Below are 856679 nucleotides of genomic sequence, written 5' to 3'. Positions count from 1 at the left end.
CAAAACAGCGGCGGCGGATTCGGCTCTTTCTCTCTCTCGCTGCGCTGTCAACAGACACATATAGAGAGGCTGTAGCAATATAATGCGCCCTCCAATCTGCTGCGCCCACTCCTTTTCAGCCTTTTGCGCTCTGTAATTACACGTCGCAGGCGCGCGTGCTCTCTGTCTTTCTGCCCTTGTTGTCGACGTTCGCGCCCACCATGAAGAGGCCCATGATTGCATTAATGACGCACGCATTGAGAGCAAAGCGTTTTACCAAAAATAAAGCACAGCAGCAGTGCCAGTTGTCCAATTAATTAAGCGTCCACTCGTATAAATGTGCGCGTCCTACCATATTGAGAATTCACAATATTGAATTAAATTAAAAAAATTAATTACATTTTAATGGAAATTTATTTAAAAGCTTCTGTTATTATGAATAATAATATTTATGGAACAAATTATTTTTACCGCTCAGCTTTCACCCTTCGCACCTCTTGATTTTCAAACTTTCATTGAAAATATTATTAAGCTAAATTATTAATTACTTTAGTGAATTTTGTCAGTGCAGTTATCGTAACGCATCAAATTTCAAACACAGAACACTTTAAACTAGCAAACCTGCTGTTTGTTTGAAGTGACAAAATTGTAAAATTATAAAATTGTACACAACCTTTTGGGCATTATTTGAAATTTGAAACTATATGAAAACTTTGCCTTTCAAATCGATGACTTTTACAAATTGATTTTCAAATTACGAAAAATTGAAAAAGGAGGAAAAGAAATTTAAACCAAGTTAAAAGTGGCCTTGTGGAACGTGGAGCAATAAGGCAATACTAGCGCTCAAAGAGCATGATTAATAATTTTCGCAGGTATTTAATAGCAAATCATTGTTTCAATACATAACAACATAATAATTTAACGAAAGGAAAAAATACGCATCGAATTTAGTCCTAAGCTTTACGTACCGGTACCGCACAGTTAAATTGTTGTCATTTCATATATTAAATTAAATTTGTCCGATCTGATACTGCCCATAAAATAAAATGTTAAAAACTCAAAATTCAGCACAGTTGTTTTTGTTAGAAAAAAATTCACATTATATTAATAATAAAAAATTTATTTTAAAAATTATTGTGCAAACTGCGATTCTTGCATTAATGAAATTTATAACAAAAGCGATGCTCATAATTTTATATCAAAAACAGGCAAATTCAAGGTTGTTTATAAGAACCTGTGTTATAAGAAAATAGCCATGTGCGGTTTAAAAAAAAATGCAGCTCCAATTTGCGCTCAAATATAATATTTCCCATCCGTTGTGCTCCGTCATCTCTGCGAGCCCATTTTGGAGCAGAACACGCGTCTCTGTGTCTCTTTGTTGTCAAACTCGGGCGGGCACTCGGACTGCTTTTTGCCCGCATGTGATGAGCTCTTTGTGAAGATGTAAAACACATTAGATTCCTGGCTGGCTTTGGAAAAATTCGATTTGCCGACGAGCAAATTGAATCAAGAGCGGCTGCGATAGATGGAACGGCGCGCCGCCGCTCTCTCGCTCGATCCCATCCCCATCATCATCATCCAACATACACCATGTGATTTAGCCTTTTATCCACCTAAAGCTTTCAAAGTAGAGCTTTCCTCTCTCCGCCGGCAAAATGTCAATAGCATCTCTGCTACTCATAAAAATTTAGAGCACACAAACGAAGTTGCCGATGCTACCGGCGCGCTGCTGCTTTTTGCTCTCTCACGCGCGCGAACATCATTCTCGGTTACACAAATCAGCGTGCGTTCGATCAGCACTCGGGCTTGATTTTGATGCAATATTGCGAACCGAATCCAAAGGAGAGATGAAAGCAAAGTGTCACTGGATGAAAATAAAAAGAGCAAAACTGCATGGAATCGTATTTTTTAATTAACAATAAAAATGGCTCTTTCAATTTCAATTCGTTATAGTCATTAATTTGCAATAGCAATTAACACTTTTTAAATAATTCAAGATTATTCAAACGGTAAAATTCTTTTAACTGTTCTTTTTTATTAGAATTGATTTGAATTAACTTATTTTAATTTGGTCTATTAAATTTGGTATTTCATTATTATTCACTTTCATATTCCAAAAGACATATCATTCTGACTTATAGACGTTGTCATGAAGTAATTACTGGAGGAAAGTCAAACTGAGGAAATTATTATTGTTGTTTATTTGTCCAAATTGTCATATCACATTGTTTACATTCAATTTTCGAAAACAATTTTTATATAAAAAAAAATGAATTGTTGAATAAACCTGGCAACAATTTTCTTAAAACTTCCGGTATCAAATTATTGACCTTATTTTTATTTTCATTTTTAATTAAAAAAAACTTGTAATGCATTGCATCAGGGGGCCCCTCATATCAATTGAAAGTGAGATTTCCAGCAAATAAAAACAGAAAAAAAACGGGCGCTGCACTTCTTCTACATTCTACTAAAGCACCACAGGTACTGTATAGTAATTATTTTTATTTATTGACTTAATTTAATATGATAATATCTCCCAACGCAATCCACTCTTTTGCAATTATATAGAACTCGCTTATACAGAGGGGAAGTGCGAGGGCGTGTGACGCGAAATAGAGTAAAATATGCTATAGCGGTGCGATATTTTCAAATACAATGATGAATTATTTCATTTTGACTCGCCGACCGCCCGGCCCCTTCATTAAATAGCATTATGCAGATTTGAAGCATATGTGTCCGCAATTAAAGCATATTATTCTGAAAAAAAAACTCATGGCGTTTTTTATGTTTGGTGTCTCGATTGACACGTCGCTCTATATTATGCAATGCTTGATTATTCACAATGGCCATTTAATAGCAGCACAATGGGCACGTGTTTATTTTGAAAACCGCGGCTGGTGCATAAGCGTGAGGGGGCAATCAGAAAAAAAAGATTTATTCGTGCTTTCTCTCTCTCGTCACACTTCTCTCTCCCTCCTCTGCGGATACAATCTGCGAGGCCAATTTGCCGCCTCTTATTGAGTTGCTATGCCGCTAAATTGACTGCTCCGGCTCTCCCTCTCTCTCTCTCATTACGCCAGTTCAAGATACATTAAGCCTCTCTAAACTCGATTAGCCGCTGACAAAACACTCGTACGAAAGATGCCTCGCCGGCCGCACCGGACAGAGAGAACGCGGGAGAGAGAGACTCGTCGGGAATTGCTTTCGCTCGCGATGAATTAACCATCACCCTGCGCTGGTTTCGCTTTGCAATTACCTTCCAATTAAGCGTAGACCACACCGCCGCGTCATTGCTAATAATGTTATTGGGCTCTCCCTCGGTATATAAAAGGTGCCCAGCAAATAAGTGTCTAAAAAATAAAATAAAATTTATTTTTATTTCTTTATATCATTTGTAAAATATTGTAATATTATTTGTAATAAATAAATTTAAGAAATAAATAATTAAAGTTCTACTTAAAAAAGTATTGTACGCTATTCATTTTGTGTTGGAGTTAATTAATAAAAAAAGGCATTATATCAATTTCTTCATTGATTTGAGTGAAATCGCAGTGGAGCAAACCTCTCTTTTTGTCTACTATCTACTGGTTTTCTATAAATGATATTGTTACTTTTGCGTCACAGCTAATTTATTCACTGCATGCGCGCACCTCTGGCAAAAAAATTCGCTAAAACGTGGAGCCTAAAAAAAAGCACCACGCCGAGATGGGCCACAAGATGCTATTCTACAATTTTAATAATTTGTCGTGAAGTTATCTTTGCCCAACGTTTACTGTCTCGTTCTTTTCTTATTGTTTATTGTTGCTCGAATACGTATTGAAATTAAACTGTTACAAAAAAATAAGTAAAAATAGTTGTTGAGATAAAAATAGTTAAATAAATAAATAAATAAATAAGAAAAGCATTGAATTGTTGAAAAAAAGGGCCACCACTTTGCAAATACTTTGCTAATTATATAAATCCAAGCTCAAAAAGACCCTCTCCGCATCAGTGATCTTTGTTTTATTTTTTAATTATATAATAATTTTGTCCAAATTTTTTAATATCCATTTTTTCGGCGTCCATAAATTAATAAAATAAAAATTAATTAATTTCAAACAATATCTCTGCTGGAAGTAGCTCATTTTTTTCAGGTCCTCTATTTCCTAGAAAATGATTGACTTGAAAAATTGTAATTTCTAAAAAAAGCGGAAAATAATTAAGCTGCAAAACACGATTTGGCTGGAATTATGGAAAATATAAAATTACAAAACGAAAAAACAATTGAGCTAAAAATAATGATAATAAATTTCCGCAAAGGTAGCCCGGACTGCCACGTTTTCCAGCCTAATTAAGCCATCTTTGACAGTTTAGGAGGACGTGACAGTACAATGACACGTCATTTTTGTCGTGGGTAATCTTTCCATCTGCGGCGCTTATTACCCGCGCCGCCATCATTACCAGATGATTATCAAACCATCAAAAACTCGACGCTTTTAACCAAAGGCGCGCCTGCCAAAAACAAACAACGCGCTAATTAACTCGTGGCTGCAAATCCACTGCAAACTGCGAGATCGATTTTCCAGCGACGCGAGAAGGAAAGGCTGTTCGGAAAAACACCTTGCTTGCTAATTGGCCTCGCGAGAAGAGCTGTCGTCGAGCGTTTTGATTGAGAATCTCTCCGAGGCGGCGACATTTGCGACTCATTACCGCGGTGGGGTTGATTGCGCTAGTGGCTGATACGGCACGTTCGCGCCGTGTTTACGTTTACATCGAGGGTGCTTATGGCCGTCAGAAAACCATTAGCGCAGGCCCAAGACGTGTTTTGCTGGTAATTGCTGCTGCTCTTAGCACTGTATTGCATAACTACAAAAAAATCCTTGCAACCCTTGCGTCCCGACGGAAAGCGAGTTTTTCAAAAATGAAAACTATAAACTTCATACACAGACGCTCAGGACCTCAATCTTAGGCCCCAATTCTCTCTGAATATATTCGATTTTGCTTGTTTATAAAATTATTTTTAAATTAAAATTTTATTTATTTATCCTCCATTATTATTATTATCATCGTTTTTTCCAATTGTTACATTAAATTCAATTTTTTAAAACAATTTTTTCGAGAAAAAGTATTGTTGGATGAAACGGCACCATCATTACCGACTGACCGCTAGCAAGAATTTTGAAATTGATATTTATTTATTGATGTTTTAATTTTTTTTTAAATTTGTATTATTATTGTGTCTACGTATTTTTTTTAATGGATTTCATTAAAAAAATGCAATTTTGCCCCAAGATAAAATGATTGTTTCATTCTAATATGTCATTATGTATTGAAAATGTATTATTTATAAATAAAATAAATTTATTTAATTTTTTGGTAAAAAGTGTGGTTTAGTTTGTTTCTTATTAAATAAAGTATATTAGTATTAGTAGGAATTTGTAGATCTCTGATAAATCTGACACTAACAGAACAAATTTTTAATATCTTTAATTTAAGACAATTTTTTTCCCGTCAGGACAATATCATCAGGTGCATTTGAATTTTATATTTCTAAATTAACGATTAAAATGAAATTCAATTAAAATTTTATAAATAATTGCAGGATGATTGCGAATGTCAGTTTAACTTTGCACGCCGTTCAAATCACAGTAATGAAGGGCAAGCTAATATTTATCAGTGTGCGTGCGAGGGGGATGATGTGAAGGAGATCAAAAGCAATATGTCGGCTCGGGTTTCACGCGCGGCCTCAAGTGCGCCCCACGCTCTTGACAAAAACAATCCTCCGTCACGTGGGAGACTTCTCGCCGTCAATTTGCATTGGATATTTTTTGTCTGCAGCTCCCAGCACAATCCCCGACTAATTAGGCAGATTGTTATATTTAATGACCCGGCTAAATGCAAGAGCTTAAACCGTCGAGGTTTGACATTTGGCGTCGTCTCAAGTTTCGCCGTGTCTTTTGCGTTCTCTCTTGTCTGAATGTCACGCCACAATCCTGAGGCCTTTTAGTGGCATATTCACTGCTGACCTACTCGTCCTCCTGATGGCCGCATTAGATCCACGATGTTATTGCTCTGCCCATCCCCTAAGTGCATATTGACTTTCAAAATCGCTCCCATCAAACCTTTCTGTTCTTCAATTTTTTTAAAATAGCAATCAATATTTTGCTGGAGTGGTGATATTATTGGTTTCCTTAAAATATAATATTGAAGATTGAAAAAATAATTGATAAAATTATTTTTTATCCAATTAAAAATAGCTTTTAATAGAACAAATTTGCGTGTTTATTTAAAAATATCAGGTTTTTCGCAGTCTTTTACTCGTACCCAATTTGATCTTCAAAAATAATGAGGGCTACAAATGAGGGAATCGAAATAGTGCAAGTAGATTTGGATCACCGTAAATATTTTGGACAATTATATTGTCATAGAAGTTGTGTTCACTTACCTTGTGTGCAAAGTGTGTTTAAATTTTTACTCGCTAATTTGCGTTATATTTTGTTTTTGCTTTAGAAAAATCTTCTACGTTGAATTGGGATTGCCAGATTCCAATATTTTTTTTGTGTGGTTTCGATAATTTTTTTTAATGTTTTACTGTGGGATTTTCAAGAATGTAATCCGTACCAAAATTTTGACTTATCAGATGAAATAAATTTTTTGTAGTCTCATACAAAATTAAAAACGTAATTAAAACCCAGCAACCAGAGCAACATAATTGGTCTTGAACGCGAATATTAGTAGAATTGGGAATGCAGTTTTAATTAATTTATGAGATTAAAGGGATAAAGAGTGAGTGATCCTGCAGCGTGCAACGGCACAAAGGCTAAAAGGCGAGCGCCTCTGCGCGCATTTCTCTTTTAAATCATATTAAACGCTGTATTATATTGCGTCGTCGTCGTCGTCTGCTGTGAGGCAATAAAGCGCTGCTCATCCGACAGCTTCCGTCCCCGCTATATGAAGGTAATAAATTGAAATTAAATTTAATTAAGTTGTCTTGTGTTGTGTACCTGCCGCTCTTATCTGGCTCATCACGCCGACTAATATAGATCTCGTTCATCCTCCCACTCGCTTGCAATCTTTTCATCTCATGCTGTGATGACGATGATGCTTGTAAAGGGCATAACAATAGGTGCTTTTATTAGCTAACAACCAGCCTAGCATATCAAGCCGTACTTGCTGTGAAAGGCGGGCGGCCGGGCCATTGTTCGCGGCCCCCGTGAGTTATTGTTCCAAGGGGGGAATTTGAACGCTGCAAATATATTATATATACCGGCTTTACAGTTCGCTCAGCTCTTGGTAAAGCAGGGAATTTTTGGGATTAAAGTGCAAAAAAATTCATAAGATTTTGAACTTTTAATATGGTATTGATTAAAACTATAAAAAGTATTTTGAGCTCTTCCAGCTATCTAAATATTTTTACAAAATAAAATTGTTGAAGTAAAAAAATATATAAATTAAAAATAAAAATATTGTTTTATTTTGTCAGCAAATAAATTTGTTGCAAAAATTTGGACAAATAAACAACAATAATTAATAATTAAAAAAAAACAAGCATGGTACCTGCTAAAAGTTTGCAAAAAAAAAATAAAATAAAAATAAGATACACCGCATATGATTTTTTAAAAATTACATTCACTTTCTCTTGGTACCAGATCATTTTTTTTTAAACGCGAAGAAAAATTTAAAAGCAATTTAAAAAAAATGAAACCTCCAAAAAAATTTAATGGTCAAATTGAATTGTGATATTTCTGATATTTTGCCTATCCTAATCAGGGAGAGATCTGCAGGTAGAACTTCTTATCACAATCTTATAATCTTCTGCTGACGAAGAATCATTGCGCACTTGACCTGCAGAGTATTGTAAAATTAATAAAATATTTTGAATATTTTTCTACTAATTGTAAGACGAAAAACATCGCGCATGACGATATATTTTTAATTTTCTGGACCTTTATTACGAGAGAATAAAACAAATTGATTTAATTGAAATATTAGCAAAATTCTCCTGCCAAACAATTACAATATTTATGTGTTTTAGATGGTTTGGCTTATTTTGCAAACTGTTCTAATAGTGAGACGTCAAAATCCATGCTTAATCCATACTTCTGGGCCGCACCCTCTATTTATCTTTTTTTTTTTGTTTTAAATAAAAAAAAAAACAATAAACAATAAAGCTGCAATAATAATGATAATAATAATTTAAAAAATTTATTCTGCTCTGAGCATCTCAAATATTGGAAAATTTATATATAGCTTATTTTTTTTCTTCTGAAAATGATTTTCATAATCAAGAAATATAAAGGAGATTATAATTGAATCTTCTGAAGCCAATTGACGGCTAATGAAAAGCTGATTATATGAGTCGAACGCGAGAGCATGTATTGCATGATGAATAATATAGCAAACCGCTAATTCCACTTGCGCGCAGAATGCCGAGTTTGATTACAGATAAGTGTAGGAATTAGCTTCTATTTTCTCATCGAGTCGGTGGCGGGCGGATAACTCGTATCGGCAATAATGTAATATGTAACTTAGCAACCACTAAGTGCGCGGGGCGGAGCCACCCCCGGGCGAGCACTCGAGCTCTTGGGGGCGGCGAAGCAAGGGTGCGATTCGCGTGGCAAGGGTTGCTAATGCGCGCGACATGATCCGCAAAGCGTTGTCGCTGATTGGCGCGCGTCGCCGATGCCGAATCGATAGGCAAGGCCAATAAGGGTGTCCGGGTGCAGTCATCGTTTGGCCCTCCGCATGGACCGAAGGGCAGCCGCCGCCGTGCCACCCCTCGAGGGCAACAAACTCATCTCGGACATGAGGAGCCGCACGTCCTTCCTCATCGAAGACATTCTTTTCAGGCCAAAATCTCAGCAGGTGTGTACCAAATTTTGCTTTAATTCAAATTATAAATTTCGTAAAATAATTTCAATCGGAATTTTGGAGAAACTGACAATTTTGCATAAATCCATGGTTGTGTAAAAAATCAGGAAATATTGATAAGTTTTGGGTAAACGGTTATCATCAAAGTTACATGTGCGACAAAATTTTCTTCAAATTTTTATAAAGTCATTTTCAAACATAAACTTTTAGCAATAACATGTGAAATTTTTCCCAATTTAAACAGGGGCGAGAATGTCCTCTGATGTCGCGAGGTTTGCCTGACGTCGGGGCCGGTTTTCCCCTGTTCCACTCATCGGCCGTGGCCGCCGTGGCCGCTTACCTGCAGCCAGCGCCGCACCCAGCCTTTCTGCAACACGCGAAACCGAGCGACCATCACTTCTTCCTTCCGACAGCAGGTAAGAAAGAAAAACCTTTGAAAGCCAAATCTGGGGGAGCCTGGCAAACTTTGAGTTTCCGGTCTCGACACTTTTCGCTGTCCTTAATTGCCTGATGCATGCAAAGTTTATTAAAGGATGGAACATGTTATTGGCTCGTTACTTGATAACTTGGTTACACGTAACGACGCATCCCGGTCTGTGTATCATGGCCCCTTTGGCGGCTGCAAATAATTATATGCTTGCGTCCATATACTTTATAAAAAGAAAAGTTCTGAGAAGCTTTGAAAATTTAAAAATATCGGAGGAACGAGAAAATAATAAAATTTAGTATTTATTTGCAATACCGCGAGGCAATCTCTGCTCACAAATCGGATCGAGATAATCCTAAAAATGTGCTAATGTCTAAAAATATTTCTGGCTATAAAAATTGCCCGAGAGAAACTTTAAACATTTAGTAGTTATTGAGTAATAACAATGCACGTAATTGCCGTGTTCAACATAACTTTTTTGCTTTCTTATACAACAGTTATCTTGAAGTGGGCTTTTTATCATATTATGTTGGGACTTGGGAGGAAAGCTTTGACTTTTGCCTCTTTGCGTTTAAATGTTCGTAAATCTAATTTAAAGAGAGGATTATTAAAAAGTAATCTAATTCCTTCTAATGTATTTTTTCTCGTCAAGTTGATGATTTGATTCACCTTAACATTTTAATTTTGTTAACTCCAGACGTAAAAAATAAGCTTATAAATTATTTATATTTATTACTTGACTTGACGGTCCATTTCATTGATAATAATTATAATAATATATTTCAATGATTCTTTGTTCTGACTTGTTTGTAGAAAAATAAAATCAAATGAATTTTTCCAATTCATTTTTATTGGTATAATATATTAATTGATTAATTTCTTATTATTATGGCTACTACGTATTCAAATTTATGTATATTTAAAAATAAATACACACATAATTTGTTTGTTACTCTTAAAAATTCAGAATAGGGCTGCAAAAAGCAGATGTTTAATAGTAATTATATATAATTTTAGTATTTGTTTCGTGGGTTTGCAACGGCGGCCGCGTCTCTTTTGAGGTGTCGGGCCTTAGCAGACATCTTTTTTCTCTTTTATAAACTTTTAATTGTGTTTGTTTGTTTTTTCCGACTGAGAAGTATAAAAGTTATAATAAAATTTTTATTTTGCTCAGAAGATTTTGCAATTATTTCAGGAATACCTTTTGGCTCTCTGTTTACTGGGGAACCAGGCTCAAAGCATTGCCGACGCCGCAAAGCAAGGACCGTTTTTTCCGACCAACAACTAACCGGCTTAGAAAAGCGATTTGAAGCTCAGCGATATTTGTCGACACCGGAAAGAGTGGAACTCGCGGCTGCACTAAGCTTGTCAGAGACCCAGGTGAGCGATCTTCTCATATCATGTATAAAAATTAAGAAAAGCTTCACATAAAAATATTTAATAATTTTTTAATCCTCTTGCTACAAAAAAATCATAAATTCCTTAAGCTGATAAAGGATTTTCAATTGTTCTCTTAAGGTGAAAACGTGGTTCCAAAACCGTCGAATGAAACACAAGAAACAGCTAAGAAAATTCAACGACGACAAAAGCGCAACCTCGTCACATTCCGGAAGCACCCCTGCGACTGAAATGGGCTTAAAAAGTGGCGTTTTGCAACAGGAGACGCTCAGATTCCAACAGCGAACAGGTGAATTGACTGAATTGGTTGATTGGAAACCGCGTATGTTGCAAAAGTGGGAAACGTAAAAGCTTTTTCAAAGTAATTTAATAACCGAGTTCGCTGTGACGATTGCAAGTGGAAAATTAGCACAAATGTACGTTCGAAGCAAACGGATGCAAATGCCGAGCACAGTCTCATTTAATTACGCGGTTTTCAATATAATGCGTGTCCAAATGGCGCACGGCAGGAAATTCGAATTTCTGCAAACTCATTGACGTGTACACGCTTGAGTGCCGAATTTCTTATTGCAGACGAGGGGCCTGTGGACTTTTCGTCGCGGGGACACGCGACCTACTCAAGCTGCAGCAGCAGGTCCAGCTCGCCGGTGTCCATGACCGCCACCAGACACCTGTCGAGCGACTCGGAGGACATAGACATAGTCGGCGATCCACTCCCTTGTAACCGATAACCCTTTATGTTTAAGGACAATTTGCTCGGATGTAGCACACAGGGTCAACGTTTATAATTACAACATTAATTTTGTTGTGTAAATTTTTCTCGAAGCAAAGATGTAGGCGATGCTGTTAGAGCAAAAGCAGTTGTGCAGAGAATATTGAGTGTGATAATAAATGTACAGATACAACCAGTGAATAAAAAACCATCACTTATTGATTTGTCTAGAATAAATAATAATCAAGTCTTAGTTAATAATATTGTTTTGAGTAAAAAATAACTTGATCCAATTATATTTGAAATTTTTATCTCTCAGATTTGGAATTATGAACGAGTTAAATTTCATGGTCATGCTATTTTTTTTATGTATAATCAAGAAAAATACAAAAACTTCTTATTTTTAATTATTCACGGGACCTGCTTATAATGAAAAATATGAATTTATTACTATTTTAATATTTAAAACTAAACTAATGACACTTCTGGTTTCAATCTTGAATATTGTCTGGATTTATAATTAATGAAAAAAATATTAAATCGCAGCAGGCATCTGTGCAGAGGTGTTAATAAATTTGGTGCCAATGCCGGTTTTGTATAATAATCGTCAGCGTCAATGGCGGACTTTCATTGTTCATATATCTTTATTGCAAATTCCCGGCAGCGGCACGAGATGTTTTTGATTAAATCACCTACCCCGCTCGCTCGCTCGACGGCCAACGATAATAATTTGAGCGGCGCCCGTGCAACCGTTGCGGAGCGGAGGGCGCCCGCGTCGCTCGACAAGCTAATTAGCGATCAACTAATCAAATTAACTACAACAAAATTTCACATCCATTAATGACAAGGAACAAGAGACGCACGCGTTGCAAGCGCAGAGTCGCCGTAATTTTGTAATTGTTCGCCTGCTGATGGAAAAATGCGCCAAATTACGAAGATTGGGGAGGAGGTAAGAAATTAACTGTCTAAATTCTGTTGAGGCGATGGAAGACGCAAGACTAATTGGAGAAGAGGACGGTTTTGCAAACAAGACAGAGGGTCGATAAGTTTCCTTACAAGCAATTAACATTTTATGTGACCAAAGACCAAAACCTTTAAAGAACAAAATAATTACCTAATCGTATTTTTTATTCTTTACTGATTAGCTGACAGGTAATGCAATTGTGCACCTAGATTTATTAAAGCTAAACAGAAATAATTTTTTTTTTTAATTATAATATACCCTTTTTGCGTCATTTTTTTACTTTTAAAATAGTTTCCAGTTTGTTTAAAATCAATAAAATCCAACTGACTTTGTGACTTGATTTTAGTTTTATTTATGCAATAAATTTGATTTAATAATACAATTCAGTGCGGAGGCAAATTACAAACAACAATTTGCAAATGATGCGCAGCAAGCGAGTACCATTATTTGCAGGAGCGGCGACATTACTAGCGACGGCGGCGGTCTTGTCTGCTGGCAATATCGCCTGTCACGGCTGACATCTCAAGCGCTGTGATAATTTCCCATGGGCTCTACAAACACGCAAATCGCCTTAATGTCTCCAAGTTAAAACCCCCATCCAGCGGTTCAGGCAGTCATAGCATATCGTTGTTTATATTACATCATTAGTACCCGCTCCGAGCCACTTTTCTTGTCACAGCCGCCTCCTGCTCATTATCCAGGCTCAGCGATTTTTGATGCAAGCATTTTGCCGTCACACTCTCCTCTGCCACCGCCTAAATCTAAATTCCAACTGATCTTACTATACCATCTAAAAGTTTTTGTTTTAATTCTCTAATTTTTTAATATAAATTACATAAATTAAATGTAAAATTTTCAGTTTTCATAAAATTTTGCATCTAATTATAATAAAAGAAATCGCATTTATTTATAAATAAACTGAAAAATTGGAACAATTGAAATTTAAGAACATGATGATTGTTGATAAATAAATAATTGATTAACCCTGTAAAATTGAATCAAAGATAAAATAGGGGAATGCCTTCTGCACCACCATAATAAACAGTAAAAGGGCCAAGACCATTAAAAATAGCGCCTGCTCAAGATGATGGATATGCAACACGCATCACATCCTTGATCAGCGCGTTGCCTATCTTGAACTTTCCCTGTCAATTTTCAATCATTTAATTAATTACTCTGATTACTCTATACCAGTCATCGTCATCATTATTGCATCTGGTATAATATATAACAAAAACGAAAGGGTCCTTTTACTTTTTCGTTTTGTTTTTTAAATTTACTTAATTTCAGTTTTAAAATCATGATTAATTCTATGTATATTTTTCAGCTAAAACACGCATAATGGCCTTTTGTCGCCTTCATAGATTACTGTAAGTCAATAAAGAATATGTAATAAAAATATTAAATCAATGAAAATATTGAATGTGATATGTACACCCCGCATCGTAATAATAAAAGTTCACACTATATATTCTTCCGCTGAGAAGGTTTAATAAATATAATGGCTGATACAACACACTTCTTGGACTGATGCTGACATTATTGAACACCACGAACGGATTTACAATACACTAATTATTCGCTAATTATTGTACATAATATAAATATAGTTTCCGAAGTTATGTTATGCCTCAAATAATAAAAATTATGTCTTATCTCAGCAATTAAAAACATTGTTGAAGCATTGTTGCCATCAGTCAAAATTTCCGCAGACAGAGCGATATAATGAGACTTAAACCTATAAAATAATAAAAAAATACAATAGGAGAGTAAATGCCCGCGGAGAATAGTCGGAAACCGAGAAGGTGAACGACGACGCCACCTAGGAGTGTTTTCTGAAAACTAAAAACTTAATACTAGTTTTTGTCGCCAACTGCAGCTGATCCGGCTGCCGGCTGCTTCAAAACCAAAACATTAATTTGTTGTTTTGTTATTCCGATAGAGTTTTGATTTTTAATAAGTTAATGAATCTAATAACCACAGATTTTCTTTCTGAAATTCGATTAAATGACGCGGTATGCGAGCGCAGAAACTTATCCATGAGATTTCCAATCTCATTAGCATCACAACACATTTATTTCAAAGTATGTAGAGTTATTTTGTTTTGGATGAGAACAAGTTCAATTTTTAACTAGGATTAATTGAATTTTTTGTTTCAATTTTATAGCCTGGCGAGGAAAACTTCAAAAGGTGCATGGATTACACACTGTCAATGTTCTTCAACCACACATACCCAGACACATACAAAACGCAAGTTCAGAACGACATAGAAGCTCTGATTGAAAAATATACAATCAACGTCAACTTTGGGAAGGCCAGGAAATTGAAATCTGCATTTGATAAGTTTCTAGAGCTCTTGGGAGGAATGGAATCCAAAAACAAACAAGTTAATCAATCTTAACTGATATTTAACAAAATTATTAAAGGGTACAAATATTTTCAGGACATAATCGGTGTTGTTCGATACTTGGTTTTGATGGCCAATCACTCCTCGGACAAAGACAAGGGCATTGCTAGTATTGGCGAGGAATTTATCCCCAGGGAAATTGATGAATTTGACTGGCATGCTTATCTGAACCAGGGAATCGAAATCGCCAACGTAGAGGAGTCCGACGAGGTTGTTTTATTTTATTTTAACCAATTGGTGATCTAACTGATTATTATCTATTTTATTTACAGAGTGACTGGAGTGAAGAATCTAAATGTGAGGAGATCAGCAATAAGAGTGAGCAATTTTTGTCTCAAATAATAACAGAAGACGATTCCGAAAAACGGTAATTAATTATATATTTTTTTTACTTTAATTTCAAATGGCATTTATTCCCCTTACAATTAGATGTTCTCACTAGTGTTGAAATATGTGATGCCCAACAAACTCCAACTAAAGAAGTGTAAAGAAGGAAACAACACGGAAGATTTAAATGAAGCATGGAAAGCAGGACAAGCAGGCTACAAGTTCAGTAAAATCAAAGCAAACAGAAATTTTCCTGCTCGTTTGCTTGCTGAACTCTGGTGGGGATACGAATAATAAATTATTATTCTTTATTTTTAATCAATGGTCAATTATTAGTTATGGAGATGATTCTTTAAGAATTATTAGTGAATACTCAGTGATTCGAGATATCTGCCTGCGGGCTGATTTTCAAGAAAGAAGCTTTTTGGAAATATTCCGTTTGTGGCGACGTCACAGTTTGCAGTTTATCACCTGTAAGTTTTGCTTTTCAGAAGTTATGAATTTTTTTCTGAACCAATCTTTTAAAGGAAATGTTTCGGAGCGTTTTGGGCTCTGTTACCCCAGCCTTGTGCATGCTTGGCAAAATGCACAATTTTGTGGACAAGATGCTGCCAAGTGCTCTTTACAGTGAGTTCCAATACCCTCCAAAAACGGGTCTGCAGCTGGTGTTTGACAGGCAGAATAATTTTTTGCTTGATCTCGAGAACGAGGTTAAAAAGCAAGGTTTAGACTTTTTGTGTATTAATTTGTAATGATAAATAATATTATTCCTTTAGATGATATTTTCACAATCAACACTTGCCTGGACTGGTTGCAGCCCTTTTTCAGATTTCTCTACGAAGTGTACAAAGTTCACGAGCAGGCAGTTTTTGAAAAATATGACGTCCAGCAGTATTGGGTCTGTTCTACCAAGTGAGTTCTTCTGTCCTTAATTTAGTCTGTAAACCTGTAAAACTTAATCAAACTTAGGCTCTTGTCCGTTCTCTGGTCGGAAGCATAGCAAGCGTCGTCACTAGAAATCTCGTCTGTTTTGATCTCACTCCTCCTCATCACACTGAAACCTTTGGATCTATTGATTACCCTTCTGAGGAATACTTTATTTCAGGGTAATTAAAATAAATAGCGAAATGAAAATTGCATCTCAGCACATCCTCGACTCTCGAGTTCATGATCTTGGCAGACTTGCACAAGATCTGTTAAGGAACAAGTGCAAAATCAGTGACCACTTGTCCGCAATGCAGAAAGTGGCCTTCTTCGAGGTTTTTTCCATGCAAGAGTTCATTCATTGGTTCAATTTCGAAGATCAACAAAGCAGCGCGAGAATTCAAAATTGGGAGACAACATCTCGCCGGCTGTGGAGGGAGGGAACTGGAGAAACTCTCCACTCCACCATAAAAATGGAAGCGCTGAGCGGGGGTAGCTTTAAATCTGCCTGACGACCACAATTTTGCCTTTTGCCTTGTCTCTACTCGTCTCGATCACGTCTCTGGCTCCGCACTGTGAGTGAGACTGCCTCTAATTTGTCCAGCAAAAGCCGTTAAGGAGCAATCGAGGAAAAACTACACAAAAACGATTCGGTAAGATAAAAATATACATAGTTGCGACTATTTGATAAATATATAATATGCCTAAAATATCGAATTTACAAAATAATAAGCAACAAATATTTATTGATTTATTATTTTTTGTATCCGTTTTATTGAAAATTATTTCAGATGTAAGAAATTTAAAAATTATTTAAACATTTAAAACTTATTTAATTACATATAATGTGGGCTATAATTTGCTATAAATTTTCTTTCCGAGTGCGTTTTTGTTGTCAGAATTTATTTTACCGCCGGAGAATCCGAAATCAGATAATTTTTGTTTGTTTTGATAAATTAAAATTTCAAATTTTGAAATTGAAAAAACAGGAATCTAATTTTACCTTTAAACTTCTAAAAATTTATATCATGTAGCAGAAAAATTTCTGCGTAATTTTACTTATTTAAAAGCCTCCGCGCACAGACTATATGAAGTGTCTGTGAAATGTTAGCAATGCGGGGAGCGCGTTAGCATCGAAAGTCTAAATATATGAAATATGTTTCAAGAATAAAGCCGATTCACTCTGCCTAAGTCTGCTTGTCTTGCACCAGAATCTTGGATTGCTCGCATACCAGCTTGGAATGCGAGCAATTCAAGATTCTGGAGCAAGACGATCGAGCAAACTAGGCAGAGTAAATCGGCTTTTTATTCTTCCAATAACCCTGCAAGAAATGAAACCATAGTTGACCGAGTTTGTAACAAGTTTTTTATCTTTGCAAAAATTGAAGCCATCAAATTTTTTATGGTAAATTTGTATTTCAAATTGATTTTTGACAGTTTTGATTATGAATGAATATTCTTTATATTATTGTACCGAAAACACTTTTTTATCATGAGAAAAACTGGCATTTTTGAGATGAGCTTTGGAAAAGAGATACCAGTTTTAAACAAGTTATAAACAGGTAAATTTTTACAAGTTAAAAAAAAGATACATCAGAAAAATATTTTTTTTAATGTTGAAAATAATTATTATTGAAGATAAACAAATTTGAATTTAAAATGCTAAATTGTGAAATACTTTTATTAATTAAGTTTTTTTATTCACTTTTCAAAAAAAAAAAATAATAATAATTATTGCGATAAAGATCGACAAAAAATTAATATCAATGAAAAAAAAAATGATTTAAAATGAATCTACAAATATAAAAATATAAAATTTCCGCGCGATACGGAGCGAAGTTTTTTGGTGAGGGCAAGATGTGGCAGCTCTATATTGATTTAAAAAATAGTTCAACATTACTAGTTAGTCAGCTGTGACTAAGAAATTTATTTTATATGTATAATTATTTTTTATGCAATTTATTTAATAAATGAAAATTGCTTAAAAAAACGGTAAGTGATTTGAATTTATGGCTTGCGTTTCCTTTATGGGTTTTGTGAGTTGTTTTTATTGCTTAAGTAAAATACAATGTCCTGCTTTTCATGTTTTCGCTGCGGGCCTGCAGCCATTTATATTCATGAGAGGTGAAATTATTTTGACAAAAATGAGTATAAAACTTATTAATCTCAAAAATTCTATTGAAGTTAATTTTTTTAGCTAAATATTTTTTTATTTTATAAAAAGTAGACGATTGTTATTTAAAATATTTCTACAAAAAATTAGCCAAAAATTAATTTTATAAGAAGAGATTAAAAAATTATACTTACCGCTATGGAAATTACTTATATTTTTAAAACACTCAATATTATTGAACCATGGCATAGCTCCGAATACAATGCATTATTGATAATTCTTTTCTCCTAACGCTTAAACGTTCTATCGTATTAGCATCTTGAGTGGTTCTGTGACAAAAAAAATCAGATGCAACAAATCTTCAGCCTGTAAGTTAATATCTCATGGTCGAATGGTAAAAGCTTCCACCAGGCAGGCTTTTCACTTGAGTTTATAAGTCGCCCTCACCTCCAATGTGCAAATCTAACCAACAATATTACAAATTCCGTGAAAAGATTAAAATAATTTTTCTCTTTGCATAATTTTCATTGTTTTTTGGCTTCTTTTTTTCCCTTAAATAATTTAAGCTTGTTATAAATTGGGATTGTCGTGTCACTCCGACAGGGGCTAATTAGTATTAATCATAGAACATAGAACACTTAAAACTAACTAATGAAGAGCGGAGCTGGAGCCGAGCGGCGCCTTTAATTTGCAGACTGGAGTTGAACTTTAATTGGCTTCTCTCGATGTCCCTCTGGCCCCCATGTGCATTTCATCCCCCATGTGACTTCAAACTTATCTCTTAATATCTTTTTAATCCCAAATAGCCCAAGCACTCCTTAAATATGGCTTGGACTAAAGTTACTTTAATTTATTATGACTTTAGTTTTGACTAGGTTATTGAGTTATTAATTAAAAGTAATTAATTAAAGTTAAAGATAGAAGTTAAAGTTTTATTATTAAATATATAGAAACAAAATACAAAAGATGGCCAAAATAGAATTCGGAAAAGCTAGTCTGAACTTATGAAGCTGAGGAAACGGAGGACGAAAAGCGATAATTGCCGGTCAATTAGGAATTTAGTAAAACGTGGTCGCCATTAACCGAATGGGCTGAAGATAGGACAGGGTGTTGTCTGCTTTTCAGGCGTCGCTCGTCTGAGGCTTCAGGCATGGAGAGCCGGCTTCGAGGCTCGACCGTGGGTCTGATTGGGCCCCGAGAGTGCGCGCGCCTATCGGTCTTGTCAGGTTGGCTTGAAGGGTCCACGCCATCAGGGAAAGGTCGGCGGGAGATTTGGAAAAGCGCGCGCGTTGCTTGCTCGGAGGGAAGTTAAGTTTCCTCTAAAAAGCTATGGCCATATATCTATAAACCTTACTCGCAGAGACATTTCATATACAACACATTTATTATATTCTTCGATGCGACATAATTCGCGGGTGTGTGTCACCACAGGGATATTTCTGGTAACTTGTAAACACTTGTAAAAAAATACCAGTTTTTTACCAGTCATGGAACCTGTGCTAAACTGGGTGGTAAATAAAACTAGTTATCTGGTTTTTAAAAAGTTGAAGTCGTGTTTTTCACGACTAAGTGTTTGCAGGGAACAAGGCGCTTTTGTCTTTTTCCTCGTGTTACTGCATCAAGCAGGCACATAACGATCATGCACCCGTGTGATGCGTAAAATAAATTTTTGCCTCTATCATCGTCACATAATTTCAAAACTAAATTTATTTTCAGATTAACAAAATGGACTGCCAAACTTCAGCTGGCAAAATTGCCTCTCATTTGGTCAGTAAAGTTAGTATGAAATAAGTCTGTGTGTTTCTCTTCATTTTTAAGTGAATTTTTTAACATGCAGTTAGCCACTGAACCCCTCAGCTCAGAGACATCAGCAAGAGCTGATGAAATAATCGCTGCTGTGCAGGTTTCGCTGCAAGAGGGCCAAAAGATTGCAGAAAATAATATGCTTTCGCTCTTTGTGTATTTATTCGAGCTCATGGAAATCCACTCTCTTGAGGAACAGCAGATGTTCCTGGTCCATATGGCCATCACCACAAAGGCCATCAAATATCTAGGTGGTATACTTAAATTAAAAAAAAAAATAATAATAATGTTTATAAATTTCTTATTCCTCGTAGCATTCCAATCTGATGATGAGCGATGCTGCTCAATTACAACTGCTCGAGATATCCGTACTTTGCTTCACAGTGCTCGCATGTGGCTTTTTGCATCCATTGCGTCAACAGGCCAGAGGGACTACAGTGCAACGAAGCAGGGTGCCTTTGGCAAGGTGCCGATGGTGTCAACCTCCTCGAAAGGTAAATTTCACTGATATGTTTTCTGGTAGCCGTGCATTAATTGTACAAGTGCATGGCGCACAACATTATTTTGACACACTCTCATGGTGGGAGAGATATATTTCATAGCTATTTTCTTTTAAAGGATTCATGTTGAAATTCATGTTAAAAAAAGCGACAGGTGGCTGAATTATGTGTCAAAATATGTTGCGCCGTATACTGTGCTTTAAGTTTTGGTGATGGAACTAGATTTCAATTTCATAACAGAAAATATGATATTTCGAGAGAAATTTGGCCGAATTTATTCTCTGCATGTACCTGCAGTGTGAATTAAGAAAATGAAAATCCCTTTTATTAAGAGCTGTTGTAAAATTTCGCAAGTAAAACCGATGACCCCATGTTAACCTATTTATTGCTGGCTCAAATGGCATGCAGTGCCGAAAATTTCTCATTGACGATTATTTTTCTAAAGATGTTTTTGAAAATGAGATTTTTCAATGTTATTAATTGACGATTTTCAGGAATGGTGAAAAGTTTTTCTGCTCCTGCTGGAGATCCCAATGCGACCATTGATCCCGCCACATCCCTAGCTTCGTGTCTCGAGTCAATTAAAGTATAAATGTCCTTGCTATCTCATTTTTATAATTATTCAAAATGACTTTCATTTACTAGCTGAAGCCCAAGCCTCTCTCTCAGGAACAAATCCGCCAGGCCAACATGGTGATTAGCTCACTTTTTTCAGTAAAGATAGATCCAGGCAAGGATAACGCTTACTGTTTCGCGAAGCAAATCTTCGACAAATACCAAGAGAAAAAACTGACCTCTATCCAAGACAAACAATTAATTGTGGTCCACCTCACTGAAGCAAGCGTTGCTTTAAACACCCTATGTACGTACAAAAAGCTTTTAAGCGAATGATAAATATAAATAATGAAACCCTTTTTTCTTATTGCAGTGTTTCCTCAGGGAGTAAAATGCTGCCTCTGCGATGAGTATGCTGACTTGAAATCTGATTGCCCGCATGGGGTGCTCTTCTGCTGCTGTTGTTGAAAAAAAGATTCCTGTGGTCACTGCCAGTGGAATGGTCGCTCGTTCGTCCCGCTGATAATGTAATCGAAAATTAATAACATAATGCGTTGATGTTCTGTCAGTTTGGATGTTGCTGATTGCGCGGCTCGAGTTTGGCCTCGACTGCCTGAAATAACATATGTATAATATAGTAGAATTGTCTTTAAAATACCATACAAGAATTTATTAATGTATTCATATAAAGCTTAACAAAAATAAAATATATCATTAATTAATTAATATTGATATAATTAATTAATTAAGATATTAGTTTATATCCTAGCCTATAAGTATATAATTAGTCCTTTACATGTACATGTAGTCAAAACAAACTTTGAGTAGACCTTATTTGACTTTAAGTTAATCCATGGCAATTAGCAAGTCCCTTTTAATATTATAATGGACCAATTAAGATCCTTTCACTGAACTCCTTTTTGTCTTTGATATCCAAGTCTTAACTTGAAGTGATATTATATGGTACTCCTCTTTAATTATTTTAATGACAGAAGGATTTGATTTTTTTTTCTCTGCAATTGAAAATGACAATTTGATCAATTTTTTCAACGTAAAACATACATAAACAATTTAATTTTATTTGCATAATGAGAATGTCCACAGTAATAACGAAGAACTTGCTGTTGAAAAGAAGCCTGCACCTGAATCACCACGGCACAATTTTCCAGAAAATTAAATAAAATATCATGACCCCAAAACCTGATGTTTCCTCAGTTTGTTGGTCAGGACAGGAATACTTTCCGTCCTCATCTACTTCTGGTAAGGAACCATGTTGTGGAACTACTGTCCACAACCTTGAATAAAAGTTTAAATTTAAAATGTGCCATTGCCGCCTTTTGGGTTTCCCTCACAAAGCAATTACTTTTCGCGCCCTGAAGGTGGCACCCTGAACGACAGCAGCAGCAGCAACCCGCCCGCAAGAGAAAGAGGAGACGCTCGTGAGCCACCGGCCGCAAAACACACCCCCGTGTGTGCGCCGCGCGCTTCATAATTGGGGGGGGGGGTCCCTTATTTGTATCCCAGTTAACTTAAATTGCACCTCGCAATTTAATCCGATCGCCAAGTTGTAACTTGTAACTTGCCAGTTTAAATTACAATAGACTATAGACTTAATCCTACATTTAAAAGTAACCATAACCACACTAGAGGCGGATTTTCAAGGGGGGATGGGGGGAAATTCCCCCGGGCCATCCTCATGACCTACCAGTGAAAAATAAAGCGCGCGGAGTCAGTTGGCGTTGGCCGGCGTCGCATTTTAGCGGCGTTGAAATTGCCAACATTCTGCACCAGCCGCAAATTCTTCGCTCGCGTTGAAATTGCCAACATTCTGCACCAGCCTCAAATTCTTCGCTCGCGTTGAAATTGCCAACATTCTGCACCAGCCTCAAATTCTTCGCTTTCGTTGAAATTGCCAACATTCTGCACCAGCCGCAAATTCTTCGCTCGCGTTGAAATTGCCAACATTCTGCACCAGCCGCAAATTCTTCGCTCGTTCCTATGTGCTCATTTTTGAACAAATTTGAGCGCCGATATAATATAATTCTGTTTTCGTTACGTTACTCGAAGAAAAAAGGGCCTGGCCCACCCTTGCGACTTGCGACCCATCTCGACAGTATAAAAAACTTTTTTTAGCAACCATCTAAAAATCTTGTACAACAGACTATTTTAATCTTTTCTGGCGAACGTTTTTTATGAAAATTTTTCTACCCCTCACCCCTAGAACCCTGGCCCACCCTCTAAATCGATCCCGACAGAAAAAAAATGTTTTTTAACGACCATCTAAAAATCTCGTACAGACCATTTGAATCATTTCTAGCAAACTTTTTTGACACATTTTTTTTCTACCCCACACCCCTGGAACCCTGGCCCACCCTTGACCTCGTCGCTACAGAAAAAATTTTTTTTTAGCAACCATCTAAAAATCTCGGACAGACCATCTGAATCATTTCTAGCTAACTTTTTTAACACATTTTTTTTTCTACCCCACACCCCTGGAACCCTGGCCCACCCTTGGCCTCGTCGCTACAGAAAAAAATGTTTTTTTGCAACCATCTAAAAATCTCGGACAGACCATTTCAATCATTTCTAGCTAACTTTTTTGACATATTCTTTTTTTTACCCCACACCCCTAGAACCCTGGCCCACCCTCGACTTTGTAGCGACTGAAAAAAAATTTTTTTAACGACCATCTAAAAATCTCGTACAGACCATTTGAATCATTTCTAGCTAACTTTTTTGACACATTTTTTTTCTACACCACACCCCTGGAACCCTGGCCCACCCTTGACCTTGGGACAAAAAATTTTTTTAGTGACCATCTAAAAATCTCGGACAGACCATTTTGATCATTTGTAGCTAACTTTTTTGACACATTTTTTTTACCCCACACCCCCAGAACCTTGGCCCAACCTTGACTTTATCGTGACAAAAAAAAATTTTGTAGCGGCGGTCTAAAAATGTCGGACAGACAATTTGGATCATTTCTAGCTAGCTTTTTTGAATCAATTTTTCTGAACCCTCACCTCTGGAACCCCCAGTTTTATTTTCACCTTATTTCCTTACTTAACCCTTTTTCATATTTCAAAAAGAAAGACTTAAAATAAATGTTCTTCGGGCGGAGTAAAAAGAGGGCAATTTTTTACTTCTTTTCGCCACTTACAATTTGAAAAGGATTTTTTTTACTCTTGAGCAATTTTTTTTTGCAAAATTACGCCTCTTAAAGTAGGCAACCAATTTTTTTTTTTTGGAGGGGGCCCTTCTGGAAAAATCTCCCCGGGCCCAAAAACGGATAATCCGCCACTGATTAACCACCCGTGCTTTTATTCATTACCGCGACCCCGAGTCTAAAAGGGAATACGGCAGAGAGTGTAGAAGGTGTACAAATAAAAGAATAAAATCAGGAGCATTCAATTAAAAAAGGAAAAAGCACAAGTTAAAATTTCTAAGCATGAGGACTGTATGACTTATGAGGATTCCGCTCATTATCAACAAAATTAAATTATAAAAACTATAAAGACTAATTTTGTGTCCAATTTTTTAAGTTTCCCTTTTCGTTTATCATTTTTTGAAAATGTCTTACATTACATACCCTACCCCCCATACCCTATAAAATCATGAAATACAATAGAAGAGTAAACTCCCGCGGAGATTGGTCGGAAACCGAGAAGATGAACATCAACGCCACCTAGGAGTGTCATCTGAAAGCTGAAAACGTAATAGTTGTTGCCGCCAACTGCAGCTGATCCGGCTGGTCCGCATTCGCATAACAAAAACCAAAACATTTTTTGTTATTCCGATTGAGTTTTGATTTTTGATACGTTAATGAATCTAATAACCACAGATTTTCTTTCTGAAATTCGATGAAATGGCGCGGTATGCGAGCGCAGAACTTATTCAAGAGATTTCCAATCTCATTAGCATCACAACAAATTTCAAAGTATGTAGGGTTATTTTGTTTTGGATGATAAAAATTTTTAACTAGCATTAATTTTTTTTTAATTACCCTTTTTACAGCCTGGCGAGGAAAACTTCAAAAGATGCATGGATTACACATTGTCCATGTTCTTCAACCACACATATCCAGACACATACAAAACGCAAGTTCAGAACGACATGGAAGCTCTGATTGAAAAATATACAATCAACGTCAACTTTGAGAAGGCCAGGAAATTGAAATCTGCTTTTGATAAGTTTCTGGAGCTCTTGGGAGGAATGGAATCCAAAAACAAACAAGTTAGTCAAGCGCAACTGATATTTAACAAAATTATTAAAGGGTACAAATATTTTCAGGACATAATCGGTGTTGTTCGATACTTGGTTTTGATGGCCAATCACTCCTCGGACAAAGACAAGGGCATTGCTAGTATTGACGAGGAATTGATCCCCAGGGAAAATGTTGAGTTTGACTGGCATGCTTATCTGAACCAGGGAATCGAAATCGCCAACGTAGAGGAGTCCGACGAGGTTGGTTTTTTTTATTTTAACCATATTGGTGATCTAACTGATTATTATTTATTTTATTTACAGAGTGACTGGAGTGAAGAATCTAAATGTGAGGAGATCAGCGATAAGAGTGAGTCTCAAATATTTACAGAGGATGATTCCAAAAACGGTAATTAATTATATATATTTTGTTAAGTTTAATTTCAAATGGCATTTTTTCCCTTTTAGATGTTCTCACTAGTGTTGAAATATGTGATGCCCAACAAACTCCAACAAAAGAAGGAAACAACACGGAAGATTTAAATGAAGCATGGAAAGCAGGACAAGCAGGCTACAAGTTCAGTAAAATCAAAGCAAACAGAAATTTCCCTGCTCCTTTTCTTGCTGAACTCTGGTGGGGAACGATGAAATAATTATTCTTTATTTTAACTCAATGGTCAATTTTTAGTTCTGGAGATGCTTCTTTAAGAATTATTAGTGAATACTCAGTGATTAGAGAGATCATTATGGCGTTGAGAGACACTTCTGCCTGCGGGTTGATTTTTAAGAAAGAAGCTTTATGGAAATATTCCGTTTGCGGGGACGTCACAGTTTGCAGTTTATCACCAGTAAGTTTAGTTTTTCAAAAGTTATGAATTTTTTCTGAACCGATCTTTTTAAAGGAAATGTTTCGGAGCGTTTTGGGCTCTGTTACCCCAGCCTTGTGCATGCTTGGCAAAATGCACAATTTTGTGGACAAGATGCTGCCAAGTGCTCTTCACAGTGAGTTCCAATACCCTCCAAAAACCTACCAATCGTACGCAGCGGGTCTGCAGCTGGTGTTTGACAGGCAGAATAATTTTTTGCTTGATCTCGAGAACGAGGTTAAAAAGCAAGGTTTGGACTTTTTTGTGTATTAATTTGTATTGATAAATAATATTCTTCCATTAGATGATATTTTTACAATCAACACTTGCCTGGACAGGTTGCAGCCCTTTTTCAGATTTCTTTACGAAGTGTACAAAGTTCACGAGCTGGCAGTTTTTGAAAAATATGACGTCCAGCAGTATTGGATCTGTTCTACCAAGTGAGTTATCTTTTGTCCTTTAGTCTGTAAACCTGTAAAACTTAATCACACCTAGGCTCTTGTCCGTTCTCTGGTCGGAAGCAGAGCAAGCGTTGTCACTAGAAATCTCGTCTGTTTTGATCTCACTCCTCCTCATCACACTGAAACCTTACTTGGACATAACAGAAAACTGGTTCATGTTTGGATCTATTGATGACCCTTATGAGGAATACTTTATTTCGGGGTAATGAAAATAAATAGTGAAATTAAAATTGCATGTCAGTGATATTTTAAACAGGGAAGCTGCTGAAGCAGAAAATACTCTGGATGGAGACTACGTCCTGCACCCATTTGAACAATCGCTTTTAGATTTGGGCGTCACTCCGATGCCACTTCTGAAAATTATCGCAAAGACAGGTCTCACAGTTGGGCGAAGCATTTGCCTGTTGAGAGGTCTGGACCACATGGATCAGATACCAAAGTCCTCAGAGAGATGTAAATTAACATTATATAAAATTCCATAATTATATGCTCATTCAATTTGTTGCAGCGTCGATTTACAAGGAGCTTGTTGAAATTCTCAAAGCGGAGCTGATTCCGTCAAAGACCAATGACAAAACGTTAATTCCTGACACAAAGTTTGGCTCTGAAAATCAAGCAAGTGAAAAAATCCTTCCTGATTCACTAGAGCAATACACGCTGGATTACATTTTATCCACAAGTGATGCCAATGTTTTAGAAGCTTTTGGGGACGTATTGAATCTAGGCTTGGAGTCGAACTATCAACAAGAGGAGTTTGATTATTACGAAAGATTAGAATTCCCCATCGGGTAATAAATGAAATAAATTTTTTTTATGCAATTCAATGATTATTATTTTTCAGCTCTGAAGATCTTTGTTCTATCCAGTCCTTGAATCATATCCTTTGTGATGCAGTTCAGCACATCCTCGACTCTCGAGTTCATGATCTTGGCAGACTTGCACAAGATCTGTTAAGGAACAAGTGCAAAATCAGTGACCACTTATCCGCAATGCAGAAAGTTGCCTTCTTCGAGGTTTTTTCCATGCAAGAGTTCTGCACTTTCCTTGTAGAAGAGGTTTTTCACTTCGATAAATGATTCTGCCTGCCTAACGTAATATTCAAATTTCCGCAGACTGCCAAAGATGACAACTGGCTCAGTTGGGCCAATTGGGTTCTTCTTACTAACAAACTCCAAGTATGCTTGAGTGATCTCCACTTAGATTGGTCGCATCTTTTTTCCATTCAAGTCGCAACTGATTACACGGCAAATGCCATTTCTGAGATAACAGAGGGCTTTCCATTGATGCAGTTAATCAATCGACTTTCGCTTAATTACTTGGTAGGAAAACATTCATAACAGTAACTATGTCGACTGATACTTTTTATTAACAGATGAAATGGCCTACAAACCTTGTACTGACTGAAGCCAACATGCAGCTATATAATAATGTTTTTCGATTTTTCCTGAAAATTAAGTGTGCTTTATCAAGCTTGCAAAGAATCTGTCTCGATGGTAAATTTCAAATTCGCTTATTTCAACTATAGAATCTTACTAAAACCTAAATTTTTCCAGAAACGTCCCCAGTCATGTCTGGTAATGTTGACTTGAGTCACCGTTTGTGGATACTTCGCTCTTGGCTCCTGTTTTTACTTCGGACAATTCACGACCATATTCTGAGCCACATTTTACTCGACTTGAAGCAAAATTTAGATCAGCGCCTTTGCAGTGCCAATAGCTTTCACTCGGCTCTTGAGGCACACGAAAGATTTGTGAAGCACTCGCATTACTCCTGCCTTCTTTCGAAGACGCATTCATCAGCCCAGGAGCACATAATGGAGGTCTGTCCTTGCATTTCTGTACTTAAATTTGTTTTAATCGAATCTTGTAGGTGGTTGCTCAAGCCATGGTGATTTGTGATGCCTTTCAAAATGGATCTATTGAGCAACAATGTGTGGAGAACATGGAGCTGAAACTGAATCTAGCCTTCAACTTTTTGACCATTTTCTACGACTCTGTGGCCACTTCGTCAAGCTCTGTGCACCGTAAGTTTCCTTTTTCTTTTGTATTATAGCCAGTAGCCAGTATTAGTGTTCTTCAGAGCAGGACTAGAGTTAAAAAGATGATTAATCAAAAAAATATCCTGCTGTTATGGTATATAATTGAATAACTAAATTAAGTCAACATTCAAAAATATTAATTCTGTCGGGCTTAGGAGCCAGGCTTTTTGACTTGGTTTCAGAGCAAGCTCTGGAGCTGAAAAAAAGTTGACAGATGGCTCCGGAGCTGCAGCTCAAGAGCCAATATTTCTATATCCTATTTTATATCAAATCATTTGTCATAAAAAAATTAGATATTTTAAATTTATTAAACAAATATTACGACACAAATTTGTTCCATTTTGGAAGCATAAATTGATAAAAAAAATTTAAAATACTCGAAATTCAATTATTCTTATTGAATATGCTACAAGGTGTAATTTTGTGTTATTTTTCAGTTATGGGACTTTCTGTGGCCCTCAATGAAAAGGCTCCTAACTTCTAAGGGAAAAAATCTACCATCCAATTGTTGTTATTTATTTGTCTAAAATTCTATTTCAAGGTAGCAATTAAAATCGCAAAATGCAATTTAAACAGATTTTGAATTTTTTTGCAATCGCTTTTCCAGTCTATCATTAATCTGAAATAACTACAGAATTCTCTTTTCCTGAAATTCCTTTATTAATAGATTTTCATTAATTAGAAAACATGAATTTTAAAAGTAATTTAAAAAATTAAATCATTTTTGCAGAAGCAAAATTTGTATTCATTCTCTCTCAGGTCATATGATTTGATAAATGAAATTCCAATTAAAATTTTCTTACCAAACCAAGAAACAATTTGATAAATAAGCGTAACTCTATGCAATAAATCCACTTGGTGTAAAAAGAAATTCCAAAAAAGCTAATAAAATAAAAATTTCTTTGGTTGTATTACGCACATATTTGCAATATTCATGAACCGTATATTTCTTGAAACCCTTTCTTATAATAATAATAATATTACAGCTTTTTAATTAATGTACAGTATTTATTGACAGTATTGGTTGAGAAGAAAAACATTAATTTGAATTTACATTCAAAATCAGAATTCACAAAAAAATCAACTAGCTGAATTGGAGAAATTTAAGTAGATCATGGCAATCATCCATCATTTGTTTTTATTTTTTTTATCAAGTATGAAGTTTTGTTTTGGCTGTTTTGTAATTTTATCTTAACAATGGCTAAGTTAGGCCGAGTTTTCAGAACAACAAGATTTTCACACCTGGCTAGTATGGGATTATCAATGAAAGGAAACAACATGGCAAATGGGCCAAGGAAGAAAGGAACACTGTCTGTTATATATCAATTGGACGCTATAGTTTTGTTTAAAAAAAAAAAAATTCAATTAAATGTTTCAATTTATGTGTCTAAAATATTAAATTTTATACAGCATCCAACTTTGTTTGCAACTTTTTAAACTTAACTAAAATATTTTTCACGAAAAAGTAATTACATATATCGCTCATCACATAAATAATCCCGGAAATATGAAAAAAAAAAACATTTTTTTAAACAAATGAATATGTTAATAGATAATTTTCTTATGCTACATCTCACTGGTGTGATAATACTTCAACGGCAAAGGTGTGTGTTGACTTTTTAATATCAACATTTTTATTTTTAGTGTTCTAAAAAGAAAATTTTTAAACTATTCATAGCATTTTCCGTTGTGAAATGTACTTACAGAAAATACTATTCCTGCACATGTAATCATAATTTATTAGTTCTAGTGCAAAAAAGAAATACATAATAATTCAGCCAAGCGATACAAAATAATAATTAGCTGGATTCCCTTAAAGGAAATACCGATTTTTAAAATAACTCTCACTCTTGTTTGTGTTATCTGCGTTGGTGCCAAAACTAAAGAAACTGCGTTTCAAGTGGAGCGTGATGAAAATTGATTTGCGTGAGATAAGAAAAGCAAAACGAGGCCGCGTGGGCAACACGAATGCCCATTAATAGACACGCAACCGACAACATACGCAAGCTACAGAGGGGCTCGCTCCAGAATTAATTAACACTTATATACACATACATGGTACATACATAATATATTTATGCAAACATATATGTGCTGCGAATGCTAGCGGAGCTGTTGCTACAAAGATAGTGCGCCTGAATTTTCACCGCGACTGGCTGGAATTATCGATTGGAATAGCTAAAGGGGATGCATGTGAAGAGAATGGCGAGTAGCAAACGTTTGTTATCAACGAGGTCAAAAAGCTGGGTGCTTATGAATTTAATTATTGTATTATATGCGCTTTTTCTTTCCTTTTTTCATAATTAATTTTATTATTTATTTTTTTTTGTGTGATAAAAGCCGCAAATAGTATTTTTTTTTAACGTTTAATTGGATTAAATCACAGCAAAAAGATCAGGTATAGACAAGATATAAATTGCTGCTCAAATTTTTTTAAACTTCGTGTCAATTTGCCTTGCCACGTGTTGGTCACCAGGCTGTTTTTTTTTCTGTTGGCTGTATAAAATTAAGGGATGGAAAACTATTTCTTTGTTCACATTGCTACTTGAGAGTAAAAATTTTGTTTTATTAATAATTTGTGCAAAAAACTTTGCGCGATTTTGGCTGACTTTTTTTACATCAAATATCCAATAATGTAAAATGTGCCATAGAATCCCAGGTAAATAGTTTTCTGATTCGCCCTAATTATGCAGTTGCTTATTTTTGTTTTTTATTTATTTTTCAGGAAGTAATAATAATAATAGTTTTGATATTTGTGCTGCGGTGCCTACTTGGCAGAGGTTGTGCTTGAGGCTTCCACGTTCTTCGCCTGTTCGTGGGGTTGGGGGTGGCTGCCATGGTGGTGGTGGTGGTGATGGCTATGGTGCTGCTGCGTCTGCTGTTTCATATCTGGCTGCTGCTGATGGTGGTGGTGGTGATGATGGTGCCCGCTGTGGTGACCATCTTAAAAAATTCATAAATTTGAAGTTTTCATATCGTCTTTTAACTTATTGTTTTTTGGAGCCATATCTTGATAAAAAAAATTCGCGCCATTAATTAGTAGAAATACTGGAAATTTTTTAATTTTACACGACGAACTATAAGGAATTTTAATAATAATTAATTTGGATAAAACGATAAAACGTTATTTTATTGAGGAAAATTTAAAAAAAAAAATCTTTTAGAGCTCAATTTTATTCTTTATTTGCAAATGAATATTCTTAGTTTTTCGAGCAGTAAAAAAATCATTACTTTTTAATATAACTTTTGGGGGTTTTCTTATGATGTGAGCATTTTAGCCATTTCCGGGCAAAAACCATATGTATTGTATTGTAGATGCGTCTTGCTCATTTTTAAACGCTTTTTGCCGATTTGGACGATTTTAAGTGGGTGTCAATAGTATTATTTCTTCATGATTCATTCCGATTTTTTTAGTTTCTGATCAAAATAATGCATATAAAAAAATCGATCGTCTAATTTCTTCTTCAAAATTCAAGTAAAAAATTAGTGTGACAAAATACAAAACGAGAAGAAACGGCAACGGATCAATTTTCGCGAAGTAAAAAGGACAGAAGGAGGATTTTTTTGGAGACAATTATAATCAATTTTATGTTCTCTGCTAAGATCCCAAAATTTTCGCTTCGGCTTCGTGTTAACAAATATTTTGAATTGAATCAGAAATATTATATACCAGTTGAATGTCCAGACATTGTTTTTGTCATTGGAGGATTTTTACCACTCTTGTGCTTAGCGTTGGGATCCTTCTCTTTTTCAGGACTCTCTTTGCCACCATCTGTAGATTTGCCTGAAACAAGCAGTGTAGAAACATTTTGATTAAACGATCAAACATGTAAACAAATACACATTACATGATAATATTTTAGTCTCTTTTAGCCTCCATTCAATATAATTATCTCGCCCCAAAATTCTAATTAGAAAAAGGTATGCAGACCCGCCAGTTATGAGTGTCCTGCAGATTGCATAACCACCATTCTGAGCAGGCGCCCTCGGCCAAGAATCTCGAATTGAAATCTTTGCATTACAAGCAAGAAACATACAATCGAGCAGCGGGCAGCTCCGGCACTTGTATTAAAACAATAATGCATGCAACAAGCATTTCTTGACTTTAGTGAGCGGAAAAACGGAAAAAACCTCTCTGCGATTATTTTAGTTTGCAATTGACAAGCTGCTTTCTACAAGCAACTTCATTGAATGAAATATTTTTCTATTTTGGAAGTGGCACTATGAGCCTTTTTTTAATTTCCTGCACAAGCTTAATATGAAATTTTCTAAAATAACAAAATTTACTTTAAATTATTTACTTACTAGGTAAAGTAAAAAGTAATTTTCTTAAGTAAAACATATTGCACAAGGATTTGAGTGCAACTCATGAACAATAGAATCACAATATTCAAAATACAATTTATTTTCACTTTCAAAATTAAAGGCTTCATTTTAAAATCATTCAACTACCCACCCTTTTGCATGGATTCGCATTTCTGATTCTTATTATATTTCACGTTTTTTTGCCATTTTATTTTCTACAAAATTTTACATTCGTTATTTTGTTTATGCGACCCATTTTGAAGGCTGAAGAATTTGGAATAATGCGGAATTGGAGCCGAGCCAAATGTCGCTGCGCCAATTGCTTGCAAAAGCCCTTTGCTTTTTTTATAAACACCCCCTCTCGCCCACACTGCGTGAGCAAACTTTCTTTCTTTCATTTTCTGCTGGCGCATGAGACAAAATTGCACATTTTCCAGTTGCCTCTGGCAAACGCCTTTTTTGTTTTGCCCTTTCATTCCAATTACTGCGCGCGTGTTAAAAGTTTAACAGTTGACGACAATATTTACCTAATTTTTGTTCTCATTCATTGAAAAATATGAGGGTAATTTTACCTAAATAATAAAGGGAAAAATTTAATATTTAAGCAAGAACTTTTGCCAAATAAATAACACAAAAACCTATTTTACCACCCTTTGAAAGATTCGCCTGGGTTATAATTTTTTATGATTTACATTCAAGAGTATAACAGAAATTTGGACCCTTCAATATTTTTAGAGTAATTTTTGGTACTCTTATGATTATTTCGATCCCTTTATATTGAAATGGATTTTGTGAGTCATTATTTTGCTTAAAAAATAGTTAAATAAATTATACTAGCAAAACACGCATTGATCAACTGCCGTTGTTCAATTCCAAACACCTCCAGACAAATTGTATTTTTTTCTTTTTAATTAATGAAATTAACGAGATCAAAGGACGCACCTCTGACTAGTTGTTTCCGGTGCTCTGCCGCCGTCTCTCGAGTGTTCTCGTGGTTGTGCATATTCATGGTTGGGAAGACGGCTGCTCTCGATCGGATTGACACGCCAACCAAACCACCAACCAATCAACCACCGAAACGCACATAAAACAAACAAACAAAAGAACCATCAGCGTTTGAAAATTTTGATCTATATGCTAATTTTTTTTTGTGCGCTGCATAATTGTGTGCCCGTGTTCATCTGTGTGTGTACGAAAATATTTTAGTGTTACGTTGATGAATTTAAAGGCAATTGGAGATGTACAATATTATGTCTCATGCAATAAATTTTAATCTAATCTAATCATTAATATAAAGTGATAAATAAATGTGCTTGTTCCTTTTAATTATTTTTAGTTAAACAAGGGCAATGCCTGTTTTTTAGAATTCCATGCGAATGTCCCTTTTTTCCTCGTCTTTTAGCTCTCAGAAATTTATTTACTTTTCTTCTAACGTGCACCCATTTTTCAGGAATACCCAAAATTTGTGCTTTATTTGCTATATAAACGTCAATTTTTATACCTACAAAGTAATCACTACAAATTTTCAAATTATCGTGCAGGATATTATTAATCTATGTTGGCTTATGAGACGTCAGCACGATGTAGCGGAGAGCCTCGGTCGCATCTTGCATTTCATGTCAATTTATCACTTGTTCTATAAAGCAGGTCACAGACGGAAATTAAAAGGAGAGCGGCGCCCGAAATCGGCCTCAACGCGAGCGGCTGCGAATGTAGTCATGGCAACAGCTCGAGTGAGTTGGAACCACTTCAAGGTATGAAATCCCTGTATCAGCTTAATTTATAAAGCGACACACGCCAATTGCGAAAATTGTTGCCCTTATTGGACCATCTTGCTCTTTATCTAAAATTTTCGGGAGGAAAAACACTTGCCTGATTTTCTGTTGCGCCAACTCTAACACAATTTCTCAACCTAGTATGTTTTTTTATTATATTTTAGTATTTCCTTTAAATATTCAGCTACTCTTAATTTAAAAAAAAAATAATAATTAAAAAAAAAGCTATGAATAAATTTTAGCCATATATTAATAATTTAAAAATCAAATGCTATTTACGAGCCATGCACATAAATAATATTAAAATATATCTCCTCAGCAACACTTGACACATTTTCAAGCAAAAAGCAGTTTTTTTGCGAATTATAGCAGCTAATTAGCTTGATTGATATTTGCGTATGCTAATTTGATTGTGCAAAGATTTATATTCTCATTCAGTGCAATTATAATTAAATGCTCCACAAAAAAATTTAATATAATTCTGGCTGAAGCGACTGTGCCAACACCACACCATTTCGCACGCGTCGTATCCCTGTGAGTTGTAAAATGGCGAGTGTGGCAGACTAGTGTGTGTTTTATTTGTTAAGCTGAATGTGCCCAGGAAAAGAATGAATTCGGAGGGTGCGAACAAAAGGAGAACTCACCCTTTTTGGCACCTCCTGGCATGACATAGGAGGGCCGCGCCGTCGGCGCGGAGGTGCTCAGCCAGCAGTAAATCTTGGAAGCCGGGGTGCTCGATCAAGAGGAATAGGCGCGCTCGTACCAGAACACAGCCTCGGAAATACTGAGTGAACCGAGCTGGAGCTGCGCTGGAGCAGCCGAGATCCAGTCCCAACCCCTAGACTTGCTTCTGCGCCCAAAGCGCTCCACCATTAGGGTGGAGGGTACGTGACTCATCCAAAAGTGCGTCGCGTTTTTCCAGACGTCAATTCTTTGGGTTTAAAGTAACCCAACCTATTTTCTAGAGCCGCGATTACAAAATTTTAATTAAAATTATACCACCTGAGAGTACAAGAGAGATTGGATTTTTTATAAAACGTAATTAAAATTTTACCAGCAGAGGTTTGCCACAGGAACACATTTATTCACTATTGTTCTTGCAAACGATTTTAATAACAAGGTCTCCGCAGGAAGAAAATAATTTAATTTATACCAGAGAGATGAAAAACCAGACAACCGCAAAAAAAACAGACATACCTTAAAAATAAATTTAAAATAATCACAATATTCCTTTCATATGAGTGTAAATTTTTTCAGATTTTCGTGTTTTTTTTCCTGTTAATTGTATTTTTCTAATGTTTGTCTCTCTCTCTCTCTCTCTCTCTCTGTTGATCCAATTATAAAAAAATATTAAATTTTTATAGAATTAATGGATTATAATAATTTTGGCAAGGAAACATTAATAAACTTTTTTTGCAACTTAAATTTAAGATTTATGTTTGTGAAACGTGTAGACAGGGTGTAGTAGATTAGTAATGAAACAATAAATACTTTTAGAGTAATAAATGTGATTAGACAATATTTATTTTAGCGATTGCAACTAATTTAAATACAAAAAATAAGTTCATTTTCAATCAATCCTAATAGCGTCGCCTAAGCAGAGCTGGACTGGGAAATTGCGTGCGACGGGCAAAAGTCTGGTGTGCAGGGGTGCAAATATAACGTGGCGCTCTTACTTGTTATTTTTGGTAGGCCTTTTGAGTCCCAGTCCAATCCCAAGATAGTGCGAATATTAAAAATAATACTCACAAGGTATGTGTTAAAAATTGGGGCACCCTAGTTTTGAACAAAGTTATAGAGGACAATTTCTACTTCCTTAATTAAGTACTTCAGAACGCCGGCCAATAAGTTTTGACCAATTTTATATATCTTAATTTTTGCAATATAAAACAAATTTGATTTATATTGTATAGCGTTGAAAGTGCTCAAGACCGTTTGTTGCTTACATTTGATTTGATTTTTTTTATTTATGGAAACGAGCATTGCAGGTAAAATTGGGCAAAAAGTAATATAACCGTTCCAAGAGAAAAATGCAAGTTGCATACTAACTTGTATCAAATCAGGGTGCCCCACCTCAAAATCCTCCTTAAATTATATGTGCTTGAAATCATAAAATTAGCGAAAAAAAAACATTCAGATCTAAAAATGAATATATATGCTTGGAGATGCTTTTAGAATCATAAAATATCCAATTCCAATACGTACATTCTAGATTAGTAAAAAAATAATACAATTTGGCTCAATTTGCAACTCATAGGAATTTTCACCGCAAGCAGCGTGTTGTGTTTTGTAGAGGCTTCTTCTTTAGACTAAAGAATAAATAAAAAATTATTATTCAATTGTTATCCTTTATTTTCCAACTTACATTTCAGAAATCCCTTGGCCTTTCCAAGCAGGGAGGTCTGGACAGATGAACTGGTTTCATTTGCTTTCTTGCCGACGTCTGACACCGCCGCGACAACATCCTCACGCTTCGCATCGAGGAACTTGTCAGCCTCATCCAATTTTTTGTCCATTTCAGAATTGGCTTCCTTGATTTTCTCGTCAACGGTTTTTTCAACCTCGGCAATTCCAGCGTTGACAGTTGACTCGACCAGACCAGTTGCCTATATGAGGGTGGAAAAGTTTTTTTCAATAATTTAGGTCTGAATAAATATAACAAAAAATTAAAAATTATATAAATAATTAGTAAATATGTGCCCTCTGCACCACCAATTAAGGGCGCAGGCCGGCGCAAGACTTTTGTCTTACCCTGACCCTAAACAAGCAAATATTTAATAAAATTAACTTTTCCTTATCATATACTTTTTTCTTAAAAAAAATTAACAAATCTTCTGTGGGAAATCCTTAATTAATTTACCTCAGTGGTTGTGTCAGAAGCAACCTTTTCAGCCTCCTGCTTAGTTTGTGTCAAAGCCTCAGTAGTCTTTGTAACCTGGTCTTCTAGCAATTCCGTGGCTGCCTTCTTCTTTTCTCCTGCAAGAGCGCTCACTTCACCCTTTTTCTTCTCCAGCAGCTCGCCGGCTTTGTCTGTTACATTTTTCAATGCTAAAAACAAATAATGCAATTTTTAGATTTTAATATTTATATTATTTATAAAATAAATTAGGCAAAAGAGTAAGTTTTTTATGAACCCAAATCAATTTTTTAATCAAAATGAAACGTCAAAACTATCAAAAGCAAAAAAAAAGTAAATAAATTTAGCGGCTTCTGCCCTTTCAAAATTCATCGATTTACTCTGGGATGATATATTAATTCCTTATTTTTAAGAAACCATATATGCAGCTCGGAACGTAAGATTGAAAACGCCTAAGTTTTCAGATTTGTTTAGCGTCGATATTTTTGTTAAAATATATGTATCATATATTATATTATACATATACATATAATAAAATAAAGCCAGCCCCCAATGTATATAATACTATTTAATTTTTTCTTCCTCTGAGAGAATGCATTTATATTGAATACATTTGCGCTGGGGAAACTGAGGAAAATTGCGAAAATTGCATCAAATAAATGGAAAAATGTGTTTTTGATTTCTCTGAAAAACATTTCACAGAGTTTTGGTTCAAATTTCAAATAAAAATGTATTTATTTATCAACTTTTACACTTGAATTTTCTCGTTTTATTCATGCACGAATAAAATATTTCTTTTGATCGAATTCTGTTTCGTGCGTGGCTGGTAAAATTTTTTATGTTTATTTATTCTTATTCTGCGCACGTTTAAATCGTTTAAATTAGAAAGCAGTTTATCTGCCTCTCCAAAGTTTAATCATTGAATTAATGTTTTATTGTTATTTAGCGTCACTATACTATATCACTGGCCGGGTCATATATTTTCTTTTTTGAGAACCGATTAAATAATAATAATATATAGTGTTAAGAAAATAATGATTGCAAATCGGCTGCTACATACAAACTATGATCCAAAAAAATTTATTCATGCCAGAACTTTGCTTCCAAATTGGGCCTATGGTTTTTGGAAAATTGTTTACTAGAGTTGGCTGCCAATCCTTTCCCAATGCGACTTTTCCATTTCTTGTACGACTTGTTGCGAGAGAATAAATGAATTAAATTTAATTGTCATGGCTTGACAAGCCGTCGGCCGCGCCACAAAATATTGGGCGGCCGTCGTTTTTTTTTAGCCGAAGCATTCAAAGTCTCAGCTGAGCCACCGAAGGTCAAGATCCAGTCAGGAACTTGTTTGTCTTGGGGGAAATGAAAAAGGCGTATAGAAAATGTTTTTCTGTAATACTCTTTACATTAATTTTAATCACAATATAATTATGAAGCTATTAGCAGCTTTATTAAAAGCTTAAAAGCTGAATCTAATTATAATTTTATTATATACTATAATTAGCTAATATTGTCCCTTCCCAGGGGAACGGTACTGTACAACTGTCCCGTTATATTGGCACATTATTTATTACTAGACGTGAAATTCCAATTGAAAAATTTAGGTATAGATTATAATATCTAAATATGCCGATTGAAATTATATATTCCGTTGTGTGCCTGGAAAATTTATTGATTTTGCTGCATCTGATTTTGGTTTATGAATTTGCACATTATCGTTTCTCTCTCAATTTCTCGTTAATAAAAGTTGTTCCAAACAAACAAAACAATGGCAATTCAGTAAAAAGCTCCAGCAACACGAATACCGGCAAAATAGGTCACTCGCATGCATGCACGTCTCTTTTGCTGTAGTGCGCGCTCAATTATTAAAATCGAATTCCCTCAAAACCGGTCATCAAGAGGGTCGATACGCTTCAATTCGTTAAAAATATTAGTACAAAGATTGTTTTTCAAAAAATATAAATCTTTTAATCATAAATTTCCTACGTTCAATTTTTCAAGGTTATAGCCATTAAAATTCCTTTGCCTCTTTTAGCATTAAAAAGCTCTGACGTGAAACAATGGCTGGCGATACTCGTCAAGCCACTTTATTTTTATTTTTTTTTTTTGCTATATAAATTAATTTATAAGAGAATAAATAGTTGAAAAAATTGAAACGGAGGCTTTTTCACGAAATCCACCTTCTTCTTGAGACCCATTTATCAATTTTTTTTACCAGGAAATTTTCATTATTTCCCCTATATGCTACAGTGCAATGAGAAATGAAAACCCGTGCGCCGTGAGAAACCTCGCCCCTCGCGTCTTTGCCGCTCAGAATGAGCAGGAAAATAACTATTTAGCCGATATAATATTATCTCTGCGCCACCAAAAAACGCTTTGATCGAGCCATTTTCAATATTTATACGGAATAATGTGATAAAATAATTTGTACCTCCTCCAAGTCCAAACATGGTGTCCTTGTTGCCGAGTTTTTTAAGTCGCAATAAAAGAGAAGAGCCGCACCACAGTATAGGTCCGCAATGCAGATGATGGTCTGTGTCTGAAAGCGCCTCTCACGCTGTGCAGTCAACTCGGCGCCCTGAATTCCCCTCTTTTCGTTTTCAATGCATTTCCCCACCTCGCGAGCACCAGGCCGTGACCCCAGGAACGTGAACCGTGTGGCTCGGGTCGGGGGTCTTTCTCCGGGAAATATATACGCATGCGCTTCTTTACGGCGTAGTAAGAGGAAGGGTGTTGTTTGCCTCACACACCCTATCGATTTTGCAAGGGTATTTTAGGGACTAGGATAATATGTTTAAGTTCGCAAAGAAATCCGTTCTCCATAAATTACTGCAATGGAAATTGGGAATCAAATACTTTTTCTTTTGAAAATTTATAATATGAACGTATTTGTATTAATATAGCATTAATAATATATTCAATATTTTATTAAAAATAGCTTGGTAAAAATTTCTCTTTTGGTTTTAAATATTCTGAATTATTACGCTTGTAGATAAGTAAAAACAAAAAATATAGAAACCATTAAATCCATGTTTTTCTTTTCAAATAATTATTTTGATAATAATCATTTTCAGCTCTGGATTGGGTCCTGATACTCCTGATCGGATCCAGGCTAAATATAAAAATATTAAGGTTATGGTTGAAAGAGTGTGAGCTTTTTTTATTAGTGTCAAAGGTGTGAATTCCATATAATGTAAAGAGCTGCAGCTTTTTATTATAGAATTATGCTGACGATATGTTTCGTCTGACAATGAGGCGCTGTCCGCTTCAACTTGCTTCAATTGCACTTTTGTGAATACTGAGTGTCACTATTTCAGCTAAAATATTTAGCCATCGAGCGCTGCTGCAGAAAATTAACTCGTAGTTTCAATGTTATTTTAATTTGAAAGTCAAAAATAGATATTATTTTATATTCCTACATACAATATATTAATTTTTTTACGGCGCATATATTTATTTATTTATTCTCCATTCAGATACAATAGAAAAACACAACATCTTATTACATCAAGTCAATACACAATATAAGACATAAAACAAAACACTGAAAATACATGTAAAGAATGTTGGTTAGAGGGGTGAATGGAGAAATGGCTCTTCGCTAGCAAACAACTTGCTAAAGCACGGCGCACTCTCCTTCGAAGAAGAGCGCACAGGCCGCTAGAGCCATTGGGCAGGGGGGCTACGGATAAAAAAACTTCATAAATAAGTTTTCAAATATTTATTACAAACAAATATATTTTCAATCTTCAATCGTAATGACATTAAAGAATTAATAATAATATTTAATATTTCGAGTTTAGCTTGATGCAATCGCTTTTATAATATTGAATAAAAACGCTAATTGTAAGAAGTACAAAATAAGATATTTATGGTGCGTGATTGTATTGCATAATTAATAATAATTTAAGTCTTTTTAATGGCTTTGTTAATATTGGTTTGTACATTTTTTATTGGCAGTCAAATATTGCTCTTCTAAAAATCAATAGGACTGAAAATCGAGATTTCATTATTCATTAATCAAACCGCGGAGGAATGACCTGCAACCCGCAGTGAAGGGCGGTACCGCGGCACAGTTTCCACCACTGTGCAAGGCGTATGTGTAGCAAAATCAAATAATTTAGTGTTTAGTGTGCTACTCCTCATTTTTCTGAAGGTTTTAGCGGTGAAATCTCTCTTTTGAAGAAGACTGTGCCGAGCTGAGTAGCAAAGTTTTTTTGCTACAGTGAAAAGATTTCCCCCCAATCAAAATTATTTTTGGTATATAAATTTAAAATTCAGCTTTCCTCGATATATGCATAGTTTTTTTATTTGCTTATATTGTTTTGCCGAAAAATATCCTGCTCAAGATGCTTCTTATGAACGACCATAAACGATTTCGAGGAAAAGTTAAAGTCCAACATGAGAAAAAATAATGATTCCGTGTTATTAGTCTATATACAGCGTAAGGCATTCAAAAGGGTCACCTAAAGAGTGAGGATTTGAAATTTGAATGAAGAGGAGGAATGGCGTGTTATTATAAATTTAAACATACACAATTTTTAATTGTCCACTATTCAACTATTGTGTATGCAATATGTTGGAAAAAAATATATATAAGAAAAGAAAGAAATTTTAAGGGTAAAAAAAAGTTATGCAGATTTTAACGATCTTATCAATTAAATATTTTTTATAAATGAAACGGCCCTGATTTTTCCTGTCTCCAATATTTACAAAGGGCCAAAAAACCATATTTTTCTAATTTCTTTTCAAAATAAACACATCTTAAAAGAACAGTTAATTGGACAATTGGAGATTGGAGCGCCTTTCATTATGGCCCGAATCCGATCATCTATGATAGGGGGCGTCACCTCTTTGCCCCTTCCCCTCCCCTCTCGCTGTTTAAATTTGTAAACAAACAACGCATCGCGCAAACTATTTTTTATACAAAAAAGTTTAATTAAAAACAAGTTCGGTAAGTAAAATAACACTATTTTGGTGGGTAAAATGTAAAATATATCATTTTTATATTTGAAATCGAGCAAACGATATAATCAACGTTGTTAATTTGTTTGAGAGAGAAATTTAGCTAAACAAATCTGAGAAAACACACTTTTAATCACATGAATTTATCTTTTTATCATTTCCACATGGTGCGGTAAGATTACATATTGCAAAACAAAGTACATAATCAGAGTATGTATGTAAAAAGGAAATCATGAAAGAGTATAAAATTTAAATAGTACGTATCAAAATTATAAAAAAAAATAAAGAAGTTTAATGTTTAAAAAATAAGTTTCCTAATATTTTGATGGTTCTAATTTGCAGCTATGAGTTCTTCTACTTCAATGCGTTTTCTAGAGGAGAGGCATGTTGCCATTGTGGTTGACCTGCTTGTTTGGTCACATCGAATGGACCTGTTAGCATTATCAAACGTAAGAGGTATGTATTAATTAAGATTGTCCTTTATTTATTTATTCATTAAATTTTGTATGGAATAAAACCTAGAATTTTAAATTTTAACTCTCAATTATATTCTAAATGGTGTAATAAATTTTGTAAAATACTTAGGTGAAGTCTCTCTGCAGCGGTTGACATGGCAAAAGGTTTGGACCCTTGCACCACCAAACCAAGGGCTGATGGTGACTGCCATGGCCTGGCGACCAGACAGCAAAATCCTAGCAGTCGCTTATTCCAACGGAGAGTTGCTGCTGGTCGATGTTGAGAATGGTGACGTTGTCCATAGTCTGAAAAATGTTGGAGAAGTGTCGTGCCTTTCTTGGCCTGAGTTGAAGGAAGAAGAGAAAATCTCGCCTTGTAATTTTATGGTTGTTTAATCTAATTTCTTTCCCATGCATAAATAAAATTTTCTTTAATTTAGGAAGAAAATTCCAAACTCCTTCCTCCTCTACCACTGCTCTCGAGAAGTTTCGGCCCTATCAGCAAAGAAGAAAATGCTGAGGACTCAAAGCAGATCAGCAGCCAGAAGAAATTGAACCTCCTTGTTTCTGGAACTGTTAACGGTGTGGTTTCTCTGCACGCCCTGGGTCTCCTCGCATGTGGATCAATCGACATGACAAACGTTTTCGAAGGCAAAAAGTGCAGAGTCTTGTCTGTTGCCATGGACTCTGCCTTCAAGAGTTTGATTGCCACAATTTCAGTAGAGTCTGATGGTAATATTTTCGGAGCCGTTGCTAATCAAACTAGAAAATGATGCAATTTTTTTCAGATGGCTGGTTGCTAAATGTCGTTCATCTTGATACTTCGAAGGTTGCGAGCCATTCGGAACAACTCCTTATTTTGGTCAAGCAACATGGTTTGATTCTTAGTCAAGTTGCGTACCTTGGCCAGACCATGAGCTCAATAACAGAAGCGTGGGAAAACATTTTGATGGAAATGGACTCCAATCTGTCCAAGTATGCCTCTCAGGTTGGGCCTGGCGCTGTCTCGGCAGACTTTTTGGACCTGCTGATGCTTGGCTCTGCAAGCACTGAACTTCAGGTAATTAAAAAGTTTTTTCCAGCGACAAAAGTAATAAATAAGTTTTCTGCTAGACATTCCTTTTAAACGACTTGACCGAGAAGGGTCTGAAAAAGTTAGGCCATTCAATCGAATTGTCTTACACAAATATCCAGAAGCTGGTTCTGAAACACTTGCAAGCTGTTGGTGCCGCAATTTACTTTCACACCTCCGGACTCACCGGAATGGCAAATGAGAAGTTGTTCCAAGAAATAGGACTTTGCTCTGAACTCATATTGCGAGCTTCGATTTCAGCCGCAGCATTTATTACCAAAGCAACCGAGGTAAATTTTCATGTAAAACTCAAGCAAATTACACCAATTTTTTTTAGGTCCAACAAGTTATTGATTCTTCCATGAAAAACTACAAAGCATTCTTCCGTTGGCTTTACGCAGCGATCCTGCGTTTGTCAGATGAGCGGATTCCACCTGAAATTGTGAAAATGCGCCAACAGGAACTGTCATTCATTGCCGAGTTTTTGGAAAAGTTTGATGAGCTTCCAGGTGACGCTGATGGTAATAAGCCAAAATTTAATCTCGAGCGGCTCGGCCAGTACCTTGTTGACAAAGATCTGACCACCCCGGGAGACGCTTCCAGTAATACTTGGTACAAGTTTCTGAGTCAAGACCCTGAACTGAGAGACAACCCTGCCATCATTCCAAGGTACTAATAAATTCTTTATTAATAAATTTAATTATTATGCATTTTCATTAAGGTTCGAGAAAATGTCCCTGGTACAGCAACACAAGCACTTATTGGCTGCGACAGACGAGCTGTTTGCTCACCCATCCTCCAGCTTCCCGATGCCTCTTTTGCAGAAGAAAATAATCCACTTTGTGAAAGAAATCTCTCAGCTGCGCATCAGCACCTTTTGCCACCAAGAAAAATTCATGGTGACGTTTGTTGATAGGCATGGTGCTCACGGCACCCTTCAATATGCAGATATTTGCCTTAAAACAGTTGAAGATCCCGCTAGGAAAATAGCTTTTAAGTAAACTAAATTAAATGTTATTTGTCTCTTCATGCTGTAATGAAACTTTGCCTCACAGATTTACTGAAACCGTTAGCCACAAAGTGCTGGACGTCCAGTTCTTTTCCGAAGAGACTGTCTCTGTTCTGCTGGAGCAAGAGCAAGAAAATAAAATGGCAGTTTTCTTACAGTTCCCTAGCAGAATTGCAATGGATCATGCAAGTGCATTCCCAGGAGAGGTATATTATTAAATATAAATATTTTATTGTAGAGAATCTTAAATTCAATTGCTCTTTGCAGCCAAAAGAGGCCACAAATTACTTAGAGCCTAATTCCCTCCGAAGTTTGGAGAACATGGTTGGTGCTCAATTAGCTGTTAGCGGCGAACGCAAGGTAGCTGTTGTGCTAAGCGAAAGTAGAAGGAGAGTTCGTCTTTTTGAAATGGAGGCAGAAGAGGACGAAGATGAAGAAGAGACGTTAAATTCAACTCGTGAAAGTGACCAAGGTTGTTGATATCCTTGGCAAATTTTTTTAACGAAAATGAATTAAAAAACGAGACTTACAACAAAAAATTTATTTTCCATTCATAATCCTTTACTTACATAATTAGAACATCATTCAAACTTTCACATTCTCGTCTTGGCGTATTCATTGGGAAACTGGAAAGAATGTTGCCCGATAGCAAAGATGTTTGGTAAAAGCCCCGCATTTGGAATCACATTCCAAGACAAGGTCAGAGTAACATTCTTGTGGCCCCTAAGACAAAAAATTTGATTTATTATTAGTTCATGCAAAATGTTTAGTATCCAATTACTTCAATCCTTCTCCATCATCCCAGAAGTAGTACTTCGTGTTTACGTTCTTGAAGTCCAGCACGGCGTTCTCACCTCTCTGAATGATTTTATCCCAGAGCACAACCTTAAAGTTGAAAAAAAAAATGAAATTTGCTATGCTTGAAATGAATTAAAAATTTTCACCTGATTCAAGGCATTGTTGGGCGTCTGGTATTCTGCGGTGAGGTAGAGGAATAGTTGTTTCACATTCCAGTTGAACAGGTGTGTAAGGTCTGGAAAATGAGAATCATTCCTTTGTCAATCAATGCATATTTTTACTTTTTTTTTAAATAAAATTATAGCTACATAAAATTTATTTCTTTGAGAACAAAGCAATAAATAATAGAAACTTCATAAAGAGTTATATATTGTATAAAAATAATAATTCAATTCATCGAAATTATTTTTTTAAGCACAAACCAGTTTGCAGATCAAAAGTGAGGAACCCTAGGTCGTTTTCGTCCCTTGAAGCACTGTAGTCGGGTACGTTTTTGCTGCAAATAAATTTATTTTTTTATAAGCTGGCCAAGATTGAAAAAGTGCGAAAAACACGCTTTTGCTTACACAACTACTTTGACGGTGTTCATGTGAGCCTCTGTTCTGTAATCGACGAACAAAGTCGAGAGGAAGCAACAAAACGTCAGTCCTGCGAGCACACTGAGTGTGTACGCCAGGATGGCGTTTCCTCTCGTCAAAACCGTATGCATTGCTCGTCCGAATTTCTTAACAGATTACTAAGAGGCTACGAGAGTGAGGCTCTTTTTAATTTCATAAAAATCCTAGTAATCGTACCGGCTGGAGTGTTTACGTTTCTAAAACTTTATCTGCTGACAGGCGTACACGCAATACCAGTGCTGCCAATAATTTAGCAATAGGTATTATGCTTGCAAAATAATAAGAAAAGGAAACATTTTATTCTTAAGTTACACATATAAATTTAAGATACTTTTTTAATCAGCAGAATTGAGTTATTGGTAAACTTTGGTATCATAATTATTGATAATTATTAAGAAATCTTAGAGTGTGGTAAATTCAAATTATTTGTTCTTGTGGCAACACTGGAAGATATGACGTGTACTTGTGAAGTAGCCGGCAGCCGTCCCCCTCCCCCGGTCGTCCTTGCTCCTTGCGCAATGCAAACTAGACTAAATAACGCTACCTGACGGCGTGATCGGGAATTTACGAGTGGGGAAATGGTTCCAACCCTCCCGCGCTCTTCTCTTTTTCCCCTCTACTCTTGTAATACCAACTAATAAATTACTGGATCATCTAGAAATCATGAAATCAAAAGATATTATAATTACTTTTATGAACTTTTAGATTCTAATTAATATTAAATTAATTATTGAACGTATTTTTATAACCTTTGAAGCAAAACACTCAAACGTTTGAGCCGAATGATAAAATTTTTATGTTGGCAGCAGGACTTCAGTGTCGTTGGAGAGGGTATCAAACTTTTCACGTTGTTGGTGATCCGCCGAAAACATCAGTAGAGAGGTGGGCTTGGGATGTGAGTCTAGAGAGAACACAAAATGGCGATGCTGTGTTCGGACTCGAAGGCGCCTTTGCGGCCCGTCAAAAGGGTCCAATTTGGTATTCTCAGCCCAGATGAAATCGTAAGTCGGCCTCATTACGAGAATCTAATTAGCTCTACAAACTGAGGGGAAAAAGTTGCAATTCCTTCCGGCTTATTCCACGACACGTCTATTTTGAAAATCAACACGCATGACAAGCTTCTAGAGCGTCTTAAGCCGTATATTAATCATAGGAACAGAAACAAATGAAACCTCCTAAAATTATGTTTAATCCTCCAATTGCCTCTATGGCAATGTTGATCTGATCCATAAATTCAAATGTACATAATAATATTTTACATATTTTTTGCTTTGCTCATTGCTCACCTTGAGAAATTCACAGACAGACCTAAAAAATTCCCGTTTCATTTTTATGCACAACATCACAACAAATTATTTTTGATAGATTTTTTTACGATACATAGATCAATTTTAGATAATTTAATCCACTATCTCACAGCGAAGGCTATGTACATAATGTTTTTGTAATTGCAATTTACAAGAAAAACTAATATTATATAAAATTCAGCGGCGGATGTCGGTCACAGAAGGGGGCATCCGCTACCCTGAGACTTATGAAGGCGGAAGGCCAAAGATTGGGGGTCTCATGGACCCACGCCAGGGTGTCATGGACAGAAACTCTCGCTGCCAAACTTGCGCTGGTACGTATTGGAGTTATTATTATTAATTATATTCTTCTCAAGTCAGGAAAAAAAACCGAATTCTAAAATAATTACAAATTAATAAATTAAAACAATTATAGGTAACATGACGGAGTGTCCTGGACACTTTGGACATCTGGAACTAGCAAAGCCAGTTTTTCACGTCGGCTTTCTGAAACAGACCATCAAAGTGATTCGCTGTGTTTGTTTCTACTGTTCAAAAATGCTTGTCGGACCTGTAAGTTTCAAAAGCTACAATGCAATTAAAAGCATTTTTTAATAAATTCATTTCACAGAATAATCCCAAAATCAAAGAGGTCGTGATGAAAACCAAAGGTCAGCCAAGGAAGCGTTTGGCTTTTGTGTATGACCTCTGCAAAGGCAAAAACATTTGCGAGGGTGGTGATGAAATGGACCTGGCCAAAGACCCAGACCGAAACCCTGAAGATCCTGGTGGTGCGGCTGTAAGTCTTCAGTAGTTGAATAATTTAATGTGAGATTAAATTTTAAATTGTTTAGAAAAAGCAAGGGCATGGCGGCTGTGGTCGTTACCAGCCAAACATTCGTCGTGCTGGGCTTGACCTGACTGCGGAGTGGAAACATGTCAATGAAGACACACAAGAAAAGAAAATCAACCTCTCTGCTGAGAGAGTCTACGAGATTTTCAAACACATTTCAGGTAATTGAAAAATGCCATCTTCTACCTTAGATATTTTTTCATCGTTGTTAAAAAAAAAATTCTGAATATTTTATTTAATTCCTTTTAGATGAGGAGTGCTTCATCATGGGCATGGACCCGAAATATGCTCGTCCTGACTGGATGATTACCACAGTATTGCCAGTGCCCCCATTGGCCGTTCGGCCTGCCGTCGTGATGTATGGCTCGGCCCGGAACCAGGACGATTTGACTCACAAACTGGCTGACATCATCAAGTCAAACAACGAACTGGCCAGAAACGAGCAGGCCGGCGCTGCAGCTCACGTGCTCTACGAAAACACTAAGATGCTCCAGTTCCACGTGGCAACGCTAATTGACAATGACATGCCTGGCATGCCGAGGGCGATGCAAAAGTCTGGCAAGCCGCTGAAGGCTATCAAAGCCCGCTTGAAGGGCAAGGAAGGGCGAATCAGAGGAAACTTGATGGGAAAGCGTGTTGACTTCTCTGCTCGTACTGTCATCACGCCTGATCCCAATCTGCACATCGATCAGGTTGGAGTGCCTCGATCCATTGCTCAGAACTTGACGTTCCCAGAGATTGTAACACCATTCAACCTTGAACAGTAAGTCTGATTTTTCTACGTTAAAATTAAGATGAAAAAAAAATTATTTGATGATTTATGAATTTGGACTGATATATTTTACTAATTGATAATTGTTTCTGTTTTAGCATGCAAGAGTTGGTGCGCCGAGGCAACTCTCAGTACCCTGGTGCCAAGTACATTGTTCGGGATAATGGGGAACGTATCGATTTGCGTTACCACCCAAAACCTTCAGACCTTCACCTCCAGTGTGGATACAGAGTGGAGAGGCACATCCGGGATGGCGACTTGGTCATCTTCAACCGTCAGCCCACACTTCACAAGATGAGTATGATGGGGCACAGAGTGAAGGTACTGCCTTGGTCGACGTTCCGCATGAACCTCAGTGTAACTTCTCCCTACAACGCTGATTTTGACGGCGATGAAATGAACTTGCACGTGCCTCAGTCGATGGAGACCAGGGCTGAGGTTGAGAACATCCACGTCACACCCAGACAGATCATCACCCCACAGGCCAACAAACCTGTCATGGGTATTGTGCAAGACACCCTGACTGCAGTCAGGAAAATGACCAGACGAGATGTCTTCATTGAGAAAGAGCAGATGATGAATATTCTGCTGTTTTTGCCCATCTGGGACGGGAAAATGCCACAACCAGCCATCTTGAAGCCAAAGCCTCTGTGGACAGGCAAGCAAATCTTCTCGCTCATCATTCCTGGCAATGTCAACATGATTCGGACCCACTCGACTCATCCCGACGATGAGAATTCAGGTCCCTATAATTGGATTTCACCTGGAGACACAAAGGTTATGGTCGAGCATGGTGAACTGATCATGGGGATCCTCTGTAAGAAGACCCTGGGTACCTCCGCAGGGTCTCTTCTGCATATTTGTATGTTGGAGTTGGGCCATGAAGAGTGTGGCCGGTTTTACGGAAACATCCAGACAGTGGTGAACAATTGGCTGCTCCTTGAAGGTCACTCCATCGGCATAGGAGACACCATTGCTGATCCTCAGACCTACATTGAAATCCAGAGGGCCATTAAGAAGGCCAAAGAAGACGTGATTGAGGTCATTCAAAAGGCCCACAACATGGAGTTGGAGCCAACACCAGGAAACACCCTGAGGCAGACCTTCGAAAATCAGGTCAATCGTATTTTGAACGATGCTCGTGACAAGACTGGTGGCTCTGCAAAGAAGTCCCTCACCGAGTACAACAACCTGAAGGCCATGGTGGTTGCCGGTTCCAAAGGTTCCAACATCAACATTTCCCAGGTCATTGCCTGTGTGGGTCAGCAGAACGTTGAGGGCAAGCGTATTCCATTCGGCTTCAGAAAGAGAACCCTTCCTCACTTCATCAAGGATGACTACGGTCCCGAGTCAAGAGGATTTGTCGAGAACTCGTACTTGGCTGGCTTGACGCCGTCAGAGTTTTACTTCCACGCCATGGGTGGTAGAGAGGGTCTCATTGATACTGCTGTCAAGACTGCAGAAACTGGTTACATCCAGCGTCGTCTCATCAAAGCCATGGAGTCTGTCATGGTGCATTATGACGGAACAGTGAGTTTTTATTTCAACTTTTAAATCTACTTTTAACTTTCCTTGCAAGGGTTTTTACATAGGACCATGCTTGAAATTTTTCTTATTAGCTATTCCAAGCTGTCTGTTGAGCAAAATGCAGACTTAATTTTTTCTTCATATCAATCAATGATTTCCATATAATTTTATTTTTGTCTAAAAGAAAAGAAAAATTGTTGTTTGTTAGTGTTAAATTATGTTTTTATAATGGCTTCTAAATTCCCTCTCCCCATTTGATATCTGTTTAATTTGACCAGTGTTCATGAAATTAATGTATCTTTCTAGGTGCGAAACTCTGTTGGCCAGTTGATTCAGCTTCGTTATGGTGAGGATGGTCTTTGCGGAGAGACGGTCGAGTTCCAAACTCTGCCAACAATCAAGCTTTCCAATGATGAGTTTGAGCGTGGATACAGATTTGACCCTGGCAATGAAAGATACCTCAGGAGAGTTTTCAGTGAGGATGTCGTGAAGGAGTTGATGGGGTCTGGAGAGGTGAATTATTAAAATATCGGCATTTGTTTCCATTTTAACGGCTGTGGTGCTGCAGGTTATTTCCGAGCTTGAGAAAGAGTGGGATTTGCTGAAAAAGGACCGGGAGAGCATGAGGGAGACCTTCCCAAGTGGAGAAGACAAAGTTGTGCTGCCGTGCAACTTGGAGCGCATGATTTGGAATGCGCAAAAGATTTTCCACATCAACAAACGTCTGCCCACGGACCTTTCACCACTGACCGTGATCGAGGGTGTTAGAAATTTACTGACAAAATGCATTATTGTGGCTGGCGAAGACAGACTCAGCAAACAGGCCAACGAGAATGCCACCTTATTGTTCCAGTGCTTGGTGCGCTCCATTCTCTGTACCAAAAATGTAGCAGACAAGTACAGACTGAGTGCAGAGGCATTTGAATGGCTGGTGGGAGAAATCGAGACTAGATTCCAGCAGGTTTGTGTTTTATTTAAAAATCTTATAGAATATAAGCATTTTTCAACTTAAAAAATCTTTTTATAGTTGTATAATGGCAATGTTTGAGCACATGAATTAACAAAATTTTGAAGCGTTACAACATTTCGTAAATATCAATTGCGCTTTTTCCAGGCCCAATGTCAACCTGGAGAAATGGTTGGTGCCTTGGCTGCTCAGTCTCTTGGTGAACCTGCCACTCAGATGACACTTAACACTTTCCATTTTGCTGGTGTATCATCGAAAAACGTGACACTTGGTGTGCCGAGGCTGAAGGAAATCATCAATATTAGCAAGAAACCAAAAGCCCCTTCTCTGACCGTTTTCTTGACTGGTGCCGCTGCCAGGGACGCTGAGAAAGCCAAGAATGTGCTGTGTCGCTTGGAACACACCACCCTAAGAAAGGTTGGTGATTATTTTGCATTTTGCCTTTCTGAATTATTTCTAATTTTATACTTCTCAACTTCTCAGGTCACAGCTAATACTGCCATCTACTACGATCCCGATCCGCAAAACACAGTCATCTCTGAGGATCAGGAGTTTGTTAACATTTACTACGAAATGCCTGACTTTGACCCAACCAGAATATCTCCCTGGTTACTCCGTATTGAGCTTGACCGCAAACGTATGACAGACAAAAAATTGACCATGGAGCAGATTGCGGAGAAAATCAACCTGGGCTTTGGTGACGACTTGAACTGTATCTTCAACGATGACAACGCTGAGAAGCTCGTTCTGCGAATTCGCATCATGAACAGCGGCGGTGATGATGGCAAATTTGACGACGACGAGCAGCAGGCTGACAAGATGGAGGACGATATGTTCCTGAGGTGCATCGAGGCAAACATGCTGTCAGACATGACCTTGCAGGGCATTGAGGCCATCACCAAGGTCTACATGCATCTGCCACAGACTGACTCGAAGAAGAAAATTGTCATCACAGACAACGGCCGCTTCAAGGCCATTGCCGAGTGGCTGCTTGAGACGGACGGAACCAGTTTGATGAAAGTCCTCAGCGAGAGGGACGTAGACCCTGTGAGAACTTCCTCCAATGATATCTGTGAAATTTTCTCGGTACTCGGCATTGAGGCAGTCCGAAAGTCTGTCGAGAAGGAAATGAATGCTGTGCTGCAGTTCTACGGCTTGTATGTCAACTACCGGCATCTGGCCTTGCTTTGTGACGTCATGACCGCCAAGGGTCACTTGATGGCCATCACTCGTCACGGCATCAACAGACAGGTACTAAAATTGTGGATTTTTTTTTTCATTACAAAATTTGCAAGAAATTCTGGGTTTTCAGCAGTTACTTGATTGATTCATTTATTATATTGATAGCTTTTTTCTTGACCAGCAGAGGGGAGATTTTTATTTAATTGCAATTATGTTTTTAGGACACTGGTGCTCTTATGAGGTGCAGTTTTGAAGAGACAGTTGATGTGCTCATGGACGCCGCCTCGCATGCTGAGCAGGATCCAATGAGAGGTGTTTCAGAAAACATTATTCTTGGCCAACTTCCTCGCATGGGCACTGGAGCCTTTGATCTTTTACTTGACGCAGACAAGTGCAAGCACGGCATTGAAATCCCGATGCACTTGGGTGCTGGAATGATGGTCGGCGCTCCTGCCGGCGGAATCTTTGTAGGGGCTGCTACCCCAAGCAGCATGAGTCCACATGTAAGTACCTTAATTTATTGCATAAGAAAATGTATATTATATTATGTTGTCAAATTCATGCTTATTGTTAGGGCAATCAAATAAATTAAAAAAGAATTTGCTGTGATTCATAAATATTGAATTGTCTTTTCAGATGACCCCATGGAACCAAGGAACTCCTTCATATGCTCACGCCTGGTCGCCAGGCCTTGGAAGTGGCATGACTCCTGGTGGGCCAGGATTCTCGCCTTCTGGCTCAAGCGACGCCTCCGGCCTCAGTCCAGGATACAGTCCAGCTTGGTCGCCGCAGCCTGGCTCTCCGTCAGCAAGCCCAAGCATGAGTCCATACATTCCATCACCTGTTGGTGCCTCTCCAAACTATAGTCCATCGAGTCCTGCCTACGCTCCGGCGTCACCATCGATGACTCCGTCATCACCCAACTACTCGCCAACAAGTCCGAGCTATCTGACCAGCCCTTCGTACTCGCCCACATCTCCAAACTACCCTGCGTCACCCAACTACAGTCCGTCGAGTCCTGGCTTCTCTGTATCATCGCCAAGATACTCACCGACAAGCCCTTCGTACTCGCCAACATCTCCTTCATATTCCATGTCTCCAAGTAAGTAAAAATGTTTTCATTTCAATGAATATTTTATTGTTATGTTCTCTTTAATTTCAATTCTCATAATAATTTGTGTGTGTGTTTTTTTTTTAGGCTACTCTCCTCAGTCTCCAAACTACTCTCCGCAGTCGCCGAGCTATTCGCCTCAGTCGCCGAGCTATTCTCCACAAAGCTACTCGGCAACCACGCCATCATATTCACCAAACAGCCCTTCATACTCACCAACATCACCGTCGTACTCTCCAACCTCTCCATCCTACTCGCCCACCAGCCCTTCCTACAGCCCTTCATCTCCGTCGTACAGCCCTTCGTCGCCAGCATTCAACCCCAGCAGCCCTTGTTACACACCCGCGTCCCCTTCGTACTCAGGCTCGCCCTCGTACTCGCCTTCTAGTCCCAACTATTCGCCATCGAGTCCCAACACCTTCAGCCAGACGTCGCCCAAGTACTCGCCGTCTTCACCGTCCTACTCGGTGTCCTCGTACGCCCGCTCTTCTCCACAGTACAGCCCCAGCAGCCCGCAGTACTCGTCCTCTTCACCACAACACACAGCCACGTCGACCAGGTTTGGTGGTGCCAGTCCCAAGTACGCCATGACCTCCAGCTCGTACTCGCCCCAGCAGCCGCAGTACTCGCCATCGAGCACAAAGTACTCGCCCACCAGCCCAACTTTCTCCGCCTCACCCAAGGACGGCAGCGCCAGTGGCCAGGCCAGCTACTCGCCCACGTCCCCGAGCTACAGCCCCACTTCGCCTGCTTACGAACCTGAGGACGACATGTAGACGGACACTTATTTGTTAGTTGCACAAACCATATGTTTTGGTTGCAAACTTTCATTTTTTCATCATTTCATTTGGCCTCAATCGTTGCATTTGTACCAAAATCTTTGTTTCCATTCTAACACTATTGCGGTTTAAGAATAAAGTTCACAATATATTTAAGATATGTGTTTCTTTTTATGCTCCTGGTAAAGCAAATGTTATGAATATCCTTAGAAGGAAGAGTAGATAATATTCTTTTACAAATTCAAGGGTGTAGAGAGCTTCCAAAAAGGCGAGTGGCTGCATGGACAGGGGGGTCAGAGCAGTAAATTCTGTGTAAATCTCTCAATACTGTCCAAATGTTTTTAAGTAAATATAGAAAATTATCTATGAAGCTATGCTCAAAATGTATACTTAAAAAAGTAGCCTAGAGTTTCACTCGACTCCAAATATGTTCTATTTTAAGAAAAAAAGTCTGTTGAAATGTTAACTGAAAAAGAATGAGAAAAACGAAGCCTTTTCACAAAATTAATGTAAGGAGTTAGAATAGAACCATTTATGCACTCGAATAACTTGGCGCCTGAAGCCAGGTGATCTCGACGGTACTTCTTGTGGTTGCTTAGGGTATTTTTTATAATATAGACTACATAAGTTTCATTTGCAAAGATTTATAAACAGACTTAAACTTATGAGGAATATAAACAAAAATTAATATATACTATCCAATTTTTTATGATTTTATTATTTCTTTTGCATAAAAACTTTTGATATAATCAATCAAGTTGAGCCTTCTCAAAAAAGTGAGAAAATCATTTCTTCCAAACATCAAAATTTCTTGCCATACAAAAGAGCAGATTCAATTGGCTTAACATCTGAATTATCCCAATAAGAGTGTCAAACAGAACAAATTACAGAGTCCCACCTTAATTTACGTAGACTGTATATCAATTGGCGAGTCAGATCTAGACTATTTGTGGTGCGACTCCGTGTATTAGTTATATTGCTCAATAAATAAGGCACACGGGAAAGAAAGTCGCATAACAATTAATATTAACGTGATTAAATGAGCAAGAGGATTTGACGATCCCACCAAACACAAGAAATTGCACATAAGATCAGAAATAATTTTTACAACTATCCATCTCAAATAAACGAGTAAAAGTCGTGAGGAATATGAATATTTGCCACAGTACAAGAACAATCAACTTGTTCCGTCTTGGAAGACAAACATCGGGGAAGGAAAATCGTGTTGCTAACAGTCCCTAGGCCACTGCATGAGGCCCCAACAATTAATTATATAACAGCGCCAGCCAACAGAGCCAGTCTTCGGGAGTGTGTAAAATGTGTTTTCTTTCTCTGCTTACTCGAAGTATTTTTATTGCAGTTTAATTTATATTAAATTATCATCAGATGTTTTGGTTAAATATATATCATTAGTTTAAAAAATATCAACAATAAACTATCACGTGTGATAATCAACAAACTTTTGTCAGTGAAGTACGTCGCTAGTCAGGACGAGGAGGGTTTGCTCTTGCTCTTGCGCACGAAGGCTGGGAAGTGCAGTTTGCGTCGCTTGCGCTTCATTTCTTCCTCGGTGGCGGTCGCACTTGCCGAGCTGTCCGTCGAGTACGTCTCCTCCTCCAGAGATCCACACGCTCGGGTATTTCCTCGCGCCTCCAAGCTTGCTTCGCTCATGGAGCTCTTGGGCAGAAGACCCTGTACAAATGTTCTCATCACTTAATCTGCATTTTATAGGGTTAAATTTTCTAATCAAATTAAATAATGAAATACACCAAATCTGTAATTTGCATCAGCCCAGAAAGATTATTTTTACACTGCTCACCTCTCCGAGGTCGAATCTCTGCTGCACTTCTTGACTGACCGAGCGAGACATAACAGACGCTCTTTTCTCCATGCTGACGATCGGATTCAGCTGCGGCCTATCACAGTTATCATCCAACCCGGGACTCCTTTACATATTAAAGATGCCGAAGCAATTCTTTTTGCCATAATGCAGAAAATAACTTACGACTCCCCGCCCAGGGTGAACGTGACTGGCATTTCCATGGACGGCGAGGTGGAAGGGTCGAGATCGCGCTCCGAGCCAGATGAGTCGGCGTCCCTCCACGGGTCAGTGAAGCCTGCAAAAGGGTTGTAGGCGTTCTGAAGATGCCAACTCCGAATGCGAAAAGCAGCAGAGCCAGAATTTCAAGAGAACACTTGGCTCCAAAATCAACAGCAGGCATCTCGTTGGATCAAAGGATAGGGTGGAAATCAAAAGTAACACAACCTTAGCTTGGAAGGATTGCTTTTTTGTATGTTTATATATATTGTTAAAAGGCACTTTTACATTGGGATTTTTTTTAAATTCATGTGCAGATGGTAATAAATAATTTAACAGACATTCCCATGCTTGACGCTTCTCGCAAATAGTTTGTTGGTCCAGCCCGATTAAAATTAAAAGCGGTTGTCACAGCCACTTATCATTCGATGGTTTGTGTTTCCAGGTTTTAGTCAGTTTTGGTGTTATTAAAATCAACTCCAGACTGTGCGCGTAAAATTAAATAAATAAAATGAATTATAAACTCACAAGAGTGCAGACCCAAACTATTTGTTACATTTGATTGTCGAGTTCTCGCAAAACCCGTCTTTAGAATAAGGGAAAGTGCTTGTTGGATTGAGGCAAAAAAGTAAATCTAAAATCGGCAGGTAGAAATAAGAAAAGCGATAATTCCGTTGCATAAAATTATTGCTGGTAAAGAGCGACAAAACTCTTCAAGCACTTAACAAACTTAAGAACAAAAACAGATCAAGTTTAGGTGGTAAACCAGTACTCTAAGAAATCCATCTAAATGTTTAAAAACCATGCATAATAAAGTCAAGCTTCTCCTGTGCGTGCGGTGGTCAGAAGAGCAGAGAAAGCTCCGAATGTATGAAAAGCAACAGGGAAGGAAGGATAGATTTTGGTCAAGAGGATCCACAGGAGAACGACGACGCCGAGCTGCTTTTGACTTTATTGCTCCTCGTGCTCCGACTCGGACAGCTTACCTCCTGGACTTGCTTGCGACACTGAGTCGTCATCAAGGTCGTCCTGACTGCTCATTCGTCCTGGAAAGAAAACAACAATTTTTTTTTTTTATCAATTTGTCTGAATAACAAAAACAATTATATTTTCCTCGAGAACATCTGGATGAAACTAAACAGATTCAAAGTTAACTTTTTGACTCCAGTTTAGAAATTAATGATTCACCTCTGGTTAGTCTCCCGTTGCTGGGCCTGTAGAGCACAGTCTCCAAGTACGACAGGCCGTTGTTGCTGATAATGTTGAAACCACACAACATCTCAATTTGCTTCCAGCGGTGCACCCGTTCCTGCAGCTCTTGGGTCACTTCGTTCAGTGAGGTTCTGCCGACATGAAAACACGAGTGAGAAAATTTCTATGTACTTGGGACTCGGAAGAGGAGGCGGCCTTGTTAAAATAAGTTGGTCAAAAAACACAAGTGGCATTTAAAAACAGAAACAAACTCGACATACTAAGCACATACATGTACAGTGAAGTTTTGGACAAATTTAGGTTTAAAAAATCTTAGCTCTCACATACACACTGGAAAAATTGTGGAAATTAGGAATGACAAGTTTACTTCATGACTGCAAAGCAAATGATTTCATCTGGCAGAATGAAAGTTACAAATTCAAAATTTGACGCGGTTATTTTTAGAAGACATAACTCAATTTGATTCAATTACTAAAATTTAGCCGAGAAGAATAAATAAATTAAATTTTATAATAAAACATTTTGAGTTAATTGTAAATAAAATCAATCAATTAATTAAAATTTATGATCAAGGTACAAGAGAAAAAATTATTGATCTTATTAGTTGCTATTTATTTACACAGGAAGTTAATTAAATTTAATGAGACTCGAAAAACAATGATTAGAAAGTGCAACTTTTCCTTGCCATAATTATCTCGAATTATCAAAGTGGGCGGCTGCAATATTAGTACAAGATAACGCACAAGGCTTGTCACAGAATGCAAATTTTTTCCGCAGTGCATAAATTAAGGGAGGGATTAGTCACACTTCTAAGCCTGAAAACTATTTACTTCAGCTCTGAAAGGGAGCCGCCCTCCTCTTCACTGTTTGTTTGCACCCATCATGACAACGCCAAGCAGTGAGTGTGAGAGAGTGAGAAATGACAAAGATTTTTCTGACTAGTGACAAAATTAACTATTCCAACATACCTGGCTTCGACAATGCTACGGTCGACGTCGTCAATTGACTTGCCATGCGTCGAGACGAACGCCCCGACCAGACTGGATCGTTTCTTTTTTAACTTCTCACACTGAAAAATTAAATATTTCACTTACATTTGAATCAATGAAATGGAAAATCAAATCAAATTGGGATGTGTTTTGTACAGTTAAATATTTGTAAAATAAAATTAAATTCATTTCAAAATCTGAAAATTTTCATACCAAACGGGGATTTTCATCGGTGGATTGACGAGCGAAACTTTAAATATTAATTCTCAGACTTTATAAAAAAAAACTCACAGCCTCTCTAGCCTGTTGCAACTGCCGCTCAGCTGATGACTTTTTCTTTGTGTAAGCTTTGTTTTCAATCTCGTGGGTCAGCTGAAGCCACTGCTGCAGTCCAATGGGCGGTGACCAGCACCGGTCTTCCAGCTCGCCCTCCGCCCTCTTCAGCTCGAGCCGCAGCGCCTGCACACACAAAAGACAATTAACTGGCAATTCAAAACAATCAGTCACCGACTTCAATCTCCTGCCGCATGATTTGCAGCTCCGGCTCGGTGCCTCGCGCCACTTGCGTTGCTGGCGCCGATTTGTGCTCTTTTAATTTGCGCTCGAGGTTCTCCTTCTCCGACACTACCGACTCCTGCTGCTGCTTTGCCTGCTCCAATTCTTTCTGAAAATTAAAAATCCATAATTAAAAAATTCCAGCAATAAAGATATTTGCGTTTTGTCTAAGACTCAATTTAAAAAAGGAAATTGCATCAAATTAAATTCATCTTCAATTCAATTTGTCAGATGAACAATAATGATTTGCACCAAATTTTTAAATTGAGAGGGGAATTATTGACTGTCGGCAAAAAAGCACCCACTTGTGTCTCAATCAGCATCTGCTCGGCCATGTGGAGACTTTCCATGTCCTTCATCATGCGCTGCAGGTCCTCCTGGGACAGCATTTTCTGCCTGTAGGCGTACCAGCAGGCGCCGCACGCACCAACCAGAAGGGTCAGCAGGACGATGTCCTTGACATGACCTCCATCTGCTGCAACAAAGACATTGAGAACTCCCTGCAAACGCAACACTCAACTCTACCTTTTGGTGGGCCGAAGAGCACTGCGTCCATGGCCTTGAGCGAAATCTTCTTGATGTGGATCGGGTCCTTGATTTTAAGCACGGTCCCGATGAACTGGTTGTTTGTGGCCAGTCTGAAGGATTAATTTGTCAAATGTTTGTCTGATCGAATTTTGTTGTTTTCATTTTCGAGATATTTATTTTAAAGAAAATTTTCAAGGTCCGTCCTTATTATAGGAGTTTGAAAGTTTCAATTTCATAATAAAATCGAATTGGAATTTGGCTATTCCAAAAATAATTAATGCATTTGTAATGCACACAACATGCAAATATCATATGTGTTTTGCTCTGTTTACCAAGAAAGGTGACGTCGCGGAGATAAAAAAAAATGTGGCGCAAATAGCGCAATGGCAGTAAAAGTAAAATCAGCAACTGGCAAACTCACCTGGGTAGATCCGAGCCTTTGATGGAATTTCGCGTGAACAACTCGACATATTGCGGCAGTTCAACGCACGCCACCAACCACTCGGTTGTCTGCTCGGTGGTCCAGTTGTGAACCTAGAAGAAATTTTAATATTTCAGATTATTAAAAAAACCGACAAAGTGAGACTTGCAAGAAAATAATATTTTAAGTCCAGGTCTGCCCAATTTGAATTTCGATTTTCACGGTTTTAAATAATTTTTGTTTCATCAGCAATAAAAACAAAAAATGTTTTCTTTTCAATTTCTATATTATTATAAATTATAACAGAAGAATTTATTATTTTATAATTGTTTTTCAAAAACTGACCGACCCCATGAGGAAAACGCAGGAGGAAATTACGCAAGCAAACCTCAATTATTTAAATCAAGTTAGCCAAGAACAGCAGAAACCGCAACCGAACGCAATTAAGTGTGCAAATTGAATTAACAGGTGCCTAAGCAGCCTGTTTGCGCCCCTTTAAATTGGTGAGGCCACAGACAACCTGATTTAAACCACATTTGGATTCATTTTAATTTTATCATCAATAATTTTAAGTGATTTTAATAACTCGATTCAATTCATTGATCCATTTAAAATAATAAGTAAAAAACATTAAAGAAAGAGCAAAGTTGTTCACTTCTTATCATCCCCTTTCTGCTAAGTTTTCCATCTTTTATTCCTTTTTTTTCAATTTTTAATTACGATTTTAGTATGTAGGATAAAAAAAAATAATAATAAGCACCTCAGAGCGAGTCCACGCTTCCCACAGCTCCTTGACAGAGATGTGATTGTCATCATTCCTGTGGAACGCTCGTTGTCTTCTCTCGTGTCCGTCCTCGTACTTGAGCTCCTCCCTGAGAAACTGAAGAAATCATATTAATGCATACTTTTCCATGATAAAATTGCAAAATTTGATGAGCACCTCATCAGATTCGGACAGGTCGACGTTTCCGTTGGCATCATCGTCCAGCTGTCGGTGCAGAGCCTCGATGGCCTCCATTCCCGACTTGTCTCCGATGGCTGCGGATCAGGGAAAGTTCGAGAGTCAATTCGCTTTTGCGAGCTTTTTCAATTCTTACGGATCTCGATGACGGGCGGCTCGGTGGTGCTGCTGAAGTGCGGCGGGTGTTGCAGGTTGCCGAGGGCGCCGCCGCTGGACGCGTACATGTTCTTGAAGTTGGCCCTCTGCTCGTCTAGTTCGCGGAAGCCGTTCGTGTCGGCCGCCTGCACCCAGGCGGCCAGCGTGGCCGCCAGGGTCACGAGGCCGGTGAGGCGCATATCGGGGTCAAAGCTAGTGTAGGTCGCTGCTGCCTGCGCGCGCGGTCCAGGGCCTCCTAGTCGTTATCTGTGTCCGCCCCGAGGGTAACAAACAGAGAGACAGATTCAGCAGGTTAAAGTGGTTTTGGCCTTGCGGTGCGTCACGCCACTCACGCATGGGCTCCGGCGGCCACCTCGGCTGCACTCATCGGGTCAATTGGCCGCTCCGCGCGAGATCAGCTCGATTGCTCTGCTGCCGAGTCCGCCGACCGACACTAATCAATTGTGTAAATTAACAGATGTCCGTCCGATCGTGCAGTGCAACAACTGACGGACGGAACGTTTTTTTTTTTTTCACTTTTCCGATCAGTGGTGCCACACGTACATGGCACTTCAACCAGCGCCACCTCACTCACGACACTCACCTCAAAGCTCGATCGGCGCTAAATTATGTGCAAAATCCTCTCACCAGCCTAGGGACGAGACGGCCAAATTAATTAGGTTTTTTTAACCTCCAGACTAAAAATCTTCTATTTATTTTCCGAAAATCGCCGAGACGCAGTATTATTTTAATAGGTTTTGCAGTATTAATTCAATTTTGCAACAAAAATGTTTTAAATTTATTTATATATTTTTTAAATTAAAATTTTATTTTTAGTTTTTACAACAAAGGCAATATTCTCTTCCCAAAGCGAGATGCATTCATCATTAAAATAAAATAATAAAACTGCTCAAAATAAAAATTGACGGGAAAAAATTACATGGAAATGAAGAAGTTGGGCTTTTCCTCGTTGTAGACGTTGTGAAAATTGAATTAATTAAAAAAAAACTCACACTGTTTCGGTCACGGTTGCGACCCTATTTCATGAGCAAGAAAAATAGAAAATATCAGCAAAATTGAAAAATATACCACATTTTAACATAAATAAATTAAAATCTTAAAACTAAAGTCAGCGATCAGCGCGGTTGCTCATGAAATAGTTTGGTACTTGAATTTATTGCTAGTTTTAAGATTTTAATTTTTTTTATGTTAAAATGTGGTGTTTCTTAATTTTGCTATTTTTTTTTGTATTTTTCTTGCTCAAGAAATAGGGCAGGCCGTGACCGAAACTAGTAGATCTGTTTTGTTTTTGAATAAAAACAATTTTTTACGAGGAAAAGCCAGACTTCTTCATTTCCATTATCATCTCCTCAAGTGACAAATTCTTCAAAAAAAAAGTACACATTTAAGCTTTTCGAAAGAAATCAAAAGGTTAAATTTACATTATTTTTTTTTTTTTAATTAAAAATTTATATTAATTATTATTTTATATTTCTTTTCACTGCTTAACTCAAAAAGATCTTTGATTTTCAACATTTTCCTATTTTTCTTTTGAATAATAATATTTTTTATGACCTTATTTTTATTTTTATAATGAAAAGTCTGTTTTTTTTTTCGATATATCAATATATACACATGTACGTGTGTAACTGTGCATGCACACAAATTTACACACTTACATATATATTATCCAATATTTATTTACATACAATCAGAAATGTTTGAGAATGTCTGTTTGTAACGTACAGAGCAAACAGCTCGGGCCAAGCACAAAAGGTTGCTTGATTGGAAGATACATGATAAATATGATTCCTCATATATTTCATTTCCTACATTTTTTCCTTGTAAAAAGTATGAAGATTTCCTAGCAAAGACAAATTTTATTTCTTTCCAGCCAAAATAAGTTCTTCTTCATAACATTATGGGCACTTTGTCTAAAAATTTTTTATCATGCAATTCGCCTAGTTTGCAGTTTAATATCTAATTCAAAAGACACTTTGTATCTCAAGAAGGTAAGGCACGTCCACCCTCTTGAGTTTCCTTCTTTTTTTATACAATTTGACGCCACCTGACGCCACATCTCCAATAGAAACAACTTTTCAGTAACATTTTTGGCTTATTCACATCTTGCGTTTTCCAAAACTGCTTTTAAACCCTTTCACACTCGACTTTGTGTCAATAGAATAGGAAATAGTGGAGAAAACAACATCACCAATTAGGAACAGCTCCCCTAGCTCGATTCAACCAAAGCACCGTCATTCAGTGTGTGGGACGACAACACATCGAAACCAACAAAGTTTGTTTACGTACGACAGACAAAATCCATCATAGAGGTTCTCAACATTATAATTCATCAGTGGCCTACGTGGGTTGTCCAAACACCTTCTCATTAGGCCATGGATAAGGAGAGAAACAGAAAGCAGCAGCAGTAGCACTACGAACCAGTCTTGTGTCACTAGTCACTATCATTTGATTATTTCTTTTTTATATCCATAAGGCATCAATAAAAGCACAGTAAATAAATGCATCACGACATTCCACCTCTTTTGCGAACTGGGGGAGAGCAAGCTAAGTTCAGGACACTGGAATGAGAACTTGTTTGTCTGACCGCCTGAACTAGATGTTGGCTGGACCCTCTGCTTGGACTAGATCTTCCTTGTCACCGCCATTTTGGTTGGTGCTCTCACAATCCTGCTGAAATGCAATTTACTTTGATGTAATTACAATAAAAATCACAAAACTACCTCAGCGCCTGCTTCTGCCAATTCATTAATGTCTTCCTCTTTGTCTGATTGGTCACCGGTCTCTTCCAAATTCAAATCTGCTGAAAATTTGTATGCAATTTTAATCGGGAGATAAATTTAATATTATAATTTTTATCTAGTGATTTTTAGATATTAAAATGAGATTCAATTTTATTTTTGGATTATTATGCTTACTTTCCCGTGAAAAACCAGTGGAGGTAGCACGTCTCTTGGGCCTGGCAGTTCCACTTCTCCGCTGCTCCAGCATGGCGTGGACCTGCTCCCTCAGCCTCATGTTTTCCTTGCGGATCATTTCCCGTTCCTCCTCGCGCTCCTTTGTCATTTTCTACAACTCACGTAAGTTAAGAATCCCAAACTCTACAAGCGTGCTCACAGTTTTTACCATGAGTTGCGTGACGTGTGTTGTGAGGGCGGTGGTGATTTCCTGAACTAGGTTCACACTAATTGATGGCGGATTGCGATTCAGGGTACTTGACGTTGCGGCAACAGAGTCCTCTTCAGTCACCCTCAAGTTCTCGTTCAGGATTGTCGTCAGGCGGGTGACTAAAAATATTTTCATTGAAAATTAATAATTTATAAATGATATATAATATTTCCAATTATCATTATTAATTAAAATACCTTGATGAAAGCACGCCAAGGCCAGCTCGACTTGCTCTTTGTCACTGCTTCCCGCCTCCGAGGCCAACTCGGCAATGGTCTCGTACTGATCCTGAGGAATGTGCAGCAGATCGGCAACAATTTTTTGCTTCCTCCTGATGGCCGCCCGGATCGCTTCGTCCTCTCGCCTCAGAAGCTCTGTAACCAAAATTAAAAATATAATTCCCTTGTTTCGCTCATTTCGAGGCAACAATTTACCTATCGGGGTGTAAACGGGCTCGGCGACGTGCACTTCGCTCTGGCACACGCGAACCTCGCTAGGCTGGATCAGGGAACATTCCTGCACCATCCGAGGCACGCTGTCGCGGTTTGTGGCACTGCTGGCGGCGCTGCTGCTCCTTCGCACCACCCCCGACTGTTCCTTCTCTTCTGGCAACGAGTTTGTCAAAAAACTTTCAGGCTCTTGAGGAGCCGAAGAGGCTCCTTCGGAAGAAATGTTTTCGGTGTTGTTTGCATCTGCAGCTTCTTCGGCATCCCTAAATGAAAAATCAATCAGTTCAATATTTCTTCCAAGTAATCTTGTCAATTTTTTTTCAGCAAAAATATTTTTAAATTGCATTTAAAACTACAAAAACCATAGACATAACTTTGTCGGCCTTTTCAAAAAAAGTTTATGCATTACTTTAAGATGTTTTGAAATTTTAAACGAACTAATGTTTATTTAATGAAAATCAAATTGCCAATAACTTATTTTACTCGTTAGCAGGTTCAATTACATTAATTAAGCTCGTTTTATCAACTTGTTATCCAGGTATTATTCTTCGAAAATTAAAAAACAAAATATCCAAGCAAAGAATATTAAGCAATAATCATTTTAAGTACCCAGCATGAAATTATAAATAATAATATTTTATTGAGTTTACAATACAACTTATGATATTGCAGACGATACAATTAGCACACGACACAATTCAATTGTTCAAAAGAAAAAGAAAATATTGACAAATTCCCAAAGAGAATCATGACAGTCATATTGTTTTCTGTAAATGGAAAGTTAAAAAACAATCAATGCAATCAATGTATACAATCATTATCATTGGAGGAGTAAAATAAATGTTGTTATTAAAAAATAAAAATTTGGATTGCTAGCAACGGTTGATAATTTCGTGAACTTGTAAAATAGTCTTTTTTAGACGTTTTTAAATTCATGAGATCGCTTTCAGAAAATGTATGTTATAACATGTTAAAATTGTTGGCATATTCTTAATTATACTTTTTTTCTATAAAAAAGTCAATTTCAACCTAATAAAATAGATTAAATGAAAAAGCTCCCTAAGTGAGAAACTCGTAGCCGAGTATGAAGAAGCGATAAATACCAAACAAACAGGAAATGAATCTTTTGACGAAATTTTGACAAATAAAAATCATTTCTTACTTGTTGCTGTCCTCTGGAATCGGATTGTCATGTGGGAAGACCGCAGGTGGAGCATCTGGCCGAGGTCTCTGGTTCTCGCGCTTCATGCGCGCCGCATCAGCAGTGTCTGTGATATGTTTGGACCACCTACGGACAGACGTCGTATACAAAGTTTTATTTTTGTTCATTGGCCAAATTTATTCAATTGACTGACAATACAAATCGTAGAAAAACATTGTTGGAAAAAAATTCCACCAGCACTGGGAAGAATTTGTTGATATTAGAAGAAATATGGATTGGTCGGGACGCAAAATTATATGTAAAATTTATTAGAAGAAGTTGAAGGAGATGATCATGGAAATGAATAAATCAAGCTTTTCCTCGTTGTAAATATTGTTTTTATTAAAAAACAAAATGGCTCTATCAGTTTCGGTCACGGTCTGCGACCTTATTTCATGAGCAACCATGCTGCTCGCTGAGAAACTTTTCCATTTGTTTTTGAATAAAAACAATTTTTACAAAAATGTATTATTTTTTGAGAAATATTCCACCGCAGACTTGAATTTTTCTTCTCAATCAAATTTTTCACTGGCGAAGCATTGCGTAGGGAAGGGAACAGTTCAAAGGTCGAATCAAATCTTTAGGGGTAGGTCATGATGACCAGCGACTCTTGAACGGGGCACCCTTGGGAGTTTTCAAAGCAAATAATCTGGTAAGGCATCAGGAAATATCTCAATCCTCAAGAGTTAAGACTAAAAATACAATTGGAAAGCATCTTCGCGCTTGGTTTATTTTAAAAGTGGGTTGCCGTGTCCAACGGGCGCCGCAAGGAGTGCAGCCTGCGCTGGACATTCCACCGCGACCGGAGTCGATCGATTTTGATTTGCCGTGCCTAATTCCGTCGGCCGACCGACCGACACGCAGATTACGCTTTGCCATTGATTTATACGCGCCACGGCAATAAAAGTTTATTATGTAAACAAAAGTCGTCACATCCTGTCGTTTGAAGTCTCCCTTGATCAATGATCTTGTATTTAAAACACATTTTTTTTAATTCTGTCTTTATTTTAAATTAGCTGTTTTTATAGTAAATGTTTTGGTTTATAATTGATTTTTTTACGGAAAATTTTTTTATTGGATCAGATATTGAAAGACTAGAATTTTAATTATGCTAACTGACTTATTCAAACAATCTTATTTTTTTTATACAAAACAAGTCAATTAAAATCAAATATAAAAAAAAATTTTTAAATTTGTATTCGACTTCTGCTTTCATTCGCATAATTTTTAACGCCACTGGACACAAATTCCGTAGTCAGAGAAATGAAAACTCATGAGTTTTAAGTCAAAACAATTAATATAATAATATTTATAAGTAACTTGTGACTAATCGCCCTGACGTGGAATTACTTTCCGAGACGCGAGGTATTTGAGACAAAACCGGAGTAAAAAGTTAGAAAATTCCAGACATGATAATAAAAAATATTAATCTCGCGTCTCGGAACGTAACTCCACAAGTTACTAATTAAATAATTTCCCGTTTCGAGTGATTTCTTTGGGTTTTAAATTATTATATAATAATATTGTTGAGTGGAATCGAAGAATTTTTAACTGGTATTGCAAAGTCTATAAATCAGTTAACCCTCCCAAAGTCAATTTTCAAAAACTGCACGTCGGCTTAAAACGTGAATAATGCAAACGCTGACAAGAGGAATGTTCTCCTCAAAAAATCTACTTTACGCTTCTTATCGCAATGGTTCATTGGGTGTTACTTGTTAGTACAAATAAGAGGACTTTGCTCGGTACACCAGTCCAGCTAACTCTTAAGAAAATTAACTAAAAATGCACGACAGTCAGACATTTTGAGCTTAAATGTTTTTGCAGAACGCTATTGTATTTTCAGAATAGCAATATAAATGTGGTGTCTTCTGAGAGATCAAAGACTGGGGCGGCGGTGTCGCTCATTATCTAGAGTCAATCAGGCTGAGTTGGTGTGTGACGAGAGACAAATTTAGCGTCCGGTTCATTTATCACGCTTTAGCAACAGATAAAAATGTCAAAAAGAGATTTATAAAAAGTTAGCTGAAGGAAATAAGTTCTTTCTTCAGGGCTCGGAAAGCAGCCATTCAATTCCATAACAATGCTGCAATATTTTCACTAGCAAAAATAATTAATTTATTTAATAATTTCAAAAGTTCAATAAAAAAACCATGGTACAGAAAATAACCAATTGAAGCTGTTAAAAAACTAAATGTTTGAAGAGAAGAACAAATTTAAAGAAAACAATTGAAAATGAAGCTAGTTTAAAAAAAATCCTGTTACCTAGAGGCCTGCGTCTGCAGGAATGTTTTGAACACACTGCTTGGGCCAGACATAACTAACAAACTGAGCGAGCGCGCAGCTTAAGCAAAAATTTACATCTGGAGTCCCCACCGCGGCGCCGTTCACGGGGCGTCACTTGCTTGTATGTATACTTGCAGGGGTGCCGCTGACGCACCCTGCCTGCACAGCAAGGAAGGGTCTTTCTTTCTTTCTTTCTAATTCAGTGTGTGGACCAAGGGGGAATCCTTTGCAACTCCTCCTCCCTCCGTCCGTCCGTTCGCAAGACGCGCGCGAGTACTCTCTGGCCCAGATGCCAGCAGCTATTAATAGCGACCGCTATGTTTAGCGCAGGTAGAGAGAGAGGAAGACGCACGCATTCGACTGTCTGCCGATAGACAGGGCAGATGATCGCGAGCAATTGGGCAATTTGAAATGGAGAACTTGAAACAACTCACGTTTTGCGCTCGGCGTTTGACAAGGCGACCAGCTCAAAAATCTGCGCGCAGGCTTGTGACATATTGACCAGAAAGAAGGCACGTTTGTCTGCAACACGGGAAATAAATTTTGAGCGAATTTTTGGCTTTGCCGAGGCTGACGTTGACCCACCTGTGGCCACGGGCCGCGTGAGAACCGTTGAAGTCTTGATTATGGGGCTGTAAGGCAGCGACTTGTCCGCACTGGCTGGTGTGCTTACCGAAAAAAACTTGAGCACAAACTTGTCGTCCTGCCGAATGAGCAGCACAATGATCTCCTCGAGGAGCACAACATGCAGGTCTACTGGCTTCTGAGTCTTGCTTTGGCGCCAACTCAGCAAGCCTTCGTGAACCAGTCGATGTCTTGTGAGGTCAAGATTCTGGAGTAGAAAATTAATAAAAATTGATATTAATTCAAATTTTTTCCTTTATCTACATATTAATAGTTAATTAGTGTTGGCAGATAACTATTTTGTTTTACATCAATTCTTTACCTTGAACTCGGCAGCTAAGGAATGGTCTGCTTTCTCAAAAGACCCTTTGTCCAGTCGGCGCTGAATTTCGTGAAGTCTATGTTGGTCAGCAGCATCTTTCACAGACGCATTTACATGATTGACAATCTCTTTGCTGCGTTCCAGAGCCCGTTGCACGCCAGCACGCTCCGAGCCCTCACACAGCTTCATAAGATTTTCAAACAATAAAGGATACTTTGTCAGCCTTTGAAATCCAAAAGGTATTATATCCTGGAACAAAAAAATTTATTATAGTTCATAGATAAAAAATGTGATCAAAATTCACTTTAAGTTGCAGCCGCCTGCAGACAGATTTTCCCTCTGCATCGGTAAGAAAATTGTTCAGTTTCTGGTCCTTCCGTCTCCTCTCCTTGAGCATCTCTAGCGCAAGTTGGTGGTTAGCACAAAAAGTTGCTGCTTCTCTTTGGAATCGCTCTCCTGCAGGACCGTCAAACTAAATTCATTGAAAATTAGTTATTAATTATTATCAATATTATTTTTTAAACTTACAATGTTGAGCAGGAGCTCTGATATGTCACCCACAATGGGAGATTCTTTCCTTTTCAACTTCATTGCTGTGTTGAGAGAGCCGTGGATGTCAAGCATTTCCCCCAAATTGGGAAATAAAAGCACCAAACACTCATGAGGTAAAACGGGATTGTCAAGCAAAGGTCGGTAGAATATCCGATCAAGCACTTTCAGAGCTCTTACATGGGATCTCTCGGTGTAGAATAGCTCTGTGAAAATAATATTCATATTTAAAAAAGAAAATTATTTTAGTTATTTCATTAAAAAAATGATAGAACAAAGAAAAATTCTTTGAAGGAAAATAACCATGTCTGTGATCAAAATTCAAGAAAATTTGAGACTATAATAATAAAATTATAATATTCATTTTCCAATGATCACAAATTTCAAAGGAAAGTTTTCGAACATTGTGCACGTGTGAAAAAAGCGTGCTCTGCCAAAAAAGATTTCCATATCAAAGTCTTTGCCTAAACTCTCTTGTATTAATTAAAAGCATCAAACAAATTATGATTCTTTCATTTCTTTGAATTCGCAAATCAATAATAATTTTTGATTAAACGTCTGGTTTGATCTTATTTAATGACTTTTATTATTACCATTGATGACTTCTTGTCTCTTTTTCTCTCTGGAGGTCAGTTTCCGCAATTCCTCCTCTTCAACGCTACGCGTCCAGTCAGGCGGATCAGCCTCTACTTCTATATCACTATCCCAGCCCTCTAGTGTGTCATTACCAGGTGCACAGGACCCTGTCACCATCTCCATCGAGGTGGACGGACTGTCCAGGCTCCTATAATTGTGCAACGTCAGCTCTCATTTTCACATATTTATTACAAAAATTTTACCTGAGAGAGTGTGTTGAATTGGAAGAACTGCCAGAATTATTATTGAACTGTAAGGCATCCACGTCCGCAGTGTCACTGGAAAAGAAATTTTCAATGTGTAAGCTCAATGAAATTATTTTTACGAAAAACTCTTATTTCTTAAATTAAATTAAAGGGTGGGCTGTGCTCAATGCCGGACTTGGGCGAAAATTTTGCTTGGGCTCGCCTAGGTGGGGATTTCAGAGGCCCTTGCCCATAAGCCCAATGGTTAAAAGGGATTGCCTGATCACCCTATCCGGCCCTGGATGAGCTGATATGATTAAAATTATTAGAATTGCAAGGACAATTATTTTTATTCTTCACCAATCAAGTCAAAAAGAGAAAAAAAATCTCAAAATGTGAAATGTGAAGAAGCGGCAACACCTCTGGCAAAAGAGGTCCGCGGTAAGATGGGCTGCAGTCATTATTATTATTTTAAAAGCAATGTTCAATATCATATAATTTGCCTAACCCTACTTGAATGACATATTCTGGCAACACAATTATAATTTAAATAAAACTTGAGCATTTGGGATTTAAAAGAATTTTTTAACGTTTACTTGTTTATCTTGGTAAATATTTTTCTTTGTAACTGAACTGCAAAGAGAAAAATACTGCCTTAACAGCTCATCAATTTGAATCTTTGCGGAAGTGAGAGGAGGCAAAGGAAGCCGAAATTCTCAACCAGCGATTACTTTTTTTTAATTAGCTTTTTGAACTTCAGGCTACAAATTCATCAGGGTCAAATATGGCATGCAAGTCTCTCACACACGCTAAGTCAGCCCACGCAAATTTTGAAGCGTCACAATTAGAATCGTGTCTTTTAATGCAACGGCAGTGCCAAAATGCGGAATGGAAAATGAATATATTAATGTGAATATGGCGCGAAACGAGAGGCTGTGTGTGCGAGAACTGCCACAAAAGTTTTAAGTTTGCGCTGACGTAAAGAGGCTGTTCTGTCAAAAGACTGGCAAAGTTCAGAAGCTCGTCTCTTTCAATTTGTTGGCGGCCAAGAAAAGAAGAGTAAAAGGTGCGGGAGTTGCGCGCCACGCAAAATCACACACAAAAGGTGACTCAACCCTTGCCGTCGATTCTATTTTTTAACTTCAACAGCGATAATTGAAATTGCACCGTTAATTAGGACTCCTTATTTTAAATTAAGATTGATCATAAAAGCAATTAAGTAAATAAATACTAAAATATTAAAGAACGAACAGATTTTTTTAATATTGCTTTGCTTTTGGTAATAATTTCTTGAAATTTTAAATTGAATTTACAGCATAAATAGAAAATCCTATAAGAAATTTTGTGGAGGTGAATTGCTATCGCTATTATATTTGATTTTTTTCTTCTTTTGAGGAAAGGTCAATAAATATTAAATTGAAGAATGTATTCATTTCAAATTTTTGACCTGAAATTTTTTTTTGTACAACATTTCAAAATCTTTAAAAAAAAATGCTATTAAAATTGAGAGGAACCAGTGTTTTTACATAACCCAAATGTATAGTCATATGTTGAATAAAATATATATATATATTTCCATAGGAATGGTAAATTTTTTGGAAAGGCATTCAGAAAAATGATGCTTCTTTCATCAAACTTTTTACTGTAGTTTGTTTGTTGGCAAATTTTTTAAAATTATTTGCCTCCAATTGGGCAGATATTGCCTGGTAGTTCATCAATAATCTTCAAAATTTTATTTTGCATCTTTGTTAGATATTTCTGATAAAAATATTTATTATGAAATATCTCAATTTTAAATTAATTCTTGCAAAATATGGTAAATTAATTGACAGCAAAATTAATAATAGATACTTGTTGAACGAAGCACTTTTGATGAATTTGAAATGTAGTAACAACATAAATAAAAATTATTTGGATTCAATTTTTGTGACTTAATATTTTTCATTTAAAAAAAGTTTCCTGTTCTCTCCAGCTTTTGAGGTTTTGACATTTCCTGTCGGAAGATAAACGCAATATTTGTGCTCAAAACAGGCAAGACGAGAAACAAAAAGCTCAAAATCAACAATCTAATTAATTAATTAAGTACTATACTCACTTATTCGCGCTCTTCGAACCAAGGTTGGGATCACTGGTTTTGCGCCGCTCCCGCAACTGCCGCTGAAAACGAAGATTGAGAAAGTTTGGTTGCTGGTTGGCTATAGTGGGCTGGCCGAGTCAATTATTGGCGCCAGTGGCGAGTTATTGTTCCGTGTCCCTTTATCTCCCACATGCCCCGTACTAAAGGTGATGAGAACTGCAAAGGGCGCGGTGCCTAATATGCAAGAGTCGATCAATAGCACCCCCCTCTTTGACACCTGCCGGCGGCGGCGGTTGAGCAAAAATCCTCGCTCGGACCACAGCCAGCGGCGCCAGTAATTACTCGATCGCAGGCGAGGCGAAGAAAATACCAAAGTAAATAAAAAAAAAACGAATATTATATAAATCAATCACGTTTGGCAAACACAATTATTTCAGGCGCATCAATTTGCTCGGATCGATTGCGGGGCCAATAAGGAAGCTCGGCACACTCTCGTGTACGGAGGAAAAAAAACTCACCTTCTGAACTCGTTCCTTGTAACTCTCGGAGCGGTTGATGGAGGTGGCTGACGGCTTCCGAGCCCCCAGAGGGCCACCGCTCGACTGCGGAGTGCTGCCGCCTCCGCTGCAAAAACACGCCAACAATTACCTCAGGGTGGCAATAAAAGGGAAAGGTGTGCGCCGCGTCCGAGCCGAGTCAGCCGCAGATTCGACGTACGCACGCTTTTTATCACGTTTGTTTGGCGGTGACGCCAGAACAGGAAGGAAACCGTGATTACTAATGCTTATTTTCGTATTTTGACGTCTTGGACAAAGCAAAGATTCTTAACAAGCAAACTCTGGTGCTTCTCGATAACTTTTATACTAGGAAATTTCCAAACAAAAAGTCTTTCGCTACCAAGAAATTTATATCTGCCTTTTTGAAAGAAAGAAACACGTCATATACAAAAATGTTTGAAAACAGATGTTTTTTTCTGATAAAATTGCAAAAATGTATCGATTGCAAAAAAAAATTATAAATTTTTTAGTGGCAAGGAGTGAGCAGAGTCTTTTATTCTGCTCTCAAGAAAGATAAGGAGCGCCAAGTTTGGATTTTATTTCCGGCTCCTCGCCGGCGCAAAACGTCAGAATCAGCACTTTGTGTCGCCGGGAGCAGCACTTGGAAAAAGGTCAAGTGCCAACTATGCCCTTTTCCCAAAACTGTGCTCGACGCCCGACTCGAGGGGCCTCCTTGCCAATGACAAAAGAAAGACTGGCTCTTTTCACCAGTTAATTAGACCGCGCAATAAGAGAGCATCGGTCACGCGTCCACTGTGGTGAAACATAATTTTATTTTTTCGCGAATCGACAGACAATTTTGCTGTACTTTGTCAAACTAGGTCAGCACGTTCGCTAGGGTGGTTGGTGCGTAAAACACGCATGACGGGTCAGTCAATAGATGCGGTCGCATCTCTCGTCGCTCATTACCAGCGCGGAGGGATAAGGGTCACTTTGGCCGCACCTGTCTCAGAATGGATTGCTCCTTTTTGAGAAAATCAATATGGGCCAATGGAGCGGTGGTTTGCTCGACTTGCCCGCGCCAAACAAACCTTTGACCCTTTGATCACCGACCCGTACCACCCGGTCGGATTATTTTCGTTCGAAACTGAAACGGCGTCCGAATATTCGGTCATTAGTCAGGGACACTTACCTGGCGGTGTCCGTGGCTGCTGCGCTGTGCTCGGCCATATCCGAGGAGCCACTGAGGTCTGCGCGCCTCGCCCCTCCTGCAACATGCCAAAAAGAACAAGCGCTGTCAGAGAGCGATAGATAGAGAGGGGGTAGAAAAAGAAGAGACAAACTAAGTGTGAGTGTATTAAACAAGCGCCCTCTCTCCATATTGATCACTTGTTTCCAGCATCGCTTGTCAGCTCGATGACACCAGATCATCCCTGCCTGCGATGTCAACCCCCACACGCGATCGCAATCGCCGCGTTTCTCTCCGTTGATCGCGTTTTCTTTCACTTACGAGCCCAATTTCTAATTAGCTCATTTGTAAAGAAAGTTGCAAGTTTTAATTTATAAGAAGTTTACTTTTGCTTCCATCACAATTTATTATGCAATTGAAAATAATTTATTGCAAGGAAATTGCAGTTGTTTGTCTCGTTTGTCCTCAATTGAATAACACCCATGAGTGAACAACAAGACAAAAAAATATCAAAATTTCAGAACATTTCATCATCTTTCGTGCATCCCAATACAAGATTCGTAAGTTTTCATACATAAAATATCTGAACTCCCACATTAAAAAAATAATAATAATTAATAAAAAAAAAAATGCTATTTTTGGTAACCGCAATTCCTCTTTTTAAATAAATTGTTTCAACAATTGAATGTAAGTAATGTGATGTGCCTCAAATAATTTCCCAAAATTGTGCAAAGAGCATGTTAGAATATTTGATTTTTTCCCGTAGTTTAGGCTGCAGTTTGGCGAGTAGTTGGGTTTTTATCGCCTCCTGGTAAATACTCGGTTCTGAGTTTCAGTGACTTGCTCACTAGCACCGTGTGCCTATTTTTCTCGCAACCAATTTTTTTTTACAATTGATTGTCTGACTTCAAATGAATTGAAATTTAATAATTTGGACAAATAAACAGCAAAATTAATTTGCTAAAAACAAGATACATCATTCTAATAATAGATCTATGAAGAATCGCATGTGACAAATTTACGTTTTTTTTTTAGATATCAAGCGTTTACATGGAACGGCCTGGCCTAGCCTAGTAAAAAGTGGGGCTTTTCACGAATTTCCTGGAAAAAAATGGAGTGAAATGGAGCACCATTTCCGTGCAACGACAGCAAACGGGTCCGAATTCATGTCATTGGATTGCAATATCCAAAATTAGAAAAATACACATTATGCTTGGGCAACGCGAATGTTTTCGGTCAATTGGAAGAAAAGGGGGCGGAGCACGGTGGCAAAGGGTTGTCGCGGACCTTGGCGAACGGTACCTTGGGCGGCTGCGACTTTGAGGTAGCTCTGCAAAGGGCCGAGCTGAAACATGTTGGCCAACGGAGCGACGCGCACCTCGACGTGGAGGAAAGATTTGCAATAACTTCCGCTAGAGATGGGATGGTGGAGCGAGAAATGATTTTATTTTACAAGGCCGGTCCATGTATTTTTAGAGCTAACGGCGGCAGTGCGGTCAGAGGAGGCGATCGCGAGAGTGCCACCAGCAGCACCATTCATGCTGTGGATGGCCCTTTGCCCAGAGGGCAGCACGGAGCGAGCAGCAGCCAAGGACGGAGGCGCAGGTTGCCGCCGCCGCTCGCAAAATAAATAAATATACACGGCGAATAAATAAATTGTCCGAGTCTCGCACAATGCCAGGTTTTTAGTTCAATTTACATCCACGGATTGAAAAAAAAGTCTGCAGAAAAATTGATTGTGCAGAAAATAAAGAAATGATGCAAAAACAACACGACCTGGCCGCCGCGACCTTTGTTGTGTTTTGATTTTCCAGCTTGTTTGATACTCGTGATTTAATATTTAACAAGTTCCTTTTTGAAACTTTGCACCGCATATGCTTATTTATAAACATACTCAAAAAGCAAAAACAACTGCGCACAAAATCTCGATCTCCGTTTGTGCGCTGCTGCTTTGCACGGTCGTTTTAAATAACGCGTCGTCTCGTTACTCTCGTCTGCGTTATCGGCTAAAAGTGTTAAAGATTATGAAGTTTCACAATCTGGCCGAGGCTGTGGTTATACAGTGGAGCGTTATTGGTTAAAACGCACAGTTTTTCCCGGTCTCAGGCACCTTGAGTAAAGCACATTGACAAGTTTTTTGGTTTTGTTATAATTAAGATAGCTCATCTCTGCGCGGATTTGAGGCGCCTTATTTTAGGGTCACATAAAAATATAATTAAAATTTTATATAGTTCAAGTAGTTTAATAAAAAAATTATTATTTTAAAATATAACTTTAAAATATCAATTAATAGGTTGGTACTAGGATTTGTTTCTTTTAAGATTTTAAATTTTTATGTTAAAATGTGGTGTTTTTCAATTTTACTGATTTTTTTTGTATTTTTCTTGCTCATGAAATAGGGCCGCAGACCGTGGCCAAAACTGGCACGGCCATTTGTTTTTTAATAAAAACAAATTTTACAACAAGGAAATGCCCGACTTCTTCATTTCCAATATTAATTTAGTTTAAAATTATTATAATTTCAATATTTTAAATAATAATTTTATTGAGTTCTTTGAATATTTTTGCCGTTTCTCCAAATCTTGCAATTTTTGTTTCTCTGCACGTGATTTGATTTGCAATGAATAAACATTGATAATTATCATATGCATTGATTGTGTTTGAAAGAATTACGTCATTAACTAATTATAAGGAAAATAAACTACATCAGTCCAAGGACAGAGAAAAATTAGAATAAATTTCGCACAAATTCATTTTACCCAATAAGATTTGAGTCTCGACGAGCCCTCTCTTCCAACGACGACAAAGTTTTGAGAAAAAAAGAGGAGGGCAAACGGATAATCAGCTTTCTGCAGAGAAGAGAGGCGAATTTACTTGCGAGGACTCAGCGGGCGGGCAGGCAGCTTCAATCGCGCCACATGATGTGTGCCCAGATTGTGCTACTTAATAAGCTATATTTGTAGCTGAATTGAGCATACAAACACACGCACGTATGATAAATCAATAACACCCCGCTCGCCGTAGAATGTGCCGCACGAATTCAATACGATTTGGTTTCGAGGGACGAGGGTGCTGCAGCCAGCCGGCCGAGCCAGTTGCACCAATTAGCAGATTTATCTCCGGAGTTTGACGGGATTTTCAATTTCCGACCTTCCAATTTTGCAAACGGCGGTTCTGGGCGGGGAGGCAAATGCACGCTTTCATGAGCCCAGATAAGAATCAAATCACAAGTTTACTTAACGTGAGAGTGCCGGCGAAATGTCAGCTCAGAAATGTCAAATTTATTATTATTGTCTGCGAGCAACCTTTTATTTTCCGTCGATTTTTTTTTCTTATTTGATTCCCTTTTTCTTTTAGTTGCCACCGGTGCAGAGAAAAAAGGCAAAAGGTGGCGTCGCCAATCACAGCAAAATTTTTTTTAAAGATAAATAAAAACACGTCCTGGCGTTTGCCACAAATAATTGTAGGCACCCCAGGGAATGCAGAGAAGTGGGAAAATATTTTAAACAACAAGTCACGAGGAGATATCGACCGACAGCGGCACTCGATGCAAAAAGAAGCCCCACGCACCAACGGCAGCGCCGCGAATCCCGGCCGGCCAGGTACATTTGCACTGGCCGTGCATTAAAATTTGCGATTTTTATCGATTTAAATGATGCTGGCAGAGCGCGAAAATAAAACGAGACCAACTTATTTCGGAAAGTGGGTGTTGCTTTGGAAACGACGTGTTTTAAAAATACACAAATACGAAAATAAAAAGGGGGCTAAAAGCATTACGTGCCACAATTAACAGCAGCTGTGTTTTGGCAGTACCTGCATTAAATTTGGGTAACTTAAGCAGTTTCTTGAAGCTACTGCTGCGCCGTACTGGCTCTCCATCATCGCTCATCGCAGCATCCTTTCCACACCTCTACTGATCACCAATACAAACTCAAGAGCCACCACTGCAAACCCAGTTCACCACTGGCCCACCAGAGCCCGCCCTCTTTTCTAGCTCAGACGTCTTAAACCGTGCGCAACTTTCGTTCTTTCGTATCCCATTATTCTAGATATTTTCAACTGCTACTGGATTTTAAGTTTAAAACAAGCCGGAACTTTTTGGCCAATGATTTTGCTTACAATCCTGATTTGTAAGGCAAAAGTACTTTTATAATATAAAACGAATCATAAATTAAGAATAGCAATCAAGAAGAATAAAAAAATATTAATACTGAAAACCGACTAACGATGGTATGGAAATGTTTGGGCAAGTGTTTTATATACAATCTTCACTTTAAACTATGACCAGTGTGAAAAAAAGAGAGCATAAATGAAATTCAACTTACCGGCAAAGTCAGCGTCACTCAGGAGGTTGCCCAGCTCATCCCGTTCTTCAGAAGACTTTTTTATTTTTTCCACTGAATCAAAAATAAAAAAATATTTAATTACATGTCGATTAGAATCTTTTCATTACAACACTCACAATTAAGGCTACTTGGTTTTCGTCTTGCTTCGCGTTCAGGACGGATTCGTTCCATTAATTTGCTAATTCTATTATCGTTATGCTTATCCTTTTTCAATGGCCCTGGACACTCCTCTTCCAGCGGGCGTACACACCATCGGTGAATATTTAAAAGACACGCTGCAAATTTTTAGGTCAGCCGGGATTACATTTAAGAAAAAATTTGCATACATGAGCACTGGTAGCCTTGAGGCCCAACACCACCAATGATGCGTCCGCAATGGTTGCAATGAGTAACTATGAAATAATGGTGTGCGTGTAAAGTGTGGCCCAATTGGTTGACCTTTGGAAAATTGGTTAAAATCATACATTTTGAATTTGTGATAATAAATACTTTTCGGTGGTTTCTTGCCAGAAGTTTGAGTTTACTAGTTTTGTCTTTGCAAACAAAACTTGGCACTCTTTCTAACAAAGGATTCGAGCCCCGAAGACCAAATAACTTTGACGCCAATGTACAAAGGGAAGAACAAATTGAGGACGCTCTCTGGAAAGCCCTCACATCCTCTTCACATCTACCGTCCACCTCATTTTCCAATTTAGGTCTGCAAATAAATTAATTATAGTTTTACAAGCTTATGATAATCCTTTGTAAATTTACAACAGAATCTCGATGTGCGGTAACAGCCCTTTTTCGATTATTGCCAATTCCTTTGATTTGTCGTGCTCGCTCTCTTCCAGTTCTACATCTGTAGCTCCGAAAAAGGCGCCCAAACCAGCAATTCTCTTTTGACGAAAGTCGCTCAGCTGTTCAGATAAGGTTTCCTTTGATTTTGACCTCGGTTTCCAAAATACCTTGAAGACAACAACATTTTTGTAAACTTGCAAGATGCAAACATTTTAGGCAACCTTTCTTAAAATTTCTTCCTTGTCGCTGTCAATCAATAACACTTCATCCACTTCCCTTGCGTTGTTTTCATCAACGTGTGCCAATCTCAAAGGCTAGAAATTATATTTACTTAGTAATAATTTTAATATTTCATGCAATCGGCCTCCAATAAAAATAATAAATGCACATTTTAATGCTCAACACTAATTACAATTTTGTAGGATCAAATAATCTTACCGCATCAGGCACTAGGAAGGTGGAGTGTATTTCGTAAGCCCATTTTTTCATTTCTTTTGCGTTGCCTTCCTTATACAAATCAGTAATTAAGTAAAATAACTGCAAATTAAATAAGAAAATTCGTCAGACGGTCAAATAAAATAAAGAGTGAATGTCTTACAAGACTGGAAGGGTCGCTGTTGGATAAAACATAGTTCATGAACACAGACAGGTGTGCTGGGTGTTGGAGCAATTTATTTGCACTTTTGAACGGGCCATGGTCTTCGAGATGGCCCTGAAAGTGCTGCTTGAAATAAATTAAAAACGCATTTTATCAAATCTTACCATCTCTTGATCCGACATATCATCATCCTCCATACTTATGATTGGCCCAGTGAAAGAAGCGTCCATCATTGACACCTGTTGCGCATTCCACATGTCAGTCCATTGATACGAGAGGCGCGAAAAGAAACTCACGTCACCAGGGCCGTTCAGGTCAGTGACTTGCGGGGACATTTCGCCACCTGCACCCCCGTAAGGGGGTGGTGGAGTACCTGGTGGGGTTATTCTTGGGCTGTCCATTTCCCAGCCTCCGGACAAAGCCTTCTCTCTCCTGCTCAAATCCTGCACCGACTCCGACGACGTCAATGTGCTCAACCGACTTGCTCCTTTTTTTATTAAAAATAAAATTGATTATTGAAAATTTCGTGCTAAACCTCGACTATCTCACCATCCAGAGAGGAATGACCTAAGGGGTCAGGGCTGGATTTTGTGCGCTGGTGGGTTGGTGTACTTGAGTGCTAAAATAATTAGGTGAGTGGTCAGCTGGGGTACAAAATAAATTCAAATACGGATCAACGAAAAAATGAAGCAGGCATGGGGAACAACCAGGAACACACAACATAGTCCAAAAGTAACTTACCCAGCCAGCCATGTCGGCTGCAAGGCATAAACAATAGAAAAATCATGTAAATTTGAAAACATTTCCCCATAAAATTTAAAAAAAATCACAGTTCAAAAATCAAATTTGTTTGAAAGGGGGTTATTGAACTGCTGCAATTCCAAAACATAATTAGAGTAGCAGTCAGGCCAGTTATATATTAATATTGGCTGGTAAATATTTTTTAATTGAATTTTTAGAAACACTTCGAGCTAGAGAGCTTATTTTATTTATAGCGAGTAAAAAAGCATTTTGTTTTTGTTAGTCTTATTAAAAAAATTATTAAATTGCATTTAATTAACATAAATGATGCTATCAATTAATTCAAACGTCTCTCCTTGAAAAATAAACATTTTAATTACTTTAAACCTGGGCATGGGGACACAAATGAAACTTCTTAACAGATACTCACGTTATTAGTCAAAACTCCATTGCTTTCGCACGACGCTGCCTGTTGGACTGGAGGATTTCGCGGAGGCAACGCAGGAGGAGTGGAGCAGGGACTAGAAGGAAATGAAGGGCGCGGACGCGCGGGAGGAAGGGGGGGCGGCGACAGACCAGTGGCAGAGTTGTTATGGTACAGCTGAAAGGGTGTTAATCACTCGGTTAGCAAGGCGTTTGTTAGTCAATCGACTAAAACACAGTTACGGACACAACGAAAGCCCCAGCGAACTTACATCGACAGGTCCGATCAGGGCGAATAACTGGTTCTGGATGGTCCGCAGCCGGTTCTCAGCCTTGGTCAGTTCCTCCATGGTCTTGGGCTCGTTGGCCACAGCCAGCTTTGACCTCAGAGCCTCGATGTTGCGCTGCTCGTTCTCCAGCATGAGTTGGAAGGTTTTTCTCCGAGATGACTCGTACTTCCTCCTCTCCTCCAGCTGAAAGGAAATAATGAGCAAAGAATTAAAGGACTGATAAATTCACTTGAAATTGTTTAAATGATCTGAAAAACTTTGACTTATTTAAAATTCCGTCTTATTTAAATTTTTCTAGCGGTTTCAGAAAATCTTACATCAACTGGTTGCGGCCCCGTAATGTTCTCTCGGCTGCTGGTGCCCTTTCTTTTTGTGACTGCGCCCATGCCAGGTGGCGAGGACGGAAGAATCGGTGGGCGTGGATGCGGATACTGCTGCACGGTGAGGATGACCTGGGCGTCCGCCTTGATCAGTTCCACCACTTCGAGGTGCGTCGACTGGGTCACGTTGACGCCATTCACCTTAAGTATTTTGTCTCCCGGTTTCAAGCCAGCCTTCTCGGCAGAGCCGCCTGCGGATAAAAGGTCACAATTAAAAAATGAAAAATTAAGAAAGGGGTGACTCACAAGGTCGCACGCTCTGCACGTAGACGGGCTTGTCGCCGGACACTTTCATGCCGTAACCAGTGCTTTGGTCCATGACCACCGTGATGACAACGACGGTGCCTCCCAAAGGCGACGGCGGCAAATCGCCAGAGCCCGTCGAGCTGGTCGAACCCGCGGACACTGGCCGAGCCCCTCTCGATCGCATCTTTCGACGACTGCAAATTTGAAATTGTTAGAGCAAAATTTGGTCTGCGCCGCTCTAAACTCATGTTAATGACTAATGATTGACATCACGCCTCAAAATAGGCTTGCATAGGTGGAGAAAGAAAGGTGATGAACGCCCTCGGCGCATTCATAAACAGAGGCTACAGGTGCGTTCACGGATCCCACCCCTTTTCTGCTGAGAGCACAAAAACCAGTTTGCTCGGGGGATTAAAAGCTGCAGGCGAAATCGCTCACCTGTCCTGCGACTTGGAGGGTGGCGACGAGTCCATGCTCCTCCGCTACACGCGATTAATTAACATTTTATGCACCTCCAAGCACTCGCCCGAATGTATGTCACATATGTATGTATGATCAGCAGGCGACGTCGAAATTTTGATGTGACTCGGAAAATTCGTAAAGCTAATTAAGCACTTGAGTTCGAGGCCGCGGCTGTGACGATCGCACAACTCGCTCGCGCCGATACTTGAGTGTCCAATGTCGCGAGCGAAAAAATTCTATGCGCCATTCACAAATAAATATATCGAATAAATAATTCACACAATGACCAATTCTCAACTGCGCTCGCCATCTTTGGATTTGGCCACACACGATAAAAAAAAAACTCTCCTCCTCGTGAAGTCCAACTCGACGAGGCGTCAACCGTGAGCGCGAAAGTTACCCCGGTGGTGGGGCGGATTCCGGAGTATGGTGTGGTTTCAGAAAGGATGTTGGATAGGAAACATAAAATAATTGCAAGGACAATGAATTGATTTAATGTAATTAAAGAGTTTTTACGAGGTTTTACTGAAACTTTGCGGGAAAAATTCGGCTTTAAAAATGGAAAACATACCAACACACATACAAAAATTTTTACTTTTAATTAAGAAATTAAATATAATTACTCTCATTTATTGTAACACAAAAAAAGATTAATTTTTGCGTAATTGAAAATTAATTTCTTAATTAAAAGTAAAAATTTTGGTATGTATTCCATTCTTTAAAGGCCAAGTTTTTCTCGCACAGTTTCAATATAAAACCACGTAAAAACCTTGAAAAAACAAAATTTAATTTCATTTGTTATAATATATAATATAATAAATAAGAATATAAGGATATGATAATAGCGATTCGCTAACAAATGTAAATTATATTATTATTTATCATTATACGTTTTTTACGTTGATATCAAAATATTGAAAAAAATCATAAAATTAATTTATAATTAATTAATTTACATCTCACAACAACATAATATAGCTCACGATCAGGAATCAGGACTAAAGCGCAAATAAAAAATTTTAATATTAATATGTTGGATATTATTCTATATTATAAAGACTAAGTGTTTTTATTTAAATTTTATTTAGTATCTTTTGACGAAATCCGAAAAATGATTTACCAAATTACCACCGTGCAAAATGTATTTGACTCCTTACTGAAGTACCCACTTACCTCCCTCCACCGATGGATGAAATTATGTGTGATCCCACTTTTCTGAGCGTAAGCATCCCGTCCCCAGTATGATAATGTGAAGTAGTTTTCGAGCTTTCTGCTCACCATGATATTTGAATAATTTTCTATATTTTCTTCTCAAATCATGAAATTGACTCATTTACAAATTTTCCTATTTTTTATTTAAAATGATTTTATTTTCTTAAATTCATTGATTCATCCAGATAATATGCGTTTTATTAACGGCGGAGGGATACAGAGGATATGTGCTGGAAAATGTCAACAAATGTAATAAAAAAGTTCCTTGTTTAACATCCAGAGGGCACTCGATGCTCTTTCATCTCGTCTTGCCAACTCCGAAATTGGCACGCCAACCATCAGCGGCACCAGCGCGCCAACTCATGCGCCAAAGTGCTCTCTATGAAAAATATTATGCTTTATTTATTCTCGTTAAAAAAAATGAACATTTCAAGAGAGAACGGCTACCTACTAAAATATGGCTGCTCAGGTGTCATCCTGATTCCTGATCTTCTTTCTAAACCCAGACATAAAAATAGGATCGAAAAATAAAAGTATTAATTATATAAATTTAAATTCTACTAATATAAAATAATACCAATAATAATGTTCCTTTCGTTGGTTTTTAATGTTTACATATTCTTCCAAATATGCTTGCTTAATATTAATATATTTTTGGTTTCAGTGAGTTCTTCACTGTGTGCCTATTTTTTTTTCTCTCAACCAATTTTTTACAATTTATTGTTTTGACTTTTAACTTGTTTTGAGTAAAATAAATTAATTTAATTTAATGGAAGAAAACAATTGTGATATATAAAAAATTATTATATTTATAATTTGCATAATTTATATAAATTAATTGTATTTTCTGAAAGATACGACGACACTGCTTAATACATTTTTAATCAACCTGATAAAAACAATAATAATAATAATGAAAATTTGATTGATTTTATTTTTCCATCTTAATTAGGGGGATATGAAAGTGATTTTCTGAAATTTTTATCAACTTTGATGGGGCCAATTTTGAGGGAAAAAATCCCTATAAGAGCGAAGGTTAAATTTAAAATATCCAGTTCTCGCAATAAATTAAATTTTTCTTGGAACTGGCATCTAAAACCCAATGCTAATGTATAGAGAAAAATTACCATTAAAAGTTCGGGACGTTTTTTCGTTTTTTTCCCCAAGGCCTCTACTTATAATGCGCGCTAATTAAATTTTCCACATCACCCCCCTGGCTGCAGGTTTAGCGCGTCAAATTTCACAAATCATTCGAAACTCGCCAAATTAAACACTTTGCAGAAATAGAAAGCGCGGAGAGACGCGCAAATCATGTTTGGAAAACGTGAACAAAAGTGATAGCGATCAAAACGAGAACGAAGGAGCAACTAATCTTCATGTCCCGCGGGGGCATTCGCGGAGAGAGATCAACGTTCGCGAAATATTCAGCGCAGTGATCATCTCTACAACGCCGCAGACCGCGCCGCAGATTTAAGTGTACATATTAGAAAAAAATTGCTGACTCGGGTTGGCGAGAACCGGTTCGGTCATCACGACCGTGATTCTGGCCTGACGACCGTCCGCAGGTCGCGAGTATAAAAAGGTAGCCGTCGAGAGCGTTGGCACCGCATTTCCTCCGCGATCGAAGCTCCGACATGAAGACCGCTCTTTTCGCCTGCGCCGCTCTGCTTTTGATAGCAGCAGCCTCCGCCTTCCCTTACGCCGTCGTCCGTAAGTTGTTTTTACAGTAATATAATTATTATCAAATTAGAATTGACTCTCCATTATTTTCTGAATTTTTCTTGGATGAAAATTTAAAACTAATTAATTGTTACTTTTTCCGTTTTTCAGAGTATGAAATTCCTGACGCACCTTTGGTGAGAGTGGCCAGGTCACCCCAGTACGGTCGCCCAGGATATGGAGGTCATGGCGGCGGCTACAGGCCGGGAGGTTACAATCAAGGATACAGACCAGGTGGCGGCGGATTCTACCCAGGCGGTGGATTCGGAGGAAGCGCCAGCCAAGCGAGCGCCGCGAGCCAAAGTTTCAACGCCGGAGGAGGCTTCGGGGGTGGTTTCAGTGGAAGCAGCGCCAACGCCGCCAGCCAGAGCTTTGGGTGAGTTTTGCAAATCCTCCGAAAATATTTATGACTTATTAATTTTTTTTTTTCTTATTTTCTGTTGCAGTTTTGGTGGCTAAGTTTCCTCTGCGCGCAGCAACTTACAGGAATATTTGCTAAAAAAAAGTACAAAAATGTAAAAAATATATTAATTTATGCTAAGCTACAGTTTAAGTGATCAAAAAATAAAATTGTTTTCAACAATGAAAGTAATTGAAAGTTTTAATTATCAACTACAACACATGGCAACAATAACATATAAAATAGAAAATAATGGATCGTGAAAAAAGTGTCTTTAAACAATGTCTTACTCACAATTAAGGAGAAAAATTATCACAAATTAATAAATGTATTTTGAGCACGCTCGCTTGTGTGTGCTTGGCGTCTGGATTCTGGAATAATTATACACATTGCTAAAACGCCTCAAGAGAAGAAATTATTCTTCTCTCACAAACAACGAATCGATCAGAGATGGTGCGTTTCACAACAAACTTTTTGTTTGCATCAACAAACACGTGAAAAGAGAGGCAGATTTTTCAATTAGATTACAATAATTCGTAGGTTAAATTATGTTATAAATTTTAAATGGGTGTAATTGCTTGAATTTATCGCAACGAATGTAAGATTTTCTTATTCACAATTAATCACAAACCGCCTTTTTAATATAGCCTGGACCAGCAAAATTTTTTGCTTAGAGCAAAAAGTGTTATTTTCATAACCAGTAAAAATTAGAAAAACAAGCAATAAACTGGAAAAATAAAACACCTTGAATTGGTAAAAAAATAAATCAGAATCATAAAAAAAAATAACAGCGCGCGAATAAAAAGTATATAATTATGGTCACTAAAAAATCTCACTGCTGCGTTGGCACCAAGTAATCAAAAAGTGATTGCATTTCATCGTAGAGCACCAGGACCAATGCACTGCACATGCCTCTGAGGATGTTGGTGAAGGCGCCCTTGTAGAAGGCGCAGAAACCCTCGTTTCGAGCAATGTAGACGGTGCAGTGCAAGCTTGTGGAGTACAATTTGTCACTCTTTTTGCAACCGGATTGCATCATCATGCGCCGGCGGACGGTGTCGGCCGGGTACGAGAACAGGCCAGCCAAGGTCGTTGTCAACTACAACACAAGAGATCCAGACAGTGCGTATAAATTTCAACGTTTTTTTTAAATCATCATCAAGAAATCCAGATCGGCGTAATTTAAAAGCAATAAAATAAAACAAAAATCATTTATATATTTTTTTAAATAAAAATGTTAGTGTTTGTCTTAAAATTATGATTATTAGAAAATAAGCTTATTTAGCTTTTTGATCTCAACTAAAATTAATTTTTATTTCAACATTTTTTTTCTACCTGTGCAAGAATCCACTTGGTGAAAACGTTTAAATTCTCCTCGCCGATCAACTCCTTCGACGCATCCCAGAGTCCGAAGTAGGCGCCCCTGTAGAGGATGATGCCGAAGAGTGACACAAAGAAACCGCGGTACAGACCAACGATGCCGTCTGACTTGAAAATTTTCTTCACGCAATCCCACAGCCCGGTAAACTCGCGCTCCTCCTCCGTCTTGCCGATGTCCGCGCCCAGACGTGTCCGCGCGAAGTCCAATGGGTACACCACGCAAAGGGACGTTGCTCCTGCAGCGCTGCCAGCCGCGACGCTGCCTGCAAAGTAGCCCCAAAAGTTCTCCTTTTTGTCCAAACCTTGCAAAAAGAGCTGTGAAAAATTAGGGTTTTCCATTACAAACATTTAATTAGATTCTAAAGTCATAGGTACGTTTGCAATAAATAATGAAAATAAAATTATAGTCTTAATGCGAAATATACAGACAACGATAAACGGTTTATTGTGAGAGGTTTTTTGACAAAAATATTTTAACAAGAAATTTGTGAGCCTTTGTTTATGTTAATTAAAAAAATTGCACTTTTTTGTTAATTGAATGTATTTATTTATTAATATTATAATGTACAATTCCATAGCCAATTTCTGAAGCAATTTACTGCTAGTGATCGCATTTGACTTATTACTAATTGTAAGCTCTTGGTTGATCCTGCAAATTTAAATTGAGCAGTGCACAAAATTTGATTTCAAACAATTATTTCACACAAACATTGCGCTCGTGAAAGAGAGCGTATGATTTTTGAAATTGTGAGCGCGAGTGCATTGGTCGCTGCGCGCTGCCCACTATTAAAAATTTGCAAATTTGGTGAAAAATTTTAACGAAAAACAGTATTTTTACACCCAAGACTTCACAACTGTTTCCAATTCTGGTAATTTAAGTTCAACTTTGTAATTTCCAATTGCAGATGGTTTATTCAAAAAATATGTTTTATAAGTTAGCTGCACTTTTTTAAGTGAAAAAAATAATAATAAAAGTTACTTAAGATCGCAAAGACTTGAGCGCAAGACTTATACAAAATTTAAGCGCGAGCACAAAATCGTTGAGCGTATCCATAAATGTACAATTTTAACGTCATAAATATTTCCACACTTAACATTAAATGAAATTTGAGACGGCCAAATTCTTTAAAGTCTCATGATACAAAAAAACCCACAAATTCAAGACTTGTATATCAGTTATAGCCGGCACATAATTTTTGGAAGCTGATTTAATCAGAAAATTTTATCTCCCCGAAATAAGAGTAATTTATTTCTAAATTTATCCAAAATCATCATAACAAAATTTCAGAAATTAACTCAGAATTTTTCTTGACACTCCCGCAATCCATACTGGAAACACAACTTAATAGATACAATTTTTTGTTTCACTTCCTTTTTCATAAAAATCAAAATTATCGTAGAGTTGTAAATAGTGAAAATTAATTTTTTTTTGTAAAAATTTCAAAAGCCAACTGTATCAATGCAAGCTTAAAAATAAAATCAGCCTGTCAGAAAAGACAATAACATGTATTTTACTTTTCCATTTTTGGTTTCATTATTGGTTTCAAGTGTGTATGTGTATATTAATATGAATGAATGAATGATAAAAGTGGCCCACTTTCTCAAATTACCCCCTCTGGCGGGCCATGGAATAAAATGCATCGATTGCAGCTGCACGCATGCTTGGGAAATGCATTTTTGAGATGGGCGCAGTGCGTTCATAAGACGAAATGTTATGAATCAAGAAATTTCAAGTCCACAAAATAAAATCTGCTTAAACTGAACCACCTTGAAAATTGCAACACTTAAAGTCTCCTTTACTTTGCAATGATTTTAATGCGAAATTCGAAAAAAAAATAATACTAAAAAAAATAGACGGAGGATCTCTTTCGGCGCGCAAGGTGTCCGTGATCGACATGCAGTAGTAAAATGAAAAATCGAAGGGTCTCACCTTCTTATACCGGTCCTTGAAGGCGAGGTTGATGGCCTGAGTCGGGAAGTACCTGATCACGTTGGCCCAGTTGCCCCTCCAAAAGCTCCAGAGGCCCTGCTCCTTGTAAACGCTGCGGGTGCAGTCGATGATGCCGTCGTAGCGCTTGTTTGCCTGCTGCATCTGCACGGAGCCGTCCTGCAGCTGCAGCAGCAGTTTCACCCTCTCGATGGGCGCGACGACCGTCTTGGACACGGTGCCGGCCACCCCGCCGAGCACAAAGTCCTTGAGGAACAGCAGCACCTCCATGAAGACCATAATTATATCTCTTATCTTGCTCTGCGCGCTCTGAGGCCCGCGCGCCGTGTTTTCGTCAGTCGCCCGCCCTCCCCTTTCTACTATTGTTTGTGTAGCGGGAATGCAGTTTGCCCATTGAATGCAGTCCGCGGTGCTACGAATATACGTGTAAATTAAAGCTGGTTATTTAATTTATTAAAAAAAAAATGGTAAAATCAATTTAATAAAAAAAATTAGGATAAAATTAGAAGAGCGTCTCCTATACAAAATAATACCCACACAAAATAATTTCATTGCATACTACAGAGAATATTTGAATTTACTTAATAAATAACACTGTAATATAAACTGTAAAATGAAATTTTCAGAAATATGATTAAAAAAAAAAAAAAAACGCCGGACCCTTATTTTATCTCCGTTTTGGTGATATTAAAATTATTTTAATTAAGTTTTTAATTAATTTTTGATTGGGAAGGTCAGAATTCACTTTTCTGTATATAATTTTTTTTTTTAAATTTACAACTCACTTTATTTATAATTTATTATTTTGCAAATCTCGCACAGGAATAGTAAAAAGTGTGACGTTCCCTTTTTTTAAAAGGCGCGCGTACTGTCTCTCTCGCATATACTTGGCAGCTATTTGCAAATTGACTTTTTTAGGCAAACAACAAAGGATTTTTTAATGGAGAGCAACACGGGCAGCCTCTTTCCTGCTGTCTGTTAAATAACTACGCTTTTTTTTACCCATCGCCGAGTTTGTTTTGTGTTATCAAATTCCGAGGCTCATTTAGCCGTCCCACTTGTACGCAGCTTTGCATCATCATGCACGACTTATGATTCTGAGAAAATTATAAGTACGCAGATGTTATTAAAAGTTTTCTTTTCTTTGTAATTAAGCAATAGCAAATAGTCAAAACGTTAAATATAGACCATACTAGTATTTTAAAATGATTTAATTAAATTTTTTTAATTTTAGAGGGAATTGATTTTGATTTACAATAGGCAAATGTTCCTGCAAACGATTTTGGTGCAACTGAATAACATATTTTTTATTATAATTTTTCTTCTTGTAGCTTTGTGGAGCGTAAACATAATTATCCGAGTTATGACAAGAAGCAGAGAGGCATCAGTTCAGTTGCAGTGCCAAATCAAATATTAAATTTTGATCATTTTAAGGAAAAAAGTTTCTAAAAAAAATTTACATTTCATTTAAAATTTTTATTAGAATAACATTACCCAGCATGAATATAGAACATGTAAAAGCTTCTGAATTTAGAATACACATGGCATTATATGCTTCATAAACGTTAGGATTCTAATTTCATGGCTTTTTGGCCAGCTACAGATATAATTTATATTTTTGTTGTTTTGCAAATACTTTTGTAAGGTATGATGGACGCGTGTAATGGTTATTATACTTACATTAGTTGTCATATCATAAACATCGCACAACAAAATATATCTGGCAAATAGCCCAAAAGCAGTAGTTTGTGCTATATTTTTGTATAACTAAGTTGCACATGAGAAAGGCGCAACAAGTTTTGCATTGACGGCCAATAATAATTATCATGAAGTACAAAACTTAAAAACGACGCAAAATATTTATGCCCAACTTACTAAGTTCTAAACATCTTGGTGTGCCCTAATTGTAAATAAGCTGTTACAATGATGTTTAGATGCTCAGAGGATAAAATTGAATACATTACAAGTTGCAATCAACCAGGACAAGTATTTACTTTACATTTCAAATAATTATCATTTAACTAATCTGGAAATTTGACACCAGATTATGGTAATGAAGTGCTGTAATTTATTCCTTTTTTTTTAACAAAAATCAACTAGATGACGAATGATATTCAGTGTTAATGCTCCTGGTTCTTGATTTTAGTGTATCTCAGAGGAAATAGAATCATACTTTCGGTGAAGATCATATGCGTAAAATTTGGTATACAAATGCAGGATTTGAATTTAGAACATTCCAAGACCATCTCGTTCCTTGTTTCCTTTCTTTTCGAAGAACATGGCATCCTGTTTGAAAAAATAGAGGCGAATAAATACTCAGAAGCAAGCATGATTTTGAGAGGCTTACAATCAGAAAGCAGGCACCAAGCATAACCGCCTTCATTTTCACATCAAGGTCCATGGGGAAGGAAATTCCGAAGAGGTCAGCATCCGTAAAGGCTTCCCTGGCGATTCCCGACCACTGCTTTGAAATCATTCCAACCTCCCTTGATCCGTCTGCGGAGAAAACCTAATTTGGGAAGTTTTTCTAAGTTGCAGGTCTTTATAAAAAGAAAATTAATTAAACCTTGAATTCCACATCGCCACAAAAACTGAAGGTACAGAAAGGTCCTCGGATCAAAAGCACGGTGTTTCCAGCTGCATCCTTGACTTTGAAATGTGGCTTGAAGACGCTCCACTCCTGCTCAACTGTTCCCACCAAAGTTCCAGGTGGAGCGGTCACTTCCATGGACTGATGGCAAAAAAGAAATCAGATTAATTTCAGCAAGTGAAGTTAATAATATAATATTTTTATAGATACCTGAAGGCAGCACGGGAACCAGCAGCTCTGGCATGCAAACGGACGGTGCAAGTGCATGACCATGTTCTTGTGGTTGTCATAAATCTTCATGTCAAAAGGCCTAATAGGTCCACAGCAGTTTCTTGTCAGGCAGCCGCTGCTCTCTTTGGCGTCAAATATTTTTTGACCCAAGCTGTTCTTCACGGAGAACTTGTTGGCCGTTTCAAATCCAGTTATGGCTACAAAAATATAATAAAATAGTTTTATCTCTTACTTAATTCAAATAATGAAAATTACCTTCAAGTACTTCAACCTTCTGGTGCACAAGCAGTTGGTCGATCATGGTGAGATATTCCAAGCCAGGAGGGCAGTTTGACTGTGCATTCGGAGCTTGCATCCAGTTTTCGCCGCCTAGAACAGCAGCCCAGAAAATTTATAGAAAAAAATTTTTATCGTCTCCCGACTTAACTCACACATGAGTATATGAAAAAGAACACAATAATGATCAGTTTTCTATGTACAGAGTATTTACAGAGGAACTTTGACTTTGGCGGGTTTAACATTTTTCGTCAGAAGACAGCAAGTCCGCCTGACTCGATGGCCTTAATGGCCATGTCGTGGACATTGTCCAGGTCGGTGAAATAAGGGCTGCTGCACTGAGAGAGCATTTTGGCCCAAAGCAAGTCTTCTTTTGTGTCGATGGTCACAAAATCCTTAGGACGGTGCACGCGTCGGCGGTATTGCTGGTTTATTCTGGAAAGAGGCAAAATGTCAGTAGATTAGTTATCAGGGTACGAGTGGGAAATTTAGTTTATAAAAAATAAAATCTAATAAATATTTTTCTCCATTAATTATAAATTACAATTACTAAAAGAGTTTCATCTTTATTAATATAAATATATATATATATATATATATATATATATATGAGACCCGGGATCAATTTTTTTTACTCCAAGGAAAAAAATTCCCACGATAGAATTTAGATTTGTGACATTTATGACATGATTATTGACGTTCTTCTGGTTTCTACGAATACAAAAAATTTAAAAACTAATTAATAATTAGCCTACCTGGTGTAGCCGCCGCGCAGATGGACGACCATCCTGTTCCACATTCGTCTGAGCAGCACGCGTCGCGCCCTGGTGCGAATGAATTGGTAGGTGGGTTGAGCGCCGTGGCCGCCGAGCAAGGGCTGCCGTTCGCCCTGGCGAGTGTCCATGTCAAAGAAGAGCGTCCGTTGCTATGAAGCGGTGGACAAACGGGCGTTCCGAGAACAGCCTTTGCAGTCGCTCCAAGTCAATATTTGCTCATTGGAAAGATAATAGCAGCCAAGGTCCAAAAAAGAAGCGCGAGACACAAATCATGTTATCAGAAAACTAAATAACATATATGCATCTTGCTAGGTGAGCGGGCGATCGACAAGTGGAGAGAGACGTCAAGTGAGAGAGTGACGATCGAGGTGCTTGTGTTTTTTTATGGCGAAAGAGCAACATATTGTATTATTGTAAACGCACGTGACGCGTCTTACTTAGAGGTGTTCTTATATATGCTGCCAATGATGATGGTGATGCAAGAAAAGTGGTGTTGGCAAATCTCGCGTTCAAACTAGTTATTTGCATGAATAACTTGTTTGGTTCCGGTGAATCAAATAAATTAATAAAAGTGAGCTTTTAGATTAATTTCGAATTTGACGAATTGTTAAAGGACGAAGATAAAGTGGAGCAATTTCGACGCCCAAGTTAAAAGCGCGCTCGCCACAAACAGTATCATTTGCATAAAGTTGCAGCAGGAGGAAAAATACTCTGGCAAACGGAGATCCAGTGTTGAGCCGCAGCTTGGCCATGAACCGTTAATAAGCCCATCACCGCCAGTTTATGCACCGAAAGAAATGCTAATTAATTGGACTCCGCTCCAAGGGAATATTTATTTCTCCAAGGGAAAATAAAACTCGATCGTATTCTGTTTGTTTCTTAAAAGATAATCTACCCACACAGCACGTTCAAGCAAATCAAATATCAAGCAAAACAAGCTTCGGATCGAGATAAAATATGTGCCGTGTTCATTCAATCAAGGTGAAATATTATGTATACTATCTCTATGCATATAATGAAGAGTCACGCATATAAAAATAAAATCTATACCCCCCTCCCGACAAAATGAAATATTCTTACTTGAATTTTTTATCTCTTGTACATGTGATGGAAAATTGGAAGAAAAAAAAACATTAAGATTATTTATTTGATGAAAAAAGGGTTTAAATAATTACTAAAGAATTAGGCGAAAAAAAAAGATGAAAATACATTAAATGGAATTTTTTTAAGTTTATTAAATCGCGTTACACCATTTTTATATTACAAAAAAAGTTTTATGGTAGGAATTTACGATCGAGGGTTAATTCCATAAATGTTGTTGGTTTTTCAAAGTTTTAGTGAAATTAAATTACTGCGAATTACTTGTTTAAAATGTTTTGCAATTTTACTTTAAAGTTGGGACTTAATTTCACCGACCACTTTTTTTACAGTCACTTCACCTTTTTCATTACATTGTGCAACGTATTTTGATGCATTGATGAAATTATTAGAAGATAAAAGTGAAAAATTTTGAGAAAGAAACAGACAAGAAAAATTAATGGAACCCACAGGAAGTTGATTTATTTTTATCAAATGCACCAACCGGCGCCAATATATTTATCAAAAATTTCTTTGTGCTTCGTGGAAAGATAGAAATATCAGTTGTGGTGCAGAAAGGATCAGAAAAGTTAAGATAATGCAAGGCGAGGTAAATAAATAATCCAGCAATGAGAGATAAGCAAGAACCCTTTTTCAGAGAGACGAGTTTTGCTCAACGTTTTACAAAGAGCGCACAAATTATTGTCACCTTGCCAAAGTCAAAGTTCAATCGTGGTAAAAGTTCCTGTAAAGGTAGCGCGAGACCATGACATAAATCAACACGAGGCCCACAAAGCCGAGACCGTATTTGCAAACAAATCTAGGAATTCTACTACCTCCGGCCGGCGCCGGCTGCTGCGTGATGGGCTGGCCCATCGGCGGCGCCGCGTATCCTGCGGGCGGCGCGTAGCCGCCAGGGTAGCCCTGCTGCTGCTGGGGCGGAGGGTAGCCGCCTCCGGGGGCGGCCGGGGGTGGATATCCGGCCGGCGGAGGGTAGCCAGGTGACGTGGCAGGCGGATAGGGGGCGCCGTAGCCTCCGGGCTGCGGGTACGCCGGGTTCTCGCCAGGCTGGGACATGTTGAAGCCGATACTGGGTTGTGGCATCGACGCTGGAAAGAGGAAAAGTTTCCCAGCGATCGGGTTATCTCCAGTGATAAAAAGCTGGTGACGACGTTTGTCGTTAACTGACACACCAAAGCTAAAAAAAGCAGGCATGACTAAATTGGGCATCGATGAGCCCTGTGAGGAGCTCAATAACATTTGCGGAGGCTCAACATGTACGCACAGTAGGTATTTCTTATTTGAATTATTTGCATCATATTTTCACAACAAAAGAACCTGTTCTGGAGGAATTTCGCCTTAACTTTTTAAATTTAAAGGTTCTGAAAGTCTGCATTTAATTATGTATGCTTAAAAAAGCAATGACACCCAACAAAGAAATAAGTAAAAATTTATTGATAGCATAAAAAATCAATTGTTTAATTATCTCAAAAACTCTTATCTAGTGAAAGATATAAAATTTTGCGCGTCGGACACAAATAACGATTTGATCTTTTGAATATTAAAGTTTACTCCCAAAAAGACAAATAGTTAACAATGAAGGCCACAGAGACCGGAAAGATTTTTTTCTGGCATGACCACCATAGATAAAAAAAAAACCAAAAATGCTCAGGAAACGATAAAATTTTTTTAGAGAATAGAAAACATCTCAACTCAATTAAATTGAAGTGTCATTTTTAGTGTGTTGTTGACTTTAACGAGCGAGGGTTGATTTGATTCATGGTAAACAGAAAAAAACAATATTTCTTTTAACAAATAAACAAACAAAACCCATCAAGCATCAAGGAAAAGCCGATTTTAAATTCAAATCACCGTAAAATTTTTTTTGTCTATCTTACATTTTCGTCTTATGTAATTTATCTAAATATTGCGATAAAAATGTTATAAAAATATCAATAATTTACCAATATTCATTGACAAAAGTTGTCACAGTTGAAATTAAAGTTTCAATAAAATATAATTATGAAAAAAATTCTCTTCACGAACATGTCCTGCTTTTTGTGCAACTGGTGTGATTAATTTCAGATTTTTACAACAAAAAGATAATTGTAAAATATTAACCTCTGCGTCTACGTCGGAAACTTTGCTTACCTCCCGGGGGATACTGCGATTGATTTGGTAAAGGCGGGTATGCCATTTTTTTCAATGTTTTTTGTCAGCAATGTTTGCGAAGAGAGTCTAAACTGCAACTGACTCACTCTCACTGCAGGCAGGTGTTGTACCTTGAAAAAGAAAGACCCCATTATCAGGTTGTGTACAGCACATTGACTACATTGAAACACTTTCTATTTCGGGCAACTTTTGTTAGCGGTGGACACGGGAAAAAAAACACCGCCGCCGCCACTCTTGGTTTGGTCGCGCCGAGCAATAAAATGTTTCGTAATTCACTGAATAGTTTAGATCTTTTGCAGATTTTTATTTTTACTGACAATTCGTCCAGTTTTTCGCCTAGACTTGTGGAAATATTATAGTATGTTTCACTGCACGTATGATTAAATTTACACAGCTATGGCGATTTTCAAGGTCGTTGTTTTCGGCAAAATTGTACCCGGTGTAGAAATTCATACTACTTATTTCCTTAAAACTGCGGAGTAAACTTTAAAATAATATACCTGATTGCGAATTTTAGAGCTAGACCTGCAAATTAATGAGAAGCCACGCCTACGTCTCTAATTTTAAAATCAAGAGGGTCCTCATAGACTAAGGCGTTGTCGTGCAAAAATACACGCAAATATTTTGATAGACACACAAACTTGTTAGACTGCGAGCGTCACGCAATCCTCGCACAATATGGAGCAGCCAACTGTTGCAGAAGAATTTCACTAAACACAAAATTTTTTTTTGTCTCTTTAATCTTTATGTTATTACTTTCTTAATAATTTTGTCCTCATATTTTTACTTGATTATTGTGTAAAATTGACAATATTAGCATCGATTTTTGACCAACATAAAAAAATTATCAATTTTTTCAATAAAATTCTAAATTAATTTTTATATATCAACATTTAAACGCATTAGTACGCGCGAAATATTAAAAACTTGCAATACACAATCATATTTTTTTAAATTAAAAAAGAAATTTTTAAAAATTAAAATTTATTTTATTTAATAACTCAATCAATATACAACAACATAAAAATTTAATTAATCTAGACTTAAATTTAATTTCAAATTAAATTATAAAAATTCAATTATCTTAAAATTGCGTGATATTTTTTTATAATGAAAATAATTTAAATAATTAAAGTGACTAATTTTTTTTCTTAAACTTAAAAATTAACTAATTTATTTTCCTTAAAAAATTATAAATTAATAATTTACGTAAGGTTACTATGCATTGCAAGTTATGGATTATGGAAGCCAGCAAAATACTCTCATATATGCAGCTACACAAGTGTTGACAATGTATATTCTTCATTTTTAAACGCAGAGTGGCTATTTAATTTTTAGGAAGCCAGATAACGGCTTGCCACTTTTTTAAATTTTCTCGCTCTTCAATTAGCTTTTTTTTAAATTTTTTTTTTTTGTTTTACTACGCTAAAAATAAATTATTTTCGCCTATTTTTCCAAATATGTTTCTCTATTAAGAATTTCTTTAAAAACCCTTTGATGGCTAATCTGAGGAGATGAATTAGGAAATTTGAGGAAATTTTGCAATAAAATCTGATGAATTATTTAATGATAATCAATCAATTAATGAAATTATTTTATAACAATTTCACGGTGGCTTTTGGTTGGTTGGCAAACCTGCATTGCCGAGTGACGACGTTTCGGTGGCGCTCAACAGAGGGTGCGCGCGGTTGTTATTGGAAGCAGCGTTCGTGCCCGTTCGGAAGGCTCGGCGGAAGCCGTCGTTCGGTGGTGCTCGGTCGTCATCATCAGTCTGTTGCAAGATGGCTGTCTGAGTGCGGACACTGAGATGGGCCGCTTGTTTTGGTTGGAAACGCAGTAGGACAGCCTGGATGGAGCCGCGTCTGGTGTGATCGGCGCCCGCGAAACGTGGTGCGAGCGGCGCAGCGTCGAGTGAGTGCCTTTGGCGGTGCCGGCGGCGCCCCGCGGCGCCTCGTCGCGAGCAGTTTGACACACGTCGCGAAATATGCGCGAGTTCAAGGTGGTGGTGCTGGGCTCGGGCGGGGTTGGCAAGAGCGCCCTGACCGTGCAGTTCGTGTCCGGCTGCTTCATGGAGAAGTACGACCCGACCATCGAGGACTTTTACCGCAAGGAGATCGAGGTGGACAGCTCGCCGTGCGTGCTCGAGATCCTGGACACGGCGGGCACCGAGCAGTTCGCCAGCATGCGCGACCTGTACATCAAGAACGGCCAGGGCTTCGTGGTCGTGTACAGCCTGACCAACCACCAGACGTTCCAGGACATCAAGCCCATGAAGGAGCTCATCACCAGGGTCAAGAACTCGGAGCGCGTGCCCATCCTGCTGGTGGCCAACAAGCTCGACCTCGAGCACCAGCGCGAGGTGTCCACCATCGAGGGCATGGCCCTGGCGCAGACCTGGACCTGCCCCTTCCTCGAAGCCAGTGCCAAAAGCAGGACCAACGTGAACGAGGTGTTCGCCGAGGTCGTCCGCGAGATGAACTACAACCCTGAGAAGGAGAAGAAGTCCTACTGCTGCTGTACAGTGCTGTAGTCTCAAGTGTTCAGTGGCGAGATTTTCTTTTTTAATTTGGAAAATGAAAAACAAACAATGTACGACGCACTCCATGTGATATTTCCGACTAATCAGTGCAGGCCGAGGACCGTAATAGTTTCTTCTAATTTTTATCATTATTATTATTATTGAAAAATTCTCCTTTCTTCACCGATTCAATGTTCCTCTCTCGCTCTGTTTGTCTCTGACCCGTGGATTTTCACTTTCTAAAGGCGACCTTCCTTACCTTGGCGGCTGACGTCACGCGAAATGAGCCGCCCCAGGCCGTTTGTGAAATGAATCACCGCCGGATGTTGCAAGAAACGAATTTGGAATCACTTCCTGCTGTGAGTTTTCGTTTTAGATCAATTTTAGCAAATTTTTTAGATCACTTTATCGGGACCACCGATCCGATTTTTTATTATTATTATTTGCTTCTTTCGAGCAACGAAAACCCCCATTTTTGTTCTCTTTTCTCAAAACTTGTCGCCCTAGAGCCAGTCACGTTCTGTGGTCGCTGCGCAAAACAACTTTATCTTATCGGTCAGACCGCAGCCGAGCTGATAGTGTAAATTATTCTCCCCAGCTGAGAACGATTTCCCTATGCCGCTTTTAAAAATATTAAATGAACCGTATCATAATTATTATTGTCTGATTGAAAGAGAGAGAAAAAATAATTCACGCATTAACAAGAAAGTATTTGTATTTTTGGAATTTGCGAAAAATAAATCTTGTTCCCAGAGAAAAAGAGAATTGTGTATACCCGTTTTTGAACTTTCCCACGATGCTTGCTTCGTAGTAGTCGAAATTGAAAAATGTAAGCAAATTTTATATATCAACATGCAACACAATAACTAGAAGTGCTGAAACGTACTTTGCCATGTTGTAATGGTTAATTAATCTGTGTATAGAAGACCGGAAGATTTTATTTATTACAATGATTAAGTGCTTTTCATTATATTTCCGCGCACTTTTTATTCACTAGTTGTCATTTCGTGCTGTCTGCCGATAGAAAAATTTTGAAATGCATATCAAATTCTGTAATTTCGATTTGCAAAAATTCTTGTAAACTCTCCTCCGCCATTCTCTGCACGTGGAACATTTTATCATTTTTTGTATAAAGAGCAGTGCAAGTATGTTTTCATGTATAGTTTTTAATGTACAGATGATGAAAAACGATGAATATGTTTTAATACATGGTTTATAAAAAATATCTCCTGCTGTCCAACGGCGTGCAAAATATCGAAAATTTGAAAATCATTGTTTCAATATTTTCCACGCTTCAAGTTTAATTTCCTATAAAATACCTACTAATTTTAATTTGGAAAATAATTCAAAAACTTTCACATTAGAATTAAATGTCTCTAAGGAATCAACTTTTTGATTTTGCTCTTTTTGCAATTTTTCATTGGAATAGTAAATACTTTTTGAGAGACAAGTTTAATTAACTTAAAATGCTTGTGAACGCCAATAATTAATAATTTACACTAGAGGAAAAGATTTTCAGTCACCGAATCCAATTAGCGAGTTGTGCATAATTGAGTGATAATGATGAGGAAAGAAACTGTTCAAATTGCTCTTCAAGGCTTGTCTGCATCTGTGGCGCACATTTTCTGCATTCTTCAGGGACCGTCTGGTAGAAAGGTGGAGCGGAAGTGCAGGAATTTAAAGTTCAAGGAAGAATGGACAGGAAGGAAGTAAACTTATTCACCGTTGGTTTTCAGGCATTTAAAATATGTTTTGTGTGTTTTAATTATTTTATGTTCATTCATTTAAAAGCTTGAATTATTTAATCCAAGTCTAATCAAAATTTTCCTAGCTCTGTGAACTTCACAATTATATTTTTTAATTAGAAATTTATGAATTAAATTTACTACATTTTAAAATGTGAAGTTGGAGCATGTGTCATTTAAATTTTTTATAATTAAATGAGAATATTTTGGTTTTTTGTTCTTTCATTCATTATAAATAAATTAATTCACAAAAAAAGGAAGTTTGTTTGCGATTTTTTGGCGAGAAATCGCATTTATTTGACAATAATTCATTCGGAATAAATTTATCCACTCGATTGAAACAAAACAATTCAATTTTCTCTGCAGTTGGAAAGAAACTACGCGGAAATGTTGATAATCGCTAGTTGTGCCGGAGACGTGCGTCAGCCAAGCAATCACTCTGTTAATTCCCCAGCTCAAACGGCCGATCGCTGTGTCATCGGATGAGTAACCCACACCGCGGCGATTTCCATGAGGGAGGAGCGCCTCGTCGCTGCTGCTTGCATTTAGCGATTGTGTGGTTTGTATCTGGCGACTGCTGATGAGTGAGTCTCGACCGGAAAGATGACATCTGGCCACACTTGCGAGGCTGTGCTCGCTCCATGTGTGTGTCTAGCTTTGGCCATTTTTACAATCGCACGCACTTCTCAAGAGAACGCTCGTCGAGAGAATTTTCAGCAATTTATTAATTTAGACTTAACTCGAAGTGAAATCTTTATTGAACTGCTGTTAAAAGTAAAAGGGAGAGAAAACAAAATAAAAAGGCTGACCTTTCTCTCGCTAATAATTATTTTTAAACCAAAGATCTGCTTAGACAATATAATTATTATTGTTGTTTATTTTTTTGCGCATTTTTTCAATTATACTATTTCAATTAAATAAAATTCAAAAATTATTAAATAAAAAGACAAATTATGAAACCATAATAATATTTCTTTTCAAAAGTCTGCCTGCCTGACTTGAAGATTAAATGTGAAAATAAGTATGAAATTTTTGCAGTGGTAAATTATTTCAATGTACTTTTCCGCATTGGGATTCAAGAGACTGAATGCGCCTGGTTCTACGTCTGGCGTGACTTTTGTCTCGGCAGGAGCTGCTGCATTTTTTTGTTTGCTTATATGTTTGATACGTTGCAGGTGCAATGAGGGTGCCAAGCGTTGTTGGGGCTTTCTTTTTTTTCTTTTGAAAAAGGCAAGCTACATCAGCAAAAGTAATAAATTGTGAAAGAGACGCCAAAATACTTTAAGACGAGGCTAAAATCAGACATTATGGATTATAGAGTCCTTTGGAAGTTATAGTAAAAAAATTCTGCGTCTTTAAACGTTATTTGTCATAGATTTTGAAAAAAAAAATTAGACGACACTAAAAATCAGACTTTATTATAGTCCTGAGGAAGAAAGTGTTTGTTAATTTAATACTTTTCTGCGTTGTTAGACTTGTTAGTCTTCATAATTTTTGGATTTTTAAAATATATAATATACATTTTTTTTTTAAATGAGGCTAAAATCAGACCTCAAGGGTTATTTAAGAGTGATTTAATTTTGTATGTTCCGGCCCAGACTTTGTTGATTTCCAAACACAACCCTTTGACATGCTCGTCTGCTTTCCGACTCATCAATGTACACCTCGCTGTGTTCAGTAAATATGCATAATTTATAAGTTACAATTTCTAACCGAGGATCAGCTATTAGAGTGCTTTTGATATAGAAAATTTTTAACAAAATTCTTGCTAGTAGTGATGCCGTTTCATCCAACATATTATAATTATTTTTTTTATCAAATAAATTATTTTCAACAATTTAATTAAAGAAATTAAACAATTTGATGCAAAAATTGGACAAATTAACAAGAATTTATTTTTTTATTTCATTAATTCTCATTGCATAAAATTAATAATCAGTACAACAACAAAAGGTGGACATTTCATTATTTATCTTTTTTATAATTATTAAAATTAAATTTTAAGCCCTGACCTAAATTGCCCTACAAAAGATTTAAAGTGTTTTTTCTTCATAAAATTAAATTTATCGACCTGAAATGTTATAAAATACCATAATGAATAGTCAACAACATTGCACAATAATAATTTATGACGAAATTGAAATTTGAGATATTTGTTAGGTAAGGCCATAGCAGCGTTGCATAATATTTGAGTGGGAGCGACCGGGCGAGCTGCAATAAGCTGTCTTGAACTTGCAGTATCGCACACACTGAGAGGACCGCATCATTAAAAAGAACTTTTCTCGCTGAGCATATACACAAGAAAACGCGGCATGAACATCCTTTGAGAGAGAGCAAAGGGAGGCAGCTGTCAATAAAGCTCTGCGCTATGAGGCAAACAGGAGCAGACTGCGTGCAAACCCAAGCTTAGAATGATTCAAAGTTAGCAAATAAATTGCAATTTTGTAGTATACAAAAGTAATTATTATTAATTAATTATTATTTAAGTTTCTTTCTAGAGAAATATTTATGGTTGCAAATTCAGTCTCAACATTAGTGATTCATTTTAAATTTTGAAGGTATTTTTTTTTCAACTTTTTGATAAAAACAAAATTAAACTGAAAACGTTTTTAGGAAATATATATTACAATTGTTGAGCCAATATAACACCACTTTTGACTCAAAACACTCACAGCCAACATCGTCAAAATATTAAAAACTGTCAAGTTTCAGAAGGAAAGGCAAAATTCTTACTTAATTTATTTACATGTTTAGCGCCGGAAAAATGCTTGCCACTGCAGACAGTCCGCGAAATGCAAGTAAAAAAACCCGAGTCTCTTTCCCTTTTGTCGTCTGCAAACGGAAACCCCGTGGGTATTTGAGAGAGGGGAATGAAGGGTGGCTGGATGGGGAAATGGATTTGGTTTGATGATGATCAGTGCGGCGGTGGTGACGTGATACATGCCAGAGAGCGTGGGTGCGCCCGTCACTAAGTTCACATTTTGAAATTAAAAAAAATTATATTGCAAGAAACAACACAAAAAAGCAGGAAAACGATTAAAAATAGCCCTTCAAGCGAGGTTTTTATCAGATGCATTTTTTTTACGTAATAATTCTTAAATAATTTGTCACTGAAATTTTTAATTAAAATGAAATATATATTTTTTTAAACATTGACTTTTGAGCTAATTCTTGTCAAAATTATTTCACCTCTCACAAATTATGGCCGTAGCCCTAAGCCAAAATATGTAGAGCAGGATAATATTCTTTTTTTCTTAAACAATAAACAACCCATCCAATTTTCAATTCAAATCACCAATAATTTTGAATTCATAACTCTTGATTAAATAAATAAATTAGCACAGATTCCTGAGGAAATTAAACCTCCAAAAGCCTGATTTTTTAACAAATATATTTTTTACTTATGAATTTGAGTTTTTTTTTTTTTTTTTAATTTTAAATATATGATAGTAATTGTTTTTAAGAAGCTGTCGTTCGTTCTCACGTGGCTCTCCATCATGGATCTTGATGAATGTAATGAAGTGTGCGCGTGCCGTGTCGGAGAGAGAAGCCCGCATCTGTTGAAGCTCTCGATTCAATGCTAGGGAAAGGTCCTATCTCAATATATATGTGTATGTATTTGAAATTTTCGGTGCGAAATTCTCCCGCGGGAAAAGTAATGAGGTCACCGCTCGCGCCGACTGCAGAAGCCCCGCGCTTGCTTCCTTATAAAATGAAACTATCGCGCGCGATAAGTCTAGAAGCTTTTATAAAAGAGTCAACTTTTAAAAGAAGAAATCCGATTCCATTCTGCTTGAGTTTTTGGAAATTTTTTAAATATTTGGATGATGCATCTCGTTATAGGCAAAAATTGCCTTGTGGTACACAAATAAACTTAATTTGCAACTGTACGGAGAAAATAAATTATTGTTGTTTATTTGTCCAAAATATAATTAGCTGAAAATAAACAACGTGTATAGATATTGTCGTACCTTGCACTCATCAAGAATATCAGAGATTACTAGTTTAGACTAGTTTAAACTAGTCATTATTTGAAGGTTTTAAACAGAACCTCCAAAATTGCTAGGGTTTTTTCACTCATCGACACCTGCAATTTTTTTCCGTTTATCAATTTTTAGTTTCTAATGTTGTGTTTAAAAAACTGAGTCGAAAATTTGATCTGTAGAACATAAAAATATTTTGAAATTAATAGAATTTAATTTTGACTTCAACATTAAATTTAAATTAAATTCACTGCTGCACATTCACTTTGATTTTTTTTTTTAAATTTATTAACATTTATCATTATTTATTAAGTCTGAAACTATAACATTTAAAATTTTATCTGTGGAGTCAACTATTTTACTACGTCGGTTTGTACAACAAAACCCAGCTCAAAACTGATAAAACTGCCAAGGAACAGCAGTGAAGGGGAAACAAAGTTATTTGCTCGGAAGGATTGGTTATCAGATAAAAGTGACCAAAAATGTCGTAAGAATCATGGCCGCGGGCCGAAACGTTTTAGAGGAACTGTTGTTTGTAAATGAATCAAGTCATTTTTAATTTTGAGTAAATAGTTAAAAAAAAGTCATCTGAGCGCACAATTTATGGTCTGAAGCCAAATGTCGATCCGACTGTGAGCTTTGGTGGGACCGAGCAGCGCAATCGATTTTGTCTGAAGTGGCGAAGTGAGTGCGAGCGGGAGAGGGTACGTGTTATTCATATACAGCAGAGCGGCTGTCAAAATAGGCTGCTGGCGAAAAAGTCGTAAGGTTTCGCGCATTTACCTGTCATTACAATAATAACCCCTGCCTGCTGCTTCAAAATACATTTGCGCGAGTTCCATGTTTTTATATACAAAGTTAAGTATAGAGTGTATGAATATTTTAACAACGTTTAAATTAAAAATAAGCAAAAACAATTAAACAATATTACAATTCCCTCTTGTGACCTACACCTAAATAACCCATTCAAAATTATTTCAATCAAAACTAAGCAGCAAGAAAAGTGTTTAAGTGGTTCGGAAGATTATTTATTAAAAATCAAATATAAAACGCATAATAAAGAAAAATAATTTATTATATATAAATCCACTATCTGCTACTAAGAATAATATATATAAAAAATGATATTGAAAATTCCCCATGTTAAATAAGAAAAAAAAGTATACAAATTTCTTACAAGGAAATTTAATATTTTCTGAAGCTGTCCCATATAAAGCAAAATTCAGAGGCTCAATTTACTATTCTACGACTCACGCGCTGCTAAGCCTTTGTTAAACTATTATAAAGGCGCGCTTGTCAGAGGATATTTAAATAAAATCAAGGCGATTTAATATATAACTTGGGCCAGGTCAGGCTTTCGGATCGATCGCCCCACCCTATACATATGTCAATTTTACAAAATGTAAAACGCAATTTGACAAATAAACTTAAGCCGAATGATAAACAATTCCGACAATTTTACGCTGTGTTAATCGCCGAGTTAATTAAGAGAATTACGAGAATGGTAACTTATCTTTCCTCAGAACTATTTTAATATATATTATATTAAATGTAGTTTAAAGATTGGTTTAATGAAAGTTTATTTAGTTTGAAAACTAATACAATTACATACATTTTATAGAAAATTCAAATCACGTGTAAGAATAACTATAAAAACATACATTATTATTCATCACTAATATTGCACATTTTTTTTCTATCTTATGTCAATTATTTTTAGCAAGATGTATTTTGCATTTTTTCTTAAAGGAACAAGTTTCATGAATATTTTTTAGCTCATCGCAGGTAAATCATTGTACAGTTGAAAACCGCTCCGCATGATGGATTTTTCGCTGATTTTGCTCTTAACTGCAGGGATGTATAGATTTACATTTTTTCTGGTATTATGTTCATGGATACCTTTTACATACCGAATTTCATTAGACAAATAATCGGGCACCTCACTATTGATCATTTTCTTAATAATCACCAAAATGTTTAACTCTAATTTTTGTTTGATGTTCAGCCAATCAAGTCTTTTCAAGAGTTCACTTCTTGGAGTAGATTTTCTGGCGTTCAAGATAACTCGCATGGCTTGATTTTGCAAGACTTGTAGTTTTGCAAGTTGTTGTTCACTCGCGCTCCACATAACACTCGCACAAGATTCAAAAAACAAAACGGTTCTACCAGTTTCGGTCACGGGCTGCGACCCTATTTCATGCGCAAGATTACACAAAAGCAGCAAATTGTAAAACGACATTTTTTCCCGAGTTCTTCACTTCTTTAATATTTCCGAGTGCAAAGCTACAAGTTTCGGAATTTGTTGCCGCCGAACTTGTGTGATTGAATGAAAATATAATATATTTTTTTTTAAGGCAACGCTGAAAAGGCAATTTATTGAGAAATATTAATGTTCTCTTTCACTCTTATTAAAAATTTTTATTTCGCCATTAATTTGGATGAGTATGGGGCAAAGTTTCCCTCGGTCTGAACCCAATAAAGAAACTTCTGCAACTAATATGCATGTTTATTTTATTTAAAGCAATTTTTGTGTCAGCGCGCGCACTTTATTTCAACATGGTGAGCACCCGGAGGGAATCGAGTTGAAATTTCTTCAATCTTTATTTACTCTTTTAGTTCTCAATAAACTAGTCGCTGGTGTGTGTTAAACGCCGCGAGAAAACTCTCCGACTGCTGCTGTTTTGCTCAATGCACTCTCGCTCGTACGCCTCCGCACTCGGCCAGCTGCTCCATAAAAGGACCGCGCTGCAAGCGTGTCATATTTATTCGTTTTGAATTGCCAACAGACGATCGCAACTCTCTTTCTCCCACCTTTCACGCTTCTGATCAGATCTCTGAACACTATCATTAGTCGGTGGAAATACAATAAATTTGATAGGGCACAAAAAAAAGAAGATCCTAATATTTATGGATGCGGAAACGGCCGGAAAAGGTTTTCATTTTATTCCATCCGGCAATAAATGAGTAAATGAATTTGCTGGAGCGCGAAAGAATCAAACTTATTTCTATCTGCGACAGAGAAAGAAAAGTCTATAAAAAATCTCTGGACTTTCAAAACTTCTTTACCCAAACAAATAATATAAATCAAATTTTCCACAAATCTATTTATTTTAAATAAATAATCGAATTAAATATTTTTAATAAATTTAAAAACAAGAACGTTTGTGTTTTTTCTTCTAATAAATATTTTCTTCCCATATCGACCTCTTAAATTAATTAAGAGGTATTTTGCCATTGGTGCTATTATTCCATCAGAGCGTGGCGCGCGAGTCGGTTTGCCAATGCTCTTCATTGGCTTCTTCCTTTCTTGGTAGAGGTGATAAATTATCCACGAGCGAGCAAGAAGTACACATGCATCGAGGGCTTTGTTAAAATGCTCCATTTCTCCATTAAACACGTGGTTGCAGATAAGGTTGATTGATTATCCCTCGAGCGTGTCGCGTGTCTCTCTCCAAAAAAGAGGCTCTCAAAATAATAATAAAAAAAGGTTAGCGCGTGTTCGCAACCTGCGCAAATTTCACCCATCACATTGATGCACAGAAAGTATGTTTTAATAATCGTCTGCCTAGACAAGAAAGACAAAATTTAACACAACAACTTCCATCGTGTTGTCTGAAACTTAATATTGCGATGTATTATCATAGAACAACCCAATCTTTTTTTATTTCAAGGTTTAAAGATACACAAATCATGGTCATAAAATAAAATTTCATAATAAAATGAAAATAAGGATTTTCAGGGTGAAGTATAAACAGTTCAGAAGTTTTTTTCTAACCAAACAAGATAATAGTTAATTGGAAATTATTTTTGTCCTAAACAATAGAATCTTGATAAATTATTGAGAACTGATGAAGCTTCACCGCCATTAAGTTTTGAATATTATAAAATAATCATTGAATTATTTCATATTTCCTAGCAAAATGGGTAAAAATTTGCTTAATTTTATGGCAGGTAATAATTATTTGTTCACCGCAGTAAATGAATTTGATATTTTCTCATTTTATTAATTTATTCATCTTATTCTAGTCATTGAAATAAAAAAATGGAATTAGGAAAGAAGTAGAAAAAAGGGTATCACATTTCCGACTAGATGTCTGCTGAAACGCAGTCGTTAAGCGCCCGCCGACACAACATTCTCAAAAGGCTGCTGTGAACCCACACTAGCTTTTCTCACACGAATCCAGTTCAATTGTATTCATACGTCAACAAACCAGTACCTAAAAGTATGCAAAGAAATCAACCGACTGGCGCGAGGCGCGAGCGACAAACAATTAATAAAGAGACTATATAGAGATTAAATAAAAGCAGCCCATCAAAATATGTTTGTGCGTTTATTGAATTTATAAATTTTGACAGATTTTTAACGTCTTTCAATTTTCAACAATATGAAAATGTTGATTTTAAAAAAAAAACGCTTCACTCAAAATACTTGAAACCTGATGATTTATTAGTTTAAAATCATAGTAAAGGAGCCTCTGCGACGGATTTGATTAGTGTAATTTTAGACTAGATTAAGTGGTGGCAAAATTAATAAAACAATTAATTTTATTGATTTGTGAGACGACGCCGCGATTAATGGGCGTTCAATTAAGGCCTAATTTGACGAGAAGCGAAACGCAGGAATTATCGTCATAGCGGCGCCTCAAAATTGACGAGAACGGCGCGCCTCTCAGCGATAAATTACACTTTCTCGTCGAATGTGCCTCGAGGGTCGGGTGCGCGAGTTGGCGGCAAAGGCATTAATAATTTCGCACTTTTGCTCATTCCCATCATCCGCTCTCAATTTGCACGGCGCGTCCTCACGTCGTTCAAACAGGCGCCTTTCAAAAACACACACAAGAGCGCTCTGGATGGGCTCATAATTTATTCGCGCACCTTTTTCATACTTGCATAAGTGTGCATACATTTTTACTGGACGACGAGCCCTTCCAGATTGTGGAGCGCGCGGGTCACCGGGTTAATTAATGTGCCGCCAAGGGAAACGGCAGTTTGCTTGCGTTGGTCGTACAATGATCGATATTTCATCCTGCTGGCCGCCGCACGATCACTTGCGAGTCTCGAGAAATTCTGGCTACTCGTCGTGCAGTGCCTGTGTCGTGACAAAATTTTGATTTGTCTTCAATTGCGGGAGTGAGGCGTGGATGTCCCACTTTTTCGTGTGAAAATCTTCTTTTTTTATAATAAAAAATAAACGTGACATATTCATTTAATTCATCTTCATTGATCTTCATTTATTTTAACTGCAAGTTAACTACAAGTTGAAGAGGAAACAATTTTTTTTAACAATGAACAATGATATAATTTGTAAAACAATTTCTTTAATTAATTTAATAATATAGCATGTTAAAAACCATTGACGTTAAGGATTCCCCATCTTAATTTTTAGTTCCCTTATATAATTTTTTTGAACTGCTTTCAGATTTAACTGCTTGATTATAAGCAATGCAAAAAAATTATTGTTCTTCTGAACATCTTTTGTTGTTCATTTGTACAAATTTCTAAAAACTCCTGATACTTCTGCTATCTTCTGCAAAATTTTTGAACTTATCATTTATTTCACTGAATCCAATATGACCTGTGTTTTAATTTTTGCCAAACGAAAAAAAAAACACCAGCAGACTAAATTTATAGAAGTGCGCGCGCGCTTTGGCTGCTGCGTAGCACTTGAGAGAGCAAATAGGCTGCTTGATATTATATATAAATATTAAGTTACAAAAAGAAAGTGAATGTTTGTATCCCGAGCCCGTCGATAGGTAAGAATGAGATGCGCCAGAATCTCCAGAGGCTGGTGCACTGTGCACGCAAAACACGCGTCGGAGAACGCTTGAATAATTCCAATTAATTTAATGTGTGAGAATTCGGCTGGCGTGGGGCAAGAGAGCTGGAAAGAAATCTCAATAGATTCTAAGAGCAGCACAACAATAGTCGTCCCAAAAAAAAGTTAAAAATGGAATTTTTAAAGAATAAAAGTTTGTTTATAAAAAGTATTAAATATTAAATTAAAATCAGCTTTTTTATTAAAAAAAAATTGCATTTATTTGATTTCAAAACCATTCCAGTTTAGAAAGTTTTAAAGTTAATTGTAAAACTGAAGTTTTTTTTTAATTATAAAGACTAATCTGTAATTTATTTCTTTTTATTTCAACAAACTTCTAAAGAAATTGATTGCAAATGGAGTTATAAGTTATTTTTATAGCGATATTATTCTTTAATTAAGACAATAACTTAAAACTCAAAACAGGTCTGACAATCAATTGTGAATTTATTGTAAAATTGTTAAAACTTAATTATATATTTTTTTTAACAAAATGCATTATACATCAGCCGCGATTGGGGTCACGGATTAAAAGGTCTCTTGGTTGAGCGGTACTATTGTGGATGACCGCACAATTTGTTTGAAGTTTTTCCTCCTGGGTGTAGCAGAGCATTTGAGTTTTGATGTTTGGAATTTGCGCCGGGAGAGATTCTTATATTCTTTGCAGGAAGTTAAACCGCATCTTGAGTAGCGTTTTGAAGAGAGGGAGGAAGCGTGCGGGAGAAATTTTTTCGGACGCTTTTCTCTCATGCGTATTAAGTTTCTCAGCAATGCCATAATTTCTTCTTTTATAATGTGCAATTACAGCGCGCGCAGCACTCGTCAGCGAAGCGAAATGTGACGCAGTTTCACCTTGTTATTTAGTTTTTATCTCGCCCGCCTTGCAAAGGAAACAAATATCGCGGCTCCTTGCGGTATCACAGCGTTGATAAATCAGTTTGTGCGATATAGTTATAGAAACTTAATTCAGGAAAAATATTAAAATTTAGGAAAAATCATAGCAAACAAAGCTTTAAAGAAATTATTTCTAACAGTAATGAATTTAATTATCCTTTGAGGCTTTTGATAAATTACTTTCTATTTATGAGACGAAAAAAATTAAAATAAAAATGAATGATATTGTTCAATAAAATTAGTGGGCTTGGTGTGATGAGTTAATTAAATATTCTGGCAATTTCTTGAGTTCACATAAAACAAACAGGCTCGCACATTAACCGCGGCCTCATTGTCAATGAGATGTCAATTAGAGTAAGTAAGTAAATTATGCATTTCACCAAAATTAAAGTGGCAGTTTGGTCGCACAACTTATTCTAGGCGCTTCTTGAGTGTGTGAAAACTGTTGAAAAACGGCCCGTTATTAAAAACACCAATGGTGCACGGCGCGCAAGATTTCTCTCTCGGATCGTTTCTCATTCTGCGCAGGCGAGTTATAAAAAAAGCGTTTTTTAATTGAATACACCCCCTCCACCATACGAAAAAAAATAACAATTTTATATGACTGAAATTGTGCTATTATTTCAATTCCTTTCTTTTCATCTTGTATTAGAATTGTACAAAAAGAAAAACCCTCTATTTAAATGTCCCATATTGAAAATTGAAAAACACCGATTATTTTATTTTAGTGCCTTATAAAAAAATTATTTTGTTCATTAGTTGATCTATTCAATTTTATTCAAATTTAATTAAAATATATTTTATTGAAGCAAACACAAGTAAATATATTAAATATAGAATAAGTATTTTTTGAATTTGAATTTTGTGAACAAAATGAGGTCGATTTTCGCTTGGAAAAAATTAATTGACGGTGGCTCAGAAGAGCGCAGAACATTATTTGGATTTGTCTGCTGGTTGTGTTCTCCGCAGCACCTACATGCAAATAAAAAGAGCAGACGACATCAAGGTCGGGCTCACCTTTCCTCTCCGCACGGCGCGCCGAACCTAATCCGAGCACAAGTGAGAAATATTTTCTACTCTAATATTTATAAACACACTGCGACATACAGAATGAAATTCTCGCTGTGATGGAAAGGCAATCGACGGGAAAATTATGCACGAATTGTTTTAGGACCCTTATTGACACAGTCAAGTCTTTTCAACAATAATAGAAGCCATTTTTAGCAATTATTGGAAATTTAAACAAACAACAAACCATTGATTTGACTATGTTGTGTGCAGTTTTTTTTGTACAGAAACTGTCTCGCAATTCCAACAAATACCAAACTCACAACTCACTCAATATAGGACAAAGAAATAAAAAAGAATATTTGTCCTGATGACTGAGGAGTGGTGCAAAGGAGGAACAGTTCAGTATATTAAATATTTTTTGTTTTTAAATTAGCCGCATTTTCAATCTCATTGGTGGTGGTACCGTTTTGTCTAAGAATAATTCCTTTTTTTTTTTTAAATAAATCCTTTTAAATTAATGTGAACAATGTATTTAAATAACAATGTGGACAAAACAACCATAATAATATAAAGTTGTAATATCAAGGAATAAAAAATCTATTGTATAATTTTTGTCGTCTTCAATCTCTACGTCGTACCACTCGTTTCCGGAAGGAAAAGCTCCTTTCCTAGGGCGCGGTGCCCTCAGAGCGTGGACATGTAAAATTGAAACGCTGGTGACCGCCGACGTTTATTTTTTGGAGCGCGAGCGGTTTGGCGCGCACAATGCGCGTGCATTGCATATATCACAAGTAGCGAGAGGAAGTGGGTTAATTAAAATTCATGGCGATATTCAAACAGGCGCGACTGCCTTTTTTCTTACATCAAATTGAATATAACAGCCTTTACAGTCAAAACTATCAATAGGCAGATCGATACGAAAATTTTAAGTATTGATTATTTTAAAACCGGGCGATCCTCATCGCAAAGAAAAAAAATGAAAAAACAAAGGACAACTTTGTTTATTAAAATTCAATTCTCCCTATTTAATTTTTAATTTTTTGTGAACTCCTCCCACTTAGTTTTAGGTCGGACACGACAAAACCCCAGGTTTTTAAAGTACCAGCAGACCGCAGGTCACCTATATGGGGGTCAGTTGTGCTTTATATTTTTTATTTATTTTTTTATTTTGCAACGAGGTTCGCCTGGTTTCAATTTTCATGAAATCCACCGTGAGTGTTCAATTTATAAATTATTAAAAATTTCATTATTCAGATATGTAATTATATATTCTTTTATTTGAAACTCATTTAAGTACAAATTCAACTAAACTTGAGAGAATTATTTTACAAAGCAATTTTAAATGTGGTGCGTGACAAAATAAAATCAAAGTTTTTCACTTCATTTTCGAATAGTCGAATATTCTTATTTAAAATAGTTTTATTAATCGTTTAGCGTGAAAGGATTGGCGTTTATTTTGGTGCGGGTAAAGAATATACATTTAAATTCCTACTAGGCGCCGGGCTAGATCGAGCCAGAGATTTAGAGCGATTCGAGAAAGCGTATTTTTTGGCAGCCAGACTGCAAATAAATAATTTTTGCACGGAACAATAAACCCGGCAGTGTCTATTGACCTTTCGACCTTGGCGCACATCCCGCGGATGCAAAAAATCCACGCGTGTTTCCGAAATGAGAGGCCGCAGCTGAAAGAGATGCTCTGTGCAGGGGCAGCTCCAGACGCACACACAAGGGTCAAGCTATTCATCGACTCTCGCTACTTAAAGGGTCTGCCATATTTATGGCCCTTACTTCATCGCACGCGAAATTCAATGCGACCCGCGGCAAAAAAAGCAGGCAAATTTAATTTTTTCTCAAGGGCAACAGCCTTTTTAATTGTGCTAAGCGCCGAGCAATTGAACTCTTGTTTATTCAGCCAGGCTTTTTATCTACATTTGCGTCAGAAAGGGGAAGGGAATGGATAGGAATATTAAAATTTGGATTGAATGTAATTATTTTCAACTGCGCAGAACGAAGAAGTTACATTATTAATTATTCTGAGAGGAATTTTATAGGTTTTTAATAAAGTATTAATATGATTTTAATTGATTTAAATATTACTATGGGAATACATATTATTCCTGTTAAAAATTAAGCCTCGATCAATAAGATTCAATATTATGTATAAAATTATAGTATTTTTATTGAACACAACTAGGTATAAAATGGGTGTCTAAAGCTATTAGTTTGTCTTCTTAAAATTATAGTTTTAATTATTGCAAAACTAGTTAATTTTGCTTTTTGAGGCCTCTCTTATGCTATATTTTATAAATATGCATAATAGGTGATTTATAAATTTTTTTTTCTCACATGATGTGAGCAAAGCGCGTCCTAATTCATGCAATATAAGAGCAGAATGATTGCATTATGCCGTTGATCTCATTGCGTCTTGCTCATGGATAAATTAAAAATTTCTTTGCTGCATTTGGCTGGCTTTTCTCACAGTGGCGCTTGTGACCCATTTACGGTATGAACAGTGCAAAAATGATGCTGTAGAATTGCATCCCCTGCATTGCTGTCGTTTCTGTACCTTGCCCCACTTTCAAGAAACAGACACGTGCGATAATGTTATTTAATTTATTAAGAAAAATCTACAAAAAAAAACTTTAAACATGGATTAGGTTTTTTAATAGGCCCTTCATGTTTTTTTTATTTCATAATGTAAAAAAGCGCCACAAAATTTATTTTTCTACATTTAATTTATAATTTTTCCCTCCAGCTGCTTCATTTGATTATTATTAAAATAATATTATTACGGCAAGAATGATTAAATTATAAAAATATGAATCATCAACATTGTTGTTTCTCACGGAAATACGCACGATTTTTTCTTATCAACAAAATAGCGCCTGCGTCCCAGCCAAGTCCTCTGTTCTTTTGTTTATTTCCCTACTTTAGAATTTCGCGCCAAGAATCATACCCACGTGACGTCACAGAATCACGTAAAATAGGGGGCGGAGAGGTGAAAGCAAAACATTGGAAAACAATTTTCAATTCCTTAATTTTTTGATCGCTGTAAGTACTAAAATCATGCTTCGAGAAGGATCTAAAGCAGAATATTTCAGCCTTAAAATTCGCCAAAACTTTGTCATTGTTTAATCGAAACGCAAATAATAATTTCAGATTTCTTCCACCACTCATAGACACGCAGCAAGCCCATCGAGGTCAAACTTCATTCAAAGATGACTCGTTGAAAACGCGAGCGAGATAAAATTAGAAGAAGCGCGTCTCGTCCCCTTGAAGATGCCCGCCTTGGTCGACTGATAACGAGGAGCGGCGCATCATGTGAATAGCGTTTTAAGGATGACCATGATGTCTGCCGTCATCCCTCCTGGCTCTCTTTCGTCCAACTCTGCGCTGGAGCAGCAGCAGGAGGATGAGCGCCAAAAGCTACTCGCATCCTTGCTCAAGTCAGTCAAGGCTTGTCAGACGCGATTCGGCGGCCGATCGCAGTTGGCCACCGAGAGTGAGCCGTGTGTGGCCGTGCTGTGCACAGCCCTCGAAGCTGTCCTGCTGCACGGCCTCAAGATGAGACCAGGAAATGGTCAGGCGTCCACTTTAAGGTTTTTAAAGTAGCTTTTCCTCTATGATACAAAAAAGGAATTAAATTATTATTGTTCGTTACTATACTTTAATTTTTTAAATAAATAATTAATAAGATTTTTAATTTTATTTCAGGCATATGACTGAATTAGTCTCCTCAAGTTTGAGCCTAAGTCGAGTTCTACCTCAGGATAATCCAGGTGGGATATTTGATTGCTTAATAATGGATATTTGTGATTCAATTATCATTTGATTGCAGCCCCTTGGAGGTTCATCCGAGAGACATTGACTCGTCATGAATCTGAGCGGTTCCTCCTGCTCAAAAGAGTCTGCACGGACTGGGGCCGGGGCAGGGCATGGTTAAGAGCTTCCCTGAATGAACGCTCTCTAGAACGAGGTCTGAATTTCCTCAGGGCCGCTCCCAATTTGTCCTACCATTACCATACCTGGGCTTTTCTGCGTGACGAAGAAAGGGCCTCAACCTTGACTACGATGGCAGCTGGTAAATTTTGGAAAGATGAACTTAAAACAGTTTTTAATCATATAATTGACAGGCTTGGGGTCCGTATTGTTTGCCATTAATGTCGACAATAACATGCTGAATGATGGGGATCCAGAGAGAATAAGCAGAAGTGCCTTATTCGGTCAGTTGGAACCAGAAATCAAGTTATCCGCCAGTGGTAAATCTAAATATTTGAATGCTTTTTAAATTTTAAAACTTTTTTCACAAACGCAGAGGATGAGCAGCGGCCGCAGCATTTGAGGAGAAGGAAAGCTCCTCCCACCATTGTGTCTTTTGACGATGACATTTGCACCCCCGTCTCTTCGACTTCTGAAATTTCAGAATATCCCTTCTCCAGCGCGCCACCTACTTGCCTCAACTCGCCCATCAGCCCGCAACCTCCAACATCATCACAGTAAATTATTCCTTAAATTCCAAATACGTAATTATAATTTATTGTTCATATTTGCTTTAGGCTACCTGCCGAGAGCAGCGGCAAAAATCAGGGCGCCACTCTCACTCCAGTCACAAATGCAGGCGTCGGGGAATTAATTCCAGTTTTCCCGAATGGCAACATTGCAGCAGCTGCTACTGACGAGGAAGACTCTATATCAGTGCCAAGTTACTCAGAGGTAGAGTTGAAAAAAAAGTGCAATTAAGAAAACTTAAATAACATTTTGTTAATTAAGGACCTCGATAGTGCTGCGGCTGCTCTGTTGGCGACTCAAAAGCTGCTGGAGAAGCAGAGTGCCCAGCTTGTTATTCCTCCTTCCCCTGACAAGAGCGAGAAAAACGAAGAATCTTTGATAGTGCCTCGTAAGCTAAATTTTTACTAAGATGAACCACTTTTAATAAATCAGCTCACGGTGAAGCAATTAGATTTTGTAATTTCTCAAGGTTTAAAATTTAAAGATTTTGCTCATGAACTTAATTCTGAAAAAGAATTTAACAGCTCGATTGTCGCAGTTATTTGTAAACAATTTTATATTCTGGCAGTTAATGTTCTACACCTTTAGTCCTCAATAATAAATGTATTTGCAATCTGTTAATTTTTTATTTATTTTGATTATTTATTTTATTTTATTACAGCTGAAGATCCAGTCACTGCCCTCCACTCCTTGCTCTCTCAGTGTTCAGCGCTCGAAAGTGAAAACAGAGCCTTGCGCTCGTCCCTTAGACAAGAGCAGTCCTTTGGTTGCCAAATTTCCGAAGAACTGGTCGAACTGAAGCGCACAAGCAAGGACAAAGTCGCCCAGTTGCAAGTTCGTCTCCAGGCACTCACCAGGTTCGAATTGAATAAATTTTTAAAGAGCCATATGATGTTGATCTTTTTTTTTAAAGGGAAAATGAGATGCTTAAGCATCAGCTCAAAAAGTATGTGGCTGCCGTGCAAATGCTGAACAAGGATGGCACCAGTGCACATCAAATCATAGCTGATTTAACTCCAGCCTTGAACCAGTACGTCCAGGATGAAGAAACACGACAGCAGCAAAATGAAGAGAGCCAATACGAGCAGAAACTTGTCCAGGTATGCTTTCTTCTTTAATTATCTCGGATATCTTATTTGATTTGTTTTTAGCTCTCAAATGTATTTAAATAAAATTTAATTTCCAGGTTGCAGAAATGCATGGGGAGTTGATGGAATTCAACGAACGACTGCAGCGGGCCCTGCACAACAGCGAGTCGACTGCTGCTCTTCTGCGGGCAGAGCTGGAGCTGCTGAGGGGGCCTCTGCCCATCTCCTCGCAGGCGTCAGACTCGTTACTAGACCCTGACAGTCCATCCAGTTTGCAAGCCACGGGTGCTTTAGTCCACATTTGGGTGCCTTCAGCCTTCCTCACGGGCGGAACCTCAGACGTCCACCATGTGTACCAGGTGTACGTACGCATCAAGAACGAGGAGTGGAACGTCTACCGGCGCTACGCCCAGTTTCATTCCTTACACCGCGATCTCAAGAGAAGGCACCCTGCGGTCAAGAACTTTGACTTCCCTCCCAAGAAAACGCTTGGAAACAAGGTTAATAACTAACCATATGTCCTTCAGCGTTTAATCACCCTACATTTTTTGATTTTTTTTTGCAAAGATTTATCGAGTATTTAACTTTTTATTTATATTCAGATAATATAGATGGGCAATAAAAAATGAAGCCATTTTAATTTTTTTTTTAAATATTTGAAAAAAAAGGAGCTAAATTCTAAGGTTTATTATTTTCCTTTTTATTTTAGGACGCGAGGTTTGTAGAGGAGCGCAGACTTCGACTTCAGAAATATTTGAGACACGTCGTCAATCATGTGGTACAGGAAAGCATGCAGGATGACGAATCTCCTTCCAAGGAACTGCTCATTCAGATTTTACCCTTCTTCGGGTAAGAAAGAATATTATTTTTAGTTAAAGATATATTTCAATCAATTTTAGGGAAGGGCCTCACGTACGTGAAAGAAACAACAGGGCAAGAAGTAGTTCTGCTAGCAGGAGTCCCCGAACAAACATTCCTTTGTACACAGGCTTGTAATTGATTTTTTTTTTAATTACGAAACAGGATTATGACGAGCGCAGTAGGTGGATACCGAGGTTTAATGTTTAATCGAGTAGTACAAAATAGTGGTACTCTACAGATTTTGCTGTTGCTTACATCAAGCATAGATTTGAAACTATAGGAATCATTCCGTTACTGTGAGATTGTTTTTTTTAATTCAAATGGAAATTTTTTCATCTACCCTTCTGTTGTGTTAAAAATTCTACGCAAGCAAACAAATATTATTTTCGTTGTAATTTAGGCAGGGTAAGCATGCCATTATTTCTGTGAGTAAAATAATAAAATGTATTATTACTATCTTGTGATATCAATATATTTATATTGTATTAAAACTTTTATCTGGGCAAGTACGTAGGCAACAAATAATACTGTCGATATTATATATTATTGTATAATTGTGTCTATGTACCTAAATATTTAATTTTCTTTGTGTTTCAATATTGAATTGAATAAAATATTCGAGTCACTCAAAATTGTAATAAATAATTTTTTATATATTTACAGAAACTAAAAAGATAAACGATCGACCTTACTCTCTCATCTTTATTGATGAAGCATTTATTATCAAATAATAATTATTACTCCAGAAAATCTAGTGCCTAGTCATTAAGGCTGCACTATTGAACCGAGAAAGAAACCTAAAGCTCTGCAAATCGTCCTTATTTCTTGTTTGACATGACTACCGTGGCCATCGCCGCCATCGGAGCTCAGATCTCGGCACGATTTGGAACATTTCACTTGTTCACATCCAAACAGATATCAAATGAAAAATTTCAGAGGTGAAAGATTAAGCGCGGGCTTTTGGTTCTTGACGATTTTGGTTGTATTTCCGAAACAAAAAATCTACTCAATTAGCAGCCTTAATTCATGTGAAAAATTCCATAAAAAAATGTTTGACTCAATCAATTCTATGTACAGTGAGAGGGCTGCACTCATTCTTGTGCAACAATGTTGAGCTCATGATTTAGCAAGCTTTTTTCTAAATTTGATGAAGAAAGTGGAGCTTAACGGGCAATTTAAATTTCGGCAAATTATAATATTTTATCACCTATCTAATTAAACGTTTGTGGTTAGAAAATAATATGTATTATTTTCAGGGTGGCCATTATGAGCAAATGAATTTTATATGTAAATACAGGCTGTACAGTCGACTAGAGATGCGGAGGAAGAAGTCTTAAATCATATCAAGTCCTTTCAGTATATGTTTCCACTAGCCTGTGGTCCAAACAAATGGCTCTAACCGATCATCAATGGGTAGAGAGTTGTTCAACGTTTCCATACTTTCAATCAAGTGGTTCAAGAGAGAATGACATCTGTTTAGCTGCCCCGACACCTCATGAACCTTTCCAATTTTCTCCGCCAACTTGGCAAATCGTTTCTGCCGCTCAGTCAAATTTCCCATCAACCGGTTTAAACCAGTATCCACCTAAAAAATTTGCACTTTTTAAAAGATGTTTAATAACAAAGATTTAAGCACACTTCTTTGATTCGTGCAGCAAGTTGGTTCTGCTCAGTTGCAACCATGTCCGAGCACCGAGCTAAATGTTGCTGATACCGTGACCCGAGGCCCACAAGGCCGCCAGGGTCAAGTCTCTCCAGCACTTCAGGATCGCGAGCAGCGGGCAAGTTCAAAGTTCCTCTCATTATTGGTAGAAACATTGGTGTGTGCTGGAAAAATATTCACTATAGCAGAAAATTCAAAAATTTATCATCACTGTCGCGGAAAACTGTCTGATTTTCCCCTTCCACTTTCCACAAAAAAAAACAATGCAATAGACTGGAGAACAGACAATTTTCCGTAATAATTATGCATTCAAAAAAATAAGTCAAATAATTCCAGTGTCTTAAAAAGTTTTTAAGACACTGGAATTATTTGACTTAGTTTTTAATAAAAACTGTTAAAATGTTGTAAAATTTGAAGAGTTTGAGAATTCGAATAGGAAGTGCATAAAATGTTCAAATACCCTCAGCCTTTGTTGGTCCTCATCAGTCTCCAAATCATTGGTTTCAACCGCCGGTTTAACCACCACAATTGTGTGCGCCTTGGTTGTTTTATTTGGAAAACTGGCTGGTCGAATTCGGCTCTGCACAGACTTGGCCGTCATCAGTGGGTTTCGAGTTCGGACTGGCGACGAGGTGGCAGACTTGTTGCCCCTCTGCAGGTGTTTCTGCTGCAGCTTTGGAGAATCTAATTCTTAGAAATAGAAAAATAAGCCTTTCAGGTTTATATACAAAATTTACCGCCGATGGGTCTGTTGACCGTGTAAGATATGTACGGCAGCTCCGAGTCGGAACAAACGCTCGGACCTGGCGAGGCAGACCTGATGTCATCTTGCAGGTCGCTTTCAGGGCCAACAGGGCCTTTGCTTCCCGCCCTAGTAAGCGATTTGGACCTGGCAGGCTGGCCCGGCTGCTGATTGCTGTGCTCGTTTCCCATTTTATTGTCTGCGAAAATTGGGGGTGAATTTAAAGATGCAGAGAAAAATTTGATTTTCACCTTTCGGTCGAGTTGTTGGTAAAATTCAGCTCATGGTATTCGATACCTGCAGAGGAGTTATTCAACCAAAACCTCTAAGTTTCGAATCTAAAATTAATCAAAATCAATACACGACTCGGTGGAATCTGTGTGAGGAGTAAAACAAAAACAAAACATGATCGCTTATAATGGGGGCGTGGCCATCGGAGGCGGCAACCGAGGAACCCACGACGGACGCGCAGGTTTCTTTGTGGGAAATTCCGGAAATTCAGGGTACGCGCAAACAAATAATTTTTTTTTTTATTTTTTTTTTAGGGTCAGGCCAAGACAAAGTCTTGTCGGCCTGTGCCCTTTATTGGTGGTACAGAAGGCACCACTCAATTAATTTTTTATTTTTTTATTTTTGGGTTCAACTTTAATTATTTTTCAAAAGAAATTTTAACGTGGATTCAGAAACTGAACGAGAAAACCAATGCTCAGAAACAGAATTAAAATGTCCAAATTACAACTTTTAATTGGAAATTTGGACATTTTAATTCGTTTTCCAAGCATTGGTTTTCTCACTCAGTTTCCGAATCCAATTTTAAAATTTCTTAATTGAAAAATTAAAACGTATCGAAACTGTAATACACTTAACAACGCAAACACGACACAACTACACTAAAATTACAAAAAAAAAAGAAACACACACACACACTCACACTTCACACTAACTAATTAACCAAATTAACAACAAATTGGTATTTTTTCAATAATCCATAATTTCTTATTATTGATTAAACTCAATAAAAGGTCCTAGAGTATCAGGTTTCAATTAAGGAATAAGAAAATTTTTAATTAATTCTTCTGCCGAACCAAAACGTCAAACACAGCGAAATGGAACAAAAAATTAATTCAAAATCATTCAGATTGCCAGAGAGACTTAAGTTGAAAAAAGGATTATGTATTACAAGTATTAATATTAATGCACCCCCTTCTCAAAACAAAATCCTGAGGCCGACTAAGAAATAAAATCCTATCTGCACTCTACTAAAAAACAGTCTCAATATGACTACGATATTTTGGGTATTATTAATGCTTAAAAACTAAGAGAAAATAATTTCCTTCCTTCGCCAAACGCAAAGTTAACGTATAAAGAAAAAAAATTATTAAAACGTGTGTTTTTATAAATTTGGCTCGTAATTAACATTAAATTTGTTTTCAAAAAAATATAAAATACATTTATTTATTTCTATTTCCGTGGTGTGCCCATCTGCAGAGCAAAGCAGCAAAAAATAATGAGCAAGCACGTGCATTGAGGTGGATGTGTGAATTTGTGTGTGCCATTGTTCGTTGTTATGTCTATTCGCAGGTGTCTAAAAATACAATGTGTGTGTGGGCGAGGGAGTAGCGGCGAGAAAAGAAGTTTAAAAAAAGAGAGGCTGCTGCTGTTTAACCCGTCGCTCTCCCCGCCAAACAAAAGAAAGAGAGCAAAATTGGCAATTCCAGGTTGAAATGGGCGAGAGAAGAAACCACAAAAAGAATAAAAAATACGACCTACTTTCTTCTGTTGTTGAAATAGTCTAATTTAGACAAAAAGCATATTCTCAGAACTTTTACTCTGCTTTTGGTCACAAAAATAAAAAAGACGACATATTTGTGCAAATATAATTACGTTTCTTTTTCTTCAAATAATTCTCCTGTTGCTAATTTGAATTTTTTTTGTGATTTTTGCAGAATAAAAAAAACTATTGTCAAAAATACCTTTTTGTCAATATATATTGAGTAAATAAATTTGGAAGAGAAGAAAGGCCTGGGTTTTAAATTCTCAAAAATATTAATTTAATTATATTGTTAGCAATATTTGTAGAACGACGGTTTATTTCATCTTATTGATCTTGAACATGCTTGCAAAACAAACAGGCTAGTTTTGTGTGCAGCTAATAATCTTGGCTTGCTTCCTCGTAATTATAGCAAAAAGCAAACAAAAATTTCACGTCGCCGAAACGTGAAAATTAATTATTAAAAGATCAAGCAAAGTTCCCTCTCCGTCTTTTACTTTTGATCTTGCTCTGATAAATATTTGAAGTTTAAACAAGTTAAAAATTCCATAAATAACAAGAAGCTAACAAAAGCCGCGCGCGACGAGTTTTTCTTTCTGGACGAGCAGAAAAAGCAGACTCGGGAGGAGGATAAATCAAACACGGCGGCGAAAGGGCAAACTGTACAAATTGAAACCGAGAGCCGATTTTGATCCGGGCCAGGACAGATAAATCTCGAGCGGCGAAATCTGCAGGGCAAACGCACACATATCATATTGCGCTCATAAATTACGCAGAGCAGTGCAAATCGATGCGTTATGGAGGAATATTATCAATAACGCGCGCGCAGCATCAATATCGTCGTCGTGAGAGGATCACTTTGCGAAATGGACTCGCGGCAACACATGGGCTGTGACAAACAGCAAAGAAAGAGGGAAGCAAAAATCTGCCGGTTTCTTTTTGCTCGCTGCACCACCTTGGACGGCGACGTGACCCAAATTATTCATGTCCTGCGCGCATCACGATATCTACCTGAATTTTTAACGCGACCCTCGAGTTCCACTTATGCCGCCCGGCGCGTGCCTCTTGCAAATTTGACTTTTTCGCCGCTACGCCGCGATTCCAAATGACGCTAGTAAGATAGAGAGAAATAATATATATTGAATCGATGAGCAACAAAAACTTATAAAATAAAAACCATTTAAGTAAAATAATTTTTCATTTTTCTTGATTCTTCAGAATTAAAATTTGTTGACAAATTTTGAATTATAAACTAAATAAATAATGTTGATTTGAATTTAAAGTCAGCTTTTCCTCGAAAGGTTTTTGTGGTTTGTTAATTGCTTACGAAAAACAAGGATTCAAGGTTTGAAGGATATTGTTTTCTTAAACAATAAACAACTCACAAAAATCCATCTTTAAATTCTAATCACTGTGAATCAACCCTAGATCGTGAATTTCTTCTATTAAATAAACATAATATTTCTTTTGCAATATGCAAAATTGTGTTTATTGTTCTATCACAAGGTCAATTGCTGGCCCATACCGGGGTAAATCATTATACATTCAAAATTATGCAAATTTAATATTATTAGAAAATTTGAGAATAAAAGATAGTTTTACAATTAAAAATACAAACAAAAGAAAATAACAATAATCAAGTTATTTGGCTTTTTTCGGGGTGCAAGCTCTAATATAGATGACTGCCTGATACTTCCGACTGCCGCTTTCTTTGGTTTCTTTTTTTGCTCTTTGCAGCTCAAATCATGCTTAGTAAAATAGACTTTTGTGTTTAATTTTGGCCTCGCAATTCAGCTTTTTTTCCCGAACAATCCTTTTAAATTCAGTTTTTAATAAGTGATTTCATTAATTCAGCTTATACTGGTTCAAATATTGCTGCAATAATGTATTTTTTATATAAAATAAAAATTAAGTGACTATTTTGTTTGAAATTAAAATTATCATAATCTCCATATTTAGCATTGCTGTGCTCTGTGCTCCCTAGTGGCACAATTAAATCTGCAGCAGCAGCACCTGTCCTCTTTTTCATGCATGCATAATTCTCTTCTTTTGTATTTCCCATCTCGAAACCACTTTCACTGCAGCAGAATTGTGTCGGCGACCGCGACCGTTGTATGCGATATCAAGATAATAAAGATAATCCTCATGCGGAGGGAGTGCAGAAAATGAGTAACGCGCGCGCAGAAAGAATAAAAGCTCGCCGTGCAAATCCCTTATTAAATTCTCGAATCTCTCCTGTCGCCTCGTCGCGCTGCCGCATTAAATAAACTTAATTCGCGGTACGGTGCGAGGGAAATGTGTCGCTGAGATGATGAATTCCTCTGAGAGGAACGCCGTGTGCGGACGAAATTTCGCCTCGGATTGCCAACAAACGACTTGATGAGTTTGGAATCTCGTGGGGATGCGAGAAGCAGACAAAGAGAGATGAGGCGCGCAAAAAGCTCAGCCTCAAATCTGAACTTTTTTCCTGAATAAATGATTTTTTTTTCGTTTTTCAGTTTTTTTATTAGTTATTTGATCTGTGAAGAATTAACAATGATAAAAACTGTCTCCATACGCAAATAAATATAATTTAACAAAATTAAAAAATTATAATGCTAAAAATGCCAGTGATAATTAATGAAACTAATATAAATTTAATTAAATACTTCAGCTCACATTCACAATTTTCTTAACATTTAAAAATAAGATTTTTCTTTGGTAAAAAGTTCATGATCAAGAAAAATACACAAAATCAGCAAAATTAAAAAAAACACACATTTTAACAAAAACAAATTACCATTTTTTTTTTTCAATTTTGATGTTTTTTTTGTATTTTTCTTGCTCATGAAAAAGGGTTGTAGACCGTGAGCGAAACTGTTTTTTTTTCTTTCTTTTTAATAGAAACAATTTTTCAAGAAAAGCCCGATTTCTCCATTTCAAAGGCGTAATTTAATTAAAAAATTATTAATATAAACCCCCCTCCCATATAATTTTGTATACATTTTAATAGCTTTCGTTTTTGAAAATCGCTTTAAAAATTACATGTCTTAATTAATATTTAGCGAGTGAAACGAGCGCGAAATTATTATTATTTTCCACCAAATAATGGTGACGCCGTGAATAATGCTCATTTCCATCATTATTTTCTCCTCGAGTTTCAAATTCTTCAAACCGATTTTAAAGCACTCATGGTTTTAATCATTTTATATCAGTCATTTTTACAAAATTTGAGGTTGCCTTCGGCAAGATCGAAGGTCACAGGCCAACAAGACACATGGTTTTGGCCTGACAAAAACTAAAAAATCACTTCATTTTGCAGAAAAAATCATCATGTGAAAGAAGATACTGAATTGCAAATGGTTTTGAATCAAAATTTTGAAGTTCGTTGAGCGCTTTTTATTTAATCTGGATACCTTGAGGCTGCGTTATTGTGTGCATTCGCACGCCAGCGAGATCATATGTGCGTGTGACGCAAATTCCTAGCCCATCACCCCTTTGTGCGATCGCATGGCGCGACAAAGATATATTCTCCAGGCCTCATCTTCCATCACATCACTTGCAGCAGGCGAGAGAGTTTGTGTCAAAATATCTGCGAGCACACGAAAGGCGGTTAGAAGCGCGATCGAGCGGCTCGACGAGTGCAAAAATGCGCTTCCTTGTACGGATTCAGTTTCACCGATTTCGCCAAGAAGTGACGCCGACTGCAACAGTTTCGCCCCAAGTGCAGTTGTCCCGTCGGTCTGGACTCGAGCACCGACCAATTGTTTTCCCTCGCAGCACAAATTTCTACTACTGAGACCGTCTGTTTTCATATAAAATGCGAATGATTCAAAGCCGATTTTATCCAACGTTTACAACGAGCTTGAAGGTAAGAAACACCAAATTGTACCAAATCCTAATAACATAGTAATTATATAGATATGCACGGTTCAAACTAAATTTTTGTGATAATCTACTAATCAAAAATAAAACCACTTAAAATATTCAAAATGCTACAAATAGTTTGCAACATACAATACTCATCTCAAATTTTGCAGGACCAATTTCATGGAAATGAAAAGATCGGGCGCGCTTTTCCTTGTTGAAAAATTGTTTTATTAAAAAACAAACGGCCCTACCAATTTTGGTCACGTTCTGCTTCATTAGTTTTAAGATTTAAATTTTTTTGTTAAAATGCGGTGTTTTATTTTTTTTATTTTTCTTGCTCACGAAAGAGGGTCGCAGACCGTGACCGAAACTGGTAGAGCCATTTTTTTTTATACTAAAAACAATTTTTGCAAAAAGGAAAAGCCCGATCTTTTCATTTCCATGATCATCTCCTTGAGTGTCATTTCTTCAAACAAGATCAATTTCATAATTGAATAAAAAGAAACTTTAACTCGGCGGTAACAATTTTACTGTGAAATGTGGCGCACACTTTTTTCAAACCTTCTGCAGGCAGATTTCTCACTCAGCTGTACACACAAACCAATTAACAGAGAACCGACGCTGCTTTTTGTATATTTTTGCAGGCGTGATGTGTGCGACACACGACCGCCAACTTTGGACTTAATCTGCTGCAAGCTTCTCTTCCCGTCGAAGCGTCAAGTCAATGATGTAATCCAGTTAGGACTCACGCTGCAGGGTAAAAGTCACCACACACACTTTTTACACAGTTTAAAAAAAGGCAAATCCGCGGGCTAAGAGGGGTCATTGTAGTGTCGAGCTTTGGCCAAGCATGCTGAGGGATGCCAAAGTTACGGGTAGCTCGCCAGCTCGCTATGTCTCGCCATTTGATAGTGCAGGTGCGGCTGATTTGGAGAAAAATTCCGAATACTCTTTCGAGGTAAGAGCTTATTATTTAGAGTAATAAAAGTCGGCTATGATTATAGAAGTAAGATGGATTTGTAAATTTAAGGCTTGTGAATATGTGAATGAATGTTAGAGAAAACCGCAAAGGATATAAACACACGAAACTCGAAAGTTTAAAATAAAATAAAAGCTGTTTAGTATATAATTTTCTAGAGTTGGCAGCTGTTGAGACCGATTACCCCAAGTGTCTCGTTCAACGACTCGAAAAAACGAAATGTGCCCGAAAACCAGTCGTAACTTGACAATCACTGGCCGCCAAAAATAGCTCCCCGCGTACTTTAAGGTGCGTCGAACAACTTTTCACGCGGTTATAGCGGGTGAGGGAAGAAGGATTGACGGCGTTATAATATTATTACGGCTGTAAATTATCGGCGCGAGGCGTGAAACTCTCGCTTGCCCGTGCGTGTGCTTGTCAATGACGGGCAATCGGCCAGAAAGCTTAGTTTAGGCTTCGATACACTTCTTGGCCGCATCAGCCTCCACTTCATCTGATATATTGTCACTTGTACGTCTCCCCATTAGTCTCACCCAACGGGCAAAAAATTTTCCAAATAAAAAAAAATTTCACACACTCATCAAGCAAATGACAATAAAATTATCTCTAATCAGTTTCTGAATTAAATTAAGACGCTTTTTAAGTTCAAAATCACATCGTAAATTTAATATATTAGTTGTTTGTAATTTTATTTTAAGTTTTTATGTCACATTCATTCATTTTTCGATTGATTTATCCCTTAATTTATTTTTGACTTTTTAGAATTTTGTTTAAATTATAAATTATTTTTGTATTTAAAATATAAGTTATAAAATTTTAAATAAATATTAATTTACTAATTATTTGTATAAAAGTATATAAAAAAAAATAACTACAATTATTATTATCACTCAACAACCCGCTACAAGAAAAACGTTTTTAATAATTAAACAAATTAAAACTTATTATTCTTGCTTTTTACAGATCTGTGTTCCCTGAATGGGGCAAAGTGAACATAATATACAACAAAACTAATACAAAATTTGCCTCTTTACAATTTAAGTCAAGAAAGTTGAACTCAATTTAATAAAAAAAGTAATAATAGTGGTTTCTGAATATTATACATTTTTTGTTTTGAATCTGCTACATTATTTTCTCTGCAGAATCTAACAATAAGAAGTTTTAAATTCTTCAGTTGAAAAAGCAGTTCTAAAGACGCGTTGCGACGACTGGTACGTTCTCGTCTGAATCCCCAGCGCGGCGCGGCGCAATAAAAAAGCAAATAACTCTGAGAAGCGCGCGTGGCTTTTGTAGAGGGAAACTACCTTTGTTCTTTGGGAAATTCGGTCAATTATATGTGGAGCGTCGAGAGTGCAGATATTCCGGGGGCAAACAACCCATGCGGCGGTGCATCGTTCTTTTGCTCGCGGCCGGAATTTAAATCGGGCATTGGAAAGGGAAAGAAAGAAAGGATTGGGGTCAAGGCTCGCAGAATTATGGCCGAGTAATCCCTTGTCTCGTATAGCAAGAGAGGTGCCAAAAACACAAAAAGAATGACAGTCGGTGAGTCATTGCACTGCCCACATGTGCTACGTGAGATGAGAACGGATTTGAACGAGAAATTTGTTTTGTCATCGTTGAAATTTTTCTTATTCATCACGACTTGATAAGAATAAATAAATAAAATATATCAAAAACGGCCCTACCATATTTTTTTGCCACGGTTTTTAATCTTATTTCATGAGTCATGATCAAGCAACAATATTTAAAAATTTAAATAAAAAATTATTTATAAAAAAAAAATTAAAATTTGTTGCCATCTTTTGGGGTGTATTTATTTTTAGCATTTTCTCTTTGCTCAAACTCTGATGCACGGGGGCGATTTAAGGAAAAACTTTTAAAAGATTTCTCTTGTTATGCATATGGCCGACACGTGTGCGTATCGGGAAAGAAGAAAAGTTGGAAAAGTAGTTCGTGTTCGAGCGCGTGACACGACTCGCGATTCAGTGCTTTCCAAGTTGGGCTGGACATCGTCAATGCAGAGTTCTCTCCGCACAAATTAGCAGACAGGGAGCAGTTGGATTTAATTATGGAGGGTCGATCACTTTCACTGGTCGGAACGAGCGTTTTATTGACCTTCAATGATTTATTGCCGCTGCACGCCGACGTGTCGAGCGCAGTTAATCTGATTTAGATTCGCTCTCTCTCGCTTGCGTCAGAATTCTAATGCGCCGCGCTCATTTTCAATGAGAAAAGCACAAAGGGCTGGTTTATTGCCACAAAATCCGCTCCCAGGCACTAAAAATGGCCGAATGTGTTTTATTTATTTGCTCGCTCTCGTTTTTTACAGCGCCAGAGAAGTTGATCGGACAGAAATTATCGTGACAGCTAATCTACCGCGCGCTCTCGAAATAAAAGGCAGATCGCATGATCCGTCCGCTCGTTAACTGTCTTTGACCCACTTTAATCGAAAATTTGCACCTGAGCTTCTCGTTTTTCCCTCTTGCACGATTTTTTTTCATTCCTGTTATCGAAGCTCCCTTGGCAACGCTGATTTCTTCACCCCCTTTCCTTCTTTCACTCAACTATCGAATGCCCAGAGGGGCTGCCTTGCATTTTCAGGTCAATCGGTCGCTCATATGCATCAGCGCGAGTGCATCCTTCCTGCGCACCAAGCAATTTGTCATCAGTTTGCCATCTTATTCATTTCCTCTGCATTCTCCAGTTTTATTCTATGAATTACATTAAAAAAAAACAGTGCTTTTCTCTGTTGCTTAATCAATAATTTTTTTAATCACGTCAAAATTTCTGAAGTTTGACCAGGTTTTATTGTCAACTAATCTACTTTTCAATAAATAAATAAAAATAAATTATATATTGTATTAAAGTGAATTAAATTGAATTCCATTTCTAGTTTTGCCCACAAACAATCATACTAACTGCAATTCTAGGTGACTCGGACAAAAATGTTTAAAAAAATTAATGAACTTACTGCAGGCCAGTTTCTAATGTGCCTGCAGATTTTAAAATGCAGCCGTGAGACGCATTTCTGACTTGCGGGTTGCCTGCTTACCAAAGTTGCAGGCGTACATAAACAAGTTAGCGGAGATTCTTTTCTAGCGGCTTTCCTAATAAAATAATTGACTAACAAGGGCTTACAATTTTAATCTATATGTTTGAAAAATTGCGTAAATGTCAAAAAATGAAATTTAAGACTCTGTTAGGAGATAAACTTAGCAGTTTAATGTTGAAGGTCACTTATTTTTACCCAAAATATAAAAAAATGCACCAATGTGAAACTTTTGAAGAAGAAAAACCGTAAATTGCTTTTTTATGTAAATATGTAGCAATTTCTTGGGTCAAAGTTGAAAAATAAAATAAAATATAAGGAATAAAATTTGTAGATTTCTTTATTAAAATTTGATATTGGACCAAAACAGCTCAAATATGTTTGCTTATGTATGATAATTAAAATATTAATACTTGCATCTTGGTGAATCAGATTTCTGCCAACATATTTCTGAAAAAATTATAATAATTCAAAAAAACTTTATTACATTTCATTTTCTGAAAACACAATTCCTGATATTTTAATTTTTCATTTTTCTGAAACTGCATTTCCTGACGAAACGGTGACTATTTTCAACTCAGTCATTTATCCATTTTACGAGCGCTTCGTTTCAATTCAACAAACACGGTTCCGCAGTGAGCAGATTTCCCACGGACGCTGAAATTTACAACAAAAGCGAAATTACAAAATTGCCCCGCGTATGTATATAAAATAATAGGTCCGCGGCGCAAAACATTGCGGGGAAGAATGCGGCACGCGTGTTTTCGCGAAGTCGGAAGGTCGTGCGTGGGCATTTAATTCCGAGAGCGCCGCGCACGTACGTATCTTTCAGCATGAAGCGAAATATATTTGTTGATGCGGCGCGGTGAGGCGAGTTTGCAGATTAAATGGTGTTGCTAAATACTTTACTTCCTCTCTCTGTCGGCGCCAACGAAAACACAGGGCAGTTTCGCTCGAGACGCGAAAGTGTTCCGAGGCGGTGCTGCTGCTGCTGCGGCGCGCGCTCAGTGCCACTGCAATTTGCCGCATATTTCGCCTAATTGCCCCAGAACGGTAGCGAAATGTAAACAAGCTTTATTTCTAGGACGAGGAAATAAACTATGATGGGTGGAAGGGGGCAGGGGCGAATAATTTAGTAACGTGTGTGCTGCACTTTCCTCGCGGATGCAGCACCGTGGGGAGTACCAAGGTCGTCACGAGCAAGAGATGGCAAAAGTGATTCATTCCCTTGAATATTATGAGTCGTGCGGGTTCACTGCGGCGGTCGGTTTCCCTGGCGATGCACAAGGATGCAGAAAATAAAATGATTGGCCGCATCCACTAGAATGTTTTTGCATTCAATTCATGACTTTTGAAATCAATACTGCAGGTTTTGATTCCTGTTCTTATTTTAAATTATACATTTTATTTAAGTCAGGTCAAGACAAAGTCTTGTCGTCCTGTGCCCTTTATTGCAGGTGCAGAAGGCAACCCAATTTTAATTATTTTAATTTTTTTGCAACAAAATTTAGTATTGTCAACCCTTTTTATTATTTTTACAGGTCAGTTGCTTAAAGCAATTTTTTCTGGGTACAATCATAATGACAAAAAATATAATATTTCAAAAATTTTGCAGTCATTATAATAAGAGCCTAAAAATAGTTCAAAAATCTAAAGTATAGATTTTATGTAAAAGACTCAAGTCGAATGAAGTACGAAAGTCTCAAATATTTTGAATCAGAATAAGTTTTGATGCATTTATTTTGAAAATTCAATTTTTTTTATCGCACATGACACATGAAGTTGCATAATTTTCAGGCATTAGGACATTTTCTTTAGGATATTTTCTGATCGGACATTGCGAGGAACTCAATTTTTTTTATATATCGCTGCGATGTTATAAAGAATAAAAAAATTCAGCACATATTTCAAAATGATAATAATTTAGTTGTGAAAATTAAATTTAAACGAAAGGATTACAAAGGAGATTGAATGTTTCCCGAATTGCAAAAATTAAACTCTGTATTCAAATTCTTGTAACATTAGGAATTGATTAGAATCAACTCTGAAAGGGAATGAATCAAGTTTGACAGGGGAAATTAATCTTGAACCGAGAGGCCGATCTTGAAAATCGAGGTCACTCGGCGTCCCTCTGCATAAATTTCCATCGAAGACGAGCCATTTAACAAAAACGGCGTGCGGAAGAGCGTGTCGGAAGGGAGGCTGCATTCGGCTTCATCTCTCTCTTGACTCTCCCTAATGTGTTTTTCGCTGGCTGCTCTTCTCTGCGTGTTGCGATTTTCCGAAAATATAGGCCACGATTTATTGGCAAATAAGAGCGAATGCCTCGCCAAGTGAGGCGGAATTTGGCTGCCGGGCTGCGTCACTTTACAAATTTGGCCTCTGCGACTTTCGGTGCCGGCGGCGCGGGCCGGCCATAAAGGGGTGAAAATGGGTCAGCGCGCGGCGCGGGGGCTCTGGAGAGGCGCATGGAGGGGGTCGCAATAAAAGACTCGGGGGTGAATTAGCGCGGATTTGCGGCCGCGGGGCAAAAAGCAAACAAAGGAGCACCGCCGGAATAAATATAAATAGCACGCTCGACCGGTTTCGCATTGTACTGGTCGCTCGCTCGTTAGCTCGTTCCGGCGACACAAAGCTGCCGCAAAATTTGCATCGCGCTGGTTAATCTGTCGGCCGGGCGAAAGTGAAGTGCGGCGCTGCGCCACTGCAGCGCAGTGTTTGAGCTCCTTGTTTTAGCTCTCGAGCACACTCTTAGATGTTATATCATAATTCATGATGTACGGTGAAAACAATAGCATCATACTATTCTATTTTTGAAGCAACAATAAAATGTAATTTAATATAAAAAAATAAATCAAACTGCTTAAAAAAAGGCTTGGTTGTTTGTTCCGTGAAATTTTCAATCACTTTTTTATGATTGATGGCTTAAAATTGCCTTGGAAGAAAAACCAAATTATTTTCTCTTTGTGGTAGAATTTCACATTCGAGGGTTGATTCATGGAGATTTGAATTTGAATTCGTCTTTTCCTCGACGGGTTTTGAAATTTTTGTTTTTAAGAAAATACAATATTCTAAACAATTAAAAAGCAGAATTTAAATCAAATCACCATAAATCAACCCTCGATCGTGAAATTCTACCACAATAAAAAAAATTATAATAATAATTTGGCATTATTTATTTTTTCATATCTTTTTAAGCCATCAATCATAAAAAAGTAGTACAAACAACCATAATTAATAGAAATACACAGAAATAATAACTCGTGTGATGAGATTTGTTTATTATTTAAGGAAAAACAATGTTCTTAAACAGTAAACAAGCCGAATGAAAATTCAATTCACCATAAATTATTATTTCTTTGATATTTTTTGGTTTCCTTTTTTTCAATTAATCTTAAAGCTTTAAAAAAACCTAATTAGAGTACTTTCCAAGAAGAATCCGAGATGAGATGTAATTTTTTTTAATGGTTTATTTGTAATTATGAGAGTTTTTGGTAAGTTAATTTTAAAATTTCAATCATAATTAAAGCAATTTTCAGGCACCTGATTACGAAACTGTAGTTAAAGTAACATTATTTCTAATAAAAATCATTAATAGTTTAACCAACTCCAAATTACAACTCCATATTGCCGAAATAGAACAGAAAATTTCGACAAACTTGACGAGGTATCTCAATTTGAAGATCTCCACAGCTCTCACGATTATGGCCATTTATACATAAATAGAGTCGGCCGGTCGTTGCCGGTGATAAAAGACGAAATAAATCTCTTTTAATACCAAATGACTGGCTTACGAGGGATGACGCGCGCGCGCCGGCCGCTAATAAATTCTTTTCTACATGGCACACAAACACTCACCAGAGAGAACCAAATGCATAAAAAGCTTGAGGAGTAAATATCGGCACGACACTTGATATTCTCGTTCGCTTCTTCTTTAAGGTTTATGGGGCATTTTTGTAATTTGTGGCCTCGGTGGGATGTCGGCCGCCCTCGCAATAATACTTGATTCCAATGAGATGTATAAGAAGATTTTACTGCCGACCGTGAATATTTTCATGCTGAAAGGGTTGTAAAAACAATTTCCTGCATATGGAATAATCGCCAGAGACGTCTGATATTGCGGCCTTGTGCAAAAACGAAACATTGAAGACAAAATCAGTGGATTTTTTATTGTTATAAACTGATTTTTTTTTAAATTTAAGCATAAAAGTATATAAATCAATTTTCTTAATTATTTGGGATTTTAATGTTTATGCGATCAATCACATCACACATCACAATCAAAGAAAATATGACACAAAAAATATTTAATTAATTTTTTTTTTAATGTTTAAAATTCTGTTGACAATAACAAGATTTTAATATAAAATTACAATTTATAACTCCAAATCAATTCAATTTTTTTTTTTTAAATTTGTGTCTGTTGACAAGAATTTAAACTTATTAATTTATTTAATCTCTTGCAAAAAGTCATATCACAACACAAATTTGAAAAACAATTTCTTTTTATTATTATTTTTTTTTTTTAATTAAGACACTCTTTTGGGATCAGCCCGCCTTCCAGAGAGTCCCAGAACTCCCTGATTAATTCTCTCAGCTTGAGATAAGGCGAAGTACTTTATTTTACTGAGCAATAATTTGGCAAGGAATGAAATAATTTCATTTCCCCTCGCAGCTTCTGCCCCGTTTATAGTTCATTTTTTATCTGCAGCTCGCGTTTCGAATTTTCCCCCGAGCTCAAATAGAAAAACATAAATTCGGGAGCTTGCAAGAAAATGGCTGCCGTGTCGCAGATAAATTTTTTTGGCCCGTTCGACCCCAGTTTTTGGCGAGCAAGAAAAAAAGCGCGTTATTCATTGTGGCGAGAAAAGCAAGCTAGCGAGGCGCAGCCACCGCAAATGAGAGTTATTTCTGTCTTTCGCTTCACAGCCGCGATCCAAGAACAACAATAACAACAACAGCAAAAAGAAAAAAAGCTGCAGCACGCATGACAAGCCGCCCTGTGGTCGAGCGAACCGTTTAAGAAAACGCACACCATGTAAATCTCGACGGAGAGAGAAAGAAGCCGTAAAATCGAGCTAAAGAAAGAAAGGGGCGAGAAAAAGAATCCGCTTAATATTTCCCATCAAGAGAGGGCACGACGATCCCATTAAAGAATCATGAGCTTTTCGGGGCGCCGATTCGAGAGCGCAATGAAAAGATTTGGAATTCTCCTTTTATATTCATCCGCAATGGGGTTAATTTGTTGGTTACGGAGAAGAAATGCCGTTTTTATCAGCTTGCGTGGAGATTGCCGCGCGCAATGAATAAAACATCTGGACTCGTTGGAAAAGCCTCCGGAGTGGGAAAAAGATGTCTTTGGGGGAAAGTTTCTGCCCGACAACGACTTAATTGTACGTTTCTTGAGGATGGAAAGTTGTGAAAATTTAATCTCAATTTGAAAGTCGATTCGATGCAAGTTAGTTTAGATTTTTTTCAAATGTGAATTTTGATTTGTCTAATTTTTAATCTCTAAAATTAAATTAATGGCATTCATTAATTATTTTGTTGAAATCATTGCATCAATTTTATCACATAAAAGTCATAGAGCGATAATAAATTAATACTAAGAATAATTATAAATAAATATTTTGCGATATCCTATATTCGTCTCTTTTCACTTTTCCAAAACTTTTAATTCAATATTAATAATAAAGATAAAATCACAGAAGAAATAAAATTATGAAAGCGGGATTACATTTTCCTTTGAAAAAACACAGGCTACATTTTACTTGCTGGATTTTTGCAGCACGTCCCCAGCCATGATTAGTTAAAGCCGTTTTTTGTGGCCGCGCAATTATTTAAAGAAACGTCGGCCACAATTTTTACTCTGTCTCTCCAGTTCGTGCTCGGCTTGTTAAGGGACACGTGAGTTTCCTTATTTCTTTGTTTCGTTCTCCCTCCTGACTGCCTGTCTTTCATTTTGATAATGAAAAAAGGAAAAGAAATCACCGAGCTGCGGAAACGTACGTCTGGCGAGTTGCTTTTTTTTCTCATTATTATTAACTGACTGACGGATCGATTAAAACGAGCAAGCACGGTTCTGTTACGGCTGCGACGACGGTGTTTTCTGCAAGAAATAAAAGATGATGTGAAAACAAAGGGTATCAAGAGTGGGAGCTTTTGTGGGCCTCCGGTGTTCAGGGGTCAAATTTTGTTCCAAACTAAAAAAAAAAATAAAAAATTTAAAAAAAAAAATACTTCTCTGGAATTTAACCATTTGTACACAGCTTAATGTTAAATTAACTCCTGCTCATATGCAATATATTTCAATAACAATTTTGGTAAATACAAAAATTTTTATTTTTAAATCAATTCCAAATAGGATTGTAAATTTTATCAAGTCAAATAAATTCTGTTTTCTTAACGCATGTAAAAAAGAGAAAACTATCAAAAAATGAAAATTTCAATAGCGAGAGAGTAGGATTCCCACACGGACCCCAGATTCCGATAAAATATGACAATGTGAGGCTCCTGAGGACGTATATTTATTTCTCTGTGCTGAGCGTTCTTATAAAAGCAGGGAAAGAACGACCGGAAGCCAGGCCAGTGGGAGCAAAGAGGGGTCGCTATGCTGCATCATTGCGTGCACTGCTTCAATTAGAATCGCGACTTGGTGCGCAGCTTTTATGGCCAGTAACATAAAAAATTGAAAGACAAAAAAATGCCTCCAATAATAATAAAAAATATAAAATAAAATCTGGAATGATATAGGAATATTCTTAATACTGCATTTGAACACGATATTATAAGATCAGTGCAAATCTGATGTATTTAGAATCACTGAGAAATAACAAAAATTTCAATTTACCATTATTTGTCTTCAACATTTTAAAAATAAAAGAGATCCGTGATATTTAAAAAAAAATTGTCTTTATATTATTATTATAACCATTCAAAAAGACACAATTGAATTAAATTTAACACTAAAGTCTTACATTGATTAAAACAATTTTATTGAAATATTAAAGAATGAGAATCAGCCCAATTTGTCCTTCACATGAAACGTTTTGGCAATATATTTATTTATTTATTTATTCTCCATTCGATACAGTCATGAGTCATGTTTACAGCAAAAATAACTATACAGAAAAAGTACAGAAAAAGCTGAAAATTTTAATATTATTATTTTTTTTTTTATTTATATTATTATGGACTATTTATTATTATTATTATTATTATTATTATTATTATTGTTGTTGTTGTTATTATTAATAAATTTATTATTATTGCTGTATATTTTTGCACATTTTCCGAATTCATAATAGATTAAATTATTTTTTTCCGATTTGTATTGGAGAGCAAAAAGGGTTCAAATTTTGTTGGACAATTCAGTAAAAATTAATTCAAGCGCAGTTTTATTTTTAACTCTACATTTAATTATTTAGAAAACAATAAATTCACATATTATAATAAGATTTTCAAATTTCATCTGAAATTTCTCTCTCCGCTGCTAGAAGCAACAAGCCTGATTTGCTCGTGTGTCGGTTGAGCGATTAATTAAATTGACTGACACGCACCATTTTTCCACGCAACCCTCGAGAAAGGATGATCCCCGAGGAAAAAAATGCAGCCTTATCCCGGCCGGCGTGCCAGGCCATTATAAAATATGCAGCACGAAGAGTGGTGTTGGCGAATATTTGGTTGAGAGCAGGGGCCAGGTGGTGCTATTCTTCAAACTTTCTCACCATCCAACGCTCGCACTCACACATGGCCCCTCTCCTGCTCTTTTTGCTGTCCATTTATTAATAACGGCGGCATTGCCGAATAAAACGCCTGAATCACCCACCCACCGCCAACAGCCCTTGTTTACAATCCAATCTAAATAAGTTATGGAAATTATGTATACGCGTGTGCCATTTTGAGGCGCCAAAAGTGCACTTGGCCCCTAATTCCGACCCACCCGCGCGCTTCTAACGGCGAGGGTTGCATCCCTTTTCTTATTATGGTGTAAGGAATGTGGGATTTACGAAATTTGATGCGCGATAAACATAAATTTAACGGCCACATTACGCGCCCGAATTTTATTTTTACGCGCTGAAAATGAATCCGCTTTGATGGTTTTCCATAGACCGTCCAGATTTGTTAAAAGGCTCTTCTTAGAAACCGAGCATGAAATTGTTAATTTTCTACTATAAGCTCTGGCCGTAAAATTAAAGGTCAAACAGAGATAAACCTGGATAAAGGTTGGTTTTCTTTTTAATTTTTATCTTCTGGTAAAACGGTTTGTTGATAATTTGAGCATATTTGTACCAACATCACACTTCAAGTTTTGATAAAAAATTCAAAAATTGTTAAAAATTATTTTTTTCCATTTTTTTATAGGGTGGTCAATGTCTTTCAAGGACCCCCAATTTGTAAATATTTGTATTTTAATTTTATGTTTTTTATTTAAAATACAGTGATGGGATTTTTAGATAGCTAGACAGCTGCTCCTTTTAAATTAAATTGTAAAGTATTTCAAACTAATTTTAAATATACATAAATTTATTTGATTCCATTTAATTTAACAGATATTTGGAAGTGGAGAATTATATTTGACTTTTGTCTCCTCTACTTCTATAATTAGCATCATTTCATTGATTGCCGAAATTGTGTAAATTTCCGATAGCCTTTCAAATTCAAAAAAGAAAATTATAATAATTAAGTGGATGGAAATTTAAAATTTACATATAATTTTAAACTGCTTCCTGAAATTATTTTCCATATATATGTGAACAATCCAAGTTTTTTTTTTTAATTATCAAAAACAAAATTTATTAGTAGTTGGAAATTTTATAAATAATTTTTCAATTAATCAAAAAACCCTTTTATAACCTTTTTGGTAAAAGCGAGAGTTTTAATTTTAATATAATTGTGATTCTAAATTTATATACAAGCAAATTTGTCATTCTGTCAGAAATAAAATGGGTCAGAATTAATTGCAGCATCAAACACATTATTTCAGACAGTGCGTGAAATCAGAACCGACGCTGGCAAAATCCATCTTTGCTCCTCCTCCGTCGATTCAATTGTTTTGCACCGACTTTTTAGTGGTAGGCAGAGCTCAAGAGGTGAATAATGGGCCGTAAAGTCGGACGCGCTCTCGCCACTTTTGGATCCAGTTGCCACTCATCTCGGCTGACATTTCCATTATCGCAATATTCCGCCGCGGGAGAGACTTATTATCGCAATTTCGCCCAAAGTTCATCCAATCTGGCGCGTGCCATTTGCTCGTCGACGCGGCAGACCTTTTGCCAATAATTAGAAGAGAAAGACGAAGCGACGACGTGCCTGGCGCACTTTTTGCCAGCGGCGAACAGTCCTGGAGACGATGGCACAGCAATTGGAAAGAGAAATTCGGCTCGTTTGGGTTCCAATCTAAATCAATAAGACCGCGAGCAATCACTTGCAGCTGCCAGAAACGATAAAATAATCAACTGAATCATAAATTCAAGAATGAGTGGAAAAAAAGGTTGATAATTTTAGGATGTGGGAAAATAGTTTTAAAACACTCATAAATATGAAAAAGAAGTTCTAATTGTTTATAAATATAATTTTCAAACGTTAATCAATGACTTTTTGTCTTTTGTTTGTGCTTTAATTTAAATTTTCTTGGCTGTTGCAAAAATTTTGTAATTATTTTGAAAGATAAGCTATTTTTAATTTGAATTTATTACTAAAATATGTTGATGATTATTTATTGAATTTACACTTTTTTGATAAATTTTTGCATCAATTTCTTTTTAAATGTCTTGATGAAGCGGAAAATGAGCCTAGTCTAGTTGATTCTCATAATAGGATTAATTTATAATAAAAAATAAAAAAACGCAAATTTTTTATAATTTTATAATCTGTAATTAATCAAGAGAGAAAAAATTTAAACATTATAATAAAAATATATAGTTGAAAATTTTTAATTTAAATTTTGAATGCAGGAAGAATAAATAATAATTTAAAAATGAAACTTATAAAAAAATATTTTTAGTTGAAATTGAGCCAAAATGATAATAACATTTAAAATTGCAGTTGGGAGCTGCCAGCGTAAACGTTTTCATTCAAATTTAATACAAAAATTGATTCAACGAGTCACAAGGGTGGCGTGAATGCGGCCGCAGAGTGCGACCAAAATTGCAAATGTCCCCCCGATCGCCGCAATAAAAATTTGTCAATCGGCGTGCAAATTAATTAATCGGTCGAATCACGGCAGGTGCGGCCGCGGCCGGTTTGTGACTGCGAGTTTTGTTGTTATTTTGATGGCCGCAACATGATGCTGCTAATGCCCGTCATCATCACCACCACCCTCTCTCTAGTTTGGTGCTCTCACCTCGAGTACCACGTGTGGCCCTTCCCCTCATCGGGCGTGCAGCTAGTCTCCCTGGTGGCGGCCTGCGATATAGGACGCGTGTTTCTTTTGTCTCGAGCTCGCTCGCTCCAAAATTCACTCGCTGCCTGTTTATTAATTTGCTCCTCTCATGACGTCATAGCAAGGTATGTATCCTGATAAAACATTGTTTCCGTGTGACACCAGCCCTGCTGATAACAGAAAATAACGCCACTAACTCTCTCATCCGTTTGATTTTAACCCCGATCGAGTTTGAATTTGAGTTGAAAATCAATTTTCAGTTTCGTCTTGTGTTTCTCTTTGGAATTTTTCATTTATAGGGTCAAGTGTGGTTATATAGTTACATTCCCGTGGGCCATTCGCTTTTAGTTCCACGTTATTCATTTTATTTTTACGATGAGAGCGGCAGACACTCGGAAAACAGACTCACACGCACAAAACAGACGGACAGACAGACACGAGAAATCAAACAGGCAAAACGGCCCGTTAAATTGGGCCCGATGATAACACACACACACACGGAACATTTACACACGACGAGCGAACGAACCCTCGGCTGGTATATTATGAAGTGTATAAGACACGCCCCCTTTGTATAGGGGTTTTGACGTCACATCAATTCTGCCCAGCACCACAAGGCTTACACTTTATCTGCAACGAAGCGCGCCGCGTTTCTTTTTGGCCATCCCGCTTCGATTCCTCCAGCTTTCGGCCGCTGCATGAGTGTAAACATCGCCTGAGCAGTGCAGCAACAATCGACGCGAGCCAACAATGGGCAAGGAAGAGGACAAGGAGAAGAAGAAGAAGCGCATCCCGAGGGGGCGCAGGAACAGGGAGCCCAGAGATCGCCTGGTTAAGGAGAAAGAGTTGAACGATGAAGAAGACCAGGTAACCGACAACAACCTTTTCGAATTCGATTATTCGGCACCCGCGCCGCCAATCGATACGGGCCGGGCTCGCTCTCGGCGGCGGGGCGAGCCACTTTCAGCCCCGAAAATCGCAGCTTTCAGCCCCAAAAACGCGCAGCACGCCCCCTTTTTATTCGCCACAATAAAAATAATCGATGCCAAGACGTTCGCTGTGTACACGCCAGTGTGGTGGCGGCGGCCGTTCGCGGCCGCCTCCGCCGGCCACCGCGGTCTGTTCCGCGAGGGCCGCGATATCGATTCGGCCCTATCGCGTGCACTTTTCATTACTCGGGGCCTGATTACGGCCAAAACAAACGTGCGTGCTACGGCGCATGTTTGCCAGCGTCATGTGGCCGCCCAGCGCTCGCTCGTGGGCCGCCCAAGGCCCTGCCGAGCCGCCAGCTGGGCCCTGCTTTTCTTTTCGCACTCGGCGGGCCCGAGCGTAAATAGGCAGAATGTGCGTCGTGCGTGTTGCGCAGGTTGCCTACTCCGCATTCGGGCAGGGGCTCGCTCGCTCGCCGCTGCCGACGATGCGGCCTAATTGATCGGCCGCTCCAATCGCAATGATTTAAATTTAATTTCACTTCTGCATTGTTTGCCTGACACGCGAGCGAGCACGGTTGTTTTGCGCCAATCGGTTGACCCACTTTGGCCGCCGCCGGGCGCGAAAATTGATTCCTCCCGTACTCAAAAGTTGTTTCCACGTGAGCGAACCGCCGTCGGTGCTGACACTTGAGACGACGCTGCCTCCAGGACTCTTTCTTTTTATCTTCCCGTTTCCAGCCTCATTGTCTATCTCTAGACAGCCGCGAGAAATGAATGGCACGGTGAAAAAATATTTAATAAATATGATGAGATGACTTGTCATGTAATTTTTGCTTGTTTAAGTACGAGATGCTGGTTAAGTTTAAAGGAGGACGCGATTTGTTTTAAGTTTAGATTAATTATTTCAAATAATTTGAATAGAATGCATTAGATTTTATATTTCTATTGAATCAAACGTTAAATTTTAATTTTTTTTCGTCTGCTGCGGAACATAAATTAAATCAGTTTTATTTACTAAAAAATATATTAATAAAGATATGATAAATAATCGCCTTTTGATTAAATAAAATTCGAATGTAAATAATTCTACCCATTCAAAATAAATTGATATTCACCGTAATTCGCGTGATTTCACTTCATTTGAATTGAATATGAACAAAATCATCGTCTTGGCATTGATTTATTTTTCTTCAAAATTCTGGATTTCTATGAAAATTGACCCAGTGTGGTCCATCCTTGAAGTTCTCTGTTGATTCACGAGGCGCCACGTGAGCGCCCACACAAGGCACCGTTTGACCTGTGACCCATGACGTCGTGTGGTCGGTTTGGTGAGGCACCATATGTAGCTCCGGGTCAAGGCCCTTTTTAAATTCCCACTGCACATTTGCACATGTTCGGCTTCCGTCAATGAGCCGCAGTGAGAGTGAGTTTTAAAAAAAATGAGATTTAAACAAACAATTATATAATTTATTTTTGAATTGTATACATGAATAATTTTTTATTTTTTCATTTAGCTTCTTTTAAAACCATATTTTCTTTAGAAATCTGATCAAAATAGTGTTTAAAACAAGAATTTAAAGAAATTTTGTGTTTATTTTAGTAAAAGTAATGTCAGTAAATTAAATTAAATTTAAAAAAAAAAATCAAATTTTACACGACACAGGATCTATATGAACAATATTTTTTTAATCTCCTCATTCAATTATTATTTTTTCACAGACAATTAAAAATATGAAAATATAGAAATGAGTTTTGTAGCGTAAGCGGCGTTTGCCGCGAGTTGAGTAATTTTGGCGGCACTGCAGAGCTGCGTGTAAATTAAAGTAATCACCGCCCAGTGCAGCACGACTCTGTGCGTAGATTCTCGTTATCAACTCGCTCCATATTTAATTACTTTGAAAGTATGTGCTCGGCACACACAAATGCCGCGCGATTTATTTCGAGAACGAAAGTTTCTTGGTCCCGGAGCTCGCAAGTGTCCCTCTGATCCAATAAAGCAATTACTTTAACGGCCGCCGTGTGCTCTCATTAACCACTTAATGGCCGCGCGAAGACCCGCAACGGCTAATTCCGGCCGCCTTTTGACGGATCAGCGCAAACGAGCGTGCGATCTAATCGCGTCCCCAAACATTTATCCCGGTGAATTGCACGCGGTGACCGTTCGCTGCTGGGTCAGAAATGAGTGCACAGATATCACCACGCTGCTCTTATCGTCCTAAGTGGGCAACTATTGAGAGCGGCTTGAGCCTAAAAGGACCGCGACAATATCTTCGCCACTCTCTTGCAACAATAGAAACAGTATCTGATTTGCCACTCACGGCTGGGAGACCAAACTCGTTTCATTAAATTAATTTATTATTGTCTCAACAAAATCTTTCTAATTCAAAGTTCGTTATTGATCAGAAATTTTGATTTGATTTGTTTTTAAAATTAACTTTAATCATATTTGTATTTTTATATTTATTTTTATTGAAACGTAAACACACAATTTTTGTGCAAATCATAGAAATTTGATCTAGATTTTGATAAACGGCATTTTCAGCCCCAAAAATAAAGTAAATTCTTCGATTGAAGAAATGAAAAGGAAAATAAAAGCTTAACAATTTAATTAACACTAATGATGAATTATTTGATAAAACGCCAAAGGTGTGCAAAGACATTAAATCTCACTTCACAGAACAGAAAATATGAAGGAATTTACAAATAAAATTAAGCACGTTCGTCCTGGTGAAATTTGTGCATAATTTTCTTTGCAACTTCTTTTGTATTGTCTGTTCTAAGTTTTAAGGTCTTTGCACGCCTTTGGCGTTTTATCAAATAAATCATCTCTAATTCAAACTTTTTTTGGCAACTTCAATTCAAACTGAAATCCATATTTATTGAATTTTGTTTATTCTGAAGCTAAGTACAATTCCATTAATTATTTCCGCGAAAGTTTGAAGAGTAATTGTTATTTTAAACAATTCAAAGAGGATATAATATTTTAACTGGCGAAATTCCGTAATTTTAAGCAATTCAAATTTTACAATAATAATAAATTGATATTTTTTTCAGAGAGTAAAAAATAAAAAATTATCCTGATAAATACAAAAATTTAGAAAATTATATTATAGTTTTAATTTTTGCCACGCTGACGAATGAACAGATGAATTTCAAGGAAAGCCACAGGTGCTGCACATCGTGACGTTCACTTCACGCGCAAAACGCGCAATCTCATTAACGCTGCGAAATATTTGGGCTGAAAGATTGGCGCGCCGCGTCCGAGCACCGGCGTTTCGCACTCTCTCTCGATTATTTATTTTTAGTGTTGACCACACACAATTGAACTGAGATCTATGTTTTTATCTGAATTTTTCAAGGCCTCTTTTTATATATCATGCAATATATATATTTTTTTTAATTCCTCACAAACACACACTCTCGAACACTCATTGTGTCTCAGTTTTTGTGTACATAAGACGAGAAGCAAAATGAATAATTGTGACTTCCTTGGCCACTTTCAGCTCGCACCACCGGCACTATTCGCACCTACACACCGCAAGATGTTCGTTACTAATTTGCTTGCTGAATTTCTCAATGTCCCATGTCCCGCGACTCGAAAACTGAAAAAAAACCATAATAATCAGGCTGGCAAAACGCAGTCGAAAAAGACTCATGAGAATGGATTTTTAATATTGAGATGATGATGCTGATGATGATGATGAGCGCTTTTGTATCACACAAAGTCCGATGGAAAGCGAGACCGCTTTTTTTGCTCAAGAGCCGTTTTTGCAAACAGCACCGAGCTATCGAATGTTTTTGCACAAAATTGACAAAAGGAGCTTACACACCAAAACACCATCAGGAAAGATGATGATGATGAATCACTTGATGTGAGATCTCTTGATTATTTCCACGCAATCTCTATCTATCTATCTATCTCTTATCTGACTAGTCACTAAAACAGCCATATTACTTTCTTGATTCTCGTCTGATTGATTGATTGCTGCGCTGATGCTGCTGCTGATAATCAAACTCTTGTGCACGGCTCTGTTTGCATCGAAACTATATATCTGCGAGTGTGTTTTTAGCGAACGACGAGAGACAAAAAACTTTGCATGCTGCATGTTTGTGTGTATTTAAAATGTGTGCATCAATAAAACTGAAAACTTTTATATTTATACTCTTTTTCTTTCTGTACATTACAAGCACCCCTTGTTAGCTGCATGGAAGAATTTATTATTACGAGAGAGCACCTAATTAAAAAGTGGATCTAATTAATGAAATGCAACAAAAAACAAAAGTACTCACAAGAACAGAGACCCCTGAGATTCCAGTCAAACACACTTCAGCTTAAACACTCACTCCTCTAAAGCATGCCGTGCATGTCGTGGCCCTTCTTGTTATGTCCATTATTTGTCTTCCTTCCGCCAATTCTCTTTTATTTCATCTCGCGCGAGTTACATTTTTTTTATTTTAATTTGACGCGAGCGACACTTAACTTTTACAACGTCTCTGCATCTCTCCATTTAACTCTCCTCATTATCTTCAAGGGAACACTTTTAATTTTTTTATATACATACCATACTTCTTGTAGTTAGAGATTTTCATGCATCTGCATTATTCTCTTTTTCGCTCTCTAAGCACTCATCAAATTTTAAATTTTTGTATCATATACGGACCTCGAAAATCAAGCATAGATTTTTTTATAGCCTGAACAGCAAAAAAACTTTTATTCAAAAAAATTTATCCCATTTTTAACGGTTTTGCCCTTTTTATAATTTCATGATGATTTTATTTTTATTTGTTCATTTAAATATAAAATTCCATCTTTACTTTTCAAGAGAAACTTCAAACACGTCTCATTCTGTCATGCTGATTTTCCTTGGCCGCGTCATAATGTGGTTGTTGATTGCACACAACTTTGCACACTCTCTTTTGCCACTTTGTGTCTGATGAATAGACGGGCTCGTCTCGTACATGTTCCCTTTTTCTTTTGGAGACTCGAATCCTTTCACTCCCTTCTCGCGTTCGTAAAAGCCGCCGGATGAAGCAGGGCGGACGAGGCTCGCCGGTGCGGCGGCAGAGGGGGTGCTCGCCGTTTATTAACTGCGGGTAAAAATACACGTTATAGGCGTGCAGATTGTCCCTTTCGCACAAAAGCAGCATCCCTTTCAGTTCTTTTCAAGCCATAGAATGTTGCAAACCCGCATTCACTCGCTGCTCTTTTTTAATAACTCCCTGGTGCTTTTTATGAGACTTTTTTATATCAATTTTATTCAACATGCCAATATTTGAATTCGCAAAAACTTATAAATTATATTCCGAATTTCGCGTGTGTAAATGAAATTAAAATATTTTTATGCCCGGAAATTGCCAATTTCACCCACTAAATATTGAATTAAATTTTTTGAAAAATTATATCGGACAAATTTTAATTTATTTTTATTTTCCAGCCGAAATCGATATGTGTGGTGGTCGAACAGAAACACACACACGCGCAGAGCACACTATTATTTTTTGCCAGTGATCTGGTCGGCGCTAATGTTTCTCTTAATCACTCTGCTCTGGTCTCGTCCCCGCCTGATCTTCTTTTTTTATGCATTTTTAATACCGTCCGGGCGCCTCATGCCGATAGATCTATCTGGGCGCGCGTTTCTCCATTTGGTCCAAGTCCAAGTGAAACAAACACCGCGCCGGACAATCAAACTGTTGGTAATTTCACGCTAATGGCGCTTTGAGCGCGCACCGAGCGAGCACTATTAACTTTTTGCCCGGATTTATGGCCCACTTTTTGCCTTTTGGGAGAGCAGCCGGCCGTTTTCTCAGTCCCAGATTTATGTTAATCTTCGCAGCACTTCGCTCTGCCAAAATATTTTGGCAATTTACAGCGAGAGCCGCCAGCCATGAGCTCTCAAAACGGAATAAACAAATAATATCGTTCCACTTGAAAACAAAATTAAGACCATTGATAAAATATTATGTTAAAATTAATGAATATAAGGAAAAAATTTTAAAAAATTCTCTATTTTTTTAATAAATTAAAATTATTTTATTAATAGCATTCGTATTTTTGAACAAATCATGATTATCACTAAAATTAACAAATATAAGAATCAAAAATTTATTTAATATTCCACAAAGAAACACACAAAAAGAGCTGGTTTGTGTTCATGGAAAAAAAATCACATTATATCTTTTTAATATGAAGTAAAAATTTAAATTATTTTATTATTTTTCAAATATTTAGCTATTTTATGCCTAATTTTTAATTGCAAAATTTATTTCTGAATAATTTTTGTTCCTTTGTGTTCATATCATTTTCTTTTTTGTGTTGTGCGGCCACTGCTCTTTCTTTCTTTCGAACGCGCCCTAAACAAATTTTCGCAACAGAGTGTTCGGAGGGCGAACTTTCTTTTTCTTTCCTCTCCCTCGGCGACTGCATTGAAAGGCCTCCCTCATTTATTATTCCGGGCACTCTCTCGGACCTGGCGAAATAGTGCCGAATATTATATTCCGCTTCCCTGACTTGTATGTTTGTCAGGGGCTTCTATGTTTAGGTCGCGTGATTTATTTAGGCCTCATTACCGTCGCGGTGACAAAGGAATTTAAATTGGCCGCCCGCGCCGGATTCCGAGCTTGCCGCGTTTTCCGCCTCAAGAATTTGTGAGAGGAAGAAGAGGCGCTCCATCATTCCGAGATTAATCGATCGCGATTCATTTCGCTCAAGTGACCATTAGCCGACTAAATAAATGATGGTGTGCTCGACGTGTAAGGGAAAAACCACCGAACCCACCCGCCTAGCTGACCGACCGACCAGTGGGTCTTCTTGTAGCTCTCTCGTCACGATTGAGAAAAATGGTCCATTGACACACTGAGCTGGCTCGTTTTTATCGCTAACGACACTCCAAAGCATTGACTTTTTGTTATTTTCTATAGAGAACAAAAAGGTTCCAAAAAAAGTTGATATTTCTAAGCTGCCTGCTGTGGAGTAAATTTTAAAATTGCGGAGAATTTGATAATTTGTTCTGCACGAAACTCGGTATTAGTTTTTTTGATAAAAAAAAATTAATAGATTTGATAAACAAATAATTAAAAAAATAAAATTAAAAAATATTTATTAAAAAAATTAATTAAATATAGAAAATAAACAATAGATTTGTTTGAAGAAGTTGACACTCAACATGATCATGGAAATAAAGAAGTCGGGCTTTTCCATAAATAATAAATTTTAGTTTTAATAATTTAAAATCATTTTTATTAGGATTTTATAATCAATATGCTCAATAGTTAATAATTAAATTGAGCCAAATCTTCAAAAGACAAAGCGATATTATTAAGGCTCAAATTCAACGAAAATGTTTTCATTGCAAAGAATGAGCAGCAGTTTTTATAAGTAGCTGTTACAAAAAGTAAAAAAAAAACATTCGTCCAAAAATCTTTTGTCTCTCTGCCTCCTTTTACATTTACATTTCTATCTCTGGACGCTTTTCTCTCCCAACTTTTCAAACGGTCCTTTATTTTTACGAGACGAGACCCCGAGAAATATCACTTCACTCGGCCGAATCGCACATTTCGCACGTTTTAAATTACGTCTCGGGTGGCGCTCGAAAAATTCATTAAGCCGCCGAAACAACAAACAATGGCTATTTTTCTCTTTCGCGCTTGGCGACGACCCAACTCGAGAAAGGAAACACCAACATAATAATATATAGAACTTGCATGCGTGTGAATGCGTTTCATTATCTTTCTCTTTCTCATTGTAAAAAAAGAACACAAAAAACAAAATCGCACGTTGATTCTTCCATCTTTCTCTCTATTTCGCTCAAACCTGTTGATTTTAATTTTCCTTTCGTTTGATTATCTCACGTTTGACTGATGCAAACTATAAGTGACTCGATTTATAAAAGAATTGGCATGTTGTTGCGCTCCTTGGTCCTGTCTTAATTATGTATACATTCCGTCCCGGTCGGTAGAGTGCATCATTTTTTTTTTTTTTTTTGAACGAGCTGGTAACGGGAGGCGCGCGTCGCTGCTCACGCGGCGCCCGCGGGCTATAAATACAACAATATACATAATAAAGAAAGCCTTATAAATGGGGAACTCGCACTCCTTGTCTTTCTCCGCTGCCAGCCGAACGAACGAAAGAAAGCCGGTAGTTGGTTTCGGCAGGCCTGCCACGCACCTCGCCCGTTTGTTTATTCCCAGCCGGCTTTATTTTCGCAGCTCAGTTGTCGGTTTCACGTTTTCTTTCATTTCTGCTCGCATTCCTCCTTTCATCCCCCGCAGTAGTGTTTGTTGATTTGATTTTTTTTAGTCGAGACTTGTCATATTTTCGCGTCGAATTTTTTTTTATTATTCATTCCAAGATGACTCGACCGATCATCCGACCAGCGTAAATTGTTTACTCAGCCCAAGTCATCTCGATCCCATCACCCTTTACTTTATATAAATATTTCTCGCGTGCATCCCTTTCCTTCCCAGCTCGCACTAATGTTAGCGCAATTTGACGATGATTGTGGAACATTATCATCACACGGCCTCCACTGCCGCCGCCGCCTCCTCCATCACAGCCGGCAAATACACCCAGCCGAGGGTAATTTTCCAATATTTTGACTCGCCCATATGTCCCTGCATCGGCGACGATTTTGTTTAATCGGAGGTAATTTTAATTTGTTCTAACTCTCAGTTTTGTTTTGTTGCTCATTGTTGATTTGACGCTTTCAAGAAAACAAATTACGCTAGGTTAAAAAAATATTCGAGGTTTTTCAATTGTGTGGTTATTTTAATTTTTTTGCGTGTTTTTTATTTTTACGAAATAAAACTAATTTCTTGAACGATTCATCATTTTCCTTATTTGAAGAGATTTTCAACTACATTTTGGTTAAATTGGAAAATTAAGATGAAAAAATAAATTGTATTATTGAAAAAACTTGCTGACAAAGTGAATTACACCTTCTTAAAATACTGTTTTTTTTTTTTTTTTTTAAGATTTTTCACAATATCCTTGACATAACTGGTTTTCTAATAATTAACAAAATCTATTTTTTGTGGTAGAATTTCACGATCGAGGGATGATTGATGGTGATTTGAATTTAAAATCGGCTTTTCCTCGATGGGTTTTGATAACCCAAACGAAAAATAATTTAGTCTTCTCTTGACCTCCACCGAGAAAGGTATGTTTAAAATAATCGTTTCAATACTGTGACCAAAATTATAATAAAAATTAATTTGATTAAATAATTTTTGAATTAAAATATCAAATCCATGTTGAAAATTGTGAAGTAAAATGTAACTTTTATAAATAATATTTTACAAGCAAATTTAAAAAAATGGTTGATTTGAAAAAAAATATTTCTTAAAACATTGATTTTTGCACCAATTCTTGTCAAAATGTTTTCACAGCACAGCTCATGAATTATGGCCGCATCCAAAATATGTAGAGCAGGATATTGTTTTTAAACTATAAACAACTGAAAAAACTCATCGTGGAAAAGTCGATTTTAAATTCAAATCACCACATATTTTTATTTATTACAGTGATTGCGAATTAATAATTTTATTATTATTTTTATTTTGCTTCTTTATTTTTCTAAAATCTTGTTTTAAAAAAATTACCAAATTACTTCTCTTTAATAATCCTTTTGGCTGGTCTGCAGAATATTTCACTTTTCTTAAATGACTTTTTTGATGAAATTTTCTCGCGAAACTTAACAGAACATTCTGCATTCAAAACTTGGTTCTTTTCGCTTCCATAACAAAATTTAACAGTTTCCGGACGCGAAACTTACGCAACTTGACACCCCAGTTTCCACCTGGAAAATTTACCTCGCCGCTGCAGCGAGAACGAAAGCGAGCGGAAAAATCTCGGCTTTCTCTCGTCTGGTGTAATTTTCCGCAGATTTGCAAACAGCTTGTGGTGCCACCTGTAATACGTAGCGTAGAACACCAGCCCTGGTGATCTCAACTCGTGAACGAGTCGAGTGTTTTGGCTGAGAAACTTCTTACTTTGTCCACCGAGCACGGTCCTTTCTGCTGCGTTATATTGATCGCACTTGTTCCTCACACACCGTGCGGAAAAGCATTGAAATTTATAGCACAATCCTTTAGAGATCTCTCTTAATTAATTGCAAACATGGCAGACTAGGCGTAAAATTTGAGATGCTTCTAGCGTAGTTTTGACACACCTCTGACGGGCATATTATTGATTTTGTCTCGCATTAATTTGTTCTGACTGCTCCTAAAACACGGCTGAGAAAACCGGTTTAAAATTAACATGTGAAAAGCTCATCTAAAAAGTGTAAATTAAATTTTAAACATTAAGAAAAAAAATATTGATTATTCCTCGTTTATTGTAAAAAATTAGGCCAGCGCAGAGTGATTGGAAAAGCATCAATCAGTTTTCTCAGCCAAACCTCCTTCTTGGTTCTCATCACATTACAGCCTTATTACATTAAGTGTTTGGCGATCGATTTATCTCTCTCTCTCTATTGTTTCGTCCACAATCCCGATCGCGAGAGGAGCGGAGATGATTTTGATTCTCTCGCTCTTTCTCTCTCCCGGCCCAAATCTCACGACCGATTGATTTTCACACACAAACACACCTCCCGCGCCTTCCCAATTTCCTGATGGGGTACTCAGCAGCGGTAAAATAATTAACTGCTAGCATGGTTACTATATTATCTGACAGAGTGTTGGCTTATTTGATCGATATATATATACTTATTATTGACAGAGTCCAGGACAAACTGTACCAGTGTTGGACTTCCATAATTTATTATTGAATCAGAAAGCATTGTATTATGATTACCATTGACTTCTTATTATTACTTATATATTACTGCAACTTTGCACTTGTGTGTTTGCAATCGTGTTGCTGAATTTACATATCTAATCAAGTCAGAATCTAACTGCATGAACGACACCGGCGCAACGAGACGCAAGCCTGGGCACGTCGGCTTTAATTCTTTATTTACACACTCGAGCAGGCACAATGGCCCGAGAGTGGCTCTCAATTTCTCGATCTGGCCGCCACAATGCACTTTTGAACTTGTGTCTCGTTCCGTCGGTCTAATTAGCACTCATCGGCATGACTGTGCACAGTGCAATAACAACAGAACTGACCTTGCATTGTGGGCACCGGCGTCTAATCAAGCAGACCATCCGTTTTAGACGTCGGTTCCCACCTCTTCTAGCCCAAAAGCACCTCCAAGACACGCGTGGACAAATTTTATTTCGGACTAAATATACAAATTTCAAGAAAAAAAAAATACAACGGCTGAAAACCAGCGGCGGAACCTGAAAGTACATTAGATGCATTTTGCTCCCTTAGCTAGTTGAAATAAATTTGGATAGTTCGCTATATTTTGAGAATTTCCCTTTAATTATTTGAAGTAAATGAGAAAAAAAGCTCTATTGATCATAATAATTCCATTAGATAAGGCCGAGTTGAATGCTTTGAGGCCGAAAATTTTTATTTTTGTAGTAATTCATTTTTTTCCTCACTATAGATGAAATTTATAGACAACATCAAATAAAAATAATGTGTGAGCAAACCAAAGCATGGTTAAGCTTCTAAATCGCCCTGATTGAAGATTTAAAAAATAATAGCTGATAATTATACTTGGGGCTCTAGATTTTGATTTTATTTTTATTTAAAATGAGAAAAAAAAACATCGGCTTAGCTCTTAAAGAATCTATAATTTCCAAATTCCTTTTCCAAACAAAGCAAATTCAAAACGTTAAAATAGATCAATTAAATTCCTAAAACTCTCCATCTCTGTTTAGGCAATTTACTCGCTGATTCCTGATTATCATAGTTCTCATTTTGATTTTTTTTTTCATTTGAGCAGTTTATTTGCTAAAATATTAAAAAATTTAATTATTAATCCAAGAAAGGATATTCTTAGTTCAAAAAGAAAATAATTAAAAAAGAAGTTTTGCAGTTCAATCCCTGAGAGTGCGAAGAATTCTTTTTTAATTATTATCTTTTCAAATTTAATTTTATTTCTTTAAATATAGGAACAGTTTTGAAACAATTAAATGTTAAAAAAAATTAGCATAAATTTGTCGCAAAATATTCCTCTGGTTGAATTTTCCATAATTTAATAATAAAGCAAAACGTTTTTGCGCAAATTAAATAAATAAAAGTCAAAAGCTAGGCTGCGGAAGACATTTGCTGGAAGGTTTCCAGCTGCATTTCCATACTTCCCCTTCTTTCTGTTGGCCCCGTTTTAGAAGAAAAAAAAAATATCATTTTCCCCAGTTCCACACACATTCCTTTAGCAGCAGGTTTCCGTCGCTGGTGGCCACGCAGCAGCGACTATGCGTGTGTCCGCGGAGGAAGCTTTGGGCGTGCGGGGGCTTGGCCGCTGACTCGTGTCCTGTGTTGCAGATATGTTTGCAGAACATGCTCGAGCTTTTCCGCACCATCCACGGGCTCACCAAGGCCAGCAGAGCCCACACGTGTAACTGGGTGTTCAGTCTGCATTGCCGGGCGACGCCTGCCTTCCTGCTGGCCGCGTGTCTCGCGGTGACCACGAGGCAGTACGTCGGCAACCCCATTGAGTGCCTGCACACAAAGGACATCCCACCAGATGTGTTCAACACCTATTGCTGGATCCACTCCACCTACAGCATTCCATCCGCCCTCAAAAAGGTGAGATTTTACATAAAAATCAAAAAATCAATTTCGTACAAAAATGCTCCAGCGAAACGAGAGCTTAGGAAGTTTTTAGTTCTCAGTGGCTCAAAAAAAAATAATGCACACATCACACAAAATAGCCGCAGAGAAACGCAACTTTTCGGGTCAGAGCGCCGACTCGAGATAAATAAAGCGGCTTTGATCTCGACGCTCTCGCCGCAGCTGACGGAAATTTTTAAAAGCCCTTGTTATCGCTGTTAATTTTAACGATTACTTACGCGAGATTTGGGCAGCCGAACGAACGATTTCTCTCCTCCACGGTTATTTTTAAAACGGCCCGCGTTGATTTACCGGTTCCTCAATGCAAAGTGAGCTGTCAGTGTTTTGAATTAGACGTTTTTGAGTCGCTGCCAAAACGCACCAGCCACCCAAAGACACGCGTGTCTTGCTAACCACCGGCGTGTGGAGAATTTTTCTTCCTGAAGATTAATTGTGCACACTCGATTGGGCCCCCCAGACAGGTGAGTCAGCGCGGATCAAACCAAGTCTTTTTTCCACTAATTGATGGGGATCGCTTGTTTGGAGAATTCCAGGCAATTTTAGATAATTGTTTATAATAATTATGAAATAGTTAAAGTGTAAAAAGCTTTAAATGAATTTACATAAGATTTTTAGGAATTTTGATTCAATCAAAAAATCAATTTAAAGACAAAACTGATAAAGTAGAAAAATGACTAAAAACCTTTCAATGAAACCGCTTTTTTTAATTGATATTTTAATTAAAATGTGTTAATCAAATAAAAAAAACCTCCTTTGAAACAAGAAAGAACGTTTATATTCAATTTTTAATCATTGAAAATGAAAATATTCCAAGCTTGTGAAAAAGAAAGTTATTAGCTTTTTGAAACTATTAAGAATCAATTTTAATACAAACAAAATCAATGATTTTGTTTTAATTTCTAACGCCCAATTTTTTAACGTTGTTTCAACTGATTTTAGAGGAATGCAAATAAATACATTTTAAGCAACAAAAATTTCTGATTACCGCCTATTTCAAAAGAAAAAGCAACAGCAATATTTTCGCAAAACTCCACAGTTAAAATCTCCGATGCAAATTCGCGCATTTGAAAATTTGTTGCCTTTCAACCGAAATTTCCTCCTATTCTGAATGCGATTCAGAAGCTGGACAATTGTATACCTTGAGCCTTGCATGTGAGGCTCATAAATAAAGTGTGACGGGGGGAGGGGAGGGGGTGGATCCGCCTTATTCCGGCGATCGGAAGTTGCACGTGTGTTTTGCGCACACGAAAAAGGACGGCTTAATTCACCTGAGCCACGCTTACGTCATAAATTTAATATGCTTGGCAGGTAATAAATCAATGCAAATGTCTTTTTTCCCACCAGACACACAATTTCCGAGAAAAGCAGATTTGCGGTCACTTCCGACGAAATTCCCTTTGTTTTCATTTTGCTCAATTCCCTGGGGTCATTTGGACGACTTAATAAAAAAAAACCCCAGCTTTGTATTTACCTGCGTGCGATTTCATCACCCCCGGAAGGCTGCGATTTCTTGGATAAATAAAGAGATAATTGAATTTTCTCCCCTCCCCAGCCAAGTTCTCTCCTTGGCTTTTGTAATGGGCAAACTTTCGCGGCTAGAAAAGAATGATCGCGGCGTGGTACGAAGTTTGCACGATAATATTCCTACCAGGATCACACCTGGATTTTATTAATAGCCATCTTAATGTATTGGGCGATAATCGGACAAGTTTGTTTCTTTTGCGGACGCAATTTTAAGTGAACGTGACTCGGCTTTTAAGAGGGTGTTAATTTTTTCTCTGCGTTTCTCAATCACACAGATCAAAGCTATAAAGAGAGAATCAGGAACATATTTGTTGCAAACTGTAAAATGAAAGTTTCTATTATACCAAAATTAAATGATAATTAAATTTAATATTAATTGAAAATATTTGAAACAGAAGGTATAATTAAATTTATCAATATAAAAGAAATATTGGTTGAATTTTTCCTAATTTTTCTTTAACGCAATGAAATTTCTATCCAAAATTTTAAAATTATATAAAGTTGGAAAACTCCCACTAATTTTTTCCGCACTAAATAAAATTCGTCGTTGGCACATCCGATCATTAAAACAAATTGCGCAAAGCTGCTTTGGAGCGATGAGGGTTACAATAATTCATTCTCGGCTGTGGCGTGCGCGGCAATTTCTCGTCGGGGCTCAACTTGCTCTTTTCGCCGATGAAGGTTTCGAGGGGTTAAAATTAAGGAGCTTGCTTGGTGGCTGTTAATCTCAAGGGCGCACTTGCAGAGCCGAGCTCGTCGAGAAAATAAATGAGTCAACCGTGAACTATGCAGGATTAAAATATTAAAAATTTCAAGCCGGATTTTGGCTCGGCGCGGAGCCTCGAGCTAGAGAGACGCATTGACGAGATTAAAATGCGGGTGCTCTCGAATTATTTTGCTCTGTGATTAAAATTTTACGACGCCGAGCTAAATATAATGGACCAGACACGCTAACGGCTGCTCTCGGCTGCAATCAGCGCTTTTCGCAACGTTCTCAGTCTCAAAATTTTTTATTTTTGATATTTTATTTTAAGAACTTTAAGATACTAAAAATTATTTAATACAAATAAGTAAAAAGATTTTTCAACATAAATATTTAAAACGGACTTATCTCGAGCAAAATTGAATTTTTTTAGATTTGTAAAGATTAATTTGAACATTTTGAATTTTATTTTCGGTGTAAATGGTTCATTATTATTTTAAACTTAATATTCATATTCATTTAATGATTCTATCATTGCTAAAGTTAGCAGCGTTTTCCCCTCCCAATAGAACTGTAATAATTTCCTCCTAGTGTAAACATATAGTTTTGCCGCAATTGAATTCGTAATTGAAAAGTTTCTATTTATGCAGCGGCTGTGATGGTTGCCTTGAATAATCGCCATTCACACCAGCAAAACTTTGCTCAAAAGTTGTTGTCATTGTGCGCGCGCGAGATACAAAAGACGTCCGCAGAGTTTTGTTTCTTCTTTTTGCATTGTGTGTTGCAACCGACGACGAGGTTGCAGCTGCAGTTGCGAGAGGAGCACGTTGTGCATAGGTGACCTAATTACAAGCTCTAAATGATGGCTTTGGAGTGCTGAGCGATCATTCTCCGTGCAAAATGAATGATAATTCGCAGACTGGCGGGCTCTGGTAGCTCTCGTAGGCAAAAGCCGAGTGACTTTAATGCTGTCATTTTGCCTTTTGCGCTCCTAAGCTCCAGTCGCGCTTTCTAATTAAACCCTCTCTTTTTATCTGATGTAAATGTTGAAAATGTGGACTCCATATTAAAAAAATATTTCAGTTTAATTAAAAAATTTCTTAAATTTTTGGAAATAAGGAGAAAGGTTTCTATGCGCGATTTTACAGTAGGTAAATTGTTACAGCAAATTAAAAATGAAAAAAAAAAAAATAAATGCATTTACCTTTTGCTGATGTTCAGTTGTCTGAAAAAGAAAGATTTCATAAAATATCATTAATTTGAAAAAAAAAAATAGAATATTAATAATTGAATTTCATAATATTAATGGCTAATTAAAACGACAATATTGAATGAAAAATTGAAACCGGGCAATGCAAAGGAATATAAAATGACAAATTAAAGGACAACTGAGCCAAAATGGCCACCTACTGGTACTTTAGAAACCTAGGATTTTTTTCATGTCCAGACTAAAACTAAGTGCTAGAAATTGATAAAAAATTAAAAATAAAATGAGGAGAATTTAATTTAAATAAACAAAAATTGCAGAAATTTATTATGCAATGGAGTCAGTCAACAGCTTCAGTCTGTGAAATTGCTTGTTTTATTTTTTATATTTTTATTTTTTCTTTGCAACGAGGTTTGCCCAGTTATAATTTTTCAAGAAATTCACCAGATAAGATAAAAATTAAAAGAAAAATCCCCTTAAAATTGTTCAATTAGTGAAAATCTAGGTTATGATTTTTTTATGGAAAAAATCATTTCCATGATCATCTCCTCGAGTGTCAACTTCTTCAAACAAAAATGATTTCTTTTATTTTCATTCTATAATATTGAACAATTGCAGTTGGGGATCAAGATCACGATAACACGCCTTAATTTTAGGAATCTAATTCTCAAAATTAATTAAACAAAATTAAAGCAAATTTACAAATAAATTCTACTTTAATTTTTCTTCGTGATTATTTTTACGCAACGAATCATCTAAAAACCCCAAAACGTGTATAAAAAAATCAAAGTGACTTTAATTAAAAAAAAAGGTGATCGTGAAGGAGATTGATAATTTATTTTACGGCTGTCGCGAGCATTTATTTCAACATCGACTTTACTGTTGGCGGCAGCGGAGAGAAAGAATTGCCGGCGGCGCAGTCTCACACAAAAAGAATGACTTCTGAATGGGTGCTCAAGTGTGATTCACTTTACCATAATCAAGGTGGCACTTGCAGCATACACAAGAGGAATTCCGCTCGCTGCTAATGAGCACCGTTGTGTCTTGCATACATAAATCTGATTTTTTTCCAACCTCCTTCGTCTCTTCATGAATTTTTGCATCCCCCAATCATTCTTTGTTCCGTGCAATCGAATCACTGGACTGATTTGCTACGAGATGGGGGCGCATAAAAAGCGGCGGCGTTTCTCGGGCCGCGCGTGCTCTTGTATCAACAAAATCAAGCAGCATAACAAACAAAGTGCGGACCGGCAGCCAAGCCACCCGGAAAAAACAACAACAGCCCACGAATTTCAATGAAGAGATATAAATTTTTCGGCGGGCGTGCATAAATTTTGTCGCGATACCGTTGCAGCTGAAATGAATAAAGAAAGAAATAGCAGAGAAAGTGGAGTAAAAAAAACTGAGAAGGAAAGAAAGTTGCGAGCACGTCCCAACTTTGTTTGCCGGTCATTATCCAAATTGCGTGGGCCATTTTCTGTCATTTTACAAGACAAACACACAATCAGCATAGTTCAACTTTTTTTCCAAGAGACTCGACCAGCTGCTCCAAAGAAAAGGTTTTTCTTTCTCCTCTTGGGCTATAAAACGGACGTTCAAATTTGCCGTAGCGAAGATGAAAATTTGAAATATTCAGGACTAGGTTTCCAACTCGCTTTCAATGCAACTTGCACCCGAGAAAGTGGGTCAAGTGCATTTTTATGATATTCAGACAAGAGTGGAATTTAATAGTTTTTTTTTAATAACGTGGCATTAAAAAAATCGTGAATCAAGTTAAATTACAAGTCGTTTAAAATATCATGAATTAAACCTGCGGTATCCAATTGCAAAACATTAGTGATTTATTTACTTATTTTATTTCAAACCTGCACATCTTCCGGAATTTCCACAATGCAATGATTAACTTTTTATATTGGAATGAGAACAAATATAATATTAGAAATGAAGAGATCGAGCTTTTTATCGTTGTAGAAATTGTTTTTATTCAAAAAGAAACGGCTCTACCAGTTTCGGTCACGTTTATGACCCTATTTCGTGAGCAAGAAATATACAAAAAATCAGCAAAATTAAAAAACACCACATTTCAACATAAAAATAGATAAAAATAATATCTTAAAACTAACGAATTGAAGTAAGATATTAATTTTAATTGATTTTTATGTTAAAATGTGGTGTTTTTAAATTTGGTAGAGCCATTTCTTTTTGAATAAAAACAATTTTCGCAATGAGGAAAAGCCTTCATTTCTTCATTTCCCTGATCATCTCCTCGAGTGCCAATTTCTTCGAACAAATATTATAATCATTCGGCTCAAAATTGATCGTTCAAAGATATTCCTTAAATATACTCAAGTAATTAATATTGATGACTAAAATCAAAACTGTAGAATAATATCAGCTCTTCAAAATCGGGCTGGGTATAAATAAATCCACATTTTTATTTTCCAATGCTCAAAATAAGAGTGCTTTAGCGGCTTATCAAAGTAATTCACTCTGCAGGCTGCAGCAGCACGTAAATAAATTTCGTTTAATGGTCGCGCTTTTTGAATACATAAACCCGCCGAACCGGTGCAAAACAGCGATTTCATCAGCTAATCCCAATTGATCGCGCGCTGACGCTTTGGTGGGTGGAAAACAACGCGCCACGTAAGCTAATTCGGCTGATGAAGCGCGCGCGATGCGCCCTTTCGATCGCGAGAGAGAGAATTGATGGAATTTATTGAAAAACGCGCGCGCATTGTTGTGGAGGTCGTCGGCGTGTGATTAATGCCAGATTACATTGCCGCGCCGGTTATAAAACAATCAATCACCCGCCCACTCTGGCGATATTAAAATATCAGGCCGAGAGAGCGAGAGGAAAAAAGGTGTATAATCGGGGCCGGCTGATTAAATGGGATCGGAGGGAAAATAATTCGGTGGGCGGGGTGAGAGGAGCCTTTTCTCTCGGCTGCTTAAACGATTCATTTCAAGCCCCTCTCAAGATGCGACTCGAGCGCAGAGGCAAAGAGCACACCCAAGGTATAAAAGGCATAATAAATTTTGTTGACCACACTTTTATGGAAAGCACTTTGTTCGGTTAAAAAGGCAACACAAAAAGCTGCCGAGAGCGACGCGGGAGAAAATGACGGAGCGAAATAAAAAATAAGAGCAGCGCGTCGTCGTCGTCGTTGTCACCGCGCCACGACGAGTGCTTCTTTCTTTCTTCTCTGCCATTAATGCGTGCATCATTTAGAGTAAATAGCGGGGGCAAAAACAATGCGAGCGACTCTTCTCCTCCCCTTCCGGTGGGGCCAGATTTACTCGCCGGCTTTGCAAAATTCGACCGAAAGTCACTCTCTGCTCTGCCAAGGTGCAATCTCTAGCGAGAGATGGATAAAAAATTAAAATCGGCGTAAAAAATGAGCAGCAGTAAAAAGGGCCACGGAGCGCTCTAGTGCCACATTTTTCTACCAAACTGTCAGAGAGAGGTGGCGCCCTCGAGCCTCTAAAATCTCTCCACTCATAACTGCAAAGTGGCTCTCGCAGCACCGAATTTCCGACGCACGAATTAAATTATCTCGATGGAACATTTAGCTTTACAGCGCGATCCAGCTTTCTTGTCGTAAAACTTGCTTTCAAAAATTTACTTCAATTTAAATTGTTCCGATAAATTTTCATTTCACGCAAATTGACTGGTCGTATATTTTTTCATTATTTTTATTTGGCACGCCGTCAAGTTTAAAGGACAAAGTTGGAAGTTTTTCCGTTTCTGACGATAAAGATTACGGCGCTAGTGAAGATTAATTTTTGATATTATCAGGAGTTCCTTTTAACAGACTAAAGATTTATCATCTTCTAGAAAAAGAAGAAAAAATCAAAGTGTATATAAAAAGCCAAAGATATAATTTTATTCTATTTTTAATCTTCTTTATTTTATCATCTCTTCTACAAATAATTTCTAATGCAGTAAAAACTTTATTTAATTTTTAATTTTAAGCACATTTATATTATATAGTTTTCGAAAAGAACTCCAATAAGTGCTTTTTGCCTTTGTCAATAAAATTTTTTTTTCCATATTTGTCCCCTGAGCGTCGCTGAGGTCAGAATTGGCGGCGATCCAAATTCGAAACTGCATCGCTTTGACGCCAGTCAAAATATCGGCGGCTTGGTAATGGTCGCTAATTTTGATGGCGCGCGCCCCCGCGCACGTATTGTTGCCGCACACACCGCGAACATACACACGCCGCTCGGCATGATTAACGACGGATTATCATTGTGCAGCGTAACGTGAATGAAATGTGTGCACAAATTGCCGCGGCGCTGGAAATCCGCTCGGCGCACTGGCAACTCAATTTGCGGCCCAAAGTGGGGCGAGGGCTTTTTTTGCTTTGCAGGATTCCTCGAGTTCCCCTCGTCCCGAATTTTGCTTGACCTAGTAACGCGCGCGATTAGCGAATCAATCTCGCACGTCAACCTTTGAAACGCGCCGCTCTCACGAGAAGAGCTTCCTGTTTTTGTATTTTTTCTATTGTTGACTTGCGGCATTGAGTGCAAATTGATCCAACTCTTTTTGCTGGAGATGCTCAAAGATGATTTATTATTAAATATTGTTGAAATCTAAACTCAAATTACAATTTTTTGAAGAAATTGACACTTGAGATGAGCAGGAAAGAGAAGACCTCGGACTTTTTCCTCATTCAAAAACTTCCAGTTTCGGTCACAGTCTTCGACCCTATTTCAAGAAAAGTACAAAAAAAATTAGCAAATTGAAAATCTTAAAACTAACAAATTCAAAATAGGTTAGTTCTTGAATTTGTTCGTTTTATGATTTTGAATTTTTTTGTTTATTATAATTGTGTGTGTGTTTTTTTTTCAATTTTTATTGCTGAATTTTTGTATTTCTATTTTCTTGCTCATGAAATAGAGTCACAGAGCAATTTGTATTTTGAATAAAAACAATTTTCTACAACTAGTTCTTCACTTGAAATTTAAATCATACTAATATTTTCGCTTCATTTGTCGGTGAGTCTAGCAGAATATTTTTTTTTTAAAATATGAGTATATTTTTGTTTTATCAGAGATTAACGAAATTTGTGTCACTTTTGGCATAACGTCCGCGTCATAAACAACACAGATGCATTATCGTTAAAATTCGGATCTGCACTCGCTGCGGCATCTGCTCGATCTCGTCGTCCCACCCGAGAGATGACACCCATTTCTCGATGCAGCACTCAATAATTCAGGTCCATCGGCGCGCAATCACGTCGGCCGATTTGATGCCCTCGATCTCAGAGCAGGATGATCTTTTGAATAACTTATCGGCGGAAAGGGGGGCAGCGGCGAAAATGTTGCGTCATTAACTTTTATTGTGATGGTGCGCGGGACGCTGCAGCAGCCGCAGCGCCCGCCAACCCACACCAGGCCCCTGAGTTCGCGCCGCGTATGCAACGTGTCGGGCAGACGTGTCCGCAGAGACGCCTACAAATCCAGGGGCCGTATCAAAAGTTCAATCTTAATTCACATTAATTAAGAGAAATATCTCTTTTACAGTTAGAATCATGAAAAATATAAAAAGATTGAAAATGCTAAAAAAAAGCAAGATGAACTGTTTTTTTTTTTAATAAGTAAAAATAATTAGAGATTTACATCACCAAAAATAATTTTGGAGAACTTTTTTTAACAAGTCATTTTATTTAAAGTAGAACAATTAAATATTTTAATTTAATTTTAATATCTCATTGTTTTTGGAGCAGAAATTTAATTAAAGCAGCAGAAGGTTTGGCATTTCAATTGGCGGCTGCCAACAGAAGCACTAATTTTCCGCGCTCTTTATTCGGCTGCACAAAACACGACGATAATTCATGTTGCACGCCAGAGTCACAAAAGGCCGTTGGCGTCGGTTCAAAAAAATATTTTGCAGTTTTGCACGATACATAATAAAAAAAAAAAATGGAAAGGGCAATAAAAAAAGGCGTTTCGGGAAATGCGGGCGCGATGATTTTCAATGGTTGAAGTCTCTCGCTCCCACACAGCAATAATGCAGCTTCCTGTTTTGCGTTTGTGTTGCAGAAAGTCGGCGTGGAGGTGCCGTACCCAGGCATCGACAACACGCAGTTCACGGGGCCGTACCCGCCGCCCAAGTCGCTGATCCGGCAGCACAAGTACTACCAGTGGGTCAGCTTCTTCTTGTTCTTTCAGGTACGTATCAATCTGTCCCTTTTGCATAGGTTGGCGTGGTGCCGCCGCGAGGGTGGCCACCCTGCCCCGCTAGCACCACACGCTTGGCGGCGCCCTCTTCAGTCAGTTATATCATTGATCTCTATGCGGCAACACGCAATACACTGCTGGTGAAGTGACGTCACCATGACCGTGACGTAACTACATCAAAACCCCCTCTCTATTTTTAGATACACAACACACACGCACACACACACCAACCCCCGCCCGCCCCCGACCGCGAGGTTGCGAATATACACTCGCTCGGAAGGGTGAATTTCGCCGGCCGGCCGGTCCGCTCATCTGCAGTTTTGCGCCGCCGGCCCTTTTTATGGATGGAAAATAATCAATGCCGGGAAATGGGCCGGCCGCGCTGCTTCGCTCTCTGGAGAAAAAGGACTCGCTCCTTTTATTCGGAATTTGCATCGCCAATTTACGACTTTCACTACGAAAAATGAAATTGGTCCCAAACGACAATGTGGGATTTCATTTCACAGGATTTTTTTTTAAACTTCTGAAGTATATATATTTGCAGGATAACATAAACGCAACTTTCACTAAACTTAATATGGATATTTTGTTTTTATTTATTGCTGTTTATTTGTCTATTGTTTACATGCAATTGTTGAAAACAATAATTGATTCAAGAGAAAAAAGGAATTGTTGGACAAAACGGCACCACCACTAGCAAGAAATTTTTCTAAAACTTGTGGAAATTATCATTTTCCTTATAAAGAAAAGATAATCAGATATTAACAGAATTGAATTTTATGCAATAAAAATTCTACACTTCCCAAATATTTAAAATTAAGAAGAAATTGAATAAAACTTGCAAATTTTTTTTAATTTTATGCAATACAAATTCTACACTTTAGAATTAAGGTGAATTTTTAAATAAAACTTGCACATTTTTAATTAAGTTTTATTTAGTAGATGCGGAAGTAGTGGAATGATCTGTAGGTCTCGTGATTTGCGAGCAAGGCCAAGTGGTTTTCCGTTCGTTTCGCCGCTCATCTCGGTGAATAATTAAAACGCACGCGAAGTAGGTCGCAGGTCAGACCACGAGAGCGTCACCTTATCGGCTCGGTTTTATTATTGCGAGGAGGCGGCGGGGGTGGGGATTAATGGTCTTTTGATTACGGCCACATTAGAGAGAGAGAGAGGCTGCTCTGCCACAACCAGCGCTCTCGGTGCCGATGAAAGCGCACGGATCTTTTTTGGTCTTTTCCCATTCTTATCCATCAATCTTGGCCAATTTATGACCGCGAGAGCGAACGCGCGCCTTCACATCCGGGGGCGGGCAGTGTTGTCTAGCAGGCTGCGGTTGGAATTTTTTATTATTAATTTTCCGTTCTGTCTGAAATACATCAAGAGCGATATTAACACGCGCCGCCTATTTCTATCCTTTTATTCTCTCGCCGCATCGATTGGTATGAAAACATTATCAATTCTAATGCTGCAAATCGATAAATCAACACGCTCTCTCTTCTTCTGGCCCAATGAATATGGCTCCTTCGCTTTGAAAATGCGCTTTTTCGGACCGGGCCGAATTTATGGCCGACATTTGCACAAGCAGCAGATAAAAACGGCGTGACACATTTTTTTTTCATCCGCCCTTCGTTGTGTTTTGATACGCGAAATAATATCAAGCGGCAGCAGTCGCGCTGCCAGTTAATCTCAATTCCCCTCCGCGATTCCAAAAAGCTCTACAGTTTTAACAAAAAGTATATAAAGAAGATATTAAATATTGTGGATCTGGGCGCATCCAATAGATTTTAGCAAGATGTTTTAGTTGCAAATTGTGTTATTTGATATATCACAAAGGCAATTGCTGCCCATAACGGGATACATCATTCATACATTCAAAATTATACAAATTCAATAAAATTGAGAGCAAAGATGAGAGTTTTACAAACAAAGTTTTACATGCGAAATTTCACAAACAAAATTTTCCAATTACAAAATATAAACAAAAGAAAAATAACAATAGTCAAGTTCTTTGGACATTTTTTTTCTTTTTCTGGATGCTGAAAGCTTGCATTTAAATGACTGCCTGTTTTACTTTTGGAATTGGAATAAAAGTTTAAGTTAATTTTTTTTAATAAATAATGAATATTTTTGTTTGAAGAACTTGGGCTTTTTCCTTGTTTTAAAAAAATTGTTTTTATTAAAAAGAATGGCCAAACCAGTTTCAGAAAAAAAATTTAAAAATTAGAAAAAAATCAGCAAATTTGAATTTAACCAAATTTTTAACGAAAAAATTCAAAATCTCAAAACCAAGTTAGTGAGCAGCGCGTTTGCTCATGAAGTAGGTTGGTTCTTTAGTTTGTTAGTTTTAAAATTTTAATGTCACAATTGTTTTTTTTCTTCCAATTTGGCTGATTTTTTTTGTATTTTTCTTGATCATGAAATAGGATCCCAGACCGTGACCGAAACTGGTAAAACCGCCTTATTTTTTAATATTAAAAACAATTTTTTTACAACGAGGAAAAGTCCTAGTTCTTCACTTTCATTAAATTTTTATAAAATAAAATTAATCGTCTATTTTTTCAAAAATTATTTTAATATTTTCAAACGTGAAGAGCAAAGTAGGTTTCCTTATAAACCCTCTCCGTGCTCCGTCTGCTGCAAATAATTTAATCCGCTTTCCCTCTCTCTTGAAACGCGAAAACACTGAAATGCATTCAGCACGCAACGCTCGCGATAAAAGTAACAAACAGACAAAACCGGAGCGAGAGCGGCCCTCAGGGTTAATTACGCAATTATGTAAATCTTATCGCCGCTTATCGTGCGTACGCGGGTCACAGCGAGAGAGAAGAAGCAGTAGGAATTCATTTGAAGTGGAACTTTATGCATTCCTCCGCCTCCGCTCGCCCGCGCCCCACCCTCGAGGAAACAAGCGTGCGTTGAGGTAGGTTGGATTCGTGGGAGTGAATCTCGCCCTAGGTGGGCTAGGTGGGTAAGGTGGGTGCTCGCGACAGCACAAATCCGGGCCAATTCGGCGGCACACGTATGAATTAGTGTTCGATGGGCCGATTTGGCACGCGGCAGCTCGCCACTTATTACCGCCGGCAACGTTGTTTGGCGCGCCTCGCTCCTTTTACCCGCCGTATTATTATATAAATGCAAATTCGGTGCGGCGGCGTCGTTGTTGTTGAACACAAAAGGTCAGCCGTGTTCCTACATGCTTGCTTTTCCAGCCGAAAAAAAAATTACTCGCTAAAAACAACGGCAACTTTTATCGTCACAAAATTTTCATCTCCACGAAAACCCGAGAATTACAACAAACAACTTTTTCATCCCTACTGATTTTTCTAATCTCTGTTTCTTCCCAAGCTGATTAAATTGTAAAATGATTTCTCTGAAAAAAAAAAAAAAAATTATTTTGGGCAAAAAACAGATTTTAAGCCATTTTTGTGTAAACCTTTTCCATCAATTCCTTTTTTATTCCAGCTTTGGTCAAATTGTTACTTGATTGAATTTTTCCTCTCCTCGCCGATCGATCTTTGGTGCATTAAGACTGCAAATTGTTTCCCGCGGCGCTGCAATATTGCATCACAAATCGATCTCGTCGATGAAATCAAGGGACAAGGAAACACGCTATTTGTACACTATAAACGCCGGCTGAATTGCACTGCGGGAGATCCGTCGTCCTTTTATTACATTTTTAACCCGCGGAACAGGCAAAAAGCTATTTATCCGATTGAAATTAGACCTCTCTCGAGTGTGTACACGTGTCGTTGACGAACCAATTTTGTTTACTGCACGTTCCGCCGGCTATAGGGCGTGTTTTTGCCGCAAATTGATTCCGACGAGTGCTGAAGGGTCTTTATAGGCGCTTAAATGCTTAATGCTGCACTAAAACGTCAACCTCGATGGCCGCTTTCTTTGACACTAGGCGAGATGGAAAGCGAGAACATGTGAGTTTGTTATGAAAGAGAGAGAAAAAAAATTCTGCTCATTTACAAGGGAATGACGGATTTAGTGCTCCACTGGAGGTCTATTTATTTCAAATAGAGAATAAGAAAAAAAATGTCACAACCAAACTTTCTGTAAAACTTTTAAATTTGTGAGCAATTTTTCCCATTTTGAAAGCCCTCAGAAATTTCTCTCCAAATGTTGACCAATTTGCAAACAGATTGGAAGGAACGGTTAATTGGTCCAAAGCGACTCGACGGAAACATTTTACTTGGACGACGTCAATTACAGCGCTTCAGGGATCCGAGCATCTCTCGCCGGCCCGTGTACAAGACAATTGGGCCTGTAGCCGAAGATAAATGACGTGGAGGCAGTTCGGCCATTCCCTCTTTCTCTGCCGCAATCAATACCGACTCGGGCTAAATTATGTGTGAATATCGGAGGGACAAAGAAATGCTGAAATGCAAATGGGATGGCGGCTCTGCTCGAACCCAAGTTGGAAAGAACGAGCGGCCGCATTTGAATAATCCAGCGCGCGTCCCACGCCATTCATCACTTAATTATCGGGCACTCGGCGCCGAAACACACTCTTGAACGGAAACTTTTTAATCGCTTGCGATGATCCATCAGAATTTCCATATCCTCAACACACAATATACTGAATCCGAGAGCAAAAACGACCCCCCTTCTCTGGTGTTTTTAGGGTTTTGAAAATTCTGACGTTTTACATAATATTATTTGATGCAAACGACATGAAAACATTAATTAAAAAAATTCTTATTTGTTGTTTTTTATCGTACATTCAACCAGGAATCCAAATCCCTTCACTAGCCCCGTTGATTCCATCCATAGCTCGTGACCTATTTTTATTTTAAACCTTGAAAAGATCTATTATAACAATAAAACCCTTTACAATAGAAAAGTAGGAAAATTTATGGTGATTTGAATTTAAAATCGGATTTTCTTATGGGTTTTGTAAGTTGTTTGTTGTTTAAGAAAAAGCAATATCCTGCTCTACACGTTTCGGCTGCAGCAATAATTCTTGAGCTGTGAAATAATTTTTACAAGATTTAGTACAAAAAATCAATCATTTAAAAATATTTTTCTTTCGGATTAACAATTTTTTTGTGAAAAATTTCGTTTCCCCTCTGCGAAAGCCTGGTCGGAACGAAATCCGTCCCGAGTCGCGGAAAATTAACCGAATTAATTAGCAAATGGGACGGCCGGTTGTGCCTGCAGCCCCGAAATTAATGAGACAAGGACCCGAAATTGCTGGCCTCGGCAGCCGCTCGGTCGTTTGCCGCGCCGAGACTGCAAAAACACGCCCGACGTTTCGGCTGCAGCAATAATTCTTGAGCTGTGAAATAATTTTTACAAGATTTAGTACAAAAAATCAATCATTTAAAAATATTTTTCTTTCGGATTAACAATTTTTTTGTGAAAAATTATTTTAAGTTAAAATTTCATTTGTACACTAAAAATTTAAAAAAATTTGACAGTTGAATTTGATTGAATTAAAATTTTTTAAACAAATTAACTGACCAAAATTATTACAAAAATTAGTTTTGTTAAAAAATTTAGAATTCAATTGTCAAGTTATGTGTAAAAATGTAACTTTAAATAATTTTTCACGAAAAATTGTTACTTTGAATCACTTGGAATGAAAAATGTTTTGAAAAAGATTGATTTTTGTACTAATTCTTGTCAAAATTATTTCACAAATCATTCATTATGGCTGCAGCCCGCAGCCAAAACATGAGTTTGTTTTTCTTAAATACAAATTACAAAACCATCAAAGTAAAGCCAAATTTAAATTTAAATTACCACGATCGTAAAATTCTACTGCAGTAGCAAAAGTTAATTAAGCTTTTAAATTTCTGAAGCCAAATTAATAAAAATAAAATAAGTATTGAAGGTATTAAAAGTGGAGTAAATATGATGGCACGTGGCAACCCTACACAGCAGTTTGCTCTTTTGCCGCATTTTGAATCCCTCGGCGATCTTCATTTACACTGGTAATACAATCAATCCAGGGCCGGCTGCTGCAGCGGCAGCCGGGCTGATTGTGTGATTTGCCCGACAACAACGGCGGCGGCTCCATTAGGTGCAGCTTGAGTGAAGAGTGCGCGGGGCGAATTATATGTTTTTATCGTTTCGTGACTTGGTTTGCGCTGTGTATCGTTATTATGAGAGTTGAGCAATAAAAAAGAGGGCGGATGCTGCTCGCCGTAGTAATGCTCTCTTGGTGCTCGCAATGAATTTATTGAAAGGGTTGCTGCCTGGCAGTTTATGCGGCGTGGCTCGTAAACATGCGTGATTCTCATCTCGGGATTTAATACAGCGGCTATCTGTGCGCAAAGTGGCAGAAAATTGCCCTTCTGCCGCCTCCGCATCTACCGCCGCCGACGCGGCTGGATATTAAATTTTTTAATAACCGTCGCTCGCGCCAGAGGTATAAATTTCGCTCACCGTACATAATTAGTTGCAAAAATAAAAAAAAAAACTTCAAAAATCGCTTGCCGCGCGATTCCTCTCGATTTTGTTTATTCCCGTGGAAAGAAAGTTTTTGACTAATGGCCCAACTTTAAACTCGCCTTCCTCGGTCCAGGTCATCATTAATCAGAGGCAATGAGAAAACCCGTTTTCACGAATAAATTGATTAATTCGGTTTCAGTCGGAGCTTGCGGGCCGTTAAATAACTGGAAAGTTGTCCTAACAGAGTGGCCGCCATTAAATGTCTTAGCAGGCGAAAGAAGTTTACCAGCAGATTTAAAAAGTTGCGGGCCAAAGTTTGGCCATTTTGGCAATATTGCCGCGAAAAAGGACCCTTCGCTGCCGAGCAAGTGCGAGAGAGATTTGTATCATATTTAAACCGATCAATGAGCGCCGAATATTCGCTCTCTGCGCGCGGCCTTTTCACTCCTCCACCCCGTCCGTATTAGGAGCCAGATTATTTTTGGCCTTGATCCAGCCTCCCTCGCTTGTTTTGCCCATATTACACGAACGAAGCGGCAGCCAAAGCAGCGCGAGGGAGAGAGAAAGACAAACTCGCCGAAATCATAACAGCAGCAGCAGCTATAAAAGCGAACAAAGCAAGTGGCGCCGCCGCCGCCTCTGTGCTCTGCAAAATACAAAAATAATAATTGGCCGCCTAATGATTTAATGTTGTGCCGGGTGATTTATGAACGAACGTTCTTTGTTGTAATGATTTCCACCGAGCACGGCATCACTATATCGTTATTTATCGGATCGCATGATAAATAAAAGCGCTGCACCCCAATTTTCCTTTGCTCTGCTCGGAAAATGATCTGAAAAATCGCAAAATTAATAAAGACTGTGCAGCCGTGTTTGGTAATTAAACGGGCGTGCGGCATCGGCGTGAGAATTATTCAGAGCCCCAGGGAGGCGCTGTTTTTTTTTTTATTCCGAGTGCCAGATGAGCAGATTTGCCGCATACCATAAAAATACATACGTGTACTGTAAACACACCGCGCGCACACGCCACGCCGGACGCCCCGGCCGCCGCGCGCTCAGCCTTTATGATCGCGTAATTTAACAACTTGGCCTGTTATTGCTTAATTATTTACGCGCACCGCCGTCGACTCTCGCTTTTTTCCGACCGGCAGTTAAACGGGGCCGACGCCCTGCTGTCGAAAAATGCAAAATTTTGAACATCATTATTGAATAATAAAGAACTATTTTATGAGAATTAAAAACCCAAAGAAACCACTCGGAACGGGAAATAATTTAAATTAGTACTTTTGACTAAACACCTTTTACGTGGAATTACGTTCCGAGACGCGAGATACTGAGACAAAACCAGTGTAAAAAAGTTAGAAAATTCCTGTTGTGATAATTTTTGTCTTGTCTCAGTATCTCGCGTCTCGGAACGTAATTCCACGTAAAAGGCAGGTAAAAGGTGTTTAGTCAAAAGTACTAATTTAAACTATTTTATGCTTTGAAATCTGAGAAAAATAATTACTGTTCCCGTTTATTGTTAGAACAGAAATTCATGGCAACCCATAATTTATAAAAAAAAGATATGAGAAATTATTATTATAATTTAGCTATTTAAAAAAATTTTATTACAAAATGTTTTCTTTTTCTAAATTTTTTATTTAATATTATTTTCTAGTATTGTTAAAACTATTTTAAACATAGAAATTAATAAACTTAATTTAAAAAAGATTTTAGCAGACTCTTAATTTATTAATTTTTTTTAATACAATTTCATTTTACTTATTGGTATTAATAAAATTTGAAAATTTTTAAAAGAGGGGTAATGCAATTTAATAATATGTGTATTTTTAAAATTACTAATAAACAATAGTGCATAAATGTTTTTAATGATAATAATTATCTAAATAATTGATGTTTTTTATAATTGAATCAAATTTTAGTTTTAAATATTTATAAATTTATAATATCATTTTAAAATTATTATTTTATTATTTTTCAAATCTATCTGTTTAGTAATTCATAAATTATATAAAAATTTTTGTTTGGTTATTAAAATTTGCTTGTAAAACTTTACAATTTTGTGTTTCCCTGACCTTTGCAATAAGAAATGGAAAATTCTAAATTTGCTTTTCTTCTATTTGAACTTATGAAAAATGAAAAACACGATTTCTAAGCAATATGAATTTCTGATCAAGAATATTTCTCACAAATATCGGCGACTCAAATTCATATTTAAAAAAATCCATTTTTCGTCTTATTTAAATTGCTTATTTATACAAAATTGATATTAGAATTTCTCTTAATTATTGGCTTTTTGTCGGTCAAGATGAGATTGATTTCCATGCGCTCGTTTGCAGGGCGAGTTAGCAGACGGCAGCGTGTTTTGCGCGCGGCGCAAAGCGGAGCAGATAGCGCCCGCTCGAAAAATCTGTCATGAATGTGATTAATGAATTTTATGCATTAGCGGAATGTGCGAGCGAGCGAGCGAGAGCGAGAGAGCGCCGACGGTCAAAGAAAAATACACTGTTTTCCTAACCGATGGCCGAGTGCCGCATCAGACAAACCTGCGATTTTTTCCCTTTCGCAGCCGTCGCTTCTAGTCGGAAGTCAAACGGATAAAAGTGGGGCGCTCCGCTGTACTACATTTCTCTGTCTTTTTGCCTGCGAAATGCGACGCGAGCAATTTTCTGACGTGTTATTATCACGGCGGAAAATGGGCGTCGGCAGCGGCTCTGAAACAATAAATTAGCAATGCAGGCCGTGTCGCGCCGCCGCCGAGATTTTAAGCTAATTTGCGCGCAGCTTCATCAAAAACAAGCGCTTTTTTATTACAAGAGAACAGCCAGGGGTGGAGTTTTTATTGATGAAAAAATAAAAATGTACTGCGGGGGTTGATTTAGATGCACGAAAGGTGTGCGAAAGGAAATTAAAAAAGGTGTGGGCCAAGGGTGAGAATTTATGGAAGTAAAACGTTTAGAAAAAAAGCCATATTTTAGTAATGACATAAGTTTTCTCCGTGGAGGTATTTTTGTGAAATTTCAATATTTATTTAATTGTCCAAATTGTTTACATTAACTTGTTGAAAATAATTTATTTGAAAAGAATTTTTGGAGAAAACGGTACCACCAGTAGCAAGAATTTTGCCAAAACTTCCGAAATCAATAAGAACCCATCCGCCGCAGTAAACCTAGGCTGACTGAGTTTTGGTCTTACATTTAATTTTCTGACATTTGCGCAATTAAAATAAAATTGTTAGCCCCTGTTGTTAGCAAACTATTTTATTATAAAATTGAAAGCAGCTAGAAAAGATTCTCCGGATAACCTGTTCACGGACGCCTGCAACTTTGGTAAGCAGGCAACCCGCAAGTCATAAATGCGTCTCACGTCCTGCATTTTAAAATCTGCAGGCGCATTAGAAAAACGGAACTTGCTTGCAGTGTTTATTTTTTTTATAAAGAATCCTTCACTCCGAGTCACCTCAAATTGCAGTTAGGATGAAATATTTGTGGGTAAAACGGGTAATGGAATTAGATTTAAATAAACTTAAAACCTTCTAAATAATAATTTCAAAATCTAAATTTAAAATCATTACTGGAAAGGCTGTAAAATTTAAAACTATTATTGCTTTAGGGGAATTTTTTTAAATGGTGCAGATGCTCTTGGGCTCAATCTTTTCCTGGGAGTAGGTCTCATTCTCGCACAAGCGATTTTGCCGTTTTTCTGGAATTTTTAAATGATATTTATTTCAAAATTTAAGTGAAATTTAAAATTCTCTCTGGAAGGGCCGTTTAAAATTATTTATGCTATAGAGAATTATCTTAATGTTATAATTATTAAATTTATAAATGTTTTGAAGGGAACTTTTTAGAAATGGTGCAGATGCTGGAAGTAGGTGAATTACTCTCTTTTCTCGCACGGGCGATTCTGCCGTTGTTCTTGAATTAGCCGACTGCTCGAACGCCGCGTGTTATTTGGGTGATCGGGACGGCCGGACGGACGGTCAGAGGGGGTGCGCGAATGTATTTTGGACGCCTTGAGTCGAACGAACATGTATAGTTGAGAAGGGGGCTGCCGAGAGTAGTGGGGCCGCTACAGGACAGCGCGCGCGAGAGCGGGCGAACGAGACCTCGGAGGAGCGGGAGAAGGAGAGAGGAGCGGCCGACACTAGACTGGGGGTATCTGCCGCTCCACCGCCGCCACCGAGAGCGCTGTGTGTGTGTGTGCGAGAGCGAGCGAGCGAGCGAACGAGTGTGCCCGCCAGCCGAATGGTAGTAGCGGTGCTCAGGCGGCGAGTTATTTTTTCGGCACTGCAGCAGTAGCGCGAGCGAGGAGTCGAGTCGAGGAATCTTGCTTGCGCCCCCGATGGTCCGGTGAGAGAGAGAAAGAGAGCGAGAGAGAGAAAACAGTGTGTCCCGGTGGAGCGGTCGCGCGCGCGGTGGTGCACATTGTTCTCGCCGACCGATGATGATCATTAAGTAAAAGGACGAGGAGGCTGCAGCAGCCAGCAGACTCGGCGGACCCGCGGGCGGAACATGTGATGTTGCAGCTGCGAGCGGCCCGTCGACGAGTTCAAGCTTGGCTCGGCCCGGACAGAAAGCACCCCAATGTTTAGTCCCGACTCGAGATGGTATTGGCAGAGTAGTGCGGCAAACCTGTCGACGACGACGGAAGTGCATCTTGCAAAGCAGCAACCCCTTTCGTCTGAGCACTGTGAAGCGACCCGCAGGGTTCCACAATGCTGGATATTTTTCGCGGACTCAAGAACCTTATCAAGGTCAGTCATATCCACATCGATTCGTCCATATTCCGCCTGCACTACAGCATCACCGTGATGATATTGCTGGCCTTCAGCTTGATTGTGACCACTAGACAGTACGTGGGCAATCCCATCGATTGCATCCACACCAAGGATATTCCCGAGGACGTCCTCAACACCTTCTGCTGGATCCACTCGACCTACACGATTCCGTCGGCCTTCCTCAAGATCGTCGGCGAGGAAGTGCCCTACCCGGGGGTGGACAACTCGAGGACCACCTCGCCGTCCGACCGAAAGTACACCAAGTACTACCAGTGGGTCTGCTTCTGTCTGTTCTTCCAGGTGAGTTTCCATGTAATTATAATGAGTGAGTGCGGTCAACGGTCAGTCCGTCGTGTTAATTTATTTAATGGTAACTCGGCCGCGTGTGCCGCCGCCGCATTCGCTCGGCGGCATCGAGCGACGGACGCGCGGCGGGGCGCGGGGATATTCGTGATGGATTTGCACGCACTGCAGATATTCACCGAGCCCCCGATAAATAACGAATCGCAATTTGTATTAACGCCACGGTTCCTTTTTTTTGTCTGCGTTATTATTATATATTCTAGTGTGTTGTTTCTTTCTTGGCAAACGCACACACACACAATTCCGGCCGAGAGGGAAAAAACTGCTCTCTGGCGCTCTCCCTAACCCAACAGCAAATAAAGCCTATTTCTGATTAGTCAGCAAATAAAACCAGCCGCCCTCTTACACGAGACGGTAGTGTCTCTTGTCTGTACTGCGGCGGATTTTCAAGTGAGAAAGAGAGAGGGTTGTTCAATCTAATCAACAATCAGCAGCCCGGAATGCACCCCCGCTATTTTTTTTTTTTTACTCCGACACACCACCCAAAGACCTACTTTCGAAAGGAAAATGTGTACGGTTTCCGAGCGAAATAATTTCACAAACTTGATTCGTGTCATTTTTTTTTTTTATTCCTCTTCGCCGCGGAATTCAGATTAAAGTCTCTCCGTGATTGCCGAAGCCCCACGGCGCTCCATCTTGTGCACACGCGGCGTGTCCGCAAATAGCTGCAAAATCGCTTTTTGCCGCGCTGCGAATTACGTACGGAATCGATTCGCGAAACGGAAATTCCGCTCATTCAAGTTTGTTTGTTGTTGCTTTACGAGATTATTAGCAGCCAAGAAGTGATCAGTGAAGCACTTCACTCAACTTTTATTTGCCAATCTCGCCGCCCAGCAGCAGCGAAATTGGTTTCTCTGGCGTGTGCACATGGCGGCGTATTTTTCCAATTTCCTAAAAACAATTGCTCCGCCTGCACGATATGATATTTTTTCTTTCTTTCGTTTCCCCTCTGCGAAGGCCTGGTTCGCAACGAAATCCGTCCCGAGTCGCGGAAAATTAACCGAATTAATTAGCAAATGGGACGGCCGGTTGTGCCTGCAGCCCCGAAATTAATGAGACAAGGACCCGAAATTGCTGGCCTCCGCAGCCGCTCGGTCGTTTGCCGCGCCGAGACTGCAAAAACACGCCCGACTGCTCTCGTGAAACAGACACTGAATTTACAATGCAGTGAGCTGTGTATTAAAAATGGCAGACGTGTGTTTTCAAAAGGGTTGAAATTTCACTGTGCAATTGTTGCGAGTTTATTTGCCGTTTTATTAAGCAGATGCTGTAGTGAGCGCGTAAAGTACGAGCATTCCAATGCGGAAGGCCTTATTTCAAACATGCGCCTTAGGTCTGCCGTGTTACGAGAGTGAAAAGAGGCGACGAGAGCGTGTGTGCGTGTTGCGGAAAGAGCCAGCGAAAGCTTCTCCCCTGCCCTCTTTAAATTGAATAATCCACAGACCGATTTCATTTCCACTCTTATAATTCCTTTTATTCTATCAGGCACGATTTATAACAGTTATAAAATTTGATGAACACTTCTTTTCTGCAAAAATTGGAAAAAATGAATAAAAAAAATTCATTTAAGTTTAGTTGTTATTTTCTTTTAAAAATGATCTTTTTATAAATGTTAGTTATTAAAAATTGAAAAATGATAGAATAAGAAATAAAATGACTTCTTTTCATCCAAAAATGAAAATTAAATTCATAAAAATGTGAAGTTTTCATCAAGTTTTTAAAGTCATTGAAGGCATTTTCATATACTTTGGAATAGAATAAAAAATCATATGACGACCTATAATCTGCAAAAATAGAAAAAAAAATCATAAAGTTTTCGTTTTACTTTTATTTTAAAGTCGATAAAAGCATTTTTTTTTATAATGTATAGAATAAAAATTGAAAAATGATAGAATATAAAATAAACTAAAGACTTCTGTTCTGGAAAAATAGAAAAAAAAAATCAAAATAAAACAATTCATAAATGTTTAGTTTTTATTTTGTTTTTGAAGTAGAAAGCATTTTTTTTTTGTCAATATTTGGATAAAAATTGAAAAATGATAGAATAAAATATAAAACTAATTTTAAATTAACAATTAAGTACTGAAATTTAATATCTTTAAAATAGCCACGCCAATATCATCGTGTTTTTTTGATTAATTTTCATGGAATATTATAGCCCTCGTCTTTCAAAGACGGCCCTTTATTTCCTCATTCTATTTATTCCCTTTGGGTCGTCGTAATGAGCCTTTCGCGTTATTGTTTGGAGCAAAATCAGCATATTCTGTGGCGCGACGCGTCAATACAACGCGCCCCGATAATAACAACAATAATAAAGCATCCATCTTTTGCTCGGCGGCGAACACACCTTTTATCTGCGCCACCTTTATTGTCGCCGCGCCCGCTGCCGATAGGAATTTATTTTAATAAACGAGCTCTTTCTCGCGCTCTCAAGTCAAAGGAGGTGAAAAATAGCCGCACGAGTAGTGTATCGATTTGTTATGTGTTTTTGCTCGCGGCTGATGAATCAATACTCCAATTTTCTGCGAGTGCCTCTCACTGGAGAACGCGAGCGAGCGAGCGCGCGCGTCGCCGACGCAAATGATGTTGATGAGCAAATGAATTATTAAGAAAGGTCAAACAAAAGCGAGCGACGAGAGCTGCTTTACGATGGCTCTCAAAGGGCTGCTCTTTTTTTGCAATTCTGTACAAAATCTGCTAGAATTGGTTTTGATTTACCTTGTTGTTGAATTCAATTTATTTCTTAATTGACTTGATTTGTGAAGAATAAACAACAATTAGAATTGAAAAATTGAAATCCACCTCGACTGTTACCATTCAATAAGAATTGAATTAATAATTTAAGTTGATGAATTTAAAAAAAAATCAAATATAAATTCAAATTTAAACAAAATTATATATTATTAAATTTGTTCATGTAAAAAAACCAAATATTTGGAAAAAAACGGCACCACTACTAGTAAGAATTTTACTAAAACTTTCAATATCAAAAAAACCCCACCACCGCAGTGAGCCTCGGTTGACCAAGTTTTTGATCTTATCACTTATTTCTTATTTTTAGTTTTTCTGAGTTAGAAAATTCTTCTTTTTATGTTTCGCTCAAAAGTTATTATGCTATTTTGCTATAATTTTCCTTCCTCTTTCAATAATTAATCAAAAACATTACTTATCATCATGATAAATTGTCAATTGAAAATTTTCTGACTCGCTCTCCAGCAAAAACAATTGCGCAGAATGGCAGAACTTATGAAAATCCAATGTGTGTGCCAAGCGAGCACCACTTACTTCTTTTCTTGCTCTTTCTCCTCGAGTTTGAAAATCGTAAATTAATCTCGCCGCAGCGCGCCATTGTGGCGGTCGTCGTCGGTCCGTGTACGTATATCGAGGAGTTGAAGCACGCCGGCCTGCTTTTGACCCAATTACACTCAAGGGTGTGATGGAAAAATTAACCGGCGCTGCGCGCGAGACAAAAGACAAGCATCTCTTCCCACCAGCTTTTTTTTTACTTGATGCTTAATTTCGATCGGGGCGGACGGACAGACTCACTCGCGGACACACGTGATTCTTCTTTATATACGCGATCGAAAGCAGTTGAGAAAGAAAATCAGGCTGCGATCCAAATCAGCACCCCTCGTTTCTTGCTCCCTCGCTTCGCCTCCCGCCCGCCGCAGCCGCCGTCGGCCGCGCGCCCGCTCATTGATTTTCCAAAACGCAGTTGTATAAATCTTGGCCCCTTAAATCGATTTATGGCCGGCAATATTTTACCAGCCATAATCTGAGTAAAGAACGCCTCTTAAGGAATGCTCGGGCGTATATAAAAAATTTAAAGAGTTATACCGACTGCTTGGCTCGCTGCTTCTTTCTTTCCCTATTTCGCTGCTGCTCTGCGGGAGAGAATCTCGTACAAAAGCAGGGCCAGCCAGGTTTTTGCGCGCCCATCATTCCACTCACATGAATGCACCGTGCGATTCCAGATATATATTTATATAAATTGTCGTTTTCACTCGATTCATTAATTACGCCGCCCTGCTCTTTGCTCGGAAAGTGAGGCCGAATCGAAGGCGGATTTTTCTGTTTCGCTCTATTTACGCTCGGAAATGTCACTCTCGCTCAGCGTTGTCATGTCGACGCACGGTGGCGCGCATCTTTCCATTATTGTGTGACACTCGAACGGCTTTTAATTTTTTGTCCCTCGCACGCCCAAACGTCTTGTCAACTCGAGCCTTTTTGCTGCGGCGAAAAATACAGAAGGAAAAGAATAAGACGAATTTTTCTCCGATGGGCAAATGTAAGAATTTAATCTGTAGATTTTTTTGCTTAAAAAGGCTCACGGTTCCAAAAACTTCATGAGAAATGGAATTTTATATCGAGGAGATGAGTGACAAGAGATCGGCTTTTTCCTTGTTGTAAAAATTGTTTTTATTAAAAAATTGCTTTACCAGTTTCGGTCACGGTCTGCGACCATGTTTCATCAGCAAATAAAATATAAAAAAAAATCAGCAAAATTCTAAATATAACAAAATTTAACAAAAATTGAAAATCTTTAAGCTATCGAATTAAAGTAACAACCTATTTAAGCTCGACGACTTTTACAAGAATGAGCTAAAATTTTGTGTTTTTGTTTTTCAATTTTGCTGATTTATTTTTATTTTTCTTGCTCAGGAAATAGAGTCGAAGACCGTGACCGAAATTGGCGAAATTGGTAGAGCCGTTTAACATTTTTATAACGAGGAAAAAGCCCGACCTCTTCACTTCCATGAATTTCACATTAATTGTAATTTATTGATTCAATTAAGTATTCTTAAATTTAACTAACAACAAGAAGAATGAATTATATACAATATTTATTTATGATATATTTAAATGATGATTTTAAATAAAGTTGAACCCAAAAAAAAAAAAAAAATGGGTGGTGCCTTCTGCACCACTAATAAAGGGCACAGGCCGACAAGACTTTGTCTTGGCCTGACCCTGAAAAAAAGTAAATTATATTCGGTTATTTAAATGAACTTTTAAATATTAACGTACGTTTATTTCTAATGAAGATGAAAAATATCTTATAAAATGTGTATGAAATTAAATAGTTACAGTACATTTTTTATTAATTAATAAATTGTATTTTTGCGGTACTTTTTAATTTTAACTCTTGATATTTTTCTTTTTGAAAAACCACAAAACATTATTTGTTCTAGTTGTGAGGATTGTACAGCAGTACCGCTTTATTAAATCGGACACGAATTATGCAAATAATATTAATTAAAAATCTAAAACATCCATAGCAATATGAAATATTACAATATCGCTCGAAATGCATAGAAACTCTTTTATTTTCCAGGCCGTTTCTCTATTTAATCAGCGAGCGGCGCGATTATTAAATCATTCGTTAAAATTGTTTTCCGCAATTTAAAATGAAAATTAAAATTGTAGCTTACAAAAGCGGCGCGCCGGTGCAAATTAAAGTGACGCGCCCCGAGCGAGCGCGTTTCCAACACAATGAACACACGTACAGTATTATTACATGTGGGCGAGTGGGAAAAAATGGAGGCGAAATTGCATCACTCCACTATCGTCGGTGTAAAAAATTCAGCTTTTTTGCAGCCGGCACAAAGCCGCCGCCGCCGCGCGCTCTGAATTTGTATAATTTATACGCGGCGGCGGCAGATAATTTAGCGAACAATAACGAACGAGCGTGTGCTCTTGTGTGCACCTATAATGGAGAGCATATGTAATAACGCTGGCGGTGGCGCGCGTTCGTTCGTTCGTTCGCCAAATAGTGTTTGTAACAAATAATTGGGCGCGTCGAGCGACACGGCTAATCTAGGCCGCCTGTGCGCGCGGAAAAAAAATGAAAGCCGGTGTGTCGATGTGCAGAACGAATGACCTTTCGGGGTGGAAAATCGGCAGTCCTGGCAGAGGGTGCGGATGATGCCAGAACCAATTTGGTACACGCAGCGTAGACCGATCATTTATTCAGAGTGGTGCCGGCGAAAGAGAAAAAAAAAACGGAGACGCGTTATTATTGTATTGCAGATTCGAAATAAGACGAAGGCATCTGTGCGCTTTTCTTTAGTGTCTTTTTATGGCGGCGCGATATATTCATGCATGGTGCGCTCTCCGATCTCCGAGGAGGAATTAAAGTGGGTGAAAATAAAAGGGTTGCTCGGCGCGCGCGACATCGATTCTTTTCTTATTTCTTCTCTCCGCCTAGCTTAGGTAGTGAGCGAGCGAGCGACGGACGGACGATTTCTCATTTTTGGCATACGCCGTGCATATTATTCTCCCTTGTCATGCAACCATAAAGCCGCCCGCTGAGGAGTTTACCAAAAAAAATTCCTTTCTTTCTCGCGGCGGCGATTTAGTTTTGAAAGCGAGCACAAAAATATCACGTGCATCCGCAGCTTATCAAAAGTGGGTAATAAAAAGTTTATTTTTCGCCTCGCTAACACAATGACCTTGGTTTGATTGCTAACCCAGAGATGAATCGACTAAATTTTACACATTAACAGATGCATGAATAAAATTAAATTCGGATTTTTTCAAATATTTATTTTTCTTGGTGGTAGTTTTTTGGAGTATTAACAAATTTATTCAGAAAATAAAACAAAAAAAGACAAAAATTAATTATTTGTGCAAATTAATATCAACTTGAGATAAAAATATCACTTACCAGAAATAAACTTTGCATCTGAATTAAATAGAATTGAAATCAATGGAGGAAAATCTTGAATGAATTTCCTGTTTTTTATTTTTTTCGTTCACACCAGCGAGCTAATCATTTTAACCCTTTTCTCCTCTACGCTCCCCTCCATCCCCTGCCGCTGAATAAAAATTCGCATCAAACTAACTTTCCTCTCCTTTCTTTTCTCCCTTTCTCCGCGCGCCCATTCTTCTGCATTCGCTCTCTTTCTTCCGCCCGTTCTCTTTAGAATTGCCAAGCATCTCGCTCCTTCTTTATCTGCTGCTTTTATTTGCCTAAAAATATATAAAACCCCATTTTTTATATTGCACGTGCCAAATATAAAGAAGAAGGGGAAAAAAACGAAAAGCACAAAGCTTTCTCCGCGGGTGTACACAGATTGGTTCGGCGCTTATAAAGATCAGGCGCTATTTGCGAAAAAGTAAAATGAGAGAGAGAAAGGAGAAAAGCCGGATAAAGACTCGGAAGACAAAAACAAAGGGAGCGAAAACGCCTCGTCTCTCTCGCGGCGGCGGCGACCACAATAAATGATGATAATAGTGGAGAGGATAAAGAAAGAAAGGAAGGCGGCTGCTGCACGCTTGGCTTATTTAAAATGCGTCAGGTGATTCCGTTTTAAGCGCGCCTAATTTTCTCCCCGATGCGTCCGCCAGAAAGGCTTTTTATTTTTCTAATGAAAAGCACAACGGCGGCCGCCAAATATATATAAAAGGCCGGGAGATAATGAAAATGCAGCAGGTCGTATGTAGGTCACGACGGAAATTCAAAATGAGACTCTGCGTTCTTTTGCCACTCGCTCAGGGGATCACGGAGATGGGACGCGAGAGATTGCGCGCCTAAACTTTTGCACCTGCAATTTGCATCGAATTACCAGGGCGAGAGCAAGCGACGTCCTAAAACACCGATAAATCGCGCGGCTGCCAGTGAAATAAAACGACTCGGATTTGTCACCCCTCATTTATACCTGCTGGAAGTGACGAGCTTTAAAAGTGGCTCGCGAACCAGCGGCAAACATCAAATGCAAAGCCGATGAAAAGCGATTCTCAACAAGGGCGTTGAGCTGTTGACCGCGATGACTATTAAGAATGTAAAAACAGACACTTAATAATATATGGCAGCATTAATATAAATTTTTCATATTGAAATTAACAGAATATCAAATTTTAAGAAGGGAAAATCATTATTAATCCTTGAAGTAGCGGGAACTAAACCTCTTTTGAGATCAGATTAATTCTCAATTTCAAAAGTAGTTTTTTATATTTTTATAATGATTAAAGTTTATGAATGTGAAAATAAAATATTCTTTAAATTTAATGTCAATAGATTTGTAATTAAATTTTATTAATCATATTAATATTTAAAGAAATAATTAAAAAGAAAAAATATAATATTAAGTAGGTAAATATATATTAAATAGTTAAAATAAAGTCAAAATTTTATTATAAAAATAGTTTAATTATTAATTATAACAATTCAATGCAAACTGTTATCTACCATAACATTCATTTTCATAATAACCACTTCAAAGTTCAATTAACAAAGCAGACTCTGAAAAAATTTATAAAAAACATGAATCCTTTTAACTCTTGGAAAACAAGGCAACTCGGCTCATTTCGTCTATTTTAAGCTCAACCTATTCTTGGAACGTTTTTTATTGGATTGAGAAAAATAACAGCCCTTTGTCTTTTCAACGATTTTCAGCCCAATTTTCAAACTGTTTACAGCTGCGCGACGTCCGAAAGTCGGCACTTCGTAAATCTCTAATCGTTAGGAAAACAGACACGGTATTCCAAGTATTTTCAGGTGCCATTTCAAATCTAGCCAAATCCATCAGTGCCTTACAGTTTACGCAAGGCGACAAACAAATTCAGGGATTTTATATCTCGTTCTAAAAGAAAATCAGTGAAAGAATTTAAAAAAAAAAAAAAATAATTTCTATAAAAAATTCCTAATAAACTGATGAATATTTTTTATCCTAATTAAAAAATTTAGTATAAAGAGAAAATTCTCTGTTCCTTGATAAATCTAGTCCCTCCTGATAAATCTTGCAAATGCCTAATTCATTCAGGCTATTTTCTGGGGACACCATAATTCTCGCTCTTTCACTCTAAATTCGGGGGCAAATAAAAATCGACCGTCACACAAATTGCGTTAGCCACGCTGGCAGCAGCAGCAGCTTTCTTCTTCTTCTCGGGCTAATCTGTTGTGTTCCTGCGCCGCGCCGTTATTATCCCAAGTGGTTTTATTATTAGTTTTCCTTCGTTCGTTCTTTCTTTCTCTGGTCGCCTCTCTAAATCCGGCCGGCGCGCGGCCAAGAAGCAGCGCAATAAATAAATTAATCGCGGACACACCACGAGATTTCGATCCGGTTAAGCGCGCCGGCCTGAGCATTAATGCTCAATTTAAGGCTCGGCTGCCGCCTTTGGAAACTTATTTGGCCTCTCGGAGAGACATCAATAGCGAGTCCCGCGCGCAAACCGAGTCAGCCAATTTGCCGCTAGCTTGCGTGACCCTCTTTGTGTACCTTCTTATGTCGGAGCAGTTCGTTAGTTGGCTCGGTGCATCGGCCGCAAATCCACCCACTCGTTTTCAGCAAGCGTAAAAACTGCGATTGCATCTCTAGAGGGGTAAATTGCACGGCAGCTTATCAGAAGATTGCCACGGGTTTCGTCGACTCGCTGATAATCAATTTCAAGAGTGACATCACTCGAGAAACTTTCCTTCGCTCCACACAAAAGATTGATTAATTAAGCTAGGAATCCGCGTCGTATTGGCGCAATTTTCCGGGAAAAAATCGGTGACCTATTTGTTAATCTTATTCTCGTCGGCGAAATCAATCTTCCAGCCGGTTATAAATCATCGGAATCGAAGCGTGTCGTTCCGCGGAGAGGTACAAAAAAAAAGACTGATATATAATTCTTCTCCAGGTTTCTAAAATGATGCTGTCAAACACGTTGCCGATTAATAAAATTCCGACCTGCCGCGAGTAAAAATTACAAAAGAACGATCGTGTCGAAAGCGCTCGGAAAAGTAAAAAGTCAATCCACAAATTAAATGGACGTAAAAGGAAAGAGGGTGGAAAACAAAAGAGAAAGCAGCGCCATAAAATGTCGGGAGCAAATCCCAATAAATGCGGTGGCGGCTTTTCCCACGCACCGATGGAACAAATTACATTTTCCAACCGATTCATTGCTGCTCTTTTCCGGCGTTGCGATTTTTGCACAATGGCCCGTGAGCTCCATCCGCACAAAAGAATAACTAATACAGTGAAAAAGAAGATTGTGTTGTTTGGCAAGGTTGTTGTTTTGCTAATGAATTAACTTGCTCGCTTCTTGATTGACAAAAAAGCGACGCGAGCAGAGATAGACCGAGTCGGATAAACTACAGCCGGCGCACGACCCATGAATATTCAAACACGTGCCGAGCGAACGCTGCTGTTGCGGCTCGTTTTCTTTAATTGTCCGACTATGCAAAGTCTCACTCGCAATAACAGTACATTTAGTTGCTGGCGGTGGTTAAATTTTACGCGCTTGTCGTTGAACAGATCGACGCATTCGCTCTCGCTACCTATGTGTGAAATTACCACCTGCCGTTTCCAAATTCATTCCACAATGCTAATGTTCGAGCACTGACTAGGGAACATCACCTATCTCTGCTTAGCGAGTTTCTAAAAAAATTTAAATATTAATAATTTTTATCATGATATGGTTAACAAGAAATTAAAATTTGAATTAATGTTCGCAATATGGAATTCATGAAATTTGTATTAACAAACAGCAATTGTTTTTTTATTTGTTATTGCATCAAATTATATTAAATTAATTTTGTTTTTTATATTTATTCCATTAAACCGGCATTGAGCAAGAAATAAATAAAATGAGTTTTAATGTTAAAATATTTGATTATAATTATTAAATTATTATAAATATTATGAATATTATTTATTAAATATACCTTTTATTAAAAAAGTTTTATTTATGAATTAAATTTTGTAATTATAATTGCTTTAACAATGTAAAATTTAAAATTTGAAAAAATAATCCATTTAAAAACGTCCTGGAAAAAATCAATTTTGAGCAAATATTTGCAAATAGGTCAACAACTCCCTGCCGCCGATTTGAGCACATTGGCGAGGTTCCCTCTTCTGAGTTATTATTATGCAGCGGGCGCAAAATTTGATTTATCACCAAGATAGAGTGCGGCTGCGGATTAATTGAATGAAAGCCGGTGTCAATTATAAACAGCAAGCTGCATGCGATTTCCGAATTAATGGTCGTTTCGGCTAGATTTAATTGGGTTACAGCGCCAATGAACTGCGGCAGAACAACCCGAGTAATAACACGAGAGCCGCGTTGATTTCATTAGGGCGAACGAGCGAGAGAAATCCAGCGGTGGGTGTTGTGCGTCGCTCGGCGGCCCCAAAAATGGCAAATCGATGGATGCGTTTCGGGCGAAATCCAGAGTGACACCAACCGGTGTGTCGTGTTTGTTTGCTACCCGCGCAGATGGAGATATGCAACCGGCCGGACGTATCTGAGCGGCGGGAAGTCTAACTCGGCCGTTGGGCAGTTTAAAGCGAATTCCATTGATGTATAAAGCAGAATTTGCAAAACTGATTCAAAATTTATAAAATTCAATATTAAAACAGGAATTAAATAAATTCCACTCTAATATTTACTTTCCTTTTATCTCTAATTTGCATGGCAGTCAAATCAGATATTTATCGTCCCGTCGACGTTTTTATTTTTACTATCTGCTGCGTCAGTGTAACGCGTTTGATATTTTTAAACACAGCGTAATCTGGTATGCAGGTTATTCATGAGAGAAATTCATTATTCATCATTATGCTTATCTTTGCACTGCGCGTTATTCGGCGATTCAGACATAAATATCCGAGTTTTTGCGACGAAAAGCAGCGGCGGATTATTCTGGAAATTCTTTACGAGCCGGAAATCCTATCATAAAATCGAGTCGCTCCCAAATCCAGCAGCTCTAGCCGCGAGGTGTTTTCCCAGAAACGAAAGCGCTCTGCAAACAATATATACGAGAGAGAGAGAACACGCGCTGACAACTTTTGTTTACCCGTACATTCGGCCAGACGGAAGGTTCTCAATATTTCATCCTGCACTGGCTGGCATTTCAATCGGCCAACAAAAGAGAGGAAAAATACTGATTTCGCCTCATTTTTATGCGTGCCATTGCGTAATGACTAAATTTATCCGCCTTTCTGGCTGGAAATGACATAAAATAAATTAACTCAATTTTATCATAATTTTCCATGGTTCAACCGTGTCAGACACAAAATTTATGTTATTATTAAATTTTTATTGTAGTGCATGGTGACAAATTCAGTAACTCCTTTTTCCAACGCCGTTTTGAATCTAATATCACGTTTTTACAAGGAACTCGTGATAAAATAATAAACTTCTGAATCTTTTCCTTTAAGATCTATATTTATTATTATTATTGTTATTATTTATATTTATAATTATTTATTTTGATGTCAACTGACTTATTTATTTTATTTTTCCATCTTAATTTGAATGATACGAACCGATACGAACGTGATTTGGTGAAATTGTTTTCAAGTTGGTCAGGCAACTTTTTAGAGAAATGTTGTTTTAGAAAATTCCCATAAGAAAACATGTTAGTCATAAATCCTGTTCACCCAATATATTAAATTTTTCTTACCTGTAGCAAAAAAAATTATTAAATCCAAAACATTTTTTTTTTTAAAAGCCTCTTAATCTTAACACAATAAAATAGATGCTTCTGAAATTAGAAATTAAACATTTCCAAAGACTGAATAGTAAAAAAATTGGGGCCAAAATTGAGTTTACAAAAGAATAAATTATGTATCTGGTTTCCCTCCGGAATTTTATAAATTTCCGAGCCATAAACGTTGTTTTGCATCGGGAATCACGTGGCGGGCCATAAATTATTGCACTTTGTCATGCATGTTTCCCATTCAAGACGCTTGAGTAAATTTGTTGTTGATTGAGTGGGTATCGAACGCGCACAAAAGGGTCAATAATACTCGCCCACACGCTCACTCCATAAAACCAGCCACGTGGTCTCGTTTTACGCCCTCCGACGTATGCTGGAGACAAAGAAATTTATATAAATTTTCGACCCTCAAAGGGGCCCGTCGAATTTCGCGCCCCCGTCCTCCGGCCGACCCGTTTTAACTTTTAATCCTGTCGTGCTCGCCGCTCGTTCCCATTTGCTAAATTGCCTTTGGAAAGTGCAGCGCAAACGGTTTTTTGGTCAAGTGCAGCAGCAGCGACGCCGATGCACCGGCAGCAGTCTGGCGGTCGCCGCCGCGGGGCCTTCGCTCGCAATTGGCTCGCCGGGTTTATTGTATGACCTGGAAAGTGGGGTGGATGCGTCCGATAAATATAAATATATTATCAGTCACCACCGACGTTTCATTACCAGCGCAGGAAATTGGACTGAATTTATAGGCGCAGTTTGACTTTATAATTAAAATTAATGGATTTGACGATTTTACAATTGAAAATTCTTAATTCTCTCATGAACTCGATTAATTAATTTTATTTAATTCAATTAATTAAAAATTTAAACTGAGTTTATTTTGATTCAAGTTTACAGAATAAATAAAATGAAAAAAATTTACCAATCAACTAATTTTTGTAAGAAAATTTAAAAATTATTGAATGTGTTAAGCTCATAAAATTTTACAATTTACAATTTTACAATTGAGATATGTGTATATTTTTTTAATTCATATCGTTCAATATTTAAACTAACTGATTAAATTTTTTTTAAATTTATTTAATATTTAAACATTTTAAACTATAAATTCCCTGAGTTTATTTTGATTGAAGTTCCCAACGAGGTATTTAAAATGAAAAAAAAAAAAATACACTAATCATAAATTTTGCGCTAAAAATTTAAAAATTATTGAATTTGTCAAACCCGTAAAAATTGTAGCACAATATAAATATCTGCAAGATAAAAAATTGCATCTTCAAATTGCTTAAATAATTTACTGCCAATGCCCATATTATAATTTATCTTCTAATTTTTCGCGTGGGTCATAAACTTTATCAAATTGTGCATTTGTAGTTAAAATGGGATTGTGATTTATTCCCACGGACGTGAAACGCCAAACACTTTGATCGTTGTCCAATTTGTTTCCCAACCGCAAATCCATCCATCGTTCGTGACAAAAACGCAGCGGGCCTGCCTTTGCCTCCCCAGAGGGCCCCGTCCGGCCCAAAAGCGATCGATTGCAATCCGCATTACACCCCTGAGCGGATAATGTGCACTCGCTGGCGCAATAAAAGTGGCACGTCGGATTTTAGGGCCAATAAATCCGAGCCACGTGCGCCACTAGAATAATTTTGGTTTGTCCGGCCAGGTGTCCGTCCGAATGTCGCAAGCGTGTCTCTTTCTGAGGTCAAGTGGGGCCGTTTTGCGGCAAGTTTGCCAATATCTTGACTTGACACCGCAGCCCCCACATTCATAGGCCGGCTCTCGACGTCCGAAATTTCGCCGAGCTTGCAGTCGAGAAGCTTTTGTGTCACATTTCAAATGCCATCTTGCCGGCTTCGCGTGGATATATCGTTCCTTTTGAGTAAAAAGCCACAGAGAGATGAAAAGACGGCCATTTTTATGTTTCTCCTTTCATTTCGAATCTGCACGGCTGCCTTTTTACGGCCTTTTTCTCTTTCATTCTTTAACTCGGCGGAATTTCAACCATCTATAAATTTACTCCTGCCAAAAGTGACCGCCAAATTTATCCAATTTAAACGGTTTTTTTTTATATTTTAATTTGAAGCAAACGAAAATGCCTTTTAGGCTTTGAAAGGCACTCGTAAATTTCCATTTTCCCTTGCAATAAAAAATTAGCCGAGCGGAAAAAAACGGTTGATGGCAGCAAAAACAGTCCATTTCATCATTATTCGAATCTCATTTTTCTGCGCCGAGCAAACATCGAGGAAAAAAATGAAAGAAAGGCAAACACGGCGGCGCGCAGTGAGAGGGAGAGATCGTGATGTCAAAGTCTGTGTTTGAATTTGCGTTGCCTTTGATACTCTCGTCGGGCTCTTTCGAGCGAGATCAATCAAATTTCCGTCGTCTCGCAAGAAGTCTCGCCGCCGACGTGCCGCATTCAGTGGCTGCCCTAAGCGCTTTCCTTTAATGTCTAACATGCATAATTGCACCCCGTGCATAAACACACAAAGAAAGAAAGAGAAAAAGATAACAATGTTTGTTCGCCTCCCAACAAAACGCAACCGCTGATGCCTTTTTAATAGACACTTTGCAAATGGACCTCTTCTTAATCCCCGCTTGATCCAAAGTCCACTTTTTCTTGTATTTTCCAACGCGGGCTGAAAACTAACAAAAACGCGACGAGAGAGAGAAAAACTCATTAACCGCGGATGTTTGTTTCCCTCCCTCTCGTTTTTTTAGAGCAATTTGGCCTGATGAAATTCCGCCGCTCTATTCTCGGCCCTTTACCGTCACAAAAGGCAAATCCGAGCCTTCATGCTCTGCACATCACGATTAATTGGACTTCAAAGTGGAAAGGTTTATTGAGCAGAAACACGTCGGTTAAAACTGGTCGCGGCGGAAATTGTCTTTGTACCGAGACAAAGACTTTTCTGTCTTCTTTGTCCTGCACTCTCGGTGCAATTAAGTGTTGTTGTGAAAGCCGCCGCGGCTGAGCGAGATAAAAATGCATCTCGCCCACATGAAAAAGATGCCGCGCACCCGATTATATTAAAAATGGATTCGCTCTCTCTGCCTTTATGAATCGCGAATGTGTGCGCCTGCAGATGACGAGCGAAGGCCCTATTTAAAAGGTCGTAAATCATAAAATTGTTCCGGCCCCTCCGCTTTCTCCGAGCTCGCCCTTTGCACTCTCGGTTTATTTTTTATTCGCAAATAGGTTTACGTCTGACGCTCTCAGGCGTGTTTATCATAATTCAGCAGCGGCCGGCTGGTCACTGGCTGCGCCGCATCGTCTTTGTTGCGAAAATTACCGTAGAGTCGGAACGACAACCACGAACTGATCATGAATTAAAATTAAAGAAGAAATTCGGCTATTTAATTAATCTTTACTTATTTAACAGACATTGCTGAAAATTTCTTTAAAAGTCAAATTATTAAAAAACTACATAATTGTTTTTAATTTCTGTGGTAAGAATTTCATGATCGAGGGTTGATTCGTGGTGAATTGAATTATTAAAGTCGGCTTTTCATCAATGAGTTTTGTGAGTTTTTTAATGATTCAGAAAAAAATGACCTGCTCTAAATATTTTGGCTGCGGGCTGCAACCATAATTCATGAGCTGTGAAATTATTTTGACGAAAATTAGTTACATAAATTACATTTATAAAAGCATTTTCATCAAATAATTCATTTTTTTTTCAAAAATTCTTTTAAATTCATTTCAATAATTTATTTAAAAATTTGAAAATATTGTTGGAATTTTTTTATAGAAATTTAATTTTTATATAATAATTTTGGATTTTTGTCAGAATAGAGAAACGTGTGTTTTGAGCGTGCCTTTCTCAATTGTCAAATTTTTCAAAAATAATTTGGTGAAAAAAATGTAACGCTGCAAAGAATTTTTCCAAAAAAATTGATTACTTTTATAAAATTATTGTTTCGGAAGTTTGCTTGAGAACCGCAAAATCTGCCTCCCAGTCTCTTCTTGCAAACTCATTCTGCCGCACGCGAAGCGAAAACTTTCAAGCCGGCGAATTTGGAAATGGTTTTAACGAAAATTAGAATTAACAGGGGGCGGGTGTAATTCGTTTATTACGCGCGGCAAACTTTGTGTTGTTTCTTTGGCTCGGAGAACACACAACACACAACTCTGCTCTCCGCAAACTTCTCGTTCCGTTTATTTTGGCGAAAGAAAAGGAAAGAAAGCGTTGCACGCTTTAATGTACTTTTCAGGCCCTTGTTGAAAACGCGCACTCGAAATCGAGTGTTGGTTTAAGCAGGCGGCAGGAAAAAAAAACCTCCATTGAGTGGGAAAGAAGAAGAACTTGATTTTATTTTCATGGGAAAATTCTACCCTTGGCAACGGTGTGTGTTGTTGCGGCGATAAATTTACAATAGTGGGAAGTGGTGTTTACTCCTGCTGGAAATAAAGCAGATCATGCACAGGAAGCGGCGGCGGCGCAAGGAAAATAATAGTGCGAGTTGGCGCGCGTGTGACGCCATATGCGGGGCTGGTGCCGCAGAGGATGATAATACACGACGCGCCGCTCTCTCTCGCCCTCGGACCTAAACACCTACAGCGGCGGCAACTATCCGCACTGCAGCTATCTATGCTAAATGATCAAGTAATGGCCTCGGTGTGGCGAAACGCGCGAGACACTCGTCACCGCCGCTCAAATCCCAACAGTCCGACTCTTTTCGCCAGTGTTGTTATTTTTGTTCTCGTCTCACCGGGTCAAAAGTGGTGCACCGAGGCTTCCTGGATTCTTTAAAAAATCTTTATGGAAAAATGAATTAATTATTTAGTTTCTAATTTAAACCAATTGAGCTTTGAAAAAATTTGAATTTAAAATTCCCAGCTTTAGTATAAATTAACCAATTAAAGTGAAGAAATTTAAAACCCAAAGAAACCACTCGGAACGGGAAATAATTTAAATTAGTACTTTTTTTTACTGGTTTTGTCTCAGTATCTCGCATCTCGGAACGTAATTCCACGTAAAAGGCATTCATAAGTACTAATTTAAAGTGAAGAACTTTGGCTTTTTCCTGGTTATGGAAACAATTGTTTTTACTCAGAAAACAAAACGGCTCTGCAAGTTTCGGTCACGGTCTGCAACCCTTTTTCATGAGCAAGAAAAATGCAAAAAATCAGCAAAATTAAAAAAAAAACATGTTTTTATTTTGATTTTATTTATTTATTTTTTCCCCAAATGTGGTTTTTCATTTGTGCCCTGATTTTAATTTTATTTCTCTACTCATGAAAAAGGGTTGCAGACCGTGACCGAAACTGGTTTTTTGAATAAAACAATTTTTTACAACGAGGAAAAGTCCGAGTCCATGATCATCTCCTTGATCGTCAATTTCTTCAAAAAATAACAACTTAAAATTATGATTTAAGATACAAAAAAAACTTTCGCAATAAGCGTTCCAAGTTTCCGCAACTTTTACTTTTCGCAACTTTAAAACAATTCAATTAATTTTAATTTTGATTATTTTAGTTTTAAACAGAAAATTTTATGCAATTGTTTTTCTGAATTAATGTTTTTGCAATGAAGTCGACTCTTTCCCTTTCATATAAACAGGAAGGTCCTCGACCTAGATTCAGTTCTGAATTTCCGGCCAGTCATGCACAGCAAGAGAAACGCATTATTTTTCCATTTTTGAATGCTGATCATGCGTTTCGGCTGAGCGCAAACTGGGTCAAACGGCCATTTGCGCGCTGTTTTTCATACATTCGAAGAAGGAGCGCGGCAGAAAAAGACAAATTTTTCATAACTGTCAGACGACGCCGAGCGCAAAGAGCCTTTCTTTAAACAAAGCGACATTTTTCCGCCCGCCGCCCCTTGAGACTTGATGTAAACGTCCAGCCCGACAGACCTGCCCTCGCGCGTCCATCGCAAATTCGCCGACCGTTTTTTCCGTCCTTTTTTCGACAATTTGCATAATCCCGCAGTAAAAACGGCGGCCGGCCGAGTTATCAATCTGCAGCAGCAGCGCCGCTGCATTCGGTCGAACGCGGGGGAAAAGAAAAGCGGTTGCAAAATTCATAGCGAGGCGTGATACGAGCCGCGGCTAAATAATTGAGCAAATTATTTGCTATAAAATTCATGGCGTGTATAAGCAAGAGGCGGATTTATCGAGTGGCGCGCAGCTTATCCGGCCACACGCTGTATACACGCGCAAACTGTGGGCGGAATTAATCATTTTGCTACTGGGTGACGTAATTTGAATTTGTAAGCAGAGGCTTCGTTCGGCGGCGGCGGGCGTGCGAGAGGCGAGCCGAGAGGTCGCACGGATCAATCCCAATTGTGCTGCTGGAAAAACACAGCCAGCGCGGAGGAGGCCCGAGAAAGGGAGATGCCCATTAAATATACATGACCTGAGGTTGTTCTCTGCGGCCGACTATTTTGGATGCCACGAGAAATTTGGCAAACAACTTTTTTAAGGCGGGCAAAACGCTTCTTAAATTGTGCGCGCGCCAGCCTATTTTGAATTTCTAAAAAGTTCTCCCCGAGACAATATTTGGATCTACACCAATCGGTGCGCGGGTCTCTGGAGAACGCTTTGACTATTCAACCCCATCCGCCAAAATAGTCTTGTAGTCGACAAAAAAAAATGAATAGGATGTGGGACAAAGACTAAAAGGAGAGACAAATTTTAGGCGATTTCAATTTGAAATCAGCTTTTCCTGGTTTTGTTTAAGAAAATATAGAATCCTGCTCTACATGTTTCGGCTGCAGTTATGATTCATGAGCTGTAAAATCATTGTGACAAGAATTAGCACAAAAATCAATATATTTAAAAATAAATTTTCATTCACATTGACAATTTTTATCGTTTAAAACAATTTCAAGCTACTTTATTTTACACAAAACAATTTTTAACACAGAATTTGACAGTTGAATTCAAATTTTAATTTTTTTTAAATTATTTTGGTCAGAAATGAATCGTGTGTTTTGAGCGTACCTTTCTCGGCGTTGGTCGAAAGAAGACTAAATTATATTATTTATATTTCGTTTCGTTTTTCAGGTTAAAAGATTTTTGAGTGAAAAATGAATTTGTCATGCATATTTCTTTATTTTGTGCGCGGCTGAATCAAGGAACTGCGAAGAACAGACGATTTTAAGTTCCCTAGATCGTGAAATTCTACCTCAAAACAAAATTTTAGATCCCGTTGTAAATTTTGAATCAAATATAGTTGAAATCAAGTTCCAAGAACTAGTCAAAATATCAATCTAGAGACTTATCAAAGATTTTATTGTAAATTTTTTTTATCACAATTTTATTTGGCAGTTTTTTTCAATGTTTTGTAATTTTCAACATCACATTCATAGTCTGTTTATTTACTAAATTACCGAACACATATTGAAGTCCAGAATATTCTATCAAAATATTTAAGGTACTCACGAACCAGATTGTCTCAAACTATTATTACTGTTTGAAAAGCGCTGCCAAAGTGGCGGCGAAAGAGATTCGCCGTTACCATTGTTTGGCCTTTGGTGAAAATTTTTGAGGAAATTGCGATCAGAACACAAACACGAGAGGTGATCGAGGCGTTCGCCAGAGAAAGATGGAAGGACGTGCGAGTTATTTTTTCTAGTTGGGGCGGGCGATCGACCTGTGCTGTTTCTTCATCTCCCGCTCTGAAAATATATGTTTGTATAAACAATTCAATTTAACACAGCAAACACGCCAGGCGGTCAGCGAAAGCAAGCGTGTCCGACATTTTCTAAATAAACTTTGAAACAGCCGCATTTTGCCGCGCACGGATTGATTAATTAGGTCGGAGAAGAGGTGCGAGGACGCGTCGCATTTTTCTCGCCGAAATTAATCGAGTTTTGAGCCACGCGCTGAAAAAAAAACACAAACAAATAGCCTGAACGTGCAGGCGAGAGCAGAGTGGATCATTTTAAAAAATTGACCTTTTCAATTAGCTGCTCGCACAGTCGCCGCGGCCGTGATTAAAAACGGGTTGGCGCGGCAGATTGATTTGCAGCAAACACTGCTTTCCACTCCTGTTAAAAAAAAACTAAAAATCGAATTCCTAGGCAGCTGAGAGATAAAAGTTTGTCATGGATTATGAATAAAAAATACTAAGTACGCACAAGTATGATTAATAGCACTTCCTGCTTCTCCACCTTTTGTTTTTGTGGCACTTTTGAAAGAAAATAGAATAAAAGTTTAGTACTTGTTCTGTTTTTACTTTGAGGCGAGATTGTGCTAAGAAAAGGACACACTCCTTTATCTTTTGTTATAATTTAAAAAAAATAAACATAAATTATTATATAATTTTAGACTAAAAATATAAATAAAAAACAAATACCGAAATCTCTAATCAATTTAACTGATAAAATTCAATGAAATTGTTAAATAAATAAAATAACCAGAGGAAAATTTCTTAATTAAATAAGGAATCATTTTGAACTTTTCTTACTTTACCACTTTGGAGAAGCACCAGTTTCCAATTTGCCAGAAGGGTTGCGCGTGAAATTGGCGAAAGGCGCAATAAGATCGATAGTAATTCCCGTCATTAGTCAATACACGGCGGATTTGCAGCGCCCCAGGAGAGAAAGGCAAGACGGAAAGGAGAAGACGCACAGGGATAATCCAGTTATTAGCTGAAATTCGACACTCGAGTCCGCAAGAGTTGCCCGCCCACATTCTAGTTTTACGCATGCGAGAGCTTTCTGGCCAGCATGTGTAAAAGTAATTCCGTCCGCGCCTCGTCCTCCCACCGAGTTTATCTCTAAAAAATTATATAAAGCCAAATTTAATTTTCTCCCCAGCACACGTCAGTTGCATGCGGTAAATTTTTAACTTTTTCGCAGGGACAAAATTATAAAAAAAGAAGTTCATTTTATCGGGTGAGAATTTCAATTAGTGTGTGATAAACGCAATTTTTTTTCGCGTGTGCGTGATGAATATACATTAGGAATGGGTCATGTTGCGCCACGCCAACCTGCCTATAATCAAATTTCAATCAGCGGCGCGGCCCCTCCTGCTGAGCCACTCGACGCACAAGAAAGAATAAAAGCAGCTGATTAAGGTGTACTTCTTGCAGCAGCTCCTCAATTGTTTGGTTAATCAATTACCTGCTCGGCGCGTTTTCTTTGTTATAGTCGGTGTCATTGACGCAGACACAGAGGTCAAACTCGTTAATGAGTCGCAGCCAGACAAAGAAAGAGGCGCGAGTGAAAGAAAATGCACGATAAAACGGCCGAGTGGCCACTCAGACGGAATCGCTTCAATGGATTCTTCATTGATGTTTCCTCTTCTTTCCGTTTGCAATCGCTTTTTGCCAAAGCACTTATTTACGTTTAAAATGAGAGCTGAATTCACTTTGAAAAAATAAAACAATGAGGTTTTTTATTATAATTTTTATTGTCACTAGCTCTGGAGAAAAAAATGTTTTCAAATTATTTGGTATTTTGAGATGTTCGGGCTCAATTTCAACTTGAATAATTGCAAATAATTAAAATCACGTTCATCATTTTGAGGGAGGACACAATTAATAATTAATCTATCAATTTTTAAATTAGTTATTAAACTATATTTTTTAAAAATTCTAATAATATTTACTTTTATTTATAATCTGATATTTTATACTTGTATTAAATTTTATTATTTTTAAATATATAATATTATTTAATTTTTTTAATTTATCAAGACTGGCAAAATTTTAAAGAAGAGTTAAACTTACTTTCAAAAACCATAGCAATCTTTTTTTTATTAATTCGTATTTTCACTAGATTTGGGAAAATGAAAAAAGAATTGTCAAATTATATGATACTTAAGTTAACCGATGAAAATATATTGGTCTTTTATGATTCATTATGAAGAAATAATATAATTTTTAATTTTTTTTAAAAACCAATGATGTAATTTTCCGAGCGCAACGTGGGCAACAAGGCATCTCAATCGTTCGCAATCCGCATTCAGAACGCATGCACGTCCCTCTTGTCTTTCTTTTCCTCTGCGTTTCCCGCTCTAATTTGACTGCAGGTCTTTTTCGGCGGCGCGCGCCCGGCGCGGAGACAAAGTTTCGCATCAAAGTGCTGAATAATTCATGCAATGACTTTCGCCCCTGACTCTCGGCATTTACACTACTGGTTCGTGCAATAAATTTGGCCGGTGCCGCAGCAGCCAAATTGTGAGCCAGCGCGCAGAGGCCGCATAAAAATCCCGCAAAGTAATTCCTTAGCCCACCGCGCGCGCGAATTTCCGGCTATGAGGATAAATTGCACAGATACACAGATGAAAAAGCACCGCAGATGGATGCACTTTCTCGAGACAAACACACAACGACAAACGACAAGGGTCGGCCGAGGGAAATCTCTCCGCTGACGGATGAACTGCAAATATGTGTGTTTGGTTTTGCCGCGGACTTTTGGCGCGGAGAAATATTGCGTCATTTTTTATCCGGCGGCGGACGGAAGAATATTATTCGCCGCTGTGGTGCGCGGCGAAATCGGCTCAGATAGCAAAGGAAGGGTCCTGAAATATTGTTACTCTCGGGTTTGGCTAAGACAATGAATAGCGGACGAGAGCAAAAAATATCGATTTTCTCGCTCGAAATACACAACTAGGATGAGGAGGGGTTGCTTGAAGACCGCGGAGGGTGCGCTGCTCTCCGCGCCGCGCGCCCAACACACGATAATGCCGCCGACTCTTGTGCGCTGGCAAACATTTTGATATTCTATGAATTAATTCGGTGCCGCCCGGCAGCAGGCAGGAAGGCCTATTTCCATCTCTGCTTCCCTCGGCGTTGATAAATGTGTGCCAAGCCTTTTTGCACGAGACGCTCTGTACTTTCTTTTCTTTTTTCCCGAATCTCGTTCCAAACGTATAATAATTTTAATTTCTATAAGAAAGCATTTGATCTCGTTTCATTTTGCAAAATGTATTTGAGCGAAAATATTTCAACTGTACAGTGTTTTGGCAGGGGTCATACGATCGTGACCATATTTGAGACCCATAAAGACCATGTCAAGAGGTTTTCAAAAATATATAGTTTTACCCCATTATCTCAAAATTTATGGGTTTTACGGGACGTTCAAATTTGGATTTTGGAAAATTTCAAAAGGCTGTATCTCGGCTTCCCGTTGACGTAGAACAAAAATCCGGGTATGGTTGAATTTGTCTCATTGCCCTCTACAACTTTGCTGTTGAAAGCAAAATCGTATGTCAAAGTTCAAGGTCACTTCTGGTGACCTCGTGACCTTTGACCTCACAATTGAAGGTTATCCCCCAATTTTATTTCAATTCTGAGATAGCCATTTTGTAGAACGTGAAATTTTACGCTATATAAGAAAATAAACCAGATGGCGTTTTTTGTTAAAAAATTAATAAATAAATTAAAAGAGCAAAAAACGTGGTTTTCCGAGCATTTTTGCTGGGTAAATATGTTTGAACCACCGTAACTTTTTTTCTGGGCAAGATAGCCCCACATACCTAATGACAAAAAGTAATTGTCTTGACACGGTCCATCTAATGATGTATCACACGTGGTGTTCAGGTCACAAAAGGTCATTGACCCCGGTGACCTTTGACCTTCCCATGGTTTTTTCGTCACGTGTGGCACATGATTCAAAAGAGAACATTAAGAGGGTCATTTTGGTGCCCAGAAATCTGTTGTAGCTCGAGCAGAAGTAAAATTATTACTGTTTTTGTAATAAAAAGTGATCGAAATCGAATCGTAAAAAAACGTAATTCTAGGATAACTCTGCTCCTCTGAAAGCTACAACAGATTTCTGGGCACCAAAATGACCCTCTTAATGTTCTCTTTTGAATCATGTGCCACACGTGACGAAAAAACCATGGGAAGGTCAAAGGTCACCGGGGTCAATGACCTTTTGTGACCTGAACACCACGTGTGATACATCATTAGATGGACCGTGTCAAGACAATTACTTTTTGTCATTAGGTATGTGGGGCTATCTTGCCCAGAAAAAAAGTTACGGTGGTTCAAACATATTTACCCAGCAAAAATGCTCGGAAAACCACGTTTTTTGCTCTTTTAATTTATTTATTAATTTTTTAACAAAAAACGCCATCTGGTTTATTTTCTTATATAGCGTAAAATTTCACGTTCTACAAAATGGCTATCTCAGAATTGAAATAAAATTGGGAGATAACCTTCAATTGTGAGGTCAAAGGTCACGAGGTCACCAGAAGTGACCTTGAACTTTGACATACGATTTTGCTTTCAACAGCAAAGTTGTAGAGGGCAATGAGACAAATTCAACCATACCCGGATTTTTGTTCTACGTCAACGGGAAGCCGAGATACAGCCTTTTGAAATTTTCCAAAATCCAAATTTGAACGTCCCGTAAAACCCATAAATTTTGAGATAATGGGGTAAAACTATATATTTTTGAAAACCTCTTGACATGGTCTTTATGGGTCTCAAATATGGTCACGATCGTATGACCCCTGCCAAAACACTGTACAGTTGAAATATTTTCGCCGATTTATTTTGGTTTGAACATAAAAAATTAATTTTTCAAAATGAAATGATTTAGAAAAACTGAGCGAGAAAAGTAATGCTCGGAAAAAGAGTAAAAATATCAAAATTTCAACTGTAAATTGGAAATTTTAATTCTGTTCAAAACAGATTCCGATTTCAAGTTCCAAAATAATTAATTTTTCCACTTGAAAGTTGCCGATTGTCTTAATTTTTGAGTTTTAAGTAGAAAAATTCATTATTTTGGACAGAAATTTAATCTGTTTTGAAAAGAATTAAAGTTTTCAATTAAAAGTTGAAATTTGGACATTTTAATTCGTTTTCCGAGCATTGGTTTTCTCGCTCAGTTTCTTTTGAAAAATGAAAACGGAAACTGGAATACACTGGTCAACACAAACACGACACAACTCTACACATCAAATAAAAAAAAGCACTAACAAATTATGACAACATTTAAAATTAATTTTAATCCAAGAAAGGAACAATCTCCTGACATTTTTATTTCAAAAATAAAATGAAACGAATCAAAAATAAATTGTTTTAAGTTCAGTCAGCAGTGCTGAAAAGCAAGTTGGAAGAAAAAGTCACGCCTTTTGCAACATTTCACGGAGCACACGGATTAAAATTGGACGCTATTGTGTGGCTTCGCCCGCTTCTTGGAAACCCACTGCTTTACTTTTCTCTCCTCGGCTCTTATATTTTCTCTCCATTCCCTTCTCTGCACTGCGCTGATACTCATATACGCGAAAATCTCCCAAATCCGAGCGGCTAAAAAAGCGGCTTCTTCCTCTCCTATTTTCCGATCGGGACAGCATTTTCGTGCCTTTTTTTCCACACACATAAATCGCGGCTGCGCCTCGCAATATTTTATTTGATACATTTGCACGGCTTCTTCTCCTTTGACTCTTCAGGTAATTCAAAGAAAGAAAGAAAGGGGCGCGAAATAAAAGAAGCAAAATCCCCGCGCGGCCGGCCGAATAATATATCATTAATAGATACAGAGAGGGGCAGGTGAGATATATGGGCAGGTTGTATTGCGGCGCCGCGCACATATCTGCATTGTAATGTATTCTGGCTCGGCAGCGGCGCGGCCGCGCGGCCGGTGGAGCGACCGCGCCGTTTCTCGGTCGTGCGGTTTCGTTCGACGCAGCTGACTGAGGAAAGTAATGGCCAAATCTGTGCACGTGACGGAATTTCTAAACTGGTTTATTGACAAAAGCGCGCCCGCGCACCTCTGCTCTTTCGCTGAAAGAAAGAAAAAGAAAACGAGGCGTCGTCAAAATTCGTTCGAAACGGATAAAAAAATTATTTTGGATAGGGTCTTTTTGATCTCGGAAGTTTTAGCAAAATTCCTGCTAAAGAGGTGGTGCCGTTTTTTTGTCCAACGATTCCTCTCTTTTCCAATAATTTTTTCAACAATTTAACGTAAACAATGTGATTTTACTCTTTGGATAAATACACCTTATTATAAAAAGCTTAAAGATCCTCTCCGGTCATTTGTATTACTCTCTATTATGAATGCTAAAATTCAATTATATCTTGCGTCAACACCATGTGAAAATTCCAAACCGTTGCGTCGCAATCAAAAGAAAACCTAAATACGAGTGATTCGCGCGAAAAACATGCGAGAATTGACTAATACCCCACGGCGCTGTGCAGAAAACTTGGCAAAATCAGCGATCGCAGCGCCATTGTGACAAAATCCTGCAGTTTTTGAACAAAACTTATGGATCTGATTGGCAACTCAATTCTCACATGTTTTTCGCGCGATTCACTCGTATTTAGGTTTTCTTTTGATTGCGACGTAACGGTTTGGAATTTTCAAATAGTGTTTTCACAAGATATACTCGAAATTTAGCAATCTTTTAGAATAGAGAGCAATGCAAATGATTGGAGAGGATCTTTAAATTAAATTTAAATCGATCTTCAATTGTTTTTTTTTTTAATGTAAAAATTTCTGGTTGCCTTCGTATTCCTGCCCCAAGACTTAAAACCGTTTGTCTTTTGTTTCGTGGCCAATGAGTGAGGCGAATTTCGTCGCGCAACTAACTTTTGATGACTTATTATATAACATTTTACGATATCTAGTAAAAATTCATGGCCTTTGAATAATATTATCGTTTTGGCGGCACCGCCATCAAAGTTAGATTTCAGCTGGAAATCAGGCCGCGAGCGAAGATTCAGTCCCGCGCAAACGGAGCCGCTCAATTTGGGTCACGTTTTTGCACTCGGGAGTGAAATAAATGCAACACGGGCGGGTGCGGTAATCGCGGTAACTTCAACGCCGGTGACCTCGCGCTGCTCTTTCTCTCTTAAAAGTGAGCGAGCATCGCGCTTTTCTTCCTTTCATTTCCATGTCAAAACCCTGCTGCTGTTCTTTTCTCTCCCGGCCCTTGCAGTTATTTGCATGATTCATGAAGTTCTCGTGCAAAATTGAAACTAAGAGAAAAATTACACGTCCGTCTCGCATTTGCATTTCTTTATGAAAATGTAATCGAGAACCGCGCTTGTACTTCTTCTAGGACAACCGTTTCGCAATTTACATTCATATATGATGCAGGTTTCAATTACGTCTCTACAAAGTTCCGTAAAGTTTATAAGCCGAATAATTTTAACGCCTAAAAATGATCATCATTACTTGTTAATGGGAAGACGGTCGGGAATTTCTTCTTGGTGATTTTTCCAAGCGAGACCGAAAACAGGCAAGATTAAACTTTAAAAAATCTCTAATGAAGACTTGGAAACTAAATTAAAATTTATTAAACTTTTATGATGCTCACGCTCAACTTCAACTTCAATGATTGCCAATTAAAATCACGTTCTTCATTGAGGGAGGATACTATTAATTATTTATCTGTTAATTTTTAAATTAGTTAATAAACTATACTTTATAAAAGTTTTATTATTAATTTTGATATTTTTAATACAATGGATCATTATTTTTGTATTAAATTCTAATTTTAATTATATATAAATATTAAATAATATTTTATAATTATATTTTTTTTTCATTTTAAATTTTTATTGTTTCATTATTTATGAATTTTTAATATGTTACATAATTTTGCTAGCGTTAAATAATTTAAATTTTAAATATTTGCAATGCAGCAACATACATTTTCTTGTTACTTTTGTTGGCTATTTTCCACATTATTAAAATAATTGATCACATTAAATTGTCAAAAACAATTTAAATAAAGGAATTGTTGCAAAAAAAATGCACCATCACTAGCAAGAATTTTGCTAAATCTTCTGACATAAAAATGATCCGCTGTAGTGAGCCTCGTTTGACTTGGTTTTTGTTCTCAACGTGTATTTTATTTTCATAACTTAAAATTACTAAATTAAGAGGGAATTTTAATGTTTTCTTTAGTAACTTAAAAACCATTTAAATAATCACATAATTTTGAGTTAATGAGATACGCGCGTACGCAGTCAATTTAACAAAAAAAGGGGGTTGGAATCGCTTTGGCGTTGCGGTTGACCCAGATTTGAAACGTTCGACCCGAATTCATTTATTTTTCCGCTGCAAATCAGCACGTTTGCCACTTAACGCCCGGCGGATCTTCCTCGGCTACGTCGTCTGTCTATTTTCCCGTGGAAAAAGAAAGCGGCCGGGAGTTGAGTTGCTCAGGCGTCGGATAAGCAGGCGAGCGTGATGTATTTATATTTTATACATAGCAGATCGACACGTCCGTCGGCAGAAAGAGCGAGCGGGAGAAAGGATGAGAAGTCAATACTGCGGTGATTCTCATTTTGAATTCACGAGATGTTGTCTCCGTTGGCAGCATCGACAGAGAGAAAGAAAGAAAGAACGGCGAATATGTTGACTTTTTTGCCCGCTGCCTGCGCCCCGATCCGAGGCTCTTCCTTATATGGCATTTTAACGCTATGAAATAAGTTGGCAATTTTATTGTGTAGCAAATTTTGCGCAGTCGACGAAGAAACGAGGTGAATTTTTCAACGACTGCGGGCACCTGCATTTTTCTTGCTCCGGCAAAAGATATGGAAAAAAAGTGGGCGCTCGCTCGCAACACCCGCTGCATTTTGACCTATTTATGGAAAATCCTCGGGCCGACAATAAGCAGGCGTTTTTGAGTGTGTGCCAAAATGCATCCTTTCATGGCGCTGGCCTTTTATTGTTGGATAAATTTAGCGGGACGACTGGCCCATTTCGCTCCAGCAGTGGCAATGCAGTTTTCCTTGCGGCGCCCTACTTTGACCTGACTCGCGGCCCGGCCAGCAGAAAATCACACCCGTTGTTATTATATATTCGGGAAATTTCACTTTTTTTCGCTCCATCGCGTCTGTTGCCCGGCATAATTTTTTATTGCGTGTTCAAAATGTAAATTCAAACGGATTTCATTATGAACGAGTAACCCCGAAGCCTAACTGACACACTTTTTTTTGGTGATTTGAATTTAAAGTCAGCTTTTCCTCGAAGGGTTTTGTGAGTTGTTTATTGTTTAAGAAAAACACTATCCAGCTCTGCATGTTTCGGCTGCAGCCATAATTCATGAGCTGTGAAATCATTTTGACAAGAATTAGTACAAAAATCAAGCTTTTAATAATATTTTTCTTTCAAATCAACACTTTTTTTTGTGAAAAATCACTCAACGTTACACTTTAATACTAAATTTGAAGATTAAATTAAAAAATGAATTTGAACAAATTAATTTTTATAATAATTTCGGTCAGAATATTGAAACGTGTGTTTTGACCAAAATTATTATTAAAATTAATTTTTTATGAATCATTTTTCAATTCAATTGTCAAATTTTGTGTTTGAAATTGTTTAGTGTAAATGTGTATCATTAAGGGCTCCTTATTGATATACAAGGAGGCTCTAGCAATTTTTCCATAAGAGTAATGTTAGGATATGATTAATTTTTATGTCCATGAACACCCAAATTTTATCTTGTAGTTTTGTTCAGCAGTATTTAAAATGTAAATTGTAAAATTTTGAGCAAAAAAATTCGGGCCGATTTTTTTTAAATTGGGAAAACGTAAAAATTCCCATAAGACGCAATGTTAAATTTAAAAAAATCAAATCTTCAGATTAATCCCATGGACCCCTTATAGTTTCTATCATGGAATCATCTTCTATTGTGGCCATGCATCCATAAAAAAATTGTGGTTGAAAAATTTCGGGCCGAAATTTATCAATAAGGAGTCGTTAAATATTTTTTCACGAAATTTTTTAATTTAAAAAAAAAATGGATTTTGTACTAATTCTTGTCAAAATTATTTCACATGAATCAATCCTCGATTGTAAAATTTTACTTCAAAACTTTTTTTCTTCAAATTTCCCCGGTTTCCTACTTATAAATTATGAAAAAACTGAATTCAGTTAAATCGAAGCAATCATTTTAAATTTAAAATGATTGCTTCGATTTATTTATCAAACAAAAAACCTTTTTTTTTTTGGAGATAATTAAATATAAAATCAATTGTCCATGCATTTATTTCCCAACGTCATACGTGTTAAATTAAATTTTGCGAATTGAACCGGGAATTTGATGAAAGTTAATTAAATTCCTGCAGAGTGCATGGACCAATTAGTGCCGAAGCTCTGGATGTGTCTCGTGCATAATTCATTCGGCACGTGCGCTCGTCGCTCTAATAAAGTGCACGGTGGCGGGCGTTATTGCACCTATTATTGATTAAATAAGCGGGAAGATGGGGCGTGCGAGGGCTCCGACCGACCACCGTGACCCCCATTCATAATAATGCATTCGATTGGCCGCGTCGGTGCAACGCCACTGCAGCAGCCCGGCTTCGACCGCGCTTCCTTCCATTCTCACTTTTAGCGCCGGTGAAACGTACAATGCATCTCCACACTTCCCTCTTTGTCATATAGCGTCGCGGCTTTTATCTCGCAAACCCTCTTAATACTGCTGGCAATATTTTACCAACAAAAGAAAAAGAAGAAACGCATTAAAAAAGAGGAGGCGGAGGCGAAATGGCCACCCTTTTGCCTTCGCCTTCTCTTGTGATGCTGCTTATTGTGGTCTCTCGTGGAGCTCTCACCCTTTAATTAGACGCGCGCGACGACAAATGCACTCTCTCTTGCTCCGGACGGACTTTGCGGTTGCTTTTGCACAGCCCTTTGTGCATTGAATTTCGCCGCGCTAACGCAAAGATTTTAATTGGATTCAAAAGCTGCTTTTCCCTAATTAAATGTGGAAAAGTATCACAAAATCCCAATGGTTTCAATAACGAATATTTAAAGCAGCTTTTAACAGAAAATACACCTAAATTATATTTTTGACAAGTTTGAGGTAATTATATAGAATTAAAGTGAAGAAAGTCAACTGATATTGAGGTTGATCCAAAAGTACAGGCGAAATTAACCAGCCCAATAATTAAGTTTCAATTAAAGGTAAAATAAATGCAGTAAAATTAATAAAATTTTAATGTAAAGTAGTAAAAATAAATAAATTAAATTGAATTAAATATATAATAAATAAATAAAATTGTATTAAATTGAAAATAAATGAATAAATACAATTTAATTCAATTTAAAACAAATAAATTTACAAAATTAAATCCAAATAAATCAAATTTAAAATAAATAAATAAATCAGAGACGTTTAAATTTAAAATAATTAAAAAAATCTAATTTAAATAAATTTAAAATTAATAAATATTTAAGATTCCATTAAATTTATTGTAAATATTTTTCTAAGTCTCCAAATTAAATAAAAACTTGAATCCCTTTCAAACCATATTTTTGTTCATGAGTGATTTACAGCGAAGATGCTGAACTTTTGTGACATCTCACAAAGTGATAATAATAATAATTAAGTTATTAGTTGCCAAGTGAATGAATTTTCTGGTGTTTCCCAAACCGACACACACTTGCCTCTTTCTTCGTGGCACGCGAATATCGCGACTATTATTTTAGGCGCAAATTCACTTACAGTCGAGTTGCTGCGGCGGGGGAGCGCTCGAGAATTAAATCATGTGAGGCTGGCGGGGGACAAGACGATAAATCTCGCAGATCTTATCGCCCGCGCAAGGCTATACGTGAGAATTTTACTGACGATTTGGTGCGTCACGAGTGCAGCGTGTATATGTGTTTGATAAAATTTATACTGCGCCGCAACAAGAGGGAAAGAGCAGCGCAGCTCAGCCCCAATCGGACAAAAAGAGACGGCCCATGAAGTCGTAAAGCCCTGGAAAACCTCAAATTAACAAGAACAACCCGGGGCTAATTTCGCGTCCCTCCCGGGATCCAATTTGCCTGCCGCATGCGTCACTCGCACTCACGTAAACAGCGCTATTGTTTTGCCGAAATTAAACTATCTGCGCGATATAAAAGTCGCGGCGGCGTCAAGATACGATCGGCGAATAAACCAGAGAGCTCGAAAGCCAGGCTTTAGGGCTTTTTCGCTGCTGCCGTCTTTTTTGGCACGGAAACCGACTGCACGAAATAATGTGCTGGATGCTGCTGGGCTGGCACTCGAGCGCCGGCAGTTTAGTTTTGAATTCTCCTCGAGGCTCCCTTCGTAATATAAAATATCGCTGGGCTACATTGTGTGAAAGTGCTCGGCGCTGGATAATATATTTGATGCCACCGCCGGCGCGTTAATGTTTTATGTATTCGCGAGAGATGCACACGCGCCTCAAATAAACAGAGAGGCCGTTCGAGTAAAATTTCATTTCGCATCGAGATGCGCGCAGAGTCGGAGCCAAACGTCATTTTTCTTCCATAAACGCAGGGAGAGCAAAATGAGGTCGCGTAAATCCACAACTTAATCACAAGAATTTGAGTAAATTTCATTATATTTATTATTTTTGTGGTAGAATTTCAAAACCGAGGTGATTTGAATTTAAAATCGGCTTTTCTGATGGGTTTTGTGAGTTGATTTTATTATTTAAGAAAAATCAAAATCCTGCTCCACATGTTTTGGCTGCGGGCTGCAGCCATAATTCATGAGCTGTAAAATTATTTTCACAAAAATTAGTACATAAATTAATTTTATATTAAATATTTTGCATGAAATAATCAATTTTTAAGGAAAATTCTTTTCAGCTACAACATTTATAGATAGCAATTGATTTTTTTCTAAAACGTGACAAATTGTTACAAACCTAATTTTATAATAATAATTTGAATAATTTTAGCTGACCAAAATTAAAATTTGTAAAAAATATGACGAATAATAGTGTAAAATTTTAGAAAAAATAATTCATAAAAATGTAGCTTAAAAGAATTTTTTCAACAAATTGATTGTTTGATGAAAATACTTGATTTATAAAATTAAATTATGTACTAATCTTTGTCAAAATAATTTCATAGCTCATGAATTATAGCTGCAGCCAAAACATGTAGAGCAGGATATTGTTTTACTTAAACAATAAACAATTCTCAAAACCCATCGAGGAAAATCTGATTTTAAATTCAAATTATCTATATTATTGCTTTTTATTGTTATTAAAATAAAAAAAACTATTGTTTTTTTTAACAATTATTAGTTGAAAATGCCTAAAATACATCAGAAATTGACCAGAAATTAATTGAAATTTAATTCTTTATTATGAATACTGAAAAATTATTAAAGATTATAAACTTGAAATTAATTTTTATACAATTTCAAATGGAATTGTGGGAGAATTTTCAACTTCAAATCACGCTTGAAAGGTTCCGAAACACTCTTTGTATGCGTTCAAGATTGGTCCTCATCTGTCATGGAATCTCGTTTTCAACTCCTTGTTGGCCGGCCTAATTGGGCTGAACACAAATTAAGCAGCGTCAAGAGCGGCGTTGAGACGCGATTGTTTAAGCCTGCGTAAAGAGGATTAGGCAATCGGAGCTGCGGGATTAATGCTGCGCGCGCGTTGCAGCGGCCGCACGTTTCCCTGGGTCCGTCACTCGGTGAAAACTGCGTGCCAAATTATGCGTGGCCACTGACAAAACGGCTCGGCTCGTAAAATTAGCAGTAAAAATGGAAATGCGCTGCGTGACTCGAAATAATGCTGGACAAGATTCATCTGCGCGGCGCAAAAAGCGGTCAATTAGATCGCGCGGGCCAAAAATTAACGCCGTTTGTCACCGGCACCGCCTCTGTTCCTGGCGGCGCGAGAATAATCCGCAAAACAAAGTCCGGCGCCGCACACAAAAAAGGTGCGAAAGTTGTGAGCCATTGTCTTCTTCTTTTTTGTCGCGGCCCAATTTTCCACTCACCTTAATCTGAATGGGAAAACAATCTCACGGTAATTAGAGCCGCAGTCCGAAGCTTTCCGCTCGGCTCGCTTCAAAGCTACTAATTACAACTATAAAACAGGAGTTAATCTGTCGCGAGAGTGAGTGGCGCGGCTGCCTGGGGCCGAGATTATGATTTAACGAGTGCCGTGAACCCTCTCTGCTCTGGAATGCATAATAAAAGAGTCAAAAGGAGCCGTTTTTCTCATCGCAGAAGGAGTTTGTTAGCGTCTCGCTTGTTCCGCGCCAGGCATTTTTAATTGCCCAGGGTGTTTGTGCCAGTCTCTCTGCGATCGCCCCTTGGCCCGAAAAAGGCTTCATTAAATGCGTCGCCGGGGCGAAAACCAACGTAAAGCGGCTCGCGTTTGATTGTTGCGGTGCTTAAATAATTCATTGGTGTCGTTTCGGAGCCGCTCGAGTGGCGAATGAATTCGATAGCGTTGATTAATGCCGCCCTCCACAGTCCACAAACAACAAAAGAAGAAGAATAAGAGGCTTTCCGACGTTTTATTGTTTCGAACAAGAGAGGGCCAATGTCAAAAGTTATTCTCATTTAAAATGGTTTGGGGCATACAATTTTTTTCCTTTACTCAATCCACAAAAATTCATCTTTAAAGTGAAGATCTCGTTTCCCTTGTTGTACAAAATTGTTTTTATTAAGACAAAGTTTCGGTCACGGTCTGCAACCCCTATTTCATGAGCAAGAAAAATAAAAAAAAAAATCAGCAAAATTGAAAAACCACGTTTAAATTTTTTTTAATTCTTTTTTCCAAAATGTGGTTTTTCTCATTTTTTTTGTATTTTTTTTTTCTTTTTCCTTTGCATACCGAGACCGAAACTGGTAGAGCCATTTAATTTTTAATAAAATCAATTTTTACAACGGGAAAAAGCCCGAGTTCTTTACTTTCATAAGTAACTCCTCGAGTGTGAATTTTTTCAAACAAATTTATCTTTAAGTTTCTAATTTGGTCCAGAAATATATATTTTTTTTATTTTTTATTGTCAATTTTGATAAAAGACAGCGTAAATTTATCTTTACAAAATTGAAGCCCAATTGATCTTGTACGCTGGAGAGTTTCGGAGCGCGAAATTTATTCCACGGGATTACGACTGCATTATACACTCAGTTTAAATTGCGAATTATGAAATCCCTCTAACTCCCCCTCGTTCACTGGCTGGCCTGGATAAAAACTTGCTTTATGCGCAAAAATGCCAGCATCTTATTCTTGGAAAGGCCACAAAAAGTTTATGGTCCGATACTAAACTTAATTTTCGCAACATGGGCAAGAAAATTTGGACCGCCCCGCCCTCGAGGGGGGTGCACGGGCGAGCGAGACCCGCCGCAATTAATGTACACGTTTTGGGACTGCAACGTGCCTTGCAGGTTGCATAAAACCGCGTACGAAACGAGCCGCGCCAGCAGATAGTCAATAATGTTAAGTGTAGCGGAAAATTATCGCGCCCGCGTAGGGACGATTTGGAGTAAAAAAAAATTGCCGCCTCCATTCTTGAATATCGGCGGAGCGTCTGCTCGTGATAGCGACGCATTGATTTTTGGCAGGGCAGGAACGCAGGGGCACATTAGCGGCATGTAAATTGGGCCAGAATATGCCAAGTCAATTAAAAATCGATAGCCGCATCTTGCGAGCAAACTCGTACGCATTCTGTCGCTCCTGGCGTGATATTCGCCCTCTCAGCGCGCCATGTTATTCGTAAACAGCAATTTCCTCTCGCCGGTGTCGAACAACTTTCTGATATTTTCATTCGACTGCATAATTTATTCGTGACTAGGGCGTCAGTCGAGTTATTTATAGAGTAGAATCAAATATACTTTCAAACTATGAGAAAATTTTGTTCGTAATCAATAATAAAATTATTAAAAAGAAAGAATTTACCTCAACACCATAAATATCAAGGAATAAACAAGAGAATAAAATAAAAATTAATTAATCAAACTAATCAAAAACATATTTGGCGTAATTGTGGCAAAATTTAAAGTATATTGATCAATACAAAAATTTAAAGGAAAATTAGTATTTTTTATGTAAATTATCATTATGATCTTGGAAGATTTAGCATATTTTTTGCTACTGGTGGTGCCGTTTTGTCCTTAATTCTTATTTCATGTAAACAATGGGATGTGTAACAAGTAACAATTTTGACGAATAAACAACAATAATATTAATAAATTAATTTTTGTACTGCTTTAAAAACTATTCATTTTTGTTTTAACTGATATTTTCTTGGGGAAAAATCATTTTGAAAATTTCAAATAAATTTGAAACGGGCCGTGTGATCATCGTTTTCCAAATTTGCCCCTGTTTCGTGATGACGCGGGTCGATTATTTTGTTTCTCGGAAAGTGGCGCGTGTGCTGCTCATTTCGGAGAATTCGCTGCTTTGTCGCTTCACTTCCTGCTCGTCGGCTTTGTAGCAAGAATGCCGTAGCAAGCGCAGGTCTGGAAACATTGTTACAAAATTGCCAGGCTCTTTGAGCATTTTATATGAAGATATGCACGGCGCGTTTGAATAGTGCTGTGTCTATCTTGCCTGTTTCTATCAAAGAAGCCGCCGCTTTCAAAAGCGGCTCTCTCGGATTTTTGAGCCGCTCCGCCTGCCTCGCTGGCTTCATTTGCCATCTCTTCCTGCGCCGATACGAGAGAAACGCGTCGCTAAATTGCCTCTGGAGCTTCTTTTTCGCCTCCGGCAATACGTTTTCCAAAAGTCGTGTAAAATTTTTATTGCCTAGCGTATAAAATTATTTTTATTGCTGCACGCGCCACATTTCAATACACACAACATTATTCTTGAATATGCGTCGCAAGGAAATAAAATAAATTTTATTCCCCGTTGTGTCGTGTGATGCAAATTAGGCGGGCTGCGTTCGTTTTGCGCCCCAAATTAACCGCCGCTGGCTCGAATGTTGTTTTATTATTTTTGGGCCGGCGTGTCTGTCTATAATGATTGGCGTCGTGCCATCGCCGACACGTGACCGTATACGTGTCAAAGCTCTGATGATATAATCACGCACACTCACGCACCGCGCGCGTACACAAACGAGCTGTTAAAAAGCGAGCCAGCAGCGCAAGAACCGCCGCCAGCGTTACTTTCTTTCTTTCTTTCTTTCCCGATCGCTATTTTTAGCCGCGGGCTAATTTCGAGTGCGATGCTCACGAGCCTGCTTCTGCTTCTGGTGTTAATAAAATCAAGGAAAGGAGCGATGATGAAATAGTTCAGCAGCGCGGGCGGCTAAATAAAATAATAAATTCCTGCTTTTGTCCGAGGCCAGGATGACGTCGTCGGCCGATCTATTCCCGAAAACTGTTTATTTCATCTTGTCTCGCGCTGGGAACATTAAAAGAAACCAACCCGGAAAACGATTTTTGACATCGAACGAGCAGCAGCAGCAGCACCGCCAACAGCGCTCTTTGATATCGGTGTAGATATTTTTGGTGGCGCATCGTAAATAGAGGGTCTTCAACGAAATACACCATTCAGCATTCCCCGTTTTCACTTTCAAACGCGACGTAAACTTGTGAAATGTTCTCTGGTTTTAGTTAATCCATTAACGCGCAGCTTCGTGAAATAAAACGATTTTAATACTTTCAACTTTCAACACAGACTGAAAATACTATAAATTTGCTGTGACATTAATATGGCTTCCATCATATTATTTTAATTAAAATTTATTCATATAATAACAAAATTCAAAGCTATAAAATAAATTAATAATATTGGGAACAATTTCAATTTACTTTATTTAATATTTTAACTATAAATTCCCAGAGTTTATTTTAGTATAAGTTCTCAAATTAATGAAATGAAAAAAAAACTCACTAATCATTTATTTTGTGCAATAAAATCTATAAATTATTGATCGTGTCGAACCTATAAAAATTGTAGGGTACAATATAAATATGTAACTATTGCAAGATAAAAAACTGCATCTTCAAATTGCTTGAATAATTTACTGCCCATGCTCATATTATATTTTATCTTCTAATTTTTGCGTGGGTCATAAACTTTATGTATTTTCTTCCCTTTCGAATTGCATACCTCGCAGTTCCACGCATCCGAGGCCATAAAACGAACGAAACAACCAGGCAATATATATGAGCGCGTCTTCGCGGAAATTCGACGCTTCAAAGGAAAGGCTGCGCTCGAATTTCGGCCGAAACTCAATTACGACTACGAGCGCTTCCCTCGACCGCTTTTTAATTTCAGGACCACATTAGCAAACCGCCCATTCATTGAGGGCGAAAAACACAGCGTTTCTCGCCAATTTAATTTACTCTCAAGGCTGCGCGCGAACAAACTATTTTCTACCGCGCGCCACTAATTTCGCCCCCATAAAATTTACAACCACCGTGCACAAAAAAAATTGAACTTATTTTTTGCGCCATAAAGCCAGTCTCTGCAAAAAAAGACACAAAAAACACGAGATGACGTCGTGGCGCGGGTGGCTGTAAAATTTGGAAAGAATTTGCCCCGGGCAAATGTAGATGAGAGAATAAGAGAGGCGCGGGCAATAAAAAGTAATGAAAAGTGATATTATTAGGTGATGCCGTGCTAATAATGAAGATGTTAAAATTTTATTAGGCTGCTGCAGCGCATTATTAAAAGCCGCCGGCTCGCGAGAAATAATAAAACGAGACACATCGCGCTGCTCTCCAGCTCTCGCCGCTCCCATTCTTCTTAATACAGCTAATGAACTCCACACTGCGGACACAATGCACCAACCTTTGCATTTTGTTCTCCTGCACAATCAACTGCGGATGCACCCGTGTGATGAATCCACTTAAAACTCAAATGATGAAAATTGAAAATTAATAATAAAATTAAAAAAAAAAAAATTCAAAACATGATGAATTCTTTTGCGTCCTTGGTAAATTCTATTTATAAATGAAATTAATTCACCCGGAATGCAGATTTTGAGCGAATTAATTTGAAAATTTAGCGACGCCTAATCTGGAAAGTCTTTTTGAAACATTCGCTGCAAACTGCGAAACTTTTGCCTGTTAATTTCTTGTGCTTTCCCTTTTGCACTTCATAAACTTTGCCGACGCGCAAAAGAATTGCGCGCCCGAAAGAGGGAAGAAAGAAAAGGATTCTAATTAGATTAACCAAATATTTGGCTCTGACGTTGGAATTGTCTAAGGGAGATCCCCAGCGAAAGTTGGCAGAATATTTCTTTTCTTTGCTCGCACGTGCAGTTGGGAGCAATTCTTCGTTCCGCACTGGGCCGCGCCACTTAATTTACCTAAAAACTTCCCCCTGGAAAGAAAGTGGCTGACTGCAGATCCAATGCAGCAAAAGGCGGGATAAGAAGCAACAACTGCATCGTCTATTTTTATACACTTGTGGGGGAAAATGAAAGCGGCTTCGGACACGAGTGAAAAAACGCGGTGTCGCCGTCGTGTAATCCAAGAAGACGAGTGGAAAAAAGCACGGGATGATCCCCTGTATTAATTTACATATTTCGCATTGTTTAGCATTCATGGCCGGTGCGCGAGAGCAAAAAACAGCACACTCGGTCGCTCTCTCATTTATAATTTAGAAACAGGCAGTCATGGTCGGCGAATTGTCGCCTTTGATTTACACGCCCCGAGAAATAAACAGCAGTGCGATGAATTTTTAATCGGCTGCATCATTTGCACGGGACTCGCTGCTTTTCAAAGGGCCATTATTCATCGTTTAATTCATTTGCCGGCCGGGTTGTTTGCTTGTTTGTCCTCGTCTATGTTTGCACTCCACTAGCTACTAGTTTTCATTAATTTCATTTGAACGCCAGAGGAGCTCTTTAGAAATTTTAATTTATTTTAACTGTGGCTTGAACCTGGCAACGCTAATTCATGGAGTGCAAACGGTTTTAATATGATAATTGAGGTCATTTAATGTCGGATTAAATTATTTTATCCCATAAAACCAACATAAAAATTGAAGTTTTTTTATATTATTATTATTAATGTTTCACTTTGAATGGGTAAAATGAAAATTTTGTGCTTAAATATGTGCATAAAATTCACATGATTTGCAATTCATTAAAACTTGTCTAAATTTGTACAAGATGTTCATCTGAAGTTTAACTCCAAATTTAAGCAAAACAAGAAGATGCAAATGTTGAGACTTTTTCAATGGTTAAGGAATAATGTGAATTGTTATAAAGTTTGTTTAAAGAAATTGACACTCGAGCAGATGATCATGGAAATAACCGAAATAACGAGATCGGGTTAATTGTATTTATTTAAAAAAAATCAATTTTATAAAAAATTATTTTATACAAAAATTAGTTTTACTAAATCAAATTTATTTAATTTGAAATTTTTAAGTAAAAACACTGTTTTTATTAATGAAAAATTGTTATATTTTATGAAATAACATATAATAAAAATTATAATTATTTTTTGAGAATTTAAAACCCAAAGAAACCACTCGAAACGGGAAATAATTAAATTAGTACTTGTGACTAATCGCCCTGACGTGGAATTACGTTCCGAGACAACGAGATATTTGAGACTAAGCCGGTGTAAAAAAGTTAGAAAAATTCCTGTTGTGATAATAAACAATTTTAATTGGGGGCGAAAATTTCCCAAAATTAAAATTTTCTTTAAACCCACCCCAATCTGTCCGCTGTTTTGTGCTGGACAGCTGTTTCGGCTATGATTGGGGTGGTTTTAAAGAATTTTAATTTTGGGAAATTTTCGCCCTCAATTAAAATTGTTTATTATCACAACAGGAATTTTTCTTACTTTTTTACACCGGCTTTGTCTCAAATATCTCGTTGTCTCGGAACGTAATTCCACGTCAGGGCGATTAGTCACAAGTACTAATTTAATATAATTATTTATTACAAATATTTTTGTTAATAAAAAAAGTTTGCAAGGAGGAAAAGTTTGATATCTTCATTTCCATATTATATTGTTGATATTTTTCATTTTTAAGCTTGTATTTTTGTGAAATATGGCGTTAGCGAAGAATTTACGATATTTTTTCTATTTGCATATGTTAGTCGGTCCCTTTAACCGTCTCGTTGAGCTATGAAACTGCCATTTCACACTTCAAAAGCACTTTTGCGAGCGAGTGTATTGTCATATTTCAGCGCGCGGGAACACAAGAAAGGGGTGCGTGCGTCGGGGAAAAAAAACACCTGAAACTTTGCTTGCCGCGCACATCGAGTGCCAAAGAAATTTTCGTTCGCATCTCGCAGCCGCACAACCCTTTTGCAGAGAGTGAACAAAATGTCAATACTTTCACTGCTCTTTGTGCCCCCGACACGTATATCTCTCATTTCTCTGCTCGCTCTGTGGGAGCAAAAGAAAAGGAGAAGAAAAAAAGCCCACTTGTCTCATCTGATGCAAAAATGCTCGAGTGGCTCTTGCTTGGCCTTTCACACTGACCAAACACAACCGACGGATGGATTCTCCGGCTAGATGGACCGCGTGATGCGGAGGAGCAGCTATTGATTTTCTGCCATCGATACATTTGCCGCCGCGCTCCGATCTATCTATCAAACGCACTCGCGGCATTTTTTCTCGATAAATTCAAAGCACCGACGTGCTCTCGGCAAAAGCAGCGGCAGCCGAATTCACTCGCGCTGACAACGGCGGTTCCAACAAAATCGCTTCATTTCTCTCTCACACCGCGATGCATCCCTTAAATAAAGTGGGGCACAAGTGTTAGTTTAGGGTACGATTTTTTTATATAAAAAGTTGCTTTTGTAATATACAACAGCGCTGTTTTATAACAATCTTTTCTCAAATTTAAAATTATTTTAAATTTTAAATTATTTAAAAAATAAATTAAAAAAAATAAATAATGATAATTAAAATAAACTTATTGATGTGTTAAAAAAATAACTTTTTAAAATTCAGCAAATTAGATTTTTTAAATATTTATTATTTTTTAATATATTTTATTTATCTATTGTCCATTCAGACAAATATTAAAACAGAAAAGAACTTAAAATAACTTTCAGTCTGAATTAACTTAACAGTGGTTTCTCGGTCAGATTTTAATTTTATGTTAAAACGTGTTTTTTTTTCTTTTTTGTTGATTATTTTGTATTTTCTTGCGCTGACCGTGACCGAAACTGGTAGAGCCGTTTTTTTACAACGAGGAAAAGCCCGATTTCTTCTTTTCCGTTTCTTGGTCAACTTGGCAGTCGTGTTTAATTGTTCAGAATTTTTGGTCTACTGACCTATTTAAGGCGATCAATTTATACGCATATGTTGACTTGCAAATGATTTGGAAAAGAATAAATCCGAGAAAATATATTATTAAGGCTGGGAATTTTCCAGAGGGTGTGGAATAAAACTTTTGCCAAATTCCCGATTATTGTTATTCCACGCTCGATAAATAAAAGCAAGCTGGCTGCTTTTGCCGCTGATTTATATTCCCGGCTGCATAACGGCGTTGATTTCGCTCGCTGTGCGAGCGCCGCACATTTGCATATTTCCACAATAAAACGCGTCAGCAGCATCAATCCCGGCGGAAATAAAAATATTTAGCTCGCTTGCCAGCCAATTTCCAGCCTTGGAGAAATAAACAGAGCTGAATCTATACTTTTGTCTGAACAACTCTCGCGATTCCGTGTTTGCGTTTTCGGGATGCGGCGAAAAAATCCATACCCGCGCGTGGGAGCCGCGGTTTCCTTCATTATATTCTACTTATGAAAAGACGATGACTTGCTCTATTTATTTAAATGGCTCGCGAGAGGCCGTGCGAACGCAAAACACACCGCCCAGCGCGGAAAGACGCCGCCTAATGAAATATCCAAACAAAATTGGGCCTCGCGTGCCGTCAATCAGGGCCGAATAATAACGCTCTGTGAGAATAAAAGAGTTGCGCTTGACTCTCGCATAAAACGTAAATGGCGGGGCTCGCACTGAGCTGCGGGCGACGGCTTTAGTCAAAGCTTAAGAAGTTGCAAACCCCCACTTTGGCAGGCAAGACACAGAGAAAGAGAAACTTGGCGTAACCTTTCAACTCGAGGCAATGCAGCAGTTCACTCTCTGTCTAATCAAAAACTTGGCCAAACTTGAATGTTCAAAATTCTTAACATTTTGAAGAACGTGATAAAATATTCCTAAGGAATTGAATAGTAATTATCAAAAAAAGTAAAGCATTAAAAAAAAAAACAGATTTGGTGTTAAATTTTTTCAAATTTAATAATTTTTAAAAATAATAATAAATTTTATTAAAAAATTAACAAACGTTTTTTACTAAATTTAAAAAAAAAATGAAATTTTTAGTAAACATTTGTTCAATTATTACTGTTTAAATAAAGGGATTGGGCTTTTCCTCTTGCTAAAATTGATTTTATTAACAAAAAAATGGCTCTCTACCAGTTTTGGTCACGATCTTTAACCCTATTTTCATGAGCAAGAGAAAAAGATCAGCAAAATTGCCAAAAAAAAAACTCATTTTGTGGTGCCTTTTGTTTTTTAAATAAAAACAATCTTCACAACGATCTTTTCATTTCCATGATCATCTCCATGAGAGTCAATTTTATCAAACAAATTATTATTGTTGTTTTTATTTGTCCACATTGAGTTACAAATGAAAACAACTTATTTCAACAATAAAATTGGAAATGTTTGCTTTAAAAATGTAAGCACTCTACTTTATTTCATTTAGAGACAATTGAAATTGAAGAGAGGCTTTTGCACAACCCTTTGCTCGAGAGAACCTCTCAAAACAAACGAAACGCCTCTGCCTTCAGCAAACAGGCCGCAAACAAACGCAACGGGAATGCGAAATTCCTTTCTCGACGTTCGAACGAGAGCTGATTGCGTTGTTCGTCCTTAGGATCAAAGGGTGCGTGCGACGAGCCAGCCTGCGAATCAAATTCGCCGAGTCTCGGCAAAGCATACAAATTGCTGTTAATTAGTTGTGCTGCCGCCGTTAAATCGCTTTAGAATTCTCCACAAGCCCTTCTTTCCGTCGCTGATGAAGTGACGAGATACGACGACTGAGACTGAAAAGCAAAAAGCAAAAAGCAGCGCGACGAGGGCGTCGAGCTGAATGACTTATTGCACAATGAGCCGCTTTGTGAACGCCCGCGGGTCACTTGGCACTTGGAAATCATTAATTTCGGCCTGGGAAATTAAAGCACGCAGCAGAGAGGCGCGTTTCATAAATGAAAAGAAGCGAGTGCTTTTGACTCGGAGAGACTCGCGATAAATTGTTGCTTTTCAAAGGAATCAAAGGATATTTAAAGTCATGCAACTTATTTACCTTTCAGGCTAAAGAAATGTGTTTTTCACCTAATTATATTTGAATTTAATTTTGATATTGTGAATATGAAAAACATTTGTGTAGCGTGAAAGGGGTCAGGGAAGCGTGAAACATTTACATCATTAGTAAAGCGCGTCTTGGCAGGCTTTCTCGGCAGGTGCTTGCGTGTGTTTGCAGTGGTACTTAGAACCTCTCTTCTCTTGTGCTTTCAGGCGATCCTTTTCTATGCGCCCAGATGGTTGTGGAAAAGCTGGGAAGGCGGGAAGATCCACGCGTTAATGATGGACCTAGACGTGGGGATATGCTCAGAAGTGGAGAAGAAACAGAAGAAGAAGTTGTTACTCGACTACCTGTGGGATAATCTCAAGAATCACAACTGGTGGGCATATAGGTACTACCTATGCGAACTACTAGCCTTGCTCAACGTTGTAGGTGAGTCGGTCGCACCCTTTCAAAATCGGCCCCGCTCTCCAAGGGTGACGCGAGCTTCATTCGTTAAATTGCCGCTCTCCGCTTTGCTTGTTTACGCGGACGGGCGTGGAAAAAGCTCCGGGAGCCGCCAGATTTATTGCCGAGGGACTTTGTTGCTGCACTTTTCGCTTTCTCGTCTGAATGGTCCGCGCCGCGCGGCCACTTGAAAGAGCACCGACCGTGTAATTATGACTATTTTTATTGCGCGCCGCTCACGCTAATTGGCCGAGTCGAGTGGAAAATATTGCATTCATAACTCTCACCGCTTTTCCCGCGAAAACTCTTCTCTTTTTTATAAATGTGTTAAATGGTGTTAAAAGTGGATGAAACAAAAAAATATGTTTTCCAATGCTGGTTAAAAATAAATTTTGTTAACGCTTGAAATTTAAAATAAATTGGGGCAAAATTGAATTAACTTAATTTTTTATATATGAAAAAAAATGACAGGAACGAAAATTTTGAAGTAGAATTTCACAATGGAGGGTTGATTCATGGTGATTTGAATTTAAAGTCAGCTTTTCCGTGGTGGGTTCTGTGAGTTATTTATTGTTTAAGAAGAAAACTGCGCTCCATCATTTGGCTGCAGCCATAATTAACGAGCTGTGAAATTATTTTTATAAAAATTTGTAAATAATTTTTATTTTTAGAAGAATTTTCATGAACTTTTAATGGAAAATTTCTTTTCAGTTACAATTTTTTTCACATAAATGACAATAATTTTTGCACATATTTTTACAAACTGAATTTTATAGTAATTTTGGGCAGAATAGAAAAACGTGTGTTTTAAGCATGGAGGTCGAGAGAAGACTAAATTTTTTTAGGCAAAGCCGACTTTCAATTCAAATCACCAGGAATGAAAATATTAAAAAAATGGGAAGTTTTATTTATTTATTTATTTTTTTTAAATTAATATTTACATTTTTTTTATCGTAGTATTTCACGTTCAATGTCAGAATTTTATTATTGTTTCAACACCTTCTGCAAATGATGCCTACCTACTCAAAGCACAATTAATTTTTCAAAATCACTATGTGGCAAACAATTAGCAGCGGAGCGCGGTCAAAACAAAAATATCAGACGGGCGCGTCAGCAGGGTAATTAATAGTTTTTCTCGCGCGCTGCAAGTGAGTTGATTAATTGCGCCGAACAATACGATCGGCGCGAATAATTCATAATAACGGAAGGTTTGATGTGCGATGGAGTCGTTGGGGTCGATGTACGTGAAATAAATGCCAGCCTAATTGCACTAAAATATGGCGTGCGGCGGCTTGAAAAATGACGCTGTCACTTTCACGCGAAACTGCACCCTTATCGAGAGAGAGAGAGCGGCGGCCTGTCGACGGCACCCCCGGCCTTGCGGCCGATTGAATTTTTATCTGACGGCGAGCGATGTGTTTCAGGTCAAATGTTCCTAATGAACAAATTCTTCGACGGTGCTTTCCTGACGTTCGGTTTTGATGTGATCGCCTTCTTGGACCGTGACCAAGAGGACAGAATCGACCCCATGATATTCATCTTCCCGCGAATGACCAAGTGTACATTTCACAAGTTCGGAACGTCGGGCGAGGTGGAGCGCCACGATGCGGTCTGCATCCTGCCACTCAACGTGGTCAACGAAAAGATCTACGTCTTCCTTTGGTTCTGGTTCCTCATCCTCGGGGGCCTGACAGCGTTAGTCGTCATGTACCGCTGCGTCGTGATCGTGAGCCCGCGAATGCGCGTGTACCTCCTGCGCCTCAGGTTTCGCCTCATCAGGGGCGACGTGCTGGACATTTTGGTGCGAAAATCCAAGTTGGGGGACTGGTTTCTGATCTCAATGCTTGGCGAGAACGTAGACTCGCTCATCTTCCGAGATGTAATGCACGACTTGGCCGCTAAGCTGAGTGCGGCCAACTCCGGTGTTGGCCTAGGAGGCAGTCTCAGGGGCGATCCTGGACAGTCTGGACATCTGATGCATCACCATGGATCAACCATAGGGAGAGATCCGCTTGATGTATGACTTGGTAAGTACAACAATTTTTTCTATACTATTTTCCTTTCATTTATGTACTTCCCAGAGGCGATGCTTATCAATTAATCGGAAAAATGACGAGATTTTAATTTTTGTTTATAATTGCGTAAACTGCAGATGTAAAATTTTTCAAGTCGTTAAACCAACGCACATCCTTGATTGTTATTATTAAAATTATCTTTGTAGTAGAATTTCACGATCGAGGGTTGATTCATGGTGATTTGAATTTAAAATCGACTTTTCCTCGATGGGTTTCGTGAGTTGTTTATTGTTTAAGAAAAAAAATTTTGGCTGCGTGCTGCAGCCATAATTCATGACCTGTGAAATCATTTTGACAAGAATTAGTAAAAAATCAGTCTTTTTTTTTGTACATATTTTTCTTTCAAAGTAACATTTTCCGTGAAACACACTTTTCAATATTCTGATCAAAATTATTTTAAAAATTAATTTGTTTAAATTTTTTTCAATATCAAATTTTGTGTTGAAACTTCTTTTGTGACAAAATGTAACTTAAAATCATTTTTCAGGGAAAATTGTTACTTTGAAAGACAAATATTAAAAAAAGATTGATTTTTTGTACTAACTCTTGTCAAAATGCTTTCAATGCAGCCAAAACATGTAGAACATGATATTGTTTTTTCTTAAACAATAAACAACTCACAAAACCCATCGATGAATAGCCGACTTTAATTCAAATCACCATTAAAAATAACATTTATGCAAATGAAGTTAATCCCAACGTTTTTCTTCAGGGACCCTTTCCTATATTTTCTAAAACTTGTTCCTCCAGAAACACGAGCGTGCGGTTTATAATGTGCAGATGAGCAAGCGGCGCGCTTTTTGCCTAGCAAGACTTCAGGCGGGACAAAACCCAATAAATTTAAGTGTCACCGAGCAAAACGTATTTGGCACTCGACCACCGCTCGACGCACCCACTGCCCCTTTTTAAAATTTATCTTTAGCCACTCTAGGATTTACGACTTTTGAAATTAAACTGCACCGAAATTCACTGCTCGGAAATGGGTCGGGGGCGAAAAACACAACGGGGAAATCATATTTAAGAATTAAATCCACCCGCGAAATATTCGCAACTCGAAAGGGAAAACATAATGATGCGGATGTTTGTAGTTTTACACACGGCGGCGTGTGCCTGCCTAATTTGCATACGCCTGCAGCGCGGCGATACAGCCCGAGGAGCCACGTTTGCCCTAGAGAGAGAGAGAGAAAGGGAGCGAGTTTCTCTCTCGCTTGTCGACGATGAAGAAGAGGAAGAAAGTAATTGTGCAGCGAAAGATGAAATATGTATCGAGAGGGCAAAGTGGCAACCGCCCCGGCAGCGGCAATAAGCCCGCGTTTGGGTTTGCACCTCATTCCTGTAATAACAAGCAGGCAACCGCCGCATAATACGCACGGAGAGCAGCGGTGTTATCACGTACAACCCCATCTCCCCCTCCCTCTCCGGGCTCGATATTTGCCGTTTTCATTAATGCGATGCAGCATTCCGCGAGAGGCTAATGCCAAGTTTGCATATGTAAATAGATATGGATCGCTCGCTATCAAAACGGCGAATTGTGACGTCCATGAATTAGTCAACAACACCCTCTGCTGACAATCTGCCATCTAGTCACGAAATTGAAATCATCCCTCCACCCCCGTCTTGCTCACTCGGCCGCAAATTTGTCCTCGTTTGTCACCTCGCCGTCAAGTTGCTTGGATAAGATGCTTTGCTCAGATAGCAGCGTAGACGTGTATATTAATATGCTAATCCTGCGTCGGCGAAATATTGACCTGCTCCGGATTGTTTCACGTTCGCAGGCAAACTTTGGAAAGCGCTTTGTGCAGATCTGCCTGTCTTCCAGATTTGAGAGTATTTCGTTGTCTCAGAAATTCGAGTCTAGCTCAGTTTGCAATAAGCATTATGGAGCCGGCCAGATATGGTTTTAGTTTTTTCCGCTCTATATATAAACTACCAATGAAATTGTTATTATATTACTTGTAACTTAACAATTTAATTAAAAACATTTTTATTTAGTAAAATTTTTTAATTAAATAAATAGAAGAGAGCAAAAGCAAAACGGATGAAAACTGAGGGGGACGGATATATTAATACTTCATTATTAGTAACAATTTTATTTTTTATCATTTATTACAAAACTTTTTTTAATTTTACCAAATTTGTTTATTATTAATTTAAAATAATAAATATGGTAGACGGCAATAAGAATTGTATTTAAAAAAGGCTGAAACTAAAGGTCTTTTATATTTTACTTGTTTCTTACAATTTAAAACAAAAATTTAATTATTATTTTGTAATAATTATGAACAAATATTTTTTTAATTTAAATTAATCAATCTAGGAAAAGGCCGAAAAGAATAATTGCATTTCAAAAAAAAAAAAAAAAAAATCCGGTGAAAAATGAGGGTCTTTTAAGTTAAAAGCTGACTTTTTAGAGCGACACTAATCAGTCACAGCGTTTGAAAGTGCTATCTAGTCGAAATTAGTGTCGGGCTCCATCTTTCATCTGCGCTCGTCCAGAGAGTGCGAATCGCGCGCCAAGAAAAAAAGAAAGGGCGGCCAAAAGAGCCGGTGTTCATCGACCTTTTCTGTGTTGTTTTGACGTCACCCTCGGAACCACTCAGCGCGTTGGCCACTTTTCAAATAAAGCGGCAATTAACCGGCAAGAACTTAATGGTGACGCTTTAATTTGCATCCACTGAATCGAGCTGCGAGCCGGATCGTGCCATTCGGGATTTGGAAGGAAAAGCTTCACTGTGACGCGCGCGAAACTGATCGAGCGTAATGAAATAAAAGCTGCAGTGAATTTATATAATCTTAATTATCCAAAATGTTGAACTGACAGAGGCATTTATCAGCAAACGGGCCAGAAGATTAATTAATTCCCGCGGCTAATTACATTGAATTTATTTATTATCATAATTTCTGCTCGGCGGCGTTTTGCCTGCAAACCGCATTAAACATATTTAATGCCTCTCGCGCGTGCAAATTCAATTCTCCGGGTGGGCGAATGAGCGAGCGCCAAATTGGGGCGAAAAGTCGCCCGAGCGAAAGTGGCACACTTGCCATGCACGTTCTCAGCCTAATTCAACCATGTGCGGCGCTCATTTCGGCTCCTTGATTTTATAAATATTTGCCAAAGATTGCTATCTGTTTACTATGCCGATGAATTTAAATAATAAATTGATAAAATTTCTAACAATTAATAAATACAGGCAATAAAAATTTGAAAATTGTATACAAATAGTATTGAAAATCCGTCCTTTCGGTAATTTCCATTATTCCGCAGAATTTATAAATCAAAAAATTTCTTTTTCAAAAAAGGATGTCACGTACGTGTACTAAAATAAATTTTGTTTTTACGATTGCTCCAGGTTTGGCCTCGTAAACAAGTTGACGGGAAAATTATTTGTTTAATTTCAAGTCTGGTGGGGCCGGTGGCGCGCGATATTAAAGAATTTCTGAGCGTAAATTGTGCGAGGGTTCCGGTCGTGCTGATGGTGTTTTTCCTATTGTATCGTCCAATTTCTCAGGCGAGTGTGCGGTTTAATATATATAAATATTTGAGCCCCCGCGTTTGCTCTGTGGCCGCCGAGCGAGCGAGCGAGAGAGCGAGCGTGTGTGGATGTGACGCCTTGAGTACTGCAGTGCGCCAAGCAAGCTCGCTGTTACCAAGTCGCGCGCGCCCTCGCGCTCTCCGCTCCTCCGTCCTGCTGTGTGCCGGCCGAGTTATTATTATTATTACCCTCGCTCGCTCTGCCTCCGCCACAAGATTATTATTATTATTATTATAAAAGTAAGAGACGCGTTATCAGATTGCAGAGCGAGAAACGGTCGTCGTTTCGCTCTCTGATGACAAGATAAATTAAGCACCTCGATAAGGTGCTACTTTTACTGCCGCCGAAACTCTCTTTGACTGAGCTTTTTTCTTCGCGCGCAGCCACAACATTCCGCTTCTTCTGTTCAAGTCGGCCGGCGGCTCTTTTTGTCCCGCTCTCGTCACACACGTGCCATTTATCATTCGCCGCACAATAATGGACCCAAAACAAAAGAGCCACCAATTGGTGCTGCCGCTGATGCCACCCGAGAAAAAAGGACGGGTGCCAGAAGTGGGTCGGTCGTTCCGGACAGGCCTGCCGCCGCTGCTGGTGCAGCAAAGTGCGCAACACGGATAGGAAAAATCCTGTCGCACGAGTGGGGAGCGAGAAATGAAAAGGAAATACATATTCTGCAAGCAAGGACAAAAAAATGCTGCGAGGGGACCGGCCGAGATTTACAACTGACGAATCTACTGCGCTTATTTATTTCGCTAGGCCTGAATTCAAATGCAATCGAGGCGAATCGTGCCAGATCTTGAAAAATTCTTTCCGTCCTCTCAAGCCTACCCAATTTTGGAAAATGAATTCAACACATTTTTACAAAATTATTATTAGTCAAAACTCAAAAGTGAAAAATTACAAAATATATAAAGACCAGATTTGATCAAAATTATTTGATCAATGTGTTAAACAAATTCTTCAAATCAAAGCAGGAGCCAATTCAGATTTTCTGATTCGGAATAGATTTGAAAAAGGTTCCTTTCAAGCTCCGTCGTTGTCTGGTCGTATCCGTTTGAGCGGAGATTTTCCAGCTTATGCAACCGGGAGGACCGTCGTGTGCGGCCGGTTGCATAAACAGATCTGCTCCTAATCGGGGCGGCGTCAGATGCGTATCAGAATTTGCGGGAGGATCGGGGTCAAGGTTGTCGCATGACGAGGGACAAGCAGCAGCGACGGATAAACAAAGCAGACACGAAAGTGGCCGGGCACATACAACTTTGATTGCATCATCCGACGTTACAGCCAACAATGGGCCCTCCAGTGAATGAGCGCCGGGACTAATCCCGAGCGGCCGGGCGGGCGCAGCCTTAAGTTATCACTTGGTGTCAACGAGCCACATGATTTATGATGCACTTCCGAATCTGCGAGTTTTCTTTTATCGAGCGAGCCGTCGACGGCAGAACAGAGCCAAAGTTGGCCACGCTGATGATCCGACGGCGCTGGCGCTCCTCCCGCCGCGTGCACTTCCTGTTCGATTATTCTGCGCCAATCGCCGCATTAATGAGACCGGCCGAACGGCGGCTCCGCTGACACCAAATGGGTCACACTTTTGCCTCGATGAAAATGACGTCAAAACTTGCGCACGCTGTTTTTGCCTTGATCAATGAAGCTGGAATAAATTATTTAAAGTTTTTTTTTAATTAATTATTGTTCTAAATCAACAAACATTAATTATCAAAATAAGAAACTTCAGTTCCTGGAAAATCTTCCCTTATTTTTAACAATGCAGAATTTTCATCGAAATATTTGTTCTAATTTATTATTAATCAAATTACATATTTTTCTGTTTAAAAATATTATCGTTTTAATTTTCAATTTTTCTTGCTTTTATTACTATTTTAATTTTGTTTTTTTCTTCTATTGTGTGCGATTTTCATGATCCTTAAAAACATTTGAGCACAAAAGTAATTACCCAGCGCAGATTTTGGTGGCAGCCCTTTTATCCTGTCGCCTATTGAATTGGTCGGGGCAAAGTTTACGTTAGCGAGAGCCCAAGCGCGAGTAATTAGTATTCACTCTGCACAACAAAGGGTTAAAATTATTAAATTCCGCTTTTTGGTCCAAATTCAATCAATAGCCCGCCAGCCGCGGCATCGAGTTAAATATGCAAACGAAACCTGTCAGCGCAAATTTGATCAGGCAAAAATAAACGGAAATAAAATAGAGACGACACGTTATTTTTCACGGCCGTTCGTCTGTTTATTTACCCGCAGGTCATAAAAAAGCGGCAGGATGAAGAAAAATACCTTCAGGGGCCATGTGGTGCCGCCTTTGGACGCCAACAATGCCGTCCTTCTTGCTGCTGGTCATTGTTGATAAACAGAGAGCACAATATGCTGACACGTTGACCCACTTGGGCCGGTCGAAAAACCGAAAGGCCGCGCGTGTTTCGCGCGAACCACCGCATATTTATCTCTTGCCGGGTGCGCATCCTGCGAGACTAAGCAGTTTAACGACGCAACCATATTTCACGCGGGGGTGGCAGAGAAACCGAAGCTAATTGCCTATTTTCAGGCTCCCAGGATATTATTTTTGATCAAATTCCTCTTCAATCTGTTAAAAATAAAAATTCAAAATTAGAAACGAGCTGAAATTTCCAATCAATCAAAGAAATTAAAAAAAAAAAAAAGATCAATTAAACTTTCCGGTAAAAACTTTTGCACATATACAAAAAAAAGATCAGATTGCTTCACAAAATAATTTATTTATTGTCTGTATTAAAAACAAAGTTGAAGACAATAAATAAATTATTTGGTTTGATATTTTTTTTTGTATATGTGCAAACGTTTTTAACCAAACAATATTTAGAATTGTTCAAATTACAATTTGGTTATTAAGCGGAATTTAAATTAAGCAATGCATCACTTTTGGGTCCCAATCTTCACGCCATCGTCTGCATTATTAATTTTTATGCCCCAATTCTGCGGGCCTGCAAAATTAGACCCGCTCTCGCTCTGGTAGTGCGCATAAGTGTCGGTGTAATTTCGACTGCGGAGAAAGTGGCGGCTCGAACGAGTCCGAAGTTGCACATTAGCCGCCCGTCGCTGGAATGCAACTCGTAATAGAAAGCTGAGGGCGATGATGGCTTCATTAGTAATCTCGGCAGCCTTGTTTCTCCTGCACGAGCTTGTAAACAGCCGGCGTATTAAGCAAATAATACTCCGCTGAGCTGTTGACTGCTTAAGCCGCGTGAAATATTAACCTGTGTGCAGCGCGCAGGTAGCTGAAGCGAGACCCACCCCGAGTAGTTCATTCATCTCCGGCGCAGGCGATAAGCGTCGGCCGATGCAAATCCGGTGCTGTTTACAGGGAAATCAAAAGTCTCCAGGCGCTCTCCGCGCCGCGGAACAAGGAGAGGAAAAAGATAAAAAATTCACTGCTATCAGAGTGTATCGGAGGTCGATCCGCTCTGCTAGTAGATGAATGGATGTTTCAGCGAATGTCCCTTAGGAATGACTGCAGTGCGCCTCGAAAGCGAAGCGCAGGCTGAAATAATCCAGCAGAAACGTCGTGATTTTCAGGATTGGAAAATATAAATTTAAAAATAATTATAAAAAAGGTCCAAAATCGTGATATATTAAAAAATTAAAACGCAAAAACTCAATCAAAACCTTCAAATAATGTATATCGTTGCAGAAAATCTTAATCTGTGACGAGCATAAATATTTTTTTTATTATTTTGTGACTCTTTGACAACATTATTAAAATAATAAATTGTACTGACTTATTCTTAATATTATTTTTTGTGATTTTTTTTTATTTGCATGGAATTAATTATATTTTCTGAATCTCTACATTGCAATAATAAAATTTTATTCATATTTAAAAAAAAAATTGAAAGCAGCCAGAAAAGAGACTGTTATTTCTGTTGCAATGGACAGCAAATAAAATTCAACAAAGACAAATCAATACGAAACTAATTATTCTAACGTCAAAGGAAGCTGCTTTAATCGTCGTCTGAAGCCAAGCAGAAATGACGAGCTGAGGAGGGGAAATTGAATTCACTCTGACGAGCGGTGCATTATCTCTTTTTAATCTCGGCGCCGTTCAAAGCGGAGCCGCGAAACAAACAACATCGGCGGTCGCTTCTTTTTCTGCTTTTCTCTCTCCAACCGCCTCCTTTACATTTTTCGAAACACAAAGGCGAGTGGCTGTTCCGCTTTGGCGATGAAGCCGCCGCTTCGTTGTTTTCCACTGCAGTGTATCTCTCAAACATAATCGGCGAGGTATCACGTCTGGCTATTGCTAATTAAAAGCTCAGGCGCAAAATCGATGCTCCCCGTCCATTCTTCTCTTAAATTGGGAGCACTCGGCGGCGCGCACGAGAGAAAAACGAGCGCGGCGCGAACAAAAGATTCCTTTCAGCAGAAATTGCTTGGCCTCCCCGCGTGCCTGCTGCCGATACAGCCGGTGATCGCAGCATTTGCATATTTTTTCGACCGTGTCTTCTTTCTATCTGCGGCTGTGCTTTTGCCATCGTTCATTTGCATATACACTTGCGTATACAGCGATGGAGAAGAGGGCGGACACGGCGAATGTGTGTCACAATTTGGAGTCAAGAGCTTCAAAGCGTATCGAATCGATCGGCCAAAAGGATGAGTTTTTTTTTAAATTTAAATCAAACATTATTGAGAAAAATACAAACGTTATTTCGCCGTCATTGAAGAGTGAAAAAATAGTAGTATTGATAAATTTCAGTTAATTTTAAACGGCCGTTTATTTCTTTAAAAAATCTCAGTTTCAACGAATTTTTCAACGTAAGATCAATAATTTTCAAACGGGTCGTGCCCCTGTTCCGAGATGGAAGAGTTTTCATTGAACGTTTTGATATTCATTCTATTGCGAAAATTTAGACTCAGACTATAAAAGACACCCTGAATCGATTGGCTATTTCAGAAAAAAATCTAAAAAAATCCTATAACTTAAAAGTGTTATGATTTTTAATTTTTTCTTTAATAAGAAAAATTTGTGCAGTACTTTGTACTGTTACAAACAGAAGGAGCGTTTTATTTCCTACAAATTTCCCTTAGGTTTTTTTTTGTAAAAAAATTAGTTTACAAATGGCAGTACTTTTAGCAAACCCTTTTATATCTCACTTGTGCTAAAAAATTTAATAATTTTAATTAAAGGGTCATTTCAAGCAACTTTATTGTTTTTATTTTACATAATTTTATTTATTTTCAATTCTTTTTCGTTGCATTTTCTTGACCTAATGTGGCTCGGGTCACGGCCATCCAAATTGCAAGCAACAATTTCACATTTTTGATTGTTAGGCCAAGATGGCAACCAAGCGCAAAAAGTCCTTTTCATTTTGCGATTTCTCGACGAAAACGCTGAATTTTCGGCCGCCGTTTAAAACTTTTAATCAAGACCCTTAATTGATTCAGGAATTAAAGTCAAATCCTTTAAATTGAACAAATCCTGTGTTTGGCTTTGCATTGAGTCTCCATTTCTCAGAAGAGTTAACCAGGACTTTTAAAATCTATTCATAAGGAGGGAAATTTTTCTCGAATTTATTTCCTTTGATCTTGATTCCGATGAGCTAAATTTACCGCAATGCCCCGCGTTAACCCCGAAGAGTCGCTTCGCAGAAAGGCACAGACATGTGTGTCTCATTCTTTCTGTCTTTTTTTTCTTCCTCTCTAAGCTCCATTACTCGCGTACAGAATAAATTCGGCCTCTTTAATGGCGCTCGGCGACTCTGCCAAAAGTCGTGCGCTGGCTCTTCCTTCATTCGCCGCCGCGCGCAATTGCAAAGGAGCAAAAAGAAAAAAAAACAACAGCAACGTCTAGAGCCGAATGGGTGTCTCTGAGATTCCGTCTGCGAATAATGAGAGCAATGCAGCAGCAACGTGCACTCGAATCCGCGCGGCTATATCGACCCCGTTTTCGGTCGCATCTGATTTGGCGGCTGCCAACTTCACATGTGTGTGTGTGTCGATCTCTCTTCCTCTCTATCTCTCGCGAGGGGTTAATTTTGGTGGTGCCACCTGCAGTCGCGCCGATGCGCCCGCCGAATAAATCATCGTGCACCTATGCAAAAAAAAAAATGTGCCGCGGGGAAATGTGGAGCGCGCGGCGAAAATATGGAGCTTTCGTCCCTGCACCAGATGGAGCGTTCGATTTTTCCCACCCTCGTCGCTTCAGGACGTGTGTCGTTTGCTTCCCGTTTTATTTGTTTTCAAAGGGCTAAAGTTCGGATGAAAATAATTCAAATGCGAATCAACCCTCCGAAAAAAAAATAACTGGGAAATTTATTGTTGTGAGGAAAACCACTCATTATTTTAACTGGAAACTGAAAAAAAAAACATTGTTATTGACAATTTAAAATGAAATGTTGCAAAAATATAACTTTTCGCTCATTCTTGAATAGTTTTATTTTAATATTAAAAATAATAAAATAATAAATTAATATATAAAAATATCATAGAAAAATACTACATTCAAATTTATTGCATTTAACTCTGAAAAACTCTGCAAAAGTTTAGAAAAATTTCATTTTGTAATTTTTTTTTAGATGTCTCACCAATAAAAGCTTCTACAAATTCTAATGAAATTATTTCCAAACAGTTCCAAAATAGTTTTTTAAAAGCAAAATAAATCGTCAGAAGACACAAACAAGCGGTCACGCGACGTAATTTATGAATTTAAAAGGCCAGTCTGAAAATAAAAATTCATAATATCCTCCCACTTACCACGTCCACAATAAATACTAAATACGGCTTCAAGAAATTGGCCTGATCAAATTAAATGAGCAATATTAATAAATTAATTTGCAAGTGAAAATTTAGTCCGTCACGTGTGAAGTGTAAAAAATAATTAATAGATGAGCATGGTCGGCCGCTCCGCTCCAAGAGATGCTTCACAATTAATGGGCAGTCGAAATGACGCGGACACGTGTGCAGCCGTCGCCGAGAGATGAAAAGAAACAAATTGGCTGCTGGGAAGTGTCGACTGCGAAAATATTTTCTCAGCCGCGAGTCCACGCGCGATATTTACGAGTTGAATTAAATTTTTTGGCTCGTTTGCGATTATTTGTTTACAAGCGGCGCTTATCTCGCTGCGAGATGAGAAACGCCCGCCGCTTCCTCGACCTGCCTTAATTATAATTAGGAAAATAATTTATGCTCCAACGGGCGGCGCGTAATAAATTCGCGAGCACGTCGGCCGCTGGCGTGCGAGTCGCAATTAAAAAGCACTTTGGGGACCGCTACGAATCCTACGCGCGCCTCCGTTATTCTCATCACGGGGCAAAGATTCGCCCGCGATTTGTGACCGAGATTTAACGACTTCTGTATTTATAAAATTAAACTTCAGTAAATGTCGTTTATTAATGTTCTACCGTAAAAAGTTTGCTCTTCAAAGTCAATTAATTTCCTTTTTCAAATAAAACTTTGCGCATAAAATTTAACCAAAAGCAAAACTATGGGTATTGAGTTTAATGTTTTTTTTTTTTAAATTATATTTTAAATCATGTTTTAAATACGTTCTTCTTTTTAAGTATAGTGAAAACGAGAAAGTTGCTTTTTGATATTAAATCTATTGTAATTAATGCAATAAAATTTAATTGTCCCTTAAATGCAGATTATCAACAAAGTAAAATGCTCATTTAATAAGAATAATTTTTTAAAGATGGATTGATTCTGGTTTTCACAGCACCACAAACTAAAAGTAAAAAAATTCCAATGAATTTTTACAGTTGGTGGATTCACAAAAATTATCCTCTCCATTATTAAAAAACATCTGGCAGGCTTAAAGCGGCATTTTGGTTTAGAAAAGAACATGGTTCTCATTTTCTTTGTTATTCATGGCGAGTTAAATGAATTAACCCCCAGAGAATGGGTAAAAATAAAATTCGTGTGGAAGCGGAGACACGGCGTTTAAAAGAATAGCTTCTCTCTTTCCGTCACACGGATCCCATTGTGTGCCTTTTATTAATTCGCGGGCGCGGCTTTGTCAAAGAAAAACGTCAGCGAAAAATATTCCCGTTGTTGTTTTACACGGAACGATATGAAGCTGAAAAGAATATAATTGTTTAATAATTTGCTGACTTAAAATAACTTCTTCTTTGTTGGTGTCACACGGCCTAGTTTTTAGCAACTTGCAGTCCTTTATGAGGAGAGCAATGGGAAAAAACAAAAGAAAATTGAATGATCGAGCAGGCGAGAAAATGCATTCACTGGAATCAATCGCCGCGTGCTTCCTCTGATGCATGCACACGTCAAATTAAAAGCCTGGATGGAAAAATTGAATATAAATTCACTGACCTGCTGAAATCCGTGTCTTGATAAAATCAACTTGTCCACTGTGAACAAAGATAAATCATATTCATTCTTAGTAAAACTTTATAATTATGTATTAATTAGAAAAAAATCATGATATCTATAAAAACTTATAAAATAAAAATACTATTAATGGTAATTCACATCCTTGGGTAGAAATTTCCATAAATGGAATGTCACATATAATTAAAAACATAGAATGAAAATAATTTTAAATTATTCACTGCAAAAATGCATTCGGTTTAGGGTGAAAAAAATTTATATTTTATATTCAATTTATATAAATATTGAATTTATTATAAATAGTCTGAAAAATAAATTTATTTTATATTAAAAATATTTTTTGACAAAAATCAATTTATCGTCTAGCAAGAACATAACTTTAAAAATAACCTTTGCTAATCAAGCAAAGGATACATCTTGTTGCGAAAATTTGTCCGTGTCAGCTGACGCCGACTGTAATCCCATTCATTTTTCTGCGGTAGGATGTTAAAAGGATTTTACAATAATATAATTCCATCTCCGCTCACAGAGCTAATGTGATTGCAATGCGGATCAATATTTGATCAGGGTTATGGAATAGCTTTCGGATCACTCGGTCTGAAAGAATATAAAAATTGTTATAATTTTTCTTCCTCGTCAATCGCGAGTAAAAAAATCACAAGCATCGCCTCTGCCTCCAATTTTCTTCCGCTAAATAATAAACCACCCGACAATGCATGCAAAGTTGACAATTGCGAGTCGGCGAAATTTTGATCCGCGCTTTCGGTGGCAGGAGCCAAAAATTATTCTCTGAGCTGCTTTTATCTCGGGTGTGTTTTTTCGCCCTTCGCAGGGGTAAACACAAGAGCAGCGATCTGAAATGTGTTTGTTTGGTGTTCACAGGTGCCTTCCCACCACCCGTGCCTCCACGTTCGGGTAACAAGAAGAAGCATTTGCAAGTGAAACTGGACTATTTACTCAAGACTCGTGCCTTAATCAACAACAACAACAACACCCAACACACGGTACACGTCATGTTGCCGTGACCCAGCTGCCAATGTATAATTAATTAATTGATTAATTACCACTGATTGTTACGAAAATGGTCATTCTCATCATCGAGTGGATGGATATTGGAGCATCACAGTTGCGACCACCAATCGCACGTACCAAACCCCCCGGCCGATCCGCAAAACATCTCTCATCACGATCGCACCCCCGAAGAATCCCCAGACCCACCTCGACCCCTCGGCGTGATTAACCAACAAAAATTGGACAAAAGTGACAAAAAAAATAATTACAATTCCACGCAATTGGCCGAATCCGTTTGAGTTTCCATTGTTATCTGTGTAAATAGTTAATTTATGATTGAACTCGACCCCGAAATCCCCTTCTTTGACCCGTGCCACGCATCCACACATTCACTCATCGAATACAAATGTACAGACTTGCTACTTTATATATATATTTCAAAGTTTCGATGAAAAAAAAAAGAAAACAATATTGCCAAAACTCGATCCAACATTAACGGAAATCCTTCTCAATGTCAGCCACACGTTTCCGACTCAAAATAGCCAATAGCAAGCGACACACGCGTACCCACACTTGCACTCTCTCGGTTCCGATTGTTTCTTTTCACCTTGCGACCGACACACATCCTCGAGAGAAGAAATTGATTTGACGAGTCGAGACAATGTCCCCAAAGTTGCACCAAGCAGTGTCTTTTCCGCCTCTGACTTTGACAGAGCAATTTTGGCAATAAAATGTGATAAACTCGTGTTGAGAAGTGGGTTGGGTTGATGTTGGGTCACACAAGAGAAAACAATACAAACTAGGCGCCTTACAATATTTTTTTCATCTGCTTTGATTTTTTATCTGTAAAAAAAAAAACGTAAGGAGGGGACGCTGGTTTTTATATGTAGCGGCAAGTAAAAAAAAACACACACACACACAACACACACGAAAAACCTTTTTCACTCCACGCAGACGGTCCTCTCCGTATCGCTAGCATTGAATAATTAGCGTAATTACACTCAACACACACACACGCGCGACACCCACACTCACACACAAACACACACACACAACACAGTTTTAAAAGATTTCTATATAGGCTGCTTCGTCGTAGTGATTGAAGAAAATATTTGGATACAGTTTTAAACAAACAGAAACCAATTCCGAATTTATAAGAAAAACCACGAAAAATAAGAGAAAACCAAAAAAGAGTTTTACCACAAATTAAATTGAGATAAAAAAAGAATTATATTGTTATATAAAAATCGTTGTAGGGTGCAAATAATCCAAAGTTATTATACCAATTAGGGGTTGCTATCACCAATTTCAATTGAAAGGTATTAAAAATGTTAAAATAAAATTTACATATAGTCATTAAAAGCAAGCAAATATTGGATTAGAGAAAAGAACGTTCTTGAAATTTTATAAAAATGATGATGCTCAATCATTTAATATTCTCCTTTTTGAACAATTATTATGATAAATTGTTACATGAAGCGCGCGTCTTTTAATTTCCAGGTAAACCCAAATGGAGATGTTATGAGAAGATTATTGCAAAAACACGAAACACACACACACAGACACACAACTCACTTTCACACCACTCTATTGTAAAAAAAAACGAAAGCATAAAAATAATAAAAATAGAAAAAATCTCACTAGAAGAATTGATTTATCCTGTTGTATAAATTTACCTTAAGAAAATCCACAGAGACAAGCACTTAATTCTACTTAAACCTAAAATTTTATCGGCAGCACTTAAAATATATATTTGAATACACTCGACACGACCCAATTCTCATAAAATAACACCCACAAACAAGCGACAAGAGAGAGAAAAAAAAACACTCCTCACTCACCGCGAAAAAACGAGCACACAAACACACCACACACGAAACACACACAAGGGGCTTAAATTAAAAAGAGATATGGAAAGTTTAACTTGAAAATAGGTGAATTTTTAAATACCAAAAATACATTGCTGATGATAAGATTTTGTATTGAAAATTGTTACTGATTACTTGAAGATCATAATTACTACCGTGTTAGAATGAAATAATTGAAAAATAGCATCTTAGGGGTTATAAATGAGAGAGATGAGGAAAACTAGTTTAAGAGAACGAGAAAAAGAGGATTTATTACTAAAAGCCAGCCATATGCATGCCTTATAAATCAAGCTCATATCAATCTTAGAAGAAGATTAAGAGAAAAGATGATGAACGAACAATTTTATACTCATGGTTAAACACAAGAAAAATCCTTCAAAATAGCGAATTCTCTTCTCTTTCACTCTTAACTTAGTCATTTTCATTGTTTTCTACCTCCTCGTTCTAAAATCCGAAGAAATCCTCCTCCTCCTCGTCTATTGGTTCAAAATGAAAGCTAAAAAAAAAAACAATAAAAATCAGCAAAAGGGACGAGACGGGAAAAACTAAAAATAAATAAATAAATTTATACCACGCACCTTCCAATTTTACGACCCCCACACACCCCCTTCGCGTATGTTGAAACAAATTTCATTGTTGATACAAGACGAATTCCATGTATATGCATAAGGCAGAGCGAATTTGGCTCTGCGCGAGTTTTTCCAAACCGATTGGCCTGTAGACAGACCGCAAATATTTCAACTATTTCTTAAGTCCACGGCTGCGTTCTGTGAATTGTGGCTGAACGATGTGATTCAAAATTAGATCTTCACGACAAACTCACCTAACCACATTTTCAAGTCTATATATATATATTATATATATTTCCAAAGAAAAAACGCCATATCTTTCGAAAGCAATAAGTTCTTTTCTCTTGCCTTTCTCAAGTGGTAAAAGTGAAAAACAAACCCCCGGAAAGTTTTAAAAGGAATTTTTACATTCACTCACTCTTACTTAATCAACCGACTAGGTTGGATGACTTCTCGATAGTCTTGCCATATTATACTTCTGACGTTTTGCCCACCAGTAATGCCAAATAAAACAGAGAGTGAAAACGAATAAAAAAAATAATAACACACTGACACACGCAGACACAAGCAGATGGTCTAGCCACGTTGCCGAAGTCGTTTCCGGTTTTTATCGGTTGAATTTTTATTTAGCGGCAGCGGACCGCAAGATCTGCTCGCGTTCGAATTGAGACGTTCATTGATATGAGGATAAAATAATAAAAAAAAAAAAACCACAAGCAATACACACATAAAAGAGAATTTACAAAAATAAAAAGTAATTAAATAGAAGGGAGCTTAAAACTGCCTTTTCCCACACCCCAAAAAACCAGCGCGAAAGCGAGAGATTCTAATTAATTGTTGATATTAATAAAAAAAAAAAATATATTATCCAAGGAACACGCAGATAAAGGTAAAACTTGATTGATTCTTAAATATGGGCAGCCTTCTTTGATCGAGCAATACTAGCGCAGTGAATACATGTGATTTACCATGATGTGTATATGAGCAAGTTGAATTTTAAAAGACAGCAATAAAAATCGTTGATATTGAAAAAAAAGCAGAGAAAGGAAGAAAAGCGAGCAGCAGTGTGTATAAATTTAAATTGTAATTTTAATATTGATTATTCTTGTTGTGAGATGGTTTACTTAACTCTCAATACGAAGTCGATTGCGAACGTTCGATCGATTTCCTCGAATGATCTTTTATGGAATTAAGCGAGAATACGTTTTATTTCTCAAATAAATCTATATAAATATATATGATATCGTTGATTGATTTCTTTTGTACAAAGAAGCAAAACGTGTTAATAATTAATAAACTCGAAGCGCCAATGCAGTACGCGTGGCGCCAAATCACAAATTTTCTTTCACAAGAAAATCTCGAGTCGAAAGCGGAACAAAGAGTTAAAAAAAAATGAATATGCTGCTGAAAGCAAAAGAAGTTGATTGATTTGTATAATATGTCTGTATAATATAATGAGAATCACTTGTAAATATGATTTTAATTGAAAATAAAGAAAGTTATTTGTAAATAAGAGTAACGAGCCTGTTGTATTACGAGAGGATAGCTGAGAGTAATTTACAAGAAAAGCACGTTAATTAAACGAAGAAAAATTAATCACAATATATAGTTGCGCGCGTTAGTTTTAGCTTTGCAGTGGTTTTCCTAGTGGCGGAGCGGGTTTTTCTTCCAGGAAAATTTGTGATTTTCTCAAAAAGAACAACAACTCAACAACGATGACGACAACAGCAACAACTATAACAACCATGTTTGTGAAACATTTGCCAACGAGTGTGGACGTACTACGTAAAAATAATTTATACACGCAATTATTGAGAGCGACGGATTCTGTAATAAGACTAAGAGTACATGCAAATGATGCCGATGAAAATGTTATTTTAACCCTTGTAAATATCAAAGAGGCGAGCGTCGTTCTTGACGAATGGCATCTGCTCCCGTACTTATTACGACAACAATTTATTCAATTACACACCACTTCAGTTGTTCCCATAATTTCCCATGGCGATGATGATGAAAAACTGTTTTTCTAATGTACATTATGATTTCTTTTTAATATTACATACACTTGACTTTATCCTTGAGAAAAAAAACCAGCACGTGTTTGATTTCAACCGACTCTATCATATTTCCTTTTTCTCTTGTGTCGTCTTATTTTTATATATTTCGGTTCCGTTTCGCGCTAATTGCAAAACTTTCTTTTCCTCTCTTTGAAGCAAAAGAGCAGCAGGCCAGACTATTCTCGCCTTCGCCGCAATGCTTCTTCTTCTTCTTCTTCAAAGTTAATTTCTCGTCGGGTGTGTGTGCAGTGCATGGCCCTAAAAATAGCGGCGTGTGTGTTTGTATGTGTTTGTAGACGGGCAGCGTAAATGTGGGCCGAGGTACAATTTTATAGTGTGGGTGGTCGTTGAGAGAAATGAGCCTGGCACTTTATATTTACAACAACTAATATCACATTGCTTCATAAAATTTGACGCCGGCTGCGGCACGGCAGCGCGGCCAGCATCAACTTAACGACCCAGTGAAAAATTAGCCCACTGCCTCTGCTCTCTGATGACTAATTTGTCCATTCTGAAAATCACCCGACGAAGATGGATGGGAGAAAAAATTTTGGTGTATTTAAGGCAGAGGAAAATCACATGTGGAATTTACTTAAAATTCTGATGCAGAAAAAATTCCCAGACATTTCCATAATTTTTAATTTTGTTTAATTTTTAATAAGAAAAAAAAAATCATTTGAGAAATTTCAACGAACAAGGAGGAAGAATAGATTTCCTTGTCATTTACCATCAAAGGGACAAAAAGGGACTTTTCCTTGGATGGAAAAAACTGATTCTCCTTCTACAAGAGGTAGTACATTAAGGAAAATTTGGCACCAGAGCGGAGCTTCACTCGGGCAGTGGCGGCAGATAAGCAGAGGGACACGCAAGAGTCCTGGGGACATTTTGATCACACTTTTCTTCTCTTCTCGGCCGCCGCACACAGACGCAGAGAGTAAAAAAAAAGACAAAAAGCGCACGTCTTTATCAGCAGGACGGAATTTTCGCAATCAGCCCCGTGGCGGCCACTCTCTTGCCTTGTGTTCTTTTGGAAATTTGTCCGCGCGCCGGATGCCTAAATTATTAAAATGAACCGAGGCGGCAACGAAGGAAAAATTCACTCGCGCGCGCACCAGGCAGTGGTATTTTTTGATTGCACGGAGGCGCGCGCTGGTCAATAATTAATGCGCACGCCGCGATATTCATGGAAAGAGAACCGGCCCTGGCTTTGCCTGCTATATTTCCCTTGATAGTGTGGCCTATAAATATAGATATGACGAGAGAGCAAACGCGGCGAGATGAGTCTGCAAACAGGAAGCAGAGGAGTGCACTGTGTTCTATTAAGATTCAGCTGCTGCAGCAAATAATTTTCTCAACCCGATGATGCATGTTAGAGTTTAAACAGGGAATTCAAATTTAACGGTTACAACAGCAAAATTACAAAATAAATTTTTTTACCTCATATTGAAGGTAAGATTTGTTCATTATTTATTTTGACTACGAGTTTTTTTATAAAAGCAAAATTAAAATATTTAAAAGATGATTATTTAAGACACTCAGCAACGAAAGGTTATCAACTTTTAAGATACATACCAAATTTCAAATGCTTTAAAAGTTAAATGATTCCAAAATCCAATGGAGATCCTTATTTAAAATCTCTTCCCAAGATAACCCATAATCAAATTTAATAATAATTTAAATTGGATCTAGCTTAGAGTGGACGGCTTGGGATGGATTATCGTTGTTTTTTTTTCTAGTAAACCGCCAGATCAATTTGATGACCTAAATTTTATGAAACAGACAGCCACTTTTTCTTTTCAATTTGAAGCTTTGTCGTCAGCAGTTTTGCGATAAATGGGGATCAAAGAGGTCGACTTTGAGATCCATCTCTCGGCAGCGCAGCCACAAAAATTGATTGCAACATCTTGTGTGTCCTCCTGCCTGCCGCTCTAACAAATGAACTTTTTGAGCGAGAAATGACGTGTGCCCTCTCCTGACTGAGAGTGGCGATAAATCGCCGCAAATGATGGAACGACTTTCATCTTGCCGCCCATACTTTTTGCTCTGGCAGCGCCCAATCAAAACCAATTCTGCGTATCTCTTTTAGTTTCAAATGTGTTTGCTATTAATAGATCCATTTTAGAGGCGCACGTAAATCAGCAACTAATCAAATCTGGACCTTCTGCTTCATGCTCTCCAGGTTCTTCTCAAACTCGAGCCTCGCACTCCTCTTAACCCGGTCCCACTTGCGCTTCTGCTGCTTTTTCTCCGCCCTGCTCTCCTGTTTTATTTTTTCCTGCTGATGTTTCTTCAGCGCGTTCACCAACGCCTGCCGAGCTTTCAGCTGCCTTGTTTTGGCCCTCTTCACCTGCAGGAAAAACAATAAATTTTCCGAATATACTGAAAACCTTGCCAAAATTAAAACCTTCTTGGCTGCCTTTGCCGACTGACGTCTGATTTCTGCAGCACTGGCTCGGCGCACCTCAAGCATCATGGCAGAGCTGGACCTGCGCTCCCGTTTCTCCTCAATTTTCTCTCCGTGGTCCTGCAGAGCCTCGGCAAGCAGTTGGCAAGCTTTGAGATTCACCAGCGAGTCACGAACTTTGTCCATCAGCTTTTGGTTCACTTCGCGAATCCACTCCTCCTCATGCTCCTGTGTCTCTTTGTGTTCAATCAGCAGTTCAGCATATAATTTCATGTCCTGAAAATATTGCAAATTTAAATATCTCTCTTGTTCCAATCTTTAATTAAGTGCGATGAATTTTTTTTGTATGATTAAAATCGTTTTTTTAATCCGACAAAAATCTAAATTCTTACTTGATCTTCTTCCTCGTCATCCTGCCAGCTCCCAACCGACTCTGCGCCGTCACAGATGGTGCTGTAGCTCTCCAAATCACTCTCCTCCTCATCTTCTGTGTCCCAAACATCGGACGTCTCCAAAGGCGATGGCTTTTTCATGCCTGCGTCCAAAACCGGCTTCCAGCCGATGCTAATTTTCTGCTTTTGGAAGCATCGAGTGGACCTTTTCTCCTCGGCCTTAAACCTGGCGATGTCCTCCAAGAACTGACTCAGCTGATCCACGTCCGGGACACTAGCGTCTCCAAAATTCTTCCGAATAGAGTGCTTCATGTTCGTCTCAAAGAATTTACTTGCAAATCTTACAAAAGATAATTTTTTAAATAATTCTTTGCAACAATACAAATTGAAATATTCTTTTTTGCACACTTTTTCATTGTTGCAGGCATTATAATTTTTAAAACAAAAATTTCTTAATCGAATAGAAAATAAATTATTTTTAATTTATCTATAATTTTTGGTGAATATTATATCCGCACATAAATTGAATTAAATTACAGTGTTCATTTTCCTAATTCCAAATGTAAGCTGGTCGTGTAGTTTTGGCCTAAAAAGCGGCTCGTGTAAAATAAAAAGCGCATCAGCACATTTCGAGTAAAGTAGGCCTGCTCGGGCTGATAGGGCTGGGGCGCAATTTTTCAGCTGCCCTACTGCAGAGGCAGATGCCTCTGTGATTTGTTGCATTCTGATTACACACGGAGAGAGCAAAAGAGTTTTAGCGCCAGCCGGAAAATGCACACATACGACATTTATGTATGTACAAAAGAGAAAAGAGAGCGGTGTGCGCCTCTCAACTCGACGGACCCATTTTCCCTCCTTTTTTAATGAAAAAAAAAATCCAAACAAGCCACGCCATCATTATGTGCAAAATATCCTTTTTTCCTTCTTCCTACGCTTTTGACTTTTTCAAGGACACTAACTAATATTAACGAAATTTTGAATATTGTACATATAAATATTGAATATTGTACAATAAAGACAAACCCAAAAACAAAATAAAATTAAAAAAGACAAAATTGAGTGGCGCCTTCTGCGCCACTAAAAAGGGCACAGGCCCACAATACCTTGTCTTGGCCTGACCCGATAAAAAAAAATATGTACCAAATTTGGATAAAATCAAGGACCAGTCCAAAAATAAAATGTACACTGAAATTTGTATAATTATTATACGATATATATAGGATATAAAAAAAAGCTTCGTTAAGTTTCGTTGCTAGTTTTAGTATTTTTAAACAGATTTGAGATAAGAAGAATGAATATTAATATAATTTAATTCAAATTAGTATTATTAATATATTTCAACCGTGGATCCCTTCCCCCCATCCTATATTTGTAAATATTATTCAAAACTGAAGTAAAAAATTAAATACAAAAGTCAAGGTTTCATTTGAATATTAAAAATTGAAACAAAAATATCAAGGGCACCAAAAACTTTCTTAAAGTGTTTAGTTAAGACTATTTACAAAAATTGATCAGCTGAATTTCAAAATCTTCTTTTTTAGAATTAATTGGTACATAAATAAAAAATTGATGAAACATGTTTTTTTAACATATATTTTCAATTTTATTACGGCAGTGAGATTAAAATTCGAGATCATAAACTCAGTGTTTTCCATAATTCATGTTTTTTGAGTGATTCTGAAGAATTTCAAGAGGAAATTTATAAAAATTGCTTTTTAAAATCATTTCAATTTTTAATGGTTTGTGAATTTTAAATATCTCACTGAGAGAAGTTCAAGGAAATTCGCAAGACATATTCGCCGCTTTTGAGATGAGATTTCATCGCCACGCGTCTCTTCTTCTCCCGAAAGCAGCCCCACAGGGTTGGTTTTTCTATTCGGCAGCTCAAGAGAGATGCACTTTAAGATTCCAGCAGCAGCAGCTTTCTCTCTCTTGCTAATAATTCAAAGTGCTAGACCGGCGGCTGCTTTGCGCGTGTTTCGGAGAAGATCGCTGTCGGCGGGCGGCGGCACGTCCGACGCTATCTTTGGTATTCCAGCAGCTACACCTCGAGGTATATCGCGCAGCAGCCCCGACGAGACAATCCGTCCGCGTCTCGTCCAATCAATACATGGGCGTTAATTGTGCTCCACGCACTGCACAAGAAGTGTTCCTTTGGCAAGGTATTAAATCGGCGCGTCGACGACGAAATGAAATCAGTGCAGCCGCGCCGCGTGATTCGATTGCGCCTTTATTGCTTTCGTTACTGCCAAATGCAAATTGCCTTTATTCGCCTCCCTATGAGAAAATAATCAAACGTCGCTGGCAGTGTGTAATTGCTTTCTTCACGCCTCTGCGAACACGGCGTTTGTGGCACTCTCGGATTTTATTATTGCGCACAGCGAACGTTGAGTGAGCAAACTCCTGTGTTTTGATCCGACATGTTCAACAAAGACCGTAATATCGATTGGATGGTGAAGTATTATTATTTTCAATTGGTCTTCTTTCAACTTTTCCATCAGCAGGATCCTAATTCCTTAAAAATTAAGTTCTTTTACCGCTTCATTATTTGGCAGAAACAAGGTTATATTATTTATTTCTCTAAAACGCAATTAATTCAAATTTAAAGTCAGTAATAAGTGAAAGTAAAGAACTAGGGCCACGGGTTTTTTACTCGTTGTAAAAAAATTATTATTTTTTTTATTCAAAAACAAATGGCTCTACCAATTTTGTGATCAGAAAAATAAGCCCATTCTCGAAGCCTCTAATGAACAAAATCGTCACCAAAATAATAACAAACATTAATTCAAATTTATCTGAATTATTTAACATTATTTTTAAATTATGATTTTTTTACGGAATTACAAATTGGTGGGCTTTTCAGATTACAAAAATATTGTATTGTAGTACCGTGCCATAATTCTATATTAATTTTCTAATAATTAATTAATTGAAACTAGACTCGACGTTTCCTTTAGTTTTCTAAACGCCCATGTACTGTAAATTTGAAACAAACTGCTTTCCATTATGCTGCAACAAAAACAGAATCACAAAGGACTTGTGTGTTCTCGTTGGGTCGGTCGTGTACAATTTGCACTTTACAAAAGTCAGGGGTGAGACTGAGTGTAACATTTCAATTGCAGTCGGAGCGTAATATCTGTGTCAGCGGAAATTCCAAAGAGCAGAGGGTGGAGAGGAAACTAAGACGCCAAAATGACACAAAACCCAAGGAGCAGAAATAAATTCTGGAGTAAAAGAAAAAAATTAAACCGTTTATCGAGATGGAATAAATAAAGAAAATAGGCAAAATTTGCTTTCTCTTGTTATAACATATCTGCATCGCATAAATAAGTCAAAATCGGCGACACCTTCTGGCGGCTGCTTTTCGGACGTCTTTGCTCGCCATGAATATTAATAATGCATCGGGGCTCGCTTAATAATGGATGCATTACGCCTGGCTTAGCCGATTATTTATTTACGGTCATCATGCAGTTATGGGCCAAACCTCGTCTCTAGCACACAACCCGCCGTAAACAACTCTGCGCATTTTAACCCTTTCTCTCCTTCCTGAACTCGTCAGTTTATGTGTGTGCATATATGCGCGCGATAATCATTTTTCACTCTTGTCACGCCGCCGGCCGACCTGAATTATACGGACACGGGCGCAAAATTGTTTACGGCTTAACCTGTGTTTTATGGGATAATAACGCTCTCGCTATACTTAAGTCCTATCTCTTATGCATTACTATAACTAAGGCAGCCTCCAACTCACTGTTTTTCCTGTTTGCTGGTTTTTCTGTAAAAAAGGAAAAAAAAAGTTACATAGAAAACGACGCAAGTAAGATAGATTCGGATTGATTTTTTTTCGTTATTATTGTTAGTTTATTTGTCCAAATCACATTGTTTATGGAAATGAAGATTCGGGCTTTTCCTCGTTGCAAAAAATTGTTTTTATTCAAAAACAAACGGCTCTACCAGTTTCGGTCACGGTCTGCGACCCTATTTCATGAGCAAGAAATATACAAAAAATCAGCAACATTGAAAAAACCACCATTCAACATTAAAAATAAAAATCTTAAAACTTAATTTTTATGTTTAAATGTGGTTTTTCAATTTTGCTGATTTTTTGTATTTTTCTTGCTCATGAAATTGGGTCGCAGACCGTGACCGAAACTGGTAGAGCCGTTTGTTTTTGAATAAAAACAATTTTTTGCAACGAGGAAAAGCCCGAATCTTCATTTCCATGATTATCTCCTCGAGTGTCAACTTCTTCAAACACATTGTTTATGTTTTACATTCGCTTCTAGTATTTTTTTTCCGAAATTTTTCTTTTGGGAAATTTTTCACCACAAAATAAACTGTATTGTTTTGCATCAAATTGATTTTTATTCCAAATATCAAATTATTTAGGAATATAACCCGAACCCCCCCCCCACCTCAAAATATATAAATATTAAATACGGATATAATTAATTTTAATCCAAGAAAGAAAATTCTAATTCAAAAATTAAGGGTGTCTCGGGTTTATTGCCCATAGATACTTTTTATTTGAGAAATATTGGCAATAGCCAGTGGCTAATCAATTGTGGTCTGACGTGCTGTATTGCATTCAACCCCTGAAAGTGCGAAGTAGTTCTTTGGGAATTATTTTCTTTTTTGGATATAATTAAATTAGTAAAACTCAGGAATTTTCAAATTTTTGTACACTGGTTTTGTCTCAAATATCGCGCGTCTTGGAACATAATTCCACGTAAAGGCGATTAGTCACAAGTAACTAATTTAATAATCACAATTTGTCAAAATTCCACCCATTTGCAACTGGGTCAAAAGTAAAAAATGTGTATTTAAGACGATATTAAATTAACAAGTCATTTAAATAATACCAAATTCTTGCTCAGTTTTAAAAAAATTTATGCATATCAAATTTCTGGAAAAAGAGAATTGAATGTGATATTAGTAAAAATTAACCAGCAACGCGACTGACAAAGATGTTGAGAAATTGTCTCCTCTTTGGTATACAAATCGCAGAGAGCCCGTAGCGCAGCTCTTTATATGTGAAAAGCAGTCTGGCACCGAGCAAAGCGACACCTAAAGTAGTAGTTCTCGCGACGTAATCAAAAGCTTCGCTACACGCCCCGTGTGAACTCGGTCCAAGAGAAAGTCGCGCAGACATGAATAAGCCCTCTTTAAGCGCGACAGCTGCTTGAACTTGTCCTCGCCGCCTCCGACACACATGCACATTAAATTATAATCACCGCTTGATGCAAACAAACTCCTCGGCGCACTCCCGTATAAAAAATACAAAAATTCATTAAAACTTCGCGCTCGGCTTGGCCCGAGACTTTAACACTTCAAACGGGTCGAATTCGAATTTCATTAGGAGTCTCCACGTGTCAACGCAAATAATGGCCGGTCCATATCCGTGTGTATGAGAAAAATATGCAGCTGCCACTTGAATTAACCGTGACGGAGGACGTGTCGCCGCTGATTATCCGCAGCCGAGGCAGTCGATTTTTCAATTTTGGAAGAGACTCGAGGCGCATGAGAGGGATCGAGACAGAAAGGTAAAAGGGGATGCGGCGCGGTAATTTCCAAATGGAAGTGCTGCCAAACCGGCAATAAATTATTTCCTCCGGAACGAAAGTTCCCGCTGCGGGGGTGTAAACATATTTTTTGCAAGATGGGAAAAATTGTATATGTACTTTTGTGGCCGGACGAGTTAATCAATCAATCGGGTGATTGATTTGTCATGTGCTTTTTTTGCCTTGATCTCAAACTTGTTAATAAAACAACTCGATTTTTGCGCCGTGATTGATAAACGCTGTTGAAAAGGTTGATGAATCGTCGCATATTGGCACATTTTCAACTTTTGGCGGTGGGCGGACGACAAATAGGCTTTTTTTGCACGCGCGGTTAAAAGATATGGAAGAAATTATAAGGTAATGCTTCGGCACAAAGAGCAGAGGGAGGCACTAAATTTTATTTATGATAGTCGTGAGGTAACTTGGTGCCGCTGACAATGATCAAGTGTAATGTGACATTTACATTTTACAAGGAGCACGTTGCGGCCGTTCTTGAGGAAAATTGTGTGGAAAATTTACGGCTGCTGATGAAAATGAATGAATTCCAATTCCTCGTCATTTTGAAGCGAACAGACATTTAAGAAAAAGTTTTACGGCGGGAAAGTTTGTTTGGCGCTGATTTTGGCAAGGTTCCGTTTCTCTTATGTATTATTAGGAAAAATCATTACTTGCAATGGACTTTTGAGGCAAATTCCTGATCTGGAGCAGAATAACCTGATCGTGGCAGTTTGAAAAATACGGCCAATTAAAGATGAAATATTTTGCAATTTTTTTGCATGATGGCAAATATGTGAGATGATAATTAATTCCATGCATTCTCACTGATTATATATTTATAATAATAAAAATAATTAGTTTGATTACGATTTATTAATTACTTTTTATCTTTCTTATTGTTACTGTTTATTCTTCACAAATCTGTAAAAATAATATTGAATTATAATTCAGCTAGAGTCAATGAAAAAAAAAGAATTTCACTGTAAATAGAATCCGAAATAATATATTTTATGAATATTATTATAATATTAATCAGATATAATTTTTTTTGTAATTTATGCGTGATTTAGAAAAATTTGGTCATTTTCCAAGTAAATCTCGGTCGTGTCAGAATAGCGCTGCGATTATTCGAGGCGGAGATGGATAAACACGTGTGTGCCTTTGCCTTGTTTACAATTCACCGTTTGTTGATTCGCACTCAGGACGTAGAGTGCAGCTCGTTAAGGGGGCGACGTTACGGGGTGCGAGCGCAGAGATACCGCACACGCGACTGAAATATGCATTTAATTCTGCGGACGGAAGGGTTTATTTTTTATCTATCGCTCCCGCCGGATTTATTTGCTCTCGCGTATTTATTTTGCACGTAAAGCGCGGCGCGTGAAATATTCAACCGGTCATCAATATTTCCCCAAACACGGCAGCTGGAGAACAAAGGGGTCTTTTTGTCTACTTGGCCAACTCGTTTTCTGCCTCCCCGCCGCCCCGTCCGGCTGCGATTGAGCAATATTTGTTTTTGCTGCCTGACGTCTCTGAGTAAATAATTCACGCACAGATTTCCCTGAAGAGCTGCTGTTAGCCTGATTTAGCCTTGCAGCGGCACAGAAAAATATAAAACACGAGAGCGCTGCACCGAATGACTGACTGACTGTATTTCTAAATTTCTTTCTTCTTTCTGTGAACGTGTTTGTGACGAGAGGGTAAATTTAAATTTAGCCGTCGCGCATCTGGCCGACTGGATAAATGAGTTGCGATCTCGGTCAGCATTGATGAATATATTGCATTGTCTTTTTTTTTTTAATAAGTTGGCAAAAAGCGCAGGTGCCGCCGCGTTTGTATACTAATTGCAGTCTGTAAATAACTTTTGATAAGCCGACTTTGGTTCAGAAGAGGCTGAAAATAAAAATGCGACGCCGATTGATACGAGCGCGTGTTTTTTGCTCCCTCGTGAAGAGCCGCATTAACAACATGTGCCGCCGGCGTTCGGTGAATATCAATATTGGCCTGCCGGCTGGCCCGCCCGTGACGCTGTCAGCTTTGGACGGCGGCGCGTAAATTTGAGATGAAATAATGTCTATCTCGGCCGACGTAGAGGTGACAAAACCCAGTCGAGTTGCTTTGCACAGCGTGATTTTTAGCAAATATTTACACCTTCAGCAAATTCGCTTTTTTTTCTTCTTCAGAGAGTTTACTTTTTGTAATTATTTTTAATGTGTCTCTCAATTTGAGGAAGTGAAAAAGTTGCACTGAAGAATAAATAATCACGTTTAATTGAAATGAAAGAAGAGACAAAATAATATATAAGCATTGAGAGTCCCGATTTAGATTTCCACTAATTTCTTGGTGTTGCTGCTGATTTATAAGGGAATTAGTTGAATCAAATTTTAATTTGTACGAGATACGAGAAAATGGAAGTTTTATTTTGTTCATAATATTGCTCTGCTTTTTATTATCATTTAAAAAGAATAAAACAAAATGGTACTTTTGCTACTTTTTAGCTTTTAGCACCAAACAAAAAGAGAAAAATGACGATTGCGAGAGACACGGGCGTGTTTCTCATGTCAACTTTCTTCAAGCGTGCATTAAACTCTGGGGGACTTTTCCTCTACAGAGCAGGGGTTCGCAGGAGAAAAATACAGCACCTCGTCGCTACATCTCATTCAACAGAATTGACGTCACGCCACGCACAGTTCATCAACTTTGCAGCTTCAATATTTCAAAAGGGTCTATTCTTGTTTCGCCAGACAAAGAGGAAAATTCTGTCTGCAAAAAGATCCGCCTCGCAAATTCCAGACTCCAGACAGAGGAACATGTTGTGCGTTTTTGGGTGAATTTAAATATATTATTGCAATTTATCGCACCACAAGTGACGCTGCCACTCATGCAGTGTAAAAATTCCTTTCATGTTTTCTTCAATATTAAATCATTATAAAAAAGCATTTTAATTTTTCATTATTTATCCTAATATTGTTGAATAAAATATGCAATTTTGCCTCTATAATTCGTGGTGCAGATGGAAGACTCAATAACAGACTAACTTTTTTCGCATCTAACGCCGCACTCAAGCGACGAGTCTATAAATTATGCACATTGTTAATTAGTTACAGGGACTGGCTTTGAGGTGGCGAAACCCATGCGTGGCGCGCGTTCGTAAAGCGCGATTTTGCGGTTACCGCAGTGGAAACGGAGCCGGAAAGGTGCGCAAACTGTAATAAATAAATTATTTTCAAACAGCTTTGAATTGAAAAACCATTCTACAAAATGTTACCTGAACCAAACATTACAAATTTCATCAAAGTTTGAATTTGAAATTTAAGGTTTCATTTACCTGGAGAAAATGATAAAGTTACACCTAAAAAATAACTTGGTCCCTATTAAGGGACCATACGTCAAGCTTTTCAAGGTGCCATTATACAAAAATTTACGGATTTTGAAAGAATGATAAGCCATTCATTTTTTTTCTTCTTTGAGAATACAAATATTTTTCAGGGGTGAGGAGACTTTGGATAATTTCTTTTTTCAATTTTTATTTGCTAGTTTGAAAATTAAGTATACGGTAGGGGTTTTTTTTTGTCACTTTTTACTTTCATTTCTATTTCTCGTCGTGAGGATTGAGCGAACTCTAAATCCACTTTCACCCTATCTTGCATATCACTCGCGAAATTGATTACTCATTCTTCTCGGCGGCCCAAAAAAGTGTTTGCCAGAGAATTTCGTTGGAATGATTTATTAAGGGTCTGGCGCGTGCTGCGATCGCTGCTGATTTAGCAGCAGCACCGACTGACGGCAGGCGCCGCCAGTTTGTTTCGCCGCTGAAGAGATGGCACTATTTTGTTCTCATGACGCTTTTCCGGCCGCAGCATCGCTTTTCCGACCTCAAGCAGAGCCATCCAGCGTCGCTAGCGTAATGACGAGGGTGGAAAGATGAGAAGTTTCACCAATTATTTTTGATCCGACGTTTCTTTCAAATAAAATGCGGCTTACATTTCAAGTCAATTAAATAAATTGCAGTAAATGAATCATTTCACATTCTACAGCAATTTTTATTTGGAGGCTTTTATGAATATAAAAAGCTGTCTTTTTTAGTTAAAATTTTACACTTACCGCACAAGAATTCATGTATTTTACGTTTTAAAAAGTTATTAAATGTAGCTGCTGATCAGAGCCGTTGCTGTTTCTTATACAAAATGTGAGGACTGAGGAGTCACCATAAAAGATTTTGTTATTGACTTTTGTCTGTAATTAGATTTTCTCAACTCTCCATCATTATTTTCGATCATTTTTATTTGTGTTTGATTTGTCAATAAAATTTCTATCATTTTGCTGCAAAAAAAAAATTAAAATTAATTATGACTATTTATTTTTTTCCATGTTTTTAAACAAATTAAACACTCTATAAATCTTGTGCCATGGCTTCAATTTCAAATACAGGTTTTCTATTAATATATTTAAGTTGGCATTAAACATTGTTTCATAATAAATTAAAAATACAATCAAAATTTAATATCAAATTAATTGCCAAATTATATTGTTCTGTTAATATGTGTGCTATTTTCCTGTTCAGAAAAATCCAAAACCGTTTTACCAAATATATATTTAGAAATGCATTTAATTCAGCAGTATTATATGGGTTGAAGGGAAAAACAAGCTCTGCCATTTTTATTCAATAGAAGCTGCACAAAGCGTTGAAAATTCAATCCTGACGATGACGTACGTTTGTGCGTTTGCGGCGACCAAACCTGAGAGGCTGAAACCTGCCCCTCTGACGTCCACCCAAGCCTTCCCTTCCGAATCGGTTTCTGGCTCTCGGCTCGGCGGTGATGAAGTCGAGTTTCTCAGGACCGGCCACACTGGCGGCCACTGCAGAGGCCGCCGCCTCCACATATGAGCCAAACGGCCTCCAACGCGCCAGGGCTGTCAGCGCCTGAAAAATCATTTTCCAAAATAAAGTGCGAGTAAAACAGAACATTTTTATTGGGTCCATTGTTCAGGGGTGAGTTGCCTACCTTCTTGGCAACGCGTGGAAGGGGCAAAGGCAAAATTATCATGGGGTTGACTGGCAAAAATTCATTTTCGGATTCGTCCAAATTGGAATCGACATCAATAGAGGCAAAACCGACAACGTCCTCCATCTCGTAGTCCTGCAACTGCATTCGAAAGTGTCAAAATTTCTCCCAAGAGAAAAATAAAATCAATATTCCAACCCAACTTTAACGATAAAAAAACACACGCGCTTAAAATAATGCAATTAATACAAATGGTTTTGCTGTGTTTGTTGGAAATTTATAATGTGCGCTAAGAAACTATAAAAAATATTCATCTGCAGCTTATATAAGGAAATATTATGAAACAAAGGTGGCAGGCGCGTGCATTATTCTTTTGTCATAATATGGCACCAATAATAATAATAAAAAAAGGAAAACAAGGGTGTGTTTGTGCGGGGGCGCCTCTGAAACCTTTTTAAGTGCGTCAAAACAACTTGTTGCCTGCGGGTAATATATTCAAACGGCACTTGAATTCACTATTTTCCTGCTCTTTTCCGCCCAAACTTTTTTCCTATAACACGCCCGCACCCTGCGCGCAGCCAGGGCGAATTACGCCGCCTCCTGCCATTCGCTTTTATGGCTTTCCTATGTATAATGCCAACAATACGGCTGATAAGAAAGAGTGGAGGTGTTCCCAAGAAAAGTGCTATACTAAACAAGCCGTTGCAACTTGCGTTTGGCTCGAGCAACAAATTGAGAGCTCAGATCAGCTTTGCGCTCCAGGCCTGACTTTATTATAAACGCCACTTTTATTGGCACGCAAAAGTGCAAAATATAATTATATCGCTACTGAAAATTATAAATTTTTTATTATATTAGCAATTTAATAAAACCACTTCTAGTTTTTGTCAGATTTTCTTAAATAAAATCCAGTTTCTAGTTTCTATTTACATTCAGTTAAATCAATTTGATTCAAATTCTTCTTTTTATCTGTGAAAAACTAAAATATTATATATTTATTAATTTAATTGTTTTTCATGTCAATCGTTCAGTTCGATCAATTTTAGCAATATTATAATGTCGATCCACTCTACTCATTTTCCGCATTTCTTTTTGGAAAAATTTCAAATCTAATAGAGTACAAATTTTAAGTGTAAGAAAAAATACCTCATCTTGGTTCTCTTCGAACGCGCACTTGACAGCTGGAGCAGCGGAAACGAGGACACACAGCAACAACAAACAAAACGCTGACATTCTCTCCGCAGCCTGCAATCATTCACAGCAAAACACATAGTGCACAAAATAATAATTCTTGCAACACGAAAATCTCCTGCAAGAATTGTATTTTGCATGAATTTCAAGGCGCGCCTCAACTCGCCCTCGCCACCGCACAACGCTGGCAAACGCAAATAAGTCATCAGACGTGACAAGATTAGCAGAGTAGATTAAATAAGCGGAAAAATTCTCGCGTTTAATGAAAATGACTTTGCTCGCCACGCGTGCTAAAAAAGCGTTTCCGTTGGCGACTCAAGTTTGTCACAATCAGATGCATGAAGAAAGCAGGGCAATGATTTTCTGAATTTTCTGTTTATCTGATTAATTGAATTATGCATGAATGCGACTCAAGATCGTTTTAATGTCAGCGGTTATTTAATTAAGTTAAGTAGCACTGGCCGGCCAATTTAAACCCGCAGGTAGAAATTGATAAGTTAATAGTTTTTAGGATAAATAACACTGCTTCAAGAGGACGTTTTGTGCCAAATTAAGAAATCTCGTTGTTATATTACAATTAAAGGAAACCACACAAAAGTCATTACTTTGGTTTGGACTTGGGACTTAACTAAATTTACAACTTGCACATTTTCATAGCCAATTCTCTATTCAGCCAATAGAACCTCCATAATGACTGACAATGTTTTTTTTTTTTTAAATATATTAATAATTGATTAAATGTGTGGAGATTTATATTTTTTAAGAACTCGGATTGCTTCTAAAAGTGCAAACCGGGAGTTTCCTTCCAGCCGCAGTAAGAATGAATTTTAAATATTCGTATGGCAGTATTTTACAATTATTTATAAAATAAATATAAAAAACCTTACTTTTGAATTCCTCAGCTACTGTCATTTATCCCCCAAAAATAAATCAAGTTACATCTTCTCGGGAATTACCTCGAACAGAAGAACTGCAGGTGTTGCGAGCCGCAGAGGAAGAAGCAAGGTGCTGAAAGTCTCCTTCCCTTGGGCATTCAAAACGCCGACGCCGCAACCAAAAGAAGCCAGGGCGCCTGTCATTTCTCTTGACTCGAGCCTACCGCTAATCAAATCTGCGTACAGACCGGATTTTTTTATGATCTCTCAACTTTGATAAATCTGTTTCTGTCTTGCGTTTAAGATATTATCAGCGCTATATTTATTGAAATAATATAGTAACAGACCCACGTATCAATTATTTTGATTTAGCGCCAGTAAATGGAGTGTAAATATTTATGAAAAAGATTATATATTATTTGACTGCTTTGAAAATAGGTGTAATGCACATATTAAGATATTGATCCCATTGTCAATAGAGCCAATCGATGAATAAATATGTATGATTTTGATTTCATTAAATTTTTAATAAAAAAAAAATGAATCTTCCTTACGAATTAATTGATATATTTTGAAATATAGCAAAATAATTTTTTTGGCTACTTAATTAATTGAGAAAAACTTGCAAGAAAAATATAATTTTTTTTCTTTGGCTGCTACACAAAAAATGCGCAGGCAGACGGGAGATGTTTTGTTCATGGAATCAAATTTGCGCATATATGCGCTATATAATAAAATCCAGGTGTGCTTTTGCAAAACGCACTCTCTTTTACTTTAGGCCCAATAAAACAAGCAAGAAAGAAAAAAGTTTTATGTGTACAATACAGTTCTATGTTTTTTTTTATCAATATTAATTTCTCTAAAAGCAAATCAAAGAAAAAAATATGCAGCAAAATGTCCTTCCCTGGACTTCTTTTGTTAATATGTATTATTTATACCTCCTTTTAGTTTTATAACGTTTTTTTATTTGAAAGAAACCATTTATTAATTCCGATTTCTGCAATCTCTTGTTGAGAGAATCATCTGTGGCCCGCTGCCGTACTCCCCTGTTAAGTTGGTTGCTGTCGCTGGTATTTTACTTCAAAATATATTTATTTCTTTTTTTCTCCTTTCACTAAATATGGCACGTACCGAATGTGGCTTACATGATCTCTTTAGAAATGAGAAAACAGAAAAATATCAAAATAGTTTCCGAAAAAACTCATTTTTTTAATTTTTAATGAAAATATCTTTAAAACTAAAAATAATGCCATCGATTACAGATCAGATGCAGAATTTTATGATCTAGACTACATTTACAAAAAAAAATATATCACAAATTAACTTTTTTACATGTCCTCAAAAACTATGTATAAAAATGCAACAGTAAAGTTTTTCAGTTCAAAAAGGTACTATGAGGAATACAAAATTTATTGCTCTACATAATAAGCAAGGGACATTAACATTGTAGAGTTTAAAAAAAGGAATATCTCAAAAATTACTCAAAATTTGGTCAAAAACCCTTCACAGGACACTAATAACATAATTATATGAAAATCAGAGTAGTCGCCGCAGCAAAAAAGATCTGTCATTGTCAAATTTATCTTAATTCATTTGTGAATGGACGTGCTACGTCCCATAAGTAAAATATCAGCGAACAGCGGTGTACGGCGCCGTTGCATACCTTGTAAGGAGGTAGAGTCACTTGTACCATATTTGCAGCCATCTCTCGGCGATTCCCCAAAGCCAGCAGCCAAAAAGGCCATCATGCAGTGAACCAGCCAATAGAAGATTTAAAAAAAAAACCTCCCATTGGCGGCTTTCGAATTGCGCGGTATTATTTCGACTAATAGCGTGGCTTTAATCGTTTGTTTTTCTTTTTTTGCAATTAGAGCTGGACCTCGCAGCTGGCACCTGCTGCTGGCAGATCTTGATGGCTGCAAATTTGCAAAACACAAAAACACCTGTGCACCTGAGATTTGTTTGAGTTTGAAGAAGTAAAGTCTCTGCCATGGATTTGTTCGAAAGAACTTTTAACAAAATCCTGTCAAAGGAGATTTCACCTGATGACGCCGTTCATTGGCTCTCTTCTTCAAATGTTCCTGTAGGTTTTGCATGAGTTATAAATCCTGCCAATAATTTTGTAAAAATACATACATACATTTTCAGAATGAGGACTTCCAGGGCAAGAACAGAGTTGATTTCGCAAATTTTTTCTTGGCATATTTGCGCGAAAAAACCAGGTATGTCATTGTATATTTGTGTCACTCTCCATCCTTATGTTATCTGTTCTTTTAGTTTTCTGGAATCGAGATCATCAATTACGCCGTCAAACACGCCGATAAAAAGCCTTGGCAAGCCATTAGCACCGCATCCTGACGCGGACCTTGTTGCAAAGAAGCCCCAGGAACGCCGTTCTTGCAGTAGAAAACTTCCACTAAATGGCGAGAACAAAATTGAGCTCTCTACCGAGTGTATAGAAAATGTTTCCCGGAGAAATGCAAACCACAGCCACCCACGACCAGGCCCGCATGCAATCACCCTAGGAAATTTTGTCGTCACCAAGACGACGTCCCAACGAGAAAGAAAAAATGCCAGAGCTAGTATTAAATTGAATTCATTCGATGAGTTTCCCGAGATTGGAGTCACAAAAAGGGTCAAGCCTATAATGATTTCATCACAAAATGAGATCAAGGTTTGTTATTTTTAATAATGTTTTGTCTCATTTTTTAAAACAAAAACTTAAATTTTTTCAGGTTCAGGATAAAGTGCCAAATGCATTCACAGGGGCTCCCGAAGTGAGTGCGTCGGACGTAGTTTTAGAAAGGGCCAGGTTAAAACTGGAATGCATCAAGGTCCAGAACAACAATCTCAAAGCAACTTACGAACTGCCAGTGAGAGACGCCAAGGAACAATTGGAAACACTTTCCAAAATTTATGCGGCAATTTTAAACAGTGATTTGGAACTGAACATCATGAACGAAGTTTACTTTCTGACAGAACTCCTTTGCGTCAATATCAGAGCAGAAGATGAGCAGCACGAGATCTTTGGCAACTCGAGCAACTGTGCTTACTTCTCTGCAAAAACGTTTGGTTCTCTAGGTGACACATTGAAACATTTGGATCCGGGAGTTGTTAAGCTGCTTGTGGAAAATAGCAAGATGAACAAAGTTTGCCCAGACGTGGTTGCAGAACTGAAGGAAGTGTTGGTTTCCTTGCAATGTCGACCAACTATTTCTTTGATATTAGTAATTGGGTCACAAGTAGAAAGTGAAAGCAAGGAGAACTTTGCAACACCAGACTCTTTCCAGGTTAATTTTTCATAAACATCTGGTTTTCTTCAAATTGAATTGTGTGTTTCAGGTTTATCGGAGACAAAGGGATGGCTTTTATGCGCTGATGGAAGACTGGGACAACGAACGCCATTTCTCAAAAAAACTTGCAAAGGAAGTCTTGGACATTTTTGAGCTGAACACTGTTGAACCAGAGAACCTTGCCTACTTTTGCCGCCTCTTCGTTTCACAGTTGATTTGCTCCTGTATCGGAGACGGCTCTGACGGAAGCAACAAAGCACCTTTTGACTTCCGAGTTGATCCAGAAAGACTCAAAAGACTGCATCAGAGATTGGTCACTCCGTCAAAGGCACTTGCTGGTCCGTGTCCGCTGCCTGATTTCTCAGGCTGGGAGGAATTCTTCAGAGACTTTATTGTGATAGCTTCCAACGCCAATTTCAACCAACACTTGCAAGACTCGTTATTATCTACACTGAGAGCTCTAGATGGCAAGAAATTTGAGCTCCAATCAAATGGTGAATTTCTAAAACTCTAAATTACTTGGTGCTAATTTTGGAAATCTCACAGTTGAAGAGGAAACTAGGCACAAAATCCTTGCTTGTGTTGTGTCAGCTCAGTTGGTAGCAAAATTTTTAGGCTTCGTTGAGTTCCGCCCCTACAAGTCTCCTTTGAAAAGGGCGCCAGAGCAAGTTCTTAGTGCACAGGTTCTAATTAGAGAAAAGGTAACTCCTATTTTAACTATATTATAAGACGATATTGAATTATTAATAATAATTTAAGGTTCGACTTCCTATTGACACCTATCAATTGATAGCTACGTCTGAAAAGAATGGAAGGTTGATTCTGACGGTTCCCTGGCTGTGTTCATACTTAGTGCAACTGGATGCTGTGTCCATAAGACTGCCTGACATTCAGGCAACCATATCTTTTTTAATTTCCCTGCAGAGAGGTCTGTCGTCCAGATCTCTTTCAGGCACCACAAAGATCTTACTTCGTCTGAACATTGGATGGTGTTTATCCATTTTGGCTGAATTGTGTCCTAGCGTGTGGGACATGTTTCGCTCAGCAGCTAAGTAATGCAAATTTACAGTGAATTTAAATTTCAAGTTTAATTGTAAATTTTTATCAGGATTGATGTTCAAGAAAATTCAAATAGTCTGGATACAATCGACATGATGGACTCACGGAGCATCACTTTGATTTTTCCATTCGTGTTGGAGCTTCGCTCAATTTTAGCTGGCAATCCAGGAAATGTGAGAAGTGGCCAAGCTGTGGGTCCAAAGCACATCAAACCAGTAGCAGCCATTACAGTTGACCCAGTGCTGCACCTAGAGGTTAATAATCTTGTAAAATTATTATGTTCTCACTGGTAATGCATATTTATAGCTACAACTTGAAGCAAGCTTTGTTCAAACGCAGCCAAGCAGTGTTCGTCAGACCTTAGAATTTGTTACAGAGCGTTTGTACGCCTTGTGCATAGACCATTTGCAAGACGACACCGTCAAATCTGCACTGCATGATTTGGAAAGCAAAGTGCAAGAAAAAGTTAGAACGGAAGCTGACAGCCTTGATCCTCAATTAGATTTTTCTCAGCTAAAATCAGCTTTAATGGTAATTATAATTTCAATTATTGGATCCTTGGGTGTTATTTTTGTCCTGAAACTGTAGAATGGCCTTGCAAGCTGGTCAGTGATAGAAGCAGACAAGCAGAGCGAAACTATGTCACAGAAGTGCCTTAATGAAGCCAATAAATTCCTTGGAAGTAGATGCTCGTCTCTCCTGAGTCATCTTTTGCCACAATCTGTAACTCAAATCCAGTGCAGTGCATTCGCTCAGATAGTTATCAAAAATATTTGCTCAAAAATTAAAGTGTGGATTCAAACAACCTATGGATCAAGTAATTTATCAAAGCTATCTGTGAAACTATAGAATTAAATTTTCTTTTCAGCCGAAATGTTGAAGAAAACCAAGGAGAGCTTGGAGAAGGCAGCCAAGCATAGGGCCAAGAGCGGAGAGATATCGACTGTGAAAACTGATCCCAATGTCTCTCTTCGACTACCAGCAGAAAGAAGAGGACTCGAGCATTTAGAGACTGTCACACCCCCAGCAGAACTGATGCTGCAATACAGAGTAAATTCAAAAGGCAATTGAGCGATAAAAAAATTAATTTTAATAAATTATTAGGAAATTCTTTTTAAATTAAGCAACGGCCAAGAAATTTCCCGTGATGGAATTGAAAATCTGATAACAGCAACAGAATTGGTCGTGCTCCACAGAGAAGATCTCATACCAGTTGCTGTATTCATGATCAAGCCCTTGACTGTTGATTTGGCTATGTTTTTGGGTAAAACATTTTTGTTGCAGTTCTTGAAAGAAAAAAAAAATAATATTCCTTATTGCAGCTGTATATTCTCCACAAATTCTAACGAACAGCGTTGTATCAAAGCTTGTCGGCTTGTGGAAAGGTCCCTTCGGCAGACCCGACCAACTGGAGAAAATATTCAGTCCAAAACACATGCACATGTTAAGTTTGAGTAAAAACCAGAATAACACTTGGTCTGCGTTTGGGAGATTTCTGCACGGTCTCGTCAAGGCAGGACTTCTCTCCCCAATGGACATTGAAGAGCAAGCTGTTGGAGTTCTGCAACTGCAGTGGCCCCCTGAATTTCTGGAAATGTACAGCCTTTGCATAAATAACCTGGTCAGGGAAAATGGAGCGAAGCCAGAGAGTGATGAGAATTCTTCATTTTCAGAGCTTTTGCCTTGGCTAGCTGATTACTGTTCCAATCTTGATGAGCTGCCAGTAGATTAATTTCATATTTTATTTTAAATGCTATTTGAAGCTTTTTAATACATAACAATTTCTATTTTAGCAATATTGAACAAACCAGTTTTATTTTGTATTTATGTATTTTAAGTACATTTGATACTGAAAATAAGTAAAAGCATGCAAATAAAAAAGAAACACCAGAATATTTGAATGTAGAATTTATTTGTTCACAAAGCAATCCTTCACCATGCACTTCAGAGTTACATATTTGCAAAATTTAAATCTGTACATAAATTCATTTGCCGTCAGAATAAATATTCTTGAATTTTTCCACCACTCGCGAGGAAGCATGGGCTCGATTTTGTCCGAATTGAGCAGGAATGATTCATGGAAGATTTGCCAGAACAAGCCGCGAATATATAGCATAAAAATATTGATTTTTAGCAAGACAACAAAATAAAATAAAAAAACATTCCAAAGAATTCAGAGAACATATTTTTAAACCAGAAAAGAGCAGATGTCTGCAGCGTGCACTGGCCGAGTACTGTGTAATATCCAACCAGACTAGACAGCCAATGTGATTAAATCTTGCGCAAGGACAACTAGGCATTCGATGTATTTTCTAATAATTTAAGATACTCAGTTTGGAATGTTATCGGAAAACCTGCCAATTACATTTATTGAAGTCTGCACATTTTTTCTGGTTTATGTCAGCAAAGATGACAATCGTCCACTTTTTTTTTCAAGTAAACAAAGCACCAACATTTGATCCGGTTATCAGACTGAGCCTCTCTAAGGTAACTCATTTTTTTTTCTCATCTCGAGGGGGTTAATCTGATAACTTGACATCAGGGGTCATGTCAATGCTCGCAAATTATTCATTTAAAAAGCAGTCCTGAGCTGCCAACTAATGGCAGATTGGCTTGAATGTAGTAAAATGTCGAAACGTCACATGATGGTCAGCCAGGTTTGGTTACCACTTCTTCTTGTGCTCATCCATTGAAACTCCACCAGGGCCTTGGGTCACCACCATCAATAGACCACCGATTACGGAGAGGGTCTGAGGAGAAAAAAAATTTAATTAAAAGTTACAAAAACTTTCATGGTGAAAAATAATTTTGGTTGAGCCTGAAAGGAACTTAAAAAGCAGAGTTTTCAGATAATTGACTAAAACTGGTGTTTTAAAGTCAGAAAATATACAAAAATATTTTTATTGGGCTCAAAACAGCCTGCTCTTTAAATAATTAAATCACTTTAAGCAAAACACTTTGTTATTTCATCAAAACATTTTACCAAAAGAAAATTATCAATACCTGGAAGAAATCATATTTGAGGAAATCTCTCATAGGCTTGTATGACGGAATCGTCCACCAGGCGTTCATCCAGAAGTTGAGAATGAGAAGCCAGACAACAAGAATTGACGCGCTGAGCTTCGTCTTGTAGCCTATTGTTACAAGTACCATCAGAACTGAGCCCACAATGTTTTGGAGGATCTGCGGGGGAATTGAATTAATTAAGAAGCACAAATAAAATGGCTATAAACAAACCTGCATGAATGAAATTTCCAGTCTCAGGAGAGTCGCAAACATGAACACAACCAAAATACGGCCAGCCAATTGCAAGTAGTTTTTGGGCTTGTTTTCACCTAAAAGATTAAAATTTTATGATCAGAAATGAAATTAAGCATAAGTATTGTTATATAATTCTCCAAAATAATGAAAAAATCTATGGAAAAAATTATTTGAATTTCTGGGCTATTCTTGCACATAAACTCACCAACGCTCGGAAGACCAGCAAAAAGTCCCCGGCCTTCATCCTCTCTGCTTTCTGCCAAAACCAGAAGGAGGGCACCAACAAGGGCTAGATTTCTGAACAAGAACTGGAGGTCCCACAGGATACTGTATGCAACAGTCTGGAAAAGATATCGATATGTATAAATATATTCCAGTTATATTTATTTAAATATTTAATAAAATGAAATTTTGAACTACCTGTAAGCAAACAATGAAAAAAAGGATGCCGCAGGCGATGGGGACTTTTTTCCTTAGCAGGACCATTGCGCAACCACCAAGTTGGCCCACAAAATTTATTAAGACGAACATAGTGGCCAAAAACCAGCCGCAGCCCCATGATATATCCATGTACTCTCTCTGCTCAGACCACTGGAACCACATTCGAAGTCCATCTTCTAAAAACGTCGAGATCAGACACACTCTGGTGATATGTGGCAAAATTCTTTTCCCCTTGCGCAGGACCTGAGAGAGAGATGAGAAAGCCACAGGTTACAAAAATTCGGTGAAAGTATAAAATCTTAAACTTTCAAAAATAGCTGTCACAGCGACTGGAAAAACAAGCGCAAGTGACACAAATTCCAAGCTTTTCGCCAATCGTGCTGATGAATGGCTTCAAATTTTGCTTTGAATGTGTGGCAGTTCCACAGCACCAGCAACAACACCAAATTCATATACACAACAATTCAGTCTACCACATGGCCATCCGCCACAGCCCGCTCCGCTAGCTTGCAGTTCAGGGTCCTGCCGTCGACATGACGATAGAAGACCGAGCTGTGATGGATCAAGCCCGTGTGTGGCCACACACTTTTCCCACAATGATGCCCAGACAAAAGAACCGAACATAATCATCAATCATCACGACCAATCCAACCAACCTGCTTCGAGCGACACGCCCCTTGCCAGCATAATGAGTTCTGCATAACTCGCCTGACAGGTGGCGCCACCTCAACGCAGAAGAAAGAAGCATTACGACCTACAGTCTCAAAGGGGGAACCCCTGTGGCAGTTCCACAGCACCAGCAACAACACCAAATTCATATACACAACAATTCAGTCTACCACATGGCCATCCGCCACAGCCCGCTCCGCTAGCTTGCAGTTCAGGGTCCTGCCGTCGACATGACGATAGAAGACCGAGCTGTGATGGATCAAGCCCGTGTGTGGCCACACACTTTTCCCACAAATGCTGATTTTGGTTTGTTTTGCAAATGTATGTCACGTTGGCCACGGCAACAGCTGCACGAAAGTTGATTTTCGGCGACGCTTTTCGGTCACTTTTAAACTGAACTTGGGCGTGAAATTGCCGGGCCAAGGTGGCAAAAGTTGCGGCGAACTTGGATTAATTTTTCTGGCTTACCTCGTCGACGACATCCTCAGCCTTCCCTAAGTTAAGGGCCATTTCTGACGGAAAGAACTGCCCTTCGGGCCTATGATGTGGAGCAAATAACAAATGAAAGGTTATAATGTGACGTCACGCCGGCTGCGGCGCCTCTGATTGGCCAAATCCACTCTTATCAATAGCGGTAGTTTTCAAACATTCGTGTCATCAAGAATGGACTGATAATGAGCAGGAAAAGCGCTGAATAAATGCATTTTCTTGACCTTTGCGTCATCAAGGTCTTTGTCAGTTCACTTTTAAGTTCGATGCAATTTTGCATACTTTGTAGAAAGAACGGAAAACATTGTCAAGTGACGTGTTTTGTTTGCGATCTGCACGTCAGGCTTTTGCCTCTCGCGGAGAGATGGAGAGACCTGCTTCAAAACAAGCTCAAACAGCAGGCGCGGATCGAAAAAAAAAACAATATTTAATTCGATTGAACGGTAGTGTAACAACCAACCCAGCTGGTTTTACAACATTTTTTACCACTTGGAAGGGATGAATCAGTGGTGATCGGCGGCAGACGCGAAAATTTTCAGTCGGGTTTGTTTGCTTTATTGAGCGAGAAGTGCATCGCGAATTGCATGTTCCAGGGACCAAGATGGACTTGGAATTCTTGGAAATTCACCCCAACAACAGGCCGACGGCCAATTTACACGACATCCTCACCGACCCCACCATCCCCGAGTGGAAGAAGGACCTAATTGTGCGCAAGAGGAACACGAACCGAATCCTGTTTGGTAATTTGAAATTGCAGGCGTGTGCCCCGCTCGGCTCGATTTCTAATCACAATACCCCCACTGCCGATGCGATAAGGAATGACGATGTCGAGGCGGCTACCGCGGCGGATGCGAATTGGACGGAAGCACCAGACTGCTGCGAGTCGACGAGCAGCGACACCGAAAAAAGCAAAAGCAGTTCTCCCGTGCCAGGGTTCGACTCGACTGCGGGCCGAGTCAAAAAAGAAGAAGCCAAGGATTGTGTTAAGGAGAAGGAGGAGGCGGACTTTCACCTGCAGGAAGAAGAAGACCCTGCTTCTTCTTCTCCTCAGGTTAACGGCGAATCCGACGGAGTGGGGACCGTTCGCGACCAAGATGCCGTTGACTCCCTCTTCTCTGGCAGTGCACCAGTGTCGGCCGAGTGTCGGAGCTGGTGCGAGGGTGCGATGCGTCTGAACAATGACCTGGACCGCTTCCCGGGAGCCGAAAAGAAACCCATCCCCGTGAAGAAACTGGCCGGCACCAACCACAAGCAGGTCAGGGTGCACACGTCGAGCAACAAAATTATTATGGGCGAGGAGAAGCCGAAAATGAAGAGTTCGGTGAGGAAGCTGAGTGCCCCGCCGCACGGCACCAAACCGGCAATGCACACGGTCAACCTGGGCGACCCTGAGGAGATCAAGTACGGCCCGGGCATCGTCCACAAACTACGAGACCGCTACATCAACATCACCCTGCGCGAGTCTGCCTCTGCGTACAAACAGCGGCAACCCCTGAGCAACCTGCGGAGGGCGTCCAGCTTGGACAACATCCTGGACGAGGCCCCTGTCGTCCGCAGACCGCCCCCTGAGAAGAAACAACCGGCCAAGGAGATCAGCCTGAGCGTGGCTGAAAATATCAAGCGCCATCGGTCGATGGAAACGTTGCTGTTTGAAAAGCAGACGCCGCTGATCAACGACGACATCGTCATCATAGAGCACAGCTTGCCGGTCGAAACAACACCGAGCAGAAAGAGGAACTCGTCCGGGGGTGAGGACGAACTACCCCCGCCGGACGTCGTCAAGCAGACGAGACAGAAATTTGAACGCAGGACCAATTCCCTTCCGCAACCGAACAAAAATTTGCCACCCTCCAGAGTGGTCAACGCGAAAAAACCGGCCCTTTCGCCCAAGCCGGCCAACCTGGAGATCAGGAAGACCGTCGTCGACCTTCCGAGCGTCCCGCTTTTGGAAATCAGAGTTTCAGAGGAGAAAAAACTGCCGCCCCCGGTCATTGTGAGCGAAGAGCCCAAACCGGTGCCGAGGGTGGAGTTGAAAGACTTGCCACCCTTGACACCGAAAAAAGAGCCGTCGCCGCCCTTGTCTCCGGTGAAAGAGCCGTCGCCACCACCGCGAGTGATGAAGGAAAAAGTGAAAGAAAAAATAATCACGGATGACGACGACGAAACGACCAAAATGATTTCGAAAAAGGCGCTGGAGAACATTAGAAAAAACGGCTTCTCTTTTGTCATTAGTCCGAAGGGGTCGCCCAACCTTTCGCACCTGCCAGGCGCCACCACAGAAAAGAGCACTTTGCCGCCGCAGGTCATCTCGGTGCACCAGAAGGTGCCGGACAAGCAGGTGGGCGTCATACGACCCATTCCGAAGGTGGACACTCGGGTCAACGAGAAGAATTTGATCAACGCCGTCAAGTCCGAGCAGCCGCACATCAAAGCGGTCCCCGTGGTGCGTCCCGCCAAGGTCGAAACTGTCCCTGTGGTCGTGAGCAAGGATCCCGGCGCCACCACCGAGTTGTGGGGCAGCAAGAAAAGGCACTTCAACGAACAGCCCAGCACCCAGTGCTTCGACTTCACCACACGAAAGTCCGTGCCCGACTACATCGAAAATGACGGACTTGGACAACGACCTGCGGTGAGTCTCTTATTTTTGTCTTTTTGATTAATTATTTATTAGTATTCATAAGGTTCACAAGATAAGAAAATCGGGTTGAAGTTATTTAATATGAAATTTGCATCCTCATTTAGCTATTCACAAATCAAGAAAATCAGATTGAAGTTATTTAATTTGGAATTTCATCTCCTCATTTTATTTTTTAGTTTTTGAACAAATAAATTAAAATGACATTTTCAATTTAAATAACATAATTTTTAAATTTCAATATAATTACTTCCCTTTGTTATATTTATATTTATTTAAAGTAATACTTTTGTGTGGTTATTTAAGTAACTTTTTTTTAAATTCACACCAAAATATTTTTGAAATTTATTAAACTTTACGTTTATAATTTTTAATTAATTCTATTCACATTTATTGCCATCTGTCCTTGACTAATTCCACCGTCGTCGGCAATTAAAAAAGCACAAGGAAATGAAATCGACTAGTCAGCAATATTTAAAAATTTGAAACAGACTTGCGTAAAATCCTGTGTTGAGTTGCGAATGAGTCAAACGCAAATATCAACAAAGGAAAAATTGCTCGTGCTTTGTAAATTACGATGTAGTGCAGCAATGTGCAGCAATGCTGTCTATTAATTCCTGTGCCCGCTCAGCGCCGAGAGTACCAGCAGCATGCTAATCAACGTCGATAACTGTAAACGCGAATGATCGCACATAAACCATAATTTTCGCCTTACTTGTAAGGCAGAGCGGCTTTTCATATAAACACAAACACGAGAAGAAATTGTCTCCAACGTCTTAAAATGGACAAAACGACGGAGCGTTTCTTCCGAGAAATTTTTAATTGGTGCCGCGGCAACAGGAGAAATTAATTCTTTCTCCAGCTGATCGCGGTTAATTACACTCAATGGTCTGTAACAAATTATTGCCTCTAAACTAATGAAATAGGTGAAAACATAAATTATTAAAAAAAAAATTGGCGCTTTTTAATAATGGCTGAAAATATTATTATCCATTGTCCGCTTCAGTATATCAATTAATTTGCCACTTTCTTTATTTCTTTCGGCTCATTGTTCACTTTTACAGAGAGAAAATAGCGATTGAAGACAAATCAACCAAACAATCCACTTTCCGAAGAGCTGCTGAAATGTGGAACAGCCTAGTTCATTAATGAAAAAGTTATTTCAACAAGCTCTCTGAAAAGATAAAGGAGGAGTATTTTTTTTTTCTTCAACTCCCTCCGGGCAGATATGCTGTTCAGGTGTACAGCTTTGATTTATTTACGGGACAGCACCTGCGGAATTATTCGCCCAATTTTGTGATCACCTAACTGTTCCCGCGGCGCCCTAATGGCCCATTCCTTTGATACAGACCTAATGTGAGAAACGGCGCGTCGGGAATCTCACTGTCTTGCAATCCATCCCAAATTTGCACGGTGGCTGCTCGGCCTAATGATTATAGCAGTTATTGTCTCTCCCGTGACCCAGTGAGCGAATATTCATCTTCATTTAGGAATATGCTGGGTGATTATTTTAATTAAGACGGTTTGAGCTGTTTTACAAATCCAAAATTTATTATTATTAAAAAAAAATGTGGCACAAATATAAAAATTTACATAAATTTGCAGTTAAAAAAAATGTGATTCCATTTGAAGCTTTTACATATTTAAAACGATAATTCCACATAAAATTTTTGATTGCATCAACGCTTTAAAACAAAAATCCGACTACAACATTACGTAATTATTTGAGAAGTTAATTTTTTTCCTATCCAAAATTCTGACGACGAGCAGACGATTGACGCACAGCCCTGATAAAGCTCTTATCGCCTCTATTTGAGTCACTTTCCTCTATTGATTAGAAATTGATTAAGCGAACGAATAATTCTTGCTTCTATTTGCCAACCTGCGAATTGCAGAGAGGATTTTGGATTTCGTCAAACTAAGCTTAAAGCTAGGATGCGCGCACAATTTCATCTGTGCCGCAACATCCGCCGACATTTAAAAGTATACTACGCAATGTCAGATGGGAAAAAACAATAGAGCTGCACACAACCCAATTATTCAATGGAACATGCATGAATGAGTCATTCCGCACTTGTGTTGCATCTGGAAAAGTGGCATCAATGTTCACCACACGCACTCGTTCAATCAGCTAGTTATTTTTAATTCACTTCACAAGTCTTCAATTAGCTACAAAACTGAAAAGTTTGAAAAAATAAATGTAATTTTGCCTTATGTATAATTTGTATTTTTTAAGCTTGTTGCACGCCTATGGCGTTCTATAAATAATACAATTAAGTCTCCAATTAAATTATTTTTTTATAATCTTTTATTTTTCTTCTTTTTGTTGAAAGCGCTAATTTTTTGGCTTGAAGTTTTGCAATAGAAGAATTCAAAGTTTCTCCATCATAATATTTTACTGGAAGATGAAGAAGGGTTTTCTTTTTCCCTACATCAAAATCAACCTTATCTGGGTCAAGTTTGACTTGCACCATTATTCACTCGCAGGGAGACGATTGACGCAGGATTAACTGATAGAGGGATCAGTTTTCATTTCAAAGAAACCGCTATTTCAACCAACCTAACTACAAGACACTGCATATTATTTATACTCATAAAAATTATTTTATTTCTCTACTAACTATTTCCGGAGTTTTTACAAATTATATTTTTGATGGATCCAAAATGTTTTTCCTTTTCTGTTATTGTTGTTTATAATATTTGTTGTGAAATTAAAATTGAATGCTTAATTGCTTGCATAAGAAAGCTACACGCTCTTTGACGCTCTTCATCCGACAGCAAAATTAAAAATCAATAAATTCATTAGGCATTTTCTTTCCTGTTCGGTACTTAAAAAAATATTAACTTCAGTCATAAAGTAATAATAATTATTATTAAGTAAAAAGTATTGGATATAAATCATTACTTATTATTATAATCGTTAGTTATTCTCTCTCATTTGCAACTGAGCGGAAGAAATACATAAATTTTTGCAGCTAACCGTTTGCTCAGTCAGTTTCGCCTTCCAAAGATCCACGGGGGAAGCACGCGAACAAAAGTTTTGGTTTTTCATTCGATGTTCAGACAAGCATGACACTCTCAGCTCATAGTCCAGCAGCCGTCGGACAATAATGCGCCATGCTCGCGTTTTTATGTGGAGTGGTGGGAAAATTAGTGAAGCATTAATTACTGCTCTTTGGTCGTCTGCCTTTTTAGCGGTGCAATCCTCTCCTCGGGAAACCGGAGGATTTGTTTACAAAAAGAAAGAAACTGACAAGTCAGCACGACTGAAAAGCCAACATTATTTTGTGCAAATCGATTATTTCCAAAGCGAAATACCACATGAATGTGTTTAGATTTTCTTTAGAGAAAAAATAAATAATATAATATGATCTCCTCAAAGGTGCTCAAAGGATTAATTTATAAAAAAATTTGATTTATTATAAAATTTTACAAATTTTTGTAATTTTTGCAAAATATTTTTGGGGCAATTCATTTAAGGCTATTAAATTTCCTTAGAACATTTAACAAACGAGGCGAGGGCCAACTTTCATCTTTTTTATTCGCGTATTACAATTTCAGCGAAACAAAATGAAAACACGCATGGAGCCGTGGAAAGTGCCGAGCGGTGCTGCTGATAAAAATTGTATTCTGTATGATATTTGCCCGGCGTGAAGTTCATGCTCAAGTGGCCGCACATCCACTCGCGTGACTGCACCTTCCACGCACTCGCTCGCTCGCTCCCTGCCATTGCCCCCGCACAATGCAGAGGAAAGCCGCCGCAGCAGACCTTCCAGGAGAAGCTAGTCTATCTAATTCAAATTAAACCCTCCGCGCACCTTGCCCTATTTAAATTCATCAGCGGCAAAACACGGTGTTTGAGCTGCGTGAAAAAAAGGGGGAGACCTTCGTGCCTGTATTTGCAGAGGACCGCGCGCAGTAACAATGATAATTATGAATGAACACGGACGACAAGCTGACCTGCTGTGCGCTTGGTTCGTCCAAACAATCACGTAATGCTCGTTAATACTTTGGCACGCTTAGGAGTTTTCAGTTCAGGAAAACTACAAATATTATTACTTAAACAATTGAATTAATAATTCTTTTAAAATATTAATTTAAAGTAAATAAAAAAATCGGCCATTGTTTGTTTTTTATTTAACACAATTTTAGCAATGAGGAAAAGCCCGATCCCTTCATTTCCATGATAATCTCCTTGAATATCAATTTCTTAAAAAATTTTTTTTTTAATTTATTCAAAATTTTCTTATATACTTTTTTTTTAGAAATAAACAGACCATTGTAAATAATGAACTTCACTCTTAATATATATTTTTTTTCACTGGTTTTAATACCTTTTCTCACTTTTTCAAAACAATTACAACCGTTTTGTATTGTGAATTTTTGTGTGCAAAATAGTCTCATATAAAATAAGAATTAAAATGCAGCCGTCAAATTGTTTTCTAAAGTAGGGCCACCGTCACGCCAAATTAGTCGCATCTCACTTGCAATGCCTAGAGCCTCTTTCTCCGCATTAAAATGATCGTCTGCGCATTGTTTCTCGTCGGCACAGATTTAATGCAGCCTGCGTGCTTCGTGCTCCAGTTGAAACGCGTCGATTCAAATTTGATGCTCACTTCACATTCAATTTTTTGCTCCGGCGTCTCTGCGCCTGAAAGTAATCATACTGCCTTTTGATTGCGTGTTTAATTTCAAGGCTGGACCGATCTCTTCGGCTGTACCTGCGTCTGGCTTTTGGTCTGCCGACCACAACGAGATGCTTAGCCACTTAAATTTGCGGAAATTCACTGCCAGTGGCAGAAAGAATTAAACGTCATTATGTGTCGCTGCCATTTTGCGTCTTTATTTATTTTACCTGGCGCGTAAAAGCTTGAATTTGCTGCACGATTTAAAATGTGGACGTTGAATAAGTTGAATTAGTATGCACAGCAATCAAAACAAAGCATGTGCGAGCAAACAAAGCTGCATTTCAAACAAAACCGCAGCGACGAATGATGCTGCGAATTCCTTTGAAAAATAAAGAGAAAGAAAAACCGTTGATGACACTAGAATGAGAACGCAACGGCTGAGGAATTATTTTCCAGCATCTTAAAACACATTTAAAAAATTCTTCTTTGCTGAAATTATTCAAAAGTCCAATGAAATTGAAAGATTGAATTTTTGTATTTTTCATTTTTTGCAATAAATGTGCCTTTTTATAACGTTTTTTAATTTTTCATTTCAGCCTGTTGGTGAAGAAGTGGACAGCGGAAATTTATTGGCCATTGAGATCAACTTTGAAATCGTGGGCGGCAACGTGGTAATAAATGGACGTTCCAGTCTTCAAAAGCGACCAAAAGAAAATAAGGTAAGAAATTTTACAATTAATCAAGATATCAAAACTAATTAAGGGTATTTTAAATTATATTTAAATTCTGTATTCCGTTTGCAAAAATTATTAAAAAAAAGGGCAAATAATTTTATTGTAGCAATAAGTTTGACAACATATTTTGCAAATATTTAAAAAAAAATTGATTTTCAATGCATTTTTATCCCCGTTTTTGGTCCTGGTTCTGAATTTTATATTCTGGTTCTATATAAAGTTAAATTTGAACTATAATAATAAAAAAATTATACATATTTAAATTTAGCTGTAAATATATTAAAGTGCAAACCTAAAAATGTTAGCACAAAATTTATTCGCTTATTTACAAGCGGGAGCGTCACAACTTTTTATAACGCTTCTTATCAGCGCAAAACGTATATACCGCCTCAAAGGATCTTGCAAAGCCATAAAATCCGCGTGCAAAGTGACGTACAGCCACAACCCCTGCATTAGCAACCATAGTAATGCTTCGGGTTGTTACATTTTGGCCGAAAAGAAATTGCTGGAATTTATTGTTTGCAAAAAGCTTATTTGAGAAATGGAATAATTATAGCTAAAATATTATTTAAAAATTTCCATATTTGCACATTGTGTTCTAATAAACTTTTCATTCAATTCGATAAATACAATAAACAATATAAATATCAAAATGATTGAAGGAAAAAATGAGGCGATGAACGATTTTTCATATCTCATATCTTATTTTTAGTGATTTATTTTGGCACGATCAATAAATGTTTTTTTTTTTTAAATTTATTAGCACTTATTTTTGCCTGAATATGGTCCCCTGCACTTGGTTTGTGTGGGGTGGCGATCTGAGTCAAGTGCCGTAAATTACGTAAAGGAGAACTCGCTCGCTTTTCGCCCCTCCGAGCATTGCGAAAATGTGGGGTTTACTCGTGTAAGAGAGAAGATGAGTCAACCGACAAACTTTCCCTACGCAACACTGCGCATGCTATTCGCACGCACACATGTTTCGCGCCCGCGAACGAGGGTACATAATAATTATAATTATGGGAACGGCCGGCGCGAAGAATTATTTCTCATAATGAAATTTAGCGCTGTGCGCAGCTCCAGTTTTCAACTGCGATTGTCCTCCATTTCACATGCATCTCCAGATAATTGCTCATTATCAAAATCTCGCAGAGAAAAAGAGCGAAGACATTTTGTTATATCATTCTTTTGCTGCAACTTTACTCGGATTTTCGGAAGATGTGATGCAACTAATCGTAAAATGTGACACAAACTTGCTTGAGGCATGCGTTCTTCAACGAGGAATTATCGTTGGTATGAGATTGGATGAGCAAACAAGATTGTCTTCATAAGATTTTTTTTTTAAATGTAACAATATTTTTTTTAATGTCTTTTTTAACATCTTAAGTTGTGAAAATTATCTAAATTCTAAATCCTCACATTTTTAGAAGTGGTAGAGCACTCAAGGGGAAAATCATTCAGAATATTTAAAAAAATTTTATATAATTTTATTTTTACCCACAAGCAGTTTAAATTGACAATAAAGACTCATCCATATCTATTCAGCGATATCGCATGCGTTGTTTGCTCAGCAAGTGATATTTGTAACGCAGCTGCTATTTTGCAGCCACTTGAAAGATCTGTTATGCTGCGCCAGTTTTCCCATAACAATGTCCTCTTAATAATGTGGAGCTCAGCAGAATAACGTTGGTTTTCGATCGCAGATTTTTAAAATTAAATTGCGACCGAATGCGTGTTCAAAAGAAATTGAACTTTGTAACGCTCAATTCAATTCAATACGTTAATTTGTAATTTTTAGTAAAATTAAAATCAACTGAATTTTTTAGATTATAGAATTTGGCCACTCCTGATAAGTTCTAAAGATAATTATGAAACAAAGAATACAAAGATTATTTTGGCTGATTTTCATAGTTTTTTAAATAATATTTTGAAATCTCGCCGTCAAACTTTGGAGTGATTGAAGTTGATAAGCAAATTTTTGACATGATAATAAAAATGCCACACACAAAACATCCTTTTAATCCTGAAATTTGAGCCAACGCCTGTGATTTTCTTGAAAATAATGAACGTCAGCAAGTGTCCTTGAATATGGAGCAGAAAGCAGCTGTTTTTTCGCCTGTGATTCACAGAGCAGATGTTTCCATATTGGTTCGCAGTTGCAAAACTGCTGCTCGCTCCACCTACAAAGGCAAGCACGCCATTGCCAAACTAATTTGCATTGTGGCCGTACTTTTGCAGTTTCAACTCAATATCTTCTGCCAAATTGCATGAATTGTAAAAATTTAAAATATCAAAAAAGTTGGAGACAAACAATCAATTTGAGTAAAGTTTTCTTTCTATTGTTGAGGTTATTGCATTTTTAAATCATTTGCTCATCGCAGAATATAAAACCCACGCGCTTCTGCATGCCTGGCACCTACGTTGGCATGAAGTTTTGCTGCCAAAGTCCACCACACCTTTCTCAGATTGCAGTTCTGATGTTAAATTCTATTTCAAAATCACTTTTATTCTGATCCAAGTAAAAGTTAATTGAATTCTGTGCACTTCTTCTTTTTTACTTTAATCCAAATAATCTCACTTTTTCATCACCATTCCAATGATTTTGTAAATGACAAGAGTTAATCTGTGCGTTTTAAATTTTTTCCACATCATCAGCTAATTAATGATAATTTTGTTTTTCATCAATTAAATACCAATTAAGATTGCACCTCATTTAAATTTTGTACGCACTATTTATGAAAAGTAAACAATAATGGCAGAATTTCCCACGAAAATCTGCTTTCTATCCCGCCAACGCATATTTTTATACACGAAGAAAAGTGAGTCGTTTTTTAATTAAATTTTTTATGTTGCGTCTTCCCAAAATGATATTTTCTGAGAGGGATCTCCCACGGCCACGTGCATATTTATTTCATTTCTGCAGCTGCAGCATTTTCGGCAGCGATGCGGCTGAAATTAGCCGTGGAACGGATGGGATTAGAAAGAAAGTGAGCGGCGAGAAGTCGGTGCCACATTTTATTGCATGCTCCAATAAAATAGCACATTGCTGCGGCCACTGTTGAGGTGATTATATCACGAAACTGCACGGGGGCATTGCACCTATGGCCAAGAAATATTTCTTAAACAGATTTATTCTTCAAAGTTATTAATGCGCTGAGTCGGCAAGTTATTCACCTTGCAAAATGCAATAACGCAATTTATATACTGCAGGTCGGAACAATTTAAATCGCAAAAAACACTTTCTTTTGTGGCAAAATTCACTGCCGTTTTCTTCTTTTTGGAGAAAAGTGAATCACATGCGGAATAATTCTCTGGTTAGTCGAGTGCCAAGGTTGGGTCTGGCGTTAAATTGATGCACATTTTTTCTGGGTTTTAAAGGAATGTAAACCGCAACGGCATTGAATTTTTTGTAATCGCTGAAATTTCTAATTAATATCAACTCAAACCGTTTAATTTAGTGTGAAAACCAAGAGTGCTGAAGGTTAAATAAAATACAAACAAGGCAAAATTTTTCATAGCTTTAAATTATTATAATTTCATAATGACGTAGGTTATGCGTAAAAGTATACAGTTGTATTTTGCCTGAATTGTAATGAATTTCAATTTTGAGCTTGAATCTTCAAAATACCGCAAAATATATTATATTTTTAACTGAAGCTCCAAATGCCAATAAAATTTAACAAAAATAATACTTGCTGAGTCATTTAATTTATGCTATTTTTTACCTGTCCAATTAAGCTGAATCTTTCTGTAAATTATTCATAATTTTCTCCGACCTTTTTGCAAATCGTGACATTGCTAATGTGGCCAATTACTTATAAAAACAGTTCATCTTGTTGCCGAAGGAAATTATTTTGAAAGAACGTCAAGGCAGGTCAGCTAATGAATGATTTAAGAAAGTTCAAAACTAAGTGATGGCCAAAGTGTTGAAAAAGAATGCCTGAATACAATTTTGTTTATTTGATTCCGCGTCAAATTAATATTCCCCATCATCATTGTCGAATAACGTGTTATGGCAGGCGTTTGAGTTACCAGAGGAGAACGCGTTTACGAATCGTTCCGAGTAGTAGCGAATTTTCTGCCCGTTATACTCTCGTAAAACACGACTAGGAAGGCACGCACTACAATAATGGGATGCCGCCGCCGTTGCGACGACACGCAATGAATTTGACATTTAACTGTTCGTCGCCGTGCAGCTTTTTGTTTTGCAGCTACAGTTGCATTTTAATTTCATGTTTGCCGATCTGTTTCATGCGCTGTTTCGCGCCCACAATAAATTTTAAAACTGTCAAAACTTGTTGTACAGTTATGCCGTTAAAGCCGAATGAAAATGATTTTGGCACTAGATCGGAGGAAATTAAAAGGCTTGTATACTGATCTAGTTTTACGGGTCCTCTTGAAATCAGGTTGAATCTGCTCTCAGGTTTTCACGCCGCGACTAGAAAATTTATGAAAAAGAAAGTGGTTTTTGTATTCTCGGTCGGACCCTATGCGCAGTAGAAATTGGATCTCTAATCTGCAAATATGAAAACGGCCAAATATTTTTTTGCCGACCGAAAATAAGTCAAGTCAGTTTACATACAAAAGCCTAATGTAATTTGTGCTGTGTCTAGTTAAATTAATAAATTTTTATTCAAAAAGTAAAATTTTATTATTAAATAATAAATAAAATAAATCTTTCAAACCATTTTTGGTTGATATAATAAATTATAATAAAAATATTAATTTTTATTTATTTATTTTACATTTTTGCAAATATTTGCATATTTATTTATCGTAAATTTTTTATGTTCATTATATTTCTTATAATTATAAATGTTTGTGTGAAGAAGTTCACATACGTCGAGATGATCATGGAAATGAAAAGATCGGGCTTTTTCCTCATAGCAGAAATTGTTTTTATTCAAAAACTAAACGGTTCTACCAGTTTTGGTCACAGTATGCGACCCTATTTCATGGGCAAGAAAAATACAAAAATTCTGCAAAATTGGAAACAAAAAATATTAAAAATGTGTTTTTTTTTCAATTTTGCTAATTTTTGTATTTTTCTTGCTCATGAAATAGGATCGCTGCAGGACCTCCGACCTAGTAATTATTTATACTGGTTAGTTTTTCATTATCCAGATCAATCATCTTCATTGCTCAATTCCATCGCTCCTGATTAAAACTTCTCCTGCTCCCTTATTGCTCAAACATAAAAGGTTTCTGTTGAAGCGACAAAAGCCTTTGATGGTTTCTTCGGGGTCCTAATCTAATTAAATTTTATCTATGCCGTAGCAGCCTTGAGTAATGACCGTAATAGATAACAACGAATCGATCATTTTGTCCAAAACACATCGTGCGTGAAAAGTATTATTTTGCGCAACACTCGCTTACGTGCTAATTTATTTTTAGCAAATTAAAGACGATTGTCGGCAGTTCTCTTGCAGGTTTTCTTCTATAAATAAAGAAGAGAAAAAAACTAGCCGACGACACGTTTCGTGTCTTACACACACCTGCAATGGCACTCGTGCTCGACTTATTAATGTTAAAACCTCCTGTTATATTATAGCACTTTTGGGGCTGCGTTGTGTGCGCGCAGAGCAGGTTGTTCGCCGCCGACCCTCACCGAGCTAGAAACGACAGTTGGTTAGCGGCGAAAAGCAAAAGTGAGGAGATAAAATCCTAAAACACAATTGAAGTTTCACTTTGCTCGCAAGACTACTTTTGGAGGGTCAAGACCCCTCTTAATTTCTCAAGTTTTAACACGTTTTCCGCGCTATTCTTTTTCGCTTGTTGGTTGAAAGTTCAAAATTTTATCAAAGATAAAATAATTAAATAATTTCAAGTAAACTCTGTATTTGAACGTTCAGCAATATTTATCGATATTGTCCAGTTTTCCAACAAAATAAACTAACCCAAAAAATGTGAATTTCATAGTGAGATGAATCTGTTTTGGATTTGCTGCTTTTTCTCTCTTTCAAGTTATACTTTCTCGCGAATCCTCTCATTTTCACTCGCTTGAAGAATGTTGATGTTTTTGATCGCAGATTTGAAAGGGATTTCCGCAGCTGGGCAGCGTCTTCTCTTGCTTGTTATATTTATTCGGGACCGACCTAGAAAAACGAGAATTGCTGGATCCACCGCTTTTCTATTTGCACCACTCGAGACATTTGATTAGCCATAAATCTTCTCGATTTCTATTAATGCTGCTTAATTAATATCATCTCTTCAAGTTTGTGAGAAAAAAATAGGTAGGCCATGAAAAGCGACTTTGTGAAAAGTTAAAAGTTATTTCAACGTTGGTATAAAGTTTGATCCAATGAACTGAATCTTAACGTGCGTGAACCGCACTCAAATCGGCTGGTCACGCGTTAGTGATTTTCTTGGTCTATTCAATAAAAAAAAAAAAAAATATATCCAGCTAAAAGCGGAAAATTGATAAATTGAGGCATAAAACCTCTGGCACATGTGACAAGAATTAGAAACGTTCTTGAGCACGGGACATTTGTGGTTTTACTTGAATTGATTTTTTTTTTAATTATCTTTTATTAGGAGGAAATGAGAAGAATTGCTACAAAATGAATAAAAATTAAAATGAAAATAAAGAATTAATGAGACCATTTTTATCTATTGGGGAAATAATGATAATTAGCAGTATTATTATTATTACAGAAAAATAATAATATTTCGCTGCGTGCTGAGACATTCGCGTTTCTCCTCAACGCGCGGCTCATGAAAGTAAAATAGGTGGCGCATCTCTTTCTGAATTTCACTTGAAGCAATGCTCGCACTTGAATGTAATTTCTTTTCTCCGCCGAAAGTTTTGCTCTTCACCGCCGGCGCAATTAATTAACCCGCTGAAACCATAGCAAAGACGCGACGCCTGCGGAGAAACAAAACAAAAAGATCAAACCGATCAGCTTGGCTGAACTCGAGAGTTTTCCGAGTAATTTTTTGTCTCCGCGAGGGATTCAAGGATCACGGAATTCGCAAGTCGGTGCCACCTGAGAGAGTTTAAAAAGCGCGACCAGTGAAATAACCGTCCGTTGATAAATCTGAAAATATTCGGCGAGAGCGTGCCGTGGTTTCCAATTTCTGGCAAAACAAACCATAAACCACGGATGATTTTGTCTGACAGTTTTGTTATGTTTGCTCGCCAAACCATGTAATAATTTTTACATTTTACCCTTTCTAATAATCGCATCTTTCTCTTCAATCTTGTGAGCGTGACCCAAGCCGCTCATGTGTGTGGCTGATGGCGACAAATTAGACTCGCTTAGCCAGTGAATCAGGCGCTCTTGAATTGACAAAGCCAACAGCAACCTGCATCACGCGGCTTCTCTCTGTTATTCTATTTGTTTGCACCTGCCATCTTGGAAAGTGCATTATTTCTTCGAAAGTTGTCATTTTTTAAGAGTGCATCGATTAAGTTAAAAAACTGAAAAGAATTTAATTGTAAAAAATGAACTGTCAATCACAGAATCAAATTTACAATATTTATATGTAAAGTGAAATTAATTAAATCTCAATGGTAACAACTACACTCAAATAATTTACTCTATTCCTCTCTCAACATATGTGGTAATGTTAAATTTTGTCATTTTTTTTATTATTAGAGAATAAAAATGTTAAATCCACCCTAAACCTCTTGAGGATTCGTGATTTAAAAGAAAATATAATATAAAATCATAAAATCAATACATTTTTTTTTATTAATAAAATGTATTAAAAATCTGTCATTAACCTTTAAAAAATAGCATTCAAGGATGTTTTGGGTTGTGAATATTTTACCTTGTTGCGTGTGTGCGTCACTTTTGGTTTCTTTCACAAATTGCCCTCCCTGAGGCTTGTCCTATCTTGACGCAATGAACAGAATCAAGGAAGATGTTTTTGCTGAGAGCGGTTGTAAAACGATTAATGCTGCTCGCATCTCGCAATTACTCTCAAGGCTTTCAAGAATCCAAAAGCACCTGAAACCTCAAAAATGCTGGCGAATGGATGGAAAAATAAAAACATTTCTCTCCAGCAATAATTGTCTCCCTGAGTTTTTAAAGCAGGAAATAGCAAAAATATTTTGACCCTTCAGCAAAGTTGCATTTAAGAAAATTACTTTGTCAGCAACGACTTAAGGAGGGCAAGTGCTGAAGCATCGAAGCGGAGTGTTTTGAACTTTTGTGCAAAGCACTTTTTCAAGAGCCTTTTATAATTTTATTAAACGGCACTTGTACAAACGTTAGCAATTTGTATCTTGGTCGTATTTCCTGTGAAATTTGACTCTTTTTTATTATTTATCTTTCCCTTGATAAAGCGACAAAAAGTTCCTGACCACTAAGCTTGAAAAGATTTGAACCCAACAGTTTTCAATGCCACAGCAGCACTCATGCGTTTGAAGGAAAACGGATGAGATAAAAAAAAACTCGAGGAAAAATAAATCTAGCCAAAGGCGCAAATTAAAATCAACCAAAGGATTTTAAATTGGCAACAAGAAATCAAGCATGTTTCAGATGGTATATTCATCTTTAATGTATGATTTGATAGATGAAAAAAGAAACACCAACCAACTGAAGAGAAAAATAAGAATCCCTTTTTTTAATTCAATATGTTGCCATTTTATCAATTATTGGAAAACAATTAAAAAATTTAGCCACCATTGTTTTAAAGACTTGATTTGACTTTGTTAATAAGGTTTCCTTAATTGAAGCAATTTAATTAATTTCACCACGCTAAAAAAATTCTTTCTCTGATTGCTGAAATCATTTGCTCTTTTTATTGCTTTTCGATTGATGCTCAATAAAATTAAATTGCCATTGGAGAGTAAATAGAAGTTGCTATGGGGTCTCTTGGTGGCCCAGCAGCGTTTGTAATTGAGTGCGTCTGCGGCTGACCGCCTGCTTCCAACTCACAATGAAAAACAAGGATATCCGCCTATATATTTCCGGCACCACACTTTGATATCGCCAAAGCTACATTATTTAGTGGAGCGAGTGGAACACAAGAGGGTGCTTATTTGTTCTTAATTAATGCCGCGTCGGTCATATCTTAATATTTACATTTTTAGTTCAGTCGTGCACTTGTTTTTTTAACGCATCTCAAGTGACTCTACTGAGAGCAGAAGCTGAATAGCACCAGCCGACAACCCTCACAATTTATATGAAATCTAATAAAGAATAAATATGAATTTTTTATCATACAAATGCAGGAACATATTTCCCTTCCTAGAAAATGAAGATCATGGATGAAAACAAAAGGCTTTTTTAAATCAAATTTTAAATGCTGTAAAGAAATTGGTCTTATAAAAATTTCCTCTTACATAGTTCCGAGAATTTTAAAACTCTAAAAGTGGGACAATAATCGCTTGAAACTTGCAACAACAATAGTCGTCAGTCCTTGGCTTGGCGCCGTGTTTTGTCAATCTTTTGAGCCCTCACATATTAACTCGCCTTATCTTCATGCCTGATAAGAAAAAAAATATACAAAAATATTAATAAAACTAACATTTTCCTTGGTAGCCACAATCATTTCCAACAAAACAATCCTGTGGAATTTAATAAATGATGCCGATTTCCTATTTTAATTATCTTATCGCATTGAATACCCTTGAGTAGATTTGCCGCAATAACAATCAATTATATCTTTTAATTTGGCTTTTGGAATTATTGTTAAAATTATCACTGAAATTTTTTTATTATAAATTTTATAATAATTCATTAGAAATGAACTATTAAATCTTATTAAAAATTCAACCAAATTTCAATTTGATTTTTTTCCAGATGAGAATCAAATTTGACGACGGTGCTACCTCAACGTTCGAGTACCCCTCGGAGGCCTCCCTTCTGATGGACGATGGCGTTCCAATAACTTCTCCTTCAGCCGAAGACACCCCCGCTCAGCCCAGAGGCCTGCAACCCCTTCCCTCAGGTATCAACCTGATTTTCTCTCAACCCGTCGCCGTTTGACTACCCTTTTTCATCCTTTAAGTCCTTTATGAGCAATCTTTTAGTTTTGCAAATATTAAAAGTTAAATTTTATTTCTCATTGAATTTGCAGACCGACGACTTAATGCCAAATATTATGTGATTAAGAGAACGTGGCACTCTCCAATGCTGGACACGATAGTTTGAATTTCCTCCAAATCAAAGCTAGATTAGTTTAATGTTAGAGTTGTTGTTAAGTTTAAAAGTAATTTATTTATTTCTTACCTTACTTTTGACTATTTTATTTTTATTTTTTCAAAAACAAAATTTATTCTGAAAAATTTTGAATACCTGCCAGTTGATGCAGAGGAAGGACCCACTTAATCTCATGTCAAAAAATAGCCAGATGTATATATTAAGAGTTTAAAAACGTTCTTTTTTTCCTGAAAGTTTATTTCTATTTTTTATTTGAACTATCCGATTGAAGTAGGTCACACAAAAGATTCCCACCTTACCTCAAAGTACCTGTACTGGTAGTTTTGCTAATGCTTGCCTGTGCTTTAGGTTCCGGTAGTCTCGCTAGTTACACCCCCAGTAAGATCCTCATGTCCGACGACACGTTCGAGCTTGGAGTGACAAGAGCTGCTGCCATGACGCCCATCCTGCAGCCCAGTCAGCCGCAAGAGGACTCTTTCCTGCTCAAGCCAGCGGACGATGAGGAGACGGTCGCGTGGAGCTCCGAATCTGCCAGCAGCGACCTGCTCTTCTAACTGAAGTCAAAATTTCTACATTAAAATGGACCAGTTATTGTGTTTTTCTATGTGACTGCATAAGTGAAGAAACGTGTAAAGAGATCAATAAGCTACAAAGAAAAAGTGTGCTTCGCACTTGATGGACTGTCTCTTGTAAAGATTTTCAGTATTTTACTTCTCTCTCGGCGCCATCTTTTGCTCATTCCATTGTTTCCTCTTTATTGGAATAGAAATTATCGAATTTTGGCCTAGTTTGCATTCCTTTCTAGTCCGGCCACTTGCGGTGTGAAACGCTCGGAAATTAACTCGAAGCCAGGGTTCGTAATGTGCATGTCAATTTTTTTCATTGTAATTGTTCACTTCCGTCAGATTCCATTTGTAAGGCGTGCCTTATTTACAAAACAAGAATTTAATCAGTTTATTGAATTAAGAAAAAACAACTGATCAAAACACCATTCCAAAAACGGCCTTTTGCTGAACCCTTGGCCACGAGTCCTGGAATCGTGCCTGAAGCGGCCGCCAATGCAACAAAAGTAGCTGTTTGAATATTTACTGTTTGGTATGATGAAAAACAATTAAAATTAATGTTTGGGGCGTCAGCTGCCATCCTCTTCAATGTGCTGTTCACGCGGCACATCACAAAAGTTCAATTTGACATCAATTTTTGTGATGGATTGAAAAGTTTATGTGATTCTAATTTATCTCGCCTGATTTGTGCATTATCCATAAAGGTGCAACGTGAGCATTCATAATCAATGCGGGATCAAATGCTAATTTTCACTGCAATGTGAACTTGAAATTTTTGTTACATGTTCTTTTAATTGTATTCTCCGTGCTTTGTTTTAAATATAGTGTGTAAGTGATCTCTAACATAATAGAGGTGTCAATGTTGATCGATATCGGCATAAGTGTTTGAAAGAGAATATGTCTGTGCGCTTGAAGAAGAAAAATGCAGATCTCGTTGCGAGGAAAATATGGGATCAATTTATTTAAGAGCTTTCAAGAACAATTAACTGCATTTTTGAGTTTCTACTCCTGCTACACATTTTTGTATTTGTATCACAATTATTAATCCTTGATGGAATAAAATAATTCATTATTAAACATTAAAAAAAATATATTTTTTATTTGAAAAAAAAATTGTTGAAATGAAGGTCGCATAAAAATTTTCGGCCATGGTGTGAAAGTGAGCCAAGGACATTTCATATGGCAATGATAAAGCCGGCCAAGGGGAAATAGTGTGCTGATATGATACTGCCACTTTTCCAGTTGAATTCGTCATCTCATCATGCTGCAACCTAGGATACACACGAAGAGCTCTACTCTAATATTATTCAGTATTTTAATGATTTCGGTGAACTCTTTTTCTAATTAACAACCTTAAATTTAGTAAATTTGTCTTTTCCAGAAATCTACAGGTAGCAAAAAAAGTATCAATGTGGCGAAAGATCGAGACACTGGGCCGATGGCCGAATGGGCAAACACCACCGACGATGTTCTTAATTATGAAGGTGGTTTAAACTTTCAAAATTTTTATAATTTTCCTATTACATAGAATAAATAAATTCACTTATTTTTTATCTTTATTAGATCCAGACTTAGATTCAAATAAGATTGTGTGCTCTCAGCAACAATTCACTGTATTTTTGTTAACTATTAATTTTTTTTAGAAGTTTTACTTTTATCTTTGTTACAGTCGCTTTTTGATTGCTGCAAAAAAGAGCGAGAGATATTTTTTACCGAGCGAGCAGTCTCTAGATGCAATAAAGGGAATTCGTCGTTTTTAAACAACTTCTTGACTGATTACGTTCTGAACAAGTACCAATCGACAGACAAAAATGCGATAAACCTGAAATCGCCTACTATAAGTATTATTCCGCACATAAAAATGAAATTAAATGATTTCAAATAAACCTCTCTTTTCAAGGAAATGCTCTTGGCCCCATAATGGTGAAACCACTAATAAAAATTTAGTTTGTAAATTATAGGTTAGATTTAATTCTAGTGTTTTGTGGAGTGCATTTTTCGGAACGAAAAATTGGTTTGCATATTTCAATCAATTTATATGAGAGAAGTTTCAAATATTTTCAAACTCTTCTTACAGATATTTCGGAGCAAAACAATCAATTATGATAAGCTGATGAACCGTTTTATCAGTGCAGTAAAGTCGGTGGCGCCAAGAAGAATGGAAGAGATAATTAATAATTGCCGTCTAAATGTCGAAGGTGTGCCACATACAATAATTAGTCATTCTCATAACCCTCATTAATTGTGCTATTAAATTTGATTAAGATCTTCCTCTGACTTCAATTAAGGCACCGGTTAATAAATGTCTAATCCGACCATTGATGTTGATGCAGTGCCTGAGGAAAGAGTTTTTATTTGTAAGGCGGAATATAGAAATTTCGTTTTATTAAATTGAAACAAAATTTCACATTTTCCCTAGGAGTGTCCGCGTAATTTGACAGTGAAAAGTAAGGAAATGACAATGATAATAATTTATGAAAAAAGTAGGAAAATTAATTACAATTCTTATTTAAGGTGTTCCGTGCAATCAGGCCAAACTGAATTTGCGGCATTGTGAGATAGTGTGAGCAAGAGATTCATTTGAATTCATTTGTATATTTCTTTGTGAATTCAAATAATATTCAAATAAATGTTATTATTTTAGATTGCTTTTGAGGATATAATTCTAAATTGAAATTTTGCATCTGTCAAAATAATAATTTTTGTTTTCATCGAAAGATAAGCTCAACAATTCAATTAATGAAAGTATTACGTTCGTTGGGCCAATTGCAGCTGCATTTAAGCATAATATTATACTTCGTGCATCTTAAAAACCTGCCAATCAAGTCGGGAAGCTGCTGAATACGCGAATTCTAAAATTGCTATTTTATTTTCGATTCTGAAACTGTCCTTTTTTAACGTAATTTAGAAAAAAAAAAAATTTTTAAAAATATTTAAACCGAGCTGATAAGCTTTGCTTTTAAATACTGAAGAGGTAGGAAGTGCTAAAATAAATACTTAATAGATTCTAGCGCATTTCGCATGTCTAGCTAGAGCTCATCTAAACGCTCAATCGCCTGGTTTTGCGCTGGATAGGCAACTTGCTCGATTTACTTGTTTCGCGTGTTGCCTAATGCCTGCTTTCTCTTGCCGCGCCAAGTTTCAATCTATTCCTTTAACATCACAACCGCCTACTTAAAATTATTCAGCTGATGATAAAATCAAAATGGTTCATCACCATTTATTGCTTCATATTCATTATAAAAAAATTCAATTTGTTTTAAATTATAAAAATTGTTATATTTCTGTTCTTTCAATACGTTTGGACTTTGGAACCTTGTTATATGTTTAAATTAAGGTAGTTTGAGGCGTTTATTTGAGAGTAAGTTTTATAAAAAGCTTTATTTTCAGTTCATGGATATTTTTAAATGTTTTTCTCTTCATTTTGTTTTGTAAACTATATTGCAAATGGGGCGCGTCTCAATCAGTGGTGACGCTGCATAAGTCAATAATAATTATCATTTAATAATTATATTATAGGTTGTTCAAACAAGGTTTTTTGTTCTCTAAACTTGTGAAAAAACATATTTTATACAAATAAAATTTAATTTAGAAATTTCAAAGTGAAATTTTTATTATTTTATTTATTTACAAATCACATTTTTCCTGATTTTCAATCAGTCCTCTACAGGTGGTGGGTAAATAACCCCAGTATTGATTAAAAAATCAAACAGCTTTCTGGTCTTATTGACGTCGATCTTGATCACCTTTCTCGCCTGAGCCAACTTCAGGCCGCGCTGCTTGTTGCACTCACTGACCAGAATCTGTTTGAACTGGAAAAAGCTCTCAGGCACAAGTCTAGCCTGGGCGCACAACTCTCGCTCCTCGTTACTCAGCCGTTCGCTCAAAGGCAGACCGGTGACCTGCAGAGGCCGCATTTCCCTCTTGTGAATGCCCTTTGGGTCCATTTTAATTGGTGCCCAGTTCTTCATGTTCTTGGCCTGCTCTTGTCTGAGGGCCGCCAGTCGTTTCATCACTTCGGCCGCCCGCCTGGTCTTGATGCCTTGTGTCCTCAACTCGCACAACTCCACAAACCGGACGCGCAGTTCCTCAGCCTTGGAAAGCCCCACCATCAGGAAGTCCATCTGGTAACCGTTGAGAATGGTGGAGAAAGGGCTGAGGGCGCTGTATCTCTTCTGGTAGTTGTAGTACCGCTTGACCAAGCCGTGCTCCCTGATCACACGATGTTTCCGCGCCCGTTCTCGAAGCCGGTCGTTGTAAATGTTGACCATGGCCTCTTGAAGGGCTTCACACAATTCCAGCATTGAAGGGTCGCAGTCTGCACAGTCTTCAGGGCTGATACACTGCGAAAGATCAATTTCGGCAGCACCAGTGTCAAATTCAGGCCAGATTTCTGACCTCAGCGAGTTGTAAGTGCCAGAAGCTTGGACAATCTAAAAAATTCATTATATTTTATGAGTTAATTCAACTATTAAATAAATTTGATTTGATTAAAAAAATACCATTCTCGGAGGCTGATCAGTCGTAATTTTCAAAAGGTGAGGAGGCAGCGGTGCACGAATGAATGATTCGTTTTCAGTCTGCAGGTGGAATTTGTCATAGTGGTCCTTGCATTCCTGAAAATAATTAAAAAACTCATGACACAGCCTTCTTAATTTTGAAAGAAAGAAATCGAACCTCTGGTGGTCTTTTCAGCTTTCGCGAAATGTCGACCCAGTTGCCGTAACCGCAGGTCAGCATCGCGTCGAGCAGCCGGCGCTCGTCCCGCAGAGACCAGCCATCCTCCAGCACAGGAATGTTGTCCGTGCGGACGTCGTACGAGTGCCAACTCTGGTGAGGCCCGCGTTCGGCGCCGCGGGAAAAACATCGCGGACACACAGAGGCAACGCAATCGACACACTTGATGTACGGCTCGCGAAGAACGACTTCACAGCAGAAACAACACGAGTCTGGAACGGAAATAAATAAAAGGTAAATATGTAATTAAATGGACAGAAATCAATCATCGACTTACCGGCACTCATCGAATATTTTTAACTTCAGTTTCTATCTACATTTAAGGGCGAATAAAAAAAAATCAGTCACAGGCCAAAAGGTCAGTCGCAGTGAGTATGGAATCTGGCACTCCAGGACTGAGACAAATTGGAAATCAGACGAATTCTACGAGATAAAAAAGGACTGCATTCATCTCGCAAATTATTTTTTACAATTTTATCTTGTTGAATTTTATTTTATTGTTTTCATTTCGTTTAGTAGAGAAAGGTGTGTAGAGAAAGGAGAATGTCAACATTGCGAATATTAGTTTAAAAAATACGAAAATTGATTGAAAAAGACTAAAGATTCAATATTTTAATCAAATGAATTATAATAAATAACAATTTCAACCCTTCATTTCATATTTATCTGTTTGAAAATATATTTATTGCCGTGACTTATTCTACCTCCTTTATGCACACACCTTTCGTTTTTACAAAAAAACTGATCTAAGCACCTCTCAGCGGCACTAATTAGAAGCTGCAGAATGCGCCTTTGATATTATCCGCCGGTGCTGCCCCCTGAAGGTGGTCGTAGGGCAGGAGGGGCGCGGTCGAAAACAATAATTCGTGATTTGCGCTGCTGCTGGGCTAGGGTTCGCTCGCGCTCGGTCGCTGGGTTTCCACCAGTTTGCAGTCGAATCGCGTTTTGAGCACTCAAATGTCGACGTCGGGCTTCGGTGGCCGGCCGCGTTGATGAGCCTGCTGAGGTAAACAAACACGGCGATGGCGGAGAAGGTGGGCAAACCGCCTCCACCGGGCTCGAGGCCCCTGCCCATGAAACTGTTCGCCACCTGGGAAGTGGACCGGACACCGTCCAACTGCGTTCCAAGGTACGTAGGTTGATATTGACCGTGACCTTAGCGCCGCCGATTGCGGAATTCCTTTGAATCCCTGCTGGCTGCGATCGCGTTTTTGCAATTCGGATCTGAAATTCGCACTTTTTCGGACGAAATTCGCGTGATTCATTTCGTCCGTCGCGTGCATCAAGTGTGTTTTTGAGCTTTGTTTTGACTGCCGAGGCACGTGATGCGGAAAAAACGAAGATAACAAATTCGCCAGGTAGATCAGATACATTCGCAGACAGGATCAAAAAATAATTTAAGTCTTGAAGGTGGATTTTTTTGTGTAATTAATTGTCCATTGTTCTGAACGTCAAAGGGGTGTGGAGGATAGAAAAGTTCCCAAGCCTTTGTGTAAAAAGAATTTTGCATTTCCTCTGCTCAGCCAAGTGCAAATTCCCACACCCGCCGACAAAGGACAAAGAAACGAGGGAAGTGGGAATTCGCTGATTTTTCAAGCTAATGTGGGTCTCAGGCGAGTTTATCGTCAGGTAATTGAGAGCTGCTAACAACCTGGAAAATTTGGACATGTTCCAGTCATTGACTCGCCAAGTGTCTCGCTCTTTGCGTTTTTTTCTTGCTTAATAATGTAATGGGACATTTTTTTTCTTATTTCAGTTTTTTTTTTTTAATTTTGGCGATTTATTTTGGCTATTTTTTATTGTTTAAGAAAAATAAATATTAGGCTGCGGTCTGCAGCCATAATTCTTGAGCTGTGAAGTCATTTTGACAAGAATTCGTACAAAAATCAATTAAAAAATTTTCAAATGGTCATTTTTTCATGAAAAAATTGTTTAGAGGTTTCATTTTTACACAAAACCAATTTTTAACGCAAAATGTGACAGTTGAATTTAGTTTTATAAAAATTAATTTGATAAAACATTTCTTGAATTCAATTGTCAATTTTTGTGTAAAGATGTAACCTTTGAATAAAAAAGTGTTAATTGCAAAAAAAAATATTTTTTTAAAACTGTTTTTTGCACTAATTCTTGTTAAAATAATTTCACAGGTCAGCCGAAACATGTAGAGCAGGATATTGTTTTTTACTAAACAATAAACAACTTGCAAAATCTATCGAAGAAAAGCCGATTTTCAATTCAAACTCTTCGATCGTGAATTTACCACAAAATTCAAAAATTTATATTTTAATAATTATTCTCTTATCAATTTTATTCAATTAAAATATTAAAATACCGATACGTTTCCCGTTTGAGATTAGATAAATTTGTGTCAAAGATCAAAGTCCTTGACCCTTTTGCGTCAACTAAATGAACTGGTCGTCTTTTTTATCTCGTTGGTGTCAATTTTTTTAGATAAATTTTATACAACTTTTATCATAATCATTTTCGTAACTCCATCAGTTGGATTTTTATGGAAAGGTTGAATTTAATGAGCAACTTGTCAAGGATAAAAATTACATCACGTGCAATTTTGAAAACAATGCGAGGTGCAATTCGCGCGGCGTTTAATGTCGCGAAGCAGTTTCTGGCACCAACAGGTCGAGTTGCACCAAAATGAAAATGCGGATCGAAATAGCAAATCGGTCATTAGCAGGACAAAAAGCGGCGTTTTCGTTGTCGGCGTGCCAAACCGGGTCGGAAAAATGACTCACTGCGCCGCCCGCCCGCCCGCTTGTTTTCGTTTTTTGCTCGCGCGCGCTTCGCTTCACACGAGGGAGCCCTTCCTTAATTGGCCCCCGAGAGCGACCTTTCTCTCGGCGGCACCACGTCAAATGACCTCCGGTTCATCTCTCGAACTGCAACACGCTCTTTACATCTCGTTTTCAATGGATGAAAAGAGCCTTTGCAAACCAAATCAGCAGCTTTTGAATGAAAAATAATGGAAGATAAAATGCGATGAAGGTTGTTTTGAATTGCAAAAGGACGCGCTCGAGTTCCTTTTTTCAACCAAATTAAACGAGATTTTAACAAAATCTAATTTTAACTTTTAAATTAAAATTAAAAATTAACATAAGCGTATAATTTTTCGCGATTGATTTTTAATTTCAAATTGAATGACAGTTCAAGTGTTTTGAGGTTTGAGAAAGTCAATCAACTCGAGACAATGAAAGAAAGAGTACGTGGCTTGCGGCGTCCAAAAGTTGACCAGAAAAATCAATTATAGGTTTTGCACCGCTCAGAGCAGTGAAATTTGCAACTTGGTCCACAAGCCTGTAAAACTGGAATTTAATTGAAAAATGCGAGCTTCAAAACCAATTGAAGTGGTTTTCGTTATTTTTTCAGTCGCTTGTTTAAATGAATTGAGAATTTTTTTTTTTATTAATAAAATAAAATATTATATAAGTGTAGAGGACATTTTTAAAGAAGCAAATAAACCTGAAATAATGCGTTTTATAATAAAATTCAGAGAGATCTGGCTTTTCCTCGTTGCTTAAGTGTTTTTATTAAGAAAAAATGGCCCTACTAATTTCGGTCAAAGTCTGCGACCTATTTCATGAGCAAAAAGCAAAAAATAATAAAATTTCAAATTTTTTAAATTTTAAAAGGTTTTTTTCAATTTGCAAAGTATTTGTATTTTTTGCTTATGAAATAGCGTCGTAGACCGTGACCGAAACTGGTAGAGCAATTTATTTTTAAATAAAAACAATTTTTTTACACAGAGGAAAATTCCCGAGCTCTTCATCTCCTCGAGTCAATTTCTTCAAACAATTAAAAATTTAATTAAAAATGTAACAAAAACGGGATGTAAGTTTAAAGGTCATGATTTTCATAGGTTATAAAAATAAGCTCGTTACAATTTTATTATTATTATTTTTTTTTTAAATTTTGTCAATATTTGATTTGTGTATAAACTTTGGACTGAATCTCTAAACAAAATTTCATAACTTGGGCTATAGATAAGTCTTGTAAAAACATGATCCAAAAAATTTACTTTAAACTTATGTTACTGGTTTTCGCAGTCAGTTTTCATTTTTTTTCTGCGGACAATTGGCAAGGGTGATTTCAATTTCCTGAAATTAAATGATTCGTCAGAATCAAATAAAGCCAAATTGAGCATTTCATTCAAATTAATCATACCACTTCGCAGTCGGAAATTCGTTTGCCCAGCTTGTCGTTCTCCAGCCGCAACCTTTTCACTTGTTCGGCCGCGAGCGAGAACCAATGAGGCACCGCACCGATGTCACTCGTCCCAGGCCGCGGGCCAGGCAATCTGAGAATTCTCTGATCAGCGAACAAAAGAAAGAGACAAAGTGTCTCACCGCCGAGCTTGAGCCGTCGTTTCCGGCTGCGAACACAAATGAAACGATTATTCGAAAAGAGTGCGAGATGGAAACTCACTGGGAGGCTGGCGGAGGAGTCGCGCGGGGTCGCCGCCGCCGCCAAGCACAGAACAAAGCACCAAAGACGCCAGCGGTGCATCTCGATGGGAGCGCGAGACGATTATCGCCGCCCACGCCCTCGGCCTATTTATTTCTTTCAATCCGGGGTGTTGACTTGACCAGCCGATGCAGAATTGTGCAGCCGAGATAAAAAAAAAACGTTCTTACGCATGGAAACTAAATAAACGCGCGAGCATCAATATTTAGCTTTATATTGCGTTGATCAAACAAATGTACTGCGCTGATTCCACTCAGTAAATAGCAACTTGCTCTGATTTTTTCTTGCTTGTGGCGACGACCCTTGTGTAAATAAATATCAATAGTCAAAGAGTGACCAGAAAGGGGCAAAATTTTTCATTTTACATTTTTTTTTGTCCAAATTTTTCCCCAGAAAAAACTTTAACAAGCTTCTTATAACAATAAATTGTAAAAATAATAATTTTTTTATTTCATTGCAAAATAAAATTTTGATTAATCCAAAAATAATAAGTTGGACAATATTTTCTAATTAATCAAAATGATTTTATTTCGTTAAATCAAAAAATGCAACCAACGATTGACAATAATTATAATAAAACAAATATAAACGAAATCAAGCCAGAGTCGAAATAATTCACTGCAGAGCTTTTATTCGACCGTTCGTTCCGTTTTTATACTTTCGCCCAAAGCAAAGAGCGCACTCTGTGTCCCCATTATTATTTGTCATTCCTGGAATGCCGGCCGGCGCCGTTCTACGTGCAGTACATCGAATTTATTTTTTGTGCCACTTTTCGCTCGGCGCCCTGCGCGCGTCTCTCTGCAGCGAATTCGCGGAACGCCCGAGAGCATCGGCGCGCAATAACAAGATGATTTTCATCCCCCGCGTCAATAATAACAATCTGCAGCTCTTTCCGTTGTTAATCCGGCGGCGGCTCGGTTCGTGGAATCCACGCCTAATCCGCCGGGCAAATATTGCACGCTTTGAATTGATTTCGCTTTTCGCCCGCCCACATAAACGGCGTGCGTGCGTTTTATATTTTCTGCTCGCCCCGCCGTTAATCTCGCACCCCGGTTCTTTTTACTCGCGGCTGCGTGCGCGGCAATAAATTTTATCAGGGAGTTGTAAAAAGAGATCGGGCAAAGATTCCGACCACGTTATTTCAACTGGGACGAAAATTGCTTGCGAGACCATTAGGGGAGTTGATTCTAGCATGATTAGGAAATGGGACAAAGTGTCTTGCCGCAAATATTGAAATAAAAAAAAAGAAATAAAAACATTATGATGAAATTCATATTTGTTGTATTGGGACGTAAGAAAAAATACAGGTGAATAAATTGCATAAATTTCCGCAAAATATTATTAATATAGTGAATATTTTTTTTTTTAATAAATCCTTTTCATTAAGCTTCTCAGAGTTGTTCCTTGAGCTTTATTGCACTCTTTTTCGCCATTGAAAAAAAGTTTTAATTTTGACAATAATTCAATAAAAATGTGATAATAATTAAATAATTTTTAATTTCACTTATAGGATCTTACGTTGGCTTTTAAACTTCTTACAATTGTTTTTAGGATCAGGCCAATACATACTCTTGTAAAATAAAATAAATCATATTCTATTTTACTTGTTATTTTTTGGGATTCTACTTTATTTAAATTCATCATTTATGCTGGATTCTCCGTATTTAAAACAAAGATAATTTTTTTTAAATAATTATATATTTTCCACTTCATACAAGTCTATTATTATTATTTTTTTTTTAATAATATAATTTCAAAATACAATTCAATCCTTACTTAAATTTATTATTTGCTGAAGGACAATAATGTATTATAAATAATGAAATTGAAGCTAAATAAGTATAGAAAAAAGTAGAAGAATTAATTTATTCATTGGCAGTTTATTTGCAATTTAAAAATATAATATTATAATAATGATGATGTGCCAACAACAACTCTGCTTGCGTACCAATTGAGCTGAACGAGGAAGGAAGCAGTTTTGCATTTTTCGCCGCGCAATTCGCCTTTTGCTCTTCACGGCGGCTTGTGCGACGCAGAAATAATTTCAGACCAAACTGATAAGGAGCCGCGCGCGCGCTTTCTCAATCCTCTCAGGGCAATCAAAACACGCGGAGAAGGAAATACATGCAAAAAGCTCTCGTTCGAGCGTTTCCACCGCGTCTGGCGATGTATCAGGGTGACCTTGTCGCGCGCATCTCCAAACAAACGATGCTGCTGCGGTGTATGTATTAATTTTCCCGATTCAACTCTTTTGCCGTGGCCTGTACCTGCGGCGCCGCACCAAGGGGTGCTCGGTCCCGTTCGGGGACGCAATATTTTTTCTCTCATTTCCATTGTGTCACCGAGAACGAGGATCGAGTTTCGTCCCCCCAGTCCGACTTTGCACCTGGCCCGACCGGCGGGAAATTCGCTTGTGCAGCGCCCGAAGGCGTTTTTGATTTGATGCCAAACTATGCTGGCCGCCAAAAATAAGTTAGGGATGAGGAAGCAAGAAACAGACTAGAAAAAAACTAATAAAACCGATTGTTTTTTTTTTTTTTTTTGCAAAACTATAAAGGATGTGAAGAGGTTGTTTGTGCATTCTTGAAAAGTAAAAGTCTTTAAAAAGCTCCAAAGGAAACTAGCCTGTTGAACAAGGACCGGATTTTTTTAAAAATTATAATTTAAAACTTCTTTTGTGTAAAATTAAATTTCAATCTAATTAACTGGTATTTTTAAATTAATACAGTTTGCTCTGAATTACATCGAACTAGAATTTTTATTTGCTGCAAAAAAATATCATCGTTGGCCTCATCCTTTTAAAACATAAGGTGAAAACTCGATAAAGGTTTACATTGACCGAGAATCTAGGAAGCCCTTGCTAATTTCATAAATAAATATGATATAAAACCACTTTTATGGTAAGAGTGTTGGTCGGTTTTCCTTTAGAAACAGAGTTATATAAGTTATCAAAATCTAATGAAGACGTTACATAATTTAATAAAAAGTATGTACAAGTTTTCAAGTAGAGAAATATGGAGGAATATCATGAGTTAAATTTTTATGGAAATGAAGAGATCGGAGACTTTTCCTTTTAAAAATTTGTTTTTATTCAAAAATAAATTGCTCTACCAGTTTCGGTCACCGTCTGCGACCCCATTTCATGAACAAGAAAAATTTCAAAAAATTAGAATTTGAAAAAACTACAATTTTAAAAAATTATTAAAAAGCTAAAAAATTAAAGTACTTAACAACTTATTTCATGAGCAAAACACGCTTCTTGCTGACTAAATGACTAATTTTCTTGCTCGTGAAATAGAGTCGCAGACCGTGACCGAAACTGGTAGAGCCGTTTTGTCAATAAAAACAATTTTATATACAACGAGGAAAAAGTCCGAGTTCTTCATCATCTCCTTGAGTGTCAATTTCTCCAAACAAATTAAATTTTTATCTTTTTTTCAGTTGGTTTTTTTCACTTTTTTCTATTGAATCCTGCGTCCATATCAAAAGTTAATTATACCCCCGGCGCTTATATCGATAAGAACCAGATTATTACACCGATTTTTGATTGCATACGCCTGCTTCAGTTACCGAGGTTCTTATCTCTTGGCTGAGCAATAAAAATGCACCCAAACCAAGCGGAGGTGAATCACCGCCGCCGGGAAACTTATATAAACATTCATGTACGATGATCTGTGAGTGTACGTTTCCTTTGCTGCCAGTGACCTAATTTTTGCATTCGCGATAAGAGCGAGAGAAAAGCAATGTGGAAAAATTTTCAAGCAACACGGCGAATTCGCGTGCGAGCCAAAAGTGCAAAAGTCATAAATCAGAAATTTTTATAGCCTCCGGGGTTTTTCTCGCGGTGACAAACAAACTTCTTTTCCTTCGGCCGTCCGTTTGCATCAAAAGAGAAGAAGAAGAAGTTTCTTCTCAGCAGACGAAAGGAAAATAAAGTGTGTCTGGTCTTTTTTATTGAAAACTTTTATATTTATTATTTTCGTCGCGTTCTTTTTTTTCTCTACTAAATTCCTTCTCGAAAAGCACGCGACCGGTCGGCGACCAAACGAGCTGATAACGCCGGACGAAGCGAACACTCGGAGATGCGACTGAGACTCATGAATGGGCACCAACCGGGGTGAATAATAAAGCAGACGTTCATTGAGGGCGCGGTCGCGGTGCTCGGCGCGGCGCACATCCACCCGCTCGCTCGCTGCTGGCAAAATCAATACCAGACCCGTTTGTATCTCTGGTGGCATCTGCCGCTTTTTGGCCGATTCGAAAAGGGAAAAGTCGCGACTCGTCCAAACGGCTGCAGCCACGCGATTAATTACCAGAGAAAGAGATAAAAAAAAAATGATATAATGCTGCTTTTTATTGTTGCCGTATTATTTGCGCTGCGGTAAACACTTTCGAAATGTAGGTCTCGGTCGTCTTCTTGTTAGGAACAACGCGCCGGCTGCTGCACCAACCGCCTAATTAAAGTGAGTACACACGTATGCGCGCCGACTTATCTTCGTCCAATCGCCAGATTTCTTTCAGCGCCTTCGACACTTCGTGTGACGAGAAAAGTGAAATTGACGTTGCGCTGCTGCTCCAATTCGCTTCGTCTAGAATTAAAGAGCAATTACGTTTTTGATTGCACTGAAACGAATAAGTCGTACACTCGAGACCATTGAACTTATTTTGTTTGATTATTATCAAGAATAACTTTAATTGTTTTATTACCTTACAACTGATCCCATTCAAGTATTTAAAACTAGAACTTGACAAAAATGCGAGATAAGAAATAACATTGCCATACTTTTTTTTTAATCTTTGGCTTTCATCAATTAATTTTAAAAAAATTATCAATTAGCAATTACAATGCACTGAACAAAGTTATTACTGTTGTTTATTTGTCCAAATTGTTACATTCCTTTGTTGACAACCATTTATTTGAAAAGAAATGTGGGTCAAAACGGCTCCAACAACGATTTTGCTAAAACTTTTCCGAGATAAAAAAAGACCCCATCCGTCGCAGTTAATACCCTCGTTTCACTTTGTTTTTCTTTTCATCACTTATTTTTGTCGTTAATACGCAAATTTTGTATTAATTTATTATTTATTTATTTGCAAGACCTAAAAAGATCTTTGTTTCAAATTTAATCAATTTATATTTTTTTTTTTTAAATTAATGTGTATAAAATCCAATTGTGGCTCTAATCGGAAAACACCTTGATTTATTTTTACTCCCACAATGAAACTAGAAAACAAACGTGGGAACTTTTATGGTTTGAAATTTAATCAACTTCATTGTAATTTCATTACTTTTCACTCTTCGTGCGTCATTCGAACTTTAAAGCTTTCGACTCAAATTCACCGCACTTATGGATTCCAAACTCGTCGGTGCATAATCACTTCCGATTTCTCCTATCGGAAGCAGCAAAAGCCTGAGCAATGCGCGAAAACAAAAGCCATATAGCCAAGCGCAGTCTGTCGGCGCGTTCGGAAAAGGCGCGGCTACGTAATTCAATTTGCAGCCCGGCAAGGAGAAAAGAACGAGTATCCTCGCTGCTCATCAGCCACGTGTTCAATTACGCACTCTCGCGAGCTAATTAACTAATTGATTGCGTACGCGTGAGAATGAAAAGCAGCTGCGCTTTTTATACGCGCAGAAAAGAATTACCATAAGAAATTGCGCAACTCGCGCGACATCAAGAAATAAAACTCGATTTCGTCCACACGGAGCAAGAGAGGCGGTGTTTGCGTGGGCCGTGGGAGAATTCGAGCCGCAGCATTCCTTTATTTGTTCGCAAGCGAGAAAACTGCCTGTTTATTGCTAATAAGCTGCGTCAACCTCGCCTCAACACGAAACGAGAAAACTGTTCAAACAAAATAGGAACTCAAAATCTGCAATGTAAATTCTTGCACAGAGTTTCCTCCATAAAGTTGAATGAGTTTTGAGTTTCTTGTTTTTATTGTATTCAAGAAATAGGAAACTTTTGTAATTAATTTTCTTCTTTAACACTCCGTGTTTGATTTGAAACTTCTTCTGACTAGCAAATTCTTCCCGGTTTTTGCAGAAACATTAGCAAAATATTGATCATACTTCTTTGAGCTTTAGTTTCAACATGTAAAATTTGTTTTGGATTCATCTTATTTAAATTATTGAATGAATTAAATTGCCACAAGCTTTGAAAATTTCGTTTTTTATCAATTAAAATAGCGCTATTTTATTTTTATTTATTTTTTCTCTTTTATTTTGATGAAATAAAATCGGGCTTCCTCGGTGAAGATGAGCCACTTAATTGTTTCTGCAAATCCCTGCTCTACCTAGTTTCAGTTGCGGGTTGCAACCCTAATTCATGAGTTGTTGAAATGAAATAAGATGACATTATTTAATAAATTTAAATTATATTTAAAAAAAATTTAAAACTTTCAAATTATATTTAAGAAGTAAATGACAATATTTTTCTTTCTAGTTTTTATTATATAATATTGGAATTAATTTCATTTTGAGAATAAAATTTCCAAGCAAATTCATCAAAACTAACAAAATTGAAATGTGTGAAAAAAAGTCTTTTCTCGTCGGGGATATAAAAATGGAAAATGGTTTGCTTTTATTATTCAGGGGAAGGAGGGTGAAAATTTCTGCCTGCCTTCCTCATAAATTTTAATTGCTGGATAAATATGAAAATTAAATATATCACTTAGAGAAAACAAGTAGTTGCAGTTATTTCTTTTAGCCTGGATTGTGTTTCGTTGTTGAAAGAAATTGCTTGCAAAGAAAGGCCTGCTGCCGAATCCATTTCCATAAAGCTCATCACACTTTCTCTCTTCGTAATCAATCACTTGCATACGACGTCCCGCGTCATCCTCCCATCCATTTCTGCTTTTTTTCTAACACGAAGTGAAAAATTGCAATGATCTGGTTGACTCGGCGAAGCGGAGGAAATCAATTTTGGAAAATAGGCTAATGAGCGAATCAACGCGCGGCACCGCAACCACTCGGCTGCGGTGACATCAAATTTTTCTTGCCACTCGTTTTTCTTTTTATTTCGTCGTCGCCAAGTTGATCAACGCGAAAGTGCTGCGGGGACAAAGCAAACGTTTTGAAAAGCATGAGCAAGTCAAGTGTGCACTCGGTAATTATGATATGAAAAAGGAGAGCTGCGCTGGTGCGATGCTTAATTAAGCGGTCTGACACTTGAGTTGGAGTAAGTGAGACTTGCACTTGCCAGCCGACCGACCGGCCGGCGCTGCTCTGGCGGAACATTGATTTACCCTTTCTTATCAGAGCTAGGATTAAAAAAGTTTCAAAGTTAATTGCGGTAATATTATCAACTCAATTTGTAGGAAACGTTTTTTTGTCAACAGGAATTTCCGTGGTTTTAAGCTTTAAAAGACTTAAACAGTTGAAAAATGGACGTGTTAAAATTTCATGATTAACGCAAGCTGACTTTTTCTGCTCCAATTTTCAGTTTCTTGTTTAATTAAAAACAAATTAGCTTAAAAATATCAAAAAGCAAAAAATATTCAGTAACAAAAATGGCTCTACCAGTTTTGGTTAAATTTGTAAGTTTTAAGATTTTAATTAATTTTAATGTTAAAAATTTTTTCTTTCAATTTTTGATTTTTTGTATTTTTCTTGCTCATGATAAAGGGTCACAGACCGTGACCGAAACTGGTAGAGCCGTCCTCTTTTTAAATAAAAATTTTTTTATTCACAACGAGGAAAAAGCCCAAGTGACGAGTCGTCACTCCTTAAATTTGAAATGATTAATAATTTGCAAAGATTCATAGTCGACCTAATATATTTGAACGAAAAGAGTTCTCAATTAGTTGTTTGTCCTTGAAATTAAAATTAAAAGAACTCATTGTGGGTGTGTGGAGCGTCCAAAAATAAAACAACCGCACAATCGCATTAAGGAGCGAGCATTATTTGCCAAAGCCACAGAGAGCTTTTTATTTTAAGACGGTTGCGTGCGGCGCCAACACACCTGTGCAGATTGTCATCTCCTGTGGCGCCCGCGGCCGGGGTGCGTTTTTCGGGCCGGCAGAGTCGATTGCCTCTCACACGTTTCTTTCTCGCGCACAAAGGGCGGCCGACGTGTTTGCTCGAGGTGCCACTTGACACTTGCTCGAGAAGCGCCAAAAATCCAGCTCGCTGCTTTTCCAGCCAATCTGCGGCGCGACGCGAAATATTGCTCTCTCTCTCTCTCGGATGACAAACAAACGGCCGCCGAGTGCCACTTTGAAGTCGCGCAAAGTGCCTCTCGCTCTGTTTGCGTTTCGCGTGGTAATTAATCTCGTTCATTTTCAATGGCTGTTGTGGAGAAAATCAAAGGTTTTTGCTCAAAAGGAAAATTAATTGCCACAATTATATCAAAACACTTATTTAGAGGGTATGAAATTCCAAAAGGAAATACACACTTTAATCTCTGGCACGCCGCCATGACTCTCACACTTGTCCAAAGAACAAAAGACTGAAACTTTTGGCATTGCTGCTTAAAAATTTGATTACAAAGTTTATAAACTGTTCAGCACTTAAACTAATCTGTTGAAGAAAATCTGCTTTTGAGTATCATAATAATTTATTGTGATACTCAAAAGCAGATTTTTTATTAATAAATTTTTATCATTGTTTATTTGTCTCCATCACATTGTTTACATACAATTGTTGAAAACATTTATTTGAGAGAACAAATTGTTTTCAACGTTTTTGGCCGCGCAGAAAGTTCTAGATGGATTTTCCACTTTCCTCCTTGTGTCAACGCTGCCGGGGTGCTCATTATAATTTGCAAGATGTGGGTCGCATTTCGTTTGCACAGGCGCTGCACTCTAATTATCATCAAGCTGGAATTGTCGTCGTCTCTCCCCATTATTTGATCCGCGCGCGATTCTGGGCGCCCTGTCATTATACCCGCCGTGGCGCAACATGCAAACTTCAATTTTCGAAATGAATCACGTCAGAGGCGATGACGTCACTGCCGACCGGATCGTAGTAATTGATTCGGCGTTGCCGCGGTGGATCTCGTGACCCGCGATAAGCACTCTTTATTCTCTTTTGCTATTCCTGGAGTGCCACCCTTTAAATTTAAAAGGTCAGCTCCCGAAATAGCACCGGGCCATTTATTTATTTAACACCGGCATGCGACGCGTGTGAAAGTTAAATTTCATCCGCAGCGAAACAAAAAAAGTATTTTGACGCTGGTGATTAGCATTCCGCCGCCGTGATTTATGATTTAATTTGCGACGAGTTCCATTCCATCTGACACTTTTGCCCTCTCACGCAATTCACTTTGTCATGCGAGTGCGGATTTTAGCTTAAAAATCCGCAGCGTTCCTACGAAATTAATTACTTTTTCCGAAATAAATCAACACCGCCTCATTTGATATATAAGCTGCTCATCAAAACAAACTTTTCTCAAGGAGCCGTGTTTTGATAACACGCAAAACTTTATCCCGAACACTCTCGTTTTATTTTTAAACTTGTTAGCGAGAACTTATTGAAAACTTCATTAATTATATCCGCGCGCTTCATTTTTTTTTCACTCAGCGCCGTCGACTTTGTTCGTTGCAAAAAGTTTCCCGTGCGCAGCAGCAGCAGCTCCCGCTTTTCTATCTGCCGAATTCTTCAGTGTGCGCGGCGCAGTTTTCCGCTAATTAGATTCGCAAGGAGGCGGCTGCGAGTAACGAACGAATTTGATTTCGGCGAAAATCAATTATCTTAGTTCCAACTCTCTCGACAAGGAACAAACGCTTGATATTGCCAATTTTGATTGCAATCTTCAATAACGTCTGAGCAAACGGACACGGCACTTGAGAATATAAAGAGCGACTGTTGGAGAAAAGCTAGGAACGCAGTGCAAGTCGTTAAATGAAATTGAAAATCGTCTCTTCATTTAAATTCAATCATGTGCGCAAAATCCATGATGTGGATTTGCTTAATTTTGCTATTCCAATTAAAATTGAATGTTGCATTATTTTCTTCTAAATTTTCTTATAACAATAAAAGTTATTAAATTTCTTTTCAACATGTTTGGGTTTTGTCAGAATCATATAAAAAAATTCAGAAAAGTTAATAAAGTAATTTTTTTAGAGGTTTTTATGTGGTTTTACTGAAACTGTGATAACAACTTGGCTTTAAAGATTACAAACCAAAATTTTAACTTTGATTTGAGAAATAAATTTTTAATATGGTTCAAAAATTCAATCAAAACCCGGAAAATTAGGGTAAACAAAGCAACGAATCTACCGGAATCTATACTAATTAGAAAAAAACGCACACTAACAACTATTTGAAGAATGAAATTCTTTTATTTGAATTTTCTCCGAAAGTTTGCAACTTGTGGAGCGCAGGTCCGAAATGGTTATAAAGTTTTATTTTCTTGCAATCTGTTTCCTTTCTTGGATTTCTCCATCGCTATTTTCGAAACCGCGCAGATGAAGCAACAGAATGGAGGAATTTTTGGACAAACACCGGCTGCACCCCTGGGGGATGTCGGCATGCGTGGGAGAGGCAAAAACTTGGTGTGTTATGCTAATGCGGGGCCAGGGAACTACTACTTTTGCGGCGGCCAGACGTGCACTCGGAGAGAAATGGGCGGAAAGCCCGTGCAGCACCGGCGGGGTGCTCGTCTGCGAGGGTGAGTCACGTACACCCTCTGCCTGCAATCGATAGCGGGCAACAACACACACTGCACACGGACGGAATCGGCGAAAAGTCCGAAATCTTGAAATGGTTTCGTGAGGTGGGGGTGCGCCGGCGGGGGTAGCGGCGTGACGTCGCCCCCGACCGCTCACTGCACCCTCGCCTGCCTCAGCAGTCGGGTGGTGGAAAGCAGCGTGGCCGCCGCAAGAACCATGGCCGCCGCCGCGCCGGCCCTGCACAGTCCGACCCTGAAACTGCCCCGTCTGCGCGGCTTCAGCCAGCAGCGCTGGTCGCCCTCGCACAGAAACGGCGCCGAAATCGACGAGTCCTACCACAGGTACACACCGAGTAATAAAAGAATAAAAAGCAGCCCAGGGCCGCCGCCGCGTATATCGATCGGACGCTGCCTGTTTTGTCGCCTCCGTTCTCCGAAATAATCATGTTTTGGTCGCCGCGCAAATTCGGTCAGTGGGACTTGCGAAATGTGTCTCGGCCCTAATATAAATTATTTGGACCCAGTTTGCTTCAATTGCGAATTTCAAACATTTCCAAGAGCAAACTGCGAAGTTTTCAGGAAAACTCAGTGACAGGTGGGAAATCCCACGAGTGCTTCGTCTTTAATCTCTTGTACAATACGTATTTCTCGAACAATCAATAAGACTCTTGTGTGAAAATCGATTCATATGCAGACGAGTAGGACGTCATCAACGAGCTTCATGGCAAACTGGAAAACTATTTCAATTCAAGCTTAGGGGAAAAATTTATTTATTATAATTGCTATATTTCCAAATTTAAATAGTTATTGCTTCACCAGATCAAAATCTATAAGCAGCTGGAAAAATTTATAAGATTTAAATTAAAAAATTATTTCAAACGAAAGCTTAATTTTTCATAACTTAATTAAGTCATATATTGTCAAATTTTGTGTTAGTAATTGTTTTGTGTGAAAATGTAACCTTTGAACATTTTGTCATTAAAATTGGTTAATTTGAAAGAAAATTATTTTTGAAAGATTGATTTTTGTTCTAATTCTTGTCAAAATGATTTCACAGCTCATGAATTATGGCTGCAGCCGAAACATGTAGAGCAGGATATTGCTTTTTTTTCTTAAACAATAAGCAACTCAAAAATTTAATCCCATTGAGGAAAAGCTGATTTTAAATTCAAATCTCCATGAATCAACCCTCGATCAGGAAATTCGACCAAATATATTTGATATTTTAATGTTTTTAATTAATTTTGTCTGAAAACTTTCAAATTTGATTTTTTTTAAATTCTTTTAAAATACTGGTGATATATTTATGCTTTTTAAATAATTTTAAATTGAAAGTACAAAGTAAATATATAGATTTTGGTTTTCCCGTCCCCTCATGATGCGCCACAAGGAAGATTGTCCCAAAAAATTGCAGCGGTTCGTGAGTTAAGAGGTGAATAACAAGTAGCGACGCCTTCGTGTGCCCCACAATTAGGCCATATTTCTCCAATTTAACGGCCCGAAATGAGAAGCAATAAATTCACGTCCAGATGTTTGTTTTACTTTTTCTGCGGCTGCTCGACCTTTTCAAACAACGAGAAGCACTCCGCGTGAAGCCTTTAAATTATTGCACGCCCGCAGCCTCTTCATTGAGAATATTTACGACTCTGTTAAAAGATGCAAGCGTGCCTTTTTAAACTGCACCTTCATTTGATTATTTACCACCCTCGTAATTATCTGAGACGCTCTTCACATAAAATTCTAGGAAGGTCTTTTCCTTTCTATAAAGTAAATTTCCACAAGTTTTGCCAATCTAATCTGCTTAAAAGCAAAACTCTTTGCAACCCAAACTTGCGATCTCGTCTGCATTCACAAGATTTCGTCTTTTCAAGTTCGAACTGATCCACCATCGCCAAAATGTGATTAAGCCTCTCCGAAGTTTGCGAATCCGTCGTCTTTGACCTTTGTGTGTGTGTTACATGGTCAAAATAACATTTTACGACCTGCGCACTGATTTTGACACGCACCGAAATATTATGCAAATTCGCGATCGATTCAGGGTGATTGCGTGCGCGGAAGAGTTGCTAAACTTTTGCCTGTTGGGAGTTTTCATTGATATTGAAATCACGGTCAAGGAATCGAATCAATAAAAAAAGTTATACAATCACTTTTCATAAAATTCATTGCCTCTAAACTGGTTCAAAAATTTTGACTTGTTTCAAACTTTAAAATATTCAAATTATTTTCTATTCTGGTTTTCAAGGAAAAATTCTGCGAATTCTATGTTCTTCCATAAACCGTTGGAAGTTTGTTTTATAAATAAATTGTAAAAGAACTTACACGGCTGATTTGCCCTCATTATTTTATCGCTGAATCGACGTAAATCGCAAGTTAATAAATCGCCTTTCGTGCTGCAAACAAACAGATCCGCGAGTTTTTTCCTGCAACAACGGCCGGCGTTTCCAGCGGCTCGATCCGCGTGCTACAATAATAAATTAGATTTTATTGCTTTCCGAGAAATGACACAGGTTTATTTGTTGTTTCAGGTTGTGCTCGCTGACTCTGTCTCGGCTGGTGCTGCTCAAGTCGTTGGGCAACGACATCTCCTCAATCATCATCGCGGTCAAGATGCAGGTAAAGAGAATATATCAAAAATCACCACTACTTCTTACTTGATGCATAAGCAGACGCCACCAGTATTGATTTCGCGTGACTCTTCTGGCTTGTTTGTTTGCTCTTATGTAAAAGGGGTAACAGGAAAATCTTTGTTATATTATCCAATCGAAAATGCGCGACTGCTGAATGAATATTTGACAACGTCCGTCATTACATTGCGACTTTTTATCGGCCCCCTCGCGCCACGGATGTAGTGGTCGGTGGCCTTTTAAGCGCACAATTGAATATGTGACGTAGGAAATTTCATTGTTTAATAGGAAAAAGTTAAAAGAGAAAATCATAACAGAACTATGATTGCTTCTTGCGCGTTGTCAGATCGCATAGGATGGAGTGTGACATAAGGAATGTGATGGAAAGCATGGAGAGAAATTCCTTTAGTCAATTATGGTCGTGCCGACGATATGAAAATTAATAAACTAATTTAAATTAATAGGGAGTAAATTTATTAATTTTATTCCTTTATAAATAAATCAATTTTCTCAAACTATCAATTTTTTGTAATAATGAAAAGTTAGAGATTATATAATTTTATATACTAATGTCCTATATTTGACTTATGGAGTGCTACTGCGATAAAAGACTCTGGGCAGGCAATGTGGTTAAAAAAATTAATCCACAGATAAGTAAATTAAAAAATATATAGGCCGGTATGTAAAAGAAATACAATTCTATGCATAAAATATACATGAGAAGGAATTTAGTGCATACAAAAGAAGACAAAAATGAAAAAAATCCATGAAATAGAGAGAGTGCAAGAAACTTAAAATTGCACGATTTTTTTTTTTACATTTTAACACAAAAAATCGTTATTTTGCATCGTTTTCATTGACTTACATGGTGAAGTATCTGAAATATTACTTCACTGTTTTAATTAACCATTTAGAAATGCATCAGTAGTAAAAAGAATCAGCTGAAGTAATTAAATAACATAAGCATAAAATAAAAATATTTGGTTACACTTCCCTTTGAAATTTTTCCATGTTCAATCAGCATGTGCTTCAAAATATTACACGCTATTTTACAGAATAAAACGATAATTTTGTTAATTAATATTTTTTAATTATTTTGTTCTCCGCTGCAGTTATTCATAAGGTCAGCGAACCAAAGAGCAACGCAAGGTGTGAAATCTAGTCCGTCTCGTTGTAACAATCGGGCGCGCAGGGAAACCAATTTCACGCGGCTGACAAGAAAAGGGATCGACGTGCCCGAAACAAAAAGCAGACGCATCATCCTTCCCAGGCCGACTCGCTTTCATGATACGGAAAGTGTTTCACGCACCGAAGAAACGCGCAGCGCCGCGGCGATTTCTAATGATCTCCGATCGACGGAGGCATCGAGGTCAAAAACCAAATAACGAGCGGCCGATGACACGGCGTTCATAATTTGGCGTCGTTCGATCGGTTTTGCACTTGCAGTGGATCAACACGTGCAAGTGTTTTATTTTCTCACTCAGCGTCGGCCGCATTTATTCACAACTCGCTCTGCTCTGTCGAGCGTGCAAACTGCGCTCTATAATCATGTATATTATGAACCTTCAATTGGCTTAGTTTCAATTCAGTTAACAAGAGAAGAGTGCACATTTATTTATTTCCTTAGTGCGCCATCATTCGATTAGCATAGGACGAATAACAATCAAGTTACAAAACATGCAATAATAATGAGAAAAATATAAATTTTAAAATTATTTTGCAAGAAGCACTTCCTATTTTTATTAAAACTTAAATCAAAAGGATAGAAGAATTATATTTTTTTTACAAACCTAAATTATCGTTGGAGTTTATTAATTCACTATCAATTGCATTTTGAGAGGAAAAGAAGCGTTAGATGGAAAACCCATTATACAAGGACGGAAGCCGAGACTGTCACTCGCATCATTAGCTCTCGTTCGCTAATCGTGAAACGCGACGACCTGAAATGCGATTATCGCCGACGACGTTGGTCTCGGCGCACGCCAAAGAGAACGCGAGTTTTCTTAATGCGGAGGCGTTTTGTTTATTTGTCGTTTTTGTAAACTGTGGAGCGAAACTAAGCATCTTTTTTGTTGCAGAGCTCAAAACGCACCCTGCGCTCCAACGAGCTGCTCCTGCCGCCGGGAGGACTCCTGGACACGGAGCTGGATCTCAACTTCTCCTTGCAGGTGAATGAATCATCGCAAGTCAAGCTTCGGCGCGCTTTGTTTACTTCCGTGGCCGCGTGCCAAACAGAGCGGCCGAACCGCGATTTATACGGCACCCCCAAAACGTGACCTGATTTTGGCGCCAAATTATGTTTTCCTTCTTCTTTGACACATTATTTATATTTCCACAGCCGCGCCAGAACGGCCCATTAAATTAATTCTGTCAGATCGGAATTCCTCACGATTGCTTTCAATTGGCGAATTCTTTCTTTCGTCGCCACCATCTGCTTTTTCACATGTGTTTAATTGGTGCTAATCGTGTCCAATTTACAGTACCCGCACTTCATCAAGAGGGACGAGGCCAATCAACTGCTCATCATGCTGCAGCGGCGCAAGAGATACAAGAACCGGACGATTTTGGGCTTCAAAACGCTCGCCGAGGGCACCATCAACCTCTCGCAGGTCCGACCTTTTAACTTGTCAGCTCGATTCAAATGAAATCGAGTTAGATTCACAAATGAAATTCAATCTGAAGCCTAGCAGCTTCCACAAAGTGACAGCAAAGGTTAAAGTGACACCGCTTATGTCACGACCCAGACATAATCGCAACCGTCATGATTTATGCTCACATATTGAATTACGCACGGAGATGTTTATCTTCTTTTTCACTGCAAAATAATGTTTCAAATATAATGAAATATTCTAGGACGGAATTAAAAAGAAAATGGTTAAATTGTATTTTGACGTAGTTCCAATTTTTTTTTTTTTTTTTGTAATTTGAATTTAAAGTCAGCTTTTCCTTAATGGGTTTTGTGAGTTGTTTATTGTTCAAGAAAAACAATATCCTGCTCTTTTTGTTAAAAAATAAACAAAAACGCTGACTTTAAATTCAAATCACCATGAATCAACCCTCGATCGTGAAATTCCACTACAAAATTTAATTTCTTTTCCAAATAAATTTTTAATTATTGATGTTTTTGGGGCATCACAATTCTTCATGTTGTGCTTGAGTTGATTTGAACTCTAATGTCAATTTGTATGACGTCTTTGTTTAAATTTTTAGTTATCAAATATTATTTTTCAGGCGCTCCAAAGGACGATGGATGTCGACCTTGAGTTGTACAATGGCGAGAGCAAGGAGAAAAGAGACGTCGTCGCTCGCTTGTCCGTGCTGAACATCAGCAGTACTCCCGTGGATCAGGACGAACCGGGCGTGCGACACAAAAGGGTCGCCATGGCAGACACCTCAGGTGCTTATTCGGAGCAAAACTCATTTTCAGTGACATGCATCACAAAGGTGGCTCCTGTCCTTGTCGCAAACACACTCTTGGTTTCTGAATCGGATAACCAATTTTCGTTGTTTAGCAATGCCAATCACCGCCCAACCCCCCTTTGAACTTAAGTCGAAGACAATACAACTTTTTTTTGAAAATCAAATGTGCTGTGCAAAATCGTGCTTTCCTGCTTCTTGCTTGCAGTTGCTGTCAAATGGGCATAAAAAAATTTGCTTTCAATTTTAATGTACGCTGCTTTCCTGCTTTTGCAGTTAAAATAACGTAAAAACTGAAGTCTTCTTTCTAATCCACCCCGGAAAGACGAGTAGATTGGCTTTGCTAGGAGACAGGCCCTGTTGTGTTCACCTACCATACCTAATTAGTTGTTGTTATTCTACTTTCTATTCTTTCTCTGTTCTCCACATCCTTGTCCTCACTTACACATCCTTTGGTTTTCGGCGCACCCTCTGCTACGTTCACGTCTGCTAATTGTGGTCCTTTTTCTCGCCACTAATGTTCATGCATGTCTCTCTAATCAAAAAACGATCGATTTGAACGCCGCCGCATGGCACAGACGCCCAGCTGGCGCCCCTCCTTTTGTCTCTCCGCCGACTAACCGCTTCCCATCTCCGCCTTCCGCGCGGTACCCCCCTTTCGCCCACAGATCGAGCGGCTGCAGACTTTTCTGACGACGACGAGGACTTCAGCAGTAACGAGGAGAACTCGGACTCGGAACCCATGCTGGACGACTCTTCGCTGGCGCCCCGCAGACCCAGGAAGACCAGCAGAGCAAAGAATTCCACTGCCAGGGTAATGAAAATCAAGCCCCTTTTTGAGAATTTCAAGTTTTAACTTAATCAAATTTTAGCAACGGAACCTGAAGCAGAAATTCATCTCCCTTCTCAAAAGGTTCAGGATCAGTGAAGACCTGGACAATGACCCTGAAGAAATCGAGCAAAAGCTCTCAGGTCAGTAATCAAATAATGGACTTTCACGAGATGATGATCATATATGTATCCTGCAGGTGGTGACATGGACCCCACTGACATTGCGGATCTCTTTGACGAGTTGGAGGAGCTGAGCGACTCTGGCCCCGAGATGGACACGATGAGCATCTCGTCCACTCCGAAGCCGTCGCTGCGACCGTTCTTCTCGAGCAGCCGCTCGTTGGCGCAGCCCGACGTGCTGCCCATTGCTGGTGAGAGCCCCTCTTGCAATTTCAAGAAGCCTCCACCGCCACCACCAAACCAAGCACCTGGCAACACAGCACCAAAAGCTCTGTTCAGGGGTGCGTCGCTTTCAACCCCGAATATCTTTAGACGGTTTTCTCTGACTCTGTTTCCAAAGCATGACGAGGAGGACGCGTCCCCTCCGAGTAGTAGGCCCGATAGTCAGCATGGACACAGATCAAAGTTTTGCCGGAGTCCGGTCTGATATCTCTCTTTCTGGCATGGTTTTCCCTCAGTCAAGATCTGATTTTATTTAAAAGCGTCCCGTTTGAATTTTCTCTTCTTTATTTTACTTACTCTGAATATTTAATTGACAACTGATTGGACCAGAGCGTGGCTATCTCTGTAAACTTGACTGGCCGTTAAATTTGTATATAATATTTGTTCGGTCTAGTTTGATGTCGCCCACAAACTCTGTACTTTTAAGTGGTGTTTGTGTGTTTTCTGTGTTTAAACAATCACTGATTTGCTGTATGAGCTAAAAAAGAAAAATGGATAGAACTTAATACCGTCTATACCTTCTACTCTTCTGTACAAAATGCAAATATTTATGAAAAAACCTAAATTCAAAAGGTCAGTTGAAAAATATAAATGTGGGTATTGCCAGAGTAGATCTCCGAAACTGCACATTTTTCTGTTTTGGTGTTCACGACAACGTGCTGTGTAAATCCATTCAATAGTTTGTGTGTGGCTTTCAGTTAAATTTATCCCATCTCATAAGCTAAACTGCCACTGTAGCTAATAAATCTTTTTATTTCAGAGAGGGGATCTGACAGACAAAGTGATGAGAGTTCAAAGAAAGCAGACTCGGACTCGCACCCTGAAAATTGGACTGACCACGAGCACAGTGACCCTCCACCGATGGCATCTTCGCCACCCCATGCTCCCCTGGCCCAGTCGGAGAGCTTGGAAAAAGCTCCGAAAGAGCTAAAGGCAATACAATTCAATTCTCTTCACAAGCAAGTCTAAACTGATAATCTAGGACGGAGATCGAGACAGGAGGACGCGGCTGTTTGCACGAGACAGGACCACGTCCGGCACAAAGGCAAAGAAGTCTGATGTGCCGAGGACGCCAATTTCTGCACCAGAACTTCTCGGCGGGCCTCTTCACAATGAAAACTCTGTAAGTCCAATCGTTCAGTTCATTATAAACAAATATTCTAACCTGTCACCAAAGCAACCACGAAAATCCTTGATGGAGCAGCTGTCACGACTGATGCCGCTTGACGAAGCCATCCTGCCTGATCATGTGATACTAGTCCCTGAAGGCGCAGCAAATCTCGCTGCCCGTCTAGTCGAGAGACAACAGAGGGTGTTGAGCGTGTCTGGAACGGCAGACGTTCGAGCCGCCATGAACTGTCTCATCAGCAAACTTCAAAAATTGTAAATTTAACTTCCATTTTTCAACTTGCATCAAAAGCACTGATTTTGAATCATTTAAGATTTTTTAAAATTTTCAACAGTTAATAATTATTATTTTTTTCTAAGGGGGCTTGTTTAATCATTGCATAACCATGAAATTGTCATGTAAAAAGTTTTTTATAGTTTTTTTTATTTATAAATAAATAAATAGTATTTTCTTTATGGTTGTATAAAATTATAAATTAGTTTTATTAATTTATTTATTTAAACATAATTCTATTTAAAATTTAAAATTTTTGTCTACCTGTTTTATTTATTTTAATTAAATATTCCCTCACAGCTGCAACAGTAGTGCCAAACCTCCATTGCCCGTCAAAGTGCTCATCATGGGATCTGACAGCCTAGTCAGCACCATAATGCGACAGTACGTGGAGCTGCTGTCGTCAAAACCTCTTGACTGGCAAAACCACTTCAGGTTCCTCATTGTGCCCCTTGGTAATTCTTAGCTGAATCTTTGTCAACGTAATAATACTAATAATTTAAATCTACTCTTCCAGGCAACAACAGCTTTCTGGCGCGGTACCTGTCAAGTCTCGACTCAATGTACGCCGCCTCATTCTCTGGGGAGTCTTGGAAGGAGTTGACGGAGCGGTTGGATTCGAAAATTGAATGCCAGGAGGCAATGAACCGAATCCAGCGCTACCTTGTTGCTGCAAACTCTTATGTGGCTTTGCCTGTTGCTGAAGCCATGGTGACCTATAAGGAACGAAGGTGACAAAATCGCTGCTTTTCTAGTTTTTCTTTATTAACAATTGCATACATTCCGATTTCAGTTCTGATGAGGAGTCGTGCCAGATATTCATTCCATTTATCAATGTGAGATTATAATTTTGTGCAAAACCACCTTATTTACTCAGTAATTGCAGGAAACACGTCTGGGCTCGCAAGAAAACGGACATACGTCTCTATCATTGGATATGGATGAGTCGTTACCAGTGCTGATGGCCTCAGGCTCACCACCTTCGGGCACTCTCATGTCCCCTTCAGGGATGCCTTCAGAAAGGAAGGAGAGAACCACACCACCCTCATCACCCAACGTCAATACGTCCTACATTCAATCTGCCAGGTAACATTTTTTTTTTATTAAAATTAAAACGGAAAGATATAAACATTTTAAATAATTCAGTAAATAATATAACGTGACTAGTAAAAAATGTATAAAAAAAGAAATGTCACGTTAGTAAAACCGGTGGAAATTGATTTTTATTAAGTTCACTTTTATCACATGGGACAATATAAGACTAAAAATAATGCTGGACTGACAGTGAAAATTGGTCTATTCAGACTTTTAAACAATATGAACAGTTTTCTCTTCACAAACATTGATAAACTTTTTTTAATTTCATAATTAATTAACACGTTCTTGCATTGAATTATTCCATTTTAATTTATGCAAAATTACTTTTAGTTTGACGAACGCTGAGCCAATGGAGCTGCAGATCGACTACTGGCAGCACCCAACCGTAGCCAACTCTGCTGCGGCTGCAAAGGGAGACCAGGCCAAGAATAAGTTCGAGAGCGTCAAAAGCACCCTCAAGACAAGCTTCCGCGCTTTGCAAGTGTGCCGGTTGCCTGGCAGTGGACTGATTCCGAACAATCTCTTCACTCTGACTTACACAACCAAAGAGAGCAAAAAGAAAAGTGAGTTTCTTTTCTCAAATCAATCGCAGATCTTCAAAATCGAGTTTTCTTTTATAGCTGTGATGAGATTAGGAAAGAAAAAGGAGAAGGAAAAGGAATCTGACGCAAAGAATCAAGTCATCGAGGGTGTCACCAGACTGATTTGCTCAGCCAAGGCGCACAATGTTCCTCTCAAAGGTACGATTCTAAAACGTAAATCAAGTTTTGTATAAATTTATTGATTTTACAGTTTTCATTGATGGCATGGAATGGAACGGAGTCAAGTTCTTCCAGTTGTCTGCTCAGTGGCAAACACACATCAAGCATTTCCCGGTTGCACTCTTTAACGTACCAGAGCCTATTTCCGGTTGAGTGCCTAATTACAAACAAAAACATAGGAGGGCGAGTGAGATGAAATGGATAACACAGAAGGAGCACAAATTTGTCTCTTGTGCCAAAATAGATGAGAATTTTATTGCTGTTGTTAATCTCCATTTTTTATGCTGTGATGTTCAGAGTTGAAATTGCAAAGAAGAGAAGGGGTTATTTAAATTGATTAAGTACCTGCTGCAGTTTTGACTGTTAAAGAGGCAAGAAAAAAAATGTAGGATTTTGAGTCAGAATCTTTTATTATTTACATAAGACCAAAGAGTGTGTGTGAAAAAATGTAATTCAAGGACAATCTTGCATGGAGTAACAGGGAAAGCACTACCACACCGCGTTGGCGTTTTTCGTAGGGAATATATCCGTAGCGTGACAATTTACAAACAAACAAAGAGAGCAGCAATTTGTAAATGTAGATATTATGACAATACGCCAGGGCTATTATGAATTTATTTTATTTTTTACCCAGAGTCGTCTGCTCATAGCTGAATTTGAAATACTCAAGTGTGTTATTGCATAGAAAGCTCTTGATTTATCTGTCAAATACTTCTGTAGAATAAGTTTCTATTGTATAATCATAGCGTGTAGATTATAATTTGCTTTTATCCCAGATTGACATTTCTTTGTGTAACGTTCAAAGTTCAAATTGAGAGGCCAAATTGAGCAGCATCAAGGTCAAATCTGTGCTTGGTTTCCTCTTTTAGTCTTCGTAGAAGGAAAACTTGTAAGACTACTCAAGCTTGGTAAAAAATCAATATCATTGATATACAAACTAAAGTTAGGATGAGTGCGAGCCGATACTGTTCACAGTTCAGACTTTGAATGATAATCGCATTTTCCGTCTCCCATTTTTAACGATATTTTCCGACTGGCCATACAAATCTGCTTTATCTTCAGTGGCCAAATTAGTTAATTTTCAAATTTAAAAAGAAAAAAAACTGACACGCTCATTTATATAAATTCTGATTCAGTTGGTCTTAAGCTCGATTCGAACACATATCTGGGATGGCAATAACCAAAATTTTAATATGTAGAGAAAAGAAGCACGTTGGGCCGTGCGAGAGAGATTGACAAGTTAACAAGACATATTCAAACTCTCTGTAACTTCTATCCAACTTCGCTGTTGTTCTCTCTTCGTACTTGATGGCAGGAAGTGTAATACAAAAAATTTAAACAAAATGTAACTGGTGTTGTGACGATGTCATCAATGTCTTACTCCGCGCGCAGTGTGTTTGGAAAACGTTCTCTTCGTGCTTGTTCATTTGGCGCCCAAATGTGTAGACAATTTTCAAGAGATGGAATAATATGTAGTTGATAGAGTTAACAATCATCGTAAGTAAAACGTCGTAGTTGTGTAAGTAAAAGAATGCCTAAGTCATTTTTATTATATACTGTATTTGTATAATCAGCGCGCATTACTAGAAACAGGATATTTGAGATGGAAAAAAAACGTGAACAAAAAACACGTGCCGAAATAAATAAAGAATGAGGAAAACCAGAGTCATCACAAAGCAACAAAATTTGTAAATAAAGAGATATATAAATAATGTATCCAAACAATCAATGATAGTAATTTTATTTCATTATTATAACCAGAGTCGTTACGAAACAGGAATTTTAAAATTAAATAATATATTTATAAAAAAAGAAGAGTGAAATTTAGATCACATTAAAAAAATAAACAAAAAACAATTTTAATGAAATAATGACTACTTATGATTAAATTTATAATAAAAATCTCCGTTTATTTCAAATATTTTTTGTTCTAACAAAGGAATGTTCGATGAATTTTAAACTCAGCTTTCAATCGTGTCAGCCTTCTTGGTCAGAATCCAGTTAGATGGCCGGAGCGGATTCGCCCTTTTCAATCTCATGATGGGGCACTCCATGATTCTCTCTGAAACACACGACGAGATTTCGGATTTAGTCTCTTTTTTTCTTCTGCTAGCACTTTTAATTTGGCTCGTCAATGGGGCAAAGAAAACGCGGCCCTCACAAAAGCGTCAAACGGGAAAATATATGTTCAGAGCGCTCGTTGAATAATGCCAAGTGACATTTCGCCCCTGCACTCCATTAAAAGCTATTTCTATCTCTCTCGCTCATCGCAATAAAAAGTCGCAGCGACGAGTGAATGAGTCGCGCAATTAAGTCGTAATTATGTCGCTGTGCAACAAATGGATCCAGCCGTGCTCAAAGAGAGCCTTGATAAGCTCGCAAGAGGGCCAAAAAATATTCGTGCAAGAAAATAATGCAAAATAAAATTGCTTAAAAATGGGAACAATTAAAATATTTCTGACTTTGCTCATAGAAAAATCCAAAAATGTCCATTTTTTTTAAGAAAGAGCATGATAATCATGACAAAGAAGTATTAATCAAATTTAAGTTAATTTTAATGATTTATTTATTTTGTATTCATTAAAAAAAGAATGATCAACTCAAATAATTGTTCGATGTATTCAAATAAACTAAGGTTTTTAACTTCTATGTACTTAAATATAAAAATGATGAAAAGTTCCAAAGATTTTCAAGAAATTCCAACTTTTTGGGATGGCTTTTTAAATATAAACCTTATTTATGTAAAAATACAAAAATTCCTATCTCCCTGGGCAAAATACTTGCCCATTTCCTCTGTGGATTATTCTAATCACTCAGATTATCAAATATTAATTAATTTTAAAATGCAAGCTTCGTCCATGTAAAGAAAATTAATACACCTACAAAAAGGGATACATTTTTATTAAATTTTGTCTTGGAGTATTTTATGCATAAATAATTATTGCGTATATTATTTATTAAAATTATTGTTTAAAATTTCAAAATTATTAATAAAAATGCTGGATTAATTATAAGCCAAAAGATGATTTGGGTATTGCTTTTTGCGTGACATAATCAGAGACATATATTTTTTTTTTTGGCATCGGGGGGTGCATCTGGTGGGAGGGCGGGCGGGGTCGTGCTAGGGTGGCGAATGCACGCGGTCGTGAGTGTGTCGCGCGCAAATGGGCTCTCGGTCGGCGGCTCGCGAATTATTATTGATTCGCCGCGGCTGCGAGGGAGAGCAGCTCGGACACGTATTCGTATTTGCAGGCAGGGTGCGCACGGGACGCGAGTCGGGCCGCGACTCTCAAGCAGCAGGTAAGAAATTTTATAAAAATTAGACATTCGGGGATGAAATAAGAGAGAGGCGCGTGCGAGAGAGAGCAGGGTTGCGGCGCAGACTCGCCCTTAAAATGCTGCGCGAAGGGAAGAAGAAGGGGCGCAAGAATAACCGACGGGCCAATGGCGCGAGTTTCGCCCCGTCCGTGCCATCGATCCAACCCTCGACTCACCCCGGCAGCTAAGGAAAAATTCTCCAAGAGAAAAATCATCACGAACAAAGGCGGGCCTTTGTGCTCTGGTTTTTTTCCGCCAAGAAACACGAGAGGAGGAATTCTCTGCGCTCGCTTTTGTTGTGTGCGCGTTGCGGTTTTTCTCTCTTTCTGCTCTCGAGAGCTGAATTATGGAATTTAATGTTTTCCGAGAGCAAAACACGCGGCTGCTTTTGAGTGGTGGTTAATTAACGCTGCAGAACACACAAGAGAGGAAGTTTGTCTTGCTCTCTTTCGCTGTATATTTATTTCCAGGCCGACCAAAGAATCATTGTCTTCGGTATATTTTATGCGTTCATCGAAAGCCGATCTAAAAAGAAATAAATTTTAGACCGGCCCGTCTAAATTCATTTTTTAGTGTTAAGAACAAAAACTTAGTCGACCAAGACTCACATCGGCGGATGCGGTCTTTTTGATCTTGACAGATTTAGCAAAATTCTTGTTAGAGGTGGTGCCGTTTTTTCCAACAATTCAATTTTTTAAATTAAAATTGTTCTCAACAACTTAATGTAAACAATTTGACGTAACCAGTTGAAAAAAAAACAACAATCATAATAACAATAATTTAAATTTAAACCGGTTCATATTATTTTAAACTTTTGCGTGGAATTCTGTCAAAATTTTCGAAGTTCATATTTTTTTTTTTTTTACGAAAATTCAAACAATTGAGCTTGAAAAAGGTTTTAAAAATCACGATGAAATCAGAGGAATTAGACTTAATTCGTAATGCGTTCAGCACTTGGGGCTTAAAAAAATTTAAATCTGAATGAATTTAAATTGAATTTGCTCAACCTTTGGCCAGTCCAAGCCTTGATCTCTGCTTGCAAGGCTCGGTCCTTGATGTTTTGGATGCCGCTGCTCCTGATGAAGACGTCTGTAGCCACCTCGGGCTTTGCCATCGTGAGCCTGAGTGTCCTGTTGGCTTTGTCCAGCCCGAGAATGTCTTCGAGTTGTTCAGGAACATGACATCTTTGGCGCGTCCTATGAAGAAGCCCTTGAGCCCCGCAAAAGCAGTCTTTGAAGTGGCAAGGACTTCAGCCCTGAAGACGACGTCCTCGAACCGCGTAAGGCCGATCTTCGCCATTGTCTCGCTGACCCAGGACTTTGTACGCCTCTCTAAAATAATCGTATCCAAGCTTTCTTCAAAACCCTCATGCCAAATATAGTCCGTGGGATCAGTCAGCTCTCGCAGGAAGACGCCGTTGAAGTTCTTGGGCCGAGTTTTTTGCTGCTCATGGTGAGACGTGCTGCGGCAGCGGCTGTTCAAAAGTGGAATGGCGAATTTCGGTTGAAAATTCAAAACAACAATCGAAAAGGAAATTTCCGTTATGCGCAACAGTTGCATTAAAATTGATTGTTTAAATATTTTTGAGAAGCTTTTATGTTTAGTCAAATCAGTGCATTGTTTGATTGTGGCCGATTGTTGCACTCTCGAGTTCTTTACATGGTTCAAATGGTTAAAAAAAAATATCAAACAAAAGACCCTCCCTTCTTTCTTCGCCGTAAAATTCGCCGCGTTTTTAATTCAGGCTGTGAAATTTAAAAAAAAATTGATCAGGCCATTTCTTAGCATTAAAAAAATTAATTCAAAGATCGAGATGACCAAATTATAAAAAAATACTCCTCACAACAAAATTTATAACTTATGTCAAAATGTGGAAGACTTGAAAGCCGCAATATTTGGATAAATATTTATAAATTGAGCGCTGCTGAGGGTGCCAAATTTGTTCACATTGAAACTCCTCTAAGCGGCTGTTGAGAATTTCATCAAGTTTTGTCCTATGAAAGATTCAAGTTTTGTCATAGATTATAAAATTTAATTTGCCATTTACTTCATAACTACTAAAGGCGGATGGTTAATTTTTTCCAGCAAATTAACTAAGGTGGTCCCATTATGAAAATCAGCAAAAATCGATTTCTTCTTGTATGGACTTAGCATATGGGAAAGATTTTAATTTACAGTGATTTCCGTTTGAGACCTTTGCCAAAAATCCGGCATAGCCGCGTGATCAAAAAGAAGCTGAGGTAAAAAATATGGACAAGTTAACGGTGCGCGTGTTCACTAGGGTGGCTGGAAAATATAACGCAGCTGCTGCTTAATGAAACAATTCTTCTTATGATAAAGAGGCGCAGGAATAAAGGGGGTCGGAGCCAAAATGGCGCCGGCGTGTCGCATTAAAAGCAAAGGGGATTGCGGCGGCAGCTTTGGAGTGTGGCAGGGCTGCAGGGAGGAAAACCGCCCCCGGGCCGCCACCGCACGCACGGGGACGAAAAGAAAAAGCGGCGCGTTTCTTTCTCGCCGAGAAAAGAAACGGAGCGCCGGGCTGCGGTCGCTCCTCGCAAAAGGGGGAGCTTTTATGTGTGTGTGCGCGCGGCGGCCCTTCCGGAAAAGGGTTTTGTAATTAAGAGGGAAAATATTGCAGCTTGTGAAAATGTTTGTTAAAGCAGAAATGGCCGGCCGAAATTTATGTTCCTTGCCTGCATGTAAGGATTCTCATCTCTCTCTCTGCTCAGCAGCAGGTTTAATGTTTCCCTTAATTAATACAAAGTGCGTGTGGGTGGCCACCGCTCTCGCTGCTGCTGCTGGATCATGAGGAATTTTTCTGGAAGCAGCACCGAGGGGAGCAGAACTTTGTTCATGAATAATAACGAGCATCTAAATTTGAAATGGGAATTCTCGCCGGCTCGAAGCCGTATCGAATTGCACTCTGCATCAGGTTCCCTTCCGCTCTTGCAAACTTTGATGATGGCCAAGCAACACTCTAGATAATTAAATTTCTCGCTAAACACGGAAAAGTTATTTCCATCTTATCAACGCCAATTTGCAATTTTGTCATATTTATCAATTCTCTCTACCTTAAATTTGCGTGTGTATTTTTTAATTCAATTAATTCCATTAAAAGTTGGAAATTTGCTCAGTCTCACTTTTCTACGAAAGCCAACAGCCCAAGTGAGGACATTTTTGGTGTAGTTCATAAAATTGATATACTGGTCAGGAAATTTAAAAATAAATTAATTTAAAATGAGTTAAAAATCTTTTATGCTCAAACATTACTTTTAAAATAAATAAAATTCAAAATTATATTACTATTAAAATGTTTTATTTTTATTTTTAGGATATTATTATTATTAATAAAATTTACTACTAATTTTTTTTAGAACCACATTCATATTCATGTTCATTAATTTTAGTTATTAAATTAAACTCACAATCAGTAATAATGATTAAATTCTATGATTTAAAAATAGCGACATTAGAATTAGATTAACTTTAAGGAATTTCATAAGCCAAAGAGGAAATGAATTTGAAAAAAGTGGCATTAATATTTTGAATTTAAGGTTAAATTTTTATCAAAAATTTGAAAAATTTCAAAATTATTTCATTTTATTTAAACATTTATTTAAATTTCTCAGATAGTTAGTGTTTTTCTGTTCTAATTAGTGTAGAGTAGTGTCATTGTTTGCGTTGCAAAGTGTAAATCAGTTTCAGGGTTTAATTTTTAAGAGTTTTTATTTGATTTTACTGAAACTGTACAAGATAAACTTGGCTTGGTTTGGATGTTCTTTAAAGCCAATTTTTTCTCACACAGTTTCAGTAAAACCTCGTAAAAACCTATTAAAAATTTATTTGTGAATTTAAATTTAAAGAGCCTTTGTGTGCTTTGAGCGTAAAAATTTCATGGGGTTTATTTTTTAATCTTCATCGGAATTTAACGAATGTTATTCCGGATGCCAAAATCGAAGTTTTATTATCAGAGTTCAAAGTTCATATCCCAGAAATACATTTCAAAGTGGACTAAATTGCCCCTTTTCAGTTTATTGCAACGTTTGTAAAACTTTTGCACCCTCCAGCACAAATTCATCGAAATTTGAGTTTCGAAATTCGAAAATTATGGCGAAACTTTTGCTCCGCGCAATTTGGAAAATGAAAAAGTTCGTGCCCGCCGTCAGCGACGAAATCGTTTCTGTGGCTTTTCATTAAAAATTCTGGCGCGGCGCTCGTAAAGTTTTGTGCGCGGCCGCAAAACTTGCCGCGAACCAATAAACCATCATTACTCTTTGACACCGTCGTCAGTTATTTCATCTGAATTTCACACAACTTTTCTCATTTCGCTAATGTACACTTTATTGCACTGCCATACTTGGATTGGATCGGCCAGCGACTTTTTTGGCTGCTTTTCCGAGGGAGGAAAAAGCGCGTCCCTTATTTCGGCGGTAATTAATGTGCGTGTCATTAGCACCGAGGCCATTAGAGCGGCGCAGATCAAAACGCCGCGTTGCACTTGAGAGAAAACACTCGAGGAGCAAAAGCGAGATGTGGCCCTGGCAGGGTAATTAGCAGCAGCCCTATTCAAATAAAAAAAAACGCGCGCGCCTCGCATCTCGGGTCCTTTTTCTGCAGCGCCGAATTGAAAAGTTTTTGCGTCCGCGAGACTTTAATTAATTACGACTTGGCACTGATGTATCACGCACCCATTTGAAAAACTCTTTCTGCCTTTTTATATATATTTGAGCAAAATCCGCTGCTTTTTCGCTCCCTTGGAGATTCGCGGCGCGTCACTCATTCAAATCACCCGCGCATCAATCTCGCCGCGACTCTTTCTCGCAATATTTTTTCCTCAAACTTTTTCGTCCGCAATTAATGCTTGGCGGAGAGATTTGCCCGGCTGTGCTGGCGGCCTCCATGACGGCCTCCGGCTGGAGCAGCGCCGCTCGACGCAACCCGCCACCCCTCGGAAAACTTGACCAAGGGAGAAAATGGCTTCATGTGATAATTATGCATTTACACGCATAGAACCTGTTTATAAATTTAATTATTGTAAGCTCTTAAATAGCTAAGTTAAAACCGCGGCTACATAATATATTTGCAAGATATTCAAAATATAATTTATATTGTTAACTCTCATTAATAAAATTAACTATAAATAACTTTTAATATTTTCTCCAATATTTTTAACTTATTTTTATTTAAAAATTTATTTATTAACTACTAGATTATATTATTACTTACTCTAATTTTTTTTTAATAATTACTTTTGAGGAACAGAAATTATAAGTAAATTGATTCATTTGTCAATGATTAACACATATCAATGTTAATATATACATATTATTGGCAATTCTGGATTTTCTTGAGCAAGAAGTTATAATTCTATATTCTATTCTATATGATATGATTATTAAATTAAATAAAATACCCCCCAGCTTACATAAGATATGGATTAGGTTGCAAGTTACAATTAATTCCTTAGTGACTTACTCAACAATAACTGACCACTTCGTAAACACTTTACAATTAAATTACTTATTTTGTGATAAAATTTCACAATCGAGGGTTGATTCGTGGCGATTATTATTCAATTACATAATTTATATTTCATTATTTGAGTTAAAATACTATTTTTGCCATGGAATAATATTTTTAATGGAAAAAGAAATTTTGAATTTTTTATCACCACAAATTACAGTTAAAATAAATTCAATTTATTTATTTTTCACTAAAAAATTTCAACAATGAATTGTAAAAATTTTTTAAGAGAAAAATAGGATCACAGTGCTAGTGAAGAGCTCATTGAAACTCATGTACCAAGAGACGATGATACCCGACTACTTGCCACATGCAGCCTAAACTATAATTATACGGATAGGGAGAAATAATTTTCTTACATGCTTTACGAACAATAAGAAGTACACCGAATGTTTTACAGTTATTATATTGACTACAATACATGTAACTAAATATTAATTAATTAAATTTGAATTTCAAAATATCAAGTCTTGGAAAGAAAATTTATTTAAGTTCTATATAGGTTCTTGAAGTTGTTGTTGTGGAACCTTTTGGCACTCGAGGTGATCATTTTTTGATTAAATAAAATCCGGCTTCCTCGGTGAAGGTGTTTTTGCATGATACAGAAAATCCTTTTCCAAGGAAGCCGGATTTTATTTCATCAAGAAATTTACTTATTTATTAATACTGCAAATTGATGTCAAAAAGTGAGTTCGTTGGTTTTGAGTTTCGCGCCGCACCCTGGAGACGAGAGGGGTGATTTCGCCCACTTTTTTTGCCGATGGCCGCCGCACGCTTGATCACGCGTGTCGCACGTAAGAAGAAAGAAGAGCTCGGCGTGGGCAAGTGGAAAAAATGCGGCTTTGAAGTGCGCAGAGTCGAGCAGTCGCTTTGTGAATAATAATCGAGGCGTGCAGCAGCGGCGAGCACGAAAACAAATAGCAGCGACCTGGGTGGGTCAGGTGGCCGGCTAAGTAGTCTTTTCCCATGTGATTACAGGGTTTCGCTCTTTTCTCGGCGAGGCAAGCAAGCAAAGCAAACAAGGCGAGCGAACGAACGCGTACAACACGCCGAATTAAGCTCCGTGTAAAAGCGGCGGCCCCGAGTACAACGTCCAACTCTCGCTGTTTACCTTGGCTAATTAATTTTAACTCGGCACAATAGGAAATTAAGACCCGAGAGGACTTAAACTGCTCTGCGGATTAAAACGCGCGGCCGCTCTCTCATGCCATTTCTGCTTCCAACTCGCTCTCCTAGTTTATTCTCAGAATTATATGTTTCGGATTGAGCCAAATTTTTGCATTTTATGTCACAAGATATATCCAAGCTCAATATTAGGTGCAAGTGATTTGATTGAAAAAGACCTTTTCATGGTTTTTTCGCAGTACTTATAAATCATTTTCCCTTCTTAAGCTAAATTAAGATTAATACAAAAAATTAATTTTATAAATTTGTACCAAATTCAAATCAATCACATGTTATTAAATTAATAAAAACCTAAATTGCCTTTGTGATAGATCAATAAACACAATTTGCAACTAAATTAGAATTTATGCTGCGGTAATGTAATTTGAATTGAATTATTTTATTTATTAAAGTAGACACTTCATTAAAAACTGATCCGGATGTTTTTTATGTTCGCATTCCTTAATACTGTTGTCAAGTAATAAGTAATAAGATTGAAAATAAATGCAGTCTCATTAAAACAGTCCGTGAAGTTTCAAAATCCAAAAATTCTTATTGTCTTGCACATTTATTTTGAAATTAGAGTTATTTGTAATTCACAAAGATCAAATCACAAGGATTAAATTTTGGGTTAATTAAAAAATCAACCTATTATTTTAGGCTACAAGACTTTATATATTGCCAAAAATGCCAAAATATTGGTCAAAATAAAAATTGACGGCTGTAAAGTAAAAAGAAACTTGAAGAATATTTTCAATTCGGATCGAATTCTGAGCAATGTTTTCTCTAAATTTTTAGAATAATTTATTTTATACATTTACTTCAATAAAACAAAAAAAATCTTAACAAATCCGTAGAATTCTGACAGAAATAATATGCTTTTATACCAAAAGAGTGTTTTTGCACGCTTAATTAATAAGCCGCAGAGCTTCAAAATATCACTCCACCGTTTTGTTTGTCCACAATCGCGGTCGTCAATTAAGTGTTTTGCTGCTCTTTGGCCATTCCTGTTTCAGGGGGAAAAAATTCACAAATTGCGCATAATCAAAGGGCGGTCAATCGACGCGAGAGATTCGAAATGACAAACATACTTGGTCTCTTTCCACTCGTGCTTTGGCGACGCGCTTGCCCGCCGCCGATTTCCATTATTTACAGCCGTCAGAGCCGCAATCGCAGATGGGAGGTCAATAAAGAGTTTTTTTCCCAAATGGAGCGCGAGCAACAAGTTGAGCATCAGCGCCGCTCTTTCATTATTTAAACACACATTTTGCACGCCACATTTCACCTCTCGGCAGTATCAGCGTTTCAAACTCGCGTTTTTCGCCCTCGCTCGGCTTTCGCCCTTTTTTCAACGCCGTAAAAATCAAAGAGAAAACTGAAAAGGGTTATCCATTTTTCCCATTTCGTAAAACTCGTTTCCGTTTGATTTAATTAAAGAGTATTCACAGTTTTCTTAAATTTTTAATTGATTTTTAAAATGCAAAGAAAATCTAGAGGTAAAAAATTGGCTTATCTTTTGTGAAATGTTGAAATTAAAATAAATTTGATAATAAAATTTTTCTCTTACAACGGAAACAGAGGTTATTTCATTAATGTACAAGATAATCAAGATAATAAAATGATATTAATTGGAATACTTTGAGCTTATTTAAATATTTTATGTCATTTACATGTACTTTGTATTTTTTAAATTCAATAATTCTTTCTCTAATTAATTTTTTTTTTCTGTTGTGACAATTAAATAAAGAACAAATAAATATTTTTAAATTTACAATAAAGCTGTTTAGTAAGTTTCAAAGGTAGGCTTTTCGCTCGTCAGAGGTGCGTATCAGGTTGCATAACCGAACAAAATTAGGCGCTGGCTGTCCAGAATTCCACGTTAATCGAAAAAGGAGCCGCAACAACTTCGCCATTAAATTAGAAGGGTTCTCTAGCGGCGAATAAACTATTCAGAAAATCTAATCAAATATTAATTAGGCGCGCTCGCCACTTTTGGGCTCGCTTTTCGCTGGTCGCTGCCTTGGTTGGGGTTTTTTCGGCACACACTAGAGAAGCATGGCGAGAGAGGGTGCGAGGTGGAGTCGCGGCTGCGTGCGCTGCCCGCCAAAATGGCGCGCCCCGTATGCAAATGACCCACGCATAATGGGCAGGGGTGGAGTCGGCAGAGGAGGGGCGATGCAGGGGAAAAACGGCGGACGAAAAAACGTCCGACCGAAAAAGACTCGCCGAGAAGTGCCGCGCTCTCGAGGCGAAAGATGCAACCTTCTCGGCCACACTTTCCACTAGATTTTTCTCCTCTGACACAATTTTTCACTTGGTGGGAAAATTTGAATGAATTTGAAAGCGCGATGACATATTCATTTATTTATAAAAGGCAGTTTTGATTTTATGGAGCAAAAAAAAAAAGCAAAATTATATAAATATCATATTATGATTGTTGATCTTATGCTTCGTCTCTGCGATTGAATTATTTATTGCGACGCGCGTAACTTAAAACGTTATACAAATTAATAAAAACAAAAATAATAATTAATTATACATAAAAACACTTCTCGGCTGTAAAACTTGTAATTGTGATCAAAATACCTCAGCTAAAAACTCCTATGTATGCAGACTACTGAAAAAAGCCAATCATTGAATTCTTAAATAATCGAAAAGCAGACGTAGATTTTACTCCTTTGTTCTTTGACTGTGTCTTATTAAAAACTGAAATTGTCAACCTCTAGAAAAAAATAATGCAATTAACGACATAATTTATATTTTTTGTTTACTCAAGTGAAACTAAATTTTGAAATTGAAGACAAAATTAGCAGTAAAGATATAAAAAAACCAAGCAGAGGTATGCTGAGATGCATAACATAAAAAGAAACACAGCTCACTAATAAAAAATTTATTTTTTCTTCAACAAGAATTACAAGATTTCAGTGTTGTGCGAACAAATATGTATTTATAAAATAATGTATCAATCAATTGAGGAATCAACTTTCAGATATTTCTTTTTTTCGTTCAATTCAATTCATTTTATTTTTCTCCAAACAAGTCAGAACAATTCGTTTCATGATTTATTAATCAGATTTGAGTAATTCTCACTCAGACAATTTTGGTTTATTGAACTTGTATATTTTACACGTAAAAATTAAACACAAACCAAAACATAAATTATTGTTAATGATTCTAAGTTGGGCAAAAACAATTTTTCCGTTCAGCTTGTGTATTCTATATTAATTTTAAAACTCAAAGTAAGCATAAAATTCAAATTAACATTTGAAAAAAAAACCGTGCTAAAAAGTTCTATATAATCGCCGGTGCTACAGCTCATCAGAAGGCCATAATAGTTGAACAAAGTGGAACAGCTGCTGCTGGACCGGCGATCAGAAACAATGATCTGTAGCACAAAGGGATGCTGCGTCTCGCAAACCAGTTCGGCCGGAGCGAGTTTTTCCGCGCGCTCCTCATTTCCATACATCTCTCGATTCTCTTTCGACCAAAGAAGCATTCCCAGAGCGAATTTAATAAAGCACGCGTCTCTCGGCTGCGTTACTTTCATTGTTTCCCCCCGAGAGTCTCTAATTTCCCAGCCGGAGAATGTTCCCTCGGCTGCCTTGTGATTAAGTTAATTGTGCAGCAATTTATTTATTTTGGCCGTTGCCAAGTGCAGAGAGAGAAACAAAGCCCGGACCCTCGCAGCGGCCGAGCCGTTTCTGCGCATGAACGTCTTTTTTATTTCTAAGGAGCTGCGAGAAGGGGTTGGTCGCTCCGCCGGGCGGGGGTGATGCATGGGGCAGGATGCGAGCGGAGATAGCAAGGGTTCTCCCCGGGGGCCGCGCGCCTGCAATTTATCGTCTTACGCCGGCACACAGGGGTGAATTTATAATTTCTGGAGAGAGAGAAAATGGAGCCACCCTCTGAAGCCACCCCCTTACGTGTAGTGTGACTCATGACTGAATCTGATAAAGCGGCCCTTTTCTCTGACGAGGGTGCATGCAAGGAAGGACTTTAGAAAGTGGTCTCGGACCGAGGGGAGCGCACAGATGGACCGTCGAATTTAGCAAAGGGCAACGAGCTTCGTGAGAGCAAAATGCGTTCCAGAAAAGTGCGAGGGAATTAAATATTGACGCTGCCAATAAACGTGCTTCATCGTCCGCAGGGGAAATAAAAAGCGGGTCAAAAGTCTGCATTGTTTAATTGATTTAAAATGAAATGATACGCTTTAAAAAAGGGGAGTTTTTTTGCTTCAATCAGTGAGATTTATTTCAATTAAGATTCTCTGAAGTATACATAAAATATTGGCTTCTAATTTAACACTAAAAAATCGTTAAAATTTGAACACATAAACTCAACTTTTTTGTGCGAAAGAGAGAATGAAAATGAATAACATTAATAAATGAATATAAAATCAGAAAAATGAATGGTACGTTGCAATCCTAAATTCCTAATTTTGTCATTTACACACTAACCAAAAGACGTAAATGTTTTGTATGAATTAATTAAGTTTATGAATTGATAAACTGTTAACTGTTTCCTAAAAGATACTTTTTTACTATTTTTTTTATGATTCCAATAAGTGAAACATAAAAAAACTTAAAAATAAAACCAGGTTTTCATCGATTTTTAAATTAATTATTAAAAAGATTAAAGTTATTTTTAATATAAATAAATTTTAATTTATTAATAATTATTTTAAGTAAACATGTGGTGATAACATTGCTTTATTCTTTAATTATGCGCATATTTATTTATTTAAATTTGAACCCAATAAATAATAAAATTTGCAGCTCCATCCTACATAAGTTGGTAAGGCATCAGATTCACATTGATTCATAAGGCTAATTTTTTCCGTCTCATACATTTTGACAAGGTTGAATTAAGTTAAAAAACTCATAATTTGTAATCAAACTTTTATTATCTCCGAACATTCAATATTATTGCAGAACCTTTTTGGTAACAAAGAACGAATCTTGTAATTAGAATAATCAAACATATAAGCAAGGGGCGAGCGGATTCCTTTTCATTTCGATTTTTCACATGGCTTGGCGCAACAACAATTTCCTCCTGCGGCGTCTAATAAATGTAAAACACGCGCGCGCGCGGCTCCATCAATTCAGGCACGTCAGATAAATGTCTGCTGGCCGCAGAGAGACGCGCTGCACCCTTTCGCTCTGAAAGGGGACGACGAAAGGAAAGAGTGAAAACAAAAGACCCCTTTCGCAATTTCCTCTCTCCCAATGACTCACGCCGAACAAAATGACCGCCCGGTCGTAAGAAACTTTTCCTCGTGTTCTACACGGCCGTGTTTGTGTAATTAAATCAGGCCCCTGGTGATCGCGGCCTGACATGAAATTAATGAAACGCCGAGAGTGGATTACGGCGCCGAGCGTGATTAATCATGCGTCAACGGCAAAAACAATAACCCGGCCGAGGAATTCGCCAGAGTTTATGCGAAGAAAAAATACACAGGAGGTGATTACGTCGTTCCGGTCGTGTGGGCGATGAAAGCGAGACGACCGACCAGCAACAGCCGCCGCGTTTGATCTCGAAGCTATTCAAGCGCGCAAACCTGTTTTTCATTGGCCAGGTTGTGAATAGGTATCTTTTTGGAGGACGCCAGATTAAATGATAAATAATTCGCACGTGTTCGCGGAATTAAACTTGCAAATAGCCAAATTTACTGAGAAATTATTGTTCCTAATTTTATTAAAAAATAAACTTAAACTATTTTGAAATTATAATAATTGAGAAAATGAAAACACAACGTTTTTATTAAATCTTTTATTTGTAAAATAAGTGTTATCATTCGTGGGTTTCATGAAAAATTTAAATCAAGAGTTTAAATATATATGCGGAAATGAAGAGATTGGGTTTTATCCTCGTTGCTGAAAAAATTCAAGGACAACAGACTCAAGACTAACTTTTATAACTGAGGCGGCTTAAAATTAAATATTTTTTTTTTTTTTTGAAAGATCAATGAACAGTGGTAGTGAAAAAAAAACGATATATTTTGTATTTTGTATCAATGTTGTTATTTTTATTTTTTTTTTTTTATATAGCTGACATTTTTGCTTGGATTAGGTAGATGACTTTTTATGCGTTCTGGAAACTTGAAATTGAAACGGACCAAATAATCATACCGAAATAATATCTGAGATCATTTTGCCATATGAGGAAAACTTTAATTTTTTCTTATATGAGAGCGCGTTTTTTTTACATTTTTTTCTGAACAAAGGTTTTTTTAAGGCTTACTTTATATTTACGTATTTCACTTCTTTTGATATATTGTATATAAATTATTATTATTATTAATTTTTTCTTAACATTTTCAGGTCAGATCTTCTCATCAACCCCTGAAATCGACGTTCAAATGAAGGTAGGAGAATTTTTTTAATTGATTTAATTATACAGATTGTTTAACAAGACGCTAAAAATATTTGATTTTTTAAACTGTTGTAACAAATTGAAAGATTTCTGCCGATACCATTTCCATTCAATGCATTATTTGATGTAAATTGCGTAGATTGAACCATTATTTTAATTAAGCGCTGAGCGTCCAATAATGAATCTGCTTTGCTTCGCCCACACGTCCGTGCAAACTCTCAAAAGTTTCGGACGCGCGCTCTCTCTTGCTCTCTGGACTAATTAATTTCAGTCAAACACAACATTTCATTTGAGAAACTTTGCTGCCTGTTGGCTTTTCGCTGGAAATCGCTCTTCCCACCTCTCTTCCTCTGCCGAGCTCAAATTCGCGCAAAATTTCCTCAAAGCACGATCGCTCCCGGGGCGGCCGAGATCAAATTGCAGAGTTCGGCAGCAGAACATGCAGCCCCGAGCACGGAAGAAAAGCAAAACGAAGGAGGACAAACCGCACGCTCAGGTCTCTATTTCTAATTTGCGCAGCCATAAAAAGACGCAAGCCGTACATATATATAAATTTGTGAGGCGGGGATGGAGAGAGTTTGCGTCCAGTTTCACTCCTAAGTGCTTAATTAAAGGATTCGTGCGTTCGTCCGTATAGGTCGGAACAACAGCCAGCGCTTTCAAACAAACGCCAGGGCTGCTTGATTCCTTTAATGTTCTGGTCGTGTGTAATTTGCAGCAGCAGCAGCTCATCTAGGCGCCCAGCAGGAACCGCTCTTTGTGCCAATAAGGTGGCTGCGCCGCGTTAAACAGGGGTCGAGGCGCCGTGTGTGCTCAGCAACCTCTCTCGCTTTCGATCGGACACGTAATCAAACACACGCCAATCGCAAACACGCCAAAATTAATTTCCAACCCGACATGGATTCATGCATTTAATTTCTTATTTCACGACCATTTTTTTGATAAGAAAAACGCGCGCTGCTTTTACGGCCCATTAAGTTTTACGTTCGTGCCGCAGATTACGATGCAAATTTCGGCCCATGCAAATGAACAACTTGGGGGTATTTTTATAGGTGAGATTTGCGCGCTGTTGTTGTTGTTGTCGGGACAGGAAAAGCAGGGGGTGCGCTGGAAAATCGCACGAGGGGTGGCTTCGCTCTGGTGCTTGGCCAGTTGCTCGCCAGGTGGCTTCTGCGGCAATTTTTTTTCAAATTGTTCACTGATTTGTACAAATTAATGTTAATTATGAAGAAATTTTTATTTATCATTCGTAAATTTTTAGCCTGGTAATGAACGCAACTGATAATTTTCAAGTGAACACCAAATATAATACGGAGTTAATATAATATTAATTTAATTTTGAAATGATTAAATGGAAAATCCAGATGAAAAAATTCACAACACAAATTAAATTTGAATTTTTGATATCTTTAATTGTGTTTCTTCTGTACAATATATTATTGTTAATTGTGAATAAAAGTAATATATAAAAAAAGCAAGTTATAATTATTTTCTTTAATGAAATAAAATTTTAAAGTTAATAAAAGTAATAATATTAAATAAAAAAATAAAATGAAATAAATCAAGTAGAAGATAAAAATTAAATAAATAAAATTTCGTAATAGAATATTTATAATAATTATCTTAATTTATACTTTTGCTTTTAATCGCTTGAATTTATAACAAATGTTGAATGTTGGTCAGAAGTAAATGAAAATATCACTTTGCTTGCCCTGGTATATCTATTTCAATTTTAAATAAAATTAATTTTAATTTACCTCAGGTTTAGTCAGCTTTGTTTGTTTTATTGCTTGTTGCCTTTTCAATTACAAAACACCAAAAACTATCAGTACTAAAGGAAAACCTCTTGATTGTATTTGCAATTTAAAAAAATCTTAACTATGCAATCATCAAAATTTCGTTTTTTTTTTTTTTTTTCATATAATGGCTTTAAGATTTTTAACTTAAATTAGATAAAATTGGATTTTTTTTCAAATATTTCTATAAAAAAGACTTTTAAAGCACCGATTTTTTTTAGAACTTTAAGTTGGTGGTTCTTTTTTAAAATATAAAATGCCTCGCTTTGACTCTGTTGAAAAGCTTTATAAAGTGTGTTGGCGAATCTCGGGGGAAAAAATGCAGAGCACACAACCCTTTCTCTCGCGTCTTAATGGAGGCGTCTGGGTGAGAATGCAGAATTATCCTGCGTAGAATGTGCACGGCGGCGACACACCACTCGACACGACGTGGAATTTTAATAGAATTTTCCGTCCAATAGAGCGCAGGGCGGCGTGGCAGTGAGCGAGAGCGATTAAATTCAGAGACCGTCCGTGATTGATTTCTGCCTGCTTGGTATGCAACCCTCGCAGCGGGCGGCCTGAATGAGCGTAAATTAACTTGATTGCCTCGCATTCACTCGGCGCGCGCTCCGTCGTTAAGGGCCATTCGGAAAGAGGTGCACGACATTTTATCAAGTACATATGCGACCGAAAACAATGAACAGACCTTCGAAAATAGCGCTCGCGGTCGTTCGCAGGTTATTTCGAGGCTGCGCTGACAAACAAACCTGTTTGATTGCCCGCGGCTGCGGCGGCGACTCAAGAGCAGAAATCTGTCATCCTCAACTCTCCAGTCTGCAAAACACACCGAAAACGACGTATTAGGATAAGACGTGATGAGATATTTCAGTCCAGTAAATAAATCCATCGAACAGGAAAATATAGTTTATTTTAAAAAAAGAAAAAAATTTATGCTTCCAGAATCAATTAAATAATCACAGATAGTACAAAAAAAATTCGATCCAAGTTTATTAAATTATCCGTTTAAATTTTCCCACAAATTTCTCCTGTAGATGTTCATATTTTTTTCAAATTTTAAAGTGTATCTGAATAAAACTGCGATTTTTAGAAAGTTAACATTTTTTTGTATTTTTTTTAAGCAAAAAATCTGCTTACCTTAATTCATTGAAAAAAGGAATGAAAAATAAAACAAAATTTGGCAATTGGATGCATATTATTTACTTTTAATTTCATGGTTGTGACAATGAGCAACAATGAGCATACAAGATAAAAATAATTTTTGATTTCAAATTTTAATTTGTATTTTTGCCAAACAAAACAGTATCTACATTAGAATTATTATTGTAAAATGAATTTTATTTAAAAATAATTAAAATTTTATTTTTAAACTAAAATAAAACAAATTTAATAATAAATAATAAAAATTAAGATTTCTAGTAAAATAATAAACAATTTATATTATTACTGACAACAGTTTTGTGTTTATTTGTTGCTATTTTACGTATTAATTCAAGAACCACCAATAAAAATTTAATGTAAATTATAGTTTGCAGTTTAATGGAAGACGCATTATTCCAATTTTTGATTACGACCAGAAAACAATTTGACGTCCCCTGCTGCACACATAATTAAAAATGCTCGGGACACGCCGTTAAAAAGCTACAGCGCGTCGTTAAAAACGCTCGTTTAATCAGCGATGTATATCCTTTGACGAGAGAGCGCCCATTTTTATTTTATTACACCTGTAGTGTATGTCGAGAGCAAATACGCACCCACGAGGCCGCAAAACGGCGAGAGTTTTTATGGGGGTGCAGCGGCGGCGGCGGCGAAAGATTAATTACAGTCTCTCTCGCTCGCACCTCGTGCTGTTTCTGTCAGTTTTCGGCCGAAGTCAATCAGCCGAGCAATTAAAAGGCCCTCGACCGACTCAGCCCCTCCATCATCGCAAGCATTAATTTGATCGGCCTGCATTTGATTAATAATAAATTCATTATCGAGGGACGAGCCATTTGAAATGGAGAGCGGCACAAGATGGGGAATTCAATTTCGCGCTGATATTGTTTTACCGCCGAAGCCACTTCATCCTCTTATTTTACTTTGCAGGAATTTCCACTCTCTCTCATATATTCCTTGGGTCCCGAAATTCCTCTCTCTCTCTCGAATAGGGGACAAAACGGAAGAGCGTCTATTTCGGTCTTCTTTTGAATTCGCAGGGAAGAAATTCGCTACAGAGGCAGGTCTGCTTTTGTGCAGGAGAGAGCGGAAAATCTTTTGAATGGCGAGAGAGCCCGGCTGAATTTATATACATGTATAAAGGCTTAAATGAAAGAGCATTGGAGCTGAAAAGGGTTTCTTTTCTTAATACCCCGAGCGCGCCACACCCGCTGCGCGCTACAATAATAATATCTGACTCGGCATGTTCAAAGTTGCTAACTTGGCATTAGCATGTGCGCGGGAGGCCGTTTCTCTATTTCCTAACTTCTAACCCGATGTGAATGGAGAAAATATCGCTGCTCGCTGCAAATTTCCTCTCGGCCTAGGAAATTTCGCGAACGGCAGATTTATACTTTATTGTCTGGAGAGGAGATATTTCCAGTGTGGAAGTGCTACGTAGAAAAACAACCAGAAGCTTCCTAAATATACCCTGAGCAGATTCCCAAGTGCCGTTTTAATGGAAGGATAAATATTATTAGTGTATTTTTCAATAATTGGAAGCAGAATAAAAATAATCCGAGATTCAAACCAGTGATAATTAATAGCCTGTCTGTGGAAGTTCTACGTGAAAATCTTAATTTATATTCAACCAGAAGCTTCCTAAATACCCCCTGAGCATATTCCCTTGTGCTATTTTGATGGAGGGACAAATATAATTTTTCAACAATTAGAAGTAGGACGATACCAACCAATACCAACAAAGGGATATCTGAGTCTTGAACCATAATTTGTAAAAGAATTTCATTTATATTTTAAATTTTTAAATTAACATTTCACTTTTATAATTTTGGAATAATTATCTTATACGGAGCTAGATCAGGAACTCAATCAATTTTAAATTGACTAAAATAATAAAATTTTCCAAGATAGAACAAAATTTAATAATTAAAAAAAGTTGTTTTTAATTTTTTATTATTTTTTAAATAAGCTTCGTATTTTTTTCATACTCAAATTCATTTTAATTTTAAAGTTAATAATTAAAAATAATTATAATAATTTAAATAAAAATTAAAAAATTGTTTTAATATGAATCATATTTTAAATAAAAATAATAAAATATTAAATTATTAAATATAACATTTAAAAATATCAAATATTTAACAAAATTCTAATTTTTGTATCGAAATCAGTGTTTTACGGCAGTTTGAACTTGCTGGTTTACTACGAATTATTTCACAGGGTTTGAATTTGAGCAGAAGACAAATATATGCCAGGTGGTTGTTTAGAGACGAACGGAGGAAAATTTACACGGCGTGGCCGCGGCAGACAAGCGAGATGGCGACGTGTTCATATATGTACGGTTCGCATTATTAATTGCAGCAGCCAGGGTTTGTTGGCGCCGGGCGGCGCGCAGCCACCCGTCCGTCGTTGCTGCGAATTGAAATTAGATTGTCAGTGCGATGTCAGAGGAAGGACGGAGGCCCTTATGTCTGCTTCTCACGCTTGAAGGGCGCCGTGAAATCTCTGACAGCGAGAGCCGCTCCTCGCCCCAATCCGCTTTATTAATATTTCAGGCACCACACCAATTGCAATCGTGAAAATTTTATAGAATATTGATTATTTTTTAAACGGTCTTCAATAATCAGAAAAATCTTGACTACTCACACGTACCAACTGAAAATTTTCTATAAGAGAAATAAATTAGTAAAAATTGATTTAACTTTATATTAATTTTGAATTAACCAAAATTTTGAATTTTAATCAGAAAAACATGCATGAATTTACGACGTATAACGAAAATAGAGGGAATAAAGTGTATACAAAACTAAAAAGAAAGTAACAAATTATAGATAATCAGTTAAATAAAACAGTATTTTCCTTTTAATAAAAAAAATTATTAAATGTTTCTTTATTTATTTTGTTCTAATAAATAAAATATTAATTTTTATGACTGCTCTAATGAGATAGATAACAAAAATAACAAATTATGATTTTTATTTCAATTAAAATTATTCAAAATAAAACATTTCATTATATATAATTATTGTATTTAATTTTTGGACAATTACTTAATCATTTTTATGAATAATTTTATAATTTAGTCCTCATTCCTTCTGGGGAAGCAAAGAAAGAAAATCCGCGAGACGAGACGCGGCCGTTTGAGTAAATTTATGCTGCGGGTGTGTTTTGTCACGGCGAGGGAGCAGCCTAATTTGGCAGAATAAAACAAAAGTGACTGTGTGAAGTGGGCAGAACCGAAAACATACACGGCGCGGACGACGTGGAAAATAAAAGCGGCCCCGGCACCGCTTTCACCTTTTAATGCCTCTCTCTCTTTCTCTCTCTCTCTCGTCTGCCGGCAGCCAAGCGGTTGTTTTTATTTGAACACACCAGACACACACACGTGTTTCCCACATGTTGGAAAACGAGGTCTTTTTATAATATTTTCCGCCGCGCACTTTTCCGGCTGCGGCTTTAATTGAGCTCGCGCGCGTTTCGCCCTCCGCTTCGTAACGTAATCTTCTTTCGCGGTAATTTCATGCAAATGGGAAAAATGCAGATTTTGGCAAATGAGCGAGAGCAGGAAAGACATGAGTCTAATTGTGGGATTTTGCAAATCGTGTCGGGCGAAAACAATGGCGCTAAAATGCGAAAAGAACTCGTAAAACTCTGGAGCAAAATTAAAAAATTATAAACATTTCTACTTCATATACCTGGTCAAGAGTAATTAGAAATTTTGATATTCAAAAGTTATAATTACAAGGGAAAAAATTACAAAAAAAAATTTGCGAAGTAAAATTTTGTATGGCTGCAGTGATAATTTTAATTTCTGTTTTAAGATAATTGAAATATTATAAGAATTGATATTTTTATTTTCAAAACAATGGAGTTTTCCCCACCTCTATCAGTTCCACGTGAAATTGTAAAAAATTAAAACCTTAATAAAAACACAAATGTACTAAAATAAAATAAAAATATCTTTAATATCTTCCCCGTTTCGAATCATCGTGCTTGAGCTAAAATTTGTTTCACCCCGTGTATAATTGAGTCTTAAAAGTTTTCATTTTGTTTGCGGGCCCTCGATTTGAATCGTCGTAAGGTATCCTTTTGATGGCCGCGACGAATTAAATTGCAAGCGGGGTTAGGCAGCCGTGCGCGACGCGTGTGCCCGGCCGGTTGCAGAAATTCGTCTCTCATCTTTGCGCGACATCAAAGTGCTCCTCCTTGCGTTTTCGCATTGTAATTATACACGAATTTATTTGGCCCGGCGGCGCTTTGAAGTGTAAGAGAGTGTATCCGAGTTAATCAATGCAGCGCTGCCCGTCCCGGCCATGTTAGGAGGAGATCACGTGCGCTGGGGTTTGATTAAAGAGGGGGAGGCGAGGGCGAGGGGAGCGTCCCCGTTCGGCCCGCCGCTCGGCCACCCTCTAAGAAACTTTTCTCCCCATCATGGCCGGTGGTCAATACGGACAAGCAACCCTTTCACCCCAGCTCGCCAACAACCCGTAATGGTCGGTCCGTCCGGAGAGTGCAAAGTTTTGCAGGTTTAATAATGGTCGGGGGAGGAGGAGGGCGAACGAAACTTCGCTAATGTCTCCCGAGCTGAGCCGCGCACACCAGCCCACCCGTCCATCGCACTACTACTTGTGTGTACATTTTGCCTTATTTGCCCGTCCGTGCAGCGAGAGCCACGGGCACCGGGCGTAAACAAACTTTGTTTCCAGAGGAATTATTCCGGCTTGTCGGTTGCAACTTGTTTGACCCTCTGCGGCTTCGCGTGCAGCCTTTTTTGCCCACCTGCTTCGACTGCCCAGCCTGTTCTTTGTCCTTATTAGGTTCACCGAGCCAACTGTGGAATTCGGTGTCACCGCACCTCAATTTTGTTCTCAATGCAAACAAACTCGACAAAATAGTTCAGCTCCGTGCATAAAGAATATTAGGATTTTTTTCAGAGGATATTTTTAGGTTTATTATACAATTGTACCAAGGAAAACTATCGCAAAATACACGTTTTTTCACGCAAGTCAGCTAAAAAAAGTTTTTCACAATAAAAATAAAATGTCTAGATTTGCCCATTTAAAATTTTACTGCAACCTCGGACACGTTCCTACGTAGTGCATCATTTTTCCTTCAAACTGGTTCAAAATTAAATGTTTTGATTTATTGTTGGAGAATTGGTAACTGGATTTCATAATTAATGTAAAATGTTTTACTTTCCAAATAAATTAAACAATTCTTGAAAGATTTGTTTACCAATGAAGCGTTTTATTGCAACAAAATTTAGGACTTGATCATTTGATGATTCATAAAGAATCTACAAAAAACGAAAGATTTTTTCAACATAAATAATTATTTCCTATTTATTTAACGTTAGGCTAATTAAAAAAAATTATAGCTATTAATAAAAAATTCATTTTTTTTTATTTTAAACTTATTTGTTTAAATCTTTAGACTTACAGAAGCGACATTTTATTCATTTTATTATTATTTTACATCACATAAGGTTCAATGAAACTTTTGTGAACTGAAACATTTTAAATAAATTTAAAATTTGATACCTGATCTGCAATTAGGCCGGTGGTGCAAATTAAGAAATGCAGCCGAGCAGAGGGTCCAATTTTTTTTGGTCGCGTGTAAATATTATCGCGTTAATTAGTGATACGCGCCGGCAGCTCTCGGCTACAGGAGGCTGTGGGTGTTTTTGCAGAAGCCACAAGGGGAAAGGCTGAGGCGGGTTTATTATTAATTGGGTTATCTCTGCGCTCAGCGTGCGCGGCCACCCCACAGCTATCTCCGTTCGCTGAAATATTAAACGCACGCCGACAAGAAAAATCGTCGCCGCTTATTTCATTTTCTCGTCTTGCTGCGAGATAAAAAAAAAATAATGAGATAGAGAGGATTTCATTAGGTTGAAATCGGCGGGAGATAATGCCGCGGTAATTACAGCCGGCTCGGTCTAATTACTTTTAGCTGCAGTGTTTTCAGCCGTGATGCTCTAATGAATGGCCGAGCTGTTGAATAAACGACAGCGTTTAAAAAGAATCCTTTAACGCATACAAACGCGGGCTCTCTTTCTCTCTGTGTTGAAACACACGCGCTCCTCGTGGGCCTCAACAAACTTTCACTCTTTTGCCGACCGACGCAGTCAAAAAGCGAAAACGTGTGTATGGTGCGTCCGCGTTCAAAAGGGCTCTGGGGACCGACTGAGATTGCAGGAATGCGTTTTGTTCTTTTGCTTTTCAACTTCCTCTGCTTTTCGCAAGCAACTAATGTAATTTTTTACTTTACAAAATTCAATGTTAAAGAATTAATCAAGTCTCTTAATTTAATAATTTCAAATTATGCAATTTTAAAAAATGAAGTGGTTTTGATTAAAATTTAAATATTTTATTAATTATTTATATTAATATTTGTACAGCATATTTGTTGAATAATTTGTGACTTAAGTTGGAAAAGCCTCATAGATGAAAAGGTTTGAATAAATTAGGCTGCAAATAGTTATTAAATGTGCAAAGAATCAATAATTTGATAAAAAAAATTAATTAAAAAAAAACCATTATTGTACTTTCCAAAATTTTAGTAAAAATCTGTGATTTTCTGTGAACTGCAATTCTTAGAAATAAATTATTTTATCGTTGATATTAGATAGATATAAAAAAAAAAATACACAATTTCAAGCTAAAAAAAGTCATTTTGGTCATTTTAGTCCTAGTTTTAAAAGTATATTTGAACGAAATTTTTACGTATGTATATAAATTTCGTTCCATCCACAGCCTGGTCTCGGTCGTTAAACTTTTTTTGTGCGTCAGATGTTTGCGGAATTTTGGCACCGCCGCACACTTGACATAAAACTGTGCGGCTTGATGTCCATTAATTTTGCGAGCGCGTCTCGCTTAATGAAACGATTGGCTGCAATTAGAGCGAGTGGCGCACAAAAGACGGCTGCTGCTGCGCGACGGCCCGACTTTATGATTCAACAAACTGCTGTGTATGTTTTTATGCCGCCATAAGGAACGGGATATTAAATCTCATCTTATTACGGCATCACATGCGCGGCGCAAAAACTTCAAAAGGCCCGAGCGAGCGAGAGAGAAACTTTTTAAATCACATTTGCCTGACGTCGGTTGGTGTGTATCGTCGGCTCTTTATGGGTTTTTGCTTTCTCTGTGTTTAATCTGCGAGGAAATTTCATGGGAATTTCATTGCGCGCGTTTTATAGTTCGCCGCCGCCGCCGCGATGAAAAGATGTCGTGAAAGAGCTGCCGAGAGAAAATAGCGAGCGAAACGGGAGGAAAACTCACGGCAAAGGGAATTATTTAAGCTGATTACGTGAGAGAGATAATGATGATGCCGTTGATAGTTGCAAAGCGAGGAAAATTTCCAGTCTGTTTTGCAATTCAGTTCGCTTCTGTACATTGAAAGAAAGTATAAAAACAAAAACAAAAGGGCATTTCAAATCCCTGGAAGCAAAGCTTAACATTATTTGTTGTCTATTTATTTAAAAAAAGTTTATTAATTATTTTATAAATATTATTTGACCAGGGGAACAAGTAGAATAAATGCAATTTAAGATATTAAAATTATATTATAATAAACTTAATTTTTTTTAATTTTGATTTTCCAATATTTCTAAATTAAAGTATAATATTTAAATAATGCAATTTTTGCTTATTTAAATTGAAAGCGAGAAAAAGAGAAAAAACTAACAAAATAATTTTTTTTGAAAGGTGCTTTCTTGCTGCTAAACATTTTGTTGAAACCTTCATTCTTCCCCTCCCCATTTTAAGATTACATGTAAAATTACGTTAGAGTATAAAATAAACACAATTTGCAACTAAAATTTTCAAGCTGTTTGACAATATTGTATGGCCTTTGAAATGAAAACAGACTTTTCCCGTTGAATGTTTGTTTTGGCTTTGTCAATTAAACGTTCTCCATTCCCTTGTATGAGGAAGAGGGAAAATTTCAAATTTAATGAAATATACAATTTAATTATATTTAATAAAAATAAAATAGCATTTGATTCCTCTACAAATCCGGCCATTGAAATCTCCGTCTTTTTAAATCTCCACTTTCGCGTGTTTTTTTTCTCTCTTTCTTAAATCAACACCGGCACACTATCGCTTTCATCCCCCAACCCATCCCTCTGCGTGGAACAAGGAAAATCCGCAAATGTGTTCTGGGGTCTGAAACAGACTGTCCGCACGCTTGTGTGACACGGATGCAGCCGGGATATAGAATTAATGTTTGAATGTGTACTTGAAAATGTTTTGAGATAAAAGCAAATTCAAGTTAAATTCTGGCGAGGACGAGAGATGTGGAGTGGGTGCGGGAGGAACATCATCACATCGGCAAAGGTTTTGTGTGTAAAATGGCTGGCAAAGTAAGTTTTGGCAGAGCCAGCAGTGAAGCGTTATTATTCTCTAACCGTGAATTCAATTAGACCCTCGCATCTCCCCCTCGAACGGTCGCTCGGTCCGTCGGCCGCTCTAGCTGCTGCGCCCACTCATTTGCAATAGACGCGCTAGACAAAGCAATATGGCGCTGTGCCCGCTCGCTCGGCTTCGGGCCAAACTCCTCTACCTGCCTTGTAATTAGATTTTAAATATGACTTAGCTTAAGGCCCGGCAAACTTTGAATAATTCATGCGAAACGCTCTTGCCCGGGCCTCGACCAGAAAGTTTCCTTCCCTCCGAACACGCTGCCTGCGAAAATCCTGTGCACAGCAAGATGCCGGGGGTGCAAATTGCGAAATGGAGCGCGCACCGCAACCCTAAGGAAATTTATGCACTACGGCTCACCTTCGCACGGGTCCATATTTTAGTTAGTCCGAGGCTTCATGGAGACACACACAGACACTCACTTTGAGCTTTCCACGCCCGTGATAAATTCTGTTTAAAAAAATTCAAAAAATTCCAAAATTTTAGTTCATTAAAATCAAGTTATTCATTAAAAGCTTAAAATAAAAATGGATTGAATCAAAATATTTGATTGACAAAAGGTTTTTAACAACAAAATTTGGTAATTAAAATATTAAATAACAATTATTTTTGAGAAATTTATTGATTTAAATATTCAATTCTAAATGTATTTTTAAATTAAATTATATTTATCAATTTTAATTTAATTAATCGCTATTGTAAAAAAATCCAAACATGAAAAGAGTTTTAAAAAAAGTTTTAAATTATCAATAAAAGAAAATTATTTAAAAATTATTTTGTTAAAATAATATTTAAATATTCAATAAATTAGTATTAATTTTTCATTGTAAAGGTCAAAAATATCTAAAATTAAAAAAAAAAATCAAAATTCTACTGTGGCAGCTCACATAGGAAAGCAACTCGCGGCGCGTAAGAAAAAAGGCGACTAAAGAGGCAGCAATCTCGTCTCATCCCTCTGGTCCACCATCATGGGAGGATGCTGCAGAGGTCAGTCATCTTGGAGTCGGAGGGATGCTGCAGCACAAAGATCAAGGAGCAGGGATGCTGCAGCAAAACAAACGCACTTGACTTACCCGAGAATCAGACGTGTGGAGCTTTTGGTGCCGAGCGACTGGTCCAGACGACGCCGAGTGCAGGAAGAAAAAACAGGTTACGGTGGGAAAGATGCGGCCGAGATGATCTCAGGAACCAGCTGAGCGAGCGAGCCAGAGCTCTTTGCAGCAGCGAGCTGCTCATCTCCGAGTTGCACTAGCTGCAGACCTGCAGCTCTCTCTCTCTTTCTCAGGCGTGATAAAATATACAATACACACACCACACACAGATCTTTCAAATTCAGTTTAAAAGCATAGATTATAAGCCCTAAGGATACTAAAAACTGTTAATTTTTTTTACTTAATTTGCGATATCCGCTTGAAATGGCGTCTATCTTTCGCAAATATTTTCTCGGCGGCTGATTTTATGATTTAAATTTTGAAAAATCCATTAGAATTTTTGATACAAAATAAATTACTTTGAAAATAATGGAAATTAATTAAATATACATTGCATTTAAAATTCAAATCACATATTAAGTAAATATTTTAAAATTTTGTTTATAAATTTTAATAAGAAAATATTCTTTTAGGTGCAGAAGAAATATAAGATTAAAATATTAAAAAGATGCAAAAAGTTATTTATTAATTATAATAAAAAAATTATTTGAAAAATCTTTGCAAATAATATAATATTTATCCTTCACTAAAGAGAGTGTAAAAGAAAGTCCTTCACCGAAGTTAAAGCATCATAAACAAGAGGGGATTCACTTGGATGGTGCAGCTCCTGAGCTCAGCTTCTGCAACCGAGATGCGCTGCGTTGAGCTCGGAAGCTGCAGAACCGTGGGAACAACGACGCGCCGAAGAGCCACTTTCTCTCTCTCTTGTTCACCTGGTCAGCCGCTGGACCAGATTTGTAACTTGACCGGTTGTTATCTTCCCTCATCACAGAGAAAAGATGATAAAATTTTAAAAGAAATACAAGACAGTCTGATTATATTCATTTGAGGGGAAAAAATGTTACTAAGGTTGATTAAACAATTCTATTTTATATTCGCAGAGCACGAATCAAGATATAAAAAAATAAAGGATAATAAATTTTACTAAACACTTAAAGTGTAAAGCATGTCATTTAACGTTAATTATGGCCAAATAATTCAGTAGAAAATAAGCTGAAAAAAACTTTTTTCTATAATTTTGCTCCATATTGGTTATTGATAGTAAATATCCGAGATATCCTTTTATTCGAAATTATTTTAGCAAATGTTAATAAATGATACATGGAACTGGGATCATTATTGAGCACAACCTATTTAGGAATACCTAAGTTAAAATTTCCAATGATATTACAAAAAATATATTTATTAATTCAAAATATATTAATTTATAATAAATAACTCAAAACGTATTTATTTGTATTATAAAATTTGTTTGTAATATGAAATAACTAGAAAATAAATAATATTTTAAAGTTAATAGAAATTTTATAAAATATTATTTATTAATTCAACAGTTAAATTTATATAAAAATATGTGAATATATTAATTGTAATAATTAGTACTTTATAAATATAGTATTTGTATGGACAGAAACGCTAAATTTTAAATTACTTTTTATCAATAAATTATCAAACCAAGTACTATAGTTTTATCGCAATTAGCAACCTTGATAACCGCTAAACAAATAACATCTTAATCTTAATGTTCTTACTTTTTCTGTGTCGCGCAGGTTGCATAAATCAAAACTCGGCAGGCGCGCGCAAAATGGAATTTCGCTCGCGACAAAGCGGCCGTGTTAATTTCGAGTTATGTGTTTGCCGTAATTAAGGGAAACAATAAAAACAAAAGGAGTCTGGGGCGTAATTGCGGCGGCTCGGCACTTTCACTATTTCCCTCTCGCTTTTTTATTTCTTCCATTCATGGGAGCGCGCATGCCATTCAAATTTGCTGCCGCTGGAATCCGCCAAGGGGGAATTAAAACTCTCGCCGGGTCTCTCTGTTTTTAAAGCGCGCGCGCTCCTCCTTTTTTACGCTCACTCTCGGTCCGGCACGCTCGGATTAATAACACTCTCGAGCGACGAAAAAGGCTCCGTGTGTGTTTTGTAAAACACACCACTCTCGGCAATAACAATCGTCCTCCCGCACTACTCAATTTACCCTCAATTAAGCTACTCGCGTTAAAAAATTCAGTACCGCCTTTTCCGTTCTCGTTTTTACTTTGACTTCACTAGCAAGTTTATTTTATTATTTTAGATTTATAAATTAAATTTCAAATAAAATATTTAATACTCATAATAATTCCAACATTAATCACACGATTTTCGGTAAATAATGTTTGGTAAGAAATGGTTTACTTAAAAATTATAAATGAGAAATATTAAGTCTTTGTTGGTTAAAATTTTTGAATTTCCGAGCGTCGCTTGAAGTAGTTGAGGCGATTCAGAGTAGATGGCAACTTGAGTACTGTTCGCGGGAGCATCAACCCTTCAATAATTTCACCCCTTTTGCGCCGTCGTGAGCACTCTATAGTAGCGTCTCCCTCCAAGCTAGCCACGCATCAGCCGGTTTTACGAGCATTGTAGCTTCATAATATTTTATTAACGATAAGAAATTCAATGATTTACTAAAAATCCGATGTATACAAAAATATGCCGAATATTATATTGCGCAGCCTATCTCTGGTGAAACATTTTCAGCTTTGCCAAAATAAATTTTTTACAGTAGAAATCGACAGTAAAATTAATTAGCGCGTCATCTCACATGGAAAGCCAAATAATACATTTTATATCATTAATTTTTTGGAAACATGAAGAAAAAAGGGCTCTGTCCTCCGTGAAAAGTTTTGTTTTTGAAAGAAATAAATTGTATGGTCTTAATTGAAAACTCAATTGAGTACAACTTTCAACTTAAGTTGAAAGAAATAAATTAAAAAATAATAGCAATAATTTTTATAATGATAAAAATTAATAATTTTTTTCAACCTGGTAAAAGCCCGTTTACTTCACTTCCATGATAGTCTCCTCGAGTGCTGATTTCTTCAAACTAATTAATTTTTGTTTATACTTTTACAAAATTAAATTCTATTCATTTATTCTCTTGCAACGCGTCATACAGAAATGGGAAAGTCACATTGGGAGAGTATCGGCTCCGACAGCCAGCTCTAGTAAACAACTTACTAAGACTCGTAGGCCCAATTTGGAAGCCAAAGTGTTTCCAATTAAACCGACTCAATCGCCGAGCTAGAGCCAAAAACAGGAAACATATTTGTCAGAAACATGCAATTTTAAACTGAAAACATAATTTTATTTAAATATGTTAAAGATAATTTTATATTTTGAATCATATTAACATCCTTTACTTTTTATTGTTTAAAATTAATATATTTTATTTTAAGATTTTATATTATTTATTTTATTATGATAATGTAATTAAAATTTTAAATTGGAAAAAGACAAAAAAAGGTTCACAAATTTGTTTTTGCGTGCATCTTTCAAAACTTTTTTTTTTTTTTTTTTTTGCAGTGGCAGGCTGACAACTTTTTAATTGTTATAAATTTGAAATGCGAACATCTGTTAGAATTATTTTACTGATTGAGTTATTATAAAGAAATTTTGAAAATAATGAAGTAATTATGGATCTGCTCACGAGAAAATCAAGGATGAGGGACAAAAATGTGACTTAATGTGTCTGTAAAGGGGAGGCTCAGGCGTGTGTTCATTTTTTTACTTATTAAACGATAAGCAATGGGTTGACACTTTTCTTGTTTGCAGGGGTCACAGTTTAAGGGTTCGTAACAACCAGTTTAAAAAAAAACGTGTGTTTGAATTTAAATGATTTTTTTACACACTATATAGCACACGCTCTTCACCACAAGATGTTTTTTTTAAACCTCACTATTCACCTCTTTTATTGCATATTAAATAACAGACGCTTAAAATTGAGCATTAATTAGCAAAGTACCTGATTAAAAAGTGTTATCATTTAAACTTTTTACCGTCTGAAATGTTTTTGATGTGTCATAGGAAAAAAAATTAAATTAATCAGAAGGTTTAAATAATTTTAAATCAAATTTATCTTTAATGAATACACGATTAATCAAAGAGGGTGAGAATTGAATGAGAGTTTTCTTGGTGCGATTCGTGCAATCACATGAGAGGAGCTGCAAAGTAAACACGGTTTCGAGCGGCTCTTCTCGCTCGCCCGATTCAAATTGAGTTTCTTTGAGTGAGAAAGCAAACAGCGTCCGAGGCGAGCCATCTTTATATTTGCCAGATCATCAACAAGTTTGCTGTCGGCGCATTTTTCTTGGCCCAACTTTACCCGGACCCCGACCGGGGCAGTTTCTCTGCTACTCCAAAGTTTCGCAGCATAAACGTGGAATTCCTCGCAGCTGCCGAGCAAAGTGCCCAGGGCCGTGTATGAAAGGGCGCGCCGTGTGTATTTATGGTAACTTGCCAGCAACTTCGACTCTATATATTGATTCAATAACCCTTCCTTCTTGTACCTGCCCTTTAAATTTATTTATGTGCTCCTCCTCAGCCCTTCTGCTCTGTTGCCGACCAGGCACAAACTTTGATTGATAAATCTTCAGCTTCTATAATAGGAGAGTGAATAAATGAGGTGTGCAGCAACTTCTCAAAAGACTTTGGAATAAAATTTATTTTTTATTTATTCATTTGAACATTTTTATTCAATAAAATTAAATTTAAATAATTATGTATGCCGTGAACCCCTGCTGAACTCTAAAAATTTTATTTAAACTAGTTAAATAAATATTAAATTTTAAAATTAATTTAGTGTGTTAGTTTTGAATATTTTTAATTAATAAATTAATAATATAAATTTATCAATTATTAATTTTAAATAATTTTAATATTTTATTTTTCAAACAATTCACGTAAAATTGTCCTCATTTTTTTTTAAGATAAAAAAACAAACAAATTGTAATTGAATTTTGTAAATAAATATAGTTAATCCCGGCTTCCTGTAATTATCATAAAATATATTATCTAGAGTGAAAACTTTTTTAGTGGGATTTGCATAAGCCTTTTTAATTAGTTTCGATTTATTGGTTTGAATATTTTGCAAAAACGGACTATATTCATAATTTTTTTTTTATCATATTATTAAAATTTTTCAATCATAAAACTGGAAGAAATGTAATAATTTTAAATAATTTTCTCTTGCGTATAATTGCTTTTTGAAAAATGAACTGGGTGAGAACAAGAATTTCTTGCAACAGCTGAGGAGAAGGAAAGTTCCTCGGCTGCACCCGTGTCCGCAAACCAACCACCCCGAGCAAACTGTAGAGACGGACGAATTTTTTTTTCGCCGGTGGCATCTGCTGGTGTGTCTCGTCTGCTGTCGCCGCTGCTTCGAATCAAGAAGTTTCGTGCAGCGCATAACTTTATTTGCGGCGCACAAGACGGCGACAATGAGCTCGGAGGGTGGTTTCTTCTGGGCGCGGCTCACAATCAAGGCGCAGATTGTGAAAGGAAGGCCCTTCTTCCTTGGACAATGCCGGCCGCGCGCCGCTCCTCGTTACGTGCACCTTTGAACGAGGCACCAATTTAACGCCAACTTATCAGCGGGCTGCAGTTAGCAAAAGGATTAGGTATTCTAAGCCTGTGATGACCCCGGCCGGCCGAGCAATAAACTTTGCGTTGTTTCTATTTGCCGTCGAGTAATGCCACTCTCACAACTTGTCTCCAACTCGATCTATATCCGGCTAGTCTATCCACAACGATATTCTCTGTGCCTTTCTTGTCTACCTCAACTTGTGGCGGAATCAAGAACTGAGTCTTTCAGTACAAACTCACCATTTCCATTACAGTTATTAAGCTCAGAACCAGAGCATATTTTTAATTATATTGTAAAATTTAAAAAATAAAACATGAATTTTAACTTATATTTGGGGACAATTGGTGATTCTGGTTGAAAGAAAAACCAAATCGGTGGAAAATTTTTAGGCTGATTATAGATGAAAAGTCATTCACCACAAAACTGCTGATTTTATGTTACATTTTACATTTATTTCAATATAATTAAAATGTATTGTTAACCTGATAAAAATGACTTTGTTAATTTATAATAAATTAGAAATTTTCCGAACGAGAAAGGTGATCTGTTCATATTTCCCCCATCCATAGTTCAACGATTTTATTGTGAGAAAAAAAATGAATTGAAATTTGATTTTTAATTTAATTCTTGAGGGCTGTGATTTAATTATTTTTCACAGCCATGTGGTACAAAAATGCTAAATTATTATAGATAATTCCGAACTAAAATCGTTCCTTTTTTTGTTTGAAGAAGTTGAATTGAGGAGATGATAATAGAAATGAAGAGATTGGGCTTTTTCCTCTTTGCAGAAATTGTTTTTATTCAAAACACAAGATGGATCTACGAGTTTTGGTCATGGTTTTTTCCATGAGCAAGAAAAATACAAATAATCAGAAAAATTGAAGAAAAAAATTTCTATTACCAAATGTTAATTGGTCTTTAAATTTTGCTGATTTTTTGCTTTTTTCATGCTCATGAAATAGGTTCGTAGACCGTGACTTAAACTTGTATAGCCATTTATTTTTGAATAAAAACAATTTCTTCATCAAAAGGAAAAAGCCTGGTCTCTTCATTTCTAAAATCGTCCTCTTTTTACCAAATTAATTAATTTACAACAATCAATGATTAAAAATAATGACGAGTGGCCGCTCCAAATTTGATATCTATGTTTATTCAGAAGAGTTTAATCAAAAAAATACATTTAAAAAAATACAAATTGCAGCTTGATATAACTATTGAACTGTAAATAAAATAATAAAATAATTAATTAAAGTTACAAAAAACCTTACTGCAGCACAAATCCCCCATCTAATCAAAATCAATAAATCTTAACCAGATCCCATTTCCCATACTTCAAATTCCAAATCTTTTTCTTTTCAGTTTGTCTTTTTCAGCATCATCGAGGCGCCGCAAAAATAAGTTTATGCCAGCGAAAATAAATGATGCTTGATTTCAATAAAGACAAACCCAAAAACAAAATAAAATTAAAAAAGACAAATTTGAGTGGCGCCTTCTGCGCCACTTAAACGGGCACAGGCCGACAAGACCTTGTCTTGGCCTGACCCTTAAAAATAAAAAATTTAAAAAAAAAACTACTTTATTATGTTTTGGATCATTTTGTGTCGTCTACATAATTATTGCAGGCTTTAATCACAGATTGGGAATTGAGACCTGCCGTCGCCTATGTATCTCTCGGACGATGGAGCTCAAGTCGAGCACGAGAGCGGCTTAGGGCGGTCGCTAATAGCTGGAGGAAATTAAATCGAGTCAATTTCTGTAAATTACTCGTGACAGATAATGTAGTCGTAAATTACGTCGTCCCTTGGCTTGCCGGTCACGTTTAAGAGCGAGGGTTTTATCTTGACCGCGCGCAAAAGACGGGAACATGTAAGACAGATGTACAAAGAGAGGAGTCCGGCGAGCAATCGCTCTTTCTCATTTGCAATGCAAATCTCCCGCCGACCGACCCCTTCCTTCTTCGTTCTCGCACTTTTTCGAATTTCCCATGACCGTTAAAAGTGGCCAAACGGGTCTCGATTTTCTTCCCCCTCCCCCTGGGTCGGCCCGTTAGATTTATTATGCTGCGCCCGGTTTGATCATCTGGTCGCGATTTTCCTTTGAGACACGAAAACTTACTCGAAGACGTAATTACTCGGCCGCCCCGAATCTACGCGTATACATTTGCTGAATGCGCGCCTTAACTCCGCAGCAGCCGCCGCTTTCATCAAGGAGCCGCCGCTTTTCAGACTTGCAATTTGTACCGCACTCGAGAGCACACAAAGTCGTTATTTAATCACTCTAATGGAAGAATTTAATTCTGGCACACCAAAGGCAAACAAACTCTCCGGCGCATCCTCCACGCTCCATTGAGCCGTCGAGGCAAACTAACTTGACTGCGCGACAAATCAACACACAAGTTACAAATAAAGCGTAAAACCAGAAACAATTTTATTTATATACTTAAAAATATTTTACATATCTAGATATTTAGTGAAGATCCCAGCCAGGTGAGTTGTTTTATTTAAAAAAAAAAAATGCGTCTAAATCACTTGCAAAGCCTTGAACAGTGTGATTCTGATATTTTATATTAAACCGCCCAGACTGTAGGCCAATTCAAAAATTACAAAATTACTCACTGCTAGGATAAAATCAGGAGAAATGCTTGGTTACTAATTTTATTTTTATAGAAATTTAATTTTTTATTCCAAATTTTCAAAGTTGTTCCCAACGAAGAGAGTAGTGGCTCAAATTTTTTTCAGAAGTTTCATGAGAGACTGTATAGAACCTCGATATAAGTATTTTTTTGTTTTATTTAAATTATAATCAATTTGAAGGAGAAATAAATTTAATTTAAATGCAATTTTACTAATAATATTTGTAAAAGTGACTATTTAAAAAAAAATAATAATATTAATAAGAAATTAACAAATTTTATTAAAAAACAATTTTGAATAAATAACTAAAAATGTTATATATTGTTTATAACAAAATGTAAGTCTATTATTTGTTACGTAATGACTTGCATTTGAATGAGCCAATTTCAGGTATAAAAATAAAATGCACATTACCTTTTGCTATTCTCTTTTTACCTTGGGTTTGGGTGCAAAAAGTGTAACGAATCCAAAATGCCCGCCAACGGAGCTAGTCTTAATTTCCCCCAAAAGAAGCCAATCGAGTTGCGAACGCGTTTAATCCTTGTAAAAGTTTCGCTCGCAAAACTTTCCTCTTTCTCATCTCTCGTCTGCAGCAAAAGCATCAAGCGCACGAGTTTGATCGGCTGCAAAGGTGCCGCCGCTGTACATGAATTTTGATTATGCTTGAGTGAGCTTAATGCAGACGGGATTAACAACAAAAGCAGCCGGCCGAGCTGAGCGAGGCCTTTAAGGCCAAAGTTTAGGGTTGCAAAAGAAGAAGAAGAAGCTCCTCCAGTGTTTTAATCCTGCCATCTTAAAAGCCGATCTTGGGAGACTTGACTGCACACACAGGGCTTTTCCCCGCCATCGATTATTGCTAAAAGGAAGGCGAGTGAGCGAGCGAGAGAGAGAAAAGCTTTTAGCCTCTCCAAGGAGATGATAAATAATGGACACGAAAGCGACTAAGCCCGCACCACACACATGAGCGAATCTTAAGATTGGCTTCTTTGCGAGATTATGAAATTAGTCTGGGTCGCTGCTTCTCCACAATTCAAAATTATTATACAACCAAGCGTGCTTAATTTGTTCTGCCATAAAAATAAAATTTCATCATTTAATTACAATTTGCCATACATTTAATCGAAATCATCAAGATGTAATAAATTTTGGTACTAATAAAAAAAATAACAAAGATGTTTTATAAAATTTATATTGAACTATTTTCCAATTATAAGATAACAAATTATGTCAAAATTTAAAGAGATAGGCGAGAAAATAAAAATAAGATAAAGTTTAATCATTTTGAATCTTGAATTGAGAATAGAAAAAAACAGTGGCACGCGTTTCTTATTCAAATTTAATTAGATTTTTTTGCTCCGTCGTGTGTCTGGCTGTGGGTCAGTGTTATTTTTCTTTCTCTTTTTTGCTCTACTTTTTTTGCTAACGGGTCAGCGGGTGAGCTTACGTGCGGCAAACTGGATATTTTCCCCCTTCACGGGCCATCAAACCTGCAAGGCGTGCGGTGTCTTGTTCGAATAAAAGAATCGGTCTGATAGAACGGCCAGTCGAAGGCAGGTATTCGATCAGACCGGCAGCGAGCAATCACGTTGCATATAACTTGAAATTTTCCCACGAAGGTTAGTGAATTTTGAAAATTATATTTAAAATTTTACTCGAAAACTGATTGATTTCATTCTGTAAACTTAAAAAGGGAGGTTTTCAAGAAGCACCTCAGTTTTAATTTGAAGTTTTGGTTTAAAATTTGAAATGCTCTGGAGCATGCTGGAAAGATTATTAAATTTTTTGGTGGATTTTTGTCATAAATACACAAAACTTAAATCATTAGACAAACATAAATGCGTGCTCTGTTACACACTTTGCATAATTTTCACTCCGAAAATTATAATTTCTTGATTAATCACAAAAACCTTCTTATTTACATCCGCAATACTTGATTACAATTTTTTTTGAAAATAATTAATTGAAAGGCCAAGAAATCATTTGTGTAAATTGGTGTAAATCTTTTATTTCGATCTATAGTACCAAAGGGAATAGTGGAAGGTTTAACAAATTGGTACGACACAAATAATTGATTTAATTTTTTTTTTTTTATTTGCATGATCCTTTCCATACTATAGGGCAGAGGCTATAGATTTTCAGAATTTCTCTAATCGAAATCTTGCATTGTTAGTTTGTTAGTTTCATTAAATATTCTTCTACTTTTTGAATGGGCCTCTTGGACCCAAAATTAAGTAAATTAAAACTGGACATTTTATTTTTAATTTACGCACATCTATTTAAAATTAAATATAAAAATCAATTGATTTTATAAATGGAAAAAATTTAATTGTATTCCTACATTTAAACTAATGTGCACTAATGTGTATCTTAAGCTGAGACTTGGTTAAAATTTACTGAATTTATTTCATCTTTGGCATATCAAAGTGTTTTAAAGAAAATAACACTTGTACTGATTTAATAATTTAATATCAATTAAATTGAGCTTACAATTAGTGTAATTTTTGGCGTGACTTGAAACTTGCGACGGATCGATGTACAAATGAGAGAGTTGAACGACTTCAACGAAAGAATCGGTGCGCGCAATGATTGCAAGAAGTGCAGTGGCCCAGAAGGGAATTACTAATTGCGGGCCTAGCTCGCGTCAAATTAGCCTCTCGAGCCGAAGATAATTTCGGCTGCGCGCGTAATCTGGGGTCGAGCTGGGCATTTCACTTAAATTCGATTTGAGCCGAGAGGTCATTGCAATGCGCAGGCACCACGCATGTAGTCAATTGGGCGTCTCGCACGTTAATTCGATTTCACGGCCAGTTAAGTTGGCGCCGAGTTTTCTTTCAAGACACAGAGAGCGTAACGTGATTTTGCAGTCAAGGGGCGCGCGCGCCAGTCAGTCAGGTACACGCACGTTCGTTCGTTCGTTTGGTACATCACACAGAGAGAAACCCTCGCCTTGTTCTCGTTAATTAGATCTCCCAAGAACGTCGGCGGCTCCGAGAGGCGAAACTTTCATCTCAAAAGTTTCAACAACATTTCATACGTGGCAGCAACATAAAGGGCGAAAAATACCACCGCACTCACCTCCGCAAACTTAATTAAACAACGCACGGCGAGTTTAATTTATTAGACCGAGCTAATTTCGCCCCTCCCAGCGCAACTTTTCTTCGCCCGCCGCTTTTTTCACTCGATATTTAATTCCGGCAGCAAAAAGGCTTCTTTGCGGCGTCAAAAGTTTGCTCTCGGTCGGCGGGCAAATCCCCCCGAGGGAAAATAACAAATGGCAGCGGCAGCAAAATTGATCTTAAAACAAAGCCTTGAGGAGGCTGCTCGTGTTCGAGCAGCCCCGAGATTAGACTTTCCGCGCGCGCTGCAAACTAATTTTCGCAAGAGCTGCTCCATTAATTTCCAACGGCGACGATGCAAAGCCACGACTTCTTATTTTCGCCCTTCTCTGCAGCGCTGTTTCCAACTCGACTATATCACTGCGGTCTTAATGTGTCACACGCCATTTGGCCCAGAATCTCTGCTTTTGCGCGCGTGCTTTCAACTTAAATGACATACAAAAAGTTGTACAAAAGTACTATAATATGTAAGAATAAATAAATTTTATATATTATTATGCATTTCAAGTTATAACTTTATTAATTATTTTTATTTTCAATGTATTTATATATATATATACTAATATATATACTATATATTTTTTATTGAAATTTTGATCGTTTTTATAATACAATTTATAAAATAATATTTTTACACATCCGCGTTGAATCAAATTTTTTAATTTTGAAACAAAATTAGGAGACTTTTTTTTACAATATATATATATAGAATATAAATACTATGCACCATCATTCTTGTTAATAATAAATTTCTTCAGAAAAATATGTTTGCTCATATCTATGGTTTTGCTCGTCCATTATGTTGTGAAAATAATGCTAAGAAATATTTTAAGTTAAACACTATATTCCTTGTTGTTTTCAATGATTTTTGATTCAATAACTTAATAAATTCTCCAAGCAAAAAAATATATAACTTTAAAATATTATTATGAAAATTAATTATACCCACTATTTTTTTATGACACCAATCTTCCCCCATATAACTTTATTTTACAGTTTTTAATTCTGACAACTTTTTAACAAAGCTTAACATTATTATAAATTTGTAAATTATGTCCATGGTCCATGCATTATTAATAACTTTATACAGAACAAAAATATAGATCCTTTCCTCAATACTTAATTTCAAGACAAATAATTTTCAATAAAGCCCGTTCAATTAACATCCAATATATTTTTTAAATAAGAAAATTTATTTCATTAAATTACAAAGAGGACAGTGAAGAAATTTAATAAAATATTCATAAATAATGAGGATGCGACCAGAATTATAATATATAGTTTATATATGGTCTTTATTGAAAACTCAATTGAGTACAACTTTCAACTTACATCTTAGAAGGTTAAAATTAAGATTCACAATTTATTTTATCAGTTTGCGCGACAGGGTTTCCAAAGTTTTTCACTTATTTTTAGAATAGTCATTAATGCTAAGCACTCGGTGGTTGCACTCAGCCAGATGATATTGGGTGCATTTCTCACCGCATAGCAAACACACGCATGAATCACTTTCCTCGAAACACTGTTGGCGCTCGGAACTATTGCTACAGATTTGATTATGAAAGCCGTGCATGGCAAAGCGACAAAACACATGTCTTTTATCAAACAAGGGTTGTTTCCATACATCATTTCTCATTGCCGGCGTGTCATTGAATTTCACATTAAACCTATTTTCATGTTCAGAATTATAGCTCTCAAGGAACTTGACATAATTACCCGTCTCCGGGAGATCGTATTTTTCTTTCAAATCGGTAACAAACAATTTCTCATCGACTAATTTGTACACATAGGTGTTTTTGTTGTATTTTGAGACTCCCATTACTATCTTAAAATATCGAGATTTCACTTTTTCTAGTTCTTCAAAATCTTTTTCACTGAGATGTTGCCAAATAATTTCAATACCGTAAGAGGCCATCGGGGCAAATTTCAAATTAAACAATTTTTTCGCACAATCAATAGACAATTTTCTCAAATCTCCATACATATTCATCGCAGTTAGCGCATTTTCCTTTCTCCGTGCAATATGTTCAGTGAAATCTCTACCTGATCTTTGGAAGTAAATTCCTAAGTATGGGAAGTTTTTTACATATTCTATTTCATGGCCGTCAATCACTATTTTATCGTCCTTTGCATATTTCCCCTTTCCTCCTGTTGTGAATTTCATCATTTTTGTTTTTGAATAGTTAGGTTTCAAATAGTTTTCTTTAGCATATTCTACAAATTTGTTCATGACTGCTTCAATTTTCTTAACATCGTTACTAATAAACACCATGTCATCTGCATAGAAATAAAAGTCTACTCCTTCGATTGTTTGAAATATTTTCACAATATCATAGATATATATGTTAAAGAGGAGGGGACTCGAATTCATTCCTTGCTTGAATCCATTTGACTCAACAAAAGGCTCAGATTGAGATATTCCATCATTAATACTAATAAAATCTAAGTCTAAAAATTCGGCCAGTAAACTCAATTCCGTTTTGGACAATTTCTTTTGATTTATAATTTTTTGCAGCAGTATTTTTCTATTTGACAAGTCAAATGCTTTTGTGAGATCAATAAAAATAGCATACATCTTTGTGCCTTTTTCATTAACGGTTTCGATAATTTTTGATTGCAATTTCTGTGCCGCCTCGAGAGTTGACTTGCCAGGCATGAAACCGTATTGCTCCTCGGGTATTATGTTTTTAAATTTTTCCATTATTCTCCTGCTCAGAATTTTGTCAAGTAGTTTACATAATGTGTTGCTGAGGCAAATTCCTCTATATGAGTTACAGTCATTAACACTTCCTTTATTTTTGTACAAAAGTTTCATTGTGGAATATTTCCATTGCTTCGGAATTTTTCCTAAGGTCAGACATTTATTGAAAAATTTGTTGAAAAGTGGAAGCATGAATTGAACAAGGGATTTAATATTTTCATTTGTAATGAGGTCTGGGCCAGGAGCCTTTTTGTTTTTCAGATTTTTCACTGCCCAGAGAATTTCCGCGTCGAAAATTGGTTCGCAGGAAATTTCTTCATCATAATGGTTTAAGAGCGATTTTAGGTTTAAACTATCATCTCCTTGAAAGTTTTCACAGTTGAGTATTTTTGTCATGTGTTTAATCCAGTCTTCGAGGTCAATGGGGTTTTGTATTTTATCAATTATTTCGACTGGCTGTTTTAGGAAGCGGTAAGCTTCTTGTTCTGCCTCAAATATTATTTTTTCTTCTTGTTTCTTATTAAATGTGAGTTTTTTTACTTTTTAGCAGAATTTTGTAATCTTTCTTAACATCCAGCAGTCTTTTCAGTAGGAATTCATTTCTGAAATTTGACATTAGGAGTGAGTGATAGATATGAACAAGGTCCCTTCTTTTCAGAAAGCATTCGCAATCAAACCATGGTTTACTTATTCTATTATTTTTGCGAGGGACCTGTTTTGATTTTTGAACAATGTCCAGAATGTGTAGATAAAAGGCTTCAACATTGTCATTATCGATCAAAGTATTTAAATTGACATAGTCATTATTAACTAGGAATTCAAGTCTCTCTAAATCAATTTTATATACTGGTTTTGCTTTATTTTCAGAGATTTTTGGTTGCTGTGAAGTAGAGTTGGAAATTGAGGCGGCACATGTCACCGGGTGGTGTTTCTTTTCTATTTCTCCTTTCACTTGAAATTCTTTTTTAGAGACAAAGTGGTTAGCAAAGATCAGATCAATTACACTGCCTCTCCAACCCGGGTGACCGTGTGTTGGCAAATTTAGATCATTGAACAATGAGAATCCATTTTTCTCCATTTTTTCGGTTAAGTACTTAGTTTTGCAATCATAATTTGTGGTTAATTTTTCAACACGACAGTTGAAATCCCCGAGAAGCAGAACTGGTTTATTATTACAATTTCTAATTTTCAGTAGAGTCATTTCTAAGTTATCTGAGAATTCATCCAGGTCATAACTTGGATGGAAGTAACACAAAACAATCACTAATTTTTCAAAAATTTGGATCAATGCAAAATCCTTAACTTCAATAGTTTCTGTTCTTTTTCCATATTTAAATTCATTTTTGAAATAGATTGAAATTCCTTTCCTTGCCCTCCCGTTGCTGTTTATTTTATTTGCCAGCAAATTTATTGATCTAAATCCTTCAATGTTAAACTCTCTTTCAGCAAATGTTTCTACAAAAAGTAATAGATCATAAGTTTTGAAAAATTCAGTTTCAGGAATTAATTTTAATTTTGACTCTAATCCTTCTATATTCCAAAGCATAAGGTTAATTTCGGTGCTCTTTACCTCGCCAGATTGAGATCTGAGCCGCCGGGAAAAACCGGTTGAATGTCCTCAGGCGTATCTTCGTCCTTATTGTTGGTGGCCTGAATAGGGGTATTGGTTGTGGGAGTTGTGGTGGTCCTCGTGGTGCGGCCGTGTGGTTTAAAGGAGAGTAGGTGAATTGTGATTGGCTGGTTGCGGAATTCATCTAGTAGAAGTTGGTGGATGAAGCTAGCGTTGATGCCGTCCAGCCCGGAGCAGATTCTTGGCAGGGAGAGTTCAGTGACCTTGTGTTCCTCTGTGTATTTGGCCAGTCCTCGTACCATATCCCGGGCACCTTGGATGTGTCCGTCCGGGTCGTGATAGAGTTTCTGATTGGATCGTGGCTTAGACACACAGAAGAGCATGAGGGAACCGTCTGGCATCTTCTCGGGTGCAATGTAGCCAGGGGCAGCATTCGGATGTCGAAGGAGCAGCTGGGCAGGGTCGAAACGCCCTACATTCTTGGTGTGGAGAGCGAGGCCGGCGCCCAGGTTGAAATCTGCACCAGTAGCTTGCCCTTTCACGCCTTTGGCTCTCAGTAGGTCACCTGTTTCCTCGAGAATAGTGCAGCGGCTCTCTGGGTGGCGCTGGAGGCCTTTGTTTCCGATTTTCTTTACTTCCATTTGATATTTCATGTATTTAGGCGTGGATTTCGGAGCCGGGTTCGATCTTTTTGAGTTTTGTTGGCGCTGTTGTTGATGGGCTCCGACATGAGTTTGGGTGTTCCTTTGGTTAGGTTTCTTTGATTGGTCATGGTGGGGCAAATTGTTGGAGCGCCGTTTTGGCGTTACGATTTTCCAGTCATTGTCTGCGTCAACGGCCGCGTGTTGCGATTTCGTAGCGCCTTTTTCATTTTGATTTTCATCTCGAGTCTGATTGGGGGTTTCAGAAGGGAGCTGCATTTGTGTGCCTGATACTCGCGCCACTGGAGTTTCAGAGCATGACCGATGGTGGTGCTGTTTCGGGGGCGTGTCACCTCCGAGAGACACGAGGGATGGGATTTCAGGTTCAGGTGGTCTTGATTTTGTTGGCAACATTGGAAAACCTTTAGATTGAAAACTTTTTTCATTTTGGGCAAAAATTTCCATTTCCATTTCAAAAACACGCTGTTTGAGGTACTCGATTTGGTAGTTGCAGTTTGCATGGAAACCGTACGGGTCCGGTTGTCTGGTAAAATGGCTATGGGAAGGCCCCTCCATGGTCCTCGGAGTTACCTGGTCCCTATAGCCCCGCATCATTGTTGAATTTGGCGTGCACCCTGAGCCGGTCCCAGGGCACGGAAACTTGTTGCTTACGTGAATTTTGAGGCCGGTGACTCTTCGTTGTGAAGTATGCCCATTAAGAAGTCACTGGGTCTGGTTTTTCCACCTAAAATCTGTCAAAAAGTGGCCCGGGCCACATACCTTGCTGTTGTTTTGGTCGGCGCTACCAACCAATGATATAAACTATATATAGTTTATATCATTTTTATATTATTACAATTTTCCCCTCTTCTAATTGTGATAAGATGTTCATTTTTTAATATAAATTAACCAATATTTGGCTAGAATAAATATTTTAATTATATGTATATGTGATTCAATATTACTTTCATTAAATTTACAAATTGCTAATTAATTTTTTTTTACACGGAATGCAATAAATAATATAATATTTCATTAATTATAGGACCGGGGATATCTTGAAAAAATAATTTTTTAATGTTTTCACCACCCCTTACTGTATGTAAAAATTCAAACCGAAATGGAAATTCGAATTTGCTGCTGTCGGCCATGTTCGTTGATTGATCGAACAAGGGGGTGCATCCACCCCGCACACTCATCCCGCTCTGCTCCCATCTTGCAGCATCAACCAATGTTCACCCTCGCCGGCCGGCGCCTTTCATCTTAACACACGCACGTCCTATCTCCATCTCTTGCTCCTCGCAACTTTCTTACATCCGCCCTGCTGTGGACAAGCGCGCGTGTGTCCCGACGCCAGGCACACACAATTCAATTCATCACTCGCAGAGCGTTTTCGGCGCATTACGTGCCAAGTCGGTTTAGCGAAACCTGTTTTGCATTCACAAGGACGCTTGACCCCCGGTCGCTCCGAACCGGCCGAGAGTGAAAGCAAGACGCCGCTTGATTGTTGAAAAGCGCAATAAAGGGTGCGATCGTGAGAAATTCCATTTCCAAAAACGAGAAGCGCAGGGAAGGGCTCACGAATCTTACTTATTTATATTCACACAACTTTTATAAAACAACAAATTAAAAATCATTTATAAATTTCATACATTTATTGGAATAAATTAATTCTGCAAAGTTTATTAACAATATTTTAGCAGATTTTATTTAATTAATTCATAAGTAATTTTTTTATTTTGTTGGTGTGGGTGCCCGTTATTTTAAAGTTTAATTACTTTTTATCAACCAAGCAGTATAAATAATAACAATCATGATCGGAAGAAAAATGAAAATTCATGCACCAAAAATAGTGATCGAGTGGTGGCTGCAAAATATAAAACACCTGGATGTGGAGTAGAGTAAGCAGGGGATGATATTCTTTTTGAGGGAACAATGATGCTGCAATGGCCGCGGCAGGCCGGCTGCTGCAACCCTTTCTTTTATTCCGATCTCACTGACCCCCATTTGCGTATAGCACTAGTTTCCCTCTTTTCTCCCTAACTACAGATGCGTGTACTTCATACATAAATGAACGCAACTGAGATAACATTTCATTTTTTTAATTCAATTTATTTGATTTTTCTTCAAATATTTTTCTTGACCCTTAAAAGGTGCATAGTATTTATATTTCATATATATTGTAAAAAAGTCTTTTAATTTTGTTTCAAAATTAAAAATTTGATTCAACGGGGATTTAAAAAAATATTATTTATTTAAATGTATCATAAAAATGGTCAAAAATAAATATATATCCATTTATTTAATCCTTATATAAAACTCATCCACAGATTTCTTTATTTATTCAATCTTTTGTAGAAAAAATGTTTTTTTTTTTTAATTTTTATTTTCCTTTGAGAATCATGTATATAATTAAATAATTTACAATGAGCCTTTTGAGCAACAGAAATGAGATTTTGTATTTCCTACCAAGATGATTTGCTTACAATGTTGGATTAGACTTTTTTTTAAGAAAATTAAATATTGAATTAAAAGTGTCAATAAATAAATGTTATATTTAAAATAAACATGTAATTAAAGTTTAAAATTAAATAAATTTAATAAAAAACCTAAAAAACTATAAATAAAATTAGATGCAAAATACAACAGTATAATAAAAAATAGATATGATTATAAAAAAAAAATATAAATATAAATTAATATGTCAAAATGTTTTCAGCATATTTGCAATATTTATCTACGCTCTTTTAAAAAGGGTTATAATTTATATCCTTTACCGGACATGCACGCTCTCATTGCTCCCTCTTCTTGGAGTGCATCTCAAACCGCAAAAGGAGTTTTGCGCTCTTCCTTGATGCGTTCAGTCGTAGACGCGTGATTGGCCACTTGGCCCACACGGGTCCCTGGAGAAATCAGCGCCGCTTCTCTCGCTCTCGAGCAGCGGCAAGGTAATTAACTTGGCCAACAGAACTAATTAGCGCATCAGCCAAGGAAAAAGAACCCGGCGAGCGCCTAATTGGCTCGTAACTGGACGCGCTGCAGCAATTTTTCGCGCGCGCCTAATTTTTCTCGCCTGCAGACACCAAGTTGGATTGCGCCGATTAATTTTTCAGCGCCTCTCTCGTGTTACCTGCATGGATTCAAAATTATTAAAAACTTTCGAAATTGAAAAACTTTTTCGTCGATATTTGTATATATAATCACAGAGGAAAACTGGCCGGCGGCGCAGGACGGACGAAAACTATATAAAGTGTAATTGAGATGTAGTGGCCGAGTGCGGAATTCGTCTCATAACATTCCTTGCGCGCAAAGGAGAAGTTGTGATCATTAAGAGCCGCAAGCTTGATCAAATTAGCTCGTTGCATGGGCGGACAGAGCGGTCGGTCGGATCGAGTTGGCCTAACTGCTCGGCCAAAGTTTGTTGCCGTATCCATCGAATAAGAATACGTGCAGCATTCAAGCAAAGCAATAACAAAGTTTAGACTCTCAAAATTACTTCAACTTTATGTGTACGTTCGGAGCGTGCGAGAGCGGCCGGCCGGTTCTCAGTTTAATATTCGAGTTTTGAATAACCACAGGAATTTATTAGCATCGCAGCCGAAGCGGCCACTCTCTCGCTCTGCTTGAGCCGTGATTACAAACTTTTCAATAAGGAATTACAGACCCGAGAGCCGCCGCTCCGCTGCCCAATTGCTTTTCTTACGCGCACGCCTCGCCGCTTCACCAACGGTGATGATATGCTGGAGAGAGAGAGGAGCGCTCGAGGGTTGAAAGGGAATATCAAAACTTTTACACTTTTTGCCAATCAGAATTTTGAATTTTGAATTTAAATATACATTTGAAAGTTAATTTCAGAGCATATTTAAGTTTAAACGGTTTTAAAAAGCAATCGAGTCAAAATGAAATTTTTGTAATTAAAAAAAATTTGACCTTAAACAGTAAAAAATTGCATATGCAAAAAAGACGATTTAATTTTTGTCATTATTTGCGACAAAAGGAGGTTATTTAATATTTAAAACTTTTTGCAATCCAGTTCACACTTTTATATTTTTGAAATAATAGAGAAAACTACAATTTATTATTGTTGACGAGAAACACAATTTACAAGAATCAAGGGATAAATTTCGTTACATTTTTTGTTTGTCTTTTGCTTTAAAATATAATAAATCATTCTAGAAGTTAGATCTGTCAATCAAATCTTGTGTAAATCTAGTGTGAAATCTAATAAACAATTTTTACTTATTTCAAATTTTCCCTAAATAATAATCATTTTGTAAATAATATATTTACGCTTTATTTTTTTTTTATATAAAATAATAATTAATTAAGTTCCAGCCTATAGAGGCGCGTCGCAGAGATTAATTAATTACATCTTAGCGACGTCTCATAAGTCAATAAAGAAAAATAATAAATTAATTACCATATATATTTGAAAATAATTCAAAAAATTAAGATATTTTCATTTTATAATGATTAAATTAATGATTTGAATGTCTGTGGAACTGACCTATTCTATGCTTTACATTTAATTTTTAGCTAATAAGTGATATTTTAAAATTTAAACTATTTAAAATCCTTTTTGTAGTAGAAGTTCACGATCGAGGGTTGATTCATGGTGGATTGAATTTAAATTCGACTTTTCGTCGATGGGTTTTTGTGAGTTTTTATTGTTTAAGAAAAGCAGGATATTGTTTTTCTTAAACAATAAAAACTCACAAAAACCCATCGAGGAAAAGCCGAATTTAAATTCAATCCACCATATTTAAAATCCTTTTATAAATTAGATGCATTAATTGTCGCGTTGAAGGATTTTTTAATGCAATTTCCCGTCTGCACCTCTTTTGATGAGATGAGAATGGTATTTTTTGTCACCAACATACGAGAATTAAACAGGTATAAGTCGCCTTATTAAGACTGAGACCCCTTCCTTGATCGCATTACTTATTATTTATCAAAGTGGCAAAAAACGCGCGTTCTACCCTCTCGAGTCAGAGGTCGGCACTTTTTTCTCTTGCGCTGCAGGCGCTCGAATTCCTTTCATGTGCTTTTCCATTCAACAATTCTGACCGCACTCAAAGACCTTGCACAACTTTTTTTGCCACCACGTATAGCGCACGCCAGGCCAGGGCACGCGTTCGGCAGTTTTTTGCTCACCCTCGTTCTTATGCTGGCTGAGGTTTCCGAGTCGCTTTTGCAAAGGAGATCTGGAATTTACTTATTGATAAGCGGCTTTCCTCCAGGATTTGATTTATACTGACAATCAGTTTCTATTTAAAGTTTAAAAATATATATATCGAAGAAATAATTATAATAACTTAATTATCTAAAAAAATAAATATTTAAAAATACTAAGAATAATGGAAGTGGTCTTGATCCATGATTATATTATTATCTCCTAAAGTGTAAATTTCTTTAAACAAATAAGAATAGCAACTAAAAATATCCTATAAAAATAAAGGAATTTTTTTACAGCAACACAGATGAAATTAATATACTTAAAATACTTCTAAAAATTAAAAATTGGTTACAACTGTATAAATTTTTTCTTATTATTTTATTTTTTTATTGAATTTTGTTGAAAGCCGGTTTGGAAAAGAAGGCAGAGAGGAGCGCAGATGAAAGGCATGATGTGTAGAGAAACTGCGCTTGTGGATCTGGCACATCACGCGTGACTAACTTTTCTCCGACTCTCATCTTGATGTTAATATCAAAGTTATACAGACGCATATTAATTATTAGACGGAACTCATCTCTGGTGAAAGCGCCTCTATAGGAGCGAGAGAGTTGGAGCTGCCAAAGGGGCGCGCAAGAAAACCAACCCTCGCCATAATTCACCCGCTTGTAATAGACGAGAGCTTCGCCCGCTCACTCGGCGCTCTCGCTAATAAATGCATTCATCCTCCCAGAAAAATGGACGCGAATTTGCATATTAGTCAAAATTGCTCGTGGGAGGAGAGGAGAGAAAACGGGCTTCTGGGAATTTGCTCATTATGATAATTTGCGCAACCCTTCAATTCAAGAACAGAATAACTGGTTTCTCAAAATCGAATTTCCATCTTACATTTAATTTTTTAATATTTACAAATTATTTAATCTTGTTTTAACATAATGATTCCAAAATTCCTATTTCAACTTTTTCTCTGCTCTAATAAAATTGAATTGTAAAAATAAAAATATATGTAATTTCCAGCTGATGTAAAATTTCTAGAGCTTCTGTAATAATTATGGATTAGTAACAAAGAGTAGAATGTCCACTTAAATTGTTAATGCAAGCTCGGTAATTATATTTAATGTAATAAATGTACATTTCCTAGATTCAAATCTTGTGCCGAGATAATTTTTAGTAGAATATGTTAATTTTAGAAACATTAATGCGCCAAAATAACGTTTACTAAAAGACAGGTCTATAGTTATTGAAATTTTTATTGAAAATAAAAATATACTGGTTTTCAACAACAACCCTGCAACCCTGTATTTGATGAGCAACAAGGAAATTCCAAAAGTAAAAATAATAAAAGACAAAACTAACAAAGAATCATAAAAGTAAAATATTATTTTATGTATATTTTCTTGATCATGATGAATCGTTGCAGACCATGTAGCGCAACTAGTAGCCAATTAAAGTGTACTAAAAAATTGATAAAAAAAAAAATAATCAAACCAAGATTATAAGGAATAATTTGTGCTTGGCACAATCTAGTTAACTAGAAGTTAAATAGCAAACATACAATTTATTTAATAATTTAATATGTTAGACTACATGAATTAAAAAAAAAACATATTTATTATTATAATATATAATATTAAAAATAAAAATCAAAATTACAAACATAATAGTATAATAATTAATTATATTAAAAAATTTGATTAAAAAAGATAGTTAAATCTGTTGAAGTTGAATATTATTTATTTAATATTAATTTAATAGAAAACTTTAACAACCAAGATGTAATTTATGGTTATTTCAAATAAAAGTCGGATATTCCTCTGTGGGTTTTAAGAGGTGTGATAATTGTTAAAGAAAAGAATTTTTCATATACAATAATACAAATCACAATACCCATTGAGGAAAAGTCGACTTTAAATTCAAATCACCATTAAACATTAATATTTATTACAAAAATATTAATTCAAAAACTTATTACTTTAACATTTTATGTTTATGATTTCAGATGCGAAGATTGTTATTGTTGGATGGAGAAGAGATGCCGGTCTGAAACTAAGTTGTTAACGACTTTCCTTGTTCCAATATTTTGCCAGGACCAAAATTTACAATTCTGACCCAACAACAACATAAGCCGACAACCAAAATTGAAATTCAATCAGTTCGCGGACGGATTAAGTAATCAAGCTCGATTTTTGCGGTGGAAGAAGGCCGTGGTTTGCACATCAAAGCTACTTCCTTGAAGATGGAAATCTGCAGAGGGCGAATTCCTCGCTCCGCACGTCTCTTCGAATGAATGAGCTCTCTCGGCTCTAATGGATACGAGACGTGCTCTCTCTTGCTGTGCCCACTTTTTTCACCACAAAGTTGGACAAAGCGAGAGCGAGCGAGCGAACTTGGCGCGCGCGAAATAATGCTCAACTCTGGCGAATCATCACATTATTCTCGCCGCTCTGCTCTCGGTCCAACTTTGCCCTCCGGAATTTGATTCGACTGACTTTTTTACCAGCTTTGTGCCACCACCAGCTTGACGAGGGAAGAGACGTTTTTTATCAGATACAATTCAAAAGTACTTCAAGTTTTTCAATATGTGACCAAATAATTTTAAAATCCTATAAATTCCACGAACTTCAGCAATTTTAAGCAAACAATTTGGATGAATATTCAATAATAACTAAAATTTCTTCAATATCTGTGATATTAAAACTAAATTTTATAGAATAAAAAATTTTATCAGAAAATTCAGTGTTTTTTAATTGTTCTTGTCTTTTTAATCCGATTCGGCTTTCATTTCTTCAAATAAAAATTTATAACCATCTTTTGCTTTTATTAATTTTCTATTTCTGCGATGGCAATGTGCTGACCAGAGTCCGCTTTTCCGAGGCACGTGCGCTCGCCGGGGAGGCGAACACGAGACTACCCCTGTCGGAAAAGCGGCGGAATCAAAGGGTTGAGCGCCACCCGGCTTGCTCGGAGGGTGCGTGAACTTTTTGCAGCCAAGCAACCAAACGCGAAGAGCGCCATTTGAGTTGATGGTCCAGCTTACTGCATTGTACGTATACGTGGAAATGAACAACTCGATTCGCGAAGGGAGCAAAGAGCTGCTGGCACAAAATAATTCCTGGCAAAACTTCAGTCGGATTGATTCAAAATTATCATCTTCAAATTTGGAAAAATGCTAGTAAAACCCAATAATTCAGAAATAATAAAGAAAGAACGTTTTATTATATAAAAATGTTTTATATTTTTAATTTATATATTTTTTTCTGTGACTTTTTTGTATTTTATTTCAATTTAATTGTTAGTATTTTTTAAAAATAAACCTTTTTTAAATTAATTAAATTTGCATCAATTCATTAGAAACAATTTAAGGGTTTTAGAATTTTTAGGGAGAGAGCTAAAAATTTTGTTTAAAATTATAGTACTATTTAATATTAAATAAATTTATAAATAAAAAGTTTGAATAAATAATTAATTTTTTTTACAAAAAAGTCAGAGTGAGACATTGATAAGGAGGAAAATAGGTACACAGTGGTAGAGAACAACTCAATGAAACTCATGACCGAGTTTTTACCAACTATTATGTTTACTCTGCGATGAATGTTAAATTTCTTTTATTTATTTATAGCCCAAAACATTTTAATGAAATTAATTACAGGCAACTCAATTTAACAGATTTAATCAGAAATAAGCCATTCAAATATTTCTCTATTTCTTTGCTGTCTCATCGATTGAGTTCCAGATAGTTTTCCTAAGCGTTATAATTTTCCACCGACTTGCTTGAGGGGTTGAAGCGCGTCTTGTGCTCCCTCCTTGTCCCTACCCCAGTCGCATCGCTCCCTTCCCTTTTGGTCGAGGGTGGAGTTTGCCGAAGCATCTTGGCGTCGGCGTAAGAAAAGACGCCAAACTGCTCGATCGATTCTCCACAAAATGCATCATGGCGAACTTGAGTGGCTATTCAGATCTCCAGAACAAAATAATTCATCCATGAAATTAATAAGAAATTAATTAGTATGGAGAGTTGAAAACTTATATTGTAAAATCTTGTAGAATCGATGAGAAAAAATTTGTTTGGAACTTCTTTAATCGTTTCTTTATGCTTAGATAACTGGTTTCGGTTAATCCCCCTAATTTTCACGAGCCGCACCAAATCAAGTTCCACCACGTTAAGAAAACAAGATCAAGCCTTTTTACACCGTTTTTTCCCACACGGCGAGGACATCAAAGGGTTGAAAAATGTGAAAGAGGGGTAGTTAGTTTCATGACATAGAACAGAGGGTCGCGTCAAAGCTGGCCGAGTCGTGTAGGTGCAGGTGGCGAAAATAATTTTATAACCTGTTGCAGTGCATTAAAAAAGGATTTTTTAGACTCTCTCGCTGGAAACACACGAAGAGAGAGACTCATGCGCACTCGTCTCGCGGCTCAATTAGGCGGAGAGAGCGAAAAACGTGCAGCACGCGCTATTATTTTGTCAAACGAATTTGCTCGGCTGGAATGCAGAAGGGTTGAGATTGTACATTAAAATAAAGGACAAGGAGGCGGGCGAGACAAAGGACCTCTCGGCCACCGGCGCCAGGAATTTCCTCGCGCTTTGATTAATCCGGAATAATGTGTGTAACTTGCAAGGAATGAACGCCGCGTGCGTGTTTTGATAATAAGAGCCCTCGAGAGGACCAGAAACTATTTCACAAGTTCCAAAGGGCCGCCTGACGGTGTTGCAAGTTTAGAGGAATTTGCCTCCAGATGACAAAAAAATTAACATAAAACCAACAACTCGTTTAAAAAAAAAAGATGAAACTATTAAAAGCTGTTATAAAATTAAACTGTAAAATTAATTTTTTTTCTGTTGATTTCTTTTAAGCCCATATATTATTACGATTATTACATAAAATTATAATAGATTAAATATTTATTATATATTTAATTAATTTAAGAGTCATTACATTGCTAAAAATTACTATTTCCAACAAAATTTTGTTTGAAATTTATTGCACCATTGCAAATTTTGATGGAAATATGTAAAAAAAATCAAGCTTTCCATTAATAAGACAATCAAACTACAGTTGAAAACAATGATTGTTTTGCGACTTGGATGAATATTAATTTTTAAGTCAAATAATGAAATATATACATGAATGAAAATATTTGGATAATTTCGCAACTGATGAAGAGAAACTTCTGTTCATTTGAACTGCTATTTCATATTTGGAAAAGTTTCAAAGACCATGTGAATTTTCATAAAAGTTTCTGACGAGATAAAGGAGAGATTAAACACCTTTGGCGTGGCGACCTTTCAAAAACAGTGGAAGGCTTATGGCCGCGCGCGAGATGGAAAAAAGTGTGGCGCCGGGGTGGCTCTGCGGCGAAAGTGTATTTGGAGTGGCAGTGTGTATGACAGGTTGCGTGCGTGCGGTTATAGTTCAGGACGCGCGGCCACAATATTAATGACTTGTCACTCTGCAGATGACCCCGCCGGAGGTAAACGCCTCTCATCTAGCCCAGGAAATGAAATAGAATCAAAGCAATACGTTCCGAGAAGTCCCCGCCTGGAAGAAAATTGGGTGCATAGTTTTGACTCGAGCTGTGGCGCACCTTCAAATAATAGAGTTCCAAATGTTCCAATTCAACTTGCAGTTGGTAGAAATACAATCTTACTTCAACTAAACATAGACGAAAAGATCTTGCTTTTAAACTTTTCAGACCTTTTAGGCCAAAATTTAAGTAAAAATCTCATTTTTTTTTCTTTTATCATTGATTTACATCAAACGAGTATTTCAAATTTTAATCCAAGAGAGTAAAACTCCCCTGACATTCTATTTTCTTTCTAAAGTTTTGTAATTAAAAACTAAAAAAGCAACATTTTGAAGAAATTAAAGTTAATCGTCCAAAAGCATCAATTTTTTAAATATTTAAACAACAAAATTCCCAAAGAATGAATATCAAAGAGAATCAAGTTGTAATAAAATACTTGTTTTCGAACACATTGACTAATCCATGAAAATGTAAAAAGTAAATTTGATCAAATTTGGATTATTGAATTGTTTAAGAAACAAAAATTGTGCATAAAATTGAATATATTTGGAGGATGCTTTGATATTAAAAAGTTTTTCACGTGAGAGTGAAAAACTATTAAATTTATGCAACCAGTTTTTAAACATGTGCGGTTGTGCTGCAGTCACTTTGAATAATTCAATCCGATGGTGATGCAACGAAAGCGGTCAGATCGTGTGTGCACCGGTGGCGCGCAATTACCTCTGCGAGAGGCCGGACGAGAGCTCCGGAGTCGGTGTGCAAAATTGATAAGCGCGGCGTCGTTCGGAGAGCAAAGTCAAGCAGGCTGCATAACTCTCGCTCGTATCACCGCCGGGGCTGATGCCAGAGATGACCGGGCCCAACTTTGTGTAATTATTTCGTGGCGCTGGCCGGTCGGTCGGGTGATTACGTAAATTACAGTAATGTCTTGAGGTGCCATTTGTCTTCATTTAGCGGCGTGACTAACGAGCAAAGTTCGCAGAAATGCACTTGAACGGCGGCGGCGGCTGAGTAATTACGGCGCTTGGGCTGCAAAAAGTAGCTCTCGTCGGCGGCGGCTTCCTTTTTGCAAATTAAGGCGCCACACAATAAAACTTTTGCTCGGCGCTCTCGGCGGCCATTAATTGCAGAGCGGCAGGAAGAGACAAGAGGGACGACCGGTTCCTTCCTCCCCAAGACAAACTCCTCGCTGCATCCTGTGTGCACTGCACTCTCCCTGGACCAACAACAAAACGCCGACAAGGGGCCGCCAAAGGGAGCCACTTTTCTTTCTTGCGCATCTTCCTGTTTCGCTTTTGAAATTCGCACAAACAAGGGCTGCTATTTTGCAACTTACAAAGAGAATATATAAATTGCAGAAAGGGAAGAATTTCAGGAAAAAAGACACAGTGGAACGGTTAATAATCGATTCTAATTAATCTTGGATTGATTTTTTTTTTAAATTTACAAGAAACTGCACAAATAATATACGGAAAAATTGGGGTTGTTTTCAGGAATGTTAATGCTGGGAAATTTCCGACCTCAATTAATATTTTTTATTATCATTATAACAACAGAAATTTCCAAATATTGGTTTTGTCTCAAATTACTCGCGTCTCAGTTCGTAATTCCACGTAAAAGGCGATTGGTCAAATATTACTCATTTAATTAAAATTTAGTATTTGAAAAATTTGAAATTTGAAACATCAGAAAAATTTGTTAAAATTTTTTTATTTTTAAACTACTTTTGTTCTACAAATTCAAAGTATTTTAAAATTGGTTTATGTAAATAAAAGGGCGGTTAAATTAAAGAATCATTAGTCGAAGTGATTTCAATTCTGTGGTAGAATTTCACACTCGAGGGTTGATTCATGGTGATTTGAATTTAAAATCGGCTTTTCCTCGATGGGTTTTTGTGTGTTGTTTATTGTTTCAGAAAAAAGTCTTCTCTCGGCCACCGCCGAGAAAGCTCATGAATTATGGCTGCAGCCCGCAGCCGAAACATGTAGAGCAGGATATTTTTTTTCTGAAATAATAAACAACACAATAACCCATCAAGGAATCACCATGATTTTAATTAATATATTTTTTGTAAAAATGCAAGATAATTTTGACATTTCGACTGTTTGTTAATATAAGTTTTTTGTTTGTTAAATATCAAACACAATAAATATTATTAGATTATAAGGATTTTTTAAGTCAAGAAAAAATAGAGAAATAAAATAAAAATCATTAAATACAACTTAAATTATAAAAAAAATTAAATGTTTTATGTTATAAAAAATAATCATTTATTTTTTATTCAATTTTATTTTTTTAATAAAAAAGTTTGATATTAACATGTTTGAAATTCTCTACAACTCTGGTCGTTTTGCTGTTGGTGGTTGGTGAGCAAGAATTTAATCATGGCAGGTGCGACCGACTGCTTCTGAAAGACGGTTGATTAAAATCGCCTCGGCGCGTTTGTTTGGAGTTTCGCCAGCGCAGATAGAGGCATTACCGTCGTCAGGGTCCGGGGAGAGAAAAGTTGGTTCTTATTTGTCCTCCTTGGAGTAATTAAAGTGAGTGCTGCGCCGTCAAGCTGAATAAATAAAAGCGCTCTCTGGCAGAGAGAGAGAGAGAAAGACCCTGACCGACCCTCTCTGTGTGTGCGGCACTCGACAGAGAGGACGCCGGACTGGATGCAAATTAGAAAAGTTGTCGTCATTCGAGATGCCGCTACTTTAGATGCAGATACTGTTCTCTGGCGCTACTTCCTTCATCACCGGCGTGAATAGAGCTTTAATGGCCACGTAAAATGAAGCTGCCGCCGCTATGATTACAGGCCATCGCTTGTCTTGCACTAAAGTTCGTTCCGATGGTTCACCACCGGCCGACTCATTACGAGGAAACCGCGCGCCGGCCCCAGCACCACTCGCAGAGTCACGTTTTCCGCACGTCCTTGCGAGAGAGAGAGAGAGAAACGCCGCAAATTTTATTCCCTCAACTCTCTCGCCAGCCCGTCGGCCTCTCCAAGAAAAGTTAGTTTTTGTTGCAGGCCCGACGGGCGCACGCCGGCCGTGGGGTGTGAATACCAATAGTCTGTGGCTTCTGCCGCCAACACCCAAGGGGATGAGCCGAGCTGCTCGCCCGAGAACGTCAAACTTGCCCCCAGAAGCAGCTCAGCGTTTCTTTTGAGCCCGGGGTGGATGCAATTTTGAATAAAACTTTAAACATCATCAAAAGGGAAAGAGGAGAAAAAGATAAGTGGAAGTGTATAAAATTTTATAAAAATATTGAGGACTTACCTTGTGGAAAATGAAAACAGAATTCTGTGAGGGAGTTCTGGTGATTCTGAAAATAAATAAAATTTCAATGGATTTTCTCTTATTTTATAGATTTTACATTAAATATTTAGCCTAACTTTTAACAAAAAATGTTCTAATTTTTTTACATTATTTTTGTAATTTTAATAGCATGGAATCATTATCATTACATATAAATGAAAAATTGAGTTTTTTTATAAGTAAAATTTTGGTAAATTGCTAAAAAAATATTCAGAAAAGAGTTGCTCTTTTTCAAATTTATTTTCAGCTTTTTCTATAAATTTTATGTGTAATTTTTTTGCTGTGTGTATTCATGACAGTGTATTGAATGGAGAATAAATAAATCGATAAATAAATATTTTTTTTTTTTTATTTATACTTTAGAACAAATTCAGTCTCAATATGCAGTTCAGTGCCATAACTTAAGATAATTATCCATCAAAGGAAAAAATGGAAATGAAGATTCGGGCTTTTCCTGACCGTGACCGAAACTGGTAGAGCCGTTTGTTTCTTGAATAAAAACAATTTTTTGCAACGAGGAAAAGCCCGAATCTTTATTTCCATGATCATCTCCTCAAGTGTCAACTTCTTCAAACAAAAAGGAAAAATTGATTTTATTGTTAATTTTCAAGCGTTTCTGGCAAGATAAGAAAAAAAAATATATTTTCCTTAGAAATTACGTAATGTTTTCAGCAAACAAGAACAACTACAAACAGCACAAAACAAGCAAGAAAAGTTTCAATGAGCTGCATTATTTCATGCTTGAATATCATTGATAAAAAGTAATGGAAATAGGAAAATCAGAATCGTCTAGTTACAATTAACAATACCATTCCAACACAAGACTTAATTGTTGGTATAGAAGCCGCAGTCCCCTTTCAATCAGCACACGCCTTGCACAAAACTTAAATATTCTAATGAGTTGTGCCGCGGAATCGAATTACGCGTGCATTCTGTTTCTTCTCAAGAGCGACGCCGGCTCGCGTTTCCAAAATGTAATTTTCGCAAGCTATTTCACGGCCAATTTAGGCGGCAAATTGGCATTACGGAAGTGTTTGAAATAAAGTTAGCCTCGTCATAAACGAGAAAAGGGTTTTACAATAATAAAGGCCTTGTGTGTGTGTGGCGGCGGAGGCGGGAGGCGTTTGCGGGGTACAAAGTTGGGTTGCAAAAGTTTCTTGATTGAATTTCTCGGGCCCGGCCGCGCGGCGGGTGGACGGTCGGCCCTCTCTGCTCTGCTTTGCTGCCAGGCCGAGCAGAAAAGTGAAAGGGTTTGGTAGGCTGTTTACTTTACATCATTACCTCTTGATTAATTAAGCTATCGCATATATTATACCGCATGTTGTGTTTTTGCGGGGCAAACTTGGCGCAAACCGCCATCAACAAGCAGGCCCGACGCAAAACACGCCTAGACGGTGCGCCGGGGGCCCGGGGGCGGCTGCCGTTGTTGCTGCTGCCCACGTGCTTATTTTTCCAATCAAAGCACACACAAGAGCGGCTTCTGCAGAGCGGAGATGAGAACGAGCGAGAGCATCTCGATGGCAACACCGGCCTGTCAGGTACAAGCTCAAACTCTAATCCGCTTTTAATGGGCGATTATGGCGCAAAGATTTAAGGGTAAACAAAGTGCTCCACTCTCGATTTCCACGATTGGTTTTGTCTGATTCCTCCCTTGCCCCAGCCGGGATTAGTTTTCGTTTTCCGCCACGATGCCTTCAGAACGAGGGGCTTCACACTCGAGCCGGCCGACTTGTGGGCGAAGCAAAGAGAGAGAGAGAAGCGCCTGGAGATTTTAAAGTATGCAACTAGTGCGGCTCCAGTATCCAGCACGTTGCATAAGAAGACACAAGTTAAAAAGTTTCTCCATTATTCTGATTAAAATTGTAAAATTTGTAAAAACATTGACAAAACAAATTGTCAAATTTTTGAAGAAGAAAAAAAATTTGGTGAAAATTTGTTTAAAACACTATAAAATGACTTTATGTACTAATTTTTGTCAAAATATTTGTACAGCTCAAACAGCCGAAACGAGTAGAGCAGGATATTGTTTTTTTCGTAAGCAATAAACTCTCACAAAGCCCATCGAGGAAAAGTCGTCTTTAAATTCAAATCAACATTAAAACTATTGATTTAAATGTCCAAAACTATAATTAATTTTTACGCAGCTTGTGTTGCCACCTCATTAATGAAAAATAATCGGCTCTTTTCGATAAATTTCACTTCGATTTAATAAATTTTATTCTTCTTCCAATAAAAGCAAAAAAAAGTTAATTTAAAGACAAATTATTTGGAGAAAAGGAGGCCCTAGCCACATTTTTTTAATAGACTAATGAGGAAAAATGCATTTCAAGATGTTCTTTTTCTGCCCAGCATACTCTACTGTGAGAGGGGAGCGAAAAACAAAAAAGAGAGTGACCCAATAAAACAGTTTTTAGCGCGCCAAATCGCCCCCGCCACTCGGAGAGCAAAGAGAGCATCTGGTGCTGGACCGCACGGGCAGGCGGCCGGCGATTGATTAAAGGGCGTGGTATGCCGATGACGTAATGTACCGGCATCGACGGTGCGCAGCCTCGAATATAAAAAAACGCAAAAATGGGCAAAAAGAAGCGCACGCGATTTTCATATGTACGTTTGTGACAGCAAAAGAAAAGTAGTGCTTTTTCGGCGCCCGACCGAGCATTTTTATCGCAGGTGCGTTTCTTGGACGGGGGAGCCGCTCTGGACCGGGCCGGCGGCGTCCGTCCTCGTGCACCCCTACAATTTCTAACTTCCCCTCCCGAGCGAGTGATCTTTAAGAGAGCAGGGATGAGGTAAGAAAATAATCAATTTCTCCTCCCGCCGTGCAGCCGACGCCTAATGCACCGCCGACCCCTTCAACTTGGGCGTCGCGTCGACCCGTCCCGGCGCCGAATGCATCGGCCGAATCGGCCGAAATCTTGCAAAAGAAAACAAAAACGGTTGCATCCGATTGTTGTCCCCCCGTGCAGAGCATCTGCCTGAAACGAAAATACAGGTTTTTCATCTCTGGACCTCTCTTGTGAAAAACGCGCAGGCCGGTCAGTTTGGTCAGTCGTTTCTTTGGCGACGCGAGGAAAAAACGGTGGTCCGTTGGATGCTCGGCCGCATCCAGAGACAGAGAGAGAGAGAGAGCAAGATGGCGCGGCGCCTTCATCTCAAGGTATTCGCAGATCGATACTCGCGCGAGGGGAGCTGCTGGGGGAAAAGATAACATGGCTGCTGACATCGCAGCATCCTTTCTTGGCCGCCAGATCAATAGTTGCTGCTGCTGTTGCTCGCTCTCGGTGCATCTCACTTTATACACAGCAAGCTAATGACGCAGCCCTTTTGCCACTCCTATGCAGATTAATGTTCACATTACATGGCATCCTTAATACATCAGCCATCCAATTTCCGAATATGTTACAGGGCATTTTATGCCATCGGTTAATCAAGGGACGTCAAAATTTTTGACAATTTAATAGGTTTTAAAAACAATTTACTTTTTTATAAAACATAAACTAATATTCTTGATATAAAAACTGATTATAACAAAGTATTTATCTTTATGTTACATATGATTTATAACTTTATATTTTATAAAAGTTAGTACGTAATTTTTTAATAATGCCTTTAATTATTTGTTATTTAAATATTTTAAATAAATATTTCATTTTTCTTAATTGATTTAGATTTTTAAATTTTGTTTATTATTAAAAAATAGTGATTAGTTTGATTTTAAATTTTGAATAACGCATTGTAATATAGAAAAAAGCAGTTACTTAATATAAATTGAAACAAATATAAATTGTCCTCAGTTAACCAATTGATGTTGTAGATCAAATTTTACTAATAAATAGCTATCATATGTCTAGCTTCTTGTTGTCTATTATGCAATACGATTGAACAAATTAAATTTCTTCTTCTATAGTTCAAATTTATTATCTTCTCTTCTTTACAATCATTGTAAATGTAAATGGTACAAGCTGGTGCATGAACTGAACAAAATTTAAATAAAAATACAAGTTAATGATTTATTAGAACATAATGTTGCTAAATTTTAAGAATTGAGAATTTAGTAACTGCATTGATTTTGAAATTTATAATTGCGTTTATAAACTGAAGTCAATTCACAAAAATTTATTATTATTATAAAGTAATTTTTAAATAATCCACATTTTTAAGAGTCACCGAGCCGAAAAGGAGCTGTTTTATGATGTCCATCCTCACGCCGTTGCTCCTGTATTTTGTGTGTAAAGCAGCGTGCAGAGAGGCAATACAGGTTTTCTTTGTGGGCACAATTGAAGTGAAATGCAGCGATTTTCTCATCGTGCGCAGATAGAAAGAGATGCAGATGCGGCGTCCAGTTGTCAAAATCCTGTCCGAGCCGCCGTTGTGGTTATAAAAAAACAGGTTTCGCGAATGGGATGAGCAGCATCCTCTCTTTCTCGATTCTTTCACACGCGCGTTCGAGTCGCCGGTGTTGCATCACAACTCGATCTTGCTCGAATAGTTGCATCATGATGATAATTAAAAATCATTTTCAACATATATCAAAGGTAAAAAGTAATTCATGGACAAAGAACAAAAATATATTAATTGAATTTTTTTGAAGAAGTTGACACTCGAGGAAATGGTCATGGAAATGAACAAATTGGACTTGTCCTAATTGTAAAATTTGTTTTTTTTCAAAAGCAATTTGTTTTTTTATACAAAAATTTTACGAGGACAAGCTCGGTTTCGAAGAAATCATTTTTATTTTTAATTTGTTTTAATACCAAACATTTAAAAATCATCAATAGTTAAATCCTTTTTATAAAGTATAGAGTTCATCTTTGTTGGAAAAACAATTTTCTTTCAAATTTAAATGACTTAAATCAGTTTTAGTCATGTCTGCGACCCTGTTTCACGATAAAGGAGAGCACAATTTAGTTATTGTCCAAATTGAAAACACAGCTCAATAGATAGAGAAAAATTTAAGTTAAAGCAATGCAAGAATGATTTATAAACTTTTCATTTTACTTCAGTTTCATTTGAGGAGAAAATTCCAATATAATTGCAATTTTCTAAACTTTCATCAGAGAGGCAAAACTAAACTTTTGGAACTATTACTCTTCCGTAGACGCGCGCGGCGTGGTTTTGTTTGCCAAGTTGGTTGCTTAAAAATTCATAACGCAATTCCTTATTCATTTGGTGGCAGCGCAAAACTTGGGGCTCGGCGCTCCGACCGCAACCATAAATCTGCAACTTCTTTGCAAGAGAACGGGCAAAACCCTGCGCCGGCCGCCGCTTTAAATCTCGTGAGAGAAGGGCAGCGAAGAAAAAGAGCAAAGGGACGGAAGAAGGTTGTGTTCTGCGTTGAATTTATATCGCGTGTAAAGACGGCTTTGTTTTTGTTGCTGGTGCGCGCGCTGTGTTATTTAATGCTCGCCGCCGCTTTTTGCCCCCTGCGCTTGGGAAGGAGCCAAGCGCGAGTCGCCGCCGCAAAAACAGCGCACCATAGTGTTCCTCGCCGCGCTTCTTCTTATGGCAAACAATTTTCCTCCTTGTTTGAAATGTTATCTGCATAAAAGAAATTAATTTCTGCGCTGCAGAAACGAGACAAGCGGCAGCAACCGACTTTTTGCGCGCCAAGGGTGCGGAACGCCGGGGGGTGGGTGGCTCGACTCCATTTTCTCCCCCGCGCCACCCTCTTCGCTAATGTCGGTTAATATGAAAACGTGTGTACTCTAAATCATACGACAGCACTCCAAATTTTTACTTTATTCAAATTTAAAAATTTAGAAGATAAATAATTATATGGATTTTATTAATTTTTTGTTCTTGAAAAAAATACCTGCGATTTTATTGGCGGATGTTTTTTGATGGGTTGTGTTCTAAATTTCTAAAATCAAAAGCAGGTTTGCTTTTCCTTTTACAATTAATTGCTTACAATTAGTGGAAAATGATAAAATGATGCGTATTTTGATTTGCTACAAAGAGGCAATCTGATATTTGATTATGATAGAACAGCTAATCATAACGTTTCTTTTAGTCGTCAGCATAATTATTTTATAATTAAATAAATTTAGTTTTACATGAAGAATAAAAATAATTTTGAATAAAAAATTAAATTAATAACAATTAAAAAACATAAAACTGTATTTACAGAGCATACATTTCATTTACTTATTTTATTCAATTAAGTTTAGATAAATTTATTAATTTTTTTTGCATTAAATTGGAAAATATTTTAATTATATAATATGAGATTGATTGACTAAATTTTCATTCAATAAACAAAGAATTACAAATTATCTATTTTATATATAAAAATTTACTAAACACAAAATGTGTACAACTTTTCAACGTACAATTAATTATTTATAATTCATTCTCGCAGCTTCAGACAAGCTTAAATTATTTTTACAGCATTCACTAAAATGATACAGGTTAATTTTCCTCCCACATTTTTCACAATCGCAATCATTATTTACATTTGAATGGTAATTTTTATTCTTACAAAATAGAAAGTGAAATCCTTGTACTGCATATCTGGTAATTAAATGTCTGTTTTCCAAATTATCTATTTTCAAGTACTTTTGACAAGATTTCATTTCAATTTGTTGAAATTTTCACAAATTAAACAAACTGTTTGTCCGTATGATTCTCTAATTACGACGGTATGTGCGGCTGTAGTGGCGCGAGAAGTTGCATGCCGAGGTGTGTTGTGGCTTTTTGATCAAGCGCTAAAAATTCGAGTGCGCGGTGCGTACGTGCGGAGAGGTCAGTGGTCAGAAAACCCCCAACCGACGCAGCATCCGCGCTCAGCTGGGGTTTGTCAACACCTTTACGAAATTAATTAATTAACTTGAGTGCTGGCTGTTGAGCCGGAAACGAATGAAATTTCAAATTTCTCTTGGCGTATAATACAATCCAACATATATGCACGTTTATGTTGTGTGACTTGTGGCTGGCATAATTTTATTCAACTTCAATTTTTTTCATAAAGAAGTCGCTTATAGAGAAATTAGTCTAGGTTGACAATTTTATTCTTAAATTAAAAAATTAAAAAAAAAATCTCTCCCAGCTCTGTCAGTAATTTATATTAATAACATGGAACAAAAACAAAACTTTGTTAGACAAATTTAAAGGCACAGTTCAGTTAAATTTAATGAAAAATTTGTGATTTTTAAGGAAAAATTCTCATTGTAAATTGATTTTTCTATTTATATCGGTTATTTATAGTGATCATGATTAAAATTTAAAAGTGACTATCGCAAAATATTACAAATTTAGAAATTTAATAATTAAATGACACTGATTGCCGAGAGAAATGAGAGAAATAAAACAATTTGTTGACATGAATCTTAGAAAAACACCATATTTATAACAAATATGCTTGATATTTTTATTTGAACGTTAATTTCACTTAATTTTCTCGTTAATTAAATTTGTCCCCAACTCTAAATGAATTTTTTGGCAGAAAAGAGACCATTCAGGGCTTAAGGGACGCGTGTGTAGGATTTGGGTAGAGCTCGACTTGTGCGTTAAATGGAGCAGCGACTTGATTATCACAAGCAGGCTCGTCTGGTTGCGATGCTGTCGCACCCTTCCTCCGCCCTCGCTCGCTCGCTCTCTCCGTCCGCTCTTATTTTTTCTTTCTCGGGCGTAATAAAATTTCCTCCTCAAGTTGTAACTAAAAGTTATTTTAGTGCTGGCACAGAGTGAGTATGCATGTATAAGGAAAGGGTTGGGCAGGCGAGCGAGCGAGCGGACATTTCACTGCTGCGCGCGTCATAAATTTCCTCCTCCGCACCGAGACCCTCTTTTGCATGTAAGGCGGCATCACAAGGAGAGCCAGACTTTAATCTCGAATGTAATGGCACTAAAGTTTCCACTCCTCTAAGCATGCAAACTGCTGCTCAACTTAGTTTACAATGCAATAAGGGCGGCCATGATTCACCCGGCCCGGCTTACCCCAAGGAAATGAAAGGGGTGGGCGGCTGCTCGAATATTCACGAGCCACCCCCGAGAGCCGCAGGAAGCGACGCTCGCTCGCTCGCCTCTGACGTAAGATGAAATAATGCGCGTCTTAATTATAAAACACGATCAGCCGTAAGACTTAATTACCAATTCAAAACAGACCGACACGTCTCCAAAGGACCAAAGCCGACCCTCGGCGCAACCGTTTTCCATAAACTGTCCGGCGGCTTTTTCTCTCCCGCGCCGCCGGGCACCTCATTAAAAGATAAACGCAGATAGAGCTCTTTTAATTACCATGTGTGCTGGGCAAAAATGATAAAACTAATTCCGTGGGATTAAAATGCAGAGGTTAATTTCGCGCAACTTAATTTAATAAATTTTAAAATTCACCAATTATTTGCAATGTTTTGAAACACAAAATTCTTATAGACTCGAGAATAGAAGTGATGGAAGAAAATAAAAAGTGGGCTTGTTGTCGTTTATTTATTAATTTTTTTGTTATTAAAAAAGCGGCTCTGCCAGTTTCATGAATAAATACAAAAACCGCCAATTAAAAAAAAAACACATTTTAACACAAATTATTTAGAAGTGTGTATCAATTGTTTTTCAACAAGGACTAGCCCATTTTTCACTTCCATGATCGTCTCCTTGAATGTAACTTTCTACAAACAATAAAAAAAGATTAAATTTTTTTTGTTATTATTTTTGGTTTTGATTGCATCAAGAATAGTTTTTTCATTTGCTTTTTTGGTAAACTTGCAACAGATTGAAAGAAATATGAAATATTTATAAATAATCAAAATATGTGAGATCTCTACTTTCTTCGTTTTGCAAAACTCGTCCTTCGCCAAGACTAGATGAATAATAACCTCTCAAGCGTGCGAACATCATTGTTTGGATTTGCATTTGAAAAGCCGGCGGCGAGCGTCGCCGCCGCCGCCGCCGCCGCGACTTTATCTTTGCGCGCACTAAATGTAATGACTTCAGTGAGGCGCGTCGTAGAGAATTTATAGTTAATTAGAAAGCGCTTTTACAGCGTAATGAAATATTCATCGTGCGTGTTTTATGTACGCAGCGTTTCTATTCGTCGGTGCGGGTTGAAGCGGCTTCATTACCGAAATTATCGCTCGAATAAGAGAGAGAAAGCAGCATTCACGTGCGGTGGGTGAATCGAAAACCTGATGCTCGTTCTTAGATGATGCAATTCCCAGTGGCGAAATGTTGTTGCCAGAGAGTTTAATACCTGTTGAGAAGGGCCGGTCGACCGGTCGGGCGCCGACATCAAAGGAGGAGATATTATTTAGACATGGCAGATTATTATCAAGGAACGGCATAAAGAGAAACTCAAACATCCTGAAGCGAACCGTGAATGGTCCGAGAGAGCAACAAGCCGAGCTCATCAGGCCCTTGATTTTTTCCTTTCTCCAGAGAGAACGAACGGTCCGAGCTTTGCTTTCGTGGCCAAAGGGTAATCTAGCAAGATTAATTCTCCTGCGTTGGGCACTACAAACCGTAATATGTGTCCATTCCTTGAGCACCAACAACTGACACGTGTGCAGATGATGTATGCGTTTGGGAGAATTTTAATTTGGAAAAAAATTATTTTGTAAAATACTAGATTTTTACTGATTTTTGCAAAAAAAATGGATGCTCCTATATATTTTGTAGTTTATTTGTTTTGATAATAATGTATTAAAAAAATGAATAATTATGGAAAACTTACATAAAAAGGAGAACTTAAATGGTCATGATTCAATTATTTTTACTAAAAATTTCATGAGTCATGAAATTTGTAGTAAAATTAATTTTGCACACCGCTGATGTAAAGAAATAAGCTTTTTAACTTAATATCTATCAAAGTTTGTAAGTTTTGAATCCTAAAATAAAAATATTTAAAAGAAACTAAAGCTTTCTTAAAATGAAAAAAATTAATTATTTTAATTTAAAAAAAGGACACAAGCTGTGACAAGACTAAATGTTTTATCCTGGCTCTTTAAAAAATAAAAACAAAAGCTACTCTAATTGTAAATATTATTTATATTCTTCTCAGTTCATAGCCTAAATAATTTTCAAACTTATGTTGTTTAGCTTTTTAATTAAAAAAAGGACACAAGCTGACAAGACTAAATGTTTTATCCTGGCTCTTAGAAAATAAAAACAAAAGCTACTCTAAAAATTATTCATATTCTTCTCAGTTTATAGCCTAAATAGTTTTCAAAAATTGAATATAAACAATGTATTTGTAACAATGTGGACAAAGAAACAACAGTAATAATAATTTTGTTGTTTAGTTTTTGGTTTAATCGTAAATATCTCAAAATATTGATTAATTAAAATTTAAAATAATATCTTTACTGAATTCTGAACAAATAATTCTTTCGTGACTTGCTGGCTTGTAGAATTGATTTTACAAATTTGAGTTACGTCGGCCGTGGCGAGGTTGATTCCATGTAAAATAATAAACGCGTTAATGCTCGGAAAATGTTAATAAAGGCGGCCGATGTTTACAATATGCTGCCTCCTGTGAGCCGGCGCGTTCTGGCTCCGTCTGTAGTAATTAGCCCGGCATGTTCGTTTGGCAAGATACGGCCCCTGCAAAGCCTTTCGCACTCATGCCAATAACAAACTCACACACAGCTTCCCACGAGAACTCTCGTCGCCGCGTGGCTTACATATAAAGAGAGCGTCCGAAAGAGAGGCAACAAATTAACGCGGTCGCTCGTCCTCCTACTGCACAAGATACGTTGCTCCAACTTTGACTAGTGTAGCAGACAGAAATTTGCATATCAAGTGTAATATCTCCATGCTAGATTAACCCAACCGGCAGCCGCAGCCGCGCTCTCTCTCAAACTCGCTCTCTGTCTTTCTTCTTCTCTCAAAGTTGCTCCGGTTTCGCAAAAGCACCCGCAAGTATTGACCTCCCCAGCTGAGCAAACTTTGTCGCTACTTGCCTTTGTCCACCAGAGAAATGTAATCGCTGAACCGGAAATCAAAGTTTAATGGGAAAACTCGGCTGCAAATCTAGGTCTCCATTGTCTCTTGGTATTTGAGGAAATGAGATAATTCTCAAGGACTTCAACGCCGGGGCCTCATTAGGATTGAACTTTTCAATTAAATCTCTTGTTTTTAAAACATTCGATTTTACGTCAACTCAATTTTGAAAAAAATTAAGAGAGAAGGAAATAGAATAAATAATAAATATATTTCAAAGTAAATATTCAAAAATTTAGGGCAATATTAATTTTTAAAACAAAAGCCCAGTGGGTGAAAATATGCATCAAAATCGTTTTCTTTTAGCATTTTTAATACAAGTCAAAATTGGTTTTTTATAGCAATAGTTTTTGAGATTGGGCTCGATCTTCGCTTTTAAAATACTATGTGATTCAACTAATCCAAATTGTTTTTCATAATTCGTTAATTTGGTGATATATTTTCCAAATCTTTACTTTTCCTGTAGCTTTCTACAATGACAATTCAATTATACCATTAGCTATCAATTTATCCAATAATTTGAATGCAACAATGTGGACAAATGAAAAAAAAATTAAAAAAATCTAACGTAGACTTTAATGTGCCCAATTTTTTACTAGGAAATGTTCAAGAGATAAATTTTTTATAACATATTTGAACTGCATTTTGATTTGTGTACTTTATTTTGGAATTGATATAGTTTTTTTTCAGCAACGTTCGGATTACCTTCATTTGGTTGAAATTGAAAAACTTGATAATTGTAAGTGTATGATTTTAATTTAACTAAAACAGCAGAAACAACAGAACAGAGGATGCTAAATCTTAAAAATTAAAAAAGATATAAATATCAAGCTTTATACCTGGTTTTTAAATAAAATTTTCACCAATTTCGCCCAAAGATACAATAATTACAGGAGACCTAATACGCTCTTTACAATTAGTTTGAAATGTGAGCAATATCAAATCTACACGTCCCAAAAGATCAATTCATAGAAGCGCCCATTTGCCATGACGGTGACGTTCGTATTGCGTCTCTGCATATAAATCCATGTGTGCGTGTTCGTAGTCGAGTTGCTTCGGTTCCACGCCGCCTAATTACTCTTCGATGTGAATAAAGCGAGGCTCGTCAGCGCGGACAATGCGGCCAAATAGACGCCTAGCTGTGTGCCTGTGTATTATATGCGAGAGAGAACCGTAGGACGCGCGCCGAGATATTGTTTTCCGAGGGTGTGCGATGAGGCCTCGGCACAATCTCCATTATTGTTGCGCAACATACAGGCGAATAGTTTCACACCCTGCTCGCCTTTCAATTTGATAATAGAAATCTCTGCCAGCGAGCGGAATTATCGAGCAGCTTCTTCATTTACGTTGCGGAACACTCGATCAGAATTGAAGAGGGGTGCAGCGAATAGACCATTTGATAGTCAGGGATTTATTCAAATTATGGACCTGGGAAATTAAGAAATTTTTAGGCGAAAAAAGACAAATTCAAAGAGGAGCATTTTAATTCAAAAAGTCATTAAAAGGAGAAATATTTTATCAAGTTTTTTTAATTAAAATTTTAGCTTTCGGAGTCTTAAAAACCCAGAAGCTATTAAAATTGTATTGAACTTTTGTAAATATTCTCATTAAAAAATAATATTTTATTTGCTGAAAATACAACTCAAATAATTAATTCATCTTTAATTGCAAATTAAATTTATTGGTGTATCACAAGGCAATCTCTACCCATAACGAGATACATCATCCAATTATTCAAAATTATAAAAAATGAAAACTACAAACAATATTTGAGTTCGAAAAAAAAATACATACATATTTTCTTGAAAAGATTTTAAATTTAATTATTATTATTCTTATGTTTTTAGATTTAAATTATTAGATAATCATAATTTTGGTATAAAGCAGAAGTTTCTTCCTGGCAATCCATCGACTAACGTTAATATAGAGTTGCCTTGCACCTGCGTCCTTTTTGGGCCTCTCTTCTGGACGACACACCCTCTCCGAGTACACCATGTGCGTGTATTAATAAAGTGAGAAATCGGGCGGAATATTCCGCAGCCCTCCTTGGAGTTTGGGGTGCAGTGGCGCGGGGAATGAATAACAATGAGGCTCACACACATTCCTTTGATTAATTCTGAATGTCCGTCCCTGCGGAGCTTATCTGCGGCTAAATGTGATTGGCAAGCTAAGACGTGATACACATTGCAGATAGCCGGGCGCCACAAAGAGACTCCTTGAATACATCAGCAATCCAATCACATAGGCAACCCTGCCTGCCTTTTGTCTCTCTCTTGCCAAGCCAAATCACAATGGACCCGAATGCCAGTCCTCCTCAGTACAGTTCTCTTCTGAATGCCTCACTCTCGTCTCCTCTTTCTCTCTTTGCACAGAAGCGCAGCTGGAATGCTTCATTAATTTGATTATTCCGAAATAATTCGCCGGCGAATACCTGATGCTCGGCCGTCGACACGCGATTAACTGAATAATCAAACGACAAAACTTTCGCCACAATTGTGTGCCACTCACTGCTGCTATTATTAGATTGGAAATTATAATGATATAGCAATGTTATCAGTGAACGTTTTAAACGATCTTTAAAGTAAAATTTCTTAAATTCTTGTCAAAAACTGAAATTTCAATCATATTTGTATCTAAGATTTCATTTAATTATTTTAAAATAATTAAATGTTTAGGACTAAATAATTTCTTCTTAATTGAACACCAAAATTTGTGTAAAATACTTGAAAACTTCAGACAAGGAACACGCCTAATCAGGTCATTACTCTGGATTCCAAATTCTAAAATAGACAACAAGAAATAATTATAAGTTATTATATAATATGCTTTAATTAATTTTGATTGTCTTATTTTATCAGAAATTCAAATTTTCAGCATTAAACACTTTTGTTTGATATGAAAAATTGAGCTGGAGTTTGAATTGATGCCTTAAATGGAACGATGCGGATCATTGCAACTTTATTCGGAAAGGAGATTTTACTTGAAGCAATTAATGGGACAGAATCAGAATTAAGCTCAAAATTGAATTTCACATATTTCACAATTTTGCCAGTTTGTTAATTCTTAAAATTGAATTAATTCCAAGAGTTTGTATTAAAAATTAAGGAGAAATTTATTTATAAAATTTTTTCAATATATAGTGCATGTTAATTTTTCAAAAATGTACTAAAAATTAATTAAACGTCAGCTTATTTAATTTCATCAGCTCATGAATTAGGGTTGCAAGCCGCAGGGATTTTCTGTATCATGCAGAAACAATTAAGTTGATCATCTTCACCTAGGAAGCCGGATTTTCTTCATAAAAAAGGAACACCTTTCATAACAACAACTGCAAGAACCTATATAGAGAAAAAGAAATTGGTGGAATGAGCAAATATTAAATAAATTTCTTTTTTAAATCTGAACAACTTTTTAAACCAAACAAAAGGAGTTTTAACAAATTACAAGGCAAATCTCGAATTTGGAATAAAATATTGCGGATTGTTTTCGGGCGAGCGGCGTAATCCTGGGAGCGGCGTGGCTGCGTCAGATTTGGCCTGCGGGACGCGCAAAGTGTTTTTGAATGTCGGGCGGCCGCAAGATGGAGTCTTGTAATTGCAAGTAAGAAGCAGAGCCGGGTGGCGACGGACCCGAGTATTGATTCGCTCGCGGCCAAGGAAGCAACGGACGCACGAGTTCCCCCACAAGATGGGATGCTGCGATCTCACCCTCCCGCCAGACCCACTTGCTTTTTATGGCCGAGGCAGCTAGGCACGTGCCAACGCGATTCCGACTAAGAAAATTCGTCCGTGTTGACACTCCCTTTGCACGATTGTTTGCTCCTTCAAGCGGGCGGAGGAAAGCGACCATCAATTATTCACCCACGGCCCGAAAGCGCTCTGAAGGAATAATAAATTAAAATGCGTGTCCGCCCCCGACACACAGTCCTTCCCGTGAATTATTGAAAACGAAATCAGCATTTCAAAGCCAAACCGGATTTTCCGCTGAGCTAAATGCACTTAAATTTGATTGTTTCGTTACAAATATTTGCCCAGCTCACAACCTCTGATCAAATAATCCAGTTGAAGTTCATTAATTTAAAACGTGTCCCAGGCTTGAATATCTTTAAAAAAAAAGGGATCTTGTAAAGATAAAAGACATTTTTAGTTATATTAAAAGGGCATAAACACTTTCAACCAAATTTGATGACAGTGAATATTTTATTTTCACTAATTTCACATAAAGATGTTTATTAAATTAATTACAAAATTGCAATTAGCAGCATGATATTATGAATTCTCATTTATTTTGTTATGAAGCGAGGTTTTTATTAAAATTTTTTTCTAAATTTTGTGTTACTCTATTTGATGATTAAATAATCAATGAAGATTAATGATATAAATTAATTAAAAATTTAAAACAATGAAACAATAAAAACTTTTTTAAAGTTGTTACAGAAGCTATAAATTTATTTTTAAAATATAAACCAGCATCAATTATTTTAAATTTGATGTTAAAGCATTAAAAAAGAAAATAATTTTGCAGCTGTACAGCAAATTTCAATTTATTTGGATATTTTAATTTCAAAAATATTCTTATTTGCAAATAGATTTTTAATTCAATAATTTGTGCACTAACAAATCGCAGTTCAACCTTCAGAGTCAGAGTTGAAAATGAAAAAAAGTTTTTGCCGTGGATATCGATTAAAAAGCGAGTGGCAGCAGCGAGAGGAAATAAAACAGCGCTCTCGCTGCCGCCGCGTCCCTCTCCCGTTCCATTTACCTAACAAGCGCAGTAGCAACAGTTGGGGTAAAAATTTCCACTGACCTTTTACACTTTCATTCATCCGCCTTTTGTTTTACACTCGCCCGCATTTCACGTTCTACTACACTAAACGCCGCGCGCGCCAAATCGCCACGTGCTTTTTATTGCGTTCGCTTGACCATATGCGAGCGTAAGCTTGTTTGACTAACAAGCCAATTCGTAGTCAGCAGTAAGTTGAAAAGTGGGAGCAGGAATAGAGAAGGAAAAAAAACAAGGTTAGGCCACTCGCACAACTTGCTTGCGTGGCGGGACTGCATAGCTAAAATTATTACCTTGTTTTCGACGGATGTTTTTCAATTACTTATTTCAAAAAAAATTTCCTAATAAGAAATTTCCCGTGAATTTCTCAAACAAGACGAGAAAACTCACTTTCTAACAAAAATTTCAAGCTTTTTTCTATGTGAAATCCTCTAATTCAGAATCATTAAAATCAAAATTTTATTTCAGAGCAAACCAGAAGCACTTGAAAAACTTTAGTTTTAATTTGAAATACAACGTTTTGAATTTTATGTAATTGATGAAACATAATTAAAGGATTACAATTTTCTTTTATTTCTATTCACGATCAGAGAAGTTTTTGTAAAACATTAATTTCAATTCAATCACTCATGTATGGGAAATTTAAGGATAATGTGGGATATCAAGGGCTGCAGGAACAATGTTATCAAATTGCAGAGCTGTCGTTCTCTAATTACTCAATTCGTGGAGGGAGCGGCGTGGGCGGACAGGGCAGGGTCACCGGCGTTATCTCTGCTCTGCATCGGATGTGCGCACGTCCTTCAACCCTCTTCTTACTAATTGACACATTCATGGGTAGCGCTGCAGCCTTTCTTGTGGCATCTAAACGCCGGCCGCGCGCGTAAGACAAAAAGCAAAGACTATTTCCACTTAATCTCTGTCACATTCATCTGGCCAATAATTAATCCCCTTTTCTTCTGGCCGGCCGTGCTTTGTGTGTGCCGGGCTTTTTCTTGCATTATTAAAGGCAGGTCTTAAGCAAGCCGCCCGTTTTGTGCACATTATCGCGGCCGGGGCCGACGGTATAAAAAGCAGGGGCTGCAGCACGAGGGTCTTCTCAGGGGAGTCGCTAGCTCGGTTCGGTCTTCGTCTTGCATGCCGTCCATAAATCTTGGCTCCCCCAGGGTTGTGTTAGCACATTACTTAAGCCGTATACCTTTAACTAATCAAGGGAGCCACCAAAGGCCCAAATTTCGTTTGTTTCGGGGCCTCGACCGTCCTTTCGTTGGTCCGTCTCCTGAGCAAACTATCTCGCTTATAGTTCACCGCACCGACCGTCCGACCGGCCGGCTATTCTCCGCCGGGCATTTCATTTCTGCACGCATTAATTATAATCGATAACGTGTGAGTGTGGTTTGCAAACGCCCGTGCTAATTACATTCCAACAACAGACAATGCCCGCCGATTGCATATATTAATTTCGAACCTTAAGATTGGTTTTGCTGACGTTATCAATCTTTCAACGATAAAATTTTAATTTTTAATTTGCACTCTGCAAACTTATTTTTAGTTACATTAAAGTCTTGAAATAAAATGCTTTTTCTCGTTAAAAAAAATGGTTTTAAGTTTTATTAATAACAATAATCATAATATATAAGTTTTTTTTCTTTATCAGTTTTTAAATATTATGTTATTATTAGAATTAAATGCTTTTTTAAATAAATATTTTTGATTTATTAAATTTTTATGCTTAATCATTTAGTAAAAAAAATTTGAAAGAATTTTTAAAATTCTTTTTGTGTCTATTTTTATATTAATCAATCATTATTATTGTTCACTGCTATTCTCGATAACATAAAATTTGTGAAAACAAAATTTAAACCGTAGGCTCTTGTAACCATGCATTGAAATATTAACAATTTGTCTTAAAATCACCAGATTTTAAATTTCCATAATTTCAAGTAAAAATCATTCATATGTAAAATAAAAATTAAAAATCTTGCACCTGGATGAAAATAACAAATCAATATAATGAAACTGTTAATATTTACAATTAAATTAAATTGAATTTTGTTGTCATGCAAAATTTTCATTATTTAAATCAGTAATTGATGATGCTTCTCTATTAGATTAATTTTCCCTATTTCGTGCACCAAATTTGCTATATTCCGAGAAGTGGAGCTCATTTTGATATCTGCGAAGAGCAATAATTGGCGGCGAGGCGAAACTCATTTCGCTCTGCTCTCTGCTCCATGCGAGATAATTTCGCACAAGACGAGCGCCCTTATCTGCGATTGAGGGATTAAATGGGGCGCAGAGAGCGAGGACGGGCGATGATTGCGTTGTATTGTTCGCTGGAATGAGCGACGATAAAACTCTTTTCGTTTCTCAAAAGACGCCTTAATTCTTTGGGGCGCCGTCGGCCGCCGATTGGCCGCGGCGGCGGAGCGTTCGGCCGATTGGCTGCCCGGGGGCGACCGACGCAGGCCCAGAACCCTTTGGCCGTCGACGCTCGCTCGCTCGGTCCCTGATGAGAGATAAGGCCGAACGAGGCGAGAGTATTTATGGGACAGGTTGATACCTTTCGGGCTTATCATAGACTTACATGCGGCGCAGCGCCCGCCCGCCCGCCCGCCCCGCAGATAACATTAAGCCTCGGGCGAGAAGAAACTATAAAGGAGAAAACACCCTCGGCGCAAATGAACCCCGGCCGGCAACTTGTTTGTTGCGGACCTTTGCTGATAAGGAGTTTTATTGCCGCCGGTCAGAAATAACCTGATGCGGCGGCCACTTGACAACCAACGGCATTAACATCGGATTTCATTACTTATAAGTACAAAAGAGGAAATTTTGGGGAAATAATGGTGAAATTTACTTATACAAGAAAATTTAGTAGAAGAGGTTCTTTTGTTTTAAAAAAAATTTTATTCTACATTTTTAATAGTTAGATGAATTATTAATGACACTATTTTTAGAGATGTTTTTATCTTTTTATTATCTTTTTTAAATGCTTCATAATATTATTTTAATTTTGTGGTAGAATTTCACAATCAAATTCATGCTAATATTGATTTAAAACCGGTTTTTCCTCGATGGGTTTTCTGAGTTATTTATTGTATTTAAAAAAAAATCATAACACATAAATTTTTGTAACAGCTTCGGCTACAATAACTGTGCTTCTGACCAAAATTAATATAAAAATTAATGTGTTAAAATATTTTGAATTCAATTTTGAAATTTTGTGTTGGAAATTGTTTTATGTAAAATTGTATCTTAAAATATAGTTTTCCACGAGCAATTGTTTATTTAAAAGAAAAATATTTTTTAAAGATTGATATATGCATTAATTCTTGTCAAAATGATTTCACAACTCACGAATTAAGACTGCAGCCAGCAACCGAAACATGAAGATCAGGATATTGTTTTTTTCTTAAACAATTGACAACTCACGAAACTCAGTGAGGAAAAGCCGATTTTAAATTCAAATTATTTTTAAATTAATAATTTCCTTCTTTATAAGATTATTTAAAAGAAATAAATAAAGCTATTAATCAATTATATAGATTCCTATCACAGTATTCTCAATATTGATTTAAAAATTTACTTCTAGGTAACACTTATTTCTGATATTTTTGAAACTTCGACCAATTATTATATGCGTAATTTCTAAAACAGGAATGTAACCGTGTTTGAAAGTGTTTTGATGATTAGTTTAATAAAAGTTTCAACTTTTCATTAATTGATATATAAATAGATTGAAAAACACTTTCAAGAAAATAATTTTGGAAATCAATTAAATCAATCTTTGACTCAAAAAGCCCCCATCTAGTAAAAGTCGACTTTAAATTCAAACATCACAAATCATCCATTGTTTGCGAACTTATTCTACGAAAAGAAAGATTCGTGGTTTACAAAGATTTTTTTCCTTTTTTGTATAATTTTGCTTTGCGCAGAGAAGGGTTAGCCGGTCTAAATACACACTTTTGATTAGCCAATGTATCAGCACGAAAACGTCCTCTTCGCTTCCTCTCGCTCTCTCCCATTTTGGCAGCCGCTCTTGTTGCCAACGACGGCGTCCCAGAATGCATAATTAGTGCGTACGTGTAATCTAATAGGCCGGGCGCGCAGCTGATATTAGAAAATGCTCTCAAGCTGTTTACGATAGCAGCGGCAGCGGAGGACGAGGAGGAGAATTTGCATTATTAAGAGAGAACGCGAAAGCAGGGCCGGAGCGTTGCTACACCCGTGCATAACCTTTAAGCATCTCGCCTTGCGCAGGTACATTATCTGGGCCCGCAGAGACTGCTCCGGCGGCGGCGGTGCTGTGTGTCGTTAGAATTTATTAGGGCCATATAAACTAAGACTATGCAATAAAGGGTTTATCTAGTGCGCGCGCCTGATTTCCATAATGTCCGCTCATTACTCTAGGATAAACAAAAATGACACCGAGCGTCCTCTGCGCGCTGCTTTGTCCCGGATTAGGGCAAAAAATGTCTTTGCAGATAAGGAAGGCCCAAACTAATCTAGTGGAAGGAGCCGAATAATAAAATGCAAACCCTGTTAATGACCGCGCCGGATTAAAACGTCTCCCAAAAGCGACCTGCCGGCACACGTGGCCGGGCACCTTCTATATTTACGACGCAAATTGATTTTTAACGTAATCGCAGTTTTGTGTGATTGATGTTGGTTTCGGTCCCGTACTATGACTATGTAGAGATTAATTACCTCCTTTTGGTGTGTTGCAGGACTTTGGAAAAAGCCACAAGCTGATGAGCAGAAGTGGAAGGACGGATCCCATCCTGAAATTATTAGATGAAGAATAAAAACTCAACTGTTAATCTAATAAAATAAATGATGAAATAAATATTATTAAATCATTTGAATATTAATTCTATTTTTGCAACACAATAATATATTTTTTATTGCATGTAATATTTATTTTTCCTATTTTAATCCAAGAACTCCCATGAAATTCTTAATTAAAAAAATTAATTTGTTTGAAGAAGTTGACATTCGAGAAAATGAAGTAGTCAGACTTTTCCTTGTTGTAAAAAATGTTTTTATTAAAAAAACAAATGGCTTTTTGGTTAATTAAATAAATTTTTATAACAAGGAAAAGCTCAACTTCTTCATTTCTAAAAAAAGAAAAATTAAACAAAATTGGTTGATGCCTTTCGCACCACTAACAGCGGGCACAGGCCGACAAGACTGTGTCTTGGCCTGACTTTGGAAAAAAATTCCCAAAGAATACTTTGCTTTTTCAGGAGGTGAAGTGCAATACAGCCTGTGTGTAAAGCAATTCAACTCCTGATGGTACAAAGTAGTTCTTTGGAATTTATTTTTATTTTTGAATAAATTTTCTAAAGTTTTCTTGCGAGAGAATAAACGCATTGAATGGAATTACTTACTAATTATGTTATTGTAATTTATAAATAAAAATAAATAGTTATAATGATATAATTACCAATTTATAAGTAATTTTATGTAAATTAAAATATTATTAAATATAAAAGTGTATTTAAAATATAAAAATTTGAAATTTCTTTTATTATAAACCTTGTTATTGTTATCTGTTTCTTATTGTATGAAGCAAATTTCGTTTAAAATTTTGATCAGCTAGTATCGGTTTACTATTATATTGATAAAATTAAAAAAAAAATTAATATAATATGTAGCCTTTATTTCGAGTTAAAAATAATTGCTCAAAATATTTTTTGTATATTGAACGCAAATAACTGGATCACATTGATTGAATGCGCACATCTCAGACGATTCAAGTTTTTAAAAAATCGCTATTTTGTAAGCAAAATATATACATGGAAGTTAAAAGGAGATACAATAATAATAATAATAAAAATAATAATAATAACCGCAGCATCAAGATTTCAATAAATTAACTGGGCTCTAAGAAAATCAAATAATACTTCAATTTGAACATTTTATATGAAATCATGTAAGTTACATTCTCTCGCACACACGGCCGACGGAGCTTCGATCGTGGCTGAAATTCAACCCTTCCCGCTGCCAGTTGTGGCGGCGAACGGGTTTTCAACCCTCCGAGGGTGGCAGCACCGCATTACACACCCCTCGCGGACAAACTGGAAAGCGGCAGAAGAGTGGAACACGTCAGCGGACAAAAAATTGCGCTGGTCATGAAAAAATACGTGGCGGACCGATTCAGCTGAATGTTTTTTTTTTATTTGCCTTTTTCGTTTGCAAACACTCAAGAGCGCCAATGATTGGGTTAGCGGAATTTATGAATGAACCGAGCAACTCGTCAATTTCTATTGGACTTCTACTTTGGAAAGTTTTTATTAGACAGTTTCAGTTGATATTTTTTTTTAAATATAACATGAATTAAAAAATAATGATGCAATTTTATAAAAACAAAAAATATTATACATAGGAAAAGGTATAGAGAGATATTAGTTTACGTTACATAATTATTTTACAATTAGCTTTTGTTGCATGAAAGTACATTTATTAGGTTAAAAAATTATTATTAACATTATTATTGTTTATTTGTCCACATTGTTAAAAATACATTGTTTTCATTCAATTTTTAAAAGAATTATTAAACAAATACATAAAATTAAAACTAAAAACCTAATTTTTAAAATAATTATTAAACAAGTACATAAAATTAAAACTAAAAACCTAATATTTAAAAGAATTATTAAACAAGTACATAAAATTAAAACTAAAAACCTATTTTTTAAAACAATTATTAAACAAATACATAAAATTAAAACTAAAAACCTAGTGCAAAGTTTTTGTTCAATTTGAGGTGTTTTTAAATAAATCAGAGTAGCTTTTAATTTTCATTAGCCGCTTTTTTTTGTCACTAAGGTACTAAAATAATACAAATAGGCCGTGTGAAAACGGTGCGACCGCACGGAAAGGGTGAAAAAGTGGAATGCGGTCAATTTATTTCTTTAGGCACAGATGAAATAACACTCGAGAGAGAGAGAGAGGCTGGTGTGTATGTTTAGTTAATCACACTCGCTCATTCACGGCGGTGGCGGCGGCTCGCAATTTTTCCCCTCCGCGCCGCAGACAGCGTCAGTTTTTATTACACGCAGCTCCGTTTTCCAGCACAGCGGCGAGTTCATAATTAAAAGCTGCGCGCGAGCTGAGCAGCTAATGCCTCTCGCACCGTTTAAATAAATCGCCCAACGAGTGCCACTAATAATTAGCGAACATGTGATTTTCAATCTTTGTCGAAGTGTAAGGCAAATCAAACTCATTACCATTAATTAATATCTCAATATTTATTTAATCATATTTAAATCTTGATATTTATAATTAATTCATGTTTGAATATCTTAAATTAAAAATTATGCTCATAATTGATCGTTTATTAACTTTTTTGTTTCAAAAAGTTGCAAATAAAATTAGTTTGGAGAAATTGACACTCAAGGAGATGATCATGGAAGTGAGGAAAAATCCTAATTTCTTCACTTCCATGCAAATTTTATTACTCAGAGTTTTATTATGTTTTTATTAATCACTGGAGCTACAACCTGTAAATCTCTTTCAAATGTCATTTTTCCCTCGGTTCCTCACATTTCAGTTTTATTCTTCTCATATCTTCACTGCGTGGATCTCCAGGAAATGCCAGCAAATTAATAATTAAGCTGATAGAAAAAAATGTATAGACAGCACAAAAAATGAATACTATAACTCAGTAGTGCCTTCTGCACCACCAATAAAGGGCCTAGGCCTGATCTTCATTTTTTTTTATTCGCTCTTTCGTCTTAGATTCCTGAAATTTAAATTGATAAAAACAGTGAAAGGCAATATCAGGTGCTTGAAGTATTAAAAATAAAACTTAAATAATATTGTTCTTACTGTGTTTAATATCTTTCATTATATTTTTAAACTTTGTGACATCAGATGCTCTTACAATTAGGCAGGTAAAATCATGTAGCAAACAATCATGGTTTTTTAAAATAGTTGAAAATATAAAAAAATCGTAAAAAATGGAAAAAATTAAGGTAAGACGTGTAATTTGGTCCCATAAACTACAGTAGTACAGGAGAATTTTCTTAATTGGAAGAAAAATTCTTTACATTTCCTGCACTTCAGATTTTTTTAAAATCGAAGAATTTAGTCGGCTGTTTGCTTACATTATTTATTTTATATTTATACATATTCAGAAATTTCTCGCAAATTTAGTATATTAAGATAAAAAAGAAATATTTGAAGAGCCAGAAGACCACTTTTTGATATACTTTTCTGCCCATTTATTCACAAAAATATAACTTTCAGTGTTATCTTTTATTTAATTATTAGTAATAGTAAGATTTTTTTGTAACTCTTATTTTTGATGTTGGGAATACAAACTATAGACAAAACATTCCATATTCTGATAATTATCTAAAATCATGAATACTTTAATTCTAAAGGAAAATGGTAACTTTTCCACCACTAAAAATCTAGATTGTCTTCTTAATTATAAAATTTTGTCAATTTTTTTTCTTCTGCTGTTGTTCATGTGGCCAAAAGAGTAATATTTTTATCTTATTTCATCACAGACAAAACGGAGCAGCAGATTTAAGACGACGAGATGCATCGAGGGTTGAACTGCTCGTCCACCATCATTGTTGCGAGGGGGCGAAACGAGAAGAGCCATATAATGGAGTGTCAGGGGCTTCGGTGGTGCGGGGTGGCTCATCTTTTATAGCGCGCGACGCAAACTTGTCAGGCCAGTTTCGCAGCATCCCGTCCTGGACCATATTTCTCAGCTGCTGCGAGCAAATGTATGCATGCCACTATTATTCATCATAAGCAGAACACACGGCAGTCTACAATTCCTAAATCATGCTTCTAGATATACCTTCAAAATTAATTTTGTTTTTGTTACATAATTTCAACGACAAATATTAAGGCTTAAAATATACAACAAGACTTGACAGATTTAAGGAAGGAATTCTTTTCAAGACTTATTGTTATTTCAATTACATTATATAATTATTTTATAAAATTAAAAAAGATTGGAAAATATAGGCAGACTGCGAATAAGAAATGAACTTCTTGAAAATCTAGAATGTATGCAAATTTCAAGATTGTTATTTTATTTTATGCTTTTTTTTGTAATTGATGTAATTTGAAATTTTAAATTTAAAACTGATGAATTTTGGCTGAGAATGCCTGATGGTACTGCATGAATAAAAATTATTAGTTTAAATTTTCAGTTTCATTTATTTTGTTAGACAATCGTGTCCATTTAAATTGATGTTTTATTTTACTGAACATGGGGTTTTATTTATTTTAACTCTTCAGAGTCGCAAAAACTAGCCCAAACTAGTTGCTTAACAAAAAGGTTTTTCAAACGACGGAAAAAATACCGCTTTTCTTCACTATATAATTATCATCAAGCCCAAAACCTTTTTTGATAACAATTTTAATGAAAGAAAAAATATTTCTTTAACAATATCTTGCATAACAGTTTTTACATAATTTATAGGAGCTTATAATGTAAAATAAAAAATATTTTTAAGTTATTTATTTATAATTTCTTTACAAGATTGGTCATTAGAGAATTATTAAACCATATTCTCTCTGCGCAAATTAGAATTAAGAGTATCTAGGAGCGTGAAATGGGAGACTTTAATCAGCGGCGCAGTAAAAGATAAAAGAAAATTGAAGGAAGGGGGCCGTGCAATTTCATCAGCGAGCGACGTGCAAGTTTAATCAAATAAATTAAATTCGAGGCGCGCAGTCGGACGGGAGGAATGGGTGAAGTCGAGAAAGAGAGATGAAACCGTCGGACGGAGATAAGGGTGGCGGCGGGGGAGGCAATAATTATTCAACTTCATCTTGGCGCGGCGCGTTTGTTTGCTAGAGCTGCAGATGAGGCGCTTTAATAACGCCGAGTTCGTTCCCCCTGGAGTCTTTGCAAATGCGAGCGGGCGAGCGAGAGAACGCAAGGGGCAGCTTTTAGGAATAATGAAGGAAGCAGCAGCGGGGAGAGGAAGGCAAAGATCTGCCCAGGGAGCGAGGATGATTTACGACCCCGCGACTCAAACACAACAGAGACACTTCCGCTATTTTGTTTTTATGCAAAGCACTTTGCAATGCCAAAATTCGCCCTAGACGCTTTTTCACCATTAAAAAAAAATTAGCAAGCTTAACGTAAAAATTTTAAAAACTAAATTATAGCTTAAACCAAATCATGCTTTCTCTTGAAAGTGTAAAATATATGTATTAAAAAACAGAGAAATACAAAAATAATGCAAGTAAGCAAATTTGTTTATCCTCTAAAATCATGTTGCATAATCCAAGTAAGATAAAATTTGATTAAAAGCTTAGAACGCAAAAGAAATTTACACTTCATATAAGTTTTTTAATATCAAAGTCAAATCTTATTGGCACCGTGGAGCGTTAATAAGAGCTAAAATCATTAAAACAAGATGTTAATACTTTTTTAAATTCAATAGAATACTTGAAATGTGTGCTCGAAGTAAAAATTAGCCAAATCTTATGTAGAGGAACAAAAGAACAAATAAGATTCTGTCCTTATTAGTTAAGTAGTGTTAATAATGATTTAAATGTTTAAAAAACAAATAGAAAATACAAAAAAAGTGTACAATAAATTCACTTCTTTAATTTTAAGGTAAGTTTCCAGAGGAAAGGTGTAAAACTGAATTGCTATAAAAATTATGAATTTATTTAGGATTATAAAAGCTAAATGATGTTGAAAAATATAATAATAAAATTAATAATAAATTTTCACGAACTGTTAATCTTTCATTGATTCTAATTTTTAAAAATATCGCTGCTGGATGACAGACGGAAAATTCATCGAATTCATTTTTTATTTTTAGCATTTATTTTTCAGTTTCAAATAAAATAATTATGTAATTATTGAGAAGAATTTAAAATAATTTAGAATAATTTGCTTGGTAGCGAATTGACTAGCAAAAATTGTATGCAACCTGCACGACACGGATGACCAGCAGGAAGTCTACGTTTCACTTTATAGAATATTTTATTTTACTTATCCTAAAAGAACTTATTTTTCCTTATTTATATTATTGAAAAAAATTATCTAGCCTTCGATTAGATAGAGATCGGAAAATGGAGCAGCGGGCACTCTCACCCCCTCGTGAGTGCGTTTCACCCCCGGCACACACGGGGGTCGGTTTTATTGTGCAAGAGGAGCGCGCGGCCATTCCTTCCCCTTGGCGAGCAGCTCTTGCAGGCGCAGCTCGCTTTGGAAATTGATTTTCCTTGTATCCACGAGCAGAAGAAATAAAAATTCTTAAAGAAAGCTTCTCCGTGGTTGCCATGGCAGCGGCCGACGCACGCGCCCGCGCTCGCCATCCCCTCTCGAAAGGGTGCCTGCCTGCCCAGAGCAAAAGAACAAGAACCGACAGCTGCCCTTTGAGAGAGCGAATTCGGTTCTTAGCCATGATAATTTTCCGCTTCTCTCTCTCTCGGCGCCGGGGTGGATTTGCATCTTCAATGGCGCAGCGAACTAATCAGCTTTGTGCCGATTGTTCCTCAAGTGCGCGCAATTATTATCTAGGCGGCCGCGTGCAGCCATCGCTAGCTAGAATATGCAAATGGTTCGGACGAGAAGCTTGTGTTGGCCGGACGAGCACATTTTGCTCTGTTTGCCTTTTGTTCGCTCCAGCGTGAATAAGGAATTATACTATTTTGCGCCATTGGCTACGGCTTTGCAGTTCATTTTGCTCTGCAATACAGCAAAATAGAATTCCAACTATAGAGCAAATTGCAATGTTGGATTCAATATATAAGTTGTGAAACATTTTCTCTATTTATATAAAATTTTAATTGTTTATTTTCATCAATTCAGTAAAAACGTGAACAATGGGAAAAGGGCGTCACAAGGGTATGCTAAAAATGCAACTAAAAAAAATGCGTTAATTATTATTTTTTTTACAGAAGTAATTTTCTAATTATTTCAGATCAACAAAGAATAAAAATAAATAAGTTCTTACAAGGTTTTTTTTAGCGAAAATTATATTATTTAACTGTGATATTAGAGATGCGTGAAGTAGAAAAAAGTCTTCAAAGGTGATGTTTAAATTGCCTGCTTCTGTGTTATAATAAAAGATTACATCCCTTTGGAAATCGGGCAAAACTTGATAATTCTAGAGTCACTATTGAAAAGTTGTTGAATTTTGTCTCACCTCAAAAATTATGGGCTGTTTTTCTTTTGAACTATGTATAACAAAAAAATTCAATAATTGAATAATAAAAATTATAAATTTATACAAAATAAAAAAAGTAGCAGCATTTTTGTACAAATGGTTCTAAAACATTAATTTCGAAATTTAAAATGAATGTTTAATTTGAAAATATTTTTAATGTTTCTAATTTCTAATAAATATGAATATTTGTATTTTATTAAATTAAATTAGTTTTTCTTGTTTCATTTAAAATAGCCTTTTTTTAAATAGAAACCAAAAATTTGTAACTTAATATTTGTTTTTGTTTCATTGCTTACCAATGAATTTAATAAATACAGTGTATAATAGTGCTTCATTTATATAGTGATGACTAAGAAAATTTAAATTTAGAGAATAGAAATGATCTGATATAATAATGAATTAAATAGTTTTAGTAAACTCTCAAACAAGGTAATAAAAAAAATTGTGCTTTGTAAATTTTTTTATCATGATTGAATAATTCTTTTGTATAAATCGAGTAACCATTTGTACATATGGTTATAGGTTGTAGATTTTAGAGACGCAAAATAGTTTTCACGAAAATTTTGACCGTGGTGAGCGACGGAGCAATCCGGATCGGAATTCCGAGCGATAATCAAATGCTGGGAGATAGGGTGGCGCGCAATAATATTATTACAAAACAGACGTTTAAACGCTTAGTAATGCGATTGCACACATTCCACGGCGGCGGCGAATTCCGCACGGGTAAAAAGCTAAAAGCGGCAGGAGGTAGAAAGAAGAAACTTTAAGCGGAATTGCACGTCCGTTAATGGCCGTGTAATCTTGGCAGCGGCCGGCGCGTTTTTCTTTAATTATTCCACGCGTGCGGCGCGATGACGGCTTAATTTTTCTTCGCCTTTTTAATTACTCTTGGTTAAATTAAATCTGTTGGGCCGCCGGACGAACCGAGCGAGCGAACACACACGTAATTTTGACTTTGCGCAGTTAACTTGCGGCCGTGGCATTCATAATGAAGCGCCGCCGTGGATATAATTACAAAGGTCTCTCTCTCTCTCGCAGTAAAACTTTGCAGAGAGAGAACCGGCAAGGCTTGAGGCGACCAACTATAACACGCCGACCGGCGGCCGCTCTAATGCTTTGATATTACCCAAACTTTCTCTTTGCATGCAAATTTGCCAACCTATTCTCCTCGTCCATGCTATAATAATAATAATAATCATGCTCGGCCGCCGACGCTCTCTCTCGCGCGCGCGGCCGTATTAATAAATAACAAAGGCAGATTCGTACTCGACGCGCCGGAATGTTATCTTCGCTCTCTCTGCCGACGAGAATAACTAGTGCTGCTTTGACCGCCGCCGAATTTAATATTGATTGGCGGCCGCATTACTCGCGGTGTTTTGCTCTCTCTAAATTATTATGAAACAGAAGAGCGAAATAAGCGCTGGTAAAATTTGGCACGTGCGCCAAAGGACATCAATGGCCGATCGAAAACCAAATTATACTAAACCATGTTGGTTTTGAAGCTTTAAAATATAAAATAATAACATACAAACGACCATTAAGTTATTTATTGAGTTTTTTTTTTGTTTAAATTAAAGTAAATTCATTGAGTCTTAATTATAGATCTAAAATCATGAATTGTAAATTTTGAAGAAGAAGAAAAGCAATTTTAATTGTGAAATTTTCAAAATATTTTGGGAACTTATCAAAGTTATAATCGGTTACTATGTTTTATCCCATTTCTATATACAACTTTCTTTGCAATGACCATTGCAAACAAAATAATTTAATAAAACCAATATTTAAATCGTTCACTAACCGATAAAAGTTACTGACACTAAAAATGGAAATTTTGTATCCAAATCGATAAACGACGTGCAAAAAATGGAATAATGTGTCAGATGTATGCATCTCGCACTTATGTTTTGTGAAAAAAAAAAATTTGTTCAAGTTAAAAACAAGATTGTTTAAGTATTTTTGGCGTTTATGAAATATTAAGAGATTAATGATAACTTCTCAGGGCAAAAGATGGACTCTACATTTAAGATAAACTCAATTTGCAATAATAAAATGTATAATTTAATAATTAAATTGTTCATTAATATATCATCGAAATCATTCTATAAAAATTAACATTTTGGGAAGAAAGGAGTTTAATGCTAATAGAATGTACAAATATATGCCTTCATTCTCAGAATTTGAAAAAATTTTGATTCATAATAATAATATAATTGTAAAACAGAATAAATAAAATAAAAATACAGATGCCAAATAAAATCAATAAAAGATTTATAAAAATAATATTATTTTTGAAATTCAATTTGATTTAATTTTTTATTTAAACAAAAACAATTTTAAATAATATAAAAGCACAGCATAAATTTAAATTTATAGTTTTGAAACTGAAATTAATTTTTTTGATGCAAATTAAAGTAGCTCTAATAATATATGTCTTAATAAATAAATTTAAAAAGTGAATAGTAAATTTCAAAAAAGCAAAACATGAAATTAATCAATTGGAAACTTATCATAGATATAGTTGTTATGTTTAGTGGGGGGTAAATTTTACCATTGCAAACAAAAAAATTCATCAAAAAACATCTATATTTTATGTTCTGAAATTTCGCGGCTGATGAGCCAGATATCCGATTTTATATGGGCCTGCGTGCAAATCGAGCCACAAAAAGAAGGTGGCTGAGTTCTCGCAGGTCTCGTCGGTGGCAGCACCTCTTTGGCACTCTGGCCGGGAAAATTTCATCCCTGTCAGAGAGTCGGGCGCTTTTCCGCGCGCGCACCCCCATTGGCCGACACAGGGAAAAAAGTCGACCACCACTACTAGCGACATCCCTTAGCCCGGAGTGGAAGAAAATCGATTGCGGGGGAAAATAAAAATTTTGGCGCCATTTTATGCGGGAAAGTCGGGAACGAGCCCCTAGAGCGGGGCGGAAGGGTGCTGTTTATTTTAGTTGTGATTAACCACGCAAGAGTGGCTTTTTGCACCATAGCCCTCGGCAACGCTTCCTTTTCTCTTCGCGTTATTACGAATTTCTATCTCTCTCGAAATGATAATAGAGCGGCGCTCACCGCAGAGCAACGGTGGTGCTTCCGAATAAGAGGCGCGCGCGGGCGTGGATTCGAACGATAAATCCCGAAAGGGGTGGTTTCCGCGGGCAACGGGCTGGAAAGGAAGAAACCTTACCAGAGCAGATAGATCGGGGGTGCGTAAGAATAAATTAACAGAGGCGGGAGAGAAAATCGATTTCGGCCAGAAAGAAAAACCAATCCTTTTTAGGAAATAATTAAGCTCAAAGTTAATTAGTAATTAACTCACACGTACCGGTCACTTGTTGGCAGCCCGAGGTCCAGTCGCTTACTCGCGGTCAAGACGCAGCGCTCGTTTGAAGCCGCCGCGGTCACATGACCTCGGCTGCTGCAAGAAGCGCATCTCGAGGAGATGCTGCTGCAGGAACCGGACCTGCTTTTACGATCCATTATCTTACTTGTTGTCTCTCGAGATGCGCGGCAAAGACCGTGGGAACAAAAAAAGTACCAACAAAGATGACCAAGGGATGCTGCAGAACCCGTTTCTCGCCGCGACTCCCCTTCCAACACCTCTCGCGTCGTCTTATCTAGATTGATCTCGGTGCGGTTGCATTGTTGATGGTTTTTTTTAATCGTATTCTAAATTACATAAAATAATAAATGCGTCGTTTTGAAAAAATTTTATTCAGAAATAACATAAAACTGTTTTTGATTGGGAACTTCAATGCGTGGTACATGCGGGTATGGAAAAGCAAAAAGTAAACAAGGGATTGCATTTCTGGATTCTCATTTATATTCCTGAAATAAAAAATCAAAACATATCTTTAATTATTAAAACGAAATATCTTCCGTTACAATACGTAATTTAGAAACAATAAAATTCGCTTCAAAGAAGATAGTCCTGGCTGAAACAAAATATTAAATTCAATATTTACATCATTTTTCTTCTAAAATATATTTAAAAATAATTGAATTTTATAATTTGTAGTTTTTGTTGTAAATTTTTCAGCACAAAAGGTTTTTGCATTTTGAACAAGTTGCTCCAATTGTGTCTTAATAGAGTTTTAATCAATAATCTGCTTAATTATCCTTTCAATCTCATTAATTAAGGTCTAAAAGATTTAAATTATGTTTTACGCACTTGTATCTAATTAATATTTGATGATGAAAGATTTAATTTAAGATTGATTGATTTAACCTATCAAATATGATACTGTGAAGAGTTAATGACATGAAATAATTAAAAAGCCAAATAAAAATGTGGTTAATTTTTCAAATTCATCATTCGTAGAAATTTAAAACTCAAATAAGCCAGAGTCTGGAAAATGTCAATAACGCATGAGGAACTAAAGCCGATTTTAGGCCAAATTTAGCTTTCGAAATGCGCTCTGTGATAAAAAAAAGAATTAATTTAATAAATTAATTTTTATTAAATTTAAGAATAAGGATATAATACTAAAAATTTTAATCTCTAAATATTTATAAAATTTAAATTATTAAATAAATATTTCCAAATTACAATATATTTTGGTCAAAATAATATAAAATATATAGAAAAAAAAGGAAATTTTTAACATTTATTTGAAGAAGTTGACTTTTGAGGAGATGATCATGGGATCATGGGAATGAAGCGATCGGGCTTTTCCTCGTTGCAGAAAATTGTTTTTATTCAAAAACAAATGGCTCTACCAGTTTCGGTCACGGTCTGCGACCCTATTTCATGAGCAAGCAAAATAAAAAAAAAAAAAACTGGTAGAGCCATTTGTTTTTTAATAAAAACAATTTTCTGCAACGAGGAAAAGCCCGATCGCTTCATTTCCATTTTTAATATTGTTTTAAGTTTAAGTTTTAATTTTTATTTTTTTGCATAAAATTAAAATAAAATAATAATTGATGCTAAAACTACTACAACTAATATATTTAGAGCAGCGTAATAAAAAAGCCGCCTTTGAGCGAGCATTAGCCTTTTAGATCGCAGGTGGTCGTGTCAGCAGTTTACGTTCTGAGAGGGCACGTCGTCGTTTACGTTCGGTTCGGTGGCCGATCTACTCACGGCCGGGTCTGCTTCGAGCGTGTATAAACATAATATTTTATTTCTGGTTGTTTGCGGTGCACCAGGTGTTTGACAGGAGGGCGAAGGAGGGACCTGCGCTGCTAATGACCTGCCGCCGGGAAATTAAGCTCTTATTGAATTAAAATCCACTTTCATTAGGGTCGCCTAGCCTTGGGCGCCAAAGTTGGTGCGCGCGGCAAATATAAACGCTCCTCTTTCGCCTGCAATAATTTAAAGATGGCGAGGAGGTGTAATTAAAAGTTGGGTGCCGCGGCGTTAATGAGCTTGAGAGCATTACCAGGCGTCATAAAACTTCTTTTTACCTCAGGGACGGGCGCAAAAGTTTCAGGCCGAGGGTTATTAGCGACCGGGGAATAATTCCGGGCCAAGAGTTTTTTGCTGCAGCCATTAAGCTCGTTCATTATACTGCACACCTACCCTTGCTAGCTCTTTCCTCGGCGGCCAAAATGGCCCCTTCTTGAATTATTCTCATTAGAGCGGCGCTGCACGTTCTCCGTTCTGTATGTTTTTGTAAATTTTGCGTATAGCTCTCGTCGGGCGTGCTGCAAATTGAAATATTCTTCGTCGGTATCAACTTAATTGGCCGGAAGAATCCAACGGCGCGGCGCAAATGGAAAAACTGCTCCTCTGTGTGCAGCCAGAGATGGAATAACAGCGCAGTTGGGCGCCTGAAAAGAGCAACTCAATTATGAAAAGTATATACGGCAGATTAGGTTTTCGTGCTCGGCAGTGCGACCACTTCTGCTCTTCCGACTCGCTGCCGTAAACGCCGGATAACTTGCTCGCTTTTGTTCCCAAGAGGTTTTGTCGCCGTCCCAATCGTTTCAAATAATGTGCATGCGTTAATTCTAGGCGGATGCGTTTAACTTCAGTTTTTTCTTCATTGTTGAATTCATTAAGGTATTCTCAAAGTTTCACTTTATTTAAATTATAAAATATTTCTTTATTTCCGTTGCAAATATTTTATTTTGACTTAGTGAGAAGAATAAATATTGATGATTAATAAAAATAATGGTTGATTTTAATGAGGAATGGAGCAAAATTATGTAAAATTTTATTATTATTTGCCAAAACCTAAAGATTGCTGTACTTTCAAACTTTCCCGCAATAAAATAGAAAAGAAAACGTATAAATTTGAGGGAAAAAGTATGTGATATTAAATAAAAAAATCATTTTCAACAAAATAATATGATGGAAATTATTATGTATTTGTTCTCTTTCATTCTATAGAGATGGTTTTTGGATTGACTTTATTAGTGAAACAAAAATGTAGAATGAATTTAAATTGCTGAAATAAGCTGTAATAAAAATCAAATTTTCTGTAAATTAATCTTTTCTTATTGTTAAATTACGAAAACCATGCACAAATTCTCATTCAAATAGTTGAATAATATGATATTTTTTTAGAATATTCGAAACCGTAATAAAGTGTTAAATTATTTTTTATTTTTATGTCAAACAAAATGTGAAAATTATATAATCAAAATATATAGAACTAAAAATAACATTCCAGTATTATTTTCAGTCTCATTTATTTCAAATGAGAAGTGCTTTTTTGTCAAATTTGTTCCCAAAATATGAAAATTGTGAAATTTTAACTCAAATGTAACGCAATCCGCACAATATAAAAGAGAGAAAAATGAATCGCATTAGTCAATTCGCGTCAAACGTCCGCGTCCTTATTCTAAATGACGCACGCTCGCATTAATTTTCATCTCTCTCTCTCGTATTAAATCAACCGGCCGTACATACGCTGAACACCTGTTGATAAAAAATACGAATTTTTATCTTTGACATCAGAGTAAATGACTGAAAGTGAGCCGCAGTCAGTTGACTCGCCCGCGCCGCGTTTCAATGAATAAATAAACAAGCGCGCGCCGCGGTGTTGCGTGTCGGTCTCGTGTATATGATGTTGCGTCGGCGGTCTGTTAAAAAAAAACTCGCATTTCATCACACACAGAGAGAAAGAGAAAGAGGAGAGGGGCGGAAAATCTCTCACCCGCACTGGAAAAAAAAATGAAAAAAAAAAAATGCGTGGCACTTTTCATTTCCAATTTAATCGCATCAATTGTGAAGAGTTAAAAGCACGGACATGCAAATTAATTCTTTTGGAAGGTTAAAACGCGTAAAATTGATTAGTACTCATTTGATTAGAATCTAAATTGTGAGACATAATGAACTAGAAGTAATTTAATAACTTTATCTATTGAAGAAAAACGTCTTTTTTAAAATTTGGAAATTTAAATAAAGTTTTCTCTCTTTTTTTCTTTGTTCAAATAAATTAATAAACACTATTTTTGCAGAAACTCAGCAATTTTTCTGCAGTCTTCCCTATTTAATTAAGAAAAAAAGTTAAATATAAATATAAAAAAAAGTCAGGATCAAAAAAAAAATGCGAATGTTTGTATCAAAGAGAATAAGAGGTTTTTTGGTACAAAGTTAAGTCGCTCAAGGGAAGGAGCTTGGCTTTGTTGCAAAATTTATATCAGCAGAAAAGGTTAATCTCCGAGCACGCGAGTTTAAGTCTTGCAGGGCGGCTTTTTATTTGGCCGAAATTAGCTCCGAATGCAAAAGTGTTCTTTTGGCGCCGGCGGCCGGCACATATTAAGATAAGTGAGCCGCGGCTTAATTACTTTTAAGCTCGGCGCAGAGAGAGCAGCAAACATTCATCTTGCCTCCCCAAGGTCCGCTTGCTTGCAGCTTTTTGCTCCTCGCGCGCGCGGATAATTAGAGGGCTCGGTGCGCTAAGTCGGAATTATTTCTGCACCCCCGGCCGGCAGTAAAACGCGCGGCGGATTTTCGTCTGGAATTCGGCGCTAAAGTGCCGCTCGCCATCTTTGGGGGGCGAAGTGCGGCCGCCGACCCGCCAATCGAGAGCGAGGGGTGCGCATCGCCACCCCCCGAGAGGCCGCGGGACAGCTGCCGAATTATTTATTTCGTCTCTCTGCCGTGCATAGGAAACATAATGGCCCTGCCGTTGAAAGCAAGAAGGCTTTGAAGTGGCCCACGACCGAGCTCTCTCTGCTGCCAAAGGGAATCCATGAAACTCACTTTCCCTTCCTTTCGCTTAATTTTCTGTCCCGTCTGCTTTTGGCGCCGTGCCGAAAACCTCCAGCGCCGTCCCTTGAGCGAAAACGCTAGCTGGGTTGTCTTCTTCACATCCTTTGAAAGCACATAAACAATTTTAGAGCCATTATAATTGTTTCTCAAAAATTAATATCAAAAATTATCAAAAATCTGCTAGTTGTAAACCCTTTCTTCTCTTTTTTCCAATTTAAATTTTTGTATTGACCGAGAAGAATAAATAATAATAATAATAATAATATCAAAAATTAAATGTGTAAATGATTATTTATAAATAACAATAGAACAGAAGAGATATTGAAAGCATACGCAGCAATATAATTGGAGAAAGAAAGTTATTTTTGAACAAGAAAGTGAGGGAGAACTTGTGTTACTTACGCCATCATAAATTTTTACTTTTAACTTATTGTGCGATTATTTTAAATCGTTTAAAAATGAATTTTTTTTATTATAGTATATTATTTTTTATTATTATTTACAACCTCTTTGATTCTTATTGCGATTTGAATTAATTTAATTTATTAATATTAGATTTATCAGTTATGCTAATATGCACTTGTACGTTGTTTATATATATAATTCTAATTCTTGGACGTATGCAATTTAATACTTTTTTTAATTAATAAATAATTGTCCTGTTAAGTTCTTTGTATGTTATGTCAACACATAACTATTTTGTTTCCAAAATTCGAAAAATGAGGTCTTTATCTTTTGAATATTATTACTGTTGATAATATGATTCTAAGAAAAAGATATTAAATATTAACTGAATAAACAAAAATATAAATCCCATCAGAAAGTTGAAATTGCACTCATTGTATAGTTATATGCAAAACTACAATAATAGAGAGAGTGTTTTATTAAACTTGTAAAAATTTCAATTACTATATTGTGTTTGTCTGCTTCAATATTATCAATGATTTTGTAAAGTAATAAGGTATTTATTAAAATTAACAATAATTAATGCTTATACCAAATTTTGATTTCAAAAAATTTAAAATCCTCATCTTAATTCAAAAGTTCGTCCATCTGCCCGAGTCCTGCAAGCTGAGTAAATTTAATGGGGCGGATAATGGCGCATGGAGGGCGTAGGGAGGGCGTGAGATCACCCCTTGGACTTGGTCCATTACAAATAATTAAAAAATCCCCGACTTTTACGACTGCTGCAAGACACAGTGTGTGTAAATTCTGAGAGAGGAATTAGAAAGCGTCGTTAGTTTTTACGATTATAGTTCATTAGGCGCGTGTTTGTTTGCGTCGAGGATTTAAATTTTGATTTTTGCTGTAGGCTTAATAAATAAAAGAAGAGGGTGCACTTTTCACTTTAATCCCATGAAATGGATTAAAATTACTTAGTCGGAAGAGCTATTTTAATGATCAGGGTAACGAGAAGGACAAAATCTAAATTTAATTCTAAAAAATATCTAAATAGTTTAAAAAACAATTTTATTGATCAGGTTGAATTTTTTAAATTGTCAGGTAATTTAAGCAGCACATAAATTAATTAATCAATTTGTTTGAAATGAATTTTATAACGTTTCTCATGTCTCATTGTTTCTTATTAATATAGTTTGATATTTCACATGTAAGCAGTATTGAACTATTTTAAATTTTTAAGTATCAATTTCTGCTTATCCCACCGAGATACAAAAATTTATTTGAAAAGTATAATAAAAATTGAAAACAAATTTGATTGGGAATATTTTGGTCCTGAAAATTAAGCCAATTTGACAGAAATAAAGGGATTAAAAATGCTTTAAAACTAAAATAAGAAATTTAAATACAAAATAAAAAAAAAACTAAAATATAAATGAATTTAATGAAGAAATAAAATCTAAATATAATAAAATATACCTTAATAAACGATTTGAAGGCAGATCATTCTTGCATTCGGTGTCCACTCTCCAGTAGACGAACGAGTTCTGATTCAGCGTGAGAAGATTCGTTCGATCTGAGCTCCAGAGGCGAGAGACGGATCCGAGAAAAGCAACAGCCTCCTCGCTGGACCAGTCTCGCGGAGAGAAACCGGGTCCGCGATGCAGCAGCCGCTGGACCAAATCATCTGCAATGCGTGCAGAGACAAGTTTCGTTCACTCAATACTTTCCTCTTCGAACAATAAAGCAAGCAAGACGAGATGAAACATAATGGGAAAAGTCGTTCTTTGTCACGCAGAAGGAGAGATGATGCATCTTTATTTCGAGAGATGATCGGAGAAGAAAAGGGATGCTGAGTGCATCGAGATAAAAGTTGCAGCATCTCTCCTTTGATGCGATGGAATTAAGAAATAACAAATAGGGGAGGGTATCAAAGATAAAAGTTGTTTGGTGAGATAAAATTTAAAATTACTGCTTATTTGACTGAATCATCGATTTGAGCAAATAAATTTCTGAGAATATATTAATGATAATTAATTCATAAATTTTTATTTTGTTTTAAATATTTTACCATGGGTGGTTGAACTCCTGTTATTTCTTGGATGAAAAAAAAATCGTTTTCTTATTAAACAAGTTTTTTCCCACAGCAGTCAACGGCTTCAGGGTGACTGGATGTCACTTGATATCCTGAAGATTTTCTGTTTATTTTACCAAACACAAGACCGCACAATGCCTCTCATGTCCTCACCTCGAGTCAACAATGCCGCAAACTCGTTCCATTGTTTACCCGCCCCACTGGTTTCCAGCTTTTTTCTGCCTCAAAATCGTCAGGGGTGTCGAAAAAAGTGCGCGAGGGAGACAAAGAGAAAGCGGCGCGGTCAAGTGGAGGTGCGTGCGTGGCTCGTCGCTTAAGGGCGTTTTTGTTTTGCCGCTGGACTGGTCAAGAATCGGAAGAGAGTTCTAAAAAAAAATACGAAAGGCACGGAGACGAGAAAAAGTAGCAACTTGGTAATTTCAGGAACCAAATAAAGGACAAATTGAACAACTGCTATAAGGAAATATAGTAATTTTTACAATTATTAATATAATAATTAAAATTCTCGAAAAGTGAAAGATCTTTATGACGAAATTATAATTTTTGGTCAACATCCACTAGTTATTTCTAATTTCTAATCAAGTCTGAATGAAAAAAAGCAAGAGTTTTCATCTCACGAGCTCGTTGAGTGACTGCAGCACTAAACTCTTCACTAAATTGGCTAAAATCTAGATTTTTCTTCAGAAAAAATTGGCTTGACTTGAACCATAAAACTCTTAAACTTTGGATAAATAAATTTGCAAAATGATGGCACTTTGTTTTCTCAAAATTTCATAAAAATGGAAACAGCAAATATATTGCGATTTCTCTAATTACAGGCAAACAAGCACATAGAATTAAGAATTAATGTCTCTAAAAAAAGGATCGCCATGGAAAAAAAAGAGGAAACTTTATTTTATTATCAAGCGGCAAAGGGAGAAAACCAACTAATCGTAAAATGATCTTAACACCGCACTCACAAGAGTTTCTCTCTTGAAAAGCATAGCGAGGGTGGAAAAAAGCGGCTTGATTAAGCTGCTGGGCCTCGGCGGGACAAAAAGTGGCGTGAGAGTTCCAAACAAACGCCCGAAAGGGTTAACGCTCTCGAGAGCCTGCTTTGGTCAGCGCGCAGCGTTCAAGTCTCTTCCGGTCATCTGAAAGCTGACCGCGCGGTCGCCGCACCCCGTTGTGTCAATAAAAACAACAGAGAAAAGAGCTTAATAATCGCGGTTAAGCTGCTCAGCCCGAGCGTAACTCGATCCGGCTCCAAGGCAGCGCGCGCGGCCAAATATTTGCCTCGGCACAACAGCCAGCGCTCGAGAATTTGCGCCCAATACTTCCTAAAACGCTTTGCCAGTCCGGCCAGAGATAATAATGCGCCGCTCTATGGCTCTCTCGCGTTCGCTTTGATACCTACAATGAGCATTAGAGATAAAAACGAAAATTGGTTCATGTGAGTTGCTTTTATACAAAAATAGAGAGAAAATTGACGGAAACAAAATTTTATGCCTATAATCAAGAATGAAAATTTAAAATTTCATAAGCTCTTACAAACTGACTTTATTGCGTTTATGAGATAATGATTTTTAATTCACAAAATCAGGAAAAAGATTTAAAAGTTTATCAAATTCTTCAATAAATAAATTATTATTAAATTAAAAACTAGTTCTCGCGAGAACAAAACTAAAAAGCTTTACAGAAAATTTAAGTCGGACTTTAAATTTAAAAAAATTTAATTTCAACTATAAAAGTGTTGTCATAATTCAAATGTGAGGTTTTGATTCAAAATATGTACATTTATTTTAAGATGTAATACAATTTAAAAAATAAAAACAAAATTTAACTTAAAATTTAATTATTTGAATTCTTTTGATATTTGATTTTTCCATGTCTTAAGACCATAAAGGTTGAAGTTAATTAGTGAACATCAGTATTATCATCAGCAATAAAATTATTGGTAATTATATTCTTATCCCATCGCTACGTGTTGAGTCATGGCATTGTTTCATAGACTTTGCTTAGTTGTTATAGGAGGTCATGTAGGACTAGCAAAAGTGTCGGAATTGCAAAAGTTTGGTGTTGCTTTAATAATGCAGAGCGGTTCCTCAGAGGAAAGAAATTTGCATAGAACGTCCGCAGTATTCAAATAATGGCGGTGGAGGATATGCATGGAAATTAATTCGCGCCGGCAATTGTTGTCGTAAGATGCGTTCTCATATATTTAATTTCTCCTTTTTGCGCGTTTTGTGTTGTTTTCATATTCGGCATGCAAAAAGGAAACCGCTAATTTGAATAAAATGAAAATTTTACGACGTTTTTATGCAAATGGCGAGAGCGCGCGCGTTTCGCACGAGAAGAATTTTCCCTCGGGGGAGAATCGGCAAGGCTGACGTCACTTTGGCGTATAAATAATGAAGAAAATGTCCCTCTCTTTCCCGATGTGTGCAAATTAAATTTACATCAGTCTTGACGTCGCTCGCGCGCTGCCTGCGGTGGAATGCAATATTCAGACACGCTTCTCATTAAATTTCTCTGGCGAGAGCTGTCTGCGCTGCCACTTCGCGAGGGGCCGCCGCCGCAAATTTCCAATGGCCGTCCGTGTCCGTCCGTCCGTCCACCGACAAATGCCCGCCGATTAAATTTAATCGCTGCTCCGAACGTCGATTCGCGTGTCCTCGCCTAAATGGCTGCAACGAACACTACTTTTCTTCCAACGAGACACACACACCCTTTCAGCTCTGCACTAAAATATATATGGGGTAATTAAAATGAATGTTCCGGCTTTTGATTCTAGGGGTGATGGGGGATAAGAAATATACAACGATATTGTAAGTAATTTAATTCAATGATATAAACATGCAATTTTAATCCATTCAATAAATGAGATGAAAATTTGGTTACTTTTGGAGGGTTTAATTTTCAAGTTTTTGTCTTAAACTATATCATGGAATTGCGCTCACTTATTTGGTCAGAATAATTTAACTACTAATCAAATGGTTTAATTTTATCAAAATTTCGTAGTTCCAATACAAATTTGGGTATATTTTCTAATTAAATCACATTCATCTGGAATTTTTCAAGATTATTTCCTTTTAAAATATTAATAATGAAGCTCAATAATAGAGAAATACAAAAAATAAGGAGATGTTGTTTGAATTTATTTATTTGAATAGCTTGTCGTGCTTTCAATAATAGGATTTATTGATTGATTCAGATACCAAAGTTTATCCGTTTTGAATTTTTTTCTTGAACTTATATCTCTTTAGGTACACAATTTATAATAAATTTAGTCCAAAAATGTCCCGCACAAGACATTTATAAAAAAAAAAATGTATGCTTAAATGTTTGAGAAACTTTCACGCACAAGACCTTCTTTCTAAAAAATTTTATTTTAATTAAGAAATTGTCCCACACAGGACCACTTTTTTAAAATTAAAATACATTTACTTTACAATCCCATCTTTTTTCATGAGTATAGAAATGACAAAAAATATATTTATAATATTGTCATTAACTCAAATTTATAATTATTTTTTTTTTTGCTTCATTCGATCTGATTGAATGTTTTTATTAAATAAGTTCAAATAGACTAATTTAAAGTGCAGATCATTTTCTTAACATATATCTTTGGATAGAATATTGCTAAAACAAATTACGCCACGAAATTAAGCCCAGCACCAATGCAGTGCAAAACTCAACGTTGCCGCTAATTTTTTGCACATTGAATGAATTTAACTACAAAATAAATAATTAACATCTGAATGACGAATTAATCCTTTGCAGAATAAGATCAAAATCTCAAAAACTCATAGAATCCATAAATCAATTTAACTTCGTTTTTACTTTAATTTCTTTGTCAGTATGACACGAGAGCAGACAAATTTAGAAAATTAGATTATAAAATATGCTTCAATTTTGATGAAGTTTCATGAAAACAAGTTACTTAATGAGTGAATATAATCAGGAGGTAACTTCTGCATACCGACAACAAAAAGAACCAGACTTGATAAGAAAATAAAACTATCATTATCTAACAGAGACGCGATACATTTGATTTTTGGCAAAATATTTTGTGGAAAGGAAAGAATGATATCAAATTTTAAAGTTCGATTCAAGAGCTTATTTGAAAACGAGCCTCCTGTACGTGCCGCTCGCTTGGCCATTAAGTTGATGGACGCCCCCGAGCGCAGCAAGAGAGGCTGTTTTTTGCGCAAAAGTCAATAGAAAGTGGTATAGGGCGCTGCAGGAAGGTTCTTACTTGGGAGGGCCTTTGCTTAAACTGATTGATATCCCCGGGTGTAATCCATCAAGGGGACATATGAACACGCGCAGACCTCAAAACATCCATCACGGCCGGCCCATAAAAAATCTCGCTCCACTTGAGTGGACAAATATGACAACATCAGGAACAGCCGGCCTGATTAATTAGCCCCCAGCAGAGCCCGCCGCCAACGCGCGCTAATCAAAAAATGCGCCCGCCCGTCCGTCCGACCAAAATCTCGACTTGCTTTTTTGTCTTGCTCGCGCGCGAGAGCAGAAATGGATCTCTGCCGAGGCTCTTTTTCACACTCGAGTAGCAGAAGCGACACGAGATTTTTCTCGCCTGACACCGCACGCAGCATCCCCCTGGACCCATCTCTCGGTCCAGTCTGACCGGTCCAGCTGCATCATCTTTTAGTAAAAAGGGATGAACGACACGTCAGATTATAACTGCCATGGAATTACGAAGAGGCTGATTTGAAATTCAATTGCGGTGCAAACACGGCCATACGAGTAAAATTATGAATCATCAAAAGTACTAAATTCATCTTCTAAAAGAATTTGACAAAAAATAACAATTCAATTTATTTACATAAAACTCGAAAACGACATGATTAAAAAAAACCACTTCATCGTTCAAGTCAAATTTATTCCACCGTAATTTAATCGACCAAAATATTAACAGCGATCTTTACCTTAACATTTAATACTGCACTTTAATAAGTAAATAAATTTGTAAGCTTTCAATTTTAAATCACTATATCATCTGATTAAATTTATAATTTAAGTTTTGCTTCATTTCCAAATATAAGTATAGCCAAATGTGGCTATTCAATGATTAATTGCAAAATTCAAATTGCAATAATTCATGAAAACAAAATTAAATATTGAATGAAATAAAAAAAAAGGTACAGCAATTCCAACCTAGTCCTAATTAAAAGTGTGGAATTTCTGAAAAAATAAAAAGGAAAGCTGATATTTTTCAAAAATTTTAATAATTTGATAATTGCAGTAATTTGATCAAAGGAGACGAATAACACAACAAACTCATGCTGCTATATTCCAGAAATATTTAGTTCAATCAACACAAAGATATTTTTGGTAAATTTGTATTTATTTTTGCCTCACTTCTGGTTTTGACTGGTATTTTAATCATTCCCAAGTTAGAAAAAATAAAAATAAATTAAAGATTTAAAAACAATTTTTGATAAATAATTTCTCCCAACCAATTTTTCACAATTGATTGTTTGACTTGTTTGGAGAAAAATAAAATGAATTGAAATGAATTGAATATAATCTAATCCGCCAAAGACAATTTCAGTTAAAATCTAGACCTGCATATATAGCAAAAAATATATTTTACTTAAAAATCCTAAAAATTTACAATTTTATTATTATTATTTTATGAAAATAACTATATTTATTTTGCTTCTTCATTTAAATTAAATACAAGCATAATCAAATATGGCTTTATAATGGACTGTACAAATAAAGCAATTATGTAATTAATAATTATTGAACGCGCGGTAAGCACCGATAAAATCTTTTCCGCTGGCACGACGCTGGAGCAGAACCGCTGTCTCCATCTCTCAAAATTCGAGCGCACTTTTACCTCCACGTAGCAACCTTGTTGAGATTTGAAAAAACTTCCCCTACAATTTGGCGCCCTTTCGACACCACGCCCTTGACGGGGGCGACTCCACCCCTGGCGACCGCCTCTTCATCCCCACGAATTTCCCCTGGCCCGGTGCGAGGCCGCGACCCCCTCCGTCCCTCCAGCTCCGAATTTCGTTTTCCGCGCGCCTATATATTTTGTTACAAGAATACCCATTAGGGGATCTATTAATTATCATCTCTCACGGCATTCGGTTCTGCCCGATAGATCGATTGCTGGCGTTCAATTTTGCACCGACTTTGTTAATTCACGTTTTCATTCCACCACTTCGGCAATTAAACCGTCCAGCTTTGGAATTTCACAAATTTTTATTCTGCACGAATTGTTTCAAATTTGATAAGGAAATTTTTGCGAGGGCGCAGGCGCAGGCAAATTGAAAAAAAATTACTTTTTGACATTCCGCGAGCGTTTCGTGTGGTAATCCAGTGAGTATAGTTGAAAATAATAATTTGATGCGAGAGTGTGACACGAGCAGATGGGCGCACGGACCGCAGTAATTAAATTAGAAAATTAAAAATGTAACGTTCGCGAAAGAGGCCATCAACAAAGTGGGACGCAAGCTTAAAATTAATTAAAAAAAATTGTGTACACACATTAAAATTACATGTCGTTGTGAAAATTTGGCAATTGGTGGCGCGCAGAGTAATTAAGAGGGAAATTAATTACCTCTTTTAAATTCGGCAAGAGAGCGCAGAGATCGGAAGCAAGAGTGGAAAAGAGATGCTGCGAGTGGAGCGGCCGTCGATTGACTGGGCAAAATAATCAACGGCTCTGCACGCGGGCGGCAGCAACAGATATGATTATTGCGATGATTGAAAGGAGGGGGTGAATTGATTGTCAATTGCTGTCACAACACAACAACAACACCAGGGCGGGGCCTAATGTGCAAATCATCATCAATGATATCACGCCAATTAGCACACCTCGCCTCGCCTCGCGCGTTCGCGGTCCGACCATGTGCTCGACGTGGACGAGTGGGCGCCGCTCGCGTTTTATTGGCACCGCACACACTCACACATTGTAAAATTAAACCTCTTGTTTTTTCACTAGAGCCGATATTTGCCTACATCAAATTTAATCTTTTGGCGTGAACCAAGTAAAATAATTATTTTCTTCTTACTCACTATTAATAATAAAAAAAAAAATTTGTAACTAAATTTAATTCTCAAAGCGTTTAACAAAATCCTCTTCACTGGAAAAAATATTCAACTTTATATTGATGGCCTACAAAATATTCATTTGCTAGATTTTATTGTTCTTTTAATATTTAAAATACGGTTATAAGGAGAATAAGAGTTGAAACTAGTCTTGCTGTATGCAACGTGGTGAGCAGCCGTGTCTAGCGTGTTGCCTAACTCTTCCATGATTCTCTAACTATTGAAGACTATTTCAAAAGTGTCATTTCTTGTATCGTTCAATAGAGCTAAAAATTTCCCTTAGTTATGACAGATAATTTTATTGTTTTTTTTTCCATTATTTCAATTGAAGAATCACCGAGCACTGCTTTCTTCAGTGTTTTCATTTATTCTACTTTAAAAAAAAAACACGCCGCAAATTTTATTAACAATAAGTAAAATTTTGCCTTGGAATGAACTTGATTGTGTTTATATATGGTTGATTATTAATGAATATTTTAAGTTGTCGGGCATCGCAAAATGGTCTTGGAAAGTAAATAAACAAAATTTATAACAAGCAGAAAAATAGATAAAAATAAATAAAAAATTAAACAATTAAGTGAAAACTAAAATTTTTTACATCATGAGGGTGGCGCATCTACACAACTCTAAAGATATTTAGACCAATAAACACAATAACATAATTATCATGTATTAATGTATTTTAGCAGCATAGTAGTATCTGCTACCACATTTGATAGTTTTTCAATTCTGCTATAGGAGAGAAATGTTGCTAACTTAATTATTAAATAAATTGCTTTTCTCTTATTTCTATTTAAATTACAGCAGAAAAAAATTAGCACAAAACTACTTCAAGTTCAACTCAACACAATTCATCTCATCAAAATAAATTTCCTCTCAAAAATAAAATGTACTGTATTTTTTTTCAGTTACAAGAACTTTTGTGTAAAGCTTTGGGATAACAGTTTTACGTATGATGTTATTTTTAATTATTTTTGCTGTAAATTTTTCTTGTAAGAATCAATCATACTGCTGATTGCACATTAAAAGACGCCTCACAAACAAGTAAAGTGCTACGATAAACTTTTATTTTCATGTATCCCTATCGCATTATCTTTGTTCAACTTAATATAATCTATTATTATAATTTGAAAATTAAAAAAGTTTAAAGACACTAAATTAATTATGATTTTATTGGGTATGCTGCGACTGTCACAAAATCTATCCTGGAGTTGCGCCATCGACCTAGAAAATCTTAGACAGATGAGATAATTTTTGCTTCATTTTTTAAACAATTTATATTGTTATTATTAAAGACTTTTATTAACTTATGAGGCATCACAACGATGTAAATTTAATGTGAAGAAAAAATTTAGGACACTTCGTTTCTCCAAACTTCTTTTTTATGATTATAAAAATTGGTTCAGCTTGATTTTATTAATTATTTATAGAAAAAAATCGTTATTATAATTACATGCAAATATTTTTATTTATTATTTAATAAAGTGTCGTTTCTGATGCCATCTGTCTTCGTTTGGTCCAGCTACCATCTGAGCGAGAAGCAAGGGTTCAAGTCGAGGGGTAGCGCCTCCACCGGTCACTGTCCGCATCACCCCCTCCGCGGGTACATGCACGGAGAGTCACGAAGATATCCATTTACCAAACAAGCCTCTCGCTTACAAACTAGACACCGGCCTACTTGAATAGGCCTCTCTCGCCGTTTTGCATATCATGCCTATGGCTCTGACACTCTCTCCACTTGTGCCGCCGACTGAACAGGTTCCTCTCCAATTATTATGCACGGGCGCGATATCATTTTCCTCTAACAAAGCACGTAGTATTGAGTCAAGTTTATCTTCTTAAGATAACTTTGCATATTTTATCTCTATGGTTTATGGCTACGCTTCAATCAAAACGCTTTTATTATAAAATTCAATAAAAATAACAAAATAAGCAGAAAAATTTCAGATAAAAGGTTTTTTATCATTGCTGAGGGTAACTAATAATTTTACAAAGTGATTTTCTCCTTATCCTGCAGATTGGTAAATAAATTATTTTAATTAATTTTATAAGAACAACATGCGTCATTAAAATTTAAATAAATTAGTTTAATAGTCAAATTCTTTTTACACTTGTGCTGTGAAATTTTATAGGAATAGAGAAATGGCTCTCCTTGCTTAATATGTAATTATTTTATTTCAGCTGATAATTTTTATTAAATATAAATTATAATTTATTTACGCACGGAACCACAGGGACATTATCAATATCATTTTTCCTCTTGCAAGTCCGACAAATCATATCAAATAGCTAATTCAGAAAATGTTAACGACGAGTTTTTTCTTATTATGCAAAAGCGAGCGGAATCTAGTTTTTTTTTTCTTTTAACTTTCAATGAGGAAAATCTTGGTGCTTCATTTCACAAATCTTAGTAATAAAACTCTCACAAATCCTTTAAATTTGCGCGCTTTTCTGTATTTTGATTCAAAAATTATTTTGTGGCAAAGAGTTAATATCAATAATATTTTTAAATATTTTTCATAAAAATAAAAATATATTATAGTTTGTTAAAAATATAATTTAAACCTGCTTCAAAAGCGTATTAATTTCATTCAACTTATATTTTGATACATATATTAAATTTGCATTACTCAAAAGTTTTTATACAGCATCATTAAAATGTTTATAGTGAAAATAAAACGGAATATGTGAACTTTTCACGCAATAGAATTTATAAAAATCAATAGACAGTCTGTGGATTTTGGAAATTGTTAAAATTGAAAATTTGAAGTTCTCACATAAATACATAAATTATATAGATAGAAAAAGCCGATTTCCGTAGGGATTTTATTTCATTTATTTTTATTTCTTCCAAAACACCGCGTATTAATAAAAATTCGACACAGCAGCGTCCGAACTCCATCTTTCGGCTGCCATTTGAGCGGAGGCCATTTTTGTTTTCACCGAAGAGGGTGGTTGACTTGACAGGTCTCTCGGAGCCGTGACTAATGAGGCCCGAGGCAGAGAGAGAGTTTCATGCACCCTTCGCCGACGAGTGATGGATTCGCAAAAATCTGAATTCTGTCAATCGCGCCGGGCCTGCGGGATTAGTCCGCCGTGATAAATGACGCAAGCAGAGTCTGCGGCCAAAATTCTTTTCCCTTCTGCCGCTGTCACGCACGTGTGGTCGCCGCTTTATTAAAAATGCCGCAAATGGTCTCCTCCCGGAGACGGCAAAAAAAATGTGCAGGTGCCACCATAGCACTTTTGATTCGTCAAAAACGTTTTAATTCCGATGCGAACGAATCCGATCCTTAAAACTCGTCCCAATGACCAGGCAGTTTTGAAGCTCCCGCATGAGTTGATCGTCAGCTTTCCTTTGAACACAAGATCAAAATAATGTTGGAGAATTTTCAAGTGAAATTCAAATAACACACAACTGAAGAGAATTCATCCATTACACTATCTTAAATAAATGCAATCCAACAAAAATTCAAATAAATTCATTTAATTTTGTAGCATTTACAAATAAGAAATCGGACCGGTAAATTCTAATCTAATGATATTATAGAACTAAGGATTCATAAATTATAATTTAAAATAATATACATTCAAAAAGGGTGCTGCATTCTAACCAATCACAATCAAATATCGTTCAAGACATTCTCAGATAATAGTTTACTATAATGACTTGCAAGACAAAAACGTTAAGTGTTGATCATAATGAAAGAGTTTTGTTACGTCTCATTTTTTATATATTATATCACCTTATAAATCTGAGCTCAATAAGGTATGTAATCATTTTATGTTCCGATGAATTTTGTTCTTTTGCGCAAATAATTGTGTTTTCTTCTTAAAAAATTAAATTATATTGATGAAAAAACGTAGAAAAAAAATTACTGCTCAAGTACAAATATATTTTGAAGAAAAAACGGCTCCATTAGGTTAGACGTGGCCAAACAAAATTTTATTTTATAAGAAAATCCACAGTATTATTTTTAACATTTCTTTGTAAAAATGATTTATTTGTATTTGTTATTATAAAATGTAAATATTTTAAACTCATATTTGTTTTATTCTATTTTTAAAATTAAATTAAATTACTTTACTCCACATAAGCCAGTTTTGTCTCAAGAATGGTGAAGGAATTAAAGGTTTTTAATTACAATTATTACTATTATTATTATTATGGTGGTGACGCTTCACAAGTATATAAAGTATACAAAGTATATAAATAATAATAATATATTTAAATCTTGGAAAATGATGTGCGCTCACGGGATAAACAAATTAGTCTCATTTCTGAAAATGTATAAAAATTAAAAAAATATAGAGTGTAAATCAGTCATAAGTTTTAAGTGATATTAAAATAAGATAATTTTAATCCAAATTAATAAGTGCGGCAAGCATTAAATATTATTTTCTCAATTTTTTCTATTTTTCTGCGCATTTGATTAATTTTTGCGAAAATATAGACTTTCGGTAGAATGAAATTTTCAAATTATCATATTTCTACATAAATGAGAATTAAAAACTGTAAGCCCTCTTGAAATATTTAACAAAGCTTTGCAGCATGCGGGATTCTGTACATTTTGGAAAAAACTCGCATGCAGGAAAAATGAAACGCGGTCTGTTCGGAGAGCCACTTGTCCGGGCACAAAAGCGCGTTGGAACGGCGGCTTGGAAATACCAAATCACGGTCTGCAGTTCGCCGGCGAAGCAGTTTTATTTTTATTTCAAGTGCTGAAAATGCCAGCGGGAGAGGGAACGAGCGAAACTGCGAGCGTTGCGGACATTAAAATCCGGTGGAAAAAGCGGCGCTAATTCCTTTTTTGTGCAAGGTTAATGACGACGACGTGCTGGTTGGCGAACGCGAGCCAGGATATAAATTCGAGCAATCGCTAATGGTATCCTGATCGGCACTTTGCCTCCACATTCCGAATGTAAAAACGGAATCTGTTGTTTTCCCTGTTCGACGGTCTGGCTGCAGGCAAAGGTGTGGTTAACGTGCTTGTGAAATTCGACCAATTTTCGGTCCAATCTGCTCACACCATCCCCGTTCGAGCGCCGTATTAAATGAACCTCTGTGTTTGTTTTGCGCCCGCTTTATTATTAATTCGGCCGGCGCGCATATCATTATTTCCGCTCGCGCCTTCTCCGATTTCCCTGTGTGCGCTGATGAGAGCCCAACATTTTCTGCCTCGCCGTGTTTGCTTCATCACACACACGCGCCTCAAACAATCGGTTTGCTTTGAGCAAAATTTATGCAGCTCTCTGATTTCAATGCTTTTGACACACAAGCGAAATATAATCTATGTAAAAATTTATTTCCAGCGCAAATTTTTTTCAAAATCATGATTTTTTATGAAAAGTTGAAATGAGAAGAATGTAAAAAAAATATGAATTGTTTTATATAAATTCAAAATTTAACTACATTTTTGCCTCCAGTTTTTGAATCCGTAGACATTTCATGCTTTTAGTAAAAATTAAAGCATATTTGAAAAAACTTTTTAAACCAGTAGTCATATGAAATATAAACATCTTTCAAAAATGCGGATTATTAATTAAAAAAAAAAAAAAAAAATGAACTGAACTAAACTTGAATAATTATATTTTTATTTAAAATAAGCATAGAATTTTATATTTTTTCTCCCCATTTTTTTCCAACTTACTGAACTTTCAAAACAGGCATTAATTTTAAAAAGCAGTTAAAGCTGAAGTAATTATTATTTAAAATTAGATAGTTTTATTTAAAGTTATAAATTTTGAATAAATTTTGCTATCTAATTGTTTTTTATTCTATTCTATTATTTATAAAATTAGAACAAAATCATTTATATTCTAATTATTTTACTGTTATATATTTTACAAACAGCTTGTTGGCTGAAACATGCTGTAATTTTTAATATATTTAGTCGTTGATATTTCTAAAACAACGACTTTTTACCCAGTTTTTCCTCAAATTTAAATAAATTTGAACAGCCGTCGAGAGTACACATTTATTTAATTTTTCAGAACAAACAACAAACAATTAATCAAGCTTGGCTACACAAATTCTGTTTTCATTTCTCTTCGGCAAACAGCGGCCGCAGAGCGCCCAAAAAGCACACACTTGATTTTTTTGTGTTTGATTAAGTTTAATTACACGGTGGTATGTGTGTTTTTTTGTTTGACTGATTTCCTTAGTAATTAAAAGCCCAATTATCTCTTCGATCAAAATAAAACACACATAGAAAGCGAAATTTATTATTTGTCCCAAAAAAGCATTCTTTTTAATTTATCCGGCCAAAACACTAAAGCAGGCTTTTTTATTTTTTTATTTCGCCCAAACACGGACAAAACAGACAACATGAAATCCCCGCGGGTGATTTTAATCAGCGAAAGTGCGCTGGAGATATATCCATTGGATCCGACACGCGAAACAAACAACCTCATTTCCTTGGAAGTGTCACGCGAGAGATCGAGGGAGGAAATTCGGACCATTCCGAGTCGGATTTCGATTGGCGGGACGTGTCTGCGAGCAAATTGAATCGGCCAGCAGCACTCCCCAAGGACTGATCTAATTTTCAATTCCATCGATTTGGGCCGCGGATAACCAAGGAAAACAGCGAGCGCGCTTCAATTGGAAATCGCCGCGTAAATCTCTCTCTGTGTGTTCGTGAAAAGCGGAGAGTCGACAGAAATATATACGGGGACTTGGTGAGGGAGATACAGACCGGCGTTGGCATTGGTCGCCTCGTTCTCCAGCCATTGCGACATAAATTCACCGGCTTTGTGCAACCCTCTTATCTGCACATACTGGTAGTCCCATAGTTTTTTTTTTTTTTTTAAATTCTTCCAAACAGGATTTCTCTTGTAATTTAATGAAAAAAAGTGGAGAAGTACTTGTTTTTTTTAAATAAAACTGCAAAATTATTTTACTCTGCTAAAGTAATTTGTGCAGAATAAGAATTTTAAAAACGTCCACCACCTGCGCTGCATTGCTGACAAGCGGCACAGCATCATACCCAATGAAATGGGAAAAATCAGATTACCTTTGCAACTTCATTCTAAATTTCAACTTCTTACTAATAAAAAGTTCTAAATTTATTTCAAAGTGATAAGATAAAAGTTAGACAAGAATAGGAATAATATTTTGTTTCGAAAAACTATTTGAAGAAAAAAAAAGCTTAAAAAGCAGATTTTTTCATTTCTTTGCACAAAAATGACTGAATGAAACTCTAGCCTGTTAATTCTGACTTTTTTCGCTAATATTTTTTTTAAACGAAAATTGTTTTGGTAGAAAAAAACGACTTTTCATCAGTTTTTACTTTTGTGTCCTGCCGGAATCAAATATTTTTATTCGCCGGAAAAGTCGTGTGGAAAATATGAACGCGTACATATACAAAGGGCGAATTAAACATTCAAATAATAACATTTCTCGGAGGGAGATGCTGGGTGGGCGAGTGGTGTGTGCCGGAACGAATTTTGCATTTTTAATTGCGGCGGTAGGAATAAGCAGCGGAAGAGGGCCGAAGGCGACGTGCAGCGCAGGGAGGTCACGAAAAGAACATGGCGTCGCGCAAGAGCAGCAGCAGTCACGACGGCCATTGCAGTCAGGGTGTGCACGTTTTTCACCGTGGGCGTGATCAAAAATGGGCAAAAAAGCCAAAGGGGATCAAAAAACGGACCGAGACGCACCTGCCTGCACGGCGCAGCCTGCCATCTGCAGGGCCCCGCTCGCATGCACGCACCCGTCCACTCTCTCACTCGATCCCCATTTATAATTAATGCATATAAATTCCAACTTGCAGCACGCGAAGACTGCTCGATGGCCGCGTTTACCTTAAATAATTTATTACGGGCGCGGAAATTGCCCGGCGCGCATCAATAATGCACAACGCCGGCATTAATCACTGCTTTCCGGCACCACTGAATTAATTTTTTTTATATATTTTCTCCTTCCTGCACACTCGACAACTCCAGTCAGGTGCAGCCGTTTTTTTTTTTTTCAAATTTACTGCGTCACTCAACCGGCGACGAATGTACTTGACAGAGAGAGATCAATGATGGGGCATCTTTTTGAAGCTCAGATTTGCTTGTCATGAAGGATTTTTTGTGTTTTTGAAAACGTCCCCCTAGGGTTGCGTTTCCCTAAAATGGAGCGGAGACGATAATGGAAGAGGGGAGCGAAAATTTTCCTAATAAGTTGAATTTATGGCTGCCGAGCAGAATTAGCGGCAAGCAAACTCCATCAGGAGGCATTTTTCATTTTAATGTGGCACGTTTCGTCGTTTTCCTCTGCACCACGCGTCGCCGAGAGGGAAATACATAAAAGCACTCGCGGAATTACAAAAATTATTAGAATATACATACACGTACGATTTTTGGCGCAAAAACAAATAAACTGCTTCATCTCCGCACCACCGCAGATTATAAACACCGGGCCGGCGAAAAACGCGTTACGAAAATCCATTCTGCTCCCACGTTATCCAAAAAATGTGCTTTTGTGTTTCCGACTTTTCCTTTTTTAATTACGAATCGCGGCAAGCGAATGAAGCATTATGCAATAACAAACAGCGAAACAATGGCAGCTCAGGGAAAATAATTTACACGTGCCCATTATTTGACCACTTTTTCTTCCTCAACAGGAAAACAAGCTCTGACAATGTGATTTAAAATAAGAGTAGAGATTTCCTCCGAGGATTTCTGAGTTTTTTCCAGAACAAAATCACAATATTCATTTTATATCAAACTCTAAACCCAAACGAGGAAAAAGCCGATTTAAAATTAACTTTCAAACGCTTTCAATAATGGTCTATAAACAGTTATGAGTAGATTTGTTCTACACATTCTTCACAGGCCAAGAATAATCTGATCACACGATTTCTTAATAATCTTTCCAAGAAAAAAAATTATGACTGCCAGTTAGTACCAGATTGATTTCTGGAGGAATTATAAAGTTATAAGTTATATTGTGGTATACAAGTCCACAGTGTAAAGATTAAATAATTAAAATTGAATTGAAATCATAACTTGTATTTTTCATAAATTAATGCAATATATGACATATTTTTCAGTGAGAAACATTCTTCGTAATTCAAAATTAAAATGATAATAGAGCATTACAAAATATCTCTAACAAATAGAAAAAGATTTAAAAGCATCTGCGGATTCAAATCCTATAAAAGAAGACATTTTGTCTCAAAGAAACAAAACAAAAGTTCACCGAAAATATAATTCCACAAATATAGACATTGATATTAATTAATTAACCAATGAGGACTCACGCCGCGTGAGACGTGACGCTGAATATTTAGTAAAAAGAAGGTCTTTTAAAATTAAATAATTAACAACCAAGGACTCACGCGCGTGAGACGTGACGCTGAATATTTAGTAAAAAGAAGGTCTTTTAAAATTAAATAATTAACAACCAAGGACTCACGCCGCGTGAGACGTGACGCTGAATATTTAGTAAAAAGAAGGCCTTTTAAAATTAAATAATTAACAACCAAGGACTCACGCGCGTGAGACCTAAAGTTGAATATTTAGTAAAAAGAAGGACTTTTAAAATTAAATAATTGACAACCAAGGACTCACGCGCGTGAGACCTAAAGTTGAATATTTAGTAAAAAGAAGGTCTTTTAAAATTAAATAATTAACAACCAAGGACTCACGCGCGTGAGACGTGAGGCTGAATATTTAGTAAAAATAAGGACTTTTAAAATTAAATAATTAACAACCAAGGACTCACGCGCGTGAGACCTAAAGTTGAATATTTAGTAAAAAGAAGGACTTTTAAAATTAAATAATTAACAACCAAGGACTCACGCCGCGTGAGACGTGAGGCTGAATATTTAGTAAAAAGAAGGTCTTTTAAAATTAAATAATTAACAACCAAGGACTCACGCGCGTGAGACCTGAAGCTTATTATTTTTTAAGAAGAAGTTAATTTAAATTGAATTAATTGTAACAACCAAGTTCTTACACTCACAAAACATTTGAACGAATGAGCAGCTATAAGGAAAAGGTTTACGTCAGTTTACGTAAAAAACGACCGAAAATGCGCTATTTTCGAGAAACAAAGTGGATTTACATCTAGGCAGTTTTCTTAACTTCTTTCAAAAAAGAATTTGAGGAATTCAAAAAGTTTCAAGATATTTCTAAAATGAAGCTGATCAGCTTTTTCATACATTGTCTTTTTTCAAAATGTATATTTTCAGCTTTTTCTCTATTGTTTTTTGCTGTGCATTCTTGGCTATCGAACGGAAAATATAAATTTAAAATTAGAACTGCATCAATTTCCTAATTTTGGTCTCTATTTCAGAATTTAAATATGAAAAGTCTTAAAATGCCAAAAAAGGTCAAAATGTAATTTAATCACAAAGGTAAAATGTAAAATGTGTAAATTCGTGGGTTTTTTCTAAACAATTTTGGCATTCATAAACTTGTCGAGCTATGACATAGTTAAAAACAGACTCTACTGCTTTTTTGTATTTTTTTTTTTTTTTTTTTAATAATAAAATAAGTGAAACAAAAATTCCTATTTCAAATGTTTATAAATAATTGTGAAATAATGAAAACTGCAAAGTAATGTTCCAATGGAATAGCTTTTGTGTGGGAAAAATGATGATAAAACATATCTACGGAAAAATTATCGTCTTCCCAGTTTCTGCTGGTGATCCTTCTCTGAAGGGAATGATTAACTGCTCAAAAATAGCGTCAACTCGTTTGCTCAAAAGCAACTCTTTGCAACTTTGTGGCAGTGTTTGTCCTGATTCGCAATTCACGATTAGCAAATACGAAAACGCGAAGGAGTGTTTGAAGAGCCGCTTTTCAAAGCACCGACGTGTTTGAATTTCCTGCGCCCAGCGTTTGCTTGCTCAAGTGACAAATGAAAGCAAGCAAAAGAGTTAATTTACTCAAAGCTTGGAGTTCAAAAAGAGACCAAATTAAAAAGAGTAAAAGAGAGGCAAGTGAAAAATTATATAAGTGAGTTGCATGCCAAAAGATTACAAATATTATATATATATTTTTTTTAAACATTTTACGAAAAGGACCATAATGCTTTCATCAGTTTTAAAATGATTGAGCAAGGAAAAATTATCAATAATATTCTGAATATCTGACAAAGTTGGAATAAACACCGAATAAATTGTGTATCGGCCATACATTTTATTCCTTCTCTTCAAAGTTCAAAAAAAAAAAAATATTATTTTTCAGTTTGTTATAGATGTTACTTTTTACACACGAAATTGTATTTTACTTTGTAAATAAATTTTTATACTTGAATGCTTTTTAGCTACAGTTTGAAACATTATACAGAGTTTTTCATTCATTATTATGGTCTTACAATTAGATTCATGTAAGAATCATTTTTGACCGTTTCATGCATCCAAGGTTATAAAATGCATTATGTAGATAACGACTTAAGTTTAATTTTAATATTCATGATTAAATTCAAGTAAATCACAGTATCAGCTCATTTAAACTGAAATTACAAAATTAAATGTTTACCAAAAACTTTAAAACTCTGTGGAACTTTTTATTCCATCAATGTGGTTTTGAAATCGTATAATCAGAGAAAATAAAACAAAAAATTATATGACAGATATATTTAATTACCAAAGTAAATTGTAAGTTTTCCTGATTTCAACACATAAAATTAAAGTTCCACTTACCAATATTTTTTTTTTATTTTCATATTTAGACTTCAATGAAACGCGCACTAACCTGTAGAATGATTGCCTACAATTTTTGCGTTCTGCTTGTTAAGTTTGATTTATAATGAAATCATTAAACAGTTCAATTATTGAGGTTTGTTAATTCCTGCAATCTTATTATAATTCACGATGAATATTACAAAATATTGGGGGCCTCAAATGTTCTATATAGTACCGCAGAGAAACACTCATAGTCTCGTCGATAGCAACAATTTTATGCTGCTCAATAATGATTTATATTATTCTTGATTGAATTCTCATAATTAAAAAGTAAAGTAAGCAGCATAATTATAAAATAAATATTTCTTAGAGATTGTACCTGAAGAGCGTATTCCTTTTAGTTGTACAGCCATAAATGTGGACAATAATTTCACTCAGTGCTCAATTTACTATTATTTAACGTAAGCAACAAGTTCACTCATGGAAATCTCCGCGTTTACTGAAATCTGCCTATCTTGAACGTACTATTTATATAAAAATCAGACGAAATTTTTTCATTTTATTTTTACTCATTTTCTGGCTGCCACTCAAATCGGCGGAAAGTTGTCCGTGATGGATTCCCACAAACTTGAAAAAGAAAAGCGATCGATTTGTAGAAAAGCAAAAGCAGCGACGACTGGTATCGGCGATCAATTCACTCGCTCTCTCCTCTTTTCTTGAGGAAGCGCGCGCGGCCAGGTGCGCTCGCCGTTTGACTGGATTTTATACAAATTCGCCCGAATGCTGTGAGAAAATATTTTTCCGCGTGTTATATTCCTGAAATAACAGAACTAACATGTTTTTACAGCAACAAAAAGAATAACTAAAAAAAAAATACATTCACAGAAAAGCGAGTGGCCACGTCAATCCTGCGTATATTTTCTTTCAAAACTCGCTCTGTCAAAACGATTTTCAATTTTCAGCTGCATTTACAATTTTGTTCACTTTTTTGAAATGCGCAGATTTCTATTTTTGTTGTGTCGTCCTCTATGCTCTTTTTTTCTCCTGAAATATTTAAAATTATTTCATGTGTTTAAATATTTCTTTGAATAATGACATAAGATTATAAAAAAAAAAAAATATTAATGTTATCCTCGAAACTCAAATTTGAAAAGGGAAAAAATAATACACATATCTTATTATTTGATAATTCCGATATCTAATTCTGTGATTCCACTTCTTCAAGTTCTACAGGCATTGGTCTCGCAAATATGTGCAGTTAAAAATTTTATATTCTTTTATTTAGACTAATATCCACTACTTTTAATTTTTTATTTCCACGTCATTTACTACGTTAGAGAATTAAATAAATAACAATTTAAAGTATTTTATGGACTTTAAAATAAAATTATTAAGAATAGAAATTGTTATCTCTCCAGTTTGATTCAATTTATTAAATTCTATATTGTTTTTTATTCATTATATTCATACTTCAAGTGATATATAATAAGATTAGCTCAATGTTGCAAAACGTTTACTTTCTTCTTTGTAACAGATATATGTACCTAATAGTTTTAAAAACAAATAAAATGGGCGTCTCTTTTGCAATGCAAGAATTAATAATAATCATCTTGATATATTAATATTTTAACCATCAAATTTTGAAGGAAATATAATAATAATGTATGACGTATAACAATTGAATTTGTTACTTTGAAAAATACAACATTTGTAAGGAACACTAAGAAGGGAAAACATTTAAAAAGTATATTTTTTACACATGACTCAGGCGCTTGTCGTTTTTGACAACATCGATGATATTGTAGAATTACATAGGGGCAAATTCAAATCAAATTTGAATTGAAATTGAGTTCATTACGATTCATGAAATTAAAAATATTGGAAATCTTGCTCATGTTGCTAAGGAATGTACATTTTCAGGCTACTCCATATCTTGAGTAAAAAATATGTTGAAGTATCTAAAGATTTCCTTATCAAATCGCGCGTTTATTTTTATGAAAATTTTCCGATGCTAAATATAGTGGTCCAGGTTATTTTCAGTTTTAGTGTAATTTTTCAAAGGATGAGGAATAAACCTGACATTTGTTAATAGATGAGGGATTGGCACTGAACAAGCGTCGTCGCGTGGTCACCCAAGAAATTGAATCTATACTTGTATATAGCTGTGCACATATCTTCAGTAAGTTATTAATAAACAGGATATTTGTTAATCCTCTCTGATTAAATGTAAAATTTGAGAGGGGAAATCGTATTAAATGCTAATTAGCAGATTTTTTTAATAAAATCGTGAATATTATTCAGGGTTTTTTTTAAGGGTCAGTCAGGCCAAGACATAGTCATGTTAGGCCTGCTGTGCCCTTTTATGGTGGTTCAGAATGCACCCCTTAATTTACCCTTTATTTTATATAATTTTTTTTTAGTAAATCTTTTCTTTTTACATAATTTATTTATTGTATTTTATGAATTAAATTTATTTTGACGGCTTACCCTTAGTTTGGCTGAAACTTTTCTCATCGATTATTGCAATTTACAAAGAGCCACTTGAGTAATTGTATAGCCATTGGAGTGCTATTACAAAATGTGCATTTAAGAGTTCACCAACCAAGAACCAAATAATCATGCTCCCTTAAAGTTATTGTTGAATGTTTATCTCGGTTTATCTATATTTATATTAGTCCTATTTTTAATGTGAGAACGGTTAATTTCAATAAATTTCTTATCCACGCCATGAAACTTTTCACTACGCAGGGAAAAACGCGGTTCTCCACAATCGGGCGGCGAACACTCATCACTGCCTGATCAGCGAGTTTTTCCTCGCTCTTTATTAGCACTACGTGGACCATTTCAACATTTCTGTAAACATACTAACTATTCGCTTTATCAATCTCTTTTAATTTTTTAGCTACATATAAACAAATGTGATATCATATATGAATGTTTAAAAGATTTAAGATTGACCAGATATATCTCATGATTCCAGAATTCTATTAAAATTTAACTTCATTACATAACGGTGATTTCATATAAGATCTTCATAATCACTGCCCATTGAAAATTTTATTATGTTGTTATTTAGTTAATTAATTAATTACATGCAAGGAATATGTCACTCGTGTCTATGAAAATATGTTGTAAAAATGGAGTTATAATGTGAATTTTGATTCCATATTCTAGCAACCTTTTTGGCTAAAACTGATTTATGCTGCAGCAATTACAAAATAAATAATAATTGTTGTCTATTATATAATATAATATGTATTATAAGGATCAGTTCATTCATTAAATATCTTTTGTTTATATGTTGATAATAATTTTTGGAAATAAATTTACACAAGGAATTTAAAACTTAAGTTAAAGTTTGTTATCAGAAATTATATTTATATTTCCTGACACACAAAATGATTTTAATATATCACTATTTCTAATTAACATTAAAAAATTACTTCAACTTATGTGATCATATAGTATTTGAAAATTTTTACTGCAAAAGTTAAGTTTCTGAAATTAATTTCAAATATACTGCAAATTTCAAATTTACCAAATAATGCTAAATTTTTTAAACCAAATTAAAATTTATTTTCAATACTTTTCCTCGCTTCAGCGCAGAAAACGGAATCCAATTTTGCAGACAAATCTCCTTCCTAATGGACACGGCTCGGGGAAAAATGTACTTTTGTGTGTGTGGAATCGAGGGAGAGATAGCAACGAGAATATACCCGAAGGCATTTGCACGCTGCGAACACAGAGAGCGAGCTCGAAAATCCTCTTCAACCTTTTATTTATTTTTCTGAGACGTTTTCGAAAGGTTTTTTGTTATTTTTGCAGAGTGCGGCGGCAACCAGTTTTGCGCCGCCGAGAGGGCCAATGACGAGCCGCGCGGAGGAAAACTGTTTTATCTGCATAGCGAGAGCAGATCGGTAAAAACAAAATAAAAAACGAGTCGTGTAGGAAACAAGACGAGCGTGAAAAAATATAAAAGCAGCAGTCGGAATTTTGGGGAAAAATATATACACAGACGGGAAGGGTTGGTTTCTTCGATAAATGGCCGCTGCCGGAAAAAAACTCGCACACGCAGCACGAAAAAAAGCAGCGTATCTATCTGCAGGCGCCACCATTAGTGCAGGAATTTATTTTAATATTTTTTCTGCTGACCAAACGACATCGGCCGGGTTTTTATCACGAGGGTCCCATAATAATGATTAGCTCTCTCTCTCTCTCGCGCGCTCCCGCCCGACCGCCCTCTCGCCGGCTACATGCAGAATTTTTTTCATTCCCTCTGTGTGACACCAAGCAAGTCACATTTATACTCTATGTATGCACGTATATGTATATTCGGGTTGATTATTGAATCCTCCAGCCGCTGCTCTTTTTCGTATTGATCCTGCTGGTCCGGCGGCGGCGGCTTTTTGTTTTCGGTGCGCGCGGCCGTGAGAGGCGGGCTGCCTATCTGCCATTGCCGAGCCTCCCCCGCACCCTGCGCTTTTCGCATTCACATTACGAGAGAAAAAAAAGAAGCAAAGGGTGGAGCCGCACGGGGGTGGAGTTTTGCGTCGGAGCACGTGTGGCATGATGGCCACGCTCGCGCTTTTTCCTCCGCACATCAAACGCGAAATAATAATTAACATTTAAGCCCCTTATCATAAGAACCTGGCAGGTCACGTCAAAACCACCAACTCACCTTTATATCATTCCAAAGCCATGCATCTGCAATTACGCAATTACATTTCGTACGCAGCCCTTTGAGTACCCACTTTGCACTGCGATCGAGTGTTTCTCTCTCTCTACTTTTGTTTCCGCCGCCCAGACGCGGCTTTGGCTCTCTGTGCGTGCGAATGTGTGCAGCCAACTTGCAAACGTGCCGCTGACAAATGCCAGAGAACGTGACTTTCGCTCATTGTGAGCATCAAAAGAGCTTAGTCCACGACAAGAGAATACTTTTTTTGCAAATAAATAATAATGAAAATATCAGAGGTGAATAACATTTTATTATAACATGTGCATTTTAGCCTGCAAGATTATAAACTTTAAACATTTTTGTGCTTATTATTGTGGCTGCTTGCCAAAGACTTGTCATTTCCAAATCTTTTTTATATTGAATGTTACATTTTCAATATTAATTGAAAAATACAATTACGAAATTCCATTTATTTTTTTGAGAAATATTTAATCTCGTCTCAATTATTACCATAATTAAACACATGAAAATTGACAAGATACTTTAAATTTGTGAATATTTGCTTCTAATACATACAGGAATTTTCTTTTTATTCATAACGCGAGATACATAAGATTTATTTGTCAGCAAAATATTTGAAAGCGTAAATTGGATGCGTCGTTTCTTGATGCTTGGGTGTGTAAATTTTTTTTGAAAATATTGTGAAAGTATCACGGTTACGAGAGTTACGAGAATGACAAGCATAACTACTAAATGAATCAAGACGAGTTAGATCATTGTTATTTATCAAATTTTGAAACTTCCAGTTTTTTAGTAGTTTTAAAATTAATAAGCATATATTTGTTTGCTGTTTAATTTTTAAATGTCTGCTTTTGAACAGGCAACCATTTAAATAAATTGTTCCAAGCGTTTCACAAGCTCCTCAATATCAATTTATTGTTTGTTAAATGAAAATAAATTAATAATGCGTTTGATAAAAAAAAATAAGCGGAAAGACCATCTTTATATTCATGATTCTAAATCATTTAAAAATTTATTTTTATCAGATTCAATTATTCCTTTAAGTTGCAATCCAAATTAATCTACAGACACATTCTTTTGACGACGAATAACATTTACGCAACTAAATATGAAACTTTTGTATTTAAGAATATATTCATTGCATGAATTGTCTTTCATTATACCCGGGTAAATGACTTTCACAAGTTTAAACCCAGTTAAATTAATTTCGAAAATCATTAAAGCCAGTTAAATGACTTTCTAAAGCAATAAATCTAGGGTAAATGACTTTCGAAAGTCATTAAACCCAGTTAAATGAATTTCGAAATTCATTAAACACACAATATCAATTACAACAGGTCCCATATTATTTATAAGGAATCTTTCTTGAGTCTGCGATGTGTTTTGTAGTTTATCAACAAATAGAATTGAATTTTAATAAGGCAAAGAATAATTTTCTATATTCTTAGCCTTACAAACACAGCCAATATTTCCAAAATTTCTAAAATATTTCATTGCGATCTAGGGCTGTGTTGTCTAATTTTATTTCTTTCTCACAAACGTTCAATAGTTTCCCTCTTTTCATTATTCAAAATAGTATAATTTTAACCTGTCAGGATCCGAAGAGTCTAATAATTCTTATTATTTTTATTTATTTATTCTTTTTCGTGTCAGGTCAAGACAAAGTCTTGTCGGCCTGTGCCCTTTATTAGTGATGCAGATGGCACCACCCAATATCATTTTTATTTTGGGAACACTAATATATGATAAAATTGAAATTAAAGTTTTTTAGATTTCACAAAGGTTTGTGATAGTGCGTCAATTTTTAGTTTCATATTTCTCCTATTAAAGTTTACATTAATTCCCGGAGGCAAAAACATTTTAAAAATTGCAAACTCATAATTAGCTTCTGAGGCTACAGGAAAATAATGGAGAATTTCAATTAAATTGTATTTACAAAAGATTGTTGTTTTTTGAGATGGTAAATTAATAATATATATTGATTGATTATACAAATAGGAATTAGATTCATTGAATTATTGCTGTTTATTCCTCACAAATGAAGTCACAACGAGGAGAAAAACTGAAGTAATTAACAGCAGCACCTCTAGAGAATTAAATTTCATTGAAAAAATACTGCAATTAGCGCATAAATGTTTAACGTAAATGATTTATTACAAAAAATAATTTTATTTTCGGCTTTTATTTTAACGCATTAGATTTAATTCTAATTTTTCGTTTCAAAATTACCTTTTAAAACACCACATTAATGAATTTTAAAGAAATTAAACAAATAATAAGACCGCAGTATTTCTTTTTCAAAAATGATCCGACATAGTCGCGCGTCTCTACGTGAGGTTTTTTAAGAACTTGTTAAAGAACAAATTATTATAGTAAGCAGAAGTCCCGTAAATTTTAATCCATTAGTAAAATCCTTTTTCATATTTTCAATTGTATCATAATTCTGCCAATTCTGGTCCAAGTAGAGGCTCAATAATTATAAGTTATTTTTGTGCTCAGAGATTTTCAGACGCCAAAGAAAATTATGCTGTAAAGCTGTTTTTCAATTTTTGGTCCATATCATTTTCTTGGAACACGTTGCAAAAATGTCACTTGATCATTTTTGAATTTTATCCTTAATTTTGATAATTGGTGTGGCGTGCAAAATAAAAAAAATTTGTAGAAATTATAAATAAAGTAAATAATCTATTTTAGGAAGCTTTTATTCTAATAAACTTATGTTAATAGATAAATTTCAATAATTTTAATTTACCAAGATCTTGCATTCATTTATGATTTAATTAATTTGTAACCACTGGAGTCATTACACTTTTCGTTATTAGAGCCTTTCCAAATTTTTATGGATATGCTCAATTTAGTACAACTGTACACAAAAAAACTTATAAGCAAATCAGATTTTGTAATTTATTTTATTTTATAAAGTAAAAACATAAGTCTACATATAAGTGCGCGCGAGAAGGAATATATTTTAGATTAAACGGTATCATTCAAATCAATATTTTGTGGCGTGCTTTGAATTGCGCTTTAATACCTAAAGAAAATTACAAATTTCCTCTGAAAAATAATTTTTTGAAAAGTAAAATTTTAAAATAAGTTAAGAGTTAATTACATTTTTCACTTTTGCTGTTTTGTTTTCACGCTGATTTAGTTTTATTTCTAATTTCTACAAATGAGCTTTTAGTGCTGTCATTATTTTTTACAAAATACTCGTCTTTCATAATATTGCAAGCAAAGGAATGCGCCGCGCGCTCTTGGCGAACGTCCGAGTGTGTGTCGCGCGGCGAGTGCCCGCGGCCTGGGCGGAGTGACCCGCGCTCGCTCGGCCTCACTCGCGGTCGGACTGCCGTTTTCTCCGTGGGCACCAAGAAACCTGTCCGCATTAAAGAACACTGGCCCAGATTATTCGAATCGCAGCATTTCACTTAGATGCTCAATTCCATCGGGGGCGTAGCTCAGATGGTAGAGCGCTCGCTTAGCATGCGAGAGGTACCGGGATCGATACCCGGCGCCTCCAAATTTACCCTTTTTGCATCCACAGAACGTCCCAAAATGTTGCGTGCGAGGGTTTTGCGGCACATACTCAAGCTGTGTGCTATTTTACAATTAAATGCAACAGGGAGTTCTTTTTTCCCATATCATCAAGGCGGATTTAAAAAAAATCACATAAATTTTGATGGCATCTTTAAAACTTAAAACAGAAAATTCAATTATGGAATCAAATTTTAGTTATGAATTTTAATAAAAAATAAACAATTAAAGTTCAGCCCACAAAGATAGTATATATGACACTTTTTTGTTGTTTTAATTTTGCTGTTACATCAGAATATGGTTTCATAACAAACAATAAAATTATAACGTTATAGGTGTACATTTTCTAAAATAGTTACAAATTTTTCACATTGAAAGCAACAGAAATGTTGGAAGTGAAATATAATGTAGTTTGAGAGGATTTAATTTTTTCATTACAAAGTTAGATATGATAAAAAAAGAAAAATAAATAAAATGGTTAAAATAAATAAATTAATTTAAATGCACAATAATGCAGTCAAATCATTCAAACTTAACAAATATATGAAAAGCTCAATTTCCCCAACCAATCCAAAACGAATGAAATGAACTTCATTTTTTTTCTGTCAATTTTCATCTTTGCTCTTCATCATCAAATAACGATATACAATCAATAGGAGCATTAAATCATAATTCAATTATAATTTAGACAAATAAACCACATTAATAAGTTGTAAAAAAATTGTATATAAAGATCAAATTGGGCTGTGCTTTCTGCGCTACCAATAAAGGGCACAGTCGAACAAGACTTTGTCTTGGCCTGGAACCTAAAAATATAAAATATTACATTAACAATTTTTTTCTTAAAAATTTTATTCTAAAACATAAACAGAGTGCAAAAAGATTCAACGTCAATTATAAGAACCTCTATATTATTACATAGAAACATAATATTCTAGTCCATTATAGTAAAAAAGAACCTTGTGTAAAAATATTTAGCTCATCAGGCCCGCCAGCTAAAAATCACAGTGATTTCTTATATAGTTACTTAAATCTCTGCTTGGCCCTGCAGTTGACGAAATTTATTACTGAATTCGAAAGAGGGATTATAAAAATCACACTAATGCAGTTTTCCACTTGTAGCCTGACAATAAGCAAGCTTTTTAAAAATTAAATTACAAATTCGACCTGCTTTGGAATTTTTAGACATATCTTGTCAAGCATGCAGAATATAAAATCCTTTAAAAACATTTGTTTAAAAGGAACTTAAATGCAAAAATTAGTTAAAATAGAATTTACCTACGCATTGGCGTGTACTAAAAACTTGAGCTCACATTCATAAATATTTTATTTGCATCTGAGAATCATTTCCTGGTCTCAAAAACGAAATTTTGGAGGCGCCGGGTATCGATCCCGGTACCTCTCGCATGCTAAGCGAGCGCTCTACCATCTGAGCTACGCCCCCGATGAAATTGAGCACCTAAGTGAATTGCTGCGATTCAAATAATCTGGGCCAGTGTTCTTTAATGCGGACAGGTTTCTTGGTGCCTACGGACAATCGGCAGCCAAGTTTTCTCAGGCCAGACAAGCGAGCGAGAAGCAGGCTCATGCTATGCATGCAAACTCTCTTTTTCATATTGTAGAAAAATTAAATGATCTTTTATTTTAATTTGAGATCATGTATTTTTTTAACATTTCATATTTGCACAGCATCAAACACGTGACCTGAAAAGTTAACATTTAAACTTTACTCAGTAGATAGAGAACAAAAATCACTAAAATCAATGCCCACGCACGATTTGCACTTGCAAGCCACAATAAACAGCCTAAAATGTAACTCACTGCGCGTGATTCTTTTAAAAAGTTCTTTATTTTCAGATGGGGTTGTATTTTTGATTAGGTTTTTTATTGTGTCAGGGGCAAATTTTCTTTCTGAGCAAACGTGCGTCTCACTCGCACTCTGATCTCAGATAATAAATCTCTAGCGCAATAATTGACAACACAATATTAAAAAAAAAAATATGAATTTTAGGCAAATATACGCAAAACTGGATGTATTGTCAGGAATATTTTTCTTGGTTTAACAAAAGCTGGACGTAAAAACTTCTATAAATATTCACAAGGCGTGTAAATAATATTACGTTGAATACAATTCAAAATCAAGAAGCCTAACTGCCTTACTTATTGCTAGCGAATTTAAATAAAAAATTGTAGCTTTTGTCTTTTATTTGTTTAAAATAAATCTAACAATTTTTTTTCTTCAAATCTGGAGTTTGCTTTTTCTTGCTCTCTATTCCTTTAAGTTCTCCAACAGCGTAATGATGTGATTTTGTTATTAATTATTTTACATAACCATAAATTATTAACAATGAATGGAAAAAAGGTATTAATGTAGCTTCGTAGCTTACTATTAATTCAGAGCGTTACAGGGTGAATTGTTGGAAATAATTTCCATCAAAAAACAGTGTCCCTTACAAAGTTAGTAAGAATTTGAACTAATTTATGCAAATTCAAACTATATATTTATTTCATATACGACGTAGTATTAAATTTTATTGCACCACGCAGGGTAGCTTACTCGTTTGCAATTGACTATAAAAAAATCTAAAAGAAATATTACAAACAAAATATTTAGTTACACAATCACTATTGAATTAATGCATTAGAGAAACAATGCAGAAGATTGGAAATTTATACAGATTTTTAACATCATTATAATTAATTAGTTATTATGTATTGTGTGCCCTAGAGTTATACAAACTCGATGTTGACTTTTTTTACAATTTTTGACTTATTGTATTGTTCAAGCTTTTTAGTTGTGAACATTGCATTTTAACATAAAAAACCAATATACAGAATTTGAAACTGGATTAATAAATAAGAGATTTTTATTGTCATCAGCTTTATCTTCTCGTCATTTTTATTTTAATGACATTAATTTATTATACAAATTATTTCAAGAAAATTAATTAATTTGTTTTAGCTCATTTAATTAACAAACTATTTTTAGTAAGCTGTTTAAAGAAAACTAATTAAAGCAGTAATTTTACACAAACGCCTATTTTATTATGGCATCTTTGGTGTCACGTGACAAAATTTTTTAGAACACGCCTACACATTTGCGCTTCCGATAGCGAGTGGGTGTAAAAGCGCCGCATGCAACACAATGCCGGAGACTTGAACGCGTGGTTGCTTTGGTGCTCATTTAACCAAGCGAAAATAACACGAGGAGATGATAAAATTCATTAGATGAGAAACTTCAATATTATGCAATATAAAAATAATAATTCACCCACTTTTTCAAGAGTTGGAAATTATTTAATCTATTTTTCTGTTTGAGCAGAATTGCACAAGTAAGAATACCTTTGAAATTTTTTATGAGATATGCTTCAAAAATTGAATTCAAATTGAAAAGATAGAAAGTCAAAAGCATATTAATATGTTCAACTTGAGAGCTGTATTATTGAATATTCTACACTTTGATTTTCGCTTTAATATGATAGTTGCATCAATTTTTTTTTTAAGATAAGACAGATTTTACTAAATTTTACGTGCAAAGAAAATGATAAAATTTTATCTCAACACACAAAAATTACAATCTGTTCTTGGCAAAAATAATCAATTCTGAGAAAATCTGAAGGAGGGGCTGGAGATTTTTCTCCAGCATTCACTTCTGAAAGTTCTGAACAAATGTTTAATCTCTGCTTGGCTCTCGAATGATGAATCGATTCACTTTGCATAAGAGTTGTGTGTGTGTGAATTCGCATAGCGCGATATGCAAATCGCTGAGACTCCAGTTCTTCCAGTCCTGGAGCGACCGGTGTGCGAATTCGTCTTCTCCAGCAACGCGGCAGCTATATAAATAGATCGAGCACGTTGGCTCTGACATTGGCGAGATTTATGACTCGTCGCGATACGTGTGTGAAATTATCCGGGGCCTGTATCACATGCACACACCGGCAGCACCTGGCACTGTATCGGCGCGTAATTATTTTTCAATGACTTTTTGCATAATGTACCGCGACGCACGCACATTGATACTCTGTATCTTTTATGCGTCATGCGTTTGTGTGTAAAACCTGCCGATCTCTTTTTCCTTCTCTGCCTTCTAACGATTTTCTTTATTCGTTAATAAACAAGGCCGCGCCCCTACATAGCTTTTGCACTTTGCTGGCACGGCGATGAGCAAAAAGGTGACTCTGAAAATAACCATCGAAGTTAACGGAAACAAACTTTCTCCGCCGATACAAAAATTTCCCCAATAACGATTCATTGAATCTGAAATATGAGCTTTGGAAGTTTGGAGAAATATAAGAAAATGAGGATTGATGATCGTATGATATGAATTAATATTTGTATTACAAACTGGTTCTTCCTCCATCGGTTTTTTTTCTGTTGGCTGTTTTTTTCGTAGAAACAATAAATAATGACTATTGTTGTTTATTTTTTAGTGAGTGTGAGTTTTTTTTCACAAGAGTTGTGTATATAAAATGATTAAAAAATCACAATGAGAGGAAAGGCCGAAATCTGATTAAGCACAGGATTCAAACATACAAATTATTTGAGCTGAAATAGAAAAGAATCACATCTTCGATCTTTAATTCTAAAGCAGATAAAATGAAATATATTAAAAGCAAAGCAATTAATGACTCTCTACAACTATTCTATAACACGTTTGATTGATTTTTTGCTGCTTTTGCAATCCTTTTCCCTTCCTCAATCTAATCAATGTTTAAGGAATTGAAAATCTAAAAGTTTAGCATTAAAAATCTTAATTTTCAATCATCGATTATGAGTGTTTATTTTATATTTTTTAGATTCATTAATAGTGTGTTTATTAAGATTTGTTCGTCAGACGACAATGCAAATTTTCTGCCGCAATTTATATCATTGTTCTACAAGATTTTTTGCCTAACAGCAAGAAGATAAAGTTCACTAGAAAGAATACGGGTCTTAGTGAATGCTCAACCTGTGCGACTGGTAAGGCCCACGACGAAAACTTTGTAACCTCTCCCGGGAAAATTAAAAGTAGTAAATTATTCATTTAATTAAATTCATTTTTTCCCAGCATTCAAATATTTTAACAAAATAAATTTATTAAAAGACTCGTGAAAATTTTTTTTAGTTGCAACCTGCTTAAACACAGGCCGTTTTTTACTTCAATGATGATGGATGCTACCTCAGTTGATTTACAGCAAAGAAAATATTTTGTAAAAACTAAAACGAAATCAACATTTTTTTTACATAAAAATTTATATAAATTAACTACGCTTAATGTTAAAAATAAACCCTGACAAGTGGTTTCAATAAAAAGTATAAAATAATGACGCTTAATTTATTTTTGTTAGTGGCTCCGAAATTTTTTATTAATTCACTTCAAAAAATCCGGACCAAGGTGCGAGCAGTTTGGCGTGTCTATTCGGTGGAATCCGTACGTCCCTTGAGGTTTTCCTGCACGACCTGGATCCTCCTGCGCGCCTCCCTGATGCCCTCGAGCAGTTTCTCATCTTCGCCAGCGATGACCTCGTCCTGCTGCCTCTCTTGAGATCTGAACATTCTGATGTTTTCCCTTGACTTGACCTTGCGCAAGGGTCCCGGGCCGTGTTCCTCCAACTCCAACTCCTTCTCTTGCTCCCACAGAATTTCACTATTGTGACTTGGCTGAGGGGCAAGTTTGGGCGCCTCTATGGCCTCTGAAGAACGCATCGGTGTCACGCTGCTGTTGAAAGAAATATTATATTTTTATGCAACACTTAAACCCTTTGAGTCTATAATTTCAATTATTGTTTTAGGACTGAATAGAATAAACAATTATAATAATAATAAAAAAAAAGATTTTAAATATTGACTGTAATATTGTAATTTTGAAACTTTTACATTATATTAAAAAAAAAAATATTTTAGCAATGAAAATAATTACTTCAATATATTTATCCTAGGATAGTCTTGTTAATAAGATTGCTATCAAGAAAGAACTAATGCTTATGGATATTAAAGTAAGCAAATAATGCAAAATTTTTTTTTCTCAATATTTAAAGTTCAAATTATTAAATTAATATTCATTGATTTATGAGGCGTTGGCAACGAAAACGCATAAAATTTTAAGTTTTGACACAAATTTTAAATAAACAATAAGCTATTGTTTAGGCTAAATAATTTAATTTCAAAAAATAAAAAGAGCACTTTGAGCTCAAATCAACTGTTCGTTATCAAGCGACGCTTGACAAGCGTTTAATATATTGTTTGATATCTCATAATAATAATATTTATATATATTTTTTGCATTTAGTTATTATTGCACAAATTAAATCAAATAAATTATGTGGAAAATTAAATATTCCCTTAAGGTTGTAATTTGTAAACACTTTCCTCTCTGTCTTCTTCCAAATGTTTAATTCTTTTATAAACCGAAAAGAATAAATAATAATAATTAATTGTCAGAATAATATTCATGTTTAAAAGATAAGATAAATTCTAATTAATTGCTTGAATAAAATATCTCTCATTTAAAAAACAAAATAAATAATTCGTCATAAAATCTTAATATTGATTCTCATGTTCATTTCATTAATTAACAAAGCATTAGATTACCTGGTACTATCTATGTCCTTTCTAGGAACCAGTTCACCACTCGGCTCCCTCCTGAGATGGAACACATTCTTAGAGGACTTTTCCGAGACGGTTTCCGCCCCACTTGTCACAAGCAGCGTGTCCTCCACCAATACGTCTACGTCCATCTCTTGGCCCCTTGTCAGGTCCGCCAAGGCTTCCGAGTACATGCAAACATCCGAGGAAGGACACTGCAAGTTTGCAAGCACCGGGCATTCTCGGAACTGCAGATTTAATTAAAATTATATATATTTTAAATTTATATTATTTTAATATTTTTTTATTTCAATAATTTATTATAATTATTTTTAATTATTATTATTTTTAATTTCAATTTCACCGAAATCTGAGGGTGGCCGCTGAAATTGTCCACTTCGATCGTCCGGCTCTGAGACGGTCCAAAACGGACCTGCAAGGGCTGCCCATTGGAATGGTAGGGACACCCGCGGCTGACACTTTGCCTGCCTTCGAGGTTGCCGACCTTATTGGAGTAATCATAAGGACAGTGGTGGTCGGGCTGTCCTTGCGAATGGTCCTGAAGGGCTGGAAATTCCGCATTCGCACTGCTGGGGGTGGCGATCAGCGTTGTGCAAACCAGCGTCTCCAGGTCGCGGATGACCTCCTGCAGGCTCGAAAGGCTTTCGGCGACCTCGCGGGCGCCGCTCGAGCTGGAAGAACTGCTTTCGTTGGTCGACATTTTTCGTTTTGGGATTTTGTACAGAAGAATTTGAAACGGTTGCGGCCAAAACAATGTAACGATTTTGAGTGCGAATTTGATTGTTGAAATTCGTTCTTGATTGTTGAGAAGCTCAAAATGGATGAAACAATTTCTTGAACAGACATTGTTGCTCAAGATTAAAATAAAATTCTTGATTTTTTGAGTAGCTGAAAATATATGACGGAATTTCTTTATTACTGTAGATAATGTTGCTCTAATAAATAAATAAAAAAACATCGACCTGATCAACCAAGTTTTCTTCTCACTTGTTTCAAAACATTTTATAATATTAATATTCCAAAAATTTACATGTTGAATAAGATTGTCATTATTATTTTTGAAGGAAATTAATTATAAAAGAGAGAACTCATTATAAATTTGTTTACTTTAAATTTATCGCAAGCAATGAAATCTAAACAAGTTCAAATCCTTAAGAAACCAGCGACGTGTAGCCCAGTTTTAAATTTTCATGTCACAAAAATTATTGAAATAATGACATCAATTCAAAATTTACTGTAAATATCACCAATGTCACTTTTTCGTGAAGGTTCATTAAAAAAATGTAAGGCTTACTTTATAGATCCTTAAAAAAACAGTTTTCCTTATCACATTAAAGAAATAAATAAACCTCCTTATGATTTTTTTTTTAAATTTTTACTATTATTCCTGTTCAGTATTAACAGCAGCGCATTAAAAAATTTAAAATAGATGAAACACGATTATATCATTATTAATTTTTTCAGTCTCATTTGGGATACTGGACACGGCAGTCAAAATAGAAATCACGACAGCAAAACATCTGCATCATTTGGGATACCGGAATCCGCTCTATAGATGACAGTCCTACAGATTTGTTAAAATTCACGATTACCGAAAACAAAAATTTATTTTGTACAAGGTGAGGGAATCCGTGACCAGCGAATTAATACGTCTCAATTTAAATTGCGGCCTTTTTCACCGCTCGTTTTTTAAGGCATTCATTGTGAAACAATCCCTTGATAGATTTCCCAAATCTCTCGTTACAAAAATCAGAAAAAGCTGACGCAGCCCGCAGCCCTCAATTTCAATCTTTCCTCCACTTCCTCGACAAATAATTTACAATTTACCAGTAGATTATTCAATCTCGAGCATTTTTACTTTTCACTTTTACTTACAATGGAAAGTCGTCATCTTTGCTCAGAAATTTCCTTCTTGACTCAATCTCGTAAGACAGAATCGGCGCGATTTTCAATTCATTTTATTCTCTCGCAACAAGTCATACGGAATGTTGCGAAGTTGAACAATTTTAGTCGGGTATCAATGGACAGCATACTAAATTAAAGTACGTTGCCAACATTGCAATTTTCTTTCTTCTTATATAATGTGTTTTCTAATTGTATCACCAGATGATTGAAAGGTAACAATCCCACAAAATTAAAGCTATTTACAATTTTCTTTTGCCGTCAATAAGGAGCTCGCCGGTCTTTTCTTTAAATTATACAATTCAGGCCGAAATGGCCTGCTTGATAATATTTTAATGACAACAGGCCGCGTAAGAAATGAGCGTCAAGCCGCCCACGAAGCGTTTAAAGCCTCGCAATATCTTAATTAGAGATGATAGAGATATGGGGTGACAAGACGGATTCCGGCGTTTTGTGAGATTTTCTCCGACTTGCCCACTCCGTCATTGATCACAACGTTAATTTACTTTCAGGAGCTCGGCAGTGAAAAAGGAGCTCTTGCTCGGGAAAGATTGCCACCAGATTTTCGATTAGCTGGACATAATAATTAATTTTTATCATTAAAAAAAATAATTATGTTGTGTTCAAGAAATGGAAATTTGAATATGGCAAATGCAATGAAATCAGTAAGTAAAAAAATCAGCGTGGCTAAAAGGAAAAAGCTGAATTTGGTGGAATCAGGTAATAATTACATTATACAAATTATTATTGAAAAAAAATTAAATCATTTTGAAAATTATAAACATTTCAGGCTAAAAAGTAAAGAGGTTTTAAGACTTTCTTACTCAAAGCTGCGAATATTTTAAATAAAATTCAATATGAAAGTCACTTTGTATTGAAAAATCATTCTTGAAACCAGTTTCATAAAATGAATAAAAGAATGGAGACCACAATTTCTATCTTATTATCATGTTTATTGTACGAGACGAAGCTCAAATTTTCCCGAAAATTTTTTGCCATATTTGGAAGATCGAAGTCCGCAATCAGCCCCTGACAAAGTCAAATCCACCCTATGATTTATTCATAAAATTTATTTTGTGATTTCAAATCAAGTCAAATGGAGCAGCACATCTGATAATGAGGAGAAAAAGTGGCGACGCCATACTTTAATTAAATGAGCGTTGGGCGGCGGCGAGAGCGCGGGGCATTAGCGCGTGAGTTATGGGCTAATAAAACATTTTATTCCTTGTAAAAAGCGGCGGCCTGGCGGGCGGCATTAATTTTGGTTTGGCCTCGAACCAAGGACCCGGGCCCGGGTGACCCGTTCTCCGGCGGCGATTGGTGCTCGCGAGCACTCCCAGGCGCGGTGTCATTGGCTCTCTGTCAATTCGGCGCCGCTCTTTTCAGCTAATAAAATGCAAATCAATGCCTCGCTCTGCCTGCCGTGTTTGCACACGCCAAGTACATGTGACGTCAACTGCACGAAAACACGAATTGCGAACCTCCAAGGCATATCCCGAGCTTTTTCCAGCTACACCCTTTGTTTTAATTAATTTCGTCCCTGCCCGTCTAATCATGCTCTCACGTGAGCCACCCCCGAGTCACGTGACGCGCGGATATGCAGCTCGGGCAGCATCCGAAATTGGTGCTGCCGCCGAAATTATACACACAGCGCACCCGTCCGGTTTAATTTACGACTCTTTTCCCTGAAATTGCTCGGCGCTAATTGAAAACTGCGTCTCTTCACGTTTTCGTGTTTGCAAAAGAGAGGAATTCGCAATTTTAATTTTTCCAAATGCTCCTGCTGCTGCAATGACAGAAATTGGAAAAATAAAATTCGCGTTCTCTGATCGATCATCCGTCTCTTGTAATCAAAATTTCTCTGCAATTAATAAATTTTGGCAAAAAAATTCATCCAGTTTCTGGACGAGACCGAAACCAAGCAAATCCTTTATATTGCTTCCACTAGTATTTATTTTTCCCTCAATAAAATATTAATTTTTTGGATGAAAACAAAAAATACAGAAAATACAATATGAGTGAAGCAGAGATTGTAAAAAAAAATTGTTTCATTTTCTCGTTCTGTGGTTGATCTGTTTAACCACAATTAATTCAAAATTGACTTAAGTAATTTCAGTGACGATGGAATGCAATCAGCAATTGATCTCGCGAGTAATTGATACGGTGGAGTGCACGCGGAAGTGGAGGGATCGCATTCATGCGTGCGTCGTGCGTGTCTGGCCTATGCATAATGATCTCCCTAATGTGCGAGTGCGCTATTGTGTGCGACTAGAGCACAATGATGAAATAGTGCGTGCCGGTGGATCAAGGGGCTGCTCTAGCTACACACGCACGCACTTCTAAATAGGCCGCCGAACCTGTTCTGCCCCGGTCGGCGGCATTCAACCCCACGTCAGGTGCCAAACCATCAGAAAAAAAATGCGCGCGGCTCTCATTTTTGGTCTGTTTCTATTTTTCTTGCGTTTCAATTTACAACAAAATTATAATTTTCAAATCGAAATCGCAACGCAAATTTTACAGGGTCTACAAGTGCCTCTCAAAATGTAACGCAACTCATTACGATAATTCTATTCATGCAGAATAAAAGTGGGAAAAGAAAATTTGTCCTACCTTCATTTCCGTCTTTTTGAAGCGCTTCAGATGGCGATGTAATCCCCTGGAATCAGAATAAAAGAAAATTAGATGTTATCAACGTAAATGTTGCAATTTTTCATTTTTTGACCAAAAATTTTTTCAATGGCGCAATTGGAAAAAAAATATATGATCAGCTGCAAATATCTGAAAAAGGGGACATTAATATTATTTCAAATAAAATTTATCAACGCTCACCTGTAAAAAATCTTAAATATAAGTTTTTAATACTTGTTAACTATATTTTTTTTTTAATTGGCTCAATAAATATTTTCCTGAGTAACTAATAATCTTGGTGGTTTAGGATTTATTTTTTAATTTTGTTAGAACTACATATTTGGTATTAATTTGGAACTGTCATAATTTATTTATCTTAATAAGGATGGATTTTGTTCAATACCTATATAATAATTATCACGAATATTTAGTGCACGAACCATTTTTAAATTTTATGTTATGTTCTTTAATTATGTTGAGCATCCTAGTTTCATTTTACTGTTTTCAGTTATCGACTTGGACGGGTGATTTTCACTCAACAAGCAATTTAAAAAGTTTCAAGCGTAACCACAAAACGAATGTTTCCAGAAAGTTCAATATTGCCATACTAAAATTACGCATTATAATTTTTTTTACATATATAAAAACCATTGAACTTATTTAACGGTATTTCCAATACAAGTTCAAAAGAAATCATGCGTTAAATGTGATAAAACTGCAATAAAAACAAGTGTTGTGTTCTAGATTCAATTCAATTCGTTTATTCTCTCACAACAAATTAAAAACCATATAAAAATCGCCCAACAAATTTGTGAAACAAAACTAGGAAACAATAAATTGCGTCCAGATTTCACGAAAAGATCTGACTTCATCTGAAAACCGCAATAATTAAAGAATGAGAGAGTCGATGCAAACTTTTGGGACGGGCTGGAAAGGGACTCGTGACTTAGCTTTAGTTGTTTATCTAAAACAATTCCCTGATTATGACCAGGAAAACGTTTTTATCAAATGCGTACCAGCAATAGCCCTTATCAATATGAAAAAATGACGAGAGTTTACAGTGTGGAAAGCAGTCAAAATGCCAAAATTTCGTGTTTATTTATTTTTATTGCCCGTAACATAAAACATTAAGAAGGATGAAATTTGACGAAAATGTCTCTTCATTAAATTTTACATGTTTTTACAAAATTGTGTTTCAAAGGCTCGCAAAGATTAAGAATATATTATATTATATAAAAGATTATTAAAGCGTTTGCATAAAATAAGCAATTTTATTAACAAGTCATAATCATAATTAAGTAATTACACTATCATAAAATGTAAAGTGAAAGTCAAACTTGTATATAATAAAGAAATTATTTTTCATTGAAAAGATCAAACAAATTTTTAAAACAAGCACAAGCCTTTTTTTCCTCGATTGCTTACTTCTTCACTTGAACAATTAGTATCTATAATAAAAAAATAAAAAATGATATTTGAATTATTTTTATACACATTTTCAAACAAGCAAGAGATTGTAAGGTTCGCCAGGTTTTGTTAATAATTTTAAGGATATTTTAAATCAGATTATTCCTCATTCTATGCACAATGTTTTGTCGAAATATTGAAATATTAAATTTGAAATCTTTGTGATCCACCTATTCTTGCCCTCCGTTTGAATTCGCTTGGATCTTCCGCAGAAAACAATACAAGTAAATTGCGATGGTAATGATAGTAACAAGAATTACTGCTGAGCAGCATCCAATGACGACAAAATGGTTCAAGTGGAATTCTAAACAAAAAGAGAAAAATTTAATTAATTGCCCAATTTTTTTAATTTATAATACAAGGAGGAAAAATAATTTAAAATTATTTTGGTCAAAAATAATAAAAGCACATCTGCTTTTTTTACAATTTACAAGCAAAAATGGATTGATGCTGACTGAGTAATAATACCGATGTTGAGTACACAAATTATTTGTAAAAATTACGTTAATATACCGTGAAAAAAATTTGCAGTTAAATTAAAAATACTCACCATCAACTTCCGAATTTGAGGAATCCTCATTGACTGGTTCATGCCTGCACCAGTTATTTTTATTTTCTTTGCATCTTTCAAAATGTAAAGTACGATTTTGTTTGCATTTGCAAGTGTATTTGTTTGTTGGTGCATCACTCACATTGCAATATTCAAAATCTAATTGTGGCAAAAGGCAATGATAGCAATGGTCTTGAAAACAATTATCTGCAATAAGGAAAATTATAATTCGAGTAATTGTTGGCCAAGATTATTTACCAGCAAAAAAGTTATAGTTGTTTGCGTCAGGCTTCAAGTCCCAATGTGTTTTGTTTGTTACACAACTTTTTTTATTTCTTGCTTTGCAAAAGATCTCATCACAGGTCAACTGTGTTTCATTTTTCTTATTGAAATTGTCAAGAAGAATTATCAATTTATATGTGGTGCAAACTGCAAGATAATTATTTACTGAAAAAAAACCTGCGAATTTTAATGAAACTCGACTAAAACTTACTTTTTGTTTGGTTTCCTTGAGCCAAAGATTGAATGGAAACAAAAATTAAGGTGAGAAAAACAGAAGAAAAGTATTTTAGTATGACTGGAAATCTCGTCATGATTTTTTTCTTTAATTTTGTTGGAGATGTGTGTGATTCAAATTGATTGTAAGACATGAAGTTAAATGTAGACCAACAAACAGTCCTTTGAAGCAGGATGTAAAGCTGGCCGATAACAGAAGGACCTTTTTTGTATTTTTTATTTTAAATCTTCAGCAAAAAACTGACGTTTATCAAAAGGAAGTAAAACATATCAAATCGAACGTTATCAGAATCCAAGAAAACCCAGCCAACTAATTAAAAAATACTTATTATTAAGAGAATTTTTGTTCATATATTTCTATCTATAACACTATTTTGAGGAAGTCTGCAGCAAAATAACAAAAAAATTCAGCCTGTTAAAAAATATATTTAATACGTTTTATCAACTTTTTTTGCTCCATTTCCAAAAAATTTAAATTTTGCAGCAATTGCAAAACATATATCTTTATAAAAAAATTAATTATAGAAAACATGAAGTCAAAGTTCTATTATTTTAAATTGCTTTTAATTTCACTGAAATATAAAATTTAGGAAAGTGCGCCAAATAAAATGGTTTTTCTTCTCAACACGGTTTCAGCGAAGTTGTAGGAAAAGGCGGGTAGCAACAAAATTTTAATTTGGACGTGCACATAAATTGCTGGTCCGCACAACACTCGAATGCATTTATTTGACGGAGATAAAAAAAAAGAGTTGCGAGCGGGGGCCGGGCTTGGACGGTGTTTTGCGCCATACATTATCTTTTTTCATTTCATCTTTGTCATACACGCGATGTCAGTTCTAATGAATGTAGCGACCGTGTTTTATAGGCAGAAATGCACGAATTATTATTAGAATTACTGTGCACGTATGTGCGTGTGTTGGCCCGTCCGTCCGTCCGTCCGAGCGAGCGAGCGTTCGGGTACGCGAGCACAATTCGTGAATAAGAACAATGGCGAAAATAATGAAAAAGCAGCACCGGCCGCGCTTTTGCACGGCCTCTGGTCGGTGCCGGGGCTGAAATATTAACAAGGAGCCGCGTGCAAAATAATACCGAGTTTCGGCTTCTCTTTCATTGGACCAGGTGCGCACCTGCCTGTTAATAATTCGCCCACCTATAAGTTGCTCGTCCATTAATCACCGGCGCCCGCCAGATCATCCCGCTCGGCCCTGACACGCCAGGCACAATATTTTGACATCCAATTGACAATCGTCGCCGCCAACCATCTAACTGATGAATATGTTTCCATAAAACGGTATCTTGATTTTGTCAATTCTTTCTACACGCACTTTTCATCCAAAATTTATGTGATTATACACAAACTTGAGTAAAGAAACAATAACCTACAACTAAAAGGTAAATTTCAATGATTATAATTGTATTTACTCTCAAAATATAATCAGTTTGGAGTACCTGGAAAAATTTCTCTTAGATTTTTTTCAATATTTTATACGTTTATTTCAAAATTTATTGTATCAATGCGAGACTGGCACTTCCCGTGTGGGCGGCCAAATCGCTTTTCTTGTTAGGCGTTTTAAAAAACATTGTAAACCTTTCCTTTTCTTATTCCCGATTTTTAAATATTTTCATCTTTGCTGAGAAGAATAAATAACAATGATTAGCTTTAAAAAGATCTACGCTCAAGGTGAATAATAATAATAACATAAACTAAGAAAAGTCTAGGAGGCGTTCATAAGTGGTTTTTTGTTGAAAAAAATTTGCATGCGCAAGAAATATGCAAATTGAACGTCAAAATAATTTTAAAATCTATTTTTTCTCAATAAAAGTTCAAATTCATGCAACTAATATTGTGTGCTAACATTTTCTTGTAGAACGTTAACAAAATTGGGATAGCAGTTTTTATTTTAGTAAAAAACAATTTTGGTCAAAGAGGAAAAAGCCCGTTTTCTTCATTACAAAAATAATAATAACTCAATTTTTCCCTCTGTATTAAATGCAAATAATTGGAGTCAGCTTATGAAATTTATTAACCACTTTGCACACAATCATAAACTGACTGTTTCAAAATATATTAAAAATATATTTTTATAACATGGCCAAAACTTATTGTTAGTAACTTAAGTGAAGAAAAATATTTTTAGTATTAATATCTTTTTTTTTTTTTTTTGCAACTTCACATAAATAAATTAATTGTTTACCTTCACTTATTGGTGCAAATTTTGTTTAAAAACTGAAAGGAAATTGTTTGATAAATCGGCACCATTGCCATAAATGCTCTAGCAAGAATTTGGCCAAAAATAAATACCCCATTCGCCGCAGTTGATTTACTTCGTTTGTTTTTTTATTCTTGTCTAAACAAAATTTTATGTTGATATTTATTATATGAAAAAAAAAATGTATTTTCTTGGACGCCTAAACTATAATTTAATACGCGCAGACTGTCTAAAGACGATTCATTTCTGGGAAACCAAAATTCGATGAGCGAGTTTTCACGCCGATCAGTTCACCAAAAATTGTGATTGTTTGGAAGAGACCGCATTATTTGCTTCTCAGTTGAGAGGTAAGTATAGGTCGAGGCACACGTTGGAAATGGCTCGCTGATGGGCTTTCAATAAGCAAAATGATCCTTATAGTCAAGTTCAGTGGGTCGCCGTGTGTCTTGATTCTCAAGTTTTAAATGGATTTTTTTTTTTTTGAATCAGAATTCCCTGTTTTGGGGAGAATAAAAATAAGATTTCCAAATTATAGTTGAAATTTTTACATTTATAATTGTTTTCCTGGAAGCGGCTCTTTCCTCAGTTTCTAAATCCACGTTAAATTTCATTTGGTAAAATGAGTAAATTTTTTCACACATTAATAACAAAAAAATTTATTCAATTCATTCATAATTCTCTCACAACAAGTCGTACAAGAAATTGAAAATCACATTGGGGGAGAATTGGCAGCCAGCTCTAGTAAACAACTTATTAAAACTCGTAGGACCAATTTGGAGAAATATTTCAAAATTTAACCTACTCGCTGAGTACGAGCCACAAGAGGAAAAATATACACAACTTTTATATCTTCTAAACATGCAATTTACTTGCACTAACCTGATTTTCACGCTCCGGAGAAAGTTAAAAAATTTTCAAGTAAATACATTTTCTTGCTGTCAAAAAAAAATGAAAGTAGAAAATTTGACTGATAGACCATATTTATTATGGCAGAGATTACTGCTGCCGAGCTTTGATGGCTGGTTTAGAAAAAAACCCACTATCAAGTCTCATGTCTGCTTAAAATTAATATTTTTAGACTGATTTTAGAATTTGGTATAGAATAAAATTTATTAAAATTTGGAGCAGGCAACAATAAAAAGTCTGTGGGAATTTACGGCAATTTTTTTCTTAAGTAATTAGAATATTTTCTCAAAAATAATTGATAAAAAAAATATCTTGTAGAAAAACTGTTTATCTCTTAGTTTAAATTTTTTAGTTCGTAATTAATTTAGATTGTCCTCGGTTGGATCGATAAGCAAACTTTGAAACTAAATCTAAATGCCCATAATAAAGAAATGTGCAAAAAACCGATATAGATTGAAATTGGGTTTGAAGAATCCACTTCAGAGAGTCAAATCGCATAGAGAGTTAACAAAATAAATGTGAATCAGAATTGACGTGGTCAAGAGTGAACAACTTTTCCCCCCAAAAATTAAAGAAAAACATGGGTGATGCCTTCTGCATCACCAAAGGGCAAAGGCCGTCAAGACGGTCGCTTAGCCTTATCCTAAAAAGAAAAAAAATATTAATAAGATTATAAATTTCTTGCAGTGAAACAAAATTGGGATACATTATAATTAATTTTAGCGCGGGGGACTGATCTGGTGTGAATATAGCAGTAATATCACGTCGTAGATGAAATAAATATCAATTTAATTTTAATTTAGATTTGATTTTACTTCTTTCAATATTTAATGTATAATTTATGTAAAAGAATGTCTTCAAATTTCAAGAGCCCGCGGATGGATGGAGATTCAATAAAAATATTATGTACTACGAGGAAGAAATACCTATTTTTATATCTTTTGATACAAAATTGTTACTTTATGTGTAATAGAAACATTAAAGGATTAATTCTATTACATTTTTAATTCAGTATTCGCAAAAAAATGTATAATTTGCTGCACAAAACTCGTGAGCTTGGCCAGAATATATTTATATATTGCCTTAGAGAGAAAGTGGACTGGTGCGAGACTGCATTCCTGTTCCCAAATATATTTCTGGCGTCTGTCCTTTTGATGGTGCACCAGAAGTGGTGGATCAAAACGTGAACAAGCAAACCGTCTGAAATTCAGAGACATCGCAGTTTTGCTTTTGGTTCACAATTTGGTCTAGGTAAGTCGTTTACTAGAACTGGCTGCTGATTCTCTCCAAATAATGTGATTTTTACGCTGCTTTTGTTTTGACTTGTTGCGAGCAGTTGATTTAATGATATGGAAATGACGTCTCAAGAAAATTGATTTGCATACCAAATATAGTCAATTGCTGATACAATAAGATGGACATAAAATATTGTATGAACGTTTTATATAAATTATCAATTTAATTTTAGGGAAAAATATGCTCTAAATATAAATTCATCTGCTACTGAACGTCCCTCATGGAAACCTTAATTGGATTTATTAATAGTTAGTTCAAGAATTAATGGCTACTATTATCTTGACTTAGTTCTTCCAGAATAAAACCTAGCGATAAAGTTCATCGCAATGACCCGGGATAAATATTTTTACCCCTCCTGCAATTTTATTTTATCGCCAAATCATTCAGGAAAACTTTTTCTTGACACGCGTCAACGGGATAAACATTCAGCCCGCGCTATATTCATATCAGCTGAAAAGATGGTCAAAATTATTCTGAAAGTTTTTTAATTTTAGCCTATAGCAACGAACAAAATTTGTTCAGATCAAATCGTGAAAAAGAGGGAAAATTGAATTCCAAAGCTAACTCAAAAGTCTGTGTTTTATGTCACTTAAAACTATTTAAGACCTTTTAATCAAAACCACTCATGTTAGATAAATCACTTTTCTTTACAATTCTAAAATTATAGTGTGAAATATTCTGATTCTAAAAAAAATATCAAGTATTTTTTCTCCTGTTAGTTATATTGATTTGTAAATTGTTTATTTCTTTACAAAGGATTAAGAATGAATCAAAATTAATTTACAGCAGTGCTAGCTGAGCTAGCGCAGCTAGTAAAATAATTACCGCGGTAATTTTTACAGCCTCTTCTGCAATAAAAAAATATTTAAATTTCAATGAAAATTAGACTAATAATAATAACCACTACACTAATTTGAATGGTAAAACTCCAGGTGGATTACATGAAAAATTGAAACCGGGCGAACCTCGTTCCAAAGAAAAAATTAAAAAATAAAAGGACAACTGACCCTGAAAGGCGACCTGCGGTCTGCTGGTACTTTAAAAACCTAGGGTTTCTTGTCACCGACTAAAACTTAGTGGGAGGAATCAATAAAAAAAATTATAAATAAAATAGAGAGGTGTATAATTAAATTTTAACAAACAAAAATTGCAGAAATTAATTAAGCAAAGGAGTCGGTCAACAGCTTCATATAAATTCCTCCCACTTAGTTTTAGTTGGACAAGAAAACCTAGGTTTTAAATGTACCAGCAGACCGCAGATCGCCTTTCGTCAGTTGTCTTTTTATTTTTTCATATTTTCTTTACGTGAGGTTCACCCGGTTTCAATTTTTCACTGCACTAATAATAATTAAATCACAAACGTGATCTTTTTAAGATGTATTAACTAAATTCTAATTGTAAGAACTAATGGTAAGAACAGAAAATATTACAACAATTTATGCACTTTTAAGCACAAACGTAATCTTTTGCCACTGTAAAAAATATGATGTAAAGTAAATTTATTATTATCTATTTTTCGCTATTTTTCTCGGTCAATACTGAAATTCTAAATTGGAAAAAAAAGAGAAGAAAAGGTTTTCAACTAGCAAATGTCTGCTAAAACGCCCGAAATCAAAAGAGACCCAGACGCCGCAGTAAACCCACACAATTGGAGAAAAAAAGAACAATAAGAAATTTACTTCAATCATTGTTCTGTTGTAGTTATAATTTTTTGTAAGCGCTGTCTAAGGTTTTGGACGCTGCCAGGAAAGCGCGGTGGAAAAGCAGCCCGTTTTGTCGGAAAGAGCGGTGCCAAACGGGCAGGAATATTTTTGCAAACTCTCGCTGTCGATTTTGAGAGCGCGCGGCTAATCTCTATTTACTATCTATTGGTTTGCATTGATAATTTAATGTTAATCTTAAATGCAATTTATGTTTATAATTGTTAATTACGTAGCTTTAGATTTTGACAGAAAAATATTAATAATGGAATAATTATAATAACTTAGCAATTTTTATAAAATATCATTACTGGGAAATGTATTCTTATAAAATATTCTTCAAATATGGCACAGATCATTGATTAAAATAAAGGCAAATATTTAAAAAAAAATGTTTCTTTTTTAAATAATTTAATTATATTTATAGTATTTAATAATTCAATATCGTTTATATAAGTAATCTTTTTTTTAATACTTAATGCAACAATTTACATCTTTAATATAAAATGTACAATATTAATTTTATAAATTTTTCTCTCCGCGTTGCTTTGGCTTACCTAATGATTGAACACGTATCCAAAATTATCACGCAAGAGATCGAATTTTACAGAGATGATAACCGCGTGAATGCAACGGTGATAACTGTCGCTAAAGTGCACGCGGAGATTTCCAGGTCTCAACCGTGCATTTGCATATTTTGCATCGGGCGAACGGCGAGCATAAAGGAATAAAGAAAAATAGTGCATGGTGTGCGAAATGAATAGGACAAGATTTCTCCCCCGAGTGGCCATGACGGATTTATGCATTTTTTCGAACTGCAATGGCACCCGATTGGCCGGTTTTGATTTTTAATTCGCGCACTAGGAGAGGAAAAGCCCCTGCCGATTTCCCTTCGCGCCAAATGCACGCGTGCTGCATTCTCGTGACTGTCAAACGCGCGTGACGTCACCGATCGCGAATTAAATGATGACTCACGATAAATGCACTTTCTATCCCTATTTATTTCCCTCTGTCTATTGCTAGTCCCCGTTCGACCCTCGGCCGATAGGCACACCAAAAAACTGGCCTCCCACGCGATAGGAATGGATTTCCACTAAAAAGTAAAGTATGCGTCAATATTTTAGCTTCAAATTATGATCATGCTCCATTGGTTCTAAAGCTTAATGTTAATATTATTTCAATTTAGTTTTTTTTTTAATATTTTTGCAGATAAAACAATATAATTTGGTTCAGATTGATCAGATTCAGAAAAGATAAATTTTGTATTGATTTACTAATGCAAAAACATAATCTTTAGAATAAATTAATAAAATACAATCAAAATGCCAAAATGGATAGTTAACAAAATTTAATCCAAATTCTCTAATTTAATTGTATTATGGAAAAAGTCAAGTGGCAAAATTGTACCGTGTTATTTTTGATTGTATCTGTAAAACTACGGCAATTTTGTGATTTAAGAACAACTTGCTTCCAAAATTTAAATTGATTTATTTTGCTCTTTTTTATTGTAAACATACAGCTTTTATTTCCACTTATAAAATATCTTCTAAAATCCTATGAAATTTAATAGTTCATAAGAAGTTGTGGATTCTTAATTTTTTAGTACGCTTCAAGGAAATATTTTAATTTTCCAAAATATATTACTTGATTTGATTCAAAAAATAGTTCTTAAAATACATTGTAAAGTGCAATGCAAACGCTTCACCAATTTCTTTTCCAAAATTTGACCTCAACAAAATAATAGTAATCGTTCCAACGATTTAATCAACAGCGTAGAGATTTTAAAAATTTCCGATGCGTACAAGAATGCAAGCTTACAATTAGAGACACATATTACATTATTTTTATTAGTCTCTAGAAATGTTAATTGGGTTCAAATTGACAGCAACTTTTACAGAATTTTATTTTATAGAGAAAATATACTAAACTGTATTCTGCATTGCAAGAAAAAATAGTTGACATTTTTTTTCCCACGAAATGAATGAGTTGGACTTTTTCCTCGTTGCAGAAATTGTTTTTTTTTTTATTCAAAAACAAATATCCGTTTCGGTCACGGTCTGTGACCCTACTTCATGAGCAAGAAAAATACAAAAAATTAGCAAATTTGAAAAAAGAAAATCACATTTTTAAATAAAAATTAAAATCTTAAAACTAACAAATTCAAGTACCAACCTATTTCATGAGCAAACGCGCTGCTCGCTAACTAATAAAATGAATGAGCAAGCTAAAGACAGATTAATTGTTTGTTTTTGAATAAAAAATAATTTCTGCAGCGAGGAAAAAGCCCGGCTCATTCATTTCGATGATCATCTCCTCGAGTGTCAACTTCTTCAAACAAATTTTTTCCACGTTGAAAATTATAATTTACATTTAGCTTAAAGACACCTAGTATAAGCAGATTCTCAATCGAGATAACATTAGTCACGTCTATTGAAATTGTAATACCAGCCATCAAAGTTCATTATAAAAACTTTAGAGCAATACAAAAAATGAAATAAATAATGCAAATATTTTAAAATAAAATGATATATAAAATTACTTATTATTGTGTAAATAAAAAAAATTTAATAATTAAATTTGATAAGTAGAGAAAACTGAATTAATAATAAATAAATATTAAGATAATTAATGAATTAAATAATAATTTTATAAATAAAAAGTAGATTGAAAAAAAAATGATCCAGTTTAATAATTTAATTTGAAATTGTCACATGTGATCGCGTGGTCGCAACGAAATCATTTTATTGTTAATTTCTACAGATCTGAATCAAGAATAAGAAAAATATATTGAACTCTGAACACTTTTCATATTTCTAAGACAAGCCCATTTATTTATTTATTTTGTTAAATATTTTTAACTGCGTTTGTAAAATGGTATGGAACAAAAACTTTATAGGATGCTCTTAATCAGAATTTCAAAATTTGTAATTGTTGTAAATTTTGAAAGAACAAAATATCGGTCGCAATGTGAAAAGTCTGTTTCAATTCATCAAATACAACAAGCTTTATTTTAAATTTTGTAATTAAAAATTTATACAATGTTTTTGCTGCTCATTTTTCGTATTTACTTTTGATACTAATTGACTAAAAAAGACAATTTATAATTATTATAAATTTCTCGATACTAAATATTTTGAATATTTTAGCAATAATAAACGCTTAATTTGAATTTAAATTTAAAAATGTAGCTTTAATTTTGATTGGTATTCCGAAGTTTAGTTTTTTTAAATAAATATTGCTAGGTCTATTACCAACAGACGGAACTTAAATTTTGCTAGTTTAGAGGATAATCTCAAGGAATTGATTTAGTTACAAATTTAGATAATTAACTTATCAACGAGCAATCTCGGCTCAAAGATATGGCATTTAAATATTCAAAAGAAAATAAAGTGTATGAACAAATAAATTACAATTTAATTATTATTGTTGTTTATTTGTCCAAATTGTTATATCACATTGATTAAATTGAAACATTAATTTATTTATTTCAATGGAGTTAATTTACAAAATATTAATGAGATATGAATTTTCTTATAGTTATGGGGAAGGGGTTGAACTAAAATTTAATTCAATAATTTCAATACAACTTCTCTGAGCTTCTTATTGCTCAAAACATTTTTCTCGGTATAATTTGTGTAGCTGGTATTTAAGTTCACTAGTTATTAAATTATTAAAAATAAATGAAGTTTACAAATTAAAAACAGAAGATGTTGCAGTATTTCACAAGTTGGCTGTTTCAAATTCGCAAGGGAGCGTTTACAGAGATTGGCAAAATCGGTTAACTCGCGCTCGTTCCACTAGTTGGTAGGAGAGGCGCAACAGTGCAGCGCTTTGGCAAGCTGCTCGGGCTATTCATCCGCGCGAAACAAAATAAGAAGAAAAAACAAATAGATACAAAAAGATACGTCACGGCCGCGATCAATTTTGGCGTCTCCATTAGACTGAGCCGTGGGAACGCATGCTTTTGAGGCCGGAAAAAGGAAAAAAGAGAGTCTTGGCTGCACCGGACCCGTTTTCCACTTTCGGACTTTTCTTATTTTTCCCTTTCTTTCGTCGCCAAGGGCGGCGGCCACCCCACTCCTTAGCCGCCACCCTCCCCCGAGACTGGCTTGCGTGAATTTCAAATTAAACCGGTCTCGCCAACCTCAATCGGAGGTGAAATAATTTTTTTCACCGATGCAGTCCTCACTTGAAGTGCGGACTCGTCGGCCGGAACCAAATCTGCCAGTGCCAAATTAGTGTGGAATTAAAACCAGAGCTGGAATTTGGATTTCGGCGAACAAGTGTGCAGTGTTTGTTTTGCGTGTTTGTGTGAAAGTGGAGCCGCGCGCGCGTTTTTTATGTTTTTCCACCAGGAAAAGTGAGTATAATTTTTGTTTCTTTCCGGCTCATTTACATTTAGAGTGCTGTTGCCGAAGAGTGCAAGCAAAAATGCAGTTTTTTTTTCATTTCATTTCCTTGTCTTGCAGTTGATTAAAATTGCGCGTACAAAAAAAATTCTTTCCCCCTCGCGCGAAATGCAAATAAAGCAGCGCACGGTGTAATATTTTATTTTCCCTCGGCGCTGCAGCTTTTTCCCTAAAAATATATTCGTATGGAAAACCAAACTCTGCTGGCGTTCCTTTCCTTTTTCGCCATTGGAGACGCAAATTTCGCCGGGTGTGTGGGAGGCGGGACTGCTGCCCCCGCGCAGGTCTTTTGGTTCTTTTCTCCGGTGCCGGAGACGAGAGAGCACCGCGGCCGCTCCTCGCCGGCGCTTCCACCTCAGTCTTTTGTTCCATTTCTCAGCTAACTCTCTTCAAAGAAATAAAAGTTGATTCAAAACCATAATAATTACTAGAATTTTTCTCCCACATTTGGCAAACCTCAGAATATTTTTTCTTAGTATCACAGATTTGTAAAAAAGAAAGATGAAAGTCATGAGTAATAATTAACCGAAAAATTTTATATAAATTTAATTTAAATTAACATTATTGATAATAATTACGCCATTAAATGAAAATTAAATATATGGTTTTAATACTTTTAACTCTCTGGTTTTACCAGTTATAATTTAATTGTTTTGCTTCATTTCATTAAATTTTCTATTTTTAATAAATACGTCAATTTTTTTCACATTTATTCAACTTTCACTAAGATAATCATAAATTTCCACTATAAAAAATAAATTAAATATATTTTTAATACAGGCATCCAAAATAGTATTAATAACAAGCCTCAAATTGCTGTGAACAAAAATTAAGTTACCACTCAAAATATCTCATTTCTTCCAGCTATATAATAATTACCAGGAAGTGGAAATATTATTAATAATGGATCTATTTGTTTCCTCTCTGTTAATCAAGAATTACATCACAAAAATTACCTCCATATATAGAAAATACCTAAATAATTAAAATTATACAATTATTATTGAAATGCGAAAATTCTGAGACAATGGAAAAATTCTCAAGTTCGACAAAGTATTTAATTGTTTTATGTGATTACGAATTACAAACTTTATGTTATACAGTATTGCAAGTACAAACCATCTGCAAACTAAGCAAATTAAAAATTGCTGCATTTTTGCTGCCTCTGCGGCCGTAAATAAAATTCCGCTCGAGTTGTTTTCGCGCGAAATTGCTTTCGGAGCAGAATATCGGCGCGGTGCGGGCGCGCGATATCGAGATATGGGCAAAGCAAACACAAGGAGCTCTTTGTGCTTTTCCCTCCGGTGTAAAATTCGAACCTTATCAAAGGTAAACAATGGTCCAGCAGTTGGAGCGTGGTGCGGGGGCTCTGCTCCCTCTCAGCCATTTTGCGCGAAACAATATATCTAACGAATAACGAACCCGGCGGCTGCGAATCCTCCTTTCTTGCTGCTCTCTTTCCATTTCACGCACGAGCGGCCACCGGACAAAAAAAAATAATAATAAAAAGCGGGCAAAAAGAGAAAAGGAAGCCAAGCAAGGTAAGTCATGGAGAAAAACCAGCCGTCCGAAAGAGAAAGCAGCAGAATGGAAATGAATTTTTCCTTTGGCGCCGGGCGAATTTTCATGCCGGTGGTTTTTTTTCCGACCCTCTCTGCCGCGTGCGAAAAGAGAGAACTCGACAAAAAAAGCGCCTGCCACCGTGTAATTAAATTAAATTATCTGCGGCGTGCAGAGGAAGAAAAGTTTTGCGTGCGTGCGCCAGCGGGCGGCTGCTGAATAATAAGGGAATAATTAATAGCTACACCGTTTCACACTTTTACTGCACCGCGGCATATTAAAAAAAAAAATATATAAATATTCGGACGAAAAAATCCCTCCCGGGGCAGGAAAGCCTCCGACGTATTTCAAAGAAAGATTCGCATTCGATTTCAGTGCAGCCTCTCGTTAATTATCGGCAAAAATTCTGATTAACCCAACTTGAAAGGCGCATGTATTAATCTGGCTTGTGTGTTTGTACGCACAGGGTGCCGATAATCAAACGGGCAAAAGAGTTTGCTCTCTCTGTGGCAAATAAAAACGTGTGTTTTGGCCGCCGACTGACCGAGCGACATCAGTAGTACACAAATGCACGCCAAAGAGCACCAACTGGAGAACATGACGAGTTTTGCAAGTGAAATTCGGCCAAAAAGAGCAGCGACGAGCGCGCTCTGTTTGACACAATGACGCATGAAAAATGAAAGAAAAATTTGCGTATTTTTTTTTTATTTTTGAGCGCGCGCGAAACGCGATATTCTGCTGCGTGTTGTTTACAAGCCGCTCCCGACAACCTTTCGGACAGAAATCCAATTACAATAGACTGAGCAGAAAGATAAACTGCTACGTACATTCGCCGCTCTTTTTGCGATTTTTGCCGCGAAAAAGTCAGTGGAAAATCTGTGCTTTTTGCAGTGGCACCGCCGGCAAAATAATATATGACTTCAATTGTGCTCTTGCGAAATCGAGTTACGCACTTTCTCTCTCGCTTTGCTTTTTTTTATGTTTTTTACGCAATCATGTTTCTTTTCGGCGGTTTGATTTTTCGCAATTTCCACGGCGCAAATTATTTTTCTGAACCCTGCTGGGGAATCAATTGTGCGTGCTCTGTGCTGCACATCTTGCCCAGTTCGCAGATTGGAGGGTGGCGCCACCATTTTTCAACGCACTAATCTCACAACGCTGCAGATTAAACATTTTTCCTCTCTTCTGATTCATTTTCGGCTAAAAAGTACAAATTTGTTAAAAAAAAATTGTCAAACGAATTAAGTAACAGCACTGAATATTTTACGCTGTCTGATGTTTGAAGAAAATATAATTTATTTTGGTTTGATTTACCTTGTAAGAAACCTGTTAGCAATTATATTGCTTAATTAAAAGTCTTTTCTGCGAGAAAAAAGTCTGAGAGGCCATTTTTAGACTTTGAGAATTTAAAACCCAAAGAAACCACTCGGAAAAAAACTAATTTAAATTTTTAGACTTATTTTCTAACTTACTTTATTGGGCACAGGAATGCGTAAAATTCAATTTAATTTATTTATTTATTTATTCTCCATTCGATACAGTCATGTCATGAATACAGCAAAAAAAAAAAAAAAACTATACAGAAAAAGCTGAAAATACATTTCTAATTAATTCTAACTAATTAATTTTTAAAACAATAAATTTTGTTGAAGTGAAAAACGTTAAATGATGTCAAGTATGAACTAAAAGTATGCAAAAAGTGCAAGAGTACAGTTAATTTCTTTTTTAATTTATATTAAAAAAAAATTAAATTTATAAAATTCAAAACAATTGTTTACTGATTTTATCACATGATTATGTTATTTGTGAGTTGTCAATATTAACATTGCAATAAAAAATCAAATGCATTAAAATTTACAATTAAACTATTTCAATATCTGAAATTATGTTTTTGAAGTTAAAAAATGTAAGCATAATTTATTAAGGAAATCATAATAAATCAGTTTAAAACTCGTTGTGTTAAATTCTGAGAATTGCGGGAATTCCAAACTAACATAAACGCCAATAAAATTTTTATTTCACAAACAGAATTCGCCAAAAGCCAAAACCTTTGAAAACGATTCATGTGACAACGAATTTTAAGACTGGATTCATGACGATCGTGAACGAGAAGACTGATAGAAGGCAATTTTTCGCACTGATCGTGCTCCGAACTGGTAGCAATTTTTAACGGATGATTTTGTCGCTCGGCCGGAAAGCGGGTTGCAGTGCGTGAGTAATTCGTCTGGTACAAAATAATTGCAGGTGCCGCTGGCCCTTTTCCCTTTTTTTTCTGCCACGGCCATAGCTGCGAAAATGTGACAAAATTGCAGCGAAAATGGTGCGCGCACTCTACGTGACTTGGGCCGCGCTGGCCGTATAAACATCGCATCATTAATCACCGCGTGCGCGCCACCGAGAGAGACCTATTGAATGATTACGTGAGAAAAATTGAGTCGGCCGATGATATCTCTCCTTTTATTTTACGCCGTTTTTCCACCGCTGCTGAATGGACGGTAAAAAAAAAACCAAACAAAATAAAAAGCGATATATATTCGTGAGGAGGAAAAGTTGTTGGCATCGTCTTGAATGGCATTTTTGTAGGAAAACATTTTGACAAAACGCTCACGCACCGGTCGTTCTGGTTCATTGAACGCGCCGAGAGCATTAATTAAAACTGGAAAGCGGAGAAAGAGATCGGGAAGAGACGACGGGAGAAATCAAGCACGCACTTCTTTTTTGTGCCGAAAGAAAACAAACGGAACCGGTTCTCTTCCTCCAGGAGCTTGGAGGAAAGAAAAATACACACGCGCAGTCCGATCGTGTTTTTCTGTTTTGATATTATTCCGGAAGGAAAATGAAATTTCGGATTTTTACACGCGGTGACACCTTTTGCATTATGCCGGTGATTGATTGATCACGTGAGCCCCTCTCTCTGCCGCGCTCTCCGATGATAAATGATTTTCCATTTTACCCTCAATAATAATTAACTCACGTACGAGACTTGGTGCGCCTCCCTTCTAGGGTTACAACGCAAAATGGCAACGTGTACGTTAGTTATCCGACTTTCCTCCTATCATTTTTTATTACTCGTCACGTCGACCGCCGCACGAGGGTGCAATTTTCCGCTGCGGACCATTTTCTGCTAGACGTTCGACGCCTGAATATTGGATTTTCCAGCGAAAAAATCCCATCAGAACACGGACGAGCTTGCCAGAAATGAAGGGCGAGCACGTGCAGAGCGGCTAACGCCTGCCAAAGGTTGCGTTAGGCAACATGCCAAGCTCGCAAAAGGAGCGGGTTGCTTCTTTTTTTAAAGGATTAATAAAAATAAAAATGTGAAAAGTGGTCAGACAAATAATTTTACTCAAAATATACTACCAAATAAATTATTTAGAAGAGACTGACTTCTTCAATTATTTTAGTTACTTTTAATTTGAAGATTTAAAAATCGAATAACAAAAGTTAGGCTATAGATGAATATTTCATCCTATTCATGTTTCAGTAAAATAATTTATTATGACTGGAAAAAGTAAAATAGTTTATTTTAGAGAGGATTTGAGGAATAAATACATATTATTTTTTACTTTTCAGTTTTCAGGAAAGTAGAGCAATGTTTAATGTAATCAAATTTGTAGTGAAAAATATACTTTTTATCAAATGTTTTATAATTAACTTCGATAAAGTAACGCACAAGTCCTACTCCATAGAGAAATCTTGTTTAATTAGATATTTTAACTCAAAATTAAACATAGAGTAAATCCAAAAAATTTTCCTTGCAAATTAAGAACACTCTTATAACATAATTTAATTAATATTAAAGTCTCTGGTAATTTTTAATTCAACTTTCATTCCTGATTTTTCCAATTCAAAATCTTTACCCATGGCCTTTTTTAATTGCAAATTAAAATTAAAAGCCTACTTTATTTTTTCCTTGTAATAAAAAATCATTTACATTTAAAAAAGTTCAACGTGCAGCTCTTTTAATTAATAATTCCATTCACCGTAGTTGCAACTCGGCTAAAAGCAAAAGTTTGGCGTAGCGAAAAATTTCCAACCATAATTCATGTGGATGCGGGAAATCCTTGAGCTTTCCGACTCTCTTTCCACCCCAGCAGTTGTCGGTGCGACCCTTCGCGCTGCTTTGCACCTCCATTATTTATGTTTTAATTAAAAACGCCGGCGCTGCAGAGACGGGCGGGCGACTATTTTTCTTTCTTGTTGTCGGACGGACGGACGTTGGGGATTTGCCCGGCGCGAGCATTTATATCCATCCTCTCTGCATTCTTAATCATCCAGCAGCCGACGCGCGAGCGGCCGCTTGTTTAAAACTCCCTTGTGCATTATCAAGCCGGGGCTGCAAGAGGGTGAAATTATTTTGGAGCTCGTTCAAAAAATTCTTGCCATAAAAAAGGAAATGGAGGCGAGCGACACAATGGCGCCACCCCCAAGCAGTGCTCTTCAAAACGCGGCCCCCGCTCGCAGCACATCGCGCGATTTAATTAAATTCGTTGCACCGAAAGAAAGAGGGTTCCAGTGGAAATTCTATACGACGGTTTTGATCTTTCTGCTGGTTTGCGTTTTGACGAGTGCAGGACAGGGGACAGTAAAACAATATTATCCACCAGAATTGAGTATAAAACTATTTACGTTTCCGTTCAAAAATTTAGCACTTTTAATAATATACGTAATTTTTGTTAAAAACATTTATAGGTATGAAAAAAAATTATCAAATAAATTCAAGCACCAAATGGAAGTCGAGAAGATTTTCTTCTGTATAAAAATTCAGCGAAAAATAAGTCATACGTGAATGGAAATTGAAAAATTGATATTATTGTTCTAAAAACATTCTTAGCATTTTTACTTCAAGTCTTAAATCAAAATTTTAACATTACTTTAAACTTACAAAACTGAGGCTTAAAAATTGTAATGAAATTTTTAGTTACTTGAATAAGATTATGAGATTGTGTGGAGGATGAAATGTTCAATAACCAATGAATTAATATGCAATTTATTGTTAGAGCCATTTTTATTTTATCAAAGTGTTTTCGCTGTAAATTTCTGGAAGGAATGAAGATTGAAGATCAAATTTAATTCAGATAATTTATTCTCTCACAACAGGCTAAGAAAATATACATCTCGAAAATAAAAAAAAAACAGCATTGGGAGAGAATTTTGCAGTCGTAGATCTAGAAAATAATTTTGAGAAATCAAATAATGATTGCAATAGAAGGAAAATAATGAATTGGAAATCATGGCAGTGAGAATTTCGATAAGAACATTTACAGTCGAAATTTCATCTCATTGCCAAAGACCAAGGACCAGGATGTGAAACAAAATTGATGTTTTCAATTTTCAACTACTTACAAGATTTTTTTTTTTAAATTTCAAAAATAAAAATAAATATGCTCTTATGTAAAATGAAACTTTCTTATTTAATTAACAAATTGTAAAATTACCAAACTAAAATTAATATATTTACTTAAAATACGTTTTTCTTATTTATTTCATTATATTTTTTTGTTTTTTTTTTTCAATTCATTTACTTACTCTGTGCCAGTCAGAATAATTAATTTTGAAAAATTGGATGGCAGAAGAGTAGACTGGCATTAGAATTTAACAAAAAATCAAGTTATCGTAATTTATTTAATTAAAAGAGACGTAGTTTTTACAGAAAATCCCTGATCACTGTTCAATTCATATATCAAATTCGTCTCATTAACTTTAATTCAAATTTAGTAATCCCTATTCCTACTAAATTAAGGCTGAGTGTTATCTACGTTTTAAATTACTCCAAAATTAAGCTGATTATTAAGTATTCTGATCAAAAGGTTTTCTTTTTTAATTTTTGTAAAATCAAATTATATTCCGACCACTAATTTAATTCCGTATTATTAATCGGATAAAACGAAACGTATATAAACTCTGGCACTAAAGATTGGAACAAAACAAAAATTAATTATTCCGTGTAACGTGAGAGGGCTGGTAAAACGAGAGTGGGCAGGCATCACCGGCGGCTGCTGTCGGGTGAACTTTAAACTTTCGGACGGAGAAATTCTGCAAAGCAGCGTAAAAAAAAGCTCTTTCTCTCTACGTGTTGTAATTTTAGCCCTCTCTGGGCGGCTCGGCTGTCAGAGGAAAGAGGCGCGGCTCTTTTTCGCCCTGTCAAGAGCCACGTTACACGTCGCTTCTCTGTGTGTGCTGCTGTGAAACAAAATTCTGAGCATGCAATCTTCAAAGGTAACGGACGGACAGACGGACGGACAGTTTTTTTTTTTGGTGCGCGCCTTTTTGAAACCGGACCTTTCTTCCTTTGCCGTCACGCTCACTCACTCTGTGATCTTGTTCGCTCTCCTTTTTTTTTATTTAAAAAAAAAAAAGTATATATATAATTTAAACATCACACACGCGCTCTCACATGGCCGTATAATATATTCTCATTTGGATGTGTGCGGGCTTAATCACGGCTGCTGGGCGGGTGGCGGCGGCAGGTACCACTGCACGACGATAAGACCTTTATGACTCTTTTTTATGCAATCCTCCGCTCTTTATCATTACGCGCCCCTCTCTCTCTCTCTCTCTCTCTCTCCAGTTCTGCTTTTTTTCCATTTTTTATTTTTAATGAACAATTAGCGCGCGAGAGCAAGACTCATGGCTCAAATAAATCTCGCGCGAACACGTTTTTGGCGTTCCTCCTCTCTCCGCGAATTCCTTCGTGAGGTGCAAAAATTAAAAAAATTCAAATTGGTAAAAATAAAAATTGCACCCTAGCTCTGTGTCCGCGCTGGGATAAAATATCGCTTTTGTCTTTTGCCAAAGAGAATTGAATGAACAAAAAAAAAATGACAACCGCAATCGGCGCTGCTGCTGCTGATGCTGTGAATAATAAAAATGCAGCGTGGCGGTGCGCGCGGCCGTGATTTAGCATTCTTAGCCACATTTTAATGAACCCATTCATCGCTGGCGCGCACGACCGGCGGCACCGCCACGCTGAATAGATTTTTAAACGTTTTGCGTCGCATCTTGGAAGCGACCATTGTCCCCTTTTCGCTACAATCACCTATTAGCTTCTAGCGATTTTTTGCTCTTGGCACAATGCACGGCCATTTAGCTTCTATTCTACTCTGGAGAATTATGTATTTTGAACACAAATTACTGCCGTTATAAAATCCTCTTGCAGATTGGAGAGGGAAATTTTATGCAAAATGCTTTAAATTATGAGTGTAAATGTTTTGATTGAAAATAAGTTGGAATAATTTTAAATTGAAATTAATGATTGTCAATGAAACTTATTACCAAAAGCAGAGGAAAATGAACAACAGAAAATACTTTTTAATATATAACAAAATATTAATTGAAATTTTGTTGATATAATTCGAAATTCTCGTTTAATTTTATTAGTTTTTGCATAAGTATTTCAGAAGCTGTTTTGCGTTTGCTTAAATTGGGCTTACACAAACAATTTGGAAATTCCGGGAAATCAATATTTTTTTTTTCATAATTTGCCGATAGTTAAAATCATATGAATTTTGAAATTTTGATTCGAAAAACAGCGGTATTATTTCTGGCTTATATGCTTGGAGATCTTCATGAGAAGAAAATGTTGAACAAAATTAATTGAAATGAAGTCATGCAAAACAAGGATCGACAGGAAATTTGCAAGAATCAGGAAAACTCGGTAAAGTTATTTTGCGGAAATTTCAAAGAAAATAAAAAGAAAGTTTTTAGTACAAAAACCACCTTTCTAACTTTATCTTCAACAGATACTGAGATCTGATTTTTAAAGTTTTAATTTGAATTGCGACCCTTTTGCTTACGAATTTCAATTTTTATTTTTAATAGTTCAGTGTAAAAAATTCCATGGACCAGCGTCAGGTGGTGGTCGTGTGTGTACAAAAAATAAAAAAATTATCATTTGAACCGTTTGCAAGTCGAACTGGGAAGCCCCTGATGGGCAAAATTTATTTGCAAATGTGATCGAGTCGCGAATGGCAAATTATGTAAATTTGATTTAAAGCCAAACAAATTTTCATATTAATTTTGTTGGCGTTTTCCATTTTCCGGCTAGAAACAACCTCAATAGAATTATTATTATTTTTATGCGCGCGTGTACGAAGCAAATTCGGGGCATATAATGCGAATGACAAAGTTAGTTTCGCGGCTGCGGCGCGGCTAATGTGGCAAAAGTGAAATCTCGTGTAAAAGGCAAAGCTAATACCTTGCTCAAATATTTACGGCCGCGTTGCCGAGCTGCAAATTTAATTGAATATAATGTTTTCGGCTTCTCCTCTTTCTGCCGGTGTGCGCCGCAAATCCGAGACTTTTGCCATGGCAAAAAAAAATCCAACTGATTAATTAATCATGAGAGAGAGTAAAAAAGCGACTATACTTTTGCGCAGCAGATAAGTCCAAGGGAGGAGCCTCTCGCCCTAGCAACTCGCCCAGTAATTTTAATTATAAATCACCCACACGAACGCCAGGGAAATATGAAAAAAAAAACGACTGCAGAGCAATAATTCACGAGAGGGGCCATTCTTTTGTCTCGTCTTTCATATTTAAAGTGGCCGGTGGAATCTCTTTCGCGCGGTTCTCTCTTCATTGTTGGACGTGGAAAAATGCGCCATGGCCGAGCGAGTTTTTTTTTTATTATTATTTCCATATATATTTTCTCTCACACAACACGCACGCAAGCAACATCCGTCTGTACATTAATAATGACGGCAGAAAATAAAATGAAAATTTTAATCCGCCCCCGGCTGGCCGGTGATTTTTCAAAAGGGAAGAAGATTTAAGGCTGCAATCGGAACAAACAACGAGAGGGAGTTTTTTTTTCGCACCTTTATTATACTCTGACGCGCAAGGTTGGCAATTCTTTTTTGCCTCATTCATTATTCAATCCATTAAATTTATCACGCGCTTGCTCTGCAATTCGAATTTTCGACGCTGCCTAAATATTTGAATGACAAAAGGAGGCGAATTAATAATTTCAGTCCGGCCGAATAAATTTGTTGTTTCATCAAATTATAACGTCGGTCGGTCGGGTCGGTCGAAGCTTTTTGCTCGCCCACCCGCTCGCCATCAGCGTGAAACTTTCATTATTCGCCGTGATTTAATTATTTAAGAGGTGTTGCGAGCTGCCTATACGCGCGGCGCCGAACAAAAGATTGCAGCTGCGGAATTTTGAAAGGATTGATTTTCACGCAGCCCGACACAGCACGGCGCAGATTTACGCGGAAAATGAGAGCCCAACAAAACACCGAGATTATTTCCAAAGCTTACCCAATTCAAAATCCTAGTCTATTGTTGTCAAGCTTTCATTACATTTTTAATTTAAAGTGCTAGGCCCTTTTATCTTTTAGGAGTATACATGAGTGATTAAAAACCCACAAACACTGTACTAAATAAAAAATAAAAAAGTCTTTACCTTGACGTTTTGAATTTAATTTTACCACGACGAAGTATTTGCAAAGGAAATTTTATTGGATTCATGACCTGGGAAATTATGTTCCTTTAACAGACGAAAACGTTTTTAATATTTTTACTAGAATTCCTTTACATTCTACCTATTTATTTACTAATTAATTTTATTCAATGTCCTTACTATATGAAAGAAGGGGAAAAATGTTCATTGAAATTAAATTCAATTAATTGATGCATTTCTTTTCTTCTTAGCTTATGGAGTGCTTTTATATATGTATTATAATTGCACTATTGTAACTCATCCACTCAGGAAAAGAAAACATTTAAAAGATATCATATCTGCAAATTAATAATAAAATTAAAATATATTTTTATATTTATTTAATAATTTTAATGTAAATTTAATATTTAGAAATATTATACACTTTCATGAAGATAAAAAAAGGGAATTTAACAGCTATTTTATAATTCCTTAGAACCAAATTCCAATTAAACTGATAGTAACGAGCTATTTACTGTTAAAAATTATTTTAATCCTGTTCCAAACATATCATTTTTATTTTCCTTTGAAATTTTCTAACATTGAGATGATTTACAAAAATTAAAAATGGCACCTAAAGCTAACAAATAATTTTAGAAATATTCACTTAAAAATTTTTGATGATAATTATGCATCTGCTTCTATCTTAAATTCAAATTCATTTGATATTCCAAGTATTCAAAGCAAAAGTTACCGATCTATTTGTCTCATTGCATAATGCATCATTATTTATTAATCAACAGATTTTGAAACGAGTAGGGATTCTTAATAAAATTTCAAGTTAAAACAAGACCAAAATTTTGAAACTTTCTCCCACATTTTGATACAAGTAGATTATGGCACGTAATTTCCTCTCCGATTGCTACAATTATCTCAAAAGAGTATCTGTGTTAAAAAAAACCATCGCAGTTGGATGTCCAAAAGGATTTCTTCCAAATTTACAACCCCCTCAAATAGTTATATTCCACTGTTGGAAAATCCTAATGAAATATTTAGCCTCTGCGAAAGATTATCCACAGAGGCATAAATAAAAGCGACCCCAGCGAAAAAGCGCAATTGCGTTTTCAGATTGCGACGTGCGGGCCGGCGTGACAAGACAGTGCTGTACTGCGGCGGCAGGCTCCATTATTTATGCCGTCATAAAATAGCCATGAAGAATCTCCATTAATTTCACTCGCGTGTACCCCAGATATGAGTAATGGAAGCAGCACCCGCGCTAGTAAACGTCGCATATTAATCAAAAGTACCTCAGGTGCACTTACAAGGAACACAACAAAACCTTCAGTTCGCCAATTTCAACTAAATTATTTGCGAGAGTTGACAGAAAAAGAGATAGAAACGATGAAAAACGCAAATGAAGTGGGCAAAATTCATGCATATAAAACTACCCTCTTGAAATTTGAAAGAAAATACCAATGTTGCCTTATCATTTCTATTTCATATCAATTTTGAATGCCACTTTATAAATTTATTTTGTGTATATGAGAAAAATTATGATTAAAAAGTGCTTATTTGTTCTCACACAATAGGAGCTAAAAAAATTTGAAAAAAACAATAAATGCAGGAATTAAAAATTTAGGGAAAAAAATAAAAAAAATCTTCCCAATTATTTTCAATTTCATATACATTTTACCTTCTTCTGTAAATTCCGAATAGATTTTTTTAAATTAACCTTGAACCACTGCCCGTGTAATTTTAAATAAGGATTTTAGCAAAATTTTATCACCAGATTACAACCAATTCCAATTTGATCATTGATCGGTTACAAATGATTTTCGTACGTCTTTGGCCTCATCAATCTGGGCTTAGTGCGTAAAAGGACGCAAGATGGCGGCCCCTCTAATAAATAATCCTTAATTAAAGTTTAAAAACGGGCGAGGCGTAATCCGGAGGGCGCGCGCGGGGCTAATCCGGCACGGGGCGCTCGTAAATTTTTCCGAGGCAAGGAAAATAAAATAATAAAAAAGCAGCAGTGCGCGGCTGGGCAACCGGCTTTAATATAAATTCAAAGTAATGCCGTTTTTTAATTCCCTCCAGTGCGCGGAGCCATAAGACTACTTTATTATTTCGAGAGAGTGGTGGTGGTGCTGCTGCTGGGTGTGGTGCAGTGCGGCGGCGGCCTTTGCTCAAAGCTTTTTGCAGCCATAAAAGTAAAGGCTCGCGTGCCAAATGGAAGCGAGTGAGTGCTGCTGCTGCTGGAGCTACGTTCTCCATTAACGTGTGCATGCTAATGAGAGAATTACCATTCGAATGGCGAACGCGCGCCGCGCCCTCTCGCACCCGAGCCGGCAGCCCTCATTAAGGAGCAGACCCTTTGCTCTCCTGCAGAATTTCCCTCTCGCCACGAGACGTTTATTTTTATCTCCTGCCTCGGTTGATTGCAAAGAAGTGAAACGACCAGAGATCATGTTTTTTTTTCTTTAGATTCTATACTTTGTGCTAAAATAAGGATCTTTAACTGCTTCATTATTATTTTTTCTTTCTTTCAAATATCCATGTTTGTACTTAAAACAAAAAAGTTCCACTTTTTTCACATAAAATGGAAAACAGAAAGATTTTTTTGAGAATTTTTGTCTTCATGAAGCTCATGTTAAAAAACATCACCATAATATTTTACAATCATTAATTTTATTTTATTTATGACCACATTTTTATACAAAATAAAATTTTTTTGAAAGAAAGGCTCCAACGACTAGCAATGATTTGTTAAGACTTCCAAGATAAAAAATCCACATCCATTACAGTGAGCCTTGGTTGACTTTTTATTTTATCCTTCTTACACTTCTTTTAAATGGAAGATTTGTATGATATATTGTGATGAATTAACTGACGTTACGAAATATTTATTAATTAATACATTTCAATTATTCCTCGCTTTGTACCATTTGTTTGTAAACCAAAGGCCGAGCATCAGCTCTATTATGTTGGCTAAAAAAAAAAGATGTCTTCCGCCCGAGCCATAAGGCCCCATGGCTCTGACGGCAGCCGTGAAACAAGTGCTAAGTGAACACAACTTCTATGACATACACGAATACTTACTGTGCAGTTTTGACAAGTGAAATTTCTCGCGCTATAATCCTATAGTTTTTTCCCTTTGCCCTAAGCAACGGGTTTTTTTCTCTAAATTTTAATTTTAGACCTGACATGTTCTAAAGACTACTGTTAATATTCTTGTCTAACAGAACAACAATAAAATTGAATTGAATTGAATTGAACATAATTTTGGGATGCGCAGCCTTTGTTGTAAACAAAGCCAAGAATGATAATAATATGACATCAAATTTTTATAACATCATCACAGACTTCTAAACTTTTTATGAATAATATTAGCATTGATGTTTATTTCTCTATAATTGTTGCGAAATATATTATTCTTGTTGAATCATTTCATTTTATTTAATTTAAGTTTATTTCACACACCAATTTTTTGGTTTAAGAAATTAACGAAAACCGAGCGCCCACCGAAAGAAGTGGTAAGATATAGAAAGGTTATTTCTAGAAACACAGGTTTGTATCTTTTTTTGTTCCTTTTAATAGTAAAGAAAAAGAAGTCAAAGCAATCAGCGTGTTTTTCGACAGGGCCTGACCGTGACACGTTCTGTATACCAGATTAAACATTAATTTTCAATTGGGCCCGCTATTCTGGCATGTCTATTAAAATATGTGTGGCATGCAAACAAAATTACACAATTTTGCTAGTTTTTTGTAAGATATTTTCAAATTAACGGAAAATATAAATATAAAATGTTTTTTTCCACTGAATTAATATTTAATTAAAACAAAGCTTTTGAAAATTCTGTGTCATCTAAATTTTTGGAATCTTAACGTTGTCAATAATTACTGTTTGTTTTCTGTTTCTTGAAATACAAATGCACAGCACTACGACAATGATAATGAAAGCAGCAACTCCAAATACGCATCCAATAATTTCAGGATATAATTGCGGCTCTTCGGTAGATGGCATTTTTGCTGAAAAGAATTAATACAGTATTTATTTTAGCACAACTTTCTTGAAGTTAAAAAGTAAAAATTTTCACTTGTTTTGAACAGAGTTCAACTGATTTGACATCATTAAAGCATTATTAAAATGATCAGAATAATTAAACTTAAATTCGAAATGTATCTTGACGATTTGAACCATTTTCTGCATGATAAAAATATTTATAAAAAAAATTAAATTTTAATACAAGTTTTTAACAAAAATATCCGCACTTTTAGGCTCATAATTGGTGTACGAATATATAAATTATGTGTGATTTATTTGGGAGAAGTAATTGCTTAAGGATAAATCAACAAGGACACTAAGCAACTATAATTTTTTCTGTAAGAGATTCTTGTACAAAAAAATTAAAAAAAGTTTGGAAACATCAAAGGATTTAGTATTGCAAAATTTCATTTCTAAAATTTTTAAATTTTGCTGCAAAGACCTACTAGGATTTTGAGTAACTTCAGTAAGCCATTTTTTGATAAAGGGATTTTTTCTTGGAAAAATATATCATCAATGCTTAATACAGTTTGGAATTTTAATATTTTCATTTGCATGAAATATGACACGATTTTAAAATCCCTTTACCTCGCTAAAAGTTGTTACCATCTATTACAATATCCATTTATTTGAAAATATGTATACGCACCATGCTTATTGCACCAGTTATTTTTATTTTCTTTGCATCTTTCAAAATGTAAAGTACGATTTTGTTTGCATTTGCAAGTGTAATTGTTTGTGGCTGCATCACTCACATTGCAATACTCAAAATCTAATTGTGGCAAAAGGCAATCATCGCAATGGTCTTGAAAACAATTATCTGCAATAAGGAAAATAATTATTCGAGTAATTGTTGGCTAAGATTATTTACCAGCAAAAATGTTATAGTTGTTTGCGTCAGGCTTCAAGTCCCAATGTGATTTGTTTTTTACACAACTGCTTTTATTTCTTGCTTTGCAAAAGATCTCATCGCAAGTCAAATTTAAATACTGTGTTTCATTTTTATTATTGAAATTGTCAATTAATTGAAGAGATATCAGTTTATATGTGGTGCAAACTGCAAGATAATTATTTACTGAAAAAACTCTGCGAATTAATAAACTCGACTAAAACTTACCGTTTGTTTGTTTTCCTTGAGCCAAAGTTTGAATGGAAACAAAAATTAGGGCAAGAAAAACAGAATCAAAGTATTTCGGTAAGCCTAGAAATCCTCCCATTGTAAGACACACACTTGCGAGTGTGAAATTCTCACAATAATTTTAACCGCGTGACGCTATTAGCCTTTTGAAAGCTGGCTGGTATGCCAAGAAAACATATTCACAAGCAGGATGTCAATCTGACGATAGTGAAAAGATTAACTCATGTTTCTATTTTTATAAAAGGAAAAATATTTATCAAGGAAGTTACTTATCAAATCTTGCTATCAGAACTCAGAACTATAAAAGCAAGGATTAAATAAGGTTTTTTCAACACAGAATACAGTCTATAAAAAAAGATAAAATAATAATAATAAATCTAGAACAAATTGGAAAGAAACATTGACTTGGTCCTAAAATTTATGACTATATAAAATCAAAGTTGGTAATTTCCAGCACTTGAAAATCTGATAAGACAAAATCAATTTTTACAGGAACTTTTATATGGATTGGCTGCATTTAACTTCTTCCTTGCCATTACAATATAAAATGCAGTGCTTAATATTTTTTTCGTTCAATTAAGACTTATTTTATTTCAAAGTAAGCTAATTAATTTTTTGTATCGTCACCTGCAAATTATTTTGAAATATTTAGTGGTTCAGTCAAGCTCAATGAACACTACAGCAGAAGATTGAACCAAATTAATATAAAAGCATAATTATCCTTTGTTTCTAGGGTGTTACAAACTTGTTAAAAAATTAAATAGAGGAAGAAATTTAATTTATCCGCGAATTCTTTGCTCCATCAAGGCAGGGCTTGGAAAAAAGGCGCCGGTGTTTGGTGCTGCGTCGGCCGACTTGCGAGTCACCGGTTTTACCCACGCAGCAACATTTTTTGTGCGCGTTCGCTTGCGGTTTTCTCATTTCCTTTCTCTAACTTCATAAAGTTGAGAATGAAAAAAAAATTTATTTATATCACTGAATTTTAAAAATAGTGTCAGTTTTGCTTTGAAGAGAAACTTAATTAAAATTTAATCAAATGTTGAAAATTCTTGATTCAGCGCCGCTGCATTGATTTGACCGCAGATGGGATTAATCAAAGATGGCAAGTGACATTAGGTAAACAGGTGCCTGTGGAAAGGAGCAACACGTCCGTCCGTGGCTCATTATGTGGTCGCCGGCCGCGACAATGAGCACCCTTCTCACCCTTGCGCGCGTTCGTTGCTAAGTGGCCTAGGCCTACAATGGGGATGCTTTTCGGAGATAGGGTTAAGACGAGTTCTTCCCTTTGTCGCGGTCCCCTCGTCTCGTCTCGCCGCCACGGCACGCGCCCCAGTTGCATCTCATTCTTATGTAGGCAGCCAGTCAAACGGCCTATGCGCCACCCCTCGCGACGAAACTCAATCCTTCGCGGCCACTCGACTGGAAAATGCCTCGTGCCGCTCGTCAAATTGTCTTCACCTTCCTTCATCATCACCGCATTCCGTATTAATTAATCTCAAGAAACCAAAACAATCCAAATCAGAAATGCAATGCATTAGAAATTTCAGCCAAAAGAACCAACTTTGCTCGAATTTTCTGTAACTTTGTCTAAATTTATTCGCAGGAATTTCATGGAAACGGTGAAAGTCTATTTATAAGCAAGATAAGTAAAAATATTTATTTCAGATGAAAATGAAAAGGAAAAATAGAAGCCAAATTAGAAATTTTTAAATACTGACATGAAAGACCACAAATTTTAAAGAGGAAAAAATTTATAATAATTAGTGTGGAAGGAAAATGTGTTTTTCAGACGAAATAGAAGAAAAAAAATGAACATATTCATTAAATAAAAAAAGGCCGTTGTAATTATAAGAAATGTATGATTATGGAATCAAATGAGTAAAATTTACAATTTTTTAAATTATAATTTGTTCACTCTTTTATCCAACACTATCATTATTTTTTTTTTTTTCATGTTTTCTGTACCCAAGATCCAAATTTGTACACTTATGATGGGGACCAAAATAGAGAAAGAAAACTTTATATGATCGCATGTTAAATTATTATCAAAATTAAAAAAAATATTAAATGCATGAATTTAGGTATTTAATTCAATACAATTGTAATGCTAAAATATTATTACTTTTATTAAATTGACTTTTATTGCAAAATCGGCGGCTTTGATTCAAATTTAAATCATGATGTATAAGGAGTCAAAAGCAGGCTTACCCAGGGTGCCTTGAAAATACTATAAAAACATATCTTTTCTCAAATTAGATATTTATTTTGCCTTAAAAACAAACAATTCTTGCACATTGGATAATTAAAAAAGAGGCTCTTTGTAAAAATCCGGAAAAATATCTATGAAAAAAATGAATATAAAATACAAAATCTCAGAAATACAAAAAAAATTGAAAATTGATAATTTTTATGAAAAATTGAAAGAAAAAAATGGATTTTTTCTTTTCATTTTTTCTTTGCAACGAGGTTTGCCCGGTTTAAATTTTTCATGAAATCCCCCTCGAGTGTTACCATTCAATGATAATTTTTAGTTTGATTTTTATCTTACTTTAATAACATTAATAATAAATAGCCTATTATTATTTTTTTTAGAATTAAGTCGGGATTAAATTGAAATATGGGAATATAGATACATTACTAGCAGAAATATTCTTGTTATTATTATCCTTTATTGACTTATGGCGTGATATACTTTGACGCTATACTTCGGGCAGGATATGCAATGGTGTTTGGTGGAAAAAAAAACAGAAAACAAAGAAATAAAATTATGATCCAATATAAAAATTATAATTCTATTGATGCTTTTATTTTAGAAATACAAAGAAAATTGACGTGGGTTATATTGAGCAGCCATTTCACAAAGATTTTTACTTACCAAGCTACTCAAAAGGGACAATTTATATAAAATTTATTAAAATGTAATAGCAATTTCAGAGATTTTTATTTCAAAATAAAATTATTTGGGCTTACTATGTTTTTGCAATTAAAATTTTATTGTAGTTTATTTAATTTTCCTAATTGTTACTTCCAACCTTTTTTTGATGCAACTGTTATTTTTATTTTTTATTTGATAAACATTGAACAGTGCAATAATAAATAAATATTTAGAGACGGATTTGATTTCTCGAGATAAATTTCTATATCACGATATCTTGCTTTCTCTTGACGTTAACCGGTTTAATTTAATTTGTATCATTAAACTTTCGAAAAATTTAAGCACATGAAAAATAAAATGAATTAAGATTTACGTGCCGTTCAAAATTGAGGCGAAAATTTTAGAGAAATTCATGAAATTCCATCTTAATATTAATAATAAATTTTTTTTATAAAATCATTTGTAAAAAAAATTTTCAACCGAAAAAAAATTTGCGTGATAAATTCAAATATGCTGATGAAAATAATACTAAAATTGTACAATATTTTTAAATATTGAATCATTTCTTAATTGTCGCACATTATCGCAGGGCTATAATATACGCACGTGCTTGCTACAAATGCGTGTATTTGGAATCGCAGACTCAAATCAAATGCTGATTAGACTAGATGATGACGTGGCTGGCGCGTCAGGGCAATCAAAAATTAATCTGCTCAGCGCGCGATAATTAAATATCAATTTCGCAAGGACACTTTTTGCCGATTGGCGCGATGCTTTTTTAATTGCACTCGATCGTCGCCGCTGATAAATTTATCGCGATGAAATTCGACAGATTTCCTTTTTTTTGCACAATTAAGAAAGAAAAAATGTAAAATCCGGGAGGATTTTTTTTATGTTTTATTTGAATTTTTATTTTATTTCGGGGCAAGTCTTTGAAGTTGGACTGTCGGCAAAAGTAGCGAGATGAGTTTTTGCGAGAGGATTTCGCGAAGAGCGTGTTTTTGGCGTGGAACTCGTTATTTCGTGATGGCTCTTTTGATGTGCATTAAGGTTTCCTGGGTGTACTTGACGTACGTGCAAAGCAATTACGACGCACCGACACAGGGTGGCCTAGCAACAGCAGCCGGCGCTCGAGAGAGAGAGGGAAGCGCCGGAATTTTCTCTCATTTCGAATTTGCAAAAGCGGCTCGAGAGTCGTGAAAATAAAAAGCGGCAGGCGCACCACGTTTAAAATTTCATGCGCCCCTGCACGAATTTCGCAGCACGCGCGCATTAATCTTGCTTTCTGCACGGAATCTAGATTCAAAAAGACCCTCATCGCTACTCCCAACTCTGGCTGGCACCACTGCAATGCTCAATTTTGAATACATTCCTTTGAAATTGCGACGACTGTGCTCAGTCGGACAAATATCAAATTCAAATTTTATTCTCATTTCCTCAAATTTCTCTTGCTTTCTTCAGAGCTATTAATTTTATATTTCAACAGGTATAATTTAATTCTGTTTAGAAATCTATCTCTAGAAAACCAATGTTTATTACACTTCCCATTTTCTGAAAAAAATTTAGCAAATAATAATAATAAAAATTTGGTGCAAGAGAACTATTTTTTATTTAATAAAATATTTTTATTGGAAAAAGTTAGAAGTCAAGCCAGTCAAGCAGTCGAGTTATCGGCCGGTGCCGGAATTAATGTAAATACCATTTCATTCACTTCTTGCATTTTCCATATTTTTCAAAAGATTCCATTTTTTTTTTTATAATATGAGTAGAATACATGCTTGAGAACATTATGTGATTTTAAATTTTAAATTCTACACCAGTTTACGGACAAGGATTGTTTTTTGGTATGCTGATGCACACATTCTTAGATGAACAATTTCTATTTTCGATCTAATTTTAATTTGCTCTGTTTGGAACAAATCTTAATTTCAACAACATTTGTTTCAGATGATCCTGCACATGATGTGGAAAATTAACAGATATAATATTGTCTTCATAGGCGAAACTTCTAGTGGATCAGCGCAATTCCAATGAATAAGGTATGACTAAAATAAATAAATAAATTGAACCGTTTACAATATTTTCTGTTTTTGAATATTCTTAATTGAGCAGACATGGCATGCAAAAATTCTTAAAAATATGAAATACATTTTATGGTGAAAAACGCGCATTGTCTTCCTGTAAAAAATAAGTTGATTGTATTAAAATAAACACAGTTTTAGTCGCAGTCCTATTTCATGAGGAAGTAAATAGAAAAGAAATCAGCAAAATTGAAAAACACATTTTTTCATCAAAATCTTCAAACTATCAAAATTCATCTGTCAACCAAATTTTGGTATTTAATTTTATGTTATTTAAAAAAATTAAATAGATAAAAAAGCCAAATTTATCCCCTTTATAAACGTCTCCTAGAGTGCCACCTTATTCTCTAAATCTTATTTAAGATATTTTAGATTTTTTTATGAAATTAACTTAGCAAATCATAAAAATTATAAAATGTAATAAAAATTGAATACAATTTTTGAAATAAATCAAAAAATTATATATGTTTTTAGATTACTAAAATAAACTAGAGGCATGAGCATGTGTCAGTTTTGCAAAGATATCAGTCAGGTCTCGAGTGGCCAGGGTGGATTAATAATTTATCCAGCTCCAGAATGAGGGGAAAGCTGTTGAGTAATGATCGGCGGAGAAAATCCGGCCGTGCGAGAAAAGAGGAATCACACTTGATTCCCGCTTTCTCTCTCTCCGTCTTCTTCTTTTTGTATCTCTTTCACGTCGATAATACTCGTTCGCATCCTGTTGTGTCGCAGTCGATTTTTTTCCCATCGAATCAAACCCGTTTCTAAATCTCCGCGGCTGCCATTTTCGCAAAGTAGATTATGCACGCTCGCCGATTTTGTGCATCATTTCGAATGCGTTGTTCTGCACGCGAGACGGATGGACCACACGGGCGCAGCTGCGTGTGCAAAATGCATCTCGTCAAACAACTGCTCTGGACACTTTTCTTTTCTCCAGCAGCTGCACTGCGCGTTGTGGGAATTGCGCTGGACTCTTGCTTATTTTGCACCGTGCGAAACTGCGCTCGCTCGCTCACTCGCTCTCGGGTTTATTGACAAATCGAAATAAAAGAAAAGTTTGCGCAACTGTTACTGATACATACACACCAGCCAACCAACTGGTATTGAGAAAACTTATGAGGACTCTGCGATCAAATAACATTCTCTTTTATGGCTATGTTGTAATCAATAGCAACAACTTTACTGCTTCTTTATTACAAAAAATTGTTTAAATAGAGACCCATGCATACCTATATAAAAATAAATATATTAAAAATACTGCATTTCATTAGGCAAGATTAATTATTATATCAAAATATTCAAAAATAATTACCTGAGATTTCATCATATTTAAAAAATCGTCGTATAAAAATATGAACAAAATCCATCGTAATAAAAATGAATTTATTATTCCACCTTCAGAATATAAGAATCATAAATATTATTAAGAAATGAATAAAATTAAGAATGTGTTTTAATTTAAAAAGAGCTACATTTATTAATGAAATTTGCATTTTTTTATATTAATAATTTTATAAAATGTATATTTTGAGATGTGATTCTCAAATTTGTGTTGCACTTATTTCTAGCTCAAAGATTAAAACCTTTCTCACCTTTCTTACTTCATCTTAAATAGCACTCAAAATAGTTTCAAAGAATTAGTCGATTACAAGAATCTAATCATTATTAATAACAAATTTTAAATTATTGAATAAATATATCTCTTAAAGATCCAAACGTTTTATGGACTCTTTTTGCCTGCATTTTTTCATGATTAATTAAGAAATTAATAATCTTATCAAATTTTAAAAATCATCCTATTTTATGATTCACCTCTATCAAAACTGATGACTTTTACTGATTTTCAGACAAATTTTACTGATTTCATTTGAAATTTCGTTGATCATTCTCCCTCGCACTTTGCTATGGGATCATTTTATTTATAAAAATGTGCGCCACTCCATCGTTTTCCCATTCATTAGTCGGGCTGCGGAGAGTGAGTGTGGGATTTTTTTTTCAGAATTTGCGAAAACTACACGCAGGCTTTTGGACTAGAGCAATGAGAGAAAGAGTGGGCAATAAATAAAATTGCGGGGATGAAAGCGTCAAGGAGGCTTAGGTCGCGAATCCCTGCACTGCCGCGTGCGTGGCTGCGTCCGACTGCACAGTGGCGGTGTTTTTGTTTTATGGCCGCGCCAAGAGTAAATATCCGAGCGTTTCTCCGGTTACTTTTAATCATGGCCGACGTTGGCGCTCTCCGTTAAAAGCAGCCTCGCCGTTTTTCCGCTGCAGGGTGGAGTTGCGACGGGCGTGGATTGGGTGCACCCGCGCGCTCAGACTCCACCTCGGCCTTTTCCGCAGCTTTTTTCGCCCCCCGCCTTTGTTGCCGCGGCAACCGGCCGCGGCTGGGGGTGGCTCCGCCGGCCGGCCGGCCGGTATTGACCCACGTGTGCCAAAGGCTTTTTGCCACCGAGCACCTTGCCTTCACGTTTTTTATTTTTATATACACACATTTTATTTGTGCAAAAACAACAACTCCTTTTTCGCCCTGTCGAGGGAAAAACGAGCCTGCAACCGAAGCCACCGCCGCCGCCACTGTGGTCAAGCCTCAGTAACAAAACAGAGACTCTGTCCAAACTTCACTCGTTTGTCTTCCCCAAAAGCCCAAATCCCCAAACGTGGAAAAACAAAATAACGTGGAAGTTTAGCGTATAATCCAGAAATTTTCCTTCAAATTCCTTCACGTTTTAAAAATTTTGTTTTAACTTAAATAGATTTAAACAAATATGAATTTAATTTCATAAAATTTATCGATTACTTTATTAATTACATTTCTTTTACTTTTATACAGTTTCAAAATATTTCTTTTTCATGTTTTGATTATTTTTTTTTTAAATTTTTCATGATATTATAAACTCCTAGATAAATAAAAAAGTATTCAATTTTTCAATAAAAATAAATAAATAAATAAATCACTAAAAGAAGCAGAACATAATTTCATTTTAAAATTGATTGATCTTTCAAAAACCTAGTAGAGTAAAATGATATATTATATTTTTATCTCATTACATCGATATGCATATTAATTACTTACATATCACATTTATTTAAAAAATATTATTCACTTATGCTACGACGCCACGGTGTAATGACTTTTTAGTAGTAAGAATGGAGTGTGTGATTAATTTAACCGTGAATCTAAATCAAAATGAAATTGCAGCACACGAGAGCGTAAATTTATTTTGCGAGTGTTTGCACCAACTCTCTCGAGTTTCACACGAGCACATAGGAATTTCGGGAAATAAAAAACGCGGTCCTCCCGGTGCTGCCATGTAGTGGCTACTTCTGCAATGAAGTGGTGGTCGCAGCATCCCTGGTCCAGCGCTCGAAATCCCCGTTCCCCTCCCCGCGCGCCACCGAACCCGCTTCACGTTTGCATTTGCCAAGCACGCGAGATGGAAATATTCAAAGATTTTCATTACTAGTTCGGAGGGATGCTGGACCGACGAGATGGATAAATGGATAGGGTGGCGATCGGGAATGAATAGGGATGAGAGCTATAGGAGTCAGTTGATGATGGATGAGCGTGAGGAAAACGGGTTTTCTAAGATGCAGCATCCGCGATCCCACGCTCTGGACCAGCGACTGAAGGAGAAGAACCAAATAGATAACACTGCGATGATGAAAAATGTATCTCTTGGATGAAGATGCATTAAAATAATTATTAAATTAAATTTAATCAAGTGGATTTCATGAAAAATTTAAACCAAGCAAAACTCGTTGCAAAGGGAAAATGAAAAATAAAGGACAACTGCGGTCAATTGTCCTTTAATTTTTCAATTCTTTTCTTTGCAACGAGGGTCTCGCGGTTTCAAATTTTTATTAAATAATTAATTAGAAATAAACTCAAATTGTTTTCTTTTTAAAGCAAAGAGTAAGCTTAATTTGATAATAATCTTTTCAATCAATGTAATTTTAATAAATTATTTCATTGCGCTCATTTGAAAATACACAGTGCCTTTTTAAGTTGAACATATTTATAATGATAAGGAATGATTAAAATTGACAATTTTTCGTTGCCACCAGTTTGAAAACAATCTATAATGGCTATTAATGGATATCCGTGATTTATTTAGAATTATTTATTTAGAGCTCAGGAAAAAAACATGTGTCGGTTTTTGTTAGCGTCTGTTTTGGTATGGGCCGCGCTGTCATTTGCACCAGTCTGTGGCGCCGCTACATGTGAATCGCTCAAAATAATCCGCGAGGCCATAGATCGAGTTTGGCCAGAGGAGAAGACGTACGCGAGCTGCGAGCGTGATTTTGAAATTTGCATTTTGCCGCTTTAATTAAGTGCGCGACCATCGGTTATCGATGGGCCACGCGACGCGACCTGTCCCTCTTGATTAAAAATAATTTGCGGCGAATCGCGCGCGCGTGACAGAAAAATTGCGTGCTGGGGTAGGCCTTACCATATGACTGGGGAAAAAACGCAACCTGCCCTGCCACACACGTCTATCACGCTGCTGGTCAGACACTTAAAATATAAATGTACAAAGGTCAAAAATGTAAATAAAAATATTAGAAATGAATATTATTACTTAATTGTTTGATCACCGAAGTATAAATGAATTTGTCTAGAAACAATGGATAATTTTCTAATACTTTACTTTTATAAAAAAATGTACTTTTATCAGGGAGCAGATTAAATTTATCAAAAATATATAATTAAGACAAGGTTAATTTTATTATGCATCTAATTCTAAGTATTCTTAATTCAAAATCAAAGAAAAGTTTCGATTGATTATAAAATGTATTTTATATTCCATCACTTATAATTTAATTATTTTTTTTCCATCAAACATCAAATTTACTAAAGAAGGAAATTCTTTTTTTTTTTAATTATTTGTAATATTTATATTTTCTGTCTTTTATTTTATTACGGAAACATACAACGAGGAAGTTATTATGGTTTTGCAATGCATTGACAGAATTTTTTCAAGGTAAAACGCCTTATCGCATCGGCGTTAGGCAACCGGTGGGACAAACGCGTTGCCCTTGTTGCCTACGCACCCGAGGGGCCTCTCTGGAGTTGTTTTCCGTCGAGTGGAGTCGCGGCTGCTTTTTGCTCGCGATTTGCATAATGTGCAGTTGCTTTTCACCTTTTTAACGTTGGCGAAATCGCTCTCGAAGCGGCGGCTGACGTTGCTCGTCTCCTTTGTCCGTTCCAGCGCTGGACCGGTCTTTCGGGTTTGCATGTGTCCGAACCATCGCAGCCTCTCCCTCCAGCGCATCCTCAGACTCGGCCGGCTCTTCGTCTTATTCTTATTTCCAATCTGGACTCCGAATCGATCTCGTCGATCCCAACACTGAGCAAAAAAAGAAAAATAAAGGAGCAAACGGTTTTCTTTATTGATTCACGTGAGTACTTTTTTTACTTTTTTTCTGATGTAAAGTTTAGTATTTGTTTGGTCTGGAGGCTGCATTGCGACAAAATCTCAATTTTCCTTGTTCTTTAATTAAAAAGGGTTGGATGGAGGGTTCGGACTCGGGGTAGCAGGTGATATTAAATTTAAATTGCTGCTCCTTTTTTCATTATAATCTTGAGCGGCGACTCGCTCTAGCTCTTTCTCATTTTTCAAAGCGCCCTCCCTCTGCCCGGCTCCCCCTTAACCAGCAGCAGTAGCCACACTATTTTTTATTTCTTTTCCCTTTGATATTCCTCCAAAGTAAAACCGCAAAAGGAGCGCGTGCTGCGCTGGGCATGCGTAAGTAGCGAATAAAATTCCCTGCGTCCGAGCCTCTAAAATGTAAATTTCCCTGCGCGCTCTGCTTTTATCCGACCGACCGTTCCGAGCGGCGAAAGGAAACGAGAAAAAATATCTTCTCTGCATGACTGCTGCTGCCAAGGGGGTGCGCACCCCCCGCACACACAGGGTCGAGCGAAAAGGAGCGGGGGTGGGTGGCAGCGGGGGCGAACGAATGGCGTCCCCCAGTGCAAATGGAGATCAAATCCGTCCTCGCACAAAACCTTCCCGCTGCTTTCCGAGAAGCTGTGATAAAAAAATACACACATTTGAATCGCCTTGATGAAAATTATACATACTATAAATGCTAATTTTCTATAATATCCTCTGTAATTTTGAAATATAATTATTTTTCCGAGTATATAAAATGAAGGTCTGGTAAAATCTCTCCTCTGAATTAGATATTCCATCAACACACAAGCGCCGTCGCTCCCACGGTACGCCGAGAATGAAAAATTCACGCACGCCAGCAGCGAAAGTGCATTAAGTGCTTTTTCATATAAGAACAAGATTAATATTCAAATTTCGATTAATAATAAAGGGCTGCCGAGAGAGAGGAGAAAGCTGCCGACGAGAACAGCAGCAGCTTTTCTCTCTGCGGCAACGTGGCTCAGCAGCGGCTCAGCCCTCCATTGGCTCTGTGGTTGCGGTTTTCATTATTCTGTCAATCCGGCAGCGAGCGAGGGCGAGCGAGTGCGGTGGATCGCATCTTGAGCTCTGCCAAGATGATAAATAGACCCAGGCAAGCGCGTTAATTAATAAACAGCCCCGCTTGGATCAATGCTGATGGAATGGGCTTTGGCTTAAATCAACATCATGAACCAAAGATTTTCAATTTTAAAAAGCAAACATATTTGGATAAATTTTATTGAAGTAATCAATATTTATCTTATTTCCAGAATTAATTTCTTAAATAAAACAATTTGTTAATTAAAAACGTGCAGGAAATAATTATCATTGCCTTAGAGTCAGTGAAACAGAAATATTTGATTTCCCAATATAAGTGCACAAGTGATTTCGCTTGAAATCTTGAATCTTGATAACCTTGAAACTTGCTCAATAATTATTTTATAATTGAGTATGATTTTAAATTATTTTATACAATATCACCACCGAAGGCCTGAGAAGTCTACATAATAAATTTTAACTTTATATCTATCATTCCGTCTCAGTTAATGTAACGATTCTTATTTATTATAATACCCTCTAAATTTTTTCAGTAAAAGTAAATCTCTTTAAATGGGAAAATATTGTTATTAAACTTTTATTATTATAATTTATTTTTCTAAAAAATACAAAATTGTTTAAAAGTAAAAAAAAAATTAAGAGCGTTTTTATTAAACTATCAAATAAATAAAATAATATATGATTTGCATAAAACATTAATATTTTGCATTTATTGCATTATTTTACATATAGAACATCATTAAGGAAATTTTTTCATCAAAAATGAAATTCAGTGTGGGTGCTTTGAGACAATTCACCCCTCTAACAACAATTCTTCTCATATACTGTTTTTGTTTTTAAATTTGATGTATATGATTCGATTTATAAGGTTGTGCATATCAATGCATTAAAATCAAGAATATCAGATAAATAAATAAAGACACATTTTAATTCGGCCCAAATTAGAATTTTGTTGAACTCCGGACGATATTCTGACAATGAGATAGAATTTTCCTTCAGAGGGCGGATGTGTAAAATTCCCACTAAAATAAATAGCATTTTGGACAGACACGTGAGGGTCGAGTCTGTTTGAAAAATTGCAGCGAGCTCGAAAAGACGGCGGTTGGACAAAGAGCTCGGAGGCGCCTTTTTGCACCATTTTTCACGCGGCGTGACACTTGGTGTGTTGCTCTCGACGTTTTTCGCAAATATCAGAGATAATCTTCAAAGGCCGGCCTGCAAATTTCCTCTCGCGCAAAAAGAGCTGCACAGCGGCAGATAAAGAGGCCTCGGGGCGGTAAAAAGATCGCGAGAGCCGTATAATTTATGTGACACGGCGGCGGCGGGGCATTAAAAATATTTTTTACACGCGCACCAGTATTATTTGTTTTAATCTAGAAAAATATGAACAAAAGTGACGTCTCGTAATAAAAGGAAAGTAACGAGCCGCAGCTGCAGGAAAAAATGAAACAACAAAAATTACGCGCGCTTTTGCATTTGAATGCAAAAAGCGCCTTTTCACGTCTTGTCGTGATTAATGAGCGGCGGGCGGGCGCGCGGAAAAGTTTCCTGAAAAAAAGCCACAGCTGAAAAATGCTCCAGACCAGCTGAGCTCCACAATGAAAATTTTGTCCGAATATAAAATTCGGAGCTTCTTCTCCGGCTCTTGTCTTTGGCGAAACCAGTTTGGCCGCTGTGAAAATGCAGCCCCGCGTGTCTATTACGAGCGGCCGATGATAAATTCTGATACGTGTGAGAGAGACGAGCCGGTCGTGTTTGCGTCTGCGATGATGGACATTGCCTAATTGCCGAATGATTAGCACAACACATATGTACTCTCGCGCCTGCTGCTGATCTGCCCGAGCCAAAAATAAAAAAAAAATGCGCGCACGGCCTTTCCAGGTGTGAGATCAATTTGCGTCGATTGCATTCTTACCTTGATTGGAGCAGATGATTGATTTCTCAGCGTGTTGATGAAGCCTGAAAGAAAAAATAGAACAAAATTGAAATTTTATAGAATTAAATCTGCTCCATTAATTTTTTTTTTAATAAATAAGAGAATTCACTGCATTGCACAGTTCATTTTAGAATTTATAAATCACAATCACCTTACTTTAAGCATTGTAAATAAGATTTCTACTCCAATAATATATAATGAAGAGGATTTCAAATAAATGTTTTCGTTTAATTAATATTTATGTAAGTTATTTATTTCATTCTATTTCATAATTTCTGAGATAATAAATAAAATTAAAAAAAATTGTATTTAATTAAAATTATTAAATTTACAAACAATTTTATTTCTCAACTGTTTAAATAATTCTCAATTATATTTAAGTAGTTTCATATTTTATTCTAGCTCTGTGCTTTTTGTCCAATGCATTTGACACACCAGTCATTAAAAAAGAAAATTGTAGAAATACAGGGAGAGGACTATCAAATTTCTCTTATTATTTCCTTGTTTAATTTATTCACTTTTTTGGAATCAGATCTATTTCCCAAATAACCAGTTTTAGTGCACTGGGATCGAAATTTGATATTAACAAATGCGAGGCGACCTGAGAGCGTTTCAAGCCAACAGAATAAGTGTGCGATTCAATCCACTCTCCACTTTTAATTTATATCAGAGGTAAAAGTTTGTGTGCCGGTCTCGTTTTCGCAAAAAGGCGAGAGTGGCGGCAAATCCACGTGTTTGTTACGAGAGAGAGGAATCAATTTGGCAAAAAGCGTGCGTTCGCTGCAGAAACAACAAAGTCGTCGTCGGCCTGGCCGCACCATTAAATTTGAATTCATCTCTCGTGCCCGCGTTTAATTGCGCGACGTCATTTCGATGATTACACTTTTTTCGAGAGTTGGTTTTCTCTGGCCCGCAGCTTTGTTTATCATTTGCCAAATTAGAGAGCGGCTTCAAAGAAGCAGAATTGTACAAAGAGCAGGGAAAGGCGCCATGTTGTGTGTCGGTGTGCGCAGAAAGCAAGGAAGAAGCGAGAAGTTTGGCCCGCAGATCGATAAGCACGGAACTCACTCGCGAACGGCTTACGACTTGCAGGGGGAGGAAATTACACACCGAGGGCGGAAAACAGCGGAGGGTGCAAATGCGCGCGCTCTGTCTTATTTCCCAACCCCGCAGCGACGCCGGCCGGGGATTAAGTTTTCCAGGGGCCGCCGACTTTGCCGAGCATGCACGGCTCGAGTTTCAATTAAAGCCGCCTGCCCAAGGGCGCGTTACCCTTTCATGAATTTCCGATGCAAAATAAACTTGGCAAGATGGAGAGTGCAGTTTTGTGCCTCTGCGGATAAATTAATGTACAACCAAGTTCAAAATCTTTTGCAAAGAAAACTAAGCTTAATATGTGCAAAATTAATTTAGTTGCAAATTGTGTTTAAATTGATATTTCACAAAAGCAATTTAGTCCTTAGTCCTTATTATTAAGATTTCCAAGACTTCATTCTTAACATTAATTCCTTTTAAAAATTTATCAACTGCTCTTCCCTCAATGATAAATTTCTGACAAAGTTGAGAAATTTGAGGTTTCCTCAACATAAGAATAACAAATTATTAATTTCTGTAAAACTACAAAAATATAAAATTTTTAGCAAAATAAGCAATATTAAACAAATTTTCAGGTATTATATGATTTAAAATTTCTGAAAAATGTTAAAGGGTTTTATTAAAAAGATAAAAATAAAAATATTTATTTAAAAATATATTGCAGTCAAAAAATATTATAATACAAAATGATAAAATATTGAAACAATTATAACTTTAATATGCCTCAAACTATTTAAATGCTATAAATTTATCTACTGCAATTCATATAAAGTGCTCATCTTTTACAAGGAAAACGCTTTCAATGAATCAAAATACTCGAGTTGTATAATGAATGAAAATCAGAAACAATCGCCTCTTTTAATCCATAAATGAGACGAGAGTTTCAATCGGAAAGCATCTAAAAATAAATAACGCGCGCATTTCCAGTTGGCCGCGCGTGGATCCGAGCACAAAAAGATACACAGAGAAAAGCAGGCTCTCCGTTATTACGCGAGAGGATATGCAAATAAATAGGAGAGAGATAGGTGAGCGGGCCGGCGACAATTTAAAGAGCAGATATCCGAATGTACAAATTTCATATTCACCCCCTGCGTGCGTCGCCGCAGGTTTATTTTATTAGACTGATATTTTTTAATTTCCTGACCAATTAAAAGCGAAAACCGCGGCGCGTCCGTCACGCATCAATAAAGTGCCAATAATCGCGCGCAAGCAAAAGGGGAGAGATAAAAGCAGACGGCATGCGAAAATTTTATATACCCCGCGCCCTATCTTTGCCATATTCCTTGATATAAATTCGCACTTAAAAACGGAGCTCGCCGGAGGATAAAGCGCTTAGCGTCGTTTTTCACGCCAACTGCCGCCGATTATTTGTTATTCTTTTTTTTCGCAGGAATTCGCTCGTTGGATTTGGAAATGTGAGAGAGTCGGTCGCGGATATTGGCTCTTTAGGTCGGGGCGGAAATTAGTGCAGAGCTCTTGGAGAATTGATTGCTCTCTCGAGCTTCCGTTTTCTTGACAGGTCGCGTCGGAATTTATGCTCTCGCAGCTGCCGATTCCAGGAGGCGATAAATCCACACGCTCTCCCACTCTCTGCAAAATAAATTGAAGAGAGAGGAAAAAAGTAAAGCTCGTCTCGTGGACGGAGCCGGCCGGGCGGCCTGGCGTAATTAAATCTGAATCCTTAACAAGATAAAAAAAAAGATAGAGAGCGCTAAAAGAGGAGTTGACAACGCGAGACACGTTGGACAGCCCCTCCCTGCTCTCTTTTCCAAAGGAGCGCACTGCTTTTTACACTTTTTGTCGCAGCGCGTGCATTAAGCGACCAAGAATAACCGTCCGTCCGTCTGGTCATGAATATTCAGCACCCGAGGCGCCGCGTCCGCCGAAGAAGCGCCGACAGTCGAGATTTTTGCTCTCTTCCGTAGCAAATATATTTAAATTTATGACCGACGCTTTCATGAAAAACCATTTTCCTCCAGGGTGCGAAACTTTATTGCTGAATTTCTGAACTCTCAAGCATAAAAGTGAGAGAGTTGAGTGGAAAATGTAAATATTAAAAACACAGATTCTTATTTTTATCAAAATCAAATTTAAAATTAGTAAAGAAAACGTCTTTGATAACTTGCTTCTATCTTCAATGAAATTATGGAACAACATCTTTGTGTCAGTTAAATAAGTTTTACATTACATATAGAGAAAAATTCATGCACATAGATCATCAAAATTCAAAATTAAATTAAATAAATAAATTTAATAACGATTTATGAGTTTAATAAATTTTCTGCCATTTTTTATAGATTTAAGTTTTAATTTCAAAGGATCAAGCTACTTATGAATAACACTAAATTTTTATTTCAATTTATTAAATTAAGTAAAAACAATATAAGTAGCATAAAAATAAACTCATATCAAAGTATAGAAAGTTTGACATGTCCCAAAACTATATTTAGACTGGAATAATCTATTGCCAAAAGAATTGCGCTTGTAATTCACATGCTCTTTATAGCTTCCAAGATCTTAATTCAATTCATTCATCATCTCCATGAAAATAATAAAAAAAGAGAATTAAATAAAAATAAAAAAAACTACTGAAATTGGTTAATTAGTAGCTTTGAATAAGATTGATTTTTGGCATTTGATTTTGCCCATAAAGAATCGATTAATAGAAAAATTAGCTTTATATTTTGGTGAAACTTATTCACCTGATTAGTTTTTGTTGCTCCAATCAATTAATTAAATAAAAAAAAACAATCTTTTCAATTTTATTTTAACTAGTAATTATAAAAAATTTACTTCATTCAACCGCATCCACGTTTGGAGAGTGAATATAGATGGAGATTTAAACAGATGACTGCTTATCATGGAAAACGAAGTTTCCACAAATTTTTGACGGTCGAGTTTTTGGCGAGAAAATTGCAGCGACGAAATTGGCTTTGAGTGCCTGAGGGCGAGCGTAATTGCATCAGACAATCAGCCGCAGATTCTGGAGGCTGATTCGCGTGTCGGTGTAAGCAGCAGGTAGCCATGCATGCTTGCTGATTGAAGCGAGCGGGTGTAATGAAGCCGCGTGGTGTGATAATAATTTCAATAACGGCGTTCGCGTCCAGCCGCCGCGGGCCAGCGACAAGCCATCACCGCAGTCTCGCCCGTCATTCCAGCCTCCTTCGCTAATTAAATTGCTAATTAATTGCATCGCCAGCACCGCTGCTTTAATTTGCAAATTACATTTGCGCAGGGACGGAGGAGCAGGTTTTTCTCTGTTTGTTCTGTCCCCGGCCCGGCTGCCGCGCTCTAAATCTAATCAAGCAGAAATTCAATTTCCTTTTCCGCCTCTTGTTTACCTTTCTTTTTACTTAAGAGAAAAGCTGCTCTCGTTCTGCATGTGTGTGTGTGTTTAATTTTATTAGACCTCCCGCCCACCCATCGCACCATGACCAGTCCCTAAAAAAACGCGTCCCGTGTTATTTTTTGCCGGGCAATTTAATTAGTCCAAACAAACTAAGCGAGAGACTCGAAGCCGGCAGCTGCTGCTCCTCGTTATGTTTCTCTTTTTACTCTGCGGCGCCAAGTAAAAGTGGCAACTTTGGTGCGCTGCACGTGGAAATTATCCACCTCGACTGCCGCGGAATCATCCATAATTTCTTTGCACGTATGGAAATAAAAGCCAATTCCAGCGGCAGCCAGTCGTTTTCATTTAAAGACTCGAGCGTCGAAAATAAAAACAATAATAAAAATTTTACGCGCGTCCCGCCCGCTGCAAATGCGCGGCCAAAACTTTTTATTGCGTCTCATAAATTTAATTATTATATGCCCGCGCGCGAGCATTAAATGAGAGAAAGAGGGCGAATTGCGATGCTGAGCGCGAATCAAGAAGGGGCGAAAGGGGTGCGAGGTCTTCCAGTCTCCAGGGGAAAGTCCTGCACGCCGACTGCGCCGCCGAATAATTATATAATCGTGGAAATTCGCGTATAAACGACCGTGCGTGCACTCATCCTCGGATATTACTTTAATTCTGCAGAAAATTAAAACAAAGGACCTTTTCAGAAAAGGATTGCTTTTTTATTTAAAAGAAAAATTGCATAAATGAAGGATTTAAATTTTAAAAATTTTGTGAAGTGTGTCTTAATCGTTCAAAGTCAATAAAATCAGGTTCAAGATTTTCACAGCTTCTCATTAATCGTTTTGTTTAGAAAATATATTACATCGGATCTTGTCCATATAATTGTTTTTTTTTTTTATAATAATTTTATATTTTTTTTTAGATGGATAGAGTTAATTTAAATATGTTTTAAAATTGATATAAGTTAATTCATTTAACTGTAATTATAATTATTTAATTACTGTTTTTTTCATAATTTAATTGTAAATAACTTAATGATAACATATTTTCATTTCCCTCTATTTTAATTTTTAATAATCATCGTCAGCTTACTTCAATAAATTGTGCAGTAAAATAACATTTAATAATTTTGACCCGCCTTCTTTTCAAAGAAGAATTGTGAAAATATTTAAAATTATGCAAGCTTCTCAAACAACATTAATCAAGTGTATATGTTCTCAACTTCAATAATTAGATCAATGATTTAGTTTGCATTTTATAATCGATGATTAAAATTAATGTTTTTTTAATTTTTGAAGTTTTTTTAAACTGATACAGAACATAATTAAAGGTGGATATGATTTTTTTTTCGCAAAACGATTTGAGGCCAAGTTTGGCGGCAATTTAGCGGATCAAAGGGCCCCACAAGTGGCAGCCAGTTGACTCGGTGTGTCGACGCGAAGGGTGTGTTGCCGCCCGCGAGTGGTGATGATGCACACCGCGCGCAATCGGCCGGCGGATTGACAAGTGGTGCAAACGCCGCTTTTTTTATATATTTTTTTCAAGCCTCCCCTCTCGCGTCTCTCCCAATTTTTTTCCCGATCGGCCGGATTTGCCCGTTGTTTACGTCCCCCGCCCACCCCCCAATTGACACACAAAACCGCACGCATTCTAGTCATAATACGACCTTGATGCATCCAATTATAGCCGCGCTTAATCGGGTTAATAATATTTCGGCGCCGGCAAACGCACCAATTTGGCATTCGCGCGCGGATTAATTATTCATCGCGCACCGCCGCTTTTTTCACTCCCGTCAGTCTGTGTTTTGTCGAAACATTGTTTTCACCCAGTTTCGGTTTTGGTGCCACCGCCGCTTTGTGCCGCAAAAGCGATATGGAATAATTTTTGTGTTTTGTACCCCGCGACCAAAAATTTCTGGAATCCGCCGGCAAAAGTACGCGCACGGTCAATGCGCTTGCAGCATTTTTGCGCTCTCGGTACTTTTCAATTGCAAAATTTGCGTGCGTTTTTCGTGTGTGTGTGTGGCAAAACGCGGTGCGTACAGTTATGTTTTTGATTGTGTTTTCCAGCCGTAGGGCAAGCACTCTCATATGTATATTATCCTTTAGTGAAATAATGAATTCTCACGTCCATTATTTTAAAAATGATGCTTCTTTTGTAACACCGTGATTTTAATTATCTAAAACAAAATTGCAAATGGCGGGTTGCATCAGGATAATTGTATTAAGATAAATTGCCGTCAGACATAAGATTGAATTTTAATAAGGCTTAATAATATAGTAATAATCAAATGAGTTTTTTTTTTAAATCAATATTAATCCGATGCTGAAATTTATCATTGAATGTGAAGCTAGTATATCAAATAAAAAATAAAGAATTATATTTTACTAACTCTGCGTTATATCATGCTATAAAGAAATTAAAGACTAATATTTTTTTAAAATTGCATATTTTTGTTATAATTATAAAGAGCAAACCGCTTTTTAAATAAATAAATCATGCAATGAATAATACTCTAATATTTTTAATTTTTAGATACATCTCATAAATCTAACTCCATTTTTAATAAAAATAATTTTTTCATAAAATTAACAAAATAAAAAAATATATTTAAATATAAAAGCACTTGAAGCTTTTATTTATTAAGAATAAAAGCGCAAAAAATTTTTTTTATAAACGTAATGCTTGCACAAGAGCTATTTAGATTCTCATATAAGCGTTGCTCGAATATACACATATTATGCAAATCATGTGCTATAAATCGGCTGTTGGTGAACAGTGTGGCCGAGTGAGTCTGTGTTGTGATTTCTCCAGCGGATCGGTCAGTTCGTTTTTCCCACCGATTCATTTGCTATCGCTGCTCCTCATCTCTGGCTGCAAAGAAAGCTCAACTTCCTTTTGTCCGAGCGCGGCGAAATCACAGATCCAGTTTCCGATCTTTGTGTTCGCTCGTCCGTCTCCAGCCGGTTATCTCCATAACGGCTCCGCGCGCGTCTTATTCTCCCGAGACAACTTTTTTCAGCTGGACAATCGGCTGATTTGCATCTGCTCTCTCTTGCAATGCACGCTCATTATATTCTTCACAGATAGACAAACGATCATGCAGGAATTCCATGAGTCAATATCAATCCGAAACATTCTATTATCCAACACACATGCATATATGGTTCGTTAAAAACTGCAACTAAAAAGAGCACAGACTTCGAGTTTTGTACATGCATCTGTTATTAATTAAAAATAATAATAAAAAAATAAATTGCAACAGCAAATTTTTTTTTATTCAATTCTAATCATTTTAATTTTTAATAATAATTTAATTATTTCTGTCTTCATTTTTAACTGAGATACCTTTTGAAGACTTGATTGAAATCATTGAAAAAAGTGAAACATTTAAAAACTATGAGACAGAAAACGGTTAAGTTAATAAATCAGGCGAAATTTTAATTTCAGAGCATGGATTCATGGAACATAAATTTGGCATTTATGCTGATGACGCATATACAAAGTCGAAACGTGACTTTGGCGGACACTTGGAGCGAAACGTGACCGGTCTTTTGTTTCCAAATAAGGACCAGAAACAAAACGAGCTCGGATTTCGCCTCCTTTCAGCTCTCACTCGCACGCAGCCTCTAGCCGGACCCATTGTTGCCGGCCGGACACAACAATGCGAGCGCGAGACTTAAGTGTGTCTTTGTGCGAAGACGAGTGTCACACACATCCCGGCGAAATAATAAGAGTCATTATTATACATTTCATTGCATTGCAGAGGTGCAGCTATAGCCTGTCGCCGGCAGACCCCTGTAATGACGCCAGCAGGGCAAGGGGGTGAGCGAAAGCTAGGGGTGGCCATTTCCAGCTCTCTTTCTCTTTTCTGCTCGTTTGCCGCCCCGCATGGAAATTCGGTTTGATTAAGCGCGATGGTGGATGCGGCTCGTTTTTCTTGGTCTTTTAGGATTCTCGACGCGCACAGTCGTAAAAACAACGCGCACCCCTTCGCCTCGCCCCTCTTGTTGCAATTAAAATAAATAATAAATTATGCAACCCGCCCGCACCGTATGCGCGGCGCGGACCCTTGGCAATTGTCGGCGCGGAATCCTTTTCGCTGCTCTCGTCTTTATTTGCGTTTCGGGGGGGAAAGCCCGTTATTTATCGGCCATGGCGGCACACGAAGCCTGCGAAAGACGCATCACTCTTGATTTATTCTCTAATTCTCATCTGGTTAACCAGTACAAGTACAGCTGCGTTATTTTTAATAATAATTAAAAATTCAACATTAACTGGATAATGATGTAATTTATTTATTTTCTTAATTCCATAATTGATTTTTGTAAGAAAACCAATAAAACTATTATTCAATTCAATTTTCTTTATTTCCATAAATTATTTTTTGATTTGGCACTCTCCTGATTATACTTAATTTTAATTGTATATAACTAGAGCTATTTTCTAAAGCCGTATTTTCAAGCGTCATTTGTTTGTGCTCATTTATTCATTTTGGTGCAATTTGAATTTCGTTTGCTGTGTAATCGGTAAAAATAATTAGATATCCTGATTAATTTCATCAGCAAATTACTTTTTTCATTAGGGTTAGCAAAATTGCATTCCTAATATTGATTTGATTTGTCTTCTTAAGAAAGTTTATTTGTGTTTGTACCAAATGAACTTTAGAACAGCTGAAGTTTGGGTCAAATTTACAATTCTTACAATTATTCTTATTTACTTTTGTAGATGTTAGTTAAGATAATTTAATTGAAGACCTTTTTTTATGTTGATCTTGCAAAGTTTACTCACTGCAAATAATCAGAATTTTTCGATAATTCAAAAAGTTAAAAAGGAAAAGAAATGCGCAATTTTTAGTCAGTCCAGTAATAAAAGTCCCTGCCAAATTTTTTGATTCCCAATTATTTTCACTCAAACTAAAAGTAGCCAAGAAAAAATTAGAAAGCTAATTGGCAAGTGATGGAGTAATTAATCGTTTTCGCGGCAACTCTGCTTTGCTTCGTCATCCGGTGGAGCGTGTATTGCGAGGGTGGCTGGCGATGGACGCCGAGTGAGAGCGTCACACGGCCCATATCTCTCTTTATGTATTTACAAATGGAATGCAGAAATAAAAACATTTTTACGAGCTGTAAAGGGGCCTGCGATAACACGTCCGACATCGAAATCACTCGCGCAGGTCGCCGGCTAATAACCGCGCGCGACGAGACCGGCGAGAGTGTGATTTTTTACGGCTTTTTAAAAAGCTGCAGCAAACTCGACTTAATTAAAATAAAAAAAAATACATACGCAAAAGGAAAGTTGGGTCGCTGATTAAGATTATCCGTCCCGTTGGCTAATTTATGGCGGATTTTTAATTTGAAAAAAGCGTCCACGCCAGCGTAATAAAAAAGGCTCTTGAGCATTTCTAATTATGCGCCGGCGGTATATGGGGCTGCTTTTGCGCCCTCTCCCCCCATTACCTCTCGGACTAGTACGTGCGATGCTGCTATGCAGCCGCACCTAAGTTTAATTTCCGCCTGGCTCGCCTCGGCACGTGATTATCCGCCGTTGCTATCAGATTATCAGTAAGCAGCATAAATCAAGGAGTTTTAACCGCACTCGCTCTCTCTCTCTCGCATACATGTATGCGCAGGGTGCCCTTTTAAGTCCCCAAGATAAATGGCGTGTATGCGCCGAGCGCGCACATTACACAGGATTACATCAAAGATAATCAGGGAAATTAGTTGCGCCGCCGCCACCGCGCTGCAAAGATAGCCGGAGAGAGAGGACGAGCAAATATTTGGGCGCAAAATGTGCTCAGAATTCCACATGGGATCTGCGTGGGCAAAAAGCAGCAACCAAAGACCGCGGCCGGCTTTGTTTGTCTTTCTAGAAACTCTCCTAACCCAACCCTTTTTTCCATAAACAAACCAAAAGAACTCCTTTTCATGGTGTAGGCTATATGCACAAATTCTGGTGCAACCTGAAATTACTTACGATATTTAAGATAAATAAAAGTTTTCTAATAAATTACCGTTTTTTGGTTGGCACTACTGCATTGCAATGACTGGTTGCTACTGGTTTTTACCGGTTTATTTAGGCGGTTTTTCTTATCAATTTGGCTGTTAGTGGGCGTTTTTGCTACAGCTGATTATCTGCTTCCTTACAATTTTACTTTTTCAAGTTACTGTGTTTTTGTGCTTAGTATGCTCCCTTAATTAATTAAAATGTATTTAAATTGTTAATCAGTGCGTATTTTGTGTTTTTCTTGTGTTAAATAAAAAATTATTTAAAAAAAAACTATTAATTAGCTGTGACAATTTAAATGGACAAATAGAAGACAACAATTTCATGCGCATTGTTGTGTTTACAATTGTTCTTGTATAACATATTACACCGCATTTATTCCCACAATTCTAACAGGCCAATCTTTTTGCAGAGTCTGACGCGAATGGGACGCTGAGCAAGCACGGCCGTTCTCGCCGCTTTTTGCAAGGCCGGTGGTGCAAAGAGCCGTGGTAAGTAGACGGAGCAAAAATGTGAATAACGCGCGCGTTTAGAGTTGGCCCGCAATTTTTTTCCCTTTTCTGTTGTTGCTGTTTTATGATAATTTCTCTCCACTTTTTCCCAGTGAAAAAGAACGCGGCGGGCGGTAAAAATTGCGCTGCACGAACGTCAAACTTTCTGCCATGAAAAACGGACGTAATCTTGCGTGAACTTATTACGCCGTGGCTCGGAAATGAGATGGGCTGCTCGGCAGCCAAAATCAAGATATAGCTATGTGTGCTGGCAAAGAATTCATTTTTGACAAAGTAGTAGAAGGTGGGTGGGTTGGCTCGGTGGGCCGTGAGCGATGGATGATTCCCTCGAGCACGTGCCATCGGTCATCGTTAGCTGATGCTGCGGATTTCGAGCGAAAGTGAGAGAGAGAAACTGAGAGAGCTGCAGACACGACGGCCAGTCGCCCTTGAGAGCTCGCACGAATAATTTCCACCAACGTGCGGATGACATCTTCCTGCTCCGTTCATTATTGATGCCCTTGGTAGAGAAGGGGTTAATGATCCAGATGGACTCAAGCACGGACTGTCCTTTTAAATTTAATATTGAAAAATATACATTTTGAGAACATTCTTTGCTACGATGTCAGTAAAAACAATCAAAATATGATTTTTTTTTAATTTTTTTTCTAAATAAACCACAAAAGAGTTTAACAAACATCAACGTTTGGTTTTCTTCTATTCAGAATTTGTCCATGAGTTTCGTGTTATAAAAACTTTTATTCTGGACTCTGGTTCTATTAAATTCAACCCAAAAGTTATTTATTTCATTTTAGACCTAATTAACCAAATATTTATTTATTTATATTTATTTATCTTTAGAATAAGTTTAATACATAAAACAAATTTTAATATTCTATAATATTCATTCAAGTCAATTCGTCACATTGGATATGATAAAAAAAAATGTAGAATTGTAGAACAATTTCTTTGTTACAAAGCTTGAAATCAAATGATCACAAAATCATTTGATCTAATTTATTAATTTATTAATTACAAAATTAAATTTATTCTATAAAAGTTATTGCATTTGTCCTTTCCAAAAGATTGTTGTGGAAATTGCAAGAAACATCAAATGGAATCTAATAGAAATTAGCCTGGTGTTGATAAGGACAAACTTGTGAGATGAACTTTTACAATTCAGCTTTTTGTGATATAATTGCGGTGAAGAAAGAATAAAATGCCTCAGAATTATGTTTTCATGAACCTATATTTATAAATAATGTAAATATTCAAATCCAAGTCTATTATTGGAAAATTTCGGGCACAAACCACCTAGTGATTGTATTAAATTTAATTATCAATTGGAACGAAGCCTAAGCTTGCGTGTAAAGTGTGGCTGAACAAAAAAGTTGGAGGACTGTCCTTGGCTGGCTGGGATCTTTGGCGCCATTCCAAATGGCTCCTTGGCCCCCGCGTCGGGTCGGATGTGCCGCGGCTGCAGTTTTATTTCATTCTCTCGCCTCATTTGCCGGCCTTTGTGCCGAGGTAATTGTTCTCGCAAAAGCGGGAGCAAAAAGGCGCACTGCATTCTTGCCCAAGCACGCCGCTGCCCACCCGGGGCTTTAACTCACGCCGGTCGCCGCCGGCGAAAAAATGATAATTTGTCACCGCCGCGGCGACAATTTCACCGAGCACAAAAAGTTAAATTAAGCAAAGAAATGCCGAGTATGTCTCTGATTCGCGCTGGCACAGAACCATGAGCTCTGCTTTTTGTCCCCGCGCGTTTTTCTGCCGGCGAAGGCACAAAACGCCGCGACGAGTTTTGTCATGTGCACCAAAATAATGGTGGCCCTGCATGATGATGGGGAGTTACGCGCGCCGAGCAAGACAGGCGTAAGAAAAAACCACCGTGCACAAATCCGACCTGCCAACCGCACTTCCGGCTACAAATTTATTCGTTGGAGGGAAAAACTGAAAAGCTTTCACCCTAACTCGGGGTTTGTTTCTGTAGTTAGCTTGACTAATCGGGGCTAAAATTGTACTAACAATACGTTCAAAATTAATTTAAAAAGCAAAATATTTAAAATAATTTAAAAGAAGCTTTATTTTCTGGAGATATTAATTGAGAAATTTTTTTAACTGAAAGAATGAATGAATTTTTAAAATAATAACTTGGAATATAAGAAGATATCGAACAAAATAAAAATACCAACTAAAATGATTTCAACTTAAATTTATTCAATCTGATTTTTCAACGTTGTAAAGCATATTTGATCAGATCAAACAAAATAAAACCCGGAGTTTATTTCCTCGCATTAAAATTATTTATTATTCAATGTAATCTTGATTAAATCAGATTTCATGATTAAATATGAATTTTACCGTCGAGCAACTCGGAAAGGAAAATTGATGTTTGCCCATTTGAAATGTGGTTAAATTTCTGTTTATCTCTTCATTAATGGCAAATTTTATTTGTTAAAATTAAATCTCTCAGCCCATTATCAAACGCTTGGAAAGTAAATTTTCCTCATTAATAAAATCTCCATTTTTATTTCATGCCTTATTTTCTTCTAGAAAATTCCATCCTTGATTTTTATTTTTCTATGTTGATGACGCACGGGTTGCAGAATCCACCCCTTTTGTATACGTTTCATCAAGATAGTCGGCTAGAATTTTTCATCAAAAGCATCACGTCGATTTCCCCTCGGCGTTCTTTATTCATTCCGAGTGTGTTGTTTCGCAAGCAAGCACAAAAGCAGCCGGCGACTCAGGTGGCTGGGCGAATTCATTAGGGCCGGCGGAGCAAACAAAAGCCGGCGGGATTACGCGGCGGAAAAACAAAATGAGAAATTCTCGTTCTGAAGAATGATCCTGGCGCGGGGATCAAAGTTGGCAACCGCGCGTCTTTGAAGACCACGAGCACACAAAGCGTTCTCTCTCTGGTAATAGCAGTACACGAGAGGAAAAGGGTTGCCGGGGGGTGGTTTGCAGGCCCAAGTGCGTTTCCCAGGGGTTAGTCTGCTTTTGCCTAGCAACCGAACCCCACTTTTCCACCCTCTCGCTCTCCCTGCAGTCTCCTTCATTTTCGCTCTCTAACGACAAAGAGTTAAGGGCGTTTTTGTCTGCTGTTTATTCCAGAGATAAATCCCTTCAGAGTGTCGGATCCCTTAAGCCTTTGTGCGGGACGCAAGAGTGGAGAGAGAGAGAGCTGCGTACATTTGCACAAAAGACGGCGCATTTATTTTAATTTCAGGCACTCGATGACGAAAGCTCACAACATATATATACTCTTTTGTTTCATTCAAATTACAAATTCAAGGGTCTCAACAGGCCAGCTTTTCTTTCCCTCGCGCTCGCAATTAAGCACTATTTTCCATTAAACATGAAATATTGAGCACTCTCGCCTCCATTTGGCAAAGAGAGCCACAGGCTAAAGCGTATCGACAAGTAGAATCTGCTGCCGAGAGAGAGAGAGACCCGGCCTCTCTCTTCTGCGTGCGAGTGAAGGTGTCCGGTGCCAATATAAATTTTACCTCGCCGCTTTTTGCACCACCCGGCGTGCTCACCCTCTTTATTGTCTCGCACCCTCTCAAAGTGTCAGAAACCGACGCCGGCGCTATTTCATCTCGAAACGAGCCAATTTTTTTTCTACCAACTTGATATATTCAACGCAAAGAGCTAAAGAGGGACACAGAGTGGCGGAAAAAATTATGATTTATATATTTTGGATATTTTTCAAGTGGAGTTCCCAACGAAATTTATCGAGAGGTTCGATTTTTTCTAGCAAGAAAACTTCAAATATTGATTTAGTCTTTTTACTGTTTGCTTGATGAGGTTTCGCAAAAGTTCAAATAATAATAATGTTTCACAAAGTGTCTGCAATTGCCATAGATTTGCGTTTTAATTAGTAGAAATGATAAGGGAAAAATAATGTTATGCACGTGATGCACTCATGTAGATTAACTGGAATTAATTTAAAATATAGCTATAGCATATTAATAAACAAATAAACATATAAAATTGACTTTTTAAGGAATTAAACTTGGTAATAGATTTTTTTAATGAAAAAATTTACCATTCTTCAGCATAATTCTTACATTAAGTGGTAAAAATAGATTTTATGACAAATATATTGCTTTGAAGATTAATTTTTGACTTTGAAAAACTATAACCGAAACGTCAGCTTGGGGAGAATATTTCATTAATTTTTCCACAATATTTTACTCAAATATCAAAAATCAGATTAATTGAAGGTTTTAAGAGATAAACTGTTTATCTTAAAATAATTATTTGCTAAATATTCGTCAATATTGTATAAAGTATGATTATCTTGTAAAAGACGTAAAATTCAATTCAATTTTTCCACAACCGAAATTTTGTCACTTTTTTTGCTGAGGTTCGCGTAGCAAGTCTCTCCTTTAACCACCTTTTTAAATATTTTCCCTGTTCACGTTAATTTCATGTGCGGATAAGCAAAATCTGCTGATTTTAATTACAAGTCTGAGAAAATGCATGACGGTGTAAAAATGAAATGAGCCGCTCTGAAATTGAATATCGCTCCTTGGGAAAAGCACACACGTGCGTCAGCAGCCTCCTTACTTACTTAGTATGCAAAAATTAATTGAAAAGCCGTGGCAAAACATAGCACGCGCATTCGGCCAGGGCCGCTTTTTGTTTTCGGAGGAAGATATTTGCTGGCAGCCATGGCAGTCGGTCCCGACGGACCCAAGTCCCGCCGGCACCACTGATGGCATCCCATTTTCATTTGGCCCTTCTCAAGAGGTGCCGCCTCAAACCGCAGGCCATAACTTACTCGCAGGCATCTAATTTTTAAAACTCGCGTTCGCCCCCCAGCTCCCGGCAGCAGCAACCCTTATTGTGGAAAATAATAATTCGTGAGAGCGAGGCTTAGTCTCCGAAGGGCAATTCTTCCTATGCAAATAGCGCAGACCCGAGTAATTCCGCCCGGCGCACTAATTCCACGCGAGAAATTGCTTTTCCTGCTCTTTCCCGCCTGCAGCCGTCACATGGGAATCGCCCCGAAAATATAATTTCTAATCCTTCCTTCTTAACAGACACGCAGACTTGTCCAGCGAGTTTCTCTCCTGTACATGGAGGAATCGAACGCTCGTTTTCTCTCTCCCGTCAAACTGCGTTCAATTGCACACGGCAGAGATGCTGGCTGGAGCTGCAAACACACACTCGATTTTATTGCCATCAACGGTTTCACGTTCCATTGGCCAAACCGGCACTCTTTTCGTTATGGCATAGCTATCAACGGCGAGTAAATAGCGCTGCAACTACGTGCAAGCGATAAAAACGAGGAGCTTTTCGAATTTAATTCCATTAAAAATATACTCTGATGATCTTTGAAAATTTCTGATCAGTTCTAAATCAAAATTCAATTTAGATTCTTATATTTAATAGTTTAGTTTTCATTTTTAAACAATTTTATTGTTATTTATCAATATTTTATTATTATTGCTCTTTATTTATTTTTAATTAAAATTACAAAGATCAAAAACTCCGAATAAATAAAAAATTTTAAAGAGGTTTTTTCCGTGGATTTACTGAAACTGTGCGAGAAACACTTGGCTTTAAAGAATGGAATATACAAACCAAAATTTTGACTTTAAATTGAAAAATTAATTTTTAAAAATGTCTCAAAAAGTAATATTTTTGAGTCACAAAAAATCAAAATTTCAATTAAAACTCGGAAAATTAGGGTAAACAGAGCAACATAACTGGTCTATTGATCGCGATTTCTTCAGTTTTTTCCTAATTAAATCCTATTTTTCGCAGATTCGGCATGGAATCTAAAATAATTTATGACTTCAGCTGTAACTAAAAATTTAATTTTGAGAATTCACATTCATATTTTGATTATTTTAATGCAAAATACAGATTAAATAACGAAACTGCATGATTAATTAAAATAATTTCAATGCAGTGAAATTCTGAGCCAAGCAATCTGCAGATTTTACGTTCTGCGCTGACCTTTGCTGGCTCTCTCTGTTTTCTGGCGGCAAAAAGCTCGTTAAGCGAGAAAAACTTTTGGCTGGGGAAAGAAGCGGCAGCTTAATCTCCCCGACAAAGTAAAATTCATTTTAATAAATTACAAGCGAAAAGCGTTATCTATGGAGAGCTATTCCAGCAAAATTAGATGCAGGAAATGTCGGCAGATAAAACTCAAGGCTTAAAAAGGAAATTACACTGGCGGCCGTGCTGAAGATAATTTTTCATGCTCAGCCACTGCTGGTGGTGCGGCACGATAATTTCTACTTGGCCGTCTCTCCAGAGCCTTTGCCGGATGCGCGCGCGCTTTTGCCGGCTTCATTATAAAAAATGAGAAAAATTAATGCGCTGAATTTATTTTACTTTTTTACCTTATAAATGAGTCCTGGAGGACTTTAGGCGCCGAGTTTTGTGTGTATTTGCATGCGCGTATCACCAAGAATAAATTACAACGCTAATGTTTATTTACAGAGCGAATTAATTCTAATTTAAACAAAATATTAAGCCGGCCGCAATTATCGCCCCTGATTTATATCATTTCTGGGCAGCAAAGTTTTCCGTGGTACAATTTTTTATGTATTTCGACTGGCCGAGAGCAAAAGAATAATAATTCACTTCCGTAAACAAAGCCATCGATTGCCGGCCATCAATTTGCAAAACACTCTCTCTTCGCTCGCTGCCGACCGTCCTCTGACAAATTCATTGATGATGATACTCTCTCTCAATATAACACGCTTGTGCTCGCGTCGCGTGAGAAAAATGCTCAACAAAAAAACACACACACCGACAGGCGCGACCAGTTCGCCACCTCGCGGCTCCGGCTGACAGTCGACTAATTTATTCCAGACTGCCAATGTGCCAATATTTGGATTTCCCCAATTCATTTATATGCTTAATCACCTTCTCACATCTTATTACAAATAAATTTAACAGTCATAATGATTCCTTGATTTTAGCGCAAACTTATCGTATGTTATTGATAATAACAACACTTATTATGTTTGCAACATGATTTTGCAAGATTTGATCAATTTCACTTGAAAATTTAAATTTGTGAAGTTGTCAATTTATATGAAGAATTCCAAACATAATTCTAATTTTCTACTTTTTCCTATTTATAAGAAGATATCATTTCACCTTGTGTTAGAAATTTTAGATCAAGGTAAATCCATATAATATTGGTTTTTAAACAAACTTTGTTACTTTATTTTAAAAAGATCAATATGATATTTTCAAAGAATTTGATTTGGTTTAGAGTGGTTTAGAGTATTATTTATAATCATTTTCTAGATATTAAAATACTCTCTTTATTTTTCTGCAAAAAGCGTAGAAAAGGAATATTGCATTATCAAATTTTATATTTAAGAAATAAAAATTAGAGTAAACAAATTAGCTGTACTGCTTATTATTTTTAAATACTCAAAATTTTCCTAAAGGAAAATTATGAGTTTGGAAATACTATCAGTTTGATTTTGTTCCAGAGTAATTTTCAATAAGAACTGCATACCTTAAGTTTCAATGGAGTAAACTAAAAGGTTTGCAAGCCTTACAAAAACATTTTTTGGTGAACACTAAAAAATAAGATAAATTATGCTGCAAAATTCAATTTAAAAAATAATAAAATTTAAAATAGTAATAACATAATAAGTACATGTTTGAATCCACTTCTATAAACGAAAAAATATTAAAAATTAATTAAAATATTTATTATAAGTAAAAAATCAATAAAATTTCTTAATTATACATAGAGACTAAATATATTTGTTATTAAATTAATAATATAATATTAGAGTTAAATCTGAACTAGAATTAGGGCTCAAAGCTTATGACGGCATTTAGCCTTCCAACGGTGATGCATCTAATTATAAGATTGTTAATTATGCTTTCACCGCATGGGTCTTAGGTCTTAGCAGAAGCTTTTGAAAACCATAGTTTTCATGAAATAGTTTATTGTGCAAATGATCAGAATAGAAAAATATTGTTTTTTTTTTACTTTAAGAAGAAATTTACCCTCCAATTCGGACAATTTCGCACGCTGGCAAAAATGATCAGCTGTTTGGCTGGCAGATGTTCTTTTTCAAATGGCTGAAATTAAGCAGCCTTTTTTTCTATAACCGAGTTGGAAAATAATTTGAATCAAATGCTAATAAGATGCAATTCAGCTGCCGTTGTGTGTGTGTGTGACGTCGCCGGTTGCTTATTTTAATTGCAGCACATTGTGCCGCGGCCGTGCTTGGTAATGAAGCCATAGAGGTTTTTGCACACGGACGTGCCCCTCGTATGTCCGCTTGCGTTGCACAAAACGCGCGCGCTCTGCAAAACGCCGCGCTCTTTTTTTTTATTTTATTTTAGTTCGGCCGAGCGGCGAGCGGAGCGCAGATGGAGTTACTCGGCTACGCGAAAAAAAAGCAAAAAACTCGGCGGCGATCGATAGCGGCCCCGCCGGTCTGATAGGTTGCCCCGAAGACGCCGGGGTGTGGCCGGGTCTCGCGCGCCGACCAACCCCTCGCCGACCTCGCACCGCTCCTTCGCCCCGCGATACACGTGACGAGCGCTGCATGTTTTTCTCCTTTGCAAACTTTTGCTCACCTTTTCTGCACGGCAATTTTTTGCGTCGCTCTGGAAACTTTTAATTAAAGCACTTTGATAGCAAAAAATCCTAGGAGCTCGTAGACATTTTTTTTGTTATATTTTCAAAGCATACAATTCAGTTGTGATTGCAATGAATCTTGTAAATAAAAAATAATATTATATCTTTTTTGTTTGTTTATAAGCTCAAGAAATTTTTAAATGTGATCATATTTTGTTTGGAAAATAATTGTAGATTTTCGCTAAATACAATAAAACAATATTTAAACGAATTTTAAATTGATTCGTGTTTCAAATTTAAAAGCTTCATCCAAATATAATTTTTTTATAAGAGATATAGAAAATATTTAATATAATTATTGTGTAAAAATTCAGTTATTCTTAGAACTTATGCATATACAATGACACAAGAATTGCAAATTTTGGAGAGAGAAAATACTCTTATTTCCTACAAAATCTATTTGCATTCAATATTTGAGCATCCTTACTAAAATAAAAAACCATTCCAAATCTGATCTAATGAGTATAAAAAATATTCCATGACTTGGCTTGACTTGATTCTAATTGACAATATAAATACAAAAGAAAAAAAAAGAAAAAACAAAAATACTGTGATTAAAAAGAAATGCTGTTTACACTTTTTTTTAATATACATACTACATAACATAAGTAATTAAATTAAAATAAATAAAATATAACAATAACAAGAAGAATAATAATAAATTAAATGAGTAAATTTAAAGTAAGAACTTAAGAATTTTAATCTGATTTTCTGCAATTTGCTGAATATTAGAGAGTAAACATTTGAACCGTTTTACTTAAAATTAGCTCTTTTAAGTTGAAAGATAAAATTTAATTTTTCCCACTAGAATCACTAAAAAATTTAAAAAAAATATTAACGATGAATAAAAAGTTGCAAGAAATCGCAGAAATATACAAATGGAAGAAGCGAGAAGTGTTCACAAATAGATAAAAATTTGGAAAATATACATCAAAGGCAATGACCGACCACAGTTCTGTATTCAAACGAGCGGACAATCAGCAGTGAGAATATTTATGAAATTCTGGTGCCTTTTGTGCTTTGCGCTAAATTACACAGCAAAATGAAAGAGCGGCAATGACTTCCTCTTTTCCTAAATCAGTCCGGCGCGCATGGGGGTGAGATGGGGGCGAATGTCGTCGGTCCCTCTCAAAGGGGGAGGAAAGCAAAAAAGAAAAAAAAAATGGAGAGCTCGATCCCTTGGAAAAGCTGGCCGGCGCTATTATTCGAATGAAACATTGTGCAGCGAGAGAGCGAAATATGGAATATCGCGCGGGGTGTTATTTTTTTTTGTTATCGTCGTTTCGCTCTGCGGAACAGATAGATAGGCAGCCGGTCGAGGGGAGCCTCACGCATCTGCATTTCTAATTCCGGCACCACTTTTGTCCATCTCTCATTATGCCCGGATTATCCGTTTAGCAATGCGTTTCGCCACCGAGAGATCAAGCCGGACGATGTCTGGCGACGAATAATTCGAAAATAAATTAAGTTGGATTCCCTGAAACGACAAGCGAGAGGAAAGTTAGGCAAACTGTTGGGCACTTTTGTCGAGCGGGCTGCATATATTCGATTGGTTAAGTCCCCGGTGAGTTCAAATAAACAACCTTCTTTTTATTTTAAATTTTTTGGTAACATTTTAACAATGAAAAGAAATCACTAAGGCAATAATTATTTACAAACTGAAACGATTTATCTATTCAGAAGCAAATACTTATTGAAATTTAAATATTATAAAATTAATAATTATAAATAAAATCAAAGAAGTGAAAAACTTTGGCTTTATCCTCGTTGTAAAAAATTGTTTTTTTTCTTTCAAAAACCAGACGGTTCTTCCATAATTATCTCCTCGAGTTTCAATATCTTCAAATAAAAAAATCAAAAAATCAATTTTGTTGGCAGAGAGTATCCGAGTTTGAAATTTTAATACGTTAAGCAGTAGGTTATATTTAGCTACTTAAATTAAATGTATATTTTTAATATTTAAATGCACTTTTGCGAAAATTCACGCACAAAATCCTACCACCTCCTGAGAAATGATGGCAATAAAAATTAATGAATATTTGTGTATCAAATGGAGAATTGCATTGACGGCTGAAAGAAAGGCAAACCAAAAGTCTTCCATCAACGATTTTTCCACAGTCTTATAAATTTATTTTAAACTTTAATTCATGATTACATTTTAACTAGATGAGAATTGTTGTAATAATAAATACAGACGATTGAAAAGTGAACATAATGGAAATTATTGTCAATAGGGCAAGAGACAAAAAACTTTGAATTGATAATTTAAAATAAATTTGTATAAATCTTCAAGAATAAAAAATGCACTGAAGCAAACTAACTTTTGGTACAATATTTATTAAAAATAAAAATATTTTTAATATTGTTAGAGAGCCGCTGTATGCACCACCGGTATTTTATGTTCAAAGAAAATTAAAATTGGCCGTATTTATTCCCTTTTGTGGTCGCACTTGCCGCTTTCATTGAAACAGTTCGCAACAAAATCATAGCCCTGATTGGACGCGATCGGTTAGCTTTAAGCTCGGCTTTAAATCTTTTCAAAAACGGTCTCCAGCACGGCAGAGTGTAATAAAACGCCAGCGGCTTCTCTTTGTGCCACACGAGGCAATAAACTTTGGATCAAACATAAAGTTGTATTGCTTTTGCACACGGGACGTAATCCTAGTGAAACGAAATCAGGTGCAGTGCCTCGGCACCTGAGAGCAAACTAACTGCAGCTAGACCGGCGTGAAATTGCGCTCGTTGCTTTAATGGAAAAGCTGCTGGCCAAAGTATTTTCTCCTCTCTTTTGATGAAAATATCTCGTGTATTTTTAATTACAAGTGCTGTCCGCTTTTTTTGCGCGCCATCTCATCTTGTGCCGCTGCTGTGTTTAGACGAGCGAGGGAAAAAAGGAAATTAGATGGAAAAAGTTTTTGTTTGCAGCCGGGTGACATGCGAGTTTATTTCACTCTCTCATGTGTGTGTCCCGGCCTGGTACAATTTATTCCAACGTGAAATGTAAAAATGCGAGTTGCCGCCAACAGCAGCTCGTTTCTTTTTCTGCAAATAATGAAAAAACCCTGAGAAACATAAAACACGCAGAGAGAGAAGAGAAGCGCGCAGAATTTTTTGCTCCGCACACGCACGTGAAATATTTTTAATTTGAAAATTTTTTACATTGTCCTTGTCATATCTGGCGGAGAGCGACTTTTTTGATGTCGTGCCTGTTTTCTGCGAGTTATTTTCTCTAAGCATAAATTAAAAAAAAAATAAAGCACTCGCGTCCGACTGAAATAATAAATTTGCGTTTCTGAAATAATTACTCGGACGCACGCACGCGAAATAATAATAAAAAAAGCAAGCGGGTACCGCCGCAGCTTAGGGCCATTTTAATAAATTTTATCATTTTCCATACCGAGTAATGAGAAAACCGAACAAACTTCAGTGGTGCTGCGGGAAAATTAAATAACGCGCGCGCTCGCTGGCTGCCCCTGCAAGAGCAGAAAATTACTTTTGTATCGCAGCAGCAGCGGAGGAAAATCTAATAATCAGGCTGCTGCCGGTGCTCTTTTTTTAATCTTGCAAGACCCATTATTATTTTCGCATTTGGAGCGAGTCCGCGTGCGTCCGCCCCGAGAATATATTGGCTCATTACACGCGAAAGCGAGGGTCCGTTTCGCCGTGTAGTGATTAAGGAAATTCAAGCACTAAATCAGGCCGTGCGTGGGGGCCGAAGAGTTATCTCTTGGAATTACGGGTCTGCACATTTGAATATTAGGAGCCGCTCCGAGGGCGAAAAAGGTCATTTTATATCCATTATACAGCACGGCTTATGGATGAGCAGTTTTTTTTTAGAGAGAGAAGAGTGCTCGGCCCCGCTTAATTATATATTCATTAAACATTTTAAATTTCAAATTAGGCCCGGCTCCAGCCTTGGAATTTAATTTTTAAAGACACGCCCAAAGTCGGGGCGGATTTGCCTTCTGTAATCCTGCCGGGGTTTGAAATATTCAGCGAGTAGCTAAAAAAAAGCATATAATTTCCTCTAGAATCTCCCATTAAAACCTCTGATGCAGAAGGCGCGCGGACGAGATAGAGTCGTGCAATTCAAATTATCTTGGTGGCGCCGGAAAAAGTGGAATTATTCATCTGCAAGTGTGCTCGGCAGTCCTCATTTGAAATTATGATCACGCCGGCCAGAGGTCACGGAGGGAAAATTAAACCGGCTCACGTTCCCAGTTAATTACAAACTGATTAGCTTTTCGAGTGCCGAGCAACCACTGCGGCGCGGATTGAGTTTCATTTTCGAGCTCGCTCCTTCAAGACCGGTTTCAGTGCAGCCAAAACAATCTTCGGCCGTCCTAGTTCGGAAGGCACATGAATAATTACTCGTCACTCTCGTGAAAGCAAACACAGACGCCTGCCCGCTTCTCATTTGCAGTAAAACAAAGTTGCTGTACGGCTAGAATGGCTGCGAGCGATATAAATTTGTAATTGCGAATTCTTGTGACCAGTGAAATCCTGGATCTCTCCTCTTTTGATCTATGGAATTAATTAGATTGTAGAGAGAAAAACTTAAAGTTTTTAGCAAAATAAAAAAGGTCCGAAACATTAAAAGAAAATGCAAAAATGATTTTAAAATAATTCTACTTTGAGAGTTTTACTTTTGTGGTTATTATTTACCAAAAAATAACTGCTGTCCGCTGTACTATTAAATTTATGACATAATTAATGAGAAGTATTTCTTGGTATTTCTTATTATAGTATTTTTCATTGGTCTGGTAAATAAGATTGAATAGAAAAACCTTTGGCACAAAAAATTCCAGTTAAAGAGAGAATTTTATATTTCAAGTTTTTAAAAATAAAATGTTGTCATTACATATTTTTCTTCAACAGCATAAAAAAAGCTCAGAATATTAGAATGAAAATAGTTTCTCCATTTTAATTCAGGTAATTTTATGCTTGCATTTCAAAAATTAAAAGATATCCAAATTTTGTCAATGTGACAAAAAACACATCAAAATTTATGAGGTATATTCTAAATTTCTACTAATTAAGTTACAATTTTTATGGGGATGGTACCCTTTAACATTTGTTGGCATCAAGTTGCACGTTCATAAACAATTTGAAGCACACGTAGGATTGAATTAAAAAAAAACGTTGTTAAAAGTTTACATGCATTATTGTATTTATGCATATAGAATTAAAGAAGAAAATAATCAAATGACGAAACTAATATCTTTTTTTTAATAATATTTTTAAACAATCTAAAACTAAATAAAAAATAATTAAATGAATGTTTGATCTTCCCATTCATATTTTGTGTGTGACAAATTACATAATAATTACGTTTCTGAAATGAAAATTTCTTGTTCATATTTTTTAAATGTGCATCTATCTAAATGCAATCAGAACACAAATCAATTTGAAAATGCCTCTCTGGATTGCAAGACTCACTTTTTTTTCAATTGATCGAATCAATCGTCAGCTGCTCGCAGCTGTTTGATCGAGTTAAGCAGGGAAGTACGGAAAAGTACATTTTGTACAGAGCGGGAGACTTGTTGGGCGGGATGAGTCGAGTGTCCGTCGGCCGGCACCGCAGCACCGTCGCCCCAACAGACGTACGGAGCGAGACCTGATTGGAGATGAATTATGCAACGCGCGGCGCACCTTGCTTATTTTTTAGCGAACACGCGCGCGCCGCTCGCCCGAACGAACTAACAAACGAACGAACACGCCACCGATAATCAACAGGTGAAAGAATCGCCGCGCAGAAATGATTGATCAGACAATTGAATTTGCATTTTTTTTGTTCGAATCGGAATTAAGCGCGAAATAAGTTGAAAGGTTACCTGCTGGGCACGCGGATTCGGGACGAGCGATGCGTCGACGGGCGAAATTCATCGGCGACTGGCACAATTGAGCCGCCGGTCTACGGCACCAGTGCTAGTGTGTGATGATTGCATGCACTCTATGAGGTTAATGTGCGATCGCGTGTTGTTATTATATACCGCACACACACACACATACACACAGCCCGGCACACCACGGCTATTATATCATCAAACAACAGATCAATGTCAATGTTACTATTAGCCAATCCAATAATATGCGAGTATATGCACCGCGCACCGACCGGTCGGCCCGCCGGACCCGACCGACCACCACCCACCCACCCACCCACCAACCCTGCCCCGGCTGCACCGCGCGCGGCCTCGACACTCCTGTCGAAAAAATTAATTCGCGCCTAAATTACGTCGCGCCGCGCTCAAATGCGTCAAATACACGCGTTCTGATTTCATCTCTCTGTTGCAGGTCGACGCCATATTGGAGCTGCCCCTGCGGAACAACCAAATTTCGACTTGCTCATGTAAATTATTTAAAATTATTAGTTTGTTTTAGAGTTAAAAGGCTTGATTGAAATAAATATTGCTAAATTAAGTTTTTAGCGAAAAAAAACTTTGTCAACTTAAGATTTGATGTAATTAAATAATGTGTATTGTGTAATTTTGCAAGTTAAATATTTTAATATTTAAACATGATTTGAAATAATTAAATTTTTAGAAAATACTATTAAGATTGTGCTAAGATTTTAATTATTTTCCAGTAATTCAACTACAAGAAGACTCTGGGTGACAACTTCCATGATTATAAAGTCATTTATTTATTGGTCTCTCATTGTATTTGTTATAAAAGATATTATAACAAGATATTAAATAAATAAATTAATAGAAAAACGTAAAAGTGTATCTTATTCTGTTGTAAACTCAATGTCTAGATAATATAGTTTTACTAATAAACTCTGTCAATACATAAAAAACTTTTATTTAATTTCTGCTTATTGACAAATCACTTGCTTGAATTGACTGCAAAGAAATATTGGGATAGAATGTCCTGAATTTGCGTTTATATAATTATTTATTTACCTTTATTTACCTACTTAACAAATAGAATTGAAATAAATCAATTTAAATTGTGTATTTAGGAACGGCGTAATTTGTATTTAGTCCGTATTTGGCACGATTAAATATTATAATCATTATTGGTGATTTAATTGAAGTCAGCTTTTCCTTGAAGGGTTTTTTGACGAGTTGTTAATTGTTAAAGAAAAGCAATATCCTGCCGACTTTAAATTCAAATCCTCGATCGTGAAATTCTAGTACAAAATTAAAATTATTGTTGTTTTACTTGTCCACATTGTTACAGTATTTACATTCAATTGTTGAAAACAGTTTATTTAAAAAAATATAAAGTAAATTAATTTTTAAATAAAAAATATTGACTTAGACTTGACGCTTGGCAATTGAATTTCGTTTGAAGACCAACCCTCCAGCAGCAGTTGTGCCGTCAGCGCTTCGAACAAGCAAGCCAGATGGAAATAATTTTCTGCAATTAAATGCAGGAGAATTTGGCGTGCGAATCTTTTGGCGTGGTTTTCGCTCTCGCACGCACTTTTGGGGCGTTCGCAGAGGGAACAATGCCTGCGGACGGACGTTTTTTTGCAAAGTTTGTGTGGACGCGTGCGGAGCTAGGTAGGCATTCTGCGGGTAATTTATCGGATTCGCGGTGCGTGAATGTTCAAGGGGTAAAAAACAGAGCGTGAGTTGCGCGCACTTGCACATAAAAAGCGGCGGCATTTGCTTGCTTGCTGCTGGTGAATAAAACAAACAGAGCGCAGGAAAAAGTAGCAGAGGAGAGCACCGCCGAGATTTGAGCGCGGTGAAAAATTTATGTGTTTATTTTTCCTCGTCACTGCTGGATAATCTTTGCTGGGTTCCGAATTTTTGCACTCCCTTGCTTTCGGCCGCAGCTTAACGCGGCACAGCCTGCTCTGCTTTTTTTGAAGTTGCCCGAAAGCGCTGCTGCCGGCGCTACCCACGTGAACGGATCAAAATTCACTTTTGTAAAACGTTCAAAAATTTGCAGTAGATAATTCAGATTAATCTATTTTGGAAAGGTGTATGATTTTATACCAGAAATATTAAAATAATAATTATATTATTTTAATATTTAATTAAACTGCAGAATTAAGAGTCCCTTCAATAATAATAATAAAAAATTAATAAACCAATCAATAAAAATTTAAATTTATATCAATAGTCTCTTTTTATTACGAGCGGGAAGAACATGCTGGGTGTGTAAGATTGAATTATCATTTTCAAAGAAAAAATCTTCTTATTATAATTTAATCCTTTTTAAGAGGAAATTTCCCATGAAAAATGTTAAATTGAGTGATTTATAGAAGAAGAAGAAAATACAGTAAAATGTCAGATGAAATAAACTTTTGATTTAATTTAAAATTAATGCTGCATTATGTTGATATATTTAAGGCGATTTCTTACCATTAAATCGGTAATTTTAATTGATATTATATTTTTCCATAGAAATAAAGCACGAGTGAAATAAAAAAAAAATTCTGAAAAGTTTTGAAAAAATTAAAACAAAATGTATTATGCAATGCGTGTGATTCTAAGATTCCATTTTTGTATATCCAGTAGTAGAAAGGATCAATTTTTCCATTGTAAAAAATTCAAGTATTTGTTTTGTTTGCTAAATATCTAAATATAAAAGATCAAAATTTAACTGGAGCTACATTTTTATCTTTTTCAATTGCTGGGGAAAATTTGCTTTCTGCCCGAAGATTTTTTAAGGTCGAGAATTAAGCTCTCTGAAAATCATTAAAAAAACTCGCACATTTTTGCTTTGCTTTCTCAGTAAAAAGGAAAACAGCAGGGCAGAGAACTAAAAGTAAATCCAGCTCTTGCCGCGTTTGTTATTCCCGGTCTGGTTGAGTTTGGCAGAAAAGAGCTCGGTGTTTGCTTAAATCTTGAAGCGCTGCGAGTCGGTTCGCTGAAAAATTCACCAGGCTTATCTTGGAAGGGCGCTTCTGTTTTCCGCTGCGGGTTTTTCCGCCGAGCACGAGAAAAGTGCTGAGCGAGTTTGACGCTTGTAATTATTTACCAGGCTCCTTTGTGGGGCGAGGGCTTGAGCACCGTAATGGGCGCTGCTTTGACCAGCCGAGCGAACGAGAGAGCCTCTCTCTGATGATGATGACAGGACGGTGGCGCACAAAGAGCGCCTCCTCGTCCGTCCGATTCAAGATGAGACGTACTTTGAAAAGCGACGCCCGCCCGCTTCCTCTGCCTTTGTTTGCGCCGCTGGGATAATTAGCTGCCCGCACCGTGTCCACCAGCAGCCCCTGGAGAACCAGCGTCCACCGCACACGCAGCCGTTCTTGCTCAAACGTGATTAAGGCCTCGTTTCCCAGCAACTTTTCAACACTTCGTTTGCTACCAAAATCGTCAAGAATATATACAATTATCTGATGCCATTTTTGGAATTTTTTTCATATCATTTCTGTTCTTTGAAATCTGAGCTGTTAATAAAATGTAAAAATCACTCATTTATTGCAAAAAAGATATTATACAATTTTGATAGTTGGATTCTTGAAGGAATGGCGCAATAAACAAATCGCTTGCCTCAACTTGTTTCGTGAAATAATAATGAATTTGATTGAATTAAGCTACCTTCGAATTTAAGCTGGGCTCTCTACACTCAGTCGTCACTGGTAAATTATTAGAAAAAGACAACAAACGTCAAAATTTGACTGCAGAAATGACACAAATTAAATAATCTCTTTCCAAAATCTTTCATATTAAAGACATAAATTACACAAATTAAAATCTTATTTATTTATTAAAATCATACGTTTAATTTTTCAATTTAAATGAAAAATCTAAATTGATTGAAATACGGTATTGTTGCTTGATTTAGGTAAAAACCCTTTTTAACTTCTTTAAAATTTCTGAGTTCTTTTAAATATAGACAAAATTTCAATCTTTTAAAAGTTACTATATATGACTGCAAATTTTTTTAATTATTTTTTTATACTCAAATTGGTAATTCATTAAAAACCTACTTATAACTAGAACACAGCAACAACTAATAGTATAATATAGATTTTATTTTGAATACAGTTATATCAAACCTAGTAAAAATTGCTACAGATTTTAATATAAATTGGCAACCAATCCAATGTAATTTTTTTTAATTGAGGTGAGTAATTAATGCATTTTGAATGATGGCAAGTTGTTTAATTTTATGAAGATATACGCCCAATGCGTACATACATTATTAAATTTACTTTTAATCTGCAAAAATTAGACAATGGAATGAAAAAAAAGTATAAATTAAATTTTTGTAATTGATTTTCAATTCCTGGTGCCTAATAGTATATCATTGTGCTTTAATACTAGTCTAATTTCTGCTAGAGATGTATTAATTAATAACTCTTAAATCACCTTCAATATATTTCCACGTAATAAATTTTCAAACTATTCATCTGTGTTCATCAATGTGCCTTGAAAATATTTGGAATGAGGACTTCCATTTCTCCGGTTCCCCAAGTCATTTTAAAAAGATGAAAGATTTCACTGAATAATTCCAATTGCCTTTGTCTGCAATCAGACAAAGAGGGGTGCTGAAGTTCCACCGAAGCTTTTTTGAATTCCAGGCAAAAGCCCCTTAATCCGTTTCTATGAATATAAATTGCATTTCCCTGGCGATCCCGCTCTCGGCACAAAGGCGAATCTCTCTCTCATAAACACGAGCGACTTTATTCCCATCTGGTCATTTTTCGTCGGAACAATATGATCCCATTTTAAGTTAGATTTATACGGAGGACAAATCCGGGGAAAATATTACTCGTGTCTTCGGTGCGCTGGCCATTGGAAAATGCGGGGGACGCCATTAAAGTCCTGCGCGCCCTTATTTCTCCGCACATACGTGCGCTGCAGAGAAATCGAAAATGTGATGAGCTGCTGCTGCTGCATGCGCCGAGATGCCAGCCAGGCCACGCCTTTATTTTATTTGCCAGAAAGAGAGAGGAAAAGGGCCCTAATCTCGTCTGCTCTCGTCAGACGACTTCGAAATTTGTTTTCCCAGAGCTGATGAGAATGTTTGCGAAAAACAAAATTAGTCTCTGCGCGTCTCGTCGAGCAAACAAACAAATCGCGAAAATGACGCTGCACGCCCCGCCAGAGAAAACAAAACGAAAACAAACTGCCCTTGCTGTAAGGCTGCGCTCCAGCTGATAAAAATTATTTTTCTCACCGTTTCTCACCTGCCGCAGTAAATCATTCAAGCGTGTGTTTAATTTTTTTGTTATTCGCAAAGAGGGACAAATTGTTATCGCCAGTTTCCAGAAATGGGACAATATTTGTAATAGTCTTTTGTTTATTTTTTTTTAATGCTAGGGGCACTCATAAATTAATATACCATAGAAGGAAATAATGATTTAGCCTTGCTTAAAAGACCAATTAATATATATTGTCGTTTCTGGATAATGTTCTGCATAAAAAATTAGTTTGTGCAAGAAAATATTAATATCATAGAACCTGGCCTGAAAATTTATTTACACATTAAAAATAATTATTTCCCATTAAATAGATTTTGCATTTAATTATTTCAATTTAAGTGTAAAAGTATGTGCTGTTATTAAGCGAAAAAATTTAATGGATTCAATCATTTTAGGTATACTGAATGCTCTTCCAATATGTTTTTCCAACAACTAGACAAGAGTAAAAATGTATGAAATTATAATTTAAAAAAAATATATATATTAAATACAAGAAATTAATAATTTACGATAGATCAAACGCATGCATAGAGAAAATGTCAATAATATAATTATGTCAATAAAAATATATCAATATTAATTCGATAATCATGTGAGGCAAACGGCATGACTGTACTCATTATAGCAAATAAAGGGAATTTAATTCATTGCGAAATTAATAAGTATTAAGTAATGATCAATACTTTGAAAATAATCAAAAAATTTCAGTGTTTTAATTTAATTTTTGTATTGACTTGATGTAAGATGTTGTGTATTGTGTATTTCATTGTATCTTAATGGAGAATAAATAAATAAATAAATTTAAACACATATTATAGAATGTAAAATACAAATAATAAACACAATATTTAACATAATTTTAATTTAATTATTTAATATACTAGAATCAATTTACTACTGTTGTATATAAAATATATTTAAAATAATTTGAGAGCAACCATTGTTTCCAGTGTTACATTTCATCGCCTTATGAAATTATCATTTAAAAGCTGTTCTTTGTCTTTCTTGCTATAAATATTGATAGTATCAGAAGCATATTTGCATAATATCTTTTAATGTGCATTAATTTAAAGAAATTCCAATAGTACAAAGAGACCCATAGAAATGAACTTTCAGATTTCTTTAATAAAATACATTTAAAATTTTGAATTCAACTTGCCATTTGTCAAATTACAAGAGAATAAATTCTATCGCAAAAGACAAAAAAATCAAAAGCGCTTGAAACTGATGTGAGGGGTAATTGAACCCGGAGAAAAACCAATTCACAATTATTCCGTCACGGGACGAGTTAACGGGAAATAATTGAATGGGAATCAAAACAAAAGGGCTCCGTCTCGCAGGGCACGATTGTCAGCCGGAACTCCATTTGCGTAATGAAATTAATTTGGCAATAATGTACGAGGCGCACCGCTGCGTTCTCCCAGAGAGCGCAGTTTCAATTAAAGTAATAATGAAAGTGCTGTGTAGGTAGGCCAGGCAGGCACACAACGCGTACTTTGCGAATAAATGGCGGCGCCCTGTGTCCGTGCGCCTCATTAACAGCTAAGCTAGAGTTACACGCGCGCGGCGCGATGCCCCCGAGCCGCGCGCACCAGTTTCGGTTCAAAGGCCCGCTACTTTGACAATCTGTTTTTTTCCATTTGCACCGCACACAGTTCCCTGTGGCTGCGGCCAAAATATTGCAAAAAAAGGAAATCATTGAGCGTGACAAAAGTAAAGGGAGAGTAATTTTGGTACACAGAAAATCGCCTTCGGGCGTTCAAATCTCCAATTAAATTTGAGAAAGAAATTTTTTTGTTGATTTAAAATTCTTAAGTAAATAATTTAGGATTGGTTATGTCACGTACATAATTAAGTTTAACTTGTTTTAATAAATAAATTATTATTAAATCCAATGTCTTCTTTACATTTTATGAATTTCTATTATGCTTAGTAAATTAAAAGTTTTAATTCATGTCCCGGTGAAAAAGAAAAAGAAAATAATCAAACAAGAATGATAAAATACTTGAAGACGTAGCAAAGAAAACAAATGATAAAATGAAAGTTTTATTGAATTATTTGAATTGAAATTGGAAGACCCAAAATCTTAACCTAGATTAAATTATTTAAATTAGCGCTAATAAATAAATTGTAAAACTGTAAACAGGGAATTAATAATAATAAAGATTTGGAACATAATAAATAAAATAATGTAAAATAATACCTGGAAAATTTTCCTTTGAACAATAATTCACAAAATCAAATTGAAACGAAAAATGAGTATGTTCTCCAGTTTATTCGCAAGCGCGCGTTCGCCTCTTTACTGTTCGCTCTTCCAGTTTCAGCAGCTGACTGGTCGGCCGAATGTTTCCAGAGCCGCAAGCAAACGTTTGTCCGGGGCAATAAAAGCAAAAGGCGATTCTGGGGGGAAATCACACGCAAGTGGGGCTCTCGGAAAATCAAAAGTGAAAAAGGAGCAAAAACAAATCGGGAGTCGCGGCAGGTACAAACAAACCAAACACGTTTGCCGCTGGAACAGGTTCGCTCCGCAGAGAGATGAGAAAAAGGGGCGGGTAAATATTTAAGGGTAATTCATCATCACGTCTATCCGGCACGCTGATTAATTTTCCTCTTACGCCCCTGCACGCTGATTTTTCACCGTCACGAGGAGCCAACGTGGACTGAAAATGATGAAGCTGCTGGAAAAAGCTCGGGGGAAAGTCGGAAATGGAAAAGCGCGATTCAATGATTCCGCAGCTTCGGATTCCGAATATCAAAACATAATTCTTTGCTCTTTTTGAATTTCCAAACAGAAAGCAAAATAACGATCTCTTCTAATAATATTTTGTCTTCATTACAATCATTCTGTTTGCCATTTAATATCCCTTGATTTTTTTGTCAAAGCAGAAAAAATAATAATTCAAAATTTTCTATTCCAATAAAAATTGGCAATGTCTGTAACATAAAAGGATTTTTTTTTTTATCAATCAAGCCTAAAGTATAAAGCAACTTTTTTCTTCAAAATTGTAATTTTGAGGTAAAAAGTACAAGAGTTTGTACATTTTTTAAAATAGATGTAAATTAGCAAATTTAAATTTTTCCGTATCATAAAAAAACTAGTTCAAAACTTTGTGCATTTTATGGAAAATCCCTTATTTTCAAATTCCTGATCTGATTCATTTTGAATACGGACCATAATTAAATTTTCTTGTACGATGAGATGAGCTTTTCTCCCTCAAATTGAAACCGGACCTTTTCCAGGCTGCGGGAATTGAATCGCCCGTCTGTTCGTAAATATATCTTTGAAGCTGCGAATTGGCGAGAGATGCGCTCTCGGAGAACGATGATCAGGCAAGGGAAGAGCGGCCGGCGTCCCTCCAGCTTTTTTCCAATTACGCATCAAAAATTCAAATTCAGCATGGTCGGAGGCTTTGAGCTGGTTGGGAAATAAAAAAAAACTAAAAAAAAAGAGCGCTTGCATACAAAAGACGGTATAAATTGCCTCCGCTGGAGCAAAACGGGGAGAGGTGATTCCGATTCTCTTGCACGTGAAATTCAGCTGGAGCGAGTGAAAAGGCCTTTTGATTCCAAACGCTGGAGATGGCGTCCGATTTTTGTTCTTATTGCCGCAAACAGGTCGGCGCGCATCATCTGCCCATCTTTCTCACGCTCTTTTCCATACGTCGCGTTCGGAGTGATTGATTTCGAAGGATCGGTTGCGCGTGAAAAGCACCCCCTGAACGCCAATCAAACGCCAAAGATTTTCCTTTGAAATTTGTGAAATATTTTATGATATAAAAAAATTCGTTCCCAGAATGAAGATATAGACGCAAAAATTGGGCATATTTTAATTTCATCAAAAGAGCAAAGGCCGGCGGGAGCAAAATTTTCCCTCTTGGTGCCGCTTTCTCTCTTTTTTTTTCCCCCATTCATTTTCGGTACGCGTGCTGGATAATAGCCGAGCGAGGATCAAACTGCGAGAGCTGCTTGCTGAAGGACCGCTCAGAACGAGCGCGTCGTTTCAAAAGAATCGTGGGTTTCGCTGCGAATTTCGCCTCTCCACCGGCAAAAGCTTTTTAAATACGAAATTGTAATTTACGAATACGCCAGGGTTTCCTTGCGCCGCTGATAAAATAAACCGTTTGTAATTCGCTCGCGCGCACACTCTGCGCTTTGTGCTCTTTAAGCCGCCGCGCTCTCGCCGTTTTCATCGAAACAATGGACAATGATTTCGCATTTGATACAAAAGTATATACACCGGCACAGGGCGTTGAAATTCCCTGGATCGTGGAATTCCTAATAATACGAAAAAAAATTGATCCAACTGAAATTGGCTTACCTTGAAACTGCGCGTTGAAGAGAACCTGAAAAATTATTATACAATTATAAAAATTAATAAAGATTGATTAGCAAAATGGATCTATTTTATAGAAATTTTAAATTCTTGTGACATTTATTTTAATTCATAGCCTATGTATATATTTTCTTGGGATCTGAAAATGTAACTTTTTACCAAAAAAGGTAAAAGATTAAAAATGAAAAAAAGTGATTAAGTAAGTTTTGACTTGAAGAATGATTTGACGGCAAAATCGGAACATTTTTACTAAAATTGCATTAATTTTTATCATCCCTATCAAACGGTTCAACAAATTAACATCAAATAAAATTTAAATCATTTTTTTTCCGATTGCATTGCAACCATATATTTTCGATTTGCTCTAAAAAAAAATTATTTTTCTTACAAATGAAAGTTACCTTAATTTTCCAAAATGTTCTGTTTTTTCTGCTAGCGTAATTGTCAAGCTTCCATTTTATTTTATTTTTTTACTGCTCGTCCCCGCATTAGCATACATATCAGGGAAGGGGGGTCGGTGCAAGTGCACTTTCGGCCGCTCTCCTAATTAATAGCATAGCTTTTCCTCCCCGGCAGCAAAAAAACAAGCGCGGCCATTGTGCGTCGGCCGGACCAAGCTAAAGTGCAGCCGGGGATGATCATTTTTGTTTTGAGAGAAAGCAGCGGACGGAGCGACGGAAAAAGCTGCGGCGTGTCTCTTCGGCGCGTAATCACTCTCGCCGGGGCCAAATTAAATTTTCCCAGTGTTTATCGTGCTGCTCGAGAGTCAAGAGCGCAAAAAAGGCGCGCAAAAACAATTTTTGTTCCGCACGCGGTGGGTGGGTGGGTGGGTGGACGGCCAGCGTTTCGTTTGGGCGCCGTGACGTGTGCGTAATGAGAAAAGCGGCGAAAAAGCTGCAGAGAGAGAGAGAGCTTTTGGGGGAAACTTTTTGTTCCTCGGCGGGCGGCATTAACACGTACGAGCGCAATAATAAATTCTCCTTTTTGTTTGAAACAAAGATGTGACGCTTTTGGTTGGTCGCTCGCTCGCTCGGTCGGTTTTATCTCTGTAGCAACAGAGGAAGGAATTACATTTTGCCGGCCATGTGTATGTATGTTGGCTTGGATGCTCGGCTACATATAAAATACATTACCTATCCGTACGTACATACTTGCACAGAGAGCGCGGCCGCCGGGATAAAAGAACGGGCGCGGTGGTAATCAATGTTCTCCCTGCGCCGCAGCTATAGCTGCTTTTCTCGCCTTGCAAACTCTCGCACCAACCAGAGAGCAAAATTAGAAAATTCCCTCATCACTTTAATATGAAATGGTTGAAAATTCTATGAACACAGAGAAGAATTCCGTAAAAAACAAATCAAAATCAAATCCACTATCGCTATTTTCATATAAAGTTTCCCGTATTTCATGTCTTTTCAATTTTAACATATTATAACTTCAATTACTTTGGTAATATTGAAACTTTAAATTAAATTAATCTAGTCTCCAACAACACCGATTTTTAATTGGTCATTGAAAAAAACTTTTGCCATACTTAATCTTACAGGAATTAATAAAAACAATTAAAAAGTAAAAAAAAAATCATTCAAAATTCATAACATAATTATGCAAATTACCAAGAAAATTTTATTTTCAGATTATCCTACTTATTTTAATTTTTTTTTCTCAATCATCCTGTGAATTTTAGAAAAATTTGACCTGCGTCCCATCATGATAGGTTTTTGTCCCTTCCTATTTATGAATTGTTTTTTTAAAATCGGCTAATGAAGGTTTTACTCAATTTAATTTCAAATTTTCGTCTAGTAACGAACGTTTTGTGTATGTATAGTTTGGCATTAATTCGAATTTCCGGGAAGAAATAAATCCGCACTAATTGGCCATCAATCTGGGGTGGTCGGCGGTCAGTGTCGGTTCGTTTGCATGCATTTGTTTCGTACCTGCGCCCCTCGAGTCTCTATCTCTCCCGCCGGCTCCAAATTAGTCCAATTATTTAAATTCATGGCTCTCTTGAGTCGCAAGGTGGAAGGGAGAGGAGCCCAACGCGCGAGCTGGGGATTTGCCCCGGACGGACACACGTATGTACAACCGCACACGACTGATGCCTGCATGGCGTGTGCGGTTTGGGTGGCTGCACCGCAATCCTTTGACGTGTATCTCGGAAAAACTCTTGCCGCTGCGACAGAATAACGTAAAATGCACAATTTTATACAAAAAAAGCGACAACTCTCTAAGCCAGGGACGTTCCAACCAGGTTTATTCTGCAACGGCATAAAGGCTGCGCTTGTTGCTACACTACAGGTTTATTTAGGATTATTTTTATGGTTGCATAAATTTCAAAACATTTCATCTTTTGCAATAAGATTTCATAAAATATACAATTTTAAAGATAAGCGATCGTCTATATTTTTTTAATGATTTTTTCATGACTAGAGTAGAATAAATAATAATAATAATTAATAAATAAATTATGCTAACGTGAAAAGATTAAGCGGACGGAAAAAATTGCGAATAATTTACTATTCAACACGAGAAAAACACAAAAAACTTACCAATATACAATTGAAACACATCTTGAAGGAGCACAAAACACAAAAACACTGCAACTCGACAATAAGAATGTAAGGAAGTAGACAATCAGCTGTAGGAAAAACGCCCACAGCCATAGTGATAAGAAAAAACCGCCTACATAAACCGGAAAAAACCGGTAGCAACCAACCTGCATATGCAGTAGTGCCAACCCAAAAAACATCTGGAAAGAACCAGATAAATAATCCATGGGATCCATTGCATTCTGCTTTTAAATCAATTTGATAATTCTATGCAGTTAATGTAATTAAAAAATACGTACTAAAAGGTTTTACAAAACCTCTTCAATTACTTAAGTGCACAATTAAGTGCAAAGTATGCATGCATCTGCTATAATGACATTCATCTGTAGCCCCTTTCCCAGAATCCAAGAGTCCTTTATTTATTTTGAACAACCCCACTCCGAGATTTACGACTTTTTGAGTTTGACTTTGTGAAATATGGCGCTGCTTCTCCTTCTGCAACATTAGCCCGGCCTGCATTTCCTCGCCCTTCCGGCAGGACCCCCCGAAATTTACGAGCACCACTCTTTTTTTTACACACGGCGCCACTTGAAAAGCAGATGCACTCTCGAAAATGCAACAAAGTAGGCTGCAGGTGGCGCTGATTGATGGGCGCCTCGCACGTGTCCTGAGCAGGTGCCCTTTGGCGCGGCTCCAAAATGGCCGGTCGCTCTAATCCGCCGGCACCACATAAGAGGGCCTCGGAAAAAGCAGCTGCTGCGGTGGACGCAACGTTTAAAATCTGCTTCAATAATTTACAGAGCAAAGTAGTATGGCTGGCCGCGCTGCTGCACGTAAGCGGTAAATATTTCAAGCAAGCATCAAACTTTCATCCGGGCGTGTGCGAAATCTGAGAGATTACATTCCAGCAGCCGGCCGGCCTTCATTAATTTTGCACGAGCGGCAGAGGAATGGAAAAAAAACACCGACGACGAATGCAAACAGCTTTGCAGCCGAGCGGAAGGGTTATCTTGGCAGCGCCAAAGGAACGCACCAAAGGTCGGACAGATGAAAAAAAAATACTGGCTGCTCCTCGAATCTGATTAAAAAATTACTAAAAAAAGAAAGTTGTTTTCCCAAATAGACATAGTCAAAAGAATTTGAGGAAATTAAATACGATAAGTGTTTTTTTTTCCAAATTAGATTATTTTAAATTTTATTTTCGACATAATTATTACAAAGGGAAATGAATCTAAGCAGATTTATTGAAAAGTTTAGTTATATTCAATCTTTTATACAATATTTATGACCTGAATTCAGTTTCGTTGAATATAAAATTGTAGTGATTCAGGCAGCTGTTTTAATTATTTTGACTAACTAAAGGGATCCTTCGAGACTGGTTTGAGTGTCCTGATAAATATCTAATTCACCTAGATTTGTTGTTTTTAACCAGTAGAAAGATATACTGTGCACAAAATAAATCGTCTAAATCTCTTGGTAGCGAAAAATGGAAGGGACGCCAAAAGATAAATTAAATTATGTCAAAAGTCAAAGATATTTTCATTAATAATTGAAGTAATTTTTTTTTTTTAATTGTTGAAGAGAAAAAATTTTAATTGTAATTTTTTTTTTTTTTCAAAAATTGAAGCCAAGAAAAAAGAACATTCACTAAAAAAGCAGCCTGGTGTCCTTTGGAATCTGATTAAAAAATTACTAAAAAAAAAAAACGAAGCTACCCCTTTATATATGCACTCCTTGATTAGCGAGTGCGTCCATTAGTAGGAAAGAAAACAAAAAAGTAATTTTCTGGGGTGCGCTGCTCGGAATAACAATGGGCCGCGAGTGAAATGGAGGATGCTGCGGGGGCGAGCGCCACGCCCCGCCCGCGGCCCCCGAGGCCTCATCAATCAAGGCGCAACGTGGGCTCTTATGTAATTGCATTTTTATGCTCCGAGAGCAGCGTCGGCCGGGAAATGAAGTACTTTTCCTGTGCAGGATTGCAAAACTACTACTGCTGGCGAGCGCGCAGTAAAAATTATTTATGGCTCCGAGGGCCCTCTTCTCCAAGGCCTACCCTTACAGCTCATCAATCACCCGGGGCCCAAGAACAGCAGTTATCGCGCAAAAAACACTCACGCTCGCTGCTCAATCAATCAGCAGCGCTCCAGTCCATCGCACCACTTTTCCACCTTGCATTAAAATTACCATTTTTTCCAAGAAATGAGTGGGAAAATCCGGATTCAAATGACGAGTTTTTTTTACCATTTTACCATATGTTTGAAAATGACCTTGCTTGTGTTTCTACACGTTTGGTCATCAATGTTATCATTGAAAATTAATTTTGACGAGCGTTGAAAAAATTGTTTACGAGTTCTAATTCTCCGTCTTCACCTTCCCAAAAAATAAATAACTATTTTTCTTGAGGAGAATCTATTTTTTTCAGGTTTCATCTACTTTTTTCTAGATCCAAAACATTTGTTATTTAATTTATCCAATTTTTTTTTAAGATGGTATGCATTAATTGAATAGTACTAATTTCTTTTCAGTTTAGAAGAGTGAAAATTGAGGGCCCCGTTCACTATTATGGGCCAACAAAAAAGCTCCACCTGTTCCAATAATATTAGATTTTTTTGTAAACTGTTTTGATTTATATTACTCATGAATCTAAATTTTGCCTAATGCTTTAATTTTATGTAAAAAAAAAACTCGGTGTTCACCTTTCAAAAGGTGTAATTTTATTGTAAATTTACAAACAATACTAACAGTAGATTAACAGTAGAAATAAAAAAATTACATGGCAATTTCATGGGGCTTGTCAGTGAGAGTTGATCACACACATTGCTTAGTTTGGTGGTGTATTTTTTATGATCTATTTAATATTTAATTTATTTTATATTTTTGCAAAAGTTTTTAATTTCTGCGTTTTCTGTGATTTTAAAGGCAGCACAGGTTGGTAATATTTTCTTAATTTTCATTCTGAATCCATTCTTGCTGAAGCGTTGGTTATTATAATTTATTAAAAATGAAAATAATGTACATGAAATCAAATTCATTTACTTTTATTATCAAAATATTAATTTATGCTACAATGATTTTCCAGATTTCTAGCTTTTATTATCAAACTTAATTACGCAAGAATTTAATTTAATTCAAAGCATTTTTTTAGTAACACTTAAGAAATTTATTTAATTAATGTTAATTGTTTGTTTGAAGACATAATAGATAAAAAGAACTGAACAAGTATTTTTTTCGCGTCGTTACGATGAATATTTTTTAGATTTTTTATTAAAAATAATTTGAATAATTTGAATGTGAGCTTTTTGTCTCAAAATGATTTGATAGAATTTTATGTTCGTTAAACAAGAATGTTTATTGGAAATAAAATTAAAAGATCAATTCAGTAACAAAAGAATGATTATATGAGAAAATACAAAAACGAAAAATTAATTTTCATACTAAATTTATTCTCATTTTTATAAGAGGAACTTTTAAGATGATAAATGAGCAAAAATTTTGAAAATTTGATTTGCTCTTTCAGGGCACAGCTGCAATTTTTTTTCGAAATAGAAAATGACCCACTTGTCCATAAACATCTGATCAGATCCCCATTAAAACTATTCACACTTTTAAAATTTGCGCAAGATACTTTCAATCAATTTCGAACGCTGCCGGTGCGGCGGAAATGATCGGCAATTGAAAAATCAAAACAACATATGCGCGTCCGGTGGATGCGTGTGTGCGGTGGAAACCGAAATTTGAGTTGCGCTTCCGTAGAAATTTGGCAAACCGAGGTGTGCATGCGAGTTGGATTGGATTAGCGAAACGAGAGGCCAATTGGATTTCCGCGGCTGCTGCTCTCGCCGGACGATAATCGAATTTCTGATTTCCAATCGCGGCTTCCTGCCTTCGGCCTAAATTATAATTAGCGCGCAGCGTCGGCGGCGAATCATTAAAAAAAAAAAACTCTCCAGCGTCTCTCCCGATAAATCGACGCCGCCCGCGAAACTCGACGGTGGCAGCGACAGCAGAGAATTAATAATAAAAAAAAGCGGTCGCCGATGACCGCCTGTTGATTTCGCGCATCAGAGACGCGGTGGCGAGGCTCGTTGGGTCTTATTGTCGGCCGATAATTAACTTTTTTCTCATTAGCTCGCCATCTCTCCAACCTTCAAAGCCATTAGAATTGAAGAGCCTATTCAGCTGCTTTCTGAATTCATACGTGCCAAGTTCTTATGAAAGCCTGATAGCTCGGCTGGACCGAGTCTGGTTCCAGAAGCTGGAAATTTTTTTCGTATCTCTCACGCTGGAGCTGCTGCTGGATAATAAAAAAAAAGAACCGGAGAATAAAGAGCGGCGATCGACGCAGCCAAGTTGTCATCGTGTGAATCTCAGCCAAAAGACCGGTCCGAAGATCAGTTGCTACAGAATGGAATTGTCTATTCACCACCTTCCCCCTTCGAGCCATCTCTGTCCAGCAAGATTTTCCTCCAGAACTCTCCAGACTAAATTGTTCGCTCTACTTGCTTGGTAAATGATTAATGAATTTTTAAAAAAAATGTGAAAACAACTAAAAAATTTTTCATTTTCAATATATTCCATGAAAAAAAAACAAATGAGAAAAATAATTAATAATTTAAAAAAAAAATCACTCTTCTGTTGTTTTATTAATAAAATATTAAAAGGATTGTGTGTTTATAATATTTCATTCCATTCATTAAGTAATAATTTTATTTCATTTTCATATTGAATATTTGATTTGGAAATTAAATTTGTATTTTAGGATTTTGACGAGCAAGTCGCATCATCTGACTGCAGACGATGTTAGTCACATTTGATTTCTGAGTGAGTGACTGGTCGGACAGTGAATTAGTTCATGAATTAAACCAATTACGGAATGCTCTGATCTTGCCTACGAATGTACGAATATGCAGAGCGACTCGGCTACATAGTGATTATTATTCAATCTCTCACCCCCGGCCAAGCGCAAGCGCTCGGGGTTGCTGGCGGGGCGGTTCAGTTCGGCGTTTACGCAAGAGATGGCGAAACCATATAAAGCACCGACTCCAATTTTTCCAGTGCATTTTTCTCTTGTGTTCAGCGCAAAAAAAAACTAATTAAATGAAACTTGTCTGGAGCATTTCTCTCAAATTAATCAGGGGTTAAAATTTTATTGCTTTTGAAAACTGATATTTTTAACTGTTCGCCTTTTTCAAACTCTTTATTTTTTAGTCTTTCTGTTATGAGAATTTTACAAAAGTGAATCACATGATGAAGAATTTTCTATTGTATTCTTAAAAAATTAAAATTGCACGGTAGTCATTTTCATGGAAAAAGCTAGCAAAATTTTAAAAGATCAGAAATTTATGACTCTTTGTGTCTGGTAAATTTTTATGTTAATCGATATCTCAGAAATTAGTTTTGTTTTGCTTTAAAATTCTTGTGAAAGTACGATTTGATAAAGTTTTCATTAAAAAAAATTGGTTTGGGAAAAAATTAGCAGGTAAATGAGCGTGACTCTTCACGTCTTGTTAACGCCGGGTTAGCTGGTCGCAGAGGCGGAAAAGCGCGCGTCGGCAATAAATCCGGCGGCGGCGTCTCGTCGCTCGCACTCGGTTTCTCACTCAAGCGCGCCTGCCAGAGCTGCGGGTATGCAACTGTGCGAAGTGAGACGTCACGCGGGCTGCCTAACATCTCAGGCCCCCGCGGCGGGCGCGTCGTAAAGAAAGCAGCGTGAAATGGAAAGGTCGAGAGTTTTCGTTTCGCAATCCATTAGTCGGTTTTTTCGGCCGCAGCGGCGGGGCGGATGCTCGCACGGCCGCGGAGATTAATTAAAAAGTAAGGAGATGAGATTCTTAATTAGTGTGATAAGCAGGGTGGATGTGTGTTTACGAGGATCGATCTCCCTCGCCTTAATTACTCATACAGGACTAACTGACTGGCGACTGACCAACGCCTAAAACGACGCCTCACGCCAGCAACCGCCACACCTGCTCCGTGAGCAACTCGCTCCCACCCGCGCGTTGTTTGTTTTCTCAAAGGTAAAGGGGTGCATGATGAAGACACGCATCAGTTAAATTGTAAAACAAATTAATTTTTAAACTGTAGTTAATACAATTCTTCCAATCAAACGTTGAAATGAAACGTTGAAACAAGCTCAAACTTAAAAAAATCAAATTAATAATTTGTTACAATTAAAAAAAAATAAAATTAAATTAAAATTTAAGCAGATTTAAAGTTACCATTATCCAAAAATAATAACGAATAATATTTAAATTAATTTATAAATTATTTAATTTAAAACTAACAACATTCAAAAAATAATAAAAAAACTTATTTGTACTTGAAATTAATTTCATTATGTATTTAGAATGATTTTATTATTTTTTTTAATACCATCAAAAAGTTTTTAGAAATTGATTATATATTTTTATTTTTTCCATTATTTTCCCCTTTTGAAAAAAATTAAAAATGTTCTAAGAATTTTTCGTTGCATAATTATTAACATAATTCATTATTGTGTTGATCCCCTTAAGTAGATGGAGTCAATGAAAAAGTGCTGCGTCTTCAAGTGCAAGAAACAATAGGTGGTCGGGGGCGGAAGGCGCGCACCTGCTTTGCGCGCCCCTCGCGTTTCGTCTTCAATGACACTTGACACGGCGTTGAGATCAATAGCCGCGAGAGATTTGCTCTCTGTTTGCGTGCTGCGTAGTGTTTAGTAAACAAGACACCATACCTGTGGGCGCGAGTGCGCGAATATTAATTTAATAACAAACCTAAGATCGCCTGCATGTACTTTGCACGAGGGTAAGTTGGCGTGTCGCACCCAACACGCGCCGATTCAGCGTTTCTAAGTTTTCGTCGCCGCGATCGCGTTTCAAACCGCAGAATACGTGGATCAAATTCTTATTATACGCCGAGCCGACTTGAGCCCAGAGGGTTTGATCCGGATTTCGGATTTGATTCCTTTGTGACTTGATTCGATGATTTGAAATTGATATTTTTCAATAAGTTACGTATCTACTTCAGCAAAGACATTAGTTTTGTTTCGTAAAAAAAACTTATTTTTCAAGGCATAATTAAAAGATTTACAAAAAAAATTGATTGAAAAATATACTTAAAAAAGCAGCTTCAATATATCGATATTAAAGCCAGAATTAATTAATCAAAAATGCTTCTTTTAAACTATTTATTTAAAAATTGCACATTTAACCGTATTAAGGAATTTGATGAGCATAATTTTTAATTAAATGTTAATATTTTGAACATTTAAGATCAATTATTTCTCTTCTTAAAATACTTGTGTTCAGCTAATTAAAAATTAAATAAAAAAATGAAGTGTTCTAGAAAAATTATTTCACTTGAAATGTCCAATTGATCAATTTATTTGATTGTTAATCAAAAGCATTTTGCTGAAAATTTCATGCTTTTTCTTGAAATTTTTATTGGTCACAGTAAAAAGTAAAATGATTTTTTGTAAAAGGAAATCTACTCTGTATTTACATTCAAAATGCTTCCTTAGAGTCAAATGAAAATTAAACTCGAGTTAATTTGGCTAAGTGACGATTAAGGACCCCGCTCTCGAAGTTTAGGGGTGGAAATCAGTGCGAGATGGAAATTCCCTGGCGACACGGTTGCGACATTCGTATCGTACGTGCTCGTGTCATTTGCAAGCGGCCAGGAGTAATTTATTCGCAGTCTCAAGGAGTTGGCGCGCGATGACAGGCCGCAAACACTTGGCCACAATTTATCGCACTCGAAGAGCGGCCCGAGCGCGCGCCACCTTACGAGGTATAAATCAGCATTAACGTGAGCCAAATTAGTTTCCCCCGCTCCTCACGCGGGACAGCTGCGGATCTGCCAACCCTATCCACCCACTCACCCGTCCGGGTCAAACAGCCGCGCCGACAACAGAAAACACACACAAACGTGCTTCGAGAAACGCTCACAAACTTATTGCGATGCGAATTAGAGAAACCGTTGAAGGATAAACAGTGGCTTATAAAATACAATTATTACAAACTTATAAATAGAAAAAACCAATTAATAACTCTGTAATTTTTTAATTTTAGATTTCGTTAGAAATTAATTTTGGAAAAAAATCTAGTTTTCATCTTCTTCATTTATAAGTATTAGGTAAAAATCATGATTTAAGATTTTTCATGACATTTTATTTTAGCTCATAAAAATATTCTCATTGTCAGTGTCAGTAGATGCCAGATGGCAAAAATGAATTTAATTTATGAAACTTTTTAACACTTTTTAATTTATTTTAGTCACATGAAATTATTTGAGTTCAATTTAAAATTTTTATTCAATTAACATAGATTTTTTCACAAAATTAGTAATGGAAACTTCAAGGCGGCTGATGAAATTTTGAACATAATATTTAAAAAACCAATCTTCATAAAAACTAGCAAGATTTGAAAAATAATTTCATTATTTTCTTTACCTTCCTGTATTTTAGCAATTTTACTTGAAAATATATAAAATGGAATTCTAAATTTATAGCTGATCTGATCGGGAGGAAGCAAGTCCAATCGATGGCGGACGAGCTTTTTTGTTTGCGGGAAGGAAAAAGCAAGGGCGCACGTTTAATCTGCGAAATGAGCATCGAGCGCTCACTTGCAGCAGAAAATTAAAAATGCTTAAGTGTAAGAGTCGAGTCGCTTCTCGCACCCGTGTGTGTGTGTTTGTTTTTCTCATTCATCTGCTTGATTGAGTGAGTGACACGGCGCTCGCTTGCGTTCGGGTGTTGTTCGTTTTATACACGCCGTGGAGCAATTTTAATAATAAGAATATAAACGGTGGAAAATGTTTTAAAACATCGGCGCGCGGCGCGTCTTACTCGCGTGGGTGCGACGCTTGCAAAAAAATTAAACGACGACGCGCCGCGATTTAAGTAATTGCAAGAACTTTTTTCAGTGCCGAGCTCGCGACTCAAGATGATGACGATTGAAAAATATTCCGCACTTTATTCATGCATGGAGCGAGAAGGGTGCACCATCTTCTTCTCGGCGGAACAAAGAGTCGCGTCGTCGTTCTTGCAGCTTCACTCAAACCCTCGCCAATTATCAAAAAGAAAAAATTCCCTTCCAGATGCGAATACAATAAATTTGCATGCAGAGATTCTTCCTTTCTTTATCACGTGTGTATTTTTATTTTTTTGTATCTCTCAATTGCAGCAGCAGTCGAGAGCAGTTTTGCTTTTTTTATTATTTCATTACTTGGCATTGTCTTTCTTGCGCGCGCCTCAAAAGAAAAGAGACCTCTTTTGTGTTTACATGTCGCCTGCCTCACGAGTCCCACTCACAGCGATTTGCACTCGCGCTCCCGCATTTATCAAACGGAAATAAATTCCCCTGCTGCTTCTTGGCGTTTCTTTCTTTCATTGCCGCGCCGCGACTCTCAAACAAGAGCGATAATAATTGTTGCTGTTGTCACGCACGGGTGACTCCAAAGCCATCCTTATTGTTGATCTCAAAAATCAGTTGTGATGAACTGAGAAATGAGGGCAAATTTTAATGCAACAAATTATTTAAACAAATTTTCAACCAAAGAGTACTTAAATTTTAAAATTTACCTTAAAGTTAAAAGTATAAGAGTGAAATACGAAATTTCACTAAATTTTAGATGATTAAATTTTTTTCCAAATTTATAACACAACAATTAGATAGAAGCTTTTGATTATCTTCGATATAAAAAAAAAAATTGCAACCAATGTTGGATTTGTTTTAATTTTTTTAGTTTTTAAGATTTATACGTAATTGACAAACACAAGTTCATACTTATTGAATATAGTTTTTTTAATTTTATTATTTAAATAAAAAATACTTTTTAGATTATTTTCATTTAGTTTTTTATTTTTATTATTTGAATAAAAAAATAGTAAAAATACCTTTTTGATTTTCTAAAACCTCTAAAACAAACATTACAATAACCGCATTGCCAATACTTGAATATTTTTTTATATAATTTGGAGTGCTTAAAATTTCAATGAAGACCAAAAAGGAGAGTGATTCAGGTACTAGTTTAAAGTTTTTATTTTTATTTTTGTGGTACAGTTTCACAATCAAGAGTTGATTCATGATGATTTAAATTTGAAATCGGCTTCCTCGGTGGGTTTTTAAATTTAAAACTAAATTCCTAAATTCATAGATAAAAATTGAACGTCATTTTCTAGTTGACAACCTTCGCTTTCTCAATTTCTAACACGACAATAAAAGTGCCGCTTTTATGTGAATTCATGTAACATCTCAAAGTTAGGCTTAAATGTCGTCAGCTGTTGCAGACGGAACGCAAATTGTTGTTTGGCTCAAAGTGCCGCAACGTTCTTGGGTTTGAACGCGAGGGTCGGTCGGTCGGTCACTTCAAAGCCCTCTTGATTTTCGCCTCCTTAATCTTTAATCGAATTTTACCACATGAGAGCGGCGACGACGGAATCAAAAACGGACACCCTGCAGTTGGACGGAAAAACTAAAAGTGCTTTTCGACCCCTCGCTTTTAATGGCGCAAATAGAGAGAGAGACCGTCTTGCGCGCGCGTTATTTGTCGCACGCCGTTAAAAGGACGCTTTACGCTCGACTCTTGCCGGATAAATAATAAAATGCAAATAAAACTCGGCGTCCTTTACGATTACGGATCATTTTTACTCACTCGCGGCATCTTCGTGTTTTTTCCCCGGAAAACGAGGCTATTTTCTTATGCTTAACGCGGCGTCTGGCCATCATTTCCGCCACTACGGTCTTTATTGGCCGGTTCTAAAACCTTGAGATGTGTCGACAATTCCCTTGTGCCGCGAGCCGTATTTACAAGGCATTTGGAACAAAAATAAAAAGCTGCACAACACAAAAAAGGTAAAATTGTTGTCTTTGAGAGCGATTACAACAAAAATTATTTTAATAAATCTTCTTCTTTAAATTTAATTCCATAATTTTTTGATCCACATACACCAAAATCAATAAAACATTACGTGATATTATAAAAGAAATAACTTTTTATTCCAGAAAATGGATCTTTACAAATTTTAAACAATTTTCATTGAAATTTAAAAATATATTTATTGTAGTTCATGGAATTGTCGATATTTTTGCAATCACGATAGATTCAAATTTACTAGATCAGTAATTTTAAATAAATGCACCAAGTAGTATTTTTATGATTTACTGCATTTTGCGAAGTGGCGAACCCTCCCGAAAATTCGCAAACAAAAAGCATCCACACTTTTCTAATCACTTTCTTTTTACATTCGGCATAAAATATTTGTGCAGAAGCAAAAACTCAACCCCCTCTGCACCAACAAGATCCTCCCAAGGGCATGTGTTTCCTCTCTCTCGACCGCCCCGCTGGCAAAATAAAAAAAAAACTGCAAACTACTCGAGATTTTTCTTTCTCTTTTCTTGCAGCACATTCAGTCGATGAAAATATGGGGTGCTTTTTGCAATCACATTTCGCGATCCCCTCGCGCGAAAGGGTTGCCTTCTTTCATCCCCCGGTGAGGTCACGGGGGTGCAAAGAGGCTGAATCATGACGCAGCGCACCCCCCAGTATGTCTTTGCAATATCTTGAGAGCGGGCGAGATTCAACTACTAGCCTAGTTACCACACCGAGTATGACAGATGGGGAATGGAAACTACACGCGTGCTGCGAGCGAGGGTGGCGAATCTCGGCCCCTCCGCTTCAGACTCGCGCTTTGTGCCCCCCGAGCGTCACTTAAACATTAAGATGACGAATGTGCAAAAATTTATTACACATGCATGGGAAAATCAGAATCATCACTTTCCGAAGGATCAATCTTCAGGGTCTGTTGAGAATGGAAAATTAGCATAAAAATGTCCTTTTCAAATAAATTAACGCATCGATGAACGAAATTAAAAATTTATTTAAGTATAATTATATTTTTCTTGTGCAGGACAGAAGACCAAAGATTGAAGACAGAAGATAGAAGATTGAAAAAAGAAGATTAAAAATATGTAAGTATTAGTAAAAGTTGTATTTTTTATGCATGTAATATTTATTCTTATTGAGTGAAGGTGTAATTTTAGTTAGCCTGAAGTATTAGTGTAAAGTATTGGTCGGAATTTTTATTTCTCTTGGCCATAGAACACAAATCTCTAATTTAAATAAAATTTCTTAATGGTTGAGTTCAGATGGTCTAACGTGGCTAGTGAAGCTTAGTCTTTGCATCGTTATTTAACCAAACATCTAAAGCCAATTTTTAATAGAAGAGCTTAATTCTATAATTTTATATTTTTTAGACTGTTTCCAAATTATATTCTACCTGTAACTTATTTTTAGCTAGAAAATCGATTAAGTTGATTTTATTTTTCGACCAAAGCTTGTCGTTTTAATTTTTTATGCTAAACGCCAAACTGTTTTTTTTTTAAATGAACTGAAAATTTATTTCAAATATCAAGTAATCAATCAACAATAATCATTAACAATTGATGTTATGATGTATTCAATATTCAAGTAACTATTAAAATTGAGAATCAGCGCAGTTGCAATTTTTTTGGCGCTTTTTGGAATACATAAAATTGCAACAGAATATTCAAGATATAATATTAAGAATACATATTGCCTGAATACCCGAATGCAAATGTTTTCATGTACATTAATTAAGTAAAATATTTTCTTTTTTTACTTTATTTATATCTTAATATTTTTTTATTATAACAAAATAAATTGCTAAAAATTTGCCAAGTTTTTTTGGTTCTCTTCAACAAATTTAAATTCAACGGTTCAAGACATATCTCCATTTATTTTTATTTTCCTCTTCAAATCCTATATTTGTTTTTTATTTTCAATTATTTTGGTTCAAAATTAGGTTTAGTTTTGGCTCGAATGGCGGCCGCGTGTCGTGGCGGCGACCGATGGAGGCACTCGGCGCGCGCTGGCACTGACCAAGCGCCGTCAAAACCAACCGTTCGCTTTCTTTCTTGCTTTCTCCTTTGAGGGACGAAAGTGCAAACAATCGACTTTAATTCTGCTGGAAGCGATCAAGGGCTTAATTTGCACGTAATGCACGGCTGGGAGCTGCTTAAGATGGCATAAGGACCACTTGTATGGTTTGTGCTGACGTCGCTTCTTTCTGCAGTGACTTTTTCACATGCAAATTTCTTACTTTGCATTCTTTCGTTCTACACCCGCTGCCTTCTTTTAAAATGCATATGCAATGAAAATTTTGCGAAAGCAAATCTGCTTCAATTCAGGACAGATGGATGAATAAATTTTATATGAACAACCCAACAGCTTAAAATTGTTTCAATTAATATTATATATATGATAAGGAGCCAGATATCCATGATTGATTTTTTTAAACGTGTAGTTAATTACTCAAAAAAAAAAATAAATAAATAAATAAATAAAATAAAATAAAAGAAATAGAAAGGTCGGTAAGACTCGAAACGTAATTTTGAAAAAAAGCAAAAAATAAAGGCATTCGACGCAATTTAATGAAAAATAACACTGACGAGGAACAATATTATTATTATTTATTCTTCTCAGTGTATACAAAAAAGTTAAAATTGGAAAAAGAAAAAAAAATTGTTTACCTCGATGCATTTTTTAATCTTTAAATCTAAATGTTGCTTTCATGTAATCCAAAATATATAAAATAAACGTCGTTGAAATCATACTTCATAAAATTGCACAGTATTCAATTAGTGCATCTCTTAAATATTAAAATTTAATAAACTCATTTCCTTAATTTTGTTATGTTTTCAAAACTTGAATGTGATGTAAAAATGGGGCTAATTATAAACAACGTTATTAACGTTACAATAAACAACAGGAATATATTAAAGATGAACATGCAGCAGAATTAATAAGAAAAAAAAAGCAAAATACTCCATATAAGAAATCCAGAGTTGTGCTTTCTGAATTTATAAAATAAAATTATTGCTTTTTTTCCGGATGAATGAAATTAAGAAAACGATGAAATTTTATTTGGTATATTGTATTAGCCACAGACGTAAATTTGTAACTTTTATGTTCACCAATTGTTTCATTCAGCTATTTGTAGTAATTATTATTCAAATAGCACCATTATATTATCATTAGAATTTTAAATTTGGAAAAAGTTTATATAATAATCATTTGAAGTACACACAAAAAACTTTTTTAATTTCACTTCTCACATAACGAGTGTGTAATTTTTTTAATCGATAATTCTTAATACAAGGTTTTCCTTTTACTCGGAAACTTTCTAAGAGCACTCGGCGAAATTTATTGCTTTGCATCATTAGCCGAAGAATTGGCGGCGGGGATAATTCGACGTGTTCGTGTGGCGGTGCTTCAAGTAAAAAACACGCGTTGTTTCCAAGTCTGAGCGCGCCGAGTTGATTGCAAAGTTCAATTCTGGCCCCGACGGTTGTTGTTACGCCAAGATCAATAACGCGAGAGCGCTTTCAATAAAAGTCGTGACTTCCTAATCTAGCGCACCCCTTGCCTTCCGCCCGCCCGCCGCCCCCGACTTAATGACCGGGTCACGATTTTTCGCAACTCGAAGAAGCAAAACTTTGCCTCCCCTGGCACTGGCCGGCAGAAATAATATTCAACGAAGGGGTGCAAATAAACCTTCGTTCGTTTAAAATTATATTTAGAATAGGAAAAAATATAATGAATCTCATTTTGGAATTATTGTATGAGAACGCGATGATTTTGTTGTCTTTCTTGGGCAAGCCGCGTTATTGGTCGATCGCATGCGAGTGCAAATAATAATAACCAGCGAGAGAGAGAAAAAGAGATAACACGGTCGGACAGTGCAACTTACTGCTGATACCATCTCTCCTCCTAATGGCCTCTGGAATAAGTAGTTTACACGCAACTCTAATCGCTCTCGGCCTGTTTCGATTTCAGAGGATGAAAATTAGTATCCAAAAATCGCCCCGAATTCCACTATGAAATTTAATTTATTTCAAATTTCAGGCTTTTTAGTCGACCTGAGTCTTTAAAATTTAATATATTGCTATTTAAGTATGTATAAATTAACTTTTAATTCACAGATGATAATTAAATTGAATTTAATTAATTGAGGTGGATTTCATGAAAAATTGAAACCGGGAAAACCTCGTTGCATAGAAAAAATGAATAAATAAAAAGGAAAATTGACGTCAAAAATTAGACTTGCGGACTGTTGGTACTTAAAAACCGTGGAGGTTATTTGTGTTAAAACTAAAACAAACTGGGAAGAACACACAAAAATATTAAAAAAAAAAATAATTAATACACAAAAATTGCAGAAATTAATTGAGCAACTGAGTCAGTTAATAGCTGCATATTTCCCTGAAAATTTTTTTTGTAAGGCCAAGACAAAGTGTCTTATTGGCCTTTGCCCTTCTTTGAGCTCACGGGAGGCTCATTTATTTGGGTTTTTGTTTTCATTTTTTATTTGATCTTTTTTATCACTATCACCAATTAAACATCATTAATTAAAATAAATCATTACATTAATTATTCTCATTTTATTTTAAATTTTTTATCAATTCCTCCAACTTTTAGTTTTAGTTTGTTTGTACACAACAAAACCCTCGGTTTTCAAAGTACCAGCAGACCGCAGATCGCCTTTTGGGGTCAGTTGTCCTTTTTTTTTTTACTTTGCAACGAGGTTTGTCTGGTTAAATTTTTGATCATAATTAAATGTCAATAATTTACAAAAAAAATACAATTTGAGATAACACTATAATACATTTGAATCGGAACATACCATTTCATAAAGACAGCAGTACTATTATTTTAAATTTTAAAATGTTTTTAAAATGTTTAATTAAAAATTATGATATTAAAAAATTAAAAATAAATTTTAATAATTCATGCCATTCATTTAATTTGTTGGTTAATTAATTTGGCCTAACAAAATGTGCAATTTTTAAATGACGTACATTCTATTTTCTCGTTGTATTTTAATGTTAATTATTGCTACTTATCTATTCTCTGTCACCTCATCATGAGTCAAACTGTTTTTGGGAAGTTTTGGTAATTACCTATAAATTCTCAAACATCATTTTTTTAGTGTCATTTTCTTCAAACAAAAATCATCTTTATTTTTAGTTCGGCGACAAACATAAAAAAAATATAACTAAAAAATTTCATTCAAAATTAAAAATCTATATAAAAAAACAGGCATTTTTCTTTGTTAGGAAACTGTTTTTACTCCTGTGAGTTTCAAATTCACTTGATTGATCAACGTCTCCTCGCAACATTTAGGATAAAAGATAAATTAACGGAAAGGTCGAAAATTGAATGGGCGAGAGAAAAATTGAAGAGAAAAGAGAAACACGTGGACAATTGGGTCTTGGAAGGGTTCAGCATCGTAAGCCGAGAGAATAATTATGTAAATTGAAAAGATAATGAGCACAAATTTAAATAATGCTATGAGTACGAAAAGGTGGTTTTATTGGGTGGTGCCGTCTGTACCACCAATAAAGGGCACAGGCCGACAAGACTTTGTCTTGGCCTGACCCTAAAAAAAAAAAAAAAAATAAAAAATTACATAAAAAAACACACTCTCTACCTTTGAGGCGCAGTGATGTCCTTGGATGGCCTGGATTGGAGCCTGGATGTGATGGGGTGTCCTCGAAAGTTCAAGCGAAATCCATTGTCTGCACAAATTCGGCGACATGCGGGCCGCCGAAGTGCCGAAACGCGACATTGTTCTCGTCTCACTCGAATCACACATAAAAACTATGATTACAGAATGAACAAGAATGAACAATTTTCTTTGCTCCTTCCCTCCCTCTGGTGGGCTTGAATACGACGAAAAATTCCTCATCCAAATCAAGGTCGCCTCTTGGTCGCCACAAGCAGCTGGCGGCGGAAGGAGGATGGGAGAAATTCCTTCCTTCCTAATGCCAAGTCGCTTTTGGTTTCTCCAACTGGCAAAGGAATTCGCATATGTACAAAAATAAAATTCCTCTGCAATTGAATCTTGCTTCAACAAGGGTTCGATTTGTATGCATAAAATAAAAAATTGAATATTTAACTGTTACTTTTAAGGAATGCGAATATACACGTGTTGACCTGAATAAGACATCTGCTGATTTAATTATTCTTTTCTGAAAAACAATTAAATTGTAAATATTGCTTGGTTTTAGTTGCGTATTTGCGTAATAATTATCAGAATTTGGTGCAATTGCATTAAAATAAAAAGGAATTCGTGGATCTGTCGTGGATGAAAAAATTAAGAAATAGATTATATGTTTTAATGTGATTCAGAATTTTTTCAACGCTTGACAATTAATTATTGTCTTGTTTAATTTATAAAAGTAGATTGATTGTAAGTGAAACGGAAGAAAGCAGGGCGAATTTAATTTTCATGGAACGGTGTTGCAAATAGAAACAAATTAAATTAATACATACTTATTTCATAGTTTTGCATGCATCGTCTTTTCTATCCTGGTATTTTGAGATTTCGGTTCATTCAATTTTTCATTATAATTTTTAGAAAGTATATTGAAAATTTAATTCCTCTTTAAGCAATAGTTACATTTTTTTTTTAATTTTAGTTTTTAATTACACATAATTACATATATATGCTCTTATTTGTTATTCTACATTTTTGGTAATTTTTTTCAAGTTTTATATAATTTAAATTACATTACAGGAATTTTTTCTGATATTTCAGAACAGCATGTACATAAATAATTTAAATCAGCTCGATGTCTGATATATATCTGATTGCTTGGACGTTCTAGTGGCACGAAAGGAAACGGCCTAATTGGCTAATCGCAGTGACAATAAGCGGCCGCTGATTGAATCATTGGCACACCTGTGGCGCACAAAATCTTGGCCGTGCGGTCTGCAGTGCATTTAGAAAGCAGAATAATAATAATAACAATCTGTCTCTCTTTCCGGAACCCCACCTAAGCTTCCGGACACGCAAGCCCCGTGCCGAGGCGCCTTGCAAGGCACTGAAAATAAAGGGTTGCAAAGCAAAGCAACTAAAAAAAAACAATGGTTTGCACGAGCGCGTGTGTTGCCTTAAAAATGCAAAACATTAAGTAAAATAAAAAAATTAAAGAAATGTATGAAATTTAATTGATAAATTATATTTGCAAAATTGATTATAAAAGATGGAGGGATAATTTATCTTTAATTTTCCGCTACGAAAAATCTGATTTTGTGGAGAAACTTTAATGAATCTAATCATTACAAATTAAATTTTTTTCCCCTAAAGTTTTTTTCGTTAAAATCATCGACAAATTATAATATATGGCCATTTGTTGTATATATTTTATAATTAAATAAGACCTTTCAGATGAAGGGGACGTTTTAATTTGAATGTGCAGGGGAGTTGCATTTATTATTGAGGAAAAGGGCTGGAAGGGCGTTTTCTCTGCGGCGATCACGCGCCCGTGGCGGTCAAACAACATGCAGAGCAGTTGCTAAGAGCTGGAAAAATAAACACATCAGCGGGCAGGTAATTTTTCTTTGTCCATTTCCATGGAATGAAGCCTTCACTTATCTTTATGACGATTTAGGCCATTAAGCACGCGGAAAAAACGCAACAAGATTTCTAAATTTATAATTCATGTGTGTCCGTCCGAATGGGTGCTACGGTGAAAAAAAAATGCGCCGTGACTTTTCTATCTGTCACACTACTTTCCGTGCAGGGTAGATAGGGTGGTTCACGCACGCACGGTGTCTCTCTGTGTCTTATTAGCTGGGGTGAAAAGACACACACGACACCACCCGGCGTTGTCTGATGACGTGCGATACCTGTTGGCCATCATGCAACCACGATCTTATCAGCCGCAAAATAAGGCGAGAGATCCGTGTGTGTGTGTAAAAAAAAATATGGTTTTATGTCGTGCGCGCGTTATTAGCGTCTGATCTGGGCTACAAGATAAGGCGAATAATCAGCTTTTAGAAAAAATAAGGGCGAGGGTGTCTGACAACGGAAAGAGCTAATGACACACCGACTGATATCGTCCTTTGTTCAATTTTTTTTGTTATTCCTTGAACAGATATAAACGTGAGTCAGTATTTATTTCCACATTTGGGCCATTAGTTTTTATTTTTTAATATTTAGCCCTTTTTAATGCTGATTCAGTGATCTTTTAATTTTTGTTGAGTATTTTTATTTGTAAGAACATACAATTTTTTTTTATTATTATTCTTAAATCCATTTTAGAAACCAAACTCTTTTTAAATATGTGCAAATTGTTCAATTTTATTGTAGAAATTCAAGATTGAGGGTTGATTCATGGTGATTTGAATTTAAAGTCGGCTTTACCTCGATGGGTTTTCGTGAGTTGTTTATTGTTTAAGAAAAACAATATCCTGCTCTACATGTTTCGGCTGCGGGCTGCTGTCCAAAAAATGTTTTTAAATAATTTTGTACTAATTCTTGTCAAAATGATTTCACAGCTCATGAATTATGGCTGCAGCCCGCAGCTGGAACATATATTATAGAGCAAGATAATGTTTTTCTTAAACAATAAACAACTCACAAAAATCCATCGGAAAGGCCAACTTTAAATTCAAATCACCATGCTAAATTTGACTTTGTACAATTTAAAACATTTTTTTTTTTATTATTATTTAGATATAACATAAAACATCCTGATTATATAAAAAAATCATGAATTAATCATAAGTGATTTTTTTTCAATACGATACGATTCGAAAAAAAATGCTCATATGTTTGTTTTTGAATAAAAATTCCATATAATTTTATTTTAAAATTTTATTATAATATCCAAAAGAAGCAAATTTCTGATACTATCCTTTGAAAAAAGTGCATAACGAATTGATGGGCGAAATGTCGGAAGGACACAAACTTTTTTTGCCAGCAATGATCAACTTGAGAGCCTCTCTCGCGCTCCACTTCTTAATGCACAACATCCATCCTCTTTTCGATGCACTTTACATATTTTTTGTCACTATATGTGCGGCGAGCACTAAACGCGTCGTGCACATCTCAAGTAAGCAATCCGCGAAATAAAGCTGAAAGTACATACACTTGAAATGAACAGCTCGCGGTATCAGCCGTGCAAGCTCTCATTCATATTCACTTTTGCCGCGCGCCACACAATAATAAGATCTGCAAAGATGAGCGCGGGGAAAGTCGAGGTGAATTTCAAACGCGCGTGAAAATAATGCGGTTTCGGATTTTTGTTTCAAAGCATATTTGCGCTCCGTGTGTGTTTCTAGAAGAGAATTCTTGCAACCCGCCACGCACACAGCTTAGTTTCAAAGCTCATAAAACTGTAATTATGCCATATAGTGAGGGGTGACTTGCAAAGGCGACGAAACTTGCCACAATTCATTGCTTTGAATTTTATAGAACTCAAACTGCAATAATTTCTTAATAATATTTTTGGAAATTCAAACTAGTCATTCAATTTTTCTTAATTCCTAACCTAATATAATTTTTTTTCCATTTTCTTATTAAACACAGAAAAATGTAAGTTATTAAACTTATGATTTTTTAAACTTTTTGACTCCCTTAGAAGTTTTAATGCAATTTTTAATAAATCGTTGCGAGAAGGAGTAATATTTATTAAAAATAATGTAGCACTTATTAAAATTGATGAAAAATTCTCATGGTAAAAAAATTGGAACTTTTCAATCAATTTCGTTGATTAAAATATATGAAAATGTTATTTTTCAAAATAATTTTCTGCAATTAAACAAAATTTCTTTATTTTTCCCCTTCAAATCTAGTTAAATTAAAATAAAATTTTAAATTAATGCATCTAAATGTCTGATGCAAGTTGAGATGAATTCAAAATCTCTCTTTTTGTCTTGCCGTAATTCTCATTTGAAAATGAGAATCGAAGGGATTTGGCCGGCTGTGCAAATTTTCTGCCAGGTGCCGTCTCGCGCGTCTTGCCGTGTTTGCACCGCGACTTACTCTGCTCTCAACCCTCGAAAGTCCCCTCGAGTGAACGGCAGGTATGCATTCCGCACGACCGAGTGCCGACGCCGGTGGCATAAGTCGCAGGTAACCATCTGCTGTTTGGTGACGCAAGGAGCCGATCGTGGCAAGGCAGATGTCAAGGGTTCTCATCTCCTGCTTATCATCTGCACACACACGACCACCCCCTTCGCCCCATCGCACAATATCACCTCGTTTTCTATGTGTTTTTGATAAGAAAAAATGCGTATTATAAATACGACGATTGAGGAACAGCTGCTTGCACGCGTGCCCTACACGCTGTTCAATAGGACAAGACTTAAGAGCTAGCGGCGCAAATCAATGCATTGACCCCAAGTGCACGATCATACTGCACTTTTTTATGCTTTTTTATACCGAAGAGTTTTCAAAATTTAAGTATTTTCATCGTATTCAATTAATCATCTTACTGGTCTTATTAAATGTAATATAAAAAGCTTTCATTAACTTGAACAAATTGAACAATACTGTAATTTTGCTAGCAATCAAACAATTGTCATATTGCATTTTGCGGGTTTCTTCAAAAATTTGAACTGATAAATTATTGTGTAATGTAACTATGCGTGTCTGAAACCTCGCCGATATGGGCCAATTCCAACCAACGAGAGGAGTAGCGGAAGGACAGGAAGCAAATATTTTATCTCTGGGAAAGTCAAACGAAGGATGGCGAGATACAGTTTGGAATGAAATTAAGCTGACATTTCTTGGTCCTTTTAAATGAAGGTATGCTTGCTCATCAACTAGTGGGAGTCTGAAAGCTTGATTAATTAGTCAAAAAATATTAATTGGAAAGGTTTTTGACTTGCGTGCATATTAATGAAAATAATATATGCTTCACAAAATCATCACATTTGTCATCATTTTACAAAAAATGAAAAAGCATTGATCAAGAATTTAAATACTAAATATATTTATATAAAATGTTAAATATATATATATATATATATATATATATATATATATATATATATATATATATATATAACGGCAGTTCGTCAGTCAGCCGTCAATTCGTCAGACAGCTGGCAATTCTTCAGACAGCTGGCAATTCGTCAGACAGCTGGCAATTCGTCGGACAGCCGTCAGTTCGTCAGTCAGCTGGCAATTCGTCAGTCAGCCGGCAATTCGTCAGACAGCTGGCTATTCGTCAGACAGCCGTCAGTTCGTCAGTCAGCTGGCAATTCGTCAGTAAGCCGGCTATTCTTCAGACAGCTGGCAATTCGTCAGTCAGCCGTCAGTTTGTCAGTCAGCCGGCAGTTCTTCAGTCAGCCGTCAATTCGTGAGACAGCTGGTAATTCGTCAGTCAGCCGTCAGTTCGTCAGACACCAGGCAATTCGTCAGACAGCTGGCAATTCGTCAGTCAGCAGGCAATTCGTCAGACAGCTGGCTATTCGTCAGACAGCCGTCAGTTCGTCAGTCAGCTGGCAATTCGTCAGTCAGCTGGCAATTCGTCAGTCAGCCGGCAATTCGTCAGTCAGCCGTCAATTCGTCAGACAGCCGGCAATTCGTCAGACAGCTGGCTATTCGTCAGACAGCCGTCAGTTCGTCAGTCAGCTGGCAATTCGTCAGTCAGCTGGCAATTCGTCAGTCAGCCGGCAGTTCGTCCGTCAGCCGTCAATTCGTCAGACAGCTGGCAATTTGTCAGACAGCCGTCAGTTCGTCAGTCAGCCGTCAATTCGTCAGACAGCTGGCAATTCTTCAGACAGCTGGCAATTCGTCAGACAGCTGACAATTCGTCAGACAGCCTTCACTTCGTCAGACAGCTGGCAATTCGTCAGACAGCTGGCAATTCGTCAGACAGCCGTCAGTTCGTCAGTCAGCCGGCAGTTCATCAGTCAGCCGTCAATTCGTCAGACAGCTGGCAATTCGTCAGACAGCCGACATTTCGTCAGACAGCCAACAATTCGTCAGACAGCTGGCAATTCGTCGGACAGCCGGCAGTTCGTCAGACAGCCGGCAGTTCGTCAGTTAGCCGTCAATTCGTCAGACACTAGGCAATTCGTCAGACAGCTGGCAATTCGTCGGACAGCCGTCAGTTCGTCAGTCAGCTGGCAATTCGTCGGACAGCCGTCAGTTCGTCAGTCAGCCGTCAATTCGTCAGACAGCTGGCAATTCTTCAGACAGCTGGCAATTCGTCAGACAGCTGACAATTCGTCAGACAGCCGTCACTTCGTCAGACAGCTGGCAATTCGTCAGACAGCTGGCAATTCGTCAGACAGCTGGCAATTCGTCAGACAGCCGTCAGTTCGTCAGTCAGCCGGCAGTTCATCAGTCAGCCGTCAATTCGTCAGACAGCTGGCAATTCGTCAGACAGCCGACAATTCGTCAGACAGCTGGCAATTCGTCGGACAGCCGTCAGTTCATCAGTCAGCTGGCAATTCGTCAGTCAGCTGGCTATTCTTCAGACAGCTGGCAATTCGTCAGTCAGCCGTCAGTTCGTCAGACACCAGGCAATTCGTCAGACAGCTGGCAATTCGTCAGTCAGCCGGCAATTCGTCAGACAGCTGGCTATTCGTCAGACAGCCGTCAGTTCGTCAGTCAGCTGGCAATTCGTCAGTCAGCTGGCAATTCGTCAGTCAGCCGGCAATTCGTCAGTCAGCCGTCAATTCGTCAGACAGCCGGCAATTCGTCAGACAGCTGGCTATGCGTCAGACAGCCGTCAGTTCGTCAGTCAGCTGGCAATTCGTCAGTCAGCTGGCAATTCGTCAGTCAGCCGGCAGTTCGTCCGTCAGCCGTCAATTCGTCAGACAGCTGGCAATTCGTCAGACAGCTGGCAATTTGTCAGACAGCCGTCAGTTCGTCAGTCAGCCGTCAATTCGTCAGACAGCTGGCAATTCTTCAGACAGCTGGCAATTCGTCAGACAGCTGACAATTCGTCAGACAGCCGTCACTTCGTCAGACAGCTGGCAATTCGTCAGACAGCTGGCAATTCGTCAGACAGCCGTCAGTTCGTCAGTCAGCCGGCAGTTCATCAGTCAGCCGTCAATTCGTCAGACAGCTGGCAATTCGTCAGACAGCCGACAATTCGTCAGACAGCCGTCAATTCGTCAGACACTAGGCAATTCGTCAGACAGCTGGCAATTCGTCGGACAGCCGTCAGATCGTCAGTCAGCTGGCAATTCGTCGGACAGCCGTCAGTTCGTCAGTCAGCTGGCAATTCGTCAGTCAGCCGGCTATTCTTCAGACAGCTGGCAATTCTTCAGTCAGCTGGCAATTTGTCAGACAGCCGTCAGTTCGTCAGTCAGCCGTCAATTTGTCAGACACTAGGCAATTCGTCAGACAGCTGGCAATTCGTCGGACAGCCGTCAGTTCGTCAGTCAGCTGGCAATTCGTCGGACAGCCGTCAGTTCGTCAGTCAGCTGGCAATTCGTCAGTCAGCCGGCTATTCTTCAGACAGCTGGCAATTCTTCAGTCAGCTGGCAATTTGTCAGACAGCCGTCAGTTCGTCAGTCAGCCGTCAATTCGTCAGACAGCTGGCAATTCTTCAGACAGCTGGCAATTCGTCAGACAGCTGACAATTCGTCAGACAGCCGTCACTTCGTCAGACAGCTGGCAATTCGTCAGACAGCTGGCAATTCGTCAGACAGCCGTCAGTTCGTCAGTCAGCCGGCAGTTCATCAGTCAGCCGTCAATTCGTCAGACAGCTGGCAATTCGTCAGACAGCCGACAATTCGTCAGACAGCTGGCAATTCGTCGGACAGCCGTCAGTTCATCAGTCAGCTGGCAATTCGTCAGTCAGCTGGCTATTCTTCAGACAGCTGGCAATTCGTCAGTCAGCCGTCAGTTCGTCAGATACCAGGCAATTCGTCAGACAGCTGGCAATTCGTCAGTCAGCCGGCAATTCGTCAGACAGCTGGCTATTCGTCAGACAGCCGTCAGTTCGTCAGTCAGCTGGCAATTCGTCAGTCAGCTGGCAATTCGTCAGTCAGCCGGCAATTCGTCAGTCAGCCGTCAATTCGTCAGACAGCCGGCAATTCGTCAGACAGCTGGCTATGCGTCAGACAGCCGTCAGTTCGTCAGTCAGCTGGCAATTCGTCAGTCAGCTGGCAATTCGTCAGTCAGCCGGCAGTTCGTCCGTCAGCCGTCAATTCGTCAGACAGCTGGCAATTCGTCAGACAGCTGGCAATTTGTCAGACAGCCGTCAGTTCGTCAGTCAGCCGTCAATTCGTCAGACAGCTGGCAATTCTTCAGACAGCTGGCAATTCGTCAGACAGCTGACAATTCGTCAGACAGCCGTTACTTCGTCAGACAGCTGGCAATTCGTCAGACAGCTGGCAATTCGTCAGACAGCCGTCAGTTCGTCAGTCAGCCGGCAGTTCATCAGTCAGCCGTCAATTCGTCAGACAGCTGGCAATTCGTCAGACAGCCGACAATTCGTCAGACAGCCGTCAATTCGTCAGACACTAGGCAATTCGTCAGACGGCTGGCAATTCGTCGGACAGCCGTCAGATCGTCAGTCAGCTGGCAATTCGTCGGACAGCCGTCAGTTCGTCAGTCAGCTGGCAATTCGTCAGTCAGCCGGCTATTCTTCAGACAGCTGGCAATTCTTCAGTCAGCTGGCAATTTGTCAGACAGCCGTCAGTTCGTCAGTCAGCCGTCAATTTGTCAGACACTAGGCAATTCGTCAGACAGCTGGCAATTCGTCGGACAGCCGTCAGTTCGTCAGTCAGCTGGCAATTCGTCGGACAGCCGTCAGTTCGTCAGTCAGCTGGCAATTCGTCAGTCAGCCGGCTATTCTTCAGACAGCTGGCAATTCTTCAGTCAGCTGGCAATTTGTCAGACAGCCGTCAGTTCGTCAGTCAGCCGTCAATTCGTCAGACAGCTGGCAATTCTTCAGACAGCTGGCAATTCGTCAGACAGCTGACAATTCGTCAGACAGCCGTCACTTCGTCAGACAGCTGGCAATTCGTCAGACAGCCGTCAGTTCGTCAGTCAGCTGGCAATTCGTCAGTCAGCCGGCTATTCTTCAGACAGCTGGCAATTCTTCAGTCAGCCGGCAGTTCGTCAGTCAGCCGTCAATTCGTCAGACAGCTGGCAATTCGTCAGACAGCCGTCAGTTCGTCAGACAGCTGGCAATTCGTCGGACAGCCGTCAGTTCGTCAGTCAGCTGGCAATTCGTCAGTTAGCCGGCAGTTCGTCAGTCTGCAGTCAGCCGGCAGTTCGTCAGCCGGCAGATCGTCAGCCGACAAAACTTAATAAAGAATTTATCTTCAAAAAACTTTCTTTTGTTATCAAAAAATTTAATACTTTGTTAAATATCAAAATAATAGACATTTTTTATAATTAATTTATTTTGTAATGAAATATTATTCAAAAATAATTTTATATTTCTTGATTTTTTTGAAATATTTATGATCAAATAAATTGTATTAATAATATCCTAATTAAGATGAATCTTAATAATAAGGTTCTTGCATAAAACTTTCATTTCGTTCTGTGCGTGGTGGGTTTGTCATTATATAATAATAACTAGGCCATTCATACATTTATATTATTAATTTTTTCATTTACAACTGAAATATTAATTTATATCAGTATTTATAATCATAAAAATTTTACCAACCATCTATTTGCCACCCGACAATTCGCCACCCGCCAACTCGCCACCCAGCATTCGTTATGTAAGAATTTTATTATTATCATGAAATATTTTATTATATTATATTTTAAAAAATCATTAATAATCAATTATTATTAATATTTTATTATTTAAAACTTGGATTAGATTTGATTTCATGTTTTATTATAATTATCATTTTGCATTTTATAATTCATCATCAATCCATTAATTTGAGTTCATAATTGGCAAATAAAATTATTTGCAGCCTGATTTAAAAAAAAGAACATATATGGAATCGCTTCACTCCAGTTTTCATTCCCATGATAGTCCTCATTATCTGGGGAGTTCAAATTTTCCTCGTTATAAGCACTCTGGTGTGCGGCGACAATAAACGATTTTATTAAACAGACACGTGTGCGGGTCCTCGAGCCTGCAAGGATAAATAAAACGGTGCGCGACGTCGAGTTATGAAACGCGTGTAAATGCATATTGCAAGAGTACGTCGGTGGCGCAATTTGCGCGGCCATGTGTGGCCATTAAATTTTCTTGCTGCGCGCCGAAATAGGAAAGAGATATATTGCGGCGGGAAATTGTTGCAAATTGAAAAGGCTATTTGACGCTCAAACGTTCTCTCAAATTAAAACCGACTTGTCTCATTAAGTCGCGCAAAAAGGCGCAGGTCGGCGCGACAAAATCACGGCAGCGTAATCAACTAATGACGCCTCCTTGTAATGAGCAATGCGGCCGGGCTCGCTCGAAACTCGTTACACACCCTTCGCCAAGATCGAAAATGACCGCAGCTTTCTTACAACCCGTCCTTGGGGGATGAAAATTTCGGCGAGAGCACAATAAAGAGCTGCAAGTATAGTTTTGCAAGTAGCCGGCCAGAAAGTGCATTATAGCGGCGTCGTTATCTCGCATCTTTACGGCTAAAAGGTACTGGCGACACATAAAAGGATTACTGCCCAGATAACAGCCGCCCCGTTCTCGTTTACTGTGTTCAACAAACCCCTGAGCTCCGAGTCTACCCCGAGGCTCCAAGACCGACGCCTTCAAGATATTCGCACGGCTTTGTTTCGCCAAATTGCGGATCAGGTTATAATCGGCTTTGGACCATTGTGTTGAGCCCCTGCTGCTGCAACGATTTCTTGGTTGAGGGTTAACTCACTTAAAACTTTTAATAATAAAACTTTGAAATAAATACAGTAACAGAAAGTTTCCTTTTGAATAATTTTTATTTAGTAAGCGCCGGATAAAAAAAGGACGAAATGAAACTGCATTTTTTTTAAGATTGTTGTTCTTATTTAAACAGTTTTGTACAAGCTAAACTCTAATAAGAAACAAGGGAAATACAAATTTAACATAAATCTTTATTGCGAAACATGAGACTTGAAATTGTGATTAATTACATTGTTATTTAGCAAAAAACCGTATTATATTTTAAGAATTAATTAATTAGGTTTTTTTTAGAACATACATTCCTACTAAAAAAGAAGTATGAATTCCAGCATTTTTTTTTTGCAATTTGATTCCAGAGCATCAATAAATATTCCTCTGCAAATTCTGTAAAAATATAAGTAGTAGCTCATTTTGTTAAATCTTATTGATGCAGATTATAATAGCTATTTTAAACTTTAAAACTGTAAAAATTTGCTATTATATAATTTTATTGAATATTTCTAGAGTTGATAGAGGAAATTTTAAAAATTATCTGTTAATTTGTTAACTCAAATTAATTATATTGCAACTTTTATATTATGCTTCCAACGGAGTCCCTCCACATATATGCAAGTTTACTGACATCTGAGTCAGGCCGGTTGCATACCTCTGTGCTATAAAGGTAAATAAGCCCATGAAAAGCTCATTCTCATCACAAGTATAACCGGTATATAAAAGTACTACAGTAATTCCCTTCATTGGATTCGATCCAACTTTTCTCCGTCGGAAAGAATGAAAATTAAATTCCTCAGCCTCAAGGAGCGACAGAGAAGGGTGGCGGCCACTTTTCACTTTTTTTGTTCCCGCCGCTGCTCCTTTTCTCCCTCCGCCCGAGCCCATTAGCACGTCATTAATAAACTTATTAAAAGCGCCCGCCCGTTATTCTCATTAAGAATTTTTTCTCTCGCCAGGCGAAAGTTCGCGGGCGAAAAATAATAATGAATAAGAGCCTTAAGACCATTGGTCAACTCCTCGATGCTATTATGTGCGCGAGTTTTTCGCATTACGTCTCTGCTTTCAGCGGCAGCGCGGCGTTAATTAAACACAAATGAGGAAATCCTCTTACGCAAAACTTTTTGCAGTTCTTTTCTTTGTTTGCTGCAGCGGACGCGCGCGGCCGATGTGCTCATTGTTCTCCGAGAGAGAAAACTTTGCTGGCCAGCAGCTTGAAAAAGCCGCTTTATTCGCGTTTGCTGCAAAAGCAGCGGTGACGCCAAACAAGGGGTGCTCTTCTGTTTAATTGATTCTCAACTCGCTAAAATTCGAAGTAAATGAACCAAGATTTACTTCACCCCAAAACTCCCAAAATTCAGACAATAATTTTCAATCAAATAAAATGGTTTTCCACAAATTTTAAAAACGTTGGGATTTATTGTGTGTGAATATTTTTAAGAAGTCTTTTTTTTTAATTTTATAATGCAAAATTTAAGATGTTTTTATCTAATTAGAATTAAATATTTTATATTTTTTTTGAGTATTCAATAATTAATTGTGGATAGAGAGTTTTTTGTTGTTAATTGTTATTAATGATAATAAATTTAGATTTAACTAAAAGTTTACTTATTACACTTCTTTTGAGGCTTTAAGCTTTAAACAATAATTATTAAATATTTATGCCATATCGATTAACATGAAAGTCTTTAATTTTTGATATAATTGTTTTAAAAAATTCATTAACTCTGAATTTATAATTTGGCCTCATAATTTGATTGCAGTATCATCTGCAGTAAATTTGTGTCAAGGATAAATTTCAAAATTATAGAAAATTATCGCAATAAGAGAGGCTGCGCGAGACGACAACGCAGATGTTTTCACATGAGAGAGGCTCTCTCTCTGTGCAAAGGGCAAAAAACAATCCACTCAACACCATGTCACTGCGTCTAATTACATTCAAACTTATTCCGTATACGCAAATGCGCCTGAAAGTGGACCCGCGGCTTGCAATTGCGGGCGGCCTCGTCTTTCTCACGTTTATCTAAAATATCGAATGATGTCAGCAGCAAGTGTGCATGATCGTCGTCGCGACTCTTTTTCTTCCCACGGCCGCGGACAATTTAATTAAAGAATGGACGCGCGGCGCAGTCTGTTGCGTTTGTTTCGAGCCAAGACTGTCGGGGTGGCCGGCCGACGACCACACCCCAGGCAGCCCTCGGGGAGTCGTACGTGAACGCTAATTACACGCAATTTCTTCCGCCGAGTCATAACTCACGGCGTAACTCGAGTTCATAATGATAAGACACGCGGACGCTTCGTTCTCTTGCTGGTCAGCCGACGCGCCGAATTACAAATTCGGCTGATTTATCGGGGGCTCAAGTGGACAACGGCTTCATGTAGAGATGCTAATTAAAGTTAACTATATACAACTGCCACAAGATAAAGATCAAATTGTGCAATTTTGAGTCCTTGGAGAAAGAGTTTTCAGCTTAATTTGTATAATTAATTGTGTAATATGGGTAACATGAATATTTATTTTATTTAAAAAATGATTAACAGTTTTAATTTTTAACAAATTTAAATTACGTTTAAGTAAAACATATTTAATAAATTTATTTTAGTCACTTTTGTCTTGAAATTTAATTTGTTTAAGGATTCATGAAAATTTCTTTTATTAAAAAAAATATTAAAATTGGCCAGGCGAATTTTGACTCTGTCACTTTCCTATCAAATTTAGATAAAAATATAGGGAATTCAGTAGACTTAAAATATAAAAGATATAATACGGGGTGAATTCAAAGGGGAAAACTGGGGGATAAGTTTTATCCCATCTACAATTTATCCCCAATTCATTTCGGGGTAACCTTTTCTTACAAATTACAAAGTGCACAGCACATAAAATAAAAAATATTGTTCGCAATAAGATTTCTTAACACTTATCACACAAGAATTCCTTCAACTTGCGGAAAAAAGTAGCATATTCGCGACTCTATTCTAAGCGGAATCGGCAAATTATTATAAAAGTTTGCCGCAGATGCAAGTGGATTTTGTTTACAAATAGATAATATTAATTATATTTGGAATACTAAAATTATTCATTCACCCGCTACCAAGTTTTCCGACTCAACCAAAATAAATATTGTAGGTAATTCGTAATGCATATCTTTTATTATTTAAAAGTCACACTCAAGATTATCTGATTTGCAATCATAAAAAGAATAGAATCAAAATAAATATGCCATAAGAAATGAATCGAGATGAAGAATAATAATAATTTGTGAATGAAGTCTCTCTGTTCACTCTTGGCCGCCTTTTGCTCTCGGCAAACTGCAATCAGGCTTAAAACTTTTTTTGTTTTTGCTCACACGACTCGGGCAGCAAGTTGAACTCCGCGCCAGCGATTTTCCACGTTTTCATCTGATGTCTTTTTCCTGCTCATTTGTTTTCTTATTTTCGAGCATGCTTGGCTGGTTGCATATCTGCCTGGCCGGGTGTGTTTTCATATTGAATTAAAAAAAAAATAATAAATAACCTGCAGGGAGTCGCGAGCGCGCTCGACGCGGCGGAGGCGGCGAGATTTTGATTAATCCATCAGCAAGAGAGAGAAAGAGTCAGTGAGGCAAGAAGGAAATACACCAGCACCCATGTACATTTCGTGTTGATTTGCAGCTGCCGCGCGCGCCTATAACCCTTTCTCTGGCTGCTGCTCGGGCGCGCGCCACCGAGTAATAATCTGAAAGAATTAATATTTTTTCTTCTATCTCAATTATGCGCACATAATGAGAGCCCGCCTGCTCTCTTTCTCTCTCTCTCTCTCGCACATACAGAGTGATTAAACTCTCTCGCGAGATATTGTGTAATGACGACGAGACAGCAGCAAGCAAGGGTTCGTCTGCTTACAGCGCGCAGAGATCGCGTTTAAATTCCAATGCCCGTAGGCCTTTTTTATTTTTCCTTCTCGCGTGTGCACGGCGAAAATAAATTTCGCAGCCGCGAGAATTTTATTTTGCCCATGCGCCGCTGATGGATGTGCTGAATAATTTCATAGCCAGACGTCGGCTGAATGTCAATTCAAAATGTCACTAAATTATAAGGCGGCTTAACCGCGCGCGCGTTTTCCATTACGCTCTTCATGATTTTTAACAAGATTTGCGATTCGACTGTTTTGCATCACACGCGCGCTGACCAACTAAATTAAGAACCGGCCGCTTTGATACCTGATTTGGCGACGCTTTCGCCTAATTGACACTTTTCCCGATCGGCTTGGGCGTTCGATCACTGCAATAATTATTTGTCAATTCATCGACAGCTCCATAGGCTGTGTTGATCCGCCCTGGCATTTCGCCTCACCGACTCATTCCAATCATTAAATTGTTTATAAAATAACTTCTTAATTTACTTAAATGCAAAAATTGAAAATTAATGTTAATTAAGTGAATTAGTGTTAATTAATTTCTCCAAAAAGGCTCTCTTGAGGCCCCTTTTATAAAAATATAATCCATCAGTACCGCAAATTCCAAATTTCGATCAAAGCTGAGTTGCCTGCAGGCCAACTTAATTAAGTCGATTCTTTGAAATTTAAAATAGATAAAAAGTATGTTCTGTCTTTATATTTATTTTGTTTAATTTCTCTCTCTTATAAACAATAATGTAATTTATAATATTGAATTAATTGTTATGTTGAATTGATGTATTTGGGCAAACATGATTTGAAATTAAAAATTAAAAAAATAACATGAAAGTTATGTCAGGTACCCTTACAGTGCTAATTAAAATAATAATTATAATAAAATATTATTAAATAATAATTTATGATTATTATGTATCTAATACTATTATATAAAAACAGTTTAAAAACAAAAGTTGAAGAAGGACTTAAATTAATTTTTAGATTGATCAAAACAGATCAAAAATAATTTCAACATTAAATGATTTATCAATTAAACTAAATTAACTTTTTCACCCCTTTATGTTTGCAAATAAAAACCATTGGATTTTAGCTGGTTTTATTATTTGCATTACAAAAAAAAAATGATTTTTTTTATCAGACGCGGCGTTTCACTCGCGGGCTGAAGCGAGCTGTGTGACGTCACAGCTGGCGCGCTACCTGCTGCCGCTTCATGCGCTCCTGGTCGGCGGTAACCGCGTGTGAGGACGTTTGCTCGCACTCTCTCTCCTCTCTCTCGATGTCAAAAACCCCACTTCAGCGCCTCCGCCGCAAGAAGGTCGGTTTCGGCGGCGTCCGCGAGCGCGGAACCCCTTCAAGTCTCCTCTCTCTCCGGCTTGGCTCTCTCTCTGTCGGCGTGCGAGGAACGCGGCCCTACCAAGGTTTCATACTTTCCTTCCAGGCTGAAGCTCGCAATTCCGGGAAAATGCGTGAACTTTGCGAAAGCTGCGCGTCGGCGAGAAATGAAAAATTAAAAGCAATCACCGTTGCCTCAATTATATAAGTCCGTCCAGTCTGTAAGAGAAATTCTTCGCTACTTTGCAATTATTATTACCTCAGTACTTTGAATCAAGAATCTTATTTCCCACGAAGGCTTAATTTGTGGAAGGTCATTTTAAAGAACAAATGATTATAAATTTTCATTTTAAAACAATTCTCATTTATATTTTACAATATATAAGCATCAAAGAATGAGAGATACAAAATTTTATTTCAATTAAAAAATTAAACTTAAAATATGGTTTTGTCTATAATAGTTTTCTTTACTTGGAGTGTCTTAAAATGTTAAAAAAAATTATCTAGAAATAATTTGTTTGTCAAAAAGGATTCCATCTTAAATCTTAAACAATTTTATTCCTCTTCTGAAATATGATTTTTTTTATTTTTATTTTAGAATTCAATTAAATTTTTATTGAAATATTTATTTAAATTTTTAAAGTTGCTGCATTATTCTAAATCTATACAATAACAATTATCAAATAAGATTAATTAAATTTCTTAGGGCCCAACCCAGGCTAAATATAAGTCTTTTCATCTCGTACCAAAATGTTTATCGTTTTGCAATATAAATTAATGAGAAGATGCAGTTTGATAAATTCTAAGAACTTACCTAGCTTATTTGCAATTATTGACTGAAACTCAATATAAAAATCCTGTCAGCCAGTGAAAACTTTACTGAAGCGTAACAAATCGTAAAATATCATAAGCTATATACATGGAAATGTAAAATTTATCTTTTCTCACGAATCTTATTATTAGTCTTGAATATTATTATTAATATAAGTTTTACTATTATTGTTGTTTTTATTTGTCATATTTTTACATTCAATTCTTGATTATTTTTATGGATTTTTATATGAATATATTATTAATTAATTTAATTATGATAATTTTAAGATACTTATTGTTAGAACAGTGTATAATATAAATTTACATTCATTTGCACTGATTGTAGTTTTTTTTTACAATTGCCAACCTATATAAAAATTCTTATAATAAAAATTAATATTGTTTTCTTCTATTGTGTACTAGTTCTTATTGTTAGTGGGACAAGTCTGAATGACTCATAAGTCAATAAAGATTGATATAATTAAAATAAATAGAAAATCTTGGACAAAGCAGCCAGGTTGCCAGCCAGTTAGACTTGAATCAGCGTCTGACGGAACTTGAGCGACAAACAAGGGGTTTTATTACAAGGGGATGTGTGCGGAACGGAGAAGTGCCGCGTGCAGGCACGATATAATTATTATTGCGTCCAGAATCTCCGAGAGCGTCTAACGAGCTCGCATTACTTAATTCAAAGCGCTCTCTCGCTATCAAATATTAATTGAAGATGTTTGTCGCGCCAGTGCGGCTGCACTTGAATTTATGTCCACCGAGATACTGCCGCGCTGGCCATCATCTTGGAGCAACCCTTTACAACCGGCGGCTCTTGGGACCGGCCGAGGGCCAAACTGCCGGCCGTCGGCTTATCTTAAGTGCCAAAGGTGCATTCGAATGGCCAGAGAGCGAAACACGCGCGACCAATTGCAAAAGTTTATTTACTTTTCAGAGCGAGGCGGAAAAAAAAGCGAATTCGCCTCTCTCGGCCAATTTTTACTGCCGATTATTAAATCTTTGATCTTCCTTTTACGTCGCGCTCGAGCAAGACCGATCCATAAACGCGAAAATAAAAATTGTCGCACGCACTAAAAGTGGCAGGGAAATAAACTCCGCTGGCAAAACCTTTTTTATTTCCACACTCGTCGCTACAAACATTTCACTTTGAGTCCTTCGTGATCCAATCCAAAAACAAAAAGACTTACTTTTATTTATTTCTTTCTAGCATTTCCAATTAATTGTGTATAAATTGTTCTACCCCACAAAAAGAAGAAGCAGTAAATTTTCGTCTTAATTAGTTTCGAGTCAGTAAGAAAAAATAAACACATCATGGCAATTGGAATTTATTTCGAATTTCAAATCTCTGCGAAGCACGCGAGACTAATTTCTTCACTGCCAAGTATGCAACCACCAAGACCGCCGTGCCGACCACCAAGTCTACCTGCTCCTTGTGCCGTGAGAACAGCCCGCCTGCTGCCATCGTCCGTCTCTTATAAAGACAGCAGCTGCGGAATTATGCCCGAATAAATGCCAGTTGGCACTGCGCGCGCTCTCTCGGCTCCTTAATTGAAAAGATCAATGGCCGTAAATCTCTTACGTTGTGCCACAAGGGTGATGCAATTAGCAGATTAAGGGGTTCAACTCCTTTTCATCACGTATTCGCCCGCAAACTAACTCGCATACGTGACGCTCACTTTGCTGCAATGAGCTTCTTCATCTCCGCCCAAGAGATGCAGCTTGTTTTTCACTATATGCACGTAAAATGGCCATATTATTTTAATCACATTAATCATAATAAAATAAAAACTTCATCAAATAAAGTTGAATATAAACGTAAAAAGTAAAAAGCAAAATGAAAATAATTTTTTTGTACTATTATATATTTTACTTAATTTTTTGTTTTAAATTTGAAACAGTAAACTGTAAAAAACCAATACATTTTTTTGTTTTATGAAAAAAATCCATTTTTGCGGATTAAAAATTGTGCCACAGTTTTTCCCTAACATTTCTATTAAACTGCACTTATTTAGTAATGGCTTAAAAAAAAGGGCACACGATAACTTTTTATTAGACGACCAAATAAAAATTAATTTAGTATTTTAATTTTGTTTCACCAATCTTGTACGGAAGACAAATTATAGCGCCAACTTACGTTGCAGGAAGTGATTGGTTTGATATGAGTATCAAAACGTGACTCAAAAGTGATAAACTTATTATAACTTGCATCGACAACACGATTCTAATTCAGGCTCTGTATTGTTTTGTATTAGTATCGGGTTAACCGCGGCTTTATCAAACACAAAGCTTATGGCTGAAGGTATGTCTGGTATTATATGCGGAATTTTATTTGCCACTTTGTGTTTCTTGCAAGTAAATCAGATCGATGCAAAAAGTAAGTTAATTATAATTTAATAAATTTTAACTGGCATTTTCTAACAATCATTTCTTTAGATTGTCATAAGCGCGATTTAAATGGAAAATTAAATTGCAAGTTTAATCCAAAAAGTATCAAATCAATGGAGTACTCTCAAAAGACATTTGCTGATTGTACCTGCAAAATAACGTCAACATGCACTATTCCATTGAATCTAACATTTGTGTGCGGAGAGAATGGAAAATGGCAATTTACTGAAGGAGACCCCACATGGTCTGTTTGGGCAGGTAAATATTTGAAAAAGGCCAAGAATATCATCACAATTGTGACAAAATTTTTGTTGAAGTTGATTGCACCAAATATGGTTGTATAAGTTGCTTGATTTCAAAAAGGCACTACACAGACTGCTATGTATGCAGAAAGAATGAATACTCATGCAAACACACTAATGACACTAAAATATATAGTCTGAAGTGTAATAAATATGGAAACCTCATCTCAATAGAATCAGAATGTGGTAAATCAGGTAAATCAGGTATTTTTGTAATGGCAGCGCAGTTAACCTAATCACTATATTTTCAGCGACTGATTCCTCACATTCACTAAACATTCCCCTCACAATTGGATGTGCCGCAGTGGCAGTTGTTATACTATGTGCAGTAGTTTTAGCTTGCAAGTATTATTTCACAAGAGCAAAGCGTTTTGCAGTTACAGTTGACGGAGCCAGAATTGCTAAAAATCAATTATGAAATAATTACTATATCAATATCAATATATATGCCCTGTAAAAAACTATTATTGTATTTAATAGATTAATTTTAAGATTTTAGTTGCAAACTGTGTTTATTGATCTATCACAAAGGCAATTCCTGCCTACAATGAGATACATTCAAAATTATAAAAATTTAATATTAATTTTCAAATTAAAAGAGAATTCGTGTTAGAGTTTATTTATACTTCATAATTATTATTTACATTACATTTTATATATTATATTTTTTGAGGAACAAGAACTTGTGCCAGATATATTCATGATTAATGTTAATCTGTACCTAAAAAATATTTATTTCAGAGCAGATCCTCTTAGTACATTTTAGTAGCAGTTGCAATCTTAAGATATTTTGTATTGAATGTTTTACAGAATTAAGAGAAGGTAACTTTTCCAATTTAAATAAACTAATTAATAAGCTGCAGTGAAATATTATTTTTTTAAATATCCTACGCAAAAGAGCAAATCATTGGACATTTTATTAAATTCGAGTTGAATTATTAAAAATTCAATTTGAAATTTATTGTATAATGTAAATGCTTCACTGGTGAGAGTTTTTAAACCAACAATAGCTAAAAATTTCACATTCCATTGTTCATTCATGATCATTTGTGTTGTCGTTTAATTGAGTCACATGATTTTGGCTTTTCCTTTAAAAACGTCTAATTGTAAGAAAAAAATTAGAAGAGTTGACCTTGAATAAAATGAAATTATAATTTATATATTATCAAAAGAGTTTTGTTTTTAAATTCCTGACACTTAAGTAGTCAGCTTTTTATTTGCAAATTATATGAAATATGAACATAATTATCATTATCATAAATATATAAAATGAGAAATGAATGAATTTTAGTTGAAAAATTATCGAACATTTAAAAAGTTGGATGAAAATTTATTGGGTTTCATAAATTTTTTCAACATCCAAATCAAGACAAGTAAATATAGGCCTAGTTGAAATTGGGATTAACCAGCAAGTTTGTCTTGAGTCTTTGGCAATAAGATGGTTTGCCGACATAAAAAGTAACGGCCGACATGATCGAGAGTTTTCTCTGTGTACAGCGGCGTATAATAATAATGTGTGTGCGCGCGCCAATATTGACCCGAGAAGGCAAAGTGATTTCCGCACAATGACGCGTTTTATTAAAAGAGCCTGGCACGAGCAGGATAATTAAGACGTCCGCGCGGCGCAATGACGACCCCACGCCGCGAGCAACACCGCGCACCGCGGGCCTCGCTACTTTTTGGCCTTTTCATGCACGCGCGATAATTGAAATTGCCGCGCGCCGCGAGTAATTATTGGGTATACACGTGGACTTGGGTCTTTTCGCAAACGTCGAGGCTGAATAAAGAAAGGAAAAGAAAAGTATGCGCGCCGGTCGGTGTTTGCTTGTGCGAGGGGTGCGATTACCTCGGCAAACTTTGCCGCACGCCAATCATTCTAATCACTTTGTCTTCGCCACTTTTGTGTTGCTTCGTCTGCTGAAGTTCAAGGCGCAAAATAGGTCATTTTCATTTTTAAATTACTGTAAAACTGCAATATTAATAAATGAAAGAATTCCAAAATAAGTCAATTTAGGTTTTGTTTAGGATTGAGTAAAGCTAGTGGATTTTTTAATTTGCTTGTTGAATTTAAATTATTGTTTTAATAATTTTTATACTATGACACTCAAATCACTTTTTACTTCCGTTTCTTAATTTGATTTGCCTTAAATTTTAATTTCAAAGCTAAAATTTCTGCATTTTCATCTAGTTTTCTCCCAAGCCCTTGTTTTAAGAATGTGTATTGAATGAAGAAGAAATAAATAAATAATAATTACTAAAATGTCCACTGAAGTAAAATGAATTAAAATGACATTGGCTATACTTTTAGAATAATTAACCGTCTTGAAAAAAAAACGAATGTTGATTATTTTACTGACTTCCATTCCTTAATTTACATGCATTTCTCAAATTACAATCAAGAAAACAATTTACCGCCGCAAACCTGTAATTTGTTTAGGCTTGAATGTCTGAGAAAACAATTTGATATAAAAGAATGAGACGCGCTATAAGAACAAAGACGTTCCCTTCTGAGCGCGGCTTCAATTTCCTCTCCCCTCTGTAATGAAAGCGCCTTAATGTCGCATTTCCTTTCTCCGCGGCACCTTCAATTTGTTTATGCTCAGCTAATTGCGCCGATAAATAAAGATCCGTCCGGCTAATTGCAAATGAAAAATTGAGCTCTGGCTGAAGAGTCAATTTTTTAATTCGGACAAAATCCAACGGCCGTCTCTCATCTGCACTCGCAAGAATGAAATTTTCTTGATGATCGTGCAGCGAAGACGTTGGAGCTCCTCGGGGAAAAGAAAAGCACAGTTTGTTTAGCGACGCGTGCCATGCCGAAGGGGCGAAATGCAGGCAGGCATGACGGCTCGCGATCCTCTCTTCCCGCCTGGCGAAATCACTAACCATGACCGTTTGGCCGACCTGCGGGTTGAATACCTCAGGTCCAACAAGTTATTTGTACCCTTATGCACCAAAAAGTTGAAATTCATCAACATCAAAGTTTTCTTTATTTATATTTATAATTTAAAAGGTCACAAGGCCAGTTTTAATTTAATCTTGTAAAATAACAATTAAAAATTTTAATCTGGATTAATTAAGAAAAAAAATTTAGCTGTCAGATCATTGAGGTAGATATAAGTAAAATGTTATATATTACATTTATAAAGTTCAAATTTAAATTTCTGTATACTTTTAAACATACAAGATTGGATAATTGATTGTGAGCATTAGTCAGAGCGAGTTGGTTTCCTTGCATAATGTGAGTCAGTCGCGAGTCGGTCGCTCTGCTATGATGCTATAATCGGAGAGGAGAGCGAGGAGTTCAGAGTGTGTTTATAGGGGTTGAATATCTGCTCCTCATGACAAAGTAGCAGGAGGGGTTGGCCGATCGATAAAACATAAGAGAGGAGAGCAGCACACCGCTGGAGATATTATTTCCCTTTACTCGGCGCGCACTTCGCAGGCAGCCCCACCATATAACACGTGAAATGCAGGGAATTAAAAAGCAACCGCGTGCAAAACGCGTGATGCGTAATACACACTCGAGCGACTCAGTCAGCTGTTTGCAATTCAAATCTTATTATTAATAAGTTAAAAAAATTACTTTAAAATACTTAAAATTAATATTTTCATCATATTTATTTATTCCTTTTTCCTATTAATTTTAATTTTTGTTATAGTAAAAATTTATAAATTATATATTTTTTTTATTGCATATTGAAAGTTTTTATTTTTTCGAACATCTTTAATGAATAATTTATTCTTGATCTTTACTTTTAGTATAAATTTTTAGGTTGCGACTGACAATAAGTTATTGAAGATCAAAGGCTGCGCATCCCAAAATTATGTTGGTACACGGCCGCCGTCAGAGCCATGGGGCCTTATGGCTCGGGCGGAAGACATCTTTTTTTTTGGCCAACATAATAGAGCTGATGCGTGGCCTTTGTTGAAGATTGAAGTTAAAAATTAATGATTGTTCTATCAGATCAGTTGCTGCGACCTGCGATATTGTCGATATTGATGTAGGATAGGGAAATTATCAGTTAATTTTACATTAGATTGCTTAGTTTTGCATTGTTTAATGGCAAAGAAAATTGTCGTTATTATAGCACAGGAGTGAACTTCATAAATTGATTTTTTTTTTAATGTTTCCTTAAAAATACTAAACTCTTTTTTATAAAATTGTCCATAATATGAGCCAGCGTAAAAAGTGAGATTAAATGTGAGAATTGACGTTAAATTCGGTTAAAAACTGTCAATATCACAATCGTATAAATATTCACAACCCTCGGTCGGAGCGAGCGAGAGATCATTGAGCATTTCACAGCAATTTAACTCTTAAAAGGCTCAACCGATACATCCGCAGACAAAAAGACTCGAGCTGAAAGATGAGGGATTCCCACGACGCTTCGCAGATGTGTGTCTGCGAGTACACTTTGAGGCGAGTCCTCTCGTCTTACAAATGGCCAATTACCCTCTCCGCCGAGCTTTCAATTAAACATTATTTTAGCCGCGGACAAAGCGCGGAGATGCGAAGCCACTCGTCGCGACAAGGGGACATACAAAAAGATACTTCACGACAAATATTAAATAAAATTTCTTTCTTCTGCGTGAACAATAAAAATCACTTTTTTTATATTATTGCAACCCCTGCATGCTAGGTACTTCTTTGTTGGTTTCCAAAAGTCACCCCAAAGGAGCAAAAAGGTATATTTTCGCGTTTCTTGGTTAATTATCCGTTTCTCGCCGCATGCACGAATTTTATTAGGCGTGAAAAATGTGGCTTCAATTACTTGACAAGTCATTAACTTCGCCGCAAAAAATCATCCCCTGTCGATAGATTTCGGGAGGCCGTTGGAGTTTTATTATCTGCCGTGCGGGGATCTTTTATATGAGAAAGAGAAGAAGACGCCGAGGAGCGCCGAGAAAAGAAAAGCCAGTTTATCTCCCCGCGGAATGAAGCGCGCACACCTGGGCGTATAAAGTCTTAAGAACGCGTTTCGTACCACATCTGCACTCCCAGAATTGCTAACGGACAAAATTTTCTTCCCTCGTCACCGCTCTTTGACTTTTATAAAAAAAACGTCAGCTGACCAAATAAATGTCCTTATAAAACTACACTCATTTTTAATTTACTTTTTGTGTTAAACCAATTATTTGGCTCACAACTTTAAACAAATCCTCCTTAGATATTATACCTACTTAATTATTATAAATTAAATAATTTTAGGTGTAAAAATTATATAGCGCTGCTTCCCCGAATTTAGATTTTAATATTTGGACATAAACTTTTTACCGCACATAGCGAATGGGAAATTTTAACGTTATTTAAACTCTTTTTCAGAATTAATGAGTCCATATAAAGTTTCTGCATATCAGTCTATACAGCAAAAAAATAATCTGATTGGGGCGTCAAAATGCATTTTTTTAAATTAAAGCTCAAATAAATTAGTATTTATTAAAATGAATTTTTTATTCACCTTTTAATCATAAAATTATATTTTTTGAAATTTAAAGAAATATTTCTCGCCTAAAACCACTTATGAAAGTTGAAAGTGAAGAAAACAGGCTCGTCGTTGTTGTAAAAATTGTTTTTAATGAAACACAAAACAGCCCTCCAGTTTTGGTCGCACGTACATTAAGACCCTAGCAGAAAAAAAATATATAAATCAGCAAAATTGTAAAACCACAATTTAACAAAATAAATCTCCTCATCGAGTGCTAATTTCTTCAAAAATATTTGTTTCAAATTGCCTTATTTTTTCCCTCAAAAAAATTTAGAAAACACCCATTATTTTAAATAAACCAAAATAAACAACGTTGGAAAAAAAACCCAAATAATTTTTATATCCTAACCGTTTTGTTTCCCTAAAGAGAATAAACATTCAACTCTAAATAATTTTTTTTACGAATGACTGTTTTGCGATCTATTTTGAAGAGCTCACTTGATACTTGATCTCACATACTATATTCTTCCGCCAGTTGCGGAACTATTTGAGAAGTTGCTAGAAAAATAAACAATAAACTAAAATTTTGAACAGCAATGGAATACTTTATGTGTCCTGTTCTTTGAGTGCTAATTGACGACTGAGAATTCAAGGTACCAAACTCTAATTTTATTGCAAACTTGCGCAAAAGCATTGTTGCATTTCTAACAAGCAAATTATTCTGGATTCTTCTGGTTGGTTTTGATAAAGTCACGGCCTCACGACGCTCATCACACATGCTTGTTTATAATCATATTCCATCCAACAATCAAGAATTTATTTCACATTTTTTCTCATTGTCACTTTAAAATTGTAGAAAACAAACCGTTATTATTCAAAATCCGTTCACCGAATTTAATATTCGATGCAAGGCTGATTCTTTAAATTTACCTGAAATCGATGGCCTTGGAAATGGTTGGACAGGAAAGTCAGTTCAGAGACACTCCGAGAAGTTCGAGAACATGAGGGAGCAGCGTCGTCAGCAGGTTAATTTTTTGTAATATTTGAATTCAAAATTTGCAGTTAAAAGATTCTCCAGCTGTCAAAATCACTCTTATTTAAGTAAAAGAAAAAGCATAAAATTATCCGCTGTACAAAATCCTCCAAGTCTCAACCCCCAAGATGGCCCCCAATTATTGTGAGTTGACGGCAGTGAGCAGCGTGTAGTCAGCAGGTTTTTTTCCTATATATTTGTAATTAAAAACTTGAAATTAAAATATGACATAATTAAATTTGCAGCGTGGTGCCTCGTCAGACCAGCAATTAGAGGAAAGGCGGCCACTTCAACTTCAGGACAAGAAACAATGAAGAAATAAATGCAATACAAATGTCCCGGTAAAATTAATCATTTGGTATGGGTGGGGAATGCTATTTTTTTTTATGCACTTAAATATACATTTATTTTGATAAACTTCGTTCGAGAAATCTTTCAGTCTTAATAACACTTTTTTTCATTAATTGCCTAATATATGAAATTTTAAAATTATTTTTTTAATTTTTATTGTTTCTCCCTTCAAAAATTACATTTTTTTAGTCCAAGATAAAGACATTAGCCCTTTTTTTGGAAAAATTATAATGATCATCTTCTATCCAAACTTTTATGTTTCACCAAAAGGAATAATAAGAAATTCACACAGCTGCAAATAAAAAAATTAAAACTAACAATAAGTAATAAATAGTAACTTTGACAAAATATAAAGCATTCGGTTTGCAGGATTTTTTTTTTTATAATTATTTCCTCTTTATGTAGTCAATGAAATAGAAGATAAATAATAAATTTCGAATTTAATCATTAATTAATTAATTAATTTTGAATTTTATTTCTTTAGAAAAACTCTTTGGAAGGCAATCGCGTGCGGGATGGCGGTGCGCGGGGGAGAGATAAGAAAATTGGACGCGGGTGGCTCGCTTTCGGAATGTCACAGTGAGTGATTTCGTCCGTTGAGTTTCCTTCCTTGGCCGCCTCGGGATTCGACTCTGCGCACCGCCAACGTCTTTCCCGACGACCACGCGAGGAGTCGCGTGCGCGCCTTCCTTCGCGGTTCTCCTCGCGCACAAACGGCGGTTCTCCAGCGAGAGCTCCTTAGAAACTCCCACCAAGAAGTGGCGACAAGAATCCGCCCCCTGGCCAAGACGGCGCGTGCCCGCCGCACAAGAAACCACCCGGCAGTCAAACGACGAACGGCGGCGGAGAAGAAAGAAGGACCTGTGGATTCTGCGAGCACACACGTGAGCCGGTGAGTTGTTCAGTTCTCAATTTCGCCCAATTTTGGTTTGGCCGCCGAGAGCAACAGGTGCGCTCGGCAAACAAATCACGGCAAACAATGGACGGTCAACAGAGCCAATTCCGCGACTGTCGCTTCATTAGCCGGCCGCATACGCTCCATTAAATTCGATTTGCATCACTTTCGCTGCCCTAACTTGACACACTTACAAAGGAAGGAAGGAAGTTTTCTTAGAGAAATCGGATATGGATTTCTTATCGCGCATCCCATTGTGCCGGCGAACTTCCGTCCCTCAAGAGACAATGCCTTCGCACAAAGCGTTGGCGGCAAATCTCATTCAAAAAAGTTAACAACCCCTTGAAAAAATGTGCTTTTTATTCATTTATATAAAGCTTTTATTTAAATTTCATTTTGTGTTTTGCATTTACGAAAAAATTTAGTAGATTGAAATAGTAGAAAACCAGTTTTTTTTATTAATTGACAAATAAATTTGCTCATAAATTTTTACAATTCCTGTGTCTTTAGAAAATTGGAGAATTATAAGTATAGAAAATCCAAACGAAAATTTAAAATTTTTTTAAATCCAATTAAATAGTCAATATTTTGATCTGACTTTTATAGATATTAATAATTTTTCTGTATAGAAGTGTATAAATGAGTGTTTACACCAATTTCCGGGATCTTGTTTAACGTATTTGAAATAATACTATTTTCAAATTTTAATTTTATCATTTGGTAGCAAAATTAAAGGTCTTAGGAAAAATGAGACAAGTGCAGCAAAAAGGTCGTTACGAGTTTAAACGGTCCCCACATCTGCTCCTCGAAATCATTGGACCAGTGATAAACACGGCGGGCGCGCATACCTTTTGGCCTGTGTGTATAATAAGCAAAGCAGCCAGCTTTCGTTCTCCCTTCTCCCCTCCATACACAGCCCTTACACACAGTACATATTATACTTGGCTCAGCCGTGTGCCTTCAGAAAAAAAAACTTGCATAATCAAAGAACTCTCTGTTTAACATAATTTGAACAAAACAATTCTTGCAGTAAAATAATATTTATTATTTTTCTTTTCAATGAAAATATAATTTAGAAATATTTTTATTTTAATTTTGCTTTTTCTCTCACTTGATACCTAATAAATCCATATTTACTAAAGTTCTAAATAAATAATATTTTTTTATTTTTAATTTTCTCATTTGCTAATTTTAAGCCTATAATCTTGCATCATACATCAGATTAATTATTTAATGTTTTTAACTATTAATAATTAATTTTACATTAAAATTTCCTGCTGAAATTCAAAGACAAAGTTTGAGGTAAGCAAGTCAACAGCAATTAAGGGTGTCTCGAGAAGAAAGTCAGAGGGCGGAAAACGAGTGACACACTCAGCCGGCCATAAAACGGCACCCCAGGCGATCCCCCTAATAGCGTCTTAAAGACTGCAGCGATCGGCAAAGTGCCCCATCCATATCCGTCTCACCCCCGCCCTCGAGCACTGTTGCTTTCAACCCCAAGCGATCATATTTTGCTGCGAGCGATCGGTTCTTGACCTGGGTGACTTTTGCACAACTGCAAATAAATGTACTTATGGCCGTTGAACTGAATTGTGAGGAGATAAAAAAAAATATATCAAAACCGGAGTCGGCAGCCGTCTAGTCTGTGTGGCGGAAAACACGACTTCTTGATGTCGCGTGATGCTTCGGACGAGCGTTTTGTTTCAGCAGACGATTAAAGAAATCTGCGTCGCGTCTGATAAACACGAAGCGGATAAGCCAGGAAAGTTGAAACGGACACGGGATTAATATTAATGAAAACAGCTCGGGACTTATTTGCACATCTTAACGTTAAACTTGTGGGAGACTGGAATGTGATCTCATGCCCAGTGAATAATAATCATCGAATTTCCTTCGTATTTTTATAACTAAATGGAAAAAAAAGAATTTTTGAACCATAATTATCCATAGAAAATATATTTATTTTTTACATTTAAAACATTGAGTTCTTTAAAAAAAGCTTATAATGTATTTATATTTTTTAATTTAAAATGCATCGTTTTACCTTTTTAAGAACAGTTTTGCGAATCTGAAATTAAATTATTTATTTATTTTATTTTTTTATTATAATTTTAGAAAACTATTAGTTTATTTTATTTCATTAAAAAGTTTTATTTCAAATTTTAATAGAAACTTATTATTTTTGATATTAATAAAAATAATTAATAAATAGCTCATAATTTAGAAAGTACTTACAATTACAAAACTGATCATACTTCTACGTTTACAATGAGTTTCATTTGAAATATTAATTCTATTATTTCTTAAAATTAGAATATTTATGGATTTATAGTTAAATGTGATGTAGTACTTCTTAAAATTAACTTCCACTGAAATTCCATCATTCAATTTTATTGACTTTATGATTCAAAGCAGCTCTAAATGCAAACGGGGCCCTGATTGCATTAATTTATTTTAAGGGACGGCGACTTTATTCCCTCGTCCGAGGAATCTCGCCATCTTTAAAACCCGTTTTTTCTCTCCGGATCTAATTTGAGCGAGTTTCCCCCATAAACCGGTTCGATTTCACCCCTTTAGTGGACATCGGCGTCTGCTTTTCATCCCCACAGGGTTGGAGAGATGCGTCGTCTGCCTCGCGTGGAGATGAAACGCAGCGCCAAGATCACACGGCCAGCCGTGGGCCACCTTTCTTCTCATTAAGACACGCGGCTTAAGAAAAACAAAGAAACTTTTGTTCCCGGCGCGCGCTTCCGCCGATGGAGTGAAAAATGCGATTCTTTATTTTCTGCACCCCTGTCGTCGTCGTGCAGCAGCGGAATAAAAAAAAGCAGCACCCCGTTCCTCCCCCGCACCCTGCGCTCTCATCCGTATTTTTAATTGCGAGAGAAGCGAACAGAAGCAGCAGCAATAATGCCGAACAATAACTCTCTTTTTTATTTTCTTATATCATAAAAATATCGTTCGGTCCTGCAGCGGCAGCAGAAGCTGCGCCGCGAGGGTAATAATTATTTTTACAACTGCAGATGCCCGGGGCCGTTACATAATCGCGTTAGTCCGGCGCGGCCGTAAAGAGCTGCCGGCCGATGGATGACCACGTCTTATCTCAAGCTAACGTGACGCGACACTTTCTGTGTCTTTTCTCCCTTATTAGGGCCATCAACAACCTTAAGATCCAATAAAACGTTTCATTGTTTACCCATTACAGACGACTAAAAGCTTCTGCCAATACTGCCAGCAGCCTTTTGCTGCACTACCAGCGTGTCCTTCGGGCGCGCACAAGGACGAATCAACCGTGATATTTTATTTCTAATATTTTTTCTGTTACGCGAAAATATCATTGCATTGATCGTTATAAAATAATTAAAGCTTTTATGATATTAGGAATTAAGCATCATATCTGATGAATTAATTAAATAAAAAATGGGTTAAAAAGTCAAATTTAAATAATCTATTTTTAAATTTATATTATACAACTTTGTTTAGGAGGTTTATGCAATTTAATTAAATATTTAAAATTTTTACATTTTTATTTCAACATTTTATTTTTTGAATTTAAACAGTTTGTATATATTTTTTTAATTACAGCAACAATGTATATTTAATTTAAGTTGTCTGAGTTTCTTTTATGAACATCATTCTTAATTTAACTAGATTTATTGCAATTGATGATGGAAATTAACCTGCAATAAATATCCTGGGTAGCTTCAGAATTGCTATTTTTTTTTTATTTCTGTTAAGTTCAACACAGCTTCTGTGTAATTCATTTATTAATTTATTTAATCTACATTCACATAGTTTGAAATTACTCTACATGAAATCAATACATCAAGATCACATTAAAACGACTGAAAATACATGAAAAGAATTTTGGTAAACGATCATTTAATTCAATTAATTATATTAAAATTTTAATTTTCTGCAGACCATCAAAGTTCATTTTTTGGAGATAATTTTTTATTTTAATCAACAAATTGAGTTTGTTGACACCAAGTGCCAATATCTGCGCCCATTAAACTTAATTAAAGAGAAAAACAGTGATTAAAGAAAAAATAGGAGAATCAAAACATAACAATTATTAATTACAAGAAAATGATGTTACTTAAATTTAAGTTTATCTATCACAGCAATCAATACAAGATAAAAAATAAAAGAAATGAAGATAACAATTGAATGAAAACAGATTACCAAAGGAACCCTGTTTATAAATTGATTTTGTTTTCAATTGATTGCCGCTTTTTTATATTTGTTCTTCCTCTTTTTGATTTTTAACTGAAGTTTTCCTTTGTCAAATATCATGATTCAGTGACATGAGCAATGATCTTCCTCATTAATAAAAAAGTTGAGTCTCAGAAATCTCATGTTTAAAAGTAAATTTCCTCAGAAACCGGTTTCAATTTCTAAAGGTGCGGATCAGCTGAGAGCGCCTGCCGTTGTCGATGCTGCACCGGCGTGCCGCGTCGAGGCGCAGGCTGCCTATATTCACGTCACTCGGTGCACCTGGCAATCATTTTTATTTGCTGCTAACTAGCCGGACGCGAACAAATAAACAAAAAACTACAAACAAACGTATGTATATGTGCAAAGAGAGAGAGAAAGAGAGGGCGGTTTGTGTTTTGTTTATTTGCGTGGCGCCGCGAGAGTGCTAATTAAGCGCGGGCATGCGCCAATCATTGCAATTCATTATTTGCCGATCGGCGGCACGACGCGGCTATTTTTCAATCGCAGTGCAAAAAGCGGCTGCGACGGACGGTGGCGGTCGGTCGGCCGGCCGGCTCGAGCGAGAGCAGTTGGCGCGGCGGCCACTTAGGGCAGCTGCAATCAGTGGGTGCTCTCGGCGCCCCCCCTACCCGCTACCCCTTTGATTTTTCCCTTAGGTGCCGCTCCGCCCTCGCACTTCCCCTCCCGCCTTGAGGGCCACCGACTTGCCCGTGTATGCATGGAAAATATAAGGAAAAGGAGGCGGCGTAGTTTGCGTTTTCCACAGCAGGTGTCAGCAAAGGCCTGGCCCGCTTTTCCTCTCTTACGAACGGGAAGACATGCGCATGTTTATAAGGACCTTTTATATTTTCCCTTCTCTCGCCCGCTCTCTCTGCCCGCGCGCCGTGTATGTGTGTGTGTGTTTTTTAAGCGAAAGCCCCACTCTCTGTAGTTTTCACATTTTGTACTCAAACTCCAAGACGTTGCTCTCAGATCGTCTCCTTCGCTCGCACGCGCCGCACGCTCGGCCCCAGCGCGTCCCCGCCGAGTGCTCCCTTTGCTGGCCGGATATGTCCCGCGAGAAAAATTTTCGCCCGCCACTCTTCTTCGCCTGAGGCCTCTTCTGCCGCCTCCGACGACGGTTCGGCCGCCGAGCCGCCTCCGACTCGGTGAGTACCTCTGCCGCCTCCGCACCCTTTCGGGCGGGTAGGCCGGTCGCTCGGTGCGATTTCATATGCGCATGGAATGTTTGCCTGTTGTTATTGGTTATGAACACTTCCGGTCTGCATCGCCTCATCAATGGCATAGTCGGCATAATTAGATGCACGCCAGGTGACATACACACACACACTCACACACGCGACACGGTGGGTGACACCTGCTCTCTCTATGGTGCATTTCCGAGCGCCGAGATTTTCTTTGCGCTCCTCGCCGGCCGCTGAGCCGTGCTCGCCCGACACTCGGCTTTTCCGACTCTCCTCTTATTTCTCTACACGCGCACCCCTTTTTCGTTCGACCGGTTTCTCAGCTCAAAAAGCGGCTACCGGCTCGAAAAAATTTAAAAAAAATCACCATCGGTTTGAATTTTTGATCCACTTTATCAATTACATTGAAATTTTCCACTTTTCTTGAAGTAAACTTTTTCCCTTGATGAAAAAATTCGGCAAAAAAAGTCCTAAGAAAGTTTTAAAAATTAATAAAAGTGAATATTTTTCCTTTTCCTCAAAATTATTTTAAGAATTGAAACTACGGAAGGTTTATTTTTTGACCAAAAGTCGAGCGCACGAAGGGAGAGCGGGTTTGCCGGGACTTAGAAAATTTTCTCTCCGGCCACTCTATATGCTATGGATCGCGGCCCTAGTCGCGTTGATGCAAATTGGAAGTGTTCAATCCTTAAATGCAACGAAGCGATGCCCCCTTAAAGCTATTTTTATCATTTTGGGCAGAAAAATGATGTTTTTCTGTAACGTTAAGTTTGCATTCAAAGTCAGGTGCAATCCTAGTATGAGCTGATAAAATATAATTATCTTCAGAAACCTCCTAAAGATTTAATTTAATTTATAATACTTGAGTTGAGATTTGGATATTTATTTTTAAATGACAGAATTGAATTTAGAAACATAAACAATATTATATTCGTAGTTTGTTTTACGCACATTTGGGCTATCTTAAAGAATTAGCTAATAAAAATGCCTTCTTTTAATATTAATTTCTCTCTTAAAACCTGAGAAATATAGATAATTATCTAAATACCGTCGTGTTGCTTTTCAAAAACGTGCATGGATATTTGATTTCGGACCAAATGCTGGCGACAGCGAGGCTTTGAATTTATTGCCATTCCGATTCTAAGATGATGCGAAATCTTTGCTCGAGAAGTGTCACGTGACCGAGAGGTGGCAGGTGCCAGGCGTTGTTTTGTTTTGGGCAAAAGCAAGAGTAAAATCGGGCGCGCAGGGTGTAATGACTGCGCTCTGTATTTATTTTTATTACATCACGGTGGGCATTGGGCATCGCGGGGAGAGAAAGAAAGAAGAGCGAGAGCGAGTATCATGCTGTAGCTGTGTCAAAAATTGGTATCCACCCCCAATTTTTAGCTCCAACCCTTCCGCGCATGGACGTTACTCCCTCCAGCGGGGAAGTTAAAGGGGGTAATTTTTTGCCTTTTCTATTCGGAAAAGTAGAAAATTCTCTCTCTACTCCTACAAGTATAAGGGTGGGGTTAAAAAAGTTGCTCGCCGCCGCGCGTTTGTTGGTAGTAGGGGGATGGAAAGTAGTAAAACAGCGCAGGTCCTTATATTACATTAGGGCGAGCGCGAGCCGGCCGGAGAGAGAGAGAGAGAGAAAGAGCAAGTGCAAATTCAAAAATTTCACTAGACGCTTTTTTCCGGCAGTCGCGGCGGCAAACTCGAATCGCAAGCACCGGTGCCGCTCTCCGCCGCGCAGTGTCTCTGCAGCACACTTTGCCGAACTTTGGTGATGGGTGTTGTGGCCCGCGAGCAGCAGTGACCGGCCCCGCGCGCGCGAAGATGAGCATCAAGAACTTCAAGGAGGACGACAATAGACTTTTATGAAAGCGGCCCTCGACTTAGCTTGAATTGCGCGCGCTAGCGATGGACTAACCATTTAGCCCGCGGCGATCGACTTGCGGTGCGAACGGATTTTTCGGGTGCAGTGGCCAAAACTACCCAACTCCTCTGGACAGTTAGACACGCGACTTGGTTCTGGTGTGAGGCACAGGGGCTGATTACAACCGAGAGAGGAGGTGAGTGACAGACAAAAACGAGCCACCCTTCGTCGCAACCCGCACGTCTTGCCGGTCGCGCCGGCTGCCTAACCCGCGCTCTCCGCAGGCGCTCGCTTTTCTTCTTATTTCTGCGCCCCCGCGGCTACCGCCGATTTTTCTTCCCTTTGTGGATTTTTTTTGCACACCCCAGTCAGATCTCTTATTTTAATCAAACCACCCCCTATTACCCCGGTCTGTTTTTTCGCGATAACTCCTCCGCGTCTTTTGTCCGGGCAAAGTTCTTCCCCGAACTACTCGAGTAATGAGAAATTTTTTTCGCGGCAGGCCGGAAAATAATTAAGAAAATTGCAAATAATTTCTCTTGAGAGTCGTCCGTCTATATATTTGTCCCGCTATTCCGTGAAGACCGTGCATTATTATATTTCGCTATTCCCATTCGCATTAACTTTTTCTTTTCACCAATTTTCATTAAAAAACGACCTGCCTTAATAAATTGCCTTTCGGCCGCGGCGCTCCGCCGCTTTTCGTCCCGTTTTTCGTCTGCCTGTCATTTACCTGTTGTAAATCAAAAATCACAAGGCACACGCGCAAGGAGGAGCATCGGCAGCTCTTTCAACCCTTCCTTTTTTCCACCACCCACCCCCGCGATCGCGCGGCGCACTCTCGCGGGCGCGCAGGGAAACTCGACGACCGCCTCCGAGGCCGCTGGCGCCACACCCTCGCGACGGCAGCGCGCCGAACCGCTAACCCTTTGATGACCGCTGCTCAAATGCACTCGCTCCGCACTCACTCGACCGCCGGCCCGGCCGTTACTGAACTCGTTCGGGCCCTCGAACCGGCGAATATACATCTCAAGTTCGATGGCTCACCTACCTACCCCTGCAGCCCCCTACCATGAAAAAACTGGTTTTCGCTCCATCAGCAGATGTTTGCTCAAATTATTCACACAAATGTGCACTTTTAACAATTCTCTCAATTTCCGCCAAAAACATGTGTATGTTTTAATGAATTTTAAATTTAAATAACACAGTTTTATAATTATCTTCAAGAGAAAGTAAAATTAGGGAGTTAATTTTTAATAAAATTCTAATGTTAATTGTTCAGATTTCAGAATCATTTTCAATTCAAGGCATTCAAGCTCAATAATTTATATGTCATTTTTGTCAATCAAAAATTCCCTCTTTTCGCCTCTGCAAAATATTAATTTAATTAAAGAAACAATTGTAATTGTGAATGATACATCATCAAATTAATTTATAATAAAAATATACCTAAATTAAAGTGTAAAAAAAAATCATCTTTTTGTATGAAAAATTATCAAAAAAAATGAAAGAATTAAAAAATTTATTTATTATTAAATAATCATTTAAATTATAATATTAAATAAATGATTTAAATTTGAAAATAATTAAATAGAAATTTTATATTATTATTTTAATTTAATTGAGCTAATAATTAACTAATTCACAACACTGGCGTGCGTTTGATCAGCGCAATACAACAACGATGTGAAATCTCACGTCAGTCAGTGCAGCGAAACATGCGAAACTCTCACGGCAATTAAAAATGCAAATTGATAATCGGCGCGATTGCTTGTAAGGTGGCGCCGGATCCGAATCGTTTCCGAACCGGAAGACGTTTGTGTGTAATCTTTGCACGGGATCAACTTATGTGTGCATGTTAACACGCGATCCACCCGATTTTTACGTTGAGTTCTCAATTATACGAAAACACATACACGGACGTCGAGCGGGTGGCATAACTGCCAGGCAGTTTCTGAACGAGGACTTTATTCACTTGTGAAAAATAATGTCTCTGTTTTTCAAGCAAAGTTTTCCCATTACAAGTTGCAGCGAATCGATACACGAGGGTTGGCTGGTCAATCAAGACGAAGGAATGCGAAGTTTAATTAAAGTTTGGCCGCTCATTTGCTCCGCTCGGTCGCTTCGCTGAAATGTGTTTTTTGCTTTGAAAAGCCCGTCTCGTGTTTTTTGTCTAGGAAAACTTTTTTTTTATGTACATAAATTTGAATGGATTTTGGTGGAAAATCCGTGCTTTTCAAATCGTCAAGTGCATTAATTAAACGCAACTTTTCTTCCGCCTTTTGTCGCCCTTTAGAAACGGCAAATCGGTGCCGGTATATTTTTTTTTTCGAAGGAGAGAAATAATGAAACATCAAAAAGGTAGCAGCAGCTCGACGGCGGCGCAGCATTCAATAAAAAAAAATGCCGAGCTGCCTTTCGCTGCTGCATATAATACTATATTAACGTGTGTGCGCGGAGGAGCAACAAAAAGTCTCATTTCTCATCTGTGCGCTTTTGATTTTGCATCACAGCAGAGAGTGAGCGAATAATTCAGGCGCGGCTTCTTTTCAAATATTTAAAAGATTAAAAGCGCAAGAGCGAAAAATAAAAGAGTATACAAATTGCCGCCGCGCTTCTGCAATCGCGCTCTCTTAGAATTGTGCGCGGAAAATCGCGAGGTGTTGTTGTTTGCAAATTGAAAAAGATGCCGAGCTTTCATAATATAAATACCACGAGTCTGAAAATTCAAAAACGTCGCTCGCTTTTTGTCGACGCGATCCGAGAGAGAAATAAAAATACAAAAAAACTCTCCTTCCGCACTTAAACATTTATTTACAAAAGAGTGATTTCAATCTTGAAAGTCAAATTGGCCGCCAACGGATTTTTCCTCGAGAGAAACTTGCAGTACCTGCGTGGCGTGCTCTCAATTCGACGGAGATTAGACCCCGCGCTGTCGAAAGGCAGCCCGCATTATGTTCAAAGCTGCTGCTGGGGAGGGAAAAGAAAGTGCGTGCGGCGTATTTGCATTTGATGGCTGTAGCAAGAGAAGCCTGCTATTTATCTTGACCTATTATTACGTGACGTTTTATTGAGCGCGAGAGCGGGTATAATGTCAAAACATTATGCACTTGAACAAAAAAGGAACGACGAGAGGACCCGCATTTCAATCGACAAGACCGAAATAAATTCAAAGCATTTTATATGTTTAGCTGATTTAGACACTTTAAATGTTGCCAGTATTTTTATATTTTAATTATATTTAAAAAAATAATAAAATATTACTCAATTAATTAATATTTATATTTTAAAATAATTAATTTTATTTATAGATTTTAAGAAATAAATTCGAGTGTGAGTTTACCATTTTTTTCACATATAATTTATTAATCAGAATTTTAATCTGTTGTTATTTATTTATTGCATATTATTATTTAGTTTTTAATCGAAGCATGAAAATATAAAATAAAACAATTTTCAATTTTGATTTTGCTGAGGACTCAAACGTTTTCACTTAAAATATGTTAAATTTGATTCATATTTTTGCTTATACTTCAGACAATGTCCAGCAATTCATTTTGATGTATGTGGGAACTTTTCCCAAGCTTGAGAGCCTCTTGTGACTTGCCATTCTTCTCAATAGCCGGGTATAATAATTCTCTCTCTGGTAATACACTGCATTATTTATTACCCCTATTCTTACCACGTCTAATAAGATAAGAACGTGGCCCAGCAGGTGGGCACTAATTGCTTCTCTCTGCTATACACTCGCGACAAAGGCGTGTCCTTTGAATTGAGTTAAAAAACCGTTTCATCTGCAAGTACAAAGTTTCTTTTGTTCCTTAAACATACTTTCAATTATCTCATTGATCTAATTTGTCAAAGTTCTGTGAAAGGGAAAAAAAACAGAATTTTTTTTTAATTTCCTTGATAAAATAATTAGCTCTTTTTTTCATAATACATTCGTGTTATTTTTTTTTCAAAACCGCGTGATTTTCGTCACTCTTGAAGCATAATTAGTGCAAACATATATGATGTATGAAGTGAACAATTGTTTTTTGTGTGTGTTGCAGAGGTTTAAGAAGGCAGCGCAGCATCCCATTCACCGCAGTAGCGGCAGCTTCGTCATCAGCATTGACAAAGTAAGTGGCGTGTGACGCTCGCTTTTTTTTTTTTTTTTTAATTAATCACATAATTCCGTCGCTGCTTTTTCCTCATTTTTATGATGGAGAGAGAGAGAGAGGAGGGTGACGCCGTCATCATCAAGGTGTTGCTTAGCGCTCGGTGTCGATGTGAAAAGCGACTTGTTGTCTCGTTGTGTGCGTTTGTAATTAATAAACACGCGCTGCAAAAAAAAAAAATACATATATAAGCGCGTGAATTGAGACGAGAGAGACAATCTGGCGAATCGAGAGATGTAGCGGGGGCTGGAAGAGAGTAGGAAATCCAATTGAAAAAATATAAAAAAGTGACTTCTTCTTTTCGCGAGTTGGGGCTGCACGTGTGTGGGTACATCGTGCGCGGGTAATTAGAGGAGAGCCGCGCCGACTTTTCTGTCAAAAGAAAAGGAAAAAGCAGTTTGCTTTCGCTCCGCCGATTGCGCCGCGCGACGGAATGGGAGAGAAGACGAGTAGCGAGCGGCGTATTGTCGCGCGGAAAATGAAAAAAGAACGGAGGGAAACGTATAAAAAAACTTTCCTCCTGCGCAAATGAAAAGACAAGTTAATTAAGAGAGTTTGAGGAAGATTTCTTTTACATGGGCGGCGTGTAATTCGTCTTTTATATATACACGCGGCGGCGGCATTATTAGCGCGGCGGGGAGAGACGGTGGATTTTTTTCCACAATGTCCTTTCTTGCAAAAGGAATTTTAATTACGCCGCGAAAATGCAAATTAGGAAAGAGAGTAACAAGAGAAAGGGCGCTGTTTTTCTTCAACTCGCCAACGTGCCTTATTAAAAATTATCATCATTCATCTTGTATTTTTCTCTCTCTGCGCAAAAGTTTGTCTTCCGCTGCTGGGAAATTTATATAACCGTATAACCGAATCGCTCATTAGGGGGCAGCGACCCGCACTTATAATTAAATGCAAATCACCTTTATCTGATGTTTAACAAAACTCACCAACATCTCCCCCTCCTTATACAGTTAACATAAAAAAAATTAAAAGAATTTATAACGGCAAAAACACGCCTCTTTGAATAATTTTATCTCTAGTTAAAAGTTTATTGATCTGCAAGAGAAAGGCTTTATTTTTCTTTTGACTCGATTAACTTCAAATTGTTATTTCCATTTGAGAGAGTTTCAAGTTGCCCTGCTGCTTTTTTGCGTCATTTTTCTAGCATGATGGCGGATTCTGCGATTCTCTCTCTGGCGTTTCGAAACCGCGGCTCTCAGGAAATAATAAAAAGTGTTGTGTGTGTGTGCCCGGGCGCGGTGCAGCAGCGATGGCTCCTAGCACAGGATGCTCTTTTCCCATGGCCGCCTGCCATCTTCACGGACCGTGAGCACCAGCAGCGGCGGCACCGTTGCCGCAGCCAATGGGCGCCACTCCGTGCGCCTTTCTTACGGCGATTCTGCAAGAAAAGGCGGCAGCCAATGCGGCGCACGCTCGCCCAAGATTTATTACACCTTTGGCTTCCCTCGCTCCTCCTCGCGTTCTACTTCTTCGCGAACCAACCCTTCAACTTCCTTACCACTTCTATGAAAACTTCAACTTCATAATTTCATAAATTTGGCACAATTGAAATAATGAAGGAAAATATTAATTTGTTTTAAAAAAAAGTTGAGGATTAATTAAAATTACTTTGAAGTTTATTGAACAATTTAAGAATAATTGATAGTGACCTTTTTAATAATTATGAAAAAATAAACTTAAAAGATGGAAAAAAACCAATGAAATTTTTCTTCACCAAACTCTTTTGATGCGTCTTTCACCAAATAATTTATTGATTAGAGCTTTTGAAGTGAAATAAAATTAAATGAAATAAAGATAGAATTAAATGCAATAAGTAAAATAAATGAAATTAAATTGATAAAAAAATATAATGATATAAAATAAAATAAAATTTTAAATGTATGTAACTTTCCAGAAATACTCTTTCATTATTTAAGTTAATTTTTTATTTTTAGTTATTACTTGAAACTTTATCTTAAATTAAATGAAAGCTCTGCAATGGATTCCAGTTTTGGGAAAGAATTTGTGAATAAATATAATAAATAATGGGAAATTTACAAAATAATTTTTATTTTTAATATGTATTTTAAAAGCTTATTTTTTACTCTATAAATAAAGCAAATCTCATTAACCAGACAAATTGATAATTCTCCCTGCGCTCTTTGTGCTCATCCAGCCAAATGGAAGCTCCAAATCAATACTTTGCGCATTTGACGAGCAAGTCACGGTGCCGCCGAGGGGTCCGCGCGCCTGCAAAGTTAATTAGCGCTGTGCACGGCGGTCCTCCTCGTCGAGCCACTGGGCTCTCCGTGCATTTTAGTTAGCGGTGCATGAACTATGTGCAGCCCTTTCGCGCTTCATCTGCACTCTTCTGGATGGACGGAAGGCAATTCGCATTCAGCCCCCTCCGCACAACTTTAAATGGCCATTTTGCGAAACGGTTGAAAAAAAAATATTTATATATAAACCAACCCTCGACGGCAGACAGGAATTATAAATTGATTATAGGCCTAACTCGGAATATATACGCGCGCGATTCGATCGGACTCGTCTTGCATACAAACGTATATTCATCGGCGGCTGTAACCCTTTCAGAACGGCTAAACTGGATGCTCGAGTGTATTTTTGCGCGCGCCAGGATCAAAAGAGAGCTCGCGGCTGCCGGCCCGTTTCTATGGCAACGTGATTGGAAATAGCCCGTGACTCTTTAAACTGCATTCATCTCTTAAGAGGCGCGCACATTTTTTTTTTTTTCATATATTCCTGCTCGCGCATTTTTCCGTACGTGTATCTGCTGCTGCACGATGAGGGGGAAAGTTTTTAATAAAAAAGGGTTTATCTCTAATTAGCTTTGCGGCTGTGCGCGAATTTTTTTATACCATCCACACAGAGAGAGAGCGGCTGTTATCAATTAGTTATCGCCCGCGGCGACTCGCGGCTCTGCACGTTTTCTGCGCGACATGTTAAAATTTTATATTATTTTAGTCGCGGCTCTCGCCCGGTTGCCATGGGGAATTTATATTTTCAAAGCTGGGGGATCGTGGCTGCAAAAAAGTTTTCGCGTTTGAAATGTGCCGCCGCCGCCGCGTGTTTGCAGGCGGAGTGCCTAATTAAATGAGCGAGTGCACGCTTTAATCGCGAATAGGCCTACCCGCCAGTGTACATAGTGTGATGCCCCGCGATGCCATCGATCGATGCCGCGGCTGCACTTCTCTCTCGGCTTATTTATCGTATTATTTCGCTCGGCGCGGTCCGACGTGCTGCAAATTTGGTGCCCGGAATATAATAGCAAATATTCTGCAGACCCCCACGACCGCGATTTACAGTGAATACTGCGGCAAATTAAACAGGGTTGATTCGATATTCCATGAAAAATTATTATTTCTTATAACATCCAGTTCTCAAATCACTTTCAAATTTGATATTGGCAAATCAACTTGAAGAGCAAACAATTTGTAAATTTTATTTTATACAATAATTAAATGATGTTGAAATTAATTATTTTTTAATTGTGTTTCAATGAAGTATAAAAAAATTGTAAAAAGTAAAAGCTCTTTAAAGATTGGAACACTAAAAAAATCTGAAAATTAATAATTTGATTTCAATTATTGCAATGAATGTAATTAATAAAAATTTAGTTTTATTGAATTTATCTTTTGCTTAAGGTTTTCATTAATATTAAAAAATCTCTTGATTGATTATTATTATTATGAAATTTAAGTATTTTATTCACTCTTTTACAATTTGGTGAGGTTAGTTCAAATTTGAGTCCCAAAAACAATATCATCCGTCACAATTAAAGATTCAATTTTATTTAATCAGGTTTTTATTTCATTTTGTTTCTTAATTTTATATTCAAAAGCTTTATTAATTTTTTGTCCCCTTTGACAATATAAAAACCCCTTATTTATGCAATTATATTTTTCTCTCTTTTCAATATTTAATTATACTATATTTAAAATATAAGATAAAAGTAAGTTAAAGTTTTAAGATATTTCCGTCGTTCCACTCTCCGCATTTTCGTCTCGGTTTCTCTCTCGCTGAAAGTCTTGAGACGCGCATCTTTTTAAGCGCTAGAAATTGGCCACGGAGCAGTTCCGTTCTCCAAAGACCGCGGCAGGTGCAGGAGGTGGTGCTCATTTGGTGCTCAACTATATAAAACTCCTCCCCGGCCGCGTAGGCGTGGTCACGAATTAAGTGAGCCAGCGAGAGAGAGCACAACAAAGGGCCCACAATGCGCTCTCTGCAGCCCGATGTAATTTTACAATATTAAAGCGTCTATCTTGATGGCAGCGCTGACTCGGCCCAGCGCTTGTTTCCTTTTTTCCAATCATCATTAACTGCGCGTCGGCCCCGCGTACACACACACAATAGTAGATCCGCACAGAGAAACAGCGCCGGCGAATCTCTCTGCGACACCGGAAACAGGGACGAACGCTGCGCCGGCCATCAAGTTTCGTTGCCGACCTTCCGAGGGGCCCTCTCTGTTTTCCCGTCCTCTTTTCGCCGCCGCGTCCTCGTTTCTGCGAAAATAATACAAAACTCGATGCGACTTCCGCTTGAAAAATTCTGTTTTGAATTCGTGGCGCAGTGGCCTCTTTTCCACATTTCGCAAATTTAATTGCGGAACACAAATTTATGATTAATTAAATTGGGTAAAATTGTAAAGATTTCTTCTTCATTTATTTAAAAAAAGTTTACAGTTAAGAAAATCTGCAACGAGCAGTACATTGAAGTTTTGCGGGATGCATACTTTAATTATCAATATAATTTTTTTTATAAATTGTTTATTATTCGCAAATCAAGCTGATGGAGCGAGAAAAAAATTAAATATCACAAGTATTCTTTAAAAATAGCAAAAAAAATTTTTTTTTTAAATAAGTCAGCCAATTATGAAAATAATTTCTTTAACTAACTTGAACTTTTAATTCAATAAAAATAAAGTCTTGACAATATTAATTATATTTATTTATTAATATATTAAAAATGTAATCCATAAAATTTATTACATTCAATTAAATAATTATGGATAATTTATTTATTTACTTACTTATTTATTTAATTTAAATATGACAGTGTTTATATAAATATAAATTATAGCCATTGATGAATATGATAAGAAGCACAATTTTTGAAAGACATATTGAATTTAAGGATTCAACTTTTTTATATCGCGTAAATTTAATTCATAGAAATATAAATGAAAATAAGAAAAATAATTCCTCAAGAAGATATCACATATATGCTTAAAAGTCTCACAAACATGGAATAATTATTATAATATTTATTTAATTTTTTTTTCAAATTTCCAATTGGCAAGATTTATTTATTCAATTTTCGAGATTGCTCGCGGCAGCGATTTGCGGTTTATGTTGTCCGGCCGTAGTGCAAAAGCAATTTCGAGCCTTTTCCGCCGCGGAATTGGTGTAACATTGGGATGAGATGCACGTGTTGGGAATTGGGAGGCCGTCGAACGCGGAGTCGAGAGTTCATTCCGCGCAGGTAAATCATCTCGTCTCGCCCTTTCCTGCTGCTGATGGATGCTGCTGACCGGAACTCTACCTTGTGGCCAAGCAGCATTATCTCTTGCCGGTGCTTCCGGTCGACGACCGACCGAAGCATCGCGTCGGCCTAGAAAATTTTGCAACAAAATGAGAGATAGAGAGAGAGGCGGAAAAATTCCCTCTCTGCAGCCGTGCATCCTCTGTCGTGCTTTAATTTATATACGCCGAGCACCTGGGTCGGGCTGGAATATGGAAAAAAATGTACACGGCCTCGTCAGCTGCCTTTGTTCTTCAAGAGGCAGCACTTAACGGCGAACTTGTGTTGACATCAATCACTTAATGCCCAGAGTTATTTTTTTTTTTTCATTCAACGGCAGATTTGACGGATGTGTAAATAATTGGGGAGCTGCAAAGTCATTTTTTTCTAACCTTATTTAGTTAATTATAAGTTTAAAGAGCGGAAAAACGTATACAATTAAAAATAATCAAAATTATAAAATATTTTCTGGAAGTTTTTTCATCGTTTTTTAAGTTTTGAAAACTTTTAGAATTTAATTAAGAGACCGACTAAAATTTTCCCCCTAATTCGTAGAACACCTTTTGCGTGCTGCGAGGACGCGATCATCTGGTCGTTTTCGCCGATCGTCACAGAGCGTGGCATCGGAAGTATTTGCAGGACATAAGGCACCCCCCTTCGCAGTGACCAGAGGCCGTGGTTCCGGCCGCGCCGACCGAATATCTTTTCACTCACGCGCCTCCTATAATATAAATTCATTTGTCCGTCTATAATGAAAAAAGCGGCGCACGTCCGAGGGAATTTTTCGCCCTTTGCTCGCAGCTTCCGCTCTCACGGAATTTCCGAGTTGTTGTGATCTGCACGCGGTGCTCTATGGGATATGCACATTATAATGTCGCCGGAGCGTGCGTTAATCCGAATTAAAAAGTCAAGTTCCCATGCATGCATGTTTTAAAAGGCAGCCTCGTTCAGGTCGCTGGAGCCGCGAGGGGGACGGTGTGAAAGTTACCAAGTTTTTTTTTATACATACCCAGCGCGCACACCGTTGCATGCCAGTCGTCTGCCAGTTATCGGTCAACATTTAATGCCGATCATCGGCCGGCAATGCATTGGCATTCAATTTTCCCTAACGCTTGCCAGTCGTCTGCCAGTTGTCGGCCGGCAGATGACCGTCCGTTGCATGCCAGTTGCATGCGCATTCAACGTAAATGCATCATTTTTCTTTCCACTTTTGCATTCCTTTATTTCCTTTTCTAATTTTACAGATTAATTAATGTTTAGAAAAATTACATAGAGCGTATATATGCAATGACTGCATTTTATGTTTTTGAATATTTTTTTACCAATACTTGTTAATTTGGATTCAATATAATATAAAATGCAGTCATTGCATGTAGGCTCTATGCAATTTTTGTAAAAAATAATTAATCTGTAAAATAAGAAAAGGAAATAAAGAAATTTAATGCAAAAGTGGAAAGAAAAATTATGCATTTACGTTGAGGCATATAATAAAAATTATTCATTTCAATTTTAATAATTAAATTGTTAAAATATTTTAAAATAATACAAAAAGTAATTTTTTTATTAAATTATATAATTTTTTAATACAACATTTAAAATTTAATCGTAAATACAAGATGCCTCCGATTGATATTAAATGGAAATTTTCCATAAGCACACGATTTAATAAACGAACCACACTCATAAGTCCACACCAATTTGGGAGCTTGTCTTTAAACGCGTACTGGCCTTCCTCCGTATAAACGCTGCATCAAGAAAATGGTCTGAAAAATAATAATGCCAAATTTGAAGTCTGCGAACCGTTAATATTTTAAGACTAAATTTATTTCAATTAATCTTGTTAAAATCTATTGCTCTCGATTTATTTTAAATTCAGCAGGGATATTTAATAACTCGGGTTTAGCCGCCAAATGCGCCAATGCGGGGTGCAATGGAACATAAAATTTAGGATTTGTATTTACCTTCAAAGTTTCACAAAATCGGGCCATTTTCATTGATGAATCCAAGGAACAGACACTCTAAATACTCAAAAACTTAAAACTGGGCATAAAAGTGATGAATTCTTAAGGATGTTCAAAGATTTTCGGGACAAAACTCGGACGGACGAACGTTGCAACGAACTTTGTTTGGAAATAAAACGCTTTCAATGATCGATGACAGCCGAAGTTTCCAATGATTCGACCGCAGTGACATCTTCGTTGTCTGCCGATTGCTGGTTGGCATTAAATGGGCATTCAATGCCGATCGCCTGTAAGGCACCTTCATTTATCTTTGGCACTCGCTCGCGCTAAAGTCCCTTTCGTTGCATGCCCGCGATCAACTGGCAGACGACTGGCCGACGATGCCTGCAATCGGCAGGCAATGCGGACGTCGGCCAGATAACTGGCAGACATTCGGCATGCAATAGTGTGCGCGCTGGGTATAAGCAATTTTGTTTTTTAAACGGGGAGATTCGTATATGAAATTTAGCATAATGCTTGTTGCGACACTCAAGTTCGTGGCAAGAGTCGTGTCTCTCGCGCTTTTGGGGTTACATACGGGTCTCTTAATTTAAAATAGAAAGTGATTGCGTACAGAAAATATTATATTATACGGGCTGATTGGAGCACGACTTGGAAATAAAAAGCCTTGATTCAAATTTTTTAAGCAATAATTCCATTTTAAATTGTATTATAAGACTTTTAGTTATTAATACTTCAATTTTAATTTTATTTGTTACACAAATTAGTAATTTTTGTAATTAGTAAATTATAAAATAGTCATCAAATTTAATTTTTTAATAATAATAGTTTATTGAAAATACCTCATCAGAGTAGAATTATTCATATTTAAAATGATACAAATTAAAATTTGATAACGTTGACAATTTTAATTTTTTTTTTTATAAAAATAATTAATAAAATGGCACAGCTATTTGGATATTGAAATAGGAATAAATAAAATTTGCAGTTACAAAGAATTAATAATGATAGCTTTTTTATTGTTTAATAATAAATATTATAATTGCTGTAATTCATTTATTAATCTTTGCTTAAAATAGAACAGTGAACTTTTATTACAAATTAAAACATTATTATTTGCAAATTAACAAATTATTAAGCGGCATTTAATATTTATATATGAAATTTTCACTTTCGAATGCTTATCTTCAGGTGAATAACCCCGCCTGTTTTGTTGATGCGCCTCTCTCATTATTTATCGTATTTTTTTCCCCGAGCACGAGCCTCTGTGATCGTCGCGGCGGGTTATATCCTTTTGGGTGAGGGTTTGAAAGACAGCTGGCGTCAGCTGCGAGCAAGCAAGCTGATCTTGGCGAACGCCAATCTTGCCAGAAATAAAATAATAGGCCGCGTGCATGTGTGCTCAGATATATAATTCCTACCCGCAGACTGCATCTTCGGCCCTTCACCTGCGCGCACCTCCACCCGCACCTTTGCTCTCTCATCCTTTTTGTGCTGCAGAGAGCGGCGCTCGTTTTCCTTACAAGATAAACAAGCGGCTGTGCTCGATTTCTACACCCGACCTCGCCATAAAATTATATATGAATCTAGAATAAAACGCCGCTTTTTCCAATCACAGACGAATATTAAATCAGAACGAAAATCAAAATAAATTATTGTTGTTGTGGGAACAGGTGCCGGCGTTTCTTATTCTTCGGCACCGGAAACGCTTTAAGGTGCGGAGATAGCGATCTGGAGGGCGCGTGTTACATACACTTGGAGAGCCGCACATGCTCTCTCGCGTTATGTAACACAAGTAGCACCCACAATGCAGCACCTTCCTCTTATGAATGGGCCCTCCGCGTTTGTCACTTCGCCCGCGCGATGTATAAGAATAAAAAAAGCCAAAACCTACACACAAAAGTGACGTCACCCGAGAGAGAGAGAAAGAAAGAATATATAAATACGTACAACACAAGGTAGGTACACAACAGGTAGGCATACAAACACACAAAAATACCGGCGAACACAAAGCACACAGGCTGCTCGCGTGTTTAGAATGCGCGCTACGTGAAAATGTGTGTCACCTTTTTGGCCCCTTTGTCCGCCCGCAAAGATTGATCGCGCGCCACTTTTTGTTGCCGCAGCCGATTCATTCGAGTCGGGCTTGATGGGCCGGAATTACTTAATTGAGTGGATTTGTATATTTATTGTGTCGGAAGAAATAGATCGATTTTTTATGAAGTCAAAAATACAGAAATTAGTTTTGAATTTTCTTAAAAACATTTATTTTTTATTGCCCTATTTTGACTTTTGACGGCGCTTAGAGTGTGAAATTATTCAACGAAGCCTGTTAAGGGAAGGGTGCATCTGCCTTTGTAAGACATCCCCGGCTAATAAAACTTCCTTCCTATGTTCCGATGTAAGACGTCTCGCCCGCGCTCGCATTCAACAGGTTTCTCCTTAGCTCCCCCTTTTGTACATTAAGACTGTCGAACGCACGCACCCTCTTGAAAAATAATAAAATCCCCGGCGGCGATTAAGTCTGAGCAGCGATTCCGCAAACGAGCCAAGAAAAGCGGCGACGGAAAATTCCGAGCGTGAAAATTCCCCGAGGAGAAAAGATGGAGCGTGAAAAGAGCAGCCAGAGAGAGCGAATATAAAAAAAAACCCGCCTGCCTCCTTGGGCATAAAAAAGCAGCTGACAACAAGTGTCTTCTTATTCACAATATCTTCCGCCCGGCGTGTTTGTTTACAAAGGAGAGCAACAAGTCGCACCTTGGAGAATTTCCTTCTTTTTATAAGAAGCGTTTAATAAAAACCGAAAATAGGTTGCGTGATCTGAAAGCGCTGCACGGAATATTTTAAAAAGATCACGTCGATTGATTTATGTGCTGGGAAAATGAAAAGGCATCAAAACCTATCACCTGCACTCGCGGAGATCAACCCGCGCCGTAGTAAAAAAAAAAAACAGCACACGCGCCGCTAAGCAAACAAGGAAGAATTCGGAGCACCTGGAAAGGTCGTCGCGTGATTTATTAAATAAATTCGCGCTGCCCCGTCAAGAAAGGGTTATTCTAATTTCATGCGGCTGAGTGATTTATTGGGCAGAATAAGAGAAGGGGATTGCAAAAAAATGATGGAGAGAAGCGGGGGCGTCGAGTGGCGCGTACAAAAAATAACGATTTCCCTTGCGAATGCAAAAAGCGTATATATTGCGCACGCAGCTTTGTACTTTTCGAGCTCTCGCGGTGTTTGCACAAGAAAATGAAATTTCATTGCCTCCCCCCGGTGCTTTGCAGAATCACGGCCGATGCACGCCGAGCTTCGCTCTCTTTATTCTGAGCATTGTCGACGTGATTATTACCCTCGGTCCGCCTCGGCCCGCCCGCCCGCCTTGATAAATAATTATTCTCTCTCTCTCTCTCGCCGTCATTGTCGTAGATTAGCAGGGAGAGAGCGAGCTATGGATATTTGCTAATGCGCGCGGGACAAGGGAGGAATTGAGGAGCGCGCAGAAGATGTGCTGCTGCAGGACCCTTTTCTCCTGCTTTTCGTGAGCAACCCTTTCTCAATCCACGCCGCACGTATTGTTCACGGATCGGGGGACGAGACGCCGGCCCGGGCACTTTATTATCACGGACGAGGAGAGATTTTTTCGCTTGTTTGCTCTGCACGATCAACATTTGCTCATTGATATCGCGCTTGATTGGCTCAGCAAGGGAAAAATTCGAAGGTTGTGCAAAAGAGCTTTTTAAATAGGGGGAAAATTTATGGGTATTTTAAAGAGATTGAATTAGAAAAGTTAAAAAACCATGTATAGTTTTAGTTCAAAGCATTCAGTTTAATGGGATTGATATCTATGTTTTAATAATAAATACATACGCCTCTAAATATTTAATAATTTAAGTTACAAAAATAGCTTAACGTTTAAAATAAAAATAAATTTATTTTCAGATATTTAACAATTTTTTTTTTTTAATCAATAATATATAAAAAAAAATATAAAACCTATTAAATTTTTATCGGTTATATTTGTTTTATGCATAAACTTCAGTTTCTATTATTTGTATCTAAATTAATTGAATGCAATTTTTTAAAATAAATAAAAATTATAGTGTGACGTTTCTCAGTTGTGCTAGCGTGTTTAAATTAAAAATTAATTCCTTCAATTCTGTATTGAGGTCATCAATATGCTTAAATTATAATTTAAATTCAAAATAAATAAGCTACCTATCATTTTTAAAACTTATTTTAAAAACTTTTTAGTTCTTTTATACATTTCTTAAAAGAGATTTGTGAAAAGTACTAATAAATTCCAGAAGCAATTAGTCAAAATGAGTTTGAGCATCAAAACAAATTTTTTTTTTCGGAAATTGATGGCTGCATTTCTATAATACAAAATAAAAATTATAGTAATTTCATTTTTTTTTTATTCACTAGAAATTATCCATCAGTTATTACCGATTTAACTGATTTATTATTTCTTTTAAAATTTAAAAAATCACATGGTTGCTTTCATTGCTTTGTTTTAATCCCGAGCATCTCATATCTATAGAGCGGGTTCTGCTATTTTATGTTTAAAATATTCGCAAACCGATGGCGGACGCGGAAGGGAGCGGCAGTGAGAGGCCGGGTGAAATCAAAAGAAAGTAATTAGAATATATATAGAGAAGCTATATATGAATGCACGCGCGCGTGCACGTAAGGAAAGTGGAAAAGCTGCACGCGCAGGGGTGGAAAGAAAGGAGAGAGATCTTTGACGAAGCTAATTTCGCCAAAGTCTCGCTCTCCGCGCCGCGCTGCTGTGCAAAAAGCTTCTTATGGAAGTAGGAAATATTAATGTGCGTGCGTGTGTGCACTGAGTGTGTTGCATACACACACCATGGGGGAAGACGAGAGAGTGCAGGGTGGAAGAGCAAGAAACACACGCAGCATCTTATGTTGCGTTTGTGTAAAAAAAAGTAAAGGGCTGTGCAAAAGTAAAGGGGGTTGCATGCTTGCAAGAGGAAGAAAGGACAGCGTATATACGAGAGAGATGAAGGGTGAAAAAAGCTGCAGACCGGGGTTGCAGGCTGAAAAAAAAATGTAGAAAAGGGCGCGGGGGAGGCGAAGCCGCTCCCTTGGCGCTGCGGGGGAGACAAGAAAAGTTTGCGAATTGATTCGGCATTAAATTATGCAATGACCGCCGACAAAAGAATGGCAAGCAACCCTTGCAAGGAGGGTGCCAGTCTAATTCACATATATATACCCTTGTTTTGGCAACAGAAAGCGGGCCGGAGACTTTGCAGAGAGAAAGAAAGAGCCCATCAATTATTTAGCCACCCCCGCATAACTTTCGACACCACAGAAAAAAAGCCAAGAATTATATCTCGAGCTCAATTGGATAGAAAAGAATTATGCTGTGAGATAAAATCGACCAAAAGATAGAGAGTGTCTTTCAACCCCTTAAGCTAAATAGCTTTTTCAATTGGCAGCAAATTGTATGATAAATAAGTTTGTTTGTAATTTGTATTTCAAATATTAGACATTTAATTTCGATCTCAATTTTAATTTTAGATTTTCCTTTCCTTCATAAAAAATAACAAATTAATTCAAGATATTTATTAAAATTTTCTTTTCTTTTGTATCTAAAAACTTCGACCAACTTTTAAATTTTTATGTATCTTTTTCCTCTTCCTATAATAATAGTTCTTCAATTTCTGTTTCAGATATTGCCAAAGAGCATCCCTGTGAATCAGACAGTTTCCCCCGCAGCGAGCGTTTCCTTCACCAAAGGTATGTTCTTCTTCTTCTTCCCACGCAAATAACAATCAGCAACCCTCTCGCCTTATGGTGCGGTGGGTTTTGTTGTTTGTTATTTCCGAATCGTTTTTCTTGAGATTTCTCCGCAAGCACCTGCAGCCTCCCTCGGAGAAAAACATCTTTTTCTTTTGGCCCAAAACGTTGAACGTTTGAAAATTGTTGTCGGTCGGCGGCATAGAGGAAACCAAGATACGGGGGTGTCACAGTTCAGTGCGCCCAAGACAGATGATGACGCAAAGGTCAGCTGCCCGCGGCCCACAACAACAGCCGCGAGCGAACTCGATACTTTTCAATGCGCGTCTTCAAACCATTACTCGCGGTCAAATTAATCCATTTTTGTAAATATACCGCACAAAGCCCTGAAGAAGATGGATTGGCGCGGGCGTGAATAGCTGCAAAATAACATTAGCTTTGCAAGAAGTAGTTTATCGGCTTGCAGAATATAAAAAAAGATATTGATTTCAAATGTGCAGATAAAGGCTTTTGTTCGGTGCGAAGAATGACTTAAATGAGACTGGGCAGCCAGCACATGCCCATCACAATAGCTATTTTATTTTATTATTTACTTTAAAAAATATATATTTTGTAACAAAAAAACTCTACATCGGACAAACTTTTGGATGGTGAAGGAAAACTTAAAATAAAAAATAAAATCTGCCCATAATGATAATAATTAATTATAATATTTTTGGTGCATTTATTGCATATTTATTAGGTTAAAATGCTTACTAAAGATTATTTTGTTTCAAAATGAAATAATCAATTCAATATTTAACTCTAATTGATCTTTTGTTTGAAAATTGATAATTAATTATAAAAAAAGAATTTGGTTTTCAAAAAGTTTAAATATATGATAAAATGATATAAAAGAAGTTTTATGAATATCTGAAAAGATGAAAAGCTCAAAATATTTTTTCTTTGAAGTGCCAACGTGCGGGTGAAATGCATTCGTTAACGTTTTTCCAAGCATTATATTCCGCCCCCACGCGCGCCGTTGATAAATTTCTCATCTGTCTAATTACCATCTGGAGGCATCAGAAGTCACAAGCGTGAAGAACGAATGCGCACAATACCGACGTCTGCGAGTTAGTTTTTTTTTTATTTTAATAATTTTTCAATAGGGTGCTGCATGCGTGCCGAGTCATTCCGCCGTTGAAACAGGGGCCGTTAATTTTTTCTTATGCGCCGCACTCATAAGACACCATATGGATATCTCACCTGCATTTTAATTTACCTTAAACGGCTCTTGTAGGGGGTGGCCATGCCATAAGATCACCTGCTTAAACACAAAACTAAACACATATGGGCCCTCGCGTTATTAATGCGACGGAACAATATAGTTCGTTTTTTAACGGATTCGTTGGCGATGCATGGCCGTGCTGCTTAATTTGGGTCATCTCTTCAAAATGAAAAAAAAAATGCAGACGGAGAGTTTGTGCAATTATACGAGCGGAGAGAGAGAGCTCGTTTTTGTGTTGAGGAGAATTATAAGAAAAGTTTCGGTGGCGGTTTCGGCGCGCCAATATTAAAAGTTTGAACGCTTTGTGCTGCTCTTTGTATATTAAACTGCACAGGACGTGTTTATACCCTCGCGGAGAGTAAACACTTTAAAATCTCGTTTGATGTTTCCTCTTTGACGTGTGTGGTGCAGAGAGGATTATCGAGTAAGAAACAAACGGCAACTTTTGATATGCTGCGCGCCTTTATTAGAACGCAAAATCATCTCTCTTATATAATCATGGGCCGCCGCTTTATTCAATCATCTCGTTTCTTGTAATTGATGTTTTCGCAGCGGGAGGGTTCGAGCAGCTGCTTATTTTATACAAAGTATGTGGAGAGGATGACGAGCCAAGACGCCGGCCAAGAAAGGGGCAGATGCAGCAGGCTCAGCTCGATTGGTTTTGTTATTTTTGGTATAGATACCCTTTTCCTTACAAGGTGCATTATATTTTATATTTCCAGACGGAATGCAGCTGAATTGCACGCGAAAATAAGGAAATCCTTTTTCTGCTCGATTTTGTTGTTCGGCCAAAGGGTACAAAAGGGGCGATTGAAGGCTCAACACCTTCTGCTCTCTCGATTCTTTGTTGTTGTTGTTTGGCCGCGGCTGCTGCGCTGCACCGAGAAAAATATCCGCCACCTTGACCGGCTGAGAACGAAGCAAATCTTTGGAAATCGGTTCTCTTTTTACTTCATATACATGAAGAATGAGAAATTCCAATAGCCGAGTTGAGAAAAAAAATGTAATACAACAAATTTTAACTAAAAAATTATAAAATTTATTGCTTTTAGAAATGATTATCACAATTTTGGTAGAATTTAAAATTATATAAATTTAAAATTTAAATAATTAATTAAATTGGATGGTTTCTCAATTTTACTTCAAACTTTAAAAAAAAATTAAGGCAAAATGAAGTAAATTATTTATATACAATTTTTAAATTAATAATTTAAATGCGCCAATTTTTTTCTGTTTGACATCTTCAGTGTCTTCTTATTTTTACACGTTCAAAGCCATTAACGAGGTTGGCGCAGCTTTCTTTGATACAAAATCATCTCAATTAATAATTACAGAACAAATTGCGTCTTCAGCTTTCGTCTCTTTGGCGCTGCGTATATTAATTAAATCGCAGTTCAGACGAGTAATTTCTTCTGATAACGCGCGTGTAATTATTAATTCGAGCTGCTCTTCGTCTTATGTATAATTTCTGTCTCGCGTGCGTTGGAAGTTGTCGAGGAGCTGCTGCTGTGGAATATAATAATTCGCCGTCGCTTATCGCTTCTTTTACGCCCCGTAACGAGCTGCTTAATGTGTCTTAATACGCCCCTCGCAGTATCTTCTTTCCGCCTCGCTGACATATGTCTTGGACAAAAAACACCTGCACCGAACGAAATAAAATCTGCTTCTCTACTCGAAAGAGAGCCGCCGCTGTTTTTTTATTCTATTGATGAAGAATTGCGCGATGCTTTTCTCTGGCGCTGCTCCTTTTATTTTTCTTAACGACATAATTTGTCCTTTGTTGCCGGGCGCAGCAGTTTTATACAACAAACAGGCAGCTGCTGCAGGGCCCGAGCGAGCACACAAAAATTAGAGGCGGAAACCCAAGAGAAAGAATAATATTGTACCAAAGCAGTCGTCGAGGCTGCAAAATTAAAACGCCCGCTGTGTGACTCTTGTGAAAAGGCACGGCAGCTTTCTTATGCGACGACAAATTTTCGTAAATGAAAAACATGACAAAAGACGTGGTGCGTTTGTACGGACGAAAAAATTCCACTGCCAAGGGTAGGAAATATATTTTTGTATTGTTTTTTAAGCTGCGCGCAGCATTTTTGATGTTTTAATGCTAATTACGTGCGGCGCGCGGTGCCAAAGCACATCGGTCTTGTTTTCAAGTAAATTAAAAACGCGGCTCTGCGTGAAATCGCGCCGAGGCTCCTTTGCCGTTCTTATGCCGCCGCGTTTGTTTTCCTTCAAAGTGAGCATAATTAGGTGTTAATATATAACAGCACCGGCAAGAACAATGCGCGCTCGGCGGCTAAACTGCTGCTGCGGCAAGCGTCGCGTGTGATGTTTTTGAATTCGCGAGAGAGCGTGCATACGCGCGCGGAACGCCGATCAAAGAAAGGGTTGCGAAAAATAAAAGCAAAAGAAAAAGCAGCGCTTTTCTTTGGCTGCTGCACAAATACATGACGTGTATAGAGGGGAGAAGCTCAGGTAAGAGAGCGAAGGAGAAACCGCGGCGCGTCGTCATATATGCCATGTGTTGATCTTGAAAGGGGCTTTAAATCGTGACGTGGCGAGAGAATTCAAGAATGACGAAGAAACTCAATCCGCCCCTAAAGAGCGCGGGGTGCAAAGCGTATTAAGCTGCGTGTGTGTATAAAAGATACGAGAGAAAGTTGGCAAATTGGCTGTCAGGTTTTGAAACGAGCAGAAAAGGAAAAGAGGCGCACAAAAGAGGGTGAAATTTATTTGTTAACCAGACAATTTGATTGGAATTTGGAGCAATTTTAAGCTTCACGTGGTTTCTTAAGAATCTTTTATTTGTTTCCGCTTTTCTCGCGAAAAAAAAATTAAAATGTTGAAGAGATTTTTAATTTCTTGCAGTAAGTAATTTTGCATCAGGTACTTTTAATCTGGGAAAATTTAAAATGAATGAGAATTTACACAAATTGTGTTTTGTTTTTAATAAGAATAATTAATAATGCTTTGATTAAATTTGATTTTTTTTAGTGACTCAATTTAATAAAAATAATTTAAAATTTTTTTCAAAAATGGTTTTTTTTAATCATGTAATAAATCAACATAAAATTAACGGTTTATATTTTTGAAAATTGTTTTACTTAAAGTTTTATTTTCATGATTTTTATTTAATTAAAATATTTTATAAAACGTTTCTCGTTACTGACATTGATTGATTTTATAGAATCATTTTTTACTTCCACTATGGCCTTATATTGTATTAATTGAGTTTAATTTAGAACAACAACTATTAATTAATAACTGAAAATTAATATTTTATTGAAATGGATCTTCAATTTGAAAGAATTGAATTCAACATAAATATTTTAATTCTTTTCTGTTGCCTTTAATTTATTAATGCGGCAATATAGTTATAGCTTTTTCCATCTCCTCTTTCTCTCTCCTTATTCCGATCATTTTCTAATTTCACATGAGAACGAGCAAATGTGCAAATCTTTCCCCACGAAATATATATAAAAGAAACATAAATCAGACTTATCCTTTCCTCCCGCTAATAAAATCGCGCGGGCTGAAAAGGAGTCGGCTATGCACATATCCGCCGAGATATTTTTATTGCGCGACAAGAGACCGTGTAGCAGCGGCATTGCAGAAAAACATTATAATAAAAAGACCATTTGGCACGAGAGCCTCGGGGGATGATGACGACGGCAGTAGCGAGAGAAGAAAGAAAGGGGTGGTTGCGCCGTCGCCGCCGCCGTTCTTACATGACCTCGTCATGCGATACAACCTTTTATTTTCTTAAGCGGGAGAGAGAAAGAGACGAATTTGGCTCACGTCCATGCACAGATAGCAAATTAGACCCGCGCACGGGCAGATGCAAATATTATGTGAAATATAAAAGAAGAAAGGGCGTGCACGTGTCTGGTGGCGGCAGAAACGGGTGGAGGAGTTGTAGCGTGGCTTCAAGGATCGAAATTATACTTGCAGCCAACATCTGCCCCGTTGTTGTTATTATTATTATTACTACATGTACGCCTCAGCGTGTGCAGCCAGGGCGAAATGAATGGAAAGTGAGTGAACTAGGGGCGGACAATGCGCGCCTTATAAATAAAAAGAATCGGCAACCAGGCGGGCAAACCACCCCTTCAGAGCAGAAGTGTGCCAGCGAGAGAAAAGTGAGAGATGCTGCACTAAACCGATCAGCTGGCCTACATTTTCTGCCATCAGCTGCTTATATGCGTGCTGGGGTGTGGTGCAGAGCGTACGCTAGGGGGTTGCTACTTTCTTTTTATTTAATACCACCCCTTACACTTATTCTTATTTCAATAGAGATTTGCAGCTGAAAAACTTGGGCTGCTGGCGGGGGGAGGTACTTGCAGGGCAGGGGCGACTACAAGAGTAGCACGCGTGTCACTCTTGCCTGCCTGCTTGCTTGCCAGAATAAAAGTCGGAATTCTGCTAGCGAGGGGCCGTGAACCGATGCATGCACGCTGCGGAAAAAAACCACCCTTTCTTACAATGCAGAATTCCCGCCCTTCGAGTTGTGTGTGCAGCTGCCGCTTTTGAATCGAGCTTGGCAGGCAAGATCGGTGACGTCGAGGTCTCTCGATCGAATTAAAGTAGTGTGACGTCGCGAACGCCGCCGTGAAAAGACATGCATGCACCTTGAAGGAAATAAAGTTTAACTCTCAAGCAGGGGAGTTGCATTTGTGTAAGACCTGCTCCTCCATTCACTCAACAGCTGGCTCGGTGCATTCAAGAAAAGCGCAGGTTTTAAAGAGAGAGATTGGAATTTTTTACGCACCTTGATCAGAATTTATCAACCTGCAAGTTAAATAAAAACGAATTAATTATTTAAATTTGATAATAAATCATTTGAAGGAATAGATAATTGTCTCTAACTTTGTTTATTTTAAATTACTGTGATTGACATACTTAATTTTTTTCTTAGATTATATTAATTTGGAATATGACTCAATCCTTCATACTTAATGCATACTTTTTGAAAAAGCCAAAAGTAATGACAAAGTATAAAATTATTTAAAAATAAATGCTAATTTAATTAATTATTTAATACGAAAATAAAATCAGATTAAAAGAATAAAATTTAATCTCAGATTTTGTTTATTTTACATAATTTATTGATGTACTTCATTTTTTTACATCATAATAATTTGGAATTTGAGTCAAACCTTAATACCGAATGCTTATACTTTTTGAAAAAGCCAAAAGTATCTGAGTGAGTAAAAAATTATTTAGAAATATATGCAAATAAAATTAACCAATTAATGATTTTAATTCATTTAGATATTTCATTAAGAGATAATTAAGACAAAAAATTATTTATTTCTTCAGTGCTGAAAGAAGTTTGCAGTTGAAAAATTATTGGGCCGAAAACTCTCATCGTTTCTTCTTTTAACTTTTTACAATGAGGCGGAAAGACTCTCTTCGAGACGAAAAGATAATCAGCGGCAGCTTGGCAATATTTTTTTTTTTATTTTCGCATTTTTCCAATCGATCCGCCGCAGACTCGCTCATCTTGAAACGCCGCGGCAGTCTCTCGTTCTCCTCAACTCGCAGCAATTACCGAAGGAAAAAAACACGCGCATTATTTCTTAATAAAGCGAAGGGCTCTTCAATTTTATAAGTTTCCACATGAGGAATTTTTGGCAAGAACCCCTTGGAAATCGCGATCGGCAAACATCCTCCCAAGAGAAGCGAAACAAAACGAGAACAACACCACGAAAAAAAAGTGTGTTTCATTCAAACAAGAGGCGGTAGCAGCAGGAAGACTTACAAGGCGTAATGTCTAGAAAATTGAGCTTTTTATCCGCGTTTAAACTGTTGCTAATTCAAGAGCGCAACCCTCGACCGCAGGGTCTTCCTTTTCTTCTCCCGTTCTACCTGAGGCACTTCCTTTCCGTCCGTATCCCCTTAAACCGCAGCCACCCAAGATCCCACACAGCTAATGTGACTAACTAGCAGGAAAACGCATCCGTATGGCTCTACAATTTTCGTTCAGGGGAATAAAAATTCATTTTCGAGATCTATGGCAGTCGGCGTCGATCGTAATCAATAGACTCAGGGGGGCTTTCTTTCTTTCTTTTAACTCTCGCGCGCGCAGCTGCAACGATCAATCTTGCAGCAGCGCCTCCCGATAAAAATGCAGCAGCCACCCCACGTGCCCGCGGCCGCCTTTTGTTGGCCGATCTCTGCTCTCGTATAATATACCAGTCGGGCGGCTCTTCAGCTGGGCCGAACGTCATCAGCTGAATGGCAAGAAAAGAAGAAAATCAACTCGATTACTATGCACGTCAATTAGACACGCGCGCGCTCCTTTCACCCACCGAGGGTTAATTCAAATCGCTTTGCTCACAAAACTCGTCTGCGTGGATTTTTTTATACTTGAATGAGCACCTTAATGAATAAGGCAGGTGTGATTAGATTATTTTATTTCTAAATATTTATTTCAAATAATATTGAGTCTTTTAAAAATAAACAACAATAATTAATTGTTGTTTATTGGCCCAATGTTTAAAAAATATTTTAATAATGAGAAAAATAATCAATTTTTCGAAAGGAAACTGTAACTGATCCATCAACTAAAAGGCACTTTAAAGCAAAGATTTTACTGAATTTCCTGCTCAAGAAAGAAAAAAGATTTTTTAATGAAAATATTTCTTTATGCTTGTAATTAATTTTTATTAATTCAATTCATTAAGAAATATTTTCAAATGTAATCTTTTTATCTCATGATTAATTAATTAATTAATAAGAGGAACCAAACCCAAAAGTTGGAGATCCTGCTTTGTTCTTTGTTTTTATTTTTTCTTTATTCCTCGCTGATGGCGTGCTGGGTTTGATATTTATTCAAATGATTAAAATAACTTTCGCAACGGCCCAGAGCAATTTGCACGGGCTTAAGAGGTTGGTCGGATGAAAAAGGTTCTTCATCTCTCGTCATCGTCGCGGCGTTCGCCAGCGATTTCTTCATATTTTTTAAAAGGATAAGGATGCGCGCGAGCCGGAGCGACGAGTGCAGAGTTTCATCATCATCTTCTTGAAAGTCGGCGCTTGCCTTCATCTCATTTTTGCCCATTACTGTACCCCAGTCGCGCATTTATTCCTTTGTGTGGTGTGTGTGTTTGCAAATTTTCTTCATTTTCCCTCTCATCGTCATCGCATTTCCTCTCTTTCGCTCTCTCTCTCCTCCCTTCAAGACTACTTTATATTTAGCGTCCCTTATACATTCTGCGCGCTCTCGCACTGCAGAAAAGAAAAGTCTCGTCGGCGCGGCGGCGAATCACCCCGAGGGGGTGTCTTTCTCTTTCTGCGCTGCGGCATCAAAAAAGGAAGTAGCAGAAACCCTTCCTTTTGCATGTACGCGATCTTAAACAAGAAGAAAAATTACGCAAAAATAAAAGGGAGGTCATTAGAGACGCGAGATGCACACGCCGCGCAGAGAGAGCAAAAATCGATCATCATACATGCCAGAGATGGTCGGGGGATGAAGGGAAAAAACGCGCCGGCAGAGCGGGCAATTAAAAAATGCCTTTGTCGAGCTTCTTAAGGCAGATGGCGAGTGTGAGCAGGAATTCGAAAAGTCATCGACTGGCAATTTTTATGCCAAAAGAATTTTTCTTCAATTGTCAGGCGAATTTATTTACGAGGCGCGCGTGGCAGGAAAAATTATTTCCACAGATGGTTTTTCTTCTTCCTTATAAATTAAAACGTTTAATTTTTCACGGGGTTGGTTGGTTTACAGTTAAGGGGCGATTTGTCATATCGATTTTCTCTTGCGAGTGAGAATTTGATAATTGGCAAGCAGGGGCAACAACTGGCAGAACAAAAGGCCGCGTGCGGTAGGCCCTTCTGCCGCGAGGATTGCCATAAATTTTATGATTCGAACTCGGCGGCCGGTCAGACACATATACTAGTGTGTTTATTGTTTTGCCCACCGATATTATTTAACATCTCTCTCGTCGGTCGCGGCATCAAAGACATCTGCGCGCACGTTGCGGTAGGCCCTTTTATAAATGCGCAGCTTGTGAGTCATTTATCTCACTCGACCCAGCAGCTATACCAATTGGCTGAAAATTTAATAATACCCACATCTTTAAAGAAGGGTCGACCCGCGAGAAACTTACAATTTTGTACTTGCGGTGAGAGCGAAATTTCACTTTCGTCTATAAAAAAAATTAAAAAAAAAAACACTTTGTCTTGGCACTCAAACGACCGAGAAAATAAAATATGAGGGCTCAATTCACTTTTGAACTAAAAACCTAAATTCTGCATGTTTTCTTTTTCTTTTTATCACTTAACTCTTTTTAAATTGAATTTAAAAGAAAGTTGAATAAATGGTAAGTAAATTTGTCAATTCTGCCACTTTTTTATTTGTTTTTGCATACTTTTGTAATTCACAATTAATGCTCGCACATTTGCTTGCACATTTTTAATAAAATTATTTAATTAATTTAATAATATATTTATCTAAGACTCTGCCTATTTTGATGTTTTTCTTCTTAAATTTGCTCAGCTATATTTTCATTTTTTTTTATTTTTTAACAAATGTATCTCCCTTTGCTACACAAGTTTGTGAATGAATGGGGAGTCGCGTGGGCGTGCAATTAAGATTTGCTCTGCGGAACAATGCGAGAGTGCATTTTTGTTTTTTCTATTTCCCGTTTTCGTTTGGATGACCGAGGAGCAGGAAGAGGATGAATTAAAGGGCGCATCTATCACGTAGGTGGTCACACAAGAGCAAGCGTTCGTCCGTCCGTCCGCCGAGGAAGCGTTTAAACGTGCGTGTCGTACTGTTTACTCTGATGCAGCGCGCACGGCCTAATGAATGAAATTTCGTCTCGCCAGCCCGGCAGGTCTTTACGCGGATCTTCACGGACGCTGCCTCAAAGGACACACTCACGCCCTCTCATTCATTCCGTCGCGTTCCGCCTAATTCCTTTTTACACACACGAGCTTCCTTCCGCGGTCGACGAAAAACAATTTCGGTGTTTTAATCACTTCCGACCGTATATTGATTATTGAATCGAATTTTAGGCACGAAGCGAAATTCGTGTGGGGATTTTCAGCTGCAATTTTTTTCGTAATTTGGCTGACGTGTGCATGCAACGCGTTATGTGCCTTGCACAACCACAACCTGCAGCCGACTGCGTGAGAAACACGCCGAGTTGGCTGCAGCACACGTGATGATTTCAGATGCGCTTTCGTGGCGCCGTTTTTCGCGTGCACATTTCCAAATCGGCCGAACCGATAATTATAATCATCAGGGAAATGTCAGGACCTAGGGCATTCTCTCAAGTATTGCACCCCTGCCTGTCAGATATTGTGCGAAAATCGCTGTTACGATTAAAGGCTGATTTATTAAATTAAATGCTAAAATATATAATTATGTATTAAAATTAAAAAAAATTGTATTAGATTTTTATTTAACATTTAACTAATTTTTTGTATAAATTTAATAATTTAATTTATGTTAAATTACATTTTTTATTTCTTATTTGCAAGCAATTGCAGTTAAAACATTTTTCAATAGAAATTTTAAAATTTGTATAAAGTTTGCTCTCTTAACTGTAAAGTTAATTGCACACAATCAATCAATAAAATTGCTTTTCTTCTCTCCAACTTGTTCATATGACATGTTTTATTAAATTGTCTATTCAATTAATAAATTATAAAATAGGACCATCCCAAATATTCTTAAAATTTGATGTATGAAAGAAAAATTACTAACATGCAAAAAATAGTAGAACCATGACCAACGATAAATTTAAATTACTTTAGAGAATAATATTTTTTTTAGAGGGGCGAGCCGAATACTTTTTACTTATTTGCGTGGAGATTTTAGATTGGCACATCAATTTAATTTGTAGCTGTCGCGAATAATGAGATTGTGTGACCCGCGCTGCAGAATTGCTTTTGCAAGAAACGCGTGAGTCACCAAACAATTCTCTCTCCTCTGAGCTCCAATTGAGCGCCGCTTAATTTATTCCTCGGCTTGACGAGTGATGAACCCGCTGTGCGCCTGGGTTCTCATAAAACGCACACGCTGATTCAAAGTGACGTTGGTGCCCGCATCCTCCAAGATGGTAACGCGACACCGAAACCGCGCCTCATCCGCTCTCAAGACGTCGCGAGAGATTTTTTCCGGTGAGAATACAATTTTTTATATAATAAGAAAAAAATCCAGCAGATTAATTACAATCAAGGTGATCTTTCATTTTTTGTAAAATGTCTAGCGGAAGTGGCACGAGCCATTCAAAATTATATAGGAGAGATGACGTGACTCAAAAAGTGATCTAGGTAATTAAAAAGAGCATCTCGCTCATCTTTTCCGGCCCTTGATATCGCGGGCGATTGTTTTGCGGTCATCACAATGCTCAGAGTGAATGAAAAACTCTTGACATCCGCTTTTGGTCCTCTCGAACAGGAAGCTAATTGGCGCAAAGTCATGATGCAGTGCAGGAGGAGCGCGGGTGGGCGAGAACGCACTTTTACGCGGAAACAAATAATCACCGCCACGATTCGGACACGGACCTTAGCCACTTCCTGGGCCGCTCGATCAAAAAGATAAATACGCCAACTTGTATTCCAATGCTTTTAAATTCTAAATTTTCTATGTAATAAAATTTAATTAAAAACTTAATATATTATTTTGCTATAAATTAATTTTCATTCAACAGTCTCAATATTGATATTTAAAATTTTTATTTATTAATTTAATTTATTTTTAAGCCTATTCAGTTGAAACAAATGCTATGTAAAATGAAAATATTGAAACAACAACAATTTTAACTAAAAAATTAAGAATAAATATTTTAAATTGCCTCCACTTTTATGTAATTGATAAACTAATAGACTAAATTTTTAATTAAACAATGAAAATTCTTTGAAACTATATTTTTAAATGCCAAACGTGCCTTTAAAATAAAAGTTTCATCAAAGAATGAATTAAATTTATAAAAGAGTCGTTATTTTCAAAGGGTCGGCGACAGGAAAGAAGTTGAATGCTCTTGAGGAGGAGCGAGCAACTTTTTAAATTAAACTCGCATCAAATGTCAATCCGGCGAGCGCTGAATGAAATTCCTTATTACAAAAGTCGTGCGCTGAGCACAATTCATCGCCCTAGCTCTCGCCCTACGGCTGCTCAATTCATCGCAGACTTGATGCGTTGCCTAACGCAGAGGAGACGAGTCAAACCAATTCATTCTTTTGATTGGAGATAATTGGCGGAGGATAAATAAAAAATTAGCAAAGCGTGCCTTACATTTAATAAGGAAATGTAAACAATTGGCAACATGACAAGAGAGCAAATAATATTCGCGTCCCTTCTCTCTCTCCGCCGCATCCAAAACAAAACCCATCGCAGCAGTCTTTTCTTCTCTCGTCGCTCTCAGCAGCAGCGCGCGGTTCTCATTTCCTTATTATCTCACCAGCACGCGGTGATTTGTATTCATTACCTTTAGCGCGAGGCACAACTCAATATTTCCGTCTTGAGCCCGCAACGTTTTTAATCTCCTTCGAATCACGACGAAATCATCTTTCTTCTGCCTCGACGCATGCATGTCAGGCCTGAATAATTCACCGACTCTTTCATTTATTCAAAGTCAGTCATGAAAATAAAAAAATTAAAAAAAATCGTACAGCTTTTGAGAAGGGTCAACTCGATCTCGGAGCCGGGTCAGTTAGGAGAACTTGAAAAGAAGCTGCCCTTTTTCACAGCCGGCTGCTTTCGTCGGGCAAAAGAAGAAATTAAGTTAAACGCGCGGAGGCTGCTGCAAAGTCACCGGCGCAAGCTGCTTTAATTAATTTTTCTCACCTCAAAGAAGCCTCGAGAGAGAGAGAGTCTCTCTCTTTAGCAAAGATTTACGGCCGGTGGAGAGCGGGCGGGCGGGCGTGCATAATGCAGAGAGCGACACCGCCGCGCTAAAGAGGAAAAGGGTTTAACTTAAACTTGAGCGCCGGCAGAGGAAACTGGCAATAACAGCACAAGAGGAGCTTTGATATTAAAAGGTCCCCGCAAGTTCCCATGGCACGCCACATTATATACGCAGGCGAGAGCGCGGTGCGGAGGCTCTGCTGTGCCCGTGGTGTGTCCCAACACCGGATACACACCAAGACGCGCAATCCAGGCCAATTGTTCTTAACACCATTCACAATGCGGCCGGCGCACTTAAATTAATCTAAACGTGATTACCTCCTGCATCGAGAGGAAAGAGACAATGATTTACGCCAAACGGGGGTGCGCTTAATTAGCCCTCCTATATACAAATCATATCATACAAATCTAAAGTGAAGAAGATGAAGTTTAGTCTCAGTTATATATTGTATTTAATCACTTTTATTAGATAATTTTTCATTTAAAATGTAAAAATAAAATGTTTTAAGTAGAAATTTAAAACCTCATGAAACCACACAATACGGGAACTAATTAAATTAGTAACTTTTGACCAATTGCATTTACATATATATAATTATGTTCCGAGACACGACAAAAGTTACTAATTAAAGTAAAATAATGTGTTTATTTTTAACGATTTGCATTTAAATTTTCAATTTTTATTTGATTTTTATTTTGACAAAAATTAAAATAGACTAATTTCATTGTAAGATTTGATTAATTTAGAAATAATTTTATTATTAATTTAGAAAAAAAAATTTGTTCCTTTTTCTATTAATGATGTAAAGTATGCAACGCAACACACTGATTAATTAGTGAATTAAATAATTAATATTTCAAAAACTATTTTACCTTTTAAACTCTACATTCATTTATTTTTTTTCTCGATTAAATTTTTGAAATTTATCATTTAAATAGCGTTTAACGTCTTGCAAGAAGTCCGTTAACGGTTCAACTTCTTGAGCTTCTTATTCGCATCGGTTGGCATACAAAAGAAAAAAAATTGATGCAAGCTGAAGCTGGTTTTGCTCTGGCTTCTTATATTCCCGCGCCGCTTCCTTCTTCCGTTTTGACGCCTGAATGACATTATAAATAAAATGCAGCTAGCACGGTGAGCGCGGCTGTTGCTTTACGATCGGCCGAACGAAAAGTCCGTTGGCGTCTTCGAGATAAAAGAAAGAAAGAAAGAGCTCTAGGGAGGGCGAATGCCACATAGAATAGGGGTAGTTGCTCTCTCGGCGCATTCATATAGCGCGCGTTTAGTTCCTGCCTTCCGGTTTTTGCTGTTACCTTTTTATCTGGCTTGGCTCTTAACAAATCTTCAAGACGTTTTATTCTCCCGCCGCATTCAGCCCTGCTCTCCCCTCCCTATTTTATATATATTTTAATGTGAATTGCATTTTTTCTTGAAAAGAAAACCGTTAGGAATCAGAACTCAGCTCTTATGCGGAGAGCGCCGAGTTAGCGCGACCCCCTTGTAAGATTTTATGCCGTGCGCGGAGAGCAGAGAGCGTTATTTCTTTTCACACCCCGCGTCCGATCTCGAGGAAAAATCACTTTTGTGCAGAGTATTTAAATTTCGAGTTTCGGTTTTCAACTTTGCCGGGGCGGTTTTTTCCATGTACGAATGTAAATGCTGCTCTCTCGGTGGTGCGGTTGAACTTTGAGTTTGACTTTTCCACATTTGGCGCGCGCATAAAGCAGAGCAGCTCCAAGCGCAGCATCGCCTCAAGAAGATTTTTTTATTATTCACATGAGAATATACCTCTTGAGTGTGTTTTAATTTAACCCTTCACCATATATGTGTGTTCGCTGCCTTTCTTCTCTCGGCTCTTCTGTTATTATCATCAGCATCGTTTTTTTTCCTCGTATTATTATTCCCATAGAAAATTTTCTGCTCGCCCTTTTTTATTACAAAAGGGGTTGAATTATTGGCAAAATTTTAATCTTGATCCGAGTATTCCGAAAGAGAGGACGGGCGGATAACAATGCTGACTGGTGTGACGAGAGAAAGAGCTGGAAATATAACGCCTAGAGACATATAGCCCGAGATATATATAAAAAAACACACACACATATAAGAACCGCGGAAAGAGAGCGAGAGTGAGAACCGCCGAGTTTTCGAGCAGTGATCATTACGAGGTGCCAGATGGACTGTTAAATGCGCGGCGCGGCGATGTATTAATGTAATAAGAAAAGCTCACTAAAGGGGTAAAAAACAACACAGGCTGAGCACACAATAGACGTTTTGTCATTAAGTATCGCCGGAGAGAGCAGAAAGAATATCATTTCGATGGGAATAAAACATATACGTGGAAAAAGAAGGGGAAACGCGAAAAATGATTAATGTTCTTCTCATTGTGTGACGCGCCGAGAGTAAAATGAAAATTGCGTATATATGTGGGTAAATATGGCAATGTATATAATAATTTCTTCCATCGTTCTCTCTTTATAATAAAACTCCAATCATCAATCAAAATCAATTTTATTGATATGGTTTATTGAAAGCATCAAAGATTGATTAAAATTTCTTCTTTCTTTAACTTGAGATAACGGCTTTCTATATTTGAGAGAATGGAAATTAAATTATTTGATCTGGATATTATTTAAAATTTTAATTTAATTATAGATGATTTTATTTCGGTTAAATGATAAAATATGATAAATAATAATATTAAATGAAAAAAAAAATTAAAAAAATTACAATAATAAATATTTGAGTAATTCACTCTCAATTAATTTATTATTAATTGTAAAGAAAAAAAATTAAAATATGAAGATTTTTAATTTTGAGATTTTATTGCTCTTGATATGCAACTCATGAGCATTTTGTTTTGCCGTCGGCGTAAAGTTTTTCGTGCAGAAAAATCCGAATAAGTACTTGCCAATTTGCGTGCGCGCGGCGTTGGCGAAATAAAAGCAGCGCATCAGAGCGGAATGTCGTGGTGCTTTTTTCTGTGCGTGTGCATGTCTCATCCCTCTCTGCATGTCTCTCGCATACACATATTTTTTCGGTTTCGAGAGGAAAGGGTTTAATTTGCGCGAGCCTTAATGAATAAGGCTTTTGTGACTCTTTCGTCGCTCATGCGGCGCATCACATATTGTGAATATCTTTGGCTCAAGGCTCTGGCGCGCGCGGCATGTCATTCACCAGTTGCTTGATAATAATAATGTGTACGCACACATGCGGCATACGCAAGAGTGAAGTGCGTATGTGTGATATGTTGTGCGAGTATAAAAAGGCAGCGAGAGCGAAAAAGTTAAATTCGCCTCAAGTAATTTGGGGTGGTGCTGTGTGTGTGGTGCGCTGTAAACTCTCTCTCTCTCTTTTCTCTTTGCTCACAAAACGCGCAGCATGTGACATATGCAGGCGCCTCCTTATTATTCTCGCACTTATTTTCTTGTTGTGTTGTTCCGTGACAGCAGCAGTCGTGACTTGGGAAAAAGAGAGCATGATGATTAATAAATTTTCCCCGCCGTTCTCTTTCTCTCTGTTTCGCATTTTCGAAAACAAAAGCGCGCATGAAATGACTTATTATCAGCGACAGCCCACGATACAATGAAGCAACATTGTGCGCGTGGTGTTCTTGCAATTACTGCTGCACCACGCCGCCGAGATGTACAATCCCATTGAAAAGAAAAGACAAAAAAAAAAAACATGTCACACGCATATATGCACGGAGGGGGCGTTGAGTATATTTTTTTTAATATGCTTTTTTCTCTGATAAAAAGTGCGTAATCAGAGAAGGAGAAATTTCCAATCAATCACGACGGAAGACTCTCCGAGTCGTTTAATTTGTAATTCGAGAAATGGGCCGCCGCCGACCTACCATAATGCAAAAAACTGCTGCTCTCATCCCCCCTATTATGTAATATTATTGACAGAGGGTCGTTCGCTCTCTGTTTCTCATTTCGAGCGTCCCCGATAAGATGATGGATTTAGCTAGCCGGCCTTGAAAGCGGCGTGAAACTAAAAAGTGATTGATCATGCCAAGAGGGTGAGTGGGCGACGCGAGCAGGGGGTGGCTCGCTATACTCGCTCTCTCTCGGCTGCTGGTGATTCGCACGCCAAATCTACACTTCCGCTCCTGCATCTAATACGAAAGTGAATAAAAAAATACACATTCGTGACTCATCTGGCAAAATATACATCAAAATCGAATTAGAAAAAAAAATTACGACGAGTAATAAACCCTGACTTCTTCATTTCCATGATCCTCGTTTGTCAACTTCTTCAAACAAATAAAAATTTTTGAATTTAAAATCGGCTCTTTTGTGAGTTGTTTATTGTTTGAGAAAAAACAATATTCCTGCTCTACATGTTTTTGCTGCAGCCCTTATTCATGAGCTGTGAAATAATTTTGACAAGAATTAGTACAAAAATCAATCTTTTAAAAATATATGCTTGCAAAGTAATAATTTTTTGTGAAAAATTAGTCAAAGTTAACATATTTACACAAAACAATTTTTCACACATATTTTGAATACAGAATTAATTGTTAAAAGAATTTCGAATTCAATTGTAAAGTTTTGTGTTAAAGGTTATTGTGTGTTCAATTGTTACTTTGAAAGAAAAATATTTTTAAAAGATTGATTTTGTTTTTAACTTTCGTCAAAATGATTTCACAGCTCATGAATTATGTTTTTTTTTTCTTAAATAATAAGCAATTCACAAAAGCCATCAAGGAATAGCCGATTTTAAATTCAATTTCATGATAGTGAAATTCTACCATAATAATAAAATAATTCTGGAAAAATCGATGCTTTTCCGGTTGGCGATTGCAAGCGTTGAAATTCCTGAACTCGAATTTGATGAGCATTCAACAGTTGCCGAATTTATTGTGGAGCAACAGATTTTAATTGTAGATAATTATGCATGCGGCTTATCACGCGCTTCCGATTCGACTCCCCCCAAATAAAAGCTGCAGGCGCAACAAGAGAAATCTCGCAGTAATAAATTTGAATTTTATTTTTATTTTTGGTGAATATCGCGGCCGGCTCGGCCAGCGACTCGCACGTTTGCGTTTATTTAATTTCAACGTGTTCACCTTGTTATTTATATTTACAGGAGCAGCAGCTAGCGGAATAAAGGAGCAGCGATCCGTGGAGAGAGCGAAAGGAAGTAGTTCATACGGCACAGCCGCTCGCACACGCAGCAGCGCGCCGTGTATCCCTCCCTAAGCAGCTGACCTCCCCCTTCGGTTCCCCACTTATTCTTACCAACAATAGGAACGAAATTATAATTCAGACACACACAGCATTGGAGTGGGAAGGTGGAAAAAAATTGGCTCGTCCAATCGGAGGCGAGTTTCTCTATGATGTCATCAGAAGAGGAGAGTTCTGAATGCTTTGGTTTGTACGGTGAAAAACTTCTGAAGAAGGCCAAGCGTACCAGACAGCGTGTAGACGCCGGCGAGCCGCGCAACAGCTACTCGTCGATCCCGAATTTCAGTTCGCGTCCCAGTTTCATGAGTGCCGGCGGAATATACGGCGCTATCTTCAGCCCGCAGCAGCAGCAGCAGTTCAGCGGGCTCTTCGGCCCGCACGGTTCGCCGCCGCCGCCCGCGAGCACCACGGCCAACAGCAGCAGCGGCTCCGGCTTCGCGCCCTCCAAAATGCTCAACGAACTGCTCGGCCGGCAGATGAAAGCGGCCGACGCCGCCGTCGGAGCCGAGTGTCTGATGGGCAGCGCCGTCGACGCCGAGACCAGCAGCAAGGTCAACGGCGGCGCCAACTTCGACATGGACCAGGCCGCCGGCAACGACAACATGCTGCGCGAGATCCTGCAGGGCCGCAAAAAGGAGATCCTGGCCCTGGAGCAGGAGCTGCGCGCCGCGTCCGAGGCGGCCACCTTTTCTCCCACCAACAACAACAACAACGAGATCAAATCGGACCAGCAGACAGGTGGGGCCGCCGACGAGGTGGGTGGCGCCTCAACAGGAAGCGCGGCCAACTCGCCAGGGCCGGTGCCGCACGCCTCCGCAGGCGACGACCGAGAGGCGAGTGACGAGGACGACGACGACATGAGCGACGCCGACGAGGCCAAGAGCAAAATGCACAAGGACTCGGACTCGTTCCACTCGGACTCGTCCAACAACTCGAAAGACGACTGCCTGGACGCCGAGAGCAAGGACAAGGCGGCCAGCAGCAGCACCAGCGAGATGAAGAGGGCGCGCGTGGAGAACATTGTGTCGTCGATGCGCGCCTCGCCCTCGCTGCCCGTGCAGGTGAACGGCTGCAAGAAACGCAAGTTGTACCACCCGCAGCAGCACGACAGCACCAGGTACGGACAGGCGTCGGCGGCCAGCGTCGCCGACGACGACGTCGACGACGACGCCCCGCCGGTGCTCAAGCAGAAGCGCGTGGAGAAGGACGCGCTCAAGTCGCAATTGCGCACCATGCAGGAGCAGTTGGCCGAGATGCAGCAAAAGTACGCCCAGCTGTGCAACCGGATGGAAATGGAGTCGGACTGCCAGGACGACAACACCGGCGACCTCGAGATGCCGACGCCGCACTCGGAACCCGAAACGGTAAAAGAAATAATTTCTGATAAGGTTAAGGCGGCGCCGGTAGCGGCGCCGCCGGTAGTCGTAGCTCCTGGTGGCGGTGGTCCCCCCTTTGCACCTCAACAACACACTCATGCCGCTCCTCCTCCGATGCAGAATCCGGCCGCAGCCGCCGCAGCAGCAGCAGCCGCCATGTACCTGGGGGTGGGCCACAAGATGTTCCTGGAGCAGGAGGCGCAGCGGCTCAAGGAGGCCGCCGAGCACCACCACCACCAACAGCAGCAGCAGCAGCAACAACAACAACAGCAGCAGCACCACCAGCAGCAGCTGCAGCAGCAGGCGCCGCAGCCTCCGCAGCAGCAGCCGCCGATGCCGCCCCCGCAGCCGCACCACCACCCGTGCGTGCCGCCTCCGCCGCCCCACCACCACGGCCACCCGCACCCGTCGTCGCACCAGCTGGCCGTGGCGGCCGCCGCCGCGGCCAAGAACGCGGAGCTGCAGGAACGGTTTCCGTTCTTCCGCAGCCCGCCGATGGCCTCGGACGTGGAGGGCCTGGCCGAGATGCTCAAGTCGGAGATCAGCGCGTCGCTGAACCTGCTGATCGACTCGATCATGGGTCGGTTCGCGCAGCAGCGCCGCTTCCTCACCGGCGCCAACAAACAGCAGGCCGAGGAGCAGCTCAACAAGGACCTCTTGCTGGCCTCGCAGCTGCTGGACCGGAAGTCGCCGCGCACCAAGGTAATTGATCGCGGCGCCAATAATCCGCCCCCAGGCGCACTCGCCGCCGCCGGCCCTTCGGGGTCGGGAAACGGGCTAGGCTGTGGCAGTATCGGAACGCGAGTAAACGGTACTGCCTTCCCAATCAACCTCGTGGCAAGTTCCACCCCTTCTTCCACCCCTTCTAACCCCGCAGACATGCGACCCCCAGTAAACACGTCTTCGTCCTTCCAGCCCCAGAAATCATCCGCAGCAGCCATGCCCGTCGCCATCAACGGAGCCTCGTCCGCTCTGTACCCGATGAGGCCACTCGCGGGCCCCTTCGACCAGCGGGTCACCCCGTCGCCGACGTCGCACCACCACCAGCACCACCACCACCACCAGCAACAGCACCACCAGCCCATGCAGCAGCAGCAGCAGCACCGGCCCTCCGAGCTGGACATGCCCGAGCAGAACGAGGCCATCAGCCTGGTGGTGACCACCAAGAAGAAGCGCCATAAGGTCACCGACACGCGCATCACGCCGCGCACGGTGTCGCGCATCCTGTCGCAGGAGGCGCCGCCGGGCACGCCGAGCAGCACCGGCGCCACCACGCCGGTGCCGAGCGGCGTCGCCGCCATGATGGACCCCAAGTACGGCCTGGTGCCGTCGACGAGCGCGAGCACCCTGAGCAGCAACAGCCCCTCGCCGCGGCCGTACCACCCGCCGCCGCCGCCCATGCTGCCCGTCTCGCTGCCCACCTCCGTGGCCATCCCCAACCCCAGCCTGCACGAGTCGCAGGTCTTCTCGCCCTACAGCCCCTTCTACGGCCAGCACCAGTCGTCGTCGCCGCCCGACCGCCGCGACGCCGAGTCTCCGCTGCCGCACCCGCCCTCGCTCCTCCACCCCGCCCTGCTCGCCGCCCACGGCACCCCCGACTACGGCCGCCTCGCCGCCGGACCCAACTCGGCCTCCCAGGCCGACGACCGCGGCCTCGACCAGGCCGACAGCCCCTTCGACGGAATGCAGCCTCCGCTCTCCTTCTCCAACTCACGGTGAGTGACAAAAAAAATTTAAAATTTTCAATCCTCTCCAATCTCTTTCCATTAAGTATGTAGTATTTTTTTTTATATTTTATTTTTTCCCGGATTTGGTTTAAAGTTTTTTAATTATTTCAGATTAATGATGAGGTAAAATTTTATATTTTTTAAATTACAATTCATATTTTAAATAATGGATCAAACTCAGCTAATTATATTTAATTAATCTTTTCCCATTATGGCATGTTATCATAACTTTTATATAGAGCTTTACTAAAATTTTCTGACAACTTCAGTTTCTCTTTTCTTTTGTCTTATTACTATATTTTTTCAAATTATTCAATAATTCATTTTTGGTCTTATTAAAAATGGTTAAATAATTAAATTTATTCCAAATATTTTAAAAAATGTCTCTTCGTATAGCTCATTATTCAATTAGATATAACCCTTTTTATTTGTATATTTTTTTACACCATTTTTTTTCTCGCGTGCCATTTGCAAATCTGGTGCGAAGAACGAATGGTTGCGGTGACGTGTGCCATCGCATGTCTTTTTCTCGCACTTCAGCCGCGCGCGCGGCGGCGGCGCCGATTTATAATCGGCGCGTCGCGCGGGGCTTCGCCAATAAGAATTGAATTAGAAACCCTAGCTGTTCATTTTGAGATATCATTTTTATTACGCCAGATACCATACAAAGGGTCTTTGTTTGTCTTTATATGCGAAAACACAGCAGCAAAGCTACCAAAGCTCTGCCCTATTAGTAGTATTATCGTTTCTTATTTGGGGCGCCAAAGTGCAAGCGAAGCAGCCAAATATTTTTGTTGCCCGACCACCGAGAAACCCTTTAATTAGATTATATTACAACAAAAGCCATGCTCTCCTCCTAATCTGATTTGCCTTTTGCATCCGAGAACACGCGCAAAATAAAATTTATTTATGCGAACAATGTTCGTTCTTACAAAACATGTTAATTATTATTTTTTTAATAAACACTTTTAGTTTTTCTATTAATTTAATTTATTTGAGAAGAAAAAATTGTTGGGCAAAACGGCAACAACAATTCTTTTCTTGAAAACATTTTATTCCAAAAGAAAATGAATTGTTAGTGCCGAATTTTCCAAATAAATTGTTTTCAACAATTGAGTGTAAACAATGTGAAATAATTTGAATAAATAAACAATAAAAACATAAATAATAATTAATTTTCCAAACTACTTAAGCAACATTAAATTATTCAACCATTGTCAGATAGAACAAAAATAAAATATTATGACTAAATATTTAATACAATTTTTAACATTATTTTTAAATTAAAATTGAATGTTAAATGAATCAAAAAATTTGAATAACTTTATTTAAAATTGATATTTTCCTAATTAAATTGATCCACAATGTAAATTGAATTGAAATGTAAATTTTATAGTTTTTATTTTCTATAAATATTTATTTATTTTTCCAAAGCATGGCCATTAATTAATCTTCCCTTGTAACTTTTGATGAAAATTTCTTGTATTGGTAGCCAGTAGCGGTTGTTTTTGACGTGTCTCTTTGCATACTGTCCTAATAGTTGGTTCCCGTGTCCTACCAGACTCACATCGCCGGTGCGCGACTCGGGCAAGAAGTCGATTCGCGACTACCTGAGTCTGCTCAAGCAGGACAGCCTCGGCTCGCTGTCCGAGCCGTTCTCCTCCACCCTGACCCCGATGCACCTGCGCAAGGCCAAGCTCATGTTCTTCTGGGTGCGCTACCCGAGCTCGGCGGTGCTCAAGATGTACTTCCCCGACATCAAGTTTAACAAGAACAACACCGCGCAGCTCGTCAAATGGTTCTCCAACTTTAGGTGAGTGTGTCGAATTTTCCTCCTTCTTCCTTTTTATTTTTTTTTTTTTTTGCACATATTTCGCTCGGCCGTTGTTTCGCTCGCGAGCCGCCGGCGTGCAATCGCCAGAAGTTTGAATTATTTTTACTCGAGTGCAAAGCTCATTTTAATGAGAAAAATTTCCACGTTCAAATACGGTGGCGCGCGCAGAGTCAAGTTTCGCCTCCGCCTGCTCTCTCAGCAGCCCTCTTGAGCCGCAAGGGCAGTTTTTATGCTCGCTGAGGGTAATATACGCAAACTTTTTTCCGTGCACGGACAAATGAGCATTCGAAAAGCATAATCCTGTAAAGTAGGCAACCGGGCCTTTGTGCTCCGTATAATTACCGTCTTAATTAGCGCTTCCTAATTGCCGGCTGCGACGGTAAAAAAAAACACACACACGTGAATTTTAATTTTTTTTTCACCCTTTCTTTTCTTCCGCTTTTTTTGTCGCGCGCGGCGCAGCGGAAAAGCAATCCGAGGCTTTCAGCTTTTTGTTTTTGATTAAGTAAGATTTGATGGAAGTGCTCGCGACGTGTTGTGTTGTTTTTTTGCTTTTTTTTTTTTTTTTATTTTCGCGCGCGCAATATCACATTCACACTTCGCGTCTTGCCGCTGAAGGTCCCGCGGGGCCCGAGCGTGCAGGCGCGAGCAAATCCCTGTTTGCTCCTTCGAGAACGCCGCGCATTGTCTCGCGACGTGTTAGTATGTACGGATTTTTTAATGATATTCGGGAAAAAAAATATCACGCTGAAACCTCTCGAGAGCGACAGCGCATCTCTCTCTCATTCGAATGACGCCTGGATTTATATTATGCTTCAATTCCTTGGCGGGATAAGTATTAAAAAAAAAAAAACGTACGCTCTCTCGCAGAACGAGATGAGTTTAGAGCATTAATTGAAACAAGCTGCAGCCAACAAGTCGTGCGGTATGAGAGAGAATAATGTTGTGTACGCGCGAAGAGGGACGCGGCCGCGGCCGAGCACACCTGGTCGACGCCGCCAAGGGGGAAAAGGGCAGGTGATAACGGTAACGCGGCGTCGCACCACGCCTTGCTGAGGGTGCGATTATGCGGCGACGAGCAGCCTCTATTAAGACTCAAGAGCCAAATTACTCTTTTGCTTTCAAGCAAACATGTTTATTTTTATTATATTTTAAAAAACGTTTTACTTGATATTTTTGCAAATAATCTGTTTGAATAATATTTAAATTTTTTATTATTTTGTATATAACTTTAAACTATTTTTGAAATTTTATTGAAATCCAATCAATTGAACAAAAAAACAAATAATTTATTTTATTTGTTTAACTATTATTTGAATTTTTTATAAATGATTTGATTTTATTTTCAATTAATTTAATTTTGTACAAAATTTAAATAAAAACAAAATACTAATTTATATTTTTAACAATAACCCTTTTTTAATAGTAACAATTAAATTTTATTTATATATTGAATAATACATTTTTAACTCGTTATAATTTATTAAATTTTATTGAAATATTTTAATTTCCAATTAAAAAGAAAACAATTAATTTATTTGCTTATCTATATATTATCTCATTTTTTTTCATTGTTTTTTATTTTTCATTTTTTTTTTTGAAAATTATCCCTCTAAATATTATTGAAATTTTATTTATTTCGAATAATGTATTTATTTTTTTGTGCTCAATTTATTTTGTAATGAATTTTTTATAATTTTTTTCCATAAATAAAATTCGGTTTTCTTGTTAATTCGAATTTGATGCTCCGCTCGATTAGTTCCTTTAAATTATCTCACCTCCCCTGCCAAACGTTGAAATTGCTTCATTTTTTTTCGCCCTTGCTTGGTGGTTCGAGCGGGCCATCTGCCCTGCACGCAGCCAAGCCCATATGGCACAGCATAATATTTTACAGCAATAAAGATAGCACTCGCTTGCTCGCTCGCTTTTTTCCGCGAATGCTCTCTCAGACTTGTACGCCAACTTTCTTTGCGGCAAACGGATGGACGGGTTTGCAGAGATCGATAGTTGAAAAATTCCTCTCCACACGCGGCGGACGTACGGACGGACGGACGGGCGTGTGTATTTTTAAAAAACTTGGCTCTTGACTCTCGCCATTTTCATTCCAGTTCTTCTTCCCCCGATTGATTTTGCTAACTTTTCTGCGCGCTTTTTGTTCTCAGGGAGTTCTACTACATCCAGATGGAAAAGTACGCCCGTCAGGCCATCACCGAGGGTGTCAAGAGCGCCGAGGAGATCCACGTGGCCCTCGACTCGGAGATCTACCGAGTGCTCAACCTGCACTACAACCGCAACAACCACATTGAGGTATGGGGACCTCAGGTGCGCATTTCACTCCACCCATATCGTACAATATTTAAATGTGCTTGTCCCCCTTTAATCTTAATTTTTTTGTTTTAAATTTATGTTTTCAAAGAGTTTTAGAAAAAAAAGTCCACTTTAGTGTTGTCTTGGAATTAAAAAAATTACTATAGAACGTTTTTAAAGAGAAATAATACTTTGGTGGAGTTTTTGACATGCGCAGCATGATGGTAGTTTAAAGTCTTAATTTACGTAGTTATACCCGCCCGCTTTACATGTGTGCCCTGCAAGTTGCATAAGCAGTCGGGCGTTCAGATGGCAGTTTTTTTTTATAATAATCCGAAATCTAAAATTTAAAATTATTTTTTATATTTTGATCAATTTTTGATCAGGTTGCTGGAATTTTTCCGAAAGTTTTCGGCGAGCCTGAGCTTAGTCGTTTCAAATCGCCCCAATTACTTGATCACGGGCTCGGCGCGGCAAAGAAACAAAACCCTTTTCGTGGTATTTCGTCTCTCTTAATCCCTCGTTTATCGCAAAGAGGGCGCAATTTGCACAGCAAGCGTTTTTCCCCGCTCGCTCGCTCGTTCGCGGTAATTAATTAATCTCGTTAGCCGTGCGTAGACGTCAGAGTAAAGAGAGCGAGAAAAAAAATCGTTGACTCGGCTGCCATCTCGCCCGATTGCCGGCAACTCTTTCCTCCCGCAACACCGCGAGGCGCGCGAAAACACAGTGACTCATTTTTGTCTCTCGACTGCACAGGTTCCTTCCAACTTCCGGTTCGTCATCGAGCAGACGTTGCGAGAGTTCTTCAAGGCCATCCAGACGGGCAAGGACGCCGAGCAGTCGTGGAAAAAGTCCATCTACAAAGTCATCTCGCGGCTCGACGACGCCGTGCCCGAGTACTTCAAGTCGCCCAACTTCCTCGAGCAGCTCGAGTAAATAATGTACATTTTTGAGGAGAAACATGCAACCATTGATCTCTCACACAATAAGCATATCCTAATTGTTAAGGGGGGCCCCCGAGCGGCAACAAAACTGACCCCGCGAAACAGTTCGCCGCCCCCCGGTCTTGCTCTTGTAAATAGAATCTCTCTCACACACACACACTACACGCATTCCGAAAGGGCTGCTTTCGGACACTGGAAAAAAACACACACAAATCATCATCTATATGCGTCGGATTTTAATCTGAGTAAGAATACACGCGGCCTGAAAGGCCCAGTTTCTCTTTGTAGTTGAGCAGTTTAGAGGACGTGAAAGAAAGAAAGAAATTGATTAATTATGTTGTTGAATGTAGCGGCTAAATTTAAATGTCAATCTGCTGTCTTTCCTATATATATTTGCGAGAATCGTCACTCATACTTAATTATGGAAAAGTCTTTAGGAGTTAAAGAAATTTCATGTGCTGGTCGTGTCAAAGGATAAATTATAAATTTAGCAAATCGGGCGTTGCCTGTTTGAATAAAAAGCAGTGTGCATTGTAAAAAGTTTAATCAACGGACGCGGTCCCACTTTTGCTGACATTTCTCTCTTTCTCTCTCTCTTAATCTTGGGTGTGTTAAAATGAAATACTTTTTGTCGTGTTTATTATGGAAATGAAAAGAATATTTAATGACAAATTAAAATGAGAGTATTTAACTTTAGATGAAAGAGTACAAGAAAAATTTATTTAACAAGCGAATCGCATTAAAATAGACAAGCAAGAAAACCTGCTCAAGTTTTTTGATCCAGACATGAAACTCGCATTTGAATATCAATAATCACGACTATTGTAAAGGTGGTAGGTGTTGATTATTATTATTACACACACACTGAGTAAGCGTAAATTAAAAACTAACCACTGGGTATGATCTGGAGACCAACGAACATTTGAGTAAATGAATGAAAGTGATGATATATAGAAATTAACTTAAAAAGAGTGCAGCAGAGTGAACAAATAATGGATTGAAAAAAAGTTTAAATTTCTCTGTCTAATGTATTTAATGAATATATTTAAAAAAGACGAAAAATTATACTTAGCGCCTCAGTTTGTAAATATTGAGAAAATTATAAAATTATATTATCGGAAAATTAGCGAGGATGCACTTGATTTGTCGGTCAATGGAGTTGGCATTTTAGAACAAAAAGACGAAAGAAAAAAATTATAAGAACCAAAGTGTCCTTTTTCGACTGCTAAAATTTTTAAAAAAAGAAAAGCTACCAAAACTGCTAATGACGATGATGAGGATGATGATGGACTATTGTTATAATTTTTACTTACATAATAATTTATATCAACATGCGATAATCTTATGGGTTTTTGTCCACCACTGATCAATTGATTTTGTTTCAATGTAAATCTAGTCACTTATCGAGGCGGTTTTTATATTCTTCTCATTTTTCAACATACATTGTCTGTCCATGAACAAGCTGCATGTATAAAAAGTATAATCTTACGCATAACAAAAAGACGCAATGACTATTGATGATGATGATGAAAAGATAATGACGACTAAAAGTTGAAGCAATACAAGGTCTGTCTGTTGTTGGACTCGATCAATCACAAACACACGCACGCGTTAGATTCTTGTATGCTTTGATTTTTCTCACTCTCACACACACACGCATACAAACATACCAAAAACTCAGACATTAATATATTGATATACCAAAGCTAGTGGCTCGCGCCGTCGTCCGACTCTTTTCCCAGCAGTACGGGGGCTGCGAAAAACACGGAAATGAGTCGCACCGCGGCCGCCGCTCTCTCGCTCACCACGAAATCGATCATTTTCCCAATAACGAAATGACGAGACTCAAAATACAACACCCGCACTCCGACTTGATTCGTTGTGTAAGACGTATAAAAAAAATAATAAAACAAGCGCGTGAACCAAACCGTATATATATTTATGTAGTTATGAGAAGACGCGGCCCGCACTTAATGCGCGCCGCGTCCAAATCACACACTTGCATATAGTACGAGCAAAATTTCACTCGCAAACAAACAAACAAATGAAAACATCTCTCGAAACCAAACAAACAAACAAACACATAGCATACTAATTTATAACGATTAAGTAATAAAAATAGCCGTGTTACACATTATCTCTCTTTCTCTCGCTATAATATTACAAATAACTGTATTAACAGTCGTAAGCCAGTGTTGTTTAATTATCAATTGAATTGATTATTGAATTGATTCTGAAAGACTGGATGTTCTCTGTTTTTTGGAATTACTCGGTTATTAGGCGCGAGCTCTGACACGCAACTCATATTCCCCAGACACACAATGTTAATTATTGATTGTGACTGCTGTTATATTTCCCCTAGGAGATAACGAGAAACTGTACCACCCTGTAATTTGATTAATTTCCATCTTGTTCAGATATAATATAATGGTGGAGGCGCTTTCGATTTTGGAACTTGGATGGAGAAATTTTCGGCGAGAATTCCGTCTCGCCTATTATTTCTCTGTTCTTGTATTACACACATATTTGGAGTCGTTCCAGTCGTCAGCTGCAATATTAAAAGAAAATAAAAAACGAACACTTTATACACGCATACATAAAAATACACACACTCGTTATGCTTTTCACTCTCACACTTTTCGTCCCCGCGACATCGATTCTCTCTCTTGTTTTCGAGAAGAAATAATAAATCAATATTTCTAACGTAGTTCAAGAATTATAAATAATACCGGTCGGATTTTGGTTTTTTATTCTTTCCGCGCTACTTTCGTTCAAACATGGTGCAAAACTTTTGGATTTTTACAAATTCCTCGCATCAAAATCGCAAACACGCCCGTTGAGTTCAGCATCTTTTGAGACGCTCCCCCCGCAGTTATTACATCAAAAGTGAATCTAAAAGGTCGTAAGTACAACTTAGAGGTACTTAAGAGAGGATTATTTTCCATTTTGACACACGAAAGAGCACCTTTTGCGCCTTATAAATGTATGTAACCAAAATCTGCCTTAAATTATTCTATTATATATTTTCGTATAGAGTGAAGTAAAAAACAAACAAAAAAAACAAAGAAGTGTAATAAATTTAAAAAGAAACAAAAGAGAGCGATTTATTCAACTCACAAACACACACAAAAATTAAATGCTTATCGTAAAGAGAAAAAAAATTCAACAACTAAAAGTGAAAGAGAGCAGACGCAAAAAATCTAAAAAATACACTTTTCGGAACAAAACAAATTTCGGACTCTGAATGAGAAAAAAAAATTGAGTTTTTGCTTTCTCTCTCGTTTGGTTTCTCTCCTTATGATTTTAATCACAAACACACACTACTATACTCTGTATAATTTCCAAACACCGCCACTACCATAATATAAAAACAAACAAACACTGAAGTGAACAACAACAACAACAACGGAACAACGCGCTGACTGTCAAAATTATTTGCTTGACCACCATTATTGTTAATCTCTCTTTCTCTCTGTCGAACTTTATAATTTGCCAGTCGTTTCCTCCACGTGAGACTCGAGAATAGACCGATTGATTATACCCCCCACGTCCCTGACGCTGAAATATAATAAGAAAATTCACAAACTCACACACAAACAAATACAAAACTCACTCACAAAAACATACACGGAATAAAATTCTCATCTAGTCCACATGATGAAATTGATGATAGTCATTCTTTTCTTGGGTGTACAGTGTAGCTTATTCATGTAAGAATGTTTATTGTCGTTGTGCAGGAATTAATAAGACAAAAATGAGCGTTTTATCGCATTAACCGATTCGAACGAGACGGAGCCCTCGTTGAAATCATATATGTTGAATTATTACTATATTATTATAATTGTCTCACATCTTGTAAATCCTAATTTTATATGTAACCCTTGCACCTTTTATATATTTTTAATCTCTCACACTTCGCTCGATTATTGTATTTTGGTGCTGTACCGCCGAAATATGCTATTATATACTTTTTCGTTTGATATTCCAATACATTTTGTTTGTTGCACAAGCACACACGCAAAAAAAGAAGAAACAAGTCGTTATTATTTACTCGTTTTATTTCCTTTAGTTTTAAGAACTTTTTCAAAGAAGAGCCGAACAGCGCCGAGTGCTATCAATTTTTGCGACGTACTTAAACTCACGACAGGCGAGATCCACCAGAAACCAACCACCGAGCACTGCAGTTGAACAATAGAACCAGCCGATTAATGACGCAATTGATCACTTCAAAAGACTCTTTTGACAACAGGCACCACATTTTTATACCCGAACCAACTCGAATAAAAATCGTCGATCCACCCACAGATCAAAAAGGCAGCAATGGGCTCATTTTTGAACGTCCGACTCAAAGTGCCTTCCAAAACGATCATGTTTGATTATTTTCAAAAGTAACAAATTGGGCCCTTCCATAGAACCGTAAACTCCACAACCAAAAGCACTCGGCGCCGTTCGACCCTCGTAGCGAAATTTAAGCAAAAAGCTCCGCTCCTGTCACGTTAAATAGAAAAAAAACGCTGCTGTACCACATTATTGAAAAAAAAGATGTTCGTGTTACCGATTTACACATACGAGAAAAGTATAAAAAAAAAACGAGAGTAATTTAAGAATAAGAGGAAAAATGAAGAAAGAAAAGCCTTCGCGTCCGCGCGGAGCCAAAAAGAAATGAGCAAGATTTGTTGAGAAAACGGATTCAAGAAATTTGACGAGCGTTTTCCTTCTTTTGTTATACTTTGTAATATGAACAGGCAATTAATTAATTATTACTGTATTGCATCATTATTCTAATAGTAATGATAGTTTGTAGTCTATGATGAAATAAAAACGGCAAGTATGCGAAGAAAAAAAAATTCCTTCTTGTTTCACTTTTTTTTTCAACATCCTTCTCTCTTGGCAACAAATTATCGCGCACAGCGCCTTATTATCACTTTGCTTTTTATCTCTCATTACTGGCCGGTCGAGGCCGTAATCTCGCTCTTTGCAATACACCAAGTAACTCAATATTGACGCAGTACTATGTAAGTAGGGGAACCAGATGATAAATGCAGCGACTGTCGGCCTACGGATAGGATGTTGCACTTCCTACATCATGAGTCAATGAGCCAGTGAATGCTGTTTCAAGTTTCCACAATGAACATCAGAGATGTTGAAATTATTGTTAATTTTTCAAATGGTATTAAACAACACATATTTTTATGTAGATATGAAAAGTTTAGGTTAAAATTTAAAAAAAAAATATAAATGATAGAAAACTTTCAATTGAAAAAAAAATTTTTTTTTTAAATTATTTATTTTTAAAATTTAAAATTCCCCAGACGAAAAAATAATTTTTCTAAATTAAAATTACACACAAATAAAACATAAAAATTTTAATATAAATTAATAGTTTATATAAATTTTTTATTTTTAAATTTTATTTTATCCCAAAAAATTAATTTTTTTACAAATTGGTTATTTAGATTAACTCTGCCCAAAATTAACATAAAAATTGAAACCAGGCAATAATCCTCGTTGCAAAGAAGATAAAATAAAGGACAACTGGCCTCAATAGGCGAAGTGCGGACTGCTGGTACTTAAAAAACCTAGGGTTTGTGTCATGACTCATGTCCAAACTAAAACTGAGGAATTTAAAGAGAAATTAAAATTAATTTTATCCCAAATAAAAAAAAAACATCTAACGATATCTATTGGCCGGAACACGATTTTTTTTTATTAAGCAAAATAAGCGCTCATTAATAATTGATTTTCCAGGACTTTATAAACTTGAGCGCTTTGATCACATCTTGCGGAACAACTTGAAATTCAGGAATTCCAACCAACGTAATAAGCATAAGCGATACATGCAGATGATAAACTTAATAGGCAACACAACTAGAAGAGCGAAATTTGTTCCTTTCAATCATGCCAAGTCGTTGGTGGGCCGAGCAGACGACGGACCGCGCCCAATGTCACTCGATTAACCGGCTTTCTTTGAAAATTTGTTTGACCAATCCATAGAAATTCGATGCTAAAGGCGTGAGAAAGCAGTCCTGAAAGAAATTATTTCGGTGGTCGACACGAAGGAAGGAACTGTCAGGTTTGTTTTAATATCAGAACGTATGCAACCTGCAACGCATGCATGAGAAGCGGGACACGTACTTTGAGGTCTACACAAGAAACAACGAGGGAATTATTTTTAAAATTAAAAAAATAATTATAATTGGTGTACATTTTACTTCATAATTATTGGGCGGTATTCTCTTGACTTATTTATTCCGGTTTAAATGCTATGGATAAATTTTAACCCACTGGGCACTGGGAGACAGCAAATGACCATATTTAAGCTGAAATCAAGGCTAAAACCAGTAAAAACCCTCTACCTATGCCATTGCTAAAGACGAGCCAATAAACTAAAGTCAAAACAAAGTGACAAGAGAAGACAAAGCCAGAGGTAAATCCAAAACCAAAGGGCGCACGAAAGCTAATAACATATTTTTTTTTCTATTTTTTTTTCTTTTTTCTTGAAGCCTGCAAATGTCAAAATTGTATTTGAAAAATAGGCTCAAGCTATTCGCGGGGCAAAGTTAGTCAAAACTGGCAATGATGTAGTTAACAATCAATACTTTTTTTAGAGGAAAATAATTAAAAAAAAAAAAAAATATTTTGCACTTTTTTAACCCTTTCATATTTCTATATAAAAAACAGTCTCGGTTCGATCGATGAAACCATCACCATTCGTTTTCACGGGGCAAAGTTAGTCAAAACCGTCAATCATATAGTTTACAATCAATATTGTTTTTTATAGGAAAATAATTTATAAAATATAAAAATTAATTTTTTTGTACTAGTATAAGAAACCAGAAAAAAGATCAAACTTTGGTCAATATTCCTGCAATTAGATCAATCGTTGACCTTTATTCACCGCTCACCAATGACCGCTCAACGTCTCCGCTAACCACTCAGCCTTTCATCGCTGACCGCTCAAATAAGCAATTTTTTCAATTATTTATAAGTTTTCATTTTTTTATTGGAAATTATTTAAAATTTAAATAATAAAATTATGAATAATTATTATTTTAACATCAATCAATTGAATAAATATTTATGGTGCTAAGTTCGATTGAAATACTAATTTTTTATTAAAAAATTGAATATTTTTAAATAAGAAATATTTGAACAAAACATTAAAATATAATAGCATTTAAATTATAATTGTTAGTTTTTAAATAATATAATTTACTTTTTAAAGCAAAAAAAGAAAACAATCGTAATTATTATATTAATAACAATTTAATACTTTGAAAATAGAATAATTATCAATGAAATTCAAATTAACATTAAATTATTATTTTAAATTAATTTTTTTAAAGTATTTTAATTATGTATTTATTAAATTAACTTTCTTAAATAACCATCGACACTAGAAAAGCATTTATTTTCATTTATCACTCTATTCCACGTAATTACACCTTTCACCGCTCAACGCACACCGCTCAAGCCTTTCACCGCTGACCGCTCAGCCATTCACCGCTCCCCGCTGACCGCTCAGCTATTCACAGCTCATCGCTGAACGCTCAGCCTTACACCGCTCACCACTAACCGCTCAACGCTGACCTCTAACGTCTCCGCTCACCGCTCAGCCTTTCACCGCTCACCCACTCACCGCTCACCACTGACAACTCAACGTCTCCGCTCACCGCAAAACGATCACCAATCACCGCTCACCTCTCAACGTCTCCGCTCAACCCTCAGACTTTCACCGCTCAGCCTTTCACCACTCACAGCTGACCTTATTGTAATTTTTATATAAATAACAATTTAATTACAATTTAATACTTTGAAAATAAAATAATTATCAATGTCATTCAGATTAACATTAAATTATTATTTTTTATTAATTTTTTTAAAAGTATTATAATAATGTATTAAATATATTAACTTTCATAAATTAACCACCGACACTAGAAAAGCATTTTTTTTTCATTTGTAATAATTACACCATTCACGGCTCACCGCTCTAGCCTTTCACCACTCACCACTGACCGCTCAGCCTTTAACCGCTCACCGCTCAGCCTTTCACCGCTCAACGCTCAGCCTTTCACCGCTCACCGCTCAGCCTTTCACCGCTCACCGCTGACCGCTCAGCCATTCACCGCTCACCGCTCAGCATTTACGGCTCACAGCTCAGCATTTCACCGTTCACCGCTCAGCCTTTCAACGCTCACCGCTGACCTCTCAACGTCTCCGCTCAACCCTCAGCCTTTCACCGCTCAGCCATTCAACGCTAACCGCTGACCTTTCATCGTCTCCGCTCAACTCTCAGCCTTTCACCGCTCAGCCTTTCACCGCTGACTTCTCAACGTCTCCGCTCAACCCTCAGCCTTTCACCGCTCACCGCTGACCGCTCAGCCTTGAACCGCTCACCGCTCATCTTTTCACCGCTCTCCGCTCAGCCTTTAACCAATCACCGCTCAGCCTTGCACCTCTCACCGCTGACCTCTCAACGTCTACGCTCAACCCTCAGCCTTTCACCGCTCACCGCTCAGCCATTCAACGCTCACCGCTGACCTCTCAACGTCTACGCTCAACCCCCAGCCTTTCACCGCTCATCGCTGACCTCTCAACGTCTCCGCTCAACCCTCAGCCTTTCACCGCTCACCGCTGACCGCTAAGCCATTCACCGCTCACCGCTCAGCATTTACGGCTCACAGCTCAGCATTTCACCGTTCACCGCTGACCTCTCATCGTCTCCGCTAAACCCTTAGCCTTTCACCGTTCACCGCTCAGCCTTTCACCGCTCGCCGCTGACCTCTCAACGTCTCCGCTCAACCCTCAGCCTTTCACCGCTCAGCCATTCAACGCTAACCGCTGACCTTTCATCGTCTCCGCTCAACTCTCAGCCTTTCACCGCTCACCTTTCAGCCATTCAACACTCACGAACTCACCGCTGACCTTTCATCGTCTCCGCTCAACTCTCAGCCTTTCACCGCTCAATTTTCAGCCATTCAACACTCACCGCTGACCTATCATCGCCCCCGCTCAACCCTCAGCCATTCACCGCTCACCGCTCAGCCATTCAACGCTAACCGCTGACGTCTCAACGTCTCCGCTCAACCCTCAGCCTTTCACCGCTCAACGCTCAGCCATTCAACACTCACCGCTGACCTTTAATCGTCTACGCTCAACCCTCAGCCTATCGCCGCTCACCGCTGACCGCTCAGCCGTTAACCGCTCAACGCTCAGCCTTTAACCGCTCACCGCTCAGCCTTTCACCGCTCACCGATCAGCCATTCCTTTCTCACCGCTCAGCCTTTCACCGCTCACCGCTGACCTCTCAACGTCTTTGCTCAACCGTCAGCTGTTGTTGTTGTTGTTGTTGTTGATATTGATTATGGCTTTGGCAGGACCATTCAGCCAAAACACACTCACCGCTCACCGCTTAGCCATTCACCGCTCACCGCTCAGCCATTCAACGCTCACCACTGACCTCTCAACGTCTCCGCTCAACCCTCAGCCTTTCACCGCTCTCCGCTCAGCCTTTAACCGCTCACCGCTCAGCCATTCAACGCTCACCGCTGACCTTTCATCGTCTCCGCTCAACTCTCAGCCTTTCACCGCTCACCGCTGACCTCTCAACGTCTTCGCTCAACCCTCAGACTTTCACCGCTCACCGCTGACCGCTCAGCCTTTCACCACTCACCGCTCAGCCATTCAACGCTCACCGCTGACCTTTCAACGTCTCCGCTCAACCCTCAGACTTTCACCGCTCACCGCTGACCGCTCAGCCTTTCACCGCTGACTTCTCAACGTCTCCGCTCAACCCTCAGCCTTTCACCGCTCACCGCTCAGCCTTTAACCGCTCACCGCTCAGCCTTTCACCGCTCACCGCTGACCTCTCAACGTCTCCGCTCACCCCTCGGCCTTTCACCGCTCACCGCTGACCGCTCAGCCTTTAACCGCTCACCGCTCATCTTTTCACCGCTCACCGCTCAGCCTTTAACCGCTCACCGCTCAGCCTTGCACCTCTCACCGCTGACCTCTCAACGTCTCCGCTCAACCCTCAGCCTTTCACCGCTCACTGCTCAGCCATTCAACGCTCACCGCTGACCTCTCAACGTCGCCGCTCAACCCTCAGCCTTTCACCGCTCACCGCTCAGCCATTCAACGCTCACCGCTGACCTTTCATCGTCTCCGCTCAACTCTCAGCCTTTCACCGCTCACCGCTCAGCCATTCAACACTCACCGATAAAACGACCTTTTATCGTCTCCGCTCAACCCTCAGCCTTTCACCGCTCACCGCTCAGCCTTTCACCGCTGACTTCCCAACGTCTCCGCTCAACCCTCAGCCTTTCACCACTCACCGCTCAGCCTTTCACCGCTCACCGCTCAGCCATTCCTTTCTCACCGCTCAGCCTTTCACCGCTCACCGCAGACCTCTCAACGTCTCCGCTCAACCCTCAGCCTTTCACCGCTGACCGCTGACCGCTCAGCCTTTAACCGCTCACCACTCAGCCTTTCACCGCTCACCGCTCAATATGACCGATCACCGCTGACCGCTCAGCCTTTCTCTTCTGACCGCTCACCGCTCAATGTCACCGCTCACCGAAGGCTCTCACGAACTTGTCTGACGAAGTAACCATCACAAAAGACTCTCATGATCTTATTCTCACAAATAAAGCCCTCACGAACTATCCTCACTAATTTTTCATGAAAAAAAACCCTCACGAAAGATTCTTACGAAATTATTCTCACGAATAAAACCCCCACGAAAAGGTTTTTCCGGCCTCTGCCCTTTAATAGTTGTGCATAGGGCACCCATTTTATATTTAGTGGGTGTAACTTTATTTTAAAAATCATCAATTGAATGAAGAGTCATTATGACAAGAAATAACTAAATTGTTGTAAGTCATGCAACAGTTAAATTGGAACGGCCGTTTGATAAATAAAATCAAGATTTAAATTGTGAAATGCTTTTTTCTTGTAGTGCCATATAAAGTCTTAAGTCTCAATCATTAATGGTGGTTCTGAAGGGAATTGTAATAATTTAAGTTATGAATTTAAAAATTTAGGGGCATGAATGTGTCACAGTTTTTAATAATTTTTTTTTTTTTATTTTACTGCTGTTTGTTTCTTTTGAGCTTGCGAGAGAGAGAAATGGTCTCAAGGAGTATCATGTTGTGAGCAGGCGTCTGCTGGAGCTGTGGTTGGGTGGCACCTTCATAAAATTAATATAATTTGAAGGCTGCCTGCGCCGAGATGTCAACGGCCAGCAGCAGATTTCGGCTGATAGGCGCGTCTGGCTTTGATGGCGTGCAGGCCCCAAAAATCTTTCTCGCTCGCTCTCTTTCCGACCGACCGATTGACTCGGCGGCTGCAGCCGACGCACCCTAGCCTCTCGCGTTAATTAAGGCAGACCGAGTGGAAAATTCGCACCGAGGCTTTTCGCCGCCGCCTTAATTTTGGGCCGGGCGACAAAAATCTTGAAGCTAAACATAGAGGCTTTTTAGTTGCAAAGTACGTGTCTTTAATGATTCATATTCATCCGAGCAATTACTGCCCCAAGTACATTATACGTATATTAAAAAATTATCAATTTTGAATCATAAAGAGAGTAAAATTATTGTTAACAACAAATCAATCATCATTATTAAATTTAAAGTAATTGGATATTTAAAAATCAGAATCAAAAATTTTTAAATCGCAAATTTTGCTAACTCACATTTTTTCACTTAGTTATTGATTCTAACACTAAATCCTAAAAAAAATTGACTGCTTTATCAAGTTAATTTTACTTAAATACACTTAAAATACATTACATACTTGCAATGTTTTCTAGGAAGTTATTGTGAACTATTATTTACTAATATTTTATTTGCAGTTTGATTTTGAAATGATTTATTTTATAATTGTTTTTCTTTGGTCAACATAATTAAAAAAATTATAATTGTTTCTGTTTTTTTTTTGTCCGAATGCTATTTTTTAATTGCAAAAAAAAAAATTGTTAACGATGAGCGATGAGTTTGTGGCCAAAACGGCACCACCTATAACAAATAATTCGCTAAAACTTCCCAGATAAAAAATACCTCATTAATCGCATCAACTTTGGTTTAAAAAAAAAACGGATAGTTTTAACGAGAATATAATTATTGCTTCAAAAATTGACTCCTCTTGGAAAAATAAAATTTATAATTATCTTTTAAACATATTATTTATTCTTCTCGGACAATATGAATATAAATTTTAAAATTGGAATAGAGAAGGAAGTCATAAGCAAATGTCTGCTGACACGGCCGACACCAAATTAATAGCACGAAAAAAGAGTTCCATGTAATTGTGTTTTTCGTTTAACACAAAGGAAAAAGCAATAAATACGAGATTTATTTTAAATTAAAAAAATCTCATTTGATGTTTGATTGAAGATTGTAAGAGGACGCTAGTTGTTGCATTTGCAAATTCAGAGGGCGTCTTGACGGTCGAGAAATCGGCAGCAACATTGTAGAAGGCGGCACCGATTACCTCTGCTACAATGTTTCCCCACCATACACTGCAGCCCCTCTGGCGCACTCCTTAGTTTCGCTCACTTAGCTCTTGGGGAAAATTCTAAGTTTAGTCGAGCTATGGGATCTTTAAGTGAAGTGTCTTCACGAACTTGAATGATCATTGGATACTGCACAAAGTGTTTGATTCTCCTTACATTTATTGAAATGTGATTCTAGGAACCTGTGAAATCTAGTTTATTTTCGGCGATTCAAGTGCGTCATTGATTTGGTGTCCCAAACAAGGAAATCCTCCAAAAAATGATCAAACTCTAAAATTTCTACAAAAATTGTCTTCTGTTCTTGTGATGCCTAAGTTTTCAACATTTGGATACTTACATATTATGGACGCTAATTAACTTGATGGATATCAATTCTGAAGGTAAGACAATCATTTCATCTTCAACACTAAAAGGTCTTCAGTCAGTTTTTTATAAAATATACAATGCACACTTAAATTAGATTACATACAACATTATTTTTTTTTTATACAGTCCACTCCGTTTATTTGTACTATTTCTCCAAACTCCAAACAATCGCAGCTGAATGCGACAGATTAATTAATGATAAAGTACAATTGATGCATGCATCGTTTTGTTGTGATTGAGTGATGGTGTAATTTTAGCTTGCCCAAGTATTAGTGTAGTAGTATCAGCGGAAATGTTGAGTTCTCTTGGCCACAGAACACCCTAATTGAAAACAATTTATCCCTAGTTAGGTCGTGGGCCTTTGTCATAGCGCCAGGGCTGCGTTCGAAGGGCCTAACGTGGCTAGTGAAGCTTATCTCTAATTTTTTTAGTTCTTTATTTATTCAAATGAAATTTTTAATAAATATTATTGTACCGCATTTCTAACTTATAATTCTTATTTATTTTTATGTTTGGTTAGACGTGATTCTAATCCATTTGTCCTTTCCAATAGATTGGTTGTGGAAACAATATACAGAATAGTTGAAATTATCCCGGAGTTCGATAAAGACAAACTGGAATTAATTTTTATAATTCAGCTTTTTGTTATATTCGTGGTGAAGAGAGAATAAAATGCCTAGGGATTCTTGTTTTTATTAACCTATTTAAAAATGTAATTAAATTCGACAGACTTTTTTCTAGTTGCAAGAAAACTATAATTTTCAATTGGCAGGAAGTAATGTATTATCTCTCAACCTTGCGCATATTCAGTATCATATTTTGAGTTGAAAATAATACAATATGACTTGATTAGAATAAATAATAATAATTTTATGTATTCCACAGTTTCTCCAAAATAGAATGTATTGTGTCAAAATTTCCTAATGAAAATTTCAAAATTAAAAAGTTTTGGGTTTTAAAAATAATCAGATCTAGTTAAGTCATAATTATTATGATTTAATATGGAAGTGGCAGAATAATCATTATTTTTGCAACCATTTACGAGTCGAGCTTAGAAAAATACCTTGTTCATTTATAACCTTCTCGGAATTAAAAAATAAAAATAAAATAAAAATTACTAAAAGTAAAACTGTTGAATCATATTAAATTTATTTCAAACGAACAAAAGATAAAATTTTATTAATTCATTTTATGATCAGATTCTATAATTGGTTACAATTTTGAGCAAATCTGAAAAGTGTGAATACAAATTGTTAGTAAAATTAGTGGCACAAAATTAAATTAAATAATCACAAAATACACGACTTCGGCGGCTGTATGAAAGTTATTTATGCGGTTCCTCCTTTTAGCACCCTTTAAATCTTAATTTTTTATTAAATATGAGTTCTTATATAAAACGATTAAATATATGATTCCTCATAAAAGTTGATTCAAATTACAAAATAGGCAGAAAATTAAATTTTTCTCCAAATTCTTATTATATATTTTTTATAATTATATTTTTATATTTGATTTGACCTGAAGTTCACGATCATAAAAACATTTCAAGTAAATTAAATATCGAGCAATGATTTAAAGAAATCTTTTCCCACAATTAATGAGATATTTTTTCATCGTTGAAGTGTTTTATATAATTAAATAATTCACCAACGTCAATTATGCATTAAAAAAAAAAATGGTTGATCAATAAGTGTCTCGTAGACACGCACACGTGCCGAGTTTTTTTTCGTCTACGAAATAGTAACAGAGCAAAAAGCACCTGTTGCGTCTAGACAGCCGCTCTCCCCCTCAGAATTAGCGCGCGCAATCGCCTAATGAGCTAGAGACGCCACCTGGGTATCGCTTTACCCACAAAAAAGGGTCAAGATTCCGCGCATTCTGCCTTGTCTAGGCGAAATTACGCGCACATGTCGTCGCTGGGGCATCCATAGAAATCGTCAAAGGACAACTTTGTAAGGCCGGGTGTGTATCGGGTTGACATGATCGCGCGGATTAAAATTTTCATATGCAAATTTTTCGCCGAGCGTTTTTTTTTTTTTTTTTTTTGCGGCCGACGGCGAAACCCGATACCGCATACGTCGTCTTTTCGGTTCTCAGCCGCGCGGCATCAAAGGATCTGGAAGGAGGTTTCGGCGCACACTACACTGCACTAATTACCCTGCGCGATTTTCGGGCGGCGCTGATGCGTGTGTGATTGGAAAATGAGCGTCGTTTTTCAGGGCAGGGGTTCGAGGCCCAGCGAGACACACCGCCGAGCTGCCGGATGGCAACAAGCTAATATAGAGGTGGGTGGGTGTCCGTGCAGGCGACAAATTTGCAAAAGTGACTCGCCTTGCCACTCATGTCGCCATTTAAAAAGCTCGAGTAATTAAATCTTAATTAAATACAGAAAATCATGTTCTCAATCTAATGTTTTTTCTTCTGTAACAATTGGATGGATAAACGATAATAATAATTATTATTGGAGTGAAGGGATTGGGCTTTTTACTTGTTGTTAAAATGGTTTTTTTTATTCAAAAACATAACAATTTTTACGCCAAGAATAAAGCGCGATCTCTTCACTCCCATGATCATCTCCTCAAGTGTCAATTTCTTAAAAAAAAACATATTATTCTGCTGTTTATTTGTCCAAATTGTTATACGAAAATTTTACATCTCAAAGAAACCACTTATTTATTTATGTGACTGCGATCCAGAAAAAAAGAAAATTTTTTATTCAATTTCTTCATTTAATTTAGGATCTTAAGCAAAGATAATTATTGAAATTAATATAAATTTTTATCACAGATTATTTATTTCAAGAAAAAGTGGAAAGCCTCTCAAAGGGACAAAGTCCATAGCGCCGGTTTTTTGGGTCAGGCCAAGAATAAGTGTCTTGTCGGTCTGTGCCCTTTTTGAATTTGCGGAGGGCCAAGCTCAATCTTTTAATTATTTAGGTGTTTGTTATATATTTATCGCCAAGTTTTGTGGTGCTTTGGGCAAAAATATTTAAAAATTCAACCCTTTAAATTTCTTCAACCTTTAGGAAATTTTAATTACAGTGAATTCACAACATTTTCAGCTATTCTTATTAATTTAGTAATAATATAATTATAATGAACAAATGAACCAATAGCTTTCGGAAATTGCTTGATATTAGAAATGTATAATGAACGCAAAATTAGTTGAAATTTTAGTATTGCAATAATCAATTTTGCCTAAAATTGTAAAAAAAGGCAATGAATATTTTGGCACGGAAAAAGGTAGCATTGCTTAAAAAATTTGAATAAAAACGTTCTAAAAATAAGAAGCAATTATGATTTCAGAATATTCAGAATACATCATGTTTGTTTCTCCTTAAATGTGACACTGTTAAGGAGCTTAATTTTTAGAATCAATCCCATATTTTTTAACAGGAGTTTTGAAAGTGATAACAATTCTTAGAATTTCTAAAACAATATAAAATATCAAAATTTTATTAATTAAGTATCAAAAAGTAAGATAAATAATTTAACGATTGATTAGATGAAGCTGATAAGGGCAAGAAAATAGCAAGGCAACATTTTAACACACAGCAACATGTCGCACTGAACAGTCTCGTGTTTGATAAATTGATAAGAAAAATAATTTTAGCCTCGACGAAATCCAAATACAGAGGTGCACTGTTGTGAGGAGCTGCTGCGTCCGTTTGATGCGCGCGACCGTCTGCAAAAGTACATAGACATATGTAAAATGCTTGTACATAGAGAGACGGAGAACGCAGACAGCAAGTATTAAGTACAGTGAAATTCAATGAGACCCTTTTGTGCGCGCTGCCGATCAAACAGGCGGAGAACGAGCGAGCGAGCGAGCGTCGCGAATAAGAAAAGCAGCGACGACGCGAAAAAGTAATTAGCGTGCCGGGCACTCTCTCTATTTGCGCCAAGACAATGCGAAAATCGAACCGCGACGCTTTTCAATCAAAATCAGAACAATTTGCCAACATGTCCTCTCTGAATTTGGATTTTCGCGAATTTTTTGCGCGTCGTCTGGCTCAGTCAAGACTATAGTGACAGCCTGCGAAAATCCAATTTGCCACTGGATTTCGTGCGACGCCGCGCGTGCGTTTCTGTCTCGCTGCGTTTTCGAATGAATATAATAATTACACCAACGGCAATAAAACGGCGCAGCTTCCCGTTCGCCGCACAGACTCCGGTCTCGTTGCAAAGATCATTTTATTGTGCTGACCTTTGAATCATGGATCAGCCCGCCAGAAGTTGCAAGCAGCAGCTTATCTCTCCGTCAATGTATTAAAAAGTAGTACTCTTTGGACCCCTGCTTAGTTGCGATAACTTTCTGCTCGATTTTTACACTTAACAATTTTTGGTCTTGATTCAATACCTAAATTTGTAAATCTCTGCTGTCGCAGAAACCAAATTCGAGGTCTTTTTGCATCTCGTCGTCGCGAACGATCATCATCAGCGGCACAGTGCAAGGCTTTCTCGTGCCAACATTTTTAATGAGTTCTTGGGCTCCGCTATTCCAATAGTCAATTAATAATTTAGAAATAATTGGAGTTAATATCAAAGTTTAAAACTCAGTTTTTTTTCTTCTTAAAATTGCATTTCTCTCAGAATTAGTTTGTTACTTTTTTGGCTGGATTTGTAATGAAGAAATTACATATTTACATATTACTCGTATTTACTCTAAAATGAATTTTATCATTATCGCTTTTATATTGTATTATGGTCATGTTGTCACAAAAATAAAGCATCTCCCAAGTAAATCACAAAATCACATTTCTAATTACATGTTATTCATAGATTTGGAAAATTCTTTTTCAGAATAAACCTTATCCGTCAATTCTAGGGCAGCGTTAAGCAATTTATATTGAAAATTTAAAATAATAACCTTCGCAATAAAATAAAAAAAATTATATAACAGAAATTAAACTATTGATAATAAAACATGTTATATATATATTTGTACAAAATAGTGCTTAGTAAATCTCTTACAAATAAAATTTAAAATTTTATTACATAACATAAAATGTGAGTGAAAATCATAAAAAAAAATTAACGATAACATCCTGTGTTTTTCTTACTCCAAAAAAGATATAGAAAAACTGAAATAAAATAAAAAGAGGATTATTCCTAATTGACAATTTTTTTTACATTTTTTTAATTAGCGTTTAACTTTAACTTCATTTTGATAAATGACAAAAAAATTGCTAGTGGTTCCAAAAAGGGCACCATATGATTGATAAACGGCGTGACGGGAGAGCGCTGTGGATTTTTTGCGTTTCCTGTGTTCGAGCTCAAGCGAAGAAAAAGGAGTGCAAGCCGAAGAAGGGGAATCTGTCTCTCCTCCGCGCTTCAAGTTTGTTCCACGAGGCACGTTATATACTTACAATGTTGGCAAGCGAGAAGCCCAGTTGTTGAGGGGGCCTCAGGAGAAGGTCAACGATTGCGGCGCACCGCGTCTGAGCAACACTTATTTAATTTAATATTTAAATAATCTTAACTTGTGCGTTATGTTTTATTTGAAAAAAAAAATTACTAGAACGACTTGAAAATTTCAAGCCTTCAAAATAAGGTAATATTTCCAATTTAAGAATTTAATTGATTTTATTCAATTTTTGATCTTCTTTGGTGCCGATTTTGAACTATTTGCTTAAAATCAGATATATTTATATTCATAAATGCGTGTGTCTGACTGAGAGAGCACTAAATCAAACTGAAAAACTTTTGCGATTTTACCACTCGTACTTTTTTTTTGCTAATATCTGATAACGGACCCCTCCCCCCCCCCACCTACATACCCCTTCAGTGCCAGCGTCTCCTCTTCTGACTTTATATTATGCAGCTTTTGCCGAAGTTCACGTCACGTGTCTTGTCCAGTACCACTGACCCTGGAGAGCGTGAAGTGCAAATTTGAAATCAATCAATGCGATCAGAACAGAAATCGGCCCTCGCCAACTTCAAGCTCTCTTTTATCAATTTGCTTAAGAATTTTATTAATTTGTCAAAACATGCAAATTTTAAAATTAAAAAATGATTAGCCTCCTTTTTAAATCTTTTTTGACAATCTGTGTGAATCATTAAATGTAAAAAATTGATTGCGTCGTCAGTGTTTAAGTGAGAAACATTGCCTAGGATTTATTAATTCAACTAAAGCAATATGCACAATCACAAATTTCAAAATTTATCCTACATTTTCCTGGTTCCCCAGAATTGTATAAAATTTTAAAATAAAAGCGCGAGCGTCAACATAAACATAATAACTCTTCCCGGATGGCGAACTTTTAAATTACAAATTTTACGCTCTCCACCTGCTGCACTGATGTTATAGTAAAATGTAATTAATTTTCTTTTAAATCTTTTAATCGGCAAGCCAGTAAATGATGAATCATTAATGTCTGAGTATTTACAAATATAGATTATCGTCATATCCCTCCTTTTCTATTTTCAATTTTTGTACCGAATTTGTCAGAAACAAATTTGAAATACTCCTTAGTAAAACCAGTAGTAATAATTATTCCTGCTTTTTATTGTATTATGGCGTGAAATTAATGTAATCAGTATATAAATTCCAAATCATATAATTTTGTAAAAATTAATTTTATAAACAATTAAAACTCCAATTTAAAATTCTCGATAATAATTTTAAATTCACTTAACATTTTTTATTATATAAAAAAATTTTTAAACATTTAATCAAACTATATCTGTTGGCAACGGAAAAAAGTGCATGCCGGCTGTGAGTATAGCTGCTCTGTCTGGGGATCTGGAGGCAGAGATAAAAAAACGCGACTTCCTCTCAGCTCGCTATGAAAATTTGCGAGGCAGCCAAGCTTTCTGGCCAACGGTGTTATTTATTTGTGCTCATGACACCCGTACGTGTATTGAATATAAATACTCAATTTGACAACAATTAAATAATTTTGGCACACAAAGAACAAATTAATGAAACTTTTTTACAAAGATTTGAATGTATTTGAGAAAAAACCCTAAGTCTTTTGTGCGTCAGCCCGCAAGAAATTAAAAAAATTATAAATTTTTTCTGACTTGACGTTGATGTTAATTCCCCTCACACACTTGTTGCTCTCTCAGCAGGCAAAACTCACGCCAACGACAAAAACATTGTGGACTATGGATTCCGACAGCACAAGTGAGCCCGCCGAAGGTGCGGATAGTGCTTCATGCTCGTCCTCGTCGGACAAGTCACCCGGACAGTCGTCCCGCGAGACTAGATCAAGCGTCCGAATGCCACCACGTTGCGCACGTTGCCGCAACCATAACTTGAAAATTTCTCTGAAAGGGCACAAGCGGTTCTGCAAGTTCCGCACGTGCCCTTGTGACAAGTGCAGGGTGACCACCGAGCGACGGCGCGTCATGGCTGCCCAGATCGCCCTCCGAAGGGCGCAGGCCCAGGACGAACAGTTCGGCCGGATAAGAACCGACCCCCTGCTCGAAGTCACGGAACCGGTGCCCAGAAGTACCGCCTCTCCCTCTTCTTCGGCAGGGACTTTGTCCATCGTCACGCACCCTGACCCCGGGTCACCCCCTATTAGCCCCCAGGTGGTAGCAGACGCGGCCTCTACAAACCCCACGTCTGCCAGCTCGGCTGATGTTGGCGCTTCCACCTCTAATGCAGGTAAGAATTTTGCTTTTTTACATTTTTGTAAAAAAAAACAAAATATTTAAAAATGATGTGGATTATTATGTTTTGGTTAATTATTTGGCGAAATAAAATCATAAAAGCGCTGTGCAAATACAATTGAATTCCTGCTGAAATTTTTGTAGCGGCACCAGCAGAGATTATAGAAAGTGCAGAGTTCCATGAGCATTTCTTCTCGGAACACTTTGGCCTCCTCAGGAATGGTGGGTTAATTAAATGTACCCTCAAGATTTTCATTGCAATAATAATGTGATGCAGGTTTTTTATATTCATCAGATTCACTGCCTGATTCAATTTAATTCTGGGTAAATTATTTAATACAAATTAATATTGAAAATATTTCTGAAGTGTGTTCCATTTTGAATTCATTTATAAAAGTAATATTGCTAATTCTACGCAAGTAGAAAAAAATGAAAATCAAAAGTGACATGGTCACAGCGGCGAGCCCACAATTGTAACGGGGTACATGAAATTTATTAAAATATTAAAAATTAAATATTTTGCATGTTACTGGAGTTGAAATTCGGCTTTTCCTCGTTAGGTTCGAAGTCACATGAATTATAGCTTTTGATAATAAGATTCTTCTTAGAAATAATTCTCAATTTATTATTAATATTGTTTATTCCACTCGAGCCAGTGAGGAAATTGAAAAAAAAATCATAACTAGCGTAGATCTGTTCAAGCGCCGGCCATCAAAGGCTAAAGAGAAAAGGCCGCCGCGATGAACCCACAGCTACAAAAATTGAACGGCAGTGATGATACTGATGATATTGAAAGAAAATAATGTACTCAAATGGGCGGAAGATTAATTTGAAATAGAAAATAAATTTTAATTAAGTATTTTTATTAGCTAAAAAAAAAATCATAAAAATTAAATAGTGTAATTAGCAAAACCATAACACAAAATACAAAATTACAAATTAATTTATTTTATAATTCATCTTCAATGGAATTTAATTATGAAAGGTTAATAATTTTAAATTGGAATTGAAAATATACGTGGATTTACTTATTAAATTAAAATGTAAAGGAATTCATTAAAATTGCGTTTTTAGAAAATTGACCGGAAATATGTACATTAAAAAATTAAAGAAGCCTACACCCAAAAAACACTAGACCCGAAGCCGCACTTACTTGGAGCGATGAATTCTCTTCAATAGAGCAGCCACCGCTTTAACAATAAGAAATTTCCCATAACATTTTCTAGAGCTGTCACAGATCTTAGCTTCTTTGGGTGTAATTTAAACTTAAAAATTTATAAATTAGTCTGAGAAAATGATTTAATTTACTTTCAATGTGTAAACGAATCAATTAACCTTCTTCAATGATATATAAATAAAAAAAACGTAATCATGTGTTCGCAACTTTGAAGTGTTCTCCACTCCCCACTATTCCCCCTCCCCTCCCTTACTGAACGGTCTTAACTCGGCAAAGCTCACTTGTGTGTGTTTCTGCAACAGAGTAAGACACGAACATTCTTCAGACAGCACAGAGGACACATGGACGCCGCGGACAGCGTCTCGCATTCTTCTGGAAGCTCCTCCAATTCGAGGCCGCAGAGAAAAAAGGCACCCCCGCGATGCGCCAATTGTCAGAACCACGGTCGGAAGTCCCTTCTGAAATGGCACAAGCGGCGCTGCAAGTTCCGCACGTGCCGTTGCACCAAGTGCACGTTGACCACCGAGCGACGGCGCGTCATGGCTGCCCAGACCGCCCTCCGAAGGGCGCAGGCCGAGGACGAACGAATCAGCCGCAACTGCCTCAGCCCTTTGCCCGAGATCCCAGAACCGGCGTCCCCAAGGTTCTCGCCGCCCCAAGACAATTCGCCCAGAAGCGGCACCACTTCTTCTCCCTCGGCAGGAACATCGACCAACGGCAGCGTCATCGTCGCGCACCCCAACCCCCGGCCCAGGTCGCACTCGATCAGACAGCTGATCGCAGCAGACTCGGGCTCATCAAACCACGTGTCCGCCAGCATGGCCTTTGCACCCGTCCACAGGGGCGCCTCCACCTCTAGAATGGGTAAGAAATTTTTTTCTCCTAAGAATTTTTTTTTACAAAAAACAGTAAAAACTGAAATGTTTAAAAATGTTGGATAATTATAAAATGTTTTAAAAATGCTCAAAAACATGTTTTTTCAATTGATGAAAATTAAGAATTTTTCATCCATCCAGGGTTTTATTCCTTTTTTGTAATTGAAGATTAAAAATAGCTTTATTAAATGCTACTTTCAGTCACTTAAAATAAAATCTGTATGATAAAATTTTTAAATAAATAAATATTTAGCTTTTCAACATTGGCAACATTTTTTGGAAATTTGGTTTTTGCTTAAAAAGTTGTAAAAGTCTGTCATTTAAGTCTGTTTTAGTCGCTTTAGCCGGAAATTGAAAAAATAGTCGATTTTAAATAGGTGCCAATCATAACAAAATCACTTGATTCATGCAGAAAATGCATTTCTGTAACGTTCCGAGCGACGTGGATAAAAAGTTTTTTTTTTTTATTAAAGATATTTTTTTTATGATACAAGTCCAGCCAAGCTCGAAAGCTTATCGGCTGGTGCTCACGCTAACTGACGAGCGATTTGCTCGCCAGCTATACAACTAACAAAATATGCACAGAATTATTACAAACAAGTGTGTCACAAACAAGTGTGGACAAGCACAATTTTTTATATTCAATTTAACTTCCGTCTTGCTTTGTAAATTTTTTAATTCAAGTGGCAATAAATTCCACAAACGTGGCAAAATGAACTGAGAAGTTCGATCAAAATATTTGTTCTCACTCATCGGTTCTATTACAGGATTTTGTCGTAACATTCTTGTGTTATGCGAATGGGTGTACGGTACACCATGGTCCAAATCATCATATTTCTTAATATTCAGATTTTCCATATTTTTTTTACGAAACGCAATTAAAAATTTAATTAGTCCGCGCCATCCCACACGTGAACTATAATGTTTTTTTATATGGTATAATTATACATATTTCGGTCAAATGACTCCTCTCAATAATTTTATTTATGGATTTATGCTGCACCAAGAGCATTGCTTAAATATTTCTAATTTTTAAGATTATTTAGGGGCTCGGCAGCTGCCTTTACTTACTGGAATCGATCGGAGTGAATGGTTATAAATGGCAAACGGACAGATTGTTTAAAATAATTGTAATGATTAACACAAATAGAAAACATAATTATAAAAATTCATGATTATTTTCTGTAAATATTATTCACTTCAAATAACAAGGTGCAGATTTCAAAAATTTATTAAATTTTAAAATATTTTTACTGTTGTTTTTTCTTTCTTTTTTAGAAACATCATTTAGAGCGGGACGTAAATGATATAAAATTCCAAATTTTACATTATATTTTAAGCATAATTTTCAATTTATGCATAAGATAATAATGATAAAGCCACATGTGCAGTTGGCTACACTGCGTCAGCGCGGTACTCTTGACCGCTCTGAGGCCGCGGTACTGTTGACCTACAACCATATTTTGGTTGTTTACACATAACAAGTTTATTTCAAAAATTTTATCAACCGGCAATACATTCCAGAATTTAAATTGATTTTGAATTGTTTGCTTGTGCTTTGTGGAACACATTTTATACAAAATTTTCTCTTGCAGCGATTTCAGAGCTGTGAGATTTACAGCACCCCAAGCTGTAATTCCGTAATTTAAGTAAGAATGAGCTAACGAGAAATACATTATTCTCCTCACATTATAGGGCATATTAGCTTTCAGGTAATTGAACTCACAATAATTTTCTCAGTTTTTTTTATATATACTGTAAATGAGGTTTCCAAGATAAATCCTGATCTACAATTACTCCGAGATATTTTGTATCCGTGACTTGCTTTAAATTGTTGCATTTACAATTAATACAAAAGGAATGCAGACAGTCGTAATCATGACAAATTATGTTGAGCACTGGGATGACAAAAATGCATGCAAATGGTTTATTTTGTGTTTACAAAAAATCCGTTATCATGGCACCATTCAACAGTTTTATCAAATTCGGATTGAATTGTTAATTTGCAATTGTACTGTTTGAATTCGTTGATTGACTAAAAAACACGAGCCTAATTATTATGTTTCGATCAATTATTTGGTGACTCAAGATACAAAAATCGGTGCAAATACAATTGAATTCCTGCTGAAATTTGTTGTACCAGAGAAAGTGCAGAGTTCCATGAGCATTTCTTCTCGGAACACTTGAGCCTCCTCAGGAATGGTGGGTTTAATTAACCCTCAAGATTTTCATTGCAATAATAATGTGATGCAGGTTTTTTTATTCACCAGATTCACTGCCTGATTCAATTTGATTCTGTATGATTTAATACAAATTAATATTGAAAACATTCCTGAAGTGTGTTCCATTTTGAATTCACTTTAAAAAAAAGTAATATTGCTAATTCTCGTCAAGTAGTTACAAAAGGATTTGAGAAAAATGGAAATCAAAAGTGACATGGTATCAGCGGCAAGCTCACATATATTATTGTTACAGGGTAAATGAAAAAAAAAAATTGCATGTAACTGGAATTGAAATTTGGCTTTTCCTCGTTGGCTTTTAAGTCTCAAACATCACGAATCAGTTTTCGATAATAAAATTCTTCTACGAAATAATTTGCTATTTATTATTACTATTGTTCACTCCACTCAAGCTAATGAGAAACTTGAAAAAATGACACGACTAGCACACAGATCTGTTTAAGGCGTTCAAGCGCCGGGCATCAAAAGCTAAAGATCTAGAAACGGTGGCCGCGATGAACCAACATCTACTAAAATTGAACGATTCAATAGCGATATTGAAAGAAAAAAAAATGTGCAAATATATTTATCAGTTTAATAATGCTTGTATTAAATAATGTAATAAGCTAGACCAATTAGAATATTATAATTTATTTAAAATTAAATTATATTATGAAAGTTTAATAATCATAATTTGAGATTGAACATTGCTACAGATTACTTATTATGTTGAAATATATAGAAAATTTATTGAATTTATCATTTTTTAGAAAAATAATGGTATAAAAATTTAAATAATGTTAATAAACTTAGAATTTTTAAATGATTTAATTTACTTTCAATGTGTAAACGCAACAATTAACCCTGTTCATTAGTACACAATAAGGGTTCTACTGTAAAATAAAACGTGTGCGGACTTAAGTTTTCTCCTCTCCCCACTATTTTCCCCTCTCACTGAGCGGTCTTGGCACGGCAAAGCTCACTTGTGTGTGTTTCTGCTACACACACTCATGGTTTGCCGGATGGCTCGTCGGAAGATGGATTCAGACAGCACGAGTCAACCCATGGAAGCCGCGGACAGCGTCTCGCATTCGTCCTCGTCGGAAAGATCGCCGGGACGCTCCTCAAATTCGAGCTCGCGGACGCCTCCGCGATGCGCCCGTTGCCGGAACCACAGTCTTAAGATCGCTCTGAAAGGGCACAAGCGCTACTGCAAACACCGCACGTGCGTTTGCGACAAGTGCAGATTGACGGCCGAGCGGCAGCGGGTCATGGCGGCCCAGACCGCCCTCCGAAGGGCGCAGGCCCAGGACGAACAGTTCGGCCGCAACGGCATCAACCCTTTGCTCGGGATCCCGGAACCGGCGTCCCCGAGGCTCTCGCCGCCCCGAAACCACTCGCCCAGAAGCGGCACCTCTTCTTCTCCCTCGGCAGGAACATCGACCAACGGCAGCGTCATCGTCGCGCACCCCAACCCCCGGCCCAGGTCGCACTCGATCAGACAGCTGATCGCAGCAGACTCGGGCTCATCAAACCACGTGTCCGCCAGCACGGCCTTTGCACCCGTCCACAGGGGCGCCTCCACCTCTAGCATGGGTAAGAATGTTGTTTTTTCCGGCTTCAAATATTATTTTTACCCACTTTAAAAAAATTTAAAAAATTTAAATGTCGCATTAGTTGATACGGTTTTAGTTAAATAATTGGCGAAATTAATTAAGCGGCGTAAATAAAATTGATTTTCAGAAGCAGGAACAGATGATGCGAAAAGTTCAGTGACCAATGAGATGTTTAAATTTGCTGTCACGATTTTTACGCAAATTATTATTGATTTCGAATTGATTTATTTTGCTGTATTGCAAATTATTGTTTTTATTTTTTTTACTCTAACGCAAAACGAGTTAGTAATTAAATCTTAATTTTATAAGTCGGTATAAAAATAATTACACGGTAGAGGGTTGATTCGTTGTGTTTAAAAAGCATTGAGGAAAAACCGAATTTTAAGAGGCAAAAATGTAAAAAAATTCCTTGGCCGAGAAAAGTAAATAATACTAACAAATTCATTTATCCCGGGTCATCGTTATTACAAACAGAACAAATTAAAAACACGACAGACAATTTAAATATATTTATATTTTTTTTTTAATTAAATATTTTATACTGAATTCAATATAAATTGTTTATATTTACACTTCTTGCCGTCATTTAATTTTTAAATTTTTTATAGCAATTTATCAATTTGTTAGCAACCTCATAAAATTTGAAACATCTAATCTCCGTGATTTATAATTTCATTCTTTGAAACAAAATCACAAGAATAAATCAACTTGGCCAGAGGGTAAGCGCGCACGATTCTATTCTGCGAGTTAAACGCTGCGCCAGCTGCTTGAGAACTCGAAATCTGCACGAAACTCGCAAGAGAGAAAGAGAGAGGGCAACAAGTACTGGCAATTGCACCCAGCAAGATACACATACCTTTATCTGATCTAATCTCACGATTGCCGTGCTGTGGCAGATAAAAAAATCAACACTTTTTGAAACAAAGTCAGAACACAATACGAAGTCCGTTTCGCTCTCGCGTCATTAAATCCAGTTGCAAAAATTCTGGTTTTGCATGTTCACCTTGGCTAAAAATTCTTCAAAAAAATTTATTCACTGCTAAAATTTGCATATATTTTTAAATAATATTAAAAAGTGGTTTTTCCAATAGCATTTAACTATGATATTTAAAAAAAAATGCTCAAATAAGGAATTTCATTAATTTGCATAATAAATTATCTTATTATTATTCTGTGTTAGGAATTTACCTTGTTCTTTATGAAACTGAATTATTTTTCAAAATATTTATAGCAATTTTTATTAAAAAAGAGCAGATTAGTTGTTCCTAGATATATTTCGTAAGCAAAATTTTGCATATCAATTGATTCGGTTGAAATGCTGTACTGAAAATAGACTAACCCACTTAAATTTAAATGTTTTCCGCACTAAGGGTCTTGGCATTTTAAATATTTGCATGGCCAGTCGAAAATAAATCTGATCGCACGATTCGAGCGACCACTTTTTCCATTCGTTTCGCAACGAGATAATTTATTGACTTTAGCGGCAAACAAGGAACGCCGTCGTGGCTTTATATACAAAGTAATTCTCTCAGGTCGCGCAGGCAAAAAAGGCAGCGCGAGATTGTCACCGAGACAAACTACCTGGCCGGCCGTCCGAGGAACCGGTTTGCGCATTTTTCGAGGGCGCAGACGATCGACTCTCGGCGGTGAAGAACCGCTGACTCGCGAGTTGGGCGCTGCCTCGCCCGCCCGCCCGCGACCTGAAAGCCGCGACCGCAGGTGCTAATGGACAGCAGACGAAAGAGAGAGAAAGATGATCCCACTCGCTGGCACATTTCGACTGTCTGCCGCCGCCGCCGCGAGAATCTAACCGTCGCAATAGAGTTGGCGTTAGCTATGGCCATGGTTTTTTCGTTCGCTCTCTATCTTTGGCGCCCACTTCATGCAGATCGCTCGCTCGCGCTCTCGCGAGACAATCAAGGATGCCCGCCCGCCCGACGCCACTGATCAATTGTGCTGTTCACCATTCGCACAGACATTCCGAATTCGCCAATCGATTTAACGCGAAGCTCGTGAATATTCATCAGGGCCGTTCAGTGACCCCTGCATTCATTTATTTGAGCTAAATAATTAATATCATTAACTGGTACAAAAATAATTATAGCATTTGAAATGCAAAATCTAATTTAATTTTTGATAGAAATTTTGAATATTTGTCAAATTTATTTTAAATATTTATTTGCTTATTTAATTTATTTGTTTCCACTTTTCATCAAAAATACCACCCGCAGAACATGAATGTATGTGGGATTGCCTATCCTATCCGACCACCAGAATTAAAGGATTTAGGCGATGCCTTTGACCGGTTCCATTTAAAGTATTTAGTCCCGCGATTAATTTTGTAACGCAATGTATCATTTTTTTATCGGCAAATGTGAGAAGAATAAATTACATTTTTTTTTACAAATAAAATTCTCACCTGGATGCGATTCAAATTTTTAAATTAAATTTTAACAATTTTAATGTCATAATGCATAATTTTAAGGACCATGAAGGACACGAGCTTTGTACTCACTGGAATTATTTGTTTCTTAATGAAAGAAAGGCTTTACAAGTTTTTGTCACAATCTGCAATTCTATTTCATGAGCAAGAAAATTATACAAAAAATCAGTAAAATTGAAAGAACACTCCTTTTTATCCACTTTATTTTATTTTACTTTTTAAATTCTTAAAACTTAAAAAACTAATTTCATTTACCAAGCTATTAAATATAAATCTTAAATAGATTGGGACTGATTGGGACATGAATATTGTTAGTTTTCACATTAAAAAAAAAAATTAATACAAAAAAAGTAGTATTTCAATTTTACTGATTTTTTTTTTACTTGCTCATGAAATAAATAAGGTTGCATACCGTAGTAAAAACTGGTAGAGCCGTTTTTTTATTAAATAAAAAAAAACATTTCTTTGCTTCCATGATCGTCTCCTCAAGTGTCAATTTCTTCAATCAATACTTTTCTATTTATCTTATTTTAAAAAAATTTAAATAGTGTCTCATTTGGACAATTACATCGTCATTAAATAATTTTTTTGCTACAAAAGCCTGTGGTGCCGGCCTAAATTTTAAAAATAGCAAAATCTCCGCCGAGAGTGTACCCTTTACACTTTGTAATGTCGATTGGCGAGCAAATGCGCTGGGCACCGCCGCGGTTCGCTTCACGCCTCGACAGCGATGGGCCAATAATAACCCGCCCAAGTGCTTATGTAAGGAGGGTTGCCAACAATGTGCCACGTATTTAATCAGTGTCATTGTTGCGAAAAGAGCCGACTTGAATGTGCAACAACTGCAGCGCTGACACTTGACCCTTTCGAAGATGAGGCAAAACAAAATCTGCGTCAAATTAAATCGGGGCCGACGCGCGCAAATCAACATCTCATGTTTCCGCAGCGAGAAAAACTGGCAGCGAAAGAATTCACTTTATATTTACTCTCACCACGTTGCAGGCAAACCCGTTCTGCGGAATTCCACACCAAAGGAATAAGGAAAAGAAAGCAGGGCACTTTTATGATGCAAGGGATTTATTTTTGCAGGATTAGAAATTGCGTGAATTTGGGTGAAATGCAAATTATTTTTATTTAAATGCGCGCTCGTAAAATGCCACCTTCGCCGTGGATTTTGAAATCTCAACTAATGGCGTGACACTTGATACTTTCTACATTAATTAGTTACACGTCACTGGATAAAATCATTATATCGTTCATAACTTGCAAGGTAATAAGCGTGTGAAATAATGGGAATTTTCAATTAGTTTCTTATGAGCTGATAATAAGTTGATCGTTGGCAATGCCGGGGCAAAATCTGAAAAAAAAAATGTTTGTTAATTAATTTAATTTTGTGATTTCCAATTTATATTTATATCTTTCATGCCTAAAAAGTTGAGATTATACCGTTCCCATATAACTTTTGGTTATTATGACCCCCCAATAAAATGTTTGCAAAAAAATTACTCACTTTTTTAGACAAATTTAAAAATGTTTAATAATAATTTATTTCCAGTTTATAAGCCTATTAGAAAATGGCCACATCACTCTCTTTTTTGTCCTGAATTTAATTAAATAGTTTTTATGGACCATTTCCTCGCTTATGAGAATTTTCAAAATCATAGAAATCAACTTGTGCCAAGAAAATTAAATTTTTTTAAGTATTTCAAAAGTTATATAGCTTAAAGTGAAAAAAACGTTTTTTTTTCTTCCTCTTTATTAATTTTAACTCTGTGACCAAACTTCCTTGATAATTTCATGGTCGAAAAGAAAAATTATCACGTTCTGCAAATTGGAACTATTTTAAAGCTTTGTTGCATCTTAAGTGCCACTTTGCAACTGTGAGGAGCCTCTTTAATGCACAGTTGCGACATTGCAGCATTACGAGGCTACTGGCAGATTAGCGCTTATCATCATCATCATCATCACCAAGGTTGTGGGTGGCTCCGGCACATCCGTCCGCCCGGCAACGCGGCCGCCGCGGCAACGTGTTGCACGCCGAAAAACACCTGTTGATTTCGCACACACGCTACGTTCGAACGGTTTTCAAAAAAGGTTTTGCCTTCTTTCCAGAGTCGGACGCTGCAAGTCCAATAATTTGTCACCGCTGACACCTTTCTTGCCGAATCCAAAGCCGGTTGAGGCCCCGAGGGGTTCCGTGAACGGGAATCGAACCCAGCAACACTTCTCAGACAAAATTATTTCAGCGTCGGATGAATGTTGAATTTTATATAAACATTTTCCACTCAATTTGATTCGGATTCGTTTTTCATTTAAGGAGATGTTTCTCAGCAGGCGTTCCACATATTATGACGAGTTGGACAGGAATAAGAAAAGAGACTGCAGGCGGGTTTCGAATGGCGGACTCGTCATAATTGCTGTGCATTTCATTCATCTTTACGAACAAAAACGCTATTGCGGCAGCGGCTGTTTATAAATATAATAATGATGCATCCGCCGAGCACTCTCTCGTCAGCCGAGCCTCATATCGGATTTCTCGTCACGAATAAAAATTTCGCCTTGTATGCAGAGTATGATTGAAATATGAATAGCGTAAGGTAATACACCTTCACACCTTTTTGGCTGCATGCGCGATACACTGTGAACAAAGTGTAGTGCATTCAAACAATGCACCACGTAAAGGGCGTGGAAGGAAAAATACGACAAGTTCAAATTCAATTTAATCAATGCAGAATTATATAAATAAATCTTGCAATAAAAATCCGTCAAAACAGTTTAAAAGATAAAAATTTACGGATATGCTTAAAATTTTCCGGTCTTTTAGAAGAAATTCATTTTTTAATAATAATAATAATAATAATAAAATGTGACTCTCTTGGACCAAAATTAAGGATATGCCAGCAAAAAATGATGATTTTTTAAATAAAGTTGAACCCAAAAACAAAAAAACAAAAAATTAATTGGGTGGTGCCTTCTGTACCACCAATAAAGGGCACAGGCCGACAAGACTTTGTCTTGGCCTGACCCTAAAAAAAAAGATATTTTTTGTTTATTGGTTGTAATAAACAATTATAATTAAACATAAGTTGCTCAAAATTGCTCATACTGGTTACTGGTTTTTATGAGTGAAAAAATTTCTATTTAATTCACAAAATTACCAACAAATTGGCATGCCGAGCCTAATTCATGAGAATTAAAATTATTAAAAAAAAAAAAAAAACAATTCCCAAAGAATTTATTTCCTTTTTGAATTAATAATGTCAAGGGAGTGTTCTTTTCTTTGATTAAAATTAAAATTGTTAAATTTTAAAATTATTACTCTGTAACATCACAACATAATCTACAGTAAAATTGATGCAATAATAATTTTAATTACGCTCCTTCTCTAAATAATAAAAAATTGATCAAACAATCTCTGAAATTATAAGTATTTATCATTAATTTCACTCATTCTATAAGCAATCGTTTTTTTTATTGGTCTCATAAGGTTTTCACGAGGAAAATTAAACCAAAAATCAATTATTCAGCCACAATTTTCCCAAAAAGACAACATACAAGTTCTGATTTTCCTCTTTTTGCACAAACGCATTTTGCGATCAAACGCGGCTTGTCATCAGGGGGTTGATAACCTTTTGCTCGATCGCTCCGCACGCCACCGAATTAAAGTTCCGCGCGTGCAACCGAGACGTGGAATAAAAAATCGGCGCGGCGAAATCAATGGGCCCAGACAAACACCGAGTCTGGTCTCACGTGTGCGCTGCGTTTTCTTTGCGGGGCCAGTTTCGTCGTCTGTCAGGCCATTAAACGACATCGTCGCGATTGCAATTCAAACGCGCGAGCAAACATAATGTGTACAAAAATGAGCGCGCTGCAAGAGAGCTTTGCTTTGGGCATTGTGCACGTCTCGTAATGTGTATGGTACAGAGACAGACAGACTTCCCGTTTCAGTTGTGCGAGCGCAAATACATACGTCGCGGCCAGAGAAAGAGAGGAAGTACTCCAGCCGCCCCGAGACTAGCCGAGTTAGTGCGCAATCGTTTATAAATAAATATATGTGTACTTACAGTCGGTTGGGTAGCGCGTGCACGCCGTGATAAGCGCGCGTGTATCACACACAAAGTGGTGTGCAAAAATCCACCCCCTGCCAAGACTTGCCAAAATTAAATCTAATCCCCGGTGGTAATTAATTTGTATCTTCATGAGGTCGGTCACAACAGTTTCAGTTACACTCAAAGGAGAAAAATTGTTTATTTTTTTAAATTATAAATTTTTACAACAAAATTTAAGCACTTGATGTTTATAAGTAAATTTTCTTGGTTTAATGACTGTTTAATTAATAAATGCCGAGCTTTTTCAAATAAATATTCATTGCAATTTTTGCCTAAAATTTTCCGCAATACTTATCTTTTATCTTCAATTTAATTTATTTACATCTTAACATTTATAAAATATTAATAATCTTATTAATTAATATAGAACATAAATGAATATAATATAACCAATATAACCCGCAGAAAAAGTCAACTACTAATTATTTTATGTGAGATGAGTGTCGTTTTTATTTATAGTGAACTCTCGTCTCAATAAATTAATCATTAAAAATCGGAATGTGTTCATTTTATTTGCAATTTTGTTTGATTTGAGCAGAAAATAAAAGCGGCAGACAAAAATTAAGTATGCAATATACAGTCATTGTCATTAAAACAAAATCCTTCTATAAACAAACAGGTTTTGAACCGTGTCAACCTAAATTAAAAAAAAAATACATTTTGTGATAGAATTTCACGATTGAGGGTTGATTCATGGTGATTTGAATTTAAAGTCGGCTCTCCTCGATGGGTTTTTGCGAGTTGTTTATTGTTTGAGAATATTGTTTTTCTTAAACAATAAACAACTCACAAAAAACCATCAAGGAAATCAGGATTTAAATTTAAATCACCATAGAAATAACAATTTAAAAAAAAATCATTTTTAATTTGCAGTTACTTTGTTAATTTTTTTAATGAAATTCAGGCTAATGTTACCAGCTTAAGTTTGAATAATTTTATAATAAATCACTCTTTATCCTTTATTTAATTAATGCAGTTAAAAAAATGTTGAATAAAAAATATTCTGATTGACAACAAAAATTTAAATTTTTGCACCATATGCAACACATTGCATTTAAAATGAAAAAAAAATCATTATTTTATATTTATCAATTATAAAATTATAAACTGAATATCCAAGTTTCTTTTATGTGAAGACTTTTGTGAGTTCTATAAAAAAAAACGTAATTCATATTTTTAAAGAAATTAACAAAGCTCATAATCAAGCTGACTGAGAAAAGTGTTAAATCTCCAGAGCGATTCTCATCTCCCGAAAACGCAAAACAAGTGATTACCCCTGTCTTGGTGCTGCGAAAGCAATAATTAAAAGAGCACTAAGGCGCCTTTGAACTCTGGCGATTTTTTAGTAAGTGTTTGTCGTTTTGCCGCTCGGCCGACGGGGCCGACGGGGCCGCGCCAGCTGTCGTAAAATCATCCGTCCGTGTGTCGGGTCGGATTGGATTTTTCACCTGTTTCGCTGCATTACACTCATTATTAATTCCGAGTAATTTTTAATGACCACTTACGCTGTCGTCTAATTTAGTTTGCGTTTTTACGACGACGCGTAAATTATCTTTGTCCAGCGTAGCCCACTTTTTTTGCGCGATTCGCCCGGTGAAAAATATATAATAAAGCGCGCATGATTTACAACGCGAAACGGCGGTCACCGTAAAACTTGTCGCTAATAAATTCTGAGATTTTACAATCAGCCTGCTATTGAGCAACACACGTCCCGCGTGTGCTTAATCTGCTGTTAATAGATTGTTTTACATGTCGACTGGAATCCGAACAGCAGGAATCTCTCGAGTATAAATGCAAGTTTGAGGAAATTTATCGCGACTCGTTATTTGAAAGAATTAATCATTCTGATTTGCTAAACAAAATCATGGTCTACATTCTCGACGTCGATAAGGCGAGTTAATTAAGAAAGCGAGCGACGGCGCCCGCCGCTAGTAACTTTTTTCGGTTTGTCCTAGGTCGAGAGATAAGCGCGGCCGAGTCTGACGTTTATTTATTTTAACTGCTAGACTGGAAAGCACGATCTGCTGAATTTCACGCTTTGCTCCACATGCCGTGGCGCGACCGCCACTCTATAAACTCGAGATTCCACTCGACTTATAATTAGGCGCAATTTCCCACTCAAGGCCATGTGCCACGCCCTCGAGGGCCAATTTGGCAATTTATTGGTTGGGCAGGTCAGTGTCTAACGGACAAAGTCACAAGTAAAGTTCATTCACCGTCTGGAGTCTGGACCTGGCCAATCTAAACGACTCTTATCGTCTGCGGTTGATAAGCGGAATTTCGCGCCGGCCTTGGTACAGCTGAAAATAAACGAAGGCTTTTTTATCAGCAAGTACTGCATTTGAATATAAAAAAAACAACTCTTTCTCGCTCACTTACATATTATCTTGAATGTTGATTGGAGCTAATTAGTGCAGATTAAATAGTTTGCATTTAAGTTATAATTGAAATCAACCAATGTATAAAAAAGGGAATATGATTTTTGAAAGGAAAATTGGAAATTTGGGTGAATTTATTTAATAAATATCAAGCGATATTGAACGGTCTAGTGGTTGATTTATTTCCCACCTTTAAGTATATTTGAGGTCACCGCAAGTGACTTTGATCAAAATATTTTTTTCTCAATTTAACACAGTTGTATGTTTTGCAAAAATCTCGTCTAATTACTATAACTCATAATTACACAATAATAGGCCAATACGCTGTTATGGGCGATAAAAAAATTTTGTATTCAACAATAGCTGAGGTAAAAATTAAAAAAAAATGTTCTCAAATTATTAAACAAATCAATTTTAGAATCGAGAGTAAATTTTTTAAATTTAAAAAAAGTGCAAAGCACAAATTTGAAAAGTTTTGAAGGGAAATCATTATTTAAATTTATTTTATTTACTATATTTTGTTTATATTATTATTATTATTATTTTATTATTATTATTATTATTATTCTTATTATTATTATTATTCTTATTATTATTATTATTGTTATTATTATTATTGTTATTATTATTATTATTATTATTATTATTATTATTATTATTATTATTATTATTATCATTTATTCTACTCAAGTCATAAAAAAATTGTAATTGGAAAAATGATATTAATATTATTATTATATTTATAAATAATTTATAATTTTGTTTAGTGATTGGAAAAAATTGTTACTCTTTGATGATCAAAAATTTGAATAACATTGTGGAATCTTTGTGATATTTATAATTAAAATTAATTTTGATACAAGAAGTCATTTCAATAAACTTTTGATAAACCAGATAAACTTGAGACAACTGAAAAGTTGTAAAACCCACACGCGTCCTCTTCGCGCAACGCCAAACGCCTGATTGAGACTTCGACTTAATTGTTTTAATTATAGCCGCACGGCAAATCAAAGTCAATTAGCAGCAGTCAGTCAAGTAGGTTGCTCTGTTGCGTTTCAATCGCTGCCAGCGTTCTTCTGCCGACAGAGACGATTTTGCAACTTTATTTGCACTTTCGCATTGGCTGCTGCGGTACGTGTTTCTGCTCAAGCGACCGACCGACCGACGAGGAATTAAATTGTAAACAAGATCAACACATTCTTGCCAAGCATTGCTCACTGTACTACTTCTAATTTATTGCGCACCACTGTATAAATAATATTATAATAATTGCCAGCTCACTCTATGCTTGCGATATTTCCATTGCACACGCGCGCTGTTATTAAACTTTTCTTTGATACACATTTTATTCACTCTCCTTTAATTCAATTTTCTATTTTTACGCACTTGAAACGCGCAAATTATTTCACGTAATTAGTAATGAAAAGACGCGAGTTTCTACTTTCTATAATCTTGTTGAGCTCTCCAGCTTATAATTCTCAACACCGCATTCTACAAGTTTTTTGTATCGATATCTTTCATTCATTACTCATTATTACTATAAATCGCTATTCATAATTTTATAGCAAATTAATCACACCATTTAACAAATAAGCAGGAAAATTATGTTTAAATTTTTTCTACATTCCATTTTTTATTTTAAGGGAATTAATTATTGTAAATTTTATTGCATTTTTATTATAATTTTAGCGAAATTGGCCACAAAAATTAATTCAATTTTTTTTATAGCACTGTTGGATTGATGGTTTGAAGTGTGGATTTCAAAAGAGCTAAATCCGTTTGTTGGCTCAGATAGCGATTTCGTGTTTTATTTTTCCGTTTTCGCTGCACCCGAGGTCGACGAAGAAAATTAGCCACTTTAATTACGGCTGGCCGGCGTCCACGTGAAATAATATCTAACTCCGGGGGGCGACACTGATGGATTCGCGGCACATTAAAAGCTCTTTTCTCGAATCTGTTCATCGCGCGCACCGCTCCGTCCAATTTGTCATCGCGCAGGCAAGATCGAAATCTGCCCGTGCGTTATTTTCTTCCCTAATTATTTGGCAAGCGCCGCGCCCGCCGTAAATTTCCCGGTCCTAGGTGTGCAAATTGGCGACGATATTTACGGCCGAAACTTTTTGCCGCACATAAATTCCGGCTGCTTTCACACCAGAGTTGAGCTCAAAACGGCGTCGCGGACAAAACAAAGTTGCACCAGAGAGAATTTAGGGCCGCGATTAGTCGAGCCAAACAACTGCGAATATCGGCGGCATAATTAGCCGCGAGTGCCGTTAAATCCTGTTTGCGTTCGGCTCGAATAATTTAATCCCGCTCCTTGCGACATTTAAACGCACATAGAATGGTATATCACGCGGCGGCGTCTTTTGACTCGACGGACTTTGAGAGTATCAAATTTTATTTGCTTTGTCGGCCTTTAAAATTTCGCAGATTCAGCGTCTCTGCTCAATTAAAATAACAAAGCAGACGTCGTTAATTAATTAGTTTGTTGTTGAGCACCAACTTTTACTTCAAAATTGTGTCTTGAAATTAATTTTTAATAAAAATTATTTAAAAAAACATTACCAGCAAATTATCTAAAATTTAATTAAAAAATTAACTAATAATAATATATATTACTTGCTTTTTGTTTGGGATTCTTAATTTTAAAGTTCAATTTTTAATTTATTCATTATAAATTTTTTTTAAATTATTTTCATCGTTTAAATTTGTAAAAATTTTAATTTCTAAGATTATTTTTTATCTGATATAATATTTTTTTTTTTTTAATATTTTGCCGCTTCAGTGGTGAGGATAAGTATGTTAATTCTCTATTAGAAAATCTTGCTCTTACTTCGTGCTTGCTGTTGTCAATTGATGTTGAAGGATCCTTTAAAGATAAAATATGATGAAACTTTCATTTATAAAAATATTAAATATTAGCTTACACACATCTTTCTGAATTTTATTTTACTTCAACCTCTGCCTAAAAATTTAAGAAATTGAATCTCAAAAATTTCAAACGAATTCTAGATTTCTTTTAATTCATACATCAAACGAGCTCAATGAGTTTTTATTTTTATGCATTTCGACGGTGACGTCGAGCAGCGCCTTGAACTCTTTCGCCAAAGTGCAAATGTAATTCAGTGGAGATCGGAACGCCGATACAGGCAATAAAATGGCACATTGATAAAATCAAGCGTTATGAATTTAAAATACGGGGCTGCACGCGCGCGCGCCGAGCTAGGAAATGTCGGAATGTTTGGTCAACTGTCGGCGCGAGACCCACTTATGCACACACAGACTGTTGCAATTATAATTTTCAAAGTTGCATCAAATGCGCGCGAGCGAGTGGTACACATTTCCAAGGCGCGGCTGAGGATTGAAGAGAGCGCTTGGCAACCGCGGCCGCGAGGGCAGCTTGCCAGGCGCGGCGAAATTAAGGGCAGCCCCACGATTTTCGCACGTCGGCCACCAGCTGACTGCCGATGCAAATCCGCCGAATAAATTAAGCCACGTGCAGATTTTTTATCTTTCGATTCTTTTCTCGGAATGCCGAAGTTGCTTTTAAGTTGTACATTTTTTAAGATACGCTGGGCGCCGAGAAAATAAATCAGCCAAATCCGCCGGCGCGTGTATTTATGCGCTGCCTGTCTGTCTCGGCAACTATTTCGAATTCGCCGCAAAAAAAAAAATGACGAAGGGCCGTGCAAAGAAGAAGCTTGTATGCTAATCTCGCGGTCGCGGGCGTAGCGGAAATTTGAATCTGTATAATGCAGCGTCTCGCCGAATTTTTAACTTGTTGATACATTGTAAAATGCCTGACGGACGTCTTTTGACATTCAATTACCATAAAATTGTATTTTTCTAAACATCCACGGGTCAGAAATCAGATTTGCATTGCAATTGGTGCCAAAATAATTAAATTTATAAATAACCTTTTTCACACAAATTACTTTACCAGATTTTATAAATATTTTTATTTCTCAAAATATAAATTTTTTATTATTTAATAAAAATCTGGTAAAGATAACCGATTTTATTGGAAATACCTTTCTCAGAACGCTAACAATATTGGTATGTGAATTGTGTCCATTTTGCATACTTATTTATTTACTTAAATTATTAATTTAATTTTTAATATGAATCTTCCTAAAAATTTCTATTATAAACGGGGCTTCAGGAAACGTTTTTTTTTAAACTTTCAATAATATTACAGTTGTTCATTGTCCAATAAATTACATCACATTGTTTACATTCAATTTTTTTAAACAATTTACTACAAATTGAATCCAAATATTTTGTAATTTTTAAATAAATTTGTCGAACCCAATAAACATATTTTTTGAGACTAAATAATTGGCAAATTTGATATGCAAAACATTATGAATTTAAAAGGTCAAATCAGATTTTTCAATGATATAACCTTTCCAGTCAAATTTTAATTGATTGAATTGGGATTTCGGTAAAAATTAAAATTAAAAAGGTTGGCTTGATTTATATTTGCTGTTATACTAAAAAAAATTCTCCACACGCTTTTGGATTTGCAGTGAGGAAAAAAATCGAATTAATCTCCTTCAGCAATTTTAAAGAGGTTTTTAAATTGTCTGATGTGTGTATAATTATAAATCTTGAACTTGCAATCCAGCACGGAAAGCTGCGCGCAGGGCCGGTTATTCGAATTAATTCCAGGGCGTCGGGTTCTGCAGCGCGCGTTTTATTTCTGCACGCGCAGACAAGTTGAATATACAGAAACATGCCCGCCGCTTCCATTGCCAGCAACAAAGAAACACAAATGGAGTTCTTATCTCACGTGGGACGTTTAATAAATCTCCTCTCGATTTAATTTATTAATTTAGTATTAAAAAAAAAGAGAGAAAAAAAATTGGTTTTGTGCGGAAAACGTTGAAGGCTTTGCCTGTCAACCGAAATTTCAGGCCGACGGCGTCACAAGAGCACCAGACTGATAATATTATTCACGCCTTATTAAGTCGTGACTTTTTTATTGTCCGAATGCGAGCAAAAATCCGCCGCGGCTGGATAGGCCGGCGCAGGAGAGAGGGAAGAAGGTTAACTTGTGCCTCATGTTGTGTGACACAGTTGTAAAAAAAGAGAAAACTAGTTATTCCAGTACGGTGGCAATCAAATAATACGGATCTCGGCGTCGGCGAGAGGCACTACGACTTTTTGACCAAAATGTTGCAAGCCGAGAGAACAAGATAGAGAGAGAGAGGAAAATAATGGCATTGTCAGTCGGACCGGGCATTGAAAACACGCGCGCGACCTCTGCGCTCCCCGGACGTCTCGAAACTCCATTTGGCCGCACCGACGTGATGCTTTATGTGGAAATTATGCTAATGGCCAGAGCGCCCGCACACCTCGACCAGCCTGCAATTACAGACTTGAAACCAAATGTGCATTTTAAACTCTTTTCGTCAGCGACAGTGGTTAAAAGTAATTTAATATTTATTTATTAAAGTGGCTTCATGGACATTAAAAAAAAATTTATTTTTAAATCAAGCACATTAATAAATTGATACAAAATATGCTTTCAATTTTTAATTTTTAGCCACCCAAGAAGCATAAATTTACTGCTTTCAGCCATCTGAAGACTAATTTTGGATCTCATGCACAATCAAATTGATTCAGCTGAATTAATTTGTAGACGATTACAAAATGACATTGTGAATCTTTTGAATGTTCCAGAATTTTTCGGGTTGCATATCCACAAAGGGTAACACAATCCATTATTTGACCTTTGGCTATTTGACCTAGAAAGTTTAATTTAATTAGCTAAAATTTGATCCTGCTTTTATTAAGTGATAAAAACAAAAACTAACCAAGGCTCACTGCGGCGGATGGAGTCTTTTTGATCTTGGAAGTTTTTTTTTAATTCGTGCCGTTTTTCAGAATATTCTTTTTCTTTTCAAATAAATTGTTTTCAGCAATTGAATGTAAACAATGTGATGGAATAATTTTGTTAAAATAAACAACAATAATAATAATTTAAAAAAAAAATACTTATTCCTTCAATTTTGGAAGCACTTTTAGGAAATCTCTACGATTTGGAAAATACAATTTTCCAGAAGAAGAATTTTAATGAAACTCAATTAATATTTTATCATGGAATTAGCATTCAGAATTAACAATTCTCCAATCGCTTCAAATTAAGCTTTATTTTCACGTTTACAAGATTTTTTTTTAAATAAGCACTTTAAAGGGCTGCCAAAATATTTTTCTACTAATTTATTTCAATTTCAATTGTATTCCTGACTTATCACAAACAAAGCATCCATTCTTTAAAAATAAATTTTATGCTTTATATGAGAATTTTTTTTTTGAAACAGCCGGATTTTTTCAATAATATTTAATTTCAATTCATTTCGTTTTTTTTCTTTGCACGAATCTGAAAATATACTCGCTGAGATTTCATCTCGATAATTTAACTGGGAAACAATTAAAAACAAGCGCAGGTGAAGTGGCAGCTGCAGCCGCCGAGATTTTCTCTGAATCGAAATAAATTTATAGATACATTGTATTTCACAGAGGCTGTTGTCGGTGTTCGCGTGTGCACATACACTCTGTACCTACTTATAATGACACTCCATTTAAATTAATTCGACCTCGACAGAAGTTGCATAGCAGCAGCAGCAGCAAGTCCACGTCACGCGGAGCACGTGATTGTCAGGCGCAGCTTCCCGGCCAGCGAGAGCCGCAAATGCAATATTGCAGTGCTAATAATTACCCCGTGCAAATGTGCGTTTCGCGGTCCGTGTTTGTTTCTCCCGTGTACATAATTTCAAAAGCGCCGGCCTTTGTCGTTATCTACGCGTGTCGCGCCATATTTCATTTTACTTTGTCATGTTTAATTCTAATTAGTGGAAAAATGAATGGGTGGGAATTTAATACTGTTAACTCTTTCCAATGCTGGGAATAAATAAATGCTGGAACGGAGCCACTGGCTGACAGTGAGATGCCTCAAGAAACGTTTGCTATGCTATCAATCAAGTGCCAATCAAGAGCAGACCAGTAATACAAAATTGCCTTTTCTACACTCATAAAAATGAAATTATTTTATAAGAGAACATTTGAATCTTTAGGTTGGATTTGAGGATAAAATTGTGCCGAAAAATTGAATGTTTAATTTGATACGAGCAATCAAAATTATTTTATGGAAAGTGAAGAAAACATGGCTCGTAATATTTTAAATGAAAATATCTTAAAAACTAAAAATAAAGACATCGCGAATTTTGCTGACCAGATGTAGAATTGAACGGCCTATATTTTTTGCATTTACACAAAAAAAATATCAAAAATATGCTTTTTTGAGAAAATGGGCCTTAAAAACTCAAAATGCATTTTAGTGACCTTGACCTGTAACCTTCGACATTTTGGTCAACAGCAAGGTTGTTCAGAAGAAAAAGTTACCTACTGGGGTAAAATTGCATGACTTTAAAATTAATTCGGGTTTTTCAAAAAACCCGAATATTTCAAAAAGTTTAATTAAAATTTTGGTCTCAAAATTTGGTCAAAGTAGTTTCTCATCAACCCTAACAACATATCTAAAAATCAGAGTAGTGCTCGTAACAAAAAAAATCTGTCCAATTTATCTTAAATCATTCATGAACGGTCCCAACATTTTTTTATCGAGAACAAAGCCCGTTTTCTTCACTTCCATAATCATCAATTTCTGATACAGAGATTCTATCTCACACATTATTATATTTGCATTGATTGCAATGAAGACAATTTTAATTTGTTTACAATTTACGGTGCCAGACGAGTTGAATATTTTCAACATATGAAATGATTGCGCTCACCTTTGAACCGCGCTCATGGACCGGTCAGAGGGCACCTGCGTGGTCAATGGACGCACACATCGGACATCAATTGCGTCCAATTAAGCCGATTGGCAGGCCGCAGGAATTACGGCCGCGACTCTTATCTGCAAGCAAAGTGCAACATTTGCTCGGATGCGACGTTGCGAAAGCTGCGGCGGCGGGAAGTGCACAATTTTCAATTGGATGGACGCGTGTCTCTGAAACTTTTACGAGCTCCGCAGACACGCTAATAAAAAGCAGAAAGTGTTGCTCAAAACGCGCTGGACGGGCAGTAAAATTTGACAGAAGCGCGACACCGTGCCAAGATGGAGCGACCAGATTGCAGCGTCCGACGCGAAACGAAGGAAAGATGAGCATTTGTATTCAATTGGCAAGGCGGATGCAGCGCCAACTTGCATGCTGATGATGCCTCGATATCGACGCCCCTGTCCAAATTGTCTCACGTCAGGCTTTTTCCATTCAAAAGTTTGGTTCACTCGGCCAATTAGGCATTACATTATTACAAATTGTTCAGCAGATAAAATTTGGCTTTTCCACTCAGGTGTGTGAAACATTTTTTTTTTTTAATATATCAAGTTGGTGAAATTCTATCAGAATATCAAGTTGAAGTTTTTTTTTATTTATTGATTACTGATAATTTTATGCTTTTTTAACAAAATTATAGAATTAAGGTAAAATGTGTGATACGAAAATTTAATTTTTTGGCAATATGAATTTCATAAATAATATAAAAGAAATTTAACTTGCATCATTGCGGGCGGAAATAAGAAGTAATATTTAAAATAAAAGAGCCTGAAATTCTCAAAATAGGCGTTGAATGATATAAGTAGGTAAATTTTGGTAGTTAAGTTATTATATTTAAGGTTGATAACAATAACGTTTTAAAAATATACTTTTTTTATTTTTTAAATTTAATTCATAATTATCTGAAATTGAATTAATACATTTTTAAATGCCAATATTATATTTAAGTGACGTATTCTAAAGACTTTTTAGAATGTACAATTTTGCTGATTATTATGGAATAAAAAATTTCCAAATTTCGTTTAATTCAGGTCGTAGAATTTCTTGCGTTAGAAAAATATCTGATCGTTAAAATTGTGAGAGGAAAATACAACCAGCATTATTCTGATATTTCATCAATCCATCAATCCTATTTTTTTTTCTAAAGATAACTTCATTTTTTATAGAGGTTCTTGAAGTTTTTCTGGAGCATTTTAGCACTCAATTTATTCATATTTTGAATGAATCAAATCCAGCTTCCTCGCCAAAGATGAGTAACTTTATTTTTTTCTGCATGATACAAAAAACTCCTGCTTTACTAGTTTCGCTTGCGGGTTGCAACCCTATATATAAATTCACGAGTTCTTTTCTCCTCAGAAGACGAAACAAAACTGACAATAAAAACTAGTGGAGAAAGGATTTTCTGTAACTGTAGAAACAATAACGTTGCTCATCTTCACCGAGGAAGTCAGAACACTTAAGTTTCATTTTTGAATAATTTTCTTGCAAACTAGATAATATTTTCTACTGAATTGGACATCGATGTGATATAAAATTCAAACCGACTTTGCGTAGAAACGTGTTGGAAACTGGAGAAACGATAAATTACCGCGAAAGAGAGAGAAAAGCGGGAAAGATGTTTTTCTCTGGTGCAATTAATTTTGCTGGCGGTGAAAAAGGTGTGTGCGCTCTTGGGACGTTTCAATGCTCGACTGCGTCCGTCCGCTCTGCAAATACATTCCATATAAAATTACAGAGGCCGGGCTATTTCAATCCGGCGAGAGTTTGTTGCTCACACGTACAGCGAGTGCGATATTTACGCTTGACCTGTGTGATGGAGTGTCGGCCTAATGCAAAAAGTAATATCTCTTTCAAGCTGGAAGCTGAAAACAAATCACACTCGGCGTGCTATTTTCGCGATCGCTTATTAAGTGGTGCATCTCGCGGCGGGTTAATGCCTTTCGCGTGTTTATCACGATGGCTGTGCCAGTAATTCTAATCCTCTTTCTTACCCTCGCATGCAAACAGCAGCACCGAGAATATACTCTCTCAGAATAATGTTTGTTTAAAATGTGCGATGAGCGCTCGTTAATCAGCGCGAATGTCGCCCGGACGAGTGCATTTCAAAACCGAGCCAAACGCAAATCCAGCGCCGGCAACACTCGCCGCTGTCCATCTCTCAACCTTTCCCAACACTTTTTAGCTTAAAAAAGAGCGGGAAGTTGATTGAAGAACCTCTTCAAGCTTCACATTGTGGTATTAATTTATAAAATTAAATATACCTTTTTATTCACTCGTAATTGTTTTGGAAATTTAACTTTTAAGGTGAATAGCGTAAAAAATATTTTTCCAAATTGCTACAAAACTTTTTACAATTCAACCACATCAATAACTAGTTTCAAATAAACAAATAAAATAATTTTCAATAATAATAAAGTACTTATACCTCCCAAAAGTACTAATACCACCCAGTCCCAAATTTACTTATACCTCCTAAAAGTACAATACCTCCTAAAAGTACAAATACCTCCTAAAAGTAATTATACCTCCCAAATGAACATATACCTCGCAAAAGTACTTATACCTCATAAAAGTACAAATACTTTAGGAGGTATAAGTACATTTGGGAGGTATGAGTACTTTTAGGAGGTATATGTACATTTGGGAGGTACATTTGGGAATTTACTTATACCTCCTAAAAGTACAATACCTCCTAAAAGTACATATACCTCCTAAAAGTAATTATACCTCCCAAATGAACATATACCTCACAAATTTACTTATACCTCCTAAAAGTACAATACCTCGCAAAAGTACTTATACCTCATAAAAGTACATATACCTTAGGAGGTATAAGTACATTTGGGAGGTATGAGTACTTTTAGGAGGTTTATGTACATTTGGGAGGTATAAGTATATTTAGGAGGTATATGTACATTTGGGAGGTACATTTGAGAATTTACTTATACCTCCTAAAAGTACATATACCTCCTAAAAGTAATTATACCTCCCAAATGAACATATACCTCCCAAATTTACTTATACCTCCTAAAAGTACAATACCTCGCAAAAGTACTTATACCTCATAAAAGTACATATACCTTAGGAGGTATAAGTACATTTGGGAGGTATGAGTACTTTTAGGAGGTTTATGTACATTTGGGAGGTATAAGTATATTTAGGAGGTATATGTACATTTGGGAGGTACATTTGAGAATTTACTTATACCTCCTAAAAGTACATATACCTCCTAAAAGTAATTATACCTCCCAAATGAACATATACCTCCCAAATTTACTTATACCTCCTAAAAGTACAATACCTCGCAAAAGTACTTATACCTCATAAAAGTACATATACCTTAGGAGGTATAAGTACATTTGGGAGGTATGAGTACTTTTAGGAGGTTTATGTACATTTGGGAGGTATAAGTATATTTAGGAGGTATATGTACATTTGGGAGGTACATTTGAGAATTTACTTATACCTCCTAAAAGTACATATACCTCCTAAAAGTAATTATACCTCCCAAATGAACATATACCTCCCAAATTTACTTATACCTCCTAAAAGTACAATACCTCGCAAAAGTACTTATACCTCATAAAAGTACATATACCTTAGGAGGTATAAGTACATTTGGGAGGTATGAGTACTTTTAGGAGGTATATGTACATTTGGGAGGTATAAGTATATTTAGGAGGTATATGTACATTTGGGAGGTACATTTGAGAATTTACTTATACCTCCTAAAAGTACAATACCTCCTAAAAGTACATATACCTCCTAAAAGTAATTATACCTCCCAAATGTACATATACCTCCCAAATTTACTTATACCTCCTAAAAGTACAATACCTCGCAAAAGTACTTATACCTCATAAAAGTACATATACCTTAGGAGGTATAAGTACATTTGGGAGGTATGAGTACTTTTAGGAGGTTTATGTACATTTGGGAGGTATAAGTATATTTAGGAGGTATATGTACATTTGGGAGGTACATTTGAGAATTTACTTATACCTCCTAAAAGTACATATACCTCCTAAAAGTAATTATACCTCCCAAATGAACATATACCTCCCAAATTTACTTATACCTCCTAAAAGTACAATACCTCGCAAAAGTACTTATACCTCATAAAAGTACATATACCTTAGGAGGTATAAGTACATTTGGGAGGTATGAGTACTTTTAGGAGGTATATGTACATTTGGGAGGTACATTTGGGAATTTACTTATACCTCCTAAAAGTAATTATACCTCCCAAATGAACATATACCTCCCAAATTTACTTATACCTCCTAAAAGTGCAATACCTCGCAAAAGTACTTATACCTCATAAAAGTACATATACCTTAGGAGGTATAAGTACATTTGGGAGGTATGAGTACTTTTAGGAGGTATATGTACATTTGGGAGGTATGAGTTCTTTTAGGAGGTATATGTACATTTGGGAGGTATAAGTATATTTAGGAGGTATATGTACATTTGGGAGGTACATTTGGGAATTTACTTATACCTCCTAAGAGTACAATACCTCCTAAAAGTACATATACCTCCTAAATGTAATTATACCTCCCAAATGAACATATACCTCCCAAATTTACTTATACCTCCTAAAAGTACAATACCTCGCAAAAGTACTTATACCTCATAAAAGTACATATACCTTAGGAGGTATAAGTACATTTGGGAGGTATGAGTACTTTTAGGAGGTATATGTACATTTGGGAGGTATAAGTATATTTAGGAGGTATATGTACATTTGGGAGGTACATTTGGGAATTTACTTATACCTCCTAAGAGTACAATACCTCCTAAAAGTACATATACCTCCTAAATGTAATTATACCTCCCAAATGAACATATACCTCCCAAATTTACTTATACCTCCTAAAAGTACAATACCTCGCAAAAGTACTTATACCTCCTAAAAGTACATATACCTTAGGAGGTATTAGTACATTTGGGAGGTATGAGTACTTTTAGAAGGTATATGTACATTTGGGAGGTATGAGTTCTTTTAGGAGGTATATGTACATTTGGGAGGTATAAGTATATTTAGGAGGTATATGTACATTTGGGAGGTACATTTGGGAATTTACTTATACCTCCTAAGAGTACAATACCTCCTAAAAGTACATATACCTCCTAAATGTAATTATACCTCCCAAATGAACATATACCTCCCAAATTTACTTATACCTCCTAAAAGTACAATACCTCGCAAAAGTACTTATACCTCATAAAAGTACATATACCTTAGGAGGTATAAGTACATTTGGGAGGTATGAGTACTTTTAGGAGGTATATGTACATTTGGGAGGTATAAGTATATTTAGGAGGTATATGTACATTTGGGAGGTACATTTGGGAATTTACTTATACCTCCTAAGAGTACAATACCTCCTAAAAGTACATATACCTCCTAAATGTAATTATACCTCCCAAATGAACATATACCTCCCAAATTTACTTATACCTCCTAAAAGTACAATACCTCGCAAAAGTACTTATACCTCCTAAAAGTACATATCCCTTAGGAGGTATTAGTACATTTGGGAGGTATGAGTACTTTTAGGAAGTATATGTACATTTGGGAGGTATAAGTATATTTAGGAGGTATATGTACATTTGGGAGGTACATTTGGGAATTTACTTATACCTCCTAAAAGTACAATACCTCCTAAAAGTTTATATACCTCCTAAAAGTAATAATACCTCCCAAATGTACTAATACCTCCTAAGGTATATGTACTTTTAGGAGGTATAAGTACTTTTGCGAGGTATTGTACTTTTAGGAGGTATAAGTAAATTTGGGAGGTATATGTACATTTAAGAGGTATAAGTACTTTTAGGAGGTATTGTACTTTAGGGAGGTATTGTTCTTTTAGGAGGTATAAGTAAATTCCCAAATGTACCTCCTAAAGTACAATACCTCCTAAAAGTACAAATACTTTAGGAGGTATAAGTACATTTGGGAGGTATGAGTACTTTTAGGAGGTATATGTACATTTGGGAGGTACATTTGGGAATTTACTTATACCTCCTAAAAGTACAATACCTCCTAAAAGTACATATACCTCCTAAAAGTAATTATACCTCCCAAATGAACATATACCTCACAAATTTACTTATACCTCCTAAAAGTACAATACCTCGCAAAAGTACTTATACCTCCTAAAAGTACATATCCCTTAGGAGGTATTAGTACATTTGGGAGGTATGAGTACTTTTAGGAAGTATATGTACATTTGGGAGGTATAAGTATATTTAGGAGGTATATGTACATTTGGGAGGTACATTTGGGAATTTACTTATACCTCCTAAGAGTACAATACCTCCTAAAAGTACATATACCTCCTAAATGTAATTATACCTCCCAAATGAACATATACCTCCCAAATTTACTTATTCCTCCTAAAAGTACAATACCTCGCAAAAGTACTTATACCTCCTAAAAGTACATATACCTTAGGAGGTATTAGTACATTTGGGAGGTATCAGTACTTTTAGGAGGTATATGTACATTTGGGAGGTATAAGTATATTTAGGAGGTATATATACATTTGGGAGGTACATTTGGGAATTTACTTATACCTCCTAAAAGTACAATACCTCCTAAAAGTTTATATACCTCCTAAAAGTAATAATACCTCCCAAATGTACTAATACCTCCTAAGGTATATGTACTTTTAGGAGGTATAAGTACTTTTGCGAGGTATTGTACTTTTAGGAGGTATAAGTAAATTTGGGAGGTATATGTACATTTAAGAGGTATAAGTACTTTTAGGAGGTATTGTACTTTAGGGAGGTATTGTTCTTTTAGGAGGTATAAGTAAATTCCCAAATGTACCTCCTAAAGTACAATACCTCCTAAAAGTACATATACCTCCTAAAAGTACTTATACCTCTTAAATGTACATATACCTCCCAAATTTACTTATACCTCCTAAAAGTACATATACTTTAGGAGGTATTAGTACATTTGGGAGGTATGGGTACTTTTAGGAGGTATATGTACTTTTGGGAGATATGAGTACTTTTAGGAGGTATATGTACATTTGGGAGGTATAAGTATATTTAGGAGGTATGTGTACATTTGAGAGGTATGAGTACTTTTAGGAGGTATATGTACATTTGGGAGGTATAAGTATATTTAGGAGGTATATATACATTTGGGAGGTACATTTGGGAATTTACTCATACCTTCTAAAAGTACAATACCTCCTAAAAGTACATATACCTCCTAAAAGTAATTATACCTCCCAAATGTACATATACCTCCCAAATGTACTTGTACCTCCTAAGGTATATGTACTTTTAGGAGGTATAAGTACTTTTGCGAGGTATTGTACTTTTAGGAGGTATAAGTAAATTAGGGAGGTATATGTACATTTGGGAGGTATGAGTACTTTTGGGAGGTATATGTACATTTGGGAGGTACATTTGGGAATTTACTTATACCTCCCAAATTTACTTATACCTCCTAAAAGTACAAATACCTTAGGAGGTATAAGTACATTTGGGAGGTATGAGTATTTTTAGGAGGTATATGTACATTTGGGAGGTATAAGTATATTTAGGAGGTATGTGTACATTTGGGAGGTATGAGTACTTTTAGGAGGTACATTTGGGAATTTACTTATACCTCCTAAAAGTACAAAACCTCCCAAAAGTACAATACCTCCTAAAAGTACATATACCTCCTAAAAGTACATATACCTCCTAAAAGTACTTATACCTCTTAAATGTACATATACCTCCCAAATTTACTAATACCTCCTAAAAGTACAATACCTCGCAAAAGTACTTATACCTCCTAAAAGTACATACACCTTAGGAGGTATTAGTACATTTGGGAGGTATGAGTACTTTTAGGAGGAATATGTACATTTGGGAGGTATAAGTATATTTAGGAGGTATATGTACATTTGGGAGGTACATTTGGGAATTTACTTATACCTCCTAAAAGTACATATCCCTCCTAAAAGTACTTATACCTCCCAAATGTACTTATACCTCCCAAATTTACTTATACCTCCTAAAAGTACAATTCCTCGCAAAAGTAATTATACCTTAGAAGGTATAAGTACATTTGGGAGGTATGAGTACTTTTAGGAGGTACATTTGGGAATTTACTTATACCTCCTAAAAGTACAATACCCTATAAAAATGATTGTAGAACAAATAATTTTTATTTTTCTCTCTTTGTTTTATTTTAATTGATGTATTTTAATTATTAATCTAAGTTTTCATTGATTAAAATTCGTCTCCCAAATGAACTGATTTTTCACTTTTAATGAAATATGATGAAATTCGCTTTTGAAAATTTAATATCAGACTTGCTCATTTAAAAAATCAAATCTTAACTTTTCATAATTTAAAACTTCACCTGATTCCTTTTTTAAAATTTGCATTTGTATGAAATTATATCCAAGAAATTAATACTTTTCAATTATATATGCGTGGATTTAAGATTTCCTCGACACCTCTGCCTGTATTTTATACTTTACCAGCTTTTTCTCTGCTTTATTATAGCATTTCTCTCAACGACAGAAATTTATCTTGACAATTTTTTTTCGTTCTCGCCACTCTGGCGCATATTGTGCAGCATGTGGCCAGTTAGTGAGTGACTTGAGACCACCCAGCAGGGCTGGGTGTGCAACTTGGCTATTTGCTCATTCACGTCGCACCAGACGAACAATAAGCTTTTCATTAATTTAAACGCTGCGCGCACAAGGTTTTTCGTGTTGAGACGTAACGGCTCGCGACAAATGACGACCCAAGGACTGCGAGAGATCGATTGATTGTCCATCGACGCGCACGTTTGATTGACATGTTTATTAATTATCCTCGGAAACGATAACATCTCGAGCCGTTCCGTTTACTACTTGTTCTCCGCGATGAATCCTGAAACATGTGCGATTTCATCTTGCAATGAATCACATATCGATTTGCCCTTCCGTGGAATTAGTAATAGATCAGTGACTATTATTGCTTCGCAGATCTGACGACATAACTTCCAGATAATCTAAATCTATAAAACTTTTCCTTTTTTAATAAAGAAAATTTTAATTCCTTGGCAACCAGAAATCTAAAGATTTAGGCAACCGGTTCAACTTTCATGAATTTTTGGTTGCATAGTAAACAAATTTTGGAATTTTTTTTACCTTAGAAGATCCCAAAAGTCCAATAATTTTTTTAAACCACCCAAAATTTTGTATTTATTTTTCAAGTAGATTACTTTAAAAATGTTTGTATCTAATGAATTTTGATCATGAAAAATACTTAGAATAAATAAAGATTTATTTCAACCTACTAAAATAATTGAAAAGCTTACAACTCATTATTAATTGCCAAATGGTTCTTCAAATAAAGCTAGAAAAAGAGATACTTGCAATTTTTTTTTTATCCAAAATGACAATTTAAAATTATTTTCTATGACAAAAAAATATATTTCTATGGGACTCACAAAATACATGAAAATTTGAAAATAAAACTCTAGCCTTAATTAGGTTTTTTTTTAGTATTTAGGAAATAAACCTGGTATTATTGTCGGCTTATTTAATCGATCTAATAGAATTCAACAACATTAAATTGTTTAATTAGAAATAAAACGCAGTTCCGTTTGAGCCACTTCTATCGGGGCCCAATTCACCCTTCGAGTTCTAACAACAACTCACGACCGCCGAGTGCGATCGCGGCGTGAGCATTCTGGCGCAGAAAATAATTAACAAGAAAAATCAAATCGGCGGCGAGCTCGACGCGATCACGACTAATTGTTTCATTTGAATTGTAAATCGGCCTTGTCGCTCTCAACAAAACATACACTTGCACGCGGGCGAAACGCGGCGCGGACGCTTGGGCGGCGATCAAGCGAACAAACTCGCAATTAAGCGCCGCACCTGAGAGCTCCGGTAGCGCAGCCATAAGTCAGACGCCAAGAGCATTGTTGCGACGCAAATGATCAACACCTGTCATTCTCTCCGAAAAAAGGACGACCAGCCACGCCTTGATCTTAACATACAATTAGAGAGAGATGCTGCGATATTAACTTATGAGTCAAGTGTGAAGAAGTTCGTCATAAAAAATCCATCATTAATAATCAATCTTCTTTCAAAAACAAAACTCTTTGTTTTCTTATTAATTTTGTTTGTTGCAAAATTGCCCTTACATATATACCAATTGAAATACTAGGTCACATCAGCTAACTAATTTTAATTCTGAGCAAAGCTATGACAATTTTGAGAGAAGAAATATTTATAATTACTTGCCGTCAAGTTAAAAGTGGATTATTTAAATGAAATATATTATATCAAAAATATATTATTTTAATTTAAAATTAATGACGCTAAAATATACCTTAAATTATTATTAAATTAACGAATTATGTTACAAGGGACTGTCAAATTAAATTAAAAATTAAATTATGTTTTTTGTCTTATTTATATTTTAAGGAGACTGAAATCTATTCAACAATAAATATTTTGAATGGGATGATGTTGTTTTTTTGTATTTTTAAACTGTTAAAGAAAGTTGAAAAAAAATTGAAACAAAATAGGTTCATTAAAATAAAAGTGTGAACCAGAGTGAAATAAATTCAATTTAATTCAATCAATAGAGTCAAATTTTATCAAAAACATTCTTATCAGATCAAAGTTATAAACAGCTGAATTTATTTATTTGTTACATTCGCTATGTAGATAAATTAAATAAATAAAAATTTACACAGTATCTTACACTCCACTAATCATGCAAAATATAAAATATTTTGGACAAAAAACTAGAGAGGAAAATATTTTCAAAATAACTAAATGATGATTACAGTGGAATGAGAGAGTAATCCCAGCGCAAAACATTTAACAATGGCTTCAAAATATTTCTGAGCAATTCAAAGTTATCCAAGAATGAAAGAATAATTTTTTCTCAATTGAATCAAGCTTACTTTTATTTAATTGATGCCTCGAAATGGACACATTAGAGTCATTAGCGATGTCCTTAAATGGTTGGCATGTATTTAAAAAAAAGGTATATTTATATTGCAGGACGCTCAAGACATTGCACGTGCGGAATGTTTGCCCAATTCTAGCAAACAGAAATTCTCATTTCATATATTTTTGATTGACGGAAGATACGAATCGCATAACACTATTTTCTCGCAATTAATCACAACTTATAGATTTATGTACTTTCTAATATATGGACGCGTGTTGGAAATAATGTACAACCTTAACTGTCTCGTCCGCGACAAAATAGGAGCGGGGAAAACGGTTAATCTCGTTTCCCTTGCGAATGTAACGGCGCGAAATCCGCGCGCGAATAAATAATATTCACTTAATTAATTTAAATTTAATTATATATGCACTCATTACGCGGGGCGTTGGCCAACTTTTATTTTTATATACAATGCGCGACATATTTTATAATGTTATGCGCAGATTCAATTGTCGCGTCGATTGCATTACAAGAGAGGTGCGAAAACGTGACCGGGAACGAAATCGCGTCGGGGCCACCTCTCGCGATCCCAATCTCGCAACAGGTGCACTTCGACACCTCCGACTAAATTATTATCCGGTTTAAAATTTTTTCCTTAGCAAACGTTTTGAGAGTGAGTTACAAAACTTTTGTTCGTTCCTCTTGAGCTATAAACAATGCACGGCGACAATTAACGCTGCACCTGCGTTGGCGAGAAGAATGATCGCGCCGCGGCTCCACTCTCGCTCACTCTCGCAGTGCATGAAAACCACGATTGGATTTCATTCATACAGTATTATTTTGCCGTCTTTTGAAACAAACCGATACAATGTGCCTGCGCACGTTTGATTGCGCGACTCTTATGTTATGTTTATGCACTGCCGACTCTCAGTGAGCGTGAAAAATGCTACCTTTTTATTCCACGTTTCTGTTAAAGGATAATAATAAAATTCAGGATTATACAATACCTCATTACCGTAGAATTTGATTCAATATTTTTATTGGCCATTATTTATCATGACGTAGTTAAATCCATATTTTTAAAATTCAGTAAAAAAATGAAGTAAAAATTGACAAAGATGAAAATAATTAATATTATTCTAAGCTCCATTTAGATTATGAATTAGTATTAATGGAACAGTCTGTGGAGTTTTATAAATTACTAAAAAATAATTAATTAACATTAAAAAATTGCTTTTTTATAAGAATTTAACATATAAAATTATTTTTTATTTTTTAATATAAATATTTCTTTAAATTTATTCATTTATTTTTAACCATTCAGTGCCATTATTTTTGTTTTTCTTCCGATTTTCTTATTTGCATTACAAAAAATTGTTCTAATACATAAATTAAAAATAAATTTAAATCACCATTGCATTGCATTCATAGTGAAATTTTACTACTACATATTAATGCTTGCCACTTCGGTTTTGAAAATTGTGAACATTATAAATTTAAATTAATTATCCACAACGGATATGATTGTAATTCTTTTTATCCAATTTACTATCAAACAGCAAAAAATAGAAAATGAAAACAATATGCATGCTTGATTCTTTTACAAAACTGTAAAAATTTCATCCTACGCTCCATAAACAGGACTGAATCTTTAATTTTCCCTTTTTTTTATTGTTACGTTTAAAATGTCTCTAACTTGCATCATTCTTAAGTTTGAGAGTTTGCGTCAGTGCATGGAAACGAGCTGCAGATGGTACTTGAAATATCAGTGGCGCGCTGGAGAGAGATATTTCAATGACGGATCATAACATTGGCATTAGCCAAGCGAGGAAAAATTTACACCGGTGCGGCTGCTGGACCGAAATATCGCGAGGAAATTGCAACACGCGCGCGTTGGTAATGGATACGGGGTGCACTCGCGAGAAAAGCCGCGCGACACAAGCGGCCGAGTGAGGCAATTCGCAGCTGACATTTGATTAAAACACAGTGAAAATAGACTCGGACGGGCGAGCAAAGAGCAAAGCGTCTTCCTCGGCAAATTAATTGCAGCGCCGATCGAGAGAGCGCGTGTTTTGCTGTACAATGTGTCGCCGCGGCCGCCGCCGGCGCGTGGGACGCGCCAATTAATTTACCTGACTTATTATATATTATCATAATCGCGCTCAAAAGTGCGCTCTGCTTATTTATTGTGACACACACACGCGCAGATGCGCTCGCATAAATTAGAAATTTCTTGCTTACATTTGCTGCTAGACTAATCGCGTCCCACAATCAGATATTAAAGGTTACGAAACGCTCTGGCGCGCTGCGCTGATGTTCCAGATCGTATCGGATTTCAGATTTGTATTCCACGCGTTTCCACTCAAAACGAACCAACACTGGAAAAATAATGTAAAGTGTTGAGAGCTGCACTCGACTATTAATTTTTTAGCTTTTTCCCTTCTTGCTCTGATCAGAATCGGGGCTTTGGAAAAGCTATTCATCAGCCACTTGAGAAATTTATGGCTAATAAAATTATCTCTTATTTATTGTCTTTATTTGTTTATTTCTCCTGCAATTTAGATTATGTAAATATACATTTTTTTTAAATTATCTGAAATTTATTTGATTAAAAATGTAATTTTTAAACTTAACATTTACAGTTTAACAGTTTGAAACAAATTTAAAAGCTAAAATTACGCCCAAAAAGAAGACAAAAAAATTTAATTCAATGAAGTATTTAAAATTACTATCTTGTTCTAATCTTGTCTTTATCTTCAACTTCCATTATTTTTATTCTTCAATTTTATATTTATTTTGCAAAAATACATAAATTAATAAAAATTAAAATACTCCTGTAATTTCTTTTATTTCAAGCATCATAAAACATGATTTTATTTTTCTCCGAATAAATGTCTCTTGTCAAAAGGGTTCAAATTTTATAACGATTTCACCAATTGACTTAAAGCAAAAGACTTTTCCTCTGAGTGCAAGGCCAAGTTTGAGTGGTGCGCGCCGCGTAAATATGCAATTTACGACCTCCATTTAAGCAGGGTAATGATTGAATTCATCGCCCACGACACATACGCACACCAGATAAAAAGAACACCACAAGAAACAATATAACGAAGGCTTACATGTTTTACAAGCAACTTTGAAGCTGCTTATTAAAAGCAAGGTTTATTGCGCGATAAAAGGATTAGTGAGCTGCCGAGACTGCAATAACAGAAATAGATAAAATTTTTACGGCTGCCGACGATGACAATTTTTATATATTTTTCCAGCAGAGCCGAGGAGCGAACAGTAGGGTGCCGAGCGCCGAGACCAAATTAAACACGCGTTATTTTCAATTATCAAGTTGTGCTGCCAGCAAATGAAAATTGCTTCATTTTCCTCGCATAGCCATAAAATTAATTCGAGTTATTGCCGTGTGCATCATACAGACGACAACTCGCCCCCGTCCATTTACTTGTGGTTGAATTTTTTCTTTTTCCTGTGGTAAAAATCAAATAATTTGCAGATCGTTTGGCTGAATCTGTGGGAATTAAAATTATTTTTAAAATTATATACAGCCAGCAAAAAGAGCTGTAGTTAAATAGGAGTAAAAAAAAACACAAAAATATTTTGTACAAATTTCATTAAAAAATTGAAAAAAATTATTCAAATTAATTATTTTTGAAATTTGAAGCCAAATTATAATCATAAGAAATCATATTTTCTTATTTCTCTTTTCTTTAAAAATCAGTGCCGTGATAAATGATCAAAATTGTCAATAATTATATTAACTTTTAAAATAATATTTTGTAAAATTATGTTGTAAAATATAGATTGCTTAAAAATTACTTATCCATAAGTTCAACTTAAATCAATTCTTAAAAGCCACTTATGTACATTGCATTATTATGTCCTACACTTGTGCATAATAAATATTTGATGTTGAAAAGCCGCGCATTTGTCAGAAAAAGAAACTTTTTGCAAGCCAAAAGATATTTTAAGTTTTTATCAAAGCACTTTCATGAATTTATTAAGCAATTCATTTTCATTAAAACATCACATTTTATTTTATTTTAGAATACCGTTAAAGGCTATAAGAATTTATTATTTATTGGTGTGCCAATTTTTTAAACCAGTTCCATTAATCAAGCTGCTTTAATAATATAGGTCCAAATTTGTAATTAGGAGAGTCTTCTTTTGAAGCCTTTAAGAATATTAAAATAAAGAGCACGTCAAAATCTGTAAAGAATAAGTCTCTTTTTTGGTGCCGACCTGGACTTGTCTGTGAGACAAAACAACAATCTCTCCTTATTTGTCTTCCCATCCTTTCTCCGTTTCAATCATAATATTAGCCTGGTTCTCTTCGCGGACTTCAATCTGGTTTTTGACAAGATGAAACCAACAATGTCTTTGCTCTTCACTCGTGTGCGGCGCATTTACTCATTTGCAACATCTCTGAAAATTTCTCATTTTTTTCGCCTTGATGACGCGCAAATTTTATTATTTTCTGACGCTTTACGAGGCAAATTCGTTAAGAGCACGATTTTTTTTTATTCATATTGGACTGTAAAAATATGCCATTTCAAAGTCATCAATTTTGCGACCCCGAGAGTCGGCGTCGTAAAGCGCGCCGCGGGTCTTTCAGCCGCCGCGCCGAGTGGAAAAAAAATGTTAATGTTGGGAGACCGACTTACTTAAATGCAGCAATTTAACCCCGTTGTTAATTTAGCACGCGGAGAGTCAGTCGGCCGCGACACGCCGCACACAGACTCCTCCCCAATAACCATCTTTGTGTCCAATCAACAATCAGTCCTTGAGTGCAACAATCCAAGCGGATAAATCGTGACCTCGCCGACGAATGTTGCATTGGTTCGATTCACAAAGGGTTATGGTGCACCGCGAAAGGTCTGTTCTCAGTCAGAGTCATTCAGTAAATTAACCTCCGATGAATGATCAGAAAAAAAGATGAGATGCCTATTTAAAATTTCTGCGTAATTTGGTCAATTAAATTTAATCCTATTAGGAATCAATTTAAAACTCTATTACAAAATTCGCAATCTTAGAATTTTCTATAGATTATTGATAAATTTGCAATTTTCAGACTTTAAATAATTTTCAAATATCCACACACACAAATTTCATGTTCAGGATTTTGTTTTAATTGAATTTTCAATATTCTAAGTGGGTAATTTATCATGAATTAGTCAATTTTGGTATCACTAAATGTTAAAAATTACAAATTTACAAAACAAAATGTAGCAATAGTCAAATCTGGCAATTATTTTTAATCATTACAACAATTTATTCTGTTTGTTAAAATAAAGCTTATAAAAGGAGAATAATTTATATATTTACAACCAATATTTTTTTAAATAAGTAGAATTTCAGATTTAAAGTAAAATATTTTGAGTAACTCTTGGCAATTCTTAACTGACTGTAAAATACAAGGTCATGAGTCATGATATAAAACAATAACTTGAAAATCAATATTTAAATTTTCAAGACCCACTCCATTGGAAGAATTAACATTAGTGATATATCCAATACGGAACTTTTTATGCTGCATATTTTTAAAATTGGTGAAGTTGGTGAGTGAAGATCCCAGTATGAATAAAAATAAATCTGGTCCTTGCAAATCCCGATTGTAGAGTAGGCTATTTTAAGAGAAATTTATCACAGAATGTGACACCACTTATTTTTGAGCCCCAATTTATTTCCTTCTTTTATCCTCGCGTCGACCCTTCAAAAGAGAAGCGTCAAAGTGACCTGGGTCCGGTCTAATGTGTTCCTCCTTTTATCAAAAGAAAGACTCATTGTCCGCGTTCGTCCGTAATCTGCATACCCGCCGCACAATAGCCGCTTCTCCTTCTGCTCAATTGGAGAGCAAAAATTGCCATTAATCTGCCATCAAACTTGTTTTCCCTCGCGCGATTTGATCGTTTTGTGTGATTTTTCTTTGCTTTTTCTGACAGCAGCGCGCAGAGAATTTGTGTTAAATGAGAGTTTTTGGTTGTGATTGCAGAAATGTCACGAGACTTGTGGGACTATCAGAGGGTTGAAGAGGCACTCAAGGACCGCGGCATGAGATGCGACCCTGTAAATATTGCTTTGCTCCGTCTCTGCCTCAAATACGTTTCCAAAAACGAATGCAACGATATGCTAGACGAAGGTGAGTTGATAAAAAAAAATTAAATTTAAAAAATCGCATTTTAACAAGCAGAACAATAACCGACATTAATTTATTTTCAAAAAATAAAATTATGAGAGATATTTCGTTTAACTTCATTCTATAGGGTTTTGATGATCATAAAATATTTAAAAAATAATTTCGATGAATGATAATTTTTTTTAATATATTCTGCTATTTTATTATAAATGTCGTTTAACTTTCATAATATACAAGCATTTTAAAAGTGATTTTTTTCTTGTTCTTAATTAAAGAAAATAAAAATTTATCATAATTAGCAGAAGAATCATTTAACATTCTTTAATTAAGTTTTGCTCCGTTTCTTGAGACATATTATTATTATTATTACAACAAAAAATACGAGCATTGCCTCCCAAAATTTAAATTGGAAAGAAGTTAATAAAATAAGTTCTAAAAAATACATAATGTCAACTTATCAATTGCAAAAAAGCACTGGTATTTGCAAATATTTATTTGGCATGGGTGCACCTTTCTTTCTCACCGTCGGAGCGTGGGTGGTGGACATGATGCATTTTCCCATCAGCAGCAACACAATCTGATTGGCAATCCCGTTTGAAAAATAGTTGCAAAGCGAAGCCAACTTTCTGGTGCTTAGCATTCTAATATTTTTTGTTTCCAAATGGAAAAATTATCCCGTTGAATTGAGTTTTTTTTTACATTTATTAGCTATAATTATTGTGTAAAACAGTAATGGTTTCTCAAGATAATTATTACTCACGAGCTTGAAGAATGAGGCAAAAATTCTATTAATTTAATTTCTCCCACGCCGAGAGAAGAAGCGATATAGGAAAAATGTTTTGCAATCTCGGCGTGTAATCGCGCATAATTTAACGTCGATCTGCTAAGATTATGTCCAATCAATGTTTTATGAAGAATGGCGCACACACGCGATCCGCGCTTTTTTCCCGCAAAACAAAGAAAATTTCTTAATCTCGCAGTTCGATTAACGCTTATTATTAAAGGTCGTAAATGTGTACTCAAGGTGTGCATAATTGAAGCCATATTATTGCAATAATAAAATCGAACAACGAAATTACTTCGTGACATCGATCGAGAAATAATAAACCGATTTAGCGCAATTACAACTTTGCTTTTCTCTTCTCCGTATTTAAAATTGAATCAACTTTTGCTGTCGATAATTAATAATCGCGGCGCGGCGAGTCCAATTAATTCGATCACGGTGACACACAAAGTTAAAGACAAGCGGCCGGCCTTGAATTATATTTCTTTGTCACCTGACGAATGGACCGGCCGGAGCCGAGTGGTGTTGCAATGCGGCGTTTTTACTTTTTTCCTCGCTCTCGCTCAAAGTGTATTGACAGTCGCGATGCAGCAAACCGACTCCTGCGCTCAATGAACCACTCCAAAAGATTGACTTTAATTTTGTAAATTTTTTAATATAAAATTGTGGACGGCCTGCTCAATTTTAAATTGCACACTAAGACTTGCATTATTGAGTGGATGCAAAAAATTTAATTGTTATTTATTCTCACTTGCCTTAAAATTTCTTGCAAAAATTCAGATCAATATCTGAAAAATTGGTTTCATTAAAGAAGAAAAATAATTTAAAAAAAATGTAAAAATACAGAAAAACCATTCCAAAACAAAAACATCACATTCTGTCAATTTTTAGAAGATAATATCTTTCAATGAAAAGTATTTGGTATTTTGGATGTAACAACTCAATGTGTTTTTAAGATGGAATTTTTTATAATATGATATAAATTGGAAAACATAAGATTGTAATAAATAAACTAAACTGCTTTAAATTAGTTTGTTTAGAGAATACTTTGCCCGTGATGCATGAAACTGTCGACTGTTTAATTTTGTCTTCAGTCACGTCCGGTGGGTTCAAAGAAATAAATAAATTAGAAACGCAATTGGGCGCGACGTGTGGCGAAGCTGCCTAGAAAATTGAACAAGGTGTGTGTCTCGGCCGGCGCACAATTTTCATTAGCGACATTGGCTCATCAGCCAAGTTGATCCGCGTCCAGCCACACAGAGCCTATTTGCTCCGCAAGTACTCGCTGGTGCAACAGAATCGGGGTTTTATTTAAAAATAATCGGCCGCTTGGCGCGCCAAGAGAGTGCGCGACGTTTTGGTTTTATTTATATGCTGCGGAGCCACCACTTTTTACAGCTGAATGAGCATCATTTTGATCACAATGAACGCCGAACAGCAGAGAAAAAAGCAAAGAGAAGAAGAATGCGTGAATCATGATCTTATTTCTTTCACAACGGGAATTATAAATAGATTTTTTCTTTCACTAATACTTAGAATTTAATTATAAAAAGACTTTGCGGACAAAAATTAAACGAAATCAAATTTTTTTTGTGTGGAATGAATTTTTTAATTTCTTTTTAACCTGTGTAAAGCTTTATTTTTTAATTAATTGAGTTATTTGGATATTGGATAATAAGTCATGATAAAATATTTTGAAAATATAAATGAAAAAAAGAAATAGTTGAAATAATGTTTGAAATCAAAATTATTTATATTTTAACCACATACTTGGTCTGAAGTTTTGGATTTTGCCTGCATATTTTAAAAAATTCCAAGTAAAAACGTATTTAAAGAAACATTTTATTATTGCTGTTGTTTATTTGTCCAAATTGTTACATCACATTGCTTACATTCGATTGTTGGAAACAATTCATTAAAAAAAGGAATTGTTGAACAAAACTGCACCACCACTAGCGAGAATTTTGCTAATTTTCAAGATCAAAAACAAACCATCCGCCACAGTGAGCCTAGGTTGACTTGGTTTTTGCTATTTATTCAAATTAAATCAAGTTGGGTCACTCAACTTTTTTACAATTGGAGAAAGTATAAAAATTAAAAGTTTATACAAGGGGAAATTAAAACCTTCCTCGTGTGTTAAAAAAATGCAGAATGCAGAATTAATGTTTTTCTCTTTTACATTTTTGCTGGCATTATTCGTATATATTTCCCACGTTCTCCGTAGACAAAACAAGTGTGAAGAACGGAACTTGATGAACCGTGCAAGCGAAGTCCATAAAGCAGATCGTATAACCAGCGTGTGGTGCTGAGAATCGGCAGGTCCATTAAATTATCGCCAGCTTAGCCCTTTTTATTGGCTCGAGTGCGTTCGTGGCACAAAAGTGGCAATTCGCCAGCTCGTCTCGGGCTTATCGCGAGCGTTTTGTCTCAAGGTCGCGGCCACACCCTCGCCCGAAAAACGTTTTTCGCTCAATCGATGGCATGCGTTTTGGCAGGATGCGGCTCCAAACATTGTATCAATCTCGGCGTAGCAATTGCAACAAATCAATAAAATAGTAAGTTGATTTAGTTCTTCGCAGTTGACTCGAGAAATTATTTATGCGACCGAGCGAGTGCAGCGCGTCTGGGATGGGCGGTGCGCGCGAGGAAAAACGTTCTGCCGGCAATTTGAGAGCGCGGAGAACACGAAGGCATATAATCAAATAATGAGCGCCGGCGATGTTGTATTTTATATTAAAGTAGACATTAAGATAATCATCGCTGGTACTTAAAAAGTCGTAAATAATACTCCTTTGTAAGCACAGCGCTGCTCCCAAGCACCAGAAAGAATCTCCTCCCTACCCTACCTGAACGTTTAAAAATTTCGGAAATTCACATTTTTAATATTAAGAATATTATGTAAGGTTTTAAGATTCTAATAACCCGAATAATTATAGACCTTAACCGAAAAAATCAATCAATAAGTTTCTTCTGCTGTAATTGAAAAATTAAGATGGTCAAAGGTCAAAGGGGTAAATTTTGTGGCTTAATCATTGTTGTCGGATTGACTGTGTTAATTTAATTTTTTGTCAGAATTATTACAGGAAAGCAGTTTAGTTTGTTTTAATTTATTTATACAATAAAAGCTCTCCTTATTATTGAAAATAAAATTAATAATTAAAATTTGAATTAATCCATTTTTGTTTCATTTTGCTCGGGTTCATGAAAATGTTAATTTTCTACCATCAACTATGAGAAAAATTGCCTCTTCTTCACAAATTTGAGTTAAGATATGTAAAATTTTGGTTATTATTTTAATTTTCATGTATTTATTCTTTCAAAAAGTTGAAGTTCACTAAAAAAAAATGTAATATATAATTTTTTGGTCTCTTATTTTGTTTCAGCAAGCGAACTATTGAAGGAGATGCAAAACGGTTCGGTCCACAACCATGCTCGAGCGACTTCGGTGCTGGTTCAGGCGCCACCACAGCCACCCGAAGTTGCGCCCTACCCTTTTATACCATCAGCCATGCACCCCATGTACCTGCCGCGGATGGTGCCTCCTCCGTACCATCACAGCGCTGATATGCCCGCTTTCAACTACGACCACATCGCCAATATCTGGAACAGCATAAATGTGCCAGTAGCTTTGCAGGAAGCGTTTGACCTCAGAACTCGGAACGGCCAAGCGCCGAAAATAACGCCACGCAGGTCACCTGAGCATCCTGAGGTTAGTGAAGTTATGCTATTTTTTGTTAAAAAAAAAAATGAAAAACTCTGAAACATACATGATAAAAAATATAATTTTTTTTAACTTATTAGAGACCATAGAAAATATAATTATATAAATTAAGTCTAATTTATAAGTGGAAAAATCTATTTAATTCACTCATGGATTTTGCAAATTATGAGTCATTCATATGAGAAATAAGCGAGGCTGGTAAAGAAAAAAAATTAAATTGAATGGTAACACTTGAGGTGGATTTCTTAAAAAAAAAAATTGAAACCGGGCAAGCCTCGTTGCAAAGAAAAAATGAAAAAACAAAAATGGAAAAATTTAAATTTTTTCTCTGAAACGAGGTTTGCCCGGTTTCAATTAAAAAAAATTAATTTTTTTTTTATTAGAGAATCGACTTTTAAATATTTTTTTCTAGTACTTTAAAGAAAAAATTAATTAAAAACGAAGGGTTGAAGTGATTACAAGTAACAAGTCCTTTTTCAGTGCAATTAAGAATCTCGAGGAACATTATGATATGACATAAGTTGGTGTTTTCCATAATGTTGAACATATTATAAAAAAAATTTTTCTTACAAATATAACAATTTTAATGAAATAAAATTCAAGACAATTTATCGCAAGCAGAAATTTAGCCCCAAAAGTCACAATACATTTTTGAAGCCTGCTCACCAGAAATTACAGCAAAACCCCCATTTTTTCAAGTTATCGTGTATAATTTTCAATTGAAACTTGACAATTTGACCTTGAGTGTAATCATTTTGATTCAATCTGCGCAAGGGTAATGTTGCCGCCCATTCAAACGCGGTGTGTCTCTCTCTCTCACGGTGCCAAGCAAAACGGACAAGCACGTCGGCCGACACGTGGGAAGAATCAATCCATCAAAGACACACAAGATGTTGGTCCGCGACGCTCGCGGGGATCACGCCGAGTCGTTTATCAAAGGCACAAGAAAACGACGAGCGAGTCGCGAAGGTGATGAAATCTGCGCCCGGTCGTGACTTTCAGTGAAAGTGCGGCTGCTGCCCAAGTAATTCCACTTTAACCCAGGTCAAAGCTAATAATTCACGAACGCTGCGGCGGCAAAATCAGTTATATAAATAAATAATAAACAAAGATTGTTTTTTAAGAGGATGGGAACAATAATTTTATATAGCACGCTTTTAGCTCGTGAGCTAATTGCAGGCGCGATCTGGACGTAAGAGTTATTACATTGATTTTATTTTTTTTTTAATTTTTGCCCGAGATAAGTTGTAATTATTAATTACACAGCAGTTTATCGTGTTTTAAACGTTGTATTCTCCCGAGGCTGTGCGATTGCACCGTGATAATATATCGAGAGGTGTTTAGCCGTTTGATTTATTAATTATAATCATTGCTCTCGTTGCTTGAAAAGAGAAACCTTTCGAGGTTTAAACCTGATACAAATTCAACACGTACTTTTGTGGGATTAGAATGAGAAAAGCCTCAGACCGATTCTTATTTTTTCACTACTCAAAACTAGAATTGGAAAAAAAACAATGTGGATAGTTTGTTTAAGTGCCGAACATGAGAGTTGCTTTAATACCATAATAGCCGACGAAAAAAGCAAACAAGTTATTCTGGCCGGGTAACTGGAGTGCAGGAATGTAAATCAATATTGCAAGTTATTATTTTTGAAAATATAATGAAATTAACGACCGCATGCAGGCCGGTGAAATCTTAATATCGTCGGTGCGGTCTGCGCACTTGTAGGCGTGGCGGCCGAGATTTCTTTCCAAGTGAGGACCGCATTCATGAAATGTTGCTCCAGGGTCGAGATGAAAAGAATCCCGAGAGTTGATTCCGATTTCAATCTATACGTTGGAGAGCAATTTAAATTAAGCAGAAAAACGATAAACAATTGAAGGTTGTAGGATAAGTTTGGTCCGATGTGTTATTAAATTTAAAATGCAGAAAAAAGTAATGGGCGTGGGGCGAAAGAAAATTTACATGATAATAATGAAAGAAGTATTTTCGTATCGATGAAAATTCTGTTTAAAAATTCGCGATTAATTTTTATAACCAGAAACATACAGTAAAATTCAAATTCTTTTCTCAGATTCTTGCGATATTCTAAAAATTTGATTTAAAATTATCATTAATATTGTAAAAAATAAATAATATTAAAAAGACACTTTAATTGAAATTCAGTCTGCCTCCGAATCAGACAATGTTGAACGGCGTCCCCACATTTTATTTAAAATCAAGCAATTTTCCAATCCGCAAAACCACACCTTGGCGAGGTGCTGCTGCTGCGAGGGATAAGTTGGAGCGGCTGGCGGGTTATTCGAAGGTGTCAACGCTGCGGTTGCTGGGGCGACAACGATATCTCTCACGCGAACATGTAATGTACCGAGTCGCCGCTTTATTGTTGCAACACACACCGGCGGCTTCAAGATCGCGGTGAAATATTTTATTAAATGCATATCCGAGAGTTTCCAAATCAATTGCTCGCCGTGCAAACACAATTTGCCCGAGCGACCGGTTTGCCAGAGACCGGGCTCTGCGATTATATTGGAATCGTTGATTGCACAGCCCACCGGCATCAAGGGGCGGGCAGCGAAACCATTCTCGGCACGTCGCAAATCATCCCAGCCGTAAAATATATAAAATTTATGTACACGATTTATTTTCGCTCGGCCGCCGCTCTTTTTTTCCTTGGGAAGCCTCTCTGTCAACTCCATTCACTCGTTTTTCCACTCGGAGAGTTATTTTTTAATTAGCAACGCTCCGTGTACTTTACGTCAGCTCGCCTGTAATGAGCGCAGAGAGATAAGAGAGCAAAAAGCCTCTGCAACGATTTAATTCTGCAATTACGCAACAGTGTGACAGAAATTGAGCGATCATCATTGATGCAATCGCATCTGCTTAAAGAAATATTTATTCACTTCTTTCTTCAATTTAAAATATAATTAAATTAATTCATTCAGGTCCGATTTTATTCCCATGCTCATAAATGTAGAAAAAATTCTTAAAACATTTATTCTTTCAATTAACCAATCAAATTAAATTTTCCTTTCTGTGACAATGATCAAATTGATCCTAGATAAAAGGTAGGCAACCTGCACGACATAGACGATATGCCGGCTGCTGGGCCGATCAAAAAAAAAATCAGGAGTCAACAACTCCGGCCGTGTTTTTGTTTAAAATTAATTTTAATAAATATATTCTCAAATAAATTCAAAAGTGGTAAGCAATTTGGTTTAATTGAGTCTGGTCGTTTCGCAACACAAAAAGTAAGTTGGCGCGGTTGTTAAATTAATTTCCCCATGAAATACACAAATTACACTTAATGCATCGCACCTCGAAGGATGCGGCGGAGCGACTCGATCGCCTTGATTATACACACACACTCTTCTTCTTCTTCTTCTCGCTGGGCTGTAACGCGAATCCCCATAACTCAGCCGGCGTGATTGGAGGCTGCGTCGGCCGCGGCCGGTAATTGCTTCTTGATTGCCAGATTTATTGCCCGCGCAGGTAAAATACGTCGGCGCGGCCACAAAAGCCCCCGGTCGGTCGCGGGGACGAGCGGCGACGGTAGCGCGAATTCTCGCGCGGTCGTTCATCAAAACTGCGTGCAAAGAGAATAATTTATCCGGCGGTTACGTGTGTGGCGCGGACAATTTGTTACAAAAGCCTGCACGGGATGTTCGTTCTCTCGTATGTAATAATGAATGCACTTCTTGCTCTCGCAAAAAAGAAGAAGAAGAAATAAACGCGCCTGAGAGATGCCGGCACTGATTGCATACATGTGTTGCACGCCTTACAAAGTTTGTTCCATCGAGAGATATATTTAACTTATCAAGCCTATTCGACTTTGCTTCTCCGCACTCGACGACATTGAGCAATATTATTACAAATAATCGCGCGCTTTGAGAAAAAGAGAGAGAAATAATACCAACGCCCCGGCAAACAGCGATGATCAATCATCTGAGACGTTGACTCTTTCTATATGTCTCATTGTAAGGTTTTTTGCTTTGGTCTCATTAAGTGCACTGAGAATAACAAACCAGCAGTCGAGAAATGTTCAGTGCGATTTCAATCCGTTATTAATCTTGTTACTTAAAGTAACGAGCTATGCTCATGAGCAATTCAAAGGCTAATCTCCGTCCACAAGTTAGACAAGTTAGACACATTTACTGTTTCTTTGAATTTATTTATAAATAAAACAGTTGTCGTTGGGAGGAAATTAGAAAAGTTTTGGTTAAAAAAAAAATTAAAAACTCTTAATTTAATTCCATTTGTTGCATTTTAACCAAAATCATTCATTAAACTTTATATTGACAAAAAATGAGAAATAAAAAATAAATAAATAATATGAATTTAATAGTAAATAAATAAATTTAGTAATCTTACATGATTTTTATGATTGAATTTTATATAATGTTTAAAATGAGCTTTAAACCTTTTTAAATTTACTTATAAAAAGTGCAATTTACTGAAAACAATTTTAAGCCTTAAAGAATCATTTCGGAACACTTAAATTTAATTTTATTTTAGTACAAAATTATTTGATCGCCAGTTTTTGTCAATTCTAAAATTATTCAGTCAATTTCTGGATACCTTACGATTACTTAATTTAAATTGAAGCAACTTGAGTGGATTGTAACATGCGGGGGCTTTAGCCAGAATCATTTCAACACTTCCAATTTCTGCATCGGAGCTCACTCTCGTTATAAGTGAAAAATGTCACCTGCTTAGCATTCGACACGCTTGCTTTTCTCAGCATTTTTATTCATTTCATTTTTCAGCTCCGAATGTGCAGTGTCGATTCTCACAAAGGTGTGTAAATTGCTTTCCGATGGAGCGATACGCGCGCGGTTAATGCATAAACTGGCAGTAAACCAGCTTCGAAGGGACGGGATAAAAAAGGCATTAATTTTTTCCACAAACCTGCTGGCGATTTCAACAGCATTATTATAATCTATTCAGATCATAATTCATCCTGCTCGGCCGGCCGCCGTATTATGTATTATAATAATAAAGAGCAGCGAGCATACGAGCGAGCAACTTCATTTTAACTCTTCTGTGAATTTTCTCCTCTTATTGTTATTAACTCTCTTGTGTGTGCAACACAATTGTCGTTAAAGGGTTTTACGATTTTGAAACAATTACGCGGGCTGCAGAGACTGTTTTCTTTCGATACACAACGGAGCACATATACAGAATATTTTCATTTTGTCTGATGGGATATGTAATTACACGCTGCGCCGCTCGTAAAATTAGCAGACACGTTGGTTGATTTTGTGCAACGCATTGTGTGAATTCATTAAGACGAAAGGGTTTCGTTTGCACGCCTCAAGGATTGCGCTCTAAAAACGGCGGCAAAATGACTGCACACGCGGTCTTTTCAATACATAAACTATTTCATATAATCACACTTGTTGCATAACGCGACTTTACACAAAAACAGAGATGTGCGATTTAAGTTTTTTTTTTTTAATTAAATTGAATACAAATTCACGTTAGTGAAGTTGGCGATATCGCCAACAGTTTTTGGCATTTTTTTTAAAAGTGGGGAAGTTGGCGATATCGCCAACTTTTTTTATCTTAAAAAAGGGTTATAAAAGAATGCTGATTGCGTTCTAGGGGATGCATTTGGCTATTATAAATAACCCGTTATGCATTAGACCTCTAGAAGTACATAAAATGTGGATTTTCGCGATTTACACCCTCAAGGCCGGGTTCAGCCGCTTTCTAACCCACCCCAACTTACACCCTTGACACCCTTACATAAAAAAACAACCCTTACATCGCGGCTGAACCCGGCCTTCTAATTTAATTATTCACCCGAAGGTATTTTTATGGTGCCGACTACAGTGAAAAATCAGTTTTTCGCGATTTACACCCCCACGGCCGGGTTCAGCCGCTTTCTAACCCACCCCGTTCGACACCCTTGACACCCTTACATAAGAAAACCACCCTTACATCGCGGCTGAACCCGGCCTTCTAATTTAATTATTCACCCGAAAGTATTTTTATGGTGCCGACTACAGTGAAAAATCAGTTTTTCACGATTTACACCCCCACGGCCGGGTTCAGCCGCTTTCTAACCCACCCCAACTTACACCCTTGACACCCTTACATAAGAAAACAACCCTTACATCGCGGCTGAACCCGGCCTTCTAATTTAATTATTCACCCGAAGGTATTTTTATGGTGCAGATGACACCTGAATATCGGTTTTTTTTTTATCAATTTTTAAAAAAATTAGAGAACTAAATATTTAATTAACAATTAAATATTAGTATTAAAAAAATTTCCACAAATCGCTGGCCGCTGTAAATTGATTATCCAACTTTGAATTTTGAATGACTTGAAAATTTCCAATCTTAATAAAAATAATTTAAAATCGAAAATTTTGATGAAGACTGTGTCTTATAAAATTTGATAAAGTAACAAGAAATTAATTTTTAACTTTACGGGGTTGACTATGTGCATTATCTTTCCGGACTGTAATTTTCATATCTGGATTTTTTCTTAAAAATAATTCAATTGAAATGAAGATTTCAAGAAAATTTCTAATAATTAAAAATATGCATTACATTTTTCTTTACATTATTCACTTCTGTAGCAATAGTTCCGAGCGACAACGGTAGTATTACGACGAAAAAGATTCCTGTGTGTGTTTGCTATGCGGTCAGAAAGGCACCCAGTACCACCTGGCCGAGTGCAAAAATCGCGTCCTTGTATTAATGACTATTCGAAAATGAAGTTAAAGACTTTAACTTTATTTTGTCGCGCACCACATTGAAAATTGCCTCGTAAACTTCTCTTAGTTAAGTTGAAGTTGTACTCAAATGAGTTTCAAAATAAAAGCATATAATTTATTCAATTTAATTATTAATTCTTAATCGACGTAATAATACAGGTTAGCATCACCCAGAGCAACCCATACCTTTTTGCTAATAATTTTTTTTCATAAACTTCTAAGTCAAATTTTCAATTTGTAGCAGTCTGGTTTGAAATTTCTATTTTCCAATTTTTTAATTTTTTTTTTTTTTATTTGAGAAGATTGAGATTTTCTTGATGGTTTCATCTGAAATATTTTGATAAGCATGGTACTGAATGAGGATTTTTTTTAACTCTACCCAATTTTACAAATGTATAATATATGTGTTTCCTGCCCCGGACTTGTTTTAAATTTTTTCATAATAAATTTCATAAATTTTATTTTTTGATTAAAATACTAAATTTACTAATTTCTTAATTTATATCAAGAAAATGAAATTCTCAAAAGATAATTGAAGTGGAATATGTAAAAGTAATCAATTTTAAGAAACAACAATAAAAATTTAATGAATTGAAAAAAAGTGCTAAGATAATAAATTAAAATTCTGGAAAATGTGTGACGTAATAATTGTATTTCTTAAAAAAAATTGTCATGGGGTGTAATTTTTTTTTCGTTATCCAGGAAATCAAAACAAGAAAATAATTTTGATTTCAAACAGCTGATATGCTAGATGAGAAAAACACAGTAGAACAAGGCCGTGGGGGTGTAAATCGCGAAAAACTGATTTTTCACTGTTGTCGGCACCATAAAAATACCTTCGGGTGAATAATTAAATTAGAAGGCCGGGTTCAGCCGCGATGTAAGGGTGGTTTTCTTATGTAACGGTGTCAAGGGTGTAAGTTGGGGTGGGTTAGAAAGCGGCTGAACCCGGCCGTGGGGTTGTAAATCGTGAAAAACCGATTTTTCACTGTAGTCGGCACCATAAAAATACCTTCGGGTGAATAATTAAATTAGAAGGCCGGGTTCAGCCGCGATGTAAGGGTGGTTTTTTAATGTAAGGGTGTCAAGGGTGTAAGTTGGGGTGGGTTAGAAAGCGGCTGAACCCGGCCGTGGGGGTGTAAATCGTGAAAAACTGATTTTTCACTGTAGTCGGCACCATAAAAATACCTTCGGGTGAATAATTAAATTAGAAGGCCGGGTTCAGCCGCGATGTAAGGGTGGTTTTCTTATGTAACGGTGTCAAGGGTGTAAGTTGGGGTGGGTTAGAAAGCGGCTGAACCCGGCCGTGGGGTTGTAAATCGTGAAAAACCGATTTTTCACTGTAGTCGGCACCATAAAAATACCTTCGGGTGAATAATTAAATTAGAAGGCCGGGTTCAGCCGCGATGTAAGGGTTGTTTTCTTATGTAAGGGTGTCAAGGGTGTAAGTTGGGGTGGGTTAGAAAGCGGCTGAACCCGGCCGTGGGGGTGTAAATCGTGAAAAACTGATTTTTCACTGTAGTCGGCACCATAAAAATACCTTCGGGTGAATAATTAAATTAGAAGGCCGGGTTCAGCCGCGATGTAAGGGTGGTTTTCTTATGTAAGGGTGTCAAGGGTGTCGAACGGGGTGGGTTAGAAAGCGGCTGAACCCGGCCGTGGGGGTGTAAATCGTGAAAAACCGATTTTTCACTGTAGTCGGCACCATAAAAATACCTTCGGGTGAATAATTAAATTAGAAGGCCGGGTTCAGCCGCGATGTAAGGGTGGTTTTCTTATGTAAGGGTGTCAAGGGTGTAAGTTGGGGTGGCTTAGAAAGTGGCTGAACCCGGCCTTGAGGGTGTAAATCGCGAAAATCCACATTTTATGTACTTCTAGAGGTCTAATGCATAACGGGTTATTTATAATAGCCAAATGCATCCCCTAGAACGCAATCAGCATTCTTTTATAACCCTTTTTTAAGATAAAAAAAGTTGGCGATATCGCCAACTTCCCCACTTTTAAAAAAAATGCCAAAAATTGTTGGCGATATCGCCAACTTCACTAACGTTACAAAACGTTCTCAATTTTATTTGCTATCTTTAGAAATAAATATGTGATAAATTATTATAAATTTCTTATTGAGCTAAAAAAAAAGGAAGTTTACATTGTTGGATTAGATTAGAGTTAAATCTAATCTAACAATGTAAACTTCCTTTATTTTTTAGCTAAACAAGAAAGTTGCAATTTATTAATAGATTTTTTTCTAAAGATTAGCAAATCAAATTGACATTTTTAATTCAATTTAATCTAAATTAAATAAGTTTACATTGTTGGGTGTCCAATAAATAAGAGAATGACTTTAATTTAAAAAATTTGCGGGTTTCACAGTCTAGGAATTTAATTAAATTCTAATTTATTTAAAAAATTTAAAATTTTCCTAAGAATATTTAATTTATTCCCAAATGCTTTTGTTAATGTTTCACAATATATTTTAAATAGAGCATCAACAAATGTTTCTGCACAAAATTTTCATCAAACTATCAAAAAGTGATTTTTATTCTGAATTACATTTTGCACTTTCTTGTTATGCAAAGTGGTTCAGTGGAACCAAAATAAACACACTTTGCTCTTTCAATGCGGCTCAAAGAGCAGGAAGTTTCGCGCTTTTTACAACTCAGATTTAGCATAAATTTAATTTCGCTTGGGCAGAGACGTTTGTGTGTGTGTGTGTGTGAGAGTCTCTCCTCCTGACGGAGCATTTTGTTCCGTGGCAATAGAAGAAAAGGGATTTTAAGTAAGGTCTGCGCGTCGTAAAATATTATTCTCTGGCTGCGTCGGCTCGTAAATTATTAAGTACAGCGCTCATAATGTAAAAGAAGGTCATAAAGTCCACCGGGAATAATTATTACTGCCGCCGCGGCTGCCTCGCTTCCAACTATTTTTACAACAAAATGCACAATAAAAGTTTAAGAAAAGGAGAAGTTGAAACTCGCGGATCGCTGCGTGATTAACAGTCGCGTCTGCGTTTAATTGCTCATTCTTTGGAGGAAAATCAACGCCCCGGGTCGCTAATTACCATTTAAAAGCCTCTCGTTCCTTTGTTGTGTTCCAACTCAAATGGCGTCTCGCCGAGTGAGAGATAATTTATCTCTCGCTCCGCCGTCCGCCCGCGCGAACAGCCCAAACTATTTTCTAGTGCTCTAGGTCAAGACGATAATTGGCTACACGCGGGTCTCCCGAGAGAGAGAGGCAGACCCGCCAATATTTGCACGCCGTCACGCTGATTGAGCACTTTCGCAACTTGTTCCGTTCGTCTTGCAAAAAGCATGACCTCGCGTTTTAAGCATTATCTTATTTTAATGTTTTTTATTTATCAAGATACAAGAAGTGCAACGAAACATTGGTGGGTGACCAATCTTGGAACGCTTGCATTTCTACATACAGATTTTCCACCTTATTATATTGCGGTGACAAATTAATTTCTACTAACCATTTAATTTTGATTTTTTTAATACAAAATTTGATAACTTTGAATAAAAAACTGTTTTCATATAATATTTTATATTTGTTTTATATTTAATTAAGAAAATAAATATTTTGTATTTTAGTTGATAGTTAATTTTTGTTTTGTAAATTTTATATTATATGTAATTTAAGGTAATTTAAATTTTCCCTACTATTACTTCACAAAGTAATTATAAAAATGTGTTAAACTGATATTTATAAAATAACCTACAACCCAATGAGATTAAAATGCAGTATCACCTGAATTGAAGAATAGGTGTAAAGGTTTTTAAAATTTTAATGGAAAAATTAATTATTGAAAACAGAAATCAAAATTTGATTTGGAAAAATTAAGATTTTCAATAAAAAGAGTGAAATTTGGACATTACAATTCGATTTCCAAGCATTAGTTTTCGTTTCTGGACCCACATTGAATTTGTTTTTGGGAGACTGAAACGGAAAGTGGATTATTTTGGATTATTAGTATTTATTAACAATTCAAGAAAATGACAAAACTGCACAAAAATTACAAAAAAACACCCACTAACACTAAAAAATTAACATAAACTATTCCTTGTAATATTTACTCTGATGAGATATGCCTTATAACTTGAAACTACAAAAAAATGCGTAATAAATTTATAGCTAATTATTATAAGAAATCAAAATAGGTTTTTTCACTTATCTTCACACCATTATGAATATGGCAACTCCACACGTGAAGCGAAGGTAAATAACGCAGCTGATGACTTAAGTGATAAATTACGCAAACAAACACCTGATTTTCTCACTACTTATCGTCAGTGGAGGTTGCGACAATCGAGCGAATTTATGTTCAATTCATAGAGAGACGTGAGATGTCTCTCTATAAATCTGTCAATCAATCTCGAGAAATCCGCAACTTACCCTGATTGAAAGCATCATTTCGTGAGAGTAACTGTAAACATAATTTCTGCTAAGAAATGGATTCATCACGCGCGGCTGCTCGCTTAATTAGTTTCTCGAGTGTTTACAAGTGGAGCGTTTTACAACTTGCAGCCGGCAAAGAAACTCATTGTAGATTTTTAGTTAGCACACAAAGCAAACGACATGCAAAAAAATGATCAAAGTAGCTCTCTTGGTTAGCGTCGAGAGACTTGAGGACAGATGTGTGCGCCTTTGTGTCTATATTTAATGTCCCGCCAAAGAAAAACTTTACGACACCCGCTAGTGGCGATTTGGTTAAAATTAAACCGCGCCGTTGCGACCGCTGGACTTTTGATGCGTCAATAATAAATCGAGCAATGTCACGGCCAGACGGCCGAGCCTAATGACATTTCGATGTTGGCCCTGAAACGTCATTTATTAAAAGCGACTTGCCATTACCATTTATTTGGTGCTCCGAGCAAACAGAATTTAATGCGGACATTGGACTGAAAATAAAAATTTATAAGAAACACTTTATTTTGCCGCCGCTTTTGCGAAATTCGTAATTTGCATTCTAATTAATGGCCTCCGTTAAAGTTTGTTACATAAGAAGTTTTTGTAAGAAGTAATGGACTCACGCAACTTGCCTGGAGCATCTGGACAGTTTGGAATCTGAAGTGTCCAGAACTTATTCGAATAACGCAAAAATGTTCGTAATAAATAAATAAAACCGATTGTAAAACCTGCCGGTGCTCGCGTTAAATACTCCAATTATCCAAGCAAAATATGCGTGTTATTCGCAGGAGCAAAAATAAATTATCCTACCTTCTACTTCAAGGGTCCAACAACTTCAGCTCCAGTTTGTTCCAATGTAACCTGTGTACAAAATGTTGATAATACCTAAATATACCAAATGGCAGAAAATAAAATATAAACACAATTACAATTTTATTATAATAAAATTAATAAAATTCTAATAATTTTTGAAATAACTTCTTGGGAGGAATAAACAATTAATACAAATAAGCCTATCTTGTGAAAAGGAATGTTTAATTAAATCAATTTTAATTGAAAATATTTCATTTGATCGCTGTTTTCAAAATTCTGCAAAATAGGCAAAATAGCTTTTGAAGAAATCTTTTGAAATTTTTGCTTTTGACTCGGCATGTGTTGCAACTGTAAATTGGCTGCTGAAAGGTGACAGGACTTTCATATGATGAGAAGTCACGCAGTAAGACAACCTTCAGTAAACGATGGCGTCGATTTAACGACACATTTGATCAAGAAAACAAATTGAAAATCACATTGGAAGTAAAAGCAAATGGCGGCTGATTTGCACAATATTGTGGACGCGGAGCTGTTACTAAGTAAGTCGGACGGCCAGAGCGGAGGGCAAAGCGAGTGGAAAATATACACACATAGGCGCGAGTGAGCGAGTTCGCATAAAGGAGATAAATAATATTCCGTCATTCGATCGGCGAGCGATGCATCTTGTACTTTTTCCAGCCGACCGGCTCAATTTACATATAATGGAATTGAGTTTTCTCATTTTGCAGCAAACGAGGGAGAGACGCCGTGTCCGTGTTTTTATCTCGGCTCGACGTGTCAACCCAATATGGAGCTGCAGCACTCTGTGTCTTTTTCTTTGACATTGTTATGTTCGCTGCTTTGAAGCAATTAAATTTCACAACACTCTCGACTTGTCCACGCGGTGCGGATCAAATTCGATGAGCTTCTCGTATTATAAAAATTATATATTGCATCACCTTCTGTCGCCGCGCAATGATAAATGGACGCGTCTCGGCACACGATATGTATAAATGCAAAAAGCCGTTCCCACAGTCGATGCGTCCCGAGCGAACGTCCGACGCTTAATTTCATTTGTCGCTTGGGTAAATTAATGAGCCGCGAAAATGTGCATTCCAGCCGCGCGTCAGAATATAACAAAACGGTCAAGTGCATAAATAAGAAACCAACTGCAAAGTGCATGAACGGTGAAGTATTATTTTGAATAACTTTGTGGTTAGAAATTTATTGGAAACTCGATTAAAGTGTTTGAAGAAGTTGACACTCGTGGAGATGATCATGGAAATGAAGATATCGGGCTTTTCCTCGTTGCAAAAAAATTGTTTTTATTCAAATACAAACGGCTTATTTTTTTTTTTTTATATTAATAAAAACAATTTTTTGCAACGAGGAAAAGCCCGATATCTTCATTTCCTCGATTAAAGTTACAAAAAAAATGGAGTAATATAAATAATATTTTGGATAAAATATAGAAATTTAAGCATGAGACAATTTTACTGCTTTACTAAAAAATGTTGTGTATATAATTTGTTTAATGTTTCATTCGTTTATAAAAACCAGATATTTTTTTGCACACTTAAAATTTTACCAAAAAATAACTGTCTTACATGCTTCGGGTCTTTCGAACATTTTAATAAAGGTAAATTCATTTGGGAAATTTTACAAGTCCAGCCAACCCTAAACCGAGCTATGCGACTGGCAAGAAAGGCAAAGCCAAGTACTCCATTTCTATAACATATTTTCTAATGTTTTTACATGTTATGAATTGTGAATTTATCAAGAACAAATAATTTTCATGATTGCGACAAAAACTATTTTTTAGTGCGAAATTTAGCATCATTTTACCAGATTATTTTTTAGATTTTGCAGTTAAATCTTGGATAAGAAAATTCAATAGTGCAATCAAAATATTTTTTTTTTTATCCATTTATGAACACAGATTATTTCTAGATTTTGTGCAAATTTGAATATGACATGCTAACAAGAACAACTTTTTGTTAATTTTTTTTACCATTTTGAAAAGCTTAAGATCAGTTAATTACATTGCATTAAAACGGACATTTCTTATAGTATTAAAAAAGGCTCATTGAAAAGGAACATGTTTTTACTTAAAGGATAACCTCGTTTTTTAAACCGCTCGAGCATCACACTTTTAACTTTATTTTTAGGTTGTATTTGATTCGCCAAAATTCTTATTCTCTCCTAATTCTAAAAATTACAAATTGGATCTATTTTTAATTAAAATCGTATGTTTCAATGTAGAAAAATAAAAGATATTATGTTGATATACTTTGTACAATTTGCAGAAATAATAGATAAATTACTCTCATTATTCCCACGTTTTAATCAACATTGTGCTGGAATAGATTTTAAACCACAGGATTCTATAATTTTATTGTATTTTAATGCGCTCTTGAGATGGCAAATCGTGGGAAATCAGCGGTTGACTTACGAACGCCCTTCGGACCAAATTAACTGGAATACAAACTGGGCTCTTTCATTTGCATAAAGCTTTATTGAGAAAAGCCAAGGAAACCAATTTTTTAGCCTCTCTCGGTTGCGCGTCGAGAGAGCAGGCAATTTTCGCGAGGTCACAATAATCCGTGTAGAAAAACGAGCGCTCGCTTATAAATATGAAAGCTCGCGCACCGAGAAAGGTCTGATTAAAACATAAATAACGCTAAATTGCCGTTTAAAATAATAAGTTTTAATTTAATGCGCGTCTCTCGCGTTGATATATTACAAAAGAACAAACAAGTTGTAAATAATTACTTTCTGTTACAAGCAGCCGCGGCCGGCCGTTCATGCATTTAATTGAGCATAATTGCATTCGGCGCGGCGATAAATTGCACCACCTCTCTTTCAGCTCGAAGCGGCTCAGCGAATTTTCAGCCTCGCGCAGGAGCGTCCCTTTGATTCGAGGAATTAAGTAATTTCAGACGGAAATTGCGTCCGGTTTGATGAAACAAAAACATATTTTCGTACTTCAAGGATTACATAATTTGCAGTGATCTCATTCAGCAGAAGCTGAATGAAAAAATCCACTCACAATTTTTTGCATGATAGTTTGGAAAGAAAATCGTGAATAATAATAGATTAGTGATAAATCTAAATAAATATACTATTTCTTGGTTCTTAATTTTGAATTAAAGTAAGTACAAGGTGGTTTTATTAAATGAAAAGAAAAGATATCACTTTTCATTAAACTTTGTTGGAAAATTATCTTGATTAATAACGCGATGATGACTAGTTGAAAAAAAACTAGATTTACTACTAAATTTTTATTTAACAAATATATATTATTACATTATATTATTTTTTTACTTTCAAATTTTGTTAAGTTAATAATTTAACTATTTTAGTTATTTAAACAATACAATTTTATTATTATGATAAATTTATATATCTTTTTTCTTTATAGTTTGCTGCAATAATAAATTATTTGTTTAGATAATTTATTTATTTATAATATAAAATTTACCTGTAAGTTTCTATATAGAAAACTTTAGAAATGAAAATCGTTGAAATACTTCAAAATTGATTATAGTGAAAGGACTTTTAAATGGAGCTTATGATTTTTTCTACCGTATTATTATAAATCAGGCCCGTCACAATGAGAAATGATTTCGCGGCGGCGTCTCAAACTTAATGAATATTAAAAAAATATATATTTATATAAGAATTTAATAATTCCTATTTAGCCTCCCAATGGCCATTCAAAATTAAAATGGACGAAGCAGATACTGAATACTTTTACGGTACTTTATTCTCTATGAAAATTAGATTATGCAAAATTTTTGAATACCTATAAAACATCATAGCTTCTTCCCTTTCTCCTTAATTTTTTACCTGATATTTTCCTAGAACTTATTTAACTATTAAAATTTCTAGCTCTCAAAGTCAGAGCTAAGATAAATTTAAAAAATGCGAAATATTTACCCCCACATTTCCCGTTCACATATAAAAATGATTGTAATTTGTGTAACAATTTGATATTTTAAATGACCTTCTCATGATTTTTCTGGGCTTGTTTGTTAAGTAAAATAAATTGTCTTCTAATTTAATAAATAGGAATGAATTGAAACGCTTATTTTGCCACTCTTCACTTGTGATGAAATTAAACCCAGATGATTTTTATTTTTTACTCCAAATGAATTTCAATGTTCTCCAATTAGAGGCGTCCGAGTCGCGACGGAGAAACAACCGTCGGCGCTGTTTTCGTTTCCATTCATTCGCGCCAATCAATCTCAATTCCCGAGCTCAAATTGACAGCACCGAGCTACCAACTGACACGCGGGATGCATTTTGCGTGAGTTATGCAGAAATAAAGGGGCCCTTTGTGCTGTGGCGATCAAGACAGACAGGCCTTGTGTGCAGCGCGCGGCCCGGCCAAATAAGGCTCGCGTCATTTCGTCTGAAACCGTTTCCAGCATCTCTCGCCGCGCCCTGCCGTATTAAAAAACACAAAACTTCATTGTGAGGCTCATAATGCGCAATTAGCGTAATGACTCTTGTTGGTGCGCACCTCGCGGTGTGCAGCAGCCTGTAATTACTTTGTGTTCTTTTTCCACCGGCGAGAGAGAGAAAGATCACAGCCGAGAGGAAAGAAACGAGTGCGTTATTTATTGTTCTATTATTAAGAATTATGTGTGCACGTGCAGGCATCATTATGTCCTTTGCAAAAGTGTAGAGGTCGCTAATGCATTTCTACAACAATTAGATCTATTTTTAATCTGGAGTAGAACAGAAAGTATTTTTTTATGAAAATGATAATTACTTCATTATTTTAATTATCAGGGTATTATATTTTTCCCTTTTATTGCTTGATCTAGAAATTATATTTTTCCCGTTATTGTTCGTTAAATAAACAAACTATGCAAATCAAGCATTACTTTTATAATGAGTTGCATAAAACAATTTTTCTAATTTTTTATTGCTGAGTCGCTGTACCAGGTCTGTACAATTCTGAATATTAAGTTTCATACAAAAACAAATAAGATGATAGAAGCATACAAAAATAAAAACACGTAAAGTGTCTGAATTTTTTATGTTTTTATTTATTTTTTTTTTATTTAACTAATTTAACAATTATTAGTCTTGTTCTTGTAAGACTCGATTTTCAGGAAAATTATTTCATTTTCTCTGACTATGTGACGTTTGAATTTAGATTCTACATTATGAATTAAAAACATCACCTCTTACTTTAGGTCAACTAAATGGCAAAAATATCGATTTTATCTCAATTTCTAAATTTAAATTAAATAAATAAAGCTACTTTGCAACTAAATATGAGTTTTCCTTTAAACTCAAAATTCCAGCGATAAATAATTAGGTCGTCTTAAAATCACCAAATTGATTTGAGCATGAAAAAACAATTTAAAATCCTTTCCTAAACATGACAAATATGTGGGACTTGCTGAACTATTGATAATTATTCGCATAATAAATTATTATTATTTACATTTCATTTTTTTCCGATCATCAAAGCACAAAATAATTTAATAATCGTGTTATATTTTTCTTTTAAACATCTGTCCAATTTTGAGCAATATCTCATCATTGCAAATTAAAAAAAAAGTTTAAATAATATTTTATAGCTCAAAAATCCTATAAAAAATCATCTACAGCCGACTATTTTGGCAAAAAGCAGCTAAAAAGGCGACTAAATTTCTTTAAAATCAACTAAAATTATTCAAATATTTACCCGTATACAGACACACTAAAATGCGCAACCCTAATTATGAATTTACAAACAATAAATTTTATTTTTAGATTTTTAAATGAAATACAGTCTCACAAATACAGAATATTTGAGCAAGTAAACAGACGTGAAAATATAAATCTCAGTTGCACATTTACTGCACAATTGCATACTTTTTATCTTTCCGCAGCAGCAGGCGCAACTGATAGTGTTGTGTGAGAAAACCGAAGCTGTTTTGAAAAGCGCCGAGATAAGCAGGCGACACAGGAAGCGACAACGCACGATCGCATTTCATTGCACAAACGTGCCTCAAGCGCTAATTCTGTGTTTTTTTCCTCTTACTTATTTTTAATCCACAAGAACTGCAATTCAAGCGATAAACTGAAGTGAATAATCGCCAAACGCACTCTTGCATCTGGCGAGTGCATAAGTTGGAAAAACCACGCACTCTTGAGAGGAAAACTTTCTCGGCTCATAATGCCAACGCATAAATTAAAAGACGTGTGTGTGTAAATAAAATTACGATTGGACGAGCCGAGAGAGATTTGGATGTGACCGCGCGCGTTATTTATTGCTCAAATGGAGCGGGCTTTAATAACAAAGTGGCGAATCCGAGGAATCGCCGCGACTGATTTATTTCGCTACTTGGAAAAGTGTCTGGCTGCGGGGCGCGCGCAGTTGTTAAATTAAAATCACGTCCAACGCCGTACTTGCTGTCCAGAATATTATCGTAAAATTTTCAACGCAGAAATTGCTGCAGGCGTTTCTAATCCTATCAATTATGTAATTTAATACTGGAGGAAAAAATGTCAATTCGTCGTTGGAATCCAAACATTATTTCTTTTAAAGTCATTCATAATCATAGAAATATTTCAATTAAAAATGAAAACCATGACTATCGTGGTGCTAATTGTGAAGTGATGATTTTTCAAGAAAAATAGGTGCAGATTTAGATGTTAAACTTGAGATTTGAGATCGATGTTCCCAAAAAAACAATCATTCCAGTTAAACCAGGCCACCGAAGCCAAAGTACAATGTAAGCATTGGTAAACATCATCAACATAATAAAATTTTAAAACATATTTAAAAATCTTAATTCCCCAAAAATTTTAAGATCCTAAAAAACTGTTAAAAATAATTATCTTTGCAATTTACTTACTATTTATTATTATTATTATTATTTTATATTAATATTGTTATTATTATTTTATTACAATTATTTATAACTTATAAGTCGTCGTTGTGTGTTGGGTAAAATACAATAGAAACAATTAAAATTTCATTCCGAACGCAAACGAACTAATTTATCTGTTAACATTGATTGAATTTGTGTGCTGCAAAACTCTGATCTAGTTATTTAAAAATTTCCATGGATAAATTTGGAAATCCGTAATTATGAGACTCGCTCAAAAAAAAAATAATTAAAGAAATTAAATAAAGTATTGTCTCTGCAGGTGTTTTCTTCAAAATAGTGCATCTACCCAAAGGAGAAAACTAAATCATGCAGCAACTTGCATTAAATTACTGCTATTAATTTTTTTTATTTTCTTATAATTACTAAGAAATTTTAGAACCGTAAAAACTGTGCTAGAAGTATTTTAATCAGAAAAGAATCTATTTCCAACTTCGTAAAGCACTTGATAATTTTCACGCTGAAACATGCAATAATCTGCTCCTTGTTCGAAATGTCTCACTAAAATTTATCACCTTAGCCGTAAAACACAGATTTCAAATTCAATCCGGCCAATCTTTCTTTATCTCTATACAAGCCCAGTGAATCGAACGAAGAACAACACAATAATAATTATATTTTATGGAGTGTTTTGTAACTCGACCTTTGCTCCGCTAGATATACACAGAAGAGGGATGTGCTGCACGAAAAGCTCGCGTTCAATTACAAATTAATGGGCGCGCGCAATTAAATTGAAAATAAGAGAGGCACGAAAGACGGCGGCGGCTCGTCTTTTTGCTCTTGAGGTTCCCATGAGACGCCAAATGGATTTGCATCCGACGGGCCAAGTGAGTGACAGACAAACGAGCCAGCCCCCCTGCATTTGGGTCCGTTTCTCGGCGACCTTGGATTCTTTGCACGTGCAATTTGTCTGTGCGCGCCGAAAGCACACCTATACCTACTTACGTACTTGGTATAGAGACGGACGGATTCATTGCGCGATCAGGGCAGTGACCAAAGAGGTCTTCATGTTGCTAGGCGTGCAAATTGCATCACAATTAAGAAAAAAATAAAAATAAATGTCAATTGTTGATATTTTTGAAAGTTTTTCATGCAAATCTGTAAAATGGACAATTTTGTTAGAGAATTTCTATTGTTTTGAAGCCAATCAGGGAGCTTAGAATTATGTGTATTCTAATATCTATAAACTTGGAACTTCAACGTAACATATATTTTTAAATATTGTAATTTTTCCATAAAACAATGAATTTTAAGTTTTCAAGCAATTCAATAAATTGGATTGAAAATTTAATTGAAATTAATATTCCAATCTTCAATGGACTGTGATATTTGTAGTAAAATTTTCAATAATTTTAAACTTCCTTCAAAAAATTTCCTGTGGTATTTTTCAAATATTACTTTAAAAAAAATCAGTTTCCAAGACTAATTATTGAAACTAAACCAAATCATACTAATATAAAATGCATCAATGGAAATTACCTTCTTTATAAAAATGATATCTTGATAAATTTTTTTCAAAATCATTTGTGCCAATTGTTAGCTAATCGACCATAAAATTTGAAAAAAATTGTCTGCTTTGGCGCTCTTTCTTCCCAAAAGTATAACATGGAAAAGTAAGGCAAAATTAATGCTTCTTTGCGCAGCTAATAAAAATAATTTAATTTATCACAGCAATAAATTAAGCGCCTGGACAGGACAAAGGCCTTTATCGCCTGAACAAAAGAGGAGAATCTCGGAACCAAAACTGAAATAATTCACTTTTCGTATCTCACCGGTGGTCCATATTAGATTGAAATAATTTTTTCAAGATTTGTTTTCTTTTGCACTGCCCTTTGGCAAGATCGCGTGTTCTTAGGTTAGCGCAAAATCTTCTCCCCTCGCCTGCAACTTTGTCTTATAAGCCGTCTACAAATTACAATGCAGACACTCTGCTCGCACCGCCGCGTCTCGCCACGAATAATAATGCCATTATTTATCGCACCGATGTGGCCGCGATAAATATGGATATTCAAGCGAGCACTGGTTCCAGCCGAGCAAGAAAAGCGGAATAATTGAATAATGGATCTCCATCCTGGCCGTTCACTTTCAGATCTTATCCGTACCGGGTGCATTTTTTCGTCTGCGCGTCCCAATTGAGATGTGATCCGCCGATTGCGAAAAACAGCATCGACGCCAACCCAACGACGAAATGCAATTAATATTTCGGCTCTGGCAGAACCAGGACTTTCTTCGGGCGATTGGAGAAAAATGAAAAATTGTCAATATAATCTCAATTGACAGCTGTTGAGTTTATTGAAAGGAGAAAACTGGCTTTCCAAATTTTGTATTGGAACTGATATTTTAATTAAGGAAACAATGAAAAATCAAGAGTGAGCATTTAAATGGAGTATTTTTTTGTTCTATTTTTGTTTTAGATTGAATTTAAAAAACTAGAAACTTTCCATGTTTAAAAATATTACAATTAAAACTCCTTTGACTTTCACTAAAATTTCTTTTAGCAGCAATTTTATTCAAGTGTATTAAAATTAGGTTATTTATAAATAAAATTGTGGTTACCAATAAACCCAAATAAAGGTTAAAAAATGTACATCAAACGGTGATATTATTAAGAATTAAACAAAAAATTATTGCTGCCATGATCTGAATGTATTGAAATCCGTTTTCAAAATATTTTAATATAAATTTTGAGCCGAAGCTTGAATATGATGGATGAATTCCAGGACAGATGTAGAGGAAAATGTGTGGGCCATTAAAAGCGAACATTCGGTGGAATGTTGATGCAAAATCCATTCCGAACACGTTGGCAAAATTTGCATGGGCGCTGCCCCCGTGACTGCATGCACAGGGGGCGTTTGAATGAAATAAATAGGCAAACGAGGCGATAAGGCGTGGTCTTGGGGCGCCGAAATAAAAGCGCCGTGCCCTTTCCCGAAGCGCCGCTCTCGTAAGCGCCACCCTTCCGTCCACCCAGTCACACCCTTTGGGCTCTGCTACACGGAGTAAAAGCGACACAAATTTATTTTCTGAATTCTGACTCCAAACAAAAGAAAACCATTTGAATTTGCAAGAAATTTAATTTCTGATTCTGGACGCTGTCCGAATTTCCAGTTTTATTTTTATCGATTCGTGCATGTACCGACGTGCAATTGCAGTCATGACTTGGTGAGCCCCTCTCGCTCTCGGTACCTCCCCATTCAAACTTTTTCACAAAGTCCACAATAAGTTAGCCCAGGGGAAATGAAATGTGCTTGCTCTCTCTCTCTCTGTGTATGTGCACTCGACAATGGCAAATTGAATGTACGTCTGCGTGCGTGTGGGTTCACATTGTGCCCTCTCGCGGCCTGTTTGCTCTCGCCGAGCTAAATATTTTCATCAATATAAATGTACAGCTCGCGAATTCTACTTGAACCCCATCCACAATGCACCTCCAGAAAAAAGTCAACGGTCTCCAACCAATAATAATTCATTCTCAAAAACTATTTATTTTTCTTCCGAGTTTTTCATAACACAAAAATTTGAAAAGTTTATTGAAATTTTTAAAATTTATGATGTAATGAACATTATTTAATTTCCATTTGATCTGTTTCAGAAGCAGTAGAAATGACAAAATCAACAGCTTGAAAATTCTTTGGGCCAGTGGAAAATTGAACCTATGCGAAGTGGGTTCTCATCTTTTTGCCACCAGATCTAATCATCAAAACGCTCCATTTCTTGGGAAATAGATTGCCAAAATAGTATTAATTGATCTTTGGATAAAAATAATGCAAGGTTTGACAATTTTAATTTTTAATCCGATTTGTATCGCAATTTTTAATATTTCTATTTTATATTTAGAAAACGCGAAGACGAGGAAACAGAAATTTAGCTTCAATCTGGGTCACATGAAAACAAGAGGACAATCTCATCCCCAAAAAGTGGTGCGTGCGAGTACAAAACAATTTGCGTGAACTCGAGTATATAATTATGAAAGCTGTTTGATATGCAATTTTTTTTTAAATCTTTGTGTCATAGCTATTTGTACTGAAAAGTGCTTTAATACTGAATGATGGCCCGACTTATTGATTATTGTTCTCCTAAATTTCGTCTTGAGAGAGATAAAGATAAAAGACTGATCTCGAGAATTTTTTCTGCGGACTAAATCTAACCATGCGGCGGTGGAAGTCTGGTTTTGTATACTTTTGTCAATATATAGAATCGTTAAGAAGTGATCGAACTGTGACGAAATTTTACAGAGGGCTGTGCATCATATATAATCTTTGTAAAAACGCAGCTCTCGCATTGTTTGCTCAGTCATTGTGATCTAAATTTTGTGCATCATTGTCTATTAAGTTGCCAAATTGTTCCTGACGCAAATCAAATAAGTGAACTGACGCGAAAAATCAAAAATTTCTTAGTAAATACTGTGCATATTTGAAGTGTTCGCTGTAAAAACTACGCAACTGCTGTTTTCATATTTTAATGTGCATGAGAGACGAAGGAATGTGACTTTAGCCATTAAAAGGCACCAACAAGTGCAAAAAAATTAGCGTCGACGCGTATTTTTTTTCCTTTTCCATATCCTGACTGAGCACAAAGAAGGCGAGTTAATCATCTGGAGCGAGGGTGCAAAGAGGGTCGCAGCCTCCAGTGCATCCGAACACCCTGCCCTGCACTTTCATGAGGAAACGCTTCAGAGGGAAAAGGGCTGAGCAAACACGGCTGCATTTGGATTGTTCGACGGCGTAGGCCTATAAAAAGTTGAAAAGCCTCTTTCAGCTGAGCCTGTTTTAATTTGCTGCCGCTCCCTGAAAGCCTCTCACATCCAATTTCAGCCCCTAGCGCTTAAGCTCAATTTAAATTCCTGCTGCTTTCACTCCGAAATTACATTGGGCTGCTTTTCCATCAAGAATTTACGGTTTTAAATATACTTATTTTAAATTAAATTAATTATTTATTATTCTTTATCTTTCAAATACCTATATTATGAATTTTATTATGAAATAGTCAAGGAGTTAATTTTTTTTTTAATAGTAAAAATAAAAAAAGTTATTATTCAATTTTATGTGGAATGATTAATTAACTCAAAACAGGTATCATTTCAATTAAGTTTTTTTTAGTTTTTCAATTTTTTTTTTGCAATATACCATTAGGAGAAGAATTAATTTGATTTTCAGGGGAAAAAATTCCAAATGCAGTCGTGTAGGATTTTTTGTTCTGTAAAATTTGGGGTATGAATTTTATATTTTTACGAATATATATTTTAAGCTCTCCGCCTTATCAGATGCAAAATACGCGGCCCTTCAATTGAAATGTCAGTGATTTGCTCCGAAGAAGAAGAAATTGGCATTCAAAAGAGGGCAAGGTGGCATTTGCGCGGCGCACCCTGCTGTTCCTTGAGGGTGACGGAGTGGAACTGACGATTGGCATCCAAGATTAAAAAGGCAGCCGTGGGAGACATCAGCACTCTGCAAGACTGCCAGAAGCATTTCCAGCGTGAAACGAATTTCGGACAAATGTCATCACTAAAGACAAATGCACAACAAAAATAATAACGATTGGCTTCACCTTAAATGTCAAACTACTTGAGTGAGGACGGCAATCACAAGCTAGAGGATGCAAAATAAATAATATAATTTTTTTAAAGGAATTCATTACAAAATAAGAATGTGGAATTTATAAACCCAAATGTTATAATAATAATAATAATAAATCGCTCTGCAAAACACCATGAATTAATAAATAATAACGATTGTTCTTGATAGATCTTGCACAAGGCGGCATCCAATTCTTTATAAAAAAAACATTTCTATAATATACCATTTGCTATATACTTCTCATTATCTTTCATCATCATCAATCGATCAAGCAAAGTAAAATATTTTAAAAATTTTTCAATCATTATCTTCAAATAAGTACAAAACCCTCAGATTCTTTCAACTTAATATTTATTTTTTGGAAGGTATTTTTCTGTAATTAACGGAGACAGCTGGAAATTAGTAGAGATTGAGAGTACAGTGAAAATTTTCCTTGAAAAAAGAAATGAAAAAATTTACTTCTACTTCAGATCACTTTTTTTCAGATTTTCCATGGTTGAAATAACAATTCTTTTAATTTCTACGTCTTTTTTTCAGGAAATTCAAAATAAGTGAATAGCTGAGCCAACGCCTCACCTCAACTACTGCAGCAAAATGAATTTGAAAAGGAAACACACAGTTCGTCTTGATGAACAAACTCTCAAACCATTCAAGCAAATCATAATTACAATTTTTGAGATATCTGATGGATGTTATATTAAACTTAGAATTAATTTTTTTTATATAAAAATTTTACTCATTGTCTAGCCTTTTCCAACTCTCATGCAGCAGAAAAATAGTATACAAAATTTCCGTGTGTCAATAATTATTTAAAGATGGGCAGCTAGAAAAAAAATTTTTACTTCTCTAGGAATTTTAATAATTTTAAATTATTACAAGTCGAGTCTTTAAAGAAAAGATTAAAAAATTGAAGAATTTCGGAACGTCATCTTGCAGGTTAAAATATTATTAGATTTCATGTGCAAAATGTGTTATATGTTTAATTTCATTTATGATCAATAATTATTAATTTCATCTCCCGCAACAAGTCAAAATAAAAGAAACCAAAGAAATGGTAAAAATCACATTAAGGGAGAATTAGTAAATTTAATATTACATTAACAATTTTAAGGGAAAGCGAATAAATTGGTTTTTCAAAAGCATAAATTTTTTTATAATAATCTGCTTTCTTGAAACTTAAGTGGTGAGTCAGGGTGAAAAGGGTGAAGCGATTCGGCGGTGGGCAAAAAGTCGGCGGCGGCAGCACTCGTGGCAATTTCAATTATGCTGGAGCATGTCTGCTGCCGGGGGATGGACAAGCGAACCCATCGAGTGATCGTTTAGCCAAAAGGGAGCATCGAGTTGCTCGGCCTGAACCGCCCTCTATACATAATAATTTTTATGTATGCTGCTGCCTTTCGCCCGCATACGTGATGCAAACACATTTCTGCTCGGTCGGCCGTTCAAATAAATATGCGAGCGGGAATAAAATAAAAAAAAAACTCGCCGGGCCGACTGAGCAGGAGGAAACGTGAGTGGCGGAGCCGCCGACGCCGCGCACTCGACTTTTATTATTGATTTTGCATAGGCTCATTACGCGAACCCCACTGCAAAATCTGCCTATACCGCTGCTCAGATCAGACCGCGGTGCAGCAGCCTATGTAGCTGCATAGAAGAGTTAAATAAATAATTAATGCCGGCGGCGGCTCCAGCTCTGACGTCAAAAGCTAAATGCTGTATGCTGGAACGCCTGATTTATAATTTACCCATGAATATATATTTTTTTTTGATATTATATTTTTTCAATTCTTTCACCAAATTTCTTTCCTATGTAGGAAAATAAAATCCCACAATGGCTAATGAAAATTGAAAAAATATTGCATTTTCTCTATAATTTTGCTACGGCATGTTCAAGATTTTCTTTTATTTGCAGAGTTTGAGCAAATTTAAGTTTGTTGTGAGGTGTTTAGTTTATCTTTTCCGAAGTTGTAATTGCATGCAATTGAATAAATAATTAACATTTTATCTAAAAATTAAAGGCCTTTCAAATAAATTTAATATCACAGTTCATCGAGTCTGAAATTGTAGATTTAGGTGAAACAATTGGTTCTTGTTAGATTTTTTTGTGCGTTTATTACAATATTTATACTTCATTAAAAATAAAAATTAAGAATCACAAATTTTGCATAGCTTTCAATATTTTTTATTTGAAAAAAAAAACGAAAATAAAAATAATTGAAAACATTTTAGTTAATCAATTAACTAAAATGTCAGGTAAATTTTGAAATATGATTTATTGCAAAACTGCTGCAAAAAAATTAATTCTTAGATTGAGCAACCTAAAAGAAATTTTACTTTTTTTTCTTCTAAGTAATGAAATAATTAATTTTCAACGCGTATAAGCCGGCGAGTAATTGCAGCTATTGATGAATTTCTGTTTATATCATTGACGCTTGTGAAAAAAGTTGATATTGGAGCAACGACTTGCTTCAGAGAGCGGGTACGAGTCATGTATTGCGAAAAGTACAGAGACCCTTAATAGGATCTGGCCCGGCGACTTTTTTATTCTGCAGTTCAATAATGTAATAGGATCATTTTCAATTTCTCTAATTAGCCTCTGCCTAAACAGGATTAACGTTCATGTATGAGCTTTCATGTCTCTCTGCTCTTTGCTGCTGCCGAGCATAATCCCCCGTTTGCACTCTCGTGAACATTTCAAACGTACCGAGTCAGAGTCATTACGTACGAACACGCGCACGTGCACGGCTGCGCCTTTTCAGAGTGCAAAGAGCCGAAGGGCGGAGAGAGAGGGATGCAGCGAAAACAAAGTTGAAAAACACTCGACAGTTTTGGTCAAATAACGAAGCAAAACTTCTCTAAAATCAGCAAAAGGCTTCCTCTTTACATCACTGTGGAATCACGATTTTTGCTCTCGTGAATTTGCAACTCTTTTTATTTTTAATTTAAACCTAAAACTCAGTTCATTTAATTTTCTCTGCTATTTCTAAATTTTAAATTCATATTAAACTTTGTAGCTAGCTATATTTTTAATATCTTCATTTAATATTTTTAAAATGAATTAATCTATTTATTTATTATATTATTAAAGTTATATATTTTGTACATCTTTATTTGATAATATTTATATTATATTTTTGGTATTAGGATTCCAGATCGATGAGTCAATTAAATAATATGCGAAAATGGGCCTATGAATTTTAGTAAGTTGTTTACTATCTTTACTATGGCTGGCTCCTAATTATTTCCCAATTTTGGACTTTCTCATTTTTGTATGACGTGTTGCGAGATAATAAATTAATTGAAAATGCGTACCCAGTGAAAAAAGTTGTTTAACTAATTAAAATAAACAAATTTAAATGTTTTGAAACCAAATGAATATAAGTTTAGCTTTAATAGAATAACTCATTTAATTAAAGGAGTTGCAATTAATTTTGACGCGCAATACATTGTCAATTTGCAAACTGTCTGTCAATCGCAAGCAATCGAGGCTCAATTGGCGACCGTAACCCGCTTCCTGCACGTTTAATAAAAAGGGCCAGCCGCCCATTCAGGGGCCGCAGAACCATGGACGAGTCGCAGTGGTTCCGCAGCATCCCAGACGAGACACGCCACTTGCAATTTCTCAAAGAGGTCGTCGACCTTTTGCTAGATGAGGTTGTCTTTAAGGTCAACCAGCGTGAGGAACCTGTCCTCAGGTGGAGGCTTCCTGAGGAGCTCCACGCTGCCCTGGACATGCAACCTCGCGACCTTCCTGTCTCGCAGGAACAACTTTTGGCCGCCATCAAAGCCACCGTCACTCTCAGCGTCAAAACTCGACACCCTTTATTCGTCAACCAACTTTATTCAGGGTAAAAACAAAATTTTGTTAATTTTTCTCTTCACCTGAGATTTGGCAAATGTCTAGGTTGGACCCTTACGGTCTGGCAGGACAGTGGGTGACCGACGCCCTAAATCCAAGTGCTTATACCTACGAAGTGGCACCGGTTTTTACCACCCTGGAGGAGGTGGTTCTAAAAAATATGCGAGCTTTAATAGGCTACCCTGACGGTGCAGGAGACGGAATTTTCTGTCCCGGCGGATCTTTGGCGAACGGATGCGCTATGAATTTGGCTAGATTTAAAGCTTTTCCTTCCGTTAAAGTAAAAAGTCTTTTAAAAGCTTCAATTTTTTTTTCTAAAAATATAATTTTGAAGTACAGACGGAAGGACTCCGCAAACTTCCTCGATTGGTCCTTTTTGCTTCAGAAGACGCACACTACTCCATTCATAAGATGGCAGCCCTGCAAGGGTTGGGAGAGGCGGCTATCAGGTCAGTATCCTGCGATGCTCAGGGCAGGATGGACCTGAACGTTTTGGAGAGAGAACTGAAGCGTTCAAAAAATGATGGAGACCATCCTTACATGGTGATTGCCACCGCAGGTAAGTCTCGTTTCAGTCTTGCAAAAATATTTTTTTACAATTATGACATAGAAACATTTTAGCTTCAAAAAGTATTTTAAAAAAAAATGTCAAAAGAAATATTAGAAAAATATTAACACAGCAATCGGGCAAAACGTAAATAAAATTTAGTCCATTTGTGGTGATAAATTAAATTTAATGTCCCGTTTGATCTCCATTATATTTCAATCTCTGAAAGTTTATTGCTGTTTTCTGACAAAGAAATCTTAACTGCGATCTCAGGCCACTTATTGCACCTGGTATTATTTACGACTCTTTGTCTTGCGTTCCACGCTGATTTCTGTATGGCATTTGAGACGTTTATTAATCATGCTTTAACGAGCCGAATTAATGGAGCGAACCGTATTTTTATTATACTCACTCATACATATATAGTGTGCCAGGTTGAGTGAAAGGCGCGTGAATGAAAGAGACACGCCTCATACTAGAAAATTGAGTTTCTTAATCGAGACCGGTCCAGAGAGGGGGCAAATTAGTCTGTTTGACCCAGATTTGTAAAATGACTATCACCACCGTTACCACCATTTATAACATCGGGGGCGTAGCTCAGATGGTAGAGCGCTCGCTTAGCATGCGAGAGGTACCGGGATCGATACCCGGCGCCTCCAAATCTTTTGTTTTTTCACACACAAAATAATGTGGAGATATAAATTGAATGAAAAGATGAATATGAAGTGTGGAAATTAGCCTCATTCAGCATAGGCTGGTGTTTTGCATTAAGTGCGATGTTGAAACCTACATTCCTGGGTGTATATTATTTTCTTAATGGATGCACATAAAGCTTGAGAGATTAATAGGATTCCAATGTGGAAAATATATGCGTGGTCAGCAAAGCCTGTATCAAAATACAAAGTTGCTTCACTCTTTATTAGAGGTCACGACCTCTTATTACACATGCTGCGGCAGCAGAGGTGTGCGAATGAAATTGCCAAGTTGGAATCCCGTCCACCTCTTGATTACGGATGCCGTTTGTTACATTCAAAGCGGAGATTTATGATCAAGTGGGATGGACAATCGGTCACTGCAGTTATTAAAAAGCATGACCTCATTCAAGTGTGTCGGAGATTCATTTCTATTTAAACAAGTTGCAGCTGCATAAGTTCAGTGGTCGACCTCAGTTTGAATATTAAACATATTATGGAGTCGGAGGAAAAATTATCTCCTGAACAAAAATTTCTGCCATTTTTCTCGCCGACTTGCATTGCACGCTTTTGCCGCGGGCGCGTTTAAAATGAGCCAGTTTGCTTTGAAGTTGCACAGAGTTGCCGCGGTGCGCATTCGAAAAGCCTCTCGGGCGGATTTTCGCGTTAACAGCGCAAGGGGAAACGGATTTCGTGTGTTAAACGCGAATCGCCGTCCCGTGAACATCCATTTGACGTTCGACAGCGCATATTCCGTGCCAGGTCTGCATGAAGGCGTAGAGGGTCGAGTCGGGCAAAAGCAGCTCGCGTTTTGCTGCTCGCTCTCTCCCCTCCTGCCAACGCAATATGAGCGCCATTGCGGCTTGGTGAATTGGAAAGATGATATTTTCGCTACCAAAGGTCGGCGGGTATGCTTTTTTAATCGGCCCAGCTGGCTTTTCTCATGTAATCTTCAGTGAAATCTGGCTCACAGCAAACGCTTCTAAACAGCTTCAGCACTCAAATTAATTTTTCAATTATGAATTTAAAAAATTCAAATCTAAATAACTACAGGTAAAATGAATTGGATTAATCAGAAAATTTGAATTATTCAAAGTTTTAAAAACTAATAATTTTTGTGCAGGTTTTAGCATTTTTATTTTCTCTGACTCTCCGGAGCAGGGTACATAAGAAGTAATCGGCTGCATTAGAACTCATTTTGTTTATTACTCATATTATGAAAACAATAAAACCATTCAGAAAATATTTATGCATAAATTGAAGGTTTTACAAATTTATTGGAGTCACAAACACAGTCTTACGCGTCATTAGCAAAAAAAATCTTTAACAAAATACTGACGAAAGTTAGAACAACTTACAATTACCAAAACTGCTTGAAACTTCTGTTGAATATATAAATATAAGATCTTAAACTAAGAATCAACATACAAAGCAGAACTATTACCATAATAATTAGTATATGAATTTCAGATACAAATCAAACCTTCTTAATCGCATTCTTTAAAACAATATTCAATTTACAATCGCGGCGCGTTCCTAAAAAAGAGAGACCGCATCCATCATTTATAATAGATCTTATTACAAATAGTGCTTTTGAGAGACCGATTTTGATGAAAATTGGTGTGTTCAATTTCTACTACCCCAGAACAGCCATTAATATTCGCCCAATTTTCCTTCTTTTTGCCATTTAAACTCCATGTTATTTGAATTATACATTGGAGAAATCGAATGTAGGCAAAATATATACACAGCGGACGCTTTTGTTGCCTACATTTCATCATTTTTAACATGCGTTGAATGGGAAATATACAAAAACCCCTGTGAAATTGGGCAACTTTTTTAAGCCATTCCAGAACAACCAAGTGTGGTGCAAGTTTCATATCAACTTTCATCAAAATCGGTGTGTCTCATATCAAAAATATTACTTGTTAGGATAACATAACATTTATTAGATTTCAATGCTTATCGCGGCTGACAATCATTGTAACTGACATTGCAACAAAATGCAACATGCAAATTATGTTTTAATAATTTTTTTTTCAATAAAAACGCATGAAAAGCCCGGAATGCTTTCTCCAGGTTAATATTTGGAAAAGATAAGAAGAATGTTGAGATACTAATTATACAAGTAATTTATAAATAAAATGTACTCGTTAAATGTGTTGAATTTAAAACACTTCAAATACCATTTTTGAATAAACACAGCGCGCAACTCTTTGGGCTCTAATCACGAATTTCATCCTGCAAAAGCGCTAATAATACCAGGCCCGCAGAAAGCATTAGCGGGTCATGCGACGACGGCGGCCAATCAGGACCAATCATTTTTATAATCTAGCCCGTGGCGCCTTGCGGAAAATGAACGAACTCGGTATTTCAACGATTTCTCGGCAGATGCCCATAGCAGTACCAGCCAGACGCTAGGCTATAAAGGGGTAATTGTTTGGCTGTGAAGCGCCTATTGGCGCAGACATACCTCCTGCTTACCCATGAAAACCTGTCATACGCGGAAATTTTTCAATCCTCGCATTGCTGCGGTTGAAAAATCCACTGACTAGGTACATTTCCTGTTCCTGGCAAGTTCCCTCGCTCGGAAGCTCAAGGCGCTCAAAGATCATCTCAATAAAATAAAATACAACATGCTAAATCAATTTAATAATTTTGAAATATAATTGAAAAATTAGACAGTGGAAAAACGAAACTTTATGTTTAACTTGGAAAAATCCCAGTTATGCAATTTAAATTTTCGCCTCGCGTACAGGAAGTTCCTTTAAAGGCTGGGCGTGGCTGCCACTGATTTTTGAAGCTTGAAACTCTGCAGTTTCAGTTCCGCGGGCCCGATTCGTCCCAGTTTCAGCCCGGAGAGAAAATTTCAGTTTTTCAAATATGGGTGTATTGGTTTGGAAGCATCCACCACGTTGGTGATGCGCGATCATTTTTACTGGCGCTAAACATGGCCTCCGATCGGGGCGGGCTCGGCGCTTCAACGAGCAACCTTCTGGCGCCGCATGCACGCCTGTCAGCGCTAAGGTTTCGCTGGATACTTGGCGGCCGTCTTGCGGATGTTTGGCATTGCTGCTGACATCGGCCCTTTAATTTGCACAATAATCGGCCCCGACTGACGAGGCGAGCTCACTGCCGATTTGCATTTCTTAACAATTAATTAATTCCGCTCTCGGCGCTGATGAAAATGTATTCGCGATGGCTGTCATTATTGCGAGAGAGGGAGTGCGCCCCCGTCGGTCGCGGGTAAATTTGTTGCGCACTCGTGTTTTGCCAGATGATCAATAAAATCGGCGTACTTTTCCAATTTCATTTTTGCGCCAATGGCGCGCGATCCGTACATATTATCGGAAAATTTCGCACTCACTGCTGCCTAACTGGCAGTTGCGAAATCAAGCTGATGTTGGAAAAACCTTGCGAGCAAACTTTTGTCATTAGCCTGCGTTGAAAAACTAATCAAGTTTTCATATTTAGCCAATCATCATAGCAAAGCGCTAGTAATTAAGCAGTTTTTTTCTAAATGAAAACTGCGCAATTAATTATAATGTACAATCAAAAATGAATTTTGGGTTCACGTTTGTTTGCTGCGCAGAAATTATATCAATTTATAATTAACGTGCTAAATTGAGGTTTCTCGCATATCACTACGCAATTTGAAACCTATTAGAATCGGACTCGCGAGCACCATTCGTTTTCGCTTCAGTACCAACCGACCGGCTGTTCATCGATGCGTTTCGCTTGATGCCCGCAGGCCATTCTTGTGCCTTATGTCGATGCTCGTGCGTTCCTAATGACAGGATCGCATGCGAAGCTTAAAAGTAAAGCACTCGAGCAATCGAAAAACTTGTGAATTTGGTGCGTGGGAGTTATTAAAATTTTATTTTAATAATGATGTCATTTTGCAAAAATACTTCTTTGTTACCAAGTGGATATGATGTTCGAAACAAATATATGATTTTTTCAGAAGACGCTCCATGTATTCTTATAATAATGAACAGAAGCTTCAATTTAAATATCAATTTCAATTAAAAAAAAAATACGTGTACTTTTTTCATTGAACTAAATAAGTTTGTTATTCTTATCAATCATCTTTAAAGTGGCGTTTTATCACTTGTATGCTATGCCTGGAATGCAATCTTTAATGGAATAATTAAGAGTTTATGATGAGTACCATTCTGAAAGCAATGAAGGCGTTGATTGCAACAATGTCTGCCATTGAGTGCCGTTCACAAGACCCGCCTTTGACGCTCTTTATAAGGAATAGCGGTATTGCTACCTTCTACGGTTTCCTGCAAACCGGGCTGTAGAAAATCTGCGCAGCGCACCAAACAGTTCTCACGCCGCGCTCGTCTGCTCGCTTTTGGCTTTCCGTGAGAAAAATTCCTGCGCCCGCCGAGAGAGCGAGAGAGATTCTGACGTGTAATGAGAGAGAGAGAGAGAAATTTTGCCTCTCTCTCGCTACCATTGGCGCCGCGTTCCTTATGACGAGGTTTACGTCAGCGCGGTCCCAGGCTAGCATGCTGCTCTAGCGTGTACCGTACCGATCCACACAGGTGCAACCCCCTCCTAAACTCAATAGTATATGAGCAGTCTGTTGGAAGCAGGGTTACTTTTTGACATGATGTTTGTATTAAGCTACTCACATCATTGATTTAAGTACTTTAAGTTTTCGTAGACTCTGTTTAATATGTACATGAAATTAATGAATTCCATATTATATTTGAATCAACCTATCAGCAAATTTCATATTTGGAAGAATCTTGCATTCATTCAAATTTCCGGCACAGCTCAAGTGTAGGGGGTAATACTACTTCAGTTGAGGGGTAGTTAACTTAAACATATGTATAGGTATAAGTTTTCACAATTTAATGTTAACAATTGATTAATTATAAATATTTCAATGATTTTTAAGTAATTCCAAAAAAATATAACATGTGTATTTGAAACACCTGCTCTCTTAATTTTGGCAAAATTTCGTAATTGGAGTTTAATTGATTATGATTTATGATTGGTTAAACCTTAAAAATGCAGATTTGGAGGCGCCGGGTATCGATCCCGGTACCTCTCGCATGCTAAGCGAGCGCTCTACCATCTGAGCTACGCCCCCTGCGACATTTGCCTTAAAATAAATCAGTGTACCCGTTCCGATTAACTAGGCCAATAATAAAAGTGAAACTCGTGCAGGTACAACAGTGCTGGGAGCGGTCGACCCCCTCTCTGCGCTCGCTGACCTCTGCTCTGCCCACGGCCTGTGGCTGCACGTGGACGCCGCCTGGGGTGGAGGGCTCCTGTTTTCCAAAAAGCACCGCCACCTTTTGACCGGAATTCATAGGTCAAGAAAACTGCATTAATTGTTTAATATAAAAAATTTGACATTACAAAAATTAAGGGCCGACTCGGTTACTTGGAATCCGCACAAACTGCTGGCGGTGCCTCAGCAGTGCTCGGCACTCTTGGTGCGACATCAGGGTTTACTCAAGTCTTGTCACAGCAAGGACGCAACCTATCTTTTCCAAAAAGACAAATTTTACGACCGCAGTCTTGACCCCGGAGACAAGTACATCCAATGCGGGAGGAGGGTGGACGTCTTTAAGTTTTGGCTCATGTGGAAAGCAAAGGTGGCGAAATCACTTTAAAATTTATTTAATTTTAAATATTAAATTTTAAAATATTGAATAATAAAAAATAAAATAACAATTTAATTTATATTTCAAGGGTTCCTTGGGTTTTGGAAAGCACGTGGATGAAATTATGGATCTTTCACAATTTTTGATCGAAGAGATAAAGAAGCGCAAAGACAGTTTTAAGTTGGTCCTGGAGGCCCCTGATTTTATCAACGTCAGTTTTTGGTACCTGCCAGCGAGCACTCGCAATCTCGACCCTGCTTCCGAAATGTACAGGAACAAGCTGCACGCCGTAAATATATTAAAAATTAGTTTAATTTTTTTATTTTCAAAATTTAAATTGTATTATAGACGGCGCCGAAAATTAAAGAGCGAATGATGAAGGCAGGAACAATGATGCTTGGCTATCAACCCTTGCGCCAGTGGCCCAATTTCTTCAGATTCGTAACTCAAAACTCGGGAATGACGAAAAAGGACGTGACTTTCATGCTTGACGAGATTCAAAAACTCGGCGCCGATTTGTAAATAATAATAATAATGTAACTGCTTGAAAATAAATAAATAATTTATTCAGAACAATAAATTACTAAAACTGAGAATTTGTCATTTTTTTGTACAATTAGTAGTGGTACTTGTCGAAGGTGTGCAAATTGTGCTGAGCGTTGAACACGGCGTCCAGGCAGGCGTAGCCGCACTCGGTGGCGCAGCACTTGGTCTTGGCAGGGCAGTTCCAGTCATTGAAGCACAGGTTGCCGCACAGGGAGGCTCCGGAGGGACCAGCCGGGGCGAGACGACGCACATACGGGCACACTCCGGGCTTGCCTGAGGAACAATTTAATTCAGAAATAGTAATTTTAGATAAATTTCTTTAGTCTAACCAGGGGTGTGGAGCTCCTGGTAGGCGGCCTGCTGGGCAGCGACAGCGGGTGAGGGTCTCTTGAACCATCCCCACAAGCTCCAGGGGCGGAAAACGCTTTGGGTGTTAGGAGGCAGGGTTGGTCTCAGGTTTTGCAGGGTGTTGGCGATGTTGTTGACAAAGTTGGCTCCGGCTGCAATAAATTTAAATTTGAATCAATCATACAAAAAATTAAAATTTTAATTAAAATTCCTCTTTTAAATTCTACATAATTTTTATTGAACTGTAAAAATGAATATAAAATTAAAATGGAATAGAAAATTTATTTAACACATTCTTGTTTATACAAGGAAATAATTGTATTTTAAATTCAAATATTACTTTTTTAAATTTAATATTCAAAAATTATAATTTATTTTCTATTTTAATATTAAATTATTTACTTTGATTTGAAATTTTGACTTACTGCTGGCGATGGCGGATGCAGGGTTGGTTTGTGGGACGTTGACGACGGGTCCGTTGCCATTTGCAGGTACGTGCAGAGTTCCGACGGGCAGGTGCACGACGGGGAAGTGCCTCTGGTCCATGCCCTCGACGTTGTTGGCCTCCTTGGGCTCGTCGGCCACAGCGGCGGCGGCCAGCAGTACGCACAGCAGGAAGCACACGCGGGCCATGGTGACTTAAAATTTGGTGTGCAGCGGGTTGAATGTGAGTGACTGGGACGAGAACATTCGCTTTTATACCGCCCACCCTTTCGCTCAAATCCACGAAACGGAATCGGCTAATATGAGTCGGGTGCACCAGGAAACGACGAAAATAGATGGCAGAAAATTCCATCCTATTTGCCCGCTATAATCGACCGTTCGTATGCATTTTCTTGCATTAACGGGAATTAATTAGAAATCCCCGAATGACGAGTTTGTGCATTTATTTGTAAATATAATTTGCCTAATTGTTCATGATTGTTAATTCGTCTAAACTAGATTTAATAATTGTGTTCATTTTAGCAAGAAAATTTAAATTTATTTCAATATTTTTAAAGGATTTAAATTTTAGTTTTAAAGTTTGAAGATAACAAATTTTAGAATAAAAAAAAATAGTATAACATTTTTATTTAAATATTAAAAATTTTAAAAAATAAAATAGAATTTTATTTTATTTTAATAAAAATAACATTCGATGTGTATTTTATTTTCTATTTTTAAAATATTTTTGCTTAAAGATACACAGATTTAAAAAAAAATGTATCCTAGCTCTTGAAGGAAGGGTGGAATTGAAAGTTGAAATAAATAATAAATTAATAATAATTTTACGTATCAGTTACTCAGGTGAAAATATCTATGTTTTATTCTCCCTATACAGAACTACGACTTTCATTGCTAAATTTGATTAAAAAATTATCAAATTAAATATAAAAAAAATTGATTAAAATTTTTATTTCACAAGTAAATCTGATTTATTATCTTTTGATGCATCAATTTCTGTCTATATAAATTTTATAGCTGTTCGATGTACTGTAAGTCTTTTTATCAGCATAGGGTGGAGATTGCGAAACGCATTGGAAGAGCGCCAATGGATCAATTAATGGCTGGCATATCTCGTTTGATAGGGGTGGCGCCCTCCCCCTGGCTGAAATGTTCGTATAATCAGTCAGCTCTGCTCGCTCTCTCGTGCGTCAGGTCCAGCGGCCGGGCGCGTTCTGCATAATTCAGCCGGGCGCGTGTATATAATAAAGTTTAATCAATTTGACGGGCGGCTTTGAAATTTATGCCGGCAATAACAATACTAATCAGCGGCAGCATCGAGCCAGCAGCCCATTTTTCTTCCGGCGGCAGTTTTGCACAGACTCATATTAAAAAGTTGTCGGTGAAATATGAAACAACAGCGGCAACGACAGCTCTCGCTGCCGGTTTATGCAATTTTAATAACGCGGCAAAAAGGAAAAGCAGCAGTTTCGCGAAGAAAAGTTTTGCGCGCTCCCCTGGTGTCGTCGACGAGGAGAGTCAATTTTTAATTACGAGAGGGAGGAAAAATGACAAAATATTGACGTTGCTTGGAAATATATATATAAAAAAAAGGTGAACCGTCGCAGGAGTAATTAAATTTCGCTGCTCTCGAGTATTTTTCTCCCTCTTTTGTTTTACGCATAGGCTTGCCTGGTGGTGCTCGAAAGTCGAGAGCTACACGCCAGGCTTTAATTAAATATTCGATAAATCAGCAGCGAGAGCGATGTTGCTGACTGAGTGCCGCTAAAAGAGAGCAGGATGCTGACGTTTGATTAATTTGCATTTCTACGTTTGAGCCGATTACTCTCTTTCGCTCTCTCCCGCGCCAGCGGATATTTATATTATGGAAAATCGATACCTGCCAATGCAAGCTGTAGGGCTTTTCAATTTACAAATTTCCAGCCGGTCGTTTTTGCAGTTTATTGTTCAAATTCGAGGGTTCAATATTTTGGCATCAAAAGGTACTTTTGTATAATTTTTGTTTAGCCGATCAAAGGGCAATCCTATACCATGCTGAACTTTTTCATGTTTACAAAAATTTAAACCCTAACAGGAGATTATATGATTTTTATACTCAAAATTTTGATTTATAATTTAAAGGAAAATTTTTCTTAAATTATAAAACAAAATAAGATTGATTATTTTACATTTTACTCTGGTAAAAAATCAAACTTTTAAACACGAACATTAAAGCGGGGAATAATTGATTATTTTCAAAAGTTCCCTTCTATATTTTGAAGTATTTGTACATTTGCATATATAACAAAATTAAATTACGCTAAATCGTTGTATGAATATTCAAACATTTTATTTCTATGTCAATGACTATAAGGATTTTCATTATTTTAGATTCCTGATAGATTTATCAATTGATTATTTTTGAAACGATACTACTATGGAAGTGAATAGATAGGGCTTTTCCCTCATTAAAAATTGTTTTATTCAAAAACAAAACGACTCTACCAGTTTCGGTCAGGGTCTGCGATCCTTTTTAATGAACAAGAAAATTTTAATACAAAAAAATCAGCGAAATTGAAAAAAAAAACACATTTTAACATAAAAGAATTCTAATATTGAAATTAACAATTCAAGTACTTCCATGATCATCTCCTCGAGCGTCAATTTCTTCAAACAAATTTAAATATTGCACGAAACCACTTTTTTATTAACCATCATCGTTTTATAATGAAAAGATACAGCCAGTTTTTAAAGTTCCTCATATTTCTTCCTCAATTAAAAATTTATCTCCTTCCGAGAGAAGCTTTTCGCAAACAAAGTTTGTACATTTAAAAGCCGTAGAAATAAAGATGTTTGAAGCAGCATAAAAATAAGTTAGCCGAACTTTTAAAACTCCGGAGAAAAAGTAATGCAGTTTTACATTTCCTTCCTCCACAGCTCACTCTATTTGTCTTTCACAAGAAATAAAAAAAAAGCCATCTCTTGCATGAATCAAAGTTTAAAAACCACCCTCGTCTCTCTCAACTTGCGTCTGCCATCGTGGCATGCGATATTGGATTTGAATTTATATTGAAAATATCCACCGAGCATAATAAAACGCTGGCAGCCGCAACTGCTCGGCGCATACCTCGTCCCTGCCGTCCCGTGCGCCATAATAACATGCACCTCTCTCGCATACTTTCCGCTGCTGGGCGGGTTTTATTTTTATACACGCGCCGACGGTATATAGTATTACAAAAAGTTTTATTTTTACCTTTTGCACCGACTGTCAGCACAGGCAGAATCAAATCAGAAACGGCGCCAAAGAAAAACAACATTGCAAAAGCAGTTGATTTGCTTTTTATTGCTCGGGCAGAAAATGTTATTTTTTTTATCAAAGCGAAATAGATTACTCGGAAATAAAATGCAGTTGACATTTGCATAATAATCCTCTTAATTCTGTTTCAGATTATTATTTTTGTAATCCAACGTGGAGCACCCTATACTTTTTTATTATAATAAAAGCCAATTATTCACACCCCCTGGCCGGGTGCATTTGTATAATTCAGAGTGTGGTGCACACCGGAAAAATCAATCCCCGCCGCCTTTTCTGGGTGAATTTTTTTTTTTTGTGAGAATCGCCGTTGGAGTTCAGTTCAGTTAGTTGTTGAACCGTGAGCCGGCCAAGCGTGACAAACTCATTCTGCTGCGGTTATCGGCAAGGGGTGATTCGGCGCGAGGGTGGACGAGGGGTGGCTCTCCGCCGGGCCCAAAGATACACACACGCGGCGCGCGTGGATTATTAATACGCGGGGGGTGTAACACGTGGCGACACTCGGGGCATTAATTACGACTCTAATAGCCAGCACGCGCAGCCGGCAGCGGAAAAATGCTCCGAAATTCGGTTTTATCGCTCGGAACGGCGAGTCCATCGGGGGAAAAGGAAGAGGCGAGAAATGTGCTTTGTTTGATCAGAGAAACTTCATTTCTCCTGCAAACCGTTCATTAAGTTATTATAATTTATCAAAGATGCTAAACAGATTTAAATAAAATTTAACATTATTATAAATATTATTTAAGCATGAAGTTTTCATAATTTTTTTTTAACTCAGTTCATCAGTTGCAGGATTACTTCTGTCTTCACAATATAAAAAAGAAAAATTATTATTATTCATGTATTTAAAAAAAAATTAAGAAAGTAGATTCCTTTAAAATATTATTATTATTGTTGCAACTCTTTCATAATTGTATGCTTTTTATGGCGTTATTACACATATTGCACGCAACGTAAGTCACCTATTTACAAAATAAAAAAAAAATTGGGTTGAGGAAAATAGAAATGAGAGTTAAACAACAAACATAATTTACAAGTTAGTCAGATGAGAAGTTAGTCAGTAAATTCCTGTTCTAAATAAAATTTAATAAATATGAACATTTCCAAACGAAAAATAATATTATTATTATTTATTATAATTACTATTATATATTAATAATAATAATCGATAATAATATTAATTAATAATAATTATTATTATTATTTAATATTTATTTAAAATATGTATATTTATACAAAACTAAAATGCATGACTCTTTTGGGTTGTTAAAAATATTTCAATGCTCTAATTGGCTACCGACAATTTTTTCCAAAGTGAAATCAATTTCTCATTTACATTTCTACGCCAGCTCTTTTGTTTTGAAATATAACGTTGAAAGACGTGAGAGGGAATCTCGTCAAAAAGTAAAGCTGGATGGCTGTGTTTATCATATATTTCACAAACGACGCAAATTACTGCAGCTCAGCAGCAGCCCCTGATATATTCAAGTACCAGCAGAGACAAGAGAATTTGAATAATCCTTTGTTTTCGCGGGCGGAACTTGAAATTGCACTGCGCCTGTCGCTTACGTCTAATTTGAATTTTATTCAAATGGAAATGAATGAAATTTCAGAAAGGAGCAGGCCTTTGAATGCAAAGTGAGCTCAAGTAAATGTGAAACGATCTCGTCGCGCGCATAGAAGAAGTTTTTTTACCACACCTATTTATATTTCCTTTCTTTAAAAACTACTTTTCAAAAGAGGCGGCAATAATTACTCTGGACTGAATATTAATTCAGAATTTTCCTCGTCCCGCATTCACTGCAGTCCGAAAATTCAAAAGTTAAATTCGCCGAGTCAACATGAGAGAGAGCAGCGCATAGAAATTAGCAGGCGTGTTTGAATTGAAATTTGGTGCTGTTTTCCTAAGAGGGAGGATAAATAGTGCGCCGGGCTGTTTGCGAGAATAATTAAAGTTACGTGACCCTTGAACAAAGAGCGAGACCAAAAGGCAAACAGCCTGGCCAACGCTCCGCGGAGCACAAACACACACATAAGAGCTTCATCTCCACACACAGCGCCCTTGTTTCTTCAGCTGCGCTTAAATTTCTTCAAAGAAAACACGGTCTAAGATGCTTTATGAGCGTTACAGAGAAGAAGGAAACCACAACTTAGTCAGCCGCCCTTCGTTATACTTGGGAAATTCGAAACTTTGGCTGCTAAAGCAGCGGCCAATTTACCTTTCCTTTACAACTTTTGATATTGAACGAAAGTACACGCGGGGTCTTGTTAATTTTACAGAAATAGTTCAACAGACACTTCTCTTGTAATGTAACAAGAAATTTCAAATTCATATATGAAAGCTCACCTTTTACATCTATTAAATTTTCCAATTTTTATATTAATTAATTGTTTTAAAATTTTTATTTTCAAGCTTTCAAAACTCGTTTAAAATTGCTAAAATATTGATATAAATAATGGAGTTTGTATGTCGGCATAAAATATTAATTACTTTTGCTCTCAAAATAATAATATTGGGTATCCATAATAAATTTTAACATTGAAAATATTGAAAAGATTAAGTTTTATTTAATACCTGGTGTCTCATTTATCATTTATATGAATCGCTGTAAGTGAAGAAACGCTTTTAATTTAATTTTAAGTTTTGTTCTTTGATTTGTTTTTTATATACTTGCACACAAATGTAGGGCATGTAATTTTTTTTATCCATTTTACTGGTTTGAGTTTCACGATGCATTGGCGTATTCAGTCTCGTTTTACCGTCTATTTGCAAACAAGAGGGTCGTGAATTAAAGGCGGTGCCGCATTCGGAGGCGAACGAACATCACGATCGATTGCAGCCGTTCCGAGAAATCCAATAAAAGTTATTTCATCCCGCGCTCGATTCGATTCATTCGTTCGGCGTATTTACGGTCCCGCGGGACTCGCGAAGAAACAAAAGCCACTCTCTCTCTTGCTCCATCCTTTTATTTTTTATATATCCTCGCCGCTAAAAGAAGAGGGCCAATTTAGAGGCCGCGCAAAGTAAATACCCCGCGTCAGCAGCAGCGCATCTCATATGTGTGTGCACGGCGCGTGTTTTTGTATGGTGATGAATGCGCCGGGGCTGAAATGAAAGAGAGAGAAAAGCTTTTGTTGTTCGGCTGCAACAGCAGGTCACTCACTCACTCATTATTTATTACTGCCGAACACAATTGCAGCTAACAACTTGTAAAAAGGCTCGGGCCATTGTGAATGCAATAACGCACGCATAGAGCTCTGCCCGGCCAGTATTATTATTATTACAGTTTTGTACCCAGCACGGCCTTATCAGCTACACTGCGCTGCTGATAAAAGGAGACGCGCAATTGCTGTTGAATGCATCGACAATGAGAGCCGCGCTGCTGTAAATAATTTTCTCTCTGCTGCACGCAGCATCGGCCATAAAACCATAAATCACCACCGAAAATTTCTTCAAAGTCCCGCATTTCGTCTTTCCATGAGAGCAGACAGAAACCAATGGGGTGAAACATTATTTTTTTTTCTACCCTCTTGCGCTTGAAAAAAATTACTGTTCTCAAATTTGAACCTTTTTAATAAAAAAAAAATAAATCACTGGCCTTCTCCCCAGTTTGTAACTGACCTTTAAAAAACTTTTTTTGCCTTAATTTTTCTATGAATAAAATGCTGATTTTTTTTGGAAAAAAAAAACAAATTAGACCGAATCGCTTTGAAATTTTGGAGTCCTCAATGTGTTGAAAAATGTGTTTGGAAAATCGCTAAGAAAAAAAGCGGCCCTCAAAGCGCTGTTGAAGAGCGCAAGCAGAGGATAATAATTATGTTGTGGGCTAGCAGCGCTGTCATTTTTCCATGTCCATGTAAGAGTTGATTTTTTTCTTCGGGAAAAAAATATTTTTACAGAAAGTAAAATATTAAAGATTTTCAGTAGCTTTTATGAAAATAATTCATTATAAATGGGAACTAACAAACTCAAGAAAAATTTAACTAAACCGGATTTCAATTTTCAACAAAAATATTATAAATGTTGATATAAATGGGTGTGCATTTCTGTTTGCAGAGCAATAGAATTAAAAACCTTTTAGAAATAATGTTATTCATATTATTTATCTTCATTCAAATTAAGTACAACTCAAGAGATACATATTAAGAATACTTTTTATCCTAATTCTGATATCTTGTTTCAAACTGAAAACCAATTATTTAACCATATGACAATTTTAATAATTTTTTTTGCAAAAATATCAAAATGCTGAGAAATTTTTATTTCAAAAAGTTCCAAAGTTTCTGTTACCCGAATATAATTACCCTCCAAAATGTATATTTTTCATTACTCGCAGATTTCGAAGTGGAAATCAGGAATTGAAATCTGTGACAACATTGAGTCAAGAAGCTGATTTTTTAATTCTTCTGAGGCTGGAACGCATTTAAGCAGTTTCAATTTTGGTGCATGAATTGGAAGGAGGCAAAGGAAATTAAGGAGTTCTGGGGAAGATCTGTGGCATGAGCCAAATTTGAACGTCCTCAGCTTCTGCAAGGCACGTCCATTGACCAGTGCGTCAAGTAAGCGTGGGAACGAAGCATGAAAATTACTGCTGATATCATAAAGGCACAAAGAAAAGTGCTCAAGATTTGGGGCCAACAGAATGAGATCAATGCACTGAGTTGGAAAACTGCCTGTGGTTATCGAGCATTTAAAAGTTTCCATGCTACTGAAGTGACTTTCATTCAAAAGAGCACTTGACTGATCAGTTTCCGTCAAGTTTAACTGTTTGAAGACAAGTTTTTTTAGTCTGGGGCAGAGAGAAAATACCTCAAAGGGATCCACCGGTCCAGCTGAGGTACAAATGGTCAATTCCTCAAGTCGACTTCCACACTCGGCAAGCACTTGAGGCACTGTGAAGTGACTCCTAACATCATGCAGGTGCAGTACCTTCAGGTGGTGCAGGCTGTCTACGTTGTTGTGGTTTCTGAAGTACGTAGGCGTCATGAGCTTCAAATTTTTTAAAAAGGGGGTGCGTGTGTAGTCAAAGAAGCACTCAAGATCTGCAGTCTCCAAGTTGAATGGCCCATCTCCAGTGTCTATGCGAATCGTTCCATGGCACATTGTATCATCAGTATTGTCCGAACAGCAGATTCGCAAAAGTGGTAGGTGCTTGAGGCATTCCTTCATGAAACGTTGCTGATCCCACTGCATCTCATTCTGCAAAGAGGTAGTACATTTGTTTGTATCAAGAGTGTGAGAAAATTTTGTCTAAACCGAGAAGAGTAAAAAAATAATATTTATATTAATTTTTTCAAATTATTAAAAAAAAAAATAAGATGAATAAATTAAATAAAAATCTCACCTTATGTGACACCCTGACTAAAGACAGCAGACACGTATACTGGTCCCAATTGATTTTGAGAATTTCCAGCTTCTGCATCGAGAATAAACTCTTGAGGAGGTCATAAGTGTGGGTGCGAATGGCACAGCAGAGAGTTCGAAGGTTTGGATATGTTTCTGAAACGATGGCCATTGATTTCTCATGAAAAAGGTACCACCCTAGCTCAATGTGCTCTAGCTTTGGAAATTGAAGCAGGAAAGGCAGAACAGGGTTCAGGGACACGTTGCGAAGATCGTTTGCTTCTTGTCCTAGCACAATAAATCCAGCATTGCGAACGTCTAATTTCTCCAGTTTTCGCGAGTCGGCAATCCTTTCCAACTTAGGACACTTTTCCGTAAGCATTTTCCAAACTTGAACATCGCGACAAGTGTCCGAGGTTCTGCGTTGAGAGAACAAAATGAAGTCAAACTCCCTCACAGATTCATCCAGGACACGGTTCAGCAGCTCAAAAATCCAAAGTTGCATCTCCGAACAGAGCAGCTTGTCGCATTCCCCTTGGGACTCCAGATATTTCAGAATATCAAGGCGCAGGGCTGGCGCTATAATTTTATAAATGATTTATAGATTTTATAATTACTTCAGGCCAGCTTAAACTTACACAATTGCTTATAGGGAACTGCAGAAGTCTTCACTGAAGCACAATTTCTTATCTTCTCAAGGCAGAGTTCCTTCAGGGGTCGTAAATTTTGAACTATCGACCTCTTGACTTTGGCAATCTTGATTAGTTGCTCTCTCTCCATAAGTTGCCTGAAAAATGCAATAATTAATGAAAATTTTAAATTCATTTTCCTTACTAGTGTAATTACTATAATATTTTTACAATGAAGTTTTGAAGATGATTACATAATTTATTAAAAATTAATTACACATACAAAAATTTAAATGCAAAACAGTTTTGAAATGAAAACTTTAAACTTGTTTCACATAATTTCAACTACGTGAACTACAGAAAGGTGAAGCGATTGTGCAAGCACATGGGAATAATTAATAAATTAATTATGGGGTGCGTCCAGGAAAGATTTGAGGGTAAATGTTAAAAATTTTTCTTGAAAACATGCCATTCCAATTTTCAAGTATGTTGTTGGGGTGGTCAAGAGGCCTCGCTCACCAAATTTTCAAGTCAAAATAAGGGGTGATTTTCCGGGAAATCAGATTTTTCCAAAAACAAAAAATATGGAATATCTTTGCTCCTATTGAGAAATTATTAATGATCTTTTCACTTCCAGACGTAACTTTTTACGCCCGACAACTTTTCTGTTGACAACTTTTGCGTAGGTCAAAGGTCAAGGTCACTAAATTGCAAATTTCACTTTCTGACGCAATTTTCGCTAAGAAGCACCCCTCAGAAATTTTTTGCAGTATAGGAAAAAATGTAGCCCCAAGTGTGTAGAACAACATCCTTGATTTCCAGAATGGCATTATTTTTAGTTTTTTAATTAATTTTAAATGAATATTAAAAAACAGTGAAAAATCGCTTTTCCGCAATAGAAAGTAATTTTCAAACAGCGATAACTCATTTTCTGTTAGAGATACGCAAAAATGTTATAGAACAAAAAGGATTTGTTTTGACTTTTTGCATCCAGCCATGTATAGTTTATACAGGTCAGATCACTTGGGGTCATTGACCTCAGTGACCTGTGACCTTAAAGAGCAGTTTACTGAATATTTGGCACATAGTTAAGAAGAACTATTTTATGGAATGGTTTTAATAAGCTCATTTCCCACAAATTATTTTTAGAGGTCACAGGTCACCGAGGTCAATGACCCCAAGTGACCTGACCTGTATAAACTATACATGGCTGGATGCAAAAAGTCAAAACAAATCCTTTTTGTTCTATAACATTTTTGCGTATCTCTAACAGAAAATGAGTTATCGCTGTTTGAAAATTACTTTCTATTGCGGAAAAGCGATTTTTCACTGTTTTTTAATATTCATTTAAAATTAATTAAAAAACTAAAAATAATGCCATTCTGGAAATCAAGGATGTTGTTCTACACACTTGGGGCTACATTTTTTCCTATACTGCAAAAAATTTCTGAGGGGTGCTTCTTAGCGAAAATTGCGTCAGAAAGTGAAATTTGCAATTTAGTGACCTTGACCTTTGACCTACGCAAAAGTTGTCAACAGAAAAGTTGTCGGGCGTAAAAAGTTACGTCTGGAAGTGAAAAGATCATTAATAATTTCTCAATAGGAGCAAAGATATTCCATATTTTTTGTTTTTGGATAAATCTGATTTCCCGGAAAAGCACCCCTTATTTTGACTTGAAAATTTGGTGAGCGAGGCCTCTTGACCACCCCAACAACATACTTGAAAATTGGAATGGCATGTTTTCAAGAAAAATTTTTAACATTTACCCTCAAATCTTTCCTGGACGCACCCTATGAATATTCCTACGACATTGTGGTGAGTTTGACTGGCCGAGAATAGACGATTCAGGTTCGCAGGTGGATTCAAGGACGTAGGACAATAAGTGTCAGGCTCCTTAATTTAGCATTAAAAATTTCCGCCTTAAATAACTGCTAATAATTGTGCCCTCAAATTAGAAAATGGCAGCCGAGCTTTTTTGTTGTGATTTTGTGATGGTGCACTTTGCACTTGGTCACGTGAGTTGCGACTTCTTGAGTTGCGAAAGGCAAAAGGGGAGGGGCGCTCTTGCTTCGGCCCGCATGCGTTCGAAAGTGCAGATTTGATGTGGCGCCAAACTGCACGTGCGATGCAACGAGGAAAGAGAAAATTAAGGTAGTCCAAAATGCAGAAACTTGTGTTTCCAAAATAAATTAAATTATTAAAGCAACAAAGTTGATTTGTTAAATGAGTTCATTTAATTTATTTTCACATTTGTACTTGAAAATTTTTGTGTACTTCATGCGTACCTTAATTATACATGCAACAAATTAACAGAACGGAGTAATCAGATCCAGTTTTCTATTGATCATAATAATCAGAATGCCCTCACCCCGCATGCAGTTAATAAGTTCCAAAATATTAATCCAATAAGAAAGTGCCAAAAATTTTATATTTTTTCCTGTTGAAAGCATAAATTTTTTTGGGTCACAACCATTTTTTATCAATAAGCTCTTACCAACAATTGAAATAATTAAAATCAATTTATGAGTTTTTTTTTCATCACAAATAATGTTTTTTTTTTAAACACGGTTTTTTTCTTTAAACGCAACTAACAAGCGCGGATAAAATTTCAAAAGCTAGTGATTTACGTAGATTTTAAGTCACATTTCCCTGGTGACGCGAATATCCGCCAAAGAGCAATCAAGTGGTAAGCGCAGCTGCTCTTTTCTCACTGCCTAGAATTATCCCCGAAAGTAATTCGATTGAGCGGATATTTCGCGTCCTCACATCGGCACAGGGGGCAATAAAAGCAGCTCGCTGGGGCCGAAAGGTCTTTGCGGCGAAAACGCACTTTAGGTACGGCGAGCGAGGCATGCTAAGTAAGTCGCCTTTATTGTGCTCCTTGGCATTCCGTCAATGGGGGCAGGCAGCGGGAGGCACTGCCAATTTCCTCCCCAATCGATATTGTTCTCTCTCTTCAATAATCGCACCTCCGCTGACGAGAGAAAGGGATGCTCGAGCCAATTTCAGAGAGAGCAGCACAGGAAGATGTGGGAAAATTGGTTATTCGCACAGTCAATTTTGAAAATTATGAAAAAAAAATCTAACGAATTTTAAGTTCAATTTGTAGGCTCTGCTTTTTAGAAATTCATTTTTGCCTGTCTGCTCAGAAAACATTCAAATTATTGGTACGGCTAAGAAAAAATGTGTTATCAAAATGTGTTAATAGCAAACTGAATTTAGAGAAAATTAAATTGAATATAAATAAACTATGGATGACAAAGTTGTTTTAATGTTTAACAAAATCAATATAATTCTCGAATCTTGAATAATTCTTCACTTTGTGATTTATACCTTTTCTTTTCTTCTGCAATGTCAAAGAAGACTTTATTATACAGCACAACGTGTGAAAATCTTTGAAAATTTCTTCCTCTTCTATGTTCTCCGACTGCAAATTTAAAAAGTTCAAGGAAAAAAGTGTTCCGAGAAAGGCGAGTTCGTCTTTCCCACGACAGCAAAGCTCTCACTGTTGTATAAAGTTTTCACTTTTTAAAAGAGTTTTTCGGCTGAAAGCGCATAGCAGTCTAACGGACAGAAGAGCATTCAAATTCGGCGCGAACATTATTGCTCTCTCGAATATAATATAAATCTGAAATTCATGGCGCTGCAGCCACAAAATTTCACGAGACCGAGTCTCGAGTGTGCTCTCGGGCCACAAAAGGCCCATTCGCGCGGAACCGCTGAGAGTGAATTGTAATTTTTCCTTCAATTGCGCCACCGCCGCCGCCACCAAGCCATACAAACTTTTCCAATTTGGCACAATTATTATTAAGTGTGTTTTTGAAGCCCCGGCAGGGCAGAGACCCTTGCTTGCTCTCTCCGACCGTCCAAATGGGCCACTCACCCTTTTCAATTATGCGTCTCTGTAAATTTCCTCTGAGCAATTTGTTTCGTTCCGCGCGCCCCTCTTTCGGATTGGCAACAATTTTTTTTTGTTCATTCACCAAAACGAGCGCGATTGTTAAACATTTTTCCATTATTTTTTTTTTGTCTGCGGAAAAAAGGAGTGCAGGTGTCGCGCGGGCAAAAAAGCAGCGCCAGGTGACAAGCTCGGCTCAGTTTCGCGTGTGCAGCAGAGAATTAATTTTTTATTGTATACTTTATACGTTGTTTGCGTGCTTTTCTTCTTTTATATGCGCGCATGGGAATGGGAAAGAAAGGAGGCTGCACCCGTGCAATGCAATGTAACACATTTCGGCCGATATTAAACTATATTTTATTTCCCGGCACGGAGAACATCCAAGTTTTTATGGCGAGTTTGTGACGCTGCATGAGAAGCAAATTTTCATCTCTTTATATATGATTTTGGCATATGAAGGAAAAATACATTCAATTTTCATCTGCTTGAAGAAATTCTTTAATTTTGGTGACAAACCAAGAAATACAAAACGGATTTTAAAAAAACCTGCAAATTTTATGTTAATAGAGTGCAATTTCATAACAAATTATTATATGATAATTTGCATAATTTGAGATTTTTCAATGAAATTTTGATAAAAATTTAATTTAATTTTTAATTTTCCAGAAAAAAAACTATCACTCAACTCTGTAGTGTGAATTTTAAAAATAATTCGCTTTACAGTTAAAACCTCAGGAGATTAAAATATTTAAAATGGTTGGCCTTTTATTATCAATTAATTTAATTATTGCAAATATTTCATTATATCTTTAAATAATAAAAATAATTAATTCTGAAAGAAATATTCCTGCGATATGCATAATATTGACAGTAATGACTCCTTATTGGCAAAATGTTCTATTGCGTGCAAAAGTAATATTTTGTGAACCGTATTTTAGTGTCTTATTAATACAAAGATTATTCTGTACATAATTATGTTTATCTCTAGAAGATACATATTTTCTGAATCTGATTGTGAGTCAATAGCCATATTTAAACTTTAAACCACATCTACAACCATTTTCAGATAAAAAAAATGGGAAATTTTATCCAAACTTTTTACAATAAGTCCTGGAACACGCTGAATTCTCTTTAATTAGAAATTGAAAAAATGGCTTGCTTTGAAGAAATATTTGTGAAAAGTCTTTTAAACAAAAGTCTCAGGAATGTTGTTTTGATGGGTCTCAATCGATTCGCCTAACAAACGGAATTAAGTATTGAAATGAGAGAGGGCACGTATTTGGCTTCGAGAGGTGCGTGTTGCTGGACGAAGCCGTGGGTATTTAAATTATATTTGCTGCATTTGTTCTTTGCGTGCGGACGCAGCCCCTGCGCCGGCAGCGGCGAATCCCCGGCAGCAGCAATAATGCGTCGCTTCCTCTTCTGCATCAATAACAATTTTAGTAATTCCTCTCCATTCAGCTCCATTATTATTATTACGTGCCGCCGTTGATACTTTTATTGCATGGGAAAGAGATAAAGAAACTGGAGAGACGGAGCGAGAGGAAAAAAGTTGGCGCTCGCGGGATTGGAAATAACGCGCCACGCCGTTTTATTGTGTTAAATCTCTGGTGGACGCTCGGCTGTTTCAAAAATTGTTTTACTTTTATTGTTATTGGCCGGCTGGCGTTGCCCAATTTGGCCGCGCCAACAAAAACCGGAGAAGACTTCCTTCTTGGCCCGTTTCGATTTCCGATCTGTTCGCCTCAGCGCAGGGAATGCTTTTGAAGTATACAATTTATTTTTGTAAAATAAATTTTTAGATTATGGAATAATTCAACATTCTATAGATTTCATATTGTATAAAAGAACGATTACTCTATATTTATATAAAAGTTGTTAATAAATTGGAATAAATGAATAAATAGCCACAGGCTTGCTTTATACAAAAATAAAGGCTTCAGAATTATTTGAGAGCACCAAAATTTTATTTATTGAAGCAAAATTTCTAGACGAATGATAAAAGTTAAATTAAAAATTCCACAAAAGAGCCGCAACTGCCAAGAAAAACTAATAAAAATTTGACATTTATTGTAAAAAATTTGATACAAATTTGAATTATTGTATAATTTGTGTATAGGGCAAAGTTGGTCATAATTCCAACCTAATAAATTTTATTTTTTACCAACTAAAACCATGAATTTTTTATTGTGGAGGCAGAAGGCAGCGGACAAGACCAAAACATATTTGGTCTTTTAAAAATGTATTGCTTGTTTTGCTATTTGCGCGGTTAATTCATTTCTCGTGTTAAAATTTAACACATTAATGGTCTTATTTTCTGAGCAAGTTATTGTAAAAAGTAAACTTTGTGTCTCTGGCGGGTCGATAATTTGCTTAGGACGCTCTCAGGGATCCGCCGCGTGTTATATTTTGTATTATATTTCCAACTCGTAAAAGGCGAGCGCAGGGGCGCGAATATGAGTCGTCGGCGTGCGCGGCGCTCTCTGCCATGCACACACACACACACTGTAGTACGTGCTTTTACGACTGCGAAATATTTTACGGCTCCATAAAACGAAATTATTTAATTTTATTGCACGTACTGCAAGAGCATGCGGCGGACGGACGAAATGAGAAGCGACGGCTGCTGTGTGAGAAAATATTCTTCTCGACGCGAGGCTCTGCGCTCTGCTGGGTCTGTCACTCAATCAATGGGACGGCAGCTGGGATTAAACCCCGCGTCTTTGAAGCCCTTCTTCATTATTCATTCGTGTTCTCATTCACGAGTGGAAAAAGCCGAGCTCACCGCTTATCAATGCATTTCACAATGAAATGCAGCGCGACCCTTTTTAGTTTGGCGAGGAGTTGTGCTCGCAGTTGGAAGGCCCGATTTGATTGCTTTTGGATTGATGACGGACCGCGTGTGGTTTTTCGAAGCGGTAATGAGAATGGACGGATGTTTGATGCAAAGTTAAGTTAGATTGATCACGCAATTAACGGGCGTTCAAATTTGTATCAGAATAAGCTTTCCAATTTCGATGGTCAATGGTGGAAAATTGATGCGAAAATTTTTGACATAGAAATTCATTGAGCTTTTACTTTTGAATAAAACTTTTTATCTTCATTTGGGGTTCACATCATTTTGAAAAATTCTTCGGTTTTTAGTTGGAGTGTAAAATTGTTTCTAGAAATTTTTCCCCAAGATGCCTAATTTTCATATTAAATTTTATATTTTGTGGTAGAATCTCAAGATCGAGGGTTGATTCATGGTGATTTTAATTTAAAGTCGGCTCTTCCTCGATGGATTTTGGTGAGTTCTTTATTGTTTTTTCTTAAACAATAAACAACTCAAACAAATCCATCCAGGAAAAGCCGACATTATATTCAAATCACCATAAATTATATTTATTTGTTAAATTTTTTTATGGGAAATGAAAATATCGGTCCTTTTCCTCATTGCAGAAGAAAAAATAATTTTGTGCAATGAGGAAAAAGCCCGATCTCTTCATTTCCATGATCATCTCCTCGAGTGTCAACTTCTTCAAATAATATTTTTATATTTTTTATTATTATTATTATTATTATTTTTTATTTTTTATTTTTCACTCTCAAAAATTCTTTTACCTTACAGATATCTGATCAGAATAGTGTTTAAAACTAAAATTTAAAGTTAAATTTAGTAAAGGTTAGTTTATATCATAAACTATTTTGAACTTAAAAGCAATTGAAAGCTTAAAAAAAAATGTAAAATGTGAAATGGTGTAACTATTGCCATAAGATATTTAAATTTAATTAATTGTAGAAGTTGAATTGGAAATAAAGAATAAATTATATTGATGGGTGTAAAATCCAGAATCTTCTTTGCACGATCAGCAATTGGAAAAACGAAACACGAAACCTTCACTTCTGACTGAGATCGCATCGTGGCCCAGTTGAAAGTGGGTTCGTGAACAATTTTTTTGTCTGAAACGACATTGAAGATAGCGCTGCGTTTTGTTGCTGTGTGTGTGTTAGGCAGATTGGTATCTTGAATGTGCTGTGTGTGCAGAGGCGCAGGGAATCGGCCCGGAATTTATCTCGCACTCGCCAGCTGATGCGATTCCGTGCCGCTGATTTCGCATCTCATTTCCCATTTCACCTGGGGCGTCGTCAGAAAATCGCCGGTCGGCCCCCAGTTTATCTCCGCGGCAATTTCCTCACGCCTCGCACGAAATCGGACCGACATTATTAATATAAAATTTAATTGCCGCTCATGATCTGCTCTCGTTCGGGTCGAAATTTCGAGCGAGGCTAAATGCAGAGAAATTGCATGTGCGTGTCGCGTCGGTGCTGGGAATTCAAAATCGTTACATTGGAATTAGCAGAGAATTTTACTGCCGCGTTGAGAAAAAGGAGGAAATAAACTTGGAGAGGATAAAAGATAAATATAAAGTTCCTTATGATAAAAATTTAGCCGTTTTCTGAGCTATATTATTTTGTTCTATTTGTTTAGTGCGCAAAGATGTTTTTATTTAACCCTGCAGCACTTACGGAAAATAAATATGAAGATAAAACTTTTCGGCCGGGAGTGTTTTATACAAAGTTGGCTGCAGAATGTTTGCTTTAACGGCCGGCCATTCATATTTAAAGCACATTCTCGCGCCTCTCTTGTTGGAATTGGGCAAAAGTTCGGGGGCATTATTTTATGACGGGCTAAGTGCGTCTGCACGATAAACAAAGTTTTGTTCCCAATCGACGCGTTATCGATTCTCGCCTGCAAGACTATTATAGGGAACGGCCAACTTTTTTACAGCCAAACTTTTCTATAATGAGCTCCTCCAAAATGTTTTGTGCATGTACACATGAAGCACGTCCACAACCCTATAAGAGAATAGGAATCAAATTAGAATGAACAATTAAAAATTAAACCCATTAAATTGCATACAATCTGATTATATTTGTTAAAAGAAAATAATCTCAATTTTCCTATATTTTCTTGTTTTTATTATTCATGTTTCCACAAAGAAACGAATTTACATGACAAATGTTCAAATAAAGGTTCCAACGAGGAAAATGTACAAAAGGAAATGAGTTTTTCTTGCCAAGCAATCTGTCAAGCGATGGTTGCTGTACGAAAATGTTCAAATTTCACCCTTTGAGGCTGCACAGGAAATTCATGTTGCCGAGGCCCAACCTGTTCGGCTCGATATATTGATCCGAGAGTGGCGGTGGGTAAATAGCAGCAGCAGCAGCGAGACTCAATATTGACACATCCTGTTAACGCGCCCTGCCATATTTGGACCTGTCAAGCGACGTGATACGTCTGCTGTCACTCGCGACTGCACAAGACCAGACGGCGCAAATAATAAATTTCGGGCGGAATAATAAATATCAATGAGGGGACCAGCAATTTTTAGTTTTCTAGTCAAGCACGAGAGCAAGATGAATGAAAAAAGTATTTGGACGCCAAAATATGAATCAAATTAAACTTTAATGTAAGCAACGAACTGATTATTTATCAAAGGCACACAAAACTGTAGAATTGGAAATAAAATATATAGCAAAGTTATCTTCTAATAATTTAATATTTTAAAATAATTGATTTTAAAGCTAAAAACTAAAAATTTAAACTTCATTATGAAGAAATGTAAACTAAAATTATATTTGAATTGAATTTATTAAAAATTCGTAAATTGAATTTTATTTTCCCCCTGATCAAGTCAGAAAGGCAACCAACTTGATCTTCTACGAATTTTCTGCTCCAACTTTCCGCAAAAACGTTCATTTCTAAAGAGCAAGATTTAAATGCTTTTTGTCATTGCAATTCTGCGCCGCCGGGCAGGACGTTATATATATATTAAAGGAAATCGCATAATTGCGCGCGTTTAGTTGCGCGCACGGCAATATCTCCGCCGAGAGTAATTGGATTTGCTTTATATTTGCACACAGCGAGAGCGCAAGAGAAATAATTTTGCTTGCGCCATCCCGTGCTCTTTGTTACGTACCCTGTGCATTGCAATTTCCATGAGCACAGGGTGTTTAATTTTCTGAAAAGCGTCGTCACCGTGTTTCGCAACTATTGCTTGAGTTTCGCAAAAGAAAATACTCGCTCGTGACTATTCCCAAGAGCCATATTTAAAGGCTGACAGCTTTATATAAATTGCTACTTTTTATAACAATAAATCAGTTTAATCAGTATTCAACGTTTGTAAAATTTATAATATAAACAGGTTAAAAAAATCCTACAAAAAAGATTTTCGTCTCTCATAGTTGAAATCATTGTCATGCAATTTAAATATATTTAAAATTGTAGCGAAAAAGTTTTAAAATTATCTGATAGTAAAATTGATGTATTCAACAACAAAATTATTTTAAATGAAATCAAATCAAATTAAAAAAAATAAATATCTAAAATTAAAATTGATGTATTCTACAAAACACTACAAAAATAAATGATTTTAAATAAAATTAAATTAAATAAAAAAAATAAATATAAATAAGGGTCAAAATTTTATTTTATTGATTTTTTATAAGTTCATAATTTGCTTATAATTATTGTAATTTTTAAATTAAACTGTTTAATGTCAACGCTCAAAAACATCAACTTATTGAATCATTTTCAGAAGTTTTTCTTACTAATTTAATCTGTATTTTAATCCCATTCAGATCAAAATGTGAAATATCATATAAATGAAATCATTGCAAATTTAATCGCTTTCTTTTTAGTTCATTTACTACAGCTCCATTATGGGACATTATATTTAGAGCTATCAATTCAAATTGGTGCTATAATAAGTTCTTATCTTCACTTCCACTCGGCAACTGGGCAATAGTCCCAGATAAATTTGCTATCAAAATGAATCATTCCAGAGAGAAAAAATTAACAGCATCCGGCAGAACTGGCAAAACGAAGCTCAATCTTAGTCGTCCCACGCGCATTAAACGGAAAACTGAAGTTTATATCAAATCAAATTTCCTCTTCCTGTCGATCGTTTCCGAGGTATGCACCACGCAGAGGCCGCGCGTCGGGCGGGTGGCCTACGCACGTCTCGCTCGGGCTAAACAGCAGCTAGACCTGCGGATGGGATCGAGTGGCATTCGGCGAACGAGCGGCGGCGCACCTGCCCGCGTGTATCGGTTTTCCATCAGTCAGTCGGGAGGCATGCGGGCCGCGAACACATGTCACTCGCGCCACCTCCTGCATATCAATCAGCGACTGCACATCCACCGCAGACCCAAAGACTCGATTAGCGAACACAACTGCATCAATTCTATTATTGCACGATTTGTAATAATACAAATAATGTACAATATTTAAAAGCACTAAATTAAAAGTATATTTAACAGCAGAAAAAAATGGTGATGTATTAGTATATAACTGAAGTTAATTACAATTTAATTAATATATTTATAAAATTTATAATTTCTTTACATGAAATAGGATTTTATTTATTAAAAATCAAGAAAATCGATATAATTACAATAAAATTTCTTGATTCAACTTGTAAATATTAAAAATTATTTTCAAAGGAAAACACAAGAGTGGAATATATTAAATAATTATAATCATGAACCTCATATAACTATTCAATTTGTTTATTTATTATGATTACTGTCTATTTTGCTCAGGAAATCGTTTTATGTTAAATAAAATAATTTTATAAATCATCGTTATAATACGAAACTTATATAATGGAAATGCATCTCCTCGAGTGTCAACTTCTTCAAACAAACTTATATAATAATTATCTTTTTCCGTCATTTCTTATAATATTTCAGATCGTTTAATTTCTTCATAAGAATCTGCTATTGAGCATTTCCATTGCAAAATAAATTAGTGTTAATTAAAACTCGGCGTACAGGTGCCTCTTCCCTGCCGCTCAAGCAGCTCTTTGCTCATTACCAAGTGCTCGTGCTGTTTATCTGAAATAAGCAATTTGACTCACTATGCTGATACTTATTAGCCGCGCGTATATAAATTGGAATTAAAGGAGCTGCCTGGTTAGGACGGAGGCGTATTTGCCTTGAAACTAGAAGACGCACTTGAGAAAGACTGAGCGCAATCAGACAAGAGCTGTTGGCGTGCACAGGCCGGATTATGCGCCAAGTCGATATTCCGGGAAAGTCTCCGACTCCCAAGAGAGGCAGAATTAGTTGACTTGTAATCTGAAATTGCCGGAAATGTTATTACACTGACAATTTCCATGAAAATTATTATACCGTCAAGAGCTATTCAGAGATCTTTACTTTTCACTTTCCTACATCGAAACAGAAATTTCTTTTAGTACTAGAAAAAAATAATGACCAAATCTATTTGGTTTAAAATTATACGTTAACAATTCAAAAAAAGAATACTTTTTTTAGACCAAGCTGTGTACATAGGAAGAAATAATTCATGTTGTGCTTTTACTTGTCAGCACACAAAAATAAAACAATTACATTTTTGTATGCCCTGCCGGAAAGTGAACCATGATTATATTTGCGGCGTGCTTGTTTTTCCCAGCCGCGCTCTGCAGCGACAAGGCAGCGCAGCATGCACGATTTGTGAATAATTCAGCGTGCACTCTGTTGTACACAAATGTATAATGCATTCGGCGGCCAATTCATTCACCTGCCCATGGGGCTCTTTCGCTGCACGACACGCGAAAGGAACATTGGCGGCGCCGCTCTGGGGATTGGGAAACTTTTCAGCAGTTCTCCGAAAAATTTGTTGTTAATGTTTATCGACAAAATTTTCATACAATAGAAACCAAACACAAGAGTTTATAGTGTGGCAATCGCAGTGGAAGAGTTACGGAAGTGTGTCATCGGTTAGTAGGTGGAAGTGACAGTGGAACACATTAAAAATGCGAGAGAAAAATTTTGAATAAAATTATACTATCAAAACAAAGTCAAACAGAATTAGAACATTATAAACTGCTGTATAATGATGGAAAAAAGCTGCAGTGTATAATAAATTAAAATAACGATAAATTTGAATAATAAGACAAGTATTGAAAATAATTAATAATTAAAAAAAGCTTTGTTTCAGGAAGTGCGTCATTCATTTTGGAACAGCACAGCGAACAGCATCAAATTCAGGTGACATGGTTAGAGCAACATGGAATGGACGCAGCCCATTTTGCTTTGGATCCTTTTGCTACTGGTTACAGTTCGTGAAAAAATATTATTATTTTTAAAGATTTAGATCTGCCTTGTAACTGAAACTTAATTTTATTGATTTTCTTTATGCACTTTCAAAGTGTCATCTTAAAAAAATCATGTGTACTTCTAAGTAGACCCATATTCATCTTAATCCAATTGATTACTGTAATTATTTATAATACGCAGCAATGCAGATAAAAACTTAGTTAACTTACGCATTATACATGCCACTCATTATCAATGCAAAATATTACAAACGTAATTCTTCCGTTTACTTTTAAGCATCATTCATAAAGTATAATGGTGATGCAGCGAACAATTATTATTTTTATTCTTATATGAATTGTCGCAATGACGTAGTAGTGATTTTGAATTATATTTCTTGTAGACTTTTACACAATTACCCTCAATTTATTGCAACTGAAAATAATACGTTTAATTATAGATTTTTGGAGAGGTTGGCAGTAATAACCATTTGAGGAAAAAAATTGGTACACGCCATAAACTAATAGATACCAGAAAACTTAAGTGTTGTTAAAAAAATGAACATTTAGGGAGAGGTCTTCAAAATTCCAAAAGAGAAAATAATCGAAAGCAAATAATCAGTTGCTGCGGCATCAAAAATTCCTGCATATCTACCAAAAGACAATTGAATAAGACTTTACGCTCAACAACTTTGACACAGAAAAGTAAGTAAAAAGAAATAGCACTTGTATAAAGGCTTACAGAAACCCTAATCCACACACAAAAATGCTATGTAATTCCTTTTTTTTATCAATAAAAAATTTTAAGCAAAAAAAATTCGTTACGTAGCTACAACAAAAGCCACTGAAACATCTTTGACCAGCACTTCCAACACTGTCATCGATTCATCAGATATTTCGTCTTTTGAGGTAAGAATCTAGATTTTCGCACAAAATTTAACTTGTCATTTTTTACAAGCCAGAGACGATTTTCCTTTGTTAACTATTTGTATAATTATATTATCAAGGAATCCACAAATAATGAAAGGACAGAATCAATAAGCGAAGTAGTTTTTGATCCAAGCACTTCTGCCTTCACGTCCGAGATCAAAACCAGCGAGATAATGTCAAGGTAAAAAGAGCAAGTTTGATGTTATGACGGCTTGCTTGTTCATTTATCTCATTAACCGCAGTAGCCTACAAATCTTCACAAATGATAATTTATATTATTGGCCCTGGAGTGGTAAAATAAAGTCATTTTTCAATTCTAACAGAATTGCAAGTATCACGGCAAGTACGTCATCAACCAGTACCCCAGCTACTCCTACAGAATCTTTAATGACAACACAATCAAGTCCTACGTCAACAACTCACACATCACCAGTTCCTGTAATCACTATTACGATAATTACTGCTACTGATTCTACAACCTCAACAACCACCTCCACAACTTCAACAACGTCTACAACAAAAACTCCTACAACTTCATCAACAACGCCGACGACATCAACTCCTACAACAACAACGTCTACAACAACAATTCCTACAACTACAACAACTGCAATTCCAACCATGGAGGTCACAAATTCTGATTTTACTTTAATTATATTCAATAAATTGTGCTATTTTTAAGATAGGAATTAATCCTAGGAAGATGCGAGATGTCTGTTCCTAAAAACGCAATTATTTTAATTTACAAATATCCTTTTAATCCTCAACTTTTTTCCCCACAGTTGTCCCTGTTTGAATATGATGGTTCTCTTAAATGTATTATTCCAACATTTTTTATTTTTTTTTTTAATTTATTCTTGCATTCAAGGGCCAGATAAATACGGTTACTGGGAAGTTTCATGTGGCCGACTGTTTTTGTTTGGAAAATTTCTAGTAAGAATGATGATATCAAAAACAAAAATAATAATAGAAGTGAAGAGATTGGACTTTTCCTTGGTGCAAAGTTTTTTTTAAACAACAAACAACTTTTACTAAAAATGATCATATCCTTGAGTGTCAATATCTTCAAACAAAAAGTAGTAGCACAATAATTTTTTAGGTGCCTTGGAGAGAAAACTTGATTAAATGCCAACAAATCGGAATGGAAGCTATATATTTTGAAAGTCCTGGCCGGACAAATTGCTTCAAAAATATCAGTTCGAACCACACTAGCGTAATTTCCCCGACTAATTAATTTTTGAAAAGTTCCAAAATGGAAGTATGGCTCCAAGTATTGGACTTCCGGCCTTCGCGTCATAGCAGGTGGATTTTCGTGGTGTTCTGCAAATGCGTCAATTCCAATTGACGCAAGCAACCTGCCTTGGGCTTTGGGACAGCCGGACAACGCAAATAACAGTGAAAATTGCATGCGTCTGCGAGTGATCGCGAAAAATGCCTCAATTCAATTCTACGATCATAATTGCACACAAGAGTCGCTATTCGCGTGTCAGGTTAGAAAATTAACATTGTATAAAAATAAATCACGTTTCCTACCTTTGGCTCCAAGGGTCCAACAACTCCGGCGCCAGCTTGTATCACACCAATCTGTCCAAACGTAACCTGTGAACAAAATGTTGGTGATCTTTAATTAAATGATCCAAAATTTAATTGAAATTGTAATTAAAACTTTAGATGTCTTTTTATAAAAACCGATCAAACGAGTTGTATTTGATAAGTAATTTTATTTAATTCAAAAATTACTTTTATTATCAATCTTTTTTGAACAGATCCACGTGCGCATGGCTATTGGTTTACTTATCAGAGTAGAATGTACTTAATTAGCTACCCTAATGACACACAAACAGTAAGCTATGATTGAGAAGATTGCGGAATCAATTGAATCTCAAAATTGATATTTTTTTCTAAAATCTTCAGTTTCCCGAGGCAATCACAACTTGCTGCCAGTTTGGCATGTCTTTAATAAGTCTAGATTTTGGCTTCAAACTTCAGTCCATTCTGCAAAACATAATGAAAAGTATTCATTTTGTTAAATCATCTGATCATTTATCAATAATTAGTTTCCGTTGCTCTTAATGAAAATACAACTAATTTAATATATAATTTGGCTCAACCAGTAGGTGCAATACTTCGGGGCGAATACTTTTGGACGTCAGGGACCAATCGTGGATGCAATGGGAATTTCGGATTTTGTACAGTGCAGCGTCCTGTGAGGAGAGATGCGATTTGGGCGCCGGGACAACCAGACAACAAGACCGGAAATGAAAATTCTCTAGCCGTTTATATTAATTCCACCCACGTGCAATTGCTTGATTTTAATGAAGATAAAAAATTCAGATACATCTGTGAGGTAAATTATAAAACAATTGAAAAATTCATATATATATATTTAAGTATCATTTCCAATAGATCAGAGATAACTCAAATTCGAAGACGGGAGGATCACCTATTAAACAAGAATGTTCTCAAATTCACAATATGAATGATGGTAATACCTCGATATTTATTTAAACAACCTTAAATATTTTTCCTCTCTGAAGCTGAAATTGACAACTTGTTAAACAATACTGACAACATGGACTTAAAATCGAAGGTTGTTATAATTTTTGTTTAAGTGGCGTGAAGGTATTTTTAAATTTTCATCATATAGCGATTTGTGCGGTGTGTCGGGGAATACATGGGAATAGTAAACAACCTTTTCAGCGCAAAATTAAAAAAATAATCCTATAAATGCCAATTCCAATTTTCAAGTTGGTCGATGGGAAATTCATGGACAACAAGGTTATGGCAGTTTTAGAAACGATGGCTAATGACAGTGCAGCCGAATTCACAAAGAATATGGAAATCATGAACGAGTGTGAATCATCCACAGGTAAATGAATCGTTTTATTTTATAAGTAAGAATTCCGAGGATGTAAAGAAATAATACAGGTGGCATGAATGAGGATGATAAAGCTGCCCAAATATTGAAATGCAGCAACCAAAAGGCGCCTGGAATTTTGAAGAGTGTCATCAAAAGCATAGACCAGTCCATTCCAAAGGTATTTATTATTAATTTATTATTTTTGCAACTCTTGTATTGCATTATGCATTATGGTGTGATGTTGCAGATATAATTACTATTTTAACATTTAAGATTTTGCCAAAATATGTTAGCACTTTCAAAAACTGCAACATATAGAAGAAAAATATGCTAAATCTTGCCTAATTATTTAGGAGCGAGTACAGAATTATCCAGAGGCGTATTGCCCTCCTTACAACAACTGTACAGTTAATGTGAGTTAAAAATAGTAAAATCAGCATGATTGATATTTCAATTTGTAACAAAGACTACGATGTATAACGACTTCCTAGCTGCATCTTGTAATAAATCATTAATAAAAATATGGTGAGAGTGTAATCAAAATTTTTTAAATTCCAGACGGGACCTGGCTTTATGGATATGGCATTGTAACATCTGCATGCGGAAGGAAATGGATTGTGGTTCGCACAAATCCGGGGGTAATTTCCATTACGACTTTTTTATTGATTAATTAAACAAAATACATACATACGAGTGATTGCGAGTGATGAGTTGCCATAATCTCTCATTTTTTTTAAGTTTTATGTAATTATATTTTTTTTCGTGAATGTAAATAAGCCAATTGATAAATTTGCAATAATGTATTCGGAATGACTGCCTTGTTTTTTTTTTTTTTTTTTATTATAATCTTCAGTTTTTCATTTTTTGATATACCAAGTTGATTGGTCAATTGTCACTTATGTTGTAATTGCATTGTTTTTTTTCTTCTTTACTCTCTTGTTACTGTGTTACAAGCGAGTGTCGTAAAAGCAATAAATAACAATATTAATTATGATAATAAAAAAATGCATTGAAAAAAATAGCTTCCACTGATGTGGGGAAGAAAAATTTTAAAAAGTATTTTTAACAAAAACGATCAATTGGAATCATTGAATTCAAAGAAGGTTTAAAAGAAAATCAGAAATTGACTGTAAAATAAAAAAATTTCAGGTGAATCTGCCCCAGGCGTATCAAGCGTGCTGCGAGTTTGGCCTTAAATTAGCGTCCTTCTCTGAAAATGCAACGGAAACCTTCAATTGCGTTGCTGATTCAAGTAATTAGCTGGGATTTCTTAAAACGTTTTGATTGAATATTTTTATCAACACAGTTGGCTATGCCGGTCGCAATGTTTGGTTGGCGGTGAGTCGGTTAAACAGCATAAATAGACCTCGCTGGTGCTCCTCAGATGCTCCATTTTCAATTTATGACTATCCTGGCGCTCAGTCCATCACCACTAATGACCCGTCTAAGGACACAATTTACTTCAATTTTATGTTCAGAACCATCAGTGTGGCCAATCAATGGGACGGTGGGTGGAATGCACTGTGTCAAACTATTGACCCGTGATTATTGTTTTCTTGCTTGATTTACTGTTAAATTTGTATTGAATTATTATGCGCAGGTAAAATAAATTGCAATTTGAAGAAAATTTCAATATTTTTTCAATAACTATATCATTTTTATATAATTTATCTGCTTTGCAGGGGAAAATTTTAAAAGCTGATTAAAGGAAAAAAATGTTTAACAATTTTTTTTTGAACGCTCAAGTCAAGTGTAAGTGCGCGGCAGGTATATAAATCTGCTGGATGAATTAGACCCATCGTTTTGAGCATTGGCTGACCTCGCTGTATGGCTTTCACCATTTCACACAACTTTTTCAATTTTGTCTACTCTGGCTCCAAGATCATTCAGCAAAAAAAAAACACAAATATTTTCAAATTTTGGGGGTGAATTCAAGGCCGTATAAAGTAAGAAGTATTCAAGCCTCTATATTTTGCTTAAACCTTAAACTTTATAAATAAATTTTTTTTTTTTCAGTCAGAATGAGGAAAATTTACTATGAGCAGAAACGATTTTCAAAACTCAAATTTTCTGAACCAAAAATCTGCATGTTTATGTATAGCAAAAGATGTTAAGCATAAAATGTATAATTTAAAGATTTTCCCCATTTTTATTTCTGTTTAACATAAATGTATACTTTGACGTTTCACGTTCCTTAAGTTTATAATGTTCATCCATATAATGTAAATACAACTGAAATTTTCTAATTTTTAGATTCAGTATCGCATATTTAATCGAGGAAGATAGAAATGGCACAGAGTTTCATTGCAAAAATAAACTCTGGGGGAATTTTTGCAGTCGAGAAAGTAAAGTAGGGTGCGTGCCCGTTATGCTTGATATGAGAAATTCTCTGCGGATTATATTGCTGCAGCGCAGAAATGAGCTCGTTTCCCTTCACCAAAGTTTTTATCTTTTCTTTCCTCTCTGCACCCCGCGTGCGCTCCTGAACGAGAAGCATCCGACAGTGCGTGGAGCGGAGAAACTTGAGTCAATAAAGTTGCATTGTTTGCTTAGAATATCAATTGCCGAGCAAGGATTCTCTCTCTCTCTCTCTCGTTTTCCTGCCCTCTCGATCATTATTGCATTTTCCACGGTTGCGATCCCCGGCGTTTTCAATCCCCCGACTGTTGTTTGGGGCCAAAGAGCGAACCCAGGTATTGAAAGATAACATTGGGTCTCTTTTTTTCATTCTTCCTGGCTCGCTCGCGGCTTCACGCATCAAATCACCCTCGATCGAAAATAACCAAAATAACACAATATCCACCTCCGCACTTATACACCCCGACGTGTAATCATTTTTTTCCAATTTAATTTTGTGTCGGCTATTGCAGATCGAAAATTGGAAACATCCAATATTGAGAGATGCACCATCAGCAGCTTCTATAGTTACAATAGTTCATTGCTATGATAAAAAAAATACACAACTTTGGTTTTGCAAGAGTATTGAAAATTAACTTTTAAAACAAACTGGAGGACAAATGAATAAATTATTAAAAAGCAGGGCAAAAAGTAAAGAAAAACATCTTATATAATGCTTTGGCAGACGAATGCATCAATTATTAATAAACGAATAAATTAAGACTCGATAAACGTTGAAAAATGTAACTTAATTTTCAAAACTCCAGCTTGATATTTACGAGCTCAGAATTGAAATGCAGCATATTTGGCTGCCCCAGCGGAATTAATTTTCTCTTCCAATACATATTTCATCGAGCAACCGCAGCATCGTTGATCGCCACGTGCTGCAAATTTGTTAAATAGATTTCTCAAGCCATTCATCACGTCCGGTATAAAATTCCCATAATTTGTGACTTCATATAAATTTCAGCAGAAGTGCAGTTTATATCTGTGGGCTGCGTTTCGTCAACGCACAATGCGCGACATTAGAAGCAGCAGCCTGACGACCGCACAGAGTTTGTATGTCGGGTAATGAAAGAGAGCGAGCGAGAGGGCTGCAGACATGAAATAATAATGATAACGAGTGCAGAGAGTGCTCGGCGCACGTAATACAAAAGTGTGGATGTGACCCCTCGTTCCGCAGCAAATAAAAAGCAGCACGCTACATTTCAACATCCTCATTTAACTTTACAATGCTGGTGAGATGATTTCCGCTGACCTTTTATATATACGCGAGTGTATGCGCGATCAATGGGCTTTTCAGAGACGCGGGTTAAGTCGACGACAGCGAGCAAAAGAGGCCCCTAAAGCTTAAACCGACACACAAGTTACCATAAAATCAGGGTCTGAAAAAAATCGGGTATGATTCTTCAATCATTTTCTATCCTCGAATGATATATTTAATATTAAAAATGCATTTTGGTTAAAATTTATTTGCAATTTGCTTTTCCTTTTTAAACCTGTTTCTATCTTTTTGACCAATCAATCAGAGAAATTCAGTTTTAACAAATAATTTTGCTTCTTTATACAAGATTGAAATATATCTCAAAAGTAAATTCTTTTTACAGATTTAATTGACTTAAGATTTGTAAGTGATTAAGTTTAAAAAAAATAATCAATCTATAAAAACTTATTTGGTGCGGGATGTATAATTTTCACTTTCATTTTGAACGAAATCAGATTTTAATAAAAAATCTGCATTTAAAAAACGTCTTCAAACCCTGCTACTTGGACATGAAGTCAACCAAGATCTGAAATACAAAATTTTTTGCTCGTTCTCTATATTTGCAAAATAACTTTTTATTTAAGTAATTCCAAATTTACACACATATATAGTTGTTCAGTCAACTACGCGCGCAGAGAGCAAAAAGTCATATATGATGCTGACTCACTTCGTTGAGGCAAAAGTGAACAATCTTCATTCCGCGTCGACTGCTGATGCCGTCGGCAAAATATTTCCAGAGTAAATATTTGAGCGAGCCGCTGCCGCTGGAAAATTCGAGATGTAATTTCGTAATTTCAGTCCGAGTATATATTTGGCCAAGCGCGAGTGTAAATTGTGAAGAGCATCAGCAGGAGCAGTTAATTGACGCCGGGCTCGTCCGCCGGTCGGTGGCTTTTTCCTGCTTCGGAGATCAAAGGCGTTTTGGTGCGCAAACGCCCCAAAGTCGGTTCGGCACGATTTATAAATGCCCCACGACTTTGATTTATTCAGTGAAATATTTATCCAGACAGCAGGCGTTTATTTGAAGTCAGAAAGCCAAACACATTTTACGCCCAATAAAAACAGAAATCTTCAAGGGAAACGATGAAAAAATATTAAAGAGGTGCTCGGCAATTTACCTACTCAAGACATTTAATTTCATAAAATATAAGAGCGCAATCAAGAGATTCCACAAAATGGGTTTTTTGATTTAATAAATATTCTAAATTTTAATTAAAAGACAAAGAAGAAATGTAGATTTGTTATCAAACTTTTTTTTATGAAATTCTTGGCTTATTATACATATTTAGAAAATTTGCTAATATTAAGGTTTGGACCATAATGCAATAAAAATAAAATCAGCAGTATCCACCTGCAAAAACAAAGTATGTAAAATGGATTAATTAGAATTTCAGCTTTTTTCATATTTATTAAATGATTTCTAATTATTTGTTTTTTTGTTCCCTTGTTTGACAATGAATTGAAAACCGAATAAAAATGAGTAAAGATCAAAGTCAATTAATACGTTAATTTTGCTAAATAACCCATTTTGCCGGAATGAAATTTACAGTTTAATCAAAATTGTTCTGCTTGAGAAAAATGATGCTGATCTTGTTTTCGACCGAATCCTTGGCGCTGCACCCTTGACCTTGGGGTTCCATTAGCGGAGCACAATAGTGTCCATTCATCAGCCAGGGCTGTGATCCAGTGAATGCACGCGAGAGAGGATAAGAAGACGTGTCTGTATGCATGCCCGGAGCAGCACACAATGTGGCCCATCAGCGCGACAGGGTCAGTCGTCGCCGTCATTTCCCATAAGAGATGAAGAGAGGGTGTTTTCAAAAATTTAATTTCGTGACTCAGCAGCGCGCACACAACAAAGCAGGGCCTCTCGAATAACACACAGAGAGAGCCAACCAACCAACCATTGGTGCGTCTGACAAAGCGTTTATTTATACACAGAGCACCCGCCGAGCGAAATCTGCTGCTGTGAAATGAAAAGCTGCTGCTGGAAAAAAGGATTAATCCGACGGGAAAAATTCACGGTCCAAAACAGCCAGGCGGCCCTTTGGTCTGCGCAGCGCTAATGCGCGCCCTTCGCACACAAACACCGCGCTTTATTTCTTTTGGCCAAGTTCAAACTAAATAACTATACAGAAACAAACACATTTTTTAATTGATTTTTAAAGAAACAAATCTTAATGTAAAATTAATTTAATAGGAAGGAACAAAATAATACTAATTTTTAATATGATAATAAAAGCAGAACTGCCAAATTTAAATGTTATAATAATAATTATAAATCATTGAATTATCTAATTTTTCATTTTTTTTTAATTCCATTTTAATGCAAAAGACTAATTTCTTTTTCAGTAGCAGTTTAATAAAAATATTTTATAATTTAATTTTAATTATTCAATTCAACATTAAAATTGACTTCTTTTCACTTTAAATGTCACTTTTAATCGACTTTTTTATTGTGACTGTTCTTGATCTTAAACGTAACAAATCAACCCCTATTTCTCTCCCTCTCCTTTTTGGTGAGCACCGCACCTTTTAAACTGCCCATTTCCCGGGCCAGCTACATAGGAAATGCAGGAAGAGGACACGAGGGCCTGCGCTGGTTTTCAGTTCGGGAGTCGCTGCTTTTTACGGCCGCTGTAAGTTTGATAAAGGCACTTTTAAGTATGCACGGCGCAGTTATAATCTCTCTCGCCGGCCTGAGCCGCCGCCGGTTTATCAGCCGGCTATAGACTTAAATTTTATGGAGGCACTCGTGTAGCTGGCGAGCACTTAAAAGCAACCCTCGATGCCCCGCGCTCTTTCTCCGGCGCACAGCCAGGGGTAAAAAACGAAGAGCACGAGAGCATTTTATTATTATTCCGAGCACAGCATCTCCTTGAACAGCCCGGCTCTGATGTGCGTGATGCAACTACAATTTCATTAATTTTGTTACTGCCTGTCTCTCTCGCTCGCTCTCCTCAGCGCAGTTTGTTGCCAACACGACGAGCGGAATTTTGCGTGGGCCCCGCAGGAAAATGGATTAATATTTATACGAGAAGACGAGGGCAGAGTAGGTTTCAAGAGTATGCGGTGATGCTCTGCTGGCAGTTTCGCCCGCGAGAAGGGGTTGCTGTGCCGCGCTCAAAATGTGTGCGTAATGCTTTTTTAATTTGTGAAAACGCTCTCTGTGCGTCTGCAAAGAGAGAGGGAATTCCTAACCAGACCATTTCACTGCCAGGAAGAGTAAAAAACAAAACTTAATGGCCAAAAAAGAGTCAGTCAACGTGGCCCGCGGCCTTCCTCTCTGGATGCGGAATAAAATTATTTTCAAACTCTCCCGCGGCAGCGACGTTTTTTATTATGTTTTCCTTCATTCTCATTACCGGGAAGTTTACGTATACTTTTTTTCGTCAAAAAAGCTGAGCATAATTATTATTTATTATAAAGTTTAGGCTCCTTGGGAATTAAATTTCATTTCAACTTTCAGATTTTCGGAGAGGGTAAATTATTATAATCATATAGAGATCTGAAAGTTAGTCTAGAATTTGGCCAAAAATAAATCATTCTAATTAATAAATGAATAAAAATCAATCATTTTTAACTAACTTATGAGACAAAAAAAAATATTTTATAAAAAAATCTCATTTACATGATTTATATATTATATTTTTTTACTTATAATTAAATCCTCCCGGTATTTGGTAAGAAATTTTTTATTCCACAATCTAAAAGGTATTTGTTTTTCTAGGATGATCTGTCTGGAATAAGTTTTGACATTAATTATGATTTTATCATTCTCTGCAAGAGAATAATCGAATTATTTATTTAAATCTCAAATTATACACATCAAGAATATAAACTTTAAATTAAATTAGCTTACTTTTGAGCTACTTTGTTTTATTTTGTTCTTTGTCGCTCAAAAACTCTTCTTATTCAAGCCAACATTCAAATAAACGGAGTGTGCGAGTTGTTAAGAAAGTGTTTTTGCCAAGAATGAGCTTATTTTGTTGAGCGAATTTTATAATGTAAAAAGCTGCGTCTCGCTGCCGCGGAGTTGGAAAGTTTCCGCAGAAAAAAATCAGCAGTACCGCTGTGCTGATAAAAATGCTTTGACACGAGCGAAAGAGTCCTTTTCAAAGAGCAGGGGGAATATCGCGCTTTACATAAAGACAACCCCCGTCTGTGCGGAGCTCTCTCTTGAAATTCGCACGAGAAGAAAAAGAAAGGAGGAAAAAGGTGCGCGCAGATTTGCTTGGCTGATGAATAGTATATACGACGCGGGAACAAAAAAGCGGCAGTGCTCGCGAGGGAGTCGTGAATTTGAATTAAAAAGCTCAAATTAGAGTGAAAAGTGCGCGCCGACGTTATTTCAGAGTCTCTCTCGGCACTTTAATTTCCTGCACAGAACGAACGAAGCTGCCTGTCTGGCTCTTCTTCTTCTTCTTTGATGGAATATCAAATCATCATCTGATGGCTGAATCAGTGGAGAAACCAGACGCTGGAGAGAGAGGAGCGGAAAAGCAGCCAGTGAATGCACCGAATTAAATTTTCCGTTCCATTTGCCATATCCTCTCTTTTATTTTGATGGGACCCTCACTCGAATTCGCTCTCTGGCTCGATATTGCCAACTGCTCTCTGCACAAAACACACGCCCATCCATCCATCCTGCACCCATATATATTCCCTCTTGGATCATAAGTTTTAAATGCAGCGCCATTGTCATTCAGGCATTGTATTTTTTATTGGAAAATGTCACACATATAGCAGCGAGGAGGCCGAGCGCCCCGGAAAAGAGTCCCGGCTGTTACACACATTTATTTTTGACGGCTTATATGTGGTATTACCGATGCGCAGGCTGTAATAATGTAATGACTCTTTTTGCACACTCACTCGCTCGTATTATATTCATTAGAATAAAATATTCATTACATTTGTGGCAGCAGCCGCCGTACCAAAAATGGCGCATTATTTTGCGTCCGCGTGGGAATCGATCCTTTATATATGATGAAACTGACCGACGTTCAAATATTTTGCTACAGACAAAGTCAACAATGCCTTTATTCATTATTTAATCCGGTAATTTGCCAGAGAGCGATGAAATGTCATTAAAATGTCAATAATATAACAAGGACGCGACCGGTTGTAATTAGCATTGCGCAATCGCAACAATAACGTGAAAATATATTTATGAAAGCCGCGACGAGGTTAAATCATTTGTTCGCTTTTAAACAATTAGAATTTTAAAAATTACAATTGTTTATAAACCTTAATAAAGATGGTTTTTTTAGTAATTATACTATAATTAAATCAGTGAGAGCCAAATTACATTTATCAAAGACTGTTTTCCCATTTGCTTTATTTTCGATTGCCTACATCAATCAAAATTTAATTATCTGATATATGTATTAATTTAATTACGAAATTCATTCAAAACAGTTCTTTTGTTATTGAAACTATTATACAATTGGCCGCCTCTGGTGCAGATTTTCAGTTGAAAACAATAAAGCCGGGATCCGGGACTGGCGGAACAAAAGACGCGCACATGCCGGGCGCGTCGATATAACAAAACGAAAACAAAATTAAAGGCTCCCCCGAAAATCATTAATTTTGGCGCGCGGACGTAAAGAGCAATTTTTCCGAAACCCTTTAGCGCACGCCGGCAACAATACATCATCATTTTCGTTTGTAGTGAGCGCGCACGGGAGAGAGAGACGGGCTCATTAAATTGTCATCCGCAGCGCAGCATCAGCGGGACGTATAAAAGAGAGATGCAGAGAAAGCAAAGTTGCAGCATCACATGCGCGCGCGGGCAGGCAACAATGGCCCGAGATGGATCGGCAAAAAGGGGATGTGTGTGTGTCTTTTGAGAGCTCCATTGTCAAAGTGCCGATTCGACTGAAACGCCTGCTCGGCGCAGATTAGACACAAAATTTATCCAGCGGCGAGTGAAATATTGTTTCACGCGGGCGCCATGGAAATCGACGGATCGGGTTTCGGCACAATAGGTGCAACATACACTCGAGCGGCTTGAATTTCATTTGGCTATGCGGAATATGCGAGTTTGCTTCTCAATTACAATTATATACGCGCCTCTCCTGCAGCAATAATATATTTCATCCGTGTGCGGGCTGCGCTGGCGGGGCCCATTCAAAACCCGCCGCCGTGCGGCTATGAAATTACAGCTTGAGCTTTTTCACAAAAACACGCCCCTGCACCCTCTCTCGGCGCATAGTAATCACGTCGAGTTGTATACTTCAAAAATAATACAAAAATTCAAGTGCATGCCAGTCACAGGAGGCGAGTCGTCACGAAGGATGCTGTATACAAAGTTGGACAAATTTAAAGTGAAAAAATCTAAAATCTTAGAAAATGTTTATAAAAGGTATTAAATCTCACACATAGATACCTGCAAGAATAGAAAAGTATGGGATTGAATAGAATGCTAGATTTTTACTTCAAGAGAATCTGGTAAGACTTTAAAAGAAATTTGTTCAGCCTATTTCATAACTATTTACTATTACCAAAGTTTTTAAATATTAATCTCTACCGCAATTTTTGATATAATATATTAAATTTTATGTGATCAACTTTTAAAAACCTTTACTCATCTTTAATATTGGTGTATAAAGTGCCTGTGGAATTCCAATTTAAGCATATTATTTGTTTCATGCATTGTTTTGCAATTCGCAGACATTACATTGCCCGAATTGCTCACTTCACCTTTTCTGCTCATCGCGCATTAACCGCAAGGACGCGGCGTCCGAAATCGAAATTCCAACAGCATGCGAAGCACATCCGGGCTTATTCATTCTAATTTCGCGCTCTGCAACATCATCACAAGCGACCGCAACACGAGACGCAAAAGCCGAGCTCATTTGTGCCCCGCCGCCGGTATGGAGCGGCGGTGGCGGCGCGGCTTCTCTCTATATAATCCCTTAATGTTATTTTGCATAAATCCACATTTATATTCCTCTCGCTGCCGCGCATAATCCCACAGACATAAGCTGGTATATGTTCTGCCGTTTGTACTCGGCTGAACATAATTTCATTTTTAGTCTCTGCTGCGATAAATAAAACGAAGAGGGGGTCGCACGGATTTTTCCCCGGAAGCGCTTATTTTCCAGCCGTTCACTTTCACTGATAAGCTCAACTCTGCATTGGAAGTTGATTACTACACCTTACTCCTTAAAATTTAAGAAATTAGGAATAGTAACTTTGCCTTAAAGTTAGTTTTTAGAAATTATTTGTGAAAATTTTATTCCATAATAAAATAAAAAATAATTGGCGATTATCTTTTGACAAAGTTTTACCGGTGAAAAGATAAACCAGGATAAAAAAATAAAGGGATAAAGTTCACCCCAATTCCAAAAAAAAATATTTCCCCCCTCCCCCTTAGATTTATAATTAAAATGCTTTTATACCATGCATAATTAAATAATAAATTGAAAAATTTTAAAGACAATAGAAGTGGCTTTTATTTTATTTATTTTTATTTCAGCCTATTTCTATTAAGTTTGAAAATGAAATTATTGAAACAACAGTGCACGTTCTGCATCGTCTATGTGAGTCAAAATTTTCAAAATTAACAACTTAAGCTGGTGGCGGCGATTTAAGTATGTTAGTCAGAAAATAAAAGTATAAAGACGACGGTGCAGTACGTCTATTGAAGCGACGGTGAATTTCATTGAGATTAAATATTGAAGTCTTCATATAGTAATTTCGAGTTCGAAAACGCAGAAAGAAACGTGGCTTTTGAAGTTCATTATAGATCTGTAGTTGTGGGACTTTTGAAATATTGGCAATTTCGCTTCGCATGAATGTCAAGGTACTAAAATTTTTGGATTTAAGACTTTTTCAGTTTTTTCTGTTAATATTGAGCTTAAATTTGCACTTATTCTTCATGAAAAATGGCAAATTTTTCCCATTCCTATAAAGCGATTGATGTTCTCGACTTTGTCCGGCACGAAAAACACAATTGGGGCCAAGAAGATATGACAACATAAATATATTCCGGTTGGCATGGTAACCGCTGCCGTCGTGCACGTCTTCTCGTATATTTCACAGTCTTAATACGTGATGACGTACCGCCAGTCACTTTATGTGCGCGCGAATATTGCACGTACGAATTTCTGAAAAGCCGCCGAGAGAGACGAGAGCGAGCTGGGGGCTGCTTAAAACGTCATTTCCATGCTCGGCGCTTCTTATTTCGTGCCTTTGCAAGAAAGCTACCCCTCAACATTTCGCAACCCTCGTCTCTCAGTGCAGTGTAGGTTGATACGTGGTTTGCCTCCATATATTTGAAATAAACTTAACTCTAATGAACATCAAGAAAGGAACACGATTGGGAAGATTAATTTTAAAATTCTTGCAGAAATCAAATTTTGATTTTAAAACAGAAATTAAGTTAAATGGAAATAAGTAAATAAAAATGACCTTAATAAAAGCAGGTACGGCAATTATTTTTATAGATGTATTTTTATAATATTGAATTCACACATGTTTAAGGAAAATCACGGGTGAAAAATATTAAATTTTCAAGTAATTATTTTTTTTTTAAATAACAATAAAATTATAATGGAGTGCAAATTCAAAGTAAGAAGATTGTATGAATTTTTCTGTCTAATTAAAAAAATATTCAGTTACTCCACCAATCCAGCCTTATTCTCTGGAAAAGCAATTTTGATTTTCTGTCGTTTTGAATCTTGCATTTTTTTTTTTTTGCGTTTGCTTTTGCAAACAAAGAGAGCTAATTTGGAAAACGTTAAACGAAGTTCTGTGACAAAGAGGAACTCCCAAAAGGGACAAAAAACAGCACAGTGCGTGCTGTTAATTTTTCACTTAAATTTTCAGAGCCCGCTGCGTGAGACTGCTCGGTTTTCCTCTGAATTCGGTGAGAGAGAGAAAGGAAAAAAATGTGGCGCACACCCTCTCGGGATGAAAAGCCATATTGCGGCGGCACTCCTTATACAAGAAGGGAGGATGGAAAATATATAAAAATATGAAAAGACTCTCATGCGTCGGTCCTCTCAATTATTATTTTGCCTTTCCTTAAAAATGCGCTCTCTCGCTTTTGAGACGCAGCACAAGAGCAGAGAGCGGTTTAATATTTCAAGCAAGTTGGCTTTAATTACTCGCGAGAGGAGCTCTTTCTCGCTGTTAGGGGAATTCTCTCCCTCGCAAATGAGCTCCTGCTGTTGTGCCAGCCAGAGTGTGTGTTGTATTATCAAGAGCCACAATTTAGAAAAGCACTTAAAAACACACAGCATACATGCAGCTGCCGTGTCGTGGGAATTGCGAAATATTCTCGCTCCGATATTCATGAACGGCTGCAGCAGTGCTCACGCAGATCCGAGAGGAAACGCGAGCAAAAAGCAGATCATCTCTCGCGGCCACTCGCACACTTTGTTGCAAACAACTGCTTTGATTTTCTTAAGTTCCTGATCTTTTCTCTCGAAACGATTACCCAAATTCTGTTAAAATATAAAAAAAAACGTTTTAGCTTGAATAAAATAAATTTTATTCATTTATTTGATGATCAATTTAATCAGGCAAATTATCTAACAGTTCTATTACATAATTCTTGCTTTAATCAAATTTTTCTTATCTTTATCAAAGAGACATTTTAAAAATAAGGTGAATTGGGTCCTTTAGTTATAATATAAAGAATAATTTTTCTAAAATAAAAAGATTGAGTGGTTAGATTTGGTGATCTGTACAAGGTCCCTGCAGCTTTTTGTTATCCAAATGACCGTCCAATCAAACCCGACCATATCAGACCGTATCATTATCTATCCGTTTTTTTCCTCCTCTCTGTTCTCTCGTTGATAGAGTTTGATAGAGCCAAGTAGTTTCTTTTCTCTCTCCTCTCAGCTCCCCATCCTATTATTATTCCATGCCATGCCATTCATTCCGCTCCAAGTCATGAATATTGTGGCATGGAGTGCCAGGAGCTCATGCAGCGCTAGGGGGTTGGCCGCGACCCCATCCCTTTTTTATACCTGCGAGGAGAAGTCCGATCCCCTCGACCGAGAGAGGCATCGGCTCGGTCTTTGTTGATGAGAGAAAATAAACACAGGTGCCGATTGAAAAAATAAAGAAAACTCGACCCTCGTCAAAAACCAATTTACGTTGACACGCCTGCTCTTTGTTCCTGTCGAAAATTTTCGCCGAGTGATATTTTTAAAACCTCTCTCTGGTTGCTGTACTTTATTGGTACGGGTTTATTTTTTAAATTTCCGGTGCAGAGTTTCTTTACTTTTGACTTTGCGCGAGAGAAATGAATTTATGAAACGCGCAAATGAATGGAGAGAGGATTAAAAGCTGCGCCGTGTGGCAGCTGAAATGAAATAAAACGACACTGGCACAATACGCATCATTACGAGTGCTGCTGGAAAAACTCATTGCTGCGCGAAAATAAATTTGAGATTAAATGCTGCAACAGCAGTTGCGCGCGGCTGTGCGAAAACTGAACGGGACGCATTTAGAGAGCGTCAGGCATTCCCCTCGGTGACTTTGCGCAACTGCTTGATGATAATGACTGCTTAATCACCTCACTTGTGTGTATGTGCAGAGTGCGTTTGAACGCGCGCAGGCAGGGGACTTACTTAGGCGGGCATTGAGCTTGCCAACAAGTATTGAACGTCGAAAGCCGTGAGGAGGAAACGAGCCAAAATTATATGATAAATGATATAATATGGATATGGACCGTGGATATGAGAAAGTGTATTTTTAGAATTTAATAAAAATGGAATTGAAGAACTCGGGCTTTTTCATCGGAGTGAAAAATTGTTTTTATTAAAAAAAAAAAAAATACGTTTACATCAAGGAAAAAGCCCAAGTTCTTCACTTTCACGATCATCTCCTCTAGTGTCAAATTCTTCAAACAAATTAGTAAGTAAAACAATTGATTTTGTTTTGAATGCTGACTGAGATCATTAAAAATTTATTTACAAAAAAAATGCAGTCCTAGCATGAGATGAGACACTTATTGAGAGACTTATTTCATGAGTTTTGCATGCAATAACACAAAAGAATATGATTCATTTGGGGGATGAGTGTGTAAATTTAATTTATTCAATTAATTTTTATTTCATTTTTTTCTTTTTAAAGAAGAGATAAGGCTTTTCCTTGTTGCGAAAACGTTTTTAATCAAAAACAAAGGCTATACCAATTTCGGTCTTGGTCTGCGACCTTATTTCACGAGCAAGAAAGAAACAAAAAAAAAATCAGCAAAATTAAAAAACACACCACATTTGCACGTTAAAATGAAAATCTTTAAAATAACAAAAACCAATAACTATTTTTTAGTTTTGAGATTTTAATTTTTGTGTTAAAATGTGGTGGGTTTTTTTTTTTTTCAATTTTGCCGAATTTTTTAAATATTTTTTTTCTTGCTCATGAAATAGGGTTGCAGATTTATTTATTTATTTATTTATTTATTTATTTATTTATTTATTTATTTATTCTCCATTCAGATCGTGACCGAATCTGGTATAGCTATTTGATTTTGTATAAAAACACATTCACATGCATTTCACCACAAATTAAAAAAAAAAATATGGTTTATGGAATGTTGAAAAATAAATTAGGGAGGGAAATAGGCAAACCAACTCCAGTAAACATTTTATTTTAACTTAATAGGCCTAATTTGAAAAGTGCTACCAAATGAAACTTTTTTATCTTATTGCCAAACTATATAGACTCTAATTTAACTAAAATTAAACAAGCAAAAAAAACTTTTAAATCTGAATGCAAAAGGCGTACTCACTCAGTATAGCTTTTTTTGCTTTCCATCGTTAGGAATTTCATTTTTGCCATAAAAATTAATTAATGTTAAAATTAAAAAAGATGTGAGGTATAAAGAAACGCATAAATTTTATTTAATATTAAAATGTAACAAAACTGTCAGTCAGGTCAAAAATACATTATTACAGCTTTCTGTGATAATTCCAGAAGTTTCCAGGGCAACAAACCCAAACGATTTTCCAGCAAATACACGTGCAACAAGCCTGTATACCATGTTATAGAGGAAAACTGTTTCCTCTCCATTGTTTCATATAAATTTCCCAACAAGGAAACATAAGACCTGTGCATGTATAGATCAATAATTATTTCAATGATATTTATTGAAAAAAATATGATATATATAAAAATGTATGGCGAAAAATAGCAATATTTTTTCTTCAGAAAAAGTACCCATACCGCATTAACTTAAAAGCCAAAGCTGCGTTGATGCGTAGCTATACCCCCGGCCGAATTAAAGGCTGCGGCAGGCTGATAAGCCCCTTTTGCTGCAGCTTTTGAGGAGAGTACATAACATGTGACTCGGCAACACGAGCTTATGCGAGGGTCTGATTATATCACAGTGCTCAATTAAATTGTTTCATTAGAAGAGGAAATGGAACACGCACGCCAGCCGAGCCGGCAGCAGCTTGAGCCGACACAAATTATATTATTTTTTTGCGCCAGAGAAAGAAAGGCCGCCAAAACAAGAAGAGAGGATGCTTATTCTCTTATTATGTACACATGCGTGCCTGCATTATTTAAAGTCATCATGGTGAATGTGTGGATGTTTAGTTGTATATATTGGAACTGGTACGACAATGCGACATTGTTATGCAAGCGCGCAGCATTTGCGCAAATTCATTGTGTGCGCTGCGCCGCGCGCTGGATTATAAACAAAGCGTTCATTGTTATTGATTGGCCCTGTTGTGCAGCCGCGCTCTAACCCACCTCGTCGGCGCTTCCTCTCTGCTCGACTGCAAAAAAGCAGTAAAACGTGCACGTTTCGCGAAATCAGCGCTTTTCTAGCAACCGATGCCGCAGAGCAGCTCGCGGAAAAAAACGGAACGACATACACGGCGAGAACCGGCTGCAATGTTATTAATGCTCTCTCTTCTCCGCTCTTTCGGCTCCAGCACAGCATCCAGATAGGGCAGCAGCCTGAGGCCGCGAGATACTTTTTCACCAACGTACGGGTTTCTGCGCTATGTCTGATGTGTTTTGTAAAGAGCGCAGTCCGCCATCCATCGCGAGCAAGTGCATCTAAACAGGGCACCGACTGAATGCATCTCAGCAGTGTATGAAGCATGGAAAAGCTCTTTGCCTTTGATCGCATTTGACACACCGCGCCGCGATAATATAGAGAGAGAGAGAGAGAAATAGACGTGCCACGGCGCACATCTGCCGCTGTTTTTCGGCGGAGATAAAACATCAAATGTTGATATCCCCGCGAGCAAATAGGAAAAGTTTTTGCGCCACAGTAAGGGGAATAGAGACTCTTATGTTGATTGACATCAAGGAATTCTATCTTTTAGGGATTCGGCTTTCATCAATGAAAATAGAAAAATATGCATATTGACATATTGTTTTTATAGATTTAATAATCACAAGTTCTTTTCTCCGTGTTTGAATAGAAAACTGTGATTGGCGTGTGAAGTGTTTTTGGAAAGATAAAAAAATCTTGCATCAATTAAGTCAGAAATCATATGTGTATTGCCTACGATTACAATAATTTTACACAAAATTGTATCGCAGCCAATTGGTAATAAATAACCCCTTTTGTGCAATTTTTCTAATCATTTTCTTATTGTTTTTGTTATTTAACATTGTTTTAAAAAGGGGGTATAGCAAGCACATCTTTAAATTGCTCTATTTTATGCTCTTGCACTCGCTAAACACGTTGATGGCAGGTAGAATGACGGATTATATTCTAGAAATAGTAAAATTAATTGTTGATAAAAAAAAAGGTTTTTGAATTCATATTGTCAAATGTTTGTGTTAAAAATTGTTTTGTGTAAAAATGTAACCTTTAAATAATTTTTCACGAAAAAGTGTTAATTTGAAAGAAAGATATTTTTTAAAAAAAATTTGTTTTTGTACTAATTCTTGTCAAAATATTTTCACCAACTCATGAATTATATGGTTTCAGCCTGCAGCCGAAACATGTAGAGCAGGATATTGTTTTATCTTAAAAAAATATAAAAACTCGCAAAAACAAATTGAGGAAAAGCCGAATTTTAAATTCAAATCACCATGAATGCATGAATCAATCCCCGGTCGTGAACTTCTAATAAAAATAAAAATAATTGGGATATGGTGCAAGAGTTTTAATTTATCTTTTGTGTTTGTACTTTATAAACAATGCAATTTATTTATTTTGGTGTTATTATCAATACAGGAATTGTTTTTTTTTCTGAACAATAAACAGCTCACAAAACCCAGCAAGGAAAAGCCAACTTTAAAAATTATTAATAAAATAATATTTATTAATTTTAAGAAGGTAATATTATTATATAGTATTATTAATTTTCATATCTTAATTTAGTGAAGAAACTCACCATACATTGATTATATTGAATTCAACAGTTTCAAATCAATTACCGAATTTTCTACCGCATATTGCTGGATATGTATAGCCCATAAAATTCATTTATAAGAAATGATAAATGTTTATATAATTTCTAAAATTTATTATTTAAATTAAATTAATTATAATATATTAATACTGCCATGAGTAATGTCCCCCTCGACTTGTGTTTAAAATTTTCGATTGATTTCCTAATATAAGAGGAAAATTTTTTCTAGAGAAACCTCTTTATTATTAATAGACACAAAAGTTATAGCGTGCAGCATTAAATGAGCACGGCCGAGTGCTTGTGGGAACAATCATTATTATATTTTAATGCGGTTTCCCTCATTTTTATAAAGAGAATACCTAATTACCAATTAACATATTCAGCAACAAACTCGTGAAATAGAGCAATAAAAATTTTATTACCGGTGTTTGTGTGTGAGTGTGCGTCGCGCGCAATCAAACCATAAAAATCACACGCAAGAGACGCTTATATCATGCACTTTATAAGCATAACACACCGGCGGCGGCCGATATGAATCTCAATTAAATTTTTCCGCGCTCGCCATGCATTATTCCAAGCTTCCGAGCAGAACTTTGTACGTTAAAATAACGAGCAATTTTTATTTATTCTCTCTCTCCGGCAGAGCCATAAAAATTTAAAATTCAATTCCCATTAAATTTTGGGCGCATCGTGAAACACCCGCCCGCCGACAGCAGCCTCTCTCGTTATTATTATACAACCTTGGGCTACAGAGCGCGCAGAAATTACATTGCGTGTCCGCGAAATGAAGCAATAAAAATTACACATAATGATGGCAGCAACACACTAAATAATAATAATAACAGCAGCTCTCTTAAAAATAACACGACAATTTTTTCACCATTTCCCCGCAATAAAGAGAGCAGATGCACTTTTACTTCACAATAATGAGAGCAATATATATAAAATTGTTAATATTTACATCAATCAAGTACAATGTTATTGGATTGTTTGAAAAGCACTGACTCACGCTGACTTGTTCTTTTTGTTTTGTTTTCGCAGCGCGCTCGAGGCTAAGGTTAATTAAAAAGGGTTGCGCGCGTTCAGCTGTTGTGCTCACGAAAGAGGCACAAAAAGCGGCAGTGCTTATCAGCATCGGCCATGTTTCCCATGGATTAGTTACAACTGGCATCACGATTTGGCATGGCCTTTAGGCGTAACACCCCCGTCCATCCGTCCCTGCGTTATATTGTAGAGTGAGTGTGTGTCAGGAACAGACGCCCCTTCGGCTGCGCTGATAGCGTTCGAGCGAGGGCGGCTCCGTTGGCGCTCTGCATTATCAACTGCGAACATAAAATATTAACAACATCCTCATCCAATATGGAATGGCTCACTCAATCACTGCCTGAAAAACCGAGCTCCATGGGGTCAAACCATCTCTGCTCTGCCGCGAGAGAGCCGCCCGAGATTTATTTATTTTTTTTATACGACGGCAGCATTCCCCGAGGTTATCCTCCCTGCTCCGCCGTCTCTACTCTCGCAGAGAGAAAAATCGCAGGGATTATTTCATTGCGAGGCGGAAAATTGCCGCCGCGGATTTGGCAGCCGATCGAAATTCGTGCAGCGCGCTTATATAAGAAAATTCTCACTCGGTGTTCGATATAAATTTATTCGGATATATAAATGCTAGTGTGCGTGTGAGATTTGGGAATATGTATGGGTGTGCGTGCTGCAAACGCTTTTGAGAAGATGATGGAACTCGCGAGGGAATTCGCTCATATAATATACCGCCCGAGAGAAGGTGCTTTCTCGTGCATGCTTTTCGAGTTTTATTCATGATATGCATGATGCGCGGCGCTGCAGGAATTGTTTGCGCATTCACAAAGCATGCACGACGCGGACGAGCCCTCAATAAAAGCAGGGATCGAGTTCTCAAGAAGGAACTTCAAAAGAGCAGGAATATAATATGGCCGTGTATTGTGTTCATTAAATTATGCCTCACAATCGCATCCGATAAAGAAAAAGGCTGCATGAGTCAGTTTTTCTATGTAAATTTTTATTTGAGGAAAAACTGTTTCTCTCTGATGGCGAGTTGGATAAAGAGTTTTTTTATACCGTGCTTGCATAAATTTTTCAGTGGTTTACTATAACATGCGCGCACAAATATTTATTTTGAAAGACACCTTCTGTATTTGATTTCAAACTTTTATCATGACTTTTGCAAAAATGAGAATTATTTTCAATACAATTTTATTTTGTTGCAGCAATTTTTTTCAACAATTGAATGAGAGCAAAATGTATTGAAATAATGTGGACAAATAAAATGTAAATTATTTAATTTATTTTGCGTCATCTACAGAAATTAAAATAATAAGACCATAATTATAGTTCAAATATAAATTTCAATTTTATTAAATTATTTAAAAAAAAAATTGTGATTTTTTTATTTTAGTTTTTATTCGTCTACAAATACATTGTTTACATTCAATTTTTGAAAAACATTTCAGAAAAAAAAACGAATCATTGGGCATTTTTAAGACGAATTTTACATGTTATCGAGTTAAATAAGTATTAATTTAAATCCAAATTTCTAATTTAATGCGCTGAAATGTAATTTGAAGTTTTTGCAAGCTTTTGAGGTTATGGAAATTCACAATCGAGAGTTGATTCTTGGTGATTTGAGTTAAAAATCGGCTTTCCCTCGATGGGTTTTGTGAGCTGTTTAATGTTTAAGAAAAAAATATAGCAGCTAGGATATTGTTTTTTCTTCAACTATGAAACAACTGACAAAAACCATCGAGTCATTCGCTAGTAAATATTAAAAAATATTTCTGGTTGTTACTGATTTTTTATTTTGATTTTTTTTTAATTCAATTATAATTAAGCATATTTATGCCTGCTGAAAAAAAATGAACGAGTTGATTGGATTTGAAATAGTGAGAAATTTAAAAAATATTTATAAAAAAATGTAGATTTAAACAGCAATTGTTTTAAATGTAACTTTTTCCTTTCCAAACCCTTTTCTTATGAGAGTCCTTTTAGCTGAATTGATTAATTTTTCCCCCATATTCCGCACCAATTAAGAGTGGAAGCATAGCCAGCATTTTTTCTTTCATTCTTAATTTCTTTCGCCATACCAGCAGCAGCAATGCTCTTGTCCGCGCGCCAGCTCATTTCAGCCTCCGCGCGCTTGCTTTTTATATTATACGCACACAACAAACGCGACGAGATTGTTTTATTGCACACCAGCTGCTGCACGTCGTGTCGTCTCGCCATAGCTCTTGTTAATACCTGCATGGCGCCCCAACACATGACAAACTCGAGCGCGAGCTGGAAAATATTATTCAAATGCGGGCCCCAGCAGCAGCAATTGTAAATTATTGCCAGGCACAGAATAGCAAGCAAAGCCTGCACGATCAAAAACGGCCGCGGCTGATGTATGCGCACATCATCGAACGGAAATTTCGAGCCTTTTACGAGTGAGTCCGTATGCGCTGCAGTTTCGAATTCGGCGCACCAGAGAGAGATGATCAGCGCGATGTGATGGCGGCCCATAAATTTCTGAAATTGCTTTTCGTACATATTACATAACAGAATGTATATCTCGTAGAGAGAAAGAGAATTTATTATTTCAATTTGAATGGCGAGGGTGAAAAATTGAAAACGTCGATTTTGCATAAATGAATTTGACTTTGGCGCAGACGATTTGCATTCCATATATATTTATTTTTTACTCTGCCCGCAGCCGTTTAATATTAATTCTGAATGAATTTGGAACGTCCTCCAAAAAACGACCGCAGGATTTGCTGACACGTTCAAACAATACAACATTAATTAGAGGGCATGTGCGGCTGCACGAAACTCCCATGTGGCGAAAAAAGAATTGCCGAGTCGAAATTGACGTGCCCGGCTTATCCCCATTCCTCTCGTAACAGGCTTACGCTGTCAGTCATATATTATGAATGGCTTCTAATGCGGCAGACACCGAGAGCGCAGCGGCGCAGTATGGCCATAGTATGTGTGCACAAGCAAGGGCACTACACGCTGGCGAATCTAATGCGATTTCAATTCAAGCAGGTCCTGCAAAACTCTTGCTCGCGTCTTTTTGTCCGTCAAAGTCTGCTGTGTAACGTGTAAGCTCCAAAAAGGGGGCCGACGGTGGCCTTAATTTGTTGTTGACATGTTTTATTTATGCGCGCAGAGGGAACAAGGGAAACCTCCGAACGAGAGGGGCTGAAAACTTTTTTCGGTCAACTAGGGTGTCAAATAAAAAAAAGAAAAGGGAAAATTGGATTCGTGGAGAGCGTTAATTTAAAATTTTTTATTGAATTTAAGCAATTTAACAAGTTTGCAGCTTGCAGAGAGGAATAAAAACTATTGAATTTGTATATATTCGGTGCTCCGGTTTTACTCGAAGGAGTTGAAATTCAATGAACTGTGAAGAGTATAAATCTTTATTGTAGAATTATTCTAGCAGTAATGACAAAGCCAAATGACACGATTTCATGCCCAGCGCTTGCGACCTGCATGGCAAACCAAGCCAATGAACTGTTTTAAAAGTTGTGTTATTTCAGTAAAAAAATTACAGTTTCGGATAATTATTCATGACTTTATTTTGTTTATTTTGCCAAACATGGTTGTAGTGAGTATAGTTTATTTCTTATATTTTTTGGAAACATTAATTACATCATTCTTGGAATTGTTCTCAGAAGGTGCGAGTGAGTTGAATATTTTGTTTATTTGTCCAAAGTCCAAACTTTTACATTACATTGTTTAATTATATTAAAGTATTTTTTACAAATTATTTTAATATTTTTTTAAATTTAATTATCTCTTTATTTGTTTATTTATTTATTTGAAAGTCAGGCTAGGAATTTAACAAGGACGTGAAATAGAAATAAGAAGAATAGCAAAAATATTCTTATTTATGCCAAAAATGTAAAAAAAAAAAAAAAAAAAATTATTATTTTTCACTGAATGAAGTATTTTTCTTTTTGAATAATTGTTCAAGATTGATGCAGAGAACAAAGAAGCATCAATTTTCCACTGGAATCGCAGCAAAAATTTTGAAATGGGGGCGCGAATTAATCATCGCGAAATGACAAACGAAAAATGCAGGCAGGCAATCCTCTCATCAATTCATCATTTGGGGTGCTCACGAGCGAGCGAGCGCAGACGGATGCACGGCCGCCGGTGTATGGTAGTAGAGTCAGCTGAGCTGCGGGCGCCGCGATTGGCCGGAGCCGAGGAGTGGCAGCGCGGCGGCGGGGCCGCGAGCCGCGGAGGCCTCAGTCTGCGAGAGTACACGGAGCGGGCAGGACCTCGCGCGCGACTTGTGCCCCGCTCTCAGCCCTCACCCAGTGTGATTGTGTGAGTGACCGCCGATGGCCGCCACGATGGCCTGTTACGCGGGGTTCGAGTCGGCGGCGGTCGGTCGCGGCGCCGTCGGCGCCGCGGCGCCGCCCAGCCAGGCCAAGGACTACTCGAAGCCGCTGCACGTCGACTGCAGCGTCGAGTACGAACTGCCGAACCAGGCGCGGCCGCCGGGCAAGAGCGAACCCCTGCTGATGATCCACCCCTGCTTCTACCGCAGGGCCGAGAGCCAACGGCGCAGCCCGTTCATCAACAACCTGCCGCCGCAGCAGCCGCAGCAGCAGCCGGCGCGCAGGACCACGCGGCTGCAGCAGCAGCAACAGCAGCAGCCGCAGCCACAGCAACGCTTCCAGCCGCAACAGACCCTGTGGGACCCTTTCGCGGCCGCCCAGCACCAGATGGCCTGGCCGCCGGCCATCGAGCAGCAGGCCCTCTACTGCAAGCCGCCGGCCAGCCGTAGACGCAGCAGCCGTCGCAAGCAGCCGCCGCCGGCGCCCGAGCTGCGGCCCATGGCCCCCGACTACGCCAACGTGGGCTCGTCGGCCGACAGTGGAATCGGTGGTGTGTTGTCGTGGACGGATACCAGTCCCATTGTGATGCAGGCCGTGCAGCAGGACCCTTCTTTGCACATGCAGGACGACAAAATTGCCGGTGAGTTGAAACTTTTGAATTCAATTTGTAACAAGGTGAGTTGTTCCATTAAAAAACGGCGAGTTGTTCCGGTTAATCAGTAAGGGGAATTGTTCCATTTTTTAACAAACTCATGGTTCAATTTGATGTACAGTAAAATGATGATTTTTATTTTAGGCAAAACAATTAATGTAAATAAATAAAAATATTTAAAATAAAAAAAACTAGCTACATTAGTTTGAAGGCAAGTGTTTGAGTAGTAATAAGTAAAGAATAAAGTAAAAAATTTTATTTTATTACATCATCAATAGTATTAGTTGTTAATTAATTGTTAATTTGTGAATGCTCTTTTTTAATTTTTTGTGTGGGAGTTGTGAAATCATAGTCCGTCTTTCAATAATTCAGATATCGAATTAAAATTTGAAATTTTGACAGTATAATTTTTTCAAAGAATTGAATCCACTTTATTTTTTTATTTTCTTTTATTTAGATAATTAAATTAAAAAAGTATTTAAAAAAAAAATTGTTTAACATTTAAGTTGACATCTTAAAAGTTTAATCAAATCGAGGAGACTGTCTTGCATTTTTTCTATCTAAAAATTTGTTTACATTAATTAATTCGAGGAACTCATCAACTTGAATTCATGTTAGTGTAAAAAATTCAACTTGAAATCTTTAGATTTTTTTTATAATTATAACCTATTATATTATCCGCAGGCTCTGCCTCTTATATTGTCAATCATATAATTTAATTAGTCCCGCCTGGAACATTTCCCCTAAAACAATCCTCTTCTCTGATTGGCCGGAACAACTCACCTATACAACCATTTTAAATTGGCACGTTAATCCGTCCTCGTTACAAAAAAAAGGTAAATTTGATATTTTCTAAACGAGCCTTGTTACTTGCAATCGACCTCAAATCAAGCCTCCAGCCGTGCAATTACAGAATCGGAGCCGAGCGCATTCCAAACATTTATTTCGTTTCACTCAAAGAGCTTTATTCTTTCTGTTCGATTTATTTCATTTTAAATCCGTCGTTTGTTTTATTTCGCTGGGAATCCACGCTAATGCCGTTCGGTCGTTTTCCCCAAATCCCCGCACGTTTAATTAATCGATTCGGTGTAGAAAAAGAAGGCCGAGTGCGCGCCCCGCAGGTTCATTTAAATCGTTGCCTATAAATACGACGGTCGGCCGGCTCGGCGCCCCGTGCGCGCACAAGTGAAACCAATTAAAGTTGATTACACTTCGGCTGCAGTGTAATTGGCATTTGTGCACCACAGAGCGGTATATATATGAAAGTTTTCTTCCGCGAGATAAGATGCACGCATCCTTCTTCTTCTTCTTTGCAGCTGCGGATTATTGAATGACGTCATGCGTGAAAAGAGTGAGTGATGCGCGCGAATGTGTTTGCCAAGAGCCGACTCGATCCATCACGAGTTCAAGGCGCCGCGCAGCCTTAAAATATAATTTGGGCCGATTAGCCGTGTAGGGAAAATTGACCGCGCGGCAGTGCCGATTAAATTATCACGCGCGTAATAACGAGTCGCTCCAGCAAACAACTCTGATTTGTTGCCAGGCGGCCGCGGTAATTAGAAAAAAATATACGACGAGCCAAAGCAGCAGCAGCGGCGGCTCTCCATAAATTAATACCAACGTTCCGTGCGAGCACAGCTGTTTTTCGCCTCTCGGAAAACTCGAAATAGCACCGCAGAGGCTAGTTTGATAGTTTGAAGTGCCTCCAAACCCACTCTCGGTGACATTATTGTTGCATTCCGAATTTCGATGCCAACGAGAGCTTTTCAACCGTGAACTGAATTAATTTGGATTTTTTTTATTTTATTTTAAGATTAAATGTTTTGTTTTTTGTCCGACCACTTCACAGGGTGCATCGGACGTCCCTGAAAGTGTTTTTGACCCAGAGTGTCGTGCACAAAATGGAAGTCATGCATCAAACCGGGGCCGACAGGAAGCCCAAATGCTCGGCGGCAATTCCGATGTGTGTATTATTGTGAGCACCGCAGCCGTAAAAAGCAATTACAGCTGCCGGCGTAATTAATGCTCTCGCCGAGCGCAAAGTGGGTGCCATCAAAACCAGACCAAGGTGCTCCTCATGCGTGTAGCTCTATTATATTGCACGCTGGGTAAACACTAAATAAGGGCTGTGACGCAAATCTTTTTGCAGCAGCCGAGACTTGACGCAAAAACAAAGTGGCAGGCCCGAACTTTTTGCCACGCCGATTTTGTTACACAAACGAGATGTGCAAAAAGGGGTGCCACTCAAAACGTGCATGCTTTTGATATTGAAATATTTAATTTCCCTCGGAACTAATTTTTACATTCTTTTTTTTCAAGAGATAGTTTCACACTTTTACATTTTTATTCTTTTGTAGCCCTGTTGTTAACGAAAATAAATTTTATTTGGTCGTTAAATGTTTTAAAATGCTCAATTCGACCCGCATTTCAAACGCTTCAGCAAAGTGCTAATTATCCCCTATGCGTTGAAATGTCCGTGGAAACCACTAAAAATGATAATTAAGCCGCGCGTTGCCAGAATCCCAGCAGGAGAGATCGAGACGAGCCATCTACGTATAAAAAAAAAACAGCTGGCTCAGTCGGTGTAATTTAAAATCCCGCCTCACTCGAGAGCTCGGGGGGAGGTCAAAAAGGGTTAACAACGACTTCGGCCGCGAATTAAATTCCAAATTTGTTTCTCGGCCAAATCAGGCACCCCTGTCGTCAATGACGCTTCCACTTGACTCGAGCTGGTCACGTCTAATTACTAATTCACAGACAAACAAGAAGTGCTCTTGTGACGTGCACCGCGCTGCCTGTTTTTTTATTTTACTGCTTCGTCTTGGGGTCGGCGTGGAGTTTGGAACGGGAGAAAAAAATAAGCTGCTGACGAATAATTTCCTTGGCAGCGCACAAACATGTTTTCCTGCTGGCTGCTCTCTCGCGTGTATCTGCAGCACGGATCTGTGAAGATTTGAATCATCGGCACATAATAAGATAAATGATGCCTACTCTCGCGCGCCCTCCCGCAGGGATAATAATACACACGCTCAGCAGCCGAAACCCTCCGGGGCTCGCCGGCAGAATTCACTCTTACAATAGTCGATATTTTAAAGGAATTTGCGCTCGCAACAATTTGGGCGGCGGGGGCCATTAATTACGCGGCTCGTTCAATTAATCATGCGCGCGCTGTTGTTGTTGCGCGCCGCGTTATCGTCCCAAAGAGCAAGCAATTGTTGTTTTCGGCCGGAAAAATAATTTAATGCACAATTCCGAGGAAGGCACAATGCGCCGGTTTAATTGCACCGCGCGCCGCGTTTATGATTAATCGATTTAATGGCAGGAACGCGCGTATTGTTTCCTTTATATGCCTCCAGGAAGAAAAATATAGTAATAATGAAGGAAAGAAAGAAATGAGATAAATTTAATTGCCCCTTCCGCTTATCTGTTAAATTGCTCCACCGCAATTACCGGAACTTCCTCATTTTTGAAGTGTATTTTTTATGTACTTTTCCCCAACCTTGTTGTTAAAAAACGCTGATTTTCATTTTGAACGATAAAAATTGCAATGTTGTCACACATGCACGTGTAGACTTTAGGCTTTTTTTTGTATATTTATGGAAGAAAAATTCAACCCTGGCATTTAATGAGCGCTCTCGCGATTGCTGATTCCGCGTAAAGTACTCGCGACTAAGTAACGCCATTGTTACGTCAGCGCCGCCGCGAGAACAATGCGCGCCGTGATGTCATTCGCTAACAATGGGGCATTCATCCTTTGTGCTCCCTCGCGTGCGTTATTACAAATTCAGCACCGAATGAATTTATTTTGCTGTTATTACTCAAAACCCTTCCTGTGAGTTTGTCTTATGAAAAATTGTTTATATATATTAATTCAATTCACATCGTGGCCGTTTACTTTTTTTTTTATCTTTCTTTTCAGAAAAGTCCTGCACGTTTTGCTTTAATTTCGTGTGTAATTATGCAGCGGCCTATACCGTCAGCGAGAGACGATTAAAGCTAGAGCGACGCCAAAATAACCAGGACGAAAAACAACAAACACGCCGAGAGAGCGACTCGTCTGCTGTTTTGTCATTTGCTTGTTTTGCTCTCTTTTCGCGCCGTGTTTTTATTAGAGCGGCGACAAAGAAACCCCAAAATATGGTTAATGGCGCGCTTGAGCAACAAAGGCTCTCGTGAGTCAGCGCACGTGTGGGGGCAAATTTTGCCTCGTGTTTGAAAAATGTGAGAATTCATCCCTTTTAAGCCGGCAGAGTGCTCTGGAAATTTAGTATTATTTTAATCCGAAGCTGCTGTTTGCATTTCAAATTTATTTTCACCCAAAATGTTTGGGATAATCAGCGTTGTTTGTGCACAGGCAAAATATTTTTTATAATCACTTCCGCTAAATCCAAAATTCATTAACTTTTTTTCGGTTTTCTTTTTGTAAATTGTATGAAACGAAATGTCAAAAAACACCCAATTAATTTCTTATACCTGACTCCACAAGTTATTTAATATATATTATTCACTTAAAAATAAACCATCCTTCAAGAAAATTCTGTTGGAAATTATTTTGTGTGTGTTTAAGAGAGTGGAAACTTTTAATGAGATCTCTCGTCGGAGTTTAAATTTCTGCGGAAAAGCTTTTTTGACCTTTCAATCCAAATTGTGGAGAGCCTCTCGTTTCGCGCGCATAAATATATTTTCCCACAGCATCGGAATCGGATTTCAAAGCCGCCGCTCTCATTACATTAATGTGTATATATTTGCACACCGCGCCTCTCATGCATATATGCGCTGAAAGCGAGTGCGCGCCATTGAATCAAAACTCTTGTACATTCACACGCGGCGGCGGCGGCGGGGCAATATAATATAATATATACGTGTGAGTAACGAAAAACGCCGGTTTAATTGCAAAGGTCAAGGTCATGGAAAGCAGCCGAGTCACTTCCTGTCTCCGCGCGCACAATAATGCACGATTCATGCAGACGTGGATTGATTCCTTGGCTGCTGCACCTTTCTTTGCCTGGTCAATATTGACGGCGAGGAGTGGCAGCAGCGAATTAAAAAAAAAAAAGCAGCGTTGCGAGCAAACAGCCTCCGCGCGCGTCTGGCCGGCTGGCGCACAATGCTGCTCTGGCGCCTTCATCTCTTCCTCGCCGTGACGCCACGGATCAATGCAGTGCAGCCTTTAAAACAGCTGAGGCCAACGCCCTACATACGCCGCGCATCTGACCTTCCTTTCTCGCGCGCGCGAAATCATCTTTGTAATATTCGCAGCCGTCCGTGTTTGTTAATTCTTTGGCAGGTGCGTGTGCAGTGTCATGCTGAAAGAGCCGCAGCCGAGGTCGCGCGCAAATGCTAATAGGGCTGAAGGGCGATGCGCTCTCGCCACTGCTGAGAGACCTCGCTCGATTTCGAAATGTCACTCGGGAAAGTTGCAGGTTCGACGGAAAAAGGGCAATTAGTGTAAAACTGAAACGAGAAGCGGTGCGGAAATGTCAGAACTCGCACTTCAGCGTGGGAATGTAAAACGCACGTCGCCACTAAAATTATCGCAGGTGCAATTTTAAAAATATAATGAAATAAAAAAAAATTCACTAGTTAATTTCAAATTATTAATTTTTAAGAAGAAAATATAAAATATTACAAAAATATTGAAGTAATTTTAGATTATTAAGATTGAAGATATTTTTTTACAATAATTAAAATAATAATTCGGGTGAACAGCGTATTTTTATTTATATACTCTTCTTACAAACCTGTCGTGTCAGGTTTTCATTCGCCGTGCTGCTCACGAGGAATTTGAGAGACTTTCCAGCAATTTTGACAGATTTGCGCCGCGGCTGCGATCCTCTTTATTTTTTTCTTCTTTTCCCCATTCTCCGCGCGCATCACAGCTTAAAACTTTTATTAGCCCTATATATAGGTGCGCTTGCTATAGCTGGAATTGAATTGCACACTTGTGTCACTTCCCATCACACACGCCCCGAGAAATCTTTCGACGTTTCGCCACCGCTCCTTTTCTCTCTGTGACGCTTCCCTCTTTTGATATATATAAAAAAATAAGGTATAATCCCCTCAGCAGTGTGCGCGGAGGAAAAAGCAGAGGCGCAGCTGGAAATAAATATATACGAGTCTTATCAGCTCTGAACCTTGAATTACTTGAACGAGCCCTCCACGCCCAGCTTGACTGACTTAAGTGCAAATTTATGTCCCGGCCGAGCTAGCTCTAATGCAAATGACCGTACACGCTGGACGTTCTTTCGCGTGGGGGCCGCTTTATGTATATAATTATGCTGCATTCCGGCAGCTTAATTAACCGCGGCTGCACGTTTCGAAAATTGCGCCCAAGAATGCCACGCAGCCGCTTTTATCAAAAAACAATTAAATTCCACGCCCGCCGGCCGCACACAATTTCGTCGACGACGAGTTTTACTGCCGGGCCTGTTTCCGAACTGTGTCATTTGCACCGCACGTATATTATATTTTACGACCGCGAGGAATTCGCCTCTCGCGACGATAAGGTTTCTTAAGCGCATGTTATGCCGCTTTTTCAACTGGAGAACGGAAAATTCGGGAACGTGACACGGCCGGGAAATGCACATGAGTGAAAATCGGATCGCAGCGATTATGAGTCACGCAGAATTTTCTAGAAGCTTTACTGTTGTTGTTTGGGCAAATTGCCCTGGTTGCACTGCAGGGCAGCTATTTTTTTTTTTTAATCTTTTTCCTTCCCAAGAGATAAGGTTGTAAAGCAATTTCGTTGTTTTCCAGGATTATCCAAAACTGCAGCAGTCTAATTTATGAAAGGTGCTGTCAAAACAAGGCTCCCAGCACAAATCAATATCAATCAGAAAAATAAAAGAATTTTTTTTTACAAAAATGAATGTTAAATTGGAAAAGTATTGGCTTTTGTTTCCAATTCATATTTGGAATGCAAACAACCCAATAAAGGGAAAAACAAACTTTCCTGCTCACTCGAACCATACCAGGAATAAAAACACAGCAGTTTCAATTCCCTTTAAACGCATCATGAAATACGAGCTTAGCTTCTATGCGATATTCGTGGTATTTATAAATATAAATATGTTTGCCTGGCGAACAAGTCGCTCTCAATTTCGCTCCGTTTTCGCTATTCACTCCGGTAATTGCTTCGCTCTCCATTCAGCATCCTTTTCCTTTGACGCGGAGCAAAATACAGAAACAGACCGATTGCGCAAAACGCACAATGGAAAGAGAGCCTTGAGAAAGGCCGCTCTCTGATGCTTAATCAATACCGTGCCGAGAAAAGAAGGCGGCGAAATTCCCCTGACTTCAAGTCTATTCATCATCGATGTCAGGAATTTAACTTCACGTCTGAATACTAAGGAAATCATGATTCATTTGATAATTAAAAATCAATTCATAAAATTGCATTAATCAAATCCAATTGTTACAAAATTAAATCCATTTGAATAGCTAATGGAATGAACAAATTTGTATTCTTCTTTATTCTTTTTTGACTACAAAATAACAAAAAATTAAGATATTTGCAAAATTTATATCTATTTATAAAAAAATATTGTAATTTTCAAAAGCAAGTGAATCTAATTTTAAATTCCACCTTAGCCTCGTTCGTAAAATTTGCAAAACGAAAATTTGAAATTTATCCTAATGGGGTTGCCTTGAGGTCGCGCAAATAGAGGTTAATGCATGGGCGCATGCATTTTTCATCTGCCTTCATTACGGCAGGCCGAGATCGATGCCCGGCTGTGGAGCAGCTGACACCGACCGACCGGCATCGAGAGCACCGCTGACGTCACTCGGCCGCCTTCGCTCGCCTATCTCTGCTCGCACACGCATAATGTACATGGATGCGCGTCTGATCGCAAATAATTACCTCGGCTGTAAATTACATTTGAGCCTCGGTGTATATTTTGCCCGCCCGACGACCTCATTAGCGTTTTTTTCGAGTTCGCTCTCTCGTATATGTATTTTATAATATGAATGGGCCGATCCTAATCTAATCACGCTGCCGGAGAAGCGGTTTAATTGACTGCCGCTTGTTATTTCCATCTTGATAATAATGAAAACGCCGCGCGCCGGTTAATTCAAGCAACTCTCTTGTGTATTTATTTATCCCTATCGTTTGGGACGGAAGAGTCGAAAAACAAGCTTTCCACTTTTCGTAATCCTCTCTCGCTGGTTATCACAAAAGGTGTCTCTCTCTCTTGTACTGCGTCAATCACAATTTCAGAATTGGAAAACTCGAGAGTTCTGTGTCGAGCATGCTGATAATGCTTTATATGTGCCTGGATAAAATATCAACCGAACACGAGTGCTCTGCTGTCGTTCGAAAATTGATCTTGTGCTTAGATAAAAAAAAGCACTCCGCGCCTTTTGTTTTTGCTCTTTTGCAATTTTTCTGCTGACGCGACTTTCCAAAACGGCTCAATCGGGCGAAAATGTGCTGATTAATTATGCACCGGTTGCTGCTCACTCGGCCGTGCTTCGACAGCATTTCCCAATTTAAGCTTATCATACAATGTACAAAAAATTTCAACTTGCTGTTTGACAAAGATCGATTGAATTTCAGCGAGCTGACAGCTGTACTTTCGAATCATGCGTTTTAATATTGTCGGATTTAGGGGATTTGTGAAGGTTGATGCTCACAGGCTCAAAACGAAAAACAAGCATTTAGCGTCACAAAAAGGCGTTTCCATTAATTCCCCCATAATCTAAAAGGCACTTCAATACTTAAGGGTTTAAGTTGTTAATTTTATATTATTTACTCGTTGCGAGAGTTGGCCGAGTAGACAAGCCGTTGATTCCGCAACGACGCCAGAGGAGATAATTTTGTTGGGAAAAATTGACAAAACTATTTGTCCAGTGACGACAGCCATAATTACAGTCATAAATTCAGACGACATCTTTGTTTCACATTTTTCCCCGCAGCTTGGAGCTAGTTTGAAACTTTTCTAATAATTATTTCCAATAGCCGCCCTCTGGAGAACTAGTTTGTCAAAATATTTTAACCACTTAATTTATTATTCTATAGCATCCAAGAAAAAATTTATAAAATATTAAATTTCTACTAAACTTAATTTACATTTTACTTGTAAAATCGTGGAAACTATTTGTACAGTGACGACAGCCATAATTACAGAAATTCCCAGATGACATCTTTTGTTTTCCATTTTTTCCCCCGCAGCTTGAAGCAAGTTTGGAACATTTCTAATATTATTACGAACCGGCCTCTCTTTGTTCTTTTTTTTATCTCCAACCTGCAATTAATGAAGTCGTTCTCAAAACTTTTAATATCTCAAGTGCCCTGAAATACGAGTTCTTAATTAAACGGAGAGCTGGAAAATAATTCGCCGGTAGTTGCAGATTCTGCGAACTTTTATGTGTACGATTGGCAAACGAGCTCGCAATTCCGCGCGGTAATTGACGCATGCACCAGGGCCCGTTTTTCCGCATAATATTTCAGCTGTTATCACATGGTGCGGCCCCCATTGTGCTTGTTTTCGTCCCGTCATCCATATTCACGCTGTCACTCGCGAGCTGGCGCATTTCCATTTGCGCCCCCATGTTTCGAACCCAACTCACACATCACATTTCATATTTATTCCCGACGCATTGTCGGGCCCGCATTTTAAGAAAGAACTTTGACTTGGACTGGCATTTCATTCCTCATGGCGCGCACCACACAATGGCCTGGTGATTCACTCTATGCAATTACCACAATATTTTCTACACAGCCAAGGGCGAATAACATGCATCGTGCCCGTTCGTTCGTTCGGCAACTGAAAAAGAAAGAAGCACGTGACCTCGCTTCTTGCAGGTTTCTTTCTCGGATGAAATCTGGCGAATATTCGAAGCGCAGCAATTACGGCGGAATCGCTTATTAAATAGTCAGTGCGCGCCGTTAATTGGCGCAATTACGCGTCAGAGCGGCGCGCAGGTGCTGCAGCAATTTTGCGTGCGGAAAGTTGCAGCTACGGAGAAAGATAGCATTGTTTCGCTGCGAGCCACGACTAATCAGTTAGGCAGAAAAAGTTATTCATGAATGTTCCCTGAATTAATTCCCCACTACCATTATTTTAACAACATACAAGAGCAAAGTGCCTGCCGCCGGCCTGCTCGCCGAGCTTTTTGCGTGCGCGTTGAAAAATTGCTGAGAAATGCTCGGAACCACTATCATTTGAGGCAGCGCCTTGGCCTCCTCTTTTGTGTTGCGCTACAAGCATTTTTCATTCGCTTGCTGCAATAAATTGCTTTTCGGTGGATTCCTCCACAGTACGTTTTATTAATAGTTTTCATTTTAAACTGTTATCCAGGGAATTGTTTTCAAATTTACATTTTCATAATCAAATATCTATTCTATGATCAATTAAATCAATCCCAGTCTAATTAAATTTCACTGTCAGCAAATTTTCAGAGTAACTTATATAATTAAAACAATTCTTTTTAAATTTTTAAATGAGTATCACAACACATTTTAATACCATTTGAACAATAAATCTTTTCTAGAAAAAAATATTATTTATTATTATTAACGAGTATTTTTAGAAGCACGTGCAGCTGTTGGAATTCGTCACGTTTCAAAACTTTGCAATAAAACTTGCAAGAGCGCAATTTTCTCATTTTCTCCTTGAAAGACCCGGCGCATTATCAGCGCCAGAGCACCTTGCGCTTCGTGGTAAATAAATAAAGTTGTTGTTTGCGTCGGCGATTATTTTGAGGGTGACGCATCGCGGCGACGATCGATGCCGGCTCGAATTCATGAAAACTTGACTAGCAAAGAAGGAGAGAAAGGAATAAAAAAAGACACCGGAGTGCACCTGCCCTGGTACAAATATAGCCAATCGAAGCAGTCATGCGGCACCGGCCTGGCAAGTCTTTGCTTATTCATGCACCAGCAGGGTCGTTCGGCGAATTATGAAAAAGAAGGAATGGAAATATAAGAATTTAATTGCCACTCGAGCTGCTGGGAGGAGCAGAAAGCAATTTCCTCCCAAACGACCAGCCTGCCGAACTAATCAAGCGGAAAAAGAAAATTCCTCTGCGCGCTGACAAGTCCGAGGGGGGTAGTTTCTTGGGGAAAAGGGTCTCGTCTCCGATTTCAATTGAACTGGCGGGAGAATGGAAAAGTGGTCGAAACCAAAATAACTGCTGAATGAATGTGTCCAAATGTCTCTTTCTCGTCTGCACGCTTATTCTAGCGTAAAAAATTCGACAATTTCCAATCCCTGGATAGCCTTGAGTCAAAAGCAGACCTAATTGAAAATGATCTCAGTCGGTGATAAATCGATTCGCATCACTCACTGGCAATTATAAACCTTTACAAAAAAATGGCAAACGCTGACCACCGGATATCGGCCATCAATCTCGCCGGGAAATGACTTTTATATGAATTGGCGGGAAATAATTATAATCGGCCTATAAATTGGTGGCAATAAACGAGAGTTACAATGATTTTCTTTCTTTCTCAACAACTGCTGGCGCAGTAACAATCGGCATGGAAGAGCGACTCTTTCTTGAGCAGCGTTTTAATTTCTCGTCGTATTCCCTGACTCGAAACAAAAGTCGTCCGCGTCTCTCCGAAGAAAGATAAAAAGTTGCTCGAAAGGCGCCGAGATAATTTCCCCGAGCAGCAGCATTACTAATTCATCATCCGCGCGTTTTGAAATTCCTCGCGCGCGCCTCGCGTTTTATATTAAGAATTACGGCCGCGGCACTTGATATTATGCTCCGTCGTCTCTCTCTCTCTACGAACACAAAGTTTTATCTTTCATGCTTGATGTGCGCCTGCGATATTTACGGCGACTTAACAACAACACGGCGCGTATATCAAGAAAGTTTAATTCCTCTCTCGTGCATGCGCGAGTGTGTGTGTGTGTCGGGCACAAATAAAACAATTAATCATGCATGACTCGCCCGTATAAAACAAGCCTACGTACAAAATTTCAAATTAATGCCTTATTGAAAGTTGCGGGTGGCCATTTAAAGATATGTTTCTTGTCGCCGAGCATAAAACAATGTCTTTTCCCTCTATTAATTAATTCCGCTTTGTGTTTTCTCATTCGTCGTCAATCCGCGCACATTTTACACGCCGGGAAGAAAAGATTCTCGCTAAAAGCTGCACACAATGGAAGCAGCGAGTCTCTTTTTAAATTGCTTGGCACATGCCCGCCTCTTATTGATGTCGAAAATTAAACAAGACAAAGGACAATAAAAGCGGCTGTAGGGGCCACATTCTTGCCGCGGCGACAAAAAGCCTCTGAAATGCTTCAAATTTCTCTCCCTCGTCAGCAGCAGCTTGCGATCAGCGATCTGGCAGATCGGAAATTTTTTTACTCCCTGAGCTAGCGAACGTGTCAACCTCTCTGGTTGCATAATGAGCGGTGTCGAGAGCTGCATGGGAGGTCTGCGCTGGTTATATTTGTTCACGTGGCGCACATGGCCGGCGTTGGGATAAATTTTCAACGCAGGAGTGCCGTTTTCCTCCAAAGTGTCATCCCATTCAAACAATTGTGAAAACCATTTGTAAAAAGATTGACAGACGAGAAAATTTTAAATAAACACATTGATTCTGAAAAGTGGGAAAGTATTCTTAAAAGTTGTAAATTGCTTCTTTTCTTGTTTAGGGTGTTCCAGGAAGACAGTACGACCTTGTCACTTTTATTGCTCCAGATGAAAGTTTTTTTTTGTGTGGGAAATTTTACTTTCTGCTTCTCATTCGAGGGATAAAAACGCCTCTTTGCCCGAGCACTGCCGTTTTGAGCTTTTTTTTACACATCGAGTTGGCTCATTTTTTTGACAAACAATGAAAACAAAGGCGCACACGGAGTCGGACGGAGTCGGGAACAATGCGCGCCGACAAGGGCTGCGCCGTGAAATTGCCGTTCCGCACACCACCTCGGTACATTTCCACCAAGCGGCGCAGCTGCGTGCATATAAATATTTCATTTTGACCGAGAGGAAAATAAAAATAACAAAAAGCGGGACCTTTTTGCAGAGAGCAAGTTGCTTCAGAGGATTTCGTCCTTTCTTTCTTTCACTTGGCGAGGCAGCGCGCGGAGACTCACTGAGGTGCACCGCAATCTTTCATTTGGCAGAATTCCTTCTTTCCTGCTTCAAATGTTAAGCTGCTGCTGCTGCTTTTCGTGAATTCTCATTGAGCCGTCGTCGTCCGCTCTCAGGAGGCTCCTCGCGCACGGTTCTTTTTTTTATATTCTTTTCTCTCTGCTCTGGTCGTGCACGCAGCAGCAGCAGCGAGCGCAGCAGCTTGAATTGTTGTTTCCAAGAAAAGGTATTTTGTTTTGTATCCTTTTTCAGCTCTTGCCATTCACGGCGAGTAATATTTCTTGTTGACAATACCTGCTCTTTATTGAAACCTGCCTGTGCACAATCATAAAGCAAGCAGAGCATGGCCTGCGCTGCAATAAACTCTCGCGGCGCGGCGAGGGGCCGCCAACGGGACGAGCGAGCAAGACAGACGTCTGCTCTGTGCACACATGCTCGGCCTCGAAAGAAGAAATTTTCGGGAATGCTTTTAAAACGCGCCTATTTACACGACGGGCCTGGCCTTACACAAAGTGGCCTTTGCTTTTTTTCTCTCGCACGGCTTCAGAAAATCACACATGTGTGCCAAGAGCGTAGAGAATTTTCCACCCAAGCGCTACACAGAAGGGCGTTCTTTTCGTAAAATTTTATTTTCCTTGGTGTACGGAGAATTGTTTCATGTACCACGTGACATGACTTGTTCCAACACGTGGAAAATTTTGAGTTCGGGCTTGGCATTGATCACAATTTTTAATAAATTTTAATTGAACTGGTAACTAAAAATATTAGGCATCAAAATTTCCAAAGTTGTTTTCTATTAATTTAGGAAATTAATTTTTTGCATTGGTAAAAATGAAACGCACAAAATTTCCAATCAGATAAAAAAAACCAATATCCAAGCCTAACAAAAGCAATTACTAAAAAAAATTAAAAATTTCTAACCATGTTTCATTGCTAATGAACTTTAACATTCGTTTAATTTTTTTATCATTTACAAACAAAAATTCAAAATCAAAGCAAACGATAGAAATCAAAGTAGAAAATTTTGATCTCTTTAACATTTTTATTTAAATAAGGAAATAAAATATTTAAATAAATTTATATCTTTTATGGCAGCGAGCCCCTTCAATTTTATCTCTCCGTGGAACAATTAACAATTCTCCTTAAATCATTTTCCACGCCATAAAAGCGGAAATTGCGTTTCTCTTTCTCTCTAATGAAGCTCGCGGTAGCTTTTTTTGCTCCGTCTAATCGCGATTAAAACTCGAATTCCAAATTGCTGTCGGTCCTGCCGGCAGAAGATGGAGCGTTGCTTGCGTGCTCGGTGTCGAGTTGCCTTGTTTTACGATCCGTGGACCTGATCCGTGCGTCCATCTAAACCATGCATCGTGCCTGGTCAGCATAATAAACGACCATAAAGTGGTCTCATGCAACGCCGTCTTTAGTCTTTACGACGTCCCGGCTGGCAACATGCGCTGCAGCATCCAGGTACACAAAGCGCACCCTCGTACGTACGTTTGACCCCCTGCAAGCAGCACGAACCCGATACCTTCTGCAGATACAATGTCCCTGCGCCGGCGGCCGGGAAATCTAATATTTGGTTTCGCAAGCTGAGAGCCTCAATCCTTTAAAAGGGAGACGGAAAGCCTTGGAATTATGTACATATTTTTCTCCGCGCCTCCGGGGGCTGCATTCAGAGGGAAAAGAGAGAAAGAAAGAAAGAGGCCTCGGTTGGGGGTCACTAGGGCCCTGTCAGCGTGATGGATTGGAAAAATGATCGCAGTCGTGTTAATGACCGTGCGCTGCCTCGCCAAAACTAATGAGCTCGGCAGATCATCTCGCAGCTTCCCTAATGGCTAATGAAGGAAGAGCAGAAATTTTTCGCCTGGCGATGAGCCGGAAAGATTTTTTCGACTTGCCGCTTCTTAATTTAGTTAGTTTTGCTCTCGGAGCAGGGCGTGGGCGAATTCACCCTGCTTTTAACACGGCGGCTCACACAAAGTTGTGCGCTGTAAAAATTTATTATTTTAGGGTTGGCCCAAATAGACGAGGAACCCCTTTATCTCGTGATGCCTGCGAGGAAAACCTAAAACAACACGAGTGCCTGTTGGCAGCATCATAACAATACAAAGGCTTTTTATGATTGAAGCGGGCAGACAGCTAGGGTTTCTCGTTGCAACGCCATTTAATTGACGCCGTTCACTCTCATCAGCGCACTGACGAAGCCTTTTGAAGGCGCACATTAGGGAGGCCCGCTTTTAATGAATTCGGACGAGCGAATGATTTCGGAATTTTTTTGATTAGAATTTTTTCCGCGCCGAATCTCTCAAAAGCGGACGTAATTGCCTGAAATTTTACATGCCGGAATAATATATAAAAGTTTCCACCGCTCTTTATTGTGTGCGTGACAACCTCGCGCCAGCTCGGATGATGATACACCACCGCGTCTGCTATATAATAACACAATAAAATAATCCACGCGTTTTTTGTTTCAGCCACGACGGCGGCAGCGGCGGCGCAGGAGAATAGGCAATCTCAGCAGCAACAACAGCCTCCTCAACCGCAACAGCTGAAATCGAATAATAATCAGAGAGGATACACCATTCGTGCTGGCGATTCGAATAATGACTTGGCAGGTACGCAATCAACCAAAATTACACTCGCGGCGCACCAGTCTGAAAGGATAACCCTCGACGTGCCATGCATGCATGACTCGTCAGAGAGGGATGCTGTGTTGTTATCTTTTCTTCTTTCACGCCGGGAATTTTCCTCCTCCCAGCACGAGAACACGAAGCACTTTTATATTAACGTGTTTCTTTTTTTTTCAATACACGTTATGGCGCTCGGTCGTGAATCTGCTCTCTTTATATATAAAAAATGTGCTTTTAGCGAGACATGTTTAAGTCAATAAGCGGCAAAAAAAGACTCGAAACTAGGCCAATTGTGGGTGCGATGAGAATTGAATTTCATGAGCGAGGCAGACGTGTCGCGACGTCCTTTCGTTCTGCCTGCGCAGTTTCCAAGCTCTTGCGACACACACAGAACATCATTCAGCGCTGGGGAAGCGATGAACTTTCCAATCGTGCTGCAGCTTCCGCTGATGCATTCAGTTTCCATTACGTAAAAATCCATCGTTTTTCCTTCTACTTTTCCCATGAAAATACGTAAAAAAATAATTTGTAATATTATTTCATTCTGCGTCATGGATATCTAAATTTCCTGTTATTGCATATTTTTATATTATTAATTTTTCTCTGCACTTGGTGACAGTGAAATGTTTTCATAACAAGCAAGGTTTTTTTTATATATTGAGCTTAATTTAAAATTACACTGTATAGACTGATAATTTAAACTGTGGACTTTATGTCATTAAACACAATGTTACACTGCACGTTTTTCACGGCGCCTGCAAAACTCGAGTCTATCCCCTTTATTTTGGGCCTCCCACGCACCGCCCTCTGCTTTTTCTGCGTCTTTCGTAAACCACATGATCAAACAAACTCTGGATAAAGAGGAGCGTGCTTCGATTCGCACTGATCGTATTATTTTCGGAAAAAAAATCATCTCTTTTCTCTTATACGGCATTAGTGCTGGTCATTTATATCTCATCGCTGGTCGTTTGTGGCTCTCTCGGCGCAAACTGAAGCACCCTAATTAATGCCGAGCGCGCGCAATAAGGTTTCGTCAAGAGCGTCCCTTTCATTCTTTCCATCATCTCCCTCAGCACTTTGTTATTATTTCCATCGTTTCCCCGGCAATTTAATTAAAGCAGCCGGAATTCTCGGCGTGTACTCAAGTCAAGAAGAGAAGCTTCTTCTTCTTCTCAAGCACTCGAGCCGCCAGTCTAATAATAACAGCACGAAATGAGATTTCCACCGCTGCGGTTGGACTTTTTATTTATACATAAAAACCTGAGTGGCGTATTTGCGGATAAATAATGAATTTTCGTGGTGGAAAAATATATGTAATGAAAGCGAATGAAATTGAACCGCCGAGAGATGCTTTGAGCGCACGGATTTGTCTCACGCGCTTTATGGAAATTATTTTATGTGCTGCCGAGCGCACCGCGCGCGCTCTCGCCACCGCCGATCGATTTTCGCAAAAGCCGCCCCTTTATGTATGCACACAGCAGTCGTAGACAGACCATTGGAGTTGAGAAATGGAAAAAGTGCTGCATGCACATATCGACACTCATTCAAATTAACTGCAGAGCCTGTTATCGCGCAGCAGCGGCGGCGGCTAATGGTGTTGAACGGAAAGGAAATTGGGTTTTTTGCATCGCTGACGAGTGAAGAGGGCAAAAGTCGATTTGCATCATTTTTGTATTTGCTTTGTTAGAATTTTATTATCTGAAAGAGTAAAAAAAAAACACGAGCTCCCATTTTTAACCACAAATAATATGGATGGATCAATAGCAAATATGTAATTAATTATTTATTATCATAATCATGAAGGTAATTAATGCAATGACTGGTGTCTAAAAAGCTATATATGAAATTCCTGTAAAAGCAATTCACTTTACTATATAAAACTTTAAAGCATTTCCATCAATTTAGACTTAATTTTATTGCTTTAAACATTAAATTTCTCAAATAACCCTGAAAAAATGGCACAAGTAGCAAAAATTTTTCTTTAACTTTCAAGATCAAAATGAGGGACCATTTATTTTATTTTAAAATTGAAAAAAAAATCCTGTAATTTCATCTACTAATCAAAACATCCTATTTATTTATAATTAAAAAATTGATTTTTGTTTTATTATTTCTTAAAATTACTATTTAAAATCTAATTTATGTCAATACCTAATTTTAATAATGAAATCGGTGAGAGCAGCACTTTTAGCATTATTACAAATTGAAACTGCTCGCTTGAATTATCAATAAAAAAAAAATGTCAATTTTGTATGACATAGTCTATTATTATACATATTAAATATAATAATCGGCTCCATTTTCTATAAATTTGCTACTTCAATTCTTTGGTTTCGTTAACTGAGTTTTCAAAATTTAAAAATAAAAGTAATTAATGTCCTAAACAGTATATTTAATGTTTCATAAGCATAATCTGCTCATCATTAAAATTAGCCTCCTTCACTGGGCTAACTTGCCTCATTAAGGCTAAATATATAGCGGGGGTTGCTCATTAAGTAGTGTTAAGCTTCTCGTTTTAATTCCGACTCAAATTTTGAGCAAAAAACGACCCCCTGTGCGTTGCCGATCCCCCTCGAACTAGGCACCACTAGACACTGGCTCTCTCTCTCTCTCGTTGTGGAAATTACGCGACCGCACACCCCCATTAAGTCTCATGAAGTGCTGCAAACACTAAGTTATATCCTCGCAACGCGTGTGCGAATGTATAAATTCCCTGCTCGCTCCCCCGCTCGTAATCGCGCCGGCAAAGCTCCCCTGCCTGCGAATAAATGCGCCGCGTCTACCTCTCTATCTCTCTGCGTCCGCCGTATATAAACAAATTCGAGCCGAATTAAAGTGGGAAAAACACGTCTGCCGCCGGTTTTAAATTTTAAGGTTAGCTGCGCACCCCAGCAGCATGTCATGTGAATATAGCTTTGAAATTCGTGCGCGCTTGTTAATTAAGGCAGGCGCACACAGCACGTGATTATACTAAGCAAGCTGGTCTGATTTGCGCACGTGCATACTTGAATCGCACACACCGTGAATTATGGATCTTCAAAGGAAATCGAGACAGAAAGAAAGAAAGTCTTGCGACAAATCGAACGACCGCAAAGAGAAGCGTTTCGTGATTTTATTTTGGGACGCGCAGGTGTGTTTGCTTTGAGTTGAGCAGAAAAAAATACAGAGAGACGCCCTTTGAACGCTCGAAAATATTTTAATTATTATTCACGCGCGCGGGTCGAGGGAAGGAAAGGCTCGAATTTCATCATGCGTGTAGCTTTTAGAGGCTCTGTCGGCCGCATTGGGATTTTACGAGAGGCCGAGTGAAGATCAGAGTGCCAGATTAAAGAGTCGAGTGTGACACTCACGCTAGTCCAAGCGAGCGCTTCTTTCTTTCCTTCTCATTAAACGGAATTCATTAAATATATAAATTTCCAGTCTCTCTCGGTGCAAAACTCGTTGCTTAATTTGTAGCACATGTATGGAAGCATAATATGATGGACGTGGAATTACACACGCTGCCGTGTTGTTCATGTGTTTATTATTAATGACCTCTCGGCCAGATATCCGCATTAACACGACAAACCGAGCTAGCCGAGTTAATTCTTTGAAAAATAGAGCGTCACACGACGTGAAGGTGAAAAATAAGTGCTGCATGCTAATGCATTTAATGACGTCTCTCTCGTAACTCAAACAACCGCAGCTGCCTCTCGGCTAAGCCTCTGCTCTTGCTTATATATTTATATTCCTCATTCTAACGGCATCAATTAAAGGCCATTAACTATAATGTGTTGGCGAGGAATTAAATTAGTCAAATTGATTCGTTTTCGAGCAGCGCCGTTTATTTTAATATGCGAAATGAGAAAGTTGCTGAACCTGTTTGTTCGATGGGCATTCCTTTTGAAAAATTGGCACCGAATTGAGTCACTTAATTTATCTTTGTTAAATAGACTTTTTTTAATCGGCCCAATCGCAAAACATTCATGGCCTATAATTTATCCTTATTTTACTCTAATCATTTGAATTTTGTTGGAAATATTATTTTCTGCACGAAAGAAAACAAGCTCATAAATTAAATTTAAGGAAACACCAACTTTATTTCAAAATCGACCTTCTCAGATTTTCCTCAATCCGGGTCTTGCATTCCAAATGGCTCGTCACTGCAGTAAAAGTGTTGCTCTCCGTTAATTGATTGCGATCCATGCGCGAATAATCAAATGCATTTGTGATTGCACGTCTAAAAACAACACGATTTCCTTGAACACACGCATGCATGCACGTCGACGGCCGATGCATAAGAAACAAGACGTGCATACGAATGGGGCCGGGCCGATGAATAATGAAGACGCGAGGATGATTTACAATTGAATAAATAATGCATCGTGGAAAATAAACGCAATAGATTCAGCCGATCGCATGCAAATCCCGTCTCGGCTGAATTGAGAGTTCAAACGTCGCTGCGACTGACACTCTATATCATTTCGACCTTAATCTCTACCGCAGCAGAGGAAAAAAAGCGAACAAAAGTCAATCTGATGATTTTTAACGAAGCGCCAGAGCGGCGCTGATTATTCGTTGCGTTTGCCTCACTTCCGGCTTAATTACTTTCAGAGATAATAAAAAATCCGCTCTGCAGGAAAACACAACAACAAGCGATATTTAATTTGTTAAAACGGCGAAGTTTAGAGAAAGAGGAAATTTGCGCTTTTTTGGAATGGCGGCTTAAAAATTATAAGCGCTTTAAAAGGAGTGCTGGCAATTTCCGCGAAATAAACCACCGAGCTGCCAAAAGCCGTTGAGCCCGGCAAAGTTTGGCAATTGTCGAAATTACTGCTGCCAAACAATATTAATGGCGGCTCTGCGCCGTTTTCCCGAATTGCACCCGAGCTCTTACTTTATTGGCGTTAAACGCGCGCGCAGGCGGATTAAAACGTTAATTAAAAAGGGCATAAAAGCAGTGGGCCGTGCCGGCGGGGAACGATAACGTCGAAGCTCATTTTTTTTAATAAGCAATTTCGGGCATTATGCACTTTTTGTGTTTCGTGCACCTCGTTAAAAAAAGGGAAAAGATATAGACTTTATTTATTTCCCCGAACGCACCGTTCAGCTATTACATGTATTTATGGAAATGAAGAAAATTTTACCTGCTGGCGCGCCGGTGCAACGTGTATTATAAAGTTGATGACAAGAAACGGGAAAAGAGAGGCTGTTTTTAACAGCGGCGCGCGGGGAAATGAATCATAAAAGCGGCAACATTTTTATTATTGTAATTTATGCGCCATTTTTGATATCTTGCCTCGTAAAATTAAGGCAATAAAAAGAGCGTAAAAAGCCCCGCGCAGCATTAAATCCGAAACGCTCAATATAATTTCATAAGTTGGGACCGAATTGCCCGGGCCGGCGGTGCGGGTTCGAAGCCCTGATGCTCTCTGCTCGGAAAATTCATAAATTCAAATTTAGCCACGAGAGAGAACTTTTCGAAACTGTCACTCTATCCCGCGGATTGAATCTCGACGAGAGCAGCAGCATCAATATGGCATCGGCGCTGCGCTCACTCTCATGAGTATCGAATTTCGCCGCGTCGGATCTGCCAGAGTCGTGCCCGCGCGCAAACAGGATGCAATTAATATGCACATTCATCAAACGCACGCCAATCGAAACGCAAGCGAGCGAGCGAGCGGGCAAGGGAAGTTCGCTTCCGAACAAAAAGAAAGCTTCCCTTTGTGTGCAGCGCCCAAAATGCCACCTGCATGTTTTAAAGGCCCCAAAAGCTGGCACGCCGACTGAAAGTCAATGCAGAGCCATCCTGCCAAAATCGACAAAGGATGACCTTAAAGTGGATATCAACAGCTTAGGATCGCAAAATCATTATTTAGAACTGTTAGTATGGACCTTATGGATCATTTTGATAACAAGAAAATTGGGGGTCACCCCATAAATTTTTGAGAAAATCGCATTTGAAGTTAACATGGCTCGCTTATGTGAAATTTTCTCAAAAATCATTTAACTGTAATTGAAGTACGTGAAAATAACTTTGCCAAAAGTGTGTGACCCACCACCATGTTCCTTAATAACCGGGCTACAGATTTGGCACAAGAAAATTGGGGGTCACCGCGTAAATTTTTGAGAAACGTTTAATTGAAGGTCAAAAAACGTGTTTTTTTGCATTTTACTCGTTTCCGAGAAAGATAGGCTAATTTTTAAGCGCTTGGAATTAATTGATTACTACATATAAATTTCATGATAGTTCGTATTTTGGTTCCAAATATACCCAAGTAATAAAAAAATTTCATATTTGTCAAATTTCAATATGGCCGCCGGAGATACTAAAGGGTTTACTAAAACTGCTGTCAAATTAAAACGGGTGAAGATTTTTTACTTTTCTCGGCGGGAGGTTGAAGCTAATGAACCAAGGTATCTTTTATCAGTGGTAACAAAGTTTGTAATTCAAAGGTCATTGACCCTGGCAAAAGGTCAAAAATTAAATTTTTCTGCCCCTTGAAAATATGCAACCAGAACAAAGATCTGAGATTGTCAAAAGATGCGCCATGTCTTTTTACATTAAGCTCTAAATTTTCAAAAAATTTGGTTGAGCCATTGGCGAAATGTAAATAATTAAAAAATTGTCTTCGAATGACTGAAATGCAATAATTGAGACCTTTTCTGACGACTGTAAACTTTAAAATTAGGGATATTTTTAAAATATTTTAGTCCCTATTGATGAGTTTTGATGCATCCAATCCAAAACTGATGATTTTAAAAAAATTTTGGTCGTTGTTGATATCCACTTTAAGTTAACCCTTTCTTTAATAAAAGTCCGACATTTACCGATCCTGCCAATGATAAATTACACATTTTTTTTTTAAATTATGCAGTTAATTTGGAAAATAAAGTTTCAATTTGAAAAATCCAATTATTCAAACAGAATATAATTATTATTAAATAATTACTATTTATTCTTCTCTATCAACACAAAATTTGTAATTTTAAAAAGAGAAGAAAGAAACAGAATTTAAATTGATAATTTCATAATTGTTCTCCAACCTATGAATTTTTTTTTTTTAATTTGAGAGAAATTAATTTTAAACCAAACTAACTCAGCCGTATCTGTAGGAGTCGAAGAAGTTTTCCAGCTCATTAATTTGAATGAATCTGGAGTGGAGCCAAATATGTGCCTCGCACACAAAATTCCGGTCTGAAACTAGATAAATATTTTTAACGAGCAGGGGCGCGATAACAAGAGTCGGCTTTTCGATCCTTGGCCGGGGTCACGTTTCAGTCATAGTGACAGAGAGGCGCGACCTCTGCAGCCTCTCTCTGGCCGGCTTGCAAAACGAGCAGCGAGTCATAAAAAGAAGGTCCTTTGCTTGGCAAGTTGTATTGCAAAGCACCTTGAGAAGGTGGCGAGTGAACGAACTGCACGGTCAGTAACTCGCCCAGGCAGCGATGCACACATTCGCCGTTTGCTTTTTGTCACCCACGACTCTGCTCGGGCTTTGAATACCAAATAAACCGTGGGGCCGAGCGAGCGAGCGAGCGAGATGTCGGCAGATAAAATTCAGATTCAACAATGAAGCCTTGAGGGGTGGAATAATAAAGCGAGGCAGAGAAGAATGCGCTTTGTGAATAGGACCTTGCTATGTATAAATGTTGTTGGGCCGAGCCGAGCAACAATGGGTCTTGTTGCTAATTAATTTGAGCCGCGCCTGCTGCCTCTCTTTCTCTCATGTAATATCTGCTCTCTCGCGGCGTCATTACGATCGCATCAAAAAACAATGGCCGTATGCATTTGGCGCCGCGCAGCCGCTCATTGTTATAAACTCTTGTTCTTTTTTAATATACGGAAGAACACGCCGTCTCATTGTGATAAAATGCGTGTTTAAAACGTGCGCTGCCGGTGCGGAGAATTAAAAAAACAAGACGGACAGAAAATATATATAAAAGAGTGTCTTTCAAGAAATAATAATTCCACGCGATTCTTCCCTCTTGTTTTTTGTTCTTTATGCGAGGGACAGAGACGTGCACTTGTGGGCTGCGGAATGAAAAAAAAAAAAAAAACAATGAATGCTCCCTTTGTGAGTCTGAAATTTAGCAAGTCATTGCAATTTCCCTCACTCACTTCCCCGCCATATCTGCATTACACAAAGAGTGTTTCAATTCAGATTGAAGATAATAATTTCAGAAAATTGTAATTATGCACTTTTTATCCTTTTTATAAAGTGAAGAAAACGGACTTTGTCTTCGTTGGGAGAAAAAATCGTTTTATAATAAAAATAAAATCAAATAAAAAACAAAAACAAAACGGCTGAACCCAGTTTCCGCCACGGTGTGAACAAGCTAAAAAAAAAATACAATACCACTTATTTTAACAAAAAAATTATACAATCTTCAAAATAATAAAATTCTAAGTTTCATTATTTCAATGAAAATTAAAAAAAAAAAAAAAGGAATTTTTTATTTATTTATTTATTTTTTTGCTCACATGAAAAAGGGTTGCAGGCCCTGTGACCATAAAACTGGTGGGGCCGTTTTTTATATAAAAAAGTTTAACGAGGACAAAGCCCGTTTTCTCCACTTCCATGATCGTCTCCTTGAGTCTTTCAATCAAATGCAAATTTTAATCTGCAATTAACGAGGGATCGTTTTCATCCCTGGCGCCATGAATTTGTGGGAAGCGATCAATGTGGTTTCATTGGAGCAGGACACACCAAACTAATTTAAATCTGGATGGACGTGTTTATTATTCGGAGAGCCGAAACCGCAGACAAACGGCTTTCGTCTCGCGCGCAATAAACTCCTCGCTTTTCCATTATTTCCACGCGACCGGCCGGCCTGCGGGCTGATCCGTGCGAATTAAAGCCCGGCCAGCGGATTTGTTGAAATTCAAAAGCGGCGCACGATTTCCAAATGGGTGGCCCCGACGAGACGCAGAATTATGGAAATTCTCTCTCTTGGCGCGTCTGTATTTTCTGAGCAAACAGCAGCGGCGACGGACTTTCCAGCAAGTCATGCCAATTTTTCCCATCAACTGCTCACGTCCTTTGTATGTCAATAACAAGTGCATACAAAGCAGCAAACATGCCATGCAGTGCGTCTCTCTGCGGCGGCGAAAGAGAAGAAAGAGTTGAGCCTCTCTGTGGGTGGGAACGGCACTGCCAGGCCAAGAGCTGCTTTTTATACACATTATTTAGCAAGACAATGAAAGACGGCTACTTGAATAATATAAATGCACCCGACGAATGTATATAATGCGGATTGCTGATACTTATACTTCCCGGTATTTTACTACCCGTTGTGGGGAGAAACGCTTTCAATTTAAATATCGAATGTTTGCGACGGTCATTTACTACCTAAAAGGGCTGACATTAATTAAAGAGATTTTAGTTGATTTATTTTTTAAAAATAGATTTCAAATTATTAAGTGAAAATAATAATAAAATTTAACTTTTAATATTATAAACAAGAAACAAACACCAATAATTATAATTATTATTTCTGTAATTGTATTTTTAAAAGTTTATTTACTGAATTCACGCATAATTTCTTTTAAAAAGAATTTAATTTTATTTACCTATTTTTATTTCTTATTTTCATCGAATTATCAATGATAACAGTTAAAACAGAGTTTTGCTTAATTATTATTTATTAAAATATATAAACTGAATTATTGTACACCCTACAGTATTAATTCCTACATAGGAAATCGACAATTCGTTATTTCGTGTACTTATTGTAATTATTTAATTGAAATTTAATGTTATAAATACAAATATAAAAAAAATAATTGATATTAAATTTCTTTCCTCGCGATGTGTTATTAAATGCTCTGCAATGTAATATGTAAAAATCGGCACGATACAGACCTTTCGACTCCTCTTTTTCCTTCGCCTTCAAATTGCAAGATAAAAATTTATTCAAGAACCGCCCATCCGAAATCGTATAATATAATGAGCCATTCATCTCTTCTTGATTTTTTTTTTCTAACATTTGCTGCGGGACCAAATTGAAATTGCTCATAATTGACTGCGGCGGACGCGGAGCGGAAAACGAAGCAATCATTTCTATATATATTTCTTGGTCCGATTATTTCCCTTTCTTCGGTGCACTCTTCATGTGCCTGCAGGTGAAACGCGAGCGACATCGTAATGGGAATAAAATTGCCGCCTCACCTTGAAAATATTTGATTACAAAAAAGAAAAGGAGAGCTCATGACTGACTGATTATTTCTGGAGGACTAATAAAGGGTGCGATTCGAACATAAAGCCTTGAGATTTATCTCTCGTCGCGAATGCAAATTTTAAAACGAAAATTCGCTTCACGCCGCATAATCCTAAACGTGCGGAATAAATTTCTAACCTGCCTTTGTATGTGCGCGAAAGTAGCTCTCAGGTGTTCGGCCTCCGTGCCAAGTCAATATTTAACTATTCGCGCGTCACATTTTTTTTATATTTATCGCCATTTCTGCCTTTCCTTTAAGAAAAACGCCATTTTTGCGGCCTTGCAGAGAAAACTAATTTCATCCGGTCGTAAATTTTGTGGTGTTGAATTTTCCTCAAATTCTCTCTCCCCTGGGTGGAGAATAAACAAATTTCTTTCATCTTTTCAAGGGAAAAATGCCCTCATTGTCGTGCAAGCTGGGAATGATTTACTACAATTTTCCAGCAACTGAGGTCACACGTGAAATTCTGCTCCTAGCGTCGTCGTCGTGCACAATAAATATTCCCTTTTGTTGGCCGCGGACTTTCAATTATTCCAGTCATACTTGGTCTGCTTTTTAACAATGACGCGAGCGGATCTTGAAATTCTCATGACCAGCAGACCTTTGAGTGCGCTCTATGGCCACTGCACCGCTCCTTGTTATTGTTCACCGAGACGAATTAATAATACAACAGAAACTGCTCCTTGCTCGCTCGCTCTGCCAACCCCTTTTGGGGCCGCTTAAAATTTCACCTCCCTCGAGGAGCGAGTTTGTATTGCTGACAAGGAAAATAAAGTTTCCATCAAAATTCGTTGATTTTTTTTTTAATAAGAAGTTTTTCATTCAAAAGTCTGGAAAATCCACACAAATTTTACAATAAATTATCCAAGTAAATTGTTTATTTATCAGGCCATATTTTTTTTAAATTTAAAAAAAAAAGGTGTAATATTTATTTCAGATTAGCATATCCATGAGAAATTATTTTTTATTTTAGATTTTTTAAATGCTTGTTGACCATAAATACGAATATAAAATTTGGCCTTGATCAATAACAAACAAACAAAAAAACATGCATAAATTTTCAACGCAAACACGTGGAATTACATCAAAATCGCCGACCTTGCACCAGGAAACGGACGGGGCGGTTTTTCCAAGTAGTCCCGACGTGGCGAGGAGATCCGAAATCCCGCAATTCCGTCTCAAGTCTCAATTTTGCCCGATTCGCGAATTTTCTTCCAATTTTCATAAATCATTTCAATCATCTCGAGGCCATTTTGGGCCACTGGCAAGTGAAGAGGAAGGTGGTGCCACCTGCACAATGCAGCAGAAGTGTAAACTGCAAAGCGCCCACATTCCTTTCTCATCCTCTTTGCCAACCACCTTGTAGAAGAAAAAAAGCCAAAATTATTCTGCAATCGCAACAATTGATTGCAATGATGCGAATGGATTTTGTCTTTACATTTTACGCCGACTTAATTAATGCTTGAATAAAAATAAATCCTGTAATTATGAGAAGCCCCCTCGTGAGAAAAATTTTAAAATTTTAGCTGAGCCGCATGTGGGGTGCACATTCTTCGTTGTTCCATCTCAAATCTTGGTGGTTGTTGTGCAGGTGGGTGCGCGCAAAAGAGGCCATCTGCTCGGTATTTATTTCTCACTCGGAAGGGAGAGATTTTGAGTCTTCCAAGCAAAATGTGAAATATGGTTAAATTGAAAATAACCATTCTCAGAATCTTCTCTCGTTCTGGTTGATGTATAAATATTTTTTTTTTAATTAAAAATTTACATTTGGCCGCTTTCGAGAAAGGAAAAGGGAAACCGCGCGTGGAAAGCAACGGCCGGAGGTGGAAATTCTGGCCGTGCAGCATTTCCTTTCTGGTTTGGCGATAAAAGCTTGAAAAAAAAAATTGGTCGAAGGACTCGCGGTTGTTTGTTTGTACGCCGCGCGCATATAACAGGAATTCCTCTAAAGGGCTATTTATTACCTTGTAGAAGATAAACTCTGTACTTTTATTTATAAACTGAACCGAAACCACCTCCAGCGGCGGCGTTGCACGGACAATAAAGCCCCGAGTCGAGCTAGGGAAATCATAAAAAGTCGCTCCCGGCGTGCCAACCTTTTTAAACTAAAGCACAGATTCCATCTTTTCAAAATTAAACAATAACATAATATAAACCAAAAGCGACGTCAGACGTGTCGTAAAGTGAAGCTATACAAGAGATGCATATTCGTCAAAAAACTTTTACAATCTTTCAAGTGAAGACCTATAGAAAAATAAAATTTTCGCTTAATTTTCTCTCGCCTCGGGTATATTTTTACCATTGGAAGTGAAAAGTTATTTGATTAACTTGAACGTTTTCATTTCTCGGCTGCAAGATTGGATCGGCAAAGATAAATGATGGGAATTAGTTTTGAATAAAACGTAACGAGAGGGACGGTCGATGGGCGCAAAAATGGTACTGCAGCGCCGTCGATAGTGCGTTATGGTTATAAATTCATAAAACGAATTTCGGCCTCGATAGCAACTCGGAGAGTCGCCCCGAACATATAACAGAGACCACTGCTGTTGTATTATTGTTGGAAAATCAATTCTGACGAGCCGCCGCTCGAATAAATCAAACTTTATCTCTTCCGAGCGCTGTAAATGCAGCAGCAGAGCCACCGAGTGAGGCAATAACAAAGAGGATGCTGCTGAGTGCATGCGGTGCTCGGCTTAAATTTCCATCATCAAAATGTTTTGTTTTGCCGTCCTCATGCGCGCGCGAATAAGGGGTCCGTGATTATTATTCAAATGGCCGGCCTGAGAAAATGACGAATAATTTCATTCATGGGCTCCCCTTTAATGTATTCAAATGAGCTGCTACCGCCGAACTGGTCCTGAATGCTAAATAATCAACAACATTTTTGGAATAAATTATTGCTCGGTATAAAGAAAGAGCCACCGGTGCCAAAAAAGCAGAGGAAACTAACTCGCCTCGGGCAGAGCCGCGTGTGCTCGCGCCGCGATTTTCGCTTCTATCTTTTTCTTTCTCGCGAGTGGCATTTTTATGTCTGCTGAATATTTATTATCCACCGGTATACTTTCAAACAAATTATGTTATAAAACGCTGGAATTTCGAATATAGTCTTTTGTCCGGCCTTTTTCCGTGGAACACGGCGCCCATTCATTAGATTTCCTCGAAAGCTGGAAATCAATTCGTCTCCATTAATCACGTCGGAGCGCATGGGAGAATATAATAATAAATTATACGCCACACACAGTGAGTCTCTCATCCTCAGATAGGGCCACATGGCCGTGGAGACTAATTTATGAAACGCGGCATTTCCCGGCGGACCAAGCGCATTGATGGAGTGAGTGAGTGCGGAGGAAAAAAAATGTCCGAAAAGGGCAGAAGCGCAGCAGAAGGGTTAGAAATGAATAGGCAATTAGCATGATTATTGCCAACACTTGGCCGTCTGCCACCGAACTGGCTGGTGGGTGTGATGGGAAAAGCAGTCGAGGCCGAAGCGCGACACGTCGATGCTTTTTGTCAAGCGTCATGACTTTTATCGCCTCGCTTCCCGGCTCGCTCGAATCCCTCGTTCGGGGTCATGCACTCAGCGTGCACTTATTGATGGCCGTCGTCGTCGTGCTGAGCGAGCGAAAAAGAAAAGAAACGGCCACGCAGGTGACCATAGGGGAGCGCCGGAATGCTCTTTGTGCTAAAGGGAAAACCGCAGGACCGAGAGAGGCTGCGCGATTTCGGGGAAGCCGATTTCTCTGCTCCATCCTTGCGTGATTCATTTTGCTTTTTTCTCTTTCTCTCTGCAGACCAAATTGGCCGCGCTCGCCGCTTTTGATGCAAATTCGAAACAAATTGCAGCAGCCGGTAATTACCTACGGAACACGCACTAATTGAATCGAATCACGGCTCGGCTCCCTGCGGCGAATTATCAACGCTTTGTTACCCGTGAAAATTCATTTTTTTTTTTGTACATATAAATTTGTATTTTCTCTTTTTATTCTCCGTCCCATTTAAAACGTGTACACGTGGATTCAAAGGCCGACAGATGAATAATTCAAAGCGTGTCGGAGCCAGTCGGGTCCGTGTTGCTGCATTTTCTGCGCCGTGTTTATTCACTCGGTGTAATAAAAAAATCCATCCCCTGCGAGACGCGAGAGCTAACTTTTGTAACATCTTCTCTCGCTTTGATGTAATTCGGAGAGCGGAGAAAAATTCCTCGCGTTTTCCCCCCGGCGCCGCTGCAGAGCATAATCGTAATAATAATAACGTCGATTCTCGGCGATGTGCCTCGTCTGCATCTCGGCCGGGGCTAATTTGCCAATTCCGCTTCTTCTCGTCGGCTCTGCAGAAAAGTGGTGCGCGAGCGAAAAGAGTTTTTCACATTACGCCATCAGAGAACAAGATTGGAAATGGGCGGCTGATCCGTTCAGATGAGGCAGCCTTTTGTTTTTATGCCTGTTTATATTGTCGTGTAATAAAATTCCCCTCGGAGGGACTAATTAAACTTGAAGAGGAGAATAGATGCTCGAAGAATAAAGAAAAAGAAAGGGGCGGCCTGCTGCTTTTTTAATACCAGCCGCCGCTCTGTGCGGGAGATTTGTGCTCGCTTATAATATCGAATTAAGTTGAAGCCTCTCATCGGCCAGATTGCACGAAAATGAAATTCTTGCTTTGGTATAATTAAGCAAGAATTCTGTCGAGCCCTTGGATGAAAGATAATACTATTCGCAGCGCACGCAATCTCTGAAATTTTTAATTATCGGAGAGGGTACATCCTGCATCCTCAATTAGTTACCTAATCCCATTATGGGGGAAAAACTTTCTTTTGAAATTTAATTGCTGCGCATTGAAGATTCTTTGGTCAAAGAAATTGCCGTATTGAAAGGAAGTTTTAAATAATTCCCGGGAGCTGACAGATTTAAAAGCCGTTTAAATAATTTATTTTTTAATAAAATTGTAGAGATTATAATATTCAAAAAGCCTAATTTACTGTGAAAGCTATCTCAAGTTTGGAAACCCTTGAGGGAATAAATTTTTGTAAAAGACGCAGAAGAACATTTCAAAAGAGGATCTTGTTCTCTACACAAAGCTGCAAAAAGTATTTTTCACAGGGGCGCAAAACAAATTTTGAGCATGTAGCTTTTACACACGAAAGAGCAGCAGCAAAACAAGTAGTCTGGCGCCGGCCTTCTTATCCCACGTCTGACCTTTTCCAGCAGCAACGAAATGGGAAAAAATAACAACCTGGGAAGAAAATCCCAAGACACGACTTTCAACTCTCCTTTCAGACTGCACCGTTCCCCGAATTTCCTTTCTTGTCTTTCTTTATTCTTTTTACACTTATATGATGGAAGCTAATCCCTGTTTGTTTGCAGAGCTGCTCGCGGCCGCCTGCGGAGCGGACCACCTGCCGCCGCTGCCCAAGGTGGGCGTCGCGCCTGGGAAGACGCAGATCCCCTCGCAGCCGCACCAGTCCTGCGGCTGCCCTTCCTCAAACAGCCGCCAGCAACCGGCCGTCGGCGTGACGGCCGTGGCCTGTCGCGCCTGCCGGCCGGCGCCGGTGCAGCAGAACTACTGGCCGCTGGCCGCCTGCGAACCCGAACCGGCGGCCTCCGGCCGACGGGCGTGGCCGTCTCGGAGTTCGGGCGCGAAGCGGAGCCGCGTGAGCACCCCCGTCCAGTGGACGGGCGGCGCCTCGTTCGTCGAGTCGACGCCGGCGGCGCCCGCGTGGCCCGTCTGCCTCAACAACATCAACAACAACAACAGCAAAGACTGTGGCGTGTGCAAAGTGTGCCAAGACTCGAACCAGTGGAACAACTACTACTGCCGCGCCGAGGACCGAGTGCTGTGGAACAACGAGAACATGCTTCGTCTGTTCCAGGTCTAGCGCGCCCTCCCCGTGCCATTCCCGTAGTTGTATACGCGCAGTGATGGGTCTCTTCCATGTCTCACTCAACCAGCAGATGGGACTCGGGCTCACGACTTTGTATTTTTCCCTTTGAAAGTATACCAAAAACAGCGCGCCTTTATCATTAAAAAAAAAAAAATGCGGAGAAATTCCGTTTGCAGAATTGTGTAAATTTTTCCCTTTCGAATTACCTCTTTTTTCCAGCTTTTTCTTTAATGTTTGTTTATTGTTTAAAGAGACCTTGGATATTTTTGGTAAAAAATAATACTGTTTGTAATTTTCTTGTTCTATTTTAAACCAAAACTATTGGTCACACTAAGGGTTTGACCCTTAAACTGTAAAATTCTGCAAGGTATTTCGACGCGTTTCAAATTTCCCAATTTGATTGGAATTTGATTGATGTTCATTTTTTTCAGTTCGATATGAACTTTTTTGGTGAAATCGCAAATGCATTTTTGTTTCACACACTATGTATAGAAAATTCATCAAGGATTCGAATTGCAAGAAATTAATTTCTCTCCAAATTATATCTAATTGCTGCGCTAAGCCAATGCCATTACGTGTAAATCTTATACACAATACCCGCGATCTTTCACCGTGCGCTTTGAGTCTCATCAAAAGTGTCGTTAATTGACTAAATTGATTGAAAAATTTACTCTGGACGTAAGTGGTTTGCACTTACGCATAATGATGCTGTATTTTGTCACCGATTTGTAAAAGGGTGGAAAAAATGAACTGTTTTTTTGTTTCTTTCAAAATGTATATATACAGAAGTGAAAAAAGTAGCTTTAAGTACGATGAATAGACTTAAGACCTCAATGGCTGATTAAAATGTAGTTCATGAAAAAGAAAAATATGATCCAATAATCTGAAAAAAAAAATTATAAAATGCTGATTGGCTTTTTGTCCCAGGATAATTGAAAAAAATTAATGTTTGTATATTGCAGTGTGAAATACACAAAAACACCCAAAAATGATTTTTTTGATGATTAAAAAAAAACTGAAATAGTTCACTGCTGAAGTTTCAGATAAAAAAAAATAATCTTTGTTGCAATGATCACAGTCAAGCATGCGATTTTCTAATTTGTAAGTTATGTTCGTGGTTTATTATCGAATATTGCATATGTAAAAATAGTTCCTTTTCGTTTGATAGCATACGGGGCTCTATTTAAAGAAGAACATGATGTGTACTGTACTATTACTACATACATCGATGTGTAAATATCGATTACGCTTTTTGTTGTGTCCGCGCACTCAACATAAAAAGAGATGAAGCAAAAAAAAAAGCAGAAAACAAACACAGTCTACATTACAATTTACTATCGATGTGTACAGTGGCTATATCGAAGACTTGAATCCATTCCATTATGGGAAAAACATAATTAACAAAATGTTATAGTAAAGAAAAAACAAATCATTGATGGAAAATTTGACTTGAAAAACTAGATCTGCAGTTAGACTGACGCAGACGAATTTGATTATATTTACGAGCATATTAAGCGCGTGTGTTGTTACCACATATCCCCAAATAAGAATGTAATAATACTGATGATGATGCTGATGATTGATTCACTATCTCATACATTGAACTCTCCATTCAATATCTTTGTTTTCATTTCAAAGTGACTGTGATAAAGTGTTTTAGAGGGAATGTTACATCAATAACAAAAATAATTTAATGATGAATAATGATTAAATAAACGAAATTGCAGCCAAAATGAAACCAGCTTGTTTTTAATGCTATAGAAAATATAACACCTTCCGTTCAGTTATCTTATTAATAATAATAATAAGTATACAAAGGTACTTCAATGTGCTTTCATGTTTGGAATTGAAGATTTGCACAAGGCCGTCATGCATCTTTTGATATTTTTTAATAAAATTGAATCGCATTTGTTGGCGTGGAATGACAACCTTGGTGCTCAGTGCCAGAGGCAGCCGTCGCAATTTTTCCAATAAATCTCTTGCTGTCGAGTCGTCGGAGAGCCACCGAGCGTTTCATCCTCTCTGCAATTGCAATTCTGCGTGAAGGGCACTTCATTGATTTTGTATGGAACGCTCGCTGTTATTGGCAAACCAACTGGAGCACCGGCTGCTGAGAAGAAGTAGACTTCGATCAATTCTTGAATGCGTTCAAACGTAAAAATATAAGCGGCATAGAGACAAAAAATATATCTATTGCATAAATTTATGATTTAATTTTTTCAATTTATTTTTGTTCAGTTAGATCCAATCAAAAAGTACTTAGGGTATATAAACAAGTGAGGTTAATATTATTTCCAAATGTTTCCAACAAATAATTTATTTTGAATTGAAAAAAATATTCTAATTTTTTTTCTCCAAAATGTAATGAAAAATAAAATTCAAAACGAATAATTATTGTTGTTTATTTGTCCACATTGTTACAAATACATTGTTTACATTCAATTTTTGAAAAACAATTATTTAGAAAAAAAGAGATTGTTGGACAAAACGGCATCACCACTAGCAAAAATTTTGCTAAAACTTCCGAGATCAAAAAGACCCCATCCGCCGCAGTGAGCCTAAATAATAGATTTTTGTGTTTTTATTACATGTACCACAATTATCTTTTACCTTATTTAAAATAAATAATTGGATAGTTTTTTTAAATGAAAATCATTTTAATATCAATTAATTTTTCAATTTAAATTAAATTGTATAATATTTTTTTTTTTTTAAATATGACACCCATGAGATTAGAACTACTTCATACTCAAGAAAAGTTACTCCAAACTTTCCTGGACTAAATTTTAGGAATTGCCATATATTTTTAAATAATTTGTTTGATATTTTAAATAATAATTATCTGTAATTATAAATTTAATTAAATAATTGCACTTATCAATTTATGCTATTATTTTATACTATTTATGAATGATTAAAATAAAATTGCCAAGTTTTTTTTAATTACACAAACTTTAAAATTAATGATGTTAGATAAAATTTGTTGTCATAAGTTTAAATAGTGAAATACATAAATAAAAATTTATTGCAAAGAAACACTGCAGCACATAATAGAATACAGTAAAAGTGGGGGGGGGGGGGAGAGACGGGAGTCACGTGGTTTGCCAAGCAGCTGGCGGCGCTGGCGCTGGCATGGCTGCTTTGTCGATGCATAAACACAAACTGATCAATGTCGCCTAAATTCTCTCAGTTTGTGGCGAAATGGAATTAAAAATGCGACATTTTCACCACCGGTTGTAATTAAATTTTACTAAGACGTAAAATTCAGGTATTATTTCTGTCCGAATTCTGCAAAACAGTGAAACAATATTATGATATAACAAAAAATTCGTCTCATTTCAGGTCTTTTCACATTCAAGATGAGCAGAATTCTGCAGCGTCTGTCTCGGACAATTCTGCAGCATGCTGCCCACAAGCCATCAGCATTGGCTTTGTGTCCGAGTCGTCTTTTGCAATGCAGTAGTGTGCTGAAAGGACCACCGCTGAAAGGCACCGAGAACATAACGTCCTACGAATTCCTGAAAAGAGACCCTAAGTACCAGTCCACCCTGGCTCCTCTCACAAAGGACTTCCACTTACCTGAAAGACCTTTGGATAGTGACGAGTTCACAGAATTGCTGGCCAGGGATGAGTGGAATACGCAGGACGTTTTGGACCAGTTCGTCCGAGTCTCCTATTTTGTGCTTCACTCGAATATGGATGTCAATTTGTCTGAGCCCTGCTTCAACTCGATGGTTATAATAATTGGATCATATAATCTAAAATTTCCTGCAAGCGATATTATTTAACTAAGCATTGATTTTTGTTATTATTTATTCTGAATAGAAATATGTTTCAATCAAATTATGGTTTTAATTTATTTGGAGATTGATTTCCTTCCTTATTAATTAAAAAATTTTAATTTTTCAGGTTACCAAACTAATTGAAGCTCTGCCTTTGTACTCATTTGATGGGCTGTGCAAAATTTTATTCTGTTTGAATATCTGGCCTCGGACTCCGACAGTCAAGTCGGAGAACTTTCATCGCTTGTGGATGGAATTGGACAAAGCGTGTCAGTCCAAATTTTCGGAATTCGACCACAGCCAGCTGCTTATCCTTCTCGACCACTGGTACCACGTGGATCTGCTGCGACTCTGCCACTTTGGAGAAATGGCAAATCGTAAACTACTTAAAAGAGTCACTCATCGTTCGCACGCTCAAATTATCCAAAGTCTCTTTTATGTCAACGCGAGACGATATTTCCCGATCAAGGAAGTTGTTGGACTCCAAGTGTATCTGGAAAAGAAAATTTCTGCGCTCAGTATTGAGGAGGTTGGAATATGTGCCATGGCATTTTTCAAATCGCAGAAGAGAATAGTCAGTTTCAACCTGATGGAGATGATGATTAGGAAACTCATCACCAATGCCGAAAGTGCTCATAATATCACTATCACTTGTATTGCAAAGGTAAAACATCAAAATGATTAAATTTACATTTAAATGAGATGAATTGGTTGAATACTTTTAACTAAAATCTATATAATTGTAAAATATCAATTAGGAACAATTAATTAAGGCAATCCTAGCCCAGATATAAATGCAGTTTGAGTGGTAGACTAAATTAGCCTTGGTCACCTTCATTATTTTAACTTATATTTGCTTAGATTATCAGAGTAGATACTCATTTTGTTTTTAATTATGTTTAGAACGAATTTAATTTTTGTTACATGTAATATTTGTCATTGACAAATTAAATTGCTTCCAGGCTATTCGCATGGGTCTACACTTGGGATTGATTCCTTTGCACTATCAGATGCTGGAAAAACTGTATCCTAGAGTTAAAAGCAAGGAATTGTCCGACATGGCCACTATGCATTTAATCTTGGCCGGAACAAACGTCCAAATGCCTCACCATGGTATCATGGCCAGCGCCACCGAACAACTTATCTCCAACATCAAGAACATCCGACTGAAGGAACTCGAACGCCTTTGCATGGCCCTGCAGATGTTTAAGTGGCCTAAGGAGTTGCCTGGCATAACCGAAAACATTTATCAGACAATCATAGACGAAATCAAGTCGCCGGAGCGGGAAAAGGAATGCAATATTTACCCTCGAAGTTTTACTGCCCTTCTGCATTACCTTAGTGTTTTGGGTTTGTACGATTACGAGTTGGCCAACAGAGCTTTAAGCCACGAGTTTTTAAATATCGTCTACATGCCCAGTGTCAAAGCCTCTGGCTTTGAAATCCTCTCCCTGGACATAGGGCTTGAGATCGAATGTCCGGATTACTCAGGAGCAAGGCTCTCGGAGAAAGCCAGATCTGTTCTGTCGAGGGAGATTAGCCAGACCCCGCTGTTCTATAACGATTTCTTAAACCGCATGGACAAGGGCTCGTACAGTGACAAGAAGTTTAAGGAAATCGCCGCCAGTTTAACCAAAGTCCTAGGGGCGGACTGGAGTAAGAAAATGTACATTGGTCACGCTTTACCAAATTACTTTCGCCCGGACATTTTTATCAAGCTGAGTGATGACTGTGAGCAAGTGGAGGACATCCCTGAAGGTTTCGGCTATAAGTTTCCTGGAGAAATCAAACGCCCGGATAGTCCCAACTGGATCAGTTTGGTTTACGGCTGTAGAGCATTGATGATAAGAAATACAGAGACTGAAGTTATTGGAAGTCTAGCTATGAAACTTAGAATGATCGAGAAATTAGGATACCATCCTGTGCTGATTTTGTCATCAACTTTTCCAGAAAACGTTGAAGACCAGGCTGTATATATTTCAAATATGTTAGAAGAATGCAAAAGGGCACTGAAAAGTAGACAAAAATTAGCCAAGGTGAATTTGTAGTTTGAAAAAATGACGATAAAAAATTGATTTGAATGTATTTAATTTTTATTTGTAATAATATAAACGTGAAAAATTCATAATTTTTTATTTCTAATTAATGAAATTGTTTAACATAGAGCTTATGATAAAGTCATTGAGTGACTTTTCAAAAAACAAATTAAACGTAGGAATTCTCTTACCGATAAAATATTTCTCGTAAATGAAGAAAATGATTTATAAGATCAGGATAATTGATAAATACTTCTCTTAAAAACGTTTAAAACAGATAATAAATGAAATATAAGTTTGCTCATTGAATCCAGCTGTTAGGGAGATTTTTTGAGAACTCCCGGCCGCAAGGAGAGGAGCGGCGACTCTCGCCACTGTTGTGACTGTGGCGCTGGCTCTGTCCATAATATTATGGACAAATGGCCGCCGTCACGTGACTTATCAAGCCAATCATATTTCATGGACGAGCTCCGCCATAGCCAATCAGATTTGGGCAGTGGTGACGTCAGCGAGAGAGTACGTTTGTTTACATTTTTCCCATCAGCTGTGGGTGCAAGAAGGTTCCAAAATAATAATTAAAATAACCTTTAATATTATTTTGTCTGGTTTTGTTTTTGCCTAGCGCACTTCTGGATAATCCAGCGATATCTCAAAGCTTTCAAATCCAAATTTTCTTAAATTAAATCAAAATACCGGGTGTTTTTCCGCAACTAAAAGAGGCGTCGTGTGCGTTTTGGTAAAAACTTTTTGACCTTGTCAATTCACTTTGAGTTTTAACTGTATTGAGCGAGAAAATATGCCAAGTAGGGCAAAAGGTCAGAAATATTAAGTTACATTGTTTTATTTATTAATTAAATGGAAAGCATGAACAAGGTGCTATTCTACATCGAACATGTACAGTCTATAGAGGAAGATAATTATAAAGTTGAAGTACATTATAAGTATTTTTTTTTCGTAATTTTTTTAATTTATGCTACGTCACTCATCGTAATCATCGTCTTGCAATTTTTCCAACGTCCTTATTAGCAGGAATTTTCGTTGCAAATCAACAATATTCTAGAATAATTTCTAATAATTTATTAAAGAAAAAAATTTTGATTAATAAAATTCTTAATAATACAATGACAAAATGTTTTTACCCGCTAAATGTCATTATATAAAATTAATTAATTTTGGACTAAATTTTTTTCTTTTTACTATCCTCGCAAATATTTGTATTTAATTATTGCTTAAAATTGATAAAAAAAAGTTAAGTTCATATAAGTAATTCTGGGCTTCTGTAATTTTTAAAAGTGATGCAAATAAAACTCATATATAAATAATTTTAATCAAATAAAAATAAAGAAATTTTGGAAATTGTATACATAATTAAAATTAAGAGAGAAAGAGTGCATTTAAAAGCACTAGAGGCGTACGGAAAATTAAAAAAAAAATAAAAGCAAGGAAATAGGAAATAAGAATTTTTACAAAAATTTAAGTTAATTATTATACGGCCAAACTTATTTTGCTGTAAATGATGTAGGAAAAATAATCCATCTCTTAATAAAATTAAGTTGCCAATTAATTTTTCATGATACTTCCTATAGAGTGAAATAAATTTTCAGTTATTTCTAAAATGAATCTGAATTCTGAAAATATAATATAGCAACGCGACTCTTTTTCCCGCCGCATGTTTCGGAGGAGGAGTCAACTCCTCGTGCTCCGCTGCTTTTCGTAGACAGCTAAACAGCGAGAGTCGCCGCTCCTCTCCTTGCCCGGCCGGGTGCTGTGTTTGACCGCCAGTGTCGCGACCTTCACCCAGAGGTCACCTAGCAAAAAGTAGCAGAAAACCGAGAAATTTGCCAGGTGAGCCTTAGAGATGGAGCTGATGCGAGGCAAAATTGTAAGTAAACAGGCTCGCTCTGGGCTCGCTCGTCAACAAGAAAAATATGCGTTAAGATAGGAAGTTTATAAGGAGCTGCAGGAAAGGGCCATCAATACCAATTTGTTTCTATTTTTCTGCTAATTTTTTTACAACAGTCAAATGCCTTTTTTAGATCGATAAAGATAGCTGTAACATGTTTATTTTCCCCAAACAGCTCATTAGTACTTATTTACCTTTCTGAAAAGGAAACTGTCTCTCTTCAATCACTTTAAATTCTTTCAAATATTTTGATAAATGAATCTCAATATAACGTTCAAAGATTTTATCAAAAACGGTCAATATTGACGAAACGGGGCGTTATAATTTTAAAATTTTTTATGGTCTGAATTCTTTTATATTAGGCGAATAACAGCTGTTTTAAAGCAATTTGGATAAATAGACGTATCTATTGAGCCGTTAATCACTGAACAAACTACGCTAGCAAGAGCCTCCAGCACTCTGTACGTCGCGCACAGAGAGACCGTCCGCTCCCGGGCCTTTGTTTTTATTGAGACTCTCGATAATCGCGGCGACTTGGGTGTTTGTGGCGCACTGCAGGCGCATGCTTTGCTAAAGGTAATCAATTTTTAAACTAGTGCAAAAAATTTATAAATAAAGCTAATCAAATTTTAAACTAGTGCAAAAAATTTATAAATAAAGCTAATCAAATTTTAAACTAGTGCAAAAAATTTATAAATAAAGCTAATCAAATTTTAAACTAGTGCAAAAAATTTATAAATAAAGCTAATCAAATTTTAAACTAGTGCAAAAAATTTATAAATAAAGCTAATCAAATTTTAAACTAGTGCAACTCTAAAATTTTCAAAGGAACTTGTATTTTCATTAAATAAATGTACTGTGAAAACAAAAGTAAAACTCAAAATAATGGTATATAATGTATCACATAAAACTAACAAATGGAGAAATATATAATATTTGAAATTATGACAATAATTATGAGTCGGCTGTGTTCAATTCATATTTTAATATTTTGAGTTATTTCCATGTCAGTTACAAAAATTGTAAATGTTATGCAGTTATACTTTTTAATAATATTAAGTTTTAATTGCTGGACATATAGTATTAGAGATGTAATTTGGTCGCGTGTCAGGGCCGATGTTGTCAGAATTTTTTATATTTGCCGCCTGAGGAATCAAAGTCAAGATATAATATTTTCAGAATGAAATAAATTTTTTACAATTATTTCAAGATAGTTAATCGATTGGAAATTTAATTTTAACCCGATTTCTCAAATTTCATTAACCAAAATCTTCAGCTGCTTTCAAATTAAAAATTAATTTCGAATAGCTTTATTCGATCATCAAGGTCACTCGGCGCTTTTCAAAATACATTCACTTTTAGAATACGGCTGAAGATCGGTTAATGAAATTTGAGAAATGGGGTCAAAATTAAATTCCCAATAGATTGGACTGTTGGCTATCTTGAAATAATTGTAAAAAATTTATTTCCATTCTGAAAATATTATAATTTGATTTTGATTCCTCAGGCGGCAAATAAGAAAAATTCTGACAGCATCGGCCCTCAAAACGAAAAGAAGGATAATTTAATTGGCTACATTCTACATTTTGCTTTTGAAGTTTTTATTCTTAAAAAATTTTCTTTATTATATTGAACTGAACCAAATGCTTTATTAGTTTATTACTCCGCTTCAAATAATGATTTTTTTCAAAAATAAAAATTTCAACGTTTTGTCGATTCATATATTTTAGCTATCAATGCTGAAAATATGAATTTTTCATATATAAGACAGTTTTTAATTGGCGCCGATCTCTATAAAACCGAGCGAGTGCTTTTTAATTTTCCTTCCTTCCCCTCGCAGCACGTCCGATGCCGTCCAGACTTGTTCGCTCTTGTGTCTTGTCTTTGATGACCGAGCAGCAGCGGCCGCCAGCCAGCAAATGAAGGAAGAGAAATGAATGTGTTTCACTGCTTCAAAAAAAGAGCGGGCCAACATGGCGAATGCGCAAAAAAAGTCCACGGACCGAAATTTCAATCGCCAAATTTGCCGATAGAAGCGCCGAATTTTCGGCCACCCTGGTAATATGTTGTTCGTACCGCTTAGTTTTATATGGGAATGCAGTAATAGCGAATGGTCAGACATCCTTTAACAAAATATCCTGTTTTATCACCTCAAAAAAAGTCACCTAGTCGTCCTAGTCTGAAACGCCCTGCATGCAAAATGAGGCACCACTATGTAAATTAAGAGAGGTAAAATAAATCTAAAACTGAAAATAATTTCAGAAACCAAGAGAATCGGGCCTTCTGTCAACGTCTGCAGCGTCTTCCAGTTTGCAGCCACTGCGGGAAAGTCAAGTGCAGTCAAGTATGTTGAAAACTGGAGATTTGTGTCTCTGTTAATTGTGTCATACGTCAAGCACGCTGGAGTGTTAACGACAGGTCTGGGCATGGTGGTTAGTATTATTTATAAAAATTATGCACATAGATTAATAATTGTTTTAAAGGGTGCAATTTGCGACCACTGCGAGGCTTGGATTTGCCATGGACGGAAATGCCTGCAAGTGCATTGGCTGCGAGTGTCCTTTGATTGACGCCGTTTGCAACGAGAGTGCGAGCGAGGCGTGTGGGCCCACGGAGGCAGGGTTTACCGATGCTCATACTGCGACAACTTTCTCTGCGAGGATGACCAATTTGAGCACCAAGCCTCTTGCCAGGTACAACGGAGCCTTCAAAAATAAGCAACATGGTAAAAAAAAAATATTTTCTTAAGGTCTTGGAAGTTGAGAGCTACAAGTTTCAGTCGTGCAAAATCGACTCGGGCAGGGCAATACTCTTGTTTGCGTTGCAAGGTTTGTTTCTGCGATGACCATGTGAAACGCAAAGGATTCAAGTACGAAAGAGGCAAAGCAGTTCCTTGTCCAAAGTGCAACTACGACACCCAAGAGACAAAAGACCTCAGCATGAGCAGTGAGTTGTCTAATCTTAAGATAAGTTTGCAAAATCCAGTCTATATAATTTTTCTTTTTCAACTAGCCCGGTCACACAAGTTTGGCAGACAATTAAAAGGTGGTGCCAGGGATGAAGAAAACGATGATTACGAAGGTGGTGGCGCCTATAACTCGGGCTATCCTGCTCCCAAGTACGATGATGATGATGATGAAGAGGGTGGTAAGGATCAGCCCTTTTAATTAAAAAAAATCTTACTATTGATAATCTTTCAGATTCTGACAGTGACTGATGGCAGTGACAGTGACGAGGAGACTGAAGAATCTGAGGAGGAATTCCTAACACATTTCCTAACTTCAAGTTTGTGGACAAGAAGGATTGTTGCACCTTTGCTCACTCAATGGTATAAATGTACTTAAAGCATTAATGGAAATATATTTATTATGATTTTCTTTCGATCTTCAGGTCCTTCCAACACATTGAAATGCAACACAACTGGTCTCTACGCCTGCATGAAAAAAGAAGCTGTCCAGTGAATAGAGGCAAGAAAAAGATCGGTATCCAACTTTATTGTCTTAATTAAGGCATTATAATTAAAAAAGGTGCAAGAACAAAGGGACAAATTGGTTTGTATTTAATCTTATTTTAATATAGTTTAAGTCTATTAATATGAATAATATTTAATATTTTTTACAGCATGAGAAAAACTTTGAACCTGCTCTAAGTCGAGATTTGGATCCAGAGGCCGTGGTGGTGGCTGGCACAAGAATGGACGTCAACAACCGTACCAAAAGCACACCCCAAACACAATATCTCAGAGCCCTGTTGTGAGTGAGACACCAAAGCCGAATGTGACTGAAACTTCCTCCTTGCCCAAGTAATAAGCATCTTCCAGCCTGCCCCCAATACAATATTATTATTCAAAATATTACGTTCAGACTGTGATTAACCCACTTTCAAGCCACGTAGGCCCAATACATATCTGACGAAGCCCTATTTCTCACCAAATTTGATGATGATAAAAGATTCATAATTTTATTCCTACACTAGAAAAGCTCTCGTGGGTAAATTCTTTAAAACTATCTCTCTGCAACCCTTCAAAATTCAATACGCAGTATTTGAATGTGCAAGTTTGATGAGTTTTGTGAATTCCAGCTCATTTTCTTGGATTTCTTTACCCCGCTGATGCTTATGAGCCAGCTTTTACGTCCTGCTGTGCCCATTATAAAATCTAATTTTCTCAACCGAAATACAGGAATACCACCTTTGATATTTTTCTTAATGACTTGGAGAAATTTTTTCTTGTTTATTTTTGACTTACTATTAGGCCCGATAATCTTCAACATTTTCCAGTGTATTTCCACCTGACAAAGATCATCCAGTTTTACGGCTACGCTCTGCATGTATGGAGGCACAGGGTTGTAATACGTGCAGGGGATTTTTACTATTTGAACAATAAATATATCTTCTTTGAGAAAAAACTTAAATTCCTGTGACGGCTTACTAGGATTTTTTATTACAGAGGTTTAAAAGTAAAAAGTATTTTTGTCTGTTATCCTCAACTTATCAGGTTTTCCCTGCAAATTTTTAGTTCTTTTTTAAAGGGCATTCGATATTTTATTAAGAAAATCTATATTGAAGATGTAAAACAATCCAACCCTTTGTGTGGAATTTTGTACTCTGGAACTTAAGCAATCTGAAACTGTTCCAGCTCTTCCCTAGCTTGAAGAAAGTATGCTCTGCCTGGCTGAAGTCTAAAATTGGTTGTAGTTCCTTCTTGTCTATCAAGTCATCTTACTCTAAAGCTGCCATTTTTTTTATCCCTACAAGATTACAACTTTCGTTGTCTCTCCACTGCTACTAATTATTAGTCACGATGAAAGATGAATGTGTGATACAGTATATGCAAGATAAGATCAGAGTATTAGGTGTATGTACAAGATAGGAATAAATTAAAAAAAAATTAAAATGAACAATATATTTTATTATTTTTCATGCTGGTATTATAGTCTTTTACATTTGAATGAGAAGCGCTACTGAGCTGCTTCCCAAAGGTCATATGCTTTTTACAGTGCCTTTTTAATGTCAATGAGTCAAGGTCACTTTTAAGCAATTTTATGATTTTTTCAGTGAAAAGTTTAATTTTGGGGATGATAATGGTCACCGAATTTTTGGCAGGTATTGGAAAAATAAAAAAAAAATGTTGCTCGTGTTATTTTAATAATATTATGTACATGCATGTCATTTTAATAATAGTTAAAATTTTTAGTATATTCTCTCAAATCATGTCCAAGGTTAAAAATTGGGTGAAAAGCCGAAGAAAAAAAACAACGGAGGTGCAACTGTACTGCGAGTCAACACAGGTATCGCACTGACGGCTCAAGTCGAAGTTGTCCTTCTCGCAAAAGTTGCGACGACCGCCGTCAGGGGAATTGTCCTTGATGGCCACGAGACGCAACAGTGACATGGGAGGAGGAGTCGGGGAGGCCAAGAGGGGGTTGGAATTGTGATGTTCGGGCCTGAAGGGTGAGAGCCGTTCGACGCAGAGTCACCTTTCCACCCTTGCAGGATGCGCACAAAACCGTTTTTGAAACTTTGGCTTGCAACCTGTAACAAAAATATTAATAGTTTAGAACATTAAAAACATTATATTAAAAATAATAAAATAATATTAATAATAAATATATTATTATTAATATACAACATAATATATTATTTTTTACTTTTTAGATTCCATGATTGAAATTATGCAAATAAAAATAATCAAATTTGATGCATTATGTAGTTTTAAATTTAATGGTATGTATGTGAAACGAATCTATGCAACTGGCACAACAATCATGTTAAGCATAATGCCTATTTGATAAAAAAAAAACTCACTTTTGTTGCATCTGAAGGTGAAGTGCTCATACATCGTCAGTTTCGTGATGCCCGACTTGAGCTGCTGAAACCTGTGGGCGAGGCCAGCAGGGTTTCCTTCAACGTGCCGAAGCGTCCTCGGCTCTCTCCCAACAGCTGCTCGTTGAGCGACGCCGTATTTTCTAGAAACATTTTCTAGAACAGTTTCTTTTTTTATAAATTAGAATTGAACTACAGATAGAAAGAACTTATTTTGTAAAAAAGAAAAAAAAACACGTTGGGGCGGACACGTGGCCTCCGGGGGTGGGTCGGAGGCCTCTCCAGGGGCGGCCGACTGCGGACTGTAGCACCGCGAGAGCACACGCGCCATGCACACAGGACGGCGATTATTGATCGCGGCGTGTATGTTTTGCGATCAAGGGGCAGAAAGAACGCGCGGGGGCCGTCGGCGAGGGCCGGGGGCGGTCGGCGGCGGCCAACTCACCTTGCCGACGATCACCACTCGGCAGGCTGGCGGTCCGAGATCGTCATGTCCGCGCTCAAACTGTCGGAGGCGGCTGCTCGGCGGTGGAGGCGGTCGGCCTGCTGCTGGACACGCGTGTAGGCCAACAAGACGCACAGCCTCCAGCAGCGCCGCTGAACTGGCTCCGTATCCGAGGCGTTCGCTTCCAGGTCCGAGGGCGGCCTCCCCGAGAGTGACGTCAGCACCCCCGCCACTCGCGCTAGCCACCCCTATCGCGGCCCAACTGCTGATGCTGACTCTCATTACTGCTGCAATTAGCGGCTGCTTATCACCAAAATGTTGACACCGCGAAACCATCTTTGCCGAGGAATCGGTCTCTCTCACTCACAAGATATCCGATGCTTATGGATGGGCAAAAAAGTCGGTTTTGAACCTTAAAATAGTCGACTATTTAAGTTGATTTATTATTTGAAATAGTCGGCTTTTAGTCGACTTTCCAACCAAATAGTTGGTTAATAGTCACTTTCAATTTTTTGGTTCTTTGGGGGGAAGGCGTAAAAAATCACTGTTCGCCAAAAGTAGCTAGAAATGATCAGAATGACCTGTCCGAGATTTGTAGATGGTCGCCAGAAACCATGAATTTTTTTTTTCAAGTCCCGAGGGTGGATCTAGGGGTGAGGGGGTAAAAATCACTGTTCGCCAAAACTAGCTAGAAATGCTCAGAATGATCTGTCCGAGATTTGAAGATGGTCGCCAGAAACCATGAATTTTTTTTTTCAAGTCCCGAGGGTGGATCAAGGGGTGAGGGGGTAAAAATCACTGTTCGCCAAAACTAGCTAGAAATGCTCAGAATGATCTGTCCGAGATTTGTAGATGGTCGCCAGAAACCATGAAATTTTTTTTTAAGTCCCCGAGGGTGCATCTAGGGGTGAGGGAGTAAAAATCACTGTTCGCCAAAACTAGCTAGAAATGCTCAGAATGACCTGTCCGAGATTTGTAGATGGTCACCAGAAACCATGAATTTTTTTTTCAAGTCCCGAGGGTGGATCAAGGGGTGAGGGGGTAAAAATCACTGTTCGCCAAAACTAGCTAGAAATGCTCAGAATGACCTGTCCGAGATTTGTAGATGGTCACCAGAAACCATGAATTTTTTTTTCAAGTCCCGAGGGTGGATCAAGGGGTGAGGGGGTAAAAATCACTGTTCGCCAAAACTAGCTAGAAATGCTCAGAATGACCTGTCCGAGATTTGTAGATGGTCGCCAGAAACCATGAAATTTTTTTCAAGTCCCGAGTCCAGAGGGTGATCTAGGGGTGAGGGGGTAAAAATCACTGTTCGCCAAAACTAGCTAGAAATGCTCAGAATGATCTGTCCAAGATTTGTAGATGGTCGCCAGAAACCATAAATTTTTTTTATAAAATCAAAATTGGCAAAAAATTTAATTTTTCCCCAAAAAGTTGGAAAATAGTTGGAAAAAAAGTCGACTTTTCAGCTTAATAGTCGATTTTCCATCAAATAGTCGATTTCAAAATTGAATTTTAACCTTCAATTTGGACTTCTTACATCTGAAAACGCGCTTAAAACACTAAAAGTCGCATTATACAGAATAAGTTGGTTAGTCGCTTTGCCCATCCCTAACGATGCTTTGTCTTGATTACATCACAGCTTTCTATTAAAGGAAAAAATTTTTCTGGACAGGTGTTATAAAATTTAAATGAAATCCGTGCATTTCCTTTAAAATGATCAAAATCTATGGTATAAAATCAGTCATGCCTGCCAAGACTGTCAGAATTTACATATTCCTGATCAAAGTATAAATATAAAAAAATAAATTTTTTTATTTTTATGTTAGACCTAGATTAAATTTAGATTTGATCTGATTGGTCAAAATCCAAAAACACAAAAGAATAAGTATTTCAAGAGTGCAAGTACCTACATAAATTTTCTTAAAGTGCCAAGAAAGAGCATAATTGAAAGCCGTATTAAAAATGCATAACTTGTTTGGTCAAGAAGTTAATAAATTAGAAATAAAGAAGCATCATCATTCAAATTTAATCCGTCACATCAACTTAGAAGGTAATTTTTTTTAACAGGCAACTTCAAAGTCACCAGGCCACAAAGTTAAAAATAGCACTTTACAAAGGGAAAACTAGATTTGCTCATCAGCTGCACCCACATGCTGGGCATCACCTCCTGGTCCAACGGCTGGTCCAGCACCTTGGACAGCCGCCACCACAGCAGGCATGGGAGGCGCAGGAGGAGGAAGCCCGTACTGCGCGATGAGGTGTTGGTACTCAGAGCAATCATGAGTGCGTTTGCTCTCTCACGCAGCACGTCCTTGTCTGCAATAAATCAGGACACCATAGGAGTGTTTTATTAATTTATGATTAAAGAATTAAATTTTATAAAAATACCTTCCGTGATTGAGAATGGAACACGAAGAGCGTCCATTAGGATAAGAATCATCCTTCGACTGACACTGTTCCTGCAGTCGGCCCTCATGATTTCCAGCTGAAGTGTGTCCATTCCATCATGCGGGCCTCCTGCATGACGCTGTTCAAAGAGCAGCGAAGACTCCAGGATCTTATCCAAGATCATGTTTTTGTAGGCGGCCTTTGAGTTGCCAGCTAAAAAAAAAAATAAATAAAAATATTAATGCATAAAATTTTACATAAAGGGTGCATGAGATTGAGGCCCTTTTGCATTAGCCTCTGGTATGAAAGGGGCGGTTAAATTAATTTATTTCCTTCAACTATAATAATTCGTTTAACAGCTAATAACATACACAAAAATCGATGAGAATTAAATCATATCATTTAAACGAGAAAGAAAATCTTACGGCCGCCGATGAACACGAGGTGCTTGTGGTTCCACGAACCAAATAAAGCCACGACAGAGTCGTCATCAAGCAAGGCACTGCGAGGCCGAATCTGTCCGCCATCAATTTCAGGCGGAGGAGTTCCGCAGCAAAATCGGCGCCAAGGGCATCAGCGTTCCTAACCACAAAGGGAACAGCCTCAAATTCGTCGGGGTCCATTCTTTCCCGGGCGAGAGACAGCAGAACCACCAGAACACACGATAGAAAAAAAACCGACCGGATGTCGAAAGTGCTCTTGAAGTAATGGCGGATAACGCTTCGATGCAGATGCAGTCTCGGAGTTCTCGGACGTCAGTCGCGAACAATCGTCCAATGTCCAATCAAAACAAAGTCGCAAGGAGCTTTGCAATCTGTTGCTATGTCGTTTAGGCGGGAGCGCCGGGAGCCAATGAGATTTGTGGATAGTGACAGCGCGTTACCTGGTGGCAAAAAGTTGTACTAATTTTTCCAAGGTATTTTAACAAACATTTAAAAAAAACTGCATTATTGTGTATTGCGTAAAAACAAAAAGTCACAAAAGTTCTCAATGAGGATTGCATCAAGCTTTATGAAAATTGGTTAAATCTTCATCCAGATCCAAGATTTTTTGATTATTAAAAAAAAAAACTGAATTTCTGAAGGCACCTTCGCCTTCCCCAGACTTCCCCTCCACCACACTTTCTCCTTTTCTCCTTGAGCGAAATCATAACAAAACACTTGCCTTGCGCCCGCTGGCCGCTGCCCGCTTGCGCCTTGCGGAATGAGCCGAAATGTGGAATGTTTAAGTGTGGTCTGAGACGAAGATTACGATCAACATCATCAACAAAAGGTGCCTCGTCTCACTCGTCTGCTCTCTATTTCTTAATTCCAGTTAGCGACTACTGACTGTGAGTGCCCTTTGATTGAACGCCGTTTGCGAACGAGGCGTTTGGGCCCAAACGGAGGCAGGGTTTTCCGACGCTCTTTCTGCAACAACACTTCCTCTGCAAGGATTACCAATCTTGCCAGGTAAAACAGAGCCAAATTGTAAGAAAAAAATTTAAAAAAAAATTATTTCTTTAAGGTCTTGGAAGCTGAGAGCTACAAAAAGGTGTCAAACGCAAAGGATTCAAGTACGAAAGAGGCAAAGCAGTTCCTTGTCCGAAGTGCAACTACGAAACCCAAGAGACAAAGGACCTAAGCATGAGCAGTGAGTTGTCTAAACTTAAGATAAGTTTGCAAAATCCAGTCAATAATTTTTCTTTTAAACTAGCCTGGTTGCACAAGTTTGGCAGACAAGGTAGTGCCAGGGTTGAAGACGACGATGATTACGAAGGTGGTGGCGCCTATTACTCAGGCTATCCTGCTCCCAAATACGATGATGATAATGAAGAGGGTGGTAAGGATCTGCCCTTTTAATTAAAAAAATCTTACTTTTGATAATCTTTCAGATTCTGACAGTGTGACTGATGGCAGTGACAGTGACGAGGAGACTGAAGAATCTGAGGAAGTGACAGTGACGAGGAGACTGAAGAATCTGAGGAGGATTTCCTATTTCCTTACACATTTCCTAACTTCAAGTTTGTGGACAAGATGGATTGTTGCACCTTTGCTCACTCAATGGTATAAATGTACTTAAAGCATTAATGGAAATATATTTATTATGATTTTCTTTCGATCTTCAGGTCCTTCCAACACATTGAAATGCAACACAACTGGTCTCTACGCCTGCATGAAAAAAGAAGCTGTCCAGTGAATAGAGGCAAGAATAGAGGCAACTTTATTGTCTTAATTAAGGCATTATAATTAAAAAAGGTGCAAGAACAAAGGGACAAATTGGTTTGTATTTAATCTTATTTTAATATTAATTTTGAGGATTGAATATAAAAATATTCAGCAAATAACTATAGTTATTTTCACACTATGTACTTATTTATAAATTGATTGCTATTGTTTTAAAACTATTAGGTGACCTACAGGATGCGCAGCTTCGTGACAGATGACACGAAATCTGATTTGGACCAGCTAGAAGTGCAGAAAGACCTCTCAAATGTGCCAAATTTTTCAGCCCCATTCGAAGATTTAATCAGCAAACAAGTTTCGGTCGCCGTTTCTTCTGCAATCATTGGAGACGCGACCTACAGAGTCAAAGAGCTTATTCAAGTATTAAGTAAACCCGTTTCAATATTGATAAAATTATTAATAAAAAATGGTCTTGTTTAGCAATGTTCACAGTGGATAGCACAGAAGAACAGCTCAAAGCTGTCAATCAAGTAAAAAGAAATTATAAATTTGAAGTCCTGATTACAAAAGTTGCTATTAATTAGGTTTTGGAGAGGATGAATTATCCTGTTATCTTCAGTCTCAATGAAAGCATTACAGAGTTTTGGAATATTGGTGGAGTGCTCATTGAAAATGACCCTGATAACCTCTGCAGTGCTGTCCTAAACGATGGAAACACTTTCCAACTCTCTGGAGGGCTTTTCATTAAAAGTAATACAATATTGCTTGAAAAAATGCCATTGTATAATAATTATAAATCTAGATGAGCTTATCATGGGCAGAGGAGAGGACGGAAATGTTGGACATTTGCCAGAGACGCTCACTCTATGCTATGACAGCATCAGAGCCATTCTTTGTGGCTGCAATGAGCAGCATTTCAGGGTAAAAGTTTTCCAACTTTGACAAATATTTAAATTATTTTTAATTATTATTAAATAATATTTCAGTCTTTGGCACTTTCCTTGCGCTCGAACTCTCTACTAGGCCCAATTTTACCTTACGTTGTTGATGACATGGCGGAGCAGATCAAACTGGCCAATGGCAGAGAAGCAAAGCTGTACTGCTTATTTGACATTGTCAATACCCTGATCAGCAACCAGTTCGTTAACCTTAGCAAGTCAGTCAGTGTAAGAAGATAACTCAAAACCTCTATACAATTTATATAAATTTGTCGCTGAAACAAATTTTAGATCAACAAGCTGATGGCCAGCCTGCTGTCAGTGGCCTTCTCGTCAAACCAAGGCAAAGACGACGACCTGCGGCGCAAGTTTGCGGAAATGCTGGGTCGGTCCATGCTTCGTTGGCCAAACATCCTGCTCGTTCGAGAAGTGCTGCACAAACTGAATAAATGTCTGCAGGACAGTTTGCTGCCTCTTCAAGTGCAAAGAGGAGCTCTGCACATATTGGCCACAATGGGTAACGCCTCTTTGGCCTTGGTGCTGTGGCCCCTTCTGCTGAACAGACCCACCTACGGCGTCTTCCTAGATGCCATCAGGAGCAAACCTGAGCTCTCTGCAGACTATGCTGCCATTCAGGACACCCTTCTTGTCTGCTCCCTTGCCCTTCAGGTAAAAATAAGAACTCTGCAAGGAGAATTAAATCTTATTTTGAACTTGAACATTTGTAACATGAAAAGCTTAAAATTTCATTTTGCTTTCAGGGATTTACAGTTGGAGTGGACATTCCAATCAAGAATGTTGCTTCAGTAGCTTCAGCAGGGTGTCCTGACGCGATTTACCACCTCCTCTGTGATCTGATGGGTGACGACGTCATGTGTTGTCGTTGGCCAGTGCCCAAGAGAGCTCCGAGATTACTGGCTGTCAAAGTTCAGGCTCAGAAAAATGTTTCCTTGGCTATGCGTGCGACGCCGTCCAGAGCCAGACAGCGTCAGCAGATGGTTGCACAGAAGGCTCCAAGCCAGCGCAAGCAGAAATACATGGTAATGGTGATCTTCAAAGTGGCCAGGCAGACAGACGTTCGAAGGCAAAGACTCCAACAGAAAGCTTTTAGTTCTGTGCAAAGCACTCGCAGTGCGATTGAAGAAGAGGGGAAAGAAGAAGAGTGCTGCAGTGCAAGTTTCTTTTAATCTGCACTCTGTTATTTAAAAACATTTGCAAAAATTAGCTTTTGCTGAAAGAAAATCCCTGTTCTGTGGCATTTTGTATAGTATTATTTATTGTGGGATCAGAATTTCATTTTTTTGAATATAAAAAGAGTTAGACTGATGTCTGCATGGGATAACAAATACAATAAAGGTGTAAAATAAATGCTCAAACAATTAATAAATACACAAAATACAGTATTTGTCTATTCGTTATATATTGGATGCCCGCGGGGAAAGAAACCTGATGCAGGTCCCACGAAAATAAAAACGGCGCGCCTTTCTCATACTGAAAGGCTCCATATTAAAACTGCTGATCACAATAAGACTGGTACACAGGAGGTTACAAAAATGGGGTTCGTATAAGACTCAGTCAGTCACGAGTGCAGAGTGGAAAATGAAAGAACAAAAATTCATTGTTGGGAGTAAAATACATGCATAAAAAATATTACGTTTACATTGAGCATGGCAAATCTGGTCATATAAGTTAAGATATATAAATTTTTGCTTGAAGTGTATTCACTTGAAAAATCACACACACTCGCGTCGAGCGGCTCGGGCCGCGAGTCATTCGCTCCGACACAAAAAGTCCGACGCACAAAGAAATCCATTCGAAAAAGTTTAAGTTAAGATACATATCACATGTGCATCAGCTTGTCAACCTTGCGTGCGGGCTGGAAGGAGATTTCGCTGCTCTTGGAGGATGGCAGCAAGTTGAGCGAGCTGTAGGAGCGCGACCGAGGCGTCGAGTTGGCGCCGCTCAGCTCTTGGTAGTGGTGGCGCGTGCACGTCCAGCCGAAGAAAACGGCCAGGATGATGGACATGCCGGCGGTTACCAGGCAGTAGGCCACTGGCTGTTGAGTTGGTTGGATCACCTCCACCACCAGGTACATCAGCCAACGGATGTACCACGGCAACCCGACTTGGGTCTACAAGGAATATTAATTATAAATTTATGAATTTTTTTCCTCAAGTATGAAAACTTACATATTCGGCCCAGAACATGGGTATGGTCATGTTGCTGAAGACCTGGACTTTGGAGAAGCCGTGCAAAGGGCGCACCACCAGGTTGGACTGACTTCGAGCACTGCTCTCCATTGGCACACCAGTTGTCTAAAAATAATTTTTTTTTTAATTTTGCAATTTCCATCTTTTTTTCAAAGCCTTACAGGCTCAACAATGACGTAGCTCCCATGCTTCTTGGGGTTTGGCTTGAGTCCCTCGACGTTTGACTTCAGTTCTGGGGACGCGTGCATGAAATGGGGGAATGAGGCAGCAAGTGGAAAATCTGCAGATTTTTTCCCGTTTATTAAAAATGATCTACAATTTTCTAAAGGACACTCACTATAAAAGCAGGGCGAGATGTCTGTGGCGCCCGAGGGCAGCTGGGGGCTGAAGTCCCCTCTGCGTCGGAAGCAGGCGTTCTCGCTCCTCTCGTCAGGCGAGGCGTACAAGTCGCTGGGCAGCTCGAAGCGCAGCCCGTGCATGCCGTAACGCATCTCGTCGCGCGCGTAGTAAAGCGGCGTCGCCCTGCAAATGGTCTTGCGCAAGTACAGCAGGCTGTCGTTGCGCGTAAGGAACTGGGGGTAAGAGACGCCCTCGCTGGCGCCGTACACCGAGTCGCAGTACTCGCCGTCCCACAGACCGAGACGATGCGAGCCGCGGAACTTGTCAATGAGGAAGAACCGCCGGCTGTTCTGCAAACCCGTAAAGACCGTCACCTCGTCACTGAAGTGCTCGTAAATCTGCAAATAGTTGAAAATATTGAAATTAAAATCCTTTCTAGAGAAATTTGAATTAAAGGCAAAATGTTAAAGACTTGTCGTTGATGGGGTGGCTTCATATGGGTGAAAATATTCAAACTGCTAGATATCTACAAGAAAAAATAAGGGAGCGTTAGAATTGAATGAATTTAAATTGTGAACTTATCCTCATGTTTGACCAAAATAATAATCACAAAAGTTTTATTTCAAAGTGACAGGTTTAATTTCATCAAGTCTAAAAAATCCTGATCTTTGAAAATTTCTTACAATCATCAAAATGTTTCTGGCACTGAATGATTAATTTTTTCCATTTTTTTCTATTACAATTTTTAATTATGAAACTTACGATATGTAAAATGCCCAGATTGGTTGTGGGCACCAAGTCTGGCATGATTTTGCCCGCCATGCTGAACATGGGGTCTGTGTTGTTCCACATGTAATCGCCGGCGCGCATCGTGACTATGGGCTGCGAATTGTAGTTCATCATCATCATGTTGATGCCCAGTTTGGCGAAGAACGAAGCGTCCCACATGTACGAGGCGACACCCTGCAATGAGAAGAGTCGTTCTTAATATTTCTTGATCGGAAATCGGAAGCGCCTGATCGGCGAGGAAGCTGCAGCACGCGTTGCAAGCGGAGTGCGCGGGTTGCCTACGTACGTGACGTGATACTCACCAGGACGCCGAGATTTGGTAGCACTAGCAAGGTGTCCATGCTCAGGTTGCCGGACAGCTCGGGCAGGAACTCGGCACTGCGGTGCGCCGTGTAGGTCATCGTGCCATTTTCGTTGAAGTACACGTCTGTGTGCCGTAAACGCTCCCTGTTGAGAACACGTTTTAATTTTATTACGTGGCCAAAATCAAGTATTATTCGAAACTAGAGGACAAGGTCGAGATGCAAATAAAAAATGGCAGGCACTCTCGTCGAGAAGGGCAAACAGTTTAGGCTCGTGACGCAAAACCAACGTGCCCACTTGGCCAATCGGCCGCGCACTTTTTGTGGGAGTTTCCGCTTCAAGTACCTTTGCGGAGCGACGACGAACAGGATTTTTATATCTGACGACTTAATCAAGACACGAAAAATTAATCTCGGAACATACACGCATTCTTGAGGTTTTTTTCTGAACTTGAAATTTTATGAAGGGGATTAAGTTGCCAAATTACATTAATAAATCGTAACTTAAGTTTCAACTGTTTATATTTTTTATGTAGGAAGTTTAAATAAATTTAGATAAAATATTATAAAATAATATTTTGATACAAAATTAAAACTTTTAAACAGAATTTCACAATGATTTTGTCCCGCCATAGGATGTATGATTCAAGGAATAGATTATACATAAAAAGAGAAAAGAATATAAATGAATTTAATTGCAAGGTCGCTGGTGGAGAAGAGTCGAGCGCGGTAATGGCTTACCTGAAAATCCATGGTCCGACCTCCTGTACCCTGAGTTTTTGTTTGCCCGCCAGGAACTCGTCTTTGTTGGTGATGTTAAAGATGTAGAGGCGGAGGAACACCTCGTCCGGTGGCTCGACCCACCACTCGAAGGCGGGGAAGCCTCGCAGCATGCGCAGCCTCTGCGGAAGAGAAATGCCCAAATTAATACATAAGTGAATTTTCACGCAAGTGGCCTGCCTTGCCGACCTACCGACCGGCCGGCCGGCCAGCCGACATTGAGAGTGAGGTCACTTTTAGGAAGTGCCTTCGTTTCGCGCATTACGCAAGCAAACTGGTTTCGTCTCTGTTTTTTGTGCGGTCATTCGGGCATCACAAATTCATCTCTAGAGAGACTCGTCATTAGCGACCGTCTGCTAATTAGGCGCTCGAAGGGGCGCGCAAAGTGGAGTGGAGGATGGTGCGGGAATCCCTGCGTGCATAATTGCGCGGTTCAAGTTCATGACGCAGCTCAAGTCAGTGCACTTTTCGTTTTTTACCCGTCTGCAGGTACTTTTGATTTTCGTTCCAAGGGCATCTTATAAAAATATCCACGGATCGTGTGGCTACAATTTTTTTTGAGGTGATAATTATTAGAACATATACATATGCTTTGGTTATGTAATCCTTTTTTCAAAAAATTAGGATCTATAATGTTGAAAGTCTAATCATCAGCGATGAATCCATTATAGAGTGGCTCTTGCAATAAGAAAATAATTTTAAATTTGGCTGAAAATTTTCAGATAAAAATATGCGCGTCGTATATTGTCTCTTTTGAGTGTAGATTAAGATTAGAAAAAAAAAATGCGAAAACTGTAAATTATTCTTGCGGAGATGTGCAATCAAATAAATTTGCATCAATGTAACACTCAGCCGGACACGAATTACTGCACCAATTAGATTAAATCTCTATGCTTCAGGCTATTCGCATTTGAATTGCGCACTTTGAATTTAAGTTTGAACTTGAAAGAAGATCTTAATTATTTCGTCCTCACACCTTCTCGAAAAATCCAGGGATTTCCTCTGACGCAAATTTCGCAGTCAATTTTTGTGTCATTTCACGGTTGCTTTTCCACGGTCGCACCCACACCCAAGTCTGACGCAAAAAGAAAAGAGCCGCTCCGATTATTATTTTCTTCTTTTTTGTTGAAAATTGCAGTGCTCATCTGGCGAAGTAAACGACCCTCCCAAGATCGAAGGCCAACCTTGGCAGATACATATTAATTTGAAAAAAGAGCAGAGTGCGGTTTGGGCTTCCCTGTACCCCGCCGTGGTTAAGGCGTTTGCTCATCGCAACTTTTTTTATCACTCCTCCTTCATTGTTCGTTCGCGCTTATGATTGATGAGATTGGCCAGTCAACAAGAGCAAAAATTATTTAATCATCTCCGACAATATTATTTTTGTAACTTTTTGTGTGTGTTTTTGTTATAGTGTAAAAGGAAAATCCGGTCTAAGGATTAATTTAATTCCCATTCCAGGATGATTTTCTTTCATGCGTGCAAACAAAAACAAAAGAACGGCACTTTTCGGTTCGAGGACGCCTGTTGTGTTTTTCAATTTGATCAAGTGGGTGTGAATTGCTAATTGCAGTCTTCCTGCGAGTGCTATAAAAAACCTTGGCTTTTGCAAACTCTCGAAAAAAAGAATAACTCACCTCATTCATCAGCACGTCGAATGGCGGAAAGATGATGGCGAGTGAGCCGATGAGGAAGAAGGAGATTCCGATTCCAAATAACCAGCACAAGCCTGAAATCAAACAAAATTATATTTACTTTTGAAAATGAACGCCAATTTTCGAGGCACGTGGGCTACACTTTCGCGACAGGTTCAAGGTTGGCCGGCCTTGATCGGCGGCTTTGCAATTTGGCGTTTTAGCGACCTTTGACCGTGAATATCAATCAGCCTTAAAAAGGAATCAATTAATAATATTTTAAAAAGCGCAGGTGTCTCGCGTGTTTTGTTTTGTTCGTTTCACTTCCTCTTTTGATAAAAGACGTGAATTATTCATTCGCTGGCGTTCATTCATATACCGAGTTTTCTAAAAGAATTTTATTTTAAACGAAGAAAAATGGACAAGACGGCAGGTGGTGTTGATAGTTTGTTTAGCGTTCTTGGGCCTTCACAGCTCTAATAATAGTGCCATGGTGAATTCAGCGAAGGACAAGTGGCTAATTTAATCATTTTAATCCTCAATCAAGAATCCTCCAAATTCTTCTATCAAAAGCAGTTTTATCCTTCTCATTTTTACGATTGACTTGTTTAATCAAATATAAAAGAACAGGGATCTATGCTTAATATGGCAAAATTCGGCACGCCCAAGTCACGCTTTTAGCACAAAATATCAGAGAAGATCCGATTCCAATCAGAATCAACACGAAAATCCTTTCTCCGTAAGTAGAAAAAAGTTTAAATATCATAATCCTGTTGGTTTGCTAAGCGGATATGTTTGGCAGTTGATTAGCATTTTTTTCCTTTTATTGTTTCTGTTGCTCATGACATTTGGCTGAAAACCGCACACCAGTCACGCCATAAAACGAGGAAGAGACCGCAAAACAGGTTTGGGTACTTGGCGGCACAATGGATGATCGAAAATTACGCGTTTTCCTCGCCGGCGATCCGATCGAAATTTTATTAAAAAAAAAAACTGGCTGTCCATTGATCCGCGAATTTTCTCCATTCATAGGTTGCGTCAAACGCTGACGGTCGTAAATTATTTGAACGGGAGAAAGAAGAAGTTTCTTAATTCCAGGCAAAGAGATAAATTGCTCGGTCTGACGAGGCGCACAGGTGTTCACCGCACGAAATTTCATTTTTATTTTCTGCGATATTTTCTCCTGCATCAGAATTTTTTCATCCTCGCCGCTCCTTCTCATAATGTGGCACCAGATGGGGGAACACTATTTTTTTACTAATCCGAAATCTGACCCCCTGACCTTTGCTGATCGTCACCTTGGAACTTCAGAGCAAAAGTGCGACAATTCAAACAGGTTTTCGGAATTTTAAAAATTCATTTCGGAATTTACTTTGTGCTCTCCGACCGCAAGAACTTTAACCTTAAGAAATTTTTCGCAGACATGCAAATAAATATTTGCTTCATTTTTCCTTGACTGCGGCAAGGTTTTGCAACTTTGGGGCGTTTAGCGCGTTTGCCATCGCAGAAATAGTAGTTGCTAATTGCTCGTCCTTTATTTGCCGACTGATTTTCTTCAATGAAATGCGCATATTATCTCAAAACACAACTAATGTTTGACAGATTCATGGACATATTCATTTATGGTTTTTGAATTCATGAAAATAAAACGTGTAGGTTTTGATTTTTAATTGACGGGAGGACGAAATTAGCAAGACGCGCGGTGGCGAGTGCGGTGAGTAATTCAGCTTTAATTGAAGGCGATTACAAAAGCTTTATATTTAAAGCTCTCAACTAGTTTGTCGAAACAGGTCACACGGCGTGCAGCATTACAAGGCTGCCTCTCCGCTTCTTTACATAACAACAAGCACCTCTCGCGCGCGCGAGCCTTCATTTATTATATTTTATATATAATTATGATTGTTGGCCAGCAATAAAACAAAAAACGACATCCATTAATTTCGTTTTCGGACTCGGAAGCGTTTCGACACGAACTCTCTAGATCGCAGGAGATAAGATTTGAGACTGATGCAAGCGAGAAACTTCGCTTCTCCTTGGACCAGTGTGTGTAGATAAATTTTATAAAATCGCAGCAGCGCAGGTCAGGCCGGTTACATCAGGTGAAAAAAGCTTATTCTCATCTGTTGCCAGGGTCAAGTTCAGGCGTCGCGCGAGCTAGAAAATTCTGATTTATGGAAAAGTGGAACCGGATTCGCCGGCTCACATAATTCGCAGCTTTTTAAGAAGGATTTTCCATATATCTCGCGGCTGACCTGAATCGCAGCCGCGAGTGCTGCAGCAGCAGCAGACGCGACCAACTCTAGCACGCCTCTCCGTTCGACCTTAACCCTCTTTAAAGATAATAATGCCCATGTGCCGACCACCATTCATGTTTGCTGCTGCACAGATCATGCACTGCACGCCTCACTTATTATTATAATCATACGGAAATTTTAGTGCAAGAGTGAGCTTTGTTGTTTCTCTCTAACATTTTTATTGAATTTAATTTGAAAAGGTGTAAAAGGATCCATTAAATTTGAACAATTTGACTCTGAGAATTAATAAAGAAGTATTAGTTAAATAATAATATCAAGTAAATAAATAAATTGAAAATGAATAACAAAAATCATTATTTATAAATTTAAATAACTAATTCCTTAATAATCCAAAAGATGCAGTGTTGAAAACTAGATTTTTTTACAATATTCTTAGCTAGACAATTGTGTGGAAAGTACAGTCACATAAGTTATATTTTTTTAAGTAGCCCAAAACATAATTATTCCTTCTCAATTCCACGTTTTGTAATTTTGGGACAAATTTTTCATACCAATTAAATAAAGCTACAGTAGAACAATACTATAGACCGTGCAGCAGTTTTCATAGTTCACGCATTTTACTTATTACCGTAAATAGTATTATAATTAATGTAAATGTTGTAATCAATTGATTATTTAACATTTTCAAGATTTTGTCAAAAAAATTAATTTTCTAAAAGTAATTGAACGTGGATTCAGGAACTGAGCGAGAAAACCTTAACTCGGAAAACTAACAAAAATTTTATCTTTAATTCAAGATATTTGGATTTTTTGAAAACAGGAATCCTGATCTGTTTAAAAAAAAAATGATCATAAATAGACAAAATAAGCACACAAAAACTCGCAGTTACAATTTAGTTGCAAAGTGTCTTTATTGATTGTATCAGAAGGCAATTAACAAAATTAATTTTGTTAAAACAATTAAAAATCGAGTTTCTCAACAAAGTCAATTCCAGGTCCTTAGTCGTCGCACATAACGCAAAGAGTGATTATTAGGGTCATTACATCCGATTGATGCAAATATAAAAAAAACGGCGACCCATTTCACCCTCTTGGCCTTCTGGCAAACCGCAACAAGTGGAGTTATAGAAGAATATATAGTCGCCCATCAGCCTTGACATTAGAAATCAATATTGGCTTCGTATTTTAATTGACCCGCCACTTCCCATGGCACCGACTCATTGCACAACTCGGAAATCTTATGCAAATGTAATAAATTTAAAAAAAGAAACAAGAAGTGCAGCAACTGGAAATGCAGGTGTGACCGACCGGCCAGCCGCGGTCAGCGACTCGAGTTTCTTGACCTTTTGATCAGAATCCACTTTATTTCCGCAGACAGACTATTTCGATCGTAGGCGGCCCAGGGGTCAAAGGCGCACGACCTACTTCGGCCGGTGCCACTTCCTTTCTCCCAGGCTTATGTACTCGAAATCGAGACTCTACTCAGGCCGAAAAGTGACGTGCGAAAATTTCGCGTGGCCGCCAAATTTATCTTGTTCCTTGTTCCGTACCGAGGTCAACGTTCAAGCCTGCAAATTTATTGAGTGAACTGCTTTTGCATCGGCCTTAAAATTTAATTAATTTACTTTGGACTAAATGTGCTTAAAAATAAATAAAATCTTTAGTGGACTGAGGTCGTCAAGAATGTAAATCGACGTTTTAAAAAAAGGAGGTGTAAATTTGAAATTAAAAAAGTGTTAAAATAAATTTCGCAAAGGGTTTGAAGAAAAAGTATGAGTAATTTTTTTTGTTCATTTAATGAAAGAGTTAAAAAATAATAATAACTCATACTGGCACGCAATAATGTAATAAAGGCAAGCAAACGCAGTAATTCTTATCTGCAAGTTTCCATTGTTCCACAGCCGGAGGTGCGAGTGCGTCAATTTGCATTAGCCGCCGCCAGCAGGTGCTTCTCTTTCACGCTCGAACGCGCGTTCAATTCATAGGGACGAACCGTTTGTACTCAAGTGACACTAAATATAAAGCTACCTCGGCGAGTGCATTCTTGGCACTCGAATTACTGCCGCGCCGCAAGATCAGGGCCGCCATACTATTGTTATTTATTGTAGACTGCGGTGGCCGACGCTTGCAGGAAGTGCAGAAGTGCATTACATGAACAAAAAACCAGAAAACAAATTGAGAGGCAGTAAAAGAGACATAAATGGCTGCAAAAAATTACTCAGTCATACAAAAGAGCTCAATTTTTATTATCTTTATAAAAACTAAACTGTACTTTATCAATATTTTCTTCGGTAATTTAATTTATCAAAATTGAAATTTGCTTTTTCTCTGATGTAAAATGTTTGGTAGAACGACAAATAATAATCAATAATAAAATAAATTCACTACATACGTAATTTATTTATTTCCTCACTCAAAGCTTATAGAGATTTTCTCCTTTAATTTCGAATTAACCTAAAATTAAAGACACTTTTCAAATTATAATGGGTATATATTTGGAGACTAAGTAGGATGTCCCTTTAATGAATCCTACTTACACTCTGTTTACCTAACCGTGTGTGCATTTTTTTTTTACTGAATTTTTGCCTAAATGACACATCATCTGCTGCTGCAATGAATCTCTGTGGGTCGCAATGTGCGTCACAGATAATACGGAAAGAGCGCGTGCATGCGCAATTAATCTTTGTGCGATGTCAGAGTTCACGTAGAGCAATTTGCCCATCAGAGTCTATGCAATTTGCATCACTCTTGTATGTGACGATGACACAAACGACCGGATTCAGGAAATGTCTCTATTGTGATGCTTGCCGGAGAAACTTGTGCCACGCGACGTCTCTCACGCGGAATGCAATTTATATTAAATAACAAGTAAATCAGAATTCACTTTTTTTTTTCAAATTTCATTTTCTTTGTTTGATTCTGCGGTTTTTTCCTCAAAGATCATATTTCAAGGGAAGGAGGCGTTTTGCGACTTCTGGGATGTACACGCAGAGGCCATGTGTTTTCTTTGCGACGAACAAACTTGGCGCTGACTTTGCGAGTCTCATGAGCGCGCACGCACCTTCGCCGATGCAAAATTCAAGGTTGCGGCGATAATTTGTACTGCCGTATCTAACTAAAAAGGAAGGTTTAATTATCTTAATTAGAAAGAGCGTGCATTAACGCGACTAGGAATACAATGCTTTAATTAAAAATTTCGGCGGTCGGCGTTGTTGGTGATTCCAAAAATTTGATTGCTCATTAACTAGTGAGAGTAAAATTAGGAAGTGAATTTTATTTCGAGTGAAAATTAGTAAAAAAAAATAGCATGGTAGTTCATCTGCATCTATAATACGTAGGATGAATTTGATTTCTAAACTGACAAATTATCATCTCAAGTTTTTAATTTGATCACAATATTTTTGTCTGTCAAAGCTTCATTGCCCTTTTGCAAAATGAATGAAAGAATCCAAAATTTTATGAATCTTTTTCTTTGGTGTTTGGTGACTTGCGTGAGTGGTAAAATCTTAAAATTAAATCTCATTTCTCATGATTTCTCATTTCATAAATTGAATCAATTCACTTATTCTATCACAAAAATTATGAAATGAAGAAAATTAAGAAAATCGCATTGGGCGAAGTAGGATGCATAACATAGTAACCAACCTACTAAATTTATATTAGCAATTTTTAATTTTGATTTCAATAATATCTTTCTTAAAAATATGTTTAAATAATGAACTCACTATGGCATTATTAATGAATTAAAATTATAAATTATTAATATGTCTAAGTAATAAAAAAAAAATACAATTTTCTTATAATTTAAAAAAAAAATTAAATATGTTAAATAGCTACTAAAAGTTAAAATAAGTGTTAAATTTTAAAAACACTTACTGCTAAAACTTCAGTTAATATTTTAGTCTTTTTTTCTGTTTAAAAAGCGTGCACGAACAAAAGCTTGCAGTAATTGTATTGCCTAGCATTGAAAACTTCCTTTTTCATGAGAAATGAAATCAAATTTAATCATTTCAACCTTTGCAGGTAATGCCATTGGGAATCGTTATTAAGTCGCGAGCAAATTGCTCTCGTTGCAAAACAGAGTAGGTGACGCGATCGATTCAATTATCCCCGACCCTCTTTCCTTTTCTTTGAATGCTGAGACGCGCACGCACTTTGTGAATTCATGAGCGCAATCATTTTCATTATCTAACGCCGTCAGTCCTTGGAGCACAACGCAAAGAGACAATGCGCGGTGATCAAATGACGCAAAATGAATTTCTGCTTTGCGAGGAGTTGTCGCGTCAAGAGACTAAAGCATGCGTCTGTAGCTTATCAGAGCGTGCCTTTCGAAATTTTAATTAGAGATTAGCGTGAGCAGCGAAAGTGAAAAGCCTGCACTATTGTGTGTGTTTTCAGCTGGATTTGGAGCTCGAAAATCATAATAACAACAAGCCAGAGCGGCCGAGAGAGGAGGTCAAGGCTGCTCTTGGTCATCTCGCGTCGTGCCAATGTCACTTTGACTTGCGTTGGGCAAGCCAAGTGCATTCTTATGCAGCGCCTGCATTCAAGGATTTGTGCACTCGAATCACGCAGCGCCGAGTGCGAATTCGTTGCAAGATATTCGTATGCAAGTAACACCAAGTGCAGCTCGCCTTTTACGCACCGCAGACTCTGCATCCTGCCAAAAAGGAGCGGCGCTGGGCATTTTTTTTGCTTTCAGCAAGCATAAGGAAATAGGATATGCATGCAACGCAAGATGCAATCGGCGAAACGCAGTAGCTTAAAAAAAAATTAGGTCACACACATTTGAAAAGAAACAGAAATTTGACTGATATAATTGTTACGTGAAGTTTTGTCTTAAAATTAGTTATCATTGAAGTTTATTCTTCGCAGATCAAATGGAGAAGTGAAAGACTTATTTGTTCTTCTGAAGTTGCCACAAAAAATTTGAATCATTAGACAAGAAAGGGTTGCACAACTGGCAAAGGTCTGCTAAAAACGCATGACATGAAGAAGACGCGGACGCAGAAGTCAAAATTAATAGAATTACTGTTTGTGGAAGTGAAGAGATCGGAATTTTTCCTAGTTGTAAAAATTGTTTTTATTCAAAAACAAAACAGCTCTGCCAGTTTCGGTCACGGTCTGCGACCCTATTTCACGTGCATTAGTGTATAAGTCAGCGAAGCAGCGCGTCTGCTCATGAAATGGGTTGGTACTTGAATTTTTTAGTTTTTAGTTTTAAGATTTTATTTTATTTATTTATTTATTTTTTTTTTAAATTTGGTTTTTCAATTTATCTTAATTTTTTTTTGTATTGTTTCTTGCTCATGAAAGATGGTCGCACAGACCGTGACCAAAACTGGTAGAGCCATTTCGTTTTGGAATAAAAAACAATTTTTACAACTAGGAAAAAACCGATCTCATCACTTCTGTGATCATATCCTCAAATTTCAATTTCATTAACCATGTTTGTTGTGTATAAAAGTTTTTTTACTTATTTATTCTCAATTTAGTTCGTTCTACGCATTTAAATACACTTTTTATATCTAATCAATAAATCAAAATAAATTTTCATTAATATTTATTTTTATTTTTGAGCTTGACAAAACAAAATGCATCTCTTGATCAATTTAAACAATGTGATGTAAGAATTGAACAATTTTCGGATAAAACTTTTATAAACCAAGAAACTTAATTTAAAAAGTTATTAAAATTATAAATAATGCAATTTGAAGATAAAAATAAAATAAAATTTATTATTTACACTTACAACAAGGAATCTCTTGGCCATTTCTAAATTTTGATGCAATTTACGCGTCTATTTTTCTATTTATGAACTGTGCTGTAAAAATATTTTCAAAAAACCTATTCGTGTCAACTCTAATAGTCCTCGGCCTTTCATTTAGCTATTGGTGGTTTTGTTTATTTTCCTAACAAGCACGGGAGCAAAATCCTTGAGCGAAATTTTGTTTCCAAACCAATTAGCTTTGGCTGGAGATTCTATAGAGTGTGGTGGCAGCTGTCGCTCTTCTCGTTTTATTTTTTCCCACAGTATCTCAAACACAAATAAGATCGTTCAAGATTTGAGCTCCGGGTTTTCTCGTGTATTATGCCAACGACGAACGCGGAACTACTTTCGGGATTACATCACGAAAACTCATTCATTCATTGAGCGCGGCAGACGAGCTCCTTGAACTCGCACCTCCGGTCTAATCACCTGAGCAAATTCTGCGAATCCGCGCTGTGCGTGTGACACTTATTGTGCTTTAACCGGCAGTACGTGCTGTAAAATCTACTTGAAAAATGAATCCGCACGATTTTTGAAAACAAATTGTATGTGATGGATCGTGTAGATTATAATGCAAATTCTTGTTTCTTGAGTTTTTATTCATGAATTACTGAAAACCAGAATGCTTTACAATGAAATTTAAATGTTATTTTTGTGATTAAAAAGTAAATTTTATATGTTGACATCCTCCGCGCGGTACGTGCGTTGTTTCAAGGGAATCTACTCGGCCGACGAAAGTAGTTTTAACTTTGCCGGACGTGCTGCTTGCGTCTGGAAATTTGCGCAATTTGAACGAATGTGCGGATATTTCGCTGTTGCAGAGCTCGAAATAATTCTACAATTTGCGCATTAAATCCTTGAGATAAAACACAATCGTTCACTCACCCGCAACAGCCATAAATGTTTGAGACCAATTTAAAATGTAATTGCTTGCAAATTATAATTATACATGCATATTATGTAAATTCTTTCCAGTCCAGAAAGCTTTGAACAAAATTATTTTATATAAAAACTCAAAATCAAACACACAGTTTTATGAAATTAAATATATCTTATAAAATACAAAAATTATAAATTTACTTCAATCATGACAAATTGAAAATTAAGTTTTATTGCTATTAATTCAAATTTAAGTTTTATCAATTTTTCAATTCATTGGATTAAATTATTAAAATTTGTACTTATTTTAACATAATTTTTTTATCCCTAAACATTATTTATTGTTTTTTTTTACTAATTTTAATTTTTTTTTCTATTTCAAATATTATTTTTGTGCTCCAAGAAAAGAAAGATTATTTTCCCTTTCGAAAAGTCACTTCTTTGTAGTCTTTGTGGTCATGCAAACAAAACGTTTGCATACTTTGAACAAAAGGTGAATGCCCCCGCCCTGCGCCACATGGCCGATTTCTGACAGCCAAGATCGATTGATTTTTCTATCGGTCTCGCACAATTACAACTCATAGTTCCATATAGGCCGAGCTGACGGCTGCCGCTGATTAAGTGATGCCGATTTTTGATCAGCGACTGCTTTCTCCAGCGTGAGAGGAAGTGACCGCAAAAATCTAATAAACATCTATGTTACATAAACGGTGACGGCGAGCCCCTTGTCCTGTTTGTCATATAACATTTGTCTGGGGAAAAAACACATTACGTTTATAAATAAATTTAAGTCTATTAATAATAATAATATTTGTTTGTCATAGATATATTTGTAGGAACTGCAAGTATCGAAAGAGAAAACAATTTAATTATTACCTAGAGCTTCATACAATTTTTAAAAATACTAAAAGATTTAGTTGCAAAAAGTTTTTTTTTTTTTTTAATTTTTAGTTGGTCCCCACGAAATTAGAGATACATTATTAAAATTAACTGAATTAATTATTATTACATTATTGCTGCTTAAAAATTTTTTCAAAAAAGTCTTTGCATGGATTATCTAAACTCCTGATTATTATTTCGTGTTTATTGCTCTTTATTTCGAGCGTCCAAAAGATTTTTCAGGAAATTGATGGCGAGTCCTTAATAGAAAGCATTATTGCATAATTTCACTTCGCGCCTGATTCAGAGATAATTGCACGCGGCCTCTCCTAAATGTATTCAGCGAGAGCTGTGCGTCAGCGAGTTATATAAAAAATAAATAAAAAGTCGCCGCCGAATTTAATACAGCTAATTAAAGTTCAAATAAAGTAGGAACACCGACGGCAACAGGAAGAAATTTTTGATGCAAAGAAGTATTAGATTCCGAGGCATGAAAAAAAAGTTGCCGGCAAAAGATACCGGCACATAATCATCATTAAGGAGAAACCTGGTATGAAAAAAATCGAGCCGCTTTTTGTCAGGTGGACAAAAAAAAAACACAGCCATAGAGAGTGCGGATTATGCCGAGAGTGTGTTATTTAATCGCGTGTATATTTATTAGCGGCGCACGAGTTGCGTAAGAGGCGGCCGTTTTTTTACAAAATTAGGCAGGCGGTGTGTGGTTTGAAAAAAAAAATAGCTCGCGTATATATGCGCGGCGAGAGAGGAATAACTTTCACATTCGACGGCATTTCCTTTATTTGACCAGTAGGCGTTCTCTCTCGAGAGAGACTTGTCGACTTTTATTATTATTATAATTTTTTTTATTCAATTTGCCTTTCCATATTGAATGCACTTGCACGCATGCACTTGACAATTGAGGCAGGTCAACGCAAGTGCATTCTATTCGTGCGTCGTCAGTGCAGCGCGACGAGAAAAAGGAGAAAAATATTTCAAGAGCACACACTCGGCGTCAGAACAGGTTTTCTGTGATATAATCCACCTAGTAACCTATTTATCTCTCGCTCTCTGCGCGCTGTATTCACAAATATACTTTCACTCATGCATGCGTCTTTTGACTTCGTTATTAGTTTTGTAAATAAATAACGCGACTCGACGACGACCACCAAAATACATAATAATTTAATTATGCAACTGCGCAGTCAGTTGAGACGGAATTGCAGATTTTCAAACTAATTTCCTTTTTTAAAGGTACGCTGGAAATTTTTCATAAGGATGTTAGAACTTAATTCACAACAACTTCCTGAATACAAAATTGATTAAGATTTAAAACTATTTTTGTTTGCGGAAATAATTAATTAATAGTTTTTTTATTACTGTGCTAATTTTTCATTCACCGTCCAAAGTTTTTCTATTAATAAAACGTGTAACAAACGGATTTGGAGGTTTATAAGAGGTCAAGGAACTCCCGATTGTAAAAATCTCCATTCTCTAAATTTGGGCGTTTGTTTTAAGTCTAGAATAAGTTACAAGTTTGCTCTAATCTCTATCAATATTTATAGTCAAACGATTTCTTAATTGTAGCATCTTATTTTTATTTTCACAGCCGCTCTTCCTCAGTTTAATTACTGAAATTATCTCCTCTTCCGAAATGCCAATTATAGGCGTACTTTCTTGTGACAACATTTTCCCCAAAATTGTCCTCGACAACTACCTCTAACTGTAATTTCGGTCATTAAAAATAATTACTCCTTGTTAGAGCAAATTCCAGAGATTCTGGAAACAGAATCTACTCCTAATTTTCTTTTTTTTCATACTCTTCACAATTCTTCTGATTATTGAAAATTTGTAATAATTTATTTTAATGCATAATTAAATAATGTTATAATTATTTCTCAATTGACATCTTCAATTGAAATATTATATTAATATATAAAAATAGCTCCCTCTATTTATCAAACTTAAAGAAATTATTTTTAATAAAAAAACACATATTGATTAAAATACAACCCTTCTAAATAATAGTTTAAAGGTTTTAATTATTATAATTCAAAACAATTTGAAATACATAAACCAATAAGCATAAAAAACAATACATTTATAAAATTCAATTTGTTTCTCTTTTGAAGGGGGATTGTTAAAAAAAAAAAACATTTCTCGTCGTTTTGCGCAAACATGTTTTGATAGAACCTGCGGATAAAATGATGAGGATTATAAAATATAAAATATAATAACAGAAAGTTTTACAACGTGCCACCGGTTTTGTGAGGTATATGAAAGGAGTATAATATATCAGGTGTGTTGTTATTTTGTCCAAAGTTGCAGCATTTTCGTTGGCCACATAAATTAATAAAGCTCACGTTTCTCAACGCCGCGACTCTTCTCGATTCAAGCCCGAAAGACGGTTTCAAGGAATCGGGTGACAGTAATTCTGTGTGTGTGACTTTTCTCCACTTGGCACAGCATCCTTGGTGGATGACCAAAAGAGTCAAGGCTGGCGTGCGGCGGAGGCTCTTGGTTGCACGCGCGTTTTGTCGGAAATATATTTACTTTATTTCAAGTGCGATTCGAGTTTCCTGTTTTGGAGGAAACACATCAAAATCGCCCAGGCAGCAACCAAGGCAAATCGGAATAATTGGAATTTACAAAATCGGCGGCTCGCGTGCGACTCTCGTGTCCCGTAGTAATTAGCACCGCTTTACAATTACAATTAAGAACAAACGTTTGTGTGCAAACCGAGTTTCCTGCCAAACATCTCAGCTGGGCTGGAAAAGCGCTTTGCATTAATCAGCAATTCCTTGTAGAATTTTTCAAATTGCATCCATTTAATAATTCAATCATTCGCAATTACCGCAAGCTTTGAAAATTGGGATAACGAAATTTCAAGCTTGGGCGACTTTGTACAAAGTGTGATCCCAATTCATGAAAATCAGAACGATAAAATTAAATGAACTTTTTTTAAAAGTTTTGAATTTATTAGATTCAGATAGTTTGTTTGTTAGTTGCAATAAATATTGTTTTCTTTTTTTTTGTAATAACAATTTTCAAATTAAAGACTTCTCCATTGAAATCAATGCAAGAGCTAATTTTTGTTTTAAATAAAAAATTTAATCAAATCACAGCAGACTAAGAAAAAATTAATAAATAATTTTTCTGTTCTGAAAAACACAACCAAGCCATGTGTTACATTTATTTAAAACCAGATCGGCATTAGGGAAAGTCAAAATTAAAGGTCAAATTCATATTCCGTAAAAATGAATAGAGCCACAAAGAGTCCTCCAATGGTCAGCAGCTCTCTAAAGAGCAATAAAAATCAATGCCGTTTCAAAATCTCCACCATTATAATTATTATCAAAAGTGTTGCTATAAAAGTGCCGTAAAAATGTTTCCATGATTTTTTTTTTTGTCACGCACCGCATTGACGAATCAGCTGTGGCGATCAAGCACGATTCGCACACGCGCTGATGCAATTCCGCTGCCGTTGGCGAAAATCTCCGCCCCGCAGAAGTGAACAGCCTTGGTGCGCTGCGCGCAAATGTGCTTTTCACATTTTTAAGATATCATAATTAAAGCCAGCACCGAGAAAAACGTTGCTTTACGCTGGGCACAGTTAAGATTTGAAAACCAGTTTGCTCGTGCGCATAATTTTGAGAGCCGCGTTTCGGGCCCGAGTTTGTTTGATGGAAATGCGCCGAGAGGTCGAGTTTGTTTGCAGATTTTATGCGCAGACGCCGCGAGAAGAGATTTCTAGAGACGGCAAGGTCGCGTATGCCGATTTTCAACATTTTCAATACTTTCAATCGGAAAACGAATGTTATCGGGTTCGATTGTCCATCTTTCGGATGATCTCAGTCCCGAAGAAAAAATGACTTTCTAAGGTTGACATTTAGCGTCGACCCAAGCGGCAGCAGCTACGGGCATCACACATACAGCACAATTGAAATGAGAGTTTTGCGCAAGAGAAGAAGGAGCAGCGCCGAAAACGAGACATGTGATCCGGAGGCTGAAGATTTCCGCAACATGAATAATTCCTAGCTCATTATTTTATGTCATATGGAATTTAATAACTTTTACAGTTTTCATTCGTCTTAAATCAAATCACAAAATGCAGTTCTTAGGAATCAATAATTTTAAAATAATCGGATAAATTAATTTTTTTTTATGAAATAACTCCGTTGATTCTGTTTTTTTATTTTAAACTTTTTGAATAAAGATAGAAAAATTTAAAAATAAATTTTGAAATTAAAGCGCAATTTTATTGCTGCTCTTCCTTGAGCGAAGGGCAACGCTTTTTAATTCGCCTTCTCAAAAGTTAGCTCCTCGTCAACTCTTTCATTGCCTAAGCATTTAACTGTCTGCGTGCAATAATCGTTGGATGCGACCTCACAATCGGTGGCGGAAACGACCTTCGAAGGTAACACTTTTGGCGCAAATTAAAATGTCGTAGGTGCTAATCGTCGTCCATTGGATAATAGAACCGCACAGTATAGAATATACAAAGTTGCAATCTCATCTCCAGACTCATTATTTGCGTTCCGCTGCACTTTTGATTGATAATTGAATGGCGACCTGAGACAACAAATCCTGAATTACTCCTGGGAATGCGGCGCGGTCGGCGGCGCTGCCGACGGATGACTTGACACAACGCCCGCACAAAAGAGTTAATTTGTCTTTTCACGCCACTTGATTCTCAATGGCGGCGGCGTTTTATTGTCCGAGACACATTATAAATGTTATATTCAATTGAAAAGTGTAACAATGGCGATTTTACGCGTCCGTTCTGCTCAATGATTTTGTTCACAAAAAGAAACACAACCAATAATCTTGGCAATCGATTTAAAGAATAAAAATGCATTAATGGAAATTCAGTACTTTTTTATATAAATTAAGTTTTTTTATGTTGATCAGTGACATTTGAGTGATTTATTTTTATAGAAAGATTGAAATTAAATTGAAATATTTGTCATTAAAAAATAAATAAGGCGCCTGCTGTGTATTATTCTTCCCCTTTTTTTGACGATTTAACCAGTTTTCTTGATTTTTAATTTGTTTTGTTTGAAGCTTGTGACTGAAAAGGTGCTTTTGGAAGGTATAATATAATCTATGGAGAACAGAACTTAACAGTGGGAGGTGCAGAAATCCGCACCGACTTGGTATGTCAGCCGGTTTCATACATGGGCAGAGCGCACTTTGCGCTCTGCGATCTGCGCTCGCGCTCTGCGCTCATGAGCGCGAGCGCAGAGCGCGATCGCACGATTTTCAAAATCGTGAGCGCGAGCGCAGAGCGCGAGCGCATTGGACGCTGAGCGCAGCGCTCAATTGCGCTCATTTTGCGCTCAAACCAAAAGTAAAAATTCCCGAATTTGATCAAAAATTGTAATGAAAAACAGTGTTTTTATCGTTTTTATACCAAAAACTTCAAAACTGATCCCAATTTTGGTGATTTAACTTCAACTTTATCTTTTCCAATTGCCGATGTATTTTTTGTTATATTAAAAAATTGTCTAAAAAGTCGCACTTTTTCTTCGGATAAAAATATTTTTGAGCGCAACGCGTGAGCGCAAGACTTTTAAAAAATTTGAGCGCGAGCGCAGAGCGCGAGCGCAACATTTTCAAAATCTTGATCGCGAGCGCAGAGCGCGAGCGCACCGTTGCCAGTGATCGCGAGCGCGAGCGCGAGCGCAAAATTGTTGAGCGCACCCATGTATGGCCGGTTTATCTTCCAAACGAGAAAGCAAGATTAAAATTTTTATGTATATTATTGAAGCAATTTATATTCTAATAATTTTTTCCCCACATTTTCACTATGCATTTGAATTTAAAATATCAAATGAAAATTAAATTACGCTGTATTTCTTAGAGTAATTTTTTTTCTTTCTCGTGAAATCAGGCAATTCGGCAAGTGCAAGTTGGTGAGGTTCCCTTTCAGTCAGACAGATCTGTGCAGGCTGGCCGCGATGAACCCGGAGCGAAAGTGACCCGGCCGGTTGGATTTTCTTACGTCACAAGCATGCGAGCAGCGCAATTATTTATTCAAATTCATGTTGGGTGTCGCTTGGTAGTGATTGGCAGCGTTCGCCACTTTGTGTTGCTATTTCATTCGGAGGCGGGACCAGAACATTCAGCCCGAGCTTCTCAAGAAGAAAATTAAATATAAATACAAGAAAGGATAATATTTGTTCTGGTATATATCGCGGAAATCAGTCATAAATTAAACCGTATTGCCAAAAACGGGCAGCATGAATGCGTTCGAGCGATTTAGAAAGGCAACCAACTCGTTTTACGGAGCTCATCTCTCAGTCTAGTCTGCATAGGACAAAACTCGCTAGATGAGTTTTTCATTTGGCGGAATGAGGAAGGATAGAATAATTTTTATATGCTCCAGGCTTTTTTGCATTAGAGTTAATTGTAAATTTAAATTAATTTATGATTGTTTTAACCAGAGGAAAGTGAATAAGGAGCGGAGTTATCAGGGATTTGTAACAGGAAGTGCACGGTGTGCTCAAGTAACGGCTCGTTAAAAATGTATTATTGGTTATTGTGATTTAGGTCAATTTGTTACCGAAATTACCCACTTCATTTTATTTTAATAAACCGGTTGTGTTTAAACTAAACGCCAATAAACAACAACAAAAAAAACTTCCAAAAGAAGCAATTTCAGAGGCATAAGTGCAAATTTTTATTTAACACTTCTCTTTTTAGCTAAAAATATTATAGAAAATAAGTAAAAAGTTAATTTTTTTCCACAAAATAATGCTATTTTTAGTCATTCAAGTAATATTAATATTTGAATTATTAAAATATTAGTAAATTTTATTTCAGTTTTTTATATAAAAAAATTTTGAGTAATTTGATAAAATCCGGCCTTGCAATACTTTTTTGGTAATTAGTTGAATTGCCATTTTTATTGAGAAACAAAACAGGTAGCGAGCATGCATATCGGATTTCTCAACCTGATCAAGATTAGATTTCGTGCAATGTAAGCAAACAATAACCGCAGTGAGCAAATCGACGTTTGCTAAATAAATGCCTTATCGGAGAGTGTTAATTAATTAAATTTCATTCGCCGTGGAATCGATTATGAGCGTGGATTTTCTTTTTCGGCGGCAGCGCACGACGAAAATAACTCTCGCGTGTTTGCATCGCCTTGGGTATGCTATTTTCGTATTCCACGCACTACCTCGTAGTATAATAGGCAAAAAAGGAAAATAAAAAGCGGTTTCGTTTTTTAATTTAATTGCATTTAATTGCGCGAAAGCAGAGGAACCTCTTCTTTTCTCTTTGCCCGTTAACACACATTCAAAAGCAATTTTCATTCATTTTCCAATATAAGAGACGAAAGCTCGAGGTGTTGGTTGAGGCGGCCGCAAAATTTAAGGTCACTGCAATTTGCTCGCCTATGTAATTTGCAGAAATTGCGTTGATTTATGCCGACTGATAACCTCAAATTTGGTTGTGATTGATGTTGAATTTGACCATTGTTGTTGGTTTAAGTAATGCAAAAATAGCAAAATAAGTGCTTACATTTTTAGGTCCAATATTTTGAGGATTTTCACCTACGCCTCTATGGCATCATCACACACTTTGTTTACTGTTTTAATATATGAATGAATTAGAAAAGAGTGAAGTCACCACGTGTATTTTGACGTTTGAGGAAAACATTCAAAAGTTGATTTATATTTGTTATTTTCTTTAATGGACTCGTAAAAATTTTCTTCAATTTATTTTCTTGAATACAAATCACTCTTAAAATTTAAAGATGATTTATATTTGAGCTTCCGGCTTGGAAGATGACTTTGGTGTTTAAACTGCGCCATTCATGAGTTCGTCTCTTCTGACACTTTTTCGTCACTTTGTTTATATTTCCGGGTATTTCCATAAGGATTTTCCTTAAATCAGACTTTGTGAATAGAAAACCATTACCTAATTCAATACATTCCAAATCATTTGCAATGATTTTCAAAACTTGTAAATAAAAACAGATGGCGAACGAAGACAATTCGGCGCGTTATGCAAAAACCGCGGCGAGAAAGGTGCGCTTATGTCAATTACGTTTGTACTTTGCATTTGCATGCGAGCTCAGCTTCCGCGATTCGGCTCATCTTTTCTCTCTCGCTGACATTGGGTAACCACGCGCGTGTATATCAAAATTTGCGAGTCACACACACACGGAGTACGGACGATTTCCACAAATATCCAGCAAATCTCGCACTTTCCAATTATGTGACAATGCACAGCGCACCTCGTAAAAAAAAGCACTTTCTTTCTTTCTTCCCCGTCGCAAAACGTCCATAATGCGTCACGCAGACACACTCACAATGATGCTAATTACTCGTCCGAATCGGCCGTCGGCGGTCAATCAGCAGTTTGCGCAACGGCTGCTGGGCGCCGCCGCGGTTTATAAAATGTAATGAACGTTTTGATTAATGCAGCAGCACGGCTTGGCTTTTTCTATCCTGCCTGTCTAGCTGCACAAGATGACAATCGCTTGATTTGACACCATATTGAATAGCGGAATTTGCATAATTTGGGCGTTACCACGCGTCTCTGCTTGTAAAAACTCTATGTCTATAAAGAGAGGGAAACGCGCGCACATCTTCACACACCAAAATGCAAACAATATTATTTTATTCATTTCATATAAGATCTATTTTTTTTTTTTTTACTTAAATTTTCTTTACTTTAAAATAAACTTTTTATAATTCATTTATAATTTTCAACTACTTTTTATAAATATGAAAAAAAATATATAAAATTTAATGCGACTTCAATCCAGTTTTGCAATCAAAACATCCTAAAAATAAGCCATGATTCTAGTCATGAACAGAGTGCTGCCATTTGACTTGATTTTTAAGTTTTAATTGGAAAAATTAATTTTCTGGTAACGGAAATCCTAATCTGTCCGGAAAAAAACTGAAAAATTTTAAATAAGAACATTTTAATTCGTTTTCCGAGCAGTGGATTTCTGAATTCACGTTAAATTTCTTTTCAAAAATTAAAATAGAAACTTGAACTTGAATACACTAAATATCACAACTATGATACAACTCTACACGAAAAATTTTAAAAAATTGAATAAATTTACATTCACACTAATGGATGAAATAGATTAAATAAACTTGACCGTTGCTGTTTTCACAAGAAACAACGGTTTTTGGTGATTTAATATTTAAAAATTAATTTAATAATTATTCAGAATTATCAATTATTTTAAATAAAAATGAATGTCAACTCGCAACAAATTATTATATTAAAAATTTTATGGTATAATTTTTTTCTTAACTTACATCTATTGCGGTCTGTTGCTATTACTATTGCTCTGACATTGATCTTTGGTAAACGTCATAATCTGCCTCTATGCATAGACAACTGAACTAGCAGTGCGCATACTTCTCATAGCATATGCGTTGTGTATGTTAATTAGTAAACCTTTTCATGCACTTGCCACAAGACCTTGGCATTTTGTAAAAAGTTGTAGCGCGCGTTTATACGTTGCAGTTTATTGAGTCGATCGGTTCACTTTCCATCTACGACGACGGGGAAGGAGAGTCAATTATCGGACGTAATAATTACTAATAATAAATTGTATTAATTCGCGTATCGAGACTAGCTGAGAACTCGATGAAGCTTGCGTAAGAATATTTCACGCTCGGTAAATTTGTAGAAGTGATAAAAATTGATATTCTCGCCCGTAAAAACAACAATATTAGAAAATAATCGTGTGCAATTTTCGGTCCACACGCACTAATTGCACGATATTTGGGCCGGAATAAAAATTGCCTAAGCCTTCTCAGCGCGGTCCGGCGGCGACAACCTTGATCCAAACCCAAATTGATTCGCACACAAGCTCAGGTAAAAAAGGAAGTGTAGAAAATAATCCTCGGGGCTGCGCTCGTTTTCCACCAACCGGCCCGAGTGCTCGAGGAATGCGGAAATTTGGCACTGCCGCCAACCTTGAGTGCCATTACTTAACCCTTCATCTTCTAATGAACCGCTCTTGCGCAAGAAACTGGAACCGGCGAGTCGTGATTGAAAGAAAACAAGCCAGTTTGCTTTTTTCAAATTTGAGTTCACCTGTTTACCTCACGACCGGTGGTTGAACTCGCGCGTACTCAGTTTTTGCTCCAGTCTTGTACGCCACAGACATGCATATTATTATTTTCTTGCGCTCGGGAATCCCTGATGATGGGATTCGTCCGTCTAAAAAGAATTGATTGATGCTTGTGCCAATCATCCTTGTTTCTTTTTTGCAGGTCTGTTTACCAAGTTTGTGCAACCGGAGAGGAAGGACCTGTTTGAGTTGCTCTTTCAGGGGACAAATATTTGAGCCTAGATTTCTGGCAAATATTTGCGGTTTCCGCACTAATACTCGGGCACAAATATATGCGGATCTAAAACCGACAAGATTGAAACGAAAAGTTGCCAAACCAGTTCACAGGAATGTACGAATTTCATTTCATCTTCAAAATGTATCAGATTAAGCAACTTAATATTATGGAAAGGGAAACTATTTTCGAAACCCACAGCAAGATTTGAACCAAAGCAAAAAACTTCTAAAATTTAGAAATAAGTAAAAATCTAAATAGCTAAGGTTTTGAATTTTAGTCAAAATTACAGATCTTTGTGAACAATTCAACTTTAAAAAAAAACAGCTAAATGATTGATTAATGATTGTATTTAATAAGTTAAGAATTGTTGATCAGTCCAACAGTAAATAATAGCAAAAAAAAATTTTATTTATATGAATTTATTGATTGAATCAGATTTGATGTAAAATTTCATTTTAATTCATTGTATTTGAACAGAAAATAAATAAACAAATATAATAAAATAAAATAATAAAAATTAATTTCAAATAACTTTATATTATTGATAAAAATTTATAAATGTTTTTCTGCTAAAAATTTCTAATTTCTTACAAAAAATTTAACAATAAAAAAAAATGATTGATTCTTTCATCAATCAGAGTAAGTGATAGAAAACATTACTGAAATCACCTAAGGACGGACACCTGCACATATCAGTTTCCCCGAACCCTCCTGAGGCCTAATCGCGCGCGCAGAGGAAACCGGCGTCGAAAACGTTTTGGTAAAAAATGGCACACAAACTGCTGCCAAACCGGCGGGAGTTTCGCAACGGCCGTTTTTGTGGGTCGAAAATAAAAATAATCACATGTACTCACATTTGGAAAAGCCGCGTTTTTGCGGACCCTTGTCGAGCGAACCGGCCGATCGGAGCGACGGCGCCGGCGACGATGTGATGGTGGTTGACTCGAGACTCGAGTCCAGACTCGACTCTATGCTGACGTCTTCGCCCTCTTCGGGGGCCAACAGGCGGACACCGGAGGCACCATGGCCGCCAACCACCACGCACACGGGGGCCGCACGCATGGGCAGGAGGCCATCCTCCTCTTCGATCGACACTTTCGTCGTCATCTGACTGCTCTCATCGCGCACACCTGCAAAAGTTCAAATTTAAATACAAGTTTTAAATTGCAGTTAATTTCAGTTTTGTAAAAAATTATATTGGAGTTGAGTGAATAATTATTAAGGCTGTTGGGGAAACTAAAACATGGAAACAATATAAAAAGTGGGCCTCTCTGCAATAAAATTGGAATTAATTTAACCAATCAAGTCCTGAAATTATCACATCACCATACTGGAGCTTAATTTAGATATTAATTAATTAAATAAATAAACGAATATTGAAGCTTTTAACTCCTTTTCAAAAATGAAGTTATAAATTTTGACATTTTTTTATTATTATTATTTTTTTTTTTTATCAAATTTGAAATATTATAACATTTAAAATTTAAGAAACAACTCCAAAATTGCAACTCATTGTTGTTTTTCCTCCATTTTATAAACTCATGATCTGATATTAGCATCATTTAGAGATTTTTTGCCTTTATTTCTCCGCTTTCAAAACGATAATGCTGTGATCAGTTAAAATGACTAGCAAAAAAGTAAACTGCCTGTCTAGCGCACAGTCTGTTAGAGCCAAAGTTACTCAGTAATGATGATGGAGCTTTTGATCTCTGACTGTTCGTTTTTTGAAGAAAGCGAGAAGCAACGTGCTGAACAGCTGATTAAGTGCAAAAGGCATAATCGTGCTCTGCTATGCACGACCTTTTGTTTTGAAACACGATTTGAGTTCAGGAGACTTAAACGCCAGAGCGGTCGAGTTTTCCAATTTGGTTTAATAGTTAAAAAATATGGCTCTCAATACAGAGAAAAAAAAATGTATTTCATTAATGTCAAATGGACCACAAGCAAAAACTCAAGGCCCTCAACGTGCATCAAATGCGAGTCTTGAGCAAATTTTAAATAAACATCAAGATGTGGTCTCGTCTCACAGGAGAAAACTCTCTTCGGCAAAATAAGCCATCAAGAATATTTTAAAAGAAATTTCTTATTTGAAAATTGGATGTAAATGCAAAATAATTAAGAATTTAGTTTTCTTGTTGATAAAAAAAAAAAAAAATTTAATTATTTAATTTTTACTTTGAATTTATTAAAAAAAAAATAATGACAATATTTTATTTTCTCAAAATTTTGTACCTTGGAAAAAATGATGGAGTTGTGCGGCCTGTGGATCGCGGGGGGTCGTTGAGAGGAGCAGGGCTTCTTTGTCAGTCGATCATGGCGCGGCACCGAACCAGTCAAACGCAGAAGCGAAACTGAGCGTCTCGGCAACGACTGCTTGCTTCGGTGCTGGAAGGCGCGCGCGCGAGGGAAGGGGGCTTCGCGCTGCACTGTACGTCGGCGGTGTTCGTTCGGCCGGGTGCAGGCCACGCAGCCTTGAACCGCGGCAGAGCCTTCGCAGCCCAGGCAAAACGTCTGCCTAACTTTGTGGCAATCAGGGAAACGAACGAGCATGAATGGGACGATTTGGCGGTCAAACCCGAGACCGTCGGGGTCAGATTGCGCCCCCAAGCGCAATCGGCAAAAAAACTTAAGCCAACCATTATAATTACAGTGCGGGTCAGAATAATGCTTCCTTCCTGATTGC

General features: G+C 37.1%; 36 protein-coding genes, 4 long non-coding RNA genes and 4 other non-coding genes across 96 annotated transcripts; 23 read left to right on the top strand and 21 right to left on the bottom strand.

The window, feature by feature from the left end:
- The first annotated feature begins 8496 nt into the window (after positions 1-8496).
- LOC132201042 (brain-specific homeobox protein homolog) lies at positions 8497-11545 on the top strand. The gene is made up of 5 exons (XM_059626908.1): positions 8497-8823; positions 9074-9245; positions 10452-10636; positions 10775-10943; positions 11228-11545. Exons 1-5 carry the CDS (start codon positions 8704-8706, stop codon positions 11383-11385), a joined length of 804 nt encoding a protein of 267 aa, XP_059482891.1. The 5' UTR covers positions 8497-8703; the 3' UTR covers positions 11386-11545.
- A 2705-nt stretch (positions 11546-14250) lies between these two features.
- On the top strand, positions 14251-29103 carry LOC132200538 (gamma-tubulin complex component 5-like). 2 transcript variants are annotated; one of them, XM_059626061.1, is made up of 25 exons: positions 14251-14414; positions 14498-14716; positions 14774-14947; positions 15010-15104; positions 15167-15342; positions 15401-15537; positions 15592-15787; positions 15841-15976; positions 16034-16641; positions 24974-25192; positions 25250-25423; positions 25487-25571; positions 25631-25796; positions 25851-26010; positions 26065-26278; positions 26333-26468; positions 26524-26691; positions 26746-26942; positions 26998-27277; positions 27331-27544; positions 27602-27808; positions 27862-27982; positions 28043-28308; positions 28359-28512; positions 28965-29103. In XM_059626061.1, the coding sequence occupies exons 10-25, from the start codon at positions 25001-25003 to the stop codon at positions 29009-29011; spliced, it is 2781 nt and encodes a 926-aa protein (XP_059482044.1). In that variant the 5' UTR covers positions 14251-14414; positions 14498-14716; positions 14774-14947; positions 15010-15104; positions 15167-15342; positions 15401-15537; positions 15592-15787; positions 15841-15976; positions 16034-16641; positions 24974-25000; the 3' UTR covers positions 29012-29103. The 2 variants fall into 2 exon arrangements, with proteins under 2 accessions (XP_059482044.1, XP_059482043.1); XM_059626060.1 differs by lacking the exons at positions 14251-14414; positions 14498-14716; positions 14774-14947; ... (4 more) ...; positions 15841-15976; positions 16034-16641 and adding an exon at positions 24683-24896.
- Positions 29104-29514: 411 nt separating this feature from the next.
- Positions 29515-35382, bottom strand: LOC132200539 (uncharacterized histidine-rich protein DDB_G0274557-like). 2 transcript variants are annotated; one of them, XM_059626063.1, is made up of 4 exons: positions 35252-35382; positions 33775-33855; positions 32198-32311; positions 29515-31470 (listed from the first exon to the last, which is right to left on the bottom strand). In XM_059626063.1, the coding sequence occupies exons 1-4, from the start codon at positions 35271-35273 to the stop codon at positions 31295-31297; spliced, it is 393 nt and encodes a 130-aa protein (XP_059482046.1). In that variant the 5' UTR covers positions 35274-35382; the 3' UTR covers positions 29515-31294. The 2 variants fall into 2 exon arrangements, with proteins under 2 accessions (XP_059482046.1, XP_059482047.1); XM_059626064.1 differs by lacking the exon at positions 33775-33855.
- A 989-nt stretch (positions 35383-36371) lies between these two features.
- Positions 36372-40054, bottom strand: LOC132199782 (uncharacterized). Its single transcript, XM_059624765.1, has 4 exons — positions 39896-40054; positions 37468-37655; positions 36973-37213; positions 36372-36916 (listed from the first exon to the last, which is right to left on the bottom strand). Exons 1-4 carry the CDS (start codon positions 39912-39914, stop codon positions 36912-36914), a joined length of 453 nt encoding a protein of 150 aa, XP_059480748.1. The 5' UTR covers positions 39915-40054; the 3' UTR covers positions 36372-36911.
- Positions 40055-42329: 2275 nt separating this feature from the next.
- On the top strand, positions 42330-45492 carry LOC132199556 (anaphase-promoting complex subunit 4). 2 transcript variants are annotated; one of them, XM_059624368.1, is made up of 10 exons: positions 42330-42418; positions 42772-42885; positions 43015-43271; positions 43325-43616; positions 43673-43944; positions 43998-44246; positions 44294-44625; positions 44678-44953; positions 45012-45171; positions 45233-45492. In XM_059624368.1, the coding sequence occupies exons 2-10, from the start codon at positions 42774-42776 to the stop codon at positions 45443-45445; spliced, it is 2163 nt and encodes a 720-aa protein (XP_059480351.1). In that variant the 5' UTR covers positions 42330-42418; positions 42772-42773; the 3' UTR covers positions 45446-45492. The 2 variants fall into 2 exon arrangements, with proteins under 2 accessions (XP_059480351.1, XP_059480352.1); XM_059624369.1 differs by lacking the exon at positions 42330-42418 and adding an exon at positions 42661-42685.
- On the bottom strand, positions 45492-46616 carry LOC132199558 (signal peptidase complex subunit 3). Its single transcript, XM_059624370.1, has 5 exons — positions 46330-46616; positions 46186-46259; positions 45910-45998; positions 45747-45850; positions 45492-45688 (listed from the first exon to the last, which is right to left on the bottom strand). Exons 1-5 carry the CDS (start codon positions 46470-46472, stop codon positions 45559-45561), a joined length of 540 nt encoding a protein of 179 aa, XP_059480353.1. The 5' UTR covers positions 46473-46616; the 3' UTR covers positions 45492-45558.
- Positions 46617-47222: 606 nt separating this feature from the next.
- Positions 47223-55004, top strand: LOC132199770 (DNA-directed RNA polymerase II subunit RPB1). Its single transcript, XM_059624732.1, has 14 exons — positions 47223-47381; positions 47869-48001; positions 48103-48239; positions 48298-48465; positions 48521-48680; positions 48769-49282; positions 49390-50821; positions 51125-51331; positions 51387-51779; positions 51933-52202; positions 52269-53036; positions 53189-53470; positions 53604-54069; positions 54166-55004. The coding sequence occupies exons 1-14, from the start codon at positions 47298-47300 to the stop codon at positions 54852-54854; spliced, it is 5703 nt and encodes a 1900-aa protein (XP_059480715.1). The 5' UTR covers positions 47223-47297; the 3' UTR covers positions 54855-55004.
- A 551-nt stretch (positions 55005-55555) lies between these two features.
- LOC132200636 (stromal interaction molecule homolog) lies at positions 55556-62231 on the bottom strand. Of its 4 annotated transcripts, none has more exons than XM_059626255.1 (16): positions 62050-62231; positions 61698-61963; positions 61541-61638; positions 61361-61480; positions 60601-60713; positions 60177-60289; positions 59957-60126; positions 59608-59760; positions 59388-59555; positions 59076-59176; positions 58938-58970; positions 58084-58238; positions 57882-57941; positions 56863-56974; positions 56677-56803; positions 55556-56549 (listed from the first exon to the last, which is right to left on the bottom strand). In XM_059626255.1, exons 2-16 carry the CDS (start codon positions 61894-61896, stop codon positions 56343-56345), a joined length of 1929 nt encoding a protein of 642 aa, XP_059482238.1. In that variant the 5' UTR covers positions 61897-61963; positions 62050-62231; the 3' UTR covers positions 55556-56342. The 4 variants fall into 4 exon arrangements, with proteins under 4 accessions (XP_059482238.1, XP_059482239.1, XP_059482240.1 ...); XM_059626256.1 differs by having other exon boundaries at positions 59957-60123; XM_059626257.1 differs by lacking the exon at positions 58938-58970 and having other exon boundaries at positions 62050-62230.
- Positions 62232-63296: 1065 nt separating this feature from the next.
- Positions 63297-83499, bottom strand: LOC132199816 (rho guanine nucleotide exchange factor 12). Of its 7 annotated transcripts, none has more exons than XM_059624842.1 (33): positions 83140-83499; positions 82702-82895; positions 82393-82646; positions 82058-82258; positions 81793-81963; positions 81171-81240; positions 80918-81108; positions 80786-80860; positions 80622-80744; positions 80462-80560; positions 80245-80337; positions 79997-80190; positions 79733-79940; positions 79570-79681; positions 79360-79518; positions 79223-79294; positions 74901-74976; positions 73730-73835; positions 73230-73291; positions 71153-71227; positions 70907-71097; positions 70293-70519; positions 70069-70236; positions 69765-70013; positions 69404-69650; positions 69253-69340; positions 66497-66622; positions 65320-65597; positions 65083-65259; positions 64835-65004; positions 64636-64786; positions 64441-64520; positions 63297-64387 (listed from the first exon to the last, which is right to left on the bottom strand). In XM_059624842.1, exons 1-33 carry the CDS (start codon positions 83172-83174, stop codon positions 64313-64315), a joined length of 4797 nt encoding a protein of 1598 aa, XP_059480825.1. In that variant the 5' UTR covers positions 83175-83499; the 3' UTR covers positions 63297-64312. The 7 variants fall into 7 exon arrangements, with proteins under 7 accessions (XP_059480825.1, XP_059480826.1, XP_059480827.1 ...); XM_059624843.1 differs by having other exon boundaries at positions 63297-64390; positions 64441-64517; XM_059624844.1 differs by having other exon boundaries at positions 64441-64517.
- A 2431-nt stretch (positions 83500-85930) lies between these two features.
- On the top strand, positions 85931-86682 carry LOC132201150 (holotricin-3-like). Its single transcript, XM_059627092.1, has 3 exons — positions 85931-86085; positions 86206-86470; positions 86541-86682. Exons 1-3 carry the CDS (start codon positions 86010-86012, stop codon positions 86551-86553), a joined length of 354 nt encoding a protein of 117 aa, XP_059483075.1. The 5' UTR covers positions 85931-86009; the 3' UTR covers positions 86554-86682.
- On the bottom strand, positions 86564-90145 carry LOC132201149 (ADP/ATP translocase 1-like). Its single transcript, XM_059627091.1, has 3 exons — positions 89805-90145; positions 87830-88189; positions 86564-87593 (listed from the first exon to the last, which is right to left on the bottom strand). Exons 1-3 carry the CDS (start codon positions 90099-90101, stop codon positions 87327-87329), a joined length of 924 nt encoding a protein of 307 aa, XP_059483074.1. The 5' UTR covers positions 90102-90145; the 3' UTR covers positions 86564-87326.
- A 1138-nt stretch (positions 90146-91283) lies between these two features.
- On the bottom strand, positions 91284-97612 carry LOC132200499 (phospholipid scramblase 1). Of its 2 annotated transcripts, XM_059625997.1 has the most exons (8): positions 97445-97612; positions 96924-97054; positions 95609-95881; positions 92899-93012; positions 92623-92840; positions 92389-92553; positions 92170-92331; positions 91284-92108 (listed from the first exon to the last, which is right to left on the bottom strand). In XM_059625997.1, the coding sequence occupies exons 2-8, from the start codon at positions 96967-96969 to the stop codon at positions 92049-92051; spliced, it is 1038 nt and encodes a 345-aa protein (XP_059481980.1). In that variant the 5' UTR covers positions 96970-97054; positions 97445-97612; the 3' UTR covers positions 91284-92048. The 2 variants fall into 2 exon arrangements, with proteins under 2 accessions (XP_059481980.1, XP_059481981.1); XM_059625998.1 differs by lacking the exons at positions 95609-95881; positions 96924-97054; positions 97445-97612 and adding exons at positions 93075-93354; positions 93675-94064.
- Positions 97613-98692: 1080 nt separating this feature from the next.
- On the top strand, positions 98693-100687 carry LOC132200976 (ras-related protein Rap-2c). Its single transcript, XM_059626809.1, has one exon. It carries the CDS (start codon positions 98929-98931, stop codon positions 99472-99474), a length of 546 nt encoding a protein of 181 aa, XP_059482792.1. The 5' UTR covers positions 98693-98928; the 3' UTR covers positions 99475-100687.
- Positions 100688-115878: 15191 nt separating this feature from the next.
- On the top strand, positions 115879-120018 carry LOC132200885 (sorting nexin-29). Its single transcript, XM_059626654.1, has 13 exons — positions 115879-115961; positions 116070-116509; positions 116625-116689; positions 116749-116991; positions 117044-117169; positions 117226-117406; positions 117467-117623; positions 117681-117807; positions 118081-118276; positions 118333-118519; positions 118606-119007; positions 119217-119356; positions 119407-120018. The coding sequence occupies exons 2-13, from the start codon at positions 116250-116252 to the stop codon at positions 119501-119503; spliced, it is 2181 nt and encodes a 726-aa protein (XP_059482637.1). The 5' UTR covers positions 115879-115961; positions 116070-116249; the 3' UTR covers positions 119504-120018.
- A 34-nt stretch (positions 120019-120052) lies between these two features.
- Positions 120053-122179, bottom strand: LOC132200886 (BLOC-1-related complex subunit 5). Its single transcript, XM_059626655.1, has 5 exons — positions 122025-122179; positions 121769-121972; positions 121492-121715; positions 121007-121195; positions 120053-120953 (listed from the first exon to the last, which is right to left on the bottom strand). Exons 2-5 carry the CDS (start codon positions 121962-121964, stop codon positions 120738-120740), a joined length of 825 nt encoding a protein of 274 aa, XP_059482638.1. The 5' UTR covers positions 121965-121972; positions 122025-122179; the 3' UTR covers positions 120053-120737.
- A 5149-nt stretch (positions 122180-127328) lies between these two features.
- Positions 127329-238666, top strand: LOC132199488 (innexin shaking-B). Of its 5 annotated transcripts, none has more exons than XM_059624254.1 (6): positions 127329-127394; positions 155111-155374; positions 164899-165027; positions 221100-221319; positions 222759-223361; positions 236152-238666. In XM_059624254.1, the coding sequence occupies exons 1-5, from the start codon at positions 127344-127346 to the stop codon at positions 223355-223357; spliced, it is 1263 nt and encodes a 420-aa protein (XP_059480237.1). In that variant the 5' UTR covers positions 127329-127343; the 3' UTR covers positions 223358-223361; positions 236152-238666. The 5 variants fall into 5 exon arrangements, with proteins under 5 accessions (XP_059480237.1, XP_059480238.1, XP_059480234.1 ...); XM_059624255.1 differs by lacking the exon at positions 127329-127394 and adding an exon at positions 141823-141930; XM_059624251.1 differs by lacking the exon at positions 127329-127394 and adding an exon at positions 142392-142672.
- A 14938-nt stretch (positions 238667-253604) lies between these two features.
- On the bottom strand, positions 253605-256605 carry LOC132201194 (uncharacterized). The gene is made up of 4 exons (XM_059627167.1): positions 256279-256605; positions 255278-255376; positions 254132-254272; positions 253605-254049 (listed from the first exon to the last, which is right to left on the bottom strand). Exons 1-4 carry the CDS (start codon positions 256399-256401, stop codon positions 253819-253821), a joined length of 594 nt encoding a protein of 197 aa, XP_059483150.1. The 5' UTR covers positions 256402-256605; the 3' UTR covers positions 253605-253818.
- A 1464-nt stretch (positions 256606-258069) lies between these two features.
- On the top strand, positions 258070-262438 carry LOC132201669 (codanin-1). Its single transcript, XM_059628021.1, has 13 exons — positions 258070-258280; positions 258346-258419; positions 258475-258871; positions 258933-259487; positions 259540-259984; positions 260037-260191; positions 260250-260542; positions 260599-260803; positions 260856-261080; positions 261138-261366; positions 261418-261599; positions 261654-261813; positions 261872-262438. The coding sequence occupies exons 1-13, from the start codon at positions 258188-258190 to the stop codon at positions 262279-262281; spliced, it is 3423 nt and encodes a 1140-aa protein (XP_059484004.1). The 5' UTR covers positions 258070-258187; the 3' UTR covers positions 262282-262438.
- Positions 262439-262442: 4 nt separating this feature from the next.
- LOC132201671 (surfeit locus protein 4 homolog) lies at positions 262443-265546 on the bottom strand. 2 transcript variants are annotated; one of them, XM_059628025.1, is made up of 6 exons: positions 265389-265546; positions 264231-264494; positions 264016-264151; positions 263787-263884; positions 263553-263732; positions 262443-263299 (listed from the first exon to the last, which is right to left on the bottom strand). In XM_059628025.1, exons 1-6 carry the CDS (start codon positions 265428-265430, stop codon positions 263213-263215), a joined length of 807 nt encoding a protein of 268 aa, XP_059484008.1. In that variant the 5' UTR covers positions 265431-265546; the 3' UTR covers positions 262443-263212. The 2 variants fall into 2 exon arrangements, with proteins under 2 accessions (XP_059484008.1, XP_059484007.1); XM_059628024.1 differs by lacking the exon at positions 265389-265546 and adding an exon at positions 264708-264890.
- Positions 264679-285141, top strand: LOC132201670 (titin). Its single transcript, XM_059628023.1, has 5 exons — positions 264679-265952; positions 266003-268038; positions 273269-273391; positions 283156-283303; positions 283864-285141. The coding sequence occupies exons 2-5, from the start codon at positions 266011-266013 to the stop codon at positions 284067-284069; spliced, it is 2505 nt and encodes an 834-aa protein (XP_059484006.1). The 5' UTR covers positions 264679-265952; positions 266003-266010; the 3' UTR covers positions 284070-285141.
- Positions 285142-285246: 105 nt separating this feature from the next.
- LOC132201672 (uncharacterized) lies at positions 285247-287558 on the top strand. Of its 3 annotated transcripts, none has more exons than XM_059628028.1 (9): positions 285247-285405; positions 285460-285562; positions 285642-285691; positions 285748-285919; positions 285979-286001; positions 286057-286092; positions 286156-286276; positions 286344-286435; positions 286498-287558. In XM_059628028.1, the coding sequence occupies exons 1-9, from the start codon at positions 285340-285342 to the stop codon at positions 286633-286635; spliced, it is 801 nt and encodes a 266-aa protein (XP_059484011.1). In that variant the 5' UTR covers positions 285247-285339; the 3' UTR covers positions 286636-287558. The 3 variants fall into 3 exon arrangements, with proteins under 3 accessions (XP_059484011.1, XP_059484010.1, XP_059484009.1); XM_059628027.1 differs by having other exon boundaries at positions 286057-286276; positions 286498-286525; positions 286593-287558; XM_059628026.1 differs by having other exon boundaries at positions 286057-286276.
- A 115-nt stretch (positions 287559-287673) lies between these two features.
- On the bottom strand, positions 287674-289325 carry LOC132200256 (transcriptional adapter 2-alpha). Its single transcript, XM_059625588.1, has 4 exons — positions 289093-289325; positions 288756-289027; positions 288581-288694; positions 287674-288511 (listed from the first exon to the last, which is right to left on the bottom strand). The coding sequence occupies exons 1-4, from the start codon at positions 289100-289102 to the stop codon at positions 287735-287737; spliced, it is 1173 nt and encodes a 390-aa protein (XP_059481571.1). The 5' UTR covers positions 289103-289325; the 3' UTR covers positions 287674-287734.
- A 351-nt stretch (positions 289326-289676) lies between these two features.
- On the top strand, positions 289677-316080 carry LOC132200228 (phosphofurin acidic cluster sorting protein 2). 5 transcript variants are annotated; one of them, XM_059625538.1, is made up of 18 exons: positions 289677-289944; positions 306427-306514; positions 308604-308693; positions 309006-309134; positions 309757-309922; positions 310521-310756; positions 310815-310914; positions 310971-311234; positions 311936-312108; positions 312158-312298; positions 312353-312558; positions 312878-313032; positions 313095-313308; positions 313371-313413; positions 313464-313663; positions 314006-314238; positions 314296-314415; positions 314468-316080. In XM_059625538.1, exons 1-18 carry the CDS (start codon positions 289838-289840, stop codon positions 314587-314589), a joined length of 2787 nt encoding a protein of 928 aa, XP_059481521.1. In that variant the 5' UTR covers positions 289677-289837; the 3' UTR covers positions 314590-316080. The 5 variants fall into 5 exon arrangements, with proteins under 5 accessions (XP_059481521.1, XP_059481524.1, XP_059481520.1 ...); XM_059625541.1 differs by having other exon boundaries at positions 289678-289944; positions 310611-310756; XM_059625537.1 differs by lacking the exon at positions 289677-289944 and adding an exon at positions 304087-304243.
- Positions 316081-316345: 265 nt separating this feature from the next.
- Positions 316346-546785, bottom strand: LOC132200474 (uncharacterized). 5 transcript variants are annotated; one of them, XM_059625959.1, is made up of 8 exons: positions 546624-546785; positions 527574-527598; positions 492537-492580; positions 449999-450044; positions 393880-393953; positions 373423-373468; positions 333359-333425; positions 316346-316498 (listed from the first exon to the last, which is right to left on the bottom strand). In XM_059625959.1, the coding sequence occupies exons 1-8, from the start codon at positions 546759-546761 to the stop codon at positions 316438-316440; spliced, it is 501 nt and encodes a 166-aa protein (XP_059481942.1). In that variant the 5' UTR covers positions 546762-546785; the 3' UTR covers positions 316346-316437. The 5 variants fall into 5 exon arrangements, 3 of the variants coding, with proteins under 3 accessions (XP_059481942.1, XP_059481943.1, XP_059481944.1); XR_009442164.1 differs by lacking the exons at positions 316346-316498; positions 333359-333425; positions 373423-373468; positions 393880-393953 and adding exons at positions 397024-397904; positions 409483-409593; positions 411370-411577; XR_009442163.1 differs by lacking the exons at positions 316346-316498; positions 333359-333425; positions 373423-373468; positions 393880-393953 and adding exons at positions 406120-407099; positions 409483-409593; positions 411370-411577.
- Positions 317649-367260, top strand: LOC132200475 (uncharacterized). Its single transcript, XR_009442165.1, has 3 exons — positions 317649-317736; positions 330762-330805; positions 366633-367260. It is a non-coding gene; the product is annotated as an uncharacterized LOC132200475 (long non-coding RNA).
- Trnaa-agc (transfer RNA alanine (anticodon AGC)) lies at positions 438815-438887 on the top strand. The gene has a single exon. It is a non-coding gene; the product is annotated as a tRNA-Ala (tRNA).
- Positions 440273-440345, bottom strand: Trnaa-agc (transfer RNA alanine (anticodon AGC)). The gene has a single exon. It is a non-coding gene; the product is annotated as a tRNA-Ala (tRNA).
- Positions 451426-452646, bottom strand: LOC132201328 (uncharacterized). Its single transcript, XR_009442261.1, has 4 exons — positions 452527-452646; positions 452292-452462; positions 452034-452240; positions 451426-451787 (listed from the first exon to the last, which is right to left on the bottom strand). It is a non-coding gene; the product is annotated as an uncharacterized LOC132201328 (long non-coding RNA).
- LOC132200348 (uncharacterized) lies at positions 476719-479398 on the bottom strand. The gene is made up of 4 exons (XR_009442154.1): positions 479172-479398; positions 478926-479111; positions 478704-478874; positions 476719-478038 (listed from the first exon to the last, which is right to left on the bottom strand). It is a non-coding gene; the product is annotated as an uncharacterized LOC132200348 (long non-coding RNA).
- A 19246-nt stretch (positions 546786-566031) lies between the features above and the next one.
- Positions 566032-567582, top strand: LOC132200982 (uncharacterized). The gene is made up of 4 exons (XR_009442226.1): positions 566032-566159; positions 566219-566428; positions 566488-566667; positions 566724-567582. It is a non-coding gene; the product is annotated as an uncharacterized LOC132200982 (long non-coding RNA).
- A 4910-nt stretch (positions 567583-572492) lies between these two features.
- Positions 572493-628453, top strand: LOC132199799 (homeobox protein prospero-like). 7 transcript variants are annotated; one of them, XM_059624805.1, is made up of 10 exons: positions 572493-572554; positions 573180-573275; positions 573770-574177; positions 585496-585564; positions 598790-598856; positions 617073-618534; positions 618667-620261; positions 621814-622086; positions 624270-624429; positions 625171-628453. In XM_059624805.1, exons 6-10 carry the CDS (start codon positions 617320-617322, stop codon positions 625348-625350), a joined length of 3423 nt encoding a protein of 1140 aa, XP_059480788.1. In that variant the 5' UTR covers positions 572493-572554; positions 573180-573275; positions 573770-574177; positions 585496-585564; positions 598790-598856; positions 617073-617319; the 3' UTR covers positions 625351-628453. The 7 variants fall into 7 exon arrangements, with proteins under 7 accessions (XP_059480788.1, XP_059480789.1, XP_059480784.1 ...); XM_059624806.1 differs by having other exon boundaries at positions 617073-619248; positions 619462-620261; XM_059624801.1 differs by adding an exon at positions 579371-579546 and having other exon boundaries at positions 617073-620261.
- A 9447-nt stretch (positions 628454-637900) lies between these two features.
- On the top strand, positions 637901-713433 carry LOC132200578 (doublesex- and mab-3-related transcription factor 1-like). 6 transcript variants are annotated; one of them, XM_059626156.1, is made up of 6 exons: positions 637901-638252; positions 645309-645852; positions 685434-685580; positions 689745-690070; positions 712491-712669; positions 712736-713433. In XM_059626156.1, exons 2-5 carry the CDS (start codon positions 645348-645350, stop codon positions 712497-712499), a joined length of 987 nt encoding a protein of 328 aa, XP_059482139.1. In that variant the 5' UTR covers positions 637901-638252; positions 645309-645347; the 3' UTR covers positions 712500-712669; positions 712736-713433. The 6 variants fall into 6 exon arrangements, with proteins under 6 accessions (XP_059482139.1, XP_059482140.1, XP_059482138.1 ...); XM_059626157.1 differs by lacking the exon at positions 637901-638252 and adding an exon at positions 643478-643791 and having other exon boundaries at positions 645312-645852; XM_059626155.1 differs by lacking the exon at positions 637901-638252 and adding an exon at positions 643479-643791.
- A 4581-nt stretch (positions 713434-718014) lies between these two features.
- Positions 718015-725767, top strand: LOC132200575 (cysteine sulfinic acid decarboxylase-like). Its single transcript, XM_059626149.1, has 7 exons — positions 718015-718322; positions 718379-718613; positions 718673-718892; positions 724757-724904; positions 724962-725190; positions 725288-725488; positions 725548-725767. Exons 1-7 carry the CDS (start codon positions 718039-718041, stop codon positions 725719-725721), a joined length of 1491 nt encoding a protein of 496 aa, XP_059482132.1. The 5' UTR covers positions 718015-718038; the 3' UTR covers positions 725722-725767.
- Positions 719467-719539, top strand: Trnaa-agc (transfer RNA alanine (anticodon AGC)). Its single transcript has one exon. It is a non-coding gene; the product is annotated as a tRNA-Ala (tRNA).
- Positions 724607-724679, bottom strand: Trnaa-agc (transfer RNA alanine (anticodon AGC)). Its single transcript has one exon. It is a non-coding gene; the product is annotated as a tRNA-Ala (tRNA).
- Positions 725768-725815: 48 nt separating the features above from the next.
- On the bottom strand, positions 725816-726792 carry LOC132201916 (uncharacterized). Its single transcript, XM_059628475.1, has 3 exons — positions 726519-726792; positions 726075-726245; positions 725816-726018 (listed from the first exon to the last, which is right to left on the bottom strand). Exons 1-3 carry the CDS (start codon positions 726724-726726, stop codon positions 725816-725818), a joined length of 582 nt encoding a protein of 193 aa, XP_059484458.1. The 5' UTR covers positions 726727-726792.
- A 7144-nt stretch (positions 726793-733936) lies between these two features.
- On the bottom strand, positions 733937-737776 carry LOC132200194 (uncharacterized). 2 transcript variants are annotated; one of them, XM_059625458.1, is made up of 4 exons: positions 737593-737776; positions 735812-735960; positions 735175-735752; positions 733937-735029 (listed from the first exon to the last, which is right to left on the bottom strand). In XM_059625458.1, the coding sequence occupies exons 2-4, from the start codon at positions 735951-735953 to the stop codon at positions 734157-734159; spliced, it is 1593 nt and encodes a 530-aa protein (XP_059481441.1). In that variant the 5' UTR covers positions 735954-735960; positions 737593-737776; the 3' UTR covers positions 733937-734156. The 2 variants fall into 2 exon arrangements, with proteins under 2 accessions (XP_059481441.1, XP_059481440.1); XM_059625457.1 differs by having other exon boundaries at positions 737610-737775.
- A 10334-nt stretch (positions 737777-748110) lies between these two features.
- LOC132200498 (uncharacterized) lies at positions 748111-754171 on the top strand. Of its 2 annotated transcripts, XM_059625994.1 has the most exons (26): positions 748111-748804; positions 749249-749294; positions 749358-749492; positions 749617-749696; positions 749795-749898; positions 750041-750344; positions 750404-750445; positions 750500-750533; positions 750586-750650; positions 750817-750913; positions 750963-751207; positions 751264-751329; positions 751389-751431; positions 751484-751560; positions 751632-751731; positions 751832-752064; positions 752124-752202; positions 752255-752307; positions 752365-752400; positions 752466-752586; positions 752646-752755; positions 752931-752990; positions 753044-753077; positions 753136-753215; positions 753727-753829; positions 753884-754171. In XM_059625994.1, the coding sequence occupies exons 1-26, from the start codon at positions 748760-748762 to the stop codon at positions 754120-754122; spliced, it is 2631 nt and encodes an 876-aa protein (XP_059481977.1). In that variant the 5' UTR covers positions 748111-748759; the 3' UTR covers positions 754123-754171. The 2 variants fall into 2 exon arrangements, with proteins under 2 accessions (XP_059481977.1, XP_059481979.1); XM_059625996.1 differs by lacking the exon at positions 749249-749294.
- Positions 754172-775836: 21665 nt separating this feature from the next.
- On the top strand, positions 775837-809664 carry LOC132199808 (mastermind-like protein 3). Its single transcript, XM_059624827.1, has 3 exons — positions 775837-776580; positions 792117-792257; positions 807834-809664. Exons 1-3 carry the CDS (start codon positions 775941-775943, stop codon positions 808343-808345), a joined length of 1293 nt encoding a protein of 430 aa, XP_059480810.1. The 5' UTR covers positions 775837-775940; the 3' UTR covers positions 808346-809664.
- Positions 809665-811473: 1809 nt separating this feature from the next.
- LOC132199659 (FAST kinase domain-containing protein 5, mitochondrial) lies at positions 811474-814214 on the top strand. Its single transcript, XM_059624554.1, has 4 exons — positions 811474-811619; positions 811694-812085; positions 812261-812797; positions 813096-814214. The coding sequence occupies exons 2-4, from the start codon at positions 811711-811713 to the stop codon at positions 814179-814181; spliced, it is 1998 nt and encodes a 665-aa protein (XP_059480537.1). The 5' UTR covers positions 811474-811619; positions 811694-811710; the 3' UTR covers positions 814182-814214.
- A 1775-nt stretch (positions 814215-815989) lies between these two features.
- Positions 815990-829231, top strand: LOC132199492 (uncharacterized). 10 transcript variants are annotated; one of them, XM_059624268.1, is made up of 16 exons: positions 816228-816648; positions 817913-818130; positions 818335-818416; positions 818469-818504; positions 818556-818765; positions 818822-819018; positions 819085-819219; positions 819273-819400; positions 819463-819623; positions 827122-827323; positions 827377-827426; positions 827481-827646; positions 827699-827817; positions 827883-828062; positions 828126-828503; positions 828596-829231. In XM_059624268.1, exons 10-16 carry the CDS (start codon positions 827134-827136, stop codon positions 829019-829021), a joined length of 1509 nt encoding a protein of 502 aa, XP_059480251.1. In that variant the 5' UTR covers positions 816228-816648; positions 817913-818130; positions 818335-818416; positions 818469-818504; positions 818556-818765; positions 818822-819018; positions 819085-819219; positions 819273-819400; positions 819463-819623; positions 827122-827133; the 3' UTR covers positions 829022-829231. The 10 variants fall into 10 exon arrangements, with proteins under 10 accessions (XP_059480249.1, XP_059480248.1, XP_059480252.1 ...); XM_059624267.1 differs by having other exon boundaries at positions 816224-816648; positions 817913-818416; XM_059624264.1 differs by having other exon boundaries at positions 816230-816648; positions 818335-818504.
- LOC132199493 (uncharacterized) lies at positions 820967-822936 on the bottom strand. Of its 2 annotated transcripts, none has more exons than XR_009442106.1 (3): positions 822341-822781; positions 821878-822038; positions 820967-821604 (listed from the first exon to the last, which is right to left on the bottom strand). XR_009442106.1 is itself a non-coding variant. In XM_059624274.1 (3 exons), the coding sequence occupies exons 1-2, from the start codon at positions 822674-822676 to the stop codon at positions 821914-821916; spliced, it is 474 nt and encodes a 157-aa protein (XP_059480257.1). In that variant the 5' UTR covers positions 822677-822936; the 3' UTR covers positions 820967-821604; positions 821878-821913. The 2 variants fall into 2 exon arrangements, 1 of the variants encoding a protein (XP_059480257.1); XM_059624274.1 differs by having other exon boundaries at positions 821878-822051; positions 822341-822936.
- On the bottom strand, positions 824348-825518 carry LOC132199494 (uncharacterized). Its single transcript, XM_059624275.1, has 3 exons — positions 825157-825518; positions 824732-824944; positions 824348-824659 (listed from the first exon to the last, which is right to left on the bottom strand). Exons 2-3 carry the CDS (start codon positions 824913-824915, stop codon positions 824439-824441), a joined length of 405 nt encoding a protein of 134 aa, XP_059480258.1. The 5' UTR covers positions 824916-824944; positions 825157-825518; the 3' UTR covers positions 824348-824438.
- Positions 829085-856359, bottom strand: LOC132199491 (scavenger receptor class B member 1-like). Of its 2 annotated transcripts, XM_059624260.1 has the most exons (10): positions 856229-856359; positions 854851-855126; positions 833889-833980; positions 832216-832376; positions 831475-831619; positions 831146-831346; positions 830382-830781; positions 830206-830324; positions 830024-830149; positions 829085-829965 (listed from the first exon to the last, which is right to left on the bottom strand). In XM_059624260.1, the coding sequence occupies exons 2-10, from the start codon at positions 855101-855103 to the stop codon at positions 829675-829677; spliced, it is 1788 nt and encodes a 595-aa protein (XP_059480243.1). In that variant the 5' UTR covers positions 855104-855126; positions 856229-856359; the 3' UTR covers positions 829085-829674. The 2 variants fall into 2 exon arrangements, with proteins under 2 accessions (XP_059480243.1, XP_059480244.1); XM_059624261.1 differs by lacking the exons at positions 833889-833980; positions 854851-855126; positions 856229-856359 and adding an exon at positions 832435-832528.
- Between the last annotated feature and the right edge of the window lie 320 nt (positions 856360-856679).

Source organism: Neocloeon triangulifer, unplaced genomic scaffold (genome assembly GCF_031216515.1).
Source record: "Neocloeon triangulifer isolate White Clay Creek 2 clone unplaced genomic scaffold, ASM3121651v1 ptg000014l, whole genome shotgun sequence".
Classification (NCBI taxonomy): domain Eukaryota; kingdom Metazoa; phylum Arthropoda; class Insecta; order Ephemeroptera; family Baetidae; genus Neocloeon; species Neocloeon triangulifer.
This window is presented reverse-complemented; position numbering and strand designations above follow the sequence as displayed.

Bases quoted from the DNA above. Each gene is read 5' to 3' on its own strand.
- LOC132201042 (XM_059626908.1), top strand. From the start codon at position 8,704: ATGGACCGAAGGGCAGCCGCCGCCGTGCCACCCCTCGAGGGCAACAAA. The intron at 10,637-10,774 runs GTGAGCGATCTT...TGTTCTCTTAAG, and splicing joins TAAGCTTGTCAGAGACCCAG to GTGAAAACGTGGTTCCAAAA. The intron at 10,944-11,227 runs GTGAATTGACTG...TTCTTATTGCAG, and splicing joins CAGATTCCAACAGCGAACAG to ACGAGGGGCCTGTGGACTTT.
- LOC132200538 (XM_059626060.1), top strand. From the start codon at position 24,825: ATGGCGCGGTATGCGAGCGCAGAACTTATTCAAGAGATTTCCAATCTC. The intron at 27,278-27,330 runs GTAATAAATGAA...ATTATTTTTCAG, and splicing joins AGATTAGAATTCCCCATCGG to CTCTGAAGATCTTTGTTCTA. The intron at 27,809-27,861 runs GTAGGAAAACAT...TTTTATTAACAG, and splicing joins GACTTTCGCTTAATTACTTG to ATGAAATGGCCTACAAACCT.
- LOC132200539 (XM_059626063.1), bottom strand. From the start codon at position 35,273: ATGCCAGGAGGTGCCAAAAAGG. The intron at 32,312-33,774 runs GTGCGTCCTTTG...TGCTTGTTTCAG, and splicing joins CCGGAAACAACTAGTCAGAG to GCAAATCTACAGATGGTGGC. The intron at 31,471-32,197 runs GTATATAATATT...GAATTTTTTAAG, and splicing joins AATGTCTGGACATTCAACTG to ATGGTCACCACAGCGGGCAC.
- LOC132199782 (XM_059624765.1), bottom strand. The intron at 37,214-37,467 runs GTAAATTAATTA...ACCCTCATATAG, and splicing joins CTTCTGACACAACCACTGAG to GCAACTGGTCTGGTCGAGTC.
- LOC132199556 (XM_059624368.1), top strand. From the start codon at position 42,774: ATGAGTTCTTCTACTTCAATGCGTTTTCTAGAGGAGAGGCATGTTGCC. The intron at 42,886-43,014 runs GTATGTATTAAT...TAAAATACTTAG, and splicing joins AGCATTATCAAACGTAAGAG to GTGAAGTCTCTCTGCAGCGG. The intron at 44,626-44,677 runs GTACTAATAAAT...ATTTTCATTAAG, and splicing joins AACCCTGCCATCATTCCAAG to GTTCGAGAAAATGTCCCTGG.
- LOC132199558 (XM_059624370.1), bottom strand. From the start codon at position 46,472: ATGCATACGGTTTTGACGAGAGGAAACGCCATCCTGGCGTACACACTC. The intron at 46,260-46,329 runs GTAAGCAAAAGC...ATTTATTTGCAG, and splicing joins AACACCGTCAAAGTAGTTGT to CAAAAACGTACCCGACTACA. The intron at 45,689-45,746 runs GTAATTGGATAC...TTTTTGTCTTAG, and splicing joins GATGATGGAGAAGGATTGAA to GGGCCACAAGAATGTTACTC.
- LOC132199770 (XM_059624732.1), top strand. From the start codon at position 47,298: ATGGCGATGCTGTGTTCGGACTCGAAGGCGCCTTTGCGGCCCGTCAAA. The intron at 48,681-48,768 runs GTAATTGAAAAA...AATTCCTTTTAG, and splicing joins GATTTTCAAACACATTTCAG to ATGAGGAGTGCTTCATCATG. The intron at 54,070-54,165 runs GTAAGTAAAAAT...TTTTTTTTTTAG, and splicing joins TTCATATTCCATGTCTCCAA to GCTACTCTCCTCAGTCTCCA.
- LOC132200636 (XM_059626255.1), bottom strand. From the start codon at position 61,896: ATGCGCCTCACCGGCCTCGTGACCCTGGCGGCCACGCTGGCCGCCTGG. The intron at 59,761-59,956 runs GTGGGTGCTTTT...TTTAATTTTCAG, and splicing joins AGATGCTGATTGAGACACAA to AAAGAATTGGAGCAGGCAAA. The intron at 56,804-56,862 runs GTAAGTTATTTT...TAATATGTAAAG, and splicing joins TTCACCCTGGGCGGGGAGTC to GAGTCCCGGGTTGGATGATA.
- LOC132199816 (XM_059624840.1), bottom strand. From the start codon at position 83,174: ATGGACTCGTCGCCACCCTCCAAGTCGCAGGACAG. The intron at 81,964-82,057 runs GTAAGTTCGCTG...ACACCCTTTCAG, and splicing joins CCCTGATCGGACCTGTCGAT to CTGTACCATAACAACTCTGC. The intron at 71,228-73,229 runs GTGAGTATAGTA...TTTCTTTTCCAG, and splicing joins GGTTCGAAGAGCGCGAATAA to TGACACTGCGGACGTGGATG.
- LOC132201150 (XM_059627092.1), top strand. From the start codon at position 86,010: ATGAAGACCGCTCTTTTCGCCTGCGCCGCTCTGCTTTTGATAGCAGCA. The intron at 86,086-86,205 runs GTAAGTTGTTTT...TCCGTTTTTCAG, and splicing joins CTTCCCTTACGCCGTCGTCC to AGTATGAAATTCCTGACGCA.
- LOC132201149 (XM_059627091.1), bottom strand. From the start codon at position 90,101: ATGGTCTTCATGGAGGTGCTGCTGTTCCTCAAGGACTTTGTGCTCGGC. The intron at 88,190-89,804 runs GTGAGACCCTTC...AATTTTTCACAG, and splicing joins TCAAGGACCGGTATAAGAAG to CTCTTTTTGCAAGGTTTGGA. The intron at 87,594-87,829 runs GTAGAAAAAAAA...CTTGTGTTGTAG, and splicing joins CCAAGTGGATTCTTGCACAG to TTGACAACGACCTTGGCTGG.
- LOC132200499 (XM_059625997.1), bottom strand. From the start codon at position 96,969: ATGGCATACCCGCCTTTACCAAATCAATCGCAGTATCCCCCGGGAG. The intron at 92,554-92,622 runs GTATCTATAAAA...TTTTGCCATCAG, and splicing joins GGTTCCCGTGCTGCCTTCAG to TCCATGGAAGTGACCGCTCC. The intron at 92,332-92,388 runs GTTTAATTAATT...TTCCCAAATTAG, and splicing joins GTGGCGATGTGGAATTCAAG to GTTTTCTCCGCAGACGGATC.
- LOC132200976 (XM_059626809.1), top strand. From the start codon at position 98,929: ATGCGCGAGTTCAAGGTGGTGGTGCTGGGCTCGGGCGGGGTTGGCAAG.
- LOC132200885 (XM_059626654.1), top strand. From the start codon at position 116,250: ATGACCATGATGTCTGCCGTCATCCCTCCTGGCTCTCTTTCGTCCAAC. The intron at 116,690-116,748 runs GTGGGATATTTG...ATTTGATTGCAG, and splicing joins TCTACCTCAGGATAATCCAG to CCCCTTGGAGGTTCATCCGA. The intron at 118,277-118,332 runs GTTCGAATTGAA...TTTTTTTTAAAG, and splicing joins CGTCTCCAGGCACTCACCAG to GGAAAATGAGATGCTTAAGC.
- LOC132200886 (XM_059626655.1), bottom strand. From the start codon at position 121,964: ATGGGAAACGAGCACAGCAATCAGCAGCCGGGCCAGCCTGCCAGGTCC. The intron at 121,716-121,768 runs GTAAATTTTGTA...TCTAAGAATTAG, and splicing joins GGTCAACAGACCCATCGGCG to ATTCTCCAAAGCTGCAGCAG. The intron at 121,196-121,491 runs GTATTTGAACAT...ATATTTTTCCAG, and splicing joins AGGACCAACAAAGGCTGAGG to CACACACCAATGTTTCTACC.
- LOC132199488 (XM_059624251.1), top strand. From the start codon at position 142,556: ATGGGCAAGGAAGAGGACAAGGAGAAGAAGAAGAAGCGCATCCCGAGG. The intron at 155,375-164,898 runs GTGAGATTTTAC...TTTGTGTTGCAG, and splicing joins TTCCATCCGCCCTCAAAAAG to AAAGTCGGCGTGGAGGTGCC. The intron at 221,320-222,758 runs GTGAGTCGGTCG...GATGTGTTTCAG, and splicing joins AGCCTTGCTCAACGTTGTAG to GTCAAATGTTCCTAATGAAC.
- LOC132201194 (XM_059627167.1), bottom strand. From the start codon at position 256,401: ATGACAGGCGCCCTGGCTTCTTTTGGTTGCGGCGTCGGCGTTTTGAAT. The intron at 255,377-256,278 runs GTAATTCCCGAG...GAATGATTGCAG, and splicing joins CTGCAGTTCTTCTGTTCGAG to GCTGCGGAGAGAATGTCAGC. The intron at 254,050-254,131 runs GTAGGCAACTCA...ATGATTTTTCAG, and splicing joins TTCCACGCGTTGCCAAGAAG to GCGCTGACAGCCCTGGCGCG.
- LOC132201669 (XM_059628021.1), top strand. From the start codon at position 258,188: ATGGATTTGTTCGAAAGAACTTTTAACAAAATCCTGTCAAAGGAGATT. The intron at 259,488-259,539 runs GTTAATTTTTCA...TGTGTGTTTCAG, and splicing joins CAACACCAGACTCTTTCCAG to GTTTATCGGAGACAAAGGGA. The intron at 261,814-261,871 runs GTAAAACATTTT...TCCTTATTGCAG, and splicing joins TGATTTGGCTATGTTTTTGG to CTGTATATTCTCCACAAATT.
- LOC132201671 (XM_059628024.1), bottom strand. From the start codon at position 264,881: ATGATTATGTTCGGTTCTTTTGTCTGGGCATCATTGTGGGAAAAGTGT. The intron at 263,885-264,015 runs GTGAGTTTATGT...TTAATCTTTTAG, and splicing joins TGCTGGTCTTCCGAGCGTTG to GTGAAAACAAGCCCAAAAAC. The intron at 263,733-263,786 runs GTTTGTTTATAG...ATTCCCCCGCAG, and splicing joins TGGAAATTTCATTCATGCAG to ATCCTCCAAAACATTGTGGG.
- LOC132201670 (XM_059628023.1), top strand. From the start codon at position 266,011: ATGGACTTGGAATTCTTGGAAATTCACCCCAACAACAGGCCGACGGCC. The intron at 268,039-273,268 runs GTGAGTCTCTTA...TTTTCATTTCAG, and splicing joins GACTTGGACAACGACCTGCG to CCTGTTGGTGAAGAAGTGGA. The intron at 273,392-283,155 runs GTAAGAAATTTT...ATTTTTTTCCAG, and splicing joins AGCGACCAAAAGAAAATAAG to ATGAGAATCAAATTTGACGA.
- LOC132201672 (XM_059628026.1), top strand. From the start codon at position 285,340: ATGCTGCAACCTAGGATACACACGAAGAGCTCTACTCTAATATTATTC. The intron at 285,692-285,747 runs GTATTTTTGTTA...TCTTTGTTACAG, and splicing joins GCTCTCAGCAACAATTCACT to TCGCTTTTTGATTGCTGCAA. The intron at 286,277-286,343 runs GTGTGCCACATA...AATTTGATTAAG, and splicing joins TTGCCGTCTAAATGTCGAAG to ATCTTCCTCTGACTTCAATT.
- LOC132200256 (XM_059625588.1), bottom strand. The intron at 288,695-288,755 runs GTTCGATTTCTT...AATTATTTTCAG, and splicing joins AGCTGAAAAGACCACCAGAG to GAATGCAAGGACCACTATGA. The intron at 288,512-288,580 runs GTATTTTTTTAA...TGAATTTTTTAG, and splicing joins CTGATCAGCCTCCGAGAATG to ATTGTCCAAGCTTCTGGCAC.
- LOC132200228 (XM_059625537.1), top strand. From the start codon at position 304,119: ATGGCCGCCGCCGCGCCGGCCCTGCACAGTCCGACCCTGAAACTGCCC. The intron at 310,915-310,970 runs GTCAGTAATCAA...TGTATCCTGCAG, and splicing joins AATCGAGCAAAAGCTCTCAG to GTGGTGACATGGACCCCACT. The intron at 313,033-313,094 runs GTAATTCTTAGC...CTACTCTTCCAG, and splicing joins GTTCCTCATTGTGCCCCTTG to GCAACAACAGCTTTCTGGCG.
- LOC132200474 (XM_059625959.1), bottom strand. From the start codon at position 546,761: ATGTCGCGTTTCGGCACTTCGGCGGCCCGCATGTCGCCGAATTTGTGC. The intron at 527,599-546,623 runs GTAGAGAGTGTG...ATAATTTTTCAG, and splicing joins GACATCACTGCGCCTCAAAG to GTTCTCTTCAACGCGCAGTT. The intron at 450,045-492,536 runs GTAAGAATGCAA...TTCTGATTCCAG, and splicing joins AATCATCTGCTCCAATCAAG to GGGATTACATCGCCATCTGA.
- LOC132199799 (XM_059624800.1), top strand. From the start codon at position 617,320: ATGATGTCATCAGAAGAGGAGAGTTCTGAATGCTTTGGTTTGTACGGT. The intron at 620,262-621,813 runs GTGAGTGACAAA...CTGTCCTAATAG, and splicing joins CTCTCCTTCTCCAACTCACG to TTGGTTCCCGTGTCCTACCA. The intron at 624,430-625,170 runs GTGCGCATTTCA...TCGACTGCACAG, and splicing joins TTGAGGTATGGGGACCTCAG to GTTCCTTCCAACTTCCGGTT.
- LOC132200578 (XM_059626151.1), top strand. From the start codon at position 651,139: ATGGTTTGCCGGATGGCTCGTCGGAAGATGGATTCAGACAGCACGAGT. The intron at 651,725-685,433 runs GTAAGAATGTTG...TTGTGATTGCAG, and splicing joins CGCCTCCACCTCTAGCATGG to AAATGTCACGAGACTTGTGG. The intron at 685,581-689,744 runs GTGAGTTGATAA...ATTTTGTTTCAG, and splicing joins CAACGATATGCTAGACGAAG to CAAGCGAACTATTGAAGGAG.
- LOC132200575 (XM_059626149.1), top strand. From the start codon at position 718,039: ATGGACGAGTCGCAGTGGTTCCGCAGCATCCCAGACGAGACACGCCAC. The intron at 718,893-724,756 runs GTAAGTCTCGTT...AAACTCGTGCAG, and splicing joins CATGGTGATTGCCACCGCAG to GTACAACAGTGCTGGGAGCG. The intron at 724,905-724,961 runs GTCAAGAAAACT...ACAAAAATTAAG, and splicing joins CTTTTGACCGGAATTCATAG to GGCCGACTCGGTTACTTGGA.
- LOC132201916 (XM_059628475.1), bottom strand. From the start codon at position 726,726: ATGGCCCGCGTGTGCTTCCTGCTGTGCGTACTGCTGGCCGCCGCCGCT. The intron at 726,246-726,518 runs GTAAGTCAAAAT...AATTTATTGCAG, and splicing joins TGCATCCGCCATCGCCAGCA to CCGGAGCCAACTTTGTCAAC. The intron at 726,019-726,074 runs GTTAGACTAAAG...ATTGTTCCTCAG, and splicing joins CCAGGAGCTCCACACCCCTG to GCAAGCCCGGAGTGTGCCCG.
- LOC132200194 (XM_059625457.1), bottom strand. The intron at 735,753-735,811 runs GTAAGTTTAAGC...ATAAAATTATAG, and splicing joins AGTTCCCTATAAGCAATTGT to CGCCAGCCCTGCGCCTTGAT. The intron at 735,030-735,174 runs GTGAGATTTTTA...ACCTCTTTGCAG, and splicing joins TAGTCAGGGTGTCACATAAG to AATGAGATGCAGTGGGATCA.
- LOC132200498 (XM_059625994.1), top strand. From the start codon at position 748,760: ATGGAATGGACGCAGCCCATTTTGCTTTGGATCCTTTTGCTACTG. The intron at 749,493-749,616 runs GTAAGTAAAAAG...TTCGTTACGTAG, and splicing joins AACAACTTTGACACAGAAAA to CTACAACAAAAGCCACTGAA. The intron at 751,208-751,263 runs GTTAGAAAATTA...TTTGGCTCCAAG, and splicing joins AGTCGCTATTCGCGTGTCAG to GGTCCAACAACTCCGGCGCC.
- LOC132199808 (XM_059624827.1), top strand. From the start codon at position 775,941: ATGGCCGCCACGATGGCCTGTTACGCGGGGTTCGAGTCGGCGGCGGTC. The intron at 776,581-792,116 runs GTGAGTTGAAAC...TTTTTGTTTCAG, and splicing joins GCAGGACGACAAAATTGCCG to CCACGACGGCGGCAGCGGCG. The intron at 792,258-807,833 runs GTACGCAATCAA...GTTTGTTTGCAG, and splicing joins TTCGAATAATGACTTGGCAG to AGCTGCTCGCGGCCGCCTGC.
- LOC132199659 (XM_059624554.1), top strand. From the start codon at position 811,711: ATGAGCAGAATTCTGCAGCGTCTGTCTCGGACAATTCTGCAGCATGCT. The intron at 812,086-812,260 runs GTTATAATAATT...TTAATTTTTCAG, and splicing joins AGCCCTGCTTCAACTCGATG to GTTACCAAACTAATTGAAGC. The intron at 812,798-813,095 runs GTAAAACATCAA...AATTGCTTCCAG, and splicing joins CTATCACTTGTATTGCAAAG to GCTATTCGCATGGGTCTACA.
- LOC132199493 (XM_059624274.1), bottom strand. From the start codon at position 822,676: ATGGTTTCGCGGTGTCAACATTTTGGTGATAAGCAGCCGCTAATTGCA. The intron at 822,052-822,340 runs GTGAGTTGGCCG...AAACTGTTCTAG, and splicing joins GAGTGGTGATCGTCGGCAAG to AAAATGTTTCTAGAAAATAC.
- LOC132199494 (XM_059624275.1), bottom strand. From the start codon at position 824,915: ATGATCTTGGATAAGATCCTGGAGTCTTCGCTGCTCTTTGAACAGCGT. The intron at 824,660-824,731 runs GTATTTTTATAA...GATTTATTGCAG, and splicing joins TCCATTCTCAATCACGGAAG to ACAAGGACGTGCTGCGTGAG.
- LOC132199492 (XM_059624266.1), top strand. From the start codon at position 827,134: ATGCGCAGCTTCGTGACAGATGACACGAAATCTGATTTGGACCAGCTA. The intron at 827,427-827,480 runs GTAAAAAGAAAT...GCTATTAATTAG, and splicing joins AGCTCAAAGCTGTCAATCAA to GTTTTGGAGAGGATGAATTA. The intron at 827,818-827,882 runs GTAAAAGTTTTC...ATAATATTTCAG, and splicing joins GCAATGAGCAGCATTTCAGG to TCTTTGGCACTTTCCTTGCG.
- LOC132199491 (XM_059624260.1), bottom strand. From the start codon at position 855,103: ATGACGACGAAAGTGTCGATCGAAGAGGAGGATGGCCTCCTGCCCATG. The intron at 832,377-833,888 runs GTGAGTTATTCT...TCTCTTCCGCAG, and splicing joins TCGACGTGCTGATGAATGAG to AGGCTGCGCATGCTGCGAGG. The intron at 830,325-830,381 runs GTGAGTGTCCTT...AAAAATCTGCAG, and splicing joins CATCTCGCCCTGCTTTTATA to ATTTTCCACTTGCTGCCTCA.